A 1,153,433-nucleotide genomic window follows, 5' to 3' on the forward strand; every position below is an offset into this window, starting at 1 on the left:
ATGAAGAACATCATGAATTCTAGCTTCTCCCATACGAACCCTAGAAACCCTGGATTTCTCCCATACCCGTCCTCACTACAAGTCTCTCTTCTCATTGATTTTTTGCCCCATCACCAACCATAGGACACAATGGTTTTGACCCTCGATCTCTTTTGTCACGAGAAGTGCCAAGAGGATTCTACTAGAGAATTAACCAAGGGAATGTATTTCTACAAAACATATAAGCCCTTCTTATATAGTAGACAAATCCTTGATCCCTAAGTCTTAGAACTCCTAAAAAATAGACTCACACCTTAATTAGGAAATACTAAACTAGGAGATCACATAACTTTGGAAACACCCTAGTTACGTTCCGGTAAGTTCCGGAATCTTCACGGAACAAAACCCCAACAATCACCACCTTTTGTGACGTGAACAAAACCTTCGTCTTCACTCCAAAAAAGCATGAATGTTTACCACCTTACACAAGGCCATCCTCACGGACATCATCACTAGCACGAATCAAAATTGTCTTGTACTCTGAGCTTGAACCACCACCTAAGCCAAATTCCTCCTTTGCACTTGCACCACCGGAATTGCTATTTGTCGATCTTCTAGCATCACCACAAACAATTTCTTCATATAATTTATATAAGTTTCTGCATGACTTGTATCAAACTACTTCGTCGCCATGATCACTCATTATTCCACCTTCGTATAATCCTTCTTCTTCGACACATGTCTAACACTTGACATTGTTTGGTCTGATCCACCAAACAATTCCAGACGGACTTAACCAACTCCAAGAACCAACAATCTTGAGTCATCCTCCATGTAGACAAAACATGCTACAATCTTCATATGTTGTGTATGAACGATTGTCACTTAGCACCACCATGATTCAAAACATTCTTCTGACAATATTTACAGACGCCAGTTGAACCTACGAACGATCTTCTCTTGTAAAGAAAACACCTTCAACACGAATCATAGTCACATCAAGCAAAGTTGTCGAATATTTCTTGATGTCATCCATTCTTTGTTCGGTCTTGATTTACTCATCATCTGCATGAACTATATCATTCTGCTACGAACCAAGATTTTTCTGTTCTTTGAAACCTCTTGTTCAGATTACCAAATCACTGCCATCTTTATCCACGCTCACCGCACCACTTGTCGGGAAAACCGAGGTTACGTTCATCTCGAACCGGCATGTTTACATAGAAGTCAATTCCATGAAACATCCTACTTTAGATAACTTAGCTCGAATCCTTCTCTTACATCTTTGGATTATCATGATCGAATAATACTAGCACGAATATATAATCAACACAATAATAGACAATCACACACGACACAAAGATTACGTGGTTCACCTTTGTAGGCTACATCCACGGTCAAAACCACCCCGAGAATCTTCATTATCATAACAAGTTATTACATCGGCACACATCATATAATCAACTAGTTATGTAACCCACTAGCGCTAAACGTTAGAAACAACAAGACATATTACGAAGAGTTACCTCTCCCTTTGTTCTTCTTCTTCGATAAACCTCCAGCGCCATGGTTTCTTCGACTTTAAACAAGAACATGAAGAACATCATGAATTCTATCTTCTCCCATACGTACCATAAAAACCTTAGATTTCTCCCATACCCGTTCTCACTACAAGTCTCCCTTCTCACTGATTTTTTGCCCCATCACCAACCATCGTAGGACACAGCGGTTGTGACCCTCGATCTTTCTTGTCACGAGAATTTCCAAGAGGATTCTAATAGAGAATTAACCAAGAGAATGGATTTCTACACAACATATAAGCCCTTCTTATATAGTAGACAAGTCCTTGATCCCTAAATCTTAGAACTCCTAAAAATAGACTCACACCTTAATTAGGAAATACTAAACTAGGAAATCACATAACTCGGGAAACACCCTAGTTACGTTCCGTTAAGTTCCGGAATCTTCACGGAACAAAACCCCAACACCCCTTTCACTAAAAACTTGTTGCACATGTTCATAGGATCGGTTCCCCCATCTACTAAAAATGTGTTGCACCTCTTACAAGGATCGATTCCCCTTTTGTGATCGGTTGAACCTCTTCATAGGATCGGTTCCCCTTTGCCTAGAGTTGGTCATACCAATAACACTAAATCGATCATACCATCTCAGGTGATTACTTAAGATCGGTTTCACTAATAAAAGTCATACCAATACAAAAGTCATGCCTTCTGAATAGTTTTACCAAGAACATAAACAAGTCATGAGCGGTTATATTAATCACACATATTGGTAGTTCAAAATATATGCAATGAATAACAATACCAAGAAGCCTAGCGATTTCCCTTTCGAATTACGAAACAAGTTCATGAATTTACTTCCTTTAAACTAATGCAAACATTGTTTCCTAGGATGAAATCTTCACCTCATACCCATACATAATCACAATAGCATTCAAACGATTATGTCAATGTCTTATATACGAAGTTCAAAAGATAAGTGTTATACTTCGTATTGTATTCCTTAATACTACGTCTAACTAGAGTGTAATAACTCATGCTTCGCAGTTATGTTTTCAATATGCACGACTTGAAAGATACATTAGGGAATGAAACAGTTCAAGTCAAATATCACTAACCTCAAGTGGAAGGATCATGTTGTCATTGTATCTCCTTACTTCTTCACTTCTCCAAGTCTTCGCAATACTTGTAATGTCTCATATCTTAATACTTTCAGGCTAACCTATACGAAGTTGACTCTAGTACATAATCAACCGAATATTTAAATGAGTTTTGGTTCACTAAAATATGACAATCAAACTTGACATACCAACGCTTGGTGGGTTCAACCGAGTTATGCTCTAACAATCGCCCCCTTTGTCAATTTTAGTGACAAAACTCTTACATCATATGGATAAATAAAATTACAAGAATTCATTACACATACGCTTGATTCCCAAATTCAACAACACAATAACCTGTATACATTTAATCCATAAATGCCGCTGTTGACATTATAATAACAAAGCTAATACTCCCCCTAAAGGCAAGATAGGTAGATTTTATCAATCCGCACGTCTTTGTTATTCCTTTGTAGTCCGTATAACCACAAGTATCATATGATATGCTACTCCCCCTTAGTCTATGCTTTAATCTTTCGTTAGATAAACGTTTAAGCACAATGTCCTTTCCCTTAGTGATACCAATCAATAGAAATCAATACCAGTATCACTTGTTTACTCCATATATTTCTCCCCCTTTTAGTCACAAAATGACAAAGGTACGAGCAAATAAAGGACAAACCGAAAGGATCTTACAAATCTCAAAATAGACTTGCAAACCTATAATAGTTAAGCACGAGGGTTCCACACACCATTTTTGATAACCAATATAAAAACCGAAACTACAAAGTATTTTTGTTTTGATATGTTACCAAGGAAACAATTGCCCGAAGCAATTTTTCCTAATAGTTTAGCAAACCAAAAATCGACTAAGCACTTTAGTTCCTTTGCTAAACCGATTTTACAAATACAATCGCTTGTTCGATAAGACCAAAATAAAGATAACTCTATTTTTCTCATCAGGTTCTAATTATCCATATAACTTAGACCTTTAACTTTTAAACAAGACAAGTACTAGGTTAGTTAACTAGCATTCCTTGTTAAGGCATTCGATTAGACTTGAATAACCGAAACCTCCACTTTGATAAGTCTAACTAAGATCAGAATTAACTTAGTTTCTCTTATCCGGAATCGAATTGGACTAAACAATTCATCCCGTAAACCTTTTCTTTCGTTAAGACATAAACAATTCATACAAACCAATCAACTTGCATAATTATTACCTCAACCAGAAGCAATTGAAACAACATAGACATTAAAGCACCACAATTGCACCGAAATTTTGTAAGCCTAAACGATTGATACCAAACAATAAAGCAAGATAACAATAGTTTTTCTTAGACGGAAACAATTGAATCACACGCACATCCATACACAAATAATGGAATAAAACATGAATTGTACCGAAATTTTGTTAAACAATAAACTCAGGCTTTTCTTAAACAGGAAAACGATTAACTAACAAAGTCGTTACCTCAAATTTCGCATCCTCTTCTCCAATATGTTTGCATCTTCTTCCAGGGAGAATTGATATCAAAATACCATTATGTTGTCATCCTTATGCAAAACAAAAGAATAACAACAACCAACCTTTACCAGAGAAAGGTTGAAAACCGGTTTTAACTATTGCAAGCAAAAGTTGAAACCACGAAACACATATGTTTTTATGCTAAACCAAACGATTCAACATATTATGACTTTTCACATATTGTTTCAATCAGAACCCCTCATGATCCTTTGATAAAGCCTACCAACATGGGCTAGAACTTATCCTGCAAAACCAAAAAGTCACCCAAACCATAAGGGTACATAACATATGAGATAGAATATCAAGGTTAGAAAACCGAAATCAAACATCCCATACACATACATAGCAATAAGATAAAGCATTCAAGCACATGCTATGTAAACATAAACTATCACAAGGAAAATTATAAATCAAATAATTTTATTCATAATAAGAGATAGTTTTATTCATAAATAGACTTTATTGAAAAATCAAAAACTAATATATATTTTTCCATTTTGAAACTCTAATTTCAACTTTTTAGAGTTTCCTTCAAAATTGAAGTCGGATCAGCAGATTTTATTGGATTCCAATCATCTTCTATAATCACTAGTCTTGATTCAAGACTAACAACATTGTCATTCACTTCCTTAACTTCCTTTCGCAAATCCTTTTCCATGTTCCTTACTTCACATAAAATTAGATCTAATTTTAGTGAAAGATTCCTGAGAAGATTATCATTGAGAGAAGAGATCTATTCATTAGGAACATCCTGTTGAAGTTCTGGAGATGAATCAGAATCACCATCAGAAGACTCCAGACGAAGTTTCTTGTTAGGAAATAATATAGTCCAGACTTTTTCGGCTTTGGGATAGTTGCAACTAGAGGTAGACATTCTGTCAAATCTCTATGAAAATGAAGTAAGAGGTCTTCCCTCTTATAAGTTCTAGAACTTTTTCTCAAAAATATTTGAGAATATTATTTCAATTAAATTCTTAACCGAAAAATCAATTTTTAGAAATATTTTTATCCAAATATTTATATCTATATACTTACTGTATACTTTTAAGGGTAACAAGTAAGGATCCATGATAACCAGTTAGGTTGTCACTTTTTGGTTGTTGAATTTTCTTCCCTTGAAGATTTCAACATTCTTACATAGTTGAGGAGACATTACGTTTGAACTTTTAGGTTCAACTTTTAATCTTGACGTAAGATCATGATGTTCGAAGAACTTATTCTCCCTTTTAGAAAAGATCTTTGATTTACACTTCGATCTTGATTTTCCGGTTTTATACAGTCTCTCTCTCTGTTTAGTATCAGGACATTGCCTTTGAAAATGCCCTTTTTTCTTGCACAAAAAGCAAACACCAGAATTATTACGTTTTCTGGATCCAGATTTCACAAATTTATTTAGCCTTACCTCCTTTCTCTTGATACATTCATACCAGGTGATGACTTATCAAAGCAATTGAGTTTATCTCTCAATTTCTGATTTTCTGCTTTTAACTTCCTTATCTCATCCTGACAATACTTAGAATGAGTTTAGATACTTGTACCTTTTTGGAGCATTGAGTAACCTCGATTTTTTTCAGTCGCTTGTTAAATTTTTCTTTATCATTCAGAATACTCTGTTTGAGTTGATCAAGCAATGATTTTATCTCAATGATGTCAGATTCAAGAAGATGAGTTCTTTTATCCTTACATGGAAATATTTCTTTGAAAATTGAAGGGGTAAACTCTTCTTGAGTATCTAGAGTTAGAAGGATTTCAGAGTCATAGACTTCTGCAATGGTTGCAACATGATATATTTCATCTACTTGATCATTATCATCAAGACAATAATCAAGTGTGGCAGTGTAAGCATTTCTTTTCCACTGTGTGTCCATAGTTCGACAATCTGGAGAAATATGACCAAACCCTCTACACTTGTAGCATTGAGGAATAATATCATCATCATCCCAGGTGTCATCACGTTTATGTGAAAGAACATGCTTTCCTTTAGACACGGGTGATTCTCTTTTTCGATGTCTCAACAGTTTCTTGAAACGTTGAGTAATAAGAGACAAATAATGATTTAGTTCAGCTTCATCTTCAGCAGTTCGATCTCCCTGATCTTCGGTGTTTTCCGAATATTGAGTCGGAATCCCTTTTATGGGTTTGTAGGCCAGATTGTCTTTTTGTTTAGACAAATTTTCCTGATCAAATATCTTCAGTTTTCCAACTAGGGAACTTCTAGATAGAGACGAAAGATCATTAGATTCAATGATTGCATGCATTTTAAAATCGTATCTAGATGGCAATGATCTAAGAATTTTGCATACTATATCCTTTTCAGAAATAGTCTTTCCAAGAGAGAAAGAAGCATTGATTATCTCAGAGAGTCTAATATGAAACTCTTCAAAAGTATCGTTGTCATCCATTCGAAGATTTTCCCAACCGGACATAAGAGTTTGAATTCTAGCTTCTTTCACTGATGTGTTTCCTTCGAATACGATGTGAAGATTATCCCAAGCTTCTTTTGAAGTTTGACATGTTGATACATGATGTTGTAAATGTTGATGGTGGATTTTCGACAAAGGCTAAAATCATAAAACCATAATCTTACATATTCCTGATCCAACAATCAGATGAGTATTGAGGCTCATGTGTCTCATTGAAGCATGAAAACTCATACCACAAGAGTCTCTGACTGAGTATATTATCTCTCAGAGCATACGAGAATATGCAGTCTCTCAACTGAGGCAACGACATATCTCATGAATACTGAGCAATTTCAGTAATCACTTATGTATAGAATCGAACGATTGTACGTCTCCTAGACACAGCTTGCCAGCTAGTATAGAGCGGTAACGTCTTCAGGATGTAACAATGTTTTCCCTGACTATATAAAAGAAATATGACGCTTCAACTAGCTCATATCACCCAATCTTTGAATAATTAATGCTCCTAAACAGCTTGCCTGCTAGTATAGATCCATCAATTAATTATTTCTAGTCATTAAATTCATCAACTGAATCCTAGAAAATATTCTACATTCTTCATAATATTTCATTACTTCAATTCATGGTTCTTCCCAGCAGAATTCCATGGGTTAGTAATAAATATTCAACATGCGGGCATCTGAACCACTATCGAATAAGCCCCGACAAAATGGTGCAAGTGTACTCAGCAATAATGCACTAACGAGCACCTGAATGCACGAACGAGCATTCAAAAATACGAAAGAATAATGAACTTATGCAAAATATGAAGAAAAATAATAATAATAAAATATTAGTTAAGGCGCTGGGGGACCGGGCCCACCGTGGCAGGTCCCACGCCTCTTTCTTTGTTTTATCATATTTTATTATTTTTCCTTGATCTCATGAAAATCCCTTCATTTGAACAAAACTTCTTCGTCTTAAGGAAACTCCTCAGTTTCATGGTGTTTCCTTCATATCAAGGAAATAATAAAAATTAGGAAAAGTGTCACGGGACCGGGCTTACTAGCCGGTCGGCCATGCCAAGGCTTTAGCCGTCCCTACACGTTAATTCCATATTATTTTATTATTATTATTTCCTTCATCTTATGAAACTCCTTAATTTCATGATATTTCCTTCAAATCATGAAAATAATATAAAATTGGGAAAGGTTCACGGGACCGGGCTACTAGCCGGCCGACCATGCCCTAGCCATGGACGGTCCCACATGCCCCTTATTTTATATTATTATTATTATTGTTTCCTTCATCTCATGGAATCTCCTTCGTTTTAAGGAAACTCCTTCGTTTCAACAAACTCCTTAATTTCATGATATTTTCTTTAAATCATGAAAATAATATAAAATTAGGAAAGGTGTCATGGGACCCGGCTCATTTGCCGGCCGGCCATGCCTTATCCATGACCGGTCCCACACCCTATAATTCCTTATTTTATTATTATTATTTCATTCATCTTATGAAGTTCCTCAGTTTCAGCAAAACCCTCATTTCTTCATATTTTCCCAAATGTTGCTCAAATGCACGTCAAAAAATATCAAAATTCTCAGGACAGAGACACAGATACTCTGGTGACATGGGCATATTACCTTGACCAACAAAGGTTAGCTCTTTGGCTTGCAAGAGGACGATCCCACATATTTTCATAATTTGACCTAATTTGTTCATATTAGGTTCAAACTCTTCCAAACAACTTGGAATTTCATCAAACGATCGTCAGTCGGTCCCATGACCAACCAGGGCCGGTTCCATGATCCCTTGGTCGGTCCCTCATTCCGCCATAATTAGGTTTTATCACCTAAGGCTCAGACGAGCATATTTCAATAAATGATTAAACCAACATTTTATCATCCTTTCACCAACTGGTATTCAAGAGACTTTGGTGTTGGCTCACTCGAGCATCTGGGCGCTACATGGTCGACCCATCATCCCATTATACGGTCCCTCCTTCACTCCATGGTTTATTTTTAAAAAGTCATCAATTGATCGACAATTGATCGAAATTAGGGTTTCGAATCCAAAGCTCATGATTCCGAGTAGATTCAAACACTAATAGTTTTTTGTTGATCCCATGATCAACATTTTGATCAATTATACTCGATCCAGTTGCCAGTATCTTAAATTAATATTTCATTTGGTCCCGCTACCAATAGTTCATCAAACGAGCAATATTTGCGTAGACCAAGGAATATTGGTTCAACTATCAATATTCAACAATTCATCAAATGAGCAACATTTTCTCACCTTAACTATCAACATCCATTCGACAATTATACATATGTCTCAACAGACATATTCAATTTATGAGTCCTAGAACATTTTCAAATCACGTTCGACTCAGCAATACAAAGACTCATCGTCTTATAAAGTCAACAACTGACTAACAAAATACACGTCTGCCTTGCAGACTCCACAATCACGAAACTTCAATCGTGTCACATGGGGGATATCAACTAGGATTTTGGTCTGGCGGTCTACGACACGTGTGGTCATCCACACGATGAATATGTGAGCAAGTCGTGCAAGCAGTTAGAGGAGTTAGCAAAGTAGTGGGTAGAAAATCAACCAAGTCTCTGCACGATGAGCAACTGGTTTTAACACGATTTCCACTTCCCTACTCTTTGACTCCAGCAACTGTCACACTTCATGGGATCAAGGTGTCTACAATTCTTGTAATATAAATAAGTCTCTGAATCATGATTGAAACAACGGACAATCTTTCTTCAGACAGAAAACAATAGAATAAGAACTCAGCGTCTGAGAAATTACTCTCAACAGAGCAAAATTCACTCAACCAGAACTTATCTTATTTCTTCACGCAGAATACACAACACACCGACAATCTTTGATCATCATTGATCCTACATATTTCTCAGCTTCCATACTACAGATCGACCCATCCTCTCTTGTGACTGAATTGACTTTGTAACGACCATTGTCTTGGTTTAGGTCGGAGTCTTACAGATTGATCTCTCGAATTCAAGCACTCCCTTTTTGCAGTGCATCTGTGTGAGGTTGAGCAGTTTGCTCGGTTCAAGGAGTCTCCTCCGCATGGTCGTCTCCTTAATTCCTTAAAAACCAGCAAATCGTTTTTCCCCATCTACAGATTGGCGACCACAGTGGGAGATTAATCTCGGTGGCAATATCAATTCATCAAGATGGTTGATCTTAGGTCAGTTTCAGTTACAAATCCTAACCCAAACAGTGCTAGCACTAGCATTACTGATGGTACTCCAGAAACTGCTCCAGCTTCTAACAACGACACTAGCGGTACCACTCCTCCCTAAACCAACATCGGAAACAATCCTCTCTTTGGTCAGTCTCCTGAAAAAATCAGAGAAAATACGCCTACTGATGAGTGCTAAAAAGTGCATATTTCTATATATTTTTCTTGGCATTTAACTCATCTCTTGTGCATTAATTCTACATTTTATCCCATATTCTGTATTTTCGTTGTTTTCAAGAATAAATACTTTTCTTAATTAATTTTGCATTTTTAGGTACTAAATAAAGCCTGGTTATCTCACGGAGCGAAAAGAGCAAAGGAACGGCAAAGACTCTCGCTAGGAGGAAGCGAAGAATGATGTTTGCAAGAGCCGGATCAACTAGAAGTGGGCTTGAAGAGGAAGAATTGTTCTTAAAGAAGATATGGGCTTGGCATACCCAAGGCCCAAAACCCTTACCCAAATCCATTTCCATTATCCATACCCATTTCCATGAGAGCCGTCAGATTGGATCCATCTTGTCATCCAACGGTCGCCTCATCATTGTGCATCAAAATCCGAAGCTCCTGTCAAACATCATAGTACCTAACTCCATCTGAAGCCGTCAATTTTGTTGTATCTCATAATCCAACGGTCGCTACATACCTCTCCATCGTAGCCGTTCGATTCAATCTATATGGGATCATCCAACGCTCTTTACTCGAGTTCATCAAAGTTCGCTATCCCCGCTTCACACCCTAGCAACCGAACACCTACACCCCAAACAAACAGACCCTAATCTCATTATCCATCGAGCTCTCTTCTCCCCAAATTCTCTGCAACAGCCATCCCCCAACAGACCTGCAACTTCTTCCACCTTCATCTCGAACACCACCACTACCACCTTCCCCCGACAAACTCAGTATTCCATCACCACCCTTGTCTCTTCCTTTCTCGTCTGTAGCATCGAGTCCTGATGCTACAAACTCGACAGTGAGAGAAGCTAGGGTTCACATAAGTCTAGGGCTAGGCCAACAACGCCACAAGAGCTAGAGGAGGAGCAGAGGGACATCAAGAAGCATGGGTCGAGCTCAATTCAGGAAATTGGTGAGAGAATTTGATTTTCCCCAAAAAATTAGGGTTTCGAATTAGGGTTTTGTATTTTTGAGAAAACTATAAAAGGGAAGCTGTAGAGAATGCAAAAACTGTTCTTGGGTCATCCGAGAAACCCCCTAATTGGGTTAATTTAATTCTCAATGTCAATTTGATTTCACTGTTAATTTTTAGGGTTCTTCATTTGCAATTTTCATTCACTGTTTAGTTGTTTAAATGCAATGTTATTTCACATGATCATGTTTAGTTCCATTTTAATGTTAATTATGTTCTGAGTTCACTGCTAGGGTTAGATGAAACCATTAATTCATTGTTAAGTTCAGTTCAAGTTTTGATATAGTCTTGTTGTGCTAAGAATGCTAGGATTGAAATTATCCTTCAGGATTGCTTACTCATCTAAGTGATTGATCTGCGGTTAGTTTGTTTTGTGAGAGGACAGCTAATACTAGGATTAGATAATTATCTTAGTGATACTAAACCATCCTCCTGAAACAACCCTTTGATGAGAAGCAGGCTTGAACCTTCATTGCCATCTAGATAGTCAGCAAGCCTAGAAGCTCACTGATATCTACACCAGGGACAAGAGCATAATGGAACTAGGATGACTTAACTTAAGTTAGTGGTGGATTCAATCCCTAATTCTTTATTTCTTTGTTCTAGTGCTTCACTGCCATTACTTCCTTGGTTCTTTATTTCTCACTGCCTTAGGCTCATTGCCTTTGATTCTTTGCCACTGTCAATCTTTGCATCTTTGGCTCACTGCCACTGTCACTTACTGTCACTTCTTAGCTTAGGAAACTTCAACTACACACACAAGTCTCTGTGGATCGACCCGTATTTGCACATTAGCTTCAATCGGCACCGTGCACTTGCGGTTATCATTTGTAGGATTTTTAGAAGCCTACCAAGTTTTTGGTGCCGCTGCCGGGGACTTGGTGTCGTGTAGTGAAGTCTTTGCATCTTAGTATAAGCATTTAGTGCATCATAACTTGCATTTTCATCTTTGCATAATTTTTCATCTTTGCATCATTTTCCCTTGTTGTTCTTGTTGTTCTTGACAGCTTCTGTTGAGCTTTCCAGGTGCTCCTGTTGCTGTGTTGTTGTGACTCTGTTTTGCTTGGCTGAGCCCTTGATGTTGCTGCTGATTGAGTTGCAGCTGGGCCTGCTACTTTCTTCCTCTTTCCTGTTGTTGCTGCCAGCCTCTGCTGCTGCCAAGACTACTGTTGTAGCTGTTGTGGTGCTCCTGCTTGTGCTGCCTCTGCTGTTGCTGGTGAACTGGTGGAACTGAGGCTATTAGTTTCCCTGTTGCTGCCTGCTGCTGCCTTCTGCACCTGTTGCTGTGTGACCTGACCCAAAGCCTGCTGTTGTGCTGTTGCTGCTGCTGCTGATCTGCTCCTGCTGCTAGGCCTGAAGTGGTGCTGCTGCCATTCATAAGCCAAGCCCAACTGGGCTGTAAGCTGCAGAAGGTGAACCAAAGCCCAACTGGGCTTTTGCAACCAAACTGAGCAGCTGGGCTGTGCTTAAGCAAGTAAGCCTAAACCCATTAAGAGAACCCAACCTGTGGGCTTCCATTTTTAATTTGTGGGCTTGTAATAATTTTTTCCATTTTTCTGTTGGGTTTGTAATTAATTTCTTGTGGGCTTGTTTGTGTAATTGCTCGTGGGCTTGTGGTGTTAGATTGATTTGGGCCTGTAGTTTTAAATTAGAAAAACTGAACTTTTAAAAGCCCAACTGGGCCTCAGACCAAACAAGCAACAGTTGGGCTATTTCAAAAGCTACCTTGGGCTTCAATTTGCATACACATTGTGGGCTTAGTTCACCTTCCCTTGGCAAAGCAATTTCTCCCACCAATGTGGGCTTGCTCCCAACACTAAAACCAAAAGTCTTGCTCCCAACACTAAAACCAAAATTTTTGCTCCCAATTAAAAACCAAATTTTTCTACCTCTTTAAAACCAAATTTGCTCTCATCAAAACCAAAAGCTCCCAAATGGGCTTTGTCTTCAAAGTCTAAAACCAAAGTTTTCAAAACCCAATAAACCAAAGTGTTTTCTTTTCCCATTAAGTCCAAATTTTCTAAAACCCATTAAAAACCAAATTTCTTTTTCAAACCCGACAAAACCAAATGTTACCCATAAAAACCAAATTTTTCCCAAAAATCCAAACCCATTAAAAACCAAATTTTGGGCTTTGTAACATAGTTACTTAGCTTTTGAGCCCAATCATGTCTAGATCTTGGTCTACAGTTGGGGAATACAACAAATCCCTTAGAGAACTTGCGTATGGACATACTCCACGTTATGAACCTCCCATAGACCATGATGTCAATAGTCATAGGAATTATAATGGACATTTTCAGAGTCCCGAGCCTCAATACATGAACCCTAATAACTATTCACACATGCATCATTCATCACAACGTGAAAATGAACATTTTTCTAGTGCCTCACTCACACAATCATCACTGATCGATCAATTAGAAGCTCGAATCGCAGCTTTAGAAATGCAATCACATGAGGAATCTGTCACATCTAATTTTCTTAGGCAACCTGAAATCTATGCATGTCCCGCATGTGGTAGTTTAGACCACCCTGTTGAGAATTGTCATATTTTGCATAATTTTAGGCAATCTAGAGAAAATCCAAGGTATGAAATGCCCACAAATTGTGAGAATGGTAGTCATTGGGACCATAATCAATCCTTTGAGGGTTGCGATCAATATTTTGTAAACCCTAATGACCATGCACACATGTACCATTCACCACAATTTGAACATGAAGAATTTTGTACTCCCATGAATTTAGACTCCACCACAGAAGCTTTAAGACTCAGTAAGCAAAACTTTGATAGATCTACATCACGAATTCATGCATATTTAGATCAGATTTTGCTTCACCTACAAAAGGAGGAAATTCATGAGGAAATGTATGTTGTCCCTAATGAAGTGTCTAGTCCCATTCATGTAAATGATGTTGAATATGAACCTAATTTAGAGGAACATGAATCGACTAATGAAACCACCACTGTTAATGAGGACCAATATGCATGCTACCATGATGATGATTATGATGATATGTTAGAAGAACATGAAAATATTGTGGAACCTGTTGGTTCAATAACATATGGCTTCTCGCCCTCGACCTTCATGAATGTTGTTTTTTCTAATACTCATTGTAATTCATATGATTTTGATATTGACATGTGATTCGTACAATTATTCTGTGAAGATGAGCATGACATAGGAATAGTTGAATCTTCTGTAGACACTAATGCTAATATGCATGAAAATATATTTGATGTGTCTGATTCTCTACCTAGGTCACATTGTGATATTTCTCCTGATTTTCCGATGCATGAGAATAAATTTGTTGATGATGTTGATGACTCTGATTGTGATCTTGCCAATTTGTTTGATGATTGTGAGCATGTTGTGACACGTGTAGAAGACTTAGGAGATGTTAATGTGATTAATAATGTGATTATTAATAATGTGCCTATCGTCTTACATAAGTCACAATCTGATGGCCTTCCACCCAACCTAGATTTGGTTTGTACCCATATTGTCAAACCGACTTTTCTGAGAGTCCCTAATCTAGGTTTGGAACTGTGTGATTCCCAAGTCCTCTTGGACTATTTTGCTTTTAAGTATAATACATTTGAGGAACCACAGTTGGAATTAGCATGTTTGCCCGTCCCTAGCACAGTTCACTTTGAGTTAGACCTTGTACATGATGAACCCCCAAAACTGCGAGATTTTGTTTCCAAAATTTTATCCGTTGAAAAATCCAGGTTTGGGGGTAGCTCATTTTGTTTCACAGTTTCACTTGCATTTATTTCTTGTTATATTTGTGTGAAGCTGTTGAAACCTCTACACTTTGTCTTTTGGGTTGATCCTCAACTCTTTAGATTGTTAGTGTATGGTGAATTTTTTGTATATAATCCAGTAGATAAAATTTCTTAAAACCCTTTTGTTCCTTTTGTATATATTTTTCTAATCCAATATGATCTCGGCTGACATATGTTGGATTCTTGCCTTGAATAACGGAGTTCTAATATTGCTTTCGCCGAAATCGGGTATTCTCTTTCCTTTTTCTCTACTCAACATGATCCCCTTCATATGTTGTATTATAATTTTGTTCATATTTTGAAACATTGAGGACAATGTTTAGTTTATGTTTGGGGGTGAAAAGTAGATACTTTGATAATATGCCATAATTGAAAACAAGAACTCCTTCTTTTTGAAAAAAAATGAAAAAAATAAAAAATAAAAAATTGAAAAAAAACATAAAAATGGAGCTCATTTACCTTGAAATGTTGACTCTTGTGTAAATATGTAATTTTTAGGAGTCTTAGTCTAGATATTTAGGCACCCTGATTCTAGCACAATTCACATAGTGATAAGAAATTTGCACGCGCACGATCTACCAATACATGTATAGCCTCATCCTTGAGGTGTTCTATCAGAAGTTTTAGTTGCCAATCACTTTAGAATACTGAACGAAACTTGACTAGCTTGTTCTTTGGTTGGTTGGGATAGAAGGTGGAGGTTACATTAAGAAAAACAACCATCGAATTTAACTGGGTGCATCAAAAAGGGCTACCTCTTGCAAAGTGTCATGTAATCTTTTGTTTCCTTTTGTATATGTATCAAAAGTGTTTCCTTATCAAAAAAAAAAAAAAAAAAAGAATGAAAAAATGATGTATATATTCAGAAAAAAAAAAAAGAATGAAGAAATGAAAAAATCAATCAAGTATTTATCAATTCCATCCTCTCTTGTTCCAAAAATAAAATAGAGTAGTCAATGTAAATAAGAGTCATGTAAAGAGTCATCTTTTGTGTTTTATTGTAATAAGCAAGGAAGGGTGTATGCCATTGATGTACAACGCGAGTAATTGTGAAATACCTCCAACTCATTCACAATTCTCGCAAAGTCCGGACAGCTAGCTAGATTTCGACCTTGGTTCTTAGCCTGAGAAACTATCTCTTGGTGATTAGTAGTCATAACATCCGATCTTTCTTTACACATGTGTAGATACACTTTACACTCTTATCACATGTCTTTATTTGTTATCAGTGCTAGGATTGTGCCTTAGATAGCTAGATTGACATCTCCATTTTGCTGTGAGCTTAAACTGACTTGCACATGTCACATTTGATGGAATATGAGCTTATATTTTGTCTTAGAACTTTGTAGGTACGTTCTAAGCAAACCTTCACGAGACTTCACTCGTCCACTAGGGACACTTAGTGGTTTAAAAGGCTTAGTGCATACGCTAAATGCAATCGAGAGACCAGCGACAGTGGTATAGGTAGGATTTCCTTAGTTTTGTTTTACTTGAGGACAAGTAAAATTCAGGTTTGGGGGTATTTGATGAGTGCTAAAAAGTGCATATTTCTATATATTTTTCTTGGCATTTAACTCATCTCTTGTGCATTAATTCTATATTTTATCCCATATTCTGTATTTTCGTTGTTTTCAAGAATAAATACTTTTCTTAATTAATTTTGCATTTTTAGGTACTAAATAAAGCCTGGTTATCTCACGGAGCGAAAAGATCAAAGGAACGGCAAAGACTCTCGCTAGGAGGAAGCGAAGAATGATGTTTGCAAGAGCCGGATCAACTAGAAGTGGGCTTGAAGAGGAAGAATTGTTCTTAAAGAAGATATGGGCTTGGCATACCCAAGGCCCAAAACCCTTACCCAAATCCATTTCCATTATCCATACCCATTTCCATGAGAGCCGTCAGATTGGATCCATCTTGTCATCCAACGGTCGCCTCATCATTGTGCATCAAAATCCGAAGCTCCTGTCAAACACCATAGTACCTAACTCCATCTGAAGCCGTCAATTTTGTTGTATCTCATAATCCAACGGTCGCTACATACCTCTCCATCGTAGCCGTTCGATTCAATCTATATGGGATCATCCAACGCTCTTTACTCGATGTTCATCAAAGTTCGCTATCCCCGCTTCACACCCTAGCAACCGAACACCTACACCCCAAACAAACAGACCCTAATCTCATTATCCATCGAGCTCTCTTCTACCCAAATTCTCTGCAACATCCATCCCCCAACAGACCTGCAACTTCTTCCACCTTCATCTCGAACACCACCACTACCACCTTCCCCCGACAAACTTAGTATTCCATCACCACCCTTGTCTCTTCCTTTCTCGTCTGTAGCATCGAGTCCTGATGCTACAAACTCGACAGTGAGAGAAGCTAGGGTTCACAGAAGTCTAGGGCTAGGCCAATAACGCAACAAGAGCTAGAGGAGGAGCAGAGGGACATCAAGAAGCATGGGTCGAGCTCAATTCAGGAAATTGGTGAGAGAATTTGATTTTCCCCAAAATATTAGGGTTTCGAATTAGGGTTTTGTATTTTTGAAAAAACTATAAAAGGGAAGCTGTAGAGAATGCAAAAACTGTTCTTGGGTCATCCGAGAAACCCCCTAATTGGGTTAATTTAGTTCTCAATGTCAATTTGATTTCACTGTTAATTTTTAGGGTTCTTCATTTGCAATTTTCATTCACTGTTTAGTTGTTTAAATGCAATGTTATTTCACATGATCATGTTTAGTTCCATTTTAATGTTAATTATGTTCTGAGTTCACTGCTAGGGTTAGATGAAACCATTAATTCATTATTAAGTTCAGTTCAAGTTTTGATATAGTCTTGTTGTGCTAAGAATGCTAGGATTGAAATTATCCTTCAGGATTGCTTACTCATCTAAGTGATTGATCTGCGGTTAGTTTGTTTTGTGAGAGGACAGCTAATACTAGGATTAGATAATTATCTTAGTGATACTAAACCATCCTCCTGAAACAACCCTTTGATGAGCAGCAGGCTTGAACCTTCACTGCCATCTAGATAGTCAGCAAGCCTAGAAGCTCACTGATATCTACACCAGGGACAAGAACATAATGGAACTAGGATGACTTAACTTAAGTTAGTGGTGGATTCAATCCCTAATTCTTTATTTCTTTGTTCTAGTGCTTCACTGCCATTACTTCCTTGGTTCTTTATTTCTCACTGCCTTAGGCTCATTGCCTTTGATTCTTTGCCACTGTCAATCTTTGCATCTTTGGCTCACTGCCACTGTCACTTACTGTCACTGCTTAGCTTAGGAAACTTCAACTACACACACAAGTCTCTGTGGATCGACCCGTATTTGCACATTAGCTTCAATCGACACCGTGCACTTGCGGTTATCATTTGTAGGATTTTTAGAAGCCTACCACCTACCATAGGTGATCGCATGAAGGTGCAAGAGACTCTTGCCAAGAATCAGATTGACATGGCCACCACTCAGAAGGAGTTATGCAATTATCTCAAGACTCTTACAGACAAGATGTCAGAGAAAACTCAGGAGAAAGGAAAAGCTAAAGAAAAATCTTTAGACGCTGATCCTGAAGTCACTCCAATCCATGTAGTAGATGATGAGGAAGTTCATAAGGCTGCAGACAACCCGCCAGCGAAAGAACCGTCCAGTTTCATCACTCATGAAGACCTGGAACGCTTCTTGGAAGATCGTGGAAAAGATAAGACGTCCTTTGTCCACCGTCACCAACCTCCATAACCTGCTGCTACACAAAGGATTCCTCTGCCAAAAGGTTATACCTCTCCAATATTGACCCTTTATGATGGAACATGCAATGCTCGAGAACATGTTTCTCGGTTTCTGGAAGCATTGGATGAACATGAACACAACCATGTCGTCCGTCTGAAGGAATTTTCAAAGTCTCTGAAAGGCAGAGCATATACCTGGTACAACAACATCACACCAGGAAGTATCACAAGTAGGGGAGAAATGATTAATGCTTTCTACAAAAAATATTTCTTCGTTTCATAGCAAATCACCCTCTCTGATCTTGGAAGGATGTTTCAAAGGAGCAATGAACATCCTAATGATCATGTGAAAAGGTTCAGAGTTCAAGCCATGGACTGTCATGATCCAAATGTCACAGAACAACAACTCGTGGAATTGTGCATCAATGGAATGATCCCGTTCTATAGAGATTTACTGGAAAATCTCTGGTTCTATACCTTTTCAGAACTACATGAAGCGGCTAAGAGATCAGCAACTACCGCACCTGCTTTACTAGAGAGAGCTAAAACTACAAAAGCTGAAGAACCACGAGAAACTCGAGGTAGCAGAAGTTTAATCAACAAACAGTACAACCTCCAACCTTCCACAAATGTTGTTGCAGAAGGGAGCAAGCGAAAAGCCGAACCTTAGCGTAAGCATACTTCTCCAGCCCCTTCAAAAGCACAAAGGAAGGATAATCAGACTCGAGATGCACAAGCTCCTACCCAACGCGCAGGAGCTGATCAAGAAGCACCTGATTTCCATTTTTCCATCGAAGAAGTTATTGAATTACTATATGTCTGGGTTCAAGACGGTGCAATCAAGTTACCATATGTCAAGAAAGAACCAACCGAAGAATACATGGAAAATCATCATTACTGTCGCTTTCACAGATTCGTCAATCATCCCACAAAGGACTGTAGAATTTTGAAGCGCATATTCCAAGAAAAAATCGAATCATGAGAGCTTAACTTGGGAACTGAAGGAGTACACAGATACCCTCTCCCAGTCAGAACTTCCACTCTCTCTGAACCACCTGTTAAGGAAGCAGTTCACTCCTTAATCGAGCATGTCTGTGAATTGTTGTACTTATCAAAGGCTCAAAGGAATGACATTTTTGATGCATTGAATCACATCATGTCAGGTAAGCGTTTATTGATTCAGGAGACACTCCCTGAGCCTTCAGTAACAGACAAGGAAATATATGACTAGGACTTCTCACCATAATCCGTCTCAAAGAAAACGAGTTCAAACGAGCGTTGATAGATGTTGGTACTACCGTCAATGTTGGCCCTCTGAAAACTCTCAGAGTTGATGGTATCACTCGGCAAGAAGCTATTCATGCTCCAACCTCATCATGGATCATGAAGGGACGCCCAGAGATGCCTATGGATACATTACTCTCAAGATGAAGGTGAACTCGACTTGGACAGAAGCCAATTTTTACATAATCCGAGAAGATCCAGGATATGATATGATCCTCGGACGTACGTGGATTCATGCTGGAAAGGTAACTCCAGCACCTTCAATTGCACATTTTCCTGCTGAGGAAAGCTCTGATTCGGAAGAAATAGAGGATACTCCATAGTTCAAGCATCTGAAGGAAGTCAAAGCCTTGATGGAGGTGACACAAAGACCTGAAGAAAATGCGCATTCTTTCATCAAAAGGTTCCGCACTCAGGCAAGTCTTATTCCTCCTCATGCATCCATTTTATGAACTTTCAAAAATGCTATGAATGGATAACCTTACCTCGAAAATATTTCACCAAGTTGTTTGACGCGAAACCTCTCTGAGTCGAGCATCTCACTAATATGGCCATTGCTGAAATAATGGTTGAACATGACAAACAATGTCCTAAATACTCGCCCTTGCGTGAATGCCCATATGTACCGCAAGATTGGAAGGCTTCACTAATATGGAATCCCATTGCACGAGGAGTTTCGAACCAACAGAAGATATTCCGGGCGTGGATGATCAGGTCTAACTAATCCAGGAAGGATATTTAGTTCTCAAAGCAACTAAGCGTAACTTTCATTCTACAAGGAACTCCAACTGGGAAGGACCTTTCATGATCTCTAAATCTGTTGTTGGTGGACACTACAAATTAATCAACATGGATGGCAAGGCGAATGTGGCAGTAATACACGAAACATGGCTCAAGGCATTTGACGCCTAAGATACTGGATCTTTGAGGTATTTGGGTTCAAGGCATGAACGCCCTAAATATTCGAATTTGGCATTTATGATTTTCTTTCACTGTATTTTAATTTCCTCCAAAATGTTTGCAATACTTGCATTCAGTAATTTAAGTTCATCAATTTATCAAAGTTCAGTTTACTTAAAGAAATCTCTATTAAATCCAAAACAAAATCCTCAATCATCTACTTATCCAAAACCAATCAAAACCAAAAAGTAAAACCTCACATCTCTCAGAAGTTCAGAAGTTCAAGAGATTATGGAAAGAAAATCAGCAAAATAAGATTTTCCCTCCTCTGCATCCTTCAAGACTTGTAAAACCGCCTTCTCCATGTTCATCTCTTCAGTCAATCTAGCAATCTTGTCTTCCTTCTCCATCACAACATCATTGGGAAAGGGTATGTTATTCTCACATGAGCCCTTGATAGCATTTATCTTCTTACGAATCCACTTCACGTTGAAGCCAAGTCTCTCAGAATTCTCCAAGTTGAACTCCCAATCAAAGAGTACATCTTGAGTAACAGTATTTCTAGCCCTAGTGCATATGTCATTTATAACACGCAAGATAACACTTACTTGCATTGTTAAAAAAGTAAGCATATTTAGGGTCTCTGGTAAGGATGATGTGACCAAAATTCCTCCATATCTTCTCGTGCAAGCCTGCATATCCAATAGGAACACTGAATCCGCTAACCAGTTCGTGGTATGGGAGTGATGCATCAAATGGAGGATCAAAAGCAACTCCTTCACTCGGGTATTCATGCACGACTATGCGAGTCTCCACCATTGGAACAGTCTTGTTTATCTCAAGAGCAGTCTCCTCCATCTATGGGGAGGTTTCTTCTATCATTGGAGCAGATTTTTTTACTACCATCGTCGGAGCGGGATCAGTTTGGTTTATCACAGTTTCTTCCATACGAGGCGCGGTTTCTTCTATCCTTGGAGTAATGACGATCTGAGCCTCGCTTTCCTTAATAGCTTCATCAACAACCTCTTCACGATCTTGAGGTACAGGAATGTTTGTGTTGTCACTTTGATTCATAAGGCTGCTCGCACCGTCGTCAACAACTCAGTTATTCTCAACTTCATCATTCGGCACCTAATATGATGAATACATGAGATTAGATCACTCCAAGCATGAAAACAAATGGCAATCATAAATTAGAGATGTAAGTGGTCTAACATCATCAAGTTTTATCATTATGCATTCACAACATGAGAAGATGGCGTGAAAGTCATAAAAACACGTTTTACAACAAGCTCGTCTGAAAGATTTTACGCTGACCTGTATAAGACGACGAACTGGGATCAATTGTTTACCATTCTCTTCGTATGGATGTCTTCTACAACATATCAAAATTTAATGACAATTGGATAAGCGAGCAAAGATATGTGGTCAAAACATTGGACTACATGACAACTGGAAATTTCTGGAAGTCTCCTGGAAGTTTATTGTTTCGTCGATTTCGACCTCTAAACATGCTCAAAACTTAAAAATCTTCTTTGTCAAAGCTTGGAAATTTCCTGGTCATAAGAAAACCGGGTAGACCGTAAAAAACCGACATCGGACGAACATTCTACTACATTTTTACTAAAGGGCTGAATTCTGGATTTTCTGGTGACGTATTTCGGCAAAACTTTTCGTATATTCACATGGATTCCCATTCATTCATTCACAAATCAACAACTTTATGCTTTTATTAATAAAACACAAGAGAAATACTTACTCGGGTGGTCTCTCAAGTGTTCAAAGAACCAGACTTTCCCGTATCAGCATCAGGAGCATCATTGCTTTCATTCGGTCTTGAGTTTCGGGAATTTTCTTCATCACAATCCTCCGAAGATGAACGAGCATCACCAGTACTCTCCACCTCCATGGTAACATCCTCCTGGATTCATTCATAATAATTAGAATTTTATTCACAAACGTTGTGACTAAATGTGCGAAGAGATACTTACATCAACTTCTTCTTCAACACTCGATTCAGAAACTGTTTTCCCAGCAGAGAATTGAAGGCCATCGATACGTGACGGGGTAAAGTTCTGTAACGGAGTAACAAACATTGGTTTTGTGATCCTAATTACACGGATGAGAAGAAGTCACGGAGAAAGAAATGTTGACAACCCACCAAAGAAACCACTTGGGGACTTTATGGTGTGCGGCAACATCTTATAATTTTTGCTCCTGCCTTCTCCGCCGTGAATAATTGCTTCCGTTTCCGAGAAGTTTACATCGATTCGAGGTCTCACGATACGATCGTCTTGTGGAAAATTGATGAAATGATCAAGATACAGTTACCATGTCCTTATGAAGATTATAATAAGGATACATACTTGTGAACACCCTGGCGATGTCTTTCGCTTATCGCCAGAGAGATACTTCAGTCTTGGTCGAGTAGAAATCATCTCAACAGAAGGAGGATCTTTCACCAAAGGCCGAACAGCCATCACGAAATCATACAAACGCTCAAATTGTTGATCCCTGAAGGTTATGTAACCTGGAGTTACATATGTAATTCAGTCAGAGCAAGGGAACCAGTAATTGCTTCCTTCCACATGCATACGGTCTAAACGGGTCTTAAGTTGTTCAACCGATAGTTTTCTCCTTCGAAAAGTCGGAACACACTGATCCATACCCATTTTCCGAGCTACTCTATTGATATTGTATTATTCTACTGAAAGGTCTCCATATATCGTTGATATTAAGTAACCGGGAGTGCAACTCAGCATAAAAGATTTCTCGACATCACTCAGATCTGCACCAGATTTCAAAGCAATACTTTCTCCAGTATTGAAAGTTGTCAATTGAGAAATGTAAGAAGGAATTGACACCCATGAACAAAAATTAAACTCAGACTCATTGTCTAATACATAGACGAGATGTGCCTTAAGTCGAGGCTATTTTGTGGACCATCGCATAATTCTGGCATAATCCTTCTCAGAGAAAACATGACGAGCATCAGCGTTCGGCCCTTGTAGAATAGTACGCGGAATGGGTGCATAATTCCTAAAGCGTTCCCACATTAAAGCTTGGAGAAATATCGTATTGGCATAGCATTCAATCTTCATAAAGCTGTTTGAGACGTTGCTCACCTTGGGCCATCTTAATGGCAAAGGGAATCACGAACGACTTCAAAAAATTTCCACTATCTTCAAACACATCTCTGGACATCCATAAACACAAGAAAGCAGCAATAGATAACGTACCGTCGACATGCATATTAGGAGCATTATCTCTTGGACACCAGTGTGTTAACCAGTGAGAATAACAACATATGCTGGATACTTTATTAATTTCCTCCATTTCAGCTGTCAAGATGTGAGAAATTGTCGTCTCTTCTGCCGAAAGACTCTCAGGAAGATTGCCCATGATTGGAAGATGCAATAAAGTAACTACATCCTCTAAAGTGATGGTAAACTCTCCCCAACTGCATATGAAAGTATGGGTTGGGATGCACCAGCGAGAAAGGAGAGCTACTATACCTCGCACATCGTGAAAGATAAACAAGTCTCCAGATGCTTGAATAACCCTTGTTACATGTGCACTATCCAGCATGGCTCGAACCCGAGGAAAGCCCAGCATATGTCTTGTCCATACAGAACATTTTTCTAAGGGTCGTCGAAAAAGCTTAAATTCTATAATTGAAGCAGAAAAGTGTCTTCGCTGAAGGCAGAATCAGATGGTCACCCAAGTCACCAATTTCTTCTGAGAAATATCTCTGGGATTTATCAGAAGACGAAATGCTGGAGTCTTGAGACGTTTTTGAGGCTTATGCTGAACCGCGAAGAATGAATCCTCTATAGTCGGAATACTCTTGATTCCAAGTGTTTCTTCTTCCCTTACTTCACCAATAAAAGTTTCATCCGTTTATGGATCATCTCTGGAGGCATCGTTATCTTGGGAATCAGACGTCCTTGATAAGTAGCTGTAACATTTACACAATACTCTACTTCAGTATATCATCCATACAAGATTCAAACTTCAACAAAACGATGGAATCATGCAACAAAAATGTTCAACTGGCATCTACAAAAATGGTAACTCTTAACTCTTACCTGTTTACGATTCCACTAACAATAGTGATTGTGATACAAGAGTTAACACTTCAAAACTTGCTCGCTTCTTCGAACCTACAAAAAATGAGCAAAACTTTGATTTTCAAAAATCGAAACCTGATTTTCATAAAATCATGAACATAATTTTCACTGTGTGAACATTCACCACTGAGTTATGAAAAGACTCACACCAAGATAATATTTTATAACAAACAATTGTCTGCTTTTAAAGATTACTCAAAATCAACTTTCGATTTTAAAAAAATTAATAAAAACGTGAATTACTCACATAAATAAAAAATATATATATGATGTATTTTCGTGAATACTCACGTATTAAAAAAAAAACTTTTCCTTCCTACCATCGTACGTCTTCGAAACGAAGGTTTATTTCGATTTTGTGAAAAACTCACACTTTCAAGATAAAATTTTGGTTTTCAACAAATCTCATAAACAAAATTTTATCACTAGACACAGGTCTATAACCAAAAAAAAAAAATCTCTCATAAGCTAGGGATTATTGTTCGTTTCTTAAACTAATGATCGAACGAACGTACGTCTCTAAGAGCATCTCCAACAGAAGGTGAATTTATTTATTTTTAGTGACACATAGGATTTTAGACCCCTGTTTGGCACAAATCCATCTCCAACAGTAGGGTCCTATAAACTAGGAGGGACCAATTACTAAATATGAAGGTGTTCAAGAAAGTGTTATCTACACTTCCGGCTCCACCTCCACGTCATATTTTTCACTCTTTTTCTTTAAAAAATCTCTACTGTTGGAGATGATTTTTTGGACATGAGGTCCTATATTTACTCTATATGTAGACCCCATAAACAAAAGGACTAAATTAAAAAGCCACATATGATTTTTTGCACCTTCTGTTGGAGATGCTCTAATACAAGGGACAAGACATGAACATCTCATGAAACTGCAAAAATAAAATAAATTGATTACCTGGTCGGTGCCGGACGGTGGCAGCGTCGGTCGAACGGTGGCGGCTCCGGCAAAATTTTCTGCTATCCTCCTCTGTTGCTCGGATGTGAAGGAAGGAAAAGGATGAAGGTGGTGGTCGGTCTTGGGAGAAATAAAAAAAAGAAGGTATTTATCCCTTTTATATCAAATTTTATTTCCAAAACATAATTTCATTAGGATTTCCTTTCTTGGGCCCGAACCCGTGAATCCTAAATCGACCAAGGTTCCATCACCATATCAGCGGTGCTACACCAATTTACACTCGTTAGACGATGCTCTATCGTGCCACTGGGATCTTCGTTCAAGCCATGGCTCGGTCGTGCAATCGAAAATCCGGTAACATTCTTTCTTACGACTAAGTTCAATTACTTATTTCGTGTGTAAATAGAAAAATCACAATCTAGTGCTGACTGAGGAACATGACTGTCTCTCACTAAGCAGGGGACTTAATGTTGATGGTGGATTTTCGACAAAGGCTAAAATCATAAAACCATAATCTTACATATTCCTGATCCAGCAATCAGATGAGTATTGAGGCTCGTGTCTCTCATTGAAACATGAAAACTCATGCCACAAGAGTCTCTGGTTGAGTATATTGTCTCTCAGAGCATACAATAATATGCAGTCTCTCAACTGAAGCAATGACATATCTCATGAAAACTGAGTAATTTCAGTAATCACTTCTATATATAATCGAACGATTGGACGGCTCCTAGACACTGCTTGCCTGCTAGTATAGAGCGATAACGTCTTCAGGATGTAACAATGTTTTTCCTGACTATATAAAATAAATATGACGCTTCAACTAGCTCATATCACCAAATCTTTGAATAATTAATGCTCATAAACAGCTTGCCTGCTAGTATAGAGCCATCAAGTAATTATTTCTAGTCATTAAATTCATCAACTGAATCCTAGAAAATATTCGACATTCTTCATAATATTTCATTACTTCAATGCATGGTTCTTCCCAGCAGAATTACATGGGTTTAATAATAAATATTCAACGTGCGGGCATCTGAACCACTATCGAATAAGCCCCGACAAAATGGTGCAAGTGTACTCAGCAATAATGCACTAACGAGCACCTGAATGCACGAATGAGCATTCAAAAATACGAAAGAATAATGAACCTATGAAAAATAGGAAGAATAATAATAATAAAATATTAGTTAAAGCGCTAGAGGATCGGGCCCACCGGCCGGCCGGTCATGCCGTCGTGGCCGGTCCCACGCCTCTTTCTTTGTTTTATCATATATTATTATTTTTCCTTGATCTCATGAAAATCCCTTCATTTGAATAAAACTTCTTCGTCTTAAGGAAACTCCTCAGTTTCATGGTGTTTCCTCCATATCAAGGAAATAATAAAAATTAGGAAAAGTGTCACGGGCTGGGCTTACTAGCCGGCCGGCCGGCCATGCCATGGCTTTAGCCGGTCCCACACGTTAATTCCTTATTATTTTATTATAATTATTATTATTATTTCCTTCATCTTATGAAACTCCTTAATTTCATGATATTTCCTTCAAATCATGAAAATAATATAAAATTGGGAAAGGTTCACGGGACCGGGCCACTAGCCGACAGACCATGCCCTAGCCATGGCGGTCCCACACGCCCCTTATTTTATATTATTATTATTGTTTCGTTCATCTCATGGAAACTCCTTCGTTTTAAGGAAACTCCTTCGTTTCAACAAACTCCTTAATTTCATGATATTTTCTTTAAATCATGAAAATAATATAAAATTAGGAAAGGTGTCATGGGACCGGGCTCATTAGTCGGACGACCATGCCTTAGCCATGACCGGTCCCAAACCTTATAATTCCTTATTTTATTATTATTATTTCCTTAATCTTATGAAGTTCCTCAGTTTCAGCAAAACCCTGATTTCTTCATATTTTCCCAAATGCTGCTCAAATGCACGTCAAAAAAATATCAAAATTCTCAGGACTGAGACACGGACACTCTGGTGACATGGGAATATTACCTTGACCAACCAAGGATGGCTCTTTGGCTTGCAAGAGTCCGGTCCCACATATTTTCATAATTTGACCTAATTTGTTCATATTAGGTTCAAACTCTTCCAAACAACTTGGAATTTCATCAAACGATCGTCGATCGGTCCCATGACCAACCAGGGACGGTTCCATGATCCCTTGGTCGGTCCCTCATGACGTCATAATTAGGTTTTATCACCTAAGGCTCAGATGAGCATATTTCAATAAATGATTAAACCAGCATTTAATCATCCTTTCACCAACTGGTATTCAAGAGACTTTGGTGTTGGCTCACTCGAGCATTTGGGCGCTACATGGTCGACCCATCATTCCATGTAGCCGGTCCCTCCTTCACTCCGTGGTTGATTTTCAATAAATCATCAATTGATCGACATTTAATCGAAATTAGGGTTTCTAATCCAAAGCTCATGATTCCGAGTAGATTCAAACACTAATAGTTTTATGTTGATCCCATGATCAACATTTTGATTAATTATACTCGGTCCAGTTGCCAGTATCTTAAATTAATATTTCATTTGGCCCCGCTACCAATAGTTCACCAAACGAGCAATATTTGCTCAGACCAAGGAATATTGGTTCAACTATCAATATTCAACAATTCATCAAATGAGCAACATTTTCTCACCTTAACTATCAACATCCATTCGAAAATTATACCTATGTCTCAACAAACATATTCAATTCATAAGTCCCAGAACATTTGCAAATCACGTTCGACTCAGCAATACAAAGACTCATCGTCTTATAAAGTCAACAACTGACTAACTAAATACATGTTTGCCTTGCAGACTCCACAATCACGAGACATCAATCGTGTCACATGGGGGATATCAACTAGGGTTTCGGTCTGGTGGTCTACGGCACGTGTGGTCGTCCACACGATGAGAATGTGAGCAAGTCGTGCAAGCAGTTAGAGGAGTTAGCAAAGTAGTGGGTAGAAAATTAACCAAGTCTCCGCCTGATGAGCAACTGGTTTTAACACGATTTCCACTTCCCCACTCTTTGACTCCAGCAACTGTCACACTTCATGGGATCAAGGTGTCTACAATTCTTGTAATATAAATAAGTCTATGAATCATGATTGAAACAACGGACAATCTTTCGTCAGACAGATAACAAGAGAATAAGAACTCAGCGTCTGAGAAATTACTCTCAGCACAACAAAATTCAATCAATCAGAACTTATCTTATTTTTCATGCAGAATACACAACACACCGACAATCTTTGATCATCATTGATCCCACACATTTCTCAGCTTCCCTCCTACAGATCGACCTATCCTCTCTTGTGACCGAATTGACTTTGTAACGACCATTGTCTTGGTTTAGGACGGAGTCTTACAGATTGATCTCTCGAATTCAAGCACTCCCCTTTTGCAGTGCATCTGTGTGAGGTGAGCAGTTTGCTCGGTTCAATGAGTCTCCTACGCACGGTCGTCTTCTCAATTCCTTAAAAACCAGCAAATCGTTTTGCACCATCTACAGTAAATCACGACTAACAACATGTATAATAGCATTCAAACCATCTGAATTCTGCTTAGCAAAAGCCTTTTCTTCATTTGAAAAATCTATTAATCGTTTCAACTCAGTTTCCGAATTTTCTACCTTTGGGTAATCATAACCATCGACGACTAATAGCCATGTATTAAAGTCTCGCGATTGAAGAAAAGATGTCATAGCAGATTTCCACCATAGATAGTTTGTTCCGTCAAATCTTGGTGGTACGTTAATTAAAGTCGATTCATGAGAACTCGAGTTCATTCTTATAGGTTGGATTGCACCAAACACAGATTATTAGATCTTTTTGTGTTTGCCTGCTCTGATACCAATTGAAAAGACGAGGGTACCCAAATATACCTCAATCTAAAACTTTTCCACCTATAAGTCCTTTCTCCGAAAGTGATTGTCTATGGACTGAGTCGAGACAATACAACTAATCGGTTCACACTTCGTGTGATCGTCTATGGATACGAGATCGAGACAATACAAAAACAAAGTATGTTTACTTGATAAGAGGTTCGAAATTAACCAAACACAATAGGATTACTATCAAGTAAAGAGGAATTAACGTTTGTGTATTTTACTTCTAATTATAACATAAACAATTATGATTGCGGAAATAGAAAAGTAAAAGACACAACAAGATTTTGTTAACGAGGAAACCGCAAATGCAGAAAACCTCAGGACCTTTTTCCAGAATTTAATACTCTTAGGATTAAGCCGTTATACAAAATCAAACCAACTTCGTATAGTTGAGACCAAGCAACTAAACCTATAGTTCACCTAGTTCCATCTGTATTCCCACGCCTACAACTTATAATAAGTCACGTACTTGGAACAATTCCTTTTGTTCGTATTCCAAACAGTAACGAAACAACAAATCTGTTTGGTAGCAACTCTTCTCAACGAAGTGATGTGAGTTCGACAAAAGGATCTTACGTTTATCCAAATAAACTCCTTTGTCAGGTCCTTAGATCTATCTACTAACAATTCCCGAAGTAATCGTCTAGATTTTGTAATCAATACTTTGAATCACAAAGAAACATATTGATGTCGATCTACTCAACTAATCAATCCTATCCACCACAAGAATAAACCGATTATAGTTGAATCCTCATTTACCGAAACAAGTATCGTGCACACCAAAGATTATGAAACCAAATCAGAAATCTTCAAAGTCTTCTTTGTCTTCAAATCTTCTTAGATCTTCAATAAACACCTGCACACAATCAACTTGAATCTCTTGTGATCTATCAGGCACAGAACAAAGTTTGTTAACAATGGATTATCACAAGACGTCTTTAGATCTACAAACAATCTAAAGATCCCCGTCGAAACTTCGATCTAGTTTGAGTGAATCTTATATCAGAAGATAAGATTCTCAAGCATAAACAAACTAGGTGCAATCAAAGTTCAACAACTGTTAGTCAATCAAATCAATCGAAAACTAATAATAAACCGAAAATATCTAGTTTCCCACCGACGGTACTAATAGAGCTTCTCAATCCCAAAGAAGTCTTTAAACTGAGCGGTTGTAAGAGATTTCGCCTAATTAGGTTACTTTCCTCTCTGAATAGGCGGCTCTACCAGTAACAACACAACTAGGTAGTTTTTCTGGCTCTGAGGATTAGTTTGCTAGAAATGAAAAATTTGGTATTTATAAACCAAGGAAGTTTGGACACCAAGGAATTTCCAAAACCGAAAATATTCTCAAGATATGCAATATATTCCAGATTCGGTTTCCATAATTCTTGGGAATGCTTTGTCCAAACATTGACCGAAAATCTCTTTAGAAAATCTCCAATTAGTAAATACACATTACTAATTTTCATTTTCCAAAAATAAAATTAAAAACCTTAATTAAAAGATTCTCAACTTATTTTTTTTCGATCCGGGATTTTTCCTTTAGCTATTAAGGAATATATTTGAACAATAAAAGATAAGCGTTACTGCACATGTTCAAAGTATGTCAACATCATTACTTTGTAAGTCCTCTTTCTTACTTACAATCTTGAAACCGATTTGCCACACTTCCAAACGAGTTTAGAGTTGGTTCATCTGACTTTCAAGAACTATGTGATTGATTAAGAACACTCAATCACGAATCATGGGTTTCACGGTTCTACCAAAAAAAGTTTCGGTTCTACCTCCATGTGAGTATTTTGCATAGTCACACTAGCTTTCCAAAAATTCGGTTGACTAGGTACTAGGATCGGTTCCCCACATACTTATGGTAACTACTTGTATTTGATGCACATGTCCATAGGATCGGTTCCCCTTTCACTAAAAACTTGTTGCACATGTTCATAGGATCGGTCCCCCTATCTATTAAAAATGTGTTGCACCTCTTACAAGGATCGATTCCCCTTTTGTGATCGGTTGCACCTCTTCATAGGATCGGTTCCCCTTTGCCTAGAGTTGGTCATACCAATAACACTAAATCGATCATACCATCTCAGGTGATTACTTAAGATCGGTTTCACTAATAAAAGTCATACCAATACAAAAGTCGGGCCTTGTGGATAGTTTTACCAAGAAAATAAACAAGTCATGAGCGGTTATACTAATCACACATATTGGTAATTCAAAAGATATGCAATGAATAACAATACCAATAAGCCTAGCGAATTCCCTTTCGATTCACGAAACAAGTTCATGAATTTACTTCCTTTAAACTAATGTAAAACATTGTTCCTAGGATGAAATGTTCACCTCATTCCCATACATAATCACAATAGCATCCAAACGATTATGTCGATGTCTTATATATGAAGTTCAAAAGATAAGCGTTATACTTCGTATTGTATTCCTTACTACTACGTCTAACTAGAGTGTAATCAATCATGCTTCGCAGTTATGTTTTCAATATGCATGACTTGAAAGATATGTTAGGGAATGAAACAGTTCAAGTCAAATATCACTAACCTCAAGTGGAAGGATGATGTTGTCGTTGTAGCTCCTTACTTCTTCACTTCTTCAAGTCTTCGCAATACTTGTAATGTATCATATCCTAATACTTTCAAGATACTCTATACGAAGTTGACTTTAGTACATAATCAAGAGACTCTTTAAATGAGTTTTGGTTCACTAAAATATGACAACCAAACTCGACATACCAATGCTTGGTGGGTTCAACCAAGCTATGCTCTAACAGTTTTATACTCATATTATAGCAAGAGAAGAATTGAATACATTTGATAACCCCAAGTAAATGTTTTACTCTTATACATGATTTGAGCATTATGCCACATTTATTTCTACTGACCATCGTGTGAGAATGTAACTGCTAGAAGTGAGTAATATTGAATAGAAGTAAGATTCAACTACCAAAAATTGATGAAAAAATATACAATAAAGATCAGTTCCAGGATAGACTAGACTCTAAAGTATATATCACATACACAAGGAGAAAGGTTATTGTCCTCGCGGATATCTGAATAATTTATTCCATTGTCGTGACAAATGTGTAAGACTAAGACAACATTATGTATTAGAGCATTGTTCGGTTGAACCCGCCAAGCGTTCTCATGCCAAGATTAATTGTCATATTTTAGTTCCAAAAACTCAAGGTCGCTTGATTAGGCTACTAGAGTCAACTTCGTTAGGTTAGAATAGGAAGTCTAGAAATATTAAAACATATAAGTATTACTCTGACGACCTGGGGAATCCGAAGACGTATCGACATCAACGAACAAATCATCCTTTTACTCGATGTTAGTTTACAAGACTTGACTTGTTTCCATTTGTATCTACGTAATTGTAGATGGTGGATTTTCTACAAGGGCTAAAATCATAAACTCATAATTATATGAAGCTCTGATCCAGCAATCAGACGTGAGTATTGAGACACGGGTCTCTCATCGAATTCTCAACGGAGAGTACTTTCTCTCAGAGTACATGTACATATGTAGTCTCACGACTGGACAACGGCATATCTCATGAATACTGAACACTTTCAGTGATTATTTCTATATAGTATCACGAGATGGACGGCTCCTAGACAGCTTGCTCTGCTAGTATAGAGCGATAACGTCTCCAGGAACAAACAACGAGTTTACCCTGACTATATAAAGGATATGACTTACTGACAAGCTCATATCGGGATAATTAATGCTCATAGACAGCTTGCTCTGCTAGTATAGAGCCACAAAGTTAATTATTCCTAATTAAGATTAATTCTGCTGTGACATTCACTACTGAATTCCCAGAATAATTTATTATTGCTCCTATTCCATGGTCGAATCCACGACTGGTCCCATGGAAGGGCAATAACAATTTCTCTTATTCCATGGTCGAATCCACGACTGGTCCCACGAAATTGCAATAAACAATTGTTCTGATTCTATGATCGAATCCACGGCTTGATCTCATAGAATAACAATAACTATATCATCTCATTACTCCGGTTTCATGATCGGATCCACAACTGATCTCATAAATGGTAATACATAAATATTAATTACTCCGATTCTATGGTCGAATCTACGATCCCATGGAATGGTAATGCTCACTTTATTATTCTGAATTCGTAGTCGAATCCTCAGCTGATCTTATGAATTAATAATAAACATATTATTACTAAGTTGTGTGAATTATTCTCCACTGAATTCCACAATTAGTAATAAATGATCAAAAACCGGGCGTCTGAGCTACCTCTAAGTAATCCAGATCCAAATGGTGAAAGTGTGTTCAACGACGATACACTAACAGTCACCGCACGAACGAGTATTTCAAAATACAACGAAACGATGAACCTATGCAAAATAGGGAAGAAAATAATAAATAATTAAAAATATTGACCAGGGTGCTGGGAGCACGGACACACGACCGACCGACCGTGTCTTGGTCAATCCCACGCCAGTTTTATATTTTTAATGCATTTTTATTATTTTCCATGATTTGATGAAAATTCTCTCATTTTATCAAATCTCCTTCGTATCGAGGAAACTCCTCGGTTTCATGGTATTTTCATAAATTCGTAAAAAATAATATAAATTAAGGAAAGAAGTGTAGGGCGTGACCGTTGGCCAACCGGCAATGCCTTGGTCCCAGCCGGCCCCACACCTCAAGGTTCCTCATTATTTTATTATTATTATTATTTCTCTAATTTCATGAAAAAACTCCTTGATTTCATGGTATTTTGCACAAACTATCAAATAATATATAAAATTATGAAAACTTATGGGACCGGGCCACTAGCCCGCCGGCCATGCCCTAGCCGGTCCTACACGCCCCTTGTTTTATTATTTTATTTTATTTTTCCTTGAATCATCAAATTCCTTGATTTCATGGTATTTCTCTCAAATTAGGAAAAATTCCCTCAAATCATGAAAAATACTTAAAAAATATAAAAAAATTATGAAAACTCGTGGGACCGGGACCCTAGTCGCCTGGCCACGCCCCCACGGTCCCACATGCCCGTGTTTTTATTATTTTAATATTTTTTGCTTCCTTGAACTCATGAAAACTCCTTCTATTCATGGAAACTCCTTAAATTTATCAAATTTCTTAAAATTCATGAATTCTTCATAAAATCATCAAAAATATTATAAAAATTAAGGAAAATGGCACCACGGGACCGTGGTCATGACCGGTCGACCATGCCTTGGCCTCGGCGGTCCCACGCCTCCTTATTCCTTATTTTATAATTATTTTCCATCATCTCATGGTGTTTTCCTCAGTTTCGTCGAAACCCTAATTTTGGCATATTTTCTCGAATGGATGCTCAATTGCACGCCAGAAAATATCAAAATTCTCAGGACTGAGACGCGGACGCCTTGGGGACACGAGCACGCTATCTTGACCGACTAAGATTGGCTCTTTGGCTTACAGAAGCCGGTCCCATCAAGTTTCACAGTTTTGACCTAATTTGCACAATTGCGCGTATTAGGTCCAAGACTCTTCCAAACACTTTGTATTTTCATGAAGTGATCATCAGGCGGTCACGTGACTACCCAGGGCCGGTTTCATGACCCCATGGTCGGTCCCTCACTCCGTCATAATTAATTAGGTTTTCTTACCTAAGGCTCAGACGAGCATTTTCGAATAAATGATTAAATCGCATTTGATCATTCTTTCACCAACAAATCGTCAACTCTTCAGGAGTTGGTTGTATTTTATCACGTGAGCATATTAACACTACATGGTTGATCCACGGTCCCATGTAGTCGCTCCCTCCTTCGTCCCATGGTTTAAATTCTGACGAACCATGAATTGATCATCAATTGATCAAATTAGGGTTTCTGAATCCAAGGATCATCATTCCAGATTCCAACCTTAATAGTTTTACGACGACCTCATGGTCATTAATTTGATTAATTATGCTCGGTTTAACGACCAGTATTCTAATTAATATTTTTGGTACGCTGCCAATAATCCATCAGATGAGCAACACATGCTCAGACGATCAAATATTCAACAATTCATCACATGAGCAACACTTGCTCATATGATAAATATTTTCTTAAACCAAGGGATATTGGTTCAACAATCAATATTCAACGATCTATAGAATGAGCAATACTTGCTCACTTCATCGTAAGAACTATACCTCTGTCTCATGACATGTTCAACTCATGAGTTTCAGAACATCATGTTCAACTCAGCAACTATATGGACTCATCGTCCCATCAAACCACGAAGTCATCAATTGAATAACATACCACGAGACGTCAATCGTGTCACTTTGGGGGGATATCACTTAGGGTTTTGGTATGGCGGTCTACGGCACGTGTGTTCAAACACACGATGGAATGTAAGCAAGTCGTGCAATCAGTTGAAGGAATTCACGAGGTAGTGGGTGGAAAATCGACCAAGTCTCCACACGTTGAGCAACTGGTTTCAAACACGATCTCCACTTCCCCACTCCTTGATTCCATCAACTTTCACACTTCATGGGGTCATGGTGTCTAAAAATCCAGCAATATAAATAAGTCTCTGAATCATGATTGAATCATCAGCATCAAAAGTATCATCAATCTCACGTCTCATCGACAATACGAGATCATCAACTTATCAATTGAGCAACTATTCTCAATTGAGCAATTTCAATCATTCAGAGCTTATCATATTCAGAATTCACACACCCACAATCTTTGATTACCATTGATTCCACACATTTCCCAGCTTCCCTCCTACAGATCAACCCATCCTCTCTTGTGACCGAATTTACTCTTGAACGGTCATTGTCTTGATTTAGGCTGGAGTACTACAGATTGATCTCTCGAATCTAAAGCACCCCCTTTGCAGCAGTGCATCTGTGTGAGGTTTAACATTTCTCTCGGTTCGAGGAGTCTCCTCCGTACGGTCGTCTCTTCAATTCCTTAAAAACCAGCAAATCGTTTTTCCCCATCTACAGATTGGCGACCACAGTGGGAGATTAATATCTTGGTTGCAATCTCACAATTTCAAAAAGATGGTTGATCTTAGGTCCGGTTCAGTTACCAATCCGGGTTCAACACCCGACTCTCACATCGCAATTTCTAGTGATACTGCAATCGCAAGTACTACTCCTCTCAACATTGCAGGCTTCAGTGGTACCGCTAATACCACTCCTCCATCCAGCAATGTCATGCCACATGTTACTACTACTCGTCCAAGCACTGGTGCTCCAGTGATCACCCCTGCAAGTGATGGCACTGTCGCCATCAACAATCCACTCTTCGGTCGGTCTCTCCTGAAGAAACCAGAGGAAATCAGCCTACCATAGTTGATCTCATGAAGGTTTAGACTGACGTGGCTGCAACACAGAAGCAGTTGTGTGTTTATATTAAAACTCTCACAGACAAGCTTGCGTCTGAACGAACTCATCCTCAACGCGAGAAAGGAAAAGCTAAAGAAACATCTTCAACCTCTGATCCTGAAATCTCTCCAATCCATGTTGTATATGATGAAGAATTCTGCAAAGCTGCAGATGACTCTCCAGCAACGGAACCTCCAAGCTTCATCACTCGTGAAGATATGTAGTGCTTTTTTGAGGATCGATGAAAAGACAAGACATCATCCGTCCATCGTCACCAACCTCCATACTTCCATACAGAGGATCCCTCTTTCAAAAGGTTATACCGCTCCAACATTCATTCTTTATGATGGAACATGCAATACTCAAAAACATATTTATCGGTTTCTGGAATTATTGGGCGAACACGAGCACAACCATGTCGTCCGTCTGGAGGATTTTCAAAATCCTTGAAAGGCAAGGCATACACTTGGTACAACAACATCACACCAGGAAGTATCACCGATTGGGGAGAGATGATTAATGCTTTCTACAGAAAATACTTCTTCGTGTCAGAGAAAGTCGCTCTCTCTGATCTAGGAAGGATGATTCAAAGGAGCAGTGAACACCCCGATGATTATGTGAAAGGGTTCAGAGTTCAAGCCTTGGACTGTCATTGTCCAAACGTCACGGAGCAGCAACTGGTAGACTTGTATATCAACGGAAAGATCCCGGTCTACAGAGCTTTATTGGAAAATCTTCGTTTCCATACCTTCTCAGAGCTTCATGAAGCGGCGAAGAGATCGGAAACTACTGTGCCCGCTTTACTGGAAAGAACAAAAGCTACAAAGTCTGAAGAACCGCGAGACACTCGAGATGGCAGACGTCTGATCAAGAAGAAGTAAAACCTACAGCCTTCCACAAACACTGTTGGAGAAGGGACAAAATGGAAATCCAAACCGCTACGCAAGCATACCCCAGCTCCTTCAAAAGCACAAAGGAAGGATGAGCAAGATGCACAAGCCTCTGACCAACGCACAAGAGTTCCTGATCAAGAAGCACCTTACTTTCCTTTTTCCATTAAAGAGGTGATCAAACTTCTGGATGTCTGGGTCCAAGATGGTGAAATCAAGTTGCCATATGTCAAGAAATAACCAACTGAAGAAGACATGGAAAGTCCTCGTTACTGCCGCTTCCACAGGTTCGTCAATCATCCCACAAGCGACTGCGGAGTTTCTAAGCACATTTTCAAAGAGGAGGTTGATCCACAATAGCTTCAACTGGGGACTGAAGGAGTACACAAGAATCCTCTCCCAGTCAGAACCTTTATACTCTTTGAACAACCTATCAAAGTGGAAGTTCAATCCGTCGAATGTGAATTGCTTTATCTGTCGAAGGCACAAAGGAGAGACATGTTCACAGAACCACATCGTGTCAAGAAGTCTATTCCGGAAATACTTCTTGAGCCTCCAGCTGCAGATCAAGAGATGTACGACTGCGGACTGCTTACCACAGTCAATCTCAGAAGAAATGAATTTGGAAGAACGTTGATCGATGCTGGCACCGCCTCCAACAACATTTCACTAAAAACCATTGGATCCAAGGGAATCACTCGACAAGAAGCTACTCATGCTCCCATCTCAATCAGAGGCCTTGAAGGAGCGCTCGGAAATACTTATGGCTGCATCACTCTCAAAGTGAACATAAGTTCAACCTGGACAGAAACCAAGTTTCACATAATCAGGAAGATCCAGGATATGACATATCCTTCAGACGAGTGTGGATCCACGCTAAAAATATGGGTACTTACAAAACGCCTTTGGTTACACATCTCTCCAACGAATAAAGTTCTGATCCAGAAGATTTGACGGACATTCCATCATCAGAGTACTTTGAGGAATTTTAAACTTTGACGAGGTTGAAGCAAGAACCTACAAAAGATGCATAGACATTCATCAAGAGGTTCCGCTCAGGCAAGTCACATTCCATGTCTATGTCATTTATTTCCTCACATGCTATCCTAGCATGGGGACTTAATTATGCTAGCAACTCTACAAGGCGTTATGAATGGTAGCTTCACCACATTAGTATATTACCAAGTGGTTGAATCTGACGTTTCTCCGAATCAACCACTGAAACATTCATTTATGAGATGATGTCCAAACACGGCAAAAAATACTTTGGGCGTTTCTCCTGCAAGTCCATGTGTTCCACAAAATCAGAAAGCTCTGATGTCTGTACAAGTGTCGAATCACACTACTGCAACAAAAGGGATGCTGAATCAACAGAAGATACTCCAGGTCCGAGATGATCAAACCTCTAAGACGTTCGACGCTTAAGGAATATACGCTTCAACGCTCAAGCATCTAAGAAGCCTTCAAATTGTACTCCCAATCAAAGAGTACACCTTCGATAGTGGCGCGTCTGGCTTCAGCACAAATATCTCGACGATGACACATTGATTCAACACCAGCACGATCAAAGTGTAACTAAACTACAATCGATAAGTCTTGCAACATCATTCATACATGAAGGGCACTAACTCCTTCAATATACACTGGGCAACCTGAGGTGATTCCGCAAAACTTCATCAACGGGATTTCTCTACATCACAAGCCCCTGCATGATTGAGGAACTTTATCTCTTCACCAATCACATCTAGTATGAAAAATGCTGATGCTATCTACCACAACAACATCAATTCTCTGACAAATCCACTTCACGAGGATCACTGGATGGAGGAGAAAATATTATGTCGATGATCATGGTTCTAGCCTTTTTGGTCTCGGGAGCAACTCCGACCATAGTATCTGCATCAACAAGAATTTCTGGAGAAATTTCAGTCGTGATCTCAGCATCAACAACGGTCTCAGGAGCAACATCCTCATGACAAGGCTTCATCAACTAACCGTTCTCTAAAGTATTACTTGACGAAGCGGACTTCTCCAAGCACTAATAATTCATATCAAGATGTGTAGACCTGATAACATGCTCACATGAAAGTATTCCCAAAGATTGCACGACTGGTGGGCACAATCCAAAGTCTTCTACAATATGTTCTCATCACCTTTACAAATGAGATACAACACACTTCGGGCCATGAGTTTACAAAAACGTACCAATGGGTGAGGAATGGGACAATACTTCCTCAACGAAAGATGTTCGTCTATGTTTCTTCTACAATTTACCAAAAGGGTGCATCTATCGGACGTACGAGTTGAAAGATATGGCCTTTACCGTCAGGTCTACGGAATCTGAAAAATCTGTATGGGATTACAAATTACAAATGTGCACGCTCCATTGGCTGATCTTTACAACTCCAAATTGAGATATTCTTTTCTCATGAGATAACTCAGCCTCTTAGCTTCAAAAGTTGGGGTCAAGCATCGAATTCCGACCTTGTATGAGGTCCCTGCAGCTTCCAGAGCGTACAGCATACAAGCAGCAATTCTTAGACGGGATTCATGACTTCCACAGTCGAGCAGTGTACACCAGGTTTTTCCACTAAGTACTTCATCACGGTACCTCCAACTTCGACCACCTAGGTCTTCACATCAATTTTTCTACCTGGGTCCTCTATCCAAGTCTTGCTAGAAGAAGAGAAAACGAAGAGGAGAGATTTTACAAAATACTAGGGACTGACGGTCCGCTGATCATGACGATCAGTTTCACAGTCCAAGACTCGTGGCGCCAGAATCTCTTGTGCTAATCATTCATCATAAAAGTGATGCTACCGCCGGGACATGAAACCATGGTCATTACATCATCCCCTCTCTAAAGCAACCTCAGCTATGGTCCCGTGACCAGGGTTTCAGACGTGATGTTTACGGTTGAGAAAGACAAGATGGCTGCAAGCACCATGCTCATGTACCAATCAAAGGGTCCTGATCTCAAATGAACCAATATCATTGAAATCCTCCACCAACCAGTTCGTGGTATGGGAGTGATGCATCTAATGGAGGACCAAAACAACCCCTGCACTTGGGTGTTAATACACCACTACACGATTCTCAGTTACTGGGGAAGCCTCTACAATCAGGGCAACAGTTTCTTCAGTATTCTCTGTTGGTGGCTCGGTTTCTTCTATCAATGAAGCAGCAACAATTGAAGTTTCCATAACTTCAGTGACAACATTCTCATGTCCTTGAAGTGCAGGGATGGTTGTCTCTTCATCAACAACTCCAGAACAGCTCGAGTTATCCTTATTGGTTTCAATATCCTCAACTTCGGTATTTGGCACCTAATACGAAGATTACATGAGGTTAGAGAAATCTAAACATGAGACCAAATGAGATCATAAAAATACATTATACAAGAAGTCCAACATCATCAGGGTTCATCATTATACACTCGAGGCACGAGCAAATAGCATGAAAGTCATGAAAATACGTTTTGCGGCAAGCTCGTCTGAAGAGACTTTACTCTGCCCTGTGCAAGATAACTAACTGGGAGCAATCTACAAGGAATCTGAGGATAAGTTATATACCATTCTATTTGAATGGATGTCCTCTACCGCATGTAAAAATTTCATAACAATCCGATGAACGAGTAAGGAGATGCGGTCAAAACATTAAACAATGTACAGTCTGAAAAAGTTCTGAAAGTCTCCTGGAAGTTTACTGTTTTTCCTTTTTTAGGACCTGGACGTGCTCAAAACTTAAAAAGCTTCTTTGGTAAAGCTTGGAAATTTCCTGGGCATAAGGATACATGGGTGGATCGCGAAAATCTGACATCGGACGAAGATTCTACAGCATTTTTGCTAAACAGCTAAGTTCTGAATTTTCTGGTGACGTGATTTCGGCAAAGCTTTTCATATATTCACATGGATTCTCATTCATGCATTCATGAAACAACAATTTTATGCTTCTATGGATAAAATGCAAGAGAAATACTTACTTGGATGGGGTCTGAAGCGTTCAAAGAACCAGAATTACTTGTCTCAACATCAACAACAACATTACTTTCATTCGGTTATGAGCTTTAGGAGTTTTCTTTATCGTCATTCTCCGAACGAGCATCACCAGTACTCTCTACTTCCATGGAGACATCCTCCTGGACATATTCTCAACAATGAGCATCTTATCTACGAAGTTATATGAAGAAATACTTACTTCGGCCTCTTCTTCAACACTCGAGTCTGAAACCGTCTGCCCAGCAGCACATAATTGAAGACCGTCAATACTTGACGGAGCAAAGTTCTGCAAAGAAATAACAAACCTTGGTCTCGTGATCCTAATTGCACGGACAAGAAAAATTCATGATGTGAGGAGCGCTAACAACTCACCAAAGAGACATGGGACTTTACAGTGCTCGAACCTGGATGCCGTTTTTCGGGTTTATATTTGACCAAGAAGAATTTGTCATTCGCATTTGGAGAACTCTTAGTCACCGCTTCTTCCTCTTCATCAACTGAAGGAGTCTCATAACCGCCGTTTGACATCTCTGCAAAGTAGGTGCGGCATCCATGTGATATTTTTACTTCAGAATATCATTCAAAGGTGCAAATTTCATCAAAGCAGTGAAATTAAAGCATAACAAAGGTGCTCACATCAGCGTCTGCAAAAATGGTAACAATCCAACTCTTACCTATATACAAATTTCACTAGCTGTAGTGATTATAAGGTCAGAATTCGAAAACTTGCTCGTTCCGTCAAACCTGCAAAGACGAGCAAAATTCATTATTCAAAATCATGACTTGATGTTCATAGAACCGTGAACAACTCACGTGAATTTAACATCCACTGGTTTTTCAAAAATTGGACAGACGTCCATTCTACAATTTTGATAACTCACATACGAATATTATTTCACCATTTATATTTGTCTACTTTCAACTGTTGTCAAAATCAAAACATTGACTTTACCAAATATATATATTTAACGTGAAACTCACGTAAATTTGAAAAATATATCTATATATTTTTGCTCCCTCGCACGAGCATTTTTCTTTTAAGCGAGAGTATATTTTCAAAGATTTCCGAAAGCTCGAAGATAAAATTTTCATGAAAGCTCATAAACAAAATTTTGTTATTAACAGACGCACGTCTATTAAAAAAATACTTTTCTCTCGTACGAGCATCCACCTTTGAAGCGAGAGTTTATTCCACTTTGTGAAATCTCACATATAAAATAAAATTTTGGTTTTCGTGAAAGCTCATAGACAGAATTTTATCATTAGACTCAGGTCTATTTTGTTTGTTCCTTAAACTAACGAACGAACAAGCATCTATTCCTAAAACAAGGATTTATTTTTTGGGTCGGGCCCGTGAATCCTGAACCAACCAAGATTCCATCATCGAATCAGCGGTTCTACACCAATTTATGCTCATCAAATGACGCTCCAATCATGACATTGAAGCCTTCATCAAGTCGTGGTTTGCTCATGCTCTCTAAATCCGGTAACATCTCAACTTGCGACTAAGTTCAATTACTGGTATTATTATTTATGGCCGGAAAATCACCATTTAATGCTGACTGAGGAACACAGCTTTCCTCAGTAAGCATGGGACTTAATGTAGATGGTGGATTTTCGACAAGGGCTAAAATCGTAAACTCATAATTATACGAATCTCTGATCCAGCAATCAGACGTGAGTATTGAGACATGGTTCTCTCATCAAATTCTCAACGGAGAGTACTTTCTCTCAGAGTACATGTAGATATGTAGTCTCACGACTGGACAACGACATATCTCATGAATACTGAACACTTTCGGTGATTATTTCTATATAGTATCACGAGATGGACGGCTCCTAGACAGCTTGCTCTGCTATTATAGAGCGATAACGTCTTCAGGAACAAACAACGAGTTTACCCTGACTATATAAAGGATATGACTTACTGACAAGCTCATATCGGGATAATTAATGCTCCTAGAGAGCTTGCTCTACTAGTATGGAGCCACAAAGTTAATTATTCCTAATTAAGATTAATTCTGCCGTGACATTAACTACCGAATTCCCAGAATAATCTATTATTTCTCATATTCCATGGTCGAATCCACGACTGGTCCCATGGAATGTCAATAACAATTGCTCCTATTCCATGGTCGAATCCACGACTAGTCCCATGGAATGGCAATAAACAATTGTTTATGATTCTATGATCGAATCCACGGCTTGATCTCATAGAATAGCAATAACTATATTATCTCATTACTCCGATTTCATGATCGGATCCACAACTGGTCTCATAAATGGTAATAGATAAATCTTAATTACTCTGATTCTATGGTCGAATCTACGATCCCATGGAATGGTAATGATCACTTTATTATTCTGAATTCGTAGTCGAACCCTCAGCTGATCCTATGAATTAATAATAAACATCTTATTACTCAGTTTTGTGAATTATTCTCCACTGAATTCCACAATTAGTAATAAATAATCAACAATCGGGCGTTTGAGCTACCTCTAATTAAGCCCGATTCAAATGGTGAAAGTGTGTTCAACGACGATACACTAAGAATCATCGCACGAACGAGTATTTCAAAATACTACGAAATGATGAACCTATGCAAAATAGGGAAGAAAATAATAAATAATTAAAAATATTGACCAGGGTGCTGGGAGCACGGACACACGACCGACCGACCGTGTCATGGTCAATCCCACGTTAGTTTTATATTTTTAATGCATTTTTATTATTTTCCATGATTTGATGAAAATTCTCTCATTTTATCAAATCTCCTTCGTCTCGAGGAAAATCCTCGGTTTCATGGTATTTTCATAAATTCGTAAAAAATAATATAAAATTAAGGAAAGAAGTGTGGGGCGTCCCCGTTGGCCAACCGGCCATCCCTTGGTCCCAGCCGACCCCACACCTCACGGTTCCTCATTATTTTATTATTATTATTATTCCTCTAATTTCATGAAAAACTCCTTGATTTCATGGTAGTTTGCACAAATCATCAAATAATAAATAAAATTATGAAAATTTGTGGGACCGGGCTACTAGCCGGTCCCGCACTCCCCTTGTTTTATTATTTTATTTTAGTTTTCCTTGAATTCATCAAATTCCTTGATTTCATGGTATTTCTCTCAAATTAGGAAAAATTCCATCAAATCATGAAAAATACTTAAAAAATATAAAAAATTATGAAAACTCGTGGGACCGGGCCGCTAGCCGGCCGGCCACGCCCCCACGATCCCACACGCCCGTGTTTTTATTATTTTAATATTTTTTGCTTCCTTGAACTCATGAAAACTCCTTCAATTCATGGAAACTCCCTAAATTTATCAAATTCTTAAAATTCATGAATTCTTCATAAAATCATCAAAAATGTTATAAAAATTAAGGGAAATGGCACCACGGGACCGTGGTCTTGACCGGCCGACCATACCTTGGCCTCGGCGGTCCCACGCCTCCTTATTCCTTATTTTATAATTATTTTCCATCATCTCATGGTGTTTTCCTCAGTTTCGTCGAAACCCTAATTTTGGCATATTTTCTTGAATGGATGCTCCATTGCACGCCAGAAAATATCAAAATTCTCAGGACTGAGACGCGGACGCCTTGGGGACACGAGCACGCTATCTTGACCGACTAAGAATGGCTCTTTGGCTTACAGAAGCCGGTCCCATCAAGTTTCACAGTTTTGACCTAATTTGCACAATTGCACGTATTAGGTCCAAGACTCTTCCAAACACTTTGGATTTTCATGAAGTGATCATCAGGCGGTCACGTGACTACCCAGGTCTGGTTTCATGACCCCATGGTCGGTCCCTCACTCCATCATAATTAATTAGATTTTCTCACCTAAGGCTCAGACGAGCATTTTCGAATAAATGATTAAACCGGCATTTAATCATTCTTTCACCAACAAATCGTCAACTCTTCAGGAGTTCTTTGTATTTTCTAACGTGAGCATATGGACACTACATGTTTGATCCACGATCCCGTGTAGTCGCTCCCTCCTTCGTCCCATGGTTGAAATTCTGACGAACCATGAATTGATCATCAATTGATCAAATTAGGGTTTTTGAATCCAAGGATCATCATTCCAGATTCCAACCTTAATAATTTCACGACGACCTCATGGTCGTTAATTTTATTAATTATGCTCGGTTCAACGACCAATATTCTAATTAATATTTTTGGTATGCTGCCAATAATCCATCAGATGAGCAACACATGCTCAGACGATCAAATATTCAACAATTCATCACATGAGCAACACTTGCTCAGATTATAAATATTTGCTCAAACCAAGGAATATTGGTTCAATAATCAATATTCAACGATCCATTGAATGAGCAATACTTGCTCACTTCATCGTAAGAACTATACCTCTGTCTCATGACATGTTCAATTCATGAGTTTCAGAACATCATGTTGATCGCTGTCGTATGCGTCAAAAATAATATTACTTCTCACAACTTAAAATATATAATATAGCAAGGGTAAGAAAGGATCGTTCCCACAGAGAGGATCTAGGTTGTCAAGTTGTTTCGGTTTCCTATATAAACAAGGAGGATTTCTGATTTTTAAGTAAAGGAAAATAACTAAAAAAAAATGAAATAAACAAGCAAATCAATAAGATGAAGATATTGGTCAAGGATTAGTTTGCATTCACAAACATGAATTTGTAACAATAACTAGAATTTATATTTAATCTCAACTTTTATCAAAGACCCTAGGATACCTTGATCGCAAGAATATCCTGATTTCCTCTTGTCATCAACAAACACATTAAAATATGCGAAAGTGAACTCTTCCTAGAAAAAAACCTAAAGTGTAAAAGCACAATTAAGTTTAACTCCCTAAGAGCACTAAGTTCTATGAAATAAGACTAATCAATGCAAACGAACGTGTAAAATCACTAATCCTTTTTAACAAAGGTTATGATCCACATGTGACTACTCGGATGTACCACTACAATCCATAATCACAATTATGCTATGTGTATTCAAGGTGTATCACGTTTACGTATAATAATCCCTAAACTAGCAATAGATATGATTACGAGTTCTACCAATTTGCAACTTGACAAAACTAACAATCAATCATACATGGCGATATTTCTGGCGAATCATAATCGACAAAACATGCAGACAAAACTAATTTATTGAATGAAAACCCATATTTGGAAATCCAACTTATTCCTTAACCAATAATAAAATCTAGGTACTCATGGCATAGGAGTTCATCACAAGAAGAAAAATAATAGTTTTCATCTTTCTAAACCCTAGGCTAAAAGTATTAGAAGAAGATAATAATATGGAGATATCTAAGTTTAGAGAAAGACTTTTATATTTATATGCTTCTCCCAATCCAAAAGGATACTCTTTCCAATATTAGGTTTTGTTAAAATCCATCTCCAAGTGGTCCACTAGGCCCATGTATGAGTAATATGTCTCTGGAATTTTGGGTCCAAAAGTCGACGGAGTTGATGACGTCATCACCGAAATTGCTGACGTAATCGCCGGAATCTGGCCGGAATTTGCACCACCGGCACCTGAGAACCGCCGCCGGCAAGCTGAGTCAAACAGACGGTCTTCTCAAGTCTCTGTTATCTTTGACGGTCTTCATAACGACGCCGTCATCTTTGGATCACTGAGTCATATGAGCTGGATTGTTGAGTCAACTCGCCGTACTCCGATTCCAGCAAAGTCTCCCCTGTTTCTACTCAGTTCCCGGCCAATTCCAGGTCATTCAAATCCCTGCATTCCTAACATACATCTACTCATTCTACATCAACATCATCACATCAGCCTCCAATTCCACTTCTTGGTTGAACTGCAACCAAACTCAATCCACTCCAGCAGCTACATTCCACTACCATAACACACTTAAAAGCCTTCCAAAACTTGCTCCTCTTCTTCCCTTACTGCCATCACCAGCTTGGTCTCGACCTCGAACACACTCATTCATCACCAGCTCCATTGGCAGCAATTTGAATCCAGAATCTCTTCATAGACCTTCACGCATAGCTACGGTACCCATGGAAACAACATTAATCTTCAATCATCTACTTGTTGATGTTTGCAGCCTGGTCTTGACCAAATCCGAGCCACTGCCAACACCATGTCCATCAAATTCCGACTGTATTCACCGTCTTCAAACCATTACGGCAGCAACAACGTTCTCCTTCAGTTTCATGTATCTGGCAGTCATCCTGCAACCCACTAACATTTTACAGCAACAACAACTTCTTGCTTCCCTGAATCTCCGGTGTTGTAGCTTAAACCATTACCACTTAAGCTGCAATCTCATTGCCTTCAGCTCCATCTCTGCCTAGGATTAATTCATAGCAGCACACATACATTCTAACTTCCAAGACCACCTGATGCTTAGAACAATGGCAACTCATTAGTCGGAAACAGTGAACTTGTAACTGCACTTCTTGTAATTAGCTCTGTAAGCCAATTCCATAACCTGAGTACCAGTACTACTTCACCTCGAGCCATTATGTCACAACACATAATCCAGTATCACCATTTCTTCAAGCCAGCAACATAAGCTTCAGCGCATCTTTTTCTTTGACTGCAATCCACCGTCTCCATTGTAGCTTCTCTGCAACACAACTTCACAGCAGCAACCTTCACCTGCACCTGAATTCATTCACAAGACCCATTCAATCTCAGACCTCAACCAATGCCATCTTTCAGCCACCACCACTTGAATTACGGCTGCGATATAACTTCCCCTGGCAGCAATCAACAGTAACATCACTCTTCTCTATTTTCACAAACCCTTGTAACTCAGCCAATCACAGCTACAGCTTCTTCTTCCACAACAGAACGACTTTACCCTTCTTCATCTCAGTGTCCAAATTCGATTCACAGAAAACCCATCTTCCTAAATCGACAGAAAACCCAAATTCTTCATTTCTCATGAACCCAGAACACCAATTCGAACTCAATCACCGCAGAAACCCATCTCATAATTCGTACCCAGTTCAACAGTTTCTCAATCATCCTTGAATCTATTCCGTTCATCCTCTGTTACAGCCATAAACCCATGATAATCATCTTCTCGGATTTTCAATAATCAACAACATTACATTCTTCCCATCAGCTCCACACATCACTGATTTCAACTGAAACAATTTGTGTTCTTCCCTGTATCTTGTCAAAGCTCAGAACCCTAAATCAATTGATTCTTCTCTGGAACCCTAATTTCACATTTCAGCTCACCTTCAATCAACGATACAATTCGTTAAAGCAACAATTAGCCAAATCCCCTTTCTCCAATCTCGTTTCCTCCCTGATTCGCAGATTCACTTTCTCTGATTCCTTACTCCACTTCTTCAAGCAGCCGGCAACAGAGGAGAAGAAGAAAATGGGGTAAAATGAATTCTAATTTTCCTCTCTCGACCTAAATGTGGTCTGTATAAGTGGAACGGATATTTACACCCCAGTAGCAAGAACATGCTGCCAAGGTGAGGTGCCCCTTAGCCTTAGCTCGGCTCCGTATAGATCGCCTGTGAATTGTCCTTTGCACTCCAAAGGGACGTTTTCTCTTTCTTTTGCTCATAATGACTCCATTACACCTGATAAACTCAAAACAAAAGTAAAATACACAATTCACACGAAAAATAGCAAAGAAAGCATAATCAATAGATAATAAATCTAGGTGTTTATGACCCCTATCACATGTTCAACTCAGCAACTACATGGACTCATCGTCCCATCAAACCACGAAGTCATCAATTGACTAACAAACCACGAGACGTCAATCATGTCACTTTGGGGGGATATCACTTAGGGTTTTGGTCTGGCGGTCTACGACACGTGTGTTCAAACACACGACGGAATGTGAACAAGCCGTGCAATCAGTTGAAGGAATTCACGAGGTAGTGGGTGGAAAATCGACCAAGTCTCCACACGTTGAGCAACTGGTTTCAAACACGATCTCCACTTCCCCACTCCTTGGTTCCATCAACTGTCACACTTCATGGGGTCATGGTGTCTAAAATTCCAGCAATATAAATAAGTCTCTGAATCATGATTGAATCATCAGCATCAACAGTATCATCAATCTCACGTCTCATCGACAACACGAGATCATCAACTCATCAATTGAGCAACTATTCTCAATGGAGCAATTTCAATCATTCAGAGCTTATCATATTCAGAATTCACACACCCACAATCTTTGATTACCATTGATTCCAAACATTTCCCAGCTTCCCTCCTACAGATCAACCCATCCTCTCTTGTGATCGAATTTACTCTGGAACGGTCATTGTCTTGATTTAGCCCGGAGTACTACAGATTGATCTCTCGAATCTAAAACACCCCCTTTGCAGCGGTGCATCTGTGTGAGGTTTAACATTTCGCTCGGTTCGAGGAGTCTCTTCCGTACGGTCGTCTCCTCAATTCCTTAAAAACCAGCAAATCGTTTTCCCCCATCTACAGTAACTGTAAAGTCGTTTAGATTGAAAATATAACGTGCAAAGTTGTATACGAAATATAACGCTTATCTTTTAAACTTCGTAAATGTGACATGGACAATATCTTTGTAAATTGTTACTAGATTGTGTATTGAACTTAGGATTGATTTTATACCTAGAAAACTATGTTTAGTTACATGATTTTAGAAAAGAAGACTTGCGGAACTTGTTTCGTAGTTGAAAGGAACCAATGAGAATGGTGGTCTGATTCCTATTGAGGATTTATAGCATGGCCGATCCTGATTGGGGATCCATAGCATGGCCTTGGGGATCTATAGCATGACATATCCCTATTGGGGATTTATTGCAGAACCGATCTCCATCGCAAAATCCTATTTCCAGGTTTCACTTATTCTCTAGGGTTTGTGTGATTTTCGGAATGTGGGTTTGCTAAATAGAAGAGTTCAAGATGTCGACATAGTGAAATTTGAACATGTGTAAAATCTTATCTCTTATTGTTTAAATATATTCCTTGATACTCAAGGTGAGACCCCAAACAGAAACTGTTGGAATTAGACAAAATCGAATACTAGTGCTTATTTCATATCTTGAGAATATTTTCGATTCTGAAAATTCCTTGGTGTCCAAACTACCTTGGTCTATAAATAGCGAAGTTTGTTCTTCTTACAAACTTATCCTGAGGCAGGCACTTCATTTTGTAGTCACTGTTGCAGCCAACTAATAGTATTACTTGTAATACTATATTGGAGAGGAGTGTAACCTAATTAGGAGAAATCTCTTACATCCGCTAGTTTAAAGACTTATGTGGGATTAAGAAGCGTCTAGATAGTACCGTTGGTGGGAAACTAAAATTTACATTGTTATTGTAGTTTTCGATCATCGATTTAATTGGCTAATGGTTGTTAAATCTTGATTGCACCTAGTTTGATTATTCTTGAGATCATTCTCTTCTGACATAAGGTCACTCAAACTAGATCAAGGATTAACAGTTGTTCTGATATGTCTTTACATTTGATGTAGACTTGTGATCATCCATTGTTAACATACTCCACTATGTGTATGATCGATCATAAGTGGAATCAAGTTTATTTTTACAGGTACATTGAAGAATTGAAAATTTGAAGACAATAGTATTTCTTATTGTTTTCCTATCTTTGTGATTTACTTCGTGCACATACTTGTTGATCGGCTGGGATCAAACTTAGCGTTGTTTATCTTTTGATAGACATCATATTGCTAGTCATATACTATCGACAAACTATCATTTGTTGGTATTCTTCAGTATCCGAATATGATAATTTGTATACATAGATCTAGTTATCTATATAGTTTAGAGCTTGGTAGATCTTACAGGAGTTTCTTAGATTAAGCGGAAGAGCCTTTATTTGACTCACACAAATCTCTGATTTACATCTTGAGATTGAGAGAGCAGTTACCGAATATGGTTTAGTCCTTTACTGTTTCAGAATATTATCCAAAGAAGTTGAGTACAAGAAGTAATCACGGATGGTGAAGCAACTTAAGATAGTGGACTGTATCTTAGGATTCACGGATGGTGAAGCAACTTAAGATACTGAAGAAACTAGGTAACTAGGGGTAGATTACTTGGTCTCAACTATATGAAGTTAGTAGTGGTCTTTGTATAGCAGATTAATTATGAGAGTATTCAGAAATGGACTAGGTACCAGGTTTTTCTGCATTTGCGGTTTCCTCAATAAAAAAATATTGTGTTGTGCGTTTACTTTACTTTTCGCATCATAATTATCGTTTTAGTTATAGTAAATTAATTTCACTTGTACGTTAATCAAAACATTTGGGTTGATCCTTATAGTTAAGTTCAGTTTCAGAATTGTACTATGTACCGAGTGTATACCTGGTGGTTATTATCTTTTTGACAGTCTCTTTTTATATTGGATCACGCAAGGTGTCAGTCATATAGGTTGACATCGAAAAGATTATGGTGTACTTGGTAACTGTTAGAGCATAGCTCGGACGACCTCGCATGCGTTGCTATCTCAAGCATGTTTGTCAATTTTAGTGATCAAAACTATGAGTCTTGATTTCTAGTCTACATAGATAAGTCTCGGACTAGGATAGAAAAGTGTAGTTGAGCTCAAGGACTTCATGGCGATTCATCATACAACGACGAAGATCTACTCTACGAACCGTGGAACTTCATCAACAAAAAGGTGTGTGGATACTTGAACTTATCTTTCACTCAAAAGTCTATCTCTTCTATCTCCTACTTCTTATGAGACAAAAGTTGTATGCTATATAGACTGGATCATACACATTTGATATTTCGAGCTGAGTATATCTCGCCTATCTATATCTCTAAATCATGTGTTGGTAAAGCGTTTCGCTTTGATCGGGTTTATCTTCACCTAATGACGAAAGTCATAATGTTTCAATCACTTTGAAAATCGCTTTGACGAGAAATAGTGTAACAACTATATAACGTCCTCTAAGAATGTTTCAATGGTTGGAATGAGAGTTTAGGTCTATATAACCAATGATGGATATATGCATTGTGTGGAAACACATATGTGCATAAGTCCTATTCCTTAGTCCGAAGTTTGCGAACTTTGTTGATTGAGAGAAACCAGAGGAATTAACTTTGCCAAGTCCGCGAGCTCAGTCCGCGAACTGACGAAAGTTCTCTTGCCGAGAATTTCTGCTGGATTTTCCAAAAACTCGTTTGCGTGTTTAGTCTGCGAACTCAGTCCGCAAACCTAGTCCGCGAACTAGCACAAGTCTCCTTGCCGAGATTTTCTGCTGAGTTTGAAAAACTCTGCCGGTTGCCTTAAGTCCGCGAACTTGTTTGCGAACTTGAGTAGGTTATGATTTAAAGATGTGCTATGAACATGAAACTTAAATTACTAAGGAATGCAGTATGCAAACCGTGGCTATAAAGTTCATGAGCCGATTCAATCGAATCGAATCATCTTTGTTTCAATTGTGTCTTGTGTAATTACATAAGATCTCATAGCAATTGAACAACTCTCTAACTAGTTCATTTGAGTCAATTGAACTAGTTATGGTGAAGAACAACAAGGTTAATATGAAATGCTCATATGGTTGACCTTTTGGGTTACTATGTTGAACCAACATACACGTACACGTTTGGGCACGGTTTTCACAAACCCATTAAACGTATATCTCAAGTGTGTGTGACAAGCTAAGTTTTTGATCTAACGGTTGAGAAATATTAGCTTGAATCTAAATCAGGTTTTCATCTAAAGTGAATATTGATTGCTTTGTAACTAAGGCAAAACCCTGATTTCAAGACTATATATAGGAGACATCTAGCATTGGGAAAAACTAATCCCCACACGTCTGTGTGATTCTAGTGCACTCGCTAGAGTCGATTCTCCTCTAATCTTTGGTTTTCTTCTCTAAAACCAGGTTAACGACTTAAAGACTTCATTGGGATTGTGAAGCAAGACCGATACTACTTTTATCGTAGTTGTGTGATCTGATCTTGCATCTTCTATCGTACGAGTATAATCTTTGATTGGCTTGAGATCGTGAGAGTTCTCCGATAGGCAAGATAAATAAGTCACAAACATATTTGTCTCACTATTTGTGATTCCTCGACGTCCTCTTGTGTATTCAAGTAAGACTGTTGAGAGGTGATTGATTAATCTAGGTTGTTCTTCAGGAATATAAGACCAGATTATAAATTGGTTCATGTTCACCTTGATTTCATATCTTAAGACGGAACAAAAACCTAGGGTTTTTCTATAGGAGACAGATTTATCCTTTGATAGACTTTTCTGTGTGAGACAGATTTGTTTATTATCAATTCTGCGATTTTTGGTTGCAGCAACTCTTGGTTGTGGGTGAGATCATCTAAGGGAATCAAGTGCGCAGTATCCTGCTGGGATCAGAGGCGTAGGAGTACAACTGTACCTTGAATTAGTAAGAGATTGATTGGGGTTCAACTATAGTCCAGTCCGAAGTTAGCTTGGAGTAGGCTAGTGTCTGTATCGGCTTAATACAGTGTGTATTCAATCTGGACTAGGTCCCGGGGATTTCTGCATTTGCGGTTTCTTCGTTAACAAAACTTCTAGTGTCTGTGTTATTTCGATTTCCGCATTATATTGTTTTATCTTTATAATTTAAAATAATACAGGTTGTGCATTGAAGTTTAATCAATTAGAGATCTGACCTTGTTGTTGTTGATTTCATTGATTAACACTTGGATATTGGTCTTTGGTACCGTCCAAGTTATTCCTTGTGTTTGATTAAAGACTCGCTGATTTCTATTAGCTCGAGTAAATCAAAAACAAAAGAGAGATATTAACTCCTTGAGATACTTTTATCTAGATTGAGTCTGACTGTCTAGTTGATTCTCTAGCAAAGTATTTTGGAGTTAGTCCATACAGATTACTAAGCGAAATATTGGATGGTGTTGTTAGACCCCCACTTTTTCAATTGGTATCAAAGCAGGAAAACACGTTAAAGACCTTATAAGTCTGTGTTTGTAGCGATCTGATTATGGAAGAGTCTATCTCTAATAACGTACCAGTTCGGAAATTACCAGATTATTCTAAAAGCTTGAATTCACCTGAGAGAACTATCACATCTAAGTCAATATCCAAACATTCTCTTGATATAAAAACTGTTGATTGGGAAACTCTCCTAGAAGAACAGTTGGATGAATTTTGTGATGAAGGTGATTCAGATATTGATAGAGATGTTGATGAGGAAGTCTCAGAGTATGTTAAGCTTTTGGATTCGTGGAATATGAAGAAGATTACAACTTCTCATGTCACACCTCTTCTGACTCCTCTATGTCGAGAAAACAAGAAATTGAGAAGATGTTACGCAGATGTTTATTTTTCGAATCGTTCTACCGAATCGATCCTCAAGGATTCTGAGGAAAACCTACGTATGAAGTCACTTGAATGTGATAATATTTATCAAAAGTACTTTTTGTTGGAAGGGAAACTTGCAGAATCTGAAGCAAGGTTTAACTTCCAGCAAACAAGTTTTGACGACAGAGAAAGCGCTTATCTCACTCGAGAAAAACGCCTTGAGGCTGATTTAGCTGCTGCTCTTGATAAAATCAAGATGTTGGAAGATGACTTGAAAAAGTTTAATACTAGTTCAATCAAATTAACCACTATGCTAGGAGCAAGTAAAAATCATCGTGATACACGAGGATTCGGCTATAAGGGAATAAATGCTCCAAGTACTAGCAAAGAGGTAAAATTTGTCAAGGCTAGTGATTTTTATCAACAAAAGGTTTCCACTGATGGAAAAAGTGAAATACCTTCTCTGGCAGTTAAGGTTCAAAAGAGCAAAGTTTATCAACCTCCAAAGTTAGCACACACGGATCGAGGTAAGAACATTCCTTATGTTTGCCACTATTGCGGAAATAAAGGTCACCTGGAAAGGAGATGTCGTTTTCGTATAAGGAATGAGAAACTTCGTGATGTTCTTGTTTGGGCATCACAAGAAGTTGTGAAACCAAGATCATACATTAAGACTGATCCTCTTAACATTACAGTTTGTAATTTTCCAACCTTTAGGCAAAGGAATCAGTGCTATGATAGACCTAGATTTGCCTATAAACGTCGTACGAATCCTTTTCATAATCGTAATGGTTATCAAAAGGATAACTTCGTAAAGGCGAAGACAAGATCTGATGCTCCCAATTGGAGAAAGACTAACTTGCAAAAGAATAGTCAATCCAATTCTCTTCCAAGAATTCTATAAGAGAGTGAAGGGAAGAAGGTTCCGACTGTTCCTAAACGCACTCAGAAGTGGATACCTAAGAAAGACAATGATGTTTTGAGTGTGAAAAAGAATGATCTTCCAGAAAACTCCATGACTATGGAAAAGGCAGTATCCATGATGTTGGAACTTAACAAGTTTTTTGGAAAAATGGAATTGGATGTGAAAGGTTCTAAAAGTGATCTCTTTCATGATAATTCAAAGGTCACTTGTGGTGATCAAGACTTTGTTCACCCCAACACAACTTGATTGTGTTGGAAGTGCATCCTCACCAAGGAATGCCCTGCTTTGTATACGATGAGGGAAGCACAAGAATTGGGGCACACAGATTATGTTCGATAAGGCAGTAGAATTCGATTGGATTCATCTAAAAAGGTATGTCTATAAACTTGAGCAAGATTTGTACTTTTATTTTCTTATAATACTTATAATAATCTTGCTTATCGTTCATTTCTACCTAACTTGATCTGTGTTCAAGGTTCATAAATGTTTAGGTTTGAAAATAATAGTTCGGGATGTTTGGACTACATGGTACACATACCAACTATGCATAACAACATTCAAAATCAAAATCCATGGGTTTAAGTTCGCAAAGCCGTATGCATAGTTGACGTCGATTTTCGGTAAACTTGTTTTGGCCGTAACTTCTTCGTCCGAACTCGAATTTACCTTATTCTTTTTGCATTCTCTTCCTTATTGAATTCCCTTCAAAATGGAGATGAGAATTTTTGAATTTGGATGAGTTAATATTGGTCTTTGTCCTGTCTCGTTTTTTTTAGTGTTTGCTCCGTTTCGTTGCACTTGTTCTATTCTCTTGGACTTGGGCACTGGGATTCTTGGAGAAATCCTATTCTAAGCTATTTTGTGGCTGTTACAAGAGTGATGTTTGTGAATCACAAAGAAGGAAGTTCGAGAATGGGTAGTAGTTCACATTTCTATATATTCTTGAGTGTTCACAATCATCTCATGTGAACTATGGTGCATAGTCGTCAATGACTTTGTATGTTCTTCTTTGTTAAGGAAATATTTTTGTACGCTTTTGGTAACCACTCTTGGTATAAATCCGTGCGAAAAAGATTGATTCTACCTTCTAAGGGCAAAGATTGTTATTGCAGTATAATCTTTATGATTTTGTGATATTGCAATTGTTTATGGGATATGTATTGTTTGCATCCGTGAACTTGAAGGTCCCATATGTTGTCAAAAGTAAAGTCGTTCATAAATTGGTATTCGTATTGATGAAAGGACGAATGGACTTTTGACAAATACAAAATTTATGCCTATGCAGTCATTTATTTGACGGAAAATAGGGTAAAAATCTTTGTGTGACAAGGATAAAGTCTATTATGTCATTATGCATATAGTGATGGAAAGATAGAATAGATCCTTGTATGTATTCCACGGTATTGATCTTCATTGATTCATTCTTTTTGTATCACCGTGAGGCTCCGTAATGTGTCTTATGTCGAGCACAATACACTAAGTTGATTATTTTGTGATTAACTTTGTTGATTGTTCCGTAAGGTACTTTATGTCGAGCATCTTAGAACTAAATTAATCATATTGGTTGGGTATTTAGTTATTTTCTCCGAAAGTCTTCTTTTGTCGAGGAAAACAATTGACAATTAAATTGGTTACTTCGGTGATTAGTTTTGTTGTGTTTTCCAATTAGATTAATTATAAGATCTCTTGTAATTAGTCTAGTTGAGTATTCATATATTCCACAAGTCCTTGTGTTGAGTATATGAACGGCTAAACTAATCATGTTCTATTGGTTAATATAGTCGTATATTTCGTAAGGTTTTCCTTATGTTGAGTATGTGAACGATTAAGTTAGTCATCTCCGTATGATTACCTTAGTCGTAGCTCCGTAAGTTTACTTATGTTGAGCACAATCAATTAAATTGATCACCTTTATGGTTTGATTTAGTTGCCTATTCCAATTAAATTAATCATGGGTTTACTTGGGATCAATTTGATTGAGTTTTGGATATAGAAAATCATTCCTATGGTTTTTGTTGTCCAATTAAAAATCCTTCTTTTCCTTCGAAATTAAGGTCGCTCTAGTTGTTTTTTGGGGAATGACATCAAATGGGGGAGAGTTCTTTTGAACTTGTGCTTAATGGTAATATCTTGCGGGGTGTGCGGCTGTGGAATTTTATAGGGGTTATCTTGTATCTTAAAACTCCTTGATGAATGCATTTAGCTTCGGCTTTATGATTGCATCTAAATTAAGTTGGTATGTATTTTTTCTTTTAGTCTATAAAACGTCTCTTCTCGGAAATTTCATTAGGAGCCCGTTCTTGTACCTTTGCCAATTTTGTTGACAAAAATGGGGAGAATTAATGTGTAGTTCTTGTAGTTGCAGGAAATCCTACAACACACCCCTCATAAGAATCCATTAATAATCAACACATTTTAAGGCTAACCATCACAATTTTATTGATTAATTCTCTTAAAACTCTTACAAGAAAAGATAAAGGAATCAAGAATAACCACTGCTCTAGATTTTCTCTCTCCTATTTACTTACTTCCCACCCAAAAAAGATCTCTCTTCCTCCTCACAGCTGATCGGCTCTTTATATAGAGTTTTTCATAGTGGATGACAGCTAATCCATCCTTTATTTTCGGAAATGGCTTGCGACATTATCGCAACCTTATAAATATCAATCTCGCAAACTTCCTTATTTTCACAGGACCGTCACACTTTTCTCATGATTTGGCTGATGTCGTTTATTATGTCGTTTCTGAAGTTGTTCTGCGACACTGTCGTGTTGTGTTGTTAATAATATCGCTGAGACATTATTGCTGCGAGATTCTGATCCTACATCTTGCCTCTTCTCATATATTCTCTGCGAAGTAGAGAACGATGTGAGAAATGCCGCATCTATCCATCACTTCATATTCTGCATCTATCACACGTATCCTTTCTCCCATCTGTTTCTTGACACCTCTTCTGTAACCGCTGCTTTTCAACCGCTCACGTCTTTTCGCATTAATTATGTTTATCTTCTCGAAAATATCCTCTATATATACTCTTCTTACTCTCCCTTTTCTTCTTTTTTAATCTCTTTTTCATCTTCTCTGCAACTTCATCATTTTCTCCGTAAATTCCACTGTTGTAATTTTTCTTCTGTCTTCCTTCTTCAATCTTATTAATTCTTCGTCCATTCTCATACGCTATATTCAGATATGACTCCAAGTGGTCAAAAACATGAGAAAACCTTAAAGGACATTCAAAAAGATCTTGCTGAGAAAGGTTTCACACTTTCTACCATTCCTGGTGAAAGTGCCAAATCAATTCTTTCTATCAAACTTTTCTCTGATCAACATTGTGATGATCAATCAATCATAGTTTCGCGGGGTCAAATTCTCGCAGGTCTCCCCATTCCTCTTTATGACCCAGATATTCCTATGTTCTATGAAATTCTCGCTCACTCGGGATTTTCGCGAGCTATCTTCCAATTGAGTGGGGATTGTATCCGTCTGATGCTGTAGTTCGCTAACCGTGGTGCTGGTAAAGGATCTCTTTATTAGAGTTTTCCAAACTCAACAAAAATTCTCGGAAAGAGAACTTCCGCCAGTTCGCGAACTAGGTTCGCGGACTTAGCACACAAACGAGTTTTGGAAAATCCCAGCAGAAATTCTCGGTCGAGAACTTCCGACAGTTCGCGGACTTGGCAAGCTAATTCCACAATCCTCCCGATTTCTCTTGATCAACAAAGTTCGAAAACTTCGGTTCGAGGAATACATGGTTATGTAATCTAAACTCTCATTTCAATCATTGAGACATTCTCAGAGGACGCTATGTAGTCGTTATTCACAGACCGATTCACGTCAGAGCAATTCTCAAAGTGATTGAAACTTTTCATGAATTTCGTCACTAGGTGAAAATAAACTTGATCAAAGAGAAACGCTTTACCAACACACGATTTCGAGATAAAAGATAAGCAATGAATGCTCAGCTCGAAATGTCAAATGTGTATGATCTAGTCTATATAGCATGCGCCTTTTGTCTCATAAGAAGTAGGAGATAGAAGAGATAGACTTTTGAGTGATAGATAAGTTCAAGTCTCCACATACCTTTTTGTTGATGAAGTTCCACGGTTCCTTGTATAGATCTTCGTCGTTGTATAATGAATCGCCATGAAGTCCTTGAACTCAACTACACTTTTCTATCCTAGTCCGAGACTTATCTATGTAAGTTAGAAATCAAGACTTATAGTTTTGATCACTAACATTGACAAACATGCTTGAGATAGCAACACATGCGAGGTTGACCGAGCTATGCTCTAACAATCTCCCCCTTTGTCAATTTTAGTGACAAAACTATTAATACATATGGAACACAAAAAAGATAAACTTTAGTGGCTCCTATTCCATAGTCTAATCTTCAACGTTCCTTGAAATCTTCGTCCTTCCAAGTACTCCAATGATCCCAAAGGTTGTAAGTTTAGCACCATCGTTGTTGAAGATCCGTAGCTATAACAATGAGAGAAATCGAGATTCTCGTTCATTATTATACAGTGTCATAGTATTATTATATAACATCAAAGTCCAATTGTATCACGACTTTAAAAATAATACTGTGGTGATATATATCACTCCCCCTTAGTCAATACTCCATCTCGATCATGGAAACCACTCCCCTACACAATGATCCGAAAACCATATGTATTTGTAGTGTGAACTACAATATTTCTCCCCCTTTTTGTCAATAAAATGAACAAAGGTACAAGAATGGGATCATAATGAAATTTCCACAAGAGACATTTCATGACCAAAAGAAAAATACATACCAACTTAATTTAGATGCAATTTAATAGCCGAAGCTAACAACATTCATCAAGGAGTTTTAAGATACAAGATAACCCCTATAAAATTCCACAGCCGCACTCCCCGCAAGATATTACCATTAAGCACAAGTTCAAAAGAACTCTCCCCCATTTGATGTCATCCTCGAGAGAACAACAAGAGCGACCTTAATTTCGAAAGAAAGGAATGATTTTTTATTGGACACCAAAAACCATGAGAATGATTTTCTATATCCAAAACTCAACCAAATTAATCACAAGTAAAACCCATAATTAATTCAATTGGAATACGCAACTAAATCAAACTACAAAAGTAATCAATTTAATTGAAAGTGCTCAACATAAGTAAAATCACGGAGCTACGACTAAGTCAATCACACGGAGATGACTAACTTAACCGTTCAAATACTCAACATAAGGAAAATCTTATGTAATATATGACTACATTAACCAAAGAACATGATAGTGTAACCTTTCATATACTCAACACAAGAATTTGTGGAATATATGAAAACTCAACTAGATTAATTACAAGAGAACCTATAATTAATCTAATTGGAATACAAACAACCAAACTAATCACCGAAGTAATCAATTTAATTATTTTGGGCTCAACATAAGGGAACTTATGGAACCCCGACTAAGTTCATCATAGAATATGACAACCTTAACCGTACATGTACACGACGTAAGAAAGAAGACTTATGGAGTACTAACTAAATAACCAAACTAGTTGATTAATTTAGTTCCTAATGCTCCACATATAGCATCTTATGGAACAACCAACAAAGCCAAGGAAAATCGACTTATTGTAAGGTGCTCAACATAAGACACACAATGGAGCCTTCACGGTAAAACATAATAAAAATGGATCAATGAAGATCAATACCGTGGATAACATACAAGGATCTATTCTATTTTCCATCATAACGACATAATAGACTTTATCCTTGTTGAACAAAAGATTTTATCCTATTTTCCATCAAATACATGACTGCATTGGCATATCTTTTGTATATGTCAAAAGTCCATTCGTCCTTTCATCAATACGAATACCGATTCATGAACGACTTTACTTTTGACTGCAATATGGGACCTTCAAGTTCACGGACATAAACAATACGTATCCCATAAAAATATTGCAATATCACAAACCATTAAAATACTGCAATAAACATCATCCTCCAAATATTTTTAGAATTTAAAAACCAATAAACCTAAAAAAATGAAGATGAAAAAGTTGGACATAGCTATGTGTAATCAAAATAATGGCTATTCCAAAATCTAGTTGTAGATGGTGGATTTTCGACAAAGGGTAAAATCGTAAACCCATAATTATACGAACCTATGATCCAGCAATCAGACGTGAGTATTGAGACGTGGGTCTCTCATCGAATTCTCTGACTGAGGATACTTTCTCTAAGAGTACATGCAGATATGTAGTCTCACGACTGGACAACGGCATATCTCATGAACACTGAATAATTTCAGTGATTATTTCTATATAGTATCACGAGATGGACGGCTCCTAGACAGCTTGCTCTGCTAGTATAGAGCGATAACGTCTTCAGGAACAAACAACGAGTTTAGCCTGACTATATAAAGGATATGACTTACCGACAAGCTCATATCGGGATAATTAATGCTCCTAGACAGCTTGGTCTGCTAGTATAGAGCCACAAAGTTAATTATTCCTAATTAAGATTAATTCTGCCGTGACATTCACCACTGAATTCTAAGAATAATCTATTATTGATCATATTCCATGGTCGAATCCACGACTAGTCCCATGGAATGGCAATAACAGTTGCTCCTATTCCATGGTCGAATCCACGACTGGTCCCATGGAATGGCAATAAACAATTGTTCTGATTCTATGATCGAATCTACGGCTTGATCTCATAGAATAGCAATTTCTATATTATCTCATTACTCCGATTTCATGATCGAATCCACAACTGGTCTCATAAATGGTAACAGATAAAACTTAATTACTCTGATTCTATGGTCGAATCTACGATCCCATGGAATGGTAATGCTCACTTTATTATTCTGAATTCGTAGTCGAATCCTCAGCTGATCCTATGAATTAATAATAAACATCCTATTACTCAGCTTTGTGAATTATTCTCCATTGAATTCCACAATTAGTAATAAATAATCAACAACCGGGCGTCTGAGCTACCTCTAAGTAAGCTTCGATTTATATGGTGAAAGTGTATTCAACGACAATGCACTAACAGTCACCGCACGAACGAGTATTTCAAAATACAACGAAACGATGAACCTATGCAAAATAGAGAAGAAAATAATAAATAATTAAAAATATTGACCAGGGTGCTGGGAGCACGGACACACGACCAATCGACCGTGTCGTGGTCAATCCCACGCCAGTTTTATATTTTTAGTGCATTTTTATTATTTTCCATGATTTGATGAAAATTTTCTCGTTTTATCAAATCTCCTTCGTCTCGAGGAAACTCCTCGACTTCATGGTGTTTTCATAAACCCATGAAAATAATATAAATTTAAGGAAAAATAGTATGGGGGGTGACCATTGGCCAACCGGCCATGCCTTGGTCCCAGCCGGCCCCACACCTTATGGTTCCTCATTGTTTTATTATTATTATTTCTCTGATTTCATGAAAATTCCTTCAAATCATGGTATTTTCAAAATACATAAAAAATAATAATATAAAATTAGGGAAACACGTGGGACCGGGCCCCAACCGACCGATCATGCCTCAGCCGGTCCCACACGCCCATGTATTTTATTATTATTATTATTTTTAGGATTTTCTTCATCCCATGATACTCCTTGATTTCATGGTATTTCTTTCAAATTAGGAAAATCCCTTCAAATCATGGAAAAACACGTTAAAAAATAATAATATAAAATTAGGGAAACAAGTGGGACCGGGCCCCAGCCGGCCGGCCATGCCTCAGCCGGTCCCACATGCCCATGTATTTTATTATTATAATTTTTAGGATTTCCTTCATCCCATGAAACTCCTTGATTTCATGGTATTTCTCTCAAATTAGGAAAATCCCTTCAAATCATGGAAAAATACATTAAAAATATATAAAAATTAGGGAAACTCGTGGGACCGGGCCTAGTCGGCCGGCCATGCCTCCACGGTCTCACACGCCCTTGTTTTTATTATTTTAATATTTTTTTCTTCCCTGAACTCATGAAAACTCCCTAAATTCATCAAATTTCTCAAAATTCATGAATTTTTCATAAAATCATCAAAATATTATAAAATTTAAGGAAAAGACACCACGGGACCGTGGCCACGACCGGCCGACCATGCCTTGGCCTCGGAGGTCCCACGCCTCCTCATTCCTTATTTTATAATTATTTTCCATCATCTCATGGTGTTTTCCTCAGTTTCGTCGAAACCCTAATTTTGGCATATTTTCTCGAATGGATGCTCAATTGCACGCCAGAAAATATCAAAATTCTTAGGACTGAGACGCGGACGCCTTGGGGACACGAGCATGCTATCTTGACCGACCAAGATTGGCTCTTTGGCTTACTGAAGCCGGTCCCATCAATTTTCACAGTTTTGACCTAATTTGCACAATTGCACGTATTAGGTCCAAGACTCTTCCAAACACTTTGGATTTTCATGAAGTGATCATCAGGCAGTCACGTGACTACCCAGGGCCGGTTTCATGACCCATGGTCGGTCCCTCACACCGTCATAATTAATTAGGTCTTCTCACCTAAGGCTCAGACGAGCATTTTCGAATAAATGATTAAATCGCATTTGATCATTCTTTCACCAACAAATCGTCAACTCTTCAGAAGTTATTTGTATTTGATCACGTGATCATATGTACACTACATGGTTGATCCACGACCCCATGTAGTCGCTCTCTCCTTCGTCCCATGGTTGAAATTCTGACGAACCATGAATTGATCATCAATTGATCAAATTAGGGTTTCTGAATCCAAGGATCATCATTCCAGATTCCAACCTTAATAATTTTACGACGACCTCATGGTCATTAATTTTATTAATTATGCTCGGTTCAACGACCAGTATTCTAATTAATATTTTTGGTACGCTGCCAATAATCCATCAGATGAGCAACACATGCTCAGACGATCAAATATTCAACAATTCATCACATGAGAAACACTTGCTCAGATGATAAATATTTGCTCAAACCAAGGGATATTGGTTCAAAAACCAATATTCAACGATCCATCGAATGAGAAAACTTGCTCACTCCATCGTAAGAACTATACCTCTGTCTCATGACATGTTCAACTCATGAGTTTCAGAACATCATGTTCAACTCAACAACTACATGGACTCATCGTCCCATCAAACCACGAAGTCATCAATTGACTAACATACCAAGAGACGTCAATCGTGTCACTTTGCGGGGATATCACTTAGGGTTTTGGTCTGGCGGTCTACGGCACGTGTGTTCAAACACACGATGGAATGTGAGCAAGTCGTGCAATCAGTTGAAGGAATTCACGAGGTAGTGGGTGGAAAATCGACCAAGTCTTCACACGTTGAGCAACTGGTTTCAAACACGATCTCCACTTCCCCACTCCTTGATTCCATCAACTGTCACACTTCATGGGGTCATGGTGTCTAAAAATACAGCAATATAAATAAGTCTCTGAAACATGATTGAATCATCAGCATCAACAGTATCATCAATCTCACGTCTCTCATTGACAACACGAGATCATCAACTCATCAATTGAGCAACTACTCTCAATTGAGCAATTTCAATCATTCAGAGCTTATCATATTTGGAATTCACACACCCACAATCTCGATCACCATTGATCTCACACATTTCTCAGCTTCCCTCCTACGGATCAACCCATTCTCTCTTGTGACCGAATTTACTCTCGAACGGTCATTGTCTTGATTTAGGTCGGAGTACTACAGATTGATATCTCGAATCTAAAGCACCCCCTTTGCAGCGGTGCATCTGTGTGAGGTTTAACATTTCGCTCGGTTCGAGGAGTCTCCTCCGCACGGTCGTCTCCTCAATTCCTTAAAAACCAACAAATCTTTTTTCCCCATCTACAGATTGGCGACCACAGTGGGTGATCATTCTCTCGGTTGCAATCTCATAATTTCACAAGATGGTTGATCTCAGTTCAGGTTCAGTTACGAATCCTAACGCAAATCGTGCTAGCACTAGCAACAACAACAATCAGAATATCCCGGAGACAATTCCAACCTCCAAAACTGATGGTGGTGACATTACTCCTCCTCACGTCGAAGGTCATCCACTGTTCGGACGACACCCTGAAGAAGTCAGAGGAGATCCACCACCTACCATTGCTGATCTTATCAAAGCGCAGGAGACTCTTGCAAAGAATCAGACTGACATGGCTGCTACACAGAAGGATCTGTGTAATTATCTCAAAACTCTTACTGACAAGATGTTAGAGAAAACTCAAAAGAAGGGAAAGGAGAAGGAGAAATCCTCAGACGACGATCCTGAAGTGATTCCAATCCATACAGTAGAAGACGACGAAGTCCGCAAAACTGCTGCAGACAACTCATCAGCGAAGGGATCATCGAACTTCATTACTCGCGAGGATCTGGAGCACCTCTTGGAGAACCGTGGAAAAGACAAGACATCGCATGACCATCGTCATCAACCTCCTTATCCTGCCGCTACGCAGAGGATTCCACTCCCCAAAGGTTACGTTTCTCCAACTTTCACCTTGTATGATGGAACTGGCAATGCTCGGGAACATGTCTCTCGTTTTCTCGAAGCCCTGGGAGAACATGAACATAATCATTTCGTTCGTCTCAAGGAATTATCAAAATCTCTGAAAGGCAGAGCATACACCTGGTATAACAACATCGCATCCGAGACTATCAACAATTGGGGAGAAATGGTTAACGCATTCTACAAGGTGAAAGTTGGAGAAACGTCACTCGAAGAAGCAGGCGTTTGATCAACAAGCAGTACAACCTGCAACCTTCAACAAATGTTGTCGCAGAAGGGAGTAAGCGAAAAGCAGAACCACGGCACAAGATGACTTCCTCCACCCCTTCAATGGCACGCAATAAGGAGAATTCGAAAGTCCCTCCTCAGCATACGGAAGATCCAGAAGCACCTGATTTTCCCTGTTCAATGGAAGAAAATGAACTACTCGATTCCTGGATCCAAGATGGTACAATCAAATTGCCTTATGTCAAGAAGGAACCAACTGAAGAAGCTATGGAAAATCCTCGGTATTGCCGCTTCCATAGATACGTCATCCATCCCACAAGTGATTGCGAAATTTTGAAGCGCATATTCAAAGAAAAGGTTGAATCAGGAGAGCTCAACCTGGGGACTGAGGGAGTACACAAAAAAACCCTCCCAGTCCGAACGTTTACCATCTCTGAACCTCCTGTCAAGGAAGCGGTCCAATCTCTGATCGAACATGTCTGCGAGTTGTTGTATCTTTCAAAAACTCAAAGGAAAGACATGTTTGCTGCACTGAACCACATCGTGTCCGGAAAACGCCTGCTGATCCAAGAGACCACCACTGAACTTTCAGCCACCGACAAAGAAATGTATGACTGGGGACTGCTCACCACAGTGCATATTAAAGGAAATGAGTTCAAGAGGGCGTTCTTCGATGTTGGTACCGCTGTCAACATCATCCCTTTGAAAACTCTCAGATCTGCTGGTATTACTCGACAGGAAGCCACCCACGCTCCCATAACAATCAGGGACCACGAAGGAATCTCCATAGACGCATACGACTTCATCACTCTCAAAGTTACGGAAAGATTGATCTGCACTGAGGCCAAGGTTTTCATAATCCAGGAAAACCCTGGATACGACATGGTCCTTGGAAGAACTTGGATTCATGCTGGAAGGATAACGATGCCTTCAAGACATCCTGTCATCGACAAGGATTCCGAGTCAGAAGACGAAGCAGAGGACGCACCACCGTTTGAGCATCTGGAAGAATTAAAAACTCTGATGGGACTTATGCAGGAACTTGGAGATAATCCGCACACCTTTGTCAGAAGGTTTCGAGCTCAGGCAAGTCTTATTCCTCCTCATGCTCCAATATTACCAATATTCAGATATGCTACTATGGTCCAGGGACTTCTCCCCATGAACAATTTAGCAGTCATCAAAAGCTACGAGTGGGTAACTTCACCGCAGCAATATTACACCCAATGGTTGGGTTCATAACTTCTTCAAATCGGTCACTCCATCGATAGGTTTATTGTTGAAGACCTGGCTAAGTATGATCAACACTATGCTGGATACTCTCTTCCGCGCGAGTGTCCATATGTGCCACAATCGTGGAATTCCGTCAAATAGGGAATTCCGAATCAACGGAAGATATTCAAGGCACGATCGACCAAGCCTAACAAGTTTCATGAAGGAGACCTGGTTCTCAAGGCAGTTCAGCGCGGTCTTCATTCTACAAGGAACTCCAATTGGGAAGGACCATTCATGGTCGCTAAGTCCGTGGCCGAAGGATACTACAAATTGATCAACACAGATAACAGAACCCTGCCAGTAATTCACGAAAATTGGCTCAAGACGTTTATCTGAAATTATTGGACATTTGAGGTATTGGGCGTTCGAAGCATTCATGGCGTTTGGATTTAACATTTAGGATTTTCTTTCATTTGTATTTCAATTCCTCCAAAACGTTTTCAATACTTGCAATTAGTATTTGAATTCAGCAATTTATCTAAATTCAGTTCATATTTCGTAAAAGAAAATCTCTATCAAACCTATAAGAAAATCCTTAACCATCAGTCAATCCAAAACCATCCAAATATCAAAACCCAAGTATAAACTTCACATCTCTCAGAAGTTCAGAAGTTCAAGAGATAATCAAAGGAAATCAGCAAGAATGGGCTTTCGCTCATCAACATCCTTCAAGATTTGCAAAGCCGCCCTCTCCTTGTTCAACTCCTCGGTCAGCTTGGAAATCTTGTCCTCCTTCTCCTTCACAGCATCATTGGGAAAGGGTATGTTATTCTCACATGAATCCTTGATAACGTTTATTTGCTTGCGAAGCCATTTCACGTTGAGGCCAAGTTTCTCTGAATTCTCCAAGTTAAACTCCCAATCAAAGAGTATATCTGGAGTCACAGTATTCCTAGGTATGGCACGCATATCACTCACGACACGCAAGATAACGCCTACTTGCATGGTTAAAGCATAATCACGCCCAGGATTCCTGTCAACGATCATGTGGCCAAACTTCTTCCATATTGTCTCGTACAAGCGTGCATATCCAATTGGAACGTTGAATCCACCTATCAGTTCATGATATGGGAGTGAAGTGTCAAATGGAGGATCGAAAGCAACTCCTGAAGTTGGATATTCATACACTATTATACGGTTCTCAGTCACTGGAGCGGCTTCCACAACCAAAGCAATAATTCCTTCGGTATTCTCCGTTGCTGTCTCGGTTTCTCCTATCACTGAGGCAACAACCATTTGGGTTTCCATAACATCAGTAGCGACCTTCTCATGGACTTGAAGTTCAGGTATGGTTTTGTCTTCATCAATAACTCCAGAATGGTTAGAGTTATCATCGTTGGCTCCAGTATCCTCAACTTCGGTATTTAGCACCTAATACGAAGATTACATGAGGTTAGAGTCACGAATCCAAAGTATATTATGAAACACAGTATACCAGCAAGGCAACATCATCAAGTTTCATCATAATACATTCAAGGCACTAGCAAATAACATAAAAGTCATGAAAACACGTTTTACGATGAGTCCGTCTGAAGAAACTGAACTATTCTCTGTACTAAGAGACGAACTGGGAGCAATCTACAAGGAATTTGAGGATGGGTCACATACCATTCTCTTCGTATGGATTTCCTCTACGACATGTCAAAATTTCATGACAATCTGATGAACGAGCAAGTAGATGTGACCAAAATATCAAGTGATGTGCAATCTGAAAAAGTCCTGGAAGTCTCCTGGAAGTTTACTATTTCTCCTTTTTCAGGCCCTGAACGTGCTCAAAACTTAAAAATCTTCTTCTCTAAAGCTTGGAAATTTTCCGGGCTTGAATTTGCACATGCATATCATCAAAATCTGATTCCGGACGAAGATTCTACGGCATTTTTACTAAAAAGCTGGATTCTGAATTTTCTGACGACGAAATTTGACTAAGTTTTCATATACGCACATGGATTCACATTCATTCATTCAAAAATCAGCACTTTTATACTTATATGGAGAAGGTACAGGGTATATGCTTACTTGAGAGGTATCCAAAGCGTTCAAGGAGTTGGGATTGTCCGTGTCAACGATGGGAGGATCATTACTTTCATTCGGCTCCAAATCCTTGGCACTGCCTGTGTCTCTATTCTCAAGCGACGGTCGAGTAGCAGCACTCTCCATTTCCATAACAACATCCTCCTGGACATATTCTCAAACAATTAGCATTTCATCAATAAAGCATCAAAATCGAACATGGGAAGAGATACTTACAGCTTTTTCTTCAACGCTCAAGTCAGGAATTGCTTGCTCAAAGGCGGAGAACCGAAGACCATCAATACTTGATGGAGAAAAACTCTGCGCAGGAATAACAATATCGGTTTCAGGATCCTAATAATATGGGCGAGAAAGAGTCACAACAAAGAAAATACTGGAAACTCACCAAAGCACCAACTGGGGACTTTACGGTATTGGGTAACAACTTATAACCTTTATGCCTGCCTTCTCCGCCATGAATAACCGCCTCAGTCTCTGAAAAATCTACACCAATTCGAGGTCGTATATTACGACCGTCCTGTGGTGAAATCCAGTAATATAATCAGAATACAGTTCTTATAATTTCGTGAAGATTATATGAAGAAACATACCTGAGAGCATCCTGGAGACGACTTTCGTTTATCACCAGAAAGATACTTCAATCTTGGTCGACTGGAAATCATCTCAGCCGAAGAAAGATCCTTGAATGGAGGTCTGGGAAATCTTACAAAGCCACGCAAACGCCCAAGTTGTTGATCCCAGAATTCTACATAACTTGGGGTTACATAGGCGAATCTATTAGATCCAGGAAACCAGTAGCTACTCCCTTCTACGTAAGTATGATCCAAATGAGTCCTGAGTTGATCAACTGATGGCTTCCTTCTCCGTATGGTTGGAACACACTGATCCATACCCATTTGTCGAGCTGCTCTATCAATATTATACTCCTCCACTAAAAGCTCTCCAAACGTGGCTGATAGCAAATGACCAGGGGTGCAACTCAACATGAAAGATCTTTCGACATCACTCAGATGCGCACCAGACGTCAAACTTGTGCTTTCTCCAGTATTGAAAGTCATCGGCTGAGAAACATAATCAGGGACTGACACCCACGGGCGAAATTTGAACTCAGATTCTTCATCTAACACATCAATAAATCATATTTTAGAACGAGGCTGCTTTGTGGACCAACGCATGATCCTAGCATTATCTTTCTCAGGGAAAGTATGGCGCGCATCAGTATTCGGTCCTTGCAGAACATTACGTGGAGTAGGTGCATAATTCTTAAAGTTCTCCCACATCAAAGCTTGAAGAAACATCGTGTTGGCATAACACTCAATCTTCATAGAGCCATTCGACACACTGGAATCTATAATCAAGGATTCCAGGTTGTAATACAAGGAGCCTAAGAATAAACTACCTATCGGAAGTTGCTCACCTTGAGCCATCTTAATAGCAAAGGGAATCACAAAAGGCTTCAACAAGTTTTCACTGTCTTCAAAACCGTCTCTGGACAACCATAAACATAAGAAAGCAGCAATGGGTAACATATCGTCGATGGGTTTATCAGAAAGCATGGCATCCTTTACTACCAGCCTGGGGATTGACTAACAACTACATGTTCAACTCAGCAACTACATGGACTCATCGTCCCATCAAACCACGAAGTCATCAATTGACTAACAAACCACGAGACGTCAATCGTGTCACTTTGGGGGGATATCACTTAGGGTTTTGGTCTGGCGGTCTACGGCACGTGTGTTCAAACACACGATGGAATGTGAGCAAGCCATGCAATCATTTGAAGGAATTCACGAGGTAGTGGGTGGAAAATCGACCAAGTCTCCACACGTTGAGAAACTGGTTTCAAACACGATCTCCACTTCCCCACTCCTTGATTCCATCAACTGTCACACTTCATGGGGTCATGGTGTCTAAAATTCCAGCAATATAAATAAGTCTCTGAATCATGATTGAATCATCAGCATCAACAGTATTGTAGTTGCAGGAAATCCTACACTACACCCCTCATATGATTTCATTATTACTCAACTCATTTTTAGATTTACACTCTTAATTTTATTGATCAATCTTTGAATATTCTTACAAGAAAAGATAAAAGAATCAAGAATGACCTCTGCTCTATACTTTCTCTCTCTTATTTACTTGTTTCTTACTCAAAAAAGATCTCTCCCCTTTTTTACAACTCGAACGACTATTTATAGGGAAATACATAGTGGATGACAGCTAATCTGTCCTTTATTTTCGGAAATGACTTGCGATATTCTCGCAACCTTACAATTCTTAATCTCGCAAACTCTCTAATTTTCGCAGGACCATCACATCTTTCTCATGATTTTAGCTGACGTCGTTTATTATCTCATTTCTGAAATTGTTCTGCGACGCTATTATGTTGTGTTGTTGATAATTTCGCTAAGATATTATTGTTGCGAGATTCTGATCCTACAAGTATCATCAATCTCACGTCTCTCATTGACAACACGAGATCATCGACTCATCAATTGAGCAACTACTCTCAATTGAGCAATTTCAATCATTCAGAGCTTATCATATTCAGAATTCACACACCCACAATCTCGATCACCATTGATCTCACACATTTCTCAGCTTCCCTCCTACAGATCAACCCATCCTCTCTTGTGACCGAATTTACTTTGGAACGGTCATTGTCTTGGTTTAGGCCGGAGTACTACAGATTGATCTCTCGAATCTAAAGCACCCCCTTTGCAGCGGTGCATCTGTGTGAGGTTTAACATTTCGCTCGGTTCGAGGAGTCTCCTCCGTACGGTCGTCTCCTCAATTCCTTAAAAACCAGCAAATCGTTTTTCCCCATCTACACTAGCAATCCTTCTCAAAAACAAGAATAAATTCTCATAAGAAGTTTCCTAGGCATCAAGACAAACTCGTAATGCACATATAAGATGATTTATCCTTAGAGGGTAGAATCAATCTTTCCCGCCCATATTTACACCAAGAATAGCTACCAAAGGTGTAAAAAAAGATTTTCACAAAGAATAACATACAAAGTCACGAACGACCATGCACCATAGTTCATAAAGGATGATTGTGAACATTCAAGAATCCCATAGCAATGCGTACTAATTTCCATTCTTGAACTTCCTTCTTTGTGATTCACCAGTAACATTATAGTAAAATCTACAAATTAGCTTAGAAGAGTATTACTCCAAGAATCCAAGTGCCCAAGTCCAAGAGAAGTGGAACAAGTGCGACGAAATGGAGGAAAACACTCAAAACAAGAGACAGGACAAATACCAATCTTAACTCATCCAAAATAAATAATTCTCATCTTCATTTTGAAGATAATTCAAATAGGAAGAGAATGAAAAAAGAATGAGTTCATTCCGAGTTCGGACGAAGAAGTTACGGCCAAGACAATTTTACCGAATATCGACGTCAAGTATGCATACAGTTTTGCAAACGAATTTTCATGACAAAAAAAAAAAGTTTCCAGACTGGGTTTGCGAACTTAAACCCCTGGATTTTGATTTTAAATTATGGTATTCATCCCTGGAATGTGTACCATGAAGTCCAAACATCCCGAACATCTATTTTCAAACCTAAACATATAAGAACCTTAAACACGAATCAAGTTAGGTAGAAATGAACGATAAGCAAGGTACATGGATCATAATAAGTACTTAAGCAAGTAAAAACACAAATATTTCTCAAGTTTATAGACATACCTTTTTATAAGAATTCAATCGAATTCTACAGCCTTACTGAACACAATCTGTGTACCCCAGTTCTCGTGCTTCCTTTACCGTAACAGGGCATTCCTTGGTGATGATGCACTTTCAACACAAACAAGTTGTGTTGAGATGAACACTGTCTTTCTCACCATGGCACCAAGAGAGAGTTTCTGGAAAGAAACTCTTACATCTTGTAGTGTTGAGAGATACCCAAGGAACTGTTTTTATAAGTCTATCAAAGAACTTCAAGAGAACCCAAAAGGATTTGTGTTTCTGAATTCTTGTTTTCCAACTTATAAAAAACAGTTTCTGCAGATGGTGTTTAGTATTGCGAGGGGAAACTCTTTTGATAAATAGATACATCCTAGCTTCTTCATAAAAGAAGGCAATACTACTATCTTGATATGAAGTCTCAGGAATTGAGTAACAAATCAATTCATGCTTTAAGGTGATACACTCAGATGACTGAGATTTAAACTCCTCTTGTAATTCGTTTAGTTTGTTACAACTAATTGGATTACGCAAAGGAGGAGCATTGCTCTCACTGATTAGTAAATCAATATCAACCTCAACATAAATATTATTCATCATAACTTGATTTAGCATGTCAAGAGATTCTTGCTCTTTCTGGAGGTATAACTCAACATCAAGAGATAAGCTCTCAAGCTTCTTTTCAAGCCCTGAAAACACTTCAAGGGATTTTAAACCTGGTGGAGGTTTAGATAGGATTTCTTCTACATACTTAATTAAATCATTCATGAAAGATAATTCTGAAATCCCTGGATCTGGTGGTGCATTTATTGAGATAGCACTGTTGTCCATAGAGTCAGATCGCTTACAAACACAGACTTATAAGGTCTTTAATGTGTTTTCCTGCTCTGATACCAATTGTAAAAGCGGGGGTCTAACAACACCACCCAGTATTTTGATTAGCAATCTGTATGGACTAACTCCAAAACACTTTGCTAGAGAATCAATTAGACATTCAGACTCAATCTAGATAGAAAGTATCTCAAGGAGTTATTATCTCAATCTCTCGATTTGATCTTTACTCAAGCAAATAGAAACCTGCGAGTCTTTATCAAAGAGAGATAACTTGGACGGTACCAAAGACCAATGTCCAAGGATCTATCAACTACAATCAACAACCAAAGGTTGGATTAGAGAAGTTGATGATCACGAACGCACAACCTGTATTATTTCAATTATATAAAATATAATGCGGAAAAGGAATAACACAGACGCCAGAAATTTTGTTGACGAGGAAACCGCAAATGCAGAAAAACCCCGGGACCTAGTCCAGATTGAATACACACTGTATTAAGCCGCTACAGATACTAGCCTACTGCAAACTAACTTCGGACTGGACTATAGTTGAACCCCAATCAGTCTCCCACCGATCCAAGGTACAGTTGTACTCCTACGCCTCTGATCCCAATAGGATGCTGCGCACTTGATTCCCTTAGTTGATCTCACCCACAACCAAGAGTTGGTGTAACCCAAAATCACAGACTTGATAATAAACAGATCTGTCTCACACAGAAAAGTCTATAAGAGGATAAATATGTCTCCCACAGATAAACCCTAATTTTGTTCCGTCTTTAGATATAAAATCAAGGTAACATGAACCAATTGATAATCCGGTCTTATATTCCCGAAGAACAACCTAGATTAATCAATCACCTCTCTACAATCCTTCCTGACTACACAAGCGGATTGTCGAGGAATCACAAACAGTGAGACGAAGATGTTTGTGACTTATTTATCTTGCCTATCGGATAACTCTCACGATCTCAAGCCAATCAATCGATTGTACTCATACGATAGAAGATGCAAGATCAGATCACACAACTACGATAAAGTAGTATCGGTCTGGATTCACAATCCCAATGAAGTCTTTAAGTCGTTAACCTGATTTTAGAGAAGAAAATCAAAGGTTAATGGAGATCGACTCTAGCGGGCGCACTAGTAGCACACAGACGTGTGGGATTAGTTTTGCACAATGCTAGATGTCTTTATATAGCCTTCAAATCAGGGTTTTGCTTTAGTTACAAAGAAATCCATATTCACCGTTAGATGAAAACCTGATTTAGATTCAAGCTAATATTTCTCAACCGTTAGATCGAAAACTTAGCTTGTCACACACACTTGGGTAGACGTTTACTGGGTTTTTGAAAACCATGCCCAAACGTGTACGTGTATGTTGGTTCAACATAGTAACCCAAAAGGTTAACCATATGAGCATTTCATATTAACCTCGTTCTTCTTCACCATAACTAGTTCAATTGACTCAAATGAACTAGTTACAAAGTTGTTCAATTGCTATGAGATCTTATGTAACTACACAAGACACAATTGAAACAAAGATGATTCGATTCGATTGAATCGGCTCATGAGCATTATAGCCACGGTTTGCATAAACCATTCCTTAGTAATTTAATGTTTCATGTTCAGAGCACATCTTTAGATCATAACCTCTTAAGTTCACAAACAAGTTCGCGGACTTAAGTTTATCGGTTGAGTTTTCCAAACTCAGCAGAAATTCTCGGAAAGAGAACTTCCGCCAGTTCGCGGACTTAGCACACAAACGAGTTTTGGAAAACCCCAGCAGAAATTCTCGGTCGAGAACTTCCGACAGTTCGCGGACTTGGCAAGCCAATTCCACAATCCTCCCGATTTCTATTGATCAACAAAGTTCGAAAACTTCGGTTCAAGGAATACATGGTTATGTAATTTAAACTCTCATTTCAATCATTGAGACATTCCAAGAGGACGCTATGTAGCCGTTATTCACACAACCGATTCACGTCAGAGCAATTCTCAAAGTGATTGAAACTTTTCATGACTTTCGTCACTAGGTGAAGATAAACTTGATCAAAGCGAAATGATTTACCAACACATGATTTCGAGATAAAAGATAAGCAATGAATGCTCAACTCGAAATGTCAAATGTATGATCTAGTCTATATAGCATACGACTTTTGTCTCATAAGAAGTAGGAGATAGACTTTTGAGTGATAGATAAGTTCAAGTCTCCACATACCTTTTTGTTGATGAAGTTCCACGGTTCCTTGTATAGATCTTCGTCGTTGTATGATGAATCGCCATGAAGTCCTTGAGCTCAACTACACTTTTCTATCCTAGTCCGAGACTTAGCTATGTAGGCTAGAAATCAAGACTTATAGTTTTGATCACTAACATTGACAAACATGCTTGAGATAGCAACGCATGCGAGGTTGACATAGCTATGCTCTAACAGAATGCGCAACAGTTTTATACCAGAAAAGACTCAAATATTAGAAGAGCTAGTGAGGTAGTAGGGTCTTCGCAATCAGAACAACGATTAAACAATATTGAGAAAGTGGTGAAACTTATTATTGTTACTACATATGGATAAGAGGTCGAAAAGGTAAATGTTCTTTCCAAAGCAAAGGTATGACCCCTGTTCTTCTACTAATATACATGTTCGAAAGATCATCCGAATTTCAGTTATGTAAATAAGCAAGCTGCAACTCCTAATCCATATGGGAGACAAAGTGGTTCTTAATAACCACAGTTCCAACCTCAACCACAACCTTAACAACATAATCAAAGTTCTAGTTTAGATGATATGATGAAGGTTATAATGCAAAGATAAAAGGAAATATCCAGAAACATGACAGAGCTTTCCAAAAAACATACAATATTAACATAAGACCGATTCTGCTATGAAGGATCTGCAAACTCAGATGGGGAAGATGGTAACCCATATAAATTTAATGAAGGCTCGGATATCTTCAAAACTTCCTTCACAATCCTTTGTTAGTCCGAAAGAGCAGGTTAATGTAGTGTTGTTGAGAAGTGGAAAGCAGTTAGATCCAAAATAGCATAATTAAGTGATGATTTAGACCGAAATTCTAATCTGGGGTCGTTCTCAAAATCAGACCCAAAAACGATTATAGATTCGAGTTCAGGTAAGGAAGAATAGGTGCAAACCGAACCTAACGAAAATGCACCTTCAACTGGCCAACCTAAGGTTTGGGTTCCTACACATGTTACACCACCTCCTTTTCCTAGATGTTTTGACAAGTGTAAAAAGCAAGCTCAAGATAAAGAGATAATGGAGATCTTCAGTAAGTTTCAAATCCACATCCCATTTATTGGGACCATCAGAACTGAACCAGGTGGGCCAAATTTCTGGAGGATTTGTGTACAAAAAAGATAGGTTGATTGCTAATGAGGTTGCTCAGATAGACGAAAATTCTTCTGCCTTGTTACCAAAGAAGATGTATGAAAAGTGCAAAGACCCTAGAGGTTTCACGGTGTTAATTACTATTGGTACCAAGAGGTTTGAGCATGCTTTACTTGATTTGGGTGTATCCATAAGTTTTATGTCAACTCATATTTGTGATTCTTTAAATCTTAGACCTTTACAGGAGACAGGGATAGTCATTCAATTGGGAAATAAGTCTTCCATTTATCCTAAGGGACTTGTGGAAGACGTGTTAGATCAAGTGAATGAATTAATATTTCCAGTTGATTTTTATGTAGTGGATATGCAAACTGAAGAATCTTGTTCATCTACTTCTTTACTTTTAGGGAGACTACTCAGTAGCCATATGAATAGTGCCATACGGCTACTCAGTCAACTCGTTGACTTGACCAATACGGCTACTGAGTAGCCGTTTTATAGTTTAAGTCATCAGAACCTCGCTCGGATTTCCCACTTCTTCTTCTCTAGTTTTTCATCCTCTCAAAACCCTTTCAAACCCCTTTTATCCCCCTTTCGATTTTCATATTGAATCATTGCGATTCGTTGGCTTAAATTAAAAGGGTTTCATCGTTACTCCAAGGTGAAACAAATCCGTTCTTCAATTTCGAATTTCATAAAAAAATCATCTAAGGTGAATAATTCTAATTTTAGGATTTGAAATTAATTTGATTTTGATTCTGATTTTGATGAAATTGTTGTTTTTAGGTTGGTTAGGTTTGTAGTATGCAATTCAATAATATAATTAGAACATATATTTAGTGAAAAATCCATGATTAATTGTCGTGTGTCTTGATTTATGTTAAATGAAATGTTGCTAAACTACTATATCGATGTATAACATTGATTGACTTGTATTTTTGTTTGGTATACACAAATTGATACTGTGTTTGTTTTTTGCAAAGGTACATAATGAGTCTAATGCGTGCTTACGTGAGAGTTAAATATGAAATTTATTTGGATAGCTCTAGTGATGAAGAAGAGAAAGCTTTGCTAATGTTTACACAACTATGTTCGGGTGAACGATTGCGTATTATTAGACAACTGGTACCTGGGAAGGTACAGAAACGTAGTGTAATAACGCGTTATCGAGTATGGTATGATACCAAAATGATGAATGATTATTTTACGCCTGGAACTGGTTATACCTCAAGACAATTCAAACAACGTCTATGAATGAGGGAAGACTTATTCGAGAAATTTTTAGGAAAATTGCTTGAAGTTGATACAGAATGGCACCAACTTCCAGACGCAACCGGTACTATGGGGCATTCTCCGCATATGAAATTAGTTGTCGTGATGAAATGTTTATGCAAAAGTACGACAGCTGATAGTGTTGATGATTACACTCGTATGGGTGCAACTACAATATACATGTATCTAAAGAGATTTTGCCACACCATTTGCATGACTTTTGGAGAAAGATATTTTCGTGCACTCACTCCTGAAGATGTTCAGAGGTTGCTAGCTGAGAATGCAGAACGAGGTTTTCCTGGAATGCTGGGTAGTGTTGATTGTATGCAATAGCCATGGAATAATTGTCCGGTAGCTTGGAAAGGAACTTACCGGGGTAAAGAAAAACATAGTAGTTTGGTATTAGAGGCGGTGACATCATACGATTTGTGGTTTTTCCATGCTTTTTTTAGAATGCCTGGATCAAACAACGATTTGAATGTGTTGGCACATTCACACCTTTTTGATAACATGCTAAAGGGTGTAGCACCTCCATGCAATTATGTCATCTATGATCACCAATACCATATGAGTTATTTCTTAGCCGATGGTCTCTATCCAAAGTTGACTACAATTGTACAAGATTTTAGTCAGACATTGGAAATTACCGAGTATGTGAGATTCAACAAGTATAAAATGGCTAAAAGAAAGGATGTCGAGCGTGCTTTTGAGTGCTTCAGGGTAAATTCAGAATTTTCGGATCACCATGTAAGTATTGGCAATAATCTGACTTGAACCTAATTATGAAATATTGTCTTATTTTACACAACATGATTATCGAGCATGAACGTCGGGATATGGATTGGGGCAGAGTTGTTCCTGTTACGATTCCGGAACCTACCATTAATGGTCGGGTATTTATGTCATCTCTTAAAAACCTAGAAATGCACCTACAACTAAGAAATGATCTTGTCAAGCACATTGTTGCTCGTCCTGGTAGATGAGGCCAGGCAGGGGATTTGTCTAGTTTGGAGGGTTCAGATATGGAATACGTGGTACTTCCATCATCAGAAGGAGATTATGAAGATACATACTTAGAAGAAGAAGTAGTTCCTGGTCAAAACGAGGATGGAGCATTTGATTATTATGGAGATTACAATGATCAAATCCCAGATGACTTTGAACATGCAGTTGAACATGTATATGGAGACGGACATGTGTGAGACGAATATGAACATGATGGAGATGACGATGAGGATTCTGGCGATGAGGAGGATTATGACGATGATGAGGATGATGACGATGAGGAGGACGATGATGATGAGGATTATGACAGTGACGATGATGCGGGTATGTATGATGATGATGATGTTGAGGCATAGGATGTATTTCACTGTTGTTTTTTAAGATTTCGAATGTTACATGCATATGTAATACCAGACTTTAAATTATTTTTGGGCTTCATTTATGTATGCAAATGAAAACGTTTATATTTGATGGCATATGGTTTAAATCATTTAAATCTCCTTGTATAGTATATGGATATGTATACATATCCGTGAAATCTCTTTGTACAGTATATGGATTAGTATACTTATCCGTGCAATCTGTTTGTACAGTGTGTGGATATTTATATTGACCATGTATAAAGGATTCACATATTTTTTACCAATGAACACATTAGTTCGACCAACTCTCTTCTCCATCTTCAAAAATAAACACTTATTTTTGTCTAAGTTATTATCTACAATACTTTTCTTTATTAATTATGGTGGGTTTTTATTCCGGAGGATGACGAATTGATAGTTATTTTATAGGTTGATATTCATCTAAAGAATGAAGAAGAAGATGAACAACTAAATAACACAAATCTTTTGGAGCAGTTGCTGCAAAGGTTGACTATAGATAACGGGAATCCTAATGAAAGAACGGTTAAGTATCTGAAAACAAGGTTAAACGTTATCACTTCAGACGTGAAAGTATATTTATCGACACAGAGATCCTTATATATTTGGAGGACACCGGTACCTTCGGAAATCGTAAGAAACTTACCGGTTACCTATCCAACAATTTTTTGTGTATGTGTGCTGAATTTTTGAATAATTTAATTGTAAATTAATATTGTTTTTTTTTTGTTGTAGGAGCAATTTGCTTTGGAGAGTTACGAAAAAAAGAAGGGGAAACCTTTTAGATTTTTTAACTGCTATGTGATTTTGAAAAACAGTTTCTCAGAGTATAACCCTTCCCCCTTTGAAGATTCATCCTCTGAATCATCAGATGAATAGTAAAGAATTTAAATAATGATAGGTTTTATGGGTATATCTCTCTGTAAACCCTCACGAGACATAACTCGTCCAATAGGGTCGCCTATTGGTTTAAATGCTGGTTGCACGTGCTGAATGTAATCGTTAATCATATGAATATGAAAATAGCTATTATTATTTATTGTAGAAGCACATTACATCATGTTCATCACATTTAAACTCTTACAACAACATATACTAATTATAAAAAAGCACATTACATCAATTGATATTCAAACTCTTGATTAAACTAAAACATAACAACATTTATTCAGCCCATGCCACCGTTTCACATACAAGGCATTTACAGTAACGGTTTCCATATGTTTTCTTTGCACTTGACCGGTGCATTTTCATAAAGAAATTACAACCCTCAGTTTCACAGGGAATCCCCTTGTTGCATTCAAACTCCACCTTTCCTTTTAGTTTGAAGTTCTTGCAGAGTTCGTCAACTTTATCTTGTTTTATTGCATCATTCATTATATCCTCCAAACATTGTGCTTTTCCCGGAAATTTATCATACTCACATTCCAAATACCTTATCTTCTCCAGTATCGACTCTTTTACCTTCCTAGTGTCGGTGCAACCACGTTGGGGACATTTTGTATATAGCCATGGGAATTGAAGTAGACTATGATTATCCATGAAACAACATGGACAAACCTCTTTTGCTTCCACAAATACTATTTTTTTCCATTTCTACTCGAACTGTTAGAATACATGATTGAGGTTTATATTTGAGAAAGAATTGCGATTGTTGTTGGTTAGAAAAAATGTTCTATATTTATAGAAAGAAATATATAGTCGTTGGACACGAGTTCTAATAAATAGAGCCATTGGGCACAAGTTCTAAGAAATAGAGCCGTTGGGCACGAGTTCTAATAAATATGGCCGTTGGGCACGAGTTCTAATAAATATGGCAGTTGGGAGTGATTCCTATATAAGGAAGATAACCCTTTCTTCTTTGCAGCATCAATCTACCTATTCTTCTTTGCAGTATCAATCTTTAAGGTGAAAATCAAAGCTAAAAATCTATGCAATGGTGAATCAATCAACGACTACCAACTCATTCGAAGATATTCTTAGAAGCTGCAAGCGAACCACTCAATCAATTGCTGCAATGGAAAAGAGATATGCAAAAGAGGAGATCAAGCTACTACGAACGCAACAACGTCTTCATCACCTACCAAATCAAATAATTTGATGGATGAAGTATTAAGCAAACGAAAATCCACAAAAGAAACCAAAGATTCATCATCGGCTGCGACAGAATACGAAGAAAAACTCAAGGCACATAAACGAGGTCAAGAACAATTCCAACTAAGGGCAAGGTTAAAGGATGTTGAAGAAGAGAAGAAATGGATTATAAACGTTTACCTTCTCAAGGATGATTTTCCAGAAGATCCTAAAGATCATATTATATTTTGGATCCAAGTTGGTTGGGGTTCTTTTGTTAAACCGACGGGCAAGCAACCACGCTTTGATTATGAACCATCCCACATTTGTTCAAGGACAAATCATATGTTAGGAGATTATGCATCAAGTACAATGAGTTTCTCGATAGGTACAGAATGGATAGGTCTGCTGCACAAGATGCATATAAAGCTTAGAGAGGAGAACCGTTTTATCATATCGAAGCGGCATTGATCGTTGAATCTCACACCAAGAAAAATAATAACATGTAATGTATTCATACCTATCGTGCAACGAAGGCAGAGCGATACACGCTTTTAATTGAATGATCTATTGTAAATTTTTTTTTAAAGTTATTAATGAACATTAGTTTAATGAAGTGATAATGAAGTTATTAATTTGAATATGAAAACCGTTTCGTTACAACATATTAAAACCTTTTATTAATTCAAACAACAATTTAAATTAATTTAGACAACACTTTTAAAATTAAGTTAACAACAATACTAACTAGAAATTTAGGATAACACTTTTAGTTTAAACCTAGACTAGAAATTAAAAAACTAAACTCAATAAAAGATAAAACAACTAGAGATGGATTACGTCATCATCTTCTGAATCTTCAATGCTGATTATATTCATCCCCTTCAAGATCTCCTTTTGCTTGCGTCGATAATATTTTTTTCGTTGGGAGCTAACCGACTAAGGTCCATAAACATTGTTGCACTGTCTTGATCTAAATGCATTTTTTATTGATGCATTTGATTAGTCTGTTGATGAAGCTTTTGCAAATCAAGTTGTTCTTCCATTTCATAACTCGGTTGTTGAGTATACTCCCAAATTGTTTGGTATTGGGATTCTTGTTCCACTCTCATTTTTTCCTTCCTTGATCGTGTTTCCTTAAGATACTCCAAAATACTAGCACTTTGTTGATAGATCCTATCTTCTTCCATCTTAATCGAAGATGTTCCCTCATCACCTTCTCTAAATATACCTTTCTCACGATCCTTCTTCTGTCTAGCTTGCTTTTTTGCTTTTTTTGTTCCTATAGGACGTGCATTATACTTGTAATTCCAACGAGTCTCTCCATTAGAAAGAACTTCAGTACCATCTTCGACTGATACAAAGTCACGATGATTATTAAACAACTCACTGTTTTGGCCCACAATGAGTTCATAATTAAATCCAGGGATCTTTTTTCTAAACATTTCATAACATGCATCATACTTGTATGGTTGTCCTGTTTGAAACTGAAATTGCTCCCGACCTTCTTTTGTCTGAAAAATTTTGTATGTAAAATTTGGTTTATTAAAAACATCACCAACTATATGGAAAACTTAACAACAATAATAGAATTTACCAAATCTTCGTGGCTCACACCGCTTTTGGTTTGCCGATATGTAGCGTTAAGAATGGACACGAATTCTCTGACATCTTTTTTTATTGCTTTCATCTTGGTTTTTAAGGCTTCCCAATCTCTTCCATTAGGATTTCCGTTGCGTTCGACAAAAATTTGGTGAATACGTATCCAAAACATAGCGTTTTTTTTGTCCCGAACCCACAATTTCATCCATACTAACATAAATAAAGGCAGCAGTAAGATCAATCTCCTCCCGTAGAACAAAATTATTAACCATTTTGAATCAAAGTAAAATATAAAAACTTGAGTAGTAGAAGATAAATATAAAAATCAAAGAAGTATAGTAAGAAGAAGAGAAATAAGAAATCAATCGATTTGATGTGATTTGGTGTGAGAATTAGAGTGGTATTTATAGAGGATTTTGAAAAAATGACAGTTGGGATCCGACGGGGAGAAAATAGAGACGTTATTAATGATAGATGGTTAGGATCAGGTGTGAGAGAGGTGTAAACAAAAAAAGGTCAAACAAATATTTTTATCGAAACGGCTACTTAGTAGTCGTGTAAAAAGCTACGAATATTGAGTAGCCGTGTGATTTACCTTTCCTACAAGGCGGATCAGATGTGATCCTCCAAGTAGAGAAAGTGAGGAATATCCCTATTCATATAGGGATATGGGAGATCATAGTGGATGGTTTTCTGAGTTTTTCCCTACATTTGAGGGATAGGGAAGGGATGAGGGCGACCATAGTGCTTGGTCTTATTGCAAGGATGATTTATGAAATTTTCACATGTAAAAGAAAAAAAAAAGAAAAAAAAAAGAGATAAAAAAAATATTGCTAAGCATACTAATTGTTTGTGTTCGGCCAGATATGGTTTCAATACAACCAAGTCAATAGAGCCAATAAAAAGAACTTGGGTCGTATTTTTTTTAGCTTACTTTGACGGAAACATACCCATCTGAATAGTAGAATACGGAAACTCAACTTTTTTTTTGCTTAATCTTAATTTTATTCTAGGATATTAACTGTTACAACACAGTTTGTAACAGAATTTATACAAAGCCTTTAGTTGGGAACCTAGCAACAAGCTGGGTGGTAAATAATAATTTTATTTGGTTGGATTTTAATAAATATTTGTTATGGTTTAAAGAATATTTAAGGAAAAAAATTGGAGATATAATAGGAAAAAATGCATTATGACAATAAAGATTTTATCTATAATAGGGAAAAATGAATTTGGTAGAAAACTCTGCAGTTAAGCGTGCTCGGGTGGGAGTAATCCAGGGATGGATGACCTCCCGTGAAGTTTATGTTAGATTACCGCAACGATGCCCGTTGTAAACCCCACACTGCCGGATATCACAGTGGCTAAGTGGGGACAATATCAGTGGAGTGTCGGGTCATTACATATTTACCACCCATATTTTTCCTATTTGCCACCTCTCTCAGAATTTTGAAAGTAATTTTACTTTTCTACTCTATTTTTTCCTATATACCACCTAAAAAAGTCAAAACTAACTATTATCACTCCTATTTGTCTTCTTCTTCATTAATTTTCCATTTCCATTAAAAACTATTAACATTCAATTAGAATTTCATTTAATTATACTACACTAAAAAATTATTATTTCTTTATCCTTTGTTATTATAATTAATCAAACCAATCTGCAAGCAATACATAAGTCATTATTAATGTTATGGAAGATTTGGTAATTAAAAATTTAGGATAAAATAACTAAACTTTAGACAAATCGTACATCAGAAAACAAACTTTTGTAGTCTTATTGTGCTAGTTATGATGTTAGATTTCTTATATTGTTTATGTTAGACATAATTTTGTAGTCCTATTATGCTAGTTACGATGTTAGATTTCCTATATTGTTTATGTTAGTTCAACTGAAACACACATAATCACCGGTGACTATACTGAATAACATGTATGTCTTCATGTTTTGAAATTTTGAGTCGTTCGTAAATGAACGACTACAAACACTCTAAATCTCACTGAAATTATATTTTTTGCATCTACGAAACATGACAACTAAGTTAAAGTGGATTTGTAGATGGTGGGATTTTCGACAAGCGCTAAAATTGTAAAACCATAATTATAATGCTCCTGATCCAGCAATCAGATGAGTATTGAGGCTCATGTCTCTCATTGAACCATGAAAGCTCATGCCACAAGAATCTCTGACTGAGAATACTGTCTCTCAGAGTATATGTAGATGTGTAGTCTCTAAGCTGAGGCAACGACATATCTCATGAATACTGAGCAATTTCAGTAAGTTATTCTATATAGAACCGCAAGATTAGACGGATCCTAGACAGCTTGCCTGCTAGTATAGAGCAATAACGTCTTCAGGATGTAACAATGTTTTCCCTGACTATATAGAAGAAGTATGACGCTTCAACAAGCTCATATCACTCAATTCCTGAATAATTAATGCTCCTAGACGATCGTACTAGTATAGAGCCCTCAATTAATTATTCCTAAATCATTAGATTCATTAACTGAATCCCTGGAAAATATTCTAGGTTTTTTCATAATATTTACCTACTGCAATTCATGGTTCTTCCCAGCAGAATTCCATGGGTTAGTAATAAATATTCAACACACGGGCATTTGAGCCACTATCGAGTAAGTCCCGATCAAAATGGTGCAAGTGTACTCGACAATAATGCACTAACGAGCACCTGAATGCACGAACGAGCATTCCAAAACACGAAGGAACGATGAACCTATGCAAAATAGGAAGAAGATAATAAATAATAAAATATTAATCATGGCGCTGGGGGACTGGGCCCACCGGCCGGACGGTCGTGCCGTGGCCAGTCCCACGTCCAATTTTATATTTTATCATATTTTTATGATTTTCCTTGATCTCATGAAAATTCCCTCATTTGAACAAAATTCCTTCGTTTCAAAGAAACTCCTCAGTTTTATGGTGTTTCCTTCACATCAAGGAAATAATAATTAATTAGGAAAGGTGTGCGGGACCAAGCCTACTAGCCGTCCGGTCATGCCCTAGTTGTGGCCGGTCTCACACCTTGTATTCCTTATTATTTTATTATTATTTCCTTGATCCTATGAAATTCCTTGATTTCATGATATTTCCTTCACATTAAGGAAAAAAGATAAAATTAGGGAAACTCGTGGGGACCGGGCCTTAGCCGGCCGACCATGCCCAAGCCAGTCCCACACACCCTTATTTTATTATTATTAATATTATTTTTTTCCCTCATCTCATGGAAACTCCTTCACTTCAAGGAAACTCCTTGATTTCAACAAAACTCCTTGGTTTCAACAAACTCCTTAATTTCATGATATTTCCCTAAAATCATGAAAATAATATAAAATTAGGAAAAGTGCCATGGGACCGGGCTCTTTGGCCGGAAGGCCATGCCTTGGTCATATCCGGTCCCACACTTCATGATTCCTTCATTTTATTATTATTATTTCCTTCATCTTATGAAGTTTCCTCAGTTTCAGCAAAATCCTTGATTTCTTCATATTTTCTCAAAACGTTGCTCAAACGCACATCAGAAAATATCAACATTCTCAGGACTGAGACACGGACACTCTGGCGACGTGAGCATGTTACCTTGACCGACCAAGGTTGGCGCTTTGGTTTGCAAGGAGCCGGTCCCATGTATTTTTACAATTTGACCTAATTTGCACAATCACACGTATTAGGTCTAGAATCCTTCCAAACAACTTGGAATTTCATGGAATGATCGTCAGTCGATCCCGTGACCAACCAGGGACGGTTTCCCTCTTGGTCGGTCCCTCAACCCTTAATAATTAATTAGGTTTTATCACCTAAGGCTCAGACGAGCATTATTTTAATAAATGATTAAACCAGCATTTAATCATCCTTTCACCAACTGGTCTTCAAGAGACTTTGGTATTTGCTCACTCGAGCATTTGGGCGCTACGTGGTCGACCCATCATCCCATGTAGCCTGTCCCTACTTCTCCGTGGTTAATTTTCATTAAACCATCAATTGATCATCAATTGATCGAATTAGGGTTTCGAGTCCAGGGTTCATAATTTCATATTCGAACACTAATAATTTTACGACGATCCCATGATCAAGATTTTTATTAATTATACTCGGTTCAGAGTATTTTAAAATAAAATAATATTTTATTTGGTCATGCTACCAATAATTCATCAAACGTGCAACATTTGCTCAAATGAGCAATATTTGCTCAGACTAAGGAATATTGGTTCAATTATCAGTATTCAAAAATTCATCAAGTGAACAATATTTGTTCACCTTAACTATCAACATTTATTCGACAATTATACTTATGTCTCAACAAACACGTTCGATTCATGAGTCTCAGAACATTTGCAAATTACGTTCGACTCAGCGATACAAGGACTCATTGTCCCATGAAGTCAGCAACTGACTAACTAAATCCACGTCTGCCTTGCAGACTCCACAATCACGAGACATCAGCCGTGTTACATGAGGGGATATTAACTAGGGTTTTGGTCTGGCGGTCTACGACACGTGTTTTCATACACATGATGAGAATGTGAGCAAGTCGTGCAATCAGTTGAAGGAGCTAGCAAATTAGTAGGTAGAAAATCAACCAAGTCTACGCACGATGAGCAACTGGTTTTAACACGATTTCCACTTCCCCACTCTTTGACTCCAGCAACTGTCACACTTCATGGGATCAAGGTGCTTACAATTCTAGCAATATAAATAAGTCTCTGAAACATGATTGAAAACAAGACAATCTTTCGTCAAACAGACAAAAAAGAGATTAACATCTCAACGTCTGAGCAATTACTCTCAACAGAACAAATTTAATCAATCAGAACTCATATTATTTCTTCACGCAGAATACATGACACACCTACAATCTTCGATCACCATTGATCTCACACATTTCTCAGCTTCCCTCCTACAGATCAACCCATCCTCTCTTGTGACCGAATTGACTCTGGAACGACTATTGTCTTGGTTTAGGCCGGAGTCCTACAGATTGATCTATCGAACTTAAATCACTCCCTTCTTGAAGTGCATCTGTGTGAGGTTAAGCACTTCACTCGGTTCAAGGAGTCCCCTCCGCACGGTCGTCTCCTCAATTCCGTAAAAACTAGCAAATCGTTTTCCCCATCTACAGGATTCAAAATGAGTTGAGTCATCCTTAATAGTAAATTTCTAAATTATATGAAAATAAGATAAGCTTTAAACAAACATGGAAAATTTAGTTGGTATCTTTCTCTTATAAACTCGTGTATCATTTTTCTTTGGAAGTATTTTTTGATACACAATCCACGAATTAGAAAAAAGAAAAATAGAGAAACGATGAGTAAAGATGGTGGTCATGGGTGGAAATGGAAGAAGAAATATTGATTTGTAACTTGAGTTTCTTTTTTTGTTTTGTTTTTATTAGTTCTTGAGTGATTTTATTCGTGGGCGTAAACAAAAAATCAATGGGTAGTGTCTAGAATATATGAGTGGAAAATAGGATAAGCGAGGATGACAATTAATGTGGGTGGTAAATAAATAAAGTATGGGTGGCAAATAGGTCAAACCATAATAAAATAGTTTATAGAAAAATATTAGGATTGCATATATATGTAAAAATCGAAAATTGAACAAGGATACTTAGCTTCCGTCAAAACTATAAGCAAAATCAGTAACCGAAATATATATAGGACTTTTTAATAAAGTGACCAACTTTTTCGATTAGATTTAAGAAAGTGGTCATTGTTTGGGTCATTAAATAAAATAATCGAGTTGTAATTTTTCCATCCCGTGTCTTTTCAGAAAACAGTAACGTGAGCTATAGTTATCTTACTTCATAAAAGACTTATATACCCTTAATCTTTGATTTACCAATCTTCTTTGCTGAAACCTCTTCTTCGTTCACATTTCCCAAACCACCACCAATTCCTTTGATCAGTTCGTCTCAAAATTGAAACAATCTACATTCCTAATTGTTGGAAGTTACATTGAATCAAGAAGAAGAACTCATTACCATGTTATGTTGTCGCAAACACGCAAATAAACCCAAACTAGAATTCCTTATGAGTCATGACGCGCCCAGAAATTTCAGAATCTCCTGGTAATCCTTCCGGCTTTAAGAATAACATAAGCATCAACAATAACATATTGAACTTGCTCAATACTAAGATACCCAAGATTCCAATTAATCCTTCCAAACCATTGATTTTTACGAATTCCAACAAAACCAAAAAAAATCATGATAAGTATAATACTAAGAAATCATGAACAACTTGAAAGAACAAAAAAATAACACGTAATTCGAATCGGTATTGTTAGAGAACTGCTCTATAGAACTCGCAAGCGTTGCTATCCCAAGCTTGTTTGTCAAGTTTAGTTGATCAAAATTGTATACTTGATTTCTAGATTAGGATAGAAGTGTGTAGTTGAGCATTAGACTTCACGACGTTCACCAATTGAAGAATAAGATCTACTGAAGAGCTTGGAGGAAATTCATCAACAAAAGTTAAGTAGAGACTAAAACTTACCTATCACTCAGAAGTCTATTCTCTTCTATCTTCTAAAGAGACTAAGTTGTATATCTATATAAACTTTATATTATATACATTTGAAATTTCGAGCCGAGTTTATCTCGTTTATATATTTCTCGAAATACGTGTTGGAAGCTTTTTAGCTTTAGCTAAACTTCATCATCTACTTGAAGATTTTCGTTGTAGACAATTTATTTGTTGGAAACTAAATAGTAAGTCAAGATGATCATGCGAAAATTACCTTGAACATCTTACATGATTTGTGTGAGACAATCATTTGATGTTAACTTGGGAAGTTTCGTATTAATCGAGTAATCACTTGAAGCTAGTGGTATGTGTAAAATTACAATTGTTGTCTTCTAAGGATGTTTCAATGATTATATGAGAGTTTTAGAACTACTACCAATGTCTGGATGTAATACAGTATGCGTACTTAGTATGTGAATTGTGAATGCTAGTTCAGGCCCGGAACTTTTGTTTGCGAACAGGTTTACCTGTGAAAGGTACGAAATTATGGTTTGCGAATGGCTAGAGTAGGACAGCTCCGGAACTGTGGATTGCAAACAGTGTTTGCGAGCGGCTAAGACTAAGCCAAGTCCGGAACTATGGTTTGCGTACTCAGTTTGCGAACATAATGGTTAGGTTCTAAAACCGGTAAGTATGACTTTTCATACTCATGATCTCAGGTTCATTGCGAGCTCAGTTTTTGAACTAAGTCCATGGAACTTTAATGAAATAAGGTATGCGAACTTGTGTTGTAAACCGTGGCATTATGTTCATGAATTGGTTCTTGTATAAGTACTTTGTACAATTACAAACCAAACCGAATTTGTTTCAAATGGTTCATTTGAACAACTCGATTGAAACACATTTAGATTCATTTGATTATATATCATGATTGATTGATCATCGTATTTGATCTAGAAGTGTTAGATGAATATGGATAAACTATAACTGTTCATGTGGCTAACTTCGGTTAACAATTATTGTAGTTGCAGGAAATCCTACAACACACCCCTCATAAGAATTTATTAATAATCAATACATTTTAAGGCTAACCATCACAATTTTATCGATTAATTCTCTTAAAATTCTTACAAGAAAAGATAAAGGAATCAAGAATAACCACTGCTCTAGATTTTCTCTCTCCTAATTACTTGCTTCCCACCCAAAAAAGATCTCTCCCTTTCTCACAGCTGATCGGCTCTTTATATAGAGTTTTTCATAGTGGATGACAACTAATCCATTCCTTATTTTCGGAAATGGCTTGCGACATTATCGCAACCTTATAAATATCAATCTCGTAAACTTCCTTATTTTCGTAGGACCGTCACACTTTTCTCATGATTTGGCTGATGTCGTTTATTATGTCGTTTCTGAAGTTGTTCTGCGACACTGTCGTGTTGTGTTGTTAATAATTTCGCTGAGACATTATTGCTGCGAGATTATGATCCTACATCTTTCCTCTTCTAATATCTTCTCTGCGAAGTAGAGAACGATGTGAGAAATGTCGCAGCTATCCATCACTTCATATTCTGCATTTATCAGACGTATCATTTCTTCCATCTGTTTCTTGACACGTCTTTTGTAACCGCTGCTTTTCAACCGCTCACGTCTTTTCACATTAATTGTGTTTATCTTCTCGAAAATCTCCTCTATATATACTCTTCTTACTCTCATTTTTCTTCTTTTTTACTCTATTTTTCATCTTCTCTGCAACTTCATCATTTTCTCTGTAAATTCCACTGCTGTAATTTATCTTCTATCTTCCTTCTTCAATCTTCTCAATTCTTCGTCCATTCCCATACTCTATATTCAGATATGCCTCCAAGTGGTCAAAAACATGAGAAAACCTTAAAGGACATTCAAAAAGATCTTGCCGAGAAAGGTTTCACACTTTCTACCATTCCTGGTGAAAGTGCTAAATCAATTCTTTCTATCAAACTTTTCTCTGATCAACATTGTGATGATCAATCAATCATAGTTTCGCTGGGTCAAATTCTCGCAGGTCTCCCCATCCTCTTTATGACCCAGATATTCCTCTGTTTTCTATGAAATTCTCGCTCACTCGGGATTTTCGCGAGCTATCTTCCAATTGAGCGGGGATTGCATCCGTCTGATGCTGGAGTTCGCTAACCATGGTGTTGGTAAAGGATCTCTTTATTCCAAAGAGCTTAGGGATCCTAAATTCGTAGATCTAGAGATAGTCGTTGAGAAGTATACAGTAGTGAATTTCTTCGAAAATTATGAATTAATATCCATGAAGAAAGAGAATACTCGCTAGGGTATTCGCTTGAAAAGGAAAGATAATATTGATGAAGATAAAATACTCATGCAAGACATTGATTGGCACTCTGGTAAGAACACAACCCCTCGCCAATCCAAAGATGATAAATGGTGCGTTTTTCCCTTGATGCTGAAAGGACCTTACATTGCTGGGTCAAATGTTCTTCCTGAGAATCTTGCTACTTATCAACCTTGGGTATTCTCTTGGACCGAGAAGAAGAAAGAGGTATGTTTCTTCCAGTTTCTCCCACTTTACATTTCTTTATTTATCTTTATTCTTTTGTTCGCTGATTCTTGCGACATTCTACAGATCCAGAAACTGAAAGATAGCTATCGCAGGACTGGGAAGGGTAATACCTTGTTAGCTCTTCGCTCATACACAGATGAGGTAAGAAATATTCTCTTATGATTTTAAACAATATATTGTTGCCTCTATTTCTTATTTCTATCTGTGTGTGAAGGTTATCGCTGAAATAGAAGAGCCTGCCAATGTTGCGAAGACTGGTGATAAAGGCAAAGGTGCTCTTTGCAGGGAAAAACCAACTGCTCCTCCTTCAAAGAAGAGAAAAATCCTTTCTTCCTCTCCTTCAAATACTCCTTCTCATGAAAACTCCGAGAGTGATGAGGATGATGAGGATAATGATGACCCTGCTGCAAATGAAGATTCTCCATCTGAATCTTCTATGGCTAAGCTCTCTGGCATCTTTTCTGATTCTTGGCAAGGAATGGGAGATAGTCAACTCGCTAATACCTGCAAATCTCTCACCACGATTTGCGATGTTCCTTTATTGGATGGTGATAATTCTATTCACGAAGTTTCTAGATCGGTGACTCCCAACTTCCTGCATTCTCTTAATAGTCTGGTATGCTTTCGTCTTTTTACTTATTCATTATTGCAACTCAAAATCTCTTTCTATTTTAATACTTTTTACATTTTCTCGCAGGATGGAAAATCTTCTATCGTTGTTGCCTCAGATTTGGAGAGGAGACGCGAAATTCTTGAAAAGAAGAATCTTCAATTTCGTACGAAGAATGAAGAACTGGAAACTGAAGCTAAGGGTCTTTGTGAGAGGAACAAACAACTGGAAACCGACACTTCTTCGCAAAGGAACAAAATTTCTACTCTTCAAAAAGCTAATGATCAGCTCTATAGTATGCAATTTTTCTACTTTCCTTTCATTCATTCATCCTATTGTATTATCTTATTTGATTAATCCTTTTTACAAACATTTATGATCTTTCTGATGAAGCCACTCTTCTTCGTTCATTTCCCGATGCCCTAGATAATGACACTCTTCATAAATCTTTGAATAGTTTCTCTAATGATAAAATTTCATCTCTGTCTTTAAATGAACTTGAATCCAAATTTCGCCTCTTAGAGATTGATCATAGATCTAGTTTAGGTTTAGCCAACCAATTTAAACATTTTTATCTCAATTCTAAAGAGAAGATCAACAAATTAAGAACCAAGATTAGAAAACTTATAGATGATAAAGATCGCATCTCTGATCAAGGTGTTAAGGCTTTGGCGAAATTCCAAGAGACCCTTCTTGAGGTTCAACTTGAACGAGATGAATCTAACCACAAGAATACCAAGCTCTGCGAAAGAGAAAGTCAAGTCCGTTCTCGTCTCCTTATAAATAATGATGATGAGTTCGCTTGGGCCGCGACAATCTTGGATAACGCAAGAAAAGATTTAGGTGTAAATGTTAGTCTCCAAGTTGAGCATACAGCCTTGATTAGAGATATAATTTCTGAGAGAGAAGGTAATTAACTGTTTTCCTTTATTAATCGTTGGTTTTTCACGAGTTTTTATCAAGTTACTGATTAATTGCTATATGCTTCGCGGAATCTGAAAGTAGATATCGCCAAAGAGTTGAGGAACTTGAAGCTGAAAAAGAGGAACTCGCAAAGAATCTTTCTTCTCGCAACGACAAATATTCTAGATTAAAGAATCAAATCAAGATCACTGTTGTGAACTTTAAGAACGACGCTCTGCATTTTCGCAATCAAACTATTCAAATGGTTTGTGATGACCATAGTATTCCTCACTCTGATTATCCTTGTCTCTTGGAGGAGATCCCAAAGAACATTCCTAGTCTGACCATATTTGATAGCGAAGCTGATGATGAAGAATCTGATGGTGATGAAGGTTCTGATGGAGATAAGGTTCTGATGCAGACGAAGAAGGGAACAAGTCTGGTGAAGATGATGAAGGATCAACTAAGAAGTAGTCTTTGTTTCTTTCTTTGATCTTTTGTAATACTTGTACATTTATTCCTTATTTCTGTATATTTGCGAATTCTTTTGGTTCCCCATATTCCTTAATATATGAGTTTCTTTCATTTTGACCTGCATTCATTAAAACAATTCTTCCTTGCAATACGATTAATCAACATAATCATTAATTTTTTGAATTTTTGCGTAAATCTATCATGTGGAGACAAATAACATTTTCTAATTTCATTCATTCCCATACTTGCCTCTGTTATTTGTATCCAAATGAGAGATTTTGCAGATTTTTCTTATTTTGTGCCTCAACTTCGCAGTTGTTTATGTATAATTTCGCAATCATATGCGAAGTGAATTCTGATTCTTTTAAAAATCTCATTCCTGTGTGGTCTTATTTTGCCCTCCTAGTTAAAGGTCTTATTATGCCACCTCTTGTCATTGCGACAAAATCGCAGGATGTCCTTGCACTTTCATGCAAAAACCCATTGATCTTGCCTTAACTTTTTTCTTTGTATTATTGCCTCTCCAGGATAGTTGCGACAATATGACAGGACTAAATTTTCTTGCGAAAATAAAGCCTCATGACATTGTCGTCTTGCGACGAAATCGCAGGACGTCTTCGCACTTTCATGCGAAAACCCATTGATCTCGTCTTATCTTTCTCTTTTGTATTATTGCCTCTTCAGGATTGTCGCACAAATATGACAAGCCTTAATACCCTTGTGAGTAAAAAGCCTCATGACATTTGCGTCTTAAGACACTTATCATCTCCCTAATGGAGGGTGCCGCCCTTATCTCCCCCTGGTTTCCCCTTCAAGGAGGCGTACCTCTACCATACAAGGTTGGCTCCTCCCATCCAGTCTTAACAACAACCAGTTGTTTTCGCAGCCTCTTATCCCTTTTACCTATAGGGCATATGGTTGCGATAATGCACCCTAAGTGGGGTTTTCTTCGGGCCGAGTGCAGTATAAGCCAAGACTTCTCAAGAATGGCAAGGTACGTTCCAAACGCCCCTGGCACTCTTGACTCAACCATGTACCTCGGCGCCTTGATCAGATTTTGCACTCCTTGGGAGATTCCTTATTACCTTAGTCGCCCAACCTAAGTCATATGCTTAAGTTGAGAATCCAAGGTGCCTCTCCCGGATGGGCTTTATTGACCCCAAATCTCCATGACTCAGGTTCCGGGGGCGGTGTAACCTTTCCCTGAGCCATGCAACAGGTACCCCTTATATGACGTACTTTAGGTCTTACATTTTCCTCTTGCGAAATTGTATTCGCGAACTAGGGTGTACGCCATAAAGGTTCGCCCCTTTCTTTTTTGTCATTGTTCTCTGATTGTCTTTTGTTGAATTCATTATCTCTGCGAGATTCTCGCACATCATCACATCGTATTTGCACTTCTCAATCTCTTTTTTATCATTCAGTAAAATGTATTTTTTGAAAATTTTCGCAACAAATCAACCATTCATACACATCTTATTTTCTGCTACTGCTTCCTTGGTAGTGGTATGTTCACCATTTCTTATTCTGAGCTAGCATTAGTTTCGAAGCATGTCTTCTTTTTTTCGTTCGAGTGCATCCACCATCAATCTCTCACTTCTTTGTGTCTCTTTGATTTGCGTCGCCAACTTTCCTTCTTGTTTGCTCTTCCTTCTCAGGATTCTACCTCAGTTTCGTAACATTTCTTTCCTTCAACCTAATCTCCTTTTATGATTCCTACACCACTGGGGTGAGGGAATTTGATGCACTGGTGGAAAGTTGAAGCTACACCTAGAATCCCATGTAGCCAAGGTCGACCAATTAATGCATTGTAGGGTGACTCTACGTCAACAACACAGAACAGGATTTCAAAAGATATTCCCTTCAATGGAATTCGCATAGTAACCTCCCCTTTAGGCTTGTTGGCAGTACCATTAAAACCATATATCTTATATGTTGATGGTATAAGATAATCATCTCTCCATCCCATGGTTTTATAAGTATGATAGAATAAGATGTTCACAGAGCTTCCGGTATCGATTAGAATCCTATTAATTGCCCATGAGTCTTCAGCTTCATCATCTTCATCTTCTTTCGGTTTTGGATTAATTTCTAATTTTACCACCAATGGATTGTCATATATCTCTCCACCTTCGGGGACTTCTTCTGCGGTAAAAGAAATAGTATGCTTCTGCCACTCCTCTAGTGGCAAACTTTTCGCAATGTTCATAATTTCTCTTCCATCACTGTCTCTTGCGAACACTCTGCTCAAAACGTTGTCATGAAAATCTTCAATTGTCTTGTATGAATGTACGATAGAGTGACAGAATAGATTCTTTGCTTTTGCACCAACTTCTACGAAGAATGTTTCCTTCTCTTTCACCGTGCTTACTCTGTGATGCTCTGGTGGTGATGGTAGTAATGGTTGATATTGTGGGTGCCCTACCAGAAAGTGGTTTAGTTTTCCTTGATCTATCATTCTCAGAATAATTCTATTTATATTTCTGCAATCATTTGTAGTATGTCCATGAAAATGATGATAAGAACAAAACTCATGACTTCTGTGGCTTGGAGGTGGTTCCGTTCCCATGTTCCATGGTGTTGGTATATTCTCCATCAAAATTATAGCTTCCCATATTTTCTCCACACTTGCATTCAGAGGTGGCATCTTGATTTCTTCTCATACTACCTTGTGACTTCCTTGTCCTCTATTATAATTTTGTATTTTACCTCCATAGGTTTCTTGCGGATGATCCAGTCTTTGAATCTTATTATTTCCACCACGATTGTAGAAATTTCTTTCTCTTTCATACCCCTCTTGATCTCGGCTTCCCATAGCCACCAGTTTCTGTTGATTGTTGCCCGTCACCTTTTCTTTTTGTACTTGCGAAGTGCTCGCCCCTGTGTTTATTAGTTTAGGTAATAAGCTTGCATTCGCTGCTTATGAATTGGTGTTCGCAACTGGGTTTGATTCCATTTCATTTTGCCTTTCCTCTAGAGTAATATACTCTTCCTGAAGTTCTCGCAATTCAGTTATTGTGGTTGTATTCTTGACTCTGAAAATTTGGATATACAATAGATTGGTTGCGAACATAGTATTGATAAATGATAAGATAAGATATCTCTCATCCATGCGGCCAGCCATTTCACTACACATAGTTCTCCATCTTTTAGTTAAGTGCTTCAAACTTTCGCCAATCCTTTTCTTTAACCCAACACATCTTCAATACCAGGTCGCGAAGAATTGTTACTTATATATGCCCCCAAGAATGTGGTCTGCAAGTGATTGAAATATGTTATTGTATTTTTTGGTAGACCTTCGAACCATTCTAACGCCTCTCCTGTTAGACTGGACGCAAAATACTTGCACAATACGGCATCATTATTTTCCCATTGCAACATGCACCTCACGTAGGCTTTAATGTGTTGAATTGCACAAGTTGTTCCATCAAAAATGCTGGTTAATGCGGGCAAATTGCATTTCGGAGGTATTCCTCCTAGTTGTACTTCTCTTGTAAATGGAGTTTTCACAGCTTCTTCTATAGCTTCATCTAATTGTCTTCTGCCTACTTCTCCTCTATTATTTAGCATTCCTCTCATTTCTTCCAATTCTTTTAAGATTTGTTCATTTACGCCTGAATTTTGATTCATTGGTCTTTTTAATTTCGCCTCCCTTCTTCTGCGTTCATGTCTTTCTTCTCTCGCGAAATTTTGCATTTCTTCTTCATCATCCTCATCTCGTCTTCTCCTGCGATTATCTTCCTCATCTCTATCTTGAATTCGCATATAATGATGTCTCTCATTTTCCCCTCCATGATTTTGTTCATTTCTTATCAATTCCATTTGTTGTCTTTCAGCCCTCCTCTGTACTCTATCATACTCTTCATTGAGATTACCGTTATTCCGGTTTTGTGTACGCCTTCTTTCTCGATTGTCTTGATTATTCTGGCGAATCGCCTCCTGCAGCTCTTGTTCTTCCATTTCCGCTCTCAATCTTTCACGTTCGCGACTTAAACGTGCTTGTTCAGCATAATATCTTTCAATTTCTTCTTCAGTCATTTGTTGATTTCTTTGAGCTTCTCTCTCATGTAAAATTCTCCTTCCTTCCTCTCGATTCCCTTCGCCATCTTGATTATTTCGTCCCTGACGTTGTCCATTCTCTTGATTTTTATCATTTTTCCTATCATCAAAAGTTTCATTTTGTGGAACGTAACGATCATCATTCCTTTCTCTATCTTCGCGATGTTCTTCATTAAGATTTGATACTTCTTCTCGAATATTATTTCCAGCATTAACTGTGGGTGAGTTTCGCCTCATCTCTCTTCTAGTCGATCTTGAATATGATCTTGTAGTACTTCTCGATCTTTTACTTTGTAGTCTCATATTTTCCATCCTCAATTCGTGATTTTTCCTTGTTAGATTTGCACGTTCTTCTGTCTCAGCTCTTCTTTCTTCATGTATTCTTCGTCTCAACGCTTCTAACGCTCCAATTTCCTCATCTCCATGAATTATTCCTTCATCTGCTTCTTGATTTCTCTCTACCTGTCTATGGTTCCTGGTTTGCTGCTCTTCTTCTACTTCTTCTGCTGAATTTGATCACCAAGTGTGTACACTCACTCTATCATAATCTGTTGTTGCATTTTGTATCGGTGTTTGCTGAACTGGCGGTTGAACTTGATTTTCTCCATTATTTATTCTTCTAGTAGATTCTCTCATTTCACTTCTCTCCCTTCCAGCAAGTCTTTTACTTATTCTTCTAGCAGTTGTCGGTTGTTCCGATACATTTCTCCTTCTAGCCATTCTTTCAATACTAACAAATTGTAAGAGATTATGTAAATTTTTTTTTTTACCAATTACTTTCAATTCTAATAAATCACAATATTAATCTTCAACTTTTTCTAGAACAATCTTCAATCTTCAACCCCTCCCTGTTTCTAGCGTCATTATGTAGTTGCAGGAAATCCTACAACACACCCCTCATAAGAATCTATTAATAATCAACACATTTTAAGGCTAACCATCACAATTTTATTGATTAATTCTCTTAAAATTCTTACAAGAAAAGATAAAGTAATCAAGAATAACCAATGCTCTAGATTTTTTCTTTCTCCTATTTACTTGCTTCCTACCCAAAAAATATCTCTCCCTTCCTTACAGCTGATCGGCTCTTTATATAGAGTTTTTCATAGTGGATGACAGCTAATCCATCTATTATTTTCGGAAATGGCTTGCGACATTATCGCAACCTTATAAATATCAATCTCGCAAACTTCCTTATTTTCGTAGGACCATCACACTTTTCTCATGATTTGGCTGATGTCGTTTATTATGTCGTTTCTGAAGTTGTTCTGCGACACTGTCGTGTTGTGTTGTTAATAATTTCGCTGAGACATTATTGTTGCGAGATTCTGATCCTACAATTATTTAGCCAACGGTTATACACATTTAGGCACGGTTCATCCATATTTAAATATAAGTATATTTGAATTTTGTGTATCAAGCTAATACCATCTAATAGTGGAGATTGATTGCTCAATTTCTAAGCAGACTTAGCCCGAATCTTAAATCAGGAGTTCATTTAACAGTGAATATCAATTGCTTTGTTACTAAGATATCTTAGATTTGATTGTAAGCAACCCTGATTTGAAAGACTGTATAAGGGAGAACTCTAGCATCTGGGAAACCTAATCCTGATACTCTCGTGTGTCCTAGTTGCAAACTAGAGTCGATTCTCCATTAACCTAGGTTTTCCAAAACCATTAATAGGTTAACGACTTGAAGACTTCATTTGGGATTCGTGAAGCCAGATCCAACTATTTTCTCTATAATTGTGTATGCTGGTCTTACTTTTTCTATCGTGTTGAGTTTAATCTTCTCTAAGATTTTCTCGAGATTTATCTCTGATAGGTAAGATATAAAAAGTAATCACAACAGTTCTTCGTCTCAGACTCTTGTGATTCCGCAATAACTTCTTCTGTTAATCAATTAGGTTATTTTGAACTAATATTTCTAGGTTTCTCTTCGGGATTATAAGAGCGGATTATTAGTTGAGTTTCCTGTACAAGTTGATCTTTACCTAAAGATGGAAACAACAACCAGAATAGACTTATCTGTGAGAGACAGATTTGTTTATAATTCTTCGACTTTGGGTCGTAGCAACTCTTAGTTATGGGTGAGATCAGCTAAGGGAATCAAGTGCGCAGAGTCCTACTGGGATTCAAGAGGCGTAAGGAACGCGACTGTACCTTAATCGGTGTGAGACTTTGTTAGGGATCAACTACATTCCAGTCCGAAGTTAACTTATGGTAGTCTAGAATCTGTAGTGGCTTAATACAGTATGGTGTTCAAATATGAACTAGGTCCGGGGGTTTTTCTACGCAGTTTCCTCGTTAAAACAATTTATGGTGTCTGTGTTATTTGTTTTCCGCAATATATTTGTTTATATGATTAAAATATCACAGGTTGTGCATAGTTCAATCATAGTTGATAAATCCGACCTTGTTTGTTGGATTGAAACTCGGAAAATTGGTCTTTGGTACCATCCGAGTTATTCTCATAACAATCAGTCTCACAGATTTCTATCTAGTTTATTTACTAATTGTATTGGAGTAAATGATAAAAGCTTGTTGTATAGGTTACCTATCAAAAGCTTTGTTTAATCTTTATTAAACTGATAAAATATTTATCTCATCAAAGAAACCTAAATTCAATCTTTTTACTAATTGTATTAAGAAAGAGATAGATCTCTTTGATATCTTTCTTGATTGAGTCTCACTTTAAGCTGGTGCTCTCGGAATTATATTGGAGTTTAGTCCATAAAGATTGCCGAACAAAATATTGGGTGTGGTTGTTATAGCCCCGCGTTTTCAATTCGTATCAGAGCAGGCAAACACGCTAAGACCTCATAAGTCTGTGTTTGAATCAATCCAATTAGTATGGACAGTAATATCTCTGTTAACGCTTCACCAATTTTAGATCTACCCAACCCCGAGTGTGTTCTAGAAACCATCAATGAGGTTGAGTGTTTTGATCTAGAAAAAATCATCAAAAATCTTTGTCGAGAGAAACAACGGTTGATAAGGAAAATTGATGGACTTCATTGCGAAATTTACATCGAAGACTCTGATCTTCGTGAATGCTCTGAAAAGGTAGTTAATCTCCAGAAGAAGTTAGATGAACAAATCTGGATTAATACTGATCTTGTTGCATACATTACACTGTAAGGATTTGAAGTCTGTCAAAGTATCTTCAATGGATTTGAGAAACTCCTTTAGTTCTTCCTTTAAGGATTGTCGAATATCATGAGATAAACGAGGTTTAGGCTTTGTAAAACCTGATGTGACTCAGAATATTTCTGATGAGTTTAAAGGTGTTGGTTCATGTATGTTTTGTGGTAATTATCAACATACATGCATATCTTTTAAGAAAAGTTTAAAGGTTGCTAGTTTTCCACACAAGAAAGTTGAACAAATGTTTACTACTCTAAAAAGGTGTGCAAAACTAACAAGAAAACCCAAATGGGAAAGTAGTGTTAGTATGAGAGATTTTGCTCTAAAACACCTTTTCAATGGTTCCTTGATAGTGGATGCAGCTGGCATATGACAGGTGACCTTTCATGGTTTGTGAATACGAACGATTTTGAAAGAGGACCTGTAACATTCGGAGATGGGAGTTTTTGCTACATCATTAAAAAGGGGACGATCAAACTACCAGGTGTTCCTGAAATCCATGATGTCGTATATGTTAAAGGTATGACTGTGAATCTTCTTTTTGTTAGTCAAATTTGTGACGAGGGCAATAAGGTTGTCTTCAGTGCAAATGGATGTGATATTATAGACAAGTCTGGAAAAGTAATTTTTCAGGTAATTTGTGGTAAAAATAGTTGTTATCTTTTGGATACTCAGTTTAATAATTGTTGCAATTTGACTAATGTGAATTCTAGACATCTTTGGCATGAGCGTTTTGGTCACATCAATTATCGTCTTCTAACTAAAATCATTAACAAAGAACTTGTTAGAGGCGTTCCCAAAATCAATGCTAAGATTGTTGGTATTTGTGGTGCATGTCAAAAGGGTAAACAAACAAGAGTTCCACATAAATCATCTCGAGATATTCTCACTAAATCTCCACTTGATTTAATTCATATGGATCTCTTCGGTCCTATTCAAAAACCTATTATTGCTGGAAAGAAGTACGCTTTAGTTATCGTAGATGATTACACCAGATTCACTTAAGTGGCATTTTTGACCCATGAAAATGAACCCTTAAGTGAGTTCAAGATTATCGTTAATAGAATCCAGAATGAATAGGGTCGGAAGCTAAAGAAAATTAGAATGATGTTGGAACTGAGTTCAAAGACACCAAAGTGTTTGAATTCCGTGATAAACTGGAAATTATTCTGTTAGAGCACTGCTCGGTCGAACTCGCAAGCGTTTCTATCTCAAGCTTGTTTGTCAAGTTTAGTTGTCAAAACTATAAGTCTTGATTTCTAGTTTACTTATAGTTATGTCTCGGACTAGGATAGAATGTGTAGTTGAGCTTTAGGCTTCACGACGTTCATCGATTGAAGACGAAGAACTACTAAGGGGAGCTTGTGGAACTTCATCAAAAAAAAGGTATGTGGAGACTTGAACTCATCTAACACTCAAAAGTCTATTTTATTCTATCTCATATTGAGACAAAGTCGTATAGCTATATAGACTTTACATTATACACATTTGATATTTCGAGTTGAGTTTAACTCGCTTATATCTTTCTCGAAATATGTGTTGGAAAGTTTTTTGCTTTAACCACGTTCATCATTATTCTTGACGAAAGTCAAAAGTTGATCATGTGAAAATCACCTGGTAACATCTTACATGATTTGTGTGAGGCAGTCATTTGATGTAGGCTCGGAATGTTTCGTATTGATCATTCGATCACTTGAAAATTGCTTATAAGCTAATAGTTTGTGTGAGACAGCTATTGTCGTCTTTTAAGAATGTTTCAATGATTGAAATGGGAGTTTTGCAAACTTATTCAACTGTTTAAGTCATGGTACTTAAGTTTGCATACCCGTTCAAAAACTGATTTAACTGTTGAAGTACGGGAACCAAGTTTGCGTACCCGTTCGCAAACGGTTTCAACTGAATTCGGTCCGGAGCTAAAGTTTGCGTACCCATTTTGCAAACTTAAGTGGTTCAAGTTCTAAAATCGGCAAAGTATGATTTCATACTCATGAACAAATACATTTATAAATTAAGGAATGCAATCTTTGCAAACCGTGACTAAAATGTTCATGAACTGATTCTTTTGAATCAATCCGATTTTGCTTCAATTGTGTCTTGTATACTTCTATGAGAATATAAACAACTGAACAACTCTATGAGTAACAGAATTAGATTCATTTGATTATCAATTGATCTAGAAGTGTCAAGATGAACAAGGTTAAGAGAAAAGTATTCATATGGCTAACTTCGGTTAACTGTTATTGAGCCAACTCAATATACACATTTAGGCACGGTTGCCCATATCTAAATGGAGGTATATTTCATTTGTGTGTAACAAGCTAAAGATCATCTAACGGTGGAAAGATATTAGCTTGAATCTTGAATCAGATTTCATCTAACGGTGAATATTGATTGCTTTGTTCCAAACATATCAAACCCTGATTTGAAGACTATATAAGGGAGAACTCTAGAAACTGGGAAACCTAATCCTCACAACTCATGTGTGATACTAGTTGCGACTAGAGTCGATTCTCCTTTAACCTAGGTTTTTCCTAAAACCATTATAAGTTATCGAGTTAAAGACTTTATTGGGATTCTGAAGCCAGACCCAACTATTTTCTCTCTAGTTGCGTGTTCTGATCTTACTTTGTTCTATCGTATTAAATACTATATTCTCTAAGATTTGCTCGACATTAATCTGCGATAGGTAAGATATAAAAATTAGTCACAAATCTCTTTGTCTCATTCTTTGTGATTCCACAATAACTTGTTCTACTACAATATAGTTAAGTTATTGTGATGTGATTGATATTTCTAGGTGGTTTTTCGGGAATATAAGACCGTATTATCAATTGGTTCCTGTTCACCTTGATTTATCAAAAGACGGAACAAACTTCGTAGGTATTTATGTGGGAGACATATTTATCTATTAAAATATGTTAGAGCATAACTCGGTCGAACCCACCAAGCGTTGGTATGTCAAGTTTGGTTGTCATATTTTTGTGAATCAAAACTCATTTAAAGAGTCGCTTGATTACATACTAGAGTCAACTTCAGGGGATTTTGTGTTTCCCCCTCAAGAAAGATACCTATTTTGCACTACCCCCTTTAGAAATTGCTAATAGGTGAAACCCCCTTTAACCTGTATGTGTCGTGACTGCTCAGTTATGTTAGCACGTGCAGTCCACGCGTGTGTTAATAAAAAATAAATCGAAGATGTGAATTGTGAGATCTTATCTCACGGTCCCTGATTTCTCTCTTCTGTATGTCGCAAAAACTTTCTTCTCTTACCATATACGCCATTAATGGCAACATCATCTCCATTCCGATTAATTGAATGATCAACTTTTGAAATTTTCTAACCTTAATAATCACAGACCCAATCAGAAAGGTTAATTAAAAAATAAGAGCTATGGAAACTGAAAGAATATGAAACAGCCGAAGTGCAGTCATTGGTTTTCAATCATACAACAACATCATCCTATCTTCTTCCCTAATTTATTTTCTTGGTTTCAAGTATTGATAAAAAAAACTCATCCAAATCCTTCACAAACTCGATCACTTTGCTGCCAAATTCGAAATTGATACGAAACCATTGTTCTTAAGATTATGCAATCACTGAAATACACTTTAATCTCCTTTGTTCACCAACTATATCAATGGCAGAGACCTCGAATTCTTCGTTGTAATTCCTTGATGTAGTCTTCGAAATAGATCGTATCCCCGATAATACTTATCAACAGTACTTCATGTTCCGTTATTGTCTCAACTTTTAAATTATCTCCTAAAAATCAACTTCACATGAAAATTTTAATGGCGATGCTCGAGAAGAAGAAGAGACCATAAGCTTGCGCGCGTTAGATCTATACTCACACCAACTGTTCATCCTTTGACCATACGATCTAATCGATCAGATTACCACACGTGTCCAGTTTATAAGTTGGGCTGAGGGTATCATGGGTTCTCTGTATTTCATTCTTTTCTTATTGCACATCTGTGTACTGCACGTACTAACATAAATGAGCATCCACCGCACATCCAATTTAAAGGGGGTTTCACCTATTAGCAATTTCTAAGGGGGTAATGCAAAATAGGTATCTTTTTTGAGGGGAAAACACAAAATCCCCCGTCAACTTCGTATAGGTTAGATTGAAAGTGTTAGGATATGAGACTTACAAGTATATCATGAAGACTTGAAGAATGTGAAGAAGTATGGAGCTACAACGACAACATCATCCTTCCTCTTGAGGTTAGTAATATTTGACTTGAACTGTTTCTTTCCCTAACATATCTTTCAAGTCGTGCATATTGAAAACATAACTGCGAAGCTGTGTATGAAACTTTAGTTAGACATAGTATTAAGGAATACAATACGAGTTTTATTGCTTAACCATTAAACTTTGTATATAAGACGTCGACATGATCATGTGAATGCTATTGTGATTATGTATGGGTATGAATGAAGATTTCATCTTAGGAAACAATGTTTTACATTCGTTTAAAGGAAGTAAGTTCATAGACTTGTTTTGTGAATCGAAAGGGAAATAACTAGGCTTATTGGTATTGTTATTCATTGCAAATCTATTTTGAATTACCAATATGTGTGTTTATTATAAACGCTCATGAACTTGTTTATGTATCTTGGTAAAACTATTCACAAGGCCTGACTTATGTATTGGTATGACTTTTATTAGTGAAACCGATCTTAAGTAATCACTCAAGATGATAGGGTCGATGCCTTAATAAATAACAACTTTTATCTAGTCATTGGGGAAACGATCCTAGTAAGAGGTGCAACAAATTTGCAAGAGGGAATCGATCCTTTAAGAGGTGCAACACGTTTTTAGTAGATGGGGGAACCGATCCTATGAACATGTGCAACAAGTTTGTAGTTTCGGGGGAACCGATCCTATGGACATGTGCAACCGAATACAGGTAGTTACCATAAGTTGTGGGGAACCGATCCTAGTACCTAGTCAACCGAATTTTGGTAACTAGCGTGACTATGCATAGTACTCACATGGAGGTAGAACAGAACTTGTTTTGGTAGAACCGAGAAACCCATAATTGGTGATTTGATAGGATAATCAATCACATAGTTCTTGGAATTCAGACGAACCAATTCTAAACTTGTTTGGAAGCGTGGCAAATCGTTTCCAAGATTGTAAGTATGAAAAATGACTTGCGAAGTAAAGATGTCGACATACTTTGAACATGTGCAGTAACTCTTATCATTAATTTTTCAAAGATATTCCTTAATAGCTAAAGGAGAATCCCAGGATCGAAATAAATTGAGAATCTTTTAATTAAGGTTTCTTAGTTTTTATATGCTATTTAATCTCCAGAAATTAAATTCATATCTTTAGAAAATAATAATTAGTAATGTGCATTTACTGATTATAGATTTTTCTACTGGGATTTCGGTCAATATTTGGACAGTGAATTTCCAAGAATTTTGAAAACCGATTTTGTGTTTATTGCATATTCGGTTTTGGAAATTCTTTGGTGTTGAAGTTTGCATTTCTAGAAAACTAATCCTCAGAGCCAACAGAACTACCTAGTTGTGTTGCTACTGGTGGAGCCGCCTATTCGGAGAGGAAAGTAACCTAATTAGGTGAAATCTCTTACGGCCGCTCAGTTTAAAGACTTCTTTGGGATTGAGAAGCTCTATTAGTACCGTTGGTGGGAAACTAGATAATTTCAGTTTATTATTAGTTTTCGATTGATTTGATTGACTAAAGGTTGTTGAAATTTGATTGCACCTAGTTTGTTTATGCTTGAGAATATTCTCTTCTGATATAAGATTCACTCAAACTAGATCGAATTTTCGACGGGGATCTTTAGACTGTTTGTAAATCTAAAGACGTCTTGTGATAATCCAACGTTAACAGACTCCTTCTGTGTGTGATTGATCACAGGAGATTCAAGTTGATTGTGTGCAGGTGTTGATTGAAGATTAAAGAAGATTTGAAGACAAAAAGAATTTTTTGGGTTCATAATCTTTGGTGTGCACAATACTTGTTTCGGATGTAAAGGGATCCAACTATAATCGGTTTATCTTTGTGATAAATTGGATTGATTAGTTGAGTAGATCGGCATCAATACACTTCTTTGTGATTAATAGCATTGATTGCATAGTCTAACAATTACTTCGGTAGTTTTTGAGAGATTGATCTAAGGACCCGACAAAGGAGTTTATTGGTTAAACGGAAGAGCCTTTGTCAAACTCATATCATGTTGTTTGAAAAGAGTTGTTATCGAACAGATTTGTATTTCCTTTACTGTTTGGAACACGAACCAAAGGAATTGTTCCAAGTGCGTGACTTATTTACAAGTTGGAGGCACAGGGATACTGAGGAAACTAGGTGAACTATAGGTTTAGTTGTTTGGTCTCAACTATACAAAGTTGGTTTGATTTTGTATAGCGGCTTAATTCTGAGAGTATTCAATTCTGGACTAGGTCACGGGGTTTTCCTGCATTTGCGGTTTCCTCGTTAACAAAATCTTGCTTTTACTTTTCTATTTCCGCAATTATAATTGTTTTATCATAATTAGAAGTAAAATACAGAAACGTTAATTCCTATTTTACTTGATAGACAATCCCTAGAGTTTGGTTAAGTCCGAACCTATAATCAAGTAAACATACTTCGTTGTTGTATTGTCTCGATCTTGTATCCATAGTTAATCACACAATTTATCTTCTTGTCGTATTGTCTTGATCTCGTCTCCATAGACGATCACGAAGTGTGAACCGATTAGTTGTATTGTCTCGACTCAGTCTGTAGACAATCACTTTCGGAGAAAGGACTTATAGGTGGAAAAGTTTTAGATTGAGGTATATTTGGGTACCCTAGTTTTTCAATTGGTATCAGAGCAGGCAAACACGAAAAGATCTAACAATCTGTGTTTGATGCGATTCAACCTATAAGACATGAGTCAAAGTAAAGTTAAGCGAGAGCGAAAAGTAAAGAAAGACTCAGTTAACGTATCGCAAGATGTTGAAAGTCTGATCGTCTAGTTGATTCTCTTGGAATTGTATTGGAGTTGTCCATACAGATTTCCTAAACGAAATATTGGGTGTGGTTGTTAGACCCCCGCTTTTTCATATTCAACAATACTCACCACCCATAACTCCTCAAACCAATGGAGTTGCTGAAAGAAAGAATAAGAATATTCAGGAAATGGAAAGGTAATGCTCCACAACAAAAACTTATCGTTCAAATGGGGAGAAGCTGTTTTTACAACATGTTATTTGATTAACCGTATTTACGTATGGTCTAAAACCCTAAATACTCCTTATGACTTGTGGTACGGTAAGAAGCCCAACTTACAATATCTCAGAGTGTTTGGCAGTAAGTGCTACATTCTAAAAGATCGAGAACAGAAAGGGAAGTTTGATTCCAAGAGCGATAAAGGTATTTTTCTTGGCTATGCATCTAACAGTCGTGGTTTTCGAGTATACAATCTCAGAACCCATGTTATGATGGAATCTAAAAATGTTATCATTGACGATCTGAGCGATTTCCGTCATGATGACCCTCCTGCTGAATTGCCTCCAACAGAGACAATTGAGAAAGTCAAAGAAATCTCAGAATCAGTGGAAGTTGTACTAACTGTTTCAGATCCTGACATTTCTAGTGACAAGGAGAAAATCCCTAGTCAGGGTAGTCCTGTTGAACATGCACCACCACGACATCTCTGGGTTCAAAGGAATCATGATACTAAAAGTATTATTGGAAGAAAAGATTCCACTGCTAAGATGAGAGGACAACTTCAAAATATTTGCAACTTTGGATGTTATCTATCGCAAGTGGAACCAAAAATATTAATGAAGCTCGTAGCGATCCCTTCTAGGTGAATGCAATGCATGAAGGGTTAAATCAATTCCAAAGACAAGATGTATGGGAACTCGTACCTTGTCCCTCTAATGAAAATATTGTTGGTACTAAATGGATATTCAAGAACAAGTCAGATGAATTTGGTACAATTGTCAGAAACAAATCTAGACTTGTCGCTCAAGGATATTCACAGATTGAAGGTATCGACTTTGACGAGACCTCTGCTCTCGTGGCACCCCTTGAGTCCATTAGATTATTATTATCTCATGTTTATTTCCTCAAGATTAAGCTATTTCAAATGGACGTAAAATCCGCATTCTTAAATGGATGCTTAATGGAAGAGGTCTATGTTGCTAAACCGAAAGGATTTCAAAGTTCAGAATTTCTTGATCATTTCTTTAGGCTCAGAAAAGCATTATATGGATTAAAACAAGCATCTCGTGCCTGGTTCGAAAACTAACCACTTCTCTTCTTAGGAAAGGTTTTTCGAGGGGTGGAGCCGATAAAACGCTTTTTACCAAATAGAGTGGGAAGGAGGTTGTTATTGCTCAAGTATATGTAGATGATATCATCTATGGATCGACCTCCAAGAAACTTGCAAAGGATTTTAAAGTCTCTCTTGGAAGGAATTTGAGATGAGTAATGTTGTTGAATTAAAATTCTTTTTAGGATTTCAGATTCAAAAACACAAGGATGAATATACTTAACTCAAGAAAAGTACGCTAGGGATCTTGTAAAATGGTTCGGTCTTGATAAGTCTACTCCAAAACTTACTCCCATGCCCACTAATGGTAACCAACACAGAGATGAGAAAGGAATCAATGTGGATCAGAAACTTTATCGATCAATTATTGGAAGTCTTTTATATCTTCCAACTACTAGACCTGACATTGCTTTTAGTGTTGGTTGATGTGCTAGATTTCAGGCTAATGCAAAGGAATCTCATCTTGCTGCTGCAAAACGGATCATGCGATATATTCAACATACTATCGGTTATGGTCTATCTTATACTTGTGATATTAACACTGATCTTACTGCTTATGCATATGTTGATTGGTCAGGATGTGCGGAAGACAGGAAAAGTACATCAGGGGGGATTTTACTATGTGGGATTAAATCTTGTGGCGTGGCATAACAAGAAACAAAACTCACAATCCCTTTCAACATGTGGGCAAAATATATTGTTACAGGTTCGTGTTGTACTCAACTCCTGTGGATGAAACAAATGCTTTCGGATTATGGAATTGACACTGGCACAATGGAGATATTTTGTGATAACTCAAGCGCGATTCGCATCACTGAGAATCTTGTTGAGCACTCAAGAACTAAGCACATTGATATAAGGTACCATTTTATAAGAGTTCTCTATGAAAATAGTATTATTAACATGGAATTAGTTCCTTCAGAACAACAATTGGCTGATATTCTCACCAAACCTCTAGACACTGCAACGTTTCAACACTTACGACATTATATTGGTGTTATTTTGTTTCATTAGAGATCTAGATTTTTTCCCCTGGATCTATCTATATCTTTTGGGAAATAAAAGCTTGAAGTACCAGTGATTTTTTTTTTAAATTCCGTATTTGTTTCTGGTAGTTGTATTTCTGTTGTCTTTCCAGATCTGTGAAGTATCAAAATGTCCAAAGAAATCCTTCTTTTCTCGTAAAAGTAAGGTCGCTCATGTTGTTCTCTTGGGAATGACATCAAATGGGGGAGAGTTCTTAAATGAACTTGTGCTTAGTTGCCATATATTTGTGGGGAGAGCGGTTGTGCAATTTGAAGGGGTTAACTTATATCTTAATAAAATCCCTGATGAATACATTAAGTTTCGACTATGTGAAATCATCGAAAGAAAGTTGATATGTTTTATTTTAGTCATGAATCATCTTTTTAGAATTAATTATGGTCTCATAGTTTTCGTACCTTTTCCAATTTATATTGACAAAAAGGAGGAGAATTATTTAGTAGTTCACACAACATATATATGGTTTACGGATCATTATGTAAGGGGGAGTGGATTTCATTCTAACATGGAAGTATTGACTAAGGGGGAGTGATAAATATCACCGTAATATTATTTCAAAGTTGTGATGCAATTGGACTTTGATTCTATATAATAATACTATGATACTGAATAACAATGATTGAGAAATTTCGTTTTCATATTGTTATTTCCACGGATGTTCAACAACAATGATGCTGAGTGTTAGAGCACTGCTCGGTCGAACTCGCGTGCGTTTCTATCTCAAGCATGTTTGTCAATATTAGTGATGAAAACTATATATCTTCATTTCTAGTTTACTTATGACTAAGTCTCGGTCTAGGATAGTTAAGTGTAGTTGAGTTCCAGACTCCATGGCGATCATCTTACGAAGACGAAGAACTACTCGAGAAACAAGTGGAACTTCATCCGACAAAAAGGTATGTGGAGACTTGAACTTATCTGTCACTCAAAAGTCTACTCTACTCTATCTCCTACTCTTGAGACAATAGTCGTATAAGTATGATAGTTTTCACACATACACATTTTCTATTCCGAGCCGAGTTTACTCGCGTATCTTTTTCTCGAAATATGTGTTGGTGAGCTTTTGCTTTGACCATTTTCATCTTTACCCGTGACGAAAGTCAAGATGACGTTTCAATCTTGAAAATAGCTTTGATGACGATAGTCGTGAATAATGATTGTTATAACATTATAGAAGAATGCGTAGAGTTGAGATTACCAACTATGGATATAAGCATATATATTGTGTTCGCACATTAGTGTATAAATCCATGTGCCGGAAACCAAGTGTGTGCATATGTGTGCATGCGGTATTGGTGAAGGAGACAGGTTGAGTACGCATACCTGCGGAAGTTTTCGAACCGAAAATTTCTGCTGAGTTTGTAAGTTTGCAAACTAGTAAACCAGTCGCCTTAAGTACGCATACCCGTGCGCGTACCCACGGAAGTTTTTGAACCGAAAATTTCTGCTGAGTTTGTAAACTCAAATCGGTAGCTAAGGTACGCATACCCGTACGCGTACCCAAGCTGGTTATTTCTCAAATCGGTAGTTCATGAGCTTAAAACAATAAATTATAAGGAATGCCATCTTTGCCAACCGTGGCTATATTGCGCATGAATTGATTCAAGTGAATCAAACCGATTTTGTTTCAATTGCGTCTATGAATAAAGACCTAAGCAATTGAACGACTCTTCAACTAGTTCTTATGAGTTATTTTAACTAGTTATGAGAGAGATGAATACGGTTGATATGATGTTGGGTTAGCAACAACAATAATGAAAATAAATTGAATAAGCACAAGTGATACTTAGCTTTATTCGCAGCAACTTGGTGGATGAATCATGTGGAGTAGCATGCGGAACAAAAATGACAGAGGCACGTATTAGATACGCTGTCCTAAAGACAATATCGCCCGCTACTCCTCTAAACCGAGAGATGCTATAACTTCATTGGTGAGTTGTGAAAAAGTGGGGGTACAATAACCACACCCAATATTTCGCTTAGCAATCTGTATGGACAAACTCCAATATACTTTCTAGAGAATCAACTAGACAGTCAGACTCAATCTAGATAAAAAGTATATCAAAGACTTTATATCTCAATCTCTCGATTTGATATATACTCAAGCAAATAGAAATTTGCGAGTCTTTATCAAATACTAGAGAGATAACTTGGATGGTACCAAAGACCAATATCCAAGTGTCAATCAATTTAAATCAACAATCAAAAGGTCGGATATTCTAATTGATTGAACAACGCACAAACTGTGATATTTCAATTATATAACAAAATATAATGCGGAAAAAAATAACACAAACACCAGAATTTTGTTAACGAGGAAACAGCAAATGCAGAAAAACCCCGGGACCTAGTACAGATTGAAAATACACTGTATTAAGCCGCTACAGACACTAGCCTACTCCAAACTAACTTCGTTCTGGACTGTAGTTGAACCCCAATCAATCTCACATTGATACAAGGTACGTTTATGCTCCTACGCCTCAGATCCCAGCAGGATGCTACGTACTTGATTCCCTTAGCTGACATCACCCACAACTAAGAGTTGCTACGACCCAAAGTCGAAGACTTTAATAAACAAATCTGTATCACACAGAAAAGTCTACGGTGATAGATAAATCCGTCTCCCACGAATATACCTATGAGTTTTGTTCCGTCTTTTGATAAATCAAGGTGAACATGAACCAATTGGTAAACCGGACTTATATTCCCGAAGAACAGCCTAGTATTATCAATCACCTCACAATAATCCTAATCGACGCAACGAAAAAAATATTGTGGAATCACAAACGATGAGACGAGGTGTTTGTGGTTACTTTTCTATCTTGCCTATCGGAGATATAAATCTCGAGCCAATTATTACAATCGTACTCGTAACAATAGAAGATGCAAGATCAGATCACACAACTACAAGAAAAGTACTATCGGTTTGGCTTCACAATCCCAATGAAGTCTTTAAGTCGTTAACCTGGTTTTAGAAGAAGAAACCAAAGGTTAAAGGAGAATCGACTCTACATGGTTTTACAAAAAGCCTCTCTGTGGGAACCAACTCTTTCTTACCACGTACTTCATTTATATTAGTAGAGTGAGAAAGTGAAATTATTTTTGACGCATACGACTGCGATCACTAGTATCACACGTAAGGTGTGGGGATTAGGTTTCCCAGTTGCTAGAGTTCTCCTTTATATAGTCTTTCAAATCAGGGTTTGCAATCAATGTTAGCTTGGTAACAAAGCATTTAATATTCACCGTTAGGTGAAAACCTGATTAGATTCAAGATAATATTTCTCAACCGTTGGATCGAAAACTTAGCTTGTTACACACAAATTAAATATCCAATTTTGGGTTTATGAACCGTTCCCAAACATTAACATTAGTTGGTTCAACAATAGTTAACCAAATGGTTAGCCATATGATCACTTTCGTATCAACCATATTCTTCTTCACCATAACTAGTTCAAATGACTCAAATGAACTAGTTAGAGAGTTGTTCAATTGCTTAGATCTTATGTAACTACACAACATACAATCGAAGCAAAAACGATTTGATTCATTCGAATCGGTTCATGAACTTTATATCCACGGTTTGCAAAAGCATTCCTTAGTTTATATAAACATGAGTTCAAGAACAACCGATTTTAGATATAACCTGCTCAAGTTCACGGACTGGGTTCGCGGACTTAAGCTCATAGAAGGAGTTCACAAACTCCAGCAGAAATTCTCGGGTCGAGAACTTCCGCCAGTTTGTGGACTGAGTTCTCGGACTTGGCTCACGCCACATTCCGTTTCTCTTGATCAACAAAGTTCGCAAACTTTGGTTCAAGGAATAAGGACTTATACATATATGTGTTTCCACAATAATGCTTATATCCTACCAATGGTTATGTAATCTAAACTCTCATTTCAATCATTGAAACATTCTCAGAGGACGTTATATAGTCGTTATTCACATACCATATTTCGCCAGAGCAATTTCCAAAGTGATTGAAACATAACATGACATTTGTCACTAGGTAAAGATGAATTTGGCTAAAGCGAAAGCTTACCAACACATATTTCTAGAAATAGATAGGCGAGTTACACTCGGCTCGAAATAGCAAATGTGTATAATGAAAGTCTATATATCAACACGACTTTTGTCTCAAGAGTAGGAGATAGAGTAGATAGACTTTTGAGTGACAGATAAATTCAAGTCTCCACATACCTTTTAGTTGATGAAGATCCACCAGTTCCTTGAGTAGTCCTTCGTCTTGTATGATGATTGCCATGGAGTCTTGAGCTCAACTACACTTTCTATCCTAGTCAGAGACCTTTAGCTATGTAGGCTAGAAATCAAGACTTATAGTTTTGATTACTAACATTGACAAACATGCTTGAGATAGCAACGCATGCGATTTCGACCGAGCAATGCTCTAACAATCTCCCCCTTTGTCAATTTTAGTGAAAAACTATTAATACATATGGAATATAAAAAATAAATAAATTAACTTTTGTAGATCCTATTCCACATGCCTAATCTTCAACATTACTCGAAATCTTCGTCACTTCCAAGTACTCCAATGATCCCAAAGGTTGTAAGTTTAGCATCATCATTGTTGAAAATCCGTAGCTATAACAACAAGAAAACAATAATTCTCGATCATTGTTATACAGTGTCATAATATCATTACACAGCGTTAAAGTCCAATTGTATCACAACTTCAACAACAATACTATGGTGATATGTATCACTCCCCCTTAGTCAATACTTCATCTCACATGGAAACCACTACCCCTTACATAATGATCCGAAAACCATATGTATTTGTAGTGTGAACTACATATTAATTCTCCCCCTTTTTGTCAATAAAATTGGCAAAGGTACAAGAACGGGATCCTAATAAAATTTCCGAAAGAGATATTTCTTGACCAAAAGAAAGGAAAAGTATATCATCTTATTTAGATGCGATCATAAAGCCGAATCTAAATGCATTCATCAAGGAGTTTGTAAAGATACAAGATAATCCCTATAATATTCCACAACCGCACTCCCACAAAGATTTGGCAATTAAGCACCAAGTTCAAAAGAACTCTCCCCCATAAAATGTCATTCCCGAAATAATAACAAGAGCGACCTTAATTCCGAAAGAAAAGAAGGATTTCTTTTGACACAACACACAAAGAACTCTGACAGAAAAAACAATCCTATGGAAACAAATACAAAATTGAAGTAAACACTTACTGGAGTTTCAAACTCAATTTCCCAAAAGATCGAGATAAACACAGGGGCAAGAGTCATAGAAACAATTAATGAACCAAAACAACACCAATAGACTGTCGTAAGTGTTAAAAAGTAGAAGTGTCTAATGGTTTGGTGAGAACATCATCCAATTGTTGTTCGGAAGGCACAAATTCCATACTTATGATACCATTTTCATAGAGATCTCGAATAAAATGGTACCTTATATCAATGTGCTTTTTTCTTGAGTGCTCAACGAGATTCTCAGTGATTTGAATCGCACTAGAGTTATCACAAAAGATCTTCATTATTCCAGTATCAATTCCATAATCATCTAGCATTTATTTCATCCAAAGGAGTTGAGTGCAACATGAGCCAGCTGCAATGTATTCTGCTTCACATGTAAACAGAGATTGTGAATTCTGTTTCTTGCTATGCCAAGCCACAAGAATCAATCCTACATAGTAGAAACCCCCTGATGTACATTTTCTGTCTTACACACATCCTGCCCAATCAGCATCTGAATAAGCAGAAAGGTCAGTGTTAGTATCAAAAGTGTAAGATAGACCATACCCAACAGTGTGATTGACATATCGTATGATCCTCTTTGCAGCTGCAAGATGAGATTCCTTTGGATTAGCCTGAAATCTAGCACAACAACCAACACTAAAATAAATATCAGGTCTAGTGGTTGTAAGATATAAAAGGCTACCAATAATAGATCGATACAATTTTTGATCTGCTTTTACTCCTTTATCATCTCTGTGTAGTTTACCAGTAGTGGGAATAGGTGTCAGTTTCGGACTTGACTTATCTAGACCGAATCTTGTAACAAGATCCCTAGCATATTTTTCTTGAGATAAGTAGATTCCATCCTTATGTTGTTGAATCTGTAATCCTAAAAAGAACTTTAACTCACCAACATTTCTCATTTCAAACTCGTTAGCAAGTGAAACTTGAAAATCCTTTGCAAGCTTCTCTAAAGTTGACCCATAAATGATATCATGTACATAGACTTGAGCAATGACAACATTTTTACCACTCCATCTGGTAAACAAGGTTTTATCAGCTCCACCTCTTGAAAAACCTTTTCTAATAAGAGAGGTGGTAAGTTTTTCAAACCAGACTCTAGGTGTTTGTTTTATCCCATATAATGCCTTTTTGAGCTTAAGAACATGATCTGGGAAATCAAGGTTTTCAAATCCTTTAGGTTGAGCAACATAGACTTCTTCCTTTAGAATTCCGTTTAGGAACACGGATTTTATATTCATTTGGAAAAGTTTAACCTTGAGATAACAAGCATGAGCTAATAAAAGTCTAATGGACTCAAGGCGTGCTACAGGAGTAAAGGTTTCGTCAAAGTCGATACCTTCAATTTGTGAATATCCTTGAGCGACAAGTCTGGCTTTATTTCTGATAATTGTGCCAAATTCATCAGACTTGTTCTTGAATATCCATTTTATTCCAACAATATTAACATTGGAGGGACAAGGTACGAGTTCCCATACGTCTTGTCTTATAAATTGATTTAACTCTTCATGCATTGCATTCACCCAAAAGGGATCGTTCAGAGCTTCATCAATATTTCTCGGTTCTACTTGTGACAGATAACAACCAAAATTGCACATGTTTTGAAGTTGCCCTCTAGTCTTAGCTGTAGAATCTCTTCCTCTACTACTGTTGGGATCATGATTCCTTTGAACCCAGAGGTGTCGTGGAGGGACACGTTCTTGTTCGTCAGGAGTAGCCTGATTAGTGCTCTTCTCCTCGTCACTAGAAATATCAGGATCAGCAACAGTTGGGATAACTTCAACAGATTCTGGTATTTCTTTGACTTTCTCAATTGTCTCGGTTGGAGGCAGTTCAGCAGGAGGATTATCATGATGAAAATCACTAATATCATCGATGATGACATTAGCAGATTCCATCATGACTTGAGTTCTGAGATTAAACAATTGAAAACCACGGCTATCAGAAGCATAGCCAAGAAAGATACCTTCATCACTTTTGGTATCGAATTTCCCTCTCTGTTCTCGATCTTTTAGAATGTAGCATTTACTTCCGAACACTCTAAGATAGTGCAGGTTGGGTTTTCTTCCATACCACAACTCATAAGGAGTGTTTAGGGTTTTAGACCGTAAGTAAACACGGTTGATCAAATAACATGCTGTAAAAACAGCTTCTCCCCAAAACCTTAGAGGTAGGTTTTTGTTATGGAGCATTACCCTGGCCATTTGCTGAATGTTCCTATTCTTTCTTTCTGCAACTCCATTAGCTTGAGGAGTAATGGGTGGTGAATATTGTTGAATAATTCCCAGTTCGTCACAAAATTCAAACACCTTAGTGTCTTTGAATTCGGTTCCACGGTCGCTCCTAATTTTCTTTAGGTTGCAACCTTGTTCCTTCTGGATTCTTTTAACAATAATCTTGAACTCATCAAGGGTTTCATTTTTATGAGACAGAAATGCAACCCAAGTGAATCTGGTGTAATCATCTACCATAACTAAAGCATACTTCTTACCAGCAACCGTGGGTTGTTGAATTGGTCCGAAGAGATCCATATGAATTAAATCAAGTGGAGCTTTAGTGAGAATATCTCGAGATGATTTATGGTGAACTTTAGTTTGTTTACCCTTTTGACAGGCACCACATACACCTTGAATCTTTGCATTGATTTTGGGAACGCCTCTAACAAGTTCTTTGTTAATGATCTTAGTTAGAAGACGATAGTTGATATGACCAAAACGCTCATGCTAAAGATGTGTCGATTCCACCTTAGTCAAATTGCAACAATCACTAAACTGAGTATCGAGAAGATAACAGTTGTTTTTACCACGAGTTCCTTGAAAAATTACTTTCCCAGTTTTGTCTACAATGTCACATCCATTTGCATTGAAGACAACTCGATGGCCTTTGTCACAAATTTGACTAATAGAAAGAAGATTTGCAGTCATACCTTTTACGTATACTACATCATGGATTTCAGGTATGCCGGGCAGTTTGATCGTCCTTTCTTGCTAATGTAGCAACAACTCCCATCTCCGAAAGTTATTGGTCATCCTTCATAGTCGTCAGAAGAAACAAACCATGTGAGATCACCTGTCATATGTCTGCTACATCCACTGTTAAGAAACCACTGAAAGGGTGATGTTGATTTTAAAGCAAACACTCTGATACTATTAGTACTTTCATGTTTAGGGTTTCCTAATAGTTTTGTACGTCCTTTTAGAGAGGCACTGAGTTGTCTAGTTTTCGTGTGAAGATTACTTGCAACTTTCAGTCTCTTTTGAAAGGACATACAAGAATTTTGAAAATGATTCGAAGAATCACAAAACAAACATGGGCCATCACCTTTGGAATCGCCAGAAAAGTTCTGAGTCATATCAGTTTTGACAACATGTGAACGTTGTTTATTACTTGACTTATGACTGTTCTTCAGAGAGAAGCAACTGGAGTTATTAAATCCATTAAAGGGATTTTAATAGATTTTAAATCCTTAAGCATTGCAATTTCTGGTATGAGATCAGAGTTGATCCGGATTTGTTCATCCAATCTTTTGCGGAGAATAACCAGTTTATTAGAACTTTTTCTACGATTGGTTTTTAATCCTGGTGAAGCGGTTCTAGAGACTTTTCTGTCCGTAGAGTCAGATCGCTACAAACACAGACTTGTAAGGTCTTAAACATGTTTGCCTGCTCTGATACCAATTGAAAAAGTAGGTTTGCAACAACCACACCCAATATTTCGCTTAGCAATCTGTATGGACAAACTCCAATATACTTTCTAGAGAATCAACTAGACAGTCAGATTCAATCTAGATAAAAAGTATTTCAAAGAGTTTATATCTCAATCTCTCGATTTGATATATACTCAAGAAAATAGAAATCTGCGAGTCTTTATCAAATACTAGAGAGATAGCTTGGATGGTACCAAAGACCAATATCCAAGTGTCAATCAATTTAAATCAACAACCAAAAGGTCGGATATTCTAATTGATTGAACAACGCACAACCTGTGATATTTCAATTATATAACAAAATATAATGCGGAAAAGAAATAACACAGACACCAGAATTTTGTTAACGAGGAAACAGCAAATACAGAAAAACCCCAAGACCTAGTCCAGATTGAACATACATTGTATTAAGCCGCTACAGACACTAGCCTACTGCAAACTAACTTCGGTCTGGACTGTAGTTGAACCCCAATCAATCTCACACTGATCCAAGGTACAGTTATGTTCCTACACCTCTGATCCCAGCAGGATGCTAGTACTTGATTCCCTTAGCTGATCTCACCCATAACTAAGAGTTGCTACGACCCAAAGTCGAAGACTTTAATAAACAAATCTGTATCACACAGAAAAGTCTATGGTGATAGATAAATCCGTCTCCCACGAATATACCTATGAGTTTTGTTTCGTTTTTTGATAAATCAAGGTGAACAAGAACCAATTGATAAACCAGACTTATATTCCCGAAGAACAGCCTAATATTATCAATCACCTCACAATAATCCTAATCGACGCAACGAAAAAAAAATATTCTAGAATCACAACCGATGAGACCAAGTGTTTGTGATTACTTTTATATCTTGCCTATCGGAGATATAAATCTCGAGCCAATTATTACAATCGTACTCGTAACGATAGAAGATGCAAGATCAGATCACACAACTACAAGAAAAGTAGTATCGGTCTGGCTTCACAATCCCAATGAAGTCTTTAAGTTGTTAACATGGTTTTAGAAGAGGAAACAAAAGGTTAAAGGAGAATCGACTCTAGCTATGCAACTAGTATCACACGTAAGGTATGGGGATTAGGTTTCCCAGTTGCTAGAGTTCTCCTTTATATAGTTTTTCAAATCAGGGTTTGCAATCAATATTAGCTTGGTAACAAAGCATTCAATATTCACCGTTAGATGAAAACCTGATTAGATTCAAGCTAATATTTGTCAACCGTTGGATCGAAAACTTATCTTGTTACACACAAATGAAATGTCCGATTTTGGGTTTACGAACCATTCCCAAACATTAACATTAGTTGGTTCAACAATAGTTAACCAAATGGTTAGCCATATGATCACTTTCATATCAACCACATTCTTCTTCACCATAACTAGTTCAAATGACTCAAATGAACTAGTTAGAGAGTTTTTCAATTGCTTAGATCTTATGTAACTACACAAGACACAATCGAAGCAAAAACGGTTTGATTCACTCGAATCGGTTCAAGAACTTTATAGCCACGGTTTGCAAAAGCATTCCTTAGTTTATATAAACATGAGTTCAAGAACAACCGATTTTAGATATAACCTGCTCAAGTTCGTGGACTGGGTTCGCAGACTTAAGCTCACGGAAGGAGTTCACAAACTCCAGCAGAAATTCTCGGGTCGAGAACTTTCGCCAGTTCGTGGACTTGGCTCACGCCACATTTCGTTTCTCTTGATCAACAAAGTTAGCAAACTTTGGTTCAAGGAATAAGGACTTATACATATATGTGTTTCCACAACAATGCTTATATCCTACCAATGGTTATGTAATCTAAACTCTCATTTCAATCATTGAAACATTCTCAGAGGACGTTATATAGCCGTTATTTACAGACTATTTTTCGTCAGAGAAATTTCCAAAGTGATTCAAGAATAACATGACATTCGTCACTAGGTAAAGATGAATTTGGCTAAAGCGAAAGCTTACCAACACATATTTCGAGAAATAGATAGGCGAGTTAAACTCGGTTATCTAATAACAAATGTGTATAATGAAAGTCTATATATCAACACGACTTTTGTCTCAAGAGTAGGAGATAGAGTAGATAGACTTTTGAGTGACATATAAGTTCAAGTATCCACATACCTTTTAGTCGATGAAGATCCACCAGTTCCTTGAGTAGTCCTTCGTCTTGTATGATGCTTTCCATGGAGTCTTGAGCTCAACTACACTTTCTTTCCTAGTCTGAGACCTTTAGCTATGTAGGCTAGAAATCAAGACTTATAGTTTTGATCACTAACATTGACAAACATGCTTGAGATTACAACGCATGCGAGTTTGACAGAACAATGCTCTAACAAGTTGCCTCCAGGATACAACTATCGTTAGCGTTCCTTCTTGTAGCATACAAGAGAACGCCCTAAGAACTTGGCAGTGCAAAACAACTCAGTGAAACCACCTTTTTTCACACAAATAACTCATAGAGAAAAATGGAAGAAGAAAACTTATTTTCTGCTTTTCTCTCCTACTATGTTTTTTCTACTAAAAACATAGGAGTTAATGTTGATTTGTTTTTCTCTCAAAAATGAAGTAGGTTTTTTTTTCCTTTTTCTTTTAGTTACTGAAAACATGAGAAGAGTTCTCTCTTTTTCTCCTCTACTCTCCTTTTCTTATAGTGTTTCAAAAGTTAAAAACCATGAAGATAATCTCAACGTTAGTAACAATAAGGATAGTCTCATGCGACAATAGAAATGAGAAAATTCTTTTTATTGATAAAAGAAATGCCAGGCATGCATTAAACAATGACAAGGAAAAATGTGAAAGCAGGTTTTGAAACACAAGACATTGTTTTACGCGCATCGAAAATAGAGAAAAGTAAGTAGAAAGGAGTGAAGTATTGGAAACAGAAAGCATGCGTGAAGATTCCTTATGTTACACATGTATACAAGAAGCAAAAGAACCTTATGTCTCTTAAAAACGTGTGAGTAATGTTTTATCTATTCACAAAAAAACTGATTTTTTCCAACAATCCCCCACATGAATGATAAAACATATCGATAAAACACGAGAAAACAGATGACATCAAAAATAGGCCAAGGTGTCGTAAAGATTGAACCTTAACTTAGTGAGAAGTTACCAGAACTGCTTGTTGTAACGGTGAACACAATGTCTTGAACCGCCAACAGTGAATGCAATTCAGAAATAACAACCACACTTGATGTCTCCAACGGAAGCTTCCAATCTCTTGCGGTTGTGCCCTTTTTGGCCGTGGTCTAAATCCCGGTTTTAATGAATGTCTCTAGAGAATCAACTCAAATTCTCATAAGAAGCGACCCTACTTCCAATATCCACATAGGTGAGTCCATAAAGGGTCTCCTGCCACACCCCGCTTCGAACAAAGCCATGGAACCTATTGAGATCTCAATAGATCATATTATCTCATGCAGGTAGCACTATCACACAGTTACACCATAGGGAGGGACACATATAGTGTTGTCTCGATATCACTATAAATTAGTTATCTCATTGAACCTTGATCTTGGATCTCCATTCACAAGGTTGAGTATCCTTCATGGTGATTTATTTTTATGAGCTTAAGTCCCATCCCCTTCGATGTAGAGATAACTACTTTTCTTTATAAACTTTTCGTCAAAGGAACTGCAATATTATCCTTGGACCTTACAAAGTCAAGAGAGATAATACCAATAGAAAGTAGTTGCTTCACTATCTCATGCTTTCTATGAAGCTATAGACTATGAATCTATAGTGGATCGAGCTATACTTGTCTGTTTGTATATCTTCCATGACACAAACGCACCTCCAAGTGTGAAGATGTACCCACTAGTGGATTTTGACTCATCTGAGTCCTACATCCAGTTGGCATCACAACACCCTTCCGTCGCAGCAGGTAACTAGCCAAAACTTAAGCAAAAGTCTGAAGTGCCTATCAAGTAGCGTAAAACTGTGTTGAGAGAATTCTTGTCTTGCCCAGGGTTGCAAGTGTACCTGCTCAAACTACTCACAACATAAGCAATAAAAAGTCTTATAGAATTAATCAATTACATAAGACTGCTAATCACTCAAGAATACTCAAAAGTTGAGAAACACCGTCACCCTTGTTCTTTATCAAGTTACAAGTGGGTTCACAAGGAGTAGAAGCAGGTTTAGCCTCGTCGTGATTAAATTTCTTTAGTATGGTTTCAACAAAATAAAATTGACTAAGACTATATTTATCAGACGTGTCTCTGATTTTTATTCCTAAGATTACATCAATAGGGTCTAAGTCTAATGTCAAAATTCTCATTCAACATGCTTTTAGTGGTATTAATAAAAGCAATGTTACTGTCTAATATGAGCATATTATCAGCATGCAGGCATATAGTAACATAAGCATTATCCTCAGATTTAATGTAAACACATTTATCAAATTTATTAATCTTAAACCACTATATATCATTACATGATCAAATTTTCATGCATCCGTTTAGGTGCTTGTTTCAAACCATACAAAAATTTAATCAATTTGCACAATTTGTTCTCACAACAAAAACCTTTAGGTTGGTACATATAAATTTCTACATTCAATTAACCATTTAAAATTGCAGTCTTAACATCCATATGATGTATATATTCAAATCATGAATAAAAGCAATAATAATCATCATCCTAACAGAAGTGATTCTAGTGACCGGTGAATAAGTGTCAAAGAAATTTATTCCTTAATTTTTGGTTATAACCTTTATCCATAACCATACTAGGCGTTTCTCTACAGTCCCATCTACCAAAGTCTCCTTTTGAAGACTATTCGGAAGAACATATAACTTCCTTGTGGGTTCAGTGGTCCAGACTCTACCATAAAGGTCACTTAGACGAGGCTAAAACTTGTCTAAGTTGTAATTCTCTTACTTCTACTATGTCCAGTCTCAACATCTTGAGACGGGGTTGACTAGTCGAAGGAACATATGCGAGATTGTCATGGACCCTTTTTCGAGGTCCAATCCTCAAAGGAATTATATGATCAAAAAACAAAGCATCTCTAGATTGCACTACAATGTTCATACCAATGTTATCAATGTCAAATCTTATGACCATTAACTTATATGCACTAGCATGCTTAGGATAAGTTAGGAATACACAATCCATAATCTTAGGTCAAATTTTTGATTTGCTTAGGGAGCGAAATAACCAATACACCCCCCACATTTTAGGTATACATGTCAAGAACAAGATAGGTTATGCACCTTGTAAAATCATCTCGAGAGATCAAAACTAATATTTTTATTTTACACCCCCACAATTATCGAGATTTCTTAACATGCTGTGACATTTTTAACACTCGCCGGATAATTAATTCATGGTATTCTACCAACATTATGATTTAACATGTTTATGTAATCATTATCAATTAATAGCATACGAGTTTCACTTTATCTATTAATTCCTCATGTTCTATTATGCTAACAGTTGAAAGCATTACATGAACTTATTTCCAAATATCGTATCTCATAGTAAGGTAGATAATAATTGGAAATTATTTTTAAAAACACAACGCACATGTGGAGAATGATAATGTCCATACCTGAAATCTTTTTACCTATTTTGATTGTTGAGTTTCTCAAAGAAATGCTTTCATACCTTAGTACTTTTGGTACAAGACTTACACGCTTCTACTGGAGTACGCATTCTAGCATTCCCAATATTAACCAACCTTCTTGTTGGATCAAGTTATTGTACCTCAAAGTTAGATTCAAGCAATCATTAGTAGGTCACAAACTATTGGTAATTAAAACCAAATGCTTTGTGTATTCACAAATAAATTTAAACACACAATTTTCTTCTTGTATCACAATTATTAAGCAAACATGTGATTTATGCAAATTGATGTTACACAAAACATTGATCCAAGTAATTTGGAACATAAACAAAGTTGATATACAACTTATCAAAATCATATTATTCCTTGACAAAGTAATACAAATTTACCTCTACAAAAGATTATTGCTCATGTCATAGGAATCGATTGCTAGCTACATGCTTAAGTTTTCATGAAAATTAAATTTCAACCAAATATCCTCTAAGTAATCACTACTACAGGTTCTAATGATATGCTCAAAGTGATATCACATCACTAAATCAAATGTTGCTAGACATAATCAAGAGATTACACACATTTCACATTTTCTGGACAGACATGCACAATAATTTTCCAAATATCTTATCTCTCAAACCACATATCCAAATTAGATAAATCAAAAGGGAGTTTAAGGATATGATCAAGAACTAAATATTTTACTTAAATCAACATTTCCAAAAACTCATAGTTATGCCAGAAAAAAATTAATTTTTCAGCAAAGTTTTTTCTACCCGTCAGAAATTTCAGAAACATTTTATAGTTTTGTAAAATAGGTAAAAAATACTTTTACAACTCCAAAAATCATAAAACTTGGTGGGGTGAACAATAAATATGTCTACTAGTTTTTGTAAAAATCATTCAACAAAACTCTTCTTGAGTTTAGATATAAACCCGAAACTCTACAACTCAATATAACTTTAACTTTTGTTCTTTCACTGTTTTTGTAAAATATTAAAAAAATAATTATACAATTCCAAAAATTACGAAATTTGGTGAGGATATCAATGAAGATGTTTAATACATCATATCAAAAGTATTTAACAAAATCCCTCATGAGTTAAGAGATAATCTGAAAACTCTACATATCAACAAAATTTTATTGTTAGCTTTTTCACTAAAAAGATGAGCATCTTTAGTTTTCCAAAGTTAGTCAACACCAACCATAAACAAACCAATCAATCATTCAATTTTGACTATTTAATCCTAATGCTTTGTGGCTCTTTTTACTAAACTTAGTTGTTTGATTTTTCAACAATGTTTTTCTTTATTGTTGTTACAAAAATTAAACTAGCATGTATTGTCTTTAGATTGTTGGGTTAGTAACAACAATAATGAAAATAAATTGAATAATCACAAGTGATACTTAGATTTATTGGAAGCAACTTTGTGGATGAATCATGTCGAGTAGCATGCAGAACAAAAATGATAGAGGCACGTATTAGATACGCTGTCCTAAAGAAAATATCGCCCGCTACTCCTCTAAACCGAGAGATGCTATAGCTTCATTGGCGAGTTGCCTCTAGGATACAACTATCGTTAGCGTTTCTTCTTGTAGCATACAAGAGAACGCCCTAAGAACTTGGCAGTTAAAACAACTCAGTGAAACCACCTTGTTTCACACAAATAACTCATAGAGAAAAATGGAAGAAGAAAACTTGTTTTCTGTTTTTCTCTCCTACTCTGTTTTTTCTACTAAAAACATAGGAGTTAATGTTGATTTGTTTTTCTCTCAAAAATGAAGTAGTTCTTTTGTTTTGTTTTGTTTTTTTGTTTTTTTTTTCTTTTAGCTACTGAAAACATGAGAAGAGTTCTCTCTTTTTCTCCTCTACTCTCCTTTTCTTATAGTGTTTCAAAAGTTAAAAACCGTGAAGATAATCTCACGTTAGAAACAATAAGGATAGTCTCATGCCACAAAATAAATGAGAAGATTCTTTTTATTGATAAAAGAAATGTCAGGCATGCATTAAACAATGACAAGGAAAAATGTGAAAGCAGGTTTTGAAACCCAAGACAATGTTATACGCGCATCGAAAACAGAGAATAGTAAGTAGAAAGGAGTGAAGTATTGGAAACAGAAAGAATGCGTGAAGATTCCTTATGTTACACATGTAGACAAGAAGCAAAAGAACCTTATGTCTCTTAAAAACGTGTGAGTAATGATTTATCCATTCACAAAAAACTGATTTTTTCCAACAGATGAAAGTACTCATATGGCTAACCATTGGTTAACTATTTGTGAACCAACTAAGTGTACACGCTTAGATACGGTTACTCAAACCTAAATGAATACATTTCATTTGTGTGTAACAAGCTAAGTTTTGATATAACGGTTGAAAGATATTATCTTGGTTGAATCAGGTTTTTCATCTAATGGTGAATATTGAATGCTTTGGTACCAAGGTAACTTAGATTGCAAACCCTGATTTGAAAACTATATAAAGGAGACATCTAGCAATTGGAAAAACTAATCCCTACACCTCCTGTGTGATACTAGTTGGTTTTGCTAGAGTCGATTCTCCTTTAACCTTATGTTTCTTCTCGAGACCCTGTAGGTTAACGACTGAAAGACTTCATTGGGATTGTGAAGCCAGAGAAACTACTTTCTTGTAGTTGAGCGATCTGATCTTGCCATTATCTATCGTAACATTTCAATTAAATAATTGACTTGAGATTATATCTCCAATAAGGCAAGTTAAAAAAAATCACAAACATCTTCGTCTCATCGTTTGTGATTCCACAATATTTAGTTTCTCTACCATACGATTTAGATTATTGTGAGGTGATTGATAATACTAGGCTGTTCTTCGGGAATATAAGTCTGGGTTATCAATTAGTTCATGTTCACCTTGATTTATCAAAAGACAGAACAAAACTCATAGGTTTATCTGTGGGAGACATATTTATCTATCATCGTAGACTTTTCTGTGTGATACAGATTTGTTTATTGAAGTCTTTGACTTTGGGTCGTAGCAACTCTTAGTTATGGGTGAGATCAGCTAAGGGAATCAAGTATGTAGTATCCTGCTGGGATTAGAGACGTAAGGAGCGCAACTGTACCTTGAATTAGTGTGAGATTTTTAGGGTTCAACTACAGTCCAGACCGAAGTTAGTTTGTAGTAGGCTAGTGTTTGTAGTGGCTTAATACAGTGTGGTGTTCAATCTGGACTAGGTACCGGGGTTTTTATGCATTTGCGGTTTCCTCGTTAACAAAATTTCTGGTTCTGTGTTATTTCTATTCCGCATTATATTTTGTTATATAATTGAAATATCACAGGTTGTGCGTTAAGATCAATCAATTAGAATATCCAACCTTGGTTGTTGATTTACATTGATTGACACTTGGATATTGGTCTTTGGTACCATCCAAGTTTATCTCTCTAGTATTTGATAAAGACTCGCAGATTTCCATTTGCTTGAGTAAAGATCAAATCGAGAGATTGAGATATTAACTCCTTGATATACTTTTTATTAAGATTGAGTCTGACTGTCTAGTTGATTCTTTTAAAAGTATATTAGAGTTAGTCCATACAGATTGCTAATCGAAATACTAGGTGAGGTTGTTGTACCCCCACTTTTTCAATTGGTATCAGAGCAGGCAAACACGTTCAAGACCTTACAAGTCTGTGTTTGTAGCGATCTGACTCTATAGACAGAAATACTATCTCTGATAAACGCATCATCAGAAACAAAAGTTCTGTCTCGATTAATTCTATTAAAGAGAAAGATTCTCCAATCTCAAATATAGACGAACCTAGTGTTCTAACGAGACAGACAGACACTGACATGTGTCCTTCCGATTACCCTTCAAAGGAGTCTATCTCTATTAGTGGAAGGGAAACATTTGAAGAGAGTGAACTGATTCTAAATCTTGTTAGAATCCAAGCTGATAAATTTAATCGGTTTAAAAAACATGTCAATGCTCTTCTTGGTATAGTAAGAGGCAGCAATTCCAAAAACATAGAAGCCCTGTATTCACAAGTCCTTCTTGAGACTCTCCTTGAAAAGGATGTTTTGTAAATTGAACATCATTTGAATAAACTCTCGACTCAAGGATGCTTCAAAAAATCCACTATACCATCTACTTCTCTTAAAACCAAAAGTGATCCTGGTTCAGAAGTAAAATCGGAATCCCTTCCAATTAAAAAGGATGTGCCTGCAATCTTCTTTGTTCAAGAATGTTGCACATCACATGGGAGGAAGAAATCTTTAGACGAAGATGTCAGGATGAAACATTCTAATCACTCGCTTGATCAGAAAGTTTGTCTCTTTTGCAGGTCAAAAGAGCCTGTTGTGCAAAAAGGGAACCCTATGTTGAATAACAAGTACCTTGTTCAATTTCAACACACCTTGGACTTAATTCTAAAATGTATAAATGACATTAGTGTGTGTAAACCAAATGGTTTCAGTACTCATCCTGTGTATCCTACCAGGAAAATCATTTCAATGGGTCTCTCAAAGATGCATAACAAACGTCTGAAAAACCGTCTAAGAAAAGATCAGAAATCCTTTTTGTGCTACAGAGGAGATAATAGTTCTGTTGATGTGAACAAAGTATCAAGGAAAAAGAGAAAAGATGATGATATAAGAAATAATCTAAAGGAGGTAAGGGGGAGTGGTTTTCGTGTTGAGACGAAGTATTGACTAGGGGGAGTGATACATATCACCATAGTATTGTTGTCGAAGTTGTGATATGAGACCTTTGATGTTGTGTAATAATCCTATGTCACTATATAAAAATGATCGAGAGCTTTTGTTTTCTCATTGTTATGGCTACGGAACTTCAACAACTATGATGCTGAACTTACAACCTTTGCTATCATGGGAGTACTTGGAAAAGACGAAGTTTTCGAGTAATGTTGAAGCGCCAAGGAGATCAAGCATGTGGACGAGAAGCTACAAAGTTTTATCTATTTTGTAATCCATATGTATTGATAGTTTTGTCATTAAAATTGACAAAGGGGGAGATTGTTAGAGCACTACTCGGTCTAACTCGCATGCGTTGCTATCTCAAACATGTTTGTCAATATTAGCGATCAAAACTATATGTCTTGATTTCTAGTTTACTTATGACTAAGTCTAAGTCTAGGATAGTTAAGTGTAGTTGAGTTCCAGACTCCATGGCGATCATCTTACGAAGACGAAGAACTACTCGAGGAACAAGTGGAACTTCATCCGACAAAAAGGTATGTGGAGACTTGAACTTATCTGTCACTCAAAGGTCTACTCTATCTCCTACTCTTGAGACAATAGTCGTATAAGTATGATAGTTGTCATACATACACATTTGTTATTTCGAGCCGAGTTTACTCGCGTATCTTTTTCTCGAAATGTGTGTTGGTGAGCTTTTTCTTTAACCATTTTCATCTTTACCTATGACGAAAGTCATGATGACGTTTCAATCTGGAAAATAGCTTTGATGACGATAGTCGTGAATAACAATTGTTATAACATTATAGAAGAATGTTCAATATTGAAATGTAGAGTTGAGATTACCAACTATGGATATAAGCATATATATAGTGTGTTCGCACATTAGTGTATAAATCCATGTGTTGGAAACCAAGTACGTGCATATGTGTGCATGCGGTATTGGTGAAGGAGATAGGTTGAGTACGCGTACCTGCGGAAGTTTTCGAACCTAAAATTTCTGCTGAGTTTGTAAGTTTGCAAACTAGTAAACCAGTCGCCTTAGGTAAGCATACCCGTACGCGTACCCACGGAAGTTTTCGAACCGAAAATTTCTGCTGAGTTTGTAAACTCAAATCCGGTAGCTAAGGTACGCATACTCGTATGCGTACCCAAGCTGGTTATTTCTCAAATCGGTAGTTCTTGAGCTTAACACAATAAATTATAAGGAATGCAATCTTTGCAAACCGTGGCTATATTGTTCATGAATTGATTCAAGTGAATCAAACCGATTTTGTTTCAATTGTGTCTTTGAATAAAGACCTAAGCAAATGAACAACTCTTCAACTAGTTCTTATGAGTCATTTGAACTAGTTATGAGAAAGATGAATACGGTTGATATGAAAGTACTCATATGGCTAACCATTGGTTAAATATTTGTGAACCAACTAAGTGTACACGTTTAGGTACGGTTACTCAAACCTAAATGAATACATTTCATTTGTGTGTGACAAGCTAAGTTTCGATCTAACGGTTGAAAGATATTAGCTTGGTTGAATCAGGTTTTTCATGTAACGGTGAATATTGAATACTTTGTTACCAAGGTAACTTAGATTGCAAACCCTGATTTGAAAACATATAAAGGAGACATCTAGCAATTGGAAAAACTAATCCCCACACCTCCTGTGTGATACTAGTTTGTTTTGCTAGAGTCGATTCTCCTTTAACCTTATGTTTCTTCTCGAGACCCTGTAGGTTAACGACTGAAAGACTTCATTGGGGTTGTGAAGCCAGACGAAACTACTTTCTTGCAGTTGAGCGATCTGATCTTGCCGTTCTCTATCCTAAGAGTTCAATTGAATAATTGACTTGAGATTATATCTCCGATAGGGAAAGATAAAAAGAAATCACAAACATCTTCGTCTCGTCGTTTGTGATTCCAAAATATCTAGTTTCGCTACCATACGATTTAGATTATTGTGATGTGATTGATAATAATAGGTTGTTCTTCGGGAATATAAGTCCGGGTTATCAATTAGTTCCTGTTCACCTTGATTTATCAAAAGACGGAACAAAAATCATAGGTTTATCTGTGGGAGACAGATTTATCTATCATCGTAGACTTTTCTGTGTGACACAGTTTATTGGACTTTGGGTCGTAGCAACTCTTAGTTGTGGGTGAGATCAGCTAAGGGAATCAAGTGCGTAGTATCCTGCTGGGATCAAAGACGTAAGGAGCGCAATTGTACCTTGAATTAGTGTGAGATTGATTAGGGTTCAACTACAGTCCAGACCGAAGTTAGTTTGTAGTAGGCTAGTGTATGTAGCGGCTTAATACAGTGTGGTGTTCAATCTGGACTAGGTCCCGGGGTTTTCTGCATTTGCGGTTTCCTCGTTAACAAAATTTTTGGACTCTGTGTTATTTCTATTCCGCATTATATTTTGTTATATAATTGAAATATTACAGGATGTGTGTTAAGATCAATCAATTAAAATATCCAACCTTGGTTGTTGATTTACATTGATTGGCACTTGGATATTGGTCTTTGGTACCATCCAAGTTTATCTCTCTAGTATTTGATAAAGAATCACAGATTTCCATTTGCTTGAGTAAAGATCAAATCGCGAGATTGAGATATTAACTCCTTGATATACTTTTTATCAAGATTGTGTCTGACTGTCTAGTTGATTCTCTTAAAAGTATATTACAGTTAGGGCATACAGATTGCTAATCGAAATATTGGGTGAGGTTGTTGTACCCCCACTTTTTCACTGAGTTGAACACATTCAAAATCAATTGAGAACTTAAAGTAACGAAGAATTCAAGGAAGTTGAACAGCCAAGGAAATCAAGCATTATGGATCAGAAGCTACAAAGTTTGTTTATTTTGTAACTCATATGTGTTGATAGTTTTGTAACTAAAATTGACAAAGGGGGATATTTTTAGAGCACTGCTCGGTCGAACTCGCAAGCGTAGCTATCTCAAGCTTGTTTGTCAAGTTTAGTTGATCAAAACTATGTACTTGATATCTAGTTTACTTATATCTATGTCTCGGATTAAGATAGAAGTGTGTAGTTGAGCATTAGACTTCACGGCGTTCACAAATTGAAGAAGAAGATCTACTGGAGAGCTTGGATGAACTTCATCAACAAAATGTATGTGGAGACTAAAACTTATCTATCACTTAGAAGTCTATTCTATTCTATCTTCTAAAGAGACTAAGTCGTATAGCTATATATACTTTTACATTATACACATTTGAAATTTCGAGCCGAGTTTATCTCGTTTATATATCTCTCGAAATACGTGTTGAAAGCGTTTTAACATTAGCTAAACTTCACCATCTACTTGAGTAGTTTAGTTGTAGACAATTTATTTGTTGGAAACTAAATATTAAGCCAAGATGATCATGTGAAAATTACCTTGAACATCTTACAAGATTTGTGTGAGATAATCATATGATGTTAACTTAGGAAGTTTCGTATGAATCAATTAATCACTTGAAAATTACTTGAAGCTAGTGGTATGTGTAAGATTACCATTGTTGTCTTTTGAGGATGTTTCAATGATTATATGAGGGTTTTAGAACTACTACCAACGTCTGGATATAACACAGTATGCGTACCTAGTATGCGAACTGTAAATGCTAGTTTAGGTCCAGAACTTTTGTTTGCGAACAGGTTTATCTACGAAAGGTCCGGAACTGTGGTTTGCGAACAATGCTTGCGAACAGCTAGACTAGGACAGGTCCGGAACTGTGGTTTATGAACAGTGTTTGCGAACGGCTAAGACTAGGCCAAGTACGGAACTGTGGTTCGTGTACTCAATTTGCGAACACAATGGTTAGGTTCTAAAATCGGTAAGTATGAAAATTCATACTCATGAACTCAGGTTCGTTTGCAAACTAAACTCCCTGGAACTTTAATGAAATAAGGTATGAGAACTTGTTTTGCAAACCGTGGCATTATGTTCATGAATTGGTTCTTGTATAAGTATTTTGTACAGTTACAAACCAAACCGAATTTGTTTCAAATGGTTCATTTGAACAACTCTCTTGAAACCTTTATATTCATTTGATTATGTATCATGATTGATTGATCATCACATTTGATCTAGAAGTGTTATATGAATATGGCTAAACTATAAATGTTCATGTGGATAACTTCACTTAACTATTATTGAGCCAACGATACACGTTTAGGTACGGTTCATCCATATCTAAATATAAGTATATTTCAATTGTGTGTATCAAGCTAATACTATCTAAAGGTAGAAATTGATTGCTTAATTCTAAGCAGACTTAGCTTGAATCTTAAATCAGGAGTTCATCTAACGGTGAATATCAATTACTTTGTTACTAAGCTATCTTAGCTTTGATTGTAAGCAATCCTGATTTGAAAGACTATATAAGGGTGAACTCTAGCATCTGGGAAACCTAATCCCGACACTCTCATGTGTCCTAGTTGCAAACTAGAGTCGATTCTCCATTAACCTAGGTTTTCCAAAACCATTATTAGGTTAACGACTTGAAGACTTCATTTGGGATTCGTGAAGCCAGATCCAACATTTTTCTCTGTAGTTGCGTATTCTGATCTTACTTGTTCTATCCTCTTGAGTTTAATCTTCTCCAATATTTTATAAAGATTTATCTCCGATAGGTAAGATATAAAAAGTAATCACAATAGTTCTTCGTCTCAGATTCTTGTGATTCCGCAATAACTTCTTCTGTTAATCACTTAGGTTATTGCGAGGTGACTAATATTTCTAGGCTGCTCTTCGGGAGTATAAGACCGGATTATTAGTTGAGTTTCCTGTACACCTTGATCTTTATCTAAAGACTGAAACAACAACCATAATAGACTTATCTGTAACAGATTTGTTTATAAGTCTTCGACATTGGGTCGTAGCAACTCTTAGTTGTGGGTGAGATCAGCTAAGGGAATCAAGTGTGCAGAGTCCTGCTGGGATTTACGAGGCGCAAGGAACGCGAATGTACCTTAATCCGTGTGAGACTTGGTTAGGGGTCAGCTACATTCCATTCTGAAGTTAACTTGTAGTAGGCTAGAGTCTGTAGCGGCTTAATACAGTGTGGTGTTCAAATTTGGACTAGGTCCCGGGGGTTTTCTGTGCGGTTTCCTCGTTAACGAAATTTCTAGTGTCTATGTTATTTTTTTTCCCCATTATTTTTTTTTTTATATAATTGAAATATCACGGGTTGTGCATAGTTGATAAATCCGACCTTGTTTGTTGGATAAGACTTGATTGACACTCGGCCATTGGTCTTTGGTACCATCCGAGTTATTCTCATAACAATTAGTCTCATGGATTTCTATCTAGTTGATTTTCAGATCGTATTGAGAAAGAGATAAAGCTCTTTGATATCTTTCTTGATTGAGTCTCACTTTTAAGTTGGTGCTCCCGGAATTACATTAGAGTTTAGTCCATACAGATTGTCGAACGAAATATTGGGTGTGGTTGTTATACCCCCGCGGTTTCAGGTACTACTTGCTAAGGAAGAACTTACTATGGAGTTCACGAGAGTCCAACGAAAAATATCAAGAAGCCCTCCAAAATTAATAATCAAGTTGAAACTCTAACTGAAAACCCAATTAAAATCATAATTCAAAACTTAACTCCTAATTCAAATCCAATTGATGCCCTACTTAAAACTCGCATTTGAAACCTGAAAAGACGACGGTACCCAAATACACCACAATCTTTTAGTTTTCAACCTTTAAGTCATCTTACCGAAAGTGATCGTCTATGGACAGAGTCGAAACAATACAACAAATAGGTATTCACACGTTGTGTGATTGTCTATGGATACGAGATCGAGAAAATAAGACAACCGAAATGTGATACTTGATAATAGGTTCGAACATAACCAAACTCTATAGGATCACTATCCAATATATCATAGTTAATGTAAAGTGCAATTTACTTTAAATTATATAAACAAATATAATTTGCGGAAAACCAAAGTAAATCACACAACAATATTTTGTTAATAAGGAAAACTGCAAGTGCCGAAAAACCCCGGGACATAGTCCAGAATTGAATACTCTCAGAATGAAGCCGTTATACAGAATCTAAACCAACTTCGTATAGTTCAGACCAAGCAAATACCCCAAGTTCACTTAGTTTCCTCAGTATCCCCGCGCTTCCAATTTCAAAGGTCAAGCACTGGTACAATTCCTTTGGATCGTATTCAAAACAGTAAAGGGACAACAAATCTATTTGGTAACAACTCTATTGATTCTTTAAAGATGAAGATATCTCAAGTCATACGCAAGGCTCTTCCGTTTAATCCAATAAACTCCTTTGCCTGGTTAGATTAATCTATCCAATAACTACAAAAGTAGTTAAGTTCAGATTCATACTCAATCAAAATAAATCTCAAAGAGATATATTGAGAATGCCGATCTCACGGAACTAATCAATCGAATAAATCCGATTATAGTTGGATCCCAGCCGATCAAGGTTTGTGCACACACAAAGATATGAGAACTAATAAGAAATCTTCTTCGTCTTCAAATCTTCTTAAATCTTCAATAAGAACCTGCACAACACTACTTGAATCTCTTGTGATCAATCACACACAGACTGGAGTCTGTTAACAATGGATTATCACAAGAAGTCTTTAGATCTACAAACAGTTCCAAGGATCCGGTCGATACTTCGATCTAGTTTGAGTGAATCTTATATCAGAAGAGAAGATTCTCAAGAATAAACGAACTAGGTGCAATCAAAGTTTCAACAACCGCTAGTCAATCAAATCAATCGAAAACTAATAACACTGCAATTATCTAGTTTCCCACCAACAATACTCGTGGAGCTTTTTGATCCCATAGAAGTCTTTAAACGAGCGGTCGTAAGAGATTTCACCTAATTAGGATACTTTCCTCTCCGAACATACGGCTCCACCAGAAAAAACAAAAATTGAAGTTTGCCTGGTTCTTAGGATAGTTTGCTAGAAATGAAAACTTAGGTATTTATAGACCAAGGATGTTTGGACACCAACGAATTTCCAAAACCGAAAATATTCTCAAGATATGCAATGAATAGCAAAATTCGGTTTTTCTAATTCCAATAAATGCTTGTCCAAAATTTCTGAAGTCTCTCAATAAAAAATCTCCAATTAGGAAATGCACATTACTAATTTTTGTTCTCTGGAGATATGCATTTAATTGATGGCAATTAAAGCATATAAAATAAAAAACCTTAATTAAAAGATTCTCAATTTATTTCGGCACCTGATCTCCTTGAGTACTAAGGAATATCTTTGAACAATAAATGATAAGAGTTACTATATGTGTTAAAAGTATGTTTTCATCTTTTCACTGTAAATCCTTATTCATATTTACATGGATTTACATTCTTGGATCGGTTATACCACACTTCCAAACAAGTTTAGAATTGGTTGACCTGTATTCCAAGATAACTATGTGATTGATCAAATATCAAATCACATACATGGGTGCAACCAGTTTTACCAATCACTAGAATCGGTTATACCTCAATATGGAAATACTTGTGATCGGTCACACAAGTTACTAGGACCGGTTACATCATTTACCATGACTGAGTACCATATTCCCATGGTATTGCTTGTGATCGGTCACACCAGTTACCCAGATCAGTTACACCAATCACCAGGACCGGCGACCAATTACAAGGACCGGTTACAAAACACTCTGTGATCGGTCACACCAATTACTAGGATCGGTTACACTAATTACTAGGATCGGTCACACCAATTACAAATATCGATCATACCATCTCATGGTGATTACTTAGGATCTGTTACACCAATTAATAAAAACTAGTCATACCAAATCATAAGTCAGGCATTGTGATTAGTTATACCAAGATACATAAAAAAGTTACAATCGGTTCTACCATCTCACACATATTGGTAATCCAAAGATTTGTAATGAATATCCGGACCAATAAACCTAATGATTTCCCTTTCGATTCATAAAACAAGTTCATGAATGTACTTCCTTTAAACGAATGTAAAACATTGTTTCCTAGGATGAAATCTTCACCATAACCCATTCACATAATCATAACAGTATATACAAGATTATGTCGATGTCATATCTACGAAGTTCAAAAGATAAGCATTATACTTCGTAGTCTAATTCCCTACCTACTACTATGATCATACAAATATGACCATGTCACATCACTAGAGTATTATACAATATGTACAGTATATACAACTTCATAGTTGTGTTTTCAATATAGCACGACTTGAAAGATACGATAGGAATAAAACAGTTCAAGTTAATATTACTAACCTCAAGAGAAAGGATGATGTCGTCATTGTAGTTCGCTTCTTCTTCACATTCTTCAGGTTGTCGGAGTAATACTTGTATGTCTCAATATTCCTAGACTTTGTATTCTAACCTAAACGAAGTTGACTTTAGTATAAAATCAAGCGACTTTATATGAGTTTTGACACACTAAATATGACATCCAAACTTGACATACCAACGCTTGGTGAGTTCAACCAAGCTATGCTCTAACAATCTACCCCTTTATCAATTTTAGTGAAAAAAATCTTATTACATATGGATAAAAAAATTACATAAGAATTCATTTTACATACGCTTGATTCCAAGTTTCAACATCACAATAACCTGCATATATTCAATCAATAAATGCCGTTGTTGACATTTGAATAACAAAAGCTTTTACTCCCCCTAAAGGTAAGAGCTCTCTATTACTTAGCTTACATCTTTGTTATTCCCTTTTTTGTGGTCAGAAGACTACAACAGCAATATGATATGTTTCTCCCACTTAGTCAATGCTTTACTCTTTCGTTAGATATAACGTTTAAGGCACAACTGTCTTTTCATTAGTGATTGCAAATCACTTGCTTACTCCATATATTTCTCCCCCTTTTGTCACAGAATGACAAAGGTTCGAGCAAATAAATAATTTTACAAATCTAAAAGACTTGTAAATAACCTACAAGAGTTAAGCACGAAGGTTTCACATACCACTTTAGATAACTTATATTAAAATCGAAACTACCAGTAATTTTCTTTTAATATGTTATCAAGGAAACAATTGCCCAAAGAAATTTTCCCTAATAGTTTGACAATCGACTAAGAAACTTAATTCCCTTGTTAAACCGATTGCGTATGTGCAATCGCTTATTTCGATAAGACCAAAATAAAGATCAGAATTAACGTTATTTCTCTCATCATGCTCTAATTATTCAGAAAATAACTTCGACCTTTCCCTTTAGACAAGACAAACACTAGGTGTTAACTAGTTTTTCTTGTCAAGGCATTCGATTAGACTTGAATAACCGAATCCTTCAATTTGATAATTCTAACTAAGATCAGAATTAACGTAATTTCTCTTATCCGGAATCAATTTGGACTAAACAAATGATCCCGTATTTTGTTAAGCCTCAACAATACATAAAAACCAAAATAAATTGACTTGCATAATTATTTTCTTAACCGGAAGCAATTGAAACAAACATATACACTACAACACCGCAATTGCACCGAATTTCGTTAAGCAAAAACACTTGATACCTAACAATAAATAAGATACCAAACAATAAGCCAAATAAATTGACACAGTTTTTCTTAACCGGAAACAATTGAATCATACATATACATACATCCATACACAATAATGGAACATATCAATTGTACCGAAATTTTGTTAAGTAAAAGAAAAATATATGCAATATAAACAGGCTTTTATTAAGCAGGAAAATGATTAACTAACAAATTTGTTGCCTCAGATTCCGCAGCCTCTTCTCCACAGAAAGATATATCATTAAGCGTAAGTTCAAATAAGAACTCTCCCCAGTGTGTTGTCATCCTCTCGTAAGAACAAAAGAACAACAACAAGAGCAACTTTTACCATATAAAGGTTGAAATGGTTTTAACTGATGCGTACCAATAAAAAAAGTTGAAAACCGGAAACACATGTGTTATGCTAAACACAACTCATGTAAACATAAATTGACTCAACATATTGTGAATTTTCACATATGAGTTTCAATCGAAACACCTTATTATCCTTTGATAAAGCCTACCAACATGGGATAGAATTTAATCCCGCTTAATCAAAAACCCACACAAACCATAAGGGTCACATCACGTGAGATCGAATAGTAAGGTTAATGAAAACCGAAATCAGACATCCCATAAACCGAATACACATAGCAAAAATATAAACATTCATTCACAAGCTATGTAATCGGTAACTATCACAAGAAAAATTATAAAGAAATATTTTTATTCATAAATAATGATAGTTTTATTCAAAATAGACCTTATACAATAATTGAGATAAATCATAAAATTGATGTCTATTTTTCTGAATCAAGTATTACATCATCTAACTTAATCCCTAGTGGTTCTCTGATTGTTCACTGAGGTTTCTTCAGTGTTCAAACTCTTGAGTCTTCTCTTTTCTTTCAGAAGATTGAGTCTCCTCTTCAAAAGATTCACCTCCACAATCAACTTCAAAAGATTTGACTCGAGCCACTTCTCATTCTTTTCAGAAGCTTCCAGTTGTTCACGAGCGATTTCAAAATCTCGCATTAGCAAAACCATGAGCTCAAAAGATATGATTCCTCTTATGTTCCTTTGAGAAGTAGCACTTAATCTCAGCAGGAAGACAAGTTATAAGCTTTTGTGATTGAGAATCAATATCAATAGTATTTTCACCCATCTTGAACCGCAAACTAAATGTGGAGGAAAGAATCGGTTCTTAAGATATTTTATAAATCAAATAAAACTTGGTTTCCAAGTTTAAAAACACCTAGTAGGGTATTTTTATTTGATTCAAATATTCGTGAAAATATACAAATTCGGAAATAAAATCAAGGATTTTCCGGAATATTATTGTCAAGAGAATCCGAATATATCTTGTACAATTTTATCATGAACTTTCCTAAGATCGAAAGTATTCTTCTAAATAAAAAATGACTCCAAATTTAGAAAAATACTCAAGTGGTTCGTGAAACAGATATATCTAGTATAAATTTTTTTATACTTTTCATATGTTCCCTAGTGCTCTTTTAAGAACTTTCCATTTATTAATATTGAGCACAAAATTTTAGGAAGTTCTGATCAACAAGCTTAGTTGTTGAATTGAGCTCTTAATGGCTCAAGGAAACAAAATCTATCTTTATGTTTTCAGACATCTTCTTTTCTGGAACAATTCCAAGAATAGGTTTCACACATCTGTGAGTCACAACCTGAATTACATGATTCAACAGATAGATCTATTCGAGTATGAACAGGATTATAAGTGTGACTCAAAACCTTTTGAGTCATGAGTTGAGCAGAACTCTTATATCGACCCAGATATTCCTTTGAATATGACGACATCTTTTATAGAAATTGTTTCCTTGATTCTGATTTGGACAGAAGATCACAAACAAAACAGCATGATCTGAAATCATTTGTTTATGTGCTTTTAAGCTGATATTAGTCACCTTCAGAGAAATAATCCTTGTCACAATAAATGACAGCTTTTCTTGATCGGATATTAGTCATAGGTTTATGCTTTGAAACACATCTCTTTTGATTCTTGCAAGTGGTTAAACTATTAAAATCCAGGTGTTGTTTATTAGTTAAGAGATTCTGAGAGATAAAATCATATATCCTTGTCTTAACTAATAAATAGTTTCTGACTTTAGGATCATTGTCAGAATTTTCAGATTCAATTTCAAGAGAAAACGAAACCGTATTTTCATCTTGACATAGACTAGATGTGATTATCATCATGTCAGGAGGTTCATGAATTTCAAGATTTTCTTGAGACACAACTTCTTCATGAGACCTGGTTTTTATCAAAAAATATTTGATAATCCTTTTGACAGATGGATAATATATATTATCTTTTAGATTATATTTTTCAGCAAGCTTTATGAAAAATTTAATCTTATCACTGTCATCTGAATCTGACTTGTGTGTCACAAGTATTTGTTTTCTTAGTAACACATCGTGGTTAATATTTCCTGAGTTGTGTTCAATCAGTGAACTAACAATATTGAGTTATTTATCAGGATCTGAAAACAAATTGACTTTCGGAAGTATATCATCTTCATGCTCTACGTTAACTGAATCAGCCATCATATTCAATTCTTATAGGTTGGATCGCACCAAACACAGATTGTTAGATCTTTTCGTGTTTGCCTGCTCTGATACCAATTGAAAAGACGAGGGTACCCAAATACACCATAATATTTTAGTTTTCAATCTATAAGTCCTCTTACCGAAAGTGTTCGTCTATGGACAGAGTTGAGACAATACAACGAATCGGTACTCACACTTTGTGTGATTGTCTATGGATACGAGATCGAGACAATACGACAACCAAAGTATGATACTTGATAATAGGTTCGAACTTAACCAAACTCTATAAGATCACTATCAAGTATATCAAAGTTAACGTAAAGTGCAATTTACTTTAAATTATATAAACGAATATAATTGCGGAAAACAAAATAAATCACATAACAATATTTTGTTAACGAGGAAAACTGCAAGTGCAGAAAAACCCCGGGATCTAGTCCACAATTGAATACTCTCAGAATTAAGTCGCTATACAAAATCTAAACCAACTTCGTATAGTTGAGACCAAGTAACTACCCCTAGTTCACTTAGTTTCCTTAGTATCCCTGCGCTTCCGACTTCGAAGGTCACTCACTAGTACAATTCCTTTGGATTGTATTCAAAACAGTAAAGGAACAACAAATCTGTTTGGTAACAACTCTATTGATTCTTTCAAGATAAAGATATCTCAAGTCATACGCAAAGGCTCTTCCGTTTAATCCAATAAAATCCTTTTCCTGGTTAGATCAATCTATCCAATAACTACAAAAGTAGTTAAGTTTAGATTCACACTCAATCAAAATAAATTTCAAAGCGACATATTGAGAATGCGGACCTCATCCAACTAATCAATCGAATAAATACGATTATAGTTGGATCCCATCCAATCAAGGTTTGTGCACACACAAAGATATGAGAACTAATAAGAAATCTTCTTCGTCTTCAAATCTTCTTAAATATTTAATAAGCACCTCCACAACACCACTTGAATCTCTTGTGATCAATCACGCACATAATGGGGTCTGTTAACAATAGGTTATCACAAGACGTCTTTAGATCTACAAACAATTTTAAAGATACCATCGATACTTCGATCTAGTTTGAGTGAATCTTATATCAGAAGAGAAGATTCTCAAGAATAAACAAACTAGGCGCAATCAAAGTTTCAACAACCGTTAGTCAATCAAATCAATCAAAAACTAATAACACTGCAATTATCTAGTTTCCCACTTAGAGCTTCGTGATCCCACAAAAGTCTTTAAACGAGCGGTCATAAGAGATTTCACCTAATTAGGATGCTTTCCTCTCCGAATAGACGACTCCACCAGAAACATCAAGAATTGAAGTTTGCCTGGCTCTTACGATAGTTTGCTAGAAATGCAAACTTAGGTATTTATAGACCAAGGATGTTTGGACACCAAGGAATTTCCAAAACCGAAAATATTCTCAAGATATGCTATGAATAGCAAAGTTCGGTTTTCCTAATTCCAACAAATGCTTGTCCAAAATTTCTGAAATCTCTCAATAGAAAATCTCCAACTAGCAAATGCACATTACTAATTTTTATTCTCTAAAGATATGCATTTAATTGCTGGTAATTAAAGCATATAAAACCAAAAACCTTAATTAAAAGATTCTCAATTTATCTCTGCACGGGATCTCCTTGAGTACTAAGGAATATCTTTGAACAATAAATAATAAGAGTTATTGTACGTGTTCAAAGTATGTTGACATCTTTTCATTGTAAATCCTTATTCATATTTACATGGCTTTACATTCTTTGAATCGGTTATACCACACTTCCAAACAAGTTTAGAATTGGTTGACCTGTACTCCAAGATAACTATGTGATTGATCAAATATCAAATCACATACATGGGTTCAGTCGGTTCTAACAATCACCAGGATCTATTATACCTCAATATGTAAATACTTGTGATCGGCCACACAAGCTACTAGGACCTGTTACATCAGTTACCAGGACCGCTTACCATATCCCCATGGTATTGCTTGTGATCGGTCACACCAGTTACCAGGATCGGTTACACCAATTACTAGGACCGGTTACCAATTACAAGGATCGATTATACAATTACTCGGATCGGTCACACCAATTACTAGGATCGGTCACACAAATTACAAATATCGTTCATACCATCTCATGGTGATTACTTAGGATCGGTTACACCAATTAATAAAAACTAGTCATACCAAATCATAAGTCAGACATTGTGATTAGTTATATCAAGATACATAAAAAAGTTACGATCGTATCTACCATCTCACACATATTGGTAATCCAAAAATTTTCAATGAATAGCCGTACCAATAATCCTAATGATTTCCCTTTCGATTCATAAAACAAGTTCATGAATGTAATTCGTTTAAACGAATGTAAAACATTGTTTCCTATGATGAAATCTTTACCATAAACTATTCACATAATCATAATAGTATATACAAGATTATGTCGATGTCATATCTACGAAGTTCAAAAGATAAGTGTTATACTTTGTAGTCTAATTCCCTAATACTATGATCATACAAATATGACCATGTCACATCAATAGAATATTATCCAATATGTACATTATATACGGCTTTGTAGTTATGTTTTCAATATAGCACGACTTTAAAGATACGTTAGGAATGAAACAGTTCAAGTCAATATTACTAACCTCAAGAGGAAGGATGATGTCCTCGTTGTAGTTCACTTCTTCTTCACATTATTTAGATTTTCGGGGTGATACTTATATGTCTCAACATTCCTAGACTTTCTAGTCTAACCTAAACGAAGTTGACTCTAGTATACAATCAAGCGACTTTAGATGAGTTTTGACTCACTAAAATATGACAACCAAACTTGACATACCAACGCTTGGTGAGTTCAACTGAGCTATGCTCTAACAAAAACTCATTAGCATTCAACAAAATAGGGTGAATATAAAATATTTAGGATTTAGAACAAAAAATTAGGTTTTTGTAAAGCAACGTGAACAATTAATTAACATATGTCTACTTCAATCCCATTTTAATCTAGTGAAATCAACAAAATAAACACTTTGAGTGTATACCACCCGCAATGAATCCTCTAAAAACTCCACCATTGTTTAAATATTTTTCATTCCAACGACACCATTAACATCTCTTGTTGCTCCTAATGAATATAAAATGGAAAATCAAAACCATGAGAAAAAAAAATGAATTAGAGAAGGAAGAAGAGAGTAGCGACGGCTAGAAAATGGTCTAGGTTTTGGTATCTCATCTAAATAAATATAGGTAACTAGGTAAATTCATCTTAATTATTGACTAGGTCAGAAAATTTTGACCATTTTAGTGGGACCAGGTGAAGTACCTACGGGCTTATAAAATGGCCGGTCTATTAATTAGGGGTTCAGAAGTTGGTCATTTTGTTAATTTTTTTATGGAAACTGAGTATCCGTAAAGTATATTTTTATACAAAAACTCACATTTCTTAGTTTAGAAGAGTAACAGATTCAATCCCCTTTTAAGCTAAGCTAAGATATATGCCACATTATAGCTAAACGATGAATCATAGTGGTTGACCTCCGCTTTAACATAGTTATAGCCAAGCAAAATGCATTACCATAGTTCTTGGCACTACAACAAATTTTATGGTGAAAAAAGATCAAATTCCAAATTATCAGATCATTCCTTGAAACTGGGTACGGAAGAGCAAACTTTAATGGTGAAGGGTTCCATGGCATTAAGTTTCTTGACTTTAAATTTCCACTCTTAAACAATGAGACTAATTATCAGATAAAGAGTGTTAAGCAGTGGATGCCTAGCGGCTGTTAGATTGAGTGTCAAGTCTCATGATATCCAGCATAAAGATAAGCAATATTTTAGGTTGGATTCCGAGCTATTTTTCCATATAACCTTAAAAATAGCTTGGAATTGTCATATTTGACCGGCTATTTAGAGATTGGTCTTGGTTTTCCGCAATTTCTTTTCCGTTTTTGTCATCAGTTGATTCCACCACAAGACTTGATTTTAGGAAAGTTAATGTTACCGCTTATTCGAGATGCAATAATTAATGACTAGACTGAACATATTTGATCCAAACCGATAGTTCATTCCATTCCAAACCGATCCAACTGATCGATTAAATTTGATCTGATACAAATATTCGGAACTGATATCACTAGTTCGATTAATTTACTTGTGTATAATTAATTCAAATACTCAATTTATATTTTTCTTATATATTATTGTATAATTAAATGTTATGCGATTTCGTGAGAACTGTAAAAGGTATTCTAATGAATCATCTATATTGGTTGGTGTGAATGTAAATAATCAATTCTTATTATCGTTTAGATACTTGGTTTATGTAGATACCAAATATATAATAGACACGTGGCAGTAGATTAAAGTTTCATCAACTTACAACTCTACATCAACATACACTACAACTTTCTATGTTAGCTTAATTATTAAGCTAAGGGTAATATGATAAATGTCTTTGTACCTCTCTCCTGATATAAAGGAAGAGATTAGGGTAGAAGAGGGGGATCGGCTCTTTTTTATCAGTTTTACCTCTTTCACTTGCAGAACTCCTCTTTCACTTGCAGAACTCCTCTTTAATGGAGGCTCTTCTTACACACTTAATAAAATCACTAACCCGTGGACGTATGCCTCAGTATGCCGAACCACGTTAAATTCGGTGTCAACATGTCAGTATCTCTCATCTCTTTCTTCTTACATTACATTTATCATTCCATTGATATCATTTTCACCATTAAATCAGATTTGGTTGTGCTACTGGATTTTTAGTAGCCACAAATTGGCTCTAGAAGGAGGGGGAGATGTTAAAGAATTTATTTCTCCTGTATTTTATTCAAATCAAGTCTATTCCAGTGAGGGATTTATTCTCTTTTCTTATGCTTCAGTGAAGAATTTACATCGATGAAAGTAGAAGTGTACGCAGTTGGAAACCGACGGAGAAGAGATCGGACACTCCAACCATGCAGCACCAGCAACGCAGAGAAATTTGGACCTTGCAAGTCGCAGCCGAAGAAAATAAAGTTACATAAGCTGCGTTGTTAAACTTTAGCTAATCTTTTTGACATTTGTGAAAACGCAGGCACAAATACGCAGATGCAAGCTTCATTCCCGCAGCTAAATCTCTGAAGCCTCAAAATCCGCTGCTCATGTCCCTCCCCGAAGCTTCAGTCCCGTTGCTCAGTTTCCGATGCTCAACTCCTACTCCGAAGCTCAAAGCCCGATGATAAACTCCCGCTCCGAAGCTCAAATTCCGATGATCGAATCCCGTTCCGCAGCTCAATTCAACTCCGAAGCTTCAGGCCCGCTGCCAAACTCCCACTCCGAAGCCTCAATCCGAAGACTCAATTCGGAAGCTTAATCCGCAGACTCAATTCCGAAGCTCAATTCTGCAGATTCAATTCCGAAGATCAACTCCGTGGTTAAATTCTGCAGCTCAGGTTGAACTTCATGGATAAGCTTAACCCAGCGTAATCACAACCTCCTCTCAACAGATAAGTTTCATTTCCTTTTTCGTTTCATTTGATATAATTTAACATGGTTTGTTCAATCCATGTCGCTACTCTGTATAGATTATCCGCTCATGTGTGAAATGATCCACTCTTCTTAAACATTTTCTTGCGTACCCAAAGGCTGCAGGTATGATTTTCCTTTTGTATGGCCTAAATAACAAATTGGTTAGTCACACCTGAACTTGTATGCTTAACATGTTTGGTGAAATGCCTAGCCGAGCCACTAGTATGGTTTTAAGTTTCACATCTTCTGCTTAGGTCTAATTCATGTTCAAATACCAACTAGGCTTCCGCACTTCAATTTCATATAAGGTTAAGTTTTACTAACCATTTGGATCTTATTCTAGTTTAACGACTGAAATTTAGGTTCTTAAATCAACGGATAGTTGCTATTTGAATCTTGTTTGGTGGGGCATTGAATTCAGTAAAGCCACAAGAGAAGCTCCGTGTTGTCACTGCGGATACAGAAAAGAAGCTGAGTCACCTATGAGATAAGCAGTAGTTGATTGTGAAAATGATAAGCTTTACCTAATTCTTTAAGTTTTAATTCTGGGTTCACTTATTAACATGCCTATTTTGGTTTTTAATCTTTTACCAAGGGGACTAACTATCCAACTCGTGTTCTAGTCGGATTATTGATTTGTAGGCTCATCTCAGAATCAATGGATGATCACTACTCGTACAACGTTCTGGAAAGCAGAAGTCGAGAGTTTTCCAAATGACATTTCACACCACATATACAGATAAAGTCCTTGACTAACTCATTAATCTTTGATACATTCCATCGTTTTGTTTCATGAAAGTTGCAGAGGCAGAAATGAGCTATTAAAAAATTATTTCTTAACTAATGATTGTTCCTTCTTTATATGTTTAACCATTTGCACTAACATTTATTGCAAAAGAATTCAGTAACACATGGTGGGAGAAAGCATTGGTTTGATTTCTGAGTGTGCAAGTTTCTTCATTCCTTGTCAATTCACTTTATACTGATATAAAAATTGTACTTTTGTAGCAGTGCTACCAACGAAATTAGGTGATACTTATGCAACACCAGTTTACAATAACAAGGGGCAGTGAGAATCAAGCTATAGGCGTACACAGACTCGCAAAAGTGCCAAAATTGGATGAGTTTTAATTTCCTTCTCTTTTTGATTTTCAGGATTATAAAAGACTTCACCCAAAAGTGACAGAGCATCATAACTAAGGAAGGAGCAGCAACATTTTTGGTGCGAACATGGATGAGAACAACCTGGCACACAATTCTCCCCTTACTACACTCTCATCATGGAGGACTTTGGCCTATACACTTACTGTATCACTAGCAGCGCCTATGATTGTTATTGTTATTTCTCTTACTACTATTATATCATTGCTTACCTCTTAAGTTGCTCCTTTCAATTCTTAATGCCACATGGTGTAGTCCTCAATGCCACAAAGAAAGCATACCATAAAGAAAAAAGATAAGTGTTAGATTCTATCATTACTCTTTAATGGAATTTTCTGTTTTTCTTCTTCTTCTTGACATTGCAAGGGGAAAGAAGTGAGCTTTAGGCAGGTTGCTTCTCAACTGAATTTTCTTACTGTTTTTTCTGCGAATCTTTAACACTTGATACCATTTACGTGTTTAACCCTCTCTTTAATCCGCAATGTTGCATCTTCCATGGTTTTTTTCTTGATACTGTTGTGTTTATCTTTCTTGTTAATCTAATATTTACTGTTACATCATACTGGGGAAAGCACTTTGCATGCAATATCTCGGGACTCCCCTGTAAGTGTCTATGAGTGTATGACCGGGGGGGAGGCTTCCAGAAGAAAGAGATACCCAACATGACATGCCTTTGGCAGCTCGGCGGAACGGGTGCTTGTTAATATTGCATACACCACGTTACCGAGATTTTCGGATCCCCACCGCTTGGTAATCTCCTGTCCGGGGTTTAGCCAGCGGGGTGACAGGTCCACACGTAACGCAAGGTAAAACTCCCTTGTGAATTTACATGATCAAACACTCATCCCACACCTACAAAACATGAACTTCAACACCAACCAATGGTTTGATCCACACTAGAGGAGACTTAAATCTGCAACGTACTGGGAAAGCTCACAACCAAGTTCTAGGAAGCACCCATCAATCAGAAAGGGTAAGATACATTTGACTTCTTTGTCTGCAGGAATGTCTCAGAACTTCGTAAAGAATAGGGGCAAGTATTAATACTTCGGTGTAACATATTATTTACCCAAATTCTTCTACAAAGAGCCCGAGCCTTTCAAAAAGGGGCAGTACTTCTTATTAACGGAGAAGAGTGGTATTTCTCATTGCTTCATACTTCTAATTGGTCATATTTCATATATACTTCTAATTGATCATGGTTATCCTTCGTACTTCTTATTGGGTATACTTCATACTTCTTATTAGAAATACTTCATGTTCATTATTGGTAATGCTTCATACTACTCCAAGGATTGATACTTCTTATTTTGGCACTTTATACTTCTTACGCGCAGTGTACTTCTTCAACAATTTATGCTTCTTACTTCTTATACTTTATCCTTCTTGTCGAAGAGTACTTACTGCGGAGTTTTTATTTTTATCATACTTCTATTCTTTAGTGACCATTTTTACTTCGTGTACTTCCACTCCACATACTTCTTATACGTTTCTCAACGATACTTATCTTATTACCTCTACACTCATAAAGTGCTATCAGTCGGCAAGTTTTGCTAGAATATATCCTTTATACAGAAATCATTGCTTATTATTATTAATTGTTTCCATATGGACTAATTTGGCATACGCAGGAACAACAAAAGATGCAGGCGCCATTGGCTCCAGTCAGGACAAGGTGCTAGTACATACGAAGGAGAACTGAACTCACTCGGCTTGTACAACTGTAACAGAATGATGCAGGCGACTTAACCCAACTCACATGTATATGCATCCTGCAAATGTTAACAGATCAGTTTCAATGTTCTTTGGTTTTGCAGGTATGTAAGCCTAGAGTAGTACATCCAGTATACCCCAAATGGTCTTCGACGGGATACTCCGTACCACCATCACTACGTGCATGTGCTATGGACGATGCAACTACAAACCTTCGAAGATTCAATCCTTGAGTCGTACTAGTTTTTTGTACATTTAAATAACTTTTCATCTTAAATTTGCAGGTGCAAAAGGCGGCAGAGATCCATTCAATATGGCGAGTACACTTTGCTATGAAAATGTAATTTACATTTGAAACTATTTTGTTGCAGGACATTGATCAAGGATACCTCAGAATCTCGCAAAGAATGGGGGCAAGTATGTATACTCCAGCGTTAGCGTTACATTCTTCACCTCATTTCCTTCACCATTAACAGCAGCAGAAGAACAGAACGAAAGCCGTGTCTAATGCAGTCAAAGTGAAGAAGTGCAGCTAGAGCAGCAGAGCGTGAATCTTCCACAGGGGCAGAATCAACTCAAAACCGAAAGACAACTCCATCAATCAAAGAAAAAATCAAGCCACCTGCAGGTCAAGTTAAAACTAAGGTAATACATATTTGTGTCGCTGAGCAGTATCGTTTGGTTTTCTTGTTTCAGAAACATAACCAAGCCTCCATAACAATACAATTCAACAAAGTATACCACGCTCCTAGCAAGACAAGTAGCACCAATGGGCAGCCATATCCATAAGAAGTAAGTGCACCAACCTAAATCTCAACCCTTTTGGCAACATGCTGATTATATATTTTTCGTGGGGTTGTAGTAATGAGGTTCAAACTCTCGGACTTGTGAAGATTAAATTTAAAGGTTTAATAAAATTATATACAAAATTATTAACAATAGGTGCGAGAGGTAACCAAGACACTAGATTCCACTATTATGTAAAATTGAATGATAAATATTTTAAAACTCTATTCAATTCTTAAGTCCTCTTTTATCTTTAATTCACTATCAATCATACAGATTCTCAAACATTATTTGTAAACCTTAAGCATAGATTATCAAGAGATTAAACCAAGCATAACCTATCAAACTGAATAACAAATAACTAAGACAATCATTCAAATAATTTAAAACTCTGCAAAAGCAGCGATTAGGTGAATTATATAATTAAATGAAATAGTTACCCATTTATGTTGCGTGAATAGCTTCCTCCATTGCATTGGTTACGAGGGAATTAGCTCATCATAGTAAAAATGCTCTCAAAATAATTTATTATGGCTCAAAAATGGTTTACAAATGATGAGAAGAAGAGAAAATGGTGTAAAAAGCTAATGTGCGACCCACAGGAAGCGTCACACAAGAACGATACATATGAATTGCTGTAATAAATTACGACCCACACTCCGTTGTCGCTGTCACTGTTGAAGAACGACTGCTCTGGCAGGTCCGTTCTTCGTGTTCTTCATCATCACCATCAGCAGCAGCAAAGTTTTGTTAAACTCTGATTTCGTCTTCTCTAGCTCTCCCTAGCTCCCAAAAATCTCGACCACCTTCTCTGAGTCTCGTAACCTCTTTATATAGCCAACAGGGGATGAAAATATCCCGTCATCACTCTGAATCCTCTCGGTTGAATGCAAGAATATTTTCTCTTTACTCTCACAGGAATCACCGAGATTTCCTTGTATATCTTCTAAACATAGAAGCCAACGTCGCAGTGAATATATTCTCAAATAACTTCCATATATCCGAACCAATTACCAGAGATATTCCCGGTCCCTGTTGTGAACAAATTCTCGAGAATATCTCCCAGAATATTCACGTATACCCTGTTTAGCTCTTGATCGTCTTATCCAGACAATTTGGATCCATTCCAAGACCCTTACCTCGCCTGATGAGGGTTAAGAAACAAACCCAAGAGAAATCATAGCTTTAATCTCTTCATGGATAGCCCAAAATCTCGATTCCTAACTGTCAGACGTGAAACACTTCTTTCCCGCCAAAAAAAGAATTCAAACAAAGAAGATGACCTCCCCCTATCCAGTTCAGGGATGTGAATATCAAGTGGTCACCCCTTATCAAGTGGGTGCCCCTTATCCAAAGCAGGGAGTCCGCATAACATGTGTCCTCCGGGTGCCAAAATCAACTTTTCGAGCCGAATTTTCCAAAAAATGTTTTATTCCCAAAAATGCCTACAAATACATAAAACACCAAAATTAGGACGAAAATAAGTACTAACAATACGAAACATTGAGGACAAATTAGACACATAAATGCGTCTATCAAATACCCCCAAACTTATTATTTGCTAGTCCTCAAGCAAAACTAAATAAAAATACCGAGTTATAAACTCGGGAGGGTTTACCAGAGGTGTTCCCACAAAACCATTACTCCAGACCCTAGCTTATCTACGCAGAACCTTGGAAGGCACTAAAGAATCTCCTTGGTTGGCATACTTATTGACTATAGGAGGAAGTACCCTGATGCAAAATTTCAATTGTTGTACACGAGTTTGCACTCAAGCATACTAAAATTCATATAAAGTGACAGAGCTCTACTCAGATAGTTGCACTATGGACATCATATTCGGAGTCAAACTAATCATATGGATAGAAAAAGGAGATGGAAATAGAAAAATGTAGATGGTTTTGATGTTAACCAAATGATCGATGTTTCACATATCTGTCTGAAGGCCACTGCCAGAATGAACCTATCCTAATGGACTGAGATACCGGTCTGACTAATATCAACACAACTGGCATATACAAGGGAACCAGTGGTCAATAACTTAAATCTAGATCAACAAACTGGCAAATACAAGGGAACCAGCAGTTGACTACACAGAACAATAACCATTTTTTTTTAACGGCATGAATAGATCTTTTTGATCCAAGCACATGCTTCTTGTCAGCAGATTACATGATAGTTCCCACGGGTCCTGCATTCCACGCTTGCTTAGGCGACGGAAACAGAGAGAGCGCACACATATTGCTATCCAAGTGTTAATACTTATTCCGATTGGTCTAACTGGTCCGGTCTTTTTTTTTAGTAACTCAGTCACTCTAATTCACCCTAGCAGTGGTAACAACTTGAATCGTGTGCCCCACCTAATCACTTAGAGAAACATAGTTTAAAATGAAAAAATAAAATGAAAAAAAGAAATGAAAAGGACTCAACGAGATATGGTGCAACTATCATGTTATTTCTAACACCTGAGCTCTGTGCCTTTATGAATAGACTCTATAGATTTTTCCATCTAATCAGATTGGTTCCTCAACTCCTACAACCAAGATGTTCTCATCCACTTAGATTGGTTAGTGCAAACCTTAATAGGCATAAATTTCTAGGCTCTGGAGTTTACTAATTGCAACTAAAAAGTTTCTCCCATACCCCCAAACTTAAATCTAACATTGTCCTCAATGTTCTAAAGATGAAACTAAAAGCATGAATAAGGAGAAATTGTTACCATTTGAAGCGAAAGAGTTAAGGAAAGATGTTACCGTGTTGCATGAGCATGGGATACCTCCCAAGAAGTGCTAAGTTTAAAGTCTTCAACCAGACTTAGAAAAGGATTAGTCAACTCGAACCATAAAGTAACAGTCGAAATCACTGTGGGTATTCAAAACTAAATAGAGCTGACCAAAGCAAACTGCAATGAACCAAGAAAGTGGACAAGAATAGCATGCCCTTACCTAGTTTCCTGAAAACTATCGCTAATTGCGGTTCAGGTTCTATGAAAGGGTCTAAATAGAATATTTTTATTGGATGCGTTTCTTCATAGATGGGATCCGAATCACTAGGTCTTAGAGTCTGTAAAAACTCAAATACGAACTTAGAATCACGAAGTAATAACCTAAATAATTGCGGATCCTCTAAGTCAATCAGATATGACTTACATAGTTGACCACAGTGAGAGTAGTGGTCATTCTTAGGAAAATGTGTTGATTCTATTAACCTAAAGTACTTAGGCTTAGTCTCAGAACTTAATATTCGACTCATTTGAAACGTTCCCACAGTTGGAAGAAAACTATTTGGTGGGAAAACAAAATCAATCTGGGTATCATAGCCTGGGCAAACCACATCAACCAGAGGATGGGTTTCTAATAACTGAACTCCTTCATGGACATCATTAGGCTCGGGAAAACGAGTATGAAGGTAATCTTGTAAAATGGTCGAGGCACAGATATCAAGTCCTAAGTGTGGGGACTTTCTGAGAGTTAAAGGTAAGGCACTAGGGAAGTGATAATCACCCCCAAACTTAGAGTTTTCAGTGTCTCTAGATAGACCTCTAATTATTTCTTGAATTTCCGTATATTCAGAGTCCTTAATATTCAAGAGATTCTTCTAAGTTATTATCAGGTAGTGCATCTTTACTCATCTCTACGGGTCTATCTTCTTCTTCCAAGACTATTGTTTCAAAGTAGCTAGACTCTAAAACAATATTTTCGGAATGAACCCGTTCCTCTAAACCACTATCGGCTTCGTAATCAAAAGGAAAATCTACATCGTCTAAAACGGTGGTATCCCTAATCAAATCCTCGTCCTTTTGAATAGGTGAATAATCATAAGAATTATTTGGATTTGAACTAGAAATAATATAATCACTATACAACTCAATTGGATTACTAGACTCCTGATCACTATGCCTACATATTTCAGATTCTTCGTTACTGCTATCCTCATCATCATAGTACGAAGATGATTGAACCTTATCTAAATAAGTAGTGTATTTTATTCTAACCTCGTCCTCTAAATTAGGCAAATATTCACTATTTACATCAAGGGTAAAATTGGAAACACTATTTTGGAATGTAAGATTATTTCGAGCAAGTCTTTCGTTCGTCTCAGCCATCAGCTTGAGGGATTCCCCTATAGAAAGTTCACTCATTATTGTAGTTCTTTCGTCTAGAATTACACTATTCATCTCAGCTAACTTACGCGTCGACTCAGCTAACTCCCTGAGGGACTCTTCTAAAGGAGGAATAGGAACAGAGGGATCATAAAAAGGACTACTTTTCAATAGTTTGATTGTATCCTCTAGAGACGAAGAACTAGTACTATAATCTTCTTGCTCGTAAGACTGATGCATGTGTGGATAGTAATTGGGCTCACCAGGGTATGACCCATATCCTTCCAAATGATGGCGTTCCCAACCACTATTCCCAACATGGTCATAGAAAGGATGATGTCCATATTCAAATTCAGGTCGATATTAATTGTATTGGCTTCTATCATACCAGCTCGACATTCTTAAATGCAAGGGAATTCTACACAACCACAAACAAGGCCGACTCGACTCCACCAAAGCAAACCTAAAGATTTCTAGCAAACAAAAAGCATGATGGCTCCACTTAGATTGTTTTCTAGACCAACTTCTATTCCTTCGAAAAGGAATTCGTTACAATTTGAGCACACCCCTCTGGAATCAATCCGAGCTAATGTAAGTTGAATCGAGGCGAGGGAATCTTAGTAGAGCTTTGATACCCAAGGCCTCACCGCATTAGAAGGCGGCGCAGTCACGCGTTCAACTCACAGAAACCATCATGAACTTTGAAGTGTGCTTAAAGAGGAACCAATATTTTTCGAACGAGTTTCCTATTAAGCTCGTTACCCTATCGGTCTCGTTCTATTCCAAATTTTAAAGCTTGGGTTCGCGTTAGGTTTCGTTTTCCTAAAGCGGGCAAGAAGGGAGCGGTGATGAAATCCGAACCCTTATCTTTTCTTAGCCAGGCCTTTCCCTTTACTAGGAATTTAAAAACAGTCCAAATTCGTCCTCAATCAATGAATCACCTTAAGGAATACAATAACTCGTTTACAGGAGATTCACGAGTGTTTCGATTGGACTTACCTCCCGTACCAGACGGGGGATGAACCGTTGTCGTCGACTCGGGCCACGACTCCTATGCCGTGTGCGAACCCGAGGGGCCGAGAAGATATAGTAATCGTCGTCCTTCGCTGCACACAGTTTATATAATTATTATTTTTTAATAATACCCTTCCGTAGGGTAAAAAAAGAATAAAGTCCAAAGTCCAAAATAAATAAATAAAAAATTACAGTTTTCCTCACACACTCTAAAAAAAAAAATTAAAAATTAAAAATTAAATCCTAAAATTGTCCTTTTTTCTTCTCTTTTCGCTTTTCGCTTTAAGATTTTTCCTCTCCAAGTCCTTAGTGATCCACGTCGAACCTGTAATACAAAGACACAACCAAAGAGACGTAAAAAAGAACAAATGGAATAATAAAAATAATAATAATAAAAAAACCTAAAAATTCTACCTAAGCACAAATCCGCGTCGGCGGCGCCAAAATGATTATATATTTTTCGTGGGGTTGTAGTAATGAGGTTCAAACTCTCGGACTTGTTAAGATTAAATTTAAAGGTTTAATAAAATTATATACAAAATTATTAACAATAGGTGCGAGAGGTAACCAAGACACTAAATTCCACTATTATGCAAAATTGAATGATAAATATTTCAAAACTCTATTCAATTCTTAAGTCCTCTTTTATCTTTAATTCACTATCAATCATACAGATTCTCAAACATTATTTGTAAACCTTAAGCATAGATTATCAAGAGATTAAACCAAGCATAACCTATCAAACTGAATAACAAATAATTAAGACAATCATTCAAATAATTTAAAACTCTGCAAAAGCAGCGATTAGGTGAATTATATAATTAAATGAAATAGTTACCCATTTATGTTGCGTGAATAGATTCCTCCATTGCATTGGTTACGAGGGAATTAGCTCATCATAGTAAAAATGCTCTCAAAATAATTTAGTATGGCTCAAAAATGGTTTACAAATGATGAGAAGAAGAGAAAATGGTGTAAACAGCTAATGTGCGACCCACAGGAAGCGTCACGCAAGAACGATACATATGAATTGCTGTAATAAATTACGACCCACACTCCGCTGTCGCTGTCACTGTTGAAGAACGACTGCTCTGGCAGGTCCGTTCTTCGTGTTCTTCATCATCATCATCAGCAGCAGCAGAGTTTTGTTAAACTCTGATTTCGTCTTTTCTAGCTCTCCCTAGCTCCCAAAACTCTCGACCACCTTCTCTGAGTCTCGTAACCTCTTTATATAGCCAACAGGGGATGAAAATATCACGTCATCACTCTGAATCCTCTCGGTTGAATGCAAGAATATTTTCTCTTTACTCTCACAGGAATCACCGAGATTTCCTTGTATATCTTCTAAACATAGAAGCCAACGTCGCAGTGAATATATTCTCAAATAACTTCCATATATCCGAACCAATTACCAGAGATATTCCCGGTCCCTGTTGTGAACAAATTCTCGAGAATATCTCCCAGAATATTCACGTATACCCTGTTTAGCTCTTGATCGTCTTATCCAGACAATTTGGATCCATTCCAAGACCCTTACCTCGCCTGATGAGGGTTAAGAAACAATCCCAAGAGAAATCATAGCTTTAATCTCTTCATGGATAGCCCAAAATCTCGATTCCTAACTGTCAGACGTGAAACACTTCTTTCCCGCCAAAAAAAGAATTCAAACAAAGAAGATGAACTCCCCCTATCCAGTTCAGGGATGCGAATATCAAGTGGTCACCCCTTATCAAGTGGGTGCCCCTTATCCAAAGCAGGGAGTCCGCATAACATGTGTCCTCCGGGTGCCAAAATCAACTTTTCGAGACGAATTTTCCAAAAAATGTTTTATTCCCAAAAATGCCTACAAATACATAAAACACCAAAATTAGGACGAAAATAAGTACTAACAATACGAAACATTGAGGACAAATTAGACACATAAATGCATCTATCACATGCAGGTCTAGCCCACAACCATTTACAACTAGAAACAAGCAAAGGTACACACCAGTTGAGACAGATCCACATGGACACTCGCAACAGAGCTAAGTACTCTTACCTCTTGAATCTGACATTTAAAAAAATAAAAATGTTGTAGTACAGATTTTCATAAAGATTGAATGGATGGCGAGTTTCATTCATCTAGTTATCATCTCTGTTCATAACGTATTGGGATGAGATCGTTACACTAATGTGTGCTTATGTGTAAGTATTGGCAGCAAAACTCTGTACTTAAGTGAACATTTCAGGGAAAAATCTCTCATCATGACAAGGCAGGGAAAAAGCAACCACCAGGGCAACACATGATCCAGGGACAAAATTCTCTGCACTATTGCCAAGCATCAACGACACGATAGCAGCATCATACCTAGTCAAGACGAAGCGCAGAGCATCAACAACATCAACTATCAAAGCAAAAGTACAGTCAAGACATGGAGATATTTTCTTAAGGATCGTTCATCAACAACCCTCAAGAAAAGGGGCAAATTGTAGATACCAAATATATCATAGACACGTGGCAGTAGATTAAAGTTTCATCAACTTACAACTCTACATCAACATACACTACAACTTTTTATGTTAGCTTAATTATTAAGCTAAGGGTAATATGGTAAATGTCTTTGTACCTCTCTCCTGATATAAAGGAAGAGATTAGGGTAGAAGAGGGGGATCGGCTCTTTTTCATCAGTTTTACCTCTTTCACTTGCAAAACTCCTCTTTAATGGAGGTTCTTCTTACACACTTAATAAAATCACTAACCCGTGGCGTAGGCCTCAGTATGCCGAACCAAATCCGGTGTCAACATTTCAGTATCTCTCATCTCTTTCTTCTTACATTACATTTATCATTCCATTGATATCATTTTCACCATTAAATCAGATTTGGTTGTGCTACTGGATTTTTAGTAGCCACAGTTTAAACACACATTTGTAGCATTAAATCCATACATTGCAAAATTTAGCACAACATTCCAACTTATGATTATATTCGGTGTTGCAGGGCCTACAGCCATGGATGTGCGGTCCATTTAGATTCCTAGGGTTGTATATAAAGGAAATTATGTAATGTTTCTATTCTAATCCCCTAAGAGCAACCACAGTCACGACCAAATTTGGAGAAATGCCCAAATTTGGTTCGAAAGTGAAACGTAGTGGGACTGACTAAAGCTAAATTTGGTATGGTTTTCCTGGGTTTGATACTAAATTTAGTATCTTACCGAGACTATAATTCAATTTGATGGGGCGTAGGTATAGCGAGCGTTTTAGGTTGGGCGGGGGTATAACGAGCGTATAGGATCAGACGTGAATATAGTGAGCGTTTGACTAAGAAGCGTCAATACAAAGAGCGTCTGAGTGGGGCGTTGATATAACGTCCGCCAGATTAAACGATTACTATACGTGCGCCTGATATCAGGCGTTGGTATTGCTCTCACCTGAATGGGGCGTTGTTATACTTCCGTGCGCCTGATATCAGGCGTTGGTATTGCTCTCGCCTGAATGGGGCGTTGTTATACTTCCGTCTGGTGTTAGGTGTAGGTAATATCATCGTCCAAGTGAAAATCTACGGACATGAAAAGCTAAAAGGATTAAAGGAAATCAAGTTGTATTACATGAGCGATGTTCTTACTCAAAGGGGAAAGAATGATATCAGTTAGCTAAGACATTTTATACTCTCATTGATAACACAGATGCTGGGGCCCCTCAACAACTTCCACTGCTGATAGGTGTTTTACGAGTACCTTTTAAGATCGCGATCAAGAGAATTTTACTAAGGTTTTATCTGGTTTAGTTTTTCCTATAGAGGAGAAGTTTTCCAATAGAGGAGAAGAAGAGAGTCCAAAAAAGATTAACAAGGGGTTAGTCCTCGAGTGATTTCTGGGGAGTTGAGTGTATTTTAAATCTCAGGAATTTTGAGAGAGTGTAGGGAATTTGAGAGAGTTTGGTGTTTTTGAGTTCAGGGAGTTTGGGGGAGTGTAGGGAGTTTGAGAGAGTTTATTAGAGGGAGTTTGGGGGAGTTTGAGAGAGTTCACTCCTAACTCATTCTCTTTTAAGAAACAATAAACCCTCATTTGCAAATAACATTGATCTTTAATCAAAAGAAAAAAAATAAATGAAAATGATCATATCTTTGTATCAGTAGTATCTTATTTTGTGCAACGAGATAATTTTTTTCCCCTTTAATTTAACGGTCTCCATACAATTCTAACTCCCTTTATTTATTTCTGAAATTAGGGTTCTTATTTGGGGTGGTTAAGGGAGTAGTGGTTGGTTATAGGTGGTGATGGTAGTGGTGAGAAAATAGTTTTGACGGTGGTTGCAGAAGTGGTAATGTAATTCAACTCAGGGAAGCGCTACTTGTGAAGACTTCTACATTTTTTTTGCTGGTGCATCTTACGGGATATGTAGATCTAAACAAATCTTTATATCCACACGTTTTCATGGACTCTAGATCACTATCCTAATATTTTCATAGAAATGTTTCACCGTATCATAATGGCCATCATCTGATAATCATTTCATCATGTTGGGAACAACATTTTTGTTGCTGAGATTTGAGAAATCCGTATGATTTGAAAAGAAAGATTTTGAACCAAATTTGGTTGTGAGACCAAAATACACTAAAATCTCTACTCTTTTGAGAGATTTGTTGTGAGACCAAAATACACTAAAAACTCCTTCAAACTTCCCAAAGAAACCAACTCCCTAATATTGTAGGGTTTTATGACTAACAGGGAGTTCAAGAGCTTTTTATAAACTCCCCAACGACTAACAGGTGTTTTCTAAGGAGTTTAGGAGACTCCTATAAACTCCCCCACGACTAACGGGGATTTGGAGAGACTCCCTCAAACTCCCTCAGGACTAACAGGAGAAAATCCAAATACATTAAAATCTCTCGAAATCTCCCACGACTAACCCCCTGTAAGTAACGAACCTTGAGATGTTCGCCCAACAACATGCGTAGATGTAATCCACGCTTCATAAGACGCCCTTAATTCATCCGACTCACACTTAGACGTTGATTTCATCAACGCCTCATGTCTGGCGTCAGTATTATGCTCTCCCCACACCGGGCGTGAATATTAAGTACGTCTCCAACAGGCGTGCACAACAACTACGCCTAACTTTCATGCGTGCAAAATAACTCTACCCAGTATCAGACGTTCATTATACTACCGTCGGACTAAATTGTAGTCTTTTACCACTGCGCTTCACCTCCAAAAAAGGCATTTTTTTTAGCTTTTAGTCTGCCTTTTAGTATTTAGTCTCGTCCATGACTGTGGTTGTTCTAATAAGATTCTTCTTCCTCTTATCTCTCCATGTTTCACCTCTAATTCTCCTCAAACACGTTATCATGCACGATGCTATACCGTAGAGCGAGATTGGTTGATTTTTTTTCTTCTACATGGATGATAAACACAAGTTGTTCGAAAAAAAATGGTGTTCGGATCTACGTCGTCCCAGTTACAGAATCATGTCAAGCTAAATGGAACGGGCAAATGAAATGTAAATTCACGGTGCTGAATTAGCCGAGCTATCCACTTGATCCATACTTTTTGCTTCTTTGAATCAAAGACATCAAAGGTATTAATTATCATACAAACCATTCCTTTTTCAATTATTTTCCTTGTAGAAATATGTGATCCATACTTTTGTTTTCGGCCATGTATTAATCATCCCATGTACGTCTGTGATTGATGGTTACTTAATCATTAAGAGTTTGTCTGCGTTTTGGTTTTATACTCAAGGTCTAAAATTAAAAAAAAAAAGAAAAAGAAAAAAAAACCAATTTTATGCTGTGAAAGATTTTGTCTGATGTCTATTTTTTGTGGGACACTAACCATGATCTACATCTTGAAATCGATGCCATAACGATTGACTGTATTTTTTTTTCCTGTAGTGAGCATATCTTTGTGTCTGCCAACAGTCTGGTTCACATATTTTTCTTTTAAAAATAAAATAAAATTCAATAATAGTAATTGTTTGGTTTAGTTTTTATATGTGTGTAGTGTGTATAGATGCTTGTCCGTTTTTTTTTTATTTTGGGACGGTTGATGCGCATGCTTGTCCGTTTTCTTCTTCCTGTTAAATGTTTTTAGTTAAAAAATGTAAACATCCTTCACTCAACCCATTCAAGTTTGCATAGGCCTTATTATATAATATTATAACGTTTAATATATTAATTTTCCAATACATGATTTCATAGGTCAGTAATGTTTTTATGGCTAGATTTGATGTCATATTGCTAGGTTGGGTTATTTTTGGATCAGTGAAACCATGGTTGAACATTTTTCAATAGATTGTTATGTCCGACATCATTGTTGGTTGATTTTTCTTTTCCTCTCATCATCTGCCATACTCCATGTTCTCCTCTTGCCTGTCTCCATGTTTTGCCTGATTTAAATAAAAGATGAATAGATTATTATACACTTCACTATTGGTCTTGATTAATTTTGATGTACAATACCACTACTTGATAAGGTAGATAATTACTGTTCGGTTTTCTTCACTGTACCGTGTATCTAATCACATGTCCGTGTTAATGTGCGAAGGTAAATCTGATCACTTTCCAAGGAGAAAGAATTTCCTTCAGAAGAAAGAAAAAGAAAAACCCCTCAGTTCACGATCCAGTCTGGCCGCGTGATTCTATGAAAACGGTGAAAGGGAAAAATGTCCACCCCAACCCGTTACGCTCTGGTTCCACCCCAACCAGTTCCAGTTCCAGATGTGGACGGTGCGTGATCAAGGTTGTTCCGGTTTTGCGTATATATAGCAGGAACCAAATCCTAAGGTATGTAACCAACGTGGGCTTTTACACTTACTTGTTGAGCTTATTTATTTGTTTGTTGAACATGCCTAGTTTATTTTTATTATTCTTAAAATAAGTCCACATTATATAAACGATCAATTTAAATTATAATTATTGATCTCGATCATTAAGAATTTTGGTCTTAAAGTTATTTTGTTCTCTTGAAATGATATTGGCTATGGTTGAATGATGTTTATCTTTTGTTCAATTGGTTGTACCAACTCAATTCCAATGTATTTATGTGGGGTTTAGAAGTACTTGAGCACCATTATTGTGTACTTGATATTCTCTTCCCGAATTTGAAATGTTCTGTGGGATGCAATCCACTGGCTCGACTATTAAGCGTTGATATTTCTTTTTAAAAAGATACATTGAAAATAAAATCACATGTATTCCAATATGTGTAAGAACTCACAAAAGGTGATATGAGTCAGAAAATTTCCATTTCTCTACTTCATCGATGATATTAACGAAACTGTATATGTTGAAGTATGACAACAAGAGAACTACCTTTTCTACTCGACCTAAAGTAAGTGGTTGAAATGTGTAGTGAGATTCTCTTGACCTATTGAGATAAAGAAATTTTTCAAATTAAGCTAAATATAGCAAAATTGAAAATGGAAAGAACCCCGAAGTAATAAGGGTTAGACGTAATGACTCATATAAAGCATGAGAAAATGGACATATATATCATGAGATGACGTTAAAATGTAATTCTAGCTTCCATCATAAATGAAAGAGTTGGAAATGCACCTGGTCATAGGAATTGGTATATACAATGTAATGTGTGTATCATAGTAGCGACCAATTTTCACATCAACTTTAATGGCAACAAGAACTTTTCTGGGCCAATCGACTATCTTATTGAGTTGAACGAGATCCAATGTCTGCACTTATGGAATGAAAACAAGAGACATAAATTCTCTAAAGCACTTGAGATATATTTGGTGACACGTAATATATATTCACTCTAAAGCACTTGAGTTGAATCCCACTTTTATTACGTAATAAAGCCACACCACTTATTAAAACTCTCAAGACCCAAGTGTCTAACTCATAGTTGTTTTTCTTCCACTAGCTTAAGGAATTTAAACTAGTTGAACTATTTCCTTAAAATGTGACTACGAGGATTGGATCATCGAGCGCAAGCATTACTCAAAATTTTTTTTCAAGATAGAACAAAGACGTCACAAAATCTCTACATGGACCGAGAGATAATCACACCTTGTTAAATTCCAAAGTAATCCATGCAAATGGATATCATGTGGAACCTCACAATGATGAGAATGTAATTGATTGCATCTTTTATAGTTTCTAATATATTTGGAAGGAAATATTTCTTAGAGAAACAAATGAGTCAATCTAGTGAAATGAAAATCACTATAGTATTTGGATTATTGAATCCATATTGACTCCGACGATGAAATGTTGGGAATTGTCTCATTTAGGCTTTGACATAACCATAAAGGCACTTTGTTTGTGACATGATGTTTCATTTTGAAAGAAATCATACGTACATCACTGTGTTTTGAGTGGACAAGACAATGGGAAAAAGATTGACAAAATGCGAAGTAACGGTATATCTCTCAATAAGTGTTCTCTAAAGTACTAGATGCACAACCCCCCATCCCATTATGCTTTTAGGTAAGAAAGCATATCACTCATTTTTACAAAGTCTTCAGTATAACAGGATCGAGACCATCCTAAGATGCAAATGATAAAAAAAAATCCATATTACAAAGAAAACAAGGTGAAATTTAGAAAAATATTCATGCAGAATGCGGACCATTAAAGTGACTGATGGATCTGGCGAATGTTTTGACATTTTGGACTAGTTATAGTCCCTAAGAAATTTGCGTTTGAAAACTCCTAGCACATATTACACAATGCAAAGTGCAAAGGCTAACCACCCTTGTTAATGCTAGAGAATTGACATCAAAAGGACTTGATGAATATTGCATTCTTAAAAGGATTAATATAGAGCATCTTATACCCAATGGTCTCGCAGAGGCTACCATCAAAGTTTACAGATGGTGTCTAAGGAATAGGTTACGCGTACCAACCTACCTTTTATTTCTTTGGGGATATGCAATATTACGCGCATCTTTACTTAATTTGTTTTAGAACCCAATATTAGTCAACCTTTTCTGCGTACCAGTTGGTAACTGAATTTAATCCTGACATTTGTGTTCTTACGCATTTTTGGTTGCACTATATATGTTCCACTAGAGTCCACATCGTACTATGATGGGTCACGAAAAATGATTAAGTAATTTTGTTGGATATTTACTCTCAACAATTATCCGCATTTTTAAAACCTTTGGGAAGGAGATCTCTTACTGCTAGATTTGCAGGTTATCACTTTAATGGGACAGTCTTCCCGTCGTTAGGGGGAGATAAGAAAAAGTATTTTTTAAGGGAATGACATGAATTTTGGTGGTGTATTCCCACTGTGTCTCATACTGATTCTTGTACTCCACAAATGTAAATATGAAGTGACAAAGAATAATCAATATTCAGAATGTACACTGATGTCGCTAAAGTGACAAGATCACACATACCAGCTGCAAATATTCCTGCAAGGTTAGAAATCCTCAGTATGGGGTACACCATTGACTAAGGTGTTGCAACTACACTTGGTGGAAGTGTAGTTGAGGCCGTGGCTCCATAAAGGAATATGGAGAGACCACCAGGTTCGATCAATGCTCACCTAGAAAGGAAGTAGATGAGTAAGGAACAACCTAATTTGTATCATTAATGAAATCATCTCTTTTGATTGTCTCTGACTATGTCCATGAATCAATACTGGAGGACGCTCCGGAGTTTTAAATGATTCTAGAGAACAATGAAATCCTGACGGATTATGAGAATGCACATGAGTCAATGGAAGGATCATGCGTGCACAATGATGATATAATCCATAAACAGTTGCTCCAGAAGTAGAGCACAATGAGATCGAACCATGCTTTATTTTTATTAATTTAAAATAAATAGCATATTTGGCCTACACAATCCAGGTAGAACTTAGTTCTTTGGCAAATATACGGGTATTTGGTGTGGTAGTGCTAACCAACCAAGTGTAAAGCCTATTGGACATACATAATTAATTTGTCATAAAGCATAATGAGAAGAAAGTAGTCTTAAAGTACGAAGATTCTCCTTGTGGCGCGAGATTTCTCACAAAGCCCTGGAATTGTTCTCTTGTAATGAACGCTATAGGGTTCCGCTACTTAGCTAGCTTGGTAATTTCAAAAGGACTTGAAATGCAGCATATGCCTGTACGTGGTTGTTACGTATCTCTGAAAGAATCAAGAGATGGAAAATATTTACAAATGTAGTTGATAGACTTTTGTTTCCCAAATCAAATGACTCTAAACCACATAGTGAATTTAGAGTTAGATAGAACGCTCACTCATAGATTCAAGCAATCAGGCGGATGTGGTATACCCGCATAAGTGGCTATTTGATTTGGAGGGGATAGACAAGTAAGTTATTTTTCCTTGCGTATTCATAAGAAAGTTCCTGATTTGGAATTGTAGCTATTTATGTTGATGGTACAAACATGATGTGTACTCTTGATGTAATAAGAGACCTTAAAAGCTATTTAATATCCGAATTTGAGATGAAAATCTAGGGAAAGCTCAATCGAATACTGAGCTTGTGGTATATTCTTCCACCAGTTTGCATATGTCTAAAGTTGTCAGACAATTTAACAAAGACATGCATCCTGATAGCACTCCCATGATTAGTCGAGGTTCAAATGTAAGTAAGTAACCATTTTGTCCAAAGGAATATGACGAAGATGTGTTGGGAGATGAAATTCCCATATCTAAGTACAATAGACGCATTGTTGTACTTAGTATAATAATGTACTCGATTAAATTTTACATCCTCAGGAAACTTGTTAGCTAGATATAGCTCCGCGCCAACGCAACGTCATTGGAATGGTATAGTGAATGTAATCATGTACTTAAAAGTAACCATTGACATAAATTTGTTTTATCCCTAAAAAGACATTAAAAGGAATGCTAATGAAAGTGCAATCCAAAAGTTGTTGATTATGAAGGAACAATAATCTCTTCTCCAACGAAAGTAAACATAGGGAGATATGGTAGATTATTTTCTAAGTCATTACCAATATTCAGTTTCGAAAAATACATGACTAAAGGAACTGTCTAGAAAAACTTTGAAAGTACTCAGGGGGAGATGCCGACATCAGGGGGGAGGATCCAAGGATATGATGTCGACATATTTTACTTCGAAATTGAAGCTGTGTTGTACTTTTTTTTCCCTTCGATCGATAATAGTTTTTCCCAAAAGGTTTTGTTACTCGACAAGGTTTTTAGCGAGATAACACTAAAAACATCAAGCATGTTGAACGTTGAAGACATAAAGATCGTGTAGATATTACTGAAAATATCTGAATTAAAGAAATGAAATGCGATATAGTCTATTAAGCAACGTAACTTCTAGAATCAACAACAGGGTTTTATAAACGTTCAAGTCACCAAAGTAAAGTGTGATAAACTCCTTTTGACTGCATTAGACTAACGAAAATTATCTGACATCAGGGGGAGCATCTAATGGTGTGTTGAACTATTTTCCTTCATCTGGGTTACTTTTCCCACAGGGTTTTGTTACTCGGTAAGGTTTTCAATGAGACAACAACAAACACCGGGAATGTAATTTCCCAGCTAAGGCTATTGTCTTTCCCACGAGGATTTTCCGCCTTAGGAGTTGTGAAGCAACTAGTCAACTTCAACAATGCAAAGTGATCATCTCCAACAGATCACCTTTACTTGCATCTTCCACGTTGTACTATTTTCCCTTCGTCAAGGTTTTGTCCCACTGGGTTTTTCCTTGTCAAGGTTTTAATGAGGCAACGTATACACATCCAACTATGTTCTAAGTTTACTTAATATTGTACTCTTCTTATTTAGTTCAGGTGTTGTCCCTCTGGGTTTTTCCTAACGAAGTTTTAACGAGGAAATTAAATTAGGCTCGTCGATCTTTTAAGATCGTATTGCATGTGATGAACTACATGTAAAATACGAGACAACATGTGAAGAGTTGTACCAAGGTTTTGTCCCACTGGGTTTTTTCCTTATCAAAGTTTTAATGAGACAATGGACTCCGACACAATTCATCAAGGAGAACGACATTTGAAGAACTATATGTAAAGCATTATGTATAAAGTTTTGTTATTGAACCGCACAAGGGGGAGTGTTGCAGGGCCTACGGCCCATGGATGTGCGGTCCATCTAGATTCCTAGGTTTGTATATAAAGGAAATTATGTAATGGTTCTATTCTAATCCCCTAATAAGATTCTTCTTCTTCTTCCTCTTATCTCTTCATGTTTCACCTCTAATTCTCCTCAAACATTTGGTTTATTATAATTTGTTTTATTCATACGCAAAACCAACTACCAAATCCAATCCAAACCAATTTTAATATAATGGGATGGAACCGACCCACCATTCTACCGATAAGCACACCTATCAAAGGATATTATTTACATGACTAACTTAGTATGTGGATGTGAACAATGAAGATCACGTAAAAAATTTCACAGTCAAAATTAATTTTCGCGATGTATGACTAACTTTCTGGCTCATCCCTCTGAATCCTCGAACTATCGTCTCGTGCATAAGCATTGCCTTCCTTCTTATTATTATTATTATTTCTAAGGTAAATAGACGGATCAAATTTAGCGAATTTCCTTTGTCAACAAAGGCATGCTTCAGGTATTGTGCGTTGATGATTGTCGTGAGGTGTAATAGTCGGAGGTGTTCTTCTGGTGTGCAGATGTCATCGTCAGAAAGGTGATAATGTTGGTCAATTATGTTCGAGGATACGTTGGCGGGGTGTATGGTAATTCGCTTGCAATGAGAGATAGCGCCTTTTATGCTTCATGAATCTGATCATCGGTGAACCATACAAAATTGAAAATTATTGTGCCACGATTTTTTTTTTTGATCGGTCAATGGGAAATATAATAAAAAGCACACACGCCGTGTGAAGGAAATTACAACTGAAGGTGAACAAAAGCTCACGGAACAAAGAAAACACTTAAATAGAGACAAGTTGGCAGTTATAGATAGTAAGAAGATTAACAAGAGAAGATGCTACTAGACGTACTTAAATACAACTTTTTTCTTGCAACTAGCGAAACAAAACAGTTCACTCGTTGCGTTATCAATTTGAAGACTCCTCCACACCTTCAATGATTAGATCTTCATGATTTTTCTGTAGACTGCCAAACATTTGTTGACGCGCTGTCTTTAAAGAAGGAAAGTCTAAACCCATAAGAGAACCACCAAACTTCGTGAGATTAGGTGCTGAAATCTTGTTAGGATCCTTGATTTTTCTTGAAAAGTTTTTCTTTTTTGTACTTAAGGTGTCATTAGGGAAGAGACCCGTTGCTTTAGCTTTTGAGCTCAATTTTCTAACTGATCCTCAAATAGGCTCGGACAATGATAGTTTAATGCAACTAATTTCTGAATCTTCTAATTGCAGCTGAGATGTAGCTACTTCCTCCTCTGCATCCAGCCTTTAAACCATGTTGTGAGTTTCAAACCCGGGAGGAATAGATGGGTCAGTTGAGGTGGTGCTTGCCCCTTCCATCACATTTTCAACTAACTTATCCACATCCTTTTCAATATCTTCTTCCCACTCAATTACCGGAGTTTCCTTGCTTTTGTTATTTCTCCTTTTCTTCTTCTTAATATTCTCAGTGAGAACATTAGTATCCTCGGTCACATTGATCAAATCTTCTTTAATTGATCTACATTCCGAGACTAAATGTCCCACAATTTTGCAATGAGTGCAAAATTTAGGGGCTTTAGGGATCTCTATGAGCTGCCAAAACCCTTTTTCACTGTCATCTTCATCATCTCCCACCCAAACACGGTCTGAAATCTTCTTTGCAAAATCAATTTCGACTAGAACACTCGTAAAAAAACCATATTCCATAGAAGGAGTATTGTTATCTACTTGAATGGGCTTTCCAAACGCTTTAGCCATCGCCAACAAGTTATCCTCTGTCCAATATTCCAAACTAATCCCCGGAAATTTAATCCAAACCTTAGCTAGAGATGTTCTCTGATTCTCCGGTTTGAATTTCGGCTCCCAGTCCCTTACTTGCAAAACTTGATTACCCACTTTTCATGATTCTCCTGCCCATATCTTAGTCTTTGATTTTTCATTGTCTAGCTTTATAACAAAGAATCCCCTTCCAATAGGTATGAGCTTGACTTCTCCTTCAACATTCCATTGATTGAGCAATTGAACTTTGGCTTCTTCAAGCTTGAACTTATTCAAATCAAGTCTGCCAATGAGGCTGAAATTCCATTGGGATAGACCATGCTTATACATAATGCTAGTGAGATTTACAGCTGGTAATTCCCCTTTCAAATATGGAGAAGGTAGAGCATTCAAATGAGCAGTTGAAACTACCCGTTTAGAGATATTATTTTCCATTGTCATGGCATCAAGACCACTCATGAGAGGGCCAGATTTGGAAGCGACAACCATTACAAGAAAACCATTACGCAAAACAGAAACTAAAGAGATCTGAAGACAAAAGCCTAAGAAGAAAAACTTTAACAGGAACTTAAAAGGGGAAAAATAGCAGATCCTAAAGAAATTAAGATTTAAACTAAGAAGTCAAATAAAAAGCTTAACCCAAGATTTAAACTAGCAAAACAGATGAGAAATTAAGCAAAGGAGGAAGATTGATGCAGTACAACAATCAGAGATGAAAACAAAGAGGAGGAAGAATTAAGAGCTTACCAAAGAAGATGAGAAGAAACAACGGAAAACAAACTCAAACGACGTGAGAACCAAATCAGGAGCAGGGAAGAGGACTAGCCAACACTCCAGAACAAGATGAACAAGATCGAAGAAGCTCCCATTGTCGAAATCAATCAAACAGATGAAGAAAAAAAGAACCCTAGAAAAGCAACGTGTTCCAATCCACGGTGATCTGAGCAAACTTTTAAGCAACGTGTTCCAATCCAGCAATGGGTAATTAGACTGCCATGGTTTTATAGACCTATTTTTCTTCGTCATTTTCATGTTCGCTCCAACCATCAACTTGGGGATCGTACTCGATCATAATTACATGATGTTGTGGGTGCGTGTTCTCGTTAATCATTTGACCTCCCATGTCAAATTTCCAGCATTGATCTTTCGATGGAATATCTCTTTGAGCGCAAGGTATTTTATTGTTGGATGTAGTACCTTCTGGTGGAAGTCACAGTATCTTGGGTGCGTCTTATTTGTTTTATTCACATCAACCAGCGTTTGAGGTAGGATTACGTCGCGGTTGACTACCCAATGGTTTAACAGTCCTACGAATTGTACTTTGGTACACGGGAATGGTGCAGCGGAACTGGGATTAGCGTCTCTGGTCTTATCACCTCCAAGATGGTACGGGTAAAACGTATTCTGCCTTTGTCTCGGCGCCTGCGATCCTTCGTAAACCGTGTTAACTGAATGTTTCCATGCTTGTTCGGTTCTCGTCAGGTTGAGCAAGTCCGCACAAACTGATACCCTTGCAGCCGCTTCTTCAAAATCTATGAAGGTGTGGAGTCAGAAGTTTTCCAAGTTACAGTGGAAATCTACAACGGTTTTTCGTACACAAATCTCTAGTAAGGTATTTTCAGCAATGTCTTCGTGACATTCCAAGGACAAATGTCGAAAACGCCTGACGTATTTCCGATTTCCTCGCTTTCCCGCTGAATGCATGTTCCTACTTAGGTGGATGTAACTTTATTTTTGGATAAGTAGACTTTTTTCAGGAACAAGTGGACCACTTCCGGCCATGTCTTAATCAGGGACGGAGCCAGCCCAGTGCAAAGGTGTGCACTTGCATCCCTGCCCAGCTGGCTTCAAAGCGTGTTTTAGGCCCAATTAGATTTTTTTTTTTTTTGACATATAAATCTATTTGTGCATTTTTACAACCTAAGAAAATTTTTTGCACCCCATATCAAATTTTGCACCCCCATTCCATGATTCTCGGCTCCCCCCGGTCTTAATGCTTCCGGGCCTAAAGTTATCATACCATACGAAAGTCGTATCCGAGTGGAAGTTTGGGAATTCATTTAAGTATAGACTATGATAGGCTACATAGACATTCACGGAGGATATAAAGATGTTGATATGCTCTTGGGTGTTACCTTGCCTATCGTACGTTTAAACTTCAATGACGTGTAATCCTATGGGAATGGGTAATCGGTTACTTCTATTGGGTACGGTGACTCCATAGCTTCTTGATTGTCTTATTTAGTCATAGCTTCTTGATGGTGACTCCATAGGAATTTAGCGACGGTGTCTTCCGAAATGGGTGCTGGAAGCGACTCCTTTATGGTGAACGTGGCTAATCCTGGGTAGGGTCACGGTCCTCCTCAGACCAATTATCTCAGTCGTATTTTCCATGTATTTGCATAATCATTGTTTCGAGCTTGTACTGTCGTGACGTGTGCGCTTCCAGTTCCTTATTGAGGTATCGAATGCCATACAAGTTATCATTTCCGGTTGTTCTATCCTTTTCCCCGGTTGGAGTGTCTTCAGTTCTGGGCGCATTCGAGGAGCCTCCATTTCCGGTTATTGCATCCTTCCCCTTTTCGGCCTGGCTTCATATGTGTAATATCCTGTATTTTTATCTATTTTTTAGGTTCGGGTTTGCCCGACTTAGCCAACCATGTGGTTTAGGTTGTTCCTTTGTCTTGGCCTAACTGGTTTGTTTGAACTAGAAAAAACTACAAGTTGGGTGGAAATAAAGTCACCTAGTATATTTTATTAAATAAATATATAAAATGAATAGAAAATGAGAAAGCAATTAATATAAATAAAAAATAATAATAAAATGTTGTTTATTATTATTAGCATTATTATGAGTATTAGTATAAGTTTATATTAGATTTTTGGAGAGAGGATTTAGAGATTAGAAAACCAAAAGGCTAGAGATTTTTAGAGGAGAAAGCTAAGGAGAGGAAGAAGATGGATTGGAGCTAAGGATCTTGGGGATAAATTATAATTAGGAAAATTAGTGGAGAATCAATGGAATTGAGGTAGAATGTAAAACCCTTTCTCTTTTGATATTTTTCTTTGGGTGTTTAATTTATGTGATTTTCTATTGTTAGGTTTCAGTAATTTATTCGTACAATTACGTAATTTTGATTGATGATCAGGCTTTTTTATTGATAGATAACATATTTGGGTATCATTGGTAAATATTTGAGAATAATCCATCGTAAATTCGCCGTTGAATGTTTGTATCAATATGGATCATGACTTCTGAAATTTTTGGACAGATTCACTTTATCATGTTTTTGATTGATTTAGGTAATCTTGATGATTTTAAAATGATGTGTAGTCTTCATGAAAGTTGTAGGTTTATGTATTATGTTTCATTGTGTTGTGGATTTGCTCAATTTCATGTTATTATGAATTTCCCATGAATTGTTTGGTAATAACATGTAGTCTGCCCAGTTTTTAGGATGATAATATAAAATCATTATCTTTTGATTGAGCTGTTAATTTACTGTGAATTTTTGATACGTGGTTGTTTATTTAGTTATTTATGGACTCCTAAAATATTAGGAATATCTGATAAATTAATCACCCTGAGATGCATGATGTAAAATGTTTGCAGTTAGCTTGTTTGCATAAATGCTTGAAAGAAATTCATGTTGTTGTTGCTTGTTTTGTTTGTAAAAAAGATTTACAAAAGGAAATGAGATCATATTTTTCCGTTAGATGGAATTTAGTTACATGCTAACGGCGGGTAATGATCTCCGAGAGTTAAATGGGTAATGATCCTCAAGTAGGAACTTGTGTTTCCTGACCATCAATGTCGGTTGTTCGTGCCGGATAACGAAAATGAAACGGGTAATGATCCCCGAGAGCAGATGAGTATGATCCTCATAGGAACTTTTGTTCCGGACCATCAATGGAGGCTGTCCGTGCCGAGAAACGATAGGTGGGTGTATGAACTAAGGCGTCTGTATCGTACTCATGGTTTGTTGGTGACTATTAATATGTGAATCATGTATGAAATCTAATTGTATGAATTGTTGGAAATATTATTGGTGTTGAACTCAAGTGTTAAACTCTAATTGGATAACTTATTGGTAGTGTTATTGGTGTTATGAACTCATGTGTTGAACTTCAAATTAGTGAATTGTTGAAAACATAATTGTATTGTGAATTGATGATTGAACAAATGAATTTGATGATTCGTTGAAAATAATACTGGTGTTGTAATATTATGGTTTGAGTATGTATATCATTGATTGCTTGATATTGTGTCGTATAATCATTTTGTATGTTACTTGACTTATTGACATTATTATGCATGTTTGAGAATTGGGAATGCATTCTACTGAGATGTCATCTCACCCCAATTGATATTCCTTGCAGATTTATTAGAATTGCGCAGCAGAAGCTAGGATTGAGTAGCTTAGTGATTGAATTGTTTTATTGTATTACTTGAAATGTAATTTGAAATAATAAGTTTGTTGGAAATGTTGTTACAAGTGATTAGCGAATTCATATGTTTAAATTCATATTAGGAAGGCTAAATTATGTTTGTTGTAATTAATAAATTAGAAGAGTTATATGAATAAATCTCTTTCCGACCGGTAACGCTTCGAGTTCGGATCTCCATATGGGTTTGACCCTAGTCCGGAACTCGGGGTGTTACAGTATGATAGTTAGTATTTAACCCGCTAGTGTTGTGTTGACCTCAACGATGTCAGCATTTATGAACTTCTCCTGATCTTGTATGTCTTCGATGAAAAAAGCATTGTAAGTTTGTAACGCCCCAAAATTAAACTACTTATTAGTTTACGAGATCAACTACATAATGAGGAATTTAAGGTTTTAAATCATTCACTTAAACATCCCATGGTTCAGGTACCACCATCAAAGTCCAGATTATTATATTTGTACACCAGGTTCACAGTACGATCGAGCCGCCCCATAAACCTATAATTTTTTCCATGGAAAAATATAATAATCTGGTCATTCTACTAAGACTGAACAATGAAGCATAATATGCATACAACCAATCTCCCCATATAAAAATATGGTTATGTAATGTTGGCTGTCTTTGCGCCCCTAGTAATTTCATAAAATAAGTATACAAAAATATTCCACCCCATCTGCCACCAAACAACCTCGAGGGTCTAAATAAAATCCATAGGATGCTTTTACGCCTCGCCATGGAAATATTGGATGTTTTTACGCCCCTAAAATAATATTAGCTGCTTTTACGTCTCTAGTTAACTTACTAAGGAGCTATGGGGACACCACAGACTTTTCTCGCGAGGAAATTGACAACTAATATCAGGCAACATACCCATTCAACTGCATTCAAACATAAATGCATATAAACATGCTCAAAAAATAATAAAGATGCATCATGCTCGCGAATAAAAAGAAAAACTTAATGATTACGAGAAGTTTACAGAGTCCCCACCTGTTTTGAATGCCAAAGACTCCAATTTCCAGATTCTCAATCTACAATTTTCTATCCCTGGTTATCATCATGATTGTCATCATATAATATGTGTAATTATTATCTGAATCAACATGACAATGATACATAAATGGTTTTTCAGAACCTCAGTCGATATCCTTTGCTCTATCTCAATCTTCATTATAGAACTCCCATATCTTTTTCTTTATAATTTAATGCTAAAATCGACCATCGTAAGGGTAGCAAAAATGGTCGGAAAACTGGTCGGAAAGTCTACAGGTGACCAGAAAGGTCACCGGTCAACTAATGGCTAAAGATAATGGTCAAACTAACTGTCAACATTAATGGTCCACTGGTCAACTAACGTTCAACGTCCATGGTCAAGTAAAAAGGTCAAGGCCAACGAGTCAACTGGGTCCAAGTATGGTCAAACAGGATATCGGTGAGTCAACATTGATTTAGATGAGTTAACTCAAATAGATAATCTGAGTCAGATGACTGACATGGATGATTAACAAGTTTAAACCATTGCGTTAGCCATGGTTTCTAATGGCATCTGAATGATGCAACATAACATCAAATCCTTTATTACTAAATCTATCTCAATCCATCATTATTTGAACTTTACCAGCCCATAATTATAATTTTTATCACTACACAGTTCATTCATTCAAAACAACTTTACAATTCATTTATAATTGCAAATTCGGCTTACCTGAATTAGTAGCTGCAAGATGGCACTGGAACCACTATTTGTAACCCTACAATCACCTGTACAACATTTCAAGTGCTTGTTCTATTCACAAACACACAAAATAGACAACCACTTGCTCTTACTTAATAGTTCGTCATGATATTGATCCAATGAAGCTTTCTTTCATACAACATTCTCTTCTTTTTTTACCAGTTTTATAATTAATTTCATGAGCTGTAACTTCCAATCTAATTTTATATCATCAGTTACAACACAAACAATTAGCCATATCACCACCAAACTTCACTACACCATAACACCAATATCCACAATTTAACCTTCTGTACATCCAACTGAATCTTCACCAGACTGATTAACCTCAACAAAGACTCATCACAATAATTTAGAGCCATAATCTACTCAATTCCATCACTACATCCGTAGTTCACCATAGTTCAATCGTCTTTGTTAGAACACTGCTCGGCCAAACTCGTAAGTTTTGCTATCTCAAGCTTGTTGTCAAATTTAGTTGTACAAAACTATATCAGGATTTCTGGTTTGTATTTAGTCAAGTCTCGGACTAAGATTAGAAGTGTCTAGTAGGGTATCATACATCGCCATATCACCTGTTGAAGACGGAGATCGAAGATATTTAGCGAACTTCATCAATAAAACATATGTGAAGACTAAACTATTAGTTCTCAAAATATGAAGACTTAACCATTGTCTTTTTGAAATCTCAAAATATGATTCAAGCAATAGTCATTCATATACTTGATGAACTTAGTTAAAAACAATTAATTGTTTGTGAACTAAGTTATGATTCAAATTAATCATTTGAAAATAGACCGAGAATTGATATTCGTCATTAGTCTCATTTGGGTTCGAATTGGTTATAAGATAGATATAGTGATAGACACATTTTTGAGTCAAAGTTGTCCTCAATTTTCTGTATTGTTGGTACTCGATTTTGTATTTATTATGGTGTTTTATTTGTTTGTAGGTATTTTTGGGAAATAAACATTTTTGGAAATATTGGCTCGAAAAGTTGTCTAAAGCACCAGGAGGACACGTGTTATTTGGACTCTCACTTTTGGATAAGGGGCACCCACCTGATATTCGCACCCAAGCAGCTGGATAAGGGGGAACTTCATCCCATTCGTTTGAAAATGGATTTTGGCGGGAACTGTTGCAGCCACCGGCCAGAGATTATGGTTCATACTTTGGTGATGTTTTAGCGAGACTCAATAGATGTAATTGCACGGGAAGACTTGACTGAGATTAACAGGCATGGTACGGGCTTCAAAATCAACTGGATTTGGTTGGATAATCGACAGTGAAGAAAACAGGGCAACTCGGGTTTTGGTTACTTCATCCCGAGTTCTGTGTGTGCTGGCGTGTGTCTAGAGAGTGGTTTACTCTATCTATGTCGTGTATGGAACGTGTAGGAGCCTGTTTAGAGTGTGCTGGCAGAAAATCAACGCGTGAAAAGGAAAGAAAGGAAAGTTATAGTTGCCGAGAATAATTCTCTTTACTGTCGAGTTATGGGAGATATTTTGGAGTTATGAGGAGTAATCCTTGGTCCTAAGGATTATATATAAGGTACTGGTGGAGCAGAGAAGGAGTATAGAGAGTTTGGGAGAGGTACAAAGCATTAACAAAGTCGGACAGTTAAATTGCAGAGGAAAACAATTTTCTGCTTCTGTGAAGAACACGAAGAACATTAGACTCTTAGAGACAGTCGTTTTGCTACAGTGAAAACGACATCTTGGTTTTATCGTTCTCTGTAACAGTTGATTTTGTAACAAATATAAGTGTTACAAACCCGGTTTTTATCATTTTTTTCTCCCATTTTCATTATTTTTAAACACCATTTAAGCAATGAAATCAACTTTTGAGCGTGTTTCTAATATGATGAGAGGCTAAGTACCCGGTGATTGAGGCAACGGAAGAAACTATTCACTCATGCTTGATTGGTAATTTCTTTTTACAATTTATTTAATTTAATTCACTAGGATCAACATAAAGATAAAAATGGTTTTCTTAATTAGTTGTGAACAATTCGATGTATTATGCTTAGAATCAATTCTTTGATAATTCGTGCTTACGGATTACAATTTAATATTTGGACACCTTATAGATTAATAGTGAATTAATGAGAAAAGAGCTTAATACTAATTCTTGAAATATCATTACAAACCAATCAACTAGAAGGAATAGTGGAATCCGGAACCTTGGTCTATTTTTAATATCTTGAAATCAAATTTTGAATCAAATTTTCTTTATTTTTAGGTTTATTAAGTTTGAAAATCGAACCTTCACAAGTCTCAACGAACCTTTTACTACAACTATCTAAAAATATGATCATATAGAACTACTGAAAATCTGGATACATGACGGTACACGTACCGGCGTAGATGTATTGGTTCTGGATCAGCGGTACACATACCTAGTACACGTACTGGCGTAGCTCTAGCTCGGTAAGGTGATGCGTTGTAGAAAGTGGTAATAAGAAGTTCGTTTCTCAGACTGGTAAATATTTATTTTTAGACTAAATTTCTAAACTAAACTAGCAAAAACTCAATTCAAAGTTGATTTCAAGATTTGAAAACTAACCAAGGCACTGGATTTCACTATATGATTGAATGATGCTACAAATATTTCAAAACCCTAGTTACGTTTTAAGTCCTTTCATTTCTTAATTCGCACATAACCAGGCATGTTCTCAAATATTAATTGTATTCCCTAAGCATAGATTATCAATTGATTAAACAAAGTATAACCTATTGAAAAGACGAGGGTATCCAAATATACCTCAATCTAAAACTTTTCCACCTATAAGTCCTTTCTCCGAAAGTTATTGTCTATGGACTGAGTCGAGACAGTACAACTAATCGGTTCACACTTCGTGTGATCGTCTTTGGATACGAGATCGATACAATACGACAAAAAAATAATCATGTGTGATTGACTATGGATACAAGATCGAGACAATACAACAACAAAGTATGATTACTTGATAATAGGTTCGGACTTAACCAAACACAATATGATTGCTATCAAGTAATTAAGAATTAACGTTTGTGTATTTTACTTCTAATTATAATAAAAACAATTATAATTGCGGAAATAGAAAAGTAAAAGACACAGCAAGATTTTATTAACGAGGAAACCGCAAATGAAGAAAAACCCCGGGACCTTGTCCATAACTGAATACTCTCAGGATTAAGCCGCTATACAAAATCTAAACCAACTTCGTATAGTTGTGACCAAGCAACTAAACCTATAGTTCACCTAGTTCCGTATGTATCCCTGCGCCTCCAACTTGCAATAAGTCACGTACTTGGAACAATTCCTTTGGTTCGTATTCCAAACAATAAAGGAACAACAAATCTGTTCGGTAACAACTCTTTTCAAACAAGTGATATGAGTTTGACAAAAGGCTCTTTCATTTATCCCAATAAACTCCTTTGTCAGGTTCTTAGATCAATCTATTAACAAGTACCAAAGTAATTGTCTATACTATGCAATCAATACTCTTAGTCACAAAGAAATGTATTGATGCCGATCTACTCAACTACGCAATCAAGGTTATCACAAAGATAAACCGATTATAGTTGGATTCCCAGCCGATCAAGTTTTGTGCACACCAAAGATTATGAAATCAAATAAGAAATCTTCTTTGTCTTCAAATCTTCTTAGATCTTCAATAAATACCTGCACACAAACAACTTGAATCTCTCGTGATAAATCACACACATAACGGAGTCTGTTAACAATGGATTATCACAAGCCTTCTTTAGATCTACAAACATTCTAAAGATCCCCGTCGATACTCGATCTAGTTTGAGTGAATCTTATATCAGAAGACAAGATTCTCAAGATTAAACAAACCAGGTGCAATCAAAGTTCAACAACCGTTAGTCAATAAAATCAATCGAAAGCTAATAATTAACTGCAATTATCTAGTTTCCCACCAACGGTACTCGTAGAGCTTCCCAATCCCAAAGAAGTCTTTAAAACGAGCGGTCATAAGAGATTTCGCCTAATTAGGGTACTTTTCTCTCCGAATAGACGGCTCCACCAGTAACAACACAACTAGGTAGTTTTGCTGGCTCTGAGGATTAGTTTGCTCGAAATGAAAACTTCAATATTTATAGACCAAGGAAGTTTGGACACCAAGGAATTTCCAAAACCGAAAATATTCTCAAGATATGCAATATATTTCCAAATTCGGTTTCCATAATTCCTGGAAATGCTCTGTCCAAATATTGACCGAAATCTCAGTAGAAAATATCCAATTAGTAAATGCACATTACTAATTTTATTTTCTATAGATATGCATTTTAATTGCTGAAATTAAAAGCATATAAAACTAAAAACCTTAATTAAAAGATTCTCAATTTATTTCGATTCAGGATTCTCCTTTAGTTATTAAAGAATATCTTTGAACAATAAAAGATAAGACTTACTCACATGTTCAAAGTACGTCGACATCTTTACTTTGTAAATCCTTTTTCATATTTACAATCTTGGAACCGATTTGCCACACTTCTAAACGAGTTTAGAATTGGTTCATCTGACTTCCAAGAACTATGTGATTGATTATCCTATCAAATTGCCATTAATGATTTCACGGTTCTACTAAAACACAAAGCTTTGGTTCTACCTCCATGTGGGTACTAGGATCGGTCACACTAGCTTTCCAAAAATTAGTTGACTAGGTACTAGGATCAGTTACCACATAATTATTGTATTTAACTTGTAATTGGTTGCACAAGTTATATGATCGGTTACCAATTACTAAGCCTTATTGTACCTCTTACAAGGATCGATTCCACATGCTTGTGGTCGGTTGCACCTCTTACTAGGATCGATTCCCCGATTACTAGTGTTGGTCATACCAATTACAAAATATCGATCATACCATCTCAAGTGATTACTTAAGATAGGTTTCACTAATAAAATTGATACCAATACAAAGTCAGGTCTTGTGAATAGTTTTACCAAGATACATGAACAAGTTATGAGAGGTTATACTAAACACACATATTGGCAATCCAAATATTTGAGATGAATAACAATACCAATAAGCCTAGCGATTTCTCTTTCGATTCATAAAAAAAGTGTATGAATTGTACTTCCTTTAAACGAATGTAAAACAATGTTTCCTAGGACGAAATCTTCAACGATACCCATACACATAATCACAATAGCATTCATTCGATTATGTTGATGTCTTATATACGAAGTTCAAAAGATAAACGTTATACTTTGTATTATAATTCCTCAATACTATGTTGAACTATAGTATAATCATACACAGCTTGGCAGTTATGTTTTCAATACCCACGACTTGAAAGATACGTTAGGAATGAAACAATTCAGGTCAAATATTACTAACCTCAAGAGGAAGGATGAGGTCGTCGATGTAGCTCTTTACTTCTTCACATTCTTCAAGTCTTCACGTAATACTTGTAAGTCTCATATCCTAGTCACTTTCTAGATAACCTATACGAAGTTGACTCTAGTAAATAATCAAGCGACTCTTTAAATGAGTTTTGATTCACTAAAATATGACAGCCAAACTTGACATAACAACGCTTGGTGGGTTCAACCGAGAAATGCTCTAACACCTATCAAATTGAAGCACAAGTAATTAAGAAAATCATGCAAACAATTTGGAACTCTGCAAAAGCAGTGATTGAGTGAATATAGATTTATACTAGAGAAAATAATATAGTTACACATCAATCATGCGTAAATAGCCTCCTCCATTTTCTTGGTTACATGAGAATTAGCTTATCATGGTGTAATATCTCTCAGAATATTTATTCATGGCTCAAAGTGTTTACAAATGATAAAAAGGAGAGAAAAATATCGAGAATTTGCAATGCTTTGTAGGTGTTACAGATTCTTTGTTACAAAGCTTTTGTTGCATATTCAAAATAACTATTGCAAATTTGAAAACAAGTGTTACTAAGAACTACTGCATTCACTGTTGAGAAATGACAGATTCTGCGACTGTTTGTGTTCTTCAGTTGTAGCAGCAAAAAAATATTCTTGCTGTTAGAGCATAGCTCGGTCGACCTCGCATGCGTTGCTATATCAAGCATGTTTGTCAATGTTAGTGATCAAAACTATGAGTCTTTTTTTCTAGTCTATTATAGCTAAGTCTCGGACAAGGATAGAAAAGTGTAGTTGAGCTCAAGGACTTCATGGAGATTCATCATACAATGACGAAGATCTACTCAAGGAACCGTGGAACTTCATCAACAAAAAGGTATGTGGAGACTTGAACTTATCTATCACTCAAAAGTCTATCTATTCTATCTCCTACTTCTTATGAGACAAAAAGTCGTATGCTATATAGACTGGATCATACACATTTAACAATTCGAGCTGATTATTCACTACTTATCTTTTTCTCGAAATCGTTTGTTGGTAAAGCGTTTCGCTTTGATCAAGTTTATCTTCACCTAATGACGAAAGTCATGAAAAGTTTCAATTACTTTGAGAATTGCTCTGACGTGAAACGGCCTGTGAATAACGGCTATGTAACGTCCTCTGAGAATGTCTCAATGATTGGAATGAGAGTTTAGATTACATAACCATGTATTCCTTAATCCGAAGTTTTCGAACTTTGTTGATTGAGAGAAACCGGAGGAATTGGCTTTGCCAAGTCCGCGAACTCATTCCGTGAACTGACGGAACTTCTCTTACCGAGAATTTCTGCTGGGATTTTCCAAAAACTCATTTGCGTGTTTAGTCCGCGAACTCAGTCCGTGAACTGGCGGAAGTCTCTTTGCCGAGATTTTCTGCTGAGTTTGGAAAACTCTGCCTGTTGCCTTAAGTCCGCGAACTTGTTTGTGAGCTTAAGTGGTTATGATCTATAGATGTGCTCTGAACATGAAACATAATTACTAAGGAATGCTTTATGCAAACCGTGACTATAAAGTTCATGAGCCGATTCATCGAATCAAATCATGTTTGTTTCAATTATGTCTTGTGTAGTTACATAAGATCTCATAGCAATTGAACAACTCTCTAACTAGTTCATTTGAGTCAATTGAACTAGTTATGGTGAAAAAGAACTAGGTTAATATGAATTCCTCATATGGTTAACCTTTTGGGTTACTATGTTGAACCAACATACACGTACACGTTTGGGCATGGTTTTCACAAACCCAGTAAACGTCTACTCAAGTGTGTGTGACAAGCTAAGTTTTCGATCTAATGGTTGAGAAATATTAACTTGAATCTAAATCAGGTTTTCATCTAACAGTGAATATGGATTGCTTTGTAACTAAGGAAAAACCCTGATTTGAAGGCTATAAAAAGGAGACATCTAGCATTGTGCAAAAATTATCCCCACACGTCTGTGTGATACTAGTGCACTCGCTAGAGTCGATTCTCCTTTAACCTTTGGTTTTCTTCTCTAAAACCAGGTTAACGACTTAAAGAATTCATTGGGATTGTGAAGCCAGATCGATACTACTTTTATCGTAGTTGTGTGATCTGATCTTGCATCTTCTATCGTACGAGTACAATCTATTGATTGGCTTGAGATCGTGAGAATTCTCCAATAGGCAAGATAAAGAAGTCACAAACATCTTCGTCTCACTGTTTGTGATTCCTCGACAAACCGCTTGTGTAGTCAAGAAGGATTGTTGAGAGGTGATTGATTAATCTAGGTTGTTCTTCGGGAATATAAGACCGTATTATCAATTGGTTCATGTTCACCTTGATTTTATATCTTAACACGAAACAAAACCTAGGGTTTTTCTGTGGGAGACAGATTTATCCTTTGATAGACTTTTCTGTGTGAGACAGATTTTTTTATTATCAAGTCTACGATTTTGGGTTGTAGCAACTCTTAGTTGTGGGTGAGATCAGCTAAGGGAATCAAGTGCGCGCAGTATCCTGCTGGGATTAGAGGCGTAGGAGTACAACTGTACCTTGAATCGGTGGGAGACTGATTGGGGTTCAACTATAGTTCAGTCCGAAGTTAGCTTGTAGTAGGCTAGTGTCTGTAGCGGCTTAATACAGTGTGTATTCAATCTGGACTAGGTCCCGGGGTTTTTCTGCGTTTGCGGTTTCCCCGTTAACAAAACTTCTGGTGTCTGTGTTATTTCTTTTCCGCATTTTATTTTTTATATAATGTAAATAATACAGGTTGTGCGTTAAAGATCATCAATTGGAAATCCAACCTTTGGTTGTTGATTGATATTGATTGATCCTTGGACATTGGTCTTTGGTACCGTCCAAGTTATCTCTCTTTGATAAAGACTCGCAGATTTCCATTTGCTTGAGTAAATATCAAATCGATAGATTGAGATATAAACTCTTTGATATATCTTTTTATTGATTGAGTCTAACTGTCTAGTTGATTCCCATAAAAAGTATATTGGAGTTTGTCCATACAGATTGCTAAGCGAAACATTGGGTGGTGTTGTTAGACACCCAGTTTTTTACTTGCAACTCTTGATTTTTCGAATTCCAGCTCTCTTTTGTCTCCCAAACTCTCCATTCCTCTTCTCTGACCCTCGAATACCCTTTATATACACAACTGCACCTTAAAATCTCGGTAATAAATTCTTCATGATCTTCTTTCCTTCTACAGCATAACACAAGAATAATTTCCTTTTTACCTCCTCCATGTGTCTGCTAATGTTCATTTATGGCATAATATCCTTTTATAACTCCTTCATATTCCAAATTGCACCTCGAGTCCCTCAAACACGTGCAGCGCACGCCTCAACTCGCTCAATCCCGTGGATGTCTTCATCCGGGAATATACTCCCCTGGTTTCTTCAAATCAATAATCTAACCCAATTATTTTGAATCCAGTGACCATACCATCCATGTTTTTCCCAAACAGTTGCATTGCAACCGATCCCAGCGATTGAATCTCTCTAAAATCCTTCTAAATATTTTACCCTTATTTCTTCCCATGAAGAACAACTTTCCCGCCAATTTTCCATATTCAAATTGGTGAAGATGATGGTATCCTGCTATCCAGACTAGGGGTCCCTTAGCAACCAGGGTAAAAATAGTAACTTTTGGGATGTGAATAGAAATTTTCCTTGGTTCCCTCATCAACTCCTCCAGGCGCCTTTAACACTTTTTTGGGGTTCCTTTTTAACACTTTTCTGGGATGCCGTTATTAGTAATTTTCTCCGGGAGTGCAAAATATCACTTTTCGAGCCAATTTTTACGCAAGAGTTTTATTTCTCCAAAAATACCTACATACACATAAAACACTATAATAGGTACAAAAATAAGCACTAACAATATATAGAATTGAGACAAATCAGACACAAAAATGTGTCTATTAAATACCCCCAAACTTACTATTTTTTAGACCTCGAGTAAATCTAATCTATAAAATAAAATCTTAACTCATTGTCGCAGGCATCGTTATTATACTTAGCGTGTGCAACAAGCCTTTAAACCCCTAGGTGGCCCTAGTGGTTGAGTTATAGTCTCGGGAGGCTTTACAAAAGGTGTACCGACAAAACCTTTACTCCAAACTGTAACTACTTGTACAGAATCTAGGAATGACACTAAACAATATCCATAGTTGGCATACTCTCATTGATTACAGGAGGAAGTACCCTAATGCGAATCCAATTGGCGTACACGAATTTGTACTCAAGCGTACTAAAATTCATATATAAGTGACAAAGCTTTAATCAAATAGTTGCACTATGGACATCAATATCCGGAATCAAACAAATCACAAGAATATATTAAGAAGATAGATATAGAGATAAATGCTTTGTGATGTTGACTAAGGTGAATGGTGTTTCCCATAATATGTATTTGATCGTCCACGTCAAGATAAATTCTATGAATACTAATGGATTAAGATACAGGTCTGAACTCTAATATCAACACAGCTGGTATATACAGGGGTCCCAGCGGTCGATAATCCTAATTCTAGCTAGATCAACTCAGCTGGTATATACAAGGGTCCCAACGGTTGATTTTATTGAACAATTTATTCTGATTGGTTTGATTGTTTTTTTTTGTATCTCAATCACTCTATTTTATCATAGAGGACATCAAGGCGATACTAGTGTCCTACCAAATCACTTAGAGAACAAAAAGTTTGCAAAAATAAAAACAGAAAGTGATAAGACGGCACCGAGATACGGTGAAACTACCATGTTATTTCTAACACCTGAGCTATGGGATTTTATGAATTTTTTGGGTCCCTCAACTCTTACTACCAAGATGTTTCTATGCATTTAGATTGGTTAGCGTTATCCTTAATTGGCAAAATTTTCTAGACTCCGGAATTTCATTAATGGAACTAAAGCGTTTCTTCCATACCCCCAAACTTAAATCTAACATTGTCCTCAATGTTCTAAAGATGAAATGAAAAACATGAACAAGGAGAAACTGTTACCACTTTAAGGAAATAAAAAAGGAAAGATATTACTGTGTTGAATGAGCATGGGTTTCCTCCCAGTAAGTGCTAAGTTTATAGTCTTCGTCCAGACATCAAATACCACAAAATGTCTAGTCTCCTTTCAAAATCATATACCAATAGCCGAAATAACCGTGGGTCAACAATACCAAATAAAGCAGGCATGAATATGAGTCAACTACACTAGTTCAGAAAAATGAAAAAACGGAGAACATCCTCATCTAATGTTTCTGTCAAGACACCTGAGTTTATCTGAGGTGCCCAATTGAGCTTCATATGAGTGTCTTGATAAACAGATACATTCAAACGACGAATCTCTAATACCTGGATTTCTTCTTGGAAAGTATCAGGAGGATCAAGTTATGAAGTCTGAAGCGACTCAGATAATACCTTAGATGCACAAGGCTCAAGACTCAATTTAGGGAATTTTAATAAGGATACTTGAAGATCACAAGAACCATCAGTACCCCCAAACTAAGAGTAATCATTACTCTCCGAAAGAACTAGCATTATTGCTTGAATATCCAGATCCGTAGAGTCTTTAAAATACTCAAGAGCGCCTTCTAGACACCCCCAAACTTAGGGTAATCATTACTTTCAGAAAAGCCTTAAATTATTGATTGAATTTCAGGGTACATAGAGTCTTTAAAATACCCGAGAACTTCTTCTAGTTCTAGAGTCTCGTCACAAATCTGACTTAATAGAATTGTCTCATCAAATTCATCTAAAGAATCACCAAACAATATCGTGCCAATGATTCTAAACTAAATCCTGAACTAAAGTGTTAATCATATTCACTTCTTCTAAATCATCAGAAGGTTGTATAGTAACATTAAAGACATTTAGTTGAGTGGTCATATTACCAAACAATATGTTCATAAGTTCGGTTCTATAGTTGATGATAGCATTAGATGTGGCTAAAAATTGGCGACCTAAAATCATCGGTTTTTGAGCACTTGGATCCTGAACAAGCTGGGTATCTAACAACAAAATCCATTGGTAAATGAATCTATCAACCTCAATCAGAACATCTTCTATGATACTATGAAGGGCTTTAACAGACCTATCATCTAATTAGAATGTCATCTTGGTCGGTTTCAACTTACCAAGACCGAGCTGGTTATACATATGATACGGGAGTAAGTTAACACTAGCTACAGAGTCAAGCAATGCTTATCAACTGAGTGATTACCAATCATGCAATATATAGTGGGGCATCCAGGATCTTATACTTAAGGAGTGTTTTGGTTCAAAAGGATTGAACTTACCTGGCCAACTATAACGACTTTCTTTTGGACATTAAGCTTACGCTTTCGTGTACAAAGATCTTTAAGAAACTTGGCATAAGAAGGCATTTTCCTAATTGCTTCTAGTAATGGATTTTAATGTTCACATGCTAAAATATTTCCATTATTTCATTGAAAGTCGACTCCTTCTTTGTTGGAACTAATAATTGTGGGTACGGGGCTCTGGGCACATAATTTGACTTATCAGAACCGTGTTGATATCATTAGAGACTTTATCATTCTCTTCAGCTACTGGATCCTCTTGGGAACTAAAGTTGGACCTACGGTGTATCTACTATTACGCATGGCTACCTTATTTTCTACCATTTTTTCGCTCCTAAGGGTCATTATCGAATTCACATGATTTGATTTTTTTCATAAGATATTTCATGAACTCCTCCAAAATTGGGTATTGTTTGACTAGGGAACTTAACGTTTTCTCTTAAAGACTCATTTATATGACTAACCTAGATTTTTAACTCAGAAATAGCCTGGGAATTAGCCTGGATCATCTTTTTATTGTCTTCTAAACCCAATGCAACCGATCGTTGAAACTCTGCAGTTTATTGGGTTAACAAGGCGAGAGATTCCTCTACACCGATGATCATGTTATCTGAAGGGTTCTGAACTGTGCTGGACCTGAAGGAGTCTTATAGTATAGCCAAAACCAGGGGAGCATTAGAATTACTAAAATGACCTTGACTCTGAACCTTAGACCATGAAAGGTTTGGATGGTTTATCCAACCAAAATTATAGATTTATGAATATGGGCGGCCAAACTTATGAGAGTTATCGAATTTAATGTTAATTTAAAGAGCATGGGCTTGCTCTTCAACAGTCTGTCCTTCCCAAAAGGACTCTACTCTACCACTAGTTTGTCTCAATTCTAAAGATTCTAACCTTTTTGTTATTGTTGTAATTTTACATCTGATTCAAAGTTTTCTTATACCCTATTAACATGTCCTCTACTTAGAAGAATTTCTTTAGGGGTTCCCTATTATTTTCCCATTTCCGGGTCTTTTTGGCGATGCCTTTCAAAATTGTCATCACATGATCAACAATCTTATTTTCAAAACCACCTATGCACAAAGATTTTACCATGGTTATTGTTGGATAATTTATACCCTTATAAAGGATCTGAACTATCCTTACCTTTTCTAAGACATGATGAGGACATTGTTGATAACAAATTATTGAGCCTTTCTAAATATTTATACAAAAGTTCTCCCTCTTGTTGAGCAAATGTGCAGATTTGCGCGCTAATAGATGACGTTTTGTGCCTAGGGAAAAACTTATGCAAAAACGCAGATATAAGTTATTCATAGGTTTCAATGGACTCGGAAGTCAAAATATATAGACAATATTTTGCTTTATCTCCTAGGGAAAAAGGAAACAACCTAAGTTTTACTGCTTCATCATCTAGGTTTTTAATCCTAATGGTGTGTCATGTCCTTACTTAGAGTACTGGACTCATGTAATGGGCTGCAGGAATTAATAAATTGTAAAACTGATTTATTTTTAGGCTTGTGTTTTAAATCTTGTTGGGCTTGTTTTGAGTTAGAGTAGGGTTAGATTAATTCCTGGAGATATGAGTTAGATGGATGCAATCCTGGATGTTGAATTAAGTCAACTAGGAGTAGGTGATTAAATACCCAATTGTTGTGTAAGAAAGAACTAATGAATGAAAAACCCTATTTTCCTTTGGAAGATAAACTAGGCTCTGATTTCAGAGAGAAGGTAGCTTGCTACTAAGTAATTCATTCCTTCCTTGTACTGAGATCAGTACAATTGGTATCAGACTTCATTCTGGAACCTAAATCATGACAGTAGGTGAGAAACATACCATTAGCAGTGTTCATACACTTGCTCAGGAAAATTTAGCTGCTATACAAGAAATTCGAGATCAATTGAAGCTTATCCCTACAAAAGCAGCTGCTCTCCGTGCTGAAACAAATGGTAATTTCGATCGCATCTTCAATGCCTTACAAAACCTCTTCCTCCTACAACTGAAGAACCAGTTGAGGCAACTATGGATCCTGGTTCAAATTCTGGATCTCGGAACGATTCAACAAAAGGAGCTAAGGGAAATTATGAGGTGATCAAATCTACTCCTCCTAGTAAGTTTTCTAGAACACCCAAAGTTTATTTTCCACGATTTGATGGAACTAATCCAACGGGTTGGGTTCAAAAATGTGAGAGATATTTCGCTTCTCATAATTTTTCCGATTCAGACAAAGTTGATATAGTTGCAATTCGTTTTGATTCTAAAGTAGATCCATGGTTTCTGAATTATCAACAAAGTAAACATGAAATGTCTTGGGATTCATTTGTTCATGCTCTGTGTCTTAGATTTGAAGATGTAGCAACTGATATTTATGTTGGTAGTTTTAACAAGATATCTCAGCTTACTACTGTTGAAGATTATTATGATAGATTTGAACATTTTAAAGCTTATATGGTAGCCAATAATCCAACATTGCCTGAGTCTTACTTTAAGCTTTATTAGTGGTTTGAAAGATGAAATTCGCACCACAGTTCAAATGTTTAAGCCAGGGGATACTTCTAGAGCTTTTTACTTAGCAAGAATGCAACAATCTTCACTTATGAACTCTTCTAAACCTGTTAAAAACCTTGCTAGATCATTCTTTCCATCACCCATTTCAATTCCTCCAAACCCATCCACCTCTAAACAATATTTCTCTTCCTCCTCTATTTTTCATAAGCCCTCTAATTCATCTGCAACTCCTTTCATTACTCATCCCTCTACACCCACAAAAAATGACCCACCACTTCCACCTATATAAAAACTTACCCCTCAGCAAATGAAGATTCGTAGAGATAAAGGCCTCTGCTATAACTGTGATGAGTTCTACAGGACTGGTCATATTTGTAAAACTCAACAGTTATTCATGCTTGTTGCTAGTGAAGAGGACCTCAGTGATCAGAGTGATGTCTCACCAGATGAACCTATGACAGATTCTCCCTCTAGTTCCGACACCACTATAGAGATTTCGCTACACGCCTTAACAGGTCAATCTGTTCACGACACTATTCGTATTTCAGGACATCACCATCAGCAAGCTATCATGGTTTTGATCGACACAGGCAGTACGCATAGCTTCATCGAATCTCACCTGGATGACAAGCTTAATTCCCACATTTCACCTACAACTCCTATGCTTGTAACTGTTGCCAATGGAGATAGCACCATCACCAAGGGTATGTGTCGTAACCTTCACTGGGAAATGCAGGGTTACAACTTTTCTACTGATTTACGCGCTCGCGCTCTCGGCGATGATATGGTGCTTGGTGCAGATTGGTTGTGACAACTCGGTGATGTGCTCTTTAACTTTTCTAAGATCACCATTTCTTTTATGCATCATGGTTGTCATATTACTTTACAAGGTAGCTCTTCTAAGCCTTCACTCGGTCTTTTAAGTGCTACTTTTTTTAAGAAATTTATCAAAATTAAGGCACCTACCTTAATTAGCTAGTTTTTACATGTTCATGTTACACCTATGCAACCAATTCCTAGTGAGGTTTCTACTTTAATAGACTCTTTTTCGGATATCTTTTCAAAACCTACACAACTGCCACCTTCTCGTCCACTGGATCATAAGATTTCACTTAAACCTAACTCCACACCTCCTTCTCAGAGACCATACAAATGTCCTTTTATTCATAAACCTGTTGTGGAACAACTTGTACAAGAAATGCTTTCTGCAGGGCTTATTCAAAAGAAAAATAGCCTTTTTGCTTCTCCAATCCTTTTAGTGAAGAAGAAAGACGGAACATGGCGGTTATGTGTCGATTATCGCAAGCTCAATGACTTTACTGTGAAGGATAAATTCCCTATTCCCTTAATTAAGGAGTTTTTAGATGAGTTGAATGGTGCAGTTATCTTTACAAAGATTGATTTATTGTCAGGTTATCACCAGATTTTGATTTACCCACCAGACATTCCCAAAACTGCTTTTCGCACCCATCATGGACACTATGAGTTTCGTGTCATGCCATTGGGTCTTACGAATGCACCTGTGACATTCCAGGCATTGATGAATGAAGTTTTTCAACCATTTCTTCGCAAGTTTGTACTTATCTTTTTCGACGACATTCTTGTATACAGTTCTTCCCTTGCATTTCATTTGAAACACCTTACTCTGGTTTTTTCATTGTTATGCCAACATTCCCTATATGCCAAATTCTCCAAGTGCAGCTTTGCTCAGCCACAACTCGAGTACTTAGGATATTTAATCACTGGAAATGGTGTAGATGCAGATCCTGATAGTTGAAGCTATGCTCAATTGGCCTCAACCACAGAATTTGAAGCGATTACGTGGTTTCTTGGGACTGACTGTTTATTATCGCAAGTTCATCAAGGGATAGGGCAATATATGCAAACCACTCACAGAAATGTTAAAAAAGGATTCATTCTTTTGGACCGATGATGCACTTACAACATTCTCTTCTATCAAGTCAGCTATGACTCAAGCACCAGTTTTGGCTTTGTCATATTTCACCAAAACCTTCACATTGGAGACTGATGTATGCTCAAGAGGTGTGGGTGCTGTGCTTCTACAAGATAACAGACCACTTGCATTTTTCAGTAGGCCATTGGGACCTAAGGCATTGGCTTTGTCTACATATGAAAAAGAATTTTTGGCCATTGTAATGGTTGTTCAGAAATGGAAATACTACCTTAGTCACAGCCAGTTTGTCATTAACACGGATCACCAAAGCTTGAAATACTTGATGGATCAGAAACTCTCCTCAGCTCTGCAGCAGAAATGGTTGGTTAAGCTAATGGGGGTTGACTATGTCATCAGGTATAAGAAGGGACAAGAAAATACAGTTGCTGATGCACTTTCTCGATTCCCACATGCTTCTTGTTCTGCATTGTCTATATCTTAACCACAATGGATAACTGATGTTATCTCTAGCTATACTTCAGATGATGTGTCCCAACAACTTATTCAGAAGCTACTTGTCTCTCCAGCTTTACCTAATTTTACATACCAACATGGCATTTTGAGGTTCAAGCAGAGACTGTATATTGGCTCAGGTAATGACATTCGTTCCTCTATTCTGCATTCAGTCCACTCATCTGCAGTTGGTGGCCATTCTGGCATTGTATGTACTTATAACAGAGCAAAGGCACACTTCTTTTGGCCTCGAATGAAACAATACATCATCTAGTATGTATCCACTTGCGACATCTGTCAATGCAATAAGGGTAAAAATTCATTTCCTGGAGGGCTTATGCAACTTCTTCCAATTCCTGACACAGCATGGAAAGACATTTCTTTGGATTTCATCGATTTCTTTGGATTTCATCGAAGGTTTGCCCACGTCCTTTCGCAAAAATTTTATTTTAGTAGTGGTAGATCTCCTAACTAAATATAGCCATTTTATCCCACTTAGCCACCCCTTCACTGCTATCACAGTTGCTAAGGAATTTCTCTCAAATATTTTTAAGCTGCATGGTCTACCTAATACTATTGTCAGTGACCGAGACAAATTTTTTATCAGTCAGTTCTGGCAAGCATTGTTTAAATCTTTAGGCACTACCCTGAAATTGAGTTCAGCTTACCATCCTCAAACATATGGTCAAACTGAAAGAACAAATGCATGTGTAGAGCAATACTTACATTCCATGACAGGTTCACAACCTAAGCATTGGGTTCAGTGGTTGGCATTAGCAGAGTATTGGTTTAATACCAATTATCATACCAGTCTCAAAATATCACCCTTCCAAGAATTGTATGGGTATCAACCACCTCATTTAGTTTTTCCAATTCCTACTCCTACTTCTGTGGCTACTGTTGAAGAATAATTGCAAGAGAGAGATGTTATGCTCCAATTACTCAAGAATGAATTGTCTAAAGCTCAGAGCAGAATGAAGTTCTTCGCAGAGAAAAAACGGTCAGACAGGGAATTTGTTGTTGGTGATATGGTATTTCTGAAACTTCAGCCCTATAGACAGACTTCAGTTGCCATTAGGAAAAACTTCAAGCCTTCTTCTAAATATTTTGGGTCATTTGAGATTCTTCAGCGCATTGGTGTTGTTGCTTACAAGTTGAAACTGCCAGCGGGTTCTCGCATTCATCCCATATTTCATTTCTCACATCTCAAGAGGAAAATTGGTCTTACTGCAGAAACCTTGCCACAACTGCCTCTTGTTGATCACAATTGACATTTTGTCATTGAACCAGAAGCTATCTTACAACGCAGATTGACACTCCGTGGTGGCTTATCAGTACCTCAAGTTTTAATTCAGTGGTCTAACTCCACTCCTGAGGATGCAACATGGGAGGACACATCAAACATTCCAGCTCAATTCCCTGATTTCATCCTTGAGGACAAGGATGCTTAAATGGGGGAGGCAATGTCATGTCATTACTTAAAGTACTGGACTCATGTAATGGGCTGCAGGAATTAATAAATTGTAAAACTGATTTACTGCTGGGCTTGTGTTTTAAATCTTGTTGGGCTTGTTTTGAATTAGAGTAGGGTTAGCTTAATTCCTAGAGATATGAGTTAGATGGATGTAATTGTGGCTGTTGAATTAAGTCAACCATTAGTGGGTGATTAAATACCCAATGATTGTGTAAGAAAGAACTAATGAATGAAAAACCCTATTTTCCTTTGGAAGATAAACTAGGCTCTGATTTCAGAGAGAAGGTAGCTTGCTACGAAGTAATTCATTCCTTCCTTGTACTGAGATCAGTACATGGTGCTATAAATTTCCTCAAATTCCCTAACATTGAAATAAGGGTATTCATTTTTATTCCCTAAGAATACTGGGAACATTTATATGGTCCCAGGTTTTAGCTTCTTGTGTGCTCATGTATCAAGTTAAACTAACTTGATACATGAGGGACACGCAGTCCTAGTTTGCTTCAACAAAATTTTTAAAGTTGCCATTTCTAGAACTATGAAATGACTAGGAGTACTTTCCTTACTAAGTGTCAAGTTTTCAAAATTATAGTTTCCAAAAACTGGGCTCTCTAGATAAGTATCTTCGAAATCCTTGTCTTCAGAAAATACCCACTAGGATTATTACTAACAAACGGCCTAGAGCATCTCTCTTACGCTTAGTGACAAACGAAATTGGCATACACTAGAAAATAAAAATAAAATCCTAGATGGAAGTTCTACACAAGAAAAATTACAAGTATTTATAAAAATATGTGCTCATGCAAATGTTGGGTTCACTATTTAGGGTAGGCTTGGGTTATCTTTAGCAATATATACCTACAGTTAGAGACAGGTCAATGGTACGAGGCTAAGGCTTGTGGTGTTTCGAATGATAACGCTTAGAGGGTTCACCATACTAAACCACGTGTTTTCCTAAAAATCAATGTCATACGATGCAATTGGTGTGTGCAAGCGTTTTTTTTATATACTAAATAAAATACTAAATATAAACAAAAAAACCAAATAAAAAATTACAAATGAATAAAGAAACTAATGAAAATAAAATAAAATTTCATATAAATAAATTCTTCGGTTTTCTCCCTTTTTGGAATGCAAGTTCAGCTATCCACCTTTAGCTTCAAGTCAATCCTGCACAACAAACAAAAATATCAAAGACGTAAAATAAAAAGAAAAAAAAATCTAAAAAATAAATAAAACAAAATACTATTAATGTGGTCGTCCCTGGGCCATATAATGGCAGTTATATAGATTATTTAATTTCTGATATAGCAAAACCTAGTGCCCCCATCAGCGAAATCACGCCCACTTCTGCAGAGGTTGGTAATATGTCTCTTTACCTGGAGATTCTTAATGAGGTCTTTCAAAGACAATTCACCACTATTACAAGTATACCACCCCCTTGCAGGTTGAATTTTTCTAGAACCCTAAGATCATGCCTAGATCTGGTTATACTCAATCCTAAGGAGATTTCATCATGGATCAAATTATTACTTCTTCCTATCTGCGCTCTCAACCTTTACATCCCAAAGAATTCTTCGGAAGAAGGATTTGGTGCTAGAAAAAAGCTTCAAATCGCATCCATCAATCAGGCCTTGCTTGACTGGCGTGAACACAATGGTTGCATTATTCTAGTCAACAGATTGTTAGAACAACCCAAACGCAGGCAACTCAGCCGGCCAGAAAGCAAGAAGATGCAAGACATGGATAATCTGGAGGCGTGTAGAAAAAAATTATCCTTTGGGCAGTATACTGCTGAAATTAGAGTACTTTCATCTAATGGCGTAGCACCCTGTAATGAGGTAACACTCACTGAACTTAAGCAGAAACATCCAGATGCCTTGCCGCCAACCATTACTGCCGAAGCCATTTCCTGTGACGCTATCACAATCGATGTAAGGTCAGTTCTTAAGGTCATAAAAATCTTTCCCAAGGGTACATATTGCGGAAGAGACGGATTAAGAGATCAACATCTCCTTGATGCGATGAGTGGCGCGGCTAATGCTATGGCGGATGAATTATTAGTTTCAATAACTAAGGTGGACAATCTGTGGCTTTCTGGGTGTTGTCCAAATGCTCTTGGTGAGTACATAGCCAGCGCTTCTCTCACTCCTTTACAAAAACCAGTTGGGGGTCTTCGACCTTTTGCCGTAGGTACCATTTGGAGGAGATTAGTTTCAAAGCTCGCTGCCAACAAAGTAAGAAAGGAAATGTCTGCATACCTGGGTGATTATCAATTTGGTGTAGGAGTGCCTTGCGGGGGCGAGAGTATTCTCCATGCTGTTAACAGATTAATGGAAATGAAAGGTAATATGAGCGACACCTCCATGCTGCTCATTGACTTCACCAATGTATTCAATATGGTGGACAGATCTACACTAATTAGAGAGGTTAGACTACAATGCCCTGCAATCTCTTATTAGGTAGAGTTTTGCTATGCAATTACAACGATAATATTCTAGTCTCTGCACAAGGTGTACAGCAAGGAGACCCTCTTGGGCCATTGCTTTTTGCACTCACACTCCATACGATTGTGAAGAGCATTGCTTCATAATGTGAGTTAGATCTACAAGCCTGGTATTTGGACGACGACACGATCATTGGAGATACATTAGAAGTTTCTAGAGCACTGCATATTATTCAGTCTGAGGGTACTCGCAGGGGACTTCATCTTAATGTCAGCAAAACGGAAGTTTTCTGGCCTACAACAGATCTCAGAAGCTTTGATCCACAAGTTTTTCCTAACAACATTGGTAGACCTTCATCTGGTGTTAAATTGCTGGGAGGACCTGTGAGTTTGGACCCACAATTTTGCAAGGATACGGTTATGTCTAGAGTGGACAAGACTCTTCGGCTCATGAATACTGTTAAGAAGCTCAAAGACCCTCAATGTAAGCTGTTGCTATTACATAATTGCTCGGGCGTTTCCAGATTGTATTTTACCATGTGTACAACTTTTCCTTCAGCCTTGGAACAAGCTAAAGCTTACTTTGACGAGCAACTGCATTAATATTTGCGGCACCTGATCACAGCAGATGGCGCTGGTTTCGGTCCCTTACAATTTCGCATGGCGACTCTCCCTATCAAAGATGGAGGACTAGGTATTTACACAATGTCTGATACAATCAATTATTGCTACCTAGCATCTCAGTTTCAGACTCAATCTGTACAACAAATCATCTTGAGGAATGTCACTCCTGCAGGTCCAAGCCCCAACTGTTAGCAATCCCTATAGACATATACGCAGGTATGTGGTATTGCATCTTCTTCTCTCAGATTTGAAGTTAATGCCCCCCATCCCATGCACTCGATGCATTCACTGGGAATAACGTATTTTGAGGCTATGAAGAAGCAAATACCCACAGTTTTTCAGATGTCTGTACGTGACAATGTACTATGGCAGTGTAACCAAGTAAAACATGCTCAAGATTATTTACTCGCTATCCCTATCAGTGGTCTAAATCAAACTCTTGGACCTCGACAATTTAGGAGTGTGCTCTGTTATCGTCTCGACATCCCTCTTTTTGCTGAAGAAAGTCGAGGTACTAGTTGTAAGAGGGAGATGGACATATATGGATACCATGTTCTTCACTGTGCAAGCAAAGTTGGTGTCAAATTCAGGCACAATTTGGCAAGGGGCGTTTTAGTAGATATCTGTTTTCGAGGGGGAGTGGCAGTTAGGAAGGAAGCCTCATTGGTTTTTACATCGGGTGGAACACATTATTGCTAGCTGACTTGTTAGTTTACAATTGGGAAGGTGGAAAAGATACTTGCTTTGATGTCACAGGGGTCTCTCCCTTCACAACTGATCTCCGATATTTTGCACCAGGTCAAGCTATCTCCAAAGTTTTTCTCCGTAAATGAAACAAATACTTAGCTACGTGCGAGACTCATGGATACAATTTGGGTATCTTGGCCTTCACTACTTTGGGAGAATTAGGTGAGGACACAGTTGCTTTCTTGAAGAGACTCCAAAACTGTTTTGTCAACAACGTCGCAAATTGTGGCTCAGCCAAATTTTTATTTTATAGGTTAGGTGTGGCAATTCAAAAAGGAGTTAGTGCCCAGCTTGTTGCTAGGTTGCCCTCCATTGATATTGTACCTTGTATCTGATTCTTTTGTTCATAAATAATAACAAACAATAATAATTATATAAAAAAAGGAAATAAAAAACCTAAAAAAAATAATCTAAAGACAAGTCCGCGTCGGCGGCGCCAAAAATTGATGTGTTGTAGAAAGTGGTAATTAAGAAGTTCGTTTCTCAGACTTGTCAAGATTTATTTTTAGAAAAAAATTCTAAACTAAACTAGCAAAAACTCAATTCAAAATTTATTTCAAGATTTTTAAGCTAACCAAGACACTAGATTCCACTATTACACATGATTGAATGATGTCACAAATATTTCAAAAACCTAATTACGTTTAAGTCTTTTTAGTTCTTAATTCAGAAATAATCAGACATATTCTCAAATATTAATTGTATTTCCTAAGAATATATTATCAATTGATTGAGCAAAGTAACTAGGTTTCTTAAGAAAATAATGAAAACAATTTAGAACTCGGCAAGAGCAGTGATTGAGTGAATATAAACTAAAACTAGAGAAAATAATATAGTTACCCATCAATCATGGGTAAATAGCTTCTTCCATTGCCTTAGTTACGCGAGAATTATCTCATCATGGTGTAAACTCTCAAAATATTTTATTCATGGCTCAAAGTGTTTACAAATGATGAAAAGGAGAGAAAGTTATTAAAACCGGGAATTTGCAACGCCTTATAGGCATTACAGATTCTCTGTTACAAAGCTTGTGTTGCAGATTCAAAATAACTGTTGCAAATTTGAAAACAAGTGTCACGAAGAACTTTCGTATTCACTGTTGAGAAACGACAGTTTTTGCAACTGTTTATCGCGGTCTTGTTCTTCGTGTCTTCAATTGTAGCAGCAGAAAACAATTCATGCGGCTATTGATTTTTTGAATTCCAGCTCTATGTTCTGCCCAAACTCTCCACGCCTCTTCTCTGTCCCATGTACACCCTTTATATACACAACTACACCTCTAAATCTCGGTAATAAATCATCCATGATCTTTTTTCCTTCTACAACACAACACGGGATAATTTTCATTTTTACCTCCTCCATGTGTCTTCTAGTGTCGATTTTTATAGCATAGTATCCTTTTATAACCCTTCACACTCCAAACTGCAGCTCGAGTCCCTTAAACACGTGTAGTACACACCTCAACTTCCGAGAATATATTCCCCTGTTTTCTTCAAATCAATAATCTATCCCAATTCTTTTGAATCCAGTGACCATACCCTCCCTGTTTAGCCTATACAGGTCCATTGCAACCGATTCCAGCGATTGAATCTCTCCAAAATCTTTCAAAAAAATCAAACCCTAATTTCTTTCCGAGAATAACAACTTTCCCGCCAATTTTCCAGATTCAAAATGGTGAAGATGATGGTGTCCCCCTATCTATATTGAGGGTCACTTTAGAAACTGGGGTGTAAATGGTCAATTTTTGGGTGTGAATCGTAAGTTTCCTGGGGGGGTGCCTCGAACAATTTTTGGGTGCCTTTAGTAATTTTCTCTGGGGGATGCAAAATATCACTTTTCGAGCCAATTTTTCCCCAAGAGTTTATTTCTCCAAAAACACCTAATACACATAAACACCATAATAAGTACAAAAGTGAGCACTAACAATATATAGAATTGAGAAAAATCAGACACAAAAATGTATCTATCAAACGACTCATGGTACACAAACCCAGTACACATACCAAAACAGCTTGAGTTCGTGAATTGGCTTATGGTACACGTACCCAGTACGCATAGTGGAATTAAAGCATATGTTAAATGGTTTTGTCACTAAAATTGACAAAGGGGAAAATTTTTAGAGCATTGCTCAGTTGAACCCACTAGCGTTGGTATGTCAAGTTAGTTATCAGTTTTAGATGACAAAACACAATCTTGATTTGGTCTCCTAAAAGTCAGTTTCAGACTAGATTAGGTTTAAAAAGTAGAATATAGAATCAAAGATATCCTTGAAGAATGGAGATAGAAGACTATACAATGATATCTTGGAGAACTTCATTAAAGGTTAGTAACAAACTCTCGATTCTCTTTAGCTATCAATAGAAGCGCTCACTCTACGGAACAATTATTATGGCGGTAAATATACACTTATGTATACACTCGAGAATATTTGAGCCCAAGACTTTTGCGAGAATTACCCTTTTTCCTTGAAAAAGTCCTCATGTTGCAGTAAATGTGGATACAAATTCAACGAGCCAAGAATCACTCAATTCCGAGTTATAACGAAAGTTATGAGTGATTTATTAAAGCAACACTTATTATGTGTTGCTAAGGCAGTTCGTGAATAGGAAATTGTATACGAACTTTTCGAAATATTTCGCAAACTAAAATGGGATATACGTGACTAGAGGGATTTTTTAGTCAAATATTTGGTGTTTCATTTCCTAGACAAGGTAGCTTTTTTTCCAAGCAACCTAGCCTTGAGCATCCACTATAAATAGAGGTTTCATATAATCAGACAAACTACCCTTGGAAAATTATGTGTGTGTTTAAGGTTGTTTTCCATATCTTTGTTCTTCACGAAGAAGAGTGAGATTTTCAAAAGTATTTACTTAGGGATCGTAAAACAAGGGCAAGTTATCTTCTTTGATTGTACTGAACCTGTTTTTAGGTATTTTTCATAAACCCTAGATCTGATAAATCAAGATATCTTTAGATTTTTTCTAGGTGATCTTGTGAGGAAGATCAATCAGGTTATGAAATAGTAAACCCTAATTGTTGAGGAGCATCTTTTTAATAGAACTAACGTTTTGCTAGAAGACTCACAAGATCAATTCCTAAAGAGAATTGTTGTTCTGCTAAAGATTCAGAAGAGAAATTCCTAAAGAGAATTGGTGTTCTGCTAGGAATTCTTCAGGTGCACAAATATATACAAATGAAGAAGGTATTACATCTAGTCCGAAATCAGGAAGTAGGTAATTGGTGTAGCAACTTAAATTAGTTTTTGTTTAATCTGGACTAGGTCTCGGGGGTTTTCTACAAAATTGTAGTTTTCCTCGTTAACAAAAATCTTTGGTGTCTGTGTTATTTCTATTCTGCATTATTCCTTTTTATCTTTATAATTGAAATATCACAAGTTGTATGTATCTAACCATAGATAGTATTAAATCAACTATAAAGAACCTACAAAACTCGTTATTATTGAATTCGTATCTTGAAATATAGATTACAAGACTTGTTCTTGTCGGAATTCAGTTCATCAACTGTTCGGGTATGTACTAGGTTTACCTTGTTAGAACAACCTTAATACAGTTTCGTAACCGAACGTATAGATTGTGAAAAAGCGGGGGTACAACCACCACACCAAACTTTTTCGTTCGACAATCTGTATGGACTAAACTCCAATATAATTCCGAGAGCAACAACTTAATGAAACTCGATCAAGGAAAGATATTAAAGAGCTTTATCTCTTTCTCAACACAATCAATAATCAAACAAATATGAGTCCGTGAACTTGATTGGTGTGAGAATAAGTTGGATGGTACCAAAGACCAATATCCAAATATCAATCAAATTCTATCCAACCAACGTGGTCGGATTTATCAACTGTGATTGATCAACGCATAACCTGTGATATTTCAATTATATAAAGAATATATAATACGGAAAATGTTATAAACGGCAATTTACTATATAGATGCGCATTAGTGGAACCCTATTACTTGAGTACGAGTATGTAAACTCTATAAATAGAGGAGTCCAATTTTGTGCACACTCCTTTAAAGAGTGTGCATGTAACAAAACAATTTGATTGGTCCTTCAATGTAAACGGTTATCTCATATTATTAAATTAAATTAGATTTTATTTTATTTTATTTTAATTAAATTCGAAACTAAAGAAGGCAACAATATCTGATCTTAACCTAGTATATGATGTTTTAAAAATGGAAAGGGAGTAATCAGTAAAAGGGGATGAGTACGTTAATAAAGAATCTAAGTTCTTACTTATCATTTTGCAAAAATTGCACAAGTGTTTTTTCGAATCATGGAGATGCATATAAAGTTAATTTCGTGAGTGCATGCTAATAAGTTATAACTTATAAACTAATCTATGAATAAAACCTAGCGTATGAATGATGAATGAACATATCAGGAGGACTTAACCCACGGAATATGCACACAAGCTACAAATCCACAAAATCCATCTTCTCAAATTTTCAAGCACAGGAGTAATAAAGTAAATCTTGATCTATGGCGATTTCCAAAAGCAACAAAGGGGACGAGAAAACTAATTGCTTATTTTTAGATAGATTAGGATCAGATATGATTCCCCTTTTTAGATTTAAATTAAATTAAAAGTAAAATAAAAACATTTTTAATAATATGAAATAACGGTGTATTTTGAAGAACCAATCAGATTAGTTTGTTATGTGCACACTCTTTAAAGGAGTGTGCACAAAATTGGACTCATGAATAGAGTCCTAAACCTTTGTATTCCATACACATATCAATAGAATTTTCTTTCTCTTCTTCCCTATACTTTGTGTCTTCCTTTCCTCTTTCTCTATTTCACAAGACGTTATCTGCACGCTCTAATCACATGGAAATTTTTAACGATCGATTCATTTTTTTTCCTCAAAACATAATCGAGTCTTTCCTATTTTTCGTAGAAATTAAACCATTTTCTTTTTAATTAGGTTTAGTTTTCTCTTTGTTTTTGAGTTCAAACAATAACATATACTGATGTATACGGTTAGTTCAGCAGATGTTAGTTCTGTATATATGTATGATTTTGTGCTGCGGTTTTTGGGTTTGTGCTTTCAAAACTATTTTCTTTTATCGAAACCCATATTTTATCCATATTGATACATCAAATATATATACCATATGTCACTTGAATTGTTTTTTAGGGTTAATCCGTCACTAGTTTTGTTTATTTTATTTGGGGTGAAGTTTCACTTTTCTATAAACCGTGGAACTAAATCAATCAAGCCCTTAACACTTCAAAGTTTGAAGATGGATCGCCAAACTTGCACCTATTTAGTTAACTGGCCGTACACTTTTGGATATAAGTATTTTTGTTTTCTATCATGAGTAAAGTATACAAGAGTCTTAAGCGTATAAGTAAACCCAATTATCAAGCTCAAGGGTTTGTTTATTTATCCCCAATATCTTTATTTGGATTATCGTCGAGATTAGTCAGACAAGGTGAGGGTATCGTTGATTCTTTTTATTAAACATGTTATACTTTTTGATATTATTTTTCTGTTTTGTATATAATCACTACACATATGGTTGGGTAATCAATTTTTTAACAAATAAAATTTGCTTTCCTTATACTATAATCCTTTTCACAGAGAGAGAAAAAAGAAAATCCGTCAGAAGATGATTTGTGGTATCTATCCCTTTAATGAAATCGTAATCACCAAATATTTTTTTTTGGTGTTCTCGTAATTTAGTTACTTTACGGTAACTAATCACGTGCATGGTTGAAAAACCTACGACCAGTTAATTTTGGCATCTTTGCCTTTTAGACAAGGATCATGTGATTTACATATGGCTTCTATTTTTTATATAACAAACCATCCGTCAACCTCAAAGTAGGTTTCCTAGGTGGTAACTAAAACGACAATATTTTTATTTTATAAATTATAAAAACCAATTTCTGTTAATTTTCTCACTGATTTCTATAAGATAAGAGAAAATAGATTCACATATTTTTTAAATTGCAAATAATGGTTTGGTTTTTCCCCATTATGGAAGATTGATCTTTTCAGTCAATTTTTTGTGATCAAATATGTATGGTTTTATCTAATAATAAACCATTGGTTTCCATTTTCCTTTTCATGAACCATTCATTAACTAGAAAGAGTGGGTTTTATCTCTTTAGAAAAAAATAACGATAATAATTTCTTTATATTCTTAAAAAAAAAACATATAATTCAATCAGAATTTATTTCATCTATATCGATCCCTAAATGATGAAATATCGTTATTATGGTATATGCCAATCGTTAAATACCGATAAACGAGAATTTGCTATATTCTTTAAAGATATTGAGAAAAAAAATTGTTTTGTTTTTCTCGGTAATAATCTCAAAAATTCGGATTTGTTCCACTTGTAATTAAAATACGGTCGGACACTAAAGATCAATGGGCGCGCACCCGGCTTGCTAGGCCATATAGTTAGTCCCTGTGGTGACTATATAGATCTTGATATAATTTTCTTTGAGAAAGAATGTGTCGATAAATTTATTCTCAATAATCATCTCATCGGCCCTATAGGTCACAAAATTATTGGAAATTTTAGTTGCATATTTTGCATGTAACCAATCAAAATCCATGGTTGATCTTTAATTTGTATAGACTATGATTTTTGAAATTTTTTTATGTCTCTTGAGGTCAGTATCTACTATGAAAACACCGGGGGTAAAAAAATACACCACCAACTTTTTCATAGGAAATTTTTATGGACAAACTCAACACAACTCCGAGCGTAAAAACTCAATCAAGGAAGGTGCCTAGAGTTATCTCTCTCTCTCTCTCTCTCTCTCTCTCTCTCTCTCTCTCTCTCTCTCTTTCTCTCTCTCTCTCTCGTTATTAGAACATTTACATAATTGAATCCATGAACCTAACTACAAAGAGAGTTCTTGGACGGTACCAAAGACCAATGTCCAAGGATCAATTAAGTCTTATCCAACTAACAAGGTTGGACCTAAATACTGTAATTGCTCAACGCACAACCCGTGATATTTTAATTATAAAGATAAACAATATAATGCGGAAAAACAAATAACACAGACACATAAGTTTTTTTAACGAGGAAACCGCAAATGCAGAAAACCCCCGGGACCTAGTCCATATTGAACACCAAACTTTATTAAGCCGCTACAGACACTAGCCTACTACCAATTAACTTTGGTCTGGAATGTAGTTGAGCCCGAACTCAGTCTCCCACTAATTCAGGTACATTCGCGCTTCTTACGCCTCTTGAATCCAAACATGACTCTGCATAATTGATTCCCTTAGATGGTATTACACCAACTAAGAGTTGCTTCAACTCAATTGAAGACTTTAAACCAAATATGTGTCTCACAGATTAATCATATATATTGATTTCCTGATTTACGATCTAAACGGATGATCAGATCAAACGATGGATCCAGGTGATGGAAATCGATATCAACTTAGACAAAAGTTTGGATATCATCAAAATCCAGACTTATGCAACCCTAAGTGCATCCTAGATTATTATTCACCTCACAAGTATAAAACTTGTGGAATCAACAAAGTATGAGACGAAGAGACTTTTTTGATTACTATCTATCTTGATTGATGGAGAAAGGCTTTACAAACAATCAAGATCATGATATTCAAGTTATAAAGATAAAAGATAACTGGACCTGGCTTCACGAATCCCAATGAAGTCTTTGTAGTCGCTAAACTGTAAAAGGGTTTCTGGAGAGGACGACTCTAGATACAATAGGACACACCAAAAAGTAGTGTCAAGATTCAAAAATCCGAGTTGCCAAGAGTTCCCCTTATATAAACTTCAAATCCTAGGTTGCTTTAGGTTTAAGCTAAGATAGATTTGGAACCAACCAATCAATATTCATCGTTAGATGAAAGCTTTGAATATTATTCACATATACAAGATATACACTATGGTTAGGTAAATCGTAACCGAATCGTGTATAAAGACTATGTTCAATATGGTTGGCCGAAACTAGCCTATTTGAACTTAAAAGCTTAACACGCATTTTCATGTTCACAAAACATTAATATTTAGTCACAATTATGTGATCAAATGAGTCTAGTGTTAATTAGAGAATTGATCAAATGTAAATTACTTCAAAAAAATAATTTAATCGCAATTGAATCACAATCGACATAGTTTGTAAATGTACAAAGTACAAGTACTTGAACTGTTCGTGAATCAGCTGAGTCATAGTACGTGAACTGGTTTGCAAACTTAAATACAGTGACCGAGTTCTGGAGTCAACAGAACTACTAAGTTCATAAAGTAGTTTGCACACTTATGCAATTACCGAGTTCCGGACTCTTACAGAACTTTTCAGTTCACGTACCGGTTTGCAAACTTTGAACTAATTCAAAGTTCTGGATTCTACAGAAATTTTTAGTTCACGTACTGCTTTCAAAACTTTGGACCTTCGCCAGTTCAGGAGTTCACAGAACGTTCAGTTTATGTACCGGTTTGGGTACTAAACTGGTTCTAGAACATATAACTGTTTTGGCTCGCATACCGGTTTGATTAGTTTAATCTGATTCCCTTACCACAGTTCCACAATGGTTTGTATATGAATATACATAAGTATCCGGATCACGAAACAAATAGATTTTCCCATAATGTACATACGAGTATGCATATCACACAAATCTGAAAGTCGATATATAGATACTCCGCTACGTGTATGAATACATGTAATGCGACTTCAGCCAAATTCTGAATGTAGTAGTTCTATATTGCTCTAAATCGATTCGAAACATTCTTGAATAACATCAATGACACTTATCACTGTTCCAGGCTATTTTTGAATGATAAACTTGAATCATGATTTGGTTCCGGAAAATAAATTGCTCTCCTCCGAATTTGATAAAGTATGAACAAATGTTCATTAAGCTTGTTAGAGCATAGCTCGGTTAAACCCACCAAGTATTGGTATGTCAAGTTTGGTTGTCATATTTTAGTGAATCAAAACTCATTTAAAGAGTCGCTTGATTATGTACTAGAGTCAACTTCGTATAGGTTATCTTGAAAGTATTAGGATATGAGACATTACAAGTATTGCGAAGACTTGAAGAAGTGAAGAAGTAAGAAGCTACAACGATAACATCATCCTTCCACTTGAGGTTAGTGATATTTGACTTGAACTGTTTCATTCCCTAACGTATCTTTCTAGTCGTGCATATTGAAAACAAAACTGCGAAGCATGAACACTCTAGTTAGACATAGTATTGAGGAATATAATACGAGGTTTGTTGCTTAACAATTAAACTTTGTAGATAAGACATCGACATAATCGTTTAAATGCTATTGTGATTATGTATTGGTATGAGGTGAGGATTTCATCCTAGGAAACAATGTTTTACATGTGTTTTAAGGAAGTAAATTCATGAACTTGTTTTGTGAATCGAAAAGGAAATCTCCAGGCATTATTGGTAATTTATTCATTGCATATCTTGTGAACAACCAATATGTGTGATTAGTATAACCGCTCATGACTTGTTTATGTTCTTGGTAAAACTATTCACAAAGGCCTGACTTTTGTATTGGTATGACTTTTATTAGTGAAACCGATCTTAAGTAATCACCTGAGATGGTATGATCGATTTTGTGGTATTGGTAAGACCGACTCTGGGTAAAGGGGAACCGATCCTAGTAAGAGGTGCAACCTATCACAAAGGGGAATCGATCCTTGTATGAGGTGCAACAAGTTTTTAGCAGAAAGGGGAACCGATCTTATGGAAATGTGCAACACGTTTTTAGGCAAAGGGGAACCGATCATATGGACATGTACAACACATACAAGTTAAATACCATATATATGTAGGGAACCGATCCTAGTACCTAGTCAACCGAATTTTTGGAAGATAGTGTGACTATGCACAATACTCACATGGAGGTAGAACCGAAACTTGTTTTGGTAGAACCGTGAAACCCATGATTTGTAATTGAGTGTTCTTGATCAATCACATAGTTCTTGAAAGTCAGATGAACCAATTCTAAAATTGTTTGGAAGTGTGGCAAATCGGTTTCAAGGTTGTAAGTATGAAACAGGACTTACAAAGTAAGGATGTTGTCATACTTTGAACATGTGCAGTAACGCTAATCTTTAATTGTTCAAAGTTATTCCTTAATATCTAAAGGAAGAAAATCGCAGGATCGAAATATAAATAAGTTAAGAATCTTTCATTTAAGGTTTTTAATTTTATTTTAGGAAAATGAGAATTAGTAATGTGCATTACTAGTTGGAGATTTTCCAAAGAGATTTTCGGTCAATATTTTGGACAGAGCAATTCTAGAAATTATGGAAACCGAATTCGGAATATATTTCATATCTTGAGAATATTTTCGGTTTTGGAAATTCCTTGGTGTCCAAACTTCCTTGTCTATAAATACTTGAAGTTTGCATTTCTAGCAAACTAATTCTTCGTGACAGCAAACTTCCTCGGTTGTGTTGTTACTGGTGAGCCGCCTATTCGGAGAGGAGAGTAACCTAATTAGGCGAAATCTCTTACGGCCGCTCAGTTTAAAGTCTTTTTTGGGATTGAGAAGCTCTATTAGTACCGTTAGTGGGAAACTAGATAATTGCGGTTTATCTTGTGTTTTCGATTGATTTGATTGACTAACAGTGGTTGAATTTTGGTTTGTTTATGCTTTAGTTCTCTTCTGATATAAGATTCATTCAAACTAGATCGAAGTTTCGACATGGATATTTAGACTGTTTTTAGATCTAAAGACGTCTTATGATAATCCATTGTTAACAGACTCCGTTCTGTGCGTGATTGATGACAAAAGATTCAAGTTGATTGTGTGCAGGTGTTTATTGAAGATCTAAGAAGATTTGAAGACAAAGAAGTCTTTGAAGATTTTTGATTTGAGTTCATAATCTTTGGTGTGCACAATACTTTTTTCGGTAAAAGAGGATCCAACTATAATCGGTTTATCCTTGTGGTAGATTGGATTGATTAGTTGAGTAGATCGGCATCAATACGTTTCTTTGTGATTCAAAATATAGATTGCAAGATCTAGACAATTACTTCGGTAATTGTTAGTAGATAGATCTAAGGACCTGGCAAAGGAGTTTATTGGGATAAACGGAAGAGCCTTTTGTCGAAATCACATCACTTGGTTCAAAAGAGTTGCTACCAAACAGATTTGTTGTTCCTTTACTGTTTGGAATACGAACCAAAGGAATTGTTCCAAGTACGTGACTTATTATAAGTTGGAGGCGTGGGAATACAGACGGAACTAGTTGAACTATAGGTTTAGTTGCTTGGACTAAACTATACGAAGTTGGTTTGATTTTGTATAGCGGCTTAATCCTGAGAGTATTCAATTCTGGACAAGGTCCCGGGGTTTTTCTGCATTTGCGGTTTCCTCATTAACAAAATCTTGCTGTGTCTTTTACTTTTCTATTTCTGTAATTATAATTGTTTTTTATTATAATTAGAAGTAAAATACACAAACGTTAATTCCTATTTACTTGATAAGTAACCCTAATGTGTTTGGTTAAGTATGAACCTTTTTATCAAGTAAACATACTTCGTTGTTGTATTGTCTCGATCTCGTATCCGTAGACGATCACACTAAGTGTGAACCGATTAGTTGTATTGTCTCGACTCAGTCCATAGACAATCACTTTCGGAGAAAGGACTTATAGGTAGGAAAAGTTTTAGATTGAGGTATATTTGGGTACCCTCGTCTTTTCAAAGCTTAGTCATTATATTTCGAGAAACTCGCATACTAAATAAATAGTTCTTGACTTGAAATTCTTGTCTATGCAAGCTAGTATAATTAGTTGCGCGACAATCGTCTCAAGATAGAAAAGTGAATATAACTTGAGAAATAGGTTGTTCAGTCTTCACTTACCTTTTGTTGATGAAGTTATCCAAAATCTTCGGTTGATCTTCGCCTTCAAACGGTATAATGCAAATGATGACTGGTTAGTTTATCAAATCCACTATCCTAGACCGAGACTTAACTAATTGTAGACTAGAAATCAAGATATAGTTTTGACAACTAAATTTGACAACAAGCTTGATATAACAACACTTGTGAGTTCGACCGAGAAATGATCTAACATACTGTCCAACTCGGCGTTCTAAAACGCGAAAATTATTATGAGTATATGTCCCGAATTAATCGGATAATACTTTGCGAAACTTGTTTTCGTATATGAGATGAAAATATTTCCGCCATAATCAGGAGGAGACTATACACTATCAAAAAATGTTGGTGTTAGTTAACTTCAACGTTATATAAATTTCTCTCATATCATGATCAAATCGATAAAGGCAGCCATTAAATTGATTGGCATGAAATGTTTCATTTTGCTTTTTATAAAGATTATGCCTCTTGAAAAGGCAGACCCAATCACATCTAGCAAATAGCTAGGTAGCGTTCTATAAGAGGCTACAAGTAGTGCTCCACTTGAGATTACCAAAACACCATTCACATTCTCAAAATTAACATCTCATCCCTTAATGATGACGAGACCATAACGTCCATGGGCGCTGGTACCAGTAAATTTTGAATTTTTCAAAATATGCATATACTTGAGAATTGTGTGGGATTGTGGTAAACAAAAATGATTGTAAAATATTTTCCTAGCTAACGTCCTTTATAGCCTAAGAGTTGCAATGACCCAAAGTCGAAGACTTATAAACAAATCTGTCTCCCATAGATAATCCTATTCCTTTTTGGTTTCCGTCTTAAGATAAAGATCAAGGTGAACAGGAAACACAACTAATAATCCAGTTTTATGTCTCCCGAAGAGCAGCCTAGAATATTAATCACCTCACAATAACCTAACTGATCAACATAAGAAGTTATTGCGGAATCACAAGAGTCTGAGGCGAAAAAACTGTTGTGATTACTTTTTATATCTTACCTATCAGAGATAAATCTCGAGATAATTTTAGATAAGATTAAAATCAATACGATATAAAAAATAAGATAAGGATACGCAACTACAAAAAAAAAATAGTTAGACCTGGCTTCACGAATCCCAGGCGAAGTCTTTAAGTCGTTAAAACTATAATGGTTTTCGGAAGAACTGCAAACCTAGGTTATGAGAGAATCAACTCTAGTTTGCATCTAAGACACACAGAAGTGTCAGCATTAGGGTTTCCCAACTTCTAGAGTTTCTCCTTATATAGTCTTTCAAATGGGGGTTGGTTACGATCAAAGCTAAGATAGCTTATTAACAAATCAATCAATATTCACCGTTAGATGAAAACCTGACTTAAGATTCAAGCTAAGTTTGCTTAGAAAATAAGCATTCAATCTCCACCGTTAGATGATTTAGATTGATAGACACAAATGAAATATATTTATATTCAGATATAGATGAACCGTACCTAAATGTGTACAATGAGTTGGCTCAATAACAGTTAACCGAAGTTAGCCATATGAACACTTTTGGCTCAGCTATTTTCATCAAACACTTATAGAGTCAATATGATAATCAACCAAATTGATAGATGATTAAATGTATTTAAATGTGTTTTAAGAGAGTTGTTCAAATACTTAATATCTCATGGACATATATGTGAAGCATTTGAAACATATTCAGATTGGTTTGTATGTGTACAAAATAAAATATGTATACAAGAACCAATCCATGAACGTAATACCACGGTTTGCAAACCGAGTTCGCATACTGATGTGATTTTGAATAGTGGTAAATAAGGTTGTCGTTCACTCGGACTTGTTGAAATTGATTCTAGGCTTAAATATAAAAATACTAAAAATAAGAAATTATATACAAAATATGTCACGGGATGAAGAATTCACTGGGACTCAGGATTTCACTGCTTTCATATTCAAGTGGTTCAAAAATTAATCCTAGACATTTATCGTTCAAACAAAAGAAATATCAACTTTAATATTTTGCCAAGGATAGATTTCATAAAACATCAATTGTAAATTACAAGCATAGTATATCTAAAGCACCTAAGACTAAGCATACACTATCTAACAAGATGACAATCGATTAATAGAAATCATAAATCATTTAAAATCGGGCAAAAAGTAAATAAAAGAATTAATCAAATTACCACATTGATGAAATCCAGCTTCCTCCGTCATCCCAATGTTGAGTTTAGCTAATTAGGTTGGAAACACGCTCGAAATATAATTTCATTGCTCAAAGTGTTTACAAATAATGAAAATGGGAGAAAATTATTAACGCAATGATTTTATTTTCTCTCCCCAACTCTCCCCCTCAAATGTGCTCTCTAGCTCTCTATTTATACACACAAATACACATTACTCAAATATATTCTTCCATAACTCCAAAATCTTCTTCTTTTTAATTAAAAATATCTTCAGAAATTTTCCTTCTCTTTATTCTCCATATTTCTTTAGTAAACTCATATCTTCTTTAATTCGCAAAATAAAATCCAAGATAAAATCTTCCAAGGATATCTCTCTTGTTTAATACAAGATAACTTCCTTTTTCTTCAAATTCTTCCTGTTTATAAGGCAAGAAGATATTCTTATCTTAAAGATAATAAATCCTTTACCGGTGGAACCAAATTTCCCGCAAATATTCTTTCTGAATGTTGAAGATGAAGGGTGCCTCTTATCCGTATATTGGGGTGCCTATAATAATTTGGGTGCTGAGAACAAATTTGGGGTGCACATAACCGCGGGTTCCCCTTAGCCAAATCTGAAGTCCGCTTAGTAAATGTCCTCCGGGGGTGCCTTTAGCAGTTTTTCGAGCCGATTCTTCCAAAAATACCTACAAACACACAAAACACCAAAATAAGTACAAAATCGAGTTCCAACATAGAGAAAATTGAGGACAATTTAGACACAAAAATGTGTCTATCAAATACCCCAAACTTATTATTTGCTAGTCCTCGAGCAAATTTATTCTAGAAAATAAAGTCTACACTTAGCATGTGCAGCAAGCCCTTAAACCGCTAGGTGGCCCTAGCGGCGGAGTGTTGTCTCCGGGGGGTTTACCAGAGGTATACCCACAAAACCTTTACTCCAGACCCTATCTATCTACGCAGAACCTTGGAAGGCACTAAAGAATCTCCTTGGTTGGCATACTTATTGACTACAGGAGGAAGTACCCTGATGAGAAATTCCAATTGATGTACACGAGTTTGCACTCAAGCATTCTAAAATTCATATAACGTGACAGAGCTCTACTCAGATAGTTTCTGGACATCATAAACCGGAGTCAACCAATCACATGGATAGATTAAGAAGATGGATGTAGAGAAAAACGTAGATGATGTTGACTAAGGTGAACCTATCTTAATGGACTGAGATACTGGTCTGGACTAATATCAACATACTGGCAAATACAAGGGAACCAGTGGTCGATAATCCTAACTCTAGGTCAACTCACTGGAAAATACAAGGGTACCAGTGGTCGACTTTATTGTATTTATTCTGGTTGGTCTGGTGGTCTGGTCTCAATTTTTTTTTTGTATCTCAGTCACTCTATTTCACCCTAGTAATGGTAAAAAGAAAAAAAAAGAAGTGATCAGGATTTTTTCGATGTTTCCATCACGAGGATATGGCGAACCTACCATGTTTTCTTATCTAACACCTGAGCTCTGTGCTTTTATGAATAGACTCTTCTAGATGTTTCCATCTAATCAGATTGGTTCCTCAACTCCTACAACCAAAATGTTCCCATCCACTTAGATTGGTTAGTGCAATCCTTAATAGGCATAAATTTCTAGGCTCTGGAGTTTATTTATTGCAACTAAAAAGTTTCTCCCATACCCCCAAACTTAAATCTAACATTGTCCTCAATGTTCTAAAGATAAAATTAAAAGCATACGAACAAGGAGAAACTGTTACCATTTGAAGCAAAAGAGTTAAGGAAAGATATTACCGTGTTGCATGAGATTGGGTTACCTCCCAAGAAGTGCTAAGTTTAAAGTCTTCAGCCAGACATCGGAAGGAATTAGTTACCTCATAGAATCATATAGAAGTAGCCGGAATAACTGTGGGTCTTCTGGATCAAAAAGTGCTAACCACAAGAAGAGGAAACTGCAACAGACCAAGAAGATACCAAACATACCCTTGTTTAAGACAACTATATCTAGTTCAGGTTCTATAAAAGGGTCTAGATAAAATATTTTCATGGATTGCATTTCCTCATAGATAAGATCCGATTCAGGTATTAGAGTCTGGAAAAACTCAACTAAGAACTTAGAAGCACATAACAAAAACTTGAATTATTGGGGATCCTCTAAGTCAATCATATTTGACTTACAAAGTTGACCATAATGGTCATTCTTAAGAAAATATGTCGACCCTAATATCCTAAAGTAATTAGGTTTAGTCTCAAAACTTAATAATTGACACATCTGAAACTTATACGTTCCCCCAATTGGTTGAAAATTTTTTGGTGGGAAAACAAAGTCAATCTTGGTATCATAGCCTGGGTTAACCACATCAACCAGAGGATGGGTTTCTAACAACTGAACTTCTTCCTGGAGTTATTAGGTTCGGGAGAACTAGTATGACGATAATCTGGCATAATGGTTCAGGCACAAATATCAAGTCCCAAGTGAGGGACCTTTCTAAGAGTTAAAGCACATGAATAATGATAATCACCCCCAAACTTAGAGTTTTCAGTGTCTCTAGAAAGACTAGTCACAACTTCCCTAATTTCAAGGTCATTAGATTCCTGAAAATGGTCAATTGATTTTTCTAAGTCTGGTTCATCCTCACTCATCTCTACGAGTTCATTTTCTTTGTCTAAGACTAATGTTTCTAAATCGCTAGACTCTAAAATAATATTCTCAAAAGAAACTCGTTCCTCTAAACCATTATTAGCATCGTAATCAAAAGGAAATACTACATCGTCTAAAACGGGGGTATCTCTAGTCAAATCCTCGTCCTTTTGAATAGGTGAATAATTATTAAAATTATTTGGATTTGAACTAGAAATAATATTATCATTAATGAGCTCATTGGGAGTAACAGATTCCACATCACTATGCCTATATATTTCAGATTCTTCATCAATACTATCTTCATCACAGTCCTCATTATAATAACATGAAAAAGGTCGAACCTCATCAAAACAAGTAGTGTTACCAATTCTAACCTCGTCATCTTGATTATGTGAATAAAAACTTTCATTATTTTCAAGGGTGGTATTGGGAACACTATATTGGAATTTAAGACTATCTTGAGCAAATCTTTCCATAATCCTATTTGTACTTTCAGTAAATTGCTTGAGGGAATCCTCTAGAGACATCTTAGTTGTTTGCTCTACGAACTCTTATGGAAGCGGAATATTATAAGTCCCTTTCATAAATAACTTCTGTGTTGACTCATTAAAACTCTTGAGAGACTCTTCTAAAGAAATAAGAGGATTATTTTGCTCGTATGACCTGTGCGCATGTGGATAGTAATTGGGCTCCCCATGGTATGACCCGTAACCTTCAAAAGTTTCGCGTTCCCAATCACTATTCACACTATGGTCATAAAAAGGATAATGTCCAAGCTGCTCAGTCGGATAATCATTGTATTGGCTATACCAGTTTGACATCCTAACTGCAAGGGAATTATAAACAAGCAAACAAGGCTGACTCGACTACAACAAGCCTATTTTATCTAGCAAACAAAAAGCATGATGGCTCCACTTAGATTGTTTCTAGACCAACTTCTAATCCTTCGAAAGGGAATTCGTTACAATTTAACCAAACCCCTCTGGAATCAATCCGAGTCAAAGTAAGTTGAATAGAGGCGAGGGAAGCTGCGTGGAGCTTTGATACCCAAGGCCTCAACCGCATTACAAGTCGGCGCAGTCACGCATTCAACTCACAGAAACCATCATGAACTTCGAAGTATGCTTAAAAGAGTAACTAATATTTTTCGAATGACTTTCCTATTAAGCTCGTTACCCTATCGGTCTCGTTCTAGTCAGTATTTTAAGCTTAGGTTCGCGTAGGTTACGTGTTCCTAAGGCAGGCAAGAAGGAAACGGTGATGAAATCCGAGTCCTTATCTTGATTTGGCCAGGCCTTGCCCTTTACTAGAAAATGAAATCCGATTTCAGGTCCGCAACATATATGCATACAAAATCATCCAGTAAACCCGCTGACAGGAGATTCGCGGGTGTTTAGAATTCTTACTTCCCGTTCCATACGGGGGATGAACCGTTGAAGTCGACTCGGGACACGACTCCTATGTCATGTACGAACCCGAGGGGCCGAGGCAGTATCGTAATTGTCGTCCTTCCCTGTGCAGTTTTATTTAACTCAACCCTTCCTTAGGGTTTAAAAATAATAATGTCCAGAAGTCCACAAATTAAAAAGTCCAAAAATAAAAATAAAAATTACAAAAAAGAAAATCCTATTTACAGTTTCTAAAAAAAATAAAATAAAATAATATACAAAATCTTCTTCTTCACTCCTTTTAGATTTCTCTTTTCTTTCCTTTTTGGGATTTACCTTTCTTTTTAACACTTTCTCTTTTTCTTTAGCTTAGCTCCAAATCTGAAAGCAAACAAAAATACCAAAACGCGTAAAAAAGAACAAATAAAATAAAACCTAAAAACAAATCTATAAACAAATCCGCGTCGGCGGCGCCAAAAATTGATGTGATTTTGAATAGTGGTAAATAAGGTTGTCGTTCACTCAGACTTGTTGAAATTGATTCTAGGCTTAAATATAAAAATACTAAAAATAAGAAATTATATACAAAATATGTCACGGGATGAAGAATTCACTGGGACTCAGGATTTCACTGCTTTCATATTCAAGTGGTTCAAAAATTAATCCTAGACATTTATCGCTCAAACAAAAGAAATATCAACTCTAATATTTTGCCAAGGATAGATTTCGTAAAACATCAATTGTAAATTACAAGCATAGTGTATCTAAAGCACCTAAGACTAAGCATACACTATCTAACAAGATGACAATTAATTAATAGAAATCATAAATCATTTAAAATCGATGCAAAAAGTAAATAAAAGAAATAATCAAATTACCACATTGATGAAATCCAGCTTCCTCCGTCATCCCAATGTTGGGTTTAGCTAATTAGGTTGGAAACACGCTCGAAATATAATTTCATTGCTCAAAGTGTTTACAAGTAATGAAAATGGGAGAAAATTATTAACGCAATGATTTTATTTTCTCTCCCCAACTCTCCCCCTCAAATGTGCTCTCTAGCTCTCTATTTATACACACAAATACACATTACTCAAATATATTCTTCCATAACTCCAAAATCTTCTTCTTTTTAATTAAAAATATCTTCAGGAATTTTTCCTTCTTTTATTCTCCATATTTCTTTACTAAACTCATATCTTCTTTAATTCGCAGAATAAAATGCAAGATAAAATCTTCCAAGGATATCTCTCTTGTTTAATACAAGATAACTTCCTTTTTCTTCAAATTCTTCCTATTTATAAGGAAAGAAGATATTCTTATCTTAAAGATAATAAATCCTTTACCGGTGGAACCAAATTTCCCGCAAATATTCTTTCTGAATGTTGAAGTTGAAGGGTGCCTCTTATCCTTCTGTTGGGGTGCCGATAGTAATTTGGGTGCTGAGAACAAATTTGGGCTGCACATAACCGCGGGTTCCCCTTAGACAAATCTGAGGTCCGCTTAGCAAATGTCCTCCGGGGTGCATTTAGCAGTTTTTCGAGCCGATTCTTCCAAAAACGTTTATTTTCCAAAAATACCTACAAACACACAAAACACCAAAATAAGTACAAAATCGAGTACCAACATAGAGAAACTTGAGGACAATTTAGACACAAAAATGTGTCTATCACATACCTTAAAGGCATTGAAAATTCAGGGACTTTAGTTTGCAAACAGAGTTCGCAAACGAAACTGAGTTCATGAGTATAGACAATTTAGTTTGTATACGGAGTATGTGAACAAGTTGCCATAACTTACGATTTTAGAACCACTGAGTTCACAAACTGAGTTCGCGAACTACAGTTCTGGACCTTACCTAGTAATGTCGTTCGCAAATAAAAGTTCCGGACCCATACAGATAAACTCGTTCTCAAACACAGTTCGCAAACAAAAATTCCGGACCCAACTAGTATTTCACATTTCACGTACAAGGTATGCATACTGTGATGTATCCAGACTTTGGTAGCAGTTCTAAAACTCTCGATAATAGATTTGAAACATCCTTAGAAGAACGTCAATGGAAATCTTACACATACCATTAGCTTCAATTAAATTTCAAATGATTATTTGATCAATACGAGACATCCCGAGTTAACATCAAATGATTGTCTCACACGGATCATGTAAGATGTTCAAGGTAATTTTCACATGATCATCTTGACTTAAAATTTAGTTTCCAACAAATGAATTGTTCATAACTAAAGTTGTCAAGTAGATGATGAAACATTCTAAGCTTTAAACTCATATTTCGAGAATAATATTAACGAGATAAACTCGACGCGAAATTTCAATGTGTATAACATAAAGTCTATATAGCTATACGACTTAGTCTCATTAGTGGATATAATTGAATAGACTTCTGAGTGATAGATAAGTTTTAGTCTCCACATACCTTTTGTCGTTGAAGTTCCTCCAAAGTCTTCAGTAGATCTTCTTCTTCAAATGGTGAACGTCGTGAAGTCTAATGCTCAACTACACTCTTCTATCCTAATCCGAGACATAGCTATAAGTAGACTAGAAATCAAGATATAGTTTTGATCAACTAAATTTGATACAAGCTTAAGATAACAATGCTTGCGAGTTCGACCGAGTAATGCTTTAACATATTGTACAAGGATTGTCCATATAGGTTCTAGAACGAAAAAGTTGTTGGTGTACTAGTTACCCTCTCCTTTTCAGTTGTAATACAAAACTTAACCCAAAAACTAAACTATGCACTTTATGATTATATAAATGAAAATCTCTCGAGTTATACGAATATAATAATATGTTGTTTTACATATTTTTTACTTTTTAATATATCAAAAATTTACTCAAAATCGTCAACAACGTACAAGAGACGACTGTATAAAACTAGTTGGAATCCTAGCAACAAGATGGGCACATCATATATATATAATAAAAGAATACAAGCCAGTTGAATTATTTTTAACATATTACAAAGAGTTCATACATCTCTAAATACGATAAAGCTTTAAATATCTGAAAATGAATATCTTCACGTACACCATTTCTTCTGATTACTGAAGTGGGAAAGAGTGAGCACACAATCCCAAAGGGGCGCCCAATTGAAACAAATACAACTCAAGTAACCACCAACATGCTTCAGGTTCTACTAGAGAATTTTTTAACATCTTTTACATCTAACATACAACACAAGATTAATTCACTTCTCCAGATATTATTCCCATCAAACAATATCTATGAAAATTCATCCCCAAGATGACCTACAGAAGTGACGTTAAAACAACCTAAACGTATGTTATCCTAACCTCGTATCACTCAGTGGAGAAGAAGATGCTAGAATAACTCCAGTCTTAAATGATAACACCGTCCACACGAAATGCGTACATCCCATGGTTCTAGTACCACCATAGATAATATAGCAAAGTTTTGATTATTATATCTGTACACCAGGTTCATGATATGATCGTCATCATCTCGTACGTGTAATTACCATATGAATCAACATGACAATGATACATAATTTTTTGGGAACATTATCTATATACCCCTACTATGAGGCCCCTTGCAAATATACCCTTTTGAACTTTACAAATACCCCTAAGCTTAATATATTACTAAAACACCCTCTTTTATATAGTGTATATACAAAAAAGGGCTAACTATTACTCAAAAAAAAAAAAAAAAAAAAAAACTACTACTACCCGCCACCACTGTCCACCGCCAACCACCACCACCACTGTCCACCGCCTCCCACCACCACCAACCACCACTGCCGCCTACGACCACCAACCACCACCACCGCCGCTGACCACCACCTCCAACCACCAATGTCCACCACCGCTAACCACCAACTACCACAACTGTCCACCACCACCAACCACCGCCGCCGCTAACCAACACCACCAATGTCCACCACCACCGCCACCAATCACACCGCCGCTATAAATAACCGCCACCAACCGCCGCCACTAACCACCACCGCCATCAACTACCACAACCGCCGCCAACCACCGCCGACGACGACCACCACTACCATGTGGATTCAACTAGCAGAAGGTGTGTCCATATCGGAGGCAACTAGATCAAGTTGTCTCCAATAAATAGTGTCCATACCGGAGGCAACTAGCTTAAGTTGTCTCCAAAAGTGGAGGCAACTAGCTCAAGTTGTTTCCAATAAAATAGTGTACAAGAACAAGTTGCAAAACAAAATGGATCCAACTAACTCAAGTTGTCTCCGAATCTGAGGCAACTAGCTCAAGTTGTCTTCAAAAGTGAAGGCAACTGGAACAAAGTTGTCTTCAAAAGTGAAAGCAACTAGCGCAAGTTGTCTTCATATATGGAGGCAACTATCACAAGTTGTCTCCAAAAAATAAAAATTGTACACAAAAAAGTGAACCTAGTGTGAGTCGAACACACATCTTCTGACATATATATATCAATTGCTTTAATTTTCTATTTGACTGTTCAATTCATTATTTTACTAACCAATCCAACATTATTATTTGACTGTTCTTTTGTACCATGTGACATCAATTGTGAGTTGAGAGCAAAGGTGCAAGTAAAAGCATAAAATAACAAATACCCGCACACCATGTACGCATGATATATTGTTAGAGGACTCCAGAAGCATCTCTCATGCTTATATTCACACTGTTCCGCATGGTTTTTCGTCCAATTCCAGCAGATCCCTTTGTCATCGTAGCTACAAACTCACCATAATCGATCCTACTATCTTGATACATAAACAAAATTTAACGAAAATGAAGGTTCGCCTAAAATGATATATGAACAATTAAAAATTTCAATGATTTTCAATACATACATTATCCTGATCAACTTCTTTAATAATAGAAGAACGTCAGTCATGTTATGCTCCACACAAGCTTGCTGGAGTTCGTCAACTGTAATATAACCACCACCGCCTTTGTTAAAGTACTCAATTACTGCAAACCCATCTCAACAACTACAGCTATATCCAAATCATCAAAAACATCTCCATCATAAGCCATCTCCTAAGTTTCCAAAAGACAATCACCAAGTTCCACACCAACAATGTAAATACAGCCCCGCATCCTCAAACACAGCTCATCTCTTAGCTCTAATTGTTGTTGTCTGCAATATCAGCTCTAATGCTTGTTGTTTGCAATAGCAAGTCCTAGCCCTCCAGTTCCATCCCTAGTAACTTCTGCTTCCATTTCCATGTTGCACAACAACAATCAATTAGGTCAACTCCATCTCAGATACCACCAACATCTTCAAATTTCTTCTTGAATCAATTACAAATAAACACCAAGCCAACTAAAAGTTGAACAGTAACTTTCAATTGCTTCATTAGAGAGCTTCAATTTCTTCATTTTATGTAAATCAAATCCCTAATTCCCGATTCTTCTCAACAGACCCCTGATTCTTCTTTGCTTTCTCTAATTATAGTATCTATAATCGAAATCAACAAGTACCCATGACTGATGTATCTTTTTCGACACTGAATTCTTCATTAAAACTCAAAATTCAAACTGCCAATTATTCATTCAAAATCGAATCTCGATCCTAAAAGTTAAACGAAACCAAAAATCAATCTCGATCACTCTGAATCTGATATTGAGATCGTTTATTATCGAAAATTTAGTTTAAAATGAGACATACCAGAAATCAAAACCTAAAATTGGGATCTCACCCGAATCTTCAACGAAGAAGAAGAAGATGGACCGCTGCTCCTGATGATTTTTATATTCGAATTTCGGGATTTGATTCACATAAAGAGAGAATTGTTGATGGATCTGGTGATAGACTTGGTGGATTTTGAGGTGGTGGTGGAATTGGAGGTGGATCGATGGGTTTGTTGTTGTTGGTGGTGGTGATTGCCGGAGAGAAGGAGAAGAGAGATAGTGATAACTCGCTGAGATGATGTCGATGGCGATGGTGTTGGTGGCGTTGGTTGTGGTGGCAACGGAGATGGAGATGGTGGTGGCAAGGGAGATGCAGATGAGTGAAAGAGTTCCACTGGTTTTTCTCGAGTGAGAAATGAAGAAGAGGCCGAAGTGTAAGAGGTAAATGTTAAAGTTGGGATTATGCAAATCATTTTTCTGTTCATAATTTCAATTATGCCACTAGGGGTGTATGTAAAGACTCATAAGGGTACTTGTGCAGGATCCATGGATAGTAGGGGTGTTTATAACATTCCCACTAAATTTTTTTTCTTTAGAATCCCAGTCGATATCCTTTTCTCTATCTCAATCTTTGTTTTAGAACTCCCATATCTCTTTCTTTATAAAATTTCCATTAATAGTTATATGTCCAAATCGGCCATCGGAAGGGTAGCAAAACTGGTGGAAAAAATGACCAGAAAGCATACAGGTGATCGGTCCACTAACAGTTAAAGGTAACGGTCAAACTAACAGCCAACATTAATGGTCCAATTGTCAACTAACGTTCAACGTCTAGGTCAATGTCAAAGTGAAGTCAAAGATCAAGATCAATGAGTCAACTAGGTCCAAGTCTGGTCAAATTGGTCAAATAGGAAATCGATGAGTCAATACTGATTTAATTGAGTTAACTCAAACAGATAATCTGACTCATCAGTCAGATGACTGAATGGGATGATTAACAGGTTTAAACCATTGCATCAGCCATGGTTTCTAATGGCACCTGAATGGTGCAACATGGCAATAAATCCTTTATTACCAGATCCATCCCAATCCATCATTTATTTGAACTTTACCAGCCCATAATTATAATCTTTGTTATTACACAGTTTATTCATTCAAAATCAATTCAACCTCAAACAAACCCTAATTCTATTTCTGTCTGATTCAATGATCACCTCAAATCAATTTCCACTTCTCAGAATCGCTAGAGAAATAAGATGAACAGGAAAAGAAAGAGAGAAAATAGAAGAGAAAATGAGAAAATTCCATCGAAATAGGTTGGATAATACCAAAGGAAATCTCAAGGCACCCGGATGATAAGATATTGGCAGCCAGAAGGTAAAATATAGTTTGTGATAGGGGTGCCTTGAGAAAAATTCTCGGTTGCCTTAATAATGCTTATCTGTGAAATGATCAGGTTACCCTTCACATTAATTAGATGGTATCTTCTTCGTGTGGTATCAAATGACGCATTTGAGTAGTCCATTCCGAGTAATTTTTCGAGATCTAATTAATGGTACTAGTTTCATGTTCAAGTTATAGTCGCTTAATTTTTATTAATTTATAATTAGTCGAGTCATTAGTGACTAAATCGTCTCTTAACCGGTCTAATAACGTTGACATGTTTACGGGTCTTTACAAGCATCTTGTGACGTCATGTTCTACCGATGTTCATCCTCCGCGTCTGCATTCTGTTGTACTAGTGGCTGAATGTTCGCAAAGGAGATGAATCGTCTGTTGGATGAACTGAATTTATGCTCGAGTGGAGTTGGTAATCGGTGGCGGAATAGCTGGCAAAGATGGGTCATTAAAATGAAGATAGAATAAAGCTTCGAATCAGCTGAGAAATAATGTCGTTGATAGTTAAGACAATTATTACCGTTGGTTTGCTGAGGATTGAATTGTGTTGGGATACATCGATGGAAGGTGGCTGAGATTGCTGCGACTGGCGTTGTGGTTGATCTGTAAAGGAGCTGGGTTTACTGCCGTGGTGGAGGATGGACAATGAGACGGTGAAAAGGAGGTGACTTCCAGTCTTGTCCCAAGCAGCAATGACCTAAGTAGTTCGAAGTATGAAGAGTTGGTTAAACTGTCGCAACCATTGAGGGTTTGGTTTAAGAAGATCAGTGAAGTATAGTTGGTGATGTTGTGTGTTGTTTGAGGTTGCTGGAGAAGTTCAAAGGGCAGCAAGTTGGCGTCAATGAAGGTGATGTCTAGGTAGGCGGACAGAGATTAAGAAGATGAAGAAACGGAGTTGTTGCCATTGTTGGTGATTAATGGTGGTGATAATCGGTGATGATGGATGAAGATAGTTGGCGGAGCGACTGCACTGGGAATTCAGAGTCGATGATAGAGAAGATTATGATCTTGTGTCATGTTTGATTGAAGCAGTGAAGAGAAGGCAGTGCTGCCATCAACTCGTGGCTGGATTCCATCGAGTAATCATGGCAAGGAAGGATATGGTTTATTCTTCATCTGGTTTTGGTTATGGTGGCAGTATAGGATCGTTTGGACGGACTTGCAAAGCACGTTGGTCGTTGTTGGTACAGATTTTGGGGGTTTGGTTTATCGAAGGGTATAGACAATTGTTGCTGGTGGCTTAGACTGAATGTGAGAAGTGTTGTTGTTTGGAGCTAAGTAGAGATAGCAATTAGAAGTCGAGAAGGTGAGTCTGGGAAGAAGGATGAAGTTAGACGGACAAACAAGCAGTAGCCAGACTTTGGTATATAAAAACTGGTTTGGGTCCGAAGTTGGACGTCAGGTAATGGACTGCGCCTGGCAATTATTTTCTAGGTCTCAATGAAATTTCTTCCCAGCAACACGAATATAACTGAAGAAGGGAAGCAGATTCAAAAGGGGGGAGTTGCGGCTGGGAGCCGTCTACAAGAGCAACCGAAGACTAGGGTTTGAGATTTTTTTCCCATTTTATTTTGGATTAGCTAGAATTTTATTTCTATTGATTTATAGTTTTTGAGAAAGCGATGTCTAGCTAATTCATGTTATGGCAAAAGGATGAACTTGAAGGTTGATTTATTTTGTGTTCTTGAACAAGGTCTCTACCAATTGAACTTTATGATAATGTTTGTGTTTCTCTTTCAATGTTTTACCTTCTAGCTATATTTTTCATGTTCTGTGCCATGTATAGTCCATAGTTAGATTAGTAGAAGAACTCAATGAACCTTTGCAATAATTGATTTACGAATTTCATTTGACTATTTATGCCATGTATATCTAGTGCTTAAGAATTCTATTTTAAGGTGAGAACAAACTACATTTTTGATAATTATTTTCAATGATTCTTAATGAAATATCTTCTGTGTACTAGTAGCTAGGTTTGCTATTTTACATGTGTAAATTAGAGGCCTTTGTGATTGAATGCAAATAACTTGCCTACAACGAATTCCTGGATCCTAAAAACCTTCATAAACCTTGGTTGTCGTCTTTCTTATTGATTTATTTTATTAGATTTATTTATTATTTCGTTTTCCATTTTTCATTCTAAAAATCCCAAAATCATTTCTGATTAGTTCATTAGAGATATTGATTAGAGTATTTTCACCGCTCCCTGTGGGTTCGACCCGTACTTGCCTCTGTCTACTAGTTAGACACCGTGCGATTGCAGCTATTATCAATAGGTATTCCCAGAATCCTATCAATTTTTGGAGCCGCTACCGGGGTAAAATGTATTCCTAGTTAGACACCGTGCGATTGCGGTTATTATCAATAGGTATTCCCAGAATCCTATCAATATTTGTAGTTATGGTCGCAAACGCCAATTAAGCTGCAACTTAGCCGTTTATTTTCTGGAAAACCTGATTTGCTTGTACTTTCTACAAAAGCACTAAAATAGTGTTATTAGCCAAAACATCGAGTCCTAACTAATATAAATATGAGTATAAAATGTAGCACTTACGTTCTTATCAACCACCCCCACACTTATATTTTGCTGGTCCTCGAACAAACCAAATAATATATCTGCTCCACAACTAGATATAAAGAGTGATGTCTGCTAAACAGCGAGACAAATCCACTAAATAGTGGAAGAGAAATGTTTGCTAAACTGCGAGACGGATCCACTAAACCGCGAGACCGAGAGATGCTTACAAACAACTAGACGGAACCACTAAATAGTAGTGAAGAAATGTCTGGTAAACAGCGAGACGGAAAATCATAATTATACGAAGCCTATAAAAACATAGACCCACTCAACAGCTGGTCATGCCAAGAAAATAACAAAAACATAGACCCACTCAACAGCTGATCATAACAATTTTTTATTTTTATTTTTTTAAAACGAAAGAAAGAAACCTATAAAAATCAAAATGACCACTCCCCCACACATAAACATTACATTGTCCTTAATGTAATTGAGTCATCCAACGTAGAAATTAAGATGGGAGATTCATAATATGCAAAAAGTAAACAAATAAAAACAAAACAAAAACAAAAATATACCTGTTGGAATGTACATAAAGGATCCTCATAAATAATAACCTGAAAATTTAGGGGTCAACCCAAAATACATGTTACAAATGACAGCTTCACACTTATGTTATGACAATGCGGAAACACTGAAACATATTGTAGATGGAGGATTTTCGACAAGGTCTAAAATCGTAAACTCATAATTATACGAAGCTCTGATCCAGCAATCATACGTGAGTATTGAGACACGGGTCTCTCATCGAATTCTCAACGGAGAGTACTTTCTCTCAGAGTACATGTAGATATGTAGTCTCACGACTGGACAACGGCATATCTCATGAATACTGAACAGTTTCAGTGATTATTTCTATATAGTATCACGAGATGAACGGCTCCTAGACAGCTTGCTCTGCTAGTATAGAGCGATAACGTCTTCAGGAACAAACAACGAGTTTTCCCTGACTATATAAAAGATATGACATACCGACAAGCTCATATCGGGATAATTAATGCTCCTAGACAGCTTGCTCTGCTAGTATAGATCCACAAAGTTAATTATTCCTAATTAAGATTAATTCTGCCGTGACATTCACTACTGAATTCCCAGGATAATCTATTATTGCTCCTATTCCATGGTCGAATCCACGACTGGTCCCATGGAATGGCAATAACAATTGTTCTGATTCTATGATCGAATCCACGGCTTGATCTCATAGAATAGCAATAACTATATTATCTCATTACTCCGATTTCATGATCGAATCCACAACTGGTCTCATAAATGGTAATAGATAAATCTTAATTACTCCGATTCTATGGTCGAATATACGATCCCACGGAATGGTAATGCTCACTTTATTATTCTGAATTCGTAGTCGAATCCTCAGCTGATCCTATGAATTAATAATAAACATATTATTACTCAGTTTTGTGAATTATTCTCCATTGAATTCCACAATTAGTAATAAATAATTAAAAATATTGACCAGGGTGCTGGGAGCACGGACACACGACCGACCGACCGTGTCGTGGTCAATCCCATGCCAGTTTTATATTTTAATACATTTTTATTATTTTCCATGATTTGATGAAAATTCTCTCATTTTATCAAATCTCCCTCGTCTCGAGGAAACTCCTCGGTTTCATGATATTTTCATAAATTCGTAAAAAATAATATAAAATTAAGGAAAGGAGTGTGGGGGCGACCATGGGCCAACCGGCCGTGCCTTGGTCCCAACCGGCCCCACACCTCACGGTTCCTCATTATTTTATTATTATTATTATTTCTCTAATTTCATGAAAAAACTACTTGATTTCATGGTATTTTGCACAAATCACCAAATAATAATAAAATAAAATAAATTATGAAAACTTGTGGGACCGGGCCCTGGCGGTCACACACGCCCCTTTATTTAATTATTATTTTTATTTTCCTTGAATTCATCAAATTCCTTGATTTCATGGTATTTCTCTCAAATTAGGAAAAATTCACTCAAATCATGAAAAAATACCTAAAAAATAATAAAAATTATGAAAACTCGTGGGACCGGGCCCTAGCCGTCCGGACGCGCCTCCACGGTCCCACACACCCTTGTTTTTATTATTTTAGTATTTTTTGCTTCCCTGAACTCATGAAAACTTCTTCAATTCATGGAAACTCCATAAATTCATCAAATTTCTCAAAATTCATGATTTTTTCATAAAATCATCAAAATATTATAAAATTAAGGAAAAGGCACCACGGGACCGTGGAAACGACCGGCCGACCATGCCTTGGCCTCGGCGGTCCCACGCCTCCTTATTCCTTATTTTATAATTATTTTTCATCATCTCATGGCGTTTTCCTCAGTTTCGTCGAAACCCTAATTTTGGCATATTTTCTCGAATGGATGCCCAATTGCACGCCAGAAATTATCAAAATTCTCAGGACTAAGACGCGGACGCCTTGGGGACACGAGCGCGCTATCTTGATCGACCAAGATTGGCTCTTTGGCTTACAGAAGCCGGTCCCATCAAGTTTCACAGTTTTGACCTAATTTGCACAATTGCACGTATTAGGTCCAAGACTCTTCCAAACACTTTGGATTTTCATGAAGTGATCATCAGGCGGTCACGTGACTACCCAGGTCCGGTTTCATGACCCCATGGTCGATCCCTCACTCCGTCATAATTAATTAGGTTTTCTCACCTAAGGCTCAGACGAGCATTTTCGAATAAATGATTAAACCAGCATTTAATCATTCTTTCACCAAAAAATCGTCAACTCTTCAGGGGTTCTTTGTATTTTCTCACGTGAGCATATGGACACTACATGGTTGATCCACGGTCCCATGTAGTCGCTCCCTCCTTCGTCCCATGGTTAAAATTCTGACGAACCATGAATTGATCATCAATTGATCAAATTAGGGTTTCTGAATCCGAGGATCATCATTCCAGATTCCAACCTTAATAATTTTACGACGACCTCATGGTCATTAATTTTATTAATTATGCTCGGTTCAACGACCAGTATTCTAATTAATATTCTTGGTACGCTGCCAATAATCCATCAGATGAGCAACACATGCTCAGACGATCAAATATTCAACAATTCATCACATGAGCAACACTTGATCAGATGATAAATATTTGCTCAAACCAAGGAATATTGGTTCAACAATCAATATTCAACGATCCATCGAATGAGCAATACTTGCTCACTTCATCGTAAGAACTATACCTCTGTCTCATGACATGTTCAACTCATGAGTTTCAGAACATCATGTTCAAATCAGCAACTACATGGACTCATCGTCCCATCAAACCACGAAGTCATCAATTGACTAACATACCACGAGACGTCAATCGTGTCACTTTGGGGGATATCACTTAGGGTTTTGGTCTGGCGGTCTACGGCATGTGTGTTCAACCACACGATGGAATGTGAGCAAGTAGTGCAATCAGTTGAAGGAATTCACGAGGTAGTGGGTGGAGAATCGACCAAGTCTCCACACGTTGAGAAACTGGTTTCAAACACGATCTCCACTTCCCCACTCCTTGATTCCATCAACTTTCACACTTCATGGGGTCATGGTGTCTAAAATTCCAGCAATATAAATAAGTCTCTGAATCATGATTGAATCATCATCATCAACAGTATCATCAATCTCACGTCTCATCGACAACACGAGATCATCAACTCATCAATTGAGCAACTACTCTCAATTGAGCAATTTCAATCATTCAGAGCTTATCAAATTCAGAATTCACACAACCACAATCTTTGATTACCATTTATTCCACACATTTCCCAGCTTCCCTCCTACAGATCAACCCATCCTCTCTTGTGACCGAATTTACTATGGAACGATCATTGTCTTTATTTAGTCCGGAGTACTACAGATTGATCTCTCGAATCTAAAGCACCCCATTTGCAGCGGTGCATCTGTGTGAGGTTTAACAATTCACTCGGTTCGAGGAGTCTCCTCCGTATGATCGTCTCCTCAATTTCTTAAAAACCAGCAAATCATTTTTCCCCATCTATAGATTGGCGACCACAGTGGGAAATCATTCTCTCGGTTGCAATCTCACAATTTCACAAGATGGTTGATCTCAGGTCAGGTTCAGTTACGAATCCTAACACAAACCATGCTAGCACTAGCAACAACAACAATCAGAATATCCCGGAGACAATTCCGACCTCCAACACTGATGGTGGTGACATTACTCCTCCTCACGCCGAAGGTCATCCACTGTCCGGAGGACACCCTAAAGAAGTCATAGGAGATCCACCACCTATCATCCTTGATCTTATCAAAGCGCAGGAGACTCTTGCAAAGAATCAGACTGACATGGCTGCTGCACAGAAGGAGCTGTGTAATTATCTCAAAACTATTACTGACAAGATGTCAGAGAAAACTCAAGAGAAGGGAAAGGAGAAGGAGAAATCCTCAGACGACGATCCTGAAGTAATTCCAATCCATACAGCAGAAGACGACGAAGTCCGCAAAATTGCTGCAGACAACTCATCAGCGAAGGGATCATCGAACTTCATTACTCGCGAGGATCTGGAGCACCTATTAGAGAACCGTGGAAAATACAAGACATCGCATGACCATCGTCATCAATCTCCTTATCCTGCCGCTACGCAGAGGATTCCACTCTCCAAAGGTTACGTTTCTCCAACTTTCACCTTGTATGATGGAACTGGCAATGCTCGGGAACATGTCTCTCGTTTTCTCGAAACCCTGGGAGAACATGAACATAATCATGTCGTTCGTCTCAAGGAATTCTCAAAATCTCTGAAAGGCAGGACATACACCTGGTATAACAACATCACACCAGGGACCATCAACAATTGGGGAGAAATGGTTAACGCATTCTACAGAAAATACTTCTTCGTGTCAGAACAAGTCACCCTCTCTGACCTTGGAAGAATGTTTCAGAGGGTCAGTGAAAATACCAATGATTATGTGAAAAGGTTCAGAATCCAAGCCCTGGATTGTCACGACCCAAACGTCACAGAGCAACAATTGGTGGACTTGTGCATGCTCCCGGTCTACAGGGCCTTGGTGGAGAATCTTCGATTCCAGACTTTCTCAGAGCTTCACGAAGCTGCGAAGAGGTCGGCAACCACTACACCCGCTCTTTTGGAAAGAACAAAGTCTACAAAGACTGAGGATTAAAAAGACACTCGAGGAAGCAGGCGTTTGATCAACAAGCAGTACAACCTTCAACCTTCAACAAATGCTGTCACAGAAGGGAGTAAGCGAAAAGCAGAACCACAACACAAACATACTTCCTCCACCCCTTCAAAGGCACACAAGAAGGAGAATTCGAAAGTCCCTCCTCAGCATACGGAATATCCTGAAGCACCCGATTTTCCTTGTTCAATGGAAGAAGTTAATGAACTACTCGATGCCTGGATCCAAGATGGTGCAATCAAATTTCCTTATGTCAAGAAGGAACCAACTGAAGAATCCATGGAAAATCCTCGGTATTGCCGCTTCCATAGATACGTCATCCATTCCACAAGTGATTGCAAAATTTTGAAGCGCATATTCCAAGAAAAGGCCGAATCAGGAGAGCTCAACCTGGGGACTGAGGGAGTACACAAAAAACCCCTCCCAGTCTGAACTTTCACCATCTCTGAACCTCCTGTCAAGGAAGCGGTCCAATCTCTGATCGAACATGTCTTCGAGTTGTTGTATCTTTCGAAAGCTCAAACGAAAGACATGTTTGCTGCACTGAACCACATCGTGTCCGGAAAACACCTGCTGATCCAAGAGATCACCACCGAACCTTCAGCCACCGAAAAAAAAAATGTATGACTGGGGACTGCTCACCACAATGCACATTAAAAGAAATGAGTTCAAGAGGGCGTTCGTTGAGCATATGGACACTACATGGTTGATCCACGGTCCCATGTAGTCGCTCCCTCCTTCGTCCCATGGTTAAAATTCTGACGAACCATGAATTGATCATCAATTGATCAAATTAGGGTTTCTGAATCCGAGGATCATCATTCCAGATTCCAACCTTAATAATTTTACGACGAACTCATGGTCATTAATTTTATTAATTATGCTCGGTTCGACGACCAGTATTCTAATTAATATTCTTGGTACGCTGCCAATAATCCATCAGATGAGCAAAACATGCTCAGACGATCAAATATTCAACAATTCATCACATGAGCAACACTTGCTCAGATGATAAATATTTGCTCAAACCAAGGAATATTGGTTCAACAATCAATATTCAACGATCCATCGAATGAGAAATACTTGCTCACTTCATCGTAAGAACTATACCTCTGTCTCATGACAGGTTCAACTCATGAGTTTCAGAACATCATGTTCAACTCAGCAACTACATGGACTCATCGTCCCATCAAACCACGAAGTCATCAATTGACTAACATACCACGAGACGTCAATCGTGTCACTTTGGGGGATATCACTTAGGGTTTTGGTTTGGCGGTCTACGGCACGTGTGTTCAAACACACGATGGAATGTGAGCAAGTCGTGCAATCAGTTGAAGGAATTCACGAGGTAGTGGGTGGAGAATCGACCAAGTCTCCACACGTTGAGCAACTGGTTTCAAACACGATATCCACTTCCCCACTCCTTGATTCCATCAACTGTCACACTTCATGGGGTCATGGTGTCTAAAATTCCAGCAATATAAATAAGTCTCTGAATCATGATTGAATAATCAGCATCAACAGTATCATCAATCTCACGTCTCATCGACAACACGAGATCATCAACTCATCAATTGAGCAACTACTCTCAATTGAGCAATTTCAATCATTCAGAGCTTATCATATTCACAATTCACACACCCACAATATTTGATTACCATTGATTCCACACATTTCCCAACTTCCCTCCTACAGATCAACCCATCCTCTCTTTTGACCGAATTTACTCCGGAACGGTCATTGTCTTGATTTAAGCCGGAGTACTACAGATTGATCTCTCGAATCTAAAGCACCCCCTTTGCAGCGGTGCATCTTTGTGAGGTTTAACATTTCACTCGGTTCGAGGAGTCTCCTCCGTACGGTCGTCTCCTCAATTCCTTAAAAACCAGCAAATCGTTTTTCCCCATCTACACATATGTGGAGCAAGAACTTCCTTATGCCGTGACCAATACATATACTCCAAAGCGTCATCTCAGATGATGTATTCTGGGAATGTGAACCTCTACGCATATATTCTCCAAGTGTCATCTTAGATAACATCTCCTGAGAAGCACTCACCATCCTCAGAAAGGTACCTGGGAAAAAAATCTATAACACAAAAAAGTCAAAAGGAGAAAGAAAAATAAAATAAAATAAAAATACTGTTCATAAATACAAATAATTACAAAATAAAAAATACTAATTACAATATTCCACAGCCGCTCCCCGGCAGCGACGCCAAAAATTGATAGGATTCTGGGAATACCTATTGATAATAACCACAATCGCACGGTGTCAAACTAGTAGACAGAGGCAAGTACGGGTCGAACCCACAGGGAGTGGTGGAAATACTCTTATCAATATCTCTAATGAACTAACCAGAAATGATTTTGGGATTTTTTGAATGAAAAATGTAAAACGAAATACTAAAATAAATCAATAGGAAAGATGGTAACCAGGATTTATGAAGGTATTAAGGATCCGGGAATCCGTTGTAGGAAAGTTATTTGCATTCAATCACAAAGGTCTCGAATTTACACATGTAAAATAGAAAACCTACCTACTAGTACACGGAAGATACTTCAGAATCGTTGACAAGAAATATCTAAACGGTAGTTTGTTCTCACCTTAAAATAGAATTCTGAAGCACTAGATATACATGGCATGAATAGTCAAATGAAATTCATAAATCAATTATTGCAAAGGTTCAATGAGTTCTTCTACTAATCGAACTATGGACTATACATGACATATAACATGAAAAATATAGCTAGAATGTAAAACATTGAAAGAGAAACACAAACATTATCATAAAGTTCAATTGGTAGAGACCTTGTTCAAGAACACAAAATAAATCAACTACAAGTTCATCCTTTCGCCCTAACATGGATTAGCTAGACATGGCTTTCTCAAAAACCATAAATCAATAGAAATAAAATTCTAGCTAATCGAAAATAAAATGGGAAAAAAAAAAACTCCAACCTAGTCTTCGTTTGCTTTTGTAGCAACTCCCCCCTTTTGAATATGCTTCCCTTCTAAAGTTATATTCAGGTTGCTTGGAAGGAATTTCATTGAGACTTAGAAAATAATTGTCAGGCGCAGTCCATTACCTGACGTTCAACTTCGGACCCAAACCAGTTTCTATATACCAAAGTCTGGATACTGCCTGTTTGTCCGTCCAATTTCAGCTCCTTCCCAGACTCACCTTTTCGGCTTCTAATTGTCATCTATACTTATCTCCAAACAACAACACTTCTCACATTCCGTCTAAGCCACCACCATCAATTGTATATACCCTTCTATAAACCAAACCCCCAAAATCTGTACCAACAACCACCAACGTGCTTTGCAAGTCCGTCCAAACGATCTACTGTCACCATAACCAAAACCAATTGAAGAAGTAGAAATTGATGTTTAGTTCCAAAGTTTGTGGGCTTTGGACTCTTTAGTCCACTCATATGAAGCCTAGTACACTCTAATCCAAATAAACCCCACTTGCTAAAGTTTAGTCCAAATATTGGACGAGTTAGTCCAAAATAAAGTCGATTCCCGATATTACGATTTTCCATATACCATAATTACCCTTGAAGCGATTCTGTATATATAAAGCTTGGTTTGAAATCGAAATTTTTGGATCTCAAACATGAATTTAAAACAGGGAGCAGGTCAGAGATTAATTTTGGAAGGAGATTTAACAGTTTCAGAGAGGATTCGATCGTTTCTTCATCATATTTAAACTCAGGTTACATTCGAAAGTGTTCTGCAATCGATTTTCTTAATCTCAGATTTGAATTCACGACAGATTGAGAGATAGATCGATCCATATTTGAATTCCGAGGTGATTTAACAGATTCATAGAGGTTAGATTGGATTTAATTGTTAATGGAGCAGGATTCAACCTCAGGTAAGTTTTTTTTTGGTTGAATGATCTGTGACATCTAATTTTCAGGTTTTGTTTCTGATGTTTAGTTTTTCTGAGTTTATGAGTTGATGATATCAATTCGATCTGTTACATCTTATTGTTGTTATGATATTTATTTGATATTTGTTTTATACTATCTTTTGATTCTCTTGAAATGATTTTTGTTTACTGTTGTTTCATGATGATTTTTAGTTTTATGATGCATGATATGAAATCAAACTGATACTAGATCGTAGGCTTTTGATTTATTCAATTATGTGTTCCAGTAAGATTCTGAAGCTTAATTGATGGAGTATTTTATCTAGGTTTATTGTTACTTGATGTTTTTGTCTTCGATTAAACGTGTACTTTTCTGTACACTGTTTAAGTTTTAGGTTATTCAAATCTGAAATTGTTGTTTGAAGCTTCAAATGTATATTATCATTTCTTTTGTAATATGTAGGGGTATCTAACATGTCTGAGAAGTTTATTAATGATGTTTTGAATCATGGTGAGCATTTTGCTGTTTTTCGTGTTAATACTTCGATAATCGTAGATGAATTGAAGCATTTTGCATGGAAGCATTGGAGGTCTTTGGATCCTTGGAGTATACGTTTCAGCTATATGGATAATGATCAATTAGTTTTTGTACAAGGTGATATGCAACTGCAAGGTTTAATTGCACTTATTATTCTTATTGTGAATGAAGATTTATATTTGAATGTTGACGTCATTCGGCATCATACTTCTCGTTCTAATTCTGGTTGTAGCAATAGTTCTGGTTCTAGTACTGCAAATTCTTGTGTAACTGAAAGTCCTAAGATGGTAAGGGTGGTAGATCATGACGCAGACAAGGCCAAGCCTCTGATTATTGATGAATGGGTTTATGTTTTTGACAAAGTTGATAGAGAATTCATGGGTGGTGTTAAAGTTGTTAGAATTATTGTTGATAAGTACAAGATGGCTACTGGTCACAAGATTATTATTCTTAAAAATGACAAGACTCGTTTTACTGCAAAGTGCGCAGAAAATGATTGTGGTTGGAGGATTCACTTTGGGCCTGTCAATGGTGACATTTCTCGGTTCGTGCTGAAAGATTGTAATGTTATTCACATGTTAGTAGTGTTCATATTAGTCCACATTACGAATTCTTGTTTTTAGGCTTTTATATGTAGACTTGTTTTAGGTGTACATTGTGGTACACATTTCTTGTTGTAGGCTTTTTAAGTGACACATTACTTGTTGTAGGCTTTTTATAGAAATTACATATTCTTGCTTGGTCTGTGTTTTCTTTTTTGCATATATGTGGTGTTGGTTTTGAGATCTTATTAGGTGTACATTGTGGTGTACATTACTTATTCCAGATTTTTTTTTTGTAGTTGTGGTGTTGGTTTGAGGTTGAAGAGTCATGCGGTGACAACCAAGTTAGTCAAGCATTTGATTGCCGGCAATATACAGGGGGATCCTAGTCTAAAACCCAACCGGATCATGTCACTTTTTAAGAAGACTTATGGGTCCAATATCAAGTATCACCATGCCCATAGAGGGAAAGAATCCGTATTTGAAGAACAGTTTAGCGATGACGAGAAGTCGTATAGCGATTTAACTTGGTATGTCCAAGCCATTGAGCAAACTAATCCTGATAGCTATGTGAAGTTTGAAGTTGATCATGCAACTAGAAGATTTCAGAGGATCTTCATTTGTTTAGGTGTTTGCAAGCATAGCTATAGGTATCTCAGGCCGATGATTTACTTGGACGCTATTTTCCTTACTGGTAGATACAATGGTGCTTTGATGGCTGCAACATGTATCAATGGGAACAATGAATTTTAACCATTTGCATTTTCTCTTGTTTCTGCTAAAAACAAAGATAATTGGTTTTGGTTTCTAGAGAATCTTAAACAATTGTCGATGGTCGTCAGATTGTTTTCCTTAGTGATCGTGGTGAAGGACTTTTGCAGGGCATTCCAAAAAAAATTCCTAATTCATATCACAACTATTGCTTTTACCACGTCAAGTGCAATCTCCCCATTGGATCAGGTGATGCGAATTCAAAGCCCGTTATTGATTTGTTTTACAAAGCTGCTTACTCTTACACAACAACGAACTTTGAAGAAGCTTTGCGGGGCATGCATGCGATTGGATGTGGACATGTTGCTAACTATATCAGGACTATTCCAAAGGAGAAATGGGAAAATGCATTTTTCCCTGTATGCAGATATAGTGCGTACTCTTCAACTCTTGCCGAGTCCTTCAACACTGGATTCTTGATTGCAAAAAGTTGTCTGCTTTTGCTCTTCTCGATGCGATACGGTGAGTTTTATGTTTAGTGTTTCATTCATTTATTTTCTTTGATGTGTCCATCTTCCCTTGTACACATGTTTGTCTGTATACATTGTTGCGCACATGGATTTGCTTGATCTGTAGATACTTGTACACGTTTTATCTATGATTTTGCAACTGTGTGTACATTGTTGTACACATGGATTTCCTTAATGTGTACATTGTTGTACACATGTTTTATCTGTATTCCTTCTAGATCATGTTTTGATTCCATGCTTTTTATTTTTATTATGTTAGTTTGAAGGTTGTGAAGAAGAATTCTGAGAGAAGGATAGAAGGTCTAGAAAATTTCAACACTAGGCTCACTCCCATATATGAGGATTTACTAAAGGAAAACATCGACATTGGTCGTACTTGGACTGTTACTCAGTCCATGGAAAGAATGTATGAAGTCGCATCTCCCCGGTTTCATACTGTAGATCTATTGAAGAAAACTTGTACATGTCACAGGTGGAAAGTTAATGGTTTTACTTGTGCACATGCTTGTGCTGCCATTCAAGCTACGAGAGAGGACATCTATTCATTTGTTGAGCCATACTTCACCACTGAATGGTACAACATGACATACCAGGAGATCATCTTTCCAATCCCCAATCATGACAAGCTGCTGGTTTATGATCCTAATGATAGAGTTATTGTTCCTCTTCCTGTTCCTCCACCTGGTAGACGAAGAACACAGGGTATCAAGAATTCTTGGGAGAAGCAAAAGAGGCCTATGATGTGCACAAAGTGCTTCACCCTTGGTCACCACAACAGAGCTACCTGCCCCATGATTTGATGCTTTTTTCTAGTTTCATTTGTTCAAAAGATTCTATGTGTTTGGTCTTTACTTTTGGTAATATCTTTTCAATTTTCTTTGGCTTGGATAATTAATGTCAGGACATGTGTACCATTATTTACCTTCCTGTGAACTTCAGTTTTTCTTACCTGTCTTTTTACATGTGTACCACTATGTACACCTTGGTGTACAATGAATGCTACTAGTCTATTTTGTTTAGTAATATTCTATGTTTTCAGATCTGTATAATTAGTAATTACTTTTGCTATGTTCAATTTTTATGTTTTCAGTTTTGCATGATATAAAAATTTTAGTAATATTTTTATGTCTTCAATTTTTGTACTTTTGATAAAGTATAAAAATCTGTCAGTACATGTGTACCTTTATGTATACCTTCTAAACATTTTCTGCTCTGTCAGTAACTGTGCACAATCAAGTACACCTTAATAATTCAAAACCTGTAATATACACTTCAATGGTAGTGATAAGTCATAAACTTGTAACATCAATAACATCAATATTGAAACTAATAAGAATATTAATTCAAGGTCTTGATAAGTCATAAACAAAGTGATAAAAACTGAAATTTGAAAAGTTGTCTGAAAGATAGAAAATGTTTAGAAGCAATTCAGAAAGTGATCTTGTATAATGAAGCTTAAAGACTCCTCTTTCTCTTCAATGGTTTCATCTCTTTACTCAGGCGACACTCCTTGTGATGTTCATCAGTTGCTACTGTTACCAAATACTCTTCTTCCTCTTCAATGGTTTCATATCTTTACTCAGGCGCCACTCCTTGTGATGTTCATCAGTTACTATATCCCACACCTTTTCATACACTCCGACTTTTTTCAGCATCCTGGCCACCAATTTTGCTATCATTCCCTGACAAATATCTTCGGCGCTATGCTGATCTCTTTCGACACTCTTTCTCTTCTTCACACTTCGTTTCATAAAGTAGAAAGTGTATAGGAGGAAGTCTGGATTGATTCCTTGAGCAGGGTATTGCACGATGTTTATTTCGTGTGGTTCTATTGGTGCATCACCCTTTAACGCTCTCTTCTTGTTGAGTTCCAATTGCACCACATTTGCCATTTGTTGTGCATCATCTTTATAGTCCTCATTTGAGTATAACGAGTTGTACTACTTCCACTCTTCAGCTTCAAAATCGAACTTCAAAAGCAACCAGTGAACTCCTACTGCCATTTGTATTGTAGAGTGATTGACGGGGATTACAAGAACTTCCAGATTGTCAGGCATGTCCCGTATGAAATCAACCACAAGATTTTGTACCTCGCTTATGCTATTTTTCTTCACATAGTACTGCAATCAATAATTTGTTGGAAAATAAAATGAATTAGGTACACCTAAATCAGACCAGAAAACTAACAAGCATGTACACTACTACATATCAAACATATGTATGATATAGATGTATCCATGACGTATGATACAGGTGTACAACTATGTACACATCTAAGTAAATCTAACAATCAAGCATCCATGCAAACACTTAACAGAGCATGTGTCAATCATATAGCATACCGGTGTATATCTATATCCACTACTAAGGAAATCGACAAACACATAGAACACGACATGTCAATCAGGTGTACTAGTATGTACACATCATTAAAGTATCTATATATATGACATTTTTGATTTGTTTTTGAGAAACTTACACATGCAGTAGGACTCATTATTTCACATCTCATGTACTTCTGATCATCTGGATGACGAATGTTATCTCTGACCATTGCTGTGAAACGTCAATGAATGTAGAACTGCAGTACCTCTTGGTCCAGATATTTGTTGAACATGAGTTCACAAAGTACTTTTCCCACAATCAGAATTTGTTCCCTGACTGTTGGATCTTCGAGTACTTTTAATTCCCAAGCTACAGAGTTGCAGAATCATAAAGGAAATGTTAACATGGTGTACATAATGGTGCACATACCTTTTTTTCAATAAGATTCAATCATTCGTATAGTGCGAGGTATTGTTTTCTGAACTTACCCCAGGTTTGCATAGTCGAAGAATTTCTGTATCCTTTTTTTGTCCTGTCCTGGTTCCATGGCTTGGTATAGTGGTGAATGAAGAACATCTGGCAATGGGAGAGCAGGATGATACTCATTTTCATTTGTCCTTTTTGGTGCAGGATAGCCTAGGTATTCTCCCACTTTGACCCCCTTTCCTTTTTGATCCACTTTCATCCTAACTTGTCTGGTTTTACCCTCGGCAGTGAAGTCAGGAGGTAGTTTTTTCTTTGCATCTCTCTTAGGTTGTGTCTTGGACAACTTGCTAGCCGCTTTTGTCCTCAACATCTCTGCTTCCTTCATTTTCCCTGCTCTTATCCTCACTGGTGTCGTCTTCTCTTCTTCTACCTCTTGGCTACTAAAAAATTAAGCATGATTTTGTTGGTTGAACTGCACTGCTTCAGCAACGATCATTTCTCGTACATCTTCATTGGATAATGATTTTTGCGATGATTGTTCTTTAGGATCTTCTTGGCTCAACAATGAAAAGCTTGGACAATCATGTCGGATCACGGTTGTCGTCTTTTCCTTCACTTCAGATGGTGTCGTTCTGTAACAACCTTTTTCAAGTTTTACGAACACAGATTCAGACAAGTTATCTAGAAGGTCCTCAATTGATTTATAAGTCTCCTTCTCAATATCTTCTCCTTGTGTGAGTAAGATGACATATTCTTCAACCGGCAACATTCCTTTAGGGTCCAGCTGAGATATTGCTTGAACTGCGATTATCGTAGCTTCATTAATTTCAGCAGTTTGAGTGGTATTCCTCACATCCTGGTTATCAAGTTCCATCTGATCTTCATGGATTTCATTTGTCTTTGGCAGAGTAGTGCTGAAAAAAATGCAATTTTGTTAGGTTGTACAAAGTTGTACACTACTGTACACACACACAAGAAATCACTAAGGTGTACATCTTGGTACACATATACAGAAAATGAAATGAAATGTGAGTTGATATTATTTTCTTTATACCTTGGCTTGTTAGCATTTTCAACTCAAGTCTTAGGCTTGTTCCATCCTTGCCATCCTCTTCTTCATTTGACTTTGACAGAGGCCTGCTGAAAAATACAATTTTATTTGATTTTTATCAGTGGTGTACAAGTATCTACATATACAAAAAATGAAAAGAAATGCGAGCTTAGATCATCATACCTCGGCTTGTTAGCAGTTTCAGACTCAACTCCTTTGTCATATTACTTTCATCCTCCATATCCTTTTCTTCATTTCCCTCATTGGTCTTTGATGAAGGAGTGCTAAAAGATGCAAGTTTTGAGAAAAGGTATGAGTCACTAGTGTACAACTATGTACACATATAAAGAATATAAAAAAATGACTGCCACATTTAATACAAGTGATATTATACCTTGGCTTTTTAGGAGTTTCAGATGGAACTTCATTCTTTTCTGATTCAGTTTTATCCTCCTCATCGCCACCTTTGCTTCCCTCTTTGTCATTGTCATCATCATGTAGATCACCACCTTCGCCACCACCCTCCTCCTCATCCTTCTCCTTATCACCACCTTTGCCACCACCATCCTCCTCCTCCTTATCCTCATCACCACCTTTCCCACCACCATCCTCCTCCTCTTCCTCATCACTGTCATCCACATCACCACCTTTGCTACTTCTCTAACCTTTCTCACCTTCCTCATCATCATCATCATCATCACTGTCATCCACATCACCACCTTTACCACTTCTCCCACCTTTCTCACCTTCCTCCTCCTCTTGCTCATCATCATCACGTTCATCCTCACTTTTTAATTCTTTGTTAAATGAAAAGATTTCTTGCAAGGAGTAAACAAACAAATCAACAAGATCCTTATCATTTTCTATATTCCTTAGATTAGCTGCATAAAGTTTTTTGTTTTTTTCTTCAATGAATCGAACAAGATTTTCATGTTTAACCTGCAAGTCAGAAAGCTCTTCCAATGCTTCATCTCTTTGCTGTAGTGCTTTGTACAGATTTTCTTTCAGTGTATCTCTGCTATTTTCTTGCATATTCTTTCTGTACTCATCCAAAATCTGTTATTGTTCATCACTACAAGCTTTTACCCATCCTGGTTGCATCTGAAAACATGCCAAAGTATCAATATGGATCACTGGTGTACATCTTTTTACACCTGTATTATAGGTGTATATTGTTGTACACATGACAAAATTTTGTCACCATTTTGTAAACCTTATCAAGGTGTATATCTAATGTACACATGTAAGAAGAAATTATTATTGTAAGAAAGTTATTGAGTTACCTTTTTCATAGCTTCATTAATGTCTTTCTCGATTGTTGTACTGATGTCACTTATTACCCACCTTAGAAACCTTGGGAAACCCTATTCATTTCTTGGCGTCATGTTGTTGTTGTGTTCAGCAAACCAATACTGCATTAACAAACAGGTAAAGAGTTAGAAATGTTAGGACCCAACAAATACAGTGAACCAAAGCATGTAAATTGGTACAGCTTAAAACTGGTGTAAAACAATGTACACATGTAAACTCACCAACAGGTATACCATACAACCATTAACTTTAAGTGGTGAGTCGATATGTTTCCTAATACTATCCATTAGATATTTATGTATATGAACTGGCCAGTTGGTTTTTTTCATTCTATCCAATGATTCAAAGTAGTGAGAAAATTGGCTCTTGGTAAGCGCTCTTCCATTTGTTGTGGTAAAAAAACAGTGATGCACAGGTACATCCCAAACGACACTACCAAGTCCTCAGCATTTCTTTCAATCTCTCTATCCAACTTTGGTTTTAACTTCATTATACACAATATTTCATTATCCACATCTAGTTTCCCCAACTTATTTGGATCCTTCAGTTTCATTCGGGTTATCAGTGAAACATATCTCGCCTCAACTTTAGTTTTGGTACATTCTCCTTCTACAGGTTCTGATGCCACCATATGTAATCCAAAAATTAAAAACAAATATTCTGACATACTTTCGACCTCCACAAACTTTTTCTCCTCGGAAGTATTAAAAACAAAAACATTTCCCCCTGAATTATCATGGCGGAACTGGTTCACAATCTTCAAGATTTGATTCTGGATTCTTGAACCACACATCTCTCTTATTCTCCTTTTTCTTTTCTGACCTTTTCTCTTCTTGCTTTTCAGCTTTCTTGTGAGCAAAGACATCTACTGAAGGCCAAAAAGGGCTCTCCTTTTGCTTCTCTAACTGAAAGTCAGCGAACCAGACTTTATTAGGATCCTTCTTCCTTACTTCTCCATCCTCCTCAAGGTTCTTGTTCACAAACTCATTGATTGCATGAAAACCTGACCTATAAGGTTTGTTTGTATCTACGAAGATAGACAAATGGGAATAAAAAAAGAGAAGCACAACACATAATACTCATACAAAAATGCTGGTGTACAAACCAGTACACTGCTACAGAAACATCTTTAAAACACACATAACATGCCCTGAATCACTGCAATAGAATGCTTGTGTAAAAATGTGTACACATAACTGAAAGAAACAACTCAAAAACACATATAACATGCCATGAATCACATATAACATGTCATTAACCATAAAACCACTAACACACTCACATAACAGGACATGTTGGTTTACAAATCTGTACATACCAGCAATAATTCTCACAAAAATTGGTCAAAAACAGACATATCATGACATGAAACAGTACAACAACATGTTTTTGTACTAGTATGTACGCACCAACAACAATTCTCTGAAAAATTGCTCAAAAACAGACAGAACTAGACATGAAACACTGCAACATCATGTTGGTGTACTAGTATGTACATGTACACACCAACAACAATTCTCTGAAAAATTTCTCAAAAACAGACATAACTACATGAAACACTGCAACAACATGGCGGTGTACTAGTATGTACACACCAGCAACAATTCTCTGAAAAATTGCCCAAAAACAGACATAACTGGACATGAAACATTGAACAACATGGCGGTGTACTAGTATGTACATACCAACAACAATTCTCTGAAAAATTGCCCAAAAATAGACAGCACATGACATGAATCACTGCAACAACATGGCGCTGTATAGATCTGTACACATATATAAGAAATCTCATAAAAATTGCTCAAAAACAGACAGAACTGGACTTGAATTGTTACTTTTTTTTCTTCTTTTAACAGATGTTGAAGGCTTTGAAGACTTTGGAGGCTTTGGAGGATTTGAAGTCTTTGAACTCTTTGAAGACTTTGATTTCTTCTTAGCTGATGATGTTTTTGAAGTTTATGGTATTGAAATTGATGTTGAATCTTCTAATGATCTCTTCGATCTCGTTTTTGGTCCTGTTGATTTCCGCATTTCTTCAGCTGCAACTGATGGAGTTGGGGATGAAATTGGTGTTGAATCTTTTAATGCTGACTTTGATCTCATCGTTGGTGATGTTGATTTTTAAATTTCTTCTATCGCAACTGATGGATTATCTTGTTCAGTTGATGTTGAATCTTCCAGTGTTGGTGTTGCGTTTGTCTTTGAAGCTACTTTTTTTCCTCTCAACATGATGTTACTGATACTGCACTCATCTAGGTGTTTTGATTAGTAAGACTTAAGGGTTTTTGATTAAATGTTTTCAATAATTTGAAGAAATTTTTAGGGTTTGTCTGCAAAATTTCTTCAAGATTTTTTTCATCTGCTTTTAGTCTGCAAAACAACTAAAATGGATTTAATGTTTTGTCCGTTACGCCGCAGTTTTTAATTTTTAATTCAGTTTCTTTTTTGAGCAAACATGTCGCAACCACGTTCATTGTGTCAGTTACAAAACTGATTCCATTCGCTGCACGTGTGCTTTATGAAACACGTGTGGAGGTCAGCAACGTCTTTGTACATTTTTTGGACTAATATGTTCTTAGTTGGATCGGGGTGGACTAATCTATATTTTTGGGGGCGGTTTTGGAATGAACCGTTTTTTTTCCATTGAAGAATAAACCATCTCCTTCCTTGCCCTGTTTACTCGATGGAATCTAGCCACGAGTTGATGGCAGCGCTGCCCTCTCTTCACTGCTTCAATCAAACACGACACAAGCTCATAATCTTCTCTATCATCGACTCTGAATTCCCAGTGCAGTCGCTCCGCCAACTATCTTCATCCATCATCACCGATTATCACCACCATTAATCACCAACAATGGTAACAACTCTGTTTCCTCATCTTCTTAATCTTTGTCCGCCTACCTAGCCATCACCTTCATTGATGCCAACTTGCTGCCCTGTGAACTGTTGGGTGCAATAATCAAAATAAGGAAAAAATCAAATAAGTAAAAGTTATTGATACTTATCTCCTTTATAATTGAAGTGACCGATTCGATGAAACGGACGAGCTCCCCAAATCTCTGCAACAGCAACAAGGCAAAACTTTGGAAAAACAGAGTGAGTCACGTGTTCAACACGTTGTCCTTAAGACATTAGGGCCCGACTACACTCAAGAGTGATGCTATAGCCCTCACAGGACGGATATCTCCAGGATAAAACACCCTATTACACCTACTACTAGCATATGTAGTAGATGCTCAACTTAAGCTTGGTTACTCCGAAAAAACCCTTAAGGAAAATCGCGAACGTTAAAGAAATTACTATAAAATATTTCCCTTGGGGGTCTCTCTAAAAAATAGAGAATCCCCTTTCCCATAGATTTTACAAAAGTAGTGAATTTGTTTATATAATGGAATAATACAACTTAAAAAGATGAACTCCCCGATGTGGGACTAAAAAGCTTATGTAGTCTCTTAAAACAACTAAAAAGGAGAAACTCCACGGCGTGAGACTAATAAGTTTTTCATTCACAAAAGAAAACAATAAATTATAATTTTTATTAAAACTTTAAAAATCGTATTTTATTAATCGTTTTCCAACATAAACTTCTCCAGCAACCTCCAACACCACACAACATCACCAACTTTACTTCAATGATCTTCTTAAACCGAACCCTCAATGGTTGCGACAGTTTAACCAACTCTTCATACTTCGAACTACTTAGGTTGATGCTTCTTGGGACAAGACTGGATTTAGACATTGTCATCTCATTGTCCATCCTCCACCACGGCAGTAAACCCAGCTCCTTTACAGATCAACCACAACGCCGGTCGCAGCAATCTTAGCCACCTTCCATCGTTGTATCCCAACACAATTCAATCCTCAGAAAACCAACGACAATAATCGTCTCCACTATCAACGCCATTATTTCTCAGCTGATTCGAAGCTTCATTCTGTCTCCATTTCAGTGACCCATCTTTGCCAGCTATTCCGCCACCGATTACCAACTCCACTCGAGCATAAATTCAGTTCAGCCAACAAATGATTCATCTCCTTTGCGAACAGTTCCATTGAACCACTCTCAAATCATTCCCATGCTCTTCCATCATCAGCACCACTTCAACAACAGGACCCTCCATGAACAATCGGCTACAGCTGCTTCTTTTACATCTCAGGAACTGAACTCCACTGATGTTGCAACGGCTCAACCATTCACTGATCACAAGCTAGGCCACTCTCCACTATGTCCTTCATCTTCACTTCTCAGGCATCTCGCATTAAAAAACTCTTCATAAATCTCTCGAGCACAATCACAACAACCAAGCCAGCAACACCATCTCCTTTCCATTGAACGTAAGAACAAATCTCCAAAACCCATCCTTCCCGACCATTCAGCACCAACTAAACAATCAATTTATCACCCATAATCAGTCACCGACGACTGCAAAACTCACCCAAAGTTGTTCCTATTCTGACCACCTCATTACATGGCAGCTATAAACCCTTTTTCTCACAATAGAAAATAAATATAGTTTGTATTTCATCTTCATCTTTATTTTATTTCATAAAATAAAATTGTACCCTATTCTGACCCTTCTCTAGATGACGTGAGAAATGGGACGTGGTGGACCCTTCTATAGGTTAAATTCTTAAGTGTGCTTCTTTTTGAAAAAGTGGGGGTACAACAACCACACCCAATATTTCTCTTAGTAATCTGTATGGACAAACTCCAGTATACTTTCTAGAGAATCAACTAGAAAGTCAGACTCAATCTAGATAAAAAGTATATTAAAGAGTTTATATCTCAATCTCTCGATTTAATATATACTCAAGCAAATAGAAATCTGCGAGTCTTTATCAAATACTAGAGAGATAACTTGGATGGTACCAAAGACCAACATCCAAGTGTCAATCAATTTAAATCAACAACCAAAAGGTCGGATATTCTAATTGATTTAACAACGCACAACCTGTGATATTTCAATTATATAACAAAATATAATGCAGAAAAGAAATAACACAGACACCAGAATTTTGTTAACGAGGAAACCGCAAATGCAGAAAAACCCCGGGACCTAGTCCAGTTTGAACACACACTTCATTAAGCCGCTACAGACACTAGCCCACTCCAAATTAACTTCGGTCTGGACTGTAGTTGAACCCCAATCAATCTTACACTGATCCAATGTACAGTTATGCTCCTACGTCTCTGATCCAAGCAGGATGCTACGTACTTGATTCCCTTAGCTGATCTCACCCAAAACTAAGAGTTGCTACGACCCAAAGTCGAAGACTTTAATAAACAAAACTGTATCACACAGAAAAGTCTACGGTAATAGATAAATCTGTCTTCCACGAATATACCTACGAGTTTTGTTCTGTCTTTTGATAAATAAAGGTGAACAGGAACCAACTGATAAACCGGACTTATATTCCCGAAGAAAAGCTTAGTATTATCAATCACCTCACAATAATCTTAATCGACGCAGCGAAAAAAGATATTGCGGAATCACAAACGATGAGACGAAGTGTTTGTGATTTCTTTTATATCTTGCCTATCGGAGATATCAGTCTCAAGCCAATTATTACAATTTTACTCGTACGATAGAAACAGCAAGATCAGATCACACAACTACAAGAAAGTAGTATCGGTCTGGCTTCAAAATCCCAATGAAGTCTTTAAGTCGTTAACCTGGTTTAGAAGAAGAAACCAAAGGTTAAAGGAGAATCGACTCTAGCTTAGTACAACTAGTATCACACACAAGGTGTGAGGATTAGGTTTCCCAGTTGCTAGAGTTCTCCCTTATATAGTCTTTCAAATCAGGGTTTGCAATCAATGTTAGCTTGGTAACAAAGCATTCAATATTCACCGTTATATGAAAACCTGATTAGATTCAAGCTAATATCTTTCAACTGTAAGATCGAAAACTAGCTTGTTACACACAAATGAAATGCACGTTTCTAGGCTTGCGTAACCGTACCCAAACTTTTACATTTGTTGGTTCAACAATACTCAACCAAATGGTTAGCCATATGATCACTTTCATATCAACCATATTCTTCTTCACCAAAACCAGTTCAAGTGACTCAAATGAACTAGTTAGAGAGTTGTTCAATTGCAAGGAAATCTTATGTAACTATACAAGACACAATTGAAGTAAAAACGATTTGGTTCACTCGAATCGGTTCATGAACTATATAGCCGCGGTTTGCAATTTGCATTCCTTAGTTTATATAAGAATAAGTTCACAAACATCGTTTTTAGATATAACCTACTCAAGTTGGCGGACTGGGTTCGCTGACTTAAGTTCCCGGACGGAGTTCACAAACTCCAGTAGAATTTCTCGGGTCGAGAACTTCCGCCAGTTCGCGGACTTGGCTCACGCCACCATTCCAGTTCTCTTGATCAACAAAGTTCGCAAACATTGATTCAATGAATAAGGACTTATACATATATGTGTTTCCATAACAATGCTTATATCCTCTAATGGTTATATTACTAAACTCTCATTTCAATCATTGAAACATTCTTAGAGGACGTTGATATTCTATAGTTGTTATTCACAAACTATTTTTGTCAAAGTAAGCAATTTTCAAAGTGATTGAAACTTGTCATGACTTTCGTCACTAGGTAAAGATGAACTTGGCTAAAGTGAAAGCTTACCAACACATATTTCGAGAAATAGATAGGCGAGATAAACTCGGCTCGAAATAACAAACTAATCTAAGTCTATATAGCAAAACGACTTTTGTCTCAAGATAGGAGACAAATAGATTTTTGAGTGATAGATAAGTTCAAGTCTCCACATACCTTTTAGTCGATGAAGATCCACTGGTTCCTTGAGTAGTCCTTCGTCTTGCAGGATTATTGCCATGGAGTTCTTGAGCTCAACTACACTTTCTATCCTAGTCCGAGACCTTAGCGTAGACTAGAAATCAAGACTTATAGTTTTGATCACTAACATTGACAAACATGCTTGAGATAGAAACGCATGCGAGTTCGACCGAGAAATGCTTTAACAATCTCCCCCTTTGTCAATTTTAGTGAAAAAACTATCAATACATATGGAATATAAAAAATATATAAATTAACTTTTGTAGCTCCTATTCCACATGTCTAATCTTCAACATTACTTGAAATCTTCGTCACTTCCAAGTACTCCAATGATCCCAAAGGTTGTAAGTTCAGCATCATCGTTGTTGAAAATCCGTAGCTATAACAACGAGAAAACAAGAGTTCCAATCATTGTTATACAATGTCATATTATCATTACACAACGTCAAAGTTCAATTGTATCACAACTTCAACAACAATACTACGGTGATATGTATCACTCCTCCTTAGTCAATACTCCATCTCACATGGAAACCACTCCTCCTTACATAATGATCCGAAACCATATGTATTTTTTGTGTGAACTACATATTAATTCTCCCCCTTTTTGTCAATAAAATTGGCAAAGGTACAAGAACGGGATCCTAATGAAATTTCCGAAAGAGACATTTCATGACCAAAAGAAAGAAACACATATCATCTTATTTAGATGAAATCATATATCCGAAGCTAAATGCATTCATCAAGGAGTTTATAAAGATACAAGATAACCTCTATAATATTCCACAGCCGCACTCCCCACAAATATTTGGCAATTAAGCACAAGTTCAATTAAGAACTCTCCCCCATAAAATGTAATTCCCGAAAGAACAACAAGAGTGACCTTAATTTCGAAAGAAAAGAAGGATTTCTTTGGACATAACAAGTCAGATACAAGTATGAATTTGAATCCAAAATACTCAATTAAATTAACCACAAGAGATCCCATGATTAATTTAATCGAAAATGCTCAACATAAGTGAACTTATGGAGACTCAAAAATATACAATTAGATTAATCACAAGAGAACCCATAATTAATCTAATTGAAATACACAACCAAACTAATCACAAAAGTAATCAATTTAATTGGTCATGCTCAGCATAAGAAAACTTACGGAGCAACAACTAAATAACCAAACAAGATGATTAATTTAGTTGAATACGCTCGACATAAAGTACCTCTCGGAACAACAACTAAGCTAATCATAAAAATAATCAAATTGGTCGTTTAGTACTCAACATAAGACACTTTTCGGAGCCTCACGGTAATACATAAAATATGGATCAGGGAAGATCAATACTGCGAAATACACAAGGATTCATTCTATTTTCCATCACTATTCGCGTAACGACATTCAATAGACATAATCCTTGCAAACAAAATATTTTAACCTATCTTCCGTCAATAATTGACATAATAGGCTTAACTTTTGTAATTGTCAAAAGTCTATTCATTCTTTTATCAATACATGCATATCGACATATGAAAGACTTTACTTTTGACAAGGTATGGGACAATCATAGTTCACGGACACAAACACACATATCCCATAACAATATTGCAATATATAAAACCATAAAGATTAATACTGCAAAAATCGTCTTCCAAACAAATTTAGAATTTAAACCAATAAATCTAAAAACATGAAGATGAAAACGTTGGACATAACTATGTGTAATCACAATAATGGCTATTCCAAACTCTAGTTATTCTTCTAACAAAAACAAGAAGATAGAATATTTACTAGGCAATAAGACCTTTGAAGAATTCTTTATCGTCCCCGAACTCCTTGTCGTCAACATCCATTGTGACATAAGGTTCATTAAGGTAGGAGTTTATATCAATAAGCCTTCTTGGCTGATGATGTCGAACCAGGGCCTTCTGAATCTCATGAGTCTTATACACAAAAGCCTTTATTTGTTGAATCTCCTTTCGCATCTCCTTCAACTCTTCAAGAACATCAGAAAACTTCTGAGAGTTTGAAGGAATGGCTTTTGGCTTCCTCACATTCCTTTTCTTTCTTTTCAAGGTAGGAGATAACAGAGATTTCTCATTTTCCTTCATGATTGATGGCTTAACAATCATATTAACATCTTTTCCATCAGAAGACATCACGCTTGGAGTATTCATAACGTATGGGTTTGTGAGAGGAAATCACAAATTGAACTCAACAAGTAGTCTTGAGATAAAAAGAGTTTTTGAGGAAGGAAAAAGGAATGTAGGGTTTCGAAACCTTTAAACAGGTTCATACACGTCCAACTCACAACCCTATAGAGAGTAGAATTGTCGATAATAACCATCCTTTGTTGATAGACAGGGAAGAAAAAACTAAGAAAAAAAGAGAAAAAAAACTTTTCCTAAATCCTGAGAGGTACAAAATCATTGTCTCTTTTGATCAGGCACATGAGACAAGATTTCCAAAACAACACAATCAAGTTGCGTTGTGGTGAACAACAATTTGTCCTCCATTTTCCTCTTGAGAGGAATCCACAGATCTCTGTCTATCAAAACGACTCGACCATAATTTCTTTTCTAATGGTCTTGGTTTATCCTTGGAAACTAACTTCTTAGACGAAGATAAAATCCTACATACCTCAGCGGTCTTCTGAGCAAGTTTAAGCTTATTTGCTAATTGATTTGCTCTTCGTTGAAGTTTGTTGACGTGCCTCAATTGGTATTTGTACTTGTAACACCTTGAAAGTTCATGACCCTTTAGAGAACAATAAGAGCACGTAAAACTAGGATAAAAGTCAGGCTTCTGAGATGTGCACGCAGCTAGACACATGGTGGAACCTGAAACATTACAAACAGAGTTTCCAAGAAATTGGTCAATTTTTTCTTCCAGATTAGTTGGATTTTCTTCTGAAAGAATATCGAGATTGATGTATGTATTGCTACAGTTATCAAAGTCAATATTTTCACCAAGAAGTGCAACACTTGATTTCTCGTCTTCATTAGAATCATAGTTGTCAGACATTTCATCAAAAGTTGCAGCAAGACCTTTGTTCCCGGTGTATTTTCTACGATTTGGACACTCGTTTGCAAAATGACCAAATCCCTTACACTTAAAGCACTAAGGCATATCCTCATCATCAGTTTCATATGTTTCCCTGTTTTTAGGAGGAATACGATTATGAGGTTTAACTGATGCTTTAGGCTTATCTCTGGAGAACCGTTTACTTCTCTTCAACAGAAGATCCCTAAACTGTCTTGTGATCATCGAGACCGATTTGTCAAGATCTTCATCTGATGAATCAGTCTCAGAGTGATCGTCTTCAGAGATATACACTTTTTTACTTTTATCAAGTAATTTTGTGTCTTTTAGTGCTTTTAACACAACATCCTTAGATTTGGATGAATGTTCGTGATCAAAGATCTTAAGCTTCCCAACCAGCGTATTTCTGGAGAGATTATCAAGGTTATTTCCCTCAACGATGGCATGCTTCTTAGAGTTGTATCTAGATGGCAGCGATCTGAGAATTTTCATCACAATGTCCTTTTCAGGAATAGTCTTACCGAATGCAAAAGATGCATTAACAATTTCAGACACTCTGTGATTAAACTCATCAAATGAATCTTGATCTTCCATACGAAGGTTTTCCCAATCGGAATTAAGGTTTTGAAGCCTAGCTTCCCTTTCACTGGAGTTACCTTCGAATACGGTTTATAAGATATCCCACGCATCTTTAGACCTCGTGCAATTTGACACATGGTGTTGAAGATTTGGGGTAATGGCATGTATGATGGCATTCAAACCGTCGGAATTTTTCTTTGCAGCATTTATCTCAGCAGGGGTGTATTCACCAATATCTTTGGGAACGTTTACATCTCCAACTGCCACGACGGGAGCATTATAGCCATTAACAACATATCCCCATGATTGAAAATCACGTGCTTGAAGAAAATCTCGCATAACAATTATCCACCATAAGTAATTAGAGCCATCGAAGACTGGTAGTACGTTAATTGAGATAACACCTTTGTCCATAGAGTCAGATCGCTACAAACACAGACTTGTAAGGTCTTAAACGTGTTTGCCTGCTCTGATACCAATTGAAAAAGTGCGGGTACAACAACCACACCCAATATTTCGCTTAGCAATTTGTATGGACAAACTCCAATATACTTTCTAGAGAATCAACTAGCTAGACAGTCAAACTCAATCTAGATAAAAAGTATATCAAAGAGTTTATATCTCAATCTCTCGATTTGATATATACTCCAGCAAATAGAAATCTGCGAGTCTTTATCAAATACTAGAGAGATAACTTGGATGGTACCAAAGACCAATATCCAAGTGTCAATCAATTTAAATCAACAACCAAAAGGTAGGATATTCTAATTGATTGAACAACGCACAACCTGTGATATTTCAATTATATAACAAAATATAATGCGGAAAAGAAATAACACAGACACCAGAATTTTGTTAACAAGGAAACCGCAAATGCAGAAAAACCCCGGGACCTAGTCAAGTTTGAACACACACTTTATTAAGCCGCTACAGACAGTAGCCCACTCCAAATTAACTTCGGTCTGGACTGTAGTTGAACCCCAATCAATCTCACACTGATCCAAGGTACAGTTATGCTCCTACGTCTCTGATCCAAGCAGGATGCTACGTACTTGATTCCCTTAGCTGATCTCACCCAAAACTAAAATTTGCTACGACCCAAAGTCGAAGACTTTAATAAACAAAACTGTATCACACAGAAAAGTCTACGGTAATAGATAAATCTGTATTCCACGAATATACCTACGAGTTTTGTTCTGTCTTTTGATAAATAAAGGTGAACAGGAACCAACTGATAAACCGGACTTATATTCCCGAAGAAAAGCCTAGTATTATCAATCACCTCACAATAATCTTAATCGACGCAGCGAAAAAAGATATTGCGGAATCACAAATGATGAGACGAAGTGTTTGTGATTTCTTTTATATCTTGCCTATCAGAAATATCAATCTCAAGCCAATTATTACAATTGTACTCGTATGATAGAAACAACAAGATCAGATCACACAACTACAAGAAAGTAGTATCGGTCTGGCTTCACAATCCCAAATGAAGTCTTTAAGTCGTTAACCTGGTTTAGAAGAAGAAACCAAAGGTTAAAGGAGAATCGACTCTAGCTTAGCACAACTAGTATCACACAGAAGGTGTGGGGATTAGGTTTCCCAGTTGCTAGAGTTCTCCCTTATATAGTCTTTCAAATCAGGGTTTGCAATCAATGTTAGCTTGGTAAAAAAGCATTCAATATTCACCGTTAGATGAAAACATGATTAGATTCAAGCTAATATCTTTCAACCGTTAGATGAAAACTAGCTTGTTACACGCAAATGAAATGCACGTTTCTAGGCTTGTGTAACCGTACCCAAACTTGTACATTTGTTGGTTCAACAATAGTCAACCAAATGGTTAGCCATATGATCACTTTCATATCAACCATATTCTTCTTCAGCATAACTAGTTCAAGTGACTCAAATGAACTAGTTAGAGAGTTGTTCAATTGCAAGGAAATCTTATGTAACTACACAAGACACAATTGAAGCAAAAATGATTTGATTCACTCGAATCGGTTCATGAACTATATAGCCGCGGTTTGCAATTTGCATTCCTTAGTTTATATAAGAATAATTTCACAAACATCGTTTTTAGATATAACCTACTCAATTTCGCGGACTGGGTTCGCGGATTTAAGTTCACGGACGGAGTTCACAAACTCCAGCAGAATTTCTCGGGTCGAGATCCGCCAGTTCGCGGACTGAGTTCGCAGACTTGGCTCACGCCACCATTCCGGTTCTCTTGATCAACAAAGTTCGCAAACTTCGGTTCAAGGAATAAGGACTTATACATATATATGTTTCCATAACAATGCTTATATCCTCCAATGGTTATATTATCTAAACTCTCATTTCAATCGTTGAAACATTCTTAGAGGACGTTGATATTCTATAGTTGTTATTCACAAACTATTTTTCATCAAAGTAAGCAATTTTCAAAGTGATTGAAACTTGTCATGACTTTCGTCACTAAGTAAATATGAACTTGGCTAAAGCGAAAGCTTACCAACACATATTTCGAGAAATAGATAAGCGAGATAAACTCGGCTCGAAATAGGAAATGTGTATAATCTAAGTCTATATAGCAAAACCACTTTTGTCTCAAGATAGGAGATATATAGACTTTTAAGTGATAGATAAGTTCAAGTCTCCACATACCTTTTAGTCGATGAAGATCCACCGGTTCCTTGAGTAGTCCTTCGTCTTGTATGATGATTGCCATGGAGTTCTTGAGCTCAACTACACTTTCTATCCTAGTCCGAGACCTTAGCTATAGTAGACTAGAAATCAAGACTTATAGTTTTGATCACTAACATTGACAAACATGCTTGACATAGCAACGCATGCGAGTTCGACCGAGCAATGCTCTAACACTTTTCACCTAATTAGTTCCTTTATTTCCCCTAAGATTATTTTTATTTTGGGTTGCTAGAATATGCTTAATTAGTGGATCAGTAGAAAACCCATTTGTGTTTCTTTTTTTGATCATTGGATTGTGGTCATCTGAAATTTATTTTCTTAATCTTGATTCTTATCTACTTGTTTTGGTTCAATACATAATATATTTGTTACTCCTTTTCTGATTTTTGATTTGATTATTATCTAGTTGATTTAGTTAGATATATGAAGCTACCTAATTTCTGCAAAGGACATTTTAAACCACTGGCAAGAGTAATGCATTCTTGTCTGATCCCAGGTACCTTTCGTTACAATTGGAAAAAAAGGAAACCGAGAAAATCAAGGGCTCAAGGAAGTGCACAATCCGTACTGCCAACCCAAACTAAGGTAATTCCTACAGATATTGATAAGTTAGATCCATCTCTCAGCTGCTCTAATAGTGAAGAAATGGAAACATCAAAGGATGAGGTAAATATAAATCCTATTTTATTTCAGCACAAAAAACTTAGAAGCATGACTAGGAAAAAACAAAGGCAATTAGTTCTTGAAACTTATGTTGAAACATTTTTATGCTTCAATGCTTTTATTCTAACTAAGATGAAATATCCAGAAGTATCCTACTTTTGACAGTTTATAATTACTATTGCTTGGAACTGTCAAGGTCTAGGAAATGTTGAAACCATGAATAGCTTGGTTGAGAGGAAAGTTATGAGTTAGCTTCAAGATGTTGTATCTGTGAAGAAGAGCAATATATCATGCAACATTTGTTATGGGAATATAAGTTTAGTAAACAAATTTGGCTGTGGATTTGCTTAGTTTTCAGGTTTCAAATACCAAATTCATTTGAAGATGTGTGGAGCAGAGCTAAAAGTTTCATAAAAGAATGTTGGATCATTGCTGCCTGTGCAATCTTAAGAGACCTCTGGTTTCAAAAGAATAGAATGTGGTTTGAGCAGATAAAACCTAATATGCAAAGCTTCAAGGCTATAATCAAGAAGACTATCTATGAAGTAAGTCTCAGAATAAAGAGCAACAAATGAAATTCTGATATTGATACTCAGGTAATCCTTTATTTCAATCTTGAGCCAAGAAGAATCAAATTTCAAAGTATAAAAATGTGTCATTGGATACCTCCAAGTCTTGGTTTTATCATGTTTTGCTGTGATGGAACATCAGTTGGAAATCCAGGTTGTGCTAGTTTTGAAGTAGTAATTAGAGATCATTTGTGTCAGGTGTTAGGAGTTATAACTGGTGGTATTGGTGTTGCTACAAATTACTTGGCAGAAGTATATGCAGTTATAAATGCAGTAGAACTGGCAGTTATCTGGGGACTGCAAAAGATCATAATATGCTCCGATTCCAAAACAGTAATAACAGAGTTTGAAAACAATAAGGTTCCATGGTTTGTGAGAATGAGATGGAATAAGGCGAGAAATCAAATTCAGGAGATTCATTTCTTACACAATTACAGAGAAATTAACTTTGCTGCTGACACTGCAGCTAAGAAAGGAGCAAAAATGAGTGCAGGGCAGAGGCTGGTTTACACTGGAAGGCCTGTTTTTTTGACTAGAGTTGAATATCCAAATGTGGATTACTATAGGATCTGTTAGTCATTCTTTTTGATCAAAGCCTATGTAGTTGGCTTCTTTGTTAATTTTTCCCTTTTTTGATTTGTAACTTTCACTTCCTTTTTTCAATTAATAAATATGTGATTCAGAAAAGAAAAAAAAACCATGAATAGCTTAAAAGACTTGTTAGACAAACATAATCCTGACATTTTATTTTTGTCTGAAACCAAACAACAAAACAAAGAAATGCAAAATATAATGAGAAAAGTGAATGTATACAATTACTGGCTTGTTTCACATAGAGGAACTGCAGGAGGATTATGCCTAATTTGGAAAAATCATATGCAAATATCAATTATATATCATGATTATAATTACGTTAATGTAAATGTTCAGATAAATAATAATAACAACTCTTGGCTCCTTACTTGTTTTTATGGTAGTCCCTACACTCCACTAAAATTAGCTTCTTGGGATATCATAAAAAATATGGCAAATGTTGTTGATAAACCATGGATAGTTCTAGGTGATTGTAATGTTGTTCTTCATGAACAAGAGAAAAAAAGGAAATTTCCCTTTTAAACAAAATGAGGCAGATACTTTCCATGACTTAATCCAAACAACTGGTTTGATAGACCTAGGCTTTATTGGATATACATTCACATGGAACAATAGAAGACAAGATGGAAACTTTATAGAACAGAGACTTGATAGAGCTTTAGTAAATGATAGATGGAATATAAAATTTCCTAACTCTACACTAAGACATCTAGGGCGTTTGAAATCTGACCATTTACCAATTTGTCTTAGTACTCAAAATATCTGGAATGATGGTGCTACACCATTCAAGTATTTTGGAGAATGGATGAAGCATGAACAATGTGCTGCACTAATCCAAGCTTGTTGGGAACCAGACATTAGAGGATCTCCTGCTTATTATTTTGTGAGTAAATTTAATAACATAAAATATACCTTGAGGCTCTGGAATAAAAATACTTTTGGTCACATAAGAACCAACATTGAAAACATTAAAAGGGATTTAGAAAGAACTAATAGTAGAAGCTTTTACAATTCCAAAGCCTCTGACTTAGCTAATTTAAATAAAGAGTTAACCAAATGGTATGAATTAAAAGAAATATTTTGGAAGGATAAAAGTAGAGACCAAAATCTATTGTTAGGGGACAGAAATACTAAGTATTTCCATATCAAGGCAAAACAAAGATTTAGAAGAAATCGAATAGAATCTATGATGAATAAGGATGGGATATGCTTAAATTCTAGAGAGGAAATTGCTGACTGTATAACTGATCACTTTAGAAATATTGCTACAACAGTTCAACCTGTTATAGATAGAAAAATGATTGATCTAATTCCCACATGTATTAATGAAAGTGACAATAACATGCTATGTTTAATGCCAACTGAAATGGAAATAAAAAGTGTTCCTTTTGCTATGGAACCCGACAAGAGTCCAGGACCGGACGGTTTCCCACCCACCTTTTTTCAACAAAATTGGAATATAGTGGGAAAAGAACTAGTTCGGCTGATACAAAATTTCTTCAAAACTGGTTTTCTGTCCAAGGAACTAAACACCTCTTTTATCTCTTTAATACCAAAAACCATAAATCCTAACACACCTGATGAGTTCAGACCAATAGCATTAAGTAACACAACTTATAAAGTGATTTCAAAACTCATGGAAAATAGAATGAAAGGTTTACTTGAAAAGATTATAAGCCCATACCAATCAGCTTTTATACCTGGTAGGCAAATATCAGACAACATAACCATAACACATGAGATAATACATAAAATGAGAAAATCTAGAAGTAAAAATGTCCTGATGGGATTGAAAATTGACATGTCAAACGCATTCGACAGAGTCGAATGGAATTTCCTAAATGAGATTATGAAAAAACTTGGGTTTTCGGAAAAATGGTGTAACTTGGTATTTCTATGTATTTCTACAACTTCTCTTTCTGACCTCCTAAATAGATCTCCAAGTGAGTTCTTTAAGCCATCAAGAGGATTAAGACAGGGAGATCCTAAATCTCCCTATGTTTTTCTGTTTTGTATGGAAGCTATGTCTAGGACCATTCTAAATGCGGAAGAAAATGGAGATATAAAAGGAATCAAAATTTCGAGATATGCTCCATCTGTGAGTCATCTCCTTTTCACTGACGATTGCATATTTTTTGCAAAGCTGATATAAAAACCTGTCACAAACTGGTATCTATGTTTAAAGACTTTGGAACAAATTCTGGCCAACTAATAAACCTTAGTAAATCGGGAGTTTTCTTTAGTCCTAAAACTGATCCAGATAGAATAAGTAGAGTCAAACAAATACTAGGAGTAAACTCAATTCCTCTAAATGATAGATACTTGGTATCTCCGTTATTTACTAACAAATCAAAAGTTAAAAGTTTTGAACCCTTAATCAAAAACATGACCAAACGTTTAAAAGGATGGAACGGTAGCAATGTAAACAGTGTTGGAAGAACAATTATGGTTAAGAAGGTAACATCCTCTCTTGCATTGTACCAAATGAACTACTTTAAAATTCCAAAAAAAGTATGTAAAACTCTCTCTAATATTCAAAGAGATTATTGGTGTGGAAAGGATGAAAATGAAAAGAATACAAATGGTAAAAAAGGTATTTACTTAAAATCTTGGGAGTCGATGTGTAAATCTTTAGAAGATGGTGGTTTAGGCATACAAAATATAGAAAATTTCAACCTGGCAACGATCTCAAAGATGGGATGGAGGCTAAAAGAAAAACAAGATTCTTTATGGGCTAAAATATTAAAAGTAAAATACTATCCAAATTGTGATATTCTACATATTAAACCTAAACCAAAAGATGGAGGCAGTTGGGTATGGAAGGGGATTCTTACGGGAGTTGAACAGATTAAGAAACATTGTACATGGCAGATAGGAAATGGGAAACTTATTGATAGTTGGGAAGATCAATGGATCCCAAATACCATTGCTCCTATGCATAAACCAATAACAGGTACAACAAACTTGAAAAAGGTATGTCATCTTTTCACAATAAACAAAAAATGGGATGAAGACAAACTAAAAATTTGCTTTGATGATAGTTTAGTTAGCATAATTCTAGATATGCCTATCCCTATAAATGATTTAGAAGACATTGCTCACTGGAACTTGGAGAAAAAAAGGTAATTTCACAATTAAGTCATTGTATAATCTAATAAACAGTAATAATAACAATAATGGAAATGGAAGTGACTGGGGCAAGATATGGAAATTGAAAGTAACTCCATCCATCAAGATTTTCATATGGAAAGCCGCAAATTCAATCTTACCAACAGGTATGAGAGTAGCTGCGATTCTTCTTAACATTAATACTAAATGCAATCTTTGTAATGAGAATGAAGAATCCTTATCTCATCTTTTTCTCAACTGCAATTTTGCAATTCAGGTATGGATGCACCTAAATTTTGACATAAATTATGTAATTGATGGGAAAACTTATTTTCATGAATGGTTGACTGATTGGTTTCATGATAAAAACAAAGGAGACAACATATTAGAATGGCCAGATTTCTGTAGTATTGTTATATGGCATATATGGAAAGCGAGGTGCGAAATCACATTTCAAAAAAAAAGAAACAAAATAGTGCCTACACAGCAAAATAGATAGTTTAATTTGTCAGCAATATATTGATTGTTAGCAGACCAGGTTTCAACATAATGCAAACACTTTTTTATGATCATATGCATGATGAAACTCTTCAAATTATGGACATAGAACCAGACAAACATATTACATACCTGAGTATGAGAATGTCTATAGCCCTAACTATGCATGTTCCAATAAATACTTGTGGAATTGGATTAAATTTGATGGACTTTACAGGAAAAACAATTGAGGCAAGAGGATCTTTTGCAGACTGCATAACCAAAGAACAACTAAAAGAAAAGGGTGCTAAAGCTGCCTTCCAGTGCGCAACTGAATGGAGTGGATACAACATCACCTTTCAATGTGATTCACAACCTACTTTAAAGTTGTTGATGGGAAGATACGTTAAAGCTAGAGAACATCGTTATAACATTAGTAAAGACTTTGAAGATAGCATAAACACTTGTATTAACTTCAAAGCTATTGCTTTTATTTTGATTTCCAGATTCAATATTAGAAAGGCAGCAAATATAGCAACTTTTTTTAATCTTAATGTCATCCAGCACAATTGGACAGGTGAAGCACTTTTAGTTGTTTTACATAATCTTCATATTGAAAGCTGTCGCAACCTTGTAACAGTTAGTGATCCTCAGGTTCCTGAGAATCAAATCTATCAATATATATCATGAGGAGATATCCTCTTTTCAGAAAAAAAAAATGTTTAAGCTCTAGTGGGCTCCACTGCTTGAAATGCAGTATTTGTAGTTTTGGTCGCAAACGCCAATTAAGCTGCAACTTAGCCGTTTATTTTCTGGAAGACCTGATTTGCTTGTACTTTCTACAAAAGCACTAGAATACTGTTATTAGCCAAAACATTGAGTCCTAGCTAATATAAATATGAGTGTAAAATGTAGCATTTACGTGCTTATCACTGAATATCCCAGTGTGGTCGCTAACTATTTCTAGGTGATAGTAATCCAACCATCATAGCCACAAGACACCCATTAATTAGGAGGATAATCTTAGTTCATTAGCGTAAGTTCATTCCATATATTAGGAGTATTTATTGGGCCCGGAAGGCCCGAAGGGCCTGAAGGGAGGGAGTCCCTTTTATGGCCACTTTTTTTTTTTTTGTAAAGAACGATTTTTTGGGCACCACTTTTTTGTTTTTGGGGACCATGATTTGATTAGGCCACCTTCCCTATAATTATAAGGGTGTCCTAAAAGGTGGAGATGACTAGTTTACCCTTTTACCTAATTAAAAATATAACTAATCTACAACTTCTTCTTTCTCTATTCTACAATTTTTCTTCTTCTCTTCTTCATCAATTTATGATCATCTAAACCTGATCATATACAAATCTAATCAAAATCATCAAATTTTCATCGCCGTCGATTCATTGAATTTTCATCGTCGATTAATCAATTTTTTATAAACAAAACTGTCCATAAGTATTTTCCCACAAACCCATTACTTTTATTCGTTTTCGATTGAAATTTTGAGTCGTAATCATCAAAATTTGTTGAATTTGGAGGTCACAATAGTAAGTTCGGTTAGGATAATTTTGAAAAAAAACCCTAGTTTTACAAACAAACTTTTAAAAATGATGGACACTTCGGCTAAGAATTTTTTTTTGCCACCAAACACCTGAGTTCGGTTGAGTCGCAAAAATAATTTCAAAACCGAACTCTTCTCTATATTGCCAAATTTTGAGTTCGGTTTAATCGCAAAATAAAATTCCTAACCGAAATTTACTCTGAAAACCTATATAATGAGTTCGGTTAACCCGCAATTTTTTCTGCTAACCGAAAGTAGAGTTCGGAAATGTTTTATAAACGTTACGATCACGCCGAACCTATAGATTTTAAGTGCATGAAAAACCTAAGGGTTCAGCTGAATGACTGGTTCGTAGAGATTTTGCGAACCTACCGAACTATGTTGTTTAAAGTTCGGTTAAAACGTGGTTGAGTTGACTGAACCGAACAAAACTCTGTAAACTCAAGCATAGTAGTTCAGTTACATTTGATTTTTCATCAACTAGACGAACAAAAAAAAACTCCATTAAACACTACACCATTTTTAGGGATTCGCAACGGAATCTGGACGTTGCTAACTAGGGTTGCAACGGCAGATCGACGTTGCAAAACACGACGTTGCATTTTTTCGCAACGGCATAAGCTCCGTTGCGACTCTCGGTCAGCAACGGGGATTCGCAACGACAAGTTCCGTTGCGACGCTATTTATTCGCAACAGAGATCTGTTGTTGCTAAGATGTTTCGAATTACAGAAATACCCCTACCCGAAACTAAATGTTATTGGTTCTGGTTCTAATTTATTGGTTCTGGTTCTAATTTAGCAACAGATTACAGACGTTGCTAATATTTTGCAGCATAAAAAAAAAGGTCAAGTCTTCATTGACCTGGTCAAAATCCATTTCCCCCACATTTACCCCCTGCAGTTACCCAGTTCCCCATATTCATCATTTCCACAGATATACAAATATGTCACTCATTACAAAATTGTAGTATATTATAAAAAAAGGATTCTTCAATTGAAATTAACAATAAGTATGAGTATTTGATACAAATGTATAGCAAGTATGTATCACAACAAACTAGTGTACACATAGAAACTTACTTAGTTCCTATGTTCAGTTCGTAGAAAGTTACGAAATTCCTAAGTTCTCCCAACTTAAATCACTATAAGGAAATACTACATGGAAACTTACAAATCTTGCAGCTGCTAAGGGACCTAATGGCTGATTTGTTATCCAACCTTTCTGATCTCACAACATAGCAGCATTCAATTAACCTGTGAACAAACTAACAAATTAGATTAGATTGAATTGTGTTACAGTCCTTCAGTGTCCTCTATCATGTGATAATACAGTGAATTAGACAGAATGCATATCAGATAAGGCGAATCATACAATGCAATAATACAGATAACTGATGTGTAGCAGGTCAAATCTTGATACTATAAAAGATTATTTAGGAGGTATGCCGCGGCGGTCTGAGTTCTTGAGAGATCAAGATAAAATGATATTCGTAGGAAACACAATCTTTCATTCCAGTCGATTTTGGAAGCTACATAGTGCTCACAACAGCACATCATAAAGTACGTGCACTACTATTTTACTGTGTTATTTTTTTTCAATAGGTATGAAGGTTCAGAAACAGGAAAAACTCTTACCGTCTTCTATGGATTTCCATAATTTCATCACCTAACTTCTTCTCTTCCTTAAGTGATCCTCATTCTACTCTATCAAACAGATGCACGAGCGCCTTTCTGGTATAAGTGGGGAAAAAACATTTTAGCAACAATAAGTTGTTAAGATAGTTCAAATTATATGCCTAGAGGTGGAGTCTTGTTACCTGTCGGGAGAAAATGTTTTCTATGCACCAGAAAAAGCCTGTGTCCCTCAACTTCCCTCGCCACGTTTCCAGAGTATGAAGGAATAAAAACATCACTTTCAACCGACACAATGTAATCAAGTTCCTCAACTAATGCTATTTTTTCCTGTGAAAAAGTCGGCACGAGAGTGGGGTGTTATCTCTGCATAAGAAATAAGGGATGGGGTCAAACATGAGGGTGACGATAAAGCAACAACAGAAATTGCATAATCTCCTTTCGATCAAAACAATTATTCTGTGATTAACATTGCATTTCTCCTAACATAAACAACACAAAGGGTACAATTTGGTTTCTACCATTACAGTCATAGTACCTGATCAAGGTTAGTTCATCAGCCTCATCCGAAGACAGACCATGTGTACATCCACCGAAAGAAAGCATATCCTTCTCATATCGTAAGTGTAAGGCGATGTACGGACCATAGTCTGATCAAATATCATATGATATAACAAAAATCATCATTACTTCAATAGTTTAAAACTTACAATGATAAGTGACAAAATTAAAACACTTTACTTCAGATTCGAAAATCAATATTAATAATTGTTCCCATAATCAAAATGCAGCCTGGCTATATTGAAACTTAGAACCAAGCAAGGAACAACAACCAACACAAGGAAACTTTACCAAAACAAAGTACTGTACCAAGTAAATAGGGTTGGTACTGTAACTAAATAATTATGTGCCCGTGCTTCTACATTTTCAGCTACATCACCATTACTAGTGTTATCCACATGTGACCGTACTTCTGCTTCTAGCTTTTCCACATGAAAACGCCATGTCGTGTATGTAGAAAGAATATCATACTTAAGCAAATGCAATGAAATTTCACTAAGTGGCCCCAATCCTTTAGAGTTCTTACATCTACTACAAGGCATGAGAATAAGGTATTTCCACCACCATTTCTATTAACAAACTCTATAAATGACCTAACACCTTCTATGTACTGAGCAGACTTACAAGGACATTTCATCCATCCCTTATCAAGCATAGATGACATACCCTAAAGACAATATCTATGTTAAAATTCAGACAGTATATGTACAATACATCAATACAAAATCAACATCATTTTTTGATATGATATCTACAACAACTCTAACATGTACCTATGAATTTGATATGCACACAGCATAAGATTAATCAAAAAAATACTATCATTTAAAACTATACTAAATCCATTCCATTAAATTGATATATCTACTTCAGTTATAAATGAATACAACCAAACAATAAAGCTAATTGGCTATCCAAACCATAAAAACATATACTTTCTATGCAATTAAAGATACATGTTAGAATTCAAGTGTATATCATGAATTTGATATATCCCCTTCAATTCTAACATGTAGCTTCAACTGAGTCCCAGCGGTAGGGTTCCTGCAGGCCTTAGGTTCACCACTAGGACCATTTTTATCATGCTCAATGAGATTCTATCAAAATAAAAATCAGACTTACAAAACCTATAAAGTTCAGTCCATACAAACTTATAAAAATCTCTAAGTTCAGAAAGTATACAAACTTATAAAAATTCTTAAGTTCAGACCATACAACGTATACAAATTTCTAAGTTAAGAAATTATTATCATGCTCACTGAGATGCTATTATCGTCAAACTTCAGCTAAACAATATAAAAGAAACCAAAATAATCAAAACAATTTCATAGTTGGATATACCTTCTTAGTTTTCCTAAACCAGTTCTTCTTCAAACTCTAATGAACTGAACTTCAGCTCTTCAATCTTGACAAACCCTAACATGGAAAAAAGGGCATTAGATTCAGATAAAGAACAAACCATAAAATGGAAAGAAAATATAAAAGGAACCAAAATAATCAAAACAATTTCATAGTTATATACTGTAGCACCCCTTTTTTACTAAACCGTATATAGTACACTAACTCTAATACCTAAGGTGATAGCTACCATAAGCTAAGACTAAAAATGGTTGATTTTATATCAAAAGGAAAAGTATAACATGGCTCTTCAAAAGAAAATTAATAACGATTACAAGGACCTGACTAATTACAGACGGAGCGTGCTAACATTAGAAAGTCTAGAAATGAATCATTCATTTCAAGACATGCCAAGTACTTCAACTGGACTCTAAAAGTTATAAGAAACATACATGATCACCTAATTTACAATGTGGTGTTTGATATTACATATATACACTCGAGAGTTAGAGACTACTTACAATCAACCCAAGAAAAATACCTTCAACAAAAGTTACATAAAACAGACAAGTTATAAGAAACATTTGACCCACTGAAATAAACAATCAAGTACCCCAAAATATTTAAAGAACATCAACACACACATAACACTCATGTATATGGAATTTACTCCTCCTTCAAACAATGTATAATATTCAATGCCAAATTCCAGCACCTAGATAGTAATATTGTGGTGTATCGCCCTAGCCATAGTATAAACGCTCGAAAGAAGTAGTTATAAATGGAGGAGCAGAGTTCCTATATACCACAGATGGAAACTATTGTTTCCCATAACATTCATACAAGCAAGAAACATATAAGGTCCTTTCTAAGTAATAGAAAAGCCAAAAGAATCAACATGATTTTAGTGAATCAAAAAGCAGCAATGCATGAATTTGTTTAGATGCATAAATATAGTTTTGTAAAGAGGCATTAAAGGTTATAAAAGAGTAATGTAAGTTCCAACCTCAATCCGCTATACGACCCTTACCCTTTGTTGTCCGCTTATCAAATCCAATAACACCTTAACCAAATAGAAGTTAAGTTAGAGAAACAGAACAATCTCGCTGAACCTGATCTACAAAATAAAACGAACTGACCTAGCCAAACTGTGGAAACAACACAAAGCCCATCGACGAGGATACTAATATGGATTTACTAAAGAAGGTTCCAAACATTATCAATGGAACTACAGCTAATTCGAGATGTGAATAGGTTCAACAATTAAAGAACATGACCGCCAAAAGTGCAATAACAATCGTTTCTGAAACTAACATAGTTCATAGTGCAATAACATAGTTCTTAGTGCAATAATTGAGATGGATATAAATTACCCTGCTGAGATTGTTGTTCGAAGACATCCAACTTATCAGTAGAAATTTTAGGCTAGATCAAGATACAAAATATCAAACTCATTGAAAATAGCACTGGCGGGAGCGTTGAACAGTAGTTACTGAGTGAAATATAACTCACACAATAAAGATCATAGAGGAAATCTTAAATTCACAAAAGATATGCCTTTCAGAGAACCAAATTTCATGAAACGAAGCCTTATTTCAGTTCATTATCCCAAGTGCCCTAAAATCGATCCAAAAGTCACAGGACAACGTATGAAATTTCTATAATGAAGTGGTTTGCCTAAATTCAAAAGATTTTATTGTAAAATTCAACAAATGAGGTGATTTTAAGACCACTAGATACCTATTTCTAAGCCCTAGCATCACAATTAATACTAATCAAGCTTAGATTAACTTATAAAGGAGGGATACATTATAGGACTGCTACATATACCTTCTTAGTTCTTCCTTCTTCTTCAAACTCTGATGAACTGAAAATGTATTACAACAAAAAACCATAAAATTCATTTATAGTTTATAACCCAAAAATACAAATTAAACCCTAAACTGAAAATACCTCAAAATCCCTAAGAAAGTTAACATAGAACAATATATCAAACTTATACCTACAATGTTCTTCAGATCTTCAAAGTACTTCAGTTCTTCAATCTTGACAAACCCTAAAATGGAAACAACAAAATCGTATTAGTTTCACATATGAAACCCTAAAACCAAAAGAAATAGAAGAAATCGAAAAACTGAAATCGAAAGAATCAGATTCACAAATGAAATCGAAAAACTGAAATCAAATATTAAACCCTACAATCGATGGATTCGATAAACTTAAATCAAAATCTCTAAATCCTAGAAATCAAAGTCTCTGAGTATGAACCCCGAAACTCACAACTGAAACCCTAAATATATCAAAATCTGTAAACCCTAACATAAAAAGTCAAAGATTATACTTACACGGTGATAGAGTTCAGAGATTGAGATGGAGATGGAGATGTAGATGCAGAGAAGAAGATGGAGATGTAAACCCTAAATAAAGAGCAGCTCAGCTGAGCAGATGGAGATGGAGATGTAAATGCAGAAAAGAAGAGAGAGTGAGCCGACAGAGTCTCTGCTTGTGGCGGAGAAAAAATAAAATGAAATGAAGAAAGAAATGGATTAAGGGAAGGATATACCTGGATTGGGATTAAATGTGGAAAAAAATAAAAGAAGTCTTGACCGAAGTTTGACTGGGGCGTTTTTATAAGTCCTAGTGTTCCCGACCACGCACGTGGTTCACACGCTTGAACACAGCGCAGTTGCGATTCGCAACCTCGCTTGTGAGGTTACAAAATTCGAAACGACAGATCTCTGTTGTGAAAAAGAAGGGAGTTGCAATTAGCAACTAAAATTTCGCAACGGCCCTTATGTCGTTGCAAACCTGGGTTGCGAATCCCTAAAAATGGTGTAGTGAAAGCTCTGGTTCGGTTGCCTGTGATTTTGGATTTATTAACCGAACTGCATTTGCAGAAAGTTCGGTTACTTGTTCTTCATATAATATAACCGAACTTTGTTGACCTGGTTGAAATTTTTTGTTACAATTTTGATTTTGAAGATATTTTAGGCCATTTATAGCAACACTCACTAAGTTACAAGCATACTTCGGTACCCAGAGGATGTTTTTTCTCCATATTCACCCATCTCAAAATAATTTTTTTCTCCATCTTCTTCTTCTATTACTTTAATCACTCAATAATTCTACTTCTTTTAAAAATCATCTATTAATTTAACCTTAATGAATGATTAATCACACTAACTAATTATTATACAAAAATAATCAGAGGTAATTTTGGTATTAATATAAATATTTAGATAAGGGTGACCTAGATTTACTTCTGATGTCTTACCCAAAATAAAAAAATGGTCCCCACAAAAAAAGGCTGGTCCCCAAAAAATCGTTCTTTGTAAAATGAAATCTAACACAAATGTCCAATTTGATAAAAAAATTGGATTTGGTGAGGCTTTTTTTGGTGAAGCTTTTTCACATAATTCCCTATGTATCCTATTTTTCCTTATGTATCCTATTTTTTCAGGGGTATAATTGGCAAGCATACTAGAATATAAAATATCTAAAAATCCGTGCCTTGGAATTTTACAAATTTTATCTCGTTGGAAATCTTTTAAAGAGATTTACACAATGAGTACAAACAACAATATCAAATTTATTACGAAAAATTCGGAGGTGTTTATCCTTTTAGGCATAATTTTTGAAAATTTGAATACATATTCATTATGCAATCCAATCAGCGTCCCTGTGAGCTTGGCGCCCCTCTTAACCGTTCATAGTAGGTGTGAGCATTTTATCCGTCATCCGCGGATTTAACCGGGACTAACCGTATTTGTGCGGATGGATGCCCGGACCGTTCGCTAATGGGTTGGACGCGGATGAGATTTTTGAAATCCAAAGGATTATGGATTGGACCCGGATGCAACCTTGAAAATCCGTTGGACATCCATACCCGTTAGATTAAGGATATATATATAGTTTTTAGAAAATATATGGATCGTTTTGGAATTTTTAAAGTGTTTGCTTGGAGTGTTGCCCATGACACTTCTATATTTATATACATATATAAAATGTGTAGGTTCTATAAGAAGTCATCTATATTGGTTTTAGTTTTTCATTATAAATTTTAACTAACACCGTGCCTTTTTTGAGGGATTCTCTTGAATCCCTAATTTCATCTTCTGTTCCAGTGAGCTCTGAAACGAACTCAGTGGATTTCAACTTGCATTCATCATGCATATCATCATCATTTAATACCCCATTGACACAACCTAAGTCAGCTTTCAAAATCTCAGTCCATGATTGTATTTCTTCTTCATCTTCTGAACATTTATGTTCAATTTCCTCTAATGACGGAAAGATCTTAGAAGTTCATCAGTATGGTTCTAATATGGAGAATCATAAGTCAAGCTCAAGTACTTATCATCCAATTCATTTCCCTGAGTTGATTCCCCAAAAGCAACAAGAGGAGAAACAGGTATCACTCTCCCCTAATCTAAGTTCTTTTCATTTTTTTTCTTCTGCATTCTGATTTCGTTTAAAATATTCCTCATTGCTGCTTTCAATAAAATTAAACTGCAATAATTTTAGTTGATTTTTTTTAGTGATATATCTCTGCTATACTTGTTATTCAATAATTTAGGAAAACTATGAAGTTAATAGCTTCGAATGTGCAGGGTTGTGGAAACCCATTCACTAAAAACCATATCAAACAAATAATTGATATAGAAAGACCTGAAATTCTGTTCTTGTCTGAAACTAAATCACAAAGGCATCTAGTTAGATCTTTATTAAAAGATTACCCTAATATACATATAGTTAATCCCATAGGAAAGGCAGGAGGTTTAGCCATAGCTTGGGTAGATGGTTTTGCTTTTGAAATTGTACAATGGAATATAAATATGATAAATATCTTAGTACAAACTAATCAGGAATCTAAGAAGTGGCTCTTGACATGCTTTTATGGTAGTCCTTATCCAAATACTAAGCATATAGCATGGGGTTTCATTTCAGAAATCTCTGAACAAGTAGATAAATACTCTACCCCTTGGATTCTATTAGGAGATATGAATGTGATTTTTAGTCAAGAGGAAAAATGTGGTGGTCTCCCATTTAAGAAATCGAATAGTGAATACTATCAAAATATACTTAATAATGCTGGTTTAATATATATAGGGTTCACTGGATATGAATTCACTTGGAACAACCAAAGAGAGGGGGCAACTAACATAAAGGAAAGACTAGATAGAGCAGTAGCAAACAATGATTGGAACCATCAATTTCAAAATGCTTCTCTTACTCATCTAGTTGCCATAGGTTCAGACCATAGTCCAATTGCTCTTACTCTTGATTCTAAAGCCTTTAAAAATAAACATACCTTTAAATACTATGATACATGGCAAAAGGAACAGTCCTGTATCCAAACTATTAAAGACACGTGGAAATTTAGTCTGCCAGAAGAAATTCCCTCTATTTCCCTTATAGCTAACCTTCAAGAATTGTAGCATAACTTAGAATTCTGGAAAAAAAAAACATTTTTGGAAAACCTATTAAAGAAATTAGGAAAGTATTACATCAGATAGATATGGTCAATAGTTCTAGTCATGTATATAGAAAAGAAGAGAAGAGAAAAGATAAACTATTTTTGCTAGAAAAGCTGTATGATACACAAGAAGCGATTGCAAAACAGTAATCAAGCGATAATATGGTCAATTTAGGAGAGAGGAATACAAAATTCTTTCATACTAAAACTCTAAAGAGAAGGAAATGGAACAATATAGAATGTATCAAACAAAGTAATGGAGAAATAACTTTCAAAAGAGATGAAATCAAGAACACCTTGAAAGAATTCTACTTAAACCTATTTTCAGAAGATAGTAGAGACCATACTAAGGATGTATACCTTTTTACCAACATTAGTCCTACTATTTCTGAAGAAGGAAACTCTCATCTAAATGCCATTCCGTCCTCTGAAGAAATCAGAGTTGTCCTAAAAAAATTAAAACCTAATAAATCCCCTGGACCAGATGGATTCCCAGCAAGTTTCTTTAAGATGAACTGGGACATTGTAGGGGAACAAGTAATAGACACAATACATGATTTTTTTTAGAACAGGAGAGCTAAATCCAGAGTTCAATAAGACCTTTCTCTTCCTTATCCCTAAAAACAGGCACCCTAAAGACCCAAGTCAGTTCAGACCAATAGGGCTCTGCAATACTGTTTATAAGATTATAGCAAATATTCTACCAAATAGAATTAAACCTCACTTAGATTCTTTAATATCTCCATTCCAAGCTGCCTTTTTGACAAACAGACAAATATCAGATAATATTATAATATCTCATGAAATTATTCATTCTTTCAAGAAAAAGAAAATTAAGCATGTTGGGATGGGGATCAAGATTGATATGTCGAAGGCCTTCGACAGAGTCAATTGGGATTTCCTTATAAATGCGCTTAAAGCCTTTGGCTTTGATCAACACTTCTGCAATCTAATTAGGACATGTATTTCCACAACCTCTATTGTTGTCCTGTTTAATGGATGTCCTGGAGATTTTTTCAAACCTACTAGAGGTCTTAGGCAGGGTGATCCCCTTTCACCTTGTCTCTTTATAATTTGTATGGAAATCTTCTCTAGAAGTCTAATTAGGGAAGAGGAAAAGAAGGAAATTCATGGAATAAAAATAACTCCTAGAAATAGCTCCATATCCCACCTATTTTTTGCCGATGATTGTTTACTGTTCATTAGGGATGATCTGAAAGAATGTCATAAAATCTTAAGTTTAATAGACACCTTTAGCAAAGCTTCAGGGCAGCTTATCAATTTTGATAAATCTGGATTTTTTTTTAGCAAGAAAGTCCAACCAAAGCATCAAAGAATGATTAGTAAGATCCTTAAAATCAAACATATCGACCTAAAAGATTCTTATCTAGGAACACCTCTATTTGTAGATAAAACCAAAATAAAACTGTTTGATAGCATAATAGAAAAAACGGAACACATAATACAAGGTTGGATATGAAAAATTCTTGCTAAGTCCAGTAAAATGGTGCTAAATAAAACAACTTTAGCTAACTTGGCCAGCTATCAAATGAGTTGCTTTATTCTGCCAAAAAAGATAACCAATAAAATAGATACTTATACAAAAAGATGGAATGCAACCTTAATTCACTCTTTGTTCCCTAGAGATATAACTCAAAAAATATGCAACATTAGATTTGCAAAGGAAGATACTCTGAGATGGCTTCTAACAAGATCTGGAAAGTTCACTGTGAAATCCATGTATAATAAGTTAAATGAAAAAACCATAAATTACTATAACTTAGGGCAGCCTGATACTTTTTGGAAGAAACTTTGGGCTATACAAACATCCTAACGGATAAATTTTCTTGCTTGGAAGTGTCTTCAAGATGCTGTGTCAACTAATGTTAAACTGTCTAGGTTTAAGGATATTTCTTCTTCTTGTTCCTTTGGATGCAATGAACATGAAACAATAGAACATCTATTCTTAGGGTATCTACTATAAACCAAGTACTAGATGGCTCTACTCGGGGTGATGTAAGGGTTACTAACTCCCAAAGTTAGTTTTTCTTCTATGATATTTAACTTACAAAAAAAAAAAACACAAGTCCATTGGATTATCCGCACCCAATCCGTTCATCCGTGCATCCATTGGATGCAAATCCGTTGGATGTAGATTGAATGCGGATGCCAAATTTGAAATCCGTAGTAAATCGGATTAGATGCGGATGAGGTGAAAACCGGTCCATATCGACCCATGCTCGCCCCTAGTTCATAGGGTACCAACAAGTTATCCATTCTGGCTACGGCGGACTCAATAATCATACCGAACTCTGTGCTGCCTTGCTTATGATTTCATGGAAGGTTAGGAAAGTCATTTGGGCAGTCAATGCAAACGGAGTGTTTATGGTGATCGTTTGCCAAAACCTGTAAGGCTGTTGTAACGAAATGAACAAACAAAAAGTCCTCCCATGTGACCTCTCTCGTTGTTTTCAAAAAGACAAGCCATGCAACATTGTCAGTCGGCTTCACACGTGCGATTGCTAAACTAAATCTAAATCCACATTTACATAGGGCCACTAAACCAAACCCAAAAACCGAACGGCTTACAAACTCAAACCCGCTCTTCCATCTCAGACGTGTCGCTCTCTCAACCATAGCTTGACTTCGCCTCAAACATACACCTCAATAGTCGAGAAGAGACGATATCTCATATCTTTAACTATCGTGGGCTTCATCTGGGACAGATTTTTGATCATTTTTATTTTTATTTTGCTACCGATGCTAACGTTAGAGTCATTCCCCTTATCATCTTTCAGATTGTGCCACGTCGTGTTTAAATTTGGACCAGCCTCTGCTGTCCTGGCTATAGCAAGGTCCATTTACCTTTAAATTTTACTACTTCATTGAATCAATAACAGAATTCTAATTGTACAGAAAATCAGTGTCAGTGAGACCATTGAATAAATTAGAAGCTGACCCTACCTAATATTGGTCGGCTTCATATCCATGATGATTTCTATTACATTTTGCATCCTTCCTGTGGAAGCGAAAACAATGAATTCTGCTTCTAACATTCGTTAAAATGGAAAGAAATACAAAATAAAAATGAGAAACATGGATTTTGTACTCAACAGTAACGTCACCATTTGTAAAGCCGAGTGTATGGGTTCGAGTTTGAACAAGGTGCTCTCACCAATATATTTGTAACATCATTAGTACAAAACAAAGCTAGGCTAAGTTTGTCTGTGTTAGTGGTGGTCAGGATTTGTCCAGAAGTTCGAACTCATGACCTATTGTGTCATAAGAGTGGCCTCTAACCAGTGTTCCATCTTGGTTGGAATTAATAGAAAAGATAAATCAATGGTGGTGGTTTGTTCAACTTAAATATCATAATTGCTTTATTAATTAGTGTTTCACTAATTGCACATAATAAATAATCTATTCAATATAAAGTGTTCGTTAATTAGTGTTTCACTAATTGCTCATAATAAATGACTAATCATTTTTTAATTATAAATAAAACATCACTCCAAGACAGGTCCTTTCAAGAAGTTAGTTGGCACAAGAGACACAAGTTGTGTGCCAACCCCTCTCTAAAGAGCAACCCCTATTATATGGAAAAGAAAATTTCCAACTCTAACATTAGCATCATGACTAGCCGAGAAATTACGCAATCACTTAAGAAAGTCGATAGTCTCATCACCCAGTCCACCCAAAGTGGTGAAAGCTAAGGTGCCAAACCCGAAACCCTGAGCATTACACTTTTCCAGATACTTCTTACGCTTGAGGGAAACAGCTTTGTCAATGGCTTGACCGGGCACAAAGGAGCGAACACCATTTCCTGTGAAGGGGGAAACAACAGTGACATCAAAGAAAACATCACGGCCATTGTCCCAGTTATAAACCATTATGTCCGCCGGAATAAGACCAGAGCCATTATCGGAGATAAGTCCGAGACCAACTTCTTTCCGTGCCGGAACACCCAACCGATAACATATATCCGCAATAATATCACGAAGGAGGTCATGTCTGAACTTCAAGCCCAGATCATTTTTGCAGTGCACGGCGTGATCACCAAACTTATCCATCGCAGACGAGCAACTAGGGAAAACCCCATCCTCTTCAAAGAAAGGAATTCCAAGCCTATACTTGAGGATTGCACTGAAGTGTCTCAGACCAATTTTATGTCCCAAGCCTTCAATGGGTATTGCCAACAAGAAATCTTGAGCATGCTGGTCTCGATTGAATTTCCACAATGCCCTGTCGCGATCTGTCATCTGGAAGCTGGTAGGCATCAAACTAACCACGATATCAAAGTAAATAGTTACGAGGGAACTCATAGAGTGGACAGGTGCAACATCTTCTAAACCGGGTGTAAAAACGGAGGCACTACAAGCTGTGTTAATGTCATGTAAGGCTTTAGCAAATCAAGAACCAGCAGGGTCGATACTTGAATGTCTCAAAATGGATCTCTGCAAGGAAAAGGTCTGGAGGCAGGAAGCAAGGTAACAGTAAGTGTGTGTATCATACATAGAATATGTACCCAAACCACCATACTTGAGAGGAAGAGTAACAAGCCTATGTTGTAAAACCCCATAACCCGGGCCATTACCCGTGATTAATCGGCGCAAAAACTGGAAAAGATGAGTATCAAAGGTGTCTGCAGCCGAGTCCATAAAACCGACATGGTAGTTCTCAAGGTAAAGTACAATCTTGAGACTCCAGTACAGTTCCTAAGTAGCAACAATTCGCATTGAGGATCCTCTAATTTTCTTACAGCCTCCATCAAACTGACAGTTTTCTGAACCCTTTTGTGAGCCATATCCATGCGAAAACCAGAGTTAGTGCTCACTGGACCGCCCAATAATTTAACACCATTTGGTGGTCTGCTAATGTGTGAAGGAAACAGCTCAAAGCTTCTACTGTCAGGAGAAGGCTAATATAGCTCAGTTTTGCTAACGTTCATGTACAGCCCTAACCCCACACCGTCTTCCTAAATGATCTTAAAAGCCTTGGAAACCTGTAGTGTGTCACCAATGATGGTTCCATCATCCAAGTACCATGCTTGAAGCTCCAAAGAACAAACATCAGCAATTTTCTTAACCATGGGATGTAAAGTGAGCGCAAATAAGAGGGGCCCCAATGGATCCCCCTGCTGAACCCCCTGAGCAAATGAAAGAACATTGTCCATGTAATACAACCTGGCTGGTTCTGCATAACAAAACTCGACCCAACGAGAGATTTAAGGACACAAAGATCTAACCTCTCTAAGCATGGATGTGCAGTTCAAAAAATTAAAAGCATTCGAAAAATCAACCAACAACATGGACATGGAGTTTTGATCACCTTTAGCTGCCACCAGGCGGATAACAGAATGTAAAATAGCTTCACTTCCACCAGAAACACCCACCCCAAATTGGTAATCAGAGAGATATGGATGCATAACTTTACCAATATGTGTGGCAGCAACCTTGGAGACAAGCCTTCTCCAAATAGTGCCCACAGCTATGGGTCTTAACCCTCCCCCTGGATTCATAAGCGGTGTGAGTGGCGCACTGGCAATGTAAATCCCCAAAGCAGAAGGACACTTACCTGCCAGCAACAACTTCACAACGTCTGTAAAAGCGCTGATAAGCTCATCCGATATTGCTGCAGCAGCGCCACTTAACGCATCGAGTAGATGTTGCGCTCTTAATCCATCACGACCACAAGAAGTGCCCTTCGGGAAGCTCTTCAAACGACCCAGTACCAGCTCTCTGGAAGCGCTGAATGCTTCTTGCACAATAGGTTCGGAAGGAATAAGCGTGGGAGCGACCGAGGGGTGCTTGTTTCTGAGTTCGTTGAGAGTACCAGTGGTGCGAATTGCTACTGTGTAAATTCCATTCCTCATCTTGTTGTGACACAACCTCAGATTCACGGCTTCTTGGCTCACTGGTTTATCCTTCTTCCTCTTGCGCATACTCTTCTGGAATACATTATTCTCTTCAAGAACCTTGCTGACAAGCATTACACATCCATTTGGTTCGCACCACAGTGATAACGATGCATTGATTGAGTCAATATGACACTTTTTCCTAGCCTTAGCTTTCCCCTAGTCTCCTTCATATGGAAGATAAGTGTTGAGGGTACAGATTGGAAAAATCAACATACGGATCCATGAAGAGAGATCGCCAGGGTTCATGATGACTTTCTGCAACACCGATTTGAAAGTCCAGTAAACTGCAGTTTGCACTTGACAGGAACGCTGGAAACTGTACGAATTTGTCTCTTAAAAACTGAATCCAGCATCTCTAAACTAAGCACAGGCAGAGCACAGTCTGAAAGGCCAACACCATCATCAGACGCAACAGTCTCTGCAACACAGATACCATGAATGAGAAACTCAGCTCCAACACCATTATCTGGTGCTTTCGTCACTTCTCCTAGGTGCAATCTACAAGACCTACTCCAAGCATGTAGATGCATGCACTTAGCGCACAACCACATACATAATTGTGAAAGAGCCTCCTCCCATTTTCACATAACTTCAGCATTAGTGTTGATTCGTTCACGACATAAGTCTTTACCCACTTTGTCAAAGTACAGATTACCTAGATGGGTGATTAACCCAGTTCTGCTTTAACTTTTCTTCTTGTTACAACCATCATAGCCACGGAATGGGAATATGATCTCACCTTGTGCAGCGCCCTGTGAATCAGATACTGCAGAGGAAGAGGGGGTAGTTCGAAGTCCAGGCATGGAAAAAACCCCAGGTCGTGAAAACTAGTCAAGAGGTGATGCAGATGCAGAAGAGGGGTATCAATCGAAAGCCAAAGAAAGGGAGATCAGGAAGGGAAGGGAAACAAGATGTCGAGATTGAGAAGAACAGGATTGAACTAGATAAATCCATAATCCTTCAGAATCGCCACCAAATCGCCTTCATAATTATAAATGTTTTCTTAATTAATTATAATATTTATTTCTATTAATAAGTAATTTTGATAAATAATATCAATAGACATTTTTGGCGACAATGAGTAGTAGAAGAGGTGGAGGCCGAAAGATTAGTGGTGGTTAAGGGCGGAGCCAAGCACAATTATATTTTTTTTTTTCTTTTATCGTAAAATGGGATACAAAGTATATTTTTCACATGTATCCAACTTGCCAAGAATTTTTTGTCCCTCTTTCCTCAAAATCCTGGCTCCGCCCCTGATTTGTGGTGGAATAAGTAGTGTCGGTGAGTGCTGGTTAGTAGTGATGGACAATATTAATTATGTGTTGTCGTTACAACATCGATAACATCGTAGTGTGGAAGACGTGGTTGGTTGTTTTTAAGACTTTTGATAAATGAAGGTACCATATATTTCAGGGATGATATCATACAAGACAATATTTTCATGATCGTAGTTGGATCACCCAAATGGTACCCCTGTTATCTTTGGTACTATATCGTATAAATCATGATTTTTTAATGTTAAAATAAAATTGATTGCAATACAAAAAAGAATATATACATGGAAAAAAAAATAATGAAACTAATCAATTGGCGACATTTTGTTCAATCTAAACCTCATACATGGCATTTGTGATTGAAAATTAGAATTGCGTCCAACAACCTACATGGGGTGGGCGACAGTGATGATGGCAGTGGTGGAGTCAAAAATTGACATTAAGGAGGCCTACATTTAAAAAAAAAAAACATGTAAACTTTGGTGGACTAAACCATAAATATATATGTACAAAGTACTGTTTATAAAATAAACTAAAAAATTATGTAGTTATTAAAAATTTAAGGGGCTAGAGCCAGGTTAGTCAACCCTTGGCTCTGCCACTAGGTGGTGGTGGTTAAAAAAATGGATTCATATGGTTTTATGGTGGTGGCGGGTATTGGTGAACAAAAACATATTATGCTAATTTCGTAACGCCAATATGTAACGTTATATTATAAAGTAGAACACGTGGTTGATCATTCTAATGTTAAAATAAACTCGATAAAACACATGTCCATTTTAAAAAATTGGCGCAATCAATTGCCATGTTATGTAATAACTAAACGAACGACACGAATCAAGATCAGAACATATGAAATTATTTATTATCGATTTGTCTATGTAAAGAGTGGTCAGGATTTGTCCTGACAAAGATAAATTTACTGCTGGGGTTTGTTCAACTTAACCATTTTTAAATGTTTTATTAATTAGTGTCTCATTGATTGTTCATAATGATTATAAAATTTCTATTATAAATGTCCCTTTAATAATCTAACATAAATACATAATTTTATTAAAATAATTTTACTAAAAACTATATTAATTCTAACGGTGGCGGGTGTTTGTGAATGGTGGAGGTGGTAACATTAATATTGGTGGAAGAAATAGTGGCGGCGGATGGTTTTTATGGTGGTGGCTGTTGGTAATAGTAGTGGATAATAATAGTTTTTGCTTTTTAGTGAGTTTTATTGACCGAGTAAAAAAAATCTTTACAAAACATGCAACATTGTATTGTGAAAGATGTAATTGGTTGTTTTTAGCACGATTGATAAGGACAAAAACCAAATATTTCGAGGATGATACCGTAACGTATAAGACAATATGATCATGACTGTTGGATCACCGAAACGGTATCCGTATTATATAAAGACAATTGGTGTACCCGCGAAGAGAACATTATCGCTCTCTCAAGTACTATTACATTCTTTTTCCTGAAAGATCATAATGTCGAGTTGTTTCGCGACAACTACCTACAAAGACAACAACGTACTTTCACTCAATTCCCGATATAAAACCTTATTGACCGGGAAAATGAATTTACATTCTAAAATATTTGTTTGAAAATTATGTTTGTTCATCAAAATCATCATAAAAACTCTAAATCATAAATCAAAATTTTCCTCCGATGTTTATAGAATATTTTTTATATTTTACATTCTCAAATCATGTGACCTCTTGATTACAAATCAATAATATCAAATTACGGATCAATATGTATAGGTTTCATTCACTGGGTTAGAAGGTATAGTAGATACAGATGGGTAGATCACACAAAGCAGAACATGACTGAGAATAGTTCAGTAATTTGGTCAAGAAATAAGGTCAAAAATTTAAGATTAACTTTCTATAGGACTAATTAGATCGGCTTCGATAGGAGCCGATTAAAATATGGATTAATAATAATTTCCACGTAAGACAATTGCAAAACATTGTTTGGCTAACTCTGCCTATGTAAAGAGTGGTCAAGATTTGTCCTTCCTCAATTGCTATGTTATGTGAGAAGAAGGTGATATCTAAGATTGAGGTACAATTCAAATCTATTAGATTCATACCATTTACAACTGGATGCCTTGAAAAAAACTGACGTGTTGTTATTATTACTACAGTTAAGGGATACATTTACCACACTTGCGTAAATAGCTCACTTCGCAAATGATTGGTGTTGCATGTACTGTCAAATTAATTAAGGAAATAAATATAGTTTCCTTGGTTACAACACATTTCCCATATTCTATTACAATTTTAAAACCCTTATCTTCTAAAACACTACAAGAAACAAGATTTTTGCAGATGTCCGGAACATGAAGAGCTTCATTCAAAGTGAGAGTCTTGCCAGAAGTGAGCTTGAGCCCAACTTCGCTTTTTCCTACCCGAAGCTGCAGATGAGTTACCCATATATAGTTTCTCTCCTTCCCCTACCTTATTATGAGAGGTGAACAGATCTCTGTTTCCACAGACATGTTTGGTAGCACCAGAGTCTACCCACCAGTCTCTCACATTTGTTACCAAATTTACTTCAGACACCGTGCCAGAAAATTCATCTTTGTTATTTTCAACCAAATTAACATTATTTTTCTTTTTAAAGTCCTTACGGTTTCTACAGTGAACCGCCATATGTCCAGGATTTCCGCAAACATAGAAATCACCCTTAAGGCCAGAAGCAGTGTCCGGAGTATTTTGGATATAGTAACTTAGACACGATGTAAGACTTATGTTCTTTTTTTTTAGTTTTTTCACAATCTATTTATCTAAGAAAAATGAACATTGCAAATACATAACATCAACAAAAATTGGACAGATTGCGCTTGATAATAATGGCTACTGATGGTCCGGAAACGGCAAAAGAAGGGAATTGTTGTAGTAGAATTATTGGGATATACAACAGATTACTTAATACGAATGAAAGAGGTATAACTATTTCGATTCTGAAATCACATAAAGTTCACAGTAGAAGATGACATCAAGTTTAAAGTTAGTAACAAACATAATATGGCTAACTAAAATGTTAAAAGCAAACAAGATATATAAACTTAGAAAGCCGTGGGACTTGAAGAGGCCAATTTTGAAAACTGCAATCTTAGAAAGCAACGATCCACAATACCATAATTTTTTTTTATAAATATTCAACGTAGAAGATGTCAACTTTTGGTAAAGGATCTATTGACAACGTATTAATTTGAAATAGGATCAGGGAGTACAATATGTGTTCAAGGTTCTTTATGAGGTAATGTGTCGCCAGATTGTATTCCAAGTGAAGGTAGGAACATATAGAAGTGACAAAATGTCCAAGACTTTTGAAGTTACCAAAACCTTCGTTAAGACGAACTGTTGGGCACAATACATTGTTGGCAGAGGTTCGCATATATACAATCCCTTCGAAAAGGTAATGGGTACACATTTTAAACATTGTCATTTAATGGATGTTGAAAAATTACAGGACAATCATGTCGCATTTGAGAGTTTGTATCATCCGTTCGATGCAAAAAAAAAATACTATTCTTTGCCTATTTGGAGGATCGACAACATGACCATGATAGATGAGTCAGCTGGAGCAAAATAGGAGCATGGGGAGACTTTTATGGACGACATTAATTTATTGATTTCACTGAGATGAGCGCTGCTGACGACATATTTCCAAAAAAAATTTAAACTTCCATGTTCATGTAGAGCATTATCTCATTATAAGCAATGAACCTAAATAAAAAAGTGTCTGGAAGTTAAGATTATATTTTTTTCGTTTGAGCAAATCTCCGATGGTAAAATATTAAAGGAAAAAAACAAGAGAAAAAGAAAGGAAAATCCCAACTATTTTTATGACAAATCCATATTAAATCATAAGGAGTTGATAAGTATTCGGGATACAAATTATACAATATATTAAAAATGACCCAATATCATGGCCTAGTTGTTGTTTTTTTTACTCGGTCAAAACATCATGACCTAGTCACCAATATAATACGAGGAATCTCCTTAACTTGGGAAAACAAGGTGCTCCCTTCCCAATATAATACACTGCGGTTATATTTCCCAACTACCTCTGGAAGCAAATGTTCATTTGAGAAACAGAATTAAGCATATAGTGACACATCCAGTAAGTTTGGAAGTCAATTCAGGTCCTTCTGTTATCGGATCGTCAATCATACGAATTTTTCAAATACACGAAATTACATTTGGAGCCTAATACCATCTGCAGTTGTTTTTACTCTTTGGACGGAAAGAAATAGACGTACTTTTGAGCAAAATCATGTTTACAAAACGGATTTAAACTTGGAGGTGGAAGTTAAATTTTTAATACTCTCTTAGGCAAATGCAGCTGGTAGAAGACTTCTTATCAATTATGCTTTCTCTGTAATGGCTAATTGGGAAACCTTGTTTGTGTAATCTTGCTGCTTTCTTTTTCCTTTTCCGTTATCTACTTCTTGTAGAACCTTGTACGTTATTTTTCTTGAATAAATTTTCTCTTCTGATCAAAAAAAAAAAAACTTTAGTGATTTCCATTCCTGGTGCTTTTGCAACTGGAACTGCTGTCGGATTTTCGCCCCTAACCATATCATGCGCGAGGAAAGTACTTCTTGTTTCGAGCAAAAATAGCTAGATCAGGAAAGTACTTCTTGTTTACAAATTCACTTAGGACATGTTTAGCCCAAGGAATTGAATTTTTGGTAATTCCAATTCCGGGAAAATGTGGTCAATTTCTTGAACCGAACATACAAATTAACTCTATATTCATAATCAAATTCCCTCCCAAATGATGAATTTCCATTGCAGTTGTATTGGTTTAATAGTGCAACAGAATTGGATTCCATGCTAAAAATAAATAAATAAGTAGGAAATACCAATAGGTCCTACAAATAATATATTAGAGCTAGTTTGGTCCATTGACCGGATCAACTGTCTGTTTGGTCCTTTTTAAAAATAAATATTTATGTTTGGTCCTAAGGTTTTGTTCACCCACACGGAATATATAGTTTTCCCATTACTAAAATACCATTTCATTACCGTATATATTGAGAAATAACAGATTCAGTTTCAGTTTTTTTTCCTCTCTCCTCCTCCAACTGTTATCGATTTTTTTCTGCTGCAGAAACTTTTTATGGTAAATCGATTTTGAAACTAGAGTTACGGAGATTGAATCTATTTTGATACGAAGATTGATTCAGTTTACAGAAGATTTTACAGCTGACTTACGAATTTTCGATTTCAGCAGATTAATCTTGATTTCCTTCCTGATTTTTTTCATCTTACGGAGCTGATTTTGGTTTTCGAAGATGAATTTGCAGAGCTGGTTTTGTTTTCGAAGATGAATTTCCAGAGTTGATTTGGTTTACGAAGATTTTATATTCGAAGATTTTGGTTTTAGATCATATTGGATTTGAAGAGACAAAGATTTGATTCGATTTGCGGAATTTAATTTCTTCTTGTTTCTGGTGAGTTTTCATACTAACTCTCTCTCTAATTGTTTTTGCATTTGAAGTAATTTTGTAGATCATTTGCCTTTTTCTTCTCACTAGGAGTTCATCAGGGTTAATGAACTGACGAAAACCTAATGTGTTTATGAATCATGTTTCAGTTTATGCATTGTAGATCATATGAAGATTCGATCTTTTTAAATGTACATGTTTGGTGAAGAAGAATATGGTTGATATGAAAGTGGTCATATGGCTAACCATTTGGTTAACTATTGTTGAACCAACAAATGTACATGTTTGGGTACGGTTACACAATCCTAAAATCGTGCATTTCATTTGTGTGTAACAAGCTAAGTTTTCGATCCAACGGTTGAAAGATATTAGGTTGAATCTAATTAGGTTTTCATCTAACGGTAAATATTGAATGCTTTGTTACTAATCTAACATTGATCGCAAACCCTTATTTGAAAGACTATATAAGGGAGAACTCTAACAACTGGGAAATCTAATCCCCACACCTCCTGTGTGATACTAGTTGTATTAGCTAGAGTCGATTCTCCTTTAACCTTAGGTTTCTTATCGAGACCCTGTAGGTTAAAGACTTGAATACTTCATTAGGATGGTGAAGTGTAAGGACTCTCAAGCTCGTCAACGCTATTAGACCAGTCAAGAGACGAATTAACCGTTGATAACTCGATTAATTTAACACGAACATTAATTAATAGGAATTAATCTAACAACGATCTAGATACAAAACTAGTATCATTGAATAGGTCTCGAAAAGTTATGCGGAATGGACTACTCTAACGTGTCATTTGGATATCGAACCGAGAAGAAAGCAATCCAGACAATGTGAAGGGTAAAATCGTCATTTCATGGAAAATCGCTATTGATGCAACGTAGACACGTTGTGCCTTCCCATATCATTTGGGTGGATGCCTTTATCATTTGTCTTTAGCCTTATCAGGACCGATCGAGCAGATAAGCTCATGCAGCATTCTTATTTCCCCTTTCTTTTTCTCTTTCTTTCTTCTCCATTCTTCTTCATTCTTCTTCTCTGTTCCGTCTCTTTGTCTCTCTGTCGATCCCAAATTAGAGAATTTGATCTTGAATCTAGTTCGACTAAGCTTAGGAGTTAGTAAGCAGACGGTGATGAGGTTGGTTTTAACTTCATATGAAGAAGAAACGATGGATCAAGAGAAACAGAAAGTCAGGGTTCCGATTTGAGTTCTAGATATGGAGGAATTGATTAACTAAAGGAGGATTTAAGTTGTTAATGGATGAAGAAGAGAGGGGTTGCTGTTGAATTGACGAGGTGAAGCTTTTCTGGTGTTGAATCGAAAAGTCAAGGTAAATCAGAAAACTCTAAATTAGGGTTCTTTTGAATTGGTGAGTAATTCTTTTTAGTTTGTGTATGAATTCGTAAATATTTGTTGGGTTTGGTCTTAATTGAAGTTGAGTCTGGTGTGTGTGATTGAGTTTAAGTTCCTAATGAAGTAGGGTGTCAAATTAGGGTTTGAGTTCTATTTTGGTAATCAATTGTTTGGGGTCTATGAAGAAAGAATTTGAGTTATAGGGAACTATTGAAGATGATTGTAGTCGGTGCTGGTGGTACAGTTTAGAAGTAATGCTTAGTTTATGATTTTGAAGTTGAACTGCTAATGATGATGCTGGTGGTGTTGAGGTTACATGGAGTTTGTGAACTATGAGTTGTATCTCAGGTGGATGAAGTAGTCATACAGGTGGTGATGAATTTATAATAGTAGTTACCAATGAAGCTGCAGTTTGTTATGGTGTTGGTGGCTTTGAATGTATGTGTGTCTGAACTAAGAGAATGAGCTGAAGATGAAATGGGGATGTAATTGGGTTTGCTGGTGGTGCTGTAGATACAGGGAGGAAGCTTGAGATGTGTTTAAGACAAGCTGAGAAGAATAGTGTTGCAGACATGAAGATAAAAGTGAACAAAGTGATACAGAAGAAGGTATTGGAGCTGGAGATCAGAATGAGGATAGTGGTATGGATGGAAGTACAAGCAATGTATGATTTGATGAAGGTATTGTCTGGGTTGAAGTTTAGATGAATGTTAGGTTTATGCAAAGGTAATGAAAGCAAATAAATGGTGGGATTGGTATTGCAGGTGTTGTGTATTGAATTGGTAGTGGTCGAGATATGAGTTGAAATGTGGTAATGATGATGACTGTAATTGGTAGTTTGGTGTTGCCATTGCAGTCTAGTGGGATTGATATCTAGATATAGTGTTGTAGGTTACAAACTATATAGATGGAGCTTGAAGTGATTAAGCTGAGATTGTTGTTGTAGTTGAGCTGAAATGGTCTGAGTGCAGATTTAGAATGGTTGCAGAAGTTATGTTTAATTGAGATTGTGGAGATGTAAGTTGAAGATGCAATGTTATCAGAATTGAAGTTTGGATTGATGAATGTGAAGTTGATGTTGCAGAAGTTAGTTTTTAGAAGGTGTTAGTTTGAATTGTGTGTTTTGGTGTTTAGGTTGGTATGTGCCTGAACCTTTCATTTGACTGATTCGACTCACCTGACTTAGACCATCTGACTGAGTTAACTCAGTCTAAACCGGATTCAACTCGCTGAGTTGACTCGTGTGACCAAAACGTTGACCAGTTAACCTTGACCAGGGTTTGACCCTTTGACTTGACCTTAGAATGTGGACTTGACCCAACCCTATACGTTGACTGTTAGTTGACTTCTTGGACCACTAGTCACTGTCAGTTGACCAGTTTGACCAAACGGCCCGGATTGGGATTATAGTTAGTTTTCCTACTTTTTTTGTTTGGACCCTTTATGGTCCGAACTAGCCTTTGGTTCCTTCTACAAGTTGTAGATATTCATAAGACATCCAATGGACTATAGAACCAAGTTGTAGATATTCATAAGACATCCAATGGACTATAGAACCAACATAACTGAATTAGTAAATCTTTATTGTGCTGAAGATAGATGATGAAAGGGTATAAAACCATAAATGGGCTTTGAACCATTAGATAGTTCACTTAGTTTATAACTAGAGAATTGTATGAGATTATGTTATGAACCTGGTATGAGCCTTTTGGCCAAACTTGAAGATTTATTGTGTGATTAACAATTAGTCTTTATTAACAACGATCGAATCAAATGATGAACTAGTGGATTCAGGATCTCGAGGTAGGCGTGACTTGTCATCAAATCAGGTGGGAACTTTGTAACCTTCTTGTAATCATTGAGTTTTCTTTCCTTCGCGAGTATAATGTGTTTTTACTATCTATATGAATGTATATTGTAATTGCATTGAACGATGTCTGTATTGAATGTAATTGTATGTGTGTGATATGAGTTATGTGTTTTCCCTCGCGAGGAGTGTTTGTGTCTCCCCACATCTTCTCGCTAAGTTAAGTAGGGCGGTATGCCCTCCGTCGACAATAATATTATATTTTCTGCTTATTAAGATAGTAGGGCGGTATGCCATCCGTCGGCAATAGTATTAGTAGGGCGGTACACCATCCGTCAAAATATTATATATATTATGCCATTTAAGGGGAATCACTCGTATGCATATTATGCTTGTTGGAATAACTTTTGCTTCTTGATGCGTGAATTGTTGAATGTTTATTTCATCGTCTTTTAAAAATTATTGTAGTCCTGTAGAACTGTGAAGCATGTTACTGATTACTTGAAAGATATTTGTTTCCATTGGGCACCCCTTTGGGATGATGTGCTCGCTCGTTCCCACTTCAGTTTCAGTTACACGAAGAATAGGTGCACGTGAAAATATTCGTTTTCGTAGTTTAAAGGTTTTATCGCATTAGAGATGTTGCGTACCTTTTGTATATGTATATTTTTTGTTAATCTGTAAAACAATACCTTATTATATTCATATCACTTGAGAGATCTTCATTTATACAATATCAGAGTGTATGGGTTTGTTTTTGGGACTAGCTTATGTAATTGAGATTCTTAAGTTCGAAAATCTAGATTTGATGCTTCAATTAGGTTGTAATCCTATTAGCTAAGCAGGAGTATTAGGTTGGGGCGTCATATGAAGCCAGACCGATACTACTTTCTTGTAGTTATGTGATCTAATCTTGCTGATTCTATAATGTTGAGTACAATTGTAACGATTGGCTTGAGATTAATATTTCCGATAGGCAAGATATAAAAGTAGTCACAAACATCTTCGTCTCATCGTTTGTGATTCCACAATATCTTCTTTCGCCGCGTCGATTAAGATTACTGTGAGGTGATTGATAATACTGGGCTGTTCTTCGGGAATATAAGTCCAGATTATCAATTGGTTCATGTTCACCTTGATTTATCAAAAGACGGAACAAAAACTTGTAGGTATTTCTGTGGGAGACAGATTTATCTATTATCGTAGACTTTTCTGTGTGATACAGATTTGTTTATTAAGGTCTTCGACTTTGGGCCGTAGCAACTCTTAGTTGTGAGTGAGATCAGCTAAGGGAATCAAGTGCGCAGTATCCTGGGATCAGAGACGTAAGGAGCGCAATTGTACCTTGGATCAGTGTGAGATTGATTGGGGTTCAACTACAGTCCAGACCGAAGTTAGTTTGTAGTAGGCTAGTGTCTATAGCGGCTTAATGCAGTGTGTGTTCAATCTGGACTAGGTCCCGGGGTTTTTCTGCATTTGTGGTTCCTCGTTAACAAAATTCTGATGTCTATGTTATTTCTTTTCCGCATTATATTTTGTTATATAATTGAAATATCACAGGTTGTGCGTTAAGATCGATCAATTAGAATATCCAACCTTTGGTTGTTAATTTACATTGATTGGCACTTGTACATTGGTCTTTGGTACCGTTCAAGTTATTTCACATAATAATCAGGCTCGCGGATTTCTATCTGTTCGATTTGCTGATTATATTGTGAAATGGAGATATTATAACTCTTTGATATACTTTATTAAGATTGAGTCTAGTTGATTCTCTTGAAAGTATATTGGAGTTAGTCCATACAAATTTCTAGTCGAAATATTGGGTGAGGTTGTTGTAACCCCGCTTTTTCAATTGGTATCAGAGCAGGCAGACACGTTTAAAGACCTTACAAGTCTGTGTTTGTAGCGATCTGACTTTATGGACAGAGGTGTTATCTCTATTAACGTACCACTAGTCTTCGATGGATCGAATTACTTATGGTGGAAAATTGTTATGCGAGCTTTTCTTCAAGCACGTGATTTTCAATCATGGGTATATGTAGTTAATGGCTATGATGCTCCCGTTGTTGCAGTAGGAAATGTAAACGTTCCCAAGAACATTGGTGAATACAGTCCTGCCGAGATACTTGCTGCAATGCAAAATTCCGACGGTTTGAATGCCATCATACATGCCATTACCCCAAATCTTCAGCACCACGTGTCAAATTGCACTAGGTCTAAAGATGTGTGGGATATCTTAGAAACCGTATTCGAAGGTAATACCAGTAAAAAAGGAAGCTAGGCTTCAAAACCTTAATTCTGATTGGGAAAACCTTAGTATGGCAGATGAAGATTCACTTGATGAGTTTAATCACAAAGTGTCTGAAATTGTTAATGCATCTTTTGCATTGGGTAAGACTATTCCTGAAAAGGACATTGTGATAAAAATTCTCAGATCGCTGCCATCTAGATACGAATCTAAGAAGTATGCCATCGTTGAGGGAAACCTTGATAATCTCTCCAGAAATACGCTGGTTGGGAAGCTTAAGATCTTTGATCACGAGCATTCATCCAAATCTAAGGATGTTGTGTTCAAAGCACTAAAAGACACAAAATTACTTGATAAAAGTAAAAAAGTGTATATCTCTGAAGACGATCACTCTGAGACTGATTCATCAGATGAAGATCTTGACAAATCGGTCTCGATGATCACAAGACAGTTTAGGGATCTTCTGTTGAAGAGAAGTAAATGGTTCTCCAGAGATAAGCCTAAAGCATCAGTCAAACCTCATATTCCTCCTAAAAACAGGGACACAAATGAAAATGATGACGAGGATATGCCTCAGTGCTTTAAGTGTAAAGGTTTTGGTCATTTTGCAAATGAGTGTCCAAATCGGAAGAAATACACTGGGAACAAAGGTCTTGCTGCAACTCTTGATGAAATGTCTGACAACTATGATTCTAATGAAGATGAGAAATCAAGTGTTGCACTTCTTGGTGAAAATATTGATTTTGATAATTGTAGCAATACGTACATCAATCTTGATATTCTTTCAGAAGAAAACTCAACCAATCTGGAAGAAAAAATTGACCCCTTCTTTGGAAACTCTATATGTGATGTTTCAGGTTCCACTATGTGTCTAGTTGCTTGCACATCTCACATGCCTGAATTTTATCCAAGATTGACGTGCTCATATTGTTCTCTAAAGGGTCATGAACTATCAAAGTGTTACAAGTACAACCACAAATTGAGGCATGTAAACAAACCTCAACGAAGAGCAAATCGATTAGCAAATAAGCTTAAACTTTCTCAGAAGACCGCTGAGGTATGTAAGATTTTATCTTCGTCTAAGAAGTTAGTTCCAAGGACAAAACAAGACCATTAGAAAAGAAAGTATGGTCAAATCGTTTTGATAGACAGAGGTTTGTGGATTCCTCTCAAGAGGAAAATGGTGTACAAATTGTTGTTCACCGCAACGCAACTTGATTGTGTTGATTTGTAAATCTTGTCTCATGTGCCTGATCAAAAGAGACAAGATTATGTACCTCTTAGGCTTTAGGAAAAGGTTGCTCTCTTCTTTTTTTAGTTTTGTTTTTGGAATCACTATCTATTAATAAAGGAGGGTTATTCTCGACAATTCTACTCTCTTTAGGGTTCAGAATTGTGCGTGCACGAACCTGTTAAAGGTTAAACCTACATTCCTTTTTCCTTCCTTGAAACCTCTTTTTATCTTAAGACCGCTTGTTGAGATTGTGATTTCCTCTCACAAACCCATACGTTTATGGATAATCAAAGTATCATGTCTTCTGATGGAAAAGATGTTAATATGATTTTCAAGCCATCAATCATGAAGGAAAAAGAGAAATCCCTGTTATCTCCGACGTTGAAAAGAAAAAGAAGGAATGTGAGGAAGCCTAGAGTTGTTCCTTCAAATTCTCAGAAGTTTTCTGATGTTCTTGAAGTGTTGAAGGAGATGCAAAAGGAGATTCAACAAATAAAGGCTTTTGTGTTTAAGACTCATGAGATTCAGAAGTCCCTGGTTCGACATCAGTCAAGAAAGTTTGTTGATATTAACTCCTATCTTCATGAACCTTATGTCCCAATGGTTGTTGACGATAAGGAGTTCAGGGACGATAAAGAATTCTTCAAAGGTCTTAATGTCTAGTAAATCTTCTATTTTCTTGTTTTGTTTAGAAGAATAACTAGAGTTTGGATTAGCCATTATTGTGACTACACATAGCTATGTCCAACGTTTTCATCTTCATGTTTTTAGATTTAATCATTTAAATTCTAAAATTGTTTAGAATATGACTTTTGCAGTATTAATCTTTATGGTTTTATATATTGCAATTTGTTATGGGACATGTGTGTTTGCGTCCATGAACTATGATTGTCCCATACCTTGTCAAAAGTTAGGTCCTTCATATGTCGATATGCATGTATTGATAAAAGAATGAATGAGCTTTTGACATTACAAAAGTTAAGCCTATTATGTCATTTATTGATGGAAGATAAGTTAAAATCTTTTGTTTACAAGGATTATGTCTATTATATGTCATTGTGCGAATAGTGATGGAAAATAGAATGAATCATTTTGTATTCCGCAGTATTGATCTTCCCTGATCTATATTTTTATGTTTATACTGTGAGGCTCCGTAAGTTCTCTTATGTCGAGCATGACCAATTAAATTCATCCCTTTTTATGGTTAATTTGATTGTATATTTCCGATTAAATTAATCATGGGTTCTCTTGTGGTTAATTTAATTGAGTATTTTTGGATTCAAATTCATATTCGTATGTGATTTGTTGTGTCCAAGGAAATCCTTCTTTTTTTTTGAAATTAAGGTCGCTCTTGTTGTTCTTTCGGGAATGACATATTATGGGGGAGAGTTCTTAATTGAACTTGTGCTTAATTGCCAAATCTTTGTGGGGAGTGCGGCTGTAGAATATTATAGGGGTTATCTTGTATCTTTATAAACTCCTTGATGAAAGCATTTATCTTCGGCTATATGATTGCATCTAAATAAGTTGATATGTGCTTTTTTTTCATGAAATGTCTCTTTTGGAAATTTCATTAGGATCCCGTTTCCGTACCTTTGCCAATTTTATTCACAAAAAGGGGTAGAATTAATATGTAGTTCACACTACAAATACATATGGTTTTCGGATCATTATGTAAGGGGGAGTGGTTTCCATGTGAGATGGAGTATTGACTAAGGGGGAGTGATACATATCACCATATTATTGTTGTCGAAGTTGTGATATAATTGAACTTTGATGTTGTATAATAATACTATGACACTGTATAACAATGATTGAGAATACTTGTTTTCTCATTGTTATAGCTACGGATTTTCAACAACGATGATGCTGAACTTACAACCTTTGGGATCATTAGAATACTTGGAAGTGACGAAGATTTCGAGTAATGTTGAAGATTAGGCATATGGAATAGGAGCTACAAAAGTTTATTCATTTATTTTTGTATTCCATATGTATTGATATTTTTGTCACTAAAATTGATAAAGGGGGAGATTGTTAGAGCACTGCTCGGTCGAACTCGCATGTGTTGCTATCTCAAGCATGTTTGTCAATGTTAGTGATCAAAACTATAAGTCTTGATTTCTAGTCTACTATAGCTAAGTCTCGGACTAGGATAGAAAATGTAGTTGAGCTCAAGAACGCCATGGAAATCATCATACAAGACGAAGATCTACTCAAGGAACTGGTGGAACTTCATCGACTAAAAGGTATATGGAGACTTGAACTTATCTATCACTCAAAAGTCTATCTACTCTATCTCCTATCATGAAACAAAAGTCATTTTGCTATATAGACTTTGATTATACGCATTTGCTATTTCGAGCCGAGTTTATCTCGCTTATCTATTTCTCGAAATATGTGTTGGTAAGCATTCGCTTTGGCCAAGTCCATCTTTACCTAGTGACAAAAGTCATGTTATGTTTCAATCACTTTGAAAATGGATTTGACAAAAAATGGTTTGTGAATAACAACTATATAACGTCCTCTAAGAATGTTTCAATGATTGAAATGAGAGTTTAGATTATATAACCAATGTTGGATATAAGCATTGTGTGGTAACACATATATGTATAAGTCCTTATTCCTTGAACCAAAGTATGCGTACTTTGTTGATCAGGAAAACCGGAACAAGAGCTGTGAACTCAGTCCGCGAACTGGCGGAAGTTCTCATCCCGAGAAAATCTGCTGGAGTTTGTGAACTCCTTCCGGGAACTTAAGTCCGCGTACTTGAGTTGGTTATATCTAAAGACGATTATCTGTGAACTTATATTTATATTAACTAAGGAATGCAATTTGCAAACCGTGGATATAAAGTTCATGAATCGATTGGAGTGAATCAAATCGTTTTTGCTTCAATTGTGTCTTGCATACTTCTATAAGATTTATACAATTGAACAACTCTCTAACAAGTTCACTTGAGTCATTTGAACTAGTTATGGTGAAGAAGAATATGGTTGATATGAAAGTGCTCATATGGCTAACCATTTGGTTAACTATTGTTAAACCAACAAATGTACATGTTAGGGTACGGTTACACAAACCTAAAATCGTGCATTTCATTTGTGTGTAACAAGCTAAGTTTTCGATCCAACGGTTGAAATATATTAGCTTGAATCTAATCAGGTTTTCATCTAATGGTGAATATTGAATGCTTTGTTACTAAGCTAACATTGATTACAAACCCTTATTTGAAAGACTATATAAGGGAGAACTCTAGCAACTTGGAAACCTAATCTCCACACCTCCTGTGTTATACTAGTTGTATTATCTAGAGTCGATTCTCCTTTAACCTTAGGTTTCTTCTCGGGACCCTGTAGGTTAACGACTTGAAGACTTCATTGGGATTGTGAAGCCAGACCGACACTACTTTCTTGTAGTTGTGTGATCTGATCTTGCTGATTCTATCGTGTTGAGTACAATCGTAACGATTGGCTTGAGATTAATATCTCCGATAGGCAAGATATAAAAGTAGTCACAAACATCTTCGTCTCATCGTTTGTGATTCCACAATATCTTCTTTTCGCCGCTTCGATTAAGATTATTGTGAGGTGATTGATAATACTAGGTTGTTCTTCGGGAATATAAGTCCGGATTATCAATTGGTTCCTGTTCACCTTGATTTATCAAAAGACGAAACGAAAACTTGTAGGTATTTCTATGGGTCGTAGCAACTCTTAGTTGTGGATGAGATCAGCTACGGGATTCAAGTGCGCAGTATCCTGGGATCAGAGACGTAAGGAGCGCAACTGTACCTTGGATCATTGTGAGATTGATTGGGGTTCAACTATAGTCCAGACCGAAGTTAGTTTGTAGTAGGCTAGTGTCTGTAGCGGCTTAATACAGTGTGTTCAATCTGGACTAGGTCCCGGGGTTTTTCTGCATTTGCGGTTTCCTCGTTAACAAAATTATGGTGTCTGTGTTATTTCTTTTCCGCATTATATTTTGTTATATAATTGAAATATCACAGGTTGTGCATTAAGATCAATCAATTAGAATATCCAACCTTTGGTTGTTGATTTACATTGATTGACACTTGAACATTGGTCTTTGGTACCATTCAAGTTATTTCACATAATAATCAGGCTCACGGATTTCTATTTGTTCGATTTGCTGATTACATTGTGAAATAGAGATATTATAACTCTTTGATATACTTTATTAAGATTGAGTCTAGTTGATTCTCTTGAAAGTATATTGGAGTTAGTCCATACAGATTGCTAATTGAAATATTGGGTGAGGTTGTTGTACCCCTGCTTTTTCACCCTTGCGCTCACGCCACTGCTGTTATTACTATGAAGGGTGCTAAGATTATGAAGTTGTAGATGGGAAAAAACGATTTGCTGGTTTTTAAGGAATTGAGGAGACGACCGTACGGAGGAGACTCCTCGAACCGAGAGAAATGTTAAACCTCACACAGATGCACCGCTGCAAAGGGGGTGATTTAGATTCGAGAGATCAATCTGTAGTACTCCGGCCTAAATCAAGACAATGACCGTTCCAGAGTAAATTCGGTCACAAGAGAGGATGGGTTGATCTATAGGAGGGAAGCTGAGAAATGTGTGGAATCAATGGTAATTAAAGATTGTGGGTATATGAATTCTGAATATGATAAGCTCTGAATGATCAATTGCTCAATTGAGTAGTATTGCTCAATTATAGTTGATGATCTCGTGTTGTTGATGAGACGTGAGATTGATGATACTGTTGACGCTGATGATTCAATCATGATTCAGAGACTTATTTATTTTCTGAATTTTTAGACACATGACCCCATGAAGTGTGACGGAATCAAGGAGTGGGGGGAAGTGGAGATCGTGTTTGAAACCAGTTTGCTCAATGTGTGGATACTTGGTCGATTTCCACTCACTACCTCGTAATTCTTCAACTGATTGCACGACTTGCTCACATTCTATCGTGTGTTTGAACACCCGTGTCGTAGACCGCCAGACCAAAATCCTAAGTGATATCCCCCAAAGTGACACGACTGACGTCTCGTGGTATGTTAGCAATTGATGACTTCGTTGATGGGACGATGAGTCCATGTAGTTGCTGAGTTGAACATGATGTTCTGAAACTCATGAGTTGAACATGTCATGAGACAGAGGTATAGTCTTACGATGAAGTAAGCAAGTATTTCTCATTCGATGGATCGTTTGAATATTGATTGTTTAGCCAATATCCCTTGGTTTGAGCAAATATTTATCATATGAGCAGTGTTGCTCATGTGATGAATTGTTGAAATATTTGATCGTCTGAGCATGTGTTGCTCATCTGATGGATATGGCAGCGTACCAAAAATATTAATTAGAATACTGGTCGTTGAACCGAGCATAATTATAAAATTTAATGACCATGAGGTTCGTCGTAAAATTATTAAGGTTGGAATCTGGAATGATGATCCTTGATTCAGAAACCCTAATTTGATCAATTGATGATCAATTCATGGTTCGTCAGAATTTCAACCATGGGACAAGGAGGGAGCGACTACATGGGACCGTGGATCACCATATAGTTCCATATGAATCACGTGAGCAAATACAAAGAAATCCTAAAGAGTTGACGATTTGTTGGTGAAAGAATGATCAATGTTGATTTAAATCATTTATTCGAAAATGCTCGTCTGGGCCTTAGGTGAGAAAAACCTTAATTTATGACGGAGTGAAGGAACCGACCATGGGTCATGAAACCAACCCTGGGTAGTCACGTGACCGCCTAATGATCACTTCAGGAATAATCCAAAGTGTTTGGAAGAGTTCTTGGACCTAATACGTGCAATTGTGGGAATTAGGTCAAAAATGTGAAAAATTGATGGGAACGGCTTCTGTAAGCCAAAGAGCCAATCTTGGTCGTCAAGATAGTGTGCTCGTGTCCCCAAGGCTCCGGTCTCAGTCCGAGAATTTTGATATTTTCTGGCGTGCAATTGAGCATCCATTCGAGAAAATATGCCAAAATTAGGGTTTCGACGAAAAACTAGGAAAACACCATGAGATGATGGAAAAATTATAAAATAAGGAATGAGGAGGCGTGGGACCGCCGAGGCCAAGGCATGTCGTCCGGTCGTGGCCACAGTCCCGTGGGTGCCTTTTCCTTAATTTTTAATATTTGATGATTTTATGAAAAATTAAGAATTTTGAGAAATTTGATGAATTGAGGGATTTCCATGAATTGAGGAGTTTCCATGATTGAAGGAGTTTTCATGAGTTCAGGGAAGCAAAAATTAATAAAATCAAAACAAGGGCGTGTGGGACCGTGGAGGCGCGGCCGGCCGGCTAGGGCTGGTCCCACGAGTTTTCCTAATTTTATGTATTTTTAATGTATTTTTCCATGATTTGAAAGGATTTTCCTAATTTGAGAGAAATACCATGAAATCAAGGAGTTTCATGGGATGAAGGAAATCCTAAAAATAATAATAATAATACATGGCCTGTGGGATCCGGCTGGGGGCCGCGGTCCCACGGTTTCCTAATTGTTAATTATTATTTTTTATGTATTTTTCCATGATTTGAAGGAATTTTCATGAAATCAGGAAATATAATAATAATAAAAAATAATGAGGAACCTAAGGTGTGGGGCCGGCTGGGACCAAGGCATGGCCGGTTGGCCAATGGTCACGCCCCACACTATTTTTCCTTAATTTTATATTATTTTCATGGGTTTATGAAACAACCATGAAGTCGAGGAGTTCCTCGAGACGAAGGAGATTGAAAACGAGAGAATTTTCATCATGGAAAATAATAAAAATGCATTAAAAATATAAATACTGGCATGGATTTGAACCACACACGGTCGGTCGGTCGTGTGTCCGTGCTCCCAGCGCCCTGGTCATATTTTAGTTATTATTATTTTTCTTCCTATTTTGCATAGGTTCATCGTTTCGTGTATTTTGAAATACTCGTTCGTGCGGTGACTGTTAGTGCATCGTCGTTGAATACACTTTCACCATTAATAGGGGCTTACTTAGAGGTAGCTCAGACGCCCGGTTGTTGATTATTTATTATAATTGTGGAATTCTGGAGAATAATTCACAAACTGAGTAATAAATGTTTATTATTAATTCATAGGATCAGCTGAGGATTCGACTACGAATTAAATAAAATGATCATTACCATTCCATGGGATCGTAGATTCGACCACGGAGTAATTAAGTTTATCTATTACCATTTATGAGACCAGTTGTGGATTCGATCATGAAATCAGTAATGAATAATATAGTTTATTGCTATTCTATGAGATCAAGCACGTGGATTCGATCAAGAATCAGAACAATTGTTTTTCCATTCCATGGGACCAGTCGGATTCGACCATGGAATAGGAGCAATAATAGATTATTCTGGGAATCAGTAGTGAATGTCACGGCAGAATTAATCTTAATTAGGAATAATTAACTTTGTGGCTCTATACTAGCAGAGCAAGCTGTCTAGGAGCATTAATTATCCCGATATGACTTGTCGGTAAGTCATATCCTTTATATAGTCAGGGTAAACTCGTTGTTTGTTCCTGAAGACGTTATCGCCTATACTAGCAGAGCAAGCTGTCTAGGAGCCGTCCATCTCGTGATACTATATAGAAATAATCACTGAAAGTGTTCAGTATTCATGAGATATGTCGTTGTCCGTCGTGAGACTACATATCTACATGTACTCTGAGAGAAAGTACTCTCCGTTGAGAATTCGATGAGAGACCGTTCTCATACTCACGTCTGATTGCTGGATCAGAGCTTCGTATAATCATGAGTTTACGATTTTAGCCCTTGTCGAAAATCCACCATCTACATTAAGTCCCCTGCTTACTGAGGAAAGCCATGTTTCCTCAGTCAGCATTAAATGGTGATTTTCCGGCCATAAATTATACAAGTAATTGAACTTAGTCGTAAGTTAGGACATTACCGAATTTCGAGAATATGAGCAAACCAGACTTGATGAAGGCTTCAGTGTCATGATTAGAGCATCATTGATGAGCATAAATGGTGTGAACCGCTGGTTTGGACGATGGAACCTGGTCGTTTAGGATTTGCGGGCCGGGCCCAATAAGGAAATCCTTGGAAAATTAGGTTTTGGAAATAAAAAATTGTATAAAAGGAATTAATCCTTTTTTTTTTAATTTTCACGTCCAGCTCTCCATCACTCTCCTCCTTCACGCCAGCAGCTTGAAGTTCCGCGCCACCTGATCGCCGCCGGCCAACTTCCCCGACCAGGTGCGATTTTTTTTTTTTGATGTTTGCATGATTTCATGGTGATCATGTTGAAATCATATATTTGTGTGTTTTGGTGTGAGTTTTTATGAAAAACCCTCGTTTCGAAAACGTATGTTCGTTCGATCGTTAGTTTTGAAAACTAACAATAATCCCTGATTTAGAGAGATTTTTTTTTATATGAACCTAGGTCCAGTGATAAACTTAGTTATGAGCTTTCATGTGTACCAGGTTTTATCATAAAAGAAGTAATTTTCACGAAATCGATAACCTTCGTTTTAAAGACAAATAACGACGACACGAGGAAAATATATATTATGAACTGTGTCCAGTGATAAAATTTTGCTTATGAGCTTTCATGTAAATACAAAACTTTATCATATGTATGAGATGTGAGCTTTCACAGTATTTGAAATAAACCTTCGTTTTAAAGACAAATCGACGATACGAAGGAAAAATAGTTTTTTTTTATATATATATGCAGCCGTGACATATATTGTGCAAAATATGATGATATATTTTATTTTCATGAGTTTGTTTTCATTAATAAAATCCTTGAGAGTTTATGTATGCAAGTTGCATTAATTGCTTTTTTCGAAAAATCAAAGCGTGTGTTTTGAGGAACCTTCGAAGATAGACAATATATTTATGATGAAATATTTTATTGTTATAAACTTCATAGGTCAGTTGTGTGAATGTTCACATTATGAAAATTGTGTCCGTGATTTCATGAAAAATCAGTTTCGGAAATTAAATAAAGTTTCGTTCGTTTTTGCAGTTTTCGAAGAGACGAACGATTTTGAGGTGTTAACTCTAGCATTACTATCACTATTGTTAGTGGAAGTATAAAAGGTAAGAGTTAAGAGTTACCATTTTTGCTTGTATTTCCTTGATTTATATCTGGACGGCATACTGAAGTAGAATGTAGTGTGAACCTTTTCAGCTACTCAGCAAAGATGACCAATTCCCAAGCTGACGACGCCTCGAGGGAAGAGATGTGCGTTGATGATGGTATCTCCAGAGATGAGACATGCATGGATGAAACTTCCGTTGGGGGAGACGAAGACGAAATCCCTGGGATTAAGAATGTCCCGAACATAGATGATGCATTCTTTGAAAAAGATATTCCAGGAGCTGAGCAACATTTGAAATCCCCAGTGTATCGTCTTTTGATAAATCCCAGAACTGTTACTCAGAAGAAATTGGTGACTCCTAAGACAGTGATTCGATTTTTCTTGAACGAGGGATCTTCACCTCATCAATCATAGAGTTTAAGCTTTCTCGACGACCTTTGGAGAAATTTGCCGGCTGGGCGAGGCATATGTTGGGTTTTCCTCATGTGAGGACTATGCTCGACCAGGCGCAGGTGACGAGAGCTATTCAAGCTTCTGGAGAGTTGTTCATTTATCATGACGCAAGTGGTATTGTGGCTCTGTTTGCTCGCTGGTGCATTCCCACTCACACTTTCATATGTAGATGGGGAGAGTTTACCATTACCTTGGAAGACGTGGCGGCTCTGATGCATCTCCCAATCACGGGCAATCTTCCTGGGGATCTTTCAGATGAGGAGACCGCCGTTTCTCATGTCTTGACAGCTGCAATGGAGAAAGCGAATAAGGCTGGTAGTAAAGGATGCTATGCTTCCTGGTTGACACACTGGTGGCCCAAAGACGAGGTTTCTGATAAACCCATCGACGGTATGTTACCCATTGCTGCTTTTTATGTTTATGGTTGTCCAGAGACGTTTTTGAAGACAGTGGAAACTTGTTGAAGCCTTTTGTGATTCCCTTTGCTATTAAGATGGCTCAAGGTGAGCAACTTCCGATAGGTAGTTTATTCTTAGGCTCCTTGTATTACAACCTGGACTCCTTGATTATAGACTCCAGTGTGTCGAACGGCTCTATGAAGATTGAGTGTTATGCCAACACGATGTTTCTTCAAGCTTTGATGTGGGAGCACTTTAAGAATTATGCACCTACTCCACGTAATGTTCTGCAAGGACCGAATACTGATGCGCGCCATACTTTCCCTGAGAAAGATAATGCTAGGATCATGCGTTGGTCCACAAGCAGCCTCGTTCTAAAATACGCTTCATTGATGTGTTAGATGAAGAATCTGAGTTCAATTTTCGCCCGTGGGTGTCAGTCCCTGATTATGTTTCTCAGCCGATGACTTTCAATACTGGAGAAAGCACGAGTTTGACGTCTGGTGCGCATCTGAGTGATGGCGAAAGATCTTTCATGTTGAGTTGCACCCCTGGTCATTTGCTATCAGCCACGTTTGGAGAGCTTTCAGTGGAGGAGTATAATATTGATAGAGCAGCTCGACAAATGGGTATGGATCAGTGTGTTCCAACCATACGGAGAAGGAAGCCATCAGTTGAGCAACTCAGGACTCATTTGGATCATACTCACGTGGAAGGGAGTAGCTACTGGTTTCCTGGTTCTGATAGATTCGCCTATGTAACCCCAGGTTATGTAGAATTCTGGGATCAGCAACTTGGGCGTTTGCGTGGCTTTGTAAGATTTCCCAGACCTCCATTCAAGGATCTTCCTTCGGCTGAGATGATTTCCAGTCGACCAAGATTGAAGTATCTTTCTGGTGATAAACGAAAGTCGTCTCCAGGATGCTCTCAGGTATGTTTCTTCATATAATCTTCACGAAATTATAAGAACTGTATTCTGATTATATTACTGGATTTCACCACAGGACGGTCGTAATATACGACCTCGAATCGGTGTAGATTTCTCAGAGACTGAGGCGGTTATTCATGGCGGAGAAGGCAGGCATAAAGGTTATAAGTGTTACCTAATACCGTAAAGTCCCCAGTTGGTGCTTTGGTGAGTTTCCAGTATTTTCTCGTTGTGACTCTTTCTCGCCCATATTATTAGGATCTGAAACCGATATTGTTATTCCGTTGCAGAGTTTTGCTCCATCAAGTATTGATGGTCTTCGGTTCTCCGCCTTTGAGCAAGCAATTCCTGACTTGAGCGATGAAGAGAAGCTGTAAGTATCTCTTCACATGTTCGATTATGATGCTTTATTGATGAAACCTAATTGTTTGAGAATATGTCCAGGAGGATGTCGTTATGGAAATGGAGAGTGCTGCTACTCGACCGTCTCTTGAGAATAGAGACACAGGCAGTGCCAAGGATTTGGAGCCGAATGAAAGTAATGATCCTCCCATCGTTGACACGGACAATCCCAACTCCTTGAACGCTTTGGATACCCTCAAGTAAGCATATACCTGTACCTTCTTCATAGAAGTATAAAAGTGCTGATTTTTGAATGAATGAATGTGAATCCATGTGCGTATATGAAAACTTAGTCAAATTTCGTCGTCAGAAAATTCGGAACCCAGCTTTTTAGTAAAATGCCGTAGAATCTTCGTCCGGAATCGGATTTTGATGATCTGCATGTGCAAATTCAAGCCCGGAAAATTTCCAAGCTTTAAAGAAGCTTTTTAAGTTTTGAGCACGTTCAGAGCCTGAAAAAGGCGAAATAGTAAACTTCCAGGAGACTTCCAGGACTTTTTCAGATTGCGCATCACTTGATATTTTGGCCACATCTACTTGCTCGTTCATCGGATTGTCATGAAATTTTGACATGTTAGAGGACATCCATACGAAGAGAATGGTATATGTCCCATCCTCAAATTCCTTGTAGATTGCTCCCAGTTCGTCTCTTAGTACAGAGCAGAGTTCAGTTTCTTCAGACGGACTCATCGTAAAACGTGTTTTCATGACTTTTATGTTATTTGCTCGTGCCTTGAATGTATTATGATGAACCTTGATGATGTTGCCTTGCTGGTATACTGTGTTTCATAATCTCCTTTGGATTCGTGACTCTAACCTCATGTAATCTTCGTATTAGGTGCTAAATACCGAAGTTGAGGATACTGGAGCCAACGATGATAACTCTAACCATTCTGGAGTTATTGATGAAGAGACAACCATCCCTGCACTTCAAGGCCATGAGAAGGTCGCTACTGATGTTATGGAAACCCAGATGGTTGTTGCCTCAGTGATAGAAGAAACCGAGACAGCAGCGGAGAATACCGAAGGAATTATTGCTTTGGTTGTGGAAGCCGCTCCAGTGACTGAGAACCGTATAATAGTGTATGAATATCCAACTGCAGGAGTTGCTTTCGATCCTCCATTTGACACTTCACTCCCATATCATGAACTGATAGGTGGATTCAACGTTCCCATTGGATATGCACGCTTGTACGAGACAATATGGAAGAAGTTTGGCCACATGATCGTTGACAGGAATCCTGGGCGTGCTTATGCTTTAACCATGCAAGTAGGCGTTATCTTGCGTGTCGTGAGTGATATGCGTGCCAGACCTAGGAATACTGTGACTCCAGATATACTCTTTGATTGGGAGTTTAACTTGGAGAATTCAGAGAGACTTGGCCTCAACGTGAAATGGCTTCGCAAGCAAATAAACGTTATCAAGGATTCATGTGAGAAGAACATACCCTTTCCCAATGATGCTGAAGGAGAAGGAGGACAAGATTTCCAAGCTGACCGAGGAGTTGAACAAGGAGAGGGCGGCTTTGCAAATCTTGAAGGATGCTGATGAGCGAAAGCCTTTTCTTGTGATTTCCTTTGATTATCTCTTGAACTTCTGAACTTCTGAGAGATGTGAGGTTTATACTTGGGTTTTGATATTTAGATGGTTTTGGATTGACTGATTTGTAGATTTTTTTTTTACGAAATATGAACTGAATTTTGATAAATTGCTGAATTCAAATACTATTGCAAGTATTGCAAACGTTTTGGAGGAATTGAAATACAAATGAAAGAAAATCCTAAATGTTAAATCCAAACGCCATGAATGCTTCGAACGCCCAATACCTCAAATGTCCAATAATTTCAGATAAACGCCTTGAGCCAATTTTCGTGAATTACTGGGGTTCTGTCATCTGTGTTGATCAATTTGTAGTATCCTCCGGCCACGGACTTAGCGACCATGAATGGTCCTTCCCAATTGGAGTTCCTTGTAGAATGAAGACCGCGCTGAACTTTGAGAACCAGGTCCTTCATGAAACTTGTTAGGCTTGGTCGATCGTGCCTTGAATATCTTCCGCTGATTCGGAATTCCCTGTTTGACGGAATTCCACGATTGTGGCACATATGGACACTCGCGCGGAAGAGAGTATCCAGCATAGTGTTGATCATGCTTAGCCAGGTCTTCAACAATAAACCTCTCGATGGAGTGACCGATTTGAAGAAGTTCTGAACCCAACCATTGGGTGTAATATTGCTGAGGTGAAGTTACCCACTCGTAGCTTTTGATGACTGCTAAATTGTTCATGGGGAGAAGTCCCTGGACCATAGTAGCATATTGAATTGGTAATATTGGAGCATGAGGAGGAATAAGACTTGCCTGAGCTCGAAACCTTCTGACAAAGGTGTGCGGATTATCTCCAAGTTCCTGCGTAAGTCCCATCAGAGTTTTTACTTCTTCCAGATGCTCAAACGGTGGTGCGTCCTCTGCTTCGTCTTCGACTCGGAATCCTTGTCGATGACAGGATGTGTTGAAGGCATCGTTATCCTTCCAGCATGAATCCAAGTTCTTCCAAGGACCATGTCGTATCCAGGGTCTTCCCGGATTATGAAAAACTTGGCCTCAGTGCAGATCAATCTTTCCGTAACTTTGAGAGTGATGAAGCCGTATGCGTCTCTGGAGATTCCTTCGTGGTCCCTGATTGCTATGGGAGCGTGGGTGGCTTCCTGTCGAGTAATACCAGCAGCTCTGAGAGTTTTCAAAGGGATGATGTTGACAGCGGTACCAACATCGACGAACGCCCTCTTGAACTCATTTCCTTTAATGTGCACTGTGGTGAGCAGTCCCCAGTCATACATTTCTTTGTCGGTGGCTGAAGGTTCGGTGGTGGTCTCTTGGATCAGGACGTTTTCCGGACACGATGTGGTTCAGTGCAGCAAACATGTCTTTCCTTTGAGCTTTCGAAAGATACAACAACTCGCAGACATGTTCGATCAGAGATTGGACCAATTCCTTGACAGGAGGTTCAGAGATGGTAAAAGTTCTGACTGGGAGGGGTTTTTTGTGTACTCCCTCAGTCCCCAGGTTGAGCTCTCCTGATTCGACCTTTTCTTTGAATATGCGCTTCAAAATTTTGCAATCACTTGTGGGATGACTGACGTATCTATGGAAGCGGCAATACCGAGGATTTTCCATGGCTTATTCAGTTGGTTCCTTCTTGACATAAGGAAATTTGATTGCACCATCTTGGATCCAGGCATCGAGTAGTTCATTAACTTCTTCCATTGAACAGGGAAAATCAGGTGCTTCTGGATCTTCCGTATACTGAGGAGGGACTTTCGAATTCTCCTTCTTGTGTTCCTTTGAAGGGGTGGAGGAAGTCTTCTTGTGTCGTGGTTTTGCTTTTCGCTTACTCCCTTCTGTGACAGCATTTGTTGAAGGTTGCAGGTTGTACTGCTTGTTGATCAAACGCCTGCTTCCTCGAGTGTCTTTTGAATCCTCAGTCTTTGTAGACTTTGTTCTTACCAAAAGAGCGGGTGCAGTGGTTGCCGAACTCTTCACAGCTTCGTGAAGCTTTGAGAAAGTCTGGAATCGAAGATTCTCTAGCAAGGCCCTGTAGACCGGGAGCATGCCATTGATGCACAAGTCCACCAATTGTTGCTCCGTTACGTTTGGGTCGTGACAATCCAGGGCTTGGACTCTGAACCTTTTCACATAATCATTGGGATTTTTACTGACCCTCTGAAACATTCTTCCAAGGTCGGAGAGGGTGATTTTTCTGACACGAAGAAGTATTTTCTGTAGAACGCGTTAACCATTTCTCCCCAATTGTTGATGGTCCCTGGCGTGATGTTGTTATACCAGGTGTATGCCCTGCCTTTCAGAGATTTTGAGAATTCCTTGAGATGAACGACATGATTATTTTCATGTTCTCCCATGGCTTCGAGAAAACGAGTGACATGTTCCCAAGCATTGCCAGTTCTATAATACAAGGTGAAAGTTGGAGAAACATAACCTTTGGGGAGTGGAATCCTCTGCGTAGCGTCAGGATAAGGAGGTTGATGACGATGGTCATGCGATGTCTTGTCTTTTCCACGGTTCTCCAAGAGGTGCTCCATATCCTCGCGAGTAATGAAGTTCGATGATCCCTTCGCTGATGAGTTGTCTGCAGCAGTTTTGCGGACTTCGTCGTCTCCTACTGTATGGATTGGAATCACTTCAGGATCGTCGTCTGAGGATTTCTCATTCTCCTTTCCCTTCTCTTGAGTTTTCTCTGACATCTTGTCAGTAAGAGTTTTGAGATAATTACATAGATCCTTCTGTGTAGCAGCCATGTCAGTCTGATTCTTTGCAAGAGTCTCATGCGCTTTGATAAGATCAGCAATGGTAGGTGGTGGATCTCCTCTGACTTCTTCAGGATGTCGTCCGGACAGTGGATGACCTTCGACGTGAGGAGGAGCAATGTCACCACCATCAGTGTTGGAGGTTGGAATTTTCTCCAGGATATTCTGAATGTTGTTGTTGTTGTTGCTAGTGCTAGCACGGTTTGTGTTAGGATTCGTAACTGAACCTGAACTGAGAACAACCATCTTGTGAAATTGTGAGATTGCAACCGAGAGAATGATCTCCCACTGTGGTCGCCAATCTGTAGATGGGGAAAAACGATTTGCTGGTTTTTAAGGAATTGAGGAGACGACCGTACGGAGGAGACTCCTCGAACCGAGCGAAATGTTAAACCTCACACAGATGCACCGCTGCAAAGGGGGTGCTTTAGATTCGAGAGATCAATTTGTAGTACGCCGGTCTAAATCAAGACAATGACCGTTCCAGAGTAAATTCGGTCACAAGAGAGGATGAGTTGATCTGTAGGAGGGAAGCTGGGAAATGTGTGGAATCAATGGTAATCAAAGATTGTGGGTATATGAATTCTGAATATGATAAGCTCTGAATGATTGAAATTGCTCAATTGAGAGTATTTGCTCAATTGATGAGTTGATGATCTCGTGTTGTCGATGAGACGTGAGATTGATGATACTATTGACGCTGATGATTCAATCATGATTCAGAGACTTATTTATATTGCTGGAATTTTAGACACCATGACCCCATGAAGTGTGACGGAATCAAGGAGTGGGGAAGTGGAGATCGTGTTTGAAACCAGTTTCTCAACGTGCGGAGACTTGGTCGATTTTCCACCCATTACAACGTGAATTCCTTCAACTGATTGCACGACTTGCTCACGTTCCATCGTGTGTTTGAACACACGTGCCGTAGACCGCCAGACCAAAACCCTAAGTGATATCCCCCAAAGTGACACGATTGACGTCTCGTGGTATGTTAGTCAATTGATGACTTCGTGGTTTGATGGGACGATGAGTCCATGTAGTTGCTGAGTTGAACATGATGTTCTGAAACTCATGAGTTGAACATGTCATGAGACAGAGGTATAGTTCTTACGATGAAGTGAGCAAGTATTGCTCATTCAATGGATCGTTAAATATTGATTGTTGAACCAATATCTCTTGGTTTGAGCAAATATTTATCATCTGAGCAAGTGCTGCTCATGTGATGAATTGTTGAATATTTGATCGTCTGAGCATGTGTTGCTCATCTGATGGATTATTGGCAGCGTACCAAAAATATTAATTAGAATACTGGTCGTTGAACCGAGCATAATTAATAAAATTAATGACCATGAGGTCGTCATAAAACTATTAAGGTTGGAATCTGGAATGATGATCCTTGGATTCAGAAACCCTAATTTGATCAATTGATGATCAATTCATGGTTCGTCAGAATTTCAACCATGGGACGAAGGAGGGAGCGACTACATGGGACCGTGGATCAACCATGTAGTATCCATATGCTCACGTGAGAAAATAAAAAGAACTCCTGAAGAGTTGACGATTTGTTGGTGAAAGAATGATCAAATGATGATTTAATCATTTATTCGAAAATGCTCGTCTGAGCCTTAGGTGAGAAAACCTAATTAATTATGACGGAGTGAGGGACCGACCATGGGTCATGAAACCGACCCTGGGTAGTCACGTGACCGCCTGATGATCACTTCATGAAAACCCAAAGTGTTTGGAAGAGTCTTGGACCCAATACGTGCAATTGTGCAAATTAGGTCAAAACTGTGAAAATTGATGGGACCGGCTTCTGTAAGCCAAAGAGCCAATCTTGGTCGGTCAAGATAGCGTGCTCGTGTCCCCAAGGCGTCCTTGTCTCAGTCTTGAGAATTTTGATATTTTCTGGCGTGCAATTGAGCATCCATTCGAGAAAATATGCCAAAATTAGGGTTTCGACGAAACTGAGGAAAACACCATGAGATGATGGAAAATAATTATAAAATAAGGAATGAGGATGCGTGGGACCGCCGAGGCCAAGGCATGGTCGTACGGTCGTGGCCACAGTCTCGTGGTGCTTTTTCCTTAATTTTATAATATTTTGATGATTTTATGAAAAATTCATGAATTTTGAGAAATTTGATGAATTTAGGGAGTTTCCATGAATTGAAGGATTTTTCATGAGTTCAGGCAAGCAAAAAATATTAAAATAATAAAAACAAGGGCGTGTGGGAACGTGGAGGCGCGGCCGGCCGGCTAGGGTCCGGTCCCACAAGTTTCCCTAATTTTTATGTATTTTTAATGTATTTTTCCATGATTTGAAGGGATTTTCCTAATTTGAGAGAAATACCATGAAATCAAGGAGTTTCATGGGATGAAGAAAATCCTAAAAATAATAATAATAAAATACATGGGCGTGTGGGACCGGCTGAGGCATGGCCGGCCGGCTGGGGGCCAATCCCACGTGTTTTCCTAATTTTATATTATTATTTTTTATGTATTTTTCCATGATTTGAAGGGATTTTCATGAAATCAGGGAAATAATAATCATAATAATAAAATAATGAGGAACCATAAGGTGTGGGGCCGGTTGGGACCAAGGCATGGGCGGTTGGCCAATGGTCACGCCCCACCATTTTTCCTTAATTTTATATTATTTCATGGGTTTATGAAAACACATGAATCCGAGGATTTTCCCTCGATACAAAGAGATTGATAAAAACGAGAGAATTTTCATCAAATCATGGAAAATAATAAAAAATGCATTAAAAATATAAACACGGGCGTGGGATTGTCCACGTCACGGTCGTCGGTCATGTGTCCGTGCTCCCAGCACCCTGGTCAATATTTTTAATTATTATTATTTTCTTCCCTATTTTGCATAGGTTATCATTCGTTGTATTTTGAAATACTCGTTCGTGCGGTGACTGTAGTGTATCGTCGTTGAATACCCTTCACCATTGAATAGGGGCTTACTTAGAGGTAGCTCAGATGCCCGGTTGTTGATTATTTATTATTAATTTATGAAATTCGTGGAGAATAGTTCATGAAATGAGTAATAAAATAAATAGACGTTATATATTCATAGGATCAGCTGAGGATTCGACTACGAATAATAAAGCGATCATTACCATCCCATGGGATCGTAATTCGACCAGAGTAATTAAGATTTATCTATTACCATTTATGAGACCAGTTGTGGATTCAATCATGAAATCAGAATAATGAAATAATATAGTTATTGCTATTCTATGAGATCAAGCCGTGATTCGATCATAGAATCAGAACAATGTTTGTTGCCATTCCATGGGACCAGTCGTGGATTCGACCATGGAATAGGAGCATTCGTGTATTTGCCATTCCATGGGACCAGTCGTGATTCGACAAGGAATAGGTGCAATAATAGATTATTCTGGGAATTCAGTAGTGAATGTCACGACAGAATTAATCTTAATTAGGAATAACTAACTTTGTGGCTCTATAAGCAAGCTGTCTAGGAGCATTAATTATCCCGATATGAGCTTGTTGGTAAGTCATATCCTTTATATAGTCAGGGTAAACTCGTTGTTTGTTCCTGAAGACGTTATCGCTCTATACTAGCAAAGCAAGCTGTCTATGAGCCGTCCATCTCGTGATACTATATAGAAATAATCATTGAAAGTGTTCAGTATTCATGAGATATGTCGTTGTCCGGCCGTGAGACTACATATCTACATGTACTCTGAGAGAAAGTACTCTCCGTTGAGAATTCATGAGAGACCCGTGACGCGATACTCACGTCTGATTGCTGGATCAGAGGCTCGTATAATCACGAGTTTACGATTTTAGCCCTTGTTGAAAATCCACCATCTACAGAAGTATATTCAGCCTTACTTTGGTCCAAATCATTTTCGCAATACTTATGCTCCTGCAATTCGACCCATTCCCAACTACGACATGCCAGAAGCGTATGAACCTTAAGAGAGGGTCCTTCCTGGTATTCCAAGGCCACCTGTAAGAAGACCACCAAGGAAGCGTATTTGCAGTGCCAATGAGAAAGAGAGGAGGCCTACGAAGTGCTCAAATTGCAAGAAGATTGGGAACCACAACAAAGCTACCTGTCGTGTATTAATGCTGGAATAGTATGCTGTTGAACTGCTATTAGTATTGTTTTTTCACTTTAGTTTTTCAAACTTTTATTTTTCGTTTTAGAAAAGATGTTGTTATAGTTCATCTTTTAGAATGAACTCTTTTACTGTTATGTTAATGAAATGATGTTCATTTATTCAGATGAACTGATTTTAGAGCTCAGTGTTCAAAATGAACTTGGATTCTTGAATTATTTTTACCATATGACAAGGTTCATTTTCTGCAATGAACTAAATAAATGTTGTACTAAAATGAACCAAGTAACTTTTGTTTTACATGTGCAGATCAGTGACATTTTACCAAAATGAACCAAGTAACATATTATCCAAAACACATACATGAACTGATGCTAGAGAAAAAAAAAAAGAACTAAAACTGTCAGTTCATTGAGAACTAAAACTGTCAGTTCATTGAGAAAACAAAAAAGAACTAAAGTTACAGAATGATAGAAAACAAAGTTGTTCAAGCAAAAAAACTAAAAATGTTTGTTTAATAAAGTTGTTCTATTTAATCTAAACCAAGATCATGTAACATTGTTCAAGTAGTCGCTATTAGTCAATACACCCCAACAATGCCAATTGGTACTCTGTTTGGAAAGATCATTGCAAGAACTCTGTTGTCTGATTTGTCATGTATCTGATTACACTTTCCACGCCTTCTCTTTGCAGAATGTCATCAACTTCAGTTGTCTTTGATCTCAAGTGTGTAGCCAGGTAATCCATCTTTTTCTAAAAAGAGTCTTTTGCAACTGTCATTTCTGCAAACTTATCTTCTAGTTCATTTTGCTTCACTTCTAGATCTGTTATTTCACCTACATGGTTTTGCTTCATTCTTTTAACCTTTGCAACATATTTAGATTTTACTGTTCTCATCTCTTCAGCATGTTTATCTTTCAGCGCTTCTATCTGTTTGGTCATATTATCATATTCCTCCATCTCAACCTTCGTCTTCATCCTCAGTTGATTCATTATTTTTTGTTCAATTACAGTGTAAGTCTCCAAGAATTTTGGTGACAGCTGCAGAAAAGGAAATGGTCTATCAATGAGGAAATGGAGTTCATCAACCAATGAACCACATAAGCATAGCCAACAACAAATAGTTCATCAAACAGGATGAAGTCCATGGTAATATGAAGAAAAAAAAAAAAGTTAAGAGTCCACCATACAGGATGAACTCCTATAGGATAACAAGGAAATTAAAAAGTTGAGAAACAGAATGAACTCCATCCACATAAACATAGGACAAAACACCTGAGAGTTCACCAGAAGGAATGACCTCCTAAGAATAATGAAACAAATTCAAAGTTTTACAGTTCAACTAAGGTGGTAAAATTTCTGGAAAGTAATGCAAGTTACCTTTCCAAATTGTGAAACATTCATATCTAATGCTTTGCAAATATCTTTGATTCTCCACCTTGCAAATCTGGGACGGTAAACTTTATCGTCGTCTTTTCTTCCACTCTCCACTGAGGTATCAAATTGGAATGCTCAGCAAGCCAAGTCTGGGATGAAAAGAATTATCTTAGTTAGTTATCGGTACCAATACTATTTGCAGAAGTTAGTTATAATACACAGTTCATCATAAATAAGATAATTTACTTTTCATCTCACCAGTAAGTACATGTAACATCCTTCAGTAGACTCTCTTGCCACACTTTCCATGGTATGCTTGTGAATCAGGTGAGGCCAGGAGACTATACCTACTCACTCTAAGCAGCCTATGTACTTACAGTGGATGAAACTTCCATCACCAGTAGTAAGAAAAAGTGTTGACAACAAGAAAAGTTCCATCATTGTAACAAGATCTTCATTATGGGTTTTAAATTTAACTAACTCTAAGATCTTAGTTTTCAGTTCTGTATTTTTTATTTCAAGTTCTTTATATGCCGGTGGAGTGAATTTGTGAGTTTTATAGAACCTTCCGTATCTGCAATCACTTATACTTTTGCACTCTAGCAGTGACTCTTCAATCCCCCCTTCTCCCCTGATACACGGAATGCCATACATTACTGATAACTCTTCAGGATAAGATCTTAGGATGTATGTTTTCCCATCAATTGTAAATTGAAAAACACCCTCTTGACCAGGAATTCCCTTTTTACATGCTTTCCATAGAAACTGACAAGACTTCACTGTCTTATTCCACTCTGTAGAAACAGTAGTGTCTACTAGAAGAACATACATTACATTCCCAAATGGACTCTTTCTTATCAGGGCCATCTGCTGTGCATTTAAAGCTTCTCCATCTTTCAGTTCTCTAATACGCTTAGCAAGTGCAATGAAAGCAGCAAAGCTACCTTTGAACTTTATACTTGAGTTTTTACTAGCTTTATTTGCATCCTCATCCACATTAAAAAAGTAATTATAAATGAACCCCCGTTTTTACAAGAACATGGGAAAACAACACGAACTCCTACAAAGTCCAGAGTTCAAGATAAGCATGAATTCCTTCCAGATAACAAACATAAAGTGGAGAGTTCACCAAGGAGGGTGAACCCCAACTCCTTGGTGAACGACTACCACCTCACAGTTCACAATACAACATGAACTCATACCAGAAAACAAACATAAAGTGGAGAGTTTCACCAAGGAAGGTGAACCCCAGCTCCCTGAGAACGAATATCACCTCACAGTTCACAATACAGCATGAACTCATACTAGAAAACAAGCATAAAGTGGAGAGTTCACCACGGAGGGTGAACCCCAACTCCTTGGTGAACGACTACCACCTCACAGTTCACAATACAACATGAACTCATACCAGAAAACAAGCATAAAGTGGAGAGTTCACCAAGGAAGGTGAACCCCAGCTCCCTGAGAACGACTACCACCTCACAGTTCACAAGACGGCATGAACTCATACCAGAAAACAAGCATAAAGTACAGAGTTCACCAAGGAAGGTAAACCCCAGCTCCCTGAGAACGACTACCACCTCACAGTTTACAAGACGACATGAACTCATACAAGAAAACAAGCATAAAGTACAGAGTTTACCAAAAGGAGGGTGAACCCCAGCTCCCTGAGAACGAATACCACCTCACAGTTCACAAGACGGCATGAAGTCATACAAGAAAACAAGCATAAATTACAGAGTTCACCAAAAGGAGGATGAACTCCATCTACATAGAATGAAAAACAAAGATGAACAACACAGAAGAAACTCGATGAACAAACAGAAACCATTAGAAGATCAAAATAAATTTTCAAAAACTAGATCTGAGAATTTTTATTTGCATCATACCTTCATTTTCTTGCTGGGATTCTTCTTGAATCGTCAATTTTTCTTGAACGACAACTCTCCTTGTTTTTATATGCTTTTGATTGAGAATTCTGCTTTGATTTAGCCATTTTTCATAGGGTTTTTGTGGATGCTTTCTGGTTAGTATCGAAATTTGTCAATGAAATTGATTATGTGTTTTGTTTCTTTTGATGGAAAATTAGGTTTGAATGAGAACGATTCACTGTATTAGTTCATTTCTCTCGAAGTGCTGCTTCGTTTCAGAGAAGGGACTGGTTCAGAGAAGAAAGAGAAACTGTTTCTTTCTTCTTGACGAACAAATAAAGAGAAAATGAAGCAGACAGTAAAGTGAGGGAGAAGGGTATTATCGTCCTCATACTATTGAAATAATATTTTTGAAAAATAATGGACCAAACAGACAACCATTTTTTTTTTGGTGGACTAAACTGTTGTAGTCCCAACTATAAAATGGACCAAACGGTATTTTCCCCAATAAGTAATTGAATTATCTCAAATAAACGCTTATTTTTGGGATTTGAATTCAATTCTAAAAAATGGATTACCCCGTAGTTGAATTTATAGGAATCTAATTCTTCCAACCAAACGAGATGTTATGGCATTTTAACCAAAAGGATCCACATCAAACCATTAACAATTTTGGTATATGAAATCATCATTGGATATGTAGCATTTTGCACCTCTTGTTCCCTCCTTCATCTTCAAAAAAATAAATAAAATGTTGATTGTTGTTTGTCCATGCTGTTCTAAAAACCTTTAACGAAATAAACCTTTAATCCGACATCATGGGTTTACTATAAATTGCGGTAAGTTTTGAACTACTTTGTTTTTGGCTTAACATTAGTTACTTGAGTTGGTTAGATACTGTTTTTTTTTATTTTCCTTTTGCTCGTTAACCTATTTCTTTTCTTAATACATTCTTCCAGGTTTACTTGGGAAGAAAAAAAAGAATAGAATTACAACTTACGATCCAGATTATTATTATTATTATTATTTTAAGCAAAGCAAAGCAAAACTAGGACTACAAAGAACTAGTCCCATGGTTCTTCGATAAAGCTGGAAGGAGCCAAATATGGGGTATAGACCAACCCATATGGCTGACATTTGTTTTAGCCCATTGATCTAGGTCGTAAGCAACTCCATTTGCAACACGGTTAACAAATACAAAGGAGATATATTTAAACTTAGGAATTAGTGCTTTAATGTCTTGTAACAAGCAATGAGTTCTATGATCTCCCATACAGGTCTTCTTGTTTATTTGCTCCAAGATTGATAAGGCGTCACTCTTAACGATGATTTGATCAAGTCTGTTCTCCAAAGCCACCATCAAAGAAACTCTGATTGCGAGTCTCTGCTTCTTCTGCAGAGAAACATATCAAGTAAGTTGACTGAGCGTAAACAAATTTATGGTATGAATCTCTAAGAATGAAACTCATTCCTCCATTTGTAAAACTTGGGTTCCAAGCACCATCAATATTTATCTTGGTCCAATCTTTAGGTGGAACCACCCAAGATGAAGCTGGTTGAGGTAAAGAGATTGCAGATATGCTCTGTGTTGAAGGGTGATTTTAGTTTTGGTTCTACCCGTCCTAGTCTCACCAAGTGATCTCACATTTTCTAGGAATAGTAAAAGAGAGAGTTGTCTTTCCATTGTACCTTGTCCTTCCTTATATAGACTTTCCCAAAAGTCCCTCTTTTTATGACATCATAACACATGTCCTAACCTCTCTTAATTACTCCTAATGCCACTCCTTAATATAACCTTCTCCTTATTTGTTAATTCCTTCCTTGTCCTTCTTCTCCCATGGGTAGTTTTCATGTATCAACATTAGTCCCCTAACTATTGGATCAATTATCAAGTGATCCAATAGTCAAATCACTTTACATTCTCGGTCTCCATATATCGTTAGAAACGGGGCGGTTACGGTGTTATTTATGACGATATTTTCCTTATATAGGAACACCGTTCCTTCGATCATGTCATCGGTTTTATTTCCATTTTCTTCTGTTTCTGTCGGGTTCCTTGCTCTGATGGCTCGCTCCCTTCAAGGACACGTATTAACCTTAGCACCGGTCCCTGCATTGGTTTCGATGTTCAAGGAGCTAGATTGGCGCGCTTATCGCTAGTGAAGACTGAGATTGAGGCGCTTTGTGATCATAGACTGACGAATAGGGGCTTTATGCGCGCTCGGTTTGCGGAGCATTATGAGGCACATCAATCCGCTCAAAGGCCGGACACGTGACACTCGCGATCCAGCGTGCTTTAGACGACGCTGTCATAGCTCGGTATGCCGCTAATTCGTTACTAATTGAGTCTTCGGTAATGAGGGAGACTATTGAGCATGCCATTACTGATTTTCGTTCACGTATCTCCGGTCAAGCGACCCCGCGACTTCCTGGATACAAACTATCTAGCGGATGCTTCTGCGCTCATAAGTTTTTCTTATCCGTAAGATGAACTTGCGCGCTTATTGGTGCTGAGAGAGGAGGTGGATGTGCTGTGGACTCTCAGGCAAATTCGTCGAGATAAGGCGCGTAGAGATCGTGACGAGCATGAAGGCACTCTTGCACTCGCTCGTGGATCAAGGGCTAAGGAAAAAGTCATGCAAGACAACCATAGGATGATAAGTGATGCCCGTTGGGATCCAACATTCAGTGTGATGAAGGGCGTCTCATGGCAGAAGCTGTGGACGTGGACATTGTTCGTTGTCGCGCATTGATAGTCGGCTAGGTCGCGTACTATTTTGGGACAACTTAATTTGTTTGCTGCTTTTGGTTGTTTCTTTTTATGCATCTGCTTTTGGGTTCTATCTTTTTTGTGTATTCGTTGTTTTTTTTTGTTGTTGTTGCCAAAATTTTCTTTTTAGTTGATTCCTTCTTTATTCCTTGTCTCACGGATGTTGCCACGCTAATCTTGGACCTTAGTCCATGATTTCCCAGTGATTATATCAGGGTTGCCCCCCATTTTTTTGGGTACCCTAAACTCGTTTAAGGAGCCTCGTTTTTCGCGTATCATCATTAATTGTGGGTTGACACTATCACAACATGCAAGGAGGGACGTGGGTAGTTACAACATCGTAAATTGCGTTATTACCCTTTATATATGGTTCCCATTTCTTAGCTTGGTCATTAGTCCTTTTGGTCTCTTTTTTTTAAAAAAAAAACTTCGTCATCCCCCTCCCCTTTTTATTTTGTGTCGACCAAATCGCCGGTATGGCTAACTCTGTTCACGCATACGTGTTGTCCTTGGCGCCTGTGCCCGTGTTGGTTTCAGCAATGTTTAAACATGATGAGCTAAAGCGACTGTTGCTCGTGAAGGCCGAAATCGAAGCGCTTCGAGAGCAGAGAATGGCGAATAGAAATACTATGTGTGCCAATTTCAGGGAGCGACACGAGGCGTACCAAGCTGCTTAACAGGTTGACTCATCAGGTCACGTGTCATTGGAGATACAACGCACGCTGGATGCGGCTATCACTGCTAGTGACGCAGCTGATCAATCGCGGATTCCTTGATAATTATGGCTACTATAGATCGCGCAATTTCTGATTGTCGTCTCTGAATTTCTGGCCAGGCAGCCCCACCACTTCTTGGGCACATTCTGACCTTAGCAACCGCGTCTTTGCTTGTGTCCCATCCCTATCTTAAGGATGAGTTGGCGCGTTTGTTGGTTTTAAGAGAGGAAGTGGGTCTACTGTGAACGCTCAGGTTGATTCGTCAGGATAAAGTGCGTAAAGAATACGATGAGCATGAGGATACTCTTTCGCTCGCTCGTGGGGCTGACGCTAAGGGTAAGATTATTCAAGATATCCATAATTGGTGCATGAGGCTGATCAGGATCTTCGTTTAGTCGTCGCGCAATGTGATGACGGACGATTGATGGTAGAGGCTTTGGATGCGGATATTGCTCGTTATCGTGCATTGATGGCCGATTAGGTTGCGTGTCCTTCTGTGAGGATTTTCTTTTCCCTTTGTTTTAATGTCCTGTTTATGGATCTGTTGTTGTTCTTCTTATGTGTCTGTTCTGAACAGGGTGTGAATAAAATTTTTCTTTAAGTTGGGATACTCTTCCTCTCCTTTTTTTTTTAAGTAGTGATATAACGCGCCTACTCTTCCCCTTCTCTCTTCCCCCCCTTTTTTATTAAGAAGTGGTGGGATGGGTCGGTGTTGATGGAACACGCCTACTCCCCCCCTTCTTTTTATCAGAAGGAAGCGGTGGGTGGGGGGCGTTGATGGAACACGCCTACTCCCCCTTTTATTTTTGTCAGAAGGAAGTGGTGGGATGGGTGGGCGTTGGAGGAACACGCCTACTCCCCCCTTTTCTTTTTGTCAGAAGAAAGCAGTGGGGTGGGTGGATGTTGATGGAACGCGCCTACTCCCCCCCCCCCCCCCCCCCCCCCTTCTTTTTATCGGAAGGAAGCGGTGGGGTGAGTGGGCATCGGTGGAACGCGCCTACCCCCTCCCTTTCTTTTTATCAGAAGGAAGTGGTGGGGTGGGTGGGCGTTGATGGAACGCGCCTACTCCCTCCTTTGCTTTTTATCAGAAGGAAGCGGTGGAGTGGGTGGGCGTGGATGAAACACATATACTCCCTCCTTTCCTTTTATCATAAGGAAGCGGTGGGGTGGGTGGGCGTTGGTGGAACGCGCCTACTCCCCCTTTTCTTTTTGTCATAAGGAAGTGGTGGGGTGGGTGGGCGTGGATGGAACACGTCTGCTCCCCCTTTCTTTTTATCAGAAGGAAGCGGTGGGGTAGGTCTATATAATCCACACAACACCTGATCTTTCCGTTATTTTTTACCACAGGTACGATGTTAGCTAGCCAAGTCGGGTGTTGTATGGGCTTGATGAACTTGGCCTTGAGCAACCTTTCCAATTCTTCTTTTATTGTGAGAGTTGTGGCCCTAGGGAACTCCCTGCTTCTTTGCTTTACATGTTTGAAGTCGAGTGACACTCCAATATTGTGGGCCACAAGGTCACTGTCTAAACCCGACATTTCGTCATAGTCGAAGGCGAAGACATCCCTGTAGTTCCTGAGTAGCGTGATCAATGTTTCCCTCTCTTTTTTTATCCAAGCTCTTGCTTATCATGATGGGGCGCTTGTCCTCCTCTGTTCCTATGTTGATTTCCTCTATCCCATCCATAGTAAGATCTTCAAGCGTTCGCTCTTCCACAACCTTATGGGTCGTGCCTATGAGTTGGTCTCGCATCTCCTCGTCATCGATTGTGTTGTAAGGTAGTTCTGCCAGGCTTTGTTTGGTATCTTCAGAGGAAGTCCCTGCCTCGTTTTTCGTTGTATCGGCGCAACCTTGCACATCCGCGGGTTCTTCCTCAGTTGATTGCTACAAGCGGTAGACATGCCCTCCGTATGGTTTAGAAAAGCGCTGGAACCTGGGATGCTCTTCTTTTTCTTCTCTTCTTTTCGGTGGGAAACACCATTCAGGATGGACTAAACACAGACTTAGTCGGTCCTGGATTTTCCTCCTCGCCCCACGTAGGGAGTGGGGTGAGTTGCACATCAGGCATCTCATCTGCTTCCTTTGGTTCGTCGTAAAAGACTGCATCCGCCCTGTATGCTTCCTCTGGGTCTAAAAGGATCCGGTATTGCTTACCTCCCATATTGGTTTTAACACATTCGTGATATGTCAATGCTACCACCTTATGGTTAAGTAGTCATCCTCTTCCGAGTAGCACATGGAATATGGTGTCATATTCTAGCACATAGAACGGCGTGAGCGCTCGGATGAGGCCGACTTTCATGACTAAATTGACAATTCCGGTGGCTGTCTGGACATGACCTCCGAATCCCTTTACTGTTGTAGTTCACATCCTTATTGCAGACCGTTGTACTCCCAAGATATCTAACGTATGCATGGAGATTAGATTCAAAGATGCGCCTCCATCTATGAAGGTTCTCTTCAGTGGATGTCTATTGATGTGAGCGATTAAGTACAAGGGTCTGAGATGTTCTCCCGGATAGCAGATGTCCTCGTCTGTAAATATGATTGCTTCCTTAGAGATAGGGCCATAAGATATCCCCGCTGCGATAGACCTTATAGCCTTCGACGCTTCTTTAATTTGATCTTCGCTAAAGCCGAGAGAATCAAAAATTGTTGAGCTAAAACTGTTTGGGAGAATTTACTGGCCACGACATCTGTGTTTGTGAATGCAAGGTTCCCCATTTCGACTTCACACGCCTCTTCCTCATCGTCATACCAAGGTCTCCATACATCTCCACTCGGTTCGTGAGAGAGTATCATGACTTGATGTTGAATCGCCTTACCGCCTTCAGGATTACTCATTTCGATCTCGCCTATTTCCAGCTTTCTCTGGAACATCCTTCGGAGGTTGTAGCAGTCTGTCGTGGGTGTTGTATCCTGCGATGGTAGTGATAGTACCTAGCGTCGTTCTTATATATGGTGTTGAGGTCCGTCTTTGTTGGTGGTAGCTGGGTTTCTTTGTTCGTTATCCATTGTTCTAATAAACCCACAATCTGCTCTTTACTGCAAGGCAAGGGTGGAAGGAGCGTTTGTATGCTCCAGCCTTCTCGGTTATTGTTTGCGCGGGTATTCCTAGGCACGATTGACACGGTGTTGAGTGTATTGCGCCAGGTGTAATCGGTTTGTGTTCCTCGACACAATCAGCGATTCTTGACGCTGCCTTTTCTAACTCAACGAATGTCAGGAATCGTAAGTTGACAAGGATTTTCTTAAAGGATGATGTCATTCCGCGCACGCAGATCTCTTCTAGTGCTTCTTCCTTGACGTCCTCGTGGCAATCTAAGATAAGGAGGCGGAACCAGGCGATGTATTTTCCTATCTCCTCACCTAGGCGCTGGTTGCACTTGCTCAAATATATGGTAGTGACTTTTATTTTTGCCGAATAGAACTTTCTAAGGAAGAGGGTGGACATGGTCGACCACGAGCTAATGCTTCCTGACTTTAGGTTGTCATACCAAGTGAACGTTGTGTCAGTTAGCGACTTCGGAAACTCCCTTAAGCATAGCTTCCAGTTAGTTGCATGATCATTCATAGTGGATACGAATCGACTAAGATGTTCCCGCGCATTCCCTTGACCATCGTAGATCTTGAATTCCGGTGAAGTATAATCTTCTGGGTACTGATATTATGTGACTTCGGAGGAGTATGGGATAGCCATGAAATCATAGTTGTCTTGCTTTACGACTCTATAGTTCGCTTCCAAGTACCTGGCCATCGCCTCTTGTGTCATAGCTATAGGTTCTTATTCTTTTTCTCCCGAATCTTCCGCTGCTCCTTTGGTATTCTGCTCGGCGCTGGCTATCTTTAGAAGTTTCCTCAGTTCTTGCTCTCTGAGGACGTGGTCCTCTAGCTCCTTCTGCATATTTTTTCAGAGAGGGTTGTATGGGTGGTGTGTCCTCGCCTCCCTATTGTTTGTTTTTCTCTTGTGGAGCATCCGGTCTCCTCACCTGTGTGATTGGGTCCGACACTATCCCTACTCTCTCACTTTCCGGGTTAAGTGGCGGGTTATTTGGTTGGTTCTCTACCGCGCATGAGCTAGCGCCTCCTGGATGTGTCATGGTGAGCTAGGCATGAGCCTCCGGGTGTGGTTACCAAATGTTGAAGGGTGATTTTAGTTTTGGTTCTACCCGTCCTAGTCTCACCAAGTGATCCCACTTTTTCTAGGAATAGTAAGAGAGAGAGAGAGTTGTCTTTCCATTGTACCTTGTCCTTCCTTATATAGACTTTCCCAATAGTCCCTCTTTTTATGACATCGTGACACATGTCCTAACCTCTCTTAATTACTCCTAATGCCACTCCTTAATATAACCTTCTCCTTATTTGCTAATTCCTTCCTTAACCCGCAATAGACTCAGGCGCGATATAGAACCAACCAAATAACCCGAAATAGACTTGAGCAAGAGCGAACATCGGATGAGAGAAGAAATAGGAAAGTACATCTTACGATTCCGGCGCTTGGCACTAGACTGTCACGAAGACATCAATGAGGGAACCCTCGTCGAAATTTGTGTGCGAGGAATAATCCCAGCTTTTAAGGGGAGATTGATCAATTTCAGATCCCAGACCTTCGTTGAGCTAGAAAAAGCACCTGAGAGAATCGCCGATTATGTAGAAGAGATTCCCATAGATCCTGCTTGGCGCCACTCAGTCAGTACCGTATCTGAGACACCACACAATGTAAGACCCAACACTAACAGGGAGAAGAGAGACCAATTCTAAGCTTCCAGCGGGAACCAGGCAGAAACGGATGGACTAGGCGAGACTCAAACCCACCACTGCCCCTGCCCTACAGCAGGGAACGCGCAATCGAACTACTGAACTAGTGGATTATAGAAAAGGAAATCCAGCTGCCCCCGACAGTGGTAGACGTCAACAAAATAGACAAAAACGCGACCAAGTAATGTCACTATCATTTTTTTTAATAGGAAAGATGGATTTTATTTATGATTAAATCATGACATCCAGCTCTTCTTTAACAAGAGTTTTAAACCAATTGGGAAAAGGAGAAAACATAATTGAGTTTGCTCTAGTTGATCTGGTTTTTTTGGCCAGACAATTAACAACCTCATTTAACTCTCTACGCGCATAAGTACACTTCCACCTCTGAAAGTTTCCTAATAAAGTTCTACAGTCACGAATAATATTGTTATTTGTCCATCTTACAGAACCATTCGTTCCGTTAATAACTTTCACAACGTTTGAACAGTCTCCTTCCAAGTGCAGGCATTGGACATTGGCTCCTTGCGCCATTTTTATTCCTTATAATGCTGCAAGAGCTTCTGCCTGCTCTTCATCTCGTGTTATCCCATGTGTTGAAACTGCGCCTCCATATGATCCTATTGCAGAGAACATAGTTAGTCCAATACCCATATGTTTACTTTCCTTAACATAAAAGCCATCAAAATTAATTACAAACCCTTTTTCTGGAAGTTGCCAACGATTTCTATTTCTATCTGTAACTGTAACTGAACTAATAAGTGCAGTTCCAAGACTCTGGAAGTTACTCACCCAATCATAAATATCTTTGTTTATCAGTCTCACCGTATTCACAATATTTACATTAGCATTGTCAAAAACCACAACACATCTAAGTTTCCAAATATGCCACAAAGTGAAACAGGCAAACCTGATACATGTGGCAATATTTGAACTGCCACTGTTATTATTACTTAACCAACCAGTTAGCAATTCACTTACCTGCTTTCCATCAACAAGATGTGCAATATTAGGATCAACCACAGACCACGGAATTCTAGAAACTTGACAATCAAAGAGCAGGTGAGTAGAAGTTTCAACACAAGTTTCACACAATGGGCAGATGTTGGTTACATTGGAGGCATACCTTTGCTCCTAACTGCCAGACAATCTTGAACACATCTCCAAAGAAAATGCTTGATTTTTTGTGCAATATCCATCTTCCAGAATTTTTTCCAGGGAAACACAACAATTTCCTGGCCATACAATTCATCCATAATAGATCTGTAGGTAGTTTTAACACTAAAAAAACCATTATCATATGGTTTCCATCTTATTATGTCATTTCCTACACCTAGAATTCTTATATCACAAATAAAAGTTTTAACAAATCCACATTCCATTTACCTTCATCCTGCAAAATTAATTGGTCAACAGTTTTCATATTGGCAGAAGAAAACGAATAATCAAGCAATTCATTTCTATTTGATACCCATCTATCTTTCCAAATCTCTATAGATTTACCGTCCCCTACCTCCCAACAGTAATGTTTCCTAATAAATTTGAACCCTCCACAAACCCCTCTCCAAACCCAGGAAACTCTCTCATCGTTAACTGCATGCAAAGGATTACTAGCTGGGAAATACTTATGCTCAAAAATCTTAACCCATAAGGCATCAGGTTCGGTTAAAACTCTCCACGCAAGTTTAGCTAATAAAGTAGTGCTTAGGTACTCGTTTTTTTTTATATTCAACCCCCCTAAAGCTATTGGTTTTGTGATATTATCTCAATTCCTCAACATAATACCCTTAGTGTTGCCTTTTTTGTTCCAAAAAAACCTTCTCTGAATGCCATCTATTTTATTTGTTAACTTTTTGGGCATGGGGAAAACAACTAGATAATGAGATGCTAGAGTCTCTAGATATGATTGAATTAGGACTGTCCTACCAGACTGATTTACATACTTTCCTTTCCAACTAGATAGGTTTCTATCAAAGCTATCAAATATGTGACTAAAGGTTTCCATTTTGTTTCTATGAATAAGAAGTGGAACACCTAAGTATTTATCTTGCAGTCCTAATTTCTTAATGTTCAAAATATTCACTATCTGAGATTTAGTTGTTGGATCTGCTTTAGGACTAAAAGCAATACTTGATTTCTCAAAGTAGATAGCTTGTCCAGAGTACTTACTGAACATCTTAAGCATCTTATCCAGATTCCTATCACCTTTCACATTAGCTCTAGCAAAAACTAGCAGGTCATCAACAAAGAAAAGATGACTCACAGAGGGAGCATCTTTAGTAACTTTAATCCCCTGTATATATCATTTTTAGACTCAGCCTAAATAAACATCTTAGATAAAACATCCATACATATTATAAAGAGATAGGGTGACACAATTGTCACACATTGCTCAATCAACCTGCACCAATGTTCATGGAAACCCAATCTTCTTAAAATATCAATAACAAATTACCAATATACTGTCACTATCATCGGAGAAGCATATTTGAACGAAAGCGCGCCTCTGGAGAGCTTGAGGCATCTAGGCAAGCGATCGAGCATGACCCCTTTCCTCGTCACTGAAGCAAAGGAGGAAAAGTAGAGAGTATGAAAAACTACAAATTGTAAACAATCTTCCCCTTTTTACGGTAAGAATAAATTCTCTTTTTGGAATTCGTACGCAATGTGATAAAAAGGTCACAGGAACGCCAAAGGCGCCTGATCGACTGACAAATCTACAAAAGGTCACGGGAATGCCAAAGGCCCCTGATTGACTGACAAATCTATAAAAGGCTACGGGTATGCGCCCGGTCGGCTGACAAATCTACAAAAGGTCACAGGAATGCCAAAGGCGCCTGATCGACTGACAAATTTACAAAAGGTCATGGGAATGCCAAAGGCGCCTGATCGACTGATAAATCTACAAAAGGTCACAGGAATGCCAAAGGCGCCTGACTGACTGACAAATCTACAAAAGGCTATGGGTATGCCAAAGGCGCCCGGTCGGCCGACGAATCTACAAAAGGTCACAGGAATGCCAAAGGCTCCTGATCGACTGATAAATTTACAAAAGGTTATGGGAATGCCAAAGGCGCACAATCGGCTGACAAATCTACAAAAGACTACGGGAATGCCGAAGGTGCCAGGTTGACTGACAAACCTACAAAAGGCCATGGGAATGCCAAAGGCGCCCAATAGGCTGATAAAAAGAGAAGGGGGAGTAGGCGCGTTCTATCAACGCTCACCCCATCACACCGCTTCCTTCTGATAAAAAAAAGTGGAGTAGGCGCATTCTATCAACGATTGCCCATCCCACCGCTTCCTCCTGATAAAAACAAAAGGGGGGGGGGGGGGGGGGTGTAGGCGCGTTCCATCAACGCTCACTCATCCCACCGCTTCCTTCTGATAAAAAAGAGAGGGGGGAGTAGGCGCGTTCTATCAACGCTCACCCATCCCACCGTTTTCTCCTGATAAAAAGAAAAAAAAAAGAAGGGGTAGTAGGCGCGTGCTATCAATGCTCACCCCATCACACTGCTTCCTTATGATTAAAAGAAAAAAAGGGGGTGGGGGAATAGGCGCGTGCCATCAACGCCCAACATTCCACTGCATACTAAAAAAACAAAACGGGAGATAGTAAGCGCGTTCCAAATCGTTCCCCCAACCCCTATCTATACCTCCACAAAAACAAAAAGAAGAGAATTATGAATAGTCGTTGCTTCATGAAACCAACAATAACGAAAAACATCAACAACAAGTTAATAATTAATCAAACACCATACCAGTATCCTACAATTAAAAAAAAACACAACAACATAACAAACACATCATCCGAACAACATGTCCAACATAACCAAAGGAAGACAAAGGGAAAGACAACCCAAAGAGGAAGCGCATTAAGCAGGATCAAGCTTAGCCAACTCATGTCGCTTCTCCTCAAACTCTGCACGAATCGTTGCCTCCGCGGTCTCGGCTCGTATCACTTCGTCGTTAGCTACCCCAATATTAGCAAGCAACAGATTCAACACCTCTTTCTTACTAGCAGTCGCCTCAGAACGCTTCTCCATCTCACCTTCCATCTTAGATATCTGGCTCATAAGACGGCCACTAGGGTCATTCCGACTCTTCACCTTTGCCAACAACTCTTCCAACCACTTTATTGGAAATTGAACATTGATTACGGAATGCACAACAGTCTCCCAGCCATGCATTGTTGCCGCGTCAACATGATCATCTCCTACGCGCGTAAGTTGGTCATCGATTTCCAAGAGATTCTTAGTCATATAGCACAAAACGCGAACGTCCAGCAGACCCGCCTTCTCCATATGACCACCACAACGCTCCACAATATCTCTATAAGAGGCAACAAAAACAGTTGGAACCCGGCAGCACTCACTACCAAAGGGAAACGAAGCTGCACGTCCTCAGAATTTTCTGGCATAACGCGGATAGCTGGTATGTCATCAACAGGAACATCGGTTTGCTTATCCAAAAGAGCGGGGGAACCACTACCATCTTTCCGAGCACATTTAACAATCCCATCGCCATTGGGGACTACGCGTCGCGTGCCATCCATGTCGGGCTTAATAGTCTCCTTACGCTTCTTACCCATATCCTAGCGCCAATGATGAAACTTTATCAAACGAACAAAAGCACAAAGAGAGAAGGAAGCAGAAAGAGACAGGGGACTAACCTCAGGGATCGACGAATCAGGCGGGATATCAGCGGGCATAGGACAAGGCGCAGAAGAACTAGAAGATGACTCGGAGTTACTAGTAGAACCTGAAAAATGAGAGATGACCACCATTGCGATAAACAACTTAGATTTATAAAAATAAAAAAAAAGGGGGAGGGGGAAAGAAAGAGGAAAGAATAATGATAAAAACGAAGACACGTATTAAATAGGAGATTACCCGCAGGATCATTAACGGTTGGTGCCACGTGGGAGGAGGACCCACCAAAAACTGACCGGATGGACCCAGATAGACTCATTGATTGCAGAACGACACTAGGGGACACCGAAGGTGTTAGAGCATAGCTCGGTCGACCTCGCATGCGTTGCTATCTCAAGCATGTTTGTCAATGTTATTGATCAAAACTATGAGTCTTGATTTCTAGTCTACATAGCTAAGTCTCGGATTAGGATAGAAAAGTGTAGTTGAGCTCAAGGACTTTACGGCAATTCATCATACAACGACGAATATCTACTCAAGGAACCGTGGAACTTCATCAACAAAAAGGTATGTGGAGACTTGAACTTATCTATCACTCAAAAGTCTATCTCTTCTATCTCCTACTTCTTATGAGACAAAAGTCGTATGCTATATAGACTGGATCATACACATTTGATATTTCGGGCCGAGTATATCTCGCCTATCTATATCTCGAAATCATGTGTTGGTAAAGAGTTTCGCTTTGATCGGGTTTATCTTCACCTAATGACGAAAGTCATAATGTTTCAATCACTTTGAAAATCGCTTTGACGAGAAATAGTGTAACAACTATATAACGTCCTCTAAGAATGTTTCAATGGTTGGAATGAGAGTTTAGGTCTATATAACCAATGATGGATATAAGCATTGTGTGGAAACACATATGTGCATAAGTCCTATTTCTTAATCTGAAGTTTGCGAACTTTGTTGATTGAGAGAAATCGGAGGAATTGGCTTTGCCAAGTCCCCGAACTCAGTTTGCGAACTCAGTCCGCGAACTGACGGAAGTTCTCTTGCCGAGAATTTCTGCTGGATTTTCCAAAAACTCGTTTGCGTGTTTAGTCCGTGAACTGGCGGAAGTCTCCTTGCCGAGATTTTCTGTTGAGTTTGGAAAACTCTGCCGGTTGTCTTAAGTCCGCGAACTTGTTTGTGTACTTGAGTGGGTTATGATCTAAATATTTGCTCTGAACATGAAACTTAAATTACCAAGGAATGCAGTATGAAAACCGTGGATATAAAGTTTATAAGCCGATTCAATCGAATCGAGTCATCTTTGTTTCAATTGTGTCTTATGCAGTTACATAAGATCTCATAGCAATTGAACAACTCTCTAACTAGTTCATCTGAGTCAATTGAACTAGATATGGTGAAGAAGAACAAGGTTATGAAATGCTCATATGGTTGATCTTTTGGGTTACTATATTGAACCAACATACACGTACACGTTTGGGCACGGTTTTCACAAACCCAGTAAACGTATATGTCAAGTGTGTGTGACAATAAGTTTCGATCTAACAGTTGACATCTCCAAAGAAAATGCTTGATTTTTTGTGCAATATCCATCTTCCAGAATTTTTTTCCAGGGAAACACAACAACTTCCTGGCCATACAATTCATCCATAATAGATCTGTAGGCAGTTTTAACACTAAACAAACCATTATAATATGGTTTCCATCTTATTATGTCTTTTCCTACACCTGGAATTCTTATATCGCAAATATCTTTGACAGTATCATTATCAAATAAAAGTTTTAACAAATCCACATTCCATTTACCTTCATCCTGCAAAATTAATTGGTCAACAATTTTCATATTGGCAGAAGAAAACGAATAATCAAGCAATTCATTTCTATTTGACACCCATCTATCTTTCTAAATATCTATAGATTTACCGTCCCCTACCTCCCAACAGTAATGTTTCCTAATAAATTCTAACCCTCTCCAAACCCAGGAAACTGTCTCATCGTTAACTGCATGCAAAGGATTACTAGCTAAAAAATACTTATGCTCCAAAATCTTAAACCATAAGGCACCAGGTTCGCTTAAAACTCTCCACGAAAGTTTAGCTAATAAAGTAGTGTTTAGGTACTCGGTTTTTTTGATATTCAACCCCCCTAAAGTTATTGATTTTGTTAAATTATCCCAATTGCTCAACGTAATACCCTTAGTGTTGCCTTTTTTGTCCCAAAAAAACCTTCTCTGAATGCCATCTATTTTATTTGTTAACTTTTTGGGCATGGGGAAAACAGCTAGATGATGAGATGCTAGAGTCCCTAGATTTGATTGAATTAGGACTGTCCTACCAGAATGATTTACATACTTTTCTTTCCAACTATATAGGTTTCTATCAAAGCTATCAAATATGTGACTAAAGGTTTCCATTTTGTTTCTATGAATAAGAAGTGGAACACCTAAGTATTTATCTTGCAGTCCTAATTTCTTAATGTTCAAAATATTCACTATCTGAGATTTAATTGTTGGATCTGCTTTAAGACTAAAAGCAATACCTGATTTCTCAAAGTTGATAGCTAGTCCAGAGTACTTACTGAACATCTTAAGCATCTTATCCAGATTCCTAGCACCTTTCACATTAGCTCTAGCAAAAACCAGCAGGTCATCAACAAAGAAAAGATGACTCACAGAGGGAGCATCTTTAGTAACTTTAATCCCCTGTATATCATTTTCAGACTCAGCCTTCATAAACATCTTAGATAAAACATCCATACATATTATAAAGAGATAGGGTGACAAGGGGTCTCCCTGTCTGAGACCCCTTTGTAGGGTAATAAACCTCACATGGAGCACCATTCAATAGAATAGATGTTGACACAGTTGTCACACATTGCTCAATCAACCTGCACCAATGTTCATGGAAACCCAATCTTCTTAAAATATCAATAACAAATTACCAAAATATTGTCACTATCATCGGAGAAGCATATTTGAACGAAAGCGCTCCTCTAGAGATCTTGAGGCATCTAGGAAAGCGATCGAGCGTGACCCCTTTCCTCGTCACTGAAGCAAAGGAGGAAAAGTAGAGAGTATGAAAAACTAGAAATTGTAAACAATCTTCCCCTTTTTACGGTAAGAATAAATTCTCTTTTTGGAATTCGTACGCAATGTGATAAAAAGGTCACAGGAACGCCAAAGGCGCCTGATCGACTGACAAATCTACAAAAGGTCACGGGAATGCCAAAGGCCCCTGATTGACTGACAAATCTATAAAACGCTACGGGTATGCACCCGGTCGGCTGACAAATCTACAAAAGGTCACATGAATGCCAAAGGCGCCTGATCGACTGACAAATTTACAAAAGGTCATGGGAATGCCAAAGGCGCCTGATCGACTGATAAATCTACAAAAGGTCACAGGAATGCCAAAGGCGCCTGACTGACTAACAAATCTACAAAAGGCTATGGGTATGCCAAAGGCGCCCGGTCGGCCGACGAATCTACAAAAGGTCACAGGAATGCCAAAGGCTCCTGATCGACTGACAAATTTATAAAAGGTTATGGGAATGCCAAAGGCGCCCAATCGGCTGAAAAATCTACAAAAGACTACGAGAATGCCGAAGGTGCCTGGTCGACTGACAAACCTACAAAAGGCCATGGGAATGCCAAAGGCGCCCAATAGGCTGATAAAAAGAGAATGGGGAGTAGGCGCGTTCTATCAACGCTCACCCAATCACACCGCTTCCTTCTGATAAAAAAAAAAGGGGAGTGGGCGCATTCTATCAACGCTTGCCCATCCCACCGCTTCCTCCTGATAAAAACAAAAGGGGGGGGGTGTAGGCGCGTTCCATCAACGCTCACTCATCCCACCGCTTCCTTCTGATAAAAAAGAGAGGGGGGATTAGGCGCGTTCTATCAACGCTCACCCATCCCACTGTTTCCTCCTGATAAAAAAGAAGGGGTAGTAGGCGCGTGCTATCAATGCTCACCCCATCACACTGCTTCCTTCTGATTAAAAGAAAAAGGGGGGGGGGGGGGGGGAATAGGCGCGTGCTATCAACGCCCAACATTCCACTGCATACTAAAAAAAACAAAAGAGGGGATAGTAAGCGCGTTCCAAAACGTTCCCCCAACCCCCATATATACCTCCACAAAAACAAAAAGAAGATAATTATGTATAGTTGTTGCTTCATGAAACCAAGAATAACGAAAACATCAACAACAAGTTAATAATTAATCAAACACCATACCAGTATCCCACAATTAAAAAAAACAACAACACAACAACATAACAAACACATCATCCGAACAACAAGGGTCCAACATAACCAAAGGAAGACAAAGGGAAAGACAACCCAAAGAGGAAGCGCTTTAAGCAGGATCAAGCTTAGCCAACTCATGTCGCTTCTCCTCAAGCTCTGCACGAACCGTTGCCTCCGCGGTCTCGGCTCGTATCACTTCGTCATTAGCTACCCCAATATTAGCGAGCAACAGATTCAACACCTCTTTCTTACTAGCAGTCGCCTCAGAACTCTTCTCCAGCTTCCCTTCCAGCTTAGATATCTGGCTCATAAGACGGCCACGAGGGTCATTCCAACTCTTCACCTTTGCCAACAACTCTTCCAACCACTTTATCGGAAATTGAACGTTGATTACGGAACGCACAACATCTCCCAGCCATGCATTGTCGCCGCGTCAACATGATCATCTCCTACACGCGTAAGTTGGTCAACGATTTCCAAGAGATTCTTAGTCATATAGCACAAAACGCGAACGTCCAGCAGACCCGCCTTCACCATATGACCACCAAAACGCTCCACAATATCTCTATAAGAGGCAACAAAACAGTTGGAACCTAAAAGTCGTGAACGAGGGTGTGAGTGGCAGGGTCTACGCCAGCCTCGACAGCACTCACTACCAAAGGGAAACGAAGCTGCACGTCCTCAGAATGTTCTGGCATAACGGGGATAGTTGGTATGCCATCAACAAGAACATCATTCTTCTTATCCAAAAGAGCGGAGGAACCACTACCATCTTTCCGAGCACGTTTAACAATCCCATTGCCACTGGGGACTACGCGCCGCATGCCATCCATGTCGGGCTTAATAGTCTCCTTACGCTTCTTACCCATATCCTAGCGCCAATGATGAAACTTTATCAAACAAACGAACAAAAGCACAAAGAGAGAAGGAAGCAGAAAGAGACAGGGGACTAACCTCAGGGATCGACGAATCGGGCGGGATATCAGCGGGCATAGGACAAGACACGGAAGAACTAGAAGATGACTCGGAGTCACTAATAGAACCTGAAAAATGAGAGATGACCACCATTGCGATAAACAACTTAGATTTATAAAAAAAAAAGAGGGGAGGGGGAAAGAGAGAGGAAAGAATAATGATAAAACGAAGACACGTATTAAATAGGAGATTACCCGCAAGATCATTAACGGTTGGTGCCACGTGGGAGGAGGACCCACCAAAAACTGACCGGATGGACCCAAACGGACTCATTGATTGCAGAACAACACTAGGGGACACCGAAGGTGTTAGAGCATAGCTCGGTCGACCTCGCATGTGTTTCTATCTCAAGCATGTTTGTCAATGTTATTGATCAAAACTGTGAGTCTTGATTTCTAGTCTACATAGCTAAGTCTCGGACTAGGATAGAAAAGTGTAGTTGAGCTCAAGGACTTCATGGAGATTCATCATACAACGACGAAGATCTACTCAAGGAACCGTGGAACTTCATCAACAAAAAGGTATGTGGAGACTTGAACTTATCTATCACTCAAAAGTCTATCTCTTCTATCTCCTACTTCTTATGAGACAAAAGTCGTATGCTATATAGACTGGATCATACACATTTGATATTTCGAGCCGAGTATATCTCGCCTATCTATATCTCGAAATCATGTGTTGGTAAAGAGTTTCGCTTTGATCGGGTTTATCTTCACCTAATGACGAAAGTCATAATGTTTCAATCACTTTGAAAATCGCTTTGACGAGAAATAGTGTAACAACTATATAACGTCCTCTAAGAATGTTTCAATGGTTTGAATGAGAGTTTAGGTCTATATAATTAATGATGGATATAAGCATTGTATGGAAACACATATGTGCATAAGTCGTATTCCTTAATCCGAAATTTGTGAACTTTTTGATTGAGAGAACTCAGTTTGAGAACTCAGTCCGCGAACTGAGGGAATTTCTCTTGCCAAGAATTTCTGTTGGATTTTCCAAAAACTCGTTTGCGTGTTTAGTCCGCGAACTGGCGGAAGTCTCCTTGCCGAGGTTTTCTGTTGAGTTTGGAAAACTCTGCCGGTTGTCTTAAGTCCGCGAACTTGTTTGTGTACTTGAGTGGGTTATGATCTAAAGATGTGCTCTGAACATGAAACTTAAATTACTAAGGAATGCAGTACGCAAACCGTGGCTATAAAGTTCATGAGCCGATTCAAACGAATCGAATCATCTTTGTTTCAATTGTGTATTGTGTAGTTACATAAGATCTCATAGCAATTGAACAACTCTCTAACTAGTTCATTTGAGTCAATTGAACTAGTTATGGTGAAGAAGAACAAGGTTAATATGAAATGCTCATTAGGTTGACGTTTTGGGTTACTATGTTGAACCAACATACACGTGATGAGTGCCAAATATTGTATATATTTATCCCTTTTTGTTGGCATTTTAACTCATCTTTTGTGCATTAATTCTACATTTTATCCCATATTCTGTATTTTCATCGTTTTCAAGAATAAATATTTTTCTTACTTAATTTTGCATTTTTAGGTAATAAATAAAGATTGGATGAGTTGCGGAGCAAAAAGAGCAGAAAAGTGGTGAAAAGCCGGGAGAAATTACGCAAGGAAGCCGCAAAGAATGGAGCGCACGTCCAAAAAGCTGGAAATGGGCTCAAGAAGAAGAAAGTTGTTCTTAAAGAAGAAGTGGGCTCAAGATTTCCCAAACCCATCTTCTATACCCAAAAGCCTAAAACCCAAATCCATACCCGCTTGCGTCTTCAGCCGTCAGATCAGTTCTCAGAAGCATCCGACGGTCGCTCCCTTGCTGTGCATCGAAGTTTGATATCTCCGCCTTACACTACAGCACCTAACTCCATCTTGAGCCGTCAGTTTCGTTGTATTTTTGCATCCAACGGTCGCTCACGATCTGTCTCAATTTCTCCGTTAGATCCGTTTCAGAAGTTATCATCCTACGCCTTTCATCACCGAACATCAAGGTTCGATGATCCCGCTCAACACTCAAACACCTAAGTCTATATCCCACAAACCAAACAACCCCTAGCCAGAACCTAATCGAGCTCACCCCGTATGCAACCACCATACCCTGCCGCACCACCATCACCACCACCTTCTTCCCTGTCGTCACCAACCCTCCTGCAACAGCCACCAAACCACCACCATACCACTCTGTACAACATCACCCCATCTCCCTAGAACCTAATTGTTCCACCTAACCCCCAACTGTATCTCACTGACCTAGATTAGGGTTTGTTGGAACAACTAGGTTTAGGGCATGAGAAGCACGGAGAGGAGCAGGAGGCGAAGTACAAGCATGGGTCGAAGTGAAGGAGCAGTTATCAGAGAAATTAGGTAAAAAAATTGTGTAACCCTAATTTTACTGTTTTGGGGATTTTTTGGGGAAGAACATATGGAACCCTAATTCATATTTTTGGGTATAAATAGAGGGGGTGTTGTATGTGTAGGGGTTGTTCTTGGGTTAGCCAAGTTAACCCCCAATTTGGGTCTGAGTAGGTTTAATTTTAATGTCCTGTTAATTTCAGTTTAATTCCAATGTTAATTTCAGTTCAATGTTTTAGTTCAACTTCAATTCCAGTTGTTAATTAGTTTCAATATGTTCTAACTTCATATGCTAGGGGCTAGATGATACTCTTGAATTGTATGCTAGGTTAATCCATGATCATGTTAATTGTTCTTGTAGTGCTTAAATGTCATAGGACTGATAATATCTACTTGAGTGAATGCATCTGTGATCAGTTGTGCTGTAAGAAGACAACTGATTCTAGGGGTGAAAGAATGATGGTAGCTAAGAATTCAGTCCATTTGAAGGACTGTGTTTAACTGTCTTAGGGTGATAGATAGCTTCTTAACAACAAGCCTGTGATCAGCTGTGCTGTAAGAAGACAGCTGATGCTAGGGGCAAGTGAGTAAAGATTAGCCAAGAAATCATCCATTATGATCTTCCCTGAAATGAAACAAGAACAATGATTTGATTAGGCACTGCCTTAGCTTAGGATCAAGTAGTGGATTCAAAGGCCCTTGCATGCTACTGTTTACTGCCTCCATTCAGCTCCATTTTAGCTTAGAAAACTTCAATAGCCCCCTCCAAGTCCCTGTGGACAAACCCTTTCTTCCCATCACTAGCTACAACTGACCCTGTGCACTTGCAGGTCAGTTTGTAGGTTTCTTTCAAAACCCACCAAGTTTTTTGCGCCGCTGCCGGGGATCTGTTTGTAGGTTTCTTTCACAATCATCTCTGATCGATCAATTAGAAGCTCGAATCGCAGCTTTAGAAATGCAATCACATGAGGAATCTGTCACATCTAATTTTCTTAGGCAACCTGAAATCTATGCATGTCCCGCATGTGATGGCTTAGACCACACTATTGCGAATTGCTATATTTTCCATGAATTTAGGCGGACTGGAGAAATTCCAAGGTTTGTAGAACCTACAGATTATTATGATGGTGGTTATTGGGACCATAATCAACCTTTTCAAGGTTGCGATCAACCATTTATAGACCCTAACGACCATGCACCCATGTATCAATCACCACAAGGGGAGGACGAACAATTTCACATGAGCCCTTGTATGCAATCTATAATGGAAAACATCAATCTCCTCAAACAAAACACTGCTAGTTTAGAAATGCATACATTGAATGATCATAGCAGCATTTTTATCCCTAATGAAATTAATTATCAAAATAGTGTTTTTAACCCTACTCATGATAGTCATATTGAACATGAACCTAATCTAGAGGTAAATGAGTGGAATAGAAACACTATAGTTTTTAGGGAAGGACACTCTTGTTTTGTTGAGGATAATAATTATGATATTATATTAGAAGAACATGTCTATACTGATGATGTTGTGGAACCTTTGGGTTCAAATACATTAGGCTTCTCTGCCCAGACCTTAATGAATGATATCTCTTCTAGTATTCCATATGATGTTTCCATTGAATTGCCGATGCATGAGGACAAATCTGTTGATGATGTTGATGATTCTGATTGTGAACTTGCTAATTTGATTGATGATTGTGAGCATGATGTGACATGTGTAGATGATTTAGGAGATTTTGATTTGATTGATAATGACGTGCCTATTCTCCTACATGAGTCACAATCTGATGGCCTTCCACCCAACCTAGATTTGGTTTGTACCAATATTGTAAAACCAATTTTTCTGAGAATGCCTAATCTAGGTTTGGAACTGTGTGCTTCCCAAGTCCTCTTGGACCATCTTGCATTTAAATATAATATCTTGGAGGAACCACAGTTGGCATGTTTGCCCGTCCATAGCAAAGTACACTTTGAGTTAGATCTTGTGCATGATGAACCCCCAAAACTGCGCGATTTTGTTTTCAAAATTATATCTTCTGTAAAATCCAGGTTTGGGGGTAGCTCATTTGGTTTCACAGCTTCACGTGCTTTTCTTTCATGTGTGAAGTTGTTGAAACCGCTACACTTTGTCTTTTGGGTTGATCCTCAACTCTTTAGACTTTTGGTGTATGGTGAATTTTTTGTATATAATCCAGTAGATAAATTTTAAAACTTTTTGGTTTCTTTTGTATATATTTTTGCTAATCCAATATTATCTAAGTTGAAAATGTTGGATTCTAGCCGGTGAATAATGAAGTTCGTTTATTTCTTTCGCCGAAATCGGGTATTCTCTTTCCTTTTTCTCTACTCAACATGATCCTCTTCATATGTTGTATTATAATTTTGTTCATATTTTGAAACATTGAGGACAATGTTTAGTTTAGGTTTGGGGGTGAAAAGTAGATACTTCTATAATATGCTATAATTGAAAACGAACTCCTTCTTTTGAAAAAAATCGAAAAAATTCAAAAAAATTAAAAAAATGAAAAATCATAAAAATGGAGCTCATTTACCTTGAAATGTTGACTCTTGTGCAAATTTGTATTTTTATTAGGAGTCTTAGTCTAGATATTTAGGCACCCTGATTCTAGCACAATTCACATTGTGATAAGAAATTTGCACGCGCACGATCTACCAATACATGTATGGCCTCGATCTTCAAGGTGTTTGATAGGAAGTTACGATTGCCAATCACTTTAGAATACTGAACGAAACTTGACTAGCTTGTTCTTTGGTTGGTTGGGATAGAAGGTGGAGGTTACATTAAGAAAGACAACCATCGAATTTAACTGGGTGCATCAAAAAGGGCTACCTCTTGCAAAGTGTCATGTAATTTTTTGTTTCCTTTTGTATATGTATCAAAAGTGTATCAGTGCTTAAAAAAAAAAAAAAAAAGTCGATGTATATTCAGAAAAAAAAAATATCAAAAAAAAAAAAAAAAAAATACAAAAAAAATCAAGTATTTATCAATTCCATCATCTCTTGTTCAAAAAATAAAAAGAGAATAGTCAATAAGAGTCATGTAAATAGGCATCTTTTGTTGTTTCGTTGTAATAAGCAAGGAGGGTGTATGCCATTGATGTACAACGCGAGAAATTGTGAAATACCTCCAACTCATTCACAATTCTCGTAAAGTCCGGACAGCTAGCTAGATTTCGACCTCAGTTCTTAGCCTGAGAAACTATCTCTTGGTGATTAGTAGTCATAACTTCAGATCTTTCTTTACACATGTGTAGATACACTTTACACTCTTATCACATGTCTTTTTTTTGTTATCAGTGCTAGGATTGTGCCTTCGATAGCTAGATTGACATCTCCATTTTGCTGTGAGCTTAACTGTTTTGCACATGTCACGTTTGATGGAATCTGAGCTTATATTTTGACCTAGAACTTTGTAGGTACGTTCTAAGCAAACCTTCACGAGACTTCAACTCGTCCACTAGGGACGCTTAGTGGTTTAAAAGGCTTAGTGCATACGCTAAATGCATTCGAGAGACCAGCGACAGTGGTATAGTTAGGATTTCCTTAGTTTTGTTTTACTTGAGGACAAGTAAAATTCAGGTTTGGGGGTATTTGATGAGTGCCAAATATTGTATATATTTATCCCTTTTTGTTGGCATTTTAACTCATCTTTTGTGCATTAATTCTACATTTTATCCCATATTCTGTATTTTCATCGTTTTCAAGAATAAATATTTTTCTTACTTAATTTTGCATTTTTAGGTAATAAATAAAGATTGGATGAGTTGCGGAGCAAAAAGAGCAGAAAAGTGGTGAAAAGCCGGGAGAAATTACGCAAGGAAGCCGCAAAGAATGGAGCGCACGTCCAAAAAGCTGGAAATGGGCTCAAGAAGAAGAAAGTTGTTCTTAAAGAAGAAGTGGGCTCAAGATTTCCCAAACCCATCTTCTATACCCAAAAGCCTAAAACCCAAATCCATACCCGCTTGCGTCTTCAGCCGTCAGATCAGTTCTCAGAAGCATCCGACGGTCGCTCCCTTGCTGTGCATCGAAGTTTGATATCTCCGCCTTACACTACAGCACCTAACTCCATCTTGAGCCGTCAGTTTCGTTGTATTTTTGCATCCAACGGTCGCTCACGATCTGTCTCAATTTCTCCGTTAGATCCGTTTCAGAAGTTATCATCCTACGCCTTTCATCACCGAACATCAAGGTTCGATGATCCCGCTCAACACTCAAACACCTAAGTCTATATCCCACAAACCAAACAACCCCTAGCCAGAACCTAATCGAGCTCACCCCGTCTGCAACCACCATACCCTGCCGCACCACCATCACCACCACCTTCTTCCCTGTCGTCACCAACCCTCCTGCAACAGCCACCAAACCACCACCATACCACTCTGTACAACATCACCCCATCTCCCTAGAACCTAATTGTTCCACCTAACCCCCAACTGTATCTCACTGACCTAGATTAGGGTTTGTTGGAACAACTAGGTTTAGGGCATGAGAAGCACGGAGAGGAGCAGGAGGCGAAGTACAAGCATGGGTCGAAGTGAGGGAGCAGTTATCAGAGAAATTAGGTAAAAAATTGTGTAACCCTAATTTTACTGTTTTGGGGATTTTTTGGGGAAGAACATATGGAACCCTAATTCATATTTTGTGGTATAAATAGAGGGGGTGTTTAGTGTAGGGTTGTTCTTGGGTTAGCCAAGTTAACCCCCAATTTGGGTCTGAGTAGGTTTAATTTTAATGTCCTGTTAATTTCAGTTTAATTCCAATTTTAATTTCAGTTCAATGTTTTAGTTCAACTTCAATTCCAGTTGTTAATTAGTTTCAATATGTTCTAACTTCATATGCTAAGGCTTAGATGAAGCTCTTGAATTGTGTATGCTAGGATAATCCATGATCATGTTAACTGTTCTTGTAGTGCTTAAATTTAATAGGACTGATAATATCTACTTGAGTGAATGCATCTGTGATCAGTTGTGCTGTAAGAAGACAACTGATTCTAGGGGTGAAAGAATGATGGTAGCTAAGAATTCAGTCCATTTGAAGGACTGTGTTTAACTGTCTTAGGGTGATAGATAGCTTCTTGAACAACAAGCCTGTGATCAGCTGTGCTGTAAGAAGACAGCTGATGCTAGGGCAAGTGAGTAAAGATTAGCCAAGAAAATCATCCATTATGATCTTCCCTGAAATGAAACAAGAACAATGATTTGATTAGGCACTGCCTTAGCTTAGGATCAAGTAGTGGATTCAAAGGCCCTTGCATGCTACTGTTTACTGCCTCCATTCAGCTCCATTTTAGCTTAGAAAACTTCAATAGCCCCCTCCAAGTCCCTGTGGACAAACCCTTTCTTCCCATCACTAGCTACAACTGACCCTGTGCACTTGCAGGTCAGTTTGTAGGTTTCTTTCAAAACCCACCAACACGTACACGTTTGGGCACGGTTTCACAAACCCAGTAATCGTATATCTCAAGTGTGTGTGACAAGCTAAGTTTTCGATCTAACAGTTGAGAAATATTAGCCTGAATCTAAATCAGGTTTTCATCTAACGGTGAATATTGATTGATTTGTAACTAAGGCAAAACCCTGATTTGAAGACTATATATATGAGACATCTAGCATTGGGCAAAACTAATCCCCACACGTCTGTGTGATACTAGTGCGCTCTCTAGAGTCGATTCTCCCCTAACCTTTGGTTTTCTTCTCTAAAACCAGGTTAACGACTTAAAGACTTTATTGGGATTGTGAAGCCAAAATACTACTTTTATCGTAGTTGTGTGATCTGATCTTGCATCTTCTATCGTACGAGTATAATATTTGATTTGCTTGAGATCGTGAGAGTTCTCCGATAGGCAAGATAAAGAAGTCACAAACATCTTCGTCTCACTATTTGTGATTCCTCGACGTCCTCTTGTGTATTCGAGTAAGATTGTTGAGATGTGATTGATTAATCTAGGATGTTCTTCGGGAATATAAGACCAGATTATCAATTGGTTCCTGTTCACCTTGATTTCATATCTTAAGACGGAACGAAAACCTAGGGTTTTTCTGTGGGAGACTGATTTATCCTTTGATAGACTTTTCTGTGTGAGACAGATTTGTTTATTATCAAGTCTGCGATTTTGGGTTGCAGCAACTCTTGGTTGTGGGTGAGATCAACTAAGGGAATCAAGTGCGCAATATCCTGCTGGGATCAGAGGCGTAGGAGTACAATTGTACCTTGAATTAGTGGGAGACTGATTGGGGTTCAACTATAGTCCATTCCGAAGTTAGCTTGGAGTAGGCTAGTGTCTGTAGCGGCTTAATACAGTGTGTATTCAATCTGGACTAGGTCTCGGGGTTTTTATGCATTTGCGGTTTCCTCGTTAACAAAATTTCTGGTGTCTGTGTTATTCATTTTCCGCATTATATTGTTTATCTTTATAATTGAAATAATACAGGTTGTGCGTTAAAGGTTAATCGATTGGAGATCCGACCTTGTGGTTGTCGATTCATTGATTAACATTTGGACATTGGTCCTTGGTACATTCAAGTTATTCCTTGTATTTTATAAAGACTCGCTATTGTTTTTAGCTCGAGTAAAAATAAAATCAAGAGAGAGATATTAACTCCTTGAGATACTTTTATCTAGATTGAGTCAGACTGTCTAGTTGATTCTCTAGCAAATATTTCGTAGTTAGTCCATACAGATTTCTATGTGAAATATTGGGTGGTGTTGTTAAACCCCCGCTTTTTCAGGAGGTTCGCCCCTAACACGGACAATTTCATCCCGAAGAGGATGAACTGACGACATGAAGGCGCGGAGATACCCAACCAGAACCCCTGGGAAGACTAACCCCAAGATCCCTCAACTGGTCTACAAACGAGGAAGTTGGATTATTACTCACGCTCTTAGGAGGTTGCGATGCGCTCCTCTGACGACCCTGTGAGGTTGTAAGGACGAGATGTTAGCAGAAGAACAAAGGCGCAGAACAGACAACTTAGCTGCCTCTCGCCTAGCCTTCTTTGCAAGGCTCTTCTCAGTCCAATCACTTTCAGGCATGTTCAAGTACTCTTCCATTACATAAGAAGGGGGTTTCACCCCACGCGATTGGAATGAGGAGCTTCATGAGAAAGCAAGCCCCGCCTACTCATTTTATCGAAAGAAAAAAGAGTGACATTAAATGATAATAGAATGTAAAACGAAGGGAACAACAAATACATGTGTTGCCATAGGATTAGCAGACAGTCTTGACACCTCTACCCGTGGGGGCTTACGATTGGAAAACGACTTCGACCCCTTCTTTGGCTTTTTGGGCTCGTGACCCTCAGGAGGAGTCCAAGAAGTCACTAAGGGCTCCAAAGGGCAACCCTTGGTGGCTGGAACGAGACAATTGAAGCAGCTACGGCATCATCAAGCTTAATCCGACCAGACACACGAAGCACTCGAAGGTCTTGAAGACAGGTCGCGGGGATGAGACGAATCGTGTAAAAGAAAATTCTGGGCCCGACGACGTATGAAATCATGGTACTTGTGGGCTCCCTCAGTAAATGCCAAGGGGAGCTCAGGGATAGGCTGCTTCAACGAAAAGTTAACCCCTCGGTCGGACAGATGCATCGGCCCCTTGAAGATAAAACGATCGAAGCTAGCGACGATATCCGAATATCGGAACTTCCCCAAGGAGGGAGCTTACGAGGAATTCCTTGGTCAAACCCAACTTGCCGAGATGCACGGTCGGGATTGTAAGACTTGGCGATGAACTTTCCAGCACGGAAACTGGGGAGAAAACCAGGCAACACGGCCTTCATCGAATCAAAGTCTGCCGCCGCGAAAACCTTTGTCGAGTCCAGCTCTGTGTCAAAAGGCGCAGTAAATTCGTAATTCGCTGGACCCGACCGGATCTTGCAATCATCTCTGATCGATCAATTAGAAGCTCGAATCGCAGCTTTAGAAATGCAATCACATGAGGAATCTGTCACATCTAATTTTCTTAGGCAACCTGAAATCTATGCATGTCCCGCATGTGATGGCTTAGACCACACTATTGCGAATTGCTATATTTTCCATGAATTTAGGCGGACTGGAGAAATTCCAAGGTTTGTAGAACCTACAGATTATTATGATGGTGGTTATTGGGACCATAATCAACCTTTTCAAGGTTGCGATCAACCATTTATAGACCCTAACGACCATGCACCCATGTATCAATCACCACAAGGGGAGGACGAACAATTTCACATGAGCCCTTGTATGCAATCTATAATGGAAAACATCAATCTCCTCAAACAAAACACTGCTAGTTTAGAAATGCATACATTGAATGATCATAGCAGCTTTTTATCCCTAATGAAATTAATTATCAAAATAGTGTTTTAACCCTACTCATGATAGTCATATTGAACATGAACCTAATCTAGAGGTAAATGAGTGGAATAGAAACACTATAGTTTTTAGGGAAGGACACTCTTGTTTTGTTGAGGATGATAATAATTATGATTATATTAGAAGAACATGTCTATACTGATGATGTTGTGGAACCTTTGGGTTCAAATACATTAGGCTTCTCTGCCCAGACCTTAATGAATGATATCTCTTCTAGTATTCCATATGATGTTTCCATTGAATTGCCGATGCATGAGGACAAATCTGTTGATGATGTTGATGATTCTGATTGTGAACTTGCTAATTTGATTGATGATTGTGAGCATGATGTGACATGTGTAGATGATTTAGGAGATTTTGATTTGATTGATAATGACGTGCCTATTCTCCTACATGAGTCACAATCTGATGGCCTTCCACCCAACCTAGATTTGGTTTGTACCAATATTGTAAAACCAATTTTTCTGAGAATGCCTAATCTAGGTTTGGAACTGTGTGCTTCCCAAGTCCTCTTGGACCATCTTGCATTTAAATATAATATCTTGGAGGAACCACAGTTGGCATGTTTGCCCGTCCATAGCAAAGTACACTTTGAGTTAGATCTTGTGCATGATGAACCCCCAAAACTGCGCGATTTTGTTTTCAAAATTATATCTTCTGTAAAATCCAGGTTTGGGGGTAGCTCATTTGGTTTCACAGCTTCACGTGCTTTTCTTTCATGTGTGAAGTTGTTGAAACCGCTACACTTTGTCTTTTGGGTTGATCCTCAACTCTTTAGACTTTTGGTGTATGGTGAATTTTTTGTATAATCCAGTAGATAAATTTTAAAACTTTTTGGTTTCTTTTGTATATATTTTTGCTAATCCAATATTATCTAAGTTGAAAATGTTGGATTCTAGCCGGTGAATAATGAAGTTCGTTTATTTCTTTCGCCGAAATCGGGTATTCTCTTTCCTTTTTCTCTACTCAACATGATCCTCTTCATATGTTGTATTATAATTTTGTTCATATTTTGAAACATTGAGGACAATGTTTAGTTTAGGTTTGGGGGTGAAAGTAGATACTTCTATAATATGCTATAATTGAAAACGAACTCCTTCTTTTGAAAAAAATCGAAAAAATTCAAAAAATTAAAAAAATGAAAAATCATAAAAATGGAGCTCATTTACCTTGAAATGTTGACTCTTGTGCAAATTTGTATTTTTATTAGGAGTCTTAGTCTAGATATTTAGGCACCCTGATTCTAGCACAATTCACATTGTGATAAGAAATTTGCACGCGCACGATCTACCAATACATGTATGGCCTCGATCTTCAAGGTGTTTGATAGGAAGTTACGATTGCCAATCACTTTAGAATACTGAACGAAACTTGACTAGCTTGTTCTTTGGTTGGTTGGGATAGAAGGTGGAGGTTACATTAAGAAAGACAACCATCGAATTTAACTGGGTGCATCAAAAAGGGCTACCTCTTGCAAAGTGTCATGTAATTTTTTGTTTCCTTTTGTATATGTATCAAAAGTGTATCAGTGCTTAAAAAAAAAAAAAAAAAAAAAAAGTCGATGTATATTCAGAAAAAAAAAATATCAAAAAAAAATAAAAAAAAAATAAAAAAAATCAAGTATTTATCAATTCCATCATCTCTTGTTCAAAAAATAAAAAGAGAATAGTCAATAAGAGTCATGTAAATAGGCATCTTTTGTTGTTTCGTTGTAATAAGCAAGGAGGGTGTATGCCATTGATGTACAACGCGAGAAATTGTGAAATACCTCCAACTCATTCACAATTCTCGTAAAGTCCGGACAGCTAGCTAGATTTCGACCTCAGTTCTTAGCCTGAGAAACTATCTCTTGGTGATTAGTAGTCATAACTTCAGATCTTTCTTTACACATGTGTAGATACACTTTACACTCTTATCACATGTCTTTTTTTGTTATCAGTGCTAGGATTGTGCCTTCGATAGCTAGATTGACATCTCCATTTTTGTGAGCTTAACTGTTTTGCACATGTCACGTTTGATGGAATCTGAGCTTATATTTTGACCTAGAACTTTGTAGGTACGTTCTAAGCAAACCTTCACGAGACTTCAACTCGTCCACTAGGGACGCTTAGTGGTTTAAAAGGCTTAGTGCATACGCTAAATGCATTCGAGAGACCAGCGACAGTGGTATAGTTAGGATTTCCTTAGTTTTGTTTTACTTGAGGACAAGTAAAATTCAGGTTTGGGGGTATTTGATGAGTGCCAAATATTGTATATATTTATCCCTTTTTGTTGGCATTTTAACTCATCTTTTGTGCATTAATTCTACATTTTATCCCATATTCTGTATTTTCATCGTTTTCAAGAATAAATATTTTTCTTACTTAATTTTGCATTTTTAGGTAATAAATAAAGATTGGATGAGTTGCGGAGCAAAAAGAGCAGAAAAGTGGTGAAAAGCCGGGAGAAATTACGCAAGGAAGCCGCAAAGAATGGAGCGCACGTCCAAAAAGCTGGAAATGGCTCAGAAGAAGAAAGTTGTTCTTAAAGAAGAAGTGGGCTCAAGATTTCCCAAACCCATCTTCTATACCCAAAAGCCTAAAACCCAAATCCATACCCGCTTGCGTCTTCAGCCGTCAGATCAGTTCTCAGAAGCATCCGACGGTCGCTCCCTTGCTGTGCATCGAAGTTTGATATCTCCGCCTTACACTACAGCACCTAACTCCATCTTGAGCCGTCAGTTTCGTTGTATTTTTGCATCCAACGGTCGCTCACGATCTGTCTCAATTTCTCCGTTAGATCCGTTTCAGAAGTTATCATCCTACGCCTTTCATCACCGAACATCAAGGTTCGATGATCCCGCTCAACACTCAAACACCTAAGTCTATATCCCACAAACCAAACAACCCCTAGCCAGAACCTAATCGAGCTCACCCCGTCTGCAACCACCATACCCTGCCGCACCACCATCACCACCACCTTCTTCCCTGTCGTCACCAACCCTCCTGCAACAGCCACCAAACCACCACCATACCACTCTGTACAACATCACCCCATCTCCCTAGAACCTAATTGTTCCACCTAACCCCCAACTGTATCTCACTGACCTAGATTAGGGTTTGTTGGAACAACTAGGTTTAGGGCATGAGAAGCACGGAGAGGAGCAGGAGGCGAAGTACAAGCATGGGTCGAAGTGAGGGAGCAGTTATCAGAGAAATTAGGTAAAAAATTGTGTAACCCTAATTTTACTGTTTTGGGGATTTTTTGGGGAAGAACATATGGAACCCTAATTCATATTTTTGGGTATAAATAGAGGGGGTGTTGTATGTGTAGGGTTGTTCTTGGGTTAGCCAAGTTAACCCCCAATTTGGGTCTGAGTAGGTTTAATTTTAATGTCCTGTTAATTTCAGTTTAATTCCAATTTTAATTTCAGTTCAATGTTTTAGTTCAACTTCAATTCCAGTTGTTAATTAGTTTCAATATGTTCTAACTTCATATGCTAAGGCTTAGATGAAGCTCTTGAATTGTATGCTAGGATAATCCATGATCATGTTAACTGTTCTTGTAGTGCTTAAATTTAATAGGACTGATAATATCTACTTGAGTGAATGCATCTGTGATCAGTTGTGCTGTAAGAAGACAACTGATTCTAGGGGTGAAAGAATGATGGTAGCTAAGAATTCAGTCCATTTGAAGGACTGTGTTTAACTGTCTTAGGGTGATAGATAGCTTCTTGAACAACAAGCCTGTGATCAGCTGTGCTGTAAGAAGACAGCTGATGCTAGGGGCAAGTGAGTAAAGATTAGCCAAGAAAATCATCCATTATGATCTTCCCTGAAATGAAACAAGAACAATGATTTGATTAGGCACTGCCTTAGCTTAGGATCAAGTAGTGGATTCAAAGGCCCTTGCATGCTACTGTTTACTGCCTCCATTCAGCTCCATTTTAGCTTAGAAAACTTCAATAGCCCCCTCCAAGTCCCTGTGGACAAACCCTTTCTTCCCATCACTAGCTACAACTGACCCTGTGCACTTGCAGGTCAGTTTGTAGGTTTCTTTCAAAACCCACCAACACGTACACGTTTGGGCACGGTTTTCACAAACCCAGTAATCGTATATCTCAAGTGTGTGTGACAAGCTAAGTTTTCGATCTAACAGTTGAGAAATATTAGCCTGAATCTAAATCAGGTTTTCATCTAACGGTGAATATTGATTGATTTGTAACTAAGGCAAAACCCTGATTTGAAGACTATATATATGAGACATCTAGCATTGGGCAAAACTAATCCCCACACGTCTGTGTGATACTAGTGCGCTCTCTAGAGTCGATTCTCCCCTAACCTTTGGTTTTCTTCTCTAAAACCAGGTTAACGACTTAAAGACTTTATTGGGATTGTGAAGCCAAAATGATACTACTTTTATCGTAGTTGTGTGATCTGATCTTGCATCTTCTATCGTACGAGTATAATATTTGATTTGCTTGAGATCGTGAGAGTTCTCCGATAGGCAAGATAAAGAAGTCACAAACATCTTCGTCTCACTATTTGTGATTCCTCGACGTCCTCTTGTGTATTCGAGTAAGATTGTTGAGATGTGATTGATTAATCTAGGATGTTCTTCGGGAATATAAGACCAGATTATCAATTGGTTCCTGTTCACCTTGATTTCATATCTTAAGACGGAACGAAAACCTAGGGTTTTTCTGTGGGAGACTGATTTATCCTTTGATAGACTTTTCTGTGTGAGACAGATTTGTTTATTATCAAGTCTGCGATTTTGGGTTGCAGCAACTCTTGGTTGTGGGTGAGATCAACTAAGGGAATCAAGTGCGCAATATCCTGCTGGGATCAGAGGCGTAGGAGTACAATTGTACCTTGAATTAGTGGGAGACTGATTGGGGTTCAACTATAGTCCATTCGAAGTTAGCTTGGAGTAGGCTAGTGTCTGTAGCGGCTTAATACAGTGTGTATTCAATCTGGACTAGGTCTCGGGGTTTTTATGCATTTGCGGTTTCCTCGTTAACAAAATTTCTGGTGTCTGTGTTATTTCATTTTCCGCATTATATTGTTTATCTTTATAATTGAAATAATACAGGTTGTGCGTTAAAGGTTAATCGATTGGAGATCCGACCTTGTGGTTGTCGATTTCATTGATTAACATTTGGACATTGGTCCTTGGTAACATTCAAGTTATTCCTTGTATTTTATAAAGACTCGCTATTGTTTTTAGCTCGAGTAAAAATAAAATCAAGAGAGAGATATTAACTCCTTGAGATACTTTTATCTAGATTGAGTCAGACTGTCTAGTTGATTCTCTAGCAAAATATTTCGTAGTTAGTCCATACAGATTTCTATGTGAAATATTGGGTGGTTTGTTAAACCCCCGCTTTTTCAGGAGGTTCGCCCCTAACACGGACAATTTCATCCCGAAGAGGATGAACTGACGACACATGAAGGCGGAGATACCCAACCAGAACCCCTGGGAAGACTAACCCCAAGATCCTCAACTGGTCTACAAACGAGGAAGTTGGATTATTACTCACGCTCTTAGGAGGTTGCGATGCGCTCCTCTGACGACCCTGCTGAGGTTGTAAGGACGAGATGTTAGCAGAAGAACAAAGGCGCAGAACAGACAACTTAGCTGCCTCTCGCCTAGCCTTCTTTGCAAGGCTCTTCTCAGTCCAATCACTTTCAGGCATGTTCAAGTACTCTTCCATTACATAAGAAGGGGGTTTCACCCCACGCGATTGGAATGAGGAGCTTCATGAGAAAGCAAGCCCCGCCTACTCATTTTATCGAAAAGAAAAAAGAGTGACATTAAATGATAATAGAATGTAAAACGAAGGGAACAACAAATACATGTGTTGCCATAGGATTAGCAGACAGTCTTGACACCTCTACCCGTGGGGGCTTACGATTGGAAAACGACTTCGACCCCTTCTTTGGCTTTTTGGGCTCGTGACCCTCAGGAGGAGTCCAAGAAGTCACTAAGGGCTCCAAAGGGCAACCCTTGGTGGCTGGAACGAGACAATTGAAGCAGCTACGGCATCATCAAGCTTAATCCGACCAGACACACGAAGCACTCGAAGGTCTTGAACAGACAGGTCGCGGGGATGAGACGAATCGTGTAAAAGAAAATTCTGGGCCCGACGACGTATGAAATCATGGTACTTGTGGGCTCCCTCAGTAAATGCCAAGGGGAGCTCAGGGATAGGCTGCTTCAACGAAAAGTTAACCCCTCGGTCGGACAGATGCATCGGCCCCTTGAAGATAAAACGATCGAAGCTAGCGACGATATCCCGAATATCGGAACTTCCCCAAGGAGGGAGCTTACGAGGAATTCCTTGGTCAAACCCAACTTGCCGAGATGCACGGTCGGGATTGTAAGACTTGGCGATGAACTTTCCAGCACGGAAACTGGGGAGAAAACCAGGCAACACGGCCTTCATCGAATCAAAGTCTGCCGCCGCGAAAACCTTTGTCGAGTCCAGCTCTGTGTCAAAAGGCGCAGTAAATTCGTAATTCGCTGGACCCGACCGGATCTTGCAATCATCTCTGATCGATCAATTAGAAGCTCGAATCGCAGCTTTAGAAATGCAATCACATGAGGAATCTGTCACATCTAATTTTCTTAGGCAACCTGAAATCTATGCATGTCCCGCATGTGATGGCTTAGACCACACTATTGCGAATTGCTATATTTTCCATGAATTAATGCTTAGGCGGAGGACTGGAGAAATTCCAAGGTTTGTAGAACCTACAGATTATTATGATGGTGGTTATTGGGACCATAATCAACCTTTTCAAGGTTGCGATCAACCATTTATAGACCCTAACGACCATGCACCCATGTATCAATCACCACAAGGGGAGGACGAACAATTTCACATGAGCCCTTGTATGCAATCTATAATGGAAAACATCAATCTCCTCAAACAAAACACTGCTAGTTTAGAAATGCATACATTGAATGATCATAGCAGCATTTTTATCCCTAATGAAATTAATTATCAAAATAGTGTTTTTAACCCTACTCATGATAGTCATATTGAACATGAACCTAATCTAGAGGTAAATGAGTGGAATAGAAACACTATAGTTTTTAGGGAAGGACACTCTTGTTTTGTTGAGGATGATAATAATTATGATATTATATTAGAAGAACATGTCTATACTGATGATGTTGTGGAACCTTTGGGTTCAAATACATTAGGCTTCTCTGCCCAGACCTTAATGAATGATATCTCTTCTAGTATTCCATATGATGTTTCCATTGAATTGCCGATGCATGAGGACAAATCTGTTGATGATGTTGATGATTCTGATTGTGAACTTGCTAATTTGATTGATGATTGTGAGCATGATGTGACATGTGTAGATGATTTAGGAGATTTTGATTTGATTGATAATGACGTGCCTATTCTCCTACATGAGTCACAATCTGATGGCCTTCCACCCAACCTAGATTTGGTTTGTACCAATATTGTAAAACCAATTTTTCTGAGAATGCCTAATCTAGGTTTGGAACTGTGTGCTTCCCAAGTCCTCTTGGACCATCTTGCATTTAAATATAATATCTTGGAGGAACCACAGTTGGCATGTTTGCCCGTCCATAGCAAAGTACACTTTGAGTTAGATCTTGTGCATGATGAACCCCCAAAACTGCGCGATTTTGTTTTCAAAATTATATCTTCTGTAAAATCCAGGTTTGGGGGTAGCTCATTTGGTTTCACAGCTTCACGTGCTTTTCTTTCATGTGTGAAGTTGTTGAAACCGCTACACTTTGTCTTTTGGGTTGATCCTCAACTCTTTAGACTTTTGGTGTATGGTGAATTTTTTGTATATAATCCAGTAGATAAATTTTAAAACTTTTTGGTTTCTTTTGTATATATTTTTGCTAATCCAATATTATCTAAGTTGAAAATGTTGGATTCTAGCCGGTGAATAATGAAGTTCGTTTATTTCTTTCGCCGAAATCGGGTATTCTCTTTCCTTTTTCTCTACTCAACATGATCCTCTTCATATGTTGTATTATAATTTTGTTCATATTTTGAAACATTGAGGACAATGTTTAGTTTAGGTTTGGGGGTGAAAAGTAGATACTTCTATAATATGCTATAATTGAAAACGAACTCCTTCTTTTGAAAAAAATCGAAAAAATTCAAAAAAATTAAAAAAATGAAAAATCATAAAAATGGAGCTCATTTACCTTGAAATGTTGACTCTTGTGCAAATTTGTATTTTTATTAGGAGTCTTAGTCTAGATATTTAGGCACCCTGATTCTAGCACAATTCACATTGTGATAAGAAATTTGCACGCGCACGATCTACCAATACATGTATGGCCTCGATCTTCAAGGTGTTTGATAGGAAGTTACGATTGCCAATCACTTTAGAATACTGAACGAAACTTGACTAGCTTGTTCTTTGGTTGGTTGGGATAGAAGGTGGAGGTTACATTAAGAAAGACAACCATCGAATTTAACTGGGTGCATCAAAAAGGGCTACCTCTTGCAAAGTGTCATGTAATTTTTTGTTTCCTTTTGTATATGTATCAAAAGTGTATCAGTGCTTAAAAAAAAAAAAAAAAAAAAAAAAGTCGATGTATATTCAGAAAAAAAAAATATCAAAAAAAAAAAAAAAAAATACAAAAAAAATCAAGTATTTATCAATTCCATCATCTCTTGTTCAAAAAATAAAAAGAGAATAGTCAATAAGAGTCATGTAAATAGGCATCTTTTGTTGTTTCGTTGTAATAAGCAAGGAGGGTGTATGCCATTGATGTACAACGCGAGAAATTGTGAAATACCTCCAACTCATTCACAATTCTCGTAAAGTCCGGACAGCTAGCTAGATTTCGACCTCAGTTCTTAGCCTGAGAAACTATCTCTTGGTGATTAGTAGTCATAACTTCAGATCTTTCTTTACACATGTGTAGATACACTTTACACTCTTATCACATGTCTTTTTTTTGTTATCAGTGCTAGGATTGTGCCTTCGATAGCTAGATTGACATCTCCATTTTGCTGTGAGCTTAACTGTTTTGCACATGTCACGTTTGATGGAATCTGAGCTTATATTTTGACCTAGAACTTTGTAGGTACGTTCTAAGCAAACCTTCACGAGACTTCAACTCGTCCACTAGGGACGCTTAGTGGTTTAAAAGGCTTAGTGCATACGCTAAATGCATTCGAGAGACCAGCGACAGTGGTATAGTTAGGATTTCCTTAGTTTTGTTTTACTTGAGGACAAGTAAAATTCAGGTTTGGGGGTATTTGATGAGTGCCAAATATTGTATATATTTATCCCTTTTTGTTGGCATTTTAACTCATCTTTTGTGCATTAATTCTACATTTTATCCCATATTCTGTATTTTCATCGTTTTCAAGAATAAATATTTTTCTTACTTAATTTTGCATTTTTAGGTAATAAATAAAGATTGGATGAGTTGCGGAGCAAAAAGAGCAGAAAAGTGGTGAAAAGCCGGGAGAAATTACGCAAGGAAGCCGCAAAGAATGGAGCGCACGTCCAAAAAGCTGGAAATGGGCTCAAGAAGAAGAAAGTTGTTCTTAAAGAAGAAGTGGGCTCAAGATTTCCCAAACCCATCTTCTATACCCAAAAGCCTAAAACCCAAATCCATACCCGCTTGCGTCTTCAGCCGTCAGATCAGTTCTCAGAAGCATCCGACGGTCGCTCCCTTGCTGTGCATCGAAGTTTGATATCTCCGCCTTACACTACAGCACCTAACTCCATCTTGAGCCGTCAGTTTCGTTGTATTTTTGCATCCAACGGTCGCTCACGATCTGTCTCAATTTCTCCGTTAGATCCGTTTCAGAAGTTATCATCCTACGCCTTTCATCACCGAACATCAAGGTTCGATGATCCCGCTCAACACTCAAACACCTAAGTCTATATCCCACAAACCAAACAACCCCTAGCCAGAACCTAATCGAGCTCACCCCGTCTGCAACCACCATACCCTGCCGCACCACCATCACCACCACCTTCTTCCCTGTCGTCACCAACCCTCCTGCAACAGCCACCAAACCACCACCATACCACTCTGTACAACATCACCCCATCTCCCTAGAACCTAATTGTTCCACCTAACCCCCAACTGTATCTCACTGACCTAGATTAGGGTTTGTTGGAACAACTAGGTTTAGGGCATGAGAAGCACGGAGAGGAGCAGGAGGCGAAGTACAAGCATGGGTCGAAGTGAGGGAGCAGTTATCAGAGAAATTAGGTAAAAAATTGTGTAACCCTAATTTTACTGTTTTGGGGATTTTTTGGGGAAGAACATATGGAACCCTAATTCATATTTTTGGGTATAAATAGAGGGGGTGTTGTATGTGTAGGGTTGTTCTTGGGTTAGCCAAGTTAACCCCCAATTTGGGTCTGAGTAGGTTTAATTTTAATGTCCTGTTAATTTCAGTTTAATTCCAATTTTAATTTCAGTTCAATGTTTTAGTTCAACTTCAATTCCAGTTGTTAATTAGTTTCAATATGTTCTAACTTCATATGCTAAGGCTTAGATGAAGCTCTTGAATTGTATGCTAGGATAATCCATGATCATGTTAACTGTTCTTGTAGTGCTTAAATTTAATAGGACTGATAATCTACTTGAGTGAATGCATCTGTGATCAGTTGTGCTGTAAGAAGACAACTGATTCTAGGGGTGAAAGAATGATGGTAGCTAAGAATTCAGTCCATTTGAAGGACTGTGTTTAACTGTCTTAGGGTGATAGATAGCTTCTTGAACAACAAGCCTGTGATCAGCTGTGCTGTAAGAAGACAGCTGATGCTAGGGGCAAGTGAGTAAAGATTAGCCAAGAAAATCATCCATTATGATCTTCCCTGAAATGAAACAAGAACAATGATTTGATTAGGCACTGCCTTAGCTTAGGATCAAGTAGTGGATTCAAAGGCCCTTGCATGCTACTGTTTACTGCCTCCATTCAGCTCCATTTTAGCTTAGAAAACTTCAATAGCCCCCTCCAAGTCCCTGTGGACAAACCCTTTCTTCCCATCACTAGCTACAACTGACCCTGTGCACTTGCAGGTCAGTTTGTAGGTTTCTTTCAAAACCCACCAACACGTACACGTTTGGGCACGGTTTTCACAAACCCAGTAATCGTATATCTCAAGTGTGTGTGACAAGCTAAGTTTTCGATCTAACAGTTGAGAAATATTAGCCTGAATCTAAATCAGGTTTTCATCTAACGGTGAATATTGATTGATTTGTAACTAAGGCAAAACCCTGATTTGAAGACTATATATAGACATCTAGCATTGGGCAAAACTAATCCCCACACGTCTGTGTGATACTAGTGCGCTCTCTAGAGTCGATTCTCCCCTAACCTTTGGTTTTCTTCTCTAAAACCAGGTTAACGACTTAAAGACTTTATTGGGATTGTGAAGCCAAAATGATACTACTTTTATCGTAGTTGTGTGATCTGATCTTGCATCTTCTATCGTACGAGTATAATATTTGATTTGCTTGAGATCGTGAGAGTTCTCCGATAGGCAAGATAAAGAAGTCACAAACATCTTCGTCTCACTATTTGTGATTCCTCGACGTCCTCTTGTGTATTCGAGTAAGATTGTTGAGATGTGATTGATTAATCTAGGATGTTCTTCGGGAATATAAGACCAGATTATCAATTGGTTCCTGTTCACCTTGATTTCATATCTTAAGACGGAACGAAAACCTAGGGTTTTTCTGTGGGAGACTGATTTATCCTTTGATAGACTTTTCTGTGTGAGACAGATTTGTTTATTATCAAGTCTGCGATTTTGGGTTGCAGCAACTCTTGGTTGTGGGTGAGATCAACTAAGGGAATCAAGTGCGCAATATCCTGCTGGGATCAGAGGCGTAGGAGTACAATTGTACCTTGAATTAGTGGGAGACTGATTGGGGTTCAACTATAGTCCATTCCGAAGTTAGCTTGGAGTAGGCTAGTGTCTGTAGCGGCTTAATACAGTGTGTATTCAATCTGGACTAGGTCTCGGGGTTTTTATGCATTTGCGGTTTCCTCGTTAACAAAATTTCTGGTGTCTGTGTTATTTCATTTTCCGCATTATATTGTTTATCTTTATAATTGAAATAATACAGGTTGTGCGTTAAAGGTTAATCGATTGGAGATCCGACCTTGTGGTTGTCGATTTCATTGATTAACATTTGGACATTGGTCCTTGGTAACATTCAAGTTATTCCTTGTATTTTAAAGACTCGCTATTGTTTTTAGCTCGAGTAAAAATAAAATCAAGAGAGAGATATTAACTCCTTGAGATACTTTTATCTAGATTGAGTCAGACTGTCTAGTTGATTCTCTAGCAAAATATTTCGTAGTTAGTCCATACAGATTTCTATGTGAAATATTGGGTGGTGTTGTTAAACCCCCGCTTTTTCAGGAGGTTCGCCCCTAACACGGACAATTTCATCCCGAAGAGGATGAACTGACGACACATGAAGGCGCGGAGATACCCAACCAGAACCCCTGGGAAGACTAACCCCAAGATCCCTCAACTGGTCTACAAACGAGGAAGTTGGATTATTACTCACGCTCTTAGGAGGTTGCGATGCGCTCCTCTGACGACCCTGCTGAGGTTGTAAGGACGAGATGTTAGCAGAAGAACAAAGGCGCAGAACAGACAACTTAGCTGCCTCTCGCCTAGCCTTCTTTGCAAGGCTCTTCTCAGTCCAATCACTTTCAGGCATGTTCAAGTACTCTTCCATTACATAAGAAGGGGGTTTCACCCCACGCGATTGGAATGAGGAGCTTCATGAGAAAGCAAGCCCCGCCTACTCATTTTATCGAAAAGAAAAAAGAGTGACATTAAATGATAATAGAATGTAAAACGAAGGGAACAACAAATACATGTGTTGCCATAGGATTAGCAGACAGTCTTGACACCTCTACCCGTGGGGGCTTACGATTGGAAAACGACTTCGAACCCCTTCTTTGGCTTTTTGGGCTCGTGACCCTCAGGAGGAGTCCAAGAAGTCACTAAGGGCTCCAAAGGGCAACCCTTGGTGGCTGGAACGAGACAATTGAAGCAGCTACGGCATCATCAAGCTTAATCCGACCAGACACACGAAGCACTCGAAGGTCTTGAACAGACAGGTCGCGGGGATGAGACGAATCGTGTAAAAGAAAATTCTGGGCCCGACGACGTATGAAATCATGGTACTTGTGGGCTCCCTCAGTAAATGCCAAGGGGAGCTCAGGGATAGGCTGCTTCAACGAAAAGTTAACCCCTCGGTCGGACAGATGCATCGGCCCCTTGAAGATAAAACGATCGAAGCTAGCGACGATATCCCGAATATCGGAACTTCCCCAAGGAGGGAGCTTACGAGGAATTCCTTGGTCAAACCCAACTTGCCGAGATGCACGGTCGGGATTGTAAGACTTGGCGATGAACTTTCCAGCACGGAAACTGGGGAGAAAACCAGGCAACACGGCCTTCATCGAATCAAAGTCTGCCGCCGCGAAAACCTTTGTCGAGTCCAGCTCTGTGTCAAAAGGCGCAGTAAATTCGTAATTCGCTGGACCCGACCGGATCTTGCAATCATCTCTGATCGATCAATTAGAAGCTCGAATCGCAGCTTTAGAAATGCAATCACATGAGGAATCTGTCACATCTAATTTTCTTAGGCAACCTGAAATCTATGCATGTCCCGCATGTGATGGCTTAGACCACACTATTGCGAATTGCTATATTTTCCATGAATTTAGGCGGACTGGAGAAATTCCAAGGTTTGTAGAACCTACAGATTATTATGATGGTGGTTATTGGGACCATAATCAACCTTTTCAAGGTTGCGATCAACCATTTATAGACCCTAACGACCATGCACCCATGTATCAATCACCACAAGGGGAGGACGAACAATTTCACATGAGCCCTTGTATGCAATCTATAATGGAAAACATCAATCTCCTCAAACAAAACACTGCTAGTTTAGAAATGCATACATTGAATGATCATAGCAGCATTTTTATCCCTAATGAAATTAATTATCAAAATAGTGTTTTTAACCCTACTCATGATAGTCATATTGAACATGAACCTAATCTAGAGGTAAATGAGTGGAATAGAAACACTATAGTTTTTAGGGAAGGACACTCTTGTTTTGTTGAGGATGATAATAATTATGATATTATATTAGAAGAACATGTCTATACTGATGATGTTGTGGAACCTTTGGGTTCAAATACATTAGGCTTCTCTGCCCAGACCTTAATGAATGATATCTCTTCTAGTATTCCATATGATGTTTCCATTGAATTGCCGATGCATGAGGACAAATCTGTTGATGATGTTGATGATTCTGATTGTGAACTTGCTAATTTGATTGATGATTGTGAGCATGATGTGACATGTGTAGATGATTTAGGAGATTTTGATTTGATTGATAATGACGTGCCTATTCTCCTACATGAGTCACAATCTGATGGCCTTCCACCCAACCTAGATTTGGTTTGTACCAATATTGTAAAACCAATTTTTCTGAGAATGCCTAATCTAGGTTTGGAACTGTGTGCTTCCCAAGTCCTCTTGGACCATCTTGCATTTAAATATAATATCTTGGAGGAACCACAGTTGGCATGTTTGCCCGTCCATAGCAAAGTACACTTTGAGTTAGATCTTGTGCATGATGAACCCCCAAAACTGCGCGATTTTGTTTTCAAAATTATATCTTCTGTAAAATCCAGGTTTGGGGGTAGCTCATTTGGTTTCACAGCTTCACGTGCTTTTCTTTCATGTGTGAAGTTGTTGAAACCGCTACACTTTGTCTTTTGGGTTGATCCTCAACTCTTTAGACTTTTGGTGTATGGTGAATTTTTTGTATATAATCCAGTAGATAAATTTTAAAACTTTTTGGTTTCTTTTGTATATATTTTGCTAATCCAATATTATCTAAGTTGAAAATGTTGGATTCTAGCCGGTGAATAATGAAGTTCGTTTATTTCTTTCGCCGAAATCGGGTATTCTCTTTCCTTTTTCTCTACTCAACATGATCCTCTTCATATGTTGTATTATAATTTTGTTCATATTTTGAAACATTGAGGACAATGTTTAGTTTAGGTTTGGGGGTGAAAAGTAGATACTTCTATAATATGCTATAATTGAAAACGAACTCCTTCTTTTGAAAAAAATCGAAAAAATTCAAAAAAATTAAAAAAATGAAAAATCATAAAAATGGAGCTCATTTACCTTGAAATGTTGACTCTTGTGCAAATTTGTATTTTTATTAGGAGTCTTAGTCTAGATATTTAGGCACCCTGATTCTAGCACAATTCACATTGTGATAAGAAATTTGCACGCGCACGATCTACCAATACATGTATGGCCTCGATCTTCAAGGTGTTTGATAGGAAGTTACGATTGCCAATCACTTTAGAATACTGAACGAAACTTGACTAGCTTGTTCTTTGGTTGGTTGGGATAGAAGGTGGAGGTTACATTAAGAAAGACAACCATCGAATTTAACTGGGTGCATCAAAAAGGGCTACCTCTTGCAAAGTGTCATGTAATTTTTTGTTTCCTTTTGTATATGTATCAAAAGTGTATCAGTGCTTAAAAAAAAAAAAAAAAAAAAAAAAGTCGATGTATATTCAGAAAAAAAAAATCAAAAAAAAAATACAAAAAAAAATACAAAAAAAATCAAGTATTTATCAATTCCATCATCTCTTGTTCAAAAAATAAAAGAGAATAGTCAATAAGAGTCATGTAAATAGGCATCTTTTGTTGTTTCGTTGTAATAAGCAAGGAGGGTGTATGCCATTGATGTACAACGCGAGAAATTGTGAAATACCTCCAACTCATTCACAATTCTCGTAAAGTCCGGACAGCTAGCTAGATTTCGACCTCAGTTCTTAGCCTGAGAAACTATCTCTTGGTGATTAGTAGTCATAACTTCAGATCTTTCTTTACACATGTGTAGATACACTTTACACTCTTATCACATGTCTTTTTTTTGTTATCAGTGCTAGGATTGTGCCTTCGATAGCTAGATTGACATCTCCATTTTGCTGTGAGCTTAACTGTTTTGCACATGTCACGTTTGATGGAATCTGAGCTTATATTTTGACCTAGAACTTTGTAGGTACGTTCTAAGCAAACCTTCACGAGACTTCAACTCGTCCACTAGGGACGCTTAGTGGTTTAAAAGGCTTAGTGCATACGCTAAATGCATTCGAGAGACCAGCGACAGTGGTATAGTTAGGATTTCCTTAGTTTTGTTTTACTTGAGGACAAGTAAAATTCAGGTTTGGGGGTATTTGATGAGTGCCAAATATTGTATATATTTATCCCTTTTTGTTGGCATTTTAACTCATCTTTTGTGCATTAATTCTACATTTTATCCCATATTCTGTATTTTCATCGTTTTCAAGAATAAATATTTTTCTTACTTAATTTTGCATTTTTAGGTAATAAATAAAGATTGGATGAGTTGCGGAGCAAAAAGAGCAGAAAAGTGGTGAAAAGCCGGGAGAAATTACGCAAGGAAGCCGCAAAGAATGGAGCGCACGTCCAAAAAGCTGGAAATGGGCTCAAGAAGAAGAAAGTTGTTCTTAAAGAAGAAGTGGGCTCAAGATTTCCCAAACCCATCTTCTATACCCAAAAGCCTAAAACCCAAATCCATACCCGCTTGCGTCTTCAGCCGTCAGATCAGTTCTCAGAAGCATCCGACGGTCGCTCCCTTGCTGTGCATCGAAGTTTGATATCTCCGCCTTACACTACAGCACCTAACTCCATCTTGAGCCGTCAGTTTCGTTGTATTTTTGCATCCAACGGTCGCTCACGATCTGTCTCAATTTCTCCGTTAGATCCGTTTCAGAAGTTATCATCCTACGCCTTTCATCACCGAACATCAAGGTTCGATGATCCCGCTCAACACTCAAACACCTAAGTCTATATCCCACAAACCAAACAACCCCTAGCCAGAACCTAATCGAGCTCACCCCGTCTGCAACCACCATACCCTGCCGCACCACCATCACCACCACCTTCTTCCCTGTCGTCACCAACCCTCCTGCAACAGCCACCAAACCACCACCATACCACTCTGTACAACATCACCCCATCTCCCTAGAACCTAATTGTTCCACCTAACCCCCAACTGTATCTCACTGACCTAGATTAGGGTTTGTTGGAACAACTAGGTTTAGGGCATGAGAAGCACGGAGAGGAGCAGGAGGCGAAGTACAAGCATGGGTCGAAGTGAGGGAGCAGTTATCAGAGAAATTAGGTAAAAAATTGTGTAACCCTAATTTTACTGTTTTGGGGATTTTTTGGGGAAGAACATATGGAACCCTAATTCATATTTTTGGGTATAAATAGAGGGGGTGTTGTATGTGTAGGGTTGTTCTTGGGTTAGCCAAGTTAACCCCCAATTTGGGTCTGAGTAGGTTTAATTTTAATGTCCTGTTAATTTCAGTTTAATTCCAATTTTAATTTCAGTTCAATGTTTTAGTTCAACTTCAATTCCAGTTGTTAATTAGTTTCAATATGTTCTAACTTCATATGCTAAGGCTTAGATGAAGCTCTTGAATTGTATGCTAGGATAATCCATGATCATGTTAACTGTTCTTGTAGTGCTTAAATTTAATAGGACTGATAATATCTACTTGAGTGAATGCATCTGTGATCAGTTGTGCTGTAAGAAGACAACTGATTCTAGGGGTGAAAGAATGATGGTAGCTAAGAATTCAGTCCATTTGAAGGACTGTGTTTAACTGTCTTAGGGTGATAGATAGCTTCTTGAACAACAAGCCTGTGATCAGCTGTGCTGTAAGAAGACAGCTGATGCTAGGGGCAAGTGAGTAAAGATTAGCCAAGAAAATCATCCATTATGATCTTCCCTGAAATGAAACAAGAACAATGATTTGATTAGGCACTGCCTTAGCTTAGGATCAAGTAGTGGATTCAAAGGCCCTTGCATGCTACTGTTTACTGCCTCCATTCAGCTCCATTTTAGCTTAGAAAACTTCAATAGCCCCCTCCAAGTCCCTGTGGACAAACCCTTTCTTCCCATCACTAGCTACAACTGACCCTGTGCACTTGCAGGTCAGTTTGTAGGTTTCTTTCAAAACCCACCAACACGTACACGTTTGGGCACGGTTTTCACAAACCCAGTAATCGTATATCTCAAGTGTGTGTGACAAGCTAAGTTTTCGATCTAACAGTTGAGAAATATTAGCCTGAATCTAAATCAGGTTTTCATCTAACGGTGAATATTGATTGATTTGTAACTAAGGCAAAACCCTGATTTGAAGACTATATATATGAGACATCTAGCATTGGGCAAAACTAATCCCCACACGTCTGTGTGATACTAGTGCGCTCTCTAGAGTCGATTCTCCCCTAACCTTTGGTTTTCTTCTCTAAAACCAGGTTAACGACTTAAAGACTTTATTGGGATTGTGAAGCCAAACTGATACTACTTTTATCGTAGTTGTGTGATCTGATCTTGCATCTTCTATCGTACGAGTATAATATTTGATTTGCTTGAGATCGTGAGAGTTCTCCGATAGGCAAGATAAAGAAGTCACAAACATCTTCGTCTCACTATTTGTGATTCCTCGACGTCCTCTTGTGTATTCGAGTAAGATTGTTGAGATGTGATTGATTAATCTAGGATGTTCTTCGGGAATATAAGACCAGATTATCAATTGGTTCCTGTTCACCTTGATTTCATATCTTAAGACGGAACGAAAACCTAGGGTTTTTCTGTGGGAGACTGATTTATCCTTTGATAGACTTTTCTGTGTGAGACAGATTTGTTTATTATCAAGTCTGCGATTTTGGGTTGCAGCAACTCTTGGTTGTGGGTGAGATCAACTAAGGGAATCAAGTGCGCAATATCCTGCTGGGATCAAAGGCGTAGGAGTACAATTGTACCTTGAATTAGTGGGAGACTGATTGGGGTTCAACTATAGTCCATTCTGAAGTTAGCTTGGAGTAGGCTAGTGTCTGTAGCGGCTTAATACAGTGTGTATTCAATCTGGACTAGGTCTCGGGGTTTTTATGCATTTGCGGTTTCCTCGTTAACAAAATTTCTGGTGTCTGTGTTATTTCATTTTCCGCATTATATTGTTTATCTTTATAATTGAAATAATACAGGTTGTGCGTTAAAGGTTAATCGATTGGAGATCCGACCTTGTGGTTGTCGATTTCATTGATTAACATTTGGATATTGGTCCTTGGTACCATTCAAGTTATTCCTTGTATTTTATAAAGACTCGCTATTGTTTTTAGCTCGAGTAAAAATAAAATCAAGAGAGAGATATTAACTCCTTGAGATACTTTTATCTAGATTGAGTCAGACTGTCTAGTTGATTCTCTAGCAAAATATTTCGTAGTTAGTCCATACAGATTTCTATGTGAAATATTGGGTGGTGTTGTTAAACCCCCGCTTTTTCAGGAGGTTCGCCCCTAACACGGACAATTTCATCCCGAAGAGGATGAACTGACGACACGTGAAGGCGCGGAGATACCCAACCAGAACCCCTGGGAAGACTAACCCCAAGATCCCTCAACTGGTCTACAAACGAGGAAGTTGGATTATTACTCACGCTCTTAGGAGGTTGCGATGCGCTCCTCTGACGACCCTGCTGAGGTTGTAAGGACGAGATGTTAGCAGAAGAACAAAGGCGCAGAACAGACAACTTAGCTGCCTCTCGCCTAGCCTTCTTTGCAAGGCTCTTCTCAGTCCAATCACTTTCAGGCATGTTCAAGTACTCTTCCATTACATAAGAAGGGGGCTTCACCCCACGCGATTGGAATGAGGAGCTTCATGAGAAAGCAAGCCCCGCCTACTCATTTTATCGAAAAGAAAAAAGAGTGACATTAAATGATAATAGAATGTAAAACGAAGGGAACAACAAATACATGTGTTGCCATAGGATTAGCAGACAGTCTTGACACCTCTACCCGTGGGGGCTTACGATTGGAAAACGACTTCGACCCCTTCTTTGGCTTTTTGGGCTCGTGACCCTCAGGAGGAGTCCAAGAAGTCACTAAGGGCTCCAAAGGGCAACCCTTGGTGGCTGGAACGAGACAATTGAAGCAGCTACGGCATCATCAAGCTTAATCCGACCAGACACACGAAGCACTCGAAGGTCTTGAACAGACAGGTCGCGGGGATGAGACGAATCGTGTAAAAGAAAATTCTGGGCCCGACGACGTATGAAATCATGGTACTTGTGGGCTCCCTCAGTAAATGCCAAGGGGAGATCAGGGATAGGCTGCTTCAACGAAAAGTTAACCCCTCGGTCGGACAGATGCATCGGCCCCTTGAAGATAAAACGATCGAAGCTAGCGACGATATCCCGAATATCGGAACTTCCCCAAGGAGGGAGCTTACGAGGAATTCCTTGGTCAAACCCAACTTGCCGAGATGCACGGTCGGGATTGTAAGACTTGGCGATGAACTTTCCAGCACGGAAACTGGGGAGAAAACCAGGCAACACGGCCTTCATCGAATCAAAGTCTGCCGCCGCGAAAACCTTTGTCGAGTCCAGCTCTGTGTCAAAAGGCGCAGTAAATTCGTAATTCGCTGGACCCGACCGGATCTTGATAAGGAAATGGTACAAAGTCTTTAGCCACGTCCAGATGCTTGGAAATATCTCCCTTGGGGATTTTCCCCTTGAGATGCCAAAGAGTCATCCGGAGTAACCATAAACAACTGGAACCTCTTAACCGAGCCATCATCCTGCCTGACATCTTCTTCACGGTGAATCACTAGTGCATTAGGATCAGGCGCGTATGGCGAAACATGCTCCCAAGATCATTCTTGCATAAAATAGGCTGGGATGTAAGTCTCGATCTTATGCGCTGAACCTACTGTTTGAAGGTCGTGACAGAACAAATCTAGATGACGATATAAATCACCTAAGAACATCGGCGCAAGTGGGAAAGAAACGCTGCGTGATAGCAACACCGTCATTGGAAAAAGTTCACTCTTGATGGTATCTTGGGGACTGTACTCAAATACATCATGATAGAGCCAAAACAAGATGAAAGCGTCCAACTCTGCGCGAGGGTTTTCCTCTTTTCGTTTGGGGGGAAGAACTTTACTACTAACCGCGGAGACCAATACTTGATCCAAAGAAGGAAAGAAGCGGTGCGGTTAGTCTTGGTAACCCATTCAGGACCGACCCCTGCTGAAGGAGATGACGCACCATGGATCGCCTCATGTACACAGAAAGAGCTAACAAGCAGTCGCTCACCTGCTGGACGCGCCGAAGGAGTCTTCTTCTCATTAACCCATCTAGCCTTCCCCTTTGTGGCGGACGACAACGCCTCTTTCTTGCTCATGCCGGTAATCTTCTTGTCCTCGCCTTGCTTTGATGATGCCCGGTCCTTCCGCACCAACTCATTACTGGAAGCATCTTTACAGTTCAAAAAATAAGTGCACAACGTTTTATCCTCATCATCCAGTGCTCTGTAGACAGCCGCCTCGTCATACGAATAACTACCATGGACAGGTAACCCTGTAAGGGCGAATACATCCTCCAGAATAATGGTTGCTTCCCCACATGCCGTGAGAAGGGTATGAACAGGAGGGGCCCAACGACAAAAGAGCCGTGTTAGGTCGCGCCTACTCTTTTTCACTTCCCGCTTGAGAGACGTATTTATAGCTTCATCGATGCCCGCTTCACGAAGGATGGCCGCTTGACCAGGTGTGGAACGTATATAAGATGCCCAGTGTGGCCATATCGGATGAGTCTTTGACTTGGAGTGAATATCAATGATGGGAAGATCGTAGTCACCACGGTGAATAGCCATCGCGACATTGTTTTAAGCGCAAAAGCGTCCATGGTCTCCGATTCGGGTTGCATAAGCCACCCGGGGGCAGAAGGGTAAGGTAATACTGGAGGATTTAGAAGGCGAGAGACCAAGACATCATCAAGAGGAAAAACGCGCTTACCTCCGCGGAACTCCCTCAGCTTTAGCGCACGGGTTAGGGCGGACCCGCTAGTAAACTCCGCTATTGTATACGACTTTCCATCCGCCGGAGGAGGTAGGAGAATTTCATCCTGTCCCGAGTATTCGGTCTCCTCGGAACCCCTGCTCATGGCTCCTTCAGACTCGTCAGACTCCTCAGATGAACTACTATTGGTGGAACTACTAGACATGGCGAGTGTATGCGTGTGTTCAAAAGGAAGGGAGAAGATAAAAAGATAAGGGGGAACACAAACTAACTAGTCTATATACATGGAGCCTCACACCTTGAGTGTGGCGGTTATGCAGAGGGAATAGTAACCGGCAAAAACTGAAAAGAAGAGGTAAAGTTTGCACAATAAAAGAAGGTTAAGCGTCGCTCGTGGTCGTGGAAACAATAAAGTGGAAGGTGATCGAAAATGACTTGACTACTGGGTCATTTAACAATTGACCCATAGTCATGGGACTAATGTTGATACCTGAAAAATAATATCCCTTAACGGGTATAGGGTGCCCATAAGAGAGGGTGGGGTGGGGGTGTAAGCCTAGGATTTGGGGACTAAACCCAAGCCCAACGAGAAAAATACCCACAAGATAGGAGGGACAAAGGGGGATTAAGAGATAACGAAGAGGTTATATTAAGGAATGACATTAGAAGTAATTAAAGAGATTTAGGACATGTGTCATGATGTCATCAAAGGAGGAACTTTTAGGAAAGTCTATATAAGGAAGGACAAAGTACAATGAAAGGTAAACTCTCTCTCTTACCATTCCTAGTAAAGTGAGGTCACTTGGTGAGACTAGGACGGGTAGAACCAAAACTAAAATCACCCCTCAACAGTGTCCACACCCTTCTATAACTTGAGGGTACAATACTGAGAGGGATTTGTTCAATCTTCTTTTAATCAAACACATCACTTAACTTTGTTGTATCATAAGTTCTAGAATGATGATTTATCAAATCATTTGCTCTAAGATTTTGATTAGGACTAGTATTGACTTTCGGTGTGGCAGCCTATTTTCCAGGGATCCAATTGTCACACCAAAGGTCAATAAAGTTTCCTTCCCCCACTACCGATGAGATAAAAGGTCTAATCTTAATCATGGTACAGTAGAGGAACTTCCAAGCCCAATAGGCTTTGCCAAGGCATTAGAGTTAAGCACATCCATGCTAGGGTAATATTTTGCTTTCAACACCGGGGAAAGGAGGGAGTTTGGGTTTTCCACCAGTCTCCAAACACTTTTTTCCATCATGGTCCAGTTATTGATCTCACTGATTCTAAACCCAGGTCCCCCTTCTTCTTTTGTCTTACAAATGTTCTCCAAAGCAATCAGATGAAGTTTTCTATTTTTTGATTTAGGGTCTTCACCCCACCAGTACATGTTCAAATGAGAGTCACTTTTATGGAAAATACTCTTCGGGATCAAGAATATTGTCATTTGAAAAGAGACATTACTTGATCCACGTGCTTAACCAAAGTGGTTCTTCTTGCTTGAGACAGAAATTGAACCAACCAACTATTGATTCTCTTCTCAACAATATTTATAAGTGGTAAGTGAGTTTGAATTTTAGACCTTAGAAAATAAATTAGGCACCCAAATACTCCTCCCCAAGGCTAAGATTAGAGATATTGAGGATTTTTGCAAGGATTCTTATATACTTTGGATGGAACTTACTGCTAAAAAACAGTCCATGCTTTGCAAAATTTATTTGTTGACAACTTGCATTGCAATACTTTTGCAGGTAGTCTTTTATAGAATGAAAATCGGGGATAGTGGCTTTGGTGAATAACAAGCTATCTGTTTGTACCATGAATAAAATACACGGAAGGCCCATTAACCAAGCCCGCGAAGGAAGGTTCCAGAAGTTTCCAGAGAAGTCTTGTTGCCAAAGTTGCTTGCACATCAAGTTTGTATTAGAATTAGGGTTACATAAACACTATAAATATATGTATCCTAAACCCTAAGAGGAGATGGAATCCTAGGTTATCTAACCATACAATATCTATTGTAACTCGTATCAATGGAATACAATCTCCCTATGTGTGATACCCGGTATTTTCAGTTACGGTTTTGGGTCGGGTTATATCGAAATTAGTTAACCTTGTGTCTTAGGTTGTTGTTCCTTGGCCTTAGCCTAGGTGGGTTGATTGAACTAGAAAGGCTACAAGATATGGTGGAAATAGAATAATTAATAATAAATAAAATTAGGATAAAATGAATAGACAATAAAAAGAAATAAACATTAGTAATATTAAGATTTTATAACAAAAAGTTTTGGAAAAAGAATTTTAGAGATTAGAAAACTAAGAATGAGGAGAAGAAGGAGATGAAGCTAATGTTTCTTTTAGAGAAGAAGGTTATGAAAAACAGTAGAGGATCAATCTAATTGAGGTATAATATTTAATCCCTTTCTCTTTGTGTTTCTCTGTTATACTTTGATTTTTATTTTGTTTAATCTTATATCATTAGGGTTATGAAATTTATCGGTATAATTAGATGCATTTGATTGATGATCAGACTTTGATTATTGGTAGAGAACATAATTGGGTATCACTAGTTAAATTTTGAGAATAATCCATCGTAAATTCACCGTTGAATTGTTGTTTGAATTTGGGTGATAGTTTCTGAAATTATGGACAGTTCCGTTTTGCTGTGTTTTTGACATTCTTAGGAAGTCTTAATGATGATAAAATGATTTTATTTCTAAACAAAAGTTGTATCTTTGAGATTTATCTATCAACGTGCTTTGGATTGGGTTAATTTCAGATTATTATGAATTTACCATGAATTGTTTTCTAATAACATGTAATCTGTCCATATTTTAAATTGATAATATAAAATCATTATCTTGTGATTAGCCGTTAGTTTACAGTGAAATTTTGATATGTGTTTGTTTATTGAACTATGTATGTTTTCCTAAAATTTCAATAAGATCAGATAAAGAAATCATCCTGAGATGTATGATGCAGTTAGCTTGTTTGCATAAATGCCCAAAAGAAACTCTTGTTGTTTATCATATGATGTAAGCCATGGTTGCTTGTTTGTACAAAAAATGATTTTTAAAAAGGAAATGAGTTCATGTTTTTCCGTTAGATGGAATATGGTTTCATGCTAATGGCGGATAATGATCCCCGAGAATTAAATGGGTAATGATCCCTCCGACCATCGATGACGGCTGTCCGTACCGATAAACGATAGATGGTGTACGAACCAAGGTTTTCGTACTGTGAATGAAACAGATAATGATCCCCGATAGCAGATGGGTATGATCCCCATAGGAACTTTTGTTCCTGACCATCGATGGAGGCTGTCCGTGCCGATAAAGGATAGGCGGGTGTACGAACCAAGGTTTTCGTACCGTGAACTCAAGGTTTGTTGGTGAGATGTGTGAAATATAATTGAATGAATTATTGAACTTAAGTGGATAAATTGTGAATTTATGTGCTAAATCCCAAATGGATGATTAGTGGACTCATGGTTTGTCTGTGACTATATTAATATGTGAATAATATGTTGGAATCTAGATTGAATTATTTGTTGAAAAACATAATTGGTGTGATGAAATCATGGTTACTTGTTGTGATGACAATACTAAGTTTTGAACCGTGTGTTGAAATCTCTATTGAATGATTTGTGGAAACCTTATTGGTTTAATGAACTCAAGCACTGAATACGAATTGAAGTATTTGTAGGAAACATTAATAGTGTTGTGAACTCATGCCTAGAATCTAATTGAATAAAATGTTGAAATAATATTAATATTGTGTAGTCTTATTTTGAGATCTTAAGATGATTTATAGAAACAATATTTGTATTGTGAATTCATGATTAAACAAATGTACTTCTGTAGTGATCATGTTGGGCAAGTATCTATATTAGTGATTTTCTCAAAATTATGTCGTATGCTCATGTTGTATGTTATTTGACTCATTGACATTGTTATGCATGTTTTGTGATTGAGAATGCATTCTATTGAGCTGTCATCTCACCCTAATTGACATCCTTGCAGATTTATCAGAGTGGCGCATCGAAAGCTAGGAATGAGTAGCTTAGTGATTGAATTGCTTAATTGTGTTGCTTGAAATGTAATTTGAAATAATATGTTTGGTTGAAATTGTTGTTAAAGATAATTAGTTGATTTATATGCTTAAATTCATTTTATATAAAGTTTCAATTATGTTTATGTAAAAGAAAATCTGCAATAATAACGAAAAAAAATGCACAAGTTTCTTTCCGACCCGTAACGCTTCGAGTTCGGATCTTCATACGGGTTTGACCCTGGTCCGGAACTCGGGGTGTTACAAGTTGGTATCAGAGCTCTAAGATTTAGATCTTGAATGGGACCGTAAAACAAAATATTTGTGTTATATGTTTATATGCATGCCTGTTTGGTTTGATTGGTCTATTACTCGTTCCATGTTTTAAGTTATATTCTTGCTTTTGTGGAAACTCATGCGAATAGCTAATGGTGTGCTGGATTGAATTTTCATGTTTTTTTTTGTGATATACGTATATTATGTAGAATTTTTAGATTATAAGTATGTTCTTAATTTCGGGACGAAATTTCTTTTAAGGGTGGTAGAATGTGATACCCGGTATTTTCAGTTACGGTTTTGGGTCGGATTATATTGAAATTAGTTAACCTTGTGTCTTAGGTTGTTGCTCCTTGGCCAAAGCCTAGGTGGGTTGATTGAACTAGAAAGGTTACAAAATAGGGTGAAAATAGAATAATTAATAATAAATAAAATTAGGAGAAAAATGAATAGACAATAAAAAGAAATAAACATTAGTATTATTAAGATTTTATAACAAAAAGTTTTGGAAAAAGAATTTTAGAGATTAGAAAACTAAGAATGAGGAGAAGAAGGAGATGAAGCTAATGTTTCTTTTAGAGAATAAGGTTATGAAAAACAGTAGAGGATCAATCTAATTGAGGTAGAATGTTTAATCCCTTTCTCTTTATGTTTCTTTGTTATACTTTGATTTTTATTTTGTTTAATCTTATATCATTAGGGTTCTGAAATTTATCGGTATAATTAGATGCATTTGATTGATGATCAGCCTTTGATTATTGGTGGAGAACATAATTGGGTATCACTATTTAAAATTTGAGAATAATTCATCGTAAATTCACCGTTGAATTCTTGTTTGAATTTGGGTGATAGTTTCTGAAATTCTGGACAGTTCCGCTTTGCTGTGTTTTTGACATTCTTAGGAAGTATTAATGATGTTAAAATGATTTGATTTATAAACAAAAGTTGTAGCTTTGAGATTTATCTATCAGCGTGCTTTGGATTGGGTTAATTTCAGATTATTATGAATTTACCATGAATTGTTTTCTAATAACATGTAATATGTCCAGATTTTAAATTGATAATATAAAATCATTATCTTATGATTAGCCGTTAGTATATGTGTTTGTTTATTGAACTATGTATGTTGTCCTAAAATTTCAATAAATTCAGATAAAGAAATCATCCTGAGATGTATGATGCAGTTAGCTTGTTTGCATAAATGCCAAAAGAAACTCTTGTTGTTTGTCATATGCTGTAAGTCATGGTTGCTTGTTTGTACAAAAAATGATTTTTAAAAAGGAAATGAGTTCATGTTTTTCCGTTAGATGGAATATGGTTTCATGCTAACGGCGGGTAATGATCCCCGTGAATTAAATGGGTAATGATCCCTCCGACCATCGATGGCGACTGTCTGTGCCGATAAACGATAGGTGGTGTACGAACCAAGGTTTTAGTACTGTGAATGAAACGGATAATGATCCCCGATAGCAGATGGGTATGATCCCCATAGGAACTTTTGTTCCTGACCATCGATGGAGGCTGTCCGTGCCGATAAAGGATAGGCGGGTGTACGAACCAAGGTTTTCGTACCGTGAACTCAAGGTTTGTTGGTGAGATGTGTGAAATATAATTGAATGAATTATTGAACTTAAGTGGATAAATTGTGAATTTATGTGCTAAATCCCAAATGGATGATTAGTGGACTCATGGTTTGTCTGTGACTATATTAATATGTGAATAATATGTTGGAATCTAGATTGAATTATTTGTTGAAAAACATAATTGGTGTAATGAAATCATGGTTACTTGTTGTGATGACAATACTAAGTTTTGAACCGTGTGTTGAAATCTCTATTGAATGATTTGTGGAAACCTTATTGGTTTAATGAACTCAAGCACTGAATACGAATTGAAGTATTTGTAGGAAACATTAATAGTGTTGTGAACTCATGCCTAGAATCTAATTGAATAAAATGTTGAAATAATATTAATATTGTGTAGTCTTATTTTGAGATCTTAAGATGATTTATAGAAACAATATTTGTATTGTGAATTCATGATTAAACAAATGTACTTCTGTAGTGATCATGTTGGGCAAGTATCTATATTAGTGATTTTCTCAAAATTATGTCGTATGCTCATGTTGTATGTTATTTGACTCATTGACATTGTTATGCATGTTTTGTGATTGAGAATGCATTCTATTGAGCTGTCATCTCACCCTAATTGACATCCTTGCAGATTTATCAGAGTGGCGCATCGAAAGCTAGGAATGAGTAGCTTAGTGATTGAATTGCTTAATTGTGTTGCTTGAAATGTAATTTGAAATAATATGTTTGGTTGAAATTGTTGTTAAAGATAATTAGTTGATTTATATGCTTAAATTCATTTTATATAAAGTTTCAATTATGTTTATGTAAAAGAAAATCTGCAATAATAACGAAAAAAAATGCACAAGTTTCTTTCCGACCCGTAACGCTTCGAGTTCGGATCTTCATACGGGTTTGACCCTGGTCCGGAACTCGGGGTGTTACACTATGGGATTCCTCCGTGGATGTAGGCAACACTTGCCGAACCACGTTAAATTCTTTGTCTACTTTATTTATCGTTTTTTAGCCCTAATTTCACATCAAATCATCAATTTCATCGTGTTTAGTGCCTAAAAGTAATTTTGGGTACAAACATTGGCGCCGACTAAGGGGATTCGTGAAAACAATCGTGTTTTACCATTGAGAAAAGTACTGAATACAATCTACACGCTGCCATGCAAATTTCAGAGAAAGGAAATAAAAAAATTTAGGGTTACAAAGAAGAAATCACGAAACTTTTGTGAACAGACGAAAAACCGTTGCGAAAGCGTTACAGAAAGGTTAAACAATAGTTGCACCGAGATCCACTGTAACAGTAACAATTATAAGTGTTACAGAAAGAGTGGGACTCAGTCAAATCCAAGTCGAGCCGAGCTGTTCGATCCGCTCAGAGCCTACCAATTCCAACCCATGCAGCCGGTCAACTGGTTCAGTCTTGGCCCAATCTGGTTCAGCTAACTGGTTCAGTCATGGTCCAACCCGGTTATGTTGGTCTGGTTCTTTACCAGTTCAAATTGGTTCAGCACGTTCGGTCCAACAATTTTCCGCATCAGCTCAACCGAACCAGTCAGTGTTCGACACGTCAGCTGCACGATAAAGTCAACATCCTACATGTCAGCAAAGACTACTGCTACGTCATCTCAACCTAACCAGACAGCGTTCGACACGTCAGTTGCACGATACAGTCAGCGCCCTACATGTCAGCAAGGACTACTGCCACTTCAGCACCATCAGTCCAGTCAGTGACCGCCACGTCAGCAGTTGATCCCGTCGGCAGTGCCACGCCATCCTGTTGATCCAGTCAGCAATGTCATGTATGCAACAACACGCGTGGTTCGTTCAAATCTTGTTTCGTTAATAACTTCTTTATTTTAATTCCGAATTGAGTGATTTTTGGCTCGTTAGAATCCTATTTCAATTCCCTACAACATGGATGCAAAATTTCCAGTGTTCGAGAAACTGATAGACTTAACTTTTGAGCAAATATGGGACAATCATAATTCACGAACGGAAACACACATATCTCATAAAAAGTTGCAATATATTAAACCATAAAGATTAATACTGCAAAATCATCTTCCAAATAAACTTTAGAATTTAAATAAATAAATGTAAAAACATTGCAAGATGAAAACGTTGGAAATAACTACGTGTACTCACAATAATTGCTATTCCAAACCCTAGTTATACTTCTTAAAACACAAGAATAAATTCTCATAAGAAGTTTCCTAGACATTAAGGCCTCTGAAAAATTATTTATCGTCTCCGAACTCCTTGTCGTCAACATTCATGGGAACATAAGGTTCATGAAGAAAGGAGTCAATTCCAACAAACCTTTTAGACTGATGCCGAACCAAGGCCTTCTGAATTTCGAGAGTCCTTAAAACAATAACCTTTATTTATTGAATCTCTTTTCTTGTTTCCTTCAACTCTTCAAGAACCCCAGAAAACTTCTGTAGATTAGAAGGAACAACTCTTGGTTTCCTCACTTTCCTCCTTTTTCTTTTCAAAGTTGAAGGTACATGAGATTTATCTTTTTCCTGCATGATTGATGGCTTAACAATTATATTACATATTTTCCATCAGAAGACATAATGCTTGGATTTTCAATACCAATATCAGATTGTGAGAGGAATTCATAAATCAGACTCAACAAGCAATCTTGTGATCAAAAGAGTTTTCAGAGAAGGAAAAAGGAATGTAGGGTTACAAAACCTTTATACACTAAAGGATTCACGTACGCACAACTCACATCCCTAAAGAAGGCAGAATTGTCGATTTTAACCCCCTTTTATTGCTCAAACAGAGTAAAGTCCTTTCAATATCAATTAGATATGAAAAGATGGAAGAATTCCAAAAAGGTGAAAACAAGAGCAAAAAGAAGGGGAAAAAAATCCTTTTCTCTTTTCCTAAAGCCTGAAGTGTGCAAATTCTTGTCTCTTTTTAAACCAGGAACATGAGACAAGATACATGTTTGTACCATGAGTAAAAATACCACGTATTGGGCCAGAATATTGTTTTGGGCCACTATTCAGCTGCCACCAGCCTACCCACTGAAGTAGCTACCAGCCATGAAGTCAACGCTAGGTCAATGGTCAAAGTCAACCATCAGTCAACTATCGAAGTCAAGTTTCCAGTCGCGCTTCTAGGAATTCGGAAAGAGGCCAATGCCGGCAGCCTATGTCGGCGGCCAATGTCGCATTGCCAGCCAGTATCTACCCATGCTGTCAGCTGTGCTGCCAGACAACATCTATCCATACTGCCATCCCGTTATGCCAGTCAAGCAAGTCTGCCAACAGGGAAAATCAATACAAGGAGGTGTTGATGGTGGATTTTCAAAAAAGGACAAAACCGTAAAATCATGATACTGCATGTTTCTGAGTTGGCTTCAGGCATGTGACGATTCATATTTTACGAAGTCATGATGAATATGTTTCCTGAAAGGCCTCCACTAGTTGAGCGTTCAGTGCCACGCATTTCATCATGTCCTCTATGTAGAATAACGTAATTGGGCGGTTCTCCGTAAGATTGAGAGAAACAACGCCTTCAGGACGTCGGTGACACTCACTGTTCCCTGACTACATGAGAGAGACCCGCCTCTACATAGAAGAACGATTGGGCGGTTCTCCGTAGATTGAGAGCAACAACGCCTTCAGGACGTCGGTGACACTCACTGTTCCCTGACCATGTAGAGAGACCGTGTATAGATCCAGGCGGTTCTCCGTAGATTGAGAGCAACAACGTCTTCAGGACTTCGGCAACTCGCTTACTTCTGACTATGCACCTTCAGAATAGGTATGAAGCTTTAACTGGCTAATATCCCTTACGTAATAGATTAATTCTGCCGTGACATTTACCGCTGAATTTCTAGAATGATCTATTATTGCTCCTATTCCATGGTCGAATCCACGGACCGATCTCATGGAATGGCAATAACTATTGCTCCTATTCCATGGTCGAATCCACGGCCTGATCCCATGGAATGGAAATAACTATTGCTCCTATTCCATGGTCGAATCCACGACCTGATCCCATGGAATGGTAATAACAATTGCTCTTATTCCATGGTCGAATCCACGGCCTGATCCCATGGAATGGCAATAAACAATTGTATCATCTCATTATTCCGATTTCATGATCGAATTCACGGCTAATCTCATGGAATGATAATAGATAATTTTATTACTCCGATTTCATGATCGAATCCACGGCTGGTCTCATGAAATGGTAATATTTAATTACTCCGATTCTATGGTCGAATCCACGATCCCATGGAATGGTAATATTCGATTCTATTATTCTGAATTCATGGTCGAATACACGGCTGATCCTATGGATTGATAATAAACAACTACTCACTTTTATTACTCTGTTTCATGAATCATTCTCTACCGAATTTCATAAATTAGTAATAAATACTCAATAATCGGGCATCTGGATCATCACCGAGTAAGCCCCAAAAAAATGGTGCAAGTGTACTCGACAATGATGCACGACTGAGCACCCGGATGCACAAACGAGCATTCAAAAATATGGACAGATGAGGAATCCTACGCAAAACAGGAGAAAAACAATAAATAATAATAAAATAATAAGAGGCGCTCAGGGTCCAGGCCCACCGGCCGGCCGGTCGTGCCCTGGCCGGCCGGTCCCATGCCTCTTCCATTATTTTTCCTATTTTGTTATTTTCATGAACTCATGAAAACTCCTTGATTTTAGCAATTTTCCTTGTTTGAGCAAAACTCATGAATTCTCCATAACTTCATGGATTCGTGAAAAATAATATTATAAAATAGAGAAAGGTGTGCGGGACCGGGCAACCTAGCCGGCCAGCCATGCCCAAGCCGTGGCCGGTCTCACACCTCACGATCCCTAGTTTTTTATAATTATTATTCCCTAAACTCATGAAACTTCTTTGTTTCAACGAAAACTCATGGATTCTCTATAATATCACGGTTTCATGAAAAAATAATAATATAAAATTAAGAAAAGGCGTGCGGGACCGGGAAACATAGCCGGACGGCCATGTCCTAGCCGTGGCCGGCCCCACACCTTTCAATCCCTAGTCTTTTATAATTATTATTTTCCTCAATTCATGAAACTCCTTGGTTTGAGCAAAATTCATGATTCCTTCATATTTTCTCAAATTTTGCTCGAATCATGAAAAACTAAAAGCCAACATGGTCACATGACCGGCTATCCTTTCACGGCAATATTAAATGTTAAAATGTCCTTATTTTAATATTTACAAAATATTGATCAATTGAGCATACATGCTCATTCCAACAAAAATCAAGAATTTCAGTCAGGATGAAACTCTTCTGAAAATTCGCAATGTTGCTCGAATGCACGTCAGGAAATACTAAAACTCTCAGTATGGAGACACGGACACCGCGGCAACACGTATATGCCTTAACCAGAGTCATCCCTAGGGCTTGCACAAAGCCGGTCCCACATAATTTCATAATTCTGACCTAATTTGCTCAATTGCTCATACTGGGCCCAAATTTTCTCCAACTAACCTGGGGATTTGCTCAATCGAGCACCAGCTGGTCCCACACCCCTAAGGGCCGGTTTCATGCCTTCTTGGCCGGTCCCTCACTTCTCCATGTATTAGTTTTTATCACCTAATGCTCAATCGAGCAACTATTTTCAATAAATGATGAAACCGGCATTTTATCATCATTCCTTCACCAACAGTCCAACTGAGGACCCTGGTGCGTGCTTACTCGAGCACTTGGGCATCACATGAATGTCCATAATCTCGTGTGGTCGGTCTCTCCCTTACTCATGACCAATTTCAGAAATTCGTCAATTGATGAAGGATTGATCAAAAATTAGGGTTTTGAACAAACGCACCACGAATTACTTTCTGAGCAAGTTCAAACACTAAATTATATTAATCCAGCGATCAACATCTGAATTAATTATACAATATTCGGTAATCTACCAATATTTTAATTAATATTTTATTGGGTCACGTCACCAGTAAATAATATGTCGAATTGAGCAATACTTGCTCAGTTGCTCGGATATTGATCTCATTATCAATATTCAGTAATTTATCAGTAACTCGTCGAATCGAGCAATACTTGCTCAGTTGCTCGAATAACCCACATATATTCAGTAACTCATCAATATTCAACAACTCGTCGAATTTACAATATTTGCTCAGACGAGCAACATTAACATATATTCATGAATCGCTGAGCATTTGTCAAAAGTGCTCGATTCAACAAAACCTAGACTCATTGTCTGATCAGTCAACAACTGACTAACTAAGACACATTTGTCATACAGACTCCATGATTCGTGATACATCAATCACGTTACAAATGGGAGGATATCACTTAGGGTTTTGGTCTGGCGGTCTACGGCACGTGAATTCATCCACGACGAGAAATGTGAGTAAGTCGTGCAAGCGGTTGAAGGAGTTAGCAAACTAGTGGGTGCACAATCAGTCAAGTCTCCACACGACGTGGAACTGACTTAACACGATCTCCCACTTTCCCACTCTTTCACTCAAGAAGCCGTCACACTTACAGGGATCAGTGTGTTCACAACTCTGACAATATAAATAAGTCTCTGAATCCATGATGGAAGGACATCATCAGTAATCGTTCATCCAGAATTTCTCGAGTAACTACTCTCAAGAATTCATCAATCTATCAGAACTTATTCGAACTTACCACTTCACCAATTATTGCAGAAACCTTCAACACATCCACAATCCTTGATCATCATTGATCCCACACAATTCTCAGCTTCCCTCCTACAGACCAACCCATCTCCCTCTTTGTGACCGAATTGACTCTGGAACGGCCATTGACTTGGTTTAAGTCGGGGTCCTACAGATTGATCTCTCGAACTAAGCACTCCCTTTGCAGTGCATCTGTGTGAGGTTCAGCAGTTTTCTCGGTTGAGGAGTCTCGACAACACGCTCGATTCTTTACTTTCCTAAAAAACCAGCAAACCGTTTTCCCCCATCTATAGATTGGCGACCACAGTGGGAGATTAATATATCGGTTGCAATCTCGCATTTTCACAATATGGTTGATCTTAGGTCAGGTTCAATTACAAATCCTAACCCGAACAATACTATCACTAGCAACACAGGTGGTATTCCAGAAACTATTCCTTCTTCCAACAACGGTGCTGGTGATACCACTCCCCCTCAAACCAACATCGACAACCATCCTCTCTTCGGCCGGTCTCCCGAGGAATTCAGAGAGAATCCGCCTACCATAGCTGATCTCATGAAGGCGCAAGAGACTCTTGCCAAAAACCAAACTGACATGGATGCAACACAGAAGGAGCTATGCAATTATCTCAAAACTCTCACTGACAAGATGTCAGAAAAAACTCAGGAGAAGGGAAAAGGCCAAGAAGCAGCTTCAACCGTCAATCCAAAAGTTGTCCCAGTCCATGTAGTCGGCGATGATGAAGTCCACAAAGCTGCGGAGAAACCGACATCAAAGGAGCCCGCTGGTTTCATCACTCGTGAAGATCTGGAACGTTTCATGGAGGACCGTGGGAAAGGAACTACACCAACTGTCTACCGTCATCAACCTCCGTACCATGCTGCTACACAAAAGATCCCTCTCCCAAAAGGCTACACTTCTCCAACATTCACGTTGTACAACGGAACGGGCAACGCTCGAGAACATGTATCTTGATTCCTAGAAGCGCTAGGAGAACATGAGCACAACCATGTCGTCCGTTTGAAAGAATTTTCAAAATCTTTGATGGGACGAGCGTACACATAGAGCTGCACATGAGCCGGTACAGTCCAGTGTTCTGTTGGAACCAGTACCTGTACACGAAGTTGACCGGTTCTTCAATTTGAAGACCTGTACCTGTCCCGGTAAGACCAGTCCGGTTCCACTCTGGTACCGGTTTTTTACCTGAATTTTGAATCACACAGTAATATAGTATGTATGACAGTAAAGTAACAACCTAAGAGTCTAAGACTAAGTTCAACATTACAAAGTTCAAAATAACAAAGGTTTAAAACATCACAGTATCAGTGTATCACACTTTAAGTTCAAAGTTCAACATTAAAACATAGTATTAAAAACAACATTTCCATAAGTCTGCGATAATAAATGAAATGCAATCCTTGCAAAGGATGGGTGACTTCTCGAACAATGGCACTGGCTGCACTGACACGGAGTTTACATCAAGATTCTTTTAGCAGAGAATCCCATATGGCTGCAACATGGAACAAAAAAGTAAAACAAGAAAGTAAGCAAGCAATACAAGAAAACTTGAAAAGTAAGTTCTATTAAATAGAAGAAAACCTAATATATTACCTGCCTCATCTTCAACAGCATCATCAGGTACATAGTCACATAGAAGATCAAGAGCAATGGGCTTTTGAAGAAAGCTTTGTGTACAGAGCAATGCTTCGACTGTCCTTGTAGACATAGAATCTCTCCATGGAGTCAGCACGCGCTTCCCGGTGCTAAAAGCTGATTCATAGGCCATTGAAGACACATGCATGGCTAATATATCTCTTTCCATGTATGAAAGTATCTTACACCTGCTTGCATTAGCCTGCCACCAAGCCAATATGTCAAGCTGGTCAGGTTGACCTATTTCACGCATTCCACCTTCAATCACATCCGTCAAATACTGTCGAGCTCAGTTGTTCTTGCCTCTTCAACACAACTTGGGGTGTCCCAATGTTGTTTCCTCCTTGATTGAATTCTAGCAAACAGACCAATAGATTGCACACTAACTGGATTGGCAACAGTATGAGCATCACTACTTGACCCCTCCTCATGAACTGAATACAAGGACTTATAATCTTCAAACAGTTCCTCAAATTCTAATTTCACCTTTCTCATAACTCTTTGAACCTCCCATGTATTATTCTCATACAAACAAGAGTGAATTACTTGCAATAACAATTCATCCGAAACAGAAATAAGAAAATTAAAATGCAAGAGAGATTTTCTTCACTATTCTATGGAATTTCAATCAAAGACTATACTAGTACTAATTACAAAACAAAACAAAACAAAAAAAAGAGACCCTCTGCAAGACTGCAACTAAATATAGAGATAAAAACAAGACATTTAAACAACAGAAACAACAAAGGAAATCCAAAGTCAAGCAAAATTCATTTCATTAATTCATAATTCAATATCAAATTCCATATCAACTAAATATAAATATACAGAGCAAACAAATTACAAATCCCAAATTCAGTAAATAGTACACTAACAAGCAACAATCGAATTAATCTTAAAACTCCAATTGATTCATACTCTATATTAGTAAAACCCAATAAGATCACAAAGCATTCATGATTAAACAAGAACCCAAGATTCAGTTAGGGTTTCATCATCCTTGTTAATTCTTTCATTCAAACTACGTAATTACAGAAACCATAAGAAACCCAGAAAAGATCTATCACTTTATAGAGATTCAGTAGAAAAAAAACAAAGAAAATTTCTAAATTTTCTAATCACCAGATTATGTAAACAAACAGAACCAAAATTGAGATTCAAACCAGGACTAACCTTGAATCTGTGGGGGAGTGAAAATTGATACCTATGAACAAAGAGATTTGACGATCTGTGGAGATTGAGTGAAAACCCTAAGTGAGACTGTTGTTGTTCTCTTTCAGACAGAGAAAGAAAAAAATAAAATGAAATTGGCTCGAAGTCGAAGATAGATGCTAGATAGACTAAACCTATGAGGGGCGGCTAGGATCTAATATTATAGAAAATATCAACGGCTTTAATTTACCGGGATTTTGGGTCCGGTACAGGCCAGGACTACCCCAAGAACCAATACCTGTGCCGGCCTACTCCGGGTATCAACTTTCAGAACCGGTACATGTACCGGTAACTCCGGGTCCGGTTCGGTTCAACTCCGGTTCTTTCGGTTCCGGACCGGTACCGGTAAAATGGACCGGGTCTTGTGCAGCTCTACGTACACATGGTACAATAACATTGCACCAGAAAGCATCGCAAGTTGGAGAGAAATGGTCAATGCCTTCTACAGTAAATACTTCTTCGTCTTGGAGCAGATTACTCTTTCTGACTTAGGAAGGATGACTCAGAAGAACGCAGAAAATCCCAATGACTATGTGTAGAGGTTCAGAATTCAGGCTTTGGATTGCCATGATCCCAACATTACTGAACAATAACTGGTGTACTTGTGCATCACTGGGATGATCCCTATCTACGGAGCCCTACTGGAAAACCTCCGGTTCCATACTTTCTCAGAACTCCATGAAGCAGCCAAGCGATCGGCAACTACCGCGCATACTTTACTGAAAGAGAAAGACCTAGTCTGAGAACCTCGTGATACTCGGTGTCTCTTCAACAGACAATACAACCTCCAACCTTCCATGAACGTTGTTGCTGGACTGAGCAAAAGGAAAGCCGAGCCACCACAGCACAAGCATACTTCTCAAATCTCTCAGGTTCCTCCGGAAGTGCAAAGAGAGGATGAAAAATCCTGAAATGTACAAACTTCAACCCTACATCAAAAAATGGGAAATGATCAGACAGACTCAAACTTTTCTTTTCTCATCCAAGAAGTGATCGAGTTACTGGAAGTCTAGATTCAAGATGATGCAACCAAATTTCCATTCACCAGGAGAGAGCCGGCCGAAGAAGAAATAAATAATCATAGAACTTTAATCTCTCCGAGCAACCTTCCGACGAAGCAGTTCAGTCACTGATCGAGAACATCTGCGAATTGCTTTATCTGTCAAGATCTCAAAAGAAAGACATGCTCACGGCTCTGAATCACATCGTGTCAGCAAATCCATTCCGGAAATACTTCCTGAGCCTTTAGCCACAGACAAAGAGATGTACGACTGGGGAATACTTACCGCAGCCAATTTCCAAGGAAATGAATTTGAGAGAACGTTGATCGATGATGCCACTTCTATCAACACTATTCCACTGAAAATCCTCAGAGCCGCAGGCATCACTCGAAAAGAAGCTACTCGTCATCCCATCATCAGAACACTTGGAGAAATTTCGAACTTTGACGAGGTTGAAGCAAGAACTTGCAAAAGATGCATAGACATTCATCAAGAGATTCCTCACTCAAGCAAGTCTCATTCCTTCCATGTCTATGTCATTTATTTCCTCATATGCTATCCTAGCATGGGGAGTCAATTCTGCTAGCAACTCTGCAATACATTATAAATGGTAGATTCACCGCATTAGTATTTCACCAAGTGGTTGAATCTGACATCGCTTCGAATCGAGCATCTCATCGAGACATTCACTACTGAGAGATGAAGAATCATGGAAAAGAACACTTTGGGCATTTCTTCATAGACTTGTAGGAATGTACACGAGTATCAGAAATCTCTGATGTCTGCACAAGTGTTGAATCTCGCTATCGCAACGGAATTCCGAATCAACAGAAGATACACGGGCCAATACGATCAAGCATAAGACATTAGACGCTTCAGCGCTCAAGCATATAAGAAGCCTTAGAATTATACTCCCAATCAAAGAGTACACCTTTGATAATAGCGCCTCTAGCTTCAGCACAATATCTTGATGGTGACACACTGGTTCAACACCGACACGATCAAAGTGCAGCTGACTTACAGTCGATAAGTCTTCACTATCCAATGGTAAGACTTCTGAAGAAGATGCAACATCATTCATTAATGGACGCTACAAACTCCTTCAACTCTGCTAAGTGGATGAAGGATGCACTGGGGGCCTGATTTTATTGGAAATACCAATTCAATATATTTCAATAAATGTTATCCACATAACAAGTCATCACAACCTGATGTGATTACATGAAACATCATCAAACGAAACCTCTCTACATCACAATACCCTGCACGACTGGGGAACTTCCTCTCTTCACCAATCATATCCAGACTGAAGACTGCTGCTTCCATCTACCGCGCAACAACGTATATTCCATGACGAAGCCACTTCACAGTAAAGTCATATTCAGGAGAATTTGGGTTGAAATCCTAGTACACCTTCATCTTAGGAATGCTCAACTCACCAATTAGTTCGTGCATGTAAAGGCTCACTGGATGGAAGACCAAAGACTATCATCTTCGGTCTCTGTAGCAACTCCAACCATAGTATCGGCATCAACAAGGATATGTGTATGAAATCCATTCATGGTCTCAGCATCAGCAAGAATTTCTGGAGAAAATTTGATTGTGATCTCAACATCAGTCTCAGGCGCAATATCCGGCTCCATCAACTATCCATTCTCTGAAGCGTTCAAGCCCTAATGATTCATATCAAGATGTGTAAACATGAAAACATGCTAACATGAATATCTTCCCAAAGCTTACACGACAGACGGCCACAAACCAAAGTCTTCTACAAGATGTTTTCATCACTTCTACAAATGAGACACAACACACTTCAGGCCATGGGTTTACAAAAACGTATCAATGGGTGAGGAATGAAATAATACTTCCTCAATGAAAGATGTTCGTATATGTCTCTTCTAAAACATACCAAAAGGGTGCATCAATCGGACATACTGAAAGATATGGTCTTTACCGTCAGGTCTATGAAATCCGGAAAAATTTGTACGGGATTACAAATTACAAATGTGCACGCTTCTTTGTCTGACCTCTGCAACTCCAAATTGAGTGATTCTTTAATCATGTGATAACTCAGTCTCTTAGATTCAAAAGTTGGGTTCAAGCATCGAATTCCGACGTCGTATGAGGTTCCTACAGCTTCAAGAGCATACAACATGCAAGCAGCAATTCTTAGACGGGATTCATAACCTCCACAGTCGATCGATGTCCACCAGGTCCTTCCGCTAAGTCCTTCATCAAGGTACCTCCAACTTCGACCACCTAGGTCTTTACATCAATTTTTCTACCTGGGTCTTCTATCTAGGTCTTGCCAGAAGAAGGGAAAACGAAAAGAGACATTTAACAAAATACTGGGGACTGACGGTCCACTGATCATGGCGATAAGTCTCACAGTCTAAGACTCGTGACACCAAACTCTCATGTGCTGATCATTCATCATAAAAGGAATGCTACCACCGGGACATGCAACCATGGTCATTACATCACCCCCTCTTGAGAGAAACCTCAGTTATGGTCCCGTGACCAGGGTTTCAGAAGTGATGTTTCTATGACTGACGGAAACAATATGGCACTGCAAGCACCATGCTCCTGTATCAATCAAGGGGTCCTGATATCAAATGAATCTATGACATTAAAATCCTTCACCAACCGTTCCAGACACAAGCGAGTGGTCTAAAGACACAACATGAGTGTTTTACAACAAGCTCACCTGAGATGATTTTACACTGTCATGTACAAACCGATGAGCTGGGAGAAATTGGTGAAGAATCTAGGGATGGGTCATATACCACCCTCTTCGTATGAATTTCCTCTACAACATATCCAAAATTCACATCAATTGGAGAAACGAGCAAAACGATGTGTCCAAAACTTTGGACTGCATGGCAGCTGTAAATTTCCTGAAAACCTCCTGGAAGTTTACTGTTTCGCTAATTTCGTCCCTTAAACGTGCTCAAAAGACGAAAATCTTCTTTGCTAAATCTTGGAAATTTCCTGGGAATGAGGATACATGGGTAGATCGCGAAAATCCGACAACGGACGAAGATTCTACAACAATTTCAATGAAGACCTAAATTCTGAATTTTCTGATGACGAATTATGACGAAATTCTTCATTCATCCACGTCAGGAGCTACGCCATCAACGCAAGGCCGCACTTTATCTTGAGTTGATAGTCTCACTTACTGAAGTTGACAGTGTTTCTGCTGCACGGACGCCTCCCAGATGATCGAGAGACATACAATGCATCAACTTTCCAGCGTCTCTGAAAGGTTGATTCACCTCGGTTGGCAGAAGTCTTCATCTTTCACTTGATATTTGTGGAGCTTTCCCGGAAGATCCTGAAGACTGGTTGTAACCAGAAGTCACCACTATCTGAGGCGAAAGACAAGGAGTCATGGATATACAAATAACAATACGTGTTAAAATGGTAATCCTCAACTCTTACCTATTTACGGTTTCACGAACTTAGTGATAATAACGTAAAAACTTCGAAAAACTTGCTCGCTTTCTCAAACCTGCTCGCTTTCTCAAACCTGCCAAGACGAGCAAAATTCATTATTTAAAGTCAACATTTGACTTTTCATGAAATTATGAATAATTCACATAACCTTTCATGTGAACATTCGCTGATTTTCTACATGTGTGCATACACTAAAAAACCATCAAACTCATACATACATTATTTCATCACATATACAATTGTTTGCTTTCAGCAATTTCTCAAAAATCATAAATTGATTTTCATAAAACCGTGAACAACCCACGTAAATTTTTACTGTGTGAACATCCACTGATTTTCCAAAAATTGGACAGACGTCCATTCTACAATTGTGAAAACTCAGACATTATTTCACCATGTATGATTCTCTACTTTCAACAGTTGTTCAAAATCAAAACATTGATTTTACAGAAAATATTTTTAACGTGAAACTCACGTAAATTTGAAAATATATATTTTGCTCCCTCGTGCGAGCATCCTTCTTTGAAACAAGAGCATATTTTCAAAAATAATTTTTTTTCATGAAAGCTCATGGACAAAATTTTATTACTAACAGACACGTCTAAAAAAAATAAATTTTTTTCTCTCGTACGAGCATCCACCTTTGAACGAGAGTTTATTCCATTTTGTGAAATCTCACATTTTAAAAATAAAATAAAATTTTGGCTTCCGTGAAAGCGCATAGACAAATTTTTTATCATTAGACTCAGGTCTATTTTGCTTGTTTCTTAAACTAACAAACGAACGAACGTCTGTTCCTAAAACAAAGATTTCTTTTTTGGGATCCGACCCGCAAACCCTAAACCAACCAGAACTGAGCCACCGGGCGTCCAAATCAACGGTGACTCATCTCTTCGTGCTCATGATATGACACTCTATCTTGCTATCAGGGTCCTTATCTATGCATTTGCTCGTACATGACACCATTGGGGAAAATCGAGGATTCTGAAGCTACCTTTGTACGACTGAGTTCAACCACCGATCTCGTCGACTGAAAATAACCATCTAATGCTTACTGCGGAACATGACTGTCCCTCACTAAGCAGGGGACTTAATGTTGATGGTGGATTTTCATCAAAGGACAAAACCGTAAAATCATGATACTGCATGTTTCTGAGTTGGCTTCAGGCATGTGACGATTCATATTTTACGAAGCCATGATGAATATGTTTCCTGAAAAGCCTCCACTAGCTGAGCGTTCAGTGCCACGCATTTTATCATGTCCTCTATGTAGAATAACGTAATTGGGCGGTTCTCCATAAGATTGAGAGCAACAATGCCTTCAGGACGTCGGTGACACTCATTGTTCCCTGACTAAATGAGAGAGACCCGCCTCTACATAGAAGAACGATTGGGCGGTTCTCCGTAGATTGAGAGCAACAACGCCTTCAGGACGTCGGTGACACTCATTGTTCCCTGACTATGTAGAGAGACCGTATATAGATCCAGGCGGTTCTCCGTAGATTGAGAGAAACAACGTCTTCAGGATTTCGGCAACTCGCTGTCTTCTGACTATGCACCTTCGGAATGGGTGTGACGCTTTAACTGTCTAATATCCCTTCTGTAATAGATTAATTATGCCGTGACATTTACCACTGAATTCCCAGAATGATCTATTATTGCTCCTATTCCATGGTCGAATCCACGGCCTGATCCCATGGAATGGTAATAACTATTTCTTCTATTCCATGGTCGAATCCACGGCCTGATCCCATGGAATGGCAATAACTATTGCTCTTATTCCATGGTCGAATCCACGGCCTGATCCCATGGAATGGCAATAACAATTGCTCTTATTCCATGGTCGAATCCACGGCCTGATCCCATGGAATGGCAATAAACAATTGTATCATCTTATTATTACGATTTCATGATCGAATTCACGGCTAATCTCATGGAATGATAATAGATAATTTTATTACTCCGATTTCATGATCGAATCCACGGTTGGTCTCATGAAATGGTAATATTTAATTACTCTGATTCTATGGTCGAATCCACGATCCCATGGAATGGTAATATTCGACTCTATTATTCTGAATTCATGGTCGAATACACGGCTGATCCTATGGATTGATAATAAACAACTACTCGCTTTTATTAGTCTGTTTCATGAATCATTCTCCACCGAATTTCATAAATTAGTAATAAATACTCAACAATCGGGCATCTGGATCATCACCGAGTAAGCCCCACAAAAATGGTGCAAGTGTACTCGACAATGATGCATGACTGAGCACCCGGATGCACAAAACGATCATTCAAAAATATGGGCAGATGAGGAATCCTACGCAAAACAGGAGAAAAACAACAAATAATAATAAAATAATAAGAGGCGCTCAGGGGCCGGGCCCACCGGCCGGCCGGCCGTGGCCGGTCCTATGCCTCTTCCATTATTTTTCCTATTATAGATGGTGGATTTTCGACAAAGGCTAAAATCATAAACCCATAATTATACGAACTCCTGATCCAGCAATCAGATGTGAGTATTGAGACACAGGTCTCTCATCGAATCCTCTGACTGAGAATACTTTCTCTCAGAGTACATGCAGATATGTAGTCTCTCGGCTGGACAACGACATATCTCATGAATACTGAACACTTCAGTAATTATTTCTATATAGAATCACGAGATTGACGGCTCCTAGACAGCTTGCTCTGCTAGTATAGAGCGATAACGTCTTCAGGATACAAACAACGAGATTCCCTGACTATATAAAGGATATGAAGCTCCAGCAAGCTCATGTCAGAATAATTAATGCTCCTAGACAGCTTGCTCTGCTAGTATAGAGCCATAAGTTAATTAATCCTAAAATTCTTGGATTCATCCACTGAATTTCCGAAAATATTCAAATATTTTCGCAGTATTTCGTTACTTCAATCTATGGTTCTTTCCAGCAGAATTCCATGGGTTAGTAATAAATATTCAACGCACGGGCATCTGAGCTACCTCTGAGTAAGCCCCGGCTCAAAAGGTGCAAGTGTACTCAACGATGATACACTAACAATCACCAACGAGTATTTCAAAATACGACGAAACGATGAATCTATGCAAAATAGGAAAGAAAATAATAAATAATTAAAATATGGACCAAGGCGCCAAGGGATTGGGCTCATCGACCGGTCGGTCGTGTCGTGGCCAATCCCACGCCAGTTTTATATTTTATCATATTTTTTGTTATTTTCCTTGATCTTGTGAAAATCCTTTCATTTGAACAAATATCCTTCGTTTTGAGGAAACTCCTCAGTTTCATGGTGTTTCCTTCGCACCAAGGAAATAATATAAAATTAGGAAAAACATTGTGGGGCCGTAATTATTAGCCAACCGGCTATGCCTTGATCCCGTCCGGCCGCACACTTCATGGTTCCTCATTATTTTATTATTATTTCCCTAATCTCATGAAAACTCCTCAATCTCATGGTATTTTCACAAAACCATGAAAATATAATATAAAATTAGGGAAACTCGTGGGACCGGGCCCCAGCTGGACGGCCATGCCTCAGCCGGTCCCACATGCTCCTTATTTTATTATTATTATTTTAAGATTTCCTTGATCCCATGAAATTCCTTGATTTCATGGTATTTCTTTCAAATTATGAAAATTCCTTCAAATCATGGAAAATAATACACAAAAATTACATAAAATTAGGGAAACTTGTGGGACCGGGCCCAAGACGGCCGACCATGCCCTAGCCGGCCCCACACGCCCTTATTTTATATTTTAATATAATTTGCTTCCTTGATCCCATGGAAACTCTTTCACTTCAAGGAAACTCCTTAATTTCAACAAATTCTTTTATTTCATGATATTTTCATAAAATCATGAAAAATAATATAAAATTAGGAAAAGGCACCATGGGACCGTGGTCACTGGCCGGCCGGACATGCCTTGGCTTCAGCGGTCCCACACTTCATCATTCCTTCATTTTATAATTATTTTCCTTCATCTCATGAAGTTTCCTCAGTTTCAGCAAAACCCTGATTTTATTGTATTTTCTCAAATGGTTGCTCAAACGCACGCTAGAAAATATCAAAAAATTCTCAGGACTGAGACGCAGACGTGTCGACGACGTGAGCATGTTACCTTGACCGACCAAGGTTGGCTCTTTGGTTCGCAATGAGCCGGTCCCACGTATTTTTCATGGTTTGACCTAATTTGGAAATTACACGTATTAGGTCCAAGACTCTTCCATATAATTTTGGAATTTCATGAAGTGATCGTCATTCGATCCCACGACCATCCACGGTTGGTTTCATGACCCCTTGGTCGGTCTCTCACCTCTCCATAATTAATTAGGTTTTATCACCTAAGGCTCAGACGAGCATTATATGAAAAATGATTGAACTGGCATTTGATCATCTTTTCACCAACTCTTCAAGGGGTCTTGGTATTTGCTCACGCGAGCATATGGACGCTTCATGGTCGACCCACAGTCTCATGTACCTCCTTCATTCCATGGTTAAATTTTCAATAAACTATCACTCGGTCATCAATTGATCAAATTAGGGTTTCTGAGTCCAAGGATCATAATTCCAGATTCGAACGCTAATAATTTTACGACGATCTCATGATCACCATTTTATTATACTCGGTTCAACTACCAGTATTCTAATTAATGTTTTATTTCGGTCACGCTGCCAATAATTCATCAGACGAGCAACACTTGCTCAGATGAGCAATATTTGCTAAAACCAAGGAATATTGGTTCAACTATCAATATTAAACAATTCATAGAATGAGCAATACTTGCTCACCTCAACGTGAGAATTACACCTCTGTCTCAACGGACAAGTTCAATTCGTGAGTTTCAGAATATTTTGCAGAATCATGTTCAACTCAGCAAATACATGGACTCATCGTCCCATAAAGTCATGAAGTCAACAACTGACTAATTAACCACGAGACATCAATCGTGTCACTTGGGGGGATATCAACTAGGGTTTTGGTCTGGCGGTCTACGGCACGTGTGTTCATACACACGATGGAATGTGAGCAAGTCGTGCAATCAGCTGAAGGAGTTAACAAAGTAGTGGATGGAAATAAGTCTCCTCACGATGAGAAAACTGGTTTCAAACACGATTTTCATTTCCCCACTCTTTGATTCCATCAACTGTCACACTTCATGAGATCATGGTGTCTATGATTCCAGCAATATAAATAAGTCTCTGAAATCATGATTGAATATACAAGAATCTCACGTAAAATAGACAACACGAGATTAGCAACTCAACATCTGAGTAATCACTTTCAAGAGGGATTCAATCATTCATAACTTATCTTATTCAGAATACATAACACACCTACAATCTTTGATTATCATTGATTCCACACATTTCTCAGCTTCCCTCCTACAGATCGACCCATCCTCTCTTGTGACCGAATTTACTCTGGAACGACCATTGTCTTGGTTTAGGTCGGAGTACTACAGATTGATCTCTCGAATTCAAAGCACTCCCTTCTTGCAGTGCATCTGTGTGAGGTTGAACATTTCGCTCGGTTCAAGGAGTCTCCTCCGCACGGTCGTCTCTTCAATTCTGTAAAAACCAGCAAATTGGTTTGCCCCATCTACAGATTGGCGACCGCAGTGGGAGATTAATCTCTCGGTTGCAATCTCAATTCTCACAAAGATGGTCGGTCTTAGGTCTTCATCAGAAACTCTAGATCCTAACCAGAGTATTTGAAATGACGACACTCCTCATGCTCGATCGAACGACTCTGGTAATATTCGTCACTCCTACTTTACTACTCCTTTTCCCTCTATTGATGCGTCCGACGGAGAAATCCCATCATTAGATGAATTGGCACGGAGGCAAGAAATTCTGATTAGGAGCATCAATCGATTGAAGGAGGCAATCGATGAACTATTCAACTATATGGTAGAGTTGACAAGACTTTTGGAAGCAGAACTGGTAGATCATCCCGGCTCTACTGCCATCAATACCCCTCAAACCAACAGCTTCACTACTTATGAAAAGCCGGTGGACCAAGAAGTTGCACATCTGATCGAAAGTTTATGTGAGCTTCTAGACTTCTCCAAAGATAAACATACGAGTACATTCGCTGCACTCAACCAGATATCGTCAGACATACCTCTGACTCCGTCGTGCCTAACAGCTGAGGAAACACCCGTGATGTCTGACCATTCAATCAACAACATCACTTTTGGAGAAGAAGACCGCATGGCAGACGAATGACACAATCGAGCGTTGTACGTGACTGGCTTCATCAGAGACTACGAATTCAAGAGAACCCTCGTTGATACAGGTGATTCTACAAATATTGTCACTATGAAGACTCTCAAGACGGCCAGATTCCCACAGCACAATATTTTCCGGCACCCTATCCTGATGATAGGCTTTGAAGGAAGTCAGATCCATACATATGGGTATGCATACATCGATTTGAAGGTAGGGACTATTCAGTCAAAAGTCAAGTTCCATGTGATCGAACAAGAGCCCGACTATCACATGATACTTGGGCGCCCATGGCTCCATGATAACAAGGTGGTCCCTTCCACGTACCATCAATGCATGAAGGCACTACTCAACAACAAGATCGTTCGCATCCCAGCTTCGTCATCTCTTTATGCTCTTGTCTACGATGCTGAGTTCCTTGAATCTCAAAAGAGAATTCCGGAGCCTCCAAGCAAGGTTTGCAGCATCCCACTTCCACGTTGGAAGGCTTTTAAAAAGGTCGCTGACAATCCATCATCCTCAGATGCTAAGGCGATTAAGTCATCTAATATGCCGGTTAAACACCGTAATGATCAGGTTTCAACTCCAGGATCAAAATTCAAAACCAGCCGTGAAGCGGAGGGGAGGATCGTTTATCGCCGACGGGAAGATTAGCAATTAATCGAGGAGAACAATGAAAAGTCTCCCCACCCTGAAGAATCATGTCAGAATGAACCGTCACTCGAAGAATAGGTTCAAGACGCCCCACGACAATTACAAGATGGCACTGACTCTACCACCGATGATCTCGAGACAATCAATATTGGTACTGAGGATGGTCCAAGGCCGATCCTGATTAGTTCAGCACTGTCATCAGAGGAGCAGGCGGAGTTGATAAAGTTGTTGAAAGAATATCAAGATGTTTTCGTCTGGACGTATGAGGAAATGCCTGGTCTAGACGACAAAATGGTCACCCACCACCTGCACATTGTTCCTGGCTCCAAAGCTGTCAAACAACCACCTAGGCAATTTAGACACGAAGTCGAGGAGCTAATCAAAGTCGAGATCCAGAAACTACTAGCAGCAGGATTCATCAAGCCTATCAACATCCAACATGGCTGGCAAATGTTGTTCCTGTCAAGAAGAAAAATGGTCAAATCAGATGTTGCGTCGATTTCAGGAACCTGAATAAATATTTTCCAAAGGATGATTTTTCTCTACCCAACATTGATATGCTCGTCGACGCAACTAGTGGCCACTGTATGTTATCATTCATGGATGGTTACAGCAGATACAACCAGATCAAGATGTATGAGCATAACGCCAACAAGACTGCCTTCCGTACTCCCATTGGGAACTTCCACTACACTGTGATGCCCTTTGGATTAAAGAATGCAGGTGCCACTTATCAACGATCCATGACTGCCATATTCCACGACATGATGCACAAACAAGTGGAAGACTACGCCGATGATGTGGTGGTAAAATCGAAGACTCGAACGTCTTACCTCGAAGTCTTGAGACAAGTATTCGAGAGATGCAGAAAATACAGATTAAAGATGAATCCTTTGAAGTGCGCTTTTGGTGTTTCCTCTGGAAAGTTTTTAGGATTCCTAGTCACAGCCGAAGGAATCAAAGTCGATCCGGACAAGACGAAAGCTATCACCACCATGCCTCCTCCACGCACCGTGAAGGAACAACAGAGTTTTATGGGCAAGGTAAATTATATTCGACGCTTTATTCCTAGATTGGCTCAACTCATTGCCTCATTCACCCCTCTACTGAAGAAAGGAGCAAGTTTCACCTGGACAATCGTTCAACAAGTAGCCTTCCATAAGATACAATAAATACTATTGTCACCTGTTGTCATGAAGTCTTCAGTACAGGGACGACCCCTGATTCTTTACACAACCTCTAGTGACGTTGCTATCGGAGCACTCCTTGCTCAGGAAGACGACGAAGGCATCAAACGACTAATCTACTACTTCAGCCGCACAATGAGAGACGCTCAATTCCGATATCCAAAGGCTGAAAGGGCATGTCTAGCATTAGTACATGCAATCCAGAAGTTCAGGCACTATTTATTGTCCAACAGGGTCGTACTCGTCTCCAAATCTGATCCTATAAAGTTCTTGCTATCAAAGCCAGCCTTGATAGGGAGACCAGCGAAGTGGCTACTCCAGATGTCAGAATTTGACATAGCTTGCACGTCGCCAAAAGCTATCAAAGGCCAAGCAGTTGCAGACTTGCTCGCTGCTTTTCCAGGAGAAGATACGACAACATTACACGAGGATGTACCCGGTGAATTTCCAGGTATCTTAGTTATCAAAGAAGAAACATGGCTTCTATACTTTGATGGATCCGCCATGCCTAGAAATGACGCCGGAGGAGCGGGCATAGTGCTGGTGTCCCCATCTGGTGAAGTTTTCTCACATTCGTTCAAGTTGGATTTCCACTGCACCAACAATTCAGCAGAATATGAAGCCTTCTTATTAGGATTGTCCCTGGCCAAGCAAGCAGGAGCGACACACCTTGAAATAAGAGGAGATTCAAAGTTACTGGTCAATCAGATGAATGGAGCATACTCTCTCAAGGAAATCACGCTTGCTCCATTCCGAACCGAAGCTCAGCGACTATTAACTCATTTTGCTGATGCCACGATCGTCCATACTGGACGGACCAACAACAGGCATGCCGACTGCCTAGCAACTCTCGCTTCTAAGCTGCAGTTCAAAGGGGCAGAGAAAACAATCACTGTACAGAGGCGTACTGTGTTGTCTACCTGGCTCACTCAAGTCGAAGACATCTCAACAGACGATTGGAGAGCACCTATCATTCATGAATTGAGCAGCTCTAATTCAAAAGGCAAAATCATCCTCAAAGAATTGAAGAATTTTTTCTTGCTTCACGGGGCGCTGTATTACCGAAACCCTGATGGATCCCTATCACGGTGCCTTGGAAACAATGAAGCGGAAGAACAACTCAAGCGCATACATGAAGAAATCTGCGGACAAAAACTAGTAGTAACACTTTACAGAAGGCTTCAGAGGGTATGATACTACTGGCCTTCCATGGAAGCTCAAGCAAGGGCTCTACAAGGATCTTGTCCCAATTGTCAGACACCTCCCCATCACTTAGAGGTTTTGACAGTCCACAACAATGGGGACTGGAGGGAGCCTTACATCAAACATCTCCGGGACAATGAACTACCAACAGAAAAGAAGCAAGCAGTCAAACTCATTCATAGAGCTAAGAGATTTGTTTTTCTTGGCGGGATCTTATACCGCAAAAGCTTTGGTGGGAATTTACTGAGATGTTTTGCTGAACATGAAATCCCAACAATTCTGAAGGAAATGCACGATGGAGAACATCAAGAAAAGAGAAAATTATTTCTTCAAGTCCATGAGAAATATTACTAGCCGACCATGGAAGATGATGCAGCTGCATACGTTCAGAGGTGCCACCAATGCCAAATCCATGGTAATCTTATCCACACTCCTTGTCTCCCGTTGAATTCTGTGAATAGTCCATGGCCCTTCTACAGCTGAGGACTGGATATCATCGGGAAGATCAATCCAGCATCTTCAAAGCAGTATGAATACATCATCACTGCAACTGAGTATTTCACCAAGTGGGTTGAAGCGATTCCTCTTCGAAGCACCACCGGAGTCACGATTGCAGCCTTCATCAAAGAGCACATAATATGTAGATTCGGTGTTCCTAAAAATATTGTTACTGATAATGGAACTCCTGTCGCCAATAAACATGTGACTGAACTACTCGAGGAATACGGCATCAAACAAGTCTTCTCCACACCATATTATCCCCAAGGAAACGAACAAGCGGAGAGCACCAACAAAACTTTGATCTGAATTCTCAGTCGGACAATTCATGACAATCCTCAAACGTGGCATGAACAACTGCCTATTGATAAGCACGTTAGTGCTACATTTTATACCCATATTTATGTTAGCTAGGCTTCGATATTTTGACTAATACCACTATTTTAGTGCTTTTGTAGAAAGTACAAGTGAATTCAACCATCTGAAAATAAATGGCTTAACTAGAAGATAAATTGGTGTTTGCCGCAGAATATTGCCAAAACTACTGCTTGCACCTCCGAAGGCACTTAATTTGTGGCTGGCCTGGTATATATATATATCAGCAGCATGGTTGTCATTTCACGGCCAGAGAACCAAATAAGAAGGCATGGGGACGTGGCTTCATTTCAACCACAATCTTGTGTGGTATTTCTTAAGTACTGAACAACATACTCTTCTGTTTGTCAAAACAAGACGAGAATCTCATTTCCATGTTAAGCAGAGAAGAGATACAAGTGGTAAACGAACTGGAGTATGGATCGTGAATTGCAGTTGGTAGTTCTCTAGGATTTCATCGCAACACCAACATATGGAGTGCAGCGATGAGACAAGAGTAACTGGTGCTGCTGCCATTGTTTCATGGCTACAGAATGGTATTATAAGCAGCGATAGGTGGAGTTCGACAATGAAGTGGCGGAGAATTATGTTAGCTGAATTTTTTTTAGGGCTGCAAACAAGAAGGCACTAGTTCTGCAACGGAGTGTGGCCAAGTGACAAGATGCTGACACGGAGTAACGAATGGCAGTGATGGATTGAGGTTCTCAAAATAGTGGCAGTGCTGATTTGTATGAGCTGTTGATTTTATTGTGGTCGACAGTGCAGGAAGGTGCTTAGTTGGTCATGGAATGGTAGTCGGCTGAGATTGGTTTGCAAACGGAGGTGGTGACCAGATGGTGACGAGATGGAGATCTGAGATAAACCAGGTTCATGCAACGTAGAGGTGTTGTCTGATCCTGGGGTTAATTCATATATACAAAGGTGATGAAGTTCAGTTGGTGGACCGAATATTTAGAGAAGATGGAGCTTTGGCTGCTGCCATTAATGGTGGTGGTTTATCTCGGGGATGGTCTGGCTGCTTCTGTCGTAGACAAGCTCGAGTAAACAGAGTCAGGGACGATGATGAGAGTTAGCACGGGTTAAAGGGATCTCAGTGAGGGAATTTTTATTTGATCGGAGCTCAGGGTTTGCCTGAGATGCTCTTAGGTTGATGGTGGTAAGGTGATGTTGTTGCTGCTCTGAAGAAGACCATGAATCTGCCAGTAATGACGGGATGTTGTCGAACTTGGTTGAACTATTTTACAACTAGTGAGTGGCCAAGAATTGAAGTTGGTGCAGTTTCCGGAGTTAAGAAGATGATGCTTTTGTCCGTGGACATAAGCGGAAGTTCTGTGAATAAGTAAGGTGTTGTGCTCGAGCTGTTGCTGTTGCATGCCATTGGTTCAGTATCTGCACGAATTTGGGTTCGATTGGTGGTTGTGTAGATCGCAGACGGGAGTGAGGATGGAATCAAGTTTCTACTCTAAATGAAGCAGCGACGTCGCTGGATTCATGGGGCTCATTTGTGAATTGCGAGAAGAGGACTGCACCAAATCAAGTTGGGATGGAGATGGCAGAAGTGGATGTTTCAATTGGAGGCAGTGGTGAAGTGATTGGCTGAGCGCATGGATCAAATCAATGGAGTCTTCGTGGTTTCGTATTGCAGACTAGTCTGATGCTGCTGGTTTTCGATGGGATCGATAGTTTAGAATCTTGGTGGAATTGATGCCATAGTCAAACGGAGAATGTATGGGAGTTGTGGCAGCGAGACAAGGAGATGTTCGTTGACAGAGGTGAATGAAGAATGCCGAGTTGGAGAATGAATTGGCAACAACCATGAGTGCTAGTATTGGTTGGATGCATTGAATGGAGACTGTTGCTGTGGGCTTAATTTGGTATGGTCTTCGGACTGGGCTTTGATGGGCACTGTGTTGAAGCTGTTAACAGTTTGCTGCCGTGAAGAAGTGCAGGTCCGGTTCAATCACATGTTCTTCTTCACCAAGATTTCCTTCCTGTTTTCATTTATTTCGATGACGACATAATCCAAGAGAATATATTGCGACAACAAATCAAATTAAGGGAGAATATTATGATGTTTTTGATATGGAAAGTATTAAAGGAAATCAGCGTTTAATTGGAAAGAATGGATTTTGGCTTTAGCCGAGAATAAGGAAGAAGGGGGCTGCGGCTACAGAGCGGTAAGAAGAATAATAGGGTTTTGGGTTTTGTTTTGATTTTCCATTTTTTTTGGGATGGCTATAGTTTGATTTAGATATGTTTGTGGCTTTTGAGAAAGCCATGTTAGGGTCTAGATAAAAGCCAATTTAGTTTTATAAACTCTACGATGATATTTCTAATAATTATTCATTGATTAGTGATTTCTCTTCATATAGCTTAGTGTTTTATCGTTCATGTGATTTTCTAGATTATTTATGCTTTTGAATTGATATTTCGTGCTTCGGTTAAATCCCTAGACGAGGTATGCAAGGATAGATAGGTAATGCTTTAGGATCGCTACATACGAAGCGAAGGAAGTTACAGCGGAGAAACTATATTTTAGAATTTAATATAACATCTTCCGGGACATGAGATTGATTTCGAATTTTGTCTTGAGTGATAAATAGAGATGAGTAGAGTTTTATATGATTGAATTGGTGGAAATCGAAAACCCTCACAACCCTTTCTCATTTTTGTTACGTCTTTGTTATTTATTATTTCATTTTGTACGAATTTCTGAAAACTCTCAAAAACATCATATTACGATTACTTAGTTATATGGTATTAGTTGGTAGAGTATTTCACACTCCCTGTGGGAACGAACCGCAGTTGCTATCTATATTACTATTGACCTGTGCGCTTGCGGATTTAACTGGGTTTCATTTAATCATTAATTTTGGTTATCTAAAATCAATAACAAGTTTTTGGCGCCGCTGCCGGGGAGTGGTAGCAAATTACTCGCTAGTTGATATCATTGTATATAGCTTATTTTTATTTTTTGTAAATAATTTATTTTTATTGTTCTTTTAGTTCTTTTTACGCAGTTTGTTTGATTTTTTTTAGGTACTTTAGTCTGAAGTGCGGGCGAAAAGAAAGTATGCACTCGCAAGATATTTGCAAGAGCCACTTGGGAGATCCATTAGAGGTTTGCTTAGATCATTTTGGGTATGCTTTTTATGACGATAGTGTTATTTGTGAAGTCAATGCCTTGTTAGACTCCACACCGCTGTTAGACACTAGTAAATGGAAATCCAAACTTGAACCTCTAGTTTTGTCCGAGTCTCGACTAGTTCCATCAGTCGAGGATGCTCCGACCTTGACCTATAAGCCATTAAGTTCTGAATTTTTTCGTCTTGATGATATTGATAATGAAACCGTTTTAGATGATAATGGGTCTATAAGTCGTGATATTATTACTCCATTGAGGCCTTGTTCAGAGAGTGCATTTGAACCAACATATGTTTGTGTCCCCGACTTAGCTGAATTTGAACCAATATCAGTCGTGGAAGTTATTTCCGCTGACTTAGAACCTGATTTAGGGAGTATAAAAACTGTTCAATTCTTTAAACAATCTTTACTAATTATCTGCGAACCTGATTTACTTCATATTCAAGGTTCGAATTATGTTTTAAATAAGATTGAATTCAGTTTTATCTATCTGGGTACTAATATTTCTTACTGCAGGTTCATGTTTATAACTAATCATATTAGTTGGGTTGATCCCCAACTCTTCAGGCTTTATATATATGATTCGCAGCTTACCTTGGGGTACCAACTCCACATTGTTTGAGACTAAGTGCTAATGGCAAGCAGTGAAACAAATACCTTTCGCTTCATGGGAGTCAACCCATCAGATTTGTTCCATGCAATCTATCTTTTACTTTTATTGTATTCTAAAATTTCCCGCCTTAATTTTTATGTTGGATGACTCAATTACATTGAGGACAATGTAATGTTTAAGTGTGGGGGTCTGGCACTTTCGTTAGGAATTTTTAATAATAATAAAATAATGTTATGACCAGCTGTGTAGCGGGTTTAAAAAAAATCATTATGTTTTTAGGGTAATGACCAGCTGTGTAGCGGGTCTTGTGTATGGTATTTGTCATGACCAGCTGTGTATCGGGTCTTGGTTTGGTATTTCAAATTTTGATTTTATGACCAGCTGTGTAGCGGGTCTAACTCTCTTTTATGATATGACCAGCTGTGTAGCGGGTCAATTCTTTGTTTTGCTCGAGGACTAGCAAAATATAAGTGTGGGGTGTTGATAAGCACGTTAGTGCTACATTTTATACCCATATTTATATTAGCTAGGCTTCGATATTTTAACTAATACCACTACTTTAGTGCTTTTGTAGAAAGTACAAGTGAATTCAACCATCTGAAATTAAATGGCTTAACTAGAAGCTAAATTGGTGTTTGCCACGGAATATTGCCAAAACTACTGCTTGCACCTCGGAAGGCACTTAATTTATGGCTGGCCTGGTATATATATCAGCACCATGGTTGTCAATTCACGGCCAGAGAACCAAATAAGAAGGCATGGGGACGTGGCTTCATTTCAACCACAATCTTGTGTGGTATTTCTTAAGTACTGAACAACATACTCTTCTGTTTGTCAAAACAAGACGAGAATCTCATTTCCATGTTAAGCAGAGAAGAGATACAAGTGGTAAACGAACTGGAGTATGGATCGTGAATTGCAGTTGGTAGTTCTCTAGCATTTCATCGCAACACCAACAGATGGAGTGCAGCGAGGAGACAAGAGTAACTGGTGCTGCTGCCATTGTTTCATGGCCACAGAATGGTATTATAAGCAGCGATAGGTGGAGTTCGACAATGAAGTGGCGGAGAATAATGTTAGCTGAATTTGTTTTAGGGCTGCAAACAAGAAGGCACTAGTTCTGCAACGGAGTGTGGCCAAGTGAGAAGATGCTGACACGGAGTAACGAATGGCAGTGATGGATTGAGGTTCTCAAAATAGTGGCAGTGCTGATTTGTATGAGTTGTTGATTTTGGTGTGGTCGACAGTGCAGGAAGGTGCTTAGTTGGTCATGGAATGGTAGTCGGCTGAGATTGGTTTGCAAACGGAGGTGGTGACCAGATGGTGACGAGATGGAGAGCTGAGATAAACCAGGTTCATGCAACGTAGAAGTGTAATGGGAAGTATGGTCTGATTTGTGAACTCGGTTTGCTTAAGCATTAATCGGCAGTGAACTGGGTATCAATACATGGAGGTGTTGTTGCAAGGCGTCGATGCTCTCAGTCGATTTGAAATTAGGAGATGGTGGTGTTGTCTGATCCTGGGGTTAATTCATATATACAAAGGTGATGAAGTTCAGTTGGTGGACCGAATATTTAGAGAAGATGGAGCTTTGGCTGCTGCCGTTAATGGTGGTGGTTTATCTCGGGGATGGTCTGACTGCTTGTGTCGTAGACAAGCTCGAGTAAACAGAGTCAGGGACGATGATGAGAGTTAGCACGGGTTAAAGGGATCTTAGTGAGGGAATTTGTCTTTGATCGGAGTTCAGGGTTTGCCTGAGATGCTCTTAGTTGGATGGTGGTAAGGTGATGTTGTTGCTGCTCTGAAGAAGACCATGAATCTGCCAGTAATGACGGGATGTTGTCGAACTTGGTTGAACTATTTTACAACTAGTGAGTGGCCAAGAATTGAAGCTGGTGCAGTTTCCGGAGTTAAAAAGATGATGCTTTTGTCCGTGGACATAAGCGGAAGTTCTGTGAATAAGTAAGGTGTTGTGCTCGAGCTGTTGCTGTTGCATGCCATTGGTTCAATCTGCACGAAGTTGGGTTCGATTGGTGGTTGTGTAGATCGCAGACGGGAGTGAGGATGGAATCAAGTTTCTACTCTAAATGAAGCAGCGACGTCGCTGGATTCATGGGGCTCATTTGTGAATTGCGAGAAGAGGACTGCACCAAATCAAGTTGGGATGGAGATGGCAGAAGTGGATGTTTCAATTGGAGGCAGTGGTGAAGTGATTGGCTGAGCGCATGGAGCAAATCAATGGAGTCTTCGTGGTTTCGTATTGCAGGCTAGTCTGATGTTGCTGGTTTTCTATGGGATCGATAGTTTGGAATCTTGGTGGAATTGATGCCATAGTCAAACGGAGAATGTATGGGAGTTGTGGCAGCGATACAAGGAGATGTTCGTTGACAGAGGTGAATGGAGAATGCCGAGTTGGAGAATGAATTGGCAACAACCATGAGTGCTAGTATTGGTTGGATGCATTGAATGGAGACTGTTGCTGTGGGCTTAATTTGGCATGGTGTTCGGACTGGGCTTTGATGGGTACTGTGTTGAAGCTGTTAACGGTTTTCTGCCGTGAAGAAGTGCAGGTCCGGTTCAATCACATGTTCTTCTTCACCGAGATTTCCTTCCTGTTTTCATTTATTTCGATGACGACATAATCCAAGAGAATATATTACGACAGCAAATCAAATTAAGGGAGAAGATTATGATATTTTTGATATGAAAAGTATTAAAGGAAATCAGCATTTAATTGGAAAGAAAGGATTTTGGCTTTAGCCGAGAATAAGGAAGAAGCGGGCAGCGGCTACAGAGCGGTAAGAAGAATAATAGGGTTTTGGGTTTTGTTTTGATTTTCCATTTTTTTTGGGATGTCTAGAGTTTGATTTAGATATGTTTGTGGCTTTTGAGAAAGCCATGTCTAGCTAGAGCCATGTTAGGGTTTAGATAGAAGCCAATTTAGTTTTATAAACTCTACGATGATATTTCTAATAATGATTCATTGATTAGTGATTTCTCTTCTTATAGCTTGGTGTTTTATCGTTCATGTGATTTCTAGATTATTTATGCTTTTGAATTGATATTTCGTGCTTCGGTTAAATCCCTAGACGAGGTATGTAAGGATAAATAGGTAATGCTTTAGGATCGCTACATACGAAGCGAAGGAAGTTACAACAGAGAAACTATATTTTAGAATTTAATATAACATCTTCTGGGACATGAGATTGATTTCGAATTTTTTCTTGAGTGATAAATAGAGATTAGTAGAGTTTTATATGATTGAGTTGGTGGAAATCGAAAACCCTCACAACCTTTTCTCATTTTTGTTACGTCTTTGTTATTTATTATTTCATTTTGTCCGAATTTCTGAAAACTCTCAAAAACATCATATTACGATTACTTAGTTTTTTGGTATTAGTTGGTAGAGTATTTCACACTCCCTGTGGGAACGAACCGCAGTTGCTATCTATATTACTATTGACCTGTGCGCTTGCGGATATAACTGGGTTTCATTTAATCATTAATTTTGGTTATCTAAAATCAATAACACCTATGGCTCTATGGGCTTATCGAACCGCACCAACGAGCTCAATCGGAACTTCGCCATATTCCCTCGTCTACGGAGCAGATGCCATACTTCCAGCAGAAATCAAAATTCCTTCAGCAAGGATTGCAACATCCAGTGGAGTACAATGGGATGAGGCCGAGGTATCCAAGTCAAGAATCGTTGAACTAGACATGCTCGAGTCAAGGAGGGCTAAGGTGGAAAAATACATAGAAACCCACAAACAAAGGATCTTCAGGGCCTACAACAAAATGGTAAGACCTCGAACATTTCAAGTAGGAGATCTGGTATTAAAGACAGCAAAGCACATTCAACAAGATATGTCCGCTCACAAGTTCTCTCTGAAATGGGAGGGACCATATGTAGTCATCAAGGTAGTATCCAGTGGGTACTACAGGATATTAGCTGTGGATGGAGGAGTGGAAGGGAATATAATCAATGGAAAATGGCTCAAAGCCTATTACGCCTGATTCATGAAAGCAATTACCTTTTCATCATTTCAAGCATTTTCAAAAATGTAATTTTCATTCCTCCAAAGAGCGTGCAAATGCTCCTTTGTTCATTAAACATTTCATAAATGAGCAAAATTCCTTCATATCATGATCAATTATTCCACCTAACCAGAAGCTTAAACCTATTCAAAAACAACAATCATAAATGCTCACTCAGAGCAAACCATCCAACAATGGGTAATCTCTGTAAGCAACCCTGTCAAGCTTCTTCTGAAAACTTTTGGTTTTCGTCCTCAATTCCTGCACCGCCTTCTCAACCCGGGCCGACTCCAAAGCGAGCATCTTCTCCCCCTCCAGTAAAGCAGTGGTCAGAGAAATTGCATCAACAGCCTACGCCGCCTTATGAATCTTGATTATCTCGAGCCGATGACGAATCCATCCTACATTGAACCACAATGTCTCGCAGTTCGAAATCATATCATCCCACCCGTGCAATTCCTAATTCTTGATATCTCGCAGGCGCATCTGGTCCATCTCCCCAATGATCGGTAACATCCCTGCAACTGTAGTCAGGAGGGTTGGTAGAAAACCCTTCCATACCTCGGTCGTAGCAATATGTTCATATCTTTTCCCGATCTTGGTGTAAAGAGGCGTGTGACACATGGGGATGACGAATCAACCTGTAGACAGGGAAAAACGATTTGCTGGTTTTTAAGGTATTGAGGAGACGACCGTACGGAGGAGACTGCTCGAACCGAGCGAAATGTTAAACCTCACACAGATGCACCGCTGCGAAGGGGGTTCTTTAGATTCGAGAGATCAATCTGTAGTACTCCGGCCTAAATCAAGACAATGACCGTTCCAGAGTAAATTCGGTCACAAGATAGGATGGGTTGATCTATAGGAGGGAAGCTGGGAAATGTGTGGAATCAATGGTAATCAAAGATTGTGGGTGTGTGAATTCTGAATATGATAAGCTCTGAATGATTGAAATTGCTCAATTGAGAGTAGTTGCTTAATTGATGAGTTGATGATCTCGTGTTGTCGATGAGACGTGAGATTGATGATATTGTTGATGATGATCCTTCAATCATGATTCAGAGACTTATTTATATTGCAGGAATTTTAGACACCATGACCCCATGAAGTGTGACAGTTGATGGAATCAAGGAGTGGGGAAGTGGAGATCGTGTTTGAAACCAGTTGCTCAACGTGTGGAGACTTGGTCGATTTTCCACCCACTACCTCGTGAATTCCTTCAACTGATTGCAAGACTTTATCACATTCCATCGTGTGTTTGAACACACGTGCCGTAGACCGCCAGACCAAAACCCTAAGTGATATCCCCCAAAGTGACACGATTGACGTCTCGTGGTTTGTTAGTCAATTGATGACTTCGTGGTTTGATGGGACGATGAGTCCATGTAGTTGCTGAGTTGAACATGATGTTCTGAAACTCATAAATTGAACATGTCATGAGACAGAGGTATAGTTCTTACGATGAAGTGAGCAAGTATTGCTCATTCGATGGACCGTTGAATATTGATTGTTGAACCAATATTCCTTGGTTTGAGAAAATATTTATCATCTGAGCAAGTGTTGCTCATGTGATGAATTGTTGAATATTTGATCGTCTGAGCATGTGTTGCTCATCTAATGGATTGTTGGCAGCGTACCAAAAATATTAATTAGAATACTGGTCGTTGAACCGAGCATAATTAATAAAATTAATGACCATGAGGTCGTCGTCAAATTATTAAGGTTGGAATCTGGAATGATGATCCTTGGATTCAGAAAACCTAATTTGATCAATTGATGATCAATTCATGGTTCGTCAGAAGTTTAACCATGGGACGAAGAAGGGAACGACTACATGGGAGCGTGGATCAACCATGTAGTGTCCATATCCTCACGTGAGAAAATACGAAGAACTTCTGAAGAGTTGACGATTTGTTGGTGAAAGAATGATTAAATGCTGGTTTAATCATTTATTCGAAAATGCTCGTCTGAGCCTTAGGTGAGAAAACCTAATTAATTATGACGGAGTGAAGGACCGACCGTGGGGTCATGAAATCGGCCCCGGGTAGTCACGTGACCGCCTTATGATCACTTCATGAAAATCCAAAGTGTTTGGAAGAGTCTTGGACCTAATTTGTGCAATTGTGCAAATTAGGTCAAAACTGTGAAACTTGATGGGACCGGCTTCTGTAAGCCAAAGAGCCAATCTTGGTCGGTCAAGATAGCGCGCTCGTGTCCCCAAGGCGTCCGCGTCTCATTCCTGAGAATTTTGATATTTTCTGGCGTGCAATTGAGCATCCATTCGAGAAAATATGCCAAAATTAGGGTTTCGACGAAAATGAGGAAAACACCATGAGATGATGGAAAATAATTATAAAATAAGGAATAAGGAGGTGTGCGACCGCCGAGGCCAAGGCATGGTCGGCCGATCCTGGCCACGGTCCCGTGGTGCCTTTGCTTTAATTTTATAATATTTTGATGATTTTATGAAAAATTCATGAATTTTGAGAAATTTGATGAATTTAGGGAGTTTCCATGAATTGAAGGAGTTTTCATGAGTTCAGGGAAGCAAAAAATATTAAAATAATAAAAACAAGGGCTCGTGGGACCATGGAGGCGCGGCCAGCCGGCTAGGTCCCGGTCCCACAAGTTTTCATAATTTTTAATATTTTTTTAGGTATTTTTTTCATGATTTGAGGGAATTTTTCCTAATTTGAGAGAAATACCATGAAATCAAGGAATTTGATGAATTCAAGGAAAAATAAAATAAAACAAGGGGCGTGTGGGACCGGCTAGGGTATGGCCGGCCGGCTAGTGGCCCGGTCCCACAAGTTTGCATAATTTTATTTATTATTTGATGATTTGTGCAAAATACCTTGAAATCAAGGAGTTTTTTCATGAAATTAGAGAAATAATAATAATAATAAAATAATGAGGAATCGTGAGGTGTGGGGCCGGCTGGACCAAGGCATGTCCAGTTGGCCAACGGTCACGCCCCACACTTCTTTCCTTAATTTTATATTATTTTTTACGAATTTATGAAAATACCATGAAACCGAGGAGTTTCCTCGAGACGAAGGAGATTTGATAAAATGAGAGAATTTTCATCAAATCATGGAAAATAATAAAAATGCATTAAAAATATAAAACTGGCGTGGGATTGACCACGACACGGTCGGTCGGTCGGTCGTGTGTCCGTTCTCCCAGCACCCTGGTCAATATTTTTAATTATTTATTATTTTCTTCCCTATTTTGCATAGGTTTATCGTTTCGTTGTATTTTGAAATACTCGTTCGTGCGGTGACTGTTAGTGCATCGTCGTTGAACACACTTTCACCATTTAGATTGGGTCTTACTTAGAGGTAGCTCAGACGCCCGGTTGTTGATTATTTATTACTAATTTTGGAACTCAGTGGAGAATAATTCACAAAACTGAGTAATAAGATGTTTATTATTAATTCATAGGATCATCTGAGGATTCGACTACGAATTCAGAATAATAAAGTGAGCATTACCATTCCATGGGATCGTAGATTCTACCGTAGAATCGGAGTAATTAAGATTTATCTATTAACATTTATGAGACCAGTTATGGATTCAATCATGAAATCGGAGTAATGAGATAACATAGTTATTGTTATTCTATGAGATCAAGCCGTGGATTCGATCATAGAATCCGAAAAATTGTTTATTTCCATTCCATGGGACCAGTCGTGGATTCGACCATGGAATAGGAGCAATTGTTATTGCCATTCCATGGGACCAGTCGTGGATTCGACCATGGAATAGGAGCAATAATAGATTATTCTCGGAATTCAGTAGTGAATGTCACGGCAGAATTAATCTTAATTATCCCGATATGAGCTTGTCGGTAAGTCATATCCTTTATATAGTCAGGGTAAACTCGTTGTTTGTTCCTGAAGACGTTATCGCTCTATACTAGCAGAGCAAGCTGTCTAGGAGCCGTCCATCTCGTGATACTATATATAAATAATCACCGAAAGTGTTCAGTATTCATGAGATATGCCGTTGTCCAGTCGTGAGACTACATATCTACATGTGCTCTGAGAGAAAGTACTCTTCGGTAAGAATTCGATGAGAGACCCGTGTCTCAATACTCACGTCTGATTGCTGGATCAGAGCTTCGTATAATTATGAGTTTACGATTTTAGCCCTTGTCGAAAATCCACCATCTACATTAAGTCCCCTGCTTACTGAGGAAAGCTGTGTTCCTCAGTCAGCATTAAATGGTGATTTTCCGGCCATAAATAATAATACCAGTAATTGAACTTAGTCGTAAGTTGAGACGTTACCGGATTTAGAGAGCATGAGAAAACCACGACTTGATGAAGGCTTCAATGTCATGATTGGAGCGTCGTTTGATGAGCATAAATTGGTGTTGAACCGCTGATTCGATGATAGACCCGAGTCTAATGATATAAAATTCTGTCTATGAGCTTTCACGAAAACCAAAATTTTATTTTATATGTGAGATTTCACAAAGTGGAATAAACTCTCGTTTCAAAGGTGGATGCTCGTACGAGAGAAAAGTTTTTTTTTTTTGAATAGACGTGCGTCTGTTAGTAATAAAATTTTGTTTATGAGCTTTCATGAAAATTTTATCTTCGAGCTTTCGGAAATCTTTGAAAATATACTCTCGCTTAAAAGACAGATGCTCGTGCGAGGGAGCAAAAATATATAGATATATTTTTCAAATTTACGTGAGTTTCACGTTAAATATATATATTTTGTAAAATCAATGTTTTGATTTTGAACAACAGTTGAAGGTGGACAATTATAAATGGTGAAATAATGTTTGTATGTGAGTTTTCAAAATTTTAGAATGGACGTCTATCCAATTTTTGAAAAACCAGTGGATGTTAAATTCACGTGAGTTGTTCACGGTTCTATGAACATCAAGTCATGATTTTGAATAATGAATTTTGCTCGTCTTTGCAGGTTTGACGGAACGAGCAAGTTTTTGAAATTCTGACCTTATAATCACTACAGCTAGTGAAATTTGTAAATAGGTAAGAGTTGGATTGTTACCATTTTTGCAGACGTTGATGTGAGCACCTTTGTTATGCTTTAATTTCGCTGCTTTGATGAAATTTGCACCTTTGAATGATATTCTGAAGTAAGAATATCACATGGATGCCGCACCTACTTTGTAGAGATGTCAAACGGCGGTTATGAGACTCCTTCAGTTGATGAAGAGGAAGAAGCGGTGACTAAGAGTTCTCCAAATGCGAATGACGAATTCTTCTTGGTCAAATATAAACCCTAAAAACGACATCCAGGTTCGAGCACTGTAAAGTCCCATGTCTCTTTGGTGAGTTGTTAGCGCTCCTCACATCATGACTTTTTATTGTCCGTGCAATTAGGATCACGATACCAAGGTTTGTTATTCCTTTGCAGAACTTTGGTCCGTCAAGTATTGACGGTCTTCAATTCTGTGCTGTTGGGCAGACGGTTTCAGACTCGAGTGTTGAAGAAGAGGCCGAAGTAAGTATTTCTTCATATAACTTCGTAGATAAGATGCTCATTATTGAGAATATGTCCAGGAGGATGTCTCCATGTAAGTAGAGAGTACTGGTGATGCTCGTTCGGAGAATGACGATAAAGAAAACTCTTAAAGCTCAAAACCGAATGAAAGTAATGTTGTTGTTGTTGTTGATGTTGAGACAAGCAATTCTGGTTCTTTGAACGCTTCAGAGCCCACCCAAGTAATTATTTCTCTTGCATTTTATCCATAGAAGTATGAACTTGTTGATTCATGAATGCATGAATGAGAATCCATGTGAATATATGAAAAGCTTTGCCGAAATATGTCACCAGAAAATTCAGAACTTAGCTATTTAGCAAAAATGTTGTAGAATCTTCGTCTGATGTCAGATTTTCGCGATCCACCCATGTATCCTTATGCCCAGGAAATTTCCAAGCTTTAACATAGAAGATTTTTAAGTTTTGAGCACGTCCAGGGCCTAAAAAAGGCAAAACAGTAAACTTCCAGGAGACTTTCAGAACTTTTTCAGATTGTACGTTGTCTAATGTTTTGACCGCATCTCCTTGCTCGTTCATCGGATTGTTATGAAATTTTGACATCTGGTAGAGGACATCCATGCAAAGAGAATGGTATATAGCGCATCCTCATATTCCTTGTATATTTCTCCCAGTTATTCATCTTGCACAGGGAATAGTAAAGTCTCTTCAGACGAGCTTGCCGCAAAACGTATTTTCATGACTTTCATGCTATTTGCTCGTGCCTCGAGTGTATAATGATGAACCCTGATGTTGTTGGACTGATTGTATAATGTATTTTTATGATCTCATTTGGTCTCATGTTTAGATTTCTCTAACCTCATGTAATCTTCGTATTAGGTGTCAAATACCGAAGTTGAGGATATTGAAACCAATAAGGATAACTCGAGTTGTTCTAGAGTTTTTGATGAAGATACAATCATCCTTGCACTTAAAGGCCATGAGAAGTTTGTCACTGAAGTTATGGAAACTTCGATTGTTGCTGCTTCAGTGATAGAAGAAACCGAGCCACCAGCAGAGAATACTAAAGAAACTGTTGCCCTGATTGTAGAGGCTTCCCCAGTAACTGATAATCGTGTAGTGGTGTATTAACACCCAAGTGCAGGGGTTGTTTGGGTCCTCCATTCGATGCATCACTCCCATACCACGAACTGGTTGGTGGAGGATTTCAATGCTATTGATTCATTTGAGATGAGGACCCTTTGATTGGTATATGAGCATGGTGCTTGCAGCCATCTTGTCTTTCTCAACCGTAAAACATCATGTATGAAACCCTGGTCACGGTTCCATAACTGAGGTTGCTTTCGAGAGGGGATGATGTAATGACCATGGTTTCATGTCCCGGCGGTAGCATCACTTTTATGATGAATGATTAGCACAAGAGAGTCTGGCCTCACAAGTCTTGGACTGTAAAACTGATCGTCATGATCAGTGGATCGTCAGTCCCCAGTATTTTGTTAAATCTCTCGTTTTCGTTTCCTCTTCTTCTGGAGAGACTTGGATAGAGGACCCAGGTAGAAAATTGATACAAAGACCCAGGTGTTCGAAGTTGGATGTACCTTGATGAAGGACTTAGCGAAAAGACCTGGTGGACACCGATCGACTGTGGAAGTTATGAATCCCGTCTAAGAATTGTTGCATGCATGTTGTATGCTCTGGAAGCTGTAGGAACCTCATACGACGTCGGAATTTGATGCTTGGCCCAACTTTTGAATCTAAGAGACTGAGTTTTCTAATGAGACAAGAATCACTCAATTTGGAGTTGTAGAGGTCATCCAACGAATCGTGCACATTTGTAATTTGTAATCCCGTACAAATTTTTCAGATTTCGTAGACCTGACAGTAGAGGCCATATCTTTCAGCTTGTATGTCCGATTGACGCACCCTTTTGGTATGTTGTAGAAGAGATATAGACGAACATCTTTTGTTGAGGAAACATTGTCTCATTCCTCACCCATTGGTAAGTTTTTGCAAACCCATGGCCTGAAGTGTGTTGTATCTCATTTGTAGAGGTGATGAGAACATCTTGTAGAAGACTCTGGATTATGCCCACCAGTCGTGCCAGCTTTGGGAAGAATTTCATGTTATTAGGTCTACACATCTTGATATGAATCATTGGTTCTTAGAGAAGTCTGCTTCATATGTAACACTTCAGAGAATGATTAGTTGATGAAGCCCTGAGGATGTTGCTCCTGAGACCGTTGTTGGTGCTGAAACCATGAATGATTACCTCCAGAGATCTTTGTCGATGCTGAGATCATGGATTGTGTTCCTCTAGAGATTATTTTTGATCCTGATACCATGGTTGAAGTTGCTCCAAAGACCGAAAAGACTAGTATCTTTCCTCCTCCATCCAGTGATCCTTTTACTGAGCGTCCCTAAGATGAAGGTGTACTGAGATTTCAACTTGAATGCTCCTGAAAGCATAACTTCATCATGAACTGGCTTTGTCAGTAAGTCGACGTTGTTGCAGTAGATAGAAGCGGCAGTTTTCATACTGGATATGATTGGTGAAGAAAGGAAGTTCCTCAATCGTGCAGGGGCTTGTGATGTAGAGAAATCCTGTTGATGAAGTTTCGTGGAATCACCTCAGGTTTCCCAGTGTATGTTGAAGGAGTTAGCGCCATCCACTTTTGAATGATGTTGCATCTGCTTCGGAAGTCTTATCATGGGATGATGAAGACTTATCGATTGTAGTTTAGTTACACTTTGATCGTGCTGGTGTTGAATCAGTGTGTCATCGTCGAGATATTGGTGCTGAAGCCAGATGCGAAGGTGTACTCTTTGATTGGGAGTACAATTTGAAGACTTCTTAGGTGATTGAGCGTTGAAGCGCATATTACTTAAGCATCGAATGTCTTAGATTTGATCGTCTCGACCCTGGAGTATCTTCTGTTGATTCAACATACCTTTCGTTGCAGTAGTGGGATTCGACACTTGTGCAGACATCAGAGCTTTCTGATTTTGTGGAATACATGGACTTGCAGGAGAAACACCCAAAGTGTTCTTTGCCATGTTTGGACGTCAGTAATGAATGTTTCAGTGCTTGATTCGGAGAAACGTCAGATTCAACCACTTGGTAAAATACTAATGCGGTGAAGCTACCATTCATAACGTCTTGTAGAGTTGCTAGCATAATTAAGTCCCCATACTATGATAGCATGTGAGGAAATAAATGACATAGACATGGAATGTGACTTGCCTGAGTGCGGAACCTCTTGATGAATGTCTATGCATCTTTTGCAGGTTCTTGCTTCAACCTCGTCAAAGTTTGAAATTCCTCAAAGTACTCTGATGATGGAATGTCCGTCAAATCTTATGGATCAGAACTTTATTCGTTGGAGAGATGTGTAACCAAAGGCGCTTTGTAAGTACCCATATTTTAAGCGTGGATCCATGCTCGTCTGAAGGATATGTCATATCCTGGATCTTCCTGATTATGTGAAACTTGGTTTCTATCCAGGTTGAACTTATGTTCACTTTGAGAGTGATGCAGCCATAAGTATTTCCGAGCGCTCCTTCAAGGCCTCTGATTGAGATGGGAGCATGAGTAGCTTCTTGTCGAGTGATGCCCTTGGATCCAATGGTTTTCAGTGGAATGTTGTTGACGGCGGTGCCAGCATCGATCAACGTTCTTCCAAATTCGCTTCTTCTGAGATTGACTATGGTAAGCAGTCCCCAGTCATACATCTCTTGATCTGTAGCTGGAGGCCAAGAAGTATTTCTGGAATATACGATGTGGTTCTGTGAACATGTCTCTCCTTTGTGCCTTCGACAGATAAAGCAATTCACATTCGACGGATTGAAGTGCCACTTTGATAGGTTGTTCAAAGAGTGTAAAGGTTCTGAATGGGAGAGGATTCTTGTGTACTCCTTCAGTCCCCAGTTGAAGCTATTGTGGATCAACCTTCTCTTTGAAAATGTTCTTCGAAACTCCGCAGTCGCTTGTGGGATGATTGACGAACCTGTGGAAGCAGCAGTAACGAGGACTTTCCATGTGTTCTTCAGTTGTTTATTTCTTGACATATGGAAACTTGATTGCACCATCTTGGACCCAGACATCCAGGAGTTTCATAACCTCTTTAATGGAAAAAGGAAAGTCAGGTGCTTCTTGATCAGGAACTCTTGTGCGTTGGTCAGAGGCTTGTGCATCTTGCTCATCCTTCCTTTGTGCTTTTGAAGGAGCTGGGGTATGCTTGTGCAGCGGTTTGGCTTTCCATTTGCTCCCTTCTCCAACAGTGTTTATGGAAGGCTGGAGGTTTTACTGCTTCTTGATCAGACGTCTGCCATCTCGAGTGTCTCGCGGTTCTTCAGACTTTGTAGCTTTTGTTCTTTCCAGTAAAGCGGGCACAATAGTTTTCGATCTCTTCGTCGCTTCATGAAGCTCTGAGAAGGTATGGAAACGAAGATTTTCCAATAAAGCTCTGTAGACCGGGATCATGCCGTTGATACACAAGTCTACTAGTTGCTACTCCGTGACGTTTGGACAATGACACTCCAAGGATTGAACTCTGAACCTTTTCACATAATCATCGGGATGTTCACTGCTCCTTTGAATCATCCTTCCTAGATCAGAGAGAGCGACTGGCTCTGACACGAAGAAGTATTTTCTGTAGAAAGCATTAATCATCTCTCCCCAATCGGTGATACTTCCTGGTGCGATGTTGTTGTACCAGGTGTATGCCCTGCCTTTCAAGGATTTTGAAAATTCCTCCAGACGGACGACATGGTTGTGCTCATGTTCTCCCAATAATTCCAGAAACCGAGAAATATGTTTTTGAGTATTGCATGTTCCATCATAAAGAATGAATGTTGGAGTGGTATAACCTTTTGAAAGAGGAATCCTTTGTATGGAAATATGGAGGTTGGTAACGATGGACGGATGATGTCTTGTCTTTTCATCGATCCTCAAAAAAAGCACTCCATATCTTCACGAGTGATGAAACTTGCAGGTTTCATTGCTGGAGAGTCATCTGCAGCTTTTCGGAATTCTTCATCATGTACAACATGGATTGGATAGATTTCAGGATCAGCGGTTGAAGATGTTTCTTTAGCTTTTCCTTTCTCGCGCTGAGGCTGAGTTCGTTCAGACGCAAGCTTGTCTGTGAGAGTTTTAATATAAACACACAACTGCTTCTGTGTTGCAGCCACGTCAGTCTGAACCTTCATGAGATCAACTATGGTAGGCTGATTTCCTCTGGTTTCTTCAGGAGACCGACCGAAGAGTGGATTGTTGATGGCGCCAGTGTCGTCACTTGCATGGGTGATCACTGGAGCACCAGTGCTTGGAGAAGTAGTAGTAACATGTGGCATGACATTGCTGGCTGGAGGAGTGGTATTAGCGGTACCACTGAAGCCTGCAATGTTGAGAGGAGTAGTACTTGCGATTGCAGTATCACTAGAAATTGTGATGTGAGAGTCGGGTGTTGAACCCGGATTGGTAACTGAACCGGACCTAAGATCAACCATCTTTGTGAGACTGTGAGATTGCAACCGAGAGAATGATCTCCCACTGTGGTCGCCAATCTGTAGACGTGGAAAAACGATTTGCTGGTTTTTAAGGTATTGAGGAGCCGACCGTACGGAGGATACTCCTCGAACCGAGCGAAATGTTAAACCTCACACAGATGCACCGCTTCAAAGGGGGTGCTTTAGATTCGAGAGATCAATCTGTAGTACTCCGGCCTAAATCAAGACAATGACCGTTCCAGAGTAAATTCGGTCACAAGAGAGGATGGGTTGATTTGTAGGAGGGAAGATGGGAAATGTGTGGAATCAATGGTAATCAAAGATTGTGGGTGTGTGAATTCTGAATATGATAAGCTCTGAATGATTGAAATTGCTCAATTGAGAGTAGTTGCTCAATTGATGAGTTGATGATCTCGTGTTGTCGATGAGACGTGAGATTGATGATATTGTTGATGCTGATCCTTCAATCATGATTCAGAGACTTTTTTATATTGCAGGAATTTTAGACACCATGACCCCATGATGTGTGACAGTTGATGGAATCAAGGAGTGGGGAAGTGGAGATCGTGTTTGAAACCAGTTGTTCAACGTGTGGAGACTTGGTCGATTTTCCACCCACTACCTCGTGAATTCCTTCAACTGATTGCACGACTTGCTCACATTCCATCGTGTGTTTGAACACACTTGTCGTAGACCGCCAGACCAAAACCCTAAGTGATATCCCCCAAAGTGACACGATTGACGTCTCTTGGTTTTTTAGTCAATTGATGACTTCGTGGTTTGATGGGACGATGAGTCCATGTAGTTGCTGAGTTGAACATGATGTTCTGAAACTCATGAATTGAACATGTCATGAGACAGAGGTATAGTTCTTACGATGAAGTGAGCAAGTATTGCTCATTCGATGGACCGTTGAATATTGATTGTTGAACTAATATTCCTTGTTTTGAGCAAATATTTATCATCTGAGAAAGTGTTTCTCATGTGATGAATTGTTGAATATTTGATCGTCTGAGTATGTGTTGCTCATCTAATAGATTGTTGGCAGGGTACCAAAAATATTAATTAGAATACTGGTCGTTGAACCGAGCATAATTAATAAAATTAATGACCATGAGGTCGTCGTAAAATTATTAAGGTTGGAATCTGGAATGATGATCCTTGGATTCAAAAACCCTAATTTGATCAATTAATGATCAATTCATGGTTCGTCAGAAGTTTAACCATGGGATGAAGGAGGGAACGACTACATGGGACTGTGGATCAACTATGTATTGTCCATATGCTCATGTGAGCAAATACGAAGAACTCCTGAAGAGTTGACGATTTGTTGGTGAAAGAATGATTAAATGTTGGTTTAATCATTTATTCGAAAATGCTCGTCTGAGCCTTAGGTGAGAAAACCTAATTAATTATGACGGAGTGAGGGCCCGACCATGGGGTCATGAAACCGGCCCCGGGTAGTCACGTGACCGCCTGATGATCACTTCATGAAAATCCAAAGTGTTTGGAAGAGTCTTGGACCTAATACGTGCAATTGTGTAAATTAGGTCAAAACTGTGAAACTTGATGGGACCGGCTTCTGTAAGCCAAAGAGGCAATCTTGGTCGGTCAAGATAGCGCGCTCGTTTCCCCAAGGCGTCCGCGTCTCAGTATGAGAATTTTGATATTTTCTGGCGTGCAATTGAGCATCCATTCGAGAAAATATGCCAAAATTAGGGTTTCGACGAAACTGAGGAAAACACCATGAGATGATGGAAAATAAGGAATAAGGAGGTGTGGGACCGCCGAGGCCAAGGCATGGTCGGCCGATCCTGGACACGGTCACGTGGGGCCTTTTCTTTAATTTTATAATATTTTGATGATTTTATGAAAAATTCATGAATTTTGAGAAATTTGATGAATTTAGGGAGTTTCCATGATTTGAAGGAGTTTTCATGAGTTCAGGGAAGCAAAATATATTAAAATAATAAAAACAAGGGCGTGTGGGACCGTGGAGGCGCGGCCGGCCAGCTAGGGCCCGGTCCCACGAGTTTTCATAATTTTTAATATTTTTTTAGGTATTTTTTCATGATTTGAGGGAATTTTTCCTAATTTGAGAGAAATACCATGAAATCAAGGAATTTGACGAATTTAAGGAAAAATAAAATAAAACAAGGGGCGTGTGGGACCGGCTAGGTCATGGCCGGCCGGCTAGTGGCCCGGTCCCACAAGTTTTCATAATTTTATTTATTATTTGATGATTTGTGCAAAATACCATGAAATCAAGGAGTTTTTTCATGAAATTAGAGAAATGATAATAATAATAATAAAATAATTAGGAATCGTGAGGTGTGGGGCCGGATGGACCAAGGCATGGCCGGTTGGCCAACGGGTACGCCCCATACTTCTTTCCTTAATTTTATATTATTTTTTACGAATTTATGAAAATACCATGAAACCGAGGAGTTTCCTCGAGACGAAGGAGATTTGATAAAATGAGAAAATTTTATCAAATCATGGAAAATAATAAAAATGCATTAAAAATATAAAACTGGCGTGGGATTGACCGCGACACGGTCGGTCGGTCGTGTGTCCGTGCTCCCAGCACCCTGGTCAATATTTTTAATTATTTATTATTTTCTTCCCTATTTTGCATAGGTTCATCGTTTCGTTGTATTTTGAAATACTCGTTCGTGCGGTGACTGTTAGTGCATCGTCGTTGAACACACTTTCACCATTTGGATCGGGGCTTACTTAGAGGTAGCTCAGACGCCCGGTTGTTGATTATTTATTACTAATGGTGGAATTCAGTGGAGAATAATTCACAAAACTGAGTAATAAGATGTTTATTATTAATTCATGGGATCAGCTGAGGATTCGACTACGAATTCAGAATAATAAAGTGAGCATTACCATTCCATGGGATCGTAGATTCGACCATAGAATCGGAGTAATTAAGATTATCTATTACCATTTATGAGACCAGTTATGGATTCGATCATGAAATCGGAGTAATGAGATAATATAGTTATTGCTATTCCATGAGATCAAGCCGTGGATTCGATCATAGAATCAGAACAATTGTTTATTGCCATTCCATGGGACCAGTCGTGGATTCGACCATGGAATAGGAGCAATTGTTATTGCCATTCCATGGGACCAGTCATGGATTCGACCATGGAATAGGAGCAATAATAGATTATTCTGGGAATTCGGTAGTGAATGTCACGGCAAAATTAATCTTAATTAGGAATAATTAACTTTGTGGCTCTATACTGGCAGAGCAAGCTGTCTAGGAGCATTAATTATCCCGATATGAGCTTGTCGGTAAGTCATATCCTTTATATAGTCAGGGTAAACTCGTTGTTTGTTCCTGAAGACGTTATCACTCTATACTAGCAGAGCAAGCTGTCTAGGAGCCGTCCATCTCGTGATACTATATAGAAATAATCATTGAAAGTGTTCAGTATTCATGAGATATGTCGTTGTCCAGTCGTGAGACTACATATCTACATGTACTCTGAGAGAAAGTACTCTCCGTTAAGAATTCGATGAGAGACCCGTGTCTCAATACTCACGTCTGATTGCTGGATCAGAGCTTCGTATAATTATGAGTTTACGATTTTTGCCCTTGTCGAAAATCCACCATCTACACTACCAACCACCTCATTGTCTGGGAAATTATTGATCATAGGAGCTTCAAACGATATTCCAGCTATTGGATATTCACGAGCGTGAACCTTGTGTTCAATCTCTACGGATTCTGCAGAGTCTTCACCAACTCGAGTGTTGTTGTCTTCAACCTCAACCACGGTCACAAACTTTCCTTTACTTCTCCTTCTGGCATCAACGACGACACGAACATCCTCCTGCGACGAAACGGAGAAGTATTTAATTTTACCGAAATTGGGCATAGTGGAATTGCAAGGGTTGTAAGGGTGCTTACAGATGATCCAGCCTCAGCGTAAGCCGACCTGTACCGGGCAGGAGCTCTAACAGTCCGCTTGGGCCTCGAGTTATGAGATGAAGAATTCTTCTGGTTATCCTGCAAAAAATCATTTTATTATGATCAGATAATCTCGATCAGACATAGACGAAAAAGGTATACAACTTACTGGGATGGACGCTTCTAATTCACGTTTCGAGTGAGGATCATCTCGAGAAGAAATACTACTGCTCGACATAGCGATAACAAGGTATGATCGGAATTTTTATGCACGATGAAACTGACTAAATATTCACGTAAGTAATAGACTCAAAGTCTCGAAGATATATATTAGACACAGTGGATGTTTATCTTCTAAGAACAGTCAGTTCAGTTACAGGCTTCGCGGAAACCCTAAGCTTCAAACGAGATCAATACTGAAGACGCGGAGGAAAATAACACATCGGGGACTGACAACAACATAGTCAGAGAATGGCCACGCAGCTCTCTACACGTCCCGTGTCTCTTAACCGTATTTTGGTACTTCTCACAAGACGGAAATTATCAAAAGAGAGTATGATGGATTCAGGCGTATGGACATTGGTCCGTTTCATTCGATCAGAAGGAATCAACATTAATAAAATATTTATTGTTCAGAAGAAAGCCCTAGATCTAAAGCAAAGTCATCCAAATCATCAAAGAAATGTCTACTACGAAGGATAAAGAACATTCAAATGTTTAAAGAAGATAGAAGTAAAGCTACTCGTCAGACTCATCCGAATTGTCAGTTTCGTCATCATTTTCCTTCTCGTCATCAGATTTGTCATCGGTATCTTCCTCTTCGTCGGAATCAGCGTCAGGGATGAAGTCTGGACGAGCCTCAGGATCATCATCTGAGTCCGAGTCTTCTTCTGCTTCAGCTTCGGCTTCAATTTGCTTCATGGTCCTCCGAAACTCTCTTTCGTATCGTTCAGGATGATCTTGCGCTCTGTAAATACCCACTCAGTCTCCTCTTCAGAAATATCAGCATCAGTCAGAGGGTACCCCATCAAGGAATTGACGTCTCTCCTCAGCCGCTTGTACTCGGCATCGGATTCGATCCCTTCTGCGCTGACGATTCTAGGCTTCATCATCTTCGGCCTTCCTCTTAATAAGTTCAGCATAAGTGACCCTGCGATCATTCAAGGGTACGCTAGACTTCGCTCTCTCATCATGAGTTTTCTTAGCTTTCGATTTGGCTACAAAATCTTTGGAATGCTCATCAGAGGAGCTGGAGGAGGAAGAGGAGTAATAATAATCGTAATTGTTGCCGCTGGAAGTTGACATTTTCTGAAACCAGGAGCATAAAATTATCAACATGCAAGTGAATCCATCTGCAAAAATGGTAATTCTTAACTCCTACCTCTTTACGATTCCACTAACGACAGTGATAGTGGTAATCCAAGAGTTAAACACCTCAAAACTCGTTCGTTTCTTCGAAACCTGCAAAAGACGAACGAAACTTAGATTTTCATAAAATCATGAACATTTCTACTGCGTGAACACTCACCATGGAATTATGAAAAACTAAAATAATATCTCATCATAAATAATTGTTTACTTTGAACATTATTCAAAAATCAGTTTTGAAAATATATGTTTACAAAACATGAAATAATAACTCACGTTTTATTTTTAGTGAATAACAACTCACGCAAAAAAAAAAAAAAAAAAAAACTCTTTTCCTTCGTATCGTCGTTCGTCTTTAAAACGAAGGTTTATTTCAGTTTTGTGAGATCTCACACCTTATAAGATAAAGTTTTGATTTACATGAAAGCTCATTAACAAAATTTTATCACTAGACACAAGATCATGTATAATTTTTTTTTTTCCTTCGTACTATCGCCATCCTCTAAAACGAAGGTTTATTTCGGTTTTGTGAAAACTCACTTCTTTTATGATAAAACTTTGGTTCACATGAAAGCTCATAAACTAAACTTTATCACTGGACCTAGGTCTACATATATTAAAAAATCTCTCCTAAATCAGGGATTATTTTTAGTTTTCAAAACTAACGATCAAACGGACATATGTTTTCAAAAAACAAGGGTTTTTCAACAAAAATCCTACTCACATACACACATATATGATTTCAACATGATCGCTTCATGAAACTCATATTAAAAAAAAAAAAAAATCCCACACCTGGTCGGCGCCGGCCGGAAGTTAGCCGGACGGCGGCATCCGGCGGCGGCGGTCGGTGCTCCGGCGTGAAATCTTTCTCCTCTTGTTGCTGGCGTGAAGGTGGTGGAGAGATGATGAAGTTTCTGGTCGTGGAAAAAATAAATAAAGGGATTAATTCCCTTTTATATCAATTTTTATTTCCAAAACCTAATTTTACAAGGATTTCCTTATTTGGGCCCGACCCGCGAATCATAAACGACCAAGGTTCCATCGTCCAAACCAGTGGTTCAGCGCCACTTTATGCTCATCAAACGATGCTCTATCATGCCATTGAGATCTTCATTCAAGTCATGGTATGCTCGCACTATCAAAATCCGGTAACGTCTTAACTTGCGACTAAGTTCAATTACTTATATTGTTTATGACCGGAAAATCACCATTCAATGTTGAGTGAGGAACACGGCTTTCCTCACTAAGCAGGGGACTTAATGTAGATGGTGGATTTTCGACAAAGGCTAAAATCGTAAAACCATAATTATACGAACTCCTGATCCAGCAATCAGATGTGAGTATTGAGACACGGGTCTCTCATCGAATCCTCTGACTGAGAATACTTTCTCTCAGAGTACATGCAGATATGTAGTCTCTCGGCTGGACAACGGCATATCTCATGAATACTGAACACTTCAGTAATTATTTCTATATAGAATCACGAGATTGACGGCTCCTAGACAGCTTGCTCTGCTAGTATAGAGCGATAACGTCTTCAGGATACAAACAACGAGTTTCCCTGAGTATATAAAGGATATGAAGCTCCAGCAAGCTCATGTCAGAATAATTAATGCTCCTAGACAGCTTGCTCTGTTAGTATAGAGCCATAAGTTAAATATTCCTAAATTCTTGGATTCATCCACTGAATTTTCGAAAATATTCAAATATTTTCGCAGTATTTCGTTACTTCAATTTATGGTTCTTCCCAGCAGCATTCCATGGGTTAGTAATAAATATTTAACGCACGGGCATCTGAGCTACCTCTGAGTAAGCCCCGGCTCAAAAGGTTCAAGTGTACTCAATGATGATACACTAACAATCACCAACGAGTATTTCAAAATACGACGAAACGATGAATCTATGCAAAATAGGAAATAAAATAATAAATAACTAAAATATTGACCAAGGCGCCAAGGGATTGGGCTCATCGACCGGCCGGCCGTGTCGTGGCCAATCCCACGCCAATTTTATATTTTATCATATTTTTTGTTATTTTCCTTGATCTTGTGAAAATCCTTTTATTTGAACAAATATCTTCGTTTTGAGGAAACTCCTCAGTTTCATGGTGTTTCCTTCGCACCAATGAAATAATATAAAATTGATAAAAACATTGTGGGGCCGTGATTATTGGCCAACCGGCCATGCCTTGATCCCGTCCGTCCCTACACCTCATGGTTCCTCATCATTTTATTATTATTTCTCTAATCTCATGAAAACTCCTTAATATCATGGTATTTTCACAAAACCATGAAAATTTAATATAAAATTAGGAAAACTCGTGGGACCGGGCCCCAGCCGGCCGGCCATGCCTCAGCCGGTCCCACGCGCCCCTTATTTTATTATTATTATTTTAAGGTTTCCTTGATCCCATGAAATTCCTTGATTTCATGGTATTTCTTTCAAATTATGAAAATTCCTTCAAATCATGGAAAATAATACACAAAAGTTACATAAAATAAGGGAAACTTGTGGGACCGGGCCCAAGCCGGCCGGCCATGCCCTAACCAGCCCCACACGCCCTTATTTTATTATTTTAATATTATTTGCTTCCTTGATCCCATGGAAACTCTTTCACTTCAAGGAAACTCCTTAATTTCAAAAAATTCTTTTATTTCATGATATTTTCATACAATCATGAAAAATAATATAAAATTAGGAAAAGGCACCATGGGACTGTGGTCACTGGCCGGACGGCCATGCCTTGGCTTCAGCGGTCCCATGCTTCATCATTCCTTCATTTTATAATTATTTTCCTTCATCTCATGAAGTTTCCTCAGTTTTGCAAAACCCTGATTTTATTGTATTTTCTCAAATGGTTGCTCAAACGCATGCCAGAAAATATCAAAATTCTCAGGACTGAGACGCGGACGTGTTGACGATGTGAGCATGTTACCTTGACCGACCAAGGTTGGATCTTTGGTTCGCAATGAGCCGGTCCCACGTATTTTTATGGTTTGACCTAATTTGCGCAATTGCACGTATTAGGTCCAAGACTCTTCCAAATAATTTTGGAATTTCATGAAGTGATCGTCATTCGATCCCACGACCATCCATGGTTGGTTTCATGACCCCTTGGTCGGTCTCTCACCTCTCCATAATTAATTAGGTTTTATCACCTAAGGCTCAGACGAGCATTATATGAAAAATGATTGAACCGGCATTTGATCATCTTTTCACCAACTCTTCAAGGGGTCTTGGTATTTGCTCACGCAAGCATATGGACGCTACATGGTCGACCCATGGTCTCAAGTAGCCATTCCATGGTTAAATTTCAATAAACTATCACTCGGTCATCAATTGATCAAATTAGGGTTTCTGAGTCCAAGGATCATAATTCTAGATTCGAACGCTAATAATTTTACGACGATCTCATGATCACCATTTTATTATACTCGGTTCAACTACCATTATTCTAATTAATGTTTTATTTCGGTCACGCTGCCAATAATTCATCAGACGAGCAACACTTGCTCAGATAAGCAATATTTGCTCAAACCAAGGAATATTTGTTCAACTATCAATATTCAACAATTCATCGAATGAGCAATACTTGCTCACCTCAACGTGAGAATTACACCTCTGTCTCAACGGACAAGTTCAATTCATGAGTTTCAGAACATTTTGCAGAATCATGTTCAACTCAGCAAATACATGGACTCATCGTCCCATAAAGTCATGAAGTCAACAACTGACTAATTAACCACGAGACATCAATCGTGTCACTTGGGGGGATATCAACTAGGGTTTTGGTCTGGCGGTCTACGGCACGTGTGTTCATACACACGATGGAATGTGAGCAAGTCGTGCAATCATTTGAAGGAGTTAACAAAATAGTGGATGAAAATAAGTCTCCTAACGATGAGCAAATGGTTTCAAACACGATTTCCATTTCCCCACTCTTTGATTCCATCAACTTTCACACTTCATGGGATCATGGTGTCTACGATTCCAGCAATATAAATAAGTCTCTCAAATCATGATTGAATATACAAGAATCTCACGTCAAATGGACAACACGATATTAACAACTCAACATATGAGTAATCACTCTCAACAGGGATTCAATCATTCAGAACTTATCTTATTCAGAATGCATAACACACCTACAATCTTTGATTATCATTGATTCCACACATTTCTCAGCTTCCCTCCTACAGATCGATCCATCCTCTCTTGTGACCGAATTTACTCTGGAACGGCCATTGTCTTGGTTTAAGCCGGAGTACTACAGATTGATATCTCGAATTCAAAGCACTCCATTCTTGTAGTGCATCTGTGTGAGGTTGAACATTTCGCTCGGTTCAAGTAGTCTCCTCCGCGCGGTTGTCTTTTCAATTCCGTAAAAACCAGTAAATCGATTTTCCCCATCTACACCTATTTTGTTATTTTCATGAACTCACGAAAACTCCTTGATTTTAGCAACTTTCCTTTTTTGAGCAAAACTCATGAATTCTCCATAACTTCATGGATTCGTGAAAAATAATATTATAAAATAGGGAAAGGTGTGCGGGACCGGGCAACCTAGCCAGCCGTCCATGCCCAAGACGTGGCCGGTCTCACACCTCACAATCCCTAGTTTTTTATAATTATTATTCCCTAAACTCATGAAACTTCTTTGTTTCAACGAAAACTCATGGATTCTCCATAATATCACGGTTTCATGAAAAATAATAATATAAAATTAGGGAAAGGCGTGCGGGACCGGGCAACATAGCCGGCTGGCCATGCCCTAGCCGTGGCCGGCCCCACACCTTGCAATCCCTAGTCTTTTATAATTATTATTTTCCACAATTCATGAAACTCCTTGGTTTGAGCAAAATTCATGATTCCTTCGTATTTTCTCAAATTTTGCTCGAATCATGAAAAACTAAAAGCCAACATGGTCAAATGACTGGCTAGCCTTTCACGGAAATATTAAATGTTAAAATGTCCTTATTTTAATATTTACAAAATATTGATCAATTGAGCATACATGCTCATTCCAACAAAAATCAAGAATTTCAGTCAGGATGAAACTCTTCTGAAAATTCACAATATTGCTCGAATGCACGTCAGGAAATACTGAAACTATCAGTACGGAGAAACGGACACCACGGCAACACGTACATGCCTTAATGACTGACCAAAGTCATCCCTAGGGCTTGCACAAAGCCGGTCCCACAGAATTTCATAATTCTGACCTAATTTGCTCAATTGCTCATACTGGGCCCAAATTCTCTCCAACTAACCTGGGGATTTGCTCAATCGAGCACCAGATGGTCCCACACCCCTAAGGGCCGGTTTCATGCCTTCTTGGCCGATCCCTCACTTCTCCATGAATTAGGTTTTATCACCTAATGCTCAATCGAGCAACTATTTTTCAATAAATGATGAAACCGGAATTTTATCATCATTCCTTCACCAACAGTCCAATTGAGGACCCTGGTGCGTGCTTACTCGAGCACTTGGGCATCACATGGATGTCCATAATCTCACGTGGTCGGTCCCTCCCTTACTCATGACCAAGTTCAGCAATTCGTCAATTGATGAAGGATTGATCAAAAATTAGGGTTTTGAACAAACGCACCACGAATTACCATTCCGAGCAAGTTCAAACACTAAATTATATTAATCCAGCGATCAACATCTGAATTAATTATACAATATTCGGTAATCTACCAATATTTTAATTAATATTTTATTGGGTCACGTCACCAGTAAATATTTCGTCGAATTGAGCAATGCTTGCTCAGTTGCTCGAATATTGATCCCATTATCAATATTCAGTAATTTATCAGTAATTCGTCGAATCGAGCAATACTTGGAAATATTTTCTCAGACGAGCAACATTAACATATATTCATGAATCGTTGAGCATTTGTCAAAAGTGCTCGATTCAAAGAAACCTAGACTCATTGTCTGATCAGTCAACAACTGACTAACTAAGACACGTTTGTCATACAGACTCCACGATTCGTGAGACATCAATCACGTCACAAATGGGGGGATATCACTTAGGGTTTTGGTCTGGCGGTCTACGACATGTGGATTCATCCACGAAGAGAAATGTGCGTAAGTCGTGCAAACGGTTGAAGGAGTTAGCAAAGTAGTGGGTGCACGATCAGTCAAGTCTCCACACGACATGTAACTGACTTTAACACGATATCCCACTTTCCCACTCTTTCACTCAAGAAACCGTTACACTTACAGGGATCAGTGTGTTCACAACTCTGATAATATAAATAAGTCTCTGAATCCATGATGGAAGGACATCATCAGTAATCGTTCATACAGAATTTCTCGAGTAACTACTCTCAAGAATTCATCAATCTATCAGAACTTATTCGAACATACCAGTTCACCAATTATTGCAGAAACCTTCAACACATCGACAATCCTTGATCACCATTGATCCCACACAATTCTCAGCTTTCCTCTTATAGACCAACCCATCTCCCTCTTTGTGACCGAATTGACTCTGGAACAGCCATTGACTTGGTTTAGGCCTGAGTCCTACAGATTGATCTTTCGAATCTAAGCACTCCCTTTGCAGTGCATCTGTGTGAGGTTCATCAGTTTGCTCGGTCGAGGAGTCTCGACAACACGCTTGATTCTTTACTTTCCTAAAAAACCAGCAAACCGTTTTTCCCCATCTACAGGAGGCATGCAGGGCAGATTAATGCCAGGAGGCATACATGGCAAGTCAATAGGCATGCAGGGAAGTTTCGTGCAGACTTAATACAGGAGGGCAGTTTTATGCAGTTTCATGCATAATTAATGCAAGGCAGTTTATGGCCAGGAGGCATGCAGGGCATGGCCACAGTTTATGACCAGGAGGCAATTAGGGGAAGACCCTAATTCAGATTTGTATAAATATAAGTAATTACAATCCCAAAAGGGGGGAGTCTAGGCCAGAAAAGAGAGAAAAAGTCCATTATAATTCTGATATAAATAAAACATCACTCTCCAAGGGGATTCGTCCGTGGATGTAGGAAAACTTGCCGAACCACGTAAAATTTGTGTCTCTCATCTTTATGCTTGTTTCATGTTTTTAACCCTGTTTTCCTCATCATCACCAAAATCATCGTGTTTAGTGCCTGGAAATAGTTCTGGGTACAAACATTGGCGCCGACTAAGGGGATACGAGAAAAAGAATCGTGTTTTCCCATTGAGAAAAGTAGTACAAAAAGCTTAAAAATCGTGTTCGTAAAAAAACAGCTTTGATCGCAATCGTTGCAGTCCAGCTGATCGCAACTGCTGCAGTCCAGTTAATCACAATACTGCAGTCCAGTTGATCGCAACTGCTGCAGTCCAGCTTAACAGTTCGAGGTGCTGAAACAATTACTTTCGGAAGCCACCGAAACTGCATCACTACAAAATTCGGTGAAACTGTTTCCAGGACGTTCGGTCCGCAGCAAAAGATGGAGCGAAAACCCTAGGAAAAAAAACCTCCAGAAAAGCATCGCAAAAAGTTCCAGAAAAAATCACAAAAGGTGTAGCAAAATTATCGCAGAGAAGTTTGTGAGAAACGGCAACAGTTCATGAAAACTGTTGCTGAAAGTTCAAGGAGAAAAGACAACCGTACCCAAAACTGTCCCACCAGCCGTTGCAGAAATTGCAAAAACAAAGTCAACACTTCAGAAAACTGTTGCGAAATGTTCGAAGAAAAGATAACAGTTCAAAAAACTGTTGCGAAATGTTCGAAGAAAAGATATCATTCAAAACATGTTCCAAGAAGTTCGAAATGAAAGACCACAGTTCTGAGATAGCGTCGCAAAAAGTTTCAAATACAAAAAAAAAAAGAAACAAAAAAATCAGGAAAAAGCCGGCGGCCACGGTCGGCGGCCAAACATCTTCACCCACGTTAGGTTACTCTCACCCTCAGTAGTTTTCGTTCACCCTCGTTACGTAACTGTCATCCACGTTTGGGTTCTGTCATCACATCAGAGGTTCTTTTCACCCTCGTTACTTAACTGTTACCCAAGTTAGGATTTTGTCACCCACGTTAGAGGTTAATTTCACCCACGTTAAAAGTTGTCACACACGACAGCAACCTGTCCAGTCAACGACTGCCACGTCAGCATACGGTCCAGTCAGTATCGCTATGTCAGCAGGTATGTCCATTTAGCACCTTCCACGTCAGCATCTGGTCAAGTCATCGACCGCTACATCAGCAAGTAGTCCAGTCAGTACATGCCACGTCAGCAGCTGGTCCAGTCATTGACCGTCACGTCATCAAGTATGTCCAGTCAGCATTTACATCAGCAAGGTGATCCAATCAGTAATGCCACGTCAACAAAGTGATCCAGTCAGCAGTGCCACGTCAGCTAATACACGCGCGCTAATAGAAAATCTTGTTTCGACAATAATTTCTTCGTTTTAAGTCCGAATCGAGTGATTTTTGGCTCGTTGGAATCGTCTTTCAATTCCTTACAACTTGGAGGTGAAAAACTATGAATTTGAAAAAAATTTATTTTTTGAGGTTTCGAGCGGCGATATCACACACCGTCGTCGGTCACCACCAAGTGAAAACTACATATCATATCCAATGTTCGCGAACGCTATTGTGTCAAGTTTCTATCCACAACATGCATGTGTGCAAAGTTCGTGAGTGTTGGTTCGATTCAGAAACCTCAACACGCTTATGTACGGTGCTAGTTAAAACTGCTACATTCCAGTTGATCGAACTGTTGTACCCCAGTTCCTCAGGAATGCTACAGTCCAGTTGATCGAACTGCTGCAGTCCATTCTACCTCATAACAGCTGCAATCCAGTTGACCGAAACTGCTGCAGTCCGGTTTCTTAATAAATGCTACATTCCAGCTGATCGAGCTATTGTAGTCCAGTTTCTCAACAACCGCCGCAGTTCAGTTGATCGCAACTGCTGCAGTCAAGCTTCCCTCACAACAGTTATAGTCCAGCTGATCACAGCTACTTATATCCAGTTCCACGAAAACTATCTGCACTCCAGTTTTGATTCAACTGGCATAGCCACTGTTACAGAGCCGAGATGCTCGAACCGTCTTCTTCAGCATAACGTCGTATCTCACAAAATAAACCTTTTAATATGGTGCGTATACAATTTAAAAAATTTCGCATCTTTTTATCTAATGATGCATACTTTTATTCAGTGAGACATCTACAATGTGGCGAGCATTTTCCCATGCCAAGCATGCGGAGATGCACACATTTCAATTCTGCGCGCATCTGGAATAGCGGGATTGGCCCCCTCCGCGGATTCTGGATAGCAGACACCTTCAATTTCATTCCATGCGCGAGCAAGATGCAGCAAGGCTGTGCAACCTTGTGCGAGCATTGAGCAGCATGACAATCACTATCTTCTGGGGGCGAGTTGCATATCACTTCAACGCCTAGTTAGCAATTCGGGATACGGGTAGTATTTCGAACGGCATACGTGCGGGAATTATACGGATTCGGATATGTCGGATTCGGTCAAAAATCCGGTCAACGGTTCGTTGTTCGGACAGTAGTTCGGAACGGCATACGTACGTGCATATTCGTTTTATAAATGTGAGTACGACACTTAAAATTCGGCTTACATATATGATAAATTGATAAGTATTATGACCTTATTACGAGACTAATTTTATTTGTATATGAGTTATAAGATGGAAAAAAACATTTTAGCATGATTATTTAATAAAAAGTAAACAATTTAATCGTATAAATGTATTATAAAATGAGTTTATAGACTTTTAAACAAAAATTAACACATAAAACACTGGTTAAACAACTACCAATAGAAAATTTTAACTGAATAATTGTATTTAAATATAAAGTATATACAAAATCAAACAAAAACCAATCAACAGAACTCTGGTCAAAAAATTACCTATGGGAGAGCGAGTTTGGGCGCGAACTAGGTACGAAGTTCTAGTTCGGAAACATCATTCGGATTCGGTCAGTTCGTATACGTTCGCGAATCATTCATGATGTCCATATAATCCGGGTACTAGGTTCGGAGTTAAATAGTTCGGAAGCATCATTCGGATTCGGTCAATGCGGATACGTTCGTGAATCATTCGGGAATGATTCGAAGAATTACTAACTAGGCTTCAACGTGGATGACCATCACTTGGGGGAGAGATATGTAACACGTCATAGTCTAAAGTATATCTTTCATAGCTAGTTGCGTAACACTCCACACACTTGGGGGCGAGTTACATACTACCTAAATGCGATGCAAAATTCAACTGCTGAAAATCAGAACAAAGGGAAATCTGAACTTCTTAATCCTACGACGAGTTACACGATTAAGAGGGGGCAAGTATACACCCTAATATTTCGACGCAATTATTACAATCAGTAACGTTAAACAGCTTTAGTTAAGTTGATCGACCTGTTGTAGTCCAGTTCCTAAGCAACTGCTGCACTCGGTTGGACGCAACTGATGCAGTCCAGTTTTGCTCATCAATTCTGTACTCAGTTGGACGCAACTGATGCATTCTGGTTTTATTTGTAACTGTTACACTCAGGTTTGTCGAACTGTTTAAATCCAGTTCCTCAGCAGCTGCTGCAGTCCAGCTGATCGAAGCTGCTGCAGTCCTGCTCTGTTCGTATCTCTTGCAGTCCAGATGATCGCAGCTGCTGCAGTCCAGCTCTGTTCGTAGCTTATGCAATCCAGCTGATCGAAGTTGTTGCAGTCCAGCTCTGTTCGTAGCTCCTGCAATCCAGCTGATCGCAGCTACTGCAGTGCAGCTCTGTTCGTCGGTATTGTAGTCCAGCTGATCGCAGTTGCTGCAGTGCAGCTTTGCTCGTCGCTGTTGCAGTTCATCTGATCGAAGATGCTGCATTCCAGCTATGTTCGCAGCTGCTGCAGTGCAGCTTTGCTCATTGCTTCTGTAGTCCAGCTGATTGAAGCTGTTGCAGTCCATCTCTGTTCGCAGCTCCTGCAATCCAGCTGATCCCAGCTGCTGCAGACCAGCTTTGCTCAAAGCTGTTGCAACCCAGTTTTGCTAATTATTGCAGAGGACAGTTTTCTGTGGCCGTCGCAGTCTAGTTTACCGCAATCTTTGCAATCCAGTTCTGCAACAACTATTTCGATCTAGTCTACATCACTGCTGTTATCCTGATTCATATAACTATTGACGACATATAAAGGTCGATGTCATATCCAGTAGCACAGCCGAGACCGTTGGAGGTCCAACAGAACACAAAGTATGTTACCATCCCAACTATTGAAGGACCACACCCTTCCGCTCGCAACTTCCGCAGCTCAGTCCGTAATTGACAGCAGCTTAATACCAACAGCTACTACTACCCATTTTGGTCGAAAATTACTGACAGTCTGCAAATTCAAGTTTCATTTACAACAACAACTCACAAAGATTCTAGCTGAGTGACTTCAAATATAGCTCATCTTTTCCAAACAACTGTTACTAGTCTAGTTCTACGCAACTACCACAGTTCAGTTTTTACATCAACAACTACAACTCACTTTCAACACCACTCCGCTCCAGTGTCACGCTTCCATTGCAGACCAGTTCAGATTTCAGTCCAGTTTTTGCATACGACAACGGTTCATATTCAACTGTTACCCGTCGATCTTCCAGTCATGATAGCCTCACTTGGGGGCGTCTTGATTATAATTTCCGCAAACAACAAGGGAAGATAGCCAATCACCTCAGCAGCGATGATCCACACTTGGGGGCGAGTTTTGTTATTGAACAAGGAAAACGAAATTTTCTTAACCCCCAACAAGTTGGAGGTTAAGAGAGGGCGATGTTTGTACCATGAGTAAAAATACCACGTATTAGGCCAGAATATTGTTTTGGGACACTATCCAGCTGCCACCAGCCTACCCACTGAAGTAGCTACCATCAAGTCAAGGGCTCCATGAAGTCAACGCCAGGTCAATGGTCAAAGTCAACCGACAGTCAACTATCGAAGTCAAGTTGCCAGTCGCGCTTCTAAGAATTCGGAATGAGGCCAATGCCGGTAACCGACACCGGCGACCTATGCCAGCGGCCTATGTCGGCGGCCAATGCTGCATTGCCAGCCAGTATCTACCCATGCTGTCAGCTGTGCTGCCAGACAACATCCATCCATACTGCCATCCCGTTATGCCAGTCAAGCAAGTCTTCCAACAGGTCAAATCAATACAAGGAGGCATGCAGGGCAGATTAATGCCAGGAGGCATGCAGGGCAAGTCAATAGGCATGAAGGGAAGTTTCATGCAGACTTAATACATGAGGGACGTTTTATGCAGTTTCATGCAGAATTAATGCAGGGAAGTTTATGGACAGGAGGCATGCAGGGCATGGCCACAGTTTATGACCAGGAGGCAATTAGGGGAAGACCCTAATTCACATTTGTATAAATGGAGGGAATTACAATCCCAAAAGAGGGGAGGCTAGGCCAGAAAAGAGAGAAAAATCCATTGTAATTTTGATATAAATAAAACATCACTCCCCAAGGGGATTCGTCCGTGGATGTAGACAAAATTTGCTGAACCACGTAAAATTTGTGTCTCCATCTTTATGCTTGTTTCATGTTTTTAACCCCGTTTTCCTCATCATCACCAAAATCATCGTGTTTAGTGCTTGGAAATATTTCTGGGTACAAACAATACACAACCAACACATTTAAGTTATGCTGAGGTGAACAATAATCTATCCACCATAACCTTCTTGAATGGAATTCTTAGAACCCTGTTTCACAGACTATTTAGACCCAATTCTTTTCTCTAATGGTCTAATTTTTTCTTTGAAAATTAAGTTCTTCGGGGAAGAGATGAGATTACATACCTCAGACGATTTCTGAACAAGTTTGAGATTATTTTCTAATTGATTTTCTCTTCGTTGAAGTTTGTTGACATATCTTATGTTAAGTTTGTACTTGAAATATTTGGAGAGTTCATGACCTTTGAGATTACAATAAGAACATTTCAATGTGGAGGATGGTTCAGACGTCATGGTTGTGCAGGCTGTTAGACAAATAGTAGAACCTGAAAGGTTAGAAACAGAATTTCCAGTAGACAAAGAGAACTCCATTTTATCCTCCAATATGGTTGAAGTTTCTCCCGGAAGAATATCGAGATTGATGTACGTATTGATACAATTATCAAAATCAATATTTTCACAGAGGAGTGCAACACTTGATTTTTCGTCTTCATTTGAATCATAGTGATCAGACATTTCATCAAGAGTTGCAGCAAGACCTTTGTTTCCAGTGTATTTTCTACGATTTGGACACTTATTTTCAAAATGACCAAAGCCTTTACACTTAAAGCACTGCGGCATATCCTCGTCATCAGTTTCGTCAGTATCCATGTTTTTAGGAGGAATAAGATTATGAGGTTTAACTGATGACTTAGGTTTATCTCTAGTGAACCGTTTACTTCTCTTCAAAGAAGATCTCTAAATTGTCTATTGATCAAAGAGACTAACTTGTCAAGATCTTCATCTGATGAATCAGTCTCAGAAGGATCATCTTCAGAGATGCCAACACTTTTACTTTTATCAAGTAATTTAGTGTTCTTTTGTGCTTTGAAAGAAATATCCTTTCCAGATTTGGATACATGCTCATAATCAAAGATCTTTAACTTCACAACGAGAGTATTTCTGAAAAGCACATCAAGGTTATTTCCTTCAACGATGGCATGTTTCTTAGAATCGTATCTAGATGGCAATGATCTGAGAATGTTCATCACAATGTCCTTTTCAGGAATAGTCTTACCCAACGCAAAAGATGCGTTAACAATTTCAGACACTTTGTGATTAAACTTATCAAATGAATCTTCATCTTCCATACAAAGGTTTTCCCATCAGAATTTAGGTTATGAAGCCTAGCTTCTTTTTCACAGGTATTCCCTTCAAATACGGTTTCTAAGATATCCCAAGCATCTTTAGGACGAGTGCACGTAGTCACATGGTGCTGAAGATTTGGTGTAATGGCATGGATGATTGCATTCAATCTGTCAGAATTTTTCTTTGCAACAAGAATCTCGACAGCATCATAATCACCAATATCATTTGGAATAGTTACAGTGCCTATTGTAACAACCAGAGGATCATAGCCATTAACAACGTAAACCCATGATTGAAACTCACGCGCTTGAAAAAAAAGGCACGCATACCAATTTTCCACCATAAGTAATTCGAGCCAAATAAGACTGGCGGTACGTTTATAGAGATAGCACTTCTGTCCATAGAGTCAGATCGCTACAAACACAGATTTATAAAGTCTTAAACGTGTTGGCCTGCTCTAATACCAATTGAAAAAACGGGGGTCTAACAACCACACCCAATATTTTGCTTAGTAATCTGTATGGACTAACTCCAATTTACTTTCAAGAGCAACTAGACAGTCAGGCTCAATCTTAAGAAAAGTATATCAAAGAGTTATATCTCAATTTCTCAATTCAATCTGCAATCAAACAAATAGGATTTTGCGAGCCCGATTGAATATATGAAATAACTTGGACGGTATCAAAAACCAATATCCAAGTGTCAATCGATTTAATCAACAACCAAAGGTTGGATTCACAATTGATTGAACTTACGCACAACCTGTGATATTTTAATTATATAAACAAATATAATGCGGAAAAGAAATAACACAGACACCGTAAGTTTTGTTAACGAGGAAACCGCAAATGCAGAAAACCCCGGGACCTAGTCCAGATTTGAACACCACACTGTATTAAGCCGCTACAGACACTAGCCTACTCCAAGTTAACTTCGGACTGAAATGTAGTTGATCCTTAATCAATCTCACACTGATCAAGGTACAGTCGCGTTCCTTACGCCTCTAGGATCGCGCCAGATTCTGCGCACTTGATTCCCTTAGCTGATCTCACCCACCACTAAGAGTTGTTACGATCCAAAGTCGAAGACTTGATAAACCAATCTGTCTCACATAGAAAAGTCTATTGAATAGATAAATATGTCTCCCACAGATAAACCTATGAGTTTTGTTCCGTCTTTTGATAAATCAAGGTGAACAGGAACCAATTGATATACCAGACTTATATTCCCGAAGAACATCCTAGAAATATCAATCACCTCACAATAATCTTAATCGTACGGTAGCGAAACAAGATATTGTGGAATCACAAACGATGAGATGAAGATGTTTGTGACTACTTTTTATCTTGCCTTGCGGAGATTTAATCTCGAGCAAATCTTAGAGACTCAATCACGATAAAAAACAACAAGATCAGAACACGCACTACAGAGAAAATAGTTGGGTCTGACTTCACAATCCAAATGAAGTCTTCAAGTCGTTAACCTACAGGGTTTGGTGAAAAGCCTAAGGTTAAAGGAGAATCGACTCTAATCGCAACTAGTATCACACATGAGGTGTGGGGATTAAGTTTACCAGTTGATAGAGTTCTCCTTTATATACTCTTCAAATCAGGGTTTGCAATCAATGCTACCTTGGTAACAAAGCATTCAATATTCACTGTTAGATGAAAACCTGATTAGACTCAAGATAATATCTTTCAACCGTTAGATCGAACTTAGCTTGTTACACACAAATGAAAAGTGACTCCATTTAGATATGAGTAACTGTACCTAAACATGTACGGCTCAACAATAGTTAACCGAAGTTAGCCACTTTCATATCAACCTCATTCATCTTAACCATAACTGGTTCAAATGACTCAAATGAAACTAGTTCTAGAGTTGTTAAATTATTTATATTCTCATAGAAGTATACACTCGAATCAAGTCATGAACATTATAGCTATGGTTTGCAAAAGATTGCATTCCTTATTATATAAATGTATTAGTTCATGAATAAATCGATTTTAGAACTTATCTTACTCAGGTATGCATACGGGTACGCATACCTAAGTACCCGAACTAAGTTTGGGTTCGCCAGTATGTGAAAGGGTACGCATACCTTCCAAACTCAGCAGAAATTCCCGGATCTGAACCTCACGCCAGTACGCGTACCGGTATGCGTACAAGGTTCCCGGACTTTCACTAAACCAACCAGTACGCATACGGGTATGCATACTATGGTTCCCAGACTTGGATTACGTATATGCAAGTACGCATACTATGCTTATATCCAATTGTTCTAAACTCTATTTCAATCATTGAAACATTCTCGGAAGACGACAATAGCTGTCTCACACAAACTATTAGCTTCAAAGCAATTTTCAAGTGATCGAATGATCAATACGAAACATTCCGAGTCTACATCAAATGACTATCTCACACAAATCATGTAAGATGTTACAAGGCGATTTTCACATGATCATCTTTGACTTTCGTCAAGAATATAAAATGAACTTGGTTAAAGCGAAAGCTTACCAACACATATTTCGAGAAATATGTAAGGGAATTAAACTCAGCTCGAAATATCAAATGTGCATAATTGAAGTCTATATAGCTATACGACTTTTGTCCCAATAGGAGATAGAGTAAATAGACTTTTGAGTGATACATGAGTTAAAGTATCCACATACCTTTTGTTGATGAAGTTCCGCAAGCTCCCCTTAGTAGTTTTTCGTCTTCAATCGATGAACGTCGTGAAGCCTAATGCTCAACTACACTTTCTATCCTAATCTGAGACTTAGCTATAACTAGCCTAGAAATCAAGACTTATAGTTTTGGAAACTAAACTTGACAAACAAGCTTGAGATAGCAACGCTTGCGAGTTCGACCGAGCAGTGCTGTAACACACTAAATCCACAAGATACGAAAACTAATAAGAATTATTCTTCGTCTTCAAATTTTATATTGCCTTCAAATACCTGCACAACACCCCTTGAATCTCTTGTGATCAATCACACACAGAACGAAGTCTGTTAACAATGGATTACCACAAGATGTCTTTAGATCTAAAAACGGTTCTAAAGGTCCCGCAGATACTTTGATCTAGTATGAGTAAATCTTATATCAGAAGAGAAAATTCTCAGGAATAAACAAAATAAGGCGTAATCAAAGTTTCAACAACCGTTAGTCAATCAAATCAAAACGAAAACTAATTATACTGCAATTATCTAGTTTCCCACCAACGGCACTACTCGTAGAGCTTCTTGATCCCACAAAAGTCTTTAAACGAGCGGTCACAAGAGATTTCACCTAATTAGGATACTTTCCTCTCCGAATAGACGGCTCCACCAGAAAAAACAAGAAATGAAGCTTGCTTGGCTCTTAGGATAGTTTGCTATAAATGCAAACTTAAGTATTTATAGACCAAGGATGTTTGGACACCAAGGAATTTTCAAAACCGAAAATATTCTCAAGATATGCAATGAATGCCCAAATTTGGTTTTCCTAATTCCAATAAATGCTTGTCCAATATTTCCGAAATCTCTCAATAGAAAATCTCCAATTATTAAATGCACATTAATTTTTATTCTCTAGAACTATGCATTAATTGCTGGTAATTAAAGCATATAAAACCAAAAACCTTAATTAAAAGATTCTTAATTTATTTCGGCACAGGATCACCTTGAGTACCAAGGAATATATTTGAAAAATAAATGATAGGAGTTAATGCTCGTGTTCAAAGTATGTTGACATCTTTTCACTGCAAATCCCTATTTCATATTTACATTGATATGCTTCTTGGAATCGGTTCTACCACACTTCCAAACAAGTTTAGAATTGGTTTAACAGTATTCCAAGACTACTATGTGATTGGTCATACCAAATCACAATGGTTAGTTGTGATTGGTCTTACCAAGTCACATACATGGGTTCAGATAGGTTATACCAATCACTAGGATCGGTTCTACCTAAATATGGTATCTACTTGTGATTGGTCACAACAGTCACTAGGATCGGTCACACAACACTTATGATCGGTCACACCAATTACAAGGATCGGTCATACCATCTCATAGTGATTACTTAGGATCGGTTACACCAATTACCAGTACCGGTCATACCAATTCATAAGTCTAGGTATTGTGATCGGTTATACCAAGATACATAACCTAAGTTGAGATCGGTTCTACCAACTCACACATATTGGTTATCCAAAAAATATGCAATGAATAGCAAGACCAATAACCTATTGATTTCCTTTTCGATTCACGAAACAAGTTCATCAATGTACTTCCTTTAAATAAATGTAAAACGTTGTTTCCTAGGATGAAATCTTCACCATAACCCATACACATAATTATAAAACTATATACAAGATTATGTCGATGTCATATCTACGAAGTTCAATAGATAGGCGTTATACTCCGTAGTCTAATTCCTTAAGACTATGAGCATACTATTATGATCATGTCACATCACTAGAGTATTATATACAACATATACAGTATATGCAGCTTCGCAGTTATGTTTTCAATATGCACGACTTAAAAGATACGTTAGGAATTGAAACAAGTTCAAGTCAGTATTACTAACCTCGAGAGGAAGGATGATGTCGTCGTTCTAGTTCGTTACTTCTTCTCATTCTTCATGTCTTCCGAGTAATACTTGTATGTCTCAACATTCCTAGACTTTCGTATATAATCAAGCGACTCTAAATGAGTTTTGATACTAAAATATGACAACCAAACTTGACATGCCAACTCTTGGTGAGTTCAACCGAGCCATGCTCTAACACATAGGATCCGTCTGTCTTAGCCCTCTTTCCGGCTTGAAATTTCCCACTGGGATGCCATTAAGAATGATGGCATAAGAGACGGAGCTTAGGATATTCATAATGAGTCTTATCCATTTTTGGGTGGAACCCCAACTTGGACATAGTTTTGGCCAAGAAAGACCATTCTAGCCTGTCATACACCTTAGACATGTCCAATTGAATTGTTGCGTATCCCATCTTACCTTTCTTTTTTTGCTTTATGATATGAATAAGTTCATGAGCTAATATTGCATTATCAGCAATCTTTCTCTTTGGGACAAAATCACTTTGATTGGGAGAGATCACTCTATCCATCAAAGGTTTCGTCACGTTGGCAATAGCTTTAGATATCACTTTATAAGCAAAATTGCAAAGCCCAATAGGTCTAAACCGATCAACAGATTCAGCCATAGGATTCTTAGGAATCAAGGCAATGTTTGTATGATTGAATTGAGTTAGAATATGCTCAGAGTCAAAAAAAATTGCTTCACCATTTGTGTGACACTCCCCCCCCCCCCCCACCCCCCAATAGGTTTGATAAAATAACCCAGTGAAGAGGATACCTTTATTATCTACTCAACATTCCACGTGCAGAAACAAAAACAACTAAGGAGGAATGTGACGACCGAGTGAGCTGCTAAAACTACAAGGGCCGGAGGGAATGCGACATCCACGAGTGGAAGTTGGCCCGCGTAAAGTTAAAGGTGTAGTGTTTTAGTAAATCAGCAACCAGGTACTGTGGTTGAACTGAACTGGTAACAGTGCAAGTCCCCCTTACTCTCTACAAAATACCTATAGCCATAGACTCTAGATTTACCTTTCAGAGAGGAGGTAGAGATCACTTAAGAGATACCAGCCCTTGTGCCTCCTCCTTTGTTTGGTTAGATTTTAGGAACATGTAAGAAGAAGTGACAGTAGACTTAATACAACAACTCCTCTACACATAAAACGGCTAACTCTTTTATGTACACATAAATTAAAATAGGTACTGGATGCTAATACACATTTGTTGAGGACACAGACTTGTTGTAGACAGAATCTAGAGGTGGTAGCAACAATTCTAGTACTACCACATACTAATATCGGTCATCGCTAACTTCCGGAGTCCCAGCTTTACCACATACACTACTCTCCTTGGTACGCAACTTTTGAAGCCTAGTTTGTCATTTGATATTTCTGCGTCAGTTGGCTCTTTCTTGAACCCACTTTAGAGCAAGTCTTATGGTGGAAGAGTTTCATCTTCCATCTTCCACGTCACCTCAGCATTTGGAACCGTGGATGGAAGTGCAAGTGTAGTGGTGGAATAGTGAAAACGCTATTCTTAATAGTGCTAAAAAAACGCTATTAAGAATAGCGTTTTTTTCTCAGCCGTTAGATTTCAACAACTCATCCTAAATCTACGGACAAATAAAAAGAATAGCGTTTTCTTAGCGCTATTAAGAATAGCGTTTAACGCTATTCTTATTGGCGTTCAGATGGATTCCACGAACCCTTCCACGAAACGGTGGAACCTTGCTTGAATTTTCTGTGGAAAACCCAACTTGGAAGTCATTAGACTTGACATTTCATGGTTTTTCCACACTTGGAATAGGTTGGATTCCACCATAAGACTTGCTCTTACAAGCACATTGAATTTCTTTGCTAGCATCTTATCTCGACTCCCTGACAAAGGATATCAAACCTAATCCCTAAAATAAGAACCCAGCTTGGTGGTAAAGAAAATGGTTGAATCTCAAGAACCAAGCAATCCAACCCATTAAAGTAACTGTAACTCCAAGTGCAGATTATTTACATCTTAAAACCTTTTTTTTTTTTTTAAAAAAAAAGTTCCAAACTGGAAGATGTTCAATTGCATATCAAGTAAAAATGTATTCTTTACAGGTGCAAGACAAAGCAAAGATGGCCAACAAGAGAGAGAAACAGAATACCTAATACCACAATCACGCGTACATATGTGTTTTAGATTAAGCTAAGAGCATTGGGTAAACAGAAAACCAGTGTTTCCAACAGATGCCATAAACTTGTCCTGAATTACACCTTACAAACAGTTTCTGTGCGAGTTTTCAGAATCATGGTTTTTGAGGAATTAATATCATAACATATTATATTTTTCTTCTCCTCTTCTACATTACAGTTTCAAATCCCACAAAACCACAAGGAAAACGTTAGCCTCAATCCGAATTTACAACGAATGAGACATTAACGCTGATTGAGAATCATCAAGAGCATTAAGGAACTCACTAGAGACCAACTCTAAGTGCACCTAGAGAAATATGTATTTCCTAAGTATCCACCGCCCATTGCCCTTCTAACATTTGATTCAAACAACTTAGGATTATCTTTCAACACTGCAGCAGCATCATGGTTGAGAGGATCCTCACAGTTGGGTTCCTGAACATATGACATTAACACCAAGGATGAAGCATGCTGTCGATCAATGTGTCCACAAATACATCGCTAATACAAAGATAGAAAACAAAGATCGCAAAAGTAGTAGAGATACCGTGAAAAGGTGATGTAGTCCATAGATAACGGTGTTTATATTTAGAACAGGTTTCCAATCTTCACGCAGAATATTGAGGCAGACATTTCCTTCCAGATCAATATTAGGATGATAAACCTGTTTGCTAGAAGTACCAGTAAGAATCACTACGCAGATACTTTTTCAACAGCATTATGAAAAGAGCATAAATAGGTAATGGGAAAGGCCATGATATCTACCTTTGTCTTGCACTTAACTTTCGGGGCTTCATGCGGGTAGATTGGGGAGACTTGGAAAGTGAACATGAACGTACCATCTCTGAAACAAGTAAACCATATGTTGCACTTTTTATAACAGCTCCAGTGATTAATTGACTCTTTCAAATTGAAAAAAGAAACTTAGATATATGCAGCTCAACTTAAGTTATCTGAAAGCAGGAAGATGCTTTCAAAACACACTTACCGGTAAAATCCTTCATCGGGTCGAATGGAAACCTCAAAATTCATCAACTCATCCTTGCCATTAGGGAATTCTATGGTAGTTGTTTTTGGGAGGTTCAACTCACTGATATCTTGAAAAAATAGATCAAAACCCAAAATTTCAGAAGTAAAATAAAAACATTCGGTGGTGATATCGCCTAATAAAAGAAAGAAACACTAGTGGAGAACACGATGCCCTTGAATGTGACATAAGTAAATCAAACTATTCTGTGTATAAGCAAGCTTATGAGAAAGACCTTTGTGAAGACGCAACTCCCCTGCACTTTGCTTCTTGACTGGTGCCCTTCCGTTGGCATTTTCAGAAATTTCTCTCTGCTTTTCCTTTACTTTAAAAAGTCTAATCATTTTCGCTAAAAAAATGAAAATTAACAGTGTAAGTGAAGGTACCTTACCGGTGCCAGTACTGTCTCCAACATAATCTACATAAACAATAAAAGCTCCGAATTATCTACCCTATAACTTGTTTATTAGAAACGAAAATATGAAACCTTTGTGTAATCTGCATTTAAATGTTAGAAACAATTCAACTAATACTACAAGATGCCAAGATTACAGGCTTTTACTGCAAAAAAACGTAATCTCACCACTGCATCTTTTTTTAATAAAGTACTATGCTAAAACAAAGAACTTATTTTCATTAGTTACAACTACGTATTCAACTATGCCATAAGATCCTAACAACTCTATCTGAAGTTATACTGGTAGTGGCGTTCTTCCTTTGGTGAATCTTTTCTAGGTGACTAATCTATTTATGTAATCAGAACCACAACAAAATAAACTCATCCAAACCTCTGGTACACAGACAAAATTTTATTTCTTTGAGTTCCAGCTTCTCAGATGCAAGACTTAGATACTGTACAAACCCTTTTTAAGTTAATTGTCGTGTCTCATGAACACAAATACAGAAGTATCCCCCTTTTGCTTTTGCAATTTAGCACTATTCAAAACCTTTGCAACTGCATCCAATACCAAGATCTATGACTCGTAACCAATAAGAGGTCCTTAGTTTCCCATATTGTCTTAGGAAAGCAAGATTTCATTTTGAGGAAAATTTCAAACAGTCCGAATTTTGAAAATTTACAGCAATATTAGAAAAGTTAGGATGTTACGGCAATCAAATATTACATTATCATGCGATTTGTCGCGATATCATAGAAACCCAGATGGGGATAAACAACAAATACACATGATTCAATTAATTAATAATGTAATAAATGAGCAAAGATCAATCGAGCAATAATAATAAATGGGAACTATCTTATACTGAATTTTATTTAGATGTAAATGAAAATTAGGGTTTCACACACAACAATAATATTAATACAGATGAGTAGTAAAAGATAAGCTAATCGTAAGGTGGGTGATTGAGAAAAGAGTATCACTAACCTCTCTTGAAGGGAAAAGCTGAAGAAGCAAAGTGAAGAGGAGGAGAAAAACACCCACACAGATATTAAAAAGAAGAGAGAAAATTTAGAGGAAATGAATCAAATGACTCTCTCTCTCTCTCTCTCTCTCTCTCTCTCAAGGGGGCCATCTAATGTCTATGCTTGCGTTTTAAAAAGACCTCTTTCCTTCATTATTTAACTAGTAAAGGCGCACGGGCGATGCGAGTGTCATTTTGTTTCAAAAAAATTGAACTTTTTATTCCATAATAATCTTTCGATCAAGAATAATCATTCACACACAAATTTTATAATTTATTTATATTTTGCTTGGCATCGACAGGCGAGATTATGGTTATACATTGGGTATCATGTCCAGCTGCTCTCGCCAAGAAAAAATTGAGACTTCTTGTATTCTTGAGCCCATTGTATTCTCGAGTCAATCCCAACTGTTCCTTAAGTAAATTTAATTTTTACCAATATTATTGGCTTAAGCATGAGAATTCCAAAGCACGACGATATACCAAAGCCAAACTAATAAGAGACTTATGGGTTTACCCTTCAACATCTTCTTTAATGCAGTGACCTGTGAACAATGTAATCTCATTCTTCACCTATGAAGCTCCAACCTTGTGTCTTCAACATCTTGTTGCTTGGAAGATTGAAAGAGATTTCATTCCTTTAATCTACGTGTGATATTTCCTTGATGGGTGACTTTTGAAGCTCTCCCGTAGGATCTTTAATGCCTATAACATCGAAAAAAATTTGAAAAAGAATTATACTTTGTTGTGAAAAAAGATGTGAGAACTTAACTATTAAAGGCCAAGAACGTCGAAGAAGAGATTAACATGATAAGGGCCAAGTATGATGCAAACTTTTCTCATGCCTTTACCACCGCCAATCAAGATGCCTTAGTTATTATTCGATAACCAACCACCAGATGACTCGCCACAATACTACTGTTCAAGCAAGAACATTACGACATACCATAATAGAAACCTTTTCTATCGCCATACATAATATACTGAAATAGTACATGATAAACACCACGAAATGGAAAATTCTAATTTAAAAAATCCAAGTAAAGAAAGCCAAAAATGCAAAACCACACCTTCAAACATGAATGCTACTTGCAAATTCAGTAATTCTGCAATATAAAGATGGGTTTTTCTTCGTAGATATTTCTATCTGACTTTGAAGCAACAAACTCATACAGTTGGGTAAAACCTCATGTTAAGTGCATACTGCATATGTAGTTACACTGAGTGCAACTCACTATCATCAGCTCAAATTCGTTTCAACGGGTTATCTCGATTGACTGAGTGGGATTGACCCAGTTATAGTCTATATGTCTGGAGTTTGCAATTGTACTGATATGAGGTCTGAGATGTACTTGTGTTAAATGATTATTGCTTAGGCTGAAGGGGAGACGATGACAAATTGAAGTAACTATACTGATTTGGTATCATACTAATGATCCATGAACTAACATAAGGGACCAATTATTGGATGCATAACTGTATACGACAGTTTCACACATTTCAAAAGTGTTATTTAGATGGTTTAAGCAAGCACAAAAACAAAAACAAAATTAAACTCGGAAATGCAGACAATGCAAACGGTACGTATGATATGGGCTTGGAACAGAGACACATTTGGTTGTCAAATCCAATGTTTTGGACATTGAGTATAACAATGGAAAACAATACTTCAGGTTGGGGATTTCTGTAAGATAAATAATCATATATACCTGATTGCTGATTATATTGTTCCCCCATAGACAGTTCAGATTCAGCGTTGCTAATATGATCCCCAGCGAATAGGACCTTGAGCAGCTTCCTGCTACAAAACATAAAGACATACAAAGACAACTCTATCAAAGATGACCAACAAATGTCCAATACAATTTTTATCTCAAACAGCTTAATCAAGGTTATGTGTCTTTAAAATTATATACAACTAAGTTGTTGCCCTGCTAAATTAGTCTGGAATGTCGAAGGAAATAAAACCCATCAAATTGAATTATAATCTGTTTGACATTTGAATTACTATTGTTTGACATTGTCACGAACAACTAAAGCTCATAAACTGTGATTAGAAGATCAAAATATATGTAGCATTTTCTTACCAAGTCTTTAAAGGAATGAATATACAGTTAACTTGCAAATTTGTTCCAGAGGAACCAAATATGTAAGCCTGACAAAATTGAAACAAAATTTTCTTTCGATAGAAATTGTGTGAACTCAATTGATGAAAGAATGGGAGAAAATACGGAAAAATTGAAATCTTGCTGGGAAACTTGAAATTGAGTTCAATTGTTTCTGATAGAAAATTGTGTGCAGTAGATTGGGGTTTGAAGAAAGAACGGAAATGGTATCTCGACTAAATCCCCAAAATAACTAAACCCTAGCCTGGATTTCAGTTCTTCTCTATTTCGGGTGGAGATAAAAATCAATAGCGGACATGGGTGTGGTGCTGCTGCTCTTTCTGCTGGTGCTGATCATGGTGTCAGTGGTGGAATCGCGTAAGGAAGATTTCAATTGAGAAAGGAATCGTAGAGAATGGGAGAATTCTTAGTTCAGTTCGACTTTGATTTAGAAACAAGATAATATGTATTTGCCCCTCAGGTGAACGAAATTAACGACAAAATTCGCAGAACAACAAAAACACGGAGGGGTATTTCAGTTTTCTCTGTGCCGCGGTTGAAAAGATCCCTTTTCTTTATTATAGTAAGATTATTTTCTCATTTTGTCACCTTTTTTTGGTCAATCAATATATTTCAATTATTTTCTCATTTTGTCTCATTTTGTCACCTTTATGAACATTTAGAATAATGACTTTACTTATATTTCAAGCATCATGGGCTTGTTCCACCCAATAATTCTAAGATGAACTAGCCCGTTTAATCTTTAAATTCATTTGGAGTTAAGTGAACTTTATTGAATGATTAGATTGAGGGAACGGTTGCAAATTTGGATTGTTCTAAGGGAAAAGCACAAATCCAACACTTAGAGAGAACAAACAAAGGGTTTGACAATTAACTAAAAGAAGATTCCAAAAGATGATGTAATGTTGTGTTTCATAAAAAATCAAAGATCTCATCGTAAACACTTGGAGTAACTAAACAAAAATGGAATCCAAAATTTATGAGCAAATCATAAGCTATCTATTTCTATGGGGGATTGGATTTTGATGCAGTAGGTAGATTTATTTCCATTTGGTTTTGTTAAAATGAGTGTAGGTTCCATGCATTTGATATGTCACCATCATTTTGAATCCGAAATTATCCACACAAAAAAAACAAAAAAAAATCACAAAATAAAGGAGAAAATTGGAAAGTATCCAAAATAATAATAATAATTAGAGGTTTTCAAGACTCTCTAGATAGTACAAGTTAAAGGTCCTGCTAGAGGCTTGCATTTAAACATTAATAAAACTGAGATTTTCTGGCCAACCCTTGATCCGCGAAGCACTGTTATTGACGTTTTTTTTATTAATATCAGTAGACCCATTGGAGGAATCAAGCTACTTAGAGGCTCTGTGAGGCTCGGCTGTCAAGATCGCAATAATTTGGTACTAGAGAGAGTGAAGAAATCAGTACAACTAATGAATTCTATCAAGCAGCTACAGGATCCGCAATGTAAGTTGTTACACTTACGCAACTGTACTGGTGTGTCAAAACTCTATTTTACATTACCCACAACCTGTCCTAAAGCAATATAGTCAGCTACAAAAGTATTCGATATACATCTGTTTCAATATCTGAGACAATTGATAACTGGTGATGGCGCTGGATTTGGGAAGGTTCAACAGCGTATGACTACCTTACCAATCAAGGACGGTGGTTTAGGGATATACACCATGTCCGACACATCCAATTACTGTTATTTGGCGTCGTGTGCTCAAACTCAGCACCTACAAAACGTTGTCTTACAAGGTACTACCAGTTTCGATTCTAGCCAGAGTTATCAATGTGCCTTGCAGATTTACACTCAATCATATGGTCTCGATCCTTCTGATTTTAGCATCAATGTTGCTGCCCCCCAATTCATGAAGTCCATGGCGTCCCTATACTCTGATGCAATCAAGAAAGACCTGCCACTCGCTACTCCTTATCTGCAAGAGACGCTACCCTTTGGCAGTGTAACAAAGCTGAACACGCTATGGATTTCCTTAGAGCAATACCCATTCATGGGATGTAAAAATGCGGAGGTATAACAACCACACCCAATATTTTGTTCGGCAATCTGTATGGACTAAACTCCAATATAATTCTGAGGCACCAACTTAAAAGTGAAACTTAATCAAGAAAGATATCAAAGAGATTTATCTCTTTCTCAATACAATCAGCAAATCGAACAGATAAAAATCCGTGAGCCTGATTGATGTGAGAATAACTTGGACGGTACCAAAGACCAATGCTCAAGTGTCAATAAAGTTCAATCCAACAAATAAGGTGGATTTATCAACTGTGATTGAACTACGCACAACCTGTGATATTTCAGTTATGTAAACAAATATAATGCGGAAAATAAATAACAAAGACACCAGAAATTTTGTTAACGAGGAAACCGCAAATGCAAAAAAACCTCGGGACCTAGTCCATATTTGACACCACATTGCATTAAGCCGCTACAGACTCTAGCCTACTACAAGTTAACTTCATACTAGAATGTAGTTGAGCCCTAACCAAGTCTCACACTGATTAAGGTGAACTGTAAACTCAACTAATACCCCGGACTAAGAGTTCCTACGGCCCAAAGTCGAAGACTTGTAAACAAATCTGTCTCCCACATATATGTTTATTCTGGTTGTTGTTTCCGTCTTTAGATAAATCAAGGTGAACAGGAAACTCAACTAATACCCCGGACTTATACTCCCAAAGAGCGGCCTAGAAATATCAGTCACCTCACAATAACCCAAATGATTAACAAAAAAAGTTATTGCGGAATCACAAGAGTCTGAGACGAAGAACTGTTCTGATTACTTTTATATCTTACCTATCGGAGATAAATCTCGAGTAAATCTTAGAGAAGATAAAATTCAATATGATAAAACAACTGAGATCAGAATACGCAACTACAGAGAAAATAGTTGGATCTGGCTTCACGAATCCCAAATGAAGTCTTCAAGTCGTTAACCTAATAATGGTTCGGAAAACCTAGGTTAAAGGAGAATCGACTCTAGTTTGCAACTAGGACACACAGAAGTGTCGGGATTAGATTTCCCAGATGCTAGGGTTCTCCCTTATATAATCTTTCAAATCAGGGTTGCTTTCAATCAAAGCTAAGATAGCTTAGTAACAAAGCAATTGATATTCACCGTTAGATGAACTCCTGATTTAATATTCAAGCTAAGTCTGCTTAGAAACTAAGCAATCAATCTCCATTGTTAGATGGTATTAGCTTGATATACACAGACGAAATATACCCATATCTAGATATGGATGAATCGTACCCAAATGTGTACACCTTGTTGGCTTAATATATAGTTAACCGAAGTTAGTCATATTAACAGTTATTACTTATCCATATTCATCTAATACTTATAGATAAAATATGATGATCAATCAATCGTGATAGATAATCAAATGAATCTAAATATGTTTCAAGAGAGTTGTTCAATGTTCATCATCTCATAGAAATATATATGAACCATTTGAAACAAAATCGGTTTGGTTTGTAATTGTACAAAGTACTTATACAATAACCAATTCATGAACATAATGTCACGGTTTGTAAAACTAGTTCACGTACCTTATATCATTAAAGTTCCAGGGACTTTAGTTCGCAAACTGAGTTCATGAGTATGAAAATCACACTTACCTATTTTAGAACTTGACCACTGTGTTCGCAAACTGAGTACGTGAACAACAGTTCCAGACTTTGGTTTTTTCCAGCCGTTCGCAAACAAGGTACGCAAACAGCAGATCCAGACTTGGCCTTGTCTAGCCGTTCACAAACAGGGCACGCGAACAACATCTCCGGAGCTTTTCACAGGTAAGCCAGTTCGCAAACAAAGTTTACAAATAATAGTTCCAGACTTGAACTAGACTTACACAGTTAGCATGCAAAGTATACAACCTGTATTATATCCAGACATAGTAGTCGTTCTAAAACACTCATTGTCTCACACAAATCATGTAAGATGCTCAAGGTAATTTTCACATGATCATCTTTGACTTAATATTTAGTTTCCAACAAATAAATTGTCTCCAACTAAACTAGTCAAGTATACGATGAACTTAGCTAAAGCTAAAAGCTTCCAACACATATTTCGAGAAATAGATAAACGAGATAAACTTGGCTCTAAATATCAAATGTGTATAATGTAAAATTCTATATAGCTATACGACTTAGTCTCATTAGAAGATACAATACAATAGACTTATGAGTGATAGATAGTTTTAGTGTCCACGTACCTTTTATTGATGAAGTTCCTCCAAGCTCTTCAGTAGATCTTCTTCTTCAATTGGTGAACGTCGTGAAGTCTAAATATCAACTACACACTTCTATCCTAATCCGAGACATAGCTATAAGTGATAAGTGCATAATTCATATGATTTTAGTATCCATTCCATACTTGTTTTAACTGTTATTCTTGCATGTACTCGTATTATTAGTGTTATTTTATCTTATTTGCCTCTATTAGGTGAATCATCCAAAAAGGAGCTACAAAGTGATGAAAAGATCTAGGAATAGAAGTATTCCAAGTATCCAAGTGCCCAAGTCCAAGAGAAGTGGAAGAAGTGCGACGAAAAGGAGCAAAACGCTCAAAATCAAGAGAAGGGCCAAAGACCGATCTTAACTCATTCAAACTAAGTATTTCTCATCACCATCTTGAAAATAATTGAAAGATAAAAATAACTCAAAAAGAATTAGGTCATTCCGAGTTCGAATGAAGAAGCCAAAACGAGCTTTTATCGAAGTGGTGGTTATACAACTATCCTTTGTTTTGATGGGTTTCACAAATATCCTTATCCCACAATAAATATATTCCTCTCTATCTAAAAGCCCATCAGGGGTCCAATAACATGTTTTTTATTTCCATATTCACCCTCCCCACATAATAAATCGTTTATGTACTCTTCTTCTTTGTATCAAAAACAGAAATCGCTCCCACCATCTCCATCGCTCCCACCACCACTACCACTCTCGATCGCCTCCACCACAACCGGCACTACAACCTCTGTTACCTCTGCCGCTATATCAATATATCAATTGCGCTTTATATGTTCGTTTCTCTACCATTTTTGTTTCCGTAGTTGATGACGATGGCGGTGGTGGAGGAGCATATCAGATCTATGTTAACCAATTAATCCAAATGATTTTTCTTACTATATTCGTAATCTTTTTTCCCATTAATTGATGATGGTGGTCGCGGTGGTGGTTGTGGTGGAGTAGGATATCAACTCTCCTCCTTGTCGGTGACGATGGTAGTGGTGGTGGTGGTAGTGGTGGTGGTGGTGGTGATGGCGGCGGTGGTGGTGGAGGATATTAAATCTATGTTTTTATTACAAGGTACGAAAGATATTGATTCAATGGGTTTAGTTTCTTAACTAGAAGTTCTTTTTCTTCTCAATAGACAATAAAAATCTCAATTAAATGTTATAAACTACAACAATTAGTTTTAATAGATTGGGATCGAAATCTGGAGCTATAGTTGAAGATTGTTGATTTTGATGTATAAACTTTTGATTTTCTGGTGGTGGTGGTGACCGCAAGTGTTATTGTTGGTGGATGTTGTAGCAAAGGTGTTTTCATTTTTAAGGTGGATATTGCAGCAAATGTGGGGGTGGGGGATGTATTTTGTGGAGGTGGTGGTGGCGGCTTTTAGTTGTCGTATGTAGAATATACATTAGACTGATATTTTAATGGTATTTTAATGGTGTCAGTGTAATGGATAACCTTAACACTGATCAGTTCCACATGGGCATTGGTTGGTACTTCATTTTTCATGGTTTGATTTATCACTTTTGATGAATTTCCAAGTTAAGGCTATATGGTTGGGAATCAGTAATATTAATTGTTTGAACTTTGGACTTACTCGTAACATCTTTTGCTTTTTTTTTTTTTGCATAGTTCTTGGATATGCATAAGAAAAGTGGCTCCCGAGATTTGTTGAGCTGAAGTAATAAGTTACACAGGTATTTTTATTCTTTTTAATGTGCACACATGACATGTTAAAAGGAATTAAATTTAGGATTGGGTTTTGTGTTCTTAGTTTGAGTGTGAACTTGACTAAACTTATTTTTGTTTACTACAGGCATAAATTTGAATGTGCATCCAAAACAAGGAGTTTCCATGGGTGAGTTTATAGTTGTTGATCCCATTATGGGATCAAGTTTTATTGTTGACCCAATTTTTAATGGGATCATCTACGGTTATTGATCCATTCATGGGATCAATTCTTGTTGTTGACCCAACTTTTTATGGGATCAACTACTGTTGTTGATCCTTTCAACTCCTATTGTTGACAATATTTCCTTGGATAAGTATAATTATGCTTGTAGTTTAAATCATGTAATTGTTTTCCAATGTTGAACTTGTGGTGCAATGGTAGCATGACTGACTTCATGTCAGATGATACGTCTTCGACTCGCGCCAAGTTCACTCCATTTACATGGATCAACTTTCATTGTTGATCCAATTTAGTGGATCAACTACCATTGTTGATCCCCTAAATTGGATCAACTTTTATTGTTGATCCTTTTTTTTTGGATCAACTACCGTTGTTGATCCCCTAAATTGGATCAACTTCTACTGTTGGTTCTGTTTTTATTTCGATCAACTACTGTTGTTGATACAAAAATATCTGAACCAGTGGTGGTTGCGACGGTGGCGGTGGTGGTGGAGGCGGCGGACTAGTGGTGGCAGCGGAGACGGACTAGTGGTGGTGGAGTTGGTGGTGTAATGGTGGTGGTGAAGGAGTGGTGGTGGAATATTAGTGGTAGTGGCGGTTGGTAGGTGGTGGTTGTTGAATGGTGGTGGTGGAATGGTAGTTGAAAGTTGGTGGTGGTGGTGAAGTGGTAGAGGAAGAAATTTGTTCCATTTTGAAATAAAAAAATATTATATGGATGAGGGTATTAAGGTATCTAATTTTAAGTGGATAAGGTTATTAAAAAGTAGGGACATATTTATTGTTATATAAGGATATATTTATTGGGTGTCAAAAATAGGGACATATAAATAATGTACCCTTTATCGAATACCGAAGACAGTAAAGTATGCAAACGGGTACGCATACTGTAATTCCGAAAATTTCTGCTGGATTTTGTAGTATGCAAACGGGCACGCATACTTAGCCCCTTGGTTTTGTGGTTTACGTACTTGTAAAGGCCAAAACTCACAGGTTGGGGTCGTTATTTTGTTATTTCGGGTCGGGTTCTTGAACCGAATTAAATACGTGAAGACCAAGCAATGTAAACCTATAAAAAAGTATTAGGTTATGTAAAAGGATATCATATCAAGAGGTCACGGAATTGTAAGGCTTGGAGAGAAGAAACATCACACGGGGCGATTCTCAATCGTCACTTTATCTCTTTACTTTTCTCATATGGATATCATGGATGTTTCTACATCCATGAGTAGCTAAACACCTATTGATTGAGGATGAATTCTAAGTTGTAAACAAGATTTGAGTTATTATATTAATCTACTTTGAAGTTCTTCATATGATTATCGTTTGTTTATACTATAACGAATATTTATGATTGATTGATAGATTGTTTAGGTGTCCAACTAAATTGATTTGTTGATTCAATCTATTGCTAGTATTGAGTTAGGAGATAAGTAATCGTTGAATAACTTGTACACAAGTAGAGAACACAAAACCTTGCAGAGGGATTCTGTGGAGCGATTGTGTGTATAAACAACACTAAAAGTGGACCTTGATCTAAGAGTCTAACTAGTAGGTTCAACCTATAAATTCACAAAAGATAAAGCATTCGACTAAATTACACCTTGAGTGATCTACTACTAGGTGGTTTAGGTGAATAGTATCTGGTAGGCGAGAACTTCTGTATCCAGTGATATAAGGAATTTAGGGGATAGCACTGATCTAGCTGTTATTCCACGGTTGGTGATAATCTATGATTAACGACGAGTAGGCAATTGTAATAACTCATTGAAGGTTTATTAACGAAGAAGGATTCCTCGATCATATCTCTCTTTATTGACTACAATACAACTTTATTTACTTTATTGAAATCTAAAACAAAACCCCCCCTTGTGACACTTTGACAACTAAAACTCACCGCTCTCCGTGAGAACGATCCTTGCTTCCATTATATTACCAGTTAATTGTGTGGAAATAAGATTATTAATTTGATTGCACTTACGACAGCCATCAAATTTTGGCGTCGCTGGCGGGGAGAAGTCGGTAGCTTTAGTTGTTATTTCTTTTAGTTTTATTATTGTTTTTATAATTTCCTGCTAGTTTTTAATTTCGTTTTATAGATTTTTATTTTCAGGTACTTAATCTCTGGCACCGAAAGATTGGGATTACCGGATGTGTGGTATTCAAACTCGTAGGGGAACGGTACTACAAGCACATAAACAACCACAACCAGAACCTTCTACAGAAGAGATGGTTAATACAGACGACGAGATAGATCCTCCACCTCCTCCTCCTATGGAGAAGAAGCCGCTAAAGTTGACATCTCCATGCTTAGATTCGTAACCACTGTGTATTACAATCACTAACCCAGTGGAGATGAAGTTGAATCTACTTCATCATCTACCAAAGTTGAAGGGACTTCCAGGTGAAGATCCGAATCGTCATCTCCGAAAATTTCAACAAAAGATGACAAGTCTTAGGCAAAGTACCAAAGACAGTGATATTGCTATGCTGCAAGCCTTCCAATTCTCTTTAAGAATGGTTGTATTACCTTCTGAAAAGGCGAGAGTACCCAAATATACCTCAAGCTAAAACTTTTCCTACCTATAAGTCCTTTCTCCGAAAGTGATTGTCTATGGACTGAGTCGAGACAATACAACTATGATAGACGCATTTATGTGTCTATATTAGTCTCAATTCTCTGTAATATTAGTACTCGATTTTGTTTATTTTGATATTTTATATCTTTGTAGGTGTTGTTGGAGAAATAAATATTTGCGACGAAAATAACGAAATATGGCTGGACTGGACTGGTATATCTATATATCAGCAACACATAAGTCATCCCGTCACGACCCGATTTAATGGAATAAACGGACTTAGAGCTGGTGAGACAAGTGGTGGAGTTTATGTCCTCCTACTCAGATTTAATGTACGAATCTTCCAATGGCTGAAATCATGCAGTGGACTTACAAGATTTGCAGAGAGGCGTTGAGAATGAGGACGCAATGGCTGGAATGTTCATATCCAGTCACCTGAGTTTGAGTTCAATGTAGGGTTTTGTGTGGTGGCTGCAGAGACAGGTCAGTTGTGATCGAGAGGAAGCTGCAGTCAAGAGCTGTTGTTGCTGCCATCGTGGCTGTGTATGAGAAGATAAGGAAAATGACTGTTGAATTGGTTCTGGTCGAAGTTTGGAAGGGTGCTGCTGGTTTGCAGTTGAGCAGCTGAGAAGTTAGAAGTGAAGATGCATGTATTGACTGTTCCATGTTGGGTAGTTATCGGTGGAAGATGGCCGCAGTTCTCAAAATGGTGGTCGTCTCTACACCAGCGACAAGAACAATGATTTTCTGGTGGCTGTATGGCAGAGATGGTTTGCTGGTGGAGCTAATGAGAAATGGAGGTGTATTTGTTGTATCGTTTGAGTACAACGACGACAACAGTGAATTTACTCATGTGGTCCGAGCAGTGGTGTCTCCTCAGTGTATGCAATGGGGTTCGACTAAAATGATGTTGGATTCTGTGGTCGGAATCGAGTTAGACAAGGAATATAATGTTGTCGTTAGAGTTCTGAAGGTGCTCAGAGGGACGGAATGGATAAATGGGTGTCTACAGAAGCAGACGATGGCCAGAAAGTGGTCACGATGGAGCCTAAACTTTGGAGTTGGATTTTGTTTATTGGACTTGGGCCTTGCAATGGGCTAGGTCGTATTTTTAGAGTTTATAACTCTTCTCAGTTTGCAGGAGACGAGGGGGGAAAAGGGAGGAGGAGGCGAGAGCCGTAGACAGAGAAGAAGGAAGGAAGGGAGGCTGCTGCTGTTGCGGCTTCACAGCCGTTTACGGTTTGAAGTTTTGTTTCAATTCCGTTTTTCGATTAGCTATTGATTTTATTTGATATTTGTTTATGGCTTTTGAGAAAGCCATGGCTAACTAGATCCATATTAGGGTTTAGGTAGAAACCAATTCAATTGTGTACTCTCTACGATGATATTTTTAATAATGATTTGATTGATTAGTATTTTCACTTCATATAGCTTGGTGTATAATTGTTCATGTGATTATTTTGATTATTTATGCTTTTCAATTGATATGGCGTGCTTGGGTTAAATTCTTTGACGTGATATGCTTTAGGATTGATAAATAATGCTTTATAGAATCACTACCGATGAAGCGAAGGAATTTACAGCGGAGAAACAATATTTTGGAATTTAAATACTATCTTCCGAGACATGAAATTAATTTCAATATTTGTCTTGAGTAATATATAAAAATTAGTAGAGTTCACACGATTTAATTGGTGGAAACCGAAAACCCTGATAACCCGTTTTCATTTTGTTTATTGTTAAAATTATTATTATTTCATTTTGTTCCGATCTTTTGAAAATCGTTAAAACATTACTTATTTGATTATTTAGTTTTGGTATTAGTTAGCAGAGTATTTCACACTCCTCGTGGGAACGACCTGTAGTTTCCATTGTCTACTAGTTAGACGCTGTGCACTTGCAGTATTTTATTGTAGGTTTCCCAACCTACCAAACTAATCGGTTCACACTTCGTGTGATTGTCTATGGATACGAGATCGAGACAATACAACAACGAAGTATGTTTACTTGATACAAAGGTTCGGACTTAACCAAACACAATAGGATTGCTTATCAAGTAAATAGGAATTAACGTTTGTGTAATTTACTTTAATTATAATAAAACAATTATAATGGGGAAAATAAAAGTAAATGACACAACAATATTTTGTTAACGAGGAAAACGCAAATGTATAAAAACCCCGGGACCTAGTCCATAATTGAATACTCTCAGGATTAAGCCGCTACACAAAATTACACCTAACTTCGTATAGTTGAGACCAAGTAACTAAACCTATAGTTCACTTAGTTCCGTTTGTATTCTCACGCCTCCGACCTATGAATAAGTCACGTACTTGAAACAATCCCTTTGGTTCGTATTCCAAACAGTAAAGGAACAAGAAATCTGTTTGGTATCAACTCTATTCAACCAAGTGATATGAGTCGGACAAAGGCTCTTCCGTTTATCTTAACATAAACTCCTTCGTCAGGTCTAGATCTATCTTATGTTCAATCACCCTAAGTTAATCGTTTAAGATTAAGCCAATCAATACCTTTAACCACAAGGAAACGTATTGATGCCGATCTACTCAATTAATCAATCCAATCTACCACAAGGATAAACCGATTATTAATTTGATCCTCTTTTACCGAAACAAGTATTGTGCACACCAAAGATTATAAAACCCAAGTCATATCTTCAATATCTTCTTTGTCTTCAAATATTCTTAAATCTTCAATAAAAACCTGCACACAATCACTTGAATCTCTTGTGATCAATCACGCACAGAACGGAGTCTGTTAACAATGGATTATCACAAGATCGTCTTTAGAACTAACGACAATCTAAAGATCCCTGTCGAAACTCTGAACTAGTTTGAGTGAATCTTATATCAGAAGAGAAGATTCTCAAGAATAAACAAACCAGGTGCAATCACCTAAAACGAGCGCCTGTAAGAGATTTCACCTAATTAGATTACTCTCTTCTCTGATAGGCGGCTACACCAGTAACAAAGACAAAAGAGGAAGTCTGTTGTTACGAAGGATTAGTTTGCTAGAAAGGCAAACTTCGTGTATTTATAGACAAGGAAGTTTGGACACCAAGGAATTTCCAAAACCGAAAATATTCTCAAGATATTCATAAATACACAGATTCGGTTTTCATAATTCCTGGAAATGCTCTGTCCAAAAATAACAATCGAAATCTCTTGGAAAATATAATTAGTAAATGCACATTACTAATTCTGTAATTTCCATACAAATGAAATTAATAACCTTAATTAAATGATTCTTAAATTATTTGTGTTTCGATCCTGGGATTCTCTTCCCCTAGCCGTTAAGGAATATCTTTGAACAATTATAGAAATAAACATTCTCAGCACGTGTTCAAAGTTTGTCGACATCTTAACTTTGTAAGTTCTTTTTCACACTTACAACATTGAAACCGATTTGCCACATTTCCAAACAAGTTTAGAATTGGTTCATCTGACTTTCAAGAACTATGTGATTGATCAAACCAACATTCAATCACAATCATGGGTTTACGGTTCTACCAAAACAAGTTTCGGTTCTACCTCCATGTGAGTACTACGGATGGTCACACTAGCTTCCCAAAAGATTCGGTTGACTAGGTACTAGGATTGGTTCCCCACATATATATGGTATCTACTTATATGTGTTGCACCTGTTCATAGGATCGGTTCCCCTTTCTGCTGTAAACCTTGCTGCACCCCATACAAGGATCGATTCCCCTTGATGTATTGCACCTCTTACAAGGATCGGTTCCCCCTTTCCCATACTAGGATCGGTTCCCTTTCCCCAAGGCAGACATAATCCGATCATACCAAGGTGATTACTTAAGATTGGTTTTACTAATAAAAGTTATACCAATACAAAAGTCAGGCCTTTGTGAATAGTTCTACTGAAAACACAACAAGTTATGAGCGGTTCTACTTTATCACACATATTGGTTGTTCATAAGATATGCAATGAATAACAAAACCAATAACACCTGGCAATTTCCTTTTCGGTTCAAAAAACAAGTTTATGAACTTACTTCCTTAGAACACATGTTAACATTGTTCCCTAGGATGAAATCCTCATCTCATACCCATACATAATCACAATAGCATTCAAATGATTATGGCGATGTCTTATCTACAAAGTTTAATGGTTAAGCAATGAACCTCGTATTGTATTACTTAATACTATGTCTATCTAGAGTTCAAATATGCTTCGCAGTTATGTTTTCAATATGCACGACTTGAAAGATACGTTAGGGAATGGAACAGTTCAAGTCAGATATCACTAACCTCAAGTGGAAGGATGATTGTTGTCGTTGTAGCTCCTTGCTTCTTCACATCTTCAAGTCTTCGCAATACTTGTAATGTCTCATATCCTAATACTTTCAAGCTAACCTATACGAAGTTTAACTCTAGTACATAATCAAGCGACTCTTATCATGAGTTTTGATTCACTAAAATATGACAACCAACTTGACATACCAACGCTTGGTGGGTTCAACCGATCCATGCTCTACCAATCTCCCCCTTTGTCAATTTTAGTGACAAAACTCTTACATCATATGGATAATAACAAATTACAATAATTCATTACAATCCGCTTGATTCCCGATTCAACAGCACAGTGAAATTTCTTACATTCAATCCTTGAAAATGTCGTTGTTGACATTATAATAACAAATAAAATACTCCCCCTAAGGAAGATAGGTAGATATTCAATCTGCACGTCTTTGTTATACCAATCTATATGACATGTTACTCCCCCTTAGTCTCTGCTTTCACTCTTTCATTAGATAAAACATTCAAGTACCAATGTTCTTTTCCTTAGTGATACCAATTAATATAAAATCAATGCCAGTATCACTTGTTTACTCAATATATTTCTCCCCCTTTTTGTCACAAAAATGACAAAGAAACGAAAAATAAAGGAAAACACGAAAAGAATCTTATAAATCTCATAATAGACTTGCAAACCTGTAGAGTTAGGCACGAGGGTTTCCGCACATCATGTTCTGATAACCAATATCAAAACCGAAACTACGAGTAGTCTTATTTTGATATGTTACCAAGGAAACAATTTCCCGAAACAATTTTCCCCACTTAGTTTAGCAAACCAAAAACGACTAATCACATTAGTTCCTTTGCTAAACTGATTGTTCAAAAACAACCGCATAATTCGATAAGACCAAAATAAAGAATAAACTCCATTTTTCTCATCAGGTTCTAATTATCCATAAACTTCGACCTTTCAATTTTAAACAAACCAAATACTAGGTTAGTTAACTAGTATTTCTTTGTTTAGGCATTCGATTAGACTTGAATAATCGAAACCTCACTTTGATAAGACAAACTAAGATCAGAATTAACTTAGTTTCTTATCCGGAATCGAATTGGACTAAACAACTCATCCCGTACACATATTATTTCGTTAAGCCATAAGTAATTTATACAAACCAAAATAAATCAACTTGCATAATTATTCACCTCAACCGGAAGCAATTGAAACAACAATAGACATTATAAGCACCGCAATTGCACCGTAATTTTGTAAGCCTAAACGATTGATACCATACTAAAGCAAGATAACAATAGTTTTTCTTAACCGAAACCAATTGAATCATACACACATCAATTGTACCGAAATTTTGTAATCCTAAACGATTGATATCACACAATAAAGCAAGATAAAAAATAGTTTTTCTTAACAGGAACCAATTGAAACACACATCCACACACACATCATGGAATAAATATCAATTGAACCTAAATTTCGTTAAGCAAAAGCAACAATATATGTAATACAAACTCAGGATTTCTTAAACAGGAAAACAATTAACTTACAAGATTGTTACCTCAAATTTCACATCCACTTATCCAATATGATTGCATCTTCGTCCAGGGAGAATTGATATCGAAATATCACCACGTTGTCATTCTTATGCGTGAACAAAATAACAACAACATACCTCAACCTTTACCATAGAAAGGTTCAAAACCGGTTTTAACTATTGCAAGCAAAAGTTAAAAACCTTCGAAACACATATACTTTTATGCTAAACCGAACCGATTCAACATATTGTGACTTTTTCACATACTGTTTCTATTAGAACCCCTCATAATCCTTTGATAAAGCCTACCTACTAGGGCTAGAACTTAATCTCGCTAGATTAAAAAGTCACCCAAACCATGAGGGTACATAATATATGAGATCGAATATTAAGGTAGTAAAACCGAAATCAAACATCCCATAAATCACTTTGCAATACACCATAAATATTCAACATAAAATCAAGTATTGCAATTACCTGAATCTTGTTGGAATTGAATTATCAAAACAACGCACAAAGAATGAGGTCATTCTGAGTTCGGACGAAGAAATTATGTGCAAAACAGTTTTTACACTTCTTCGTAAGGGGACCTCTCACTAGGATCGGTTCCCTTACCATGACATGGTACTAGGATCGGTTCCCTAGGGGGTACTAGGATCGGTTCCCATGTGTTACTTGTGACATATCACAATACTTAATTGTTTTCGACATAAGTTTTGCATGCGATGTCCGAATTCAGTGATTTTTGGCTCGTTTTAACCGTAAAAACAAGAGCTACACATATATGATCAGTAGATATCAACATCATAAACTCACAATTACTGATTCTATCAAAACCCAAATATATATAGAGAAGGTATGAGTATAGAAGAAAAGAAATCTCCTAAAGATGTTAATTAGTCATATAATAATCGAGAGATCATGTGCTCAGTTTTTCATGTGCTTCCTCACCTTTCAAAAGATTGAGCACCAAGGTGAGCATGCACATTCTAACACAACTGGGTTGTGTTTAGTTGATCCTTGTCTTGTTCGTCACGAGTGACTAAGACAGAATCATCATTCTTGACCTCTTGCTTGGATTGTTTTCTCTTGTTACATCTCTTGTTTTTCTTCTTTGACTTGTGATGAAGAGTATCATTATCACAACCTTTACTAGTAGAAGAGATTTCAGACAAAATGTATTCCTTTAGCCTTTCAAGAAGACTCTTGTAATTATTGTCACCAACAATTAAAAGCTGAGAGTCATTCTTGTGACTGACTTTTGGTCCCTTTTTGGCTATGGAGGACTTAGGGACCCATTTAGAGTTGGGTTTCGCAGGAACAACTTTCTCCTTCATAATACCATTAGGATCATTTTCCTTTTGAATATTTTGCATAGTACCCTTTTTCATATTGGAACATCAGATCTTGTTTTTGCATTTAAAAAGTCATCTCTCTTTCTATAATTGGGTCTTTTATGAAACGACCTTGTCGAGTGATATGCAAAATTTGAACTATCATTATAATAATTATTTTTCCTAAACTTAGGACAATACCGATCTGAGTTCTTATGAGGAGAAAACTTAGCCAATTCGTTTGATACAATAGAAAGAGCATCTTGCATCTTACGAACTTTGCATCCCCATTGTAAGTGTCCTTTATTACCACAATAATAAAAATGCTTAGTATAAATATACGAAGTATGAGTTTTAATGTTACTTTTTTGTGGATCCTCTTGCATTGGAGCTCGACGAGTTTTTTTCTTCTTCTTCTTCTTATCCTTGTTCAACGTTGTTGTTTTCTTGACATTAGCATAAGTTCCTTCTTTGTCATCAGTGGAAGCCTCAGGTTTAGAAGAATTAGTAGCTTTAAATTTTTTTACCTCTTTGTTAATATTTGAAGCATCTATTCCCTTATAGCCCAATCCTCGTGTATCACGATGATTTCTACTTGCTTCTAACATTGAGGTTAACTTGTTTGAGCTTTAATTGGACTTTTTCAGTTCCAAATTTTCTTCTTCCAACGTCTTGATTTTATCAAGAGCACCGGCTAGATCAGCCTTAAGGCATTTTTCTCGTGAGAGATATACACCTTCTTTCTCTTCAAAACTCTTTTGTTGAGAGTTAATCCTTGCATCAGATTCAACAAGTTTTTCTTCAAGACCCTGTATTTTTTGAGAAGTATCCTCCCTAAACTTCTTGTGATTTTGATTCACCCTTTCAATTTAAATTTTAAATGCTTTAAAAACATCCTGATTTTTCTCAAATACCTTCTTGTAAATAAGCATTTGTTGTGAGTATTCTTCTTTCAGCAAGTTATGCTCTTCATTGAGATTTTCAAACTTTAAAGTTAACTCTCGTTCTCTTTCAAGTGTTGAAAGAAGATCATTAGAACAAATAACAAATTGTTTACTCAATTCCTTTAGTTCAGATGTTTTTACACTTGATCTTTCATCAGAAATCTCCAGTATAGAACTCAAAGATATCTTGTTATCAAAAAGACATTTTTCAAAGTCTGAATCATTGATTTCGAATACATGGCTTAACTTAGTCTCGTCTAAAGAACATTCAGACTTATTCTCAGAAGAGTAAGTAGAACTTGATGAAGAAACTCCTTTTAAGCATTTCTTAAAGTCAAAACTTTCAACGTCTTGCGATACGTTAAATGAGCCTTTCTTAAGTCTTCGCTCTCGCTTAACTTTGCCTTGGACCATATCTTATAGGTTGGATCGCATCAAACACAGATTGTTAGATCTTTTCGCGTTTGCCTACTCTGATACCAATTGAGGGTACCCAAATATACCTCAAGCTAAAACTTTTCCTACCTATAAGTCCTTTCTCCGAAAGTGATTGTCTATGGACTGAGTCGAGACAATACAACTAATCGGTTCACACTTTGTGTAATTGTCTATGGATACGAGATCGAGACAATACAACAACGAAGTATGTTTACTTGATACAAAGGTTCGGACTTAACCAAACACAATAGGATTGCTTATCAAGTAAATAGGAATTAACGTTTGTGTAATTTACTTTAATTATAATAAAAAAAATTATAATGCGGAAAATAAAAATAAATGACACAACAAGATGTTTTTAACGAGGAAACCGCAAATGCAGAAAAACCCTGGGACCTAGTCCAGAATTGAATACTCTCAGGATTAAGCCGCTACACAAAATTACACCTAACTTCGTATAGTTGAGACCAAGTAACTAACCCTATAGTTCACTTAGTTACGTCTGTATTCCCACGCCTCCGACCTATGAATAAGTCACGTACTTGGAAAAATCCCTTTGGCTCGTATTCCAAACAGTAAAGGAACAAGAAATCTGTTTGGTATCAACTCTATTCAACCAAGTGATATGAGTCAGACAAAGGCTCTTCCGTTTATCTTAATATAAACTCCTTCGTCGGGTCTAGATCTATCTTATGTTCAATCACCCTAAGGTAATCGTTTAAGATTAATCCAATCAATACCTTTAACCACAAGGAAACTTATTGATGCCGATCTACTCAATTAATCAATCCAATCTACCACAAGGATAAACCGATTATTAATTGGATCCTCTTTTACCGAAACAAGTATTGTGCACACCAAAGATTATAAAACCCAAGTCAAATCTTCAATATCTTATTTGTCTTCAAATATTCTTAAATCTTCAATAAAAACCTGCACACAATCACTTGAATCTCTTGTGATCAATCACGCACACAACGGAGTCTGTTAACAATGGATTATCACAAGATCGTCTTTAGAACTAACGACAATCTAAAGATCCCTGTCGAAACTCTGAACTAGTTTGAGTGAATCTTATATCAGAAGAGAAGATTCTCAAGAATAAACAAACTAGGTACAATCAGATTTCAACCACCGTTAATCAATTAAACCAATCGAAAACAAAGATAAACCGCAATTATCTAGTTTCCCACCAACGGGTCGCGCTAGAGCTTCTCAATCCCAAAGAATACTTTAAAACAAGCGCCTGTAAGAGATTTAACCTAATTAGATTACTCTCCTCTCCGATAGGCGGCTACACCAGTAACAAAGACAAAAGAGGAAGTCTGTTGTTACGAAGGATTAGTTTGCTAGAAAGGAAAACTTCGTGTATTTATAGACAAGGAAGTTTGGACACCAAGGAATTTACAAAACCGAAAATATTCTCAAGATATTCATAAATGCACAGATTCGGTTTTCATAATTCCTGGAAATGCTCTGTCCAAAAATAACAATCGAAATCTCTTGGAAAATATAATTAGTAAATGCACATTACTAATTCTGTAATTTCCATACAAATGAAATTAATAACCTTAATTAAATGATTCTTAACTTATTTGTGTTTCGATCCTGGGATTCTCTTCCCTTAGCCGTTAAGGAATATCTTTGAACAATTATAAAAATAAACATTCTCAGTACGTGTTCAAAGTTTGTCGACATCTTAACTTTGTAAGTTCTCTTTCACACTTACAACCTTGAAACCGATTTGCCACACTTCCAAACAAGTTTAGAATTGGTTCATATGACTTTCAAGAACTATGTGATTGATCAAACCAACATTCAATCACAATCATGGGTTTATGGTTCTACCAAAACAAGTTTCGGTTCTACCTCCATGTGAGTACTATGCATAGTCACACTAGCTTCCCAAAAGATTCGGTTGACTAGGTACTAGGATCGGTTCCCCACATATATATGGAATCTAACTTATATGTGTTGCACCTGTTCACAGGATCGGTTCCGCTTTCTGCTGTAAACCTTGTTGCACCCCATACAAGGATCGGTTCCCCTTGATGTACTGCACCCCTTACAAGGATCAGTTCCCCCTTTCCCATACTAGGATCGGTTCCCTTTCCCCAAGGCAGACATAATCCGATCACACCAAGGTGATTACTTAAGATTGGTTTTACTAATAAAAGTTATACCAATACAAAAGTCAGGCCTTTGTGAATAGTTCTACCAAAAACACAACAAGTTGTGAGCGGTTCTACTTTATCACACATATTGGTTGTTCATAAGATATGCAATGAATAACAAAACCAATAACACCTGGCAATTTCCTTTTCGGTTCACAAAACAAGTTTATGAACTTACTTCCTTAGAACACATGTAAACATTGTTCCCTAGGATGAAATCCTCACCTCATACCCATATATAATCACAATAGCATTCGAATGATTATGAAAATGTCTTATCTACAAAGTTTAATGGTTAAGCAATAAACCTCGTATTGTATTCCTTAATACTATGTCTATCTAGAGTTCAAATATGCTTCGCATTTATGTTTTCAATATGCACGACTTGAAAGGTAGTTAGGGAATGAAACAGTTCAAGTCAAATATCACTAACCTCAAGTGGAAGGATGATTGTTGTCGTTGTAGCTCCTTTCTTCTTCACATCTTCAAGTCGTTGCAATACTTGTAATGTCTCATATCCTAATACTTTCAAGCTAACCTATACGAAGTTTAACTCTAGTACATAATCAAGCGACTCTTATCATGAGTTTTGATTCACTAAAATATGACAACACAACTTTACATACCAATGCTTGGTGGGTTCAACCGAGCCATGCTCTAACACCTACCTCCAGAGAGTATTACAACATGGGCGGAGATGAAAAAGCTATTTTTAGAGAAGTATTTTCCTGCTTCTAAGGCAGCATCCGTTCGTAAAGAGATTAGTGGTATTCTTCAAATTACTGGGGAATCTCTTTATGAATATTGGGATAGGTACAAAAAGTTGGTGGCAAGCTATCCCCACCATAGGATATCCCCAACAATCATCATCCAATACTTCTATGAAGGATTACTTTCAGAGCAAAGGAACTTGATTGATACCGCTGCTGGTGGTTCATTTACTGAGAAGACAATCTCGCGGGCAACTAGTTTGATTGAGAGTATGGCTGAAAATGCTCAGCAATTTTACACCAAAAATGACTCAAATGTCGGAAGAGTTAGCTAGATAGAAGAAACTTCACAGTCAGGGCAACTGATGAACAATATAGAGAAGGTAGTCCAAATGATGGCAGTGGTGATCATTCCATCATACGAAGATGAAGCCGAGGTAAATGTTATATTTCCTAATCAGAGGCCAATGTATGATCCTTATTCTAATACTTATAACCCTGGTTGGAAAGATCATCCTAATTTCAGTTATGCCAACGAGCAAGCAACAACTCCTAATCCATATGCTAGACAAGGTGGTTTTCAAAAACACTTACAGCAACCACAACAACCTAAAGAGCAGGGAACTTTTATTGATGATAAGTTCAACATGCTAATGCAAAGCATGCAGGGTGTCGCATCTACAACACAAAGTCTAAAGGAAACGGTTCAACAACATCACCAACAACATGAAACGGCCATTAAGGGTTTGAGGATGCAGATGGGACAACTGGCTACAGATGTGAATTTACTAAAAGCACAAAAATCAACAAAATTGCCATCACAACCTTTTGTGAACCCAATAGAGCATCTAATATGGTAACTCTAAGAAGTGGGAGACAGGCTGAAGAGCCACATCAACAAAAAGAGGTTAGTAACGACATCAAAAAGAAAGTAGAAGGGGAAACGTCCCAAAGTAAAAGCAAACTTCAAACGGCCAACCTAAGGACACGGTTCCCACGTACTATACCACCTCCTTTCCCTAGTCGTTTTACCAAGTCAAAAAAGCAAGCTCAAGACAAGAAGATCATGGATATTTTCAGCAAGATACACATCAACATTCCATTTATTGATGCCATCATAACCATACTCAGGTATGCCAAGGTTTTGAAGGATTGTGTACAAGAAAGGATAGGTTGATTGCTAATGAGATTACTCAGGTGGGCGAAAGTGCTACAACTATGTTACTAAAGAAGATGCTTACAAAGTGTGAAGGTCCTGGCGGTTTCACGGTACCCATTACCATTGGTAACCGATGATTTGAGCGTACTTTGCTTGATTTAGGAGCATCCATAAATGTTATGTCAGCCGATGTTTATGATTCTTTGAATCTCGGACCTTTAAAAGAGGCAAAGATCACTATTCAATTGGATAACAAGTCCAACATATATCCTAAGGGAGTTGTGGAGGACGTGTTAGTTCAAGTGAATCAATTAATCTTTCCAATTGATTTCTATATTGTGGATATGCACAATGGAGATAATTATTCATCTACTTCGTTACTTCTTGGGAGACCGTTCATGAAAACTGCAAAGACGAAGATTGATGTTGATTGTGGCTCACTCACTATGGAATTTGATAAAGAGATCATTCGCTTCAACATATTTGAGGCCATGCGTTATCCTAGTGATGTGCACTCCGCTTTTTCTATATATGTTATTGGTTCGTTAGTACAACAAATGTTTGATTTGAGCAATGAAGATGAACTTGGAGTTGTGTTACGCAACATCATTTCTTTGGATGTTCATGGACAGCCGAACTTGGATGTTGTGATAGCCAAAGAATTGGTGGATATGTGTGGTTCCTTAACAACACTACATGAAGCTAAACCGGGTAATATTTCTTATATTTCTTTACCCGTAACTAATGAGGTTACATTACCTTCCATTGTGCAGGCACCAAAACTAGAATTGAAACCGCTTCCAGACCACCTAAAGTACGCGTACTTGGGTGATAAAGAAGAACTTCCGGTGATTACTGCAAACAACCTCACCCCAATACAAGATGAACGTCTACTTAGGGTTCTGAAAGAGCACAAAACGGCTATTGGTTGGACAATTGTTGATATCAAAGGCATTAGTCCATCCATATGCATGCATAGAATCCTAATGGAAGATGATTTCAATCCAGTAAGTGATGCTCAGCGTAGGCTTAACCCCCCCATGATGGAGGTCGTGAAGAAAAAGATCCTCAAATTACTAAACGTGGGGGTAATTTACCCAATTTATGACAGCAATGGGTTAGCCCGGTACAGGTGGTACCTAAGAAAGAATGTATCACTGTTGTTAGAAATCAAGATGATGAACTCGTTCCTACAAGAGTTCAAACAGGATGGAGAGTGTGCATAGGCTACAAAAAGCTTAATGCAACAACCCGAAAGAATCACTTTCCTTTGCCTTTCATTGATCAGACGTTAGAGAGGTTAGCGGGACACTCACATTATTGTTTTTTGGAGGTTATTCGGGGTATAATCAGATTTTTATTGCACCAGAAGATCAGGAGAAGACTACCTTTACTTGTCATTTTGGTACGTTTGCCTATAGAAGGATGCCATTTGGTCTTTGCAATGCGCCTGGCACTTTTCAGAGATGTATGGTCAGTATATTTTCTGACTGCGTGGAACACATCATTGAGGTATTTATGGATGATTTTAGTTTTTATGGTGATTCATTTGATATTTGTTTACAAAATCTTGAACTTGTGCTTAAAAGATGCATAGACACTAATCTTGTTCTTAATTGGGAGAAATGCCACTTTATGGTGAACCATGGAATAGTACTGGGTCACATTGTGTCCTCTCGAGGGCTTGAAGTTGACAAAGAAAAGATACACTTAATAAGAAACTTACAAAATCCCACTTCGGTGAGGGAAATTCGCTCGTTTCTTGGTCATGCAGGTTTTTACAGGCGGTTTATCAAGGATTTCTCCAAAATCTCAATGTCGATGTGCAAATTATTGCAAAAGGAGGTTATTTTTGACTTCAACAAGGAGTGCAAGGATGCCTTTGATAAACTGAAAGAATTGTTGACGACTGCACCAATTATCAAGTCACCAGACTGGAGTTTGCCATTTGAGTTAATGTGTGATGCAAGTGACTATGCAGTTGGAGCCGTTTTGGGTCAAAGAGTAGACAAGATGTCTCATGTGATTTATTACGCATCTAGGACCCTAAACGATGCACAAATCAACTATTCTACCACCGAGAAAGAATTTTTGGCTATAGTGTTTGCACTAGAAAAATTGAGATCCTATTTGGTGGGTTCAAAAGTGGTTGTGTATTCTGATCACGCAGTACTTAGGTACCTACTAAAGAAATAATAAGCTAAGCCAAGGTTTATACGGTGGATATTACTATTGCAAGAATTTGATTATGAAATAAAGGATAAAAGAGGTGTTGAAAATATTGTTGTGGATCATCTTAGTAGACTTTTTGTTTCCGAAGAAGAACTTCCTTTACAAGATCGTTTTCCAGACGAACAAATTTTCTCAATTGAAGATTCAACACCTTGGTACGCAGATATAGTGAATTACTTGGTTACAAGACAAGTACCTAGTACAATGTCTAATTTTCAAAAGCTTAAGCTTAAGAAAATAGCCAAGAAGTATGTGTGGGATGAGCCCTACTTGTGGAAATACGGTTCTGATCAAATCATTTGCAGGTCCGTACCTAATTCTGAATTTCAATATATTCTTACTTTTTGTCATACTTATGCATGTGGTGGTCACTTTGGTTCTAAACGTACCGCTTTCAAAGTACTTGAAAGTGGATTTTATTGGCCTAACCTATTTGAGGATGCATATACTTTTTGCAAATCTTGATGTCAAAGAACGGGCAATCTAGGTGCTCGAAATCAAATGCTACTCACACCAATTATTGTTGTTGAAGTATTTGATGTGTGGGGAATTGATTTTATGGGTCCTTTTGTCAATTCTAATGGAAAATTTTATATACTTCTTGCTGCGGATTATGTTTCAAAATGGGTGGAAGCTAAAGCCACCTATACTAATGATTCTTAAGTTGTTTGTGAGTTTGTGAAGGAATATATTTTTTCTAGACATGGTACACCAAGAGTGGTTATCAGTGACGAAGGTTCCTATTTTCAGAAATCTTTCCATGCTCAATTCAAGAAATACAACATAACACACAAGGTTGGGACGCCGTATCACCCACAAACTAGTGGGCAAGCTGAAATCTCGAACCGTGAGATTAAATCCATTCTTGAGAAAACCGTAAACACTACACGGAAAGATTGAAGTGATGGGCGTAATGATGCGCTTTGGGCATATAGAACGGCGTACAAAACACCGATTGGTATGTTCCCATATCGTTTGGTTTATGGCAAAGATTGTCCTCTTCCGGTTGAACTTGAACACAAGGCATATTGGGCGATAAAGATGTGCAACATGGATTATGACAATGCGGGGAAACAAAGGAAGTTACAGCTTAACAAGCTAGAGGAAATACGTAATGATGCTTACGAGAGTTCTCGTATTTACAGGGAGAAGACGAAACTTTTTCATGACAAGATGATTTCTCGGAAGAGTTTTGTCGTGGGTCAAAAAGTTCTTTTATTTTATTCTCGTCTTAAATTATTTCCTGGTAAGCTAAGGTCCAGATGGATTGGACCATATGTTGTTACTAATAACAAAATATAATGAGGAATAGAAATAACACAGGCACCAGAAGTTTTGTTAACGAGGAAACCGCAAATGCAGAAAAACCCCGGGACCTAGTCCAGATTGAACACCACACTGTATTAAGCCGCTACAGACACTAGCATATTACAAACTAACTTCGGTATGGACTGTAGTTGAACGCTAATCAATCTCACACTAATTCAAGGTACAGTTGCGCTCCTTACGTCTCTGATCCCAACAGGATACTACGCACTTGATTCCCTTAGCTGATCTCACCCACAACTAAGAGTTGCTACGACCCAAAGTCGAAGACTTCAATAAACAAATATGTATCACACAGAAAAGTATACGATGATAGATAAATCTGTCTCCCACAGATAAACCTATGAGTTTTGTTCCGTCTTTTGATAAATCAAGGTGAACAGGAACTAATTGACAACCCGGACTTATATTCCCGAAGTACAGCCTAGTATTATCAGTCACCTCACAATAATCTAAATCGTATGGTAGTGAAACTAAATATTGTGGAATCACAAACGATGAGACGAAGATATTTGTGATTTCTTTTTATCTTTCCCTATCAGAGATATAATCTCAATTCAATTATTCAATTGAACTCTTACCATAGAAAATGGCAAGATCAGATCGCTCAACTACAAGAAAGTAGTTTCGTCTGGCTTCACAATCCCAATGAAGTCGTTCAGTCGTTAACCTACAGAGTCTCGAGAAGAAACCTAAGGTTAAAGGAGAATCAACTCTAGAAAAATCAACTAGTATCACACAGGAGGTGTGGGGATTAGTTTTCCAATTGCTATATGTCTCCTTTATATAATTTTCAAATCAGGGTTTGCAATCCAAGTTACCATGGTAACAAAGCATTCAATATTCACCGTTAGATGAAAAACCTGATTCAACCAAGCTAATATTTTTCAACCGTTAGATCGAAACTTAGCTTGTCACACACAAATGAAATTTATTCATTTAGGTTTGAGTAACCGTACCTTAACGTGTACACTTAGTTGGTTCACAAATAGTTAACCAATGGTTAGCCATATGGGCACTCTCATATTAACTGTATTCATATTTCTCATAACTAGTTCAAATGACTCATAAGAACTAGTTCAAGAGTTGTTCAATTGCTTAGGTCTTTATTCATAGACACAATTGAAACAAAATCGGTTTAATTCACTTGAATCAATTCATGAACAATATAGCCACGGTTTTCAAATATTGCATTCATTATAATTTATTGTTTTAATCTCATGAAATACCGATTTGAGAAATAACCAGCTTGGGTACGCGTACGGGTATGCGTACCGTAGCTACCGGATTTGAGTTTACAAACTCAACAGAAATTTTCGATTCGAAAACTTCCGTCGGTACGCGTACGAGTATGCGTACCTAAGGCGACTGGTTTACTAGTTTACAAACTTACAAACTCAGCAGAAATTTTCTGTTCGAAAACTTTTGCAGGTACACGTACTCAACCTGCCTCCTTCACCAATACCGCATGCTCACATATGCATGCACTTGGTTTCCGACATATAAATTTATACACTAATGTGCGAACACACTATATATGCTTATATCCATAGTTGGTAATCTCAACTCTACATTTCAATCATTGAAACAATCTTCTATAATGTTATAACAATCGTTATTCACGACTATCGTTATTAAAGCTATTTTCAAGATTGAAACGTCATCATGACTTTCGTCATGGGTAAATATGAAAATGGTTAAAGAAAAATCTCACCAACACACATTTTGAGAAAAAGATACGCGAGTAAACTCAGCTCGAAACAGCAAATGTGTATGTATGAAAACTACCATACTTATACGACTATTGTCTCAAGAGTAGGAGATAGAGTAGATTTTTGAGTGACAGATAAGTTCAAGTCTCCACATACCTTTTTGTCGGATGAAGTTCCACTTGTTCCTCGAGTAGTTCTTCACCTTCGTAAGATGATCGCCATGGAGTCTGGAACTCAACTACACTTAACTATCCTAGACCGAGACTTAGTCATAAGTAAACTAGAAATCAAGACATATAGTTTTGATCACTAATATTGACAAACATGCTTGAGATAGCAACACATGCGAGTTCGACCGAGAAGTTCTCTAACAGTTACCACTTCTAGGGTGAAATAGAGCGATTGAGTTACTAAAAGAAAAGGGTGGGGGGGATTTTCCGCAGCTAGGCGATTGGCGATTTTGAAGTGTTTTTGGCGTAGGTCGTGGTTTTCTTTGATCAAACCAGTTTTACCCAAATCCTTCATCTTCATTTCTTGTCTCATCTTCTTCCCCTCTTTCCAAGATTTTGTTTGACATCCTAAGTTTGGCATTTGCATCTCTCTAGTAATGATGCAAATGTCAAAATGGGGGATTATTGTCATTCAAAAAGCGGTTGGGGCTCAGCTTGTTGCTAGACTCCCTTCCAATTTCTTGCCACTTGATAATGTATCTGACAGTTTATTTTGATTAATATAAGCCTGTATTGGCCTTTTTTCAAATAAGAAAAAAAAGGGGGGGGGGGATTTTTCCGAAGCTAGGCGATTGGCGATTTTGAAGAGTTTTTGGCGTAGGTCGTGGTTTTCTTTGATCAAACCAGTTCTACCCAAATCCTTCATCTTCGTTTCTTGTCTCATCTTCTTCCCCCCTTTCCAAGCTTTTGTTTGACATCCTAAGTTTGGGATTTGCATCTCTCTAGTAATGATGCAAATGTCAAAGTGGGGGATTATTGTCGTTCAAAAAGCGATTGGGGCTCACTTGATAATGTATCTGACAGTTTATTTTGATTAATATAAGCCTGCATTGGCCTTTTTAAAAAAAAAAAGAAAAAAGAAAGGACAATCAGACCAAACGAAATAATTCTCAAAAATTAATATGTGTGTGTTCTCCCTGTCTCCGTCTCCTAAACAAGCGTGGAACGCAGGATCCACGAAATTACCATGTAATTTGCTGACAAGAAGCATGTGCTTGGATCCGCAATATCTAATCATGTTGTTAGTTTTCAAAAAAATAAATAAATGATGTTCAATAAATCGACCACTGGTTCCCTTGTATATGCCAGCTGAGTTGATCTAGAATTAGGATTGTCGACCACTGGTTCCCTTGTATATGCCAGTTGTGTTGATATTAGTCAGACCAGTATCTCAGTCCATTAGGATAGGTTTATCTTGGCAGTGGCCTTCAGACAGATATGGGAAACACCATTCACCTTAGTCAACATCAAAACCATCTATGTTTTTCTCTACATCTATCTTTTTCATCTATCCATGTGATTTGTTGACTCCGGATATTGATGTCCATAGTGCGACTATCTGAGTAGAGCTCTGTCACTTATATATGAATTTTAGTATGCTTGAGTGCAAACTCGTGTACAACAATTGGAATTTCGCATTAGGGTACTTCCTCCTATAATCAATGAGGGTATGCCAACCAAGGAGATTCTTTAGTGCTATTCCAAGGTTTTGCGTAGATAGCTAGGGTCCGGAGTAAAGGCTTTGTGGGTATATCTCTAGTAAGCCCTCCCGAGACTATAACTCGGCCACTGGGGCCACCTAGGGGTTTGAAGGCTTGTTGCACATGCTAAATGCAATCGCGATGCCTGCGACAGTGAGTTAGGATTTTTATTTTGTAGATTTGATTTGCTCGGGACTAACAAATAATAAGTTGGGGGTATTTGATAGACGCATTTATGTGTCTATTTTCATCCCGATTTTCTATATTGTTAGTACCCGTTTTTGTTCTTATTATGGTGTTTTATGTGTTTGTAGGTATTTTTGGGCAATAAATGTTTTTGGAGAAATCGGCTCAATAAGTTGCACCCGGAGGACACCTACTATTCGGACTTTCATTTTGGATAAGGGACACCTCAATTACTAAGGGACACTCCACTGATAAGGGGCACCCTGGTTTGTTATTTACACCCCTGTACTGGATAAGGGGCAACCTTCCTTCATCGTTTAAAAACTGAAAATGGCGGGAAATTATATTTGTAACCCGCGAACTTGCTGAATCGGATTTGGAAGAGATTTAACCGGAGTTTTGGTTGGATTTGTGTTAGTAGTTGCCTGTTATGACAAACCAGGGCTGGTATGTGGCGTATAATTGGAAAACGATCGAGTTTCCATATATATCTCGATGATACAGGAAGGTGAGTTCTCGTATTTGGTTTATGGAAAGTACGTGCGAGAGATTCTCCTATGATTAAGTTATGTATTGAGGAATTCATCTACAGTTGGAATATACGAAAAGAGAAATAAAATCTCTGTATTTTTGGAAGCTATCGAGAACAAAAGGGAAGAAAAGTATTTGCGGAAACAGGGGAAGTGAAGATCGGGTTTTTTTCCTATTCTTGGCAGTAAAGGCTAAGGAATATATTCTTTTCAGATTTATCAGCGGACAGGGAAGATTCAAAATCCATAAGGAAACTCTAGACACGTGAGAAGAATGAGGGGCAAGAAAACTTCCGTAGCTTTAGGTGGAAGAAAGAAAGATATTTTAAAATATTTCTGTTTGTAAGGTAAAATATTTTCACCTCCAAACACGAATCTGATAGTAATTAATTGACGATCGATCCGTTGCCTTCTTCTTCACGTGAACAGTGTTGGGAGGGAGTACCTGCAAAAAAACCTCCGATGCTTAAGTTAGCTTGAGTTTTTCACAGGAGTTTTAGTGGGGAAGCTTGCATACCTTTTGGGGTTGTGAACCCTTGTATTTATATGTTGTCAACTAGGGACTTACTCTAATTCCGAGGTAAATATAAATTGTATTAAATTCTCTGCATGCCTCCCTGTATTGATATTCCCTGCATGACTGCATGGCTCTGGCATTGATATTCCCTGCATGGCTCTGGCATTGATATTCCCTGCATGGCTCCTGAAATATTCCAGAATCTTTCACTAGGGTTATGTAATTAGCTAAGCAATAGGGTGCATGTCAAGCCCAAGTAGTTTTCTCAATCCCACAGTGGGGCGTATAAACCCGCAAGACTTATAGCATAGGGCTGAAACATCCGGCGAGCCATAGGCTTGACTCGGCTAACGGCTCAGCTGACTGAGCCAACTTGGCTTGGCTCAGAGGGGTATAAATATCCCGGAGTGTAAATCTGTAGGGTGGAGAAATCCAGGGACTACGTAAGTAAAGTGAACCGCGAAGTACAGAGAATTGCCGGACGGAGGATAGCTGACGGACGGAGAAAAGTGGCTGGACAGAGAATGTCGTCGTCATAGGCCGCCGGGAAAAGGCTTCCGACCAAGACCGCCGGCGACCTGCTGTTGTTGCCGTCAACGGAGATGGAACGTCGCCTGAGAAGAGAATGTACCGGATAAGAAGACGGTTCTGTCAGACTGACGTTGTCGGGTGACATCATGCTGATGCAGTTGACGGCGTTTACAGACGGCGTTAGATGTTAACGTTATAAGCTAACGTCGTTAACTCTTAACGGAATATTCCGAGAATATTCTGACGGTGTCACAAACTTAATGGAATATATTTTTTTAACGGAATCTGTCTACGCCGTTAGTACCTACTGACGTCATGATGACTCCAGGGAACAGAAACTTCTGACTGTAGTTTTTGGATGACGTGGCGCTCTCTGATTGGCCAAACTTGCTGATGTGGCATGCTGACATGGCACCTCCATGCTGACGTGTCACCTATTGGTTCGTCATTGCTGCTGACGTAGCAACTGTTGGTTGGCTATTATTGTTGACATGGCGGCTAACGTGGCAGTGGTGATGGGTTTCCTTGCTTGATTTGTACCTATGCACATGGGCTCCTATGTAAGGTGTTTGTGAGGCCTAGTTAGCCACACTTGACTTATAAAGGAAGAATGCTTAGGCCCAATGAATCATACTTAGCTAACAAGAAGAGCATTTTAGGCCTAAGTAAGCCCATTTTTTGTGTAAATGTAACAGGGTACAAACATCTCCCCCTCTTAATCCATGACTCGTTATGGATTAAGAAGTTTGGGTTCCCCAATTCTACTGGCAACTAAATTTGCATCATTCTGGAGTGTCGCATAAATCACCCCCAAGCGCGTTGTTCGGAGTATTATGCAACTCTCCCCCAGGAATGTAATGTTTGCGCTGGAGTGTTTTATATCTCGTCTCCAAATGGCTGAGGTGATATATAACTTGCCCCCAGAATGTAGTGGTGTCATGCTGCTCAATGCTTGTGCAAGGGTGCACTTCCCTGTTGCATTTTGCTCGCGCATGGAATGAGAAGTTGAGTTTTTTTGCTATCTTGAATTCGCGCAGGGGGCCAATCCTACTATTCAAGATGCGCGCAGAGTTGAGATGTGTACATTTCACACGTCTGGACAGGTGAAAATGTTCGCCACATTTGCTGATGTCCCATATGATGGGGGTACGTTTGGAACAGGATAAAAATGCTCGAACTGTGCATTTTCCCTATTTGCAAGGTGTTGGAGATGTTGTTGACAGCAGGCTCGAAGTGCTCTGCCTTGCCATTAGGGACTGACTGTGGATTCGAACGTCCGCAGTATCTTATAATTAAAGACGAACAATTTTGATAGAGTGTGGAATACCAAAACAATGTTGAATTAAATTTCTGAATAAAAATAACAAGATAAGTACCTACTGCTGGACAACAGCTGCCTTGTTAAAACCTTTGCGTGAAAAATCCAGTGGGATAAAACCATCATAAAGGAAAAAGAGTGCATCACAGCATGATTTGAGACTACTCATATGCGAATTTAGTTAATGATAAAACTTCTTCAAGTGGAAAGAATTCCATGGCTTCCATGGTTTGAATCTTGAGAACCATCGAGGTTCGTTAGGTAATAGGAGCCACGAGATGCAGGCCTGTCCACTATGTATGGACCTTTCCAGTTTGCTCCAAGCTTTCCACAGTTTGGTTCTATTGTGGCTGCTCGAGTTTTCTTCAAGACATATTCCCCTGGTTTGAACGACCGTTCTCTAACTTTATGATCATAGCTCAGCTTGATTGCCTGTTGGTATCGAACCAACTGTTGTAAGGTTGTTCCTCTTTTCTCTTCCATCAACTCTTTATCTAAATCCATTATGTTGTTGTTGCTTCCAGATTTGACAGCACGAGTCTTGGTAGTCTTAAGATGTACCTCGGTGGGTATGACAGTCTCTGTTCCATAAGCCAGTGTGAATGGGGAGAATCCAGTGGATCTTTTCGGGGTCGTTCGGTAAGACCATAAGACTCCAGGGAACTCCTCTGTCCACTTTCCCTTCGCCTTTTCTAGCCTTTTCTTGAGATTGTCCATAATAACACGATTTGTTTCTTCTGCCTACCCATTGCTTTGAGCATAATATGAAGCAGAAAAGTTATGGGGAATGTTCAGGTTCTCGCAGAATTCTTTGATCACTCCGGAATTGAACTGCTTTCCATTGTCTGACACCAGCTCGTGTGGGATTCCAAATCTGCAGATGATGTTCTCCCATATGAACCTTTTTACGTCGTATCTGGTAATATGTACCAATGACACTGCCTAAACCTATTTTGTAAAATAATCAGTTGCGGCTAGTACATATTTCACTCCTCCAGGAGCTCGGGGGAGTGGTCTGACGATGTCTAGTCCCCACTTATCGAACGGCCAGGGACTAAAAACTGGATGCAATTCGTTGGCGGGCCTTTTAGGAATTGGAGCGTGCTCTTGGCATGGTACGCATTTATGTGCGTATTCTTTAGCATTTTTCTACATGTATGGCCAGAAGTACCCCTGGGTAAGTATCATGTGTGCGAGACTGCGCCCTCCAGAATGGTTGCCACATATTCCTTCACGAGCCTCTGCCAATATCTGTTGTCCTTCCTCGGCTGATACGCATCACAAAAATGGCTCCAAAGCTACAGGTTTGCGGTATAATGGTCCCTCGATCATTGAATATCTCCATGCATTCTTTTTCACCTTTGAAGCGAGTTTCTCATCTTCTAGGAGTTCACCGGTTGTCAACAACCGGATATAAGGTTGACGCCAGTCTGAAACGTTTTCAGCAGGATTGCCTGAATCGTCTATTACTGGACTGTCAACATCCATATTGATGTCAATGTTTTCGATATCTTCCTGTGATGATGTAGTTACCCTCTCTCCCCCACTAGCGTGTTCGAGAGCCAGAACAAAGTGGTTGTCGGAGATGTTAGGTAGCTCTTGGAAATCCACTGCAACAAAACGGGTGGTATCAGTATCGACTGCGGAAGACAGATATGCTAAAGCTTATGCGTGCCTGTTTTCCAACCGTGGTCTCTGCCCGATAGAGAACTGGTCGAATTCGTTTACCAGCTCTCTCATACGATCCAAATATAAGGCCATACTCTCTTCCTTTGCTCTGTAGGTTCCCAGAAACTGATTAACTACTAGCATGGAATCTGTGATCAGCTTCACGTTCTTTGCCTCCAACTGTTTGACAGCCTTTAACCCGATAATCGCTGCTTCATACTCAGCTTCATTATTGGATGCACGAAAACCCAATCTAGTCGCTTTCTCGATCCTTGATCCTTCAGGAGTAAGGATGACACATCCAACTCCAGCTCCACCAACATTTGATGACCCATCAGTAAACACAATCCATAATGGCTCAGGTGTATCAATCTCCATTGCGGACTCGCCCTCAGTCTGTTTAGTGGTTGACTCTATGGGTTTGTTCAACAACTCTTCTTCTTCGGCAACTGTTTCTATGTCGTCCACAGGAAAATATGCTAATAGTGCAGTCAGAGCGTGTCCCTTCTCTGTAGTTCTGGTTTCGTACTTGATTTCATACGCCCCCCAGAAAATTCGACCATATGGCTAGTCGTCTGGAATCATCAGCACGTTCCAGGACTCTCTTTAGAGGATATTCAGAGTAGACTACGATCTGTGTCCTTTGGAAATATGGTTTGAGGCGACGAGATGCATGCAACAGTGCAAGTGCTATCTTTTCAATTTTCTTGTACCGTGTTTCCTCCCCCGTCAAAGATTTATTGACGAAATAAACAGGCTTTTCACATGGATCCATAACAAACAGCACTGCACTTACAGCATTCTCCGTTGCAGCCAGATAAACTCTGACAGGTTGCCCAGTCTTTGGAATCACCAATACTGGGGGAGTTGACAAATATTGTTTGATTTCATTGAAGGCTTTTTCGCACTCATTCGTCCAACTAAAATTCACTGCTTTCTTCAAAACGTCAAAGAATGGTTTGAACCGATCCGACGAGCGTGAAATGAAACGACTTAAAGCTACTAATCGCCCCGCGAAATTCTGGCCCTCCTTCTTCGTTCTTAGGGATGGCATCCCTCTGATGGCTCTGATTTGCTCGGATTTGCCTCGATTCCTCTGTGTGTCATCAAGTATCCAAAGAACTTTCCCGAGGATAGCCGGAATGAACATTTTGCTGGATTGAGCTTCATACGGTATCCCCTCAAGATATCGAATATCTTCTGTAGACCGACAAAATGCGACTCCTTTTGCTCAGATTTCACTACCATATCGTCGATATACACTTCCATCGTCTTCCCAATCAAATCTTTGAACATTTGGTCCACCAAATGCTGGTAGCTCGCCCCTGCGTTCTTTAGCCCGAACGACATTACAGTATAGCAGTAAACTCCTCTGTCAGTCACAAAGGCAGTATGCTCTTGATCTCCCTCGAACAAAGGTATTTGGTTATACCCCGAAAAACCATCCATGAATGACAGTCTCCCGTATCCTGAGGTTGCATCCACCAAACCTCTGATTCGTGGAAGTGGGTATGGATCACTCGGACATGCTTTATTTAAATCAGTAAAATCGATACAGACACGAATTTTACCATTCTTCTTTGCAACGGGAACGACATTGTACAACCAGCGAGGATACTGTACCGGTCGAATAAAGCCTGCTTTCAACAACTTCTCGATTTCTACAGCAACCCCATCTTTTTTGCCTTGTGCCATATTCTTGATTTTCTGACGCACTGGATAGAACTTCTCATCGATATTTAGCCTGTGATAGGCTTCGTTCGGATCTATCCCAGGCATCTCAGCAAAACTCCACGCGAAAACGTCAGCGTTCCCCCTTAACAATGTAATTAAACCATCGTGTTCGGTAGCGGGTAGATCTTCCCCTACGAACGTGGTTTTGTGCTTCTCATCCCCAATCTGGTTAGTTTTTCAACTGTTGGGGGTTCAACCGCAGCCTCTCCCATATATGATTATGGAGGGAGAGGATTCTGTAATTGCTATTTTTGTATGAATCGCAGGATTTGGTTTCCGCTAACTTCTGATTTCCTGTATTCATCCATATCATTCTCATGACACTTGTGGGCGGCCATCTGGTCACTTCTGATTTCCTGTAAACATCAATTTTAGCTTTCTGTTGCATCCGTTGTCGTTCACATGTGTGTTGTTACGGAATGCATAACCTTTAATGTGCAAATGGCTAAAGAAATCCCATCTTTCTTATGTGGGTCTCGGTTCGTGAACAGGTCCAAGCCCATCTGTGGCCTTATAAAGAAGAACTTCGCGCACCCTAGTCTTCTTCATTACCCGTACGCGTACGTGAACTTCTAGGGTTTTGTGTGTTTCCTCCATTGAAGCTTCATTGGAAAAATTGAAAGAAAGGGTGTTCAAGATTCAATCCAAGTAAGTAATTTTCTCTTGATCCTTTCATATTTCAAATACCATGATGAATTCTAGAAGCACTAAAAGGAATTCAAAAAACCCAAAAATCTCTAGCTTGAATTCTTCCTGTGACCAAAACTCTCTTAGAATTAGGTTTGTGGATGATTCTTGTGTTGGAGTGTTTGATAAGATTGCTTCAAAAGGTTTCATCCTAGAAAAGAAATTGGATTTTTCTAGTGGGCATGAAGAGGATTTGGTATGCTTTAAAAAATTCAAGCTTGGAAATATCTTTGATGGTCTTGGTCAAGGATTTGATTCTCTTACAAGGATTTTCTATGCCGATATTCATGATGTTGATTACAACAAGATGGAATTCAAATCCATGATTGGTAGAGAAAGGTTTCTTGTTGATAGATAATTAATTTCAAGGATTACCAAAATCCCGTTGAGGAACGTACGGATTCCTAAACCAAGTGATAAACGTCCATCTTGTGATGATATCTCGGTTGGGCTTTGTGGCAAGAAGGTCGTTTGGAGTCAAGGAAAGTTCCCTACTGATGATCTTAGTATTGCTTTGATGGCATTTGGAAAACTTGGTATCCCCAATCTTTGTCCCTCCACAATTGAAAATTCTTGGTGGAGTCACGAGTTTGCGTAATTGGTCTATTTCCTTGATTCGGGTATTTCAAGTCTCGATATTTGTGGTTTCATTATATCTCAAATGATTTTGATGACTTCGCCCGTCAAGATGTTGGGTTACCCTTGCATGATTAGTCAAATTTTTCGTGATCGTGGGTGTGATTCAATTGGAAACTCTCTTGGGGTCCCCAAATCGGTTCGCCCGTGTACCTTTAGGTGCATAAGGGAAAATGCGTGCAAGCGACAAAGAATCGCTTCTGTTGATTTTAGTGATCCCACTACCATGAGCCTTCTTCTAAAGATTCATAAAGGTATGTTTAAGGTTGATTCAAGAGTGAAGTGTTTTCAAGAACAATTGTCTTTGGTTGCAACGAAGTTTCCCGAGCTTGAGGAAGAATTGAACACAATTAAAGCATCTTGGAATGTCTCCGATGAGGAACAAGATGCGTAACATGCGTTCTTGATTATTGCCTAGTATGTCTTCTTTTTGGCTTAGTTGGAAGAATAACTAGTGCTTTGAATAGCGATGATTGTGACTACACATAGTTATTATTTTCATCTTCTTGTTTTTAGGATTTTTGGTTTAAAATTCTAAAACTATTTGGAGGATGATGTTTTGCAATATTTTTGATTTTGTTATATTGCAACTTGTTATGGGATATTTGTGTTTATGTCCGTGAACTTTGTTGTCCCATATTTTTGTCAAAAGTAAAGTCGTTCATGATCGGTATTCGTTTATTGGTTTAGGAATGAATAAACTTTTGACATATACAAAAGTTAAGCCTATATTGTCAACCCTTGACGGAAGATAGGTTAAAATATTTTGTATCCAAGGATTATTGCTATTGTATATGCTTGTGCAAAAGAATGAATCCTTGTGTATTCCACGGTATAGATCTTCATTGATCCATCTTTTTGTATTACCGTAAGGCTCCGTGATGTGTCTTATGTTGAGCACCATACAACTGAGTTGATTATTTTTGATTAGCTTGGTTGGTTGTTCCGTGAGGTACATTATGTTAAGCATTTAGAACTAAATTAATCATCTCCTTGGTTACTTAGTTATTACTCCACAAGTTCTCTTGTGTTGAGTACATGAACGATTAAGCCAATCACTCTCTTGTATGATTAACTTAGTCGTTGCTCCGTAAGTTTACTTATGTTGAGCACAATGAATTAAATTGATCACTTTTGTGGTTAATTTGATTATGTATTCCGATTAGATTATTCATGGGTTTACTTATGAATAATTTGATTGAGTGTTGGATATAAAAATCATTCTCATGGTTTTGGTGTCCAATAAAATCCTTCTTTTCTCTTGAAATTAAGGTTGCTCGTTGTTGTTCTCTTGGGAATGACATCTAATGGGGGAGAGTTCTTTTGAACTTGTGCTTAATGGTCATATATTGAGGGGTGTGCAGCTGTGGAATTTTAGAAGGGTTATCTTGTATCTTTAAACTCCTTGATGAATGTTGTTAGCTTCGGCTATATGATTGCATCTAAATAAGATGATGTGTGTTTCTCTCTCTCAGTCATGAAATGTCTCTTACGGAAATTTCATTATGATCTCGTCCTTGTACCTTTGCCAATTTTATTGACAAAAAGGGGGAGAATTAATATGTAGTTCATACTACAAATACATATGGTTTTAGGATCATCATGTAAGGGGGAGTGGTTTTCATATGAGATGGAGTATTGACTAAGGTGGAGTGATACATATCACCATAGTATTATTGTTGAAGTTGTGATACAATTGGACTTTGACACTATATAATAATACTATGACACTGTATAACAATGATCGAGACCGATGCTTTCTCATTGTTATAGCTACGGATCTTCAACAACGGTGATGCTAAACTTACAATCTTTGGGATCATTGGAGTACTTGGAAGTGACGAAAATTTCGAGGAATATTGAAGATTAGACATGTGGAATAGGATCTACTAAAGTTTCATTATCTTTTTTGTATTCCATATGTATTGATAGTTTTGTCACTGAAATTGACAAATGGGGAGATTGTTAGAGCACTGCTCTGTCAAAATCGCATGCGTTGCTATCTCAAGCATGTTTGTCAATGTTAGTGATCAAAACTGTAAGTCTTGATTTCTAGTCTTTTATAGATAAGTCTCGGGCTAGGATAGTAAGTGTAGTTGAGCTCAAGGACTTCATGGCGATTCATCATACAAGAAGAAGATCTACTCAAGGAACCGGTGGAACTTCTCGACAAAAAGGTATGTGGAGACTTGAACTTATTTGTCACTCAAAAGTATATCTATTCTATCTCATGCTCTTTGAGACAAAAATCGCATGCTATACATATAGACTAGATCATATACATTTGGTGTTTCGAGCCGAGTATACCTCGCCTATCTATATCTAGAAATATGTGTTGGTAAGATTTTCGCTTCGACCAAGTTTATCTTACCTAGTGACGAGAGTCATGAATGTTTCAATCACTTTGAAAATTGCTTTGACGAGAAATAGTATAACAACTATATAACGTCCTCTAAGAATGTTTCAATGATTGGAATGAGAGTTTAGATTACATAACCAATGGATTCCTTGAACCGAAGATTTCGAACTTTGTTGATCAAGAGAACCGGAAGTATGGCAAGTTCCAAGTCCACGAACTCAGTCCGCGAACTGCCGAAGTTCTCAAACCTGAGAATTTCTGCTGAAGTTGACAAACTAATTGTGTGAGCCCAGTCCACGAACCCAGTCCGCGAACCAACATAGTTCTCGAACCCGAGAATTTCTGCTGGAGTTTGTAAACTCTATCCGGTGTCTTAAGTCCGCGAACCTAGTCTGCGAACTTGAGAAGGTTATATATCTAAAGATGATTTCTTAACTTAATCTTAAAATACTAAGGAATGCATTTGCAAACCGTGGCTATTAAAGTTCATGAACCGATTCGAGTGAATCAAATCATCTTTGCTTCAATTGTGTCTTGTGTAGTTACATAAGATTTCCTTGCAATTGAACAACTCTCTTAACTAGTTCATTTGAGTCAATTGAACTAGTTATGGTGAAGAAGAACATGGTTGGTACGGAACGCTATATGGTTAACTTTTTTGAGTAGACTATTGTTAAACCAACAATGTACATGTTTAGGTGCGGTTAACAAACCTAGAAGCGCACAGTCATTTGTGTATGACAAGCTAAGTTTTCGATCTAACGGTTGAGAAATATTAGCTTGAATCTAAATCAGGTTTTCATCTAACGGTGAATATTGATTGATTTGTAACTAAGGCAAAACCCTGATTTGAAAGGCTATATAAAGGAGACATCTAGTATTGTGCAAAACTAATCCCCACACCTTACGTGTAATACTAGTTTGCGTGCTAGAGTCATTTCTCCTTTAACCTTTTGTTTTCTTCTTCTAAAACCAGGTTAACGACTTAAAGACTTCATTGGGATTGTAAAGCCAGACCGATACTACTTTTATCGTAGTTGTGTGATCTGATCTTGCATCTTCTATCGTAACAGTACAATCATATTGATTGGCTTGAGATCGTGAGAGTTCTCCGATAGGCAAGATATAAAAAGTAATCACAAACACCTTCGTCTCATCGTTTGTGATTCCACGACATCTTGTTTCGCTACCATACGATTAAGATTGTTGTGAGGTGATTGATTAATCTAGGTTGTTCTTCGGGAATATAAGACCGGATTAACAATTGGTTCTGTTCACCTTGATTATTATCAAAAGACGGAACAAAAACTTTTAGGGTTTTTCTGTGGGAGACAGATTGATCCTTTGATAGACTTGTCTGTGTGAGACATATTTGTTTATTGTTAAAGCCTGCGATTTTGGGTCGTAGCAACTCTTAGTTGTGGGTGAGATCATCTAAGGGAATCAATTGCGCAGTATCCTGCTGGGATCAGAGGCGTAGGGAGTACAACTGTACCTTGGATCAGTCAGAGACTGATTGGGGTTCAACTATAGTCTAACTCGAAGTTAGCTTGGAGTACGCTAGTGTCTGTAGCGGCTTAATACAGTGTGTATTCAATCTGGACTAGGTCCCGGGGTTTTTCTGCATTTGCGGTTTCCTCGTTAATAAAATTCTGGTGTCTGTGTTATTTGTATTTCCGCATTATATTTGTTTATATAATTGAAATAATACAGGTTGTGCGTTTGAATCAATCAATTGGAAATCCGACCTTTGGTTGTTGATTGATATTGATTGATCCTTGGACATTGGTCTTTGGTACCGTCCAAGTTATTCCTTGTGTTTGATTAGGACTCGCTGATTTCTATTAGCTTGAGTGAATCAAAACAAGAGAGAGATATTAACTCCTTGAGATACTTTTACCTAGATTGAGTCTGACTGTCTAGTTGATTCTCTAGAAAGTTTTTCGGAGTTAGTTCATACAGATTGCTAAGCGAAATATTGGGTGGTGTTGTTAGACCCCCGCTTTTTCACTTTCGACAATGAATTAGAGTCAATAAATTATTATTATTATTTGAGATATAAATGTCTAGAATTATTAGTTGAACCACATGAATGCGAGAATTGGTAGAATCCTGAGTCTCAGTACCTCTCGATATTGTGACATCTTCTGTATATTTTTATATTATCAAATTCTGAAACCAAATCTTTACAAGTCTTTGAACGAACTTTATTTACCACTTTCAAAACCACATCAACGAGGTTGAAGCAAGAATCTGCAAAAGATGCATAGACATTCATCAAGAGGTTCCTCACTTAGGCAAGTCTTATTCATTCCATGTCTATGTCATTTATTTCCTCACATGCTATCCTAGCATGGGGACTTAATTTCTGCTAGTAACTCTGCTATTGGAAGACGAATGTTAGCTTCACCGCATTAGTATTTAACCAAGTGATTGAATCTGACATTTCTCTGAATCGAGCACTGGGACATTCATTACTGAGATGATGTCCAAGCATGGCAAAGAACACTTTAGGTATTTCTCCATAGCCTTGCAGGAGTGTCCATGTGTGCCACAAAATCAGAAATCTCTGATGTCTGCACAAGTGTTGAATCCCACTACCGCAACGAAAGAATGTTGAATCAAAAAAAGATACTCGAGATCGATACGGTCAATCCTAAGACATTCGACGCTTAAGGGGTGTGAGGCTTCAATGCTCAAGCAACTAAGAAGCCTTCAAACTGTACTCCCAATCAAAGAGTACAACTTCGATAATGACGCCTCTAGCTTCAACATAAATATCTCAACGATGACACATTGATTCAACACCAGCACGATCAAAGTGTAACTGAATTTATCCATTGATAATACTTCTGAAGTAGATGCAACATCATTCATCCATGGATGACATAAAATTCTTTAATATACACTGGGGACTTGATCTTATTGGAGAAATCGATTCTATTTCAATAAATGTTATCCACATAACAAGTTATTGCAACCTGATGTGATTCCATGAAACATCATCAACGGGTCTCTCTACATCACCAGCCCCTGCACGACTGAGGAACTTCCTCTCTTCACCGATCACATCAGACCACTGTTGCTATCTGCCACAACAACGTTGATTCACTAACGAAGTCAGTTCACAGTAAAGCATACTGGTTCAGAAGAATTTGTGTTGAACTCCTAGTACAGATTCATCTTAGGGATGCTTAACCAACCAACTAGTTCGTGAATGTAAAGGCTCACTGGATGGAGGAGCAATGACTATGTCGATAATCATGGTTCTAGCCTTTTCGATCTCTGGAGCAACTATGACCATAATATCGACATCAACAAGAATATGTGGTGGAAATCCTTCCATGGTCTCAACATCAACAAGAGTGTATGGAGAAAATTCAATCGTGATCTCAGCATCAACAACGGTCTCAGGAGCAACATCGGGGCTTCCTCAACTAACCATTCTCTGGAGTGTTCTCGATGAAGCGGACTTCTCCAAGCACTAATGATTTACATCAAGTTGTGTAGACATGAAAACATGTTCACATGAAAGTCTTCCCAAAGCTTGCACGACGGGAGGACACAAGCCAAAGTCTTTTACAAACGACGGGCGGACACAAGCCAAAGTCTTTTACAAGATGTTCTCATCACCTTTACAAATGAGATACAACACACTTCAGGCCATGGGTTTACAAAAATGTATCAATGGGTAAGGAATGGGACAATGCTTCCTCAACGAAAGATGTTCGTATATGTCTCTTCTACAACATGCCAAAAGAGCGCATCATTCAGACATACGAGCTGAAAGATATGGCCTTTACTTCCAGGTCCATGAAATATGAAAATTGTGTACGGGATTACAAATTACAAATGTGCATGCTTGGTTGGATGACCTATACAACTCCAAATTGAGGATTCTTTTCTCATAGATAACACAGTCTCTTAGATACAAAGTTGGGGTCAAGCACCGAATTCTGACATCGTATGAGGTTCCTACAGCTTCCAGAGCATACAACATGCAAGCAGCAATTCTTAGACGGGATTCATAACCTCCACGGTCGATCGGTGTCCACCAGGTCTTTCCACTAAGTCCTTCATCAAGGTACCTTCAACTTCGACCACCTAGGTCTTTACATCAATTTTTATACCTGGGTCCTCTATCTAGGTCTTGCCATAAGAATGGAAAACGAAAGGGAGAGATTTAACAAAATACTGGGGACTGACGGTCCACTGATCATGACGATCAATTTCACAGTCCAAGACCCGTGGCACCGGACTCGCCTGTGCTAATCATTCATCATAAAAGGAATGCTACCACCGGCACATGCAACCATGGTCACTACATCATTCCCTCTTGAGAGCAACCTCAGTTATGGTCTTGTGACCAGGGTTTCAGAAGTGATATTTCTACGACTGACATAAACAAAAATGGTACTGCAAGCACCAGGCTCATGTATCAACAAAGGGTTTCAGATTTCAAATTAATCAATGGCATTGAAATCCTTCATCAAGCGTTCGAGACAAAAGAAAATGGTCTAAAGACACAACAAGGGGTTTTACAACAAGCTCGTCTGAGACGATTTTACACTGCCATGCACAAAGAATATAGCTGGGAGTAATTGGTGAAGAATATAAGGTTGAGTCATATGTCATTCTCTTCGTATGGATATCATATACAACATATCCAAAGTTCACATCAATTGGATTAACGAGCAAAAAGATGTGGCCAAAACCTTGGACTACATGACAACTGAAAATTTTCTGAAAACCTCTTGGAAGTTTACTCTATCGTCAATTCCGGATTTTAAACGTGCTCAAAAGCCGAAAAGCTTCTTTGCTAAAGCTTGGAAATTTTCTGAGGATGAAGAAACATGGGTAGATCACAAAAACTCGACATCGGACGAAGATTCTACAACAATTTCAATGAAGACCTAACTTCTGAATTTTCTGATGACGAATTGTGACAAAATTCTTCATTCATCCACATCTGAATCAAGAGATACACCATCAATGCAAAGCCGAACTTCATCTTCAGCCGATAGTCTTACTTGCTGAAGTCGGTGGTGCTTCTGCTGATGAGATATGAGCTTTTCATCTTCAGCTCTTTTCTTCTGTGATATTTCATCACGTCCCTGCTTTCCCTCCGTATCCGCTAATACCAAGAAAACATATATCTTAGCAGGGACAACTCCCATATTATCGACAGACATACAATGTGTCAGCTTTCCAATGTCTCTGAAAGGTTGATTCACCTCGGCATGAGCATCGACAGAAGTCTTCATCTTTGACTTGATATTTTTGGAGCGTTCCCCGGAAGAGCCAGAAGAGTGGTTATAACCAGAAGTGACCACTATCTGAGGCGAAAGACATGGAGTCATGGATATACCAATAACAAACGCATAATAAAAACGGTAACAATCCAACTCTTACCTATTTACAATTTCACTAGCTGTAGTGATTATAACGACAGAATTTCGAAAACTTGTCTGTTCCCTCAAACCTACAAAGACGAGCATAATTCATTATTCAAAATCATGACTTGATTTTCATGAAACCGTGAACAACCCACGTGAATTTTAACATCCACTGGTTTTGATAATTGTCTACTTTGAACAGTTGTTCACAATCAAAACATTGATTTTACAATATATATATATATATATATATATATATATATATATATTTATATTTAACGTGAAACTCACGTAAATTTGAAAAAAGATAAAAATAAAAAAATATAATATATACATATATATATTATTTTTGCTCCCTCGCGCGAGCATTTGTCTTTGAAACGTGAGTATATTCTCAAATATTTCTGATAGCTCGAAGATAAAAAAATTTCATGAAACCCCATAAACAAATGTTTTATTACTAACAGACGCACGTCTATTCAAAAAAAAATAAAAAAAAACTTTCTCTCGTACGAGCATCCACCTTTGAAACGAGAGTTTATTCCATTTTGTGAAATCTCACATATTTAAAAAAATAAAATTTTTGGTTTTCGTGAAAGCTCATAGACAAAAATTTTATCATTAGACTTAGGTCTATTTTTTTTGTTTCTTAAATTAACAAACGAATGAACGTTTGTTCCTAACACAAGGATTTCCTTTTGGGTCCGGCCCGCAAACGCTAAACTGTCCAAAACTGAATGTCTGACCGTCCAAATCAGCAGTGCTTCATCCATCCGCGCTCACGGGATGACACTCTATCATATTGTCAGGGTCCTTACCTGGGCATTTGCTCGTACATGACATCATTGGAGCAAATAGGGGATTCCGAAAATGCCTCGTTCACTGGAAAATCACCATCTAATACTTACTGTGGAACATGATTGTCCCTCACTAAGCAGGGGACTTAATGTTGATGGTGGATTTTTGACAAGGGCTAAAATCGTAAAATCATGATACTGCATGTTTCTGACCCGGCTTCCGGAACGCATGTAAGGATTCATGTTTTACGATCCGTGAACCGTTTCACGATCTCTGACTGAGCGAGCGTTCCTATCAGAACAATGATGAATATGTTTCTTGAAAGGCCTCCCAACTGAGCGTTTGATGCTACACACATTTCATCATACCTTTATGTAGAATCAAATGATTGGGTGGTTCTCTAGACATAATTGTTTGTTAGAGAGCTTAACGCCTTCAGGACGTCGACGCTGCACGTTGTTCCCTGACTACGTAGAGAGACCCACCTCTACATAGAATAATAATTGGACGGATCTCTACACATAATTGTTTGTTATAAGGACGTCGATGTTGCACGTTGTTCCCTGACTATGTAGAGATACCGTGTATAGATTCATGCGGCTCTCTAGACATAATTGTTTGTTAGAGGGCTTAACGCCTTCAAGACGTCGACGCTGCACGTTGTTCCCTGACTATGCACCCCTCAGAATGAGTATGATGCTTCAACTATCTTATATCTCGATTCTGCAAATAGATTAATTCTAGTGTCATTTTCCAACTGAATTCCTAGAAAATAATCTATTATATCTCATTACTCTATTCCATGGCTATCCCCAGCTGATTCCATGGATTAGTAATAAATAATCAATCTATCACATTACTCCGTTTCATGGTTTATTCCCGACTGAATTCCATGAATTAGTAATGGATATTCACTGTCCGGGCGTCTGAGCCACCGTCGAGTAAGTCCCGAGAAAATGGTGCAAGTGCACTTGACAATAATGCACGAACGAGCACCCGAACGCGCGAATGTTCGAAAATATGGAAAAACGAGCAACTTATGGAGGAAAATAACATTAAATAAAATAAGCAAGAGGCGTAGGACCGTGCCCACCGGCCGGCCTGCCATGCCGCTATTTCTGGTCCCCCTCTCCCGTTATTTTATTTTATTTCCCTCATGTCATGGAGAGACTCCTTCATTTGAGCAAACTCCCTAATTTGATCGAAACTCCCTCGTTTGAACGAAACTCTTAGTTTTCCATACTTTCACCGAACAAAATAGGGAAAGATGTCACGGGACCAGCCCTAGCCGTGGTTGGTCCCACACCTTACAATCCCTTATTTTCTCATATTATTATTTCCATCATCTCATGAAACTCCATCGTTTGAGCGAAAACCCTAGTTTTTCAATATTTTCTCAAATATTGCTCAAACCCTGGATAAGCCAAAAAGTCAAATGGTCACTTGACCAACTAGGCTACTCACGTGAAATATTAAAACATTATTATTTTAGTATTCTCAAAACATCAGTCGCACGAGCGAAGTTCTGCTCGCTCGTTCGAGCAAAATTGAGAGTTTTAGTCAAAATCAAACTCTTCTGAAAATCCAAAATATTGCTCAAACGCTCACCAGAAAATACCAAAACTCTCACGACTGAGACACGGACAATATGGTGACATAGGAACGCTTCCTTGACCGACCAAGGCCGTCCCCGAGGCTTACAATGAGCCGGTCCCACACATTTTCATAATTTTGACCTAATTTGCTATCAATTGCTCATATTGGGTCCAAACTCTTTCCAACCAACTTGGGGCTCGCTCAAACGACCGTCAGCTGGTCCCACAAAGACCAAGGGCCGGTTTCATGTCCTCTTGGTCGGTCCCTCATCTCTCCATAACTAGGTTTTATTACCTAACGCTCGCACGAGCACTATTCTAATAAATGATTAAACCAGCGTTTGATCGTTCTTTCACCAACTGGTCAACCAAGGACTTTGGTGCACGCTCAATCGAGCACTCGGGCGCTGCATGGTCGACCATCATCCCATGTGGTCGGTCCCTCCTTCACTCAATGACCCATTTTTGAGTAAATCATCAATTGACCAACAATTGCTCAAAAATTAGGGTTTGCTCTGTAAATCATAATTCTGAGCAAATTCAAACACTAATAATTTTATGTTGATTCAACAATCAACGTCTGAATTAATTATATAATATTCAGTCCATCTACCAATATTTTAATTAATATATTATTTGGTCACACTACCAATAATTCATCGAATGAGAAATACTTGCTCAATTGTTCGAATATTGATCAAACTATCAATATTCAGTAATTTATCGACTGAGCAATACTTTCTCAATTGTTCGAATATTGATCCAACTATCAATATTCATTAATTTATCGAATGAGCAATACTTGCTCAGTTGCTCGAATATTGATCCAGCTATCAATATTCAGTAATTTATCGATGCTCGAACACTGATTCAACTATCAATATTCAACAATTCCTCAGACAATATTTTCTTAGACGAGCAATATCAACATCATTCATTTTATTCATTCGAGAACTATACGTCCCAGCAGACATGTTCAATTCATGAGTCCTAGAGCATTCAGCAATCATGCTCGACTGAACAATACTTAGACCCATCGTCTAATCAAGTCAACGACTGACTAATAAAATACACATCTGCTTTGCAGGCTCCACGTTCGTGAGACATCAATCATGTCACATGGGGGATATCAATTAGGGTTTTTTTCTGGCGTCCTACAGCACGTGTGTTCATCCACGATGAGAAATGTGAGTAAGTCGTGCAAGCAGTTGAGGGAGTTAGCAAAGTAGTGGGTGGACAATCAACCAAGTCTTCGCGCGACCTGGAACTGGTTAAACCACGATTTCCCACTTTCCCACTCTTTCACTCGAGCAACTGTGACACTTACTGGAGATCAATGTATCTACTATTCTAGCAATATAAATAAGTCTTTGAATCCACGATTAAAAAAGGATAATTTTTTGAGAAATCACTCTCAAGAATTCCATCAATCGACCAGAACTTATTCGAACTCAACAGTTCACAAAAAACTTGTCCTTGATCACCATTGATCTCGCATACTCCGCAGCTTCCCTCCTACAGATCAACCTTCTTCCTTCTTTGTGACCGAATTGACTCTGGAACAACCATTGTCTTGGTTTAGGCCGGAATTATACATATTGATCTCTCGAACTCAAAGCACTCCCGTGCAGTGCATGTTTGAGGTTAGGCTGTTTGCTCGGTTGAGGATCCTCCATCACACGGTCGTCTCTCCATTCCCTAAAAAACCAGCGAATTGTTTTTCCCCATCAACAATATGATTTTAATAAAATACGGACCGCAAGATTTAATAAAACTAAGATCTGGATTTTAATTTCCATAAATTTTTTGCGGAAAATCTTATTAATTTCCATAAAAAATTTTTTTGACGCCGTAACATTTAAGAGATTAGATTGGACGAGAATATGAACGGAATCCACAGAAATATAGAAATATGTATATTTATGTAAATAAAATGAATAAAAAGAGAAGAAATACAATTTTTGGATGGAGATAATAATTAAGCGACATATTGGCATTGGATCGTCCCTTGACTTCCTTAATTTATCGGGATGGGATAAAACCAGAAACATTTAGATTTTATGAGCTCTATTTTTGGTTAACAAAATCCCATATTAATGCCTCAAAATATTTCATCCAAATAATCCTCTCTTCTTTCTTGATTTTTTTTATGCGGTACCGCTTTTTAGGGTTTCACCTTTTTAGGGTTTCACCTTTTTACGTTGATTTTATTAATCGAAATTTGTGTTTTGAATTTCTTTTTTATTATTTTTATTATCGATTCTTTTGATATTTAAGTTTTCTTTTTAGATGAAAGGGCAACGAGCACATAGCCTCGACAATCAAACTAGCATGCTACCGGAACGCGGTCAAACCTTTTCAACGACATACAAGAACTTCTCCACGCAGCTCTGAAAGAAATAATTAGAAGGTATGCATATATCTAATCTCTAAGGCAAATATGTTCTTAATTTTCGTGATTATCATTATCTCTGTTTGATTACTGTTATCAATTTTAACTGGAACCACTTTATTATGTAAGTTTGTTAGAGGTATAAGGTTCTCTGAGTGGTTGCGAAGACGAAGAGGCCAAAGTTTTGTTTTTAATGTTACGTTAACCTTATTTCTTCAAACTATAAAAATTTCTATTTTTTGCTTTCAGCTGAATCCACTTTTTATGATAATTTAGATTTTGTAGGTTAAGATTTACTTTAAGGTAGCATGCGTATTTTTTTTGATTTCATTAGGTAAAATATCAATTTATGAAAACGGATTTTGATGTGTTTCTGAATGTTTTGTTGTATTTAGGGACGGTCGGTGAACTGGGATGGTTAAGCACTTAAATAATATGCTGTGGCGCAATTAAAAATTTCATTTTCATATGACTTGAACATAAGCTTGTTTATGGGTGAAAACTGTTTCTGCTAGTTTTGGTAAATTTGGGTGTGTGGATGAGAAACAAATCTAAACCTAAAACAAATGCACTGCACGGGAGTACTTTAGATTCGAGAGATCAATCTGTACAATCCTGGCCTAAACCAAGAAATGGCCGTTCCAGTCTTGCTTCGGTCACAAAGTGAAGGAGAAGGGTTGGTCTTAGGGAGGGAAGCGAAGAAGGTGTTGAGACCAGAATGGTTAATTCTGAAGGTGTGGCTATTTTATGACTTATATCATAATTCGGAACTGGCTTGCGGAATATAACTATCAGTTCTTTTGTATTATCTGGATACTGTGTTGTTGTTCTAACCAAAACTTGTTGTCTGGTCGAAAATAGGTAAAACCTATTTATACAAGTCATATTGAACGCACCTTGATCTCGTAGAAAGTGGGAGTGATTGAGTGATAGAGAAGTGGGATTATGTGTAACTGTCAGAAACCATGTTCCCACTATGGAAGTAACTAGTTAGTTTACACCCACTACTTCTTGCCGCCACTAACTGCCCTGCTTTCTGACACTTTCTTATAATGGGTGTGTTGCACGCCGCAAACTGTAAACCGCCATACCAATACCCTGATGAGCATCCCCAGTTTGTGACATGTTTGATGTCTCGAGTGTTTTTATGGAAAACATGTAGCAGGCTGCTATGTGTGGCAAGTCAAAATAAGGAGACTTTTCACAAGAGAATAACACGTGATGCTATTTGGCTTGTCTTAGTTGGTGTCCCAAAACTTTCCACAGGCCTATCAATTCTGTGGCGAATTTGGACGGTTGAGATGGTAACTCATGAGAAAGGGTGGCCATTGATTATGGCCACATTCTGTTGGCACCTGATGGTAGCACAGTGGCGTCATTGGCACATGCCAATGGTGTAGTGGCATGCCAGTGGCATAGTGGCGCCTAGCGTAGCCATGTCAGCTACTTTGGCATATTGGTGTTAGACCCAAATATGGCTCTGACAACATTGGCCCTGTTGCTATATAAAACTTAAGGCCTTATGTGAATTACATGACTTAGTTGGCGTGGAAACTTTAGCTAAATTAGGGTTTGGCATATCGAAACTCTAATTAGCGCGTACGGCATGGCCGCAACACGGTGGTGTTTTATGCAATCGGTGCCATGGCCACATTAAAGGAATCATGCCAGGCCATAATATGGCAATAACCACATGCGCAAGGATGGCCACGGGTGATTATAGAATGGCGTCGTTTTTAGGATTTGGCAGGTCCCACATGGCCCGTGGCATGTTGTAGGGCCAAAGTGGCGTAATTGGGTCACGACTGGAAATTAGGGTTTCGACTAATGCCACTAAGGCAGAACTGTGTTTGGAATACCCTAATTGGAATATGTTATGGCGTTTGGCCACGAAAAGAAGTGGGGTAGCACGTTGGCGCGCTATTTATGGCATGTTGACACGATCGGCATGCTACTGCGGCAAAGTGGCACGTTTGGCATGTTTGGCATGCTACTGCGGAAAAGTGGAACATTTGGCATGTTTGGCATGCCAATTAGCGTATTGGCGCGACATGCATGTTCGGCATGTCACTAGCATACCGGAGCAGAATGGCACGTTTGGCATGTTTGGCAGGCCAATTAGCATGTTGGCGCGGCTTTTGGAAAGCCAATTTGCATTGTGACCTTCTGGCGCAACTATGCCTCTTTTGATACTGTGGCAGGTTTAGAGCGACCTGATTGGTCGATTAAAAAGAGGGGCCGACCAAGCATGGGTGTGGCCACACTTTTGGTGTGCGTGTAGCGGATTTAAGTGACCTGATTGGTCGATGGGAAATAGGGCCGGCAAGTATGGGCCCAGCCACAACTCATGTGCGTGTGGTGGGTTTAAGGCGACCTGATTGGTCTACGGGAAATAAAGGCTAATTCGAGCAACATGGGGTGTGGCCTCTTGCAAGTGGCGTCGGCTGCCCTATGGCATGGCCACACCTCCCTTTGTTGTTGTTCCTATTCCGCGTCTCCTTTTATTCCTTGTTTTCTGATTGTGGGTAGGATTTTGAACCTACTAATCCATGGCGGATCAATTGCCTAGTTCACCTAGGCTTAATTTCGACAGGCGAGGTCTAATATACTGCGCAGGGTGCAAAAACCCTAATTTTGCAAATTAGTTAGAGTAATATTTGAATCTTGCGAATTATCACAAAATTGATTGAATTCTATGTGTTGACACAGAGTTCTTTAAGTTTATTTCCAGAGAGCAGTATGCTTTCCAATTGAATACTTTTATGCAAGGACCTCAACCTTGATACTTGGAAATTCGTGCTACTCTGCTGTGAGTGAACACAAATTGTCATGCCATATCAATATTAAGGGTTCAGCCGGGGAACATAGCACAGAAAGCATTCAAAGAAACTTATATTAACTGAATAATATAGGCAAGGTGCCAAAATTTACAGAATATCTGGGATTGTTGCTACATGCACCATTATGGATAAATTTCATGTGAATATATTGTGTTGATCAATAAATGCGCCAGTGGAGAGGTTGAACACTCGTCACTTTACATGGGCCTGTCTCTTTGCTGAGTGACGGCATATTAAATGCAATGTATTACAATTTTAACCCTGAACTAAAAACCACCATAGATATTAAGTCCCCTGCTTATCACGTAACAGTGGCATTGTTGTGGGGTAAGCATGAGATGGTGACAGACAAGGAAAAAAAATCGAAAGGCATGACATGAAGAGATTGCCGAGAAAAATTCGACTGACCTTGGCAAGAAGTATGAGTAGTCTATGATCTTTGCATTGGCGGTCTGGCCACAAGGTGTTGGCGCTTGGCATACCTCTGGCTTTGCTATAGCGTACTTCTGGCTCGGCTGCTGAGATTGGTGCCACGGAACATTGACACAGCGGGCCCAAAAGGAAACCTTCTTCTACCTGACTTCCAAAAGTGTTATGCACATAAAATACGTTGCCCACCTTTATTCCTTATTCCATTGGCCTTTCTTCTGTAGCGGAGAGCTTCTTTCCATCAGCATCCCAGGTGAGTGAATCATCCCAGATAGATATGTATCTAATCAGCTGATATCCCGTATCTGGAGCCTTCATGTACGGTAGGTAGAGAGTTTTCAGGTTTCATCATTTTGTGTGATATAAAAGAGCACTTCGATCTTTTATTTTCATATCGATCACCACAGGATTGTGTTCATCTCTTTTCAGGTATTTCTCCATATCTTCTTGCACTTTTCCTTTTGTCTCCTTTCATTATGTATATTATTGATGTAGACACAATAGTTTCCTGCAGTATATGATGGGAACTCCTAATGGTTATTCTTCCAATTCTTGGAGAAAAGTTTTGAAGTTGACAAACCCAGGGTTTCTGCATCTGAGGAGGTATTAGACAAAATCGATCCTTTGTTCCGTGAGGCTGGTCGGATTATACAAGGTATGCCTCTCACTCATCTACGCCTTGTTCGGACGTGTGCTCAATATTTCATGGCTTCGTTTGACATGGAGGAGAAGTGGAGACATGACGAAGCATTTCATCGCGTCAAGTCTCACTATGGTGAAGCATCTCAGCAAACCAGTGCCAGGGCTGAAAGATTCGCTGCTCGAATGAAGCGGCGAAGGATCGAGCCTAAGAAACCTCCATGCAAGAGCTAGTTCAATTAACCTGTTCATGACAGTATCGTAATCCTCGACCATGATATTGATGAACCAGAGTATCCTCAAGAGGCTGTTGGAGCAGTTTCTGAGAAGGATGTCGGTGCGACCCACGAGAAAGAGACTGAATAGGGCTTTGGATAAGGCGTTGAAGCCGCTGTTGGAGAGGATGTTGAGGCAGCCGCTGGAGAGGTATTTGGAGAGGACGATGGAGCAGGCGTTGACATTGATAACTAGTTTTCATTCTGTTATTTCCTTCAGTAGAAAAACAATCTTTTCGTAGCTTGTAGATGCTTTTGATACTTCAGGGTTTTTTTTTGTTCATGTGACTAGAGCCATGCTTCTCCAAGTAATATTCTTTCATTTATGATGCTTTGATAATTTCATATCTTTAATTGGATGAATGAATAAAATCTCCCGAAAGAATCCCAAAACCCCTTTTGCGAAAAACGAGTTCTTCCATTCTTCCAGAGCGACTCAGCGGACGGGAAGCCAAATCACATAAATAGTGCAGCAATAATGCTAGTAAGCGTGCTACACTCTCTAGCTACTTCCATAGCAACGCCTCGCATGCCGTTGGCAACAGTAACTCAAAACAGGGGAAAAACAGTAGCAATAATTAAGGATTTTACCAACCTCTTATTGGATTTTCCCTTGCAAATTACACAGGACGTGACATGCCGCCTGGGTATGTAAAAGCGTGAGCTGCCAAAAGCTGGTAAACACGCCGTGAGAAGTAGATAAACCTCGTCAGGAGAAAGTTGACGCTAGACGTTCTTGAAGGAAGGTGTCCATGCCGCCACTTGATGATCTTCTTCCTTGCATATTTCCCTCTTCAGTTTATTTTTTTTGAACAAGATATTTTTTGTAGGGTTTGATTTTTTCTGGTTTTTAATTGATGGGTAATCACTTTGTGAGAGTTTGGATTTGCTGGGTACTTTTCCTTTGAAATGATTAAGGAAAACATATTTTGAAATAAAGATGCTTTTAATTAAAATCGAAACCCTAATTATGAACGTAAGCAGTGCTGGTGGTGCACGCTTGGGCTGCTGTTCTGCTGCTGGAGTTTTCCTTTTTCCTCCTTCATCCACTACGCTCACAGAGGGGCCAATGTTATATTTCTTGTTGATGAGGCGTCCGTTTTCTCGAGTTTCGCGTGAATCTTCACGGCTTGGTTCTTTCTAACAATGCTGGTGTTGTTGTGGCCGACCGCTTAGCAGCTTCATGAAGTTCAGAGAATGTCTGGAAGCGTAGATTCTCCAGTAAGGCGCGATAAATGGGAACCATGCCATTGATGCAAGAGTCCACCAATTGTTGTTCAGTCACGTTTGGGTCGTGACAATCCATCGCCTGAATTCTGTATCTCTTAACATAATCATTCGGATGTTCATTGTTTCGTTGGAACATCCTTCCTAAATATGAAAAGGTGATTTGCTCAGACACAAAGAAATACTTCTTTTAGAAAGCTTCAACCATCTCACGCCAGTTGTATATGTTGTTTGGTGCAATGTTGTTGTACCAGGTGTACGCTCTTCCAGTAAGTGACTTTGAAAATTCTTTCAGGCGGAGAACATGATTGTACTCGTGTTCACCCAAGGATTCTAGAAATCGAGAGATATGTTCACATGCATTACCAATGTCGTCACATAGGGAGAATTGAGGAGAAGAATATCCCCTCGGAAGAGGAACTCTTTGCACGTCAGGAGGATATGGAGGTTCATGTTGGTGCATGTCCACCGGGTTTTCTCTGTCTCGATTTCGGAGAAGTCGTTCCAAATCTTCATGCGTGATGAAATTGGATGGTTGATTCCTCTCTAATAGACGGGCCTCTTCATCTACAAGGGTGCGCCCTGCTGAGGCGCTGGCACCAGGGGTGTTAAAAGTGCTCCTCTGGCTCTGGTTGGCGTTGTTTCTGCGGTAGCCGCTCCGTTAGCGTCTTGAGGAAAGTGAGTACCTCCTTCTGAGTTGAAGTCATGTCTGTCTGAGCCTTAGCAAGAACTTCATGTCTTTCCATCAAATCAGCAATGGTAATAAGGGGTTGGCCTCCTATGGTTCCTCCAGTTTCTCGTCCCGATGGTGGAGTGGTGGCAGCTCTGGTGACAACTGGGGCGTCACGCTTGAAAAAATATTGGGGGTGGAAACAACGGCTCTGGCTCTGGTGATCGAAGGTCTAACGCCTGAGGGAACGTTTCCTGCGCCGTTGGTGTTGGTCATGCTGACAGGTGGTGAATTGATGCCACTGGAAGGGATGTTGATACCAAGGACGTTCTCAATGTTGGTGGCATTAGGGCTTGTTGCTGATCTGGATCTAAGCTCTACGATCTTGAATTTGGAATTGAAAAAATCAAATCGAAAATTGATATTGCAACCGAGAGATTAATCTCCCACTGTGGTCGCCAGTTGTTTATGGGTGAAAACTGTTTCTGTTGGTTTCGGTAAATTTGGGTGTGCGGATGAGAAACAAATCTAAACCTAAAACAAATGCACTGCACAGGGAGTACTTTAGATTCGAGAGATCAATATGTACAATCCTGGACTAAACCAATAAATGGTCGTTCCAGTCTTGCTTCGGTCACAAAGTGAAGGAGAAGGGTTGGCTTAGGGAAGGAAGCAAAGAAGGTGTTAATACCAGAATGGTAATTCTGAAGGTGTGGCTATATTATGACTTGTATCAGAATTTGGAACTGGCTTGCGGAATGTAAGCTATCAGTTCTTATGTATTTTCTGTATACTGTGATGTTGTTCTAACCAAAACTTGTTGTCTGGTCGAAAATAGGTAAAACCTATTTATACAAGTCATATTGAACGCACCCTGATCATGTTGAAAGTGGGAGTGATTGAGTGATGGAGAAGTGGGGTTATGTGTAACTGTCAGAAACCATGTTCCCACTATGGAAGTAACTGGTTAGTTTACACCCACTACTTCTTGCCGCCACTAACTGCCCTGCTTTCTGACACTTTCTTATAATGGGCGTGTTGCACGCCACACACTGTAAACTGTGAGACCAATACCCCGATGAGCATCCCCCAGTTTGTAACATGTTTGATATCTCGAGTGTTTTCATGGAAAACATGTAGCAGGTTGCTATGTGTGGCAAGTCAAAATCAGGAGACTTGCCACAAGAGAATAGCACGTTATGCTATTTGGATTGTCTTAGTTGGTCGCACAAAACTTGCCACAGGCCTGTCAATTCTGTGGCGAATTTGGACTGCTGAGATCGTAACTCATGAGAAACGGTGGCCACTGATTATGGCCACATTCTGTTGGCGCCTGATGGTAGCACAGTGGCGTCATTGGCACATGCCAATGGTGTAGTGGCATGCCAGTGGCATAGTAGCGCCTGGCGTAGCCATGGCATCTATTTTGGCATATTGGTGTTAGACACAAATATGGCTCTGGCAAAATTGGACCTGTTACTATATCAAACTGAAGGCCTTAGGAGAATTACTTGACTTAGTTGGCATGACAACTTTAGCTAAATTAGGGTTTGGCATATCGAAACCCTAATTAGCGTGTACGACATGGCCGCGACACGGTGGCGCTTTATGGAATCGGTGCCATGGCCACATTAAAGGAATCATGGTAGGCCATAATATGGAAATAACCACAGGCGCAAGGATGGACACGGGTGATTATAGAATGGCATCGTTTTTACGATTTGGCGGGTCCCACATGGCTCGTGGCATGTTGTAGGGCCAAAGTGGCGTAATTGGGTCACGAATGGAAATTAAGGTTTCAACTAATGCTACTAAGGCAGAGCCGTGTTTGGAATACCCTAATTGGAATATGTTATGGCATTTGCCACGAACAAGAAGTGGGTTAGCACGTTGGCGCGCTATTTATGGCATGTTGACACGATCGGCATGCTACTGCAGCAAAGTGGCATGTTTGGCATGTTTGATATGTTCGGCATGCTACTGTGGCAATGTGGCACGTTTGGCATGTTTGGCATGCCAATTAGTGTATTGGCGCGACATGGCATGTTCGGCATGTCACTGGCATACCGAAGCGGAATGGCACGTTTGGCATGCCAATTAGCATGTTGGCGCGGGTTTTGGAAATCCAATTTGGCATTGTGACCTTCTGGCGAAATTTTGCCTATTTTGATACTGTGGCAGGTTTAGAGCGACCTGATTGGTCGATTAAAAAGAGGGGTCGGCCAAGCATGGGCGTGGCCACACTTCTGGTGTGCGTGTGGCTAGTTTAAAGTGACCTGATTGGTCAATGGGAAATAGGACCGGCAAGTATGGGCCCAACCACAGCTCATGTGCGTGTGGCGGGTTTAAGGCGACCTGATTGGTCGACGGGAAATAGGGGCCGGTTCGAGCAGCATGAGGTGTGGCCTCTTGCAAGTGGATACGGCTGGCCTATGGCATGGCCACACCTCCCTTTGTTGCTGTTCCTATTCCACGACTCCTTTTATTCCTTGTTTTCTGATTATGGGTAGGATTTTTCACCTACAAATGCATAGCGTATTAATTTCCTAGTTCGCCTAGGTTTAATTTCGACAGGAGAGGTCTAATATACTGTAGGGGAAAAAACCCTAATTTTGCAAATTAGTTAGAGTAATATCTGAATCTTGTGAATTATCACAAAATTGATTGAATTCTATGTGTTGACACAGAGTTCTTTAAGTTTATTGCCAGAGAGCAGTATGCTTTCCGATTGAATACTTTTATGCAAGGACCTCAACCTTGATACTTGGAAATTCGTGCTACTCTGCTGTGAGTGAACACAAATTGCCATGCCATATCAATACTAAGGGTTCAGCCGGGGAACATAGCACATAAATCATTCAAAGAAACTTATATTAACTGAATAATACATGTAAGGTGCCAAAATTTACAGAATATCTGGGATTGGTTCTACATGCACCATTCTGGATAAATTTCATGTGAATATATTGAGTTGCTCAATAAATGCGCCAGTGGAGAGGTTGAACACTTGTAACTTTACATGGGCATTTCTCTTTGCAGAGTGACGGCGTATTAAATGCAATGTTTTAGAATTTTAACCATGAACTAGAAAACACCATCAACAAAACTCTGGAAAAATACAACAAAACAATTGAGAACTCCTTAGTCAGTTCTCTTTGTTTTGTTTTTTTCTCTTTCCCCTGTGTGGTGGCTCTATGCATTGCAACTTTGTAATTTTCCCTCTTTCTTAATATAATTTAGTTATCGAGGAAAAAAAAACAATTCAGTCTTACTTGCATAAAGAGAAGCTAAGACTACCCTAACTTCGGGTAGGTACTATCCTACAAGCTCAATGTTGGTCACTTTCCTCATCTTGCAGATTTAGTTACTAGAATTAACTATGAGGTAGGATCCATGGACACTCTTAGATGGACAAGGTCAGACAAGATTTGCGCCATTTTCTCCGCAAAACCCAAACGAAAATGAATTTTGGTGTAATATTTTGATGATATATTCCTCTTATAAGACTCTGCATTCCTACAAAGAAAAATGAATGCAATTCGAGATAACAAACCTGACCATCTACCAATCTTAATTTCCACCGTTAAATTTGAATGGCTGATATTCAAAGGGGTAAATGGTCGTTTTATACATCTCTAATTGTGTTCATTTTTTATAGGAATGTAGAGTCTTATAATAGGAATATATCATCAAAATATTATACTTAAATTCATTGTTGTTTGGGTTTTGCGGAGAAAATGGCGCAAATCTTGTCTGACCTTGTGTACTGTTCTCAGTTATAGAAATGAAGATCGAGATAGAATAAGTAAATCTGGGTTCCTAATGAACTCAGCCTCTGCTATAAACTTCAAATAATTTTCATTAAAGAGATAAGGCAGCTGTTCTTACAAATTTAAAGTAAATGATTAACCTAACAACAACCAACAGATAAAGGACACGCGTCACTATCTGACCGGCTAATAACTACCAAATCACTAATAAGCATAAGGGCACACCAAAGTAGTACTATGGGAAGACACAAGACTATGACATTGCCTACTGCTGGAAAGTATCCTTGTCCTCAAGGATAAAATTGCGAAAGTGTGATTTGATGACAGCCACGTCCTCCCAAGTAGCATCCTCAGGTGATGAATTCGTCCACTGGATGAGCACTTGTCTTACTAGTCGCTTTCCCATAAGGGTGGTTCTGTACTGGAGAGATTTAGTTGGAACCATGATAACTTCCCCTGTATGATCAACAATAGGCAGAGTAGGAGAAGGAATATGCTTCTTACCAATGTGTTGCTTGAGTTGAGATACGTGAAAGACAGGATGAATCCTAGCCTGATCTGGAAGCTTCAACTTGTAAGCCACTGCACCAATTTTTTGTAGAATAGGAAAAGGCCCATAGAACTTTGCAGATAATTTAAAGTTCTTCCTGAGAGAAACTGAAGCTTGTCGATAAGGTTGGAGTTTAAGATATACCAAGTCTCCAACTTCAAAACTTCTCTCCTTCCTTGATTTATCTGCAAAATACTTCATTCTTTCTTGAGCTTTATGAAGTGCTTCCTTAAGAACATCAATCATTGCTTCCCTGTCCTTCAAGTATGCCTCTACAACATCTACAGAAGTGGTGCTAGTAGATGGGAAAGCCATACGTGGTGGGAGATAGCCATAGAGAGCTTGAAAAGGAGACATTTTTAAACTAGTATGATAACTAGTGTTATACCACCACTCAGCAAGGGGAAACCAGTGACACCATTTACTAGGTTTGTGGCCATTAATACATCTTAAGTAAGTTTCTAGAGATGAATTAACTCTTTCTGATTGGCCATCAGTTTGGGGATGGTAAGCAGTGTTGAGATTCAAACTAGTGCCCAATGCTTTAAAAAGATCTTGCCAAAAGTGACTAGTGAACACTCTATCTCTATCAGAAACAATAGAAGCAGGTAGGCCATGAAGTTTGAATACCTGATCCAAAAAAACCTTTGCTACTGAAGTAGCTGTATAGGGATCGTGCAGAGCAATGAAGTGGTTGTACTTGGTGAGTCTATCTACCACCACAAGTATTACACTTTTTCTGTCACTTAGGGGTAAACCTTCAATGAAGTCCATTGTAATGTGCTGCCATGCATGTTCAGGAATTGGGAGTGGTTGTAAAAGACCAGCAGGAAAGGTACTCTCACCTTTATTTCTCTGGAAGATGTCACACTCAGCTACAAATAGAAGTATGTCTTTCTTCATTTGAGGCCAGAAGAAATGAGACTTAGCCCTATTATAAGTGGCCTGCATTCCTGAATGACCTCCAACATTATAAGAATGAACAATATTCAAGATGGTAGTTCTTACCCCATTGCTAGCTCCCACATATATCCTAGATTTGTACTTCAATATGTCAGCAATGTAAGAATAATGCTGAATATAATCAGCAGATACCAGCAGCTGAGTAATGAGTTGTTGAACTTTAGTGTCCCCAACATAGATTTGAAGAATGTCATGCATCCAATTTAATTGAGAGATAGATAAAGCAGAGCAAGCATCATGTGCAATTGGTCTTCTAGATAAGGCATCAACAACTACATTTTCTTTACCTCTTTTGTATTTAATTTCATATTCAAAACCAAACAATTTCATTAGCCACCTTTGTTGCAGAACTGTGGTGAGCCTTTGTTCTAAAAAATACTTAAGGCTGTTGTGATATGTTTGGATAACAAATTTGCTCCCTTGTAGATAGTGTTTCCATTTATGCACATCCTTGACAATTGCCAAAAATTTCTTTTCATAAGTTGACAAAGCTCTAGCTCTAGGTCCCAAAGGAGAGCTGAAAAAAGAAATTGGCTTACCTTCTTGAGTTAAGACAGCTCCCAGACAAGAATCACTGACATCACTCTCCATAGTGAATTGCTTTGAAAAATCAGGCAGGGCAAGGACTGGAGTGGTGGACATGGCTAACTTGAGTTGCTCAAATGCAGAAGTGGCAGCTGAAGTCCAATGAAAGGAATTTTTTCTTAATAGATCAGTTAAAGGCTTGCAGATAGCACCAGAGTTCTTGACAAACTTCCTATAGTAACCTGTAAGACCCAGAAATCCTCTCAGCTCCTTGAGAGAAGTAGGAATTGGCCAACTTTGCATGGCTTCAATTTTGCTGGGATCAGCACAAACACCTTCAGGAGTTATAATGTGGCCTAAATACTCCAATTGTGACTGACCAAAACAACACTTGGACATCTTAGCATATATTTGGTGCTTTCTGAGCAATGAAAAACTATACTTAGATGCTCAAGATGGTCAGACATGGATGAACTGTAAATTAAAATATCATCAAAAAATACAAGAACAAACTTGCTCAAGTAAGGAGCAAAAACCCCATTCATAAGGGCTTCAAATGTGGCAGGTGCATTTGTCAACCCAAATGGCATGACTTTGAATTCATAATGCCCATGATGTGTCCTACAAGCAGTCTTGTGAACATCTAAAGGATTCAATAAGATCTGATGATAACCTGCCCTTAAATCCAGTTTGGAAAGAAACAAAAATCCTTTAAGCTCATCCAACAGCTCATCCACAATTGGGATGGGAAACTTGTCTTTAATAGTGATGTTATTTAGCTTTCTATAATCTACACAAAACCTCCAGGTATTATCTTTATTTTTGACTAACAGAATTGGAGAGGCAAAAGGGTTTTGGATGTTTTGAATAATTCCAGAAGAGAGCATTTCCTTCACAAGTTGTTCTACTACTCCTTTTTGAATGTATGGGCATCTATATGGTCTTTGATTAGGAGGTTGAGCACCATGTTTTAATGGAATAGAATGGTCCAAAGTTCTATGAGGAGGTAAAAAAGATGGCTCAACAAATATATCAGTGAATGCAGACAGAAGTGGTAATATTGGAGGTGGCACTGGAGGTGATATAGGTGAGGTTGTGACAGAAAAAAAGTGACCAAGTAGCCCGTGGGTGGTTTTTTCTAAAAATTTCTTTACAGCAGAACCACTCATCATTAGGAGATAAGGAGAGGTGGTAGTACCTTGCAGTGTAATATGATGACCAAGATGAAGAAAAGAAACACTGAGTTTAGCAAAGTTAAAGACAACATCACCTAATTTCTTAAGCCAATCAGCACCTAAAACCATATCACAGCCCCCCAGTGGAAGTAATCTTAAATATTCAGTGAATTTATAACCCTGCATACTCCAATGAAGCTGAGAACAAATACCAGTACTCACAATTTTCTCACCGTTAACAACAGTGACTAGCATTGGTGCAGTATGCTCTACCTTGCATTTGAGCTTAGTGGCCAAAGAACAATCCAAAAAGCTAGTTGTGCTGCCAGTATCAATAAGAATAGAAATGGACTTGCTCTGAAGAAGACCAGGGATTCTTGTAGTATCACCTGTAACAATACCAGTGAGGGCATGAAGATAAATATCCATGTCAGATTCAATTGGGGATTCCACAGCCTCTTCAAAAACTTCTTCATCATGATCTTGTTCTTGGGAGTCAGAACTCTCAGCTTGTACCATAAATAGTTGTTGTCTGCCCTTACACCTATGACCCATTGAGTAAAATTCATCACAATTATAACAAAGGCCCTTATCTCTGCGAATGCACATTTGGTCTGGAGTAAGGCGCTTAATAATTGGGTTAACTGATGCAGGTTTAAGGGTTGTGGGTGAGTAAGCTTTTGGAGTGGTAGGAGCTGACTTAGAAGTAGTGCAAGAGGTTGAAATTGGTTTAGGAGGAAAACTGGCAGTAGAGAAAGCTCTAGAGGATGTGAAAGAACTGGATGATGGCTTAATGCTCATAGAAGAAATAGATTGACATTTCTGCTCCTCCATTCTAGCTAAAGAAAAAGCTTGTGCAAGTGACTTTGGGTAAAACATAGCAACAGAGTTTCGTAATTCCTCTTTCAACCCACTAATAAAACTCATGATGAAATAATGTTCACTTAAAGAAGGATTGTTAGCAAGCATAAGAGCTTCAAATTCCTCAAAATATTCCTCTACAGAAGTAAGCTGAACCAATTTATTAAAACTACCAATAAAATTTTCTTCAACTGGATTTTCGAATCGAGAACAAATACCGTGAGCAAATTCATACCAAGTGATACGAGCTCTACCAACCTGAAAATTGAGAAACCATTTATCAGCCTTGCCGTCCAAATAGATAGCTGCTATATCCACACGACGTGACTCATCAATGTTGTGAAGGAAAAAATATCAGTCACATTTCTGGATCCAACCACGAGGATTGTCGCCATCGAATCGAGGAAAATCGAGTTTTGGAACGCGATTATAGTGATGTTGAGCTCCGCCCTGAGTGAAAGTACCAAAGATTGGAGTATTTTCTTCGCCGTTTTGCCCACCAGAATCATCTTTGGAGCTAGATGGGGAAGGTAAACGAGATAGAATTTCATCGAACCGCTTGTTAATCATAGTAAGATGGGAATCAGCCTTCTGCTGTTGTTGAAGGAGCTTGTCTTCCAAAGTAGTGAATCGATCTTCAGAGCTCGCCTGATTCCGTTGAACCAGATCCTGAACATCCTTAACAGTTTTGATATCGGAAGCACCCATCAGAAAAAAAAATGGGTTGACTCTGATGCCAAATGTACTGTTCTCGGTACATAGAAATGAAGATCGAGATAGAATAAGTAAATCTGGGTTCCTCATGAACTCAGCCTCTGCTATAAACTTCAGATAATTTTCATTAAAGAGATAAGGCAGCTGTTCTTACACATTTAAAGTAAATGATTAACCTAACAACAATGAACAAATAAAGGACACGCGTCGCTATCTGACCGGCTAACAACTACCCAATCACTAATAAGTATAAGGACACATCCAAGTAGTACTATGGGCAGACACAGGACTATGACACCTTGTCCATCTAAGAGTGTCCATGAATCCTCCCTCATTAACTATAACTATTTCTACAAGTCAGATGGTGGGAGCATGCTCACTAAGGTGTCTTAACCTTTTGCTTACTTATATATTAAATGATTTCATGGCCCCGTTAATTCATTCTAATCATTTGTTGGTTTTGTTCGTTTAGCTCTTTGTTATGACTATTTGGTTTTGAGGATGCTGTTATGACTTAGAAAACAACTAAAGCTCTTGCGAGTTGTATTAGACTTTGCATATATATTTTATTTTAATGATGCATACTACTATTAATTCTTGTCAATATGTGGTGGGTCTCTTGATACATGAAGTGTTTCCTCGATGCTATAGTTTTTCAAGATCTTTTGCCATGCTTCGGTAATTTTAAGCAGCATCACTATTATTAAAAGTTTTAGTGGTTCTTCTATAAAACTATTACTCCTTCCGTTCCTTTTTTTAATAGGTTGGTTTTTATAAATAAATGTTTCAAAAAAATAGACTGGTTTCTTAATTGGGAAAGTCAAATGTTACTTTAATTTTCTGGGACCACTTTTCTCTTAACTTCTTTTGATGACAAGTGTCATGGGGACCATTTCACTTTACTTCTTTTGCTGACAAGTGTCATGGAGATCATTTCACTTCACTTCTTTTATTGACAAGTGTCATGAGGACCACTTTCAATGATTAATTCTCTTAATTTCCTTAAATTTCTCTAAAAACAAAACCAGCCTATTAAAAAGGAACGGGAGAGTATTTCAATGGCATGAAAATTAAAGCTACGAAAAACTAATTTGTGTTATAGGGCCTTTGGCCCATGGATGTGCGGTCCATTAGATAACTAGGTTTTCCCTTTCCTATATATATATAGAACATTGTATGTATGTAATTTCTGATGCCTCTTTATCAATAAGAAGTTCTTCTCCATCTCTATCTCTATCTCTTGCTTTAACCCAATTGATACTACAAAATGTTATCAAACACGATGCTTTAGCCTTTGGATTTTCGATTTTTTTTTTTTTGGGTTAACATTTTTCAAAGAACCGATTCAATGAGAATTGTGTTCACAAAAACTTAAAATCCGTACCGACGGTATACTTCAATACGAGCCTATCGCTGCCGCAAATTTTGAGCTTGGAGATCTACATATCAAATTTCCAATCAAAATTGTTCATCGCAAACGTTAAAGAGTGAAGATCATTTCTGTTGGCCCCGTAATCAATCAAATACACTGTCGGAGACTCGGAGGTAATACCTTAAAACTCTTCCTCGTTTTCTATTTTTCTTTTGTCCGAAGGAAAAGGTTATTTGCCATGTTACGCATGCAATGCTTGATGTATATAATTGTCTTTACATCTGATTTTTTTGTCCTCATGTGGTTTGGGTATAAAAATTTTGATCCAAATTTTTGTCCTCATGTTATTAATTTCTTTTTATGTTATTGCTTGATTTTATGGGTAAATTAATTTCTTTTTATGGTTATGTTATTGCTTGATTTTACAATATTTATGTATTTTGTCCCATTGTATCATATGTATCATATATATATATATAATGGATGCAAATGTCTGATCTGTTGTGATATTGATGTCCAATTGCAAGGTTAGATTAGTTTTGGATTTAGTGAAACCATGATTGAAAGTTTTTCAGAGATATCATTATTGGTTAATTCTTTTTCTCTCATCATCTGCCATACTATCAATTTTGATGTACTTTACTGCTACTTGGTAGGGTAGATATGCACTGTTTCGTTTGTTTTTCAGTACAGTTTTACTGTAGTACCACTAATATTGATCATGAATTGTCTTGTCCGTTCAAAACTTAATATTTCGTCACATGCCTTTTTTTCCCTTTCTTTTTCCTTCACTAAATACTGTTAACATTCTTTTAAAAGTAATAATAAATTAACTGATTGTCTCAATGTATTAGTGTACTTTATGCGTGTATGAATCTTCTATATATTATTACTCTAAAGTGGTGATTTTTTTTACTACTCTGTGTGCATGATCCATAATTCACGCCATGACTGTTATAATTTTTTTTCTTCTTCCTATGTCATCTTGCAACGTATGCTTTGTAAATTCACGCCATGACTGTTACACATTTCCTTATTATGTGTTTTGTAAATTATGACGATACAATGGACTATAGTCTTGGCATTAATTGTTAATTTAGCATTAATTGTAATTAATCATTTCTATGTAACGTTTGACTGAACTTGCACAATGTCTGTTGTCATTTTGTAATGTCTTTCCAATTCAATGGTGCGTTTTTGCTGTTGAAATTCTAATCCCGTCTGTTTCTGTAAAAAATCTTCCGACCCGGTCCGACACAATGAAACCCAGTTTCAGTTCAACCGGTTCCAAACCGGTCTGTCCTGTTTTAGTTTCCAGCTTGGTTTTGGGTTGTGTGCGCGATCAAGGTTGTTCCAGTTCTGTCTATATACAGCAGGAACCAAATTTTGTTTTGAGGTATGTAACTAAAGACCAAATATTGGTTGAGCTTATTTATCTGTTTTTTTAAGGACATGCCTAGTTCTATTTCTTTTCTTAAGATAAATCCATAGGAGGTCAATTTAAGTTATGAGTGTTGACCCCTATCACTAAGAATGTTGGTCTTAATGTTATTATGTTCTTTTAAATATGATATCGGCCATAGTTCAATGATGTCTTTTGTCCAATTGGTTGTACCAACTCGATTCAAACATATTTATTTGGGGTTTAGAAGTACTTTAACACCATTATTACATACTTGATATTTTTTCTTCCCAAAATTTGAATGATCCGTGGAATATAATCCACTTGCTCGCTATTAATATGTCTGTAGTTTCAGAAGATACATTCCACTTGCTCGCTATGTGGAATATAATCACATGTATTCCAATTTTTTGTGGAAGAACTCACTTTTTTTTATTTGAGTCCGAAAATTTTCATTTCTCTACTTCATCCATGATACTAACGAAATAGTATATTTGAAGTGTGACAACAAGAGAATTACCTTTAGTAATCTACTCAACCTAAAGTAAGTGGTTGACATGTGTAGTGAATTCTCTTGGCCTATTGAGATAAAGAAATTTCTCAAATTAAGCTAAATGTAGCAAAATTGGAAACGGAAAGAACTCTGAAGTAATAAGGGTTAGACGTAATGACTCATATAAAGCATGTGAAAAGGGACATATATATCATGAGACAAAAATAATTTTTTTCCCTGCAGTAATGACACCAAAGTATAGGTCTCAATTGAACATGGGATCAGCTAAGATGTAATTCTAGCTCCCATCATAATAAAAGAGTTGGAAATGCACCTGGTCATAGGTGTTGGTATATACAATGTAATGTGTATGTGTATCATAATAAAAACCAATTTTCACATCAACTTTAATGGGAACAAGAACTTTGCCTGGCCAATTCCCTATCTTATCGACCGCAGCTTTGCTCATTTATTTTTTCAAGATAGAACAAAGACGTCGCAAAATCTCTAAATGTACCAAGAGATAATCACACATTGTTAAATTTCCAAGTAACCCGTGCAAATGGATATCATGTGGAACATCAAAATGATGAGAATGTAACTGATTGTATCTTTTATAGTCTCTAATATATTTGGAAGGAAATATATTTTGGAGAAACTAATGAGTCAATCTAGTGCAATGTAATTCACTATATTTGAATTATTGAATCCATATTGACTCCGACGATGAAATGTTGGAAACTGACTCATACAGGCTTTGGGAATAACCGTAAAGAAACATTGGTTATGACATGATGATTGTTTTGAAAGAACTCGTACAAACATCACTTTATTTGAGTGAACGAAAACGGGAATTTTTTTGACATAATGCGAAGTGACGGCATATCTCACAATAAGTGTTTTCTAAAATACTAGATACACCATCCCCCTGCCCATTATGCTTTAAAGTACAAAAGCACGTCACTCATCTTACAAAGTCTTTCTTTAGTAAAACATGATTGAGACCACCCTGTTTTACTTAGATGCAAATGGAAAATAACTCATTCTTCAAAGAAATAAAGTGTTGTTAGTGAACATATATCCATGCAGAATGCGGACCATTCAAGTAATTTATGGCTCTGGTGGATGAATCGACGCGTTGAATCAATTATTGCTCACAACAAACGATGCGTTTAATTTTTGTAGAACTCCTTGCACATTTCACAATCCAAAGTGCAAAGGATCACCACCCTTGTTAATGCTAGAGAATTTAACATCAAAACGACTTGATGAATATTGCATGTTTGATAGGCTCAATATAGAGCATCTTATACCCAATGGTCTCGCACAGATTACCATCAAATGTTACAGATGATGTCTAAGGAATAGGTTATGCGTACCAACCTACCTTTTATTTCTTTGGGGATACGCAATATTACACGCATCTTTACTTAATTCGTTTTAGAACCCAATATTAGTCAACCTTTTCTGCGTACCAGTTGGTTACTGGATTTAAGCCTGACATTCGTATTTTTATGTATTTTTGGTTGCACTATTTATGTGCCACTGCGACTCCACATCGTACTATGATGGGTCTTCAAAACTTTTAAGTAGTTATGTTGGAAATGAGTTCCCAACAATTATCCGCATTGTTAAAACCTTTGGCATGAGATCTTTTACCGCTAGATTTGCGGGTTGTCATTTTAATGAGACAGTCTTCCCGTCGTTAGGGGGAGATAAGAAAACATATTTTCTAAGGGAACGACAGGAATTATCGTGGTGTGTTCCCACTGTGTCTCATATTGATTCTTGTACTCCACAAATGTATATGTGAAGTGACAAAGAATAATCGATTTTCAGAATGTACACTGATGTCGCTAAAGTGACAAGATCACACATACCAGCTGCAAATATTCCTGCAAGGTTAGAAATCCTCGGTATGGGGTACACCATAGAATAAGGTGTTGCAACTACACTTGGTGGAAGTGTAGTTGAGGCCGTAGATCCATAAAGGAAGATGGAGAGAGCACCAGGTTTGATCAATGATCACCTAGAAAGGAAGTAGATGAGTAAGGCACAACCTAATTTTTATTATTAATGATATCATCTCATTTGATTGTCTTTGACTATGTCCATAAATCAATACTGGATGACGCTCCGAAGTTCTAAATGATTCTAGAGAACAATGAAATCCTGACGGATTATGAGAATGCACATGAGTCAATGGAAGGATCATACGTGCACAGTGATGATATAATACATAAACAGTTGCTCCAGAAGCAAAGCACAATGAGATCGAACCATGCTTTATTTTGATTAATTTCAAATAAATAGCATATTTGGCCTACACAATCCAGGTAGAACTTAGTTCTTTGGCAAATATACGGGCATTTGGTGTGGTAGTGCTAACCAACCAAGTGTAAAGCCTATTGGACATACATAATTAATTTGTCATAAAGCATAATGAGATTAAAGTAGTCTTAAAGTACAAAGACTCGCCTTGTGGCGCGAGGTTTCTCACAAAGCCCTGGAATTTTTCTCTTGTAATGAACGTTATAGAGTTCCGCTACTTAGTTAGGTTAGTAATTTCAAAAGGACTTGAAATGCAGCATATGTATGTGGTTGTTACGTATCTCTGAAAGAATCAAGAAGTAGAAGATATTTACAAAATTACTTGATATACTTTTGTTTCCCAAATCAAGTAACTTTAAACCACAGAGTGCGTTTACAATTAAATAGAACGTTCACTTATAGATTGAAGAAATCAGGCGGAAGCGGTATACCGGTCTAAGTGGCTATTTGATTTGGAGGGGATAGAAAAATAAGTTATTTTTCTTGCGTATTCACAAGAAAGTTCCTAATTTGGAATTGTAGCTATTTATGTCGACGGTACAAACACGATGGGTACTCTTGATGTAATAAGAGGCCTTAAAAGTTATTTAAAAATCCGAATTTGAGATGAAAAATCCAGGGAAAGCTCGACCGAGTACTGAGCTTGTGGGATATTATTCCACCAGTTTGCATATGTCTAAAATTGTCAGGCAATTTAACAAAGACATGCATCCTGATAACACTCCCATGATTAGTCGAGGTTCAAATGTAAGTAAGTGACCATTTCGTCTAAAGGAAAATGACGAAAATGTGTTGGGAGATGAAATTCCCATATATAAGTACAATAGACGCATTCTTGTACTTAGTATAATAATGTACTTGATTAAATTTTACATCCTCAGTGAACTTGTTAGCTAGATATAGCTCAGCGCCAATGCAACGTCAATGGAATGGTATAGTGAATGTAATCATGTACTTAAAAGTAACCATTGACATAAATTTGTATTATCCCTACAAAGACATTAAAAGGAGTGCTAATGAAAGTGCAATCCAAAAGTTATTGATTATGAAGGAACAATAATCTCTCCTCCAACGAAAGTAATCAGAGGAGATATGGTAGATTATTTTATAGGTTATTACCGATATTCAGTTTCGAAAAGTACATGACTAAAGGAACTGTGTGGAACAACTCTGAAAGTAATCAGGGGGAGATGCCGACATCAGGGGGAGGATCCAAGGCTATGATGTCGACATATTTTACTTCGAAATTGAAGTCGTGTTGTACTCTTTTTCCCTTCGATCGAGAATAGTTTTTCCCAAAGGGTTTTGTTACTCGACAAGGTTTTTAGCGAGACAACACTAAAAACATCAAGAATGTTGAACGTTGAAGACATAAAGATCGTTGTTGATATTACTGAAAATATCTGAATCAAAGAAATGAAACGCGATAGTCTGTTAAGCAATGTAACTTCCAGAATCAACAACATGATCTTATAAACATTGAAGTCACCAAAGTAAAGTGTGATAAACTCCTTTTGACTGCATTAGACAAATGAAAATTGTCTGACATCAGGGGGAGCATCTAATGGTTTGTTGAACTATTTTCCTTTACCGAGGTTGCTTTTTCCCACAAAGTTTTGTTACTCGACAAGGTTTTTAGTGAGACAACAACAAACACCGGGAATGTAATTTCCCATCTAAGGCTATTGTCTTTCCCACGAGGATTTTCTTCCTTAAGAGTTGTGAAGCAACTAGTCAATTTCAATGGAGCAAAGTGATCATCTGTAACAGATCACCTTTACTTGCATCTGTTACGTTGTACTCTTTTCCCTTCGTCAAGGTTTTATCCCACTGGGTTTTCCTTGTCAAGGTTTTAATGAGGCAACATATTCGAGTCCAACTATGTTCTAAGTTTGCTTAATATTGTACTCTTTTTCTTTAGTTCAGGTTTCGTCCCTCTAGGTTTCCCTGGCGAAGTTTTAACGAGGCAATTAACTTAGACTCGTCGATCTTTGAAAATCGTCTTGCATGTGATGAACTACATGTAAAGTACGTGACAACATGTTAAGTACTACATCTGAAGAGTTTTACCAAGGTTTTATCCCACTGGGTTTTCCCTTGTCAAAGTTTTAATGAGGCGATTGATTTAGGCACAAGTCATCAAGAAGAGGACGACATTTGAAGAACTACATTCAAAGAATTATAGGTGAAGTACTATGTATAAAGCTTTGTTATTGAACCGCACAAGGGGGAGTGTTATAAGGCCTTTGGCCCATGGATGTGCGGTGCATTAGATAACTAGGTTTTTCCTTTCCTATATATAGAGAACATTGTATGTATGTAATCTCTGATGCCTCTTTATAAATAAGAAGTTCTTCTCCTTCTCCATCTCTATCTCTATCTCTTGCTTTAACCCAATTAATACTACAAAACATAAAAAAGAGTACAATTATGTATTGGTCAAGTGTAGTTTGGAATTATGGTACAATTCTGTATTGGTTCTCTTAACATGAAACATAAAAATGTCAAAGTTGTCATTGGTGCTCTTGCAAATTTTACCTTTTTTTGATTCCCGAACAACTCCAAGTTTAAACGAACTAAAGTTTTGTATTTTTCACAGGATACTTTATCTTATTAATTAACCAACTATCATTTTTGTTGTGTGTCGGTGTCCAATAAAATCGGTGGAAGGATCTCAAATGGAGTAAAATTTGCGATAGTGGTGCGACACTTACATCATTGACAATGGATTGAGAAGTACCAACAGATTTTGATAGATACCTTATCACCTTTTCTTGCTTTCTCTATACTTCTTAACAATGTTCAAGACCTTTTATGTCATCATGACATTTTTAGTTTGTTCTTAGTTCGTGATACATGTAAGTCAGAGAACTTTCGTTCACCGCAACTATAATTAAGAACTTTGAAATTGTTAATGATCATCAGGTTCCTTAACTTGGTAAGCACGTATGAAATCATTTCCCGCGCTTATGGAATTTCAAGTGTGGTTGTAATTTTTAATATTTCCTGCTATAAATCTGGAAATTTCTTAGTAACCAAGATATGGAGGTGTATATAAGCATTACAAGGCTACAAGGTTTGCACATTCAACTATGATCGAGGAAAGCCAGGAAATGATGGTGTGAATTCTACCTAAAGAATTAGAGTTGTGTATAAGCATTACAAGGTTACTAGGTTTGCACATTCAACAAGGCTACTAGGTTTCCTAACTCATCAACACACACATTAGAGTTGCGAATGTGAATTCTACCCAAAGAATAACCTAACGCCTTGCGCTAATTAAGTTAAATTCCTATGAGCATTAAGTTTCAGAAATAGGTTAATCAATGCAATTGTTATACGTTGCGCATGACAATTCGGATAAAGGTCAAACTTTACATATGATTACAAGAGTGTATCACTACAAACCGTAATCATATCATGCTACTCGTATTCAAGGTTATCGCTCGATGATAACCCTAAAATAGCTATAGATATGGATGTAAGTTCAATCAATTCTAGACTTAACTAAACAAACATTCAATCATATTGCAATACGTCAATCATGCAATTATTATAAACCGTAGAAAGTGAACGATGATTGTTAGAGAAAACTAATTCATAAATCAAATAGCATGCTTGCAAAATCCGACTACAACCTCAAACCAATAATAAAATTCTAGCTCATGTTCATGGAATTCATAATAAGAAGAAAAAGGAAAGCTTTCATGTTTCTAAACCCTAGAACAAAAGTAAAAGTAAAGATTCCCTCTGTTGTGTGTTCTCTCAAACCCTTTTTATACATCTTTCCAATTCTGCCGTTGACTCCAATTAAGTCTCTCACAGCCCATTAACCAAGCCCAGTCAAATACAGGTCCAAGCCAATCTCTGCCAACTCGGGATATCCCACTGAGTCAACTCAGCAATAACTCTGCCGAGTTTCTACTGTTTTCTGCCGTTTCCCGGCCAATTACAGGCCTTTTATAGCTCCTCTCCTGTGCAATGTCATTCAATCAATAGCAACAACTCCATTTCAGCTTCTTGGTTCAACTGCAACCAAGCTCAATCGACTCCTGGACAATTGGCAGCAGCATACCTCCTTCAAATGCAACTGCAAATCACATTCATTTATCACTTCAGTTCAGCTGCAATACCCTCCATTTCTTTCACCATTCTCGCTGTAAACTCCACTTGCAGTTTACGACTCATTACTCTTTATAGCTTTGCCAGTAGTCGACAAACCCTGTAAATCATCATACCAACAACTCCATCCCATCTGACCAATTCAATACATGCCCTGTAATCTCAGTCATTTCTGTCACAAGCTCCGTCCCTAACTGCATCTGCGCTGGCTTATAACTCCTTGTATCTCATACTTCTCTTATTCCTCCAACAACACCTGCTCTTGCTTAAAGACTCCACTGCAAACCAGCCAGAAACTGCTAGCACCATCAGTTCAACTGCAACCATTCTAACCATCATTCCGTCTCAGCTAACTGAACTTCCATTCTAGCCATCTCTGCCAACTGAACCAACACCCAGCTTATTACCTGCACTTCTCATACCAGTAGCGGCTTCAAAATCATTTCAGCTGCATACAACCGCAACACTGCAACAGCTTCTTCACTGCTTCCATCTCAAATCAGTTCCTTGTTCCAATTGCATAATCTGCTCAACTGATATGTGCCCATCCAATTCCAAGCTCTCCATTCCTGTAACACAACCACTTATTTCTTGTCGTGAACAACAACAACTCATGTCTTTTGTAGCTTCAATTCCATTTGCAGTCCCATTATCTCAACACAGACATTCATTCCTTGCCTTCTACCTGCAACATTAACATTCTCCTCCATTTATCAGTAAACACCCATGACTGTCAACTCGAGCCTCATCCGCATACACAGATGTATGTGTTTCTTAGCATCAGAACATCACCAGCACCTGCAATCACTTCAAATGCTCGTTCTCAACTGCAGCATCAACACTATCGCCTTAACTCCATAAACCCTTGGTAATCACCCTCAACATCACTGCAATCACAAGCACCTTAGCTTCAATCTCCTGCTGTACCAACAGCAACTCAGCTGCAATATCTTCAGTTAAATCCTCACTGACCCTTGTAATTATCACTCCAACTTCTACTTATGGTTGCAATTGTCAATCAAACTTGAGAGCAAAAGAAACCCATTCTTCCCTCGATTCTTCTTTATCGAATCCATCTTCTATTAACATCAGCAACAACTCATTATCTCACCAATCTCTGAGTCTTCTCGAGCATAAATCCAACCAGTATTCACTGAAATCACCAGCAGATCAAATCTTTCATCTGATTTCGACAACTCCTACCCAAATTCCATCTCAATCATTTTATCAGATCCCCTTTCTCACAATTTCGGCTGCAGGGAATGAATTGGGGAAGAAAAGCAAATGAGAACCCTGATTTTCTCCCTCTCGATCTTATTAGGACAGAAAGAGTGGGACGGTTGTTTACACCCCAATTTGAAGTGCCCCTGATAATTAAACGCCTGCCTTTAGTGCTTTCTATGAGAACTCCAGCTGGCCGCCCCTTATCCGCGGACGAGCTCCCAACATCCTGTCAAATGACTCTTTGTCCTTCCTGCTCAAAATACACGGTTTCTTCTTCTTTCGCTCCAAGTGTCTCCAAAGCACCTATAATACTCAAAAGTGAAAAATACTAGAACCCCCTACTATATGGGTTCAACATATACAAGCCCCACTAAATGGATCCTCCACTATCAACTCCACACTTTCCATTTTTGATATTTCTAGGCCCAGAACTATTTTTTTTTTTGGGGCTTGGTTTTGAATTTTCCCGGTCTGCTGACGTCATCAGGATTTTTAATAAAAGTGAAAATACCATAATTACCCTCCAGTATTTAAAGCTGTTTTATACGGTAACAGAAACAGAAAATCAAATCAAATTAGTTTTCAGCTCTCTATTCTCTCTGCTCTCGTTGATTTTTTCTTCAGAAACAGAATTATGTTTTTTCTTCACACGAAATTGTTGCATTGAAGAACAAGAGTTCGTTAGTCTGTTGCTGTGTTGAAGAGGAGACGAAAAACAAGGATTCATTGTTGCTTTTTCTCAATTTATTGATGTTATTCAGTGGATTTCAGATCTGACGAGTTTGAGACGATGCATTGAAGAACAACAAACAGGTTTGTATCAATTTTCTCTTCTGTTTGTATCGAATAGTTTTGATTCATTACTTATTCTGATTGATTATTTGATTTCTATCTTCTACTGATTTCTGGATTTTTGTTTTGTTTCGATTTTATTGAGTCTGAGAAGAAGAAGACAGTTTGGAATAGAGAAATCAACGTAGGTACGAATTGTGATTTCGATCTAGTTTTCAATTCAATTGATTTTGATTGTTACAAGAGAATTGCGATCTAGTTTTTTCATTTTTTTTTTATTTGGTTTTGATACCGAGTATGTTTTTGTTGATGCTTACACAGGTTTGGTTGATACCGAGAAGAGGAATAGTAAGAACATTGTTTCAGAAGTAAGAAAACAATCAATCTAGGTAAGAATTTTATTTTGTTTTTGATTTCAGATCTGTATTCAAGATTTTTTTTGAATTATTTGTTCTTCTTGCATGTCCGATCTGTTAATTTTTGTTGATACTGAGAGGAGTATGAAGAAACAATTTTGTTTCAGTATAACAACTTCAATTTGATTTGTTAGACATGCTGTTTTTTTGTTACAGTATGTGTAACTTTAGGTTACACATATATATCATGTTGTATTTTTAAGCATGTGTAAGGAAGGTGCAGATGTTTTTTAGTTGCAGCATGTGTAATTTTAGTTTACACATATATATCCTGTTTGTATTTTAAGCATGTGTGAGGAAGAAGCAGATGTTTTTTAGTTGTAGCATGTGTAATTTTAGTTTACACATATATATCATGTTTTATTTTAAGCATGTGTAAGTTGAAGTTACATATATATGTCATGTAACAGGTTTATGTGTAAATAGTTGTATCATATGTATCTTTTACTCATATTTAGCTTGCCACATAGAATATACTTCTCATGAGTGGGCAACGCCCCCGAGTGAATTGCGTTCGTTTTAAAATTTTGATATTGTTATTGTGTGTTTGACATTTTTCAGGTTGTCATGGATCCTGTTAGTTGCGCTGCTGTTAGTTGCATTGATGTTGTTCGCTACTCTTCAGATTTTATTACCGTGCGTGTTAATACTGATATCAAACTTGAAGAGTTTAAGGAACAAGTTTGCAGGGAATGGAAGCAGTTTACTCCACTTGGTATTACTTTCTTCTTCCGAGAAAGTGGGAAAGATTTTCCGCTTGACTGTGATTTTTCGTTGCAAGCTCTTATATCCATCACAAATAGTAAATAGAAGACCAGTGTTGATATTTTCTTGCAAAATGTTCCTCGTGTGGCCTCTTCCTCCAGCTCTAGGGAAAATTCTTCTATTTCTAATGGGTCTAGTAGTACGTCTTCGTCCAGAAACAATCTTACCATTGCAATGTATTTGGAAGATAAAAGCAAGCCTGCGAAACCTTTGTTATCGGATGGTTGGCCCAAGGTTCTTGGTGAAATTGGTCATGTGTTTGTTGAAGGAGTTACGCAAGTCAGGGTTGCTTTCACCAAGTATCATCTTCGCACTGGTTTCCAAATGATTGTAACTCATAGTGAGCTTTCTAGGTTCACGACTAAGTGTGCAGATGAAAAATGCGGCTGGAAATTCCATGCAGCTTCTTTCGATGAAAGGAACGAAATGTTTCAGGTAGGTTTTCTGTGTTCTGTCATCTAATGCTTAGTATATGTTATGTTTTGTTACAGTATGTGTAACTTTGGTTTACACATGATGTTTTTTGCACCATATTGTGTTTTGGTTGAATTGTTTATATTTTGTATGAACCTCTTCAGGTCAGGTCTTATAACCCTGAGCACATTTGTGGTGCTGGTGGGCGCAACTTGAACCAAACTTACTCCACCAGCTTCTCGTCTAGTTTGATTGAGGAAGAAGTTCGCAAAAATCCTCACAAGAAGCCCAAGCAAATTGCTGTTGATTTCCAGACCAACTATGGGATTAACATGGAGTACTATCAGGCATATAATGCTAGGGAAAAGGTTTATGAGATGATTTATGGCGACGATGTCAAGTCCTATTCGCACTTGGTATGGTATATTGATGTTATAAGGGAAACCAACCCTGGTAGAGTGATAAAGTTTGAATGTGAAAATAAACAGTTCCAACGGATTTTCATCGCATTTGCTGCATGCATCAAGGGGTACCGGTTTTGTCGTCCAATGGTATACTTGGATATTACTTTCCTTACTGGTACATTCAAAGGTTGCTTGATGGCAGCTACTGGGATAAATGGTGGTAAAGGTATGTTTTTTTATGTTTTTTTTTTTTGAACAACTTCAGTTGACAAATAACTGAGAGTTACACATGTGTAACTCTCAGTTACACATTACTTTACTCAGTGTGTAACTAAGAAAATAGCATTTGTAACCTTAAGTTACATATTTGTTTTAGCATGTGTAACTTGTATTTACACATTGTTTTCTGTTTGTGTGAAACTTATTATTCTTTCGATTCTGCACTATTTTTTTTGTAGGATTTTCCCCCCTTGCTTTTGCACTAGTCGATTCTGAGACGATCAACAACTGCTAGTGGTTTTTAAGGAATTTGACTGAAGTTGTTGGTGATGGGAGGCCAATCACCTTCCTTTCGGATCGCCATGAAGGACTCTTGCAGGGTGTTCCACTTGTTTATCCAGATGGGTTCCACAACATCTGCTACTATCATTTGACGAAAAATATACCCATCACTGCAACAGATCCTAGGTACTCGCTTGTGATGGACCATTTACGAGAGGCGACATACGCACTCTCACCTGAAAACCATGCGAAAGCCATACAGAAGATTAGAGACTTGAACTGCGATTGGGTGGATGATTATATCGAGACAATCCCACCTGAAGCATATGCGAATGCCTATTTCAAAGGTTGTCGGTATGGACGAACATTTAGTACTCTAGCAGAATCAGTCAATAGCTGGGTTCTGGTTCACAAGAAGATGCCTGCATCTACTATTCTTGATCAGGTTAATTGAGTGTGTGTGTGTGTGTTTTGCTGTTTTGTTGTCTTTTTATTTCATGTTTTGTCACTTTATGTATTCATGAGTTTTTTTCTGCTTTTCAGATTATGAGGAAAATAATGTGTTTGATGGTGGAGCGTCGTGAAATTGGTGCTAATATGATGACTCCATTAACCCCTGAGTATGAAGAAAAGCTTGTGGCTCTTCAAGATGAAGGTTTGGCTTGGACAATATTGGTTGCTAGTCCTACCGTGTTTGAAGTTTTTAGCGAAAGGTCTCACATGGTGGACCAAGAACACCAGACTTGCACCTGTCAAAGGTTTGGTTTCTTATGCTTTTTCTTCTCTATGTATGTTCATTTTTTTTTTTAGAATGTGTATCTTCCAGTTACATTAGATATATGCATGTCTAAATAGTAGTTACACATCTATTTTGCAAGTGTAACTTAAAGATACACATCCTGTATATGCACCTGTAACTAGCTAATTTTGAGTGTTTTATGATTTGTATGTGCAACTAACTGATTTTTTGATTATTTTTGTTTTCTTCCAGGTGGCGCGTATATGGTTTTCCTTGTACTCATGCTCTTGCATCCATACGCAAGATTAAACGTGATGCTATTGATTTCATTTCACCGTATTTTACAAGCGACTATTTTAGGAAGACTTATATGCATGCCATCCAGCCGATTCCCAACTACAACAGGCATGTTGAATATCATCCAGACGACACCGTCAACCCACCTACCGTGAAGAAGCAACCAGGTAGACCACCAGGGAAAAGGATTATAAGTAAAGGTGAGAAGAAGGTGAAGAGTAAAGTTCGTTGCAGCGATTGCAAGGAAACAGGTCACAACAAGGCAGGTTGCAGGAATCCTCGGAAGTTCACACCCCACTAGCTTTAGCCTACCAAAGTTCATTTCTGCAAGTAATGATTTGATGTGTGGATTCTTATTTGTCTTGGATTATATGTTTTTTAGTTTTCTTCATTTCGGTTCTCATGGACCAAACGTTTTTATTTTTCTGCAACGTTGATTATGTGCAAGGATCTTTTATTCAGATTTTATATTTGTCAGTTCACAGTTGAAATGCATTTTACTATATTTTGATTTATTTATGTACGTCTGATCAGTGGTCAAATGCTTGTGTAACTTTAGTTTACACTCAAATATGGATGTGTAACCAGAAGTTACACTGCTGTGAATGCATGTGTAACATTAGCTTACACATGATAAATGCTGGTGTAACTTTATTTTATTTTGATTTATTGGGTAAGTCCGATCAATGGCTTGTGTAACTTCAGTTTACACTCAAATATATGGATGTGTAACCAGAAGTTACACTGCTGTGAATGCATGTGTAATATTAGGTTACACATGATAAATGCATATGTAAACTCTGGTTACACCTTCTGCATAAGTTAAGATGTGTAGTTACTTAACCTGTTGCATACTTTCTGAAACCTGTACACACAGCAGTAGAAGTTCTAACAAGATAAAAGTTTTTAATTCAAAGAATTTCAATCCAAAAATATTTTCAAAACCAAGAACTGCTAAAATCTACTAACTGATGAAATTTAAAAGTTTCTAACAACATATTTTCCAAGTCTAACATCTGCTTGTGGCTAACAACATATTTACGAGTATAGAATTTTTTCTAATCCTAATGACTGCTTTACACATCTCTGGATGGATCCGAAAGAATCTTGTATAGCATGCTTCCTCTCATGCGGTTCAGCTTGTCAGTCCACCATAGCATCATACTTGAGCTTAATTTTTTGTCAAGTGGTTTATTCTTCATCCTGATCTTCATGTAAGTGCATACACATGGAAGACAGTCAGGAATTGAACCTTGTGGGGGCGAAGGGAGATTCTTGGCATTTTCATTCATCCCAAGAGCATAAGGACACAAGAGTCTCAGTTCTGTAGTAATTGAAAATGCATATTTCTTGGCTTGAAGAAGGTGTTCACCCCTGAGTTCCTTAACGCTTGACGAGTTCATGTAGGACCAAGGATTAGAGCTCTTCAATTCATACTCCAGCAGTGTGTAGTGTGTGTTGTTGTTGCACATTGGGGCGAAAAGTCTGACTGCATCGTTCTTGTACTTGACATACTCCTTCGCAAGCTTTGGAATCCAAAATCTCTTGAATTCTCCGTAATCGTTCAAGTAAGAGGCCTGCAAAAACCATTTGGAATGTCAAACTCACATTTTTAATCAAAAGTTACAAATGAACAAGTGATTATGTAAACGAAGTTACACATAGGGCCTTGGGTTTTACACTGGAAAAATAAGGATGTGTAACTTCAGATTACACATTATAAATGGTTGTGTAACTTCAGATTACACATTATGACTGCATTTGTAACCCTAGATTACACATTATAACTGTTTTCCGACATAAAAAAACTCTAGAGTATGTTATCATAATCTTACAACACACACTACACATTATAAATGCAATTAGATTTTAAATATATCGAAGTACTTACGTATGCTTTTGGCGACAGGAATATCGCTTTGTCATACTTGTGTTAGTGTTCATCTTTGTCCTCAATCTGCTAATGTAGAAGTCGATGAATTCTGACTCCAAGTAGGATTCTTTCTTGGTAAGATGTAGCATTAGTTCTCCAGATATATCAAACAGGTGGCTACCATCTTCGTTGCGTTCAATCCAAGTAATGTCTCTGCATTTTACAAAGAAGTAAACTATTAATCAACATAACAGAATCAAGTAGTAAAACACAACAATCAATAACAGAATCAAGCCTACTTGGAGTCAAGCTACTTACGTTTTCGGATGAGTATTGAAATATTCAAACACTTTCTCCTTGTTCTCGCCTTCCAGCCTTTCGATAACTTCTGAACCTTTCACATCCTTTCTCATTGTTCCGTCATCTTCTTCAGCAACCTCAGCCATTCTTTCTTCTTCTACTTCTGGTACTGGGTCCATTATTTCTTTTTCCACTTCTGGAACTGCGGCCATTCTTTCTTCATTAACAATCTTCTTATTCTTCTTTGGCTTCTTTTCATACTGCTTCAGATCTTGTGTTGGAATTTTTCTATTCCTCAGCACACGTTGTTGCATGAATGCTGGTTGGTTTTCTCTTATTGTATTCGCATCTTCCTTCAGTAACTCTCCTACAGGTCTTGGAGTTTTATCTATTCCAAGGCTAAAAAAGTTACCTTGTGTTGTAGCTGCGCAAACAAATATAGGCAGAATTTAAAAAATTAGCACATGTATGTAACTTAAGAAGATAACCTCAAGCCAAAATAATAATGTACTGTATGTAACCTCAAGCTACACATGCCTTTTACAATGTGTAACTTGAAGTTACACTTCCATTACAAACAAAACATAAAGGAAAAATAAAACGGAATAACAGTTACAGAAGGAAGAGTGATTACCACTTGAGCTAGGTTCTGCATTCTCCATCATTGCAGGTCCATGTTCACTTTTGTTAATGTTGCCGACAATCTCATCTAGCATTTCACTCACTTGAACATCCGTCATATCAGTAGGGTTAGCTTCTAGTTGCACCAAGCTGTAGGTCTGAGCATTGTCAGGCTGTGTTTGCTGTGTTGTAGATGTTATCACCATGGAGTCCTCAAATTGTGTCGAAGCAAAACTATCCTCAAAAGTTTCAGGTGTTGGCTGAGTTGGAGCAGTCGGAACCAAACCGTCACCAACAGTTGCAGGTGTCTCTTTAATGACATCTGCATCATCTCTTGCGGATTTCTCATGCTGCTCAACCACACCACCACCTTATGCATCTTTCTTTTGCGCCTCATCAGCAACATGCGTCTCTTCATCAGCTTTCTTCTGCGCCTCATCAACAACATCTGTAGTAGTGCGCTTTTTCTTACCATTGGGCTTCTTCTTTGGAGGAGCCTTGCGCCCCACTGCAGCAGTTTGAGCTTGCAGAATTGTTGGCGTATTTCCAGCTGCAAGGCTCATACATGGAACTGCACAAGCATTGAAATGAGAATTAGGATGATGATGATGATGTTAAATTTTTTAAATAATATTTCAAGAAGAATATATATCATGTGTAATCGACTAGTTGGATAACTAACATGTGTAACTTCATGTGACACATGAATATGGCATGGATACCTAGTGTAACATGGAGTTACACATGCATCTAACTAGTGTAACCAGAAGTTACACATGCATATAGCATGTGTAACTAGGGATTACACATCCATATGATTAGTTTACTCAACATTTATTAAGTCTAATCAAGTTAAATAAGCATATTAAAAATGAACAACTAAAATATGAAATTAAAAAGGTTCAAAGACCTTAGTGTCAACTAATTGAGTACCTCTATCAAGTTAAAGAAGCATATTAAAAATGAACAACTACTTACATTCTTCATGTAAGGAAGTTTCCGCATCATCTTTCTCTTTCTCTTGCTCAGTCTCTTTCTCGGTCTCTTCTTCTTCATGCTCAGTACTTCCATCCCCTTGTTGCTCAGTCTCAACTAACTTTAACTCTTCTTCTTCATGCTCAGTATCTCCATGCTCAGTACCTCCATGTCCAACATCTTCATGTTGCATAAACTCTTCCTGGGTCACTTTGTAAGGATCAATACCCATTGCTTGCATAATTTGGCAACTAAAATTGTGAATCTTGAATTCTGCTGTTCCTGAAAGGTCCCCTTCTGATATCCCTTCTCTGGCAATTGCATACACTGCTTTAAACATTGCTTGCTTTGCTTGCAGTTGCTCTTTCAGATGGACATTCTCAATGGTTCGTGCTTTCAGCCAACTTTGCAGGTCGTCCTTGCTGGGCACCACTGTTGATATACCTAGTTGCTTCTCAAGCTGTGAAAACTCAGCCACAAAGCTAGGAGTTGGCTGCAATTAACAGATGAAGAGGTTAAAAAGATATAGCAAAAACAGTTGAACATTCTAAATATACAAATTTTCAGTTGTATGTGTAACTTAAAGTTACATAAGCACATTTTATATGTGTAACCTATAGTTACATAAGCACATTTTATAGTTACACATATAAAATGTGTAACCTATAGTTACACATATAAAATGCATTCACTTGTGTTATCTTTTGCATGTGTAACTATAAGTTACACAAGCACATTTAAATGTGTAACTTTCTACACATGACAATTTTGATTACATCAAAGTTTTATCTAAATTACATTACCATAAATTTACAAAACCTAAACCAACTGACATATAACTCTTACCGAAAACTGTGTCATGTCTGTTCTCCAAATGTAATCAAAAATATGGTATATATCCCACCTCCTAATACTATGGATATCTTCTTCGTGGTTCTCAATTTTTGGGATTAATCCTGCTGGCGTGTGTTTAGCAAACAATAACTGCAACATATAAATTTTAATTAGTCGATTGAACAAAAATATCCATCACGTAACACTAAAACTGCTGGAATAAGAAACTATACACAAGCTTTTTACCAGTAGGTATTGCACACAAGCCTTCACATTTGACAAACAACCAAGATTAGTATTAATTTCTTCAAACAAGTGCTCGTGTATTAAATCAGGCCACGACACCTTGAGCACCGTATCATAAGTTTCAACGATACTAAGATATTTTGCGTTCACTCCATTGGCATTTTTGTCGCCAAAAAACAATACACAGCAAAGATAAAGACCTATCAAGCAAACTAGATCCTTCTCATCAACTTTCTTTCTTTTCCCACTTTTGCTCCTTTTTGCCATAAGTTGTTTTATCTTCTCTAAAATGTTTGTCTTAGTCACTGTCGTATGATGCTTTGTAGATTTGATATCAGTGAAGAATTTGTTGTATAAAACATTGTCAGTCAAATCACTAGGAAAATAGTACTTTAACATCTTCTGACCCTTTCTGCTTCCAATCCTCTGCATGCAAAATATACCAGCCAGCTTTGCCGGTGTAGACTCTATAATCTTATCATCACCAAAATTGAATGAACACGGTGTCTGAAAATCCATGTCAAAGCAGTTCAAAAGCTTCAAGACGCCGTGTTTGTTGGTACTTATCTGTCTTGTTGTACTCGGTACAGCTGTATCATAGTCATCGTAATACATCATTACGAGTTCACCGTAAGCAGCTTTCCTAAGATATGTTTGAGCCCTATCAGTCAGTCCTATAGGTTTTATCACCTTTACTAAATCCTTTACTGCATTCAACGACTGCCTCAGGTTTCCTGTACACATCACACACACAAATGGCATGAGTCAGTATGTTGTGTACTTATCAAATACACTCATTTTTAACTGCAAAATGAAAATCATGTTACACACTATGTGTATTTTCCAAGTACACAAACTGAATCATTCTATTCTGTGTTGTGTAACCTTAACTTACACATGCATATGAAGGTTTACAGGCGTCATTTTTTGATGTGTAACTATTATTTACAAACACAATACAGTCGTAGGTTATATTTTGCATGTGTAACTTTCTAGTTACATAAGCAATTGGAAAATCAGTGATGTTATTATGCATGTGTAACTTCTAGTTACACAGTGACTTGGCAAGTTAGTGGTTAGATTTTCAATGTGTAACTTATAGTTACACATGCATATGCATTACAAACATGAGATTCTAAATGTGTAACTTATAGTTACACAACCACTTTGCAAGTCATTGGTGACATCTTGAATGTGTAACTTACAGTTACACACTCAGTATACAAAGGCTCAATTGTATGTGTAACTACAAGTTACACACTCAGTATACAAACCACAACACAGTTGGTGGTGAGATTTTGAATGTGTAACTTATAGTTACACAGGACCTTGTTTGCATAGTTTTACATTCAAAAACATTTACATTAGATCATCACAACCAAAATCGCATGTATAGTTTTACTAGCATGATATCATAACAACACATATCATCAAATAATTTCAACTCTTAATACCTGTTATTGCAGTATCTGTTTCAGCGGTATTGCTTCTTCCTCGCGCCATTTTACTTCACAAAATGTAAATTGAATCTGAATCTGCAGTTTAAAAAGTAAGAAAACATCAATCTCCAGTAGTATTAAACTCCTTAACATGAGATTGAGATGATACATGAACAAAAAACATCAAGTAAACCTAACCCCTAAAAACAGAGAGGAAAGGTAGAAGATTGAAAACAAATTCAAACCTCAGTTCGTCTTCTTCTTTCTTCGTCTTCTTCTTTGATCAAAAAAGGACTGAATCAAACAACGAATGAAGCAAAAAACAGATTTAATACACTGAGATTTAACATATCAAAAACAGATCAAATACAGATCGCAAAACAGATCAAATTTACTGAGATTAAACAGATCGAAAAACAGATCGAAAACAGTTCCAAAAACAGATCGAAAAACATGTTAAACACGAAGAAGAAGAAAAGATTAAACATGAAGAAGAATATTTGACCGAAATCTACCTGTTTTAGTTTTTCGTTTCTTCGATCTGCAAAAAAAATTCTCTGAAACAAATTTCTCTACACTTCTTTGAAGGTTTTCGACCGGCAGTTTTCTCAGGTGAGATTCATTTTCTCTCTCTCTCTTGAAATGAAATGAATGTGTCGGTTTGATAGAAAACCTAGGTTAGATACTTATATAGTGAAGGTTATTCTGGTCATTTCAACCGAATTAAAATTTATTTTTAATTCAGGGCCTAGTAATAAAACTCTTTTAACTAGGGGCCTAATATTATGGGTTATCCATGGGTTGGGCCTTAGCCTAATTTTCCCTACTCAAAATCAAACATAAGATACCTAATTCACCCGAAAAGTAGCAAATAAAGCATAAACAATAGATAAAAAAATTAGGTGTTTTAGACACCTATCAAATTCCCCCACACTTAGACTTTGCTAGTCCTCGAGCAAATCAAACAAAACTTATTCTAAAGGATACATACAACTCCATGTCGTTGAGGATACTGTCACACTTAGCATGTATAACAAGCCTTTGAACCCCTAGGTGTCCCTAGTGTTATAGTCTTATGAGGGTTTATTAGAGATATACCAACAAAACCTACTTTTCCAACTTACTAGTTCTCCGAAATGATAACATCCAATGCGCTAAGAAGACATAGAAATTTTGTACACTAGTAATAAGAAGTTAGACATATATATGAACACAATCTCATCATTAAAAGTTGAGAGAGAAATAACCATCCCTTATCGAAAGAAATTCGGGTTCAGAGTGATCGAAAGTCTCGACTCTGCCTCACAAGAAAGGGTTTTATGAAATTGCTCTCAATAATAAATAGCTTTTTATGGGTCACACGTATGTCCAGGTAGGAATGAAGAGAGAATCATGTAACACGTTGAATAGTAGGAAGGCCAAACCCTCCGAATTGTTTTGAAAGCCCACATCTTTTATTCATTTTGAAAACCCTTTTTCTGACGATCTCTAAGAAAGGAAACCAACCACTTAACGAAGGTAGGAATATGCTTACTTACCTCGTTATCCGTTCAACGTGCAGTTAGCATCACTCTCACAGCATCCATAGAAACGTCTCCGGTCTTCAATCCTTGTCTTTATCTTTGTCTTCGGTCTTCAACTGTCGATGATAACTCTAGAACTTTGTGGAATCTTGACAATGTAACTCTTCTTCCTCAAATTCCTTGTTGCTTGAAACTTCATTACGGACATTCCTTCTTCATTATGGACATTCCTTCTTTCCATTGACTTTATTGAAAGAACAAAACTAAAAACAAACCAAAATATGATACAACACATTTTTCTTGTCTCTTTTTCTTTTTTTTTTCCTTTTTTTTTTAATTTTTTATGAGACAAGAAAAAATAAAACAAATACAAAAGAAAATAATAAAGCTAAGAATGAACCTAACAAAATTTTCTCTTGTTTCTTTTTTTCTATTTTTTCTTCTTTTTTTTTTTTTTTTTTAGAACAAGAGAAAATAATATACAAATAAGATAAAATAAAAAATGCAAGTACAAAGGCCATGGTGTAAGTACTTTACCGCTTGATTCTTCACAACTTGTATGTCTCGATATCATAAACTCCTTGAACTCTCATCTTAGTCTTCAACTTGTAAAAATTCTGCTCCTTGTCTTGTTGCTTTACTTGAATCTGAAACCTGCTCATTTCTGTACCGTTGCTTGTAAACCTTGAACGTCTTCAACTTACCTTCGAATTTTTGATGCTCCTCTTGTTGATGATGATGGTGTTTCTATGTACCTGTTGGTGTAGAGAGAGAGATAAAGTGGATGGTGCTAACTGCGAACAAGATTACAAGTGGTATGTAAGTTAGAAATTCGATGTCACCATCATGATTGACAAAATAGCCCTCAAGAGATCAAAGTAGTGCTTATATTGGTGGGAGGTTGGGTAGCTCATCATTCTACCCAGAGTTTACGTAAGGTGACACACACTCTAAAAACACAAATTTAGCCAGGTACAAAGAAGTGAAGGTCGGTGCCTCTCATGATGTAACATGGGTAGTCTCCACTATAGGGGACCACAACTCTAATACCGAATTCATTCTGCACCTCATTTTTCACTGGCATGGTTAAATCCAACTTTAACTATCATACAAGTAAGAAACCCGATCATGTTCTCTGTCATCTCTAAGTTCAGTCACTCTTGTGAGAATCTCGATGTAATCTTAGCGACATGTATACCATGTGACTCTAAACTAACTACAAGTTGGAGTTTGTTTATTCACTATTTTACACAAAAGTTGAAAAATCATGAAAAATTTACAATGCAAATACTTGACCACTCCCCCACACTTAAACTTTATATTGTCCTCAGTGTAAATTGAATTGTCCAAAGAAAGTCAAGGTGGGAAATCTTATAATGATATGCGACAAGAAAAAGTAAATACAAGACAAGAAAAATAAAAATAAGAGATACAAAACCTATGGGTTTCCTCCCATGTAGCGCTTGGTTTAAAGTCGTCAGCCCGACTATATCCTTGCAAGAATCATTCCCCATATACCAACAATTTGAAAAGTTGAGGATCCTTCCATGTAACCTGTTTTGCAAACACTAGCTTCACACAAATATTAGTAACATAAAACAGAAATGAAGCTATTAACCGACAAGAATTTCCCCCACACTTATTCTTTTCCACACTTGGAAGTGGATAAAGAATATATAATTCGGGAACTTCCACGGTTTCTTGTTCCATAACCTGCATAGTATGAGAATCAAGCATCTCTAATGGCGGAAATCGAGAAACAAAGTCATTCAACAATATTCTCGAAGCACATACATTCAAACCAATAAGAGGTAAAGGAGAAGAAACAATATGAAAAGGGTTAGACAAACCTATCACAGTCTCTTGTATCACGGAATCCTCTTCATCCTTGAAAAACTCAAGTGAATTATTCACCTCTTGTGTATCATGGTCCTCTATCAAACCTTGCAACCATTCTTTGTCCGTTTTTTCCTTAACCAAAATCTCCGCATCAACATCTTCATTACAATCCTTTGCAAGCTCAATTGGGTCTTCCATAATATTGGTCATAACGGTCTCATTCTCAACATACTCGTCATCATTAGACACAAACCTTGTTGCAAGGAAGTTTTGTAAAACACTAGTTTTATCATACTCATGTACCTTTTGAATAGGTGCTTGATCATTATAAATATCAAGAGTTGAGTCAACTACGCTAATGTCATCAAATATCTCCAAAGGTTGGTCATTTTCAACACAACTATACATTTCCTATGTGTATTCGTCAATGCCCTTTCTTAAGTTGGAAACACCTTTTTGAAGCTCTTGGAGTGATCCATCCAAATTCTGAATATAATGTTCCATTTGTTTGTAAAGCTCGTTCGACAAGGCAATAGTAGAATCACTTACTTCAGTATTTCTAGGCCAATTATCTTCCCTTTGAATTGGGTGAATGGTCATAACTACGATCATAAATTGGACCAAACATACTATGAGCATATTCGGTCGATGAAATTGGTTCCATGCTTGGTTTTCCACAAACTGACTCCATGTTGTCCATAAATTGTTGCATTTCATCTACCAAACTAGAAGAAATATGAATAGGAGCACAAGTATCATCCCCTCTTTGTGGTTGCTCACTTACATACCCACCGTAAGAAATTTGGAATGTATGAGAATAACTAAAAGGGTACGTGGAGTATTGATCATAACCAAAGGATTGGTTTTGATTGTACTCCCCGTAAGGGTGATAGTTTTCATGTTGTTGAAGTTGAAAGCCGTATTGATTTCTCCAATATGCTTCGTCCATATAAATTGGTACTTGAAACAAGAGTTCTCAAAACTATGTTAAGAACCAAAAGAATATGAAAAACAAAAACAAAATTAAAAACAAAAATAAAAAACTAAAAACAAGTGACAACCGCTGCCTCCCCGGCAGCGGCGCCAAAATTTGATCGTTGTCGTAGGCGTCAAAAATAAATTACACTTTCTTACTACTCAAAATATACAATGAATCAAAGGAAAGAAAGGATCGTTCCCACAGAGAGGACTTGGATTGTCAATGTATTTTCGGTTTTCTATAAATAACAAGGGGGGATTTCTGATTTTTATAAACTAAAATAAAATAAAAGCAAAACAATAAAAAGTAAACACGCAAATCAAAGATGTGAAATATTGGGTAAAGGTTTCATCTTCCATTGTAAACAAGTTTTTGAATGTATGAATAGAATTCGTATTTAATCTCGCTATCATCAAAAGCCCTAGAATACCTTATTGCAAGAATACTCCATAAATTTCCTAAGTCATCAACACATTGTTTATGGGTGAAAACTATTTCTGCTGGTTTTGGTAATTTGGGATGTGTGGATGAGAAATGAATCTAAACCCTAAACAAATGCACCGCACGGGAGTGCTTGTGATTCGAGAAATCAATCTGTACAACTCCGGCCTAAACCAAGAAATGGTCATTCCAGACTTGATTCGGTCACAAAGTGAAGGAGATGGGGTTGATCTTAGGGAGGGAAGCGAACAAGGTGTTGAGATTGTGGAGGTGTTGGCTGTGTGTGACTTGTATCAGAAAGCTGAACTGGCTTGCAAGATGTAAGCTATCAGTTATGGTGTTTGGATATGGTTGTATCAACACTTGGTTTCTTTTGTCTTGTCCTGGAAATAGGGAGGAGAACCTATTTATACAAGTCATTGAGCCTTACCCACGTCTCTCGTGGGAAGTGGAGAAAGTAGAGTGATAGAGTAATGGAGTTGCGTGTGTTAGTGTCACACGATCAGTCTTGCCCACTTCTACCATCATCACTAACCGTCCATGTTCTTCCTGACACGTTCTTTTGATGGCGCGTTGTGCGCTGCACGCTGTAAACCGCCATACCAATACCCCAGTATGTATCCCCCATTTTGTGAAATGATTAATGTCTCAAGTGTGTGGATCATGGGACCCACAGAAAGCATGTGATGCTAGGTTAAATAACTAAGTTATTTAGGAAGTCGATATTTATGAAATATCGTGTGCATTTCTATGCATGTAACGCATTGAATATATTTAGCGTGTATGAAACATAGTTGTTTTAAGGCTTAACGGAGTAAGTTGCGGATTAAGCATATCATCACGTCCAACCATCTTCGAGTGATCGTTTGGAGGCTGTATAGGTAAGCCCTGACTTGGCCGATCACTCTGTGTGGAAGAGTGGTGGACGGTGATTGTGGTGATACCTCACGGGTCGCCTAACTCCTGTCTTAGGATGTCCGTCCAGGATGGTGAAGTTGGACGGACGAGATGGCTTGCGACCCATATCTGTGACCGTCGGATTAGGGTTTACGAGGTGCTCGAACACCAACCTTTAGCTTGGTCGAATCCAGGCATGGGACACGTTTTTGGGAGGGACGATTGGGCATGTGTGTAAACGACATGCTGCTGTAGGTGTCTGTACCTCACTGTCCCATAGAGATGTTATCGAATCCACTCAATTTGTCTGGCAAAGAGGAGCGGCTGAGATTGATTTGCGACAGAAATCCCATACCGCAAAGGAATTGAAGACCGCATGTCGTGCCTACTTCGGGAGCGCGTTTCGAGACGACCAACCATGGTCGGTCTTGGCCGATCAGTCAGGCGCACAGTCGGCAGGCCAGTGTACACATCCGTACCTCACTGTCCCTTGAAGATGTGATCTAAGCCACTCAATTTTTCCGGCAAAGTTGAGTGGTCGAGATCGATTTGCAATTGAAAACGCGCGTTCATGCCTAGTTTGGGCGCACGAATCGAAACGACCAATCATAATTAGTCTTGATAGATTAGTCAGGTATGTAAGCAGGCCCACGGTGATTGTGTTGACATGCTCTGTGCCCTTTGAATCTACATCTACACCCTCAGTCTATACCTGCGAAGATGGATGGTTGAAACTGATTTGTGACACATGTGATGTGCCGAAAATGCTAATTAGGGTTTCACGTCAACGCTGCTTTGGCTGGACGAATTGGCAAGACATGCTTCTCCTTTGGGGAGGCCGACCATGTGGGGCCCACGTTGGGCCAGTTGTGAACGTGCCAATACCTGCCTGGTGGCTATAGGTCCGATCTAAGCCATCCAATCATGCCGGTGAAATTGGATGGTCATGATCAATTTGGGACCTTTAGTGGAATTTCCTGCGACCCTCAATTCTTCACGCTGACACAACTTCGGACAATCGTATATTGCAATCTGGCCAGGTTAAGGAAGAGTCGGTCATGCAGGCAGGAAGAAGGTCCGTCGGCGTACACCACGACGCTTGTTCGACCGTCTTTGGGATGATCCACGCCGTCCAACCACGCCGGTGAAGTTGGACGGACGTGATGAACTTGAGACTGCCATAAGCGACCTTTGTTTGTACGATTCCTCCAAGCTGCTCCATACCAGTCTGGACATCCAACTTCAGGCTGGTGTTCGGTGGTAGTTTGGGAGGCATGGTAGGTATTCGACCGACCAAGGCATAAGTGGGCCCGCTGGTGGTCATTAATGTAGTAGCCTGCTCCTGCTGAGGATCGTCTAGGCTGGTTAAATCGTGCGGTCAACTTGCGGGGTCATGATTGTTTCTGAGATGGATATGGACAGTTCAGATTCAAATATGCTCAATCGAGTTAGTATAACACACCGAGAGATGTAGCTTGTACGCGTATTTCGTGCATGCCTCACTATTAATACTTGGAGATTCGTGTTACTCTGCTGAGAGTAACACTCAGTCGTCATGTCGCACTAATAATGAGAGTTATGCGGGAACAACACAGGAAATACAAGGATGGTCATGCATTAATTGATAATGCTATAAATTCATAGGGTATATGCGATTTGTTGCTACATGCTCCATTCTAGGTGAATTAGTAAAGTGAAGAAGTATTCATCACTCATTAACGGCTTTATCCTTTACATGATGTCAACGCATAATTTTGGATTTTACAATTTTAGCCTTAAATGAAAATCCACCATCAACATTAAGTCCCCTGCCTAGCGCATAATGGTTACACTATTGTGGGGTAGGCATGCGATGGTGACATACATATATGAGAAAGACAAGATAAAGGAAGTTTACCCGAAAGAACTTTGACCGTTAGTAATTGTCCATGTGAACGCCGCGGTGCAAGCATGGACTCTTTTGGTGGGTCCGGTTTCCTTCTTTGGGCGTTTGAATCAAAAGAGGAATCCAATCAAAAGAGGAATCCTTTTTCCATTGGGATTCTTCCAATTATTTGTTTATAAAAGGGGACCGACCCTTTTCTTTTCTCACATTTTTTTTTTGTTTAGTAGCTCCCGTCCGCGACTTCCACCGCCGTTGACGTCGCCGGACCTGCTGCCGTCGTCGCTCTTTGCTGCCGGACTTCGTTGTTGCTGCCGCACGTGTATGAAGTAGGTACTTCGTCCTTCCTTGCTTTCACGTTTTTTTTTGAGAGGTAAAACCCTAGTTCTTAGGTAAACCTCTTCCACTCTTGATAAAAACATCTCATCGTAGACGAAACTTCTTCATATGATTAATTTTTGTTGAAATTGTTAGCAAAACCGCCGATATTGCTAGGATTGTTTAGTAAAACAAGCGGTGAATCCATGAATATGTTTTTTTTGCTTCTATTTCCATTGTTTCATGCAAAACCTAGCTTTTAGGTTATATCTTGAAAAACTCTTGGCTTGAATTTCGTAGACACGACTTCCATGAATAAAGAAAACCGTGTTATAATACGTGCAAATGAATACGGGTCCCACCACATATGCTCGGTTGAATGTGAGTCCCACTATGTACGCCTGATTGAACATTGACCCAATACCAGCTTCGTGACCTTGACCGGTCTTGCCTGCTGAGTGGCCCAATACCAGACTTGTGACCTTGATCGGTCCTGACCAATACCGACTTGACGTGACCCAACACCAAAATTGTGACCTTGATGACCAATACCGGCTTGACGTGACCCAACACCAGCCTACTGTCATGATATCAGTCTTGTTTGCGTGGCCCAATACCTGTTTGAATGACGTGATATCAGTCTTGCTTGGGGATATTTGCCCTGTAATCTCGACCGACTTCGTGGACTTACCAACACCGGCCTCGTTTGCTGACGTGGCTCAATACCAGCCTTGTTTGGACCCAATACCAGCCTTGCTTGTATGATTGTCCCAGCCTTGTGTACTCCAACGTGAATGTGTGTTCTATCGTGTGTGACTACACATCCCATGCGTTTTCATGCAAGTACTGACTCCCTTGCCTTTTATTGTAGAATGAACAAAAGGGCTCCTGTTAAGATGTCTTCTGGGGATAATGCTGATGCCAAGTCAGGGAGTGTTGACAGCTTCAAAGATATGCCAAACATAGATGATGAGTTGTTCACCATGCCTTTTCCGAACATTAGAAAGCATCCTTATCACAAGATAGTCTTGCTCTCTGGTTCAGAAAATATGGAAGCTGATCCATCCTCTTCTTCAGCACTTGTGATGAGATTCTGTCTTCGGAGAAATGAGTATCCACCTTCTTCTATTGACTTCAAGATATGTCATACCCCGCTGGGTCCTTGTGAAGGATGGATGAGAAGCATGCTGAATAATAAGAGTATTAAAGCTAATTTGATTAAGGCGCAAATCCTTGATGCGGTCATGGCATCCGTCACTCTTCAGATTAAGAAGGATGTTGCAGGCTTGATCACTTTCATTTCTCGGTGGCGTCCATCTACTCATACAACCATATGTATATGGGGAGAGATGACCATTACTCTGGAAGCGTTGCTGCATTGATGAACCTGCCTGTTGCCGGAAGCTTCTTTTATAAACTTTCTGATGCAGAACGTCGTGATTATAATGCTATACTTCGAAAGGAGGGAGAATTCGATGATCTGGAGAAGGAGAAGAAAGACACGAAAGCTTTTACACTTGATGGGTGTCGGAGTGGTCTCCTGCAGACCCGAAACCCGGTCAGGAGTTGGGAAACGAGCTCATCGTGATTGAATTCCTGTCTTTATGGTTATCCAGAGACATATTTGACGACGGTTCTGGAAGGAAGACTATAAGAGGTGACCTTGTTATGTTTGCTATAAGGCTGGAAAAAGGTGAGGTCCTTCCCCTAGGTGCATTGTTTCTTGGATCACGTATTCTCATTTGGACGCCTTAGCGACGGATATGCATGATTACAATGGGTATAAGAGGTGGAGTCGCATATCCACATCGTTTTTCTTCAGGCGTTTTTGTGGGAACATTTCAAAATCTATGCTCATGTTGCTCCAACTTCACTCAACAATTTGTATGGTGGTTCGAGAATACTTCGTTGGCAGAAAAGACATCTCAGAGCCGGTGTAAAGCTCGTGGATGTCTTCGACAATGTGCAATCCATAGATTTTCGTCCATGGGGACCAATCCACCCTTCCATTGTTCAACCAAAGACTTTTGCTACTGTTTCTGATGTTGTGTTGCGTACTGATGCCGAAACCGCGAGTCTTTGGGAACTTATTTACTTGTGAAGCTGCATTCCGAGATATATCCCATCTTTATTTGACGAAGCATTCACCGCGACTCCATACAATATTGACAGGGCTGCCCGGCAAATGGGATTTGACCAGGGTGTTCCATTTCTTCGTCCGTTGGAGGCTCCAAAAGAACTTTTCCCGGACATTCTTAATGTTGATACATTTTCGTGAGTGCAGAGTCTTCCTTTCTGGCCTATCGGAAGAAACCCAGCGGTAACCGACAGGTATAAGGAATTTTGGAGGGAGCAATTGTTAACCTTTCATAAATTCTCGGAGGAGGTTGTGACAGATTCCCGCGGCGAACCATCTTCTGACGTTTTGAAGGAGCATTTTCGGTTGAAACCACTCCCAGGTAAACGAACCAGAGCTGACGACTGCAGTCCCCAAGCAGGAGTGAGGTCTAAGAAGCAGGCATGTGGTTCGGTGATCCTCAATTCCTTCAATATGCAGGTATTTAACTTTATTTCTGTTTGATCCCTTGGTTTCGTTCTTCCTGAGAAACTTTCACTAAAGGTAATCCTTTGTTGGCGGTCAGGGAATCCCGAAAGAAAATGCTTTTGCAAGACTGGCTCGTAGTCATAACGAGAGGTCTGGCGATACTGGTCTTCATGAGAAATCTGGCGATCCTTTTAAGGAGAGGTCTGGTGATACTGATCCTCTTCAAAATAATGACAAAGATGGTGCAAGATCGAATGAACGGAGTGTCTCCCCAAGTGGTAACCTTAGTAAGCTTGTAGACGAGTTCGTGACGGAAATCAACATTCAGAGTGAAATGGACATCTGGAGGAATGCAGGAGAGACAACATCTGCTAATGCTGAGGCGGCTCCCCTTAAAGATCTTCCTGAGCAGGTTCCAATTGATAAGGCAATCATGGTAACTTCTTCTGAAAGGCCTCTTGCAGCTGACAAGGTTCTTGATGAAGTATTGGCAAGGCAACCTGTCGTTCCTGGGGCTATCTTCGATCCTCCCTTTGATACCCCTCATGCAGGTCATGTGTTGGTTGGGGGATTCAGTGTGCCGGCTCAGTTCGAGGAGTTATACACGATGATATGGAAGAAGCACGACCACATTGCTACCACTACGAAGCTCAAAAGTCTCCTTGCATTGGTCAATCGCATCCAAGAAGCTTTATTCTCCATTCACGGGATGAGCGTCATGACCGGTCGCAGTGTTTCTGAGGAGGTGATTGAAGACTGGAAGTGCCACCGAGACGTGTTTGTGCAGTACGATTTCAACGCTCCTTGGTTCTTCAAAGGATTATCTGAAATCCAGGAGCTTCAGAAACTGCAAGGCGGAGTTCCTTCTGTAGACTGTATTGCTCGCCAGGAAGAAGAGGTTGAAAAATTGTCTAAGGAGTTGAAGCTGAAACAGGACGCGCTCCAAAGGATGAAACCCGCTCTTGCTCAGAAGGACGATTTGCTGCTGAAGAACTTTCCTTGAAGGATTCGTGCCGCCTACTTGTGTTCTTTCTTTAGATGCTTTTTTGAGTGATTGTGAGGATTTCCTTTCACAATTTGATTTCAGGTTTTGAACTAATTGGTGGTTGAATTTTAAAACTGGTTTATTTTTTGAGATAGTTTTGTGAATGATATTTCCAAAAGAGTTTATTCTAAAATGGAATTTGCATCTTGGTTATGAATGATTGCATATGTCATATGAAATTGCAAATATCGTGCGAAAAGGAAAGCATGAAGGAAAACAAACATGGTGTTTGATCATTGAATCTCTTTCTCCATGTGGGATGTCAACTCCCCAGTAAATTCTAAAACTATATTGCTTGTAAAATTGTTTGATAGAACTTACTTGCTCTTTGGAACCTCATTTGCATGAAACTGAAACTTCCCAAGCAACCTCTTCAAGGAATCCGTACGCATTAATTTCCAGAGAGGGAAGGAAACTCCTCTGAATTAAGCTTCTCCTAAACGATGCGCTTCAAGGCGTTGCATTCACTGGTAGGGTGATGAAGGAATCGATGATAATGACAATACCTCGGGTCTGTCATTTCTTGATTAGTCGGCAGACGCCACACAGACTGCAGTTGTACTTCTCCGTCTCGTACCCATGTCTCCAGCAATTCCAGTATCTTCTTCATTGGAAGTGGGAAACGTGGATATCTTGAGTCCATCCTTTCTTGCGTTAGTGGATGTCGTGACATCTCTCTGTGGTTTTGATGTGGAGTATGTTTTGGAGATGGAGTTGGAAAACCAGTGTGTGTCATCATATCCGCGGCTCGCTTGACTGGATGACGGAATGCGGAAGGCGTCATAATATCATTGCGAGGTGAATGAGTCGAACGCTCCCATCCTCTACACTCACGTGTTCCTTGATTGATTTCTCTCTCCTCGAGCATTTCTTCACTTGGTTGAAAGGTCATTGTGGATTGGTAAGTCTTCTGAGCTTCAACAAGAGTCTTGAGATATAAATCTTCCAGCAATGCTACATAAGTTGTAGGCTCCTTTTCTTTATCCGGCAAACGTTGTGGCATCCCGGACAAGTCTTTTCTTCTGTGGAGTTGTCTCGAGTCTCTGTCGCCAGCTGGACCATGTTGTTCGTCTCTCCTGAGTCCCCTGTGGCCACGCGCTCTCTCTACATCTTCACCGGTGAAGGCATGACTTATAAATAAGGATTCAGCATTTCTTGCACCGTCTGGATAAATGCTTGCTGAACCTCCTTGTAATTGAGCTATTATATCGTTCAAAAGGCGGAATGTTTCGCTTTGCCTCCTTGCGATACCAGCTTGGTTTGCCAGGACATCCTCCAGCATCCTAGCCACACTTCCCATGATACATGAATCCTCTATGGTTTCCGAAGAATCTAGTGGGCGAGGATACATCATGAGATGAAGACAGAGATTAAAACCAAAGAATGAATAGGTTAATGATTGAATCGGACCCAAGATCTATCCCAAAATTAAGAAGGTTGGAACAAGAATATTGAGAATCCAATTTTGCAACCGAGAGATTAATCTCACACTGTGGTCGCCAATTGTTTATGGGTGAAAACTATTTCTGTTGGTTTTGGTAATTTGGGGTGTGTGGATGAGAATTGAATCTAAACCCTAAACAAATGCACTGCACGGGAGTTCTTGTTATTCGAGAAATCAATCTGTACAACTCCGGACTAAACCAAGAAATGGCCGTTCCAGACTTGCTTCGGTCACAAAGTGAAGGAGATGGGGTTGATCTTAGGGAGGGAAGCGAAGAAGGTGTTGAGATTGTGGAGGTGTTGGCTGTGTATGACTTGTATCAGAAAGCTGAACTGGCTTGCAGAATGTAACATATCAGTTCTGGTGTTTGGATACGGTTGTATCAACACTTGGTTTCTGTTGTCTTGTCCTGGAAATAGGGAGGTGAACCTATTTATACAAGTCATTGAGCCTTACCCACGTCTCTCGTGGGAAGTGGAGAAAGTGTAGTGATGGAGTAGTGGAGTTGCGTGTGTATGTAAGCGGGGCCACGGTGATTGTGTTGACATGCTCTGTGCCCTTTGAGTCTACATCTACACCCTCCGTCTATACCTGCGAAGATGGATGGTTGAGACTTATTTGCGACACATGTGATGTGCCACAAACCCTAATTAGGGTTTCACGTCCACGCTGCTTTGGCTGGACGAAATGGCAAGCCACGCTTCTCCTTTGGGGAGGCCGACCATGTGGGGCCCACGTTGGTCCGGTGGTGAACGTGCCAATACCTGCCTGGTAGCTATGGGTCCGATCTAAGCCATCCAATCATGCCGGTGAAATTGGATGGTCGTGATCAATTTGGGACCTTTAGTGGAATTTCCTGCGACCCTCAATTCTTCACGCTGACACAACTTCGGACAATCGTATATTGCAATCTGGTCAGGTTAAGGAAGAGTCGGTCATGCAGGTAAGAAGAAGGTCTGCCGGTGTACACCAAGGCGCTTGTTCGACCGTCTTTGGGCTGATCCACGCCGTCCAACCACGCCGGTGAAGTTGGAAGGATGTGATGAACTTGAGACTGCCATATGCGGCCTTTGTTTGTACGATTCCTCCAAGCTTCTCCATACCAGTATGGACATCCAACTTCAGGCTGGTGTTCGGTGGTAGTTTGGGAGGCATGGTAGGTATTCGGCCGAACATGGCATAAGTGGGCCCGATGGTGGTCATTAATGTAGTAGCCTGCTCCTGCTGAGGATCGTCTAGGCTGGTTAAATCGTGCGGTCAACTTGCGTGGTCATGATTGTTTCTGAGACTGATATGGACATTTCAGATTCAAATATGCTCAATCGGGTTAGTATAACACACCGAGAGAAGTAGCACGTACGCGTATTTCGTGCATGCCTCACTATTAATACTTGGAGATTCGTGTTACTCTGCTGAGAGTAACACTCAGTCGTCATGTCGCACTAATAATGAGAGTTATGCGGGAACAACACAGGAAATACAAGGCTGTTCATGCATTAATTGATAATGCTATAAATTCATAGGGTATATGCGATTTGTTGCTACATGCTCCATTCTAGGTGAATTAGTAAAGTGAAGAAGTATTCATCACTCATTAACGGCTTTATCCTTTACAGGATGTCAGCGCATAATTTAGGCTTTTACAATTTTAGCCTTGAATGAAAATCCACCATCAACACACACACATTAGATCTGCGAATGTGAATTCTACCTAAAGAATAACCTAACGCCTTGCGCTAATTAAGTTCAATTTATAGGAGCATTAAGTTTCAGAAATAGGCTAATCAATGCAATTGTCATACGTTGCACATGACAATTCGGACAAAGGTCAAACTTTACATATGATTACAAGAGTGTATCACTACAAACCGTAATCATATCGTGCTACTCGTATTCAAGGTTATCGCTCGATGATAAACCCTAAAATAGCTATAGATATGGGTGTAAGTTCAATCAATTCTAGACTTAACTAAACAAACATTCAATCATATTGCAATACGTCAATCATGCAATTATTATAAACCGTAGAAAGTGAACGATGATTGTGAGAGAAAACTAATTCATAAATCAAATAGCATGCTTGCAAAATCCGACTACAATCTCAAACCAATAATAAAAATCTAGCTCATGTTCATGGAGTTCATAACAAGAAGAAAAAGAAAAGCTTTCATGTTTCTAAACCCTGGAACAAAAGTAGGAGTAAAGATTCCCTCTGTTGTGTGTTCTCTCAAACCCTTTTTATACAACTTTCCAATTCTGCCGTTGACTCCAATTAAGTCTCTCACAACCCATTAACCAAGCCCAGTCAAATACAGGTCCAAGCCAATCTCTGCCAACTCGGGATATCCCACTGAGTCAACTCTGCCATAACTCTACCGAGTTTCTACTGTTTTCTGCCTTTTCCAGGCCAATTACAGGCCTTTTATAGCTCTTCTCCTGTGCAATATCATTCAATCAATATCAGCAACTCCATTTCAGCTTCTTGGTTCAACTGCAACCAAGCTCAATCGACTCCTGCACAATTGGTAGCAGCATACCTCCTTGTTCATTCAAATGCAACTGCAAATCACATTCATTTATCACTTCAGTTCAGCTGCAATACCCTCCATTTCTTTCACCATTCTCGCTGTAAACTCCACTTGCAGTTCACGACTCATTACTCTTTATAGCTTCGCAAGTAGTCGACAAACCCTATAAATCATCATACCAACAACTCCATCCCATCTGACCAATTCAATACATGCCCTGTAATCTCAGTCATTTCTGTCACAAGCTTTGTCCCTAACTGCATCTGCGCTGGCCTATAACTCATTGTATCTCATACTTCTCTTATTCCTCCAACAGCACCTTCTCTTGCTTAGAGACTCCACCGCAAACCAACCAGAAACTGCTAGCACCATCAGTTCAGCTGCAACCATTCTAACCACCATTCCGTCTCAGCTAACTGAACTTCCATTCTAGCCATCTCTGCCAACTGAACCAACACCCAGCTTATTACCTGCACTTTTCATACCAGTAGCGGCTTCAAAATCATTTCAGCTGCATACAACCGCAACACTGCAACAACTTCTTCATTGCTTCCATCTCAAATCACTTCCTTGTTCCAATTGCATAATCTGCTCAACTGATATGTGCCCAGCCAATTCCAAGCTCTCCATTCCTGTAACACAACCACTTATTTCTTGTCGTGTACAACAACAGCTCATGTCTTTTGTAGCTTCAATTCCATTTGCAGTCCCATTATCTCAACACAGACATTCAGTCCTTGCCTTCTACCTGAAACATTAACATTCTCCTCCATTTATCAGTAAACACCCATGACCGTCAACTCGAGCCTCATCCGCATACACAGATGTGTGTGTTTCTTAGCATCATAACATCACCAGCATCTGCAATCACTTCAAATGCTTGTTCTCAACTGCATCATCAACACTATCACCTTAACTCCATAAACCCTTGGTAATCACCCTCAACATCACTGCAATCACAAGCACCTTAGCCTCAATCTGACCCTTCTGTAGCAACAGCAACAATATCATTCCCTGCAGCTCATTCTCACTGCCTCAAAACCACAACTTCCATCACCAGCTTGCACCAGTTTCACTGCAACCACCAGAAGTATACCACTCCACTGCTGCCACTTCCCATGAATCAACATCATCTCCTGCTGTACCAACAACAACTCAGCTGCAATATCTTCAGTTAAATCCTCACTGACCCTTGTAATTCCTCCTCAGATTTGATGTCAACAGCATCACTCCAACTTCTACTTATGGCTGCAATTCTCAATCAAACTTGAGAGCAAAAGAAACCCATTCTTCCCTCGATTCTTCTTTATCGAATCCATCTTCTATTAACATCAGCAGCAACTCATTATCTCACCAATCTCTGAGTCTTCTCGAGCATAAATCCAACCATTATTCACTGAAATCACCAGCAGCTCAAATCTTTCATCTGATTTCGACAACTCCTACCCAAATTCCATCTCAATCATTTTACCAGATCCCCTTTCTCACAATTTTCGGCTGCAGGGAATGAATTGGGGAAGAAAAGCAAATGAGAACCCTGATTTTCTCTCTCTCGATCTTATTAGGACAGAAAGAGTGGGACGGTTGTTTACACCCCAATATTGAAGTGCCCCTGATAATTAAACGCCTGCCTTTAGTGCTTTCTATGAGAACTTCATCTGGTCGTCCCTTTTCCGCGGACGAGCTCCCAACATCCTGTCAAATGACTCTTTGTCCTTCCTGCTCAAAATACACGGTTTCTTCTTCTTTCGCTCCAAGTGGCTCCAAAACACCTATAATACTCAAAATCAAACATAAGATACATAATTCACACGAAAAGTAGCAAAGAAAGCATAAACAATAGATAAAAAATTAGGTGTTTTAGACACCTATCACTTGAAAGTATTAGGATATGAGACATTACAAGTATTACGTGAAGACTTGAAGAATGTGAAGAAATAAGGAGCCACAATGACGACATCATCCTTCCACTTGAGGTTAGTAATATTTGACTTGAATTGTTTCATTCCCTAACGTATCTTTCAAGTCGTGCATATTGAAAACATAACTGCGAAGCTATGAATGATTATACTCTAGTTAGACGTAGTATTAAGGAATACAATACAAAGTATAACGCTTATCTTTTGAACTTCGTATATAAGACATCGACATAATCGTTTGAATGCTATTGTGATTATGTATGGGTAAGAGGTGAATATTTCGTACTAGGAAACAATGTTTTACATTCGTTTAAAGGAAGTACATTCATAAACTTGTTTTGTGAATCGAAAGGGAAATCGCTAGGCTTATTGGTATTGTTATTCATTGCATATATTTTGGATTACTAATATGTGTGTTTAGTATAACCGCTCAAGACTTGTTTATGTTCTTGGTAAAACTATTCTCAAGGCCTGACTTATGTGTTGGTATGACTTTTATTAGTGAAACCGATCTTAAGTAATCACCTGAGATGGCATAATCGATTTGTTGTAATTGGTATGACCAACTCTATACATTGGGGGACTGATCCTAGTAAGAGGTGCAACCGATCACAAAAGGAGAATCGATCCTTGTAAGAGGTGCAACAAGTTTCTAGTTATTGGGAACCGATCCTATGAACATGTGCAACACGTTTTTAGTTACCGGGAACCGATCCTATGGACATGTGCACCAAATACAAGTTAGATACCATATATATGTGGGAACCGAACCTAGTACCTAGTCAACCAAGTTTTGGTAACTAGCGTGACTAATTCTAGTACCCACATGGAGGTAGAACCGAAACTTATTTTGGTAGAACCGTGAAACCCATGTTTGGTGATTTGATAGGATAATCAATCACATAGTTCTTGGAAGTTAAATGAACCAATTATAAACTTGTTTGGAAGTGTAGCAAATCGGTTCCAAGATTGTAAGTATGAAAAAGGACTTACAAAGTAAAGATGTCGACATACTTTGAACATGTGCAGTAACGCTTATCTTTTATTGTTCAAAGATATTCCTTAATAGATAAAGGAGAATCCATGATTGAAATAAATTAAGAATCTTTTAATTAAGGTTTTTAGTTTTGCATATTTTTAGAAAATAAAAATTAGTAATGTGCATTTACTAGTTAGAGATTTTCTAAGAGATTTTCGGTCAATATTTGCACAAAGTATTTCCAGGAATTATGGAAACCGAATTTGGAAATATATTGTATATCTTGAGAATATTTTCGGTTTTGGGGGTGTCCAAACTTCCTTGGTCTATAAATATTGAAGTTTGCATTTCAAGCAAACTAATCCTCAGAGCCAGCAAAACTGTTGTTACTGGTGGAGCCGCCTATTCGGAGAGGAAAGTAACCTAATTAGGCGAAATCTCTTATGGCCGCTCGGTTTAAAGACTTCTTTGGGATTGAGAAGCTCTATTAGTACTGTTAGTGGGAAACTAGATAATTGCGGTTTATTATTAGTTTTCGATTGATTTGATTGACTAACAGTTGTTGAACTTTTCTTGCACCTAGTTTGTTTATGCTTGAGAATCTTCTCTTATGATATAAGATTCACTCAAACTAGATCGAAGTTTCGACGGGGATCTTTAGACTGTTTGTAGTTCTAAAGACGTCTTGTGATAATCCATTGTTAGCAGACTCCGTTCTGTGTGTGATTGATCACAAGATATTCAAGTTGATTGTGTGCAGGTGTTTATTGAAGATCTAAGAAGATTTGAAGACGAAGAAGATTTCTGATTTAGGTTCATAATCTTTGGTGTGCACAATACTTGTTTCGGCTGAAAAGGATCCAAGTATAATCAGTTTATCTTTGTGATAGATTTTAATTAGTTGAGTAGATCGGCATCAAAACAATTCTTTGTGATTCAAAGTATTGATTGCAAAATCATGACAATTACTTTGGTAATTGTTATTGGATAGATCTAAGGACCTCTCAAAGGAGTTTATTGGGATAAACGGAAGAGCCTTTTGTCGAACTCATATCACTTGGTTGAAAAGAGTTGTTACCGAAAAGATTTGTTGTTCCTTTACTGTTTGGAACACGAACCAAAGGAATTGTTCCAAGTGCGTGACTTATTGCAAGTTGGAGGCGCAGGGATACAGACGGAACTAGGTGAATTATAGGTTTAGTTGCTTGGTCTCAACTATACGAAGTTGGTTTAGATTTTGTATAGCGGCTTAATCCTGAGAGTATTCAATTCTGGACAAGGTCCCGAGGTTTTTCTGCATTTGCGGTTTCCTCGTTAACAAAATCTTGTTGTGTCTTTTACTTTTCTATTTCCGCAATTATAATTGTTTTATTACAATTAGAAGTAAAATACACAAACGTTAGCTCCTATTTACTTGATAGTAATCCTATTTTGTTTGGTTAAGTCCGAACCTTTTATCAAGTAAACATACTTCTTTATTGTATTATCTCGATCTTGTATCCATAGTCAATCACACAAGTTATCTTGTTGTCGTATTTCTCGATCTCGTATCCATAGACGATCACAGGAAGTGTGAACCGATTAGTTGTATTGTCTCGACTCATTCCATAGACAATCACTTTCGGAGAAAGGACTTATAGGTGGAAAAGTTTTAGATTGAGGTATATTTGGGTACCCTCGTCTTTTCAATTGGTATCAGAGCAGGCAAACACAAAAAGATCTAACAATCTGTGTTAGGTGTGATCCAACCTATAAGAAATTAAATCTATGTCTGATTCATTTAACGTTATGCAAGAGTATGAATACTCAAAAGTTAAAGATGTTACCACTTCCTTAACTCATGATCCAGGAGTTGCGAAAATATCTGCGTCGTTTTCTGATGGAAAAGAAGATGTTGATAAAGAGTTGGTAAAACTCATAAAGCCTATAAAATATCTGTCTTCAAAAGTGCTAATATTAAAGACAGAGTCAAATCTTCTTAATAATGAGATCAGAGATAAAGACATTCAACTGAATATTCTAGCCAAAGAGAATATGGATCTCACTGTCAAATTAGAAGCTCTTGGTAAATCTCTTACTCAAGTTAAAGAGACACGTCCTATGACTCTGACTAATGATGCTGTTGTGATTTCTTCTGATGTTGAGGAAACTAAAAGTCCTTGCTCGACTTTTGCATACTGTGATAAAACTGGTTTAGTCACATCTTAAACAGATCAAGATGATGGTAGTTTGCCTAACTACATCAAGTCAGAAGAGGATGAGAAACCATCTTCTACATCTACTGATGATCAGACAAAATTGTAGTTGCAGGAAATCCTACAACACACCCCTCATAAGAAACCATTAATAATCAACACATTTTAAGGCTAACCATCACAATTTTATTGATTAATTCTCTTAAAACTCTTACAAGAAAAGATAAAGGAATCAAGAATAACCACTGCTCTAGATTTTCTCTCTCCTATTTACTTGCTTCCCACTTAAAAAGACCTCTCCCTTCCTCACAGCTGATCGGCTCTTTATATAGAGTTTTTCATAATGGATGACAGCTAATCCATCCTTTATTTTCGGAAATGGCTTGCGAAATTATCGCAACCTTATAAATATCAATCTCGCAAACTTCTTTATTTTCGCAGGACCGTCACACTTTTCTCATGATTTGGCTGATGTCGTTTCTGAAGTTGTTCTGCGACACTGTCGTGTTGTGTTGTTAATAATTTCGCTGAGACATTATTGCTGCGAGATTCTGATCCTACATCTTGCCTCTTCTCATATCTTCTCTGCGAAGTAGAGAACGATGTGAGAAATGTCGCAGCTATCCATCACTTCATATTCTGCATTTATCACACGTAACCTTTCTCCCATCTGTTTCTTGACACGTCTTCTGTAACCTATGCTTTTCAACCGCTCACGTCTTTTCGCATTAATTGTGTTTATCTTCTCGAAAATCTCCTCTATATATACTCTTCTTACTCTCCCTTTTCTTCTTTTTTACTCTCTTTTTCATCTTCTCTGCAACTTCATCATTTTCTCCGTAAATTCAATTGCTGTAATTTTTCTTCTATCTTCCTTCTTCAATCTTCTTAATTCTTCATCCATTCCCATACTCTATATTCAGATATGCCTCCAAGTGGTCAAAAACATGAGAAAACCTTAAAGGACATTCAAAAAGATCTTGCCGAGAAAGGTTTCACACTTTCTACCATTCCTGGTGAAAGTGCCAAATCAATTCTTTCTATTGTGATGATCAATCAATCATAGTTTCGCTGGGTCAAATTCTCGCAGGTCTCCCCATCCTCTTTATGACCCAGATATTCCTCTGTTTTCTATGAAATTCTCGCTCACTCGGGATTTTCGCGAGCTATCTTCCAATTGAGCGGGGATTTCATCCGTCTGATGCTGGAGTTCGCTAACCGTGGTGTTGGTAAAGGATCTCTTTATTCCAAAGAGCTTAGGGATCCTAAATTCGTAGATCTAGAGATAGTCGCTGAGAAGTATACAGTAGTGAATTTCTTCGAAAATTATGAAGTAATATCCATGAAGAAAGAGAATACTCGCTGGGGTATTCGCTTGAAAAGGAAAGATAATATTTATGAAGATAAAATACTCATGCAAGACATTGATTGGCACTCTAGTAAGAACACAACCCCTCGCCAATCCAACGATGATAAATGGTGCGTTCTTCCCTTGATGCTGAAAGGACCTTACATTGCTGGGTCAAATGTTCTTCCTGAGAATCTCGCTACTTATCAACCTTGGGTATTCTCTTGGACCGAGAAGAAGAAAGAGGTATGTTTCTTCCAGTTTCACCCACTTTACATTTCTTTATTTATCTTTATTCTTTTGTTCGCTGATTCTTGCGACATTCTACAGATCCAGAAACTAAAAGATAGCTACCGCAGGACTGGGAAGGCTAATACCTTGTTAGCTCTTTGCTCATACACAAATGAGGTAAGAAATATTCTCTTATGATTTTAAACAATATATTGTTTCCTCTATTTCTTATTTCTATTTGTGTGTGAAGGTTATCGCTGAAATAGAAGAGCCTGCCAATGTTGCGAAGACTGGAGATAAAGGCAAAGGTGCTCTTCGCAGAGAAAAACCAACTGCTCCTCCTTCAAATAAGAGAAAAATCCGTTCTTCCTCTCCTTCAAATACTCCTTTTCATGAAAACTCCGAGAGTGATGAGGATGATGAGGATAATGATGACCCTGCTGCAAATGAAGATTCTCCATCTGAATCTTCTATGGCTAAACTCTCTGGCATCTTTCTGATTCTTGGCAAGGAATGAGAGATAGTCAACTCGCTAATACCTTCAAAGCTCTCGCCACGATTTATCGATGTTCCTTTATTGGATGGTGATAGTTCTCTTCACGGAGTTTCTAGATCGGTGACTCCCGACTTCCTGCATTCTCTTAATAGTCTGGTATGCTTTCGTCTTTTTACTTCTTCATTATTGTAACTCAAAATCTCTTTCTATTTTAATACTTTTTACATTTTCTCGCAGTCTGGAAAAGCTTCTTTCGCTGTTGCCTCAGATTTGGAGAGGAGACGCGAAATTCTTGAAAAGAAGAATATTGAATTTCGTACAAAGAATGAAGAACTGGAAACTGAAGCTAAGGGTCTTCGTGAGAAGAACAAACAACTGGAAACCAACACTTCTTCGCAAAGGAACACAATTTTTACTCTTCAAAAAGCTAATGATCATCTCTATGGTATGCAATTTTTCTCCTTTCCTTTCATTCATTCATCCTATTGTATTATCTTATTTGATTAATCCTTTTTGTAGACATTTATGGTCTTTCTGATGAATCCACTCTTCTTCGTTCAATTCCCGATGCCCTAGATAATGACACTCTTCTTGAACATCTTAATAAATCTTTGAATAGTTTCTCTAACGATAAAATTTCATCCCTGTCTTTGAATGAACTTAAATCCAAATTTCGCCTCTTAGAGATTGATCATAGATCTAGTTTAGATTTAGCCAACCAATTTAAACGTTTTTATCTCAATTCTAAAGAGAAGATCAACAAATTAAGAACCAAGATTAGCAAATTTATAGATGATAAAGATCGTATCTCTGATCAAGGTGTTAAGGCTTTGGCGAAATTCCAAGAGACCCTTCTTGATGTTCAACTTGAATGAGATGAAGCTAACCGCAAGAATACCGAGCTATGCGAAAGAGAAAGTCAAGTCCGTTCTCGTCTCCTTATAAACACTAATGATGAGTTCGCTTGGGCCGCGACAATCTTGGATAACGCCAGAAAAGATTTAGGTGTAAATGTTAGTCTCCAAGTTGAGCATACAGCCTTGATTAGAGATATGATTTCTGAGAGAGAAGGTCATTAATTGTTTTCCTTTATTAATCTTTGGTTTTTCACGAGTTTTTATCAAGTTACTGATTAATTGCTATATGCTTCGCAGAATCTGAAAGTAGATATCGCCAAAGAGTTGAGAAACTTGAAGCTGAAAAACAGGAACTCGCAAAGAATCTTTCTTCTCGCAACGACAAATATTCTAGATTAAAGAATCAAATCAAGATCATTGTTGCGAACTTTAAGAACGACGCTCTGCATTTTCGCAATCAAACTATTCAAATGGTTTGTGATGACCATAGTATTCCTCACTCTGATTATCCTTGTCTCTTGGAGGAGATCCCAAAGAACATTCCTAGTCTGACCATCTCTGATAGCGAAGCTGATGATGAAGAATCTGATGGTGATGAAGGTTCTGATGGAGATAAAGGTTCTGATGCAGACGAAGAAGGGAACAAGTCTGATGAAGATGATGAAGGATCAACTAAGAAGTAGTCTTTGTTTCTTTCTTTGATCTTCTGTAATACTTGTACATTTATTCCTTCTTTCTGTATATTTGCGAATTCTTTTGGTTCCCATATTCCTTAATATATGAGTTTCTTTCATTTTGACCTGCATTCATTAAAACAATTCTTCCTTGCAATACTGGTTAATCAACATAATCATTAATTTTTGAATTTTTGCGTAAATCTATCATGTGGAGACAAATAACATTTTCTAATTTCATTCATTCCCATACTTGCCTCTGTTATTTGTATCCAAAAGAGATTTTGCAGATTTTCTTATTTTGTGCCTCAACTTCGCAGTTGTTTATGTATAATTTCGCAATCATATGCGAAGTGAATTTTGATTCTTTTCAAAATCTCATTCCTGTGTGGTCTTATTTTGCCTTCCTAGTTAAAGGTCTTATTATGCCACCTCTTGTCATTGCGACAAAATCGCAGGACGTCCTTGCACTTTCATGCAAAAACCCATTGATCTTGCCTTAATTTTTTCTTTGTATTATTGCCTTCAGGATAGTTGCGAAATATGACAGGCCTAAATTTTCTTGCGAAAATAAAGCCTCATGACATTGTCGTCTTGCGACGAAATCGCAGGACGTCTTCGCACTTTCATGAAAACCCATTGATCTCGTCTTATCTTTCTCTTTTGTATTATTGCCTCTTCAGGATTGTCGCACAAATATGACAAGCCTTAATACCCTTGCGAGTAAAAAGCCTCATGACATTTGCGTCTTAAGACACTTATCAGCTCCCTAATGGAGGGTGCCGCCCTTATCTCCCCCTGTTTCCCCTTCAAGGAGGCGTACCTCTACCATACAAGGTTGGCTCCTCCCATCCAGTCTTAACAACAACCAGTTGTTTTCGCAGCCTCTTATCCCTTTTACCTATAGGGTTATGGTTACGAGACTGCACCCTAAGTGGGGTTTTCTTCGGGCCGAGTGCAGTATAAGCCAAGACTTGTCAAGAATGGCAAGGTACGCTCCAGACGCCCCTGGCACTCTTGACTCAACCGTGTACCTCGGCGCCTTGATCAGATTCTGCACTCCTTGGGAGAGTCCTTATTACCTTAGTCGCCCAACCTAAGTCATATGCTTAAGTTGAGAATCCAAGGTGCCTCTCCCGGATGGGCTTTATTGACCCCAAATCTCCATGACTCAGGTTCCGGGGCGGTGTAACCTTTCCCTGAGCCATGCAACAGGTACCCCCTTATATGACGTACTTTAGGTCTTACATTTGCCTCTTGCGAAATTGTATTCGCGAACTAGGGTGTACGCCATAAAGGTTCGCCCCTTTCTCTTTTGTCATTGTTCTCTGATTGTCTTTTGTAGAATTCATTATCTCTGCGAGATTCTCGCACATCATCACATCGTATTTGCACTTCTCAATCTCTTTTTTATCATTCAGTAAAATGTATTTTTGAAAATTTTCGCAAAAATCAACATTCATACACATCTTATTTTCTGCTACTGCTTCCTTGGTAGTGGTATGTTCACCATTTCTTATTCTGAGCTAGCATTAGTTTCGCATCATTTCTTCTTCTTTTCGTTCGATTGCATCTACCATCAATCTCTCACTTCTTTGTGTCTCTTTGATTTTGCGTCGCCAACTTTCCTTCTTGTTTGCTCTTCCTTCGCAGGATTCTACCTCAGTTTCGTAACATTTCTTTCCTTCAACCCAATCTCCTTTTATGATTCCTACCCCGCTGGGGTGAGGTAATTTGATGCACTGGTGGAAAGTTGAAGCTACACCTAGAATCCCATGTAGCCAAGGTCGACCAATTAATGCATTGTAGGGTGACTCTACATCAACAACACTGAACAGGATTTCAGAAGATATTCCCTTCAATGGAATTCGCATAGTAACCTCCCCTTTAGGCTTGTTGGCAGTACCATTAAAACCATATATCTTATATGTTGATGGTATAAGATCATTATCTCTCCCTCCATGGTTTTATAAGTATGATAGAATAATATGTTCACAGAGCTTCCGGTATCGATTAGAATCCTATTAATTTCCCATGAGTCTTCAGCTTCATCATCTTCTTTCGGTTTTGGATTAATTTCTAATTTTACCACCAATAGATTGTCATGTATCTCTCCACCTTCGGGGACTTCTTCTGCGGTAAAAGAAATAGTCTGCTTCTGCCACTCCTCTAGTGGCGAACTTTTCGCAATGTTCATAATTTCTCTTCCATCACCGTCTCTTGCGAACACTCTACTTAAAACGTTGTCATGAAAATCTTCAATTGTCTTGTATGAATGTACGATAGAGTGACAGAATAGATTCTTTGCTTTTGCACCAACTTCTACGAAGAATGTTTCCTTCTCTTTCACCGTGTTTACTCTGTGATGCTCTGGTGGTGGTGGTAGTAATGGTTGAGATTGTGGGTGCCCTACCAGAAAGTGGTTTAGTTTTCCTTGATCTATCATTCTCAGAATAATTCTCTTTATATTTCTGCAATCATTTGTAGTATGTCCATGAAAATGATGATAAGAACAGAACTCATGACTTTTGTGGCTTGGAGGTGGTTCCGTTCCCATGTTCCATGGTGTTGGTATATTCTCCATCAAAATTATAGCTTCCCATATTTTCTCCACACTTGCATTCAGAGGTGGCATCTTGATTTCTTCCCATACTACCTTGTGACCTCCGTCCTCTATTATAATTTTGTCTTTGACCTCCAAGTTTCTTGCGGCTGATCCAGTCCTTTGAATCTTATTATTTCCACCACGATTGTAAAATTTCTTTCTCTTTCATACCCTCTTGATCGGGCTTCCCAGAGCCACCAGTTTTTGTTGATTGTTGCCCGTCACCTTTTCTTGTTGTACTTGCGAAGTGCTCGCCACTGTGTTTATTAGTTTAGGTAATAAGCTTGCATTCGCTGCTTGTGAATTGGTGTTCGCAACTGGGTATGATTCCATTTCATTTTGCCTTTCCTCTAGAGTAATATACTATTCCTGAAGTTCTCGCAGTTCAGTTATTGTGATTGTATTCTTGACTCTGAAAATTTGGATATACAATAGATTGGTTGCGAACATGGCATTGATAAATGATAAGATAAGATATCTCTCATCCACGCGGCCAGCCATTTCACTACACATAGTTCTCCATCTTTTAGTTAGGTGCTTCAAACTTTTGCCAATCCTTTAACCCAAACACATCTTCAATACCAGGTCGCGAAGAATTGTTATTTATATATGCCCCCAAGAATGTGGTCTGCAAGTGATTGAAAGATGTTATTGTATTTTTTGGTAGACCTTCGAACCATTTTAACGCCTCTCCTGTTAGACTGGACGCAAAATACTTGCACAATACGGCATCATGATTTTCCCATTGCAACATGCACCTCACGTAGGCTTTAATGTGTTGAATTGCACAAGTTGTTCCATCAAAAATGCTGGTTAATGTGGGCAAATTGCATTTCGGAGGTATTCCTCCTAGTTGTACTTCTCTTGTAAATGGATTTTTCGCAGCTTCTTCTATAGCTTCATCTAATTGTCTTCTGCCTACTTCTCCTCTATTATTTAGCATTCCTCTCATTTCTTCCAATTCTTTTAAGATTTGTTCATTTACGCCTGAATTTTGATTCATTGGTCTTTTTAATTTCGTCTCTCTTCTTCTGCGTTCATGTCTTTCTTCTCTCACAAAATTTTGCATTTCTTCTTCATCATCCTCATCTCGCCTTCTCCTGCGATTCTCTTCCTCATCTCTATCTTGAATTCGCATATAATGATGTCTCTCATTTTCCCCTCCATAATTTTGTTCATTTCTTATCAATTCCATTCGTTGTATTTCAACCCTCCTCTGTACTCTATCATACTCTTCATTGAGATTACCATTATTCCGGTTTTGTGTACGCCTTCTTTCTCGATTGTCTTGATTATTCTGGCGAATCGCCTCCTGCAGCTCTTGTTCTTCCATTTCTGCTCTCAATCTTTCACGTTCGCGAGTTAAACGTGTTTGTTCAGCATAGTGTCTTTCAATTTCTTCTGCAATCGTTTGTTGATTTCTTTGAGCTTCTCTCTCATGTAAAATTCTTCTTCCTTCCTCTCGATTCCCTTCGGCATCTTGATTATTTCGTCCCTGACGTTGTCCATTCTCTTGATTTCTATCATTTTGCCTATCATCAAAAGTTTCATTTTGTGGAACGTAATGATCATCAGTCCTTTCTCTATCTTCGCGATGTTCTTTATTAGGATTTGATATTTCTTCTCGAATATTATTTCCAGCATTAACTGTGGGTGAGTTTCGCCTCATCTCTCTTCTAGTCGATATTGAATATGATCTTGTAGTACTTCTCGATCTTCTACTCTGTAGTCTCATATTTTCCATCCTCAATTCGTGATTTTTCCTTGTTAGATTTGCACGTTCTTTTGTCTCAGCTCTTCTTTCTTCATATACTCTTCGTCTCAACGCTTCTAACGCTCCAATTTCCTCATCTCCATGAATTATTCCTTCATCTGCTTCTTGATTTCTCTCTACATGTCTATGGTTCCTGGTTTGCTGCTCTTCTTCTACTTCTTCTGCTGAATTTGATCGCCAAGTGTGTACAGTCACTTTATCATAATCTGTTGTTCCATTTTGTACCGGTGTTTGCTGAACTAGCGGTTGAACTTGATTTTCTCCATTATTTCTTCTTCTAGTAGATTCTCCCATTTCACTTATCTCCCTTCCAACAAGTCTTTTACTTCTTCTTCTAGCAGTTGTCAGTTGTTCCGATACATTTCTCCTTCTAGCCATTCTTTCAATACTAACAAATTGTAAGAGATTATGTATTTTTTTTTTACCAATTACTTTCAATTCTAATAAATCACAATATTAATCTTCAACTTTTTCTAGAACAATCTTCAATCTTCAACCCCTCCCTGTTTCTAGCGCTATTATGTAGTTGCAGGAAATCCTACAACACACCCCTCATAAGAATCCATTAATAATCAACACATTTTAAGGCTAACCATCATAATTTAATTAATTAATTCTCTTAAAACTCTTACAAGAAAAGATAAAGGAATCAAGAATAACCACTACTCTAGATTTTCTCTCTCCTATTTACTTGCTTCCCACTCAAAAAGATCTCTCCCTTCCTCACAGCTGATCGGCTCTTTATATAGAGTTTTTCATAGTGGATGACAGCTAATCCATCCTTTATTTTTCGGAAATGGCTGGCGACATTATCGCAACCTTATAAATATCAATCTCGCAAACTTCCTTATTTTCGCAGGACCGTCACACTTTTCTCATGATTTGGCTGATGTCGTTTATTATGTCGTTTCTGAAGTTGTTCTGCGACACTATCGTGTTGTGTTGTTAATAATTTCGCTGAGACATTATTGATGCGAGATTCTGATCCTACAAAAATCTTGTCCAAAGGAAACTTTGAAACGATTCCGTGAACGTGATCTTAAGGAATACAACTTTTAGTCAATTGGCTGGAAACTTATACTTCTTTAAAATACGGTGGTAAAAGTATTGAAAGAAGTTTCTTGTCTTAAAAAACTGAAAGACCATTCCTCAGTAGAAAAACAGATTATACCACTACCCGGTAAGATGAACTCAAAAGAATCATAGGACAGAGTTGATAATCGCTTCTGGAAAAAGGTTCCTCCTCACCCATATCGAAACAATTCCTGTTTTGATGAAGAACGATTCCAGAAGAAAGGGAAATAGAGAATCTCTGCCAAAGGAAACAATCAGCAATTTCCCAAAATTGTTTCACATAAGTATGTTAATGTACATCATAAGGAAATCCTTAGAATGAGAAAATCGTATGAAAATCTCATTGAGAGAATTAAGAGAGATTTATCTATCTCTGAAAATTCTCACATCAGTACATCTTCTCCACATGATCATATCTTGAGAGTCGAGAGCTAGAAAAGATCATTATTCTGGGAGAAAATATTTTGGGCAGAAATTCCCAAGGAGAAACATGAACTATGTTTATGATGCTCGCTGTAAGCTAGAAAAAGCTTACTCTGATACAACTTAGTTGTATCGAAACTGTGCATTCTCATCCTCTTTCGTGCTCGTAATTATTATTGGATGGGAAAAGCACATAAAAAATCAATGGCACAGGTTCATGGTAGCTTCTATTTTCAGTAATAAGAGATATTTAAAGAATATCTTCCTTTCAATAAAAAGAGAAGTTCGAAAAATATTATGTAGTTTCGAAAATCCTGTTTTTCAGAACTAAATATATTCTTATCAAATAAGAAAAATCTTCTCTTATATATACTGTCTTCCCTTGGTTAAAACTTTTATTAAGTATGTCTCCTATAACTCGCAATGTTACAAGGAGTAATAAAAGGGAAGCACGAAAGGTGAGAAACTATCAAGGTTTTGTCTCAAAACGAATAATCAGGAAGAACTCATAGGAAATCTTACCAAGTGGTTTCCCATAGATAGTATGCATCGGTTTTGAAGAACTCATAGGAAATCTTTTTAGTTTGGTTCAAGATCGGGGTGAACTAAAAGATAAAATAAAAAAGATGAAAAGTGAACTTGGAGATTTGAAGCTTCAAATTAAAGATCTCGAAAAACATAAAGTGGTTGCAGACAAATATCTTGAGACATGCTTCAAATGTTTGAACACTGAAGAAACCTCAGTGAACAATAAGAGCACCACTAGAGATTAAGTCATCTGCTGTAAGACTTAATCTAGGAAAATAGACATCAGTTTTTGATTTCTTTCAATAATTTTATAAGGTCTATTATGAATAAAACTATTATTTATGAATAAAATTATTAGTTTATAATTTTTCTTGTGATAGTTTTTGATTACATAGCCCGTGCTTGAATGCTTTATCTCATTGCTATGTATGCTTATGGGATGTTTGATTTCGGTTTTCATGACCTTAATATTCGATCTCATATGATGTGAACCCTTATGGTTTGGGTGACTTTTTGGTTTAGCAGGATTTAGTTCTATCGCTTGTTAGTAGGCTTTATCAAAGGATCATAAGGGGTTCTGGTTGAAACAATATGTGAAAAAGTCACAATATGTTGAATCGTTTGGTTTATCATAAAATCATATGTGTTTCGAGGTTTCAACTTTTGCATTGCATAAGTTAAAACCGGTTTTCAACCTTTCTCTGGTAAAGGTTGGTTGTTGTTGTTCTTTTGTCTTGCAAGAGGATGACAATATGGTGATATTTTGGTATCAATTCTCCCTGGGAAAATGCAAACATTATTGGAGAAGAGGATGCGAAATTTGAGGTAACGACTTTGTTAGTTAATCATTTTTCTGTCTATGAAAAGCCTGATTTTATTGCATATATTTATTGCTTTTGCTTAACAAAATTTCGGTACTATTGATGCTTATTCCATTATTTGTGTATGGATGTCTGTGTGATTCAATTGTTTCCGGTTAAGAAAAACTATTGTTATCTTGCTTTATTGTTTGGTATCAACCGTTTAGGCTTACAAAATTTCGGTGCAATTGCGGTGCTTTAATGTCTATGTTGTTTCAATTGCTTCCGGTTGAGGTAACTAAATTATGCAAGTTGATTTATTTGGTTTGTATGAATTGTTTATGGCTTAACAAAAGAAAAGGTTTTTGGGATGAATTGTTTAGTCCAATTCGATTCCGGATAAGAGAAACTAAGTTATTCTGATCTTAATTAGACTTATTAAAGTAGAGGTTTCGGTTATTCAAGTCTAATTGAATGCCTTAACAAGAAATACTAGTTAACTAACCTAGTACTTATCTTTTTTGAAAGTGAAAGGTCTAAGTTATATGGATAATTAGAGCCTGATGAGAAAAATAAAGTTAATTCTTATCTTCATTTTGGTCTTATTGAACAAGCGATTGTACTTGTGCAATCGGTTTAGCAAAGGAACTAAGGTGCTTAGTCGATTTTTGGGTTGCTAAACTGTTAGGGAAAATTGCTTCGGGCAATTGTTTCCTTGATAACATATCAAAACAAAATTACTTTGTAGTTTAGGTTTTGATATTTGTTATCAAAAATGGTGTGTGGAACACTCGTGCTTAACTCTTATAGGTTGCAAGTCTTTTTAAGATTTGTAAGATCCTTTCGGTTTATTTTTTATTTGCTCGTACCTTTGTCATTTTGTGACAAAAAGGGGGAGAAATATATGGAGTAAACAAGTGATATTTGAAAATGCGGGGGGTCTAAAAACCTCACCCAATATTTCGATTAGCAATCTGTATGAACTAACTGTAATATACTTTTAAGAGAATCAACTAGACAGTCAGACTCAATCTTAATAAAAAAGAATATCAAGGAGTTAATATCTCGACCTCTTGATTTAATCTATACTCAAGCAAATAGAAATCTGCGAATCATTATTAAATACAAGAGACATAAACTTGGATGGTACCAAAGACCAATATCCAAGGATCAATCAATTTCCAATCAACAACCAAAGGTTGGATTTCACAATTGATTGATACAACGCACAACTTGTGATATTTCAATTATATAACAAAATATAATGCAGAATAGAAATAACACAGACACCAGAAGTTTTGTTAACGAGGAAACCGCAAATGCAGAAAAACCCCGGGACCTAGTCCAGATTGAACACCACACTGTATTAAGCCGCTACAAACACTGGCCTACTATAAACTAACTTCGGTCTGGACTGTAGTTGAACCCCAATCAATCTCACACAGATTCAAGGTACAGTTGTGCTCCTTACGTCTTTGATCCCAGCAGGATGTTACACACTTGATTCCCTTAGTTGATCTCACCCACAACCAAGAGTTGCTACGACCTAAAGTCGAAGACTTGAATAAACAAATCTGTATCACACAGAAAAGTCTACGATAATAGATAAATCTGTCTCCCAAAGATAAACCTACGAGTTTTGTTCCGTCTTTTGATAAAATCAATGTGAACAGGAACTAATCGATAACCCGGACTTATATTCCCGAAGAACAGCCTAGAATTATCAATCACCTCATAATAATCTTAATCGTATGGTAGCGAAACAAGATATTGCGGAATTACAAACGATGAGACGAAGATGTTTGTGATTTCTTTTTATCTTGCCCTATCGGAGATTTAATCTCAAGTCAATTCTTTCAATTGAACTCGTACAATAGAAAATGGAAAGATCAGATCGATCAACTACAAGAGAAGTAGTTTCTTCTGGCTTCACATTCCCAATGAAATCTTTAAGTCGTTAACCTACAGGGTCTCGAGAAAAAACCTAAGGTTAAAGGAGAATCGACTCTAGCTAAACCAACTAGTATCAAACATGAGGTGTGGGGATTAGTTTTTCCAGTTGCTAGAGTTCTCCTTTATGTAGTTTTCAAATCAGGGCTTGCAATTAATGTTAGCTTAGTAACAAAGAATTCAATATTCACCATTAAATGAAAACCTGATTAGATACAAGATAATATCTTTCAACCGTTAGATCGAAACTTAGCTTGTCATATACAAATGAAATGTATTTCATTTAGGTTTGAGTAATCATACCTAAACATGTATACTTATTTGGTTCACAACTAATAAACCAATGGTCAGCCATATGAACACTTCCATATTAACCGTATTCATCTTCTTCACAACTAGTTCAAATGACTTCAAAAGAAATAGTTGAAGAGTTGTTCAATTGCTTAGGTCTTTATACATAGACAAAATTGAAACAAAATCGGTTTGATTAATTTGAATCAATTCATGAACAATATAGCCACGGTTTGCAAAGATTGCATTCCTTATAATTTATTGTTTAAGTTCATGAACTACTGATTTGAGAAATAACCAACTTGGGTACGCATACGGGTATGCGTACCTTAGCAACCAGATTGAGTTGGTTTTGGTTTCCAAACTCAGTAGAATTTTTCGGGTAGAAAAGTTCCGCCAGACCCGTACGCGTACCTAAGGTGACTGGTTTACTAGTTTGTAAACTACAAACTCAGCAGAATTTTTCAGGGAGGAAAATTTCCGCTAGTACGCGTACGTGTACGCATACCCAACCTGTTTCCTTTACCAATTCCGTATGCACACATATGCGCACACTTGGTTTCCGGTACATGGATTTATACACTAATGTGCGAACACACTATATGTGCTTATATGCATAGATGGTTACATAATCTCAACTCTACATTCCAATCATTGAAACATTCTTCTATAATATTATAATAGTCGTTATTCATAACTATCGTCATCAAAGAAATTTTCAAGAGATTGAAACGTCATCATGACTTTCGTCACGGGTAAAGATGAAAAATGGTTAAAGCGAAAGCTTACCAACACAAATTTCAAGAAATAGATAGGCGAGATAAACTCGGCTCGAAATAGCAAATGTGTATGTATGAAAACTATGAAACTTATACGACTTTTGTCTCAAGAGTAGGAGATAGAGTAGATAGACTTTTGAGTGATAGATAAGTTCAAGTCTCCACATACCTTTTAGTCGCATGAAGTTCCACTGGTTCCTTGAGTAGTTCTTCGTCTTCGTAAGATGATCGCCGTGGAGTCTGGAGCTTAACTACACTTAACTATCCTAGTCCGAGACTTAGCTATAAGTAGACTAGAAATCAAGACATATAGTTTTGACAACTAAATTTGACAAACAAGCTTGAGATAGCAACGCTTGCGAGTTCGACCGAGCAATGCTCTAACAATCTCCCCCTTTGTCAATTTTAGGGACAAAACTATCAATTCATATGGATTACAAAATAAATAAAACTTTGTAGCTTCTCGTCCACATGCTTGATCTCCTTGGTGCTTCAACATTACTTGAAAATTTCGTCTTTTCCAAGTACTCCCATGATTCCATAGATGTTCAGTTCAGCATCATAGTTGTTGAAGATCCTTAGCCATAACAATGAGAAAACAAAAGCTCTCGATCATTTTTATACAATGTCATAGTATTATTACACAGTATCAAAGTTCAATTGTATCACAACTTTGACAACAATATTATGGTGATATGTATCACTCCCCCTTAGTCGATACTTTCATCTCAACATGAAAACCACTCCCCCTTACATAATGATCCGAAAACCATATGTATTTGTAGTGTGAACTACACATTAATTTTCCCCCTTTTTGTCAATAAAATTGGCAAAGGCACAAAAACGGGATCCTAATGAAATTTCCACGGAGATGTTTCATGACCAAATAATGGTACATATCAACTTTTTTTAGATGCAATCATATAGCCGAAGCTAAATGCATTCATCACGGAGTTTATAAAGATACAAGATAACTCCTAAAATATTCCACAGCCGCACTCCCCACAAAGATATGGAAATTAAGCGCAAGTTCAAAAGAACTCTCCCCCATATGATGTCATTCCCGAAAGAACAACAAGAACGACCTTACTTTCCCCATATGTATCCAAAATTCTCAATTAAATTAATCACAAGAGAACCCAGATTAATTTAATCGGAATACTCAACCAAGTTAACCACAAACGAATTCATGATTAGTTTAGTTGGAAATGCTCACATAAGAAGACTTATGGAGCCAGACAGTATATACATAAAAAATGGATCAGGGAAGATCAATACTGAGGAATGGACAAAGATTCATTCTATTTTCATCACTATTTGCATAAGGACATATAATATACATAATCTTTGTAGACAAAAATTCATCCTATCTTCTATCAATTATTTGCATAATGACATAATAGGTTCAATTTTTGTTTTGTCAAAAGTTCATCGATCTTTTATCAATACATGCATATCGACATATGAAGGAGATAACTTTTGACAACGTATGGGACAATCATAGTTCACGGACGCAAACACACATATCACATAATATATTACAATACATAAAATCATAAAGATTAATACTGCAAAAATCATCTTCCAAATCAACTTTAGAATTTAAATAAATAAATCTAAAAACATTGCAAGATGAAAACGTTGGACATAGCTATGTGTACTCACAATAATGGCTATTCCAAACCCTAGTTATCCTTCTTAAACAAAAACAAGAATAAAAATTCTCATAAGAAGTTCCCTAGAAAAAATAAGTCCATCTACCCAAGACGTGCAATAAGAGCTCGAACACAATCAAGTTCCTCATTGATTTCCTTTAGTTTGATCTCTACAAACTCGAGATTCTTTATTTCAATTGCAAATTGATCACGTACGACTTCAGAATCTTTAAGAAGATTTCCTACCAGTTATGATGATATCTGGACTGGTTGTCTGTTTTCATGATCAATTGCATGATAGTAGTTTATAAGAATAGGGTTCTCATAAAACTCAGCAATGTTGATTTCTTTATTCTTGAATTCCTTCTTGCTTTCGTCCATAGTTTGCACCATTATCTCAAGGGAGACTATTGCCGTCTCCGTACGAGTATATATCAAAGAAGAACTTCATGATATATATATATATATGTACATGTATGAGATATACATATAAGGAAACCCTGAGGTTACTCATTTAAGGTAATGGGTCGGGTATAAAAATGCTTAGTTTGTGAAACATGTTTCAAACCATCAAAGCAGTGGATCCTTAATTAAAAGGTTTTGACAGACGTAAATTGACAAGAGTCTTTAACAACTTAACTGTCAATGGAAGAAGTGTTGAAGGTAAAACTTTAGAGATACGACAGAGTGAGAGTTTCTCAAGAGTTTTTATTGATCAACTATGATTTATTATGATAAGGAAGATGGAGAAGGTTTTAGACACGAAGGATTATTTTATTAACTAAACGTATACTACAACAACCATTTTTGTAAAGAAGAAATGCTTCTTAAGACACATGTGCATCCTCACGTGATTGAAGAGAGGATACACATTAAAGACTGGTTATGTTGTAGTCTGAGCATATAGCTCATCAACGTTTTCCTTCTTCTTCTTCTCATACGAATCATTAATCGGATTCACACGATTAGTCTCAATAGAACTTTCATAAGAAGAACAAGGCGTACCTGGAGGTGTTGTCTTCCTTAAGTTTTTGATTTTACGCTTGAGACTATTTATACTGGTCCTTAGATCTGAAGCATGATTGTTGATGTGTATATAATCATAGGCAAATACTTTTGACACAGTGTGATTCTTGCCAATAGATGAGGATATTGGACCGTCCTTCTTCCTTTGATGTCTTTTATGCTTTACTGGGACATCAAACGACTTAGTTGTCCATATGAAATTCTTTCCTATACGATTGTAGATAGAATTAGTATCATACATATAACTAAGAGAGGACTTATCACAGTACTCTTCCGGATTTGAGACCATGATGTTCTTAGCACGGAGAGAAACATGCTTGATTACTTCTTTTGACATCCATATGGGAATGTTATGAAGTTTTTCATTCCTTATCCGAAAATGACATCTCCGTTCAACGTGACCTTTGTTTCCACAATAGTAGCAGTTGGATGTAACGTTTTTAACAGCTCTACTACGCCCTGTCTTTGACGTACGACGATCTTTGTTTACAGGAAATCAGATGTATTAGGTGATTTTTCACATAGCGAGTTGTCATTAGCACATACAAAATTGATCTTTCCAGTGCTTGTAGCATCTATTCCTTTATATCCCAGACCACGTGTATCACGATGTTCTTTACATGCTCCTAACATGGAAGATAATTTTGTAGAGCTAGTGTTGAATCTTTTCAGATTCTCCTCTAGTGATTTTACCTTGTCGACAGCTGTAGATAGATCATTCTTCAATTTTTTTTCTTTGTCGAGAAAGAAACATTCTCTGTCATTATAGTATTTATGTTGAGAGCCATACTTTTCCTCTGATTCATCAAGTCTTTCTTTCAACACACAGAAACTCTTCTGAAGTTTTTCACATTCAGCAATTTTTAAATGGACTTCTTCATCACGATCTTTAAGGATGGATTGTAAGAGTTTATAACAACTATCATATCCTTTAAAGAGTTTTTTGAGTTTCCTGTTTTCACGACAGAGAGGAAACAAATATTCTGCCAGGTAGGCAGTTGATCCCTTTTTTTCTATGATATCGTCATACAGTATGATATATACTGCGAGAATTCCTCATCAATACTTGGTCCCTCGTCTGAGTTACTTTCATCTGAAAGTTCATCTAGTTATTCACCTAGGCGATTTTCCCAGTTGACAATGATTTCTGACAGAGGGGAAGATATGAGAGATTTCTTGGAGGTATCAATACTCTGAACTGTATCAAAAGGATTCTGATCTGGTTTTGTGACGTTAGAGATATCACTACTGTCCATAGAGTCAGATCGCTACAAACACAGACTTTTAAGGTCTTGAACGTTTTTGCCTGCTCTGATACCAATTGAAAATGCGGGGGTCTAACAACCTCACCCAATATTTCGATTAGCAATCTGTATGGACTAACTCTAATATAATTTTAAGAGAATCAACTAGACAGTCAGACTCAATCTTAATAAAAAGTATATCAAGGAGTTAATATCTCGATCTCTTGATTTAATCTATACTCAAGCAAATAGAAATATGCGAGTCATTATTAAATACAAGAGATATAAACTTGGATGGTACCAAAGACCAATATCCAAGGATCAATCAATTTCCAATCAACAACCAAAGGTTGGATTTCACAATTGATTGATACAACGCACAACCTATGATATTTCAATTATATAACAAAATATAATGCAGAATAGAAATAACACAGACACCAGAAGTTTTGTTAATGAGAAAACCGCAAATGCAGAAGAACCCCGGACCTAGTCCAGATTGAAAACCACACTGTATTAAGTAGCTACAGACACTAGCCTACTACAAACTAACTTCGGTCTGGACTGTAGTTGAACCCCCATCCATCTCACACTGATTCAAGGTACAGTTGCGCTCCTTACATCTCTGATCCCAGCAAGATACTACGCACTTGATTCCCTTAGATGATCTCACCCACAACCAAGAGTTGCTACGACCCAAAGTCGAAGACTTGAATAAACAAATTTGTATCACACAGAAAAGTCTACGGTAATAGATAAATCTGTCTCCCATAGATAAACCTACGAGTTTTGTTCCGTTTTTTGATAAAATCAAGATGAACAGGAACTAATCGATAACCCGGACTTATATTCCCGAAGAACAGCCTAGAATTATCAATCACCTCACAATAATCTTAATCGTATGGTAGCGAAACAAGATATTGCGGAATCACAAACGATGAGACGAAGATGTTTGTGATTTCTTTTTATCTTGCCCTATTGGAGATATAATCTCAAGTCAATTCTTTCAATTGAACTCGTATGGTAGAAAATGGAAAGATCAGATCGCTCAACTACAAGAAAAGTAGTTTCGTCTGGCTTCACAATCCCAATGAAGTCTTTAAGTCGTTAGCCTACAGGGTCTCGAGAAGAAAACTAAGGTTAAAGGAGAATCGACTCTAGCTAAACCTACTAGTATCACACATGAGGTGTGGGGATTAGTTTTTCCAGTTTCTAGAGTTTTCCTTTATATAGTTTTCAAATCAGGGTTTGCAATCAATGTTAGCTTAGTAACAAAGCAATCAATATTCACCGTTAGATGAAAACCTGATTAGATACAAGCTAATATATTTCAACCGTTAGATCGAAACTTAGGTTGTCATACACAAATGAAATGTGTTTCATTCAGATTTGAGTAACCGTACCTAAACGTGTACACTTAGTTGGTTCACAAATAGTTAACCAATGGTTAGCCATATGAGCACTTCCATATTAACCGTATTCATCTTCTTCATAACTAGTTCAAATGACTTCAAAAGAACTAGTTGAAGAGTTGTTCAATTGCTTAGGTCTTTATACATGGAAACAATTGATTAAAAATCAGTTTGATTCATTTGAATCAATTCATGAACAATATAGCCACGGTTTGCAAAGATTGTGAAAAAGCGGGGGTACAACAACCTCACCCAATATTTCAATTAGCAATCTGTATGGACAAACTCCAATATACTTTCAAGAGAATCAACTAGACTCAATCTTAATAAAGTATATCAAAGAGTTATATCTTTCTTTCTTGATTCAATTCTTTCTCAAGCAAATATAAATTTGCGAGTCTAATTGAATACAAGAGAAATCACTTGAACGGTACCAAAAACCAATGTTCAAGTATCAATCAATTTCAATCAACAACCAAAGGTCGGATTTCAAATTGATTGATTCTAATGCACAACCTGTGATATTTCAATTATATAACAAAATATAATGCGGAACAAAAATAACACAGACACCAGAGTTTTGTTAACGAGTAAACCGTAAATGCAGAAAAACCCCATTACCTAGTCCAGATTGAACACCACACTGTATTAAGCCGCTACAGACACTAGCCTACTACAAACTAACTTCGTTCCGGACTGTAGTTGAACCCCAATCAATCTCACACTTATTCAAGGTACATTTGCGCTCCTTACGTCTCTTATCCCAGCAGGATACTACACACTTGATTCCCTTAGCTGATCTCACCCACAACTAAGAGTTGCTACGACCTAAAGTCGAACATTTTAATAAACAAATCTGTATCACACAGAAAAGTCTACAGGAATAGATAAATCTGTCTCCTACAGAAATACCTACTAGTTTTGTTCTATCTTTTGATAAATCAAGATGAACAGGAACCAATTGATAAACCGGACTTATATTCCCGAAGAGCAACCTAGTATTATCAATCACCTCACAATAATCTTAATCGACGCAGCGAAAGAAGATATTGTGGAATCACAAACGATGAGACGAAGATGTTTGTGACTACTTTTGTATCTTGCCTATCGGAGATATTAATCTCAAGCCAATCGTTACGATTGTACTCAAAACGATAGAATATGCAAGATCAGATTACACAACTACGAGAAAGTAGTATCGGTCTGCCTTCACAATCCCAATGAAGTCTTTAAGTCGTTAACCTGGTTTTCAAGAAGAAACCTAAGGTTAAAGGAGAATCGACTCTAGCTAATACAACTAGTATCACACAGGAGGTGTAGGGATTAGGTTTCCCAGTTGCTAGAGTTTTCCCTTATACAGTCTTTCAAATCAGGGTTTGCAATCAATATTAGCTTGGTAACAAAGCATTCAATATTCACCGTTAGATGAAAACCTAATTAGATTCAAGCTAATATCTTTCCACCGTTGGATCGAAAACTTAGCTTGTTACACACAAATGAAATGCACGATTTTAGGTTTGTGTAACCATACCCAAACATGTACATTTGTTGGTTCAACAATAGTTAACCAAATGGTTAGCCATATGAGCACTTTCATATCAACCATATTCTTCTTCACCATAACTAGTTCAAATGACTCAAATGAACTAGTTAGAGAGTTGTTCAATTGCAAGGAAATCTTATGTAACTACACAAGACACAATCGAAGCAAAAATGATTTGATTCACTCGAATCGGTTCATGAACTTTATAGCCACGGTTTGCATTTTGCATTCCTTAGTTAATATAAATAAGTTCACTAACAAACGTCTTTGATATAACCTACTTAAGTTCCCAGACTTAGTTCACGGACTTAAGTTCCCGGAAGGAGTTCTCAAACTCCAGAAGATTTTCTCGGGTCGAGAACTTCCGCCAGTTCGCGGACTGAGTTCGCGGACTGAGTTCACGGCTCTTGTTTCGGTCTCTTGATCAACAAAGTTCGCAAACTTCGGTTCAAGGAAAAAGGACTTATGCATATATGTGTTGCCACACAATTCTTATATCCATCATTGTTTATATAATCTAAACTCTCATTTCAATCATTAAAACATTCTTAGAGGACGTTATTATATAGTTGTTATTCACAAACTATTTTTCGTCAAAGTAAGCAATTTTCAAAGTGATTGAAACGTATCATGACTTTCGTCACTAGGTAAAGATGAACTTGGCCATAGCAAAAGCTTACCAACACATATTTTGAGAAATAGATAGGCGAGATAAACTCGACTCGAAATAGCAAATGTGTATAATCAAAGTCTATATAGCAAAACGACTTTTGTCTCAAAGATATGAGATAGAGTAGATAGACTTTTGAGTGATAGATAAGTTCAAGTCTCAACATACCTTTTAGTCGATGAAGTTCCACCAGTTCCTTGAGTGGTCCTTCATCTTGTATGATGATTGCCATGGAGTTCTTGAGCTCAACCACACTTTCTATCCTAGTCCGAGACTTAGCTATAGTAGACTAGAAATCAAGACTTATAGTTTTGATCGCTAACATTGACAAACATGCTTGAGATAGCAAAGCATGCGAGTTCGACCGAGCAATGCTCTAACAATCTCCTCCTTTATCAATTTTAGTGACAAAACTATCAATACATATGGAATACAAAAAATAAGTGAATTAACTTTTGTTGCTCCTATTCCACATGCCTAATCTTCAACATTACTCGAAATCGTCGTCACTTCCAAGTACTCCAATGATCCCAAAGGTTGTAAGTTCAGCATCATCGTTGTTGAAAATTCGTAGCTATAACAACGAGAAAACAAGAGTTCTCAATAATTGTTATACAGTGTCATAGTATCATTATATAGTATCAAAGTTCAATTGTATCACAACTTCGACAACAACACTATGGTGATATGTATCACTCCCCCTTAGTCAATACTCCATGTCACATGGAAACCACTCCCCCTTACATAATGATCCGAAAACCATATGTATTTGTAGTGTGAACTACACATTATTTCTCCCCCTTTTTGTCAATAAAATTGGCAAAGGTACGAAAACGGGATCCTAATGAAATTCCATAGCCGCACTCCCCACAAAGATTTGGCAATTAAGCACAAGTTCAATTAAGAACTCTCCCCCATAATATGTCATTCCCGAAGGAACAACAAGAGCGACCTTAATTTCAAAAGAAAAGAAGGATTTCTTTGGACATAACACACTAAAATAGAACCTGACATAAAATCAACCTACGGAAACAAATGCAGAATTGAAGTAAACTCACTGGAGTTCCAAACTCAATTTCCCAAAAGATCTAGATAATCACAGGTACAAGAGTTATGGAAGCAACTAATGAACCAAAACAACACCAATAGACTTCCGTAAGTGTTGAAATGTAGCAGTGTAAAATGGTTTGGTGAGAAAGTCATCCAACTGTTGTTCGGAAGGCACGAATTCCATATTGATGATAACATTTTCATACAGATCTCGAATAAAATGGTACCTTATATCAATGTGCTTTGTTCTTGAGTGCTCAACAAGATTCTCAATGATTCGAATCGCGCTAGAGTTATCACTAAAGATCTTCATTATTCCAGTATCAATTCCATAATCAGCCAACATTTGTTTCATCCATAGAAGTTGAGTACAACATGACCCAGCAACAATATACTCTGCTTCGCATGTAGGCAGGGATTGTGAATTTTGTTTTTTGCTATGCCAAGCCACAAGATTCAGTCCTACATAGTAGAATCCCCCTGATGTACTTTTTTTGTCTTCTACACATCCTGCCCAATCAACATCTGAATAAGCAGAAAGGTCAGTGTTAATATCAAATGTATAGGATAGACCATACCCGACTGTGTGATTGACATATCATATGATCCTTTTTGCAGCTGCAAGATGAGATTCCTTTGGATTAGCCTGAAATCTAGCACAACAACCAACACTAAAAGAAATATCAGGTCTAGTGGCTGTAAGATATAGGGGTGCACACGGTACGGTTCGGCTCGGTTCTTGCCGAGGCCGAGTACTTGTACCTCCCAGGGGTCGGTTCCCATATTTTGGACCGGTACCGGTACCGTGTACCTCGGTTCCGGTACCATTCGGTACATTACAGTTCCGGTATGGGACCGGTACCGGTCGGTTCCTGTGACTTTTCAGATAAATTTTTTTTTTGTTTCTCAGACAAATTTTCCTTTTAGTTTTACCTGTTTTTCAATATATTAAGCAAATCTCAATCAAAGAACAAAGTAACAACTAACAAGTGGCAATAATACTAGCTATCCAAAGTTCCAAACAACCAAAGTCTTGAAAATCTGAAAAAATAACAACTAACAAGAAGCAGTAGAGTAGCACACAAACACACACACTGACACTGACCAACACAAACAATACTACAAGTCTACAATACGATAGTAAGTTGGTTGGATAGAGGATCCAACAAATGTATATGTAGCAGGCGTAGGTGTAGCAGCTGAAGTAGGTATAGGAGTAGCTGTTCCACAAGCTAGACTTGATGCATCCATGACTGATCACAGACAAATCACAAATAAACATAAACGTAAGTACATAATACAAGCTAGAACGTCCTCAGCTAGAGGCATGAGACTAAAGTTGTTCCTAAGAAAACAAATAAACAAAAAAAGATAGCTACAGCGTTAAAGACAGACAACAAACACGACATTACTTGAAAAATGAATATCATGTATAACTCTTAGTAGCATAAAATATGTGTTGTTTTCACTAAAGTGTCATTTATCCCCTGGATTAGGAAAGACATGATCCTCCACTAACCCTAAAAATACTCTGCTTGTTTGCTACATTTTAGCCTATGGAATGAAGCTACCCGCTTAACTGCTTACAATAACTACCGGCTGTCATGTTCCATCAATGAAACAACAATAAGCAACTTTAAATATAGCTTATAGAGTACAGTCATCACTGCACGGCAAAACCCATTAAAAGACAATGAGGAAGATTAGTTTAATGAAATTGAACTAGGGAAGGACATGCTCTATACAACTAAACTACTGTGAAAAAAATTACAAAAAAGAATAAAAGTATACATAGTACAAATACACACACATTTCCCAGCTCTTAAGACTAAAGCCATGTGAGGATGAGATGGAAGATGGGTACAGAAACAAATGCATGAGCTTCTTCATACTTGTATAGAATTGTTTTAAACAAAAAAGAAATTAGATAGTTCTTGCTGTTAAGAGCCTATAGCTAGGTTCTCTATGCCAATTTGAGAAGTATAGGTTACTAAGTGTGGAAATTATTGGCAAATGACAACTCAAACAGTATTAATTAAAAACTATTTAATTAAAAACTCAAAAATTAAAAACTCAAAACAAAAAAATTGGTTAGCTCAAAAGATCTTAAAGAACACTCGGTCTCAAACAGTATTAATTGAAAAAATTATAAAAAGGAAGAAATAAAAAGTACCTTAATGGGTTTCCTTGGTTAAAGTTGGATGGTTCCTTCTTCCTTGAATCCTTTCCCTTCGTCTTCTCCCTGGCGTGAGTGATAACTTACCCTGTGAAATTAAAAGTTTGAAACCCTAAATTAAATTAATCAAAAGTCAAATAAAGCTCAAATTTAAAAAATCAAGGAACCCATAGTCCAAATCAAACGATTTAAACACAATAACTAATAGAAATTGATTAAAAATTGGAGAAAAAAAAAGCAAAAAAAAATAAAAAAACTTACACAAATCACTGACTTTTCTCATTCTTCTTCTGGATCGAGAGGTGGAGTAACTGGTGTTGTTCGTTGTTGGAGATTAATGATTTAATGGAGAATTGGAGACTAATCTATGGAGTTCAGAGAATCAGAGACAGAGTTCTTCTCAGTTCTCTTTCTCAGAGAGAAGACGGAAAAAACGAAAATGAAAAACCCTAGCGTTAGGTTCTATATATACCACCCCTAATCTAACGGCTATTATTAGTTCAGTACCCCTAAATCTAATGGTTAGAAATCGTCGGTACTTTCGGTCCGGACGGTACGGGACTAGGCCAGGGCCGTGTACCTGTACCTCCCTAGCCTCGGTTCCTATTTTTAGGACCGGTACCTGTACCCCGTTCCTCGGTTCGGTACAAAACCAGGTACGGTTCCACCGGTACCGGGACGGTCCGTCGGTCCGGCTCGGTTCCTGTGCACCCTTAGTAAGATACAAAAGGTTACCAATAATAGATCGATATAACTTTTGATCCACTTTTACTCCTTTCTCATCTCTGTGCAGTTTACCAGTAGTGAGTATAGGTGTCAGTTTTGGATCCAGAACGAATCTTGAAACAAGATCCTTTGCATATTTTTTTGAGATAAGTAAATTCCATCCTTATGTTGTTGAATTTGTAATCCTAAAAAGAACTTTAATTCACCAACATTGCTCATTTCAAATTCTTTAGCAAGTGAAACTTGGAAATCCTTTGCAAGCTTCTCAGAAGTTGAACCATAGATGATATCATCTACATAGACTTGAGAAATGACAACATCTTTCCCACTCCATTTGGTAAACAAAGTTTTATCAGCTCTGCCTCTTGAAAAACCTTTCCTAATAAGAGAAGTGGTAAGTTTTTCAAACCAGGCTCTAGGTGCTTGCTTTAACCCATATAATGCCTTTTTGAGCTTAAGAACATGATTTAGGAAATCAAGGTTTTCAAATCCTTTAGGTTGAGCAACATAGACTTCCTCCTTTAAAATTCCGCCTAGGAATGCGGATTTTATATCCATTTGGAAAAGCTTAACCTTGGGTAAACAAGCATGAGCTAATAAAAGTCTAATGGACTCAAGGCATGTCACAGGAGCAAAGGTTTCGTCAAAGTCGATACCTTCAATTTGTGAATATCCTTGAGCGACAAGTCTGGCTTTATTTCTGACAATTGTGCCAAATTCATCAGACTTGTTCTTGAATATCCATTTCGTACCAGCAATATTAATATTGGAGGGACAAGGTACAAGTTCCCATATGTCTTATCTTCGAAATTGATTTAACTCTTCATGCATTGCACTCACCCAAAAGGGATCGCTAAGAGCTTCATCAATATTTCTTGGTTCTACTTGTGACAGATAACAACCAAAATTGCAAATATTTTGAAGTTGTCCTCTAGTCTTAGTTGTAAAGTCTTTTCCCCCAATAATATTGTTGGGATCATGATTCCTTTGAACCCAGAGGTGTCGTGGAGGGACACGTTCTTGTTCGTCGGCAGTAGCCAGATCAGTGCTCTTCTCCTAGTCACTAGAAATATTAGGATCAACAACAGTTGGAATGACTTCAACTGATTCTGGTATTTCTTTGACTTTCTCAATTGTCTCGTTGGAGGAAATTCAGCATGAGGATTATCATGACGAAAATCACTAATATCATTGATGATAACATTAGCAGATTTCATCATGACCTGGGTTCCGAGATTAAACACTCGAAAACCACGACTATCAGAAGCATAGCCAAGGAGATACCTTCATCACTTTTGGTATCAAATTTCCCTCTCTGTTCTCGATCTTTTAGAATGTAGCACTTACTACCAAACGCTCTGAGATAGTGCAAGTTGGGTTTTCTACCGTACCACAACTCATAAGGAGTGTTTAGGGTTTTGGACCGTAGGTAGACACGGTTGATCAAATAACATGTTGTAAAGATAGCTTCTCCCCAAAACCTTAAAGGTAAGTTTTTGTTATGGAGCATTACCCTGGCCATTTCCTGAATGTTTCTGTTTTTTCTTTCTGCAACTCCATTAGCTTGAGGAGTAATGGGTTGAGAATATTGTTGAATAATTCCCAGTTCGTCACAAAATTCAAACACCTTAGTGTCCTAGAATTCAGTTCCACGGTCACTCCTAATTTTCTTTAGTTTGCGACGTTGTTCGTTCTGGATTCTATTAACAATAATCTTGAATTCATCAAGGGTTTCATTCTTATGAGATAGAAACGCAACCTAAGTGAACCTGGTATAATCATCTACCATAACCAAAGCATACTTCTTACCAGCAACTGTGGGTTGTTGAATTAGTCCGAAGAGATCCATATGAATTAAATCAAGTGGAGCTTTAGTGAAAATATCTCGAGATGATTTATGGTGAACTTTCGTTTGTTTACCCTTTGTTGATAGTGGATTTTAGTTCAGGACTAAAATTGTAAAACCAAATTTAATGCGCTGACATCCTGCAAAGGGTAAAGCCGTTTGATAATGCACTAACATCCTGCAAAGGGTACAGCCGTTTAATAAGTGATGAGTACCTCTTCACTTTATTTATTCGAAGCAATTCAATAAATATAAAAAATTCATCCAGAATGGTGCGTGCAACAGCAATCCCAAATATTCTGTGAATTTTTTAGCATTATTAATTAATGCATGATTTGCCTAGTATTTCATGTGTTGTTCTCAGCCGAACTCTCATTATTACCATGACATGACGACTGAGTGTTCACTCTCAGCAGAGTAACATGAATCTCCAATTGCCAATTGTGAGATGTGCACGAAATACCCGTACAGGCTACATCACTCTTTAAAAAGAGTCTCGCATCGACGCGCTTTGGTTAGCCGATCGAGCATGCTTAAGGGAAATCCGGACTGTCCATATTAATCTCAGAAACGATCACGGCCACGCAAGTTGGCCGCGTAATTTAACAAACATAGCCAAACCCTGGCAAAAATAGGCAATTGTTGTGATGACCATCGGCGGGCCCACTTATTCCCTAGCCGGTCGAACAATCACCATACTCCCCAAGCGTCATCAAACACCAACCCAAAGTTGAGTGGCCACGCTGTTTTGGGAGAAACTCGACAAACATAGACTGTTCAAGGCAGTCTTAAAACCATCACAACCGTCCAACTTCACCAGCCTGGTTGGACGGATTAGATCATCCCATGAATGATCAGGGAAGCGTTAACGCACACGTTGGCGGGCCCACTTCTCCCCTACCCGATCGGTTTTCTCACGACAAAAGCCATGGAGAAATCAAACGTTTGCTCAAAACATGGATGGCGTGATGCTTTAAAGGGTCGTGGAAATCCCACTAGTGTCTTAAATCGATCACAACCATCCAACTTAGCCAACGTATTTGGATGGCTTAGATCGCACCTAGGACCATCAGGAAGGTGCACATATGTTCACCATCAGCCCAACGTGGTCCCCACACGATCGGTCTTCCCAAAGGAGAAGCACGGCTCATCAAATCGTTTGGCCAAAGTCACGTGTGCGTGACTGTTTCAAAACCCTAATAAGGGTTTACGGCAATGCACATCTGTCGTAGTTCGATCATGTCCATCCATCTTCGCCAGCCTAAACGGAGGGTGTAGATATAGACTCAAGAAGCCCCAAGGATGTTGATGTGACCACTATGGGCCCACCTGTGCGTGTAACCGGCCGGCCTAGGAAGACTATGGTCAGGCAACTCGAAACGTTCGTCCAAAGATGGCATGTTACGCGGCCTTTAATCCTTTGCGGCAATGGATTTCTGTCGCAAATCAATCACGACCACTCATCTTTGCCAGTCAAATTGAGTGGCCTAGATCGAACCTTCATGGGACCAAGAGGTGTAGACATGCACAGAAATGGTCCATCTCCATGCATGACCGGTCTGTCCCACCAAAACAAGCGCCCATGCTTGAACTCGATCAAGCCAAAGGGGAGGTTGCACACCTCTTTAAAACCCTAAAATCTAACAACGGCAGCAAACATGCGCCGTAAATCATCTCGTCTATCCAACTTTGCCATCTTGGATGGACGGCTTAGACTTAAAGTTAGGAGACCAATGAAGCGCCTTAGTGATCATTGTCCGCCACTCTACCGCAGTGAGTGATCGACCAGATTGTTGCCTGCCCACGCGGGCTCCAAACGATCACTCGAAGATGGTTGGATATGCTACCATTTTAAGACGCTTAATCCGCGACTTATTCAGTTAATCTTTAAAACAGCGATGCTTCATGCATATTGGTTGTTTTTGATGCATTACGTGCATCTAGCATACACGATATTTCACGAATATCAACTCCTTAAATAACTTAGTTATCTAACCTAATAGCACCACATGCTATTTCCTGCGACGAGTCCCACAACTCGACCCACTCATTCGAGACATCAAACATGTCACAAACTTGGGGATACTTACTGGGGTATTGGTCTGGCGGTTTACAACGTGCAATGCGCCATTACGAGAACGTGTCAGGAAAAGGTGGATGGTTAACAGCGATGAGGAAAGTGGGAAAAGATGTGATCGTGTGACAATCACTATCCATACACGACCCCACTACTTCATCACTTCACCTCCTCCACTTCCTACGAGATGAGGGTTGCGCTCAATGACTTGTATAAATAGGTCCTTCACCTATTTCCAAACAACACAGAGAAACCAAGTGTTGTCACAGTATCCAGAAAACACTCAGATTTGATAGCTTTCATTGTGCAACTATTTCATCATTCTGATACAAGTCATAAATAGCCAACACCTTCATAATCTCAACACCTTCTTCGCTTACCTCCCTAAGATCAACCCCATCTCCTTCACTTTGTGACCGAAGCAAGTCTGGAACGACCATTTCTTGGTTTAGGCCAGAATTGTATAGATTGATCTCTGGAATCAAAAGCGCTCCCGTGCAGTGCATTTTTTTAGGGTTTAGATTCGTTTCTCATCCACACACCCAAATTTACCAAAACCAGTAGAAACAGTTTTCACCCATAAACAAGATGACATCAGATATGAGCGGTTCTCCTGTCACGGAGATTTCTACACTGGGGACTGATCCTCGCAACGATCCTCCTCAAGTCAATAGTTTCACTATGAACTAGAGTCCAGTGGATCAGGAAGCGGCTTCTCTATTGGAAAGTTTATGCGAACTTTTACACCTCTCGAAGAATCAGCGGGCGGAGACGTTTGCTGCAATCAACCAGATAACCCTAGACGTGCATTTAATTCCTTTGCGTCCAGAAGCCTCGAAAACATCAGATATGTCTGTGAATAATGTCACATTTACAGAAGAAGACATGATAGCGGAAAAAGGTCACAACCGGGCCCTACACGTTACCGCAGGCATCAAGGATTCAGATTTCAAAAGGGCCCCCATCAACATGGGAGCATCTTCGAACTTGATTACTCTCAAGACACTCAGGACGGCCAAGGTTTGACAAACCAAGATCGTGCGACAGCCTGCCACGATGACAGACTTTGAAGGAAACCAAACCAACATGTAGGGGTATGTCAATCTGAATTTATATGTAGGGCCCGTCCAATCAAAGGTGAAATTCGAAGTCATAGAAAAGGAGTCGGACTACCATATGATACTGGGGAGACCATGGCTTCATGACAATAGGATCGTCCCCTCGACGTATCACCAATGCCTGAAGACAATGATGAATAAAGAAGTCGTTCGTATTCCTGTATCATTGTCTCCTTACGCATCAATATGTGGAGCGGAATTGTTTGAACCAAGAGAAGCTCTGCGAGAAGAATCAGACAAAGTTCATTGCACCCCACTCCCCACGTGGGTGTCAATCCAGGAAGAGGACCGAATTGCACCATTGAAGGCTAAGTCCCACGATGCATCTTTGCTGACAAGATGTACCAATTCTTCTTCATCATGTGAAGCCGCGACCCACGCTCACACTAAGAGGGAGCAAACTTTTATGGCGAGCCGTGATCAGAAAGGGAAAACCCTATACCTGTTATCGATTAGCAGGGGAGACTGTTACCCAGTCTCTCCGCCTAACGGAATGCTACAACAACGACAAGCCACAAGAAGAAGTGCTAGATGCTTCACGACAGCTGCAAGATGGCACCAACTCCACAACTGATGAGATCGGAATCGTTAACATCGGGAATGAGGAATCTCCTAGGCCTATCTCCATCAGCTCAACCTTGTTTACGGATGAACACACGAAGCTCGTGAAACTTATCAAAGAGTACCAGGACATATTCGCTTGGGCGTATGAAGAAATGCCCGGTTTAGATGAAAAATTGGTCACCCATCATCTACATGTCATACCTGGATCCAAGCTGGTTAAACAGTCTCCGAGGCAGTTCAAACACAAGGTAGAAGAGAAAATCAAGACTGAGATTCAGAAGTTGCTAGCTGCTGGCTTCATCAAACCCATTCAACATCCAACCTGGTTAGCTAATGTGGTTCCGGTAAAAAAGAAAAATGGACAGATCAGGTGCTGCGTGGATTTCAGAGACTTGAACAGATGCTGCCCCAAAATGATTTTCCTCTACCTACCATCGACTTGTTAGTGGATGCCACCAGTGGACACGACGTGTTCCCTTCATGGATGAGTATAGCGGCTACAATCAGATAAGTATGTATGAGCATGACGCGAGTAAGACAGCTTTTCGAACTCCTCTCGGAAATTTTTATTATACTGTAATGCCATTTGGTTAATGTCGGTGCAACGTATAAACGCGCTATGACGGCAATCTTCCACGACATGATGCATAAGCAAGTTGAAGACTACGTGGATGATATAGTAGTCAAATCAAAAGCTCGGGCGGCCCACAAGGAGTCTTACGACAAGTGTTCGATAGGTGACTGCTGAGGGAATCAAAGTGGACCCATCCAAGACCCAAGCTATCCTCACGATGCTGCCTCCGCGAACTGTGAAGGAACTCCAAAGCTTCATGGGCAAGGTGAACTACAATTTTATACCTGGTTTAGCCCAACTTGCTAAAGAAGGGAGCAAGTTTCGTCTGGACCGCACTACAACAGGAAGCATTTCGGAAGATTCAACAAATATTATCATCTCCAAATCATCATAAAGGGTTTGCCTATTATGTCAGCCCGGACGAGAGCGAGCCCGGGACATCTTCATATCTACTGGAGCCGACACCTCAAGGGAGCAGCCTCAAGAAGATAGTGATGTCTGTATCATCATGTCGAGAAAGAATCCACAGCTTCATGAAGAGCCTCATGATGTTCGTGAAAGCATACATCTCACCAACAGGCAATGCAACCTTCAGCCTTCTGTAAGCAGTTTCGCTGAAGCAGCAAGAGGAAAACCACCTAGATACAACATCCTGCGCGTCCAAAATCGCCTACTCCAACTCCAGTACCACATGCACGACTGCCAAAATGATGAAACAACGTCCAAGATATTCCATATCTGTATCAACGGCAGAAACATCAATGAGAGACGCTTTCAGAATTTCGTCTCCCGTAGTAGAAGTAGTTGCGCTACCAAAGGAGATTACACATGGGAATTAAGAGGTACATACAGATTCTCCATGAAGAGAGCTTCATCATATTTGCAGAACCTATTAGTTAAGTCATTCGCATGAAGGAACTCCCTTACTCCTCAAAGACACGATCCAAAGATGATAATGGCAAAGGAGTGTGACTGGGGACTGCTTAGCACTACCCATCTCAAAGATGATGAATTTAGAGAGATGCAAGCACGTTATTATTATGATTCCAAGATGTCCAAAGACGAGGGTAAAATCAAGAGAGCAGACGTATTGTCAAAGACCAGTGATGTTATTGGACGTCTATGAAATGCAATGCAGACGTAAAGACGACCTCATGAACCCAGCGTGACAACGTCTATCAAGTCGAAGGCTCAATAGATACTCGTGGTCTGGGGAGTGTCTCCCTATTTTTCATTCCATGAGGCAACATCAAGGAATCTATTGGTTCTATCATTAGTTTTTCCCTCTAATAAAGAGACAAGCTTTACCACTATATGAAGACTGTCAATCCCGAGCTTCACCATAGCAACAACCACTATGGACAGAGGTAATCCGAACTTCTGCATATTTTATTTTCCCATGGATAAATAATAGAGTCACGGAGGCGAGATGGCGATATATTTATTATGGTAAACCCACCGACCATGTAAATCACGCTTGGGGACTAAGGCTCAGCATGAAATTCCTTCGCCGTCAGTCAAGGACTTCTTCAACGCAAGAGAGATGGTCAATCAAGGAGCATGTAATTCGCAAGGGAAAAAATTAAACTGAAGAAGAAGCCGCTTAAACGCTCTCTCCGGGAGCCTCCCTCTAGAAGCTGCTTCAACGCTCTCTCCAGAAGTCGCTTCGACGTTCGCTCCAGAAGTTGCTTCAACACTCTCTCTGGGACCCGCTTCGACGTTCGCTCCAAAAGATGCTTCAACACTCTCTCCGGGACCCGCTTCGACGTGCGCTCCAGAAACTGCTTCAACACTCTCTCCGGGACCTGCCTCGACGTTCGCTCCAGAAGCTGCTTCAATGCTCTCTCCGGGATCCGCGTCGACGTTCGCTCCAGAAGCTGCTTCAACGCTCTCTTCAGGAGCCGCCTCGACGTTCGCTTCAGAAGTCGCTTCAACACGCTTTCCGGAAGCTGCATAGCCGTTCTCTTTGGAAGCTTCTTCAACATCTTTTTCAAAAATTGCTTCAGCAGCCTTTTAAGGATATTACTCATGATAGGGCTCGTCCTCATCAGATTCGTGGATTACGACATCGTCACGAATAGGTTGAGAATCCAACCAACCATATGCCTAATCTACCTGGGGCCAACCGACATCATGCTAGGGGGACGTTCACCTGGACGCCTCTTGAACGTGACATGCTCCAAGGACAAGACGACCCATCTCTACTGGTAATATCTAAATTTGTCTCAGAAGTTTTATCTTTATTTGTCACCATCTAATACCTACCCAATAGTGCAACCATTGCATGCTGGGCAGGGGACTTAATGTTGATAGTGGATTTTAGTTCAGGGCTAAAATTGTAAAATCAAATTTAATGCGCTGACATCCTGCAAAGGGTAAAGCCGTTTAATAATGCGCTGACATCCTGCAAAGGGTAAAGCTGTTTGATAAGTGATGAGTACCTCTTCATTTTATTTATTCGAAGCAATTCAATAAATATACAAAATTCACCCAGAATGGTGCGTGCAAGATCAATCCCAAATATTCTGTGAATTTTTTAGCATTATTAATTAATGCATGATTTTCCTAGTATTTCCTGTGTTGTTCTCATCCGAACTCTCATAATTAGCATGACATGACGACTGAGTGTTCACTCTCAGCAGGGTAACATGAATCTCCAAGTGCCAATTTTTAGATGTGCACGAAATACCCGTACAGGCTACATCACTCTCTAAAAAGAGTCTCGCATCGACGCGCTTTGGTGATAGGATCCGGAGATACCTATTTATATAAATCGCAATCGCACGGTGTTTAACTAGTAGAACAATGGCAAGTACAGGTCGTTCCCACGAGGAGCGGTGGAAATACGTAATCAATATCTCTAATGGACTAACAAATAAAGATGTTTTTGGATTTTTGAAAGAATAAAGACAATGAGAAGAACAAACTCAAGTAACAAAACGAATCAAATGGGAGAGTTTGTAACCAGGGTTTAATGTATCCACCACTATTTCTATTCAAATACTGAAATGAAACATAATTCAAGAATTATTTATTGTTCGTTCTATTGACATCACCTATTATATATATTAGAGTCGCAAATATCACTGGGACGCCCTAAGCATGGCACATCAAAAGACTAAACCAAAGCATGCACCATCAAATTGCATTAGCGAGAAATTTATATGAAACTAAATACAGGTTCTCAAATAATACCTGACTATTCTAAGCATACCCCATCTAAGGATTTAACCCAGGCATGAAATATCAAATAAGTAGACAAATATATTTTCGATCCTAACAATTATGCACAAAGGTTATACGAAACCGGTGAAGCAACAACTCATATTATCAATAAATCAATATATAAAATCATGGAATTATTTATTCAATTCAAAATGGTCTATTTCTATATAATCCAATCAATCAAAAATGGCCTAATACCCATGTAGTTTCAATCATAAAAACCCTAGTTACAAAATAATTAGCAAGCCATCGCTTTCTCAAAAGCCATAACTAAATATATTAGATATTCACTAGCTAATCGAAATGGAATTGGAAAAACGGAAGAACGCAAACCCTTCTCTGTCTCTCCTTCACGGCTCTGTAGCCGCTTCCCTTCTATTCGTCTCCCAAAACCGGCCTCAGAACCCCCCTCTTTTTCTTCTTCACAATACAAAAAATATATACCAAATAAAGGTGTGTCGTCACTCTTAATTAGCCTTAATTGAAACTTGCATGGTGGTCATCAATGTGATCTCCCCATATATATATTCTTCTTCATTTTGCTTGCATGCATATTTGGTAGACTTAAAAAGAATCCCACTGGTGGGAAATCAAAATCTTTTTAATTCATTTTTCTCCCTCCAACAAGATATTCACGTGGACCCATTTATTTGTTCCAATATTCCACTACCTAACAGGCTTTCCTTTCCAACTTCCCAAAACTATGCATATATGCAACGACACATGGCATAGTAACCCCTATAATGTTTTCTGCTTGCATGAAAATCACACGACTGTTCTTCTGATCCCCACAAAACCATGATTCAGGGGAAAGCATATGTACGTGCTTGACCTCCTTGTTTTCAGTTAGACCGCCCCCCTTGTGTATCATCCCTTCTCTGTCTGGCTTTGGTGTCTCGAGTAACCTTGCTGGTTTTTTTGTGGCAAACACTGTTTTAGCTTCACATTTCGCCATTTATTCTTGGATGATTGGATTTACTTCTACTTTCTACAAAAGCATTCAAATAGTATTATTAGCAACAACATCGAGTCCTAGCTAATATAAATATGGGTACAAAATGTAGCACATACGTGCTTATCAACACCCCCACACTTATATTTTGCTAGTCCTCGAGAAAAACAAAGAATTGACCCGCTACCCAGCTGATCATATCATAAGAGAGAGTTAGACCCGCTACACAGCTGGTCATAGAAAATACCCTACAAAAGACCCGCTACACAGCTGGTCATAACCCATAAAATCATAATGATGATATTATTTTTTTTAGACCCGCTACACAGCTGGTCCTAATATGCAATTTTTCTTTTTTCTTTTTTTTAAAGCCTAATGAAAATGCCACTCCCCCACACTTAACGTTACATTGTCCTCAATTTAATTGAATCAACCAGCGTAGAAATTAAGATGGGAAATTCAAGCAAACAAATAAAAGATAGAGGAAAGAAAACAAATCTGATGGGTTGACTCCCATGAAGCGAAATCGTATGGGTTGACTCCCATAAAGCATAATCTTCGTATCCATGTTTGCGCACATAAAGAAACCCAATTAAGGTGAGGTTGCACCAAAGTAAGCAGCAAAGCATATATATAAAGTCTAAAAAGTTGGGGATCAGTCCAACAAATCAGGTCAGCTGCGAATATGAACCTGCAAACACTATAAACCTCCAAAAAGATATGTAAATCCATTCCCAATTGAAAACAATCCTTGGTCGAGATAAAAAAATCATTTACATGGACAGTAAACATAGAATGTATATTAGTTTCTATTTGGGAAACACACTGTAAATCGGGTTCTAAATCAACTGAAATACATTCGGTCGACACATTATCTTCACTAGAAATCATAGGTTGCAATGTATTAACAATGTGAAAGGGCGAAGAATTATCAAAATCAGCACAATAGTTTAAACCTGTATCTAATGGTTCAAGTTTATCAAAATCAGTAACTCCTAAATCTGGTTCTAAGTCCGCGGAAATAACTTCCGTTGTTGAGTTACCTTGATTAACCATTGGAGAGCACAATGCATTGACAATGTCAATAAGCATAGGATCATCAGAATCTGTAAAGTGCGCTAAACAAACTGAGATTGGTTCAAAATCAGTAGTTACCTGACTAGTACCAATCGCCTCCACATTCACATCAGCAATCAGGAAATCACAAGATGAGTCAGCAAAGCAGGAGCTCAATGGATCAACAATATCATGAATAATCGCCTCATCGACTAATTGATTTATAGAAATCTCACTATTCAAATGACTAGAAGGTACCTCAGTATGAATGTCTATTGTCTCTAATTCATTAGACTCAACAATAGTATCTTCTGTACAAACATGTTCCTCTAAATCATCAGTTGCATATAACTCTTGGCATGCTAGAACTCTCAACCTTTGCTCCAAACTAGGTGGTGTATGTTTATAATACTTTTCATATATTGTCAAGGGTGATTATTCACTTACCATAGGTGGGGCTAAAACTCCATACCGTTGCCTCTGCATATATTCCCCAAGCGTCATATCAGAAGACGTCTCCTGAGAATGTGAACTTCTACGCATATATTCTGCAAGTGTCACCTTAGATGACATCTCGTGCAAAGAATTCATCATCCTCAAAAAGGTACCTGAAACAAAATTCTAAAACACAAAAAGAGTCAAAAGGAAAAAGAAATCCTAAAACAAAATAAAAATACTGTACAAAAATAAAATAAAAACCTAACTATTTACAAAATCAAAAATACTAATTACAATATTCCACAACCGCTCCCCGGCAGCGGCGCCAAAAATTGATAGGATCCGGAAATACCTATTTATATAAATCGCAATTACACGGTGTCTAACTAGTAGAACAATTGCAAGTACAGGTGGTTCCCACGAGGAGCGGTGGAAATACGTAATCAATATCTCTAATGGACTAACAAATAAAGATGTTTTTGGATTTTTGAAAGAATAAAGACAATGAGAAGAATAAACTCAAGTAACAAAACGAATCAAATGGGAGAGTTGGTAACCAGGGTTTAATGTATCCACCACTATTTCTATTCAAATACTGAAATGAAACATAATTCAAGAATTATTTATTGTTCGTTCTATTGACATCACCTATTATATATATTAGAGTCGCAAATATCAGTGGGACGCCCTAAGCATGGCACATCAAAAGATTAAACCAAAGCATGCACCATCAAATTGCATTAGAGAGAAATTTATACGAAACTAAATACAGGTTCTCAAATAATATCTGGCTATTCTATGCATACCCCATCAAAGGATTTAACCCAAGCATGAAATATCAAATAAGTAGACAAATATATTTTCGATCCTAACAATTATGCACAAAGGTTATACGAAACCGGTGAAGCAACAACTCATATTGTCATTAAATCAATATATAAATCATGAAATTATTTATTCAATTCAAAATGGTCTATTGCTATATAATCCAATCAATCAAAAATGGCATAATACCCATGCAGTTTCAACCATAAAAACCGTAGTTACAAAATAATTAGCAAGCCATCGCTTTCTCAAAATCCATAAGTAAATATATTAGATATTCACTAGCTAATCGAAATGGAATTGGAAAAACGGAAGAACGAAAACCCTTCTCCGTCTCTCCTTCACGGATCTGTAGCCTCCTCCCTTCTATTCGTCTCCCAAAACCGGCCTCAGAACCCCCCCTTTTTCTTCTTCACAATACAGAAAATATATACCAAATAAAGGTGTGTCGTCATTCTCTTAATTAGCCTTAATTGAAACTTGAATGGTGGTCATCAATGTGATCTCCCCATATAAATATTCTTCTTCATTTTGATTGCATGCATATTTGGTAGACTTAAAAAGAATCCCACTGGTGGGAAAGCAAAATCTTTTTAATTCATTTTTCTCCCTCCAACAAGATATTCACGTGGACCCATTTATTTGTTCCAATATTCCACTACCTAACAGGCTTTCCTTTCCAACTTCCCAAAACTATGCATATATGCAACAACACATGGCATAGTAACCCCTATAATGTTTTCTGCTTGCATGAAAATCACACGACTTTTCTTCTGAGCCCCACAAAACCATGATTCAGGGGAAAGAATGTGTACGTGCTTGACCTCCTTGTTTTCAATTAGACCGTCCCCCTTGTTATCATCCCTTCTCTGTCTGGCTTTGGTATCTCGAGTAACCTTGCTGGGTTTTTTTGTGGCAAGCACTGTTTTAGCTTCACATTTCGCCATTTATTCTTGGATGATTGGATTTACTTCTACTTTCTAAAAAAACATTAAAATAGTATTATTAGCAACAATATCGAGTCCTAGCTAATATAAATATGGGTACAAAATGTAGCGCATACGTGCTTATCATTTAGTTAGCCGATCGAGCATGCTTAAGGGAAATCTGGACTGTCCATATCAGTCTCAGAAACGATCACGACCATGAAAGTTGGACGCGCAATTTAACAAGCCTAGCCAAACCCTGGCAAAAATAGGCAATTGTTGTGATGACCACCGGCGGGCCCACTTATGCCCTAGCCAGTCGAAAATCACCATACACCCCAAGCGCCATTAAACGCCAACCCAAAGTTGAGTGGCCGCGCTGTTTTGGGAGAAGCTCGACGAGTATAGACTTTTCAGGGAAGTCTTAAAACCATCACAACCTTCCAACTTCACCAGCCTGGTTGGACGGATTAGATCATCCCATGAATGATCAGGGAAGCGTTAACGCACACGTTGGCGGGCCCACTTCTCCCCTACCCGATCGGTTTTCTCACGGAAAAGCCATGGAGCAATGAAACGTTTGCTCAGAACATGGCTGGCGTGATGTTTTAAAGGGTCATGGAAATCCCACTAGTGCCTTAAATCGATCAGAACCATCCAACTTAGCCAGTGTATTTGGATGGCTTAAATCGCACCTAGGACCATCAGGAAGGTGCACATATGTTCACCATCAGCCCAACGTGGGCCCCACATGATCGGTCTTCCCAAAGGAGAAGCACAGCTCACCAAATCGTTTGGCCAAAGTGACGTGCGCATGACTATTTCAAAACCCTAATTAGGGTTTGCGGCAATGCACATCTGTCGTAGTTCGATCACGTCCATCCATCTTCGCCAGCCTAAACGGAGGGTGTAGATATAGACTCAAGAATCCCCAAGAATGTTGATGTGATCACTATGGGCCCACCTGTGCGTGTAACCGGCCGGCCTAGGCAGACTATGGCCAGGCACCTCGAAATGTTCGTCCAAAGATGACATGTTGCGCGGCCTTTAATCCTTTGCGGCAATGGATTTCTGTCGCATATCGATCACGGCCACTCATCTTTTCCAGTCAAATTGAGTGGCCTGGATCAAACCTTCGTGGGACCGAGAGGTGTAGACATGCAAAACAATGGGCCGTATCCATGCATGACCAGTCGGTCCCACCAAAACAAGCGTTTATGCTTGAACTCGATCAAGCCAAAGGGGATGTTGCGCACCTCTTTAAAACCCTAAAATCTATCAACGGCAGCAAACATGCGCCGTAAATCATCTCGTCCGTCCAACTTTTCCATCTTGGACGGACGGCTTAGACTTAAAGTTAGGCGACCAATGAAGCGCCTCAGTGATCACCGTCCGCCACTCTACCGCAGTGAGTGATCGACCAGATGGTGGCCTGCCCACGCGGTCTCCAAACGATCACTCGAAGATGGTTGGACATGCTACCATTTTAAGACGCTTAATCCGCGACTTATTCAGTTAAACTTTAAAACAGCGATGCTTCATGCATATTGATTGTTTTCGATGCATTACGTGCATCGAGCATTCACGATATTTCACGAATATCAACTCCTTAAATAACTTAGTTATCTAACCTAATAGCACCACATGATATTTCCTGCGGCGGGTCCCACGACTCGACCCACTCATTCGAGACATCAAACATATCACAAACTGGGGGATACTTACTGGGGTATTGGTCTGGAGGTTTACAGCGTGCAGCGTGCAATGCGCCATTACGAGAACGTGTCAGGAAAAGGTGGATGGTTAACAGTGATGAGGGAAGTGGGCTAAGATGTAATCGTGTGACAATCACTATCCATACACAACCCCACTACTCCATCACTTCACCTCCTCCACTTCATACGAGATGAGGGTTGCGCTCAATGACTTGTATAAATAGGTCTTTCACCTATTTCCAAACAACACAGAGAAATCAAGTGTTGTCACAGTATCCAGAAAACACCCAAAACTGATAGCTTTCGTTGTGCAAGCCAGTTCATCATTCTGATACAAGTCATAAATAGCCAACACCTTCATAATCTCAACACCTTCTTCGCTTCCCTCCCTAAGATCAACCCCATCTCCTTCACTTTGTAACCGAAGCAAGTCCGGAATGGCCATTTCTTGGTTTAGGCCAGAATTATATAGATTGATCTCTCGAATCAAAAGCGCTCTCGTGTAGTGTATTTGTTTAGGGTTTAGATTCGTTTCTCATCCACACACCCAAATTTACCAAAACCAATAGAAACAATTTTCACCCATAAACACCCTTTTGATAGGCACCACATACACCTTCAATCTTTGCATTGATTTTGTGGACGCCTCTAACAAGTTCTTTATTAATGATCTTAGTTAGAAGACGATAGTTGATGTGACCAAAACGCTCATGCCAAAGATGTGTAGATTCCACCTTAGTCAAATTGCAACAATTGTTGAACTGAGTATCCAGAAGGTAGCAGTTGTTTTTACCACGAGTTCCCTGAAAAATTACTTTCCCAGTTTTATCTACAATGTCACATCCATTTGCATTGAAGACAATTCGATGGCCTTTGTCACAAATTTGACTAATAGAGAGAAGATTTGCAGTCATACCTTTTACGTATACTACATCATGGATTTCAGGTACGCCGGGTAGTTTGATCGTCCCCTTCTTGCTTATGTAGCAACAACTCCCATGTCCAAATGTTACTGGTCCTCCTTCATAGTCGTTTCAAGAAACAAACCAAGTGATATCACCTGTCATATGTCTGCTGCATCCACTGTCAAGAAACCATTGAAAGGGTGATGTTGATTTTAAAGCAAAAGCTCCCATACTATTAGTAATTTATTGTTTAAGGTTTCTTGATAGTTTTGTACGTCCTTTTAGAGAAGAACCAAGTTGTTTAGTTTTCGTGTGAAGATTACTTGCAACTTTCAGGCTTTTTTGGAAGGACATACAAGTATGTTGAAAGTGATTGGAGGAATCACAAAACAAACATGGGCCAACACCTTTAAATTCGCCAGAGAAGTTCTGAGTCATATTAGTTTTCAAAACATTTGAACGTTGTTTATTCTCCGACTTACGACTGTTCTTCATAGAGGAACAACTGGAGTTATTCAGATCCATCAAGGGAATTTTGATAGATTTCAAATCCTTAAGCATTGCAATTTCTTCTATAAGATCAGAGTTGATCTAGATTTGTTCATCCAATTTTTTCTGGAGAATAACCAGTTTATTAGAACTTCTTCTACGATTGGTTTTTAATCCTGGTGAGGCGTTTCTAGAGACTTTATTATCCATAGAGTCAGATCGCTACAAACACAGACTTGTAAGGTCTTGAACGTGTTTGCCCGCTCTGACACCAATTGAAAAAGCGGGGGGTACAACAACCTCACCCAATATTTCGATTAGCAATATGTATGGACAAACTCCAATATACTTTCAAGAGAATCAACTAGACTCGATCTTAATAAAGTATATCAAAGAGTTATATCTCTCTTTCTTGATTCAATTCTTTCTCAAGCAAATAAAAATCTGCGAGTCTAATTGAATACAAGAGAAATCACTTGACTGGTACCAAAGACCAATGTTCAAGTATCAATCAATTTCAATCAACAACCAAAAGTCGAATTTTCAATTGATTGATTCTTACGCACAACCTGTGATATTTCAATTATATAACAAAATATAATGCGGAATAGAAATAACACAGACACCAGAATTTTGTTAACGAGGAAACCGCAAATGCAGAAAAACCCCGGGACCTAGTCCAAATTGAAAACCATATTGTATTAAGCCGCTACAGACACTAGCCTACTACAAACTAACTTCGATCCGGACTGTAGTTGAACCCCAATCAATCTCACGCTGATTCAAGGTACAGTTGCGCTACTTACATCTTTGATCCAAGCAGGATACTACGCACTTGATTCCATTAGATGATCTCACCCACAACTAAGAGTTGATACAACACAAAGTCGAAGACTTTAATAAACAAATCTGTATCACACAAAAAAGTCTACAGGAATAGATAAATCTGTCTCCCACATAAATACCTACAAGTTTTGTTCCGTCTTTTGATAAATCAAGGTGAACAGGAACCAAATGATAAACCGGACTTATATTCCCGAAGAACAGCCTAGTAATATCAATCACCTCACAATAATCTTAATCGACGCGGCGAAAGAAGATATTGTGGAATCACAAACGATGAGACGAAGATGTTTGTGACTACTTTTATATCTTTCCTATCAGGGATATTAATCTCAAGCCAATCGTTATGATTGTACTCAAAACCATAGAATATGCAACATCAGATCACACAACTACGAGAAAGTAGTATCGGTCTAGCTTCACAATCCCAATGAAGTCTTTAAGTCGTTAACCTGGTTTTCAAGAAGAAACCTAAGGTTAAAGGAGAATCGACTCTAGATAATACAACTAGTATCACACAGGAGGTGTGGGGATTGGGTTTCCCAGTTGCTAGAGTTCTCCCTTATACAGTCTTTCAAATCAGGGTTTGCAATCAATGTTAGATTGGTAACAAAGCATTCAATATTCACCGTTATATGAAAACCTGATTAGATTCAAGCTAATATCTTTCAACCGTTGGATCTAAAACTTAGCTTGTTACACGCAAATGAAATGCACGATTTTAAGTTTGTGTAAGCGTACCCAAACATGTACATTTGTTGGTTCAACAATAGTTAACCAAATGGTTAGTCATATGAGCACTTTCATATCAACCATATTCTTCTTCACCATAACTAGTTCAAATGACTCAAATGACTCAAATGAACTAGTTAGAGAGTTGTTCAATTACAAGGAAATCTTATGTAACTACACAAGACATAATCGAATCAAAAACGATTTGATTCACTCGAATCGGTTCATGAACTTTATAGCCACGGTTTTCATTTTGAATTCCTTAGTTAATATAAATAAGTTCACAAAAAATCATCTTTAGATATAACCTACTTAAGTTCGCAGACATAGTTCGCGGACTTAAGTTCCCGGAAGGAGTTCTCAAACTCCAGCAGATTTTCTCGGGTCGAGAACTTCCGCCAGTTCGCGGACTGGGTTCGCGGACTGAGTTCACGGCTCTTTTCTTCTGGTTCTCTTGATCAACAAAGTTCGCAAACTTCGGTTCAAGTAAAAAGGACTTATACATATATATGTTGCCACACAATGCTTATATCCATCATTGGTTATGTAATCTAAACTCTCATTTTAATCATTGAAACATTCTTAGAGGACGTTATTATATAGTTGTTATTCACAAACTATTTTTCGTCAAAGTAAGCAATTTTCAAAGTGATTGAAACGTATCAGACTTTCGTCACTAGGTAAAGATGAACTTGGCCAAAGCAAAAGCTTACCAACACATATTTCGAGAAATAGATAGGCGAGATAAACTTGGCTCGAAATAGCAAATGTGTATAATTAAAGTCTATATAACAAAACGACTTTTGTCTCAAAGATAGGAGATAGAGTAGATAGACTTTTGAGTTATAGATAAGTGCTCGAAATAGCAAATGTGTATAATTAAAGTCTATATAACAAAACGACTTTTGTCTCAAAGATAGGAGATAGAGTAGATAGACTTTTGAGTTATAGATAAGTTCAAGTCTCCATATACCTTTTAGTCGATGAAGTTCCACCAGTTCCTTGAGTAGTCCTTCGTCTTGTATGATGATTTCCATGGAGTTCTTGAGCTCAACTACACTTTCCATCCTAGTCCGAGACTTAGCTATAATAGACTAGAAATCAAGACTTATAGTTTTGATCGCTAACATTGACAAACATGCTTGAGATAGCAACACATGCGAGTTCGACCGGGCAATGCTCTAACAGATTGCATTCCTTATACTTTGTTGTTTAAGTTCATGAACTACCGATTTGAGAAATTAACCAGCTTGGGTACGCATACGGGTATGCGTACCTTAGCTACCAGATTGAGTTGGTTTTGGTTTCCAAACTCAGCAGAATTTTTCGGGTAGAAAAGTTACGCCAGTACGCGTACTTAAGGTGACTGGTTTACTAGTTTGTAAACTACAAACTCAGCAGAATTTTCCGGGAGGAAAAGATCCGCCAGTATGCGTACCCAACCTGTCTCCTTTACCAATTCCGTATGCACACATATGCACACACTTGGTTTCCGGTACATGGATTTATACACTAATGTGCGAACACACTATATATGCTTATATCCATAGATGGTTACATAATCTCAACTCTACATTCCTATCATTGAAACATTCTTCTATAATGTTATAATAGTCGTTATTCACAACTATCACCATCAAAGTAATTTTCAAGAGATTGAAACGTCATCATGACTTTCGTCACGGGTAAAGATAAAAAATGGTTAAAGTGAAATCTTACCAACACATATTTCGAGAAATAGATAGGCGAGATAAACTCGACTCGAAATAGCAAATGTGTATGTATGATAACTATCATACTTATACGACTTTTGTCTCAAGAGTAGGAGATAGAGTAGATAGACTTTTGAGTGATAGATAAGTTCAAGTCTCCGCATACCTTTTAGTCGGATGAAGTTCCAGTGGTTCCTTGAGTATTTCTTCGTCTTCGTAAGATGATCGTCGTGGAGTCTGGAGCTCAAATACACTTAACTATCCTAGTCCGAGACTTAGCTATAAGTAGACTAGAAAGCAAGACATATAGTTTTGACAACTAAATTTGACAAACAAGCTTGAGATAGCAACGGTTGCGAGTTCGACCGAGCAATGCTCTAACAATATTGATATTGGTTTATATTGATTTGGTATCACTAAGCTAAAGGACAATGGTGCTTAAACGTTTTATCTAACGAAAGAGTAACACATAGACTAAGGGAGAGTAGCATATCATATTGATAAGGGAATAACAAAGATGTGAAGATTGAAAATCTACCTATCTTACCTTTAGGGGGAGTATTAGCTTTATTATTATAATATCAACAACGACATTTAAAGGATTGAATGTATACAGGTTACTGTGTTGTTGAATTTGGGAATCAAGCGTATGTGTAATGAATTCTCGTAATTTGTTTATCCATATGATGTAAGAGTTTTGTCACTAAAATTGAAAAAGGGGGAGATTGTTAGAGGATAGCTCGGTTCAACCCACCAAGCATTGGTATGTCAATTTTGGTTGTCATATTTTAGTGAATCAAAACTCATTTAAAGAGTTGTTTAATTATATGCTAGAGTCAACTTCGTATAGGTTAGCTTGAAAGTATTAGGATATGAGACATTACAAGTATTACGTGAAGACTTGAAGAATGTGAAGAAGTAAGGAGCTACAACGACGACATCATCCTTCCATTTGAGGTTAGTAATATTTGACTTGAACTGTTTCATTACCTAACGTATCTTTCAAGTCTTGCATATTGAAAACATAACTGCGAAGCTATGAATGATTATACTCTAGTAAGACGTAGTATTAAGGAATACAATACGAAATATAACGCTTATCTTTTGAACTTCATATATAAGACATCGACATAATCGTTTGAATGATATTGTGATTATGTAAGCGTATGAGGTGAAGATTTCGTCCTAGGAAACAATGTTTTACATTCGTTTATGTAGATGGTTGATTTTCGATAAGGGCTAAAATCGTAAAACCATAATTATACGTGCTCCTGATCCAGCAATCAGATGAGTATTGAGGCTCATGTCTCTCATCGAAGCATGAAATCTCATGCCACAAGAATCTCTGACTGAGAATACTGTCTCTCAGCGTGTATGCAGATATGTAGTCTCTCAGCTGAGGCAACGGCATATCTCATGAATACTGAACAATTTTAGTAATTACTTTTATATAGAATCGAAAGATTGGACGGCTCCTAGACAACTTGTCTGCTAGTATAGAGCAATAACGTCTTCAGGAAGTAACAATGTTTTCTCTGACTATATAAAAGAAATATGACGCTTCAACAAGCTCATATCGCTCAATTCCTGAATAATTAATGCTCCTAGACGATCGTACTAGTATAGAGCTATCAATTAATTATTCCTAAATCATTAGATTCATTGACTGAATCCCTGGAAAATATTCTACGTTTTTCATAATATTTCGTTACTTCAATCCATGGTTCTTCCCAGCAGAATTCCATGGGTTATTAATAAATATTCAACACACGGGCATCTAAGCAACTATCGAGTAAGCCCCGACCAAAATGGTGCAAGTGTACTCAGCAATAATGCACTAACGAGCACCTGAATGCACGAACGAGCATTCCAAAATACGAAGGAACGATGAACCTATGCAAAATAAGAACAAAACAATAAATAATAAAATATTAATCAAGGCGCTGGAGGACTGGGCCCACCGTCCGGCCAGTCGTGTCGTGACCAGTCCCACGGCCAATTCTATATTTTATTATTTTCCTTGATCTCATGAAAATCCCTTCATTTGAACAAATATCTTTTGTTTTAAGGAAACTCCTCAGTTTCATGGTGTTTCCTTCGTATCAAGGAAGTAATATAAAAGTGGGAAAGGTGTCGTGGGACCGTGTCTACTAGCCGGCCGGCTATTCCCTAGTCGTGGCCGGTCCCACACCTCATGATCCCTCATTATTTTATTATTATATCCCTCATCTTATGAAAACTCCTTAATTTCATGATATTTCCTTCAAGTCATGAAATAATATATAAAATTAGGAAAACTCGTGGGACCGGGCGCTAGCCGGCCGGTCATGCCCTAGCCGGTCCCGCACGCCCCTTATTTTATTATTATTATTTTTTATATTTCCTTCATTACATGAAATTCCTTGATTTCATGATATTTCCTTCAAATTATGAAAATTCCTTCAAATCATGAAATAATACATGAAATTAGGGAAAGCTCACGGGACCGGGTCCTAGCCGGCCGACCATGCCCCTTATTTTATTATTATTAATATTATTTGTTTCCTTCATCTCATGGAAACTCCTTCACTTCAGGGAAACTCCTTGATTTCAACAAAACTCCTTGGTTTTAACAAACTCCTTGATTTCATGATATTTCCCTAAAATCATGAAAATAATATAAAATTAGGAAAAGTGCCATGGGACCGGGCTCTTTGGACGGCCGGACATGCCTTGGCCATAGCCGATCTCACACTTCATGATTCCTTAATTTATTATTATTAATTCCTTCATCTTATGAAGTTTCCTCAGTTTCAGCAAAATCCTTGATTTCTTCATATTTTCTCAAAATGTTGCTCAAATGCACATCAGAAAATATCAAAATTCTCAGGACTGAGGCACAAAAACTTTAGCGACGCGAGCATATTACCTTGACCGAACAAGGTTGGCTCTTTGGCTTGCAAGAGGCCAGTCCCACATACTTTCATCATTTGACCTAATTTGTTCACATTAGGTTCAAACTCTTCCAAACAGTTTTGGAATTTCATAAAACGATCGTCAGTCGATCCCGTGACCAACCAGGGCCGGTTTTCATGACCCCTTGGTCGGTCCCTCATCTCTTCATAATTTATTAGGTCTTATCACCTAAGGTTCAGACGAACATTGTTTGAATAAATGATTAAACCAGCATTTAATCATCCTTTCACCAACTGGTCTTCAATAGACTTTGGTATTTTGTTCACTCGATGGTTGATTTTAAATAAATCATCAATTGATCAACAATTGATCAAAATTAGGGTTTCGAATCTAAAGCTCTGCGAAAGCATAATTCTGAGCAGATTCAAACACTAATAATTTTACGATGATCCCATGATCAACATTTTATTAATTGTACTCGGTTCAGTTGCCAGTATCTTAAAATAATACTTTATTTGGTCATACTACCTATAATTCATCAAACAAGCAATACTTGCTCAAATGAGCAATATTTTCTCATACTAAGGAATATTGGTTCAACTATCAATATTCAACGATCCATGAGCAATATTTGCTCACCTTAACTATCAACATTTATTCGACAATTATACTTCTGTCTCAACAGACACGTTCAATTCATGAGTCCTATAACATTTGTTCGACTCAACAATACAAGGACTCATCGTCCCATGAAGTTAGCAACTGACTAACTAAATGCACGTCTGCCTTGCAGACTCCACAATCACGAGACATCAATCGTGTTACATGGATGATATTAACTAGGGTTTTGGTTTGGCGGTCTACGACACGTGTGTTCATATACACGATGAGAATGTGAGCAAGTCGTGCAATCCGTTGAAGGAGTTAACAAAGTAGTGGGTAGAAAATCAACCAAGTCTCCACACGATGAGCAACTGGTGTTAACACGATTTCCACTTCCCCACTCTTTGACTCCAGCAACTTTCACACTTCATGGGATCAAGGTGTTTACAATTCTAGCAATATAAATAAGTCTCTGAATCATGATTGAAAACAAGACAATCTTTTCATCAAACAGACAACACGAGATTAACATCTCAACGTCTGAGAAATTACTCTCAACATAGAAAATTCAATCAATCAGAGCTTATCTTATTTCTTTACGCAGAATATACAACACACCTACAATCTTCGATCACCATTGATCTCACACATTTCTCAGCTTCCCTCCTACAGATCGACTCATCCTCTATTGTGACTGAATTAACTCTGGAACGGCCATTGTCTTGGTTTAGGCCGGAGTCCTACAGATTGATCTCTCGAACTTAAAGCACTCCCTTATTGCAGTGCATCTGTGTGAGGTTAAACATCTCGCTCGGTTCAAGGAGTCTCCTCCGTACGGTCGTCTCTTCAATTCCGTAAAAGCCAGCAAATCATTTTCCCCATCTACAGATTGGCGACCACAGTGGGAGATCATTCTCTCGGTTGCAATCTCAATTCTCACAAAGATGGTCGGTCTTAGGTCTGGTTCAGTTACTAATCTGGTTTCAATGCCCGACCACAATATTGCAAGCTCCAATGGTAATGCCAACACCACTCCTCCGGCGCAACCTTCCACTACACTCCTCCGGCGCAACGTGCCACTACTATTCCTCCGGCGCAGTCTTCCACCACTACTCCTCCAAATGCTTTGGTGATCAACCCTTCAGGTGACGGCACGGGCGCCATCAACAATCCACTCTTTGGTCGGTCTCCTGAAGAAATCAGAGAAAATCCACCTACCATTGGTGATCTCATGAAGGTGCAAGAGACTCTTTCCAAAAATCAGACCAACATGGCTGCTACTCAGAAGGAACTATGCAATTATCTTAAGACTCTTACAGACAAGATGTCATAGAAAATTCAGGAGAAAGGAAAAGCTAAAGAAACGTCATCGGACGCTTATCCCGAGGTCACTCCAATTCATGTGGTAGATGATGAAGAAATCCCTAAGGTTGCAGACAATCTTCCAGCGAAAGAACCATCCAGTTTTATCACTCTGAAGACCTGGAACGCCTTTTGGAGGATCGTGGAAAAGACAAGACGTCTTCTGTCCACCGTCACCAACCTCCATACCCTACTGCTACCCAAAGGATTCCTCTGCCAAAAGGTTACACCTCTCCAAAATTCATCCTTTATGATGGAACGGGCAACGCTCGAGAACATGTCTCCCGATTCTTGGAAGCGTTGGCTGAACATGTGCACAACCATACTGTCCGACTGAAGGAATTTTCAAAGTCTCTGAAAGGCAGGGCATATACCTGGTATAACAACATCGCACCAGGAAGTATCAAGAGTTGGGGATAAATGGTTAATGCTTTCTACAGAAAGTATTTCTTCGTTTCAGAGCAAATCACCCTCTCTGATCTCGGTAGGATGTTCCAAAGGAGCAACGAAAATCCTAACGATTATGTGAAAAGGTTCAGAGTTCAAGCCTTAGACTGTCATGATCCAAATGTCACAGAACAGCAACTCGTGGACTTGTGCATCAACGAAATGATTCCAGTGTATAGGGATTTACTGGAAAATCTCAGGTTCCAGACTTTCTCCGAACTTCATGAAGCGGCTAAGAGATCGGCAACTACTGCACCTGCTTTACTGGAGACGGCTAAAACTACAAAAAACGAAGAACCACGAGAGATTCGAGGCAGCAGAGGTTTGATCAACAAACAATACAATCTCCAACCTTCCACAAACGTTGTTGCAGAAGGAGGAAGACGAAAAGTCGAGCCACAACGCAAGCATACTTCCTCGACTCATTCAAAGGCGCAACGGAAGGATAATGCACAAGTTCCTGCTCAACAAGTGGAAGCTGATCCAGAGGAACCTGACTTCCCATTTCCCATTGAAGAGGTTATTGAACTACTAGATGCCTGGTTTCAAGACAGCGCAATCAAGTTGCCATATGTCAAGAAAGAACCAACTGAAGAGGCCATGGAAAATCCTCGTTACTGTCGCTTTCATAGGTTCGTCAACCATCCCACAAGTGATTGCAGAACTTTGAAACGCATATTTAAGGAAAATATTGAATCAGGAGAGCTTAACTTGGGGACTGAAGGAGTACACAGAGATCCTCTCCCAGTCAGAGCCTTCACTCTTTCTGAAACGCCTGTCAAGGACGCAGTTCAATCCTTAATTGAACATGTTTGCGAATTATTGTATTTATCAAAAGCTCAAAGGGGAGACATGTTTGCTGCATTGAACCACATTGTGTCAGGAAAGCGTTTATCGATTCAGGAGATGCCACATGAGCCTTCAGCAGTAACAAACAAAGAAATTTACGACTAGGGACTTCTCACCATAATCCATCTCAATGGAAACGAATTCAAACGAGCATTGATTGATGTCTGCACTGCCGTCAATGTTATCCCTCCAAAAACTCTCAGAGCCGCCGGTATCACACGAAAAGAATCCATTCATGCTCCATCATCAATTATGGATCATCAAGGAATGCCCAGAGAGGCTTATGGCCACATTACTCTCAAGGTGAACATAAACTCAGCCTGGACAGAAACAAAGTTTTACATAATCCGTGAAGATCCAGGATATGATATGATCTTAGGGCGTACGTGGATTCGTGCTGGAAAGTTAATACCAACACCTTCGATTGCACACTTCTCCGTTAAAGAAACTTCTGATTCAGAAGAAGAAAAAGAAGATATTTCACTGTTCGAGTATCTGGAGGAGGTCAAAGCCATGACAGGGATAACACAAAAGCCTGAAAAAAATGCAAATGCTTTCATCAAAAGATTTCGTACTCAGGCAAGTCTTATTCCTCCTCATGTGTCCATATCATCAGTTTTCAAATATGCTTATTTGGTCTGAGAGCTTCACTCCACCAACAACTTAGCTATTGCAAAATGCTATGAATGGATAACCTCACCTCAGAAATATTTCACTAAGTGGCTGGATGCAGAACCTCTCCGAATTGAACACCTCACTAATACAGTCATTGCTGAAATAATGGTTGGATTCGGCAAACAGTATCCCAAATATTCTCCTTTGCACGAATTTCCACATGTGCCGCAAGGTGGGAAGACTTCAACAACATGGAATTCTACTGCACGAAGAATCCCAAACCAACAGAAGATATTCAGAGCACGTATGATCAAGTCTAACAAATTCAAGGAAAGAGATTTAGTTTTCAAAGCAACTAAGCGTAACTTTCATTCTGCAAAGAACTCCAACTGGGAAGGACCTTTTATGATCTCTAAGTATGTTGCTGGTGGATGCTACAAATTAATCAACATGGATAGCAAGGAGACTGTGGCCGTAATACACGAGAATTGGCTCAAGGCCTTTGATGTTTAAGGTTTTGGATATTCGAGGTATTGGATGTTCAAGGCACGAACACCCCAAATATTTGGCGTTTAGAATTTTCTTTCATTGTATTTCAATTCCTCCAAAATTCTTGCAATACTTGCATTCAGTAATTTGAATTCAGCAATTTATCGAAATTCAGTTTACTTAAATAAAATCTCTATCAAACCCAAAAAATCCTCAATCGTCTACTTATCCAAAACTAATCAAAACCAGAAATAAAACCTCACATCTCTCAGAAGTTCAGAAGTTCAAGAGATTATGAAAAGAAATCAAAGAAAATCAGCAAAGAAAGACTTTTTCTCTTCTGCATCCTTCAAGACTTGTAAGGCCTCCTTCTCCATGTTCAGCTCTTCAGTCAGCCTAGCAATCTTGTCTTCCTTCTCCATCACAGCATCGTTTTGAGGGTATGTTCTTCTCACATGAGTCCTTGATAGCATTTATCTTCTCACGAAGCCACTTCACGTTGAAGCCAAGTCTCTCAGAATTCTCCAAGTTGAACTCCCAATCAAAGAATACATTTGGAGTGACAGTATTTCTGGCCCTAGCGCATATGTCACTTACAACATGCAAGATAACACTTACTTGCATTGTTAAAGAATAAGCACGCTTGGGATCTCTGGTAACGACGATGTGACCAAATTTCTTCCATATCTTCTCGTACATGCCGGCATATCCAATGGGAACGCTGAATCCACCAACCAGTTTGTGATATGGGAGTGATGCATCAAATGGAGGATAAAAAGAAATCCCTGCGCTCGGGTATTCATGCACTTCTATACGATTCTCGATTATTGGAGCAACTTCCACGGTCATGGCAACAGTTTCTTCAGTTTCTTCTACTCGCGGTTCAGCTTCTTTCGCCACTGAAGCAATAACTATTGAAGTCTCAACATCAGTAATAACCCTCTCATGGCCTTGAAGTGAAGATATGGTTGTCTCGTCATCAATAACCCCAGGGTTGCTCGAGTTATCATTATTATCTCCTTCATTCCCAACTTCGGTATTTGACATCAAATACGAAGATTACATGAGATTAGGATCATCCAAGCATGAAACCAAAGGAAATCATAAATTTTGGCATGAAAGTGAACTAATTATACTTAAGTTCTTCATTTTACATGCTAGACATCAGCAAATAACGTGAAAGTCACAAAAACACGTTTTACAACAAGCTCATTTGAGAAGATTTTACACTGCCCTGTACAAAACGACGATCTGGGAGCAATTGGTGAAGAATCTAAGGCTTAGTTATATATCATTCTCTTCGTATTGGTCTTATCTACAACCTATCAAAATTTCATAACAACCGGATGAACGAGCAAAAGGATGTGGTCAAAACATCCGACTACATGACAGCTGAAAATTTTCTGGAAGTCTCCTGGAAGTTTACTATTTCGCTGATTTCACCAACTAAAAGTGCTCAAAATTCTAAAAGCTTATTTTATAAATCTTGGAAATTTTCTGGGCATAAGGATACATAGGTAGATCGCAAAAATCCAACATCGTATGAAGATTCTACAACATTTTTGCTAAAGGGCTGAGATCTAAAATTTCTGGTGACGTATTTCGGCAAAACTTTTCGTATTTTCACATGAATTCTCATTCACCCATTCATAAATCAGGAATTTTATGCTCCTATGGATTAAATGTAAGGGAAATACTTACTTGGGTGGTATCTGAAGCGTTCGAAGAACCTGAATTACCCGCATCAACACCAAGAACACCGTCACTTTCATTCGGTTTTGAGCTCTGAGAATTTTCTTTATCGCCATTTTCTGAGGAGGAACGAACATCACCAGTACTCTCCATATCCATGGCGACATCTTCCTGGACATATTCTCAACAATTAGCATTTTTGTCTACAAAGCATCATAATTGGATGTACGAAGAAATACTTACGGCCTCTTCTTCACTCAAGCCAAAAACTGTTTGCCCAGCGGCAGAGAACTGAAGACCGTCAATACTTGATGGAGTAAAATTCTGTAACAAATTAACAAACATTGGTTTTGCGATCATAATTACACGGATGAGAAGAAAAACTCACCAAAGAGATCACCGGGGACTTTATGGTGTTGGGTAACATCTTATAATTCTTATTCCTGCCTTCTCCACCATGAATAGTTGCTTCAGTTTCTGAGAGGTCTACATCGATTCGAGGTCTTACGTTACGACCGTCCTGTGGAAAATTTTGATGCAATAATCAAAACATAATTATCATAATTTTATGAAAATTACACAAAGAATACTTACTTGTGAACATCCTGGAGATGTTTTCCGTTTATCACCACCAGGGAAATAATTCAGTCTTGGTCGAGTAGCAATCATCTCAGCAGAAGGAGGCTCCTTCACCAAAGGTTGGTCAACTGACACGAAATCGAGTAAATGCCCGAGTTTTTGATCCCAAAAGTTTATGTAACCTGGAGTTACATATGTAATTCGCTCAGAGCTAGGGAACCAGTATTCACTTCCTTCCACATGTGTGCAGTCTAAACGGGTCATGAGCTGTTCAACCGATGGTTTCCTTCTTCGAAAAGTCGGAACACACTGATCCATACCCATTTGTCGAGATGCTCTATCGATATTGTATTCTTCCACCAAGAATTCGCCATGCATTATTGATATCAGGTGACCAGAAGTGCAACTCAACATAAAGGACCTCTCGCCATCACTCAAATCAGCACCAGATTTCAAAGCCATACTTTCTTCATCATTGAAAGTTGTCAATTGAGAAATATAAGAAGGAACTGACATCCATGGGTGAAACTTGAATTCAGATTCACGGTCTTCTTAGCATTGGTCTTCTTAGAGAAAACGTGGCGAGCATCAGCATTCAATCCTTGCAAGATGGTACGTGGAATAGGTGCATAATTCTTGAAACGTTCCTACATCAAAGCTTAAAGAAACATTGTATTGGCATAGCATTCAATCTTCATAAAACCATTCGAGATGCTGGAGTCTATAATCAAGCAGTCTAAGTTAGAGTACAAAGAACCCAAGAACAGACTACCTATTGGGAGTTGCTCACCCTGAGCCATCATAATTGCAAAAAAAAATCACGAACGGCTTAAACAAATTTCCAGTATCTTCAAATACATCTCTGGACATCCATAAACACAAGAAAGCGGCAATAGATAACGTGCCGTCAACATGCCACTCCAGAGGAGTATCTCTTGGCCACCAATGTATTAACCAATGAGCATAACAACCTTTGCTGCCGGATGCCTTATTGATCTCCTCCATTGCAGCTGTCAAGATGTTAGAGATTGCAGTTTCCTCTAAGGAAGAAAGACCTCCAAGAAGGTTACCCGTGATTGGGAGATGCAACAAAGCAACTACATCTTTTAAAGTAATAGTAAACTCTCCCCATCTGCATATGAAGGTATGAGTTGGAATACACCAACGAGCAAGTAGAGCTACAATACCTCGCGCATTGTGAAAAATGAACAAGTCTCCAGAAGCTTGGATAGCCCGTATAATCTGAGCATCATGCAATTTAGCTCGGACGCGAGGAAAACCCAGCATATACCTCTCCCATCCAGAAAACTTCTCTAAAGGCCGTCGAGAAAGCTTGAATTCAATGATTGATGCAAAAAAATATCCTCGTTCAAGACAGAACCGAATGGATGCCCGAGGAGTCACCAACTTTTTCTGAGTAACCTCTCTAGGATTTATCAGAAGACGAAATGTTGGAGTTCCGAGACGCTTTTCATGCCCTTGATCTACAAAGAATGCATCCTCTATGTTTGGAACATTCTTGATTCCATGTGTTTCATCTTCTTCTTCGCCAATGGAAGTCTCATCCATGCATGTATCATCCCTGGAGGCATCATTATCTATGCATGCATCATCTTTGGAGACGTCATTAGCTTGGGAATCAGACATCCTTGCGCTGAAAGGTTCACATAACATTCTACTTCAGTCATCTATACAAGATGCAAACTTTGACGAGATGACGAAATCATGCAAATGATAAATGCTCAACTAGCATCTACAAAAATGGAAATTCTCAACTCTTACCTTTTACGATTCTACTAATAGTAGTGATTGTGATGCAAGAGTTAACCCTTCGAAACTCGTTCGTTTCCTCGAAATCTACAAAAGACGAGCAAAACTCAGGTTTTCATAAAATCATAAACACTTTCACTGTGTGAACATTAATCACTGAATTATGAAAAACTAAAACATTATTTCATCATAAATAATTGTTTACTTCTAATAATTACACAAAATTCATGTTTTGATTTTTAATATATATATATATATATACATATATAAAAACGTGATTTATTCACGTAAATAAAAAAAAAACATTTTTTGACGTGAGCAAGGCTCAGGTAAATAAAATTCTTGGATCTTCCACGGTTTCATAAAAAAAAAATCTGTGAACAGCCCATGGTTTTATAAAAAAAACTTTTTTCTTCGTACTATCATCTGTCTTTGAAACGAGAGTTTATTTCGATTTTGTGAAAGTTCACACCTTTTTTTAAGATGAAGTTTTGGTTCTCATGAAAGCTCATAAACAAAACTTTATCACTGGACACAAGTCTATGTATTTTAAAAAAAAAATCTCTCTTTAATCAGGGATTATTACTAGTTTCTCAAACTAACGATCGAACGAACGTACGTTCCTAAAACAAGGGTTTTTTCATAAAACTCACATCCAAAGTATGTACATACACATATTATTTTTTGATGAACAACTCATGAACAAACAACAAACTTTGAAAAAAAAAAATTGTTGCATACCTGGTCGGCGCCGGCCGGAATATGGCCGGACGGTGATCGGACGGTGGCTGTTCCGGCTGGAAAATTTCGGCGAAAAATTCTGCTCCTCCCTGATGACGTGAAGATGATGAAGAGATGAAGGTGGTGGTCGTGTAGGTGAAATAAAAAAAAGGGATTAATTCCCTTTTATATCAAATTTTATTTTCAAAACCTAATTTCACAAGGATTTCCTTATTGGGTCCGACCCATGAATCATAAACCGACCAAGGTCCGTCATCAAATCAGCGGTTCTACACCAATTTATGCTCATTAGGTGATGCTCTATCTTGCCACTGGGATCTTCGCTCAAGCCGTGGTTCGCTCGCACAATCGAAAAACCGGTAACATCTTATCTTACGACTAAGTTCAATTACTTGTTTCGTTCGTAACTGGAAAATAACCATCCAGTGCTACTGAGGAACATGACTGTCCCTCACTAAGCAGGGGACTTAATGTAGATGGTGGATTTTGGACAAGGTCTAAAATCGTACAACCATAATTATACGTGCTCCTGATCCAGCAATCAGATGAGTATTGAGGCTCATGTCTCTCATCGAAGCATGAAAGCTCTCTCCACAAGAATCTCTGACTGAGAATACTGTCTCTCAGAGTGTATGTAGATATGTAGTCTCTTAGCTGAGGCAACGACATATCTCATGAATACTGAGCAATTTCAGTAATTACTTATATATAGAATCGAAAGATTGGACGGCTCCTAGACAGCTTGCCTGCTAGTATAGTGCAATAACGTCTTCAGGATGTAACAATGTTTTCCCTGACAATATAAAATAAATATGACGCTTCAACAAGCTCATATCACTCAATTCGTAAATAAATAATGCTCCTAGACGATCGTACTAGTATAGAGCCATTGATTAATTATTCCTAAATCATTAGATTCATTAACTGAATCCCTGGAAAATATTCTACGTTTTTCATAATATTTCGTTACTTCAATCCATGGTTCTTCCCAGCAGAATTCCATGGGTTAGTAATAAATATTCAACACACGGGCATCTAAGCAACTATCGAGTAAGCCCCGACCAAAATGGTGCAAGTGTACTCAGCAATAATGCACTAACGAGCACCTGAATGCACGAACGAGCATTCCAAAATACGAAGGAACGATGAACCTATGCAAAATAGGAACAAAATAATAAATAATAAAATATTAATGAAGGCGCTGGGGACTGGGCCTACCAGCCGGCCAGTCCCACGCCCAATTTTATATTTTATTATTTTCCTTGATCTCATGAAAATCCCTTCATTTGAACAAATATCTTTTGTTTTAAGGAAACTCCTCAGTTTCATGGTGTTTCCTTCGTATCAAGGAAGTAATATAAAATTGGGAAAGGTGTCGTGGGACCGTGTCTACTAGCCGTCCGGCTATGCCCTAGTCGTGGCCGGTCCCACACCTTATTATTTTATTATTATATAAAATTAGGTAAAAACTCGTGGGACCGGGCCCTACCCCGCCGGTCATGCCCTGGCCGGTCCCACACGCCCATTATTTTATTATTATTATTTTTTATATTTCCTTCATTCCATGAAATTCCTTGATTTCATGATATTTCCTTCAAATTATGAAAATTCCTTCAAATCATGAAATAATACATAAAATTAGGGAAAGCTCGCGGGACCGGGCCCTAGCCGGCCGACCATGCCCAATCCGGTTCCGCACGCCCTTATTTTATTATTATTAATATTATTTGTTTCCTTCATCTCATGGAAACTCCACTTCAAGGAAACTCCTTGATTTCAAAAAAACTCCTTGGTTTTAACAAACTCCTTGATTTCATGATATTTCCCTAAAATCATGAAAATAATATAAAATTAGGAAAAGTGCCATGGGACCGGGCTCTTTGGCCGGCCGGACATGCCTTGGCTATAACCGGTCTCACACTTCATGATTCCTTAATTTATTATTATTAATTCCTTCATCTTATGAAGTTTCCTCAGTTTCAGCAAAATCCTTGATTTCTTCATATTTTCTCAAAATGTTGCTCAAATGCACATCAGAAAATATCAAAATCCTTGATTTCTTCATATTTTGGCCTGTAAAGCTTTTACCCATGGTTCATCTGGATTGTTGCATATTCTCCAGGTTGCTCTTATGAGAAGAGCTATGTTGAGAATCTTTAAATCTCTAAAACCCCGTCCACCCAAATTCTTGTGCAAACCAAGCCTTTTCCAAAAAGTAGTGTACGTTCCTCTCTTCTCTGTGAAACCCCACCAGAAATCCCGTTGTAGAGAATCAATTTGCTTGATAGTTTCCACAGGTAGTTGAAGACAACTCATAGTATAAGAAGGTATAGTATTAGTTACCATTCTTATCATTAATGATTTACAACATTGCGACATAGATTCCCCATTCAAATTTGACAGTCTACCTTTAACTCGATCCACCAGCCTGTGAAGCAATCGATCTTCTTCTTCCCAATGAGTAATGGGAGTCCCAAATACCTTTCATGAGAATTCATTCTAGGTACTTTCAGCCTTCTTGTGAGCAGTCTACAAAACCTCTGTGGAACATGAACACTGTAAAAAACGCTGTATTTGTTAAAGTTTACTAATTCGCCAGAGGCTTGACCAAAAACCTTAACAATATAAAGTAGTTTATTAACGTTACGCATATCTGTGTTTATGAACAAGAGGCAGTCGTCTGCAAAGAATAAGTGGGAAATGAGAGGGGCACCTGCAACAATCTTGATACCTTGAATCTGACTATTTTGTTCAGGATGGATTAATTTTCGAGAAAAAGATTCCATAACAATTATAAACAGGTAGGGTGATAACGGATCACCCTGCCTGATTCTTCGAGTTGGTTTATAAGCATAACACGGAGCGCCATTGAGAAGGATGGAGATCTGTATAGTACTGATACACTGCATGATTAAATGATACCATTCCTGGATAAAGCTCATTTGCTCCATAACATTTATAAGAAAAGACCACTCGATTATGTCGAAAGCTTTCGACATATCGATCTTTAAAGCCAAAGATTTGGAAGTTTCCTTTTTATTATTCATTGTGTGCACTATCTCTTGAGCTAGGTGAATATTATCCGATATTTGTCTTCCAGGGACATACGCTGCTTGAAGGGGAGAGATGATTTTCTTCATAACTTTCTTCATTCTTGACGCCAGTATCTTTGATATCAACTTGTAAGATGTATTACAAAGAGCAATTGGACGCAAATCAGAAGGGAACTGCTTGTTCTTTGTTTTTGGAATGAGAGTGACATTGGTGGCATTCATGCATTTGAGAATATACCCAGTTCTAAAGAACTGTTTTACCATTTCTATCATATCACTGCCTACAACATCCCAATGTGATTTGAAAAAGCCAGGTGGAAAACCATCCGGCCCTGGTGCCTTCCAAGGTTTCATGTCCTTTAGAGCTTTGAGAATTTCCGGGATGCGAAATAAATCCATATTATCTGTGGCTGTAATTACTTTCGGAATGAATTGAAGTATAAACTCATTTCTTGCTGGAGAAGTAGTGGTATGCAAGGAGCTGTAATGGTTAACCAGTAGTTGTTCAAGTTCAGCTCTTGTGGTGCACCAGTTCTCATTGTCGTCTTTAAGTGCAGCAATATTATTTCTGGGTCGCCTTCTATTAGCATTTGTGTGATGGTACTTGGTTTTTCTATCCATTTCAAGGTAGTAATCATCTCTAGCTTTTTGCCCCCAGAATTCGTTTTGAATTTGATGCCAATGCTCTATTTGGTTCTCCACTTGAATTATTTTGTTGTTGGTATCATGGCTTGGAAAATTCTTGCTGTACTGCCTCCAATTGTTGATGAAGTAAAAAGATATTACTTTGGATATCCCAAAATTTTTCTCTATTCCATTTGGAAACCTGCTTCCTTGTAGTGATCAGCTTAGAATAAACTTGATACGCATATGACCCATTTACTGGTTTTCCCATGCAGCTGCGACTTCTGTCTTTATACTGTCATCTTTCTCATAGCACTGAAAATATTTCCAGTATCTTACATTATCTCCATTAGCAGATGATGTCTCCAACATGATTGGGCAGTGGTCTGATCCTAATTGTGGCAAGTGGAAAAGTTTTGCATATGGAAAATTGATCATCCAGTCCCCATTTACAAGAGAACTGTCAATCCTCGATCTTCTTACTCCAGTGCCATGAACATTACTGGACCAAGTAAAAGATTTACCCACGTAACCAAGATCATCTAGACCTGCTTCATAAATTAGTGTTACATATGGTGCATCTCTTGAGGAAGTAGCTACTGATTTAGAAGTATTAGAAGTACTTGAGAGATTATTGGAGGTTCTTGCTCTGTCTTCATTATTAGAAATCAAGTTTAAGTCGCCAATAATCACCCATGGATGTTGAATATATTGGCTTTGGTCCTTGATATAATTCCATTGTATCTCCTTTTTTTTGGGATATGAAGAACCATACATACATGTTAATAAATACTCTGGTTTTAATGGGTCATCCTGCACAACACAGTTAATAATCCAAGACTCTGCATGCATGATTTTAAAACTAAAACCATCTTTCCATAGGAGTATTAATCCTCCAGCTAGACCAACAGAAGAAATAAGTTTACTGTTAGGATATTTATAAGGTCTAATCAATTTCCTCATTTTATCCTCACCTATTTTGGCCTCTGAAATGAAAATAATATCTGGGTTATAGCGATGCACTAAATCTTTAAGATGGTATTTAGTGGTCTTACTAGTGAACCCTTGGCAATTCCATGCAAGAACTCTCATGATTATAACAGGTGAAACAAACTTAACAGGAAAAATTATGCAGCTATGATCCATGACTATCTGATTGCTATTATAAAAAGCTAATAAAGCAAAAACAATTTGGAAAGAGATAGAGGAGATTTATTACCCCAATTGCATGACCCTCTTGATTTTGCATGGCATCAGCTATTGTGTTTGCATTTCTAGTATCATTAGCAGATAACTCAACTACATCCATACGTTCAGCATGAGTGTTCATTAAACCATCATCACTTACGACCCCTCCATGAGCAGCAAGAGTAGGGCCCTGAATTGAAGGATTGGACCCATTGTTTTGAATAACATGGTTTCTAGCCCTTTTGTTGATTGTAGTTTCCTCAACTTCCTCTGCTATGACAGTATCTTAGTCAACCTGAACGAAGTCATCATCCATGTTTTCCTTGTCTTCAGTTTATTTTTCTGCATCATTCTTCTTGGCAAGAGAGTGCGCTTCATATTCTTCCTCAGTCATGGCTCTTTCCTTCAACTGTTCAGCTACTTCCTTACACATCTCTTCATTATGATCAATGTTATAGCACTCCTCATAAAGACTATGATGTTGCTTTACCCAATGATATTTTATCCAGACAGGTTCTCCTGAGTTAGAGTTCCACCATTCTCATCTTTTAAGAGGCTTCTTCAGATCTATCTCCACACGTGCAGTGATCATGTTTCCAGATCGTGGCCTGCAGTTTTTTGGTTCAGTAGATATTTTTTGCCCAAGATCTTCTATGGCCTCAGTTACCACAACAACATGATGATGTTCTAACAGTAAACCCTTGAATTGAACATTATAGGCTTGCTTTGAAAACACATAGTCTTTGTAGGCTATTTTTGTTGTGTATTCCTGTAATGCAAGTAGGCTCCTTTGTACATTTCATGGTATCTTTTTTACGACATCCTTCATATCTTTCTGTGAGTTAAACTTGAAAACAAAAATATATTTCCTACTACCTTCATCTCCTTTTTCTTATAGTTCTTCCACAAGATATTTAGTTCATCCTTGATCGTTGAAGTTTCGATTTCATCATCTTCAATGATTAGCTTGCCAATTAAGTTGTTGGCCCATGCATCAGCGGCTTCATGCAAATGTTTGGTTGAACCAATAACACTCCTGGTACCTTTTAAGGTAGTAACCTTCATTTGTTCAGTGATATTGCTTAGGTTGCTGTTACTTTCAGACTCCATTGAATCAAAGCGACTTTTCTCTGCTTTAGGTTTAGGGTAAACTGCAAAGTTCTCAATTTTCCGGGATTTATCATATCTTTTATAGTGGGAAGATAATAAAGTAAAAGATATATTCGTATTTTGTTTCCTAATTTTTGACCAAGAATAATTCAAAGAAAGGAAAGTGTAGGTTCTATGGGTAAGTGGTTGGTTGTATTCCGAAAAATAATGGATTTTTCCTGGAATTATGGAACCTAAATTGCGGAAAACTAAATTTTTGAATATGATGAAGTTGGATCTGGATCGGTAAATGACTCAGTTGATGAACTAGATAATTCATGGATTCAAACATTTGATTTGGGGTGTGATAATGGTTCTCATATTGAGGGATACTCGATGCTGGTGTATTGTTGTTGAACAAAAATGCTTGATATAGTTGAGTTGCTATAGGAAATATAGCCATGTTTGAAAAAAATGTCGAGATAATAATACTGAAATGAAGTACAAAAGTCCAATACTAGAAAGGATCCATCTTAATCAAGTAGGGCCTGCAAAAGAAATTAATTATCCATTAAAATAAATCAGAAAAGGAAGAAGAAACAAGGTAAAGAATCCGAAAAGACAAAAAGATTACAAACTAAAAAAATTGTAAACTAATACAGATGACAAGATTTAGAACATAAACTTGAGAAAATCTAAATAAGCATAAGGGAGAGTAAAAGGACTCATCAGAAGAAAGTTAGAATCGTCTTAGAAAACCATGAAGAAATCAAAACAAAGCAACAGAAATCAAAGATTACAAATACTGAGTGATAGACGCATTTATGTGTCTGATATAGCCCAATTGTATATATTGTTAGTACCCATTTTTGTACTTATGATGGTATTTTATTTATTTGTAGGTCTTTTTGGAAAAATAAGGTTTTGCGGCGAAAGTGACTGAATATGTGGCATTTGGACCTCTGTAAACAGTGAACCGCAAGTACCCCGAAAGTATGCCGGAAGCGCCCCACAAATGCACCAGAAACGTCCCAGAAATGTCCCGGAGGAACCCAGAAAAATTACTATTTCCCCCCAAAAAAGGATGTTTCCACCCCAGTTGCTAAAGGGACACCCAACAGTGGTTAGGGGGACACCCTTTCTTCACGATTCAAAAAATGGCGGGAAAATCTTATGTCATGCACACTTCACTGGCAGTTTAGGGTTCGATCTTGTGTGGGCTTTGAGCAAGATTCAATCGCTGGAAATGATTGGGATGGACCTAATATAGCCTAACAGGCTTGGTACAATGAATTGGATCGAAAAACTTGGGCTGAACAATCCGTTAGAGAAGATCAAAGCTAAACAGGGACCGAAGCATCCTGGAAAGAATATATGTGGAAAATACTCGAGTAAATAGGGAAGATATTGTACCTAGAAGGATATATATCGAATCCTAGAAGATAGAAATACCAAATATCTTCTATTAACGCATAATCAGAGTTTGAAAGGAAACAGAGGCGTGCAAAAGGAAACATGGAGAATAAAATCTCCGGTGACTTGCAGAGAAGAAAAGGGAGTTATTACGAAGATATTCTCGGGATTTACGTGTCATGTTGTGTATATAAGGTGCTTGGGTATCACAGTAGAGGGTGTTGAGAGTTGGGAGTAGAGAGGAGAGCGCTGCAGAGGAAGAATCCACCATTTTTCTCTGTTGTTGCTGCTGCCATTGATGAAGATGAAGAACACGAAGAACAGACAGCCAAAAACCGTCGTTCTTCAACAGTGACAACGACCAGTCCCTGTGGGTCGTAGTCAGCTACGCAGACAACAGCAGTACTCTTTTATCGTTCTTTATAACGGTGTTTGCAACAATTATAAACGTTGCAAACACCCGATTTTCATCATTTTCTCTTTATTTCATCACTGTGAACCATTTTTGAGCCATAAATAATTATTTTGAGAGCATTTTTACTATGATGAGTTAAACCCCAACACTGGGACGACGGAGGAGGCCGAGCTTCATACATGGGTAATTTTATTAATTCTTTTTAATACTTTTGCATTAAAAATTAATTGAAATATGATTTGATTAAATTGGGTGTTATTTGATTAGATGGGTCATGCTTAGCTTAGGTGATTTGATGTTCCATGCTTAACATTTACAATCAATTTTTTGAGAATCTACTTTGGCAAAATAAGAGTCCATATAACTTATGTTTTGAGCGATTATTGTCGAGAATAATTCATTGAGCCCTATTTTATGAAGATTGGCCGAATCATTAGTCCTAGTACCTCTCACCATTGTTAATATTTTATTGTATATATTTTTTTTTATTAAGTCTAAAAAAATTATCCTTCACAAATCCGAGTGTTTGAACCTTCATTACTACAACTCCACGAAAAATCTTTAATCATTTTGGCGCCGCCGACGCGGAATTGTGTTTAGGTAGAATTTTTTTAGATTTATTTTTCTTTGTTCTTTTTTACGTTCTTTGGATATTTGTCTATGTGATACAGGTTTGGAGGCTTGGATCGAAAAGAAAAAAGAAGAAGAAGTTGTCAAAGATTTTTGGCGATTTCATAAAGACTAGGAGCAAAGCTTAAAGCAAAAAGAACGGAAAGAAGACGAAGGACTTTTTTTATTATTATTATTTTTTAGATATTTTTTTTTATTAATTTTTTTTTAGAAACTGTAATTAAGGTTTTTATTTTTGTAATCTTTTATTTTTGGACATTTTTTTTTCGGACATTGAACGTTGGACATTATTTTTAAAACCCTACGGAAGGGTTATAAATTAAAAAAAAAATTATATAAACTGTGTGCAGGGAAGGACGACGATTACTATATCGTCTCGGCCCCTCGGGTTCGTACATGACATAGGATTTGTGGCCCGAGTCGACTTCAACGGTTCATCCCCCGTCTGGTACGGGAGGTAAGTCCATCGAAACACTCGCGAATCTCCTGTAAGCGAGTTACTGTATTCCTTAAGGTGATTCATTGATTGGGGACGAATTTGGACTGTTTTTAAATTCCTAGTAAAGGTCAAGGCCTGGCCAATACAAGATAAGGGTTCGGATTTCATCACCGCTCCCTTCTTGCCCGCCTTAGGAAAATGAAACCTAACGCGAACCCAAGCTTAAAACTTGACTAGAACGAGACCGATAGGGTATCGCGCTTATCAGGAAAAAATTTCGAAGGATATTGGTTACTTTCTTAAGAACACCTCGAAGTTCATGATGGTTTCTGTGAGTTGAATGCGTGACTGCGCCGCCTTGTGATAGCGGTGAGGCCTTGGGTATCAAAGCTCCACTGAGCTTCCCTCGCCTCAATTCAACTTACTTTGACTCGGATTGATTCCAGAGGGGTTTGCTTAAATTGTAACGAATTCCCCTTCGAGAGATAGAAGCAAGTCTAGAAACAATCTAAGTGGAGCCATCATGCTTGTTGTTTGCTAGATTTTATAGGTTTGATTTGGTCGAGTCATCCTTGTTTGTGGTTGTGTAGAATTCCCTTGCAATTAAGAATGTCGAACTGGTATGATAGAAGCCAATACAATGAGTATCGACCTGAATTCGAATATGGACATCATCAGTTTTATGACCATGGTGGGAATAGTAGTTGGGAACGTCAACCTTTTCAAGGTTATGGTTCATACCATAGTGAGCCCAATTACTATCCACACACGAATTGGTCTTACGAGCAAGAAAATCAGGAATATTATAGTACTAGTCATGCGTATTTGGAAAATTACTTAAAAACTAGTCCTGATTATGACATTTCTAAACCTGTTCAATCTCTAGAAGAAACCTACCAACAAATTTGAAGGGAGTATGAACGTGCAGTTAGTTCAAGAGAAGAGAGTACACAACGGTCTAAGATATTCAATGAGACTTGTGAACGTATAAGTGTTACGCTCAGTGAAATTCAAGCACGTTTAGAGGCAGAAAATGAACAGTTAGCTAATGCTGCTCGAAATAATCTAAATTTCCAAAATAGTGTTTCCAATTCTACCCTTGATATCAATAGTGAATATTTTCCCAATCTATAGGACGAGGTTAGAATAAAAGACACTACTTATTTAGATAAGGTTCAATCATCTTTGTACTATCATGATGATGAGGATAGTAGTAATGAAGAATCTGAAATATGTAGGCATAGTGATCAGGAATCTATTAATCCAATTGAGCTTTATAATGATTATATTATTTCTAGTTCAAATCCAAATAATTTTTATGATTATTCACCTATTCAAAAGGACGAGGATTTGATTAGGGATACCACCGTTTTAGACGATGTAGTTTTTCCTTTTGATTACGAAGCCGATAGTGGTTTAGAGGAACGGGTTCATTTCGAAAATACTGTTTTGGAGTCTAGCGACTTAGAAACAATAGTCTTGGAAGAAGAAGATAGACCCGTAGAGATGAGTAAAGATGCACTACCTGATAATAAATTATAAGAATCTCTTGAATATTTTAAGGACTCTGAAGATACGGAAATTCAAGAAATAATTAGAGGTCTATCTAGAGACACTGAAAACTCTAGGTTTGGGGGTGATTATCACTTCCCTAGTGCCTTACCTTTAACTCTCAGAAAGTCCCCACACTTATGACTTGATATCTGTGCCTCGACCATTTTACAAGATTACCTTCATACTCGTTTTCCCGAGCCTAATGATGTCCATGAAGGAGTTCAGTCGTTAGAAACCCATCCTCTGGTTGATGTGGTTTTCCCAGGCTATGATCCCCAGATTGACTTTGTTTTCCCACCAAATAGTTTTCTTCCAACTGTGGGAACATTTATATTCCAAATGTGTCGAATATTAAGTTGTGAGACTAAACCTAAATGCTTTAGGAAATTAGAATCGACACATTTGCTTAAGAGTGACCACTACTCTCATTGTGGTCAATTATGTAAGTCAAATCTTATTGACTTAGAGAATCCTTAGTTATTTAGGTTATTATTGTGCGCTTCTAAGATCATATTTGAGTTTTTCCAGACACTAGGACCCAATGATTCGGATCCCACCTATGAAGAAACGCAGCCAATGAAAATTTTCTATTTAGACCCTTTCATAGAACCTGCACCTGAACCACAATTAGATATAAATTTCTTAATCAGGAAACTAAGTAAGGGCATGCTAGTCTTGTTCACTTTCTTGGTTCATTGCAGTTTCCTTTAGTCAGCTCTATTTAGTTTTGAAGACCCACAGTTATTTCGACTGTTATTTTATGGTTCGAGTTGACTAATCCTTTCCTAAGTCTGGCTGAAGACTTTAAACTTAGCACTTATTGGGAGGTATCCCATGCTCATGCAACACGGTAATATCTTTCCTTAACTCTTCCGCTTCAAATGGTAACAATTTCTCCTTGTTCATGCTTTTAGTTTCATCTTTAGGACATTGAGGACAATGTTAGATTTAAGTTTGGGGGTATGGGAGAAACTTTTTAGTTGCAATAAATAAACTCCAGAGCCTAGAAATTTATGCGCATTTAGGATGACACTAACCAATCTAAGTGGATGGAAGCATTTTGGTTGTAGGAGTTGAGGAACCAATCTGAATAGATGGAAACATCTAAAGAATCTATTCATAAAAGCACAGAGCTCAGGTGTTATAAATAACATGATAGTTTCACCATATTTCGTTGAGTCCTTTTCACTTCTATTTTTATTTTTTTCATTTTAAACTATGTTTCTCTAAGTGATTAGGTGGGGCACACGATTCAAGTTGTTACCACTGCTAGGGTGAATTAGAGTGATTGAGTTACTATATAAAAAAAAAAAAGTTAAGACCGGACCAGTTAGACCAATCGGAATAAGGATTAACACTTGGATAGCAATATGCGTGTGTTCTCCCTGTTTTCGTCGCCTAAGCAAGCGTGGAATGCAGGACCCGTGGGAACTATCGTGTAATTTGCTGACAAGAAGCATGCGCTTGGATCAAAAAGATTTATTCATGCCGTTAAGTTAAAAAAAATAAAATGGTTATTGTTATGTGTAGTCAACTGCTGGTTCCCTTGTATTTGCCAGTTTGTTGATCTAGATTTAAGTTATTGACCGCTGGTTCCCTTGTATATGCCAGCAGTGTTGATATTAGTCAGACCGGTATCTCAGTCCATTAGGATAGGTTCATTTTAGCAGTAGCCTTCAGACAGATATGTGAAACATTGATCATTTGGTCAACATCAACACCATCTATGTTTTTCTCTATATCCATCTCTTAATCTTTCCATGTGATTAGTTTGACTCCGAATATGATGTCCATAGTGCAACTATCTGAGTAGAGCTCTGTCACTTATATATGAATTTAGTATGCTTGAGTGCAAACTCGTGTACATCAATTGGAATTTTGCATCAGGGTACTTCCTCTTGTAGTCAATAAGTATGCCAACCAAGGAGATTCTTTAGTGCCTTCCAAGGTTCGTTGTAGATAGCTAGGGTCTGGAGTATTAAGGTTTTGTGGGTATATCTCTTGTAAGCCCTCCCGAGACTATAACTCAGCCACTAGGGCCACCTAGGGGTTTAAAGGCTTGTTGAATACGCTAAATGCAATCGACGATGCCTGCGACAGTGAGTTGGGATTTTATTTTCTATTTGATTTGCGGGACTAGCAAATAATAAGTTTGGGGGTATTTGATAGATGCACTTATGTGTCTAATATAACCCAATTGTATATATTTTTAGTACCCATTTTTGTACTTATGATGGTATTTTATTTATTTGTAGGTGTTTTTGGAAAAATAAGGTTTTGCGGCGAAAGTGACTGAATATGTGGCATTTGGACCTCTGTAAACAGTGAACCAGAAGTACCCCGAAAGTATGCCGGAAGCGCCCCACAAATGCACCGGAAACATCCCAGAAATGTCCCGGAGGAACCCAGAAAAAATATTATTTCCCCCCCAAAAAGGATGTTTCCACCCCAGTTGCTAAAGGGACACCCAACAGTGGTTAGGGGGACACCCTTTCTTCACGATTCAAAAAATGGCGGGAAAATCTTATGCCATGCACACTTCACTGGAAGTTCAGGGTTCGATCTTGTGTGGGCTTTGAGCGAGATTCAATCGCTGGAAATGATTGGGATGGACCTAATATAGCCTAACATGCTTGGTACAATGAATTGGATCGAAAAACTTGGGCTAAACAATCCGTTAGAGAAGATCAAAGCTAAACAGGGACCGAAGCATCCTGGAAAGAATATATGTGGAAGATACTCGAGTAAAGAGGGAAGATATTGTACCTAGAAGGATATATATCGAATCCTAGAAGATAGAAATACCAAATATCTTCTATTAACGCATAATCATAGTTTGAAAGGAAACAAAGGCGTGCAAAAGGAAACATGGAGAATAAAATCTCCGGTGACTTGCAGAGAAGAAAGGGGAGTTATTACAAAGATATTCTCGGGATTTACGTGTCATGTTGTGTATATAAGGTGCTTGGGTATCACAGTAGAGGGTGTTGAGAGTTGGGAGTAGAGAGGAGAGCGCTGCAGAGGAAGAATCCACCATTTTTCTCTGTTGTTGCTGCTGCCATTGATGAAGATGAAGAACACGAAGAACAGACAGCCAAAAACCGTCGTTCTTCAACAGTGACAACGACCAGTCCCTGTGGGTCGTAGTCAGCTACGCAGACAACAGCAGTACTCTTTTATCGTTCTTTGTAACGGTGTTTGCAACAATTATAAACGTTGCAAACACCCGATTTTCATCATTTTCTCTTTATTTCATCACTGTGAACCATTTTTGAGCTATAAATAATTATTTTGAGAGCATTTTTACTATGATGAGTTAAACCCCAACACTGGGACGACGGAGGAGGCCGAGCTTCATACATGGGTAATTTTATTAATTCTTTTTAAGACTTTTGCATTAAAAATTAATTGAAATATGATTTGATTAAATTGGGTGTTATTTGATTAGATGGGTCATGCTTAGCTTAGGTGATTTGATGTTCCATGCTTAACATTTACAATCAATTTTTTGAGAATCTACTTTGGCAAAATAAGAGTCCATATAACTTATGTTTTGAGCGATTATTGTCGAGAATAATTCATTGAGCCCTATTTTATGAAGATTGGCCGAATCATTAGTCCCAGTACCTCTCACCATTGTTAATATTTTATTGTATATATATTTTTTTTTTATTAAGTCTAAAAAAATTATCCTTCACAAATCCGAGAGTTTGAACCTTCATTACTACAACCCCAGAAAAATCATAATCACTGAGTTAACTCAGTAATCTCCCGAATTGCAGAGCTAGAAAGTGATTACTCGGTGATATGTGTTCTCTTGGGATATATAAATGATAGGTTCATCTACCGGCCCAAGACAGTTCAACTATCAATATTCAATGATCCATGAGCAATATTTGCTCACCTTAACTATCAACATTTATTCGACAATTATACTTCTGTCTCAACAGACATGTTCAATTCATGAGTCCCATAACATTTGTTCGACTCAGCCATACAAGGACTCATCGTCCCATGAAGTCCGCAACTGACTAATTAAATACACGTCTTCCTTGCAGACTCCACAATCACGAGACATCAATCGTGCTACATGGGTGGATATTAACTAGGGTTTTGGTCTGGCGGTCTACGGGACATGTGTTCATACACACGATGAGAATGTGAGCAAGTCGTGCAATTAGTTGAAGGAGTTAACAAAGTAGTGGGTAGAAAATCAACCAAGTCTCCACACAATGAGAAACTGGTGCTAACACGATTTCCATTTCCACACTCTTTGACTCCATCAACTGTCACACTTCATGGGATCAAGGTGTTTACAATTCTAGCAATATAAATAAGTCTCTGAATCATGATTAAAAACAAGACAATCTTTTCGTCAAATAGACAACACGAGATTAACATCTCAACGTCTGAGCAATTACTCTCAACAGAGCAAATTCAATCAATCAGAGCTTATCTTATTTCTTTACGTAGAATACACAACACACCTGCAATCTTCGATCACCATTGATCTCACACATTTCTCAGCTTTCCTCCTACAGATCGACCCATCCTCTCTTGTGACCGAATTGACTCTGGAACGACCATTGTCTTTGTTTAGGTCGGAGTCCTACAGATTGATCTCTCGAACTTAAAGCACTCCCTTATTGCAGTGCATCTGTGTGAGGTTAAACATTTCGCTCGGTTCAAGGAGTCTCCTCCGTACGGTCGTCTCCTCAATCCGTAAAAACCAGCAAATCGTTTTTCCCCATCTACAGTTTAAATGAAGTACATTCATAAACTTGTTTTGTGAATTGAAAGGAAATCGCTAGGCTTATTGGTATTGTTATTCATTGCATATCTTTTGAATTACCAATATGTCTGTTTAGTATAACCGCTCATGACTTGTTTATGTTCTTGGTAAAACTGTTCACAAGGCCTGACTTATGTATTGGTATGACTTTTATTAGTGAAACCGACCTTAAGTAATCACCTGAGATGGTATGATCGATTTGTTGTAATTGGTATGACCAACTCTAGACATTGGGGGACCGATCCTAGTAAGAGGTGCAACCGATCACAAAAGGGGAATCGATCCTTGTAAGAGGTGCAACAAGTTTCTAGTTATTGGGAACCGATCCTATGAACATGTGCAACACGTTTTTAGTTATTGGGAACCGATCCTATGGACATGTGCACCAAATAAAAGTTAGATACCATATATATGTGGGAACCGATCCTAGTACCTAGTCAACCAAGTTTTGGTAACTAGCGTGACTAATTCTAGTACCCATATGGAGGTAAAACCGAAACTTGTTTTGGTAGAACCGTGAAACCCATATTTGGTGATTTGATAGGATAATCAATCACATAGTTCTTGGAAGTCAGATGAACCAATTCTAAACTTGTTTGGAAGTGTGGCAAATCGGTTCCAATATTGTAAGTATGAAAAAGGACTTACAAAGTAAAGATGTCGACATACTTTGAACATGTGCAGTAACGCTTATCTTTTATTGTTCAAAGATATTCCTTAATAGCTAAAGGAGAATCCCGGATCGAAATAAATTAAGAATATTTTAATTAAGGTTTTTAGTTTTGCATATCTTTAGAAAATAAAAATTAGTAATGTGCATTTACTAGTTGGATATTTTCTAAGAGATTTTCGGTCAATATTTGGACAAAGCATTTCTAGGAATTATGGAAACCGAATTTGGAAACATATTGTGAAAAAGAAGGGGTCTAACAACATCACTCAATATTTCGCTTAGCAATCTGTATGGACAAACTCGAATATACTTTTAAGAAAATCAACAAGACTCAATCAATTAAAAGTATATCAACGAGTTTATATCTCTCTCTTGATTTGATTTCCTCAAACAGAAACTGCGAGTACTAATCAAATACAAGGAACAACTTGGATGGTACTAAAGACCAATATCCAAGTGTCAATCAATATCAATCAACAACTGTTAGGTCGGATTCTCCAATTGATTGATATAACGCACAACCTGTATTATTTCAATTATAAAGATAAAACAATATAATGCGGAAATTGAAATAACACAGACACCAGAAATTTTGTTAACGAGGAAACCGCAAATGCAGAAAAACCCCTGGACCTAGTCCAGATTGAACACACATTGTATTAAGCCGCTACAAACACTAGCCTACTCCAAGCTAACTTCGGACTGGACTGTAGTTGAACCCCAATCAGTCTCCCACTGATCCAAGGTACAGTTGTACTCCCTACGCCTCTGATCCTAGCAGGATACTGCGCACTTGATTCCCTTAGCTGATCTCACCCACAACTAAGAGTAGCTACGACCCAAAATCGCAGGCTTTGACAATAAACAAATCTGTCTCACACGGACAAGTCTATCAAAGGATCAATCTGTCTCCCACATAAAAACCCTAAAGTTTTTATTCCCTATTTTAATAATAATCAAGGTGAACAGGAACCAATTGATAATCCGGTCTTATATTCCCGAAGAACAGCCTAGATTAATCAATCACCTCACAACAATCTTAATCGTATGGTAGCGAAACAAGATGTTGTGGAATCACAAACAATGAGACGAAGATGTTTGTGATTACTTTTTATATCTTGCCTATCGGAGATATCAAATCTCAAGCCAATCAATCTGATTGTACTCGTACGATAAAAGATGCAAGATCATATCACACAACTACGATAAAAGTAGTATCGGTCTGGCTTCACAATCCCAATGAAATCTTTAAGTCGTTAACCTGGTTTTAGAAGAAGAAAACCAAAGGTTAAAGGAGAACCGACTCTAGTACACAAACTAGTATCACACGTAAGGTGTGGGGATTAGTTTTGCACAATACTAGATGTCTCCTTTATATAGTCTTTCAAATCAGGGTTTTTCCTTGGTAATAAAACAATCAATATTCACCGTTAGATGAAAACCTGATTTAGATTCAAGCTAATATTTCTCAACCGTTAGATCGAAAACTTAGCTTGTTATACATAAATGAACTGCACGCTTCTAGGTTTGTTAACCGTACCCAAACATGTACATTGTTGGTTCAACAATAGTTAACCAAAAGGTTAGCCATATGAGCATTTCATATCAACCATGTTCTTATTCACCATAACTAGTTCAAATGACTCAAATGAACTAGTTAGAGAGTTGTTCAATTGCAAGGAAATCTTATATAACTACACAAGACACAATTGAAGCAAAGATGATTTGATTCACTTGAGTCGGTTCATGAACTTTTATAGCCACGGTTTGCAAACTGCATTCCTTAGTCTTTTTAAAGTTTAAGTTCAGAAATCATCTTCAGATATATAACCTTCTCAAGTTCACAGACTAAGTTCGCGGACTTAAGACACCGGACAGAGTTTTCAAACTCTAGTAGAAATTCTCGGGATGAGAACTTCGTCGGTTCGCGGACTGGGTTCGCGGACTTAGCTCACGCAAGTAGTTTGTCAACTCCAGCAGAAATTCTCGGGTTTGAGAACTTCGGAAGTTCGCGGACTGAGTTCGCGGACTTGGCACTTGCCATTCTTCCGGTTCTCTTGATCAACAAAGTTCGAAAACTTTGGTTCAAGGAATAGGACTTATACATAAATGTGTTTCCACAACAATGCTTATGTCCATCATTATTTATGTAATCTAAACTCTCATTCCAATCATTGAAACATTCTTAGAGGACGTTTTATAGTTGTTACACCATTTCTCGTCAAAGCAATTTTCAAAGTGATTGAAACATATCATGACTTTCGTCACTAGGTAAAGATAAACTTGGTCGAAGCGAGAAGCTTACCAACACATATTTCGAGATATAGATAGGCGAGGTATACTCGGCTCGAAATACCAAATGTGTACAATCTAAGTATATATATAGCATACGAATTTTTGTCTCAAGAAGTAGGAGATAAAGTAGATAGACTTTTGAGTGACAGATAAGTTCAAGTTTTCACATACCTTTTTGCCGAGAAGTTCCACCGGTTCCTTGAGTAGTTCTTCTACTTGTATGATGAATCGCCATGAAGTCCTTGAGCTCAACTACACTTTTTATCCTAGTCCAAGACTTAGCTATAGTAGACTAGGAATCAAGACTTATAGTTTTGATCACTAACCTTGACAAACATGCTTGAGATAACAACGCATGCGAGTTCGACCGAGCAATGCTCTAACACTATTTCCGTAATTATAATTTTTTATTATAATTAGAAGTAAAATACACAAACGTTAATTCCTATTTACTTGATAGTAATACTATTGTGTTTGGTTAAGTTTGATCCTTTTGTCAAGTAAACACACTTCGTTGTTGTATTGTCTCGATTTTGTATCCATAGTCAATCACACAAGTTATCTTGTTGTCGTATTGTATCGATCTCGTATCCATAGATGATCACACGAAGTGTGAACCGATTAGTTGTATTTTCTCGACTCAGTCCATAGACAATCACTTTCGGAGAAAGGACTTATAGGTGGAAAAGTTTTAGATTGAGGTATATTTGGGTACCCTCATCTTTTCAGATAGAGAATCAATGTATTACCAATTTTATTTATCTGTGATTGGCGGTTTTGAATTGAATTAAACAGATAATAAGAATAAGAACAAGATTTAATTTCTTCACAACGGGGTACAACAACCACACCCAATATTTCGTCTGGCAATCTGAATAGACAAACTCCAATATACTTTCAAGAGACTCAACTAGACAGTCAGACTCAATCTAGAGAAAAGTATATCAAAGAGTTTTGTATCTCTTTTTCTTAATTCAATCTGCAATAAGCAAATAGGAATTTGCGAGCCCGATTGAATATAAGAGAACTAACTTGAACGGTACCAAAGACCAATGTTCAAGGATCAATCAATTTCAATCAACAACCAAAGGTTGGATTTACCAATTGATTCATTCAATGCATAACCTGTGATTTTTTAATTATATAACAAAATATAATGTGGAAAAGAAATAACACTGACCCCAGAATTTTGTTAACGAGGAAAACCGCAAATGCAGAAAAACCCTAGGACCTAGTCCAGATTTTAATACCACATTGTATTAAACCGCTACATACACTAGCCTACTACTAATGAACTTCGGACTGGACTATAATTGAACCCTAATCAATCCCACACTGATTCAAGGTACAGTTGCGCTCCTTACGTCTCTGATTCCAGCAGGATACTACGCACTTGATTCCGTTAGATGATCTCACCCGCAACCAAGAGTTTCTACGATCCGAAGTCGAAGACTTGATAAACAAATCTGTCTCACACAGAAAAGTCTATTGGAATAGATAAATATGTCTCCCAAAGAAATACCTACGAGTTTTGTTCCGTCTTTTGATAAATCAAGGTGAACATGAACCAATTGGTAAACCAGACTTATATTCCCGAAGAACAACCTAGTATTACCAATCACCTCACAATAATCTTAATCGTATGGTAGCGAAACAAGATATTGTGGAATCACAAACGATGAGACGAAGATGTTTGTGACTACTTTTTATCTTGCCTATTGGAGATTGAATTTCGAGCCAATCGTAAAGAAGATATTACTCAATACAATAGAAACAACAAGATCAGATCACGCAACTACAGAGAAAATAGTTGGGTCTGGCTTCACAATCCCAATGAAGTCTTCAAGTCTTTAACCTACATGATTTCGTGAAAAATCTAAGGTTAAAGGAGAATCGACTCTAGCATATACAACTAGTATCACACAAAAGGTGTGGGGACTAGGTTTCCCAGTTTCTAGAGTTCTCCTTTATATAGTTTTTAAATTAGGGTTTGCAATGTAAGTTACATTGTTAACAAAGCATTCAATATTCACCGCTAGATGAAAATCTGATTAGATTCAAGCTAGTATCATTCAACCGTTAGATCGAACTTAACTTGTTATACACAAATGAAATGTACCTTAATTTATGTTTATGTAGTCGTACCTAAACGTGTACACCATGTTGGCTCAACCGTAGTTAACCGAGGTTAGCTATATGAACACTCTCATATCAACCTTATTCATCTTAACCATAACTAGTTCAAATGTCTCAAATGAAACTAGTTAAAGAGTTGTCCAATTGCTATATTCTCATAGAAGTATACAAGAACACAATTCAATCAAAATCGGTTTGATTCACTTGAATCAATTCATGAACATTATAGCCACGGCTTGCAAAGAATGCATTCCTTAATATATAAATGTATTAGTTCATGAACAAACCGATTTTAGAATTTTAAGCACTCAAGTATGCAAACGGGTACGCATACTTAAGTAGCCAGTCTGAGTTTGGGTTTTCCAGTATGCGAACGGGTACGCATACTTAGTACACTTCCAAATCCCAGTAGAAATTCCCGGACCTATACCTTACGCAAGTATGCGTATCGGTATGTGTACTTGGTACATGGAATTTCACAACTTCAAGTACGCATTAGTACGGGTATGCATACTTTAGTTGGTCATGGATCACATACATGCAAGAATGCACACTATGTTTATAATCCAATAGTTCTAAACTCTATTTCAATCACTGAAACTTTCTTAGAGGATAACAATAGCCGTTTTCACACACTATTAGCATCAAAATCTATTTTCAAGTTATTGAAATAATCATAACGAAATATTCCAAGTCTACACCAAATGATTGTATCACACAAACCATGTAAGATATTACTCGGCAATTTTCACATGATCATCTTTTGACTTTCGTTAAGAATATAAGATGAACTTGGTGGAAGCGAAAGTTTACCAACACATATTTCGAGAAATATGTAAGCGAGTTAAACTCAGCTCTAAATCTCAAATGTGTATAATAGAAAACTATATCGTAACACGACTTATGTCTCAATATAGGAGATAGAGTAGAAATAGACTTTCCAAGTGATAGATGAGTTTCAGTCTTTATATACCTTCTGTTGATGAAGTTCCACGAGCTCTCCTTAGTAGTTCTTAGTCTTCAGTTGATGAACGTCGTGAAGTCTAATGCTCAACTACAAAATCTATCCTAGTCCGAGACATCTATAAGTATACTAGAAATCAAGACTTATAGTATTGATCACTAACATTGACAAACAAGCTTGAGATAGCAACGCTTGCGATTTCGACCGAGAAGTGCTCTAACAATCTCCCCCTTTGTCAATTTTAGTGACGAAACTATCAATACATATGGATTACAAAATAAATAAACTTTGTATCTTCTCATCCAAATGCTTGATCTCCTTGGTTCTTCAACATTACTCGAAATCTTTGTCACTTCCAAGTACTCCAATGATTCTAAATGTGTTCAACTCAGCATCATAGTTGTTGAACATCTGTAGCAATAACAATGAGAAAACAGTTTCTCTCAATCATTGTTACACAGTGTCATAGTATTATTACACAACATCAAAGTTCAATTGTATCACAACTTTGACAACAATAATATGGTGATATGAATCACTCCCCCTTAGTCAATACTTCATTTCCCAATGAAAATCACTCCCCCTTACATAATGATCCGTAAACCATATGTATTTGTAGTGTGAACTACACATTAGTTCTCCCCTTTTTTGTCAATATAAAATTGGCAAAGGTACAAAAACTAGTGGGATCCTCATGAAATTTTCATAGAGATACTTCATGACCAAAAGAGAACAACACACCAACTTGTTTCGATGATTTCACATAGTCGGAACTTAGTGTATTCATCAAGGAGGTTATAAAGATACAAGATAACTCCTACAATATTCCGCAGCCGCACTCCCTATAAAGAATTGGCAATTAAGCACAAGTTCAAATAAGAACTCTCCCATATAAAGTGTCATTCCCGAAATAACAACAAGAGCGACATTTTTTTTGCGAGAAAATAAGGATTTCTTTGGACACTAAAAAATCACATGAAACATGAATTTGTATCCAAAAATCTCAATTGAATTAACTACAAGGAAAATGATCAATTCAATTGTTCATGCTCAACGTAAGAGAACTTACGGAGCAACACAGTATATACACAAAGATGTGGATCGGGGAAAGACTAATACTGCGGAATAATCAAAGATTCATTCTATTTTTCATCACTATTTGCACAATGACATATAATACACTTAATCTTTGTAAACAAAAGTTCATCCTTTCTTCCATCAATAATGACATAAAAGGCTTAACTTTTTTAGTCAAAAGTTCATTCTATCTTTTATAAATACTTTCATACTGACATATAATAGAGTTCATTTTTGAACAAATATGGGATAGTCAAGGTTCACGGACGTAAACAACATATCCCATAACAATTTGCAATATATAAAACCATAAGGATTAATACTGCAAAAATCATCTTCCAAATAAACTTTATAATTTAAATAAATAAATCTAAAAACATTGCAAGATGAAAAAGTTGGCAATAGCTATGTGTACTCACAATAATGGCTATTCCAAACCCTAGTTATCCTTCTTAAAAACGCAAGAATAAATTCTCATAAGAAGTTTCCTAGACAATAAATAAAATAACAACAAAAAAACTTAGACATGATCAGCATCCAAGGAACGGACAAGAGCGAGTTCATCAGATGCCTTCTTTAGCTTGTTTTTCAGAAACGCAAGGTTCTTTGATGCAATTTCAAGTTGTTCACAAACGACCTCAAAATGTTGAAGAAGATTTCCAACCAATTGAAGAGACATTTGAACTGGAAGATATTTTTCATGATGAATTTCTTGAAAGAAAATTATGGAGATAGGTTCTTCGTGAAGTTCAAAAACTTTGGCATCCTCAAACTTGTCTTCCTCATTGCATCCTTCCATTGTGCACACCAAAAAAAAAGAGAGTCTTGATGTTACCGAACAAGTACATATCAAGAGAGGTCCTTGATATATATATATATATAAGTCACAAGGAAACCCTAGGATCACTTGTAACCGTTTTTGGTAACGGGTCGGGTGCACAAAATTCATGGTTATGACCCAAAAATCAAAAACCATGGAACCAGAGGAGCAAATTGTTAGGAATAAGTTTTGCCAGAACAAACAGGTTTGAACTCATGATAGGAAGCTTTGGTTTAGAGCAACACAAAGATGGAAATCAACTGTCATTGAGGAAGAACAACCTAAAGTTTTGAACGAAGCATCAGACGGACAAGGAACAACAACTATCCGGAGCACGACTCAGAAAGGAGGAACAAGATCAAAGCAAAAAAATACAACACAGACCATTTGTCAAGAAAAAGGCATCTTCTTGAGAGTTATGTGTATCATCTCATGGTCTTACAGAGGATACACACAAGGAAATGGTCAAGTTATAATATGATGAACATGAAGCTAATCATGGGTATTGACCTATTCCTTTTCACTTCCTTGACATAAAACAAAAGCCTTATGTGAATCTTCAAACGAATTAACAAGATAAGGATAGAAGTTACCTGATCCGGCTGCTTTTCTCTCCTTCTTGATCTTGCGCTTGAGACTGTTGATGCTGGTCTTGAGTTTCGAAACACAATTATTGATGTGAATATAATCAAGAACACTTATTTTAGAAGCAAGATCATCTTTGAAGAAAATGGAAGAATTCAAAGTTTTCTTCTTCCTTCGAAACCTTTTCCTCTTTACAGACTTTTCAGAGTTATCAGTCATCCATATAACATTATTCTTTTTACAGATGTAAGAAGAAGTTGTGTTATATTCACAATCAGGAATTGGCCCATCACCGCACTTTTCATGAATGTTAGATGGATTTCTAACGGTACACTGAGAAGCGGGTTTGGTTACTTCTTTAGACATCCAGACAAGAATGTTATGAAGTTTTTCATTCCGTAAACGAATGTGGCATCTTCTTTCAATGTGACCTTTCTTTCTGCAATAGTATCAGTTGACAAGAATGTTTTTAACCGTTCTCAACTGAGCAGTCTTAGCGGGATGATATTCTTGTTTTCTAGAGACATCTACCGCTGAAGAGAGTTTTTCACTTTTATTGTAGGTGAAATTTTCAGCTTGAGAAAGATTATTAGGAAGAACAAAATTGATCTTACCAGAACTTGGAGCATTTATACCTTTATAGCCCAGACCACGTGTATCACGATGATCTTTAAATGCTCCTAGCATAGAAGACAATTTTGTAGAGCTAGAATTGATTTTTTTTTCAAATTCTCTTCCAAGAATTTAACCTTCTCAAGAGCAGCACTCAGATCAGTCTCCAATTGTTTCTCTCGGGTGAGAAAAACTTTTTCTCTGTCATTTCAACAAATTTGTTGAGAGTCATACCTTGCATCGGTTTCTGCAAGTCATCTTTCAAGTCAAAGAGATATTGACGAAGTTCATCACATTCAGAATATTTTGAACATAGATCTTCCTCACGATCTTTAAGAATAGATTGTAGAAAACTATAACAACAGTCATATCCCTTAATGAGTTTTCTCATTTTCCTGTTTTCACGACCATAGTCATATCCCTTAAAGAGTTTTCTCATTTTCCTGTTTTCACGACAGAGAGGAGTCAGAAATTCAACCAAGCAAGAAGTTGATTTTTCTTTCTTTAGGAGATGATCGAAAAGATTGATGTACTGTGATACTTCCTCATCAACATCTTGTCCCTCTTCTGAATCACTTTCATCAGAAAGTTCATCCAACTGTTGGTCTAGGCGTGCTTCCCAGTTATACACAGTTTTAGAAGATGGAGAAGACATGAGAGATTTCTCAGGAAAAACAAGACTTTGCACCAGATTAGAATGTTTCTGAACTGGTGATGCGTTGTCAGAGATATTCTCGTCCATTGACAGATCGCTAAAAACACAGACTTGCGAGGTCTTAAATGTGTTTGCCTTCTCTGATACCAATTGAAAAAGCGGGGTTACAACAACCACACCCAATATTTCGTTTGGCAATATGAATTGACAAACTCCAATATACTTTCAAGAGAATCAACTAGATAGTCAGACTAAATCTAAAGAAAAGTATATCAAAGAGTTTTGTATCTCTCTTTCTCAATTCAATATGCAATCATCAAATAGGAATTTGCGAGCCCGATTGAATATAAGAGAAGTAACTTGAACGGTACCAAAGACCAATGTTCAAGGATTAATCAATTTCAATCAACAACCAAAGGTTGGATTTACCAATTGATCGATTCAACGCACAACCTGTGATATTTCAATTATATAACAAAATATAATGCGGAAAAGAAATAACACAGACGACAGAATTTTGTTAACGAGGAAAACCACAAATGCAGAAAAACCAAGGGACCTAGTCCAGATTTGAACATCACACTGTATTAAGCCGCTACAGACACTAACCTACTACCAATAAACTTCGGACTGTACTGTAGTTGAACCCTAACCAATCTCACACTGATTCAAGGTAAACATGCGCTCCTTACGTCTCTGATCCCATCAGGATACTAAGCACTTGATTCCCTTAGTTTCTCTCACCCACAACCAAGAGTTGCTACGACCCAAAGTCGAAGACTTGATAAACAAATCTTTCTCACACAAAAAAGTCTATTGGACTAGATAAATCTGTCTCCCACAGAAATACCTACGAGTTTTGTTCCGTCTTTTGATAAATCAAGGTGAGCAGGAACCAATTGATAAACCGGACTTATATTCCTGAAGAATAGCCTAGTATTATCAATCACCTTACAATAATCTTAATCGTATGGTAGCGAAACAAGATATTTTTGAATCACAAACGATGAGACGAAGATGTTGTGACTACTTTTTATCTTGCCTACCGGAGATTGAATCTCGAGCCAATCTTAAAGAAGATAGTACTCAAGACGATAGAAACAGCAAGATCAGATCACGCAACTACAGATAAAATAGTTGGGTCTGGCTTCACAATCCCAATGAAGTATTCAAGTCGTTAACCAACATGGTTTTGAAAAACCTAAGGTTAAAGGAGAATCGACTCTATCTTATACAACTAGTATCACACAGAAGGTGTGGGGATTAGGTTTCCCAGTTGCTGTAGTTCTCTTTTATATGGTTTTCAAATCAGGGTTTGCAATCTAAGTTACCTTGGTAAAAAAGCATTTAATATTCACCATTAGATGAAAACCTGATTAGATTCAAGCTAATATCTTTCAACCGTTAGATCGAACTTAGCTTGTTATACACGTATGAAATGTACCTTCATTTAAGTTTATGTAGTCGTATCTAAACGTTACACCATGTTGGTTCAACTGTAGTTAACCGAGGTTACCTATATGAACATTCTCATATCAACCTTATTCATCTTAACCATAACTAGTTCAAATGACTCAAATGAAACTAGTTAAAGAGTTGTTTAATTGCTATATTCTCATAGAAGTATACAAGAACACAATTGAAGTGAAATCGGTTTGGTTCACTCGAATCAATTCATGAACATTATAGCCATGGTTTGCAAAGAATGCATTCCTTAATATATAAATGTATTAGTTCATGAACAAACCGATTTTAGAACTTTAAGCACTCAAGTATGCAAACGGGTACGCATACTTAAGTAGCCGGTTTGAGTCTGCCAGTATGCGAACGGGTACGTGTACTTAGTTGTTAGAGCATTGCTCGGTCGAACTCGCATGCATTTCTATCTCAAGCATGTTTGTCAATATTAATGATCAAAACTATAAGTCTTGATTACTAGCCTATTAGAGCTAAGGTCTTGGATTAGGATATAAAGTGTAGTTGAGCTCAAGACTCCATGGCAATCATCATGCAAGACGAAGGACTGCTCAAGGAACTGGTGGATCTTCATCGAATAAAAGGTATGTGGAGACTTGAACTTACCTGTCACTCAAAAGTCTATTTACTCTATCTCCTACTCTTGAGACAAAAGTCGTTTTGATATATAGACTTTCATTATACACATTTGCTATTTCGAGCCGAGTTTATCTCGCCTATCTATTTCTCGAAATGTGTTGGTAAGCTTTCGCTTTAGCCAAATTCATCTTTACCAAGTGACGAAAGTCATGTTATGTTTCAATCACTTTGAAAATTGCTCTGACGAAAAATAGTCTGTGAATAACGGCTATATAACGTTCTCTGAGAATGTTTCAATGATTGCAATAAGAGTTTAGATTACATAACCATTGGTAGGATATAAGCATTATTGTGGAAACACATATATGCACAAGTCCTTATTCCTTGAATCAAAGTTTGCGAACTTTGTTGATGAAGAGAAATGGAAGTGGCGTGAGCCAAGTCCGCGAACTCAGTCCGCGAACTTGCGGAATTTCTCGGCCCGAGATTTTCTGCTGGAGTTTGTGTACTCCTTCCATGAACTTAAGTCCGCGAACCCAGTCCGTGAACTTGAGCAGGTTATATCTAAAGTCGGTTGTTCTTGAACTAATGTTTAAATAAACTAAGGAATGCTTTTGTAAACCGTGGCTATAAAGTTCATGAACCGATTCGAGTGAATCAAACCAATTTTGCTTCAATTGTGTCTTGTGTAGTTACATAAGATTTCCTTGCAATTCAACAACTCTCTAACTAGTTCATTTGAGTCATTTGAACTAGTTATGGTAAAGAAGAATAAGGTTGATATGAGAGCAAGGTAGTCAATATCGGTTGTACAGGACGATATTAAAGGTTTTTATAGGATATCGGAAAAAACCTTTACGATACTGAAAATATCGGCGATACGAAGGAGAAACGATAAAAACGCGTGTATCGTCCTGTACGGACCGATATATCAGTTTTACTTGTACACTGATAATATCGGTTTCACTTGTACGCTGATATATAACTAACGTATTTTTTATTTTGATTATGATTTCTTGAACTTTTAGTTCAAGAAAGTAACTCCACTAATTTTGCTAACTTCATATATGATTATGGTGGATGTAATTAATGTAAATGTGATGTTGATGGGCTAACAGACATTCAATGCTTGGTTTCGTTGTTGATAGTATAAGGCTCTAATCAACCACCTCTTATTTTGTAAGGTTGAAGTATGTTTACTACAATTATTATTTTATATTATGGTTATATCAATATATTTTTTTTTTGATAAATAATAAATATTAAAAAAATCCTAATGATGTATCGCCTATAAAAACAGATATTATCATTTGTATAGGTGTATAGGACCCGACCGATACGATACCGATACACGATATTAACTACCTTGTATGAAAGTAATCATATAGCTAACCTTTTGGTTGACTTGTTGAACCAACAAATGTTAATGTTAGGGTATGGTTCATAAACCCAAAATTGGACATTTCATTTGTGTGTGACAAGCTAAGTTTTCGATCTAACGGTTGAGAAATATTAGCTTGAATCTAATCAGGTTTTCATCTAACGGTGAATATTGAATGCTTTGTTACTAAGCTAACATTGATTGCAAACCCTGATTTGAAAGTGTATATAAGCGAGAACTCTAGCATCTGGGAAACCTAATCCCCACACATTCTGTGTGATACTAGTTGTGCTAAGCTAGAATCGATTCTCCTTTAACCTTTGGTTTCTTCTTCTAAACCAGGTTAACGACTTAAAGACTTCATTGGGATTGTGAATCCAGACCGATACTACTTTTCTTGTAGTTATGTGATCTAATCTTGCATCTTCTATTGTACGAGTACAATTGTAATGATTGGCTTGAGATTGATATCTCCGATAGGCAAGATAAAAAGTAATCACAAACAAACTTCGTCTCATCGTTTGTGATTCCACAATATCTTTTTTCGCTGCGTCGATTAAGATTATTGTGAGGTGATTGATAATACTAAGTTGTTCTTCGTGAATATAAGGCTGGTATTATTGATTGGTTCCTGTTCACCTTGATTTATCAAAAGACGGAACAAAACTTGTAGGTATATTCGTGGGAGACGGATTTATCTATTATCGTATACTTTTCTGTGTGATACAGATTTTTTTATTAAAGCCTTCGACTTTGATTCATAGCAACTCTTAGTTGTGGGTGAGAGCAGCTAAGGGAATCAAGTGCGCAGTATCCTGCTGGGATCAGAGGCGTAGGAGCATAACTGTACCTTGGATCAGTGTGAAATTGATTGGGCTTCAACTACAGTCTAGACCGAAGTTAATTTGGAGTAGGCTAGTGTCTGTAGCGGATTAATACAGTGTGTGTTCAATCTGGACTAGGTCCCGGGATTTTTCTGCATTTGCGGTTTCCTCGTTAACAAAATTTCTGGTGTCTGTGTTATTTCAATTTCCGCATTATATTGTTTTATATTTATAATTGAAATAATACAGGTTGTGCGTTAGATCATCAATTAGGGTAATTCAACCTTTGGTTGTTGATTGTCATTGATTGATACTCGGATATTGGTCTTTGGTACCATCCGAGTTATTCTTGTATTTGATTAGGACTCGCTGATTTCTATTAGCTTGAGTAAATCAAATCAAGAGAGAGATATTAACTCCTTGAGATACTTTTACCTAGATTGAGTCTGACTGTCTAGTTGATTCTCTAAAAAGTATTTCGTATTTAGTCCATACAGATTGCTATGCGAAATATTGGATGGTGTTGTTAGACCCCCGCTTTTTTAATTGGTATCAGAGCAGGCAAACACGTTCAAGACCTTACAAGTCTGTGTTTGTAGCGATCTGACTCTATGGACAGTAGTGCTATCTCAATAAATGCACCACCAGATCCAGGGATTTCAGAATTCTCTTCCATGACTGATTCAATAAAATCTGTAGAAGAAATTCTATCTAAACCTCCACCAGGTTTAAAATCCCTTGAAGTGTTTTCAGGGCTTGAAAATAAGTTTGAGAGGTTATCTCTTGATGTTGAGTTATACCTACAGAAAGAGCAAGAATCTCTTGACAGGCTAAATCAAGTTATGATGAATAATATTCATGTTGAGGTTTATATTGATTTACTAATAAGTGAGAGCAGTTCTCCTCCTCTGCGTAATCCAATTAGTTGTGATAAACTAAACGAATTACAAGAGGAGTTTAAATCTCAGTCATCTGAGTGTATCACCTCAAAGCATGAATTGATTCGTTGCTCAATTCCTGATACTTCCTACCAAGATAGTAGTATTGCCTTCTTTTATGAAGAATCTAGGGCGTCTCTTTTTATCAAAAGAGTTTCCCTTCGCAGTACTAAAAACTATCTGCAGAAACTGTTTTTTATAAGTTGGAAAACAAGAAATCATAAACACAAATCTTTTTGGGTTCTCTTGAAGTTCTTTGATAGACTTATAAAAACAGTTCCTTGGGTGTATCTCAACACTACAAGATTTAAGAGTTGTTGGAAAGAAACTCTTTCTTGGTGCCATGTTGAGCAAGACATTGTTCACCTCAACACAACTTGTTTGTGTTGAAAGTGCATCCTCACCAAGAAATGCCTTGCTATGTATACGGTGAGGGAAGCACAACAACTGGGGCGCACATATTATATTCGGTAAGGCTGTAGAATTCAATTGGACTTTTCTAAAAATGTATATATATAAACTTGAGCAAGTTTTATGTTTTTATTACTTGTTTGAGTACTTATAATGATCCATGTACCTTGATTATCGTTCATTTCTACCTAACTTGATCTGTGTTCAAGGTTCTTAAATGTTTAGGTTTGAAAACATTAGTTCGGGATGTTTGGACTTCATGGTACACATACCAAGTATGTATAACATCATTTAAAACCAAAATTCATGGGTTTAAGTTAACAAACCCCGTCTGCATACTGCTCCAGGATACGAAAATTCGTTTGCAAACCCGTATGCATACTTGACGTCGATATTCGGTAAACTTGTTTTGGCCGTATCTTCTTCGTCCGAACTCGGAATGAACTCATTCTTTTTAAAATCTCTTCCTATTTTAATTCTCTTCAAAATGGAGGTGATAATTATTTAATTTGGATGAGTTAAGATTGGTATTTTTCCTGTCTCTTGTTTTTGAGTATTTTGCTCCGTTTCGTTGCACTTGTTCCACTTCTCTTGAACTTGGGCACTTGGATCTTGGAGTACTAATCTTCTAAGATAATTTGTAGCTTTTAAAAGAATGTTGTTGGTGAATCACAGAGAAGGAAGTTCAAGAATGGAAAGTAGTACGCAGTGCTATGGAATTCTTGAATGTTCACAATCATCCTTTGTGAACTATGGTGCATGGTCGTTAATGACTTTGTATGTTCTTCTTTGTTAAGAAAATCTTTTTATATGCATTTGGTAGATATTCTTGGTATAAATCCGGGCGAAAAATATTGATTCTACCCTCTAAGGACAAAACATCTTATATGTGCATTACGAGTTTGTCTTGATGCCTAGGAAACTTCTTATGCTAATTTATTCTTGTTTTTGAGAAGGATTACTAGAGTTTGGAATAACCATTATTGTGATTATACATAGCTATGTCCAATGTTTTCATCTTCATGTTTTTAGGTTTATTTGTTTAAATTCTAAAAATTGTTTGGAAGATGATTTTTGCAGTATTAATCTTTATGGTTTTATATATTGCAATTTATTATGGGTATGTGTGTTTGCGTCCGTGAACTTGAATGTCCCATATCTTGTCAAAGTAAAGTCTTTCGTATGTCGATATATATGCATGTATTGATAAAAGAATGAATAGACTTTTGACAAATACAAAATTTAAGCCTATTATGTCAATTATTGATGGAAGATAGGTTAAAATCTTTTGTTTGCAAGGATTATGTCTATTAAATATCGTTATGCGAATAGTGATGGAAAATAGAATGAATCCTTGTGTATTCCGCAGGATTATGTCTATTAAATATCGTTATGCGAATAGTGATGCGAATAGTGATGTTTGGACTTCCCTGATCCATATTTTATGTATTAATGTGAGGATCCGTAAAGTGTCTTATGTTGAGCGTTGAACGACCAAGTTGATTGTTTTCATGATTAGCTATATTGTTGTTCCGTAAGGTACTTTATGTCGAGCATATTCAACTAAATTAATCATCTTGTTTGGTTATTTAGTTGTTGCTCCGTAAGTTTTCTTATGTCGAGCACGACCAATTAAATTGATTACTTTTGTGATTAGTTTGATTGTGTATTTCGATTATATTAATTATGGGTTCTCTTGTAATTAATCTAATTGTATATTTTGAGTCTCCATAAGTTCACTTATGTTGAGCATTTGTCGATTAAATTAATCATAGATTCTCTTGTGGTTAGTTTAATTGAATATTTTGGATTCAAATTCATACTTGTATGTGACTTGTTATGTCCAAAGAAATCCTTCTTTTCCTTCGAAATTAAGGTCGCTCTTGTTGTTCCTTCGGGAATGACATTTTATGGGGGAGAGTTCTTTTTGAACTTGCGCTTAATTGCCAAATCTTTGTGGGGAGTGTGGCTGTGGAATATTATAGGGGTCATCTTGTATCTTAAAACTCCTTGATGAATGCATTTAGCTTCGACTTTATGATTGCATCTAAATAAGATGATGTGTGTTCTTTCTTTTGGTCATGAAATGTCTCTTTCGGAAATTTCATTAGGATCCCGTTCTTGTACCTTTGCCAATTTTATTGACAAAAAGGGGGAGAATTAATATGTAGTTCACACTACAAATACATATGGTTTTCGGATCATTATGTAAGGGGGAGTGGTTTCCATGTGAGATGGAGTATTGAATAAGGGGGAGTGATACATATCATCATAATATTCGTTGAAGTTGTGATACAATTGAACTTTTATGTTGTGTAATGATACTATGACACTGTATAACAATGATTGAGAACTATTGTTTTCTTGTTGTTATTGCTACGGATTTTCTACAACGATGATGCTAAACTTACAACCTTTGGGATTATTGGAGTACTTGGAAGTGAAGAAGATTTCGAGTAATGTTGAAGATTAGGCATGTGGAATAGGAGCTACAAAAATTAATTAATTTATTTTTTTTATTCCATATGTATTAATAGTTTTTCCACTAAAATTGCCAAAGGAGGAGATTGTTAGAGCATTGCTCGGTCGAACTCGCATGCGTTGCTATCTCAAGCATGTTTGTCAATATTAGTGATCAAAACTATAAGTCTTGATTACTAGCCTATTAGAGCTAAGGTCTTGGATTAGGATAGAAAGTGTAGTTGATCTCAAGACTCCATAACAATCATCATACAAGACGAAGGACTACTCAAGGAACTGGTGGATCTTCATCGGCTAAAAGGTATGTGGAGACTTGAACTTATCTGTCACTCAAAAGTCTATTTACTCTATCTCCTACTCTTGAGACAAAAGTCGTTTTGATATATAGACTTTCATTATACGCATTTGCTATTTCGAGCCGAGTTTATCTCGCCTATCTATTTCTCGAAATGTGTTGGTAAGCTTTCGCTTTAGCCGAATTCATCTTCACCAAGTGACGAAAGTCATGTTATGTTTCAATCACTTTGAAAATTGCTCTGACGAAAAATGGTATGTGAATAAGGGCTATTGATCGAATTTTAATAGTGGTAAGAAAGGTTGTCGTTCACTCAGACTTGTCGGATTGATTTTAAGTTTTAATAAAAGAAAATACTAAAAATAAGAAAATATATATATACAAAATAAAGTCACAGGATGAAGAGGGACCGGGACTCGGGATTCCACTGCTTTTCATGTTCATGGGATTCATAAATTTATCCTAGGCATTTATAGCTCAAAACAAAAGAAACGATGACTCTATTCTTTGCCAAAGTAGATTTCGTAAAACATCAATTGTAAATTACAAGCATAGTGTATCTAAAGAACCTAAGACTAAGCATACACTATCTAACAAGATAACAATTGATTAATAGAAATCATAAATCATTTAAAATCGGTGCAAAAAGTAAATAAGGAATTAATTAAATTACCCCAAGGATGAAATCCAGCTTCCTCCGTTGTTCCAATGATGGGTTCTAGCTCCACATGGTGAAAACAGACTCAAAGGAATTTTTTATTGCTCAATAGGTGTTTACAAAGAGGAAAATATAACTCAGGAAATTCGCAACACTGAAAAGGCGTTACAGAGATCACCTTTACAATAATTGTTACAAACTTAAGGTAATCGTTAGAAACTGGCCGTTACAAACTGTTAAATATACGACCCTTAAAACGACGGTTTTATACAGTTTTATGTTCTTCAGGTTCTTCTTCCCTTCAGCAGCAGAAAAATATGCTCTGCAGCTTCCTATTCCTCTCTGTCGCCTCTCCCAACTCTCGATCCCCCCTCCTGTGAGTCCTTACACCCTTTATATAGTCACAACACCCAAATATCTTCGTAATAAACTCTGAAATCTTCTCACTGTCAAACAATTAACTCGGGAATATTTTGCTTCCTGTTTTAACTTCTCACGCGCCTGCAGCTTCCTAACCCCATTCAACACGCTGAGTCATCATCCAGACACGTAACAAACTTGATTACAACACACTCAGGTCACACACAATTACCATAAATGGCTCGGAAAAATCCCGAGAATATTCCAACTCTGTTTAACGATAATCAAGAGAAATATTCCCTGTTCGATGATTCATCCAAGCCTAGTCGAAACAAACAACCATACCAACCTTGTTTCGTAGAAACAGGCTGGTTCCAATCCAAACCCGAAATTTAATCTCTCTCAAACCATTCTTTGTTTCAAACTGAAAACCCGAGAATAAAACCATCTTTCCCTGATATGCTCAATCGATTTCTCCAGCCAATTATGGTCCAAGCCATTGATCATACCTCTCATGTTAAGCTTAATGAAGTCGTCACATGCAATTTCAGCCGTTGAGTCTGCTTAAATCACCTCCAGAACACGAACCCTAATTTCTGTTAGTGATGAACACAATTTACCGCCAAAACAGGAAATTCAAACGAAGAGGATGGTCAGCCCTTATCCAACAGCCGGGGTGTGAATATCATCTGGGTGCCCCTTAGTAATTGAGAAGCCCATTATCCAAGATGAGAGTTCGCATAGCAAATGTCCTCCGGGGGTGCCCCGAGCAACTTTTCGAGCCGATTTTTCCACACATGTTTATTTTTCCAAAAACACCTACACAAGTACAAAAACAAAATAATAAGTATGAAATCGAGTACCAACAATACGAAACATTGAGGACAAATTAGACACAAAAATGTGTCTATCAAATACCCCCAAACTTATTATTTGCCAGTCCTCGAGCAAAACTAATAAAAAAAAACCGAGTTAATCTCGGGAGGGTTTACCAGAGGTGTACCCACAAAACCAAGACTTCTAATTGGTCACAAGTATCCAAGGAGCTATGAGGACATACATATTCTCAACCTATCTCCAAGTAACTAGAATTTCCAGAGAAATTAAAGGTGTCAGCTCTAAAGCTGACTAAAGAAAATGGGAGACACATCCGAAACACTGCTAGATAAAGAGATATCCGCTACACAGCTAGATAAACATTGTAAGATGCATCCGCTTCACAGCTGGATAAGATTGGGAGAGAGATAAAGATGAGAGGGACATCTGCTACATAGCTGGACTAATTACGTGTGATGAGTTGAACAGTGCTAGAAAGATCTTGTGCCAAATGGAAAGCGGACTAACAAAGCAACCAATATGTATCTCTCATCGACTCTCTCATAGTGCTCAGTAGAAACAACGTCTTCTTCGGCTTCAACTGTTGATGATAATCTCTTGAATCTCGTAGAACCTTGACAATTTAACTTTTCTCCTTAATTTCTTGCTTGAAACTTCCTTATAGATTTCTAATTCCCTATGGCCTTATTGAACAAAAAACTAAGAACGTAATGATGATTTTTTTTTACACAAAAATAACAAGACAAAAATTTGAATGACCATGAGAGAAGGACTTTAGAAATTGGATCTTCTCAACTTGTGATGTCTTGGTATCATGAACTTCAACAACTTATATCATTTGCTCTTATAACTTCTTGTAACTAAGTCTTCAACTTTGATTTTTGAATTATTCTTTTCTATTGTTGCTTCTAAACCTTAAACGTCTTCAACTTTATTCATAGATTTTGATGTCGCTCCGCTTGTTGATGATGATAAGTTTCTACTGAGAGAGAATCGTAATCCAGTAACTAAGACTACATTGTGAGGTTGCTTTGTCTTTCTGGAATTTCCTTCTGACCTACTTGCCTTTCTATCATGGATGGTTAGGTCCATCACGGTTACCCTCTAAAATGAACAAGTTCTCTCCTGGATTTCAAAGATCTCAATGTCTTTTTCTCTAATGTCTCAGTAGAATGTTATCCCTAGCAATTCCAATTTCTATCTTTTCGGTGAGAAACAGTATGTAAACTTAGCTAACCGGATACTATGTGACGCTAGAAGTTTCTCCCTTACCCCCAAACTTAAATCTAACATTGTCCTCAATGTTCTAAAGATAAATTGAAAATATGAACAAGGAGAAACTATTACCACTTGAGGGAAAAGAAATAAGGAAGAATATTACCGTGTCGCATGAAAATGGGTTACCTCCCAAGAAGTGCCAAGTTTAAAGTCTTCATCCAGACATTGGAAGAATTAGTCACCTTGTAGGATCATATAGCAGTAGCCGGAATAATTTTGGGTCATCTGGATCAAAAAGTATTACCCACAAGAAGAGGAAACTGCAACAGACCAAGAAGATACCGAACATACCCTTGCTTAAGACAACTACATCTAGTTGTGGTTCAGGTTCAGGCTCTATAAAAGAGTCTAAATAAAAAGCTTTCATTGGTTGGATTTCCTCAAAGCTAAGATCCGGTTCAGGTATTAGAGTCTGGAAAAACTCAACTATGAACTTAGAAGCACATAACAACAACCTGAATAATTGGGGATCCTCTAAGTCAATCAGATTTGACTCACAAAGTTGACCATAATAATGCTCATTCTTAAGAAAATGTGTCGACCCTAATATCCTAAAGTAATTAGGTTTAATCTCAAAACTTAATAACCGACACATCTGAAAATCATATGTTCCCACAATTGGAAGAAAAGTTTTTGGTGGGAAAACAAAGTCAATCTTGGTATCATAGCCGGGGTTAACCACATCAACCAGAGGATGGGTTTCTAACAACTGAGCTTCTTTCTGGACATCACTAGGTTCAGTAAAATGTGTATGAAGATAATCTTGTAAGATGGTTGAGGCACAAATGTCAATTCCTACACGAGGGAACTTTCTAATAGTTAAAGCACACGGAGAATGATAATTACACCCAAACTTAGAGTTTTCTGTGTCTCTAGAAAGACTAGTCACAACTTCCCTAATTTCTAGGTCATCAGATTCCTGAAAATGGTCAATTGATTCTTCCAAGTCTGGTTCACCCTCACTCATCTCTACGAGTTTATGGTCTTCTAAGATTAGTGTTTCTAAATCGCTAGACTCTAAAACATTATTCTCAGGGTAAACTCTTTCCTCTAAACCATCATCACAATCATATAAAGGATTACCAGCGAAAGTTTCTAGTAAAGGCTCATTAACTAAGGTGTTAATCATAGTTACTTCCTCCGATTCACTGATAGGCACATCAAATAATGGATTATCCAACATACTGCAGGCTAAAGGATCATGAACTACATCGTCTAAAACGGTGGTATTTCTAGTCAAATCCTCATCCTTTTGAATAGGTGAATAATTATTAAAATTATTTGGATTTGTACTAGAAACAACACTAATCGTAGTAACAAATTCCTGATCATTGTGCCTACATATTTCATGTTCTTCATCAATACTATCCTCATCATAATCATCATTGTAATAACATGATAATGATCGAACTTCATCTAAACAAGTGGTGTTACCAATTCTAACCTCGTCATCTTGATTATGTGAATAAAAACTATCCTTATTTTCAAGGGTGGTATTGAGAACACTATATTGGAAATTAAGACTATCCTGAGCAAGTTTTACCACAATCCTATTTGCACTCTCAGTAAATTGCTTGAGGGACTCTTCTAGAGAAATCTTAGTTGACTGCTCTACGGACTCTTCTGGGAGAAGAATATTATAAGTCTCTTTCATAAATAACTTCCGTGTTGACTCATTGAAACTCTTGAGAGACTCTTCTAGAGAAATAGAAGGATTGTTTTGCTCGTATGACCTGTGGGTATGTGCATAGTAATTGGGCTCACAATTGTATGGACCATAACCTTCAAAAGTTTCGCGTTCCCAATCACTATTCACACTATGGTCATAAAAAGGATAATGTCCAAGCTGCTCAGTCGGATACTCATTGTATTGGCTATTATAATACCAGTTCGACATCCTAACTGCAAGGGAATTCTAAACAAACACAAAGAAGGCTGACTCGACCACAACAATCCTATTTATCTAGCAAACAAAAAGCATGAAGGCTCCACTTAGATTTTTTCTAGACCAGCTTCTAATTCTTCGAAAGGGAATTCGTTACAATTTAAGAAAACCCCTCTGGAATCAATCCGAGTCAAAGTAAGTTGAATAGAGGCGAGGGAAGCTCGGTGGAGCTTTGATACCCAAGGCCTCACCGGTATTACAAGGCGGCGAAGTCACGCATTCAACTCACAGAAACCATCATGAACTTCGAAGTATGCTTAAAAGAGTAACCAATATTTTTCGAATGACTTTCCTATTAATCTCGTTACCCTATCGGTCTCGTTCTAGTCAGTATTTTAAGCTTAGGTTCGCGTAGGTTACGTGTTCCTAAGGCGGGCAAGAAGGAAACGGTGATGAAATCTGAGTCCTTATCTTGATTTGGCCAGGCCTTTCCCTTTACTAGAAAATTAAATCCGATTTCAGGTCCTCAACAGGGGATTCGCGGGTGTTTAGAATTCTTACCTCCCGTTCCAGACGGGGGATGAACCGTTGAAGTCGACTCGGGCCACGACTCCTGTGTCATGTACGAACCCGAGGAGCCGAGGCGATATCGTAATCTTCGTCCTTCTCTGCACACAATTTATATTTAAAACTACCCTTCCGTAGGGTTTTAAAAAGAATAAAGTCCCAAAGTTCAATGTCCGAAAGAAAAGAAAAAATAAATGTCCAAAAATAAAATATTACAAAAAGAAAAACCTTAATTACAGTTTCTAAAAAACTAAAATAATATAATATACAAAATCTTCTTCTTCACTCCTTTTGGATTCCTTTTTTCTTTCCTTCTTTGGCTTCGCTTTTGTTTCCAGCACTTTCTCCCTTTTTCTTTAGCTCAGCTTCAAATCTGAAAACAAATTAGAAATACCAAAAGACGTAAAAAAGAACAAAAATAATAAAAATAAAAATAAAACCTAAAAACAAATCTATACACAAGTCCGCGTCGGCGGCGCCAAAAATTGATCGAATTTTAATAGTGGTAAGAAAGGTTGTCGTTCACTCAGACTTGTCGGATTGATTTTAAATTTTAATAAAAGAAAATACTAAAAATAAGAAAATATATATACAAAATAAAGTCACAGGATGAAGAGGGACTGGGACTCGAGATTCCACTGCTTTTCATGTTCATGGGATTCATAAATTTATCCTAGACATTTATAGCTCAAAAGAAAAGAAACAATGACTCTATTCTTTGTCAAAGTAGATTTCGTAAAACATCAATTGTAAATTACAAGCATAGTGTATCTAAAGCACCTAAAACTAAGCATACACTATCTAACAAGATAACAATTGATTAATAGAAATCAAAAATCATTTAAAATCGGTGCAAAAAGTAAATAAGGAATTAATTAAATTACCCCAAGGATGAAATCCAGCTTCCTCCGTTGTCCCAGTGACGGGTTCTAGCTCCACATGGTGAAAACACACTCAAAGGAATTTTTTATTGCTCAATAGGTGTTTACAAAGAGGAAAATATAACTCAGGCAATTCGCAACACTGAAAAGGCGTTACAGAGATCACCGTTACAATAATTGTTACAAACTGAAGGTAATCGTTAGAAACTGGCCGTTACAAACTGTTAAATATGTGACCCTTAAAACGACAGTTTTATACGGTTTTATGTTCTTCAGGTTCTTCTTCCCAGCAGCAGCAGAAAAATATGCTCTGCAGCTTCCTATTCCTCTATGTCGCCTCTCCCAACTCTCGATCCCCCTCCTGTGAGTCCTTACACCCTTTATATAATCACAACACCCAAATGTCTTCGTAATAAACTCTGAAATTTTCTCACTGTCAAACCATTAACTCGGGAATATTTTGCTTCCTGTTTTAACTTCTCACGCGCCTACAGCTTCCTAACCCCATTCAACACGCTGAGTCATCATCCAGACACGTAACAAACTTGATTACAACACACTCAGGTCACACACAATTACCATAAATGGCTCGGAAGAATCTCGAGAATATTCCAACTCTGTTTAACGATAATCAAGAGATATCTTCCTTGTTCGATGATTCAGCCAAGCCTAGTCGAAACAAACAACCACACCAACCCTGTTTCGTAGAAACAGGCTGGTTCCAATCCAAACCCGAAATTTAATCTCTCTCAAACCATTCGTTGTTTCAAACTGAAAACCCGAGAATAAAACCATCTTTCCCTGATATGCTCAATCGATTTCTCCAGCAAATTCTGGTCCAAGCCATTGATCATACCTCGTCTGTTAAGCTTAATGAAGTCGTCACATGCAATTTCAGCCATTGAGTCTGCTTAAATCACCTCCAGAACACGAACCCTAATTTCTGTTAGTGATGAACACAATTTCCCTCCAAAACAGGAAATTCAAACGAAGAGGATGGTCATCCCTTATCCAACAACCGGGGGTGTGAATATCATCTGGGTGCCCCTTAGTAATTGAGAGCCCCTTATCCAAGATGAGAGTCCGCATAGCAAATGTCCTCCGGGGGTGCCCCGAGCAACTTTTCGAGCCGATTTTTCCACACATGTTTATTTTTCCAAAAAAACCTACACAAATACAAAAACAAAATAATAAGTACGAAATCGAGTACCAACAATACGAAACATTGAGGACAAATTAGACACAAAAATGCGTCTATCAGCTATATAACGTTCTCTGAGAATGTTTCAATGCTTGAAATGAGAGTTTAAATTACATAACCATTGGTAGGAATTAAGCATTGTTGTGGAAACACATATGTGCATAAGTCCTTATTCCTTGAACCAAAGTTTGCGAACTTTGTTGATCAAGAGAAATAGAAGTGGTGTGAGCCAAGTCCGCGAACTTGCGGAACTTCTCGGCCCGAGATTTTCTGCTGGAGTTTGTGTACTCCTTCCATGAGCTTAAGTCCGCGAACTTGAGAAGGTTATATTTAAAGTCGGTTGTTCTTGAACTAATGTTTAAATAAACTAAGGAATGCTTTTGCAAACCGTGGCTATAAATTTCATGAACCGATTCGAGTGAATCAAACCGATTTTGCTTCAATTGTGTCTTGTGTAGTTACATAAGATTTCCTTGCAATTGAACAACTTTCTAACTAGTTCATTTGAGTTATTTGAACTAGTTATGGTGAAGAAGAATAAGGTTGATATGAGAGTAATCATATGGCTAACCTTTTGGTTGACTTGTTGAACCAACAAATGTTAATGTTTGCGTACGGTTCATAAACCCAAAATTGGACATTTCATTTGTGTGTGACAAGCTAAGTTTTCGATCTAACGGTTGAGAAATATTAGCTTGAATCTAATCAGGTTTTCATCGAACGGTGAATATTGAATGCTTTGTTACTAAGCTAACATTGATTGCAAACCCTGATTTGAAAGTGTATATAAGGGAGAACTCTAGCAACTGGGAAGCCTAATCCCCACACATTATGTGTGATACTAGTTGTGCTAATCTAGAGTCGATTCTCCTTTAACCTTTGGTTTCTTCTTCTAAACCAGGTTAACGACTTAAAGACTTCATTGGATTGTGAAGCCAGACCGATACTACTTTTCGTGTAGTTGTATGATCTGATCTTGCATCTTCTATCGTACGATTACAATTGTAACAATTGGCTTGAGATTGATATCTCCGATAAACAAGATAAAAAGTAATCACAAACAGACTTCGTCTCATCGTTTGTGATTTCACAATATCTTTTTTCGCTGCGTCGATTAAGATTATTGCGAGGTGATTGATAATACTAAGTTGTTCTTCGAGAATATAAGGCTGATATTATTGATTGGTTCCTGTTCACCTTGATTTATCAAAAGACGGAACAAAACTCGTAGGTATATTCGTGGGAGACGAATTTATCTATTATCGTAGACTTTTATTTGTGATACAGATTTGTTTATTAATATCTCCGACTTTGGGTCGTAGCAACTCTTAGTTGTGGGTGAGATCAGCTAAGTGCGCAGTATCCTGCTGGGATCAGAGGCATAGGAGCATAAATGTACCTTGGATCAGTGTGAGATTGATTGGGGTTCAACTACAGTCCAGACTGAAGTTAATTTGGAGTAGGCTAGTGTCTGTAGCGGTTTAATACAGTGTGTGTTCAATCTGGACTAGGTCCCGTGGTTTTTCTGCATTTGCGGTTTCCTCGTTAACAAAATTTCTGGTGTCTGTGTTGTTTCAATTTCCGCATTATATTGTTTTATCTTTATAATTGAAATAATACATGTTGTGTGTTAGATCATCAATTAGAGTAATTCAACCTTTGGTTGTTGATTGTCGTTGATTGATCCTCGGATATTGGTCTTTGGTACCATCCGAGTTATTCCTTGTATTTGATTGAGACTCGTTGATTTCTATTAGCTTTAGCAAACCAAATCAAAAGAGAGATATTAACTCTTTGAGATACTTTTACCTATATTGAGTCTGACTATCTAGTTGATTCTCTAGAAATTATTTCGAAGTTAGTCCATACATATTTCTTAGCGAAATATTGGGTGGTGTTGTTAGACCCCCGCTTTTTCATTAGTACACTTCCAAAACCTAGCAGAAATTCTCGGACCTATACCTTATGCAAGTATGCGTATCGGTATGTGTACTTGGTACACAGAATTTAATAACTTCAAGTACGCATACGGGTATGCATACTTTAGTTCCGGTCATGGATCACATACATGCAAGAATGCACACTATGTTTATAATCCAATAGTTCTAAACTCTATTTCAATCATTGAAACTTTCTTAGAGGATGACAATAGCCGTTTTCACACACTATTAGCACCAAAGCAGTTTTCAAGTTATTGAAATAATCATAACGAAACATTCCAAGTCTACACCAAATGATTGTATCACACAAACCATGTAAGATATTACTCGGAATTTCCACATGATCATCTTTTGACTTTCGTCAAGAATACAAGATGAACTTGGTTGAAGTGAAATCTTACCAACACATATTTCAAGAAATATGTAAGCGAGTTAAACTCAGCTCGGAATCTCAAATGTGTATAATAGAAAAATATATCGTACCACTACTTATGTCTCAATATAGGAGATAGAGTAGAAATAGACTTTCCATGTGATAGATGAGTTTCAGTCTCCACATACCTTTTGTTGATGAAGTTCCACAAGCTCTCCTTAGTAGTTCTTCGTCTTCAATTGATGAACGTCGTGAAGTCTAATGCTCAACTACACAATCTATCCTAGTCCGAGACATCTATAAGTAGACTAGAAATCAAGACTTATAGTTTTGATCACTAACATTGTCAAACAAGCTTGAGATAGCAACGATTGTGAGTTCGATCGAGTAGTGCTCTAACACAAGTTAACATATTTAGACATCTGTGATGTATTGCGCAATTAGTTATGCTCCATATAGAAAATAGGTCTCTAAGTGGATAAGAAGCTTATTTGTTTTCTAATTGCCCTTCTTCATGGTATCGAGATGCCTGAAGTTTTTGTAGTTTCCCTTGAACAAATGATGATAATAAGAATATTTATGATTAATATGTGTTTTTCATGGTGTCTTTTGTTGTTGTGCGAACCTATATGGCTAACATGATTTTGTCTGCGAAGAAATTTAGACGACAAGGGTATGAAGAACACAGTTCTCCTGGAAGATCCTTACCATCTCCATCTTTAACTGTGTTATTCAGTTGTACTACAGTTAGTTACTTTTATTTTCTTAATTATTTCTTCTCTATACATTTTTTTTCTTCTGTGTGTGTACATTTTAATTTTTTTTTTGATTTCCGAGATAATTTGAGGTTAGCTTATAAGTACTTTTAAATATGACTCCACCATAGGCAGTCATTTCATTCTATAATAATCACCTCCAATTAGAATATGACAACGACTAACATCTCCTCACACTTTGTTCTATGCAGATACCTTTTGCGGTTGGAGGTTAAAGGCTCTTCGGGTACTTCAATATTTCTTTTTATGAACACATTTGTCGAAGCACCAGCGCCGGAGGTGGTAACCATCCAACAATTGATCTCTAATTTCATATTTACAGTGCTACTTTGTTATTTACAGTTACTTTATCGTTCATTCCCGCACTAACTTAATTTTTTATTCATGGTAACCTCAAAACAGGAAGCTGAAATCCATCTGTGGCTGACATTGAACCACACAACATAAAATTATAACTGTAATATCCATGATACAACCTCAACATGTACCCCTGGTGAAGAATAATATTGCTTTTCCAGACTCACATTGGGATACATAAGAAATAAATATGCCTAGCAGTAACTGTAGTTGATGTGCGTTTTCCTTGATGCATTTTGTTTTGGAGTGTTTCCCTTTTTTTTTCATTTTATAGTCTTAGAAGAGAACACAAAGTCAATGTATTTGAATGCACACGAAAATGTTAGGTTTACCGGGTATTTCTCACGACTAAAATCACGTCACTAACATAATGTGGGATCCACTTTCACCCATTAACAATTCCAATGCAGAGATGATTTCCATGAGACATCCGATCCCTTATCGGGATATTTTGCGGGATGAAGAGTTGGTAGGTGTAGCACTCCTCGAATGCTCATATACTAAACAGCTCGTGTCGTTGTCAACTTATATGAAGCAGCATGTGAACATTGGAATACGTGCTTTAATTTCTTTCACAGCAAGAGAGTGAAAGAACATTTGATAAAACTTGTAGGCAGTATCCTAAGGCCCCGACATCAGTATGTAGAGGAATAAAATATTTCGGTCCAATACATCCCAACCTACATAGTCACGTAGGCCTGTCAATATATGTCCGATATCCGGAATCCGTTTCCGATTATTCGAAATCCTATAGGATTTTATCCGTTTTATCGGATATCGGATAAAAATATTTATCGGATATTTCTTCCTTAACCTATCGATATCGGATTGGGATATATCCGTTTGGTTAATATCCGATATCCGATAGAATTAGGGGTATAATTGTAATTTTGTCAATTCAATCGATTATCAGTCAATTCAGTCGAGAACCGAGTCATTTCCTTTTCTTTTTTTCCTCCTCTTCTCTTCTCAGTTCTCGATCACTCTCGATCAATCACTCACTCAGTTGCTTTGCTTATCAATCACTCACCCGCTCAATCAGGTACTGATTATCTTCTATTTCCATGTTCGATTTCTATGTTTGATTCGTATGAAATTATGGTTTCATAATTATGAGTTTCCAAATTAGGGTTTCATAATTATGAGTTTTCATAATTATGAGTTTTCAAACTCAATGAAGGCAAGAACTCTTGGAGTGATTCAATCTCACCTTGCAACGTATCCATTTTATTTATCTACGGGTATTTTGTATGTGTTCAGTTCTTATTGAAGGTGAGATTTTGCATACTCACTTTTGAGGTATGTCTCTTTGCTCTACTTTTGTAAATGTAACATTGGGCTATTTTCTCTCCACAGAAAGCTATCTATCTCCGCTTAAGCCAGCATCAAAGAAAAATCTGCAGAAAAAATTGGGGTTTCATCAATTTCAAATACGGAATCAAATTTTGTAAGTATATAATGCTCCTTAATGAAATACGCTGATCTTCCTTTAGTTTCATATGATTCATTAATTTCTTCCTTTTAGGTGTTCTTCAATTGTTTGTTAGTAAAAATAACGATGGCTTTCAGGTGATGGAGACGTTCCTCTTTATTTGGGTCAATGTTGACACCAAGAGGAATAAATTTTAGCTGTCTGCAACCCACTTACGGCTCAAGTGTGTCCACAATATAATTGTTCTTGGCTAATATCTACAAATTTTGTTGTTCAGGCCTTTGCATTCATTTCAAATCCGAGAATAATCATTAACCTCATCTCAACTCAATTGGTTTTTCAGGTGCTGGGTTTCTTTTTCGTCACGTGTCTTCTATGTTTAGTGTGAAGGAAAAATTGTTTAGGTACTGATATATTTCAACTAATAAGGCCTGAAATGGAATCAGATTCATTTGGCCCCTAAACTCATAATTATGAAGGCCGAGATAACGTATGATACTTTTATGGTTAATCGAACTCAGGTACTGATCTCTTGTTGTTAATGTTTATTGCAGACTCCCAAGAAAGGTGTTAAAACTCCAGTAGCAGCAAAGAAGAAGAATGTAAGTTGTAATCTCCAAGTGTTGTTAGTATTTTGATTAGAAAAATGATGTGAAGTTTAGCCAGATGTTGTATTCTCGTGTCTCTTAAAAGCTTATCATGTATTATTAGTATTTTTCTGTGTTTTGTGGTGCATAACTTCACAAATTTTTAAGTTCCCTGCCGAACAAAGTCCCCTGTATCTCTAGGAACCCGCACTAACTTTGCACAGAATAGTTGGTATTGAGAGATGCATTGCTTCTCATCTTCATGTTGAAAACCAGCACTGACACCTGTATATGGACTAAAACCACCAACTCCAAGACCAAGTTTGTTCTTTTGATGATCAGTAGCCATTTGACAGTGCAGAATATATCCATCAAACCTCTTAATTGGTTCTTCTACATCCCTTCTTGCTCCTCCTACAGTTTTATATGAGAGTTAGTGAGACGCATCATTTTTTTCAACTGAGGTGTTTAGCTCATAGAGTTTAAATTAAACTGCATTCACCTGATGTCGTTATACTTGGACTAACCAAATTGATTCGCATCTGGTATTTCCGCTGACCGGTGATCCACCTTACACGAGCAACAAATTTATATATCCTTGAGAATAAATGTGTGTTATAATCTTATCAGTTAAATTTTGAATAATTAATTTTAAATTTTTATGATGAGTATCTTATTCTTATATGAATGTCGACTTCAATGACTTGTTATAATGCAGATGTGGAAAATTTGGAAGCCGAAGACGGATGAAGACAAGAGAGTCAGAGGATGGAGATGAGAGTGACAGAGACACACAGTACTTATCATACTTTGTGTTTCCAGTTTTTACTTTCTTTAGCATTTGCTTGTGTTTCTTTTCATGTATGTGTGTGAATAAGAGACTTACTTAGAGACATAACTACTTGAGTGTAACGTTTTAAGACTGTTTATGCGTTTGAAGACAATTCAGATGGTATGTATGAGAATTTCGCCTCAGATTAAAGATTACAGATTACACTGTAAGTTTGTAACTTGAATTTCATCTCTGATTACAGGTTCTTTTCATTTTTTGTCACTACAGGATATTATCGGACAAATATCCGATATCCGGTAGCTTAACCTATCGGATATCGATATCTGATTTTGATGTCCTATAGGATATTCTCGGATATCGAATATCCGATAATGCTTAACCTGTCGGATATCGGATATCCAAATATCCGACGGATATTCTTCCATTGACAGCCCTATAGTCACGTGCTTATTTGCACCGAGATATTTAGGCGTGTTGCATCGTACTGAAGAGTCTGTTGTGAAAGAAAAACAAATGTGTGGTGTCATGCCGTAACACTTTTTTTACGTAAGAAAATAGTTTTGAGATATTTAAATATTTATGTTATGTTTTCCAACATAAAAAATTTCTTTGAATATTTAAATATTATATGTATATATATGGAAACATAGTTGATCACGTCAGTAACTAGGCTATTCTGGAATGCGGACTATTAGAAATAAAGTATAACTCCTTTAGGCCAACTATCATTCAATAATGCACATGATCATTTTAGAATCCATGGGTACACTCATACTCACTCAAAAATATGTCATGTAGGAGATGATCTACTCACAAATTAAGAAAGCGGGTCACTGATGCCTCTCACTGAAACTATTCATATAATTTATCTAAACACATGATTGTGGATTCATGGATACCCATAAACTTATTTAAGAAATGAAGGTTAACTCCTCCAGATCGATAATTTAACCTTATAATGCACAAAATGATGTTATAATTCAAAGATTGAGGTATATGTACACTCGCTTAAAATATATTATTCACTCTGAAGTGCACAAGGTCTTTCTATAATTCGTGGTTACAGATTCTAAATTTATTTTGTAAATTATATTATATACATGATAAAATAGAGTAGCATTCTAACTTTTCATGCTTCCTGCTTCCAATGGTCGAAATAGATGAGGATGGTAATGAAGTAGAGGTTGAAGTTCAAAATCTTAATGAAATGGCTAATAAAGCAGGACAAGGATACAATTACATTTTTTGTTTGCAAATAAAATTTTGATAGAAGGTCCCATGAGGGAGAAACAGAAAATGGAGACACGTCTGTAGGTGTCATTATAGATCATGCATAGTCGTTTCAACATTTTGTAGTTAGTTGTAACTTAGTATATGGGATAGTGTAGAAAGTCATTGGTGATCAACTGATTATCATAAAAGGCACTCATCCACTTGAATAATTTCTGGGCTAAACCATAGTAATCCATGAATGTGAGTGCTATTATTTTGTGTATATGTTGACTACGTATAGTTCTTTCTTCATTTGTTTTTTATTCATGTTAACTGTCAGTTTGATGTTAGAATCTTTTTATAACGTCTTTGCCTCATAAGATGACAACTTGGGATCAACAAATATAGATTACAATAGTCCTGACTGATTACACCAACGATAATACTGATAAGTTGCAAAAGATTATGGGTTATTGTTCTTTCTTTATTCTTTTCCGTTGTTTCATAGCTTTTGTATTACGTGAACTTGATGGATTCTCTCATGGTTTTGCACCTCATTCGGCGCTCTAAAAGTGATAATGGCGGGTTTTTGTTTTCACCTTTGAACTCTACTAACAAAGTCATTCATTTTTCTTACTTAAGTCATAATTATTTGATCTCAAGTTTTTTCTCGATTGTTGATCGTAAATGTTGAAGGTGATTTTTATTAGTGCAGACGTAAGAACTGGTGTCAATGGTAATCACCAATGTTTGCATTGTGTTCATGGTGCATGAAAAGTTTGTGGGAAGGTCTAAAATGTAAATATATATATAATATGTATTGTATCAAATTTCAACATTGTACAAGAGTATATGTAGGGTCTGTACAAATTTCTTTGTGTATTGATAGGTGTCTTAAACACCTTGATATTTATCTACTGTTTATGCTTTCTTTGCTCGTTTTTGTGTAAAATATGTATCTTATGGTTGCTTTTGAGTGTTTAGATGGTGTGGAGTCATTTAAAGCAAAACAAGAAGAATTCGTGCATTTGGAGCAAGAAGGGAAAAAACGCCATTTCATTGCAAGCACTATCGGGAGCACAGTGGAGAATAAGGGGCAAGCAGTTGCTCATGACTAACCTTGGGAGCTGTCATTTGGTGGCCTGCATAAGGTTGTTGGGTGCCTATATCAGTTTTACCCATTACCCAATGCTAAAAGTCAGAGAAGGGTTATTTTTGACTCGAAAAAGGGCAATTGATTATGAAAATATCAGCTCTTTACCAGGGTGTAAGAAGCTGATAATAGTGTACAAAAAAAAGCTCAATTATAGTAGAGCCAATTTAAAAGAAAATAAAAAATCAAACCAAAAAAACACAAAAGAAGATTCATGAGAGACTTATTCTAGTTCATAATTGCCTCCCAATTGTATAAGACTGTGTTCAGAGATACACCTTCGAAATTTTTTGTGCGCATACACCAGTTGTATATGAAGACTTTTACACTGTTGACGATAGCATCCATTGTATTATTCTTTGACAATATCCTGCCTGACAGTGACAAAACCAAAATTAAGATTTCTAGAATGGTTCATGATTGTGAGAACAGACTTAAAGGTTTCATGCATAATACATCTTATGACCTTCAGATTCTTAAATACTTTGATATAGGCTGTAGAAAAGTTAAAACTGCAAAGGCTATAAAAATGCTTTTTCTTACTTCCTGAACCAGACAATCTACTATTCTGTTATGATGGTGCTTCAAGAGGGAACCCTGGGAATGCTCGGTATGGGTTTATTGTCAGAGTTAACGGTGGAAGTTTCACAACAGCTGAATGTGGTGGTTTGGGAATTTCTACAAACTTTATTGCTGAGATTATGGGGGACTTATGTGCTATGTAATGGGTTGTGTTAAATCAAAAGGAGAAGATTATTATTAACTCTGATTCCACTGCTGCTATTTCAGCTTTCATGAAGAATAAATTACCTTGGTTTGTATGGAACAAGTGGAAGTTTGTTAGTGCAAAACTAAAACATATTCACTTTAACCATGTCTACAGGGAAGTGAACTTTTCAGCAGATTGTTTTTGCTAAAAAAGGTGTTCATCTTCCAAAGGGACAGGTGATGAAGTTCTCAGCTAGACCTTCCAATATGCTCAGGATGGAATGGCCAGAGTCTACTTACTACAGGTTTGAATGAAAAAATGTTATGTGAGTTCACCTTGGGCCTTGTTATTGGTCGGTTTTTATTGGTTTTGCTTTTTCCGTTATTGGGCCTGGGGCTTGTTGTCTATTTCTGGTTTGTATCAACTTTTGTAATTCTTTGGTTATAATTAATAAAAAAAAATTGTTTTAAGAAAAAAAAAATACTTTCCATTGAAAAGTCTTCGATTGCGTTCAATCCACACTGCCCACCAGACTGCAAAAGGGATGACATCCCAGACATTTTCCTCACACTATGGCATTTATCCTTTTTTCTTCTCCATTCCCAAATTGTTTGTCTAACATTTTGTTGAAAAACCCACTGTATTCCATAATTTTTCATGAAATAAAGCCAAATCTCTCTAGTGGTTTCACAATGAAGAAATAAATGATTGTTTGATTCTGCTGCTTTCTTACATAATAGACACTCATTTACCATAATCGAGTTCCTATAAGAATCTTGAGTTGGAGTTGCATTGTAACATAAAGTCCAAACAAAAAATATTACCTTTTGTGGGATTTTGGGGTTCCACAGGGCTTTGTAAGGAAAATGTAGAAGACCATCAGCTTCCATAGTTTTGTAGCAGTCGGCAACCGAGAAAACATGTCTTCTATGACTCCAAATCCTTTGATCTGGACCTTCATTTCCATAGTTATATGTAGAAATCATATTTTTTAAATGCGCCACATCAACAATTTCTCCCTCTTTTAGATGTCTGCAGAAAGCCAAGTTCCAATTCCTATCTCCATTGTTGACAACACACAAATCACCAATCGTAACATCCTGCACCCTACTGATTTTGTATAAAACTGGAAAAAGAGTCTTCAAAGATTGTCCATTTAACCAGGGGTCCTTCTAAAATAAAATCCTATCTCCGGAGTTAACCTGCAAAGTGGAGTTCTGCTTGACTACATCGTTACATTTGAGAATTCCAACCCGTAAACTTTTACCTATAGCTTTAGAAGTTGGATTCGAAAAAAAATCACCACTGTTGCCACCAAACTTACTATGTACGATTCTTCTCCACAAAGCCTTATCCTCATTTCCATATCTCCATATCCATTTGGCATGAAGTGCCTTGTTCATTAATCTTAACTTCTTAATACCCACTCCACCTCCTTCCTTAGGCAGTTTTAGCTTCTTCCAACCTACCCAACCTTTCTTAGGTTTATGATTCAAAGTACCCCGAAGAAATTGGCGCATTATTCTCTCCATTTGCTTCTCTACAGAGGTAGGTAGCTGGAAAAGTGAAAGATAATAAATAGGAAGACTGCACAAAACACTCTGTATAAGCATTAATCTTCCACCCTTTAACAAATATTTTCTTTGCCATATATACTCAACTTCTTTTAAAACCTTTGAATAATCACATCCCGGACTCCAACTGACTTCAATTACTCCCTAAACGAATACCAAGATATTTCATTGGAAAAGAAGCAATAGAACAACCAAAAATCGATGCACTTTCAGCTACATTTTCTGCATTCCCCACAGCCACGACTGCACTCTTCCTAAAATTTACTTTCAGTCAGAGAAGAGTTATTCCTCCCTATTATTAGCTCTTGTTTCTTCCCCTCTAGAATTCAGAGAAAAGGAACCATTGACGACTGCCGTTGGGGATCGATAGAAGAAATGAATTTGGATTTTGATTTCAGACAAGGAAGAAGAAGAAGATTTCACTGTTGCTGTTGTTTGAGCATCAGAACAGGTGAAGAATTAGGGTTTGATAGAGATGACGATGCGATGGTGATTCAAAGTATGGTTCGAATGAGTCAAGATCGATGGGTTCATGAGAAATGAAGGGATTTGACTGATTATTGAGTGACTGAAGTTACTGGTGATGATTCTGGTAGATTTCAGAGATTGGGTTGAAGAATTGGTGCCATGGGTTTGGTATTGTTGCTGCAATGGTTAGGTTTTGAGACAGTATATGTGTTCTGAAGATGCAGAGAATGGTGTTGATGTTGGCTGCTTTTGAAGATGATGCAGGAGCTGAGAATTGCAGCAGCAGAATGGTGATGAACAAAGAAGGTTAGTGGTTTGGTGGTGCAGCTATGAGCCTGAGGTTGCAGTTACATGGGTTGATTGCCGGTGACTTACACAGGGATTGGTGGTGAAACAGATTGTGTGTTGCTGCTGCATTTGAGAACTGAAATTGCAGAATGAGTTGCAGCTGAGCAGCTGAATCATTGAGAGATGTTGGTGTTGTTTTTGGTGAAATTGCAATGGTAACGGTTGTGTGTATGCTGGTTGTGACCTAGATGAAGTTGCAATGATGCTCAGGTGCATGCAGTTGGAGTTGTTGCTACAGAAGGTTGTGTGTGTTTGCTTGTCTGCAATGTAGAATGGTTGATGTTGCAATGAGTAAAGCAGCTGAAATTGATGCTCCAGATGAGAAGTGTGTGTGATAATTGGCTGAAGAATGATGGATATGATGCTATGGGTCACACTGGCTAGTACATATAAGATGAGAGTCTGGTGCTGCTATTGAAGCTGGATTTGGTGTTGTTCGTTGAAAGACTGGTGGTGTGATAAGTTTATGCTGCTGAGGAGATGAATCTGGAATTCAAGAAGAGCATATTGCAGAGATAATTTGGAGAAGCTGAAGGAGTTGAGTTGGAATGATTATGACAGCACTGTTGGGGTCAAGAATCTGTGAAAGGATTATATGCTGCAGGATAGATGTGGTGAAGCTGGATGCTAGGATCAGGAAGCTACATCAAGTGCATGACAGAGTTGCAGTTGAGAAAGAGATTATGAAGTTGCTGCTGTTGAAGTGACAGGGAGAATGGTAGTTGTCTAGTAGGATCTGCAATGGATTTGGGTCAAGCTTGTTGCCTGAACATCAGGTTAGACATGAGCATTTACTGCCGTCTATGTACTGATTAATGGAGATGTTTGTTTCTGAGAGAAGTATGGCTGAAATGTGATGGGCGAGAAAGCAGTAAGTGGTGTTGTTGCCAACATGGGTGGTTGAATAGCTCGGTCTTAATTGGGCATGGATGAATGTTATGGAATGAAGTGGAGAGTTGAGACATAGCCAGAAGTGTATGGGGCTAGAACAGACCGAATTGGCTTGTCAGTTCCAGGAAAGTGACAAGCATATAATGTTAATGGGTCTGAGCTGTGAATTGGGCTAGGCCTGGCGTGTAACTTGAATTGGCCTCAGTCGGCTACAGAGATTGGGTGACGTAGTTGGAAGTATAACACAGAGGAGTCTTTCTAAACCTAGGCACCTCTCCTTTTGGGAGATCTTTTTCTTTACTACTTTTGTTCTAGGGTTACAACATGAAACTTCTTCTTTTTATTCTTGTTATGAATTTCATGAGCATGACTACTTAATTTTCTATTGATCATGGATTAATTTGATTTCACAAAACATATTTTTTGTTCAATAAATTAGTTTTATCTCATAATTATCGATCATGATTCACTAGAATTGTCGTCATGTATGATTTGATTGCTTGTTTAATTGAGTGGCCAATTTATTGAACTCGTAATCACATTTATTGCTAGTTTAGGGTTTATTATATGTAAAAGTGATACACCTTAAACACAAGCAACACAAAAATATGGTTATAGCTTGTAGTGATATATCCTTGTAATCATATGTGAACCATGACTTTTGTTAAATCGGATTAGTGCGTTTTTCCACGTTCGATTGCATTGATTAGCCTAATTTCATAAATCTTATTGCTCCTCGGGAATTAAACGTGATTAGTGTTGTTACACGTTAGGTTGTTTCCTTGGTAGAATTCATATTCACATCTTTTAATGTGTTTGTTGACGGCAAGAGGAAATTAGCGGGATATTCTTGCGATCAAGGTATCCTAGGGCTTTTGATAAGACGAGATTAAAAATCAATTATAATTATTAATCCAAAAACATGTTTGTGATTGAAGACAAAATCCTTAACCAATATCTTTACATCTTAATTTGCGTGTTTGCTTTGCTTTATTTGTTTTTAGTATAACTTAGTTTATTAAAAATCAGAAAACCCCCCATTGTTTTACATAGGAAACCGAGACATATTGATAACCCAAGACCTCTCTGTGGGAACGATCCTTTCTTTCCCTTGCTATATAATATATTTTGAGTAGTGAGAAAGTAATATTATTTTTGACGCATACGACAGTGATCATGTATCGGAAACTTTGAAAACCCAATTAGTTTAGGGAAATTTTATTCCCATCTAAGTTCTCAAGAGTGGGTTTTGTGAATTTATTCAAACTAATTATATTTATTTCCGTTTCTCATGTATAAATGATCAACCAGTTGAGTTCCATTTTTGAAATACTAAAGGAGTATGCGCTTTTTGTTACATAAGTAAAGCCTTCTCACTACAAGAAATTTACAATTTACTTTCTAGATTCAAAAAACATAACATGACAAAAAAAATAGCCTTATAAGATTTCTCCTTTAAGAGACTATATACAAGTCATATACTATTTTTATTTTCTGACACACATTCTTTCACAGGTCTTTCTGACACACATTCTTTCCAAGTTAAGATAAATCTGACATGGATGACAAGTGTTCTAATTTTTTTCTCTAATAAACTGGACAACTGTTCTCATTGACTATCAAAAAATTTAGGCAAATTTATGCATACAGTCTTTTTTTTTCTTCAAGATAATACTTCAAAATTATTGTTTATCAATTAAATCAAGTTAATATATTTAATTATTTTGAACTAAACATGTTTCTTCTTGATATTATAGTATCATACTTTCATTCCACTCTGTAGGAACATGCGGTACCACATGGGATAAATATGGGATCTTAAGTATGTTTTAAGTGAACCCTAAATCTGCAACGAGTGGTGGAAATTGTTAGTCATTTGGAATGAACCGATCACAACTCCAGAAAGTGTGGTCTAATATTGAAATTTGGTAAAGAAGAAGTTTTAATGAATCAGAAAACAATAAAAAATAAGAATAATGGGCGTCCCTTTTTAATTCTGCAACGTAATATGCATATCAAATTGGACCTCTAGATTTATCAAAGAAAGCTGAAGATTCGAAATATTAAAAGAATCTTGCAAGAGTATGTCAAAGTTAACACTTCACAAATTTTACATTTGGGTAACAACCAAAGACATGTTCAATAAAGGTGTTCCAATGAATCTGGCCACGGGTGCGGGGAGAAGCCCCACACCAATCGACAATTCCCACCAGGTCTGTGCGTAGCGCGGATTACATACTAGTAAAGAATAAAAATTATAAAAAACGTTGTAATAATAATAATAATAATAATAATAATAAAGGAGAAAAAAAATGTAAAAGTAGTAGTCAGTCTTTTAGATTCTAATCCCATGATGACTGAAAAAAAAAGATATAATCACTTCTTGGTGCTGATTCTTAAGAGAATCCCCCTTTCCCCCTTTCCGTTGATTGTATACGTACTGTACAATTTAGATGCTATATCTTTATTATGTCTTCATGTGCATAACTAGAAAAATAGTGTTATCACGGATCATTGACCCTAGTGCCATGGACTAATAGGAAGGGCGCATTGTCCTGTTGGGAGATTTGGGAGTATGTGAGTGTTTAATTTGTGAACCCTTCTAGAGAACTTTTTTTCTTTTTTTCTTTTGAGGAGAAAGGTTAAAGCCTTCTAGAGTTAAAGTATGGGTGCCTGGCAGTTGCTTTGCATCAACTTGGTGACTGTGACAGTGGAAGTGTTCCCGAAAGTGTGGTTGTGCCTGCGAGTCCTTGCATTGGCGAACCCTTCGTCAATTCAACAGATGATGAAGTTTTACTGCCAGTACTGATTTGTTAATTGTGTTGGAGAGTTGAGAAAAATTAATAGTGGCGGACAGGTTTGTATAGCTGCGCAAACTCAATCATCTAGCGAGCTCCATACGACCATATAAGCATTGGGGAGCCAACTAACAGTCAATAAATTTAATCCCAATCGTAGTTTTGCTGCCAATGTCGTTGTCGTACAGTGGTAAAATTGATGGGTTCGTTCGTTCTATAGAAAAAAGTCATCGAACCCATAATTCGGAATATCGAAATTAATTGGGGGATATAAAACAAAACAGAGTTATGTTAAAGTAAAATAAAGAACCCCTTATTTATATATTTTTTATAATGGCTAAATTTTCCCTGTACTTTTAATTAATTTCTTTCTCAGAGTTTGTATGCTAAAATGAAGAATAATGCCGATTTTTGACGGTGTGCATGGAAACAGATGAACACCATGCCAACTTTCATAATTTTTTTCTTCAGAAAAATCATGATTGTGCCACCCATATCCTAAATTTCAGGGCTACAGTTGGCATGGTCAATTCTTTTTTCCAATGCTAATTGTAAATGGTCGGCATTGTTTATATAGTGAATATCATGCCGACTTTATATGGTAGACATTGTTTATGTAGTGAATGTTGTGTCGATTGTCATTGATCAAGAACACCATTAACTTTCGGCATGATATTCGCAAATAAACAGTGACGACTTTCGAAAATAAAAAAAACAACAATAATAAGGGTAACTTGAATTATTTATAGTTTTAAAACACCCCTTACCAATAGGATGGGAGTAAAAAATATCCCTCAATTAGTTTTTATATAACCAATTGTGGGTTCTAAAAAGAATGTGTCGTTGCCGGGATAAAACCCGGATCACTCGGGTGACATGCGGGAACACATAACACTTTACTACAAGGACATGGTTTTTTCGGCTTGTAGAGATTAAACTTGATTGTTTATTATTAATCATAGGAGAAAATCTTAGTAAGGAGCAAATGTTTAAACAAGAACTCCCTCGAAATATTTTCGATTTCAAGAAACAAAAACGCGGAAAGTATATCAATAACTCTCGTAACTTACTTAGACCAAATATAGTAGAATTTTGTTAAATTAATCTTTATGAATTAATAACTTTGGTGATAATATATATTTTCCAGTTTCGTCTTTACCATTGTGCTAAATTAATAACCCTGATAAATTTATATAATAATAAAAGAATTGAATTTTCAATGGGACGTAATTAATATTTAAATTAATAATCAGTTTAATAGCAGTATAGTGCCTTATTAAATAAAAATCCAAAATCTCTTGTTTCTTGTTCGTATTTATATAACATTGTGTTTCATTCTATTTTTTTGCAATCCCTTGAGAAGCGCTGCAATGATTTTATTGTGTTGTTTTTCTTATTATAATAATTTTAACATAAAGATATATATATTTACACACATAATACACTTTTTTTTAAAATTTAAATTTGGTATTTTCAATATATTAATTTATCGATAAATTGAGGCTTAGTTTGTTATTGCTATGAATTTTGTAAAGCTTTTTTGATGTGCATTGATGTGTGAAAAGAGTAGTTGAACATTTGGTACCATATAAACAAAAGCTAAAACTGATTAAATAAGTGATCAACTTGTGTTTGGTAAAATATCAAGTTCAACTATTGTTGTTGTACCAAATGACAAAAACAGACATATCTCTGAAAATAGTTTTTATTCTAGTTTGTTGGGTATAAAAATAATTAAATTTTTAACTATTATGTATTTCTTTGATATTGAATTGGGTTAATTTGCGTTACCTCCCCCGTAAAGATTGGTAATTTGCATTACCTCCCCTACAGAAATAAAATTAGCAAAACCTCCCCTCATCAATAATTCTGTTTATTCCAAGTTAGCTGACTCAGTATTTACACGTGGTTTTTTGTAGGGGAGGTAATGCAAATTACCACTATTTACAGGGGAGGTAATGCAAATTACTAATCGTTACAGGGGAGGTAACGCAAATTACCCCCAAAAAATAAAAACCACGTGTAAGTTAGTGCTGAGTCAGCTAACTTGGAATAGAAGGAATTATTGACGAGAGGAGGTTTTGCTAATTTTATTTCTGTAGTGGAGGTAATGCAAATTACCAATCTTTACAGGGGAGGTAACACAAATTATCCCTATTGAATTTACTCCTAATTATTATTATCGTTATTGTTAAGAAGCATTTTTATTAACAATTTTTATTATAGATACAATTTCCAAACAAAAAAGCAAACAAAATATTTGCTTTTATTTTATTATTGATAAATCAAAAAATTCATTGAAATATTATGTAGAAAATAGTTTGAAAAGTAAAGATAATAATCTTTAAAAAGTAAGATAGATGATGCTATATAGATCAAAGGATAATTTTTGTCCTTTTCATAGGGTAACTAGTACACCACAAACTTTTTCATTCGGGAACATATATGGACAATCCTTGTACAATCTATATGTTCGGTTATGAAACTGTATTTAAGATTTTTTTAACAATGTAAATCTAGTATACATATGAACTGTTCACAAAGAGAATTCCAACAAGAACAAGTCTTGTAATTTATATTTCAAGATATGAGTTCAACGAGAACGAACTTTGTAGGTTCTTTACAGTTGAGTTAAATACTATCTAGGTTTAGATATGTACAACCTGTGATATTTCAATTATAAAGATAAAACAATTTCATTAATGATTTTTGTTAACGAAGAAAACTACAATCTTTTAGAGAAACCCAGAACCTAGTCCAGATTGAACACACATTGATTTAAGATGTCATATCAATTACCCAATACCAGATTTTGGATTAGATGTAGTACTTGCTTCAGTTGTATTCGTGTACATGTAAAAACTCATAGCAGAACATCGATGCTCTTGTAAATCTTCTAGCAGAACTTCAATTCTCTTTAGAGGATACTTTTGAAAATCTCCTCGCAGAACGTTAATTTTGTTTAGAAGATGCTCCTCAACAATTAGGGCCGTTCCGTTACCTAATTCATTCTTCCTCACAAGATCATCTATAAATAATCTAGAGATTACTAGATCTATCAAATCTATGGTTTATGGAAAACACCTAAAAATAGGTTATGTATCAAAGAAGATAACCTAATTGATTCTTCCTCACAAGATCATATATAAATAATCTAGAGATAACTAGATCTATCAAATATATGGTTTATGAAAAACACCTAAAAACAGGTTATGTATCAAAGAAGATAACTTCCTTGTACTTTACGATCCCCAAGTAAAGTCTTTTGAAATTTCACTCTTGTTCGTGAAGAACAAAGATATGGAAAACAACCTTATGCAACACATAGGTAAATTTTCAAAGAATAGTTTGTGTGGTTACATGAAAACTCTATTTATAGTGAAAGATCAAGGATAGGTTGCTTGGAAACAAAGCTACCTTGTCTAGGAAAGGAAATACCAAGTATATGACTAAAAAAGCCCTTTACTCACGTACTTCCCGGTTTAGTTCACGAATTGTTGCAAAAAGTTCGTGTACAATTTCCTGTTCACGAACTGCTTTAGCAACACATAATAAGTGTTGCTTTAATAAATCATTCATAACTTCTTCTCGGAATTGAGTGATCATTGGATCGTTGAATTAGTATTCTCATTCACTACAACATGAGGATCTTTCCAAGAAAGATGACCATTCTCACAAATGTATTGGGCTCAGATATCCTCGAGTGTATACATATATTACCATCACATGAATTTTTCCATAGAGTGAGCACTTGTTTCGACAGATAGAGAGGTAGAGGAAACAAGAGAATCAAGTTTTTGTTACTAACCTCTAATGAAGTTCTCCAAGATGTCTTTGTGTAGTCTTCAATCTCCATTCTTCAGGGATCATAATGAATGACTTCAGGGATAGATTTGAACTTAATCTAGTCTGAAAATGACTTTTATGAGACTCAATCAAGAATGTGTTTTGTCATCTAAATTTGACAATTAATTTGACATACCAACACTAGTGGGTTCAACCGAGCAATGCTCTAACAATCTCCATCTTTATTAATTTTAGTGACAAAACCATATTTCACTATGCTTCTTGATTTCTTGAATCTTCAATGTCTTCGATTCTGCATATGTTCATTCTGTACTTGTTGAAGATCTACATCATATTAACAACTTATGAGAAATAAGTTGTTATGATAAAGTAGTATGTTTACCTACCTTAAAGTCTAGTTGTACCACAACTGTGAAAAAAATACTACGGTGATATGTTCTCCTCCTTATTCAATACTTACTTCTTTGCAAAATAGGAAAAACATATATACATAATCCCCTCCCCCTTACATAATGCTCCAAAAAGCCATATGTTGTAGTAAGATACTACTTAATAATTCTCCTTGTTTTTGTCAACAAAATTGGCAAAGGCGAAAAACAGGGATCATAATGAATTAAACAAAAGAGTGTCAAGACCAGAGAACACATACCAGCTGTTAGAGCATGGCTCGGTTAAACCCACCAAGCGTTGGTATGTCAAGTTTGGTTGTCATATTTTAGTGAATCAAAACTCATGTTAAGAGTCGCTTGATTATGTACTAGAGTTAAACTTCGTATAGGTTAGCTTGAAAGTACTAGGATATGAGACATTACAAGTATTGAGAAGACTTGAAGATGTGAAGAAGCAAGGAGCTACAACGAAAACAATCATCCTTCCACTTGAGGTTAGTGATATTTGACTTGAACTGTTTCATTCCTTAACGTATCTTTCAAGTCGTGCATATTGAAAACATAACTGCGAAGCATATTTGAACTCTAGATAGACATAGTATTAAGGAATACAATATGAGGTTTATTGCTTAACCATTAAACTTTGTAGATAATACATCGCCATAATCATTTGAATGCTATTGTGATTATGTACGGTATGAGGTGAGGATTTCATCCTAGGGAACAATGTTTACATGTGTTCTAAGGAAGTAAGTTCATAAACTTGTTTTGTGAACCGAAAAGGAAATTGCCAGGTGTTATTGGTTTTGTTATTCATTGCATATCTTATGAACAACCAATATGTGTGATAAAGTAGAACCGCTCACAACTTGTTGTGTTTTTGGTAGAATTATTCACAAAGGCCTGACTTTTGTATTGGTATAACTTTTATTAGTAAAACCAATCTTAAGTAATCGCCTTGGTATGATAGGATTATGTCTGCCTTGGGGAAAGGGAACCGATCCTTGTAAGGGAAAGGGAACCGATCCTTGTAAGGGGTGCAGTACATCAAGGGGAACTGATCCTTGTATGGGGTGCAACAAGGTTTACAGCAGAAAGGGGAACCGATCCTGTGAACATGTGCAACACATATAAGTTAGATGCCATATATATGTGGGGAACCGATCCTAGTACCTAGTCAACCGAATCTTTTGGGAATCTAGTGTGACTATGCGTAGTACTCACATGGAGGTAGAACCGAAACTTGTTTTGGTAGAACCGTAAACCCATGATTGTGATTGAATGTTGGTTTGATCAATCACATAGTTCTTGAAAGTCAGGTGAACCAATTCTAAACTTGTTTGGAAGTGTGGAAAATCGGTTTCAAGGTTGTAAGTGTGAAAGAGAACTTACAAAGTAAAGATGTCGACAAACTTTGAACACGTGCTGAGAATGTTTATTTCTATAATTGTTCAAATATATTCCTTAACGGCTAAGGGAAGAGAATCCCAGGATCGAAACACAAATAAGTTAAGAATCTTTTAATTAAGGTTATTAATTTCATTTGAATGGAAATTACAGAATTAGTAATGTGCATTTACTAATTTTATTTTCCAAGAGATTTCGATTGTTATTTTTGGACAGAGCATTTCCAGGAATTATGAAAACTGAATCTGTGCATTTATGAATATCTTGAGAATATTTTCGGTTTTGGAAATTCCTTGGTGTCCAAACTTCCTTGTCTATAAATACACGAAGTTTGCCTTTCTAGCAAACTAATCCTTCGTAACAACAGACTTCCTCTTTTGTGTTTGTTACTGGTGTAGCCGCCTATCGGAGAGGAGAGTAATCTAATTAGGTGAAATCTCTTACGACCGCTCGTTTTAAATTATTCTTTGGGATTGAGAAGCTCTAGCGCGACCCGTTGGTGGGAAACTAGATAATTGGGGTTTATCTTTGTTTTCGATAGATTTGATTGACTAACGGTGGTTGAAATCTGATTACACCTAGTTTGTTTATTCTTGAGAATCTTCTATTCTGATATGCGATTCACTCAAACTAGTTCAGAGTTTCGACAGGGATCTTTAGACTATTGTTTGTTCTAAAGACGATCTTGTGATAATCCATTGTTAACAGACTCCGTTCTGTGCGTGATTGATCACAAGAGATTCAAGAGATTGTGTGCCGGTTTTTATTGAAGATTTAAGAAGATTTGAAGACAAAGAAGATATTGAAGATCTGACTTGGGTTTTATAATCTTTGGTGTACACAATACTTGTTTCGGTAAAAGAGGATCCAATTAATAGTCGGTTTATCCTTGTGGTAGATTGGATTGATTAATTGAGTAGATCGGCATCAACACTGTTCTTCGGATTAAAGGTGTTGTTGGATTAATCTTAAACGATTACCTTAGGGTGATTGAACATAAGATAGATCTAGACCCGACGAAGGAGTTTATGTTAAGATAAACGGAAGATCTTTTGTCCGACTCATCTCACTTGGTTGAATAGAGTTGATACCAAACAGATTTCTTGTTCCTTTATTGTTTGGAATACGAACCAAAAGGATTTTTCCAAGTACGTGACTTATTCATAGGTCGGAGGCGTGGGAATACAGACGGAACTAAGTGAACTATAGGGTTAGTTACTTGGTCTCAACTATACGAAGTTAGTTGTAATTTTGTGTAGCGGCTTAATCCTGAGAGTATTCAATTCTGGACTAGGTCCCGGGGTTTTTCTGCATTTGTGATTTCCTCGTTACCAAAATCTTGTTGTGTCATTTACTTTTATTTTCCGCATTATAATTGTTTTATTATAATTAAAGTAAATTACACAAACGTTAATTCCTATTTACTTGATAAGCAATCCTATTGTGTTTGGTTAAGTCCGGACCTTTGTATCAAGTAAACATACTTTGTTGTTGTATTGTCTCGATCTCGTATCCATAGACAATCACACGAAGTGTGAACCGATTAGGTTTATTGTCTCGATTCAGTCCATAAACAATCACTTTCGGAGAAAGGACTTATAGGTAGGAAAAGTTTTAGCTTGAGGTATATTTGGCTACCCTCGCCTTTTCAATTGGTATCAGAGCAGGAAAACACGAAAAGATCTAACAATCTGTGTTTGGTGCGATCCAACCTATAAGAATGAACTCGAGTTCTCATGAATCGACTTCAATTAACGTGTCGCCAAGATTTGACGGAACAAACTATCTATGGTGGAAATATGCGATGAGATCTTTTCTTCAATCACGAGACTTTAATACCTGGCTATTAGTCGTCGATGGTTATACTCTTCCAAAGAGAGAATATTCAGAAACTGAGTTTAAACGCTTAGCGGAGCGAAGAAAAGACATTGGCAAAGCAGAATTCAGATGGTTTGAATGCTATTATTCATGCTGTAAGTCGCGACCTACAACATCATGTGTCAACATGTCAAACTTCGAAAGAAGCTTGGGATAATCTTCAGATCGTATTCGAATGGATGACAACGACACTTTTGAGGAGTTTCACATTAAACTCTCTGAGATAATTAATGTCTCTTTCTCGTTAGGAAAGACTATTTCTGAAAAAGATATTGTATGCAAGATTCTCAGATCGTTGCCATCTAGATACGATTCTAAGAAGCATACAATCATAGAAGCAAATGATCTTTCAACTCTCACACGAAGCACACTCGTTGGTAAGTTAAAGATCTTTGATCATGAATCACAGTCTATTCAAAGTAAAGGACTTGCTTTCAAAGCAAAAGTTCCAAAAACTCCAATGGAAAGGAATAGACAGTTGGATGATTCAAATGAACAGATTGCAGAAAATTCTGATGATGAGATTGAACAATCTTTGTCATTAATTAATAAACAGTTTCGAGATATCTTATACAAAAGAAACAAGAGATTCGTTAAGGATACTTATCGATCTTCTCGACCGCATGATAGAGTTCCTGTCAAAAAGGATCAGGAAGAAGATGATGAATATCAGCCGCAGTGCTTTAAGTGTAAAGGGTTTGGTCATACTGCTAAAGAATGTCCCAATCTTAAGAAATACACTGGAAGCAAGGCATTGGTTGTAACTCTAGATGAGTCCTCTGAGTCATACAATTCTGAAGAAGAGGAAACAACTGATGTTGCATTAGTTGTCAATGTTATTCCTTCCTCCATCATTAGTGATTTACCCATTTTAAAAATGGACATGTCTTCCGATGTTATTAAATCAACTAATGGTAAAGGGAGAAATTATAAAAGATGCAAAAACTTTCTTAATAGAATTACTAAAAGTTGCGCATGCAATTTTAATCTATCCCAAGATACTTCGCTGGTTCGAAGTAATAGAAAGAGATCTTTTCATACTATACTAGATCAAGAACACTCTGGTTGTTCAAAATTCCATAACGAGAGAAAATCTCATACTAATGCCACTTGACCGGTGTTAAAATTCTTTCCTCAACTTGTGTGCCAAATTTTGAGTAAGGAAGAAGATAAATCAAGGCACTTTTGTGTAGATTATGGAAATAATATCTAGTATTTGAAGATATTTTGATATATTCGTATTTTTAGGAATATTATATTTTCGGAAGTATGAAAAATATAAAAAATATTTTTTTCCTTATTTGATCATTCCTTGTCCGAATTATGGGTCTGGATCAAATGGTTTCTCAGGAGAAGATGCAAGATCAGAAAGATCATCTCAAAACTAAGTCCGGATTATCTCTTGACATTAAGGGTAAAATCAGAAAGGGAGACTGGCTTAGCAAGAAGGAAAGAGAGAATACTCTAAAGAAAGATCAGTGTATTGAGGCATTGACACACTTTTGTGTTCAATCGAAGACAGAATTACATGCTCTTGCAGAATCCTTCACGAAAATTTCTCATCTGCAAGAGATTCTGGTCAAGCAACAAGGCTTTCTAATTGAAGAAATTCAAAAGATGAAAAGTGGTAATGCACCTTCATTCAGTTCTGACATGAAGGACTAGGTTGCAAGGAAATATAAACATCAATTTTTGATTCTTTCATTGATTGTATTGGTCTATTATGAATAAAACTATTATGAATAAAATTATTTGATTAGTAATTTTTCTTGTGATAGTTTTCGGTTTACATAGCCTGTGCTTAATTGTTTTTACCTTATTGCTATGTATGTTTATGGGATGTTTGATTTCGATTTTATTACCTTAATATTCGATCTCATAGATTGTGAACCCTCATGGTTTGGGTGACTTTTTGATTTAGCGGGATTAAGTTCTATCCCTAGTAGGTAGGCTTTATCAAAGGATTATGAGGGGTTCTAATAGAAACAGTATGCGAAAAAGTCACAATATGTTGAATCAGTTTGGTTTAGCATAAAAGCATATGTGTTTCGACGGTTTTTAACTTTTGCTTGTAATAGTTAAAACCGGTTTTCAACCTTTCTCTGGTAAAGGTTGAGATATGTTGTTATTCTTTTGTTCACGCATAAGGATGACAACGTGGTGATATTTCGATATCAATTCTCCCTGGACGAAGATGCAATCATATTGGAGAAGTGGATGCAAAATTTGAGGTAACAATCTTGTTAGTTAATTGTTTTCTTGTTTAAGAAAAGCCTGAGTTTATATTACATATATTGTTGCTTTTGCTTAACTAAATTTAGGTTCAATTGATATTTATTCCATGATTTGTGTGTGGATGTGTGTTTCAATTGGTTCATGTTAAGAAAAACTATTGTTATCTTGCTTTATTGTGTGGTATCAATCGTTTAGGCTTACAAAATTTCGGTACAATTGATGTGTGTGTGATTCAATTGGTTCCGGTTAAGAAAAACTATTGTTATCTTGCTTTTGTATGGTATCAATCGTTTAGGCATACAAAATTACGGTGCAATTGCGGTGCTTATAATGTCTATTATTGTTTCAATTGCTTCCGGTTGAGGTGAATAATTATGCAAGTTGATTTATTTTGGTTTGTATGAATTATTTATCGCTTAACGAAATAAACAAAGAATTATTTATGGCTTAACGAAATAAAAAATTTGATTCAATTCTGGACTAGGTTTGTATGATCTATTTGTGGCTTAACGAAATAAACAAGTTGATTCAATTCTGGACTAGGTCCCAGGGTTTTTCTGCATTTGCGGTTTCCTCGTTAACAAAATCTTGTTGTGTCATTTAATTTTATTTTTCGCATTATAATTGTTTTATTATAATTAAAGTAAATTACACAAGCGTTAATTCCTATTTACTTGATAAGCAATCCTATTGTGTTTGGTTAAGTCCGAACCTTTGTATCAAGTAAACATACTTCGTTGTTGTATTGTCTCGATCTCGTATCCATAGACAATCACATGAAGTGTGAACCGATTAGTTGTATTGTGTCGACTCGGTTCATAGACAATCACTTTCGGAGAAAGGACTTATAGGTAGGAAAAGTTTTAGCTTGAGGTATATTTGGGTACCCTCTCCTTTTCACCATCCTTTAGTTTATACGATTTCACCAAGACACTCGGCGTCTTCATCAAGGAGATATATAGGTATAAGCATCTCTTATAATTCCACATCCGCTCTCCCCACAAAGATATGACCATGAAGCGCAAGTTGAAAAGAATTCTCCCCCATTTGATGTCATTTCCGAATGAACAACAAAATCGACTTTTCTATGAAAGAAAGGGATTCTTATATTGAATTTTAGCAATCCCACAAGGAGATATGAGCAATGAATCAATCATTAAAATTTTCTCATGAGATAGTGCTGCTAATCCATTAAAAACAATCTCATGGTAATTAAACAATACACAATATTGTAAGATCATAATCTCGCAACAGTTATGTCTCAGCGAAGTTAACAATGGCATTGCATAATAGCGTCGCAGAACAATTTCAGAAACGACATCAGCAAGGATCATGAGAAAGATGTGATAGTCTCGCGAAGATTAGAAAGCTTGCGAAGTCAACATTTGTAAGGTTGCGAGAATGTCACAAACCATATCCGAAAATAAAGGACAGATTAGCTGTCATCCACTAGGTATTTTCCCTTATAAATAGTCATTCGAGTTGTAAAGGAGAGAGATCTTTTTTGAGTGAGAGACAAGTAAATAGGAGAGAGAAATTTGAGAGTAGGGATCATTCTTGATTTCTTCATTTTCCTTGTAAGAATATTCAGAAATTAATCAATAAAATTAAGAGTGTAAACCTAAAAATGAGCTGATCAATGATAAAATCATACGAGGGGTGTATTGTAGGATTTCCTGCAACTACATAATGGCGCTAGAAACAGGGATATTGAAGATCGAAAATTGAAGATTGTTGATTGAGAAAATTCAAATCAAGAAAGTGATTAAACAAATTAGTGAATCAGTTAGAGGAAGGATGAATAGAATTAATGAAAATGACAAAAAATTGGAGTGTAATATGATAACAAAAAGCTTGGTTAATGAATTCCATGAAAACATCAAAGGAAGAATACATAAACGAAATTTTGAAGGAAAGAAAATTATGGCGGTAGAAAAAAATTCACCTTTGAAAGATTGGGAAAAGCAAAGAATTGTGTTCATGGCAGAAGAAATACCAAAAGAAAATTTGAATCATACATCTCCATTGGTAGTCACAGTGCTTATTACACGAAAAGAGAAGGATACAGCAATAAAATCCACAGGAGAATGGATGTTGAACAGAACTTTAATTGATGCAGGAAGTTCAGTTGATATAATGTTTTATCATGCATTTCGGGGAATGGGATTTAAAGATGAAGAAATGCCAATTCAACATATTTTGTTCACGGCTTTGGAAAATCCACAACAAAACCTAAAGGAGAAATAGTGGTACGAAATCCACTTGGAGAAATCGAAACACGTGTGACATTGTGCGTGGTGGATATGGAATCGCCATATAATATGTTATTAGGAAGATCATGGATACATGCGATAAAAGCTGTGGTATCAACGTTGCATCAATGTATTAAATTCCCCATTCCAAATGGAATAGGTGAAATCAGAGGAGATGTTGATAATGCGAAATAATGTCATCAAATTGAAGTAAGGCGTTATGAAGAACAAGCAAAAAGGAAACAATTTCGCTGAAAATTGGTAAAGGAAGCAAAGAAGGAAGAAGAATTTAGAGTATATATGATAAGGGCGAAAGAAGGCAAATGAATACCCAGCGAAATTTCGGAAGAAGGAGAAGGATCCATAAAGGCAATTAAAGAACCTACACCAATGGGAGAACCTAAACCCAGTTACACTGCCGCAGAACCAACAAAAGAAATAAATGTTGGGACTGAAGAGGATCCTCTAGTGTTGAGAATTGGAACCAAAATGGATATAGAAGAAGAAAAAAGAACTGTCAATTTACTGCGAGAATATAAAGATATTTTCGCAGGAAACATGGATGAGATACCAGGAATAGATCCAACAATTGCTTGCCACAGACTGGAGATTAACAAAAATGTGAGACCATTTAAACAGAGAATAAGAAAAATCGCAACAACTTACCATTCCCAAATAGAAGAAGAATTACAGAAAATGCTGGAGGCAGGAATTATAAGAGAAGCTAAATACCCAGAATGGATAGCGAATATGGTCATTGTCCCAAAGAAAAACAAAGGAATCAGGATTTGCATAGATTTCACTGATTTGAACAAAGCTTGCCCAAAGATAGTTTTCCGTTACCCGATATTCCTCAAATGGTGGAATCTGCAGCAGGAAATGATAGGGTATCATCTTTAGATGGGTACAAAGGGTATAACCAAATTCCTCTCGCTGAAGAAGATCAAGAACATACTGCTTTCTTTGCTCCTAGAGGTTTATATTGTTATACGAAAATGCCGTTTGGTTTGCGAAAGGGGAGCAACATATCAAAGAATGGTAGAGAAGGTGTTCGCAAAATGGATACACAAAACATTAGAAGTATACGTGGATGACATGTTGGTAAAGAGTAAGAAGCTAAGACCATGTACAAGACTTGAGGGAGATTTTTGAACAAATGCGGCAGTATAACATTAAATTGAATCCCGAGAAGTGTACTATTGGAGTTGCATCGGGAAAATTTTTAGGCTACATTGTATCAAAGGAAGGAATACAGGTTGATCCGGAAAAAGTGCAAGCAGTTCGTGACATGCCAACACCAGCAACAATAAAAGATGTACAGAAGTTGAATGGGCTTCTAGCTTCGCTGGGGAGATTCATTTCGCGATCATCAGACAAATGCAAATATTTTTTCGATATACTCAAGAAGGGTGCGAAATTTAAATGGAGTGATGAATGTGAAAAGGCTTTTCAAGGAATCAAAGAACATCTTATGAATACAACTATTACAAAAGGCAGAACCAGGAGAAGAATTATTGATTTACCTTGCGACAACGTCGCATGCATTAAGTGTTGTATATGCGAGTAGACGCAGGAGTGGAGAAACCCATTTATTACATTAGCAAAACTTTTAATACCGCAGAGAAGAATTACTCAAAATTGAAAAGTTGATCTTAGCATTAGTTTATGCATCATTTAAGCTCCGCATATATTTTCAAGCACACAAGATAAGGTATTAACAAAAGTACCAATTGAATCAGTGATGAAGAATTCTAAAAGATCAGGAAGGGTAGAGAGATGGAATGCACAAGTAGGCCATTTTGATATTAAATATGAAGTTTTATCTTCACCAAAATCACAAGTTGTTGCGGATTTCTTGGCAGAATTTCCTTTAGAAGAAGATGAAGCAGTAGAAGAAATGATGGATGTAGAAGACGAACATGGAGATCCAAAAGATTTATTAACAGAACCAAATAGATGGGAAATACTGGTAGATGGATCATCAAATGGAGAAGGAAATGGAGTTGGAATTGTTTTAATTTCGCCAGAAGGAATAAAGATGGCTTTTTCATTCAGGTTGGAATTTGAATCCACTAATAATGAAACAGAATATGAAGCTGTGATACATGCATTAAAATTCGCAATAGAAATGAAACTAGAAAATGCCAGGATCACTAGTGATTCGCAGCTAGTTATTCGCCAAATAAAAGGAGAGTATACTACAAATGAACCATCCCTGAAGAAATACAAGAAGCTGGTTGGGAATTGTCAGCGAAAATCCCAAAATAAAATGGAGGCACATTTCAAGAAAGGATAATAGACTCGCAGACGCTTTTGCTTTCATCTCAAGTATGATGACAGATCCAACTGCGAGATGCATAAAAATACAAACACTTCTGTCACCATCAATAAAGAAGAGGAAGATGTGGATGTGATGGTCATAGATAATGAAAAAGAAGAACAAATAAATAATGTCGCAGACTGGAGAATGGACTTCACGCATATTTGGCGAAAAGAAACACCAAGAAATAGATTGGAAACACACAAGTTAAAAAGCCGAGCAACGAATTATGAATTAAGAGATGGGTTTTATACCGAAAATCTTTAGTGGACCATCACTCAGATTTGACACGAGAGGAAGGAGAAAAGGTGCTGAAAATGTTACATAGTGGAGACTGGCAATCATAGTGGAGGAAGATCTTTGGCACATAGAGCAAAAATGCAAGGTTATTACTGGCCATACATGCATGAAGATGCAAAACAAATATCAAGACGTTGCGAAGATTGTCAGCGGCATGGAAAAAGATACATGCACCAGGAGCACCATTGTCATCTTCAACCAGTGTGTGGCCCTTTGGAAAATGGGGCTTAGACATTGTGGGGCCATTTTTACCAGGAACTGGACAAAGAAGATACTTAATAGTCGCAACAGATTATTTCACAAAATGGACAGAAGTGAAGGCAGTACAACATATTCGCGACAAAGATATCTTTACATTCATATTCGAAAATATCATTTGCAGATTTGGAATTCCTGCACAGTTGGTATCTGATAATGGGAAACAGTTTGAGGGGCAGAACATAGAAATGTTACTCAATGCATTCAAGATAAAATGTGGAAAGTCCACTCCTTTATATCCACAAGCTAATGGGCAAGTAGAAGCAACAAATAAAACAATTGCAGATATATTAAAGAAGAAATTAGAAGGACATCACAGATCATGGTGTGAACAAGTACATAATGCAGTATGGGCTTATAATACAACTAGAAGAGAAGCTACTGGAATGTCACCTTTTTGTTTAACATACGGAGTTGAAGCGGTGTTACCAACAGAAGTTGTTATTCCGACAACAAAAAGAGAAGCTTGGGAGAAAAATCTTAGTGCGGGTTTAATTCTAAACAAACTTGATGAATTAGAAGAAAAAAAGAAAAAGCTTTACAACATATGGAGAATTATCAGCGAAGATTGGCTCGAGAAATAATAAACGTGTCAAATACGTGAATTTCAACCAGGAGATTTAGTTCTGCGAGAAACACCAATATATCAGCGAGAAAATGGTGGAAAATTAGCGAAAAAATGGGATGGACCTTACATCAAAGGAGATAGTTGGAACAGGAGCTTATAGATTAATGGACCCAGAAGGAAGAGATGTTGGTCATAGATTAGATAGACCATGGAACATTGTACTTGAAAAGATATTATCCGTAAGAAGCTTTGAGAAGTTATGAATTCTGAAAGAATAATTGCAGGATTATTCATGACAAAACAAGATCATGATGTGCGAAATTTTCGCAGAGAACAATGACATAAAAGAAAGGGGCGAACCTTTATGGCGTACACCCTAGTTCGCGAATAAAATTTCGCAAGAGGCAAATGTAAGACCTAAAGTACGTCATATTAGGGGGTACCTGTTACATGACTCAGGGAAAGGCTATACCGCCACCGGAACCTGAGTCATGGAGATTTGGGGTCAAAAACCCATCCGGGAGAGGCACCTTGGATTCTCAACTTAAGCATATGACTTAGGTTGGGCGACTAAGGTAATAAGGACTCTCCCAAGGAGTGCAGATCTGATCAAGGCGCCGAGGTACACGGTTGAGTCAAGAGTGCCGAGGGCGTTTGAAGCGTCCTTGCCATTCTTGACAAGTCTTGGCTTATACTGCACTCGGCCTGAAGAAAACCCCACTTAGGGTGCAGTCTCGTAACCATAAGCCCTATAGGTAAAAGGGATAAGAGGCTGCGAAAACAACTGGTTGTTGTTAAGACTGGATGGGAGGAGCTAACCTTGTATGGTAGAAGTACGCCTCCTTGAAGGGGCAACCAGGGGGAAGATAAGGGCGGCACCCTCCATTAGGGAGCTGATAAGTGTCTTAAGACGCAAATGTCATGAGGCTTATTATTCGCAAGGATAATTAAGGCTTGTCATATTTGTGCAACATCCTGAAGAGGCAATAATACAAAAGAAAAAGATAAGATGAGATCAATGGGTTTTCGCATGAAAGTGCGAAGACGTCCTGCGATTTCATCGCAAGACGACAATGTCATGGGGCTTTATTTTCGCAAGAATATTTAGGCCTGTCATATTGTCGCAACATTCCTGAAGAGGCCATAATACAAAAGAAAAAGTTAAGACAAGATCAATGGGTTTTTGTATGAAAGTGCAAGGACGTCCTGCGATTTTGTCGCAATGACAAGAGATGGCATAATAAGACCTTTAATTAGGAAGGCAAAATAAGACCATATAATAAAACAAACTAATTATAAGCATTTATAACAATTATTTTTGCAAGAAAGATAATGAGAGGCAAGTATGGGAATCGATATACAAGAAGCATTATCTTTCTTATCAACAAAATATTAAAAGAAATAGTTGACTCCAAAGTCGATTGAAAAATGTAGCTCTCAAAAGTAATAAAAATAAGACAGCTCAAGAAAACAAAGCTAGAAAAGAAGCTCAAGCTTCAATATCAATATCAGTAGCAGGAGATGACAGAAGTTCTTCGCCAACATTCTCGCAAGCTTCTCCTTCATTTCGGCTTTGATCTTCGTCATGACTAGCATTTTGATTATATCAGCAATTACTTGATTAGCATCTTGATATCGCCAGCAACTACTTCTTCAGGAGAAATTCTTTCTCATTCTGATTAACACCAGCAGATACTTCTTTAGAAGGAACTTCTTCTTCATCTTCCAGGAAATTATCCTCTGCACCGCTTTCATAATCATAATCACTATCAGCAGGACGAGGAACTTCATCATCATCTACTTCTAAAGGATCAATTGATGTAGGAGGAAGAGAGTTGGACAATAAAATGTCATTTACAAGGACTTCAGCCCGGAGATGAACTTGGCGAAGAAGTGCTCTTTGATGATTCCTATCTTGAATATCCTTAAAATAAGCAAGATAATCAAGTCTTCTTTCTGCCGGTCGCGAGAACCAGTAAGGTAGAGACAAGTAATGCATTCTCTTTGCGAATTTTAGCATATTTAGCCTCCAATCAGAAATAGAAGAATGAAGATTCTTCTCAGACTCTGCGAAAAATAGAATACAAAATTTTATTAAGATAAGGAATTCAGAGAGATATGACAAAGAAAAGATAATTAAGGCAGTCAAACTATTATGACTACCTTCCTTTTGCGAAATAAGATGTTGAACCAAGGATAGACAACTATTCTCCCAATGATCCATTGCGTCATCAAATTTATCTCCAACTAGACCTTTAAGTCGAGACTGAAGATTTTTCTCTTTAGAAACAAGGAAGGCATTTTTCTTCGCAAGAGAAGAATAAGATTCTTCTAATTTGGAATATTGATTTTTAAGCTGATTTGCTTTCACACTTAAAGCTATTCTACCTTGAATGAGTGAATCTCTTTCAGTGATAGATGATTATGTTACTTCTTTAAGTTCATTTCTTAAAGAACGAAGAGATTTTTCTTGGTCAGCACATACTTTTTGGAGAATATTAAGTTGTTGCGAAGATATCGCCATCTTGTTTAAATAAACTCGCTTCTCTTGAGACAAGGTTTTATTCTCATCTGATAAAGTTTTCATCCCTAAATTAGTTTTGGCTAAAGAATAAGAAAGACGAGATACTTCATTACTTAATAGATCTTGTTTTTCAACTAATTGGGTATTTTCATTGGTAAGGTTATTTATTTGATCAAGAGAATATGAATAGAGATTATCTAATTGGTTACATTGATCCATTAAGACTTTTTTATCAACACGGGCTTCTTCAACAACAAATTCAAATTGATATCTCTCCATTACTTGTTTTTGATTTAATGTTTAACATGTGAAAGAGGGATTTAAAGGATAATTAAGCAGGGGAAGGATAAAACCATCGAAAAGGCAAATTAAAGACATATATGAAGAAATCATACCTCTTAACTCATCATTCTTCTTGCGAAGATTATCACGATCCAGCAAAATATTCTGAAGTTTCTGATTTTCAAGACGAAGAGCATTACATTCTTTTTCTAAAGTTGTCTGCGAAGCAGCTTTATCAGAACCCAAATGCTTGCTCAGAATTTCGCAAACATTAGACTTGATGGGATCAGTGGAAGACTTCTTGCCATCATCTAGAATCTCAGATAAAACCTTGAAAGCAATGTTTATCCCTTCCACGGTCTCTTTCGACAAAGGAGGAGACTTAGGAAGAGAACTGGTAGAGATAGAAGGCTGAGAAACATTCTCAATGGGAAGAGAAGAGGCTTCATTCGCAGAAGGAACCACAAGGGGAGTTTCAGTCATAGGAAGATCAACTGGAGAAATGAAATAAGAGGAAACATTCTCGCGAGTTGGAGATAAAGGTTTACCTTGCGAATATGTCGCAGGAGATTTGAAAGAAATGAATTCAGAGGCAACGTCTTCATGAATTGGAGATAAAGGTTTATCTTGCGAAGATGTCGGATGAGATTTGGAAGAAATGAGTAGATGGAAGGGAACAGTAGTTGGAACAGCCTTGAGGTGGCGAGATTTTTTGTGAGGTCTATGAAGATCTTTATTACCCTGCGAATTACAATCTAGATAAGAAACAGAGGCAACAATATTGTTATTAGAAAAAGATAGTGTTTCTTACTACCTTCTCATTCGCAGACTTCCTTTTATGAACGACAACTTTATGTTGTGATTTGGGATTGTTAGGATTCTGAACTGAAAATTTAGTGTTGGAGCTGCTTTTGCTGAAATAATAAGAGTATGGGAATCACATAAACAACATCACATAAGGCAATAAACAAGATCAATTTCAAATATATCAATTTCAGCAAAATTTATAAGGAAGAAAAAAGAAGACTAACCTTGATGAATCCATGAAAGATGATAGCAGGGAAATTATCTTGAAGAAGATCACGAACTATGAATATATAATTTGAAGATGAAGAAGGATTTAAAAAAATTGAAGAAGAAAGAAGAAAAGTTGCAACAATGGAGTTTGTAGAAGAACAATGAAGTTGCAGAGAGAATAAAAAGAAAGAAGAAGAGGATGAAAATAAATATATATAGAGGGAATTTTTCCTCGAGAAAATAAACATGGTTAATACGGAAAGATTTAAGCGGTTAAAAAGTAACGGTTACAAAAGACGTGTCGAGAAATAAACGGAAGAAAGAATACGTGTGATAAATGGAGAATATGCGAAAATAAGCGGTTGCGGCATTTCTCACATCATTCTCTACTTTTTAGAGAAGATATGAGAAGAGGAAAGATGTAAGATCAGAATCTCGCAACAGTTATGTCTCAGCGAAGTTAACAATGGCATTGCATAATAGCGTCGCAGAACAATTTCAGAAACGACATCTGCAAGGATCATGAGAAAGATGTTATAATCTCGCGAAGATTAGAAAGCTTGCGAAGTCAACATTTTTAAGGTTGCGAGAATGTCGCAAACCATATCCGAAAATAAAGGACAGATTAGCTGTCATCCACTAGGTATTTTCCCTTATAAATAGTCATTCGAGTTGTAAAGGAGAGAGAGGTCTTTTTTGAGTGAGAGACAAGTAAATAGGAGAGAGAAAGTTGAGAGTAGGGATCATTCTTGATTTCTTCATTTTCCTTGTAAGAATATTCAGAAATTAATCAATAAAATTAAGAGTGTAAACCTAAAACTGAGATGATCAATGATAAAATCATACGAGGGGTGTATTGTAGGATTTCCTGCAACTACAAATATGTAATTATGAAAATCACGTATTGCAATCGTCTTACCTAAGATATAAAGTTGTGTCAGCAAAATTTGATTTACTATAAGGAGGAAGAATTAACCTTTTTCTGCAAGGATTTACACCAAGAATGGCTACCAAAAGCGTATGAAAAGATATCCTTGACAAAAAGTAAGATGCACATATAACCGCGCACCAAAAATTCACATATGGACCAAGAAGATTGTAAACGTTCAAGTAATAATCGTGTTCAATAACACCCAAGATTAAACAAAATCCACAAACACTTAGTGATTTAATAAACAAAGTTATCTTAGAAGTGTCTATGAGAGTTGTAGCAATGCCAAACATATTTACAGAAATAATTTAGGAGCATCTACAAAATTCAGTACTTGGTTGGTTGGTGAAACGGTTGGTGAACCGTTAGTTAGTACTGGGACAGTTAATGAAACGGTTAGTAAACCATTAATTCAGGGTGCAACGGTCCGTGAACTGGCTTCGCCTACCATTGGCCTTTCACCAATTTCAGATCATCACAATTCGTGAACTGGGTTGGTGAACTGTCCCATTCTGAACTTTATGATTTGAGATCTGGTTCCCCGACCTTATTATATTCCAGAAACTCAGATATATATGATTTGCGAGATGGTTCGCCAACCTACCCTGTGTCCAAAATACAGTAGTTCTTTGATGAAGATAGATATAAATATCATAGATATAAATATCATATATATAAATATGATGTTCCAAACTTACTCAAATATCATAGATATAAATATCATTACTTGGAAAATTTTCAAATGATCTATATGATACAAAAATAATCCATGAACAATAAATTGTTCTTAACTAAGATTGTTTAGGATTTATGAACATCCATTGATTGAGTCATATTTCGAGATGTTTAACAAGACAAGCTTGACTCGAAATTTCGTGTTTGCAGTAAAAACCAAAAGTTATCGACTTTGTTTTCTTCTTCTAACCTGCATATGTAAGAAGTTAAACATAATCAAATTGGGTAAACATGAATAATATACAAGGAACATGGATCATTAGCCGCATTGGTTTGTCTATCATAAGTATCTCACCTTTGATCCATTATCTCTTAACTAATGGTGAATGATGTGCCCTTAATATGTATGATTTCATGTCTTGAGAGTTTCACCCAGAAATCGTAACATAAGTTTAAATGTCAACATTATGATTAGATAGATTATTCAGCACAAATCCTTTTTAGCTTTTTATATAGTTATTTTCATAGATCTTGTTCTCGTCTCTTGCTTAGGAGTCAGATAGGCAGGGAGAATTCCAGATAAGAGCATAAGAAGTGTTCATACCCACACCGAGTCATTACATTTTGGACTCACTGTTAGCGATGTGGTAATAGCTTGAGTCAGATATAACTATGTTGACTTTTTTTAATTTGTAGGTGCACAGAAGATAATTATGACAACCATACAGGGATTTTACTGTCATAAAACCATTCAATTAAAAGGTTGTGTAACCTATTAAACATGGACTCATCTCTTTGGAACATTGGCTCAACCAGAGAGATAAAAATACAGGACCTTATACGGCTGGGTAAACCTAGACGCATAAAAGAATTTACGGCCAGGAAATCAAAATTTCCAACCGTTTATACTAAATTATGGCTGGGAGTAATTAGTTTACAACCGTAAATCTAACAGTTACAGCTAGGAATATAAGAACTCCCAGTCATAAAAAGTTTCAAAAACCGTTCTTCAGACCTAAAATTTTCGAATCGAACAAAATAATCATACAAAAGCATAAATAAAGAGTGGGTTTTTCAGTTCATACCTTATAGAAGTCAATCAGGAGTATTAGTGTCTTCTTCAACACCTTCATTCACTGATTGTGGATTTTAAGGTTCATCATCATTTGAAGATGATGATTTGTTATTGCTCCATCAGTGGGTTCTTTTCGATTCTTCTTGTTGTCTTTTATCTTTGTTCTCATCATGATTTATAAAGAATTTAATCGACGAATGAAAAAAAAAATAGAATCAAGAACTAATCGTCGTCGAAGAACAAAAAAAATAAAAAAAAGTGGAGAAGAAGGGAGACGATGAGTAGAGATTGATTTAGATTTAGGTTTATTTTTTCTTGTTTATATTTAATTAGATTAGATTAGTTGATGAGAGATGGTAACACGTTTTGAAGGAAAGAGCGATGAGAGAGAAAGAGCGCTCTGGCACCGGGAAGAAGATTATTCAACTGGAGAGGAAAACTTTTGAGATCACAAGGGAAAAATTTGGTGACAAGGAATTGCTTCAGATTTTGGAAAGAGGATGGAGAGCTGTAAGAGTTTGGATTTTTTCCGAACAGATCAGTGGTTTGGTTGATCTTAGTGTTAAAGTTAATACATAAAGGAAAAAACAAGGCAACACTAATGGAGGAGTCAGATGGAGATAATGTTTATGAGATCAAGGTGCAGAATAATCATCAGGGGGATTGCATCAGGTTAACAAGATACAGAAAGGGTGTTGATGATGGTGGTTTCAGTATTTTTATCCCAAGTGGTGATAATAAGAGCTGTTGGTCAATTTTGGCAAAGGTTCTAGATTGTTATTTGGAAAGAGAACGGTTGAAGAAGGTGATGCAGGAAATACCTAAGGAGGTAGAATTTCCAAAGATACAAGGTGATCCGAGGAAATTGAAAACTAGGTTGATCAGAACTGGTTTGGTGGTGATGTCACGAAGTATGAATTGGAATAGAGTTGATGTTTCGATTAAAAAGCAGATAGGGATAAGAAGATTCATTAAGATTGAAGGTATTAGTTCTATAGAGGGACAGATGCAGTTGGAGGAAGAAAAATGAAGGCATCTTTGGACACCAATGAGATGGCGGGATGATGGTGTGGACTTTCATTTTGTTATTTGCGGGGGTGCTTCAAGAATAAAGGAGCAGAAGGTCAAGGAAAGTAGTTTGAAGAAGGTGGACATTGAGATGGTTTTTGATTTTTCAGGAACTATGGAGGAGGTGCAGTAGTTTAAGATTAGGGGTTTACATAAAAGTAAATGGAGTTCAACTGTGCTTGAAAAGATAAGAAACGTATTGTCTGGGGGGAATTTTTCTAAGATTGCTCATGAAACACTAAAGTTGGAAGGTTATCATTTTTTTCAGAATTGCAGAGACAGGTGATCTTGGAAGGATATCGGCGGTGCTGGTGACGGAGGTGGAGGAGAAGAAGGTGGTGCTGACGGTGGAGTGGGATCCGAATTATAGGGAGAAGAAGAAGTTTTCCGATATGGAGTATCAGCGTGATTTGGGGAATTTTGACGGAGCCGTTAAAGAATTTTCAAAATTCAAAAATGCAGTAAATGCTGAGCTGGTGGCGCGAAATCAGGATTTGGTTTTGGAAGATTCAAATGAAGGTGAGTCAGAAACTGTTAATGAGTTAGATGAGTCAGTAGCGGCTGAATCGGAGTGAGATAGTGGGGTGCGCTCAGGAAGATGCGCATAGATGCCAAAGTCAAGGAATAACTCTGATACTGGTCGTATGGTGGTTTTTGGTCAACATAAGACCGTTGGAGGCTCTAATTCAAATTAAAATTCTTTTTCTGCTTTGAATAATGAGGAGGGAGAAAACTCTAAAAGTAGGGAGGAAGGAGAGATGAGGGTTTATTCTCAAGAGGATGTGAGAGAGATGAACTTGCTATATGATATAGAGAATAAGGTGGTTTCCAAGTTGGCGGATGTGCAATTATCCCATACGGAGACTATGGAGAAGGTTATGGAGGTCGCATAATTAATGTTGCAACATCGTTGTGTTTATGGAGGAGTGTGTGAAGGGAAAAAGAAAGATCTAACTGAGGTGGTGATGAAACAAGTGCAGAGATAGAGATTCAAGAAAGTTAATGCACAGAAGAATGGTGTGGCTGCTGAGAAGATGGACAATAATTGGATGCAAGAATTGGTGTTGGTTGAAGTGGACAACGCTGTTTCAATGGTGATTAGGGAGAACAATAAAGAGAAATTGGAGGTTATTAATGGATGTTAAAATAGTCAATTGAAATGTTCGAGGGCTTAATGCTTTTGATAAAATGAATGCATTGACAGATGTAATTCAAAATCAAAAATGTGATTTATGTTTGGTGCAGGAGACTTAAGATAATGAAAATGAGCAGGTGGTTGGTTAAACAATTATGGTTTGGTGATGATTTTGATTGGTTGTATCTTCATTCTGTGGGGATCAATGGTAATAGCGGGGGGCTTCTTTCAATTTGGAATATCAACAAAATTGTGAAGGAAGACGAAAGGATTGGAGTAATAATCTTACAGTTGGTTTTTGTTCTAAGGTAAATGGAAAAAAATGGGTTGTATGTAATGTCTATTCTCCTTGTGGTTATAATGAAAGGGAGGTGTTTTGAAATGATCTAAATGAGGTTAGGAATTGGTGGAATGGTCCAATATGCTTTGTTGTGGATATGAATGCAGTAAGATGTGATGAAGAGAGGAATATAGGAGAAGGAGAGGCTAGAAACAATGAGTTTCTTAATAATTTTATTACGAATCATGAATTGGTGGATCTTCCTTTGGTGGGTGGAGCTTTTACTTGGTCTGACATGCAAGAGGATCCACTTCTTTGCAGGTTAGATAGATTTCTTTTGAGTGTTGATTTTGATTTACTTTTCCCAGATGCAATTCAGGTGGCACTTACAAGAATTATCTCAGATCATAAACCTTTGTTGTTAGTGACTAAACCTAATATTAAGTCCAAACCTTATTTCAAATTTGAGAATGGCTGGTTGGTGCATAAAGATTTTCTCAAAAAGGTGACAGAATGGTGGGGTGTTTTGGAGTTTAAGGGACAAGCTAGTTTTGTTTTCTTTAAGAAGTTACATAACTTAATGTACTTTTTTGAAGGAATGGAGCGGGAAGGTGTTTGGTGGAGTTAGAAAGGAGAAAGAGAACTTACTCAAAAAGTTTATTGGTTAGATCAAATGGAATAGACTCATAAACTGTCTGATGAACAATTTGGAGAGAGGATGAAATGTTTGATGCATTTGAAGAATATTAAAGCTATGGAGGCAAGAAAGTGGCAGGTTAGAGCTAAACAAAATGAATTCAAATGAGGAGACTCAAATACTTCATATTTTCATAGAATTGCAAATGCTAGAAAGAAGAGGAATAGTATATCTAAGCTAGAAGTGGATGGAGTAGAAAGTTTTGATCAGGATGGTATTAAAGCAAATATGAGAAGTTATTTTGAGACATTGTTTTTTGAGAGGAATGAGTTTTCTTTTACTTTGGATAATTTAAATTTTCCAAGCATTGCAAAGGTGGAGAAAGTTGAGCTGGAGAAGGAGTTTACTGAAGATGAGGTTTTTGATGTGGTGAAACATTTTGGGAAAAACAAATCACCTGGTCCAGATGGGTTCTCAATGGAATTCTATAAGGTGTGTTGGCCAATCATTAAGGCAGATTTCATGAAACTGACGGAGGAATTTTTCAAATTTGGTTATTGGGATTGGAGTTAAACTGCTCATTTATTACTTTAACTTCTAAAAAATAAGATTCTTGTTCTCCTAAGGATTATAGACCTTTGAGCTTACTTGGCAGTGCTTACAAGGTTTTATTCAAAGTTTTGGCTAACAGGTTGAAGAAGGTGATGCATAAACTAGTCTCTGAGTTTCAGGGAGATTTTATCAAAGGGAAACAAATACTTGATGGTGTGTTAATTGCAGGAGACTGTGTGGATAGCAGGTTAAAGGAAAAAAAAACAGGAATTTTGTGTAAAATTGACATGGAGAAGGCTTTTGATAATGTTAGATGGAGTTCTTTGTTGAGAATTTTGGAGAAGCATGGTTTTGGGAGAAAATGGATTTCATGGATTAGGTGGCGCATATCATCTACACACATATCAGTTCTTATGAATGGAAGTTCTACTGAAAAGTTTAAACCTACTAAAGGCTTGAGGCAAGGAGATTCTTTATCTCCTTTTCTGTTTTTGTTGATGGTGGAGATTTTGTCTAAACTTAGAGATGATGCAGTCATGAGAAAACAAATAAAGGGTTTTGAAGTTTTAGAATGTGGTATGATATCACATCTGCAATTTCCAGAAGATACTTTGATTTTTGTCGATGCTAAGGAGGAAGAGGTAAAAAGATTGTTGCTTATACTTAATTCGTTTGAGATTTTGATAGGAATGCAGTTGAATTCGGAGAAGAGTACAATGATTAATGTAGGTGCAGATGAAGTTGTTGACTCTTTGGCTCTGGAGTTGGGTTGTAAGGTGGAGAAACTTGATTTTAAGTATCTGGGGCTTCCTATTGGTGCTACTGCTAGGTGCACTTCTGTTTGGGATGAAGTAATTAAAAGAATGGAGGTGAAATTAATTAGCTTCTTGGAAGAAGAAATTTCTTTCAAAATCTGGGAGGTTGGTTCTTATCAGAAGCTGTTTGGCAAGCTTGCATGTGTACTTTTTGTCTTTAATTCCTTTGTCTGTGTGTGTGGAGAAGAAGCTTAATAGACTTATAAGAAGATTTTTGTGCGAATCAACTGATGATAAAAGGAAAATGAGTTGGGTTTCTTGGTTGAAGATTTGTAAGCCAAAACACTTAGGTGGTTTAGGAGTTAAGAACTTGAAGTGTACCAGTAAAGCTCTTAAAGCTAAATGGATACGGAGATATGCAAATGAGAGGAAAGATTTATGGAGGAAGGTGGTCCAGCAAAAGCTCAAATATGGTGAGGATGTTTGCTTGCCTACTAATGATCATGTTGCTCATGGGAGAAGTAATTGAAAGGGTATTTTGAAGTCCTCCGAATTTATGGATGAACATGTAAGTTTTAAACTGAATAATGGGAAATTTATAAGATTCTTGCTAGATAATTGTGAAAAAGCGGGGGTCTAACAAAACCACCCAATATTTCGCTTAGCAATCTGTATGGACTAACTCCGAAATACTTTCTAGAGAATCAACTAGACAGTCAGACTCAATCTAGGTTAAAGTATCTCAAGGAGTTAATATCTCTCTCTTGTTTTGATTCACTCAAGATAATAGAAATCAGCGAGTCTATAATCAAACACAAGGAATAACTTGGACGATACCAAAGACCAATATCCAGGGATCAATCAATATCATCAACAACCGTTAGGTCGGACTATCCAATTGATTGATCTAACGCATAACCTGTATTATTTCTATTATATAATCAAATATAATGGGGAAAGGAAATAACACAGACACCGGAAGTTTTGTTAACGAGGAAACCGCAAATGCATAAAAACTCCGGGACCTAGTCCAGATTGAATACACACTGTATTAAGTCTCTACATACACTAGCCTACTCCAAGATAACTTCGGACTGGACTATAGTTGAACCCCAATCAGTCTCCCACTGACCCAAGGTACAGTTGTACTCCCTACGCCTCTGATCCCAGCAAGATATTGCGCACTTGATTCCCTTAGCTGATCTCATCCACAACTAAGAGTTGTTACGACCCAAAATCGCAGGCTTTAACAATAAACAAATTTGTCTCACACAGACAAGTCTATCAAAGGAACAATCTGTCTCCCACAGAAAAACCCTACAAGTATTTATTCCGTCTTCTGATAATAATCAAGGTGAACATGAACCAATTGATAATCCGGTCTTATATTCCCGAAGAACATCCTAGATTAATGAATCACCTCACAACAATCTTAATCATATGGTAGCGAAACAAGATGTCGTGGAATCACAAACGATGAGACGAAAGTGTTTGTGATTATTTTTTATATCTTGCCTATCGGAGAACCTCACGATCTCAAGCCAATCAATATGATTGTACTGTAATGATAGAAGATGCAAGATCAGATCACACAACTAGGATAAAAGTAGCATCGGTCTGGCTTCAGAATCCCAATGAAGTCTTTAAGTCGTTAACCTGGTTTTAGAAGAATAAAACCAAAGATTAAAGGACAAACGACTCTAGAAGAGAAACTAGTATCACACGGACGTATGGGGATTAGTTTTCTCAATGCTAAATGTCTCCTTTATATAGCCTTTCAAATCAGGGTTTTGCTTTAGTTACAGAGCAATCAATATCCACCGTTAGATGAAAACCTGATTTAGATTCAAGCTAATATTTCTCAACCGTTAGATTGAAAACTTAGCTTGTCATACAAAAATGACTGTACGCTTCTAGGTTTGTTAACCACACCCAAACGTGTACAGTGTTGGTTCAACAATAGTCTACCCAAAGAGGTTAACCATATGAGCGTTTCATACCAACAATGTTCTTCTTCACCATAACTAGTTCAATTGACTAAAATGAACTAGTTAAGAGAGTTGTTCAATTGCAAGGAAATCTTATGTAACTACACAAGACACAATTGAAGCAAATATGATTTGATTCACTCGAATCGGTTCATGAACTTTAATAGCCACGGTTTTCAAATGCATTCCTTAGTCTTTTAAGATTAAGTTCAGAAATCATCTTTAGATATATAACCTTCTCAAGTTCGCAGACTAGGTTCGCGGACTTAAGACACCGGATAGAGTTTACAAACTCCAGCAGAAATTCTCGGGTTCGAGAACTACGCCGGTTCGCGGACTGGGTTCGCGGACTTGCCTCACGCAAGTAGTTTGTCAACTCCAACAGAAATTCTCGGGTTTGAGAACTTCGACAGTTCGCGGACTTGGCACTTGCCATACTTCCGGTTCTCTTGATCAACAAAGTTCGAAAACTTTGGTTCAAGGAATCCATTGGTTATGTAATCTAAACTCTCATTCCAATCATTGAAACATTCTTAGAGGACGTTATACAGTTGTTATATTATTTCTCGTCAAAGCAATTTTCAAGGTGATTGAAACATTCATGACTTTCGTCACTAGGTAAAGATAAACTTGGTCGAAGCGAAAAGCTTACCAACACATATTTCGAGATATAGATAGGCGAGGTATACTCGGCTCAAAATACCAAATGTGTATGATCTAGTCTATATATATAACATACGACTTTTGTCCCAAAGAGTAGGAGATAGAATAGATAGACTTTTGAGTGAAAGATAAGTTCAAGTCTCCACATACCTTTTTGTCGAGAAGTTCCACCGGTTCCTTGAGTAGATCTTATACTTGTATGATGAATCGCCATGAAGTCCTTGAGCTCAACTACACTTACTATCCTAGTCTGAGACTTAGCTATAAGAGACTAGAAATCAAGACTTATAGTTTTGATCACTAACATTGACAAACATGCTTGAGATAGTAACGCATGCGAGTTTGACCGAGCAGTGCTCTAACAATCTCCCCTTTTGTCAATTTTAGTGACAAAACTATCAATACATATGGAATACAAAAAAGATAATGAAACTTTAGTAGCTCCTATTCCACATGTCTAATCTTCAACATTCCTCGAAATCTTCGTCACTTCCAAGTACTCAAATGATCCCAAAGGTTGTAAGTTTAGAATCACCGTTGTTGAAGATCCGTAGCTATAACAATGAGAAAGCATCGGTCTCGATCATTTTTATATAGTTTCATAGTATTATTACACAGTGTCAAAGTCCAATTGTATCACAACTTCAACAATAATACTATGGTGATATGTATCACTCCCCCTTAGTCAATACTCCATCTCACATGAAAACCACTCCCCCTTACACAATGATCCGAAAACCATATGTATTTGTAGTGTGAACTACATATTAATTCTCCCCCTTTTTTTCAATAAAATTAGCAAAGGTACAAGAACGGGATCATAATGAAATTTCCGTAAGAGACATTTCATGATTGAGAGAAAGAACACACATCATCTTATTTTAGATGCAATCATATAGCCAAAGATAACAACATTCATCAAGGAGTTTAAAGATACAAGATAACCCCTCTAAAATTCCACATCCGCACACCCCTCAAGATATGACCATTAAGCACAAGTTCAAAAGAACTCTCCTCCATTTGATGTCACTCCCAAGGGAACAACAACGAGCGACCTTAATTTCAAGAGAAACGAAGGATTTTATTGGACACCAAAACCATGAGAATGATTTTCATATCCAAAACTCAATCAAACTATTCATAAGTAAACCCATGGATTATCTAATTGGAATACATAATCAAATTAACCACAAAGGTGATCAACTTAATACATTGTGCTCAACATAAGTAAACTTACGGAGCAACGACCAACATAACCATTAGAAAATGATTAAGATAGATGTTCATATACTCAACACAAGAAAAACTCATGGCATGTATGAAAACTCAACTAGATTAATTACAAGAGATCCCATAATTAATCTAATTGGAATACACAATCAAACTAATCACAAATGTAATCAATTTAATTGTAGTTTGTTTTGCTCGACATAAGAGAACTTACGGAGCAATACCTAAATAACCAAACAAGATGATTAATTTAGTTCAGAAATGCTCAACATAAAGTATCTTACGGAACAACCAACCAAGCTAATCAAAAGTTAATCAACTTAGTCGTATCGTGCTCAACATAAGACACATTACGGAGTCTCACGGTAATACAAAAAGGATTGATCAATGAAGATCTATATCATGGAATACACAAGGATTCATTCTTTTGCACAAGCATATACAATAGAAATAATCCTTGGATACAAAAGATTTTAACCTATCTTCCGTCAAGGGTTGACAATATAGGCTTAACTTTTGTATATGTCAAAAGTCTATTCATTCTTAAACCAATACATGAATATCGATCATGAACGACTTTACTTTTGACAAAATATGGGACAACAAAGTTCACAGACGTAAACACAAATATCCTATAACAAGTTGCAATATAACAGAATCAAAAATATTGCAAACCATCATCCTCCAAATAGTTTTAGAATTTTAAACCAAAAAACCTAAAAACAAGAAGATGAAAATAATAGCTATGTGTAGTCACAATCATCGCTATTCAAAGCACTAGTTATTATTCCAACTAAGCCAAAAATAAGACATACTAGGCAACAATATTAAATCAACAAGCTAAAGGAAAACAGACTCCAGTACACTTTCTGAACACGAACTAAGATCATATGGACGGTTCAGGAACTACACGAGTCATGGGGTCTTTGAGCTTGTGAAAGACAACATTCATTGCAACATCGGAGTGGTGATTCTCTTTGCGAAGATCATTGATGCATGACTTTATGAGACTAAGGTAAGTAATAACCTTTTTCAACTCAGTTTTCAAAGCATCAATATTTTTCAGAGTAGCAATGAGCTCTTGTTTTGCTTCTCCAAAGTACTTAAGAAATTCGTGAACAACTTCAGCAGAAATCATATCATCCTTTTCAGCATCCTCATGGACATAGGCAAAGTAACATGAAGCATTGGGATGATCTTCATCTACAAGAGTTCTTTTCTTCTTAGACTCGACAACAACTTTTTTATCAAGGAATCATCTTGCGAAACCACCATAGCAAGATGAAGAAGAAGGCATACTTGATAACCCAGAAACCAACCTAGAGTATGCGTACGTGACTTTAGAAACTCACAAGTTGGTATATAAGGGTCTCTTAGAGAAGAGATTCTAGGGTTTTCTTAACAGTTGACTCGTGCCGAACACGGGTATCCGTTCGAGTACAACATGACCCAGAAAAAGAAGCCCAACAAAAACAAAAAATAAAAACATGGCCTTTTTTAAAAAAAAAAAAAAAAAACTTTTGAACCTGGATGTAGCAAGAACCAAGATTCAATGGAGGGATTCCTAAAGAAAATGAGAAGTAACTTTAGACCAAAACAATACTCTAGGCACGGCAAGTCTGCAATCGTTTCTCTATGGACGATAAGAAGATAGCTCAACTTAACATATGTGCATGCCAAAAGTATATTTGAATATCAACACATCTTACTCAACAGGGTTTCTATGAGTAAGCTCTTTAAACCTTCTGATTAATTAGCACAGGTATGAGCAATATGCTCATCAAGAGATTTGTGTTTGTGGACAAGTTTCTTTTTCCTTCCGAGACGAGGAAATGATCCCTTGTTATGTGAGAAATTATCATAAAACTTACCGTCATCAAAATGCGAGACATAGTTTAAGTTCTTACTAGAAGAATTTTGGTTTGATGAGGAAGACAACCTGTTGACGAATTCTTTATACCCTTCAATCATCTTCTTCATATTATCTCTCTATTCATCAATATTTCTTCTTTCATCTGAACTTTCTTTCTCAACAGGAGCAATGTTATTTTCAGAGATCATCACACGATCTTCCTTTAGACGATGTTCATTCAGATGTCTGTTTTGTCCTCGAGTGTTTGAGGAACTCATTGAACTAACTTTCCTGGTAACATACACATGGTAGGTACGAACCAATTGGTTTAGACATACGAATGTCAGTTACACCTTTAAGAATCAAATATAAGGTGTGTTGAAGTTGAACCAAGGAGTTTTTATTCAACTTATAGGTTCCCTTTTGTTTCACCGAGCTCTTTGTTTCACATACAAGACATACTTTCTGATCATCAGAATGATTAGATAGTACAGCCTTAAAACCATCGTTAGAAGATTTCCTCCCTTCATTTGATGTGCAGCCTTTTTGATTGATGGTGACTCCAGGCACATTCGTTTTACAAGAAGGGGTTTCTGTTTTTGCTTCTGAACATGAACCATCTTTTGTATCAGAAGTACTTGGTATATTAGATTGCTTTGAGCATCCTTGAATAGAGAGTTTACTCAAGCGATGTTCAATTTCCAAGGCATCTTTTCTGAGACTAGCTTCAAGAGACGTACACGATGACTGAACATCAGAATTTCCTTTGGATTTTCAATCTCTTATTACACAAAGTAGAACATCGACATGATGTTTTAACCGATTAAATCTATCAGCTTGGATTCTAGCAAGGTTTAGAATCAATTGACTCTCTTCAGCTGTTTCCCGTTCAATTGAAGGGTTATCGGAAGAACACATGTCGGTGTTAGTCTGTCTCGTCAGTGTGGAAGGTTTATCTAAATACAAGATAGTGGAACCCTTCTTTTTAGAATTAGACGAGATAGAACTCTTATTTCTGGTATTGCATTTATCAGAGATAGTACTCTTATCCATAGATTCAGATCGCTACAAACACAGACTTGTGAGGTCTTAACGTGTTTGCCTGCTCTGATACCAATTGAAAAAGTTGGGGTCTAACAACACCACCCAATATTTCGCTTAGCAATCTGTATGGACTAACTCCGAAATACTTTCTAGAGAATCAACTAGACAGTCAGACTCAATCTAGGTAAAAGTATCTCAATGAGTTAATATTTGTCTCTTGCTTTGATTCACTCAAGCTAATAGAAGTCAACGAGTCTATAATCAAACACAAGGAATAACTTGGACAGTACTAAAGACCAATATCCAAGGATTAATCAATGTCAATCAACAACTGTTAGGTCGGACTATCCAATTGATTGATCTAACGCACAACCTGTATTATTTCTATTATATAATCAAATATAATGCGGAAAGGAAATAACACAGACACCAGAAGTTTTGTTAACGAGGAAACCGCAAATGCAGAAAAACCCCGGGACCTAGTCCAGATTGAATACACACTGTATTAAGCCACTACAGACACTAGCCTACTCCAAGCTAACTTCGGACTTGAGTATAGTTGAACCCCAATCAGTCTCCCACTGATCCAAGGTACAGTTGTACTCCCTACGCCTCTGATCCCAACAAGATACTGCGCACTTGATTCCCTTAGCTGATCTCACACACAATTAAGAGTTTCTATGACCCAAAATCGCAGGCTTTAACAATCAACAAATCTGTCTCACACTGACAAGTCTATCAAAGGATCAATCTGTCTCCCACAGAAAAAACCCTAAAAGTTTTTATTCCGTCTTTTGATAATAATCAAGGTGAACAGGAACCAATTGATAATCCGGTCTTATATTCCCGAAGAACAACCAAGATTAATCAATCACCTCACGATAATCTTAATCGTACGGTAGCGAAACAAGATGTCGTGGAATCACAAACGATGAGATGAAGGTGTTTGTGATTACTTTTTGTATCTTGCCTATCGGAGAACTCTCACGATATCAATCCAATCAATATGATTATACTATGACGATAGAAGATGCAAGATCAGATCACACAACTAGGATAAAAGTAGTACCGGTCTGGATTCACAATCCCAATGAAGTCTTTAAGTCGTTAACCTGGTTTTAGAAGAAGAAAACCAAAGGTTAAAGGAGAAACGACTCTAGCATAGAAATTAGTATCACACAGACGTATGGGGATTAGTTTTCTCAATGCTAAATGTCTCCTTTATATAGCCTTTCAAATCAGGGTTTTTCCTTAGTTACAAAGCAATCAATATCCACAGTTAGATGAATACCTGATTTAGATTCAAGCTAATATTTCTCAACCGTTAGATCGATGATAGGTGTCTAAAACACCTTAATTATATATATATATATATATATATATATATATATATTGTTTATGCTTTCTTTGCTATTTCTCTTGTAAAATATGTATCTTATGTTTGTTTTGAGCTTTTGGGTGCTTTGGAGTCATCTGGAGCAAAAGAAGGAGATACTAGCCAAGTTAATAAAATTACATGCGAGAGATACCTAGAGCCCAGTCAAGGATAAGGGACAACTGTTGGAGTTTAGTGAGAATTGCTAAAAGCACCCTTGGGTGTTGATAGCAGTCCCATTCATTTTGACCTAGATAGGTCGAGAAGAAATCAGTTCTTTCTTCATTTCTGCCGGAGCTGTGTAAGAAGAGATAGGGGTGATTTTTGATTCAAGAAATGAAGGAGATTCAAAGGGGTTTGTGTGTCCTGCTGCAATTGAATCGAATAGATGGTCGTTGTGGTGAATTGTTGGCCGAGAAATCAACAGAGAGAGGTTGTCGTTCTTGGGATCTGTGGTGTTATTGAGGAAGAAGAAACAATGGAAAATTGAGAAATGAAATTGTGGGTTTAAGCTTAAATCTGGCAGCTGCAACATGGGTTGAGTATGAATTATGCTTGTGTTTGTTTTATGGGAAGGAGCAGCTGATGTTGTTAATGGTGATGATTCGAGAATAAGGAATTTGTTGTTGATTATCATGGGTAATTTTAGGGATTTAGAGCTCATTACAAAAAGCAAGAAGAAGGGTTTTGAATCTGGTGGTATGTCTGTGGTTAATTAGACAAAAATGGTGATTTTGCTATGGATGAAGACGTTAGGATTGCTGTTCGAGTAAGTCGAGAATTTGAGAAGAAGATGTTGAGCTGCAACTGAGATTTGCAGATGAAGAAGCTGTAATTGATAAAGACTTGGTGTTTTACAGTATTAGGATTAAGGGTTTGAAATTAGGAAGAAGGTGTGGTAACTGAGGTTGGATGGATTGAACTGTGAAGGTCAACTGAAATGGATTGAGATTGCAGTTCAGGGTTTGTGTGCTTCCATGGGATCTGAAGCTGTTATTGAGCAGCAAGGAAGAGTAGTGAGTTGTGATCTGAGATGGAGTAATGGTGGTAATGGTCTCAAACAGTGAGGCCATGGAAGACTGCAAGAATGAATTGGCAAGATGAGCTGGTATCGATGTTGTCTGAATCGCAGCTGAAGTTAAGAAACTGGTGGATGTTGGTCTGAACTGCAGGTGGTGATTGGTACTATTGTTGAAGGTGGTTGGTGATTGAAGGTACACAGATGAGATGAGGAGGTAGCCGTGAAACAAAAGAATTTGGTTTGAATCACTTTCCGTGGCGGATTTGAACTGAAGCAGGAATGGGTCAAGATGGAATTGCAGGTCCGAATGGCAGGAATAGGAGTAATAAATGTATGTGCAGTAATTAGTGATGCAGAGAATGTCAAATGGAGCTAGAATTGCTGCGCAGTGAAGTGTTGTTTGAGTTTGGCAGTAAACAAGAATGGGTTTATACTGAACTGATTGGGATGTGAGGACTTGTTGCAGTCAAGGAGGGATTCATGGAGCTGAGTGCAAGTGATGCTGATTGCAGACTACGCTAGGAGGTGTTATGGCATGTTGTGGCTCCGTAATGGTTGCGAGAGTAAATGCTGTTGCTTCTAGAGGGAGATTGCAGTGGATATTGTTGCTGCTGAAGAATGTCTGCAAATGGTTCGTGTAGCAGGGTGGTGGTGCTGTATAGGTTCAAATCCTATTTGCTTAAGTCTGGTGGTTGTGCTGCCAGTGCGTTTTGATGCAACTCATGCGAAGATGCGGTTGCAGTTATGCTGGTGAGTTGGAGTTGTGGCTATGGTTTGAAGTTGTGCATAAGTTAGGTTATAATGCAGTATTGCAAGAGTTGCAGGAAGTGACAGTGCTTGAACGGGACTGCAGAAACAGTGCGAAAAGTGGGCGTGAATGGAGAGCCAGTGGTACTAGTTCCGGTTGTAGAATTTTGGAGCTTGAAGCATGAATCATAATGTTTCATTGAATCATGAAGGGGGTATGAGTCGGATGGAAGATTTGGCGGCCGAGTATATGATGAGTGCTAAAAAGTGCATAGTTCTATATATTTTTCTTGGCATTTAACTCATCTTTTGTGCATTAATTCTACATTTTATCCCATATTCTGTATTTTCATTGTTTTCAAGAATAAATATTTTTCTTACTTAATTTTGCATTTTTAGGTAATAAATAAAGATTGGATGAGTTGCGGAGCAAAAAGAGCAGAAAAGTAGTGAAAAGCCAGGAGGAATTACGCAAGGAAGCCGCGAAGAGTGATGTGCGGAAGACCAAAAAAAGGATAGAAATGGGCTTGAAGAAGAAAGTTGTTCTTAAAGAAGAAGTGGGCTCAAGGTTTTCCAAGCCCAAACTCATTTCCCAAACCCATATTCTATACCCAAAAGCCTAAAACCCAAATCCATACCCGCTTGCGTCTTCAGCCGTCAGATCAGTTCTCAGAAGCATCCGACGGTCGCTCCCTTGCTGTGCATCGAAGTTTGATATCTCCGCCTTACACTACAGTACCTAACTCCATCAAGTACCGTTCGTTTCGTTGTATCTCTTCATCCGACGGTCGCTCATCGCCTGCCTCCGCATCGCCGTCAGATCCACCTACCATCTTCCCATCCGTCGCTCCTTGTCGCAGATCATCAAACCTCGCTGCACCCGCCTAACACCCAAGTATCGAACACCCTATACCCCTAGCCAAACGCCCCCTAACCCAAAATCACTCGACCTCTTCTCCTTCATACCCTGTTGCAGAGAGCTGCTCTGCAACTCCATCACCTCCACCAGCTACACCTCGCTGAACCACACCACCCTGCCATCGCCACTTCCTCCACTGTCACCAAACACCACCTACACGCCTTAGCTACCTCCCCTACCTCTATAGCCATCTAACTTATTGATTTTTCACCACTGAAACCCTAGGTGATAAATCAATAAATTAGGTGAGGCTATAAGACGCAATTGAAGACATGGAGAGGAGCAGAGAAGAGAGAATAGGCATGGGTCGACATCAATTCAGGGATTAGGTGAGTGGAATTTTCAATTCAAAAATTAGGGTTTGCAAGTTAGGGTTTCGAAATTTGGGGATATTTTGTAAAACTATAAAAGGCAATTGATGTGTAGAGAGAAGGGTGTTCTTGGTTAGCCGAGATACCCCCTAATTGGGTTAATTTCAGTTTAATTCCAATTTTAATTTCAGTTTTATCACGTGTTAGTTTCAATTGCTAGGGTCTTAAGGAAGCCTTAACTTGCTATCCTGTGTGATGTGAATATGCATTCTTGAATGTTAAAAATGTTTAGGAGATAATCACTTTGGCATGTCTGCAAATTGCTCTCACAGTGGATGCCATGTATCCACTGTAGTTAGAATATCTCTATGTGGACACAGCCACCAATCATGCTAAACCAGACCATGTTGAGCCTTAGACTAGTTAAACTTAGCCAGATAACTAGTGCTATGGAGCAATGTCTTATTGGGGATGATTTCTCTAGTGGAGAAACTTCTTAGACATAGGGCAGACCACATCTTAACCCATGTCATCACAAGAACAAGAATGTAGTCGTTGAATACATGGTGTAGGTTAGTGGTGGAATTAGTGATCCTAGCTCCCTTCATCATCTTCACTGCCCTGTTCACTGCCTCTTGGCTTTGCTTTTCTCTTTACTTCCTTCTCATTGTTCTAACTGCACTGTCACTGCCATTTAGCTTAGGAATCTTCATGAACACACCCAAGTCCCTGTGGATCGACCCGTACTTGTGCACTCACTACATCGAAACCGTGCACTTGCGGTATCACTGTAGGCTTTAACTTTCTCCATTTTTTATACACTGTCCCCGGCCTACCAAGTTTTTGGCGCCGCTGCCGGGGACTTGGTTGTGTTGTGTTGAATTTTTTCTGGGCTGTTTTTGCATGTTAGTTCATTTGCATCATTGCATACTCTTTTGCATATTGTTTCATTCTAGCATACTCATCATGCATTACATTCTTGCATTTTAGTGTAACTTGCTGTTTTAGTAGCTGCTGTGTAGTGCAGCTGAATTTCTTAGCTTCTAGCAAGAAACTTACTTCTCTTTTTGAGCCAACAGGTGTTGCTGCTGCTGCTGCTTTCTGTTGCTGCTTTTCTTCCTTGCTGTCTGCTGCTGCTGCTGCCAAGGCAAGTGCTGGAGAAGCTGCTGCTGTGCCTGAGAGCCTCTTGCTGCTGAGGCTGCCCCTGAGTTGCTGCTGAACTGCCCCTCCTGAGACTTGCTTGCCAAGACTGCTGCTGTTGCTGATCCCTGCTGCTGCTGCTGAGTCCCTGCTGAAGCTGCTGCAGCTGGTGTAAGATAAAGCCCAACTGGGCTTGTGAAGTGAACTGATTTGAACCAAGCCCAACTGGGCCTTAAGTATTGAAGCCAAAGCTTAGGATGATCCAAGGCCCAACTGGGCTTTTGCAACCAAACTGAGCAGCTGGGCTGTGCTTAAGCAAGTAAGCCTAAACCCATTAAGAGAACCCAACCTGTGGGCTTCCATTTTTAATTTGTGGGCTTGTAATAATTTTTTCCATTTTTTTTGTTGGGCTTGTAATTTAAGTTAACTTTTGGGTTTGTATTTGAGCATTAACTGTGGGATTGTCCCTATCAAAATTTTGGGTTTCAAAAACCCAACAAACAACCTAAACAAGGTTAACTGAACCTACCAACTCAGCTGGGCTTCATTAGTTTCTGGGCTTGCTGAAGTCGTTAGTGGGCCGTGTACCCAAACTCTAGGCCGAAAGTTGGGCTCTGTTTCACAACAGTTCCCCAAACCCATTGCCTCACCAAAGCACAACCAAAACAGTGGGCTTATCCCCATAAAAACCAAATGTTTTTCATTCCCATAAAAACCAAAATTTTCCCAAAAATCCAAACCCATTAAAAACCAAATTTTGGGCTTTGTAACATAGTTACTTAGCTTTTGAGCCCAATCATGTCTAGATCTTGGTCTACAGTTGGGGAATACAACAAATCCCTTAGAGAACTTGCGCGTGGACATACTTCACGTTATGAACCTCTCATAGATCATGATGTCAATAGTCATAGGAATTATTATGGACATTTTCAAAGTCCCGAGCCTCAATACATGAACCCTAATGACTATTCACACATGCATCGTTTGCCACAACGTGAAAATGAACATTTTGCTAATGCCTCACTCACACAATCATCTCTTGTGGATCAATTAGAAGCTCGAATCGCAGCTTTAGAAATGCAATCACATGAGGAATCTGTCACATCTAATTTTCTTAGGCAACCTGAAATCTATGCATGTCCTGCATGTGGTAGTTTAGACCACCCTGTTGAGAATTGTCATATTTTGCATAATTTTAGGCAATCTAGAGAAAATCCAAGGTATGAAATGCCCATAAATTGTGAGAATGGTAGTCATTGGGACCATAATCAATCCTTTGAGGGTTGCGATCAATCTTTTATAAACCCTAATGACCATGCACACATGTACCAATCACCACAATTTGAACATGAAGAATTTTGTACTCCCATGAATTTAGACTCCACCACAGAAGCTTTCAGACTCAGTGAGCAAAACTTCGATAGATCTACATCACGAATTCAGGCATATTTAGATCAGATTTTGCTTCACCTACAAAAGGAGGAAATTCATGAGGAAATGTATGTTGTCCCTAATGAAGTGTCTAGTCCCATTCATGTAAATGATGTTGAATATGAACTTAATTTAGAGGAACATGAATCGACTAACGACACCACCACTTTTAATGAGGACCAATGCATGCTACCATGATGATGATTATGATGATTATGATGATGTGTTAGAAGAACATGAAAATATTGTGGAACCTGTTGGTTCAATAACATATGGCTTCTCGCCCTCGACCTTCATGAATGTTGTTTTTTCTAATACTCATTGTAATTCATATGATTTTGATATTGACATGGGATTCGTACAATTATTCTGTGAAGATGAGCATGACATAGGAATAGTTGAATCTTCTGTAGACACTAATGTTATTATGCATGAAATATAAGTGATGTGTCTGATTCTCTACCTAGGTCACATTGTGATATTTCCATTGAATTGCCGATGCATGAGGACAAATCTGTTGATGATGTTGATGATTCTGAGTGTGAACTTGCTAATTTGATTGATGAGTGAGCATGATGTGACATGTGTAGATGATTTAGGAGATTTTTTTGATTGATAATGACGCACCTATTCTCCTACATGAGTCACAATCTGATGGCCTTCCACCCAACCTAGATTTGGTTTGTACCAATATTGTAAAACCAATTTTTCTGAGAATGCCTAATCTAGGTTTGGAACTGTGTGCTTCCCAAGTCCTCTTGGACCATTTTGCATTCAAATATAATATCTTTGAGGAACCACAGTTGGAAATTGCATGTTTGCCCGTCCCTAGCAAAGTTCATTTCGAGCTAGACCTTTTGCATGATGAACCCCCGAAACTGCGCGATTTTTTTCAAAATTATATCTTCTGTAAAATCCAGGTTTGGGGGTAGCTCATTTTGTTTCACACTCTTCACTTGCATGCCTACCATATTATTATTGTGTGAAGCTGTTGAAACCTTTACACTTTGTCTTTTGGGTTGATCCTCAACTCTTTAGATTGTTAGTGTATGGTGAATTTTTTGTATATAATCCAGTAGATAAAATTTCTTAAAAACCCTTTTGTTCCTTTTGTATATATTTTGCTAATCCAATATGATCTCGGCTGAAATATGTTGGATTTTTGCCTTGAATAACGGAGTTTTAATTCTGCTTTCGCCGAAATCGGGTATTCTCTCTCCTTTTACTCTACTCAGCATGTCCCTTTCCATATGTTGCATTTTAATTCTTTCCATATTTTGAAACATTGAGGACAATGTTTAGTTTAGGTTTGGGGGTATAGAGTAGATACCATGATAATTTGCCATAATTGAAAACGAACTCCTTCTTTTGAAAAAAATTGAAAAATTCAAAAAAATTAAAAATCAAAAATCATAAAAATGGAGCTCATTTACCTTGAAATGTTGACTCTTGTGCAAATATGTATTTTTAGGAGTCTTAGTCTAGATATTTAGGCACCCTGATTCTAGCACAATTCACATAGTGATAAGAAATTTGCACGCGCACGATCTACCAATACATGTATGGCCTCGATCTTCAAGGTGTTTGATAGGAAGTTACGATTGCCAATCACTTTAGAATACTGAACGAAACTTGACTAGCTTGTTCTTTGGTTGGTTGGGATAGAAGGTGGAGGTTACATTAAGAAAGACAACCATCGAATTTAACTGGGTGCATCAAAAAGGGCTACCTCTTGCAAAGTGTCATGTAATCTTTTGTTTCCTTTTGTATATGTATCAAAAGTGTCTCCTTCAAAAAAAAAAAAAAAAAAAATATCAGAAAAATACAAAAAAATCAAGTACTTATCAATTCCATCATCTCTTGTTCCAAAATAAAAAAGAATAGTCAATGTAAATAAGAGTCATGTAAAGAGTCATCTTTTGTTGTTTCATTGTAATAAGCAAGGAGGGTGTATGCCATTGATGTACAACGCGAGTAATTGTGAAATACCTCCAACTCATTCACAATTCTGGTAAAGTCCGGACAGCTAGCTAGATTTCGACCTCAGTTCTTAGCCTGAGAAACTATCTCTTGGTGATTAGTAGTCATAACTTCAGATCTTTCTTTACACATGTGTAGATACACTTTACACTCTTATCACATGTCTTTTTTTGTTATCAGTGCTAGGATTGTTCCTTCGATAGCTAGATTGACATCTCCATTTTGCTGTGAGCTTAAACTGTTTTGCACATGTCACATTTGATGGAATCTGAGCTTATATTTTGACCTAGAACTTTGTAGGTACGTTCTAAGCAAACTTTCACGAGACTTCAACTCGTCCACTAGGGACACTTAGTGGTTTAAAAGGCTTAGTGCATACGCTAAATGCATTCGAGAGACCAGCGACAGTGGTATAGTTAGGATTTCCTTAGTTTTGTTTTACTTGAGGACAAGTAAAATTCAGGTTTGGGGGTATTTGATGAGTGCTAAAAAGTGCATATTTCTATATATTTTTCTTGGCATTTAACTCATCTTTTGTGCATTAATTCTACATTTTATCCCATATTCTGTATTTTCATTGTTTTCAAGAATAAATATTTTTCTTACTTAATTTTGCATTTTTAGGTAATAAATAAAGATTGGATGAGTTGCGGAGCAAAAAGAGCAGAAAAGTAGTGAAAAGCCAGGAGGAATTACGCAAGGAAGCCGCGAAGAGTGATGTGCGGAAGACCAAAAAAAGGATAGAAATGGGCTTGAAGAAGAAAGTTGTTCTTAAAGAAGAAGTGGGCTCAAGGTTTTCCAAGCCCAAACTCATTTCCCAAACCCATATTCTATACCCAAAAGCCTAAAACCCAAATCCATACCCGCTTGCGTCTTCAGCCGTCAGATCAGTTCTCAGAAGCATCCGACGGTCGCTCCTTGCTGTGCATCGAAGTTTGATATCTCCGCCTTACACTACAGTACCTAACTCCATCAAGTACCGTTCGTTTCGTTGTATCTCTTCATCCGACGGTCGCTCATCGCCTGCCTCCGCATCGCCGTCAGATCCACCTACCATCTTCCCATCCATCGCTCCTTGTCGCAGATCATCAAACCTCGCTGCACCCGCCTAACACCCAAGTATCGAACACCCTATACCCCTAGCCAAACGCCCCCTAACCCAAAATCACTCGACCTCTTCTCCTCCATACCCTGTTGCAGAGAGTTGCTCTGCAACTCCATCACCTCCACCAGCTACACCTCGCTGAACCACACCACCCTGCCATCGCCACTTCCTCCACTGTCACCAAACACCACCTACACGCCTTAGCTACCTCCCCTACCTCTATAGCCATCTAACTTATTGATTTTTCACCACTGAAACCCTAGGTGATAAATCAATAAATTAGGTGAGGCTATAAGACGCAATTGAAGACATGGAGAGGAGCAGAGAAGAGAGAATAGGCATGGGTCGACATCAATTCAGGGATTAGGTGAGTGGAATTTTCAATTCAAAAATTAGGGTTTGCAAGTTAGGGTTTCGAAATTTGGGGATATTTTGTAAAACTATAAAAGGCAATTGATGTGTAGAGAGAAGGGTGTTCTTGGTTAGCCGAGATACCCCCTAATTGGGTTAATTTCAGTTTAATTCCAATTTTAATTTCAGTTTTATCACGTGTTAGTTTCAATTGCTAGGGTCTTAAGGAAGCCTTAACTTGCTATCCTGTGTGATGTGAATATGCATTCTTGAATGTTAAAAATGTTTAGGAGATAATCACTTTGGCATGTCTGCAAATTGCTCTCACAGTGGATGCCATGTATCCACTGTAGTTAGAATATCTCTATGTGGACACAACCACCAATCATGCTAAACCAGACCATGTTGAGCCTTAGACTAGTTATACTTAGCCAGATAACTAGTGCTATGGAGCAATGTCTTATTGGGGATGATTTCTCTAGTGGAGAAACTTCTTAGACATAGGGCAGACCACATCTTAACCCATGTCATCACAAGAACAAGAATGTAGTCGTTGAATACATGGTGTAGGTTAGTGGTGTAATTAGTGATCCTAGCTCCCTTCATCATCTTCACTGCCCTGTTCACTGCCTCTTGGCTTTGCTTTTCTCTTTACTGCCTTCTCATTGTTCTCACTGCACTGTCACTGCCATTTAGCTTAGGAATCTTCATGAACACACCCAAGTCCCTGTGGATCGACCCGTACTTGTGCACTCACTACATCGAAACCGTGCACTTGCGGTATCACTGTAGGCCTTAACTTTCTCCATTTTTTATACACTGTCCCCGGCCTACCAGTATATGAGTTTGGAGTTACGCTTTTGGGCACGTTTCCGCAAGAATCCAATAGTTGGTTTAGATGGTTCATTTGTGATGTATGGCTTTGAATTGTGAGTGTATGAACTGCAGAGAAGGATAGTGAGTTGCTGGGAGTTACGATAGTCGGATACAGGTTCAGGTGGTCGGAGATAGTTTCTCGGTGACCGGAAACCGGCGATTACGTCAGCAATCAGGCGATGACGTCAGTAATCCGACGACCCAGTTTTGCACCCAGGATTTCCAGAGGAGATGTTTTAACTCATGGTCTCGGTGGACCACGTGGAGATGGGTTTTGAGAAGACTTGACCTACTTTTGGAAAGAGTATCCTTTTGGGAATTGAAGAAACATGTAAATAGAAAAGTCTTTCTCTAAACCTATATATCTCCATGAGGGAGACTTCTACTTGCTTTTTAGGGTTTCACATGATAGATTCTTCTAAACTCTTTGTGATGATTTCCAAAAACCCAAGTAGTTGATTTATTTTTATTGGTTGAAGATTTAGTTGGATTTTGCAACCAAGTTATGATTTTTATGAATTAGTTTTCTCTCAATATTATCGTTTGATTTCTACTGCATATAATAATTGCATGATTGATGTATTGCAATATGATTGAATGTTTGTTTGGTTGAGTCTAGAAATGATTGAACTCACATCCATATCTATAGCTAATTTAGGGTTCATCATCGAGCGATAACCTTGAATACGAGTAGCATGATATGATTACGGTTTGTAGTGATACACTCTTGTAATCAAATGTAGAAATTGACCTTTGTCCGAATTGTCATGCGCAATGTATGACAATTGCATTGATTAGCATATTTCTTAAACTTAATGCTCCTAGGAATTGAACTGAATTAGCGCAAGGCGTTAGGTTATTCTTTAGGTAGAATTCACATACGCAGATCTAATGTGTGTGTTGATGACTTAGGAAATTTACGGAGTATTCTTGCAATAAGGTATTCTTTGACTTTTGATGATAACGAGATTAAATACGAATTCTAATCATACATTCAAAACTTGTTTGCTAATGAAGATGAAACCTTTATCCAATATTTTCTCATCCTTGATTTGCGTGCTTTATTGTTTTGTTTGCTTTTATTTTACTTTTAGTTTATATAAAAATAAGAAAAACCTCATTGTTTTATATAGGAAACCATAACATATTGACAACCTAGTCCTCTCTGTGGGAACGATCCTTTCTTACCCTTGCTATATTATTTATTTTGAGTTGTGAGAAAGTAATTTATTTTTGACGCGTACGACTGCGATCAAATTTTGGCGCCGTTGCCGGGGAGGCAGCGGTTGTCATTTGTTTTTGGTTTCTTATTTTTGTTTTTAGTCTTGTGTTTGTATTTTGTTTTTGTTTTTATTTTCTGGTTTTTAACCTTGTTTTGAGAACTCTTGTTTCAGGTACCAATTACTATGGACGGAGCATATTGGAACAATGGGTACGGTTATCAACCTCAACAACAGTATGACAACTATCACCCTTGTGGGGAATACAATCAAAACTAATCCTTTGGTTATGGTCAATACTCTACGTACCCTTTGAGTTATTCTCATACATATCAACATTCTTATGGTAGGTATGTAAGTGAGCAACCACAAGGAGGGGAGAATAGTTGTGTTCCTATTCATATTTCTTCAAGTTTGGTAGATGAGATGCAACAATTTATGGTGGGCATGGAGTCAGTTTGCAGACAACCAAGCATGGAGCCAGTTTCATCGATCGAATATGCTAATAGTATGTTTGGCCCAATTTCTGATCGTAGTTATGATCATTCACCCATTCAAAGGGAAGATAATTGGCCTAACAATACTGAAGTAAGTGATTCTACTTTTTCCTTGTCGAACGAGCTTTTCCAACAAATGGAACACTATTTTCAAAATTTGTATGGATCACTCCAAGAGCTTAAAAAAGGTGTTTCCATTTTAAGACAAGGCATTGAAGAATAAAAAGAGTACATGCAAAATTCTGCGAAAGACCAATCTTTGGGAAGTGGTAGCCAATCATATGTTAACTATGATAGTGACGATGGCTATGAAAGTACATTGCTTGAACCAATTTATGGTGACATCCCCGAGGAGTGTACAATGGAGTCTTTTTGCAATCAAGGTGAAGATGAAAAGGAATATGATGACACTAGTGTAGCTTAATTGAGCATTGATCTTTATAACGATCAAAAACCTATTCAAAAGGTAGAGCTTGAGGATGATGCAACGAGTGTTCTAAAAAAGTTCCTTACGGTGAGACTTGAATCCGCAGTGGAGTATGTACCTTACAACAAAGAGGAGTATGTTGAGAATGAAACCATTATAACCAATATTGTGGAAGACCCAATTTAGCTTGCAAAAAATTGTAATGAAGATGTTGATGCCGAGATTTTGGTTAAGGCAGAAACTGATGAAGAATGGTTGCAAAGTTTTATATAGGACCATGATATACAAGAGGTGAATAATTCACTTGAATTTTTCAAGGATGAAGAGGATTCCGTGCTACAAGAGATTGTGCGAGGTTTTTCTAACTCTTTGCATATTGATTCTTCTCCTTTACCTCTTATTGGTTTGAATGTATGTGCTTCGAGAATATTGTTGAATGACTTTGTTTCTCGATTTCCGCCATTGGAGATACTTGATTCTCAAACTATGCAGGTTTTAGAACAAGAAACCGTGGAAGTACCCGACTTCTATATTCTTTATACACTTCCAAGTGTGGATAAGAATAAGTGTGGGGGAAACTTTTATTGGTTGATAGCTTCACTTATGCTTTATATTACTAATATTTGTGTGAAGCTAGTGTTTGCAAAACAGGTGCTATGGGTGGATCCCCAACATTTCAGATTATTGGTGTATGGAGAATCCATCTTGCAAGTCGGGATGACGACTTTAAACCAAGCGCTAAATGGGAGGCAACCCACTGGATTTGTGTATCTATCTCTATCTTTTTATTTTCAAGTCTTTTATCATTATTTTCTTATTTTGGATATTTGCATATCAAAACTCCAATTTTTAGAGATTTTTGAACAATTTAGAATAAACACTAGCCTTTCTAAGTAGATGAAATTTTTTCTTGACGATGAGGTATATATATTGGCTGAGTTGGGATTAGATGCCAACTAAATAGCTTGTTTAGTGTTTATCTATTGTTCAGAAATAGCTATGAGTTGGAGTATCAGTTTTTATTATGCATTTTATTTTCTTATTGTATATATATCATGTTATGAATTTCCCATCTTGAACTTTACTTTGATTGACTAAATTTTACATTGAGGACAATGTAAAGTTTAAGTGTGGGGGAGTGTTCTCATATAGAGTTTTTAGCCTTGTACTAAAAAAAAAAGATGATAAACTCCTAAGTCTAGAAACTTGTGCCTTACACTAACGGAAACATAATGGTTGTAGGAGTTGAGGAACCCATTAGTAGAGTCTATTCATGTGAAAACGAACCAAATATAAGAATAAATAACATGTTAGTTGTCACCATATCTCGGAGTCGTCACCATATCACGTTCTATTTTTATTTTTCCATATTTATCCATTGTTTCTCTAGGTGAATTGGTGGGGCACGAACATCGAATTGTTATCACTGTTAGGATGAAATAGAGTGATTGAGTTACTCCAAAAAAAAAAAAAAAAACAGACCAATTTGACCAAATGGTGTACATATAAAAAAAATTGACACTTGGATAGCAATATGTGTGTGTTCTCCCTGTCTCTGTCGCCTAAGCAAGCGTGGAATGTAGGATCCATGGGAATTACCATGTAATCTGCTGACAAGAATCATGCGCTTGGATTCAAAAAGATCCAATCATGTTGTCTTAAAAAAAATGAAATTTTTTTTTATTATTGTGTTGAATAAAATCGATCACTGGTTCCCTTGTATATGCCAGTGAATTGATCTAGAATTAAGTTCGTCGACCGCTGGTTCCCTTGTATATGCCAGCTGTGTTGATATTAGTATTCGGACCAGTAGCTCAATCCAATAGGATTTTTAGGATTATTTTGGCAGTGACCTTCAGACAGATGTGGGAAACACTGTTCACCTTAGTCAACAGTTCGCCACCATCTACTTTCTATATCCATCTTCTTAATCTTTTCATGTGAGTGTGGTTGATTAGATTCCGAGTATTGTGGTTGTGTTCAACTTTCTGATAAAGCTATATTACTAATTTATGAATGAATTGGATTCGAAAGTGGGTACTTCCTCTTGTAATCATTTATGGTATGCCATCGAATAAAAATGTTTAGTTCCATAAATTTCTCACAGGTAGCTGGATTTTGGGAATAAAGGTTTTGTAGGTACACCTCTTGTAAACCTTCACGAGACTATAACTCGTCCACTAGGGACACCTAGGGGTTTAAAGGCCTGTTATTCATGCTAAGAGTAACCATAGCCTCGACGAGACAGAATTGTATGTATGATTTAGAATTACTTTTGTTTGATTTGATCGAGGACTAGCAAAGTCTAAGTGTGGGGGAATTTGATAGGTGTCTAAAACACCTTAATTTTATATATATTGTTTATGCTTTCTTTGCTATTTCTCTTGTAAAATATGTATCTTATGTTTGTTTTGAGCTTTTAGGTACTTTGGAGTCACCTGGAGCAAAAGAAGGAGATACTAGCCAAGTTGATACAATTACAGGCGAGAGATACCTGGAGCCCAGTCAAGGATAAGGGACAACTGTTGGATTTTAGTGAGAATTTCTAAAAGCACCATTGGGTGTTGATAGGAGTCCCATTCATTTTGACCTAGATAGGTCGAGAAGAAATCAGTTCTTTCTCAATTTCTGCCGGAGCTATGTAAGAAGAGATAGGGGTGATTTTTGATTGAAGAAATGAAGGAGATTCAAAGGGGTTTGTGTGTCCTGCTGCAATTGAATCGAATAGATGGTCGTTGTGGTGAATTGTTGGCCGAGAAATCAACAGAGATAGGTTGCCGCTCTTGGGATCTGTGGTGTTATTGAGGAAGAAGAAACAATGGAGAATTGAGAAATGAAATTGTGGGTTTAAGATTAAATCTGGCAGCAGCAACATGGGTTGAGTATGAATTATGCTTGTGTTTGTTTTATGGGAAGGAGCAGCTGATGTCGTTAATGGTGATGATTCGAGAATAAGGAATTTGCTGGTGATTATCATGGGTAGTTTTAGGGATTTAGAGCTCATTACCAAAAGCAAGAAGAAGGGTTTTTAATCTGGTAGTATGTCTGTGGTTAATTAGACAAAAATGGTGATTTTGCTATGGATGAAGACGTTGGGATTGCTGTTCGAGTAAGTCGAGAATCTGAGAAGAAGATGTTGAGCTGCAACTGAGATTTGCAGATGAAAAAGTTGTAATTGATAAAGACTTGGTGTTTTACAGTATTAGGATTAAGGGTTTGAAATTAGGAAGAAGGTGTGGTAACTGAGGTTGGATGGATTGAACTGTGAAGGTCAACTGAAATGGATTGAGATTGCAGTTCAGTGTTTGTGTGCTTCCATGGGATCTGAAGCTGTTATTGAGCAGCAAGGAAGAGTAGTGAGTTGTGATCTGAGATGGAGTAATGGTGGTAATGGTCTCAAACAGTGAGGCCATGGAAGACTACAAGTCTGAATTGGCAAGATGAGCTGGTATCTATGCTGTCTGAATCGCAGCTGAAGTTAAGAAACTGGTGGATGTTGGTCTGAACTGCAGGTGTTAATTGGTACTATTGTTGAAGGTGGCTGGTAATTGAAGGTACACAGATGAGATGAGGAGGTATCTGTAAAACAAAAGAATTTGGTTTGAATCTTTGAATGGGTTGGATGTAATTGAGATGTACAAGGAGTTGTGAATCACTTTCCGTGGCGGATTTGAACTGACGCAGGAACGGCTCAAGATGGAATTGCAGGTCCGAATGGCAGGAATAGGAGTAATAAATGTATGTGCAGTAATTAGTGATGCAGAGAATGTCAAATGGAGCTAGAATTGCTGCGCAGTGAAGTGTTGTTTGAGTTTGGCAGTAAACAAGAATGGGTTTATACTGAACTGATTGGGATGTGAGGCTTTGTTGCAGTCAAGGAAGGATTCATGGAGCTGAGTGCAAGTGATGATGATTGCAGGCTAGGCTAGGAAGTGTTATGGCCTGTTGTGGCTCCATAATGGTTGCGAGAGAAAATGCTATTGCTTCTAGAGGGAGATTGCAGTGGATATTGTTGCTGCTGAAGAATGTCTGCAAATGGTTCGTGTAGCAGGGTGGTGGTCCTGTATAGGTTCAAATCCTATTTGCTTAAGTCTGGTGGTTGTGTTGCCAGTGGGTTTTGATGCAATTCAGGCGAAGTTGCAGTTATGATGGTGTGTTGGAGTTGTGGCTATGGTTTGAAGCTGTGTAGAAGTTAGGTTATAATGCAGTATTGCAAGAGTTGCAGGAAGTGACAATGCTTGAACGGAACTGCAGAAACAGTGCGAAAAGTGGGCGTGAATGGAGAGCCAGTGCTACTAGTTCCGGTTGCCGAATTTTGGAGATTGAAGCATGGATCATAATGTTTCACTAAATCATGAAGGGGGTATGAGTCGGATGGAAGATTTGGCGGCCGGGTATATGAGTTTGGAGTTATGCTTTTGGGCACGTTTCCGCAAGAATCCAAGAGTTGGTTTAGATGGTTCATTTGTGATGTATGGCTCTGAATTGTGAGTGTATGAACTGGAGAGAAGGATAGTGAGTTGTTGGGAGTTACGATAGTCGGATACAGGTTCAGGTGGTCGGAGATAGTTTCCCGGTGACCGGATTCTGGCAACAGTGACCGGAAACCGGCGATGACGTCAGCAATCCGACGACCCAGTTTTGCACCCAGAATTTCCAGAGGAGATGTTTTAACTCATGGGATCGGTGGACCACGTGGAGATGGGTTTTGAGAAGACTTGACCTACTTTTGGAAAGAGTATCCTTTTGGGAATTGAAGAAACATATAAATAGAAAAGTCTTTCTCTAAACCTATATATCTCCATGAGGGAGACTTCTACTTGCTTTCTAAGGTTTCACATGATAGATTCTTCTAAACTCTTTGTGATGATTTCCAAAAACCCAAGTAGTTGATTTATTTTTATTGGTTGAAGATGTAGTTCGATTTTGCAACCAAGTTATGATTTTTATGAATTAGTTTTCTCTCAATATTATCGTTTGATTTCTATTGCATATAATAATTGCATGATTGATGTATTGCAATATGATTGAATGTTTGTTTGGTTGAGTCTAGAATTGATTGAACTCACATCCATATCTATAGCTAATTTAGGGTTCATCATCGAGCGATAACCTTGAATACGAATAGCATGATATGATTACGGTTTGTAGCGATACACTCTTGTAATCATATGTAGAAATTGACCTTTGTCCGAATTGTCATGCGAAATGTATGACAATTGCATTGATTAGCCTATTTCTTAAACTTAATGCTCCTAGGAATTGAACTTAATTAGCGCAAGGCGTTAGGTTATTCTTTAGGTAGAATTCACATACGCAGCTCTAATGTGTGTGTTGATGACTTAGGAAATTTACGGAGTATTCTTGCAATAAGGTATTCTTTGGCTTTTGATGATAACGAGATTAAATACGAATTCTAACCATACATTCAAAACTTGTTTGCTAATGAAGATGAAACCTTTATCCAATATTTTTTCATCCTTGATTTGCGTGCTTTATTGTTTTGTTTGCTTTTATTTTACTTTTAGTTTATATAAAAATCAGAAAACCCCCATTGTTTTATATAGGAAACCATAATATATTGACAACCTAGTCCTCTCTGTGGGAACGATCCTTTCTTACCCTTGCTATATTATTTTTTTTGAGTTGTGAGAAAGTAATTTATTTTTGATGCATACGACTGCGATCAATCGAAAACTTAGCTTGTCATACACAAATGACTGTGCGCTTCTAGGTTTGTTAACCACACCCAAACATGTACATTGTTGGTTCAACAATAGTCTACCCAAAGAGGTTGACCATCTGAGCGTTTCATACCAACCATGTTCTTCTTCACCATAACTAGTTCAATTGACTCAAATGAACTAGTTAAGAGAGTTGTTCAATTGCAAGGAAATCTTACATAACTACATAAGACACAATTGAAGCAAACATGATTTGATTCACTCGAATCGGTTCATGAACTTTAATAGCCACAGTGTGCAAATGCATTCCTTAGTCTTTTAAGATTAAGTTCAGAAATCATCTTTAGATATATAACCTTCTCAAGTTCGCAGACTAGGTTCGCGGACTTAAGACACCGGATAGAGTTTACAAACTCCAACAAAAATTCTCGGGTTCGAGAACTACGCCGGTTCGCGGACTTGGCTCACGCAAGTAGTTTGTCAACTCCAGCAAAAATTCTCAGGTTTGAGAACTTCGGCAGTTCGCGGACTTGGCACTTGCCATACTTCCGGTTCTCTTGATCAACAAAGTTCGAAAACTTCGGTTCAAGGAATCCATTGGTTATGTAATCTAAACTCTCATTCCAATCATTGAAACATTCTTAGAGGACGTTATATAGTTGTTACACTATTTCTCGTCAAAGCAATTTTCAAGGTGATTGAAACATTCATGACTTTCGTCACTAGGTAAAGATAAACTTGGTCGAAGCGAAAAGCTTACCAACACATATTTCGAGATATAGATAGGCGAGGTATACTCGGATCGAAATACTAAATGTGTATGATCTAGTATATATATATATATATATCATATGACTTTTGTCTCAAAGATTAGGAGATAGAATAGAAAGACTTTTGAGTGACAGATAAGTTCAAGTCTCCACATACCTTTTTGTCGAGAAGTTCCACCGGTTCCTTGAGTAGATCTTCTACTTGTATGATGAATCGCCATGAAGTCCTTGAGCTCAGCTACACTTACTATCCTAGTCTGAGACTTAGCTATAAGAGATTAGAAGTCAAGACTTATAGTTTTGATCACTAACATTGACAAACATGCTTGAGATAGCAATGCATGCGAGTTTGACCGAGCAGTGCTCTAACAAATTGGACAACTACTGGTACTTTGAGATCTAAATATCCTGCAATTTATAAAGTTTGCAGTAGGAAGAATGCATTTATAGCTGACATGATTGAAGATGGGAGATTGCAGTGTCAGGTTAGGAGGAGGTTATATCATTTTGAACAGTTGGAATGGGACTTGTTATGTAATGAACTAGGACTTGTTCATGGGTTGAATGGGGAAGAGGATGTTGTGGAGATTATGGGAGGATTTACAGTTAAGAAGTGGTGTGATTTGTTAGTACATGACGATGATGTTTGTGACTTCAATAAGTTTTTGTGGAAGAATGGTATTCCTCCCAAGGTGAGTTTCTTAATTTGGGCAATATTTCATGATTCTTTGCCAACTTATTCAATGCTCAATCACAGAGGAATGAACTTTGAAGATGTTAGATGTTCTTTGTGCAAGGGGGAGGAGGAAACTACAAATCATCTTATGCTCAGGTGTTCTTTTGCATTTAAAGTATGGTCTTATTTCATCAAGGCTTTTAAGGTCTCTTGGGTTTTTCCTGACACAGTTAAGAAGAACTTTGAATCATGGAGGATGAATAACTTGCAAGTAAGGTGCAAAGAGGTTTGGTGGAAGGTGATATAAGCAGTGCACTGGCACTTGTGGAAAGAAAGAAACAATAGAGCATTTGGTGGAAGAGTTAGGGATGCAGATGAGGTTATTATGCTCATTTAGCAGACTATTGTGCTGTGGTTTTTTGAGAGGGATGTTTTCAAAGATGTTACTGTTAATCAGATCATGTTTCACTGGGAGAAAGTTCTGCATTTGTGATATTGCTGAACTTTCCCTTGGCTTTACCTTGTAATTATTTGTAAATACTTTTCTTTTTAATATAACTTCCCTTTAAAAAAAAAGATTAGTTGATGGGAGGGCAATAAGGTAATAGCCCAGAATTGTTGAGGGCTTCTCTGACCATACCCACATTTTGGACATTATAATCCAATACAAACCCAAAAACTATTAGGCTGCAGTCCAACAATAGGATTTATTATGTCTATGTAGCCAACAGCTTTGTACAATTTCATTTTATCGATCATGTCTATATAGCCAACAGCTTTGTACAATTTCATTTTATCGATGATTCATTTACCAACATCACTTAGTAGTTAGTACATGGTATGCTGAAAAGTACAGGAGCTTTGTACAATTTCATTTTATCGATGATTCATTTACCAACATCACTTAGTAGTTAGTACATGGTATGCTGAAAAGTACAAACATTGACAAGACGTAAAATTGAGCAAATGGAATTTTCACGACCATAAATGATATTCTGATTTTCGAACACACTTAAAACATTAACATGGTTCAAAACTAGTATTTTGTCGTCCCTTAGTTGGAAAACACGACATCTAATCATCCTTTTACCCGAGAAGAACCATTTTCTCGATTTATGTGCTCAGGGTGACACCTAGCTCATGGTGCTTCTAAGTGATCTATTGTTGATCCGCGAGTTCGTTTAACTCCACGATGAAAGACATTTATGTCTCCAGTTCGAACTGAATCTTTCCTTCAATAATTCCGATGTAAGATCCCCCTTTTATTTTTAAGAAGGTACATCCCGAAAAGAAAACGAGTTTTCTCAGTAGAGGATTTGATTACCCTACCCATCATTCGTACTCCTGTTCACAAAATAACTCACCTCCTGAAAGTGGAGAGGTTCATTTCCCCAAGAAGTCCATCCAGCAAACATTTCTCTAGCAAAGAGTTCAATACATCGTGCTGGCCCGGTTCCTGGCAGATAATCCATTAGCAACTCTAACAACAATGTCAAGAAAAAGAGCTTCCTGGGATCAAGATTGTGTGTTGACTGATGACATCTTACCCGTATAAAAGATAGAAAAGTGAGATGAGAAAAAGACAACATTATCATATTTTACTAGTTGCACTCTAAGAAGATTGCAGACTAGATATTCATCACAAATTAAAATTTTCAGAAGAAGTAATTTAGTAACAAGTTAGTGATTGGATACTTCCAACTGGGGGTTTCCTTGAGTACTCCCCGGGGACACTGATGATAACTTGATTTTCTTCCAGATGCTTATATGTAGAAGTAAGCTCAGTATTCATTTTCTGCAAAGAATTTTACAGAACCATATAAAATATTAGGTGAAGAATCATCAAGACTCGCCACTGATCAAAGGTTACGTGGTTGCTGGAAATGACTCACCTCCCCATGACAATAACCTAAAAGAAGGCACTCATAAGGACGATGATGGAAGAGGTCTAGCTCATTGATCAGCGACCCATCTGCTTTCACCTGTACTATTAAAATAAAATAGTAAGAAGGGGGAGAATGATAAGTTATAGCTCCCAAGATTATCCCTTCAAATAGAAGAGTGTGAAATCACCTTCAACCAGTAAAAGATAGCTGAGTAACTGACACCCCACAGTGGGAATAGTTCTTTCTCCACAAAAGTTCGCAATTTCTCCCTATTCGTAACCCATAAGGCCACAAGAGCTCCTTTTGTGTGAGTAAGTTGTTTAATCGGAAGGGACAAGAAGTATCGATTAGGCAATGTTGGGTACCTGTGATGGAGAGAACCCTCGTGAAAGATAAGTATCAGGGAGGAAACAAAAAGTCCACAAGGAAGTTAAATTGACATGTTGAACTCCGGTGGGTATCAAAAACCAGTATATTTGAGCAAAATGTTCCCAGTGTTGACAAAGATAATTGACCAATGTACTTACAATGATTTCTGTCTTGCACTCCCATTCTCCCATGGTGGATCAATTACAATAAGATTGAATCCGCTATCAGTATCAGCTGCAGATCAAGGAATAATAGAGCATTTGACCTCATTAATAGTGAAGTAGTACTTGTAAAGGGTACTCGTAAGGCTGTGAAGACATAGAATCCTTTACAAAAAATCCTTGACCAGTTCTTAATTTCAGGAACACAATATTGTCATATTCTAGTATTCTACACATCACAGGAGTTCCAAGAATGAGTTACCACAATTTACATACAGTACACAGCAGACTTCAGTGTTAGCAATTACCAGGAATCAGGTCATGAATCTGCTTCAAGTCTGACTTCCACATGGTAAAAACATTGAGATATAAAACAATGTAAGAGCCTGTGAAACCACAAACTATCAAAAATACTAGAAGAGAAAACCAATCAAGTGTTAAGTGCATACAAAATAAGATTCACTGAGAATATAACAAATGAAATCAAAAGTCAAAGATGTACCATAAAGAAGCAGCTATTTCCAGGCAAAACATAACGGTTATTCAAGATTTTTGCCTCCACATCATCACAACTCTCATTCATGACTAGGTTATTAAATGCTGGCACTAATCTTGACACGCCAAGGGATGAACCTGAATATCCAACACAAGGTACAAAAATCATTGCATAGCTATTGTTTTTACTACCACATGTTTCACTCTTTCAGACAACCATAAGTTCAACTAGTACAGTACATAGACTAAATGCAAGTCAATAATATCACAATGTGCCAACATTACATTCAATTCAATCTTCAAATTCATTTGCCATAAAAAATAATCTAGTAAAGAAACTGACCTGAATCCGCTGTGGTCATATTTTCTTCCCGATGATTTATAGAAATTTCATATAAAGGAGCTTGCCAAACACTTCCAAGCTCCACAAAGGATTGTTTTTTCCCATCTTCAATACATGACTCTCTAATCCCATTCGAACAACAACTATCATCATCTCCACCATCACTTTTTAAGTTACTAATACAATGTAAAAGATCTTTAGCTCCTAACAAAACTTCATGTGCCTTCAATAACAGTGGCTTTGCTTCCTGATAATACAAATTCATTATTTATAACAATAATCTCTCACCCTAATGCAAGTGGAATTCAAACCCTCAACCTCCTCCTCGCCAAACTATCAGAAAATAAATAGTATACAAAGATTGAAATTCATACCTGGTGACGTTGATCTGCAGAACGCTCTCTTTCATTAAGAGTATAAGGTTTTCTTTCTTTCCGTTTTCGTTTCTTAGAACTCGTTGAAACCCTAGTTTTTTCTTTGTCTTCACATTCGAAGAATCGGTTGTAGTAAACAGAATGAGAAACCCTAAACTGAGTATAATCAGAAGCATTAAGAACTCGAACAGGATCCATAAAAGTAAAATTTGAGATAAATCGGTAAATTCCCGATTCCAAAAAATTTATCATCTCTTTGCTCTTTACTAATTCCGCCATTTTTGTCTTCCGTTTGGAAGAAAACTCTTCATAAAAGCGTTGCTGGATACAAAATTATCAGGGTGTGTTTGGGTACAAGAATTAACTAAAACTCAGTTCAGAATGAAAGTAAGGGTCAAGAGCCGCGACTCTTTTTTTCTTGCTCCCTCCGTCCCTAATATATCATGGCGTCATTAGGGCGACCTTGAAAAAAATTAGGGGTGACACAATAAGACAAAATAGGTTTAAAAATACTTATATGTCCCCTCATAATCGGTAGTTTAGTTTGTTTTGTTTTTTATCTACCGATTGTGACTATGCTCTTCTCTTCTTTGAGAAAATTCAAAATTCCATTGGTTTTGAAAAAATTGAACTCGGGGCTACTACCACAATCGTCAGATAAATAACATCACGAAACTACCGATTGTGCAAATAGTGAAATTAAAAATTTCATTAGTTTTTGAGAATTTTGAATTTGGGGCAACTACCACAATCGGTAGATAAATGAACATCACGAGACTACCGATTGTACAATCGTCAGATAAATAACATCACGAAACTACCGATTGTGCAAATAGTGAAATTAAAAATTCCATTGGTTTTTGAGAATTTTGAATTTGGGGCAACTACCACAATCGGTAGATAAATGAACATCACGAGACTACCGATTGTACAATCGGTAGATAATGAACATCACAAGACTACCGTGTGCAAATAGAGAAATTCAAAATTCCATTGGTTTTTGAAAATTTCGAATTTGGGGCAACTACCACAATCGGTAGATAAATGAACATCACCAGACTACCGATTGTACAATCGGTAGATAATAAACATCACGAAACTACCGATTGTGCAAATAGAGCAATTCAAAATTCCATTGATTTTTGAAAAATTTGAACTTGGGGCTACTACCATAATCGGTAGAAAATTAACATCACGAAATTACCATTTTAACTATCGATTATAATTTTCGCATCACAAACCAACATACATCAATATAAACTACCGATTGTAGTATTGTCTACCGATTATGGAGGGCATTTTGGACATTTCAAAAAAAATGAGATAAAGGATGGCTTTATTTTAGTTTTGGGTGACCCTATTTTGTCTTATTAGTCGCCACTAATTCTTTCCAGGTCGCCCCTAATGACGCTAGGTAATATATATATATATATATATATATATATATTGACGGAGAAGATGAAATCTCTCAGATTAAGAAATTTTATGGTTTTCATGAATTTTCATACCTTTTCCTGTGATTACGGTTTATCTTATTTTCAATACAATTTTCCATACAACATAAATGAGGGTATATATATCAAAAAATATCTTGGAACTAGAACTTCGCCTATATTGTGGGACTAAGAAAATTCAATACTCCGCCTTCATAATAGGTACGAAGGGAGTATTTTTTAATACGAAAATGGATTAGATTGATTATTAAGAAGCAGAGTAGTATGCTTGAATACAATCCTCAATCCTCCGTTATGTTTATTCTCACATTATCTCTCGCACACTATACGTTTTTTTTTTAACAAAAATCAAACGGTATCGGATTTGAAACTAATATTTTGGGAATATTCCTTTTATGAAGCTCTACGTCCCTACCAAAAATGAGTGTATTCCGAAATAACAAACCTCATCATCTACCAATTTTAATTTTAATGGTCAAAAACTTGTTGATTTTCAGGGGCCCATCTTGAAAATAGTAGATGGTAGTGTTATACATCTCAGAATGCACTCATTTTTGGTAGGTATGTAGAGCTTCGTAAGAAGATTATATCTCCAAAATATTAGCTTCAAATCCGATACCACTTGGTTTTTATTCACGAATAAGACGCTTAAAGTGTCAGATAATATGAGAATAAAAGTGTGAAGGGATCCTCCCTCTTTACCTAATATAGTATAACCCCTTTAATATAATAAGGTTGGGACCGGTAAAATTTATCAATTTATCGCGATATTAAATTATGGATAAAATAATAAGTTTCAATATATATACTAATCTATCAAAACATTGTATAATTCGAGCCACCAAACACTACATCAAAAATTCAACCTTTTTGATACAGAGATAATAGGAGCTTTCAAGATGCATTGAGGTCATCGTTTCCATCGTAGTCTTTTGGAAGGTTATGAAGTAGGAGAACCAAATCCCGAGAAGGTTAATGTTTTAGACACGATGAACCTTGATGTTTCAGTTTGGAAAATGGATATACGTTCAATAGATGATACCGCGTCAAAGTATTCAACTGAGATAATTAACGCGCCAGAGAACTGCAAAATTTAACCAAAGTATTGAATTATCGTAATGGAATGGACGTTGAATACATTTTGAACTACCCTCAAGAGAGCACTACTTCATATTTTGGCTGACAAGGAAATAATTGAGAGTATCATGCGGAAGCGAGGAAAGTGATAATATAGAAGTCGAAGACGAAATTGTAGTTATGGAGACACTTTCACGTCAAAAGCTATCGTAGTTGTGAGTTTTTTTATTATATCATTAAACGATAACACCAAATACTCTTCTAATGCTAAGAAAAATCCAAGATGATATTCAATGTGACATCAATTTCAAGAAAAACCAGATCACAATTGAATCTTTCTTTACCAAATTAACATAAATATAAAACTAATTTTATGTATATTAGAGAATTATTAATTTATATATTCGAAGTGACCTGTAGAATTTCTGAGCGTTTTTATTAATTTATAAATGATCGATAATGAATTCAGTATTAACGAGTTTCGAACTCAGATTACTGTCATCACGGAAATTTTTTGCTCCCGCGGTGCAGGATCATCTTTGAAATAGCACTTCCAAGACCGTTGGATTTACTAGATATGACATTATCAAACTGTGGGTTAACCATAGTTATCCTCTCTAGATGTTCGGCGAAAATGAATCCTGTTAGAGCATTGCTCGGTTGAACCCACAAAGTTTGCTATCTCAAGCTTGTTGTCAATGTTAGGCGATCAAAACTATATCTTGATTTCTAGTATACCAAGTCAAGTTTTAGAGACGATAGAATTGTAGTCGAGTATCTGACGTCACCCTTGAATATTGAAGATCGACAAAGACATTTGCAGAACTTCTGTATCAGGTATGTGAAGACTGGACCATTATATGTTACTCACTATACCATCATTCTATCTATTGAGACTATGTCGTATGACTTATAGTAGATTCACAAAGAAGATGTTTCGAGTCGAGCTTTCCTTGTGATAAATCTCGAGATATGATTTAGCGATTAGATGTTTTAAGGTCCTTAACAATATTAGTTCTATGAATTAATTTGTGGATCAATTGAAAATTGTCCATGCAAATGATTATATCACTTGGGAATGTTTCAAACATCATAAGAGAGATATATGAACTTACTGAAATTTCTACTCAGGGAAGATTAGCAAACTCAGTTTGCAAATCATAGATATCTAAGATACATAAATACAAGAAGGTTGGCGAACCAGTTCGCAAACTACAAGTTCAGTTGGGAACAATTCACGAACCCGGTTGGCGAACCAATTTTACAACTTGGATAAATTGGCTAGCAGTTGGGGAGCCCGGTTCACGAACCGTGGTCAACTGGGTTCCGTAATATAGTAGGGTTGGCAAACCCGGTTCACGAACCGTAGCACCCTGACTTGTGAACAAGCCCTACGATGGCAAACCGTTGTACCAACTGTCCCGATAATGTTTATCAGATGCTTAAAAACTTATTATTTTAATATGTTTAGCATTATTATAGCTCTCTTAAACACTTTTAAGAATTCATTGATCACTTAAACACTTATGTGTGTGAACTTTGATTAATTTCTTTGGTGTTTAAATGGACATCAAATAGCTTGTAGTTCTTTGGCTAACTTGCCAAACCGAACAATCATTGTACACGGTTCTGTAACCGAACCTATGTGTATAGTCTTCTATTGTATTTTAAAGACCTAATTTGTTTGGTTGATTCTAAAGTTATCTTAGCCTAAATTCTAAGCTAACCTTGGTCTTTGAAAACTATAAATAGAGCACCTCCGTCAACTGGGAAAATCAATCCCTGACACCTTGTATCCTAGTTGATTGTAGAGTCGTCTCTAATAACCTTTTAGGTCTACGACTAAAAAGACTTCGCTTGGGGATTTTTGAAGTCAGGTTCGACTATATTTACGTTTATAGTTCGTGAATCCTGATTTTGCTTTTCAGTTATCGAGGTTTTTGTAATCTCTTTCAGGCAAGATAGATAGTAATCGCAAAGTTCTCTTCGTCCCAGACTTTGTGATTCCTCAAAATAGATACCTAAAGGCTGATCTTAGGTGATCTTTCGACGATTGTTCTTGAGAGGTGATTAAGAATCTAGGCTGCTCTTCGGGAGTCATAAGTTCTGGATTTGTGAGGTTTATCAGCTTGTCTATTGCAAACATAGTTCTACACCTTGATCGTTGATCCAAATGGAAACAAATAAGGTTATCTGTTAGAGGACGATTTGTATCAAAAGTCTGCACTTCGGCTGAAGCAACTCTTAGGCTGTAAAGGACGTCAGCTAAGGGAATCAAGTGTGTAAAACTTTTCGAGGTTCAAGAGACATAAGGACAGCGACTGTAACTGTATCGGCTTGAGGGTGGATTCGGTCTCAATTACATTTGAATCCGAAGTTTGATAGTAGGCTAATGTCTGTAGCGGCTTAATACAGTGTGGTGTTCGATCTGGACGAGGTCCCGGGGATTTTTTTCTATTGCGGATTCCTCGTTAATAAAATTTCTGGTGTCTTGTGGTTTTTCGTTTCCTCATTATATTGTTTATCTTTATAATTGGATTTACACAGGTTTATACGTATTCAATCAAAGTAGATACGTCTGATAGATGTAAAATACACCATATTTATTATCTATTGATTATGCTTTCTTTGTTATTTTTCTTGTGAATTTTGTATATTAAGTGTGTTTTGAGTTTTATAGGCACTTTTGAGTCATATGGAAGAATATAAGAAGAAATCATTCAATTTGAGCCAAAAGGGCAAAATTATCCTTTCATAAACAAGCATTATTAAAAGCCCAGTCACAGTTAAGGGACAACCTATGTTGTGTATAAAAGGAAGTGTTAAAAGCACCAGGTTAGATACTTATGGCACTTATGTATTAATAAATTGGGGATATCGTTGGGCGGCCCATAATAATACCAAGATCCGGAGCCAACTCTTATACCCTAACCTTAGGCTAAGTCCTATGGGATAGTTTCAACGGCTAGATTAGCAGTTTAGTGTTACAATTCAAAGAAAAAGTGTGGACTATTTGTTAACACTAGTTCTCTCTCCTAGCATTTGCTCGCACTTGAACTAGCAGCGAGATAATAGCGCTGAATGGTTCACCGCTACAAAAATTAACTTTTCGCTGAATGGTTCAGCGTTGGGCGATTTATTTTTTTATCTAACGGCTGAGATTTAAAGCGCTGAACCAAACAACGCTGACGGTGGTCCCAGCTGACGTAGAGTGCTAATCAAGCTGCTGGATTAGCACTCCCATAGGACTTAGGAGGTAGTCCTAGATGGTGTGGACTGCTAATCTAGCTGCTACATTAGCACACCATATGACTAAGCCTTATGTCGAGAATACATTTTCTCTTCCCAAATAATTAGCAGCTGAAATCGAGAAAAAAAAACAGCCGCTGTTGCTGTCGTACCAGGGAAAGATTGGAAAGGGTTTTAATAGTAGAGAGAGTGAATTAAGAGTCAAGAATGAAGAAGAAGAGCGATGAGAAGATGAAGATGTTTCTGAATCAGAGAGATCACTGGTGGTGCTGCTTAAGGGGATCTGAATGAAGATGGTGTTGTTACTAAAATGAAAGATGAAGAATGATTGATTCTAGGGTTACAGGTGAATGGAGCAGGAAACACATGAAACACAGATGGGGTTTGAATTGATTCTGTGAATAAGAGATAGAAAAGAGAATCGAAGAAGAGATGGTTCGCTGATGTTGGAGGAATTGGTGCCAAGTTCTTATGATGCCTTAAGTTCGCTGTTGATGAGGGTTTTAAGTGGAGAATTACATCCGTAAATTGTTGCTGCTACTGCTAGATCTGAAACTGAGAAAGAGATGAAGCTGAGTTAGATATCGAGAAGAAAATGATGAAGCATGGTAGTAATGATTGTTGCCATGAACTTCAGATGGAGATTGGGTTACTGTTGTTGTTGGTCTGAGCTATAATGATATTGGTGGTCTGAGATGGATACAAAAAAGAGGGTATACTGCTGAGACTAGCAAGTGGCTCTAATACAACTTCCAGACAAAATTGAATGATTATGATTCAACGTATTACTTCATTTATCTGAAAGTTTCCCTCCAAACTTTGGATTCGTTGATCTTTTGGATTTTAAAGATTTCCAGGGGACAAAGTCTTCAGCTATTGCAAAACCCTGCCTTCAATAGTTTGGTTTTCTGACAATATGAAAGAGTTAACTATGGTTCAAACTATAGTTTGTTGATGACATATCTAATTAATCTAATGGTTTGGAGCTACTAGCTCAAAAGATCCTCCCGTGACTTTTTTTCCTTATTATCACTTAATGACTATACCATTATACTACGGCGACATCGACTACACTCTTGGTGATGTGTATTCATCTCCATCACAATAGCCGCCTCGGTTCACTCCTAATTCTTGACATGATCGAATATCTTAATAGTATAATTGATAAATGGATTTCAATAGCACATCCAAAGAAATAACTCTTGGTTAAAGATCACATATACCCTTTATTTTTTAATATAATAAATTCACCAATATACATTTATGTTTATCAAAGAAATAAACAACTTAATGGCCTATAATGATTTAGAAAATAATAATAATAATGGCGTATTCGTAATGTTTGTGCATGATGCAATAAATTTTTATTTGTCTAGTTAATTTTCAATTAGTGTTTTCAATTTTTGTGTTTGATTGGGTTTTTTCTGATTGGAATTAATCACAAAAGATTTTCTTCGTTTAAACTTAGTTTTTTAAAACTTAAAAATATGAAGGGATGTTTAAAATTATACCTTTAAAAGATACTTATAGTCATTTACGTATCCTACCACATCTGGGATGTTCATTTTCTGAAAATTAACGAATCCTCAAACTCCCATCAGTACTTGGTAGATCTACACCCTACATATGGACCCTAAAAAAATAATCAACTCACCAGTGTTGTAGACTAAAATCCTAATGGGACAGTGTATAAAACTTAGTGCTTTGTTTGAATCAACAAAATGGCATGATCCAACAGACACAAATTTTCCGTTAAATCATTCAACTAGCGGTTTTAAGGTGAGCAATGGATTGTAAAGTGAACTAATGTAAGAAACTTCTGAAAAGATCTTAAAAAAATACAATAAATTAATGATCTCTAATGAACGACAAAATCATGGAAAAAAAGAAATTAGTAAGTTAAGCTTTGTGTTTCGACGTAACACTAATTGATAATTTTTAATTATTTAATATGTTAAACTTTCATCTGGAGTCCGTACTTTATTTCAAAAATAAAGTATTTTCATCTGGAGTCCGTACTTTCAAAACATGTCTTAAATGTAGTTGAACTTCGAAATTATATTTCAATTTCAAAAAATATTTCAGAGCTGGTTCATCCTAAAACTCATGTTAGAGCACTGCTCGGTCGAACTCGCAAGCGTTGATATCTCAAACTTATTTGTCAAGTTTAGTTGCCAAAATTATAAGTCTTGATTTTTAGTCTACTTATAGCTATGTCCTGGATTATGATAGAATGTGTAGTTGAGCTTTAGACTTCACGGCGTTCATCGATTGAAGACGAAGAACTACTAAAAGTATGGAGTTGATAGTGAAGGATCCATTTTGTGGGGCTTCTATATATTGAACCCATATCGTAAGGGGTTATAGTATTTTTCACTTTTGAAATTCGGCTACAAACACCAAGCATGTGGTTTTTTTTTTTTTTTTTTTTTTTTTTTTTTTTGTGTTTGAAATTCCAGGATCCTAATAGCAGATAAGATTTTAAACGGGAAAAAAGCGGTCCAGTCCAAAACCCCACTAAATAGAACAGTTTAGTCCAGACCTAGTTGACTAGGTACAGTTTAATCCAAAAATTGTGTAAAGACGCTGCTGACCTCCACACGTGTTTCATAAAGCACACGTGCAGCGAGTGAGGACGGTTTTGTAACTGACGCATTCAACCTGGAAATGACCCTTCAGCAATTTTAAATAATATAAAAAGTAATTAAAAACAATTTATCTTTTAAACCGCTCGTCCAAAATCGACAAACTTTATATATTTGGAAAGCATATTCCGAGAGCTACAAAAAGAGTACCCATATGACTATATAATTTTCATTTTTAAAAAAATTTAATTTACACTTGTGTGTACAATTATGTACACCGCTGCAAGATCCAAAAATATCCAAAATCCATGATAGCCAGACTGCCACCCTAGTCCGCACAGACTGAGAAAAATATCAACCATGCCAAGCACCAGTTGGATAACATCCATAATAGCCGGACTGCATTGAGGACGAAACAATGAACATAAGAAAATCGCAACTTGAAAAGAAAGTGATTATCCTTTCACTAACATCCACATAAGAAAAGAAAGCAAAAAAACGATCAAAATAAAAACTTAGTTTATGGTCAGAGACACAATCCATGTGGGCATTACTACACAAACTTAATATGGCTTCGAAATATCCCAGTACAGTGATTCATTGCACTTTACTGAAAAGGAGATTACTAACATGCACAACAGATCAATCATACTCACACCCAGACCTACTTTTTCATGAGAAGCATATTGGTGCATCAATGTATTCATCCATGTGAAACATTCCTAAAATCAATCCTTCATAGCCACAAACAAACCTACTTTTTCATTGGAAATACACTGGTGCACCAATGTGCACACCCCTGCAAAACATGCATAAAATCGGTCATTCATATTCACTCTCGGGCACATTTTTTCATGGGAATTATACAGGTGCAGCAATGTGTACATCCCTGCAAAACATGTAGAAAAACGATCATTCATAACCACACACGAACCTACTTTTACATGGGAATGACAAAGGTGCACTAATCCGTACACCGCTTCAAAACATGCATAAAGATGATCATTCACAACCACACACAAACCTATTTTTTCATGGGAATTACTTCCTACAGGCGCACCAATATGTACACCGTTGTAAAACAAGGGAAACCTACTTTTTCATAAGATTTACACAGGTACGCCAATATGTACACCCCTGTAAAATAATGCATAACACCAATTATTCATATTAACAATCAACAAGTGTACAACTATATACACATTAACTATCTACATGTGTATAATTATGTACACATTCAGAATCAATATGTTAGTTCATTAAACGAAGGTTGTATTTATCAAATTCAACTAAGAAATCCTAAAGCACACAATCATACTATCAGTTAGGACCAATATTAAGGTAGGAATCATCAAGGGAACCAAAATATACAACTAGAACAAATACCTTGCAGCGTGTTGCATCATCTTGGGCAGCAAGCATAACAACATTAGTTGGGAACTCATCTTTATCATCTTGTACAATTATATACACGCCTACAAAATGATCCGGTCTTTCCATGTCCCCCATGAGTTAACACCACATATCATATTAAAGATGTAAACAGAAAATAACAATTAAATCTAAAATAAAAGATTTTTGTATAGTAAGAAGCATGTTTACAACTATGTACACATTAACAATTAACACGTGTACGATTATGTACACATTAATAATCAATACGTGTACAACTATGTACACATATTGTCTACACGTCTATCCAAAGCATATATACCCAAATGATCCTATCTTTCCATGTCTCTCCCAACTATCATTGGCGGCCAAAGAGAACTTACAACTAATGTTCATGCGAACATAATAATAATAATTTGAAGGGCTAAACAGTAAAAAGTTTACGAACATAACTGAAGAGTGGTCAAAACATAGAGATTTATTAACACAAACCTAAATGTAAAAAAAAAAAAAAAGCCACCCAAGAGCTAGGTTTTACTCACATCAAAAGATAGAAGTTGGAGCCACAACAGAAATGCAAGCTTAAAGTGATAGTACATGGGACACCTGGAAACAAATAAAAATTTACATAAGCCTGAGTTTCATGCCTCCAATCATTTCTACTCTAGTTATTTATCCGAGCATAAGTCTCATACTGCACGTAGTTTCCACTTCTCTTGGACTATTATGTACACATAAACAAGCGTACAATTATGTACACATTAAGAATCAACGTGTACAACTAAGCGCACATTAAGAATTGATAAAAACATTGGATCATAATTTAAAATTTTATAATACCAAAACAAATTCAACTAAATGTATCCAAAAGCAAAAAATATATAACAAACCCCTTGAATGTCATAACTAATATGAACTAAGAACCAAAAACAAATAAACTAAGAACCAACTAAACTGGTGCATTAAAAAGTACACTGTGTAAAACTGGTGTAAAAATAAATACACCTCGTACAGTGAATACAAGTTGGACGCCCAAACCTAACAGAAACTGATAGAATATGGCATGCACCAGTGTTGATAGACTTTTAGGCTTCTATTGACGGGTAATCATCAATAATTAGATGTTGTTTGGCTTCTTATCTCAACAATATTTGTTGCAAAAAAGGTTTCAAACTACTCCTAGCAACATAACTAACATGAACTAAGAACCAAAAACAAGTAAAACAATCATTCACTAGTACTGGCTAATGCAGTCGTTAAAATTGTAAAATGGTGCATCTTCTTGAGCATCTTTTATATTGCAGTACAGTAAGGCCATCAATTATACCAGCATCCTGAGTGAGATTTCGTATCAAAATGTAAAGTAGTCACACATTTTTATTAGCGAGACTCGAAACCAGGGCGTTAAGCAAAGTTTTACGGTGATGAAATCATAAAACAATATCTCAAATACTGGATCATGGATCCTAGTAATGGCTCACATAGTGTACAAACAATCAGATTAATATACATAAAATTCAAAAAACTTCAAATACATAACAAAATGACTTGTACAATTGTATAAAAAAATCATTCCCTCTATGCATCCTAAGCATATAATACAGATAAACTAAGATTGTTGGTTAAAAGAGATATCGGTATTCAAATCTCAACTAGAGTCACTTTTTGACCATAAAGAACCAGTGCAATCATTCCTAATAAAACGAACCTAACGTAGTAATTATGCTTAGGTTATCCCATTTTCAGTGACTATCCATGTATCAGTTTATGAAATCCGGATTTAAATAATCAAATCTCTTGTATATCTTCCATTGTTTCAACTCAATCAACCCACCACAAATTTAATTGGCATCGAATCGCTCTGGATGCAACTTGTGTGTGATTAAATCATACCAAAATTCAGAATCTAGATCCAAATTACTTTTACAAATCAACAAAAATATACCTTCTCATCAGATGGAGAGTGAAATTAAAATGAAATCGAGATGTTTCAAACACTTTTTGCTCTTAAATTTGGGATCTCTGTAAACAGATCCAACCAAAAAAATGAAGAAAAAGTAAAAGAAAAATCAATCAAATAAATATAAAATGGAAAGATCAAAACTCTAACCTGTATTACTTAAAAACACTAATCGTAATCGTCTCTGTGCTCCGCCTCCATCTCTCTCTTCAGAAAAAAAAAAATCTAAGATGTCAAAAAAAATCTAAGATGTCAAAAAAAATCTAAGTTTTTTTTCTGGATCGGCAGAAATTTGGAGTAAATCGTCCAAATTTTGGACCAAACTGTGTGTCCGGGGAATTTTTGGAATAAGGAGTACTAGGCTTCGAAGGGGTGGACTAAAGCATCAGAAGCCCAGTAACTTTGAGACTAAACGTCAAGTTCTACATTTTAAACACGTGAATATGTTTTTTTGCAACGGCGACACTCAACATTGACAGTTGCCTATCCTTATTTTTCTTTTTCGAAGTCCTTAAATATCTTTTGTTGATCCTTTTTTATCGAAAATACGGATAATTTTGTGAATTAGGCATTAGTTCAAGGGTATAGTGGTGAAACAAATCAAAGTCATCGCCGTCATCATCACACACTAAAATTCCTTTTATCTTTTTTCCATTGTACTCGGATGTATTAGGTTTCATAACTTTTGCTTTTTGGCGCTCTTCTTCTGTTCTTCACTTTTTTTTTCCTTGAAATCTTTTGCCATTTTTACATTCCACTAGCGTTACTTTGCGCGTTAAACCCGGACGAGTTAACAAATTAAAGAAGAAAACAACATTGCTTCCCGCGTTTTCCATCCCACCCTTTCCGCATTTCTCTCTCTTAATCTCTTCTCTTATCTGTTACTTACTTAAGCGTGCAAGCCATTCTCACTTTTATCAGACATTTTTCTTCCTTTTTCTGTCATTAATTGCCCCCTCTTTAACGAATTCTGAAAACCCCATTTCGCTGCTTCTATCTCTGGGTTTCATCAACCCTTCAATTATCTCACTGGATCTTCTCTTATATGCAATTAATTGAAAAGGGTTTTGTTCATCGGCCTTAAGAAGAAGAAGATCTAAGAAATTGCAGGAGATTAGCTTATCGAACTTGGGTTTAAGTGAGTAAGATTGAAAATGTCCAAAATTTGCTCTTGGGTTTAATTAAAAATTGAATCTTTTTATCACCCCTTTTCGCTTTCTGAAATTTCAAGGTTTTTGAGCTAGAAATTAAGGGGTTTTCTGTGTTTTTGCAGGCATGGGTGGACAATTAAGCAAAAGGCCTGGTGAATCACCACCGGTGGAGTACAAGGCTGGATTAAGTTCTTATGAAGCTGCTTGTAGACTTGATCCAGATTTGCAATCTTTTGACGAGACATTGCAGCATCGAACGAGTCAGGTTATAAATACTCTTGCTACCGGTGTTGAGGTTAGAGCTCTTTCTTTGTATTCACTAAAAGAAGTTACTGGTTGTTTACTCGAAATGAATGAAGAAGTAGTAAAGATAATTTTAGATTGTAAACAAGATATATGGAAAAATCAAGAACTTTTTGAACTTGTTGAAGAGTACTTTGAAAACAGTTTACAAACTTTAGATTTCTGTACTGCACTCGAGAAATGTTTGAAGAAGGCTCGTGATAGTCAATTGCTTATTCACGTCGCGCTACAACAATTTGAGGAGGAAGATGGAGGGCTGGAAAACAAGAAGTATGTTAGGACAATGGAAGAGTTGAAGAATTTCAAAGCAGCTGGGGATCCATTTACTGAAGAGTTTTTTCAGATACTTGGATCTGTTTATAAGCATCAGATAGTGATGTTAGATAAACTACAAGCTCAAAAGAGTAAACTCGATAAGAAATTGAAGTCAGTTAAGGCTTGGAGGAAAGTCTCGAATATCATCTTTGCAGCAACGTTTGCTGCTGTTTTGATCTGCTCAGTTGTTGCAGCTGCTATGGCTGCACCGCCTGTTGCAGCGGCTTTGGCAGCTGCAACTTCAATTCCATTAGGATCAATGGGAAAATGGTTTGATTCTCTTTGGAAGAAATATGAAGATGCATTGAGAGGACAGAAGGAAGTAATTAGTTCAATGCAGGTTGGCACTTATGTTGCAATCAAAGACTTGGATAATATTCGGGTTCTTGTTGATCGATTGGAAGAGGAGCTGAAATCTTTATTGGGCAATGCAGACTTTGCCTTGAAAGAAGAGGAGGCAGTAAAGATCGGTATAGAAGAGATCAAGAAGAAACTGGTGGTGTTTATGAAAAGTATCGAGGATTTGGGGGAAAATGCTGATAGGTGTAGCAGGGATATAAGACGAGCAAGAACAGTCGTCCTACAGAGGATTATCAAACACCCAAACAACTGAAGAAGCATCTTGGTATGATTTACTAATGACTGTTGTGGTAGGAATCTTAATGTTATCCGCAGATACTTTTTTATGTTTTGATTCAGCACTGCTTAAATTATTTCTCTGATCCATCGACCTAGGGTCTGTTATTTATGAACAAGAATAAAGAGAAGGTTAGATGCATTAGTTGTTCCCCAAGTCCACTCCTGTTTTAATTACAATTGTATTTCTGATTCACATAGAGTGCTTGGAAGTCACAGGATTTTGTGGTGATATCATCTAGTAGGTTCTTTTTGATATCTGGGGTCTCTGGATATGAATTCGACATATACTCGTATTAAAGTTCTCAATAGCTCCGAGGCAATTGTTGTTGGTTTATCTCAATGGTAATATATTATACACAGTGTCCTTAAAAACCTGATAGGTTTTGTAACAATTATTCTTAGTAATTGCAGGTGTCTGAAATAAGGAAAACTGCATGTGCTTGTTCTCTTGAGTGCGTCTCTTCTTGGGTTTACACCCCTATGAGAGACGAGCATGGTAGGGCTAAAATATTTAGGAAATTTTGGCTAGTAATTCACCCGGTGGAACGCTTATGTTCTATGTCGAAAGGTTACTGAGCCTTGGAATATGTTAGACATGACTGTGTTTTGTTAAACTCAAAAACATATGTAAAGACTTAAAGGCCTAGACAAATAAAGCTCCCACGTTGAATGGCGAGGAAACCCTCGCTTTCTATTGGCCGAAATATGTCTTTTTTGAGTTTTGTGAAACGAGCACTTTGGTGAGGACACTTGCCAACGTATGATTGGTTTAAAAAGAATAAAAAAAAGATCAAAAAAAGGAAACCAAATTAAATTTGGAATTCATGAAGTAACAATATTTAGGTGAGGACTTTGGCAACCGTATGATTGGTTTAAAAATTACAAACCTAAAAGGAAAGCACAACTTTTCGTGTTTGGAATTTTATGGAAGTCCAAATTCGATTTGAAAATTGAATAATTTTTATATTAGGAATATGTTTTTCAAATCAATATATAAAGAGGAAAAATATCCATATTTTTTCTGCGAAAATACAAGGAAAAAATTAAAATTTGCACATATCCTCCGCCTATTTAATGTATTTGCCCCGCCACACCAAATCAAAAATACATTTTCATGGGGCGGGGCTAGAAAGGAAAAGAATAAATAAAATCTGCATATATTTTCCACCTATTTAATCTATTTTCACCGACATACAAATCAAAAATACGTTTCCACGAGGCGCGGCAAAGCCCCGCGCACACCAAATCAAAAATGCGTAGCTACGGAGCGGGTGAAGCCCCGCGCACACCAAATCATACATCACCACGGGGCGGGGTGTAGCCCCGCACACACCAAATCAAAAATACATCGCCACGGCGGGGCGAAGCCCCGCGCACACCAAGCTAAAAGAAAATATGCCCGGTGCGTAGCACTGGCACAAATCTAGTTAGTATTTAACAGTGATAGAAAGTATTGCAATGCTGTCCTGTTACTGGCGTATCAGCTATTCAGGGTGCAAGTAAGTTCTTATATATATACACGTATAGTTGGTCAAGGCTCTTGGCTGATGCTTTATGAGAAATTGAAACTGATCTCTGTAGCCAACAAGTATAGAAAATATAACTTGTTACTCTTCTCCTTGTTGTTTACATTTATATTAGAGATGTTTTAACTAGGTGCATTACTATTTGGTTCTAGATTATCACCACCAACTGCCATGGTAAAACCATCTTCTCAATCTTTCTTCATCACAATTACCCCAGTCAAAGAACCCTAATTCAATCATTTCAAGTTCTGCTATCTTCTCACCAAATTATTCATCTTCATTCCAATCTCAGTTCAGAGCAAACCCATTCTCAGGAATCCTATTGAGCTTCAGATTCGTAACAAGAAATCAAATCCCTGTAACAATCATCATCAATTTCTCACATTAATCGATACCATCATCATCATAAACTGCTCAGCTCAAAACGCATTTTCATTTCTACTCAAATCACTTCCAATTCTTCCACTTTTCCTTTCCAATCTCAAGAGCAGCTTCAACACACATGAACCCTAGTTTCTGTTTCTTCTAGATCGACAACATCACCGGCTAATATCTCCTGGATCAATTCTAAACTTCATTGATTCCATCACAGATAGCAGATCCAATCTGCTTCTCTATTTCTTCTGTTCTCCATTGAGTAATGGTGCCGCCATTGTTTTCTTCCGATTGCAGACACGAGGAGATAATGATAAGAAAATCATTACTCCTCTGAATTTTAGGTTTAGTGTAATAATGGGGATAGCTATACCCACTCAGGTGAAGTAGATAAGGGGATACTCAGATGACTATACGCACCCACTTATTAGATAATGGCCACCAATAATGTATTTCCTTTTCTTCTTTAGACTAAGCTGAATCAGTTGTCCCTTTTCGTTGGCTTGGTTCAGCTCAGTTCCGCTCCCAATAGCAGTTGTACAGAAAATGACGCTTTCGCTCCTCTTTTGTTCCAAAGGACACCATTGCACCTAATAACTCAAAACTAAACATAAGAGATGCAATTCACAAGGATAATAACAAAAGAAGCATAAATACTAGATATAAAATTAGGTGTTTTACAACACCTATCAAATTCCCACACACTTAGACTTTGCTTGTAACACCCTGTGTTTTTAGCATGGCACATGCTAAAAGATGCGCCATTTGCTTGTGATGAAGCTTCATCCAAAGCTTCTGTTGCGTTGGAAAAGGAAGATTGGCCCTTGGCCAATGCGTTGACAATGTTCAGCCAACATGGATGCACATCAGGTTGGTAGCGGACAACCAACATGGCTGGACATTAGATTGGCAGCGGACAGCCCACATGGCTGCACATCAGGTTGGCAGCGGACATCCAACATGGATGGACATCGGGTTGGCAGCGGACAGCCAACATGGCTGGACATCGGGTTGGCAGCGGACAACCAACATGGCTAGATATCGGGTTAGCAGTGGACATCCAACATGGCCGGGTACATGGCAACGACCATGAATAGTAAAAGTGAGGAGTTGATGAATGATTTTTCCTCCCCTAATCAAAGTTGTAAAAATGTTAAGTTAACATATATAGGGAGGGGTACTTGGTTGAAGGTGCATATACGGACCATGCACCATGTGAGATAGCCTTAGAGATGTACAACCATCACGGCTGGACATTGGAGTGGCCTATGGGCCAAAGACGGAAGTACAGCCATCACGGCCCTTCACGGGACATGGCTCAGTAAATGTTCAGCCGTCATGGCCGGACATTGAAACTGGCCTGTGAGCCAGAACTGAATGTACATCCATTACGGCCGTACATCGCAGTTGGCCAGAATGGTAAGGTGCATCCATCATGGCCTGGGGAGTTGATGAATGATTTTTCCTCCCCCAATTTGAGTTCTAAAAATGTCAAATTAACATATATAGGGAGGGGTAGTTGGCTGATGGTGCCTATGCGGACTATGCACCAAGTAAGCTTCATAGCTTAGCCGGAAGAGTATAAATGATGCCTAAGGCTCATTTATAGCCTCGCAAAGAGGGCATTTGATGCTTAGGCATCCTTATGCCATATTGCGGACCAAACATGCAGCATTTGAATACATTTTTGACGGAACGACCTATATGGACTAGGGCATTACCTTTATTGCTTGGCCGCGGCCTCGAAAACGAGTTGGGTTAAGTTTATGTCACTTTTTTGATGAACTACGGTCTGTGCTTGATCCCTTTAGAGTAGGGAAGGGTACGTAGGCATCCACAATGAGTTGCAGCATTGCCGATTGTAGATGGGGAAAAACGATTTGCTGGTTTTTTAAGGAATTGAGGAGACGACCGTACGGAGGAGACTCCTCGAACCGAGCGAAATGTTAAACCTCACACAGATGCACCGCTGCAAAAGGGGTGCTTTATATTCGAGAGATCAATCTGTAGTACTCCGGCCTAAATCAAGACAATGACCGTTCCAGAGTAAATTCGATCACAAGAGAGGATGAGTTGACCTGTAGGAGGGAAGCTGAGAAATGTATGGAATCAATGGTAATCAAAGATTGTGGGTGTGTGAATTCTGAATATGATAAGCTCTAAGTGATTGAAATTTCTCAATTGATGAGTTGATGATCTCGTGTTGTCAGTTTGATGTGAGATTGATGATACTGATGATGATTCAATCATGATTCAGAGACTTATTTATATTACTGGAATTGTAGACACCATGATTCCATGAAGTGTGACAGTTGATGGAATCAAGGAGTGGGGAAGTGGAGATCGTGTTTGAAACCAGTTGCTCAATGTTTGGAGACTTGGTCGATTTTCCACCCACTACCTCGTGAATTCCTTCAACAGATTGCACGACTTGCTCACATTCCATCGTGTGTTTAAACACACGTGCCGTAGACCGCCAGACCAAAACCCTAAGTGATATCCCCCCAAGTGGCACGATTGAAGTCTCGTGGGTTGTTAGTCAATTGATGACTTCGTGGTTTGATGGGACGATGAGTCCATGTAGTCGTTGAGTTGAACATGATGTTCTGAAACTCATGAATTGAACATGTCATGAGACAGAGGTATAGTTCTTACGATGAAGTGAGCAAGTATTGCTCATTCGATGGATCGTTGAATATTGATTGTTGAACTAATATTGAGCAAATATTCCTCATCTGAACAAGTGATGCTCATACAAGGGCGTGTGATACCGTGGAAGGCATGGCCGTCCGGCTAGGGCCCGGTCCCACAAGTTTCCCTAATTTTATAATGAAAAATTCATGAATTTTGAGAAATTTGATGAATTCAGGGAGTTTCCATGAACTGAAGAAGTTTTCATGAGTTCAGGGAAGCAAAAATATTAAAATAATAAAAACAAGGGCGTGTGGGACCGTGGAGGCATGACCGGCCGGCTTGGGCCTGGTCCCACAAGTTTTCATAATTTTTTAATATTTTTTAGGTATTTTTGATGATTTGAGGGAATTTTTCCTAATTTGAGAGAAATACCATGAAATCAAGGAATTTGATGAATTCAAGGAAAACTAATAATAAAATAATAAAACAAAGGGGCGTGCGGGACTGGCTAGGGCATGGCTGGCCGGCCAAGGCCTGGTCCCACAAGTTTTCATAATTTATTTTATTTTATTATTATTTGATGATTTGTGCAAAAATACCATGAAATCAAGGAGTTTTTTCATGAAATTAGAGAAATAATAATAAAATAATAAAGAACCGTGGGTGTGGGGCCAGTTGGGACCAAGGCATGGCCGGTTGGCTAATGGTCACGCCCCACACTCCTTTCCTTAATTTTATATTATTTTTTTTGGATTTATGGAAGTCCATAAAACCGAGGAGTTTCCTCGAGACGAAGGAGATTTGATAAAATGAGAGGATTTTCATCAAATCATGGAAAATAATAAAAATGCATTAAAAATATAAAACTGGCGTGGGATTGACCAGGACACGGTCGGTCGGTCGTGTGTCCGTGCTCCCAGCACCCTGGCCAATATTTTTAATTATTTGTTATTTTCTTCTCTATTTTGCATATGTTCATCGTTTCGTTGTATTTTTGAAATACTCGTTCGTGCGGTGACTGTTAGTGTATCATCGTTGAATACACCTTCACCATTTGAATCGGGGCTTACTTAGAGGTAGCTCAGACGCCCGGTTGTTGATTATTCATTACTAATTGTGGAATTCGGTGGAGAATAATTCACAAAACTGAGTAATAAAATGTTTATTATTAATTCATAGGATCAGCTGAGGATTCGACTATGAATTCAGAATAATAAAGTGAGCATTACCATTCCATGGGATCGTAGATTCAACCATAGAATCAGAGTAATTAAGATTTATCTATTACCATTTATGAGACCAGTTGTGGATTCAATCATGAAATCAGAGTAATGAGATAATATAGTTATTGCTATTCTATGAGATCAAGTGGTGGATTCGATCATAGAATCAGAAAAATTGTTATTGCCATTCCAGGGGACCAGTCGTGGATTCGACCATGGAATAGGAGCAATTATTATTGCCATTCCATGGGACCAGTCGTGGATTCGACCATGGAATAGGAGCAATAATAGATTATTCTGGGAATTCAGTAGTGAATGTCACGACAGAATCAATCTTAATTAGGAATAATTAACTTTGTGGCTCTATACTAGACGAGCAAACTGTCTAGGAGCATTAATTATCCCGATATGAGCTTGTCGATAAGTCATATCCTTTATATAGTCAGGGTAAACTCGTTGTTTGTTCCTGAAGATGTTATCGCTCTATACTAGCAGAGCAAGCTGTCTAGGAGCTGTCCATCTCGTGATGCTATATAGAAATAATCACTGAAAGTATTCAGTATTCATGAGATATGCCGTTGTCCAGTCGTGAGACTAAATATCTATATGTACTCTGAGAGAAAGTACTCTCCGTTGAGAATTCGATGAGAGACTCGTGTCTCGATACTCACGTCCGATTGCTGAATCAGAGTTTTGTATAATTATGAGTTTACGAATTTAGATTTTGTCGAAAATCCACCATCTACATTAAGTCCCCTGCTTACTGAGGAAAGCTGTGTTCCTCAGTCAACATTAAATGGTGATTTTCCGGCCATAAATAATAATACCAGTAATTGAACTTAGTCGTAAGTTGAGACGTTACCGGATTTAGAGAGCATGAGAAAACCACGACTTGGTGAAGACTTCAATGTCATGATTGAAGCATCGTTGGATGAGCATAAATTGGTGTTGAACCGCTGGTTTGGATGACGAGTCCGCGGTCGGTTAGGATTCGCGGGTTGGGCCCAATAAGGAAATCCTTAGAAAATTAGGTTTTGGAAATAAAATTGATATAAAAGGGATTAATCCTCTTTTTTTTTTTATTTTCCTCACACGCGACCAGCTCTCCACCATCTCAGCGCCTTCACGCCAGCAACAGGAGAAGACCGCCGGGCGCCGCCGCCGCCAGTCGCCGTCCGTTCGCCGCCAGCCAAATTCCGGCCGACCAGGAACGTGTATTTTTTTTTGCTGATGTTTATGATCCTCATGAGTTGTTCATGCTTTGATCATGATGAAGTTATATACGTGTGTGTATATTAGTGTGAGTTTTATGAAAAAACCCTCGCTTTTGAAAACATATGTTCGTTCGATCGTTAGTTTTGAAAACTAACTATAATCTCTGATTTTGGAGAGATTTTTTTTTAGTGTATGAACCTAGGTTCAGTGATAAAACTTAGTTTATGAGCTTTCATGTGTACCAAGGTTTTATCATAAAAGAAGTGAATTTTCATGAAATCGGAATAATCCTTCGTTTTAAAGACAAATAACGATGACAAGAAGGAAAATATGTATGATGAACTTGTGTCCAGTGATAAAATTTTGCTTATGAGATTTCATGTAAATACAAAACTTTATCATATGTATGATATGTGATATTTCACAATATTTTTTTGAAATAAACCTTCGTTTTAATGACAAATAATGACGATACGAAGGAAAAATATATATATTTTTTTTTATATATATGCAGCCGTGACATATATTGTGTAAAATATGATGATATATTTTATTTGCATGAATTTGTTTTCATTAGATAAAATTCTTTAGAATTCATGTAAGCATTGTTGCATTAATTGCTGTTTTTTCGAAAAATCAGAAACGTGGGTTTTGAGGAACCTTCGAAGATAGACAATATATTTATGATGAAATATTTTATTGTTATGAACTTCATAGGTCAGTTGTATGAATGTTCGCATTATGAAAATTGTCCGTGATTTTATGAAAAATCAGTTTCGAAATTAATAAAGTTTCGTTCGTTTTTTTTGCAGTTTTCTAAGAGACGAACGATTTTGAGGTGTTAACTCTAGCATTACTATCACTATTGTTAGTGGAAGTATAAAAGGTAAGAGTTAAGAGTTACCGTTTTTTGCTGATGTTGGTTTGTTTACATAGTAGTAATCTTTGATCTTCCGGTTCCAGAAAATGTCGACCAACAATAACAACAATTATGATTACCGGTATTCCTCTTCTTCCTCTGGCTTTTCTGATGAGGATTCCGACGCTCCTGTAGCGAAATCGAAGGCTAGGGTTACCCAGGAAGTAGCGAAGCCTAATGTTCCTTTGGGTGAGCGAAGAGTCTCTTTTGTTGAACTCGAAAAGAAAAGAGCTGAAGACAAAAAGGAGGATGCCCGTCAACGTGAAAAAGATCGCACCCGGCGTAAAAGACAGAGGGTTGAGGAGAAGCGTCAATTCTTGGATAGGGTGCCTTCTGATTCTGATGCTGATGCTTCCGAAGGAGAGATCACATGGGAACCATCCGAGCGTTACATTAAGCCTGATCGATATGAAAGAGAGCATCGGAGGACGATGAAGAAAATTGAAGCTGAAGCTGCAACAGAAGATAATTCGGATTCAGATGATGATGATGTTATCTTCCGTCCACCGGACTTTACCAATGATCCTGACAGTGACTCTGAAGAAGATGATTCCGAGAAGGATAGTGACGATGAAGCTGACAATTCGGATGAGTCCGACGAGTAGTTTTACTTCCATCTTCTTGTAGATGGTAGAGCATTCCCTTTTTAGTCTTCATAGTGGATATCTTGCTTTTGACTGTTTAAACGACTTTACTTCAATTAGACTTTTCTTCTGAATGATGAACATTTTGTTAATGTCGATTTATTCTAATCCATGACATGGACCAATGCCCATATATCCAAATTCATCATGACTCGTCGATTTTTATGAGAAGAATCACAACACACGACTGAGAATTCATGACGTGTACAAGGCCACGTGGCCTATCCTCTGACCGTGACGTTCAGTCCCCAGTGTGTTATTTTCCTCCGCGTCTTCAGTATCGATCTTTGAAGCCTAGGGTTCCAGTGAAACTCATAACTGAGTTGACTATATGACTATCGCCTGATATATATATCCTCAAGACTCCAAATCTATGATCCACGCAAATATTTCTTTCATTCCTGAATCAGTTTCATCGTGCGGAGAAGTTTTGATCCTACCTCCTTGACGTCATGTTGAACAATAGCATTTCTTCTCAAGACGATGTTCAGTCGAAGCGTGAAATAGCAACGTCTATCTCAGTAAGTTGTACACTTCTTCTTCTTCTCCTTTCTTGTCTCTGTTCGATCGAGATTGTTGATCACAAGAGAATGATTTGTCATAGGACTGTAAGAAGAATGCTACTCCTCATGATGCAAGGCCTAAGCGGACTGTTAGAGCTCCTGCCCGGTATGGATCGGCTCGTGCTGAAGCTGGATCGTCTGTAAGTAAACCTATGACTCTTGAGATTGTACTGAGTCCAGAGATTAACACTTCTTCGTTTCATTGTAGGCGGATGTCCGTGTCGTCGTCGATGCTAGACGAAGAAAGAGTGGAAAGTCCGTGACTGTGGTTGAGGTTGAGGAAAGCAGTAACCAGGCATGTGAAGATTCTGTAGGATCCGTGGAGACTGGAGACGGTGTCCATGCTCGTGAATACCCAACCGCTGAGTTTTTATTCGAAGCCCCATTGACTAATACCTTCCTAGACAATGAAATGGTCGGTGGATTCGTGATCCCCAAATGTCATGCGTCTCTGTACACCAAGATCTGGAAGAAGTATGGTCACATTGCTACCACAGAAGTGTGGAAAGGTTTTATTCCAACCCTTTTAACCACGGTAGCGGGGCTATTGCCGATCATCGAGGAAATGAATCAGATGCATTTGCGAGACGTCAAAAACCATGAACTGCACCAATGGGATGAAATGATCTCGAATTGTGAGGTATTGCGATTCAATGTAAGCTGGCTCCGTCGTCGTCTTGAGATAATCAAGGTTCATAAGGCGACAGAGGCTGCTGATGCAATTTCCATGAATGCAGCTTTACTGGATGAGGAGAGGATACTGGCTCTGGAGTCGGCAAGGGTTGAGAAAGCGGTCGAAGACTTGAAGGCAAAGACCAATATTTTTCAGAAGAAGCTTGACGAGGCTTCTTACAGGAATTATCCGTTGCTGGATGGTTTGCTATGAGTGAGCATTTGTGGTTGTTGTTTTTGAGTAAATCTGAGTTTCTAGTTAGGTGAAACAGTTGATCATGGTATGAACGAATTTTGCTCATTTTTGAAATGTTTAATAAACAAATGAGCATTTGCATGCTCTTTGGAGGAATGAAATTACATTTTTGAAAATGCTTGAAATGATAAAGAGGTAGTTTGTTTCATGGATCAGGCATAATAAGCTTTGAGCCATTTTCCATTGATGATGTTTCCTTCCTTTCCTCCACTGATTGCTAAAACTTTGTAGTATCCGCTAGACACTGCTTTGATAACAACATATGGCTCTTCCCATTTAGGAGAGAACTTAGGAGCGGACATGTCTTGTTGAATGTGCTTTGCCGTCTTTAATACCAAATCTCCTACTTGAAATGTTCGAGGTCTTACCATTTTGTTGTAGGCTCTGGAGATCCTCTGTTTGTAGGCTTCCACATATTTTTCCACCTTGGTTCTCCTTGATTCCAACATATCTAGCTCAGCGATTCTTGATCTGGAGATTTTGGCCGCATCCCATTGTACACCACTGGACGCTGCAATCCTGGCTGAGGGAACTTTGATTTCTGCTGGAAGTATGCGTCGGCTCCATAGACAAGAGAATATGGAGAAATACCGATCGAGCTCCTTGGTGTAGTTCTGTAAGCCCATAGAGCCATGGGTAATTGCTCATGCCATGATCGAGGATTATCATGAATCGTCCGACTGATAATCTTGACCAAAGTCTTGTTGGTACTTTCTGCTTGACCATATCCTTGTGGATAGTAAGGCGTGGAGAAGATTTGTTTGATCCCATATTTATTGAGCAGCTTCTCAACATCTTGATTGGCAAAAGGAGTTCCGTTATCTGTGATGATATGCTTAGGAACTCCGAATCTCCATATTATGTGCTCTTTGATGAAGGCGGCAATCATAACTCCAGTGGTGCTTCGAAGAGGAATAACTTCGACCCACTTGGTGAAGTATTCTGTCGCAGTGATGATGTATTCATGTTGTTTTGAAGATGCTGGATTGATCTTCCCAATGATATCTAGTCCCCATCTATAGAAAAGCCACGGACTATTCACAGAATTCAACGGGAGACAAGGAGTGTGGATGAGATTACCATGGGTTTGGCATTGGTGACACCTCTGAATGTGTGCGGCTGCATCATCTTCTATGGTTGGCCAATAATATTTCTCATAAATTTGAAGAAATAGTTTCCTCTTTCCTTGATGTTCTCCATCATGTACTTCCTTCAGGATTGTAGGGATTTTATGTTTGGCTAAGCACCTCAGTAAATTTCCACCAAAGCTTTTGCGGTATAAGATCCCATCGAGATAGACGAATCTCTTAGCTTTCTGAATGAGTTTGACTGCTTGCTTCTTTTCCAGTGGTAGTTCGTTGTCCCGGAGGTATTTGATGTAAGGTTCCCTCCAGTCCCCAGTGTGGTGGACCGTCAAAACCTCCAAGTGATGAGGAGGTGTTTGGCAATCAGGACAAGCTCCTTGTAAAGCTCTTGACTGAGTCTCCATGGATGGCCAGTAGTACCCCGTTCTTTGAAGCTTTCTGTAAAGTGTTACCACTAACGTTTGCCCACAGACTTCCTCATGTATGCGCTTGAGCTGTTCCTCCGCTTCGTCGTTCCAAAGACATCGTGATAGAGATCCATCAGGGTTTCGATAGTATAGCCCTCCATGAAGCAGGAAGTAGTTCTTCAATTCCTTGAGGCTGACTTGGCCTTCTGAGATAGAGCTGCTCAATTCATGAATGATGGGTGCTCGCCAATCGTTCGCTGGAATGTCTTCGATTAGAGTGAGCCAAGTCGAAGATACTGTACGCCTCTGTACAGTGATCGTTTTCTGTGCTCCTTCAAATTGCAGCTTGGAGGCGAGAGTTGCTAGGCAATCAGCATGCCTATTGTTAGTCCGTCCAGTATGGACGATCGCTGCGTCAGCAAAATAGGTCAACAGTCGCTGAGCTTCGGTTCTGAATGGAGCAAGTATAATTTCTTTGAGAGAATATGTTCTATTCATCTGGTTGACCAATAATTTTTAATCCCCCCTTATCTCGAGGTGTGTTGCTCCTGCTTGCTTGGCCAAGGATAATCCTAATATGAAGGCTTCATATTCTGCTGAGTTGTTGGTGCAGTGGAAATCCAACTTGAATGAATGTGAGAAAACTTCACCAGATGGAGACACCAGCACTATGACCGCTCCTCCGGTGTCACTACTAGGGGTGGCAGATCCATCAAAGTATAGAAGCCATGTTTCTTCCTTGATGATCAAGATGTCTGGGAACTCGCCGAGCACTTCTTCATGTAGTGTTGTTGTGTCTTCCCCTGGAAAAGCGGCGAGCAAGTCTGCGACCGCTTGACCTTTGATGGATTTAGGTGGCGTGCAAGCTATGTCATATTCTGACATCTGGAGTAGCCACTTCGCTGGTCTTCCTATCAAGGATGGCTTTGATAGCAAGAACTTTATGGGATCAGCTTTGGAGATAAGTATGACCCTGTTAGATAGTAAGTAATGGCTGAACTTCTGGATTGCATGTACCAATGCCAGGCATGCACTTTCGGCCTTTGGATATCGGAGTTGAGCATCTTTCATTGTGCGGCTGAAGTAGTAAATCGGTCGTTCGACGCCTTCGTCGTCTTCCTGAGCGAGGAGTGCGCCAACGACGACATTAATGGAGGTTGTGTAAAGAATCAGGGGTCGTCCCTGCACTGGAGACCTCATGACGGCCGGTGACAATAATATCTGTTGTATTTTATGGAAAGCTTCTTGTTGAACAGCTTTCCAGGTGAAGCTTGATCCTTTTTTCAGCAAAGGTGTGAACGAAGCAATGAGTTGAGCTAATCCAGGAATGAAGCGTCGAATGTAATTTACCTTACCCATAAAGCTCTGTAGTTCTTTCATGGTATGTGGAGGAGGCATGGTGGTAATAGATTTTTCCTTGTCTGGGTCGACTTTGATCCCTTCAGCCGTGACCAGGAATCCTAAGAATTTTCCGGAATCCGAATGCGCACTTTAGAGGATTCATTTTTAATTTGTATTCTCTGCACCTTTCAAACACCTTCCTTAGAACTTCGAGATGAGATGCTCGAGTCTTCGATTTTGCCACCACATCATCAACATAGTCTTCTACTTGCTTGTGCATCATGTCGTGGAATATAGCAGTCATGGCTCGTTGATAGGTAGCACCAGCATTCTTTAATCCAAAGGGCATCACAGTGTAGTGAAAATTCCCAATGGGAGTACGGAACGCAGTCTTGTTGGCTTCATGTTCATACATCTTGATCTGGTTGTACCCACTATAGTCGTCCATGAATGAGAACATACCGTGACCACTGGTTGCATTGACGAGCATGTCAATGTTGGGTAGAGAAAAATCATACTTTGGACAACATTTATTCAAGTTCCTGAAGTCTACACAACATCTTATTTGACCATTTTTCTTCTTAACAGGTACCACATTCGCTAGCCACGTTGGATGAAGAATAGGCTTGATGAACCCTGCTGCCAACAGTTTCTGGATTTCGACCTTGATTTGCTCCTCGACTTCGTGTATAAATTGCCGGGGCGGTTGTTTGACAACTTTGGAACCATGGACGATGTGCAGGTGATGGGTGACGAGTTTGTCATCTAGACCCGGCATTTCTTCGTACGTCCAGGCGAAGACATCTTGATATTCTTTCAATAATTTTACCAGCTCGGCCCGCTCCTCTGGTGATAGCGCTGAACTGATCAGGATTGGCCTTGGATCGTCTTTAGTCCCAATGTTGATTGTTTCGAGATCGTCAGTGCCGTCCTGTAGTTTTCGTGGGGCATCTTGGACTTCTTCTTCTTCAAGTGACAGTTCACTCTGACACGATTCTTCATGGTGGGGAGACTTTTCATCGTTTTCCCCGATTAATTGCTAATCTTTCCGTCGACGATAAATGACTCTCCCTTCTACGTCTCGATCGGTCATGAAGTTTTTCCCTGGAGTTGAGACTTGATCATTATGGCGTTTAGTCGGTGTAGTAGGTGACTTGATCATTTTAGCAGCTGAGGATGACAGATCATTATCAACCTTCTCGATAGTCTTCCAGCTTGGAAGTGGAGTACTGTGAATCCTGCTTGGAGGTTCCGGGACGCATTTTTGAGATTGAAGGAACTCAGTATCATAGGCGGGAGCATAAGGAGATGATGATCCGGAATGCGAACGATCTTGTTGTCGAGCAGGGCCTTCAAGCATTTATGGTATGTTGAAGGAACCACATTGTTATCATGGAGCCATGGGCGTCCCAGTATTATGTGGAAGTCAGGTTCTTGATCGATCACATGGAACTTTACTTTCGATCGAATCGGCCCCACCCTCAAATCTATGTATGCATATCCATATGTATGGCTTTGACTTCCTTCAAATCCTGTCATTAGGATGGGATAGCGAACGATTTTACCTTGTGGGAATCTGGCCATCCTGAAGGTCTTCATAGTGATAATGTTGGTGGAAGCACCGGTGTTAACAAGAGCTCTTCTGAATTCAGTGCCTTTGATGAAACCAGTGACGTACAATTCTCGGTTGTATCCTTCATCCGTCATGCGATCTTCTTCTCCAAAAGAGACGTTGTCGATCGAATGTCCAGGCACTAGGGAGACTTCTTCAACTGATGGTGTTGGTGGCGTTATTTGTACGCTGGATGATATCTGGTTAAGTGCTGAAAATGTGTCTGTGCGCTGATCCCTGGAGAAGTACAGAAGTTCGCATATATTTTCAATCAAATGTGTGACCTCTTGTTCCACCGGCTTCTCGTATGTGGTGAAGCTGTTAATTTGAGGGTCAGATGACGTCTCAGTCTCCGGTGTTGAGGCTTCTGGAGCGGAGATACTGCCTAACTCGGATGTCAATCTGATGAGAAAGTCGAGGATGTGGTTTATCGTTTCCTTCATCAGGTCCATGTTCCTGGTACGGACCTCTAAGATTTGAGTCAACTCTGCCAAAGTCGGGATCCCTCTGCCCTCCATGCCGCCAGGTGTAACATGAGGAATGTTGCCGTTTGAAATATTCTGATCTGAATTAGTTGAATTAATCCTAAGACCAACCATCTTGTGAGTTTGTTAGATTGCAACCGAGAGAATGATCTCCCAATGTGGTCGCCAATCTGTAGATGAGGAAAAATGATTTGCTGTTTTTTAAGGAATTGAGGAGACGACCATACGGAGGAGACTCCTCGAACCGAGCGAAATGTTAAACCCCACACAGATGCACCGCTGCAAAAGGGGGTGCTTTAGATTCAAGAGATCAATCTGTAGTAATCCGGCCTAAATCAAGACAATGACCATTCCAGAGTAAATTCGGTCACAAGAGAGGATGGGTTGATCTGTAGGAGGGAAGCTGAGAAATGTGTGGAATCAATGGTAATCAAAGATTGTGGGTTGTGAATTCTGAATATGATAAGCTCTGAGTGATTGAAATTGCTCAATTGAGAGTGGTTTCTCAATTGATGAGTTGATGATCTCGTGTTGTCAGTTTGACGTGAGATTGATGATACTGATGATGATTCAATCATGATTCAAAGACTTATTTATATTACTAGAATTGTAGACACCATGATTCCATGAATTGTGACAGTTGATGGAATCAAGGAGTGGGGAAGTGGAGATCATGTTTGAAACCAGTTGCTCAACGTGTGGAGACTTGGTCGATTTTCCACCCACTACCTCGTGAATTCCTTCAACTGATTGCATGACTTGCTCACATTCCATCGTGTGTTTGAACACATGTGCCGTAGACCGCCAGACCAAAACCCTAAGTGATATCCCCCCAAGTGACACGATTGACGTCTCGTGGTTTGTTAGTCAATTGATGACTTCGTGGTTTGATGGGACGATGAGTCCATATAGTCGTTGAGTTGAACATGATGTTCTGAAACTCATGAATTGAACATGTCATGAGACAGAGGTATAGTTATTACGATGAAGTAAGCAAGTATTGCTCATTCGATGGATCATTGAATATTGATTGTTGAACTAATATTGAGCAAATATTCCTCATCTGAGCAAGTGCTGCTCATGTGATGAATTGTTGAATATTTGATCGTCTGAGCATGTGTTGCTTATCTGATGGATTATTGGCAGCGTACCAAAAATATTAATTAGAATACTGGTCGTTGAACCGAGCATAATTAATAAAATTAATGACCATTAGGCCGTCGTAAAATTCTTAAGGTTGGAATCTGGAATGATGATCCTTGGATTCAGAAACCCTAATTTGATCAATTGATGATCAATTCATGGTTGTCAGAATTTCAACCATGGGACGAAGGAGGGAGAGACTACATGGGACTTTGGATCAACCATGTAGTTTCCATATGCTCACGTGAGCAAATACGAAGAACTCCTGAAGAGTTGACGATTTGTTGGTGGAAGAATGATTAAATGCTGGTTTAATCATTTATTCAAAAATGCTCGTCTGAGCCTTAGGTGAGAAAACCTAATTAATTATGACGAGGTGAGGGACCGACCATGGAGTCATGAAACCGGCCCTGGGTTGTCCCGTGACCGCCTGACGATCACTTCATGAAAATACAAAGTGTTTGGGAGAGTTTTGGACCTAATACGAGCAATTGTACGAATTAGGTCAAAACTATGAAAATTGATGGGACCGGCTTTCGTGAGCCAAAGAACCATTCTTGGTCGGTCAAGATAGCGTGCTCGTGTCCCCAAGGCGTCCGCGTCTCAGTCCTAAGAATTTTGATATTTTCTGGCGTGCAATTGAGCATCCATTCAAGATAATATGCCAAAATTAGGGTTTCGACGAAACTGAGGAAAACACCATGAGATGATGAAAAATAATTATAAAATAAGGAATGAGGAGGCGTGGGACCGCCGTGGTCAAGGCATGGTCGGCCGGTCGTGACCGCGGTCCCGTTGTGCCTTTTCCTTAATTTTATAATATTTTGATGATTTTATGAAAAAATCATGAATTTTGAGAAATTTGATGAATTTTGGGAGTTTCCATGAATTGAAGGAGTTTTCATGAGTTCAAGGAAACAAAAGATATTAAAATAATAAAACAAGGGCATGTGGGACCGTGGAAGGCATGGACGGCCGGCTAGGGCCTGGTCCCACAAGTTTTCCTAATTTTATAATGAAAAATTCATGAATTTTGAGAAATTTGATGAATTTAGGGAGTTTCCATGAACTGAAAGAGTTTTCATGAGTTCAGGGAAGCAAAAATATTAAAATAATAAAAACAAGGGAGTGTGGGACCGTGGAGGCATGACCGGCCGGCTTGGGCCTGGTCCCACAAGTTTTCATAATTTTTTAATATTTTTTAGGTATTTTTGATTATTTGAGGGAATTTTTCCTAATTTTAGAGAAATACCATGAAATCAAGGAATTTGATGAATTCAAGGAAAACTAATAATAAAATAATAAAACAAAGGGGCGTGTGGGACCGGCTAGGTCATGGCCGGCCGACCAAGGCCCGGTCCCACAAGTTTTCATAATTTATTTTATTTTATTATTATTTGATGATTTGTGCTAAAATACCATGAAATCAAGGAGTTTTTTCATGAAATTAGAGAAATAATAATAATAATAAAATAATAAGGAACTGTGGGTGTGGGGCCGGTTGGGACCAAGGCATGGCCGGTTGGCCAATGGTCACGCCCACACTCCTTTTCTTAATTTTATATTATTTTTTATGGATTTGTGGAAGTACCATGAAACCGAGGAGTTTCCTCGAGACGAAGGAGATTTGATAAAATGAGAGGATTTTCATAAAATCATGGAAAATAATAAAAATGCATTAAAAATATAAAACTGGCGTGGGATTGACCACAACACGGTCGGTCAGTCGTGTGTCCGTGCTCCCACCACCCTGGTCAATATTTTTAATTATTTGTTATTTTCTTCTCTATTTTGCATAGGTTCATCGTTTCGTTGTATTTTTGAAATACTCGTTCGTGCGGTGACTGTTAGTGTATCATCGTTGAATACACCTTCACCATTTGAATCGGGGCTTACTTAGAGGTAGCTCAGACACCCGGTTGTTGATTATTCATTACTAATTGTGGAATTCGGTGGAGAATAATTCACAAAACTGAGTAATAAAATGTTTATTATTAATTCATAGTTTCAGCTGAGGATTCAGATATGAATTCAGAATAATAAAGTGAGCATTACCATTCCATGAGATCGTAGATTCGACCATAGAATCGGAGTAATTAAGATTTATCTATTACCATTTATGAGACCAGTTGTGGATTCGATCATGAAATCGGAGTAATGAGATAATATAGTTATTGCTATTCTATGAGATCAAGTGGTGGATTCGATCATAGAATCAGAAATTTTTTTATTGCCATTCCAGGGGACCAGTCATAGATTCGACCATGAAATAGGAGCAATTGTTATTTCCATTCCATGGGACCAGTCGTGGATTCGACCATAGAATAGGAGCAATAATAGATTATTCTGGGAATTCAGTAGTGAATGTCACGGCAGAATCAATCTTAATTAGGAATAATTAACTTTGTGGCTCTATATTAGCAGAGCAAGCTGTCTAGGAGCATTAATTATCCCGATATGAGCTTGTCGCTAAGTCATATCCTTTATATAGTCAGGGTAAGCTCGTTGTTTGTTCCTGAAGATGTTATCGCTCTATACTAGCAGAGCAAGCTGTCTAGGAGCTGTCCATCTCGTGATGCTATATAGAAATAATCACTGAAAGTATTCAGTATTCATGAGATATGCCGTTGTCCAGTCGTGAGACTACATATCTATATGTACTCTGAGAGAAAGTACTCTCCGTTGAGAATTCGATGAGAGACTCGTGTCTCGATACTCACGTCCGATTGCTTAATCGGAGTTTCGTATAATTATGAGTTTACGAATTTAGCCTTTGTCGAAAATCCACCATCTACACCGGTCCAGCACTCTGTCGCCCATATCATCTAATTGTGAGATGATTGCGACATTCTGGCCCCTCATATCATCTAAGATCGGTAGCTCGACGCAAGAGATGATTGTGGCCATACTTGACGAGGCTTAGTTGCATGCCAGCAAGTGGATTCTCATACTTCCTATCAAGCTACAAAGAGCAAGCTATAGCCTATCTGGAGGCTAAAAACCCGAGTGTCGTAATTTAGCTCAAGAGGAGTCAATTTTGATGGGAAACGGCCCAAAGATCAAGACATGTCGATCTATAGATCCACATGTCACCATAATTTAGCCAAATTCCATCGTTTAAGGCCTCAAAAGGCCGTTTTATCCGTTTAAAGAAAGTCTTTATTGTAGTTGCAGGAAATCCTACACTACACCCCTCATATGATTTCATTATTATTTAATTCATTTTTAGATTTACACTCTTAATTTCATTGATCAATTTGAATGTTCTTACAAGAAAAGATAAAGGAATCAATAATGACCTCTGCTCTAGACTTTCTCTCTCCTATTTACTTGTTTCTTACTCAAAAAGATCTCTTTCTTTCCTTTACAACTGAACGACTATTTATAGGGAAATACATAATGGATGACAGCTAATCTGTCCTTTATTTTCGGGTATGGTTTGCGACATTCTCGTAACCTTACAAATGTTAATTTCGCAAGCTTTCTAATTTTCGTAGAACTATCGCATCTTTCTCATGATTTTAGCTGACGTCGTTTATTCTATCATTTCTGAAATTGTTCAGCGACGCTGTTGTGTTGTATTGTTGATAATTTCGCTAAGATATCACTGTTGCGAGATTCTGATCCTACATCTTGCCTCTTCTCATATCTTTTTTGCGAAGTAGAGAATGATGTGAGAAATGACGCAACTGTTCATTTCTTCATATTCTGCATTTATCACACGTAATCTTTCTTCCATCTGTTTCTTGACACGTCTTTTGTAACCGTTGTTTTTTAACCGTTTATATTTTTCCGTATTAATCGTGTTTATCTTCTCGAGGAAAAATTCCCTCTTATATATATTATTTCTCACTCTCTTTTTCTTTATTTTTATTTTCTCTGCAACTTCATCGCTCTTCTTCAAATCCGTTATTGCAATTTTTCTTCTTTCGTCTTCAATCTTTTTAAGTTCTTCTTCATCTTCATACGATTTCTTCTACAGATCTTCATCGTTCGTAATTTTCTTTGAAATAATCTTCCTGCTACTGTTTTCCATGGATTCACCAAGGTTAGTTTTTCTTTTTTTTCTTCTTTAGTTTTCATATATATGAAATTGATCTTGTTTATTGCCTTATTTGATGTTGTTTATGTGATTCCCATACTCTTGTTATTTCAGCAAAAGCGCCTCCACCACTAAATTCACAGTTCAGAATCCTAATATTCCCAAATCGCAGCATAAGGTTGTTGCGCATAAAAGAAAGTCTGCGAATGAGAAGGTAGTAAGAAACACTATTCTTTTCTAATAACAATATTATTGTCTCTGTTTCTTATCTGGATTGTAATTCGCAGGGTGATAAGGATGTCAATAAACCTCTCAAGAAATCTCGCCACCTTAAAACTGTTCCAACTTCTGTTCCATTCCACTTACTCATCTCTTCTAAATCTCCTGCGACATCTTCGCAAGATAAACCTTTATCTCTCATTCGCGAAAAAGCTGCCTCAGACTTTATTTCTTCAGCTGATCTTTCAATGATTGAAACTATCCTTGTTAATCCTTCTATGAATGAAACTTCTTCTCTTCCTATTGAGAATGTTTCTCAAACTTCTATCACTGCCAGTTTTCTACCTAAGTCTTTTCCTCTTTCGAAAGAAACCGTGGAGGGAATAGATATTGCCTTCAAAATTTTATCTGAAGTCCTGGATGATGGCAAGAAGTCTTGTATTGATCATATCAAGTCTAATGTTTGCGAAATTCTGAGCAAGCATTTAGGTTCTGACAGAGCTGCTTCGCAGACAACTTTGGAAAAAGAATGTAACGCTCTTCGTCTCGAAAATCAAAAGCTTCAGAATGTTTTGTTGGATCGTGACAATTTTCGCAAGAAGAATGATGAATTGAGAGGTATGATTTTCTTATCTGTGTCTTCAATTTGCTCTTTTAGTGGTTTTATCCTTCCCATATTTAATTATCCTTGAAATCCCTCTTTCGCATGTTAAGCCTTAAACCAGAAACGAATAATGGAGAGATATCAATTTGAATCTGCTGTTGAAGAAGCCCATGTTGATAAAGAAATTTTGATGGATCAATATAACCAATTAGATAACCTTTATTCATATTCTCTTGATCATATAAATAATCTTACCAATGAAAATACCCAATTAGTTCAGAGACAAGATTTATTAAGTAATGAAGTATCTCGCCTTTCTTATTTTTTAACTAAAGCTAATTTAGGGATGGAAACTTTATCAGATGAGAATAAAACCTTATCTCAAGAGAAGCAAACTTTTTTAAACAAGCTGGAGATATCTTCGCAACAACTTAGCATTCATCAAAAAGTGTGTGATAACCAAGAGCAATCTCTTCGCTCTTTGAGAAATGAACTTAAAGAAGTAACAGAGTCATCTATCGCTGAAAGAGATACACTCATTCAAGGTAGAATAGCTTTAGGTGTAAAGGAGAATCAACTTAAAGTACAATATTCCAAATTAGAAGAATCTTATTCTTCTCTTGCGAAGAAAAATGCCTTTCTTATTTCTAAAGAGAAAAATCTTCAGTCTCGACTTAAAGGTTTAGTTGGAGATAAATTTGATGACGCAATGGACCGTTGGGAGAATAGTTGTTTTTCCTTGATTCAACACTTTATTTCGCAAAAGGAAGGTAGTCATAATAGTTTGACTTCCTTAACTATCTTTTTTTTGTCATATCTTTCTGAATTCTTCATCTTATTTAAATTTTGTATTTTACTTTTCGCAGAGTCTGAGAAGAATCTTCATTCCTCCATTTCTGTTTTGGAGGCTAAATATGCCAAGATTCGCAAAGAAAATGCATTGCTCTTCTCTACTCTTACTGGTTCCCGCGACCGAGCAGAAAGAAGACTTGATTATCTTGCTTATTTTAAGGATATTCAAGATAGGAATCATCAGAGAGCACTTCTTCGTCAAGTTCATCTCCGGGATGAAGTCCTTGTAAATGATATTTTAATGTCCAAAATCTCTTCCTTATACATCAATTGAACCTTTGAAAGTAGATGATGATGAAGTTCCTCGTCCTGCTGATAGTGATTATGATTATAAAAGTGGTGCAGAGGATGATCTCTTAGAAGGTGAGGAAGAAATTCCTTCTAAGGAAGCATCTGCTGGTGTTAACCAAAATGAGAAAGAAATCTCTCCTGAAGAAGTAATTGATGGCGATAATCAAGGTGTTAGTCAAGGCGAAGATCACAACCGAAATGAAGGAGAGGCTTGCGATAATGAGAATATTGGCGAAGAATTTCTGTTATCTTCTGCTACTGGAATTAATACTGAATCTTGAGCTTCTTATTTAGTTTTATCTTCTTGAATTGTCTTACTTTTATTACTTTTGCGAATAATATTCTTCAACCAACTTCGGAATCAATTTTTCCTTTTAGTATTTTGCTGATGAGAAAGATAATGCTTCTTGTTTATTGATTCCCATACTTGCCTCTCATTATCTTTATTGCAAAAAATAATATGTTACGAATACTTATAAATATTTTGTTTTATCATGTGGTCTTATTATGCCACCTCTTGTCATTGCGACAAAATCGCAGGATGTCCTTGCACTTTCATGCAAAAACCCATTGATCTTGCATTAACTTTTTCTTTTGTATTATGGCCTCTTCAGGAATGTTGCGACAATATGACAGGCCTAAATATTCTTGCGAAAATAAATCCCCATGGCATTGCCGTCTTGCGACGAAATCGCAGGACGTCTTCGCACTTTCATGCGAAAACCCATTGACCTCGTCTTATCTTTTTCTTTTGTATTATTGCCTCTTCAAGATTGTTGCACAAATATGACAAGCCTTAATACTCTTGCGAATAGAAAGCCTCACGACATTTGCGTCTTAAAACACTTATCAACTCCCTAATGGAGGGTGCCGCACTTATCTTCCCCCTGGTTGCCCCTTCAAGGAGGCGTATTTCTACCATACAAGGTTAGCTCCTCCCATCCAGTCTTAACAACAACCAACTGTTTTCGCAGCCTCTTATCCCTTTTACCTATAGGGCTTATGGTTACGAGACTGCACCCTAAGTGGGGTTTTCTTCGGGCCGAGTGCAGTATAAGCCAAGACTTGTAAAGAATGGCAAGGTACGCTTCAAACGTCCCTGGAACTCTTGACTCAACCGTGTACCTCGGCGCCTTGATCAGATCTGTACTCCTTGGGAGAGTCCTTATTACCTTAGTCGCCCAATCCAAGTCATATGCTTAAGCTGAGAATCCAAGGTGCCTCTCCCGAATGGGCTATATTGACCCTAAATCTCCATGACTCAGGTTCCGGTGGCGGTGTAACCTTTCCCTGATCCATGCAACCGGTACCCCCTTATATGACGTACTTTAGGTCTTACATTTTCCTCTTGCGAAATTTTATTCGCGAACTAGGGTGTACGCCATAAAGGTTCGCCTCTTTCTCTTTTGTCATTTTTCTCTGATTATTTTCTGTAAAACTCATTATCTCTGCGAGAGTCTCGCACATCACCATATTGTATTTGGATTTCACAATCTCAATTTTGTCATTCAATCAAATGTATTTTTGAGAATTTTACTTATTGCGAAAGTGTCGCAACAACTTAATCATTCATACATTTCTTGTTTTTATTACCTTTGCCATCCTCTGCTTCTTTATTATTTTTTTCTACTGCTTCCTTGGTAGTGGTATGTTCATCATTTTTATTCTGAGCTAGCATTATTTTCGCAACATCTCTTCTTCTTTTCTTTCGATTGCATCCACCATCAACCTCTCACTTCTCTGTGTATCTTTGATTTTGTGTCGCTAATTTTCCTTCTTGTTTGCTCTTCCTTCGCAAGATTCTATCTCAGTTTCGTAACACCTCTTTCTTTCAACCCAATCCCCCTTTATGATTCCTACACCACTGGGGTGAGGGAATTTGATGCACTGGTGGAAAGTTGAAGCTACACGTAGAATCCCATGTATCCAAGGTCGACCAATTAACGCATTGTAGGGTGATTCTACATCAACGACACATAATAAGATTTCAGAAGATATTCCCTTCAATGGAATTCGCATAGTAACCTCCCCTTTAGGCTTGTTAGCAGCACCATTAAAACTATATATCCTATATGTTGATGGTATAAGATCATCATCTCTTCCTCCCATAGTTTTATAAGTATGATAAAATAAGATGTTCACAGAGCTTCCAGTATCGATTAGAATTCTATTAATTGCCCATGAATCTTCAGCTTCATCATCCTCATCTTCTTTCAGTTTTGGATTAATTTCTAATTTTACCACCAATGGATTATCATGCACCTCTTCACCTTCGGGAATCTCTTCTGCGGTAAAATAAATAATTTGTTTCTGCCATTCCTCTAGTGGCGAGATTTTCGAAATATTCATAGTTTCTCTTCCATCGTTATCTCTTGCGAACACTCTACTCAAAACACTACCATGAAAATCTTCAATTGTCTTATATGAATGTACGATAGAGTAACAGAATAGATTTTTTGCTTTTGCACCAACTTCTATGAAGAATGTTTCCTTCTTTTTCATCGTGTTCACTTTGTGATGCTCTGGTGGTGGTGGCAGTGGTTGAGATTGTGTATGCCCTACCAAAAAGTGGTTTAGTTTTCCTTGATTTATCATTCTCAAAATAATTCTTTTTACATTTCTGCAATCATTTGTTGTATGTCCATGAAAATGATGATAAGAACAAAACTCATGGCTTCTGTGGTTTGGAGGTGGTTCCGTTCCCATGTTCCATGGTGTTGGTATATTCTCCATCAAAATTATAGCTTCCCATATTTTCTCCACACTTGCATTTAGAGGTGGCATCTTGATTTCTTCCCATACTACCTTGTGACCTCCTTGTCCTCTATTATAGTTTTGTCTTTGACCTCCATAAGTTTCTTGTGGTTGATCGAGTCTTTGAATCTTGTTATTTCCACCACAATTTTAGAAATTTCTTTCTCTTTCATACTCCTCTTGATCTCGGCTTCCCATAGCCACTAGTTTCTGTTGATTGTTACCCGTCACCTTCTCTTGTTGTACTTGCGAAGTATTCACTACTGTATTTATAAGTTTGGGTAATAAACTTGCATTCGCTGTTTGTGAGTTGGTGTTCGCAACTGGATATGATTCCATTTCATTTTGTCTTTCCTCTAGAGCAATGTATTCTTCTTGAAGTTCTCGCAATTCAGTCATTGTGATCGTATTCTTGACTCTGAAAATTTGGACATACAATAGGTTTGTTGCAAACATAGCATTGATAAATGATAATATAAGATATCTCTCATCTACACGTCCAGCCATTTCGCTACACATAGTTCTCCGTCTTTTAGTCAGGTGTTTCAAACTTTCGCCAATCCTCTGTTTTAATCCAAACACATCTTCTATACCAGGTCATGAAGAATTATTACTTATATATGCCCCTAACAATGTAGTCTTCAAATGATTGAAGGATGTTATTGTGTTCTTTGGTATACCTTCAAACCATTTTAACGCCTCTCCTGTTAAGCTGGATGCGAAATATCTGCACAATACAACATCATGATTTTCCCATTGTAACATGCACCTCACATAGGCTTTAATGTATTGAATTGCACAAGTTTTTCCATCAAAAATGCTGGTTAATGCGGGAAAATTGCATTTCGGTGGTATTCCTCCTAATTGTACTTCCCTTGTAAATGGATTTTCGGAGCTTCTTCTATTGCTTCATCCAATTGTCTTCTGCCTACTTCTCCTCTATTATTTAGCATTCCTCTCATTTCTTCTAATTCTTTCAAGATTTGTTTATTTACACCTGAATCTTGATCCATTGGTCTTTTTAATTTCGCCTCTCTTCTTCTGCGTTTATGTGATCTTCTCTCGCAAAATTTTGCATTTCTTCTTCATTATCCTCATTTCGTCTTCTTCTGCGATTCTCTTCCTCATCTCTATTTTGAATTCGCATATGATGATGCCTTTCATTTTCCCCTCCATGATTTTGTTCATTTCTTATCAATTCCATTCGCTGTCTCTTAGCCATCCTCTGTACTATATCATACTCCTCATTGAAATTACCGTTATTCCGGTTTTGTGTACGCCTTCTTTCTCGATTGTCGTGATTGTTCTGGCGAATTTTCTCCTGAAGCTCTTGTTCTTCCATTTCCGCTCTCAATCTTTCACGTTCGCAGATTAAACGTGCTTGTTCAGCATAATGTCTTTCAATTTCTTCTTCAATTGTCTGTTGATTTTTTTGAGTTTCTCTTTCATGTAAAATTCTTCTTCCTTACTCTCGATTTCCTTCGCCATCTTGGTCATTTCGTCCCCGACGTTGTCCGTTCTCTTGATTTCCACCATTTTGCCCATCATCAAAAGTTTTATTTCGTGGAACGTAACGATCATCAACTCTTTCTCTATTTTCGCGATATTCTTCATTAGGATTTGATATTTCTTCTTGAATATTATTTCCAGCATTGATTGTGGGTGAGTTTCGCCTCATTTCTCTTCTAGTCGATATTGAACATGATTTTGTAATACTTCTCGATCTTCTATTCTGTAGTCTTATATTCTCCATCCTTAATTCGTGATTTTGCCTTGTTAGATTTGCACGTTCTTCTGCCTCAGCTCTTCTTTCTTCATGTATTCTTCGTCTCAACGTTTCTAATGCTCCAATTTCCTCATGTCCATGAATTATTCCTTCATCTGCTTCTTGATTTCTCTCTTCATGTCTATGGTTTCTGTTTTGTTGCTCTTCTTCTACTTCTTCTGCCGAATTTGATTGCCAAGTGTGTATACTCACCCTGTCATAATCTGTATTCCTCCCATGAACTAGTGTTTGTTGAATTGGTGGTTGAATTTGATTTTCTCTATTACTTCTCATTATAGTAGATTCTCCCATTTCACTTCTTTCTCTCCCAGCAATTCTCTTTCTTCTTCTAACAGTAGTCGGTTGTTCGGATGTATTTATTCTTCTAGCCATTTCTTCAATGTTAACAATATTGCAAGTAATTATGGAAAATTCTTAATCAATCACTCTAAATCTTCACAAACCTCAATATTAATTTTCAGCTTTTTTTAGAATAATCTTCAATACCTCCCTGTTTCTAGCGCCATTATGTAGTTGCAGGAAATCCTACACTACACCCCTCATATGATTTCATTATTATTTTAACTCATTTTTAGATTTACACTCTTAATTTCATTGATCAATTTGAATGTTCTTACAAGAAAAGATAAAGGAATCAAGAATGACCTCTGCTCTAGACTTTCTCTCTCCTATTTACTTGTTTCTTACTCAAAAATATCTCTCTCTTTCCTTTACAACTGAACGACTATTTATAGGGAAATACATAATGGATGACAGCTAATCTTTCCTTTATTTTCGGGTATGGTTTGCGACATTCTCGCAACCTTACAAATGTTAATTTCGCAAGCTTTCTATTTTTTGCAGAACTATCACAGCTTTCTCATGATTTTAGCTGACGTCGTTTATTATATCATTTCTGAAATTGTTCTGCGACGCTGTTGTGTTGTGTTGTTGATAATTTCGCTAAGATATCACTGTTGCGAGATTCTGATCCTACATTTATTTTCTAAATGAACCCTCTGCGGAACGAGGGTAAGTTGGAAAGGTGTGGAAGCTAATTTTGCCGCATCATGCTCAACGAGCATGCTTGCAAGGTCAAATGGACGTGCATTTGCCTAGCCTTAAGGCCCGGATCGTAGCTTCATCATGGCGCGTCGGGGAAGTTACGGCCTGCGGGGCAACGCGCCAAAGTCGTAATTTTCCGGTCCGTCACATTGCTAGTCCTCAAGCAAATCAAACAAAACTTATTCTAAAGGATACATACAACTCCATCTCGTGAGGGTTTACTAGAGATATACCCACAAAACCTACATTTCCAACTTACTAGTTCTCCGTAATGATAGCATCCAACGCGCTAAGAAGACATAGAGATTCTGCACACTAGTCATAATAAGTTAGACACATGTATGAACACAACCTCATCCTTAAAAGTTGAGAGAGAAATAACCATCCTTTATCGAAAGAAATTCGGGTTCGGTGTGATCGAAAGTCTCGACTCTGCGTCACAAGAAAGGGTTTTATGAAGTTGCTCTCAATAATATATAGCTTTTTATGGGTCACACATGTGTCCAGGTAGGAATGAAGAGAAAAACCTGCGACACGTTGAATGGTATGAAGGAAAAAACCCTCCGAATTGTTTTGAAAACCCACATATTTTATTCATTTTGAAAACCCTTTTTTCTGACGATCTCTAAGAAAGGAAATCAACCACTTAACGAAGGTGGGAATATGCTTACTTACCTCGTTATCCGTTCGGCATGCAGTTAGCACCACTCTCACAGCGTCCATAGAAACGTCTTCGGTCTTCAATCCTTGTCTTCATCTTCGTCTTCGGTCTTCAACACTTGATGATGAAATCTTGAACTTCGTAGAATCTTGACAATGTAATTCGTTCCTCTAATTCCTTGTTGCTTGAAACTTCATTATGAATATTTTCTTTCATTGGCTTTATTAAAAGAATATAAAACTAAAAATGAACTAAACAAACCAATATAAGATGCAATGATTTTTTTTTTAATTTTACAAGAGACCTAGCATAATGATGACCATGTCCTAATTTTTTTTCTTTAAGATGCAAGATAAATAAAGTAAATACAAAATGAAAATAAAGAGACAAGAGAAATTTTGTTAGGCACATTGGACGGTAAATAATACAACCATTCCTTAGCATTGTCCGCCAAAGAGAATGGAAATGCTTTCAACATTGCACCATCGACATTAGTCTCCGGTGGAAGCATGGCCGTGACTATGGTATGAAAATCCATGAGATGCTTGTTTGGATCTTCATTCACCATGCCATGAAACTTCGGAAACTCTCTAATCAACCCCGGTTTGATCTCGAAGGTTGAATTTGTTTCAATACACCACCGTTGTGCATCAAGCCTATGAGAAGCCAAGTCCTTGAGTGTACGATCAACCATTGCTTCTTCTTCGATTAGTGGTTCTTCTACGAATGGAACCTCTTGTTCTTCTTCTAATTGTAACTCTTCTTCCACTTCTAACTCTTGTTCTTCCGTTGTGTCTTGCCTTGGTTGGAGTATTGTGCCTCTTCGAGTAGCTATCCCGCACCTTGGATAGTTCCAATCTTTAGAAGTCATGGATTAGGTACCTGAAAACAACTCTCGCAAACAAGTGAGAAACAAGACAAGAAAACAAAAAACAAAGATAAAAGCAGAAATTATAAAAACAAACTAAAAACTTAATAACAAGTCGTATGCCTCCCCGGCAGCTGCGCCAAAATTTGATCGCAGTCGTATGCGTCAAAAATAATTTCACTTTCTTACTTAACTAAAATAAATGAAGTATGTGATAAGAAATAGTTTTTTTTCCACAGAGAGGCAATTGTTGTTATGCAATTTTCAGATTCTTAAGTAACCAAGGGGAGATTTTTGTTTATCAATGCAATAAAAATAATTGAAAGAAAAGTAAATAATTTGAATAATCAAAAGAAGAAGATATTGGTCACGGGATAGTATCATTCATAAACATGTATTTTCATCAATGACTAGAATTGGATTTTTAATCTCTCATTTACTAAAAGTCCTAGGATATCTTGATCGCAAGTCTATCCCGTTAATTCCCTGATTTCATCACAACCACATTAAAAGATGCATATGTGAATTCTTCCTAGAAAGAAACCTAAAGTGTAAAAGCACAATTAAGTTTAACTCCCTAAAATATTTAAGTTTTATGGAATAAGACTAATCAAAGCAAATGAACGTGTAAAAGCACTAATTCATTTTAACAAAGTTTATGATTCATATGCAATTAAAGAGATGTATCACTACAAGTAATAATGTCACTATGCTACTTGCAATCAGGAATTATCACTTTTTCGTATAATAACCCTAATCTAGCAATAGAGATGATGACTAATCTAATTGATTCTGGACTCAACCAAACTAGCATTCAAATCATAAAACATTATAAGCAATGAATCATAAGCAATAAAGTTGAGACAAAACTAATTCATTGAATCACATAGCATGTTTGATGAAATCAACTTATTATCCCATAACCAATAATTGTATTTAGCTACTCATAGCTATGGAGTTCATCATAATCAATAATCAAATGAAAGAGATGAAAACCAAATGAAAGCAAACCCTAGTCACCGCTCTCTAATACTCCAAGTAGAAAACACGTGATCCCCAAAGTTGTAGAAAACTTTCCTTTTGTAACTTTTCTCCAACTTTTAAAATTAAGTCCAATCTCCAAAGTATATATGAGGAGTACCCAAGTGAAAATATGCCCCAAAAGTGGTCTCAGGAAAACTGGTGAAAGTACCGGAAGTTGGCCGGAAAAATGTCGGAACACAGCTCAAGTGACTGGCAAAGTCAACCTGGTCACCGGTCAAAGATAATGGTCAGCCGTTAAAGTTAACAACTGACTAACAGCGTCTGGGTCAGCTGAGTCAACACAAAATCAATTCAGTCAGTATCGAGTCAGATGGAGTCAGGTTCTAACTAGCCTGATTGGGCTTGGCATGAGCCATTGCATTCTTGCATAGGCCAATGCTGTATTGCGCCAAGATGGCACTTCACAAGTGCAACTCCAGCCATGATGGTAAATCAGTATCCCAAGCTCAATTCTGTAGCAGCTGCAATACTAACATCCATCTAAGCTCAATCATTCATACAAACAACCCATCCACTGCATTCTGCAATAATTCATAACTTCATGATAACCTCCATAGCAGCAAGCACCACCAACAGCTTCAGCCCTCGACTGCAGTCACCAGAGGCACTTCCACCATCTGCACTACAACACCAGTAACATCTTCTCAACTCCTTACAGGTAACAATCCTATTCCCTGCAACCACCAACATACAAATCACCTCAACTGCAATTGCTTCCGTTGAGTCCTCATAGCACACCACAATCCAGTTTACCATCGTATCTCAGCTGACCATTTCAGCAACAACACCACCAGCTTTCCTGAACTGCCCTTTGTTCAACAGATAAATCCACGACTACAACATCAGTTCAAACTGCATCCAACTCTGGCAGCGACCGCATCACTATTTCCCCAGGCCATGGATATAACTGCAGTTCCAAGCCTATAACTGCAACTCCGCATGACCAGGACTACTTCAAACTCATTATCAAAACTATTCTCAGCTTGTATTGTCACTACTGCTATCTCCAACTTCAGTATCAACTTCTTGTTCACCACAGCAGCATATACCCATTCAAACTGCATCTCCACGTGCAATTTCTGAATCAAAAACCCATTACAACACATACAGAGCCATTCTCCATTGCATACTCAAACCCTCCTTCCAATTCACCTCAGGTATTGCTCCACTGCCACTGCAGCTTCAACTGAATCTTACCACCATCAATGCCAGCAGCACCATCAGCTATTTGCACCTTGCAACTTCATATTCTTCTCAGCACAAACTAAAATTTCGAACTCCTTGAAGTAACACCAGCTCAAAACATCAAATCCACCACACCATAACTTCCAGTAATTCACAAGCTCCATTGTCACCAACAAAAGACTCATTACAGACCCTAATTGCTTCACACAACACAAGATTTACAACATCATCTTCTTGATTCAAAACTCTGAGTTTATTATCACCACCAACTGCCACAGTAAAACCATCTTCTCAATCTTTCTTCATCACAATTACCCCAATCAAAGAACCCTAATTCAATCATTTCAAGTTCTGCTATCTTCTCAACAAATTCTTCATCTTCAATCCAATCTCTGTTCAGAGCAAACCCATTCTCAGGAATCCTGTTGAGCTTCAGATTCGTAACAAGAAATCAAATACCTGTAACAATCATCATCAATTTCTCACATTAATCGATACCATCATCATCATAAACTGCTCAGCTCAAAACGCATTTTCATTTCTACTCAGATCACTTCCAATTCTTCCATTTTTTCTTTCCAATCTCAAGAGCAGCTTCAACACACATGAACCCTAGTTTCTGTTTCTTCTAGATCAACAACATCACCAGCTAATATCTCCTGGATCAATTCTAAACTTCATTGATTCCATCGCAGTAGCAGATCCAATCTGCTTCTCTATTTCTTCTATTCTCCACTGAGTAATGGTGCCACCATTGTTTTCTTCCGATTGCATACACGAGGAGATAATGATAAGAAAATCATTACTCCTCTGAATTTTAGGTTTAGTGTAAGAATGGGGATAGCTATACCCACTCAGGTGAAGTAGATAAGGGGATACTCAGATGACTATAGGCACCACCTTATTAGATAATGGCCACCAATAATGTATTTCCTTTGCTTCTTTAGACTAAGCTGAATCAGTTGTCCCTTTTCGTTGGCATGGTTCGGCTCAGATCCGCTCCCAATAGCTTTTCTTTTGTTCTAAAGTACACCATTGCACCTAATAACTCAAAACTAAACATAAGAGATGCAATTCACAAGGATAATAGCAAAGAAGCATAAATACTAGATATAAAATTAGGTGTTTTACAACACCTATCACTTCCACGGGATAATGAGTGATTTGTTTGTATTAAGTTTTTGTGGTTACAAAGATCTTAAATGCTTCCTAAAGTAATAGAGAGAACTCAAGTTCAAGTAAATACTTAAGTTCTAAACATTAAAGAGGTATAAGCTTAAGACTAGATCTTTTTCTCCTAGGTATTGAATGCCCTTGTTTGTTGGTGAAGCTTGGTATTTGTAGCCCCTTCTGCTCCAGATATATCTTTGCTGTCTTTGGGTCCATCGTTCCCTGATATACCTTTCGTACAAATGGTACCTTCGTCCACCGCACGCTTTCTCCAGTCGGACTCTGCCACCTCAGCTGTCCCACGTTCCTCCAGGAACTACCCAGCCTCAGTACAAATTGTACCTTCATTCACCGCTATCCTCCGCCAGTCAGACTTTGCCACCTCATCTCTATCCACGTGCTTTGATTAAGCGTGTAGATAAGAGGTTTGTGCATTAAATGCTGATTGGATATGTCATCTACCTCTGCCCCTTCGCCAGCTGCCTCTCTTTAGACTAGGTTCTACTATTCCATCTTAGCCGTCCAGGTATCCCTCCTTGGGATGAGATAAAGTAGATATGTAAAGGTGTCTTCCGCTACTCATATTCCTCCGTATAGTGAGGGCTGTATAGTGATCCTGCACACGACCACTAAAACTGTGACATGTGCTCCGCAGAATATTGATATTCACAGTTTGCCCATTTTCTTCCCTATTCTACCGTTTTGTAGGATTGGAAGAAAAAACTTCCATAACGCCGCCATTTTTGCACCTACCGATTGGGTGGTCCCCATGTGTCTTTTCATGCAATAACTTCCCCTTGAATTTTGGGACATCCAAATGTTTGGATTCTACAATCGCCTATAAGAAGAGAATGAAAGAAGGAATTTCATTAAGTTTTCCTTCTCTTCTCGAACTGTCGCTCTCCATCCCTTTCTCAAAGATTTTTGTCTCTTTTTCTTTTAGTTGTTGATCTTCTCTTCGACTTCCCAAAGTTTCTCCATTGACTAGTTACTACATATTGTTCTTCGAATTTACTGCAACTTCTTGTTTTCCCCCATGCTTGGTTTCGTTTTATCTTTCTTTGATTGTTGATGTTGCTGCCATCTTTGCACGTGTCGATTATTATCTTCTCATGCTTCGTCGTATCGTTTGACAACATGGGTTATTTCTTATTTCATGATTTTACCATGATTATGCCATGTGTGACTACTCGTTTTCCCGTAGTCTACGTAATGTATACAACTCAGAGAATCAGATGCTAAGTAGTATCGATAGCTCTGTTGAACTGATAATGCTAAGTAGTAAAAGATATTAAAGATCACAATAATAAAAAATAACTCAAATATAATGTAAAACCTTCTAAGTTATCATGAGACACAAGAGATTACGTGGTTCGACATTTGTCTACGTCCACGGGGTAATGAGTGATTGTTTTGTATTAAGTATGGTGGTTATAAAAATCTTATATGCTTCCCAAAGTAATAGAGAGAACTCAAGTTGAAGTAAATACTTAAGTTCTAAACATTAAAGAGGTATAAGCTTAAGTCTAGATCTTCTCTCCTAGATATTGAATGCCCTTATTTTGTTGGCGAGGCTTGGCATTTATAACCCCTTCTGCTCCAGGTATATCTTTGCTGCCTTTGGACCCATCGTCTGATGATATACCTTTCGTACACATTGTAACTTCGTTCACCGCTTTCCTTATCCAGTCGAACCTTTCCATCTCAGCTGACCCACGTTCCTTAGGGAGCTCCCCAACCTTAGTATAGGTTGTACCTTCGTTCACCGCCAGCTTCTACCAATCGGGTTCTGCTACATAGTTTCTCTCCACGTGCTTTGGTTATGCGTGTAGATAAGGGATTGGGCATTTAATGATGATTAGATATCCCATCTACCTTTGTCCCTTCGCCAGCTGCCTCCTTGTAGACTAGGATTTTACTCATATGATCTCAACCGTCGAGGCATCCTTCTTTGAGACGAGATAAAGTAGATCTACGAAGGTATAGTTTGTAACTCAGGCTTCTATGTATAGCGAGGGCTACACAATTAACTTCTGAATGCGGCCACTAAGATCGTGACACGTGCCCTGCAGAATATTGGTATTCACAGTTTTCTCCTTTTCTTTCATATTCTACCGTTTAGTAGGATTGAAAGAAAACTTCTGTTATGCCGCCATTTTTCACGTACCGATTGGGTGGTCCCTTCATGTCCCTTCATGCAATAACTTCCCCTTGAATTTTTGGGACATCCAAATTTTTGGATTCTTCAGCCGCCTATAAGAAGGAAACAAAGAGAAGAAATTTTCATTAATTCCTTTTCTTTTTCGTCGAACTGTCGCTCTCCATCTCTTTCACTGAGATTTTTCTCCTGCTGCTAACTGCCCCATATTCTCTTTGATTTCTCAAGACTCGGATTCAACCTATGGTTATACAAGTAAGTGATACTTTCTTTCCACTGTTGCCTTCATATTTCTCCATGCATGATTATGTTTCTCCTCTTTTAATTGTTTGGTGTCGCTGTGGTGCTTGCATGTACGAATTGTAGTTCCTTTCCCTTTGTTCATGTTGTATGAGAACTTGGGTTTCATCCTGTTTCGCGTTTTGAGGATAATTCTGCCATGATCGTTCTTCTGCATCTTTGATTATGTGATAAATGATCTTCGATTTTTCCCTATGACGGGTTTAAATTTGTTTCCTTTGGTTGGTTTAGTAAAACCATGCCCAAAGTACGTTGCTTTTCCCCCCATTTGCTTTTTAGTCGACTGTGATTTTCCATCCACCATTGATGATGAACTATTTTCCCTGTTGATGTTAGGACATATGAGACTTCCGAAGAAGCCTACGCGCAAGGCTCCGAGGACCTCTTCGTCAACTGATTCGCCTCCGCGGATGGATCATCCTGATGCTACGCCATCTCCTCCTTCTCCTGAGGACACTGAGATACCTGCTGGTACGGATGTGGTTGTGATTCCTGAGGATGCTGAGGATCCTGGGGTTGAAGAAATTGCTATTGAGGACCTTCCTCCTCCTCCTCCTCATTATGAGTTTCATAGGATTCAATTGCGTGACAAGGATAGCTTTGCTCATCTGTCCATATCCGAGATCGCCAAGTCTTTTCGTCTTCATAAGTTCGAGATATCCTTTGTCGATGGTCCTGATGTTCTCACAGAATCCTTGATACGAAGTTTTCCTTATGATGAAAATAACCTCCTAATCAGTGTTGGTCAGTTGGCTGCTGATATGCTCCTCCCTTTGTTCAGTAGAAAGGATCCCTTCTACTACGACGTCTTGTATTCTAGGGATGACCCGGTAAATAATACTCAGGTCCGAGGAGTTATGCACTATACTAGAAATTTTTGGCGTGCCTTCGCGAAAGATGGTACCGTAGCAAGGTAAAACAACCCTTGAGTCATATGATCCCTTTGCTGAGGGGAGATCTAAGCGAGAGGATTATACCCCGCCAACTTCAATGCTACGTATGCTGATGCTATCCATAAGAGTAATATTCTTCCTTGGAGTGTTGGCCCTCGTCGTATCCATGTTACTTCCAGGAAAATACGGGAAGACAGTAGCCTTCGTCTATTGGAGGAGATTGATAAGACTGGTTTGACTGTCATCCCTTACTCTGCCAAGCTACCTATACCGAAGTCCGATTGCATTCGACTTGACCATGATGATCGCTGGGCCGTACCCCTCCTCGTGTGGTGGGTCCCTGGGCATATGGTTTTACTACTGCTGATCCTCACGTTCCCCGCCCAACTTTCACTATACCCGAGAAGTATGATGGATATCAGCCTTGGGTATTCAACCCTGCTGCTTCTCACGAGGTACCCTTCGTTTCTTCTTGAAGATTTATGCTTTTCAAGGTTTTTGCTTAAATAACTTTGCTTGATTTTCAGATGGCTTTCTTTTGTAGTCTTCCCCTGCTTCGTCTGCTGGAACTGGTCCGGGCTCTGCTGGTAACTCCGTGGCTACCAGGACTAGGAAGAGGGAGGCTTCAGTTGACGCAGCTACACCAACACCTGCGGAGGTAAGGATTACTATCATACCTTTGTGCTTGTAAGTTCCTTAGTATCTTTCCCCTGATCCTTAGCTGTCGCATGTGTTCTTCTATAGTCTTCCAAGAGGAAGGGCAAGTTGAAGGTTGTGATTGATCTTGAAGCTTCGGATGAGGATCCCAAGGCTGCCGAGGGGGTGCCGGAGGATGAAGTCATGGGGGATATTGAGGATACCTGCCTCAGCCCTCATTTGGATGATATTGAGGAAGATTTTTCCAAGGATATCCTCAGTCCTGTTCGTGCTGGATCAGTGGAGGGTGAGAATCTCCTTGCTGGTAGTGGTACTCAGTTGATCAACCCTGTTAGCGTTCAAGCTCCTGTTCCTACTTCGTCTTGGAAGATGCCTTCGTTTTATGCCCCTGGCAGAACGTTGCATGTTGTCTCGGCTACTGCTGAAGCTGCTGTCGTAGCTTCCAAGAGCCTTCCTTCATCTCCTACTACTTCGCTTTAGTCTAGCGGTTCATTTGCAAAGGTTGTTACCCCCACGGTGAGGGTTAGTAGTTCAGATTCTCAGCCGAAGAAGAAGGTTGTGATTTCACTAGCTAGCTTCTCCTTCAATGCTACACCAACTTCATTGGGGAGCGTTCAGTCTGTTTCTACTGCCCCTATTAGCAAAGTTGTTGGACCTCCGCCTTCATCACCAGATTGGACTAGACTGGGCAATCTTCCTTCTGCTGGTGATATGAACTTAGGAGTTCCTCATGCTTTGTCTTCTGTTCCTATCTCATCCACCATGTCGTCTCTTCGTCGTGGTGAGGGATCAGCAGTCGTGCCCCTTGTTCGTTCTCAAGCGTTTGAGGGAGTTGTTGTTGATCCTAGCCAGGGTAAGCTGTCTGAGAACTTGAGCCTTGGTAGTTCTGATGATGCCATTCTCGAAGCCGTCTTGCGGGACTCTAAGGGTCCTTTTTCTGTTGGGGTTGATCATCATCGTCTTGGTAGTTCTTTTGAGATGGCTTCTCAGCTGGATGTGCTATCTGCTCAGTATCGTGCGGCTAAAGAGTTGTTCTTTGACCCAGATTGCCTCCGCTCTAGTCAGAGCTTTGGTGAGATCCGTAGGGGTAGCGTCCAGGAGATGGAGGATTTCATGGACACCTATGCCGATTTCCTCCCTCGCCTCTCAGTATTCTCAGTAAGTAATTCTTGCCTTAATGTTTTGCTTCTCGTTTTGTCCTTCATCTGCTCTTATACTTCTTTCTTCGGCAGCTTTGTAAGCAGATCGATGTTGGCTATACCTTATTCAAGGTTTATAGAGCTAAGTGTACTCATTTGAGTTCTCTATTGGAACGTACCCGTCAAGAACATGCCCTTGTTGTCTCACAGCAACCTTCGTCTAGTAATGCTGCTACTGCTGCTAAGATATCTTCGTTGGAGGACGATCTGAGAAAGACTCAGAGATCCCTGGAGGCTTGTTTGTTGGCTCTTGAAAGAGCCAATAATGCTGACAAAGTCGCTGAGGATGGTCGTAAAGCTGCCGACTCTGCTTTAAATGTTGAATCTTCCAAAGCCATAGGTTCGTTTCTTTTTCACCTTAGCTTTTTCTTCATTCTTTCTTGGCTTCATAGACCTAAGGTATCCTTCGCCTGCCAGCTGGTAGTTCTATTGAACTTAGATGCCTCCGGGATCAAGTAACTAAGTTAACCTCCGATGTATGGTATTATCAAAAGAAATCTGATAGACTGATGAACGTCTGAGGCCGAACTTTCCCTTGAGTCTGCTCATAATGCGGATTTAGTGAACATATGGCTTTACTTCGTAAGGAGTGTGACGAAGCCCTTAATTGGAAGGAGAGTCTCATTTTAAAGCAAAAGGAGGGTATTTCCTTAGTCGAGAAACGTCTCTCAGCCCAAGAATTTATCCGTAAGAAGTATCATGCAGATTTTGAAGATTCATGTGCTTCCTTAGCTAAGGTTACTGCAGAACGTAATGTCTTATCTTCTGAGGTCTGTTCTCTTAAGAACAAACTTGTCGAGGCTGGATCCATTTCTTCTTCCATGTCTTATGCATCTCTAGTAAAAAGGTTGGAAGAGTTAGAGAATGTTTACCAAGCTTTGTCCTCTGAGAATGCTTCACTCCGGATTGATGTTGATGATTTACGGACGGAACGAGATAACCTTGTGGAGGATCTCGACGCTGCTGAGGTGGATCTTGCTGAGGCTCAACATAGTTTAGAAGAATCTCTTAGCCATGCAGGAGGTAGCTTAGGACCCTTATTTTTCCGCAACATCCTTTGTTTCTTTAACTGCTTTTTTCTTATTGCTGATACCCTTTGCTTCCGCAGGTCTCCAAGAGCAACTAGTGGGTGCAAACGCCAAGATTACCCGTCTTGAAGGCCAGATATCCTCGTTGAAGATTTCTCGCCAATTTGATGCTGCTGCTAAGTTTAAGGCCGAGGCGCTTCAGCAAGCTAACGATCAACTTAGTGCTCATATGATGGAGCTTCGTCAAAAGTCGGCTTCGGATCTGGAGGTTCAATCTTCTCAGATGAAGGTGCAGTTCGAGCATTCGACCATTGATTATATCAACAATGCCTTTGCAGAGGCTGAGCTCCAAGCCGAAGGAGTTGTCTTTCCTCGTCTTCCTTATCCTTGATGTGTCATGTTTATTTTTAACTGAACTCTTTGTTGTGTTATGCCCCCAGCTGAGGGGCCTTTGTTATCTCCTTTCCTTGAAACGATGCTTTGTTACGATGTGAACCTTTGTTATCTGCAACTTTTAAGACATGTTAGTCGTATTTTGGTAATATTATTATGGTACCCTTAGTATTGCATGAATATATATTTGTAGACGTGTTGTGTCTAATTATTCGCACATTCGAGTCATCACAAGGTGCTAAGGTATTTTTGACCTTTGGTGGAACATTCATCATCCTACCCAAGTATCCTTTGGACAGAAGGTACCGTGGTGGCGAGGGCTCCTACGTGGGTAATAATTTTCCTGTAATCCTACGCATTTAGCACGATGGCTGCTTTACTTCGTCAAGGTATCTCTATAGGGGATGTCTTACTTTTTCTTATTGCCTCATGAACGGATCTAACACTCCGAGGATCCGAGTATTGACACATGCACGGTTGTGCCTTTCCTTGTCTCATCGTCAATTCTGACGGAGGGTGTCTATTCTAACCCAATTTGTGTTTAATCAAACAGACTTTTCTCTTATCAAAAAAGTTTCTTTCATTGATTAGTAAGGTCTATAATACCTTTGATCAGGGATAGAACATGGTGGTCCGTTGCCCCTTCCCTTCTTCTCATGAGTAATAACCATTTACGTGTAGTACTTCTTTAGGTACATTGCATTCCAGGGGTGTTGTAATACTTCACCTTTTAGGTACCTTAGGTAGTATGATCCTTTCCCGGAAATGTCGTGTATGATGTAGCGTCCGTCCCATGTCGGAGCTAGCTTTCCCGACTCCTTCTTTCTTTGATATGGTGGTATCTGTCGTAGCACGTACTCTTCGACCACAAAGTTTCTTAGGATAAACCGTTTGTTGTATTCGCGTGCTAGCCTTCGTTGGTAGTTTACCATCTTTTGCAAAGCCACTTCTCGTCTTTCTTCGAGATCATCAAGCTTTTCGAGCATCAGGTCCGTCGTTAGGTTCTTTTCTCATGCCTCCGTTTTTGTTGTTGGATGTATTATCTCAGTTGGGATGACTGCTTCGGCTTCGTAGGTTAGCAAGAACGGAGTTTATCCGTAGCTGCTCTTCTTGTACTTCGGTACGCCCATAGGACATTGTGTAGCTGTTCACACCATCTTTTCTTCTATGCTCCTAGATTCTTCTCGTGAGCAAAACACGGTGGGCGCCAAACTGTGACTACTCGTTTTCCCGTAGTCTACGTAATGTATACAACTCAGAGAATCAGATCCTAAGTAGTATCGATACCTCTGTTGAACTGATAATGCTAAGTAGTAAAAGATATTAAAGATCACAATAATAACAAATAACTCAAATATAATGTAAAAGCTTCTAGGTTATCATGAGACACAAGAGATTACATGGTTCGACATTTGTCTACGTCCACGAGGTAATGAGTGATTGTTTTGTATTAAGTATGGTGGTTACAAAGATCTTAACTGCTTCCCAAAGTAATAGAGAGAACTCAAGTTGAAGTAAATACTTAAGCTCTAAACATTAAAGAGGTATAAGCTTAAGACTAGATCTTCTCTCCTAGATATTGAATGCCCTTATTTTGTTGGTGAGGCTTGGTATTTATAGCCCCTTCTGCTCCAGGTATATCTTTGCTGCCTTTGGGCCCATCGTCTGCTGATATACCTTTCGTACACATTGTACCTTCGTTCACCGCTCGCCTTATCCAGTCGAACCTTGCCACCTCAACTGACCCACGTTCATTCGGGAGCTCCCCAACCTTAGTATAGGTTGTACCTTCGTTCACCGACATCTTCTACCAATCGGGTTCTGCCACATAGTCTCTCTCCACGTGCTTTGGTTATGCATGTAGATAAGGGATTTGAGCATTTAATGCTGATTAGATATCCCATCTACCTTTGTCCCTTCGCCAGCTGCCTCCTTGTAGATTAGGCTTTTACTCATCTGATCTCAACCGTCGAGGCATCCTTCCTTGGGACGAGATAAAGTAGATCTACGAAGGTATAGTTTGTAACTCAGGCTTCTCTGTATAGCGAGGGCTACATAGTTAACTTCTGAATGCGGCCACTAAGATCGTGACACGTGCCCTGCAGAATATTGGTATTCACACCATGATTGTTCTTCGTATGTAACTTTGTTCATAGTGACGGATAATCCTCCATTTTTTCCTATGATGGGATTAAACGATTTCCCTTGGTTGGCTTAGTTAAACCCATGCCCAGAGTATGTTCGTTTTTACCCCAAATGTGTTTTTGAGTCGTGTGTAAATTTCATCCGCCATTGTTGAAGAACTGTTCTTCCTCCTAATATTAGGAATCATGAGACTTTCGAAGAAGCCTGCGCAGAAGGATCCGAGGCCTAGATCGTCCACTGAGCCACCTCCATAGATGGATCATCCTGATGCTACGCCTTCCCCACCTCCTGGGGACACTGAGATGCCTGTGGGAACTGAGATGGATGTGGAACCTGAGATATCTGTGGATACTGAGGTAAAAGAGGTTGTTGTTGAGGATCTTCCTCCTCCCCCACCTCATTATGAGCTTCAAAGACTGCAGTTGTGTGATAAGGATAGCTACGCCCACTTGTCTTTGGCTGAGATCTCCAAGTCTTTTCGTCTGCATAAGTTTGACATCTCCATTGTTAATGGTCCTGAAAAATCACCGAATCTCTGATCCTGAGCTTCCCTTATGATGAGAATAAATTGTTGATCAGTGTTGGCCAGTTGGCTGAAGGTATGCTCCTGCCTTTGTTTAGTAGAAAGGACCCCTTCTACTATGATGTTTTGTCCATTAGGGATGACCCAGTGACAAAACTCAGGTTCGAGGGGTCATGCAATACACTGGTAACTACTGGTGTGCCCTTCGTGAATGTTGGTATCGTAGCAAGGGTAAGACTATTTTGGAGTCTTATGACCCTTTTGCTCCTGGGAGGTCCAAGAAAGAGGATTACACCCCTGCCAACTTCAATGCTACTTATGCTGATGCTATTCAGAAAAGAAACTGTTAGAGAACTGCTCGGTCGAACTCGCATGCGTTGCTATCTCAAGCATGTTTGTCAATGTTAGTGATCAAAACTATAAGTCTTTATTTCTAGTCTACTTATATCTAAGTCTCGGACTAGGATAGAAAGTGTAGTTGAGCTCAAGACTCAATGACGATCATCATACAAAGACGAAGTACTACTCAAGGAACTGCTGGAACTTCATCGACTAAAAGGTATGTGGAGACTTGAACTTATCTATCACTCAAAAGTCTATCTACTCTATCTCCTATCTTGAGACAAAAGTCGTATTGCTATATAGACTTTGATTATGCACATTTGCTATTTCGTGCCGAGTTTATCTCGCTTATCTATTTCTCGAAATATCTGTTGGTAAGCTTTCGCTTTGGCCAAGTTCATCTTACTAGTGACGAAAGTCATATTAGTTTCAATTATTTGAAAATTGCTTTGACAAAAAATAGCTTGTGAATAACAACTATATAACGTCCTCTAAGAATGTTTCAATGGTTGAAATGAGAGTTTAAAATATATAACCTTGGAAGGATATAAACATTGTGTGGTAACACATACGTGTGTAAGTCCTTATTCCTTGAACCAAAGTATGCGTACTTTGCTGCTCAGGAAAACCGAAACTAAAGACCGCGTACCAGTACGCGCACTGTCGGAAGTTCACGTCCCAAGAATTTCTGCTGGAGTTTGTGAACTGAAAACAAACTTATTCCGGGTACTTAAGTCCGTGTACCATTATGCGTACCAGTATGCATACTTAAGTTGGTTATTTTCTAAAAACGGTTATTCGTGAACATTAACTTATATAAACTAAGGAATGCATACTTGCAAACCGTGGCTATAAAGTTCATGAATTGATTCGAGTGAATCAAGTCGTTTTTGCTTCGATTGTGTCTTGTATACTTCTATAAGATCTAAGCAATTGAACAACTCTCTAACTAGTTCATTTGAGTCATTTGAACTAGTTGTGGTAAAGAAGAATATGGTTGATATGGAAGTGCTCATATGGCTAACCATTTGGTTAAATAATGTTGAACCAACTAAGTGTACATGTTTGGGCACGGTTACACAAACCCAAGTAAACATGCATTTCATTTGTGTGTAACAAGCTAAGTTCGATCTAACGGTTGAAAGATATTAGCTTGAATCTAATCAGGTTTTCATCTAACGATGAATATTGAATGCTTTGTTACCAAGCTAACATTGATTGCAAACCCTGATTTGAAAGTCTATATAAAGGAGAAATCTAGCAACTGGGAAACCTTATCCCCACACCTTCTGCGAGATACTAGCTGTATTAGCTAGAGTCGATTCTCCTTTAACCTTAGGTTTTTTCTCGAGACCCTGTAGGTTAACGACTTGAAGACTTCATTGGGATTGTGAAGCCAGACCCAAGTATTCTCTTTGTAGTTGCGTGATATGATCTTGTTGTTTCTGTCATATTTGAGTACTGTTAGAGCACTGCTCGGTCAAACTTGCATGCGTTGCTATCTCAAGCATGTTTGTCAATGTTAGTGATCAAAACTATAAGTCTTGATTTCTAGTCTCTTATAGATAAGTCTCGGACTAGGATAATAAGTGTAGTTGAGCTCAAGGACTTCATGGCGATTCATCATACAAGTAGAAGGACCACTCAAGGAAGCGGTGGAACTTCTCGACAAAAAGGTATGTGGAGACTTGAACTTATCTGTCACTCAAAAGTATATCTATTCTATCTCCTACTCTTTGAGACAAAAGTCGTATGCTATATATATAGACTAGATTATACACATTTGGTATTTCGAGCCGAGTATACCTCGCCTATCTATATCTCGAAAAATGTGTTGGTAATCTTTTCGCTTTGACCAGGTTTATCTTTACCTAGTGACGAGAGTCATGAATGTTTCAATCACTTTGAAAATTGCTTTGACGAGAAATGGTGTAGCAACTGTATAACATCCTCTAAGAATGTTTCAATGATTGGAATGAGAGTTTAGATTACATAACCAATGTATTCCTTGAACCGAAGTTCTCGAACTTTGTTGATCAAGAGAATCGGAAGTATGGCAAGTGCCAAGTCCGCGAACTCAGTCCGCAAACTGCCGAAGTTCTCAAACCCGAGAATTTATGCTGGAGTTGACAAACTACTTGCATGACCCAAGTCCGCGAACCCAGTCCGTGAACCGGCGAAGTTCTCAAACCCGAGAATTTCTGCTGGAGTTTGTAAACTCTGTCCGGTGTCTTAAGTCCGCGAACCTAGTCTGCGAACTTGAGAAGGTTATATATCTAAAGATGATCTCTAAACTTAATTTTAAAATACTAATGAATGCTTTTGCAAACCGTGACTATTAAATTTCATGAACCGATTCTTGTGAATCAAATCATCTTTGCTTCAATTGTGTCTTGTTTAGTTACATAAGATTTCCTTCCAATTGAACAACTTTCTTAACCAGTTCATTTGAGTCATTTGAACTAGTTATGGTGAAGAAGAACATGGTTGGTATGAAATGCGCTTATGGTTAACCTTTTTGGTTAGACTATTGTTAAACCAACAATGTACACGTTTGGGTGCGGTTAACAAACCTAGAAGCGTACAGTCATTTGTGTATGACAAGCTAAGTTTTCGATCTAGCGGTTGAGAAATATTAGCTTGATTCTAAATCAGGTTTTCATCTAACGGTGTATATTGATTGCTTTGTAACTAAGGCAAAACCCTGATTTGAAAGACTACATAAGGGGACATTTAGCAACTCTGTAAAACTAATCCCCACACCTTACGTGTGCTACTAGGTTGCGTGCTAGAGTCGGTTCTCCTTTAACCTTTGGTTTTCTTCTTCTAAAACCAGGTTAACGACTTGAAAACTTCATTGGGATTGTGAAGCCAGACCGATACTACTTTTATCGTAGTTGTGTGATCTGATCTTGCGTCTTTTATCGTAATAGTACAATCATATTGATTGGATAGAGATTGTTTGATTTCTCCGATAGGCAAGATATAAAAAGTAATCACAAACACCTTCGTCTCATTGTTTGTGATTCCACGACATCTTGTTTCGCTACCATACGATTAAGATTGTTGTGAGGTGATTGATTAATCTAGGTTGTTCTTCGGGAATATAAGACCAGATTATCAATTGGTTCGTGTTCACCTTGATTATTATCCAAAGGCGGAACAAAAAATTTAGGGTTTTTTCTGTGGTAGACAGATTGATCCTTTGATAGACTTGTCCGTGTGAGACAGATTTGTTTATTGTTAAAGCCTGCGATTTTGGGTCGTAGCAACTCTTAGTTGTGGGTGAGATCATCTAAGGGAATCAAGTTCGCAGTATCCTGCTGGGATCAGAGGCGTAGGGAGTACAACTGTACCTTGGATCAGTGGGAGACTGATTGGGGTTCAACTATAGTCCAGTCCGAAGTTAGCTTGGAGTAGGTTAGTGTCTGTAGCGGCTTAATACAGTGTGTATTCAATCTGGACTAGGTCCTGGGGTTTTTCTGCATTTGTGGTTTCCTCGTTAACAAAATTTATGGTGTCTGTGTTATTTCAGTTTCCGCATTATATTGTTTATCTTTATAATTGAAATAATACAGGTTATGCTTTAGATCATGAATTAGTATAATCCAACGTTTAGTTGTTGATTGTCATTGATTGATCCTTGGATATCGGTCTTTAGTACCGTCCAAGTTATTCCTTGTGTTTGATTAGGACTCGCTGATTTCTATTAGCTTGAGTAAATCAAAACAAGAGAGAGATATTAACTCCTTGAGATACTTTTACCTAGATTGAGTCTGACTGTCTAGTTGATTCTCTAGAATGTATTTCGGAGTTAGTCCATACAGATTGCTAAGCGAAATATTGGGTGGTGTTGTTAGACCCCGCTTTTTCAATTGGTATCAGAGCAGGAAAACACGTTCAAGACCTTAAAAGTCTGTGTTTGTAGCGATCTGACTCTATGGACAGAGGTGATATCTCAATTAACGTACTACCAGCCTTCAATGGCTCTAATTACCTATGGTGGAAAATTGCTATGCGAGCTTTTCTCCAAGCACGTGATTTTCAATCATGGGTATATGTTGTTAATGGCTATAATGCTCCCGTTGTGGCAGTTGGAGATGAAAGCGTTCCCAAACCTATTGGTGAATATACTCCTGCTGAGATAAATGCTGCAGAGAAAAATTCCGACGGTTTGAATGCTATTATACATGCCATTACCCCAAATCTTCAGCACCATGTGTCTAATTGCACTCGGTCTAAAGATGCTTGGGATATCTTAGAAACCGTATTTGAAGGTAACTCCAGTGAAAAGGAAGCTAGGCTTCAAAACCTTAATTACGATTGGGAAAACCTTTGTATGGCAGATGAAGATACATTTGATGAGTTTAATCACAAAGTGTCTGAAATTGTTAATGCATCTTTTGCATTGGGTAAGATTATTCCTGAAAAGGACATTGTGATGAAAATTTTCAGATCGCTGCCATCTAGATACGAGTCTAAGAAGCATGCCATCGTTGAGGGAAATAACCTTGATAATCTTTCCAGAAATACCTTGGTTAGAAAGCTAAAGATCTTTGATCATGAGCATACATCCAAAATCAGTAAGGATATTGCCTTCAAAGCACAGAGGAACACTAAATTACTTGATAAGAGTAAAAGTGTGTATGTCTCTGACGATGATCAGTCTGAGGGTGATTTTTCGGATGAAGATCTTGACAAATCAGTCTCCTTGATCACAAGACAGTTTAGGGATCTTCTATTGAATAGATATAAACGGTTTTCAAGAGACAAACCTAAGTCGTCAGATAAACCTCACAATCGCATTCCTCCTAAAAACAGGGACGCTGACGAAGCCGATGACGAGGATATGCCACAATGCTTTAAGTGTAAAGGTTTTGGTCATTTTGCAAATGAGTGCCCAAATCATAGGAAGTACACTGGGAACAAAGGTCTTTCTATAACACTTGATGAGATGTCTGAGATGTATGATTCTGATGACAACAGGAAATCAAGTGTCGGTCTTCTATGTGAAAACATTGATTTTGATAACTATAGCAATACATATATCAATCTTGATGGTTTGGTAAAGAAGAGAACCTAATCAAGTTGGAAGATTCAATTGACCCATCCTTTGGAAAATCTGTCTGTAATGTTTCAGGATCTACCTTGTGTTTAGCTGCAGTCGCACTACAGATTCCTGATTATTATCCAAGATTGACGTGCTCGTTTTGTTCTCAAAAGGGCCATGAACCATCAAGATGTTACAAGTTTTTTTTTTCTTTTTTTTTAAACATCAATTGAGGCACGCCAACAAACTTCAACGAAGAGCGAATCAGTTAGCAAGGAAGCTTAAACTTGCTCAGAAGAATGCTGAGGTATGTAAGATTTTATCTTCGTTTAAGAAGTCTGTTTCCAAAGACAAACAAGACCATTTGAGAAGAAAGTATGGTCAAATCATTTTGATAGACAGAGGTCAGAGGATTCCTCTCAAGAGGAAAATGGTGGATAAATCGTTGTTCACCACAACACAAATTAATTGTGTTGATTGGTAAATCTTGTCTCATATGCCTGATAAAAAGAGACAAGGTTGTGAACGCACATGCTTTAGGAAAAGTTGTTTTAGGTTTAATCTTTTCTGTCTATCAAATAAAAGGAAAGGTTATTTTCGACAATTCTACTCTTTATAGGGTTTAGAGTTGGACGTCCACGAACCTGTCTAAAGGTTTCGAACCCTACATTCCTTTTTCCTCTTTGATATTCTTTATATCTCAAGACCGCTTGTTGAGAGTGTCAATTCCAATCACAAAAATCAGTTGGTTATAGCTGTTCTCATAAGCATCATGTCTTTGGATGGAAAGGATGTCAACATGATTGTTAAGCCATCAATCAAGGAAAAAAAAATCTCCAGTTATTCCGTCCTTAAAAAGGAAAAGGAGGAATACAAGAAAGCCAAGGGCTGTCCCTTCTAACTCTCAGAAGTTTTCCGATGTTCTTGATGAGTTGAAGGAAGTAAGAAAGGAGATTCGTGATATAAAGGCTTGCGTTTTAAGATATTTGGAAATTCAGAAAGCCCTGGTTCGACATATTCGGCCAAGACGGTTTGTTGATATCAACTCCTATCTCCATGAACCTTATGTTCATATGGATGTTGACGACAAGGAGTTCGGGAATGATAAAGAATTTCTCAAAGATATTGTTGCCTGGTATGTCTTCTTTTTGGCTTAATTGGAAGAATAACTAGTGCTTTGAATAGCGATGATTGTGACTACACATAGCTATTATTTTCATCTTCTTGTTTTTAGGTTTTTTAAATTCTAAAACTTTTTGGAGGATGATGTTTTGCAGTATTTAATCTTTTATATTGCAATTTTTTTATGGGTTATTGGTGTTTACGTCCGCGAACTATGTTGTCCCATATTTTGTCAAAAGTAAAGTCATTCATGATCGGTATTCGTTTATTGGTTTAAGAATGAATAAACTTTTGACAAATACAAAAGTTAAGCTTATATTGTCAATCATTGACGGAAGATAGGTTAAAATCTTTTGTATCCAAGGATTATTGCTATTGTATATGCGTGTGCAAAAGAATGAATCCTTGTGTATTCCACGGTATTGATCTTAATTGATCCATCCTTTTTGAATTGCCGCGAGCCTCCGTAATGTGTCTTATGTTGAGCACGATACAACAAAGTTGATTATTTTTTATTAGCCTTGTTGGTTGTTCCGTAAGATACTTTATGTTGAGCATATTAGAACTAAATTAATCATCTTGTTGGTTATTTAGTTATTACTCCACAAGTTTCCCTTGTGTTGAGTATATGAACGATTAAGCCAATCACTCTCTAGTATGGTTAACTTAGTCGTTGCTCCGTAAGTTTACTTATGTTGAGCACAATGAATTAAATTGATCACTTTTGTGTTTAATTTGATTATGTATTCCGATTAAATTAATCATGGGTTTACTTATGATTAATTTGATTGAGTTTTGGATATAAAAATCATTCACATGGTTTTGATGTCCAATAAAAATCCTTCTTTTCTTTTGAAATTAAGGTCACTCGTTGTTGTTCTTTCGGGAATGACATCAAATGGGGGAGAGTTCTTTTGAACTTGTGCTTAATGGTCATATCTTGAGGGGTGTGCGGCTGTGGAATTTTAGAGGGGTTATCTTGTATCTTTAAACTCCTTGATGAACATTGTTAGCTTCGGCTATATGATTGCATCTAAATAAGATGGTGTGTGTTTCTTTCTCTCAGTCATGAAATGTCTCTTACGGAAATTTCATTATGAACCCGTTCTTGTAACTTTGCCAATTTTATTGACAAAAAGGGGGAGAATTAATATGTAGTTCACACTACAAATACATATAGTTTTCGGATCATTGTGTAAGGGGGAGTGGTTTTCATGTTAGATGGAGTATTGACTAAGGGGGAGTGATACATATCACCATAGTATTATTGTTGAAGTTGTGATACAATTGAACTTTGACACTGTGTAATAATACTATGACACTGTATAACAATGATTGAGACCGATGCTTTCTCATTGTTATAGCTACGGATCTTCAACAACGATGGTGCTAAACTTACAACCTTTGGGATCATTGGAGTACTTGGAAGTGACGAAGATTTCGAGGAATGTTGAAGATTAGACATGTGGAATAGGAGCTACTAAAGTTTCATTATCTTTTTTTTTATTCCATATATATTGATAGTTTTGTCATTAAAATTGACAAAGGGGGAGATTGTTAGAGCACTGCTCGGTCAAACTCGCATGCGTTGCTATCTCAAGCATGTTTGTCAATGTTAGTGATCAAAACTATAAGTTTTGATTTCTAGTCTCTTATAGCTAAGTCTCGGACTAGGATAGTAAGTGTAGTTGAGCTCAAGGACTTCATGGAGATTCATCATACAAGTAGAAGGACTACTCAAGGAACCGGTGGAACTTCTCGACAAAAAGGTATGTGGAGACTTGAACTTATCTGTCACTCAAAAGTCTATCTATTCTATCTCCTACTCTTTGAGACAAAATTCGTATGATATATATATATATAGACTAGATTATACACATTTGGTATTTCGAGCCGAGTATACCTCGCCTATCTATATCTCGAAATATGTGTTGGTAAGCTTTTCGCTTCGACCAAGTTTATCTTTACCTAGTGACGAAAGTCATGAATGTTTCAATCACTTTGAAAATTGCTTTGACGAGAAATGGTGTAACAACTATATAACATCCTCTAAGAATGTCTCAATGATTGGAATGAGAGTTTAGATTACATAACCAATGTATTCCTTGAACCGAAGTTCTCGAACTTTGTTGATCAAGAGAACCGGAAGTATGGCAAGTGCAAAGTCCGTGAACTCAGTCCGCAAACTGCCGAAGTTCTCAAACCCGAGAATTTCTGCTGGAGTTGACAAACTACTTGCGTGAGCCAAGTCTGCGAACCCAGTCCGTGAACCGGCGAAGTTCTCAAACCCGAGAATTTCTGCTGGAGTTTGTAAACTTTGTCCGGTGTCTTAAGTCCGCGAACCTAGTCTGCGAACTTGAGAAGGTTATATATCTAAAGATGATCTCTGAACTTAATCTTAAAATACTAAGGAATGCTTTTCCAAACCGTGGCTATTAAAGTTCATGAACCGATTCTTGTGAATCAAATCATCTTTGCTTCAATTGTGTCTTGTTTAGTTACATAAGATTTCCTTCCAATTGAACAACTTTCTTAACCAGTTCATTTGAGTCATTTGAACTAGTTATGGTGAAGAAGAACATGGTTGGTATGAAATGCTCTTATGGTTAACCTTTTTGGTTAGACTATTGTTAAACCAACAATGTACACGTTTGGGTGTGGTTAACAAACCTAGAAGCGTACAGTCATTTGTGTATGACAAGCTAAGTTTTCGATCTAACGGTTGAGAAATATTAGCTTGAATCTAAATCAGGTTTTCATCTAACGGTGGATATTGATTGCTTTGTAACTAAGGCAAAACCCTGATTTGAAAGACTATATAAGAGGACATCTAGCAACTCTGCAAAACTAATCCCCACACCTTACATGTGCTACTAGTTTGCGTGCTAGAGCCGGTTCTCCTTTAACCTTTGGTTTTCTTCTTCTAAAACCAGGTTAACGACTTGAAGACTTCATTGAGATTGTGAAGTGACGAGGTGTCGAACTCGCAAAAATAAATTCCTTACTTCTCTTACACTAACTAGTAGTACAATGACAAGCAGGTTCGTTCCTAAGGGAGAGTTGAGTCTAAAGTTGTCAATTCAATTTCTGAATATTAATGCAAATATGAGTATGAGAATGATCAAGGACTCTTTCTCAGTCACGAAACTTGAATCTTATCAATATAACTATGTTTCTGCAAAATACCCATTACTAACAACCCTAGAATATTTAGTACAATCAAATATTCCGCAATCTCTTAATTCACCGGACACAGAAGTGCTCGACTACCGGATTCTACTTGCCAAGTTTCCTAGAAGTACGCTCTCTAGGTGTGACTTAAACAAATGCATTAAGTTCCGTGAGATAGGCTATTCCTAGTGACAAATACATAGGCTCGATTCATCTACTAGTATCATTCAATACATATGATTATTTAACAAAATCCCATCGTCAATAACCACATATTACTACTTGTATTCGGAATATCTAGACAATTACGGGTCGAAGAATTCTCGAGTTAGCAATAAAATCATCCATAAACCAATTTAATTTGCAACTTAAACGATTCAGAAATAACTCATAACCACTATTAGCACCGTAAAGAATGAACAATAACGAAATAGATTGCAAGAAACATGCTTTTTAAATATCAATTGTGAATCATGTTCGGACGTTGAAGTCGTCCCTAATCAAGATGCAATTAGCTACTGGAGTTCATGGCAATAAAAAATCAATGAGAAAGAAATCTGTAAAAAAGAAGATATTCGAAATCAAACCATAGCAGCACCAAACTGCCAGTGGCCTTCTTCTATGTTGCGCTACTGCTCCTTGCTGTTGGTACCAACGAGTAAGGTTCAGGTCCAGTTTCTTCTCTTCTTGATTGTATGAACTGGTGGTAATATGGCAGTGACCCCTTCTCAAATAGCTGATGATGGCTGTGTTGCGACTGCAAGGTGGGAGTGGACTGCTGGTGGTGAAGTAGTATGTCGCAAACTGATGGTGTAGGAACTGGTGGTGCGAAGATGGATGCAGGTGATATGAAGGTGGTATGCAGGTGGAGATGGATATGCAGAAGATGGATGAGATTGTGATGCAAAGGTGATAATGCAGGTGATGTATAATGCTGTTGGTGTATGCTGGTGGAGATGCAGGTGGATGGAGATGCAAAACTGGTAGAGATGCAGGTGGAGATATGCAGAAGTTGTTCAGCGAGCAAAGCTCGCTGAAAACTAGGGTTGTGAGCAGTCGTGAAGAGGGGGTATGCGATATCCTGTAGCTTTATTGTTCTCCTTTTATATCTTCTTTCCTGCTGCAAAGTCGTATCGGATTGAAACCCCAGTTTCCTAATTTTGTATAAACTCTAAAAACACCATCTACAATCACACCATTCGTTAATTCATCCACGGCAAACACCATTACTTAGTGGCTGTTTTCTCGCTCAAAAACTTTTTCCAAAACTGAATAAACTGGTGCTCGTTACACCCATATCCTGTAGGCTTCTCAACTGGGTCCTAACCATTGCCAAACAACCTTTGTATCTACCAACGAACCATGGCTAGCAGCAACAACCCGATTTCAGTTCCATTCCCTGGCAGCAACACTTCTATCTGCCTGTACATCCAACACTTCCAACCATTTACTTCTCAACTGAAACATCACCAAACCCCATTGTAAACAATCCACACAGCTCCATGGATAGACAGCAACAAACCCTCATTGTTTCTAACTTCAAACTTAACCCAGCCTCTCCTAATTTGAGCACAAGAACTGGTTACGACTGAACTTGCAGTGAAGAGTTGCTCGTTCAGAAATTCTTACAAGCACATTGTGTGCATTCTGCTCTTTATACAGATTACCGACTTCTTGTTGCTTCCATACTCATTCATCTCCTTCCCTGCAGTAATCATAATTCTAAGACAAACCCATTCATTCAATATCATTCAATATTCTAGATTTCATCTCAATCACGGCCAATGAGCCATAATTCCAATGGCAGAGAACTGCCTTTCCTTGACTGGTTTCTGGCTATCAAATATTGAGTTTTACTGATGTAAACTCGAATCCAATACGTAGCCGTCTGCTTATTCATCACAGACACTTCAAAACAACTTCAATCTCCTCCATTAATACTTCAATCAACGACTGCAGCCTTGTTTCTTTTCTGTTGCTCTGGGTTCTCGGTTAAGAAGACTCTGTACAACTTGAATTACTTTTTCCATTCTTGTCTAACCCTCTGAAATGTCTCATAGGAATCCATCGAGCACAACCCATCTGACCTGACCGGTGCGGAGGAGCAACAGCTGCTGTTGCTCAGTGACAAGAAACTGGGTCTGAAATGTGAATAAACAATCGACCTAGTTCTCTGTAGTTGGGGTACAAAAGGGAATCAGGTGGCCCTTAGCTAACAGCACTGGTGCTCCAGAAAATCATGAATCTAGCTTCACTAACTTCACTATTTCGACGGATTAGAGGTGTGCATCCTTCTACTGCGCCAATGCCTAAGGTTCCCAAAGAGTAAATCGAGCCTCTTTTGCCTTCTTTGTTGTAGCATGACTCTGAAGTACCTATAAATTGTAAAAGAAACGTAATATACAAAAAATATAAGAGAACTAGTAAAGAAAAGTATAAGAAATTGACATGCAAAAGATGTATTTTAGGCTCATATCAAATTCTCCCACACTTAATCTTTGCTAGTCCTCGAGCAAACAAAACAAAACTTAAAATACAACAACTCCATGACGTTGAGGATACAATTACTCTTAGCATGAATAACAGGCCTTTAAACCCCTAGGTGTCCCTAGTGGACGAGTTATAGTCTCGTGAAGGTTTACAAGAGGTGTACCTACAAAACCTTTTATTCCAATTTCCAACTACCTGTGTAGAATCTATGAACGAATCCAAAATGATTACAGGAGGAAGTACCCAGATGCAAATCCAATTCATATATAAGTAAACAAAGCTCTACTTAGAAAGTCGAACAAACCACAATACTCGGAATCTAACGAACCACAATCACACATGAATATATTAAGAAGATGGATATAGAGATAGATGGTTGCGATGTTGACTAAAGTGAACGATGTTTCCCATATTTTTCTGAAGGTCACTGCCAAGATGAACCTATGAATCCTAATGGATTGAGATACTGGTCTGAATTCTAACATCAACTCGACTGGCATATACACGGGAACCAGTGATCGATAATCCTAATTCTAGATCAACTTGACTGGAAAATACAAGGGAACCAGCGGTCGATTTATTAATTGAACAATAATAATAATAACTTTTTTTTTCCTTTTTTTTTCGAATTGACAACATGATTAGATCTTTTTGTTCCAAGCGCATGATTCTTGTCAGCAGATTACATGGTAATTCACGTGGATCCTGCATTCCACGCTTGTTTAGGCGACGGAGACAGGGAGAACACACACATATTGCTATCCAAGTGTCATTTTTTCATTCATTTTTATTTTTATTTTTTTCCATATATACTCCGGTTGATCTAATTGGTCTGGTCTTTTTTTTTTCTTTCTTTTTTTGAGTAACTCAATCACTCTATTTCATCCTAACAGTAATAAAAATTTGATGTTAGTGACGCACCAAATCACTTAGAGAAATAAGAAAATATTACAAAAATAAAAACAGAAAGTGATATGATGACGATTCCGAAATATGGTAACAACTATCATATAATTTCTAACACATGAGCTCTGTTTTTTAGTTAATGGGTTCCTCAACTCCTGCAATCAAGATGGTTCCATCCACTTATATTGTTTAGTGTCATCCTGAAGGCACAAGTTTCTAGATTTTGAAGTTTATCATGCAATTTTTTTTTTTTATTTTTTTTTAACTAAAGGCATCAAACTCTACAAATTATATACAAATTACATAACTCATATCAATTTCTGAACAATAGAGGACAAACACTAAACTAGCTATTTAGTTGGAATTTAACCCCAACTCAGCTTAATATATACCTCACCGTCAAGAAAAAATGCCATCTACTTAGAAAGGCTAGTGTTCATTCTAAATTGTTCAAAAATCTCTAAAAGTTGGAGTTTTGTATACGTCAAATTTTTTTGTTCATATTATACCCTACCCCCACACTTAAATCAAACATTGTCCTCAATGTTGCAAACCATTGCAAAAAGAATAAGAGGAATACTTGAAAAAGACAAGGAAGTAAGAATTGGAATTGTTCACCTGATTGACGCATACGAGAAACATTCAAAATAGACTCCCTATATATCAACAATCTGAAAATTTGAGGATCCACACATAGAACAATCTGCATATATTGCAAAAGCTTCACAAGAATATTAGCAAATGGTGGGAAAAGTAAAATTATCATCCCACGAGAGTCACCCCCACACTTAGTCCTTTCTACACTCGGAAGTGTATACAAAACATAAGTGGAAGATACTTCTATTCGTTCCTCTTGGCAAACCTGCATGGTGTTAGACTCAAACATATATGGCGGATACTTGGAAGCAAGAAATTCGGAAAGAACTTTTGAAGCACATAATTCCAGCCCCAAATGAGGTATTTTTCTAAAAGATGGATTACCAACTCTATGAGAAACTAATTCAAGTTTGAGAGGATCATCATTAGATGAAGATTCATGTAAAGGGATAGACAAACCTCGCATAATCTCACGCATTACGGGATCCTCGGTACTCCTGAAAAAGTCCATTGATTCTCCTACATCACATGTATCATAATTATCATTCAAACTCTTTACGAGCTATTCTTCATCGGTTTCTTATATATCCAAGTCCTCCTCATCGGAAAAGAAATCAGAATCTTCCATAAGCAAATTATCGTAATCCTTATGTGTTTCGTCACAAGTTGACTTCTCATTCAAAGTATTCACAATCTCTGAATTAGGGGTGTTTTTCACAAAGAAGTCATAATCATCATCCCTCTCATACACAACATAAGTCTTACCATCAATAATGGTAGTCTTTCTAGACTCGACTTATTCCTTTTGAATAGGAGAATGATCATTATAATCATGAGTTGAGCTAGTAGCACTATCATTATCAATATTTTCCAAAGGTTCATCATCCTCAGAATCTTCTTCTTGGGGTTCTTCTCCATTATCAACACGGCGGTTAACCTCCATATGTATGGCCCTAGAAATTGCTTGAAGAGTCTCTTCTGTTGCTCCCTCTTCTTCCAACTGCTCATATTCTCTAAAGAGTTTCTTTATGTTAACACGTTTTCCGCTACTATTCACAATAGGTTCTTTAGACCATGTTCTTCCTGTTGAATGGGTGAAAGATCATAAGTACGATCCGAAACAGGTCTAAATACACTATCATATGTTTCACTAGGTACGAAACTCTGCACGTTTGGAATTGAGTTAATCTGGTTCCATGTACGTCGCAAATCCTTGAATTCCTTAAACATCTGCATGAAACTAGATCGGAACGTATGAGAAGTATAACTATCCCCCCATCCTTGTGATTTTCCACTTACATAACCACCAAAAGGTTGTTGTGATGTATGAGAATAATCACAAGGTCATGTAGAATAGTCATCATAACCAAGAGATAGGTTTTGATTATATCCCACATATGGTTGGAAGATATTGTAAGAGTGAGATTGAAAATCAGAATTATTACCATAGTATGCTTGGTCTTGTGAACCATATATGTTATTCCCAAAAGGATACATCTTGAAAATTATGCACACAACTCGTTAAGAGACTTACCTCTTGTTCCCAGTTGTGCACACGCAAAGCAAGTGATTTGTTGTACCTGAAAAATAAGATTCTAAAAAGATAAATCAGCAAAAGCTAAAAGAAATAAAAACTAAATGCAAAAACAGAAAATCAAATAACAACTCAAACTACCGACTGCTCCCCGACAGCGGCGCCAATTTTGACGAGGTGTCGAACTTGCAAAAATAAATTCCTTACTTCGCTTACACTAACTAGTAGTACAATGACAAGCAGGTTCATTCCTAAGGGAGAGTTGAGTCTAAAGTTGTCAATTCAATTTCTGAATATTAATGCAAATATGAGTATGAGAATGATCAAGGACTCTTTCTCAGTCACGAAACTTGAATCTTATCAATATAGCTATGTTTCTGCAAAATACCCATTACTAACAACTCTAGAATATTTAGTACGCTCAAATATCCCGCAATCTCTTAATTCACCGGACACGGAAGTGCTCGACTACCAGATTTTACTTGCCAAGTTTCCTAGAAATACGCTCTTGCTGATGGTGGATTTTAGTTTAGGGCTAAAATTATAAAACCAAATTTATGCGCTGACATCCTGCAAAGGATAAATCCACTGATAAGTGATGAATACTTCTTCGCTTTACTAATTCACCTAGAATGAAGCATGTGACAACTGTAGTTGCAGGAAATCCTACACTACACCCCTCATATGATTTCATTATTAATCAACTCATTTTTAGATTTACATTCTTAATTTTATTGATCAATCTTTGAATGTTCTTATAAGAAAAGATAAAGAAATCAAGAATGATCTCTGCTCTAGACTTTGTCTCTCCTATTTACTTGTTTCTTACTCAAAAAATATCTCCCCCTCTCTTTACAACTCGAACGACTATTTATAAGGAAATACATAGTGGATGACAGCTAATCTGTCCTTTATTTTCGGGTATGATCTGCGACATTCTCGCAACCTTACAAATATTAATTTCACAAACTCTCTAATTTTCGCAGGACTATCATATCTTTCTCGTGATCTTAGCTGACGTCATTTATTTTATCATTTCTGAAATTGTTTTGCGACGCTGTTGTGCTGTGTCATTGATAATTTCGCTGAAACATTGTCATTGCGAGATTCTGATCCTACATCTTGCCTCTTCTCATATCTTCTTTGCAAAGTAGAGAATGATGTGAGAAATTCCACAGTTGTTCATCTTTTCATATTCTGCATTTATCACACGTATTCTTTCTTCCATTTGTTTCTTGACACGTCTTTTGTAACCGCTACTTTTCAACCGCTCACGTCTCTTCGTCTTAATGGTGTTTATTTCTTCGAGTAAAAAAAATCTCCTTTATATACTCTTCTTGCTCTTTTTTCCACTTTTCTTTTTACTTTCTCTTCTATTTTTATTCTCTCATCTCTGCAACTCTGTTATTCTTCTGCAAGTCCTGCTGCTGTAATTTTTTCCTCCTTCAATCCTTTACTTTTATTCATTCCCATACTCTATATTCAAACATGGCTCCAAGTGGTCATAGATATGAGAAGAATTTACAAGATGTCCAAAAAGATCTTGCTGATAAAGGTTTCACACTCTCCACCATTCCTGGTGAAAATGCCAAATCAATTCTTTCTGTCAAATTTTCTCTGATCAGTATTGTGATGATCAATCAATCATAATTTCGCTAGGTCAGATTCTCGCAGGTCTCCCTATTCCTCTTATAACCCAGATCTTCCTTATTTTATGAAATTCTCGCTCTCGGGATTTTCGCGAGCTATCTTCCAACTGAGTGGGGACTGCATCCGTCTGATGCTAGAGTTCGCTAATCGTGGTGCTGGTAGAGGATCTCTGTACTCCAAAGAACTTAGGGATCCTAAATTCGCAAACCTAGAGATAGTTGCTGAGAAATACACAGTGCGAATTTCTTTGAGAACTATGAACTTATCTCCATGAAGAAAGAGAATACTCGCTGGGGTATTCGCTTAAAAAGGAAAGATAACATTGATGAAGCCAAAATTCTCATGCAAGATATTGACTGGCATTCTGGTAAAAACACAACTCCTCGCCAATCCAAAGATGATAAATGGTGTGTTTTTCCTTTAATGCTAAAAGGACCCTACATTGCTGGGTCAAATGTTCTTCCTGCGAATCTCGCTGCTTATCAACCTTGGGTTTTCTCTTGGCCCGAGAAGGAGAAAGAGGTATGTTTCTTCCCATTTAACTCACTTTATATTTCTTTATTGATTTTTATTATTCTGTTCGCTAACTCTTGCGACATTCCAGATCCAAAAACTGAAAGATAGTTATAACAGGACTGGGAAATCTAGTACTCTGTTAGCTCTTCGCTCATACACAGATGAGGTAAGAAATTTTCTCTTATGATTTTAAATTTACTATGTTACGTTACTTCCATGCTTCCATTTCTTATTTCTATCTGTGTGTGAAGATTATTGCTGAAATAGAAGAATCTGTCGATGTTGCGAAGATTGGTGATAAAGGTAAAGGTGCTCTTCGCAGGGAAAAATCAACTGGTCCTCCTCCAAAGAAAAGTAAAGTTCGTTCTTCTTCTCCTTCAAATATTCCTCCTCACGAAAATTCCGAAAGTGACAAGGGTGATGAGGACAACGATGATCTTGCTGCAAGTGAAGATTCTCCACCCGAGTCTTCTATGGCTAAGCTCTCTGGCCTCTTTTCTGATTCTCTACAAGGAATGGGAGATGGCCAATTCGAAAATACCTGCAAAGCTCTCGCTACCCTTTGCGATGTCCCTTTACTGGATGGTGATAGCTCTCTTCGTGGAGTTTCTAGATCAGTGACTCCCGACTTCTTGCATTCTCTCAATAGTCTGGTATACTTTTATCCTTTTACTTCTTCATTGTTATAACTCAAAATTTCTTTCTATATTAATATTTTTTTATATTTTTCGCAGACTGGAAAAGCTTCTTTTGCTGTTGCCTCAGATCTAGAGAGAAGACGCGAAAATCTTGAAAAGAAGAATCTTCAATTTCGCAAAAAGAATGAAGAATTGGAAGCTGAAGTTAAAGGTCTCCGCGAGAAAAATAGACAATTAGAAATTGATTCTTCTTCGTATAAGAACAAAATCTCTAGTCTTCAGCAAGCTAATAATCAGCTTTACGGTATGTTACTTTTCTCTTTTCCCTTTATTCATTCATCCTGTTGTTTTATCTTATTTAAATGATCCTTTTGCAGACATTTATGGTCTTTCTGATGAAGCTACCCTTCTTCGTTCATTTCCTAATGCCTTGGATAATGATACCCTTCTTGAGCGTCTTAACAATTCCTTAAATAGCTTCTCAAATGATAGAATTTCATCTCTTTCTCTAAATAAGCTTAGATCTTAATTTCGCCTCTTAGAAATTGATCATAGATCTAGTTTAGTCTTAGCCAACCGATTTAAGCGTCTCCTTCTTGATTCTAAAGAGAAAACCAATGAGTTAAGAACCAAAACTAGCGGTCTTATAGATGATAAGGATCGCATCTCTGATCAAGGGGTCAAGGCTTTGGCGAAATTCCAAGAGGCTCTTCTTGAAGTTCAACTTGAACGAGATGAAGCTAACCGCAAGAATATCGAACTCTGCGAAAGGAAAAATCAAATTCGTTCTCGTTTTCTTATAAGTAGTGAGGATGAATTTGTTTGGGCTGCGAAAATCTTAGATGATGCTAGAAAAGATTTAGGTGTAAATGTTAGTCTCCAAGTTGAGCATACAGCCTTGATTAGAGATATGATTTCTGACAGAGAAGGTTACTAACTGCTCTTCTTTACTAATCTTTTGCTTCTTATGAATTCTCATCAATTTAATAATTGATTGTCTTTTACTCGCAGATTCTGAAAATAGATATCCTGAAAAGATTGAAGAACTTGAAGCTGAAAAGGAGGAACTCGCAAAGAATCTTTCTTCTCGCAACGACAAGTATTCTAGATTAAAGAATCAAATCAAGATCACTGTTGCGAATTTTAAGAATGATGCTATGCATTTTCGCAATCAAACTATCCAAATGGTTTGTGACGATCATAATATCCCATATTCTGATTATCCTTGTCTCTTGGAAGAAATCCCACAGAATACTCCCAGTTTGATTATCTCTGATAGCGAAGCTGACGATGAAGAATCTGATAGTGATGGAAGTTCTAATGGTGATGAAGATTCTGACGTAGACGAAGAAGGGAACAAGTCTAATGAAGATAATGAAGGATTAACTAAGAAGTAGTCTTTATTTATTTCTTTGATTCTTTGTAATACTTGTACATTTATTTCTTCTTTCTGTATATTTGTGTTTCTTTCATTTTGACCTGCATTAATTAAAACAATTCTTCTTTGCAATACAGTTAATCAGTATAATCATTAATTCTTTAATCTTTGAGTAAATCTATCATATGGAGACAAATAACATTTTCTAATTTCATACATTCCCATACTTGCCTCTGTTATTTAAATCCAAATGAGAGATTTCATAAAAAATTTCTTATTGTATAACTTCACAATCTTATGCGAAGTGAATTTTGTTTCTTTTCAAAATCTCATTCCTGTGTGGTCTTATTTTGCCTTCCTAATTAAAGGTCTTATTATGCCACCTCTTGTCATTGTGACAAAATTGCAGGACGTCCTTGCACTTTCATGCAAAAACCCATTGATCTTGCCTTAACTTTTTCTTTTGTATTATGGCCTTTTCAGGAATGTTGCGACAATATGACATGCCTAAATATTTTTGGGAAAATGAAGCCCCATGAAATTGTCGTCTTGCGACGAAATCGCAGGACGTCTTCGCACTTTCATGCGAAAACCCATTGATCTCATCTTATCCTTTTCTTTTGTATTATTGCCTATTCAGGATTGTTGAATATGACAAGCCTTAATATCCTTGCGAATAAAAAGCCTCATGACATTTGCGTCTTAAGACACTTATCAACTCCCTAATGGAGGGTGCCACCCTTATCTCCACCTGGTTACCCCTTCAAGGAGGCGTACTTCTACCATACAAGGTTAGCTCCTCCCATCCAGTCTTAACAACAACCAGTTGTTTTCGCAGCCTCTTATCCCTTTTACCTATAGGGCTTCTGGTTACGAGACTGCACCCTAAGTGGGGTTTTCTTCAGGCCGAGTGCAGTATAAGCCAAGACTTGTCAAGAATGGCAAAGTACGCTTCAAACATCTCTGGCACTCTTGACTCAACCGTGTACCTCGGCGCCTTGATCAGATCTGCACTCCTTGGGAGAGTCCTTATTACCTTAGTCGCCCAACCTAAGTCATATGCTTAAGATGAGAATCCAAGGTGCCTCTCCCGGATGGGCTTCATTGACCCCAAATCTCCATGACTCAGGTTCCGGTGGCGGTGTAGCCTTTCCCTGAGTCATGCAATAGGTACCCCCTTATATGACGTACTTTAGGTCTTCTATTTGCCTCTTGCGAAATTGTATTAGCGAACTAGGGTGTACGCCATAAGGGTTCGACTCTTTCTCTTTGGTCATTTTTCTCTGATTACTTTCTGTAAATTCATTATCTCTGCGAGAGTCTCGCAAATCATCATATTGTATCTGAATTTCGCAATCTCAATTTTGCCATTCAATCAAAATGTATTTTTGAGAATTTTGCTTATTGCGAGAGTATCGCAACAACTTAATCATTCATACATTTCTTGTTTTTATTACCTTTGTCATCCTCAGCTTCTTTATTATTTTCTGCTACTGCTTCCTTAGTAGTGGTATGTTCATTATTTTTATTCTTAGCTAGCATTAGTTTCACAACATCTCTTCTCCTTTCCTTTCAATTGTATCCACCATCAACCTCTCAATTCTTTGTGTATCTTTGATTTTTTGTCGCCAATTTTCCTTCTTGTTTGCTCTTCCTTCGCAAGATTCTATCTCGGTTTCGTAACACCTATTTCCTTCAACCCAATCTCCCTTTATGATTCCTACACCACTGGGGTGAGGGAATTTGATGCACTGGTGGAAAGTTGAAGCTACACCTAGAATCCCATGTAGCCAAGGTCGACCAATTAACGCATTGTAGGGTGATTCTACATCAACGACACAGAATAAGATTTCAGAAGATATTCCCTTCAATGGAATTCGCATAGTAACCTCCCCTTTATGCTTGTTAGCAGTACCATTAAAACCATATATCTTATATGTTGATGGTATAAGATCATCATCTCTTCCACCCATGGTTTTATAAGTATGATAAAATAAGATGTTCACAGAGCTTCCAGTATCGATTAGAATTCTATTGATTGCCCATGAATCTTCAGTTTCATCATCCTCATCTTCTTTCGGTTTTGGATTAATTTCTAATTTTACTACCAATTGATTGTAATGCACCTCTTCTCCTTCGGGAATTTCTTCCGCGGTAAAAGAAATGATCTGTTTCTGTCATTCCTCTAATGGCGAGATTTTCGCGATATTCATAATTTCTCTTCCATCATTATCTCTTGCGAACACTCTACTCAAAACATTATCATGAAAATCTTCAATTGTCTTATATGAATGTACGATAGAGTGACAGAATAATTTTTTTGCTTTTGCACCAACTTCTATGAAGAATGTTTCTTTCTTTTTCATCGTATTCACTTTGTGATGTTCTGGTGGTGGTGGCAGTGGTTGAGATTGTGGATGCCCTACCAGAAAGTCGTTTAGTTTTCCTTGATCTATCATTCTCAAAATAATTATTTTTACATTTCTGCAATCATTTGTGGTATGTCCATGAAAATGATGATAAGAACAAAACTCATGACTTCTGTGGTTAGGAGATGGTTCCGTTCCCATGTTCCATGGTGTTGGTATATTCTCCATCAAGATTATAGCTTCCCATATCTTCTCCACACTTGCATTTAGAGGTGGCATCTTGATTTCTTCCCATACTACCTTGTGATCTCCTTGTCCTCTATTATAGTTTTTTCTTTGACCTCCATAAGTTTCTTGCAGTTGATCAAGTCTTTGAATCTTGTTATTTCCTCCATGATTGTAGAAATTTCTTTCTCTTTCATACTCTTCTTGATCTCGGCTTCCCATAGCTACCAGTTTCTGTTGATTGTTACTTGTCACCTTCTCTTGTTGTACTTGCGAAGTATTCGCCACTGTGTTTATTAGCTTGGGTAATAAGCTTGCATTCGCTGTTTGTGAGATGGTGTTCGCAATTGGATATGATTCCATTTCATTTTTCCTTTCCTCTAGAGCAATGTATTCTTCTTGAAGTTCTCGCAATTCAGTCATTGTGATCGTATTCTTGACTCTGAAAATTTGGACATACAATAGGTTTGTTGCAAACATAGGATTGATAAATGATAATATAAGATATCTCTCATCTACACGGCCAGCCATTTCGCTACACATAGTTCTCCATCTTTTAATCAGGTGTTTCAAACTTTCGCCAATCCTTTGTTTTAATCCAAACACATCTTCTATACCAGGTCGCGAGGAATTATTACTTATATATGCCCCCAAGAATGTAGTCTGCAAATGATTGAATGAGGTTATTGTGTTCTTTGGTAGACCTTCAAACCATTTTAACGCTTCTCCTATTAAGATGGATGCGAAATATTTGCACAATACGGCATCATGATTTTCCCATTGTAACATGCACCTCACATAGGCTTTAATGTGTTGAATTGCACAAGTTGTTCCATCAAAAATGCTGGTTAATGCGGGCAAATTGCATTTCGGTGGTATTCCTCCTAATTGTACTTCCCGTGTAAATGGAGTTTTCGCAGCTTCTTCTATTGCTTCATCCAATTGTCTTCTACCTACTTTTCCTCTATTATTTAGCATTCCTCTCATTTCTTCTAATTCTTTCAAGATTTGTTATTTACACCTGAATCTTGATCCATTGGTCTCTTTAATTTCGCGTCTCTTCTTCTATGTTCATGTCTATCTTCTCTCGCGAAATTTTGCATTTCTTCTTCATTATCCTCATCTCGTCTTCTTCTGCGATTCTCTTCCTCATCTCTATCTTGAATTCGCATATGATGATGCCTTTCATTTTACCCTCCATGATTTTGTTCATTTCTTATCAATTCAATTCGCTGTCTTTCAGCCATCCTATTTACTCTATCATACTCCTCATTGAGATTACCGTTATTCTGGTTTTGTGTACGTCTTCTTTCTCGATTGTCATGATTGTTCTGGCGAATTGTCTCCTGAAGCTCTTGTTCTTCCATTTCCGCTCTCAATCTTTCACGTTCGCAGATTAAACGTGCTTGTTCAGCATAATGTCTTTCAGTTTCTTCTTCAATTGTCTGTTGATTTCTTTGAGTTTCTCTCACATGTAAAATTCTTCTTCCTTCCTCTCGATTTCCTTCGCCATCTTGGTCATTTCGTCCCTAATGTTGTCCGTTCTCTTGATTTCCACCATTTTGCCCATCATCAAAAGTTTCATTTTGTGGAACGTAACGATCATCAGATCTTTCTCTATTTTCGCGATATTCTTCATTAGGATTTGATATTTCTTCTTGAATATTGTTTTCAGCATTGATTGTGGGTGAGTTTCGCCTCATTTCTCTTCTAGTCGATCTTGAATATGATTTTGTAATACTTCTCGATCTTCTATTCTCTAGTCTTATATTCTCCATCCTTAATTCGTAATTTTTCCTTGTTAAATTTGCACGTTCTCCTGCCTCATCTCTTTTTCTTCATGTATTCTTCGTCTCAACGTTTCTAACGCTCCAATTTCCTCATCTCCATGAATTATTCCTTCATCTGCTTCTTGATTTCTCTCTTCATGTCTATAATTTCTGTTTTGTTGCTCTTCTTCTACTTCTTCTGCCGAATTTGATTGCCAAGTGTGTATGCTCACCCTATCATAATCCGTATTCCTCCCTTGAACTAATGTTTGTTGAATTGGTGGTTGAATTTGATTTTCTCTATTACTTCTCATTCTAGTAATTCTCCCATTTCACCCTATCATAATCCGTATTCCAGCAATTCTTTTGCTTCTTCTAACAGTAGTCGGTTGTTCGGATGTATTTTTTCTTCTAGCCATTTCTTCAATGTTAACAATATTGCAAGAAATTATGGAAAATTCTTAATCAATCACTCCAAATTTTCACAAATCTCAATATCAATCTTCAACTTTTTCTAAAATAATCTTCAACCCTTCCTGTTTCCAGCGCCATTATGTAGTTGCAGGAAATCCTACACTACACCCCTCATATGATTTCATTATTAATCAACTCATTTTTATATTTACACTCTTAATTTTATTGATCAATCTTTGAATGTTCTTACAAGAAAAGATAAAGAAATCAAGAATGATCTCTGCTCTAGACTTTCTCTCTCCTATTTACTTGTTTCTTACTCAAAAAAGATCTCTCCCTCTCTTTACAACTCGAACGACTATTTATAAGGAAATACATAGTGGATGACAACTAACCTGTCCTTTATTTTCGGGTATGATCTGTGACATTCTCGCAACCTTACAAATGTTAATTTCGCAAACTCTCTAATTTTCGCAGGACTATCATATCTTTCTTGTGATCTTAGCTGACGCCATTTATTTTATCATTTCTGAAATTTTTTTGCGACGCTGTTGTGCTGTGTCATTGATAATTTCGCTGAAACATTGTCATTGCGAGATTATGATCCTATAACAACAATCCCAGTATCTTGTGAATTAAATACACAAAATTCATCCAGGTTGGAGCATGTAGCAACAATCCCATATACCCTGTGAATTTATAGCATTATTAATTACTGTGCGATTAGCCTTGTATTTCCTGTGTTGTTCCCACAGAACTCTCATTATTGGTACGACATGACGACTGAGTGTTGCTCTCAGCAGAGTAACACGAATCTCCAAGTGTCAATAATGAGGCATGCACGAAATACCCGTACAGGCTACATCTCTCGGTGTGTTATACTTGCCCGATTGAGCATACATCTCTCGGTGTGTTATACTAGCCCGATTGAGCATATTCGAATATGGACTGTCCATATCAGTCTCATAAATAATCACGACCACGAAAATTGGCCGCATGATTTAACCAGCCTAGACAATCCTCAGCAGGAGCAGGTTATCACCACAATGACCACCCGTGGGCCCGTTTATGCCCTGGTCGGTCGAACACATGCTATACTCCCCAAAGCCACCAAATACCAGCTTGGAAAAGGGTGGTCGAATTGGTATGGAGCAGCTTGTGAGAAGCTCATACGAGCAAGACCGCCGACGACAGTCTCAAAACCAGCAACGACCGTCCAACTTCGCCGGCATGATTGAACGGCGTGGATTATCTCATGACCGGTCAGACAAGCTTGTCCTGCACACCGACGGGCCCCCTCTCTACCTGCCTGGTCGACCATCTCCTGACCTAGCTATAGAGAAACGTGCGATTTCCCAAAGTATGGCCGACGTGATGCTCAAAGGTCGCGGGAAATTCCATTAAGCTCTTAAATCGATCACGACCATCCAACTTCACCGGCATGCTTGGATGGCTTAAATCAGGCCTATAGCCGTCGAACAGGTATCACCATGTTCACCACCGTCCCAACATGGGCCCCACACGATCGGCCTCCCCAAAGGAGGAGCATTGCATGAAAAACCGATTGGTTGAAGTTTCACGGGTGTGAACTGTGTAAAACCCTAATTAGGGTTTGTGGCATGTTACATGTGTCGCAAATTGATCACGAGCGTCCATCTTCGCAAGCTTGGAGGAGGGTGCAGATGTAGATTTAAAAGGGCCAGAGCATGTCAACATGATCACCGTGGGCCCGTCTACATGCATGACTGATCGGCCAAGATCGGCCATGAATGGACGCCTCGGTTTGTGCGCCCAAAGTGAGCATGACGCGCGGATTCCCATTCCTTTGCGGCATGGGATTTTTGTTGCAAATCAATCTCAGCCGCTCCTCTTTGCCTGTCAAATTGAGTGGCTTAGATCACATCTTCATGGGACAGTGAGGTACATACGTGTACACCAGCAAGCCGTTTACACGCATGCCCGATCGGTCCTGCGAAAAACGTCTCCCATGCTTGGATTCGGCCAAGCTGAAGAGTGATGCTTGCGCACCTCTTAAAAACCCTAAAACTTCCTCAACGGTCGCAGATGAGCGTCATATATCATCTCGTCCGTCCAACTCTACCAGCTTGGTTAGGCAGTCCATGCTAGGAGTTAGTTGGCCAATAAGGTGTCGTGGTGATCACCATCCGTCACTCTACCACATCATGTGATCGGCCAAGGGAGGGCTTGCCTACGCAGCCTCCAAATGATCACTTGAAGGTAGCTATGCGTGCAGCTATTTTGAGACGCTTAATCCGCGACTTACTCCGATAAGCTTTAAAACAGCGAGGCTTCATGCATGTTGAATATATTCGACGCATTACATGCATAGAATACACACGATATTTCGTAAATATCAATTTCCCAAATAACTTAGTTATTTAACCTAGCACTGTATGCTACTTTCTGTGGGCCCCACGATCCACACAATCGAGACATCAATCATGTCACAAACTGGGGGATACATACTGGGGTATTGGTATGGTGGTTTACAACGTGCAGCGTGCAACGCGCCATCACAAGAACGTGTCAGGAAGACATGGACGGTTAGTGATGATGGGAGAAGTGGGCAAAGAATGATCGTGTGACACTAACATGACTCCACTACTCCATCACTCCACTTCCTCCACTTCCCACGAGAAAAGCTGGTTGTGCTTTGTGACTTGTATAAATAGGTTTTCCTCCCTATTTCCACAACATACAACATATAAATCAAGTGTTGATACAACGTATCCCAACACCGGAACTGATAGCTTACATTCTGCAAGCCGGTTCAGCTTTCTGATACAAGTCATAAACAACCAACACCTTCTTCGCTTCCCTCCCTAAGATCAACCCCATCTCCTTCACTTTGTGACCGAAGCAAGTCTGAAACGACCATTTCTTGGTTTAGGCCAGTATTGTACAGATTGATTTCTCGAATCAAAAGCACTCACGTGCAGTGCATTTGTTTAGGGTTTAGATTCATTTCTCATCCACACACCCCAAATTACCAAAACCGGCAGAAATAGTTTTCACCCATAAACAATTGGCGACCACAATGGGAGATTAATCTCTCGGTTGCAAAATTGGATTCTCAGTATTCGTTCCAACCTTCTCAATTTTGGGATAGATCTTGGGTCGGATTCAATCATTAACCTATTCATTTTTGGTTTTCATCTCGGTCTTCATCTCACGATGTATCCTCACCCGCTAGATTCTTCGGAAACCATAGATGATTCAGGTATCATGGGAAGTATGACTAGAATGCTGGAGGATGTCCTGGAAAATCAAGCTGGTATCGCTAGAAGGCAGCGCGAAAAATTCCTCCTTTTGAATGATATAGCAGCTCAATTACAAGAAGGTTCAGCAAATATTTACCCAGACGGTGCAAGAAACGATGAATCCTTATCTAGAAGTCATGCCTTTACCAGCGGAGATGCAGAGAGAGCGCGCAACCACAGAGGACTCCGGGGAGACGAGCAACATGGTCCAGCTGGCCACGGAGACTCGAGACAACTCCACAACAAAAAAAGACTTCTCCGGGATGCCACAACGTTTGCCGGATAAAGAAAAAGAACCTGCAGCTTACGGAGCCTTATTGGAAGATTTATATCTCAAGACTCTTGCTGAAGCTCAGAAGACTACCCAATCCACAACGACCTTTTATCCAAGTGAAGAAATGCTCGAGGAGGGAGAAATCAATCAAGGAACACGTGAGTGCAGAGGATGGGAGCGTTCAACTCATTCACCCAACAATGATATTATGACGCCTTCTGTATTCCGTCATCCAGTCAAGCGAGCCGTGGATATGATGACACACACTGGTTTTCCAACTCCGACTCCGAAGCGTGCCCCACATCAAAGACACAAAGAGACGTCACGACGTCAACTAACGCAAGAAAAGCTGGACTCAAGGTATCCTCATTTCCCGTTCCCAATGAAGAATATCTTGGAGCTGTTGAAGGCATGGGTGTGAGACGGAGAGGTACAACTGCCTCCTGTATGGCGTCAACCGACTGATCAAGAAGTGATAGATCCGAGATATTGCCCTTATCATCGATTCCTTCATCACCCTACCAGTGAATGCAACGCCTTGAAGCGCATTATTCAAGAGAAGCTTAATTCAGAAGAGTTTCTTTCCCTCTATAGAAATTAATGCTTACGACTTCCTTGAAGAGATTTCTCGGGAAGATTCAGTTTCATGCAAATGAGGTTCCGAAGAGCAAGTAAGTTCTATCAAACGATTTTACAAGAAAGATAGTTTTAGAACTTACTGGGGACTTGACATCCCACACGTGGAGAAAAAAATTCAATGATTAGACACCATGATTGTTTCCCTTCATTTTTCCCTTTTCACACGATATTTGCAATTTCATATGACATGTGCAATCATTCATAACCAAGATGAAAACTTCATTTTAGAATAAACTCTTTCGGAAAAATCATTCACAAAACTATCTCAAAATAAACCAGTTCAAAATTCAACCACCTATTAGTTCAAAACCTAAAATCAAATTGTGAAAGGAAATCCTCACAATCACTCAAAAAAGCATCTAAAGAAAGAACGCAAGTAGGCGGCACGAATCCTTCAAGGAAAGTCCTTCAACAACAACTTGTCCTTCCGAGCAAGAGCAGCTTTCATCCTTTGGAGCGCGGCCTGTTTCAGCTTCAACTCCTTAGACAACCTTTCAATCTCTTCTTCCTGGCGAGTAACGCATTCCGTGGAGGGAAGTTCGCATTGCAGTTTCTGAAGCTCATGGATTTCAGAAAACCCTTTGAAGAACCAAGGAGCGTTGAAATTGTACTGCACAAACACGTCTCGGTGGAACTTCCAGTCTTCAACCATCTCCTCAGAAACAGTACGACCAGTCGTGACGCTCATCCCGTGAATAGAAAATAAAGCTTCTTGGACGCGATTGACTAATGCAAGGCGACTTTTGAGCTTCTTGGTGGTAGCTATGTGGACGTGATTCTTCCATATCACCGTGTATAACTTCTCGAACTGAGCCGGCACACTGAATCTCCCAACCAACACATGACCTGCATGGGGGGGGGGGGCATCGACGGGAGGATCGAAGATAGCCCCATGAACAACATGTTGCATTACCAATGATTCATCAGTCATAGGAGCCTTGTCAGCTGCAGGAGGCCTTTCAGAAGAAGTTACCATAACTGCTTTATCAGTTGGAACCTGCTCAGGGAGTTCTTTAAGGGGAGCCGCCTCAACAATCGCAGACGTTATCTCTCCCACATTCCTCCTGATGTCTGCTTCACTCTGAAGGATAATTTCTATCACGACCTCATCTACAAGCTCACTGAGGTTACCATTTTGGGAGGCACTCTTTTCAGTCGAACTTGCACCATATTTGTCATTATCTTGAAGAGGATCAGTATCGCCAGACCCCTCCGTAAGAGGAGCGCTAGATTTCTCATGAAGATCAGCATTGCCGGACTCCTCGTTGTGAATACGTGTCAATCTTGTGAAAACGGTTTCTTTTGGGATCCCCTGATTTCAAACAAGAATCACCTTTAGAAGAGATTATTCTGGAAAGATAAAGGAGTCGACAGAAAGGGATTTAAAAGTACCTGCACGTTTGAAGAATTGAAAGCCATGGAACCACATGCTTGCTTCTTAGACCTCACTCCTGCCTGGGGACTGCAGTCATCAGCTATGGTTCGTTTACCTGGGAGTGACTTCAACCGAAAATGCTTCTTCAAAGTTTCAGAATATGGTTTGCTGCGGGAAACTGTTACAACCTCCTCTGAGAACTTCTGAAAAATTAACAGTTGTTCCCTCCAAAATTCCTTATACTTGTCAGCTACCACTGAATTTCTTCCGATAGGAAAGAAAGAAAGGCTCTGCACTGACGTAAACATATCAACATTAAGGATGTCCGGGAAAAGTTCTTTTGAAGGCATCGACGGACGAAGAAATGGAACACCCTGGTCAAATCCCATTTGTCGAGCAGCCCTGTCAATGTTGTAAGGAGTCATGGTAAATGCTTCGTCGAATAAAGACGGGATATATCTCGGAATGCAGATTCGCAAGTAAATGAGTTCTCCAAGACTCGCGGTTTCAGCATCAGTACGCAGCACATCATCAGGAGCAATAGCAAAAGTCTTTGGTTGAACAATGGAAGGATGGATCGGTCCCTATGGACGGAAATCTATGAAGTGCACATTGTCGAAGACATCCACGGGCTTCACACGGTCTTGGGGCGTCTCTTCTCCCAACGGAGTATCCTCGAACCACCATACAAACTGTTGAGTGAAGTTGCAGGAACAAGATCATAGCTTTTGAAATGCTCCCACAAACACGCCTGAAGAAAAGCGATGTGGATATGCGACTCCACCTTCTTATACCCGTTGGAAGCATGCATGTTCGTTGCTAAGGCGTCCAGATGAGAATACAATGATCCAATAAACAAGGCACCTAGAGGAAGGACTTCACCTTTTTCCAGCTTTATGGCAAACATAACGAGATCACCTCTTATGGTCTTCCTTCCAGAGCCGTCATCAAATATGTCCCTGGATAGCCACAAAGACAGGAATGCAATCACACTGAGCTCATCTTCCAACTCCTGATCTGGTTTCGGATTTTCAGGAGACCACTCCGACATCCACCAAGTATAAAAGCATTTTGTATCTCTCTTATCCAGGTCATAGAATTATTCCGCCTTTCGAAGTATAGCGTCATAATCACGACGTTCTGCATCAGAAAGTTTGTAAAAGAAGCTTCCGGCAACAGGAAGGTTCATCAACACAGCTACACTTTCCAGAGTAATGGTCATATCTCCCTATCTACATATAACTGTATGAGTAGAAGGACGCCACCGAGAAATGAAAGTGATCAAGCCTGCATCATCTTTCTTAATCTGAAGAGTGGCGGATGCCATGACCGCATCAAGGATTTGCGCCTTAATCAAATTAGCTTTAATACTTTTATTATTCAGCATGCGTCTCATCCATCCTTCATAAGGACCCAGCGGAGTATGACAAATATTGAAGTCAATAGGTGATGACAGATATTCATTTCTCCGAAGACAGAATCTCATCACAAGTGTTGAAGAAGAGGATGAATCAACTTCCATATTTTCTGAACCTGAGAGCAGGACTATCCTGTGAGAAGGATGTTTTCTAATGTTCGGAAAAGGCACGGTGAACAACTCATCATCTATGTTTGGCATGTCCTTGAAACTGTCAACACTCCCTGACTTGGCATCAGCATTATCCCCAGAAGACATCTTAACAGAAGCCCTTTTGTTCATTCTACAGTAATTAAAAAAAGAAAAGAAGAGGGGGAATCAGTACTTGTATGAAAACTCATGGGATGTGTAGTCACGGCACGACAGGACACACATTCACGTTAAATTACACAAGACCGGGCAAAGCAAGCAAGACTGATATCATGTCACGCAAGTAGGATGGTATTGGGTCACGTCAGGCCGATATTGGTTAAGGCTGATCAAGGTCACAAGGCTGGTATTGGGCCACGTCGATGTTCAATCAGGCGTATATGGTGGGACCCACGTTCAATCAAGCATGTATGGTGGGGCCGCATTCATTTGCACGTATCATAACATAGTTTTTTTTATTCATGTGAATCGTGTCTACGAAATTCAATCCAAGGGTTTTTCAAGCCATAACCTAAAAGCTAGGTTTTGCGTGCAACGATGGAAAAAGCAAAAACAACATATTCACGGATTCACAGCTTTTTTTACTAAGCAGTCCTAACAATATCGACGGTTTTGCTATCAATTTCGGTGGAGGAACTAATCATGATATGTCTTGCAAAACGAGTTTACCTAAGAAATTAGGGTTTGCAAAAAAAAAAAAAACACGTGAGAACAAGGAAGAACAGACGAAGTACCTACCTCATACGCGTGCGACGGCAGCAGCAAAGTCCGACGGCGACAGCAAATCCGGCGGCGTCAACGGCAGCAGCGTCGGCAGTAGCGACAACAAAGTCACGGACGGGGAAGCTGGCCAAACAAAAAAAAATATGTGAGAAAAAGAAAAGGGGTCGGTCCCTTTTATAAACAAATAATTAGAGAATCCAAATAGGAAAAGGATTCCTCTTTTGATTTGAACGCCCAAGAAAGGAAACCGGTCCCACCCTAATCTCCATGCTTGCACGACGCGTTTACATGGACAAATGCTAGCGGTCGGGCAAAGCTTTTCCGGGTAAGCTCCCTTTATCTTGTTCTTCTCACATGTATATGTCACCATCTCATGCATACCCCACAATGATGCAACCATTATGTGCTAGGCAGGGGACTTAATGTTGATGGTGGATTTTAGTTTAAGGCTAAAATTATAAAACCAAATTTATGCGCTGCCATCCTGCAAAGGATAAAGCCATTGATAAGTGATGAATACTTCTTCGCTTTACTAATTCACCTAGAATGAAGCATGTGACAACAATCCCAGTATCCTGTGAATTAAATAGACAAAATTCATCCAGGTTGGAGCATGTAGCAACAATCCCATATACCCTGTGAATTTATAGCATTATTAATTAATGCGCGATTAGCCTTGTATTTCCTGTGTTTTTCCCGCATAACTCTCATTATTGGTACGACATGACGACTGAGTGTTTCTCTCAGCAGAGTAACACGAATCTCCAAGTGCCAATAATGAGGCATGCACGAAATAGCCATACAGGCTACATCTCTCGGTGTGTTATACTAGCCTGATTGAGCATACATCTCTCGGTGTGTTATACTAGCCCGATTGAGCATATTCGAATCTGGACTGTCCATATCAGTCTCAGAAACAATCACGACCACGCAAAATTGGCTACATGATTTAACCAGCCTAGACAATCCTCACCAGGAGCAAGCTATCACCACAATGACCACCAGTGGGCCCGTTTATGTGCTGGTCGGTCGAACACATGCCATACTCCCCAAAGCCACCAAATACCATCCTGGAAAAAGGTGGCCGAATTGGTATGAAGCAGCTTGGAAGAAGCTCATACGAGCAAGACCGCCGACGACAGTCTCAAAACCACCCACGGCCGTCCAACTTCGCCGACATGATTGGACGGCGTGGATTATCCCATGACCGGTCAGACAATCTTGTCCTGCACACCGCGGGCCCCTTCTCTACCTGCCTGGTCGACCATCTCCTGACCTAGCCATAGAGCAACGTGCGTTTGCCCAAAGTATGGCCGGCGTGATGCTCAAAGGTCGTGGGAAATTCCACTAAGGTCTTAAATCGATCACGACCATCCAACTTCACCGACATGTTTGGACGGCTTAGATCATGCCTATAGCCGTCGAACAGGTATCACCACGTTCACCACCGGCCCAACATGGGCCCCACACGATCGGCCTCCCCAAAGGAGGAGCATTGCATGCAAAACCGATTGGTTGAAGTTGCACGGTGTGAACTGTGTAAAACCCTAATTAGGGTTTGCGGCATGTTACATGTGTCGCAAATTGATCACGAGCGTCCATCTTCGCAAGCTTGGACGGAGGGTGTAGATGTAGATTTAAAAGGGCCCGAGCATGTCAACATGATCATCGTGGGCCCGTCTACATGCATGACTGATCGGCCAAGACCGTCTATGGCTGGACACCTCGGTTTGTGCCACCAAAGTGAGCATGACGCGCGGATTCCCATTCCTTTGCGGCATGGGATTTCTGTTGCAAATCAATCTCAACCGCTCCTCTTTGCCTGTCAAATTGAGTGGCTTAGATCACATTTCATGGGACAGTGAGGTACAGACGTGTACACCGGAAAACCGTCTATACGCATGCCCGGTCGGTTCTGCCAAAAACGTCTCCCATGCTTGGATTCGACTAAGCTGAAGAGTGATTCTTGCACACCTCTTCAAAACCCTAAAACTTCCTCAACGGTTGCAGATGAGCGTCATATATCATCTCGTCCGTCCAACTCTACCAACTTGGTTAGAAAGTCCAATATAGGAGTTAGTTGGCCAATAAGGTGTCGTGGTGATCACCATCCGTCACTCTACCATATCATGTGATCTGCCAAGGGAGGGCTTGCCTACGCATCCTCCAAACGATCACTTGAAGGTAGTTATGCGTGCAGCTGTTTTGAGACGCTTAATCTGCGACTTACTCCGATAGGCTTCATGCACATTGAATATATTCGATGCATTACATGCATAGAATACACACGATATTTCGTAAATATCGATTTTCCAAATAACTTAGTTATTTAACCTAGCACCGTATGCTACTTTCTGTGGGTCCCACGATCCACACAATCGAGACATCAATCATGTCACAAACTGGGGGATACATACGGGGGTATTGGTAAGGCGGTTTACAGCGTGCAATGCGCCATCACAAGAACGTGTCAGGAAGACATGGACGGTTAGTGATGATGGGAGAAGTGGGCAAAGACTGATCGTGTGACACTAACATGACTCCACTACTCCATCACTCCACTTCCTCCACTTCCCACGAGAGACGAGGGTTGTGCTTTATGACTTGTATAAATAGGTTGTCCTCCCTATTTCCACAACAGACAAGACAGAAATCAAGTGTTGATACAACGTATCCCAACACCGGAACTGATAGCTTACGTTCTGCAAGCCAGTTCAGCTTTCTGATACAAGTCATAAAGAACCAACACCTTCACAATCTCAACATCTTCTTCGCTTCCCTCCCTAAGATCAACTCCATCTCCTTCACTTTGTGACCGAAGCAAGTCTGGAACGACCATTTCTTGGTTTAGGCCAGAATTGTACAGATTGATTTCTCGAATCAAAAGCACTCCCGTGCAGTGCATTTGTTTAGGGTTTAGATTCATTTCTCATCCACACACCCCAAATTACCAAAATCGGCAGAAATAGTTTTCACCCATAAACATCTCTCTAGGTGTGACTTAAACAAATGCATTAATTTCCGTGAGATAGGATATTCCTAGTGACAAATACATAGGCTCGATTCATCTACTAGTGTCATTCAATACATATGATTATTTAACAAAATCCCATCGTCAATAACCACACATTACTACTTGTATTCAGAATATCTAGACAATTACGGGTCGAAGGATTCTCGAATTAGCAATAAAATCATCCATAAACCAATTTAATTTGCAACTTAAACGATTCATAAATAACTCATAACCACTATTAGCACCGTAGAGAATGAACAATAACGAAATAGATTGCAAGAAACAGGCTTTTTAAATATCAATTGTAAATCATGTTCGGACGTTGAAGTCGTCCCTAATCAAGATGCAATTAGCTACTGGAGTTCATGGCAACAAAAAATCAATGAAAAAGAAATCTGTAAAACAAAAGATATTCGAAATCAAACCACAACAGCACCAAACTGCCAGTGGCCTTCTTCTATGTTGCGCTACTGCTCCTTGCTGTTGGTACCAACGAGTAAGGTTCAGGTCCAGTTTCTTCTCTTCTTGATTGTATGAACTGATGGTAATATGGCAGTGACCCCTTCTCAAATAGCTGATGATAGCTGTGTTGCGACTGCAAGGTGGGAATTGACTGTTGGTGGTGAAGTAGTATGTCGCAAACTGATTGTGTAGGAACTGGTGGTGCGAAGATGGATGCAGGTGATATGAAGGTGGTATGCAGGTGGAGATAGATATGCAGAAGATGGATGAGATTGTGATGCAAAGGTGATAATGCAGGTGATGTATAATGCTTTTGGCGTATGCTGGTGGAGATGCAGGTGGATTGGTACGGCACAGCGGAAACGATTTAAAATAAACCGACACGCGGAGAATCCACTCCGGTAAATAGGACCCAAAAGAGATAAACAACTCCAATCCAGGAGCAAAGCGATGATAAACGATCAATGATGATCAATCTCTCAAAGAGAGTTAAACAGGTTTTTAACCAAATGTATTTTCATTAAACGAGCTAATCCAAGCTAATTACAATGATAAAGGAAATGGCTATTTATAGCCTCCAAACATTAAACCTAGACATCTAGAACATTCCTAAAGAATATAAAACAGGGTAAATCCAATAAAGAAACTAATTATCCTAATAATAAAAATACCAAAACTAATAAATATTCAAGATTTAACCAAATCTTGGAATATATGGGACTTGCCAAATATACGCCCCGTATCAAGCTTCCCTACTGCGACGAAACTCGTCTCGAGTTTATACTGGAAATGGCAAGTTGAAGAAAGAACTTTGGCGCTCCCACTCGTGGCACAAGTGGATCTTGAGTTATGCATCAGAATCACTAACGGTTCAGAAACTAATTTTTTCTTCATATGCTTCTTCATTAACATGTACCAACTAGATGATCGGCCACGGTACAAAAATTCCCATGAACACTTCCGCAAAAAGTCTTGTGAGCATCCGACAGATATAGGTGTATAGAATATTGCAAAAGGATCTTCATATGAGCTTTTGGGAATTACCACATCAACTGTATCCATTTGGAATTTGTAACTAAGCATCTCACAGTCTTAAGTAACTTGGTTAATCCAAGCATCATCCTTTTTCAATGACTCTTCGGTTGGAGCTACCACACCACCCTGAAGAGAAACAACAATCCCATGTGAACTTGGAAATGGAACCAATTTTGAGTCTGCAACTACACTTCTTTGTAACATTGTGACCAAAGCTTCCTCCTTTAGCTCAATTAATTTTTCTGGCGACCTTTCTCCGTCTGTCTCAAACCTACTAACCTCCACGTTTTCAGTTTCTTCCTTTGGCTTCAGACGTGGTATTAGAATTACTTTAATCTTTCCCCACATAAACTCATACCTATTTTCTTGGTTGTTCCAAACTGCACCAACATCAAATAACCAAGGCCTATCCAATACGATATCACAAACGTCCATGTCAACTACTTCACAAATGATTGAGCCTGAATATTCCATACCGATCGACAGTGACCAAAGCAAATAACCGATCCCCTATTAACACAATCAATTTGATCCGGACAAGGATACCAATCCATCTCTATCCCCAAGGCTTCTATCATTCTTCTCGACACCAAGTTATCAATGCAACCATCATCGACTACAAAACGGCAGACACTCCCAACAACAATTCCAGAAAATTTAGGTAGCTGTGTATTATAACAACTTACCATGTTGCGAAACCCCAATTGGATTTAAATATGTTCCAAACACAAGATATCAAAATACGCCAACTTAACAGAGGCTTTCAAGTGGACTTACGTAATTGAAGAATTTAGTGGGCAATGCTTAAATTAACTAGTTCCAAAAGAAAACCCGATACTTCTTAATCAACAGACTTGTTTTCCAACTACAGGGAATCAAACATCTTGATTTTTTTTCTCCAAATCCCAAATAAGGAAACAGCAGCAGTAGTTAGAGATCTTACCAAAACTGAAGAACGCAATTTTGATGATGAACCCACGAACCGTTTTTCTTTTTTTTTTTGATTTTTTTTATTAGATAAAATACCTAGATTGTACAGGACTCCTCAACTGATGCACAACACAGGAAAAGCCTGCTCTGGTAACCACCTGGTACGGCACAGCGGAAGCAATTGCAAACAATCGACATGCAGAGAATCCACTCCGGTAAATAGGACCCAATAACGATAATCAACTCCAATCCAGGAGCAAAGTAGCCGATAAACGATCAACAATGATCAATCTCTCAAAGAGAGTTAAACATGTTTTTAACCAAATGTATTTTCATTAAACGAGTTAATCAAAGCTAATTATAATGATAAACCAAATGACTATTTATAGCCTCCAAACATTAAATCTAGACATCTAGAACATTCTTAAAGAATATAAAACAGGATAAATCCAGAAACTAATTATCCTAATAATAAAAATATCAAAACTAACAAATATCCAAGATTTAACAAAATCTTGGAATATACGAGACTTGCCAAATACACGTCCCGTATCATGGATGGAGATGCAAAACTGGTAGAGATGCATGTGGAGATATGCAGAAGTTGTTCAGCGAGCAAAGCTCGCTGAAAACTAGGGTTGTGAGCAGTCGTGAAGAGGGGGTATGCGATATCCTGTAGCTTTATTGTTCTCCTTTTATATCTTCTTTCCTGCTGCAAAGTCGAATCGGATTGAAACCCCAGTTTCCTAATTTTGTATAAACTCTAAAAACACCATCTACAATCACACCATTCGTTAATTCATCCACGGCAAACACCATTACTTAGTGGCTGTTTTCTCGCTCAAAAACTCTTTCCAAAACTGAATAAACTGGTGCTCGTTACACCCATATCCTGTAGGCTTCTCAACTGGGTCCTAACCATTGCCAAACAACCTTTGTATCTACCAACGAACCATGGCTAGCAGCAACAACCCGATTTCAGTTCCATTCCCTGGCAGCAACACTTCTATCTGCCTGTACAGCCAACACTTCCAACCATTTACTTCTCAACTGAAACATCACCAAACCCCATTGTAAACAATCCACACAGCTCCATGGATAGACAGCAACAAACCCTCATTGTTTCTAACTTCAAACTTAACCCAGCCTCTCCTAATTTGAGCACAAGAACTGGTTACGACTGAACTTGCAGTGAAGAGTTGCTCGTTCAGAAATTCTTACAAGCACATTGTGTGCATTCTGCTCTTTATACAGATTACCGACTTCTTGTTGCTTCCATACTCATTCATCTCCTTCCCTGCAGTAATCATAATTCTAAGACAAACCCATTCATTCAATATCATTCAATATTCTAGATTTCATCTCAATCACGGCCAATGAGCCATAATTCCAATGGCAGAGAACTGCCTTTCCTTGACTAGTTTCTGGCTATCAAATCTTGAGTTTTACTGATGTAAACTCGAATCCAACACGTAGCCGTCTGCTTATTCATCACAGAAACTTCAAAACAACTTCAATCACCTCCATTAATACTTCAATCAACGACTGCATCCTTGTTTCTTTTCTGTTGCTCTGGGTTCTCGGTTAAGAAGACTCTGTACAGCTTGAATTACTTTTTCCATTCTTGTCTAACCCTCTGAAATGTCTCATAGGAACCCATCGAGCACAAACCATCTGACCTGACCGGTGCGGAGGAGCAACAGCTGCTCTTGCTCAGTGACAAGAAACTGGGTCTGAAATGTGAATAAACATTCGACCTAGTTCTTTGTAGCTGGGGTACAAAAGGGAATCAGGTGGCCCTTAGCTAACAGCACTGGTGCTCCAGAAAATCATGAATCTAGCTTCACTAACTTCACTATTTCGACGGATTAGAGGTGTGCATCCTTCTACTGCGCCAATGCCTAAGGTTTCCAAAGAGCAAATCGAGCCTCTTTTGCCTTCTTTGTTGTAGCATGATTCCGAAGTACCTATAAAATGCAAAAGAAACGTAATATACAAAAATACAAGAGAACTAGTAAAGAAAAGTATAAGAAATTGACATTCAAAAGATGTATTTTAGGCTCATATCATGAAGCCAGACCGATACTACTTTTATCGTAGTTGTGTGATCTGATCTTCCATCTTCTATCGTAATAGTACACTCATATTGATTGGCTAGAGATTGTTTGATTTCTCTGATAGGCAAGATATAAAAAGTAATCACAAACACCTTCATCTCATTGTTTGTGATTCCACGACATCTTGTTTCGCTACCATACGATTAAGATTGTTGTGAGGTGATTGATTAATCTAGGATGTTCTTCGGGAATATAAGACCGGATTATCAGTTGGTTCCTGTTCACCTTGATTATTATCAAAAGACGGAACAAAAACTTTAGGGTTTTTGCTGTGGGAGACAGATTGATCCTTTGATAGACTTGTGTGTGTGAGATAGATTTGTTTATTGTTAAAACCTGCGATTTTGGGTCGTACCAACTCTTAGTTGTGGATGAGATCAGCTAAGGGAATCAAGTGCGCAGTATCCTGCTGGGATCAGAGGCGTAGGGAGTACAACTGTACCTTGGATCAGTGGGAGACTGATTGGGGTTCAACTATAGTCCAGTCCGAAGTTAGCTTGGAGTAGGCTAATGTCTGTAGCGGCTTAATACAATGTGTATTCAATCTGGACTAGGTCCCGGGGTTTTTCTGCATTTGCGGTTTCCTCGTTAACAAAATTTCTGGTGTATGTGTTATTTCAGTTTCCGCATTATATTGTTTATCTTTATAATTGAAATAATACAGGTTGTGCGTTAGATCATCAATTAGTATAATCCAACCTTTGGTTGTTGATTGTCATTTATTGATCCTTGGACATTGGTCTTTGGTACCGTCCAAGTTATTCCTTGTGTTTGATTAGGACTCGCTGATTTCTATTAGCTTGAGTAAATCAAAACAAGAAAGAGATATTAACTCCTAGAGATACTTTTACCTAGATTGAGTCTGACTGTCTAGTTGATTCTCTAGAAAGTATTTCGGAGTTATCCATACAGATTGCTAAGCGAAATATTGGGTGGTGTTGTTTGACCCCCGCTTTTTCAAGTACAATCGTAATATTGGCTTGAGATTGATTTCTTCGATAGGTTCAATATGCACGACTTGAAAGATACGTTAGGGAATGAAACATTTCAATTCAAATATTACTAACCTCAAGTGGAAGGATGATGTCGTCATTGTAGCTCCTTACTTCTTTACATTCTTCAAGTCTTCACGTAATACTTGTAAGTTTCATATCCTAATACTTTCAAGCTAACCTATACGAAGTTGACTCTAGTAAATAATCAAGCGACTCTTTAAATGAGATTTGCTTCACTAAAATATGACAACCAAAATTGACATACCAACGCTTGGTGGGTTCAACCGAGATATGCTCTAACAATCTCTCCCTTTGTCAATTTTAGTGACACAACTCTTACATCATATGGATAAACAAATTACAAGAATTCATTACACATACGCTTGATTCCCAAATTCAACAACACAATAACCTGTATACATTCAATCCTTTAAATGTCGTTGTTGACATTATAATAACAAAGCTAATACTCCCCCTAAAGGTAAGATAGGTAGATTTTCAATCCTCACGTCTTTGTTATTTCCATCATCATATGATATGTTACTCCCCCTCAGTCTATGCTTTACTCTTTCGTTAGATATAACGTTTAAGCACCATTGTCCTTTCCTTAGTGATACCTAATAAATACAAATCAATATCAATATCACTTGTTTACTCCATATATTTCTCCCCCTTTTTGTCACAAAATGACAAAGGTATGAGCAAATAAATGACAAACCGAAAGGATCTTACAAATCTTACAAAGAGACTTGCAAAACCTATAAGAGTTAAGCACGAGGGTTCCATACATCATTTTTGATAACCAATATCAAAACCGAAACTACAAAGTAATTTTTTTTTTTGATGTGTTACCAAGGAAACAATTGCCCGGAGCAATTTTCCCTAATAGTTTAGCAAACCAAAAATCGACTAAGCACCTTAGTTCCTTTGCTAAACCGATTGCACAAATACAATCGCTTGTTCGATAAGACCAAAATAAAGATCCAAATTAACTTTATTTTTCTCATCAGACTCTAGTTATTCTCATCAATAACTTAGACCTTTCACTTTTTAAACAAGACAAGTACTAAGTTAGTTAACTAGCATTTCTTGTTAAGGCATTTGATTAGACTTGAATAACCGAAACCTCCACTTTAATAAGTCTAACTAATATCAGAATTAACTTAGTTTCTATGATAACCCTGGATTAACAATAATAGTCTGGCCGATCCTACTATGGCCAATCCATAGTTTCACTATATGGATATACAATCCACATAAACGTCGAAACTAGTACAGACTAGCAAATTACTGAAAGAAAAACTGTCACTATTATTAAATCGGGTACTAATTGATTCCTGCTACGTTTTCAACAGTATAGGGTTTCAAAGGGTTTTATGATTTACCCTAAGAATAATTATGAACAAACATGATAATCGAAAATCTCAAATAACCAAAATTAAACTGATAGAGCAAGAACCAACTTGCCTTCACAAAGAGAATGAAATCAGAATCAAACCAATCGAGAAGGACAATTAAAATCAACGCCGCAACCCTAGTTTTCTTTCACCTGGACGTTCCAAATGTTCACAATATCTAATCGTCCTGAGATGTTTTTTGCGAAACTAGGTTTATATTACTTCCTTAAAACCTATTGTTGATGGTGGTTTTTCGAATAGGGTTAAAATTGTAAAATCCTGTATTTAATGCGCTGACGTCCTGCAAGGGTATAAAGCCATTTAAGAAGTGATGAGTGCAAAAAACCTCTTCACTCATTGAGCAATTAAATATGTATGGAATTCATTCAGAATGGTGCAACAATCCCGAATATTCTATGAATTTTCTTAGTAGCATTATCCATTTAATGCATTGTGTGCCTTGTATATTCCTACGCCATGTTCCGCAGGAGAACCCTCAATGTTGGCATGACATGCCGATTAATGTTCACTCTCAGCAGAGTAGCATGAATCTCCCGAAGTGTCAGTATTGAAGTCTGCATGAAAGTGCTCACACATGCTGCATTGTTCTCTGACAAAGAGATCTTCGTATCGACGCGCTTTTAGGAAGATAGCTCGATCGAACTCGTTTAAATTCCTCAAAAGAAAATCTAGAGTGTTAATATCATTCTCAGAAACAATCACGGCCACACAAGTTGGCCGCAGGATTTAACCAGCCTAGCCAAACCCTGGAAAGAATAGGCGATCACCGTGATGACCACTGACGTTCCCACTAATGCCCCAACTGGTCGAATACCACACATACTTCCCCAACGCCGTCAAACGCCAACCTAAAGAGGGGTGGACGCTCTGTTTTGGGAGAAGCTCGAACGAGCATAGACTGTTCAATGCAGCCTTAAAACCATCACAACCGTCCAAATTCGCCAGCCTGGTTGGACGGATTAGATCATCCCATGAATGATTAGGGAAGCGCTAACACACACGTTGGTGGGCCCACTTTTCCCTCAGCCGATCGGATTTCTCACGGCGAGGCCATGGAGCAATGAAACGTTTGCTCAAACCATGGCAAGCGTGATGCTTCTAAGGGTCGCGGAAGTCCACTAGTGTCTTAAATCGATCACAACCATCCAACTTAGCCAGCTTATTTGGATGGCTTAGATTGCATTTAGGATCATCAGAAAGGTGCACATGCGCTCACTATCAGGCTAACATTGGCCCCATGTGATCGATCTCCCCAAAGGAGGCCAACAACATGCCAAATCGCTTGGTCGAAGTCACGTGGGCATGGCTGTTTCAAAACCCTAATTAGGGTTTGCGGCAATACACATCTGTCGTAAATTGATCGTGACCATCCATCTTCACTAACCTAAACAGACGGTGTAGATATAGACTCAAGAGGCCCCAAGGATGTCAACGTGATCACTGTGGTCCCACCTTTGCATGTGACCGGCCGGCCTATGCAGACTAGGGACGGTCGCCTCGAAATGCAAGTCCCAAAGGTGGCATGGCACACGGCTTTTAATCCCTTTGCGGAAATATATTTCTGTCGCAAATCGATCACGACCACTCATCTTTGCCGGTCAAATTGAGTGGCCTAGATCGAACCTTTGTGGGACCGAGAGGTGTAGGCATGCACGCCAGTGAGCCTTCTTCACGCATGCCTGGTCGGCTCGTATTCGATCAAGCCAAAAGGGGATGTTTGCTCACCTCTAAAAAAAACCTAAAAATCCATCAACGGAAGTAAACATGCGCCGTAAATCATCTCGTCCGTCCAACTTTTCCAGCTTGGTCGGACGGCTTTTATTAAAATTAGGAAATCAGTGAAATGCCTCAATGATTACCGTTCGCCACTCTGCCACAGGGAGTGATCGACCATATGATGGCCCGCCCATGCGGCCTCCAAACGATCACTCAAATCTGGTTGGACGTGCTTCTATTTTAAGACGCTTAATCTGCGACTTACTCATCAAGCTTTAAAACAGTGATGCTTTATGCATACCAATTGTTTTGAGCTGCTTGCTTTAAAGCGATGCATTACATGCATCGAACATACACGATATTTCATGAATATCAATTCCATAAATAGCTTAGTTATTTAACCTGATAGCACCGTATGCTATTTCTTGCGGTGGGTCCCGTGACCTGACCCACTTATTCGAGACATCAAACATGTCACAAACTGGGGGATACTTACTGGGGTATTGGTCTGGCGGTTTACAGCGTGCGGCGTGCAACGCGCCCATTACGAGAACGTGTCAGGAAAGATGGTGTTAGGGTACCGACCCTAAACTTGTCATAAGCCCATGGGTATAACTCAACTCGAAAACCGGTTGACTAGATGAGGGAACCCATTGACTTATAAACTACCAATTAAGCCCCATCTAACCAATGTGGGACTAGGATCCCAACATCCCACCACGCTTCCAGACCCAACATCCTCGTTGGCCCACTCTATCGACACTGACCCAAAGGTAACCCTTTCTCTTATGACGGCTTCACTCCCCTATCAGTATTCAATGCGGGTGACAACTACGCCCATACATAGGTGACCCAACACTTTTATCTAGCTTATAGGTCACACCTTCCGTGGAGCGGGCATGGGTCCTGGTGGTTGGCTCTGATGCCAAATGTTAGGGTACCGACCCTAAACTCGTCATAAGCCCATGGGTAGAACTCAACTCGAAAACCGGTTGACTAGATGAGGGAAACCATTGACTTACAAACTACCAATTAAGCCCCATCTAACCAATGTGGGACTAGGATCCCAACAGATAGACGGTTAAAATTGTAAAACCCTGTATTTAATGCACTGACGTCCTACAAGGGTATAAAGCTATTTAAGAAGTAATGAGTGTAAAAAACCTCTTTACTCATTGAGCAATTCAATATGTATGGAATTCATTCAGAATGGTGCAACAATCCCGAATATTTTATGAATTTTCCTAGTAGCATTATCCATTTAATGCATTGTGTGCCTTGTATTTTTCTACGTTATGTTCCGCAGGAGAACCCTTAATGTTGGCATGACATGACGATTAATGTTCACTCTCAGCAAAGTAGCATGAATCTCCTGAAGTGTAGTATTGAAGTCTGCATGAAAGTACTCACACAGGCTGCATCGTTCTCTGAGAAAGATATCTTCGTATCGACGCGCTTTTAAGAAGGTAGCTCGATCGAACTCGTTTAAATTCCTTAAAGGAAAATCTAGACTATTAATATCAGTCTCAGAAACAATCACGACCACTCAAGTTGGCCACATGATTTAACCATCCTAGCCAAACCCTGGCAGGAATAGGCGATCATCGTGATGACCACTGACAGGCCCATTAATGCCCCAACTGGTCGAACACCACACATACTTCCCCAGCGCCGTCAAACGCCAACCTAAAGAGGGGGTGTCCGAGATGTTTTGGGAGAAGCTCGAACGAGCATAGACTGTTCAATGCAGTCTTAAAACCATCACAACCGTCCAACTTCGCCAGCATGGTTGGACGGATTAGATCATCCCATGAATGATTAGGGAAGCGCTAACGCACACGTTGGTGGGCCCACTTTTCCCTCACCCAATCGGATTTCTCACGGCGAGGCCATGGAGCAATGAAACGTTTGCTCAAACCATGGCAGGCGTGATGCTTCTAAGGGTCGCGAAAGTCCACTAGTGTCTTAAATCGATCACAACCATCCAACTTAGCCAGCTTATTTGGATGGCTTAGATTTCATTTAGGATCATCAGAAAGGTGCACATGCGTTCACTATCAGGCTAACATTGTCCCTACGTGATCGATCTCCCCAAAGGAGGCCAACAACATGCCAAATCGCTTGGTCGAAGTCACATGGGCGTGGCTGTTTCAAGACCCTAATTAGGGTTTGCGGCAATACACATCCGTCGTAAATTGAACATGACCATCCATCTTCACCAACCTAAACGGACGATGTAGATATAAACTCAAGAGATCCCAAGGATGTCAACGTGATAATTGTGGGCCCACCTTTGCATGTGACCGGTCGGCCTATGCAGACTAGGCCCGGCGCCTCGAAACGCACGCCCCAAAGGTGGCATGCCACACGGCTTTTAAACCCTTTGCGGCAATATATTTCTGTCGCAAATCGATCACGACCACTCATCTTTGCTGGTCAAATTGAGTGGCCTAGATCGAACCTTGGGAACGAGAGGTGTAGGCATGCACGCCAGTGAGCCGTCTTCACGCATTCCCGGTCGGCCCATTCAAAAATAGTGCCAATGCTTGGATTCGATCAAGCCAAAAGGGGATGTTTGCGCACCTCTAAAAAACCCTAAAAATCCATCAACGGCTGTAAACATGCGACGTAAATCATCTCGTCCGTCCAACTTTGCCAGCTTGGTCGGACGGCTTGGATTAAAATTAGGAAATCAATGAAATGCCTCAATGATTACCGTCCGCCACTCTGCCACAGGGAGTGATCGACCAGATGATGACCCGCCCATGCGGCCTCGAAATGATCACTCAAAGATGGTTGGACGTGCTTCTATTTTAAGACGCTTAAACCGCGACTTACTCAATCAAGCTTTAAAACAGTGATGCTTTATGCATACCGATTGTTTTGAGATGCTTGCTTTAAAGTGATGCATTACATGCATCGAACGTACACGATATTTCATGAATATCAATTCCATAAATAACTTAGTTATTTAACCTGATAGCACCGTAAGTTATTTCTTTCGGTGGGTCCCACGACCTGACCCACTCATTCGAGACATCAAACATGTCACAAACTGGGGGATACTTACTGGGGGATTGGTCTGGCGATTTACAGCTGCGGCGTGCAACGCGCCCGTTACGAGAACGTGTCAGGAAAGATGAACGGTTAATGATGATGAGGGAAGTGGCCAAAGGCGTGATCGTGTGACAATCACCTACACGACCCCACTATTCCATCACTCAACTTCCTCCACTTCCTACGAGATGATGATTGCGCTCAAATGACTTGTATAAATAGGTTCTTCGACCTATCTTCAAACAACGAAGAGAACCAAGTTGTTGTTAACACGGTATCCAAAAAAACACCAAGAACTGATAGCTTACATTATGCAAGCCAGTTCGACATTCTGATACAAGTCATAAACAACCAACACCTTCATAATCTTAAACACCTTCTTCGCTTCCCTCCTCAGGATAAACCCCATTTCCTTCACTTTGTGACCGACGCAAGTCTGGAACGACCATTTCTTGGTTTAGACCAGAATTGTACATATTGATCTCTCGAATCTAAAGTACTTCCGTGCAGTGCATTTGTTTAGGGTTTAGATTCGTTTCTCATCCACACACACCCAAATTTACCAAAACCAACAGAAACAGTTTTCACCCATAAACACTTATCTTAGCATCTTATAACCCCAGACTATGGTTTACGCTAAGGAAAACCTAACTAGGCACAAAACAGACTATATTAACTTGTATTCTTGACACACCTACAAAATATAGCTTTAACTAAAAAGTTTGGTGTTGGGTGTTACATTCTCCCCAACTAAAAGAATGAGTTCGTCCCCGAACCCTAATCGTATCTCTGAGTTCAACAAGAAAGATGTTTGGATCACCCTACTTAGGTTGGAAGGCGGTACACATACAAAAGTATTCGCATCTAAGGAATGGGTTGCACTATAATGGAATAAAACTTTGTCAAACTTTTCATGGATGAGAAACATACCTTCTATTCTTTATCCGCTACATTCCCTTTACGGGGTACTAATGCGTGGAATCTACCTTGAGTAGGATTTCTCTTATTTCCCCCTTTATATTGGTTCTGATGTCTCTGGTGTTTAATTGGTTTAGGACAATCAACCTTCTTGTATCCAATTTCTTTGCAATTAAAACAGTGGAAAGGAAATGGTCGTACATCCCCAACTTTCTTGTCCTTGTCGTTGTAATTTTCATTCCTTTGTCTCTTCCAATCAGCTGAATCTTCATGTTTCTGGCGGTTATTCCCTTTCTTACTCCTATTTTCAGTCATGTTCCAGTCCTCTTCGTTTTTCTTATGCCTCAACCAATCATCTTCAGTATCTCTAGCACTCTCAAAAACTTGTTGGAATGTTGGGAAACAATGACTAACAACTTTGCTACGAATATGGTCGCCAAGACCCCGTTCGAATTTCCTAGCAAATTTTTCTTCATCGGGTATCATAAACATTGCAAACCGAGATAACCTAATGTACCTATCAAGGTAATCATCCACTAATTCACCTCTAATCTGTGCTACTTTAGCAAACTCATTAATCTTCTTATCTCTGACAGTCGCTGGAAAATACCTCGCATCGAGACGTTCACAAAATTGAATGTATGTCAGAGTATCTAAATTCAAGCCTATTGATGCATTGTTCCACCACTTCCTTGCTTCACCAGATAATTGAAAAACAGCTAGGTGTTTCCTCTGCACTTGTGTACACCTCATAGCCACAAAAATCTTATCTATATCTTCCTTTCACTTGTCAACTACAAGGGGGTCAGTTGAACCTTCAAACACCGGTGGTTTCTACTTAATAAATTTCTCCAATAAATTCAGCCACTCCGCCTGGGCTCCACAACCTTGATGGTTATTATCATTCCCACCAGGCGGCGGCGGTGGTGGTGCATTGTGATTCCCATTCTGGTTCAGAATGACAGCTGTGATGGCGGCAGTCTGATTTGTCATCGCCGTCGTGATCGCTGTCGTATGCGTCAAAAATAAATTTACTTTCTCATTACTCAGAATATAAAATATAACAAGGGTAAGAATGGATCGTTTCCACATAGAGGACTAGGTTGTCAACATGTTTCGGTTTCTTACGTAAAGCAAGGGGGATTTTTCTGATTTATGTAAACTAAAATAAAATAAAATCAAACAAAGAAATAAACACGCAAATCAAGGATATAAAGATATTGGTTAAGGATTCGTTTTCATTCACAAACATGTTCTTGTCTTAATAACTAGAATTGATATTTAATATCTCATTAGCAAAAGCCCTAAGATACCCAGTCGAAAGAATATCCCGGAATTTCCTGATTTCATCACACATACATTAGAGTTGCGTGCGTGAATTCTACCTAAAGAATAACCTAACGCCTTGCGCTAATCAAGGTCAATTCCCATGGAGCATTAAGATTCATGAAATTAGGCTAATCATTGCAATTGAAATACATTGCACAAACAATTCGAACAAAGGTCACGATTCACATATGATTACAAGGATATATCACTATAACCTACAATCATATTATGCTACTTGTATTCAAGGATTATCACTCGATGATTAATCCTAAACTAGCTATATATATGGATATGAGTTCTACCAATTTGCAACTTGACAAAACAAATACTGAAATCATGTTGCAATACATCAATCATGCAACTATATTTTCAGAGAATCATGAACGATAAATATGAGACAAAACTAATAAATTGAATCAAAGAACCATGTTATGTGAAATCCAACTAATTCATAACCAAAAGAAAATTAAGTACTCATGCTCATGGAGTTCATAACAAGAAGAAAAATAAAAGCTTTCATGTTTCCAAACCCTAGAATAAAAAGTAGAAGTATCGAGATTCGATCCCCCAATAGAACATGAGACCCTTTCTTTTATATACTTTTATTGCCTTCCTGACATCCCAGTCTAAATCTCGACCAATTCTGTGTAGCCTATACTCTCAGCTGCAATTTAGGCCTCAAACCAAGCCCATAAGGTCCGTTTGAAATGCCTGTCAGTTTCACAAAACTGACAAGCAAATTGAGCCTACACTATCACCACCAGTTCACAATATCACTCGACTTCTTCCCTGTATAACCTAGCATACATCTAATCACTCCATTTTCAGCTCAACCTATAGCCATACACAATGGCAGTAGCATACCTCCTTGTTCATTGAATTTCCAGCTCATCTGTTTGCAAATGCAGCTGCAATTCACATTCATTCATCACTTCAGTTAAGCTCAATACCCATTAGCTTCAGAATTTCAATTCCATCTCAGCTTCTCTACCAGTCCTCAAAACTAATTGCAGCTTCTCCTCTTTCAATCTCGAACACTACTGACTTCGACTGCAACCAAATTCATACTCAAACTCATTGCAGACCCCAGTCTCAGCTACAACTCCAAAACCATTACTACTGTACCAATTCTGCTTGAAACAGCTGCAACTCATTTCAATTCATGCCTGCACAATCCATTCCATACTCCATTACCACCATTCTCTCGTAACCCATGGAAACCATTCAACATCTGCAGCTTCAGCACCTCAACTGCACTACTGCCACCAGCAACTGCAGATGCAACTACTCTCTGCAATGTAATACATCATTGCAGTCAATTCCAGCTGCTCATACATTGTATTTCAATTCATACACAGGTTCCATTTCTACCCCATTTGCATCAGCAGCAAACACATCTTCTAGCCAAACCTGACTCATAAGCATACAGTCTATCCCACTTCTTAGCTGATACCCTGTATTGCAATCACTTCCCATTTTATCTCAACATTCTCAGCCTGCACCTGAAACTGCAGTTCCATTTCCTGCCAACAACAACTTCAATCTTCGTCGGTTCCTTGGCAATCACCATGGAAACAGCATCAAACCCATCTCTGACTCAATCCACTCCTGCAGCTTTCCTGATCAATCCCAGCAGCAAACCACGAACCTCAACAGTAACTCCATCTGCAGTTCAATACCAGCACCGTAACTTCCTTATTCTCAGCATAACACTCCTCAAACCACTTCTGCCCTTCCATTCATCCTTCATAGCTCACCCATTCTTCTAGCCATCACAAACAGCTCAACTGCAACAGCAGTTCACTGTCATCTTAGCTCTAGCACCAACACCTGTTCTTGCTTTGAGTCTCTAGCTGTAGTCGTAACATACATCTAACCCCAGAATCACTGAACTCAGCCACCAGCTGCAACTCTAATGCCTTCTGCCGCAGGCATCCATACACAACTTCCATAACAGCATCATAGCTTCCATTTGCTTTGCATCTTTCCCTGCAATACCATTCAACTCATGCCCATTACAGCTCAAATTTCATTCTTCGAACTCAACTGCAATACTCATCTTCTAATTTTACAAACCCTCAAACATTTCTCCCTGAATCTGTTTTTCAACATCTGTTATAGACGCAGCAGCAAGACCATGTTCTCCCTGAGTTCAACCTAAAATCCATTATACATCTCAACCTATGCCTTTTAATTATTCGTCTAATTTCCTCCATAATCATCAGATTCACTCTCAAACCCTAACTGCATCTTCTTTGAGACTTAAATTTCACCAAACCCTACTCTGAGAAACCAGAACATCACAAATTTATCTCCATCAATCTCGAGTTCAGCCATGAATCTGCCAAACACCGATTCCTCTCTTGTGTGGTTCATATCCTGAAGATTTGACAAATAACTTCGGTGAAGACCCACCAGAACCCATGGCACCGACGTGGTTTAGCTAGGGCAGTGGTCTTGGTGCTACAGTGAAAAAGAAAGGAAATGAGCCCAAATTTCTTGATTTCGACCTAAGTAGTGAGGTAGGGTTGTTATTACACCCAGTATTATGATAAGGGACACCTTAAATTATTTGGCTTGTCATCTTCAGATAACTGACAGCCTGTTCGCTTTCTTGTTTAATTGCCAGTTGCGGGGAACTGACAGTTCATTCTTCACTCCTTACGCAACATTAGCCGGCTCCAAATGTAACTCGAATGTGAATTGATATTTTTGTCCTTTTTGTGTTAAATGAGTGATTTCTCCTCCTTTCACTCCAAATGACTCCATTGCACCTGATAAACTCAAAAGCAAACATAAGATACATAATTCACATGAAAAATAACAAACAATGCATAAACAATAGATATAAATATATGTGTTTTACAACACCTATCAAATTCCCCCACACTTAGACTTTGTTAGTCCTCGAGCAAATCAAACAAACAATTCTAAAAACATACATACAACTCTGTATCGTCGAGGCTACGGTCACACTTAGCATGTATAACAAGCCTTTGAACCCCCTAGGTGTCCCTAGTGGACGAGTTATAGTCTCGTAAAAGTTTACAAGAGGTGTACCTACAAAACCTATACTTCCAAACTCCAGCCACCTGTGAAAATTTAAGAATGACACTAAATATTTTTATTAATTGGCATACTATCAATGATTACAAGAGGAAGTACCCACTTTCAAATAAAATTCATAAATTAGTGATATAGCTTCATTCGGAAAGTTGAACACAACCACAATACTCGGAATCTAATCAACCACAATCACATGAAAAGATTAAGAAGATGGATATAGAAAGAAGATGGTGACGAACTGTTGACTAAGGTGAACGGTGTTTCCCATATCTGTTTGAAGGTCACTGCCAAAACAAACCTAAAAATCCTATTGGATTGAGCTACTGGTCTAAATACTAATATCAACACGACTGGCATATACAAGGGAACCATCGGTCGACAAACTTAATTCTAGATCAATTCACTGACATATACAAGGGAACCAGTGATCGATTTTATTCAACACAATAATAATAAAAAAAAAATTTCAAATCGACAACATGATTGGATCTTTTGGATCCAAGCACATGATTCTTGTCAGCAGATTACATGGTAATTCCCATGGATCCTACATTCCACGCTTGTTTAGGCGACGGAGACAGGGAGAACACACACATATTGTTATCCAAGTGTCAATCTTTTTTCTTTTTTTTTATACACCGTTTGGTCAAATTGGTATGGTCTTATATATATACATATAGTAACCCAATCACTCTATTTCATCCTAGCAGTGATAATAATTCGATGTTGGTGCCCCACCAAATCACTTAGAGAAACAATAAATAAATATGAAATAGAACGTGATATGGTGACAACTATCATGTTATTTGTTTTTATACTTTATTTATTTTTATATGAATAGACTCTACTAATGGGTTCCTCAACTCCTACAACTACGATGTTTCCTTTAGTGTAAGGCACAAGTTTCTAGACTTATGAGTTATGAGCTTATCATCCTTTTTTTCTTTCTTTTTTAGTTTTTCTTCTTTTTTTTCTTATAAACACAAGGGAAAACTAACAAGGCTAAAAACTCTATATGAGAACACTCCCCCACACTTAGACTTTACATTGTCCTCAATGTAAAATTTAGTTAATCAAAGTAAAGTTCAAGATGGGAAATTCATAACATGATATATATACACAATAAGAAAATAAAATGCAGAATCAAAACTGGTACTCCAACTCATAGCTATTTCTGAACAATAGAGGATAAACACTAAACAAGTTATTTAGTTGGCATCTAATCCCAAATCAGCCAATATATACCTCATCGTCAAGAAAAAAATCCATCTACTTAGAAAGGCTAGTGTTTATTCTAAATTGTTCAAAAATCTCTAAAAGTTGGAGTTTTGATATGCAAATATCCAAAATAAGAAAATAAAGATAAAAGACTTGATAAATAAAAAGATAGAGATAGATACACAAAACCAGTGGGTTGCCTCCCATTTAGCGCTTGGTTTAAAGTCGTCAGCCCGACTTGCAAGACGAATTCTCCATACACAAATAATCGGAAAAGTTGGGGATCCACCCATAGCATCTGTTTTGCAGACACTAGCTTCGCACACATATTAGTAATATAAAACAGAAATGAAGCTATTAACCGATAAAAGTTTCCCCCACACTTATTCTTGTCCATACTTGGAAGTGGGTAAAAAATATAGAATTCAGGAACTTCCACGGTTTCTTGTTCCAAAACCTGCATAGTATGAGAATCAAGTATCTTTAATGGAGGAAATCGAGAAACAAAGTCATTCAACAATATTCTCGAAGCACATACATTCAAACCAATAAGAGGTAAAGGAGAAGAAACAATATTCAAAGGGTTAGACAAACCTATCACAATCTCTTGTATCACGGAATCCTCTTCATCCTTGAAAAACTCAAATGAATTATTCACCTCTTGTATATCATGGTCCTCTATCGAACCTTGCAACCATTCTTCGTCTGTTTATGCCTTAACCAAAATCTCGGCATCAACATCTTCATTACAATCCTTTGCAAGCTCAATTGGGTCTTCCACAATATTGGTCATAATGGTCTCATTCTCAACATACTCTTCTTCATTAGACTCAAACCTTGTTGCAAGGAAGTTATGTAAAACACTAGTTTCATCGTACTCATATACTTTTTGAATAGGTGCTTGATCATTATAAAGATCAAGAGTTGAGTCAACTACACTAATGTCATCAAATATCTCTAAAGGTTGGTCCTTTTCAACACAACTGTTCATTTCCTCTGTGTATTCATCAATGCCCTTTATTAAGTTGGAAACACCTTGTTGAAGCTCTTGGAGTGATCCATCCAAATTCTGAATGTAATGTTCCATTTGTTCGTAAAGCTTGTTCGACAAGGAAAAAGTAGAATCACTTACTTCAGTATTTTTAGGCCAATTATTGTCCCGTTGAATGGGTGAATGATCATAACTACGATCAGAAATTGGGCCAAACATACTATGAGCATATTCGGTCGATGAAACTGGTTCCATGCTTGGTTGTCTACAAACTAATTCCATGTTATCCATAAATTGTTGCATTTCATCTACCAAACTAGAGGAAATATTAATAGGAGCACAAGTATCATCCCCTCTTTGTGGTTGCTCACTTACATACCCACCATAAAAAGGTTGGCATGTATGAGAATAACTAAAAGGGTACGTGGAGTATTGACCATAACCAAATGATTGGTTTTGATTGTACTCCCCATACGGGTGATAGTTGTCATGTTGTTGAGGTTGAAAGCCGTATTGATTGCTCCAATATGCTTCGTCCATAGAAATTGGTACCTGAAACGAGATTCTCAAAACTCGGTTAAGAACCAAAAAATAAGAAAAATAAAAACAAAAATAAGAAACCAAAAACAAATAGCAACCCGCTGCCTCCCCGACAACGGCGCCAAAATTTGATCGCTGTCGTATGCGTCAAAAATAAATTTACTTTCTCACTACTCAGAATATAAAATATAGCAAGGGTAAGAAAGGATCGTTCCCACAGAGAGGACTAGGTTTTCAATATGTTTCGGTTTCTTATGTAAAGCAAGGGGGATTTTTCTGATTTATGTAAACTAAAATAAAATAAAAGCAAACAAAGAAATAAAAACGCAAATCAAGGATATAAAGATATTGGTTAAGGATTCGTTTTCATTCACAAACATGTTCTTGTCTTAATAACTAGAATTGATATTTAATCTCTCATTATCAAAAGCCCTAAGATACCTAGTCGAAAGAATATCCACCAATTTCCTGATTTCATCACACATACATTAGAGATGCGTACGTGAATTCTACCTAAAGAATAACCTAACGCCTTGCGCTAATCAATTTCAATTCCCATGGAGCATTAAGATTCATGAAATTAGGCTAATCATTGCAATTGAAATACATTACGCAAACAATTCGAACAAATGTAACGATTCACAAATGATTACAAGGATATATCACTATAACCTACAATCATATTATGCTACTTGTGTTCAAGGATTATCGCTCGATGATTAATCCTAAACTAGCTATATACATGGATATGAGTTCTACCAATTTGCAACTTGACAAAACAAATACTGAAATCATGTTGCAATACATCAATCATGCAACTATATTTTCAGAGAATCATGAACGATAAATATGAGACAAAACTAATATATTGAATCAAAGAACCATGTTATGTGAAATCCAACTAATCCATAACCAAAAGAAAATTAAGCACTCATGCTCATGGAGTTCATTACAAGAAGAACAATCAAAGCTTTCATATTTCCAAACCCTAAAATAAAAAGTAGAAGTATCGAGATTCGATCCCCCAATAGAACATGAGACCCTTTCTTTTATATACTTTTATTGCCTTCCTGACGTCCCAGTCTAAATCTCGACCAATTATGTGTAGCCTATACTCTCAGCTGCAATTTAGGCCTCAAACCAAGCCCATAATTTAGAGCCCATCAGGTCCGTTTGAAATGCCTGTCAGTTTCACAAAACCGACTAGCAAATTGAGGCTGCACTATCACCACCAGTTCACAGTATCACTCGACTTCTTCCCTGTATAACCTAGCATACATCTCATCACTCCATTTTCAGCTCAACCTACAGCCATACACATTGGCAGTAACATACCTCCTTGTTCATTGAATTTCCAACTCACATGTTTGCAAATGCAGCTGCAATTCACATTCATTCATTACTTCAGTTAAGCTCAATACCCATTAGTTTCAGAATTCCAACTTCAGCTCAGCTTCTCTACCAGTCTCCAAAACTAATTGCAGCTTCTCCTCTTTCAATCTCGAACACTACTAACTTTGACTGCAACCAAATTCATACTCAAACTCATTGCAGACCCCAGTCTCAGCTACAGCTCCAAAACCATTACTACTGCACCAGTTCTGCTTGAAACAGCTGCAACTCATTTCAATTCATGCATGTACAATCCATTCCATACTCCATTACCACCATTCTCTCGTAACCCATGACAACCATTCAACATCTGCAGCTTCAGTACCTCAACTGCACTATTGCCACCAGCAACTGCAGATGCAACTACTCTCTGCAATGTAATACAGCATTGCAGTCAATTCCAGCTGCTCATACATTGTATTTCAATTCATACACAGGTTCCATTTCTACCCCAATTGCATCAGCAGCAAACACATCTTCTAGCCAAACCTGACTCATAAGCACACAGTCTATCCCACTTCTTAGCTGATACTATGTATTGCAATCACTTCCCATTTTATCTCAACATCTCAGCCTGCACCTGCAACTGCAGTTCCATTTCATGCCAACAACAACTTCAATCTTCGTCGGTTCCTTGGCAATCACCATGGAAACAACATCAAACCCATCTCTGACTCAATCCACTCCTGCAGCTTTCCTGATCAATCCCAGCAGCAAACCACGAACCTCAACAGTAACTCCATCTGCAGTTCAATACCAACACCATAACTGCCTTCTTCTCAGCATAACACTCCTCAAACCACTTCTTCCCTTCCATTCATCCTTCATAGCTCACCCATTCTTCTAGCCATCACAAACAGCTCAACTGCAACAGCGGTTCACTGCCATCTTAGCTCTAGCACCAACACCTGCTCTTGCTTTGAGTCTCTAGTTGTAGTCCTAACATACATCTAACCACAGAATCACTGAACTCAGCCACCAGCTGCAACTCTAATGCCTTCTGCAGCAGGACATCCACACACAACTTCCATAACAGCATCATAACTTCCATTTGCTTTGCATCTTTCCCTGCAATACCATTCAGCTCATGCCCATTACAGCTCCAATTTCATTCTTCGAACTCAACTGCAATACTCATCTTCTAATTTTACAAACCCTAAAACATTTCTCCCTGAATCTGTTTTTCAACATCTGTTATAGACGCAGCAACAAGACCATGTTCTCCCTGAGTTCAACCTAAAATCCATTATACAGCTCAACCCATGCCTTTTAATTCTTCGTCTAATTTCCTTCATAATCATCAGATTCACTCTCAAATCCTAACTGCATCTTCTTTGAGACTTAAATTTCACCAAACCCTACTCTGAGAAACCAGAACATCAAAAATTTATCTCCATCAATCTCGAGTTCAGCCATGAATCTTCCAAACACCGATTACTCTCTTGTGTGGTTCATATCCTGAAGATTTGACAAATAACTTCGGTGAAGACCCACCAGAACCCATAGCACCGGTGTGGTTTAGCTAGGGCAGTGGTCTTGGTGCGGCAGTGAAGAAGAAAGAAGAAAGGAAATGAGCCCAAATTTCTTCATTTCGACCTAAGTAGTGAGGTAGGGTTGTTATTGACACCCAGTATTACGATAAGGGCCACCTTAAATTATTTGGCTTGTCATCTTCAGATAACTGACAGCCTGTTCGCTTTCTTGTTCAACTGCCAGCTGCGGGGAACTGACAGTTCATTCTTCACTCCTTACGCAACATTAGCTGGCTCCAAATGTAACTCGCATGTGAATTGATATTTTTGTCCTTTTTGTGTTAAATGAGTGATTTCTCCTCCTTTCGCTCCAAGTGACTCCATTGCACCTGATAAACTCAAAAGCAAACATAAGATACATAATTCACATGAAAAACAACAAAAAAAAAGCATATACAATAGATATAAATATAGGTGTTTTACAACGCCTATCACGTCGTTCTAGTCTCAGTCATCATCCTCATCATATGAGTAAAATTAGGAACTTCCCCGTTTCCATTACTTTGAGCATTGGACGCATTTCTGGTCCCTCTTCTTCCTCTTCCCCTTCCTGACATGGCTGTTAGGAAAACGAAGGACACAATAAGCATCCATTCTACTCTGAGAATAGGAAAACGAAACCTTATGCCATACATAAGAATCAAACAAAATCCTAAGTGCCTAACTTCAGTGTGACTCACAGCGTCACATGTCCAAGAGGATCATGGGCTCTGATACCAAGTGTGATAACCCTGGATTAACAATAATAGTCCGGTCGGTCCTACTATAGCCAATCCATAGTTTCACTATATGGATATACAGTCCACATAAACGTCAAAACTAGTATAGACTAGCAAATTACTGAAAGCAAAACTGTCACTATTATTAAATCGGGTACTAAATTCAAATGTATCCGACAAATCAATTCAATACTTGGAAAAGAAATAATATCTTTAACATACCTACAACCACTGCCCACCGGTACCAACAATCTATTTAGTAGATGTGGCCCTGATCTCGGCTAATAACAAAACCATACGTTCATGAACCCATTGCCCACCGCGATACACCTTTCCATTTAGAAAATAATGATAAGTGTCCCTGATCTCGGCAATGCAAAATAACCCAAATCCACAAGGATAGACAAACAGAATACACAATACAAGGTATATGACAAAGAAGCTAACAAGCAACCTTAACTGCAACAACTGACATTATAGGGTAAAAGGTGACGATAAACTTATTCGATTTTCATGAAATTTTATCTGGAATATCATAGGAACCTAGGCCACAACATACTAAATTTTCAGCAGGTTTTAACGGCTATAATTCCCGAAATATTGTATTCATTGGACCTGATTCTTACATAGTTTACTGCAGACACAGTCCTAACAAGTAGGGGCTTTAGTGTACCTAAGTTCCTCCAAACCTCGTGAAATTTTCACAGGACATTTATCATAGCAGATAGCATATGCTTATAAAATCTGAGAAAAATCCAATGGTTAGTTAATTCATACAAGAGTTAAATCAAAACTACACATTGACAGAATTCTGCAGAAACGCAGTTAATAAACACAAACGAATCGAAGCCTTACCAGTGTCCGATCATCTTCAAAATTTAAAGTAAGACAGAAGAAATAATCACGTATCACATACTCAAAATTCAGACCTAACCAAGGGTTAAAACTCTATTTACAGTCTAATTGATTCCTGCTACGTTTTCAGCAATATAGGGTTTCAAGGGGTTTTATGATTTACCCTAAGAATAACTATGAACAAACATGATAATTGAAAATCTCAAATAACCAAAATTAAACTGATAGAGCAAGAATCAACTTTCCTTCGCAAAGAGAATGAAATCAGAATCAAACCAATCGAGAAGGACAATCAAAATCAACGCCGCAACCCTAGTTTTCTTTCACCTGGACGTTTCCCTGTTCACAATTTCTAATCGGCCTGAGATGTTTCTGCGAAACTAGGTTTATATTCTTTTCTTAAAACCCATCTTAGCATCTTATAACCCAGACTATAGTTTACGCTAAGAGCAAGTCTTATGGTGGAATCCAACCTATTCCAAGTGTGGAAAAACCATGGAATGTCAAGTCTAATGGCTTCCAAGTTGGGGTCTTCCACAAAAAATCCAAGCAAGGTTCCACCGTTTCGTGGAAGGGTTCGTGGAATCCATGGAAACACCAATAAGAATAGCGTTAAACGATATTCTTAATAGCCCTAAGAAAACGCTATTAAGAATAGCGTTTTTTTTTTGTCCATAGATTTAGGATGAGTTGTTGAAATCTAACGGCTGAAAAAAAACACTATTCTTAATAGCGTTATTTTAGCACTATTAAGAATAGCGTTTTCACTATTCCACCACTACACTTGCACTTCCATCCACGGTTCCAAATGCTGAGGTGGCGTGGAAGATGGAAGATGGAACTCTTCCACCATAAGACTTTCTCTAAGGGCAACCTAACTAGGCACAAAACAAACTATATTAACTTGTATTCTTGACACACCTACAAAATATAACTTTAACTAAAAAGTTTGGTGCTGGGTGTTACAGTTTCTCTTATCCGGAATCGAATTGGACTAAACAATTCATCCGATAACTTTTTCTTTTGTTAAGCCATAAACAATTCATACAAAACAAATAAATCAACTTGCATAATTATTTACCTCAACCGGAAGCAATTGAAACAACATAGGCATTAAAAAACTGCAATTGCACCGTAATTTCGTAAGCCTAAACAATTGATACCAAACAATAAAGCAAGATAACAATAGTTTATCTCAACCGGAAACAATTGAATCACACGCACATCCATACAAAAATAATGGAATAGACATCAATTGTACCGAAATTTTGTTAAGCAAAAGCAATAAATATATGCAATAAAATCAGGCTTTTCTTAAACAGGAAAACGATTAACTAACAAATTCGTTACCTCAAATTCCGCATCCTCTTCTCCCCGGAAAGATATGTCATTAAGCGCAAGTTCACATAGAACTCTCCCCCGTTATGTTGTCATCCTCTCGCAAAACAAAAGAACAACAACAAAGAGCAACCTTTACCAGAGAAGGGTTGAAAACCGGTTTTAACTATTGCAATGCAAAAATTGAAACCCCGAAACACATATGCTTTTATGCTAAACCAAACAATTCAACATATTGTGACTTTTTCACATATTAGTTTCAATCGGAACCCCTTATGATCCTTTGATAAAGCCTACCAACATGGGCTAGAACTTAATCCTGCTAAACCCAAAAGTCATCCAAACCATAAGGGTTCACACATATGAGATCTAATATTAAGGTCATGAAAACCGAAATAAAACATCCCATAAACATACGTAGCAATAAGATAAAGCATTCAAGCACAGGCTAAGTAATCAAAAATTATCATAAGAAAAATTATAAAATAATAATTTTATTAATAAATAAGATAGTTTTTATTCATAATAGACCTTATAAAATTATTGAAGGGAGTCAAAAACTAATGTCTATTTCCTTTGCAACTCAATCCTTCATATCAGTGCTAAAGGAAGGCAGATTATTACTTTCAATCTTTTGCTTGTGAATTTCTTCAAGTAAAAAACCTTATTGCTTGACCAGAATTTCTTGCAGCTGAGAAATTTTCGTGAATGATTCTGCAAGAGCATGTAATTTTGTCTTTGATTGAACACAGAAGTGTGTCAATACTTCAATACACTGATCTTTCTTCAGCATATTCTCTGTTTCCTTCTTGCTAAGCCAATCTCTCCTTTGGATTTTACTCTTAACATCAAGAGAAGATGTAGACTTATTCTTAAGTTGATCTTTCTGATCTATCATCTTATCAAGAGAAGATGTTGGATCCAGACTCATGGTTCGGACAAGGAATGAACAAAGAAGGATGAGGATCTTTTTATAATTTTCATACTCCCGAAAATGTAATATTCCTATAAATACGAATATCTCAAATATTTTCAATTGCTAGATTTTATTCCCATAATCTACACATAAGTGCCTTGATTTTTCTTCTTCATCACTCAAAGATTTGGCACACGTGGTGAAGAAATAATTCTAATACCGATCAATTGGTATTAGTATGAGATTTTCTCTCATTATGGAATTTTGAACAACCAGAGTGTTCTTGATCTAGTGTAGTATGAAAGGATCTCCTTTTGTTACCTCGAACTAACAAAGTATCTTGAGATTGACAGGAGTTGCATATGCAACTTTTAGCAATTCTGTTTTTGAGACAGTTTTTGCATCTTTTCTTATTTTTTCCTTTACCATTAGATGATTTAATAACATCGGAAGACATGTCCATTTTAAAAATGGGTAAATCACTAATGGAGGAGGAAGAAATAAGATTGACAACTAATGCAATATTAGTTGTTTCCTTTTCTTCAGAATCATATGAATCAGAGCTCTCATCTAAAGTTACAACCAGAGCCTTGCTTCCAGTGTATTTCTTAAGATTGGGACAGTCTTTAGCAATATGACCAAACCCTTTACACTTAAAGCATTGCGGCTGATATTCATCATCTTCTTCATGATCCTTTTTGACAGGAACTCGATCATGTGGACGAGAAGATCGATGAGTATCCTTTATGAACCTATTATTTCTTTTCTTTAAGAGATCTCGAAACTGTCTAGTAATCAAAGATAATGATTGTTCAATGTCATCATCAGAATTTTCTGCAATCTTTTCATCTGAATCATCCATCTGTCTATTCCTCTCCATTGGATCTTTCAGAACTTTTGCATCTTTAAAAGCGATTCCTTTTGTTTGAATAGACTGTGATTCATGATTAAAGATCTTTAACTTTCCAACGAGTGTCCTTCGTGAGAGTGTTGAAGGATCATTTGCTTCTATGATTGCATGCTTCTTAGAATCGTATGTAGATGGCAGCGATCTGAGAATTTTGCACACTATATCTGAAAAGACGAGGGTACACAAATATACCTCAATCTAAAACTTTTCCACCTATAAGTCCTTTCTCCGAAAATGATTGTCTATGGACTGAGTCAGACAATACAACTAATCGGTTCACACTTCGTGTGATCGTCTATGGATACGAGATCAAGACAATACAACAACGATGTATGTTTACTTGATAAATGGTTCGGACTTAACCAAACACAATGGAATTACTATCAAGTAAATAGGAATTAACATTTGTGTATTTTACTTACAATTATAATAAAAACAATTATAATTGCGGAAATAGAAAAGTAAAAGACACAACAAGATTTTGTTAACGAGGAAACCGCAAATGCAGAAAAACCCCGGGACCTTGTCCAGAATTGAATACTCTCAGGATTAAGCCGCTATAAAAAATCAAACCAACTTGGTATAGTTGAGACCAAGCAACTAAACCTATAGTTCACCTAGTTCCGTCTGTATTCCCACGCCTCCAACTTGTAATAAGTCATGTACTTGGAACAATTCCTTTGGTTCGTATTCCAAACAGTAAAGGAACAAAAAATCTGTTTGGTAACAACTCTTTTCAACCAAGTGATATGAGTTCGACAAAAGGCTCTTCCGTTTATCCCAATAAACTCCTTTGTCGGGTCCTTAGATATGTCTAATAACAACTACCAAAGTAATTGTCAAGATTTTGCAATCAATACTTTTAATCACAAAGAATTTTATTGATGCCGATCTACTCAACTAATCAATCCAATCTACCACAAGGATAAACCTATTATAGTTGGATCCTCTTTAACCGAAACAAGTATTGTTCACACCAAAGATTATGAACCCAAATCAGAAATCTTCTTCATCTTCAAATCTTCTTTGATCTTCAACAAATACCTGCACACAATCAACTTGAATCTCTTGTGATCAATCACGCACAAAACGAAGTCTATTATCGATGGATTATCATAAGACGTCTTTAGATCTGCAAACAGTCTAAAGATCCCCGTCGAAACTTCGATCTAGTTTGAGTGAATTTTATATCAGAAGAGAAGATTCTCAAGCATAAATAAACTAGGTGCAATCAAAGTTCAACAACCGTTAGTCAATCAAATCAATCGAAAACTAATAACAAACCGTAATTATCTAGTTTCCACCAACGATACTAATAGAGATTCCCAATCCCAAAGAAGTCTTTAAACCGAGCGGTTGTAAGAGATTTAGCCTAATTAGGTTACTTTCCTCTCCGAATAAGCAGCTCCACCAGTAACAACACAACTAGGTAGTTTTGCTGGCTTTGAGGATTAGTTTGCTCGAAATGCAAACTTTGATATTTATAGACCAAGGAATTTCCAGAACCGAAAATATTCTCAAGATATGTAATATATTTCCAAATTCGGTTTTCATAATTCCTGGAAATGCTTTGTCCAAACATTGACCGAATATCTCTTATAAAATCTCCAACTAGTAAATGCACATTACTAATTTTCATTTTCCAAAAATAAAATTAAAAACCTTAATTAAAAGATTCTCAATTTATTTTCGATCCGGGATTTTTTCTTTATCTATTAAGGAATATCTTTGAACAATAAAAGATAAGCGTTACTGCACATGTTCAAATAATGTCGATATCTTAACTTAATAAATCATCTTTCATATTTACTATCTTGGAATCGATTTGCCACACTTCCAAACAAGTTTAGAATTGGTTCATTTGACTTTCAAGAACTATGTGATTGATTAAGACCACTCAATCACCAAACATTGGTTTCACGGTTCTACCAAAACAAGTTTCGGTTCTACCTCCATGTGGGTACGAGAATTAGTCACACTAGATTTCCAAAATTCGGTTGACTAGGTACTAGGATCGGTTCCCACATATATATGGTATCTAACTTGTATTTGTTGCACATGTCCATAAGATCGTTCACAATGTTTAAAAACGTGTTGCACATGTTCATAGGATCGGTTGCACCTCTTACTAGGATCGGTTCCCCTTTGCCTAGAGTTGGTCATACCAATTACAACAAATCGATCATACCATCTCAGGTGATTACTTAATATCGGTTTCACTAATAAAAGTCATACCAATATAAAAGTCAGGCCTTGTGAATAGTTTTACCAAGAACATAAACAAGTCATGAGCGGTTATACTAGTCACACATATTGGTAGTTCAAAAGATATGCAATGAATAACAATACCAATAAGCCTAGCGATTTCCCTTTCGATTCACGAAACAAGTTCATGAATTTGCTTCCTTTAAACGAATGTAAAACATTGTTTCCTAGGATGAAATCTTCACCTCATACCCATACATAATCACAATAGCATTCAAACGACTATGATGATGTCTTATATACTAATTTCGAAAGATAAGCGTTATACTTCGTATTGTATTCCTTAATACTACGTCTAACTAGGGTGTAATCATTCATGCTTCGCAGTTATGTTTTCAATATGTACGACTTCAAAGATACGTTAGGGAATGAAACAGTTCAAGTCAAATATCACTAACCTTAAGTGGAAGGATGATGTTATCGTTGTAGCTCCTTACTTCTTCACTTCTTCAAGTCTTCACGTAATACTTGTAATGTCTCATATCCTAATACTTTCAAGCTAACCTATACGAAGTTGACTCTAGTACATAATCAAGCGACTCTTTAAATGAGTTTTGGCTCACTAAAAAATGACAACCAAACTTGACATACCAACGCTTGGTGGGTTCAACCGAGCTATGCTCTAACAATCTCCCCCTTTGTCAATTTTAGTGACAAAACTCTTACATCATATGGATAAACAAATTACAAGAATTCATTACGCATACGCTTGATTCCCGAATTCAATAGCACAATAACATCTATACATTCAATCCATAAATGTCGTTGTTGACATTATAATAACAAAGCTAATACTCCCACTAAAGGTAAGATAGGTAGATTTTATCAATCCGCACGTCTTTGTTATCCTTTTGTAGTCCATATAACTACAAGTATCATATGATATGCTACTCCCCCTTAGTCTATGCTTTACTCTTTCGTTAGATAAACGTTTAAGTACTAATGTCCTTTCCCTTAGTGATACCAATCAATATAAATCAATACCGGTGTCACTTTTTTACTCCATATATTTCTCCCCCTTTTTGTCACAAATGACAAAGGTACGAGCAAATAAGAAAAAAACTAAAGGATCTTACAAATCTCACAAAACTTGCAATCTATAGAGTTAAGCACGAGGGTTCCACGCACCATTTTTGATAACCAATATCAAAATCGAAACGACAAAGTAATTTTGTTTTGATATGTTACCAAGGAAACAATTGCAGAAGCAATTTTCCCTAATAGTTTAGCAAACCAAAAATAGACTAAGCACCTTAGTTCCTTTGTTAAACCGATTGTACAAATACAATCGCTTATTCGATAAGACCAAAATAAAGATAACTCTATTTTTCTCATCAGGTTCTAATTATCCATATAACTTAGACCTTTAACTTTTAAACAAGACAAGTACTAGGTTAGTTAACTAGCATTTCTTGTTAAGGCATTCGATTAGACTTGAATAACCGAAAACTCCATTATTATAAGTCTAACTAAGATAAGAATTAACTTAGTTTCTTTATCCGGAATCGAATTGGACTAAAAAATTCATCCCGAAAACCGTTTTTGTTGTTAAGCCATAAACAATTCATACAAACCAAATAAATCAACTTGCATAATTATTTACCTCAACCGGAAGCAATTGAAACAACATAGACATTAAAGCACCGCAATTGCACCGAAATTTTGTAAGCCTAAACGATTGATACCAAACAATAAAGCAAGATAACATTAGATTTTCTTAACCGGAAACAATTGAATCACACACACATCCATACACAAATAATGGAATAAAACATCAATTGTACCGAAATTTTGTTAAGCAAAAGCAATAAATATACGCAGTAAAATCAGGCTTTTCTTAAACAGGAAAATGATTAACTAACAAAGTCGTTACCTCAAATTTTGCATCCTCTTCTCCAATATGTTTTCATCCTTATGCAAAAAAAAAGAAAAGAATAACAACAACCAACATTTACCAGAGAAAGGTTGAAAATCGGTTTTTAACTATTGCAAGCAAAAGTTGAAAACCCCGAAACACATATGCTTTTATGCTGAACCAAACGATTCAACATATTGTGACTTTTTCACATATTGTTTCAATCAGAACCCCTCATGATCCTTTGATAAATCCTACCAACATGGGCTAGAACTTAATCCTGCTAAACCAAAAAGTCACCCAAACCATAAGGGTTCACAACATATGAGATCAAATATTAAGGTCATGAAAACTGAAATCAAACATCCCATAAACATACATAGCAATAAGATAAAGCATTCAAGCACACACTATGTAATCATAAACTATCACAAGAAAAATTATAAATCAAATGATTTTATTCATAATAAGATAGTTTTATTCATAATAGACCAAATTGAAATAATCAAAAACTAGTGTCTATTTTTCCTTCTCAATTCTCGTGAAGATTGCTTTTAAAAACTGGATTCAAATTCTTCTGAGCACTTCCCTTTTCAGTAGATAATTTGTTCATCTCAAACAGTTGAGAATGAAGATTAGCTAGTACCTCTTTTGAATCCTTTGTCATCAGCTCATGATATCTAATGCAACTTTTAACAGTAAGAATATGTTTTCTTAGAGAATCTTGAGAGTTATCATGAAGAGAAACATCATGAGTTTCAGTCATAACTGATGCACAAAGTGCTAAATCATCAAGAGATGACCATTCTTTTACCGATTTCTCCATTGAAATAAAATAGTCTTCTTTCGGACAGGAAGAAGGTATATAAGATGGGAGAAAATCAAGGAATAGTTTGCTTTATGGAAACCGAAACTATTTTTCCCAAAAACAAAAGATATCTATTATTTTTCATTAAAGAAACAGTCATGAACAACTTGCCCAGATTTATGCTTCCTCACAATCAGAATTTTGGGAAACAAGTGAGGATGCATATTTCAACACAATCATTGTGTGTTGAGGTGAGAATTATTCTCACTATAGTTAACAAAGACATCCTTAGGATGACTTATAAACACAATAGACTGTGTTTCCTTTTGTTCTTTCTTTCTCTTGTAATTGCAAGAGTTTGCAATTTTCTTTTGAGGTCTCATAAACTTACCAGTCTTCTTTATCCCCTTGCGAAGTGCTTTGATAAGTTTATTTGCAAGGAAGATTGCAGTGTGACTATTTCTTCCACATGAAGAACTTATCATGTTATCAGAAAAACTAGTTTCTGATTCTCTTGATTTTTCACCCAATTTTTCTTGTTCAGATTTTACCATACGGGTTTTATCTGAAAGGAATTTCAGAAGGTTTTAAAGTACCAGGCTTTACCTTTTATTTTCCTTAATTTCCAACTCAAGTTTTTCTAGGAGCTGATTAGACTCGCAGGATCCATCACTGTTAGAGTTGGCAAGAAGTGCATTCCAGTTAGACATTCCTTCATTGGATTATTCCTCCGGAATATCATCAAGTGTAGAGACATACGCCTTGCTGCACTTCTGAGATCTTCTGCTGGGACAATGTTTTGCCATATGTCCAAATTTACGACACTTGAAGCATTGTACTTCTTCATTACCCTTTTTATGACAAAAAGATAATGTATTAGGATCACGTTTATCATTAGATAAGATGTCCTTAATTCGTTGCGCTAGAAGCACGATAGTTGAGTCAAGCTCTTTTTCAACAGGTACCTTGTCCTCTTGGCAACATTTCTTAGTTTGATTCTTCAGCAGAATTTCTCTATCAAAGATCTTTAACTTTCCTACAAGAGAGCTTCGAGAAAGTATAGAAAGATCATTTCCTTCTATTATGGCATTTTTCTTAGACTCGTATCATGATGGTAACGATCTGAGAATTTTGTATACTATTTCCTTTTCAGGTATGGCCTTTCCAATGCATTAACAATCTCAGAAAGTTTAGAGTTAAACTCCTTGAAAGTATCGTTATCATTCATTTTGAGGTGTTCTCGTTCAAATGAAAGGGAAAGAAGTCTAGCTTCATTTTCAGAATCATCTCCCTCGAATACAGTCTCAAGAATATCCCATGCTTCTTTAGAAGTTCTACAAGTCAGGACATGATGTAGAACATCATGACTAACTGCGGGTATGATGGCATTCAAACAATCAGAATTATGCTTTGCAAGAACCCTTTCTTCAATAGTATAAAACGCTAAATGTTTAAACTCTGTTTCCGAATAATCCATCGGTTGTTGATATCCGTCTTCGATTAATAACCAAGTACTAAAATCTCGGGATTGAAGAAAATCTTTCATAGCAGATTTCCATAACTGGTATTTTGTCCCATTAAATATTGGTGGTACGTTAACTGAATCACTCATTAAATTCATTTTCTTATAGGTTGGATCGCACCTAACATAGATTGTTAGATCTTTTCGTGTTTGCCTGCTCTGATACCAATTGAAAAGACGAGGGTACCCAAATATACCTCGATCTAAAACTTTTCCACCTATAAGTCCTTTCTCATAAAGTGATTGTCTATGGACTGAGTCGAGACAAATACAACTAATCGGTTCACACTTCGTGTGATCGTCTATGGATACGAGATCGAGACAATATAACAACGAAGTATGTTTACTTGATAAATGGTTCAGACTTAACCAAACACAATAGGATTACTATCAAGTAAATAGGAACAAACGTTTGTGTATTTTGCTTCTAATTATAATAAAAACAATTATAATTTCGGAAATAAAAAAGTAAAAGACACAGCAAGATTTTGTTAACGAGGAAACCGCAGATGCAGAAAAACCCCGGGACCTTGTCCAGAATTGAATACTCTCAGGATTAAGCCGCTATAAAAAATCAAACCAACTTGGTATAGTTGAGACCAAGCAACTAAACCTATAGTTTACCTAGTTCCGTCTGTATTCCCACGCCTCCAACTTGTAATAAGTCATGTACTTGGAACAATTCCTTTGGTTCGTATTCCAAACAGTAAAGGAACAAAAAACCTGTTTGGTAACAACTCTTTTCAACCAAGTGATATGAGTTCTACAAAAGGATCTTCCGTTTATCCCAATAAACTCCTTTGTCGGGTCCTTAGATCTGTCTAATAACAACTACCAAAGTAATTGTCAAGATTTTGCAATCAATACTTTTAATCACAAAGAATTGTATTGATGCCGATCTACTCAACTAATCAATCCAATCTACCACAAGGATAAACCGATTATAGTTGGATCCTCTTTAACTGAAACAAGTATTGTGCACACCAAAGATTATGAACCCAAATCATAAATCTTCTTCGTCTTCAAATCTTCTTAGAAGATTAGTTTGCTCGAAATGCAAACTTCAATATTTATAGACCAAGGAAGTTCGGACACCAAGGAATTTCCAAAACTGAATATACTCAAAGATATGCAATAAACACAAAATCGGTTTTCATAATTCCTGAAAATGCTCTGTCCAATTAATGACCGAAATCTCAGTAGAAAATCTCCAACTAGTAAATGCACATTACTAATTTTTATTTTCTAAAGATATGCATTTTAATTGCTGGAAATTAAAAGCATATAAAAACTAAAAACCTTAATTAAAAGATTCTCAATTTATTTCGATCCGGGATTCTTTCCTTTAGCTATTAAGGAATATCTTTGAGCAATAAAAGATAAGAGTTACTGCACATGTTCAAAGTATGTCGACATCTTTACTTTGTAAATCCTTTTTCATATTTATAATCTAGGAACCGATTTTCTACACTTCCAAACAAGTTTAGAATTGGTTCATCTGACTTCCAAGAACTATGTGATTGATTATCCTATCAAATCACCATTAATGGGTTTCACGGTTATACCTCAACATAAAGTTTCGGTTCTACCTCCAAGTGGGTACTAGGATCGGTTACACTAGTTACCATAAAATGGCTAACTAAGTACTAGGATCGGTTACCACTTCTTATGGTAAAACTTGTGATCGGTTGACCAAGTTATAGGATCGGTTACACCAACTTAGTAAAACTTGTTAAACCTTTTACAAGGATCGATTACACTCTCTTGTGATCGGTCACACCTCTTACTAGGATCGGTTTCCCAATGGCTAGTATTTAGTCACACCAAATTCAAGATATCGATCTTACCATCTTAGGTGATTACTTAAGATCGGTTTCAATAATACAAGTCATACCAATACAAAAGTCAGGCCTTGTGAATAGTTTTACCAAGATACATAAACAAGTTATGAGCAGCTATACTAAACACACATATTGGTAATTCAAAATATTTGCAATGAATAACAATACCAATAAGCCTAGCGACTTCCCTTTCGATTCACAAAACAAGTTTATGAATTTAGTTCCTTTAAACGAATGTAAAACATTGTTTCCTAGGACGAAATCTTCACCCATACCCATACATAATCACAATAGCATTTATACGATTATGTTGATGTCTTATATACGAAGTTCAAAAGATAGACGTTATACTTCGTATTGTATTCCTTAATACTATGTCTAACTAGAGTATAATCATTCACAGCTTCACAGTTATGTTTTCAATATGCACGACTTGAAAGATACGTTACGGAATGAAACAGTTCAAGTCAAATATTACTAACCTCAAGTGGAAGGATGATGTCGTCGTTGTAGATCCTTACTTCTTCACATTCTTCAAGTCTTCACGTAATACTTGTTATTCTCATATCCTAATACTTTCAAGATAACCTATACGAAGTTGACTCTAGTAAATAATCAAGCGACTCTTTAAATGAGTTTTAGTTCACTAAAATATGACAACCAAACTTGACATACCAACGCTTGGTGGGTTCAACCGAGGTATGCTCTAACACTGCGGCAAGTAAGAGCAACGACAAAAGGAGGCGCGGCCACGCCACTTGGCCGACCAGTTCACCCTAGCAGGCGCCACCCGTGGATGGCCGACCACGCCTCATAAAATTGCTTGCTGGTCGACATGCCTAAATTCCTTAAGGAATTTAATATAGACTGCCCATGACAGTCTTAAAACGATCACGACCATACGTTTTGGCCACTCGATTTATAAAGCTTAGCCGCTCCCTAACGCGACCGGACAAGCATCACCATACACTCTGGCGGGACCACTAATGCATTGGCCAATCAAATCCTTCCAAACTCGCAAGCAGAGCCACCAAACGCTTACCCAAAGTAGGTTGGCCGCGCGAGTTATAAAACCCTAAATTATGTCAGCAGCATATTGCTGCCGCAAAACGATCTTGGCCGCCCAACTTCGCCATCCGAATTGACTGGCCTGGATTCAATCTCAATCAACGAGCGAGGTGCAAATACGCTCACCAGCGGCCCAGCTATTGTGCTGGCCAAACGAACAGCTCCCAACACGGCGCCAACACCAAAAACGTTGGCCCAAAATAGGTTGGTCACACGGCTTTTAATCTAAATTAAATCAACGGCAGACATTAACTGTTGCAAACCAATCCCAGCCATCCAATTTAACCGGTCTAGATTTAACTTGGGCCGACCAATAGGATGCCAAAATGGCTACCAGCCATCACTCTCCTATAGAGAGAGACCGGCCTATCTTTGGAATGTATAAATGGCTCCCAACAACTTCCTGAAAATGGGCTGTTATGCTCTTTTTAAGACATTAGTTTCCGCGACCAACCAAGACAGGCTCAAATACAACGATGCTTCACATGCATCAATTATTTTGAGCTGCTTGCTTAAAAGATATATTCTACATGCATCGAATACATACGATATTCTATGAGTATCAACTTCACAAATAACTTAGTTATTTGACCTAATAGCGGCACATGTTATTCTTTGCGGAAAGTCTCATGACTTGGCTCGTCACACATGACTACCCGCCACTTAGTTTGCGCGTGATTAGTCAGAATAATTAGGCAAGACCCACCCAAAAACTTGCTATATATTTTCTATGAAATACTCGAGACATCAAACATGTCATAAACTGGGGGATGTTCACCAGGGTATTGATCTGGCGGTTTACAGCATGCCGCGTGCAACATGCCCATTATGAGAAAGTGTCAGGAAGGGTGGACAGTTAGTGACAACAGAGAAGTAGTGGGTGTAAACTGGCCAGTCTTCCCCTCATAGTAGGGACACGGTTTTCAACGACCTCACTTCTCCATCACTCAACTACTCCCACTTCCTATGAGATCAGGGTACGTGCAACTATGACTATATAAATAAGTTTTTAACCTATTTCAAAAAACAACAACTTTGGTTAACAAAGCAAGTATCCTGAAAAACACCAAGAACTGATAGCTTACTGTTAGATCATTGCTTGGTAGGACTCGCATGCGTTGCTATCTCAAGCATGTTTGTCAATGTTAATGATCAAAACTATAAGTCTTGATTTCTAGTCTACTTATAGCTAAGTCTCGGACCTAGGATAGAAAGTGTAGTTGAGCTCAAGACTCCATGGCAATCATCATACAAAGACAAAGAAATACTCAAGGAACTGGTGGAACTTCATCGAATAAAAGGTATGTGGAGACTTGAACTTATCTATCACTCAAAAGTCTATCTACTCTATCTCCTATCTTGAGACAAAAGTCGCATTTCTATATAGACTTTGATTATACACATTTGCTATTTCGAGCCGAGTTTATCTCGCTTATCTATTTCTCAAAATATGTGTTGGTAAGCTTTCGCTTTGGCCAAGTTCATCTTTACTAGTGACGAAAGTCATATTAGTTTCAATTATTTGAAAATTGCTTTGACGAAAAATAACTTTTGAACAACAACTATATAATGTCCTCTAAGAATGTTTCAATGGTTGAAATGAGAGTTTAGAATATATAACCTTGGAAGGATATAAACATTGTGTGGTAACACATACGTGTGTAAGTCCTTATTCCTTGAAACAAAGTATACGTACTTTGCTGCTCAGGAAAACCGGAACTAAAGTCCACGTACCAATACGCGCACTGTCGGAAGTTCACGTCCCGAGAATTTCTGCTGGAATTTGTGAACTGAAAACAAACTTATTCCGGGTACTTAAGTCCGCGTACCAGTATGCGTACTTAAGTTGGTTATTTTCTAAAATCGATTATTCGTGAACTTAAACTTATATAAACTAAGGAGTGCATATCTGCAAACCATGGCTACAAAGTTCATGAACTGATTCAAGTGAATCAAATAGTTTTTGCTTCAATTGTGTCTTTTATTCTTTTATAAGATCTAAGTAATTGAACAACTCTCTAACTAGTTCATTTGAGTCATTTGAACTAGTTGTGGTAAAGAAGAATATGGTTGATATGGAAGTGCTCATATGGATAACCATTTGGTTAACTACTATTGAACCAACTAAGTGTACATGTTTGGGTACGGTTACACAAACCTAAATAAACGTGCATTTCATTTGTGTGTAACAAGCTAAGTTCGATCTAACGGTTGAAAGATATTAGCTTGAATCTAATCAGGTTTTCATCTAACGGTGAATATTGAATGCTTTCTTACCAAGCTAACATTGATTGCAAACCCTGATTTGAAAGTCTATATAAAGGAGAACTCTAGCAATTGGGAAACCTCTAATCCCCACTCCTCCTGTGTGATGCTACTTGTATTAGCTAGAGTCGATTCTCCTTTAACCTTAGGTTTCTTCTCGAGACCCTGTAGGTTAACGACTTGAAGACTTCATTGGGATTGTGAAGCCAGACCCAACTATTTTCTTTGTAGTTGCGTGATCTGATCTTGTTGTTTCTATCATATTTGAGTACAACCGTAAGATTGGCTTGAGATTGATTTCTCCGATAGGCAAGATATAAAAGAAGTCACAAACACCTTCGTCTCATCGTTTGTGATTCCGCAATATCTTCTTTCGCTAGTCGATTAAGATTATTGTGAGGTGATTGATAATTCAAGGTTGTTCTTCGGGAATATAAGTCCGGGTTATCAATTGGTTCCTATTCACCTTGATTTATCAAAAGACGGAACAAAAACTCGTAGGTATTTCATTGGGAGACAGATTTATCTATTACCGTAGACTTTTCTGTGTGATACAGATTTGTTTATTAAAGTCTTCGACTTTGGGTCGTAGCAACTCATAGTTGTGGGTGAGATCAGCTAAGGGAATCAAGTGCGTAGTATCCTGCTGGGATCAGATACGTAAGGAGCGCAACTGTACCTTGGATCAGTGTGGGATTGATTGGGGTTCAACTACAATCCATACCGAAGTTAGTTTGTAGTAGGATAGTGTCTGTAGCGGCTTAATATAGTGTGTGTTCAATCTGGACTAGGTACCGGGGTTTTTGTGCATTTGCAGTTTCCTCGTTAACAAAACTTCTGGTGTCTGTGTTATTTCTTTTCTGCATTATATTTAGTTATATAATTGAAATATCACACGTCGTGCGTTTGTTGATCGTGGTTTTTAGTTCAGGGTTAAATTTGTAAAACCTTACATTTAATGTGCCGTCACTCTGCAAAGAAATGGAGCCATGTAAAAGTGATGAGTGTTCAACCTCTCCACTGACGCATTTATTGAGCAACTCAATATATTCACATGAAATTTATCCAGAATGGTGCATGCATCAACAATCCCAGATATTCTGTAAATTTCGGCACCTTGCCTATATTATCCAATTAATATGAGCTTCTTTGAATGCTTTCTGTGCTATGTTCCTCGGCTGAACACTTAATATTGATATGACATGACAATTAATATTCATTCGCAGCAGAGTAGCATGAATTTCCCGAAATATCAAGGTTAAGGTCTTTGCATAAAAATACTCAATAGGAAAGCATACTGCTCTCCGGAAATAAATTTAAAGAACTCTATGCAGAGTTCGATCAATTTTGTGATAACTCACGAAAATCAAATCTCAACCCTATTAATTTGCAAAATTAGGGTTTTGCACCCCGCGCAGTATTTCAGACCCCGCTGGTCGAAACTAAACCTAGGCAAGCTAGGAAATTGATCCGCCATGGATTAGTAGGTACAAAATCCTACCCAATCAGAAAACAAGGGATAAAAGAGGAGTCGCGGAATAGGAGCAGCAACAAAGGGAGGTGTGGCCATGCCATAGGGCAGCCGGCGCCGCTTGAAAGTGGCCACACCCCATGTTGCCCGACCGGCCATGTTTCCTGTCGACCAATCAAGTCGCGTTAAACCCTCCACACGCAATGAGTTGTGGATGGACCCATACTTACTGACCCTATTTCCCATCGACCAATCAGGTCATTTTAAAACAGCCACGCATGGTGGAAGTGTGGCCACACCCATGCTTGGCCGGCCTGTTAGAGCATATCTCGGTCGACCTTGCATGCATTGCTATATCAAGCATGTTTCTCAATGTTAGTGATCAAAACTATGAGTCTTGATTTCTATTCTATTATAGCTAAGTCTCGGACTAGGATAGAAAAGTGTAGTTGAGCTCAAGGACTTCATGGCGATTCATCATACAACAACGAAGATCTACTCAAGGAACCGTGGAACTTCATCAACAAAAAGGTATGTGGATACTTGAACTTATCTATCACTCAAAAGTCTATTTATTCTATCTCCTACTTCTTATGAGACAAAAAGTCGTATGCTATATAGACTGGATCATACACATTTGACATTTCGAGATGAGTATTCACTACTTATATTTTTCTCGAAATCGTGTGTTGGTAAAGCGTTTTGCTTTGATCAAGTTTATCTTCACCTAGTGAAGAAAGTCATGAAAAGTTTCAATTACTTTGAGAATTGCTCTGACGTGAAACGGTCTGTTAATAACGGATATATAACGTCCTCTGAGAATGTCTCAATGATTGGAATGAGAGTTTAGATTACATAAACATGTATTCCTTAATCCGAAGTTTTCGAAATTTGTTGATTGATAAAAACCGGAGGAATTGGCTTTGCCAAGTCCGTGAACTGACGGAAGTTCTCTTGCCGAGAATTTCTGCTGGGATTTTCCAAAAAATCGTTTGCGTGTGGTTATCTTGCGTGTGGTTTTCCTTATGTTGAGTATTTGAACGATTAAGGTAGTCATCTCCGTGTGGTTATCTTATTCGTACCTCCGTGAGTTTTCTTATGTTGAGCACAATCAATTAAATTGATCACTTTTGTGGTTTGATTTAGTTGCGTATTCCGATTAAATTAATCATGGGTTTACTTGTGATTAATTTGGTTGAGTTTTGGATATAGAAAATCATTTCCATGGTTTTTGGTGTCCAATTAAAAAATCCTTCTTTTCTTTCGAAATTAAGGTCGCTCTTGTTGTTCTTTCGGGAATGACATCAAATGGGGGAGAGTTCTTTTGAACTTGTGCTTAATGGTAATATCTTGCAGGGTGTGCGGCTGTGGAATTTTATAGGGGTTATCTTGTATCCTAAAACTCCTTGATGAATGCATTTAGCTTCGGCTTTATGATTGCATCTAAATTAAGTTGGTATATATTTTTTCTTTTAGTCTATGAAATGTCTCTTGTGGAAATTTCGTTATGATCCCGTTCTTTTACCTTTGCCAATTTTATTGACAAAAAGGGGGAGAAATAATGTAGTTTACACTATAAATACATATGGTTTTCGGATCATTGTGTAAGGGGGAGTGGTTTCCATGATCGAGATGGAGTATTGACTAAGGGGGAGTGATACATATCACCATAGTATTGTTATTAAAGTCATGATGCAATTGGACTTTGATGTTACATAATGATACTATGACATTGTATAATAATGATCGAGAATCTCGATTTCTCTCATTGTTATAGCTACGGATCTTCAACAATAGTGGTGCTAAACTTACAACCTTTGGGATCATTGGAGTACTTGGAAGGACGAAGATTTCAAGGAACGTTGAAGATTAGACTATGGAATAGGAGCCACTAAAGGGGGAGATTATTAGAGCATAGCTCGGTCGACCTCGCATGCGTTGCTATATCAAGCATGTTTGTCAATGTTAGTGATCAAAACTATGAGTCTTGATTTCTAGTCTATTATAGCTAAGTCTCGGACTAGGATAGAAAAGTGTAGTTGAGCTCAAGGACTTCATGGTGATTCATCATACAACGACGAAGATCTACTCAAGGAACCGTGGAACTTCATAAAAAAAAAAAGGTATGTGAAGATTTGAACTTATCTATCACTCAAAAGTCTATCTATTCTATCTCATACTTCTAATGAGACAAAAAGTCGTATGTTATATAGACTGGATCATACACATTTGACATTTCGAGCTGAGTATTCACTACTTATCTTTTTCTCGAAATCGGTGTTGGTAAAGCATTTCGCTTTGATCAAGTTTATCTTCACCTAGTGACGAAAGTCATGAAAAGTTTTAATTGCTTTGAGAATTGCTTTGACGTGTAACGATCTGTGAATAACAGCTATATAACGTCCTCTGAGAATGTCTCAATGATTGGAATGAAAGTTTAGATTACATAACCATGTATTCTTTAATCCGAAGTTTTCGAACTTTGTTGATTGAGAAAAATAGGAGGAATTGGCTTTGCCAAGTCCGTGAACTCAGTTTACGAACTTAGTCCGCGAACTCAATTTACGAACTCAGTCTACGAACTGACGGAAGTTCTCTTGCCGAGAATTTCTGTTGGGATTTTCCAAAAACTCATTTGCATGTTTAGTCCGCCGAGATTTTCTGCTGAGTTTGGAAAACTCTGCCAGTTGCCTTAAGTCCGCGAACTTGTTTGTGAGCTTAAGTGGTTATGTTCTAAAGATGTGTTCTGAACATGAAACTTAAATTACTAAGGAATTCTTTATGCAAACCGTGGTTGTAAAGTTCATGAGCCGATTCATCGAATCGAATCATCTTTGTTTCAATTGTGTCTTGTGTAGTTACATAAGATCTCATAGCAATTGAACAACTCTCTAACTAGTTCATTTGAGTCAATTGAACTAGTTATGGTGAAGAAGAACTAGGTTAATATGAATTGCTCATATGGTTAACCTTTTGGGTTACTATGTTGAACCAACATACACGTACATGTTTGGGCATGGTTTTCACAAACCCAGTAAACGTCTACCCAAGTGTGTGTTGATAGACACATTTTTGTGTCTAATTTGTCCTCAATGCCTGTATTGTTGGAACTCTATTTTTGTACTAATATTGTGTTTTTATGTTTGTTTAGGTGTTTTTGGAGAAAATACCCTTGTATGGAAAGAGTTGCTCAAAAAAATGATGATTTACACCCCGGAGAAATGTCCTGGAGGCGCCCCAGAAATGTACCAGAACGTCCCAGAAATGTCCCGGAGGAAACCAGAAAAATTACTATTTCAACCCAAGAATTACTATTTCAGCCCAAATTACTAAGGGGACACCCAACAGTGGTTAGGGGGACACCCTTCTTCACGATTTGAAAATTCAAAATGGCGGGAAATGTTCTTCACATCTGCATGAATTTTTGATTTGAATTCTTGGGCTGTTTTGAAGAGATTCAACACCCGAAATCCATTGGGCTGGACTTGAGTACACTAAACAGAGTTAGTACAAGCAATTTAATCGATCAACTTGGGCTAGAATAGGAGAACAAAGTAAACAGAGACGTGAGAATATTTTCAGAATATTGGATTCTGTTGGAGGATATACGTGCGTTATGAGAAGATATACAGCTGGGATTCGAATATATCCAGATTAGGAAGGATTCAGAGAGTTTCAGAAGACGCGTAAAGATTTGGGGACATGATTTTTGTAAAACAGGAAAAAATATTGAGAAAAATATTCTCGAATTACTGTGAAGATTTTTGGGCAGTTAATGAGTTGTTGCTGGGTATAAAAGAGTTTCCTTTGAGTCATAGAAGTTTTTTTAAGAGTTTGGGGTCGATCCAGAGCCAGGAGGAGCGAAGAAGAAGGAGTAGCAGCAATGTTCACCTGCTGCTGCTGCTGCCATTAAAAAGCTTCAAGAACACGAAGAACAGACTCTCCAGGACAGTCTTATTTTCAGCAGCTCCAGAACAGTCTTATTTTGAGCAGCTCAACAGCAGAAGAGAGGTGTCGCAGTTCGCTGCAGTTTTCTGTTGTCGTTCTTTTCTGGACGTGTTTTGTGAGTCTCAGGACTACTATTTTATAACTTTTGACTCTTTTAATCACACTTTGAGCTTTGAATTAATATGTTGAGTGTGTGATTGATATGAATAGCTAAACCCCAATACTGGGATGATAGAGGAAACCATTCTTTATGCATGAATAATTTTTTATTTAATTCTTTTATGACTATTTGCATTATTATGAATTGAATTATGATTTTTCTTAATTATTTGTGATTTCATTTGATGGTTTATGCTTGGGACTAATCCTTTTGATAGGCCATGCTTAAGATTTACACTTAATATTTTTAAAATCTATTTTGGCAAATAAAGAGTCGATGTTTAGAAGCTATAACTGTTTAGAATAAATAAATGAATCGCATGAGTATAAGAATTGGTGAGATCCTGAGTCCTAGTATCTCTTGATCCTGTGACAATTTTGTATATATTTTTGTTTTTAAATCTATTCAAGTCCGAGCAACGAACCTTTACTACCACTTTCAAGACTACAACAAAATGGCGCCGTTGCCGGGGACTTGTATATAGATTGATTTATTTTTTTTAAGTTTATTATTTTTTTTTAGAATTGTTTGTTCCTTTTTACGTTTCTTTTTGTCTTTATTTTGCAGGTTCAAAGTGAAAACTAAGGACTTGGAGAGGAAAAAGCTTAAAGCGAAAAGCAAAAAGAGAAGAAAAAAAGGACAATTTTAGGATTTAATTTTTAATTTTTTTTAGAGTGTGTGAGGAAAACTGTAATTTTTTTTTTATTTATTTTGGACTTTGGACTTTAAACAATTGGACTTTATTTTTTTAACCCTACGGAAGGGTATTATTATTAAAAAAAAAAAATTATTATTATATAAACTGTGTGCAGGGAAGGACGACGATTACTATATCGTCTCGGCCCCTCGGGTTCGTACATGACATAGGAGTCGTGGCCCGAGTCGACTTCAACGGTTCATCCCCCGTCTGGTACGGGAGGTAAGTCCATCTAAACACTCGCGAATCTCCTGTAAGCGAGTTACTGTATTCCTTAAGGTGATTCATTGATTGAGGACGAATTTGGACTGTTTTTAAATTCCTAGTAAAGGGCAAGGCCTGGCCAATACAAGATAAGGGTTCGGATTTCATCACCGCTCCCTTCTTGCCCGCCTTAGGAAAACGAAACCTAACGCGAACCCAAGCTTAAAATTTGGAATAGAACGAGACCGATAGGGTAACGAGCTTAATAGGAAACTCGTTCGAAAAATATTGGTTGCTCTTTAAGCACACTCCAAAGTTCATGATGGTTTCTGTGAGTTGAATGCGTGACTGCGCCGCCTTGTGATAGCGGTGAGGCCTTGGGTATCAAAGCTCCACTGAGATTCCCTCGCCTCAATTCAACTTACTTTGACTCGGATTGATTCCAGAGGGGTTTGCTCAAATTGCAATGAATTCCCTTTCGAAAGATAGCTGGTCTAGAAACAATCTAAGTGGAGCCATCATGCTTTTTGTTTGCTAGAAATCTTTAGGTTTGCTTTGGTGGAGTCGAGTCGGCCTTGTTTGTGATTGTATAAAATCCCTCTGTAGTTTATATTTCTTCGGTGATGAATCCTTTTGAGGATACGCCACCTGCGATGACGTTGCGAGAATATATGTCTAGAAATTCTCGTTATCAAGAGACGTCTTCGGAAATGACTCTTGGTGAATATATGCGTGGGCAGCGATATATGGATACTCCAACTTTTATTGAGGAATCACCTCTAACGATCTATGAGAAATATTATAAACATAGACCATGTAGTTTGGAACAAAGATTGAGAATTCTTGAATTTCAAAAATTGTATCATGATGATGAGGATAGTGATGATGAAGAATCTGAAATATGTAGGCAGAGCAATCAGGAATTTGTTTCTCCAATTGAGCCTTATAATGATAATGTTATTTCTAGTTCAAATCCAAATAATTTTAATAATTATTCACCTATTCAAAAGGACGAGGATTTGACTAGAGATACCACAGTTTTAGACGAGGATTACGAAGCCGATAATGGTCTAGAGGAACGAGTTTATTCTGAGAATATTGTTTTAGAGTCTAACGATTTAGAAACATTAGTCTTAGACGAAGAACATGAACTCGTAGAGATTTTAAATATGAGTAAAGATGCACCACCTGATAATAACTTAGAAGAATCAATTGACCATTTTCAAGAATCTAATGATCCAGAAATTAGGGAGATTGTGACTAGTCTAGCTAGAGACACTGAAAACTCTAAGTTTGGGGGTGATTATCACCTTCCTAGTGCCTTACCTTTAACTCTTAGAAAGGTCCCTCACTTGGGTCTTGACATATGTGCCTCAACCATTTTACAAGATTACCTTCATACTCGTTTTCCCGAACCTAATGATGTCCAGGAAGAAGTTCAGTCGTTAGAAACCCATCCTCTGGTTGATGTGGTTTGCCCAGGCTATGATCCCAAGATTGACTTTGTTTTCCCACCAAATAGTTTTCTTCCAACTGTGGGAACGTTTATATTCCAAATGTGTCGAATATTAAGTTGTGAGACTAAACCTAATTACTTTAGGAGATTAGGGTCGACACATCTGTTTAAGGAAGACCACCACTCTCTTTGTGGTCAGCTGTGTAAGTCAAATCTGATTGACTTTAAGGATCCCCATTTATTCAGGTTGTTATTATTTTTAATTGAGTTTTTCCAGACTTTTAAACCTGAACTGTTGGATCTTAGCTATGAGGAAGTGCATCCAATGAAAATTTTCTATCAAGATCCTTTCATAGAACCTGAACCTGAACCACAATGGGACATAGGTATCTTCATCAGGAAACTAGATAAGGGTATGCAATACATGTTCATTTCGTTGGTTCACTGTAGTTTCCTTTTGTCAGCTCTTTTTGGTTTTAAAGACCCACAGTTATTCCGGCTACTGTTATACGGTTCGAGTTGACTAAACCTTTCCTACGTCTGGCTGAAGACTTTAAACTTAGCACTTCTTGGGAGGTAACCCAATCTCATGCAACATGGTAATATCTTTCCTTAACTCTTTCGCTTCAAATGGTAATAGTTTCTCCTTGTTCATGCTTTTAGTTTCATCTTTAGAACATTGAGGACAATGTTAGATTTAAGTTTGGGGGTATGGGAGAAACTTTTTAGTTGCAATAAATAAACTCTAGAGCCTAGAAATTTATGCGTATTTAGGATAGCACTAACTAATCTAAGTGGATGGAAACATTTTTGTTTTAGGAGTTGAGGAACCAATCTGACTAGATGGAAACATCTATAGAATATATTCATAAAAGCACAGAGCTCAGGTGTTAGAAATAACATGATAGTTTCGCCATATCTCGTCGAGTCCTTTTCACTTTCTATTTTTAGTTTTATTTTATTTCAAGTGATTTGGTGGGGCACACGATTCAAGTTGTTACCTTTGCTAGGGTGAAATAGAGTGACTGAGTTACCTTTTCAAAAAAAAAAAAAAAAAAAAAATTTAGACCAGACCAATAGACCAATAGGAATAAATACTAACACTTGGATAGCAATATGTGTGTGTTCTCCCTGTTTCCGTCGCCTAAGCAAGCGTGGAATGCAGGACCCGTGGGAACTATCGTGTAATCTGCTGACAAGAAGCATGCGCTTGGATCAAAAAGATCTATTCATGCCGTTAAGTTAAAAAAAAAAAAAAAAAAAAAATGGTTATTGTTCTGTGTAGTCAACTGCTGGTTCCCTTGTATTTGCCAGTTTGTTGATCTAGATTTAAGTTATTGGCCGCTGGTTCCCTTGTATATGCCAGTGTGTTAATATTAGTCAGACCGATATCTCAGTCATTTAGGTTAGGTTCACCTTGGAAGAGGCCTTCAGACAGATATGGGAAACACCGTTCACTTTTCAACCATCTAAATTTTTCTTTTTCCATCTTCTTAATCTTTTCATGTGATTAGTCTGACTCCGAGTATGATGTCCATCGTGAAACTATCTTAGTAGAGCTCTATCACTTATATGAATTTTAGTATGCTTGAGTGCAAACTCGTGTACAACAATTGGAATTTCGCATCAGGGTTCTTCCTCTTAGAGTCAACAATTGTATGCCAACCAAGGAGGTTCTTTAGTGCTTTCCAAGATTTTGCGTAGATAGTTAGGGTCTGGAGTATTGGTTTTTGTGGGTACACCTATGATAAACCCACCCGAGATTAACTCGGTCACTTTTCAAGAATAAATTTGCTCGAGGACTAGCAAATAATAAGTTTGGGGGTATTTGATAGACACATTTTTGTGTCTAATTTGTCCTCAATGCCTGTATTGTTGGAACTCTATTTTGTACTAATATTGTGTTTTTATGTTTGTTTAGGTGTTTTTGGAGAAAATACCCTTGTATGGAAAGAGTTGCTCAAAAAAAATGATGATTTACACCCCGGAGAAATGTCCTGGAGGCGCCCCAGAAAAGTACCAGAAACGTCCCAGAAATGTCCCGGAGGAAACCAGAAAAATTACTATTTCAACCCAAGAATTACTATTTCAGCCCAAATTACTAAGGGGACACCCAACAGTGGTTAGGGGGACACCCTTCTTCACGATTTGAAAATTCAAAATGGCGGGAAATGTTCTTCACATCTGCATGAATTTTTGATTTGAATTCTTGGGCTGTTTTGAAGAGATTCAACACCCGAAATCCATTGGGCTGGACTTGAGTACACTAAACAGAGTTAGTACAAGCAATTTAATCGATCAACTTGGGCTAGAATAGGAGAACAAAGTAAACAGAGACATGAGAATATTTTCAGAATATTGGATTCTGTTGGAGGATATACGTGCGTTATGAGAAGATATACAGCTGGGATTCGAATATATCCAGATTAGGAAGGATTCAGAGAGTTTCAGAAGACGCGTAAAGATTTGGGGACATGATTTTTGTAAAACAGGAAAAAATATTGAGAAAAATATTCTCGAATTACTGTGAAGATTTTTGGGCAGTTAATGAGTTGTTGCTGGGTATAAAAGAGTTTCCTTTGAGTCAGAGAAGTTTTATCAAGAGTTTGGGGCGATCCAGAGCCAGGAGGAGCGAAGAAGAAGGAGTAGCAGCAATGTTCACCTGCTGCTGCTGCTGCCATTAAAAAGCTTCAAGAATACGAAGAACAGACTCTCCAGGACAGTCTTATTTTCAGCTGCTCCAGAACAGTCTTATTTTCAGCAGCTCAACAACAGAAGAGAGGTGTCGCAGTTCGCTGCAGTTTTCTGTTGTCGTTCTTTTCTGGACGTGTTTTGTGAGTCTCAGGACTACTATTTTATAACTTTTGACTCTTTTAATCACACTTTGAGCTTTGAATTAATATGTTGAGTGTGTGATTGATATGAATAGCTAAACCCCAATACTGGGATGATGGAGGAAACCATTCTTTATGCGTGAATAATTTTTTATTTAATTCTTTTATGATTATTTGCATTATTATGAATTGAATTATGATTTTTCTTAATTATTTGTGATTTCATTTGATGGTTTATGCTTGGGACTAATCCTTTTGATAGGCCATGCTTAGGATTTACACTTAATATTTTTAAAATCTATTTTGGCAAATAAAGAGTCGATGTTTAGAAGCTATAACTGCTTAGAATAAATACATGAATCGCATGAGTATAAGAATTGGTGAAATCCTGAGTCCTAGTATCTCTTGATCCTGTGACAATTTTGTATATATTTTTGTTTTTAAATCTATTCAAGTCCGAGCAACGAACCTTTACTACCACTTTCAAGACTACAACATGTGTGACAAGCTAAGTTTTCGATCTAACGGTTGAGAAATATTAGCTTGAATCTAAATCAGGTTTTCATCTATCGGTGAATATGGATTGCTTTATAACTAAGGCAAAACCCTGATTTGAAGGCTATATAAAGGAGACATCTAGCATTGGGCAAGACTAATCCCCACACGTCTGTGTGATACTAGTGCGCTCGATAGAGTCGATTCTCCTTTAACCTTTAGTTTTCTTCTCTAAAACCAGGTTAACGACTTAAAGACTTCATTGGGATTGTGAAGCCAGACCGATACTACTTTTATCGTAGTTGTGTGATCTGATCTTGCATCTTCTATCGTACGAGTACAATCTATTGATTGGCTTGAGATCGTGAGAGTTCTCTGATAGGCAAGATAAAGAAGTCACAAATATCTTCGTCTCACTGTTTGTAATTCCTCGACAAAAAACTTGTGTAGTCAAGAAGGATTGTTGAGAGGTAATTGATTAATCTAGGTTGTTCTTCGAGAATATAAGACTGGATTATCAATTGGTTCCTGTTCACCTTGATTTTATATCTTAAGACGGAACAAAACCTAGGGTTTTTCTGTGGGAGACAGATTTATCCTTTGATAGACTTTTCTGTGTGAGACAGATTTGTTTATTATCAAGTCTGCGATTTTGGGTTGCAGCAACTCTTAGTTGTGGGTGAGATCGGCTAAGGGAATCAAGTACGCAGTATCCTGCTGGGATCAGAGGCGTAGGAGTACAACTGTACCTTGAATTAGTGGGAGACTGATTGGGGTTCAACTATAGTCCCGTCCGAAGTTAGTTTGGAGTAGGCTAGTGTCTGTAGCGTCTTAATATAGTGTGTATTCAATCTGGACTAGGTCCCAGGGTTTTTCTGCATTTGCGGTTTCCTCGTTAACAAAACTTCTGGTGTCTGTGTTATTTCTTTTCCGCATTTTATTTTTTATATAATTGAAATAATACAGGTTGTGCGTTAAAGATCATCAATTGGAAATCCAACCTTTGGTTGTTGATTGATATTGATTGATCCTTGGACATTGGTCTTTGGTACCGTACAAGTTATCTCTCTTTGATAAAGACTCGCAGATTTCCATTTGCTTGAGTAAAGATCAAATCGAGAGATTGAGATATAAACTCTTTGATATATCTTTTTATTGATTGAGTCTAACGGTCTAGTTGATTCTCATAAAAAGTATATTGGATTTTGTCCATACAGATTGCTAAGCGAAATATTGGGTGGTGTTGTTAGACCCCCGCTTTTTCAATTGGTATCAGAGCAGGCAAACACGTTTAAGACCTAACAAGTTCGTGTTTTTAGTGATCTGACTCTATGGAAAGAGTTGCTATCTCTATTAACGTACCACCAGTCTTCGATGGCTCCAATTACTTATGGTGGAAAATTGTTATGCGAGCTTTTCTTCAATCATGGGTATATGTGGTTAATGGCTATGATGCTCCCGTTGTGACAGTTAGTGATGTAAACGTTCCCAAACCTATTGGTGAATACACCGTTGTTGAGATAACTGCTGAAAAGCAAAATTCCGACGGTTTGAATGCTATCATACATTCCACTACCCCAAATCTTCAGCATCATGTGACAAACTGCACTAGATCTAAATATGCTTGGGATATCTTAGAAACCGTATTTAAAGGCAACTCCAGTGAAAAGGATGCTAGGCTTCAAAACCTTAATTCCGATTGGGAGAACCTTCGTATGGCAGATGAAGAAACATTTGATGAGTTTAATCATAAAGTGTCTGAAATTGTTAATGCATCTTTTTCATTGGGTAAGATTATTCCTGAAAAGGATATTGTGATGAAAATTCTCAGATCACTGCCATCTAGATACGAGTCTAAGAAGCATTTATTTTTGAGGGGAATAACCTCGATAATCTTTCCATAAACACCTTCGTTTAAAAGCTTAAGATATTTGACCATGAGCATACATCCAAAGTCGGTAAGGATGTTGCCTTCAAAGCACAAAAGAACACTAAATTACTTTTCAAAGGTAAGAGTGTTCATGTCTATGAGGATGATCAGTCTGAGGATGATTTTTTGGATGAAGATCTTGAAAAATCAGTCCCCTTGATCACAAGACGGTTTAGGGATCTTCTGTTGAAGAGAAGTAAACGGTTTTCAAGAGACAAACCTAAGTCATCAGACAAACTTCACGGTCGCGTACCTCCTAAAAACAGGGATGCTGACGAGGCTAATGACGAGGTCATGCCTCAGTGCTTTAAGTGTAATGGTTTTGGCCATTTTGCTAACGAATGCCTAAATCGTAGAAAATACACTGGGAACAAAGGTATAGCTGTAACACTTGATGAAATGTCTGAAACCTATGATTCCGATGAAGATAGGAAATCAAGTGTAGGGATTCTTTGTGAAAACATCGATTTTGATACTTGTAGCAATACATATATCAACCTCAATGGGTTCGGAGAAGAGGGAAACCCAATCAAGCTGGAAGATTCACTGAATCCGATAACTGGAAACCCTATCAGTGATGTTTCAGGATCAATGGTATGTCGAGCTGCTTGCACATCTCAGATGCCTGAATACTATCCAAGATTGACATGCTCGTTTTGTTCAATGAAGGGACACGAACTATCAAGGTGTTACAAATAAAAGCACCAAATAAGGCACGCAGCAAACTTCAACGAAGAGCAGATCGATTAGCAAGGAAGCTGAAACTTGCTCAGAAGAACTCCGAGGTATATAGGATCTTATCTTCGTCTAAGAAGATGGTTTCCAAGGATAAAATAAGACCATTTGAAAAGAAAATATGGTCAAATCGTTTTGATAGACAGAGATCATAGGATTCCTCCCATGAGGAAAAAGATGGACAAATCATTGTTCATCGCAACACAACTTGATTGTGTTGTTGGGAAAATCTTGTCTCATGTGCCTGTTCGAAAAGAGACAAGATTGAGTGCTGATCCAGGCTTCAGAAAAGTTTTTTCCTTCTTTTCTTAGATTTGTTATTTTTTGTCTATCAAATAAAAGAAAGGGTTATTATCGACAATTCTACTCTTTATAGGGTTTTAGAGTTGGGCGTATACGAACCTGTCAATAGGTTTCGAACCCTACATTCCTTTTTTCCTTTTGACATCCTTTATAAGACTGCTTGTTGAGTTAAGTGATTCCATCACACAAATCCAGTTGTTCATAACTGTTCTCAAAGCACTATGTCGTCAGATGGAAAGGATGTCAACATGATTGTTAAGTCTTCAATCAAGGAAAAAGAGAAATCTCCTGTTTCTAAGTCCCTGAAAAGAAAAAGAAGGAATACAAGAAAACCCAGGGATGTTCCTTCTAACTCTCAGAAGTTTTTCGATGTTCTTGATGAGTTAAAGGAAATAAGAAGGGAGATTTATGAAATAAAGACGTTCGTGTCTAAATCTTTGGAAATTCAGAGGACCCTAATTCGACCTCTTCAGCCAAGACAGTTCGTGGGTATTGACACTTATCTCCGTGAACCTTATGTCCCGATGGTTGTCGATAACAAGGAGTTCGGGAATGATAAAGAATTTCTCAAAGGAATTGTTGCTTAGTATGTCTTCTTTTTGGATTAGTTGGAATAATAACTAGTGCTTTGAATAGCGAAGATTGTGACTACACATAGCTATTTTTGTTTTCATCTTCTTATGTTATTTTTTAGGTTTATTGTTTTTAAATTCTAAAATATTTGGAGGATAATATTATTGCAGTATTAATCTGTTTTGAAGTATTGCAATATTTTTATGGGATATGTATTGTTTGCGTCCGTGAACTTGAAGGTCCCATATTGTGTCAAAAGTAAAGTCGTTCATAAATTGATATTCGTATTGATGAAAGGACGAATGGACTTTTGACAATTACAAAAGTTATGCCTATGCAGTCATTTATTTGATGGAAAATAGGATGAAATCTTTTGTTTGACAATGATAAAGTCTATTATGTCGTTATGCAAATAGTGATGGAAAATAGAATAGATCCTTGTATGTTATCCACGGTATTGATCTTCATTGATCCATTTTGTTATGTTTTACCGTGAAAGCTCCATTGTGTATCTTATGTTGAGCACCTTACAACTATGTCGATTAATATTGGCCTTGTTGGTTGTTCCATGAGATGCTATATGTTGAGCTTTTTTGAACTAAATTAATCATCTTGATTGGTTATTTAATTATTTTCTACGAAAGTCTTCTTTTGTCGAGCAAAATCTTTTGACAATTAAATTGATTGCTTCGGTGATTAGTTTGGTTGTGTATTCCAATTAGATTAATTATTGGTTCTCTTGTAATTAATCTAGTTGAGTTTTTCATATATTCCACAAGTTCTTGTGTTGAGTATATGAACGTCTATACTAATCATGTTCTATTGGTTGATGTAGTCGTATATTCCGTAAGGTTTTCCTTATGTTGAGTATTTGAACGATTAAGTTAGTCATCTCCGTGTGGTTATCTTAGTCGTACCTCCGTGAGTTTTCTTATGTTGAGCACAATCAATTAAATTGATCACTTTTGTGGTTTGATTTAGTTGCGTATTCCGATTAAATTAATCATGGGTTTACTTGTGATTAATTTGGTTGAGTTTTGGATATAGAAAATCATTTCCATGGTTTTTGGTGTCCAATTAAAAAATCCTTCTTTTCTTTCGAAATTAAGGTCGCTCTTGTTGTTCTTTCGGGAATGACATCAAATGGGGGAGAGTTCTTTTGAACTTGTGCTTAATGGTAATATCTTGCGGGGTGTGCGGCTGTGGAATTTTATAGGGGTTATCTTGTATCCTAAAACTCCTTGATGAATGCATTTAGCTTCGGCTTTATGATTGCATCTACATTAAGTTGGTATATATTTTTTATTTTAGTCTATGAAATGTCTCTTGTGGAAATTTCGTTATGATCCCGTTCTTTTACCTTTGCCAATTTTATTGACAAAAAGGGGGAGAAATAATGTAGTTTACACTATAAATACATATGGTTTTCGGATCATTGTGTAAGGGGGAGTGGTTTCCATGATCGAGATGGAGTATTGACTAAGGGGGAGTGATACATATCACCATAGTATTGTTGTTAAAGTCGTGATGCAATTGGACTTTGATGTTACATAATGATACTATGACATTGTATAATAATGATCGAGAATCTAGATTTCTCTCATTGTTATAGCCACGGATCTTCAACAACAGTGGTGCTAAACTTACAACCTTTGGGATCATTGGAGTACTTGGAAGGACGAAGATTTCAAGGAACGTTGAAGATTAGACTATGGAATAGGAGCCACTAAAGGGGGAGATTATTAGAGCATATCTTGGTCGACCTCGCATGCGTTGCTATATCAAGCATGTTTGTCAATGTTAGTGATCAAAACTATGAGTCTTGATTTCTAGTCTATTATAGCTAAGTCTCGGACTAGGATAGAAAAGTGTAGTTGAGCTCAAGGACTTCATGGTGATTCATCATACAACGACGAAGATCTACTCAAGGAACCGTGGAACTTCATCAAAAAAAAAGGTATGTGAAGATTTGAACTTATCTATCACTCAAAAGTCTATCTATTCTATCTCCTACTTCTTATGAGACAAAAAGTCGTATGCTATATAGACTGGATGATACACATTTGACATTTCGAGCTGAGTATTCACTACTTATCTTTTTCTCGAAATCGGTGTTGGTAAAGCATTTCGCTTTGATCAAGTTTATCTTCACCTAGTGAAGAAAGTCATGAAAAGTTTCAATTACTTTGAGAATTGCTCTGACGTGAAATGGTCTGTTAATAACGGATATATAACGTCCTCTGAGAATGTCTCAATGATTGGAATGAGAATTTAGATTACATATTCCTTAATCCGAAGTTTTCGAAATTTGTTGATTGAGAAAAACCGGAGGAATTGGCTTTGCCAAATCCGCGAACTCAGTTTCCGAACTTAGTCCGCGAACTGACGGAAGTTCTCTTGCCGAGAATTTCTGCTGGTATTTTCCAAAAACTCGTTTGCGTGTTTAGTCCGCGAAATCAGTCCGCGAACCTAGTCCGTGAACTGGCAGAAGTCTCTTTGTCGAGATTTTCTGTTGAGTTTGGAAAACTCTGCCGGTTGCCTTAAGTCCGTGAACTTATTTGTGAGCTTAAGTGGTTATGATCTAAAGATGTGCTCTGAACATGAAACTTAAATTACTAAGGAATGCTTTATGAAAACCGTGGCTATAAAGTTCATGATCCGATTCATCGAATCGGATCATCTTTATTTCAATTGTGTCTTGTGTAGTTACATAAGATCTCATAGCAATTGAACAACTCTCTAACTAGTTCATTTGAGTTAATTGAACTAGTTATGGTAAGAAGAACTAGGTTAATATGAATTGCTCATATGGTTAACCTTTTGGGTTGAGATCGTGAGAGTTCTCCGATAGGCAAGATAAAGAAGTCACAAACATCTTTGTCTCACTGTTTGCGGTTCCTCGACAAACCGCTTGTGTAGTCAAGAAGGATTGTTGAGAGGTGATTGATTAATCTAGGTTGTTCTTCGGTAATATAAGACCGGATTATTAATTGGTTCCTGTTCACCTTGATTTTATATCTTAAGATGGAACAAAACCTAGGGTTTTTCTATGGGAGACAGATTTATCCTTTGATAGACTTTTCTGTGTGAGACAGATTTGTTTATTATCAAGTCTACGATTTTGGGTTGCAGCAACTCTTAGATGTGGGTGAGATCAGCTAAGGGAATCAAGTGCGCAGTATCCTGCTGGGATCAGAGGCATAGGAGTACAACTGTACCTTGAATTAGTGGGAGTCTGATTGGGGTTCAACTATAGTTCAGTCCGAAGTTAGCTTGGAGTAGGCTAGTGTCTGTAGCGGCTTAATACAATGTGTATTCTATCTGGACTAGGTCCCGGGGTTTTTCTGCATTTGGGGTTTCCTCGTTAACAAAACTTCTGGTGTCTGTGTTATTTCTTTTTTGCATTATATTTTTTATATAATTGAAATAATACAGGTTGTGCGTTAAAGATTATCAATTGGAAATCCAACCTTTGGTTGTTGATTGATATTGATTGATCCTTGGACATTAGTCTTTGGTACCGTCCAAGTTATATCTCTTTGATAAAGACTCGCAGATTTCCATTTGATTTAGTAAAGATCAAATCGAGAGATTGAGATATAAACTCTTTGATATATCTTTTTATTGATTGAGTCTAACTGTCTAGTTGATTCTCATAAAAAGTATATTGGATCCATACAGATTGCTAAGCGAAATATTGGGTAATGTTGTTAGACCCCCGCTTTTTCACGACCCCCCTTTCTATTGACCAATCAGGTCGCTCTAAACCTGCCACAGTGTTGAAAAAGGCAAATGGCGCCAGATGGTCACAAAGCCAATTGGCTTTCCAAAAACCGCGCCAACATGCTAATGGCATGCCAAACGTGCATGCCAAATGTGCCATTACACTCCGGCGTGCTAGTGGCATGCCAAACATGCCACGCCGCGCCAATACGCTAATTTTCATGCCAAACATGCCAAACGTGCCACTTTGCCGCAGCAGCATGCCGAACGTGTCAACGTGTCATAAATAGCGGGCCTACATGCTAACCCACCTTCTGTTTGTGGCCAACACCATAACATACTTCAATTAGGGTTTCCTAATCAGAAACACGACTTTGCTTTAGTAGCATTAGTCGAAACCCTAATTTCCAGTTGTGGCATAAATTCCACCACTTTGGACCCACAACATACCACGAGCCATGTGGGACCCGACAAACCCTAAAAACGACGCCACATTATAATCACCCGTGGCCACCTTGCGCCTGTGGTTATTCCCATATTATGGCCTGCCATAATTCCTTTAATGTGGCCATGGCAATGATTGCATAAAGACGCCACCGTGCCGCGGCCATGCCACACGCGCTAATTAGGGTTTCGATATGCCAAACCCTAATTTGGCTAAAGTTGCCACGCCAACCAAGCCAAGTAATTCTCCTAAGGCCCTAAATTTGATATAGAAACAGGGCCAATGTTGCAGGAGCCATATTTGGGACTAACACCAATACACCAAAATAGCTGACGCGGCTACGCCAGGAGCCACTGGCATGCGTTAAATATGCCATCATACATCGGCATATGCCAATGACACCACTTTGCTGTTATCAGATGCCAATGGAATGTGGCCATAATCAACGGCCACCCTTTCTCATGGTCACAATCTCAGCCGTCCAAATTCGCCACAGAATTGACAGGCATGTGGAAGGTTTTATGCGACCAGTCAAGACAAGCCTAATAGCATCACATGCTATTTTCATGTGGCAAGTCTCCTGACTTTGACTTGCCACACATAGAAATCTGCTACAGGTTTTCTACGAAAACACTCGAGACATCAAATATGTCACGAACTGGGGAATGCTCATCAGGGTATTGGTCTGGGGGTTTACAGCATGCGGCATGCAACACACCCATTATAATAAAGTGTCAGAAATCAAGGCAGTTAGTGGTGGCAAGAAATAGTGGGTGTAAACTGTCCAATTTCCTTTATAGTGGGAACGTGGTTTCTGGCATTTACACATGACCCACTTCTCCATCACTTAAACACTCCCACTTTCTACGAGATCAGGGTGCGTTCAATTATGACTTGTATAAATAGGTTTTACCTATTTCAACAAAACAACAGAGTTTTGGTTAACAACAACACAAGTATCCAGAAAAACACAAAAGAACGGATAACTTACATTCAGCAAGCCAGTTCCATATTCTGATACAAGTCATAAAACAACAACACCTTCAGAACCAAACATTCTGGTCTCAACACCTTCTTCGCTTCCCTCCCTAAGACCAATCCTTCTCCTTCACTTTGTGACCGAAGCAAGACTGGAACGACCATTTCTTGGTTTATGCCAAGATTGTACAAATTGATTTCTCGAATCTAAAGTACTTCCACGCAGTTCATTTGTTTAGGTCTAAATTCGTTTCTCATCAACAAACCCAAATTTACCAAAACCGGCAGAAACAGTTTTTACCCCAAAACAATTGGCGACCACAGTGGGATATTAATCTCTTGGTTGCGAAGCCAATTTCTCAATTTTCATTCCAATCTTCCCAAACTCAAGATGGTGGGTCTTAGGTATAAATTCAATCATTAACCAGAATTCACTTCAATCACCAATCCCAACCTTCTGCTTCATGAGTTACCACGGCCATCCGAAGCACTTCCAAAGATGCCAATGCTCGAATCACCATGGAAGAGTTTGGAAAACCGTCTGTGGAAAAGCCAACAAACATTCTCTAGGAGAGCGCCAGAGATGACACAAAAATGTTGAATCCTTGTCTGAGGTCTCTGCCTCCGCCAACGACATTGCAGACAGAATATGCGGCTGTATCGAACGTGAGCAAAAGGAAATGGCCAACACCAATGTACCATCCGCAAGAACAGTCGAAACATTCCATGGCGTTACATCCTTTAGCACCAATGGCAGCGACGCAAGAAGCATCCCCTTTGGCGTGACACCTCCTATTACCAGAGCCAGAGCCGTCGTTACTCCTAATATTTCTTCGAGCATAACGCCTCCAATCATCACCAGGGCTGCTACAACTTCTTCCTCAAGAAGAGAGACTAGAGGAACTAGAGGAAACCAACCTCCCATTACCATTATCAATTTAATGGAGAGACAGGAAGTTCTCGCCAAAGCTCAGATGGACATGGCCACAACTTAGAAGGAGTGAAGCAACGAACATCCGAATGGTTATGTTAAGAGATTCAGAATTCAGGCTCTATTTTGTCATGATCCAAAGGTGACTGAACATAATTTGGTGGAGTTATGCATTAATGACATGGTACCCGTCTATCACGCTCTACTGGAGAACCTGCGCTTCTAGACGTTTTCTGAACTTCATGAAGCTGCTAAGCGGCAGGCTACAACAGCACCAGCCCTGCTAGAAAGAACCAGGCCTGCTAGGAATGAAGATCCTCATGATATTCGTGGAAGCATACATCTCACCAACATGCAATACAACCTTCGGTCTTCTGTAAGCAGCAAGAGGAAAGCCACCGCTTTAGAGATGCAACATCCTGCGCGTCCAAAATCGCCAACTCCAACTCCAGAACCGCATGCGTGACGACCATAATGAGAAAACCACGTCCAAGTTACACCATATCTGGCTCAACGACGACAACATCGATGAGAGACGCTTTCAGAATTTCCTCTCCCATAGAGAGAGTAGTTGAGTTACCGAAGGAGATTGCACCTGGGGACTCGAGAGGAATACCCGAATTATGATATGTGCTGGGGCGCTTGTGGATACGTAACAACAAAACAGAATTAGGAGTATCTCCTTCACCAGTGTCTATACCTGTGTAGATGGTGGATTTTCGACAAGGGCTAAAATCATAAAACCATAATTATACGTGCTCCTGATCCAACAATCAAATGAGTATTGAGGCTCATGTCTCTCATTGAAGCATGAAATCTCATGCCACAAGAATCTCTGGCTGAGAATATTGTCTCTCAGAGTATATGTAGATGTGTAGTCTCTCAGCTGAGGCAACGACATATCTCATGAATACTGAGTAATTTCTGTAATTACTTCTATATAGAATCGAAAGATTGGACGGCTCCTAGACAGCTTGTCTGCTAGTATAGAGCAATAACGTATTCAGGATGTAACAATGTTTTTCCTGACTATATAAAAGAAATATGACCCTTCAACAAGCTCACATCACTCAATTCCTGAATAATTAATGCTCCTAGACGATCGTACTAGTATAGAGCCCTCAATTAATTATTCCTAAACCATTAGATTCATTGACTGAATCCCTGAAAATATTCTAGGTTTTTCATAATATTTCGTTACTGCAATTCATGGTTCTTCCCAGCAGAATTCCATGGGTTAGTAATAAATATTCAACACACGGGCATCCGAACCACTATCGAGTAAGCCCCGACCAAAATGGTGCAAGTGTACTCAGCAATAATGCACTAACGAGCACCTGAATGCACGAACGAGCATTCCAAAACACGAAGGAATGATGAACCTATGCAAAAATAGGAAGAAAATAATAAATAATAAAATATTAATCAAGGCGCTGGGGGACTGGGCCCACCGGCCGACCGGTAGTGCCGTGGCCAGTCCCATGCCCAATTTTATATTTTATAATATTTTTATTATTTTCCTTGATCTCATGAAAATTCCCTCATTTGAACAAAATTCCTTCGTTTCAAGGAAACTCCTCAGTTTTATGGTGTTTCCTTCACATCAAGGAAATAATAAATAATTAGGAAAGTTGTGAGGGACCAAGCCTATTAGCCAGCCGGTCATGCCCTAGTTGTGGACGGTCCCACACCTTGCATTCCTTATTGTTTTATTATTATTATTTCCTTCATCCCATGAAATTCCTTGATTTCATGATGTTTCCTTCAAATCATGGAACTAATACATAAAATTAGGGAAAACTCACGGCACCGGGCCCTAGATGGCCATGCCCTGGTCGGACGGTCCCGCACGCCCTTATTTTATTCTTTTTATTTTTATTTTTTCCCTCATCTCATGGAAACTCCTTCACTTTAAGGAAAACTCCTTTATTTCAACAAATCCTTGATTTCATGGTATTTCCCTAAAATCATGAAAAAAAATACAAAATTAGGAAAAAGTGCCATGGGACGGGCTTATTGGCCGGCCGGTTATGCCTTGGCCATAGACGGTCCCACACTTCATGATTCCTTAATTTGTTATTATTATTTCCTTCATCTTATGAAGTTTCCTCGGTTTTAGCAAAATCCTTGATTTCTTCATATTTTCTCAAAATGTTGCTCAAACGCACATCCGAAAATATCAAATTTCTCAGGACTGAGATACAGACACTTTGGCGACGTGAGCATATTACCTTGACCGACCAAGGTTGGCTCTTTGGCTTGCAAAAGGCCAGTCCCACATACTTTCATCATTTGACCTAATTTTTTCACATTAGGTTCAAACTCTTCCAAACAATTTTGGAATTTTCATAAAATGATCGTCAGTCGATACCGTGACCAACCAGGGCCGGTTTCATGACCCCTTGGTCGGTACTACACCTCTTCATAATTTATTAGGTTTTATCACCTAAGGTTCAGACGAACATTGTTTGAATAAATGATTAACCCAGCATTTAATCATCTTTTCACCAACTAGTCTTCAAGAGACTTTGGAATTTTGTTCACTCGAGCATCTGGGCGTTACATGGTTGACTCATCATCTCATGTAGCCGGTCCCTCCTTCACTCCGTGGTTGATTTTCAATAAATCAGCAATTAATCAAAATTACGGTTTCGAATCCAAAGCTCTGCAAAACATAATTCTGAGCAGATTCAAACACTAATAATTTTACGTTGATCTCGTGATCAACATTCTAATAATCGATTCAGTTGGCAGTATTTTAAATTAATATTTTGTTTGGTCCTGTTACCAATAATTCATCAAACGAGCAACATTTGCTCAGACTAAAGAATATTGGTTCAACTATCAATGTTCAACAATCCATCGAATGAGCAATATTTGCTCACCTTAACTATCAACATTTACTTGAGAATCATACCTCTTTCTCAACCGACACGTTCAATTTATGAGTCTCAGAACATTTGTAAATGACGTTCGACTCAACAATACAAGGACTCATCGTCCCATGAAGTCAGCAACTGACTAACTAAATACACGTCTGCCTTGCAGACTCCACAATCACGATATATCAATTGTGTTACATGGGGGGGATATTAACTAGGGTTTTGGTCTGGCGGTCTACGACACGTGTGTTCATACACACGATGAGAATGTGATCAAGTCGTGCAATCAATTGAAGGAGCTAGTAAAATAGTGGGTAGAAAATCAACCAAGTCTCCGCATGATGAGAAACTGGTTTTAACACGATTTCCACTTCCCCACTCTTTGACTCCAGCAACTGTCACACTTCATGGGATCAAGGTGTTTATAATTTTAGCAATATAAATAAGTCTCTGAATCATGATTGAAAAAAAGACAATCTTTCATCAAACAGACAACACGAGATTAACAACTCAACGTCTAAGCATTTACTCTCAACAGATAAAATTCAATCAATCAGAGCTTATTTTATTTCTTTATACAGAATAGACAACACACCTACAATCTTCGATCACCATTGATCTCACACATTTCTCAGCTTCCCTCCTACAAATCGACCCATCCTCTTTTGTGACCGAATTGACTCTGAAACGGCCATTGTCTTGGTTTAGGCCGGAGTCCTACAGATTGATCTCTCGAATTCAAAGCACTCCCTTTTTGCTAGTACATCTATGTGAGGTTTAACAGTTCGATCGGTTCAAGGAGTTTCCTCCGCACGGTCGTCTCCCAAATTCCGTAAAAACCATTAACTCGTTTTGCCCCATCTACAGATTGGCGACCACAGTGGGAGATCATTCTCTCGGTTGCAATCTCAATTCTCACAGATATGGTCGGTCTTAGGTCTGGTTCAGTTACCAATCCGGGTTCAACACACGACCCCAATATCGGAAGCTCTAGTGGTACTGCCAACAATACTCCTCCGGCGCAACCTTCCACTACCACTCCTCCGGCGCAGCCTGTCACCACTACTCCTCCAAGCGCTGGTGCTCCGGTGATCACCCCTACAAGTGACGTCACTGGTGCTATCAACAATCCACTCTTTGGTCGGTCTCCTAAAGAAATCAGAGAAAATCCGCCTACCATAGGCGATCTCATGAAGGTGCAAGAGACTCTTGCCAAAAATTAGACTGACATGACTACTACTCAGAAGGAATTATTTAATTATCTCAAGATTCTTACAGACAAGATGTCAGAGAAAACTCAGGAGAAAGGCAAATCTAAAGAAACGTATTCAGATGCTGATCCCGAAGTCACTCTGATCCATGTAGTAGATGATGAGGAAATTCCTAAGGCTGCAGACAATCCACCAGTGAAAGAACCATCCAATTTCATCAATCATGAAGACCTGGAACGCCTTTTGGAGGATCGTGGAAGAGACAACACGTCTTTTGTCCACCGTCACCAACCTCCATACCCTGCTGCTACACAAAGGATTCCTCCGCCAAAAGGTTACAATTCTCCAACATTCACCCTTTATATGGAACGGGAAACGCCCGAGAGCATGTCTCTCGATTCTTAGAAGCATTGGGTGAACATGAGTACAACCATACTGTCCGATTGAGAGAATTTACAAAGTCTCTGAAAGGCAGGGCATATACCTGGTACAACAACATCGCGCCAGGAAGAATCAAAAGTTGGGGAGAAATGGTTAATGCTTTCTATAGAAAGTATTTCTTCGTTTCAGAGCAAATCACCATCTCTGATCTCGGAAGGATGTTTCAAAGGAGTAACGAACATCCTAACGATTATGTGAAAAGGTTCAGAGTTCAAGCTTTGGACTTCCATGATCCAAATGTTACAGAGCAACAACTTGTGGACTTGTGCATCAACGAAGTGATTCCAGTTTGCAGAGCTTTACTGGAAAACCTTAGGTCCCCGACTTTCTCCGAAATTTATGGAGCAGCTAAGAGGTCGTCCACTACTGCACCTGCTTTACTGGAGAGGGCTAAAACTACAAAAACCGAAGAACCACGGGTGACTCGAGGTAGCATACGTTTGATCAACAAACAGTACAACCTCTAACCTTCCACAAATATTGTTGCAGAAGGGGGAAAACGAAAAGCCGAGCCACAACACAAACATACTTCCTCAACTCCTTCAAAGGCGCAAAGGAAGGATAATACGCAAGTTCCTTCTCAACACACATAAGTTGATCCAGAGGCACCTGACTTCCCCTTCCCCATTGAAGAATTTATTGAACTGCTAGATTCCTGGGTTCAAGACGGCGCAATCAAGTTGTCGTATGTCAAGAAAGAACCAACTGAAGAAGCCATGGAAAATCCTCGTTACTGTCGCTTTCATAGGTTCGTCAATCATCCCACAAGTGATTGCAGAACCTTAAAACGCATATTTAAGGAAAAGATTGAATCAGGAGAGATTAACTTGTGGACTGAAGGAGTCCACAGAGATCCTCTCCCAGTCAGAACCTGCACTCTTTCTGAACCACCTGTCAAGGAAGCAGTTCAATCCTTAATCGAGCATGTTTGCGAATTGATATATTTATCAAAATCTCAAAGGGGAGACATGTTTACTGCATTGAACCACATCGTGTCAGGAAATCGCTTATTGATTTCAAGAGACGCCTCATGAGCCTTCAGCAACAGACAAAGAAATGTATGACTCTGGACTTCTCACCACAGTCCATCTCAAGGGAAACGAATTCAAACGAGCACTGATTGATGTCGGCACTGCTGTTAATGTTATCCCTCTGAAAACTCTCAGAGCTGCTGGTATCACACGATAAGAAGCCATTCATGCTCCAGTAACAGTCATGGATCATGAAGGAACACCCAGAGATGCTTATGGACACATTAGTCTCAAGGTGAACATAAACTCAGCCTGGACAGAAACGAAATTTTACATAATCCGAGAAGATCCAGGATATGATATGATATGATCTTTGGGCATATGTGGATTCATGCTGGAAAGGTAACCCCAACACCTTAAATTGCACATTTATCTGTTGAAGAAACCTTTGATTTCAGAAGAAGAAAAAGAAGATATTTCACCATTCGAGTATCTGAAGGAGGTCAAAGCCCTGACAGAGCTAACACAAAAGCCTGAAGAAAATGCAAATGATTTCATCAAAAGATTTCGTACTCAGGCAAGTCTTATTCCTCCTCATGTGTCCATATCATCAGTTTTCAAATATGCTTATTTGGTCCAAGAGCTTCACTCCACCAACAACTTAGCTATTGCAAAATGCTATGAGTGGATAACATCACCTCAGCAATATTTCACTAAGTGGCTGGACGCAGAACCTCTCCGAATCGAACACCTCACTAATACAGTCATTGCTGAAATAATGGCTGAATTCGACAAACGGTATCCCAAATATTCTCCTTTGCATGAATGTCCACATGTGACGCAAGGTTAGAAGACTTCAACAACATGGAATTTCACTGCACGAAGAATTCCGAACCAACAGAAGATATTCAGGGCGTGGATGATCAAGTCTAACAAATTCCAGGATGGAGATTTAGTTCTCAAAGAAACTAAGCGTAACTTTCATTCTGCAAGGAACTCCAACTGGGAATGACCTTTTATGATCTCTAAGTCTTTTGCTGGTGGATACTACAAATTATTCAACATGGACAACAAGGAGACTGTGGCCGTAATACACGAGAATTGGCTCAAGGCCTTTGACGTTTAAGGTTTTGGATATTCGAGGTATTGGATGTTCAAGGCACGAACACCCCAAATATTTGGCGTTTAGAATTTTATTTCATTGTATTTCAATTCCTCCAAAATGTTTGCAATACTTGCATTCAGTAATTTAAATTCAACAATTTATCAAAATTCGGTTTACTTAAAAGAAAATCTCTATCAAACCCAAAAAAAATCCTCTACTTATCCAAAACCAATCAAACCAGAAATAAAATCTCACATCTCTCAGAAGTTCAGAATTTCAAGAGATTATGAAAAGAAATCAAAGAAAATCAGCAAAGAAAGACTTTTGCTCCTTTGTATCTTTCAAGACTTGTAAGGCCGCCTTCTCCATGTTCATCTCTTCAGTCAGTCTGGAAATATTGTCCTCCTTTTCCATCACAGCGTCATTGGGAAATGGTATGTTATTCTCACATGAGTCCTTAATAGCATTTATCTTCTTACGAAGCCACTTCACGTTGAAGCCAAGTCTTTCAGAATTCTCCAAGTTGAACTCCCAATCAAAGAGTACATCTGGAGTCACAGTATTTCTGTCCCTAGCGCATATATCACTTACGACACGCAAGATAACACTTACTTTCATTGTTAAAGAATAAGCACGCTTGGGGTCTCTAGCAACGATGATGTGACCAAATTTCCTCCATATTTTCTCGTACAAGTCGGCATACCCAATAGGGACACTGAATCCACCAACCATTTCATGATATGGGAGTTATGCATCAAATGGAGGGTCAAAAGCAATCATCACGCACTACTATACGATTCTCGATTACTGGAGCAACTTCCACTTCTTCAGTTTCTTCTACTCGTGGTTCAACTTCTTCCGCCACTGAAGCAACAACTATTGAAGTCTCAACATCAGTGGTAATCCTCTCATGGCCTTGAAGTGCGTAGATGGTTGTCTCTTCATCAATAACCCCAGGGTTGTTCGAGTTATCATTATTAGCTCCTTCATTCTCAAGTTCGATATTTGACACCTAATACGAAGATTACATGAGATTAGGATCATCCAAGCATGAAACCGAAGAAAATCATAAAATTTGGCATGGAAGTGAATTAATGATACTTAAGTTCTTCATTTTACATACTAGAGATCAGCAAATAATGTGAAAGTCACAAAAACACGTTTTACAACAAGCTCGTCTGAGGAGATTTTACACTGCCCTGTACAAAACAACTAACTGGGAGCAATTGGTGAAGAATCCAAGACTTTGTTATATACCATTCTCTTCGTATGGATGTTATCTACAACATATCAAAATTTCATAACAATCGGATGAACGAGCAAAAAGATGTGGTTAAAACATTGGACTACATGATAGCTAAAAAATTTTTGGAAGTCTCCTGGAAGTTTACTATTTCGCTTATTTCAGCCCCTAAACGCGCTCAAAACTCTACAAGCTTCTCTGTTAAAGCTTGGAAATTTCGTTGGCATAAGGATGCATGGGTAAATTGCGAAAATCCGACATCGTATGAAGATTCTACAACGTTTTTGCTAAAGGGCTGAATTCTGAAATTTCTGGTGACGCATTTCGACAAAACTTTTCGTGTATTCAGATGGATTCTCATTCATTAATTCATAAATCAAGATTTATGCTTCTATGGATAAGATGCAAGAGAAATACTTACTTGGGTAGTCTCCGAAGTGTTCAAAGACCATGGATTGCCCGTATCAACATCAAGAGCACCATTGCTTTCATTCGGTTTTGAGCTCTGGGAATTTTCGTTATCGCCATTTTCCGAAGATGAACGAACATCACCAGTACCCTCAACTTCCATGGAGACATCCTCCTGGATATATTTTCAACAATTAGCATTTATGTCTACAAAGCATCATAATTGGTTATACGAAGAAATATTTACGGCCTCTTCTTCACTCAAGTCAGAAACTGTTTGCCCAGCGGCAGAGAACTGAAGACCGTCAATACTTGATGGAGTAAAATTCTGTAAAAAAGTAACAAACATTGGTTTTGCGATCCTAATTACACGGATGAGAAGAAGTCATGGTGAAAGAAATATCGATAACTCACCAAAGAAATCACCGGGGACTTTATGGTGTTAGGTAACATCTTATAATTCTTATTCTTGCCTTCTCCACCATGAATAGTCGCTTCAGTTTCTGAGAGGTCTACATCGATTCGAGGTCTTACGTTACGACCGTCCTGTGGAAAGTTTTGGTGCAATAATCAAAACACAATTATCACAATTTTATGAAAATTACACAAAGAATACTTACTTGTGAACATCCTGGAGATGTTTTCCATTTATCACCACCAGGGAAATGCTTCAGTCTTGGTCGAGTAGCAATCATCTCAGCAGAAGGAGGCTCCTTCACCAAAGGTTGGTCAAACGACACGAAATTGAGTAAATGCCCGAGTTGTGGATCCCAAAAGTTTATGTAACCTGGAGTTACATATGTAATTCGCTCAGATCTAGGGAACCAGTATTCACTTCCTTCCACACGTTGCGGTCTAAATGGGTTATGATTTGTTCAACCGATGGTTTCCTTCTTCGAAAAGTTGGAACACACTGATCCATACCCATTTGCCGAGCTGTCCTATAAATATTGTATTCTTCCACCAAGAATTCGGCATGTATTATTGATATCAGGTGACCAGGAGTGCAACTCAACATAAAAGACCTCTCTTCGTCACTCAAATCAGCACCAGATTTCAAAGTCATACTCTCTTCATCATTGAAAGTTGTCAACTGAGAAATATAAGAAGGAACCGATACCCATGGACGAAAGTTGAATTCGGATTCACGGTCTAACACATCAATGAAGCGAGTCTTGAGTCGAGGTTGCTTCGTGGACCAGCGCATGATCCTGGCATTGGTCTTCTCAGAGAAAACATGGCGAGCATCAGCATTCAATCCTTGCAAGATGGTACGTGGAATGGGTGCATAATTCTTGAAACGTTCCCACATCAAAGCTTGAAGAAACATTGTATTGGCATAGCATTCAATCTTCATAAAACCATTCGAGATGCTAGAGTCTATAATCAAGGAGTCTAAGTTAGAGTACAAAAAACCCAAGAAAAGACTACCTATTAGGAGTTACTCACCCTGAGCCATCTTAATTGCAAAAGGAATCACGAACGTCTTCAACAAATTTCCAGTATCTTCAAATACATCTCTGGACATCCATAAACACAAGAAAGCAGCAATAAATAACGTACCATCAACAGGCCACTCCATAGGAGTATCTCTCGGCCACCAATGTATTAACCAATGAGCATAACAACCTTTGTTTTCGGATGCCTTATTGATCTCCTCCATTGAGGCTGTCAAGATGTTAGAGATTGCAGTTTCTTCTAAGGAAAAAAGACCTTGAGGAAGGTTACCCGTGATTGGAAGATGCAACAAAGAAACTACATCTTCTAAAGTAATGGTAAACTCTCCCCATCTGCATATGAAGGAATGAGTTGGAATACACCAACGAGCAAGTAGAGCTACAATACCATGAAAAATGAACAAGTCTCCATAAGCTTGGATAGCTCGTATTATCTATGCATCATGCAACTTGGCTCGAACGCGAGGAAAACCCAGCATATACCTCGCCCATCCAGAAAACTTTTCTAAAGGACGTCGAGAAAGCTTGAATTCAACGATTGACGCAGAAAAATATCCTCGTTCGAGACAGAACCGAATGGTTGTCTGAGGAGTCACCAATTTTTTCTGAGTAACCTCTCTAGAATTTATCAGAAGAAGAAATGCTGGAGTTCTGACACGCTTTTCTGACCCTTGATACACAAAGAATGCATCCTCTATGTTTGGAACATTCTTGATTCCAGGTGTTTCATCTTCCTCTTCACCAATAGAAGTCTCATCCATGCATGTATCGTCCCTGGAGGCATCATTATCTACACATGTATCATCTCTGGAGGCATCATTAGCTTGGGAATCATACATCCTTGCAAAGTAGTTGTAAGATTCACATAACATTCTACTTCAATATATCATCCAGATGCAAACTTCGACAAGATGATGGAATCATGCAAATGGCAAAATGCTCAACTAGTATCTGCAAAAATGGTAATTCTTGACTCTTACCTTTTTACGATTCCACTAACAGTAGTGATTGTAATACGAGAGTTAACACTTCAAAACTCGCTCGTTTCTTCGAAATCTACACAAGATGAGCAAAACTCAAGTTTTCATAAAATCATGAACACTTCTACTGTGCGAACATTCACCATAGAATCATGAAAAACTAAACAATATTTCATCATAAATAATTGTTTACCTTTAAACGTTATTCAAAATTCAGATTTTGCTTTTCACAAAAAATATAACATATATAAAACGTGAATTATTCACGTAAAAATAAATTTTGTTATTTTAATGTGAGCAAAACTCACGTAAAAAAAAATCCGTGAACACGTCACGGTTTTACTTACAAAAAAAAATTCGTGGATATTCCACGGTTTCATAAAAAAAAAAACTTTTCCTTCGTACGATCGTCCTTCTTCAAAACGAGGGTTTATTTCGGTTTTGTGAAAATTCATAATTTTAAGATAAAGTTTTGGTTTCCATGAAAGATCATAAATAAAATTTTATCACTAAACACATGTCTATATATGAAAAATCTCTCATAAGTCAGGGATTATTACTAGTTTCTTAAACTAACGATCGAACGAACATACGTTTTCAAACAACGGTTTTTCTACAAAACTCACACTCATATATATACATGTATATAACTTTGACATCAACAAAACATGAACAACTCATGAAAGAGCAAACTTTTGAAAAAAAAAAATTGTGCATGTCGGCGCCGGTCGGACGGTGGTTGCTCCGGCTGGACAGTCCAAAACTCCGGCGAAAGTTCCTTCCTCCCTGCTGCTGTTGACGTGAAAGTGAGGAAGAGATGAAGGTGGTGGTCGTGTTGGTGAAATAAAAAAAAAGGATTAATTCCTTTTATATCAAATTTTATTTCCAAAACCTAATTCCACGAGGATTTCCTTTTTGGGCCCGGACCCGCGAATCCTAAACCGACCAAGGTTCCATCACCAAATCAGCGGTGCTACACCATTTTATGCTCGTTAGATGACACTCTATCATGCTACTGGGATCTTTGTTCAAGCCGTGGTTTGCTCGTACAATCAAAAATCCGGTAACGTCTTATCTTACAACTAAGTTCAATTACTTATACTATTTGTAACTGGAAAATCACCATTCAATGCCGACTGAGGAACATGTCCCTCACTAAGCAGGGGACTTAATGTAGATGGTGGATTTTCGACAAGGGCTAAAATCGTAAAACCATAATTATACGTGCTCCTGATCCAGCAATCAAATGAGTATTGAGGCTCATGTCTCTCATTGAAGCATGAAAGCTCATGCCACAAGAATCTCTGACTGAGAATACTGTCTCTCAGAGTATATTTAGATGTGTAGTCTCTTAGCTGAGGAGTCTCTCAGAGTATATTTACCATTACATCTTCTAAAGTAATGGTAAACTCTCCCCATCTGCATATGAAGGAGTGAGTTGGAATACACCAACGAGCAAGTAGAGCTACAATACCTTGCGCATCATGAAAAATGAACAAGTCTCCATAAGCTTGGATAGCTCGTATTATCTATGCATCATGCAACTTGGCTCGAACGCGAGGAAAACCCAGCATATACCTCGCCCATCCAGAAAACTTTTCTGAAGGCCGTCGAGAAAGCTTGAATTCAATGATTGACGCAGAAAAATATCCTCGTTCGAGACAGAACCGAATGGCTGTCTGAGGAGTCACCAATTTTTTCTGAGTAACCTCTCTAGGATTTATCAGAAGACGAAATGCTGGAGTTCGGAGACGCTTTTCAGACCCTTGATACACAAATAATGCATCCTCTATGTTTGGAACATTCTTGATTCCATGTGTTTCATCTTCCTCTTCACCAATAGAAGTCTCATCCATGCATGTATCGTCCCCGGAGGCATCATTATCTACACATGTATCATCTCTGGAGGCATCATTAGCTTGGGAATCATACATCCTTGCAAAGTAGTTGTAAGATTAACATAACATTCTACTTCAATATATCATCCAGATGCAAACTTCGACAAGATGATGGAATCATGCAAATGGCAAAATGCTCAACTAGTATCTGGAAAAATGGTAATTCTTGACTCTTACCTTTTTACAATTCCACTAATAGTAGTGATTGTAATACGAGAGTTAACACTTCAAAACTCGCTCGTTTCTTCGAAATCTACAAAAGACGAGCAAAACTCAATTTTTCATAAAATCATGAACACTTCTACTGTGCGAACATTCACCATAGAATCATGGAAAACTAAACAATATTTCATCGTAAATAATTGGTTACCTTTAAATGTTATTCAAAATTCAGATTTTGCTTTTCACAAAAAATATAACATATATAAAACGTGAATTATTCACGTAAAAATAAATTTTGTTATTTTAATGTGAGCAAAACTCACGTAAAAAAAAATCCGTGAACACGTCACGGTTTTACATACAAAAAAAAAATTCGTGGATATTCCACGGTTTCATAAAAAAAAAACTTTTCCTTCGTACGATCGTCCTTCTTCGAAACGAGGGTTTATTTCGGTTTTGTGAAAATTCATAATTTTAAGATAAAGTTTTGGTTTCCATGAAAGCTCATAAATAAAATTTTATCACTAAACACATGTCTATATATGAAAAATCTCTCCTAAGTCAGGGATTATTACTAGTTTCTTAAACTAACGATCGAACGAACATACGTTTTCAAACAACGGTTTTTCTACAAAACTCACACTCTTATATATACATGTATATAACTTTGACATCAACAAAACATGAACAACTCATGAAAGAGCAAACTTTTGAAAAAAAAAAAAATTTGTGCATGTCGGCGCCGGTCGGACAGTGGTTGCTCCGGCTGGACAGTCCAAAACTCCGGCGAAAGTTCCTTCCTCCCTGCTGCTGTTGACGTGAAACTGAGGAAGAGATGAAGGTGGTGGTCGTGTAGGTGAAATAAAAAAAAGGATTAATTCCTTTTATATCAAATTTTATTTCCAAAACCGAATTCCACAAGGATTTCCTTTTTGGCCCCGGACCCGCGAATCCTAAACCGACCAAGGTTCCATCACCAAATCAGCGGTGCTACACCATTTTATGCTCGTTAGATGATACTCTATCATGCTACTGGGATCTTTGTTCAAGCCGTGGTTTGCTCGTACAATCAAAAATCCGGTAACGTCTTATCTTACAACTAAGTTCAATTACTTATACTATTTGTAACTGGAAAATTACCATTCAATGCCGATTGAGGAACATGTCCCTCACTAAGCAGGGGACTCAATGTAGATGGTGGATTTTCGACAAGGGCTAAAATCGTAAAACCATAATTATACGTGCTCCTGATCCAGCAATCAAATGAGTATTGAGGCTCATGTCTCTCATTGAAGCATGAAAGCTCATGCCACAAGAATCTCTGACTGAGAATACTGTCTCTCAGAGTATATTTAGATGTGTAGTCTCTCAGCTGAGGAGTCTCTCAGAGTATATTTACCATTACATATTCTAAAGTAATGGTAAACTCTCCCCATCTTCATATGAAGGAGTGAGTTGGAATACACCAACGAGCAAGTAGAGCTACAATACCTTGCGCATCATGAAAAATGAACAAGTCTCCATAAGCTTGGATAGCTCGTATTATCTATGCATCATGCAACTTGGCTCGAACGCGAGGAAAACCCAGCATAAACCTCGCCCATCCAGAAAACTTTTCTAAAGGTCGTCGAGAAAGCTTGAATTCAATGATTGACGCAGAAAAATATCCTCGTTCGAGACAGAACCGAACGGCTGTCTAAGGAGTCACCAATTTTTTCTGAGTAACCTCTCTAGGATTTATCAGAAGACGAAATGCTGGAATTTTGAGACGCTTTTCAGACCCTTGATACACAAAGAATGCATCCTCTATGTTTGGAACATTCTTGATTCCAGGTGTTTCATCTTCCTCTTCACCAATAGAAGTCTCATCCATGCATGTATCGTCCCTGGAGGCATCATTATCTACACATGTATCATCTCTGGAGGCATCATTAGCTTGGGAATCATACATCCTTGCAAAGTAGTTGTAAGATTCACATAATATTCTACTTCAATATATCATCCAGATGCAAACTTCGACAAGATGATGAAATCATGCAAATGGCAAAATGCTCAACTAGTATCTGCAAAAATGGTAATTCTTGACTCTTACCTTTTTACGATTCCAATAACAGTAGTGATTGTAATACGAGAGTTAAGACTTCAAAACTCGCTCGTTTCTTCGAAATCTACACAAGACGAGCAAAACTCAAGTTTTCATAAAATCATGAACACTTCTACTGTGCGAACATTCACCATAGAATCATGAAAAACTAAACAATATTTCATCATAAATAATTGTTTACCTTTAAACGTTATTCAAAATTCAGATTTTGCTTTTCACAAAAAATATAATATATATAAAACGTGAATTATTCACGTAAAAATAAATTTTGTTATTTTAATGTGAGCAAAACTCACGTAAAAAAAAAATCCGTGAACACGTCACAGTTTTACATACAAAAAAAAATTCGTGGATATTCCACGGTTTCATAAAAAAAAAACTTTTCCTTCGTACGATCGTCCTTCTTCGAAACGAGGGTTTATTTCGGTTTTGTGAAAATTCATAATTTTAAGATAAAGTTTTGGTTTCCATGAAAGCTCATAAATAAAATTTTATCACTAAACACATGTCTATATATGAAAAATCTCTCCTAAGTCAGGGATTATTACTAGTTTCTTAAACTAACGATCGAACGAACATACGTTTTCAAACAACGGTTTTTCTACAAAACTCACACTCTTATATATACATGTATATAACTTTGACATCAACAAAACATGAACAACTCATGAAAAAGAGCAAACTTTTGAAAAAAAAAAAATTTGTGCATGTCGGCGCCGGTCGGACGGTGGTTGCTCCGGCTGGACAGTCCAAAACTCCGGCGAAAGTTCCTTCCTCCCTGCTGCTGTTGACGTGAAACTGAGGAAGAGATGAAGGTGGTGGTCGTGTAGGTGAAATAAAAAAAAGGATTAATTCCTTTTATATCAAATTTTATTTCCAAAACCGAATTCCACAAGGATTTCCTTTTTGGCCCCGGACCCGCGAATCCTAAACCGACCAAGGTTCCATCACCAAATCAGCGGTGCTACACCATTTTATGCTCGTTAGATGATACTCTATCATGCTACTGGGATCTTTGTTCAAGCCGTGGTTTGCTCGTACAATCAAAAATCCGGTAACGTCTTATCTTACAACTAAGTTCAATTACTTATACTATTTGTAACTGGAAAATTACCATTCAATGCCGATTGAGGAACATGTCCCTCACTAAGCAGGGGACTCAATGTAGATGGTGGATTTTCGACAAGGGCTAAAATCGTAAAACCATAATTATACGTGCTCCTGATCCAGCAATCAAATGAGTATTGAGGCTCATGTCTCTCATTGAAGCATGAAAGCTCATGCCACAAGAATCTCTGACTGAGAATACTGTCTCTCAGAGTATATTTAGATGTGTAGTCTCTCAGCTGAGGAGTCTCTCAGAGTATATTTACCATTACATATTCTAAAGTAATGGTAAACTCTCCCCATCTTCATATGAAGGAGTGAGTTGGAATACACCAACGAGCAAGTAGAGCTACAATACCTTGCGCATCATGAAAAATGAACAAGTCTCCATAAGCTTGGATAGCTCGTATTATCTATGCATCATGCAACTTGGCTCGAACGCGAGGAAAACCCAGCATAAACCTCGCCCATCCAGAAAACTTTTCTAAAGGTCGTCGAGAAAGCTTGAATTCAATGATTGACGCAGAAAAATATCCTCGTTCGAGACAGAACCGAATGGCTGTCTAAGGAGTCACCAATTTTTCTGAGTAACCTCTCTAGGATTTATCAGAAGACGAAATGCTGGAATTCTGAGACGCTTTTCAGACCCTTGATACACAAAGAATGCATCCTCTATGTTTGGAACATTCTTGATTCCAGGTGTTTCATCTTCCTCTTCACCAATAGAAGTCTCATCCATGCATGTATCGTCCCTGGAGGCATCATTATCTACACATGTATCATCTCTGGAGGCATCATTAGCTTGGGAATCATACATCCTTGCAAAGTAGTTGTAAGATTCACATAATATTCTACTTCAATATATCATCCAGATGCAAACTTCGACAAGATGATGAAATCATGCAAATGGCAAAATGCTCAACTAGTATCTGCAAAAATGGTAATTCTTGACTCTTACCTTTTTACGATTCCAATAACAGTAGTGATTGTAATACGAGAGTTAAGACTTCAAAACTCGCTCGTTTCTTCGAAATCTACACAAGACGAGCAAAACTCAAGTTTTCATAAAATCATGAACACTTCTACTGTGCGAACATTCACCATAGAATCATGAAAAACTAAACAATATTTCATCATAAATAATTGTTTACCTTTAAACGTTATTCAAAATTCAGATTTTGCTTTTCACAAAAAATATAATATATATAAAACGTGAATTATTCACGTAAAAATAAATTTTGTTATTTTAATGTGAGCAAAACTCACGTAAAAAAAAAATCCGTGAACACGTCACGGTTTTACATACAAAAAAAAATTCGTGGATATTCCACGGTTTCATAAAAAAAAAAACTTTTCCTTCGTACGATCGTCCTTCTTCGAAACGAGGGTTTATTTCGGTTTTGTGAAAATTCATAATTTTAAGATAAAGTTTTGGTTTCCATGAAAGCTCATAAATAAAATTTTATCACTAAACACATGTCTATATATGAAAAATCTCTCCTAAGTCAGGGATTATTACTAGTTTCTTAAACTAACGATCGAACGAACATACGTTTTCAAACAACGGTTTTTCTACAAAACTCACACTCTTATATATACATGTATATAACTTTGACATCAACAAAACATGAACAACTCATGAAAGAGCAAACTTTTGAAAAAAAAAAAATTTGTGCATGTCGGCGCCGGTCGGACGGTGGTTGCTCCGGCTGGACAGTCCAAAACTCCGGCGAAAGTTCCTTCCTCCCTGCTGCTGTTGACGTGAAACTGAGGAAGAGATGAAGGTGGTGGTCGTGTAGGTGAAATAAAAAAAAGGATTAATTCCTTTTATATCAAATTTTATTTCCAAAACCGAATTCCACAAGGATTTCCTTTTTGGCCCCGGACCCGCGAATCCTAAACCGACCAAGGTTCCATCACCAAATCAGCGGTGCTACACCATTTTATGCTCGTTAGATGATACTCTATCATGCTACTGGGATCTTTGTTCAAGCCGTGGTTTGCTCGTACAATCAAAAATCCGGTAACGTCTTATCTTACAACTAAGTTCAATTACTTATACTATTTGTAACTGGAAAATTACCATTCAATGCCGATTGAGGAACATGTCCCTCACTAAGCAGGGGACTCAATGTAGATGGTGGATTTTCGACAAGGGCTAAAATCGTAAAACCATAATTATACGTGCTCCTGATCCAGCAATCAAATGAGTATTGAGGCTCATGTCTCTCATTGAAGCATGAAAGCTCATGCCACAAGAATCTCTGACTGAGAATACTGTCTCTCAGAGTATATTTAGATGTGTAGTCTCTCAGCTGAGGAGTCTCTCAGAGTATATTTACCATTACATATTCTAAAGTAATGGTAAACTCTCCCCATCTTCATATGAAGGAGTGAGTTGGAATACACCAACGAGCAAGTAGAGCTACAATACCTTGCGCATCATGAAAAATGAACAAGTTCCATAAGCTTGGATAGCTGTATTATCTATGCATCATGCAATTGGCTCGAACGCGAGGGAAAAACCAGCATAACCTCGCCCATCCAGAAAACTTTTCTAAAGGTCGTCGAGAAAGCTTGAATTCAATGATGACGCAGAAAAAATCTCCTCGTTCGAGACAGAACCGAATGGCTGTCTAAGGAGTCACCCAATTTTCTGAGTAACCTCTCTAGGATTTATCAGAAGGAAATGCTGGAATTCTGAGACGCTTTTCAGACCCTTGATACACAAAGAATGCATCCTCTATGTTTGGAAACTCTTGATTCAGGTGTTTCATCTTCCTCTTCACCAATAGAAAGTCTCATCCATGCATGTATCGTCCTGGAGGCATCAATCTCCCACATGTATCATCTCTGGAGGCATCATTAGCTTGGGAATCATACATCCTTGCAAAGTAGTTGTAAGATTCACATATATCTCTACTTCAATATATCATCCAGATGCAACTCGACAAGATGATGAATCATGCAAATGCAAAAATAATAAATATCTGCAAAATGGTAATTATTGACTCTTACCTTTTTACGATTCCACAATAACAGAGTGATGTAATACGAGAGTTAAGACTTCAAAACTCGCTCGTTTCTTCGAAATCTACACAAGACGAGCAAAACAAGTTTTCCTAAAATCATGAACACTTTACTGTGCGAACATTCACCATAGAATCATGAAAAACTAAAAAATATTTCATCATAAATAATTGTTTACCTTTAAACGTTATTCAAAAATTCAGATTTTGCTTTTCACAAAAAATATAATATATAAACGTGAATTATTCACGTAAAAATAAATTTTGTTATTTTAATGTGAGCAAAATCACGTAAAAAAAATCCGTGAACACGTCCGGTTTTACATACAAAAAAAAATTCGTGGATATTCCACGGTTTCATAAAAAAAAACTTTTCCTTCGTACGATCGTCCTTCTTCGAAACGAGGGTTTATTTCGGTTTTGTGAAAATTCATAATTTTAAGATAAAGTTTTGGTTTCCATGAAAGCTCATAAAAAAATTTTATCACTAAACACATGTCTATATATGAAAAATCTCTCTAAGTCGGGATTTTACTAGTTTCTTTAAACTAACGATCGAACGAACATACGTTTTCAAACAACGGTTTTTCTACAAAACTCACATCTTATATAACATGTATATACTTTGACATCAACAAAACATGAACAACTCATGAAAGAGCAAATTTGAAAAAAAAAAATGTGCATGTCGGCGCCGGCGGACGGTGGTGTGCCCGGCTGGGACAGTCCAAAAACTCCGGCGAAAGTTCCTCCCGGCTGATGATGTTGACGTGAGGAACTGAGGAAGAGATGAAGGTGGTGGTCGTGTAGGTGAAATAAAAAAAAAGGATTAATTCCTTTATATCAAATTTTATTTCCAAAACCGAATTCCACAAGGATTTCCTTTTTGGCCCCGGACCCGCGAATCCTAAACCGACCGGTTCCATCACCAAATCAGCGGTGCTACACCATTTTATGCTCGTTAGATGATACTCTATCATGCTACTGGGATCTTTGTTCAAGCCGTGGTTTGCTCGTACAATCAAAAATCCGGTAACGTCTTATCTTACTAAGTTCAATTACTTATACTATTTGTAACTGGAAAAATTACCATTCAATGCCGATTGAGGACATGTCCCTCACTAAGCAGGGGACTCAATGTAGATGGTGGATTTTTCGACAAGGGCTAAAATCGTAAAACCATAATTATACGTGTCCTGATCCAGCAATCAAATGGTATTGAGGCTCATGTCTCTCATTGAAGCATGAAAGCTCATGCCACAAGAATCTCTGATGAGAATACTGTCTCTCAGAGTATATTTAGATGTGTAGTCTCTCAGCTGAGGAGTCTCTCAGAGTATATTTACCATTACATATTCTAAAATAATGGTAAACTCTCCCCATCTGCATATGAAGGAGTGAGTTGGAATACACCAACGAGCAAGTAGAGCTACAATACCTTGCGCATCATGAAAAATGAACAAGTCTCCATAAGCTTGGATAGATCGTATTATCTATGCATCATGCAACTTGGCTCGAACGCGAGGAAAACCCAGCATATACCTCGCCCATCCAGAAAACTTTTCTAAAGGACGCCGAGAAAGCTTGAATTCAATGATTGACGCAGAAAAATATCTTCATTCGAGACAGAACCTAATGGTTGTCTGAGGAGTCACCAATTTTTTCTGAGTAACCTCTCTAGGATTTATCAGAAGATGAAATGCTGGAGTTCTGAGAGGCTTTTCAGACCCTTGATACACAAAGAATGCATCCTCTATGTTTGGAACATTCTTGATTCCAGGTGTTTCATCTTCCTCTTCACCAATAAAAGTCTCATCCATGCATGTATCGTCCCTGGAGGCATCATTATCTACACATGTATCATCTCTGGAGGCATCATTAGCTTGGGAATCATACATCCTTGCAAAGTAGTTGTAAGATTCACATAACATTCTACTTCAATATATCATCCAGATGCAAACTTCGACAAGATGATGGAATCATGCAAATGGCAAAATGATCTGCGAAAATGGTAATTCTTGACTCTTACCTTTTTATGATTCCACTAACAGTAGTGATTGTAATACGAGAGTTAACACTTCAAAACTCGCTCGTTTTTTCGAAATCTACACAAGACGAGCAAAACTCAAGTTTTCATAAAATCATGAACACTGCTACTGTGCGAACATTCACCATAGAATCATGAAAAACTAAACAATATTTCATCATAAATAATTGTTTACCTTTAAACGTTATTCAAAATTCAGATTTTGCTTTTCACAAAAATATAATATATATAAAACGTGAATTATTCACGTAAAAATAAATTTTGTTATTTTAATGTGAGCAAAACTCACGTAAAAAGAAATCCGTGAACACGTCACGGTTTTACATACAAAAACAAAATTCGTGGATATTCCACGGTTTCATAAAAAAAAAACTTTTCCTTCGTACGATCGTCCTTCTTCGAAACGAGGGTTTATTTCGGTTTTGTGAAAATTCATAATTTTAAGATAAAGTTTTGGTTTCCATGAAAGCTCATAAATAAAATTTTATCACTAAACACATGTATATATATGAAAAATCTCTCCTAAGTCAGGGATTATTACTAGTTTCTTAAACTAGCGATCGAACGAACATACGTTTTCAAACAACGGTTTTTCTACAAAACTCACACTCATATATATACATGTATATAACTTTGACATCAACAAAACATGAACAACTCATGAAAGAGAAAACTTTTGAAAAAAAAAATTGTGCATGTCGGCGCCGGTCGGACGGTGGTTGCTCCGGCTGGACAGTCCAAAACTCCGGCGAAAGTTCCTTCCTCCCTGCTGCTGTTGACGTGAAAGTGAGGAAGAGATAAAGGTGGTGGTCGTGTAGGTGAAATAAAAAAAAAGGATTAATTCCTTTTATATCAAATTTTATTTCCAAAACCTAATTCCACAAGGATTTCCTTTTTGGGCCCGGACCCGCGAATCCTAAACCGACCAAGGTTCCATCACCAAATCAGCGGTGCTACACCATTTTATGCTCGTTAGATGACACTCTATCATGCTACTGGGATCTTTGTTCAAGCCGTGGTTTGCTCGTACAATCAAAAATCCGGTAACGTCTTATCTTACAACTAAGTTCAATTACTTATATTATTTGTAACTGGAAAATCACCATTCAATGCCGATTGAGGAACATGTCCCTCACTAAGCAGGGGACTTAATGTAGATGGTGGATTTTCGACAAGGGCTAAAATCGTAAAACCATAATTATACGTGCTCCTGATCCAGCAATCAAATGAGTATTGAGGCTCATGTCTCTCATTGAAGCATGAAAGCTCATGCCACAAGAATCTCTGACTGAGAATATTGTCTCTCAGAGTATATTTAGATGTGTAGTCTCTCAGATGAGGAGTCTCTCAGAGTATATTTACCATTACATCTTCTAAAGTAATGGTAAACTCTCCCCATCTGCATATGAAGGAGTGAGTTGGAATACACCAACGAGCAAGTAGAGCTACAATACCTTGCGCATCATGAAAAATGAACAAGTCTCCATAAGCTTGGATAGCTCGTATTATCTATGCATCATGCAACTTGGCTCGAACGCGAGGTAAACCCAGCATATACCTCGCCCATCCAGAAAACTTTTCTAAAGGCCGTCGAGAAAGCTTGAATTCAATGATTGACGCAGAAAAATATCCTCGTTCGAGACAGAACCTAATGGTTGTCTGAGGAGTCACCAATTTTTTCTGAGTAACCTCTCTAGGATTTATCAGAAGATGAAATGTTGGAGTTCTGAGACGCTTTTCAGACCCTTGATACACAAAGAATGCATCCTCTATGTTTGGAACATTCTTGATTCCAGGTGTTTCATCTTCCTCTTCACCAATAGAAGTCTCATCCATGCATGTATCGTCCCTGGAGGCATCATTATCTACACATGTATCATCTCTGGAGGCATCATTAGCTTGGGAATCATACATCCTTGCAAAGTAGTTGTAAGATTCACATAACATTCTACTTCAATATATCATCCAGATGCAAACTTCGACAAGATGATGGAATCATGCAAATGGCAAAATGCTCAACTAGTATCTGCAAAAATGGTAATTCCTGACTCTTACCTTTTTACGATTCCACTATCAGTAGTGATTTTAATACGAGAGTTAACAATTCAAAACTCGCTCGTTTCTTCGAAATCTACACAAGACGAGCAAAACTCTAGTTTTCATAAAATCATGAACACTTCTACTGTGCGAACATTCACCATAGAATCATGAAAAACTAAACAATATTTCATCATAAATAATTGTTTACCTTTAAACGTTATTCAAAATTCAGATTTTGCTTTTCACAAAAAATATAATATATATAAAACGTGAATTATTCACGTAAAAATAAATTTTGTTATTTTAATGTGAGCAAAACTCACGTAAAAAAAAATCCGTGAACACGTCACGGTTTTACATACAAAAAAACAATTCGTGGATATTCCACGGTTTCATAAAAAAAAAACTTTTCCTTCGTACGATCGTCCTTCTTCGAAACGAGGGTTTATTTCGGTTTTGTGAAAATTCATAATTTTAAGATAAAGTTTTGGTTTCCATGAAAGCTCATAAATAAAATTTTATCACTAAACACATGTCTATATATGAAAAATCTCTCCTAAGTCAGGGATTATTACTAGTTTCTTAAACTAACGATCGAACGAACATACGTTTCAAACAACGGTTTTTCTACAAAACTCACACTCATATATATACATGTATATAACTTTGACATCAACAAAACATGAACAACTCATGAAAGAGCAAACTTTTGAAAAAAAAAATTGTGCATGTCGGTGCCGGTCGGACGGTGGTTGCTCCGGCTGGACAGTCCAAAACTTCGGCGAAAGTTCCTTCCTCCCTGCTGTTGTTGACGTGAAAGTGAGGAAGAGATGAAGGTGGTGGTCGTGTAGGTGAAATAAAAAAAAAAGGATTAATTCCTTTTATATCAAATTTTATTTCCAAAACCTAATTCCACGAGGATTTCCTTTTTGGGCCCGGACCCGCGAATCCTAAATCGACCAAGGTTCCATCACCAAATCAGCGGTGATAGACCATTTTATGCTCGTTAGATGACACTCTATCATGCTACTGGGATCTTTGTTCAAGCCGTGGTTTGCTCGTACAATCAAAAATCCGGTAACGTCTTATCTTACAACTAAGTTCAATTACTTATACTATTTGTAACTGGAAAATCACCATTCAATGCCGACTGAGGAACATGTCCCTCACTAAGCAGGGGACTTAATGTAGATGGTGGATTTTCGACAAGGGCTAAAATCATAAAACCATAATTATACGTGCTCCTGATCCAACAATCAAATGAGTATTGAGGCTCATGTCTCTCACTGAAGCATGAAAGCTCATGCCACAAGAATCTCTGACTGAGAATACTGTCTCTCAGAGTATATTTAGATGTGTAGTCTCTCAGCTGAGGCAACAACATATCTCATGAATACTGAGCAATTTCAGTAATTACTTCTATATAGAATCGAAATATTGGACGGCTCCTAGACAGCTTGCCTGCTAGTATAGAGCAATAACGTCTTCAGGATGTAACAATGTTTTCCCTGACTATATAAAAGAAATATGACGCTTCAACAAGCTCATATCACTCAATTCTTGAATAATTAATGCTCCTAGACGATCGTACTAGTATAGAGCCCTCAATTAATTATTCCTAAATCATTAGATTCATTAACTGAATCCCTGGAAAATATTCTAGGTTTTTCATAATATTTCGTTACTGCAATTCATGGTTCTTCCCAGCAGAATTCCATGGGTTAGTAATAAATATTCAACACACGGGCATCCGAACCACTATCGAGTAAGCCCCGACCAAAATGGTGCAAGTGTACTCAGCAATAATGCACTAACGAGCACCTGAATGCACGAACGGGCATTCCAAAACACGAAGGAGTGATGAACCTATGCAAAAATAGGAAGAAAATAATAAATAATAAAATATTAATCAAGGCGCTGGGGACTTGGCCCGCCAGCCGTCCGGTCGTGTCGTGGCCAGTCCCACGCCCAATTTTATATATTATCATATTTTTATTATTTTTCTTGATCTCATGAAAATTCCCTCATTTGAACAAAATTCCTTCGTTTCAAGGAAACTCCTCAGTTTTATGGTGTTTCCTTCACATCAAGGAAATAATAAATAATTAGGAAAGTTGTGAGGGACCAAGCCTATTAGCCAGCCGGTCATGCCCTAGTTGTGGCCGGTCCCACACCTTGCATTCCTTATTGTTTTATTATTATTATTTCCTTCATCCCATGAAATTCCTTGATTTCATGATGTTTCCTTCAAATCATGGAACTAATACATAAAATTAGGGAAAACTCACGGCACCGGGCCCTAGATGGCCATGCCCTGGTCGGACGGTCCCGCACGCCCTTATTTTATTATTTTTATTTTTATTTTTTCCCTCATCTCATGGAAACTCCTTCACTTTAAGGAAAACTCCTTTATTTCAACAAATCCTTGATTTCATGGTATTTCCCTAAAATCATGAAAAAAAATACAAAATTAGGAAAAAGTGCCATGGGACGGGCTTATTGGCCGGCCGGTTATGCCTTGGCCATAGACGGTCCCACACTTCATGATTCCTTAATTTATTATTATTATTTCCTTCATCTTATGAAGTTTCCTCGGTTTTAGCAAAATCCTTGATTTCTTCATATTTTCTCAAAATGTTGCTCAAACGCACATCAGAAAATATCAAAATTCTCAGAACTGAGACACGGACACTTTGGTGACGTGAGCATATTACCTTGACCGACCAAGGTTGTCTCTTTGGATTGCAAGAGGCCGGTCCCACATACTTTCATCATTTGACCTAATTTGTTCACATTAGGTTCAAACTCTTCCAAACAATTTTGGAATTTTCATAAAACGATCGTCAGTCGATCCCGTGACCAACCAGGGTAGGGATCATGACCCCTTGGTAGGTTCTTCATCTCTTCATAATTTATTAGGTTTTATCACCTAAGGTTCAGACGAACATTGTTTGAATAAATGATTAAACCAGCATTTAATCATCTTTTCACCAACTGGTCTTCAAGAGACTTTGGTATTTTGTTCACTCGAGCATCTGGGCGTTACATGGTTGACTCATCATCCCATGTAGCCGGTCCCTCCTTCACTCCGTGGTTGATTTTCAATAAATCATCAATTAATCAGCAATTGATCAAAATTAGGGTTTCGAATCCCAAGCTCTGCAAAACATAATTTTGAGCAGATTCAAACACTAATAATTTTACGTTGATATCGTGATCAACATTCTAATACTCGATTCAGTTTCCGGTATTTTAAATTAATATTTTATTTGGTCCTGTTACCAACAATTCATCAAACGAGCAACATTGCTCAAACTAAAGAATATTGGTTCAACTATCAATGTTCAACAATCCATCGAATGAGCAATATTTGCTCACCTTAAATATCAACATTTACTTGAGAATCATACCTCTGTCTCAACAGACACGTTCAATTTATGAGTCTCAGAACATTTGCAAATCACGTTCGACTCAGCAATACAAGGAATCATTGTCCCATGAAGTCAGCAACTGACTAGCTAAATACACGTCTGCCTTACAAACTCCACAATCACGAGACATTAATCGTGTTACATGGGGGGATATTAACTAGGGTTTTGGTATGGCGGTCTACGGCACGTGTGTTCATACACACGATGAGAATGTGAGCAAGTCGTGCAATCAATTGAAGGTGCTAGTAAAATAGTGGGTAGAAAATCAACCAAGTCTCCGCATGATGAGAAACTGGTTTTAACACGATTTCCACTTCCCCACTCTTTGACTCCAGCAACTGTCACACTTCATGGGATCAAGGTGTTTACAATTTTAGCAATATAAATAAGTCTTTGAATCATGATTGAAAAAAAGACAATCTTTCATCAAACAGGCAACACGAGATTAACAACTCAACGTCTAAGCATTTACTCTCAACAGATAAAATTCAATCAATCAGAGCTTATTTTATTTCTTTACACAGAATAGACAATACACCTACAATCTTCGATCACCATTGATCTCACACATTTCTCAGCTTCCCTCCTACAAATCGACCCATCCTCTTTTGTGACCGAATTGACTCTGAAACGGCCATTGTCTTGGTTTAGGCCGGAGTCCTACAGATTGATCTCTCGAATTCAAAGCACTCCATTTTTGCTAGTACATCTATGTGAGGTTTAACAGTTCGCTCGATTCAAGGAGTTTCCTCCGCACGGTCGTCTCCTCAATTCCGTAAAAACCAGTAACTCGTTTTGCCCCATCTACAAACTAAGAGGGTCTCCAACAAGCCGTCTAATCCTAAAGACTATTTGTTGCTGTATGGACAACTTGCAAATGTGACGCAATTACTCGGAGAGAGTGTAGCATCATTTGTTTGCAGGTTCCATACACAAGTAAGTCTCGTTGAACAACTCTTTTTAAAACCGGTTATTTTTCGTCCCATCAAGACCTTACTAACGCCTGATGCCGCTTACTCACGGGAGATCCTAATATACCCAAAGCTCAATCATGCGCGAAGGACATGCCTAGCGGAGACAGAGCTAATTAACTATCCTTAAAATAAATGTTTTATATCTATTAGGCCCACCAAATAAATTTTAAATATCTTAGTGTGGAGACGTGCAAATTCCTCAACACTCACCATTGTGTTTCCAGGCGTACTGCGTCAACACGTTTTCCTCTTAGTGTTGAGATGTGCAAATCCCTCAACACTCACCATTGTGTTGCCAAGCGTACTGCCTCAACACGTTTTCCTCTTAGTGTTGAGACGTGCAAATCCCTCAACACTCACCATTGTGTTGCCATGCGTACTGCCTCAACACGTTTTCCTCTTAGTGTTGAGATGTGCAAATCCATCAACACTCACCATTGTGTTTCCAGGCGTACTGCCTCAACACATTTTCCTCTTAGTGTTGAGATGTGAAAATTCCTCAACACTCACCATTGTGTTTCTAGTCGTACTGCCGCAAAACGTTTTCCTCTTAGTGTTGAGATGTGCAAATCCCTCAACACTCACCATTTTGTTCCAGGCGTACTGCCTCAACACGTTTTCCTCTTAGTGTTGAGACGTGCAAATCTCTCAACACTCACCATTGTGTTGCCAAGCGTACTGCCTCAACATGTTTTCCTCTTAATGTTGAGATGTGCAAATCCCTCAACACTCACCATTATGTTGCCAGGCGTACTGCCTCAACACGTTTTCCTCTTAGTGTTGAGATGTGCAAACCCCTCATCACTCACCATTGTGTTGCCAGGCGTACTGCCTCAACACGTTTTCCTCTTAGTGTTGAGATGTGCAAATTCCTCAACACTCACCATTGTGTTGCCAGGTGTACTGCCTCAACACGTTTTCCTATTAGTGTTGAGACTTCCAAATTCCTCAACACTCACTACTGTGTTTCCAGGCATGCTGCTTCAACACATCTTTCCTCTTAGTGTTGAGCCGTGCAAATTCCTGAACACTCACTACTGGGTTGCTAGGCATGCTGCTTCAACACATCTTTCCTCTTAGTGTTGAGACGTGCAAATTCCTCAACACTCACTACTGTGTTGCCAGGCATGCTGCTTCAACACATCCTTCCTCTTAGTGTTGAGACGTTCAAGTTCCTCAACACTCACTACTGTGTTGCCAGGCATGCTGCTTCAACACATCTTTCCTCTTAATGTTGAGACGTGCAAATTCCTCAACACTCACTACTGTGTTTCCAGGCATGCTGCTTCAACACATCCTTCCTATTAGTGTTGAAACGTGCAAATTCCTCAACACTCACTACTGTGTTTCAGGTATACTGCCTCAACATATCCTCACCTTAGTGTTGAGATGAAGCAATTCCTCAACACTCATTATTGTGTTGTCAGGCATCACTGCCTCAACACATCTTCATATTAGTGTTGAGGCGCGCAATCTCTTCATCACTCACTCGTGTTGTCAGGCGTCACTGCCTCAACACATCATAGTGTTGGCGGCTCCACCACCTCAATACTCATCCTTGTATTCAAGGATCAACTTCCTTAACACTCATCAGTCGAGGCTCCACTACTTAAATACGTCATTTTAGTGTTCTCTCGTGAATTTCTTTGACTGTCACCATCTAATGCTTACCCCGCAATTGCGTCGCTATTACGTGCTAAGCAGGGGACTTAATGTTGATGGTGGTTTTTAGTTCAGGGATAAATTTGTAAAACCTTACATTTAATGTGCCTTCACTCTGCAAAGAAATGGAGCCATGTAAAAGTGATGAGTGTTCAACCTCTCCACTGGCGCATTTATTGAGCAACTCAATATATTCACATGAAATTTATCCAGAATGGTGCATGCAGCAACAATCCCAGATATTCTGTAAATTTCGGCACCTTGCCTATATTATCCAATTAATATGAGCTTCTTTGAATGCTTTCTATGTTATGTTCCCCGGCTGAACCCTTAATATTAATATGACATGACAATTAATATTCATTCGCAGCAGAGTAGCATGAATTTCCCGAAATATCAAGGTTAAGGTCTTTGCATAAAAGTACTCAATAGGAAAGCATATTGCTCTCCGAAAATAAATTTAAAGAATTCTATGCAGAGTTCAATCAATTTTGTGATAACTCACGAAAATCAAATCTCAACCCTATTAATTTGCAAAATTAGGGTTTTGCCCCCGCGCAGTATGTCAGACCCCGCTGGTCGAAACTAAACCTAGGCAAGCTAGCCAATTGATCCGCCATGGATTAGTAGGTATAAAATCCAACCCAAAATCAGAAAACAAAGGATAAAAGAGGAGTCGCGGAATAGGAGCAGCAACAAATGGAGGTGTGGCCAAGCCATAGGCCAGACGGCGCCGCTTGCAAGTGGCCACACCCCATTTTGCCCGACCGTCCCCTGTTTCCTGTCGACTAATCAGGTCGCCAAACCTGCCACATGCACATGAGTTGTGGTTGGGCCCATACTTGCCGACCCTTTTTCTCATCGACCAATCAGGTCGTTTTAAAACCGCCACACGCAGTGGAAGTGTGGCCACACCCATGCTTGGACGGCCCCTATTTCTATTGACCAATCAGGTCGCTCTAAACCTGCCACAGTTTTGAAAAAGGAAAATGGCGCCAGATGGTCACATAGCCAATTGGCTTTCCAAAAACCGCGCCAACATGCTAATGGTATGCCAAACATGCATGCCAAATGTGACATTCCGCTCCGGCGTGCTAGTGGCATGCCAAACATGCCACCCGCGCCAATACGCTAATTGGCATGCCAAACGTGCCACTTTGCCGCAACAGCATGCCGAACGTGTCAACGTGTCATAAATAGCGCGCCTACGTGCTAACCCACCTTCTGTGCGTGTCCAACGCCATAACAGACTTCAATTAGGGATTTCTAATCAGAAACATGGCTTTTCTTTAGTGGCATTAGTCTAAACCCTAATTTCCAGTTGTGGCCCAAATTCCACCACTTTGGCCCCACAACATACCACGAGCCATGTGGGACCCGACAAACCCTAAAAACGGCGCCACACTATAATCACCCGTGGCCATCCTTTCTCCTGTGGTTATTCCCATATTATGTCCTGCCATAATTCCTTTAATGTGGCCATGGCACTGATTGCATAAAGACGCCACCATGTCGCGGCCATGCAACACGCGCTAATTAAGGTTTCGATATGCCAAACCCTAATTTGGCTAAAGTTTCCACGCCAACCAAGCCAAGTAATTATCCTAAGGCCCTAAGTTTGATATAGCAATAGGGCCGATGTTGCCGGAGCCATATTTGGGTCTAACACCAATATGCCAAAATAGCTGTCGCGGCTACGCCAGCGCCACTATGCCACTGGCATGCCGCTACGCCACTGACATCCGTTAAATATGCCATCATACATCGGCATATGCCAATGACGCCACTTTGCTATTATCAGATGCCAATGGAATGTGGCCACAATCAACGGCAACCCTTTCTCACAGGTCACAATCTCAGCCGTCCAAATTCGCCACAGAATTGACAGGCCTATGGAAAGTTTTAGGCGACCAGTCAAGACAAGCCTAATAGCATCATATGATATTTTCCTGTGGAAAGTATCCTGACTATGACTTTCCACACATAAAAATCTGTTACACGTTTTCCACGGAAACACTTGAGACATCAAATATGTCACAAACTGGGGGATGCTCATCAGGGTATTGGTTTGGCGGTTTACAGCGTGCGGCATGCAACACGCCCATTATAAGAAAGTGTCAGAAAGCAGGGCAGTTAGTGACGGCAAGAAATAGTGGGTGTAAATTTTCCAGTTTCCTTCATAGTGGGAACGTGGTTTCTGGCATTTACAGATGACCCCACTTCTCCATCACTTAATCACTCCCACTTTCTACGAGATCAGGGTGCGTTCAATTATGACTTGTATAAATAGGTTTTACCTATTTCAACAAAACAACATAGTTTTGGTTAACAACAACACAAGTATCCAGAAAAACACAAAAGAACGGATAACTTACATTCCGCAAGCCAGTTCCATATTCTGATACAAGTCATAAAACAGCCAAACCTTCAGAACCAACCATTCTGGTCTCAACACCTTCTTCGCTTCCCTCCCTAAGACCAACCCTTCTCCTTCACTTTGTGACCGAAACAAGACTGGAACGACCATTTCTTGGTTTAGGCCAGGATTGTACAGATTAATCTCTCGAATCTAAAGTACTCCCGTGCAGTGCATTTGTTTAGGTCTAAATTCGTTTCTCATCAACACACCCAAATTTACCAAAACCGACAGAAATAGTTTTTACCCAAAAACAACGTAGAATCGATCAATTGGGAAATCCAACCTTTGGTTGTTGATTGAAATTGATTGATCCTTGTGTAGATGGGGAAAAACGATTTGTTGGTTTTTAAGGAATTGAGGAGACGACCATACAGAGGAGACTCCTCGAACCGAGCGAAATGTTAAACCTCACACAGATGCACCGCTGCAAAGGGGGTGCTTTAGATTCGAGAGATCAATCTGAAGTACTCCGGCCTAAATCAAGACAATGAACGTTCCAGAGTAAATTCAGTCACAAGAGAGGATGGGTTGATCTGTAGGAGGGAAGCGGGGAAATGTGTGGAATCAATGGTAATCAAAGATTGTGGGTGTGTGAATTCTAAATATGATAAGCTCTGAATGATTGAAATTGCTCAATTGAGAGTAGTTAATCAATTGATGAGTTGATGATCTCGTGTTGTCGATGAGACGTGAGATTGATGATACTGTTGATGTTGATGATTCAATCATGATTCAGAGACTTATTTATATTGCTGGAATTTTAGACACCATGATCCCATGAAGTGTGACAGTTGATGGAATCAAGGAGTGGGGAAGTGGAGATCGTGTTTGAAACCATTTGCTCAACGTGTGGAGACTTGATCGATTTTCCACCCACTACCTCGTGAATTCCTTTAACTGATTGCACGACTTGCTCATATTCCATCGTGTGTTTGAACACACGTGCCGTAGACCGCCAGACCAAAACCCTAAGTGATACCCCCAAAGTGACACGATTGACGTCTCGTGGTATGTTAGTCAATTGATGACTTCGTGGTTTGATGGGACGATGAGTCCATGTAGTTGCTGAGTTGAACATGATGTTTTGAAACTCATGAGTTGAACATGTCATGAGACAGAGGTATAGTTCTTACGATGAAGCGAGCAAGCATTTCTCATTCGATGGATCGTTGAATATTGATTGTTGAACCAATATTCCTTGGTTTGAGAAAATTTATCATCTGAGCAAGTGTTGCTCATGTGATGAATTGTTGAATATTTGATCGTCTGAGCATGTGTTGCTCATCTGATGGATTATTGGCAGCGTACCAAAAATATTAATTAGAATACCGGTCGTTGAACCGAGCATAATTAATAAAATTAATGACCATGAGGTCGTCGTAAAATTATTAAGGTTGGAATCTGGAATGATGATCCTTGGATTTAGAAACCCTAATTTGATCAATTGATGATCAATTCATGGTTCGTCAGAATTTTAACCATGGGACGAGGAGGGAGCGACTACATGGGACCGTGGATCAACCATGTAGTGTCCATATGCTCACGTGAGAAAATACAAAGAACTCCTGAAGAGTTGACGATTTGTTGGTGAAAGAATGATTAAATGCTGGTTTAATCATTTATTCGAAAATGCTCATCTGAGCCTTAGGTGAGAAAACCTAATTAATTATGACGGAGTGAGGGACCGACCATGGAGGTCATGAAACCGGCCCTGGGTAGTCACGTGACCGCCTGATGATCACTTCATGAAAATCCAAAGTGTTTGGAAGAGTCTTGGACCTAATACGTGCAATTGTGCAAATTAGGTCAAAATTGTGAAACTTGATGGGACCGGCTTCTGTAAGCCAAAGACCCAATCTTGGTCGGTAAATATAGCGTGCTCGTGTCCCCAAGGCGTCTGCGTCTCAGTCCTGAGAATTTTGATATTTTCTGGCATGCAATTGATCATCCATTCGAGAAAATATGCCAAAATTAGGGTTTCGACGAAACTGAGGAAAACACCATGAGATGATGGAAAATAATTATAAAATAAGGAATGAGGAGGCGTGGGACCGCCGAGGCCAAGGCATGGTTGGCCGGTCGTGGCCACGGTCCCGTGGTGCCTTTTCCTAATTTTATAATATTTTGATGATTTTATGAAAAATATCATGGATTTAAAGAGTTTTGATGAATTTAGGGAGTTTCCCTGAAGTGAAGGAGTTTCATGAGTTCAAGGAAGCCAAAAATATTAAAATAATAAAAACAAGGGTGTGTGGGGCCGTGGGAGGCATGTCCGGCCGGCTAGGGCCCGGTCCCACAAGTTTTCATAATTTTTAATATTTTTAGGTATTTTTTCATGATTTGAGGGAATTTTTCCTAATTTGAGAGAAATACCATGAAATCAAGGAATTTGATAAATTCAAGGAAGATAAAATAATAATAAAATAAAGGGGCGCGTGGGACCGGCGAGGGCATGGCCGGCCGGCTAGAGCCCGGTCCCATAAGTTTTTCATAATTTTATATTATTTATTTCCTAATTTTTGCAAAATACCATGAAATCAAGGAGTTTTTTCATGAAATCGGAGAAATAATAATAATTATAATAATAAAATAATGAGGAACCATAAGGTGTGGGGCTGGCTAGGACCAAAGCATGGACGGTTGGCCAATGGTCACGCCCCACACTATTTTTCCTTAATTTTATTTTATTTTCATGGGTTTATGAAAACACCATGAAGCCGAGGAGTTTCCTCGAGACGAAGGAGATTTGATAAAACGAGAGAATTTTCATCAAATCATGGAAAATAATAAAAATGCATTAAAAATATAAAACCACGACACGGTCGGTTTGTCGTGTGTCCGTGCTCCCAGCACCCTGGTCAATATTTTTGATTATTTATTATTTTCTTCCCTATTTTGCATACATTCATCGTTTCGTTGTATTTTGAAATACTCGTTCGTGCGGTGACTGTTAGTGCATTGTCGTTGAATACACTTTCACCATATAAATCGGGGCTTACTTAGAGGTAGCTCAGACGCCCGGTTGTTGATTATTTATTACTAATCATGGAATTCAGTGGAGAATAATTCACAAAACTGAGTAATAAGATGTTTATTATTAATTCATAGGATCAGCTGAGGATTTGACTACGAATTCAGAATAATAAAGTGAGCATTACCATTCCATGGGATCGTAGATTCGACCATAGAATGGGAGTAATTAAAATTTATCTATTACCATTTATGAGACCAGTTGTGGATTCGATCATGAAATCGGAGTAATGAGATAATATAGTTATTTCTATTCTATGAGATCAAGCCGTGGATTCGATCATAGAATCAGAACAATTGTTTATTGCCATTCCATGGGACCAGTCGTGGATTCGACCATGGAATAAGAGCAATTGTTATTTCCATTCCATGGGACCAGTCGTGGATTCGACCATGGAATAGGAGCAATAATAGATTATTCTGGGAATTCAGTAGTGAATGTGCTGGCAGAATTAATCTTAATTAGGAATAATTAACTTTGTGGCTCTATACTAGCAGAGAAAGATGTCTAGGAGCATTAATTATCCCGATATGAGCTTGTCGATAAGTCATACCCTTTATATAGTCCGGGTAAACTCGTTGTTTGTTCCTGAAGACGTTATCGCTCTATACTAGCAGAGCAAGCTGTCTAGGAGCCGTCCATCTCGTGATAATAAATAGAAATAATCACTGAAAGTGTTCAGTGTTCATGAGATATGCCGTTGTCCAGTCGTGAGACTACATATCTACATGTACTCTTAGAGAAAGTACTCTCCGTTGAGAATTCGATGAGAGACCCGTGTTTCAATACTCACGTCTGATTGCTGGATCAGAGCTTCGTATAATTATGAGTTCATGATTTTATCCCTTGTCGAAAATCCACCATATACATTAAGTCCCCTGCTTGCTGAGGAAAGCGGTGTTCCTCAGTCAGCATTAAATGGTGATTTTCCGGCCATAAATAACAATACCAGTAATTGAACTTAGTCGTAAGTTGAGACGTTACCGGATTTAGAGAGCATGAGCAGACCACGACTTGATGAAGGCTTTAGTGTCATGATTGGAGTGTCGTTTGGTGAGCATAAATTGGTGTTGAACTTCTGGTTTGGACGACGGAAACTTGGTCGTTTAGGATTTGCGGGTCGGGCCCAATAAGGAAATCCTTGTGAAATTAGGTTTTGGAAATAAAATTTGGTATAAAAGGAATTAATCCTTTTCTTTTTTTTTATTTCTCCTTCACACACACACGGACAACACCTTCATCACCTCTCCATCACCTTCACGTCAGCAGCGACTGGAGGAAAAACATTTATCGGAGCTTCGCTGCCGTCCGACCGCCGCCGCCGGCCAACTTCCGGCCGACTCGCCCAGGTTTTTTTTTTTTTTTTTTCTGATGTCCATGAGTATCACGGGTTGTTCATTCTTTGATCATGATGAAGTTATATACATGTGTGTATATTAGTATGAGTTTTATGTAAAAACCCTCGTTTTTGAAAACGTATGTTCGTTCAATCGTTAGTTTTAAAACTAACTATAATCCCTGACTTAGGAGAGATTTTTTTTTAGTATATGAACCTAGGTCCAGTGATAAAACTTAGTGTATGAGCTTTCATGTGTGCCACGGGTTTATCATAAAAGGAGTAAATTTTCACGAAATCGAAATAATCCTTCGTTTTAAAGACAAATTACGACGACTCGAAGGAAAATTCATATGATGAACTTGTGTCCAGTGATAAAATTTTGCTTATGAGATTTCATGTAAATACAAAACTTTATCATATGTATGAGATGTGATCTTTCACAATATTTTTGAAATAATCCTTCGTTTTAAAGACAAATAACGACGATACGAAGGAAAAATATCTTTTTTATATGCAACCGTGACATACATTGTGAAAAATATGATGGTATATTTTATTTGCATGAATTTGTTTTCATTAGATCAAAATCCTTGAGAATTTATGTATGCAAGTTGCATTAATTGTTGTTTTCTTTCGAAAAATCAAAGCGTGTGTTTTGTGGAACCTTCGAAGATAGACGATATATTTATGATGAAATATTTTATTGCTATAAACTTCATAGGTCATTTGTATGAATTCTCACATTATGAAAATTGTGTCCGTGATTTCATGAAAAATCAGTTTCGGAATATTAAATAAAGTTTCGTTCGATTTTGCAGTTTTCGAAGAGACGAACGATTTTGAGGTGTTAACTCTTATGGCATAACTACTACCATTAGTAGAATTGTAAAGAGGTAAGAGTTGAGAGTTACCTTTTTTTTGATGTTGGTTTGTTTACATAGTAGTAATCTTTGATCTTCCGGTTCCAGAAAATGTCGACCAACAATAACAACAATTACGATTACCGGTATTCCTCTTCTTCCTCTGGCTCTTCTGATGAGGATTCCGACGTTCCTGTAGCAAAATCAAAGGCTAGGGTTACCCATGAAGGGGCTAAGCCTAATGTTCCCTCGGGTGAGCGAAGAGTCTCTTTTGCTGAACTCAAGAAAAGAGGAGCTGAAGACAAAAAGGAGGATGCCCGTCAACGTGAGAAAGATCGCACCCGGCGTAAGAGACAGAGGGTTAAGGAGAAGCGTCGATTCTTGGATGGAGTGCCTTCTGATTCTGATGCTGATGCTTCTGAAGAAGAGATTACATGGGAACCATCTGAGTGTTACATCAAGCCTGATCGATATGAAAGAGAGCATCGGAGGATGATGAAGAAAATTGAAGCTGAAGCTGCAGCAGAAGATGACTCGGATTCAGATGATGATGATATTATCTTCCGTCCACCGGACTTCACCAATGATTCTGACAGTGACTCTGAAGAAGATGATTCCGAGAAGGATAGTGACGATATCTGACAATTCGGATGAGTCTGACGAGTAGTTTTACTTCCATCTTCTTTAGACGTTAGAGCATTCCCTTTTAGTCTTCATAGTGGATATCTTTCTTTTGACTGTTTAAATGACTTTACTTCAATTAGACTTTCCTTCTGAATGATGAACATTTTGTTAACGTCGATTTCTTCTAATCCATGACATGGACCAATGTCTATACATCCAAATTCATCATGACTTGTCGATTTTCATAAGAAGTAACATAATACACGGCTGAGAATTCATGACGTGTACAAGGCCGCGTGGCCTATCCTTTGACCCGTGATGTTCAGTCCCCAAGGCATTATTTTCCTCTGCATCTTCGGTATCGATCTTTGAAGCCTAGGATTTCAGTGAAACTCGTAACTGAGTTGACTATTCGCGAGTGATGACTATATCCTGATATATATATCTTCAAGACTCCAAATCTATGATCTACGCAAATATTTCTTCCATTCCTGAGTCAGTTTCATCGTGTAGAGAAGTTTTGATCCTACCTCCTTGCCGTCATGTCGAGCAATAGCATTTCTTCTCAAGATGATCTTCATTCAAAGCGTGAAATAGCAACGTCTATCTCAGTAAGTTGTACACTTCTTCTTCTTCTCCTTTCTTGTCTCTGTTCGATCGAGATTGTTGATCACAAGAGAATGATTCGTCGTAGGACTGTAAGAAGAATGATACTCCTCATAATGCAAGTCCTAAGCGGACAGTTAGAGATCCTGCCCGGTATGGATCGGCTCGTGCTGAAGCTGGATCGTATGTAAGTAAACCTATGACTCTTGAGATTGTACTGAGTCCCGGGATTAACACTCCTTCGTTCCATCGTAGGCGGATGTCCGTGTCATCGTCGATGCTAGACAAAGAAAGAGTGGAAAGTCCGTGACCGTGGTTGAGGTTGAGGAAAACATCAACCAGGTATGTGAAGATTCTGCAGGATCCGTGGAGACTGGAGACAGTATCCATGTTCGTGAATACCTAACCGCTGGACTCTTATTCGAAGCTCCATTGATTAATACCTTCCCAGACAACGAAGTGGTCGGTGGATTCGTGATTCCCAAATGTCATGCACCTCTGTACACCAAGATTTGGAAGAGGTATGGTCACATTGCTACCACAGAAGTGTGGAAAGGTTTTCTTCCAACTCTTTTAACCACGGTAGTGGGGCTATTGCCGATCATCGAGGAAATGAACCAGATGCATTTGCGAGACGTCAAAAACCATGAACTGCACAAATGGGATGAAATAATCTCGAATTGTGAGATATTGCGATTCAATGTAAGCTGGCTCCGTCATCGTCTTTAGATAATCAAGGTTCATAAGACGGCAGAGGCTGCCGATGTAATTTCCATGAATGCCGCTTTACTGGATGAGGAGAGGATACTGGCTCTGGAGTCAGCAAGGGTTGAGAAAGCGGTCGAAGACTTGAAGGCAAAGACCAAGATTTTTCAGAAGAAGCTTGACGAGGCTTCTTACAGGTATTATCCGTTGCTGGATGGTTTGCTCTGAGTGAGCATTTGTGGTTGTTGTTTTTTGAATAAATCTGAGTTTCTAGTTAGGTGAAACAGTTGATCATGGTATGAACGAATTTTGCTCAATTATGAAATGTTTAATGAACAAAGGAGCATTGGCATGCTCTTTGGAGGAATGAAATTACATTTTTGAAAATGCTTGAAATGATGAAGAGGTAGTTTGTTTCATGGATCAGGCATAATAAGCTTTGAGCCATTTCCCATTGATGATATTTCCTTCCTTTCCTCCATTGATTGCTAAAATTTTGTAGTATATGCTAGACACTGCTTTGATAACAACATACGGTCCTTCCCATTTAGGAGAGAACTTAGGAGCAGACATGTCTTGTTGAATGTGCTTTGTCGTCTTTAATACCAAATCTCCTACTTGAAATGTTCGAGGTCTTACCATTTTGTTGTATGATCTGGAGATCCTCTGTTTGTAGGCTTCCACATATTTTTCCACCTTGGTTCTCCTTGATTCAAGCATATATAGCTCAGCGATTCTTGATCTGGAGATTTCAGCCTAATCCCATTGTACACCACCGGATGTTGCAATCCTGGCTAAGGGAACTTTGATTTCTGCTGGAAGTACAGCTCCATAGACAAGGGAATATGGCGAAGTACCGATCGAGCTCCTTGGTGCAGTTCTGTAATCCCATAGAGCCATGGGTAATTGCTCATGCCGTGATCGAGGATTGTCATGAATCGTCCGACAGATAATCCTGATCAAAGTCTTCTTGGTACTTTCTGCTTGACCATTTCCTTGTGGATAGTAAGGCGTGAAGAAGATTTGCTTGATCCCATATTTATTGAGCAGCTTCTCAACATCTTGATTGGCAAAAGGAGTTTCGTTATCTGTGATGATATGTTTAGGAACTCCGAATCTGCATATTATGTGCTCCTTGATGAAAGCGGCAATCGTAACTCCAGTGGTGCTTCGAAGAGGAATAGCTTTGACCCACTTGGTGAAGTACTCTGTCGCAGTGATGATGTATTCATGTTGTTTTGAAGATGCTGGATTGATCTTCCCAATGATATCTAGTCCCCAGTTGTAGAAAGGCCACAGGCTATTCACAGAATTCAACGGGAGACAAGGAGTGTGGATGAGATTACCATGGGTTTGGCATTGGTGACACCTCTGAACGTGTGCGGCTGCATCATCTTCCATGGTTGGCCAGTAATATTTCTCATGAATTTGAAGAAATAGTTTCCTCTTTCCTTGATGTTCTCCATCATGTACTTCCTTTAGGATTGTAGGGATTTCATGTTCGGTTAAGCACCTTAGTAAATTCTCACCAAAGCTTTTGCGGTATAAGATCCCATCGAGGTAGAAGAATCTATTAGCTTTCTGAATGAGTTTGACTGCTTGCTTCTTTTCCAGTGGTAGTTCGTTATCCCGGAGGTATTTGATGTAAGGCTCCTTCTAGTCCTCAGTGTGGTGGACTGTCAAAACCTTCAGGTGATGGGGAGGTGTTTGGCAATCAGGACAAGATCCTTGTAAATCTCGTGACTGAGTTTCCATGGATGGCCAGTAGTATCCCATTCTTTAAAGATTTCTGTAAAGTATTACCACTAACGTTTGCCCGCAGATTTCTTCATGTATGCGCTTGAGTTGTTCTTCCGCTTCGTTGCTCCCAAGACATCGTGATAGAGATCCATCAGGGTTTCGATAGTATAGTCCTCCATGGAGCAAGAAGTAGTTTTTCAATTCTGTGAGGCTGACTTGGCCTTCTGAAATAGAGCTACTCAATTCATGAATGATGGGTAGGGATGCACAACGGGTAGGGTGGGTAGGATATGGCCTATACCCGCCACCCTACCCGTTTACTGGCGGTTAAGAAAATCTTTACCCGCAACCCTACCCGCCAAATAATGGATAAGGTAGGATACAGTTAAAAAATTGGCGGGTAGGGTAGGGTTGGCGGGTATGGGTAGGGTATGTGCACCCCTAGGTAGGGTGGGTAGGATATGGCCTATACCCGCCACCCTACCCGTTTACTGGCGGTTAAGAAAATTTTTACCCGCCACCCTACCCGCCAAATAGTGGATAGGGTAGGATACGGTTAAAAAACTGGCGGGTAGGGTAGGGTTGGCGGGTATTGGTAGGGTATGTGCACCCCTAATGATGGGTTCTCGCCAATCGTTTGCTGGAATGTCTTCTATCTGAGTGAGCCAAGTTGAAGATACGGTACGCCTCTGTACATTGATCGTTTTCTCTGCTCCTTCAAATTGCAGCTTGGAGGCGAGAGTTGCTAGGCAATCAACATGCCTATTGTTAGTCCGTCCAGTATGGACGATCGTTGCGTCAGCAAAATAGGTTCACAGTCGCTGAGCTTCGGTTCTTAATGGAGCAAGTGTGATTTCCTTGAGAGAATACGTTCCATTCATCTGGTTGACCAATAATTTTGAATCCCCCCTTATCTCAAGGTGTGTTGCTCTTGCTTGCTTGGCCAAGGATAATCCTAACAGGAAGGATTCATATTCTGCTGAGTTGTTGGTGTAGTGGAAATCTAACTTGAACGAATGTGAGAAAACTTCACCAGATGGAGACACCAGTACTGTGCCCGCTCCTCCTGTGTCACTACTAGGGGTGGAAGATCCATCAAAGTATAGAAGCCATGTTTCTTCCTTGATGACCAAGATGTCTGGGAATTCGTCGGGCACTTCTTCATGTAGTGTTGTTGTGTCTTCCCCTGGAAAAGCAGCGAGCAAGTCTGCGACCGCTTGACCTTTGATGGCTTTAGGTGGCGTGCAAGCTATGTCAAATTCTGACATCTGGAGTAGCCACTTCGCTGGTCTCCCTATCAAGGCTGGCTTTGATAGCAAGAACTTTATGGGATCAGCTTTGGAGATGAGTACGACCCTGTTAGATAGTAAGTAATGTCTGAACTTCTGGATTGCATGTACCAATGCCAGGCATGCCCTTTCGGCCTTTGGATATCGGAGTTGAGCATCTCTCATTGTGCGGCTGAAGTAGTAAATCGGTCGTTCGACGCCTTCGTCGTCTTCCTGAGCGAGGAGTGCGCCGATGGCGACGTCACTGGAGGCTGTGTAAAGAATCAGAGGTCGTCCCTGCACTGGAGACCTCATGACGGCCGGTGACAATAATATGTTGTATTTTATGGAAAGCTTCTTGTTGAACAGCTGTCCAGGTGAAGCTTGCTCCTTTCTTCAGCAGAGGTGTGAACGAAGCAATGAGTTGAGCTAATCCAGGAATGAAGCGTCGAATATAATTTACCTTGCCCATAAAGCTCTGTAGTTCCTTCACGGTACGTGGAGGAGGCATGGTGGTAATAGCTTTTGCCTTGTCTGGGTCGACTTTGATCCCTTCAGCCGTGACCAGGAATCCTAAGAATTTTCCGGAAGAAACTCCGAATGCGCACTTTAAAGGATTCATTTTTAATTTGTATTCTCTGCATCTTTCAAACACCTGCCTTAGAACTTCGAGATGAGATGCTCGAGTCTTCGATTTTACCACCACATCATCAACATAGTCTTCTACTTGCTTGTGCATCATGTCGTGGAATATGGCAGTCATGGCTCGTTGATAGGTGGCACCAGCATTCTTTAATCCAAAGGGCATCACAGTGTAGTGAAAATTCCCAATGGGAGTACGGAACGCAGTCTTGTTGGCGTCATGTTCATACATCTTGATCTGGTTGTACCCACTATAGCCGTCCATGAATGAGAACATACCGTGACCACTGGTTGCATCGACGAGCATGTCAATGTTGGGTAGAGGAAAATCATCCTTTGGACAACATTTATTCAAGTTCCTGAAGTCGACACAACATCTGATTTGACCATTTTTCTTCTTAACAGGTACCACATTTGCTAGCCACGTTGGATGAAGAATAGGCTTGATGAACCCTGCTGCCAACAGTTTCTGGATTTCGACCTTGATTTGCTCCTCGACTTCGTGTCTAAATTGTCTGGGCGGTTGTTTGACAGCTTTGGAACCAGGGACGATGTGCAGGTGATGGGTGACGAGTTTGTCATCCAGACCCGGCATTTCTTCGTACGTCCAGGCGAAGACATCTTGATATTCTTTCAATAATTTTATCAGCTCGGTCCGCTCCTCTGGTGATAGTGCTGAACTGATCAGGATTGGCCTTGGATCGTCTTCAGTCCCAATGTTGATTGTTTCAAGATCGTCAGTGGTAGAGTCAGTGTCGTCCTGTAGTTGTCGTGGGGCATCTGGACTTCTTCTTCAAGTGATAGCTCACTCTGACACGATTCTTCATGGTGGGGAGACTTTTCATCGTTCTCCCCGATTAATTGCTAATCTTTCCGTCGGCGATAAATGACTCTCCTTCTACGTCTCGATCGGTCGTGAAGTTTGACCCTGGAGTTGAGACTTGATCATTATGGCGTTTAGTCGGTGTAGTAGGTGACTTGATCATTTTAGCAGCTGAGGATGACGGATCGTTATCAGCCTTCTCGATAGTCTTCCAGCTTGGAAGTGGAGTACTGCGAATCCTGCTTGGAGGTTCCGGGACGCCTTTTTGAGATTCAAGGAACTCAGTATCATAGACGGGAGCATAAGGAGATGATGAAGCCGGAATGCGAACGATCTTGTTGTCGAGCAGGGCCTTCATGCATTGATGGTATGTTGAAGGAACCACCTTGTTATCATGGAGCCATGGGCGTCCCAGTATTATGTGGTAGTCAGGTTCTTGCTCGATCACATGAAACTTTGCTTTCGATCGAATCGGCCCCACCCTCAAATCTATGTATGCATATCCATATGTATTTGACTTCCTTCAAATCCTGTCATTAGGATGGGATAGCGAACGATTTTACCTTGTGGGAATCTGGCCATCCTGAGAGTCTTCATAGTGACAATGTTGGTGGAAGCACCGGTGTCACAAGAGCTCTTCTAAATTCGGTGCCTTTGATGAAACCAGTGACATACAATGCTCGGTTGTGTCCTTCATCCGTCATGCGATCTTCTTCTCCAAAAGAGATGTTGTCGATCGAATGCCCAGGCACTAGGGAGACTTCTTCAACTGATGGTGTTGGTGGCGTTATTTGCACGCTGGATGATATCTGGTTGAGTGCTGAAAATGTGTCTGTGCGCTGATCCCTGGAGAAGTGCAGGAGTTCACATAGATTTTCAATCAAATGTGTGACCTCTTGTTCCACCGGCTTCTCGTATGTGGTGAAGCTGTTGATTTGAGGGTCAGATGACGCTTCAGTCCCCGGTGTTGAGGCTTCTGGAGCGAAGATACCGCCTAACTCGGATGTTAATCTGATGAGAAAGTCGAGGATGTGGTTTATCGTCTCCTTCATAAGGTCCATGTTCCTGGTATGGACCTCTAGGATTTGAGCCAACTCTGCCAAAGTCGGGATCCCTCTGCCTTCCATGCCGCCAGGTGTAACATGAGGAATGTTGCCGTTTGAAATATTCTGATCTGAATTAGTTGAATTAGTCCTAAGACCAACCATCTTGTGAGATTGTTAGATTGCAACCGAGAGATTAATCTCCCACTGTGGTCGCCAATCTGTAGATGGGGAAAAACGATTTGCTGGTTTTTAAGGAATTGAGGAGACGACCGTACGGAGGAGACTCCTCGAACCGAGCGAAATGTTAAACCTCACACAGATGCACCGCTGCAAAGGGGGTGCTTTAGATTCGAGAGATCAATCTGTAGTACTCCGGCCTAAATCAAGACAATGACCGTTCCAGAGTAAATTCGGTCACAAGAGAGGATGGGTTGATCTGTAGGAGGGAAGCTGGAAATGTGTGGAATCAATGGTAATCAAAGATTGTGGGTGTGTGAATTCTGAATATGATAAGCTCTGAATGATTGAAATTGCTCAATTGAGAGTAGTTGCTCAATTGATGAGTTGATGATCTCGTGTTGTCGATGACGTGAGATTGATGATACTGTTGATGCTGATTCAATCATGATTCAGAGACTTATTTATATTGCTGGAATTTTAGACACCATGATCCATGAAGTGTGACAGTTGATGGAATCAAGGAGTGGGGAAGTGGAGATCGTGTTTGAAACCAGTTGCTCAACGTGTGGAGACTTGGTCGATTTTCCACCCACTACCTCGTGAATTCCTTCAACTGATTGCACGACTTGCTCACATTCCATCGTGTGTTTGAACACACGTGCGTAGACCGCCAGACCAAAACCCTAAGTGATATCCCCCCAAAGACACGATTGACGTCTCGTGGTTGTTAGTCAATTGATGACTTCGTGGTTTGATGGGACGATGAGTCCATGTAGTTGCTGAGTTGAACATGATGTTCTGAAACTCATGAATTGAACATGTCATGAGACAGAGGTATAGTTCTTACGATGAAGTGAGCAAGTATTGCTCATTCGATGGATCGTTGAATATTGATTGTTGAACCAATATTCCTTGGTTTGAGCAAATATTTATCATCTGAGCAAGTGTTGCTCATGTGATGAATTGTTGAATATTTGATCGTCTGAGCATGTGTTGCTCATCTGATGGATTATTGGCAGCGTACCAAAAATATTAATTAGAATACTGGTCGTTGAACCGAGCATAATTAATAAAATTAATGACCATGAGGTCGTCGTAAAATTATTAAGGTTGGAATCTGGAATGATGATCCTTGGATTCAGAAACCCTAATTTGATCAATTGATGATCAATTCATGGTTCGTCAGAATTTAACCATGGGACGAAGGAGGGAGCGACTACATGGGACCGTGGATCAACCATGTAGTGTCCATATGCTCACGTGAGCAAATACAAGAACTCCTGAAGAGTTGACGATTTGTTGGTGAAAGAATGATTAAATGCTGGTTTAATCATTTATTCGAAAATGCTCGTCTGAGCCTTAGGTGAGAAAACCTAATTAATTATGACGAGGAGGGACCGACCATGGAGTCATGAAACCGGCCCTGGGTTGTCACGTGACCGCCTGACGATCACTTCATGAAAATCCAAAGTGTTTGGAAGAGTTTGGACCTAATACGAGCAATTGTGCAAATTAGGTCAAAACTGTGAAAATTGATGGGACCGGCTTCTGAGCCAAAGAGCCAATCTTGGTCGGTCAAGATAGCGTGCTCGTGTCCCCAAGGCGTCCGCGTCTCAGTCCTGAGAATTTTGATATTTTCTGGCGTGCAATTGAGCATCCATTCGAGAAAATATGCCAAAATTAGGGTTTCGACGAAACTGAGGAAAACACCATGAGATGATGAAAATAATTATAAAATAAGGAATGAGGAGGCGTGGGACCGCCGTGGTCAAGGCATGGTCGGCCGGTCGTGACCACGGTCCCGTGGTGCCTTTTCCTTAATTTTATAATATTTTGATGATTTTATGAAAAATTCATGAATTTTGAGAAATTTGATGAATTTAGGGAGTTTCCATGAATTGAAGGAGTTTTCATGAGTTCAGGAAGCAAAAATATTAAAATAATAAAAAACAAGGGCGTGTGGGCCGTGGAGGCATGGCCGGCCGGCTAGGGCCGGTCCCACGAGTTTTCATAATTTTTAATATTTTTAGGTATTTTTATGATTTGAGGGAATTTTTCCTAATTTGAGAGAAATACCATGAAATCAAGGAATTTGATGAATTCAAGGAAATAAAATAAAGGGGCGTGTGGGACCGGCTAGGGCATGGCCGGCCGGCTAGGGCCCGGTCCCACAAGTTTTCATAATTTAATTATTATTTTAATTGATTTGTGCAAAATACCATGAAATCAAGGAGTTTTTTCATGAAATTAGAGAAATAATAATAATAATAATAATAATAATGAGGACCGTGTGGGGCCGGTGGGACCAAGGCATGGCCGGTTGGCCAATGGTCACGCCCCACACTTTTCCTTAATTTTATATTATTTTTATGGATTTATGGAAACCATGAAACCGAGGAGTTTCCTCGAGACGAAGGAGATTTGATAAAATGAGAGAATTTTCATCAAATCATGGAAAATAAAAAATGCATTAAAAATATAAAACCACGACACGGTCGGTGGTCGTGTGTCCGTGCTCCGCACCCTGGTCAATATTTTTATTTATTATTTTCTTCCTATTTTGCATAGGTTCATCGTTTCGTTGTATTTTGAAATACTCGTTCGTGCGGTGACTGTTAGTGTATCGTCGTTGAATACACCTTCACCATTTGAATCGGGGCTTACTTAGAGGTAGCTCAGACGCCCGGTTGTTGATTATTTATTACTAATTGTGGAATTCAGTGGAGAATAATTCACAAAACTGAGTAATAAGATGTTTATTATTAATTCATAGGATCAACTGAGGATTCGACTACGAATTCAGAATAATAAAGTGAGCATTACCATTCCATGGGATCGTAGATTCGACCATAGAATCAGAGTAATTAAGATTTATCTATTACCATTTATGAGACCAGTTGTGGATTCGATCATGAAATCGGAGTGATGAGATAATATAGTTATTGATGTTCTATGAGATCAAGCCGTGGATTCGATCATAGAATCAGAACAATTGTTTATTGCCATTCCATGGGACCAGTCGTGGATTTGACCATGGAATAGGAGCAATTTTTATTGCCATTCCATGGGACCAGTCGTGGATTCGACCATGGAATAGGAGCAATAATAGATTATTCTGGGAATTCAGTATTAATGTCACGGCAGAATTAATCTTAATTAGGAATAATTAACTTTGTGGCTCTATACTAGCAGAGCAAGCTGTCAAGGAGCATTAATTATCCCGATATGAGCTTGTCGGTAAGTCATACCCTTTATATAGTCAGGTTAAACTCGTTGTTTATTCCTGAAGACGTTATCGCTCTATACTAGCAGAGCAAGCTGTCTAGGAGCCGTCCATCTCGTGATACTATATAGAAATAATCACTGAAAGTGTTCAGTGTTCATGAGATATGTCGTTGTCCAGTCATGAGACTACATATCTACATGTACTCTGAGTGAAAGTACTCTACGTTGAGAATTCGATGAGAGACCCGTGTCTCAATACTCACGTCTGATTGTTGGATCAGAGCTTCGTATAATTATGAGTTCACGATTTTATCCCTTGTCGAAAATCCACCATCTACACCTTGAACATTGGTCTTTGGTACTGTTCAAGTAGTTTCTCTTGTATTTAGTTAGACTCGCAGATTTCTATTTGCTTGAGTAAGTATTGAATCGAGAAAGTGAGATATAACTCTTTGACATACTTTTAATAAGATTGAGTCCGACTGTCTAGTTGATTCTCTTAAAAGTATATTGGAGTTTGTCCATCCAGATTGCTAAGCAAAATATTGGGTGTGGTTGTTAGACCCCCGCTTTTTCAATTGGTATCAGAGCAGGCAAACACGTTTAAATACCTTACAAGTTTGTATTTGTAGCGATCTGACTCTATGGACAAGAATTCTATCTCCATAAACGTACCACCAGTCTTCGATGGATCAAACTACTTATGGTGTAAAATTGTTATGTGTGCTTTTTTTAAGCTCGTGATTTTCAAACATGGGTACGTGTTGTTAATGGCTATGATCCTCCGGTTAATACAGAAGGCAATGTATATATACCTAAGGATATCGGTAGATATAGTCCAGAAGAAATCCTTGATGCAAAGCAAAATTCTGACGTCTTAAATGCTGTCATACATTCCATTACCCCAGATCTTCAACATCATGTGATTACGTGCACAAAGTCTAAAGAAGCCTGGGATATCTTAGAAACCGTATTTGAAGGAAATACCAGTGAGAAAGAAGCTAGGCTTCAAAACCTAAATTCTGACTGGGAAAACCTTCGTATGGCAGATGAAGAATCATTTGATGAGTTTAATCACAAAGTGTCTGAAATTGTTAATGCATCTTTTGCATTGGGTAAGACTATTCCTGAAAAGGACATTGTGATGAAAATTCTCAGATATCTGCCATCTAGATACGATTCTAAGAAGCATGCCATCGTTGAAGGGAATAATCTCGTAATGCTATCCAGAAATACGCTGGTTGGGAAGCTAAATACCTTTGATCATGAGAATACGTCCAAGTCTAGTAAGGATGTTGCTTTCAAAGCACTAAAGAACACTAAATTACTTGATAAAATTAAAACTGTATGCATCTCTGAAGATGATCTTTCTGAGGCTGATTCATCAGATGAAGATCTTGACAAGTCAGTCTTGTTGATCACAAGATAGTTTAGGGATCTTTTTTTGAAGAGAAGTAAACGGTTCTCCAGAGATAAATCAAGGTCATCGGATAAACCCCATAATCGTGTTCCTCCTAAAAATATGGATAATGATGAAATTGATGACGAGGATATGCCTCAGTACTTTAAGTGTAAAGGTTTTGGTCATTTTGCAAATGAGTGTCCAAATCGAAAGAAATACATTGGGAACAAAGGTCTTGCTGCAACTCTTGATGAAATGTCTAACAACTATGATTCTAATGAAGACGAAAAATCAATGTTGAACTTCTTTGTGAAAATATTGATTTTGATAGTTGCAGCAATACATGCATCAATCTCGATATTCTTTCAGAAGAAAACTCAACCAATCTGGAAGATAAAATTGACCTTTCTATTGGAAACTCTGTGTATGATGTTTCAGGTACCACTATGTGTCTAGCAGCTTGCACATCTCAGATGCCTGAATTATACCCAAGACTGACGTGCTCATATTGTTCACTCAAAGGTCATGAACTATCAAAGTTTTACAAGTACAAACACAAAGTGAGACATGTCAACAAACTTCAACGAAGAGCAAATCGATTAGCAAACAAGCTCAAACTTGCTCAAAAGACCGTTGAGGTATGTAAGATTTTATCTTCGTCTAAGAAGTTAGTGTCCAAGGATAAAACAAGACCATTAGAGAATAAAATATTGTCCAATCGCTTTGATAGACAGAGGTCTATGGATTCCTCTCAAAAGGAACATGGTGGACAGATTGTTGTTCACCACAACACAACTTGATTGTGTTAATTTGTGTATCTTGTCTCATGTGCCCGATCAAAAGAGACAAGTTTGTGCACCTCTCAGGCTTTAGGAAAAGGTTGTTTTCTTCTTTATTTAGTTTTGTTTTTTGATTGATACAAAATTGGAATTCCCTGTCTATCAATAAAGGAGGGTTAAAATAGACAATTCTTCCTTTTATAGGGTTGAGAGTTGTGTGTCCACGAACCTGTGTTTATAGGTTTCGTAACCCTACATATCTTTTCCTTCTCTGAAACTCTTTTCAATCAAAGATTGCGTGTTGAGCTTATTTTGTGATTTCCTCTCACAAACACATACGCATATGGATACTCCAAGCATCATGTCTTCTGATGGAAAAGATGTTAATATAATTGTTAAGCCATCAATCATGAAGGAAAAAGAAAGATCTCTGATATCTTCAACTTTGAAAAGAAAAAGAAGGAATGTGAGGAAGCCAAGAGTTGTTCCTTCAAATTTTGAGAAGTTTTCTGATGTTCTTGAAGAGTTAAAGGAGACAAGAAAGGAGATTCAGCAAATAAAGCCTTTTTTTTTTAGATCTGTTGAAATTCAGAAGGCCCTAGTTCGACATCTTCAGCCTAGAAGATTTGTTGGGATTGACTCCTTTCTTCACGAACCATACGTACCCATGGTTGTTGACGACAAGGAGTTTGGGGACGATAAAGAATTTTTCAGAGGCCTCAATGTCTAGTATATCTTCTTATGAGAATTTATTCTTGTGTTTTTAGGAAGAATAACCAGAGTTTGGAATAACCATTATTGTGATTACACATAGCTATGTCCAACGTTTTCATCTTTATTATTTTTAGGTTTACCTTTTATTTGGTTAAATTCTAAAAATTGTTTGGAAGATGATTTTTACAGTATTAATCTTTATGGTTTTATATATTGCAATTTGTTATGGGATATGTGTGTTTGCGTCCGTGAACTATGATTGTCCCATACCTTGTCAAAACTTAAGTCTTTCATATATCGATATGCATGTATTGATAAAAGAATGAATGAACTTTTGACATTACAAAAGTTAAGCCTATTGTATGTCATTATGCAAATATTGATGGAAGATAGGATGAACTTTTTTTTTACGAGGATTATGTGTATTGTATGTCATTGTGCAAATAGTGATGGAAAATAGAATGAATCCTTGTCTATTCCGCAATATTGATCTTCCCTGATCCATATTTTTATGTGTATACTGTGCGGCTCCGTAAGTTCTCTTATGTTGAGCATTTTCGATTAAATTAATCATGGGTTTTCTTGTGGTTAATTTAATTGAGTATTTTTGGATTCAAGTTCATATTCGTATGTGACTCATTATGTCCAAAGAAATCCTTCTTTTCTTGTGAAAGTAAGGTCGCTCTTGTTGTTCTTTCGGGAATGTCATTTTATGGGGGAGAGTTCTTAATTGAACTTGTGCTTAATTGCCAAATCTTTGTGGGGAGTGCGGCTGTGAAATATTATAGGGGTTATTGAAAAAGCGGGGGTCCAACAACCACACCCAAAAATTCGATTAACAATCTATATGGACAAACTCCAACATACTTTCTAGACAATCAATTAGACAGTCAGACTCAATCTAGATAAAAGTATATCAAAGAGTTTATATCTCAATCTCTCGATTTGATATATACTCAAGAAAATAGAAATCTGCGAGTCTTTATCAAATACTAGAGAGATAACTTGGATGGTACCAAAGACCAATATCCAAGTGTCAATCAATTTAAATCAACAACCAAAAAGTCGAATATTTTAATTGATTGAACAACGCACAACCTGTGATATTTCAATTATATAACAAAATATAATGCGGAAAAGAAATAACTCAGACACCAGAATTTTGTTAACGAGGAAACCGCAAATGCAGAAAAACCTCGGGACCTAGTCCAGATTGAACACACACTATATTAAGGCGCTACATACACTATCCTACTCCAAATTAACTTCGGTCTGGACTGTAGTTGAACCCCATTTAATCTCACACTGATCCAAGGTACAGTTATGCTCCTACGCCTCTGATCCCAGCAGGATGCTACGTACTTGATTCTCTTAGCTGATCTCACCCACAACTAAGAGTTGCTACGACCCAAAGTCGAAGACTTTAATAAAAAAATTTGTATCACACAAAAAAGTATACGGTAATAGATAAATCCGTCTCCCATGAATATACCTACGAGTTTTGTTCCGTGTTTTGATAAATCAAGGTGAACATGAACCAATCAATAAACCGGTCATATATTCCCGAAGAAAAACCTAGTATTATTGATCACCTCACAATAATCTTAATCGACGCAGCGAAAAAAGATATTGTGGAATCACAAACGATGAGACGAAGTGTTTGTGATTACTTTTCTATCTTGCCTATCGGAGATATAAAATCTCGAGCCAATTATTACAATCGTACTCGTAACAATAGAAGATGCAAGATCATATCACACAACTACAAGAAAAGTAGTATCGGTCCGGCTTCACAATCCCAATGAAGTCTTTAAGTCGTTAACCTAGTTTAGAAGAAGAAACCAAAGGTTAAAGGAGAATCGACTCTAGCTATGCAACTAGTATCACACGTAAGGTGTGGGGATTAGGTTTCCCAGTTGCTAGAGTTCTCCCTTATATAGTTTTCAAATCAGGGTTTGCAATCAATGTTAGCTTGGTAACAAAGCATTCAATATTCAACGTTAGATGAAAACCTGATTAGATTCACGCTAATATTTCTCAACCGTTGGATCGAAAACTTAGCTTGTTACACACAAATGAAATGTCCAATTTTGGGTTTACGAACCGTTCCCAAACATTAACATTTGTTGGTTCAACAATAGTTAACCGAATGGTTAGCCATATGATTACTTTCATATCAACCATATTCTTCTTCACCATAACTAGTTCAAATGACTCAAATGAACTAGTTAGAGAGTTGTTCAATTGCTTAAATATTATGTAACTACACAAGGCACAATCGAAGCAAAAACGGTTTGATTCACTCGAATCGGTTCATGAACTTTATATCCATGGTTTGCAAAAGCATTCCTTAGTTTAAATAAACATGAGTTCAAGAACAACCAGTTTTAGATATAACCTGATCAAGTTCGCGGACTGGGTTCGCAGACTTAAGCTCATGGAAGGAGTTCACACACTCCAGCAGAAATTCTCGGGTCGAGAAATTCCGCTAGTTCACGGACTTGGTTCACGCCACTTCCATTTCTCTTGTTCAACAAAGTTCACAAACTTTGGTTCAAGGAATAAGGACTTATACATATATGTGTTTCCACAACAATGCTTATATCCTACCAATGGTTATGTAATCTAAACTCTCATTTCAATCATTGAAACATTCTCAGAGGACGGATATAGCCGTTATTCACAGACCATTTTTCTTCATAGCAATTTTCAAAGTGATTGAAACATAACATGACTTTCGTCACTAGGTAAAGATGAATTCGGCTAAAGTGAAAGCTTAACAACACATATTTCGAGAAATAGATAGGCGAGATAAACTCGGCTCGAAATAGCAAATGTGCATAATGAAAGTCTATATATCAAAACGACTTTTGTCTCAAGAGTAGGGTATAGAATTGATAGACTTTTGAGTGACAGATAAGTTCAAGTCTCCACATACCTTTTAGTCGATGAAGATCCACCAGTTCCTTGAGTAGTCCTTCGTATTGTATGATGATTGCCATGGAGTTCTTGAGCTCGACTACACTTTTTATCCTAGTCCGAGACCTTTAGCTATGTAGGCTAGAAATCAAGACTTATAGTTTTGATCACTAACATTGACAAACATGCTTGAGATAGCAACGCATGCGAGTTCGACCGAGTAATGCTCTAACAATCTCCCCCTTTGCCAATTTTAGTGGAAAAACTATTAATACATATGGAATACAAAAAATAAATAATTTAACTTTTGTAGCTCCTATTATACATGCCTAATCTTCAACATTACTCGAAATCTTCGTCACTTCCAAGTACTCCAATGATCCCAAAGGTTGTAAGTTTAGCATCATCGTTGTTGAAAATCCGTAGCTATAACAATAGGAAAACAATAGTTCTCAATCATTGTTATACGGTATCATAGTATCATTACACAGCGTCAAAGTCCAATTGTATCACAACTTCAACAACAATATTATGGTGATATGTATCACTCCCCCTTAGTCAATACTCCATCTCACATGGAAACCACTCCCCCTTACATAATGATCCGAAAACCATATGTATTTGTAGTGTGAACTACATATTAATTCTCCCCCTTTTTGTCAATAAAATTGGCAAAGGTACAAGAACGGGATCCTAATGAAATTTCCGAAAGAGACATTTCTTGACCAAAAGAAAGCAAAAATATCAACTTGTTCTTTAGATGCAATCATAAAGCTGAAGCTAAATGCATTCATCAAGGAGTTTATAAAGATACAAGATAACCCCTATAATATTCCACATCCGCACTCCCCACAAATATATGGCAATTAAGCGCAAGTTCTAAAGAACTCTCCCTCATTAAATGTCATTACCGAAATAAAAACAAGAGCGACCTTAATTTCAAAAGAAAAGAAGGATTTCTTTTGACACAACATACAAAGAACTCTGACAGAAAAATCAATCCTACGGAAACAAATACAGAATTGAAGTAAACACTTACTGGAATTTCAAACTCAATTGCCCAAAAGATTGAGATAAGCACAAGGGAAAGAGTCATAGAAATAATTAATGAACCAAAACAACACCAATAGACTGTCGTAAGTGTTGAAAAGTAGAAGTGTCTAATGGTTTGGTGAAAATATCAACCAAATGTTGTTCGGAAGGCATAAGTTCCATACTTATGATACCATTTTCATATAGATCTCGAATAAAATGGTACCTTATATCAATGTGCTTTGTTCTTGAGTGCTCAACGGGATTCTCAGTGATTCGAATCGCACTAGAGTTATCACAAAAGATCTTCATTATTCCAGTATCAATTTCATAATCAGCTAGCATTTGTTTCATCCATAGGAGTTGAGTGCAACATGATCCAGCAGCAATATATTTTGCTTCGCATATAGACATGGATTGTGAATTCTGTTTCTTGCTATGCCAAACCACAAGATTCAGTCCTACATAGTAGAAACCCCCTGATGTACTTTTCTGTCTTCTACACATCCTGCCCAATCAGCATCTGAATAAGCAGAAAGATCAGTGCTAGTATCAGAAGTGTAAGATAGACCATACCCGACAGTGTGATTGACATATCGTATGATCCTCTTTGCAGCTGCAAAATGAGATTCCTTTGGATTAGCCTGAAATCTAGCACAACAACCAACACTAAAAGAAATATCAGGTCTAGTGGTTGTAAGATATAAAGGGCTACAAATAATAGATCGATACAATTTTTGATCTACTTTTACTCATTTCTCATCTCTGTGTAGTTTACCAGTAGTGGGCATTGGTGTCAGTTTCAGACTTGACTTATCTAGACCGAATCTTGTAACAATATCCCTTGCATATTTTTCTTGAGATAAGTAGATTCCATCTTTATGTTGTAGAATCTGTAATCCTAAAAAGAACTTTAATTCACCAACATTACTCATTTCAAACTCTTTAGCAAGTGAAACCTGAAAATCCTTTGCAAGCTTTTCTGAAGTTGAACCATAGATGATATCATCTACATAGACTTGAGCAATGACAACATCTTTCCCACTCCATCTGGTAAACAAGGTTTTATCATCTCCACCTCTTGAAAAATCTTTTCTAATAAGAGAAGTAGTAAGTTTTTCAAACCAGGCTCTTGGTGCTTGTTTCAACCCATATAATTCCTTTTTGAGTTTAAGAACATGATCTGGGAAATCAAGGTTTTCAAATCCTTTAGGTTGAGCAACATAGACTTCTTCCTTTAGAATTCCGTTTAGGAACGCGGATTTTATATCCATTTGGAAAATCTTAACCTTGAGAAAACAAGCATGAGCTAATAAAAGTCTAATGGACTCAAGGCGTGCCACATGAGCAAAGGTTTCGTCAAAGTCGATACCTTCAATCTGTGAATATCCTTGAGCGACAAGTCTGGCTTTATTTCTGATAATTGTGCCAAATTCATCAGACTTGTTCTTGAATATCCATTTTGTTCCAACAATATTAACATTGGAGGGACAAAGAACGAGTTCCCATACGTCTTGTATTATAAATTGATTTAACTCTTCATGCATTGCATTCACCCAAAAGGGATCGATCAGAGCTTCATTGATATTCCTTGGTTCTACTTGTGACAGATAACAACCAAAATTGCACATGTTTTGAAGTTGCTCTCTAGTCTTAGCTGTAGAATCTCTTCCCCCAATAATACTGTTGGGATCATGATTCCTTTGAACCCAGAGGTGTCGTGGAGGGACACGTTCTTGTTCGTAGGAGTAGCCTGATCAGCGCTCTTCTCCTCGTCACTAGAAATATCAGGATCAGCAACAGTTGGAATAACTTCAACTGATTCTGGTATTTCTTTGACTTTCTCAATTGTCTCGGTTGGAGGCAATTCAGCAGGAGGATTATCATGATGAAAATCACTAATATCATCGATGATGACATTAGCAGACTCCATCATGACCTGAGTTCTGAGATTAAACACTCGAAAACCACGGCTATCAGAAGCATAGCCAAGAAAGATACCTTCATCACTTTTGGTATCGAATTTCCCTCTCTGTTCTCGATCTTTTAGAATGTAGCATTTACTTCTGAACACTCTAAGATAGTGCAGGTTGGGTTTTCTTCCATACCACAACTCATAAGGAGTGTTTAGGGTTTTAGACCATAAGTAAACACGGTTGATCAAATAACATGCCGTAAAAACAGCTTCTCCCCAAAACCTTAGAGGTAAGTTTTTGTTATAGAGAATTACCCTGGCCATTTCCTGAATGTTCCTATTCTTTCTTTTTGCAACTCCATTAGCTTGAGGAGTAATGGGTGGTGAATATTATTGATTGATCCCCAGTTCGTCACAAAATTCAAACACCTTGGTGTCCTTGAATTCAGTTCCACGGTCGCTCCTAATTTTCTTTAGTTTGCGACCTTGTTCGTTCTGGATTTTTTTAACAATAATCTTGAATTCATCAAGGGTTTCATTTTTATGAGACATAAATGCAACCCAAGTGAATCTGGTGTAATCATCTACCATAACTAAAACATACTTCTTACCCTTTTGACAGGCACCACATACACCTTCAATCTTTGCATTGATTTTGGGAATGCCTCTAACAAGTTCTTTGTTAATGATCTTAGTTAGAAGACGATAGTTGATGTGACCAAAACGCTCATGCCAAAGATTTGTCGATTCCACCTTAGTCAAATTGCAACAATTGCTAAACTGAGTATCAAGAAGATAACATTTGTTTTTACTACGAGTTCCTTGAAAAATTACTTTCCCAGTTTTGTCTACAATGTCACATCCATTTGCATTGAAGACAACTCGATGGCCTTTGTCACAAATTTGACTAATAGAAAGAAGATTTGCAGTCATACCTTTTACGTATACTACATCATGGATTTCAGGTACGCCGGGCAGTTTGATCGTCCCTTTCTTGCTAATGTAGAAATAACTCCCATATCCGAAAGTTACTGGTCCTCCTTCATAGTCGTCAAAATAAACAAACCATTGCAATTTTTGCTATGAGATCAGAATTGATCCGGATTTGTTCATCCAACTTTTTCTGGAGAATAACCAATTTATTAGAACTTTTTCTATGATTGGTTTTTAAACCTGGTGAAGCGTTTCTAGAGACTTTTCTGTCCATAGAGTCAGATCGCTGCAAACACAGACTTGTGAGGTCTTGAACGTTGTAGATGGGGAAAAACGATTTGCTGGTTTTTACGGAATTGAAGAGACGACCGTGCGGAGGAGACTCCTTGAACCGAGCGAAATGTTCAACCTCACACAGATGCACTGCAAGAAGGGAGTGCTTTGAATTCGAGATATCAATCTGTAGTACTCCGTCCTAAACCAAGACAATGGCCGTTCCAGAGTAAATTCGGTCACAAGTGAGGATGGGTCGATCTGTAGGAGGGAAGCTGAGAAATGTGTGGATTCAAAGATTGTAGGTGTGTTATGTATTCTGAATAAGATAAGTTCTGAATGATTGAATCTCTGTTGAGAGTGATTACTCAGATGTTGAGTTGTTAATCTCGTGTTGTCTATTTGACGTGAGATTCTTGTATATTCAATCATGATTTCAGAGACTTATTTATATTGCTAGAATCGTAGACACCATGATCCCATGAAGTGTGGCAGTTGATGGAATCAAAGAGTGGGGAAATGGAAATCGTGTTTGAAACCAGTTGCTCATCGTGAGGAGACTTATTTCCATCCACTACTTTGTTAACTCCTTCAACTGATTGCACGACTTGCTCACATTCCATCGTGTGTATGAACACACGTGTCGTAGACCGCCGGACCAAAACCCTAGTTGATATCCCCCCAAGTGACACGATTGATGTCTCTTGGTTAATTAGTCAGTTGTTGACTTCATGACTTTATGGGACGATGAGTCCATGTATTTGCTGAGTTGAACATGATTCCGCAAAATGTTCTGAAACTCATGAATTGAACGTGTCCGTTGAGACAGAGGTGTAATTCTCACGTTGAGGTGAGCAAGTATTGCTCATTCGATGAATTGTTGAATATTGATAGTTGAACCAATATTCCTTAGTTTGAGCAAATATTGCTCATCTGAGCAAGTGTTGCTCGTCTGATGAATTATTGGCAGCGTGACCGAAATAAAACATTAATTAGAATACTGGTAGTTGAACCGAGTATAATAAAATGGTGATCATGAGATCGTCGTAAAATTATTAGCGTTTGAATCTGGAATTATGATCCTTGGACTCAGAAACCCTAATTTGATCAATTGATGACCGAGTGATAGTTTATTGAAAATTTAACCATGGAATTAAGGAGGACCGGCTACATGAGATCGTGGGTCGACTATGTAGCGTCCATATGCTCGCGTGAGAAAATACCAAGACCTCTTGAATAGTTGGTGAAAAGATGATCAAATGCCGGTTCAATCATTTTCCATATAATGCTCGTCTGAGCCTTATGTGATAAAACCTAATTAATTATGGAGAGGTGAGAGACCGAACAAGGGGTCATGAAACCAACCCTGGATGGTCGTGGTATCGAATGACGATCACTTCATGAAATTCCAAAATTATTTGGAAGAGTCTTGGACCTAATACGTGCAATTGAGAAAATTAGGTCAAACCATGAAAATACGTGGGACCGGCTCATTGCGAACCAAAGAGCCAACCTTGGTCGGTCAAGGTAACATGCTCACGCCGTCAACACGTCCGCGTCTCAGTCCTGAGAATTTTCATATTTTCTGGCATGCGTTTGAGCAACCATTTGAGAAAATACAATAAAATCAGGGTTTTGCTGAAACTGAGGAAACTTCATGAGATGAAGGAAAATAATTATAAAATGAAGGAATGATGAAGTGTAGGACCTCTGAAGCCAAGGCATGGCCGTCCGTCCAGTGACCACGGTCCCATGGTGCCTTTTCCTAATTTTATATTATTTTTCATGATTTTATGAAAATATCATGAAATAAAAGAATTTGTTGAAATTAAGGAGTTTCCTTGAAGTGAAAGAGTTTCCATGGGATCAAGGAAGCAAATAATATTAAAATAATAAAATAAGGGCGTGTGGGGCCAGCTAGGGCATGGCCGACCGACTTGGGCCCGGTCCCATAAGTTTCCCTAATTTTATGTAATTTTTGTGTATTATTTTCCATGATTTGAAGGAATTTTCATAATTTGAAAGAAATACCATGAAATCAAGGAAACCTTAAAATAATAATAATAAATGGTTTTATGAAAATACCATGAGATTAAGGAGTTTTCATGAGATTAGGGAAATAATAATAAAATAATGAGGAACCATGAGGTGTGGGGCCGACCGGGATCAAGGCATGGCCGGTTGGCCAATAATCACGGCCCCACAATGTTTTTCCCAATTTTATATTATTTCCTTGGTGCGAAGGAAAAACCATGAAACTGAGGAGTTTCCTCAAAACGAAGGATATTTATTCAAATGAAAGGATTTTCACAAGATCAAGGAAAATAACAGAAAATAAGATAAAATATAAAACTGGCATGGGATTGGCCACGGCACGGCCGGCCGGTCGATGATCCCAATCCCTTGGCGCCTTGGTAAATATTTTAATTATTTATTATTTTCTTTCCTATTTTGCATAGATTCATCGTTTCGTCGTATTTTGAAATACTCGTTGGTGATTGTTAGTGTATCATCGTTGAGTACACTTGCAGCTTTTGAGCTGGGGCTTACTCATAGGTAGCTCAGATGCCCATGCATTGAATATTTATTACTAACCCATGGAATTCTGCTGGGAAGAACCATAGATTGAAGTAACGAAATACTGCGAAAATATTTGAATATTTTCGAAAATTCAGTGGATGAATCCAAGAATTTAGGAATAATTAACTTATGGCTCTATACTAGCAGAGCAAGCTGTCTAGGAGCATTAATTATTCTGACATGAGCTTGCTGGAGCTTCATATCCTTTATATAGTCAGGTAAACTCGTTGTTTGTATCATGAAGACGTTATCGCTCTATACTAGCAGAGCAAGCTGTCTAGGAGCCGTCAATCTCATGATTCTATATAGAAATAATTACTGAAGTGTTCAGTATTCATGATATATGCCGTTGTCCAGCCGAGAGACTACATATCTGCATGTACTCGGGGAGAAAGTATTCTCAGTCAGAGGATTCGATGAGAGACCCGTGTCTCAATACTCACATTTGATTGCTGGATCAGCAGTTCGTATAATTATGGGTTTACGATTTTAGCCTTCGTATACTAGTAGAGCAAGCTGTCTAGGAGCATTAATTATCCCGATATGAGCTTGTTGGTAAGTTATATCCTTTATATAGTCAGGATAAACTCGTTGTTTGTTCCTGAAGACGTTATCGCTCTATACTAGCAGAGCAAGCTGTCTAGGAGCCGTCCATCTCGTGATACTATATAGAAATAATCACTGTAAGTGTTCAGTATTCATAAGATATGTTGTTGTCCGGCCGTGAGACTACATATCTACATGTACTCTGAGAGAAAGTACTCTCTGTTAAGAATTCATGAGAGACCCGTGCCTCGATACTCACGTCTGATTGCTGGATCAGAGGCTCGTATAATCACGAGTTTATGATTTTAGCCCTTGTTGAAAATCCACCATCTATGATCCCGTTGTCAGTCCCCGGTGTGTTATTTTCCTCTGCGTCTTCAGTATTGATCTCGTTTGAAGCTTAGGGTTTCCGCGAAGCCCGTAACTGAACTGACTGTTCGTAGAAGATAAACATCCAGCGTGTCTAATATATATCTTCGAGACTTTGAGTCTATCATCTACATGAATATTTAGTCAGTTTCATCGTGCAGAGAAATTCCGCCGCTATGTCGAGCAGTAGTATTTCTTCTCGAAACGTGAAATAGAAGTGTCCATCCCAGTAAGTTGTATACCTTTTTCGTCTATGTATGATCGATATTATATGATCATAAGAAAATGATTTGTTATAGGATAACCAGAAGAATTCTTCATCTCATAACTCGAGGCCCAAGCGGACTGTTAGAGCTTCTTCCCGGTACAGGTCGGCTTATGCTGAGGTTGGATCATCTGTAAGCACCCTTACAACCCTTGCAGTTCCACTATGCTCAATTTCGGTAAAATTAAATACTTCTCCGTTTCGTCGCAGGCGGATGTTCGTGTCGTCGTTGATGCCAGAAGGAGAAGGAGTGGAAAATCTGTGACCGTGGTTGAGGTTGAAGACAGCAGCACCCGAGTTGGTGAAGACTCTGCAGAATATGTAGAGATTGAACACAGGGTTCACGCTCGTGAATATCCAACAGCTGGACTATCGTTTGAAGCTTCTATGATCAATAATTTCCCGTATAATGAGGTGGTTGGTGGATTCGTCATCCCTAGGTGTCATACGCCTCTTTACACCAAGATCTGGAAAAGATATGGAAATATTGCTATGACCGAGGTGTGGAAGGGTTTTCTACCAACCCTCCTAAATACAGTTGCAGGGTTTTTACCGATCATTGAGGAGATGGACCAGATGCGCCTGCGAGATGTCAAGAATTAGGAATTGCACGGGTGGGATGAGATGATTTCGAACTGCGAGACATTGCGGTTCAATGTAGGATGGCTTCTTCATCGGCTCGAGATAATCAAGATTCATAAGGCCGCTGATGCGATTTCCCTGACCACTGCTTTACTGGAGGAGGAGAAGATGCTCGCTTTGGAGTCGGCCCGGGTTGAGAAGGCGGTGCAGGAATTGAGAACGAAAACCAAAAGTTTTCAGAAGAAGCTTGACAGGGTTGCTTACAGAGATTACCCATTGTTGGATGGTTTGCTCTGAGTGAGCATTTATGATTGTTGTTTTTGAATATGTTTAAGCTTCTGGTTAGGTGGAATAATTGATCATGATATGAAGGAATTTTGCTCATTTATGAAATGTTTAATGAACAAAGGAGCATTTGCACGCTCTTTGGAGGAATGAAAATTACATTTTTGAAAATGCATGAAATGATGAAAAGGTAATTGCTTTCACGAATCAGGCGTAATAGGCTTTGAGCCATTTGTCATTGATTATATTCCCTTCTACTCCTCCATCCACAGCTAAGATCTTGTAGTATCCACTGGATACTGCCTTGATGACTACATATGGCCCCTCCCGTTTCGGAGAGAACTGTGAGCGGACATATCTTGTTGAATGTGATTTGTTGTCTTAATACCAGATCTCCTACTTGAAATGTTCGAGGTCTTACCATTTTGTTGTAGTCCCTGGAGATCATTTGTTTGTAGGTTTCTATGTATTTTTCCACCTTATCCCTCCTTGACTCGAGCATGTCTAGTTCAACGATTCTTGACTTGGATACCTCGGCCTCATCCCATTGTACTCCACTGGATGTTGCAATACTTGCTGAAGGAATTTTGATTTCTTCTGGAAGTATGGCGTCTGCTCCGTAGACGAGGGAATATGGCGAAGTTACGATTGAGCTCCTTGGTGCGGTTCGACAAGCCCATAGAGCCATAGGCAGCTATTCATGCCACGTTTGAGGATTATCATGAATTGTCCGACTAAGAATTCAGATCAAAGTTTCTTTGGTGCTCTCCGCTTGTCCGTTTCCTTGGGGATAATATGGTGTGGAGAAGACTTGTTTGATGTCGTATTCCTCGAGCAGTTCAGTCACATGTTTATTGGCGAAAGGAGTTCCATTATCAGTAACAATGTTTTTAGGAACACCGAATCTACATATTATGTTCTCTTTGATGAAGGCTGCAATCGTGACTCCGGTGGTGCTTCGAAGAGGAATCGCTTCAACCCACTTGGTGAAATACTCAGTTGCAATGATGATGTATTCATGCTGCTTTGAAGATGCTGGATTGATATTCCCGATGATATCCAGTCCCCAACTGTAGAAGGGCTATGGACTATTCACAGAATTCAACGAGAGACAAGGAGTGTGGATAAGATTACCATGGATTTGGCAACACCTCTGAACGTATGCAGCTGCATCGTCTTCCATGGTCGGCCAGTAATATTTCTCATGGACTTGAAGAAATAATTCTCTTTCCTTGATGTTATCCATCGTGCATTTCCTTCATAATTGTTGGGATTTCATATTCAGCTAAACATCTCAGTAAATTCCCACCAAAGATTTTATGGTATAAGATCCCGTCAAGAAAGACAAATCTCTTAGCTCTCTGAATGTGTTTGACTGCTTGCTTATTTTTTTTTGGTAGTTCATTGTCCCGGAGATGTTTGATGTAAGGCTCCCTCCAGTCCCCAGTGTTGTGGACTGTCAAAACCTCTAAGTGATGGGGAGGTGTCTGACAATTGGGACAAGATCCTTGTAGAGCCCTTGCTTGAGCTTTCATGGAAGGCCAGTAGTATCCTGCCCTCTGAAGCCTTCTGTAAAGTGTTACTACTAGTGTTTGTCCGCAGATTTCTTCATGTATGCGCTTGATTTGTTCTTCCGCTTCATCGTTTCCAAGGCACCGTGATGGGATCCATCAGGGTTTCGGTAATACAGCGCCCCGAGAAGCAAGAAATAATTCTTCTCTTTGAGGCTGATTTTGCCTTCTGAAATATTTTAATTATTTATTATTTTCTTTCCTATTTTGCATAGATTCATCGTTTCGTCGTATTTTGAAATATTCGTTGGTGATTGTTAGTGTATCATCGTTGAGTACACTTGCACCTTTTGGAATTCTGCTGGGAAGAACCATAGATTGAAGTAACGAAATACTGCGAAAATATTTGGATACTTTCGGAAATTCAGTGGTTGAATCCAAGAATTTAGGAATAATTAACTTATGGATCTATACTAGCAGAGCAAGTTGTCTAGGAGCATTAATTATTCTGACATGAGCTTGCTGGAGCTTCATATCCTTTATATAGTCAGGGAAACTCGTTGTTTGTATCCTGAAGACGTTATCGCTCTATACTAGTAGAGCAAGCTGTCTAGGAGCCGTCAATCTCGTGATTCTATATAGAAATAATTACTGAAGTGTTTAGTATTCATGAGATATGTCGTTGTCCAGCCGAGGGACTACATATCTGCATGTACTCTGAGAGAAAGTATTCTCAATCAGAGGATTCGATGAGAGACCCGTGTCTCAATACTCACATATGATTGCTGGATCAGGAGTTCGTATAATTATGGGTTTACGATTTTATCCTTTGTCGAAAGTCCACCATCTCCAAACGTGTTTGCCTGCTCTGATACCAATTGAAAAAGTGGGGGTACAACAACCACACCCAACAATTTGATTAGCAATTTGTATGGACAAACTCTAATATACTTTCTAGAGAATCAACTAGACAGTCAGACTCAATCTAGATAAAAGTATATCAAAGAGTTTATATCTCAATCTCTCAATTTGATATATACTTAAGCAAATAGAAATCTGCGAGTCTTTATCAAATACTAGAGAGATAACTTGGATGGTACCAAAGACCAATATCCAAGTGTCAATCAATTTAAATCAACAACCAAAAGGTCGGATATTCTAATTGATTGAACAACGCACAACCTGTGATATTTCAATTATATAACAAAATATAATGCGGAAAAGAAATAACAAAGACACCAGAATTTTGTTAACGAGGAAACCGCAAATGCAGAAAAACCCCGGGACCTAGTCCATATTGAACACACACTGTATTAAGCCACTACACACACTATCCTACTCCAAATTAACTTCGGTATGGACTGTAGTTGAACCCTAATCAATCTCACACTGATCCAAGGTACAGTTATGCTCCTACGCCTCTGATCCCAGCAGGATGTTACGTACTTGATTCCCTTAGCTGATCTCACCCACAACTAAGAGTTGCTACGACCCAAAGTCGAAGACTTTAATGAACAAATCTGTATCACACAGAAAAGTCTACGGTAATAGATAAATCCGTCTCCCACGAATATACCTACGAGTTTTGTCCCGTCTTTTGATAAATCAAGGTGAACAGGAACCAATCAATAAAGCGGTTTTATATTCCCGAAGAACATCCCAGTATTATTGATCACCTCACAATAATCTTAATCGATGCAGCGAAAAAAGATATTGTGGAATCACAAACGATGAGACGAAGTGTTTGTGATTACTTTTCTATCTTGCCTATCGGGGATATAAAATCTCGAGCCAATTATTACAATCGTACTCGTAACGATAGAAGATGCAAGATCAGATCACACAACTACAAGAAAAGTAGTATCGGTCTGGCGTCACAATCCCAATGAAGTATTTAAGTCGTTAACCTAGTTTAGAAGAAGAAACCAAAGGTTAAAGGAGAATCGACTCTATCTATGCAACTAGTATCACACGTAAGGTGTGGGGATTAGGTTTCCCAATTGCTAGAGTTCTCCCTATATAGTTTTCAAATCAGGGTTTGCAATCAATGTTAGCTTGGTAACAAAGCATTCCATATTCACCGTTAGATGAAAACCTGATTAGATTCAAGCTAATATTTCTCAACCGTTGGATCGAAAACTTAGCTTGTTACACACAAACGAAATGTCCAATTTTGGGTTTACGAACCATTCCCAAACATTAACATTTGTTGGTTCAACAATAGTTAACCAAATGGTTAGCCATATGATTGCTTTCATGTCAACCATATTCTTCTTCACCATAACTAGTTCAAATGACTCAAATGAACTAGTTAGAGAGTTCTTCAATCGCTTAGATCTTATGTAACTACACAAGACACAATCGAAGCAAAAAAAGTTTGATTCACTCGAATCGGTTCATGAACTTTATAACCACGGTTTGCAAAAGCATTCTGAAAAAGCGGGGGGTATAACAACACCACCCAATATTTCGCTTAGCAATCTGTATGGACTAACTCCGAAATACTTTTCTAGAGAATCAACTAGACATTCAGACTCAATCAAGATAAAAGTATCTCAAGGAATTAATATCTCTCTCTTGATTTGATTTTTACTCAAGCTAAAAAATAATAGCGAGTCTTTATCAAATACAAGGAATAACATGGACGGTACTGTTAGAGCATAGCTCGGTCAACCTCAGATTACTCGGCTAAACTCGTTGTTTGTTCCTGAAGACGTTATCGCTCTATACTAGCAGAGCAAGCTGTCTAGGAGTCGTCCATCTCGTGATACTATATAGAAATAATCACTGAAAGTGTTCAGTATTCATGATATATGTCGTTGTCCGGCCGTGAGACTACATATCTACATGTACTCTGAGAGGAAGTATTCTCCGTTGAGAATTCATGAGAGACCCGTGCCTCGATACTCACGTCTGATTGCTGGATCAGAGGCTCGTATAATCACGAGTTTACGATTTTGGCCCTTGTTGAAAATCCACCATCTACATTAAGTCCCCTGCTTACCGAGGAAAGCCATGTTCCTCAGTCAGCATTAAATGGTGATTTTCCGGCCATAAATTATACAAGTAATTGGACTTAGTTGTAAGTTAGGACATTACCGAATTTCGAGAATATGAGCAAACCATGACTTGATGAAGGCTTCAGTGCCATGATTAGAGCATCATTTGATGAGCATAAATTGGTGTGAACCGATGGTTTGGACGATGAAACCTTGGTCGTTTAGGATTTGCGGGCCGGGCCCAATAAGGAAATCCTTGTGAAATTAGGTTTTGGAAATAAAATTTGGTATAAAAGGAATTAATCTTTTTTTTTATTTATTTCTCCTTCACACACACGGCCAGCACCTTCATCACCTCTCCATCACCTTCACGTCAGCAGTGAGTCGAGGAAAAAAAATTTGCCGGAGCTTCGCCGCCGATCGTCTGTTCGGCCACCGACCAGGTAAGCCCGTTTTTTTTTTTTGTTGCTGATGTCCATGAGTATCATGGGTTGCTCATGCTTTGATCATGATGAATTTATATACATGTGTGTATATTAGTGTGAGTTTTATGAAAAACCCTCATTTTTGAAAACGTATGTTCGTTCGATTGTTAGTTTTGAAAACTAACTATAATCCCCGATTTAGGAGAGATTTTTTTTTAGTATATGAACCTAGGTCCAGTGATAAAACTTAGTGTATGAGCTTTCATGTGTACCACGGTTTTATCATAAAAGGAGTAAATTTTCACGAAATCGAAATAATCCTTCGTTTTAAAGGCAAATTACGACGACTCGAAGGGAAATTCATATGATGAACTTGTGTCCAGTGATAAAATTTTGCTTATGAGCTTTGATGTTACAAAACTTTATCATATGTATGAGATGTGAGCTTTCACAGTATTTTGAAATAAACCTTCGTTTTAAAGACAAATAATGACGATACGAAGGAAAAATAGTTGTTTTTTTTATATGCAGCCGTGACATATATTGTGCAAAATATGATGGTATATTTTATTTGCATGAATTTCTTTTCATTAGATAAAAATCCTTGAGAATTTATGTATGCAAGTTGCATTAATTGCTGTTTTTTGAAAAAAAATCAAAACGTGTGTTTGAGGAACCTTCAAAGATAGACAATATATTTATGATGAAATATTTTATTGCTACAAAATTCATAGGTCAGTTGTGTGAATGCTCACATTATGAAAATTGTGTCCGTGATTTCATGAAAAATCAGTTTCGGAGATTAAATAAAGTTTCGTTCGTTTTTGCAGTTTTCGAAGAGACGAACGATTTTTGAGGTGTTAAATCTTACGGCATAACTACTACCATTAGTATAATTGTAAAGAGGTAAGAGTTCAGAGTTACCTTTTTTGCTTGTATTTCCTTGATTTATATCTGGACGGCATACTGAAGTAGAATTTTCAGCTACTCAGCAAAGATGACCAATTCCCAAGCTGACGACGCCTCGAAGGAAGAGATGTGCGTTGATGATGGTATCTCCAGAGATGAGACATGCATGGATGAAACTTCCGTTAGGGGAGACGAAGACGAAATCCCTTGGATTAAGAATGTCCCGAACATAGATGATGCATTCTTTGAAAAAGATATTCCGGGAGCTGAGCAACACTTGAAATCCCCAGTGTATCGTCTTTTGATAAATCCCAGAACTGTTACTCAGAATAAATTGGTGACTCCTAAGACAATGATTCGATTTTGTCTTCAACGAGGGATCTTCACCTCATCAATCATAGAGTTTAAGCTTTCTCGACGACCTTTGGAGAAATTTGCCGGTTGGGCGAGGCATATGTTGGGTTTTCCTCATGTGAGGACTATGCTCGACCAGGCGCAGGTGACGAGAGCTATTCAAGCTTCTGGAGAGTTGTTCATTTATCATGACGCAAGTGGTATTGTGGCTCTGTTTGCTCGCTGGTGTATTCCCACTCACACTTTCATATGTAGATGGGGAGAGTTTACCACTACCTTGGAAGACGTGGCGGCTCTGATGCATCTCCCAATCACGGGCAATCTTCCTGGGGATCTTTCAGATGAGGAGACCGTCGTTTCTCATGTCTTGACAGCTGCAATGGAGAAAGCGAATAAGGCTGGTAGTAAAGGATGATATGCTTCCTGGTTGACACACTGGTGGCCCAAAGACGAGGTTTCTGATAAACCCATCGACGGTATGTTACCCATTGCTGCTTTCTTATGTTTATGGTTGTCCAGTGACGTTTTTGAAGACAGTGGAAACTTGTTGAAGCCTTTTGTGATTCCCTTTGCTATTAAGATGGCTCATTGGCCAACCGGCCATGCCTTGGTCCCGGCCGGCCCCACACCTTGGTTCCTCATTATTTTATTATTTCTCTTATTTCATGAAAAAACTCCTTGATTTCATGGTATTTTGCAAAAATTAGGAAATAATATAATATAAAATTATGAAAAACTTGTGGGACCGGGCCCTAGCCGGTGCCACACGCCCCTTTATTTTATTATTATTTATTTTATTTTCCTTGAATATATCAAATTCCTTGATTTCATGGTATTTCTCTCAAATTAGGAAAATTTCCCTCAAATCATGAAAATATATTAAAAAATATATAAAATTATGAAAACTTGTGGGACCGGGCCCTAGCCGGCCGGCCATGCCTCCCACGGCCCCACACGCCCTTGTTTTTATTATTTTAATATTTTTGCTTCCTTGAAACTCATGAAAACTCCTTCACTTCAGAGAAACTCCCTAAATTCATCAAAACTCTTTAAATCCATGATATTTTCATAAAATCATGAAAAATATTATAAAATTAAGGGAAAGGGACCACAGGACCGTGGTCACGACTGTCCGACCATACCTTGGTTTCACGGTCCCACGCCTCCTCATTCCTTTATTTTATAATTATTCTCCATCATCTCATGGTGTTTTCCTCAGTTTCGTCGAAACCCTAATTTTTGGCATATTTTCTCGAATGGATGCTCAATTGCACGCCAGAAAATATCAAAATTCTCAGGACTGAGACGCGGACACCTTGGGGACACGAGCACACTATCTTGAACAACCAAAATTGGCTCTTTGGCTTACAGAAGCCGGTCCCATTAAGTTTCACAGTTTTGACCTAATTTGCACAATTGCACGTATTAGGTCCAAGACTCTTCCAAACACTTTGGATTTTCATGAAGTGATCATCAGGCGGTCACGTGACTACCCAGGGACGGTTTCATGACCCCATGGTCGGTCCCTCACTCTGTCATAATTAATTAGGTTTTCTCACCTAAGGCTCAGACGAGCATTTTCAAATAAATGATTAAACCAACATTTAATCATTTTTTCACCAAAAAATCACCAACTCTTCAGAAGTTCTTTGTATTTACTCGCGTGAGCATATGGACACTACATGGTTGATCCACGGTCCCATGTAGTCGCTCCCTCCTTTGTCCCATGGTTAAAATTCTGACGAACCATGGATTTGATCATCAATTGATCAAATTAGGGTTTATAAATCCAAGGATCATCATTCCATATTCCAACCTTAATAATTTTACGACGACCTCATGGTCATTAATTTTATTAATTATGCTCGGTTCAACGACCAGTATTCTAATTAATATTTTCGGTACGCTGCCAATAATCCATCAGATGAGCAACACATGCTCAAACGATCAAATATTCAACAATTCATCACATGAGAAACACTTGCTCAGATGATAAATATTTGCTCAAACCAAGGAATATTGGTTCAACAATCAATATTCAACGATCCATCGAATGAGCAATACTTGCTCACTTCATCGTAAGAACTATACCTTTGTCTCATGACATGTTCAACTCATGAGTTTCAGAACATCATGTTCAACTCAGCAACTACATGGACTCATCGTCCCATCAAACCACAAAGTCATCAATTGACTAACAAACCACGAGACGTCAATCGTGTCACTTTGGGGGGATATCACCTAGGGTTTTGGTCTAGCGGTCTACGGCACGTGTGTTCAAACACACGATGGAATGTGATCAAGTCGTGCAATCAGTTGAAGGAATTCACAAAGTAGTGGATGGAAAATCGACCAAGTCATCACACGATGAGCAACTGGTCTCAAACACGATTTTCATTTCCCCACTCTTTCATCCCATCAACTGTCACACTTTACGGAATCATGGTGTCTAAAATTCCAGCAATATAAATAAGTCTCTGAATCATGATTGAAGGATCAACATCAACAGTATCATCAATCTCACGTCTCATCGGCAACACGAGATCATCAACTCATCAATTGAGCAACTACTATCAATTGAGAAATTTCAATCATTCAGAGCTTATCATATTCAGAATTCATACACCCACAATCTCAGATCACCATTGATTCCACACATTTCGCATCTTCCCTCCTACAGATCAACCCATCCTCTCTTGTGACCGAATTTACTCTGGAACGGTCATTGTCTTGATTTAGTCTGGAGTACTACAGATTAATCTCTCGAATATAAAGCACCCCCTTTGCAGCGGTGCATCTGTGTGAGGTTTAACATTTCACTCGGTTCGAGGAGTCTCCTCCTTACGGTCGTCTCCTCAACTCCTTAAAAACCAGCAAATCGTTTTACCTTATCTACAGATTGACGACCACAGTGGGAGATCATTCTCTCGGTTGCAATCTCACAATTTCACAAGATGGTTGATCTCAGGTCAGGTTCAGTTACGAATCCTAACACAAACCGTGCTAGCACTAGCAACAACAACAATCATAATATCCCGGAGACAATTCCGACCTCCAACACTGATGGTGGTGACATTAATCCTCCTCACGTCGAAGGTCATCCACTGTCCGGACGACACCCTGAAGAAGTCAGAGGAGATCCACCACCTACCATTGCTGATCTTATCAAAGCGCAGGAGACTCTTGCAAAGAATCAGACTGACATGGCTGCTGCACAGAAGGAGCTGTGTAATTATCTCAAAACTCTTACTGACAAGATGTCAGAAAAAACTCAAGAGAAGGGAAAGGAGAAGAATAAATCCTCAGATGACGATCCTGAAGTAATTCCAATCCATACAGTAGTAGATGATGAAGTCCGCAAAACTGCAGCAGACAACTCATCAGCGAAGGGATCATCGAACTTCATTAGTCGTGAGGACATGGAGCACCTATTGGAGAACCGTGGGAAAAACAATACATCGCATGACCATCGTCATTAACCTCCTTATCCTGCCGCTACGCAGAGGATTCCACTCCCCAAAGGTTACGTTTCTCCAACTTTCATCTTGTATGATGGAACTGGCAATGCTTGGGAACATGTCTCTCTTTTTCTCGAAGCCCTGGGAGAACATGAGCATAATCATGTCGTTCGTATCAAGGAATTCTCAAAATCTTTGAAAGGCAGGGCATACACCTGGTATAACAACATCACACCAGGGACCATCAACAATTGGGGAGAAATGGTTAACGTATTCTACAGAAAATACTTATTCGTGTCAGAATAAGTCACCCTCTCCGACCTTGGAAGAATGTTTCAGAGGGTCAGTGAAAATCCCAATGATTATGTGAAAAGGTTCAGAGTCCAAACCCTGGATTGTCACAACCCAAACGTCACGGAGCAACAATTGGTAGAATTGTGCATCAATGGCATGCTCCCGGTCTACAGGGCCTTGTTGGAGAATCTTCGATTCCAGACTTTCTCAGAGCTTCACGAAGCTGCGAAGTGGTCGGCAACCACTGCACCCGCTCTTTTGGAAAGAACAAAGTCTACAAAGACTGAGGATTCAAAAGACACTCGAGGAAGCAGGCATTTGATCAACAAGCAGTACAACCTGCAACCCTCAACAAATACTGTCACATAAGGGAGTAAGCGAAAAGAAAAACCACATCACAAGCAGACTTCCTCCACCCCTTCAAAGACACACAAGAAGGAGAATTCGAAAGTCCCTCCTCAGCATACGGAAGATCCAGAAGCACCCGATTTTCCATGTTCAATGGATGAAGTTAATGAATTACTCGATGCCTGGATCCAAGATGGTGCAATCAAATTGCCTTATGTCAAGAAGGAACCAACTGAAGAAGCCATGGAAAATCCTCGGTATTGCCGCTACCATAGATACGTCAGCCATCCCACAAGTGATTGCAAAATTTTGAAGCGCATATTCGAAGAAAAGGTCGAATCAGGAGAGCTCAACCTGGGGACTGAGGGAGTATACAAAAAACCCCTCCCAGTCCGAACTTTTACCATCTCTGAACCTCGTGTCAAGGAAGCGGTCCAATCTCTGATTGAACATGTCTGCGAGTTGTTGTATCTTTCGAAAGCTCAAAGGAAAGACATGTTTGCTGCACTGAACCACATCGTGTCCGGAAAACGCCTGCTGATCCAAGAGACCACCACCGAACCTTCAGCCACCTACAAAGAAATGTATGATTGGGGACTGCTCACCACAGTGCACATTAAAGGAAATGAGTTCAAGAGGGCGTTTGTTGATGTCGGTACCGCTGTCAACATCATCCCTTTGAAAACTCTCAGAGCTGCTGGTATTACTCGACAGGAAGCCACCCACGCTCCCATAGCAATCAGGGACCACGAAGGAATCTCCAGAGACGCATACGGCTTCATCACTCTCAAAGTTACGGAAAGATTGATCTGCACTGAGGCCAAGTTTTTCATAATCCAGGAAGACCCTAGATACGACATGGTCCTTGGAAGAACTTGGATTCATGCTGGAAGGATAACGATGCCTTCAACACATCTTGTCATCGACAAGGATTCCGAGTCAGAGGACGAAGCGGAGGACGCACCACCGTTTGAGCATCTGGAAGAAGTAAAAACTCTGATGGGGATTACGCAGGAACTTGGAGATAATCCGCACACATTTGTCAGAAGGTTTCGAGCTCAGGCAAGTCTTATTCCTCCTCATGCTCAAATATTACCAATATTCAGATATGCTACTATGGTCCAGAGACTTCTCCCCATGAACAACTTAGCAGTCATCAAAAGCTACAAGTGGGTAACTTCACCGCAGCAATATTACACCCAATGGTTGGGTTCAAAACTTCTTCAAATCGGTCACTCCATCGAAAGGTTTATTGTTGAAGACCTGGCTAAGCATGATCAACACTATGCTGGATACTCTCTTCCGCGCGAGTGTCCATATGTGCCACAATCGTGGAATTCCGTCAAACAGGGAATTCCGAATCAGCGGAAGATATTCAAGGCATGATCGACCAATCCTAACAAGTTTCATGAAGGAGACCTGGTTCTCAAAGCAGTTCAGCGCGGTCTTCATTCTACAAGGAACTCTAATTGGGAAGGACCATTCATGGTCGCTAAGTCCGTGGCCGGAGGATACTACAAATTGATCAACCCAGATGACAGAACCCTGCCAGTAATTCACGAAAATTGGCTCAAGGCGTTTATCTGAAATTATTGGACATTTGAGGTATTAGGTGTTCGAAGCATTCATGGCGTTTGGATTTAACATTTAGGATTTTCTTTCATTTGTATTTCTATTCCTCCAAAACGTTTGCAATACTTGCAATTAGTATTTGAATTCAACAATTTATCAAAATTCAGTTCATATTTCGTAAAAGAAAATCTCTATCAAATCTACAAGAAAATCCTTAACCATCAGTCAATCCAAAACCATCTAAATATCAAAACCCAAGTATAAACCTCACATCTCTCAGAAGTTCAGAAGTTCAGAAGTTCAAGAGATAATCAAAGGAAATCAGCAAGAAAAGGCTTCAGCTCATCAGTATCCTTCAAGATTTGAGACACCCTCTCCTTGTTCAACTCCTCGGTCAGCTTGGAAATCTTGTCCTCTTTCTCCTTCACCGCATCATTGGGAAAGGGTATGTTCTTCTCACATGAATCCTTGATAACGTTTATTTGCTCGCGAAGCCATTTCACGTTGAGGCATTTCTACTAAAAGCTGGGTTCCGAATTTTCTGACGACGAAATTTGACTGAGTTTTCATATACGCACATGGATTCACATTCATTCATTCATTCAAAAATCAGCACTTTTATGCTTCAATGAAGAAGGTACAGAGTAAATGCTTACTTGAGGGGTATCCAAAGCATTCAAGGAGTTGGGATTGTCCGTGTCAACGATGGGAGGATCATTACTTCCATTCATCTCCAAATCCTTAACACCGCCTGTGTCTCTATTCTCAAGAGACGGTCGAGTGGCAGCACTTTCCATCTCCATAACGACATCCTACTGGAAATATTCTCAAACAATTAGCATTTCATCCACAAAGCATCATAATCGAACATGTGAAGAGATACTTACAGCTTCTCCTTCATCGCTCAAGTCAGGAATTGCTTGCTCAAAGGCGGAGAACCGAAGACCATCAATACTTGATGGAGCAAAATTCTGCAAAGGAATAACAATATCGGTTTCAAGATCCTAATAATATGGGCGATAAAGAGGAGGAAAATATTGGAAAGTTACCAAAGCACCAACTGGGGACTTTACGGTATTAGGTAACAGCTTATAACCTTTATGCCTGCCTTCTCCGCCATGAATAACCGCCTCAGTCTCTGAGAAATCTACACCGATTTGAGGTTGTATATTACGACCGTCCTGTGGTGAAATCCAGTAATATAATCAGAATACAGTTCTTATAATTTCGTGAAGATTATATGAAGAAACATACCTGAGAGCATTCTGGAGACGATTTTCGTTTATCACCAGAAAGATACTTCAATCTTGGTCGACTGGAAATCATCTCATCCGAAGAAAGATCCTTGAATGGAGGCCTGGGAAATCTTACAAAGCCACGCAAACGCCCAAGTTGATGATCCCAGAATTCTACATAACCTGGGGTTACATATGCAAATCTATCAGAACCAGGAAACCAGTAGCTACTCCCTTCCACGTGAGTATGATCCAAATGAGTCCTGAGTTGTTCAACTGATGGCTTCCTTCTCCGTATGGTTGTAACACACTGATCCATACCCATTTATCGAGCTACTCTATCAATATTATACTCCTCCACTGAAAGCTCTCCAAACGTGGCTGATAGCAAATGACCAGGGGTGCAACTCAATATGAAAGATCTTTCGCCATCACTCAGATGCGCACCAGACGTCAAACTCGTACTTTCTCCAGTATTGAAAGTCATCGGATGAGAAACATAATCAGGGACTGACACCCACGGGCGAAAATTGAACTCAGATTCTTCATCTAACACATCAATAAAGTGTATTTTAGAATGAGGCTGCTTTGTGGACCAACGCATGATCCTAGCATTATCTTTCTCGGGAAAGTATGACGCGCATCAGTATTCGGTCCTTACAGAACATTACGTGGAGTAGGTGCATAATTCTTAAAGTGCTCCCACATCAAAGCTTTAAGAAACATCGTGTTGGCATAACACTCAATCTTCATAGAGCCGTTCGACACACTGGAGTCTATAATCAAGGAGTCCAGGTTGTAATACAAGGAGCCTAAGAATAAGCTACCTATCGGAATTTGCTCACCTTGAGCCATCTTAATAGCAAAGGGAATCACAAAAGGCTTCAACAAGTTTCCAATGTCTTAAAAACGTCATTGGACAACCATAAACATAAGAAAGCAGCAATGGGTAACATACCGTCGATGGGTTTATCAGAAACCTCGTCTTTGGGCCACCAGTGTGTCAACCAGGAAGCATATCATCCTTTACTACCAGCCTTATTCGCTTTCTCCATTGCAGCTGTCAAGACATGAGAAACGACGGTCTCCTCATCTGAAAGATCCCCAGGAAGATTGCCCGTGATTGGGAGATGCATCAGAGCCGCCACGTCTTCCAAGGTAGTGGTAAACTCTCCCCATCTACATATGAAAGTGTGAGTGGGAATACACCAGCGAGCAAACAGAGCCACAATACCACTTGCGTCATGATAAATGAACAACTCTCCAGAAGCTTGAATAGCTCTCGTCACCTGCGCCTGGTCGAGCATAGTCCTCACATGAGGAAAACCCAACATATGCCTCGCCCAACCGGCAAATTTCTCCAAAGGTCGTCGAGAAAGCTTAAACTCTATGATTGATGAGGTGAAGATCCCTCGTTCAAGACAAAATCGAATCATTGTCTTAGGAGTCACCAATTTATTCTGAGTAACAGTTCTAGGATTTATCAAAAGACGATACACTGGGGATTTCAAGTGTTGCTCAGCTCCCGGAATATCTTTTTCAAAGAATGCATCATCTATGTTCGGGACATTCTTAATCCAAGGGATTTCGTCTTTGTCTCCCCCAACGGAAGTTTCATCCATGCATGTCTCATCTCTGGAGTACCATCATCAACGCACATCTCTTCCTTCGAGGCGTCGTCAGCTTGGGAATTGGTCATCTTTGATGAGTAGCTGAAAATTCTACTTCAGTATGCCGTCCAGATATAAATCAAGGAAATACAAGCAAAAAAGGTAACTCTGAACTCTTACCTCTTTACAATTGTACTAATGGTAGTAGTTATGCCGTAAGAGTTAACACCTCAAAAATCGTTCGTCTCTTCGAAAACTGCAAAAACGAACGAAACTTTATTTAATCTCCGAAACTGATTTTTCATGAAATCACGGACACAGTTTTCATAATGTGAGCATTCACACAACTGACCTATGAATTTTGTAGCAATAAAATATTTCATCATAAATATATTGTCTATCTTTGAAGGTTCCTCAAACACACGTTTTGATTTTTTTTCAAAAAACAGTAATTAATGCAACTTGCATACATAAATTCTCAAGGATTTTTATCTAATGAAAACAAATTCATGCAAATAAAATATACCATCATATTTTGCACAATATATGTCATGGCTGCATATAAAAAAAAACAACTATTTTTCCTTCGTATCGTCATTATTTGTCTTTAAAACGAAGGTTTATTTCAAAATACTGTGAAAGCTCACATCTCATACATATGATAAAGTTTTGTAACATCAAAGCTCATAAGCAAAATTTTATCACTGGACACAAGTTCATCGTATGAATTTCCCTTCGAGTCGTCGTAATTTGCCTTTAAAACGAAGGATTATTTCGATTTCGTGAAAATTTACTCCTTTTATGATAAAACCGTGGTACACATGAAAGCTCATACACTAAGTTTTATCACTGGAACTAGGTTCATATACTAAAAAAAAATCTCTCCTAAATCGGGGATTATAGTTAGTTTTCAAAACTAACGATCGAACGAACATACGTTTTAAAAAACGAGGGTTTTTTCATAAAACTCACACTAATATACACACATGTATATATCTTCATCATGATCAAAGCATGAACAAACCATGATACTCATGGACATCTGCAACAACAAAAAAAAAAAAAAATGGGCTTATCTGGTCGGTGGCCGAACAGACGATCGGCGGCGATGCTCCGGCAAATTTTTTTTCCTCCACTCGCTGCTGAAGTGAAGGTGATGGAGAGGTGATGAAGGTGCTGGCCGTGTGTGTGAAGGAGAAAAAAAAAAAAAAAAAAAGATTAATTCCTTTTATACCAAATTTTATTTCCAAAACCTAATTTCACAAGGATTTCCTTATTGGGCCCGGCCCGCAAATCCTAAACGACCAAGGTTTCATCGTCCAAACCATCGGTTCACACCAATTTATGCTCATCAAATGATGCTCTAATCATGGTACTGAAGCCTTCATCAAGTCATGGTTTGCTCATATTCTCGAAATTCGGTAATGTCCTAACTTACAACTAAGTCCAATTACTTGTATAATTTATGGCCGGAAAATCACCATTTAATGCTGACTGAGGAACATGGCTTTCCTCAGTAAGCAGGGGACTTAATGTAGATGGTGGATTTTCAACAAGGGCCAAAATCGTAAACTCGTGATTATACGAGCCTCTGATCCAGCAATCAGACGTGAGTATCGAGGCACGGGTCTCTCATGAATTCTTAACGGAGAATACTTCCTCTCAGAGTACATGTAGATATGTAGTCTCACGGCCGGACAACGACATATCTCACGAATACTGAACACTTTCAGTGATTATTTCTATATAGTATCACGAGATGGACGGCTCCTAGACAGCTTGCTCTGCTAGTATATAGCGATAACGTCTTCAGGAACAAACAACGAGTTTAGCCTGACTATATATGGAAAAATGGCCGGTTGGCCAATGGTCACGCCCCAAACAACGAAACGATGAACCTATGCAAAATTGGGAAGAAAATAATAAATAATTAAAAATATTGACCAGGGTGCTGGGAGCACGGACACACGACCAACCGACCGTGTCGTGGTCAATCCCATGCCAGTTTTATATTTTTAATGCATTTTTATTATTTTCCATGATTTGATGAAAATTCTCTCGTTTTATCAAATCTCCTTCGTCTCGAGGAAACTCCTCGGCTTCATGGTGTTTTCATAAACCCATGAAAATAATATAAAATTAAGGGAAAATAGTGTGGGACGTGACCATTGGCCAATCGTCCATGCCTTGGTCCCGGCCGGCCCCACACCTTATGGTTCCTCATTATTTTATTATTTCTCTGATTTCATGAAAAAACTCCTTGATTTCATGGTATTTTGCAAAAATTAGGAAATAATATAATATAAAATTATGAAAAACTTGTGGGACCGGGTCCCTAGCCGTCCGGCCATGCCCTAGCCGGTGCCACACGCCCCTTTATTTTTATTATTATTTATTTTATTTTCCTTGAATTTATCAAATTCCTTGATTTCATGGTATTTCTCTCAAATTAGGAAAATTTCCCTCAAATCATGAAAAATACATTAAAAAATATATAAATTATGAAAACTTGTGGGATCGGGCCCTAGCCGGCCGGCCTTGCCTCCCACGGCCCCACACGCCCTTGTTTTTATTATTTTAATAATTTTGCTTCTTTGAAACTCATGAAAACTCCTTCACTTCAGGGAAACTCCCTAAATTCATCAAAACTCTTTAAATCCATGATATTTTCATAAAATCATGAAAAATATTATAAAATTAAGGGAAAGGCACCACGGGACCGTGGTCACGACTGGCCGACCATACCTTGGTTTCACGGCCGACCATATTTTCATAAAAGGTTCGTTGCAGGAAACGTGTGAACAAAAGCTCAAGGATATGGAATTTCTCTAGACTTCTTATCAATCTTTTTGAGGAATACTATCGTGATGGATCAATAAAAAAAGAACTGATTATGGCTTTTGAAAACGTGTTTAAACCGCTGGAACGACTAATTTCGTTTAAGGAAAAGGTTTGTACTGGTAAAAGTTCCGACTTTTTCTTTCGTGACAAACAGTCGGGTCTTACTAACTACTCAGGAAAAACCGATAAAAAGGTTTCGTTCATTCATGTTACGAGTTCCAGATGTCGGAAAAATCCTTTCCTTAATCATAAGAAAAAGGAGTCAAAAAAATTTCAACTAATCATAAGTATCATCATTACTATGATTATACTTCTGATACATTTCACAAATATCGACCGAAGAAGGTGCATGAAGGTTCTTCTGCTCATCTAGTCCCTTGGTAACAAGATTGACTCCACCCCATTTGTATATAACTTGAAATGGGGAAAGTAACGGTCTGATTAAAATATTCTACTATGGGTTAGTTTTTGAAATTTACTTTTCCTTGAAGAAAAAATCATGCGACATATTTTTTTTTTCTACCCGAGGTTAAATAATGCTATTTAGTATTATACTACTGAGTGTGCGAACTTCATGGTTCAGGATTAAGAAATGGAATCATGTTTCCCTTTATGGGTTACCGAACCAGCACGGGTCCATACCCACTACCGAGTTTTTAAGGGTTTCAGTACGCATATCCTTATTCTTCTTCATCTCTTTGTCCGCATTCATGAACAGGGGCGTTTTTAGGGTTCACGGGTTTACTCCATTAAATCTCGTTTTGGAGGTCAAAAGGACAAAGGATTGTCATCATCTTCAAGGAGCATATCAAGTAAGATATTCTCTTTCTTATTATTCTCAATTTTTAGGGTTCACGGAAAAATCAATAATGATGATAAGAAGTCTAAGAAGATGTCAAAAAATCATATTTCTTCCTCTCTTATGAGTATGAACATACCAAATGACCAAGATTCTATTAGAATTAGATTCATAAATGATTCTAGTAATAGGACCTTTGAAAAGATTTCTTCTAGTGGCTTCATTCTAGAAAAGAAATTGGTAGAGGAAAGTGGTCATAAATAAGAGTTGGTATGTTTTGAGAAATATAAACTTGGAAACATCTTTAAAGGTCTTGGTGGAGGTTTTGACACTCTCACAAGAATCTTTTATGATAACATCCATGATGTTAATCTTGATGACTTAGAATTCAAGACTATGATAAATAAAAAGGATTTTAGTTGATAGAGAGTTGATTTCAAAGATTACCAAAATTCCTTTGGGTAACCTGCGCCTTCCTAGGACAACAGGAGAAAAGCCATCATGTGAAACCATTTCTAATGGTATTTTTCGCAAGAATGTTGATTGGTTTTAAGGGAAATTTTTTACCCATGATCTTAGTCTTAATTTGAGGATTTTCAGAAAACTTGGCATTCCTAATCTTTGTCCCTCCATAATTGGGAACTCTCGGTGGAGTCGTGAATTTGCGAAATTAGTCTATTTCATTCAATCGGGTGCTCAAGGTCTTGATATTTGTGGATTTATGATTCTTCAAATGGTCTCGATGACGTCATTCAACAAGAAGTTAGGTTTTCCATGCTTAATTGAGAAAATATGTCATGCACATTCCATTGCTCTAATTGGCAACTCTATTGGAACTCCCACACTTGTTCGTCCCTGACCTTCAAACGTATGAAGATGAATGCTTGCAAAAGACAAAGATGAATGAAGATCAATTCCAAGGTAAAATGTGTGCAAGAACAATTATGTGTTATTGCTACAAAGTTTATCGAAATCAAGGAAGAAATGGAAAAGGTTCAAGCCTCTTGGATGGAGTCTGATGATGAGGATGATTATTTATTTCTCAAACTCTTACTTCTTTAATCTTGTCTAGGAAACTTCTTATGAGAATTTATTCTTGTATTTTAAGAAGGATAACTAGGGTTTAGAATAGCATATATTGTGATTACACATAGCTATTGCCAACGACTTTCATCTTGCAATGTTTTAGATTTATTTATTTAAATTTTAAGTTATTTGGAAGATGATTTTGCAGTATTAATCTTTATGATTTTATATATTGTAAAAATATTATGGGATATGTGTGTTTACATCCGTGAATTAAAATTATCTCATATATGTCAAAACTTAAGTCTATTATATCTTTATGCAAATATTGATAAAAGGTAGAATGAACTTTTGAATATTCTGAAGTATTGATCTCTCCCTGATCCACTTCTATGTAAAAGTATTGTATGGCTCCGTAAGTTTTCTTATGTTCAGCATTTCCAATTAAATTAATCATTAAGGTTCTCTTGTGGTTAATTTATTTGAGTTTTCCAGGATACAAATTCATGTTTCATGTGATTTGTTAATGTCCAAAGAAATCCTTCTTTTCTCGTAAAAGTAAGGTCGCTCTTGTCGTTCTTTCGGGAATGATATTTATGGGGGGGGGGGGGGGGGGGGGGGGTGGAGGTTCTTAATTGAACTTGAAACAAATCTTTGTAGGGAGTGCGGATGTGGAATATTGTAGGAGTTTTCTTGTATCTTTATAAAATCGTTGATGAATACACTAAGTTTCGACTAAATCATTGAAACAAAGTTGATATATGTTCTCTTTTAGTCATGAAGTGTCTCTTTGAGAATTTGACTATGATCCCGCTAGTTTTCGTGCCTTTGCCAATTTATATTGACAAAAAGGGGGAGAATTATTTTGTAGTTTATGGATCATCATGTAAGGGGGAGTGGTTTTCATTGTGAGATGAAGTATTGACCAAGGGGGAGTGACACATATCACCATAGTATTATTGTCAAAGTTGTGATACAATTGAACTTTGTTGTTGTGTAATAATACTATGACACTGTATAACAATATGAACAACTGTTTTCGTATTGTTATAGCTACGGATCTTCAACAACAATGATGCTGAGTTGAACACGTTCAGAATTACTGGAGTACTTGGAGTGACGAAGAATTCAAGGAAATCAATCATGTTGGATGATAAGCAACAAAGTTTATTTATTTTGTAATCCATATGTATTGATAGTTTTGTCACTAAAATTGACAAAGGGGGAGATTGTTAGAGCACTGCTCGGTCGAATTCGCAAGCGTTCTATCTCAAGCTTGTTTTTAAAGTTTAGGTGATCAAAACTATAAGTCTTGATTTCTAGTCTACTTATAGCTATGTCCCGGACTAGGATTGAATGTGTAATTGAGCTTTATACTTCACGGTGTTCATCGATTGAAGACGAAGATCTACTGAGGAGAGCTTGGAGGAACTTCATCAATAAAAGGTATGTGGAGACTAAAACTTATCTATCACTCATAAAGTCTATTCTATTCTATCTCCTATTGAGACTAAGTCGTATAGCTATATAGACTTTTACATTATACACATTTGATATTTCGAGCTGAGTTTAACTCGCTTATATCTTTCTCGAAATATGTATTGGATGCTTTTTGGTTTAGCTAAGTTCATCATTATTCTTGACGAGTTTAGTTGAAACAATTTATTTGTTGGAAACTAAATGTAAGTTAAAAGATGATAATGTGAAAATTTCCTTGAAACATCTTACATGATTTGTGTGAGACAGTCATCATATGTTGACTCGGAATGTTTCGCATTGATCATTCGATCACTTGAAAATTACTTATAAGATAATAGTTTGTGTGAGACAACTATTGTCGTCTTCTATGGATGTTTCAAAGATTGAAACGGGAGTTTAGAACAATTAACCATTGTCTGGATATAACACAGTATGCATACCAGTATGCAAACTGTTGTGGTATGATTCAGGTCTGGAAACCAAGTTTGCATACCAGTATCCGAACTGTTTTAACTGTTAAAATCTGGGAACCAAGTTTGCATACCATAATGCGAACGGTTCTACCTGAGTTAGGACCGGGATGCAAATATGCATACCGGTTTGCGAACTGTCGGACAAGACCAAAGTCCGGAACTTAAGTTTGCGTACCCGTTTGCAAACTAAGTTGGTGTAAGTTCTAAAATCGGTTAAGTATGATTTTATACTCATGAACAAATACATTTATAATTAAGGAATACAATCTTTGCAAACCGTGGCTTAATGTTCATAAATTGATTTCCTTGAATCAATCCGATTTTGTTTCAATTGTGTCTTGTATACTTCTGTGAGAATATAAACAATTGAACAACTCGATGAGTAACACAATTAGATTCATTTGATTATCATTTGATCTAGAAGTGTTAGATGAAGTGGTTAATACAAAAGTGTTCAAATGGCTAACTTCGGTAATTATATTGGAGTTAATTCTCTTGGAATTATATTGGAGTTAGTCCATACAGATTGCCGAACAAAATATTGGGTGTGGTTGTTAGACCCCCGCTTTTTCAATTGGTATCAGAGCAGGCAAACACGATAAACCTAATAAGTTTGTGTTGGTTTGATCCTAAGGATTTTTCCTATGGGAAATTTATGTAGTTTTTTAAGTGGTAAACAAAGTTCGTTCAAAGACTTGCAAAGATTATATTTCAGACTTAATAATAAAAAAAATATATACAAAATATAGTCACAAATATCGAGAGGTACTGAGACTCTAGATTCCATCATAAACTCATTCATGCAATTCATATATTTATTCCAAACAATTATATCTCAAATAAGATTGACTCTAATTTTTTGCCAAGGTAGATTTTTAAAAGATTGACTGTAAACCACTAGCATGACGCATCAAAAGCACTTAGACCAAGCATACATCATCATACGACATCACAATCAATTAAGAAAAATCATAAAACGATTGATAATAGTGCAAGTAGTCATAAAATAATTAAATATAATTACCACATGCATGAAATATGGCTTCCTCCGCCGTCCCAGTGTTGGGGTTTATCTCTTCATGGTGAAAACACGCTCAAAAATATTTATTCATGGCTCCAAAGTGTTTGAAGAGAGTGAAAATACAAGAAAAAAATAAAAAATAGATCAACTGCAACGTTTATAAGCGTTGCGTTACATACTGACTGTTACAAAGGACTACAGAGAATATAAGACTGCAGCGTAAACGGTATTTCTCTGCCGCAGTAACTGAACTACACTTCTCTGCGACTGACTTAGGACGTCAGTTCTTCTTCTTCTTTCTCCTCTTCCATGAGAATGCAGAAACTCCTCTGCAACTTCTTCTCCGAACCATAACTTCACATAAACCCCCTCCCCCAACTCTCCATTACCCCCCTGGAACTTCTTATGACTCGTATATATACCCACAAACCTCAAAAACCTCGAGTTAAATCTTCTCTTTCCTTGCATGCCCCGGAAGTTACGCAAAATATTTCTTCTTATTCTTCTTTACTTCCTTACGCGGATTCTATAGTTGAGTATCTCCTCTACACGTCCTCAGAGTTTCCCAAACTCTTCCAAACTTGATAGATATGAATCAATCAGAATATCTTCTCCCTTTCTCCACGTAGTTGCCATATTTGATAATCCAGAAAACCCGTAAATATTCCAACTTCCTGTTTTATCAAAACCCATGATAATCCTCTATTTATTCGAATCTAAATTACATAGCAACCTTGTCTCGAGAAAATGGGCCCATATCCACCCTAATCTGTGAAGTGTTCCGGCTAAAACTCGCTTGAATCCAATCCAGTAAATCTTCATATGTGTAGCACAAAAGTCTGAGTATTTGTTTTGTCCCTGTCTTGAAGGAAACTTCTCTTTTTACGTTCATATTTCACTTACCAACCCTGCTCGATTGAAACAGGGGTATCCCAATCCATCTCGACGTGAAATTCCTAAAAACATCTCGCTGAATTCTTCACCAGAATCGAACACAGTTAACTGAATATTTTCCCTCCTAAAAGTTCTTTAAACATAAAGAAGAAGGGTGTACCCTTAACCAAATCGGGGTGGGGGGTGGGTGGGGGTGTAAATAGCAATTAGGATGCGCCTTAGCAGTGTAGTGCCCCTTAGTCAAAACTGGGGTCCCTTTAGCACTTGTCCTTGGGGTGCTTCAACAATTTTTCTGGGACCACTTTTCGAGCCAATTTCTCCGCAAAAGCTTATTTCTCCAAAAACACCTACAAAAACATAAAATAATTAAATATGCACGAAATCGAGCACTAACAATACACATAATTGAGACCAAATCAGACACAAAATTGTGTCCATCAGAAATCTCTTTGATATAATTCTTGATTGAGTCTCTCTTTTAAGTTGGCGCTCTCGGAATTAAATTGGAGTTTAGTCCATACAGATTGTCGAACGAATCATTGGGGGTGGTTATTATACCCCCGCTTTTTAATGGTCAAGCCACCTTGGTCGTCTAGGGTCTCCCCTTTGGATTGCAAAATCCGGACCCACATATTTGATGATTTTTGACCTAATTAATCTTCAGCAGTTCATATTGGATTCAAACTCTTTCCAAACAACTTTAAATTTGATCAATCGACCATCAGTTGGTCCCACGACCACCAAGAGACGATTCCATACCCCTTGGTCGGTTCCCCAACTCTCCATAATTAGGTTTTATTACCTAATGCTCAAACGAGCACTATTTTAATAATGATTAAACCAACATTTAATCATCCTTTCACCAACTGGTCTACAAAGGACTTTGGTGCATGCTCATTCGAGCATCTGGGTGCTACATTGTCATCCCACCATCTCATGTAGTCGGTTCCTATCTCACTCATGGTTAAGTTTCAGTAAATCATCCATTGATCAACAATAAATCAAAATTAGGGTTTCAAACCAAATGCTCTGCAAAGCATAATTCTGAATAGGTTCAAACACTAATAATTTTATGTTGGTCCAGCAATCAACACTCTAATTAATTATATAATATTTGGTCCAGCTACCAGTATTTTTTAATTAATATTTTATTTGGTCTCACTACCAATGATTCATTAATCGAGCCATATTTGCTCAAACGAGTAATATTTTCTCAAATGAGCAATATTTGTTTAAACTAGCAATATTTGTTTTGCTCATGTATCAACACAAAATTGCTTAGGTTGGCAAAATACACGATCAACTGGGTTCAGAACTCACTTCTATCAATATTGGTTCAACTATTAATATTTGAATTGCTTGACCGAGCAATATTCCTCATGTTGATTCAACTATCAACATTCGAGAATTTCCACTGATCCAGCTATTAATATTTCATTGGTTCATCAATCAATATTAGGTTCGGCAGTCGACAATTGTTATTACCTCAACTAGTAAAATGATGTATCACAATCCACCGAGACTCAATGTCTGTGAGTTATTTTACTTCAACTGGTAAAATGATATATCACAATTCATCAAGAATCAACGTCTTTCTATTATTTTGTCTCAATAGATACCTTATGCTCAATACACGAGTCTCAGATCATACCACATTCGTTCATTATGCTCGACTCATCAAGGCTAAGACTCATGTCTAGTCGAGTCAACGGTTGACAAATTAAATACACGTCTGCCTTGCAGACTCCACATTCATGAAACATCAATCATGTCACATGGGGGATATTCACTAGGGTTTGGTATGGCGGCCTACAACACGTGTGTACGCCCACGATGAGAAATGTGATAAGTCGTGTAAGAAGTTGAAGGACTTGGAAAACTAGTGGATGAACAATCAACCAATTCTCCCACGCATGTGGAACTGGTTTGACTGTGATTTTCGACTCTCTCACTCCAGCAACCGTCACACTTACTGGAATCGGTGTGTCTACTATTCTTGCAATATAGATAGGTTTCTGAATCCACGATTGAACGACCAAGAATTCTCATCTGAACAAAAACTCTCAACAGAGCAGAATTCAATCAGTTAGAACTTACTCGAACTCAACAGTTCACTTGCAGAAATCTCCAACACATCCATAATCCTCGATCATCATTGATATCACACACACTTCTCAGCTTCCCTCCTAATGATCAACCCTCATCCCTCTTGGTAACCGAATTGACTCTGTAACGGCCATTGTCTTGGTTTAGGCTGGAGTCCTACAGATTTCTCTCTCGAACTCAAAGCACTCCCGTGCAGTGCATTTGTTTGAAAAAGTTTTAGGAAATTTGTTCGTTCGAGGATGCTCTTCCCGTACGCTCGAGTCTCTGCATTCCTAAAAAACCAGCAAATCATTTTCACCCATCAATAATAGGAAAATACAACTTTTATCAGACACTATATTCCTAACTTCGTCCTTGAGGACAACGATGTTGTGGAGAAGAGGGTATTGTCATGTACCTAAGAGACATGTCTGCCTTGAGTATCAATAACAGGTGTGTTTAGTGGTTAGTTGGTGGTAGTCTCATTATTTCGGGAGATTTAATAACTGCTAGATATCTTTCAGGTGTTGATTTTGAGAGGAGTGTATGAGATGAGGTTTGTTGCATATATAAGTTGTAAGAAAACTACTTTTTTCTCATAAGATAATTAGTTAAATATTGAATTAGGTTATGATTGTAGAGTTTCTTTTCTTTTCTTTCTCCTATTGTACTAGATCAGTACACAGAGATCCTTGTTTAAGGGTTTCTGTTCCGCTAAAGATCCTGTCGAATCACTTATCAACTACGAAACAAGTTCCGTAAGTTTACTTCTTTAAACTATGTAACTAAACATAATTCCAAGGTATTTATTCAACCGAAAATCCAAAACACTAAATAATAACAAGTTACCAATTAGTGTTATGCCTAATATACAAAGTCCAAATAGCTAAACATACTCCTTGTGGTTGCTCACTTACTTACCCACTGTAAGAAGGTTGGAATATATGAGAATAACTAAAAGGGTACGTGGAGTAGTGATCATAACCAAAGGATTGATTTTGATTATACTCCCCGTAAGGGTGATAGTTGTCATGTTGTTGAGGTTGAAAGCCGTATTGATTGCTCCAATATGCTCTGTCCATAAAAATTGGTACCTGAAACGAGATTCTCAAAACTCGGTTAAGAACCAAAAAATATGCAAAAAACTAAAACAAAAATAAGAAATCAAAAACAAATAACAACCCACTGCCTCCCCGGCAGTGGCGCCAAAATTTGATCGATGTCGTATGCGTCAAAAATAATTACACTTTCTTACTACTCAAAATATAAATATAGCAAAGGCAAGAAAAGATTGTTCCCACAGAGAGGTCTTGGTTGTCAAAATGTTTCGGCTTATGGCAAACAAGGGGAGATTTTATGTAACTAAACTAAAATAAAAGTAAATAAAGAAATAAACAAACAAATCAAATAAGATAAGAATATTGGTTAAGGATTTCATTTTCAGTCACAAACATGTTCTTGTCAAACATGTTCTTGTCTTAATAATTAGAATTGATATTTAATCTCTCATTATCAAAGGCCCTGGGATATCTTGATCGCAAGAATATCCCACAAATCTCCTCTTATCATCAACGAACACATTAAAAGATGCGAATATGAATTCTATCTAAGAGAACAACCTAACGTGTAAAAGCGCTAATCAAGTTTAAATCCCTAGATGCATTAAAATCTATGACATCAGGCCAATCAAAGCAATCGAACGTGTAAAAGTACTAATCCGATTTAACAAAGGTTATGATTCACTTGTGGCTACTAGGATGTATCACTGCAAGCAATATCCACAATTATGCTACTTGCAATCAAAAATTTATCAATTTTGCGTATAATAAACTCTAATCTAGCAATAAAGATGAAAGTAAACTCAATCGATTCGCGACTCGACTAAACAAGCATTCAAATCATGTAACAATATTAATGGTGAATCATAAACAATAATACTGAGACAAAACAAATATATCAAACAAGGATTCATGTTATGTGAAATCAAGTTTATCCATAACCAAAAATAATAATCTAGCTCGTGTTCATGGAGTTCATAACAAGAAGAAAAAGGAAAGTTTTCATGTTTCTAAACCCTAGAACAAAAAGTAGAAGTAAAGATATATCAGAGATTGAGAAAACTTTTCTCTTTTATAGGTGTCCAAGTAGTCAGAATCCCTTGCCAATCTGTTGCCAAAACAAGCATAGTCTGGCCTTGAAGTTGAGCCCAACAGTCGCATGGGCCCTCATCAGCTATTGTAGAGGCCCAGCCCAGATCCATGTTCAGCCAACAGCATCAAACAAGCAGCACCATGCCTAGCGTAACCTGCAACCTCCATCTGCATCATCCACTGTCAACAGCACTTCTCTATTATCCATTTCAGCTGCAGAGCAACAGCACCACCACTACATTCATTGTAGCTCATGCATCCATAACCCTTGGCAATCAGCATCAGCATTCATCATTTGCTGTAGCTTCCATCATTCACCAGTATTCTTCCTTGCTGCTCCATCATCAATACTAGCAATTACAGCTTCCTGCAACAACTTCACACATTGCAGTCCATTCAAATTCACAACCCACTTCAGACCAAGCCAATTCCATCTCAGTCGCATATTGTGAAACATTAATTCCATAACCCCAGTTCAAATCACTCATTTATTCGCTTGGCAGCAACACGGAACCCTTAATTCAAACCCATTCTTTCTGTTCTTCTCAAACACCAACAGCAACACCCCCATTCTGCTCTGTATACCTTAATGAGCTTCTCCAGTCAAACGGCGGGAATCGTACAGCTGCAATACCATCCAGCTCTAGTTCACATATTCCAACTGCAATAAACAGTCACTGGTTGAACAGCAGCACCACCTGCAACTGATTCATTTCCAATCTTCTTAGCTTGAGCACTTAGTAATCATCCATGTCTTGCACCACCAAATTGTCGAGCCATTTATATGCAACTTAACTCAACCCTGCACCATATCCACTTGCATTCTCAACTCAAAACCAATAATCCCATTTCAGTTCTCTTGACTGCACTACTGACTCCTCCATATTCTGATTCTAAATAGCAACAGCTGCACTCAGCTTCTTCACTGCCTCCATAACCAACTCATCAGCTCTGTTGCCACTTCTGCATCCAGTCCAACAACCCATGGCACCAATTCTTCTCAGCTTCTTATCCATTATTGCCTCAACCATTTACAGCCTTTGAATCATCGCTTCATCATATCTTCCTTCATCTGCTCAAATACCAGCAACAACAGTTCTTCATTTCTTGCCCTAGTCGTCACCGGTATCTGAACTGCAGTATTACTAACAACTCCACATTGAGCTCAAACCTGTTCTAGACTTACATCTAACACCAGAAGTCCAATAAACTCAGCCACCAACAAGCTCCATCTCTGTCTTAACTACCAGCTCCACAACTAATTGCAGCAACAGCTCCTCTGTCCTTGAGTTAAACCTCAACTTCAACCATTTGCAGCTACATCTCCCCTGTATCATATCAGCTCAAACCCATATAAACCCATTTACTTAACTATAATTCGCCAGCTCTTGAAACCCACAACACCAGTTCTTCCATCACCACTGTTGTGAATCTGCTCCTAACCCCCTGTTCATCGTAAATCGTCACCAACAACAGCTTAATCTCGATGTTAACCTGAACCTGAGACAAACTCATATTCCTGATTCATCTCAAACCCCTTTCTGCTTCAGATCCATGTTCTTCTTAATCTTAATCGAAACAACACCACCACGAACCAACCAATCAACACTAGCAGATCAAATACTTCCTCCATTTTCTCGGCCTCAAGATCCCCTTTCTTTTTTGTCTGAAACTTGTTCAAACCCCACACAAATCGCTACATCTTGCTGCCAATTTCAGATGAATCAAACCCTTGAATCTCTTCACGAACTGTGAACATTTCTGTCACTATCAGCAACAATTATTCTTCTCGGCTACAATTGAAACCCAAATCGGACCCATGGCTTGCTGGCAACGGACCATTCTTGAAGAGAAAAGGAAATGACAAGAAATTTCTTCTTATTCACGACCTAGATTTTAAGGTACAAAGCCAAATGACCTAGACACCCAGAGCTTTAGATAAGGGCCACCTCTACTCAACTATCAGTCTCGGAACACTGACAGTGTAGTTTCCTGCATAATTCTTCTTCTTAATGCCTTGGAGAGCCGTGTTCTTGTTAGCTTCGATTCCGCGAATATCCAATGTTTCCAATTGATGTCATGAACCCCCATTTCTTCTTCTTTTACGTTGAATGACTCCAAAGTACCTAAATAACTCAAAAGCACACATAAGATACATAATTTACACGACAATAACAAAGAAAGCATAAATACTAGATATAAAATTAGGTGTTTTAGACACCTATCAATGTACCAAAGTTATATAGAACAACTAGTATATGCTTCTTTGACACTTCAATCATTATAGAATGATCAAGTTACCAATATTAGAGATTCATAAATATCCTTCTTATGTTATGTTTTGAATCTAGACGACTTGAAGTAAACATAGACATGAATGGAAACAATTCATGTCTGTATTACTAACCTCGAATAAAAGGATAATGTGTTTGTTAATACCAATATATTTTCAGGTTCTTCGGAGTAACACGAGCAAGTCTCAACATTTATATTTTTCCCAGTCTAACCTAGTGAAGTTGACTCTAGTAATCTAATCAGGAAACCTCGGGTTTTGGAGCTAAAATATGACAACCAAACTTGACATATCAATGCTTGATGGGTTCAACCAAGCAATGTTGTAGCAGCTAAGGATCCCATATCCCATCACTAATGCTTTTAGGAATTCTAAATTGAAGATTATATTAATAAAGTACATGTTCGCTCTTTAGTGCTCTTTCACTCATGTTCTTAGTTTAGTGGTGAGTTTATCTCTACTTGGGTGGGTGGTTAGTTTTGAGAAACTACATTCTATTTTCTAGCTCCTTTTCAAAACCTATGAAAACTTTCTCCATAATTATTCCTTACTGCTCATACGTGGTCCATTTTGAGCAGGATCTGAAGAATTATTTTTCTACTTGATAACAAGCAGTTTAAGTTAGGTTGGTTTAGGTTTTTGCTTCATCTATATTACTTTAGGGGATTTTATGGCATTTTTAGGTGTTTTCCGCCTTTTTGTTTTTGTCTTCTCATTTATGAATATTTTCTCTACGCCATAAAGACGCTTTTTAGTGGTTTTAATGGAGATTTTGGGTGGAAGTTCTTCAAGTATGGTAATCAGGATTCAAGACTTTGGGCATATTTTTATATTTTTATGAGAGGATTAATTTTTCTAGAAGAGAAAACTTTATCAGAATGATTGGATTATCATCCAGAAGCAATTTTTACAATCTTCGGGTTGCTTGGTACTCGTACTGGTATTTCCTTAAATATCTTTACAAAATACTTGTTGCTACAGTACTTTTTAGTTGTATTTCAAAGTAATTTTTTGCGCTACATAATCGTTTTGTATCTTCTTCTTCTTTTTCTCCTCCATAATTTTCTCAGACCAGGCAACTTCTTCTTGAGTTTAATCCTTTCCACTTAAGGTGTTTTGGCGTGAATGCAAACACGAAGTCACAAATAAAGTTTCAGAACCAGTTGGGAATGAAGTTGTTAGAGCACTACTCGGTCGAACTCGCATGCGTTGCTATCTCAAGCATGTTTGTCAATGTTAGTGATCAAAACTATAAGTCTTGATTTCTAGTCTATTATAGCTAAGTCTAGGACTAGGATAGAAAGTGTAGTTGGGATCAAGAACTCCATGGAAATCATCATACAAGACGAAGAACTACTCAAGGAACTGGTGGAACTTCATCGACTAAAAGGTATGTGGAGACTTGAACTTATCTATCACTCAAAAGTTTATCTACTCTATCTCCTATCTTGAGACAAAAGTCGTTTTGCTATATAGACTTTGATTATACACATTTTCTATTTCGAGCCGAGTTTATCTCGCCTATCTATATCTCGAAATACGTGTTGGTAAGCTTTCGCTTTGGCCAAGTTCATCTTTACCTAGTGACGAAAGTTATGTTATGTTTCAATCACTTTGAAAATTGCTTTGACGAAAAATAGTTTGTGAATAACAACTATATAACGTCCTCTAAGAATGTTTCAATGATTGAAATGAGAGTTTAGATTATATAACCATTGTTGGATATAAGAATTGTGTGGTAACACATATATGTATAAGTCCTTATTCCTTGAACCAAAGTATGCGTACTTTCTTGATCAGGAAAACCGGAACAAGAGTTGTGAACTCAGTCCGCAAACTCAGTTGGCGAACTGGCGGAAGTTCTCATCCCAAGAATATCTGCTGGAGTTTGTGAACTCCTTCCGGGAACAAGTCCGCGTACTTGAGTTGGTTATATCTAAAGACGAGTATTTATGAACTTATATTTATATTAACTAAGGAATGCAATTTGCAAACCGTGGCTATAAAGTTCATGAATCGATTCGAGTGAATCAAATCGTTTTTGCTTCAATTGTGTCTTGTATACTTCTATAAGATTAATACAATTGAACAACTCTCTAACTAGTTCAATAGAGTCATTTGAACTAGTTATGGTGAAGAAGAATATGGTTGATATGAAAGTGCTCATATAGCTAACTAAGTTGGTTTAAGTTCTGAAATTGGTTAAGTATGATTTCATACTCATGAACAAACACATTTATCAGTTAATGTTCATGAATTGATTCTCTTGAATCAATCCGATTTTATTTCAATTGTGTCTTGTATACTACTATGAGAGAATATAAACAATTAAACAACTCTATAAGTAACATAATTAGACTCATTTGATTATCATTTAATCTAGAAGTGTTAGATGAATGTGGTTAATACAAAAGTGTTCATATGGCTAACTTCGGTTAAGTATTGTTGAGCCAACTCAAAATATACGTTTAGGTACGGTTACCCATATGTAAATGAAGGTATATTTCATTTGTGTGCAACAAGCTAAGACCATCTAACGGTGGAGAGATATTGATTTGGTTTTAAGCAAACTTAGCTTGAATCTTAAATCAGGATTTCATCTAACAATGAATATTGATTGCTTTGTTTCAAAGCTATCAAACCCTGATTTAAAGACTATATAAGGGAGAAGTCTAGCAACTGGGAAACCTAATCCCCACACCTCCCGTGTGATACTAGTTGCGTACTAGAGTCGATTCTCCTTTAACATATGTTTTCCCTAAAACCATTATAGGTTAACTACCTAAAGACTTAATTGGGATTCTGAAGCCAGACCCAACTATTTCCTCTGTAGTTGCGTGTTCTGATCTTACTTGTTCTATCGTATTGAGTATTATCTTCTCTAAGATTGGCTCGAGATTTTTCTCCGATATGTAAGATATAAAAAGTAATCACAAAGCTCTTCGTATCATTGTTTGTGATTCCACAATAACTTGTTCTACTACCATATAGTTAAGTTATTTCTTTAATACCGTTCAAGTTATTTCCCCTATCAATCAGGGTCACATATTTCTATCTGTTCAATTGCAGATTGTATTGAGAAATTGAGATATAACTCTTGGATGTTTTTCCTTGATTGAGTCTAACTGCCTAGTTGATTCTCTTGGAATTATATTGGAGTTAGTCTATACATATTTCCGAACGGAATATTGGGTGTGGTTGTTAGACCCCCCCCCTTTTTCAATTGGTATCCGAGAAGGCAAACACGATAAACCTAATAAGTTTGTGTTTGTTTGATCCTCAGGATTGTTCCTATGGGAAATATATTTGGGAAACTTGTTTTGTGCATCTGTAACGCACACCAGAAATCCTCAAAGATTGTTCAGAGTTTATCTATCTCAGGACCTCTGTTCTCTCAAGATAATCGCACATCATCTAAAACATTAGAAATCTTAGATGATGGAAAACAATCTAAAGGAAAAAATAAAGATTCCTTCAAAAAGGTTCGTTGCAGGAAACGCGTGAACAAAAGCTCAAGGATATGGAATCTCTCTAGACTGCTTATCAATCTTTTTGAGGAATACTATCGTGATGGATCAATAAACAAAGAACTGATTATGGCTTTGGAAAACGTGTTTAAATCGCTGGAACGACTAATTTCGTTTAAGGAAAAGGTTTGTACTGGTAAAAATTCCGACTTTTTCTTTCGTGACAAACATTCGGGTCATATTAACTACTCAGGAAAAACCGATAAAAAGGTTTCGGCCATTCATGTTACGAGTTCCAGATGTCGGAAAAATCCTTTCCTTAATCATAAGAAAAATGAGTCAAAAATTTCAACTAATCCTGAGTATCATCATTACTATGATTATACTTGTGATACATTTCACAAATATCGACCGGAGAAGGTGCATGACGGTTCTTCTGCCCATCTATCCCTTTGGTAACAAGATTGACTCCATCCCATTTGTATATAACTTGAAATGGGGCAAGTAACGGTCTGATTAAAATTTTGTACTATGAGTTAGTTTTTGAAATTTACTTTTCCTTGAAGAAAAATTCGTTTGACAGATTTTTTTTTCTACCCGAGATTAAATAATGTTATTTAGTATTATACTACTTTAGTTATCACATTGTTTTAATTTCTCCTCAATGTGCGAACCTCATGGTTCAGAATTAAGAAATAGAATCATGTTTCCCTTTATGGGTTACCGAACCAGCACGGGTCCATACCCACTACCGGGTTTTTAAGGGTTTCAGTACGCATACCCTTCTTCTTCTTCATCTCTTTGTCCGCATTCGTGAACAAGGGTGTTTTTAGGGTTCACGGGTTTACTCCATTAAATATTGTTTTGGAGGTCAAAAGGACAAAGGATTGTCATCATTTTCAAGGAGCATATCAAGTAAGATATTTTCTTTCTTATTATTCTCAATTTTTAGGGTTCACGGGAAAATCAATAATGATGATAAGAAGTCTAAGAAGATGTCAAAAAATCATATTTTTTCCTATCTTATGAGTATGAACATACCAAATGACCAAGATTCTATTAGAATTAGATTCATAAATGATTCTAGTAATAGGACCTTTGAAAATATTTCTTCTAGTGGCTTTATTCTAGAAAAGAAATTGGTAGAGGAAAGTGGTCATAAATAAGAGTTGGTATGTTTTGAGAAATATAAATTAGCTATTGCCAACGACTTTCATCTTGCAATGTTTTACATTTATATATTTAAATTCTAAGTTATTTGGAAGATGATTTTGCAGTATTAATCTTTATGGTTTTATATATTGCAAAATATTATGGGATATGTGTGTTTACGTCCGTGAATTATAATTATCTCATATATTTCAAAACTTAAGTCTATTATATCTTTATGCAAATATTGATAAAAGGTAGAATGAACTTTTGAATATTCCGCAGTATTGTTCTCTCCTTGATCCACTTCTATGTAAAAGTATTGTATGGCTCCGTAAGTTTTCTTATGTTCAACATTGCCAATTAAATTAATCATTAAGGTTCTCTTGTGGTTAATTTATTTGAGTTTTCCAGGATACACATTCATGTTTCATGTGATTTGTTAATGTCCAAAGAAATCCTTCTTTTCTCGTAAAAGTAAGATCGCTCTTGTTGTTCTTTCGGGAATGACATTTTATGGGGGGGGGGGGTGGAATTCTTAATTGAACTTGTGCTAAATTTTCAAATCTTTGTAGGCAGTGCGACTGTGGAATATTGTAGGAGTTTTGTTGTATCTTTATAAAATCCTTGATGAATACACTAAGTTTCGACTAAATCATCGAAACAAAGTTGATATATGTTCTCTTTTAGTCATGAAGTGTCTCTTTGAGAATTTCATTATGATCCCGCTAGTTTTCTTGCCTTTGCCAATTTATATTGACAAAAAGGGGGAGAATTATTTTGTAGTTCATACTACATACATATGGTTTACGGATCATCACGTAAGGAGGAGTGATTTTCATTGTGAGATGAAGTATTGACTAAGGGGGAGTGATACATATCACCATATTATTATTGTCAAAGTTGTGATACAATTGAACTTTGTTTTTGTGTAATAATACTATGACACTGTATAACAATATTTGAGAACAACGGTTTTCGTATTGTTATAGCTACGGATCTTCAACAATAATGATGCTGAGTTGAACACGTTCAGAATTACTGGAGTACTTGGAGTGACGAAGAATTCAAGGAATGTTGAAGAACCAAGGAAATCAAGCATGTTGAATGAGAAGCAACAAAGTTTATTTATTTTGTAATCCATATGTAATGATAGTTTTTTCAATAAAATTGACAAAGGGGGAGATTGTTAGAGCACTGCTCGGTCGAACTCGCAAGCGTTGCTATCTCAAGCTTTTTTTTTAAGTTTAGGTGATCAAAACTATAAGTCTTGATTTCTAGTCTACTTATAGCTATGTCTCGGACTAGGATAGAATGTGTAATTGAGCTTTAGAGTTTACGGTGTTCATCGATTGAAGACGAAGATCTACTGAGGAGAGCTTGGAGGAACTTCATCAACAAAAGGTATGTGGAGACTAAAACTTATCTATCACTCAGAAAGTCTATTTTATTCTATCTCCTATTGAGACTAATTCGTATAGCTATATAGACTTTTACATTATACACATTTGATATTTCGAGCTGAGTTTATCTCGCTTATATCTTTCTCGAAATATGTATTGGATGCTTTTTGGTTTAGCTAAGTTCATCATTATTCTTGACGAGTTTAGTTGAAAAAATTTATTTGTTGGAAACTAAATGTAAGTTAAAAGATGATAATGTGAAAATTTCCTTGAAACATCTTACATGATTTGTGTGAGACAGTCATCATATGTTGACTCGGGATGTTTCGCATTGATCATTCGATCACTTGAAAATTACTTATAAGCTAATGGTTTGTGTGAGACAACTATTGTCGTCTTCTATGGATGTTTCAATAATTGAAACGGGAGTTTAGAACAATTAACCATTGTATGGATATAACACAGTATGCATACCAGTATGCAAACTGTTGTGCTATGATTCAGGTCCGGAAACCAAGTTTGCATACCAGTATGCGAACTGTTTTAACTGTTAAAGTCTGGGAACCAAGTTTGCATACCATAATGCGAACGGTTCTACCTGATTTAGGACCGGGATGAAGATATGCATACCAGTTTGCGAACTGTCGGACAAGACCAAAATCCGGAACTTAAGTTTGCGTACCCGTTTGCAAACTAAGTTGGTTTAAGTTCTAAAATCGGTTAAGTATGATTTCATACTCATGAAAAAATACATTTATAATTAAGGAATACAATCTTTGCAAACCGTGGCTTAATGTTCATGAATTGATTTCCTTGAATCAATCCGATTTTGTTTCAATTGTGTCTTGTATACTTCTATGAGAATATAAACAATTGAACAAATCGATGAGTAACACAATTAGATTCATTTGATTATCATTTGATCTAGAAGTGTTAGATGAATGTGGTTAATAAAAAAGTGTTCATATGGCTAACTTCTGTTAACTATTGAGTGAGCCAACTCAATATACACGTTTAGGAACGGTTACACGTTTAGGAACGATTACCCATATCTAAATGAAGTTATACTTTATTTGTGTGTAACAAGTTAAGACCATCTAACATTGGAGAGATATTGCTTTGGTTTTAAGCAAACTTAGCTTGAATCTTAAATCAGGATTTCATCTGACCGTGAATATTGATTACTTTGTTTGAAACCAAATCCCCATACCTCATGTGTGATACTAGTTGCTTACTAGAGTCGATTCTACTTTAACCTTGGTTTTTCCTAAAACCATTATAGGTTAACGACTTAAAGACTTCTTTGGATTCTGAAGCCAGACCCAACTATTTCCTCTGTAGTTGCGTGTTCTGATCTTACTTGTTCTATCGTATTGAGTACTATCTTCTCTAAGATTGGCTCGAGATTTATCTCTGATAGGTAAGATATAAAAAGTAATCACAAAGCTCTTCGTCTCATTCTTTGTGATTCCACAATAAATTGTTATACTACCATATAGTTAAGTTATTGTGAGGTGATTGATATTTCTAGGTTGTTCTTCGGGAATATAAGACCGGATTATCAATTGGTTCATGTTCACCTTGATTTATGAAAATACGGAACAAAAACTTCGTAGGTATTTCTGTGGGAGACAGATTTATCTATCAGAATAGACTTTTCTGTGGGAGACAGTTTTTTTATAAAGTCTTCGACTTTGGGTCGTAGAAACTCTTAGTTGTGGGTAAGATCAACTAAGGGAATCAAGTGCATAAAGTCCTGCTAGGATTCAGAGGCGTGAGGAACACGACTGTACCTTAATCGGTGTGAGACTTGGTTAGGGATCAACTACATTCCAGTCTGAAGTTAACTTGTAGTAGGATAGTGTCTGTACCGGCTTAATACAGTATGGTGTTCAAATCTGGACTAGGTCCTTGGGTTTTTCTACATTTGTGGTTTCCTCATTAACAAAAGTTCTGGTGTCTATGTTATTTCTTTTCCGCAATATATTTGTTTATATAATTGAAATATCACAGGTTGTTCGTAGTTCAATCAATTGGTAAATCCAAACTTTGGTTGTTGATTGAAATTTATTGACACTTGAACATTGGTCTTTGGTACCGTTCAGGTTATTTCTCATATCAATCAGGCTCACAGATTTTTATCTGTTCGATTGCAGATTGTATTGAGAAATTGAGATATAACTCTTGGATGTTTTTCATTAATTGAATCTGATTGTCTAGTTAATTCTCTTGGAATTATATTGGAGTTAGTCCATACAGATTGTCGAACAAAATATTGGGTGTGGTTGTTAGACCCCCGCTTTTTCAATTGGTATCAGAGCAGGCAAACACGATAAACCTAATAAGTTTGTGTTGGTTTGATCCTAAGGATTGTTCCTATGGGAAATTGATGTAGTTATTTAAGTGGTAAATAAAGTACGTTCAAAGACTTGTAAAGATTATATTTCAGACTTAATAATAAAAAAATATAAACAAAATATTGTCACAAATATCGAGAGGTACTGAGACTCGGGATTCCACCATAAACTCATTCATGCAATTCATATATTTATACCAAACAATTATAGCTCAAATAAGATTAACTCTAATTCTTTGCCAAGGTAGATTTTTAAAAGATTGACTGTAAACCACTAGCATGACGCATCAAAAGCACTTAGACCAAGCATACATCATCATACGACATCACAATCAATTAAGAAAAATCATAAAATGATTGATAATAGTGCAAGTAGTCATAAAAGAATTAAATATAATTACCACATGCATGAAATATGGCTTCTTCCGTCGTCCTTGTGTTGGGGTTTAGCTCTTCATGGTGAAAACATGCTCAAAAAGATTTATTCATGGCTCCAAATTCTTTGAAGAGAGTGAAAATACAAGAAAAAAAATAAAATAGATCAACTGCAACGTTTATAAGCGTTACATACTGACTTTTACAAAGGACTACAGAGAATATAAGACTGCAGCGTAAACGGTATTTCTCTGCCGCAGTAACTGAACTACACTTATCTGCGACTGACTTAGGACGTCAGTTCTTCTTCTTCTTTCTCCTCTTCCCTGAGAATGCAGAAACTCCTCTGCAACTTCTTCTCCGAACCATAACTTCACATAAACCACCCCCCTGGAACTTCTTATGACTCGTATATATACCCATAAACCTCAAAAACCTCGAGTTAAATCTTTTCTTTCCTTGCCTGCCCCAGAAGTTACGCAAAATATTTCTTCTTATTCTTCTTTACTTCCTTACGCGGCTTCTATAGCGGAGTATCTCCTCTACACGTCCTCAGAGTTTCCCAAACTCTTCCAAACTTGATAGATATGAATCAATCAGAATATCTTCTCCCATTCCCCACGGGTAATCCAGAAAACCCGTAAACATTCCAACTTCCTGTTTTATCGAAACCCATGATAATCCTCTATTTATTCGAATCTAAATTACACAACAACCCTGTCTCGAGAAAACGGGCCCATATCCACCCTAATCTGTGAAGTGTTCCGGCTAAAAATCGCTTGAATCCAATCCAGTAAATCTTCATACGTGTAGCACAAAAGTCTGAGTATTTTTTCTGTCCCTGTCTTGTAGGAAACTTCTCTTTTTTACGTTCATATTTCACTTACCAACCCTGCTCGATTGAAACAGGGGTATCCCAATCCATCTCGACATGAAATTCCTAAAAACATCTCGCTGAATTCTTCACCAGAATCGAACACAGTTAACTGAATATTTTCCCGCCTAAAAGTTCTTTAAAAATAAAGTAAAGGGTGTCCCCCTATCCAAATCGGGGGGTGTAAATAGCAATTAGGGTGCCCCTTAGCAGTGTAGTGCCCCTTAGTAAAAACTGGGGTCCTTTTAGCACTTGTCCTTGGGGTGCTTCAACAATTTTTCTGAGACCACTTTTCGAGCCAATTTCTCCGCAAAAGCTTATTTCTCCAAAAACACCTACAAAAACATAAAATAATTAAATATGCACGAAATCGAGCACTAACAATACACATAATTGAGACCAAATCAGACACAAAACTGTGTCCATCGGAAATCTCTTTGATATAATTCTTGATTGAGTCTTTCTTTTAAGTTGGCGCTCTCGGAATTAAATTGGAGTTTAGTCCATTGTGGTCGGTCCCTATCTCACTCATGGTTGACTTTCAGTAAATCATCCATTGATCAACAATCATTCAAAATTAGGGTTTCAAACCAAATGCTCTGCAAAGCAATATTCTGAATAGGTTCAAACACTAATAATTTTATGTTGGTCCAGCAATCAACACTCTAATTAATTATATAATATTTTGTCCGGCTACCAGTATATTTTAATTAATATTTTATTTGGTCTCACTACCAATGATTCATTAATCGAGCCATATTTGCTCAAACGAGTAATATTTTCTCAAACGAGCAATATTTGTTTAAACTAGCAATATTCGTTTTGCTCATCTATCAACACTAAATTTCTTAGGTTGGCAAAATACACGATCAACTGGGTTCAGAACTCACTTCTATCAATATTGGTTCAACTATTAATATTTGAATTGCTTGATTCCTCATGTTGATTCAACTATCAACATTCGAGAATTTCCACTGATCCAGATATTAATATTTCATTGGTTCATCAATCAATATTGGGTTTGGCAGTCGGCCATTATTATTACCTCAACTAGTAAAATGGTGTATCACAATCCATCGAGACTCAATGTCTGTGAGTTATTTTACATCAACTGGTAAAATGATATATCACAATTCATCAAGAATCAACGTCTTTCTATTATTCTGTCTCAATAGATACCTTATGCTCAATACACGAGTCCTAGATCATACCACATTCGTTCATTATGCTCGACTCATCAAGGCTAAGACTTATGTCTAGTCGAGTCAACAGTTGACAAATTAAATACACGTCTGCCTTGCAGACTCCACATTCATGAAACATCAATCATGTCACATGGGGGATATTCACTAGGGTTTGGTATGGCGGTCTACAACACGTGTGTACACCCACGAAGAGAAATGTGATAAGTCGTGTAAGCAGTTGAAGGACTTAGAAAGCTAGTGGATGAACAATCAACCAATTCTCCCATGCACGTGGAACTGGTTTGACTGCGATTTTCCACTCTCTCACTCCAGCAACCGTCACACTTACTGGGATCGGTGTGTCTACTACTCTTGCAATATAGATAAGTTTCTGAATCCATGATTGAATGACCAAGAATTCTCATCTGAACAAAAACTCTCAACAGAGCAGAATTCAATCAGTTAGAACTTACTCGAACTCAACAGTTCACTTGCAGAAATCTCCAACACATCCATAATCCTCGATCATCATTGATATCACAGACACTTCTCAGCTTCCCTCCTACTGATCAACCCTCATTCATCTTTGTGATATAATTGACTCTGGAACGGCCATTGTCTTGGTTTAGGCCGGATTCCTAAAGATTTCTCTCTCGAACTCAAAGCACTCCGGTGCAGTGCATCTGTTTGAAAAAGTTCTATGAAATTTGCTCGTTCGAGGATGCCCCTCCCATACGCTCGAGTCTCTACATTCCCAAAAAACCAGCAAATCGTTTTCACCCATCAATAATAGGAAAATACAACTTTTATCAGACACTATATTCCTAACTTCATCCTTGAGGACAACGATGTTGTGGAGAAGAGGGTATTGTCATGTACCTAAGAGACATGTCGGCCTTGAGTATCAATAACGGGTGTGTTTAGTGGTTAGTTGGTGGTAGTCTCATTATATCGGGAGATTTAATAACTTCTAGATATCTTTCAGGTGTTGAGTTTTGAGAGGAGTGTATGATATAAGGTTTGTTGCATATTTAAGTTGTAAGAAAACTACTTTTTTCTCATAAGATAATTAGTTAAATATTGAATTAGGTTGTGATTATAGAGTTTCTTTTCTTTTCTTCCTCTTTTTATACTAGATCAGTACACAGAGATCCTTGTTTAAGGGTTTCCATTCCACTAAAGATCCTGTCGAATCACTTTTCAACTACGAAACAAGTTCCGTAAGTTTACTTCCTTAAACTATGTAAGTGAACATAATTCCAAGGTATTTATTCAACCGAAAATCCAAAACACTAAATAATAACAAGTTACCAATTAGTGTTATGCCTAATATACGAAGTCCAAATAGCTAAACATACTCCTTATGGTTGCTCACTTACATACCCACCGTAAGAAGGTTGGAATGTATGAGAATAACTAAAAGCGTACGTGGAGTAGTTATAATAACCAATGGATTGATTTTGATTATACTCCCCCGTAAGGGTGATAGCTGTCATGTTGTTGAGGTTGAAAGCCGTATTGATTGCTCCAATATGCTCCGTCCATAGAAATTGGTACCTGAAACGAGATTCTCAAAACTCGGTTAAGAACCAAAAAAATATGAAAAAAACTAAAACAAAAATAAGAAACCAAAAACAAATAACAACCCACTGCCTCCCCGGCATCGGCGCCAAAATTTGATCACTGTCGTATGCGTCAAAAATAATTACACTTTCTTACTATTCAAAATATAAATATAGCAAAGGCAAGAAAGGATCTTTCCCACAGAGAGGTCTTGGTTGTCAAAATGTTTCGGTTTCTTATGGCAAACAAGGGGGGATTTTATGTAACTAAACTAAAATAAAATTAAGTAAACAAATAAACAAACAAATCAAATAAGATAAGATAAGAATATTGGTTAAGGATTTCATTTTCAGTCACAAACATGTTCTTGTCTTAATAATTAGAATTGATATATAATCTCTCATTATCAAAGGCCCTAGGATATCTTGATCGCAAGAATATCCTGCAAATCTCCTCTTATCATCAACAAACACATTAAAAGATGCGAATATGAATTCTATATAAGAGAACAACCTAACGTGTAAAATCACTAATCATGTTTAATTCCCTAGATGCATTAAAATCTATGAAATCAGGCCAATCAAAGCAATCGAACGTGTAAAAGCACTAATCCGATTTAACAAAGGTTATGATTCACTCGTGGCTACTAGGATATATCACTACAAGCAATATCCACAATTATGCTACTTGCAATCAGAAATTTATCACTTTTGCGTATAATAAACTCTAATCTAGCAATAAAGATGAAAGCAAACTCAATCGATTCGCGACTCGACTAAACAAGCATTCAAATCATGTAACAATATTAATGGTGAATCATAAACGATAATAGTGAGACAAAACTAATATATCAAACAAGGATTCATGTTATGTGAAATCAAGTTTATCCATAACCAAAAATAATAATCTAGCTCGTGTTCATGGAGTTCATAACAAGAAGAAAAAGGAAAGTTTTCATGTTTCTAGACCCTAGAACAAAAAGTAGAAGTAAAGATATATCAGAGATTGAGAAAACTTTTCTCTTTTATAGGTGTCCAAGTAGTCAGAATCCCCTGCCAATCTGTTGCCAAAACTAGCATAGTCTGGCCTTGAAGTTGAGCCCAACAGCCGCATGGGCCCTCATCAGCTATTGTAGAGGGCCAGCCCAGATCCATGTTCAGCCAACAACATCAAACAAGCAACACCATGCCTAGCGTAACCTACAACCTCCATCTGCATCATCCACTGTCAGAAGCACTTCTCTACTAGCCATTTCAGCTGCAGAGCAACAACACCACCACTACATTCACTGTATCTCATTCATCCATAACCCTTGGCAATCAGCATCAACATTCATTATTTGTTGTAGCTTCCATAATTCACCAGTATTCTTCCTTGCTGCTCCACCATCAATACCAGCAATTACAGCTTCCTGCAACAACTTCACACATTGCAGTCCATTCAAATTCACAACCCACTTCAGACCAAGCCAATTCCGTCTCTGTCGCAGATTGTGAAACACTAATTACATAACCCCCAGTTCAAATCACTCATTTATTCGCTTAGCAGCAACATGAAACCCTTAATTCAAACCCATTCTTTCTGTTCTTCTCAAACACCAACAGCAGCACCCACATTCTGCTCTGTATACCTTAATGAGCTTCTCCAGTCAAACGGAGGCAATCGTACAACTGAAATACCATCCAACTCTAGTTCACATATTCCAACTGCAATAACCAGTCACTAATTGAACAGCAGCACCACCTGCAACTGATTCATTTCCAATCTTCTTAGCTTGAGCACTTAGTAATCATCCATGTCTTGCACCACCAAATTGTCGACCCATTTCTCTGCAACCTAAATCAACCCTGCACCATATCCACTTGCATTCTCAACTCAAAACCAATAATCCTATTTCAGTTCTCTTGACTGCACTACTGACTCCTCCATCTTCTGATTCTAAATAGCAACAGCTGCACTCAGCTTCTTCACTGCCTCCATAACCAACTCATCAGCTCTGTTGCCACTTCTGCATCCAGTCCAATAACCCATGGCACCAATTCTTCTCAGCTTCTTATCCATTATTGCCTCAACCATTTACAACCTTTGAATCATCGCTTCATCATATCTTCCTTCATCTGCTCAAATACCAGCAACAACAGTTCTTCATTTCTTGCCCTAGTCGTCACCGGTATCTGAACTGCAGTATTACTAACAACTCCACATTGAGCTCAAACCAGTCCTAGACTTACATCTAACACCAGAAGTCCAATAAACTCAGCCACCAACAAGCTCCATCTCTGTCTTAACTACCAGCTCCGCAACTAATTGCAGTAACAGCTCCTCTGTCCTTGAGTTAAACCTCAACTTCAACCATTTGCAGCGACATCTCCCCTGTATCATATCAGCTCAAACCCATATAAACCCATTTACTTAACTATAATTCGCCAGCTCTAGAAACCCACGGCACCAGTTCTTCCATCACCACTGTTGTGAATCTGCTCCTTAAACCCCTGTTCATCGTAAATCGTCACCAACAACAGCTTAATCTCGATGTTAACCTGAACCTGAGACAAACTCATATTCCTGATTCATCTCAAACCCCTTTCTGCTTCAGATCCATGTTCTTCTTAATCTTAATCGAAACAACACCACCACGAACCAACCAATCAACACTAGCAGACCAAATACTTCCTCGATTTTCTCGGCCTCAAGATCCCTTTCTTTCTTGTCTGAAACTTGTTCAAACCCCACACAATTCGCTGCATCTTGCTGCCAATTTCAGATGAATCAAACCCTTGAATCTCTTCACGAACTGTGAACATTTCTGTCACCACCAGCAACAGTTATTCTTCTCGGCTACAATTGAAACCCAAATCGGACCCAAGGCTTGCCGGCAATGGACCATTCTTGAAGAGAAAAGGAAATGACAATAAATTTCTTCTTATTGACGACCTAGATTTTAGGGTACAAAGCCAAATGACTTGGACACCCAGAGATTTAGATAAGGGCCACCTCTACTCAACTATCAGTCTCGGAACACTGACAGTGTAGTTTCCTACATAATTCTTCTTCTTAATGCCTTGGAGAGCCGTGTGCTTGTTAGCTTCGAGTCCGCGAATATCCAATGTTGCCACTTGATGCCATGAGCCCCCATTTCTTCTTCTTTTACGTTGAATGACTCCAAAGTACCTAAATAACTCAAAAGCACACATAAGATACATAATTTACACGACAATAACTAAGAAAGCATAAATACTAGATATAAAATTAGGTGTTTTAGACACCTATCAATATACCAATGTTATATAGAACAACTAGTATATGCTTCTTTGACACTTCAATCATTATAGAATGATCAAGTTACCAATATTAAAGATTCATAAATATCCTTCTTATGTTATGTTTTGAATCTAAACGACTAGAAATAAACATAGATATGAATGGAAACAATTCAAGTCTGTATTACTAACCTCGAATAAAAGGATAATGTGTTTGTTAATCCCGATACATTTTCAGGTTCTTGGGAGTAACACGAGCAAGTCTCAACATTTATATTTTTCCCAGTCTAACCTAGTGAAGTTGACTCTAGTAATCTAATCAGGCAACCTCGGGTATTGGAGCTAAAATATGACAACCAAACTTGACATATCAATGCTTGATGGTTCAACCAAGCAATGTTATAGCAGCTAAGGATCTCATATCCTATCACTGATGCTTTTAGGAATTCTAACTTGAAGATTATATTAATAAAGTACATGTTCACTCTTTAGTGCTCTTTCACTCATGTTCTTAGTTTAGTGGTGAGTTTATCTCTACTTGGGTGGGTGGTTAGTTTTGAGCAACTACATTCTATTTTCTAGCTCCTTTTCAAAACCTATGAAAACTTTCTCCATAATTATTCCTTACTGCTCATACGTGGTCCATTTTTAGCAGGATCTGAAGAATTATTTTTCTACTTGATAACAAGCAGTTTAAGTTAGGTTGGTTTAGGTTTTTTCTTCATCTATATTACTTTAGGGGATTTTATGGCATTTTTAGGTGTTTTCCGCCTTTTTGTTTTTGTCTTCTCATTTATGAATATTTTCTCTACGCCATAAAGACGCTTTTTAGTGGTTTTAATGGAGATTTTGGATGAAAGTTCTTCAAGTATGGTAATCAGGATTCAAGACTTTGGGCATATTTTTATATTTTTATATTTTTATGAGAGGATTAATTTTTATAGAAGAGAAAACTCTATCAGAATGATTGGATTATAATCCAGAAGCAATGTTTACAATCTTCGGGTTGCTTGGTACTCGTACTGGTATTTCGTTAAATATCTTTACAAAATACTTGTTGTTACAGTCCTTTTTAGTTGTATTTCAAAGTAATTTTTTGCGCTGCATAATCGTTTTATATATTCTTCCTCTTTTTCTCCTCCATAATTTTCTCAGACCAGGCAACTTCTTCTTGAGTTTAATCCTTTCCACTTAGGGTGTTTTAGCGTGAATGCAAACACGAAGTCACAAATAAAGTTTCAGAACCAGTTGGGAATGAAGCTGTTAGAGCACTGCTCGGTCGAACTCGCATGCGTTGCTATCTCAAGCATGTTTGTCAATGTTAGTGATCAAAACTATAAGTCTTGATTTCTAGTCTACTATAGCTAAGTCTCGGACTAGGATAAAAAGTGTAGTTGAGCTCAAGAACTCCATGGCAATCATCATACAAGACGAAGAACTACTCAAGGAACCGGTGGAACTTCATCGACTAAAAGGTATGTGGAGACTTGAACTTATCTATCACTCAAAAGTCTATCTACTCTACCTCCTATCTTGAGACAAAAGTCGTTTTGCTATATAAACTTTGATTATACACATTTGCTATTTCGAGCCGAGTTTATCTCGCCTATCTATTTCTCGAAATACGTGTTGGTAAGCTTTCGCTTTGGCCAAGTTCATCTTTACCTAGTGACGAAAGTTATGTTATGTTTCAATCACTTTGAAAATTTCTTTGACGAAAAATAGTTTGTGAATAACAACTATATAACGTCCTCTAAGAATGTTTCAATGGTTGAAATGAGAGTTTAGATTATATAACCATTGTTGGATATAAGCATTGTGTGGTAACACATATATGTATAAGTCCTTATTCCTTGAACCAAAGTATGCGTACTTTGTTGATCAGGAAAACCGGAACAAGAGCTGTGAACTCAGTCCACGAACTGGCGGAAGTTCTCATCCCGAGAATATATGCTGGAGTTTGTGAACTCCTTCCGAGAACTTAAGTCCGTGAACCAAGTCTGCGTACTTGAGTTGGTTATATCTAAAGACGAGTATTTGTGAACTTATATTTATATTAACTAAGGAATGCAATTTGCAAATCGTGGCTATAAAGTTCATGAATCGATTCGAGTGAATCAAATCGTTTTTGCTTCAATTGTGTCTTGTATACTTCTATAAGATTTATACAATTGAACAACTCTCTAACTAGTTAATTTGAGTCATTTGAACTAGTTATGGTGAAGAAGAATATGGATTATATGAAAGTGCTCATATGGCTAACTAAGTTGGTTTAAGTTCTGAAATTGGTTAAGTATGATTTCATACTCATGAACAAACACATTTATCAATTAATGTTCATGAATTGATTCTCTTGAATCAATCCGATTTTGTTTCAATTGTGTCTTGTATACTACGATGAGAGAATATAAACAATTAAACAACTCTATAAGTAACATAATTAGATTCATTTGATTATTATTTGATCTAGAAGTTTTAGATGAATGTGGTTAATACAAAAGTGTTCATATGGCTAACTTCGGTTAATTATTGTTGAGCCAACTCAATATATACGTTTAGGTACGGTTACCCATATCTAAATGAAGGTATATTCCATTTGTGTGTAACAAGCTAAGACCATCTAACGGCAGAGAGATATTGCTTTGGTTTTGTAGATGGTGGATTTTCAACAAGGGCTAAAATCGTAAACTCATGATTATACGAGCCTCTGATCCAGCAATCAGACGTGAGTATCGAGGCACGGGTCTCTCATGAATTCTCAACGGAGAGTACTTTCTCTCAGAGTAAATGTAGATATATAGTCTCACGGCCGGACAACGACATATCTCATGAATATTGAACACTTTCAGTGATTATTTCTATATAGTATCACGAGATGGACGGCTCCTAGACAACTTGCTCTGCTAGTATAGAGCGATAACGTCTTCAGGAACAAACAACGAGTTTACCCTGACTATATAAAGGATATGACTTACCGACAAGCTCATATCGGGATAATTAATGCTCCTAGACATCTTGCTCTGCTAGTATAGAGCCACAAAGTTAATTATTCCAAATTAAGATTAATTTTGCCGTGACATTCACTACTGAATTCCCAGAATAATCTATTATTGCTCTTATTCCATGGTCGAATCGACGACTGGTCCCATGGAATGGAAATAATAATTGCTCCTATTCCATGGTCGAATCCACGACTGGTCCCATGGAATGGTAATAAACAATTGTTCCTATTCTATGATCGAATCCACAACTTGATCTCATAGAATAACAATAACTATATTATCTCATTACTCCGATTTCATGATCGAATCCACAACTGGTCTCATAAATGGTAATAGATAAAACTTAATTACTCCGATTCTATGGTAGAATCTACGATCCCATGGAATGGTAATGCTCACTTTATTATTCTGAATTCGTAGTCGAATCCTCAGCTGATCCTATGAATTAATAATAAACATCTTATTACTCAGTTTTGTGAATTATTCTCCACTGAATTCCACAATTAGTAATAAATAATCAACAACCGGGCGTCTGAGCTACCTCTAAGTAAGCCCCGATTTATATGGCGAAAGTGTATTCAATGACAATGCACTAACAGTCACCGCACGAACGAGTATTTCAAAATACGACGAAACGATTAACCTATTGCAAAATAGGAAGAAAATAATAAATAATCAAAATATTGACCAAGGCGCCAAGGGATTGGACTCATTGACTGGCCGACCGTGCCATGACCAATCCCATGCCAGTTTTATATTTTATCATATTTTTATTATTTTCCTTCATCTGATGAAAATCCTTCATTTGAACAAATCTCCTTCGTCTCGAGGAAACTCCTCGACTTCATGGTGTTTTCATAAACCCATGAAAATAATATAAAATTAAGGAAAAATAGTGTGGGGTGTGACCATTGGCCAGCCGGCCCCACACCTTATGGTTCCTCATAAAAAAAGTTTATTATCATTATTTCTCCGATTTCATGAAAAAACTCCTTGATTTCATGGTATTTTGCAAAAATTAGGAAATAAATAATATAAAATTATGAAAAACTTGTGGGACCAGGCCCTAGCCATCCATGCCCTAGCCGGTCCCACATGCCCCTTTATTTTATTATTATTTATTTTATTTTCCTTGAATTTATCAAATTCCTTGATTTCATGGTATTTCTCTCAAATTAGGAAAATTTCCCTCAAATCAAGAAAAATACATTAAAAAATATATAAAATTATGAAAACTTGTGGGACTGGGCCCTAGCCGGCCGGCCATGCCTCCCACGGCCCCACCCGCCCTTGTTTTTATTATTTTAATATTTTTGCTTCCTTGAACTCATGAAAACTCCTTCACTTCAGGGAAACTCCCTAAATTCATCAAAACTCTTTAAATCCATGATATTTTTCATAAAATCATCAAAATATTATAAAATTAATAAAAAGGCACCACGGGACCGTGGCCACGATCGGCCGACCATTCCTTGGCCTCGGCGGTCCCAAGCCTCCTTATTCCTTATTTTATAATTATTTTCTATCATCTCATGGTGTTTTCCTCAGTTTCGTCGAAACCCTAATTTTGGCATATTTTCTTGAATGGACGCCCAATTGCACGCCAGAAAATATCAAAATTCTCAGGACTGAGACACGGACGCCTTGGGGAAACGAGCGTGCTATCTTGACCGACCAAGATTGGCTCGTTGGCTTACAGAAGGCGGTCCCATCCAGTTTCACAGTTTTGACCTAATTTGCACAATTGCACGTATTAGGTCCAAGACTCTTCCAAACACTTTGGATTTTAATGAAGTGATCATCAGGCGGTCACGTGACTACCCAGGGCCGGTTTCATGACCTCATGGTCGGTCCCTCACTCCGTCATAATTAATTAGGTTTTCTCACTTAAGGCTCAGACGAGCATTTTCGAATAAATGATTAAACCAACATTTGATCATTCTTTCACCAACAAATCGTCAACTCTTCAGGAGTTCTTTGTATTTGCTCACGTGAGCATATGGATACTAGATTGTTGATCCACGGTCCCATGTAGTCGCTCCCTCCTTCGTCCAATGGTTAAAATTCTGACGAACCATGAATTGATCATCAATTGATCAAATTAGAGTTTCTGAATCCAAGGATCATCATTCCAGATTCCAACCTTAATAATTTTACGACGATCTCATGGTCATTAATTTTATTATTTATGCTCGGTTCAACGACCAGTATTCTAATTAATATTTTTGGTACGCTGCCAATAATCCATCAGATGAGCAACACATGCTCAGACGATCAAAAATTCAACAATTCATCACATGATCAACACTTGCTCAGATGATAAATATTTGCTCAAACCAAGGAATATTGGTTCAACAATCAATATTCAACGATCCATCGAATGAGCAACACTTGCTCACTTCATCGTAAGAACTATACCTATATCTCATGACATGTTCAACTCATGAGTTTCAGAACATCATGTTCAACTCAGCAACTACATGGACTCATCGTCCCATAAAACCACGAAGTCATCAATTGACTAACATACCACGAGACGTCAATCGTGTCACTTTGGGGGGATATCACTTAGGATTTTGGTCTGGCAGTCTACGGCACGTGTGTTCAAACACACGATGGAATGTGAGCAAGTCGTGCAATCAGTTGAAGGAATTCACGAGGTAGTGGGTGGAAAATCGACCAAGTCTCCACACGTTGAGCAACTGGTTTCAAACACGATCTCCACTTCCCCACTCCTTGATTCCATCAACTGTCACACTTCATGGGGTCATGGTGTCTAAAATTCCATCAATATAAATAAGTCTCTGAATCATGATTGAATCATCAGTATCAACAATATCATCAATCTCACGTCTCATCGACAACACGAGATCATCAACTCATCAATTGAGCAACTACTCTAAATTGAGCAATTTCAATCATTCATAGCTTATCATATTCAGAATTCACACACCCACAATCTTTGATTACCATTGATTCCACACATTTCCCAGCTTCTCTCCTACAGATCAACCCATCCTCTCTTGTGACCGAATTTACTCTGGAACGGTCATTGTTTTGATTTAGGCCGGAGTACTACAGAATGATCTCTCAAATCTAAAGAACCCCATTTGCAGCGGTGCATCTTTGTGAGGTTTAACATTTCGCTCGGTTCGAGGAGTCTCCTCCGTACGGTCGTCTCCTCAATTTCTTAAAAACCAGCAAATCGTTTTTCCCCAACTACATATTGGCGACTACAGTGGGAGATCATTCTCTCGGTTGCAATCTCACAATTTCACAAGATGGTTGATCTCAGGTTAGGTTCAGTTACGAATCCTAACACAAACCGTGTTAACACTAGCAACAACAACAACCGGAATATCCCGGAGACAATTCCGACCTCCAACACTGATGGTGGTGACATTACTCCTCCTCACGTCGAAGGTCATCCACTATCCGGACGACACCCTGAATAAGTCAAAGGAGATCCACCACCTACCATTGTTGATCTTATCAAAGCGCAGGAGACTCTTGCAAAGAATCAGACTGACATGGCTGTTGCACAGAAGGAGCTGTGTAATTATATCAAAACTCTTACTGACAAGATGTCAGAGAAAACTCAAGAGAAGGGAAAGGAGAAAGAGAAATCCTCAGACGACGATCCTGAAGTAATTCCAATCCATACAGTAGAAGACGACGAAGTCCGCAAAACTGCTGCAGACAACTCATCAGCGAAGGGATCATCGAAGTTCATTACTCGCGAGGATCTGGAGCCCCTCTTGGAGAATCGTGGAAAAGACAAGACATCGCATGACCATCGTAATCAACCTCCTTATCCTGCCGCTACGCAGAGGATTCCACTCCCTAAAGGTTATGTTTCTCTAACTTTCACCTTGTATGATGGAACTGGCAATGCTCGGGGAGAATATGAACATAATCATGTCATTCTTCTCAAGAAATTCTCAAAATATCTGAAAGGAAGGGCATACACCTGGTATAACAACATCACACCAGGGACCATCAACAATTGGGGAGAAATGGTTAACGCATTCTACAGGAAATACTTCTTCGTGTCATAACAAGTCACCCTCTCCGACCTTGGAAGAATGTTTCAGAGGGTCAGTGAAAATCCTAATGATTATGTGAAAAGGTTCAGAGTCGAGGCCCTGGATTGTAACGACCCAAACGTCACGGAGCAACAATTGGTGGACTTGTGCATCAATGGCATGCTCCCGGTCTACAGGGCCTTGCTGGAGAATCTTCGATTACAGACTTTCTGAGAGCTTCACGAAGCTGCGAAGAGGTCGGCAACCACTGCACCCGCTCTTTTGGAAAGAACAAAGTCTACAAAGACTGAGGATTCAAAAGACACTCGAGGAAGCAGGCGTTTGATCAACAAGCAGTACAACCTGCAACCTTCAACAAATGTTGTCACAGAAGGGAGTAAGCGAAAAGCAGAACCACGGCACAAGCAGACTTCCTCCACTCCTTCAAAGGCACACAATAATGAGAATTCGAAAGTCCCTCCTCAGCATACGGAAGATCCAGAAGCACCTGATTTTACCTGTTCAATGGAAGAAGTTAATGAACTACTCGATGCCTGGATCCAAGATGGTGCAATCAAATTGCCTTATGTCAAGAAGGAACCAACTGAAGAAGCCATGGAAAATCCTCGGTATTGTCGCTTCCATAGATACGTCAGCCATCCCACAAGTGATTGCAAAATTTTGAAGCGCATATTCGAAGAAAAGGTCGAATAAGGAGAGCTCAACCTGGGGACTGAGGAAGTACACAAAAACCCCCTCCCAGTCAGAACTTTTACCATCTCTGAACCTCCTGTCAAGGAAGCGGTCCAATCTCTGATCGAACATGTCTGCGAGTTGTTGTATCTTTCGAAATCTCAAAGGAAAGACATGTTTGCTGCACTGAACCACATCGTGTCCGGAAAACGTCTGCTGATCCAAGAGACCACCACCGAACCCTCAGCCACCGACAAAGAAATGTATGACTGGGGACTGCTCACCACAATGCACATTAAAGGAAACGAGTTCAAGAGGGCGTTCGTCGATGTTGGTACCACTGTCAACATCATCCCTTTGAAAACTCTCAGAGCTGCTGGTATTACTCGACAGGAAGCCACCCACGCTCCCATAACAATCAGGGACCACGGAGGAATCTCCAGAGACGCATACGGCTTCATCACTCTCAAAGTTGCGGAAAGATTGATCTGCACTAAGGCCAAGTTTTTCATAATCCGGGAAGACCCTGGATACGACATGGTCCTTGGAAGAACTTAGATTCATGCTGGAAGTATAACTATGCCTTCAACACATCATGTCATCGACAAGGATTCCGAGTCGGAAGACGAAGCAGAGGACGCACCACCGTTTGAACATCTGGAAGAAGTAAAAACTCTGATGGGACTTACGCAGGAACTTGGAGAAAATCCGCACACCTTTTTCAGAAGGTTTCGAGCTCAGGCAAGTCTTATTCCTCCTCATGCTCCAATATTACCAATGTTCAAATACGCTACTCTGGTCCAGGGACTTCTCCCCATGAACAATTTAGAAGTCATCAAAAGCTACGAGTGGGTAACTTCACCTCAGCAATATTACACCCAATGGTTGGGTTTAAAACTTCTTCAAATCGGTCATTCCATCGAAATATTTATTGTTGAAGACCTAGCTAAGCATGATCAACACTATGTTGGATACTCTCTTCCGCGCGAGTGTCCATATGTGCCACAATCGTGGAATTCCGTCGAACAGGAAATTCTGAATCATCGGAAGATATTCAAGGCACGATCGACCAAGCCTAACAAGTTTCATGAAGGGGACCTGGTTCTCAAAGCAGTTCATCGCGGTTTTCATTCTACAAGGAACTCCAATTGGGAAGGACCATTCATGATCGCTAAGTCCGTGGCCGGAGGATACTACAAATTGATCAACACGGATGACAGAACCCTGCCAGTAATTCACGAAAATTGGCTCAAGGCGTTTATCTGAAATTATTGGACGTTTGAGGTATTGGGTGTTCGAAGCATTCATGGCGTTTTGATTTAACATTTTGGGATTTTCTTTCATTTGTATTTCAATTCCTCCAAAACGTTTGCACTTTGCAATACATGCAATTAGTATTTGAATTCAGCAACTTATCAAAATTCAGTTCATATTTCGTAAAAGAAAATCTCTATCAAATCTACAAGAAAATCCTTAACCATCAGTCAATCCAAAACCATCTAAATATCAAAACCCGAGTATAAACCTCACATCTCTCAGAAGTTCTTAAGTTCAAGAGATAATCAAATGAAATCAGCAAGAAAAGGCTTTCGCTCATCAGCATCCTTCAAGATTTGCAAAGCCTCCCTCTCCTTGTTCAACTCCTCGGTCAGCTTGGAAATATTGTCCTCCTTCTCCTTCACAGCATCATTGGGAAAGTGTATGTTCTTCTCACATAAATCCTTGATAACATTTATTTGCTTGCGAAGCCATTCCACGTTGAGGCCAAGTCTCTTTGAATTCTCCAAGTTAAACTCCCAATCAAAGAGTATATCTGGAGTCACAGTATTCCTAGGTCTGGTACGCATATCACTCACGACACGCAAGATAATTCCTACTTGCATGGTTAAAGCATAAGCACGCCCAGGATTCCTGTCAACGATCATGTGGCCAAACTTCTTCCATATTGTCTCGTACAAGCGTGCATATCCAATGGGAACGTTGAATCCACCGATCAGTTCATGATATGGGAGTGAAGTGTCAAATGGAGGATCAAAAGCAACTCTTGCAGTTGGATATTCATACACTATTATACGGTTCTCAGTCACTGGAGCGGCTTCCACAACCAAAGCAATAATTCCTTCGGTATTCTCCGCTGCTGTCTCGGTTTCTCCTATTACTGAGGAAACAACCATTTGGGTTTCCATAACATCATTAGCGACCTTCTCATGGCCTTGAAGTGCAGGGATGGTTGTGTCTTCATCAATAACTCCAGAATGGTTAGAGTTATCATCGTTGGCTCCAGTATCCTCAACTTCGGTATTTAGCACCTAATACGAAGATTACATGAGGTTAGAGTCACGAATCCAAAGAAGATTATGAAACACAGTATACCAGCAAGGCAACATCATCAAGTTTCATCATAATACATTCAAGGCACGAGCAAATAACATAAAAGTCATGAAAACACGTTTTACGATGAGTCCGTCTGAAGAAACTGAACTCTGCTCTGTACTAAGAGACAAACTGGGAGCAATCTACAAGTAATTTGAGGATGGGTCACATACAATTCTCTTCGTATGGATGTCCTATATGACATGTCAAAATTCATGACAATCTGATGAACGAGCAAGTAAATGTGGCCAAAATATCAAGTGATGCGCAATCTGAAAAAGTCCTGTAAGTCTCTTGGAAGTTTACTATTTCTCCTTTTTCAGGCCCTGAACGTGCTCAAAACTTAAAAAGCTTCTTTAAAAAAGCTTGGAAATTTTCCGGGCTTGAATTTGCACATGCAAATCATCAAAATCCGATTCCGGACGAAGATTCTACGGCATTTCTACTAAAAAGCTGGGTTCCGAATTTTCTGACGACGAAATTTGACTGAGTTTTCATATACGCACATTGATTCACATTCATTCATTCATTCAAAAATCAGCACTTTTATGCTTCTATGAAGAAGGTACAGAGTACATGCTTACTGGAGGGGTATCCAAAGCATTCAAGGAGTTGGGATTGTACGTGTCAACGATGTGAGGATCATTACTTCCATTCAGCTCCAAATCCTTAGCACCGCCCGTGTCTCTATTCTCAAGAGACGGTCGAGTGGCAGCACTTTCCATCTCCATAACGACATCCTCCTGGACATATCTCAAACAATTAGCATTTCATCAATAAAGCATCATAATCGAACATGTGAAGAGATACTTACAGCTTCTCCTTCATCGCTCAAGTCATGAATTGCTTGCTCAAAGGCGGAGAGCCGAAGACCATCAATACTTGATGGAGCAAAATTCTGCAACGGAATAACAATATCGGTTTCAAGATCCTAAAAATATGGGCGAGAAAGAGGAGGAAAATATTGGAAACTTACCAAAGCACCAACTGGGGACTTTACGGTATTAGGTAACAGCTTATAACCTTTATGCCTGCCTTCTCCGCGATGAATAACCGCCACAGTCTCTGAGAAATCTACACCGATTCGAGGTCGTATATTACGACCGTTCTATGGTGAAATCAGTGTTATAATCATAATACAGTTCTTATAATTTCGTGAAGATTATATGAAGAAACATACCTGAGAGCATCCTGGAGACGACTTTCGTTTATCACCAGAAATATACTTCAATCTTGGTCGACTGGAAATCATCTCAGCCGAAGGAAGATCCGTGAATGGAGGTCTGGGAAATCTTACAAAGCCACGCAAACGCCCAAGTTGCTGATCCCAGAATTCTACATAACCTGGGGTTACATAGGTGAATCTATCAGAACCAGGAAACCAGTAGCTACTCCCTTCCACGTGAGTATGATCCAAATGAGTCCTGAGTTGCTCAACTGATGGCTTCCTTCTCCGTATGGTTGGAACACACTGATCCATACCCATTTGTCGAGCTGCTCTATCAATGTTATACTCCTCCACTGAAAGCTCTCCAAACGTGGCTGATAGCAAAGGACCAGGGGTGCAACTCAACATGAAAAATATTTCGCCATCACTCAGATGCGCTCCAGACGTCAAACTCGTGCTTTCTCCAGTATTGAAAGTCATCGGATGAGAAACATAATCAGGGACTGACACCCACGGACGAAAATTGAACTCAGAATCTTCATCTAACACATCAATGAAGCGTATTTTAGAACGAGGTTGCTTTGTGGACCAACGCATGATCCTAGCGTTATCTTTCTCAGGGAAATTATGGCGCGCATCAGTATTCGATCCTTGCAGAACATTACGTGCAGTAGGTGCATAATTCTTAAAGTGCTCCCACATCAAATCTTGAAGAAACATCGTGTTTGCATAACACTCAATCTTCATAGAACCGTTCGACACACTGGAGTCTATAATCAAGGAGTCCAGGTTGTAATACAAGGAGCCTAAGAATAAACTACCTATCGGAAGTTGCTCACCTTGAGCCATCTTAATAGCAAAGTGAATCACAAAAGGCTTCAACAAGTTTCCACTGTCTTCAAAAACGTCTCTGGACAACCATAAACATAAGAAAACAGCAATGGGTAACATACCGTCGATGGGTTTATCAGAAACCTCGTCTTTGGGCCACCAGTGTGTCAACCAGGAAGCATAGCATCCTTTACTACCATCCTTATTCGCTTTCTCCATTGCAGTTGTCAAGACATGAGAAAGGACGGTCTCCTCATCTGAAAGATCCCCAGGAAGATTGCCCGTGATCGGGAGATGCATCAGCGCCACGTCTTCCAAGGTAATGGTAAACTCTCCCCATCTACATATGAAAGTGTGAGTGGGAATGCACCAGCGAGCAAACAGAGCCACAATACCACTTGCGTCATGATAAATGAACAACTCTCCAGAAGCTTGAATAGCTCTCGTCACCTGCACCTGGTCGAGCATAGTTCTCACATGAGGAAAACCCAACATATGCCTCGCCTAGCCGGAAAATTTCTCCAAAGGTCGTCGAGAAAGCTTAAAACTCTATGATTGATGAGGTGAAGATCCCTCGTTCAAGACAAAATCGAATCACTTTCTTAGGAGTCACCAATTTCTTCTGAGTAACAGTTCTGGGATTTATCAAAAGACGATACACTAGGGATTTCAAATGTTGCTCAGCTCCTGGAATATCTTTTTTCAAAGAATGCATCATCTATGTTCGGGACATTCTTAATCCCAGGGATTTCGTCTTCGTCTCCCCCAATGGAAGTTTCATCCATGCATGTCTCATCTCTGGAGATACCATCATCAGTGCACATCTCTTCCCTCGAGGCGTCGTCAACTTGGGAATTGGTCATCTTTGCTGAATAGCTGAAAATTCTACTTCAGTATGCCGTCCAGATATAAATCAAGGAAATACAAGCAAAAATGGTAACTCTTAGCTCTTACCTTTTATACTTCCACTAACAATAGTGATAGTAATGCTAGAGTTAACACCTCAAAATCGTTCGTCTCTTCGAAACCTGCGATAATGAACGAGACTTTATTAATTTCCGAGACTGATTTTCATGAAATCGCGAACACAATTTTCATAATGTGAACATCACACAACTGACCTATGAAGTTTATAACAATAAAATATTTCATCATAAATATATTGTCTATCTTCGAAGGTTCCTCAAAACACACGTTTTGATTTTTTCTAAACAACAATTAATGCAACTTGCATACATAAATTCTCAAGGATTTTTATCTGATGAAAAAAAATTCATGCAAATAAAATATACCATCATATTTTGCACAATATATGTCACGGCTGCATATAAAAAAAACTATTTTTTCCTTCGTATTGTCGTTATTTGTCTTTAAAACGAAGGATTATTTCAAAAATATTGTGAAAGCTCACATATCATACATATGATCAAGTTTTGTATTTACATGAAAGCTCATAAGAAAAATTTTATCACTGGACACAAGTTCATCATATGAATTTTCCTTCGAGTCGTCGTAATTTGTCTTTAAAACGAAGGATTATTTCGATTTCGTGAAAATTTACTCCTTTTATGATAAAACGGTGGCACACATGAAAGCTCATACACTAAGTTTTATCACTGGACCTAGGTTCATATACTAAAAAAAATCTCTCCTAAATCAGGGATTATAGTTAGTTTTCAAAACTAACGATCGAACGAACATACGTTTTCAAAAACGAGGGTTTTTTCATAAAACTCACACTAATATACACACATGTATATAACTTCATCATGATCAAAGCATGAAAAACCCATGATACTCATGGACATCAGCAAAAAAAAAAAAAAAACCTGGGCGAGTTGGCTGGAATTTGGCCGGCGGGGGCGGCTGGCGGCGGCGTTGAGTTCAGGAAATTTTCTCCTGTTCGTGAAGGTGAGGGCATGATGGAGAACTGGTCGTGGAGGAATAAAAAAAAGGATTAATCCCTTTTATATTAATTTTTATTTCCAAAACCTAATTTTCTAAGGATTTCCTTATTGGGCCCGGCCCACGAATCCTAACCGACCATGGACTCGTCGTCCAAACCAGCAGTTTCACACCAATTTATTCTCATCAAATGATGCTCTAATCATGACACTGAAGCCTTCATCAAGTCATGGTTTGCTCATATTCTGGAAATTCGGTAATGTCCTAACTTACGACTAAGTTCAATTACTTGTATAATTTATGGCCAGAAAATCACCATTTAATGCTGACTGAGGAACATGGCTTTCCTCAGTAAGCAGGGGACTTAATGTAGATGGTGGATTTTCAACAAGGGCTAAAATCGTAAACTCATGATTATACGAGCCTCTGATCCAGCAATCCGACGTGAGTATCGAGGCATGGGTCTCTCATGAATTTCTAACGGAGAGTACTTTCTCTCAGAGTACATGTAGATATGTAGTCTCACGGCCGGAAAACGACATATCTCATGAATACTGAACACTTTCAGTGATTATTTCTATATAGCATCACGACATGGACGGCTCCTAGACAGCTTGCTCTGCTAGTATAGAGCGATAACGTCTTCAGGAACAAACAACGAGTTTACCCTGACTATATAAAGGATATGACTTACCTACAAGCTCATATCGGGATAATTAATGCTCCTAGACAGCTTGCTCTGCTGGTATAGAGCCACAAAGTTAATTATTCCTAATTAAGATTAATTTTGCCGTGACATTCACTACTGAATTCCCAGAATAATCTGTTATTGCTCTTATTCCATGGTCGAATCCACGACTGGTCCCATGGAATGGAAATAATAATTGCTCTTATTCCATGGTCGAATCCACGACTGGTCCCATGGAATGGCAATAAACAATTGTTCTGATTCTATGATCGAATCCACAGCTTGATCTCATTGAATAGCAATAACTATATTATCTCATTACTCTGATTTCATGATCGAATCCACAACTGGTCTCATAAATGGTAATAGATAAAATTTAATTACTCCGATTCTATGGTAGAATCTACGATCCCATGGAATGGTAACGCTCACTTTATTATTCTGAATTCGTAGTCGAATCCTCAGCTAATCCTATGAATTAATAATAAACATCTTATTACTCAGTTTTGTGAATTATTCTCCACTGAATTCCACAATTAGTAATAAATAATCAACAACCGGGCGTCTGAGCTACCTCTAAGTAAGCCCCGATTTATATGGCGAAAGTGTATTCAATGACAATGCACTAACAGTCACCGCACGAACGAGTATTTCAAAATACGACGAAACGATTAACCTATTGCAAAATAGGAAGAAAATAATAAATAATCAAAATATTGACCAAGGCGCCAAGGGATTGGACTCATTGACTGGCCGACCGTGCCATGACCAATCCCATGCCAGTTTTATATTTTATCATATTTTTATTATTTTCCTTCATCTGATGAAAATCCTTCATTTGAACAAATCTCCTTCGTCTCGAGGAAACTCCTCGACTTCATGGTGTTTTCATAAACCCATGAAAATAATATAAAATTAAGGAAAAATAGTGTGGGGTGTGACCATTGGCCAGCCGGCCCCACACCTTATGGTTCCTCATAAAAAAAGTTTATTATCATTATTTCTCCGATTTCATGAAAAAACTCCTTGATTTCATGGTATTTTGCAAAAATTAGGAAATAAATAATATAAAATTATGAAAAACTTGTGGGACCAGGCCCTAGCCGGCCATCCATGCCCTAGCCGGTCCCACATGCCCCTTTATTTTATTATTATTTATTTTATTTTCCTTGAATTTATCAAATTCCTTGATTTCATGGTATTTCTCTCAAATTAGGAAAATTTCCCTCAAATCAAGAAAAATACATTAAAAAATATATAAAATTATGAAAACTTGTGGGACTGGGCCCTAGCCGGCCGGCCATGCCTCCCACGGCCCCACCCGCCCTTGTTTTTATTATTTTAATATTTTTGCTTCCTTGAACTCATGAAAACTCCTTCACTTCAGGGAAACTCCCTAAATTCATCAAAACTCTTTAAATCCATGATATTTTTCATAAAATCATCAAAATATTATAAAATTAATAAAAAGGCACCACGGGACCGTGGCCACGATCGGCCGACCATTCCTTGGCCTCGGCGGTCCCAAGCCTCCTTATTCCTTATTTTATAATTATTTTCTATCATCTCATGGTGTTTTCCTCAGTTTCGTCGAAACCCTAATTTTGGCATATTTTCTTGAATGGACGCCCAATTGCACGCCAGAAAATATCAAAATTCTCAGGACTGAGACACGGACGCCTTGGGGAAACGAGCGTGCTATCTTGACCGACCAAGATTGGCTCGTTGGCTTACAGAAGGCGGTCCCATCCAGTTTCACAGTTTTGACCTAATTTGCACAATTGCACGTATTAGGTCCAAGACTCTTCCAAACACTTTGGATTTTAATGAAGTGATCATCAGGCGGTCACGTGACTACCCAGGGCCGGTTTCATGACCTCATGGTCGGTCCCTCACTCCGTCATAATTAATTAGGTTTTCTCACTTAAGGCTCAGACGAGCATTTTCGAATAAATGATTAAACCAACATTTGATCATTCTTTCACCAACAAATCGTCAACTCTTCAGGAGTTCTTTGTATTTGCTCACGTGAGCATATGGATACTAGATTGTTGATCCACGGTCCCATGTAGTCGCTCCCTCCTTCGTCCAATGGTTAAAATTCTGACGAACCATGAATTGATCATCAATTGATCAAATTAGAGTTTCTGAATCCAAGGATCATCATTCCAGATTCCAACCTTAATAATTTTACGACGATCTCATGGTCATTAATTTTATTATTTATGCTCGGTTCAACGACCAGTATTCTAATTAATATTTTTGGTACGCTGCCAATAATCCATCAGATGAGCAACACATGCTCAGGCTATCAAATATTCAACAATTCATCACATGAGCAACACTTGCTCAGATGATAAATATTTGCTCAAACCAAGGAATATTGGTTCAAAAACCAATATCCAACGATCCATCGAATGAGCAATACTTGCTCACTTCATCGTAAGAATTATACCTCTGTCTCATGACATGTTCAACTCATGAGTTTCAGAACATCGTGTTCAACTCAGCAACTACATGGACTCATCGTCCCATCAAACCACGAGACGTCAATCGTGTCATTTTGGGGGGATATCACTTAGGGTTTTGGTCTGGCGGTCTACGACACGTGTGTTCAAACATATGATGGAATGTGAGCAAGTCGTGCAATCAGTTGAAGTAATTCACGAGGTAGTGGGTGGAAAATCGACCAAGTCTCCACACGTTGAGCAACTGGTTTCAAACACGATCTCCACTTCCCCACTCCTTGATTCCATAAACTGTCACACTTCATGGGTCATGGTGTCTAAAATTCCAGTAATATAAATAAGTCTCTGAATCATGATTGAATCATCAGTATCAACAGTATCATCAATCTCACGTCTCATCGACAACACGAGATCATCAACTCATCAATTGAGCAACTACTCTCAATTGAGCAATTTCAATCATTCAGAGCTTATCATATTCAGAATTCACACACCCACAATCTTTGATTACCATTGATTCCACACATTTCCCAGCTTCCCTCTTATAGATCAACCCATCCTCTCTTGTAACCGAATTTACTCTGGAACGGTCATTATCTTGATTTAGGACGGAGTACTACAGATTGATCTATCGAATATAAAGCACCCCCTTTGCAGCGGTGCATCTGTGTGAGGTTTAACATTTCGCTCGGTTCGAGGAGTCTCCTCCGTACGGTCGTCTCCTCAATTCCTTAAAAACCGGCAAATCATTTTTCCCCATCTACAGGTTTTAAGCAAACTTAGCTTGAATCTTAAATCAGGATTTCATCTAACAGTGAATATTGATTGTTTTGTTTCAAAGCTATCAAACCCTGATTTCAAGACTATATAAGGGATAAGTCTAGCAACTAGGAAACCTAATCCCCACACCTCCCATGTGATACTAGTTACATACTAGAGTCGATTCTCCTTCAACCAATGTTTACCCTAAAACCATTATAGATTAACGACTTAAAGACTTCATTGGGATTTTGAATCCAGACCCAACTATTTCCTCTGTAGTTGCGTGTTCTGATCTTACTTGTTCTATCGTATTGAGTATTATCTTCTCTAAGATTGGCTCGAGATTTTTCTCCGATATGTAAGATATAAAAAGTAATCAAAAAGGTCTTCGTCTTATTCTTTGTGATTCCACAATAACTTGTTCTACTACCATATAGTTAAGTTATTTCTTTGATATCGTTCAAGTTATTTCTCGTATCAATCAGGCTCACATATTTCTATATGTTCAATTGCAGATTGTATTGAGAAATTGAGATATAACTCTTGGATGTTTTTCCTTGATTGAGTCTAACTGTCTAGTTGATTCTCTTGGAATTATATTGGAGTTAGTCTATACATATTTCCGAACGAAATATTGGGTGTGGTTGTTAGACCCCCGCTTTTTCAACTGGTATCCGAGAAGGCAAACACGATAAACCTAATAAGTTTGTGTTTGTTCGATCCTCAGGATTGTTCCTATGGGAAATGTATTTGTGAAACTTGTTTTGTGCATCTGGAACGCACACCAGAAATCCTCAAAGATCGTTCAGAGTTTATCTATCTCAGGACCTCTGTTCTCTCAAGATAATCACACATCATCTAAAACATTAGAAATCTTAGATGATGGAAAACAATCTAAAGGAAAAAAAAATAAAGATTCCTTCAAAAAGGTTCGTTGCAGGAAACGCGTGAACAAAAGATCAAGGATATGGAATCTCTCTAGACTGCTTATCAATCTTCTTGAGGAATACTATCGTGATGGATCAATAAACAAAGAACTGATTATGGCTTTTGAAAACGTGTTTAAATCGCTGGAACGACTAATTTCGTTTAAGGAAAAGGTTTGTACTGGTAAAAATTCCGACTTTGTCTTTCGTGACAAACAGTCGGGTCATATTAACTACTCAGAAAAACCGATAAAAAGGTTTCGGCCATTCATGTTACGAGTTCCAGATGTCGGAAAAATCCTTTCCTTAATCATAAGAAAAAGGAGTCAAAATTTTCAACTAATCCTGAGTATCATCATTACTATGATTATACTTCTGATATATTTCACAAATATCGACCGGAGAAGGTGCATGAAGGTTATTCTGCCCATCTATCCCCTTAGTAACAAGATTGACTCCACTCCATTTGTATATAACTTGAAATGGGGCAAGTAACAGTCTGATTAAAATTTTGTACTATGGATTAGTTTTTGAAATTTACTTTTCCTTGAAGAAAAATTCGTTTGAATTTTTTTTTCTACTCGAGGTTAAATAATGTTATTTAGTATTATACTACTTTAGTTATCACACTGTTTTAATTTCTCCTAAGTGTGCGAACCTCATGGTTCAAGATTAAGAAATGGAATCATGTTTCCCTTTATGGGTTACCGAACCAGCACGGGTCCATACCCACTACCGGGTTTTTAAGGGTTTCAGTACGCATACCCTTCTTCTTCTTCATCTCTTTGTCCGCATTCGTGGACAAGGGTGTTTTTAGGGTTCACGGGTTTACTCCATTAAATCTCGTTTTGGAGGTCAAAAGGACAAAGGATTGTCATCATTTTCAAGGAGCATATCAAGTAAGATATTTTCTTTCTTATTATTCTCAATTTTTAGGGTTCACGGGAAAATCAATAATGATGATAAGAAGTCTAAGAAGATGTCAAAAAATCATATTTCTTCCTCTCTTATGAGTATGAACATACCAAATGACCAAGATTCTATTAGAATTAGATTCATAAATGATTCTAGTAATATGACCTTTGAAAATATTTCTTCTAGTGGCTTCATTCTAGAAAATAAATTGGTAGAGGAAAGTGGTCATAAATAAGAGTTGGTATGTTTTGAGAAATATAAGCTTGGTAACATCTTTAATGGTCTTGGTGGAGGTTTTGACACTTTCACAAGAATTTTTTACGCTAACATCCATGATGTTAATCTTGATGACTTAGAATTCAAGACTATGATAAATAAAAAGGATTCTAGTTGATAGAGAGTTGATTTCAAAGATTACCAAAATTCCTTTGGGTAACCTTCGACTTCCTAGGCCAACGGGAGAAAATCCATCATGTGAAACCATTTCTAATGGTCTTTGTCGCAAGAATGTTGATTGGTTTGAAGGGAAATTTTCTACCCATGATCTTAGTCTTGATTTGATGATTTTTAGAAAACTTGGCATTTCTAATCTTTGTCCCTCCATAATTGGGAACTCTCGGTGGAGTCGTGAATTTGCGAAATTAGTCTATTTCATTCAATCGGGTGCTCAAGGTCTTGATATTTGTGGATTTATCATTCTTCAAATGGTCTCGAGGACGTCATCCAACAAGAAGTTAGGCTTTCCATGCTTAATTGAGAAAATATGTCGTGCACATTCCATTGCTCTAATTGGCAACTCTATTGGAACTCCCAAACTTGTTCGTCCTTGACCTTCAAGCGTATGAAGATGAATGATTGCAAAAGACAAAGATGTGATTCCCTTGACGGTTCTTGTGATCCTACCACCTTGGGTATTCTTCATCAAATTCACAAGGGTGTTCGTAAAATCAATTCCAAGGTAAATGTGTGCAAGAACAATTATGTGTTATTGCTACAAAGTTTCTCGAAATCAAGGAAGAAATGGAAAAGGTTCAAGCCTCTTGGATGGAGTCTGATGATGAGGATGATTATTTATTTCTCAAACTCTTACTTCTTTCATCTTGTCTAGGAAACTTCTTATGAGAATTTATTCTTGTATTTTAAGAAGGATAACTAGGGTTTAGAATAGCATATATTGTGATTACACATAGCTATTGCCAACGACTTTCATCTTGCAATGTTTTAGATTTATTTATTTAAATTCTAATTTATTTGGAAGATGATTTTGCAGTATTAATCTTTATGGTTTTATATATTGCAAAAATATTATGGGATATGTGTGTTTACGTCCGTGAATTATAATTATCTCATATATGTCAAAACTTAAGTCTATTATATCTTATGCAAATATTGATAAAAGGTAGAATGAACTTTTGAATATTCCGCAGTATTGAACTCTCCCTGATCCACTTCTATGTAAAAGTATTGTATGGCTCCGTAAGTTTTCTTATGTTCAACATTTCCAATTAAATTAATCATTAAGATTCTCTTGTGGTTAATTTATTTGAGTTTTCCTGGATACACATTCATGTTTCATGTGATTTGTTAATGTCCAAAGAAATCCTTCTTTTCTCGTAAAAGTAAGGTCGCTCTTATTGTTCTTTCGGGAATGACATTTTATGTGTGTGTGCATGTGTGGGATGGGGGGTGGGGGGGGGTGGAGTTCTTAATTTCCAAATCTTTGTAGGGAGTGCGGCTGTGGAATATTGTAGGAGTTTTCTTGTATCTTTATAAAATCCTTGATGAATACACTAAGTTTCGACTAAATCATCGAAACAAAGTTGATATATGTTCTCTTTTAGTCATGAAGTGCCTCTTTGAGAATTTCATTTTCCCGCTAGTTTTCGTGCCTTTGCCAATTTATATTGACAAAAAGGGGGAGAATTATTTTGTAGTTCACACTACATGCATATGGTTTACGGATCATCATGTAAGGGGGAGTGGTTTTCATTGTGAGGTGAAGTATTGACTAAGGGGGAGTGATACATATCACCATAGTATTATTGTAAAAGTTGTGATACAATTGAACTTTGTTGTTGTGTAATAATACTATGACATTGTATAACAATATTTGAGAACAACTTTTTTCGTATTGTTATAGATACGGATCTTCAACAACAATGATGCTGAGTTGAACACGTTCAGAATCACTGGAGTACTTGGAGTAACGAAGAATTCAAGGAATGTTGAAGAACAGAAGAAATCAAGCATGTTGGATGAGTAGCAACAAAGTTTATTTATTTTTAATCCATATGTATTGATAGTTTTGTCACTAAAATTGAAAAAGGGGGAGATTGTTAGATCACTGCTCGGTCGAACTCGCAAGCGTTGCTATCTCAAGCTTGTTTTTCAAGTTTAGGTGATCAAAACTATATGTCTTGATTTCTAGTCTACTTATAGCTATGTCTCAGACTAGGATAAAATGTGTAATTGAGCTTTAGACTTCACGGTGTTCATCGATTGAAGACGAAGATCTACTGAGGAGAGCTTGGAGGAACTTCATCAACAAAAGGTATGTGGAGACTAAAACTTAACTATCACTCCGAAAGTCTATTCTATTCTATCTCCTATTGAGACTAAGTCGTTTAGCTATATAGACTTTTACATTATACACATTTGATATTTTGGTTTAGCTACGTTCATCATTATTCTTGACGAGTTTAGTTGGAAACAATTTATTTGTTGGAAACTAAATGTAAGTTAAAAGATGATAATGTGAAGATTGCCTTGAAACATCTTACATGATTTGTGTGAGACAGTCATCATATGTTGACTTCTATGCATTGATCATTCGATCACTTGAAAATTACTTTTAAGCTAATAATTTGCTGAGACAACTATTGTCGTCTTCTATGGATGTTTCAATGATTGAAACGGGAGTTTATAACAAAATAACCATTGTCTGGATATAACACAGTATGCATACCAGTATGCAAACTGTTGTGGTATGATTCAGTTCAGGTCCGGAAACCAAGTTTGCATACCAGTATGCGAACTGTTTTAACTGTTAAAGTCTGAGAACCAAGTTTGCATACCAGAATGCGAATTTCTACCTGAGTTAGGTCCGGGATGAAAATATGCATACTGGTTTGCGAACTGTCGGACAAGACCAAAGTCCGGAACTTAAGTTTGCGTACCCGTTTGCAAACTAAGTTGGTTTAAGTTCTAAAATCGGTTAAGTATGATTTCATACTCATGAACAAATACATTTATAATTAAGGAATACAATCTTTGCAAACCGTGTCTTAATGTTCATGAATTGATTTTCTTGAATTAATCCGATTTTGTTTCAATTGTGTCTTGTATACTTCTATGAGGATATAAACAATTGAACAACTCGATGAGTAACACAATTAGATTCATTTGATTATCATTTGATCTAGAAGTGTTAGATGAACGGTTACCCATATCTAAATGAAGGTATACTTTATTTGTGTGTAACAAGCTAAGACCATCTAACGGTGGAGAGATATTGCTTTGGTTTTAAGCAAACTTAGTTTGAATCTTAAATCAGGATTTCATCTAATCGTGAATATTGATTGCTTTGTTTCAAACCAAATCCCCACACCTCATGTGTGATACTAGTTTCTTACTAGAGTCGATTCTCCTTTAACCTTGGGTTTTCCTAAAACCATTATAGGTTAACGACTTCTTTGGATTCCGAAGCCAGACCCAACTATTTCCTCTGTAGTTGCGTGTTCCGATCTTACTTGTTCTACTGTATTGAGTACTATCTTCTCTAAGATTGGCTCGAGATTTATCTCTGATAGGTAAGATATAAAAAGTAATCACAAAGCTCTTCGTATCATTCTTTGTGATTCCACAATAACTTCTTCTACTACCATATAGTTAAGTTATTGTGAAGTGATTGATATTTCTAGGCTGTTCTTCGGGAATATAAAATGGATTATAAATTGGTTCATGTTCACCTTGATTTATGAAAATACGGAACAACAACTTCGTAGGTATTTATGTGGGAGACAGATTTATCTATCAGAATATACTTCTCTGTGGGAGACAGATTTTTTATAAAGTCTTCGACTTTGGGTCGTAGAAACTCTTAGTTGTGGGTGAGATCAGCTAAGGGAATCAAGTGCATAAAGTCCTGCTAGGATTCAGAGGCGTGAGGAACGCGACTGTACCTTAATCGGTGTGAGACTTGGTTAGGGATCAACTACATTCCAGTCTAAAGTTAACTTGTAGTAGGATGGTGTCTGTACCGGCTTAATACAGTGTGGTGTTCAAATCTGGACTAGGTCCCGGGGTTTTTCTGCATTTGCGGTTTCCTCGTAAACAAAAGTTCTGGTGTCTATGTTATTTCTTATCCGTAATATATTTGTTTATATAATTAAAATATCACAGGTTGTCCGTAGTTCAATCAATTGGTAAATCCAAACTTTGGTTGTTGATTGAAATTGATTGACACTTGAACATTGGTCTTTGGTACCGTTCAGGTTCTTTCTCGTATCAATCAGGCTTACAGATTTTTATCTGTTCGATTGAAGATTGTATTGAGAAATTGAGATATAACTCTTGGATGTTTTTCCTTGATTGAATCTGATTGTCTAGTTGATTCTCTTGGAATTATATTGGATTTAGTCCATACAGATTGTCGAACAAAATATTGGGTGTGGTTGTTAGACCCCCGCTTTTTCAATTGGTATCCGAGCAGGCAAACACGATAAACCTAATAAGTTTGTGTTGCTTTGATACTAAGGATTGTTCCTATGGGAAATTGATGTAGTTTTTTAAGTGGTAAATAAAGTCTGTTCAAAGACTTGTAAAGATTATATTTCAGACTTAATAATAAAAAAATATATATAAAATATTGTCACAAATATCGAGAGGTACAGAGACTCGGGATTCCACCATAAACTCATTCATGCAATTCATATATTTATTCCAAACAATTATATCTCAAATAAGATTGACTCCAATTCTTTGCCAAGGTAGATTTTTAAAAGATTGACTGTAAACCACTAGCATGACGCATCAAAAGCACTTAGACCAAGCATACATCATCATACGACATCACAATCAATTAAGAAAAATCATAAAAAGATTGATAATAGTGCAAGTAGTCATAAAATAATTAAATATAATTACCGCATGCATGAAATATGGCTTCCTCCGTCGTCTCAGTGTTGGGGTTTAGCTCTTCATGGTGAAAACATGCTCAAAATATTTATTCATGTCTCCAAAGTGTTTGAAGAGAGTGAAAATACAAGAGAAGGATAAAATAGATCAACTGCAACGTTTATAAGCGTTACAGACTGACTGTTACAAAGGACTACAGAGAATATAAGATTGCAGCGTAAACGGTATTTCTCTCCTGCAGTAACTGAACTACACTTCTCTACGACTGACTTAGGACGTCAGTTCTTCTTCTTCTTCTTTCTCCTCTTCCCTGAGAATGCAAAAACTCCTCTGCAACTTCTTCTCTGAACCACAACTTCACATAAACCACCCCCCCAAACTCTCCATTACCCCCTGGAACTTCTTATGGCTCGTATATATACCCACAGACCTCAAAAATCTCGAGTTAAATCTTCTATTTCCTTGCCTGCCCCGGAGGTTACGCAAAATATTTCTTCTTATTCTTCTTTACTTCCTTACGCGGCTTCTATAGCTGAGTATCTCCTCTACACGTCCTCAGAGTTTCCCAAACTCTTCCAAACTTGATAGATATGAATCAATCAGAATATCTTCTCTCATTCCCCACGTAGTTGCCATATTTGATAATCCAGAAAACCCGTAAATATTCCAAATTCATATTTTATCGAAACCCATGATAATCCTCTATTTATTCGAATCTAAACTACATAGCGGCCCTGTCTCGAGAAAACGGGCCCATATCCACCCTAATCTGTGAAGAGTTCCGGCTAAAACTCGCTTGAATCCAATCCAGTAAATCTTCATATGTGTGGCACAAAATTCCGAGTATTTTTTTTATCCCTATCTTGTAGGAAACTTCTCCTTTACGTTCATATTTCACTTACCAACCCTGCTCGATTGAAACAAGGGTATCCCAATCCATCTCGACGTGAAATTCCTAAAAACATCTCGCTGAATTCTTCACCAGAATCGAACACAGTTAACTGAATATTTTCCCGCCTAAAATTTCTTTGAACATGAATAAGAAGGGTGTCCCCCTAACCAAATCGGGGGTGTCAATAAAAATTAGGGATCCCCTTAGCAGTGGAGTGCCCCTTAGTCAAAATTGGGGTCCCTTTAGCACTTGTCCTTGGGGTGCTTCAACAATTTTTCCGGGACCACTTTTCGAGCCAATTTCTCCGCAAAAACTTATTTCTCCAAAAACACCTACAAAAACATAAAATAATTAAATATGCACGAAATCGAGCACTAACAATACACATAATTGAGACCAAATCAGACACAAAATTGTGTCCATCAGAAATCTCTTTGATATAATTCTTGATTGAGTCTCTCTTTTAAGTTGGCGCTCTCGGAATTAAATTGGATTTTAGTCCATACAGATTTTCGAACGAATCATTGGGGGTGGTTGTTATACCCCCGCTTTTTTAACGGTCAAGCCACCTTGGTCGTCCAGGGTCTCCCCTTTGGATTGCAAAATCGATCCCACACATTTGATGATTTTTGACCTAATTAATCTTCAGTAGTTCATATTGGATTCAAACTCTTTCCAAACAACTTGAAATTTGATCAATCGACCATCAGTTGGTCCCACGACCACCAAGAGCCGGTTCCATACGCCTTGGTCGGTTCCTCATCTCTACATAATTATGTTTTATTACCTAATGCTCAGAAGAGCACTATTTTAATAATGATTAAACCAGCATTTAATCATCCTTTCACCAACTGGTCTACAAAGGACTTTGGTGCATGCTCATTCGAGCATCTGGGTGCTACATGGTCATCCCACCATCTCATGTAGCCGGTCCCTATCTCACTCATGGTTGACTTTCATTAAATCATCCATTGATCAACAATCAATCAAAATTAGGGTTTCAAACCAAATGCTCTGCAAAGCATAATTCTGAATAGGTTCAAACACTAATAATTTTATGTTGGTCCAGCAATCAACACTCTAATTAATTATATAATATTCGGTCCAACTACCAGTATTTTTTAATTAATATTTTATTTGGTCTCACTACTAATGATTCATTAATCGAGCCATATTTGCTCAAACGAGTAATATTTTCTCAAACGAGCAATATTTGTTTAAACTATCCATATTTGTTTTGCTCATCTATCAACACTAAATTGCTTAGGTTGGAAAAATACAAGATCAACTGGGTTCAGAACTCACTTCTATCAATATTGGTTCAACTATTAATATTTGAATTGCTCGACCGAGCAATATTCCTCATGTTGATTCAACTATCAACATTCGAGAATTTCCACTGATCCAGCTATTAATATTTCATTGGTTCATCAATCAATATTGGGTTTGGAAGTCGACCATTATTATTACCTCAAATAGTAAAATGATGTATCACAATCCATCGAGACTCAATGTGTGTGAGTTATTTTACTTCAACTGGTAAAATGACATATCACAATTCATCAAGAATGAACGTCTTTCTATTCTTCTGTCTCAATAGATACATTATGCTCAATACATGAGTCTCATATCATACCACATTCGTTCATTATGCTTGACTCATCAAAGCTAAACCTCATGTCTAGTCGAGTCAATAGTTGACAAATTAAATACACGTCTGCCTTGCGGACTCCACATTCATGAAACATAAATCATGTCACATGGGGGATATTCACCAGGGTTTGGTATGGCGTCCTACAACACATGTGTACACTCACGATGAGAAATGTGATAAGTCGTGCAAGCAGTTGAAGGACTTAGAAAACTAGTGGATGAACAATCAACCAATTCTCCCACGCACGTGGAACTGGTTTGACTGCGATTTTCCACTCTCTCACTCCAGCAACCGTCACACTTACTGGGATCGGTGTGTCTACTGTTCTTGTAATATAGATAAGTTTCTGAATCCACGATTGAACGACCAAGAATTCTCATCTGAACAAAAACTCTCAACATAGCAGAATTCAATCAATCAGTCAGAACTTACACGAACTCAACAGTTCACTTGCAGAAATCTCCAACACATCCATAATCCTCGATCATCATTAATATCACACACACTTCTCAGCTTACCTCCTACTGATCAACCCTCATCCCTCTTTGTGACCGAATTGACTCTGGAACGGCCATTGTCTTGGTTTAGGCCGAAGTCCTACAGATTTCTCTCTCAAACTCAAAGAACTCTCGTGCAGTGCATCTGTTTGAAAATTTTTTAAGAAATTTGCTCGTTCGAGGATGCTCCTCCCGTACGCTCGAGTCTCTGCATTCCTAAAAAAACCAGCAGATCGTTTTCACCCATCAATAATAGGAAAATACAACTTTTATCAGACACTATATTCCTAACTTCGTCCTTGAGGAAAACGATGTTGTGGAGAAGAGGGTATTGTCATGTACCTAAGAGACATGTTTGCCTTGAGTATCAATAACAGGTGTGTTTAGTGGTTAGTTTGTGGTAGTCTCATTATTTCGGGAGATTTAATAACTGCTAGATATCTTTCAGGTGTTGACTTTTTAGAGGAGTGTATGAGATAAGGTTTGCTGCATATTTAAGTTATAAGAAAACTACTTTTTTCTCATAAGATAATTAGTTAAACTAGTATGTAACCTGTGCTATGCACCAGGGCCGGTGGATCAGCTAATTTAAAGTGGCGGGGCTTTACCCTGCTCCCGTTGTAAAATGCATTAGATTCTTTTTTGAAGGGATATGGACCTCTGATACCCTTTAGGTATCTAATGATTTGATGATTTAAATTTGATATTGTAAACCTGAATTCATATATCAATTTTATAGGCAAATATTAAAATAATTCAAAAGAAATTGACTCCATAGATTTTGGATTTAAAATATTAAATTTGCCTATGGTCATTTGAAATTTTTTATTAACATAATTACAATTAAACATAATTACAACTTTATTTGCAATTAAACATAATTACACATTTTTTTTGTCCAACCTTTTTTTATTAACAAATTTTCCTATCCAACGATTTTATCTGTAGAAGTTTTGGAAGACATATATACATCACACGTAAAATTGTGAAATGCAATTTTTAAAACAAAACAAAAAGAAATGTGAAATGCTAGAAGCATGCATGCAACGCTACTCCAGAGATACCTTTATTTATGTCTATATTTAAAGATCATAAAAAAAACTGTAACAGTACTATGTTGAGTCCAGTTTTTCTTATGACCTTACCCGCATTACATGTTTGTTGGTGATGTTTGAACTGCTTCTTAAGCGTAGTTTCCTGATACAGCTTAATAGGTCTTGTACACTGGTCCCCAAGAAAGAACGCCATGATAGCACTGTTGATTATAAGATTCACATCCATTTAGTTTAAAATTTCCACGGTTTTAAAAAGTTAAATAATATATTGCCGGAGAATAATAATATGTTTCAAAAGCAGTGTGCCTAAAAACAAATGCTCATGTTGTCTATAATCTCTATTAATAAGTAAAACACTCCATTGCATTTTTCATCTATCGCAACCAACGGTGTCATGTCATGATCCTTCTCCATCATCATCATGTTCATCCAGTTCGATCAACGTTGGCATGTCATTGTCATTTTCTATTGTGTCATACTTTTATTTTCTTACCAGGTCGTTCTTAGTAGGTATCTGGAGTTGTTCTCAGTCAGAAGTTGTACTTACCCGTCCGTTTTTCTTTAATAGATAACTTTCTCCAAAGCATTATCACAATGAAATATGTCACGTGCTTTTAGAGTGATATATATGAAGTTTCTTTCGTCGAGTTTGAATTTAATGAGCATTGTTTTCCCCAATTGTTATTAATATTTCTTCTATGCAGTCTTCCCCAAAAATTGTGTTTGTCTTAAACATTGTGGTTACTTTACATCACTGAAAACAATTTTAAATATACATTTAATTGAAATACTTTTGTTCTCGTCTTGAATGATGGCGTAGATCCACCTGTTAATGCATTCGGCTCCATTTGATCGTTAAATTTGGAGCAGCGGGTTATGATGTGTTTACCTATTTCTGGATTCCACGTGAGATTTGTTTTTCCTGAAATACCAGAAGGTTAAGGATCATAAAAGTTTTTTATTAATCTATCAGTGTGCTTTCTTCATCTACGTTGAATTTATATATTAGTGGTTTTCTGGATTCGTGTTATAATAGGTCTCAATATATTATGTATGCATCAGATAGGTTCTAGCATTTGCTACACGTCAGGACGTCGGCACTTGAATTTTTAAGAATCCTACGCGAGTACCTAGATCTTTATGCTTCAGTGATAGAAGTGCTACTGTAGTAATCTTTGGAAGTCATACAAACTAAATTGTCGTTAAAACATGTTTGAATACTAGAAGTCAGTTCTAGAAGTCAGAAGAAATAATATTTTATTTTGCTTAAAAGCAATATTTTTTTGCTTCTAGAAGTGATTTTGAAAAAAATATCTGCAAGCTGATTTTTAGAAATTGAAAAGTTACTTCTCGATGTACATCCAAACGCCCAATTATAACGCCTTTGGATATAGAAGCAGAATCCTCCATAACAAAAATCATAAGAAATATATTTTTTGCATCACAAAAAGTTATGGCCTTTTTTGCTTCTAGAAGTTGATCTGAATTCTATACCCAAACTGACTTCTTCCAAGAAGTCAAAAAGTTACTTTTAAGCTTCAAGTTCTCTAGTTCAGATTGATATCGAGCATGATATTGCGAGGTCCCTTGTTCAAAGATCTTCATTCTTTTGTTCATTTTTTCTTCTACACATACTTGTAATATAAACTTGATGTGCGTGCGATTCAAAGTTTTAGTTGGACTGTTGGGCTTGAGGAGTTTGCACATCCTGTTTTTTTCTTAACTGTTGGAATTATTGGACCAACCTTCTTTCCGGGGACCAATTTTCATTCTTGTTTGGAATTGATACTTTGGTTACTGAGAAAAAACTTAAGCTACGTCAGTTCCCAGATTTAATTGAATTATCAGTAATATATTCGCTTATGGAATTTATTATTCATTTATGTGCACATAATCACATTAATAACACAATTGCCAGACAATTAACACATGAGAGACGATAAAACTTTTACACGGCGGAACAAAAAAACAATCACCGGTCTCAATCTTTCTTTTTACAATATAGACTGATCAAAATGGATTTAGGTTTTATTAACTAAAACTATCATATCGTATATTCAAGATCGACCCATGAATTGAACCATAAAAACCAACATATTTGAGTGATTATACATGTCATTGGCGATGTTTTCAGCATCCATTGACGACCCTGCTAATCCTCTTCGTAATAACTCATCATTTTATTGATTCCAAGTTCCAAGTAGCGGTAGTGTTCATCGTAAATACAAAACTTATAATCAAATAGAAATAATCACAGACAATTTTATTTGGAAATATTATGGCGTCGATGATGCTTCCTCTTTTCATTATCGAGCAAAATGTTATCCTATTTCATCCTTGATTTACTAGACATTACCATAATAATTACCATTTATCATTTTGTCAATTATCCAGTGATGATTTTACTCTTTCGTCGGCAAAAGATAAATCAACCATTTTTTTTATATATACTTATCGTATGCACGAAGATCAAACTGACCATGTCCGCACATAGCTAAGAGTATAATTTTTGATTCTTCAGTTTATTTACAATACAGAGAGCTTCCCTTACTGTGGAAGCTATTGCATAAGCTATTTCTGGGAGCTAGTATGTAACCCGTGCTTCACACTGGGTCCAGTGGGAACTGCTGATTTGGTGTAGGGATTCTCCCCGCACTCGTTGTCCAGGTGCATTAGAACATCTAAGTTAATCGATTATCGTTTAATTGATAGGAAAGTTGGATACCTTTCTCATCAGCTTCTGCACCTGTCGACCGGTGGAGTTGGCTCTTTTGTCTATTAAGACATGCCACTTCGCCATGCACACGTTTCAAAGTGGGTCTAACAATTGTAATGTACAACTGAGGAACTAAATACAATCTGATAAATTAACAATTGTAAGATGGAAGTTTATGGATGGTCATAAAAAATATGTAATCTTAATATCAGATATGAGCATAGAGTCCATCAATTCTTTAACCATTCCAATAATGTTGTATCCTAAAAGTTTTGGGAATGAGAAAAGAGGTTGTTATATAAGTAAAAGCAAAAGCTGTCATTTCCTTGAGTTGTAAATCTGGAGATTCAAGCGTGGCAATCAGAGGTCGAAAAACACCTCTATGTACAATATGAACCGGTAAAACAACATCATTTAGATAGGAAAATTGGAATGGGGTATAGCACATTAACCCCTGAGGTTTATACATTGACAATATTACATGCAACTATATGACCACAATTATTAGAAGTTCACAAATGTAGTCAGAAAGGTCGTGGCAAGATAAGAAGACTGATTTTACATGGTATTCTTCTCCGTCAGAGGATATCCTCTCTCATTTTATCACAGCCTCTAGTGCAGCAAGCTCTTGAGCATTCGTTACATTCTGCAATTGCACAAACATATAACTTTCTTCTAAATTTGCAGTAAAACTTTAATTAAGCCCAATTCATCCATAAGATACATTAACATATTATCAACTTGATCAAATCATATGTAAATTACCGAAAAAAAATTGTTTTTATATTATCAACTTGGTCAAATCATAGGTAAATTACCAACCAAAATTGTTTTTAAAACTGACACTCTACAACTTCAATTCCTCCTATTTCTTATGCGCTAATGAGCCGAAGATGGTAAATTGTATAAATGCAATCAAATTTGGCTTGGATAACTAATTCCAAAACCATAAAAATTCCCATGAATAATATTATCCATAACACGATGGGTTGTAAGCTTATAGCACTGCCATTCACAGCTGGTTGGGTTGTAGAAGTGTCATTCACAATGAATCACCTATTCCATGCTAGGATGGATTGTAGTCGTGCCATTTATAGCAAATCACCAATTTTCCATTATTGTAATAACATTCACCGCAAAGTCTCATTTTTTGTCATTTCAAGCGAAAACCTTAATGTAGGTGTAAGTTGAATTGGCACATTCATCAGGTTAGATAGCAAGATTGAACATGACCGTACAGTAGCTATAGTTTGTTGCACTACTTGGAAGGCCAATGTCCAGTTTATTTGTAAGAAAATAAGAGTAAAGTTAACTAATAATCAACAGAACATCCCCACTACGTAGTTGTATATAACTCACACTCGGACAATGGTAAGAGCTTCTAATTTATTTATTTTTGCAAAACTCCTAAATACAGTCTCTAACTGTTCGCATGAATGGATAGGCTCCATGGAGCCATCATTGAACACAACTATGATATCTACTATCCTAAAATATATTTATTTCATTATATCCAAATTATTGTTCGTGTAATTACTATTCAACACCATCTTTCCGAACCACAAATTCTTATCAGAACTTTTGAACCTCTCATTGCACCATAGAAATAACATGTGCCCCTCGTTTTTGATGGGGGTCAAATGGATATTCTGCTCCAAGATTGTGGACTTTAACACACTTTATCACAACCTCTAGTACACCAAGCACTCGAGCATTTGCACAAACACATAAATTTTCCAACTTTAGTTAAGTAATATGAGATTTACAATGAAAACTTACAACTTTTTGGAAACTAAGAAATAAAAATAGATACCCTGAAGGTCAATTATAGTGATGGCACCGTTCCTCCTACAGTGGTAATTTGTACTTGTGAATTTTTCCGATAATCTTTCAAGTATTACTTCAAATGACAAACATGGGAGATTTTTTGGACAATATCAATATGTTTTCCATAACCGATTACACCTGCTAAAAGCACGGAGCTTTATCAGAAAAATCAGCAGAGCCTTAACAAACAATTGTAATTACTTACGTAGATCCCTCATTTTCTCACCTTTTTATTTCGTAATTTTTCCATTTTTCTTTTCATTTTGTAAGCTTTTTACGCCTTACTTTAATCTGACCGCCACCAGCTCAAAACCCTCGTTGCCCCTAACTTTAGCAACATCACCACTCCAACATCTCCACCACCAACACCACTGAGTTTACCACCGCCACTGAGTTTCTCCACATAATGATATATAATACATCTCAACTTGTAACTCCAGTATTTCTTTTATACTATGCTTCTTCCAGATAAGTCACGATTGAATATGACTTCTCAAATTTAACCAAGTATATAAAATATGATAAAATAAACGAAATAAGTATATCTTTTATCCTGTCCTCCAAATTAGGGGACATGATTTTAAACTATATGTAGATTATTGAGAAGCCAAATTAGTTTATACGAAAATCAAAATATACATGCATTATCCATAAATACACAAAACATTGATGTAATAATCAGAGTTCAAAATTTAGTCTTGGTAATGGTCACAGTAATAAATGAAATATAAAACTGTGGATTGTGGGGAAACAATTTCTGAATGGATTTAACGTAATACAAAACTATGAAGCTAATGTATTAGCTTATACTTGCGACTTACATGCATTATTCGAAAAAAGTTCGTATCCACTGTTTTCAAGTAAATCTTACTTCATATTTGAGTCCATTAGTGGAGTCAATGCAGTCCCACCAACATGAGAAGCGCACACCTCATGAACCTTACAACTCCTAAACTTACCTCATGAGTTCAACACTTATGCAAATGTCAATAATGTAGCCAGTGCTATTTTCCAATATTTGTTTCCTGGAAGCAACCTACGCACAGAAAAATCAAATCAGAAACTTGTACAAAATATTTTACTTTGAAACCAAAAAAAGATAAATGTGGCATATTTTTTTTTTGAGAAATCAAAAATGTGGCATATTCGAAAAGTATATCTGCATAAGAACGTGAAGGATATCTAGCTTGAACCAGCAGCAAAAGTAGACACACACACAGTACGCTGACGGAATCCTTTATACTCATTGCCCTGTAAGATGCACCAACAAACATACCTCAGATATTTAGTGGGTAACTCTTCTCCGGACAACAAATTGAGTTCTTGTCCCCTTTATTTTGTATGGCTTTACCAATTATAATAGCAAAATTCTTGGCGTGGTTAATGCTCAAAGTTGAAAAAGAAAATAAATAATGCTCTTATGTACTTTACATGACTAAGAAAATTCTTTACATGTCCTTATATTGCCTTCGTTTCTAATAATTCATAACTTCTTCTTCACTAAATCTAAAACATTAGGACACACTTTTCCCAGAATAGTATAGGGTGGAATGAAAATTTGATACTATAATGTCAAGAAGAACAAAGTTTTATTCAATTAATTAATATATTAGTAATTTTATTGAAGCTCGATAATCTCACATTATGATATTGCAGAAAGAGAAAAAGGACTATACAATGCTCATACTTCCCGAAAATTTAATAATAAGACCGTTTGTCTTCCAAATCAGCTATAGCTTAGTTCTGAAAAGTAACATGAGCTACGCATAAATTACTAATAAGAGCATTTGTCTTCCAAACCAGTTCTAGCTTAGCTCCGAAACACCGGTGAACTGATTCGTATTAGAAAATGAATGACTTCGGTAAAGTGAGCTACACATAAGTTACTAAAGCGGGATGCATTCTAGCAATTCCTGGATTATCCCATGAAGGTCTGAAAAAATTATTCTTAGTCTACACGCGAGATATTTAGACTATTTTTTTTTCTTTATCAAAAAAATAAATTAATATTTTTTCTTTATCAAAAAATAAATTAATAAACCTGGAATGTCTCACAAATACGTACGCGAGATTTTGTTGATTGAAATGTTGAAAGGTAAATATTCCTAACCATGGAGGTTTGAAAACTGAAAGCGTCATACTGAGTTAAGCGTACATAGGTTGAAGTAAATTTCACAAAAGTGATGCATGTCATAATACTGCAAGACTCTAAATAACTGTAGTTAATGTCCTCATCAAGATATATATATTCAAAAACAATCAAAATAAAAAGTAGTCTTTGCACTTATGAAGCGTAAAGTGATGTAAATATTCTCATGTTATAGCAATGACATGATCCGGAGTCATTTACTTCAAAGTATAATGACTTAGATGTGCGTAAATCACATTTAAAAATTTTCCCTTCTTATTTTAGTACCAGGATGCCGTGGTACAACAAAAACCAACCGTGAACCCTTATACATTTGGGATATCAAACCCAAAGGGTGAACCGGTGCTCTGGACGACGGCACACGCGGAATTGTAGTGTCAAGTTTTTGTAACGGACATTTGCATTCCCAATATATTTAGCCAGAGTATATAGTCACAGGTTTACTAAGCATATAAGCGTTGCTAATATTAGGCGAGATGAATCCATTTTCGTCTCCCATGTGCTCCCCAGTCCCCACGCATTGAGCTTTCAAAGAGATATTTCAAACGGACATCCTTTCCTATTCACATAGCAACGTTTTCTTTCACAACAGCATCAAGAACTGTCATAAGCGTCACCAACATGATCCAACGGCCGAATTTTCGATTGGAGGGACGGAACTGTTCATACCCTTTTAAAAGGAGTACCATCCAAAGGTTGATCCATTTTCCATGACCTGATTTTAACATCTTTATGTTCACCCCAGTACTGAGCTAAACATCAAAATCAAACCAATCAAACCTACTAAGCTACTAAAAGAATAGTCAGATAGTATCTATGAGACTACTGATGTGAGAACAATTTCCTAAAGAAAAAGTCTACTTTTCCTATCTGTCACTGTTCTGTAAGATTTATTGTTTGAGATACTTTTCCAAGCATCAGAAGTTAAAAGCAAATTAGTTTTTTCATCACCTGCTCTGTGATGGCATAATAATTGAGTTTTCCTGCAAAGCAGAAGAGGGCAGGAAGGTCAAGCTTAATATCCAAAAAGATATATCCAACTACACTTTAAAGTTTAACCTTAAACACTTATCTAGAGATCTCGTAGGCTATTAACTATATGAGGATACCCAAAATATGAGTTGCAACCAGAAAGGGTTGTCATCATGATCTGTATTTCAATGAATGCAATCCAAACACTATGTTTTGAAAGAGAATAAACACAAACCAAACATGGTAAAACAATATTGATAATATGATAATATGAAGAGTCGAAGAAGCGCTCCATTACGAGGTGGTGTTATCAATGTATTTATCTATGAATCTACTATATATCAATCTATATCTGCCTAAATTGCTAAACACAACACAAAAGAGTTATTCCACATTTTTTGGTTGGGATTATACCCAGCACATAAAAGTCTGTCTTATATATATGCTAGGCGTTGTTTATATAAGTGTACACACCCATAGCTGGGTATTTAATAAAAATTAGCATTTCAGTCACTGTCTTGTATTACCAAAATTTTATTAATCTTTACGTAAAGAAATCTCTTAATGCGAAAGAGAGTATCTATATATTCTTCCCAGTATATCAAAATTACCTTTTTTTTAATCTCTTGGGTAGAAACACCAAAGTACTCAAGTACTTTGGATGTTCACTATAAGCTGCGAATCATAAGCAGAACCCAGCGTTGCGTAGGGTTTTTTCTCAACTGCCAGCGCTAAACATACTTTCAGGAATTTGATACCTGATAACCGGCACTGCACTGTCCAGAGTCATCAATCTTAGCAATACTAATACTTTTTTTACCAGAACCAGCACCGGTCAGCACTTTTGCTGCAATCTCGTGTTATGACCGCGGACCTTAAACGATGCCTTCTCTTGAGTTTTTTGAGAAGAAATTTCTCTGTTTCCTTCACTAAATTTGGCACAAGTTGCCAACAAATCAACCGCTATATTTAGGGTAATCTAAATACAGATAGGGAAAATATTTTTTAGCAGTTCATATTTGTTAGGTCAAGATATATACAACAGGAATGGAAAAAAAAATCCACTGTAATTTAAAAAAACTATTTTCCAAGGGATTATATATGGTTACATTCCTCAGTTACAATTCCAGACATAGAAATTCTGCACAGAGGAAGTGTTTGAATAGCTTTAGCGATATTGGAGGTGATTGAATCGATCGAAAATGATATGGCATCAAAATGTCAGGGCCAACTGCAATGGAGGTGATTTAACAATGACATGACACCTGAAGTTTTGGGGCCAACTGCTACCATTAAGTGGTAAAGCGATATCACCTATTTTCCCAAAGCTCTCCATGTTGTTCCAGGAAAAGAAAAAAACAACGTTCTCCATGCTATTTGTGAGAACTTCATGTTAATATTTCCATCTTACTAATGATTCATGGAACAACTATTTCAACAAAGATAGATACGAAAATATTGCAGTACAATTTTCACTGATACAGAAGCACACTATTCAGAGATCTCAGTAAGATTGAAAGACAACTGGTTTCCGTAATATTCTTAAAGCCACTTTCATTCTAATTGACTTGCTCATAAATTCCCACCAATATTCCTGCAGTTCCATGCCGTAAACACCCAATAATCCAATCCATTGACAATTAACAAAGAAATTTTACAATTATTGAGATAGAATGAACAATAACAACAAATTATACAAACTCATTCAGGCACATCAACAGAGCAATCCCTAATTAGTGTTTATTTGCATAATGCTAAATGCTAAATTGTTGTTATAAAAGCACCCGTATGGGAAAAACTCACCTGCAGAACTCGTTTTATATATTTTCACAGCCTCAATTGTCGAGAGCACGATCTACTGATTAGAACTTCCTTTTCATACTTGAAAGACAAAATTTTACAGTATGATAGTTAAAAATAAATAGAGAACAATCATGTTTGAGTCATCTTTGACTGCAAATGAAAAAACAATGCAAAATGTCAAAGAGACAGAAGAAGTGTATCAGTTCCAAACATTTAAAAATGTTAAATAGAATTTGAACCCCCAAAAACACAGCAGCTTCAGTACATTAGGGTTGTGAGACAAAGCAGAATCTACATCTGTTGTACCAATCCAATGCCCAGCGATATATAATCACTACTGAAACAGGCAGATAATACACCAATGAGTAATCTTCTCCCTAACACATGCCTTGTTACGTGTCTTGACTCCTAAGACCAAAGAAAGCTAAGATAGAGAAATAAGTGCAGAATGTACCTGACGTTGATGACATCATGAGCCAGCAATGATACCCATCCTTGCCACTAAATACAAAATATCTTGAATAATAAAAAACTGAAAAATTGTAGAAAACTGGTTCAACAGTTCCTCATATTTGCTTATTGCAAGCATCACTTCTTCTCACCTAGAATAATAGCCAAACATCTTATCACCTAGAATAAGCCAAACATCCAAGTGGAATATTTCCCAGTGAAGTGGAATTTGTTCTATCCAAATACTTACCGCAGCAAATTATATAAATATAAATATAAAAAACCTGAACATGTATTTGTTGGAGAAAGTAATAATGTAACTGAGAAGAAGATACTTAGCTCAATATAATGTTGTTGATGTTGCTGCACAGAAAATGTAGAGGCACGTAAACTACGCTGTCCTAAAGGCAATATCGCCTGCCACTCCTCTGAGATGCTACAGCAGTTGGCGAGTCACCTCCAGGATACAACTACAGTTAGTACCCCTCAATGTAGCATACAATGAGGGTACCCTTAGAGCTTGGCAGAACTTAAAACAGTAGAAGAGATGTTTACAGAAAAACAGAGGGAGAGTAGAAGAAATGTTTCTCTGTGGTGTGTCAAATGAGCTCAAGACTCCTCCCTTATATAGTGTTTAAGACGTTACAAAGGAGAGGAAAAATGCATGCAACCAAACCATGCGTATGACAGAAATACTGGTAATGTTGGGTTAAAAACAGTGTTGCTTTTGTCAGGCTTAGAGCAGTGTGTTGTCAAGAAGCCAAGCCAAACATGTACGGACAAGAAACCCAAAACAAGTACGTACAGACAAGAAAGCCAGGACAAACATGTGCAGACAAGGAAAGCAAGACAAACACGTACAGACAAGAAAGCCAAGACAAACATGTGCAGACAAAGAAGAAGATTCTTCTACATGTGTGTAAAACACGTACCAAAAGTTTCAGCAAAAAGATAGGATCTAATGAACCCGCACCCGCACCCGCACCCGCACCCGAGCCCGACCCGACCGACCGATCGACGGACGGACGGACGGCGGCGGCGTGCGTGCGTGCTTCTGTGCGAAGCACCGTGCGTACGGGAAAGGCAACCTTGCCCTAGTCTAAGCCTTCCCTCCAAGCACAAAAGTCTAATGACCCAAGGACCATGCCCTTATAGCCAATTCTATGGTATTTATGTCTAAAACTCTTTAGATTTTAGTCAATGTGGGACTATTGTTTTATCTATTCAAAAGAAAAAACAATTAATGGGCAATAGGTCTAGGGATCAAAACATAGTCCATGGAAAAATTGGTAATTTTAAAGCGTTTTTTCTAACAATCCCCCACATGAATGATAAAACATATCGACGAAATACGAGAAAACATAATACATCAATATTAGGCTAAGGTGTCCCAGAGATTGAACCTTAACATAGTGAGAGGTTACCGGAACTGCTTGTTGTTTCGGTGAACACAATGTCTTGAACCGTCAACAGTGAGTGCAATTCAGAAATAACAACCAAACTTTGATGTCTCAAAGAAAAAGAAAGCTGCCAAGCTCTTGCCGTTGTGCCCGTTTTGGCCGTGGGCTAAATCCCGGACTTAATGAATGTCTCTAGAGAAAAAGCTCAAATTCTCATAGGAAGCGGCCCCACTTCCAACATCCACATAAGTGAGTCTATTAAGAGTGTCCTGCCACACTCCGCTTTAAGCAAAGCCATGGAACTCATTAAGATCTTGACAGATCATCCTAAAACATGCAGGCAGCACTATCATACGGTTACACCATAGGGAGGGACAAAGATAGTGCTTTCTCTTGACATCACCAAAAATTAGTTATCTCATTGAACCTTGATCTTGGAGCTCCATTCACAAGGTTGAGTGTCCTTCATGGAGATTTATTCTATGAGCTTGAGTCCCATCCCCTTCGATGTGGATCTAACTACCTCTCTAGATAACCCTTTCGTCAAAGGATCTGCAATATTCTCTTTAGACCTTACAAATTCTATAGAGATAATGCCAGTAGAGAGTAGTTGTTTCACTGTCTTGTGTCTTCTTCGAAGATGTATAGACTTTCCGTTGTATACACTATTCTTTGCGCATCCAATAGCAGCTTGACTGTCACAGTGGATTGCGATCGAAGACACAGGCTTGGGCCAGAGTGGAATTCCACCCAGGAAACCTCGTATCCATTCAGCTTCCTCTCCAGCTTTCTCCAAGGCTATAAACTCAGACTCCATGGTGGATCGGGCTATACATGTCTGTTTGGTAGACTTCCATGACACAGACGCACCACCAAGTGTGAAGATGTACCCACTAGTGGATTTGCACTCATCTGAGTCTGATATCCAGTTAGCATCACAATACCCTTCTAGCACAGCAGGATACTTCCCAAAACTTAAGCAATAGTTTGAAGTTCCTCTTAGGTACCGTAGAGAGCATTCCAGTGATCCTGCCCAGGGTTGCAAGTGTACCTGCTTAATCTACTCACAGTATAGGCAGTATCAGGTCTTGTACAGTTCATTAAATACATAAGACTGCCAATAACACGAGAATACTCAAGTTGATAAATACCCTCACCCTTGTTATTTTTCAATTTGCAATTGGGATCATAAGGAGTAGTTGCAGGTTTAGCATTTTCATGATTAAATCTCTTAAGCACAGTTTCAACATAATGAGATTGACTAAGACTATATCCATCAGACATCTTTCTGATTTTCATCCCTAAGATTACATCAGCAGGGCCTAAGTCTTTCATGTCAAAGTTTTCGTTAAGCATGCTTTTAGTGGTATTAATACTATCAAGGTTACTACCTAATATGAGCATATCATCAACATATAGGCACACTATAACATGAGAATCATCCACAGATTTAATGTAAACACATTTATCAGATTCATTAACCTTGAAGCCATTAGATATCATTACATGATTAAATTTTTCATGCCACTGTTTAGGTGCTTGTTTTAAACCATACAAAGATTTTTTCAGTTTGCATACTTTATCTTCAAAACCTTTCACAACAAAACCTTCAGGTTGGTCCATATAAATTTCTTCATTCAATTCACCATATAAAAAAGCAGTTTTAACATCCATCTGATGTATATGCAAATCATAAATAGAAGCAATAGCAATCAGCATCCGGATAGAAGTGATTCTAGTGACCGGTGAATATGTATCAAAGAAATCTAATCCTTCCTGTTGTCTGTACCCCTTAGCTACCAACCTAGCTTTGTGTTTTTCTATAGTTCCATCTGTTCTAAGTTTCCTTTTGAAGACCCACTTGCAACCTATGGCTTTACTACCAGGAGGTAAGTCTACAAGCTCCCAAGTTTCATTTTGTTGAATGGAATCCCACTCATTATTTGAAGCTTCTTCCCAGAAGGGAGCTTCCGGAGAAGTCATAGCTTCCTTATAGGTTTGGGGTTCAGACTCTACCGTAAGAGTCACAAAATATGGACCGAAACCTTTCTCGGTTCTGACCCTCTTACTTCTTCTAGGTTCGGTTTCAGCATCTAGAGACGGGGGTTGACTAGTCGAAGGAACATCTGAGAGATCATCGCGGACCCTTTTATGAGGTCCAGACCCTAAAGGGAAAATGTGTTCGAAAAACACTGAATCTCTGGATTCCATTATGGTGTTCTCACCAATTACCATGAACCTATAAGCACTAGTGTGCTCAGGATATCCTAGGAAAACACAATCTACAGTTTTAGGTCCTAGTTTGGTTTTCTTGGAACGAGGAGTGGCCACCTTGGCCAAACACCCCCATACTTTAAAGTATGCATAGGACGGTTGTCTTCCTTTCCATAACTCATATGGAGTTTTGTCGGATTTCTTAAATGGAACTCGGTTCAAGATATAGCAAGCAGAGAGAATTGCTTCCCCCCACAGGTTCGAAGGTAGCCCTGAACTAGCTAACATAGCGTTCACCATATCTATGAGTGTTCGGTTTTTCCTTTCAGCTACTCCATTCGACTCAGGTGAAGAAGGTGCAGTAGTTTCATGAATGATGCCATTAAGTTTGCAGAATTCTCCTATAGGTATCACATACTCACCGCCTCGGTCCGACCTAAGAGTTTTAATAGTAACACCTCTTTGGTTTTCTACTTCAAGTTTATATAATTTGAAAGCGTCTAAGGCTTCATCTTTACTTCTAAGAAGATAAACCTGACAGTATCTTGAGTGATCATCTATAAAAGTGATGTACCATTTTTTACCTCCTCTAGTTGGTGTTGATTTCAAATCTCCCAAATCTGAGTGGATTAGTTCTAGGGGAGTTGTCCTACGTTCAACCTTTTTGTTAAAGGGTTTTCTAGCATATTTAGATTCAACACAAATTTCACATTTATGACTTCTGTCAAAGTTTATTTTAGGAATGCAGCCTAATTTAGCAAGTCTTTCAATAGATTTGAAATTAACATGTCCTAGTCTATCATGCCAAACATGTGAGGAGTCACAAACATAAGCAGAAGAAGATGCATTATCATTCAAGTTCAAAGAAAGTACACTAAGCTTAATCATGTTATCAGTGACATATCCTTTTCCTACAAAATCACCACCTTTAGAGATTACAACCTTGTTAGACTCAGCTACAAATTTAAAACCTTTCCCAAGTAAGATGGTTTCTGAGATAAGATTCTTGCATATGTCCGGGACGTGATACACGTCATTCAATGCGAGAGTTTTTCCTGAAGTGAGTTTCAATTCAACCTTGCCTTTTCCCACCACTTTAGAGGTAGAAGAGTTTCCCATAAAAAATTTCTCATCGTCTCCTACTTTGTTATAGGAGGAGAAAGCATTTCTGAATTTACAGACATGCCTAATGGCTCCAGAATCAAGCCACCAGTCTCTCACATTGGTCACATTAGAGACAAGGTTGACTTCAGACACCATGCCAGTAAAATATCCAGAATCATCTACTACGTTTGCCTTATTTTTCTGTTTAGGATCATTTTTGGTCTTTTTAGGTGCCCTGCAATCTTTGTCCATATGACCAGTTTTCCCACAGTTATAGCAGTCGCCTTTGATGGTGTTTTTGGAGACACCACCCTTTGGCTTAATATGGTTACCTTTGGAGTTACGTTGTTTGTTACGTTTACCATTTTTGCTGGATTCTCCTTGCCTTTTCTTTGACGCAGCATTATCGTCCAGGACATGAGCTTTGTTGGACATGTCTTTGCTCAGCATCAGTCTTTTGTCCTTGCAGCATAGAAGTTCCTCCACCTGGATCTTTTTCCCCAGCTCCACCATGGTGATTTCGTGATTCTTGTGTCGCAGCCTCCTCTTGTACTCGTTCCATGAGGGTGGTAGCTTTTCAATCACTGCAGATACTTGTAGAGATTCATCAATATGCATGCCTTCAGCAAGAATTTCGTTGATGAGTAGCTGGAGTTCGACGAATTGTTCTACAACAGGCTTTTCATCAGTCATCTTATATTCCAGGAACCTAGCCACCAAGAACTTCTTGCTTCCAGCAGCTTCAGCAAGATATTTTTCTTCTAGGGCTTCCCATAAATCAAAAGCAGTAAAATTCTCTTTTGCATTATAAAAGTCGTACAAGGAGTCATCCAGACAGTTAAGAATATGGTTTTTGCACATGTAATTTTTCCTAGTCCACCTATCCAGTCTATCTTCATAACCACGGTCATGAAGCCTTCTTGAGGGTCTTTCTAAGGCAACTTCATCTAGCCTTTGGTCTTTTAAGAAGAATAACATTTTGGACTGCCATCGTTTAAAGTCTTTGCCACTAAACTTTGGGGGTTTGTCTACAGTACTCTTTCCCATGTTGTTACAAAATATAGTAAAGAGGATATTGCCTTTAGATTGTTGGAGAAAGTAATAATAATGTAACTGAGAAGAAGATACTTAGCTCAATATAATGTTGCTGATGTTGCTGCACAGAAAATGTAGAGGCACGTAAACTACGCTGTCCTAAAGGAGATATCGCCTGCCACTCCTCTGAGATGCTACAGCAGTTGGCGAGTCACCTCCAGGATACAACTACAGTTAGTACCCCTCAATGTAGCATACAATGAGGGTACCCTTAGAGCTTGGAAGAACTTAAAACAGTAGAAGAGATGTTTACAGAAAAACAGAGGGAGAGTAGAAGAGATGTTTCTCTGTGGTGTGTCAAATGAGCTCAAGACTCCTCCCTTATATAGTGTTTAAGACGTTACAAACGAGAGGAAAAATGCATGCAACCAAACCATGCGTATGACAGAAATACTGGTAATGTTGGGTTAAAAACAGTGTTGCTTTTGTCAGGCTTAGAGCAGTGTGTTGTCAAGAAGCCAAGCCAAACATGTACGGACAAGAAACCCAAAACAAGTACGTACAGACAAGAAAACCAGGACAAACATGTGCAGACAAGGAAAGCAAGACAAACACGTACAGACAAGAAATCCAAGACAAACATGTGCAGACAAAGAAGAAGATTCTTCTACATGTGTGTAAAACACGTACCAAAAGTTTCAGCAAAAAGATAGGATCTAATGAACCCGCACCCGCACCGAGCCCGAGCCCAACCCGACCGACCGGACGGCGGCGGCGTGCGTGCTTCTGTGCGAAGCACCGCGCGTACAGGAAAGGCAACCTTGCCCTAGTCTAAGTCTTCCCTCCAAGCACAAAAGTATAATGACCCAAGGGCCATGCCCTTATAGCCAATTCTATGGTATTTATGTGTAAAACTCTTTAGATTTTAGTCAATGTGGGACTATTGTTTTATCTATTCAAAAGAAAAAACAATTAATGGGCAATAGGTCTAGGGATCAAAACATAGTCCATGGAAAAATTGGTAATTTTAAAGCGTTTTTTCTAACAGTATTATGGTTGAGAAATTACATAACATGTATTCAACTTTATTGGCTGAACAGTCTGAAAATGGAAGTCACTGCAGTTATGCAAGTTCACCATGATATTCAACCATGATATTATTAAAAACCGCAAGTCAAGGACCCAGCAAAATAAGCTACTATAGTTGCACACTAATATTTGAGGAATAGCAATAAGATGATTACGAAGAAGAAAAAGAAGATGAGGACCGTCAATTCACACCTACAAATATCAAAAAAAAAAAAAATCAATTAGAAATAACAACAAAAAATCAATAAAACTAAAAAGCATAAAAACGTGAAAAAGAAAAGAATCATAAGAATTAACGTACAACCATAGAACCCTAGTATCAGAGTTCGACAAAGAGCACTATGCAACTGTAACTTGTGAATAAATGAGAGTCACCATAATCTATGACATTTGCCACATAAAAATTGATCAATCATGCAGCAAAAGATCAAAACAAAAGAATCATGAGTGATACTGGCAAGAGAAGAGAAGAGTGCTGCTCGGTTAACCAAACCGAGCTCTTCGCAATAATTCTCCCTTTTAAAACCCAAGCTTAATTAATCGCCAAAAAAGAAAAAAAACAACAAACAATTGGACCACGATGCTCTGTCGTACTTATATAATAAATGAAGGTCGTACGTATAAGAAGAAATTCACCATATACATGGCAATTAGGGAACCTATATCAAGAAACAAACATAGGACTTCTAAAATTAGTTAAATACTTGAGATTGTTGCAGGGTTTTAGTCCAAGGATGTGAAACCCAATATAATAGCTAGGTTTCTATTCCTATTGTATATAAAGGACTATCTATATAACACATAAAAGCTGATGAATGAAATATTTTTCTCTACGTGCCTTTTTATCTTTTCCTATTATCTACTACAAAACGTTATCAGCACGAAACTAAACCGTAGAGCGAGATTGGTTAAAGTTTCTTTTTCTTTTTTTACATGGATGCATGAATATATTTTATTAAGATTACCTTTCTTTCAATTAAATGACTGGTTTGTCGGCCATGACTATTTGATGTATGTGATATTTTTTTAATTTTTTTTATCTATTAAATCATCATGATGTGTTTTTACTTGATTGTCATCCATGATATGTATGATGTCGTGTGGTATGAGACTGTGAATATATAAATACCATGATTTGTTTGAACCATTTTGATTGGTTGATTTGGTCCATATAAATATATTTGATGTAATAAGTGGTCCATATTTTTATTTTATTTTTATGAATCATAAGATGTAGTGATGTATGATACTCTAAGATTCTATGATGTTCGTGAGTCATCTTTGCTATGTTGAATATAGTGCCTTATATTTACTTATTTATTTTATTTTTATATTTAAAGATATTTAAAAATAAATAATTGTTTTAAAGGTAAAAAAAATGATTGTTTTAGTGTTCTGTGTGTATGCAATTTTTGGTGACGATTCGTTTTTTTTTTTTTTTTTTTTTTTTTTGTATTTGGCCGTTTCATTTTATGATTAATTGAATTGGATTCTTGACCTATGATTATTAAGTATGCCATAACAGAATTTGATGCTATGTTGTTTAATTTTGTACTGTTTTCATTTCTTTTAATTTTGCGGAAAATGCTATGAAATTTCACTATTTAAATGAATTAATGTTAATTAATATATAATTTGAACTTACCAAATCGAAAAAAAATTTAATTAATTAATATATAATATCCATAATTATCTTTCACTCATAAATAAGGTTAATAGAATATTTTCATCCATTCATGCAAAGTCAAATATAAAGATAATATTTAGTTTCCACTAATACATTCATGCACATGCAATATAATTAAAATAATTATTATAATTATTTCGTAAATATCACACTTATTTAAAAATGATGTCATTCAATTATTTGTTTTAATTCCTGTGAAACCAAAACATTAAAACTGCATTATTGTCTTTTTATTTTGAATGGGCATGTAACTCTCCATGGGCCTTGAACACGTTATGACCTTAACGAGTTAACACTACTAACTAGATCATCATAATTTGGTCGTTAACCAGGTTATGATTTTTTTTTAGTAAGGTCTTTTCCAGTTGGACCTAACTCGACGCAAGAATGACATTGTGGACTCAGAAGTACTTGATCATCATTATTGTGCAATTGAAGTGGAAATCATTTCTTTGAAAAAGAATAAGGAATATATTCATTTATACAACTTTATGCTAGTGACAACGCACTGTCTAAAAGATAGAGCTACGTATACCCTTGTATTTCTAAACACATGCATCCCAATTTTTGTGGAAGAACACACAAAAAGTCATATGAGCCAGATTTTATTTTGTTCTCCCTCTTCCATTTTTTTTTTTACTTCATCCATAAACTAATGAACCAGTATATGTTAAAGTATCAACAAGATATTCACTATCTTTAGTAGGCTATTCAACCTAAAGTAAATGGTACATTCAAAATGAGATTCTCTTGACCTATTAAGATGAAGAAATTTCTCAAATTAAGCTAATCGTAGAAAAATTGAAAACAATAAAAACCCCGAAGTAATGAGGGTAGACGTACTGACACAAGTGAAGCATGTGAAAAGAGTTGGGAATGAATCTTCTTACTAGTATTGGTAAAGCAATTAAATGCGGGTACCATAGTAGCAACCAATTTCCACTGGAAAGGTCATACTTTAGACATCAACTCTAACGACAAGAAGAACTTTGCCTGGCATATTAACTATTTACTTGAATTAGATCCGATGTATGTGCTTATGGATTGAAAAGTACATCATTCCCACGAGACATACACTTGAGATATATCCGGATGAAAAATATATCATCGTCCCTGAAACGTAACATATATCCACTCTAAAGTACTTGAGTTGAATCTCACTTTTGTTACTAATAAGGCCACACCACTTATTTAATATCTCAAGACTCAATGTCTAACAGATAGTGGTTTCCCTCCCACCAGTTTAAGGAATTTAAACTAGTTGTTGAACTATTTCCTTATAATGTGACTACGAGGGTTGGATCATCGAGCGCAGCATTGCTCAAAATTTGCTTTCAAGATGGAACAAAGACGTCACAAAATCTCTACATGTACCGAGATATGATTACACCTTTTTAAATTCCAAAGAAACCCATGCAAATGGATATCATGTGGAAACTCACAGTGATGAGGATGTAATTGATTGCATCTTTTATAACCTTTAATGAATATGGAAGGAAGCATATTCTTAGAGAAATTTATGAGTCGATTTGGTGAAATGTAAATCACTAATATTTGGATATTGAATCCATATTGACCCCGAGAATAAATTTTGGGTATTGACTCATACATACTTTGGCATAACTATAAAGCTACTTTGGTTGTGACATGATGATCATTTTGAAATGACTAATACGTACATCACTTTATTTGAGTGAGCGAGACAACGGAAAAAAGATTGACAAAATGTGAAGTGAAGGCATATCTTTCAATACGTGTTTTCTAAAGTATCAGATGCACAACCCCCCATTCTCATTATGCTTTTAAGTAAGAAAGCATATCATTCATTTTACAAAGTCTTCAGTAAAACAGTATCGAGACCATCCTAAGATGCAAATGGTAAAATTAACATATTACAAAGAAAACAAGGTGAAATTCATAAAAATATTCATGCGAAATGCGGACCATTAAAGTTACTTATGGCTCTGGTGAATGTTTTAAAATTTTGGACTAATTATAGTTTCCAATAAATTTGCGTTTGGAAACTACTAGCACATATTTTACATGTAGGGGGTCACCACCCCTTGTAAATGCTAGCGAGTGTACATCAAAAGGACTTGATGGTTATTGCATGTTTAATAGGATCAATGCAGAGTATCTTATACCCTAAGGTCTCGCAAAGGCTATCATCAAAGGTTAGAGATGGTGTCTTAGGCATGGTTATGCGTACAAACCTACCTTTAACTGCTTGGGGAATATGCAATATTTGATGCATCTTTACTTAATTCATTTTAGAACCCATATTAGTCAACCTTTTATGCGTACCAGTTGGTAACTGGATTTAAGCCTGACATTCGTGTTCTTACGCATTTTTGTTACACTATATATGTGCCATTACGAGTCTACATCGTACTATGATGGGTCACGAAAATGATTAAGTAATTTTATTGGATATTTACTCTCAACAATTATCCGCATTTTGGCAGAAGATCTCTTACCGCAAGATTTGCGGGCTATCATTTTAATGAGACAGTCTTCCCGTCATTAGGGGGAGATAAGAAAACGCATTTTCTAAGGGAACGACATGAATTGTCGTGGTGTTCCCATTGTGTCTCATATTGATTTTTGTACTCCACAAATGTAAATGTGAAGTGACAAAGAATAATCGATTTTCAGAATGTACACTGATGTCACTAAAGTGACAAGATCACACATACCAGCTGCAAATATTCCTGCAAGATTAGAAATCCTCAGTATGGGGTACACCATAGACTAAGGTGTTTCAACTACACTTGGTGGAAGTGTAGTCGAGGTCGTGACTCCATAAAGGAAGATGGAGAGACCACCAGGTTCGGTCAATGCTCACCTAGAAAAGAAGTAGATGAGTAAGGCACAACCTAATTTATATCATTAATGAAATCATCTCATTTGATTGTCTCTGACTATGTCCATGAATCAATACTGGAGGACGCTCCGAAGTTTTAAATGATTCTAGAGAACAATGAAATCCTAACGGATTATGAGAATGCAAATGAGTCAATAGAAGGATCATGCGTGCATAATGATGATATAATCCATAAATAGTTGCTCCAAAAGTAGAGCACAATGACATCGAACCATGCTTTATTTTGATTAATTTCAAACAAAAAGCATATTTGGCCTATACACTCCAGGTAGAAATTAGTTCTTCGGCAAATATACAGGTATTTGGTGTGGTAGTGCTAACCAACCAAGTGTAAAGCCTATTGGACATACACAATTAATTTGTCATAAAGCATAATGAGAAGAAAGTAGTCTTAAAGTACAAAGACTCGCCTTGTGGCGCGAGGTTTCTCACAAAGCCCTGGAATTGTTCTCTTGTAATGAACGTTATAGAGTTCCGCTACTTAGTTAGCTTGGTAATTTCAAAAGGATTTGAAATGCAACATATGTATGTGGTTGTTACGTATCTCTGAAAGAATCAAGAGATAAAAGATATTTCCAAAAGTACTTGATAGACTTTTATTGCCCAAATCAAATGACTCTAAACCACATAGTGCGTTTACAGTTAGATAGAATGCTCACTTATAGATTCAAGCAATCAGGCGGATGTGGTATACCCGTCTAAGTGGCTATTTGATTTAGAGGGGATAGACAAGTAAGTTATTTTTCCTTGCGTATTCATAAGAAAGTTCCTTATTTGGAATTGTAGTTATTTACGTTGATGGTACAGACATGATGTGTACTCTTGATGTAATAAGAGACCTTAAAAGCCGAATTTGAGATGAAAAATCTAGGGAAAGCTCGAATGAATACTGAGCTTGTGGTATATTATTCCACCAGTTTGCATATGTCTAAATATGTCAGGCAATTTAACAAAGACATGCATCCTGATAGCACTCCCATGATTAGTCGAGGTTCAAATGTAAGTAAGTAATCATTTCGTCCAAAGGAATATGACGAAGATGTCTTGGGAGATGAAATTCCCATATCTAAGTACAATATATGCATTGTTGTACTTAGTATAATAATGTACTCGATTAAATTTTACATCCTAAGGGAACTTGTTAGCTAGATATAGCTCCGCGCCAACGCAACGTCATTGGAATGGTATAGTGAATGTAATCATGTACTTAAAAGTAACCATTGACATAAATTTGCCTTATCCCTACAAAGACATTAAAAGGAATGCTAATGAAAGTGCGATCCAAAAGTTGTTGATTATGAAGGAAAAATAATCTCTTCTCCAACGAAAGTAATCAGAGGGAGATATGGTAGATTATATTCTAAGTCATTACCAATATTCAGTTTCGAAAAATACATGACTAAAGGAACTGTCTGGAACAACTCTGAAAGTAATCAGGGGGAGATGCCGACATCAGGGGGAGGATCCAAGGATATGATGTCGACATATTTTACTTCGAAATTGAAGTTGTGTTGTACTCTTTTTTCCCTTCGATCGAGAATAGTTTTTCCCAAAGGGTTTTGTTACTCGACAAGGTTTTTAGCGATACAATACTAAAAGCATCAAGTATATTGAACATTGAAGACATGAAGATCGCGTTGATATTACTGAAAATATTTGAATCAAAAAAAATGAAACGTGATAGTCTGTTAAGCAACATAACTTCCAGAATCAACAACAAGGTCTTATAAACATTCAAGTCACCAAAGTAAAGTGTGACAAACTTCTTCTGACTGCATTAGACTAATGAAAATTGTCTGACATCATGGGGAGCATCTAATGGTGTGTTGAACTATTTTCCTTCACCGAGGTTACTTTTTCACACAGGGTTTTGTTACTCGACAAGGTTTTTAATGAGACAACAACAAACACCGGGAATGTAATTTCCCAGCTAAGGCTATTGTCTTTCCTACAAGTATTTTCTTCCTCAGGAGTTGTGAAGCGACTAGTCAACTTCAACGGAGCAAAGTGATCATCTGCAACGGATCACCCTTATTTGCATCTGTCACGTTGTACTCTTTTCCCTTCGTCAAGGTTTTATCCCACTGGGTTTTCCTTGTCAAGGTTTTAATGATGCAACGTATACGCATCCAACTATGTTCTAAGTTTACTTAATGTTGTACTCTTTTTCTTTAGTTCAGGTATTGTCCCTCTGGGTTAGCCTGACGAAGTTTTAACGAGACAACTAACTTAAACTCAACGATCATTGAAGATCGTATTACATGTGATGAACTACATGTGAAATACGAGGCAACATATGGAGTACTACATGTGAAGAGTTGTACCAAGGTTTTGTCCCACTGGGTTTTTCCTTGTCAAAGTTTTATGAAGCAATTGTCTTAGACACAATAGTCATCAAGGAGAGAACTACATTTGAAGACCTACATCCGAAGCATTTTATGTGAAGTATTGCACTTGGAGTTCTATGGACCGCACAAGGGGGAGTGTTGTAGGGCTTTATCCCACGGATGTGCAGCCCAATATAATAGGTAGGGTTCTATTCCTATTGTATATAAAGGACTATCTATGTAACACACAAAAGCTGATAAATGAAATATTTTTCTCTATGTGCCTCTTTATCTTTCCCTATTATCTACTACAAAAGCAATGTAAAATTAGGCCAATGAATGAATTGTTAAACTTAGCGTAAGATTTTGTTTTAATAACACCTAGATTTGTCTCCAAAGATATATCGAACAGGAATGGAAAGAAGACCAAAAAAAGAAAGAAAATAAATTCTTAGCCTTAGTATACATGGAAAAACATGTATGAATGATTTGTTTAGCAATTCCTTGATTTGCTCCCTAAATATATCCCGCAGGAATGGTAAAAAAAAGGCAAGAAATCTATTCTTAGCCTTACAAAATATTGTAATGTAAAAATATTTCCATATAAACGTATTACCATTTCTTTTACAGTGGTACGTATAAAAAAAGTTATTTTACATGGAAATTCGGAGACTTTTCCAAAAGAAGAAAAACGTCTCGGATTTTCCCCTAAAGATATTTGTAGATTTTGCGGCTAATCCGAAGGTCCAAATTTTATGAAAATTATGTAAACATGGTGTAAGAAAATCTCAAGCCTAACGACCAATATGGAACATCATATCGAAACAATCCCATTAAAAATTAACGGCCACGAAATGGAAAGGGGCTAACTTTGATTTCGGCCAATCAGGAGCGAGGGTTCCGTTGACCGGCCAATGGGAGGGGAGGTTAGCGCAACTCTCGACGTGGTGTGAGAGATGTGATTAGGTGTTTAGGTTGTTGATATTGAATTAGGTTGTGATTGTAGAGTTTCTTTTCTTTTCTTCCTCCTTTTGTACTAGATCAGTACACAGAGATCCTTGTTTAAGGGTTTTTGTTCCACTAAAGATCCCGTCGAATCACTTTTCAACTACGAAATAAGTTCCATAAGTTTACTTCCTTAAACTATGTAACTAAACATAATTCCAAGGTATTTATTCAACCGAAAATCCAAAACACTAAATAATAACAAGTTACCAATTAGTGTTATGCCTAATATACGAAGTCCAAATAGCTAAACATACTCCTCGTGGTTGCTCACTTACATACCCACCGTAAGAAGGTTGGAATGTATGAGAATAACTAAAAGGTACGTGGAGTAGTGATCATAACCAAAGGATTGATTTTGATTATACTCCCTGTAAGGGTGATAGTTGTCATGTTGTTGAGGTTGAAAGCCGTATTGATTGCTCCAATATGCTCCGTCCATAGAAATTGGTGCCTGAAACGAGATTCTCAAAACTCGGTTAAGAACCAAAAAATATGAAAAAAAACTAAAACAAAAATAAGAAACCAAAAAAAAAATAACAACCGGCGCCAAAATTTGATCGCTGTCGTATGCGTCAAAAATAATTACACTTTCTTACTACTCAAAATATAAATATAGCAAAGGAAAGAAATGATCGTTCCCAAAGAGAGGTCTTGGTTGTCAAAATGTTTCGGTTTCTTATGGCAAACAAGGGGGGATTTTATGTAACTAAACTAAAATAAAAGTAAATAAAGAAATAAACAAACAAATCAAATAAGATAAGAATATTGGTTAAGGATTTCATTTTCAGTCACAAACATGTTCTTGTCTTAATAACTAGAATTGATATTTAATCTCTCATTATCAAAGGCCCTAGGATATCTTGATCGCAAGAATATCCCGCAAATCTCCTCTTATCATCAACAAACACATTAAAAGATGTGCATATGAATTCTATCTAAGAGAACAACCTAATGTGTAAAAGCAATAATCAATTTTAATTCCCTAGATGCATTAAGTTCTATGAAATCAGGCCAATCAAAGCAATCGAACGTGTAAAAGCACTAATCCGATTTAACAAAGGTTATGATTCACTTGTGGCTATTAGGATGTATCACTACAAGAAATATCCACAATTATGCTACTTGCAATCAGAAATTTATCACTTTTGCGTATAATAAACTCTAATGTAGCAATAAAGATGAAAGCAAACTCAATCGATTCGCGACTCGACTAAACAAGCATTCAAATCATGTAACAATATTAATGGTGAATCATAAACGATAATACTGAGACAAAACTAATATATCAAACAAGGATTCATGTTATGTGAAATCAACTTTATCCATAACCAAAAATAATAATCTAGCTCATGTTCATGGAGTTCATAACAAGAATAAAAAGAAAAGTTTTCATGTTTCTAAACCCTAGAACAAAAAGTAGAAGTAAAGATATATCATAGATTGAGAAAACTTTTCTCTTTTATAGGTGTCCAAGTAGTCAGAAGGGGAAACTAGGGGGAGACCCAAAAAAAAAAAATCTCATTCTCAGGCCCACAATTAATTTGGGGTACTGTGACACCCATAATTATATGAAGTTATTAAAAACTTCTGCATGACGGATTATGCATCTGCATGACTGAGTACGCATCAGGGGTATAATTGGCAACTCAACTTGGACATAACATATCTAAAAATCCGCATCTTAGAAATTTACAAATTTTATATGGTTGGAAATCTTTTAAAGAGAGCTACGCAACGAGTACAAACAACAATATCAAATTTTTGTTTTTGATGGAAAAATCGGAGGTGATCATCGTTTTAGGCAAAATTTTCGAAAACTTGATACATAACCATTATGCAGCCACCAAAAAGGATGCATAATGCATTATGCAGACGCATAACGAATTATGCAACCATTTTCTCGACTGCATAACAAATTATGCATCTATAACAAGTCATATACCCATTGTTTTCGCACCCTTCTTGAGTATAAAAAATTGATGCATAATGCAGTATATATCCATATTTACGGATGCATATCATGTTATGCATCTATTTTCTCGATACATAAAAGATTGTGCGACAGTTTTCTCGATGCATAATGCATTATGCAGTCATATTTTCTAATGCATAACAGGTTATGCATCCATTTTCACGACTGCATAACATGTTATGTAGATATTATTGTAGGTGCATGACAAGTTATGCAACCTTATTTTTTGTTGGTTTCAATACTAACAAAAATGTTGTTGTATAACGTGTTATGCAATCATTTTTCGGACTGCATAACACGTTATGCAACAAATTTTGTAGATGCATAACAGGTTATGCAGAGTTGCATAACAGATTATTCAACCATTATGGACAACAACAACACCAATACATCTATAGCTTTCCAACCAACAACACATATCCCTTTATTTCATCATCTTTACTTATACTACCATCAATACTTCTTTTTCTTCTGGTAATGTTGTGAATTGTATACGTTAAGTTGAAGATCATCGTAATGGAGGAATATTTACTAAGAGCAGCAACTAATTGGTTTGATGGGTCAACAGAAGATGATGCCGAGTTAGTAAGAGAGCTTTACTGCCATATACAAACCCATGATATCTGTGCCATAAACCTCCTTATCCTTGTTCATCTCAGGCTTCTAAACCACGCCCTGAGTCCTCAAACACAACCACAAATCATCCCAGCAGTACACGGCTTAGAATGCCATCATATCTGCCTCCTATTGTTATATCTCCTTCACTGACTCTCTGTAAATATTCATCAGCATCCCTGGAAAACAGCTGCAAAGAACCACTTAAGACTGAACTTCAGCTCAACATACAACCAAAATAAGTCCCGGACTTGGTCATTCCAGCCTCATTCCTTGCTTGCCTGAACTGCCCTTTATTCAACAACTCTAATTCCGACGTAGCAGCAACACCAGCTCCTTCACCTGAGAAAAACTTGACCAAACCCTTACAAACTTGAGCCACACCGCTGTCAACACTAATCCAATTCGAATCCCTGTAAACAGTTCATCATTCAGTTGTATAGAAGCAACATTTTACTGCTGAAATATCAGCTCAAATCGAACCCAGTTCAGCTCCAAACTCGGCTGCAAAACCACCAAATCACAGGCACATCTCCTTTTTCTTGTTGCAATCGAAGTGCTCTCAAAAACCCATTGCTTCTGCTCATGAACAAATCTCAATTCCACTGACATCTTCACCAAACAACAACCACCATTTCGATACCCAAATTGACATGCAAATTGAACTACAACCACCAGAACACAGCTTCTACTCAGGTCCAACTATTGGAGATATTGAGACAGCACTATCGGTTACAAGTCATCACCAGCAGCAACACAATGATGAATCCAATGACATGAGCATCTCAGTTTATTCTCTTCCTCAACTGCTCAAACACTAAACCCAGTTTCATATTTCTTCACTTAAAACCCCCAATTCACAACAGCAACAGATTATCTTCTAACCCTTGAAATTCATCTGAACCACCATTTTTCTATTAATCATCTGTTTCTCAAATCGCCGCTTTGAACTAAAATTCACCACCATTTCCATCTGAATCTCAGAAGCAAATTCAGAATCCGAGCTTCAATTTCTGAGCAACTCTTCTCTTTTTCTCTATCTGTAGCGGCATCAATTTCAAACCCTCGATGCAGCAACAAAGAAGAGATTAATCACAAACATTAACAGCATCACCATCTTCCAGTTCTAACTTGATTTCTTCATCGAAGGCAACGACAACCCCGACTGTATAATCTGCTGGTAATTTGATCGAAACACTAAAGAACCCATGAAGATAAAGGTCTTGTGAGACAAATCCTGAACCTGCACCAGAGATTTTAACGATTACTTCACAGTTGGAGGAACAGGAAAAAGAACTGAAGAAGAAGTGTAATTCGACCATTAAAACAGACGAAAACATAATTTTTGAAATTGTGGGTTTGAGAATAATTTTCTTCCAGAAAATGGGTGCGCGCCTGTGTTTTTCTGAGCATGGATTTCATAGTAGAAAAGTCTGGGAGAATGGGTCTCCCTGTAGTTTTCACTAGTCAGAATCCCCTGCCAATCTGTTGCCAAAACTAGCATAGTCTGGCCTTGAAGTTGAGCCCAACAGTCGCATGGCCCCTCATCAGCTATTGTAAAGGCCCAACCCAGATCCATGTTCAGCCAACAACATCAAACAAGCAGCACCATGCCTAGCGTAACCTGCAACCTCCATCTGCATCATCCACTGTCAGCAGCACTTCTCTACTAGCCATTTCAGCTGCAGAGCAACAGCACCACCACTACATTCACTGTAGCTCATACATCCATAACCCTTGGCAATCAGCATCAACATTCATCATCTGCTGTAGCTTCCATCATTCACCAGTATTCTTCCTTGCTGCTCCACCATCAATACCATCTATCACAGCTTCCTGCAACAACTTCACACATTGCAGTCCATTCAAATTCACAACCCACTTCAGACCAAGCCAATTCCATCTCAGTCGTGGATTGCGAAACATTAATTCCATAACCCCCAGTTCAAATCACTCATCTATTCGCTTGGCAGCAACACGAAACCCTTAATTCAAACCCATTCTTTCTGTTCTTCTCAAACACCAACAGCAGCACCCCCATTCTGCTCTGTATACCTTAATGAGCTTCTCCAGTCAAACGGCGGCAATCGTACAGCTGCAATACCATCCGCTCTAGTTCACATATTCCAACTGCAATAACCAGTCACTGGTTGAACAGCAGCACCACCTGCAACTGATTCATTTCCAATCTTCTTAGCTTGAGCACTTAGTAATCATCCATGTCTTGCACCACCAAATTGTCGAGCCATTTCTCTCTAACCTAACTCAACCCTGCACCATATCCACTTGCATTCTCAACTCAAAACCTAATCCCATTTCAGTTCTCTTGACTGCACTACTGACTCCTCCATCTTCTGATTCTAAATAGCAACAGCTGCACTCAGCTTCTTCACTGCCTCCATAACCAACTCATCAGCTCTGTTGCCACTTCTGCATCCAGTCCAACAACCCATGGCACCAATTCTTCTCAGCTTCTTATCCATTATTGCCTCAACCATTTACAGCCTTTGAACCACCGCTTCATCATATCTTTCTTCATCTGCTCAAATACCAGCAGCAACAGTTCTTCATTTCTTGCCCTAGTCGTCACCGGTATCTGAACTGCAGTATCACTAACAACTCCACATTGAGGTCAAACCTGTCCTAGACTTGCATCTAACACCAGAAGTCCAATAAACTCAGCCACCAACAAGCTCCATCTCTGTCTTAACTACCAGCTCCGCAACTAATTGCAGCAGCAGCTCCTCTGTCCTTGAGTTAAACCTCAACTTCAACCATTTGCAGCTACATCTCCCCTGTATCATATCAGCTCAGACCCATATAAACCCATTTACTTAACTATAATTCGCCAGCTCTTGAAACCCACGGCGCCAGTTCTTCCATCACCACTGTTGCGAATCTGCTCCTAACCCCCTGTTCATCGTAAATCGTCACCAACAACAGCTTAATCTCGATGTTAACCTGAATCTGAGACAAACCCATATTCCTGATTCATCTCAAACCCCTTTCTGCTTCAGATTCATGTTCTTCTTACTCTTAATCGAAACAGCACCACCACGAACCAACCAATCAACACCAGCAGACCAAATACTTCCTCCATTTTCTCGGCCTCAAGATCCCCTTTCTTTCTTGTCGGAAACTTGTTCAAACCCCACACAAATCGCTACATCTTGCTTCCAATTTCAGATGAATCAAACCCTTGAATCTCTTCACGAACTGTGAACATTTCTGTCACCACCAGCAAGATATTCTTCTCGGCTACAATTGAAACCCAAATCGGACTCATGGCTTGCCGGCAATGGACCATTCTTGAAGAGAAAAGGAAATGACAAGAAATTTCTTCTTATTCACGACCTAGATTTTAGGGTACAAAGCCAAATGACTTAGACACCCAGAGATTTAGATAAGGGCCACCTCTACTCAACTGTCAGTCTGGGAACACTGACAGTGTAGTTTCCTGCATGATTCTTCTTCTTAATGCCTTGGAGAGTCGTGTGCTTGTTAGCTTCGAGTCCGCGAATATCCAATGTTGCCAATTGATGCCATGAGCCCCCATTTCTTCTTCTTTTACGTCGAATGACTCCAAAGTACCTAAATAACTCAAAAGCACACATAAGATACATAATTTACACGACAATAGCAAAGAAAGCATAAATACTAGATAAAAAATTAGGTATTTTAGACACCTATCAATATACCAAAGTTATATATAACAACTAGTATATGCTTCTTTGACACTTCAATCATTATAGAATGATCAAGTTACCAATATTAGAGATTCATAAATATCGTTCTTATGTTGTGTTTTGAATCTATACGACTTGAAATAAACATAGATATGAATGGAAACAATTCAAGTCTGTATTACTAACCTCGAATAAAAGGATAATGTGTTTGTTAATCCCGATACATTTTCAGGTTCTTCAGAGTAACACGAGTAAGTCTCAACATTTATATTTTCCCTAGTCTAACCTAGTGAAGTTGACTCTAGTAATCTAATCAGGCAACCTCGGGTTTTGGAGCTAAAATATGACAACCAAACTTGACATATCAACGCTTGATGGGTTCAATCAAGAAATTTTGTAGCAGCTAAGGATCTCATATCCCATCACTGATGCTTTTAGGAATTCTAACTTGAAGATTATATTAATAAAGTACATGTTCTCTCTTTAGTGCTCTTTCACTCATGTTCTTAGTTTAGTGGTGATTTTATCTCTACTTGGGTGGGTGGTTAGTTTTGAGCAACTACATTCTATTTTCTAGCTCCTTTTCAAAACCTATGAAAACTTTCTCAATAATTATTCCTTACTGCTCATACGTGGTCCATTTTGAGCAGGATTTGAAGAATTATTTTTCTACTTGATAACAAGCAGTTTAAGTTAGGTTGGTTTAGGTTTTTGCTTCATCTATATTACTTTAGGGGATTTTATGGCATTTTTAGGTGTTTTCCGCCTTTTGTTTTTGTCTTCTCATTTATGAATATTTTATCTGCGCCATCAAGACGCGTTTTAGTGGTTTTAATGGAGATTTTGGGTGGAAGTTCTTCAAATATGGTAATCAGGATTCAAGACTTTGGGCATATTTTTATATTTTTATGAGAGGATTAATTTTTCTAGAAGAGAAAACTCTATCAGAATGATTGGATTATAATCCAGAAGCAATTTTTACAATCTTCGGGTTGCTTGGTACTCGTACTGGTATTTCGTTAAATATCTTTACAAAATACTTGTTGTTACAATACTTTTTAGTTGTATTTCAAAGTAATTTTTTGCGCTACATAATCGTTTTATATCTTCTTCTTCTTTTTCTCATCCATACTTTTCTCAGACCAGGCAACTTCTTCTTGAGTTTAATCCTTTCCACTTAAGGTGTTTTGGCGTGAATGCAAACACGAAGTCACAAATAAAGTTTCAGAACCAGTTGGGAATGAATCTGTTAGAGCACTGCTCGGTCGAACTCGCATGGTTGTTATCTCAAGCATGTTTGTCAATGTTAGTGATCAAAATTATAAGTCTTGATTTCTAGTCTACTATAGCTAAGTCTCGGACTAGGATAGAAAGTGTAGTTGAGCTGAAGAACTCCATGGAAATCATCATACAAGACGAAGAACTACTCAAGGAACCGGTGGAACTTCATCGACTAAAAGGTATGTGGAGACTTGAACTTATCTGTCACACAAAAGTCTATCTACTCTATCTCTTATCTTGAGACAAAATTTGTTTTGCTATATAGACTTTGATTATACACATTTGTTATTTCGATCCGAGTTTATCTCGCCTATCTATTTCTCGAAATACGTGTTGGTAAGCTTTCGCTTTGGCCAAGTTCATCTTTACCTAGTGACGAAAGTCATGTTATGTTTCAATCACTTTGAAAATTGCTTTGACGAAAAATAGTTTGTGAATAACAACTATATGACGTCCTCTAAGAATGTTTCAATGATTGAAATGAGAGTTTAGATTATATAACCATTTTTGGATATAAGCATTGTGTGGTAACACATATATGTATAAGTCCTTATTCCTTGAACCAAAGTATGCGTACTTTGTTGATCAGGAAAACCGGAACAAGAGTTGTGAACTCAGTCCGCGAACCCAGTCCGCGAACTGGAGGAAATTCTCATCCCGAGAATATCTGCTGGAGTTTGTGAACTCCTTCCGGGAACTTAAATCCGCGAACCAATTCCGCGTACTTGAGTTGGTTATATCTAAAGACGAGTATTTGTGAACTTATATTTATATTAACTAAGGAATGCAATTTGCAAACCATGGCTATAAAGTTCATGAATCGATTCGAGTGAATCAAATCGTTTTTGCTTCAATTGTGTCTTTTATACTTCTATAAGATTTATACAATTGAACAACTCTCTAACTAGTTCATTTGAGTCATTTGAACTAGTTATGGTGAAGAAAAATATGGTTGATATGAAAGTGCTCATATGGCTAACTAAGTTGGTTTAAGTTCTGAAATTGGTTAAGTATGATTTCATACTCATGAACAAACACATTTATCAATTAATGTTCATGAATTAATTCTCTTGAATCAATCCGATTTTGTTTCAATTGTGTCTTGTATACTACTATGAGAGAATATAAACAATTAAACAACTCTATAAGTAACATAATTAGATTCATTTGATCTAGAAGTGTTAGATGAATGTGGTTAATACAAAAGTGTTCATATGTCTAACTTCGGTTAAGTATTGTTGGGCCAAATCAATATATACGTTTAGGTACGGTTACCCATATCTAAATGAAGGTATATTTCATTTGTGTGTAACAAGCTAAGACCATCTAACAGTGGAGAGATATTGATTTGGTTTTAAGCAAACTTAGCTTGAATCTTAAATCAGGATTTCATCTAACAATGAATATTGATTGCTTTGTTTCAAAGCTATCAAACCCTGATTTGAAGACTATATGAGGGAGAAGTCTAGCAACTGGGAAACCTAATCCCCACACCTCCCGTGTGATACTAGTTGCGTACTAGAGTCGATTCTCCTTTAACCTATGTTTTCCATAAAACCATTATAGGTTAACGACTTAAAGACTTCATTGGGATTCTGAAGCCAGGCCCAACTATTTCCTTTGTAGTTGCGTGTTCTGATCTTACTTGTTCTATCGTATTGAGTACTATCTTCTCTAATATTGGATCGAGATTTTTCTCCGATATGTAAGATATAAAAAGTAATCACAAAGCTTTTCGTCTCATTCTTTGTGATTCCAAAATAACTTGTTCTACTACCATATAGTTAAGTTATTTCTTTAATACAATCTAGTTGATGGTGGTTTTTAGTGCAGGGTCAAAATTGTAAAACCCTGTATTTAATGCACTATCATTCTGCAAAAAAATAAAAGCTATTTAAAAAGTGATGAGTGTTCAAACCTCTTTACTTATAAATGTATTGAGTAATTCGACATATTTATGAAATTTATCAGAATGGTGCATCAATCCCAGATTTTCTATAAAATTTAACTTATCGCATTAGTTACTAATGCATGACTGCCTGATATTTTTCCATGTTATGTTCCGAGCCGAACTCTCAATACTGACATGACATGACGATCAATGCTCACTCTCAGCAGAGTAGCATGAATCTCCCAAAGTGCTAGTATTGAGATCTGCATAAAAATACTCATACAGGCTACATCTCTCCGACAAAGAGATCAATGCGTTCACACACTTTTTAATTAAAACTTAGCGTGATTGAACACATACTTACTCCTTATAGAAAATTTGGACTGTTAATGTCAGTCTCAGAAACAATCACGGCCACACAATTTGGTCGCGTGATTTAACAAGCATGGCCTACTCCTAGCAGAACTAGGCAATCACGCTAGTGACCACCGACGGGCCCACTAGTGCTTAGTCGATCGAGCAGTCTTCTGCTCATTCACAAGAACTTCAAACGCCGACCCAAACGTGGGTATTCGCGCTATTTAGAAGCTCAAACGAGCTAGACCGACCATGACGGTCTCAAAATCATCACATCCGTGCAACTTGGACAGCCAAGTTGGATGTCTTAGATTGAGCTTTGGGCGATCAAAAAGGCGTCGTTGCAATCACCGGCGGTCCCACTAGTTCTCTAGTTGATCGAGTCCCATGTTCCCCGTGCACAAGCGCTTCAAACGCCGACCCAAACATGGGCGTTTGCGCTGCGCAAAGACAAATCTCGAACGAGGTAAGACCGTAAAAAACGGTCTCAAAAGCCATCATATCTGCCCAACTTCACCAGCCTAGTTGGACGGCTTAGATCTTCATACGAACGATTAAAGAAGTATCAGCATGATCATTGGCGGCCCCACTTTCCCCTTTGACGATCGACTTGCCTATGGCTAGTCTATAGAGTGCTCGACCGCTTGCACAAACTTGAGCAGACACGTTGTGTTCAAAAACCCTAATTTAGGTCACGGCAGTACATAACTGTCGCAGATTGATCACAACCATCCATCTTCGCCAACCTAAACGAGCGACATATATCTAGATTCAAGTGGTCTCGAAGGTGTTAACGTGATCACTGTGGACCCAACTTTACACATGATCGATCGGCCTACGCAAACTAGGGCTCAATGCCTCGGAATGCACGCCCAAAGAGGGGTGGGCCACACGGCTCCCTAAACCCCAAGCGTCAATGGAAGTATGCAACTGCCGCAAAACATCTCGTTCATCCAACTTTGCTAACCTAGTTGGATGTTGTGGATTTGTTTTTCGAAAACAAGCAAAGAAACATTGTGAAGACCGGCCATACCTCTTCCACATGAGGCGATCAACCAAGTGATGAATTGTCCGTAGGGCCCTCAAACGATCACCCAAAGGTGGTCGATCATGCTGCTTCCTTTAAGACGGCTATCCGCGACTTATTCAATCAGGCTATAAAACAATGATGCTTCACATGCATCAACTACATACAATATTTTATATTGGCCTCATAAACAACTTAGTTGTTTCACCTAATAGCACCATGCTATTCTCCGCGGCGGGTCCCACGACTTGACCCACTTATTCGAGACATCAAACATGTCACAAACTGGGGGATGCTTACTGGGGTATTGGTTTGGCGGTTTACAGCGTGCGGCGTGCAATGCGCCCATTGGACGGTTAACAATGATGGGGTAGTGGGTAAAGGTGTGATCACGCAATGATCACCACCTCTTACACAACTCCATTACTCTACCACTTAACTTCCTCCACTTCCTACAAGATCAGGGTTGCGCTCAAATGACTTGTATAAATAGATTTTTCAATCTATTTCGAAACGGGAGAACACAAGTGTTATCAACACAAGTATCCAGAAACCATTTTCTGATACGCAAGTCATAAACAGCCACACCTTCAACACTCTGATTTCAAACACCTTCTCCGCTTCCCTCATTAAGATCAACCCTTCTCCTTTACCTTGTGACCGAATTGAATATGGAACGGCCATTTCTTGGTTTAGGCCAGAGTATTACAGATTGATTTCTCGAACCTAAAAGCATTCCCGTGCAGTGCATTTGTTTAGGGTTTGAACTCGTTTCTCATCAACACACCCCAATTTACTAAAAACAGCAGAATCAGTTTTTACCCATAAACAATTGGCGACCACAGTGGGAGATTAATCTCTCGGTTGCAAGATCAGTTTTCAATTCCATTTCAATTCTCTCAAAATTCAAAATGGTTGGTCTTAGGATCAATTCAACTGAAAACTCCGAGCGAGATCCTTTCAGCCCATCTAATCGCACAGTCAATAGAGAAATCCCGACCCTGGTAGAATTGGCTCGAGTACAGGAAATACACACGAGGAACATGGAAGTAATAAAAGAGACAATAGAGAACATACTCAACTTCCTCGTCAAGTTCACATCATATTTAAGCGGCTTCCCCGCTCCAGAAGTTCTAACGATGAGGACTAACTCTTCAACCGATGATCGTCCTCAAATAAATAGCTTCAAAACCAACCAACGACCAGTGGACCAGGAGGCAGCTTCTTTAGTGGAAAGTTTGTGCGAACTTCTACACCTCTCAAAGGACCAATGAGTGGAAACGTTTGCTGCAATCAATCAGATAGCTTTAGACGCACGTTTGGCCCCTTCGCGCAATCAAGCCTTGGAAACATCAGAGGTGTCCATAAACAATGTCACGTTTACCGAAGACGACATGATGGCAGAGGAAGGTCACAACAGAGCCCTGCATGTTACTGCACGCATTAAAGTTCAGAATTCAAAAGAGCTCTTATCGACACCGGAGCATCCTCGAATATAATTACTCTTGAAACTCTCAGGACAACCAGGGTTCGACCAGACAAAGTCACACGGAAGCCTACCACGATGACGGACTTCGAAGGAAATCAAAACAATACATACGGGTATGTCAATTTGAATATATCAGTAGGGCCTATCCAGTCGAAAGTAAAATTCGAAGTGATAGAGAAAGAACCAGACTACCATATGATATTGGGAAGACCATGGCTTCATGATAATAAGATTGTCCCTTCGACATATCACCAATGCCTGAAAACCATGTTGAATGAAGAAGTTGTTCGGATACCAGCGTCATTGTCTCTTTATGCACCGATTTGTGGCGTGGAACTGTTCGAACCAAAGGAGAATTCACAAGGATCATCAAACAAGGTTTACTGCACTCCACTCCCCACGTGGACGTCGATCGAAGAGGAAGACCGACTCGCATCACTGAACAGGGAGGCCAAGTCTTGCGGCACGCCTCCGCTAACAAGGCGCACTAACTCTTCCACATCAAACGAAGGATCAACTCACCTCCATGCTAAGAGGGAGCGTACCTTTACGGCGAGTCGGGACCAGCAAGGTAAAACTGTATATCTTCGTTGTTGTTAGCAATTAGCAGGGGAGGCTATGACCCAGTCTCTCCGCCCAATAGAATGCAATCACAGCGACGAGCTGCAAGAAGAAGTACCGGATGCTCCGTGACAGCTGCAAGACGGCACTGACTCCACAACCGATGAACTCGAAGTCATCAATATCGGAGATGAAAAATCTCCACGACCTATCTCCATCAGTTCGACTTTACGTGAGGACGAACGCGCAAAACTCGTGAATCTTCTCAAGGAGTATCAAGACATATTTGCATGGACGTATGAGGAAATGCCCGGCTTGGATGGAAAGCTGGTCACCCATCATCTACATGTAAAATCCGGATATAAACCGATCAGGCAATCTCCAAGGCAATTCAGGCACGACATGGAGGAGCATATCAAAACTGAGATTCAGAAGTTGTTGATTGCTGGCTTCATCAAGCCCATTCACCATCCTACCTGGTTATCCAACGTAGTTCCTGTAAAGAAGAAAAGCGGCCAAATCATATGCTGTGTTGATTTCAGAAATCTCAACAAATGTTGTCCCAAAGATGATTTTCCCCTTCCCAATATTGACATGCTAGTAGATGCTACCAGCGGACATGGCATGTTCTCTTTCATGGACGAATACAGCGGCTACAACCAGATAAAGATGTATGAACACGATGCAAGTAAGACAACTTTTCGAACTCCTCTAGGAAACTTTTACTATACTGTGATGCCTTTTGGTTTGAAGAATGCTGGTGCTACCTATCAACGCGCCATGACTGCAATTTTTCACGATATGATGCACAAGCAAGTCGAAGATCATGTAGATGACATAGTGGTCAGGTCAAAGACTCGAGCAGCCCATACAGATGTCCTACGACAAGTATTTAAAAGGTGTCGCGAGTACAAATTGAAGATGAACCCTCTCAAATGCGCTTTTGGAGTCTCTTTCGGCAAATTTTTGGGATTCCAAGTTACCTCTGAAGGAATCAAAGTGGATCCAACCAAAGCCCAAGCTTTCTCATAATGCCCCCTCCGCAGACTGTGAAAGAACTCCAGAGCTTCATGGGAAAGGTAAACTATATCCGACGTTTTATACCTGGTTTGGCTCAGCTTATCGCTGCATTCACCCCCTTGTTGAAGAAGGGAGCAAGTTCCATTTGGAGCACAAGGCAACAAGAGGAATTCCAAAAGATCCATCAAATATTATCGTCACCCGCTGTTATGAAATCACCCATGCAAGGAAGACCGCTATGCCTCTACACTACCTCTAGTGACGCTGCTGTTGGGACCCTCCTTGCCCAGGAAGATGATGAGGGTATTGAACACCCTATATACTACTTCAGCCGTACTTTGAGGGATACTGAACTCAGATACCCCAAAGCAGAGAAAGCATGCTTAGCGCTAGTTCACGCTGTGCAGAAATTCAAATATTATCTACTGTCGAACAATGTGGTGTTTGAAAAAGTGGGGGTACAACAACCACACCCAATATTTCGCTTAGAAATCTGTATGGACAAACTCTAATATACTTTCTAGAGAATCAACTTGACAGTCAGACTCAATCTAGATAAAAAGTATATCAAAGAGTTTATATCTCAATCTCTCGATTTGATATATACTCAAGCAAAAAGAAATCTGCGAGTCTTTATCAAATACTAGAGAGATAACTTGGATGGTACCAAAGACCAATATCCAAGTGTCAATCAATTTGAATCAACAACCAAAAGGTCGGATATTCTAATTGATTGAACAACGCACAACCTGTGATATTTCAATTATATAGCAAAATATAATGCGGAAAAGAAATAACACAGACACCTGAATTTTGTTAAGGAGGAAACCGCAAATGTAGAAAAACCCCGGGACCTAGTCCAGATTAAACATACACTGTATTAAGCCGCTACAGACACTAGCCTACTCCAAACTAACTTCGCTCTGGACTGTAGTTGAACCCCAATCAATCTCACACTGATCCAAGGTACAGTTATGCTCTTACGCCTCTGATCCCAGCAGGATGCTACGTACTTGATTCCCTTAGCTGATCTCACCCACAACTAAGAGTTTCTACGACCCAAAGTCGAAGATTTTAATAAACAAATCTGTATCACACAGAAAAGTCTACGGTGATAGATAAATCCGTCTCCCACGAATATACCTATGAGTTTTGTTCTGTCTTTTGATAAATCAAGGTGAACAGGAACCAATTGATAAACCGGACTTATATTCCCAAAGAACAGCCTAGTATTATCAATCACCTCACAATAATCTTAATCGACGCAGCGAAAAAAGATATTGTGGAATCACAAACGATGAGACGAAGTGTTGGTGATTACTTTTCTATCTTGCCTATCAGAGATATAAATCTCGAGCCAATTATTACAATCGTACTCGTAACAATAAAAGATGCAAGATCAGATCACACAACTACAAGAAAAGTAGTATCGTTCTGGCTTCACAATCCCAATGAAGTCTTTAAGTCGTTAACCTGGGTTTAGAAGAAGAAACCAAAGGTTAAAGGAGAATCGACTCTAGCTATGCAACTAGTATCACACGTAAGGTGTGGGGATTAGGTTTCCCAATTGCTAGAGTTCTCCTTTATATCGTCTTTCAAATCAGGGTTTGCCATCAATGTTAGCTTGGTAACAAAGCATTCAATATTCACCGTTAGATGAAAACCTGATTAGATTCAAGCTAATATTTCTCAACCGTTGGATCGAAAACTTAGCTTGTTACACAAAAATGAAATGTCCAATTTAAGGTTTACGAACCATTCCCAAACATTAACATTTCTTGGTTCAACAATAGTTAACCAAATGGTTATCCATATGATTACTTTCATATCCACCATATTCTTCTTTACCATAACCAGTTCAAATGACTCAAATGAACTAGTTAGAGAGTTGATCAATTGCTTAGATCTTATGTAACTACACAAGACAAAATCGAAGGAAAAACGGTTTTATTCACTCGAATCGGTTCATGAACTTTATATCCACGGTTTGCAAAAGCATTCCTTAGTTTAAATAAACATGATTTCAAGAACAACCGATTTTAGATATAACTTGCTCAAGTTCGCGGACTTAAGCTCACGAAAGGAGTTCACAAACTCCAGTAGAAATTCTCGGGTCGAGAACTTCCGCGAGTTCGCGAACTTGGCTCACGCCACATTCCGTTTCTCTTGATCAACAAAGTTCGCAAACTTTGGTTCAAGGGATAAGGACTTAAACATGTATGTGTTTCCACAAAAATGCTTATATCCTACCAATGGTTATATAATCTAAACTTTCATTTCAATCATTGAAACATTCTCAGAGGACGTTATAGAGCCGTTATTCACAGACCATTTTTCGTCAGAGCAATTTCCAAAGTGATTGAAACATAACATGACATTCGTCACTAGGTAAATATGAATTTGGCTAAAGCGAAAGCTTACCAACACATATTTCGAGAAATAGATAGGCGAGTTACACTCGGCTCTAAAGAGCAAATGTGTATAATGAAAGTCTATATATCAACACGACTTTTGTCTCAAGAGTAGGAGATAGAGTAGATAGACTTTTGAGTGACAAATAAGTTCAAGTCTCCACATACCTTTTAGTCGATGAAGATCCACCAGTTCCTTGAGTAGTCCTTCGTCTTGTATGATGATTGCCATGGAGTCTTGAGGTCAACTACACTTTCTATCCTAGTCCGAGACCTTTAGCTATGTAGGCTAGAAATCAAGACTTATAGTTTTGGTCACTAACATTGACAAACATGCTTGAGATAGCAACGCATGCGAGTTCGACCAAGCAATGCTCTAACAATCTCCCCCTTTGTCAATTTTAGTGACGAAACTATTAATACATATGGAATACAAAAAATAAATAAATTAACTTTTGTAGCTCCTATTCCACATGCCTAATCTTCAACATCACTCGAAACCTTTGTCACTTCCAAGTACTCCAATGATCCCAAAGGTTGTAAGTTTAGTATCATCGTTGTTGAAAATCCGTAGCTATAACACAAAGAAAACAATAGTTCTCAACCATTGTTATACAGTGTCATAGTATCATTACACAACGTCAAAGTCCAATTGTATCACAACTTCAACAACAATACTATGGTGATATGTATCACTCCCCCTTAGTCAATACTCCATCTCACATGGAAACCACTCCCCCTTACATAATGATCCGAAAACCATATGCATTTGTAGTGTGAACTACATATTAATTCTCCCCCTTTTTGTCAATAAAATTGGCAAAGGTACAAGAACGTGATCCTAATGAAATTTCTGAAAGAGACATTTCTTGACCAAAAGAAAGCAAAAGTATATCATCTTATTTAGATGCAATCATAAAGCCGAAGCTAAATGCATTCATCAAGGAGTTTGTAAACATACAAGATAACCCCTATAATATTCCACAGCCGCACTCCCCACAAAGATTTGGCAATTAAACACAAGTTCAAAAGAACTCTCCCCCATAAAATGTCATTCCCGAAAGAACAACAAGAGCGACCTTAATTTCGAAGGAAAATAAGGATTTCTTTAGACATAACAAATCACATACAAGTATGAATTTGAATCCAAAATATTCAATTAAACAAACCACAAGAGAACCCATGATTAATTTAATCGACAAATGGTCAACATAAGTGAACTTATGGAGACTCAAAATTTACAACTAGATTAATCACAAGAGAACCCATAATTAATCTAATCGAAATACACAATCAAACTAATCACAAAAGTAATCAATTTAATTGGTCATGCTCGACATAAGAAAACTTACGGAGCAACAACTAAATATCCAAACAAGATGATCAATTTAGTTGAATATGCTCGACATAAAGTACCTTACGGAACAACAACATAGCTAATCATGAAAATAATCAACTTGGTCGTTCAATGCTCAACATAAGACACTTCACGGAGCCTCACAGTAATACATAAAATATGGATTAGGGAAGATCAATTACTGCGGAATACACAAGGATACATTTTATTTTCCATCACTATTCGCATAACGAAATTCAATAGACATAATCCTTGCAAACAAAAGATTTTAACCTATCTTCCATCAATAATTGACATAATAGGCTTAAGTTTTGTATTTTTCAAAAGTCTATTCATTCTTTTATCAATACATGAATATCAACATTCGAAAGACTTTACTTTTGACAAGATATGGGATAGTCAAGTTCACGGACGTAAACACACACATCCCATAACAATATTGCAATATATAAAACCATAACGATTAATACTGCAAATATCATCTTCCAAACAAATATAGAATTTAAACCAATAAATCTAAAAACATGAAGATGAAGATGAAAACGTTGGACATAGCTATGTGTAATCACAATAATGGCTATTCCAAACTCTAGTTATTCTTCTAATAAAAACAAGAAAATAGAAGATTTACTAGGCAATAAAGGAGAAAATCAAAGTTCGTTGAGAACCTCATATCTTTCAATGAATCCATCCAAGAAGGTATCACTGATTTCCTTTATTCTCTTGACCGTGGACACACCATGTTCGTGAGTTAGAACACTAACTTTGCGATCAACAACCCGAGCAAGCTGTCTAGCCTTGGTGCAGTCCATGATGAGCTTCTTTTGATTCCGTATCAGAATATTCTGATTAGCAAGGATTGTGGCCTGACCATCCAAGAGTTGGTTTATTTGCAGTTGAAGATTTGCAAACTCGACCTTTGAATCGTTCTGAAAACGAATCAAATCCTTGACAGAATCATCAATCCAGGAGTTGTGATCCTTTCTTTCAAGCATCTTCTTTAGAACCAGCTCTTGAATTGACTCACGTCCTTGAGCGTCTTCCTCCATATCAAGATGCACAATCTCTTGAGATTTTGCAGAGTTCTCCATATAATTTTTTGGGAGGGATGGAGAGACACAATATAGAGTAATATATATGTGTAAGTAAACAGGAGAATGAAACTCTTATTTTTGGAAACCCTAAGAACTCTCAAGAGGAGGACACGGACGTTTGTGGACTGTTAGCACAAAAACTTGCACAAAAACCGAAACTGAAATAATATACAACATACTTGAGCATTTCTCAATAAATTTCCTTGCACCTCTCAAGTTAGAAACAAGGAAGAGAATACCTGAAGTCAGGTGGTAGAGTGGAATTTAATCCCACTATGATCATCGAGAAAGGAGTTGTATATATCATCTGACAGTTTCGCCTTTCTTTGGTTGTCTTTCATCCCAGAAGAGTAAGACATGGTGTGTTTAACATATCCGTCAGAAGGTTTTTTTTGAGAACTAAATCTAGGACCTCTTGCAACTGGTTCAAGAGGATCAGAATAGATAGGAATCCATTTTCTAGACTTAGATTTACCAGAACCAGTCTTATAAACACAGGGAATGCTTTTATCGGCAGCACAAGAATTTATACCACTAGAACGCATTTGAACTCTGTGATGATTTCTAAGAAAGAGACCATATTTATAAGACTTCTGGTTTTCTGTGGCATGCGATTCACTGCAGTAGTCAACTGACTATATGTTCCATTGACAGTGGAAAGAAGCAAATGATGAAGTTTAGAAATTTTTTTCCTCATGGCAAAACAATGGATAACATAGTGATTCTTTTTCCCACAGAAAGTACAGGTTCGTGGAGGAGAAGCAACAAACGGCACTTGTTTTAACTTCATAGCCATATGAGAAGATTGCAAGTTTTGTAAACCTTTCTTGACACGAACTTCTTCTGGAGGATCCTTCGTGTATTGCAATCCATGAGAATTAGTTTCTACAGAAGAATTCCTCCTTAAGACAGAGTTTTCCTTTTCCAAGGATCTGCACTGTTTATTGGCTAGAGTAAGAGAGGCTTCTAGTTTTTTTTCGACACGAAGCCTGTTAAGCTCTGATGAATGCGTCTCGATCAAACGTTTCTCTCTAATTGAGTCTTCCTTAACTATATCCTCAAGAACACTAATCTTTTCACGTTGTAGAGTAGTTTCTTGGAGAAGTTTATCAATATTCTTAGAGAATGACTCAATGATGCTATAAATTTCATGTTCTCGATCAAGAGACTTTTCAAATTCATCAATGAGCTGATCATGATCCTGAAAATCAATGATCTCAGTAGAATTTTTTGAAATTCTGGTGAGCTTCATTTCAGCTTTTGTCATAGTGCCCAATGTCTCATCAGAAAGAGATATGCTATCACAAGATGGAACAATCTTCTTATCTCGGGATTCAGAAGAATCATCTAAGGAGTAATCCTTTGAGGTATACCCAAGACATTTGGCATAGTTAAAAGCTTTAGAAGTCATCTTGGTATGCGTAGAAGAGATTCTGTCCTCAGACTCAGATTTCCACAAACACAGACTTGTAAGGTCTTAAACGTGTTTGCCTGCTCTGATACCAATTGAAAAAGTGGGGGTACAACAACCACACCCAATATTTCACTTAGAAATCTGTATGGACAAACTCTAATATACTTTATAGAGAATCAACTAGACAGTTAGACTCAATCTAGATAAAAAGTATATCAAAGAGTTTATATCTCAATCTCTCGATTTGATATATACTCAAGCAAATAGAAATCTGCGAGTCTTTATCAAATACTAGAGAGATAACTTGGATGGTACCAAAGACCAATATCCAAGTGTCAATCAATTTAAATCAACAACCAAAAAGTCGGATATTCTAATTGATTGAACAACGCACAACCTGTGATATTTCAATTATATAACAAAATATAATGCGGAAAAGAAATAACACAGACACCAGAATTTTGTTAACGAGGAAACCGAAAATGCAGAAAAACCTCGGGACCTAGTCCAGATTGAACATACACTGTATTAAGCCGCTACAGATACTAGCCTACTCCAAACTAACTTCGGTCTGGACTGTAGTTGAACCCCAATCAATCTCACACTGATTCAAGGTACAGTTATGCTCCTACGCTGACTGGTTGTCAGCCGTGCAAATATAATTCATTTTCTCACTCAACTAGATATAAATATAGTACGTGATAAGAAAGCGTTCGTTCCCACAAAGAGGCTTTTGTTGTTATAAAATTTCAGATTCTTAAGTAACCAAAGGGGGGGATTTTTGTTTTATCTAAATAAAAAAAGTAATTGAAAGCAAAGTAAATAATTGGAATAATCAATAAGGAGAAGATATTGGTCACGGGATAATATCATTCACAAACATGTATTTTCATCAATGACTAGAATTAGAATTTTAATCTCTCATTTACTAAAAGTCCTGGGATATCTTGATCGCAAGAGTATCCCGTTTATTTCCCGACTTTACCACAAACAACATTAAAAGATGTTATTGTGAAATCTACCTAGAAAGCAACCTAAAGTGTAAAAGCACAATTAAGTTTAACTCCCTAAGAGCAATAAGTTATATGAAATAAGACTAATCATTGCAAACAAACGTGTAAAAGCACTAATTCGTTTTAACAAAGGTTATGATTCATATGCAATTATAAAGATGTATCACTAAAAGTAATAATGACACTATGCTACTTAGAATCAGGGATAAACAACTATTTCGTATTGAAAACCCTAATCTAGCAATAGAGATGAAGACTAATCTAATTGATTCCGAACTCAAACAAACTAGCATTCAAATCATATGACAATATTAATAATGAAACATAAACAATAAAGTATTGAGACAAAACTAATTCATTGAATCAAATAACATGTTGGGAATCAACTTTTATCCCATAACCAATAATTGAGTTTAGTTACTCATAATAATGGAGTTCATCATAATCATAATCATAAAATAATTGAAGAATATGAAAAATAAACGAAAGCAAACCCTAGTTGTAGCTATCTCCAAAGCTTCAAGAATAATACGTGATCCCTAAAAGTTTTAGAAAACTTTTCTTTTTGTAGCTTTTCTCCCTTCCAAAATTAGGTCAAGTCTTCAAAATCCCAAAGTCCAATAGCAAGATGTCCACCAAGCCCATATGTGAGGAAAACCCATGTAGAAAATATGTCCAAAATCTTCGCCGGAAATTGGTCGGAAAAGTCACCGGAAAACAGCTCAGGTGACCGGCAAAGTCCACCCGGTCACCGGTCAAAGCAGTCAACACGAGTTAACTGGTTCATCTGACTAGGTCCTAGGCCAGAGTTGCTATCTTGCATGGATATACTCAATGTTGCACCATGTTGGTGCATCACAGACTGAACTCCAGCCGCAATGGCATTTCACCAGGCAGTATCCTGCAATTCTAACCACCAGAGTAAGGGTTTGCTTCCATCTCTTCTCAACTCACTGCCACAAATCATCCATTTAAACACTTCTCAATCTTCCATTTAAATTTATCTATAACCATAATCATTCCTTGCATCTTAGCGCACTACCACTGCAACTACCCAACTCAAGCTACAGCATTGCAGAGCCATGGCAGCAACAATGTCACATTCATTCCATATATCTCATCACCAGCACAACTCCCTTGTAATCTGCAGTATCACCAAGTACCCAGCTGCTCCATATCAGACCAATGATGCCTGCAATCCCCATCTGTAGCTAGAACCAGCATCAACTCAGTTCCAACATCTTGAAATCAATACAGTTCCTTGAAGCAGCAAACAACCCCTTGTTGTCATCTGCTTTGCACTTTGCCCTGCATTAGTAACCAATCCACCATCATCCTCAAGTACAGTCTCAACTGCAATTTCAGCTCAAACCCAGTAGCAGCAACATAAACAAAGCCTCCTTGCTTGCAATCACCAACACTTTCACTTCCTGCAACTTCATGTGCCAACAGTTCAGCTCATGCCATAACTCCATTCACAGCTTCATAACCATTGCAGTTTCATTTCCTCTTCTGTCTTGGTTTAACATGACTGCAATACTGCAATGCACCGACTCGATACATTTAGAACCTCCTCATCTGTCAAATCTATTACAGACTCCAACTCTTCTTTACAGCTTGAAATCATCTTTATCTTATCTTCAATTACCAACCAAAATCAATCTAAACTCAATATCACCAGTACCATATCCTTCTCATTGCAGCTAACACGCAATCACTGCCATCACCTGCAACCTTCTCTTCTTGCTCTTTAACTGCAGCATCACACATAGCATTGCAAACCCTCTATTGTTCTTCTGCCATCTGAACATCACCAGATCCTGCAATCACCTCAAGCACAAACATCACCCACAACAGTTACCATTTCCAATGCCAACATCATACTTTCTATTCCATACCCATCTTCATAGCCATGAACTGCAACATTATTCCCTGGAACACTTCATAGTTGTACCACTCTTTGCCTCCGCAGTTCAGTTCAACTAACATCAACATTAGCACCAAAAACTCCACCTGCACTATCAATCTCAGTCACTGCTTCTTCTTAACTCAACTTCTGCCAATACCACTTCCTCCAACTGATGACAACAACAAGCCAACACCACAAACAACACTACCAAATCTTCACTGCTTGCCATTCTGCAGCTGCAATTCATACATTTCATTACCACCAAACCACCTGCAACCTGTTCCATTTCCTGCAGCAGTTCATATAATCCTTCTTAGCATTTAACCCACAACTGCACATATTCATGTAGCTTCAGATCAAGATCATTAGACCCATCTTCATTTACATCACAGATTCACCTTAATAACACCTTCAGACCACAAACCCATCCTTAATTCATCATCATAATCTTCTTAACTGCAACAACAACCACCAGATTCAATTTCTTCTCATCAAGCCTCAACTGAACTTCATCACCATCAATAATAACAAGAGCAACCCATCCTTGCTAATTTCAAAAACCCATTACTATAGAAACCCATCTATCTCATATCTCGATCTGAAATTCATGGCAGCATCAAAACCCTAACTTCAATTTAGTCATCAATTTCATTTTTTATTGTTCTAAACAGCATTAGAATCATTACAACCTTATCTCTCTATGTTTGATTTATTCTCTCAATTCTCCTCTCCGTGCTCGTCGATATCAGATGGGAAGTCTCAGATAGCCGCCTCCATTTTCCTCTCTTATCTGAATTTCAGGTGGAATGTAATGAAAAGAACAGAGAAACATTTCTCTTGAATTTAGGGCTGAAGTAGTGAGTAGAAAAACTATAGGCACCCAGCAGATTAATACAGACCAACCAGTGAACATTTGGCATGTCAGTCTCAGAAAATTGACAGTCCATACTTCACTCCTTGCGCAACCTCAGCTGGCTCCATCGCTTGCATGTGAATTGATCCTTCTTCCCTTTTCTCTCTAAATGGACGTTTTCTCCTACTTTTTCTCCCAAGGACTTCATTGCACCTAATAACTCAAAACTAAACATAAGATATGCAACTCACAAGGATAATCGCAAAGAAAGCATAAATACTAGATATAAAATTAGGTGTTTTATAACACTTATCATACGCCTCTGATCCCAGCAGGATGTTGTACTTGATTCCCTTAGATGATCTCACCTACAACTAAGAGTTGCTATGACCCAAAGTCGAAGACTTTAATAAACAAATCTGTATCACACAGAAAAGTATACGGTGATTGATAAATCCGTCTCTATACCTATGAGTTTTGTTCCTTCTTTTGATAAATCAAGGTGAATAGGAACCAATTGATAAACCAGACTTATATTCACAAAGAACAACCTAGTATTATCAATCACCTCACAATAATCCTAATCGACGCAGCGAAAAAAGATATTGTGGTATCACAAACGATGAGACGAAGTGTTTGTGATTACTTTTCTATCTTGCCTATCGGAGATATAAATCTCGAGCCAATTATTACAATCGTACTCATAACGATAGAAGATGCAAGATCAAATCACACAACTACAAGAAAAGTAGTATCAGTCTGGCTTCACAATCCCAATGAAGTATTTAAGTCGTTAACTGGTTTTAGAAGAAAACCAAAGGTTAAAGGAGAATCCACTCTAGCTATGCAACTAGTATCACACGTAAGGTGTGGGTATTAGGTTTCCCAGTTGCTAGAGTTCTCCTTTACATAGTCTTTCAAATCATGGCTTGCAATCAATGTTATCTTGGTAACAAAGCATTCAATATTCACCGTTAGATGAAAACCTGATTAGATTCAAGCTAATATTTCTCAACTGTTGGATCGAAAACTTAGCTTGTTACACACAAATGAAATGTCCAATTTTGGGTTTACGAACCGTTCCCATACATTAACATTTCTTGGTTCAACAATAGTTAACCAAATGGTTAGCCATATGATTACTTTCATATCCACCATATTCTTCTTCACCATAACCAGTTCAAATGACTCAAATGAACTAGTTAGAGATTTGATCAATTGCTTAGATCTTATGTAACTACACAAGATACAATCGAAGCAAAAACGGTTTGATTCACTCGAATCGGTTCATGAATTTTATAGCCACGGTTTGCAAAAGCATTCCTTAGTTTAAATAAACATGATTTCAAGAACAACCGATTTTAGATATAACATGCTCAAGTTGGCGGACTGGGTTCGCGGACTTAAGCTCATGAAAGGAGTTCACAAACTGCAGAAGAAATTCTCGGGTCGAGAACTTCCGCCAGTTCGCGGACTTGGCTCACACCACATTCCGTTTTACTTGATCAACAAAGTTCGCAAACTTTGGTTCAAGGAATAAGGACTTATGCAGATATGTGTTTCCACAAAAATGCTTATATCCTACCAATGGTTATATAATCTAAACTCTCATTTCAATCATTGAAACATTCTCAGAGGACGTTATATAGCCGTTATTCACAGACCATTTTTCGTCAGAGCAATTTCCAAAGTGATTAAAACATAACATGAAATTCGTCACCAGGTAAAAATGAATTTGGCTAAAGCGAAAGCTTACCAACACATATTTCGAGAAATAGATAGGCGAGTTACACTCGGCTCGAAATAGCAAATGTGTATAATGAAATTCTATTTATCAACACGACTTTTGTCTCAAGAGTAGGAGATAGAGTAGATAGACTTTTGAGTGACAAATAAGTTCAAGTCTCCACATACCTTTTAGTCGATGAAGATCCACCAGTTCTTTGAGTAGTCCTTCGTCTTGTATGATGATTGCCATGGAGTCTTGAGCTCAACTACACTTTTTATTCTAGTCCGAGACCTTTATCTATGTAGGCTAGAAATCAAGACTTATAGTTTTGATCACTAACATTGACAAACATGCTTGAGATAACAATGCATGCGAGTTCGACCGAGCAATGCTCTAACAGTGTTAATATCCAGAGATGACTCTATCAAGTTCTTACTCTCAAAACCGTCCTTGATAGGGCAGGGCGGCCAAATGGTTTCTCCAAACGTCAGAGTTTGATACAATATATGCTTCTCCAAAATCCATCAAAGGACAAGCGATGGCGGACCTGCTAGCAGCATTCCCAGGAGAAGGAACTACCGCACTGCACGAAGACTTTCCTGGGGAATTTCCAGAAATCTCTTTTATCAAAGAAGAGGCGTGGCTTTTATATTTTGATGGTTCTGCTACTCCTAGTAATAATACTGGAGGAGCGGGTACAGTTCTAGTGTCTCCAACGGGTGAAGTCTTTTCACATTCTTTCAAGCTGGATTTTCAGTGCACCAACAATTCGGCAGAATACGAAGCTTTCCTCATAGGATTATCACTAGCCAAACAAGCAGGGGCCACACACCTGGAAGTAAGAGGCGACTCTAAATTGCTGGTCAATCAGATGAATGGAGTATACTCACTCAAAGAGATGACGCTACCCCTTATAGATCTGAGGCACAAAAGATACTGAACTACTTTGCCGATGCAACCATAACTCATATCGGACGCAATAACAAAAAACATGCTGATTGCTTAGCTACATTAGCGTCAAATATGCAATTCGAAGGTTTGGAAGGAACCTTGATCGTGAAGAGACGGACTGTGGCGTCAACATGGCTCTCACAATCTAAAGGCGTTGAAGTCAACGACTGGAGAACTCCGATTATTCAAGAACTAAACAGTTCGCTCTCTCAAGGAAAGGCCAGTCTCAAAACCCTGCAAAGCTTCTTCATCCTTCATGGAATGTTGTATCATCGAATCCCAGATGGTTCCTTGTCAAGATGTCTAGGAGATGAGGAAGCACAGCTACAACTTAACCGTGTTCATGGCGAAATTTGTTGACAAACGTTGGTGGTAATGCTTTACCTTCGCCTTCAACGCCCCGGCTATTAATGGCCAGAAATGGAAACTCAATCCCGATTGCTACAAGGGTCTTGCTCCAATTGTCAAATACCACCACATAAATTGGAGGTTTTCAACGTGAACCACGCTGGGGACTGGCGAGAGCCGTATGTCAGTTATCTTCGTGACGACGTACTCCCTGCCAGCAAGAAAGACGCAGCCAAAATGAAGCAGAGAGCCAAGAGATTCGTGTTTCATGAAGGAATCCTGTACCGCAAAAGCTTTGGGGGTGACCTATTACAATGCCTGGCCGAGGTGGAAATCCCGATTCTGATGAAAGAAATGCATGAAAGAGAACACCAAGGGAAGAAGAATCTATTTCTCCAGATACACGAGAAATACTACTGGCCAAACATGGAGGACGATGCAGCGGCGTTTGTTGATGCAACGAATGTCAAATCCATGGAAACCTTATTCACGCACCTTCTACCCCTCTACACTCGGTAAGTAGTCCATGGCCATTTTATAGCTGGGGACTTGACATCATAGGGAAAATCAACCCGCTATCGTCAAAACAACACGAGTATATCATAACCGCAACGGAGTATTTCACCAAGTGGGTTGAAGTTATTCCTCTACGAGGGACTACTGGAGCAACAATCGCGGCGTTCATTAAGGAGCACATCATTTGTCGGTTCGGCGCGCCTAAACACATCATTACTGGTAATGGCACTCCTTTCGCCAACAAACAGGTACGATAGTTGCTCGAATAATATGGAATTAAGCAGGTATTCTCCACCATCTACTACCCCAAAGGGAATGGGCAAGCCGAAAGCACCAACAAAACCTTAATTCGGATTCTCAGTCGAACAATGCATGATCATCCCAGGACGTGGCACGAGCAGCTACCAATGGCATTGTGGGACTATCAGACGGCACCTAGGAGTTCTACCGGCGTTTCGCATTACTCGCTCGTCTACGGTACGGAAGCGATTCTCCCCGCAGAGATTAAAATTCCTTCAGCCAGAATTGTAGCAGCAAGTGGGGTCCACTGGAATGAAACCGAAGCATCGAGCTCCACAATTGCCGAGTTGGACACCCTAGACTCCAGGAGAGACAAAGCAGAAGAGCGTACTCAAACATACAGAAGCAGAATCTCCAGAGCGTACGACAAAGCTGTAAAACCACGAGTTTTCAAAATGGGAGATTTAGTTTTGAAGACTTCCAAACACATTCAACAAGACATGTCCTCACCAAAATTCTCTCCAAAATGGGAAGGTCCCTATGTGATCACCAAGGCTTACAACACTGGCTACTACAAGATTATAAAGTGGATGGAGGCAAATTAGAAGCAGTCATCAACGGAAAATGGCTCAAGGCATACTACGCTTGACATTGTTCCGCATCCTGCTGTCTCACGACGCGACAGCACAGGCATTTTCCATACTTTACAGATCTAAGATTATTAGTTTCTTCAAAATGTAAAATTCCATTTAACTACCAAAACCAATGCAATTCATTTCTTAAGAACAAAATCAAGAAAGGAAGAAACTATCAAAACGTCACGGTGCCTACTTAAAACAAATGAGTACGGCTCAGAAAAGGCCATCCAACAAGCTGTAATTCCTTGAAAGAATCATGTTCAATCTCTCCTGGTACCTTTCAGTCCTGCTCTTCAAGTTTTGGATTGCCTGTTCTACCTTCTCATATTCCGCAGCCAGAGCCTTCTCCTCTTCCAAAATAGCTTTCGCAGCAGGAACGACATTGGCGATGATACCGGCCCGATCAACTTTGATATCAAGGCGTTGCCGCAACCAGCCCACGTTGAAATCCATGGATTCACAAGTAGATATCATATCTTCCCACTTCTCAATACTTGATTCAGCAAAATCACGGATGGATGTGCCTTCCATCTCGGCAATCATGGGTAGGAGACAGTTCACTGTAGTAACTAAAGCATACGAACAATGTCGCACCACATTCCTAGTTGCAATATGGCCATACCTTCTCCATATTTTTGCATACAGAGGCATGAACTCCTTCCTCACTAGAAAACCGCTAACATCCCGGTAACTAAAAGACAAGCATCTCATGTGAACGTCGAAACGCAATCGGGTACTCATAAGAGGAGATACCCAAATCAACGTTTTCCAGGTCAGCAGCAGGTGAGTTGGAGCTTGAAGGGGGAGGAGTGGTTAAATCATCATCGTCAACCACTGTTACACATGTTCTAGAAGGATACCTCTGTAAAAAAAAGGAGAAGGAGAAGATCTTGTCATCTACCGGCCATGACAGACAAATACATATTCACTAGTGGAAAATATACCGGTATGATCTTTTTGACTCGCATGGTTTGAACAGGAGAACCGTCGCAAGGTTCATGGATTCAGCCACTCTGAAGAAAATGATGATTAGACGTCAAAAGAAAAAGAAAAAAAACACTACTTCAAAATCAGTAAATATCCATAATCATACTCTGGATACGAGCCGTTTGCGTTTAGCAAAAGAATTTTTCTGAGTTGAGGAAGATGATCCACTCCTATCTGGCATGATAAAAGCAGGGAATCCCAGCAAGAGAATCTTTATCTCGGCACAATAAGGGTGTCTCTGTATATATACATGACAGAAACCCTAAAACGAGACTGAAAAGTTGTAACAAGATTCATCCGATAAGCGAGGATTCAACGCCGACTAAGTCATGCTTCTTGTTGAAACCCTAATTAAGAACACCAGGAAAGGACCGTTAGACAGTCAAAAAAGGAATGCGTTCAAAATGATTCCGAGTCAGCACGACTGGGGGATGCAAGGTTGTTGTTCCAAATTCAAGTAATGGCCACTACCATGATGTGATGGGGATCAACACGGAATACCAACTGCTGCAAGAGAACACATGATAGCATGCACGAAAGAGGATAGCTTCCTGTGAGCGCCAATGCTACATGGTCGAATTAACAGTGCATCAGTGCTTATACTTATTACAAGAGTCGATCAAGTGTTTCTTGGTAATCCTTCCATGCCCTGTCTTTCAAATTTGTTCTTGTCTGTCACCATCTATGCTTACCCCGAAACAATGCCACTATTACGCACTAAGCAGGGGACTTAATGTTGATGGTGGTTTTTAGTGCAGGGTCAAAATTGTAAAACCCTGTATTTAATGCGCTATCATCCTGCAAAGGAATAAAAGCTATTTACAAAGTGATGAGTGTTCAAACCTCTTTACTTATATATGTATTGAGTAATTCGACATATTTATGAAATTTATCAGAATGGTCCATCAATCCCAAATATTCTATAAAATTCAACCTATCGCATTAGTTACTAATGCATGATTGCCTGATATTTTTCCATGTTATGTTCCCAGCCGAACTCTCAATACTGACATGACATGACGATCAATGCTCACTCTCAGCAGAGTAGCATGAATCTCCCAAAGTGCTAGTATTGAGATCTGCATAAAAATACTCATACAGGCTACATCTCTCCGACAAAGAGATCAATGCGTTCACACACTTTTCAATTAAAAGTTAGCGTGATTGAACACATACTTACTCCTTATAGAAAATTTGTACTGTTAATTTCAGTCTCAGAAACAATCACGGCCACACAATTTGGCCGCGCGATTTAACAAGCATGGCCTACTCCTAGCAAAACTAGGTAATCACGCTAGTGACCACCGACGGGCCCACTAATGTCCTAGTTGATCGAGTAGTCTTCTGCTCATTCACAAGTAATTCAAACGCCGACCCAAACGTGGGTATTCACGCTGTTTATAAGCTCAAACGAGCTAGACCGACCATGACGGTCTCAAAATCATCACGTCCGTCCAACTTGGCCAACCAAGTTGGACGTCTTAGATTGAGCTTTGGGCGATCAAAAAGGCGTCGTACCAATCACCGGCGGGCCCACTAGTTCTCTAGTTGATCGAGTCCTATGTTTCCCATGCACAAGCGCTTCAAACGCCGACCCAAACGTGGGTGTTTGCGCTGCGCAAAGATAAAGCTCGAACGAGCTAAGATCGTAAAAAACGGTCTCAAAAGCCATCATATCCGCCCAACTTCGCCAGCCTAGTTGGACGGCTTAGATCTTCCTACGAATGATTAAAGAAGTATCAGCATGATCATTGTCGGCCCCACTTTCCCCTTCGACGATCGACTTTCGTATGGCAAGTCTATAGGGTGCTCGACCGCTTGCACAAACTTGAGCAGACACGTTGTGTTCAGAAACCCTAATTTAGGTCACGACAGTACGTAACTGTCGCAGATTGATCACAACCATCCATCTTCGCCAGCCTAAACGAGCGGCATGGATCTAGATTCAAGTGGTCTCAAAGGTGTTAACGTGATCATTGTGGACCCACATTTACACGTGATTGACCGGCCCACGCAAACTAGGGCTCAATGCCTCGGAACGCACGCCCAAAGAGGGGTGGGCTACACGGCTCCCTAAACTCCAAAAGTTACGTCAATGGTAGTATGCAACTGCCGCAAAACATCTCGTCCATCCAACTTTGCTAACCTAGTTGGAAGGTGTGGATTTGTTTTTCGAAAAAAAGCAAAACAACATTGTGAAGACCGGCCATCCCTCTTCTACATGAGGCGATCGGCCAAGTGATGACTTGACCGTAGGGCCCTCAAACGATCATCCAAAGGTGGTCGATCATGCTGCTTCCTTTAAGACGGCTATCCGCGACTTATTCAATCAAGCTCTAAAACAATGATGCTTCATACACATCGATTAGTTTGAGCTACTTAAATGCGATGCTTCACATGCATCGAATACATACAATATTTTATATTGGCCTCATAAATAACTTAGTTGTTTCACCTAATAGCACCATGTTATTCTCCGCGGCAGGTCCCACGACTCGACCCACTTATTCGAGACATCAAACATGTCACAAACTGGGGGATGCTTACTGGGGTATTGGTCTGGAGGTTTACAGCGTGCGGCGTGCAACACGCCTATTACGAGAACGTGTTAGGAAAAGACGTACGGTTAACAATGATGGGGTAGTGGGTAAAGGTGTGATCACGCAATGATCACCACCTCTTGCACAACTCCATTACTCCACCACTTAACTTCCTCCACTTCCTACGAGATCAGAATTGCGCTCAAATGACTTGTATAAATAGATTTTCAATCTATTTCGAAACGGGAGAACACAAGTGTTATCAACACAAGTATCCAGAAACCATTTTCTGATACGCAAGTCATAAACAACCACACCTTCAACACCCTGATTTCAAACACCTTCTCTGCTTCCCTCCCTAAGATCAACCCTTCTCCTTTACCTTGTGACCGAATTGAATCTGGAACGGCCATTTCTTGGTTTAGGCCAGAGTCTTATAGATTGATTTCTCGAACCTAAAAGCATTCCTGTGCAATGCATTTGTTTAGGGTTTGAACTCATTTCTCATCAACACACCCCAAATTACCAACAACAGCAAAATCAGTTTTTACCCATAAACAAATCTAAAGAAAAAAATAAAGATTCCTTCAAAAAGGTTCGTTGCAGGAAACGTGTGAACAAAAGCTCAATGATATGGAATCTCTCTAGACTGCTTATCAATCTTTTTGAGGAATACTATCGTGATGGATCAATAAACAAATAACTGATTATGGATTTTGAAAATGTGTTTAAATCGCTGGAACGACTAATTTCGTTTAAGGAAAAGGTTTGTACTGGTAAAAATTCTGACTTTGTTTATCGTGAAAAAAAGTCAGGTCTTATTAACTACTCAGGAAAAACCGATAAAAAGGTTTCGGCCATTCATGTTACGAGTTCCAGATGTCGGATAAATCCTTTCCTTAATCATAAGAAAAAAGGAGTCAAAAATTTCAACTAATCCTGAGTATCATCATTACGATAGTAACGGTCTGATTTCACAAATATCGACCGGAGAAGGTGCATGAAGGTTCTTATTCCCATCTGGCCCCTTGGTAACAAGATTGAATCCACCCCAACTGTATATAACTTGAAATGGGGCAAGTAACGGTCTGATTAAAATTTTGTACTATGGGTTAGTTTTTGAAATTTACTTTTCCTTGAAGAAGAAATCGTTTGACAGATTTTTTTTTCCTACCGAGGTTAAATAATGTTATTTAGTATTATACTACTTTAGTTATCACACTGTTTTAATTTCTCCTCAGTGTGCGAACCTCATGGTTCATGATTAAGAAATGGAATCATATTTCCCTTTATGAGTTACCGAACTAGCACGGGTCCATACCCACTACCGGGTTTTTAAGGGTTTCAGTACGCATACCCTTCTTCTTCATCATCTCTTTGTCCGCATTCGTGAACAAGGGTGTTTTTAGGGTTCACGGGTTTACTCCATTAAATCTCGTTTTGGAGGTCAAAAGGACAAAGGATTGTCATCATCTTCAAGGAGCATATCAAGTAAGATATTCTCTTTCTTATTATTCTCAATTTTTAGGGTTCACGGGAAAATCAATAATGATGATAAGAAGTCTAAGAAGATGTCAAAAAATCATATTTCTTCCTCTCTTATGAGTATTAACATACCAAATGACCAAGATTCTATTAGAATTAGATTCATCAATGATTCTAGTAATAGGACCTTTGAAAAGATTTTTTCTAGTGGGTTCATTCTAGAAAAGAAATTGGTAGAGGAAAGTGGTCATAAATAAGAGTGGGTATGTTTTGAGAAATATAAACTTGGTAACATCTTTAATGGTCTTGGTGGAGGTTTTGACACTCTCACAAGAATCTTTTATGCTAACATCCATGATGTTAATCTTGATGACTTAGAATTCAAGACTATGATAATAAATAAAAAGGATTCTAGTTGATAGAGAGTTGATTTCAAAGATTACCAAAATTCCTTTGGGTAACCTTCGCCTTCCTAGGCCAACAGGAGAAAATCCATCATGTGAAACCATTTCTAATGGTCTTTGTCGCGAGAATGTTGATTGGTTTGAAGGGAAATTTTCTACCCATGATCTTAGTCTTGATTTGATGATTTTCAGAAAACTTGGCATTTCTAATCTTTGTCCCTCCATAATTGGGAACTCTCGGTGGAGTCGTGAATTTTCGAAATTAGTCTATTTCATTCAATCGGGTGCTCAAGGTCTTGATATTTGTGGATTTATCATTCTTCAAATGGTCTCGATGACGTCATCCAACAAGAAGTTAGGATTTCCATGCTTAATTGAGCAAATATGTCGTGCACATTCCATTGCTCTAATTGGCAACTCTATTGGAACTCCCAAACTTGTTCATCCTTGACCTTCAAACGTATGAAGATGAATGCTTGCAAAAGACAAAGATGTGATTCCCTTGACGGTTCTTGTGATCCTACCACCTTGGGTATTCTTCATCAAATTCACAAGGGTGTTCGTAAGATCAATTCCAAGGTAAAATGTGTGCAAGAAAATTTATGTTTTATTGCTACAAAGTTTCTCGAAATCAAGAAATAAATGGAAAAGGTTCAAGCCTCTTGGATGGAGTCTGATGATGAGGATGATTATTTATTTCTCAAACTCTTACTTCTTTCATCTTGTCTAGGAAAAACTTCTTATGAGAATTTATTCTTGTATTTTAAGAAGGATAACTAGGGTTTAGAATAGCATATATTGTGATTACACATAGCTATTGCCAACGACTTTCATCTTGCAATGTTTTAGATTTATTTATTTAAATTCTAAGTTATTTGGAAGATGATTTTGCAGTATTAATCTTTATGGTTTTATATATTGCAAAAATATTATGGGATATGTGTGTTTACGTCCGTGAATTATAATTATCTCATATATGTCAAAACTTAAGTCTATTATATCTTTATGAAAATATTGATAAAAGATAGAATGAACTTTTGAATATTCCGCAGTATTGATCTCTCCCTGATCCACTTCTATGTAAAATTATTGTATGGCTCCGTAAGTTTTCTTATGTTCAGCATTTCCAATTAAATTAATCATTAAGGTTCTCTTGTGGTTAATTTATTTGAGTTTTCCAGGATACACATTCATGTTTCATGTGATTTTTTAATGTCCAAAGATATCCTTCTTTTCTCGTAAAAGTAAGGTCGCTCTTGTTGTTTGTCGGGAATGACATTTTATGGGGTGGGGTGGGGGGGGGGGGGGGGGGGGGGGTCTTAATTGAACTTGTGCTTAATTGCCAAATATTTATAGGGAGTGCGGCTGTGGAATATTGTAGGAGTTTTCTTGTATCTTTATAAAATCCTTGATGAATACACTAAGTTTCGACTAAATCATCGAAACAAAGTTGATATATGTTCTCTTTTAGTCATGAAGTGTCTCTTTGAGAATTTCATTATGATCCCGCTAGTTTTCGTGCCTTTGCCAATTTATATTGACAAAAAGGGGGAGAATTATTTTGTAGTTCACACTACATACATATGGTTTACGGATCATCATATAAGGGGAAGTGGTTTTCATTGTGAGATGAAGTATTGACTAAGGGGGAGTGATACATATCACCATAGTGTTATTGTCAAAGTTGTGATACAATCGAACTTTGTTGTTGTGTAATAATACTATGACATTGTATAACAATATTTGAGAACACAGGTTTTCGTATTGTTATAGCTACGGATCTTCAACAACAATGATGCTGAGTTGAACCCGTTCAGAATCACTGGAGTACTTGGAGTGACGAAGAATTCAAGGAATGTTGAAAAACCAAGGAAATCAAGCATGTTGGATGAGAAGCAACAAAGTTTATTTATTTTGTAATCCATATGTATTGATAGTTTTGTCACTAAAATTTACAAAGGGGGGGGGGGGGGGGATTGTTAGAGCACTGCTCGGTCGAACTTGCAAGCGTTGCTATCTCAAGCTTGTTTTTCAAGTTTAGGTGATCAAAACTATAAGCCTTGATTTCTACTCTACTTATAGTTATGTCTCATACTAGGATAGAATGTGTAATTGAGCTTTAGACTTCACGGTGTTCATCGATTGAAGACGAAGATCTACTGAGGAGAGCTTGGAGGAACTTCATCAATAAAAGGTATGTGGAGACTAACTTATCTATCACTCAGAAAGTTTATTCTATTCTATCTCCTATCGAGACTAAGTCTTATAGCTATATAGACTTTTACATTATACACATTTGATATTTCGAGTTGAGTTTAACTCGCTTATATCTTTCTCGAAATATGTATTGGATACTTTTTGGTTTAGCTACGTTCATCATTATTTTTGACGAGTTTAGTTGGAAACAATTTATTTGTTGGAAACAATTTATTTGTTGGAAACTAAATGTAAGTTAAAAGATGATAATGTCAAAATTTCCTTGAAACATCTTACATGATTTGTGTGAGACAGTCATCATATCTTGACTCGGAATGTTTCGCATTGACCATTCAATCACTTGAAAATTACTTATAAGCTAATAGTTTGTGTGATACAACTATTGTCGTCTTCTATGGATGTTTCGATGATTGAAACTGGAGTTTATAACAATTAACCATTGTCTGGATATAACACAGTATGCATACCAGTATGCAAACTGTTGTGGTATGATTCAGGTCCGGAAACCATGTTTGCATACTAGTATGCGAACTGTTTTAACTGTTAAAGTCTGGGAACCAAGTTTGCATACCAGAATGCGAACGTTTCTACCTGAGTTAGGTCCGGGATGAAAATATACATACCGATTTGCGAACTGTCGGACAAGACCAAAGTCCGGAACTTAAATTTGCGTACCCGTTTGCAAACTAAGTTGGTTTAAGTTCTAAAATCGGTTAACTATGATTTCATACTCATGGACAAATACATTTGTAATTAATGAATACAATCTTTGCAAACCGTGGCTTAATGTTCATGAATTGATTTTTTTCTTGAATCAATCCGATTTTGTTTCAATTGTGTCTTGTATACCTCTATGAGAATATAAACAATTGAACAACTCGATGAGTAACACAATTAGATTCATTTGATTATCATTTGATCTAGAAGTGTTAGATGAATGTGGTTAATAAAAAAGTGTTCATATGGATAACTTCGGTTAACTATTGTTGAGCCAACTCAATATACACGTTTAGGAACGGTTACCCATATCTAAATGAAGGTATACTTTATTTGTGTGTAACAAGCTAAGACCATGTAACGATGGAGAGATATTGCTTTGGTTTTAAGCAAACTTAGCTTGAATCTTAAATCAGGATTTCATCTAACCGTGAATATTGATTGCTTTGTTTCAAACCAAATCCCCACACCTCATGTGTGATACTAGTTGCTTACTAGAGTCGATTCTCCTTTAACCTTGGTTTTTCCTAAAACCATTATAGGTTAACGACTTAAAGACTTCTTTGGATTCTGAAGCCAGACCCAACTATTTCCTCTGTAGTTGCGTGCTCCGATCTTACTTGTTCTATCGTATTGAGAACTATCTTCTCTAAGATTGACTAGAGATTTATCTTCGATAGGTAAGATATAAAAAGTAATCACAAAGCTCTTCGTCTCATTCTTTGTGATTCCACAATAACTTCTTCTACTACCATATAGTTAAGTTATTGTGAAGTGATTGATATTTCTAGGCTGTTCTTCGGGAATATAAAATGGATTATAAATTGGTTCATGTTCACCTTGATTTATGAAAATACGGAACAACAACTTCGTAGGTATTTATGTGGGAGACAGATTTATCTATCAGAATATACTTCTCTGTGGGAGACAGATTTTTTATAAAGTCTTCGACTTTGGGTCGTAGAAACTCTTAGTTGTGGGTGAGATCAGCTAAGGGAATCAAGTGCATAAAGTCCTGCTAGGATTCAGAGGCGTGAGGAACGCGACTGTACCTTAATCGGTGTGAGACTTGGTTAGGGATCAACTACATTCCAGTCTAAAGTTAACTTGTAGTAGGATAGTGTCTGTACCGGCTTAATACAACGTGGTGTTCAAATCTGGACTAGGTCCCGGGGTTTTTCTGCGTTTGCGGTTTCCTCGTTAACAAAAGTTCTGGTGTCTGTGTTATTTATTTTCCGCAATATATTTGTTTATATAATTGAAATATCACAGGTTGTCCGTAGTTCAATCAATTGGTAAATCCAAACTTTGGTTGTTGATTGAAATTGATTGACACTTGTAGATGGTGGATTTTCGACAAGGGCTAAAATCGTAAAACCATAATTATACGTGCTCCTGATCCATCAATCAGATGAGTATTGAGGCTCATGTCTCTTATCGAAAGCGTGAAAGCTCATGCCACAAGAATCTCTGACTGAGAATACTGTCTCTCAGAGTATATGTAGATGTGTAGTCTCTCAGCTGAGGCAACGACATATCTCATGAATACTGAGCAATTTCAGTAATTATTTCTATATAGAATCGAAAGATTGGACGGCTCCTAGACAACTTGCCTGCTAGTATAGAGCAATAACGTCTTCGGGATGTAACAATATTTTCCCTGACTATATAAAAGAAACATGACGCTTCAACAAGCTCATATCACTCAATTCCTGAATAATTAATGCTCCTAGACGATCGTACTAGTATAGAGCCCTCAATTAATTATTCCTAAATCATTAGATTCATTAACTGAATCTCTGCAAAATATTCTAGGTTTTTTCATAATATTTCGTTACTTCAATTCATGGTTCTTCCCAGCAGAATTCCATGTGTTAGTAAGAAATATTCAACACACGGGTATCTGAGCCACTATCGAGTAAGCCCCAACCAAAATGGTGCAAGTGTACTCAGCAATAATGCACTAACGATCACCTGAATGCACGAACGAGCATTCCAAAACATGAAGTAACGATGAACCTATGCAAAAATAGGAAGAAAATAATAAATAATAAAATATTAATCAAGGCGCTGGGGGACTGGGCCCACCGGCTTGCCAGTCGTGTCGTGGCCAGTCCTACGCCCAATTTTATATTTTATCATATTTTTATTATTTTCCTCGGTCTCATGAAAATTCTCTCATTTGAACAAAATTCCTTCGTTTCAAGGAAACTCCTCAATTTTATGGTGTTTCCTTCGCATCAAGGAAATAATAAATAATTAAGAAAGGTGTGCGGGACCAAGCCTACTAGCCGGTCCATCATGTCCTAGGTGTGGCCGGTCCCACACCTTGCATTCCTTATTATTTTATTATTATTTCCTTCATCCCATGAAATTCCTTGATTTCATGATATATCCTTCAAATCATGGAACTAATACATAAATTAGGGAAAACTCACGGGACCGGGCCCTAGCCGACCGACCATGCCCAAGCCGGTCCCACACCCCCTTATTTTATTATTATTAATATTATTTGTTTCCTTCATCTCATGGAAACTCCTTCACTTCAAGGAAAACTCCTTAGTTTCAACAAACTCCTTGATTTCATGATATTTCCCTAAAATCATGAAAATAATATAAAATTAGGAAAAGTGCCGTGGGACCGGGCTCACTGGCCGACCGACCATTCCTTGGCCATAGCCGGTCCCACACTTCATGATTCTTTCATTTTATTATTATTATTTGCTTCATCTTATGAAGTTTCCTCAGTTTCAGCAAAATCCTTGATTTCTTCATATTTTCTCAAAATACTGCTCAAACGCACATCAGAAAATATCAGAATTCTCAGGACCGAGACACGGACACTTTGGCGATGCGTGCATATTACCTTGACTGACCAAGGTTGGTTATTTGGCTTGCAAGAGGCCGGTCCCACAAACTTTCATCATTTGACTTAATTTGTTCACATTAGGTTCAAAACTCTTCCAAACGGTTTTGGAATTTCATAAAACGATCGCCAGTCGATCCCGTGACCAACCAGGGTCGGTTTTCATGACCCCTTGGTCGGTCCTTCATATCTTCATAATTTATTAGGTTTTATCACCTATGGTTCAGACGAACATTGTTTGAATAAATGATAAAACCAGCATTTGATCATCTTTTCACCAACTGGTCTTCAAGAGACTTTGGTATTTTGTTCACTCGAGCACCTGCACGCTACATGGTCGATACATCATCCCATATAGCCTATCCCTCCTTCACTCCATGGTTGATTTTCAATAAATCATCAATTTTATCAGCGATTGATCAAAATTAGGGTTTCGAATCCAAAGCTCTGCAAAAACATAATTCTGAGCAGATTAAAACACTAATAATTTTACGCCTATCCCATGATCAACATTTTATTAATTATACTCGGTTCAGTTGCCAGTATCTTAAAATAATATTCTATTTGGTCATGCTATCAATAATTCATCAAACGAGCAACATTTGCTCAAATGAGCAATATTTGCTCAGACTAAGGAATATTGGTTCAACTATCAATATTCAAAGATCCATGAGAAATATTTGCTCACCTTAACTATCAACATTTATTTGACAATTATACTTCTGTCTCAACAGACACGTTCAATTCATGAGTCCCAGAACATTTGTTCGACTCAGCAATATAAGGACTCATCGTCCCATGAAGTCAGCAACTGACTAACTAAATACACATCTTCCTTGCAGACTCCACAATCACGAGACATCAATTGTGTTACATGGGGGGATATTAACTAGAGTTTTGGTCTGGCGGTCTAGGACACGTGTGTTCATACACACGATGAGAATGTGAGCAAGTCGTGTAATCAGTTGAAGGAGTTAACAAAGTAGTGGGTAAAAAATCAACCAAGTCCCCGCACGATGAGCAACTGGTTTTAACACGATTTCCACTTCCCCACTCTTTGACTCCAGCAACTGTCACACTTCATGGGATCAAGGTGTTCACAATTCTAGCAATATAAATAAGTCACTGAATCATGATTGAGAGGAGGACAATCTTTTCATCAAACAGACAACACGATATTAACAACTCAACGTCTGAGCAATTACTCTCAACAACGCAAATTCAATTAATCAGATCTTATCTTATTTCTTTACCCAGAATACACAACACACCTACAATCTTCGATCACCATTGATCTCACACATTTCTCAGCTTCCCTCCTACAGATCGACCCATCCTCTCTTGTGACCGAATTGACTCTGGAACGGGCATTGTCTTGGTTTAGGCTGGAGTCCTACAGATTGATCTCTCGAACTTAAAACACTCCCTTCTTGCAGTGCATATGTGTGAGGTTAAGCATTTCGCTTGGTTCAAGGACCTCCTCCGTACGGTCGTCTCCTCAATTCCGTAAAAACCAGCAAATCGTTTTTCCCCATCTACAGATTGGACACCACGGTGGGAGATCATTCTCTCGGTTGAAATATCAATTCTCACAAAAATGGACGGTCTTAGGTCTGGTTCAGTTACCAATCCGGGTTCAACACCCGACCCCAATATTGCAAGCTCTAGTGGTAGTGCCAGCACCACTCCTCCGACACAACCTGTCACTACCTGCAAGTGACGGCACTGGCGCCATCAACAATCCACTCTTTGGTCGATCTCCTGAATAAATCAGAGAAAATCCACCTACCATTGGTGATCTCATGAAGGTGCAGCAGACTCTTGCCAAAAATCAGGCTGACATGGTTGCTACTCAGAAGGAACTATCAAATTATCTCAAGACTCTTACAAACAAGATGTCAGAGAAAACTCAGGAGAAAGGAAAAGCTAAAGAAACGTCTTCAGACGCTGTTCCTGAGGTCATTCCGATCCATGTACTAGATGATGAAGAAATCCCTAAGGCTGCAGACAATCCACCAGCGATAGAACCATCCAGTTTTATCACTCGTGAAGACCTGGACTGCCTTTTGGAGGATCGTGTAAAATACAAGACGTCTTTTATCCACCGTTACCAACCTCCATACCCTACTGCTACACAAAGGATTCCTCTGCCAAAAGGTTACACCTCTCCAACATTCACCCTTTATGATGGAACGGGCAACGCTCGAGAACTTGTCTCTAGATTCTTGGAAGCATTGGGTGAACATGAGCACAACCATACTGTCCGACTGAAGGAATTTTCAAAGTCTCTGAAAGGCAGAGCATATACCTGGTACAACAACATCGCACCAGGAAGTATCAAGAGTTGGGGAGAAATGGTTAATGCTTTCTACAGAAAGTATTTTCTTCGTTTCAGAGCAAATCACCCTCTCTGATCTCGGAAGGATGTTTCAAAGAAGCAACGAACATCCTAACGATTATGTGAAGAGATTCATAATTCAAGCTTTGGACTGCCATGATCCAAATGTCACAGAACATCAACTTGTATACTTTTGCATCAACAGAATGATTCCAGTCTATAGGGCTTTACTTGAAAATCTCAGGTTCCATACTTTCTCCGAACTTCATGAATCGGCTAAGAGATCGGCAACTACTGCACCTGCTTTACTGGAGAGAGCTAAAACTACAAAAACCGAAGAACCATGAGAGACTCGAGGTAGCAGACGGTTGATCAACAAACAGTACAACCTCCAACCTTCCACAAATATTGTTGCAGAAGGGGGCAAATGAAAAGCCGAGCCACAACGCAAGCATACTTCCTCAACTCCTTCAAAGGCGCAAAGGAAGGACAATAAGCAAGTTCCTGCTCAACACACAGAAGATGATATAGAGGCACCTGACTTCCCCTTTTCCATTGAAGAAGTTATTGAACTGCTAGATGCCTGGGTTCAAAACGGCGCAATCAAGTTGTCGTATGTCAAGAAAGAACCAACTTGATAACAAGCAGTTTAAGTTAGGTTGGTTTAGGTTTTTGCTTCATCTATATTACTTTAGGGGATTTTATGGCATTTTTAGTTATTTTCCGCCTTTTTGTTTTTGTCTTCTCATTTATGAATATTTTCTCTGCGCCATCAAGACGCTTTTTAGTGGTTTAAATGGAGATTTTGGGTGGAAGTTCTTCAAGTATGGTAATCGGGATTCAAGACTTTGGGCATATTTTTATATTTTTATGAGAGGATTAATTTTTTTAGAAGAGAAAACTCTATCAGAATGATTGGATTATAATCCAGAAGCAATTTTTACAATCTTCGGGTTGCTTGGTACTCGTACTGGTATTTCATTAAATATCTTTACAAAATACTTGTTGTTACAGTACTTTTTAGTGGTATTTCAAAGTAATTTTTTGCTCTACATAATCGTTTTATATCTTCTTATTCTTTTTCTCCTCCATACTTCTCTCAGACCAGGCAATTTCTTCTTGAGTTTAATCCTTTCCACTTAGGGTGTTTTGGCGTGAACGCAAACACGAAGTCACAAACAAAGTTTCAGAACCAGTTGGGAATGAAGCTGTTAGAGCACTGATCGGTCGAACTCGCATGCGTTGCTATCTCAAGCATGTTTGTCAATGTTAGTGATCAAAACTGTAATTCTTGATTTCTAGTCTACTATAGCTAAGTCTCGGACTAGGATAGAAAGTGTAGTTGAGCTCAAGAACTCCATGGCAATCATCATACAAAACGAAGAAATACTCAAGGAACCGGTGGAACTTCATCGACTAGAAGTTATGTGGAGACTTGAACTTATCTATCACTCAAAAGTCTATCTACTCTATCTCCTATCTTGAGACAAATTCGTTTTGCTATATAGACTTTGATTATACACATTTGCTATTTCGAGCCGAGTTTATCTCGCCTATCTATTTCTCGAAATACGTGTTGGTAAGCTTTCGCTTTGGCCAAGTTCATCTTTACCTAGTAACGAAAGTCATGTTATGTTTCAATCACTTTGAAAATTGCTTTGACGAAAAATAGTTTGTGAATAACAACTATATAACGTCCTCTAAGAATATTTCAATTATTGAAATGAGAGTTTAGATTATATAACCATTGTTGGATATAAGCATTGTGTGGTAACACATATATGTATAAGTCCTTATGCCTTGAACCAAAGTATGCGTACTTTGTTGATCAGGAAAACCAGAACAAGAGTTGTGAACTCAGCCCGCGAACCCAGTCCGCGAACTGGCGGAAGTTCTCATCCCTGGAGTTTGTGAACTCCTTCCGGGAACTTAAGTCCGCGAACCAAGTCCGCGTACTTGAGTTGGTTATATCTAAAGACGATTATTTGTGAACTTATATTTATATTAACTAAGGAATGCAATTTGCAAACCGTGGATATAAAGTTCATGAATCGATTTGAGTGAATCAAATCTTTTTTGCTTTAATTGTGTCTTGTATACTTCTATAAGATTTATACAATTGAACAACTCTCTAACTAGTCCATTTGAACTAGTTATATGGTGAAGAATAATATGGTTGATATGGAAGTGCTCATATGGCTAACCATTTGGTTAACTATTGTTGAACCAACAAATGTACATGTTGGGGTACGGTTACAAAAACCTAAAATCGTGCATTTCATTTGTGTGTAACAAGCTAAGTTTTCGATCCAACGGTTGAAAGATATTAGCTTGAATCTAATCAGGTTTTCATCTAACGGTGAATATTGAATGCTTTGTTACTAAGCTAACATTGATTGCAAACCCTGATTTGAAATACTATATAAGGGAGAACTCTAGCAACTGGGAAACCTAATACCCACACCTCATTTGTGATACTAGTTGTATAAGCTAGAGTCGATTCTCCTTTAACCTTAGGTTTCTTATCGAGACCCTGTAGGTTAACGACTTGAAGACTTCATTGGGATTGTGAAGCCAGACCGGTACTACTTTCTTGTAGTTGTGTGATCTGATCTTGTTGATTCTATCGTTTTAAGTACAATCGTAACGATTGGCTTGAGATTAATATCTCCGATAGGCAAGATATAAAAGTAGTCACAAACATCTTCGTCTCATCGTTTGTGATTCCACAATATCTTCTTTCGTCACGTCGATTAAGATTATTGTGAGGTGATTGATAATACTAGGATGTTCTTCAGGAATATAAGTCTGGTTTATCAATTGGTTCCTGTTCACCTTGACTTATCAAAAAACGGAACAAAAACTTGTAGGTATTTTTGTGGGAGACAGATTTATCTATTATCGTAGACTTTTCTGTGTGATACAGATTTGTCTATTAAAGTCTTCGACTTTGGGTCGTAGCAACTCTTAGTTGTGGGTGAGATCAGCTAAGGGAATCAAGTGCGTAGTATCCTGCTGGGATCAGAGATGTAAGGAGTGCAACTGTACCTTGCATCAGTGTGAGATTGATTGGGGTTCAACTACAGTCCAGACCGAAGTTAGTTTGTAGTAGGCTAGTGTCTGTAGTGGCTTAATACAGTGTGTTCAATCTAGACTAGGTCCTGGGGTTTTCCTGCATTTGCGGTTTCCTCAATAACAAAATTCTGGTGTCTGTGTTATTTCTTTTCCGCAGTATATTTTGTTATATAATTGAAATATCACAGGTTGTGCGTTAAGATCAATCAATTAGAATATCTAACCTTTGGTTGTTGATTTACATTGATTGACACTTGAACATTGGTCTTTGATACCGCTCAAGTTATTTCACATAATAATCAGGCTCACGGATTTCTATCTGTTCGATTTGCTGATTACATTCTGAAATAGAGATATTAGAACTCTTTGATATACTTTATTAAGATTGAGTCAAGTTGATTCTCTTGAAAGTATATTGGAGTTTTTCCATACATATTGCTAATCGAAATATTGGTCGAGGTTGTTGTACCCCGCTTTTTCAGAAGCATCTACCCCTACTTTTCCATACCTAGCTCTGCCAGTAAATATATAATAGAATGAGATTAATATTGTCTTTTCTAACTCAAAGTGTCAAGGGGTAGGTAATTAGAGATTTCTTCAATTTATTTGTTTGTTTATTTTTTTTTAAGCTCTGTTTCAACTTATGATGCTTCTAAATTTGATAAACCAACTAAAATCATAATTAACTTAATTACCCATCATGAAAGAAATGATATATGAACCTTTCAGATAAATAAGAGTAGCACACATAATAAACACAAATTTATTTAGTTAGTTGGGTGGAACGAAGTCACGTCTAGTTTTGTATAGCTTCTACCCGGATCTTAATCATATATTATAGATCGACAACATTAAGATTTTGTTGATATAAAAAAAAATTACTATCTAATATAAAATAAATAATAATCTCTTTTGGTGATTATTAAGTTTATATATCCTTCAAGCCGTCTTTTAACGATCGTTATAATCATTTTCAATTATATTTACGACGGTGATTCATACTGGTGCGATGGAGATCTGAAAATCTATGACTACCGAATGTGGTTCGGTTTTCAATAAGTTATGTAGATTACTTCTCATGTAGATCACTTAATCTTACTGGAAAAAATGAATATGAATTCAATTGGCGGAATCAGAATCTTTACATAGTGTCTCAAATAATTTCGGATTCCGTAATATATTTTTATCTTATCTTCTGCACTCGGTTTGTATTTTGTCTTTTTATTTCTTCATTATTCCATTTAATATGTATTTGATTGATGTACACATACATTTATATGAAACCGGAAGTTCTTTGTCCTTTAAACAAAAAACATACGTTTAATTTTGATCTTGATATTTTTAAGAATCATATTATTGGGGCTGCACACGGCTGGGTTTGTTGGGGGTTGCATAAGGTCATGAAATAGTAATAGCCACAACCCCTTATCCAATTATTTTACATAATGGCTAATATGCCCCCGATTTGATTAGTGCTAATTACAGTGATTAACTAAATTAATTACGATTAGTGAAAGGATTAGATTAATCATTACGTTAAAATTTTGAAAATCAAAACCTTATTTTTCTTTTTCTTTTTATTTTAGGATGACGATTTTTCTGAACATTTTTGAAAAATCTTATAAGAATATGATGAAACATATCCTCAAAGTACTCCTAAGAACCTTATACTTAACTACCATTACAATTTTGTTGGTTCAAATCCGTTAACATACGCCAAAAATTTGTTGTTGTTTTTTTTTTTGCGGTTACGGCTGTCGACCCAGCCGCCATCGACACTGCTAGAGCACTGCTCGGTCGAACTCGCAAGCGTTGCTATCTCAAGCTTGTTTGTCAAGTTTAGTTGCCAAAACTATAAGTCTTGATTTCTAGTCTACTTATAGCTATGTCTCGGATTAGGATAGAATGTGTAGTTGATCTTTAGACTTTACGACGTTCATCGATTGAAGATGAAGAACTACTAAGGTGAGCTTATGGAACTTCACCAACAAAAGGTATATGGAGACTTGAACTCATCTATCACTCAGAAGTCTATTTCTATTCTATCTCCTATTGAGACAAAAGTCGTATAGCCATATAGACTTTATATTATACACATTTGATATTTCGAGTTGAGTTTAACTCGCTTACATATTTCTCGAAATATGTGTTGGTAAGCATTCGCTTTAACCAAGTTCATCTTTATTCTTGACGAAAGTCAAAAGATGATCATGTGAAAATCGCCTGGTAACATCTTACAATATTAGTTTTTGAACAAACCTATTTTACAACATAACCTACTCAAGTATACAAACATGTACGCATACCTAAGTGGCCAGACTAAGTTTGGGTTCGCCAGTATGCGAACGGGTACGCATACCTCCAAACTCAGTTGAATTTCGGGGCATGAACTTTACACCAGTACACATACGGGTATGCATACTAAGTTCCCGGACTTTCATTAACCAACTAGTACGCATACGGGTATGCATACTATGGTTCCCAAACTCGGAATAACATGCGACAGTTTAGCATACAAGTGCGCTTACTCTGCTATATCCAATCATGGTTAATTGTTCTAAACTCCCATTTCAATCATTGAAACATTCTTAGAAGACGACAATAGTTGTCTCACACAAACTATTAGCTTCAAAGCAATTTTCACATGATCGAATGACCAATACAAAACATTCCGAGTCTACATCAAATGATCGTCTCACATAAATCATGTAAGATGTTACCAGGCGATTTTCACATGATCATCTTTTGACTTTCGTCAAGAATCTAAGATGAATTTGGTTAAAACGAAAGCTTATGAACACATATTTCGAGAAATACGTAAGCGAGTTAAACTCAGCTCGAAATATCAAATGTGTATAATCGAAGTCTATATAGTTATACGACTTTTGTCTCAAATAGGAGATAAAGTAGATAGACTTTTGAGTGATAGATGAGTTCAAGTCTCCACATACCTTTTGTTGATGAAGTTCCACAAGCTCCCCTTAGTAGTTCTTCGTCTTCAATCGATGAACGTCGTGAAGTCTAATGCTCAACTACACTTATTATCCTAATATGAAACTTAGCTATAAGTAGACTATAAATAAAGACTTATAGTTTTGGAAACTAAACTTGACAAACAAGCTTGAGATAACAACGTTTTCGAGTTCGACCGGGAAGTGCTCTAACAAAGACTATTCCTAAAAAGGACATTGTGATGGAAATTCTCAGATCGTTGCTAGCCAAATACGACTCTAAGAAGCATGCCATCGTTGAACGAAATAATCTTAATACTTTATCCATAAATACACTGGTTGGGAAGTTAAAGATCTTTGATCATGAACATACATCCAAATCTGGAAAAGATATTGCTTTCAAAGCACAAAAGAACACTAAATTACTTGACAAAAGTAAAAGTGTTGGCAACTCTGTTGTTGATCCTATTGAGACTGACTCATCAGATGAAGATCTTGACAACTCAGTTTCACTGATCACAAGACAGTTTATGGATCTTCTTTTGAAGAGTAGTAACCAGTTCATCAGAAATAAACCCAGGTCATCAGTCAAACCTCATGACCGTGCTCCTCCTAAAACAGGGACACCATCGATACTGATGATGAGGATATGCCACAGTGCTTCATGTGTAAAGGTTTTGGTCATTTTGCTAATGAGTGTCCAAATCATAGAAAATACACTGGAAACGGAGGTTTTGTTGCAACTCTTGATGAGAGTCTGATCACTATGATTCAGATGAAGATGAGAAATCAAGCATTGCACTCCTTGGTGAAAATATTTGTTAGAGCATAGCTCGGTCAACCTCGCATGCGTTGCTATCTCAAGCATGTTTGTCAATGTTAGTGATCAAAACTATAAGTCTTGATTTCTAGCCTATATAGCTAAGTCTCGGACTAGGATAGAAAAGTGTAGTTGAGCTCAAGGACTTCATGGTGATTCATCATACAACGACGAAGATCTATACAAGGAACCGTGGAACTTCATCAACAAAAAGGTATGTGGAGACTTGAACTTATCTATCACTCAAAAGTCTATCTCTTCTATCTCATACTTCTTATGAGACAAAAGTCGTATGCTATATAGACTAGATCATACACACTTGACATTTCGAGCTGAGCATTCATTGCTTATCTTTTATCTCGAATTCATGTGTTGGTAAAGTCTATCTCTTCTAACTTCACCTAGTCACGAAAGTCATGAAAATTTTCAATCACTTTGAGAATTGCTCTGACGTGAATCGGTTTCTGAATAACGGCTATATAGCGTCCTCTGAGAATGTCTCAATGATTGAAATGAGAGTTTAGATTACATAACCATGTATTCGTTGAACCGAAGTTTTCGAACTTTGTTGATCAAGATAAATTGGTAGGATTGTGGAATTGGCTTGCCAAGTCCGCGAACTGTCGGAAGTTCTCGACCGAGAATTTCTGCTGGGATTTTCCAAATACTCGTTTGTTTGCTAAGTCCGCGAACTCAGTCCGCGAACCCAGTCCGCGAACTGGCGCAAGTTCTCTTTCCGAGAATTTCTGCTGAGTTTGGAAAACTCAACCGGATTAACTTAAGTCCGCGAACTTGTTTGTGAACTTAAGAGGTTATGATCTAAAGATGTGCTCTGAACATGAAATATTAAATTACTAAGGAATGCTTTATGCAAACCGTGTCTATAATGTTCATGAGCCGATTCATCGAATCGAATCATCTTTGTTTCAATTGGGTATTGTGTAGTAACCTAAGATCTCATAACAATTGAACAACTCTGTAACTAGTTCATTTGAGTCAATTGAACTAGTTATGGTGAAGAAGAACAAGGTTAATATGAAATGCTCATATAATTAACCTTTTGGGTTACTATGTTGAACCAACATACACGTACACGTTTGGGCATGGTTTTCACGAACCCAGTAAACGTCTACCCAAGTGTGTGTGACAAGCTAAGTTTTCGATCTAACGGTTGAGAAATATTAGCTTGAACCTAAATCAGGTTTTCATTTAACGGTGAATAAGGATTGCTTTGTAACTAAGGCAAAACCCTAATTTGAAGGCTATATAAAGGAGACATCTAGCATTGTGCAAAACTAATCCCCACACGTCTGTGTGCTACTAGTGCGCCCGCTAGAGTCGATCTCCATTAACCTTTGATTTTGTTCTCTAAAATCAGGTTAACGACTTAAAGACTTCATTGGGATTGTGTAAGGTTGTAAATAATACCCGAAAATACTCGGCCTGCCTGTATCCGCCCGAGCCCGCCTGTACTCGAAGTAGCCCAAAGCCTGTTATGGCCCGTCATGGACCACCCGACCTGGCCTGAATTAATTTATTGGACGGTCTCGGGCTTTGCGATTAATTATGATGCCCGTCCTGATACCCGGCCTGGTGCCCGGCCTGAAAGCCTTCTATGTGCCATTAATCATTTAATATCCTCTTAAAAAGACTTAAAAGTTACAATTTTATAATTGTCAATTTTGTGTTAAGAAAAATAAAATATATAATTGTTTTTTTACTTATAATTAATCTTTTCAAAACATTAATGGTAATATATTTTCTTATTAGAAAGTTTATTGTACTCTAATTAATTATTTATTATAGGCTAAAATTAAAAATTTGTCTGTGTAATTTAAATATAAAATAATACTATCACTTACGATATGCGATATTGGAAAGGAAAGGATATTGTATTTAATACCGTTCATTTGAAAATTTAAACTTAAAAAAAAAAAATTCAAAATAGTGGCCTGTCCGGCCCGATCTGGCCTGCCCGTATAAAAAGCGGGCTTTGGGTAGCAAATTATCTACTTGTGCCCGGCCTGTCCGGCCTGAATTTGTTTACGGGCTCACAAATATTAAGCCTGGCCTGCCCGGCCTGTCTTAGTTTTTGGGTCGGGCGTCCCGGCCTGCCCGAATTTACACCCCTAGGATTGTGAAGCCAGAGCGATACTACTTTATCATAGTTGTGTGATCTGATCTTGCATCTTCTATCGTACGAGTACAATCGATTGATTGGCTTGAGATCGTGTGAGTTCTCCGATATGCAAGATAAAGAAGTCACAAACATCTTCATCTCACTGTTTGTGATTCCTCGACAATCCGCGTGTGTAGTCAGGAAGGATTGTAGAGAGGTGATTGATTAATCTAGGCTGTTCTTCGGGAATATAAGACCGGATTATCAATTGGTTCTTGTTACCTTGATTTTATATCTAAAGACGGAACAAAACCTAGATTTTATCGGTGGGAGACAGATTTATCCTTTTATAGACTTTTCTGTGTGAGACAGATCTGTTTATTATCAAGTCTGTGATTTTGGGTTACAACAACTCTTGGTTGTGGGTGAGATAAGCTAAGGGAATCAAGTGCGTAGTATCCTGCTGGGATCAGAGGCGTAGGAGTACAACTGTACCTTGGATCGGTGAGACACTGATTGGGGTTCAACTATAGTCCAATCCAAAGTTAGTTTGTAGTAGGTGATAGGTGTTGTAAAACACCTATATTTATATCTATTGTTTAAGGTTTCTTTGCGAGTTTTCTTGTAAAATATGTATCTTATGTTTTCTTTTGAGTTTATTAGGTGCCATGGAGTCATTTGGAGCAAAAGAAGGAGAAATCATTCACTTGGAGCCGGGTTGAACCAAGCCAACAATTTGCAGCTTATTCTAGAGAAGCAAAGGAAAGACATTCTTGGTTGGCCCTTATCTAGTCTACTTGGGTGGATATATCCATTTCCATTCGTACACATAACCTAAAATTCAGAGGAAATAATGTTCTCAATTATTTTTCGTCTGAAATTCAAAGAATGTGAAGTATGTTGGCGCATCCATTGAAGATCAGAGAAACTGAGAGATTCGATGGCAGAGGAACGGATCAGAGAAAGAGGTTTCAAGGGTTTGAATCTGTTTTTGATGAAGAAGAAATCAAGGAAGAACTGCAGCCATTAAAAGAAGAAATTGGAGGTTGCTGATGTAAAATCAAGAGATTCATCTGCTGGTGAAAGCTTACACAGGTGACGATTCAAGCTTTCAACTTAGGGTTTTTGTTTGAATCTGTTTAGATGGAAGAAATGTTGAAGATGGCGACTGATTTCAAAGGGGTTTGATGGAGAATCTACTGCTGTTGGAGTTTAAGGGAGAAATTCAAACCTGTGAAGTCTGAGATAGGGAAGAAGGGTTACAAGTAGAAAGGCTGAGAATGTAGAGATGAAATGGAAGAATTGATGTTGTCTGATTCATGGGTCTGTATTGGATTCATTGGAGATGATACTAAGAGAGTTCATGGAAGAGATGGTAGTGAATTCTGATGCTGTGTGGGTATTTGAGTTGCAATTGGAGTTGAGGCAGGTGGAAGGTAGTGATGCTGAGGCTGCAGTGAGGTTGGGGGATGAAGAAGACATGGTGTTCTTGCTGACATGATTGAACTGGACAAGAAGGTTGCAGGATTGAACGGTAATGGAGATGTTGCAGGTGAACAAGAATTTTTCTGCAGCTGGTAAAGCTTAAGTACTGTGTTGAGCTTGAAGTGCAGGGAAGTAAGAAATGTTGATGGTAACATTGAATACAGACTGGTTTGGGATTGCAGGTTATGATGAATTGCAGGGTTTGTGTAGGAAGTTGTTCTTGGTTGTATTGTGAATAGGCTGTTGGAGTTGCTGCTGTTGTCTCAGGTGGTGGAATTATTATGATGATGGAGTTGAAATGTTGGTTTTGCAGTACAGGGATGACTTGGATTTGCTTAGATGTATGCCTAGGATTTTACAGGTTATGATATAAACATATGGAGTGTGTGGCTCAGTGACAATGATGAAGCTACAGAAGGTGATAATGTTGTTGTTGCTATTAATGGTGGTGGTCCTGAGTTATGGCCAGGTGCTAATGGAGGCAGTGTGCAAATGAGGGAGTGAACCAGTTTCAAGTTTGCTGAGAGATGTTAATGGAGCTGAGCTGTTGAAGTTACAATTGATGCAGTGAAGAATAGAAAGCAAAAGAATGATACAAGGAGATTCAGATTTGTTGTGCAGCTGGGACATGAGCTCTGGAGGTTGACTGCAGCTGAGTTGAAGTCAGGTCATGGGTTCTGGTGGAATTATAAAGCTGCAGGTTGAGCTAAAATGTTGCTCATGGAGTGACAGAGTTGGTACTCTTATTGGTGGTTAGAGTTGTGTTGTGTTCTTGAGTTGAGATGCTTTGCTGTTGCAGGTGGAGTTGAGGTTTGATTGCGTCGCTTCCAGGTTGCATTGCAGAAAATGAATGAGTGTTGTGATGCTTTGAGCTGAATTGTGACAGAAAAGAAGAAGAGATGGTGCTGCAATGGTTGGTTAACTGAGTTGCAATGGTCGAGAAGAGCAATGGAAAGTGAGTTGTAGATGGAAATGATGATTGTAGCTGAACTGAAGTGACATGACTGAGAGTTGAAGCTACAGTTGTAAGCGAAGGCAAAGCTGAATGGGTTGAGACTAGCAGAAGGCTGTTGGAAGCAAGGAAATGTTGCAGGAGAACTAGTTGATGTAGCTGTTAGCTAAATGGAGGAATTGCAGTTGCAGAAATTGGTACTGCAATGAACAAGAAAATGGCAGCGAGGCATTGGTGGTGACTTGGTAGGGTGTTGCAGCTTCTACTGAGATGAAATTGCAGGTGGCGGTTGTACTGGTACACGGTATGTATGAGTTCTGGACAGGATTTGAACTGAATTACAGGATTAAATGAATGATAGGCTCTCTGTAGTTGCAGTTGAACTGAGGCTGAAGATGTTTGTTGTGTCTAGATAGTTATGGCTCGAACCATGAATGACTGAGATGAAGGGAATCCTGCTGCAACTGAGAAAATGGAGAAGTGCAGCTGGAGAGGGTGACTGAATGGTTGTTGCTTCAGATGTTGCAGTGAGATGCAGGGTTACAAGGATGATGAGGAGCTAAAGGAGTAATGCATCACTGTGGCGCAACACAAGCTTTGGCCTGTGCAAGACTATGGCTTTGAAACTTAGCTCAGCTGATTCTGACTCATGGTCTGACTCTCTGACCCACTTGATTCAGTTGACTCCTTATCGGGCTACTTTCACACATTTATCACATGGGCTTGGTGGACTTCTTGGTGTTGGACTTTGGAGATTATGAACTAATTTTGGAAACAAGGAGAGCTACAAAAGGAGAAAGTTTCTACTTCTTTTAGATGACGTATTTTTCTACTTGGAGTTTTGTAGGAGAGCGAAGATTCTATTAGGGGTTGCTTTCGTATATTTTTCATTTCTTTATTTTATGAAAATGATTATGATGAACTCCATGACTATGAGTAACTAAACTCATATTATTGGTTATGGGATAAAGTTGATTTCACAACATGATATTGCTTCAATGAATTAGTTTTGTCTAAACTTTATTGTTTATGATTCATGGTTTATATTGTTATATGATTTGATTGTTTGTTTGGTTGAGTCCGGAATCAATTCGATTTGCATTCATTTCTAAAGCTATATTAGGGTTTTATTATACGAAAAAGTGATAAATTCCTGATTACAAGTAGCATAAATGTGAGTAGTGCTTGTAGTGATATATCCTACTAGTCACATATGAATCATAACCTTGGTTAAATCGAATTAGTGCTTTTACACGTTTGATTGCCTTGATTAGTCTTATTCCATAGAACTTAGTGCTTTTAGGGAGTTAAACTTAATTGTGCTTTTACACTTTAGGTTGCTTTCTAGGAAGAATTCACATATACATCTTTTAATGTGGTTGTGATGAAATCAGGGAATTAACGGGATATACTTGTGATCAAGGTATCCTAGGACTTTTAGTAAATGAGAGATTAAAATATCAATTCTAGTCATTGATGAAAATACATGTTTGTGAATGATACCATCCCGTGACCAATATCTTCTCTTTATTGATTATTCCAATTATTTTATTGCTTTGTTTACTTTTATTGCTTTGATAAAAACAAAATCCCCCCTTGGTTATTAAGAAACTGAATTTTTTATAGCAACAAAAGCCTCTCTGTGGGAATGAACTCTTTCTTACCACATACTTCATTTATTTTAGTTGAGTGAGAAAGTGAAATTATATTTGACGCATACGACAGCGATCAAATTTTGGCGCCGCTGCCGGGGAGGCATACGGCTTGTTATTAAGTTTTTAGTTTCTTATCATCATTTCTGCTTTTATCTTTGCTTTTTGTTTTCTTGTCTTGTTTCTCACTTGTTTGCGAGAATTGTTTTCAGGTACCTAATCCCTGGCTTCTAAACATTGGAACTATCCAAAGTGCGGGATAACTACTCGAAGAGGCACAATACTCCAACCAAGTCAAGACACAACGGAAGAACAAGAGTTAGAAGTGGAAGAAGAGTTACAACTAGAAGAAGAACAAGAGGTTCCATTCGTATAAGAACCACTAGTTGAAGAAGAAGAAACAATGGGTGATGCAAATCGTACACTCAAGGACTTGGCTTCTCATAGGCTTGATGCACAATGGTGGTGTATTCAAACAAACTCAACCTTCGAGATCAAACCGGGGTTGATTAGAGAGTTGCCGAAGTTTCATGGAATGACGAATGAAGATCCAAACAAGCATCTCATGGATTTCCACAACGTTATCATGGCTATGCTTCCACAGGAGACTAATGTGGATGGAGCAATGTTGAAAGCTTTTCCGTTTTCTTTGGCGAACAATGCTAAGGAGTGGTTGTATTACTTGCCTTACGGAAGTGTCACTACATGGAACGGGTTGAAGAAACTTTTCCTAGAGAGATATTTTACTGCATCCAAAGGTACTCAAATTCGTAAGGATATTTGTGGAATACAACAAAAGTAGGAGAATCTTTGTATGAATGTTGGGAGCGATACAAGAGATTGGTGGCAAGCTGTCCACACCACCAATTTAGTGACGTGATGATAATACAATACTTCTACGAAGGTCTCCAACAAGTGATAGATATCTTCTTGATGCAGCGGGTGGTGGGCTCTAGTGAACAAGACGGTGGCCCAAGCTACCGAGTTGATTGAAAGCATGGCTGCAAACTCGCAACAATTCTACACAAGAGGTGAACCAATGGTTAGGCGAGTGCATGAAGTTACGGATTCATCATCACACCGTGATCAAAGGATGGATAACATGGAGCAAATGATGCAAAAGATGGCTGCGGTTATTTTACCTTCATATGGTGAAGAGTTGGAGCAAGCTAGTGCGGTCTTTCCAAATCAACAAAGACGGTATGATCCCTACTCCAACACTTACAATCCGGATGGAGAGATCACCCCAACTTTAGCTATGCAAACAAGCAAGGCGCGGTTCAACAACCTACTTTCAACCGTTCGGGTGGATTTCAACCACAACAACAACAATTCCAGCCGCAACAACAATTTCAGCAACCACAACAATCGCATGCAAAATCAAGGTTCCGATATCGATGCAAAGCTTCAAACTTTTATGCAAGGCATTTCTACCATGTTTAAGGAAAGTCAACAAGAAACTAAGAGTGCTATCAAGGAGTTGCAGACACAAATGGGCTCCATGGCGATTGATATAAACAAATTGAAGGCACAAAATAGTGGGAAACTCCCTTCTCAACCTATTAACCCAAAAGAGGGTGTCAATGCTATTACGTTGAGAAGTGGTACACAACTTGTGCAACCCGAAGTTACTGATTCGGGCAAGGTGGAAACACCAAAGGAACCGTTTTGGAGGAAAAGGATGATTCCCCAAACTTCTGAGGTACCTATTCCTAACTCTAAAACTCCGGTTTCTACTTATGTTCCTCCTTTACCTTTCCTCGCAGATTTGCAAGTTCCAAGAAGGCGGAACTAGAAAAGGAGATTTTAGACGTTCTTAAAAAGATCATGTGAACATACCACTCATTGATGCTATCAAGCAAGTTCCCAAGTATGCGAAAGTGTTGAAGGACTTGTGTACCAATAAGCAAAGGCTCAAAGGTAATGAAGTGCTAAGTGTGGGGGAGAATGCTTCGGCAATCTTACAACACAAACTCCCACTGAAATGTAAGGATCCCGGTAGCTTTGACATTCCAGTCACAATTGGTAACACCACATTTAACAAAGCTATGTTGGATTTAGGTGCATCCGTTAATGTTATGCCTGCATCTATGTACAATTCACTTGAGTTAGGTCCTCTTAAAAAGGCTGGAATTGTATTGCAATTAGCCGATCGCTCTAATGTTTACCCAATGGGTATTGTTGAGGATGTTCTTGTGCAGGTTAATCAATTGTATTTCCAGCTGACTTTTGCGTGTTAGAGATGAATGAAGGGTCACCGGACTCGTCTCTTCCATTGCTACTTGGGCGTCCCTTCATGAAAACGGCGAAAACCATTATTGATGTGGACAAGGGAACGCTAACTATGGAGTTTGATGGAGAAACAATACGTTTCAACATTTTCGAGACGATGAGATATCCTAGTGATGTCCACTCTTGTTTCTCCATTGATGTTATGGATACATTGGCACAACAAGTGTTTGAATTGAATGGTGATGATGCTTTGGAAACCGTTTTACTACATCCATGGATAATGGTGTAGAGTGTGGTAATGAAGTCAAGGAAGCCCTTGGTGATCTTAATTCACTACAAGGATGCCCGGAAACTCATAATATCTCTTTTATTTCTTTACCATGCAGTGATGAAAAGCTTGTACCTTCCATTGTTAAATCTCCAAAGTTAGAATTGAAACCTCTTCCCGATCACCTAAAGTACTTGTACTTGGGTGACAAGGAAGATTTACCTGTGATTGTTTCTAACAAGCTTAGTGAATTACAGGATCAAAAACTTCTAAGGGTGCTAAGGATGGACAATTGCTGATATCAAGGGTATAAGCCCTGCCGTTTGTATGCATAAGATTCGTTTGGAGGACGATGCAAAGCCTATAAGGGAAGCGCTACGTCGTTTGAACCCTCCCATGATGGAATTTGTGAAAAAGGAGATACTCAAGCTTTTGGATGTGGGTGTTATCTACCCCATATCCGATAGCAAGTGGGTGAGCCCGGTACAAGTAGTACCAAAGAAATCAGGTGTGACGGTGGTGGAGAATGATAAGAACGAACTTGTCCCAACTCGTGTGTAAACTGGTTGGAGGGTTTGTATTGATTACAGGAAATTGAATGCCGCCACTAGGAAGGATCATTTTCCATTGCCTTTTATTGATCAAATGCTTGAACGTTTAGCTGGACACTCTTACTATTGCTTCCTTGGTGGCTATTCAGGTTACAATCAGATTATGATAGCGCCGGAGGATCAAGAGAAAACCACTTTCACTTGTCCTTTCGGTACTTTTGCTTATAGAAGGATGCCTTTTGGCTTGTGAAATGCTCCATCTACCTTTCAAAGGTGTATGGTAAGTATTTTTTCGGAATATGTTGAAAATATAATCGAAGTGTTTATGGATGACTTTAGTGTCTTTGGTGATTCATTTGACCTTTGCTTGCACAACTTGTCACTAATCCTTGAACGATGTGTTGAAACAAATCTTGTGCTTGATTGGGAGAAGTGCCATTTCATGGTAACTCATGGCATAGTTTTAGGCCATATAATATCTTCTAAAGGCTTGGAAGTCGATAAATCTAAAATAGACCTTATTCGTGCTTTAACCCCTCCCACTACGGTGAGGGAGATACGCTCTTTTCTTGGTCATGCAGGTTTTTATCGTAGATTTATCAAGGATTTTTCCAAGATAGCATCACCACTTTGCAACTTATTGCAAAAAGATGTGGTTTTTAACTTTGATGAAAAGTGTATGGCGGCATTCAATCGTTTGAAAGAACTTTTGATTTCAACCCCTATCATTAAACCACCGGATTGGAGCAAGCCTTTTGAGCTCATGTGTGATGCAAGTGATTATGCGGTTGGTGCGGTGCTTCGGCAACGTGTGGGGAAGATACCTCATGCTATTTATTATGCTTCTAGAACGTTAAATGAGGCCCAACAAAACTACACAACCACTGAAAAAGAGTTGTTAGATATTGTTTTTGCTTTGAAAAAGTTTCGCTCTTACCTAATTGGTACAAAAGTTGTTGTCTTTTCTGATCATGCAACACTTAAGTACTTGCTAATGAAGAAAGAAGCGAAACCGATGCTTATACGATGGATCTTACTCTTGCAAGAGTTTGATATTGAAATCAAGGACAAGAAAGGAATTGAGAACACCGTTGAGGATCATTTGAGACGTCTTGCTGTGGACAAGGAAGCTATCCCATTGCGTGAAAGTTTCCCGGATGAGCAACTATTCTCAATTGCCTTTGGAGAACTATGGTATGCTGATATTGTCAATTACTTGGTGTCTAAACAAATCCCAAAGAACTTGTCTCGTGCTAAGAGGGACAAACTTAAGAGGTTAGGGAACCAATACATATGGGATGATCCATACTTATGGAAACAAGGTAGTGACCAAGTATTACGAAGGCGCGTTCCCGAATCTGAATTTAATTCTATCTTGTCTTTTTGTCACTCCTATGCTTGCGAAGGACATTTTGGGAGTAAGAGAACCGCTCACAAGGTACTTGAAAGAGGTTTCTATTGGCCAACCTTGTTCAAGGATGCATATATATTTTGTACAACTTGTGATAGGTGCCAAAGAACAGGCAATCTAGGTGCCCGAAATCAAATGCCACAAAATTTTATTCAATTTATTGAAGTTTTCGATGTATGGGGTATTGATTTTATGGGTCCTTTTGTCAACGCTCATGGGAATTTCTATATCTTACTCGTTGTTGATTATGTTTCCAAATGGGTGGAAGCTAAGGCCACCCCAACTAATGATTCTAAAGTGGTTTCAGATTTTGTGCAAGCTAATATCTTTGCAAGGTTTGGAATTACAAGAGCCATAATTAGCGATGGGGGTTCTCACTTCAAAAACAAGATCTTACAAACCTTGTTGAAGAAGTACAATGTGTCGCACAAGATTGCAACACCTTATCATCCCCAAACAAATGGACAAGCCGAGGTTTCTAACCGGGAGGTGAAATCCATTCTAGAGAAGACGGTGAATCCAACAAGGAAAGATTGGAGCATGCGACTTAATGATGCTTTGTGGGCTTATAGAACCGCATACAAGACACCTATCGGGATGTCTCCCTTTAGGCTTGTGTATGGTAAACCTTGTCATTTACCCGTTGAAATTGAGCATAAGGCGTTTTGGGCTATTAATCAATGCAATATGGAGATGGATGGGGCTGGAAAGCAAAGGAAGTTACAACTCCAAGATCTAGAGGAGCTTCGCAATGATGCATTTGAAAGCTCACGCATTTACAAGGAAAAAACGAAAGCATTTCATGATAACATGATTTCTAGGAAACAATTTTGCATTGGGCAGAAAGTTCTTTTGTTTAATTCTCATTTGCATTTATTTCCGGGTAAATTAAGGTCACGTTGGATTGGACCTTTTATTGTTACTAATGTGTTTTCTCATGGTGCAGTAGAAATTCGTAGCATAGCTACAGGCAAGGAACTTAAAGTTAATGGGCACCGGTTGAAACCATTTAATGAGAATTTCACTTCCAAAGTGGTGGAAGGAGATAATTTTGTGGATGCACTCCCTCTGGAGGAGGCATAGAAAGCAAGGAGATAGTCGGGCTGACGACTTTAAACCAAGCGCTAATTGGGAGGCAACCCAAAGGATGAGTACTTCTTGTCTTGTTTTTAGTCTTTCTTGTCTTGTTTTGTTTTTATTTTTTTCTGAATTCTTGTCACATGTCATGTTAGAATTTCCCACCTTGACTTACTTAAGATGACTCAATTTACATTGAGGACAATGTAAAGTTTAAGTGTGGGGGAGTGGTTAAGCATTTGCATTGTAAATTTTTCATGAAATTTTCAACTTTTGTGTAAAATAGTGAATAAAAAATCCAACTTGTGGTTAGTTTAGAGTCACATAGTATATATGTCGCTAAGATTACATCGAGATTCTCATAAGAATGACTGAACTTAGAGATGACAGAGAACATGATCGGGTTTCTTACTTGTATGAGAGTTAAAGTTGGATTTAACCATGCCAGTGGAAAATTAGGTGCAGACTGAATTCGGTATTAGAAGTTGTGATCCCCTATAGTGGAGACTACCCATTGTTACATCATGTGAGGCACCGACCTTCAATTCTTTGTACCTGTCTAAATATGTGCTTTTATAGTGTGTGTCACCGTACGTAAACTCCGGGTAGAATGGTGAGCTACCCAACCTCCCACCAATAGAAGCACTATTTTGATCTCTTGAGTGTTATTTTATCAATCATGAATGGAGACATCGAATTGCTAACTTACATACCACTTGTAATCTTGTTCGCAGTTAGCACCATCCACTTTATCTCTCCCTACACCAACAGGTCCATAGAAACACCATCATCATCAACAAGAGGAGCATCACAAATTCGAAGGAAAGTTGAAGACGTTCAAGGTTTACAAGAAACAGTACAGAAATGAGCAGATTTCAGATTCAAGTAAAGCAACAAGACAAGAAGCAAAATTTTTACAAGTTGAAGACTGTTGTACAAGAGTGAATATTATCAAGATGAGAATTCAAGAAGTTTATGATATCGAGAATACAAGTTGTGAAAAGTCGAGCGGTAAAGTACTTACACCATGGCCTTTGTACTTGCATTTTTATTTTATCTTTATTTTGTATTTGTATTATTTTCTCTTGTCTCAAAAAAAAAAACAACTTGGGACATGGTCATCATTATGCTAGTCCCTTGTCAAAAAAAAAAACACAAGAGAAATTTTTTTATTAGGTTCATCATTAGTTTCATATTTTGTTTATTTTCATTTTGTATTTACTTTATTTATCTTCCATGTTAGGGAAAAAAAAAAGAGAAAAAGAAAAAAGAAAAAAATTCATTGCATCATATTTTGGTTTGTTTAGTTCGTTTTTGGTTTCGTATTCATTCAATAAAGCCAATGGAAGAAGAAATATACATAATGAGGTTTCAAGCAACAAGGAATTAGAGGAAAGAGTTAGATTGTCAAGATTCTACGAAGTTCAAGATTTCATCATCAAGAGTTGAAGACCGAAGACGAAGATGAAGACAATGATTGAAGACTGAAGACGTTTCTATGGATGCTGTGAGAGTGGTGATAACTGCACGCCGAATGGATAACGAGGTAAGTAAGCATATTCCCACCTTCGTTAAGTGGTTGATTTCCTTTCTTAGAGATCGTCAGAAAAAAGGGTTTTCAAAACAATAAAAGATGTGGGTTTTCAAAGAAATTCGAGGGTTTTGCCTTCCTACCATTCAACGTTTCGCAGGATTCTCTCTTCATTCCTACCTGGACACATGTGTGACCCATAAAAAGTTGTTTATTATTGAGAGTAACTTCATAAAACCCTTTCTTGTGAGGCAGAGTTGAGACTTTCGATCACTCCGAACCCGAATTTCTTTCGATAAGGGATGGTTATTTCTCTCTCAACTTTTAAGGATGAGATTGTGTTCATATATGTGTCTAACTTCTTATGACTAGTGTGCAGAATCTCTATGTCTTCTTAGCACGTTGGATACTATCATTTCGGAGAACTAGTAAGTTGGAAAAGTAGGTTTTGTGGGTATATCTCTAGTAAACCCTCACGAGAGTTGTATGTATATTTTAGAATAAGTTTTGTTTCATTTGCTCGAGGACTAGCAAAGTCTAAGTATGGGGGAATTTGATAGATGTTGTAAAGCACCGATATTTATATCTATTTTTTATGCTTTCTTTGCGAGTTTTCTGTAAAATATGTATCTTATGTTTGCTTTTGAGTTTATTAGGTGCCATGGAGTCATTTGGAGCAAAAGAAGGAGAAATCATTCACTTGGAGCCGGGTTGAACCAAGCCAACAATTTGCAGCTTAGTCTAGAGAAGCAAAGGAAAGACATTCTTGGTTGGCCCTTATCTAGTCTACTTGGGTGGATATATCCATTTTCATTCCTACGCATAACCTAAAATTCAGAAGAAATAATTCTCTCAATTATTTTTCTTCTGAAATTCAGAGAATGTGAAGTATGTTGGCGCACCCATTGAAGATCAGAGAAACTGAGAGATTCGATGGCAGAGGAACAGACCAGAGAAAGAGGTTTCAAGGGTTTGAATCTGTTTTTGATGAAGAAGAAATCAAGGATGAACTGCAGCCATTAAAAGAATAAATTGGAGGTTGCTGATGTAAAATCAAGAGATTCATCTGCTGGTGAAAGCTTACACAGGTGACGATTCAAGATTTCAGTTTAGGGTTTGTGTTTGAATCTGTTTAGATGGAAGAAATGTTGAAAATGGCGACTGATTTCAAAGGGGTTTGATGGAGAATCTACTGCTGTTGGAGTTTAAGGAAGAAATTCAAACCTGTGAAGTCTGAGATAGGGAAGAATGGTTACAAGTAGAAAGGCTGAGAATGTAGAGATGAAATGGAAGAATTGATGTTGTCTGATTCATGGGTCTGTGTTGGATTCATTGGAGATGATACTAAGAGAGTTCATGGAAGATATGGTAGTGAATTCTGATGTTGTGTGGGTGTTTGAGTTTCAATTGGAGTTGAGGCACGTGGAAGGTAGTGATGCTGAGGCTGCAGTGAGGTTGGGGGATGAAGAAGACATGGTGTTCTTGCTGACATGATTGAATTGGACAAGAAGGTTGCAGGATTGAACGGTAATGGAGATGTTGCAGGTGAACAAGAATTGTTCTGCAGCTGGTAAAGCTTAAGTATTGTGTTGAGCTTGAAGTGCGGGGAAGTAAGAAATTTAGATGGTAACATTGAATACAGACTGGTTTGAGATTGCAGGTTATGATGAATTGCAGGGTCTGTGGATGAAGTTGTTCTTGGTTGTATTCTGAATAGGCTGTTGAAGTTGCTGCTGTTGTCTCAGCTGGTGGAATTATTATGATGATGGAGTTGAAATGTTGGTTTTGCAGTACAGGGAGGACTTGGATTTGCTTAGATGTATGCCTAGGATTTTACGAGTTATGATATAAACATATGGAGTGTGTGGCTCAGTGACAATGATGAAGCTACAGAAGGTGATAATGTTGTTGTTGTTGTTAATGGTGGTGGTCCTGAGTTATGGCCAGTGCTAATGGAGGAAGTGTGCAAATGAGGGAGTGAACCAGTTTCAAGTTTGCTGAGAGATGTTAATGGAGCTGAGCTGTTGAAGTTACAATTGATGCAGTGAAGAATAGAAAGAAAAAGAAGGATACAAGGAGATTCAGATTTGTTGTGCAGCTGGGACATGAGCTATGGAGGTTGACTGCAGCTGAGTTGATGTCAGGTCATGGGTTCTGGTGGAATTATAAAGCTGCGGGTTGAGCTGAAATGTTTCTCATGGAGTGACAGAGTTGGTGGTTAGAGTTGTGTTGTGCTCTTGAGTTGAGATGCTTTGCTGTTGCAGGTGGAGTTGAGATTTAATTGCGTCGCTTCCAGGTTGCATTGCAGAAAATGAATGAGTGTTCTGATGCTTTGAGCTGAACTGTGACAGAAAAGAAGAAGAAGAGATGGTGCTGCAATGGTTGGTTAACTGAGTTGCGATGGTCGAGAAGAGCAATGGAAAGTGAGCTGTAGATGGAAATGATGATTGTAGCTGAACTGAAGTGACATGACTGAGTGTTGCAGCTACAGTTGTAAGCGAAGGCAAAGATGAATGGGTTGAGACTAACAGAAGGTTGTTGGAAGCAAGGAAATGTTGTAGGAGAACTAGTTGATGCAGCTGTTGGCTAAATGGAGGAATTGCAGTTGCAGAAATTGGTGCTGCAATGAACAAGAAAATGGCAGCGAGGCATTGGTGGTGACTTGGTAGGGTGGTGCAGCTGCTCCTGAGATGAAATTGCAGGTGGCGGTTGTACTGGTACACAGTATGTATGAGTTCTTGACGGGATTTGAACTGAATTACAGGATTAGATGAATGCTAGGCTCTCTGCAGTTGCAGTTGAACTGAGGCTGAAGATGTTTGTTGTGTCTAGATAGTTATGGCTCGAACCATGAATGACTGAGATGAAGAGAATCCTGCTGCAGCTGAGAAAATGGAGAAGTGCAGCTGGAGAGGGTGACTGAATGGTTGTTGCTTCAGATGTTGCAGTGAGATGCAGGGTTACAAGGATGAGGAGGAGCTAAAGGAGTAATGCATCACTGTGGCGCAACACAAGATTTGGCCTGTGCAAGACTATGGATTGGAAACTTAGCTCAGCTGATTCTGACTCATGGTCTGACTCTCTGACCCACTTGATTCAGTTGACTCCTTATCAGGCTACTTTCACACATTTATCACATGGGCTTGGTGGACTTCTTGGTGTTGGACTTTGGAGATTATGACCTAATTTTGGAAACAAGGAGAGCTACAAAAGGAGAAAGTTTATACTTCTTTTAGATGACGTATTTTTCTACTTGGAGTTTTGGAGGAGAGCGACGATTCTACTAGGGTTTGCTTTCGTATATTTTTCATTTCTTTATTTTATGAAAATGATTATGATGAACTCCATGACTATGAGTAACTAAACTCATATTATTGGTTATGGGATAAAGTTGATTTCACAACATGATATTGCTTCAATGGATTAGTTTGTCTCAACTTTATTGTTTATGATTCATGGTTTATATTGTTATATGATTTGATTGTTTGTTTGGTTGAGTCCGGAATCAATCCGATTTGCATTCATTTCTAAAAGCTATATTAGGGTTTCATTATACGAAAAAGTGATAAATTCCTGATTACAAGTAGCATAAATGTGAGTAGTGCTTGTAGTGATATATCCTACTAGTCACATATGAATCATAACCTTGGTTAAATCGAATTAGTGCTTTTACACGTTTGATTGCGTTGATTAGTCTTATTCCATAGAACTTAGTGCTTTTAGGGAGTTAAACTTAATTGTGCTTTTACACTTTAGGTTGCTTTCTAGGAAGAATTCACATATACATCTTTTAATGTGGTTGTGATGAAATCAGGGAATTAACGGGATATACTTGCGATCAAGGTATCCTAGGACTTTTAGTAAATGAGAGATTAAAATATCAATTCTAGTCATTGATGAAAATACATGTTTGTGAATGATACTATCCCGTGACCAATATTCTTCTCTTTATTGATTATTCCAATTATTTTATTGCTTTGCTTACTTTTATTGCTGATAAAAACAAAATCCCCCCTTGGTTATTAAGAAACTGAAATTTTTATAGCAACAAAAGCCTCTCTGTGGGAATGAACTCTTTCTTACCACATACATTATTTATTTTAGTTGAGTGAGAAAGTGAAATTATATTTGACGCATACGACAGCGATCAGTAGGCTAGTGTCTGTAGCGGCTTAATATAGTGTGTATTCAATCTGGACTAGGTCCCGGGGTTTTTCTGCATTTGCGGTTTCCTCGTTAACAAAATTTCTGGTGTCTGTGTTATTTCTTTTTCACATTATATTTTATATAATTGAAATAATACAGGTTGTGCGTTCGTGATTATCAATTGGAAATCCAACCTTTGGTTGTTGATTCATATTGATTGATCCTTGGACATTGGTCTTTGGTACCGTCCAAGTATTCCTTGTATTTGATAAAGACTCGCTATTGTTTTTAGCTTGAGTAAAAATCAAATCAAGAGAGAGATATTAACTCCTTGAGATACTTTTATCTAGATTGAGTCTGACTGTCTAGTTGATTCTCTAGCAAAGTATTTCAGAGTTAGTCCATACAGATTGCTAAGCGAAATATTGGGTGGTGTTGTTAGACCCCCGCTTTTTCAATTGGTATCAGAGCAGGCAAACACGTTCAAGACCTAACAAATCTGTGTTTGTAGCGATCTGACTCTATGGACAGAAGTGTTATCTATGTGAACGTACCACCAGTCCTCGATGGCTCAAACTATCTATGGTAGAAAGTTGTTATGCGCACTTTTCTTCAGTCGCGTGACTTCCAATCATGGATATGTGTTGTGAATGTCTATGGGACTCCCGTTGTTATGGAATGAGATGTTGTTGTACCAAAAGTTTTATGTATGTACAATATTGTCGAGTTAGTTTCTGCAAGGAAAAACTCCGACGGGTTGAACACCATCCTACATGTTGTTTCCCCAAACCTTAGACATCATGTGATCTCATGCACTACGTCTAAAGAATCTTGGGATACTTTAGAAAGCGTATTTGAAGGTAACCCCAGTGAAAAGGAAGCTAGGCTTCAAAACCTTAATTCCGAATGGGAAGACCTTTCTATGGCAGAAGAAGATTCGCTCGACGAATTTTATCACAAACTGTCTGAAATTGTTAATGCATCATGTGCATTGGGTAGGACAATTCCTGAAAAGGAAATTGTGATGAAAATCCTTCGATCGCTGCCATCCAGATACGAATCTAAAAGACATGCCATCGTTGAAGGAAATAACCTTAATACTCTTTCACGAAACACACTGGTCGGAAAAATTAGAATTTTCGATCGCGAATTTATGGCAAGAGACAATCATCATTTGCTTGGCAACCGTGTCACCTCTCCTGATCATAAATCTTGTCATCCAAAATTGACGAAAGAGAAAAGTGAGAATTGCTTTATTTCTACGTTGTCTTTGTTTATACAAAAACTTAAGAAGTTCCCCAGACGTAGTAAAAGAAAGTCTCAAAAGGAAACATCGTTAGTCAATATAAAGGATAAGAATACCAAGAAGAGCCGTACTAATGAAACTGGTCTTATGTGTGTTCAAGCCTCTTCGAAAAATCCTGAAACGGAGATAAGAGAGATAACTAAAGCATGGATGAGTACTCTTGATTATTGTCCTGAGAAAATCTATGATTTCTCTCTCAGTATTTTTGCTGAAAATCATTCTCATGATTCCTTCGTGACATGTTCGCCTGTGTTGGATCAGCAAACCTCTCCTGATTTTGTGTTGAACTCCAAGAGTTTATCGGAAAAGAGTCTACCAAATCACTCCGTTCAGTTGAGTTCACCTCAGGATCATCTTAGCACGTCAAATCAAAAACAGTTATGCATGGCTAACTGTTGTATGCTGAAAAATAAAAGGAAGTCTACCCTTCATCAAAAGGGGTTTTCAAAAACGGTGCAGGATTTGCAAAGATCTGCAGTCAAGTTTTTTAAAACTGTGATTACAATGGATAGGAAAGTTCTTCATAACTTTCCTTTTCAAATGGATAAGCAGAAACCTAGTGGAATGGGTGGTTTCTCTCTTTGCAAAGATTGTCCCAGTCCAACCTTGGATTGGAGGCCTTACGCTCAGTAATCTTGTTGAAAAATGATTCTTGTATCTTCTTACTCTTATACAAGAATCATGATACACAAGGGGACTGTAATATAATCTTGTTATTTTCTGTTTGTACTTTTACCAGGTGTTGTTCGTGAACGGCTTCAGCTTTTTGGATAACTATCTTCTGTTAGGGTTTGGTAAAAAGGGTGTTTCTGGAAATTCTACAATTGTATTCCTTTAAAATCTCTTCCTCTTCAGCACTCTAATTTCATCTTCTCTATCATGTCCTCATCTAGTCTTTCGAGTAAATAAAGTGATGTATGGACGGTTCTATTTCCTTCGAAGAAGATTCGTTTCGATTCTTCTGACAATGAGATGTGCTATGAAAAACATGTTCCTTCGTCTGATGAGAACCCTACTGTCTCTCAGTTTGAAAAGCTCTTTTTAACCATGAATTTAGTCTTGGAACAAGTTCGTGCTCTGAAAAATGAACTTGAAGTCTCTTCCAAAAGACTTGAGGAGAAAATGGATAGTCTTGGGTCAAGGATTGACCTAATCGAAGAAGAGCTTGAAGAATATAGGGAATACAAGAAGAACATTCAAGGTAAATGAAATGATTTATAAGAGGTTTAAATTCCTAGTATGTCTTCTTTGTGGATTAGTTGGAAGAATAACTAGTGCTTTGAATAGCGATGATTGTGACTACACATAGCTATTTTTGTTTTCATCTTCTTATGTTATTTTTTAGGTTTATTGGTTATTAAATTCTAAAAATATTTGGAGGATGATGTTTATTGCAGTATTTTAATGTTTTGTGATATTGCAATATTCTTATGGAATATGTATTGTTTACGACCGTGAACTTGAAGGTCCCATATTGCAGTCAAAAGTAAAGTCGTTCATGAATCGGTATTCGTATGGATGAAAGGACGAATGGACTTTTGACATATACAAAAGTTATGCCTATGCAATCATGTATTTGATGGAAAATAGGATAAAATCTTTTGTTCAACAAGGATAAAGTCTATTATGTCGTTATGATGGAAAATAGAATAGATCCTTGTATGTTATCCACGGTATTGATCTTCATTGATCCATTTTATTATGTTTTACCGTGAAGGCTCCATTGTGTGTCTTATGTTGAGCACCTTACAACCAAGTCGATTTACCTTGGCTTTGTTGGTTGTTCCATAAGATGTTATATGTCGAGCATTATGAACTAAATTAATCAACTAGTTTGCTTATTTAGTTAGTACTCCATAAGTCTTCTTTCTTATGTCGACTACATGTACGGTTAAGGTTGTCATATTCTATGATGAACTTAGTCGGGGTTCCATAAGTTCTCTTGTGTTGAGCCCAAAATAATTAAATTGATTACTTCGGTGATTAGTTAGGTTTTTTGTATTCCAATTAGATTAATTATAGGTTCTCTTGTAATTAATCTAGTTGAGTTTTCATATATTCCACAAATTATTGTGTTGAGTATATGAAAGGATACACTATCATGTTCTTTGGTTAATGTAGTCATATATTCCATAAGGTTTTTCTTATGTTGAGTATTTGAACGGTTAAGGTAGTCTTCTCCGTGTGATTGACTTAGTCGTAGCTCCGTGAGTTTAATTATGTTGAGCACTTTCAATTAAATTGATCACTCTTGTGGTTTGATTTAGTTGCGTATTCCAATTGAATTAATCATGGGTTTACTTGTGGTTAATTTGGTTGAGCTTTGGATATAGAAAATCATTCCCATGATTTTCGGTGTCCAATAAAAAATCCTTCTTTTCTTTCGAAATTAAGGTCGCTCTTGTTGTTCTCTCGGGAATGACATCAAATGGGGGAGAGTTCTTTTGAACTTGTGCTTAATGGTAATATCTTGCAGAGAGTGCGACTGTGGAATTTTATAGGGGTTGTATTGTATCTTAAAACTCCTTGATGAATGTTGTTAGCTTAGGCTATTAGATTGCATCTAAATTAAGTTGATATGTACTTTTCTTTTGGTCATGAAATGTCTCTTGTGAAAATTTCATTATGATCCCATTCTTGTACCTTTGCCAATTTTATTGACAAAAAGGGGGAGAAATATTGTAGTTCACACTACAAATACATATGGTTTTCGGATCATTGTGTAAGGGGGAGTGGTTTCCATGATCGAGATGGAGTATTGACTAAGGGGGAGTGATACATATCACCGTAGTATTATTGTTAAAGTCGTGATACAATTGGACTTTGATGTTATATAATAATACTATGACATTGTATAATAATGATCGAGAATCTCGATTTCTCTCATTGTTATAGCTACGGATCTTCAACAACGATGGTGCTAAACTTACAACCCTTGGGATCATCAGAGTACTTGGAAGGACGAAGATTTCAAGAAACGTTAAAGATTAGACTATGGAATAGGAGCCACTAAAGTTTATCTTTTTTGTATTCCATATGTATTAGTAGTTTTGTCACAAAAATTGACAAAGGGGGAGATTGTTAGAGCATAGATCGGTCAACCTCGCATGCGTTACTATCTCAAGCATGTTTGTCAATGTTAGTGATCAAAACTATGAGTCTTGATTTCTAGCCTACATAGCTAAGTCTCGGACTAGGATAGAAAAGTGTAGTTGAGCTCAAGGACTTCATGGCGATTCATCATACAACGACGAAGATCTATACAAGGAACCGTGGAACTTCATAAACAAAAAGGTATGTGGAGACTTGAACTTATCTATCACTCAAAAGTCTATCTCCTACTTCTTATGAGACAAAAGTCGTATGCTATAAAGACTAGATCATACACACTTGACATTTCGAGCTGAGCATTCATTGCTTATCTTTTATCTCGAAATCGTGTGTGGGTAAATCGTTTCGCTTTGATCAAGTTTATCTTCACCTAGTGACGAAAGTCATGAAAAGTTTCAATTACTTTGAGAATTGCTCTGACGTGAAAGGGTCTGTGAATAACGGCTATATAACGTCCTCTGAGAATGTCTCAATGATTGGAATGAGAGTTTAGATTACATAACCATGTATTCCTTAATCCGAAGTTTTCGACTTTGTTGATTGAGAGAAACCGTAGGAATTGGCTCTGCCAAGTCCGCGAACTCACGAAAGTTCTCTTACCGAGAATTTTTGCTGGGATTTTCCAAAAACTCGTTTCCATGTTTAGTCCGCGAACTGGCGGAAGTCTCTTTGCCGAGATTTTCTGCTGAGTTTGGAAAACTCTGCCGGTTGCTTTAAGTCCGCGGACTTGTTTGTGAGCTTAAGTGGTTATGATCTAAAGATGTGCTCTGAACATGAAACTTAAATTACCAATAAAAGCTTTATGCAAACCGTGGCTATAAAGTTCATGAGCCGATTCATCGAATCGAATCATCTTTGTTTCAATTGTGTCTTGTGTAGTTAAATAAGATCTCATAGCAATTGAACAACTCTCTAACTAGTTCATTTGAGTCAATTGAACTAGTTATGGTGAAGAAGAACTAGGTTAATATTAAATGCTCATATGGTTAACCTTTTGGGTTACTATGTTGAACCAACATACACGTACATGTTTGGGCACGGTTTTCACAAACCCAGTAAACGTCTACCCAAGTGTGTGTGACAAGCTAAGTTTTCGATCTAACGGTTGAGAAAATATTAGCTTGAATCTAAATCAGGTTTTCATCTAACGGTGAATATGGATTGCTTTGTAACTAAGACAAAATCCTGATTTGAAGGCTATATAAAGGAGACATCTAGCATTGTGCAAAACTAATCCCCACACGTCAGTGTGATACTATTGCGCTCGCTAGAGTCGATTCTCCTTTAACCTTTGGTTTTCTTCTCTAAACCAGGTTAACGACTTAAAGAATTCATTGGGATTGTCAAGCCAGACCGATACTACTTTTACCGTAGTTCTTTGATCTGATCTTGCTCGTACGAGTATAATCTTTGATTGGCTTGAGATCGTGAGAGTTTTCCGATAGGCAAGATAAAGAAGTCACAAACATCTTCGTCTCACTGTTTTTGATTCCTCGACAAACCGCTTGTGAGAGGTGATTGATTAATCTAGGCTTTTCTTCGGGAATATAAGACCGGATTATCAATTGGTTCCTGTTCACCTTGATTGTATATCTTAAGACGGAACAAAACCTAGGGTTTTTCTGTGGGAGACATATTTATCCTTTGATAGACTTTTCTGTTTGAGACAGATTTGTTTATTATCAAGTCTGCGATTTTGGGTTGCAACAACTCTTAGTTGTGGGTGAGATCAGCTAAGGGAATCAAATGCGCAGTGTCCTGCTGGAATCATAGGCGTAGGAGTACAAATGTACCTTGAATTAGTGGGAGACTGATTGGGGTTCAACTATACTCCATTACGAAGTTAGATTGGAGTAGGCTAGTGTCTGTAACGGCTTAATACAGTGTGTATTCAATCTGGACTAGGTCCCGGGGTTTTTCTGCATTTGCGGTTTCCTCGTTAACAAAACTTCTGGTTTCTGTGTTATTTCTTTTCCGCATTATATTTTTATATAATTGAAATAATACAGGTTGTGCATTAAAGATCATCGATTGGAAATCCAACCTTTGGTTGTTGATTGATATTGATTGATTCTGGGACATTGGTCTTTGGTACTGTCCAAGTTATCTCTCTTTGATAAAGACTCACAGATTTCCATTTGCTTGAGTAAAGATCAAATCGAGAGAATGAGATATAAACTCTTTGATATATCTTTTTATTGATTGAGTCTAACTGTCCAGTTGATTCTCATAAAAAAGTATATTGGAGTTTGTCCATACAGATTGCTAAGCGAAATATTGGGTGGTGTTGTTAGACCCCCGCATTTTCAGGATATATCACTACAAGCACTACCCACAATTATGCTACTTAATTAGGGATAAACAACTTTTTCGTATTGAAAACCCTAATATAGGTTTAAAAATGAATGCAAATCGGATTGATTCCGGACTCAACCAAACAAACAATCAAATCATATGACAATATAAACCATGAATCATAAACAATAAATTATTGAGACAAAACTAATGCATTGAATCAAATATCATGTGGAGAAATCAACTTTATCCCATAACCAATAATATGAGTTTAGCTACTCATAGCTTTTGAGTTCATCATAATCAATAATAAAATGAAAAAGATGAAAAATGAAAGCAAACCCTAGTCGCCGCTCTCTCCAAAGCTCCAAGTAGTAATAAAATACGTGATCTCCAAAGTTGTAGAAAACTTTCTTTTTTGTAGCTTTTCTCCAACTTCTAAAATTATGTCCAATCTCCAAAGTCCAATACAAAGATGTCCACCAAGCCCATGTGTGATAAAAACCCACACCAAAATCTCTGTCTAAAAGTAATCGTCGTAGACCCATAAAAGTGGCCAGAAGTTGGCCGGCAAAGTTGTCGGAGAAGTAGCTCAAGTGACCGGCAAAGTCCACCCTGTCACCGGTCAAACATAACGGTCAGCTGTTAAAACTGGCTGTCAAGTTAACGGACACTAATGGCGTTATTGAGTCAGAGTCTGAGTGATCTGAGTCAGAGTCTAACTCAGTAGCTGACTGGTCGTGGCCAGAGCTGTTGCAATCTTGCACATGCCATAACCTTCTACAACGCCATTCCAGCTTCCCATTCCTAGCTGCAGCTTCATAACCATCTCCATGTCTCCATTGCAACATCACTTGCGACTCAAACAACCCATCTCACTGTAATCTTCTGAGTCTTGCAGTCACAACATCTCATCACCACCAGTTCCTCTTGAGTTATTTACTCATAATTTCAGCTCCATTTGCACACATCTGTGTCCACCTACATTCACTTAGTCCTGCAAGTGCCTTACTGCAATATCAACACCATTCCCTGCAGTCCAGAATTCAACCATCTGCAACTTCAATTCTCACCAACTCCCTCTCTGCGCTTTCTCTTCATACAACCTACACATGCATCTAAGCAGCATTCAGTTAACTCAGAACCATTCCATTCATATTACTGCTCACCGTCTCCACCGCTGTAGCTTCATAATTTCATATACCACCTGCATCATTCACCATTTCACTTCTGCCTTCCTTCTCAGCTCCAATTCATGTATTATTAGCAGCAACTAAACTTCCGCATTCTCCAGCCCATCACTGCACTTCATAATCCATTCATGCAATTGCTCCTGCTGCCACCTGTAGCACCAACTTCAGCTCAACTATCAGCTGCTTCATATCACAGCACCACCATCTCCTTTGACATGTCATTCCACATTCATATTACCTCTATCTGTAGCTTCTACAATTCAATCAAACCATTCTGTCTCAAGTCCTGCAGCTCATTCTTCCAACACCATTCATGCATAATTCTGTCACAAAACTCCACAGACCCTAAACATCATCTGCGTTTGCATCTCATACACACTACCAACTGTAAACATCCACCAATTTACTGCAGCTTTAACTTGAGCACAACATCATCAGTCTCACCCACACAATGACCATCTTCATCCCAGAACAACACAAATCTCTTTGTTCCTTACCAGAACCACCATGGGCACCTGTAACATTCAGCTCATGTAGCTTCACAACTGCATTTTCTCAGGCAACCATTCTTCTTGTTTGTCTCAATCACTGCAACCTCAAGAATCATGTTGATCTTCAAGCCCATAAGCGAATGGCAAGAACACCATCTTCTCCCTGTTTGTCATAAACTCAAAACCCTCATCTTGATTCCGTCTATACGGCTCTTAATCATCGCCATTAATACTTCAATCACTAACTCAAACCCATCAGCTTTGTGTTCTTCTTAGCTTCAACATTCCACCAGACGACCACCAAACCATCTTAATCTCCACCTGCGTTAACAGAAACAAATCTTCCTCTTTCTTTGTCTAAACCTTCGATTCCACTTCTCAAACCCTTGGTAGGTTCCAAATCGCTCTAACCCATCTCAGATTCTTTCCTTGCATCAACAGAAAACTCAGATCTCTTTCTTCCATTCACGACATCAACTTCATACAGATTCAAAACCTAATTTGAGTTACTGCCTCTCTAATCTTCACCAGCAGAAAGAATAATCAAAACCCATTCTCTGAATTTACCAACAACAAATTCAGCTTAATCGTCTCCTCCCTGTGTTAATCAATTTCAGATGGAGAGTCTCAGACAACCGCCTCCATTTCAGGTGAAAGTAGTGAATTGAATGAGATAGTTCTCTGATTTAGGGCAAACCAATCATTGGGTTTACTAGAACACCCACTGATGTTATATGGGCCACCGAATGACCATTTGGCATGTCAGTTTCATAGAACTGACTGTTTGTTCTCTTTCTTGCGCAACTTACCCGCTCCAAGTATAACTCGCACGTGATTTGACCTTTTTGCTCTTTATGCTCCAAATATACGTTTTTTCCTTCTTTTGATCCAAATGACTCCAAAGTACCTAAATACTCAAAAGTAAACATAAGATACATAATTTATAAGAAAAGTAGCAAAGAAAGCGTAAACAATAGATAAATAACAAGGTGTTTACAACACCTATCAAATTCCCCCACACTTAGACTTTGTTAGTCCTCGATCAAATCAAACAAAACTTATTCTTAAGCATACATACAACTCCGTGTCGTCGAGGCTACGGTCACACTTAGCATGTATAACAAGCCTTTGAACCCCTAGGTGTCCCTAGTGAACGAGTTATACTCTCGTGAGGGTTTACTAGAGATATACCCACAAAACCTATTTTTCTAACTTACTAGTTCTCCGTAATGATAGTATCCAACGCGCTAAGAAGACATAAATATTCTGCACACTAGTCATAAGAAGTCAGACACATATATGAACACAGTCTCATCCTTAAAAGTTGAGAGAGAAATAACCATCCCTTATCGAAAGAAATTCGGGTTCAGAGTAATCAAAAGTCTCGACTCTGCCTCACAAAAAAGGTTTTATGAAGTTACTCACAATAATAAATAGCTTTTTATGGGTCACACATGTGTCCAGGTAGGAATGAAGAGAGAATCATGTGACACGTTGAATAGTAGGAAGGCCAAACCCTCCGAATTGTTTTGAAAACCCACATCTTTTATTCATTTTGAAAACCCTTTTTTCTGACGATCTCTAAGAAAGGAAATCAACCACTTAACAAAGGTGGGAATATGCTTACTTACCTCGTTATCTGTTCGACGTGCAGTTAACACCACTCTCACAACATCCATAGAAACGTCTTCGGTCTTCAATCCTTGTCTTCAGCTTCGTCTTCGGTCTTCAACTCTTGATGATGAAATCTTGAACTTCGTAGAATCTTGACAATGTGATTCTTTCTTCTAATTCCGTGGTGCTTGAAACTTCATTATTAATATTTCTTATTCCATTGGCTTTATTGAAAGAATACAAAACTAAAAATGAACTAAACAAACCAAAATATGATGCAATGAATTTTTTTTTTTGTTTTTTTTTGTTTTTTTTTCTTTTCTTTTTTTTTTTTTTTGTAACATGCAAGATAAATAAAGTAAATACAAAATAAAAAAACAAACAAAATATTTAAACTAATGATGAACCTAATAAAATTTTCTCTTGTCTTTTTTTTTGAGACAAGAGAAAATAAAATAGAAATTAACATATATGATAAAATAAAAATGCAAGTACAAAGGCCATGGTGTAAGTACTTTACCGCTTGATTCTTCACAACTTGTATGTCTTGATACCATTGTGAGTGAGGAAAAACGATTTGCTGGTTTTTACGGAATTGAAGAGTCGACCATGTGGAGACTCCTTGAACCGAGCGAAATGTTGAACATCACACAGATGCACTGCAAGAAGGGAGTGCTTTAAGTTCGAGAGATCAATCTGTAAGACCCCGGCCTAAACCAAGAACAATGGTCGTTCCAGAGTCAATTCGGTCACAAGAGAGGATGGGTTGATCTGTAGGAGGGAAGCTGAGAAATGCGTGAGATCAATGGTTATCTAAGATTGTAGGTGTGTTGTGAATTCAGCGTGAAAATGCTCTAAATGATTGAATTTTGCTCAATTGAGAGTAATTTCTGTGAGTTCGTGTAGACGAAAGATTGTCTGTATGAACTTTGATGAGAAATTGCTCGTTTTGGCGAATGTTGTTCGATTGTTCGAAAAACCTACGTCTTTTCAATCAGGATTCAGAGACATTTTATAATGTCGTAGTTGAAAACACCATGATCCCATGAAGTGTGACAGTTGCTGGAATCAGAGAGTGGGAAATGGGGAAATCGTGTTAACTTTCCACCCACTACTTTGCTGACTCTTCCAACTGATTGCACGACTTGATCATATTCTCATCGTGGGTGAACACACGTGTCGTAGACCGCCATACCAAAACCCTAGTTAGTATCCATCATGTGACACGATTGAAATCTCGTGATTGTGGAGTCAGTTGCTGACTTTATGGGACGATGAGTCCATGTATTGCTGAGTTGAACATGATTAGAAAATATTTCGAAACTCATGAATTTAATGTGTTTGCTGAGACTAGGTATCATCATAACCTAAGACGAGCAAAACTGTATTGCTAAATTGTTGAATATTGATAGTTGAACCAATATTCTTTGATTTGAGCAAATATTGCTAGTCTGAGCGAATATTGCTAATTGAATAAATTTTGCCGGTTCGAGCGAATATTGCTAGTTCGAGCAAATATTGTTCTTTTGATGAATTGTTGGTAGCTGGACCAAATAAAATATTAATTTAAGTTACTGACTGCTGGGTAGAGCAAAATAAATATGAATATCAATCATGGAATCAACATAAAATTATCAGAGTGTTCGAATCTGCACAGAATCACGTTTCTGCAGAGCTCTGGATTCAAAACCCTAATTTTACCGAAATGATGATTTATTGCAAATCAACACGGGACCGGCTACATAGGATGACGGGTTCACCATATAACGCCCAGATGCTCGAATGAGCAAAAAATACCAAAGTCTCTTGAGGACCGGTTGGTGAAAGAATGATTAAATGCTGGTTTAATCATTTACTGAAATAATGCTCGTGTGAGCAACAAATCATAAAACCTGATGTAGAAAATATGAGGGGGGGACCAAGAGGTCATGAGACCGTCTCTTGATGGTCGTGGGACCAGTAGTTGGTCGTTTGAGCGAACTTCCAATTGTTTGGAAAGAGTTCGAACCTAATATGAGCAACTGAGCAAATTAGGTTAAAATCATTAAAACATGCAGGACCAGCTGTTTGCAAGCCTCAGGATCACCCTTGGTCGGTCAAGGGATGTGCCGTGTCACCATGATGTCCGTGCTTCAGTCCTGAGAATTTTGATATTTCCTGGTGCACGTTTGAGCAACATTTGGAGAAAATATGCAAAATCCATGGTTTTGCTGAAACCGGCAAAAATACATGAAATGATGAAAATAATAAATAAACAAGGAATCACAAGGTGTGGGACCGTCCACGGATAGGGCATGGCCAGCCGGCTGACACGCGATCCCACATGCTTTTCCCAGTTTTATGTGATTTTCTGTATTTTTCTCTTATTTAAGGGAAATTCCATGAAACTGGAGAGTTTGGCGAAATTAGGGAACTTCCATGAGATGAGAGACATAAATTAAAATATAAAATAGGGAATGGGAGTGTGGGACCAGCAATGGCCGTGGCATGGCCGATCGGCCAATGGGCGCGGGCCCCAAGGCACTCTTCCCAATTTTATGTAATTTTGACGATTTTAGATAATTTTTCATAAAATCAAAGGGATTTGTTAAAAACCAAGATATTTTTTGAAATCAGGGAGTTTTCATGAAATCAGGAAACCAAACACCAAATAATAATAAAATAATGGGCGTGTGGGACCGGCTAGGGCATGTCCGGCCGGTTAGAGCCCGGTCCCACAAGTTTTCCTAATTTTTCATGATTTTAGAGAAAATACATGAAATTAGGTAATTTTAGGGGAAAATTCATAAAATCAAGGAGTTTTCATAATTTGAGAAGGAATAATAAAATAATGGGACGTGAGGTGTGGGACCGGCCACGGCCAAGGCATGACCGGCCGGCAGGCGGTCCCGCGACACCTTTCCCTAATTTTATTATTTTTTGATAAAATCATGTGATTTAGATAAAAATACATGAAATTAGGTAATTTTCATGATTTTAGGGAAAATTCATAAAATCAAGGAATTTTCATAATTTGAGAAGGAATAATAAATAATGGGACGTGAGGTGTGGGACCGGCCACGACCAAGACATGGCCGGCTAGTGCTCGGTCCCGCGACACCTTTCCCTAATTTTATTAGTTTTGATAAAATCATGTGGTTTAGATAATTTCTTTGAAATAAAGGAAATTTGCTCGAACAAGAGGATTTTCATGAGATCGTGAAGATAGTAAAAATATGATAAAATATAAAATTGGGCGCGAGACTAGTCATGGCATGACTGGCCGTCTGGTGAGCCTAGTCCCCTGGCGCTTTTGCTTAATATTTTATCATTATTATTTTCCCTTCCTATTTTGCATAGGTTCCTCGTTCGTTCGTGCATTCAAAATGCTGGTCTGTGCATTATCCGCTAATTACACTTGCACCAGGAAATATCTTCATTGAAATTGTTGTAGAATTTTCGTTCGATGTTGGATTTTCGCGGTCTACCCATGTATCCTCATGACCAGGAAATTTCCAAACTTTATCAAAGAATCTTTTTGGGTTCCGAGCATGTTTAGGATCCGAAATCGACGAAACAGTAAACTTCCAGGAGACCTTCAGAAAATTTTCAGCTGGCATGTGGTCCAATGTTTTGGCCACAACTCTTCGCTCGTTTCTTCAATTGCTGTGAATTTTGGATATGTTGAAGAGGACATCCATACGAAGAGAGTGGTGTACGACCCATCCACAAATTCTTCACCAATTGCTCCCAGATCGTCGGTTTGTACAGGGCAGTGTAAAATCATCTCAGACGAGCTTGTTGTAAAATATTCATGTTGTGTATTTAGACCATTCGCTTGTGTCTTGAACGGTTGGTGAAGGCTTTTAATGTCATTGATTCCTTTGATATCAGGACCCTTTGATTGATACATGAGCATGGTGCTTGCAGCGCCATCTTGCTTCTGTCAGTCGTAGAACATCACTTCTGAAACCCTGGTCACGAGACCGTAGCTGAGGTTGCTCTCGAGACGGGATGATGTAATGACCATGGTTTCATGTCCCGGTGGTAGCATTGCTTTTATGATGAATGATTATCACATGAGAGTCTGGTGTCACGAGTCTTGGACTGTAAAACTGATCGTCATGATCAGTAGATCGTCAGTCCCCAGTATTTTGTTAAATCTCTCCTTTTTGTTTCCTCTTCTTCTGGCAAGACTTGGATAGAGGACCCAGGTAGAAAAATTGATGTAAAGACCCAGGTGTTCGAAGTTGGAGGTACCTTTATGAAGGACTTAGCGAAAAGACCTGGTGGACAACGATCGACTGTGGAAGTTATGAATCCCGTCTAAGAATTGCTGCATGCATGTTGTACGCTCTGGAAGCTGTAGGAACCTCATATGACGTCAGAATTTGATGCTTGACCCCAACTTTTGAATCTAAGAGACTGAGTTGTCTACTGAGACAAGAATCACTCAATTTGGAGTTGCATAGGTCATCCAACGAAGCGTGCACATTTGTAATTTGTAATCCCGTACAAAATTTTCAGATTTCGTAGACCTGACGGTAAAGGCCCTATCTTTCAGCTCGTATGTCCGATTGATGCAACCTTTTGGTATGTTGTAAAAGAGACATAGACGAACATCTTTCTTTGAGGAAAAATTGTCCCATTCCTCACCCATTGGTACGTTTTTGCAAACCCATGGCCTGAAGTGTGTTGTATCTCATTTGTAGATGTGATGAGAACATCTTGTAGAAAACTCTGGATTATGCCCACCAGTCGTGCCAGCTTTGGGAAGACTTTAATTTGAGCATGTTATTAGGTCTACACATCTTGATATGAATCATTGGTTCTTATAGAAGTCCGCTTCATATGTAACACTTCAGAGAATGATTAGTTGATGAAGCCCTGGGGATGTTGCTCCTGAGACCGCTGTTGGTGCTGAAACCATGAATGATTACACTCCATAGATCTTTGTCGATGCTGAGATCATGGATTGTGTTCCTCTAGAGATTATTGTTGATGTTGATACCATGGTTGAAGTTGCTCCAAAGACCAAAAAGGCTAGAATCATGATTATAGATATAATCTTTGCTCCTTCATCCAGTGAGCCTTTTACATTCACGAATTAGTTGATGAGTTGAGTGTCCCTAAGATGAAGGTGTACTGAGAGTTGAACTTGAATGCTCCTGAAAGCATAACTTTATCATGAACTGGCTTTGTCAGTAAGTCGACATTGTTGCGGTAGATAACATCAGCAGTTTTCATACTGGACGTGATTTGTAAAGAGAAGAAGTTCCTCAATCATGCAGGGGCTTGTGATGTAGAGAAATCCCGTTGATGAAGTTTCATGGAATCACCTCAGGTTGCCCAGTGTATGTTGAAGGAGTTAGTTCCATCCATGTATGAATGATGTTACATCTGCTTCAGAAGTCTTATCATGGGATAATGAAGACTTATCGATTGTAGTTTACTTTGATCGTGCTGGTGTTGAATCAATGTATCATCGTTGAGATATTTGTGCTGAAGCTGTACTCTTTGATTGTGAGTACAATTTGATGGCTTCTTAGATGCTTGAGCGTTGAGGCATATATTCCTTAAGTATCGAATGTATTGGGGGTTTGATCATCTCGGCCCCGGAGTATCTTTTGTTGATTCAGCATCCCTTTCGCTGTAGTAGTGGGATTCAACACTTGTGCAGACATCAGAGCTTTCTGATTTTGTGGAACACATGGACTTGCAGGAGAAACTCCCAAAGTGTTCTTTGCCATTCTTGGACATCAGTAATGAATGTTTCAGTGCTTGATTCGGAGAAACGTCAGATTCAACCACTTGGTAAAATACTAATGTGGTGAAGCTACCATTCATAACGTCTTGTAGAGTTTATAGCATAATTAAGTCCCCATTCTAGGATAGCATGTGGTGAAATAAATGACATAGACATGGAATGAGACTTGCCTGAGTGCGGAACCTCTTGATGAATGTCTATGCATATTTTGCAGGTTCTTGGTTCAACCTCGTTAAAGTTTGAAATTCCTCAAAGTACTCTGATGATGGAATGTCCGTCAAATCTTCTGGATCAGAACTTTCTTCGTTGGAGAGATGTGTAACCAAAGGTGATTTGCAAGTACCCATCCTTTCATCGCTGATCCACGCTCGTCTGAAGGACATGTCATATCCTGGATCTTCCTGATTATGTGAAACTTGGTTGAACTTATGTTCACTTTGAGAATGATGTAGCCATAAGTATCTCTGAGCGCTCCTTCAAGATCTCTGATTGAGATGGAGCATGAGTATCTTCTTGTCGAGTGATGCATGTGAATCCGATGGTTTTCAGTGGAATGTTATTGATGGCGGTGTCAGCATCGATCAACGTTCTTCCAAATTCGTTTCTTCTGAGATTGACTGTGATCAGCAATCCCTAGTTGTATATCTCTTGATCGGAATGGACTTCTTGACACGATGTGGTTCGGTACTGTGAACATGTATCCTCTTTGTGCTTTTGATATATAGAGCAATTCGGAAACATGCTCTATCAATGACTGAACTGCTTCCTTGACTGGTGCTTCAGAAATAGAGAAAGTCCTGACAGGAAGAGGATCTCTATGTACTCCTTCGGCTCCAAGGTTAAGTTCTCCTGACTCAACCTTTTCTCTGAATATGCGTTTCAAAAATTTGCATCTACTTGTGGGGTGATTGACGAACCTGTGGAATCAGCAGTAACGAGGATTTTCCATGTCTTCCTCAGTTGGGTCTCTCCTGACATATGGAAATTTGATTGCACCATCTTGGATCCAGTCGTCTAATAGTTTGAGCACTTCTCCAATGGGGAGAGGAAAATCAGCTGCATCATCAGGAGCATTTGTGCGTTGGCCAGGAGCCTGTGTCTCTGGTTTTTCCTTCTTTTGCATCTTTGGAGGAGCTGCAGCATGCTTGTTCGGGGATTCATCCTTGCGCTTACTCCCTTCTGCAACAACGTTTGTAGAGGACTGCAGGTTGTACTGCTTGTTGATCAGGCGTCTGCTTCCTCGAGTGTCACGTGATTCCTCAGTCTTTGTGGACTTTGCTCTTTCTAACGGAGCAGGAGCAGTGGTTGCTGATCTCTTCGCGACTTGTGAAGTTCTGAGAAATTCTGGAATCGAAGATTCTCCAGTAGAGCTCTGTAGACCGGGAGCATGCCGTTGATACACAAATCTACCAGCTGCTGCTCTGTGACATTTGGGTCATGACATTCCAGGGCCTGGACTCTGAATCTTTTCACTAATCATTGTGATTCTCACTGACCCTCTGGAACATTCTTCCAAGATCAGAGAGAGTGACTTGCTCTGAAACGAAAAAGTACTTCATGTAGAAGGCGTTGATCATTTCTCCCCAATTGTTGATAGTCCCCGGTGCGATGTTGTTGTACCAGGTGTATGCTCTGCCTTTCAAGGATTTTGAAAACTCTTTGAGACGAACAACATGGTTATGTTCATGCTCTCCCAAGCCTTCGAGAAAACGAGATACATGTTCTCGAGCATTGCCAGTTCCGTCATACATAGTGAAAGTTGGAGAAATGTAAACTTTTGGAAGGGGAATCCGCTGCGTAGCGGCAGGATAAGGAGGTTGGTGACGATGGACATGTGATGTCTTTCCTTTTCCACGGTTCTCCAGAAGGCGCTCCACGTCTTCCCGAGTAATGAAATTTGATGGTTCCTTTGCTGATGAATCTGCAGTTTTGCCAGTTTCATCATCATCCACTGTATGGATTGGGATTACTTCAGGATCAACAACATCTGAGGATTTCTCATTCTGTTTTACCATTTCTTGAGTCTTATCTGTCATCTTATCAGTAAGAGTTTTGAGATAATTACACAGCTCCTTCTGTGTAGCAGCCATGTCAGTCTGATTCTTTGCGAGAGTCTCCTGCACTTTGATAAGATCAGCAATGGTAGGTGGTGGATTTCCTCTGACTTCTGCAGGGTGTCGACCGAACAGGGGATGAACTTCAGCGTGAGGAGAAGTAATGTCACCACCGTCAGTGTTGGAGGCCGGAATCATTTCTGGGATATTCTGATTGTCATTGTTGTTGTTGCTAGTACTGGCGTCGTTTGTGTTGAAGCCTGTAACTAACCCAGACCTAATACCAACCATCTTGTGAAATCGCGAGATTGCAACCGAGAGATTAATCTCCCACTGTGGTCGCCAATCTGTGAGTGGGGAAAAACGATTTGCTGGTTTTTACGGAATAGAAGAGTCGACCGTGTGGAGACTCCTTAAACCGAGCGAAATGTGGAACCTCACACAGATGCACTGCAAGAAGGGAGTGCTTTAAGTTCGAGAGATCAATCTGTAAGACCCCGGCCTAAACCAAGAACAATGGTCGTTCCAGAGTCAATTCGGTCAAAAGAGAGGATGGGTTGATCTGTAGGAGGGAAGCTGAGAAATGCGTGAGATCAATGGTGATCTGAGATTGTAGGTGTGTTGTGAATTTCAGCGTGAAAATACTCTAAATGATTTAATTTTTCTCAATTGAGAGTAATTTCTGTGAGTTCGTGTAGACGAAAGATTGTCTGTATGAACTTTGATGGAAAATTGCTCGTTTTGGCGAATGTTGTTCAATTGTTCGAAAAACCTCCGTCTTTTCAATCAGGATTCAGAGACATTTTATAATGTCGTAGTTGAAAACACCATGATCCCATGAAGTGTGACAGTTGCTGGAATCAGAGAGTGGGAAATGGGGAAATCGTGTTAACTTTCCACCCACTACTTTGCTGACTCTTCCAACTGATTGCACGACTTGATCACATTCTCATCGTGGGTGAACACACGTGTCGTAGACCGCCATACCAAAACCCTAGTTAGTATCCATCATGTGACACGATTGAAATCTCGTGATTGTGGAGTCAGTTGCTGACTTTATGGGACGATGAGTCCATGTATTGCTGAGTTGAACATGATTAGAAAATATTTCGAAACTCATGAATTTAATGTGTTTGCTGAGACTAGGTATCATCATAACCTAAGACGAGCAAAACTGTATTGCTAAATTGTTGAATATTGATAGTTGAACCAATATTCTTTGATTTGAGCAAATATTGCTAGTCTGAGCGAATATTGCTAATTGAATAAATTTTGCCGGTTCGAGCGAATATTGCTAGTTCGAGCAAATATTGTTCTTTTGATGAATTGTTGGTAGCTGGACCAAATAAAATATTAATTTAAGTTACTGACTGCTGGGTAGAGCAAAATAAATATGAATATCAATCATGGAATCAACATAAAATTATCAGAGTGTTCGAATCTGCACAGAATCACGTTTCTGCAGAGCTCTGGATTCAAAACCCTAATTTTACCGAAATGATGATTTATTGCAAATCAACACGGGACCGGCTACATAGGATGACGGGTTCACCATATAACGCCCAGATGCTCGAATGAGCAAAAAATACCAAAGTCTCTTGAGGACCGGTTGGTGAAAGAATGATTAAATGCTGGTTTAATCATTTACTGAAATAATGCTCGTGTGAGCAACAAATCATAAAACCTGATGTAGAAAATATGAGGGGGGGACCAAGAGGTCATGAGACCGTCTCTTGATGGTCGTGGGACCAGTAGTTGGTCGTTTGAGCGAACTTCCAATTGTTTGGAAAGAGTTCGAACCTAATATGAGCAACTGAGCAAATTAGGTTAAAATCATTAAAACATGCAGGACCAGCTGTTTGCAAGCCTCAGGGTCACCCTTGGTCGGTCAAGGGATGTGCCGTGTCACCATGATGTCCGTGCTTCAGTCCTGAGAATTTTGATATTTCCTGGTGCACGTTTGAGCAACATTTGGAGAAAGTATGCAAAATCCATGGTTTTGCTGAAACTGGCAAAAATACATGAAATGATGAAAATAATAAATAAACAGGGAATCACAAGATGTGGGACCTTCCACGGCTAGGGCATGGTCGGCCGGCTGACACGCGGTCCCACATGCTTTTCTCAGTTTTATGTGATTTTATGTATTTTTCTCTGATTTAAGGGAAATTCCATGAAACTGGAGAGTTTGGCGAAATTAGGGAACTTCCATGAGATGAGAGACATAAATTAAAATATAAAATAGGGAATGGGAGTGTGGGACCGGCAATGGTCGTGGCATGGCCGGCCGGCCAATGGGCGCGGGCCCCAAGGCACTCTTCCCAATTTTATGTAATTTTGACGATTTTAGATAATTTTTCATAAAATCAAAGGGATTTGTTGAAAACCAAGATATTTTTTTGAAATCAGGGAGTTTTCATGAAATCAGGAAACCAAACACCAAATAATAATAAAATAATGGGCGTGTGGGACCGACTAGGGCATGGCCGGCTAGAGCCCGGTCCCACAAGTTTTCCAAACTTTCCATGATTTTAGAGAAAATACATGAAATTAGGTAATTTTAGGGAAAATTCATAAAATCAAGGAATTTTCATAATTTGAGAAGGAATAATAAAATAATGGGACGTGAGGTGTGGGACCGGCCAAAGCTAAGGCATGACCGGCCGGCGGTCCCGCGACACCTTTCCCTAATTTTATTATTTTTTGATAAAATCATGTGATTTAGATAAAAATTCATGAAATTAGGTAATTTTCATGATTTTAGGGAAAATTCATAAAATCAAGGAATTTTCATAATTTGAGAAGGAATAATAAAATAATGGGACATGAGATGTGGGACCGACCACGGCCAAGACATGGCTGGCTGATAGACGCATTTATGTGTCTAATTTGTCCTCAATGTTTCGTATTGTTAGTACTCGATTTCGTACTTATTATGGTGTTTTGTGTGTTTGTAGACATTTTTGGGAAATAAACATTTTTGGAAAATTCGGCTCGAAAAGTTTCCCGGGGCACCCTTGGAGGACACGTGTTATTCGGACTCTCACCGTTGGTTAAGGGGCACCTCAGTTTATAAGGGGCACCCTAACTGGACAGCTGCTATTTACACTCCACAGCCGGATAAGGGGCACTTCTTCACGGGAGACAGAAAATTGGCGGGAATTCTTCAGTTCAAATATTTTGTTACGACAAATTTCTGGCGGAAGATTTTGAGGCGATTAATTGAGACTCAATGCCCGGTTTTGATTGTTACAACCCTGTTTCGATTAAACAGGAGTGGTAATGTGTTTTATCTCGGCAAATTTGGGTTGTGTGCGTGGGAATGACGTGAAACATGATTGAGAGACTCACGGGATTCTGTTGGATTCGTTTTGGAAAGTTGGAGCGAGTATACAGCGTTGTCATCTCATTCTGGAACGTGTATCAATTAGTTTGGAGTGTGTAAACAACAACTAGCTGCGTGAGAAGTTAAAACTGGGAAGAAATTCCCGTATCTTGCATGAAAATAATTTTTATTGATTACCGGGTAATGGAGGATATTTGGGGAGTAATTGCGAGATATTTTGGTCTTGTTGAGTATATATAGGGTGCTGGGAACTCAGAGAAAGGGGATGGAGGGTTAGGGGAAGAAAAGAGAGGAGTTTGATCGAGTTGCAGAGTTGGTTCTGCTGCTGCAGAAAACCTAGAAGACAAAGAATATTGACCCACACAAGCAGTCATTTATGCTACAGTGAATACGACAGTCGCAAGACAGTGTTATATGCTACAGTGGTAACGACCCACAGCCGATGGTCGTAGTTCTCTGGTTTGTAACAAATATAAATATTACAAACCCGGTTTTGAATTATTTCTCCCTTTTCATCATTTGTAAACACCCTTTGAGCAATAATAATGATTTTTGAGCGTGTATCCAACAACATGATGAGCTAGACCCCATCACTGGGACAACGGAGGAAGCAACTTTTCATGATTATGGTAAATGAATTAATTCTTTTATTGACTTTTTGCATAGATTTAATTGCTTTATTGTTTATATTAATTATTTATTATTTTGTTAGATGCCGCATGCTTAGTTCTAAATATTTTAGATGCGTCATGTTTTTAACTTACAAATAATATTTTACTAAATCTATTTTTGGCAAAGAACTAGAGTCACAACTTCTTTTGTTTGAGCTATATTGTCTAGAGTTAATGACCGAACCATAACAATATGAAAAGTAGTGGAATCCCGCGTCTCAGCGTCTCTTCATCTTGTGACATAATTTGTATATTTTTAGTGTTTTTCCTTTATTAATCCTAAAAACAATTTCAACAAGTCTGAGTGAACGAATCATCTTACTACAACATAATTGAAAAATAACATCAATTTTTGGCGTCGCCGACGCGGATTTGTTTATAAATTTGTTTTTAGTTTTTTTTATTTGTTCCTTTTTACGCCTTTTGGTATTTCTTGTTTGCTTTCAGATTTGGAACTGAGCTAAAGAAAAGGGGAGAAAGTGCTGAAAACAAAAGCGAAGCCAAAGAAGAAAAGAAAGAAGGAATCCAAAAGGGGAGAAGAAGAAAATTTTTGTATATAGATATTCTATTTTTTTTATTTTTTTTAGAAACTGTAATTAAGGTTTTTATTTTTGTAATCTTTTATTTTTGGACATTTTTTTTATTTTCGGACATTGAACTTTGGGACTTTTTTTTAAACCCTACGGAAGGATAGTTTTAAATATAAACTGTGTGCAGAGAAGGACGACGATTACGATATCGTCTCGGCCCCTCGGGTTCGTACACTGACATTGGAGTCGGTGGACCGAGTCGACTTCAACGGTTCATCTCCCGTCTGGAACGGGAGGTAAGAATTACAAACACCCGCGAATCCCCTATCAACGGGTTTACTGGATGATTTTGTATGCTTATATGTTGAGGACCTGAAATCGGATTTAATTTTCTAGTAAAGGGCAAGGCCCAAGCCTTAAAATTTGGACTAGAACGAGACCGATAGGGTAACGAGCTTAATAAGAAAGTCATTCGAAAAATATTGGTTACTCTTTTAAGCATACTTCAAAGTTCATGATGGTTTCTGTGAGTTGAATCCGTGACTGCGCCGCCTTGTAATGCGGTGAGGCCTTGGGTATCAAAGTCTACGCAGCTTCCCTCGCCTCTATTCAACTCACTTTGACTCGGATTGATTCCAAAGGGGTTTGCTCAAATTGTAACGAATTCCCTTTCGAAGGATTAGAAGCTGGTCTAGAAACAATCTAAGTGGAGCCATCATGCTTTTTGTTTGCTAGATAAAATAGGCTTGTTGTGGTCGAGTCAGCCTTCTTTGTGTTTGTTTAGAATTCCCTTGCAGTTAGGATGTCGAACTGGTATTATAATAGCCAATACAATGAGTATCCGACTGAGCATCTTGGACATTATCCTTTTTATGACCATAGTGTGAATAGTGATTAGTAACGTGAAACCTTTGAAGGTTATGGTCCATACCATTTTGAGCCCAATTACTATCCACATACCCACAGGTCATACGAGCAAAACAATCCTTCTATTTCTCTAGAAGAGTCTCTCAAGAGTTTCAATGAGTCAGCACGGAAGTTATTTATGAAAGATACTTATAATATTCTCCTCCCAGAAGAGTCCGTAGAGCGGTCAACTAAGATATCTCTAGAAGAGACCCTCAAGCAATTTACTGAGAATACAAATAGGATTGTGGAAAAACTTGCTCAGGATAGTCTGAATTTCCAGTGTAGTTTTCCCAAAACCACCCTCGAAAATAAGGATAGTTTTTATTCACATAATCAAGATGACGAGGTTAGAATTGTTAACACTACTTGTTTTGATAAGGTTCGATCATTTTCATGTTATTATAGTGATGATTATGATGAGGATAGTATTGATGAAGAACATGAAATATGTAGGCATAGTGATCAGGAATTTGTTACTCCGGTTGAGCTTTATAATGATCATGTTATTTCTAGTACAAATCCAAATAATTTTAATAATTATTCACCTATTCAAAAGGATGTGGATTTGACTAGAGATACCACCGTTTTAGACGATGTAGTTCATGATCCTTTAGCCTGCAGTATGTTGGATAATGCATTATTTGATGTGCCTATCAGTGAATCGAAGGAAGTAACCATGATTAACACCTCAGTTAATGAGCCTTTATATGAATCTTTCTCTGATAACCCTTTATATGATTGTGATGATGGTTTAGAGGAAAGAGTTTACGCTGAGAATATTGTTTTAGAGTCTAGCGATTTAGAAACACTAATCTTAGAAGATGATAAACTCGTAGAAATGAGTGAGGATGAACCCAACTTAGAAGAATCTATTGACCATTTCCAGGAATCTGATGACCTAGAAATTAGGGAAGTTGTGACTAGTCTTTCTAGAGACACAAAAAACTCTAAGTTTGGGGGTGATTATCATTCTCCGTGTGCTTTAACTCTTAGAAAGTACCCTCCTGTAGGACTTGACATTTGTGCCTCAACCATCTTACAAAATTATCTTCATACACATTTTCCCGAACCTAATGATGTCCAGAAAGAAGCTCAGTTGTTAGAAACCCATCCTCTGGTTGATGTGGTTAACCCAGGCTATGATACCAAGATTGACTTTGTTTTCCCACCAAAAAATTTTCTTCCAATTGTGGGAACTTTTGATTTTAAGATGTGTCGGTTATTAAGTTTTGAGACTAAACCTAATCACTTTAGGATATTATGGTCGACACATTTTCTTAAGGAAGACCACCTCTTTCATTGTGGTCAGCTGTGTGAGTCAAATCGATTTGACTTAGAGGATCCCCAATTATTCATGTTGTTGTTATGTGCTTCTAAGTTCTTAGTTGAGTTTCTCCAGACTCTAATACCTGAACCGGATCTTAGCTTTGAGGAAATCCAACCGATGAAAACTTGTTATCTAGACCCAGTTATAGAACCTGAACCTGAGCCACAACGAGATGTAGTTATCTTAAATAAGGGTACGTTCGTTATCTTTTTGGTCTATTGCAGTTTCCTCTTCTTGTGGGTAACACTTTTTGATCCAGATGACCCACAATTATTCCGGCTACTTATATATGATTCTATGACGTGACTAATTCCTTCCGATGTCTGGCTGAAGGCTTTAAACTTAGCACTTCTTGGGAGGTAACCCATGCTCATGCAACACGGTAATATCTTTCCTTAACTCTTTTGCTTCAAGTGGTAACAGTTTCTCCTTGTTCATGCTTTTAATTTCATCTTTAGAACATTGAGGACAATGTTAGATTTAAGTTTGGGGGTATGGGAGAAACTTTTTAGTTGCAGTATAAATAAACTCCAGAGCCTAGAAATTTATGCATATTAAGGATAACACTAACCTATCTAAGTGGATGGAAACATCTTGGTTGTAGGAGTTGAGGAACCAATCGGATTAGATGGAAACATCTAAAGAGTCTATTCATAAAAGCACAGAGCTCAGGTGTTAGAATAAAAAAAAAACATGGTAGTTTCGCCATATCTCGTTGAATCCTAATCCTTCTGTTTTTATTTTTTAAGTGATTTGGTGGGGCACACGATTCAAGTTGTTACCTTTGCTAGGGTGAAATAGAGTGATTGAGATACCAAAAAAAAATAAAAAAAATTGAGACCAGACCATCAGACTAACCGGAATAAATTCAATAAAGTCGACCACTGGTGCCCTTGTATATGCCAGTTGTGTTGACCTAGAGTTAGGTTTATCGACCACTGGTCCCCTTGTATATGCCAGTTGTGTTGATATTAGTCAGACCGGTATCTCAGTCCATTAGGATAGGTTCATCTTGGCAGAGGCCTTCAGACAGATATGGGAAACACCGTTCACTTTAAACCATCTTTTTCTTTATCCATCTTCTTAATCTTTCCATGTGATTGGTTGACTCCGGTTATGATGTCTAGAAACTATCTGAGTAGAGCTCTGTCACTTTATATGAATTTTAATATGCTTGAGTGCAAACTCGTGTACAACAATTGGAATTTCGCATCAGGGTACTTCCTCCTGTAGTCAGTGATTGTATGCCAACCAAGGAGATTCTTTAGTGCCTTCCAAGGTTCTGCGTAGATAGCTAGGGTCTGGAGTGATGGTTTTGTGGGTACACCTCTGGTAAACCCTCCCGAGATTAACTCGGTTTTATTTTTTATTTTCTTTTGCTCGAGGACTAGCAAATAATAATTTTGAGGGTATTTGATAGACGCATTTATGTGTCTAATTTGTCCTCAATGTTTCGTATTGTTAGTACTCGATTTCGTACTTATTATGGTGTTTTGTGTGTTTGTAGGCATTTTTGGGAAATAAACATTTTTGGAAAATTCGGCTCGAAAAGTTGCCCGGGGCACCCTTGGAGGACACGTGTTATTCGGACTCTCACCGTTGATTAAGAGGCACCTCAGTTTATAAGGGGCACCCTAACTGGACAGCTGCTATTTACACTCCACAGCCGGATAAGGGGCACTTCTTTTTCTTCACGGGAGACAGAAAATTGGCGAGAATTTTTCAGTTCAAATATTTTGTTACAGCAAATTTCTGGCTAAAGATTTTGTGGCAATTAATTGAGACTCAGTGCCCGGTTTTGATTGTTATAACCCTGTTTCGATTAAACATGAGTGGTAATGTGTTTTATCTCGGCAAATTTGGGTTGTGTGCGCGGGAATGACGTGAAACATGATTGAGAGACTCACGGGATTCTGTTGGATTCGTTTTGGAAAGTTGGAGCGAGTATATAGCGTTGTCATCACATTCTGGAACGTGTATCAATCAGTTTGGAGTGTGTAAACAACAACTAGCTGCATGAGAAGTTAAACAGGGAAGAAATTCCCGTATCTTGCATGAAAATAATTTTTATTGATTACCGGGTAATGGAGGATATTTGGGGAGTAATGGCGAGATATTTTGGTCCTGTTGAGTATATATAGGGTGTTGGGAACTCAGAGAAAGGGGATGGAGGGTTAGGGGAAGAAAAGAGAGGAGTTTGATCGAGTTGCAGAGTTGGTTCTGCTGCTGCAGAAACCCTAGAAGACGAAGAACATTGACCCACACAAGCAGTCGTTTATGCTACAGTGAATACGACAGTCGCAAGACAATCTTATATGCTACAGTGGTAACGACCCACAGCCGAGGGTCGTAGTTCTCTGGTTTGTAGCAAATATAATTGTTACAAACCCGATTTTGAATTATTTCTCCCTTTTCATCATTTGTAAACACCCTTTGAGCAATAATAATGATTTTTGAGCGTGTTTCCAACAACATGATGAGCTAGACCCCATCACTGGGACAACGGAGGAAGCAACTTTTCATGATTGTGGTAAATGAATTAATTCTTTTATTGACTTTTTGCATAGATTTAATTGCTTTATGATTTCTATTAATTATTTGTTATTTTTTTAGATGCCGCATGCTTAGTTCTAAATACTTTAGATGCGTCATGCTTTTAACTTACAAATAATATTTTACGAAATCTATTTTTGGCAAAGAACTAGAGTCACAGCTTCTTTTGTTTGAGCTATATTGTCTAGAGTTAATGACTGAACCATAACAATATGAAAAGTAGTGGAATCCCGCGTCTCAGCGTCTCTTCATCTAGTGACATAATTTGTATATTTTTAGTGTTTTTCCTTTATTAATCCTAAAAACAATTTCAACAAGTCTGAGTGAACGAATCATCTTACTACAACATAATGGAAAAATAACATCACCAGCTGGTGCTCGGTCCCGCGACACCTTTTCCTAATTTTATTATTTTTGATAAAATCATGTGATTTAGATAATTTCTTTGAAATAAAGGAAATTTGCTCGAACAAGAGGATTTTCATGAGATCGTGAAGATAGTAAAAATATGATAAAATATAAAATTGGGAGCGGGACTAGTCACGGCATGACTGGCCGGCTGGTGAGCCTAGTCCCCTGGCGCTTTTGCTTAATATTTTATTATTATTATTTTCCCTTCCTATTTTGCATAGGTTTCTCGTTCGTTCGTGCATTCAAAATGTTGGTCTGTACATTATACGCTAATTACACTTGCACCATTTTTGTCAGGGCTTATTCGATGCTCAGATGCCTGTTTCGTTGAATATTTATTACTAACCTGTGGAATTCTGCTAGGAAGAACCACGTATTGACCATTGAAACTCCATAAGATGCTTGTTCGGATCTTCCCATACACATCCATGAAACTTTGGTATTTGCTGATCAACCCTGGCTTGATATCAAAATTGGAAGTTGCTTCAATACACCATTGTTGTTGATCCAACTTATGAGAAGCTAGCTCCTTGAGTGTACAATTAGCATCACCCATTGCTTCCCTCGGTTTGTATTTCAGCAAGGTACCTGAAAAACAATTCTCAAAACGAAATTAAAAACAAAATAAAAATAAGAAACCAAAACAAAATAACAACCGCTGCCTCCCCGGCAACGGCGCCAAAATTTGATCGCTGTCGTATGCGTCAAAAATAATTTCACTTTCTCACTCTACTAATATAAATGAAGTACGTGGTAAGGAAGAGTTCTTATAAAATTTCAATTTCTTAGTAACCAAGGGGCGGAATTTTGTTTTAGAAAAATAATAAAAATAATTGAAAGCAATAAAATATGAAAGTAATCAATAAGAAGAAGATATTGGTCACGGGATAGTATCATTCACAAACATGTATTTTCATCAATAACTAGAATTGGAATTTTAATCTCTCATTTACTAAAAGTCTTAGGATACCTTGATCGCAAGTATATCCCGCTAATTCCCAGATTTCATCACAACCACATTAAAAGATGTATATGTGAGTTCTTCCAAAAAAGCAACCTAAAGTGTAAAAGCGCAATTAAGTTTTAACTCCCTAAAAGCACTAAGTTCTTATGGAATAAGACTAATCAAGGCAATCAAACGTGTAAAAGCACTAATTCGATTTAACCAAGGTTATGATTCATTTGTGACTAGTAGGATATATCACTACAAGCACTACCCACAATTATGCTACTTAATCAGGGATAAACAACTTTTTCGTATTGAAAACCCTAATATAGGTTTAGAAATGAATGCAAATCGGATTGATTCCGGACTCAACCAAACAAACAATCAAATCATATGACAATATAAACCATGAATCATAAACAATAAATTATTGAGACAAAACTAATGCATTGAATCAAATATCATGTTGAGAAATCAACTTTATCCCATAACCAATAGTATGAGTTTAGCTACTCATAGCTTTTGAATTCATCATAATCAATAATAAAATGAAAAAGATGAAAAATGAAAGTAAACCCTAGTCACCGCTCTCTCCAAAGCTCCAAGTAGTAATAAAATACGTGATCTCCAAAGTTGTAGAAAAAATTCTCTTTTGTAGCTTTTCTCCAACTTCTAAAATTATGTCCAATCTCCAAAGTCCAATACAAAGATGTCCACCAAGCCCATGTGTGAGAAAAACCCACACCAAAACCTATGTCCAAAAGTAATCGTCGGAGACCCATAAAAGTGGACGGAAGTTGGACGGCAAAGTTGTCGGAGAAGTAGCTCAGGTGTCCGGCAAAGTCCACCTTATCACCGTTCAAACATAACGGTCAACTGTTAAAACTGGCGGTCAAGTTAACGGACACTGACGGCGTTATTGAGTCAGAGGCTGAGTGATCTGAGTCAGAGTCTAACTCAGTAGCTGACTGGTCGTGGCCATAGCTGTTGCAATCTTGCACAGGCCATAACCTTCTACAACGCCATTCCATCTTCCCATTCCTAGCTGCAGCTTCATAACCATCTCCATGTCTCCATTGCAGCATCACTTGCGACTCAAACAACCCATCTCACTGTAATCTTCGGAGTCTTGCAGTCACAGCATCTCCACACCACCAGTTCCTCTTGACTTATTTAATCATAATTTCAGCTCCATTTGCATACATCTGTGTACACCTGCATTCACTTAGTCCTGCAAGTGCCTTACTGCAATATCAACACCATTCCCTGCAGTTTAGAATTCAACAAGCTGCAACCTCAATTCTCACCAACTCCCTCTCTGCGCTTTCTCTTCATACAACCTACACATGCATCTAAGCAGCATTCACTTAACTCATAACCATTCCATTCATATTACTGCTCACCATCTCCACCGATGTAGCTTCATAATTTCATATACCACCTGCATCATTCACCATTTCACTTATGCCTTCCTTCTCAGCTCCCATTCATGTCTTATTAGCAGAAACTCAACTTCCGCATTCTCCAGCCCATCACTGCACTTCATAATCCATTCATGCAATTGCTCCTGCTGCCTCCTGTAGGACCAACTTCATCTCAACTATTAGATGCTTCATATCACAGCAGCACCATCTCCTTTGCCATGTCATTCCACATTCATATTACCTCCATCTGTAGCTTCTACAATTCAATAAAACCATTCTGTCTCAAGTCCTGCAGCTCATTCTTTCAACACCATTCATGCATAATTATGTCACAGAACTCCACAGACCCTAAACATCATCTGCGTCTGCATCTCATACACACTACCAACTGTAAACATCCACCAATTTACTGCAGCTTTAACTTGAGCACAACATCATCAGTCTCACCCACACAATGACCATCTTCATCCCAGAACAACACAAATCTCTCTGTTCCTCACCAGAACCACCATGGGCACCTATAACATTCATCTCATGTAGCTTCACAACTGCATCTGCTCAGGCAACCATTCTTCTTGCTTGTCTCGATCACTGCAACCTCAAGAATCCTGTTGAGCTTCAAGCCCATAAGCGACTTGCAAGAACACCATCTTCTCCCTTTCTGTCATAAACTCAAACCCTCATATTGATTCCATCTATACGGCTCTTAATCATCGCCATTAATACTTCAATCACTAACTCAAACCCATCAGCTCTGTGTTCTTCTTAGCTTCAACATTCCTCCAGACGACCACCAAACCATCTTAATCTCCACCTGCGTTAACAGAAACAAATATTCCTCTTTCTCTGTCTAAACCTTCGATTCCACTTCTCAAACCCTTGGTAGGCTCCAAACCGCTCAAACCCATCTCAGATTCTTTCCTTGCATCAACAGAAAACTCAGATCTCTTTCTTCCATTCACGACATCAACTTCATACAGATTCAAAACCTAATTTGAGTTACTGCCTCTCTAATCTTCACCAGCAGAAAGAATAATCAAAACCCATTCTCTGAATTTACCAACAACAAATTCAGCTTAATCGTCTCCTCTCTGTGTTAATCAATTTCAGATGGAGAGTCTCAGACAACCGCCTCCATTTCAGGTGAAAGTAGTGAATTGAATGAGATAATTCTCTCTGATTTACGGCAAACCAATCATTGGGTTTACTAGAACACCCACTGATGTTATATGGGCCACCCAGTGACCATTTGGCATGTCAGTTTCAGAGAACTGACTGTTTGTTCTCTTTCTTGCGCAACTTACCCGCTCCAAGTATAACTCGCCTGTGATTTGACCTTTTTGCTCTTTATGCTCCAAATAGACGTTTTCTCTTTCTTTTGATCAAAATGACTCCAAAGTACCTAAATACTCAAAAGTAAACATAAGATACATAATTTACAAGAAAACTAGCAAAGAAAGCGCAGAAAATAGATAAATAACAAGGTGTTTACAACACCTATCAAATTCCCCCACACTTAGACTTTGTTAGTCCTCGATCAAATCAAACAAAACTTATTCTTAAGCATACATACAACTCCGTGTCGTCGACGCTATGGTCAACTTAGCATGTATAACAAGCCTTTGAACCCCTAGGTCTCCCTAGTGGACGAGTTATTTACTAGAGACATATCCACAAATCCTATTTTTCCAACTTACTAGTTCTCCGTAATGATAATATCCAACGCACTAAGAAGACATAGAGATTCTGCATGCTAGTCATAAGAAGTTAGGCACATATATGAACACAATCTCATCCTTAAAAGTTGAGAGAGAAATAACCATCCCTTATCGAAAGAAATTCGGGTTCAGAGTAATCAAAAGTCTCGACTCTGCCTCACAAGAAAGGGTTTTATGAAGTTTCTCTCAATAATAAATAGCTTTTTATGGGTCACACAAGTGTCCAGGTAGGAATGAAGAGAGAATCCTGTGACACGTTGAATAGTAGGAAGGCCAAACCCTCCGGATTGTTTTGAAAACCCACATCTTTTATTCATTTTGAAAACCCTTTTTTCTGACGATCTCTAAGAAAGGAAATCAACCACTTAACAAAGGTGGGAATATGCTTACTTACCTCGTTATTTGTTCGACTTGCAGTTAGCACCACTCTCACAGCATCCATAGAAACGTCTTCGGTCTTCAATCCTTGTCTTCATCTTCGTCTTCGGTCTTCAACTCTTGATGATGAAATCTTGAACTTCGTAGAATCTTGACAATGTGATTCTTTCTTATAATTCCTTGGTGATTGAAACTTCATTATGAATATTTCTTATTCCATTGGCTTTATTGAAAGAATACAAAACTAAAAATGAACTGAACAAACCAAAATATGATGCAATGAATTTTTTTTGTTTGTTTTGTTTTGTTTTCTAATATTTTTTTTTCTTTTTGTAACATGCAAGATAAATAAAGTAAATACAAAATAAAAAAAACAAACAAAATATTTAAAGTAATGATGAACCTAATAAAATTTTCTCTTGTCTTTTTTTTTTCATTTTTTCATTTTTTTTTTTTGACAAGAGACTTAGCATAATGATGACCATGTCCCAAGTTTTTTTTTTTTTTTTTTGAGACAAGAGAAAATAAAATACAAATTAACATATAAGATAAAATAAAAATGCAAGTACAAAGGACATGATGTAAGTACTTTACCGCTTGATTCTTCACAACTTGTATGTCTTGATACCATAAACTTCTTGAACTCCCATCTTGATAATCTTCACTCTTGTACAATAGTCTTCAACTTGTAACAATTCTGCTCCTTGTCTTGTTGATTTACTTGAATTTGAAATATGCTCATTTCTGTACTGTTGCTTGTAAACCTTGAACGTCTTCAACTTTCCTTCGAATTTGTGATGCTCCTCTTGTTGATGATGATGGTGTTCCTATGGACCTGTTGGTGTAGAGAGAGATAAAGTGGATGGTGTTAACTGCGAACAAGATTGCAAGTGGTATGTAAGTTAGCAATTCGATGTCACCATCAAGGTAGTCAATATCGGTTGTACAAGCCGATATTAAAGGTTTTTATAGGGTATCGGAAAAAATCTTTACGGTATTGAAAATATCGGCGATACGAAGGAGAAACGATAAAAACGCGTGTATCGTCCTGTACGGACCGATATATCGGTTTCACTTGTACATTGATAATATAGGTTTCACTTGTGCACTGATATATCACTAATGTATTTTGTCTTTTGATTATGATTTCTTGAACTTTTAGTTCAAGAAAGTAACTCCGCTAATATTGGTAACTTCATATATGATTATGGTGGATGTAATTACTGTAAATGTGATGTTGATGGGCTAACAGACATTCAATGCTTGGTTTCCTTGTTGATAGTATAAGGCTCTACTCAACCACCTCTTATTTTTTAAGGTTGAAGTATGTTTACTACAATTATTATTTTTATTATGGTTATGTCAATATATTTTGTAGTTTGATAAATAATAAATATTAAAAAAATCCTAATGATGTATCGCCTATAAAAACAGATATTACCATTTGTATAGGTGTATAGGACCCGACCGATACGATACCGATACACGATATTAACTACCTTGGTCACCATCATGATTGATAAAATAACACTCAAGAGATCAAAATAGTGCTTCTATTGGTGGGAGGTTGGGTAGCTCACCATTATACCCGGAGTTTACATACGGTGACACACACTCTAAAAGCACATATTTAGACACGTACAAAGAATTGAAGGTTGGTGCCTCTCATGATGTAACATGGGTAGTCTCCACTATAGGGGACCACAACTCTAATACCGAATTCAGTTTGCACCTTATTTGCCACTGGCATGGTTAAATCCAACTTTAACTCTCATACAAGTAAGAAACCCGATCATGTTCTCTGTCATCTCTAAGTTCATTCACTCTTATGAGAATTTCGATATAATCTTAGCGACATGTATACTATGTGACTCTAAACTAACTACAAGTTGGAGTTTTTCATTCACTAATTTACACAAAAGTTGAAAATTTTGAAAATTTGCAAATGCTTAACCACTCCCCCACACTTAAACTTTACATTGTCCTCAATGTAAATTGAGTCATCCCACAAATCTCGTTGCGAATTTGAGTCGTTTTCGACGCAGGAAAATATCTCTCCAAGAAAAGTTTCTTTAACCCATTCCATGTTGTAATACTACCAGGCGGTAAGTAATATAACCAATCTTTAGATGCATCGAGTAAAGAGAAAGGAAAAGCACGCAACATTCCTTCATCTGCATTAGTCCCATTAGGTATCATGTTTGTCATCAACCATTGAAACTCCATAAGATGCTTGTTCGGATCTTCCCATACACATCCATGAAACTTTGGTATTTGCTGATCAACCCTGGCTTGATATCAAAATTGGAAGTTGCTTCAATACACCATTGTTGTTGATCCAACTTCTGAGAAGCTAGCTCCTTGAGTGTACAATTAGCATCACCCATTGCTTCCCTCGGTTTGTATTTCAGCAAGGTACCTGAAACACAATTCTCAAAACGAAATTTAAAACAAAATAAAAATAAGAAACCAAAACAAAATAACAACCGCTGCCTCCCCGGCAACGGCGCCAAAATTTGATCGCTGTCGTATGCGTCAAAAATAATTTCACTTTCTGACTCTACTAATATAAATGAAGTACGTGGTAAGGAAGAGTTCTTATAAAATTTCAATTTCTTAGTAACCAAGGGGCGGAATTTTGTTTTAGAAAAATAATAAAAATAATTGAAAGCAATAAAATATGAAAGTAATCAATAAGAAGAAGATATTGGTCACCGGATAGTATCATTCACAAACATGTATTTTCATCAATAACTAGAATTGGAATTTTAATCTCTCATTTACTAAAAGTCCTAGGATACCTTGATCGCAAGTATATCCCGTTAATTCCCTGATTTCATCACAACCACATTAAAAGATGTATATGTGAATTCTTCCTAGAAAGCAACCTAAAGTGTAAAAGCGCAATTAAGTTTTAACTCCCTAAAAGCGCTAAGTTCTTATGGAATAAGACTAATCAAGGCAATCAAACGTGTAAAAGCACTAATTCGATTTAACCAAGGTTATGATTCATTTGTGACTAGTAGGATATATCACTACAAGCACTATCCACAATTATGCTACTTAATCAGGGATAAACAACTTTTTCGTATTGAAAACCCTAATATAGGTTTAGAAATGAATGTAAATCGGATTGATTCCGGACTCAACCGAACAAACAATCAAATCATATGACAATATAAACCATGTATCATAAACAATAAATTATTGAGACAAAACTAATGCATTGAATCAAATATCATGTTGAGAAATCAACTTTATCCCATAACCAATAGTATGAGTTTAGCTACTCATAGCTTTTGAGTTCATCATAATCAATAATAAAATGAAAAAGATGAAAAATGAAAGCAACCCCTAGTCGCCGCTCTCTCCAAAGCTCCAAGTAGTAATAAAATACGTGATCTCCAAAGTTGTAGAAAACTTTATCTTTTGTAGCTTTTCTCCAACTTCTAAAATTATGTCCAATCTCCAAAGTCCAATACAAAGATGTCCACCAAACCCATGTGTGAGAAAAACCCACACCAAAACCTTTGTCCAAAAGTAATCGTCGGAGACCCATAAAGTGGCCGGAAGTTGGCCGGAAAAATTTGTCGGAGAAGTAGCTCAGGTTTCCGGCAAAGTCCACCCTGTCACCGTTCAAACATAACGGTCAACTGTTAAAACTGTCGGTCAAGTTAACGGACACTAACGACGTTATTGAGTCAGAGGCTGAGTGATCTGAGTCAGAGTCTAACTCAGTAGCTGACTGGTCGTGTCCATATCTGTTGCAATCTTGCACATGCCATAACCTTCTACAACGCCATTCTAGCTTCCCATTCCTAGCTGCAACTTCATAACCATCTTCATGTCTCCATTGCAGCATCACTTGCGACTCAAACAACCCATCTCACTGTAATCTTCTGAGTCTTACAGTCACAGCATCTCAGCACCATTAGTTCCTCTTGACTTATTTACTCATAATTTCAGCTCCATTTGCATACATCTGTGTACACCTGCATTCACTTAGTCATGCAAGTGCCTTACTGCAATATCAACACCATTCCCTGCAGTCTAGAATTCAACCAGCTGCAACTTCAATTCTCACCAACTCCCTCTCTGCGCTTTCTCTTCATACAACCTACACATGCATCTAAGCAGCATTCAGTTAACTCAGAACCATTCCATTCATATTACTGCTCACCATCTCCACCGATATAGCTTCATAATTTCATATACCACCTGCATCATTCACCATTTCACTTCTGCCTTCCTTCTCAATTCCCATTCATGTCTTATTAGCAGCAACTCAACTTCCGCATTCTCCATCCCATCACTGCACTTCATAATCTATTCATGCAATTGCTCCTGCTGCCACCTGTAACACCAACTTCAGCTCAACTATCAGCTGCTTCATATCACAGCAGCACCATCTCCTTTGCCATGTCATTCCACATTCATATTACCTCCATGTGTAGCTTCTACAATTCAATCAAACCATTTTGTCTCAAGTCCTGCAGCTCATTCTTTCAACACCATTCATGCATAATTATGTCACAGAACTCCACAGACCCTAAACATCATCCGAGTCTGCATCTCATACACACTACCAACTGTAAACATCCACCAATTTACTGCAGCTTTAACTTGAGCACAACATCATCAGTCTCACCCACACAATGACCATCTTCATCCCAGAACAACACAAATCTCTCTGTTCCTCACCAGAACCACCATGGGCACCTATAACATTCAGCTCATGTAGCTTCACAACTGCATCTGCTCAGGCAACCATTCTTCTTGCTTGTCTCGATCACTGCAACCTCAAGAATCCTGTTGAGCTTCAAGCCCATAAGCGACTTGCAAGAACACCATCTTCTCCCTTTCTGTCATAAACTCAAACCCTCATCTTGATTCCATCTATACGGCTCTTAATCATCGCCATTAATACTTCAATCACTAACTCAAACCCATCAGCTCTGTGTTCTTCTTAGCTTCAACATTCCTCCAGACGACCACCAAACCATCTTAATCTCCACCTGCGTTAACAGAAACAAATATTCCTCTTTCTCTGTCTAAACCTTCGATTCCACTTCTCAAACCCTTGGTAGGCTCCAAACCGCTCAAACCCATCTCAGATTCTTTCCTTGCATCAACAGAAAACTCAGATCTCTTTCTTCCATTCACGACATCAACTTCATACAGATTCAAAACCTAATTTGAGTTACTGCCTCTCTAATCTTCACCAGCAGAAAGAATAATCAAAACCCATTCTCTGAATTTACCAACAACAAATTCAGCTTAATCGTCTCCTCTCTGTGTTAATCAATTTCAGATGGAGAGTCTCAGACAACCGCCTCCATTTCAGGTGAAAGTAGTGAATTGAATGAGATAATTCTCTCTGATTTAGGGCAAACCAATCATTGGGTTTACTAGAACACCCACTGATGTTATATGGGCCACCCAGTGACCATTTGGCATGTCAGTTTCAGAGAACTGACTGTTTGTTCTCTTTCTTGCGCAACTTACCCGCTCCAAGTATAAATCGCATGTGATTTGACCTTTTTGCTCTTTATGCTCTAAATAGACGTTTTTTTCCTTCATTTGATCCAAATGACTGCAAAGTACCTAAATACTCAAAAGTAAACATAAGATACATAATTTACAAGAAAAGTAGCAAAGAAAGTGTAAACAATAGATAAATAACAAGTTGTTTACAACACCTATCATGACTCCTTTCTTCATGAACCTTATGTTCCAGTGGTTGTTGACGACAAGGAGTACGGGGACGATAAAGAATTTTTCAGAGGTCTTAATGTCTAAAAAACTTCTTATGAGAATTTATTCTTGTGTTTTAAGAAGGGTAACTAGGGTTTGGAATAGCTTATTTTGTGATTACACATTGCTATTGCCAACGATTTTCATCTTGCAATGCTTTTAGATTTATTTATTTAAATCCTAAAGTTTATTTGGAAGATGATTTTGCATTATTAATCCTTATTGGTTTTATATATTGCAAAAGTTGTTAATAGGATATGTGTGTTTGCGTCCGTGAACTATGATTGTCCCATATATGTCAAAAGTTAAGCCTATTATGTCATTATGCAAATATTGATGGAAGATAGGATGAAATTTTGATTGCAAAGATCAAGTCTATGATATAATTATGCAAATACTGATGTAAAATAGAATGAATCTTTGAATATTCCGAAGTATTGATCTTTCCCTGATCCACTTTTATGTGAAAGTACTGTATGGCTCCGTAAGTTCTCTTATGTTGAGCATTCCCGATTAAATTAATCATGGGTTATCTTGTGGTTAATTTAATTGAGTTTTCTGTATAAAGATTCATGTGTTCATGTAATTTGTTAATGTCCAAAGAAATCCTTCTTTTCTTGTGAAAGTAAGGTCGCTCTTGTTGTTCCTTTCGGGAATGGCATTTTATGGGGGAGAGTTCTTTTTGAACTTGTGTTTAATTGCCAAATCTTTGTGGGGAGTGCGGTTGTGGAATATTGTAGGAGTTTTCTTGTATCTTTATAAACTCCTTGATGAATACACTAAGTTTTCATCGAAACAAAGTTGATATGTTCTTTTTTAGTCATGAAGTATCTCTAAGAGAATTTCATTATGATCCCGCTAGTTTTCGTACCTTTGCCAATTTCTATTGACAAAAAGGGGGAGAATTAATGTGTAGTTCACACTACAAATACATATGGTTTTCAGATCATTATGTAAGGGGGAGTGGTTTCCATGTGAGATTAAGTATTGTCTAAGGGGGAGTGATACATATCACCATAGTATTGTTGTCAAAGTTGTGATACAATTGAACTTTGATGTTGTATAATAATATTATGACACTGTATAACAATGATTGAGAATTCTTGTTTTCTCATTTTTATGACTATGGATTTTCAATAACGATGATACTAAACTTACAACCTTTGGGATCATTGGAGTACTTGGAAGTGACGAAGATTTCGAGTAATGTTGAAGAACCAAGAAGATCAGGCATGTGGAAGAGAAGCTACAAACGTTTGTTTATCTATTTTTTTATTCCATATGTATTGATAGTTTTGTCACTAAAATTGACAAAGGGGGAGATTGTTAGAGCACTACTCGGTCGAACTCGCATGCGTTGCTATCTCAAGCATGTTTGTCAATGTTAGTGATCAAAACTATAAGTCTTGGTTTCCATGTGAGATAAAGTATTGACTAAGGGGGAGTGATACATATCACCGTAGTATTATTGTCAAAGTTGTGATACAATTGGACTTTGATGTTGTGTAATAATACTATGACACTGTATAACAATTGTTTTCTTATTGTTATGGCTAAGGATCTTGAACAACTATGATGCTGAGTTGAACACGTTCAGAATCACTGGAGTAGTTTGATGTGACGAAGATTTCGAGTAATGTTGAAGAACCAAGGAAATCAAGCATTTGGATGAGAAGCTACAAAGTTTATTTATTTTGTAATCCATATGTATTGATAATTTTGTCACTAAAATTGACAAAGGGGGGGATTGTTAGAGCACTGCTTGGTCGAAATCGTAAGCGTTGCTGTCTCAAGCTTGTTTGTCAAGTTTAGTTGCCAAAACTATAAGTCTTGATTTCTAGTCTACTTATAGCTATGTCTCGGATTAGGATAGAATGTGTAGTTGAGCTTTAGACTTCACAGCGGAAATCGATTGAAGACGAGGAACTACTAAGGGGATCTTGTGGATCTTCATCAACAAAAGGTATGTGGATACTTGAACTCATCTATCACTCAGAAGTTTATTTCTATTCTATCTCCTATTGAGACAAAAGTCGTATAGCTATATAGACTTTATATTATACACATTTGATTTTTCGAGCTGAGTTTTACTCGCTTACATATTTCTCGAAATATGTGTTAGTAAGCTTTTGTTTTAACCAAGTTCATCTTTATTCTTGATGAAAGTCAAAAGATGATCATGTGAAAATCGCCTGGTAACATCTTACATGATTTGTGTGAGACGGTCATTTGATGTAGACTCGGAATATTTTGAATTGATCTATTGATCACTTGAAAATTTCTTTGAAGCTAATAGTTTGTGTGGGACAGCTATTCCCGTCTTCCAAGTATGTTTCAATGATTAAGATGGAGTTTATAACGATTAACCATTGATTGGATATATCACAGTATGCGTACTTGTATGCTAACTGTTTCAAGTTATTCCAAGTCCGGAAACCATAGTATGCATACTCGTATGCGTACTGGTTGGTTAGTTGAAAGTCCGGGAACTTAGTATGCATACCCGTATGTGTACCGGCGTAATAGTTCAAGTCCGGGAATTCAACTGAGTTTGGTGGTGTACGACTGTATGCGTACCCGTTCGCATACTGGCGAACCCAGACCAAGTCCGGAACTCTAAGTATGCGTACCCGTTTGCATACTTAAGTGGGTTAAGTTATAAAATCGGTTTGTTCATGAACAAATACATTTATATATTAAGGAATGCAATCTTTTGCAAACCGTGGCTATAATGTTCATGAATTGATTCAAGTGAATCAAAATCGATTTTGCTTCAATTGTGTCTTGTATACTTCTATGCGAATATAAACAATTGACCAACTCTATAACTAATTTCATTTGAGTCATTTGAACTAGTTGTGATTAAGATGAACAAGGCTGATATGACAGTGTTCATATGGATAACTTCGGTTAACTATTGTTGAGCCAACCATGTGCACACGTTAGGGTACGGTTACTCATACCTAAATGAAGTCACATTTCATTTGTGTATAACAAGCTAAGTTCGATCTAACGGTTGAAAGATATTAGCTTGACTCTAATCAGGTTTTCATCTAACGATGAATATTGAATGTTTTGTTACCAAGGTAGCATTGATTGCAAACCCTGATTTGAAGACTATATAAGGGAGAACTCTAGCAACTGGGAAACCTAATCCCCACACATCCTGTGTGATACTAGTTGCGACTAGAGTCGATTCTCCTTTAACCTAGGTTTTTTCCTAAAACCATTATAGGTTAACGACTTAAAGACTTCATTGGGATTCTAAAGCCAAACCCGACTATTTTCTCTGTAGTTGCGTGTTCTGATCTTACTTTGTTCTACCGTATTGAGTACTACCTTCTCTAAGATTTGCTCGAGATTTAATCTTCGTAGGTAAGATAAAAAGTAATCACAAACATCTTCGTCTCATCGTTCATGATTCCACAATATCTTGTTTCGCTTCCATACGATTAAGATTATTGTGAGGTGATTGATGTTACTAGGCTGTTTTTCGGGAATATAAGACCGGCGTATCAATTGGTTCATGTTCACCTTGATTTATCAAAAGACGGAACAAAAACTCGTAGGTATTTCTGTGGGAGACAGATTTATCTATTCAATATACTTTTCTGTGTGAGACAGATTTGTTTATCAAGTCTTCGACTTTGGGTCGTAGCAACTCTTAGTTGTGGGTGAGATCAACTAAGGAAATCAAGTACGCAGAATCCGGCGTGGTTCAAGAGGCGTCAGGAACGCGACTGTACCTTAATCAGTGTGAGATTGGTTAGGGATCAACTACATTCCAGTTCGAAGTTAACTTGTAGTAGGCTAGAGTCTTTAGCAGCTTAATACAGTGTGGTATTCAAATCTGGACTAGGTCCCGGGGTTTTTCTGCATTTGCGGTTTCCTCGTTAACAAAATTTCTGGTGTCTGTGTTATTTCTTTTCCGCATTATATTTTTATATAATTGAAATATCACAGGTTTTGCATAGTTCAATCAATTAGATAATTCAACCTTTGTTGTTCATATAAATTGATTGACGCTTGGATATTGGTCTTTGGTACCATCCAAGTTATTTCTCATATTAATCCTTCTCATAGATTTCTATCTGTTCGATTGCAGATTGATTTGAGAAATTGATATATAACTCTTGGATGTATTTTCCTTGATTGAGTCTGACTGTCTAGTTGATTCTCTTGGTAATATATTGGTGTTAGTCCATACAGATTTCCTAAACGAAATATTGGGTGTGGTTGTTAGACCCCCGTTTTTCAGACACATTTCGGCTGAGAAATGAAGAACTACTAGCTGTAACACGTTCTTACGGATGGAAAATGAAGAACTCCTAACCATAAATATGAGCTACGGTTGGAAACTCTTGTCCGTAATTGAAAACCATCCCTACCCAGCCGTTATATTAATAAAAAAGTTGTGTATGATTCATAAATGCCCAGTCCGGTATGATTCATAATACCCGGCCGTTTTATCAATGAAACTGTTGGGTATCATTCATAATATCAAGCAATTTTATTAATAAAACTGTCGAGTATGAGTTTCTACGGTTGGGAAATTTAGACTTCCTATCTCTAATTTAATGTTTACGGCTAATATATAAGCGTCAGGACTGGGATTTTACCTATTATGGTTTGGAAATATCTTGGCGTAAACTCAATTTTTGTGGAAAACAAAACTACATACGACTAGGAAAATGAACTTCCGTAATTTACTGATGTAGGACATCCATTAGATTTACGATTAATATTTTAATTATTATTTTAGGTAATTCTTATTTTTAGAATTTATTTAATTTAGAAAGTTATTTATTTTTAGAACGACTTTGTCTTCAAGCCGAGTTAATTAGAGTTTTCTTAACTAGAGTTCTATTGTTTCCCTATAAATAGGAGATAAGTCTATTGTAATTTTTCATACAATATATTATTATCAATCAATATTGAGTTTTCTCAACTATTCATCTACTTTATTATCAAAATTATTTATTCATGCTTTCGTTCTGCATTAGGTGGCATCTAGAGCTTCGGCTTCTGATCCTCTTATTTTTTTCATCTAATTTTTTTTACCCTTTCATCTCTTCAATCTATTAAGATATTCATATCTTTTCATCTAATCTATCAACTATCTTTTTATTTTCAATTATCCTTAAAAAAAAAGAAAAAATAACACTCCTGATGGTATTTTTACAGTGGTAAGTAATATGGTTCGTTCAAGACTTGTGAAAGCAGATTTTTCGATCTAATTGTAAAGCTTAAAAATATAACAAATTCAAAATATAAAGTATTGTGAAAATTATGGAGAGACTGAGGTTAGGATTCCACCATTGGCCGGTATTAGTGATATAATAAAATAATAATTATGCAATTCAACATTCAATTTGATTCTAATAGTCTTGCCTAGACGTGTAGATTTTCAAAAGAATAACTGTTAATCACAAGCATAAAACATCAAAACCCTAAAGAAAGCATGATCTATCAAGAAAAAATACAGCTAACTAATCAAAATCATATAACCAATTTTTTAGTTCAATGCAAAAATCATAATAGAATTGCTATAATTAATTTAAAATAGAGATATATCACTTTTACCGAAACAACAGCTTCCTCCATCACCCTAAGGATTGGGTTTAGCTCCTCGTCATGGAAACACGCTCAAAATATGAATTTATTGCTCAAAAGGGTGTTCAAAATAATGAAATGCGAGAACAAATAATAAAATCGGGTTTGTAACACTTATATTTGTTACAAACTCAATTGTTACAGGGAACGATAAAAGCTAACTGTCGCTAGCCTTGTAGAACAACGACTGTCCTTGAGTGTCTTATGTTCTTCGTATGTTCTTCACCAGCAGCAATTTGTTCTTCTGCAACTCCAATTTTCCTGGCTCTGTAATGTTCTAAACTGCCCCCAATTCTCTCCGTCTCGAACTAATACTCCTCCACAACTTATATAGCTTCAAATCACTGAGAATAATCCTCCATAACTCCAAAAAATCTTCCATTACTTGGCAGTGAAAGAAAATATTCTCGGGAATATTTTCTTCCCAGATTTAACTCCTCACGTTGTTTTCTCATGTTGAAACACTCCAAAAACACTCAGTAAACATCCAAGGAGTGGTTAAACATGCAGCAGGCACACGCAAACCATCATATCACTCACAAAGAACTCGGGTTACTCGCATTACTCTGTTTTATCCAAAAACAATGATTCAGCCCTTGTTATTCGGTTCTAACCCATATACCCATCCTGTTTTGTCGTAACAGGATCATTCTGATCCAAATCACCGAAATAATCTCTCTCAAATCATTCTCTATTTCAAACTAAAAACCCGAGAAAACCCCATCTTTCCCTGATTCTCTCAATCGAATTATCCAGCCAATTCTGGTTGATTCCAACACCCTTACCATTCCTTTCCTGCTCAATAGAGTAATCCCAAAGAGTTTCAGTGATTGAATCTCCTTAAAACTCGTCCAATTCTCAAACCCTAATTGCTGCCAGTCACTGGACAAAATTCCCACGAAAATCCAGTTTTGAAATGTCGAAGAAGGTCGCCCTTTATCCAGTCAGCTGGGGTGCCTTTAGTAGTCGACTGTAAATAGTGAAGAGGGTGTCCCTTATCAGTTGAGGTGCCACTTAGTAATTGAGGTGCCCCTTATCTAAGATGGTGGTCTGTTTAGCAAATGTCGTCCGGGGGCCAACATAATTTTTCCGGGGCGTCTTCAACATACTTCCGGGGCGCCTTTAACACGTCCTCTGAGTGCCTATATCAACATTTCGAGCCGAATTTTCCAACAATACCTACAAACACACAAAAGACCATATGATAAGTACAAAAATCGAGTACCAAAAATACAGAAAATTGAGGACAACCTACACAGAAAAGTCTATCAACGTGGCCACTGTATGTCTCAAGCCTCCACCCATTAACTCTTTTTAATATCTTTTATAGGTTTTGTCCCAAAACTACATTAATCTTCCACCAACTATGCATTCCCGTCAAACCCCACTTTCCTTACACCACCGACCCATCATTACTCCCTATATCTATAAACATACCATCGTACCTAGCTAGTCCTACCCAAAACCCACCAAGCCCAATACCATCATATCCGTTTTTCCTTTTATTAAGTTTCTGTTTCAAAAACAGATTCGTAAACACATCCCGTTCACTATTGTTATCTTTTTCTTCCATTACCAAAGTGTTGCTAAAGTCAACCGTACAAGTTCGTATTTCATCATGAATGATCAAGAACAAGGTAACCGTGCTAGTCTTGAAGATATCGTACTTGCTATTGCAGAATCCTAACGTAAAATCGCGGAATTACAAGAGAAAAATCGGCGACGGCTCGCAAAACTAAAGATTACTTTAGATCAATTTGATTGGTCACAGGTCGATAATCTTCATGTGGTTACTTCTCCATTGTTCTCCACACCCATAACTTCTTCGCCAATTATAGAATAACCATTCATAGCGATTTACAGTGATGTTTGTGTTCCTAACGGTGAAGTAGATGAAAATTGTCATGTCAAAAAACAAGTTATTCAACTAGATACTGATGAAGAGATTTCACCAACATTGACACATGAGACACTATTAGCTTCATGTGAGTCGCATAATACCCAAGTGGAAGCGTTTTGTGCTCCCGTTGTTGAAGATCAAATGCTAGTGACAAATATTTTTTTCGGTCAAAGGTACTTTGAGGGATTTGCTATTAAGATTACTCCCTACGACATCGACATCAAATTTTGTATTCAATTATTTATTGTGAGGTACATTATTCGATCAACAACTTATTCAAAGTATATTATTCGATGGACGGGTCGTTTGTAATATTTGTTGAATTCGAAGATAACTTCTTTTCAAGATGGCGGGCCTGATGTAGCACATGTTTTTCGTTATTTTGTCGATTCGGGACGAATTTTTTTCAAGATGGCGGGCCTGATGTAGGACATCCATTAGATTTACAAATAATATTTTAATAATTACTTATTATTATTTTAGGTAATTCTTATTTTTAGAATTTATTTAATTTAAAAACTTATTTATTTTTAGAATGAGTTTGTCCTCAAGCCGAGTTAATTAGAGTTTCCTTAACTAGAGTCCTATTGTTTCCCTATAAATAAGAGACAAGTCTATCGTAATTTATCATACAATATATTATTATCAATAAATATTGAGTTTTCTCAACTATTCATCTACTTTACTATCAAAATTCTTTATTCACGCTTCCGTTCTGCATCATTTACAGTATACATCTAGGACAGAAGCGTTACGGCAAGGATTTCACCTATTACGGTTGGGAAATATTCAGTCGTAGGCCCAATTTTTGTTCCATACAGAACTACATACGACTAGAAAAATCCTAGATTTAGGCAAGCAATAACGTTTGGGAGTTCTTATCTTCCCAACCGTAAAAATAATTTACGGCTGGGAAAATAAGAACTCACGGCCGTTAACAATTTCAGAAACCCAATTGTGAACCCTAATTTTATCGAATCCCACTTTTTATTGAAATAAATGGTGGGCTTTCGATTGATATCTTATAAAGTCATTTCTGGAGTATTAATTTTATGTTTCAACTTCCATTCACCAATTTTTTATTTTCAAGTTGAACATCTTCATTTGATGATGATTCGAATAAATTCACTGCATCTTTACCTTCTTTCAATTGTTTTTTTTTTCTTCCTTTAATCACTTTCAATGATTCGGATTATAACTTATAGTTACGCATGCCCTTTTGGCCTCTCTTTTTAACCTCTCCATCTGTTAAATGTGGCCAATTGCTAGCTTTGTAGATGAGTATTCAAAGCTTGGTATATCAACCGTGGAACCAAGCAAGGAACGTCTTAAAAGGTGGATCAAAGAGAAAACGGTTCAGAACGGAAATCTGCAAGAGCAACTACAAGCAAACCGAGTAATGTTTGATGCAGTGTGAAAACTTTCCAGAGGAGGGATGACAAAAGCGTACATCTCCAGCACACCAGACTACAATATGCACATTTTATGTTGCGACTTTATTAAAGCTCTTGGTGTTGAACCTTACACAGTGTCTGAGGACCAGGCTATGCCACACGAAGAAGGTGCAGAAGGACATGGACTGACTAAGCAACAAGAAACTGGTGCTGAACGTGATAAAGTGTCCGAGGAAGAGAGTGAGCAAGACGAAGTTGAAACCGAAAAGGCGAGGGTACCCAAATATACCTCAAGCTAAAACTTTTCCTACCTATAAGCCCTTTCTCCGAAAGTGATTGTCTATGGACTGAGTCGAGACAATACAACTAATCGTTTCACACTTCGTGTGATCGTCTATGGATACGAGATCGAGACAATACAACAACGAAGTATGTTACTTGATAAAAAGGTTCGGACTTAACCATACACAATAGGATTCACTTATCAAGTAAATAGGAATTAACGTTTGTGTAATTTACTTTAATTATAATAAAACAATTATAATGCGGAAATATAAAGTAAATGACACAGCAAGATTTTGTTAACGAGGAAACCGCAAATGCAGAAAAACCCGGGGACCTTGTCCAGAATTGAATACTCTCAGGATTAAAACGCTACACAAAATTACACCTAACTTTGTATAGTTGAGACCAAGCAACTAAACCTATAGTTCACCTAGTTACGTCTGTATTCCCACGCCTACGACCTTGGTCACGTACTTGGAACAATTCCTTTGGTTCGTATTCCAAACAGTAAAGGAACAACAAATCTGTTTGGTATCAACTCTATTCAACCAAGTGATATGATTCGGACAAAGGCTCTTCCGTTTATCTTAACATAAACTCCTTCGTCAGGTTCTTAGATCTATCTTATGTTCAATTACCGAAGTAATTGTTTAAGATTAAGCCAACAACACTATTAATCCAAAGAACTATCTTGATGTCGATCTACTCAATTAATCAATCCAATCTATCACAAAGATAAACCGATTATTAATTGGATCCTCTTTTACCGAAACAAGTATTGTGCACACCATAGATTATGAACCCACAAATCAGAAATCTTCAATATCTTCTTCGTCTTCAAATCTTCTTAGATCTTCAATAAAAACCTGCACACAATCACTTGAATCTCTTGTGATCAATCACGCACAGAACAGAGTCTGTTAACAATGGATTATCACAAGATCATCTTTAGAACTAAGATCAGTCTAAAGATCCCTGTCGAAACTCTGAACTAGTTTGAGTGAATCTTATATCAGAAGAGAAGATTCTCAAGCATAAACAAACTAGGTGCAATCAAAGTTCAACCACCGTTAGTCAATCAAATCAAAGAAAACAAAAGATAAACCACAATTATCTAGTTTCCCACCAACGGTACACGCTAGAGATTCTCAATCCCAAAGAAGACTTTAAACTGAGCGGCCGTAAGAGATTTCGCCTAATTAGGTTACTCTCCTCTCTGAATAGGTGGCTACACAAGTAACAACACAACAAAGAGGAAGTCTGTTATTACGAAGGATTAGTTTGCAAGAAATGGAAACTTCAAGTATTTATAGATAAGGAAGTTTGGACACCAAGGAATTTCCAAAAACGAAAATATTCTCAAGATATTCATTAAAGCACAAATTCGGTTTTCATAATTCCTGGAAATGCTCTGTCCAAAAATAATGATCAAAATCTCTCGGAAAATCTCTAATTAGTAAATGCACATTACTAATTCTTATTTCCCTACAAAATGAAGTTAAATACCTTAATTAAAAGATTCTTAACTTATTTATGTTTTGATCCTGAGATTCTCTTCCCTTAGCTATTAAGGAATAACTTTGAACAATTAAAGAAATAAACACTCATAGCACGTGTTCAAAGTATGTCGACATCTTAACTTTGTAAGTTCTCTTTCACACTTCCAAACAAGTTTAGAATTGGTTCATCTGACTTTCAAGAACTATGCGATTGATCAAATAACATTCAATCACAATCATGGGTTTAACGGTTCTACCCAAACAAGTTTCGGTTCTACTCTCCATGTGAGTATTGTGCATAGTCACACTATCTTTCCAAAATTCGGTTGACTAGGTACTAGGATCGGTTCCTCACATATATATGTTATCTAACTTATATGTGTTGCACATGTCCATAGTATCGGTTCCCCTTTTCCTAAAAACGTGTTGCACATGTCCATAGGATCGGTTCCCGTTTCTGCTATAAACCTTGCTGCACCTCATCCAAGGATCGGTTACCCTTTGTGATGTACTGCACCTCTTACTAGGATCGGTTCCCCTTTCCCATATTTGGTCAGACAAAAATCACAAACCCGATCATACCATCTCAGGTGATTACTTAATATCGGTTTCACTAATAAAAGTCATACCAATACATAAGTCGGGCCTTTGTGAATAGTTCTACCAAGAACACAAACAAGTCGTGGACGGTCACACTCAATCACACATATTGGTTGTTCATAAGATATGCAATGAATAATAAAACCAATAACGCCTGGCGATTTCCTTTTCGATTCACAAACAAGTTTATGAACTTACTTCCTTAGAACACATGTAAAACATTGTTCCCTAGGATGAAATCCTCACCTCATACCCATACATAATCACAATAGCATTCAAATGATTATGGCGATGTCTTATCTACAAAGTTTAATGGTTAAGCAATAAACCTCGCATTGTATTCCTTAATACTATGTCTATCTAGAGTTCAAATATGCTTCGCAGTTTTGTTTTCAATATGCACGACTTGAAAGATACGTTAGGGAATGAAACAGTTCAAGTCAAATATCAATAACCTCAAGTGGAAGGATGATTGTTGTCGTTGTAGCTCCTTTCTTCTTCACATCTTCAAGTCTTCACAATACTTGTAAAGTCTTATATCCTAATACTTTCAAGCTAACCTATACGAAGTTGACTCTAGTACATAGTCAAGCGACTCTTAACATGAGTTTTGATTCACTAAAATATGACAACCAAACTTGACATACCAACGCTTAGTGGGTTCAACCGAGTTATGCTCTAACAATCTCCCCCTTTCTCAATTTTAGTAACAAAACTCTTACATCATATGGATAAACAAATTACAATAATTCATTACGCATACGCTTGATTCCCGAATTCAACAACACAGTAAACTGCTTACATTCAATCTTTGAAACTGTCGTTGTTCACATTATAATAACAAAGCAAATACTCCACCTAAGGAAGATAGGTAGATATTCAATCTGCACGTCTTTGTTATACCACTTCATATGACATGTTACTCCCCGTTAGTCTGTGGTTTCACTCTTTCGTTTAGATAAAACGGTTAAGCACCAATGTTCTTTTCCTTAGCGATACCAATCAATATAAAATCAATGCCAGTATCAGTTGTTTACTCCATATATTTCTCCCCCTTTTTGTCACAAAATAACAAAAAAACGAAAAAATAAAGGACAACACGAAAAGAATCTTACAAATCTCAAAAGACTTGCAACCTGTAGAGTTAGGAACGAGGGTTCCACACATCATGTTCTGATAACCAATATCAAAACCGAAACTACAATTATTTTTATTTTGATATGTTACCAAGGAAACAATTGTCCGAAACAATTTTTTCATTTTAGTTTAGCAAACCAAAAATCAACTAAGCACCTTAGTCCCTCTACTAAACCGATTGTACAAAAGCAATCGCTTAATTCGATAAGACCAAAATAAAGATAACTCTATTTTTCTCATCAGGTTCTAATTATCCATAAACTTAGACCTTTAAATTTTAAACAAGACAAATACTAAGTTAGTTAACTAGCATTTCTTGTTAAGGCATTCGATTAGACTTGAACAATCGAAACCTCACTTCGATAAGTCTAACTAAGATCAGAATTAACTTAGTTTCTCTTATCCGGAATCGAATTGGACTAAACAGCCCATCCCGTACACCTTTTATTTCGTTAAGCCATAAATAATTCATGCAAACCAACATAAATCAACTTGCATAATTATTCACCTCAACCGGAAGCAATTGAAACAACATAGACATTAAAAGCACCGCAATTACACCGAAATTTTGTAAGCCTAAACAATTGATACCACACAATAAAGCAAGAATAATAGTTTTTCTTAACCAGAACCAATTGAATCACACACATCCACACACACAACTTGGAATAAAACATCAATTGAACCGAAATTTTTTTAAGCAAAAGCAATAAATATATATGAAATAAACTCAGGCTTTTCTTAAACAGGAAAACAATTAACTAACAAGATTGTTACCTCAAATTTCGCATCCACGTCTCCAATATGATAGCATCTTCTTCCAGGGAGAATTGATATCGAAATATCATCATGTTGTCATCCTTATGCAAAAACAAAAGAATAACAACAACCAACCTTTACCAGAGAAAGGTTGAAAATCGTTTTTAACAATTGCAAGCAAAAGTTGAAAACCGTCGAAACACATATGCTTTTATGCTAAACCAAAACCGATTCAACATATTGTGACTTTTCACATATTGTTTCTACCAAAACCCCTCATGATTCTTTTATAAAGCCTACCAACATGGGCTAGAACTTAATCCTGCTAAATCAAAAAGTCACCCAAACCACAAGGGTTCATAATATATGAGATCGTATATTAAGGTAGTAAAACCGAAATCAAACATCTCATAAACATACATAGCAATAAGATAAAAACATTCAAGCACATGCTATCTAAACCGAAAACTATCACAAGAAAAATCATAAATCAAATAATATTATTCATAATAGTTTTATTCATAATAGACAAATACAATCATTGAAAGAAATCAAAAATTGATGTCTATTTTTCCTAGATTAAGTATTACAGCAAATAACTTAATCTCTAAAAGATCTCCCATTATTTGCCGAAGATTCTTTGGTGTTCTGATTCTTGGATATTCTCTTCTCTTTCAGATGATTGAGTCTTTGTTTCAGAAGATTCAATTCCACAATCGACTTCTAGAGGTTTGTGTTGATGGTGGATTTTAGTTCAGGGCTAAAATTGTAAAACCAAAAATAATATGCTGACATCCTGCAAAGATAAAACCATTTGATAAGCGATGAACGCAGAAAACCTCTCGCTTTATTTATTTGAAGCAATGCAATAAATATACAAAATTCACCCAGAATGGTGCATGTAGCAACCATCCAAAATATTCTGTGAATTTATAGCATTGTCAATTAATGCATGAGTTACCTTGTATTTCCTGTGTTGTTCTCAGCAGAACTCTCATTATTGGCGCGGCACGACTGAGTGTTTACTCTCAGCAGAGTAACACGAATCTCCAAGTGTCAATCATGAGGCATGCACGAAATACCCGTACATGCCCTACCATTCTCTGACAAAGAGAATCTCGTATCAGCATGCTTATATTAGCCTGATCGAGCATGTTTAATCCCTTAAAGGAAATCTGGACTGCCAGTTTTAGAAACGATCACGGCCACGCAAGTTGGCCAGATAATTTAACTAGCCTAGACGAACCCTAGCAAGAGCAAGAGACCACTGTAATGACCGCCAACGGGGCCGTTTATACCCAGGCCGGTCGAACGCATGCTACACTCGCAAAAACGCACCGATCGCCGGCCTTGAAGTGGGATGGTTGAGCTGGTTTGGTTTGTATGGAGTAGCTAGAAATGGCTCGTGCGAGCAAGGCTGTCAAAGACAGTCTCAAAAGAAATCGCGACCGTCCAACTTCACCAGCCTAGTTGGACGGCTTGGATCATACCGTGATCGATCGGTGAAGTGCTGACATGCAAATTGGCGGTCCCACTTCTCACCTACCTAGCCGACTCTCTCACAGCCTAGCCATAGAGCAACAAATGTTTGCTCGAAGAGAGGCCGGCGTGATGCTTAAATGGTCGCGGAAATTCCACTAGCGTCTTAAATCGATCACAACCATCCAAATTCGCAAGCATACTTGGATGGCTTAGATCGCGCCTAGGACCATCGGGAAGGTCTACATATGCTCACCGCTGGCCCAATGTGGGCCCCACACAGTCGGTTTCCCCAAAGGAGGAGCATAGCCTTCCAAACCGTTTGGCCAAAGTCATGCACGCGTGACTGCTTCAAAACCCTAAATAGGGTTTGCGGTGCTGCATAACTGCCGTAGTTCGATCACGACCATCCATCTTCGCAAGCTTGGATGGAGGATGTAGATATAGACTTAAAAGGTCCCAAGTATGTCAACATGATCACTGTGGGCCCACCTTTGCGTAGAGCTGGTCGGCCTAGACAGACTAAGACTCGACGACCTCGAAACGCACGCCCAAAAGTTGTGTGCCGAGCAGCTTCCAAATCCTCTGCGGCAATGGATTTCTGCCGCAAACCGATCACGACCACTTACCTTTGCCGAAAAAATTGAGTGGCCTAGATCGCACCTCCATGAGACAAAGAGGAATGGGCATATACACCGACAGGTCGTATACACGCATGCCTGGTCGGCCCCACCAAGACTTGCACCCAAGCCCGGATTCGGTCAAGCATAGGAGTGATGCTCGCGCACCTCCTAAACCCCTAAAATACATCAACGGTCTTAGATGAGGGTCTTAAACCATCTCGTCCGTCCAACTTCACTAGCTTG

General features: G+C 38.0%; 8 protein-coding genes and 1 long non-coding RNA gene across 13 annotated transcripts; 4 read left to right on the forward strand and 5 right to left on the reverse strand.

The window, feature by feature from the left end:
• Positions 1–79,259: 79,259 nt before the first annotated feature.
• LOC113359866 lies at positions 79,260–79,610 on the forward strand. Its single transcript, XM_026603438.1, has one exon. The coding sequence runs from the start codon at positions 79,260–79,262 to the stop codon at positions 79,608–79,610; it is 351 nt and encodes a 116-aa protein (XP_026459223.1).
• A 120-nt stretch (positions 79,611–79,730) lies between these two features.
• LOC113359867 (nonsense-mediated mRNA decay protein 2-like) lies at positions 79,731–81,541 on the forward strand. The gene is made up of 4 exons (XM_026603439.1): positions 79,731–80,024; positions 80,267–80,455; positions 80,531–80,632; positions 81,398–81,541. Exons 1-4 carry the CDS (start codon positions 79,731–79,733, stop codon positions 81,539–81,541), a joined length of 729 nt encoding a protein of 242 aa, XP_026459224.1.
• Positions 81,542–241,696: 160,155 nt separating this feature from the next.
• LOC113359868 (centromere-binding protein 1-like) lies at positions 241,697–244,241 on the reverse strand. Its single transcript, XM_026603440.1, has 4 exons — positions 244,047–244,241; positions 242,965–243,355; positions 242,694–242,916; positions 241,697–242,162 (listed from the first exon to the last, which is right to left on the reverse strand). Exons 1-4 carry the CDS (start codon positions 244,239–244,241, stop codon positions 241,697–241,699), a joined length of 1,275 nt encoding a protein of 424 aa, XP_026459225.1.
• A 67,775-nt stretch (positions 244,242–312,016) lies between these two features.
• LOC113357085 lies at positions 312,017–315,279 on the reverse strand. 3 transcript variants are annotated; one of them, XR_003363429.1, is made up of 5 exons: positions 314,977–315,279; positions 314,730–314,854; positions 313,346–314,147; positions 313,091–313,236; positions 312,097–312,751 (listed from the first exon to the last, which is right to left on the reverse strand). It is a non-coding gene; the product is annotated as an uncharacterized LOC113357085 (long non-coding RNA). The 3 variants fall into 3 exon arrangements; XR_003363428.1 differs by having other exon boundaries at positions 312,017–312,751; positions 313,346–314,854; XR_003363430.1 differs by lacking the exon at positions 314,730–314,854.
• Positions 315,280–440,401: 125,122 nt separating this feature from the next.
• On the reverse strand, positions 440,402–443,015 carry LOC113357087 (NEDD8-conjugating enzyme Ubc12-like). 3 transcript variants are annotated; one of them, XM_026600354.1, is made up of 7 exons: positions 442,858–442,991; positions 441,864–441,890; positions 441,708–441,783; positions 441,434–441,542; positions 441,211–441,289; positions 440,993–441,109; positions 440,402–440,880 (listed from the first exon to the last, which is right to left on the reverse strand). In XM_026600354.1, exons 2-7 carry the CDS (start codon positions 441,885–441,887, stop codon positions 440,743–440,745), a joined length of 543 nt encoding a protein of 180 aa, XP_026456139.1. In that variant the 5' UTR covers positions 441,888–441,890; positions 442,858–442,991; the 3' UTR covers positions 440,402–440,742. The 3 variants fall into 3 exon arrangements, with proteins under 3 accessions (XP_026456139.1, XP_026456138.1, XP_026456137.1); XM_026600353.1 differs by having other exon boundaries at positions 441,708–441,792; XM_026600352.1 differs by lacking the exon at positions 441,864–441,890 and having other exon boundaries at positions 441,708–441,821; positions 442,858–443,015.
• A 244,235-nt stretch (positions 443,016–687,250) lies between these two features.
• On the forward strand, positions 687,251–691,158 carry LOC113359869. The gene is made up of 7 exons (XM_026603441.1): positions 687,251–687,399; positions 687,539–687,841; positions 688,516–688,713; positions 688,806–689,267; positions 689,520–689,814; positions 689,949–690,833; positions 690,958–691,158. Exons 1-7 carry the CDS (start codon positions 687,251–687,253, stop codon positions 691,156–691,158), a joined length of 2,493 nt encoding a protein of 830 aa, XP_026459226.1.
• Positions 691,159–718,894: 27,736 nt separating this feature from the next.
• Positions 718,895–721,968, reverse strand: LOC113357088 (methyltransferase-like protein 2). The gene is made up of 10 exons (XM_026600356.1): positions 721,565–721,968; positions 721,191–721,437; positions 720,855–720,985; positions 720,661–720,694; positions 720,350–720,425; positions 720,010–720,187; positions 719,829–719,918; positions 719,632–719,731; positions 719,301–719,416; positions 718,895–719,195 (listed from the first exon to the last, which is right to left on the reverse strand). The coding sequence occupies exons 1-10, from the start codon at positions 721,841–721,843 to the stop codon at positions 719,118–719,120; spliced, it is 1,329 nt and encodes a 442-aa protein (XP_026456141.1). The 5' UTR covers positions 721,844–721,968; the 3' UTR covers positions 718,895–719,117.
• Positions 721,969–733,947: 11,979 nt separating this feature from the next.
• Positions 733,948–735,918, forward strand: LOC113357089 (UPF0496 protein 1-like). Its single transcript, XM_026600357.1, has 2 exons — positions 733,948–734,419; positions 734,555–735,918. Exon 2 carries the CDS (start codon positions 734,557–734,559, stop codon positions 735,661–735,663), a length of 1,107 nt encoding a protein of 368 aa, XP_026456142.1. The 5' UTR covers positions 733,948–734,419; positions 734,555–734,556; the 3' UTR covers positions 735,664–735,918.
• An 89,396-nt stretch (positions 735,919–825,314) lies between these two features.
• On the reverse strand, positions 825,315–826,052 carry LOC113359870. Its single transcript, XM_026603442.1, has one exon. It carries the CDS (start codon positions 826,050–826,052, stop codon positions 825,315–825,317), a length of 738 nt encoding a protein of 245 aa, XP_026459227.1.
• Positions 826,053–1,153,433: the final 327,381 nt, after the last annotated feature.

Source organism: Papaver somniferum, chromosome 3 (genome assembly GCF_003573695.1).
Source record: "Papaver somniferum cultivar HN1 chromosome 3, ASM357369v1, whole genome shotgun sequence".
NCBI lineage: Eukaryota > Viridiplantae > Streptophyta > Magnoliopsida > Ranunculales > Papaveraceae > Papaver > Papaver somniferum.

Bases quoted from the DNA above. Each gene is read 5' to 3' on its own strand.
- LOC113359866 (XM_026603438.1), top strand. From the start codon at position 79,260: ATGAGGGAAGACTTATTCGAGAAATTTTTAGGAAAATTGCTTGAAGTT.
- LOC113359867 (XM_026603439.1), top strand. From the start codon at position 79,731: ATGCCTGGATCAAACAACGATTTGAATGTGTTGGCACATTCACACCTT. The intron at 80,025-80,266 runs GTAAGTATTGGC...AGATGAGGCCAG, and splicing joins CAGAATTTTCGGATCACCAT to GCAGGGGATTTGTCTAGTTT. The intron at 80,633-81,397 runs GCATAGGATGTA...TTTTTGTTGTAG, and splicing joins ATGATGATGATGATGTTGAG to GAGCAATTTGCTTTGGAGAG.
- LOC113359868 (XM_026603440.1), bottom strand. From the start codon at position 244,241: ATGGTGGCATCAGAACCTGTAGAAGGAGAATGTACCAAAACTAAAGTT. The intron at 242,917-242,964 runs GTTAGAGAAGTA...GTGATGAGGAAG, and splicing joins TGATGAGGAAGGTGAGAAAG to AGGAGGAGGATGGTGGTGGG. The intron at 242,163-242,693 runs GTATAATATCAC...CATTTTTTTCAG, and splicing joins GAAACTCCTAAAAAGCCAAG to CACTACTCTGCCAAAGACAA.
- LOC113357087 (XM_026600352.1), bottom strand. From the start codon at position 441,816: ATGATTAGACTTTTTAAAGTAAAGGAAAAGCAGAGAGAAATTTCTGAA. The intron at 441,543-441,707 runs GTCTTTCTCATA...TATTTTTTCAAG, and splicing joins GGAGTTGCGTCTTCACAAAG to ATATCAGTGAGTTGAACCTC. The intron at 441,110-441,210 runs GTAGATATCATG...TCTAGCAAACAG, and splicing joins AAGTTAAGTGCAAGACAAAG to GTTTATCATCCTAATATTGA.
- LOC113359869 (XM_026603441.1), top strand. From the start codon at position 687,251: ATGAGATGGCGGGATGATGGTGTGGACTTTCATTTTGTTATTTGCGGG. The intron at 688,714-688,805 runs GTAAATGGAAAA...AAATGAGGTTAG, and splicing joins CAGTTGGTTTTTGTTCTAAG to GAATTGGTGGAATGGTCCAA. The intron at 689,268-689,519 runs GTACTTTTTTGA...ATATTTTCATAG, and splicing joins AAGAAGTTACATAACTTAAT to AATTGCAAATGCTAGAAAGA.
- LOC113357088 (XM_026600356.1), bottom strand. From the start codon at position 721,843: ATGGCGGAATTAGTAAAGAGCAAAGAGATGATAAATTTTTTGGAATCG. The intron at 719,732-719,828 runs GTGAGTCATTTC...AATTCTTTGCAG, and splicing joins TAGGTTATTGTCATGGGGAG to AAAATGAATACTGAGCTTAC. The intron at 719,196-719,300 runs GTGAGTTATTTT...TAAAAATAAAAG, and splicing joins AACCTCTCCACTTTCAGGAG to GGGGATCTTACATCGGAATT.
- LOC113357089 (XM_026600357.1), top strand. From the start codon at position 734,557: ATGGGTGGACAATTAAGCAAAAGGCCTGGTGAATCACCACCGGTGGAG.
- LOC113359870 (XM_026603442.1), bottom strand. From the start codon at position 826,052: ATGAGGTGTACACAAGTGCAGAGGAAACACCTAGCTGTTTTTCAATTA.